Source organism: Mustela nivalis, assembly GCF_964662115.1.
Source record: "Mustela nivalis genome assembly, chromosome: 1".
NCBI lineage: Eukaryota > Metazoa > Chordata > Mammalia > Carnivora > Mustelidae > Mustela > Mustela nivalis.
The window spans coordinates 21409846-22483023 of record NC_139020.1 but is presented as its reverse complement, the minus strand read 5'-3'; the positions used below and the strand labels follow the sequence as shown (position 1 = coordinate 22483023).

Here is a 1073178-nt window from a genome sequence, read left to right as displayed (position 1 = left end):
ATAAGAAATCAAAGCTATGGTTAAAATTCATTTCTAAAATGTTAAATAAATTTTTAAAATGCACCATGACTGCACATAAAAATTGAGTACTCACCTAGATGAAGTATTGTATGAATTATTGTTTTGTGTTAATGAACAAATTTATTCAGTAGGATGAGATGTGTAGGAAATTGCCATTCACTATAAAATTAATGAAACAGAAAAAATTTCCCTTTGCAATCTAATGCATTTTAAAACTCAACATAGATATTGAGATTCGAGTTTTTATTAAGTGCAGCTTGATCAAGTTTCAGCATGCATACATCACTGTTGTCCAGCAGTAATTGAAGATTTTGTTGCCTACACTACTATTACCAGGAATTTCATGTGAATATGAAAATGAAGAGAATGAATATGAGGATTGATCTAGGACCTCTGGAGGGTGCCAAGCTCTTCATTTTCATAAGAACTTATTTTCAGATGCCTCATGAAGGTTAAATTTAAATGCTTTTCAAAACTTCATTACAATTTGGATGTTGGAAAGCTGATCCTGAAAATAAATGTATAAATCAGATCTTCTTAAGCCCCACGGTAAAGGAGATCTCTGTGAGTATCCTGTGCCTAGTGATTGTGGAAGCTAACATTGACTTATTGGTAGGTGCTGAGAAGGAAATCCTCATTAAAAATATTCAATGAAGTAAGATGTGCTTATATGAAAGAAAATGGTTAAGATTTCTTTGTTCTATTATTTGAATGTGTGTGTAAGTTTAAGTGTGTGTGTGTGTGTGTGTGTGTGTCCATGGGCTTCATGTTTGGATTAATATGTTTAGAAAAGACTGAATTTGATTTTCAAAGAGCAGGAACAAATAATCCTAAAATTTTTATGGAAATAGAAGAGACCCTGAATTGCTAAGGAAATTTTGAAAAAGAAAAACAAAACTGGGGGCATCATGTTGCCTCATTTCAAGCTTTACCACAAAGCTGTGATCACCAAGACAACATGGTACTAACACAAAAACAGACACCTAGACCAGTGGAACAGAGTAGAGAGCCCAGATATGGACCCTCAACTCTATAGTCAAATAATCTTTGACAAAGCAGGAAAGAATATCCAGTAGAAAAAAGTCAGTCTCTTCAATAAATGGTGCTGGGAAAATTGGACAGCTACATATAAAAGAATGAAACTTGACCATTTTCTTACACCATACACAAAGATAAGCTTGAAATGGATAAAAGACCTCAACGTGAGGCAGAAATCTATCAAAATCCTAGAGAAGAACATAAACAGTAATCTCTTCGACATAGGTGACAGCAACTTCTTTCAAGACATGTCCCCAAAGACAAAGGAAACAATAGTGGAAATGAACTTTTGGGACTTCATCAAGATCAAAAGTTTCTGCACAGCAAAGGAAACAGCCAACAAAACAAAGAGGCAACCCACTGAATGGGAGAAGATATTCACAAATGGCACTACAAAGGGCTGGTATCCAAAGGTCTATAAAGAACCCCTCAAACTCAACACACACAAAGCAGATAATCACATTAAAAAATGGGCAGAAGGAACAACCACTTCTCCAAAGAAGACATACAAATGGCTAACAGACACATGAAAAAATGTTCTCCATCACTAGCTATCAGGGAGATTCAAATCAAAATCACATTGAGATACCACCTTAAACCAGTTAGAATAGCCAGAATCAACAAGACAGTAAACAAGTGTTGGAGAGGATGTGGAGAAAGGAGAACCCTCTTACACCATTGGTGGGAAGGCAAGTTGGTGCAGCCACTTTGGAAAACAGTGTGAAGACTCCTTAAGAAATTTAAAATAGAGCTACCCTATGACAGCGATTGCACTACTGGGTATTTATCCCAAAGATACAGATGTAGTGAAAAGAAGGGCCATATGTACACCAATGTTCATAGCAGCAATGACCACAGTCACCAAACTGTGGAAAGAAGCAAGATGCCCTTCAACGGATGAATGGGTAAGGAAGATGTGGTCCATATACAGTATGGAGTATTATGCCTCCATCAGAAAGGATGAATACCCAACTTTTGTATCAACATGGACGGGACTGCAGGAGATTATGCTGAGTGAAATAAGTCAAGCACAGAGAGTCAATTATCATATTGTTTCACTTACTTGTGGAGCATAAGGAATATGGAGGACATTGGGAGAAGGGGAGGAGAAGTGAGTTGGGAGAAATTGGAGGGGGAGACAAACCATGAGAGACTGTGGACTCTAAGAAAAAAACTAAGGTTTTGGAGGGGGTGGGGGGGTTGGGTGATTCTGGTTATGGGTATTATGGAAGGCACGTATTGCATGGAGCACTGGCTGAGGTGCATAAACATTGAATTTTGGAACACTGGAAAAAATTAAATTAAATTAAATTAAAAAAAAGACTGGATTTGATCTTATATTAGACACACAAATTAAAGGATAAAGGTATGATTTGTTTACCACATGCAAGTATTTAAATGGCAGTGGATTTTACTTAGTATATATGGAAGATAAAGGCTAAATTGATGTCAGAAAAAATCTAATTGCTTATATAAAATGGTTGGTATTTCAGCATTGATCCATGAAGTTAAGCAAGAGTTCATCTTGTTCTCTGGAAAACAGCATGGAGGTTCCTTAAAAAGTTGAAAATAGAGCTACCTTTTGACCCAGCAATTGCACTACTGGGTATTTACCCTAAAGATATAAATGTAGTGCTCCAAAGGGGCATGTGCACCTGAATGTTTATAGCATCAATGTCCACAATAGCCAAACTATGGAAAGAACCTAGATGTCCATCCACAGATGAATGGATAAAGAAGATGTGATATATATATATACAATGGAATACTATGCAGCCATCAAAAGAAAAGAAATCCTGGGGCACCTCGGTGGCTCAGTGGGTTAAAGCCTCTGCCTTCGGTTCAGGTCATGATCCCAGGGTCCTGGGATTGAGCCCCACATTGGGATCTCTGCTCAGCAGGGAGCCTGCTCTCCCTCCTCTCTCTCTGCCTGCCTCTCTGCCTACTTGTGATCTCTGTAAATTAAATAAATAAAATCTTAAAAAAGAAATGAAATCTTGCCATTTGCGATGACATGGATGGAACTAGATGGTATTATGCTTAGCGAAGTAAGTCAGTCAGAGAAAGACAACTATCATATGATCTCCCTGGTATGAGGAAGTGGAGATGCAATGTAGGGGTTTGGTGGGTAGGAAAAGAATAAATGAAACAAGATGGGATCGGGAGGGAGACAAACCATAAGAGACTCATACTGTCACAAAACAAACTGAAGGTGACTGAGGGGAAGGGGGTAGGTAGGGCTATGAACACTGGGGAGGGTATGTGATATGGTGAGTGCTGTGAAGTGTGTAAACCTGGCGATTCACAGACCTGTACCCCTGGGCTAATAATATATTCTATGTTTATAAAAATATAAAAAATTTAAAAAAAAAAGAGTTCAGCTTGTTGCTCTCCATCATGTAGGCCATGATCTTCTTCTGTATCAGTAAGAATGAGTCTTTCATCTTCTTGTGCCAGCCCACAGTAAGGAAATAAAAGAGAGAATGGGTTATGTCATTAATATTCTGTGTCCATTTCCAATGTGTGGTTTTTTTCTTCCCAAACTACCAAGCAATTCTCAGACACTGGGTGGGTGTCTTACAATTCAACTCAATTCTGATTCTATCTTCTTGGAGATATCATCAGATTCCAAAGCAGGGGCTCAGTCCTACAAGATGTCCCACACACTCTCAGACAACAATCATAAGTCCAGACTGCCACCTGTGTTTCTGACCAACTGGCTACAGATTTCAGTTTTGCATGGCCCCATCCTTAGGTTTGTTTAATTTGCTAGAGTGGCTCAAAGAACTCAGGGGAACACTTTTCTTACTAGATTACCAGATTATTTTAAAGGATATAGCTCAGGAACAGCCAGATAGAAGAGATACATAGAACAATGTCTGGGGAAAGGGTACAGAGTTTCATGTCCTCTCCAAGTGCGCCACTCTCCCAGCACCTCTACATCTTTACCAGCCTGGAAGTCTCCAAATGTCACACTTTGGGGCTTTATAGATACTTCCTTACAAGGGCATGATTGAATAAATCATTGGTAGTTGATTCAACCTCCATCTCCTTCCCTGGAGGTCTAGGGACGGACTGAAATTTCTAACCCTCTAATCATATGTTTGGGCTCTGGACAACCAACCCACAAACTTGGGTGGAATCTGTTTCTAATGTTAATATTATTAACATAATAAAGGACAACATTGCCCCTTTTCTCACTTAGGAAATTCCAAGAGTTTTTGAAGCTGGTGCTGGGGACTGGAATGAAGACCAAATATATATTTCTTATTATAAGTCACAATATCATGCTCATACATGACACTTCAATGCCAAGGCCTGGAAATGAAATGACCATTTTGGTCCACCCCCAGTTGGCCTGAACTCATTTATGTGACCATTCTTAACAGCAAGGAAAGTTGTGAAGTGCCCAGTTTAAACTCTGGATGGGAGGTTCATTGATTAAAAGGAAGAAATGGAGAATGCATGCTGGAAGGAATGTCATTATATCTGTCATTGTAATGTCTGGCAGTTTTAAAAGTCTCTGATTTTTATATGTGTGGGGTTTTTTTGGGGGGGTTTTATTTTGTTTTGTTTTGTTGCACTTTTTATTTTTTTTTTTAAAGATTTATTTATTTATTTATTTGACAGAGAGAAATCACAAGTAGATGGAGAGGCAGGCAGCGAGAGAGAGAGGGAAGCAGGCTCCCTGCTGAGCAGAGAGCCCGATGCGGGACTCGATCCCAGGACCCTGAGATCATGACCTGAGCCGAAGGCAGCGGCTTAACCCACTGAGCCACCCAGGCGCCCCTTGTTGCACTTTTTAGCCTGTAGTCTGTTCCCACTTAGAATTACTTGGAAGAGATTAAAAAATATTACTCCACATCAAATTCAGAATGTTATTATCTGATTATGCTACAGTCAGTCTAAAACACTGTTTCTAACTGTACTTCCGTTGTCTTGTGTGACTCAAGTCTTAGAGACTTAACTCTAATTGCCTTTTCAGAGTTACCAGTTACAATATTAAACATATTATCCAGAATGAACTTGTTATACTTCCTATTATGTTTGGACAGTTAGTATTAGTATTATAAGCAGGATTTGTAAAAAAAATAAACTGGTATAGAGGATATACTGTTTCTAATATATTATACAATTGGATACACTATTTCTAATATGTTTGTTTTGTTTTGTTTTTAGATTTTATCATTTATTTGACAGACAGAGATCACAAGTAGGCAGAGCAGGCAGAGAGAGAGGAGGAAGCAGGACCCTGAGATCATGACCTGAGGATCCCAGGACCCTGAGATCATGACCTGAGCCAAAGGCAGAGGCTTTAACACACTGAGCCACCTAGGCACCCCTATTTCTAATATATTACATGTAATATATAAAAATATATATGTAATATCTATATCTAATACATAGAGAAATAGTGTGTTCTCTACATAAGTTTATCTCTTCTGCAAATCCTCAATGTAATGCTATTATATATAATTAATGTTTATAATATTAATATTAACTAATAATTAAATATCAATGCATTAATAATTATGCAATTAAATGATACATAATAATTGTAAATATAATATGATTATATTAGACAAAGAATGAGAGAGAGAGAGACAAAAAGATAGATTCTGGGAGATTGAGAGAGAGACCATCATAGATGCAGACATAGAATAGACATATCTGTGAAATTGAAGTCAGGTTAAAAATATCCCACTTAACTCTAAATAACTTACAAACACCACTTTGCAAATATTCTGTTAAAAGCTACTTGTTTACTCAAATGTAGCCACTAATTAGTGTTACTCTATGTTACTTTTATAGTGATTTATTTTTCTACATCCTTAAACCCCCAAGTGTCTGTGTTTTGTGTTCAAACATTTTAATTAGTTTTAGCTAAAAACATCCAGTGTCCTAGAAAGCTAGAGTTTGAAGAAGGGCTTATGAATGTGTTTGGCAGAACAAGATTTAAAGCCCAAGGACCCTCAAGGAGACTGGAACCATAATGGTATTACCTGAACTAAGCCAATAAAGAATGATAATCATGGCAAGAAAAGAAGAAAAAAACGAAAGAAAGGAATGGAGCTAGTGGGGTTCAATACAAATCCAAACCATTTGCAATGCTCCTTGCTGTGACAGAAGAGTCTTCTCTAACTTAAATTATAAGAAAAATTTCCTATTCCTAGAAGTGCAGCTGTATGTGTTGGGATAATTTGGGTTTTGAGGATGACACATTCAGTCCTATAGTGGCTCTAGTTCTACTCCTCTAAGATTCTCTTCATGAGGCTACTTTATTTTTAGGTGGAACAACAACAACAAAATAACAGCTTTTAAAAGTTCTACATGGGGTGTGGGAAGATCCTGTCCAAAGTAGGACTTCCTTAAAACCCCCAGAAAATACCTTCACAACACACTGCCACAAACTGAACCATGAGCTCATTCTTGAACCAAACATGCCCAACTGTGACCTTACATCGCAGTTTCCCCCAAAATGTTACCTGTTTTCTTTCATAATTAAATAGCATCCCCTTTCATTCTTAAAAATGTCTTATTTTGGATAATAAATTATGTTGCTGTTCTACCTAAAGTCATACTGGTCAAATCCTGAAATTTGAGATGTGATCAGCTTTTATTGGGGCATAGGTGCCAGATGCAGAAGGGAGGGATACACTGTGAAATCAAGGTTCTTGATGAAAGAGGAAAAATATGAGAGTCTGCAAGAAATCCACAGTGTCCTACCAGGTATCTTTTTCTGGATTATGGACTGAATTGTGTCCCTCCCAAACCACAGATTGATATGTTGAAGCCCCAACTCCCAATGTGACTGTTTTGGAAATTGGGTCACTAAGGAGGTAATAAAGGTGAAGTGAGGTCTTGAAGATGGGACCTTAATTCAAAAAGACTAGTGTTCTTGTAAGAAGAGGAATATGTGCTTGGGTGAGTGCTGTGAAGTGTGTAAACCTGGTGATTCACAGACCTGTACCCCTGGGGATAAAAATATATGTTTATAAAAAATAAAAAATTAATATAAATATATAAATAAATAAATAAATAAATAAATGAAGAGGAATAGACACCAGGAATCCCTCTCTGCTCACCATAGTAGAAGCTCTTTGATGATGAGAAGTTGGCTGTCTGCGAGCCAGGAAGAGTTCACCAGAAACCAACCCTGATGGCACCTTGATCTTAGACTCCAGAACTGAGAGAAAACAAATTTTTGTTGTTTAAGCTACCCAGTCTGTTGTGTTTTGTTAGGGGAATCTAAGCTGGCTAATGTATCTGCTATGTATTTTTTTCTCTACTAAGAATATGGAAATTTACCTATGGTGCTGGGCACTTTCAACTGTGAATGCTTAGGGGGAACATGGGTTCTTCTTTTCTACTTTTCCCCCTTCGTCTACCTCTACATTTAGAATTCTTTGGTTCTTTAATTACAGAGCTAAATCTTCAATTCTGGATGAAAAGGCTGAATGTACACTTGGCCCACAGTCCCCAAACTTATAAAATGCCATATGCCGTGTATATATTCTGGAATAATTGTGACCCATTTTCAATTTCCTCTATGGCCCACTTATGAGTTGACTGAGGTGTGGTAACTTGGATGGGCTCAGCATAAATTTCATCTGACTTATAATAACAAAATTAAAACAAGCAAACAAAAGTCCAAGAAAAGGAAAGTGGGTTTTTTGTTTGTTTGTTTGTTTGTTTGTTTTGGAGGAAAGCTTCTAATATGAGATCAAAGAATATGAAGAAGAGTTAAAAGAGGTATGTTTAATCAGAATTGTAGTGAAATTCATGGTGCACATTTTAGAGAGAGTTTTTTTTTTTAAAGATTTTATTTATTCATTTGACAGACAGAGATCACAAGTAGGCAGAGAGTCCTGCACCCTAAGATCATGACCTGAGCCAAAGGCAGAGGCTTTAACCCACTGAGCAACCCAGGCACCCTAGAGAGAGATTTCTTTTTTTTTTTAAACCTAACCTTAACTTGGATCTTCTTCATGTTTGTTCAAATGTACCTACTTCTCTCATTTTTTCCCTTCCTAGTTGAAAATCCTTTTTGATAAAGAACAGGATTTCCTATATGCTGTATTTGTCCTTAAATAAATAGAACTTCAGGTTAAATTCCCTTAAAGCTGTATTAGATTTGCTCTTCATCAAGTTTGTTATTAAGACACATTTACAAAGGTAGTGACTAATCTAGGCATTCATTTTAAATTTAATGTACAAGTTCTAAAAAATGCAAGTCATGAGAGGGTGGACAATTAGACTGGACTGGGACCATCACCGTCTAATTGTTAAGACAGCAGTTCATTGGTTTCTAAACATTCTGTTTACACACCGCTATTGAGGATACAGAAAAGTATTTTTAACATGCCCAGGAGGATCTGAGAGAGCAACTTGGAATAAAATACTTCTGGAGTAAAATGTGAATATTCACACTAAGTATTATGAAGATCGTAAGGTTAATTCAAGTCAGCTTTAGCTTCGGAAACAACTTGGATCGGTTGAATTTGTAGCTCGGTTGAATTTGTAGCTGTCTGAGTTAAAAGAAGAAGCTTTTACTTTCTGGGGAGTTTTGGATTTCAAAATAGAACAAGAGATTACAGACCCGTAATATCTTCACAACCCAGTTTTATGAGGAGGAAATTGAGATACAGAGAGTAAAAACAAAAACCAACAAACAAACAAACCCAGTGTTCCACAGCTGGTCCCTGACAGAGGCACAATTCAAGTCCCTGCATTTCAGATTCTTCAAGTCATCTCTTGAGACAGGTAACCAACCAAGAGAAATCCTACCGTCTCATGGGGTGAGGAAGGTGTCTTAGTGGAGGTGGCAGTTGAGCTTTACTGTGTTGGATGTTTTTAAGTGCGTTACTGACTCAGTATTTTTCCTCACCAAGTAAATTTAAAAAAAATTTTTTTTTCCTATTTATTTATTTATTTATTTATTTATTTTTTCTGTATTTTTTTTAATTTATTTTTTATTTTCAGCATAACAGTATTCATTATTTTTCACCACACCCAGTGCTCCATGCAATTCGTGCCCTTTATAATACCCACCACCTAGTACCCCAACCTCCCACCCCCCACCCCTTCAAAACCCTCAGATTGTTTTTCAGAGTCCATAGTCTCTCATGGTTCACCTCCCCTTCCAATTTCCCCCAACTCCCTTCTCCTCTCTAACTCCCCATGTCCTCCATGCTATTTGTTATGCTCCACAAATAAGTGAAACCATATGATAATTGACTCTCTCTGCTTGACTTAAGTGAATAAAAACACAGTCAGCATGGGAAAGAAATTCAAACGCGATCTTGACTTTTGCAGGAGTTTGGAGGTGACAACAGTTGGAAATGGGATGAGAAAGGATGAAGGACCAAGTCATAAACTACACATTCAACTCATGCTTGGAAATCCGACACAACCCTGAAAGTAGCAGAAATATGACTGAATGATGAAAAGGTATGTTCGGAATTGTGGAGGATTAATGAGTTAACAATACATGGATGGAGAGAAAGGAAGGAATTAACTGAACACCTTCATATACATAATTCCAAAACAAAACAAATGTACAGTCCCATTAAACCCTGTCCCCCCAAAGCAATGCATAAGTTTACATGATTTTTTTTCTATTCCCTTTAACAAATCCTATCTGTACTAAGCTTCCAAATATTAATTTATGACATGACCTTTTCCACATAAAGCTGGGTACAGTGTGTAGTAGAGATTGTGGTACAAACATGGCGTGTCCCCCTTTAAACTGTAAGGTTGGAGCTAATCTGAAAGAAATTTTTTATAAAATTCTAGTCAGGGGTGCCTGGGTGGCTCAGTGGGTTAAGCTGCTGCCTTCAGCTCAGGTCATGATCTCAGGGTCCTGGGATCGAGCTTCACATCGGGCTCTCTGCTCAGTAGGGAGCCTGCTTCCCCCTCTTTCTCTGCCTGCTTCTCTGCCTACTTGTGATCTGTCTCTCTGTCAAATAAATAAATAAAATCTTTAAAAATAATAATAATATTAGAAAAAAATTCTAGTCAATGTTTGCTATTTAGTTAATACTTTGGTTAGTTTAAGAATTCACTATTAAAGATTTTAGAAATGGTATTATGGGGAAGTTTCTTGAGATAACTGGTTATCTTATAAGCTCCAGGTTGTAATCATAGGGCATAAACACAACCAGTTGAATTGATTGGAGGATCTTATGTAAAGCTATCACTCACTGAGTCAAAACAATACACTGAGTTACCTAAAAATGTAGTGTTTATTTATATTTACAAAGTAAATAGTAAATATCCTTTCTCAATATATTGAAGTAAATCAAGATAGAGTACAGAAAGGGAGTCAGGCAAAATAACGTGCCAAAATCTATAATAAAATATCAAAATTGTAGAAAGAGTTAATAAAAATGTGTTAGCTGCAGGTTACAAGTCACTGTTGCTTTTGTTATCAGTATATGAGAGAATTAAGTATAGTAGCACTCAAATAACACCAGGATAATTAAAGTTCTGTCAGGATCCCTATTATAAAGCCCCATCTTTCATGCTCAACTATGTAACTTGCCCCCAAAGATGAAATTTAGGGCACAGCTGAAGGCTAAGAAACTAGCTTCTAAATGGATATCTTGGGTAAAAGTGCACACATTACATATGTTGTGTGTACATTTATATATATATATATATATATATATATATATATATGAATATCTGTGTGTGCATACCTATGAGTGTATATACATATATTCTAAAAAATTAATTTATTTAATATAATATTTTTGAAAGTTAATTTACTGTGGAAACTTCAGGAAGTTTAGTCAGTTAACTAGTAGTCATCCATTTGTCTATGAGCTACTGATTCTAATTTTTTGTTTTTTCCTAGAAATCTTTATTTTTTCGTGTGACATCACTTCCCTTAACTATTAAGTTTATTTGCAGAAATTCATCTTCCCTAGTTTGTAATTATGCTTTATCCAATTCTACACTTAGCTTCTACTTGTCTCTTACTTTCCCCACCAACTCTAAAGAGTGTTTTGAATTTAAATATTAAATTGCAAGGGCTGTTCAACATTTGAAAGGTGCAGAAAACATGTCAATCATCCACAAAGGCTAACAGACCTTTGTTAAACCTAGAACTGACCCATCTCATAAGTCATGCTTATGTATAACTCATTAAAGGATTTTTTTCTAAGTCTCAAGTTTATTTTCATGTTTCCACTCTTCATTATTGTTTTTTATTTTACTGATTAAAAAAAGAAATGCCTGGAGTATAAAAAATATAAATTGGTGATAAAAATTGATATGGACATACAAGGTAAAAGGCAAGTTATAGGCTGATTTTTTTTGAAACTTTTTTTATCTTCTGTCTCAGCCTTTACAAGAGAATAATTGGAAAGGGAAGAGTAGGAGATTCTTCTTGCAACGTCTTAGAGTCATAATGTGTTTTTGCAAAGCTAAACTGTTTGATTATGTTGAAATTTAAGTGCTACCTAAGTATAATTTCCAAATGAGCATATTTATACATACTATCCTTTACTAACTTATGTGCATTATTAAATAAAAAGCATTTCCAGGCACCCTGGCATGAATTAAAAATATGAATGCTACCCTACTATTTGTTATTGTTCTAAATGGTTACATAAATACACTAAGAATCTTTCAATGATACACCTTGTTCTTCTGAAAATGTTTCAATTTTGTACAAAATTCATAAACTATGTCTACTGTTAGAAGAATAAGCGTTTGTAAAACGCTATTTCAAAGATGGTTCTCTATCACAATAGTAACAAGATTCTGTTATAGAGAATGCATCTCACTACTATTAATAATAAGTCTCTACTGTAAATCACATTCGTGTGTGAGAATTTAACATTTGCCATCTCTAATTTTCACAGAAGTTTTCTGTTTGCTAAGCAAGTTCAATAATTTCAATCGTGATACTATTATTGAAAATACATTAATAAGCAAGCTATTGTGCCAGGTGCAGGAGAAACTAAGTGACGGCACAAATATTTCAGAACTCTGACGTCAAAGAACCTATCAACTAATTAAAGGAGATAGAGAGAAATGATGTCTACCAATTCAAAACACTCTCCTTATGATGCATTAAATATTTTAGTATCCTCCTAGCTAATTATTTCACTTTTATATATCAAAAAATGCAGTTTACACAATATATACGTATAAATGTGTCCAAATTTATACACAAACTTAAAATTAATTACTTTTAATATAATCAACAGATGGATCTATATTACCCTAAAAATGGGAATTGAATTATATTTAATATCAAAGTTTAAAAATTCCATATGATTTTCTTAGAGAAAACAGGGCACCAACATTCATGGTCTATAATTAGGGTTGCTAAGATAAAGAATCACTATTGAAAAGGAACTATATCAAATATAATGGCCCTTATTTCCACTCAGAAAGTAATCATTATTTCCAAGCTACATTGGGCTGAATTTCTTGCTAAAAAATGTGATAATATAGAACTCTATGAAAATTAATGTTGCAATGAGAGCTTCAAAAATGATCTCCTCAAAAAATAATATTAGTGCATTAAAATAAAAAAATTACACATTAAGTTCTAAGTTAAGCCCTCATAGAATTAATATAAAAATAGGCTGTGATATACAATTTTTTCCTTTTAAACCTTTTTTAAAGTGTTGGAAGATGTTTAGAGTAATGTATCTATATACCAAGATTAAGATCATAATGAAGCTCATTTATCAGAAATGTTTAGAGGGATTTCAAACAAGTAAAGCAAAGAATTTCAAAAATAATATTTAATTTCCATTACTAATATAAGACATCCTTTTTTACTGTTATTGATTATTTCACTTCTTTTTTCTTTTTTTTTTTTTAATTTGAGTATTCAGATCATTACTGTACTCGGTTTGATTTTACTTGAGCCATCATGTGCTGGTAACTTACTTTTCTTTGTCTTAGAACCACTTTTTTCTTGTTCTTACTTTCTTTTTTAAAATTTTACTTTAGGCGTGCCTGGGTGGTTCAGTGGTTCAAGCCTCTGCCTTTGGCTTGGGTCATGATTTCAGGGTCCTGGGATCAAGCCCCTCATCAGGCTCTCTGCTCAGCAAAAAAATCTGCTTCCCCCTCTCTCTCTGCCTGCCTCTCTGCCTACTTGTGATCTCTCTCTGTCAAATAAATAAATAAGAAATCTTTAAAAATTTTATTTTACTTTAAATACTTATTAGATTTCGTTTGGAACATTCTGTTTGATTTGGAAATGAGCCAGAAAGATACCACTCTGGAAAACAAATACCTTTCCCTATTCTTTACTACATAACTTCCCACCTGTATACATAAACTTCTATACAAGTGGTTCCTGCTCTTAGATTATTCTAGAATAAATGAAGTATAAAGTAGTGAAAGTTTTGCATTAAAGATACCAGTTCTCTTTATAAATATGCAGAAAAGGGGGAGGCAGAGAAGAGGCCATGGTGGTGCATGAGCAGCATCATGAGCTTTTGGGATATATCATGAGCAGCATCAGCAGCATCATGAGCTTTTGGAATATATATGATAGTCTCTGCTGAAAGGTCTGTATTTACTCTCTATGCACTAGCATAGCTGTGCTCAGTGACCAGTGTTCATTCTGATTTATTGATGCTCCATTTTAACTGGTTGGTACCCAGCTGTACAAGTCGTTAAATATTTTAAATATCACCCTTCCTCTGCTGGTGAACTTGGGCAAACTTATCCTTTCTCAGCTTCAACTGTGAAACAATAAATTTGAACTGATTAGTCCTCCAAATCCCTTTCTGTCATTACAGTCTATCACTTGGGACTTAGCTCCACATGATGAGCAGAGGTCACAATGCAAAGTGAGAATGCCATAGAACAAAATTTTGAGAACACTGCAACTTGACCACTGGGTTGAAATATATAATATCAATTGTTAAAATAGAAATTGAGAGTAGGCACTCCAGGGTTTTGTGGAGATGATTTTCTCAGTTAGACAACACGGGCCTATATGGAGATGGAAGGCAGCTGGTTTTGTAAAACTAAGCCTTGAGAGCACAAAGACTAATGTTAAATATGCTCTTCTTCTAGAAGCTTGCTTAGCAACTGAAGCTTTCTTGAACAGAACTACAGAGCCAGAAATTTCCAAAATACTAAATCTACACATTTCTCTTTGTGGTTTGTTAAAAATTTTGTTTTAGTTAAAAGGTGGATAATGACTCTAACTGCCTTGATTAATACAGTGGATATAAAAACACTTCAGTAATGTAAGTATACTAAACAAATATTAGTAAGTTATTATTTATCATAAAGTATCATGCTTTTGTTCATACATACATGAGATACAGCCTTTACAATATCATAAGCATTGTGATAATGAACTACTTGTACTCAAATCTTTTTGGCAAAGTCTGCCTCTGGGAAAATCTAGCCTAAGTCAGGTAAGTGTGTGTGTGTGTGTGTGTGTGTGTGTGTGTGTGTGTGTGTGCATGTTCTTATGTACATGCTCATATGTTAGAGCAGGTTGGGATGTGAGATGTAGTACATTCCAGACAGCTGGAATACCATACACAAAATGATGGAGATAGAAAACAAAGAGAAGAATTCTAACAATACCTAATAATTCACAGAATGACAGAAGGACATAACCTACAGAGTAGTAAGAGAACATCCTGTAGTGGATGTTAGAAGCAAGAATATAAATAGCCTATGAACAGTGAAAGGAATCTGTACTTGCTCATGAAGACCACTGGGAACTTGCTTGGGTACAAGCGAGTGGGTACAAAGGAATTTGTTTGGGTACAAATCCTATTAAAGAAGTTTCCTGTATCCTTTTACAATAACAAAGAAGTTTAAATGAGCTAATGAGAAGATGATTAAAGAGTAAGATACAGACGCAATAGTTACAGAGTTGTTTAGTGTCCAGTTATTTTATGTTGATCAAAACACATTGGTTACCAATGGGAGAAAAGCAAAACTGAACTTCTACTCTTCCATCATGTAACAATAGAGTAACATGACTTATACTGCCCTGTGTTCCATTTAATTGATCCTTTCTTCTGTTTGGTCTAGTGTGTTGTTGAACTGCTCTACTGAGCTTTTCCTCTATTATACTGTTGAACTTCTCTACTGAGATTTTCGTCTATCTCTTGTATTCTTCGGCACTATGATTTCTGCTTGATACTTTCCAATATATTTTTATTTTTTAAAAGATTTTATTTATTTATTTGACAGAGAGATTTTATTTATTTATTTATTTATTTATTTGAGAAGTAGGCAGAGAGGCAGGCAGAAAGAGAAGGGGAAGCAGGCTCCCTGCTGCGCAGAAAGCCTGATGTGGGGCTCAATTCCAGGACTGTGGGATCATGGCCTGAGGCAAAGGCAGAGGCTTTAACCCACTGAGCCACCCAGACACCCCTATATTTTTATTTATTTGATGAAATTATCACTTTGTACGTGTACTGCTCTCCTGACCCTAGTGAGCATCTTTATGACTGTTATTTTGAACTCTCTATTGAGTAAATTGTCTATCTCCATTTCATTTAGGTTAGTCTCTGAATATTGATATTGTTCTTTTGTTTGGAACATATTTCCCTAATTATTCTTTTTGACTCTCTATGTTGGTTTCCATGCAGTAGATAAAACAGCTAACTCTCCTAGTCTTGACAGAATGGTCTTATGTAGGAGTTGAATCTTGTCAATTAGCTTGGCCTGAGATTTTGATTGTCTCTCAAACCTTGGTGATTTGTCCAAGCCATTTTTTTTTTTTTTGTTTCTTTGTTTGTTCTCAGAAGCTTCTAAGAGCTGAGGTGTACCAAAACCCATCATTGTCCCAAAACCGTAAGAAATGCCCATCTGCTTGGTCAAGATTCCAGATATAATTGTCTCATCCTTTGGTTCTCCAATGCAGGCAAATTGGAAACCTGACTTTCAAGCAGCAGTGGACGTGAGATAATGCAATCTAGCTCCTTTTCAGGGAGAAACTAAAACTGGGTGTGTGTTCACTCACACTGTGCTGACCCAGAGGGAATAGTTGCGAAAAATTTTTGTGCTCCATAATAGAACCACCTCTTGGTTTGGGTGATCCTAGGAGACTGTGGCTACTGAGCCTCATCAGCTTCCAGAGCTCAGTGATCTGGGATCCAGTTTCTCTGACTGAAAGTGAAAATTGGAGTTCTATATATGTGGACAAGCTTCTTCTAGGGAGAAGCTGAAGACTTGGTTATTCTGTTGGAGAAATGTGTATGTAGGGTAAGGAAGAGACAATGGGGGCATGCCCACAGCTCATTCAGACTCCAGGGAAGATCCCAGCCAGGTCCCATGTGCAGGGTGATTAGAAACTGGAACTTTTGCCAGCAGCTGGGAAAGTATTCAGTCAACTCATTTCAAGAAAAATTGGGAGATGGGAGCTTTTGCCTTTGTCCTCTGTGCTGAGCCTGGGTGGGTAGTTGCAGAGTGTTTGTGCACTCATTTAAAAACTGCTTCTTTTTTGTTCTGTGTGACTTAGGAATGCATGCCTTACTGCCCATCAGAGATAGATAATTGTGGGGAAGACACCATTTGGGTGGCAATCCTAAATGTTTCATTACTGAATTATTAAATGTTATGAGTGAGATCTTCCTAGGATGAACCTGAAGATTCGGTCTTACTGTTGAGCAAGACAGAGGGAAGATGGGGCCAACTGGCTCCTTTGGGTTCCTGGAAGGATATCAATCAGCACTAGATTCAGGCTAATTAGAAGCTTAACCTTCAAAAAATAGCTAGTAAGGTATGCACTCAAATGCTTCCATGGAAAAACTGAGAGATGGCTTTTTCCGTCAGCTCCCTCTGCACGGAGTCTAGAAGCAATAGCCAGAGGTAGTGCTTGTGTGTCCCTTTAACAACTGCTTATGTGTTTGTCATTTTCCTGTGACACTCATGAATATAATCCTCACTGGCTAGGAGAGCTGGGTGATTTGGGGACCTGTCCCTTAATTGGCAGCCTTAAAAGTTGGGGAGTTATATGTGTGGTCCAAACCCTTTGCTTGTCAGGGAAAACCTGGGAGTTGGGAAGGCCAGTTGTAAGGCACTGTGCTGGGGTAGGGTTTATGGTGAGAATGTCTTGTTTATTTCTACTTGTTTCAGTGTGGGCATTTTCTCTGTGTCAGTGTGTAGGAGCCATTCAAATCTGGCTTCTGGATTTCTCTCTGTGGAAAATGCACCATGTGTATCTGTGTATTCTGTGCATCCATGGGAGGAGGGAAATTCAGGAACCTCCTATGTTACCAACTTAATGGCATCACTCTCTTCCCCTTTTATTGAATACATTTGGAAAACTGTGGAATATTGTTTCCTTTATTTAAGTAGATTTTCCAGGGAAATATGAAAAAAAAGGGAAGAAAATCCTCACCCTTCTAGGATGACCAATGCTATTAACAATCTCCCTAATTGCAGCCTTGTAGTCTGTACTGTAATTATTGTTCAAACTCTCCCCTGCATCATCAAGATAGGTTCATGGCAATTCTTATCTACCTAGTTTGCCATGGCCACAGGTTGGCCTCCATTCTGCATATTTTACTACCTTTCCAACAAACTGTAAACTAAAGTGCAGTAAGCTTTTAATATTTCTTTTTTTTAATGTTGTGCATATTTTGTCAGTGTAAAGATGTACATGAGCATGGCTTTTCTCCAGGAACCAAGAAAGAACACCCTTCAGCTTATATCAGCTACACCACACTGTCCCCTTCGAATTAGGACTCATCAGAGTACTGGATGGAGATCCTTGTTATAAAATGTCTAGTTGAAATTCAGATATCTACTTAGTTCTGAAAAATTACTGGGACAGAGCTGACACTTAAATTTTTGTGAACAATTCCATTCTATCATTAAGATATTTTTAGGCTGAGATTATTTTTTTCTTAAATGAGGCAGTAAGCAAAAATCTCAGTGCGCCGTGTAAAAATGTATTAATTTTAACATGGCCCTTTGTCTCTATTTAAATATTATATCCATTTATAAATGGGTTACTGAACTGATGAGAGAATAAGAAATGGTCTCCCAGATATTCAGACATATAACCAAGAATGAAAATTTTCAGCAGTCTTGGTTTAAAAAGATAAGATATGGTGAAATCAGGGGTGCCTGGGTGGCTCAGTAGGTTAAAGCCTCTGTCTTCAGCTCAGGTCATGATCTCAGGGTCCTGGAATAAAGCCCTACATGGGGCTCTCTGCTCAGCAGGGAGCCTGCTTCCTCCTCTCTCTTGGCCTGCCTCTCTTTCTTCTTGTGATCTCTCTCTCTCTCTGTCAAATAAATAAATAAAATCTTTAAAAAAAAGATATGGTGAAATCAAAATAATTTCAAAATTTAGCGTGTAAAAGAATTGTTTTAAGATTTTGAATCAAATATTCAAAGTCTTTGGATTCATATCGGTCTTTGGAGTCCTATTGAACTCATATTTTGGGTAAGCCTAAAATTATAATGTAGCAGATATAGTATTACTGGATTTTTTTTTTTTCTTCAGTGTCTCTCTGCCACACCCTTAAATCTCCAGGTCTGACATTTCTGCAGGGAGAATACATTAAAGTCCCAGAGTAAGGGGCGCGTGGGTGGCTCAGTGGGTTAAAGCCGCTGCCTTCGGCTCAGGTCATGGTCTCAGGGTCCTAGGATCGAGTCCCACATCGGGCTCTCTGCGCAGCAGGGAGCCTGCTTCCCCCCACCCCCCCCACCCCGCCTGCCTCTCCATCTACTTGTGATCTCTCTCTGTCAAATAAATAAATAAAATCTTAAAAAAAAAAAAAAAAGTCCCAGAGTAACAATTATATAGAAGAGAGCCTGCTTGAAACACAACGGCTAATAAACTCGACATTTCGCTTATCCATCTTTCCAGCACACTCCATTCCTAAATCTCTTGTTCATAATGTCTTCATGCTAAAATAGTTGATACTCCACTTCTGCGATTCACTTCCCACTTTTTTCTTAGTTATCTACCCATTAAAAATTTGATTGAACAATTATGCATGACTTCAAGGGAAGTGCACATGTGTGCACGCATACACGCACACATACATGCACATAACAGCACCCTTAGATAAAACAAACATTTGAAGTAATTATGTTACTCTCTCAGGTTGTAAAACTGAAATTAAAACTCTATTGGTTTGCTACTTTTTCTCAGTTTTTTTTCCCCCAGAGTGATTAGCATCTTATTCAAATTTATGAGCCCAATATTATTTATGCTATAAGAATTATGCTAAATATCAGTCATTGAAGGTACCGTAGTCAGTGTTGGAATTCTGCTATAATATCCTGTCAAGTTATCATTAAGGAACTCATGATATTAAGAAAATCCATCCTATTTTTATTTGTATACTTCTCAGAAAGATCTTATAAAGAATCCAAAACTACGACTATTATCTTTCACTTACTGCTATTATTTCTACCTATGGGCCACACAAAACAAGTCTCCTTCTGAAAAATGTTATCTGTTTAGATATTTTCAAGGTACTATGATTTCTTAAATTAACATTTTCTTTTCAAGATGATATCCACAATTCCATGAACTATTCTTATGAAATATTTTCCATACAGCTCAACAAATTTGTGATCCCTTATGCCACGTTCATGCTTTATGGTCTCATATTTTTCCCCCTAACATTACAGTACCTACAATCATATTAGTTTTCTTACCACTTATTCATTGTCTGTTTTCAAACATTGAAATAAGTTCCCTGCTAAATGAAACCTATCTGCCCTCTTCATTATTAAAGTCTTAAAATATACTACAATTCTTAGCACATAGTATATTCAATAAATATCTTTTATATGAATAAATAAAAGGATGACTCTTGTAGCTCTAAATGATCTTAGAAAATAAGCACTGAGTTTAAGCCTGTTGCTTGAGATATGGTTCTAAGCTACAAGAAGATGTGTGAATTGCTTTAAATCATACAGTTTGCAGCCAGGTTTGTAATAAAATGCTGGTCAGTTAATTCATTCCAGGGCTTATTGCTATTTTAACAGATGTCTTTACCCTGACAACTGGAATCTGCATAATCTCACTTATATTGTGACATTTCTAATTAGACATGATTTTTACATATTATTCCATGCAGCCTGGATAGGAATTATAGAATAGTTCTCATGATTGAAATATTTTAAATGTAGTCCTCTAAAATTATGTCAATTTTTAAAGCAATTGATGTCCTTGTTGCCTCATACTTGTGACTAGCAAGCGCTCCATGATTTTTAACATCAATTGGAGTCTGTGCATTTTCACACTTCATTTATCCCCATTAAGATGATAGCTGTTGGTTTCATCCCATGTTTCCAGAGTATTGAGATAATTCTAAATCTTTAATGCTGACATCTATGATATTAACTAGCAATTTCACATTTGTGTTTACCACAAATTTGATTAAAGTGCATCTATGCTTAAGGATGCAAAACAAAGTCCCCAGGGCTGAATTTGATTCATGTAAGTATCTTCATTAGCCAGTACAGTTATTTTTTAAATGCACAGGAAGGTATATTAGTTTTCTAGGGCTGTTGAACGAAAATGTCAAAAAGCTGGGAAGCTTAAAATAACAGAAATTTCTTCTCTCCTAGTTCTAGGTGCTGAAAGTCTGAAATCAAGATGCTGGCAGGGCAGTGCTCTCTCTGATGACTCTAGGGGAGAATCCTTACTTATTTCTTCTAACTTCTGCTATTTGTCTGTGTAGAAGCAAAGGACAGGTTGCCCTAAGTGCATCACTTTGGCATATTGATTGTTTTAAATAAAAGTTATCTAAGAGACATCTGTGAAGAAAGAATACTCAGCCTGTCCTCAATACCCCTGAAAGCAGGAAATAAATCTCCCATGTGAAGCTACCCTCCCTGAACCAGGAGGTACGGAAGAGATGAATCCCTTATCACTAGAGATAGGGACTTCAAAACAGAGAAGGCTATATACGCACTTTTCACTTTTACCCATTTTCTTCCACAGCCCAAATTCTGTTTAGAATTCCTTACTAATTGAAGTCCAAAGTTAAGTTTTTATTACCCTGTCTATTCCTCACAGATTTAGTGTCTCTTTTTAAAAAGCATAAGAACTGTCTGTCTTGGTCCATTTCTTTAGGTCTTGATGTCATTGTTGGGCTTCCATAGACACATAGAAAACTTTGATTTCTTTCTCCTATTAATCTGCCCCATGTAAATTTGATTCTTAATCCAGCTAGAGGAACCATGGACAGCATAACTTTTATCCTCCCCTGACATTTGCAATCCTTGTTGTCTCATGGCTCATTAAAGGCATCTCTCTAGTCACATGGCCATCTTTTCCCTGTGTGGTTTTACTTTGTCTTTCCTCATGGTGTGTCTGTCCCTGTGCACAAATTTCTCCTTTTGAAAAGTATGTAGGACATATTGGGTTGGGGCCAAATCTAATGACTTCCTTTTAATGTAACTACCTCTGTAAACCCTATTTCCAAATAAAGTCACACCCTGAAGTACTAGAATTAAGAACTTTAACATATTTTCATGAGGGAGACACAATTCAACTTATAACAGAAAGCATTTAGATTTGTGATATCTATTCATAGTTGTGGGTATATATTATGCTATTCATCTTATTATACATATTATATCATGCAAAACATACATGTCATACATACATGAAAGTCCTAAGTGGATATATGTCCAAACATAGACTAAGTATGGCGTGTTCTTGTATATGTGTATGTATATGTGTGTGTGTGTGTGTGTGTGTGTGTGTATAGAAGCATCAAGTTACAAACTTTTTAGTCTGCATAAAAAAAATTCTGCTTTGACAAAAGCTAGTGGTTAGAAATTTAAGGTAGTTTTTCAGCACATAGGATTTTTATCTGATTGACGTAATTGTGAAGTTAGTTTATATGACTTCATTTTACACACAATAATATCACAAGTCCTCATTCTTCTTTTCAATATGATAGCAGATTTTAAAATGGAGCAAAAAGAGGAACCTGTTTTCATCACCATGCTGAAGTGCTGAGATGACACAATACCTAGCAATATTTCTATAGATCTAATAACTTCCAAGAGAAAACACAAATTTCCTTTAAATGTCTCTGAGGTTGACAGAAAATAGTTTATACATGAATGTGACCGAATTCAGATATTTTCCAGCTAAAATAAGTAAGTCATTTTATTATTTCTCTTATTTATAGGTTAATATTCAAAATAGCAGAGGTCATCAACTTGCATATATGTCACAGCTAAAAAGATAGAACGACAGTATATTCAATTAAGAGATTTATATTCTTACCAATGATATACATGGGAAAATAGGGCAAAATGGATCATCAAATTCTATTTTTTTTTAAACAGAACTATACATTTGTCTAATCAATCTGTAGAAAGTATTTTAAATAACATATGGGTTACCATGGGATTTGTTATGATGGGATGAGATATAATATATAGTGGAATTCTTACTTGCGAAAATCTTAGTTTAAATTCCAGACTTAGTTTCTTACCTCATGATCCATTAAAATCAAAGTGTCAATCTGATTTTACTCCTAGAAAATGCTTCCCAATTCACATTGTTCAACAGCAGCGTCTGCTGGCTGTAAAGGTCACCACTAACTTCATGTTGGTTGGATTTCTACCATCTTGTAGGATCTAATCATCATTCTAGAGTGTGGTGTTCAGATGGAGGGTTGGATATTATGGGGAGAAATAATAGATAATCTAAAGGGCTTGAGGGAAGATTTCTTTAATAGTTCTAGTTTAATTCCACACCTAGAGAAAAATGAGGTCTTTCCATTCAGGGTTTCTATAGTCTTATTTCTTATGTCACATACAGTAACCAGCTTGTGGATGGCTGTATGTTAGAAAGACATTTATGACCATTGTCTCAGAAATGGCTACATTATTTATAGATATGAAACATAGTTTTATATGATGAAATAACAGGCTTCATAAAAATGATTATAAGAAAGGAAAATGTTCTATTGTGTACATCAGTATTTAAAAGGTACACTTTACAACATAATGGTGGTTATCACAGGAAGAGTAGAAAATTTGAAAAGAGGTCTTGAATCTCTTTCTTATTATTTTCAACATATTAACATTGAATTCCAAATACAAACTCTAAATATTATCCTAAGGCGCAAATGATGTTTTTGATGTGGTATCTCTCAATGTAAGTAATAACTATACAGCTCACTGATAGGGATTCCTTGCCAACATTCTCTGACATAGACGATTGGTTTTCTAATAGGGATGTTCAGCTTGCCATATTTAAAATTTTGCCTCAGTAACACTTTTTCTACAATAAAGTTAAATTTATTTTAAGGAAGCTGAACTTGAAGATTTACTTTAGTCTTGGGATTTTTTTTTTAACTTTTTATTTTTTATAAACATATATTTTTATCCCCAGGGGTACAGGTCTGTGAATCACCAGGTTTAGTCTTGGGATTTTTATTTATGAAAAACAAATTTAAGCATTCAGTATTCAGGGAAATAATTTCTTCCTAATGCAGCATAGTATTCATATTGCAGAGATTAAAACTTTTCTATCAAGTTATCATCTGGTTAGTTACTTCTGATAGTTTGAAGAGTTATAGCAGTAGAATCATTGTTTCTTTTTGTACCAGGGAGATAAATATATATATATATATATATATATATATATATATATATATATAAATTTTGTTCAGCAAATAGTCATTCTCTCTTCCATCCATTGTGGGTGAGTTTATTACCTTGCCCAGTGAAGTATGATTTGGACTTGAGCCTTACTTTTGCCAATGGATGGGTTTATATGCCTACAAAAATGTGAATACGTTTGATCAGAGCAGAGTTCTTCAGTATGTTCACATATTTGGATATTTGGGTTTACTTCTTATGCTATTAGGATGTATTAGGCACTGTTCCTTTAGCCAAAATAACACATTGTGAGGACCTGAACCCCATCTCCAACTTCAGAACCTAGCCAAGCAAAACTTCCCAGACAAACCCTTTCTAGGTCAACTGAATTTTTCGTAGGGTTTCACTAAATCTATCTTTACTGGTGCTGTTTGGTCATTTCCTATCCACATGACAGCAAATCAGTAAGCACCATTCCGAGTTAATATTCTTACAGGGGTAATTGATTCTGGTTTTCATGGAAGGGTGGGTAGTTGCAACACAGTAGGAACAGGAAGGTGTATGGCTGGACCTGAGCTGACTCTTTGTGTCTCTTCTTGGCATATTTACATTGGGTAACAATCATAGTAACCATAGATTGACAATGGTATGGAAACCAGGGTCTCAATCCCTTGGTTTATCCCATGCAGTGAGCAAACTACACCTGACCAAATGGTAGAAGAGAACATGATGAGTATTATTTGTAGCCTCAGTACCAACTGCAACAGCAACTACTATGGATTTTCTATTATTTTTTCTCTTATAAGGTTTTTTTTTCTCCTAAATAAATTGTGCTTTGCTGCCATCATGAAAAAGAAGCATTGGTACACAGAGAGAATTTATTATGAGAAGCAGGTGGATCTGAGTGGCACAAAGGATGAATTTCTACAAACACTGTCAGCACCATTCCATTAGTGTGGTGCATTTATCATAATTGATGAACAAATAGTGATATATTTTTAGCCCCAGAGTCCACATTATATTTGTCTTGTACATTCTTTGGGTTTTGACAAATGTATAATGACATGTGTTCACCATTACAGTATCATACAGAATAGTTCCCCTGCCTAAAAATCCCCTCTTCTCCATCTATTCGTCGCCACCCCCATTACTGACAACTGATCTTCTTATTGTCTCATAGTTTTGTTTCTTTCCAGAATGTCATGTAGTGGGACCCACATTCCCCTTTTATTAAATGCTGAGGCTGTTATCACAACGAGATCAGAGACGTGAGGAGTGCTGCATTTTATCTTGAGCTGTAGAGTTAGCTCCTCAGTCTGAGTCTTTGGGTTCTTGGTATGAACCTTTGTTGAAAACTACAAGTGGTAGGAGAACCTTTCTCTTACTTCCAGAAAGTAAGTTATTCATAGATTTTCAACTGTTCTATTTACCTTCAAGAGATACTTTAGCAGTAGTTGAAAACTAAGCGGCTTGCCCCAGAGAGAACAAAAATTCGAAAAAATATATATATATAGCAATAAATCTGCCAAAAATTATGTGTAGAAAATCACAGTTGAGAGTTAGAGTTAAGTAGTAGGCATAGGAGCCATAAGTAAACAGGCTTTTAGGTTTGCTTTCAAATTCAACCTTTTCATGACTCTGCAAGTTAAATATTGTGATTAACCATACTATTTCTCCTAAAAAGTATTCTCCATTAATCTTTCTGGAGTGGTTTTCCAATATACCCTGTAGCCACCAACTTGAATTGGCCATAGTTGTTCTGCTCCATGCGAGGCACTTCAATTTTTTAAGGGATTACATGTTGCACTACTTCAAAACATGATCACTATTTTTCTTATTACTTCATCTTTGCACTTGGAAAAATATAACCACCAAATTGCTATCTCTGTCTCACTTCTTTCTCTTGGTATTATAACCACAAGCAAAGCAAACAGATGTTTAGCTCACAAAAAAATGTAGAAAATATGCTAGGCCAAGAGAAACAACAACAAACTTAAAGTGCAGTTAACATTATTTTCTCTAATCCATTAAAAGTGATTACCCCAAAGGGTCCTGTTAATGCTACCCCTACATTTCTAGGAAGTTGCTGATTGATTACTTATTATATAGAACAATTGTTTTTCTTTGGTCATTCTGAATCTAGCATAGTACTAGTTATAGATCGATGACCGATTTTCTGTGATACCCTAGCTACTATGGAATAGTGTGTGATTTGAAATTCAGTTATTTATAACATAATCATCAGTATTATCTGTTATTCCAGCAAGAAAAATATATACTGCATTTAATACTACTAATTTATGAAATAAGTCAAGTTTAAAATAATCCTGAACACAGTTAAAAAAAAAAAAAAGGTAGAGGTAGTCACAAAAATGAACAATTTTATACACTCTGATCTTGTTAGGGGATTAATATTGTCTATCTCATTTAGATTGCATTTGGGTGATTAGTGCATGTTAGCATACAAGACCTAAAGTCTAAGTTTAGAAGGTCTAAGTTATTGATAAAGGGAAATGCTGTGAAGTAATTATTTGAATAAAAACTTAAAGTATGAATATCAGCTATTTTTTAAGATTTTATTTATTTATTTATTTGGCAGAGAAACAGAAAGAGAGATACAGCACAAGTAGGGGGAACAGCAGGCAGAGGGAGAGGGAGAAGCAGGCTTCCCGCTGAGCAAGAAGCCTGATGCGGGGCTCAATTCTAGGACCCTGAGATCATGACCTGAGCCAAAGGCAGGCGCTTAACCCACTGAACCACCCAGGAGCCCCAAGTTTTGCATTTGTTTAAATAATATTTTCTTCCATTAGTATTGCTTTCAGTGTCCTTTTCTTATGATTATAAGAAATCCATGTACATATGTATGTATATATCATCTTCATTGCAAATTGCATGATCTTAAGTCCTTCTCACTCATATGTTGAAGTATTCATTTTTTACTACTGATTTAAATTAACCTCTTTAGTAATGATTAAAGCTTTGTACATTATAAACGCTGACTGTTTTCTCCATTTTTATTTACTTTTCAATTTTGCTCATTCATCAGTATTTAAAGCACAGAAGTTAAAATGTTTGTGTGGTCCAGTCAATCAATCTTTTCCTTTATGGTTTCCGTGTTTGGTGGTAAAAAGTGGTTTTGAGGCAAGAGTTTTCATTTTCAATAAACTTTTATTGAGCACTTGTCCTAGCTTACAGGCAGAGAGAGTCAATTAAGTGCTTGTCCTGTTTGAAATTTCAATCCAGTTGTGGAGATAAAAAAATAAATGTACATTCACACAACATTAAGAAATGTTTTACCAACAGCAATCTACAAATAAATGCAAATTGATACAGTGCAAATTGAGAACATATGTGCTAAGAATAAAGGAATGGGTAATTGAATAGAATTTTACAAGAGAGGGAAATTGGAGATAATAAAAGGCACAGGGCTTTCAAAATTTTCATGACATCTTTTTCAGTGGTTTTTCTATGCATGTATGAATTATTCCACTTTGCCTATCTTGAAACAAGCTGGACATTGTTGAACAAATTTTATATACTTTCTGCTAGGACACGAAGAGTTGCAATGCTATAAATACTTAAGTAGAAATGTTATTTTCAGCATCCTTCTATGAGAAATTGAGGGAGCTGAATATGGATGGAAAAGAAAAATTATTTCTTTTACAACCATGAACACACTCCACACCACCTAGCTGCCATTCACCACTCTAGAAGCTTAGTTTCAAAGGAAAATATATAAGAGAGAAAAGTGTGAAGGTGATGATAGTATTATGAAATCACCAAAGGAATAAAAGCCACAAAATAAGAAAACAGAACTGCTTACTTTAACATCCAAAAATATACATCATAATCTAGTTGTCATCATTGGTGTTTGATGCCCATTTGACTGGGAAAAAAAGAATTGCAATTTTGGAGAAATATGTTAGTGAAATCTTCTCAGTACTTTCTAGTTATCACTTGATTTTGTTCTAACGTTTTCCAATGATTTCCTGGGGGCTGTCCATGCTCTGCCTCCCTCCAGCAGTCTCCATCGCCCACTGCTGATGGCAAATGAAGCAGGAAGAGGTGATGGCATTGTTGACAGTGGCTTATTTTCAGTTCCTATGCCTGCTGTATACTTTACCTTTTAATTTTCCTACACTTGTACTTTGAATGATTCTATTCAGAGCCATAATTTTTATTCTTGATTAGAGCATCTGCCATGAAGACCTAAATCCCATCAGGTGAGCAGGAAAAAAATCTCATGATGGTGCATTCATGTTATTTCTTTAAACCAGAGAAATTAAAATTATGCTACTCCTTCTTATTAGCTAATTAGATCACTTGATACTGAATTGAACCCACCAATCATAGTCTTCTCAAGATAAAAATTCGTCTGGGCACCCAGGTGGCTCTGTTGGTTAAGCGAATGCCTTTGGCTCAGAACATGATCCTTGAGTCCCACACTGGGGTCTCTGATCACCAAGGAATAGGCTTCTCCCACTGACCTCTCTCCTCTCATACTCTCTCTCTCTTTCTCTCAAATAAGGAAAATCTTATTAAAAAAAAAAAAAAAAGATAAAAATTCTCCTAAACCACAATATACAGTTTTGTTGTATCCTTCCCAAAAGCAGGATGGGAAACAGAGTAAGAAAGGTCATCTGCTTTCTTTCTTAGAGTAACATGTTTTGGTTCCACTGATTGTCCATTTCTTTTTTTTTTAAGATTTTATTTATTTATTTGACAGACAGAGATCACAAGTAGGCAGAGAGGCAGGCAGAGAGAAGGGGGATGGGGAAGCAGGCTCCCTGCTGAGCAGAGAGCCCCATGCGGGGCTCAATCCCAGGACCCTAAAATCATGACCTGAGCTGAAGGCAGAGGTTTAACCCACTGAACCACCCCTGATTGTCCATTTCTAAGATGTGTAACTATTATACTAGAGTTCAGGGTTTCTGACAATTCCATGAAAGCTGCTTATTTCTTTCTTTATAATCCTTCTTCATAAAGTATATATGATTTTTATGACCCCACCCCTACCCCTTGACAGAACTGCACTTAAAGCCTCTGCCTTCAGCTCCGGTCGTGATCCCAGGGTCCTGGGATCGAGCCCCGCATCAGGCTCTCTGCTCAGCGGGGAGCCTGCTTCCTCCTCTCTCTCTCTGTGCCTGCCTCTCTGCCTACTTGTGATCTCTACCTGTCGAATAAATAAATAAAATCTTTAAAAAAAAAAAGAACTGCATTTAAAAGGGAAATATGGATCCACCAAAATCTCTTACAGTCACGTAAGGTGATAACTTACTTTCAAGAAGCAACATACCATAAAATTTGTCTCATTGTCTTGTGTGTTCAATTAGAAATGTGTCATTTTAGAATTTAAAAAAAAGTGTACTGTGTTTGTTTTTGCAAAATTATATTTTGACTCATACTGTTTATCTAATTTAACCATGTATGTTTTAAGATTATGTTCTCTTACTCATTTTGACTCAGGAATTTCTTCTGAAAAATGTTTCCCATTTTAATAATGTCAATGAGAGCATAATATCTTACTACATTGTGATAGGATAAAAATGAAGGAAGAAGGGAAAATCTTTTTGGACAGAATACTTCATGTAGTTAATACTCATGAAAATAAACCTCAGAGGATCTTAATGTTGCTAAACCGTTCTGAAATTATAATTGGTCACAATTCTTTATTCTTAAAAATCTTCCATGCCGTCTTGTTTGTTGTAGCCGTGCAATGTGACTCCAAGTAAAGAAAATCAGAAATTCAAAACAAATGCTTGGTAAATTTAAAAAAAAAAAATAAAAAAAAAGATTCTCCTTAAGGGCCTTGGAAATATTTGGAAGAGGAAGAAACATGAACTATTAAGTAGAGGTAACAAAACCATCACGTTACAAATTTCTTAAAAAACTTCTAAACTGCTATCCTTTCCAACATTTCTGTTTTGTCATGATTAATATACACCATCCCCTCATTACCCATAAGCATTGGTCTCACCTTGAACCAAGTCTCACATAGGACACTATGGAATAATAAAAAGTTATTCACCATTAAGGGGTCAGAAGACTGAAATAAATATAAATAAACTATAACAGTAACTCCAAATTTTGAAATTCATGTTAGTATAGGAGAGTCATTGTATGGAGTTAAAGAGTCAGTTGTGCTGGAATTGTTATTTGGAATCAGATACAAAGAGAGCCCTTAGGAAATTTAAACATTCTTATACTTGATTCTTTGTGATTAAACTTAACCTGTCCCTTTGGTCTTATTTCTGGAAACTATACTCTTGAAATCAAAGTTCCATTTAAATTGAAGTCCCCTTTATTCCTAGAAAAACTCTATGCCTGCCCCCACCATTTTCCTGTGCTGTATTTTCTACCGGCAACTCTTCCTTTCACTCCCTTCAACCATGTAGTTCCTACTTAACCTACCAGTCTGGGATTTCAGAATGTTTCTTGAGCCTCCAAAGCCAGGAAGTTGCCATTCCCACTGCACCCTCTGGTGGTCATTTCCATATCCACCTTAGTTGATTAAGCCAACCCCAGTAAATCCCAAACTCTACACCCTGTGCAGTTTCAGAAAAAGACATGTGATCCGATTCTAGACAACAGAACCAGAAGTAATTCCATTGAAAGACTTCTAATAAAAGTTTCCTCATTCACAAAAGAAAGTCACAGTATCTCTTCTATTTTTAAAACTCCACTATTTTTGCTTCTGCCATTCCTATTGCTGATGTTATTATTTTTTTTTTTTACATGATTTCTGGGACTGCTGTACTATCTTTTTTAACAGCTTGAAGTTGGAATCAACCAAAATGGTGGAATAATGAAGACATGAGAAGAAATTAAGTTTCTGTCCACATCGTGGTGCCAATACATCAGCCACATTTTAGTTCATTTTTAGAAGTTCTTATTCCTCTTGTTTATCCAGCATCTGACTTGCTCTGTATATTTGCAGAATCTTCCACTTTTTTTAAAGAAGAGCCAAAAAACTCACTACCAAATCCAAAAATGCCTTATGTTCTTTTCCTTAGCCTTCCTTGTATTGGAAGATTTTTCCCATGGATTTCATCCCTGTGCAGCTGGAGTCCCTTGAGCCAAAGTATGTAGTCAATTTTTGTGTATGGAAACAGTCCAGGATTTTAAGTTTTTTTTTCCCCTTTTTTGGAGGAGATTTGCTTATATCCCAAGATAATATATGTAGATATGTTTTATCCCAAGATAATATATGTAGATATGTTTTCTCTCTCACTCTCATATCTCCTTATATTCTGCAATAAAGATAATATTTCTGTTGCTCTTTCTTTCTCTGGAGGGGAGGATAGACAGGTCATGAGCTGTCCTACATAAGATCAGAGTTTTCTCATTCTGACATTTCCTTCCTGTGAGGCACCTCACAGCATATGCAGATAACTTCTGGCTCTCATATTTCCCTGTGGGAACTGATGTGTAGGGAACAAATATGAGTGATAAATGGTGTTTGTCTCTGACCAAGGAGTCACCTGCATTTTATTAGCCTACCATAGGTATGAATTCAACATTCTGTCCCAACACTCAACAAAAAGAATGGACTCGGCATGGCAGCATGGTCCTTGACATTTTTTCTTTAATATTTATTTATTTATTTGAGAGAGCGTGAGTTACCTTCCACCCCCAGAAGTGGCAGAGAGAGAAACAGAATCTCAAGCAGACTCACAGCTGAGTGTAGAGCCTAATGTGGCGCTCTATCCCAGGAGCCTGAGATCATGACCTGAGCTGAAATCAAGAGTCTAATGCTTAATCCACTGAGCCACCCAGCCACACCCTGGTTCTTGACTTTCTATGGCAGCCTAACCTGTTAGTTGGCAAATGGGGTAAAAGTACAGACTCTTTATTGTTTTCCACATTTTTGACATCTTCTGGTTAGAGTTTAGTCACATGACTAAATCCAACAATTGGATACCTTATCCATTTTTAACTGGAAATGTTCATATGAAAAATCAGGTACCATGCTGAATTTCTAGACACAGCAGTTGCATTTTCCAGCATCTGTTGGTAGTTGTGTCAACAATGTGAGGTGCCAGAACTCTGCCTGTTGGTGCTGGCAGCCTTGGAATCCTACTAAAATGTAAGTCAGCTCATGTCACACAGAAATTTTCTCCTCCTGCCAGAGGATTTTTTATTCTCCATGATACTCACCAAAGTCTGGTTTACTTCATCGTTTACTTCCTATGTCCCCACTCTGGAATGTAATCTACATGAGGGAAAGCCTTTTATATGTTATTACTTCCATCTGCACATGATAGACTCTCAAAATATTTCTGAGGGAATGAATACCAAGAATTTGGAAGAAATTAACATTGACTCACTATTTTTCTCTTGAGGAAATCAGCCATTGTGTGGAGTGAGTAGTTTTTTTTTTTTTTTTCTAACATCTATAAATGTAAAATAAAATTTAAATATCTGGAGAACAAGTGGAAAGTGACCATAAAGAATAAAATGTACTGATACATACAATTTGTAAATGAATTTTAGTATGCAAATTGCCACTATGATTAGCAATTGTGTTAGTTACCTAGCTGCACAATGAATTATCCAAAAACTTAATGGTTTAAAATGATAAACATCATCTCACACGTTGTCTGCGGGTGGGGAATCCTGGAGTAGCTTAGTTCATGGTTCTAGTTTTGAATCTCTCACAAGGTTCCTATTAGGATTGTGGCTGTGGCTGCGGAGATCTGAAGGCTTGACATGGCTGGAGGATCTGTTTTTGTGATGGGCTCATTTCTAGAACTGGCAAACTGATCAGGCTGTCGGCAGTTTTCAGTTTTTCACCACTCAGTGCTATCCTTAGGGGTGTTAGGGATGACTTAAAATGGAGCAGCTGAATTCTCCCAAAGGGAGGGATGCAATAAGCAAAGACATCAACATCCCTTTTATGATTTAGCATTAAAGTCATATTCTGAGCATTACTGGGACAATACTGGAGGCTGGCTTCCACAGCAATAATGAGGTCCTACAAAAGTCTTAGCTTCCTGCAAGGAAAGTATAGACATTTAGAACATTTGTAAGATCTGTAAAACATTTTTATTAATAGACAAAGGAAATGACCAGGCAGGAGAAATAAAATAAAGTGTGTAGCTTTGTGATGTTATAATGGATTCTTAATTTCTCTAGGCATCATTTTTAGTTTAGGCACAATTTAACCAACAGAGAGATTGAATTAGTGATCTAGTCCTGCCGCTATTGGTGGATGCTGGGAGGTTATATAACAAACTGACCGAAACTCGAGACTTCCTCACACACAGAGAGTGCTTATGTTATTATTTACTAATTTCAGTCCCTGGCAGATGCTTTTTTATTTTTTTTTAAAGGAATTGTAAGCTTTAGTGGAGCCTAAATATATGACCATTTATTAGATGGCATCCGTCATGTCTTTACATTTTGATGTGTCCAAAGAATTATGTAGATCCTTAGAGAACGCATTGAAGAGACCTTAAAGTGTTGTGTAAAGTAAGATATATTATGAAAGTAATAAATGCTCTAAATTGTATATAGTAAATTATGAAAGTACTTTTCTTCTCAATATATAGAAGGACTGTGAAGAAAGAATATGTTGACTAGAGCAGCATTTGTTTTGGCCCGCCCTCTATCCGACCAATATTTATCTGCCATTTTTACCTCTTATATATTGTATTACTTAGCATCTGCTAACCTGAAGATAAAGAACCACACAATGAGAGGTAAAGGAAGGTTTCCTGGGATCAGAGAACTGCATTTCAGGGAGCACAGATTCAGGTAGAAACCCAGTGTCCAGCTGACAGAAAGAAAGTAAGGGGTTTTTATGAGGAAAAAGAAGGGGGACAATTCTAGGAGCTGAAGAAATGGGGGAAATTTTTTCTATTGGTGTTAACAAGCTTAAGTACTCTGCATTATACATTGCTTGACTACCGATTCTCTCTTTAGAAAGTACACAAACATCACCCTTGTGATCAGGATGTCCCTCTTCCCTCTGACTTCTTCAGCAGTTGCTTTAGACAATTGTCATTTTGCCCAATCCAGAGATTTTGGCCCAAGTCAAACAAAGATGGCTATGGCTACAGAAATTTCTCGGCAGGTGCAGCTCTGACTCTGTCTGAAAATGGCTTGTCATGTCAGTATTTCACACTCTACCTAGTGCCTACTGAGACTATTACAAAACCTTGTATGCATTCCCATTAATTAATTAGTTAATTAACTTGTACCACACCCACCATGGGGCTTAAACTCAAGACCCTGAGATCAAGAGTCCCACGCTCTACCAACTGAGCCAGGCAAATGCCTCTGCATTTCCTTTTAATTTTCTGTTGTCAGACTTCTTTTTTTTTTTCTTGCTTTGTTAATTCCTTTTTTATTAAATTATAATGTATTATTTGCCCCAGAGGTACAGGTCTGAGAATCGTGTCAGACTTCTTAAAACTTGAATTTGTTACTATCATTCTGAATTTTTACTGAGAGAATAACTCTACATGGTTAACCAAAATTTAAATTTGTACCCTAGTTTATGTTAAGTATAGTAGATATTGTTCTCTAAGCTATTCTCACTTGTGTCCTAATGCGCTTAAGTGTTCCAAAATATTATAAATATTTTTAAAACAATTGAATGTCTTTAATTTTACTATTATTAAAAATGTGGTTCTTGTGTTTTTCAATAATAAGAACAATTTTTAAGTTGCTATGATATTATGATTTGTGATAAGAAATATATGTTGAGTCTTTATCCTTTCTGGCGTAGAGCTCCAAAAATCCTTGGAATTTCTGAATTTGTGAGAGAGACCAAAAAAGTCTTTTGTTATGTTAATGAGACAACTTTTAGATCTCCCAAGGATGAGGGCTTTGAGGAAGCAACCAACTGATTAAATGGCTGGAACTTTGAGTGCCATTCTCCTAACCTCTGGGGAGGAGAGAGGGACTGGGCGATGAGTCAGTGGCCAATGGCCAATGATTTAATTAATCATGCCAATGTGATGAAGCCTTTATAAAAACCCCAAGGTATGGAATTTGGAGGGCTTCCAGGTTGATTAACATGTGAAGATTTGGGGACAGTGGCACTACCAGAGAACACAGAAGCTCTGTGCCCTTTCACCATACCTTGCACTATGCATTTCTTCCATCTGGCTGTTCCCAAGATATATCTTTTTTTTTTTTTTAAGATTTTCTTTATTTATTTGACAGACAGAGGTCACAAGTAGGCAGAGAGGCAGGCAGAGAGGAAGGGAAGCAGACTCCCCGCTGATCAGAGAGCCAGATGTGGGGCTCGATCCCAGGACCCTGGGATCATGACCTGGGCTGAAGGCAGAGGCTTTAACCCACTGAGCCACCCAGGTGCCCAGCCAAGATATATCTTTTTGTAATAAATCAGTAATATAGTAAGCAAAATGTTGAAGTTGTGTGATCCTCTCTATCAAATTAATAGAATCCAAAGAGGAAATGATGATGGAAATTTGCAATTTATAGTTAGTTGGTCAGAAATACCAAGCAGCAACTTGGACTTGCGACTAGTATTTGAAATTGGAGAGAGGGGAGCCTTGTGGGGCTCTGCCCTCTGTGGAATCTGATGCTATCCCTGGGTAGATAGTGTCAGAGTTGAGCTGAACTGCAGGACACCTAGCCAATATCTTGAGCACTGCTTGTTGATATGGGGAAACCCTTCCCCTACCATACACACACACACATTGAAATTTGTGATGAAAATCCAAGCCAGCTGTCTTAAAATAAAACAGATAATCTGGACTTTTTGTGTCATTTTCCCTCCTCAATTTGAATGGGTACCTTCATTTGAGTCAACAGTCTATGCCAATGAACAGTATTTTACAGATTTATGACTTCTCTTAGCCCTACACAAATTCATGCAATTGAATTGAAAATTCTACATGCTTCAAAATAAAGTGAATAGAAAATTCAAAACTTTAAGGCTTTAAAAAATAATAAAAAACATTCACATTAGAGGGGGCACCTGTGTGGCTCAGTTGGTTAAACGTGGCTCTTGATTCTGGCTCAGTTCATGATCTCAAGACCTGGGATCAAGCCCTGCTATGGGCTCTGTACTCAGTGAGGAATCTGCTTGAGGACTCTTTCTCTTCCTGTCCGTTTGCCCTTCCCCCTGCTTGTGCACCTGCTCTCTCTCTCTAAAATAAACAAATCTTAAATTTTTTTTTTACATTATATTTGATGTCTAATCCACTGCCTGTGACTGTTAGATATCTTCTGGCAGTACAATAGTCCAGGTTGTTCTTCCCACTGGAAATCTATTCTTATATTATTTCCCCAAGATTGTATTTTTCAAAGTTTAATCTTGTTAAATTTTTCCCAAACATTTTTTTAAGAGTTTATTATTTATTTATTTTTATTTATTTTATTTTTTATAAACATATATTTTTATCTCCAAACATTTTTAAATAAAATTTACTCATGTTATAAAATTACTTAATATTTTATGAAGTCTGTTTTATAATATTAATCAAAATAAAATTTGACTGGAATTAACAAGAAAGGGGCCAAATATTTTCCTTTTCTCAGAAACAAATAGAAGATATGATGTTTATGTCATTCCCTACATACTCATGAAATGCTGCCTTACACAACTAATCCTACAGTCCACACCACACCCTTTCTTTTTGGATTGAATCCATATACTTGGAGATTAAACTGGTCAAGCATTCAAAGGTGCTTGGAAAAAACATAGCATTAAGCTATGATTGTCCACACAAATAAGCAATTCATGAAACCAAATAAATAAATAAATCTACTTTATAAAACACATTGTTTAAAAAGATCTTCTTAGTTTTATATAATAGATATTTATTTTGGGTTCAAATTTAGGTTGACTTGGAAGTTCTCAATATCCTGAATATAATTCTGGTTTTAAAGTTTTGCATACAAAGAGCCAACATCTATTTTTTGAAACCATTAAGTTTGTTTTTTTTAAGATTTATTTAGTTATTTATTTTGAGAGAGAGAGAGCATGAGCAGGAAAGGCAGGGGGAAAGATAGAGAGAATCCCCAGAAGACATTCTGCAGACAGGGAATCTGATGCAGGACTCAGCCCCACCACCCTGAGATCATGACTTGAGGGGAAACCAAGAGTTGGTTGCTCAACTAACTGCACCACCTAGGTGCCTCAAGAGCCAACATCTGTTTTAAGAAGATAGTAAATATGCTTTATATGATATTCTTATATTCCATGCTCTTTCAGTTATAAAATATATTGCAATATCTATTTTCTTTTCCCTCAGCTAAATGTTCAGCTCCATGATGTCCGGTATATATAGCTATTCATTTGCTATCACTGCATTAAAAGTGCAAAGTAGTTATAAGTTGTTGGTAACATTATAGTATTCTAAACTTTCTACAGAGTGATTTCCAAGCATTTGAGGTTATGAAAGAAGAGTAGACATTTGGGACTAGAAATGGATTATGAGATTCAATGGACTTTCTAACTTTTACACAGGAGGCCAATTATATCAGATATTTTCCGAGGTCATACAGCTTATTAATAAAAGGCAAGGTAAAATGCAACTCACTTATTCAACAAATGTGCATAAAGTACTATGCAACAGGTACCCTGAATTGGTAGCACTCATGGGATGTAGTCAACATTATTCTTTCTTCTATCTTTTTTAAACCTTCCAAAAGTGAATATCCTCCCCTTAATCCTGATTGAAAAGCTAGAATGATTCCATGACATTTTTTAATCACTATTAAAGAGCAGAAAGTCCGTCACTTTGTAATGAAAATACACCTTCAATTCACTAATTAAAGCCACCCAATACATAGATCAATACTGTAAGCATCATTCAATGATGATTTTTTTTTTCCCCAGCTAAAGCCAGCTGTGGTGGGTTTCCGGCTGCCTTGAAGTAGAACTATGGTTCTTCGACGGCCAGTTACCAATTTCCCTTTCTTTTTCTGCTATTTTAACACCTTCAAGAACAAAGAGATTGGAGAGATAGGAGGTGAAGAAATCAAAAATAGTTAATTCATTGGTACTATGAAGGATGGCTTTGTATTCTCATGAATAAATGTTTAAAGCTTCTCCTTCATAGGTATTATCTGAGTTTTCTGCTAGTTCCCTCAGTTTTTGTGATATGGGCTTGGTTTTTCTTTTAACCAACCACCCAGATGTACACACTTTAGCATCTTCTTCCTGTGAAGCAGGCTACAACCTCCTACTGTTGATACCCTATCATCCTGTAGACTATCTCTTGTGCTGACTTCCTTATGGTGGCTGCCTTACCAGGCTCCAGAAATCCACATATTTGTTTTGCTGCTGGTGTGTAGTTATTTTCAAGGTTTAGATCGTCTTCCTATTGCCATTGGTCCCTACTTCCCTCAAGTATGAGTCAGAATCTCATTCTCTGTGCCTTTCCGATGACATAAAGTATATAATAAGCTCCAGGAAGGACCTAGTTGAAACCCCTTCTAACTAAGCATGAAGTTAGAAAAAGAATCCCATCCTTATATCACTCCTTACTTTGGTAGAGAACAGATTAAGACTCAAAACAATTCCCATCAATCTGGCTCAAAAATCTTCCCTCAATATGTACTCCCTCAAATACACCACAGATAGGAGTAATCAACAACAACTACCAGTAACCCATTTTAAAGATCCATATGAACCAGCAAATATTTCAAGATGCAAAAAATGTACTTACTGTAAGTTTGAGTTTAACTCTTTGTTATAGCAGTTGTACGTTAAACATTGCCATGGAGAGGTAATGGTGAACTAAAAGATTTCTGGTCCCTGTACCCATGGAGCTTAGTTTGTAGAAGGGGAATTACCATTATTCAAATGATAGTAGTAACAACAGCAAAAATAAAGTGTGAAATTACAACTGAGTAAGTGTTTGGAAGGGGAGGTAAATCCTGCTCTAAGCCACCCCCTAAAGACTGTTTGGACCAATAAAGAGGTTGGTTGAGGCTTCTGTAAGTAAGAGACCATTTAGTTGAGGTCTGAAAGTTGAGTACAAATGAACTTGATGAAAGAGAGTGGAATTTGGGGAGAATTAGGGAAAACATCTTGGGCAGAGAGAATTTCTCATTCAATGGTTTAGTGCTGGGACAGACAGAAACAGGTCAGTGGGCCTGGTTTTGGGGTGAGGATTCCTGGGAACAAAACTTGAGGTGGGAGATTCTTACAGGGAACAGAATATGCAAGGCCTGAGAGGCTATGTTAAACATTAATTTTTAATTTTAAATGTAATGTTAATCCATTAAAGAGTTCTAAACTGAGGGTAGAAGTGGAGGATAAAACTGCTGTTTTAAAAAGAGCATTTTTTTTTTAGATTTTATTTATTTGACAGAGAGAGATCACAAGTAGGCAGAGAAGCAGGCAGAGAGAGGAGGAAGCAGGCTCCCTGCTGAGCAGAGAGCCCGATGTGGGACTCGATCCCAGGACCCTGAGATCATGACCTGAGCCGAAGGCAGTGGCTTAACCCACCGAGCCACCCAGGCGCCCAAAAGACACATTTTATAAAATAATAGGGTACAAATGTAACCCACCAGTGAAACTTGCTTAATGACAATGCAGAAATTTCCACTGATTCTACATTTTTCAGGTTCAAGTATTATCTATAATACTTATTAAATTCAATGTTACTTAAATATGGAAGGAGGCTCACCTTAGACAACTATTTAAAAACAAACTAAAAGTGTTCTACTTTATGTCTTTATTGCTAAATGTTTGCACAGCACATGATAAGGCAATAACATGCATAGAACATCTTTGTGCAAAACACTGTTTCTACAGTGATATTTTAGGAAGCCTCAGCTACCCACTCTTAATCCTTGCAGACAAGGACTTCCATGACATGGATGCTTTCTCTCACTGAAAAAAGATGTAATCTTCCACTGGTCCCCATCTCAGAATTTATATTCCAACCTTGATGATCTGCTTTTGGTTCCCAGACTTACCAATTAGTTTCAAGCTTCTGCAACTTCACAAGTCCGTTGGTTTGAAAAAAAGACTGTTTCCTTTTCATTCTCTTGGATTCAGGCTGCTCATTCTTCAGCAGGTGGTGTAGATCTACCTTAACCAGAAAGTCTCCGTATTTCTTATCGCTATCCCAACTCCAATCTTCAAGGCAGGATTATATATCTTCCTCTTTTCTTCCCTAAAGTCCTTTTTCTTCCCTAAAGCACTTGTCATATGTAATTACAACTTTATTATTGAATATCTAATTTTCCAACTATAAACTCTTTGATGAGATTGTTTTTAATTTATTTCTGTCTGCCTAGAACTTATTACATTGTGTACATGATAAATTCTCAGAAAATATTTGTTGGAGTGAACTAAACTGACATCCCATAACATCTTTCCAGGAATCCTCACAATGAAAATATTTCTTTGAAAAACATTTCTTATTATGTGTATTTTGGTCCTAATGGCTACTGTTGAATGCAATCTTGTATTCAGGACCTGTAACTTCCTTTGACACTAATTAGATTAAATCAGTTAATAAGGCTGCCATGGCATATTTATGGCAAAACACTGGAAATAAGTTATTATAAGTAAGGATATTTCAAATTAATCTTATATTTTCTTTAGCTCGTTCTTCTTTGGAAATGCCAAATAAGGCAATTGAGTGTTCACATTTTTCAGAATGCATTTTAGGAGCAATTCTAAAGTGTGAAGTGCTGAAATAATATACATTTATCTTTTTTCTCTTATCTCAGAGCTCAAAATGATAATTTACCATATTGAGTTCTTGGGAGCTAGCACTATGGAAATGTATAAAAAATAAAGAATATAAAAATTTTTCTAATAATTTGCTCTTTGGCAAACACAGTTGAAATTATCTTGAAATCCTGAAAGTATGTTTTGAACAACAAACCTCACAATATCAATATCCTGTATTAGTGTACATTTTATAACTGGCAAAGTCCCTTCAAATATATTATTATTTCTTTCATAATAATATTTTGGGTGCTTTGGGACCTTGCTCTGTGTTATGCTAAGAACTGAGACTACAAAGATAAATGTGACACAGTCTCTACATTTCTGGAGCTTTCACTCTCATTGGAAGAACAGCTAATGGATGATTAGAATTAAGGACAGTAAGTGTATTGGGTAAAGGGAGGTGACACTAAGTTTTCTGTAAGAAATTCAAGGTAAGATAAACAACATTACTTTCTGAGTGATAAATGAATTCAAGAAAAAAACAATAGTCTCAAAGCCTGAAGACATAAGCAATATATTTACTGAATGTAAGTATCAGACCTGAAGAAAGAAAATGTTACTCAGAAGAAAGTTCAGCCAATGGAAAAAATTAAGATACAAGGAAATCATAGAAGCTAATGCAGACAAGTTTTTATTTTTGTTTTTTAGAGAGAGACAGTGAGACCAAACAGGGCTCTATATAGGGTTCAATCTCACGACTCATATCATGACCCTTAGATCATGACCTGACCCAAAATCAAGAGTCATATGCTTAACCGACTGAGCCACCCAGACACCCCAAATGTACACAGTTTTAATCAAATACCTATCTATAGGAGTGGGCTTACCTAAATTAAAAACAAATTACTCTAGTTCTATTGTTAAAATTGATTATATCATTAGGAGTTGTTCAAGAAGTTAAAGTCAAATAACTTCCAAGAATCCACTCCCATATATAAGACCACACCTCTTATGGGTATGGATATGGAAGCCATTATATATATTTTTTATATAATTTTTTATTTTTTATAAACATATATTTTTATCCCCAGGGGTACAGGTCTGTGAATCACCGGGTTTACACACTTCACAGCACTCACCAAAGCACATACCCTCCCCAATGTCCATAATCCCACCCCCTTCTCCCAAACCCCCTCCCCCCAGCAACCCTTAGTTTGTTTTGTGAGATTAAGAGTCACTTATAGTTTGTCTCCCTCCCAATCCCATCTTCTTTCATTTGTTCTTCTCGTACCCACTTAAGCCCCCATGTTGCATCACCACTTCCTCATATCAGGGAGATCAGGGATATCCGCTTGGAAGCCATTATATATTTTATTCCTTTAATTTTTTTCATTATTATTTGAAGATTACCAAGCAAACTTTAATTATGATGTTGTTTCCCTCATAGATCTCCCACAGGACAGAAAAAATAGTGCTAGTTAGGCTGAATTAAACATTTCCATCTATGTGAAAAGGACATCTCTTTTTGTGTTAACAGATGGCATTCCGATGTGACTTCCTTTAATGTAGATCTACCACTAGGAATGGAATTCCAAAATGTTCTCAAGAAATCAATTTCCAATGCCTGCAAGACAGGACTGTGGCAAATTTTGCAATATAGAAGAAAATGTAGATGTAGAAGTTTGGGCAGAATTCAGGAGAGAATGCAGGAGTTCATGTTCTGGATTCACTGCCTGCTGTCTGTGTAACCTTGGAAGATTTACTATCTGGAGCACAGTCTCTTTATCTATGAAATGAAAACAATTATGTTATTTACCTGATAGAATTGTTGTGGAGATATTCAGCTGCTTAAGTAGAATGGGACTTAAGATAGGGATCAGTGCATTTCACAATCACTGATAAATCCAAAGCAGAGTATTCTAAGGTCTGGTTACGACCTCCAGAAAAATTTTAATAATGGGTGCCTCTGTGTCACAATCAGGATGTTGGGGAATCAATAAACCATCAGTGTAAATATTAGGTACAGATGGCCCTTCTTTTCACTACATCTGTATCTTTGGGATAAATACCCAGGAGTGCAATTGCAGGGTCATAGGGAAGCTCTATTTTTAATTTCTTGAGGAATCTCCGTACTGTTCTCCAAAGTGGCTGCATCAACTTGCATTCCCACAAACAGTGTTAAGAGTGTTCCCCTTTCTCCACATCCTCTCTAACACACGTTGTTTCCTGACTTGCTAATTTTGGCCATTCTAACTGGTGTAAGGTGGTATCTCAATGTGGTTTTTTTTTTTTTTAATTTGGGAAATTTAATATCTTTCCCCCCCTCTTTTTTTTATTTTTATATATTTTATTTTATTTTTTTTTATAAACATATAATATATTTTTATCCCCAGGGGTACAGGTCTGTGAATCGCCAGGTTTACACACTTCACAGCACTCACCATAGCACATACCCTCCCCAATGTCCATAACCCCACCCCCTTCACCCAACCCCCCTCCCCCCAGCAACCTTCAGTTTGTTTTGTGAGATTAAGAGTCACTTATTGTAGGAGAAGAATAAATGAAACAAGATGGGAGTGGGAGGGAGACAAACCATAAGTGAATCTCAATGTGGTTTTAATTTGAATCTCCCTGATGGCTAGTGATGATGAACATTTTTTCATGTGTCTGATAGCCATTTGTATGTCTTCATTGGAGAAGTGTCTGTTCATATCTTCTGCCCATTTTTTTTTATAGGATTGTCTGTTTGTGTGTGTTGAGTTTGAGGCATTCTTTATAGATCCTGGATATCAACCTTTTGTCTGTACTGTCATTTGTAAATATCTTCTCCCATTCCGTGGGTTGCCTGTTTGTTTTGTTGACTGTTTCCTTTGCTTTGCAGAAGCTTTTGATCTTGGTGAAGTCCCAAAAGTTCATCTTCACTTTTGTTTCCTTTGCCTTTGGAGACATATCTTGAAAGAAGTTGCTGTGGCTGATATCGAAGAGATTACTGCCTATGTTCTCCTCTAGGATTCTGATGGATTCCTGTCTCACGTTGAGGTCTTTTATCCATTTTGAGTTTATATTTGTGTATGGTGTAAGAGAATGGTCGAGTTTCATTCTTCTATATATAGCTGTCCAGTTTTCCCAGCACCATTTATTGAAGAGACTGTCTTTTTTCCACTGTATATTTTTTTCTGTTTTGTCGAAGATTATTTGACCATAGAGTTGAAGGTTCATATCTGGGCTCTCTACTCTGTTCCACTGGTCTATGTGTCTATTTTTATGCCAGTACCATGCTGTCTTGGTGATCACAGCTTTGTAGTAAAGCTTGAAATTAGGTAACGTGATGCCCCCAGTTTTATTTTTGTTTTTCAACATTTCCTTAGCTATTCAGGGTCTCTTCTGATTCCATACAAATTTTAGCATTATTTGCCCCAGCTCTTTGAAAAATACCAGTGGAATTTTGATCAGAATGGCATTAAATGTATAGATTGCTCTAGGCAGTATAGACATTTTAACAATGTTTATTCTTCCGATCCAAGAGCATGGAATGGTCTTCCATCTTTTTGTGTCTTCTTCAATTTCTTTCATGAGTGTTCTGTAGTTCCTTGAGTACAGTTCCTTTACCTCTTTGTTTAGGTTTATTCCCAGGTATCTTATGGTTCTTGGTGCTATAGTAAATGGAATCGATTCTCTAATTTCCCTTTCTGTATTTTCATTGTTAGTATATAAGAAAGCCACTGATTTCTGTACATTGAATTTGTATCCTGCCACGTTGCTGAATTGCTGTATGAGTTCTAGTAGTTTGGGGGTGAAGTCTTTTGGGTTTTCCATATAAAGAATCATGTCATCTGTGAAGACTGAGAGTTTGACTTCTTCCTTGCCAGTTTGGATACCTTTTATTTCTCTTTGTTGTCTGATTGCTGTTGCTAGGACTTCTAATACTATGTTGAACAAGAGTGGTGAGAGGGGGCATCCTTGTTGTTTTCCTGATCTCAACGGGAAGGCTGCAAGCTTTTTCCCATTGAGGATGATATAGCAGCAATGGCCACGGTCGCCAAACTGTGGAAAGAACAAAATGCTCTTTAATGGATGAATGGATAAGAAAGATGTGGTTCATATACACTATGTACATATATATACACCATCAGAAAAGATGAATACCCAACTTTTGTAGCAACATGAACAGGACTGGAAGAGATTATGTTGAATGAAATAAGTCAAGCAGAGAGAGTTAATTATTGTATGATTTCACTTATTTGTGGAGCGTAACAAATAGCATGGAGGACAAGGGGAGATGGAAAGAAGGGAGTTGAGGGAAATTGGAAAGGGGAGGTGAACCAAGAGAGACTATAGACTCTGAAAAACAACCTGAGGGTTTTGAAGGGGCAGGGGGTGGGAGGTTGGGGGAACCAGGTGGTGGGTATTAGAGAGGGCACTGATTGCATGGAGCACTGGGTGTGGTGCAAAAACAATGAATACTGTTATGCGAAAAGAAATAAAAAATTAAAAAATTAAAATTAAAAATAAATAAACCGTCAGTGTAGCTCTTGTCTCCAGAAATATACAATTGTCACTTCTGTCAATGGATTAGGGATACACTACTTCCACATTCCATTCTAGAACCACACCTTCTCTGTTAGATCATTAATTGTGAATGGATAGTCCATGTAGTACCAAGGGGTGGCATTCTGTCTTTTCATAAATAAACTAAATTTAGATTTTATGAGATTGCATCTGATTGACAGAACCTCAATATATCAACAACCCCAGTTACAATGTGGTCTGGAGAAGGCAATTTAGCAAGACATAGGTTATTGTTATAGAGTATGCCAATCTAATGTAGTAGATGACACTGTTCTATCTTCTTTTAATTTAAAAAATTTATACATATTAGGTAAGCAAAAGAGGCCTTCTAACAGTGGATGCATACAAATGGATTTTTAAAAAACACATGAACAGACAAACAAAAATACTGATTGGAGCTAGTAGCAATAACAACAAAAAAAGTTGTTAGGAGATCCCCAACAGTGAGGTGAACTGTAATTAAATTACTGAATGGAGATCTTATGGTATATTTATTTATTCCCAAGCTACTTCTGTTTTCTAGAAGCTACTTCTCTTTGCTACTTCTGTTTGTATAGCTAGAGGGCAGAATTTAAAACATGAAATGATGAACTAGAAATTCTGTGAAGAAATCAAGGCACAGTGAATCTTATAACCAAGTAAGAACATGAATTTTATTCTGTGCTTTTATTGAGTTACTGGAATTATTTTAAGTACAGAGAACTAATCATGTCTGTGTTTATAGAAGGACAGTCTACAACTATATGAAACATGATATGGGTGGGAATGGTGCTCCAAGCAGAAGGCAGACAAGGCAATGAACAGGAAAATGAGGTGGGTATTTGTAAATCACTAAATAAAAATGATGAGAATATGAGGAAATTTTATAGCAATGTTAATGGAAAGAAGATAGTTTATGTATTTAGATTGTATAGCTAAAAATACTTAGAGTATTGGGAGTAGATAATTTAGATTTAGAAAACTATTTTGCATTATAGAACAATTCATAGCTATAGGGACAGGTTTGGGGAGAACATGATGAGTTTAAGTCCACATATTTAATATACTGACCTGCCTGAAGGTCTTCCTCTAGCAGATATTTCACATATAGTTAATTATATGGACAAGTGGTACCTGAAGAAAAGATCTGCTTCAGACATAAGTATTTTGTAAATCTTTACACATAGGCAATAAATAATGCTATAACTGTAGCTATTATTTAGATAATTTAAGTAAGGTCTTACATATCAAGCTGTGTAGCGGCAGTAAAATACAGGATAGAAACTTCCAGAAAACCAACTTTTCAATCCACTAAAGGAGCCTGCAAAAAGACATAAGTTATGACCAAATAATTCCAGCCATCCAGGGTGCCTCCTTGCCTGCCCTAACTACACAGCCCAGCCCTTTGGTGAGCGGGGGGTTTCTACCACCCGAGGAGGAGACACACAGTCAGCCTGTCAACCCACACAGCCTGCACCACCTGCACGCTGCCTACCGTGTTGAAATGCTGGCACTGGAAATTCTGGGTCACCGAACACCCCAACAACTTCTCCCGCTCCCCTCCACCTACACTGATGATGTCAAATGGTTGTTGGGCTGGCAGCAAAGTTGGGAGATCATCATGGAGACGCTGCAGCAGCTGAGCCCTTCTCGTGCCACCTGCAGGCCCCAGCCTTCCACCAACTGGTGCAGCACTGCCAGCAGGCTTACATGCAGTACCTCCAACACCACCTGATTCTCCGGACCCCTGCCAAGTATGAGACTTTGTGAACGCGATCTGCAGTGCCCGCAGTGCCTTCCGCCTGACACCCATGAGCATGATGCAGTTCAACGACATCCTGCAGAACCTCAAGCGCAGCAAACAGACAAAGGAGCTGTGGCAGCAGGTCTCACTCGAGATGACCACCTTCTCCCCATGAATCTGGCCCCTCTAGGGTCCTATACGGGGACACAGGCCTGTGGCTATAGGGGCCCCTCACACAGAGGGAGTGAATCTTGGCTGGACAGATCATCCCCACTCAGTTCTCTGGTAGCCCAGACTGGCAGCTGCTCCTGGGCTGTAGCTTGGGGCCAAGATGTCTCAGACCCTAGAAGCCTAGGGTTGGGGGAGACAGCCCTGTCTGGGAGGGGGCATTGGGTGGCCTTTGGTATTTATAAATCTATAAATTCCTTTCTTACTCTAGTCTGCCTGGGACTTCACCTTCCTTCCCTCCATGTGCAGATGAACTTTGAACCGATGTGGGGGAAAGACTGTTATTTGCTTTAGTCTTAAGTTTCTCCCACTCCAGTGAGGCAGACAAAACAGAAAAATTAAGGACATTTCTAGCCCACAGCTAGGGCTCATACTTAGTTCTATGAGCCACTGTCCAGCTATATATATATATATATATATATATATATATATATATATATATGAAAATACAAGAAAAACCAGAAAATATAAGAAAAATATATATTTATATATATATTTAATATATAAGAAAAACCCCCAGTTCAGTGACTGAGAATGCTGAACATATAGAAAGGTCAAAGAAGATCATATTGACAAGCTATTTATGGGAATACTAACTAAGTCATTGGAAACATTGATAAGAGTATTTAGAATAAAATGACAAGTGAAAAAACTGGAATTTATTGAGTTGAGGATGGAATAATTGATAAGGGAGTAAGAACAGTGAAAATAAATCACTTTCCCAGAAAGTTTGGGAGTAAAGCAAGAGATATTTGGTGACATCTGGTTAAAATCCAGGATCATAGAAGCAAAAGTAAAAGAGCTGTCTGGTCGTGTGTGTGTGTGTGTGTGTGTGTGTGTGTGTGTGTGTGTTTTCTGTGCCCGTTTGTTGATTTACTTGTTTGTTACGCTGGGAGGTAATGAGTATACTTACACAATTACACTATAGGGACAAAAATGGTAAAGTATATTTGTCATGGTGTGTTTTGCTGGGTTGATGCTGCTTTGTTTCTGGATTCATACTTGGGATGATCATGGGTTGGAGGAAAAAAAACTTAGAAGGAGGAGGAGAATCTAAGCATTTTCATTGGAGAATGGATTGAGCAAATGGTAAAATCACCAGAAAGACCAAGAGAAAGGGAAAAGAGAATAAGTTGCTTCAATTTTGAGAATTATTTTTGCAGACAGAAGCCAGCAGCCAGGTTACATAGTAGAAATTATGAAGTGAAATATCAAAAGGATATATTAATAAAACCTCTTTGTGGTATAATCCTTTTTTTTTGCCAAATTTTAAACATTTGGGGGTAAGATTTTATTCACATTTTAAAAGCATAACATAATGAGATTTCTCTAAGGGAGGGCAAAATTTAGTTAAGTTATAACAATATGATGATGAGAAAAAGACAAGAAAGGAGTGAGATTGAAAGAGCAACTCACATTTAATTTTTACATGAAATTTCAAGTGGGATATGGCCCTGTCTGAACTACAGATATGAAAGTGGTGACTAGCACAGTTGTAAAAAAGCACAACTAGAATGAAAACACAGATTTTTAAAACCTGTAAAAACTCCCACATGTTAACTCATTCATCACTGTAAAAGAGAAAAAAAGTACCTCTTTTTAGAAGTAACAGAGCAAAGACTATAATTGGGCCCAGAAAACCTGTTCTGTTCTTTTTATTTAATTTTGAAAAATAAAACAAAATTTTTCAAGCTTTACTCTAAATCTTTGGTTTTCAGAAACAATAATTTATCAAAAAGAGAACTAATAACAAATAATAAAAAGTTTGAGTAGAGCAACTTTAAAGTGTGTATAAAGTAAATCTTCTGTGAAATGAAGAAGTTGCACAAAGGTCTTTCATAGAATGAGGAAATATTGTTCATTTATTAAAACACATGCACGGTACTTATTATGCTATGTTCTCCTGACTTTGCAAACATTGATTCATTTACTCCTTATCTGTATCTATTTATTTTTTTCTTTTATAGGAAAGGAGATTCAGCTGTATTTGAAACTAAGAAAATTTAATCGAGGGAATTGATCAAGAGCAGAACAACTAAACAAGGGAAGGTAGAATATCCCAATTAACAACAACAGAAACCTGTACCAGTTTTCAAGTGGAGGGAAAAATGAGAGGAACAGGGATTGTCAGAGCACCTGGCCCAAGTGACCAATAGAAGCTAGAAAAACAGATCCCTCCGGTGGTAGCTGGTGTCCCTAGAGAGCTGTAGACATCCAGGAAGCGACATACTCAGGGAAGATATACATGGTTCTTAGGGAAAACACAGAAGCAGAGGGAGTGTTGTGAGCTCACTTATGTCCCCAGCCCGCCCCCCCCATTCATATGTTGAAGTCCTAGGCCTCGGTTCCTCAGAATATGACAGTATTTGAAGATAGGGCCTTAAAAGCAGTAATTAGATAAATGACATCATACAGGTGAGCCCTAAACCATCTGTCTGGTGTCCATATAAGAAGAGAAGATTGGGACATACCAAAGAGATACGACGAGTGTGTGCATATGGAGGAGAGTTCATATAAGACACTGTGCAAAGGCAGCCATCTACACGCCAGGAGAAAGGCCTCAGAGAAAATAAACCTGCTGACACCTTGATCTTAGACTTCTCACCTCCAGAACTGTGAGAAAAACCTGTTGTTTATACGGCCCAGCCTGTGGTATTTCGTTATAGTAACCCTGGCTGACTAATATAGAAGGCCTAGGCGTGTACTCTGACAACTTCTTTCCTTTTGCTGGAAGGCCCCCGTCCCTTCTTCCCATGGGCCAATGTTGCTGGAGAATGAATGTGAGGCCTTCAGGAACAGCGCACTTGTGATATAAAGCAGAACAGCTGAAAGCACAGGGACAGCATGTGTTGAAGCAACCCTAAGTATTATGCTAGCTTCTTAGCCCATTTTAAAGGGAAGACAGCTCTTCAAAGGCTCAAATGCACCAACCTACTCACCTGAGATCACATCTCACTATGGTTCCAAAGCCCCTGCTGTAGCCAGTCGCTATGCTGACTCTTGGTTGATTTATGGGGTAACAACCTTCCTTTGCTATCCATTTCACCATTTTCAGTGAGAACTTGGGCTGTGGCAAGGAATATAGTAATTGCACAACACTAATGGTGACACAGAGAGAGTGTCAGCATTGTGTGTGTGTGTGTGTGTGTGTGTGTGTGTGTGTGTGTGTGTGTGTCTGTGAGAGAGAGAGAGAGAAATAAACCCTTTGGAAGGTAGTCCTAAACTGACTCAATTAAGCTAAGTGTTTCCAAGTGTTTGCAATTATAGTATCACATTGAATGTTATACTTTGTTTCTTTCTAATCCTTTTTTTGTAAGTACCCTGGTAGTATGCATTTATTTAAATTGAAACTGTGCGGGGAGGGCTGAGCAACAGCATATGAGACTATTGCAATCAGACATCCTGTGGGGATAAAAATTATATTGTTTAAATTGTATTGAAAGACATTTTATCATTCCTTTCATTGGCTAACCAGATATCAGTTCTTTTGCTTCGGTAGACACATCTGACTGAAATTCATCAACCCCAGTTTTGCCAAAATAATTTAAGGGAAAAACTAATAAACTGGAGAGGATTATATATATTAAAGAAACACTGACAACCTAGTTTCGCTACATCTGGTCCAAGAATTTGGATGGCTTACAAACAAGGCACCTGTTCTAAGTGTTAAATCCATTATCTTGCTCATAACAGACCATCTGAACCCACTCTTCTGTGATTTCTCAGAATTAATCAGTCTCCTAAGTCATGCTTGAGTGGCAGTGTTATTATCAATAACACCAATAATTTGGCAATCATACTTTAAAGTATTAAAAGACACATCTAAACTATGCTGAATTTTTCCAGACAAGTAAATATAAATTTTCATTGGAAGGTACGTTGTGCATACGAATGGAGACTTCTTCAAAACCCACGTTCCAACCAGTGACATCACCGTGGGCATCGGGCTTTTGCTTTATAAATTGTGCTCTTGAGCAAATCAGTAGCCTACTAAATAAATGATTTTTATTACTTCATCAAAAATCATTTTTTTCTGCAGTGTTTCTCTTCTCCCAGCATATAATTTGCAATATATTCTTACTTCCATTTAAAACTTTCAGACTCTGAGGATTTCTGATAACTCTGTAATAACCTTGAGAGTAAAGCTCAAATGGTCTTTCATGTCTTAGGATCCTGAAGATGTATCGCCTTTTTAATAGGATCTCTTGGTTGTTTTGCATAATTCATGGCTCACATAAGACTTTAACAAGGAAAAATGCATAGTTTATATGATGTTTTGCTGGCATCCTGCATATTGATTGTCTATTATATTTCATGTCTTGATTGCAATATTTTTCTGAAATAATTCACTTTTAAGTGGTAGAACTGTAATACCAAGAGTGACTCAGCAATCTGTATGCTAGAGGCTTTCCAATTTGCATACTCTTATCCTTTTTTATTTTGGATTACAAGGTAGAGGCATTTCTAGATGCTATACCAATATAAGACATTAAGGGAGTCCCCTTTCAACAGAGTTTCATGGTCTTCTGTTACCAATACTAGAAAATCAATGCTTTTACTAAATCTTATTCAAGAACCTCCCTGGAATATAAACATCATTTAAAGCAAAGCTCGGACTTAGTGAATTATTAATCATGTTTAGTAAACCATTGTTACCTCCCCTTAAATTTTAATCACAGTGTGATGCAAAAATAAATAAATAAATAAATAAATAAATAGAATAAAAACATGCAACAAAAGTCAAGATAGAGAAATAATTTTTTCACTGATAGTTTAAAAGTGTATCATTTCTCGTTTTTAATTTAAGCAATCAATAAGTAAAAATACAAGTATAAAAAAAATTTAAATAAACTTAAAGTTTTCTATAATCTAACTTTACTTGTTTAAAAACTTAAGCTTACTAGTTTGTGGTTGAAGTAACTATTCTTTCCTAATCATTTTATTTGTTTCCATTGGTAGAAAATATGTAAAAACAATGTTAAATCCACAATTGTCTGTCCTGCTCTAGCTCTTTGAGTTCTGTGGAATTCTGTTTTCAGAAAAATTTATCCTGAGTGACAGAAAATAGGGAGATGTTAAATAAAGGCTAATTATTAGGAGATTTTTTTTTTAAATAAGGAAATTAACTGTGTAGATGTATGTAATTCAGTCTTCATTGAAATATATCTAAGTATATTTTCTAGGTCAGCCAATGGAATTGAATCAATCCTAACGGCCAGTTAATTCATCCTTTATCTATACTCTTCAAGTACAACAGTGCGATTGCTTCATCCTTTGGAGGTAAAGACAATCATAAACATAAGAGATCCAGGGAATCTGTGCAAGGAGACTGTTAAAAAAAAAAAAATCACTTAAAACAGTTATGGGTTCATCTTTTATGCAGCTGTTTGATTTTCTTCTTTGTTCAAATGGTTGTATTGTTAAGTAGAAACAGCCTGAGATGACATGATTATATGAAAATGTGTGAGAAGTGAACAAATGTTCAGCTCCAAAGACAATGCGGCCTTTCTTCCCTGTTTTGGCATATAAGAAGAGCACATTTTGACCTCAGTACAATTTGTGAGATTAGTACAATGACAGTGGAGGTAATATGCAAGCTTAACATGTCGAGAAACAATTCCAGGCCAATCATTTTAAAAGTAACTCTTTTTAAATTTAATATAAAAAAATAAAAACAGTCATCAGATTGGGAAGATTTGTTATTATATCAATATAATAGAATCTCTATTTCATTTGTCTAATATGCTTTCTTAAGGTAGCTTTATGGATTATCACATGAAAATTCACTGAGCTCCTTTGGGAAGTATAAAGGGAAATTCAGCCTGAAAATCTGATATAGTTATTTTAGATCTGTTTTAAAGCTGTGGTTCTCCACCAGGGGTGATTTTTCCCTCCAGGGAACATTTTACCATGTCTACAAATATTTTTGGTTTTTGCACCTGGGAAGGTGTTACTGCCATTAGTAGGTAACAGAGCCAGAGATGCTAATCTACATCCCACAGTGCACAGAAGAGCCTTCCCATGATTATTCAGCACAAGAGGTTGAGAAGCCCTGTTTAAATGAATTAAAAGTGGAGGCGCTGCCTACCTTTACAGAAGGAAAAGTTGCTCTGCGGAATGTGAAAACCTGTCTCCCCTCAAAAACCTTGTGATAGAATGTGCTCCGGTGTCTATAGTATCTCTGAGGGGCGCCTGGGTGGCTCAGGGAGTTAAGCCTCTGCCTTCGGCTCAGGTCATGGTCTCAGGGTCCTGGGATCGAGCCTGGCATCGGGCTCTCTTCTCTGCAGGGAGCCTGCTTCCTCCTCTCTCAGCCTGCCTCTCTGCCTACTTATGATCTCTGTCTGTCAAATAAATAAATAAAATCTTTAAAACAAACAAACAAACAAACTGTATCTCTGAAAAATGTCTATGGACATGGACTTGAGAAAACAAATGATTATATGACTTTTTCTTTCATCTGTGACCAAATTATGATTTAGAGGTAAGGTTGGAAATTTCTGAATTATTGCTGCCAACCAAATATAAAGAAAGCATACTTGTAGAAAGGACACTATGATTAGATAAGGTCGGGTGGGTTAATGTAAGTGGGAGAAGGAAAAAACAGTAGATAAAACAAGACATTTGAGAAGTATGTCCCTAACATTTTGAAATAAATGACAATGATGACAAGCATGCCCTTTGACAATGCCGGTTCTGGAAATACCGTGAAGAATTTTTTCTTTTTTTACAGAAGTTGACGTTACCTTGATCCAGTATCTTAAGCCTTAATGTTTGAAGTAGTAATGTAGATATGCTTAGGCATGTGAAGGAGAACAACTATGTTAATTTTTTCTAACTTTCAGTATTCTAGCAACATGTTGGTGGAGCCCTAATGTAAATGTCGCCAAAGGATATACTTAACAGTCTACATGACGTGCTCTAACTTTGATGGACCAGAGCAGATAACAAAGCAAGTGTGTATTTGTACATTAGGCAATTTTTAGGCTAAATATCATAATGGGTTTTCCCTCTCCTTAAAAGTAAAAGGACATTTTAACAATATCAATTCTTCCAATCTATGAACATCGAATATCTTTTTCTATTTGTTTGTGTCATGTTTAATTTCTTTCATCAGTGTTTTATAGCTTTCAGAGTACAGGACTTTCACCTTCTTGGCTAAGTTTATCCTTAGGTATTTTATTCTTTTTGGTGAGGTTGTAAATGGAATTATTTTCTTAATTTCTCTTTCTGCAACTTCATTATTAGTGTACAGATATGCTACAAATTTCTGGGCATGAACCTTGCATCCTGCAACTTTGATGGATTCATTTACTACTTCTATGTTTACCATCATGTTATCTGCAAATAGTGACAGTTTAATGTCTTTATCAGTAGGGATGTCTCTTGTTTCTTTTTCTCATTTGATTTTTGTGCCTGGGACTTCCAGTACTATGTTGAATAAAACTGATAAATGTGGACATCCTTGTTCAAAAGTCCACAGGAGACAAAGCAATCCACAGAGTCAGTGTAATTCTTTGTCAAAGCACTAACATCATTTTTCACAAAACTAGAAAAAATAATACTAAAATTTGTATGGGACCACAAAAGACCTGAAATAGCGAAAGCAATTATGAGAAAGAAAAAGAAACCTGATTAGAGATAAACTACAAAACTGTAGTAATATAAACAGTATAGTACCAGTACAAAAATAGACACTTAGATCATTGAAACAGAATACAGAGCACAGAAACAAACTCATGCATATATGTCCAATTAATCTGTGAAAAAGGAGGCAAGAATATACAATGGAGAGAAGGCAGTCTCTTCAACAAATGGTGCTGGGAAAACATTTGCATGCAAAGGAGTGAAGCTGGACCACTTTCTAATGCCATACAAAAAAACAAACTCAAAATGAATTAAAGACCTAAATGTGAGACCATAAAAATCCTATAACACAGGCAATAATTTTTGTCACATTGGCTGTGGCAACATTTTTCTAGATATGTCTTCTAAGACAAACAAAGCTAAAGCAAAGTTAAACAATTGGAACTAAATCAAAATTTTTTAAAAAATGTTTGCACAATGAAAGAAACCATTAATGACAAAAAGGGCAAATTAATGACATATCCAACAAAGGGTTAATATCCAAAATTTATATAGAACTCAGACAACTCAAAAAAACAAGCAATCCAATTTAAAAATGAGCAGGAGATATTTTTCCAAAGAAGATCTACAGATCAACCTACAGGTGTCAGAGTGGCTAAAATTAAAAAAATAATAATAAAAATACAAGACAAAAACAAGTGAGGTGAGGATGTGGAGAAAAAAGAACTCTCATACTGTTGGTGGGTATGTAAATTGGGGCAACCACTAAACATTAAAAATGAAATACTATATGATCCAATAACGTTGTTATCATGTATCTATCTACCCAATGAAAATGAAAACACTAATTCAAAAAAATATATGTAACCCTATGTTTCTTGAAGCACTATTTATAGTAGCAACCAAAATCTGGAAGTAACCCAAGTCTTCATTGATAGATGAATGTGTATACACACACACACACACACACACACACACGTATCTCAATATATATATATCATCTATGTAAATATATATGTGTATATACATATATGTGTATATATAATGGAATATTATGCAGCCATATATTATGCAGCCATAAAAAGGACAAAATTCTGCTATCTTTGACAACATGGACCTGGAAGATATTATGCTAAGTAAATGCTAAGTAAAATAAGTCAGACTAAGAAAGATAAATACCATAATGTTTCACTCATATGTGGGATCTTAAAACAAAAACAAAAACAAAAAAACAAACAAAAAACTCAAAGTGAATAAAGAAGCAAAAAGCAGAACCAGACCTGTAAATACCAAGAAGAAACTGAAGGTTATCAGAAGTGAGTTAGGGTAGTTAGAGAGGAGAAGGGATTTGGGGGAAATTGGAAGGGGAGGTGAACCATGAGAGACTATGGACTCTGAAAAACAATCTGAGGGGTTTGAAGGGGCGGGGGGGGGGGGGGTGGGATGTCGGGGTACCAGGTGGTGGGTATTATAGAGGGCACGGATTGCATGGAGCACTGGATGTGGTGAAAAAATAATGAATACTGTTATGCTGAAAATAAAAATAAATAAATAAGAAGTGAGTTAGGTGGGGATATTGGCAAAATGGGTGAAGAAGAGTGGAAGATAGAAGTTTCCGTTTATGGAATGAGTAAGTCACAGGAATACAAGGCACAGCATAGAGAACATAGCCGATGATATTGTAATACCGCTGCATACTAACAGACGGTACTACACTTGTGCTGAGCATAGCATAAGATATAGAGAAGCTGAACCACTATGTTGCACACCTGAAACTAATGTAACATTGTGTCAACTATACTCAAATAAAAAAAAATTAAGACATAAGGAGAAAGAAGAAAGCCCACATTATTGCTTTCAGTTTTCAAAAATGCTTCAGCTTTTTTTTTAAGGAGGCTCCACACCCAGTGTGAGGCTTGAATTCACAACCCCGAGATCGAGAGTCACATCCTTTACTGATTGAGCCTGCCAGTCACCCCTCAGCAATGTTTTTATTTAAAAAAAATAATAATATGTAACTGGCCAAGTTAACCCAATTGGCAGAATGTTTTAAATTTACAAAGTCATCTCTTTAAATAAACTATTGTTGAATCAAATATAGTTAGGCATTCAACCTTTTGATTGCTTCTTCAAAAAATTAACTCATTAGAAATTAATTTTGGGGGCGCCTGAGTGGCTCAGTGGGTTAAAGCCTCTGCCTTTGGCTCAGGTCATGATCCCAGAGTCCTGGGATCGAGCCCCGCATCAGGCTCTCTGCTCCGCGGGGAGCCTGCTTCCTCCTCTCTCTCTGCTTACCTCTCTGTCACTTGTGATCTCTGTCAAATAAATAAATAAAACCTTTAAAAAAAATTTAACTTTCTACTGCTAATGGGCATCAGCACCCGAATCATGTGTGTGTAACCTCTGCCATCCCTCAGGATTAAGCCTGGCTTAGTATGTTACTGTCACTGTCTTGAAGTTTGTAACAATTGATTTCGAACAAACGGCCCTGCATTTTCACTTTCCATCAGACCCTACACACTTATATAGCCGGTCCTCAGGGTTACCCTGGGAGAAAGGAGCCAGGAAAGAGCTGCCTTTGCTGTAAAGGACACTAGCAGAGAAGCATCCATAAGGAGAGGTCCTCATCCTGGTGCCAGAGAGGGACTACCATTGATGGCTTAACATTCATCCCGTTTGGGCGCCTGGGTGGCTCAGTGGGTTAAGCCGCTTCCTTCGGCTCAGGTCATGATCTCAGGGTCCTGGGATCGAGCCCCATATTGGGCTCTCTGCTCAGCAGGGAGCCTGCTTCCTCCTCTCTCTCTGCCTGCCTGTAATCTCTCTCTGTCAAATAAATAAATAAATCTTTAAAAAAAAAAAATCATCCCGTTAAAACATAACCTCCACATGATTGTAAATTTAGGTCAGAAAATTCCCTGTTAAGGAAACTGTCCTGAACACTGAAGGATGTTTAGAAACATTCATGGCCAGGGCGCCTGGGTGGCTCAGTCGGTTAAGCACCTGCCTTCAGGTCAGGTCATGATCTTAGGGTCCTGGGATCGATCGAACCCCGTGTTGGGATCTCTGCTCAGTGGGCAGTCGGCCTGTCCTTCTCCCTCTGCCCCTCTCCACTGCTCATGCTCTCTCTCAAATAATTTAGTAAGATTTTTTTTTTAAAAGAAACATTCATGTCCTTTTCTGATTTGATTCAAGTAACAACAGCCTCACCTCCTATTCTTAATTTGTAACCACCAAAAAATTCTATCATCCGTCTATCTATCTATCTATCTATCTATCTATCTTCAGGCATTGCCAAATGTCCCTTGGGAAGCAAAATGCTGTTAACTGTGAAGTAGTGTCTTCTATGTTACAAGACCATTTTATTCCTCATCCTATCCCCAGATAGGAAAGAAAGTCAGGTGCATAGCAGACTCCTGACACCCTTTTCAATTTATTATTCAAACCAAACCAGTTCTAGAGTTAGAAGGATGCTGTTAAGAATTACACTGGGAAAACAGATTTAAATCAACACTGTGTAGGTCAGTGGGGAAAATCAGTCACATGACCTATAAGCCACACATAACCGAAGATGACCAGAGAAAGCCTTTTACCTGAGCTGAGTGCAAAGGACAATTTACAACATTTTTTTTCCTTTTTATGCTCATATATTAAGTAACTGGATCCAGTTTCAATTCCAAAGTGTTAAGAGTACTTACTTGAACTGTAGTGTGTTAGAGAGTTGGACAGCATAACAGGAAGTAATCTTCAAAATCTTGGCATTAGCTTGTAGAAGCCATTCTAGTACAACAGGATCTGAGGTTTTCACAGGACTTAACCAGAAGTCATTTGATTCCCAGGTTCATGCATACGGGCCACATGCTTCTCTGGCAACACATTTACTTTAATTTCTCTCAGACCATCTAGAAGTTGGTCTAGACTTTGGACATACTATTTTCTTGTAATTCTCTTTACCTCTTCATATTGGCAAATATATTTATTGTTGATTTGTTTTGTTTTCCTCAAGACTCATTTCTAGGGCTTAATTATCCCTTTTCCCACCCCACATCTCTTTAGGGGCTAAATAGTATTGCCAGCAGAGGTGAAATATTATGTTGCAGGAAAACGTTATTGCTTTACACAATATCCAATGAATAAAAAATAGTATTTGACAAAGCAGATGTCTGCATAAAGTTAGAGCAGTGACAAAGCAGTGAGAATTTTATCAAAAATATGATACTACGGGTGCCTGGGTGGCTTAGACTGTTGGGCTTCTGCCTTCAGCTCAGATCATGATCCCAGAGTCCTGGGATCAAGCCCCACATCCAGGTCCCTGTTTAATGGGGAGTCTGTTTCTTCCTCTGCCCCTCACCCTTCTTGGACTCTCTCTCTCTCTCCCACGCTCTCTCAAATAAATAAAATATTTAAAAAAAATACAATACTAGACATCAGTTTCTTTTATTTGCATATCTTCTTTTGCCTCAATAATTTAAAGCATGAATAGAATTGTTTTCTACTCAAATAGTTCTTTATCCTGGTCAGCAGAAAGTGATGTCAGAAGTTCAGTAGTAAGAAAATAATAGTGTAATATTGTTCTTTTGTATAAAATTATCTTGGTAATTTTGTATTTCAAGTAGTGAAAAAAATATTTCTTAAAAGATTGTGATTTTAGTGTAATTAGAATTCTTTATCACAGTAATAAAATTATTTTTAGTTTACTATAATTTTAACTTATTTTTTTCAGCTTTACCTTATTATAGTTATACTAAAAATAAATTACTCATTCTAATTACTATCATATTTGTTTTTTAGGGCAATGGGTTTTTTACATGTTGAAACTTAAATCTTGACAATATCCCTTTTTATTTTATTGTTCTTTATCTAATTGTAAATGGTAACTATCAAATGGCTTGAAAAGGCTTTGTTTAATATTTTAAAGAAAACTTGATTCCTTTAACAAGAGAGGTTACAGGAAGTAATGTGCAATATTTTTAATCAATCAGCAGACTTGAAAAAAATCAAATTTTTAGCCCAAATTAGGTGATTGATCTCCTTTCCAGTTATAGGTATCCCCTGCTTTCCGAGAGTTTGCTTTTTGCCACTTGCCTTTTACGAAGTACCCAAATTAGTATAATAATAGCTATTTTTTTCCCAAAAGCAGAAATCCTTTTTGGATTTCTTTTGATTAGTAAAAAATAAAGATTCATAAAAATAAAGCAGCATAATGTGAACTTCCAGAGAGTGGGGGTCATCTTTCAGTTTAGGAACATTTCCTTGGATCACTCTACTTTGCTCAACTTTCAGATAACGTGAGAAACCTGTTAAAGCTACAAAACTCAAGTGAGCTTATCCTAACCCCCACAAACTCTATTTTATTCACTCTAATCTATTCCTACTCTTACTCCTCAAGTGACAATTTCTAACTCTCCCAAGTTCCACTTCAATATGTTCGAACTCTACCTATGCCTAAATTTACCTTTATTTCTTCTTCTTCCTCTACTTCTCTTTCTTCTCTTTTTTAGTTTTGTTGTTATTGTTTCTCTTGTGGACAAATTTGGCTCTCCCCACCCTCAAACTTTTTATGGTACATTTATATGGTAGATTTGACAATTCCTTTGAAAAATTTCATGTTTAGTTGGATTTTACCTGTCCTATTTGCAGGATATTTAGAGAAGGGGACATTGGAAGGGGTCAGGTAGACCTGGACATTTTCCAGTTAATGCCTCCTTCCTTTCTGTTGCTACACTGATTGACTGTTTCAGTAAACCATGATGCACCCGTGTAGTCCTCCTGCCTCTCTTCCCACCTCCCCTGGTTTAAGGACAGCTTCTTGTGCAGTTCAGAGTTAACTATGATTCTCCTTGCTCCTGACTCCAAGGCACAGACCACGCTTATCTTTAGGGTGGAAAGATGTGCTGGTATAAGCTGGGATTTTCCACCTCTAGGCTACATGTGTCCTTCTCACTCTACCTTGTCCAGTGTTTGTACTCTGGTTGACCTTGGCCCCATTCAAAATGATTTCCACTTTGGGTGAGATACTTCCCTTCTGGGAATATGTTTTTACTAACTTTTTCTGAGATCTGCCACTGCTAAGATCTCCTGACCGTTCCTATTCTCCCTTGCTGCTTTCGTCATAGTTTTGAAAGTCTTCCCACAAGGGTTCTACTACTCTGGGTTGATATGGGATAACTCAAAATTAATGTGAAATTATGAGGATAATCTCAGTCTTCTAGTTTTGCTGAAAAGAAGCTCGGCTTATAAGGCTTTGATTTTCTGTATTTTTTTTTAATTATTCTGCTCAGTTTAAAGGAAGAAAATTAAGAAGCATCAGAAATGAAATTTCTCTGTACTTACACCCTTAATGGCTTTTTAAAGTCAGTCACATAATAAATTCAATTTTTATATCAATAAATGTAAAGATCGTGTTCGCTGTGAAAATGAATGTAATCTCTCTTTCTTTCTCTTTTTCCCTCTCTGCGTGTGTCTCTCTTTCTCACTACCTCTCTGTTTCTTAAGGATGGCTTGTACATTGCAAAGAATGATAAGCAACAAGATAATAAATACTGAAGATTTGGATATCCGAACAACAACAACAACAAAAACCTGAGAATGTTAAAAATGCAATAGATTTAAATGTCATTGAGCATTATTAAACTAGAAAAATCTAAACATTCACATTTTAGCTATGGAAAAAAGAATATTTTTCAATATTCTCTGTTTTATAGGTATTATATAATTATTTTTATTGTGTGTATCTTTTAAAATGTTTTCTAATTTGGTTTAATTTAAAATGTCATTTAAATTTACTTCTCAAACATATTTTCAAGTCAATGTGCAAAGCATTGAGTTAGATGCACTAAATATTAATAAACTGTGCCAAACCTCAAAATGAATTACCAATATGAGAACATATACAGGATGTAGGAGATAGTATATGGATTATTTTTTCACTGTACATTTTCTCTGCTCCACAGAAACAGACTCTACATAATCTGAATTATTTAGAAGAAGATTTTTATTGTTAGAATTCTTATTAAACTACTGAATTTGAAAAATTCTTTTATGTTTTCTAAAAAAGAAGCTCAGATTCACCATGCTAGGAATTATTTTGGTCCAATTTACTGAAGATTTTATTTGCTTCTATTTTTTTTTTTTTATCAATTGCTTGCATATGCACACTTCTGAGAAAGTGTGGCCTACAGTATGTGGTCAATAAATAGTAGAGATTTGCAATCCCTTACTCAAAATCTATGGGGCTGAATGTGTTTCAAAATTCAGGGTTTCTATATTTTAGTAAGATAGATTGTCAGAGATATGATATTTACTGCTTGACACATCAGTAGGGTCTTGGCAGTACACAGTAATGTTTCTGAAAGGAAGTGGGTGAAACATACACACATTAATTGGAATTAAAAATAGCAAGACAACACAAAGAAAACCTTCTAAATAGCTTCGTTATAATTCCAACCATATTTTTTCATTCAAATGAGCTATAGGAAAATTCTGATTGCAAAGGTTTTGGATTTCAGAATGGCAGATGAAAATTCAGACCTGAGGTGGGAGACCATCTTTGCAGCTCAAAACACCTTTTGACACAAGACTAAAGAGTTTTGGGGGCATTTTAAGTGCCACCCATATGTCAGGAGAGAGTACTTCACTATAGATGTGATAAGAATCTTATAATTCTATCTATGAGATTTGGGCTGTTTAAGCTCTGCCTTGGACTTGGGAATTTGCTTTTCTTGAAACTGCAAGTCTTCTAAGCAGCCAAAACTGTATACCCACTAAGTATAAAGCGGTGTTTCATCCCTTGCAATTAGGTTTATTTTTTCAAAGGAAGTCTGGTTAATAGAAATAAAACAATTTACACCAGCATGAAGCTGTATATATTTGAAGTGTCAAATGAGTGGTAAGGATGATGAATTTTAGAAGAGCTTAGAGATTTAGAAATGAGAGAGACACCAGTTCTTCCAGTCGCCTTCTCTGCTCCCTCATAGCCGCCAAGGAATGTTTAAGTCTGAGGTAGAGAAGCATTTGGTTGTGGTAATAGTACTCAAAGTTCTGTAGTTATAGCAATATTTGTCTTTGCTGATTTTATAAGGGTGTATATGGGGTGAGTGTGTTTCAAACAAATATATGTGAGAGAAAGAGAAAGAAAGAGGACAGAGAGAGAGAGAAGATCGTGAGTCTTTTGTACACATCCTAGGAGATTTAAGAAATAATGCTATGTTAAATGATTATGATATACATTGTGGACATATTGAAAAATTTCCTCTCTTCCATTTATTAATTCATTAATGCATTATTCATTTATCATTTAATTGCTTATTATGTGTTAGATATGATGCTAGGCACACAATAAATCCTGGAAAAATATGCTGACTTTTTTTTGGAATATCCCACATGCCTTTTAGATCAAATTGCTGTGTAACAGCAAATAGCATTTGAGTAGTATATCCAGAAAGAGTCAAATTAAGTTCAATTTATGGCAGAAGGAATATTCAATACAAGACAGTTATTTGTCATTTTTATGCTTTCCAATTTTCTCATAAGACATAAGTTCAAAAAGTCTATGTCCATTAATATTGCAATTCCTAATTATCTATTCTTTTCTTGCCAGAAAAACAACTAACTTTTCCTTATGGAATGTACTTGACAGCAAGTTAGGTGTTTATGCTAAAAAACAGCATCTGTTCATTTTTCCAAACGAAAGCTATAGCTAAATTTCCTTTAATTACAGACATCCATGTTAATTTATTTTATACACTATTTCCTGTGTGATACCTTTTATGCTGTGATTATATGTTACATGTTTTGTTTATTATATACATTCTGATTCAAACAAAAAAGTTAGCTTAAAAAACTCTTCTTAAAATTAAAATACTGCCCACGGAGTATGTGTTTCAAAAATACCTATATCTCATACTTTAGGACTTTCTGTATTTTGAGCCCCAAATGAACAACCTACTTAAGAGGATTTAAAGAACAATGCTGGTGCTATGTTACTCAAAAGTCTATAATTTTCAGCAAAAGATCTGCAGGAACCCAGAGGTTCCATCAATACTCCTCCAGGGCTTCAGTTTAATAAAGGGCTCTCCTAGCTGGGCTTACTTAGAAAAGTTTTCAAACATTACTAATATAATAGCATAATCCTCTAAAAACAACTATATCTGCATATTTTAAAACATATATATATTTTTTACTTTCTCTACTTACTGTTTTGACTGAGGACAATATACCGTGAATATGTATCATTTTTCTAAAGATACCTGGTACAATTGTGATTTGCCATCTCTACTAGTCCAGTAATCCTTCAGCAGTATCATTGGAGCAGGATTAGAATTCCTGTGGAAAATGGCTAGCTCTTTATCCTCCATTCTGAGCTTTCAACTTGCTTCATTTCAAAATCATAAGTAGGCACACACACCATGTATGCATGTATGTACACAAGCATACTTGTATTTTATGCTTTGCATAAATATTAAAAAGATTACAATGTTAATAAAAGTTTAAATATACATTGCAATGTATTTCAAATTGAGTCATTATATGAATATTTTAAATTGTTTCAAGTCAATCCAAAATCACTAGAGATAATTGGTTTTCCAGCCAATACTATAATAAATAAAGCTGCTACAAACTGGACTCCTGAATTCTTGACTGTATACATGATAACCTTGAAGTTGAATTAGTGAATATTAAGCATTTATATGCAATGCTGAATAATCTTCCTGTAACATTGTGCAAAAATCACAGTTACGGACACATTTTTTTTTTTTTTTTTAAAGAATAGAGTGTACAACACTGAGTTGAATTCTGAAGAATGGACTTTGGTGATAATGACGTCAATGGAGCTTCATCAACAGTCACAAATGGTAGGTAATGTTGTTAACGAAGGAGGCTATTTATGTATCAGGGCCAGAGGTATATGGGAAACCACTGCATCTCCTGCTCAACTTTGTTATGAACCTAAAATTGTTCTGAAAATAAAGTCTATTTAAAAATAGCAAAAGTGAAAATATTACCAATAAAAAAAATTAAGAGTGTAACCAAAGCCATGTGAAAATAAGAACCATTATCCTTAAAATATCTTATTTAAAAAAAGGAAAACTGAAGGCATCAATCTCAAGAAAGTAAAACAAATAATAAAATTAATAGTAGAAAGCCAGTGGTTAGGATGCAACTTTTAAAAATGTGTAATTTTTTTTTTAATTTATTTATTTGACAGAGATCACAAGTAGGCAGAGAGACAGGCAGAGACAAAGAGAGGAGGAAGCAGACTTCCTGCTTAGCAGAGAGCCTGATGCAGGGCTCCATCCCAGGACCCTGAGATCATGACCTGAGCCTAAGGCAGAGGCCTTTATCCACTGAGCCACCCAGGCGCCCCTAAAAATGTGTAATTTAATGAAATTGCAAACTGAAAAAATGGAGGAATGACACTATCCTTAATTTCCTAAACTCTTCTCAGTGTCAGACCTTGTTCAGTGTTCTGAATACCTTATTGCTTTGAATCCTCAAAACAGCTCTATGAGGCTGACACTTACTTCCATTTTACATAAAGAACTAAGACTTAGAGAAAGGAGGAGCGCCAAGGTCAAACAGAAAGTAAATAGTGGATGTGGAATTTCAACCAGTTCTACTTGAGTACATGCTCTTAATAATTAAATCATAATGTCTATAATATACAAATATAGTGCCAATATTTTTACTTTTTTTACTTATTTTCAGTGTCCCAGAATTCATTTTTATGCATCACACCTAGTGCTCCATGCAATACACACCTTCTGTAGTACCCACCACCAAGCTGACCCAAACTCCTACCCCTCACCCCTCTAAAATCCTCAGATTGTTTTTTAAAGTCTACAGTCTCTCATGGTTTGTCTCCCCCTCCATTTTCCCCCAACTAATGCCAATTCTTAAGGAAATTAGTGAAATAGAATAGTTTCTGGATAGGTAGATGGGAAAAGTGTATAAATCTTTTCTGTGAAGGATTACATAACTCCAAAGTATAGACAAAAATTTGACATAATAGGAAAGGGAAAATGGATACACTTCACCATTTTAAAAATATATTTCTCTCTGATTAAGCAGATTAAAAAAACTAACAAAAGAAAGTATAATAAGTTCAACATAATTAGAAAACAATTCAGTTATCTAATAAATATAAGTAGACTATTACACCCAACAATTTAAGACTCATATTATTCTCAAGCAAAGTTAGAATAATTTTTTTAAAGATCTATTTATTTATTTATTCAAGAGGGAGCACAGAGGGAGTGGGACAGAGAGAATCTCAAGCAGGCTCCCTTCTGAGTGCAGAGCCCAGCAGTCAATACCGGGGACTCAATTCCACCACTCTGAGACCATGACCTCAGCTGAAATCAAGAGTCCAATGCTTAACAAATTGAGTCACCAAGGCACCCCAGAAAAATTATTTTTTTAAAAATGTATTTTTACATTTTTACATTTTATATTCTACTTTAGAAACAAAAATATATGAAGTACATATATATTAAAAAGAATATGTCAATGGTTAGATATAGCACATTCTTAAATTAGAACTACAAAAATTAAGTCGCATAGTTCATCATAATACTGGACAAGATAATTCTAAACTTTATATGGGACAATGACAACAGCTAAAGGCCATGAAAAGACAGAGTGCTCCTGAAGGGGCAGAAACAGCATGGCTGGCTTCTTTGAAAGTTTTTTTGGTTCATCGTGGAAATAAAGGTCCAATTTATTAGAGACACATTAGGATGTCAAAAAGGTAACCTAGAGTTTGACTGTCTAATCAACATAGGAAACCTAGAAGCTATACTAGGAAAAAGAAAAAAAAAACATATTTATCTATGTAAAATATAAAACTTTTGTAAGACAAAAATATATGACAGACAAACCCAGGATATAAAAATAAGAGGAATGTTTTACATTCTGCAAATAAAGGGTTAACAGTTCTTTTGTACATAGGTGTGTGTATCTTGATAACAAAATTAAATCCAATATAATATAAACAAAAAAATCATATAAAAAATTACTAATAGGAAAACCAAATAACCAATTAACATATTATGGCAAATAGTGCGTAATCTTCTTAATGGGTCAAGGAAATAAAAATTAAATTCACAATGAAATACACCTGTGCATCCAGCTGATTACTAAAAAACAAACAGTGCAATAGCTTCTACATTTGGAAGAGCTGGTGGGGGTGGAGTTGTCAACTCTTCTAAATAACTGTAAAGCAACAAACTTTATACCCAAATGCTTAAAATTTGTATCAAAGCACTACACAAATCTCTATGCAACTCATAACACAGCATTTGTATTCATAACAACCACAGTGGACAAAACAGAAAGACAAATGGGGACAAGGTAGGAAGAAAACACTTTACCACACCTCCATAAGTCTATGGTAAACCAAAGGAGATAATAATGTAAAGACTTAACAGCAAATCAGATCTGATTCTAATGTATTGTATTATATTTCTCAAAAACATAAATTAGACATTCTTTTCAGTTATACACAGAACATTTAAATAGTGTTATCTATTTCTACAAAGAAATGTTCAACAAATTCTGAAAAGAAGAAATAGTACAGAGAACATTCTTTAATCTCAATAAAATAAAACTACTCACATATAACAAATCAGAATTTTAAAAGCCGACCACTCATAAAAATTTAAAAAAAAAAAAGCAACAACAACAAAACTTTTCTTCAAACAACTCCTAGTTCAAAAAGAAATCAAAAGTGCATTTTTACCTGGGATATAGCTAAGGTAATTATTATGAGAACAATGAATAATTCTAAATTTTATATTAAATTAAAAATTATAATATTAAAATATATTAAATATAATATTAAAATATATTAAAATTATATTAAATTAAAAAGAAAGTTTAATATTTTAACATATAACACAAAAGCTTAAGGAAAAACCATAAAATAAAGAAAGAAGATGGAAGAAAAATATTAAATTGCAGAAAATAACACATAAGAGGAAGAATAGTGTTACACCTAGTAATTAAATCTTTAAGCCAATTCTCTGAATAAAATATTAAAATATGTAAACAACAATAATCAGAAATAAGGAGGAACACGTATAGTACACATATAGAATTAAAAAGGGAAAATAACCACTGGTACTTTGAAAATTTGAAGAAACTGAGGAGCGATTTTGCTCAGAACTATGAAAATAAATGAGATTAGGAATGAGACAGACAATTGAGTGTGAACATTTATTACTATAAACATTACCAGTGCAGATAAAACACCAAATAAACAAGTAGTCCATTGGAAAAACAATTAAATTTGTTCCCAAATCTTCAAAAACCCCAAAGGCCATAGAGTATTAATGGGGAATTCAAATTTTAGAGCACAGAAATTTTCACAGATATTAAAATTATTTCTGAACAGAAAAAGGAAAGTTTGTTTCATTTTTTTCTGAAATCTGCATGGTGCCATGCCTCAACTCTTCATACATGTTGCATAAAAGGAAGACAACAAGCCAATCTAATTTGTTAACAGCCAAGGAAAAATAACGTGTATCAGCAAACATAATCCTGAAATATATAAAAATAATAATGATGAAACATGACAAAAAGCAGTTTTTCCATCTTTGGGAAGGCAAAATCATCTATTTAGTGAGGAGTACATATATTAGTATTATTCACAGATATATGTAATATATACATACATACATGAATACTCATTTGATATATAATTTAATATTTATATCATGAATAGATGTTAAATATATAACATGTTAAATAAGTAAACAAAATTGTTAATAGGAAATCAGGAAAATTATTAACAAAATATGAAAAGATAAATATTCCTGCAACAAAATAAAATTATAAAAATATGATAGTAGTGTGGGGGCAGATAAGTATAAAACAATGGAAGGTCCAGAAATGTGCTTAAACAGCTATAAAAATTTAGTATGTGTAGGTCAGGAAGTAGTCATTTGTTATATATAGTGACAGTTGTCTGGGGAAAAAATATTTGAATCCACATTCATTGCAAATGGAAAATAAGTTTAAAGACAGAAAATAGATTCATAAAAGTGACAGAAGAAGCCATATGATGACTGTTTTAAAATGACGTAGTGGGGCGCCTCGGTGGCTCAGTGGGTTAAGCCGCTACTTTTGGCTCAGGTCATGATCTCAGGGTCCTGGGATCGAGTCCCACATTGGGCTCTCTGCTCAGCAGGGAGCCTGCTTCCTCCTCTCTCTCTCTCTGCCTGCCTCTATGCCTACTTGTGATCTCTCTCTGTCAAATAAATAAATAAAATCTTTAAAATATATATATATATATATAAAATGACGTAGTGGATGAGCTCTTACTATGACCAAAACTGAAAAAAACTTTTTTTTTTTATTATTTGCTTACATGCAAAGAAAATATTTTTGAACTAACAAAAATCAAAAAATCTCCTAGATCGGAATACAAATACCATAAGAAAGACAATCTGTCAAATGGGGAAAAGCATTTATAACACATAGCTAAAACAATATATAGTTGTCAAAATGTCCTTCAAATTACCAAGAAAAAAACTTGGTAGAAGAACTAGACAAACTGGTAAAGAGTTCTGAAAAAAAGGAGCTACAATACATTTAGTAACAATTGACTGGAACAAAAATCACTGAGGTATGGTTTTCCACTGGTCACGTGGGCCAAGATGCTAATGTTGGGTAATATGGGTCAGCAGGATGGGAAATAAGAGTCACCCCTGCCCCCATGCTGCTGGGGAGATTGCAAAGTATCAAAACTGCATGGGCAATTCTCTTTCAAAATAACAAATATACACTTTCAATCAGGAAGATCCAACTGTGGAGTGTTTAGTTCCAATATATTTACACATATTGAAATGATATATAAGCAAATAAACAAAAATCAGGACAAAGTGATAAGGATTTAGGGATATGCTGTGCATACTCCCGGAAAAGACAGAGGAAAGTGAAGAGAAAATTGGAAGAAAGGAGTTCTAAAAATATCACTAAAGAATATAGTAAAGTGAAAACTACTCTGTTATGCCTGTTTTCATAACAAAAAGAAAGAAAGAAAGAAAGAAATATCTAGCTAGGTTATCAGTTCTTCTTGCATGCACATAAAAAATCTCTGAAAAAATATGAAAGAATAATAGTATGGGTTCAGTAGTTAGTGTGGGGAAAACGGAGTAGGTAGAGTCTGAGATGGGACTACCCCACCTAAGGTAGGAAGAACTGCCAAGATAGATTTTTTTTAATCTTTTAATTTAATGTGTTACCTCATTAAAAAGGGGGGGCAAGTAGTTGTCAAAAGATTTATCTGTCATCAATTCTTTATTTTTCTAGATTGATGGCTAATGAAATGTAATAGAGAGGATCCCCATTTCGGTGACATTGAAGATTAATTATCGTTTAATGATATGTTATGCATTCATTTTGATAAGAATATGTTCCTAGTATTTCAATTGCTTTATTTTCAAAAAATAACATGCGGATTGGAGAAAAGGGAGAAAACAGCACCTGCAGATGTTGGGTCCACGTAAGGAGAACCAAAGTCACTTGGAGACACATGAGCCCAAGGGTAGGCATGCTGACCTCCAGACCTCAAAGCCTACTCACCACATGGAGGACACACCCAAGCTCACGGAGCTGTACCTCCATGAACTGCAGCAGCCAGAGGACCTGAGAAAGGAGGCAGAGAAGAGCATAGCAGAGCTGAACCTGAAAGCTAGGAACTCTTCGGGCAGTAGAAGCTGAAGAAATTTAGAGCCAGAGTCAGGAAAACAATCTGAAATTCCTGATCAACTGACAGGCATATAATAATCAGATCTAAAAGTCATATTTCTTAAGGAACGATGTTCGTAGTGACCAACCATCCACTCATTCATTCTTTTGAGCAAAGACTTGTGTGCCAATAAGACTTTACATTCTGGCTAATTAAGTAAAAAATGACTTTTTAAAAATATTTTATTTATTTGACAGACGGAGATCACAAATAAGCAGAGAGACAGGCAGAGAGAGGGGGGGAGGCAGGCTCCCTACTGAGCAGAGAGCATGATGCCCGACTGCATCCCAAGACCCTGAGATCATGACATGAGCCGAAGGCAGAGGCTCATCCCACTGCACCACCCAGAAGCCCCTAAAAAAATGACTTTTTAAAAATATTTTTAAAACTCTTTTTTAATAACTTAATATTTCGTAGCTTTTCAGACTTAGCCTCTAATATAGATTCCCCTGTGATTTTAGCTATGAGTTCCCTAAGTTGATATTATTTTTTTTAATACTCAGGTGGAAGAAAAATCACTAAATCTTTCTTATATCATGTGACTATTTTTTTCAATGCATATTTTTTCACTGTTTATTTTTTGTTTTTGAAATAAATATACTGTTCTATAGTAAGCTGTTAGTTGTTTGGGGGGATATTTGAAGGCTATCTTCTTTGTTTTCTCTATCATGTGAATTAATACAACATATACCAATGTGGGGTGTAATATGTTAAAAGAATTACATTTATTACCTAAGAAATGTTTTGTGACTATGTGCATATGTGAGCCCCATATTTTGTATATTGAGAAGCAAGTATTAATTCCTGAAAGGCAGACAGCTGTGAAAAATTTCCTTGCTGTGATCAAGTTCTCTTCACATCACTGATTTATCTGTAAAGATAAAAAGGAATTCCAAATCTATAGCAGATAGGAATCAAATGGATAGGTTTAAAGCTAAAAACAACAAAACAAACCAAAAACAACAACAACAAAAAAAACCCAAAAACTTCATAAATATATTGTTTCAAGTGCGCACTTGAAAGAAACAGAGGTAACTTCCCTAAGACTTCCTCCTCTGCTTCATTTGATAAACTGCTTCTCAGCATATCCTTTCCTCAGGAAAGAGCAGTTTGGTTTTTCCAAGCTCCCTTTATTTGTCCCAAGTTGCTCATTGTTTATTTGTTTGGTTTTACTTTTATTTTTATGAAATGCTCTTTATCATAAACAGTTGATAGAGTGTTCACAGCCATATTTGCAAGGTCACAAAGTTTCCATTCTCTTCTGAAGAACCTATCCAAAAAGAAAGGAAGGGGTTTTTTTGTTCGTTTTTGTTTTTGTTTTAATACAAACATTTCTAACCTGTTTATTTGTAATAACAAAACAAGCCATGGTGAAATAACATTTCTTACCCATAGTTTTGATTATAAAAATTGTGACATTATAATAGCCTAGCATCCACTTTGAATTGCTATACAATTTAGAAATAAACTTGCCTTTCCCAGTTCTCTTAATACTTCTTTTTTGAGCTAAAATATCCCTTAAAATCTGTGATTCAAAGATGCTGACTATTAAATTTTAGTTGAAAGTTTTTAAGAGTATTATGAAAATCTTCTTAAAGAGATTTAACTAGTTCAATAGCCAAAATTAATAAGATTGCAAAACAAAGAATTTAAATGTTCATTTAATGGCTAATTTTAGCTACTTCTGCTTAGTTATATTTCAAGCATCATTTTGTGATACTCAGCATTTCATTTTGGTGTAGTTTTTATTGGTAATTATTTATTGATTTAGCAAAGTGGAAATCCAGGTTGGTTCTTCACTTATAAAGAATTTGACTAAGTCACAAAATAGTATTCTCACAGTATAATTATTATCAGCTGTATTATCCTGATGCATTTATGGAAAACTCTGTCTCATGTCTGAAGTTTTACAGATGATCATTCTCACATAGGAGATTCTATGAAACATGCAGTGGCTGAGCACGGTGTAAGGGCACGACTTGAGTTCTGGGAACAGGTATAGGGATATTAGCTATTTTAATGAATCACCACAAATTATCTGGTGTATTTCCACATGTTTTACTGAAAAAATTTTTACATATGGTATGAAATAACAAACCAATATACATTTCTGATTTTTTTTTTAAGGTTTAGGTATTTATTTGAGAGAGAAAGAGAGAGAGAGAGAGAGATTTGAGGGAAGGAAAGAGGGAGAGGGAGAAACTGAAGCAGACTCTACACTGAGCGGGGGGCCCAACTCAGATGTGGATCAATCCCACAACTACAAGATCATGACCTGGTTTGAATAAGATAATTCAAGAAATTTAAATTATGTACTGATATAAAATTAGAAGTACAATACTGTCAAAGACTTTCCAAAATGATTTTTCCCCAGATGTGATATATTCAGGAAGATATTTTCTCCCTAAAATCCAGGTATATTGAATTTCCTCATACATTTACCATTTGTAAGGATCTCTTTATCCTACTTACTTCCAAAGATGATATTTATGAAGATAACTGGAACATCAATATATTCATCCTAACAAAACACATCCTTTTGAGTAAAATAAGAATCTATGAGTCTACACTGATTTAAATAAACAAGTTAATTATAAATGGAAAAAGGAAAGTTATTTCTTAAGATAAAATAAGTAATAAGCATAGAAGGAATGACTGAAATAGCAAATCCCTATTTGGCAATTGTCATAGCTATAATTAGCTACTATGTGAAAGTTAGATGAGCATTGGGATACTTGAGTAGTCTAAAAGTACTTTTAGACAGATTTCTTATTAATTATAAGAAGGAAGAGTAGATAAAGCTAACACACAAACTTAACATAGTGATAACAGTTAATATTCCCAGGAATGTTCTAGATGGCCATACAAGGAGAGTAACACATCATCAGTTCTATGATATTCCTGCCAAAAATGCATAACCTGCATCTACTCATGAGGAAATATCAGACAAATTCAAATTCAGGAACATTTCTACAAAATGACTGACCTATAGTCTTCAAGAATTTAAGGCTATGATGATCAAAGTAGCCCTGAGGACATATTTTAAGATGAGAGAAACTAAAGAAACATGGTGATCAATGCAAGGACTGATCAAGGATTAGATTTTTTTCCCCAAACAGCATTGAGGAGAAAGTTGGTGAACGTGAGTGGGATATCTTGGTGAAGGGTTTATAGGATTGTTTTCATACTATTCTTGCAATGTTTTATTTACTTTTTAAAATATTTATGTATTTATGTATTTTAGAGAGAGAGTTGAGGGGAGGGAGAGAACCTCAAGCAGACTCCCTGCTGGGCATGGAGCCCATGTGGGGCTCCATGAAATGACTCATGATATGATGACCTGAACCAAAATCACTAGTCAGCCACTTAACTGACTGAGCCACCTGGGCAGACCCCAGTGTTTTATTAAATCTGAAATTTCACCAAGACAAAAAGAAAAACATTGTACTGATAACTGCTGGTAATATATAAAGTTACTCCTAGCCCCTTGGACAATATATTATTAAAATTAAATTAGAAGATTAGGGTCCGATTGTTATTTATCTATCAATTTTTTGTCATACATACTTGTGTTCTAAATAAAATATGTATTCTAATTTCTTGACTAGATTAACAGACACTCTTTTGGGGAAAATTATGATTTTTCTGTGATGAACCACAGAGCCAAGAATCCAAAGGAAAATGTATTAAATTCATTTTTGCCAAGTACTTTTTAATGAACTATGAACTGTATCACAATGCTATCAGACTGTATGTCTACTATACATGAAATATACTTAATTATTTTTTCTTTAAAATTATGAAAGATTCAAGCATCATTGGCCAAATAATTATCTATCATGACAACATTCTTTTAAAAAGAATGAAGTAGATTTTATTGCATCACATATAAAACAGATTTTGAGACAGATGACATAATACATAGTGTCATTGCTCTAATTTTGATGATGAGATAAGAGAGGTCATCCAACACAAACTTAAATTATCTCTTATGACAAATAAATGACCCTTATGTTTCCAAAGGCCATCAGTATTAACTTTAAGATAAATATGAAATTATAGGAGATTTGTCATATTACTGTCTTATGGACTACCTCAAGTATAGAGACCTGTAACAACTTTAAAAGGACACAACAACATTTAAGTGTGTGTGTTTATTGTATAATAAGCTTCACCCCATGAAATTTTACTCAGATCACAATGAAATGTATTTTATTCACCATATCAGGAAAAGAAATCACCACTAAACAGCTTGAATGTTATGTTCATTCAAGTTTGTTATGGCTGAAAAGAAAAGGAAAGAGGTTTTCTATGCAGTCGTGTTTTTCAATTTCAGTAAAACAGAACGAGATTATATTAGTTTTATGAAAACACCTGAGTTCTGGGGTACAGGTCTTGTTTTCAAGCTTAAGCATAGGTGGGAAGTCATTTACAGAATATCGTTATCATATGCACTCTACCAAAAATTGTGAATAAAAGGCTGTGCAACAATTTAGCTTTAGAAATCTGAACTGTCCACTTCTTGCTGATGCTTGAGATGAACATCTGGCAAAGGAATTACAAGTCAAAAATTCTGTGATTTCTTCCATTAATTTGTAAATATATAGCAACCAAATGGAAAGTATTTATTTAGAGAACATCTCAGTTATTGTTAGTGATAAACTGTATGTACTTTTCCAAAAATCCATGTATAGTCATAGTAATGAGCTTCCGTGATAAAGGCAAAGCTATAACTTGTTTGGACTATCTCCATTTCCCCTGCGCCCGTGAGAAGACTCCATTTCACCACTCCCCTATCAACAAGATGGGGCCAAATGGCAAGTTCTGGGCAACATAAAAGGTGCAGATGGGCGGTAGCAAGCTTTCACTCTAGCCATAAAATATCACACATTCTTACATTCTGCTTCTTCGTGTACAGTGGCAGGATGGCAAGATCCAAAGTTCCATAGACCCAAAAAGTGGAAGAAATGTCCTTCCCTGAATCATCCCTTGAAGAGAGAGACCCAGGAAAGTTGTCCAGGAAAGTTGTCTGACCAAGAACATGTATATTGGATTATGATGCAAAATTAAATTATGTTAATCCATTGATATATTTTTTTTTAAATCTTAGCACTCATCTAACTAATACAGCTTTTAATTTTAATGATCAGGTAATCTTGAAACAAATGATATACAAGTATGTGTGTGTATTTGTGTGTGTGTGTCTCCATGAGTGTGCAAAAAAGTAAGCCAAATTGTATAAATTCCCCATTGTCAGAGTAAATGGTTTTTCCCTTCCATTTGTGCAGTTAATTTTTTTTATTATTTTTTTAAAGATTTTATTTACTTATTTAACAGAGAGAGACAGTAAGAGAGGGAACACAAGCAGGGGAAGAAGAAGAGGGAGAAGCAGGCTTCCCGTGGAGCAGGGAGCCCGATGCAGGACTCGATCCCAGGGTCCTGGGATCAAGTCCTTGATCATGACTTGAGCCAAAGGAATCATGACCTGAGCCAAAGGCAGATGCTTAACGACTGAGCCACCAGGCACCCTGCAGTTAATTTTATAAGAAAGAAATGCAGTCTATGCAAAATATCCTGATTGTGATTCTTTAAATTTTTTTTTTAAAGAAACCTAAATTCAACACAGATTTGGCTAAACTTTCTGATCATCTGTATCACTAGTGCCATGTAATCAGTGGTCCTAATGTTCATAACAACGGCTCTGGGAAGGTACAAGATGCTTAACCCTTGGGCCAAGATTTTATCCCAGGGACAAATTACAAAATTTGTAAATCCAATGGACCAAAGATTATTTTTAAATATGAATGCTCACATGGAGGATATAGAATTTAATCTGTAGTGGAATAGACCTGGCAGGTCCCCTCTACACACTGGTCATTCGGAGAACAACTTCAGGTCTGTTACCACACTAAAAGAACAGACAGCAAGTATGTAGAAAACTTGGCAGTACAAAAAACACTTTACACGGACCATCTGACTGAATTCTCGTAACCAGTCCAGGACTAAGAATTCTGATTATTACCCCTGGTTTATGAGTTAGGAAACTAGCCAGAAGGCCGCTTTTCTGAGACTAACCTAGAGGGAGAAGTTGTACTGAAGGTATCCTCAATACTTCATTCATGTCTAATAAACAATAATCACCTGGAAGGTCGTCTTTGCAGAGCAAAGTAAGCAAGGATTTCTCAAGTGTCCTCTGATTCTAAGCTTGTCCTGTTTGCCAATAGCACAGATGTCTCCAACAGGGAGACCCCCATGATATTATAGTAGTATCTCTTTCCTGGGTCTCTTGCTGTGCTCCTTCCCTGCACCTCCAAAAAATGATAACTAAAGATACGCCCTATAAGGAATAACCATCCTACTTCTGAACTGAGGAAACTGGAACCCGAATGCACTTACAACAATAACTTGTGCAGTTAATTTGTCATTGCTCTAATTTTGATGATGAGATAAGAGAGGAGAACCCAAGCTCACAGACAAAATAAGCCAGTGCTTTGCACTTTAGAAGATGTGTCTTGGCTTTCAAACCTTCCTACTCTATCCCAACCCCACGGGAGTATGGATTATATTCTAATAGTAAAAGATCAAAGTAAGAAAAATTAAGAGCTGACCTCAGCTGCCAGTTCCAAAAATCAATGTTCACACCCACCCAATCTCAAAATGCTGCTTCAGCCTGGTGAGGAGAAATGGTGATCTCAGTGAAAACTTCAAGATAAAAAGAACACTATGTTCTGGGAGTTAATCGATAGCTTTCTGAGGAGGAGTAAGTCATTCAGCTGAGCTTTAAGCAGGATCCTTCTTCCTGTCAAAGTTTTAAGAAAGGGGTTTGAGGATTATAAATAAAAGTTATACCTTAAATGCAGCATCTCGAGACTTTGGGCATGTGGTAGCTCCCTTGATTTGATAATTAGGGCGAGAATGACAGGATGCAATTCTTTTTCAGCTCTGTTTATGGAAATAAAGAAAAGAGGGTTGTGCCATTAGTAATTAGGGGACACCAAAAAGAATTGATATAAATCTAGTGACTATATCAATATAACTTACACATGGAAGATTTTGACTTGCAGATCAAGTGTTATATTTCTTTTGACACATTATAAGTATTAATTTGTGTTCATTAGTTTCGACAATAACTTTATTTTTATATTTCCATCCTTTCTACAATATAGAAAATGGTCTTCAGCCTTATTCTCATCCAATGAATTCAACTTCCAATTACTTACAGCATCTTATTTTCCTTGTGTTAGAGATGGATGGGCATATATTTCTACATCAATATTAAACTGTATCAGAAGGTGAGGTGTTCAATTAAATTGGAAGGATTTCCATTATTAGTTTATTTTCATTTGAAGGGTGGAGAGAAGTTGGAAAGAAGTTAACATTTATTTTGATTTTGAGAATTTTATAAATGTTACCTAATTTAATTCTGATGATAACACCATATAAGATAGATATTGGTGTCTTCTCTCTCTTTTTCCTCCCTACCCCAAAATTTTAGTTTAACTTTAGGAAGAAGAAACTTTAAGAATTTAAGTATTTTGTCCATCATGACTCAGAACCCTGTCTGATTCCAAAGCTACTGCTTTATTTAAAATAAATAAATAAATAAATAAATAAATAAATAAATAAATGAAAGGATTCATCTGGGAGCTATGCCTTACAGGTTAATATTGAGAGAAATTATCCAATCTGCTTAGAAGGGGTAATTTATTCTGTTCTTTCTTTCTTTTTTTTTTTTGTTAATATATTTTAAATTTTATTTATTTATTGGAGAGACAGAGAGAGTGTGAGAGTGGAGAGGTCAGAGCGAGAGCAGACTTCCTGCCAAGCAGGGAGCCTGATGTGGGACTTGATCCTGGAACTGCAGATCATGACCTGAGCCGAAGGCCGTTGCTTAACCAACTGAGCCACCCAAGCGCCCCAGGGGTAACTTTTCTTAAATGTAACTAATGAAATGTTCTTCTTATGAATACAGAGCAAAGAAGCTCAGTCAATTTGCAATAGGGAAGAGAGCCTGGGTGGCTCAGTCTTGAAGCGCCTGCCTTAGGCTCAGGTCATGATCCCAGGGTGCTGGGATCAAGCTCTGCATCAAGGCATCAGGCTCTCTGCTTCTCCCTCTCCCACTCCCCCTGTTTGTGTTCCTTCTCTTACTGTGTCTCCTCTCTGTCAAATAAATTACTTTACAAAATCTTTAAAAGAAAAAAAAAAGATGCAATGGCATTTTTGATAATTTTTTAGAGTTTTTTGCTCCTCCAATTTTTGTCAAAATGCTCCTATTAGCTGTTATGGATATACAATATGTAATCAAGTTGTTCCTGAACAATGTGGGTGACCTGAATTCTGACCACAATTCTATGAATTGTGATCTAAATTCTGATTCATCCTTGTCTCCCATTATTTCTTTAAGCAGTGTTCCAGAGAATATAATCTGACTTGCCCCTGACTGAAAATTTACAGATTCCAAGGCTTTTCTGCTCTCCCAGAAGAAATAGTTACATATATGGTTTCTCCTTGTCTTAACACATCTTAGTTCAGGAAGTGGAATGTCCAATCCAAGACATTAGCTAGTACTATGAACCTGATTTAGTTTCAGATCTTCCTCCCTTTGAGATGAGGGCCTGGTGCAGGGTAAGAGACTGCTGAGGGATGTAGGCAGACACGACAGCTTCTTGTGTTTCATCTTCCATGAGCTGATACTCCTCTCTGCCCTCTCCTCCACAAAAGCTAACTAGTTAGTTTACCTGTGCATCATCAGTCTTGGGTGAGTGGGGGCAGGGCCTGGCCGGTGGATAGCAGAGATCTTATCTGAGCAGATGCTGTTATGAATTGGTTTCTCCTTCTCTGGATCTGGCAAAGGCTTCTATGGATGTTGCCTGCTCGTGCTCCTTTCTTTTGCAATTATCTTACTTTGAGTGGTGGTATCTCCACACCTTAATAAAGGTGGCCCCTTGTGACAGTTTCCTTAGAAACTGGTGGCTACCTGTAGTTTCTTTTGGCTGAGATTTCCCCACCCACCTGGATAGCCATCTTGGACAGGACATAAAGCAACTGCTTACCGAATTGCTTTCACCAACATGGGATGCATCTGCATCATAGGAAATGCATACCCTTTGCCTCAATACTCTGGAGTATCAGGCCAGTCTTGGGTACTAGGACTCTCTTGGCTCTGCCCTCTAGAAGGCCAACATGTGGGAATGAGCCCAGGGAACGGGACGAGAGTTTAGATGAAGCCCCTCCACCCTTAAACTTTTTGAGCTGAAGTTCCTTTCTCTTTTATGGGAGATCAGAATGGGATTAACAGCATATCTTTCCACCAAATACCTTCCTCAAAAGCCCCTGCTGAACTTTAAAACGTTATTTGAACAGAAGAAATGCGTTCGAGGGTCATGAAATAAGTTCTTAGACATTTCTTTTAAAACTCTGAGTGTGTTGACTAATTTTGAACTCTTATAACTGATGTTAGCTCCTCAGTTTTAAACTCAGGCTGGAAGTTTTGAATTTACGCACTATGTTACAAGCAATTGAAGATCTTCCCATTTGTCAAAATACCACAGCTATCCATAAAAATTTAGGTCATAAATAGGAAAAGCAGAGAGTAAACACATCTGATACCTGCTCTATATTAATGTGAAGGGCAATTAGATATTAGATCTCAAGAGCACACATAAATACAAAAACAGTGCGCAGGTCAGGAAAACAAAGAAAACTCTGGGTACATTTAACAGGAGGGAATATAATGTAGGGAATTTTACACTTACACAGTATTCTGGAAGAACTTGGGTTCCCAAGATCTGAAAAACACTCTGGCATATTATCTCAATTTCCTATGGAATTAAAATGAGTACTTTGCTTATCTGGAAACAGATAGGAAAACCTCAGATTTCCATGCACTTACCTGCAGAACCCACTGAAGAAGAATGGCTTTTCACTTAATGCTACTCAGCCAACAGGGTCTAACTTAGAGCGTTCCTAAACTGATTAGCCTGTGTTTAAAGGGAAAAGTACAGAAGGATTGGGGAAGGTAAACAGCCAAAATCCCTGCACAGAGATATGCATATGATTTCAGTTGCTAGAACATCCCAAAGATAAAGTAGAAAATATTCTTAAATGTAAAACGACAGTAGTTGTGAGAAACTGTAAACAATCTCAGAAATATATGCAACCTCAAATAAATGTACTACAATGCCTGTAAAAATAATGCCACATAATATGAAAGAATAAAATTGAGTTCAAAGAAACTAAGTACTTTGGTTTTTCTGAAGGAGAATGATGATGTTGGGAAACTGTTCTTTCCAAAAACATGCACACTGATTAACCTATTGTAAAAGCACTTATTTATTCTCTAGTAAAAGTGACCTTCCGAGAAAACACATTTTCAAACTGAAGTCTTACCCATCTGAGAGATGATAAAGATGGAGGCTTTGTAACATTTTTTTATACTCAACAAATACATCAGGAAGGCTCTCAAATAAGAGGCAATAAAACCCCTTAGAAGAAAATGACAAAAAACTTCGCCCTGTGTGTGTAGCACAGTGATTCTGTAGACTAGCAACACTGGCAGATAGTCACTAAGGAGCTCCAAAGAGAAAGCTAGCAAAGGGAGGTCTAACAAGCTAGCCCAGTGCACACTTCATTAACTGGATCACTAGGGGTACACAGAGGAGCTCCTGATGTACATCAGAGTATAGTTCCAAAGAGTTTATTTCACACACATACACACACACACACACACACACACACACACCATATGGCATTTTAGAATTAAGAAATCCAGATTTTTAAAAGTTATTGTCCTGAGAGCTAGAACATTTTGTATTCTGTTATTCATAATATTAAACTGAGAAACTGGAATTAGCAAGCACAAAGCCAAGTGGAGCTTATTATTTATTGCTCTCTTTGAATGGTAAAAGGACTTAGATTTCACCCAAGATTTTAATAGTACCATTTCTTCAAAGAATGTGAAAAGAGCTTTCAAATACAAAAATGTGGTTTTTCTTGGGTGCTGCTATCCCCCCCCCCACCATGGATATACAGCTGAGATTGGGGGTGGGGGGAGAAAGAAAGAAAGAAAAAGCATTGATTCTGACAGATTTTAAATATTTTTGCCAAGAGCTATATTTTATAGCAACGTGTATGCAGAATCACAAATATTATAAAAGCTAACATAATAAATATTCTTTGCAGCTGTGCTTTTAACCGATGGCAATTTCAAAGTAGAGTAAATGACCACCAAAAAAAAGATTTCAAGTACCCCCAAGGGTGCTCATTTGTTCTGTCTTCTCATCTGACTGGTTTCTTCTGGTTGTTACTAGTTTCCATAACTCACTTTCAGTTAGTTCTTTCTTTCTTTTCCTCCATTTCTTCCTTTCTTCCTCCCTTCTTTTCTTCCTTCCTTCCTTTTCTGTAAGTTAGATCTTTGTGAAAGTATTGGGATTTATCTAGGGTTACCCACATAAAGAGGCTTGCATTTCCTGGAAGAACACTGAATATTAAAATTCAAGTTGTCAAGAAAAGCCTGTCTATCTGGCAGCTGATTAAATGTTATTTGTGAACTCAGGTACCTTTTCCTCCTTTCTGTGGGTAGATGGAGAGCTGGCATCATTTATGATAAGATCAAGTGTGATATTGCCACTCTGCGACTGAACACTGCAGCTCTTACAGAATCCTGTACATTTAAATTCCCTATGTTCTCAGGACGTCCTGGAGATAATAAACTTAATAATTTTATTACAAGGATCTGTATGAAGCTGATATACAGTCTAAGGACACATTATTCAATAAACATTCAGTGAGGGCCTGGTCTGCTCCAGAAACCGTACTGAGACCTAGACATAGGATGGCCTAGAATAAGAGATGGTTTCGAGGAGATTAGCATCCTCACATAAATTTCCCCTACTGAAACAAATTTAATTGACTTGACAAAGACCACAACCGACACGTATTCTCCTGAGTTGGCAATTCTGCAATAGATGCTCATTTATTCATTCTTCTGACCAATACTATCTTATCAATGTCAGGTTTTAGAATAATCCTAATTCAAATAGTCTTTTCTTTTATATTGTGGGAGGGGCAGTAAATCACATGTTCTTTCTAGACCTTTGAATTTGATCACTATACTTTCTTCTACTACTTAAGGGTTACTTAATATTTTTAGGGGTTATATCTATGGATATTTTTTAAAGTAACATAAATGTATTATTTGCCCCAGGGGTAAGGTCTGTGAATCATCAGTCTTACACACTTCACAGCACTCACCATAGCACACACCCTCCCCAATGCCCATAACCTTCCCACCCCCCCCCCAACATCCCTCAGTTTGTTTTGTGAGATTAAGAGTCTCTTATGGTTTGTCTCCCTCCTGATCCCATCTTGTTTCATTTTTTCCATCCCTCCCCTCTACAACCCCCAGCCCTACCTCTCAAATTCCTCATATCAGAGAGATTGTGTGATTATTGTCTTTCTCTGATTGACTTATTTCGCTCAGCACAATACCCTCTAGTTCCATCCACGTCATTGCAAATGGCGAGGTCACTTAATTTTAAAACACCAATGGCCTTTTCTGTCATAAACACGTCCCCCAAATCCCAGTGTGGGGTGTTCAGTATCCATCATCTTTCCATCTTGTGACTCAAACCTATTTAACGATACACGAGAAAGTTTGGCCCTGTGCTAAATCAACACTTCCTGACAAGGGAATAAATAAATTCTGGGATTGGAAAGCTTTGTCAGCTCCTACACAGCGTGGATTAGAGTAGGGACAAGGAGAGCCTTGTTAGCAATTTGCCTGACCTAGCCCATTCAGATGTGATGCTCCTTCCTCAGCTTATCTACAAGAAGGGAACATTCAGACCAGGTAAAGCTATATTTACACTCAGAAGTTCTACCACCAGATATTGCATAGGACCCAGGCAGGGAGAAATGGCACTTTTGTTGGTATGAAATGAAGAGCAGGTCAGCAGGGCTCCCGGTGTGACAAGGCACTTTCTTATTACATTGAAGAGGTGATGGCAGGGTGCTTGAAGTTATCGGATGGAAAACAAACCCAGCTCTGGAATATTTATTTCAGCAGCACAGAGATGCTTAAAACCAGTTTCTTCTTTTCACAGGAAGAGACCCAACTAGCATAGATATCCGCTTAAAGTGATTTTTGTTTGGTGAGCGTGGATGGTGGGGTCAGTTAAGCGTCCCACTCTTGCTTTCGGCTTGGTTCTGGTCTCCATGTCCTAGGATCAATCCCCACGTCGGGCTCCTCGTTCTGCGGGGAGTCTGCTTCTGATTCTCTCTCTCCTTCTCCCTCTTTCCCTCTCCACTGTTCTTGTTCTCTAAAATAAAGAAATAAATCTTTAAAACAAAATAAAGTGATTTTAGGTTCTGTATACCAGTGATTAAAGAATGAACTCAGTTCTATCCTCAAACCTGAAGGCTAATGTGCTGACAGTCTCTTCCATTATTTAAACTATGTCCCAAATTCAGATAAAATGTTGCTCTTGCTTTTCATTTTTATACATAAACACACACACACAAACACACACATATATATATATTTACTCATACATAGACACATTCATAAACAACAATTCACATATTCAAAATATAATGTTATCTGCACCAATATCCCAGAACCCAAAAAATGAATTATAATTTACTTAGTTCTACATGAATAATTATAGTTGGATTTCAAATATTATGGCATTATCTTCATAGCAGATGACATTTTCATTGTATTAAGAGTAGCCCTCTTCAGACTGTTAGGAATCTGCATAATGTATCTGCAGTTAAAAATCAAGTTATTTCAGGTTTTTTCAAATATATTTCAGGGCTCCTCTCTGGTTCCCTTGCTGTTTATGAGGTTTTGGCCTTGTTTGGTTCTATTTTGTCTTTGTGGCCGACTGACTTACCCAGCTTCATGAAGCAGGTGTCTATGTGTTTACTCTATATTGACCCACAGCTGAACAATGGCAAAGAGAGGGTGGAAAAAAAGCATTTTTCATATATTGGTGAAGATATGGACTGGAGAAACAGTAGCGTACAGATCAATTTGTGGCTCAGAAATCTGGAATTGTGTTTCTATTGTTAAGCAGGCAAAGAAGAGAGAGTTTTTCAGAATGTTTTGTCAATAAAAAGGCATCATGACCCAAATCAAACAATACCTCATATTTTCAACTAAAGCTGTTTGGCCTTTAAAATATTAGCATTAACTATATCTGTTGCTATTGTCCAGTTATTTTGGAGGGCCATGTGCACTAAGGATTAAAAATACTAGACATTTTGGGGAGCCATGTGCACTAAGGGTTAAAAATATTAGAATGTACGCATTCTCAAAAGGAATAGGGATATTGACTGGGTGGTTCACACTGACTTCATGATGTAATTGGCCTGGGCGTGCATCCCAGGCATGGCTAATTTTTCAAAACTCCCCAGAGTCTTCCAGTGTGGTGGAGTCAAGGTTGAGAACCACTAGAATAGTGCTTCCAAAATTTAAATGTGCATCTCAGTCTCCTGGATATCTTGATGTACTGCCAATTCTGATGTAGTAGGTATTGCATGGGTCCTGAAAGGATGTCATTCCACAAAGTCCCTATAGGATGTGGTTGCCAGTGTGGCAGGAACTACGTGTTGTGTAGCCAGGGGTGAGATGATGTGGCAGCTGTGATTGCAAAGTCAGCAAAATGCCCGTTTTAACAGTGGTTATAAGGCCTAATCTCTCTCTTTCTCTCTAAGATTTATTAATTTATTTGAAAGAGAGAGGTGGGGAGGGGCAGAGGGAGAAGGAAACTTTAGCAGACTCTGTGCCCCACTGAGTGCAGAGCCTTTTGTGGGGCCCAGTCTCACGACCCCCAGATCATGACCTGAGGTGAAACCAAGAGCCGGTGGCTGAACTGACTCCACCATCCCAGAACCCATCCAATCTTTTTCAACAATGTTATACAGAAGCCTCAAAAGTTCCAATTGCCAATTTTTGTTTGTTTCTCAAATGGACACTTACATTGTTTTGCCACATTGTCCACAATTGGTTATGTGATTTGCAATCATGTTTCTAGGATCCAATGATGAACAAATAATGTTTTCTGAATAAAGTCACATGTCTACCTATACATTTTAGGAGATATTATAAGGCTCCATATACTAAATATGCTGCCAAGTAATAATAGAATGAAAATTGATTGGTACATCTTAATAGAAGCCAGTCTATTAGGACCTTGTGGGGGAGCATACTCCCTAAGTAATCATTACATGGAATACCGGAAAACATTACTAACCAGGATGTTTATTATTTTTCTCTTTTAAAAATATTTTCTAAATTATACAACTAGAATGCAAATCTAATTAAATTCTGAAGCATTTCAAACACTCTATGAATGAACAAACACCAGTCACCATATTATTGAGTTCAGAATTTTACCTGATAGTTTCATGGTCATAACCTTTCAAATACATCAGAGATTTACTTTGGATTTATATTGTGAGACTATGTGGTTTAATATAGGAAATAACCAATATGGTAGTTCTTCATCCACCTCTTCAAGCGCTTTTTTAACCTATGTCATGTTTTTCTAGGAGCAAGACCTAGGTTCATATTTGTTGTACTTTGGCAAGTTGCATCTTGGCAAGTTCTTTTTGCTACTTGGTTCAAATAAGATTTGTTCAGAAAGTGAAGTTTCATGCTATCTGTGCAGAATTCCTTCTTTGTTAGTAGTGTGTGCAAAGCCATCTGTTCTCTTTAGAGCAGCAGTGATGACTTGTGTGGGACAGTGAGTGCTTGTCAGTGCCTGGAAGATGGTCCTCTGCATAAATCATTATCCCGTCTTTATGTCTCGCAAGCAGTGAACCCTTTTTAGGCTGCATTTCTGACTGAGGTTGGCATGCACTGGGGGAAGAGTATCAGAGTCAAGGAGAGTTGCTTATTAAATTACTCATCTCACTTTTACAGAACAGCTGCTAAACCAAACTGGCTAAAATATCTTAGTAGTTATCCACAGCATATGTTTGAATACAGATGCTCACTCTAAGCAATTCAAAGAGCCAAGGCTGTGGAGGTTGATAAATGCTCAGCTTTTAGATACAAAGCAGAGGTTAAATGGATATGTCAAGATGCTTAGCTTGCTTGCTACCTTCCGCTGAAGAATAAATGGCGGCAAGCTTGCCACTAAGCTATTTCCAAACCTAGCATGTGAAAAAAAAATTAATGAAAACATTCATCTACTGCTTTTAATAATGCTTTGGATCCATTTTATTTGATTAGTTTTTAAGAAGTAAAAACAAACAAACAAACAAACAAAAGAAACTCTTTAAATTCTATTCAGATCAAGGCAAATCATAGAATGATATGTTTATTCATGCAATAGGATGTGCAAATGCATAAATCCCTAGTATTTCCTATGGGATTTACCTTATTGAAGGCAGAAACTCCAAAGAGTTCACTCCAAAGAACTATTTATTAAAGGTTGATGCATTAAATTATGACTTTCATGTGCATGGCCTTGAGATATGACAGTTTGCCTTCCAGAACTTGAAATCAGACCACTAGCCAATTCTCATGGGTCACTTAGCATCCATTAAATTACAGCAACTTTTAGTCACAACTAATCTTGAGGTGTTTGAACTAGTAACCTAGACATGAAATGTTTCATAACTCATTACAAGTTTCTAATCAATGAAGTGACTCTGATTTGAGGAAGGAAGCATCTTTTTTGGGGGGGGGGGGTCAGTTCCTATGTAATTCCTAAGTTGATTTTAGCTACAAAAAAGGAGGAGCATTTAAGAAAACCTAGTTTTCTCTTTGAACTTTTCCTTCCTGCATAAAGAATTGGCTCCATTAAAGTCATTATTATTTTTAGCAAATTAAGAAAATCTTGATGATGATGATGCTGGCATAGACTGTCTCAGTTTGAGTTTGAATTCGATTTCCTGATGGATCTTTATTAGGAATTCTATTTCCTGCTGCCTACTAGATGATAGGCATTTGATGGAAAGTCCTGGCTTTTTTTAAAGATTTTTTCAATTTATTTGACAGAGAGAGACAAAGTGAGAGAGAGAACACAAGCAGGGGGCATAGGAAAAGGAGAAGCAGGCTCTCTGCTAAATAGGGAACCTGATGCAGGGCTCGATCCCAAGACACTGGGATGGTGACCTGAGCCAAAGGCAGACACCTAATGATTGAACCACCCAGGCACTGCAGTCCTTATTTTTAATACTAAACACACGCAAACATGTTCAAAGCAGCAGCAATTCCCTAGGCAGATATAAGCCCATGCAGCCTTTAATATACTCTTTGATTAGCTGGATAATTAATCACTTTTATTCATATGCTCAGTACCACATTTACTACTCAATCCACAATACCACTACTAATTTAAACAAAATTCTGCATCTGACATCTTTTTCATATGCAGATTCAGTTCATCCTCAATACTTTATATCAAGAAGGAGAATAAAATAAAGCTCAGGAAAAAGTTAAAATAATCCATGACTGCATTATTCTTCAAAGGAATTCTTAAGCCATCCTTTGAAACATTGTGAGAAATCCCTTTGTGGAGAGTGGATTCATCATATCTGCAGGTTACTGAGATGACAGAATGTGTGGAAATGTGACCCTAATATTAGCAAGAAAGATCAAAGTAGAAAATTAGAGTCACGATGGTCCACCCTTCTGTTAAAATATTAAAAAACATGATCACTTTCAAGCACTAGCATTATAATCTAAGTTGTTAGAAAGTAGGCAATACGTAAGACATAAAACGGCATAAAGCCTTGTCGACGTTTGTTTGTTTGTTTTTTAATTAACCTATGCAATTTGGAAAATGTCACCTGGAAACATACAGTGTCCAAGACTGCCTCATCTTTTCCATTTGTTAGAGCTGTTGAATGAAGAAGACCAGGTATTTGTGAAGGAAGCTCTTTCAAGTTTAAAATTATCTATTAATTGGAAGAATGTTCCCTACTCCACACCTAACTCTATTTCTTAATGTTATGTAGACATAAGCTGAATGGCTAAGTGATGGCCTTGGCCATCCTGTCCCCTGTCTGGCCTTTTCTCAAGACCAGAGAAATGTCTTTGCCAGCTACTACCAATGTCTGTTTAGCTTATTCTCTGAATTTCTTTTAGTTCCAACTCTTCTCTCAATTACTAAGAGGTCTACATTCTATCCTCTGAAGTCTGCAGTTTTATACTTTATACAAAGCTATTTATTTCTCCCTTAGCTTACATGCGCTTATTATTTAAAGCAATTTTTAAAATAAAAATATTTCCTTTACATTCTGTGCAACTTATTATTTTCTTTATTATTAAAATTCATAAGTGTATGGATTATATCTACTCTGTTTCCATATAAAATATTGTATGATTGCGAAAATAACTTTTCTAAAATTTACTGTATAATACAGTCTATGGATGCACCATAGTTTAAAGTATCACTTTTCTGATGTTGAAGATTTTTTTTTTCATTTTTTTTAACTTTCATACTTTGAAATGTTGGAATTATGAGCAATGTAAGACAATGTGTCTCAATCTTCATCTACCTCTCCAAAGATTATCTATAGCATTTCTTTTAAATTAGTTTGTGTTTTCATTACTTTATCGAATCTACCATTGCCAAGATGACCAAGAAATTGTTTCAGATCAGATAAACACCCTTACTTGAAACCCCGATTTAACTGACTTTTCTGAAGAATGGATTCCATTCACTTAATTTGTCTTCTTGAATCTCCCTATTCTTCTGAATATTCAATGACTATAATTCGCTGTAAGTGTGCATAGTTCATTTAAACACATAGATGCAACCACAGACTTATTTTCTTCTCCTCAACTCTTGAGGTTTCTTTCCATTTAGAAGAAAGCAAAAGATTCTGACTGCAATAAATATCACCTCAAGATGTTATCACCTTAGAACTGCTTCTTTCCTACTAATCCCCTTTCTCTGGTCCTCCATATTCTAGAGTGTCTGGTTATCAAGTATCTTGCTCAGTCTTATATAGACTCATAGTTTATCCTATGGCATCTGATTGAGTCTTTATCTTCTGGCTTGCTTTACTAGTTTCTTTTCCATTTTAAGGTAAAACATACAGGACATATAGAAATGCGTGTGTATCATAAACATACAGCTTGATGAATTTTCACAGTGAACACAACTGTGGCAGGCAAAATGTCAATTTGTCCCTACGATTCCTGCCTCTAGTCAACAAGCCTGTATCATTCCCTCACCTTGAGCATGAACAAGACTCAAGCAAGGGAATTTGATGGGATTCACTCCTATGATTAGGTTTCTTAGTTGATGTGATTAAGGTCCAAAATCAGTTGTCTTTGAGCTAATGCAAAAGGAGATTACCTGGGTAAATCATGGGTAAATGCCCATTCAGAAAGGCATCTAAAAAGGATCCAAGCCTTCTCTGAAGAGAGAGAGTTTAAGTTAGACTTATTTCCCTACAGCCTTAAAGGATTGAATCAAGTCACCATATTGTAACAGGGCCTATGGGCAACCTCTAAAAGGCCCCAGCTGACAACCGAGAAAGAAGAGACGCCATGCTGCACCCCAGGCAACTGAATGCTGCCGACAGCCCCAGTACCTGAGAAGAGGACCTTGAGCTCCAGAAAGGAACACAAGCCTGCCAACACCTTGATGCATCCTGAGCCCCAGAGGGAGGACCCTGTTAGGCCCTGCTCTACCTACGGAAATGATGTGATAAGAACCCCTATGAAAAACAGCCTCATGAAGCACAACAGATTCAGCATTACAGGAGCTCCCAACATGCCCCCATTTAGCCACCACACCCTGAAACAGTGTGATGATGATCCTGATTAACACTATGGGGTAATGTTTCCTATTTTTGAACTTTTAGTGATCACAACTACTCACTGTCAGCTATTTATACCAAACATCTTTCACTCAACATTATACTGACGAAATTCACATTTTCCTTGTAGTGATAGTTCAAGTATTCTCACTTTTCATGGTATTTCATTTTATGAATACACCACAATTTAACAATTTGACAACTGACGAGAATTTTGGTTGATTCTAATTTGGGGCTGTTAGGCATAGAATTCTTCTATACGTCCTTTTGTGATTATGTGTGCCTTTTGGCTGTACATCTAGGAATGAAATGGTTTGTCACAGAGTTTACACATTTTTAGATGAATAGAGGATGATTTAATTATCACTGTCCAAAGCCAATGATCATCAGGGACCAGAGACTAAACTTGCCTCTGAGACTTCTGAAAACATGGAGGAGAAATAATTATTTACCTGAAATGATGGTTAGACAAAGAGGAGGGAAAGATGGGTTGTGACAAAGAGTAAGGCCCAAAAGATGTATTTATGTACAGGTAGAGCTAATGCCCATTTAGTTTCTGAAAACTTAAATTCATCTCAAGAAGGAGGTCCAGCAAAATAAATCATAAATATTTTAAAATTCTTATATTAATTCTTATTTTTGATCAATTCTGAGCTCCCCACGACAGTTTCTTACATTTCTTTATTCTTGTAACCCCTCTCAACAAGGCAAATATTGAAAACTGTTCATCCAATGATGTACCTGACATTTCTACTGATTTAACATTTTCAACAGTAACTGTTTCCTATTCCCCAAAAGTAAATTCATATGCAGTATCTATTCTAGTCAAATATTGTAAGTTTCTGAATGCATCTGTCTTATTGCAATATTACTTATTGATTTTAAATTACTTCAGTGATCATCCTGAACTTATGCATAATGGAAATTCCAATATTTTGAAATACAGAATAGTAGCTAGGGGGATAAACTCTTTAATAGTTGTGGTGGTAAATGTTTGATTTCCATAATTTATTATAAAAAATCTGACTTCTTATATTTTGAAGTTTTACTTGTATTTCAAAATTTACTTTGTATTTACCTGAATTTACTTGTATTTAAAAATTCTAAAGTTCTCCTCTTAAAGTAAAAATATGGTTGGAGACCAAGAACAGATTACTAATGCTTAGTGAATCTCACAAAATCAGCCACACTAAGCTTTCAGGCTCACTTTTCTAACAAGTTTTGAAAAAATAGACTCAATATTCCAAATGCTATCTTAGTTTAAAACTTAAGTATATCTGAATTAGTGTCAGGTACTAATTTTATCTCTCAACTCTGGTTTCTGACTATGCCAATTATCTCTCTTGTTCTTAGTATGAATCTATAAAAGATTTCCCCAAATAATATAATATTTCTGTAAAAATTTTCTCATTAAATAAAACTTGTGTGTACTTTGAGTCTTTAGTAAGTTAAGATGAAAGTATAATAGAATATCTGCAATCAGGGCACCTGGGTGGCTCAGTGGGTTAAAGCCTCTGCCTTCGGCTCAGGTCATGATCCCAGGGTCCTAGGATCGAGCCCCACATAGACTGTCTGCTCAGCAGGGAGCCTGCTTCCTCCTCTCTCTCTGCCTCCTCTCTCTCTGCCTGCCTCTCAGCCTATTTGGGATCTCTGGCTATCAAATAAACAAATAAAATCTTTAAAAAAAATAAAAAATAAAAAGAATACCTGCAATTGATGTTAAAAACAAGTTCATTAAAGCCATTTTTTTAAAGCCATAACAAACTAAAAGTGGCTTCCCATGGCAAAATAACAAACAATATCTTATAGTGAAAGAATTGAAGATTGCATTGACTGTGAAAGAGAATTCAATTCGCTTTCATATAACATTTATACATTTATTATATTAAAACATTTTGTGTTTTTTTATGAAAAAACACAAAGAATATAACTCTAACAAAACATTTGCCAAGATACATATAAAATCTGTTTCTCTCAATTGTAATAAATTATCATGCATTTAATAAATTCAAATTTTTCCTCTCTGTAGGAATTTTTTAAGTTTTCCATAACCTTTCTAAGATAAAAGCATTAATTATTAGTCAAAATGGCAATTAAAATCCATAGCATATCATATCATTGACATGGCTCAATATACATTGTGGGATGAAAACTTACCCCTATTTTTACAATAAAAGTAACTAGGATAATATCCTGCATCTGACTCTTGATTTTGGCTCAGGTCACAATCTCCAGGTCCTGGGACCCAATCTGCATCAGGATCCTTGCTGGGCTGAGCACTGAGCCTGCTTAAAATTCTCTCTCACCCTTTGGCCCTCCCACACCGCCCCCTCACTCAAAAGGAAGGAAGGAAGGAAGGAAGGAAGGAAGGAAGGAAGGAAGGAAGGAAGGAAGGAAAAGGAAAGAAAGAATTAATTCTGTAAATATATACCAATTTTTACATGTTGGCCTCAAGTCACTAATTTCCCCACTTTGACCTAGATCAATTTTTCTTATTTGTTCTAAATTTCAATGAATTTGGGGAGGAATTCTTGATCCTTCCTAGCAAAATGGAACACTGGAAAATAACAGAATTGTCTCTCATAGTACAGGTCTAATTTCATCAGTTTCAATGACTTTCTCATTGGATCTCAAGACAGGACTTGCATTTGATTCGGCCTGAGTTTGTCCTTTTCACAATCTATAGAATTATTTATTTTGCACTGTTTTGGAGAAAAAAAAATCCTAGTTACCTAAACTTATAAACAATAAAAAGTGTGAGTTAGCATCTATGGTACAAAGGGTTTCCTTTTATTTAAGCCTTCAGAGACATTCGAAAGTGCCTGGGTGGCTCAGTTGGTTAAGCGACGGCCTTTGGCCCAGGTCGTGATTCCAGGGTCCCAAGATCAAGTCCTGCATCTGGCTCCCAGCTCATTGGGGAGTCTACCTCTTCTGCTGACCTTCTCCCCTCTCATGCTCTCTCTCTCTCTCAAATAAATAAATAAATAAATAAATAAATAAATAAATAAAACAAAACACCCTTTAAAGACATTTGAATTGGTCAGGAAGAAACTGTTCTATAATAGATAAAGGGGTAGGATGGCCCCCCATTAATTTAAGTGTTCACAACAAAGTTAGGTTCCCCTAATGTTTTAAAATGTACAGCTGCCCAAGGAAACATATCCATTTTCTATATTCCTACCTTCATCTTGATAGGTTGGAGAAGAAGGAAGGTGTGATGTGTTCTTATTGAGGATATTACACTTACTACTTTTTAAAAGAACCTTGAAGGGTCCGGTGTTGTAACAAATGCCACTGCTCTTTGTATTCCTGCTTGCTTGTTTGTTTTGCAAGGGAATAATCAAAGAAGGATGGGTACTGGGCTATCATCTATTTATTGCATAATGTAATTTATAATTTAGGACTTTTTATAATCTTGATTTAGAGAACGATGTGTAACCATGACTTGAGAGCCACTAAGGTCCTAATTTTAAGGTGCTACTTTGATTTTATGAAGTGAACAGAAATTCAGGCTGGGTCTGGGCACTGGGTCTTCACTTCTCCAACCTAGGGTCATCATTTGCCTCCCTTCTGGGATGTCCTATTCCAAAACCAAATCCTTTCATTAGGAATGTCTTTCTGATGTCACTCCTAGAAGAACCCATCCACACTGTGTGTGTTCAAATCTTTCTCTCTCTCTCAGCAACCTCTGACCCTCTTTTCATATTCATCTTTGTTTGTTCTTGTTTTCCAACGTAGTGCAAAATTCTTCACTTAAAGTACGTTGACTCTGGAAGATGCTGTTTGAATCCTTGACTCTGGAAGACGTTGTTTGAATCCTGGTTCCCAAAATTATTAGACAAGTGTTCTGTAAGAGCATCTGACACTTGTTTTCTCATCTGTATGAGCATGATACAAAATATGACCTAAATGCTGCTTCGAGGGACAGATGACCAGATATTCGGTGCATTGTCCCTAGCATGTGGCTTAAATTCAAAGAATACTTAACAAATGGTACATTCATTTCTTACTAATTCCCTGCCTTATATTTCAATTATCTGAACTTTTGTTATTATCTCCTTTATCTTATATATGTTATATGGTTAAAAATTGTAACAAAATAGTATAAAATATAGTAAAGGAATTTTTGTGGGTTTTTTTTTTTTTTTACATTTGTTTTGTTTTGTTTTAGTCTGGTTTTGGACAACTTATTTTGTTTCTACATTCAGAGACTTAGCCCCTAGGATTGTTCTGGAATGACTGACAGAGTTTTCAGTTAATTTCAGCAGATAGCAATTTAAGCCTCTTTGCTGCAAGATATTCTTTAACCCTTTGGAACAGCCCTTTGAAATTAAAGATCAGATTGTTGCCAGAATATGATTTTTTCAATTTTGAAAGAGGGATATAAGAAGAATTTAAAGGATTCAGTTACCTTTATTCTACCCTGGTAGGGTGTATGAGAAAAACTAGACTGGTAAGTAATAAGTAAGAGAAGATGATATAAACAGTTTTCAAAGTAATATCAGGGAAATGTCTCAGTAAAGTAAAAATTTTAAAAGTGAACAAGAGAGAGTCAGATAGTAGCCCCGAAGGAAATAAATTTGCTATCAACAAATTTCACCTTGTATTTTACAGATGATCAAACTGAAGATTAGAGAGTTTAAATTGTTTGCACAGAGTAATTACAGCAGATAATATCAGAGCTAGATCTGTAACTTGAGTTTCTTAATAAATTATCCTTTGTCTTTCTTATCCGTTCACGACAGGATCAGCAAAAGCCAAAAGCCCTCCAGTCATTATGCTTATTGCTAAAACTGGAGAACATAGGACTATGAAATACAGAGTGAAATGATGCCCTATCAATATTCTCTAAGTCTGTTCCAAGTGATAGCAGGTTCAATAAGAAGTTTAATGGGGGGGGGGGGGAAGTATCTTTGGCATCTAAAACATTTAGAAACACAGTCCTTGGCAAGATTATCTCCTTGGCCAAATTTTTGGGCAGGCTCTTCTGAGCTCTCTTTTTGATGAAGGTTTCCATGCACTTCATTGTAGAGTTTAGTTCTACCAAGAATCCTATTAAGTAAGTTTTGTAAAAATATCAACGCCCCCATCCTTGGTATCTGATCTCCCAGGCAGGTCTTGAGGAAGAATCCTGGGAGGTCACTATTGACAGAATGCCTCCATATCTCTGATGCTTCCTGTCAGTAATTTTCCATCCGGCATCCCCACCCTGTTCCCTGGGTGCCCTTTCCCACTTGTCCATGCTGTATTCAGTTCAATACTAAAGTCGCTGTCTCCCAAGTACTATAGTACTTATAAATAATATCTGCTTTCACATCTTGAACATCGATCCTCCTCTGGTTTTCTTTGACATCCCAGTCCTTATTTGTTAGTGTGTTAAGGGATCAGAGATACCCGATGTAAATAAATCATTCAAATTGATACAACCCCTTGACTATTATAATTAACACATTTTTATCTATTTTATGCAAATATTTAATTCATGATCTAGATATTTTTGTATTACGGAACATTTTTTGATCATTGCCGTTCTGTGTCCATGCCTCGTGATTTTTTCTTAATTTTTTTTTTTTTTATTTGACACAGAGAGAGGGATCACAAGTAGGCAGAGGGACAGAGAGAGAGGGCGGGGAAAGCAGGCTTCCCGCTGAGCAGAGAGCCCAATGCGGGGCTCGATCCCAGGACCCTGAGATCTTGACCTGAGCTGAAGGCAGAGGCTTAACCCACTGAGCCACGGCCCCTGTTTGTTTGTTTGTTTGTTTGTTTTTTAATATATTTATTTATTTGACAGAGAGAAGAGTTTTTGTTTTGTTTTGTTTTGTTTCATGCCTCATGATTTGTGAGAGTCAACAGTAGCTAAGATTCAGAGTAAGTTACCATTTGTCTGACTTTTGGTCCTGGTAATGCTTTCCTTAACATACTTGGAGTTTTCCTTGAACCCATAAACTAGAGGATTAGAGTCCTAGATTTTAAATTTTATTTACTGAAATATTTTTATTGCAAATATTCATATAATTTATTATGAATAAAATATACCCTCTCAACATCATTTAACAAGTCAACCCTAAAGTACATGGGTAGTGATTTGTATATTATAGTTAGAGGCAACATTTTAAAGCAAGTCTATGGGGAGTTATAAATGTGTAGAACCTCCAGGCTGACCCATAAAGCTAATCTTCACTGATTTTAAGAATGCATTTTCCATTTGAGCCATTAATATTTAGAGTTTATTTTCAAATGGCCCCGTTTATCTGAGTATTTTCATGTGTCTCTGAGATCACTCTGTAATAATTCAAAATCATTCAAATACAGGCCCTCTAGTGTAGAGATAGTGACATTACTTCTGGTTTAACCTTGTATTGATGCAGTGGAAGGAATCCTAGATTAAAATCAGGACATGGTCCAAGTTCTTGCTTCCTGTGTCATCAATTAATGACTTAGAGTCTCAATTTCCTCACTGGTTAATGCTTTTCTTGACTCACTAAATTATGGATTTCAAAACCAGCCAAACATGTAAAAGTTCTTTTTAAATCCCACAATAGTCTATAAACTTGGGTTGGCATTTTCGTTATAGTGCTACATGTACATGCCCCTTCTATATTCTGTGAATACCTTAAGAGACATTCTGCTTTGAGCAACACATATCCCACATTTTACCCCCAGCATCTGAAAGGATATTAAACATACCAACAAAAAGTGAGTTAGAAGTGAAACAAACGTGATTAAAATACATTTCGGGACGCCTGGGTGGCTCAGTTGGTTAAGCAGCTGCCTTCAGCTCAGGTCATGATCCCAGCGTCCTGGGATCGAGTCCCACATCGGGCTCCTTGCTCCGCAGGGAGCCTGCTTCTCCCTCTGACTCTGCCTTCCACTCTGTCTGCCTGTGCTCGCTCTCACTCTCTCTCTCTCACAAATAAATAAATAAAATCTTTAAAAAAATAAAATAAAATAAAATAAAATACATTTCCCAGGACACACACACTACAAAAGAAGTATCTCCCTTGAATATCTGTATCCCCACTGAGATTCAAACACAATGACATCCATTAGAATATGCTCAGTGAATTTAAGTTGAACTGAGTTGTGAAAGGAACACAGACAAGAGGCATTGAAAATGGTGTGGTATTAGCAATTGCAGTGACTTTTTGATATTTCTTACATTCTTTAAAACCCAGGTCAACTATTTTTTATTTCCATTTGTGGAGGTCTTACCAAAGGAACAAATAAACACTCATAGATGCTTTGTCATTTTTAAGTTATTAAAATGGGTCCAAGGGTCAGAATTTATATAGGGAGTGAGATTGTTTTTGAGAACATAGATATTAAGGATCTGATCACTCCTGGGTGTCATAAGTATCCAGAGGATGATTATCTCATTTCCATTTGGATAGATTGTTGAAAACATAAATAATACGTATCCTTAACTAGAGGAAAAATACAGCTGTCTAGACATGTATTGTCCTATATGAGAGCCAATAGTTACATGAGGCTCTTTGAATTTAAAGTATTGGAAATTAAATAAAGTGTAAAAATCAGTTCTTCATTTCAAGTACTCAATAGCCACATGTGGCTAGTGGCTACTGTATTGGATGGCAGCAATTCTAGAACATTTCTATCATTGAAGAAAGTTCTGGAAGACAGTGCTGGTCTATTTTTTTTAAAGAGGTAAAAAAACACGTACTGTACCTCATGTCCATTCTTTAATCAGGTTGTAAAATTTTAATATTCTCACCCAGAATTTTAGTTCTTAAAATCTTAATCATTTAAATTTCTAGTCATTTACTGATCCTATATATTGTGCATTGTTTTGTGGGGGAAAAAAAGAAAAATGTGAGACATATTTATATTATTACATACAAAAATCATAGGCTCCGTTCTTCTCTATGTATTTTACATCTGGGTATTCAAAGTTTTTTTTCTTTTCCCCTAAAAACTGAGATAAATTTTGTTTAAAACTGCCTAGAGAAGTCATTAGTACAATACTATAATTCAATAAACATTTTCTTCCCTTTAATCTCAAAGGAAACCAGCACCACCACCAACAACCAATACATACCTGAAGGTTAAATGCCAAATACCAAATACATACCTGAAGGTTAAATACCAAATATCCATTCTTTAAACGTCTTTTCTTCCATAAACTTTGCTATATTTTTATAATTTTGATGCCTTGAATGTATACCTAGGAAAACAAAACAATTTATTTTTTTTCTTTTTTTTTTTTAAGATTTTATTTATTTATTTGACAGAGAGAGATGACAAGTAGGCAGAGAGGCAGGCAGAGAGAGAGAGGAGGAAGCAAGCTCCCCACTGAGCAGAGAGCCCAATGCGGGACTCGATCCCAGGACCCTGAGATCATGACCTGAGCCGAAGGCAGCGGCTTAACCCACTGAGCCACCCAGGCGCCCAAAACAAAACAATTTAAATTAATTTGAAAGGTTTATGTAATATCCTCCCGAGAGTTTGCTTCTTGTCCTACTATCTGCCTTTACCTAATATAGATCTTTTCTTTATTAGCTTTGGTATTTGTCTGCAACTAGTATCTGTTCAATTATCAAATTGTTTGAAGTAGCCCGATGCTCAGCTAACTGAAGACCCTTCCATACTCAGAAGTTCTCTCTTAAAAACATTGAGGATATACAGCAATTTCAGTTTGGTTGCTTATTGCCACATTCATGATATCTGCATACTTTTTATTACTATGTCCTGTTCTGCTAAAACAAACAGACAACTTTCTGTTGAGATTTGAAATGATGACATTAGCTCGTCTGGTTCCGGTAAAAGGTAAAGGACGCTATAAAAAATTATCCTATTACATGTCTGCATGAGAATACACACACATATGCACGTTCACACACACTACAGACCCAGCATATTTTTATTTTTTTTAATATATTTTACTCTTGAAGAATTGGACATTATCTTTTCTTTCCTTTTCAGTGGCTTCATTGTCCCAATCTTACTACAATGAGTAACATGCAAGTCAGTGATCTGTTAAAATCATTGTTCAACACAGTGTTGCCAAATCTTTGAAAAGTTAGTGACCTTAATCCTTGAATGAATTGCTGACTTTAGACTCAAAGTTTTTTCAAGCGAACACTTGTTTATCTTGGTGAGTATTCTGCCTTTCACATCACTGGTATCTACCTTTCTACAATTGGAACTAATGTGGGTCTTTGATACATCGCACTTGCCACTCTTATCCATGCGAAGGTTTTTCTTTTGTTATCATTTGTCTTCATTCTTCAAGACAGTTCTTTATCCAGGTAGCTGTCTTCCACATCCCTCCATAACAGCCGACCTTGTAGATTTAGTTTTCTATCTGGTCATTTAGGGAACGATTTGTACTGTAGGAAAATTATGTCCCCAATTTTCTCTGACAACTGTATTATTTTATCAAGCAAAATACTATCAGGTTTGTCAGGTATGGTTGTCTTCCTGTGATCCAGGCTGATTTTCTTTAAACAATTCATCACTCTTTGAATGCTGCTTTCTCAGCTCTGATCAGCATTTCCTGTTATTTTCAGTGTACCTGAATTTATTCTGACAGAGAAATAAAACTTGCAATTCCCTTTCTACTGAAAATACTGGATTTTTTTTTCCAATAAGATATTTCTTACATCCCTTTAATTTGTTATTGTAATAACTCTATGTTTTGTTCTCTAAGGGTTTCAGAACTGGCAGACCATTTTCACATACATTATCTCATTTAAATTTACATATTTAATGTGGGTTACAAGATGGTAGTAAATGAGTCAATTTTGTTAAAAAATCATTTTCAGAAAAAAATAAACATCGTTACATTTTTTTTTTTTATTTAATGAAGGACCTGGGTGGATGTTACATTTGGTTAAAAAGAGAATGCAAAAAGTAAACACATTGATAGATCAGGAATATTCAAATTATTATGTATTTGGAGGCAAAGTTGGGTTTCCCTAGGGTGGAAGAGAAAAGTCAATTGAACCTCTTCTAGCTAGGGTGGAATTTGCATGCTAAACAGTGACTTACAAGTTATGATTATAAAATAGCTCTAAGGTAATAAAACACTAGAATCAAAGAACTCAGAAGGGTATGCTGTAGACAGTGCATAGTTTTCCACCAGCGTACAAATATTTTTCTCTACTTTTCATAAATTAAATAACAGTGCTTGGTAATAATAGTAACTTCCTATTGAACACACATAGGAATAAATCAAAATAACTGCTAATATGGCACAAACTAAATTTTATCCTGAGTTTTAGGTGCAAAGCAAATATTCATTAACCTGTGTTTTTAATTTAATTTATTGTTTTCATTAACAGAGGTCAGAATAACAATGGGATTCCAGAAAATGCTCCTGGGGAGAGCTTTCTAGAGGATGTACAGCTGCATCCTTATGTGTCCCAAATGAGTAACAGATGGCACATGAAGAAATTGATAACCTTAGCTTATAGGGCATCATGGTAGAGACTGGGCAATAGGGATTGTGGGCTAGTCACTGCTCCTCATAAGCAGCCCCGTTTGTATCTCCAAGTGTCACCCCAAGGAGCAAGGTCTGAGGTTTCCCTCCTCCAGATCGTGCAGGCAGTGTGTACATTAGGAAGATCCAAAATCAGATGTTCTGTGCACCTGCGGCTAAAAACGTGCTCAATCATGATATCTTTTTCAGCAGCTACTTGCCACACTTAGTTCTACCCTTTCGAAACAAGAGGCTTATGGAGCTATAGGGGGATTCTGGGGTCCCGGTACACAAGTAGCACAGTGTACAATTGAAGCAGTAGGAGTGTACTGGGGAGAGAGGTGGGGCAAAGCCAGCTGTGATCTCAACTCTGTGCCTTCATTGTGCAGTACTTCCATTCATTAGCAGTTATTCTATTTTTTTTGAAGATTTTATTTATTTATTTGTCAGAGATCACAAGTAAGCAGAGAGGCAGGCAGAGAGGGAGGAAAAAGCAGGCTCCCTGCTGAACAGAGAGCCCAATGCGGGGCTCAATCCCAGGACTCTGAGATCATGACCTGAGCCAAAGGCAGAGGCTTAACCCACTGAGCCACCCAGGCGCCCCCAGTTATTCTATTTTTAAACGGCACACAACTCAACCTGGTGATGACTTCTTTAATTCCATATGCATATTGTCCTTGATTAATTTTGAATTCTTGACTTGTTAACATTTCATTTGACTTGAAAATAATTCACATTACCATGAAAAATTTTGGCATGTCCTTGGTGTGTAAGAGAAATGCAAAAACTAGAGATTGTGTAAATATAATGTCAGCCAATCTACACTGTTCAAATTAAGTTTCTTATCAGTGGGTTTTACCAACTCACCTCACTACCTGATGTCCACCTGGCATGAAACTGTCAGACTGATAGAGTCAAATATGTTCATTCACCTATTATGAAAACCATCCATTAATTTTATTCTTATATAATATGGAATTGTAGTGAAGAATACAGTTCATAGAATCTTGCTGCTACAATTTAATATCTATATGACTCTGGGCAAGGCATTTAATGTTTATAAGATTTACATTCCACATACATGAAATGGGAGTAAAAATAATATCTGCTTTAGAGATTTGTTAGGACAGTTGAATGGGTAATGCATGCAAAGCACAATAACTGTCATAAAGTTAAATTAGAAAAAAAAAAAAAAACTTCGCTCTGTAAATGAAGTATAATTTCATTTACTTGTTTCCTAAATCTAGTCAGCTCCAGGCACTTAAAAAGAGGCTGGCATTTTAAAGACTTTTATGAAAGGGCACTGTGTTTAATCTCTCTCTTAATAGGCACCCTGTTACACTTAGATGAATAGTTAGTATGAAGTTTGACAAAATTAAGATTCAAAAATCTCTAGGCAGTTATTTGATGATCATAGATAGTCAGTGCACTCACTATGAGCAAAAAGAAAAGACACTCTTGGAATAAAGACCAAATGTTTCTTACAAATAAAAAAGGAATGACAGAGGGAATGATCAATTCCTATTGCTACCAACCCTTTATGAACAGGAAATTGACAAATTTCTAAAATCCCTTCACCTCTAGTCTTTTAAAACTGGGTTTTGAAAGCATAAATTCCTCATGCCAAAACAACAATGGAATGGTGAAACCTCTAACTCACCTAAGAGGAGTTCAGGCCAATCCTCATCCTCCATTCTTTTTACAAGGTGGTGAATGGGGACCTGCTTAATTGTCAGGTACAGAGCATTTTCAGAAGCCTTTGATACATGGAAGGGTCCCCAAGGTCTTGGTCAAAGGATGGGACAAAAAGGGAGGTTACATTGTGTTACCTGTTGTGAAATCATTTTCTGAACAAACAATTAGGTTCCTAGGTGTTACCATTGATTGATTTTTAATGAAATTTCTGAACTCTGTGATGAACTGAATGAAAGTATAATAATATGCCCTAGAAATCCCACAGACATAGGACCTCTGAGACCTACACAAAGTTGAAGACCAGAGGATGACTCCAGGGTCTACAGAGACATTGTTCCAGTGAATAAAATTTGGTACCCAGTGTATTACTGCATTTTTGACAGATATAATTCAGTCTATGTCATGTTTCCCATAAGGTCAGTGTGCACATTTTTAGAAAGTAGACTTTAGCATCACAGAACAAAACAGTCACAAAGTTTACAATCCTATTTTCCATTTGAAACTTATACAAGCTTTCTCACACAAAGGAGAAATACACGCTTCACAATCTTTTTTTTTTTTAAGATTTTATTTATTTTATTTGACAGACAGAGATTACAAGTAGGCAGAGAGGCAGGCAGAGAGAAAGGAAGGGAAGCAGGCTCCCTGCTGAGCAGAGAGCCCGATGCGGGCCTCGATCCCAGGACCCTGAGATCATGACCTGAGCCGAAGGCAGCGGCTTAACCCACTGAGCCACCCAGGCGCCCCACAATCTTTTAATCTTGGTTGACTTTTATTGCAAATGTTTTCATTTCTGCCATTAAATTTCTTTCATCATTCTATGCACTTTCTTTTGTGTTTTCACATTTTATATTTTAATGAATCTTCACTGTTCTTTAAAATAGTCCGAGTCATCATTTAAATTTGGCCCTTGTGTTTATTGAGATGCTGCTGTTCTTTCAAATTTAGTCTGTTTTCTAAATGGTAGTCATAACTCGTGACCACATACCTGCTTTTTAATAAAATTTCTTTAGTTTTGTGTTATTTCTTGCAACCCACATTGTATTTTTTCTTTCCAGCAAATTCTTTTCACTTTTATGTTATGATTTGCCATGTGTTTTTGATAAAGTTCAATTTCTTTATTTTCTTAGTTTTGCTGTTAATTTACCCCTTAATCCAAACATATAATAAAAGATCATATACTTTAATCTGTTCCATAAGTTTGTTTTTGTTTTTGGTTTTTTCTTTAGGAGTCTCTGCAGCTTAAAAACAAGCTGATATCTTTATTTCCATGAGAATCAAGCATTAAAGAAACATGCATAATTATTTCCATGTTTGATTATAAACTGAAGACGCTAGAGCTCTTGGTATGCTAGTTATGATCATAAAAAGAGAGAAATTTTATATTAAAAAATATATGGAGCGCCTGGGTGGTTCAGTTGATTATGTGTCTCCCAGGGTCCCGAGATCAAGCCCTGCATGAAACTCCCTGCTCAGTGGGGAGACCGTCCTCCCTCTGCCCCTCACAACAAGTCTTAAAAGAAGAAATATAAAAACTAGTTTTCAGACTTAGAGCTTAAAATGTTCCAACTGTATAGAACTTTTTATGTAAGGAATAACGCTGGCAAACTCAATTTTGTTATTTAAACTCTTCAATTCTTTACATATATTATTCACCTTTTTAGATATTCTTTACACTGGTGACATAAATATATATGTAGGCATTTTACCTTCAATTTATCAAAGTTATCCCACTTTCTCCTATCATTTTTCATTATCCCTATAAAAAAATGTCTTACTTACATAATTGCACATTTTTAAAATAATTGCACATTTTTCAGAAATGTCAAATGCTCACTCACAATCAGCTCCAATTGCTGAATTATAGGGTGAAGTGCCTCAAAGGAAGCCCCAGAGATCCCCCTGTTTATGCTTGGGCCCATCATTTCATGGTGGGAAAATGCGTCAAGGGAAAACATATCAGATTCAATAGCTAGTATTGCAAGATTTGAGACTTATCCTTAATATTATCTAACAATTCTCAACATGTCTATAACTGATAGAACCTAGAGACAAATATTCAATGTGGTTTCAAATTCCTATCCAAACCACTAAACAAATAACTCTATAACTGAAGTTCTGACGTTGATAATGTCCCAGGCTATATGCGGTATGCCTTCATTCTTGTTTTGCGGTTTTGTTTCCATATAGGTGTATTTTTTTCTGAAATAGAGTCGTAACGTAGTAAGACAGAGAAAGTTTTTTTTTGAAGGAGTGACGGTTGAGAATTTCCGGTTGGAATAGGTGGGACAAAAGAAATAATTGAAGAAGGTTATAATGTTGGGAATTATTTTAGGAAGTTGGAAGTAAATGCGTATGTGTGTATTTGCATGTATCTAAAATATAATACGTGGTATAACATGTCATAATATTTAGAATGTTCAAACTGGTTACTGAAAATAACTTAATTTTGTAAACTATAAATAAACAAAAGGAAGGATGATGCCAGATTAATTTTTTTAATTGCAAATGCGAAGCTAACTTTAATTTAAAATGAATATTTGTGCATTATTCATCACTTTGGATTACCTATGTTCTGGTTACACTCCATTCCTTCTGATAAACAAAATTTCACTGAATGCTGAATTTTGGAGTAATTGCTTATCAGTCAAAACAATTGAAAAGGAATGTAATCTATTACATGGAGAGATGAATTAGCTGTTCCTTGACAAACCATTTCATGCAGGTATATTGAAAGCATAATACAAACCACAAAAGAAATTAAAAAGAGAGAAAAACTCTATTTAGTTTCCGTGTAACGACTTCACATTACTGATTGCTTCTGAATTAAGTTTTGGGTACCCCCTACCTGCCCTACTTTCCCCACCTTCCCCACATGGAACAGCTGGTTAAACTTTTCAGGAGGTGGGGGATGGGGAGAGTGGAGGATTGAGGGAGTGGGGGGTGGGGCTGGGGGAAGTGGAAGCGGGGGTGGGTCGTGGGGAGGGATCTTTTGGAAAGCAGGTCTTTTCCAGTTGTCCAAGCATAAATCGTTCTAGTATTTTCATTCTGAAAGTAAACGCAGAGACTCAAGTCCTCGTGGACTGCAGTGGCTCATACAATCCGCAGTCACTAAAGGATCAGCCCTTCTCTAATGTTGGCTGCCCATAGCAACCACCTGTTCTGTCTGAATGATGGAGCGTCTAGCAGCGTGAAGGGGCAACTCCCAAGCACAACCTGCGCAAAGGGAATTGGCTCTCCAGCTCCCTTCACTATAATTGAATGCCCCGTCTCTAAATCAGTATGTAGCAAACGCACCACCTGAATGTTATGAAGACAGAGAAACACCTCTTCACTAGGAATCTGCTGTACATTTTGTAAAATGGTTCAAGTGCACCAATATAATTTTTCAGCAGGATTTTAAAAATAGAGCACTGGCAAAATGGTGTTCAAATTATGGGGACCCTTCCTTGATGCTTGATATAGGTAGTTCTGTATTTGAAAATTTTTCTGTCTTTTTAAGTATGTACAGTAGTTAATGTGAGAGCAAGCTGTTACATTTAAAAAAAATTAAGAATATACTTCTTATTCCTGCTTTCTTGTATCTAGGTTATAGTGAATAAGATTTTTGTTTTTGTTTTTGTTTTTCAATAAATTGCAACTCCAATCAATGGTTTTTGGTATTTTTATTGCATGCCCATTCTGTGCCTAGGATTTTTTCCTAAGTAATACTGAAGAAGATAGCCGTGTTTTTCATTTTGACTCTATTTTTAACAGTCATGGCATTGCACTATATATTTATCCATCAACTATTTAAATTCAACTAAGACATATGCTGCCAACAGAAACTAGTAATCCCCTTTATCAATTCTTTAACATGGTTTTGAACATTCACTTAATATTTTTCATGGATGTAGTTTTAAATCCCAAGCAAGTAATCAGAAAATGCTTATAAACTTAGACCAGATATGCTGGGAAAGGTGCTTAGAGCTATGAAAGGAATGCTCGGCTGGCAGACTGGCTGCTTGGTACCTTGAGCTGAAGTGAAAACAGAGCTGAGACCAGGTATGTCATGGAGGCTTGCTGAAGTTCAAATCCCGGGTTGGGGTGTTTCTTTCCTACGTAAAAGGGATAGAGCACAAATGGTTCATTACAACGGAAAACACTTTTGATGAGCTTCTGTTTTTTGTTTGCTTGCTCGTTATTTTTTCAATAAAAAGCTCAGTGTCATGAGAGAAACCCCAGAATTCAGGCAAAGCTGCTTGCTATAAGGCAGAGGGATGTGTAGGGACAGGACAGGCGAGACAGGAGGATGAGAAGTGGACTCTAGTTACCCATTGGAACTAGAAACTCGGGATTTAAGTTAGCACAGAATGCATTTTGTAGACCCTAAGTGGGTTTATTTTTATTTTTTAACGATTTTTAAATATTTTATTTATTTGAGAAAGAGTGAGCAAGAGGGAGAGAGTGCATGAGTTGGGATGAGGTAGGAGGAGAGGGAGTAGCAGACTCTAGGCTGAGCAGGAAACCCTAAGCAGGGCTCCATCTCAGAACTCTGGAATCATGGCCTGTAGCAGAAGACAGGCACTTAACCTACTAAGCTACCCAGATACCCCTAGAAGTAGATAAAAATGTCTACCCCCTATTGTCTTATATCCAAAAAAAGAAAAACATACATATATGAGAGACTGGGGCGGGGGAGGGGAGAAGGACATATAATATACATTCTGATTGATTTGTAATATCTTCTTTAGTACATTTCAATATAATGCCTCTATCTCTCTATCTCTCTACCTATTTAGGTAAAAGTTCAATACAATATGCAGGAGGAAAAAGTTATGAAGGTGACAATTTATTTCCAGTGTAATTAGTATATTCATTTAGAGTACAGTGTGAAGTTGTCTCACATTTATTCAGGGGATACTAAGAAATATAATTTCATATAAATTATCCATTACATTCTGATAGTATTTTAATGAGATACATTAGAATTTTACAAACATGGAAACTGAGAATACAAGGCTCTCTAAGAAATGGTGTCAAGATCATATGGTTGGGGTGCCTGGGTGGCTCACTGGGTTAAGCCTCTGCCTTCGGCTCAGGTCATGATCTCAGGGTCCAGGGGTTAAGCCCCACATCGGGCTCTCTGGTCAGTGGGGAGCCTGCTTCCCCCTCTCTCTGCCTGCCCCTCTGCCTACTTGTGATCTCTCTCTCTGTCAAATAAATAAATAAAATCTTAAAAAAAATAATAAAAAATCACATGGTTAGTAGTAAGTGGTGCTCACAGGAATTAAGGAAAATATTATCATTGAATGATAGAAAGACCAGAAGGGAAAATGAATTCATGAAAAGGATTAGAGATATGCAATATAATTATTTCAAAAGAGGTATGCATTATAATTATCACAAAATTGATTTTTGAAAGGTGTATTCAAATAATTTACCTTTTTAAAATCACTGACAAAATTATTTTTTTGAGAAGGTTTTAATAACATTAATTACAAGTTCTTTGGGAAGGGATGCCTGGGTAGCTCAGTCAGTTAACCACCTGCTTTCCACTCAGGTCATGATCCGGGAGTCCCAGGATTGAGCCCCTCATCAGGCTCTGTGCTCAGTAGGGAGCCTGCTTCTTCCTCTGACCTCCCCCCCAACTCATGCTCTCTCTCTCTCTCTCTCTCTCTCTCACAAACAAATAAATAAAATCTTAAAAGAAATTTTTAAAACCTTCTTTAGGAATTTGGGAGAATGATTTCCAAAAGGGGTTCTGAGAGTCTCATATCTAGATTAATTCTAAATAAACCAGAGTTCTTGTTTGTTGTTTTGTTTTGTTTCTGTACCACTGTGAAACATACTATCTGTTCTGACAGAATATACCAAAAAACAAAAACAACAACAAAAACAAAGAGCAATTAACCTTCATGACAAATAGGATATTATTTTCATAAGATGTGGCATTAGAAATATTTTAAAAACATGACATCAATAAGCACCTTGAGAAACTGTTAAAGGGAATTTAGAAATTCTTTTTATTGTTCAATGGCTGAAGCTCCAGGAAGCAACAACCCAAACAAACACAGGCTCTCCCTGTCTTTTGCCTGGCTTAATATACTAAATTATGAGTATGGTAAAATGTTGCAATTTCTATTTTGTTATTCCCCAAGGCGGGGATAAAGAGTGAATTGCCTGAGCGCTAGGTATTGTTTTTTACATACATTTGATTTAGGGAAAAAATAAAGTCTGGATAGTGAGTGCACTTTGCAGAAGTGACAAAGGGACTTAAAGGAGGGTTTCATCACCTCTAAAACAATAAAGCCAAATGATAGCCTGTGCATACTGCAAACCAATATGTTCTTACAACAGGGCAGGGAGATAAACCCTATGTCCCACCCACACTGAAATTCAAACCCTAGAGGAGCTCACTTTACCCCTCAAATCTCCTTCTCTCACTCTAGATTCCAAGTGGTTTAGAAATTTTGCATTTTACTGGAAACATTCAAAGTAATTACATTCAAAGTGAATTTTTAAATGATAGTGTTAAGGAATGAAGATATATGGTGCAGTTTATTTTTTAAAAAAACCTCAATAAGCTAAGCTATTTGTTGTTGTTGTTGTTTTCCATTCTTAGGTGTTGGGCTGAGTCTGAATATTAAATCTACTACTTATAAATAGGATGAAGAATGATGTCACTTTCGTTCCTGTGATAGGTGGGTAACTTGGGCTCCCTCTGGTGTCTGCCTAGTTCCTTCTTAGGTACCTAAAAGGGACAGAAGAAAAGATGAAAGTTTTAAAATATCAACTTCTACAACAAAGACAATGATGAAAAGAGCAAGAATAACATACATTTTTATAAAGCCTTCCATAAGAAGTGAGCATGACTTTTAGATTAATTTGAAATAAGGAAATAGGCATTCTTATGATAGACACTTATGCCCAGACTACCATTTAGTCAAAATGAAAACAGAGACCAATGTGATTTAGGAATGGTCTTCAGAAATTTTGCCATCAAGTTTGAAAACTGTAGAAACAAGGTGTTCAATGCTGAAGGAGTCAGTGCTTAAATTTATATTTAATATATAAATAATAACAGAGCTCATTAATATCACCTATATTCAATCAAAATTATTTTTACAAAAAATAACCAATGTTTGTGTCCAGAAAAGCCTTTATTTAAAAATAGAGACAATTGGAGCACCTGGGTGGCTCAGTGGGTTAAAGCCACTGCCTGGGGTCCTGGGATCGAGCCCCGCGTCCAGGGAGCCTGCTTCCTTCTCTCTCTCTGCCTGCCTCTCTGCCTACTTGTGTTCTCTCTCTGTCAAATAAATAAATAAAATAAAATAAAATAAAAATTTAAAAAATTAAAATAGAGACGATTTCAGGAAACATTAGAAAAAATTCACAAGTTTTACGAACTTTATAAAAGGCTGTTATGTGACTTAAGAAAGGTAACAAAGATCTGATCAGTTATAATTATATGGAAGACACTCCATATCCTGATATTTTACCTTGTTAATTTCATTAAATTCTGGTGTGTATAAGTACATTTAAATCTACTTGACTTCAATTTACCTGTTGCACAGTGCTAGGACTCTTTGCTCTGTGTGTGTGTGTGTATAATTATAAATATATGTAATATGAATTGCATATATTTATGTGACCATGTTACATATTAATAAAATTATGCAACGTTATATAGATTAATAATGTCATTATTTGTATAAATATACATTAAAAATATATATAGCCACTGATATTTTCTCACATGTAATTATACATTAGATTCTTGGGTCCAATTTCAACATGTTTATTAGGGTGGGAGGCTTCCCACACAACACCAAGCATTTCTCAGAAATAAGCAAGGCATCCAAGAATTCAAGTCCCTTCTGACTTTACAGAGTGAAGATAACATCAGATTCCACAAGTTGAAGTTTCAGTCCTATAAGACTGCCCTTCCTCCACAACCTCAGATGCCATCACAAGCCTGGGATGTCATCTGTGTTTCTAACTGACCAGCCCCAGATCAAAGGTTCCCACAACTTCCTCCTTGGGTTCAGTCAATTTGCTAAAGCCCCAGAGAACTCATAGAAACTTATTACTTTCTAGTTTACTGGTTCATTAAGAAGGATATAACTCAGAAACAGCCAGATGAAAGAGATGTATAGGGCAAGGTATAGGAAAAGGGCACAGAACTTCCATACCCTCTGCAGGGCCCACTATCTCTAGAGTTCCATGGGTTCATCATCCCAGAACCTCTCTGAACTCTGTCCTCTTGGGTTTTTATGGTGGCTTCATTATATTGGCAGGACTGATTAAATCACCACCTATTGGTTATTGATTCAAACTTTCAGGTTTTTCTCCCCTTCCCAGATTTTGGGGTTAGGGGTAGAACTAAAAGTTCCAATCCTCTGGTCATAGTTGGTTCTTCTGGCAAACAGCCCACACTTTAGGCAGATTCTAAAAGTCACCACTTTAACAGAACAAGAGCCACCTTAATCCAATTTCAAAGGTTTCAGTGCTAGAAACAAAACAATGACAAAGACCTAATATATATTTCTTATTACACATAGTAAAATCATTGATTATCATTTTTGTAGTGCTATTTCAAAAGTAAATAATTAGGTCTGGGTGCCTCAGTTGTTAAGAATCTGCCTTTGGCTCAGGTCATGATCCCAGGACCCTGGGATCTAGCCCCGGAGCCCGGCATCAGGCTGCCTGCTCTGCAGGAAGCCTGCTTCCCCCTCTCCCACTGGCCCTGTTTGTGTTGTCTCTCTCTCTGTCAAATAAATAAATAAAATCTTTTAAAAAAGTAAATAATTGAAGTTGGATAAAATATGCAGGAAACAAAACGTACTTTTCTAAATACAAATATAATTCTAGAAATAAATATATTATTCCTACAAGCATCAGGCAATCATTAGTTTAAAAAATTATTCAAGCTCCAAAATAGAAAGCACCTATAGGAAAATAACGATTGGGTGATGACTATCCCATGTTTAGGTAAACTATGCTGTGGTTTCACTGCCTTAGCATTACAGGACTAACACCCTGCTGGGACCTTAAACTGAGGCTAGTGCCTTCAGGCAAGAACTCATCCTAGGTAACAATCTGCAGTGGCAAAGAAAGATAAATTCCAGGTATCACTCCCCAGCACCCCCTATGATCAACAGTCTCCTTTGTCGCCCATAGTGATTCCTTTTATCTCCACATAGATAAGTCCTTTGTGTAACTTACCAAAACTCTTGTTCTTTAGGTTTGATTCAACCATTCTGGCCTTAGCCTGGAATCCCCAAACCACTCCATGGTTAATAAATAAAGGGACCTTAATAAAGGCACGTGCTCCACATATGTATTTATAAGTACATGCCTTCATACTTCATAATTACATCTCGTATTACTATAACTTACTTGACTGCCATATTAGATATGTAGAAACTCTTCTTGAAAGAAAGGTAAAGCTTATGCAGAAATTGTTTGATATGATAGAAATAATCCACCAGTCGAGTCTTCTAATCAAGGTTAGGGAAATTTTGAAATTAAAAAAAAAAAAAAAGCAAGAAAACAAAAAAATCAACAACGGAAAAGCCCAGAATCTGCGCTTTTGTCAACCCTTGTCAAATATGCCTGATCATAACAGAAATCTATAGCTCCTTTGTACAACAGTGACATTTTTATCATTTATTGTTGCCTTTAAGTCACCTTATAAGAAACACACACACACACACAGGAGAAATGTCCTTTCTTCCTTTGAGAATATAGAGTATTATGTATAAAAGAAAAAAAAATGCAAGTTTTCCTCCATGAGATGTTTTCTTCTGATGTTGAGTGAGAAAATCAACTCTGTTAAGGGTCTATTTAGCCAGAGCGATTCCATTCAGTTGAACAGCCATGTTGTTGTTTACGTAGTAAAACTTAAATTGACCCTGCCCCCTGCCCAGGGGACTTACTGAAAAGCAAGACCGGGAAACCAGTCCCAGGTAACAGAGCCCAAATACAAGAGCGGGTCAGACCAGGTGGAGACATCTGATCAGTGGGGCATGCATACTGTCCCCTTAACTACCAAGGAGTGTGGGCCCCTCCATTTGGGCGCCAATTCTGACCAAGGTGATAGGCTAGTTCAAATATCTACTATAGGGTAAATTGTAATTCAATTGACCACCTGTGTGTGACCTAGTATGACTATGCAAATTTCTCTGTGTGTTACAATCTCATTGGCCACCTGTGCCTGGCTAGACTCAACCACATGGCCTTTGCCCTTTAAAAGTTAGTCTGTGAGGCAGGGAGGGGTCTCCCTCTCTGTAAAAGGTGGCCCCGAACATTCGGTTTGATTCTGGATGCTTGGTGTGAAATAAAGCTTTTCTTGACCTTCGCTTTGTATCAGTCTCACTCCTTTGACCACGGATCTATCAACTCTAGATCTCTCTCGCGGGAAGAACTGATCTGAGTGTTGACTTTGGTCCTCCCTTTTCCTATGGCTCCAGCACATAGGGACAGAGAGGAGCTCTTCTTAGTGTCAGGCTCAAGTCTGAGGTGTTCCCACTGATAGGGAAATACAGTGAGAGATGTGAAAAAAAGAGTTTTGCAAAGAGGGAGCACCTGGTTGATGATTAATCTTTTTAAAAGCCTAGCTCTAAAAGCTTTATCCTTTTATGGTAAAAGGAACTAGTCTGTGAGAGGGAGCTGCAAACTATAATCTCGAATCCCCACACTTTCTTTTGCTCATTTGAAATCCACGTGACACGCAGGGTACGACTTCATGTACTGGAACTCAATTTCTGCATGTGTGTAGACTGGAGAAGTTGTATAAGACATTAGATTCTCAGGGAAGGAAAGGAATGGAAAGGTAATTTATTCATCTTTCATGGACCACAGATAAGATAAATTCTTTCTGCTTTCACTCTAGGTTACCAAGTGGAATCAACAGCGGCCATGACAGCTGAGAAAGGACAAGAGGAGAAATTATCACCCTCGCAATTCTTCTCCTGCACCCAGGTGTGAGAGACAGGAATACAAATATAGAAATCGGTTTCCCTGACAATTAGTAAAAAACCACCATTCAGGCAGAAAGCTAAGGGCCTTATCATTCTCCATCTAGATGTTGACATAAATTGGCAGTTATTTTTGCCTCTCTGAAAAAAAACCCCATAAATTATGAATTGAATGTATGCCATATTTAGTTGTATTACTTTTGGTAGCTCTGTCTGTCAGGATAATACTGCCTTTTTACTTCTAAATTAAATTTTTGTACTTTGTAATTCTATTTAGAAAAAAACACTGCTTTTTATCAGACATAAACACATTTCAAGGGAGAAGTACAAATTTTCATATAAACTGTCATGGTGTTTTCTCTAAATTTAAGAAAAGAAAAAGTGCAAAAAAGTAAAATAATGTGTGTTAAGTTCAATACATCTTCAGGTATTGATCAAGTGATGGCATGCCCATTTAAAGGAGGATATGTATAACTCCTAAAAGTGGATTTAGTATAGAGGCAAAAAAAGTGGCATCACTAATTATTCTAATTATTTTTATTTCAAAGGGGCATGAGAAAAGGTCCAGCAAGTTAGATAAGGCAAATAAATGGTGAACCAGAATGCATTTTTCTTTCTAAGTAGATAACCCATCTTCTCCAAAAGTCATAGTTATGTACCATCCCAAACTATAAAATCACATTCAATTGTTTGTTCCAAAGTGTTACCTATAATTCAGCAATCAGCACAGGTTAGCAGAAGACTTTTATTCACATAGCAAATAACATGCAAGGAAAAGTTTTCAGTGTGTATGATTACCAAGATTTTTAAAAGATATTACTTCATTTGTATCATAATTGTGTTGAAAGGGTAAAAGACCCAGTGGGTCCCATAATATAGGATATAGATCAAAGCACTCTGCCCTGAGTCCATTACCCAAAGATAGAAGTGTTGAAATGCAGTGGCTAATGTATCCAATGCTACTATCATTCTGATATTTCAAATATCAGAGTAATGGGTCTGGAAAACCAAACCAATTATGAGCCTTGGGTGGGCAATCAACACCCCACTGGGAGCAATGCAGGGTAGAAAACGCTTCAGGTAAGTGTTCAAAATAGCAGAGGAGAAAACGCAGGTACATGCAAGTCACAACAAAATACCAGATTTTCTAGCAAATGCTAAAGTGATCAATAACACCATGACGTTATTTTCCACACTAAAGAGTGGGCTAGCAGTCTTTGACTTATTTTCTCTGTAACAAATTATGAATGTAGACAAAGTTTATTTTTAAGAGCAATGTATAAAATACCATTTGAAGCATGGAGTTTTCTGCTTATGCCCATGTCAGAAAAATATGTTTATTTTTTATTTTACTTATTTATTTTTTGGTTTAGGAGGGGTAGGTAGCATTGTAAAAATGGTACCACACACTATGGGCATGATTCTGAGCACGCCACTTCGTATCTCCAGGCTTTCGTATCTTTCAAGCTTCCGGTTTTGTCTCAGTCCTGCTGAAGGTTTTGCAGCGCTAGGATCCTATAATCCTAGGGCACGCTCTTTAGGTACTCTCAATGGCCACAAGGATTTAGGAAGACAACACAGGGCACATGCATTGCCTAGAGGGCTGGATCTGCTTCGTGAGTCTCCACGCCAGCCTTTTTGGGGAACAAAACAAAAGAATATGGCATGGGAAGCATGACTTTCCTTCTCCCATTTTGCACCTCCTTCATTTCAGAGTTCACTGCTTTGTTCTTGTCTGTTATAGACAGAACGCACACCCTGGAGACACAAGGCATTTCCCTGTAGGACAGAATGACCCCAAGTATAGCACATTCTTTGCCAAGCTAGAAGTGTTCCTAATTATTCTTCAAGATAAAAAAGAATCTCACTGCACAGAGGCCCATTTTGCTAATATTAAATTGATTTCTGTAGATGATTATTCAACACTTAGTGGAAATCCAACTGTGCACCAGGTGCTGTCGGAATACAAAGTTAGTCACATTCTCCACCCAGTGGGCATAATTACAATCCAAATTAGACAGGTAAATCAAACCAACACAAACAATGACAGCTTTCCTAAACGCAGTGGTCATTTCTGAGAATGAAGGGAGCCTTAAGGTCAAAGGATGGAGACCCCCATCTCCCGTCACTTTATCAGGCCAAGCGTATCTTGAACGCCACTGCATTTTAAAGATATTAGAACAAAAATAGAACCAATAACAGATCTGTGGCCGTATTCAAGATTTTTTTTACCAAGTGGAAAAATACAAGGGATAGAGTGGTCCACTGGAACATAATTTATGTTAGTGCCTCTTTAATTGTGTTTGCAGTATTCACAAGGAAGCATTCTGTTTGGATAATTACTCATCTTCGTGAAGATCGGTAATTTGGTTCATGAACACTTCAGAAAATTACTCAAAATGTTGCAAACACTCAGACCTACAAAGTATAAATAAGTGCTTCTTTCATCCTCTTTCTACCAGAGTATTTTAAGAAATTTCTTCTAAACTTTTTTGTGGTTTTAAGCTGTTCATAAGAGGTTTTTTTGTTTGTTTGTTTTGTTTTGTTTTTTTTTGGTGAAAAGAAAGCCAGGTATTTTCCTTCTTTTATGTGTATAATTTATTATACCTCACACTAAAAAATTATAAATGTTATGACTAAGGGGAAATTAAGTATATGCTAAAGATACTTGTAGGTGATAAATGTATCCAACATGCATAATAAATAAAATTACTTAATCTCATGTCTCTACATATATACAAATGTGTTGTCATTAATACTTATTTAACAGCACATTGGGTATTATTTATTTGTAAGTTATTTTATTCTTTCTAATTGTTGACAACCAATAAAATAATAGTTTTAAAAATGATAAATTCTATATAACTTCATGGAAGTGTGTATGTATCTATTGTATATGCCATAATTAGCCTGTCAAAACTTGATAATTACTATTAGAAATCAACAAATATTGTCAACCTTTTCGATGTTAACTTCTCCACCTAGAATTTTTGTTAATTTAATTTGATTGTTTTCTCATATAGGTCATCTAAGTAATCAAATTGTACTTCATGTGGAGAATTTTGAAAATTTTCTACTTTTTCCCTTTTACAACATCTTTGTTTTTCTGAGTCTTTAGTAAATGACTTAGAAGTTCATTATATCTAATGGAGATGGGGGCGTCTGGGTGGCTCAGTGGGTTAAAGCCTCTGCCTTCAGCTCAGGTCATGATACCAGAGTCCTGGGATTGAGCCCCACATTGTGCTCTCTGCTCAGCAGGGAGCCTGCTTCCCCCTCTCTTTCTGCTTGCCTCTCTGCCTACTTGTGATCTCTGTCTGTTGAATAAATAAATAAAATCTTTAAAAAAAAATAAAGAAAGAAGAGGTTGTAAACGGATTGAAATACAGACCTATGCATTCAGGTATGAGTCCAAACCATAGCTCTGACACTTCATGACCCTGATCTTCTCCTGTTGCTAGAGCTTTCCATCCTCTAGCTTCTCATATATAAAATGGGAATAATAATGCATGCCATGATGTTTCTGTGAGGAATAAATTGTGTGATGCGTATCAAGGGCTTACCTCAGTACCTAGGGCATATTAGCGGTTCAAAGTTTACCAAATTGCTAATGGATCTTGTTGGAGGAGCTCATGGAAAGGACATGACCTCTAGTTGATACTCGGTCTGGACTGGGCAGTCTGAGACTCCACACCCTCTCCCCTGTCCTTGGAGTATATATTCTACTCACCATTATCGTGGTGGGGGCCACTTTCAAGGATGTAGTCTTGAGAGAACAATATGAAGTTGAGACTATCTGAGTGATATGTGTGATAGAACCCTGTTAAAGATGCTACATTAAACTTTTAATATTCTGGCAAGAGTGGGTGTAGAGATCTGCTCACCTTGTAGTCACCCAAGATAAGCCTCATGTATACATCCCCTCATTTATTAAACCGGCCACCTATCAATCTGAAGTGGCTTCTTTCTTTGTTTCTCCCTGCCCTGCATGGGGGAGAGTGGGGGGAGGGTTGGTTTCAGACTTCACCTGGGAAACCCCCAAGGTTACAAAATAACACATGTCAATATTAGCATATTCTCTAGTGCAGATAGGATACATACTTCATATTATACTAGAAAACACAATTAATGGGTATTTTCCTTCTACAGCAATCTCCACCCTATGCTATTTTTTTCATTACATTATAGCCATCATGCTAAGGGTTTATTCATTTACATTATAGGCAAATCAAAATTTTCTTTTCAATAGATATCTAATAAGCACTTACAATAAAAAAAGCAACACTTTTTAAAAAAATATTTTATTTATTTGAGAGAGAGAGAGAGAGAATAAGCACGTGCAGAGGAGGGGCAAAGGGAGAGGGAGAGAGAGAATCTCAAGCAGACTCCCCACTGAGTGCGTGGACCTGAGGTGGGGCTTCATCTCACAATCTCATGACCCTGAGCTCATGACCTGAGCCCAAACTAAGAGTTAGACACTTAATCAACAGAGCCGCTCAGGTGCTCCCCAGAAGGCAATTCTGTATGCTACAGACAGCACAGAAAAAGGGGTCTACTATTGAAAGCTGATAGTACAATGCTTTCTGAACTATCTATGTTAAATAAACCCTACTCTAACTTGTGTACTCTCTCTTTGCATTATGCTTAAAGAGTTGATTATAGCCAATTATCTGTTATTTATTGAGCATCGATTTTGTTGATCACCCACATGTAGAAAAAAAATATATAAACTAGTTATTTGGAAATTTTAGCCAATAAATTGTCATCCTGTGATGATTTGGCTCGGGTTTGCACTTTTAAATCAGTTTTTGGCATTGGTAGCTATAGTCACTTTGGTAATTAGAGATGAAAGTTGAATTAAGAAGAAAGAATCTATTAATATATAATAATGGCATCAGAGTCTCCAATAAATAAAACTGTTCCTCCGAAATCATTAGAGTGGAATATAACTTTTAAAAAATATCTTAACAGGCAATACTCTCACACTTCATTTAGGAAATAAATTATAGAATTATATTATGTAGTGATTAGGAAATTGATCTTGCATTTTTCCATTTTTAAGCATTCTGTAGCAGAAAAATTATTACTCTAGATTCTAGTTATAGTTTTGCTCTAGAAGCTCAATGAAATTGGGCCGGTCATTTAATCTTTCTTAGTGTCAATTTTTTTCATTTGTAAATTTAGAGAGTCAGACTCATATGTTCCGTCCAAACTTTCTCATCTTTTTCACTGAGTATGGAATACACATGATGATGGTACGTAGAACAAAATGTTTAGTTTACCACTTGTTTGTAAGTAAAAGGAAATCCAGGCCTAACGGGCTTATAAACAAATTACGTTTAGTAGGTCTTCCGATTTTTAAAGAAGAAAAATGTCTTGTAAATCTACCAAATAATATATACAAGTAAATGGAGTTAAGACAGAAACATTGAATTAAACATCACTTTGGCCTTTTTAATATGAAACGAACCTGATGTTACTATACTATACTTAGGTGTTACTGTGATACTTTCTTGAGACACCACCTGTAATTTGAAGAACATCTACTTAAAGGTCAAATTTTCTGAACATTGATTTTCTATCTTGTATGAACAATGAATTTTGAAGTTACATTTTATGACCACTTTTTAATATTGCCATTTGCTCATTTCAAGGTGCATTAGGTATAATTATTTTTTTAATAAGGGCAGCAGTATAAAGTGTATTCAAGTATCAGGCTTCATGGAAGTTGTCGTATTCCTGCTTCCTCCCTACAGCATTTTCCTCTCTGAAGCCCTTATTAGTACCAGCTTCTCGATATCACAAAGATTTTTAAACATGACTGCTCCATTTCAGGGGTGACTTAAAGAACAGATTCTCCAGTGTTTTAGGACACTGTTGCTTCAATTCTGATGAATTAAATAATTCCAATATTCATTCCAGAATGACCCCAGACCTTCAGGACAAGCATTATAGCTTAAGTAGGAGCACTTGCTATATTGCCCTTTCTGGGAGCTGGTCTGATAGCTATTCATCAGCGTTATTATGGAAACAGTTATGAAGTCAGAGGAGGGATGGAGCCCTCAACTGGTGGGTGAATCCAGGCAAGGGGCAGTTTCCATGGTAGGAGGCATGAGATGATTTGTGAAATCTCTGAAGATCTGATTTGAAGTGATAAAGAAGGGATGGAGACAATACCAAAGCTGAGAAAGACAGTATAAAACGGGCCTGCAAAGCTGACATGCTAAAAGGAGAGAGGTAACCATAAAGCCAGAGTAGAGAAAGCAAGAAAGACACTAAGGTTGTAGGTGAGTCTGGAGCAATTCTATAGAAAGATCAGAAGTCACCAGGCACATCTCCATTCTGGTTTACTTGGGTTCTTTTTTTTTTTTTTTTTTTTTTTTTTTCATTTGTCAGAGAGAGAGAGAGATCATAATCAGGCAGAGAGTCAGGCAGAGAGAGAGGGATAAGCAGGTTTCCTGCTATGCAGGGCTGGATCCCAGGACCCTGAGATCATGACCTGAGCTGAAGGCAGAGGCTCAACCCATTGAGTCACCCAGGCACCCCACCTGGGATCATTTTTAATGACCACAAGGGACCTACATCCCTGATGTTACTTGAGTGGCTATAAATTGGTATGAATGACATTATTCTCAGTTTTGTTTAATATAGGGCAGAGTATTAAGTATATTGAAGCAGGACTCATATCACTTAATGGTAAAATATTCTTCAAATAATAACTCTTTGTAGAAAAATAACATTTCTCCAAAAGATGATTAAAGAAACTTTGAATTTTGCTTTGATCTTAAATGTGGGCTACAATCAAAAGGAAAGATACACAAATAGTGCTTATCGTCATTGTCCTTCTCTTTAGTTATCAGTTCTTTTCCATTGTTTTTACTTTTAGACATTCATTCAACATGCACTTACTGAATCCTTGTCACTCTGTGGGTTCTAAGCCCTGGAAATCTAACAGTAAACAAAAGAAATGATTTCTTCATGTTTTTTATCCTCAGAAATGTCTCTGATGGGTCCTTCTGGAAACCAAACCAAGTTTTTACTTTTTCTTGATGCATTTTCTTATCTATGGGTTATTTCCTCAATAGCTTAGTAATCGAAGTAAAAAAACTGATAAAATTATCTTAGCATTCTGGACATATTAACAGTTTGTTAAATGAGGTCCAGATCATAATATAAGTAGCCATGTCAGCAAACTGCTAGCAATTTCTGCATTTTTGAGCATGGCCCAGACATGATTTTGTTCTTATTTTATTTATTTCATTTTATTTATTTATTTTTTCATGTTTTCATTCTTGAAGGGATTCTGATGATGAATCTATTTCAATATGGAGATATAAGGCACATATACATCTGTTTTTCTGGGATATCTCTGACTTAATGAAGTCATCTCTGTGTAAGCTATTTTCATCTTAAATGTTGAAGACATTTTAAAGAGTAAATTGAGTACATAATTAGCAAACTAGATGTTTCCCGAAATATAATGTTTGTCTTTAGGCTTTTTTAGAAGAGATTTATTTATTTTAGAGGGAGATTGAGAAAGAGAGAGAGAGGGAGAGTGGGGGACAGGGGCAAAGAAAGAGGGAGAGAGTGTCAAGCAGACTCTTCACTGAGTGTGGAGCCTGATCCTACAACCCTGATCTCATGAGTTGAGCCAAAACCAAGAGGAGGCTTAACCAACTGAACCACCTAGGTGTTCCTGTCTTTTTGTTTTAATGAAGATGGACTGTGCTGGCTTTATTACAATAGTTGGTTCTTATTTCTTTTTTTTTTGAAGATTTTATTTATTTATTTGACAGAGAGAAATCACAAGTAGATGGAGAGGCAGGCAGAGAGAGAGAGAGAGAAGCAGGCTCCCGGCTGAGCAGAGAGCCTGATGCGGGACTCGATCCCAGGACCCTGAGATTATGACCCGAGCCGAAGGCAGTGGCTTAATCCACTGAGCCACCCAGGCACCCTACAATAGTTGGTTCTTAGAAGTTGTTTTCCCCGTGTCCCCAAATCATGCCATTCCAAGACATCAGTTTTTAGGGAGACTGAGGAACAATGTGTCAAGTCAGTAGGACTTGCCAGACTGAGCTTCTTATAGGTTGTTTTGCTCATAGAGTTATATTTAAATAAAGACATTTTATGTAAAGAATATGGAGCCCCCTTGAGGTTTCTCTATTAAATGCATTTTTCCCTTTGGGGTCCATATGATATCATTTAAATTGAGGGAAAAACCTTTGGAAATTAATTTTCCATTATAATTACTGCCTTTTTTGGACCACAAAAGGTCACACTATATCTAGGGTCAAATTTTGTTCTGGAAGATGAGGATTTCACTCAGAAGTATTAAAAATACTTGTGAGAAGAAAATGGGACAGACTTTTGTTTTAAAGAAGCAAATAGATTGCTCTATTGGCTTAATCAACTGAGCCACCCAGGTGCCCCGAGAAGGACAGTTTAGAGCAGGATTTCTCACCCTGACATTTTCGATGACTATTCACTGTGGAGGGCAGTTCTGCACATTGCAGGGTGCTACTGGATGCCAATAGCACTGTTCTCCCAATCACGATCATGAAAAGGGCTCCAGACATTTGTCAAATGTTCCCTGGAGATCTGAATTGTCCTCAGCTGTGAAGGACTGGGTATAGAGAAATTCTTAGGAAAGTAACTGGTGCCTAAAACAACTCACAGCGCTAAGAAAGAGAATCCATTAAGGGGACTCAATGTGGAGAGAAGAAGTGTCCCATAGTCTCTAGAATGGGTATCTGTTTTTTCAAGATACACCTTTTTTCAGAACGGTTTAAGTTGACAACAAAATAGAGAATGAAGCAATGATTTCCCATTTACTCCCTTCCCCCATACATGTGGAGATTCCCCTGTTATAAATACCAGTCATGAGAATTGTACTTTTTTTTTTTTTTGAGAATTGTACATTTTTGACCAAGGATGAAGCTACACTGTCACATTATAATCACTCAAAGCCCATAGTATACCTGAGTGGTCATTTTTGATGTTGTACAGTCTATGGTTGTGGAAAACGTATAATAACATATAACCATCATTATACTATCACACGGAGTTTTTTCATTACCTTAAAATGAAATTTGTGGCCCACCTTTTCATCTCTCCCTTAACTGCTGATCTTTTTTCATCATCTCCATAATTTTGCCTTTTCTAAAAAGTCATATTATTGAAATCTGAACAAGAGAAATTAAAACTCTTTGGTTACTGACAATTAAAGAGTTTTTCAATACTTATTCTAATAAAGCAAATGAGAATCTGTGAATCCTGAAGGAGAAAAATAGCATTAAAATGACATAGGATATTAAGGAGAAGTCCTTCAGTTCACCTTAAATTGGACAGTTTTTCTAGAGTCTGGTATTTTAATTGAAGATGATTAAAGAAACCACAGAATAGAAACTCTCAAGAAATTCACAAACAAAATACAAAATGTAAATATAATAAAGTTATGATAATGTGAGTGAAGTGTTTTTAGGTTTTCTTGATCAGAGGATAAAGGATACATTTAAGAAAACAATGTATGCAATATAAATCCAGTACCTACAAATGGTCATTTAAAAAAAATTTTTTTTATTAACATATATTGTATTATTTGCTTCAGGGGTGCCGGTCTGTGAATCATCAGTCTATACAATTCATAGCACTCACCATAACACATACCCTCCCCAATGTCCATCACCCAGACACTCTATCCATCTCACACTCCTCCCCTCCAGCAACCCTCTATTGGTTTCCTGAGATTAAGAATCTCTTATGGTTTGTCTCCCTCTCTGGTTCCATCTTGTTTCTTTTTTTTTTTTTTTTTTAACCGAGTTATACAACTTCTAGCAGGCTATGGATATAACCTCTACCGTGTTCAAAGCTTTATGGGCAACGATATTCACACTGTAGTGTTTTTCATTAGAATAAAAATTATAGAAAGACACTAAATGCCTGTGTAGGAAAATTGTTAAATATATTAGGGTGTAGTTCATGCAATCAAATAATTAAATTTATATTCACAAAAATTAATGACAATGTAAAATACTAATTTCAAATATGAAACAAGATGAAATACGACAAATTGTACTATCTCATGCTAAGAAAAAGTAATTTTGTATGAAATATTGAACAAAATGGGCCCATGTGTTCAAAGGTAGTGTCTGTCTGGTTGATAGGGTATAGACATTTCTAATTTTTTAATTATCAGAATGTAGGAAGTTGGGAATAGTAAATAAATACTAATTGGCAATAAAGCATGTACAGATATATTGTTTCATTTCTCTATCTTATTTATATGTTGCCAGGTCAATTTCTTCCTTAGGTGTTGAGTTCCTCAGTTTTAGGTAGGTTATTAAATCTGTAACAGGTATTAAGTACATATTCATTTAAATATGAGGACTAATGATTAAAAACGGTTGTAGGGAAAATGCATCATTACTTTTTAATGAGTAAGGATCATCTCATTAACATAAAATACAAGTGTTTTTAACCTAAATAATTCTCATTAAAATAAAAGAATGTGTATATTCAAATAATATGCATTGGTTAATTTTTAGGGACACTAGTAATGGTTTGTGGACATATAAGAGGGAATCTTGTTGCTACCAGTATTTTGTCTATTAGTAGCAGAATTGCTTATCCAACTTGAAAATTAACAGAAACATAATTCTATTAAGGAAACAACCAAATATGCAGTGAGAGATTTTCACATTTAACTACCTATTGTATTTGTCCTGCCAAAATACATTTGGTTAATGTTCTGTTTCCTCTCAAACCTATACATCTATGGGATCACTTGCCAGATATGAAGGATTTGCTGTTATCTAGGATGTAATTACTGCCCTCCATAGGATAGGATTTGTGTAGACATCACCTTGGTCAATACTACCTATGGACAAAAAATATGATTTCTGAGTGCTGTGATCAATATTTGGGCAACCAGCTCTTCCCATTATGATCCTTGTCATATCAAGCAGGTTCATTGCTAGCTACCGCTTGGTTCCTTTTTCCTGCCTCATTTTGTCCCAACTCTATTCTCAAAGTTATGTCAATCACTGTTTTGTCAAGGTGTTACATGTCTGTTACCGTATCTGCTCTGTCCATCATTATATTTGCTGGGAATGCCCTGGCGGAGAAAAATATAATACTCCTTGGAGTTAAGAAAATATTATTCTGGCAAGTGGCAAATTATAGGCAATTATTGCATAATTTCAGAGCGAAGTGAGCAGTTATTTGCCCAGAGGGAACATGAAGTAGCCATGAAGGAAAATGACCCCATGTATCTTGAAAGAAATTAAAAAGTAAGAATCAGTGACAATTAGGGTGCCTCAAGTGTCATAAATCTCTCCCTTCTGTTTCTTAATTTCAAATAGGATGGCTAAGAAAGTAAAGCATTTACAAAGGAAGGTGTTAAAAATCTAAATTCTACTGCTACAGTAGCTACCGTCAGATGCTCACAAATAGCCTAGCAAACCATCTAAAGTACTGTTGTATCAAGAGAGTTGAAATGATTTTCAAAGGCATGACTGTTAGGAAAAGCAGCGCTAATGGAGAAGGAAAAGCAGTAGCAGGATAATATATTTATAGAGGTTTCAGGCTATCTGCCTACATATACAGTGATTTTTTTTTCCTTTGTGGTAATAAAAAAAAAAAAGTCAAAACAGGCAATTTTCTAGACAAGTAAATGAATGGGTATAATGGATTATGACATTTCAAAAATATAAATGAACACACAGACTGTCCCATTTGCTCATAGTATGATCTTAACATACGTGAATCCTGTTAACAGAGACTAAACAAAAATAACATCAGAAATATGCAAACCAAAATAATGTTTAAATCCTGCCCACAACCCATCATTCATGCCTGGGATCTATGTGTGGATTGTAGACCTGCATACCTTTTGCAAGAACCGGTTACAGATGGAAGAGGTAGAATTCCCAGAGAAGATAATTTCCACACATAATGCGCCTTATCGTTTTCTATCTCTCTGCTACTCCTTCATGTTCATTTTATTGATTCCTTTGAAACAAATTTATCTGCTTTCATTTAACCATGCATCCAGTCCTGTTGATATTTCTTATTACTCGCTCTTCATAGCTTCCTGAATCCTGTTCAACTTTCTCTTATTTTTATAAATGGAATAACTAACCCCCCAGCTAAACCTCTGAAACACTTCCTCAGGTAGATGGACACTATGATCATTTGTCTTCAGTGTAATTATAAGTCATATAAAGGAGGAAGGATGCATTCCTATACCTTTTATCTCCTGCCCAGTACACATGGCTTAGTCACGTTCAGAGATTCGGGACATTAGGTAATTAGCACTGTGTCTGCACGCGAGAAGCATGTGTCTGCAGTAGGCGAAGGTAATTTTTCTATAAGTTGTCCTCACACTGGCAATCTGTTGTGGAGCAGACCTGACCAAGGCAAATGTCAGGTCGTGCATCATTTTGTCAGTGCATTGGGGGACGGGTGTGCTTCTGATGGAGTCCTGGAGGGGTACTTCTTCTTTTGGCTAAGAAGCAGTTTAAGCAAATGTGGGAAGGTTTTCTTTGAGTGTGTGTCACCCTGCTCTCGAGACCTTCTGGCAACATAAACGCAGGCTAACTATACATACAACCCCTGAGAACCTGTGTTGATAATCTTCCCATGGGTTCCCAACTCACAGCTTATGCCTCAAGGATGGAAGGGCAGCCATTCTGGCTCCTCCTGACCATGCACGTCCGGGCTTCTATTCTGAGAGGTTGTAATTACTATTATGATATTTTAGCATAACATGGTCCCAGACCCCTTTTCCAACTCCATCCAATATTTATATTTTACACTGTAGTTTTTCCAAATTAGACTTCTCTCTGTTCTCCACACAAGCTGTGTGCTTTCACATCCCCAGACTCTGTTTAATCTCCTCTCTGTCCTACCCATGTCTCTACCCATCTAATTTCTCCTTTCTTCAAAGCTACCTAAAGCCTTTCTCAATCCTCTATTCAGGAATGATCGCCTCCTCTTGTGCCTCAATAACAGTTTTTCTCTTATGACATTTTCACAGCCTGATTAATATGATCGAATCTTGTGTTTATTCTTGATCTATTCACTAACACTATTAGCAAATTGAGGGTAGGACCAATACCTACATTGCCTTTGTATATTCCTGAGTACCAGTGCTTTATTTTTTTCATTGTTTCCATACACACAGGTACACACACACCCATACACACCCATACTCACTTTCTCTTTTTTTCCCATTCTCTCTCACAGATAGTTTGTACATGGTCTTATGATATAAATCTCTACTCAGAAATTTCATTAATATCTGATAGATTATTGCTACCTTCTCTCGTCCCTCCACCATATTCTGAGAAGAATTAATAGCTAAATTAACTTAAAGGGTACCAGTGAAATTCTCCTCTGGCATGGTTCAACCCTTTGTCTGAAATAAATGTAATTCGACTTCCAAAAATAAAGAGGGAAATCTAACCGGTGTTTGTGTGTGTGTGTGTGTGTGTGTGTGTATTTGTATGTCTTGCACACTTGACCACTCCTGGTGTCATACTGAAAATTTCAGGTTTTGCAGTGAAGAGGCTAATTGGCACAAGTAGTATATATTCAAATTTTTTCAGCGACCCCCTGTGTGTGTGTGTGTGTGTGTAGCATGTCTTGACTCCTTACAGAAATCAAGAACTGGTGAAAATAAAGGAGACATTTTCACACCTATAAATGTGCTGTTTCCACACTTTTCTGCAAAGAGCTGACAATGACCTTACTTAAGTACAGTTGGTGCCTCTCAGATTGAGGAAAGGGTGTGAGGAGGGAGCTTTGACAAAAGAACTTCCTAAACGCATTTTCCTAAATATACTACTATAAAACCAATGAAAGAGGAGGTTCTCAAACTGAGAGGTTCTGAGAGAGCCATTGGTTAGACTTCAGCCATCAGGGATGTTGACAGCTGCCTTTGCCTCCACTCATCTCAAAAACCCATTCCAGATGCCAAGTAAGTGAATCTTCTGGGTAAGAAGATTGCATTCTGCCTGAGGAACACAAATCGCAGACAGTAACTCCTCTGTCCCTGCTAGCTCCTTTCTATCCCTTTGGACTTCCTGAAGCAAGAAAACCTGCATTTCAGCATCAAATCCCGGTGTGTGTGTGTGTGTGTGTGTTTTGCAGGGCGGTTCGCGCCGAAGGGGTGGGGGGGGGCTGGATTTTGAGCTCTACAGTATTTCTACTCCCTTCTACTTCCCACTTCTCATCCTCACTAATAAGGAAATGGCCAGTGGTCTCGCGGGGTGAGAGGTGAGGCAGTTGAGTACCCTAAGGAACCAGAACAACTGTGCAGAAGGAAGGATCCATTGTCAGTTCCAGCCCGGAGCTCTGACCCAGGCCGACCCACCAGGGCCCTGGGGCCAGGGAGTGTCTGCCGCTGGCTCGCTCTTGCCGCAGGCTTGACATCGCACTGACGAACCTTTCTTAGCCTTCCAGGAGAAAGAAGGGTACACCCCAACCTTCAGAGGAGGAGAGTTAGTTCTGGGAGCTCGCCACGGCTCCATCAGTCCAATTCACACGCGCGCACACGCAGGTGTGTGCACGGGTGCCGGGCGGGCTGGGGACGAATCCCCGCGCAACTCATCTTTGCACCTTTCCAGGACCTCCCTCGTCGCCCTCCTCTCGGGGACCTGGCCGGTGCTGTGCGCTGGGGACCCAAGGCGGAGCTCGCAGAGAGGGGCTGGGGGGGACTTTGGACGTGTCCAAGGACGCAGCCGCTCCAACATCTCGCCCCCTCCCCAATCTCTCTCCCTTAAGCACCTGCTCTTAACGGCAGCGGGTCGACGTGGAGGAGAAACACCACTCACATCCTTCTCCCTACCCTCCACCACCGGAGACAGGCAGTGTAGACACTAGAGGACCACGGCTTCCCCTTTCCCGCGGCAGCGGGGAAAGCGTGGGACGCGGGCAGGCTGCCGAGGGGTTCAGCGAGAGGGAAGGCCTGGGAGAGACAGACTCCTTCCCCTCCCACGCCCTTGGAGAAATGAACGCGGCAGCACCCACCCCCGCCCTCAGAGTCCCCACTCCCGCTAAATCCGGGCGCGCGTAGAGCCCGGGGCCGGGGCGGCCGCCCGCAGCATCAGCAGCCGCTCCAGCTGCCCACTTCGGCGAACTGGCCCGGCGGCGGTGCAGGCGCTCCAGGCTGCCCTCCCTCCGCGGCCCAGGGGCGGCTGCCAACGTGCGGGTCTCCGTGAGGCCGAGCGTGCGGTCGCCACTCGCAGACGTGCTCGTGCGAGCCCGACCGTGGCCGGCCCCTCGAGCTTGGAGGCCCCGGGACCCGAACCCGCTTTTCCCGAGCTCGACTGCGGACGAATCCTGGGGGCCGCGCGTCTCGGGCGAAGCGACCGCCGTGCGGCGCGGAGGGATACACCTCGGCCGCGCCTCCCCTCCCCGCGCCCCCGCCCCCGCCCCCCCTCCCCGCCCGGCTCTGCTGCCGCCGCGGCGGCCGCTGCTGCTGTTGCTGCTGCTGCCGCTGCCGCCGCCGCCGCCGCCGCCGCCGCCGCCGCCGCCTGGATATAGTGCGGCAAGGAGCGGAGCTTGCAGTCACTTTGCGAGGAGGAGCGCGCGGGCTGCGGGCGGCTGGGGCACCCCGGGAGCGGCGGCGGCTCTAGCTGGGGCGGCCGTGGCAGCGGAAGGTTCTCTCTCCGGGGCTGGACTTAATAACTTTGGAACTGTCCTCCAGTGTCACGTCCTGAACATGAGCCTCCTCCTCTCCTTCTACCTGCTCGGGTTGCTTGTCAGTAGCGGGCAAGGTAGGAGTGTGGTGCTTGATTGCTTGTACTTTCCCTCCCCCTTCACCCCTTCCACCCGGCCGACGGGGGCAGGGGGAGGCACGGGGAGAATGAAATGAACGAACCAAAGTTCCAGTTTCGGTCGTTGGTAGGGTGATGTTCACTGTTTATTGGAGCTGCCGCTAAAAATCGTATCTGTTCTGTGGAACCCTTAAATGAGACGAAACCCAGAACTGGAGGCTGGCCTCGGGGAGCAGGAGATCGAGGCAAACTGCTTCTTTTTCTGGGATCTTGGCTTGCTCGGATTTTCATGATCGAAAACTGGATGAGCATGTGGGTGTGTATTAGCAGTTAAATATCTGAGGCTGAGGAGGGAAGAGGAACGACAATGTTTTACACAAGCAGCAAAAACTATCAGCATTAAACTCGCGTGTGACACATCTCTCGTGTGCAAGAAATTGAATTCTTAGAGACTCTTTTTTTTTTTTCTTCCCCCTTTCCCAAGACCCCCATCCCTGGCTAGGAAGTGAACGATGATGGTTTATTTCTGTTGAAACTAAGAGAGGGGCCATGGATGTTGTGTGTAAGACGGCAGATGGATAAAACTAGGCATGTGTTGCAGTCATTCATTTTCAGCACCCCCCACCCTTGTTAATCCATCAAGGTTGAAAATTTGTATAGCGTCAGATTGTAATTCCACCGGTAAGGGATGTTTTAGCTTGTGGAGAACTGGTGAGATTTTTATCTCTTGGGGGGGGGGGGGGATGAATAGCTTACTAGAATAACCTGAGAGAATTTGTGGAAGCTACCTCTATTTGTCTCTATAGAGGTAGATCTGAATTTATCTTGCTTTTTTTTGGGTAGTTCACGTTCACATGAAATATATTTATAATAAATGGAAACATTTTCAACTGTCCAGACAAGTTTGGACATTTAATTGGGAACACAAAATGCTAAAACATACCTTGGTGGAAGTCTTTAAAGAAAAAAGAAAATAGCTGTAATTTTGTGATGTGTAATAATTGCATAGAGTGTTCTATTATTAGTATGGCATGAAAATTGTTTTTTTTTTTTTTTGAGAAAACATAAATTACAAGACAAGTTAAAATATCTCCACTATATTCAATTCTAAGCATTTTCTAGCCTCTTCGGTGTTGCTCATTTGGTCCAGCAGGGGGTGGTAGAACTCCATTTTAAAAATCAGAAATGGTTGTTTCTGTTCTTCCACACTCACTGGGTCCTTCTATCATTCTTCAGCAGGGCTTGACATTTTGGATATGAAGCCTTCCTTTCTCTGCCCTCACCTCCCTAAAGCTATATAGTGTTAATGGCTGATGAAACATGATTGGATGCAGATTTTATGCTCAGAAATCAGAATGCAAATACTGAATGTTGCTGTAGTTTATAAAGTGTCTTGGTAAGATGCTGCTCATTTCCCCTTGATAATATAGAGTATGCAAAATTTCAGTCATAGAAAAATTGCAGATATATCCATCTGAAGCTGATAGTAGCCCAGTTAATTAAATCACTATTATAGCAAAGATCAACATATACTTTATGCCCTACAGATATGTTGCTTTCATTTTTGCAGAGCTGCTGATTATGTTTAACTGTTCATTTATAACATAGACAGGTATTAGTGAATCCTAAGAAGGAGTTCCTGAAAATTGCAGTTAAAATACCACTGCAATTAACTGAGTGTAGCTAGTGTGGAGTAAGATGGGGACATAATAGAAAGCAAGTTTATGCAGACTTATGATTACATTAGGGGTGGTTTGGAAAAGAAATATGTCTCAATGGTGGAGTCTGTGAATTTACATTTATAGATACTAAGTGTGTTGGAATTTGGGGGACAAAAGAGAAATCTAGGAATGTTTAAATATTATACGCAGGCACAATTTAACGTAGGTCTCTATATGTGACATACCTGAAATTTGGGATTCCCTAATTTATAATTCAGAAAGCAGGGTAATTGTAAAGAAGGGCTCTAAAATTAAAGCGTGCCTGAAAGGGAGCCTATATTCACTGTCATGAAACAGGGGAGGAGGGGAACATCATTCGGAAGATCTCTCTATCTAGTGCGATTTAAAAATGCATGGCACTGATAGAGGCATAGATGCACATCAGAGAGACTTAGCTTTTGTGAAACTGAACATGTAGTACTTCTGTGCCCTGTCTCCTAATGAAGTCAGAGATGCTGGGAAACAGCAATCCTGATCTTGGAGTCCGATTCTTCTATGCCAGTGTTTTGTCCTCCAATTAAGGATGCAGAAGCAAGTATCAGACATACCACTGGAGCAGTTTTTGAAAAAAAGGGATCTAGTGCAACTCATAATTTTGTTTATTCTTTTATAAATGGGGCCATGGAAAAGCCTCCAGTTCGTGATCCCTGGGCTAACCTTAGAAATACTAAAATCCCAGCTTGCTGATTTATGTTTCCAACAATATACTTGCAGGGGATTTTATGAAGCATGATTGAAGCTATTGCTTTGGAAAGTGGTGTGCAGTTAGACTGGGGAAAGGCAATGATGATGTATTCCCTTTTAAGTAGTCAAAACGTTTTGAACTGCTGCAGTTGAGCAGCAGAAAATGACAGAAGTGAAAAACTGAGCAACTTAAGTGGATGCCAATACCATAATTAGCTAACAAGGTCTAATAGTTCTAACTTTCAACACAACATTATTGTTCTACTGTAGTGAAAGCCTTTTTTATTACAGCAGGAATACGCCTTTAAAAAGTCTCTCATTTCCACTGCAAGATTAATATCTAATGAAGTAAGGTTGGGATTTAATTGTCAAGTCTGAATTTAATTGTCAACTGAAAGGAGATTCTATAACTCTTAACTTCTGCTATTATTTTTCTTTGTATTCAAAACTTGTTCACAGTCTCCATCATCATAAATCTCAAGTAATAACCTGAGTCTGTGATTCACAGTGTATTTGCTGTTTGGATCTATGTAAACCCAATTCCCAAACTGTAATACGTATGTGCTGCTAAGCCAAAGTCATGGGGAGGGGGAAGTGAATTGCCCAGTTAATTCGTTGAACTTAAGGCTCTCTGCTTACATTTTCTCTTTCTGGTGAAGTATTAGTAAGTCATTGTTCATTAGAGACCTGTACCTTCTAAAACTAAAGCGTGGGGGTGTGTATGTGTGGGTGACTGCTAGTTTCACTTCTACAGGAAGTGTGGGTGTGTGGGTGACTCCTAGTGTGTGGGTGACCGCGAGTTTCATTTCTATAGGAAGGTCTCCGCGAACCTGTCTTCAGTGTAGGCTGTTCACAGACAGCCTCTCTCATGTCCGTTTTAATCTACTCTGCTCTAATTCTTTGATATCAGCCTCTTTTGGAACATTTCTATTGAATCAACTCCATATGCATTTGCACTTAGAGAAGACAGGCTGTGTGAATTAATACCGTTACTGTCAATGAGCCACCCAGAGGATTTCCTTTCCTGCTTTATGTCAAAGGAGTTAAACAGTGCATTTGACCACTTCGGTTTCTAGTGCTGAACTGGAGCCCAGGAGAAGAGCAAGAAGGGAAGGTGGTGGGCCCCCCGGGGGTCCAGGGAGTCTTTTCAATGGCACAGTGGGCTAATGTTCTTCCAGAGGTAATGTCCCATTAGAGAAGCAATTAATGGAAGAAAATAACCTCATTCAGTACAAAAAGAAAGTCAAACTTCATATAATTTAGTAAATAAAATGGCTTTCTTTCATACAGAGAGCTAGTTTGTAATGGGACTGAGAAATGCGCTATAGAAATGGAGGCTGGTAACCAAGCCTAACAGTGTCATTTGTTTTTGTCTATTTCCTTGGGAGGCAGGAATGGGAATGGAAACAAGGTTGCCAATCAGAAGGCCCCAAGGAACTAGTCTGTTGCTCTCTCCGGCTTTTGACATTTGGGAAATGATTTTAATTTATCTGTTTTCAGAGTCACTCTCATAGCAGTGAACTTTCAAAAGCGTGAAGAAAGGGATTGATAAGTGGTAGCGCAAGTTTGAATTGCTTTTGTTTTTGTTTGTTTGTTTTGGTTTTGGTCCAGAATTAAATGAGTCCTCTGGGTGTTGGTGTATGCAAAATTAATTTAATAATTTTAATATTCTGATAAAGGGGTATCATTGTTTTATAAATTTTATTAATCTAGATTCTAAATTCCCTGTGCCCTTAATACTCTCCCAATTATGCTAAGGATGGACCTATTTAAAATATTATAAAATAGCTTTAATTTTCCAAATTGTATGCTATGAGAACACTTTGAGATACCACCAGTGCTTGTATGCTTTCATTAAATGTAATCTTCCTGAGCTTCATAGGGCCAAGGTATCTTTAATTGTTCAGCAAATAAAAGTGCTTCTATATGGCATTATTTAAAATATTTTAATAACTTTTAACTATTTACAAAGTTATAGTTATAATAGTGCTGATTCCAAATGACTATCAACGTACTTCCTGGTGTCACATATTCACTTGGGTCACTAACAGTTCATCAACCATTACAAGGCATTTTAGAAAGCCTTGATCTAATGCAACAGACTTGTCTGAGTTTAAATAGTTAAGAGGTATGATAAGGAAGTTTAAGAGTATTTAGAAGCGTAACAATCAATAAATGACAGTTTTAAGGATTTCAGGTCAGTTGGTCAGAATTTTCTTGGCTCCATTTTGTTATTAAAAATAGCACAAAAGGGGAGAGAATGTTGGATTTGAAATCAGAAGATTTAGACCATTAAGTCTCTTGACTTTGAAAGAGTAACTTAAATTCTCAGATGTTGTAGGGCTCCTCTAAAATGTCAACCCTATTATGCCAGAGGTATATTATAAATACAGACAAATCTGCCGTGGTTTAAAAACATGTCATTTATTCAATTTTTTAAAGTCATCACAAAACTTCTCTATGAATAAAAACAAATATTATGTGGGGCAGAGATAATTTAATTCATTGATAATGGTGGCTCATTCATCATTTACTCATTTATCAAACATTTATTGAATGCCTATAGTGCCTCAGACACCTTATTCAGCAGCATTCCTAGGAATGGTTATATAGATTGTGCGGTGAACAACTCCAGGGGGCGCCACTCATGGGTGTAGTGATAGAATGCATATTTATTTTCACAATTTTCCAGCAGATGGCAGTAAAGAGTCTTGAGGAATGGGTTTCTTATTGTATCACAGATCCCTTTTATGGGCCAGCACCAGGTTGATATGAGTCTGGAGAGGCTTAGGGTGGGCACACAATTAGGATAAGTGATTTACTAAAGATCCGAATAGTAGCGAGAGCTATGGTCTCTAAACTCTTAATTCAGTTCCCTGAACACCAAACTTTTGCAGCGGTTTAAAAATATTAACATTTCTTCAGCTCAGAATAATAGTAATGTTTAAATTTTATGCCATTTTGTCAGTTAATCAATTAACAAATACTTGTTCAGGACTTAACAATGAGCATAATGCCACCATTTTGTAACCCCATAGACCACTGGCTCAAAGTGCGTTCACTTCCTTGTAAGGAATGATGAGCAAGAATCCAAAGGACTATTAACTATTTTATGGTGGAAGAAATTGAAATGCAGAAGAATTACCTTATTTGCCTTTATCAGTTATAGTTAGGAGTTCTTTGGATTCAAGATTAGATTTTCTCATTTCTAATTCAATGCCTATTTTTTAAATGTATTTAATGTTTTGTTTGAAAATCTGCAGGTGTGTGGAAGGGGTAGTGCATAGAATCCAATGCTGATAGTTGAGAAGGCAAAAAATATAAAAGCCAATTAAGCATATGAGGTATCAATAAACTGGTCAACAAAATGTTGAAAAATGAGAAAAGATATATAATTAATTAAAAATTAAGGGGTATAAAGAAGCCCATAAGAATTCGACACCTAGAAAGAGCTAAAATTTGTTGAATGTTTGCTAACTGCCAGGGTCTATTGTAAACACATTACATTGGTTTAAGTAGCTTAATATGTACAACAGCCCTCTTGTTATTACCATCTTACTCTTCCCTTTTTACACTTGAGGCACAGAAAATTTTCTGTGAGGCACAGAAAATTTAAATAACTGTCTAAGGTTGCATAGCCAGGAAAGAAACATGTGAACTCAGGACATGTACGAAAGACTTGCCCTTTTAACCAGGGCACTACCTTGCCATTCACTGAAACAGAAGGGGATTCAACATGGAAGAGGGAGGAGATATGACAAAGAGTTAGCAACAGGTGAGCATATTGTGAGAAAGGATGCCCTAAGTGTTCAGAGGACAGAAATAATCCAAATCATTAAGAATTCGGAAAGGTGAGTTGTTGGACTTGATTATGGAAATATTGATGGGACTTAGAGTCATGAAGGTCTTGGGTTCAGGCTAGGTGTAGATCATCAGGAGCCATTGTTTCGGCAGGAAAAGAACGTGCTTAATATTTTGTTCTGTTTTGAAGTCTCCTGGCCAGGCATGGGGCCTACCAGAGGGAAATGAAAAAGGAGTTGAGGGTTCATGTCTTATGTTTCTTTGAAAAAATTAATGAATCTTAATAAGGCATTCGATTTGGGAGATTGGGAGGCAGGTTGTACCTGAAATTTTAAGCCTTTTCATGGAAAGAATGGTTATCTTAATAGAAATAGGGAAATAGATAAGTAAGACCACTTATTTTAGGTGAGAAGGATTTGTGTTCTTGTTTTGCTTGTTTGTAATTTTCTACATTGATACGTTGAGTTTCAAGTACAAGTGGAGTCTAGATGGAAATGTCATCAGCAACTTTGGAAAGGCCAACTGTTGGTCTTTTCATTTCAGAATTTTTCTCCACTTTTATTTAGCTTTGTTCTCTTGTTCTACCATCGCTGTTTGTGCTAAAATTATTTGATAGGTGTATGTCTGGAACTTTGAGTAAAATTTCAAAAGCATTTAGGTCAAATTTGCTTTTATTATATATTCTTCATTCATTTCCACTGCTTATGCGTAGCTCCCCCCCCCCTTTTTTTAATTGTGGGGAAACAAAAGAAAACATGAAGAAATAAGAACATTTAAAAAAATGAAAATAGCTAAACTAAAATCAAAAACCAAAAAAGTTTGATATGAAATATACAGACGTGGACATTGTTTCTGTTCGTCTTCAAGGGAACTAATATTTTTGAGTGCCTCCTGTGTGCCAGGTGGACATTCTCACTCATTGTCTCACTTAGTCCTGATAAAAATCGCCTTTGATAGATGATGTCTTGAGACAGAGAGTGTCAGCTTGGCCTTGCGCTATTACGCATGTTCTGTGGCTGACACCCAAAGTTGCCGCTAATGTGCATCCTATGTATTGAAGATACAATTCTGTTTCTTTGTGTGTTTCTTTGATACAGGATTGGTTAATAGGGGGCTGATGCAGGAACTGTGTTGTTCCATATACCACTTCTTCAGCCCACTCATTTTTGAAGTGATCAAGAGCAAGCTTTCTCACTATTAAAGAGAAAGCCTTAGCTTTCTATAAAGATGTTAATAAAAAATATGAAAAATCAACTCAAGTGCTTTTCTTTATTGTGAGTATTTGTTTGTTTAGCAGTTTAAGAACCATCTTGATTTCCGGTATAGTACATATCTGGGAATACTGAGATAGCTGCTAAGAAAACTGGAAATCACTTTCTCCTTTGTTAAAATGATGTATTTGTTTTTACTTTTTTAAGGGCTACACCCTGGATCATAGTTTTCATTTTAAAGTGAATGCCCTTCAGGCCTTGTATCTCGAAAGAAGATGCAAATACTAGATACAAGCAGCGTTAGAGATTTAACTGTGCTAGTATTTTCATTAAGATTGTTATGGTAGTTGTTAGTGCTTGGTTACACATTTCTGTAGGTTTGGAATGCTCTGACCTCTAATCCTGTCTTTTCCCATAAGCCATGATATTTTTTACTGCATAATTTTGCAGACACCAGCGTTTTCCAGGGATGCAAATATGGTGTTAGCATAGAAGTGCATGCCACCACTTGTAAAATAAACCGATGTAATAAAGCTAAGACTTACAGTAGAGTACATCCTAATTTAAGAAAATAAGCACACATAGACTTTGTTTTACGTATTAATGAGTGTTGTGGACAGTTTTTCTAATATTGTAGCTTGTCCATTCTCAACTAGCTGTTTAATAACTACGGTACTACTTTTTTCTGATTACTTTTATGTTTATTGCCCTCCTTAATTTATCTCTGATTATTATCATTTACCAATGACAAATATTGAATATACTGTCAGAGCGGAGCAGTTGCAACTTTATATTATAATAATAGCATTCTGTCATCAATGAGAGAAATGTGAAACACAGATTATGTAAAAATTAAAATATAACATCAAGTATATGCCATACTATGTCAAAGTACTGATCAATATTGACCTGTTTTATTTAAATTTTCTGTATTTACTTATGTAAACCATTTATAATTCTCTAATGTTTCTAATGCCCGCTGAAATTAAGTACATTTTCAATCCTGTTCATTTTTTTTTTTTTAACTTTTTATTTTTTATAAACATGTATTTTTATCCCCATGGGTACAGGTCTGTGAATCACCAGGTTTACACACTTCACAGCACTCACCAAAGCACATACCCTCCCCAATGTCCATAATCCCACCCCCTTCTCCCAACCCCCCTCCCCCCAGCAACCCTCAGTTTGTTTTGTGAGATTAAGAGTCACTTATGGTTTGTCTCCCTCCCAATCCAATAAATCCTGTTCATTTTTTTAAAATGCACTTATCTCACAGAATCTCTGGTTCTGTCCTACCTATTGTATAAATTATATACACTAGGTTAAACTTCGGAATTATCAAAGGGTTAGAGTTACATTGTAGAATTTAATGATTTCAAATGTATATATACTAAGACATATTAGATAACAACAACTTTGATGGTCAACTTAAATTTACCTACTTAAAGTCCCACAATTACCCTGAAATGTAGGTAGTATTCCTGATTTAGAGAAGAAGAAAATGAACCTGGAAGAGGTCAAATTACTTGTCCAAGAAGAAAGACTTGAAAAATGGTTGGCTTAGAACTTGATACAAATATTTTATTCTAGATGCAGCATTTTTCCTATAACAATGCCTGTGCTTTCACAGAAATATATTTTACTCCTATTAATGGAGCAGTTTTCAGAAATAACTTAGTGGTACAGTAGATAATTTATGTTACTCTGCTCTTCAAAGTTACTTTTGGACTGTATTTACAAGATACATGCTGTTCATTTTAGAGGACTCCCTTTCACTTGACTTATTTGGGAGTTCCTGACTTAGAACTGTTAAGACTTCTACCTTTTATTCACTTGCAGGATCCTGTTTTCTTAGCCTCATTCTTATTACTATGTACACCAAACACTTTTGCACCATTTCTGAAATTCCCAGATTTGGGCCCTGTGTCAACATAGCTCATGTATTTTACAGTTTTCCTAACCTTCTTTGCTTGGACAATTCCTATTGTTTTTCTTCAAAACTCAGTTTAGCCATTTCATCACTGAAGACATCTTTCGTAATCTCAACAAATATACAGTAATCCCTGTAAGTGAAAAGTAAAAAACAAACAAACAAAAACAAACAAACAAAACACACATACACACATACACACACACACAGAGTAATCCCTGGCCAGTGTGTAAAACACGGAACACCCAGTCATGGATGGTAATATACCCGAATTCTGCATGTCAGACTTCATTGTAACTGTATGTGATCTTCTGTCTGAACTCTCTGAGAGCAAGAACACCTTTCCATGCTGGCTTGCCATTAAATACAATGTACTCGGTTAGGGAGTTCACTGTAAATTCTTATGTGTATTCTTGAAACATAGTATATGTTTAGTAAATATATGCTAAATGAATATTTAAATATTACCCAGCAGGAGTAAAACAAACTAACTAAAAATATATTTAGTTTTGACTGTTGAGAATATATTATCTGTTGGTTTGGGTATTTGTTTTAAAAATTTTGTTTATATCACTACTACATATGATAGGCCTTCAATAAATATTTGAGTATCTATAAAATAATCCAGTCAAAAGGAAAGAAAAGATGACCTGTCTTACCTCCTGAACTAAAAATAAATTAGGGAATAAAGCAGACTTTTAAATCTTGCTATAAGATTTCTTATTTTGAAGCCTTATCTGGGACATAGGAGACCATTACATTGTTGAGGTTTCTGAGTCTTCACTACATAGAAATAAATGAGGGAGATATAATATGTTGATAAGGCTATAATTAAACAGATTAGATATTGTCAATAGTAAATGTCTGATTTGTCAATAGAGCAAGTATTTAAAGTCCTCAAAAATCAAGATAATCCCTGGGGTTAATTAAAAGTTGATTATTCAGTCAATGATTATTGGAAGCCAATTCTAAACTGTATGTATGGGAAGACAAGCAAGATAAGAGTATTTTGCCATATTTTTTCATAGGCACTTGGGTTTTGTTTCTTTTACAAAAAATGAAATTCAATTTAACCAAAAACATGCTCTCTTGTCCGTTAGCCATGTTTTGTCATGATATTATGATATTTTCTATGTCAGATTTCAGTGGTAAGAGTGTTTAAGTTAATTGGACAGAATACATTTTCAGGTACTCTTGAATGTCTTTATCACGTATTTATTTGTCTCCCTTCCATTAGCCTACTAATGTTGCCAGTATTTTGTATGCCACTTCTAACTTGAAACACAGTTTGCAATTAGAGATATGACCACTGCTTCTGATTCATCCATGTTTTAACTTTCATTTCCCTCCTTAAATTTCACATAATTTATAAACACTTTAATTGGTTATCCATTTGAGTCCTTTTATTTCATAGCCCCCTTATAAGCCCCAAGGTAATGCATTTTACCTCTGTGGACATTGTGCATGGTCTGCAGTTTAGCAACAAAACTCAGCACAGGTTATTAAAGGATATTATGCCATTCTCTGTGCTTTACTAAAAACTTACACAGCCATATCCAAAGTGGATAGGAAGTATTCAACTCTATTTATCTCATGATATTTAAATAATACTTCATACAGAATACTTAGTACAGAATCCTGAATAATTATAAAATACCCTAAGTTGCTAATGTATTTTCTTTCAAGTCCTTGTTCTGTTTCTATTGTATGAAACATTTTATTAAAAATACCCTCCATCCTACCCTGTGCATTAATAGATTATTTGGTGAAAGATGACTTCTTCAAGGAGAATGTCCCTCCTTCTTGCTAGGAAAATCAAAGGATTGACATCATTGGGGCACCTGGGTGGCTGAGTGGGTTAAGCCTCTGCCTTCGACTCAGGTCATGATCTCAGGGTTCTGGGATGGAGCCCCGCATCGGGTTCTCTGCTCAGCAGGGAGCCTGCTTCCCCCTCTCTCTCTGCCTGCCTCTTTGCCTACTTGTGATCTCCCTCTGTCAAATAAATAAATAAAATCTTTAAAAAATTTTTTTTGAAAAGGTTTGACATTATTGACTATGGTGGGGAAGGGGACTTACTTGTTAGTTACCTTTCCCTTCTCTCTTCCTGTTTGGCTGCCTCTCAGAAGGCATCTCATTTAGATGTCTCCACATCTCAGGTGATGTACCTAAATGTGGATGTGTGATAGGAGAAGGGAGGTTGTCCTAAGAAGTATAAATTGTCTTTGACTAATAGTGATTCCAGAACACATTCTGACTCTTGAGCAGAAAGGCATACAGGGAGCTAAGAATGAGAAAGGAGAGTAAATACTGTTAGTAAAGATCAATCCCTGTTTTATTTCAAGGGTAATTCATCAGCTAAACAGTAATGAGGGAAGGGGTGGTGGGGTCAAACCTTGAAGAGCTGGGATAAAGTGTGACATGCCTGCAGAGGAGAAGGAGGTGCCCAACAAAGCAAAGAAGGACTGCAGACATCCTTGGGTCCTCAATAAACAGTGTCTGTTTGTAAATATTGAATGAGTTAATTGAATGAAGGAAACATCAGAGATAAACAAAGCCAGACACTAGTTACAGTGGTTAAGGACAGATCTAAATCGGTAATACACCATATTGGAAAGGAAGTTTATTATTGTATTCAATAAGGTAAAGAGCCTAGTGTGGCCTGAACTGAACTTTGCTTGGTACAGAGGTGACCCGGTATTCTAAAGGCACAATGAGGGAATAGGGGGGAAGGTGCATGGGGGCTCAGTGGAGCCAGGGAAGTGAAAATTTACAAAAAGCAGGAAGGAGTGGTTTGGTCTGTTTGAAACCCACCTGCGTTTGTTAATTGATGGTTAGCAAAGTGAGGCTCCTACCCTCCCACAGAGGTTGGGAGAAAAGAGTCCCATCTTGAGGTATGGACTGAAACAAAAAGAAGGTCTTTTGGCAGCCTTGAGTTTTCTCAGGCACTTTAAGTCATCCCAGGGATGCCCCCTTTGAACTGTTAAAAATAATGTTAGTGCTTCATTCAAATCTTTACAGGTTAGGGTTGAGACCTAGTTGAGAAGAGAGCTCCGCGGAGCTTGGTTACAGTTTGGCAAAGAGGAGAATGTCAGAAAAAAAAAAAAATCTATTAGTCCGCCTGCCAAGTACTGGGTTACCTCATTTTTATATTGACTACATATAGAGGACTTCTGAAAATTATTTTACAGATGAGGGAACTGAATTTCCTAAAATTTAAATGGCATCTAATAAGTCAAGGAGTTGAAATTTAAATTTAGTTAGTATTTGGTTCTAAAACTTTACTCATTTCTGTGACTGAAACATGGTACCTTTGAAGTAGCTAGGGATAGCTGAAGGGAAAAAAGAAGTACTAGGAGTAGCTTTAGTTTCAGTTTTTTACCACTCTTTCTAGCTATTTCTTTTGAATGGCTAAACTTTAGGTGAGTGACTACCAATTAGCAAATGAGTAAATCTTTTAGGGACCTTAAACATTGATGAGCACAGAGAACCAACAGGATTTAGAAATACAGGGTTCATGGTGGTTGTAAGGTGGGGCAGTTTGATTGTTCAGGTTAGTGTAATTCTTTCAGGACTATATAACATTAATATTTAAATATAAGCTATATTTTTTAAATGGCTTCTCTTATTGTAAAAACTGGAGTCATGAATAATTCAGTAAGTCATCTGTTTGTGGTTGACTTACTGAATACTTTCATAATAAAATTACATCAGTTCAGGATGTTTTTCGGGTCAAAGAAGAAAAGGATATATTTAGACGGACTTAAAAATAAAAATCTGTGATAGCATGTAAGAAATCATCCGGAGGCAGGTTGGGACTGCATGTTTCTCTTTAGTTTTGGGTATTTTTCCTTGACTTCATGGAAGGAAGTTATTTGCAACAGTTTCATGTATCACGTTCTTCTCAATAAAATCTGAAGTTAGGAAGGATAATTAAGTATGTCACTGGCCTTGTATTATGAAAAAAAGGATAAATTCTCATCTATCATCCAGGAGACTTTCCTCAGTTCTCATTGGCTAGAATTGTGTCATAGTAACTCTTCAAAACTATTGGCTGGTAAAGAGAATACCATCGCCATGATTTCCCCTGATGAATCAGCTCCTTTCTGTTGCTGAGGAGAAGGTCAGCCTCCCTTGAAGTATCTGATTCTTCCATCAGACTCAGTGTTCATTTACTGAGTTTTACTGAGGAACGAGGGAGAGGAAACTCACCAGTGTGTGGTCCGGTGTGACTGCCACGGAAGAGTTGAGGGGCCCTTTTGGGCAAAGAATGTACACTGTGTCACAAGTCAGTATTTATTAAGCACTTACAGTGGGCCATTTCAGTGTACTTTGTATGTGTGATCTGTTATAATTCTTCAGACTTACGTGTGAAGATGATTCTGTTCTAGAGAAGGGGATGGGAACAGATGTTGAGGTGTTTGAATGACCTGTCAATCTCACAAAGCTGCCCGGTGGCAATGTTGGGATTGGAACCCTGGCTGGCTGGCAAGAGTCCTCTTTCCCTGCCAGGTCCCAGTAAAAGGAAGCCGCTAACATTGGGCATAGTTTTACTATTGTTAAGTTGAAGAATGGTAGGTAAGGATACTAACTTCCTTTGTGAACAGGATGTATCTTGGGAAAAATCCTGAGAAAACTGTTACACTTGATCTTACTTAATATCTGCGTTTACACATCTTTTACTATCTATCTTTTTCTTTTTAAATTGTACAGATAATGAAATTAAGAGAAAGTGTGATAAAACAGTTTACCCAAGGTCACATAGCTATGAAGGAGCCAAGTGGGATTTGAATAAAGGCATACTTTGACTCTGAGGGCTCAAGTACTTTCCACTATACAGTGTTTAAGGACTGTATATATGTATGGCAGGGCTGGGGTAGTAGATTTGGGATAAAACAAATTACATAAACCTCACTGGTCTTCCAGAATCTTATGAAATAAAAGAAGCTAATTTTTTAAAGGAAATCTATTTCATTTTCATTGTTTTATTTTCCCCCCACCCCAAACCTGGCAGGTGGATATTGTTCTCAAATTTAAGGGGGCCAAGGAAAAATATTCATTGGATTCTGGAAGAGATGGGTAAAAAATAGAAATAGAGGCTAGGATCTCCTTTAGAAAGAGAAGTGGAAACTGAAAACAAAGAATATTGGTTTGATATTGACTGATGAGACCGGCTAACTATGAGTAGAAATGAGTAGATTCATCAATCAGTGTGTTAATCTACTGTATGCCTAGACCAAGATATGAACCACACCAGTTCCTGACCTCTAGATGGTTTCTTCCTGAGACTACACAGTGAATTAAAAGGCAGGCTAGTGATTAAGATGCTTGGGGTATAAAACCCTGTGCATGCTCTGCAATTACTTTTTCTTAGAAAGCCATTCTGCTTCTTCCCATCCCTCACCCCCATGCCACGTACTCTCACCAGCACTGTTTTTTTATGAATGGCCAAATATATAAAATTATATATGTGTGTGTGTATATATATATATATATATATATATATATATATATATGGAGTGTGTGTGTCTGAGTATGTGTGTGTGTATACCTACCTATACATATATATGTAAAAACTTGGGAAAATCATTTCATCATTCCATGCTGAGTCAAAATGCTTGCTACATTTATTCCATTATTTTCATTAGGGCTGAAATTCATGAATATTTTAAGCGATTTGTTCTTTGCTGCTTTTTGCCTCTAAGAAAGAAATGTACTCCACAATAAAACATTGGACTTATTATTCACACTTAGTGTAACTGAAGACTAATTAGCTAGTGTTTAATTTCTCAAGACTACAAAACAATATCTGTTGTCTCTTGGTTACACAAAATGAACAGCTAAACAGCTCTCCCACCTTATTTTTTTAAACAAACTCTCAGCACACAAACATTCATAATTTATGATGTTTTCCATCAAAACATATTCCCTGAATATAGATAAAATCAGCATTTGGAGCATAGATGCTTTGGTTCCAGCTCAGGGACTGTGATTGAAATGCATGCACATGCTTGAAAAATTCTTTATTTTCATTTTCCCCAATTTCTAACTGAAGACATGAAGGCTGCTAAGTTTCTAGCAGTGTTATGCTCTCTTTTACATTGCATTGTACAACTAAGTTACAACATTTGTTTCAAAGCTGCTGAACAAATTGTTTAAAGTAATTTGTAATATCACAATGAGGACTGGATCGTAAAATTGTAGATACACATTCTCTTGTATCTGTGTTTGATTGCCATGTCCCTTTTGAGGATTACTAAGTAGATAATCTGCTTCTATTTCTGATGACAGAGAACAAATTCATTTGTGTAAAGAGCTTTTGTGAGATATGTTGCTGATGTTTTTCATATAAAGAATTTCTGTATTTGCAGGTATTCAAGACAACCGAGTTTACTTATTTGCAGCCAAGTAATAGTGTTCAAATTAAATAGTTTCTATTAACTTTATCATTGACTGGTTTATGGTTTTATGGAAATAAAAAGTACTTTGAGAGGAGCTTTCCTTTTTCAATAAATGGCATTGAATGGTCCCATTTTAAAAGATGTCTTTGATATTCTTTTAGTCCTTATGGTTTGGTGACAGCAGTCAAAATTGTTTCTAAAGTGTTCAGAATTCACATCGCGTGGCTGGTTGTTGAAACGTTCTGCCTGAATGGTTGGGTACTAAATGAATTCATGCCAGCCCATGGCAGTTCCAGTCATTGAGGCCAATGGCTGCTTAGTGCTGGGGCAAAACTCTTTCCCATGCACAAGTTGGTAGTGGTTTCCTGAGAATAAATTTGGATCCTGTGGCCCAAATGATGTCTTCAAGAAATAACTCAACATCTGTGTTTTATTTCCAGCTCTGTTCCATACTCAGTGAAGCCCAGATCTCTACTTAGAGCTAAATATCTTTACATTCCCTTTCGCGTCAAAGCAAAAGTTTTGTTAATTTTACTTGCAAACATTTCTACTTTGATTTGTGGGCATGCAAATGCTTTGAGCCCTCAAAATAGCCTTTCGTCTCCGAGGCTGTGTGGTGAAAAGCACAGAATCTGAACTCTGGCAGATTTGAATTCAAATCCCACTCACCCACTTGTTTAATAAGAGATCACAAACAAGTGATTCATTTCTCTATGCCTTCATATTCTCATCTGTAAAATGGGGATAATAATAGCACTACTTACATAGTAAATGTTCAATTAATATTGCTATCATTATTAATATTGCTATAAAGCCAAGGTATAATTATATATATATATTTTTTATAATTTATTAACCAGCCTTTCTTAAAAGGCTTCTAAAGCATTTAGCTCTATGGAAAACAATGCTGTGGTAAAGTGTCAGATTTTTTTTTTTTTGAGATAATTATTAGTTTTGGAGAGCTGTGTTATCACTGTGCCATTGATTACACTCTGTTTAGTTTTCCCACCCATTGCAAAGGATGGAGGGCAGGCCACTAGTGACTTTGGCATTTGGGACTTTTATGGTATCTAGGGTCTCTTCTTTTTCTTTTTTTAAGATTTTATTTATTTATTTGACAGACAGAGATCACAGTAGGCAGAGAGGCAGGCAGAGAGAGAGAGAGAGGAGGAAGCAGGCTCCCTGCTGAGCAGAGGCGGAGCTCGATCCCAGGACCCTGGGATCATGACCTGAGCCTAAGGCAGAGGCTTTAACCCACTGAGCCACCCAGGCGCCCCTAGGTCTTTTTCTTTCTTTGCCAGCTGTTTGTTATTGTGGTGTAGGGCTTCACAACTGAGGTAGAACGAGGAATTAAAGATAATTACACTATTTATTATGTGACCAACTCAGAACTGTTTAAATCCTGTATCTAGTGCCAAGATCTGTCGTGCTCTCTAGGACTTTCCTCCTCTTCCCGTAACCCTACCCAGACTCATTTCTGGGGTTAGCTGGAGGTTTATTGTCCTTGTTTGTTTCTCTACTCTTATCCATCACCTGTTTTCATCATTCCCAACAACTAGCTGCAGTTAATCTCATTTTAGGGAATGGGAAACTGTCCGTAGAGCAGGTGCACTCTTCCTTCTCAGTGGATCATGTTTTATAACCTCTTTGTTCTGAGTCATCAGTTATTGATATTTAAAGGGACACTTGTGAAATACTCTTTTCTTTCAAGTGACTGGATTTTAACTCTAAAGTCCTAGCAGTGAAAGCTACCCATTCTGCCATGCTCTACTTAGAAGTGCTATTTGAAAATCAAAGCTGATGGTGACATGTTGGCTCTCCACTCTTGAACTCCCTGTCAAGGGCTGGATGGCTCAGCGGACCGACTGCAAAGCCCTGGGCAGCAAGTTCAGAGAGCTGCAAGGTGATACTCAGTGTGTAGACATATCAGAAGGAAATGGAAACATGACAGAGGGGACATGAGCAAATGATGATCATTGTGTTTACATAAAGTAGAAGGATGGATTTGATCCCCAACTAGAAATTCCAGAATAATTTTCTAGAGGTAGTTTTAGACCCTTTATAAGATGACAGTTTTGAATTCTCTCAGTTTATCATATAAAATGAAGCTCAAACCTTGTTCCATTTGTGAACCCTTTCTTGGTCATTCCAAACTACCTTTCTCCATTATAAATCACTAGAATATAGACTAGTATCACCCATTTATAATCTCATACAGTTCCAGGTTGTAAATGGTCATAAATGTTTCACTAATCTTACCTTCTAATCAGATTCTAAGCTTATAGACAAAGGCTTTATGTTATGCAATGCACATACTGGATGCTCAGTGAAGGGCTGTTGAAAAAAATAAATGAATGATGCTCTTACAGTGATATTTATATTTATAATAAAAGTAGAGATTTAAAACCGTGACAAAATGAATTTGTGTTAAATAAAAAAGACAAGTACCTGGCTTGAAATTAGCACACCTTACTGATAAATGGTAACAGAATATTTGCTCTCTTTTAAGAGTATCTTTAAGATATATATATATATATATATATATATATATATATATATATAAAAGATTTATAAAATAAATATATTCATAGCCTCAAAAATAGATTTATTCTCTCAAAAAAAGTGAGAGAGAGAGTGAGCATGAGCATGTGGAGGTGTGGAGGGAGAGAGAATCCTCAAGGCCTGCTAAGTTCAGAGCCCAACACAGGGCTTGATCCCATGACCCTGAGATCATGGCTTGAGCCAAAATAAAGAGTCAGGAGCTTAACCTACTGAGCCAGGTGCCCCAAACATATATATTTTTTTTGCTTGGAACAGTTTTGGTGGGAATATAATTAAACAACCCAAATTGTGTCCAAGTTCTCTGAAAATATATACTGAAATATTAAACTCATGTGTTTTTCCTCTTCATATTAATTCAGTAGTTTAAGTTAGCAATTTAATAAGGAATATTTACACTTTTCCTTCTCAGTGATCTCTCTTACAAATTTTTACAGAAGATAGCAAGTAAGTGTAAACCCAGAGCAGAGCCTTATCTTCTGGTATATACCTTAGTTGCTTATGTGCATTTCCTACATACCTAAGTCCCCCCCACCCCGACTTTTATTATTCCATACCCAAAGTCTATTTCACTTATAAAAAATATGGACTGACTTTTCAAATAGCACCATCCATATAAATATTTGAATTATTTTATTACTTAAAACTATTATATTAGTAACACTTACACCCAAGTGAATTCATTCTGACTACTAAATGTGTCCAAAGAATACTCTGAAACACATATAGCTTGAAATAATTGTAGAATATTTAAACATCATTTTTTTTCTAAATAGTCCATTTATGTTCATGTAATATTACAGAGTGTTGACAATTTCTCAGTAATCCACTTTTGATTATTTTTAATGTTTCACTTGATGAAGCAAATGTCAAAATTCTTATAATCTCTTTTCAGTTTGATTTCAACAGGAAAAAGTTCAGAAAATTAAAAGTTTTTTTTTTTAATTTGTATATGATTTGTATATGAACATATAACTTAGGATAATGGTTGTAAATGAACTGAAAGTTAAGTAGGAGAAATTAGCTATTCCAAAATGTCTGTGATTTAAAATAAAATATCCCTAAATATTTAATTTACTTTAAAATGTGTTACAATTTATAGGCTGCAAATGTGAAAATTGATCTGTGGTCACACTGAGAGATACATGCACAATGGTATTCCTAAAAACCTAAATAAGAACATAAGAGGGAAGAAAGGTAATAGAATAAAAATCAAAACTAGCTGTGTTAGTGCATTTAAAGTTATATTTAATTCAGTTTTCTGGGTTTTACCCAGAAAGATAAGTAAGATAGGATAAGTGATTTTTATTATCAAGTGATCAAATTATACCATACTGTTTATCCAGAAGAATGATTAAAATTGATTTAATGTATGACTTTTGGGGGTCAGATAGTTTTAAACAATTTAATAGATGATGAGTCCCATAATAGTTTTAGGAAAGATCCACATATATTTTAACAGTGCCATTTCATATAGCCAACCTTGGAAAGAGCCTAGGGCAGACCAGATTATATTAATCTATATCATTTTCTTTTATGTAGCATTCAGTGATTCATTAGTTGCATATAACACCCAGTGCTCAACACCACACATGCTCTCCTTAACACCCATCACCTGTTTATGCCATCCCCTCACCCCCGCCCCCTTCTATAAAGCTCAGTTTGGTTCCTGGAGTCCAGATTCTCTATGGTTTGTCTCCCTCTCTGATTTCTTCTCATTCAGATTTCCCTCCCTTCCCCTATGGTCCTCCATGCTCTTCCTTATGTTCCACATATGAGTGAAGCCGTATGATAATTGTCTTTCTTTGCTTGACTTATTTCACTTAACATAATCCCCTCCAGTTCCATCCATGTCAATGCAAATGGTGGGTTTTCTGATGGCTGAGTAATAGTCCATTGTACCACATGTCCATGAACCACATCTTCTTTATCTATTCATCTTTTGAAGGGCATCTTGGCTCCTTCCACAGTTTGGCTATCATGGACATTGCTACTATGAACATTGGAGTGCATGTGCCCCTTCTTTTCACTATATCTATACCTTTGGGGTAAATACCTTGTAGTGCAATTGCTGGGTCATAGGGTAGCTCTATTTTTAACAGCTTGAGGAAGCTCCATAATGTTTTCCAGAGTGGCTGTACCAGCTCGCATTCCCACCAAAGTATAAGAGTTCCCTTTTCTCCACATCCTCATCAACACTTTTTGTTTCCTGTCTTGTTAATTTTTGCCATTCTAACTGGTGTAAGATGACATCTCATTGTGGTTTTGATTTGTATTTCATGTCTCTGTTAGCCATTTGTATGTCTTCTTTAGAGAAGTAACTGTTCCTATCTTTTATGTTTATTGACTGGATTGTTTGTTTTTTGGGGTTGCTTCTTAGTTTTCTTGACTGTTTCCTTTGCTGTGCAAAAACTTTTTATCTTGATGAAGTCCCCAAAGTTCATTTTTGCTTATGTGTCCCTTGCCTTTAGAGACATGTCTTGAAAAATGTCACTGTGGCCATTGTCAAAAGAGGTTACTGCCTATGTTCTCCTCTAGGATTTTGATGGATTCCTATGTCACATCGAGGTCTTTCATCCATTTTGAGTTTATCTTTGTTTATGGTCTAAGAGAAGGTCCAGGGCTCCACCTTCAGATTACTAGAACTCATACAGCAATTCAGCAACAGGGTGGGATACAAAATCAATGCACAGAAATTGGTTGCGTTTCTAAACACTAACAATGTGACTGATGAAATCTATATCATTTGTGTATATATAATATAAATAAAAGAGATAAGCATTTTTTACTGTTTATTGCTTAGTTTTTATTTTTAGACAGTTCAGGGATACTAGATTTCTTACATTAAAGCAAGGTGTTAAAACATAAGTTTGAGTGATGAATAATGAAAAGAAAAAATCACAAAGGCATTTTTTTAGGATTGAGCTTGTATATCTTGTACTCATTCCTATTTGTCAAATCCTTGCAGCCACGGAAAGCCTATGGGTAATAAAAAGATATATATATAAGCCCTGGATCATTTTCTCAAGGGATTTACCATCTAGCATCAGTAATAATACACTTATTCCCAAAGCAATAATACAAGGAATATGTGATATTTCCATACAAGTGACAAAATGTGATATCAGCCTGTGAATGCAATTTGATTATATGGGTGCCTACCAAGTGCTGAGAATTTGATTGAAACAACACCGTGCAATGAAACTCTGACTCAGGAAATCAACCAGTTTTATTCTGCCACCCACAGCGTACTTGTTCCTTTATGGGACCATTATTGCTGGGGTCAGGTACCTTGCTTTTTGCTCATGCATTTCTCCCTGAAGTAAAGAAGATGGTTAGGTTTTATGTTTTCCAAGAATTCCTATAAAAACAGACCAACTTAAAATATTTATTGATAAGAGAAAGAGTTGCAAATTATTTTTATCAATAATCTGATTTTATAAATGGAAAGAAAAAAAAATCCCTTAAAGGGATAAGTGACTTGTTCAATTACTGGCAGCCAGTAAGTAACATGGCTTGATCTACTTTGACTTGTCAACTTAAATAGAAAAAATTTAAATAGTTCAGATTAGGGGAAAAACTGGCCCAAATTTTATAGGTTTTTAAAAATTATTTTAAATGTGTCAGATTGTTTCCAGTGTTTTATCCAAATATCCATGATAGTCTCTTATTCCAAAGGGAAAGGATTTAAAAGTTAAAGAGTAGAACTGTCTACTCTATGTCTATGTTCTGTCTCTCCAAGAGTGGCAGTACCTTTATATCAGAGAAGACGTTTCCAGGATACTGAGTATCCCACTGTTTCTTTAATATTTTATGAATAATTAGAGGAATTCAATTCCTATCTTTTTAAATACTAAAATCACTGTTAATAAGTGATTTCCTTACTACTGCACCTGAAGTAAGTGTGTTAATTTTACTTGGAATCAAACCAGTATATTTTATCTTCCAGGAATTCTGTGATGTAAATGTTTATTTTCTCACAAAAGGAGACATTTTAAAAGAAAAATGACAGAAATACTGCCACACTTCCAAGGCAGAGAAGGTTATGTTGGTAGGATGGAGCCAATGAACTGGGTGGGTATGCTAGAGATGTGAGCTACTGTGAGTCAGAGTGAGAGAGCAGATCAAGAGGGAATTGATTTGTGAAGGGTACCCATGGGTATATATGAAGTCCTAGCCAAACAATGTTGATCAAATTGATAAATGTCTTTGGGCAAATTATGTGAAAATAGAGTTGAGGAACTTCACGAACAGTCCCTATTTTTTACTAAATTGTGAATGATAACAGGAGATTGGGAAGAACATAAGCCAATTTCTATGGTGGAGTCATTTAAAAGGTTAAAGTCCAGAAATAAGTTTAATGAGAGCATTGAGAACTTGAGAAATGTTGGTGTAACATGGGCACATCCTGAAAATGTGGTGATGATGTTTCAGAGAGGGAATCATGGAATGCTTGGAAGTAAGCCAAGTTCAGGCTGACCATTTCCTAACACTGTATTAAAGGCCAACAGAAGAATACTTACCTGGAGATAGCTAGGGTCTGTTTGAGAAAAGCAAGAGGTTGGAGAAAAAGGTGTAAAACCATTTTGAAGTTTGAAATTAAATGCTCAAAATGTAAAAACGTCTTGAAATCTTGGGAAATCCAAGATCAAGACACCAGCAGATTCAATGTTTGGTGAGACCCCACTTTGTAGTTCATGGACAGCTGTCTTCAAGATGTGTCCTTATTGTTAAAAGGGACTAGGAAGCCCACTTCACCCTTTTCTATTAGGGCACTAATCCAATTAATGAGGACTCCACCTTCATGATCTGATCATGTCTCAAAGGTCTCACCTGTTAATCTCATCACGTTGGGGTTTAGGATTTCAACACACAGATCTGAGGCAGAAAGCGCTGGGGGAGGGTCACAAACATTCATTCTATAGCCCTATTTAACCATGACAACTTTCTTTTTTCCTTGAGTCCTGTGGGTTTTGTTTTTTTGCTTTTTTTTTTTTTTAAATTTACCATAGGCAGTCTAGAGTATTACAGTATATTTTTCCATTGTTAGATACTGTGAGCTCCCTTATGTGTTTACTTACTTTAAGACATCTTTGGAGAATCAGGTGTTTACCAGTCATTTTGATAAGCATTAGGATATAAATTAGTTTATAGAGATGAATAAATGTGTAAAACTTTTGTCTTTTCCCTCAGGGAGCTTTAAGTTTTCAGTAGAGAAAACAGTTAAGCAAACACCTCCAATAAATTATTCTAATTATAACCAAACTCTCAAATATGGAAACTATTTTTGAACATGAAATCATCTTGAAACGTAATTTCATCATATTATTTGACTAGTCTGCTTTCAACTTTAGAATTATTTCTTCAAATGTGAAAATGAGAATGTAGCTTTATTTCAAGCTTTATAGCAAGGGAAGAACTGTGAATAAAAATACTTTTTCTAGATTAACACATATAGTGAGTTCACATTACAGATGTGTCACGTTGCAGATGTGTCAGAAAATGGACACATTGTTTGAGCCCTCTGTTCTTCCTTTTAATTACTCTGGACCATATTCTATGTTATGTATATCACTTCCCTAGTTATTTCAGTAATTTTACTACACCAAAGTGAGTTCTGAATATAAATAAGTAATTCTTTATGATGCCCTTTTCTCTGAATTATATTTATTTCTTGTTTCTAAAGTGAATGAGGTTGTTGCTAAAATATCTCCTATTCTGTGGTTTGTTGATTGCTTGATGATTTTGACATTTTTCATAGGTAACAAATTTGTTGTTTTGATTCTTTAGAAATGATATGAGTCTCCCAATTCCAACGGAACAAATAGCATTAAACTCATAATCCTACTCAAAAATTTATGTTGTGTTAAACTATTTACTTATTAGATTCTTTAATGAAGCCTGGCCAGCATTTTGAAGTGAAAACCAAATACAGTGATTCACATTTCCCAAACAGACCTTCAGTCTAAATGATTTTGAGTCATATTTGAGGTCACTTTGTTGTTGTCATTGTACTTAATCTTCCCAGCATCTCATTGTTATTGCCAGAAAACTTTGGTGTGCAGCCTGCATGTAATCAGGGACAGAAAACTGCAGCATAGACTACTTTAACTGAATTAAAATGAGGCAGGGCCATACGATATGCAGACTTACACAGGACAAACATATTAAATTTGTATACAAAATGCCCTAACAGTCTGTCTTTGGTAATACATACATATGTATACTATCTATAATATACTAATAATTTTAATTAAAAACCAGTATTGCATATGAGGATACCTGATTGTACTGATTGTACTTGATATTCTCCCGGAGCATAGGGAAACAAAATGTGTGTGTGTGTGTGTCTGTGTGTGTGTGTGCAGGATGTTTAATGTTGTCATACAATTTTTTAAATTATCTAATCTACAATCAGATATATAATCCATGTTTTTCATAGGGACAAATGTTAAAAATTACTTTGAGTATTGAAATTAAGTATGGGAGAAACTAATTTCTGAGAGGATTCATTTGAATGAAAATATAGCTCCTCTTGGGCTGCCTTGGAGTATGGGCTTAGGGGAATGAGTAACACGTAGCTTCTTTAGGAAGGTTATGGTTGTCACCCATAAATACAAATCAACATGCTTTGATTTTAAAAACAGAAATTGTTCACTAACCAAAGGTATGCTATTGTACAAATGTTTACAGTTTGCTTTTCCCATCTATTTTGACTTCCTACATTGCCTCAGACTTTGTTATATTTTTCAGACGAAATCTGTGACAGTGGTCAAGGTATATTTTAACTTCATCAGAAGCATTTAATGCAATCAGAGAACAATAGATTCTTTCTGATGTAAAATTCTTAGTTGTCATGTTGCTAGTGTGCTGTTTGTGACTAGAATGCAAAGTAGTTCTAATCCATACATCCTTTTTTCTGTGCTGGGATGCCCGCCAAATCTATGTCTGCGATTAACTTTTGAGGCTGTCAGCTCTAAACAAATGTAGGGGCAAAAAATCTCAGGATGGTGGATTTGTATCTAATGCACATTTAACCATAGTGTTTGCTTTCAGAATTAGAAAACAAATAATTATCTTCATAGACTAAAAGTTTGCTTGACACCACATTTCCCTTTTAAAATTGTCCTATGCTTTTAATCTGAGTATCCAGTAAATTTCATGTAAAATGGTAGAATTTAATAAAAATTATCTGTTAAAATTGTATTACATAATTATACATGTTATTAGAATAGCTAGAACTCCCTTCTTTTTAGCTGGAGGTGAAAGTCAGCAACATTTAAGAACAATGCTACCTGATTTGCTTTAATTCTTTGAATGATTAGTTAATATTCTAGCCAGTTGTCACTTAGTGAAAAAATAACGGTTGGGTTCAAGACAAAATTCCTGGGTTCATATCCAACATTGACTTAATTTCTCCGGGCTTCCATGTTTTCATCTATATAAATCTTCTTTCCTTTTGTTCCATGCTTTGGGGGTATTCACCTCATTAGTACTGAGTAGGGATGGAAGGTAAGAAAATTCACATTAAACGAATACAACTACGATATCCTAGTTTCTGTCAGACGCTTTGAATGAATCCTAGTAGCCAATCTATGAGGAATGTTCATTTTATATAAATTCCCAATTAAGAAACTAAGTCTCAGAAAAGGCAAATCACTTTTCCAAGGTTGTCCAATTAATAAGGGAAGAATCTAAAATTCAAAAACGGATGGTCTTATCTGCTTTCAACAATCTTGTTCATATGACTGCGGATAGCCTTGACTCTGTGTACCTCCAGCCACAGCTTCAACTCTCATTTCTTACTGCCTTCATGACAATGGAAGGGAGGAAGTGATATTGAGCATTTGGTCAAAGGTCTGTAAAAATAGTTATTGTTGTTGTTATTGTTTGGGGGGGGGCATTAACTATCCCAGATCCTATAGTAAGAATTAGACATATATAATTTCTCTAGAGACTAAACATAAACTTACAGTGTAAATACTATTACTGAGCCATTTTCAGAATATGAAAACAATGCTCAGAAGCTTTAAGTGACGTTTCTAAATTTCAAGACAAGGTAGCCTAACTTCAAAGGCCGTGTCTTTAACTACGTGGTGTTAGTTTCCTTTCCTGTAAAAGATTACCACAGAGTTAATGGCCTAAGCAATACAGATTTTTTAAAATTTCAATTCAATTTAGTTAACATAAACTGCATTGTTAGTTTCAGGGATAGAATTTTGTGATTTATCATGTGCATATAATACTTAGTGTTCATTATATCACATGCTCTCCTTGATGGCCATCACCCTGTTACCCCATTCCTCCACCTACCCATCCCCCTCCAGTAACCCTCAGTTTATTCCCTATGGTTAAGAGTCTCTTATAGTTTGTCTCCCTCTGTTCTTATCCAATTTTATTTTTCCTTTCCTGCCCCTATGTTCATCTATTCTTTTTTCTTATGTTCCCCCATATGAATGAAATCATGTGGTATTTGTCTTTCTCTAACTGACTTATTTCAATTAGCATAGTACCCTTTAGTTCCATCCATGTTGTTGCAAATGGCAAGATTTCATTCTTTTTGATGGCTGAGTAATATTCTATTATATGTTTCTATGTGTGTGTGCATCTGTGTATATACCAAACATCATCTTTATCCATTGCTCTGTTGATAGACATCTGGACTCTTTCCATATTTTGGCTACAACTATTGTGGATATGGCTGCTGTGAACACTGGGGTGCATTGCCCTTCACATCACTATGTTTGCATCCTTTGGGTAAATACCTAGTAGTGCAATTGCTAGATAGTAGGGTAGTTCTAGTTTTACCTGCTTGAGTATCCTCCATACTGTTTCCCAGAGTGGCTGCTCCGGGTCTCATTCCCACCAGCAGTGCAAGAAAGTTCCCCTTTCTCCGCATCCTTGCTAACCTCTGTTGTTTTCTGAGTTGTTAATTTTAGCCACTCTGACCCATGTGAGATGGTATCTCATTGTGGTTTTTTTTTTTTTTAAGATTTTATTTATTCCTTTGACAGAGACAGATCAGAAGTAGGCAGAGAGGCAGGCAGCGAGAGAGGAGGAAGCAGGCTCCCTGCAGAGCAGAGAGCCCGACGCGGGACTCGATTCCAGGACCCTGAGATCATGACCTGAGCTGAAGGCAGAGGCTTTAACCCACTGAGCCACCCAGGTGCCCCCTCATTGTGGTTTTGATTTGTATTTCCCTGATGATGAATGATGTTGAGCATTTTTTCATGTGTCTGTTATTAAGGAATGCAGATTTATTATCTCACTGTTTTGGAGGTCAGAAGTCTCAGTGGGCTAAATCCAGGTGTCGGCAGGTCTGTGTTCTTTCTTGAGGCTCTAAGTGAGAGCCTATGTCCTTTCCTTTCCCAGATACTAAAGGCCATCTGCAGGTCGTTGGCTCATGGCCCCTTCTTCCATTGTAGAAGGTTCACATTTCTCCCTTTCCTTCTGTCTCTCTGTCATTGTATCTTTATCTGAATCACCAGCCCCCCCCCCCTTTTTTAATAAGGGCACTTGCTATTATTATGTGTCCATGTAGAGAACTCAGGGTAATCTCCTCCACCTAAAGATGTTTAATCATTTCTGCAAATTCTCTTTTGCCATATAAGGCAGCATTCATAGGTCCTGGGGATTAGGATGAGGACAGCTTCAAGGGCCATTTTTTTCTGACCACAGGTATATTTTAGAAAGCATGATGTTAAAGGAGATAAACTGAAGAACATAATAGTCCTCTCTATGAGGATCTTAAAAGAGATTATCCAATATTAATTGATTAGTAAGGGAAATGTTAACACATTTGAATTCTGCATCCAATGTTGTTTAAAATAATACACAAATATAAAGATACAGTGGACTTCAAAAGCTATATAAATTGTATGACAAGAAATTCATCCCAATGATTTTAATTGATAAAATTAATATCAATACATTAATTAATTGCCTCTCTTGAGGTGTGGCAACTAATGTGTATCATTAGTTTTACCATGTATTTTTTCAGTCATTTTTAATTTTGTATTTGCCATTTTATATTGAGTTGTTTTATAATCTGCTGTAATGATTTTTAAGGACTAGACAGGGTATTCATCCTAATGAAGAAAATGCCATTCTGGGACATGGTGACTTTTAGTACATTCCCCAGAGTCACGCAGCTAATTGGTAATAGAGCCTCACCTGCTCCTTTATTCACTGGACTCTCACTCTTACATGATTGCTGCTGGGTCCAACCACTTCCCAAATTCTGAAAGAACTTAATGAGCCCGTAGGCTTCTGATGCTATACCTATTTAGGTTCATTTGTGTAATATAGTCATTGGCAAGAGTTAGTCATCTTTGTTGTGATGTAGATCATCTTGATTTTGGTGGGGGAAATCTGCATCATATGACACTTTTTTTAAAAAAGATTTTATTTATTTATTTGACAGAGAGAGAGATCATAAGTAGGCAGAGAGACAAGCAGAGAGGGGCAAGCGGGCTCCCTGCGGAGCCGATGCAGGACTCAATCCCATGACCCTGAGATCATGGCCTGAGCCCAAGGAAGAGGCTTAACCCACTGAGCCACCCAAGTGCCTGTCCTATGACACTCTTAAAGTGGGTCTTCCATATACAGGCAGTGCTGGTCTATGGAATTGGCAAGTGAACTAGAGTCATATTTAATGGTCCCAAAAAAGCTTTTGCGAAGTTAACTGATCAGTGTTACCTCAATATGTATTAACATACTTTTTATTAAATATATTCTCCCTCCGTCCCTCTCTCTGTCTTTCTCTGTCTCTGTCTCTCTCCTCTCTCACACACACATAACACATACAATTTCATTGTGTTTATTTGTAAAAGTACATTTTGGCTGTCATCATACAGTCTGTGTATGGTTTCAGTAGATTTTTTGTTTTTGTAATCTTCATACAGAGATCTTATTTTAGATTGTGCTTCATAGTGGAGAAACATTAAGGTAAAGGTGGTTTGATAAATTTCAATATTGACTAGATATTTTTAAACTTAGCAAAGATAAATTTTGGTCCATTACTCTCTGATGTGATGTCAGTGTAGGGTTGAGCGTACTAATTTAGGAAAATATCTAACTGTTTTTGACCCTTCTAAATTAATTTATTTAACAAAATTGTTTTCATTCTGTATCACTCCATAGATAATTTTCTGTAGGAAGTGATTCTCACCTGGGGGCAATATATCCTAGCCAGTGATTATGGAAATGGAGATAAAACTATAGCAGTTAAAATATTTTTATTTATTATTTAGTAAGGAAATTAAATTACAGGTTATATTTACTTAAGCGTAATACATAAAATGGATATTTTAAAGTCAAAGTTTTCTAGGCGATTTCCTTTGTCTTATAGGCTAATACATCTCCATGATTCCTTCTTCCAGAAAACCACTGGCATTAGTCTGTGAATTATAGAGTGACTACATATCAACACCAGAAAATGTTACTGTAATTATTAGAAACACCATCAGCAAATAATCCTAATGTCTATAGTTCCTCAGTTTGAATAGAAAAATATGTGTTGACTATAGCAAATCAAAATAAACCTCTCAGTTCACATCCACATTCTGTATTTTGCCTTAGTTCTAAAATATGGATTAGCTCTTAGTGGTTTTATTTTTTTTTTTGAGGAATATAATTATAGTGTATTATGAAACTATAACAGAATGTTATTTCACTGAAGTAGTCAAGTACTAATTTACTGAAACAATAGAATAGTCAGAGACACAGTTATTAACTTATTTCATGAGGTAAATTAATGGTTATTGGTAGCTAGGAACAAATTCATCAGTACTGTATTGTGACTTGAATCTCTTTTTCATAAAATACATTTAGAAATGTATCCATGCACCTTGGTGAAATTCTGTTCTGCTTTGTTTCTGGTAGTAACTTTAATTCCTAACAAACCTTTTGTTAGTTTCCTTGTTTATTTTAATACAAAATTCATAATGTACACCACATTGTGTTCAGGCACATGGGATGATAAACTGTTAAGTGAGCATAGCTATGATCATGGTGTCAGAAAAAGAAAGGTTCTTATCTTTCTTACAGGTAGAATGATAGTGATTATAGAATGTAATTTTCAGTAGTAGTCCATGCCTTCTTGTAACTTTGTAGGTACGTTTTCTCCTAAAAGCTACTAAACCAGTTAAAAATTTCCAAGCAAATGATTTTAAGGATGACATTGAAACTCTTCAAAATGGGAGCGTGAAATTGAATGATTTATAACTGATTATTCACTTCAAGTTGTTTCTCTTCCATGTATTTTTTAAAAAATAAGAAATGCGAGGGATTTATTGGTATTTACAGGCTCTGTGTTAGGCTATGTGTCCAATAAGGTACGACAGGAAAAGCACTGATTTACTGATTTCCAACCTAAGACTAACTGTTAAATCTTCATGATTCCCATAAATGAAGGTGTAAGAGAACATTATGGAGATATTACTAGAGCTTGGATTTTGTCAATTAGAAGTTCAAATCTAAAAGTGGGGTGGGTAGAGGAGAATTTTGGTTTGAGTGACTGAATCATTTTGACACATAATTCTTTATATACAATATATTTGAAGTTGGTACTTGATGTATACTTGATTAAAATTGGAAACTATGTAGTAGAATGATTCAATTTTCTGATAATTTTGATCTTGTGATAATAGAACTTCTCTATTTGAAAAGCAGAATGCCCACTTTAAAGACATACTAATGCAGATAATATCATTTGTCTTGGGATATCTTATGAATTATTCTGCTTTTTCTGCTTGTGAGATTATAAAAAATGGGAGGAAAAGATGAATATGGTCTCTCCTGTTTTTTAGCTTTAACTTATGGTTTATTTTGAGTTGTTTCTGTTCACAAGTGTTCACAATTGTTATAAGATTTTTCCTGATGCTACTGTTGAATTACTAGTCGGCATGGTCCAAATCTGAATTTGTTTTAGTGACTGAAAAGACTGATTTTTATTAAGAATACAAAGATTAAGACACAGATCAATCAGCATACTAAAAACCATTTGGTCATTTCCCCCCAAAAAGAATATGTACAGATCTGCAGAAATTGTTTCAGCTGAAATTTTTGTGTATGAAAGAAACTCAATAAAAAATAAAATTCAATATTTTAAACGATTTTATTGTCTGAAAGAAGTAAAAATTATAAATTGCTCTTCGCTGAGAGAACCCAAATCCCGATCTTCTACTGTCACTTCTGAAATTTCCTGATTTATTTAATCCCATTTTGACTGTGGAGTGAATGCACAAGCGATCTTCATGCTCAGTAGGTTTCAATTAGGACGGCTCCGCACAGGGAACACTCTGACAAGGCAGAACCTCTTTCTTCTCCTGGAAGACATTCTTTCAATATTTATCATCTTACAGAGTTAACCAGACCACTCACCTTTCCAACCACACAACCAGCGGATATATTTCTTGGTCAGAGAAACTAAGACCTATCACTATGAAGTTTGTTTATGCCACTCTTCTCCATAAAGAAATGTGCCCCAGACTTGTTCTTTTGCAGTTTCTGACAGCTCCTTTAATTAAGAAACCATATGTAACAGGTGCATTAATATAAATTTCTTCTTCAACAATAATGGTTTAGTGAGGGATTTTTTTTTTAAGAGGGAACAGGAAATCTTGTAGACAAATAATGTAACTCGAGGAGAAACTCAGGGTTATATTAAAATATATGCATATGTTAAATTAATATTTTAATAATCATTTTGGTTTTTGATGTGTGAGCACATTAAAAATTAAAATGAGAATATTTTCCCAGCCACTCCATAACTTTCTGCTGTGGACGTATGCAAATCACTGAGTTGCCAGAGGGTCACTTATGGTATTTTCTCTCAAGTGCAGCACTAAATGTTAGGATTGCTTGTTGATATCTAATCCTCAGTTAACATCATAAATCAGCACTTGTCAGATCAGGGAAGCATATTAACTAGAGTTATTATATTTCAAAACAGTTAGGAGTGTTTTTTATTCTGACAGCTTCCCAGAGAGGGGAGTCTGTGATGAGTAGCTGTAGATATTTTACACCGGTAAGGAGGCTACACATTGCCAGTTATTACTGTTAAGGGCAACCTCAGCTAGCACGTCGTAATTCTCTCTAGAGTCCTCCATTTTAATTCTTGTCACGCCACAAAGTTATTTACTCCCTTTACCAAGCTAACAGCTGCCAGCCGAGTGCAGTTTTATGGAGTTATAGAATTTTAGAAAGGGTTGTGGTGGGGAGAGGAAATCTACAGGTACCTTATGAGTTCCCTTTCCTGTTGAAGATGCTGGTCCCTTTTCATTACTGAGGACTTACTACGCTCTTGCTGCTCTGGCCGCTCGAAGATGTTTAATTTGCTTGCTTCCGATTATACAACTGACTTCTGTTCTAGCATCCGATTCATTCATTTTCTGTCTCTGTTTCTCTCAATGTGCTGGTACCTACAGAAAAAATTGCTTTTGCAATTTTAGTGTATTATTCTGCAATAAGCCAATGGAAACCTCTACATAGAAATAGTGCCATATTGTACAAAAAGTATTCACAAAAATTAATGTAATTTATCCAGATTTTAAAAAAAAGAGAACTATCAATTGAAACATAGTTTTCTTTTTTTTTTTTGAAAAAATAACGTTTCCTGATAGATGCATATTTATAAAGGGCTATAACAGTAACAGAAGCAATGGCTACAGAACAACATTCTCTTTCTATAAGAATATTTCAAAATTACTATAGCCAAGAATAAGGTGAGGCTTCTGGAAAATTACGACAATAATAAAAAGTCACTTGGTGAAGCTATGTTGTGATGTAAAAAGATGCTGTCACTCACTAGTTATGTAAATAGATGGCTTTAAATAAAACAACTGTATGCTTAGCTAATGACAGAGAGAAAGTAGATGCATAATTCTTTTTCAGTTCTTTGAGAATGATTTTCAGAAGAGATAGCTTAGGAGCACTGACAGTAGAGTGAGGTGAGTAGTCTTTAAGAAAACAATTACCCTAAATGCTTTTCATCTTCCTAATTCCAGTAGATTATTATCACAGAATAATACCTAAACCTAGGTGAGAGCATTTTATTCTGCAGTCTTTGATGTAGTGAAAGTTGCTATGAAGGTGTGAACTTCTTGAGTTTTTCACAAAGCAGATACAATAAACTCTAGGTATGGGAACTTGACTTGGATTCTGGGAAAGACTTCAAAGGACATGAGATAGCATGCACGTGTGTGCATGTGTGCACACCTGTACGTAACATGTACCATCAAACATTTAAGCTGGAAGAGGGAAAATGGTGATTGTTCAGAAGTTGTTTGACTTTGTGGTTAGTCATTGGACTGATTGAGTAGGGGAAGTTTTTAAACCTGAGGTATCTGAATGTGAGCTCACCGTTTAGTAGCCGCTTACCTTGTGGGTAATATGGTGAAATTGGATAGAAGAATTGATTTGTAACAGCTTAAATGACTGTGTCAACCTTCATTAATTTTAAGCACAGTGGAACACTTTTGAAGATATTTACACATTTTTTTCTTAAACAGTCACACATATACAAAGATAAAATCTATTTAAACAGATTAAGAATCTAAAATTTGGAAAGTGTCTGGGGATTGTTCAACCTGACCCTTGTAGGGGGGATAAATAGACATAAAACTCTCCTTAACTCGTGGGGGTAAGCATATGCTATTAGAAGGAAAGTGAGGTTTATCTCTCTAAACTTAGAAGTAAATGTTAATGTACAAAAATCTCAGGGATTCGTCTTTTCATGTATCTTAAATTATTTGAGCTTCAAGTTTTTTATCTATAAATGAGGAATGTTGCCAACTACAAAATCAAGTGTGAATTATTCCCATCAGACCCTTTATTGCATATAGCAGCTGTTATATAGGTTGACATTATGCACCAGAAATCAGCTAGGTTCTAGAGAATGAGGAATTAAGTTGGCTAGGTAAAAGGAATGCAAGCTCTATATATATCTTACTTTCTGCAAGAGCTGTCCTTGATCAATAGGTTTAAATAACACCAAACTTAATTTTCCTAGAGAACGCATTACTACATTTTCTCTCTTTGAAGGCTTTATAAAAAGGCAAGAGAAACAAAATAAAATGCCTGAAATCCAGATGTCAGTATCAGTATTCAGATTTATTTTAACACCTGCCATCAACATATTTATTTATTTAACACCTGCCAACAAACAATTAATGTTTGTGACATCATTACACCAAGAAATGGCAGGCATCCTTTTGGGTTAAGAGATAGAGTGTGAGGCACATTAAAATTTTCCAGAATCGAAGCGTATGTTGATTCAAATTGGGCAGCACAGACTCAAAGTGGGGTTAGGAGAACTCTACTAATGAGAAGGGAGAGGTTTTTGTAGAGAAGATGTGGAAACAAAGCAAGGACATTGTTTGACTGGCTACAGTTTTGAACAGGTCCCTTATTTGGGAAAGGCCAGTTGGCTTTTTGCACCTGGATGTTCTTAATTTTAATTCTTTGGGAATTAAGTTCATTGACTCTGGCTTTGGTTTTGATTTATTAGGCTACCAAAGGCTTTAGAACCACCTCAGCCTCCTGGATTCCTTGTTTAACTACTTTAATATTTTTAAACATGTCAAATGGTAATAAACTTACACATATGAATTATACCCAAGTAAACAGTTGTATATGAAGCCATAGCCTGATTAAGGAAACCGACTCTTCCTTTCCCTGTCTCATGCCCTCTATAAATGGCTAAATTAAAGTCCGTGAATATCACAAATACAGTAATTGGATTTATATGGGAAGTATAGTTCAGTGGTTAAAAACAAGGGCTTGGGGCACCTGGGTGGCTCAGTCATTTAAGCATCTGACTCTTGATTTGGACGCAGGTCATGATCTAAGGTCATGAGTTGGAGCTCCTTCTTGGGCTCTGTGGTGAATGTGGAGCCTGCTTAAGATTCTCTCCCTTCCCCACTCCTCTTCCCTTTCCCTCTCTAAAAAGCAAAACAAAATGAAATAAAAACCAGGTATAGAAGTCTAGTGACACACAGTAGAATCTAGGATGAATAATTCAATCTTCTGTAAAATAAGAGTGATTATAATATTTATCCCATGGGATTATTTTGAGAATTAAATGAGATAATATAGATAAATTGGATGGTACACTTCTGGCATCTAGTAAGTAGATTTTGTTTTAAAGAAAAAAATTGCTTAGAAGAAAAGTATTATATGCAATGTTAGTAATTTGTCTTATTAGGGTGATGCTGTCAAATTATATTTTAATTTAAAATGCGGGACGCCTGGGTGGCTCAGTTGGTTAAGCAGCTGCCTTCGGCTCAGGTCATGATTCCAGCGTCCTGGGATCGAGTCCCACATCGGGCTCCTTGCTCGGCAGGGAGCCTGCTTCTCTCTCTGCCTCTGCCTGCCATTCTGTCTGCCTGTGCTCGCTCTCTCCCCCTCTCTCTCTCTGATAAATAAATAAAATCTTTAAAAAATAAATAAATAAAATAAAAAAATAAAATGTAAAATATGCCTAGCAGTCTTTGAAAAGTTAGCAATAATATCAAACCATAAGTTTTGGAACTTAAGAACAGGTTGTATTGGAACATGCTCATTAAGTATTTTGGATTAATTGATAATTTTGGCTATTCTAGCCATAAAAATAGTGTTTTTTTTCCAAATATTTTATTTAAAAACTGCATGTGTGTGTCTGTGTGTTTGTGTGTGTGAGAGAGAGAGAGAGAGAGAGTGAGAAAGAGAGAGAAGAGTGTGCTTATTAATGTGAAATTTCACTGCAAAATATATTAGTACATTTTACCTACTAAAATGTGAATTTTAGTATGTCCTAAGGGTATATTTTATAACTGCTACAATCTTAAAAAAAATGTAAACTTATTGCAGATTTATGCTGGAAGGACTTAATCTTTCTTTTCAAGGCTGTGAAATAGCTTGAATAGCAACAGAAAAGCAGGGTTTGTAAGATGGTCCCCATTACTCTGCTGGTTTATCTGATATTTCTGTATTACATTTAAGATCTGTAAGCTTACGATGACGACCAGAGTGAGGAAATGCAAGCCTACTCCATCCCACTGTGAATGCCACTTCAATCTCCTATTAGATGTTGTATGCCTTTAAAACACAGACAAAAGTGAGATAGAAATGCCATAGAATCAGTGCTTCCTTTTGTGTAAAAAGAACATAGTAGTACTTGCTATCTGGAATTATTATGGATATTAACTGATTTAATATAAATCAAAGTCAATATGCAAGACTTGTCTTATAGCAGGTAGAACTAAATGTTAGTAGCAATGAATAAATCAGTGTTTCTGTCATCAGATTGGCTTGCGCTGAAAATCGACAAGTAGGTCTTAGGGAAATGATCATCTAAGACATCAATTTGTTTCAATTTAACATTGCCACATATATCACAAAGTATCAGCCACGTTTTCTTCTTCCTTGCCCATCTGCAGAAGTATTGCGTTTTTTTTCAAGAGCATGACCATTCTCTGAGCTATCTGGTATACCAGCAGTGAGAACATTCATACCAGATAGATATTCTTTACAACCACTGGATCCACATTGTCTAAATTTAAATTTTGGTAACATCGCTTACTAGTTGTCTACCTTTGGAACAATTACTTAGCCTCTCTTTTGTTCATTTTCTTGCCTGGAAAAGAAGTCTAGCTATGGGTCCTCTCTCTTAGGATAGGCATGAGGACTAAAGGTAATGTGTAATGAGTAAAGCACTTAGAAAAACTCAGATCTCAATAGAGATTACCTGTTGCTTTCTGCATCATGTAGAACTATATCTCATGATAACTAGTTTGTACATCTGTCTTCTATGGGAGACTCTGAACTCCTGAACAGTAAGGAAAATGTTATCTTCCTGTATTTCAAGTCTATCCTAATGTCAAGCAGATGGCAGAAAGTTAATATTTTGACTGTTGTTAGAACTTAATTTTACAAGAGTTTTCTCAAAAGCAAATTCCATGGTTTTGTTTTGTTATTAAATTCTAAAAAGCTTTTATTTACTTATTTGAGAGAGAGAGACACCACCAGTTGGGGGAGGGGGGCACAGAGGGAGAGGAAGAGGGCCAAGCTCAGTTTCTTTACTTAGCTTATAGTAAATTTTAAAAATTATAGATATTATTTTTAATTAAACTGAAAAAAATCAGTAAGAATAAAGTGTCCCTGAACTATAGTATCAATGCAGACATATAACTAAGAAATGAGCTACAAGCACTTTTTGATGCTGGCAAAAAGTCTAAACCAAGAGATGAAGCAGAATTAGTTAGAAAGGGAAATCTGTATCACAGAAGACTAAACTATGCTAATAAGAAGTGGAAAGGAGGAAGAAAGCATTTATTTTAAAAGTTGCCTTAAGATATATATAATTATATATATTTATATATAATTTTATGGGGCATGATTTGAGATTTAAATGTTTGGATTTGTGAAGAGAGAATCTAATGGCATTTTGGATAAAATGTAATTCTGGTCCTCTGGTTGAGGGAGAAATTTATAAACACATTTTAGCGGAATTTATCCATTCCTGAGTGGCTCAGTTAATTAAGCATCTGCCTTCAGCTCAGGTCATGATCCCAAGGTTCTGGGATCAAGCCCCACTTCAGGCTTCCTGCTCAGCAGGGAGTCTTTTTCTACCTCTGCCTCTGCCCCTCCCCAGAATCCTGCCCTCACTCTGTCTCTGTCTCTCTCAAATAAATAAAATCCTTAAAAAAAATAAACTAACCTCTAAAGGAATTGAGTTGGTATTTGCTGCTAAAAACACACTACAACTTCCTAAATACCATTTGAAATAATTTATCTGCATTTGTATAGCTGCTTTATGAAACACTCTATGTCCTTTTACAGAAAGGTTTTGTGTTATCACTTGCTTGTGCAAGTTAGAGAAGCTGTCACTAAATAGTTGTGTTAGATTTGCTTTAAATGATAATGATTATATACTTTAAAATGCACCGAGGAAATTTCTATTTTTTATTGGGGTATTTAAGACAAAGCTTGTAATTCTTCAGTAATTTCTTTGATATGATTACATGAATTTTGGCTAAATAAATGTTTTTTTCTAAATAACAACTATTTGAAAAAAATAGAAAAATATGCTTAAAAACAAAACTAGTTTTGCTAATGGGTTGTCATTTAGATTCTAAGTATTCATTAACCAGGAGGTGGCTAATGAACAGCTGTTTAATGAGCAACAAAAATGAATAGATAGGTTTTTTTGCTTGTTTATTTTACACTGACTGAAGGTATAGTTAATGAAATAAACCTAAAAAATATCCAACTTAATATGAAACAATGGAAAGATATTCTAATAATAGAATTTAATATGGTTTGGAGACTTTCATTAGAATTTCAGAAAATTATTGATATAATTTTAGAGATAAATGAAAGTAATACACAAATAGCAATTAAAGTCATAGAAACAAATGTAATCAGCTCATTTCAATATGTTTTGCAATGTTTTCTTGTCCTTCATTGTATCTCCTTAGGTAATTGCCATGCTACTGCTCCTTTACTGGGGTAGGAAATTCTATATATCCGTGGATTCCTCCATCTTGGGTTCAAGTTTACTTACCTGATATTTCTTATACACTATGCATCTCTTATAAGATAATCATAAGGCTACTAGAGAAGCAATAGAAACATTTTCACACACATTTAATAGTAAAATATTTGGAAGATCAATAAAATGGGTTTGCATTTTATAAAACGGAAAATCACTATCTTCAGATAACTTTTCCATTTTGAAACAATGATTTCTTTCACTTTCTTCTATTTGGTCTATCACTTAAAACTAATTTTCAGATACAGATCTCTTAAATTTTGGTTTCCTAAGTGAAATTCCTAAGAAGCAAGTTGTTATCCCTATACCTTAATAAAATTTCATTTTCTGGTTCATTTGGGCAATTCTTTTTTCCTTTTACTGGCCATTAAACACTACATTTTATTAATGATCAGTTGTAGTTTTACTTTACTTCCCTACAGTAATCACCAAAGCAAAAATTACAGCTTTTCTCTGAATTTTACCTCATACCTACTGGTGAAATCAAATTGTTTTATTTAAACAATTACTCCTCAATCTAAATATGGAACAGTTTGGGGAGTAACACAGTTGAATTAATCATGGTTTATCTCTAATCTTCAAGGAAATTTTACAATATTAGGGTAATATATTTTTTCTTTATTTTTATATTTAATTTATATACTGATGCAGCTAAACGATACAGATTAAATACCCTATAATGATCAAATTCAAATGTAATTTTTCACATTCATAAAATAACACATTAGGTTTCTAATTACATGTTTGATTCTTTTTAATGGATTTATAATTGATGGCAAAGACCCTTCTGAATTGCCTAATAAAAAGAGCATGAGAATTGGAATTAGCTACTGAGTATCATAGCCACTTCTTCCTCTGTGTTACTGTAAAGAATTCATCTGTGTGTTACTATAAGGAATTTATACCCTGAAGACTTCATTTAATATTGTAGGTAATATTACATAAAATTATGCATAGAAATGAGCTTTTGAAAAATGTTAGTGTATGCAAGTGTAGGTATTAATATTGGGGTAGGAGTGTTTAAAAAATAATTATTACCCTAGATTGTTAGATACACAGTAATCTTACAGGTCTGTTTCAGGTCAAGTGACTGATTGAATGACTCCTTGCATTGACTGACAAGATCTTGCAAAATTTGGATGTTTATCTAATTCACACTGAGTTCTGTAAAATGCAAAACTGGTTTTATTCCTCATGAATCCATTTTAATATGATCATTGCTTAATTTGTATTTCACAAACTTTCTCGATTTATGACAGAGGTACAGAAGGGAAAGTTACAAATTTTTTTAAGGATGCCCTGGAGAAACTATCATTTTAGAATCCATGTAATTTAATTATGCCAAAATCTGCTTTTAGCAGGATTTAAGATTTAAGAGATTATGTGCTACTCAGGTAACTATTTTTGGCGGGGGGCGGTTAGGGGGAAGATTATGAGCAGTCAACAGAACTTTAGGGTCTCAAATACTACCAGTCTGGCCAAAATAAAGAATATGCATTGATTCATATTGCTTTCTGTGTTGTTCCTTGACCCCATTTGGTTCCTTCTTTTTTATTCCAGCTCTGTGTTATGCCGACCCCACTTAGTCTAGTATTTCACTTTTGGATTTGTAACATGTTTATTTGTCTTACTAGAATGCAAGATATCAAAGTCAGAAACTATGTCTTTTTGATCTCTGGATTCTCTATAGTAAGGGGCTGAAAGATCTTTTAGTACTAGGTGTATTACCTTTTTGGTGCCTCACTCTCTTGATCGGGAAATGAAAATGAACACATTATGGAAGTCCCTCTGTGATTGTAAGAATTAATCGGTCAATTCCCTAAGTCAGTGGTTGGCATACATAGGCATTAAAAATGTGAGTTATTATTGGTTATCATCATTGTTCTTTTCTTGAAAGTTGTAGAAACTCTGATAGTGCTATCCAAAATGAATCTGGCTGTGAAAATTGTTAAATATTTATTGGTAACAGTATGAGAACCTTGATTTCTTTTTATCAAGTGACTTTAAATTTGGCAGTCTTCATACCAAGTAATCTGGGCCCAGCATCACTTGGTCTCCACTGAAAGGGGAATTTGTACCAGCTGCAGAGAGGGCTGTTAACAGCAGATTTTTAATTTTTTTTAAATTTAAATTCCAGTTAGTTAACATACAGTGGAATCTTAATTTTAGGTATAGAGTTTAGTGAGTCAGCACTTCCACATAATACCTGGTACTCATCACAAGCACCCTCCTTAATTCCCATCACTTATTTAACCCGTCCCCCAATGACCTCCCCTCTGATAACCACCAGTTGTTCTCTAGATTTTCGTCTCTTCAGAACTGTTTCAGTTGTAGATGGTCCCATGCCTAAGGTCACTCCGTTTTTCTGGATCTGTCTATAGCCTATAACAAGTGGAGGTGGTATATGAAAGTCTGGCCTTTCTTTCCCAGCTTCAAAAACAGTCTAAAATACCCCTCCTAACTCCAGAAATTCCTATGGGCTTAGCTGAAGCTGTCATTGGGTCCACATTGCAGTTTGATATCTCTCTCTTCTATTTATTTATTTAGAGAGAGCAAGAACTTGTGAGCAAGGAGGGAAGGAGCAGAGGAAGAGAGAGAATCTTAAACACCCTCCATGCCCAGTGCAGAGCAAGGCACGGGGCTCGGTCTCACAACCTGGAGATCATGACCTGAGCTGAAATCAAGAGTCAAATGCTTAATCCACTGAGCCACCAGGTGCCCCAGTATCTCCCTCTTCTTAATCCTCTATCTCTTCTTCCATTTTCACAAGTGTTGATCCCAAGAGCACTCCATAATAAACATCCTAAATAAACATCCTAAGCACCTCAGAGGCTGTTTCCAGAAAATCCAGCCTGAGATACACAGTGTTATAAACTTTTCACATAGTGGATGTTTAAGAAACAGGTATAAAATCGAGCTGGAGAACAAAATTAAAGCATTCTATCTTCAGCATCCAAAGTTTTTGCAACTCAGCTTTCTTAGGGCATGAGGGGATAAGACTGGGCATAGGAGTTTTGCTCAGTGTTGTAGCTTGGTGGTGCCTAGCACAGGGTCTGATGCCCTAACAGGCTCCTGGCAAATACCTCCATGTGAAAGAACAGGCAGAATAATTCTTTGACTTTGTAACATTTGCTGTTTAACAACTTCTGTTGCCCACTCCTCTTCCAAGTCAACCCTTTGGGTTCTCAGAAAAGTGTAGGAATATCTTTATCTCCGTTACTGCAAGACAGTTACTAGTTACCTGCTTTGCTGCTCTTATGGCCAAGATGTAACAGAAACAGCGGCTCAGGTAATCAGCCTCAAAGATAGTTCTCCATTATCGTTATTGCCGATATGAGGCTAGCCTCTCCAATGAAAGGACAGAATCTTTTAACCATGATCTTAGTGAGCTCTCTAACAGGGGACTCTAACTCATGATGCCTTTTTCTTCAGGACATTTCAGAGATTTTTGTCCAAGTCCTAAAGTAGGGGTGACTTGTGGCACCTTTCTGTCTAGCACAGAGAGATTCTGTGGGGCCTCTGCTGGACAGAGTCTAAGGAGTCGTCGTTTATAGGGAGCATTGAAAACCTTACCTTCCCCCAAAACTGTAAACTCCATCTTCCTTAGAATGAATTTCTTCCCTGGAAGAGTTTTTGTCCCTTAGGCAAATAGACCTCTGGTGGCCCACACAATAATCCTGCCAACCAGACAGGCTCAGACAGGTTAGAAACCCTATAATGAACCTAATTTAGGTTCCAGCTGGAGTTTCCACTATAATTAGAAAGTAAGTGATTGTATATTATCTTGCTTATTCTTTTCCTTTAAAGCAAAAAATTTAAAAAATGGACAATATTAGACTATTTAGCACAGAACTCTTGGCTTTCTAAGGAAGTTTAGAGAAAATAAAGGGTTCATAAGCTTCAGATGGTCAATTCTGATTTTTTTGTGTGTTTTTGTATTTTGTTGTGCTTCACTATTCTCTACCATTTTTCACAATTTACTCACCTTTAGGGGTATGCATATCATTTCTTTTACTTAGAGCAGACACTTTATTGAATAGCAGCAAAAAAAAAAAAAAAAAAAAAAAAAAAGCAAAAAGCAAAAAAAAAAAAAAAAGCGATTTTTGTGTGTGTTCTATTGTGAAGATGTTGAGAATCAATTATTATAATTTTATAGAATTAACAAGTTATATTGATAGGCCTAATTTAAAATTTAAACTTTGCTTCTGAGTATTTATATGGTGATTATATATTTGAAAGTTGAAACAGAAAATAAATCTGTAATATAAAAATTGGGGGTGGGCATCAGGGTATATTCTTTCATGTTATCTGTATTTCCAGTAATTTTTTCTTACAAATTCTGATGAAACTCATCTGTGAAGTATGTGGATCAGAAACTTTTAAATAGTTGACTTTTAATAATTTCCAATTCGTTTTATGTGTTTTTCCCTGCTTAGGTTTCCTGAATTCTAGTATTCTAAAGGTCAACTTTGTGGACTACATATTATAAATAATCTATTTTCTCTTAATTTAATTTTTTTGCCATTTATTTTCATGTGACATCTTTTAAAATTATATATATATGTATATACATATATATATATATATATATATACACATATACCTTTTATTATCCCTAATGCTGTATATTTTTCTCTATTTTTTTTTTGGTTGCTTGTATATTCTTTTTAAGAAACTAGATTTTTTTTATTTTTTTTTTATTTTTTTTTTTTTTAAAGATTTTATTTATTTATTTGACAGAGAGAAATCACAAGTAGGCAGAGAGGCAGGCAGAGAGAGAGAGAGGAGGAAGCAGGCTCCCTGCTGAGCAGAGAGCCCGATGCGGGACTCGATCCCAGGACCCTGAGGTCATGACCTGAGCCGAAGGCAGCGGCTTAACCACTGAGCCACCCAGGCGCCCCCTAGATTTTATTTTTATTCACCTCTTTCTTTTTGTATTTTATTCTCTTATATTAAATTAATTTTTATCCATATTGGTCATTTAAATTTTTCTTTATTTTGTTGCTCATTTTCTTTTCCATACATAGTATATACTATACCATGTGTATATATATGTATATATACACACACACACACACAAATATGGTGTTCCCAGAGGTTTAGATTTAAACTATTCTTTTTTAAACTCTGTATGTTTATATAATTGGGAATCTCAGTTTTTAATTCCATGTAGATTTAAAAGATGATCCTTAGAGAAACCAATTACTCAGTCCAACCCAAAGTCGAGAATGAAATTTCATATTTTCATTGGTTTGACTTGAGAATTAGAAACTCTAATTTTGATAAAGTAAGCATTGTATACTACAGGACATTCTTCTCCCAGGACCCTGGGATCGTGACCTGAGCTGAAGACAGAGACGTTAACCCACTGAGCCACCCATGTGCCCCTCATTTTAACTTTTTGTCAAAGCTTTTTGTCATTTTGTGTTACTGCATAGCCTGATTACAAATATTTTCAATAATATTACCCATTAGGAGGCTCATTGTTGGATATAGTTTAGACAATGTTCCCATACTATACAAGATAGAAGATATTCAGACAGTTGATTTGCTTTTAGAAATTCATATTAACTTTTTTTTTTCTAAGATTTTATTTATTTATTAGGGAGAGAGAGCACAAGTAGGCAGAGAGGCAGGCAGAGAGAGAGTGGGGGAAGCAGGCTCCCTGCTGAGCAGAGAGCCCGATGCACGGCTCCATCCCAGGACCCTGGGATCGTGACCTGAGCTGAAGACAGAGACGTTAACCCACTGAGCCACCCATGTGCCCCTCATTTTAACTTTTTTACTCAATTTGTACATCTTAATACTAATATATCCCTGTGGTCTAACTTCTTAGATTAATATAAAATGTTAAGATTATAACTTTGACTCAGTACATGAAGATATACTACTCATATATACTAGCTCATGAAGAGTATCACAAAATATTTAGGGGCATGGTTTGTAATCATAGACTTGATGAAATCTATTTAGTTGTACTGCTGAGGAGTAATGATCTAAATATCATTATTAGCACATATACATATAGAATCAGTTTATCTTAATACCTCAAAAGTTCATGATTTATGATTGTTAGACACTCAATTGTAAGACATATTTAAGAATTTCACTACAAGTCTGTGCATAAGTAGAACTAAAATACCAATGCCAAGCTTCAAAATATGAGAGAAAATATTTTCTCCAGGCTAGTTTATAGCTGGCAACTCTATGGTCATAATTCAAAAAGTAAATAAATTTGTTTCAAGTTATATCAGGCTCCACAACAGCATGGAGGTTCCTCAAAATGTTGAAAATAGAACTGCCCTATGACCCAGTAATTGCACTATTGGGTATTTACCCTAAAGATACTAACGTAGTGATCCAAAGGGGCACGTGCACCCGAATGTTTATAGCAGCAATGTCCACAATAGCCAAACTATGGAAAGAACCTAGATGTCCATCAACAGATGAATGGATCAAGAAGATGTGGTATATATACACAATGGAATACTATGCAGCCATCAAAAGAAATGAAATCTTGCCATTTGCGACAACATGGATGGAACTAGAGCGTATCATGCTTAGCGAAATAAGTCAAGCGGAGAAAGACAACTATCATATGATCTCCCTGATATGAGGAAGTGGTGATGCAACATGGGGGCTTAAGTGGATAGGAGAAGAATCAATGAAACAAGATGGGATTGGGAGGGAGACAAACCATAAGTGACTCTTAATCTCACAAAGCAAACTGAGGGTTGCTGGGGAGAGGGGGGTTGGGAGAAGGGGGTGGGATTATGGACATTGGGGAGGGTATGTGCTTTGGTGAGTGCTGTGAAGTGTGTAAACCTGGTGATTCACAGACCTGTACCCCTGGGGATAAAAATATATGTTTATAAAAAATAAAAAATACATAAAAAATTAAAAATTAAAAAAATTTAAAAAAAGAAGATAAATGAATTGAAAGTTTGACTTAAGCAGTAGATTTTTGTAAAAGTTAATTCAACTCCGCCCATTAAATTTAGATTCTGAGTGTCTTGAAGAGAAATATGCATGTGGGAAAAGCATGACAAAACCTGAATGTGTACTACTTACTTGAAGTGAAACTTTAACTTTTTAAAATTCTTCTTTCCTAGTCTTGAGAGAATAATCGATGAGAGTGTTTATGTCTCATACATATTTACAGATAAAAACCTTCTTAAAGTGAAATTTCTTTCATTTATTTATTTATTTTTTTAAGATTTTATTTCTTCGACAGATAGAGTGTGAGAGGCGGAAAGTCAGAGGGAGAAGCTGAGCAGGGAACCTGATGCTGGTCTCAATCCTGGGACTCCAGGACCATGACCAGGGTTGAAGGCAGTCGCTTAACTAACTCACCCGCCCAGGTGCCCTTAAAGTGAAATTTCCTAAATGCAGGAATAACTTTGTTACTTGTTGTTTGGATATTTGTTAAATCCAAACACTAAGTTTGGATCATTTTCTTTTAAGATCCACGGGAAAATGTGTATCACCAACACTTTAATGTAAAATGAAACAAAGATACCAGCTACAGGAAAGAAATTCATGTATCATATTTCTTTCTCTAGCATTTCTTAAATTTTGGACAACCCAGCATTGTTACCTGTTATGTTTGGTCTATATTTGATATGTCTAGATAAACAGAGAAAAGAGTTAAAACAGGAAGGCCACTGGGGCATCTGGGTGGCATAGTCAGTTAAACGTCTTAACTCTTGATTTCAGCTCAGGTCATGATCTCAGGATAGTGACATCGAACCCCACTTCAGGCTCTGGGCTGAGTGTGGAGCCTGCTGAAGAGTCTCTCTTCTCTCTCTCTCTCTCTCTCTCCCTCCTCTCTGTCTCTCTCTATACATACACACACACACACACACACACACACACACACAATATATATGTAAAATAATAAAACAAAAAATAAAAAAAAAGAAGCCACTGAAGTAAGCTAAATTACCTTCCAAACACTTAGACATCATCTGTGTAATTATCCTATGAAACCACTCAAATAATGTGTGTGTGTGTGTGTGTGTGTGTGTGTGTGTGTGTGTGGCTATGTCCACTGGGCAATTTAGTAGGATAGTTTAAAACTTTATCATCTCTCTTGATCCGGCAAGAAATTATCTGATAGGTCATGAGCAGGAAACTATACTGATGATTCCCTTTACTAAAAATAATGATAATTTCAATGTATTATTTCAATGTATTAATAAGATATGTTTTAGGTAGAGGATAATGATGGGGAACCTGAGGATAATTTGAGAGCAGTCCTGCTTGACCAGTGTCTTCTTAGTCTATGTTCATTAATTTGAAATAGAATGAACTCTTGGAAGGACAGATGTTTCCTTAACTGTGCATAAGTACGAAAGCCTATCACATCTCAAAACAAAATGGGAAACACTGTGGGAAATGCTGGTAGAGGTTGTGGTTATGAGAAGGCTCAGGAGGCCCCCACGTGGAATTAGACTAATAACCTCATCGCTCTGTGCCTGTTATTTACACTTCCTAAGCCTTAATTTCCTCATTTGTAAAATCATTATAAGAAGCCTAACTCACAGACTTGATAGAAGAATTGAAAGAGAAAATCCAAGTTAATACAATATCTGGACTATCCCATGCTCAGTAATAATAAGCTCTTATCACCATTATTATTACACTTACACATCCCTAAATGTGTATTACACATTTCTATGGGACTAGAAATCCATTAGAGTGAATAAAAGATAAAATAGTCCACCTGTTTTTAAAGTACCTCATTTTAAGACTATAATAGTTTATATCCAATAAACTATTTTCTCTCTGGGGATAGAGATTCTGGCTTAGGCATTTTTAATTACACTGTATCAACTACTGCCTGTGCCCGTAGTTTAAAAACAAAACAGAACAAAACAAAACAAAACAAGAACAAAAGCCAGTGTGTATATATTAGAAACCTTACAAAGGCTGACAGGATTCATTTTAAGATTTAAACATGGAGTCAGGTTTTTGTATTTATTGACGAAACTTCCCAATAGTATATACCTTGATCAACAACATGTATTGAATATATTTGTGAAGAAAAGTGGCAGAAACATTGTGGAATTCCAATAGAAATTCATGAGGAAGTAGATTTTATTTGACTTTTTCTTATTTTCTCCTACGGTGTAATTTTATTATACATTCGTAGAACTAGGTTACCCATTCTTCTAGCTCATTTATCAAGTTGCAAAAATTCCTCAAGAGACAAATTAAAATAAATAGGTAATTGCTAGTGGAGAGCAAGTGACAGGGATCCGTATTGTTTTTATCACAAAGGACTTCTCTATTGCTCCTTCTCCTAGAGAAAAAACTGATCTGAAAGGCAAACTGGAGTCAGTCCTGTTCAAGGTAGCTAAACTCACCAAATTGTTGCTGCTATAGAAAGTTGGAGGGTAGCTTTGATTTATACCTTTTAAAATGGAGAATAAACAGAGATCGAAAAGGATATCATGATGAAAAGGCCAAGGGCAACCTGCAGATTTGGGAAGGGAACACTTCAGTAATTGGAGCTAGAATCATGTAACCGTAAAGAAACCAAACAGTAGACTTTTTGTACTTTTTTTTTCCCTCTTCCATCTATTTTTTTTGGCATTATATAACCTCTTGAATAATATGTTGGAATGAATACTTTTTTATTATCAATAATCCTACCGCTTTGAGAAACACCTTTGAAGGAAAGTTTCTTTGTTATATATTTTTCCCTAGGAAAAAAGATAAAAAAAACCTTAAATATAATTGTTGAGTCACTGTGTTGTACACCTGGAACTAATATAAAACTGTATGTGAAATATACTAGAATCAAAAAAAAATTAATAAGGACAATCTTAAAGAGCAAACTTTATAGAATTAAACTTAGGATAAACATATATATATGTTATATATATAAGTTATATATATATATAACTTAAGACATATAAAAGTATAAAATATACAATATTTAAACTTATAATTATTGGAAAAGATGTAGGTATCTAAAACCAGTACCAATTTATTTTTATCATCCAACTCTAGAAGGAGTTAAAAGGCTTTCTTTGTAAGCACTTTAAACTTCACCTTTTAAATGTTGATGAAAATATACAGAATTTACAACAGCAGTTATGTGAAAGCCAAAAGATGACAGGGAAGAGGAGAGAGTGTGCTTGCAACAACTACAAAAGAAACTAGAGATGTAATAAAGCAATGGAACTATTTGTCAGTGGATAAAACCAGTTATATATTCTGTTTTCATAGTTTGAATGGTTTACCATATAATGGCAATTCCATTTGGAAGATATCCTATATATAACCTGAATGTAATCAAGGTTTCCAGATTTGAGAGGAGTAATCTCTACGTTTATTGTACAGTACTTGAACACTTCTATTCCACAAGTGTAAGTGATCCCCAGGCAGGACAAAATATTTACACATTCCACAAATTGTGATTGTTACTTGTCATCTCTCTTCTGAACTTTCTCATAATTTCTCCCCAATTATAACTGGTCTTCTTGGGAACATCTCCAAGCAATTGATGCTCTTACATTAACCAAGGCATTTTTGAAGTTGTCATTTTTAAAAGACTCTTTCCTAAGAGTTGAAGATAATATAATACAGTGACAACATTAACTAGCAAAAAAAATAAGGTCACTTGCCCCTGCTCTTAGAAGCTTTAGGCCTTTCACCTTCCCTAGGGCTTTTTGGGTTTTCTGTGTGTGTGTGTGTGTGTGTGTGTGTGTGTGGTGTTGTTTTGTTTGTTTGTTTGTTTTACAGCCATTTCTCTCTTGTGACCCTCATCTTCATTATGTGATACTCCCCAGATAGTAGCCTTACTTACACTGGACCGGAAACTCCAATTCCTCTCCCCTTTCTGTATCCAGACCTCAGCCACTGGGAAAAGAACATGATATTCTTGTGAAGAATTTCCTGCTCCCAGTCAAAACGACTTCTCTTTAATTGGACGTAGTGCTTAACACTTCATCAAGAACCACCTGCACCAGGGATCAGTAATGCTCAGGAGCTCTTCTTGGTGGATTGATTACAAATGCTTAGCTAAGAGAATGTAACAAAGTGGCCCCCAAGTACATTTCTCTCCCACCCCAAAAAGTCTAGCTTTCCAAAGGAAAAAGAAAAAAAAAAGATAAAATATTCAATAGCACTTTATTCCCATTTTTGGTAGTTCCTTTTCTTAAAAAAAAAAAAATACAATTGACTCTCTTCCCTATGCTATATTCCCACTTTCAATACTTTAAATTTCAGAAATACATGTAGTTGAGTGTGTGTGTGTGTGTGTGTGTGTGTGTGTGTATTCTGTGATGTTATTTCATTATGCTCATGCATACCTAAAAGCAGTTTTCACATTATTATGCTGAGAACTCCTCAAATACCCATCTATTCTATAGTAAAGCTAATTATATTTTATTGTCAGTTTATATTAGGGCATCACCAAACATTTGTTGATACACTCAAAGAGAAATTGAGAAACATAAAGCAGTTGGCTATAGGGTTAAATTATGTTATGTCAAGGATATGGTTTCCAGAGATTTTGAAACACTATTTTGTCAGCCATACATTCAGGTGTTTGTGAAAGCAGGCTTACAGTGAAATTCACAGGAATTATTATTATTTGTTTTAATTTCACTTGTATATTGACCCATTGGGTCACGTTTTTCCATGTTCATTAAACAGAAACAACAACAACAAAGAATCAGTTTTTTTGTCTTTTAGTCCATTTTTAGTTTTTGATATAGAAAAATAGCTTTTCCATTCTTCACTGCATTTCTTACTGCAGCCAGCCAAATACAGATGTGTTTGTATTAATTTGCATTACACTGTTCAGACTCTCTCATACCTTGTCTGAAGGACCATCTATAGTCATTGGTTTCCAATAACTATTTAAAATATGACATACAAACTTGTTAATAACTCATATATTCCTTGATCGTGGGTGAGTGTATTTTTCCCTCTCCTCCTCTTCTACCTCCCCTTTTTCCAGGTGACTTGCCCATTCTCCCTACCTTCCTGTGGCATGGACATTATTTCTTTTACAGCAACTTCAGTTTTCATTAACTATTACATTTACCATATCACACATTTGAGTCTTTTCATGTTTGAAATGAAGAACTTTTTATCTTACATATGTCAGCTTCTTTGCATTTTTGTATTTTTTGATCTAGTGCATAGCATTTGAAATGTAAGGGAAATATAGATGAAGGTAGGAAAAGAACCTTATACTATGTCATTTGATTGAGAAGAGAATATTTAAAGCCAAAGTTTGAAGCTAAATAAGTCAGAAATTTGGGAACATTAATAAGATATGGTATTGGAAGAAAATAGTGTGAGCAGAGATAAAGTGTTTCAGAATTTCAGATTTGACTTTGGTTAGCTTAATTTAAAACTTCAATGAGATATCACCTTTACCCTATTAAGATGGCTATTATTTTTTTAAAATATACAGTTGTTGGGCAGGATGTGGAGAAATTGAAACCACTGTGTACTGTTGGTGGGAATGCAAAATGGTACAACTGCTACAGAAAACAATATGGCGGTCACTCAAAAATTAAAAATAGAACTACCATATGACCCAGCAATCTCCCTTCTGGGTATTTATCCAAAAGACATGCAATTAGGATCTCAAAGAGATACTAATATGCCAGTGTTTATTGCAGTGATAGTCTAAATATGTAGAAACAGCATGAATGTCCATCAAAAGATGAATGGGTAAGGGAAATATAATGAAATATCATTCTGCTTTAATATAAAGTAACAAATTCCACAAACATGTGACAACATGGCTGAACCTCATGGAAAGACAAAAACTACATGTTTCCATTTACATGAGGTATCTAAGATTGTCAAACTCATAGAATTTAAAAAAAAAAAAATTGGAATGGTGGTTGCTGGGAGCTGAGACAAGGGTGAAATGGAGAGCTACTGATCCAGGAGCATAAAGTTTCATTTAAAGAAGATGAGTAAGTTCTGGAAATCTGCTGTACAACACTGCACCTACAGTGAATAATACTGTACTGTAGTCTTAAACATTGTTAGGAGGGTAGATCTTATACTAAGTGTTCTTTAAAAAATCTCTTACTTTTAAAAAGTTTAAGTGACATTTTGGGAGAGAGACAAACCATAAGTGACTCTTAATCTCACAAAACAAACTGAGGGTTGCTGGGGGGAGGGGGGTTGGGAGAAGGGGGGTGGGGTTATGGACATTGGGGAAGGTATGTGCTTTGGTGAGTGCTGTGAAGTGTGTAAACCGGTGATTCACAGACCTGTACCTCTGGGGATAAAAATATATTATATGTTTATAAAAAATAAAAAATTAAAAAATTAATTAAAAAAAAAACTTTAAGTGAAATTAATATTTCATTCCAGACTTTGAGATGATGTATTTGGGAGTGTTTTGTAAACAGGAACAGGACTAAACGATCATACTATTAGGGAACATTTTAACCTAAGAACCTTTTTATATTTAGAATACAATGGTCTGTTGTGTGTGTTAATGCAGTCTTTATCTTTTACATAGCATTTATGATACAAGCCATATTTTATTGAGACGTTAAAAATGGTTTTGCACAGTATCCTCTTTGATTTTAAATTAACCTATTCTCAAACTCTAAAGTAGTCATTCTCAGAGATGTTTTGTTCCCCAGATGTAATGCCTAGAGATATTTTTGGTTGTCACAATCGTGCAAGAGTGTGGGAATGCTGCTAGTATTTAGTGGATGGAGACCAACAATGCTGCTAATCTTCTGTCTTGAATGGCACCACCACCATCAACCAAGAATTATCCAATGCAGATTGTCAGTAGAGTGGAGGTTGAGAAATTCTGTTGTATAAGCTAAAAGGTTGTAATGTCTGAAAGATTATTTTTGGTGGTGTGTTTGTTCAGATGTGGAAATGCTCAACTGAATGGATTTTGCCTAATTATAATTGATTATGTGAAATATACTATACACATGTCTGAGCTATAATCTGATTATAAAATTAGGGTTGAATTTGTACATGCTTGACATATATTTGTAAAGAGTGACTATTACAGATACACTGATAATGGTTTATTTATTTCACTGGTCTTAAATTTAATAAGATTTCTTAAGCGATACTCAGTTTAAAGAAGTAATAGTTTGATATATTTCAACTTACCACATCACTGAAAATGAACAAAAGGATCATATCATCAGTGAAAATCCTCACCATAGTCAAACAGTTTTAATACCTATTCCAGCGTTTAATGACACATAAAGGTATTGTATTATAAATGCATTATCGTATCTGTGTGTGTGTCTACATTTTTTTTCATCTAAATCCCTAGGTTTAGAACATTTTCCTTAGAAAGTTGTTTTATCTGAAGAAAAAAATGTCAGTTGATATATGTTTAATTGACCCTTTTAATTTTCTATCCAGATGTTTAAATTTATTCTGAAGGAAGCAGTTTCAGGCATTAAAAGATTAGAAACATTAGTTTCAAGACACACAGGAACATTAGCAATATTAAATGCCAAGTAAAACTGCCTATCAGGAAAGATGTAATCTATCACACCAATATTAAGAAGAGATGGAAAGTGACAAAATTGAAATACTGTGGTATGTCTGTTTTCTGGTATCCTCACCTTAATGGGGGAGGGGAGTGAGTAGTGTATATATATGTACATATACATCTGTGTATACAGGTATCCGCTACTTTTGGAAGGCTCATAATAAGCCATTTTGCTTTTACAAAAGACCTACATTATACCTGTTTTTGCTAACTGAAAAATCCAAAAAGGATTCTCACTGTCATAATTTTTTTTTTTTTTTGAAAACCAGGAATATCTTTCAGCATTTGTTTTGCAGCAAGTCCTTTGTTATCAGAGGCAGCACACACCTCGAGCAGCAAGAGTGGCCTTGCCAACGTCCTTCCCTGGAAACTACACTCAGCATCTCAGCATCAAGCAGCCATAGCTTGAATTGTGTCTCTGAGCATGTGTGTTCTATCTCAATTTATTTTGTGCATCTGTTAGCAAGATGCATCCTAAGGCATTGGAAAAGCCCAAGAAAGGTTATTTTTTTGGCCTGGGAAACCTAAGAAAATTTTTTTTTTCTATTTTAAAATTAATGGTAATTGCGTCTTTGCTTTATATCATTTTGGCTTTGGAAGGTTTCATAGAAATGTCCTACTTTCAGAGTGCAGGGGAGACAAAGATAGAGATATCGATGAATGTATGCTTTCTTATTGGGGAAAGAAAGACGGTTTTTTGCCTGTTCAGTGGAAAACTTCAGTGTGACAAACTTGAGCACTAGGACAAGCAGAGGGGAAGACATGGGAGCTATGAAACGATGAGGAACTGCTTGATGGAGTGTGTTCACGAATGGAAGCAAGTCATCTAGGGTCCTGGTGAGATTTGTGGGTAATAGGCATGTGGCAAGACATGCTAAGAGGGATGGGAAAGATCCAAATGAAGATGGACCTAAAATTGAGTTTTTTTCAAGTTTTTATTTAAATTCCAGTTAGCTAACATACAATGCAATGTTAGATTTAGGTGTAGAATTTAGTGATTCATCAACTTGCATCTAATGCCTGGTGCTCCTCACAAGTGCCTTCCTCAATCCCCATCACGCTTCTAGCCCACCTGCCACCCACCTTGCCTCCCCAGCAGCCCTCCCTTTGTTCTCTATAGTTAAGAGACTATTTTTTGGTTTGCATCTCTGCTTTTCTGCCCCTGTGTTCTTTCCAAGGGATCTTCTTGGCTGACTTCTCCCTCTTCTTTCCAAGGTATAAAGATTTCTTACTGGAAAAAGAGGAAGGAATAAGTATAAGGTTTGAAAAGATGGGAAGTTTCCGAATAGCTATGAATAGCGAAGATCCCAGCTATAGGACCTAAGCTGGGATCTGAAGAGTTCTGCTGAGTGGTACCAATCTACATTATATGCAGCTACTGTAATATTTCTGTCCTAAAAGAGAGTTAAAGGCCATATTAAATATTAAACAGTCTCTTTCAGAGTGTTCTTGAAAATATAGTCTTAGTGTCATTTCATGTTATTGCTGAGGCTTGGCTTGATTATTAGTTGGCTGCTGTTAACAACCACAGTTTTAGATACTGAACACATCATTTTTTCTATTGTATGGCGTACTTTTTTTCCCCCCAAGTTCTAAAGATAAAGAACATAAAGAACAAAATCATTTAAATTTAGATGCATTTTATACTACTAGATGTAGTAAATGTTGATGATCCCTTTCTTAACTGAGCTGAAGGAGAACTTTCTTTTATTAAAAAGATGAAAATCTCAATAGATAATCTGACTAGAAACATTTAATTCATTCATTCAGTAATGAGTTAGAATTTAGGCAGATAATTTCCCTGATGCTGGAAGAACAAAATACTTTTAACCTTTTATTTCTTTGAAATGTATACTAACTGGCAAAATAATAGAAATTAAATTACTGATAATTAAGTTAACTGGTATTGATTGGATGTTTAAAACACACATTTGGTTTGATGTGTGGTTGTGCCTTAAAGATCTATTTATAGTCCTCTATATGGGTCTGGACTACTGTTATTTAATTCTGTTAATTTATTAAATATTCATGATGTATTTAAAAATAATCTTTATTTACAGTGTTCTGATACTCAATTATAGTAATATCACAGAAATAATAGTAGCACTTTACTGTAATGGCAATTATCATCACATTATATGTTCTGTATTGGAAAGCAGGAATAATAGAGAGTAGTGGCTGTGGGAGAACCTACTTTACAAAATAAGGATTGTCCAGACACCTTTACTCTAGATGTTCCCGCTCTCCTCACTCAAAGGATAAAGCAGAATATCACTCATATGTTTACTTGGTTATCAGAAGTGGTCAAATGTAAAGTTAAAACATTAATTGGGGGAGGCATTTTTGTTTGTTTGTTTGTTTGTTTGAAGTGAGGAACATATCTTGAAGGAAAGAGAGGGCTTTTTTTATTTTTAATTTTTTATTAAAAATTAATATTTTTTATTTTTAATTATCAGTATATACATAAAGAAAGCTGAAGGATATATACGTAAAGAAAGCTGAAGGATAATGGTTGGGTATACATAAAATTGTCACCATCTGCAAAACACTCATGGCCGGGGTGCCTGGGTGGCTCAGTGGGTTAAGCTGCTGCCTTCTGCTCAGGTCATGATCTCAGGGTCCTGGGATCGAGCCCCACATGGGGCTCTCTGCTCAGCAGGGAGCCTGCTTCTCTTCCTCTCTCTCTGCCTGCCTCTCTGCCTACTTGTGATCTCTCTCTGTCAAATAAATAAATAAAATCTTTAAAAATACATATAAATAAATAAAAACACTCATGGCAACATCTCAAAATATTTTTTGTTTTTTGGTTATTTTTTCTTCAATATACAGAAATCATCATCCCCATGTAGACTGTCATAGCCATAGAACATTTATTTTAATAACATCAATAAATCACAAAAAATAACATCTGGTGGTAAATCACAAAGTATACATAGTTTCATTATCCCACTATAATACTTACTCAACAAACACTTGGCATCCACCCAGTGCTATATCTTAGTCAGGGATACAACATGCCTGCCCTTTCAGGACTTGGTGACTACAAAGGAAGCAGAACAGAGACAATTACATAAATAGGAAGAGCATTGTGGTAAGTAGGAGTAGAGACGGTATTATTTTATTTATAATGATACTGAGACTCAAGAGAAAGCATTTGGCTCCAGCTAGGTTGTTAGACTGGTAAAAAGTAGAATTTAAGTCCATACATATTTTATTTCTGATTTTATCGCCCATACTCTTTTGGAGATTTCATAGGATTTACATTTATTTAACTATGTTTTAACATATTTAGTGACATTTTTTTTTTCTTTTAATGAGCGTGCCATAGGTCTGTCAATTGAGAAATTTTTTTTCCCAAAATTATTTTACCATGATCTGGTTTACTTTGTATAATGTTTACTTGCAATATCTTTTATATTTACTATAAATGAATTTAGTTGGAACATTTCTTTGATTGATAGCCTGTGAAGTTATGTGATGTCTTAAAACAGAGGCTGTTGCTATACCAAACCAACAGTGGGAGACTGATTTGTATCCCTCCTTCAATTCCTTTGTTGAAGATACCTAACTACCAATATCTCAGCATGTGACCTCCTGTGGAGACAAGGTCGTTATGGAGCTCATTGTGTGAAAATGAGGTAATTAGAGTGGGCCCTGATTCCAGTGTGACTGATACCGCTATAAGAAGGGGGAAATTTGAAGATAAACACGGAAGGAGAATCCCTTGTGAAGATGAAGGCAGAAATGGAGGTGATTGAGCAAAATCCAGGGGCCACCAAAGCTTGCCAGTGAACTGTCAGAAGCTAGGAAAAAGGCGTGGAACAGATTCTCCCTCTGAGACCTCAGAAGGACCCAGTTTCTTGATCTCAGACTTTTGGCCTCCAGAACTGTGAGACAAGTTGCTGTTGTTTAAACCACTAAGTTAGTGGTATTTTGTAACAGCAGCCCTGGCAAACTAATACATCAACTAATAAGCATATGTTTTGAATGGGAAAAATGTATTCTTTGTTTTTATATTTATACTAATAGAAAGGTCAATTGTAGCTTGCCTAGAAAAGAAAGCCCTCATATCAGTGATTGAAAATAATCTTGTAATCATTTTCAGAGAACAAAATTAGTATGTTTATTTGGATTTGAAAAGCTTATTCTATGTCAGACAGAACAATGATTATATATAACACACATATGAAGGAATATGTAATGAAGGAAACAATACTGTTTTGAGTTCTCAGAATGTAAAGCATTTATATTTTCAGATCCTTGCAGTTAACCTTACATTATAATTTATCACAATGAAATCTAACCTATGAAAAGAGAGCATGAACATTGGCATAAAATAATAAAACTTCAGTATTTTTTTTCTAGTCCAAAGTTATCCTACCTAACTATTTTCTTTTACCCACTGCTGGCAAAACTAGTTCTATAGTACATACAAGTAAATAGATTTATAATCTCTGTGAATCACCATTGAATCTTAAACTTGCCCATCAAGTCAGAAAGCTATCTATCCTTATAGTCTTAATACTGTGGAAAGGATGAAATGTGTAAGTGTGAGGTTTAAAAATCACATATAAATCTAAATGTGTGAGGAAACAATAAATTTCCCAGTTAATAAAATAGCTACCTTAATATGTGTGAGGGCCTCCAAAAGGAAAAAAGAAACAACATAACAAAAATATGCCAAACAAAACAAAAACCAAATCTCATGCAATAAAATGTGCTTTGTAAATTATCAATGCTTTTTTTTAATCAATGCTTTTTATAATATTTATTAATGGTAGTATCCATTCTAATTACTGTATTTGCATTTTAATAGCTTTAGGAACTTAATAATTATGAGGCACATTGTTAAGTTTTGGCGATAAAATAACTAAAAAAAGCTTTTTATATCAGTGGAGTTTTTGGTCTGCAGTGGGCATGAGATATTTGCATAAATAATTATATTTTGATTACAGCCAGGAAGAAAGCAAAATTGAAGGATATAATGAGAAATAATAACGGGCAATTTTTTTTTGGTTTAGACGTGTAGGATGAGACATGTTGTTATCTGAGATGTGAGTGATGCTAGAGATTCCTGGCGAAGACTTGGGGAGCACAGATGTCCGTAGAAGAAATAGGACGTGTGAAAACAATGAGCTGTGAGATTTTAGCACGTGCTGGCAATAAAGTAAGAACAGTGTGACTACAGTCTAGTGAATGTGGATTGCTCTGAGCTGGAGATACAGACAGGAATAAGACTACACTTGTCTCTGAAGGGCATGTCCTTTGCTATTAATACTTTGCTATTAATCCAAGCACATAACCTTAATCATCCTTCAGGTCTCAGTTTAAGCTTTGAGTATAATAAAAGGAGACCCAGTGTGGTTGTCCCAAAGAACAATGCTAATCTTGATTCTGCTTCTTAAAAAGACTGACCTAGCACTTTCATGGAATGTACTGTGTGGAAAACTTCTCAGATATCATTTCCCCAGAGTTTCTCAGTCACAGCATTCATTAAAAATTTCACTCTCTCGTTGATGGATTGATGCAGTTCCCACCTTATGGTCTCTTGTCATTTATTTCCTTTTTCTCCACCCAAAGCATCCTGGCTTCCACCTGCAAAGCCACACTAGTCATTTTAGGAATTGCTCTAGGTTCAGAACCCTCTGAGAAGTGTGGTTTCTCTGTCACTTTGATTGCTTGTTTGTTAGAAATGCATATGGACAGTTTCTGATAAAATTCTGCATCCTGTGAGAAATGTTAATCTCAGGTCTCCAGACATCATTTTTAAGTTATTGTATCTTTGTGTAGTGGTGGGGCTGTTACTGTATTTTCCCTTATGTTAACCTAGGCATCAAATCCGTAAGATCTCTGTCCATTGACTGCTTGATTACCTACCATCACCTCATATTTATTATTCCCTTTTAGAAATAATAGAATAATACAGAAATTATAGGCCAAGAGTACTTCTGTACCTTGAGTTCCATTTAATACAGATATTAACTTGAAAATCCCAAGTCACATGTACCCTGGTTTTCATTTTGATCATATGAACACCAAACACTTTAAGAATTTAAGCTTTACTGCTTCCATTTATATCTGAGAATCACAAACACCCCCTAATTAACAACAAAATAAATGCTTTAAACAAGTCCACAGCTGAAGCATCATAAACGTGTATGCATACTGGCATTACATGAACGTTTTTGTTCACTTTTGAATGGGTGAATCTTCTTTACAGAATGTTTCTACTCATGTAAATAGTTCTTGTTATTAAAAATGGTGGCTTAAAAGGTTATTCTTTTATACCTGTATGACAGGTTGTCCAGAGTCCCAAATCTTTGAGGATGGCTATTACTAGTTAATTCACTATTCATAGTTTAAAATTGGAAAGAGTTAATCATTATTCAAGGTCATAAAAGTATTTGTTACTTTGATGGAAATATGTGCTATGACTAATATATTTGTTATTAGATATTTATAAAATGGTTTATATGGAAGAGTTGTATGTCAATAAATTTGAGCAAAGTAGACAAAGGAGTGTTCTATTTCATTTCAAAGATAATTTTAATTCACTAACTCTTAGCTAGATTAATGCTCCTAATAAAAATTAAGCACTCCCCAATGCATGGCATGTGTACCAAATGACCTCATTAAATAGGTATATGGAGAACAGATGCCTCTATGACCTGTCTCCAGATTTACTGAGGAGGGAGTGTCCTTGCTTTAGTGTCCCTATGATCAGTGAATGAATCTCCAATTAGAGACACAAGGACGACATTTCCTCACGGGATGTTCTCTATGCAGTTTGGCAAAATTTGAAATGTTAAACAAGATTCATCTTTTGCTGATGAATTTATCATCTTCTTTACAAGTCAATAAATGCTTGATTAATAAGCAGATTTTAGTCTTTGAATATGTTTTTTCAGTAGGATACCCTTTCAGGCAACGGGCATCAGTCTTTAGGTTCATTTTTGTAAATATTACCACATTTTAAAAAGATATATGATTTGAATTATTCTGTACATAATATTGATCACTGTGAATGCACTGTTTTCCATAACATACATATGCCCTTGGGGGTATAGCTCAGGGGCAGAGCATTTGACTGCATATGCCCTTAAGGTGTCCAATCAAACCATTATTTGTTTGTTGTTACTCTAATTGCTTCTGCTACCGTGATTAGTTTTATAGGTTTCTGTTAGCTACAAAATAATATAGCTGTTAAACCAATTCTTGACCTTGTGTCGTACTATGGATGGCACCTCCATGTATAGGAAAATTCAAGGTAGATATAAAAATCATAACATTGTAAAATTAAGTTTTCTAATGCTGTATTTTAGGTTGTTGGCTTTTCTGTTGTTCTGCCTTCTACTTAAAAATCAAAAGGAAGGGATGCCTGTGTGGCTCAGTGGGTTAAGTGTCTGCCTTCCGCTCGGGTCATGGTCCCAGGATCCTGGGATAGAGTCCCACATTGGCCTCTCTGCTCAGCGGAAGCCTGCTTCTCCCTCTGCCTGCTCTGCCTGCTGCCCCCCCTGCTTGTTCTCTCTCTCTGACAAATAAATAAATGAAATCCTTAACAACAACAACAACAACAACAAAATAACCAAAAGGAAATGTAGCATGACTTTAGAGTCAGTTGGTGTATTCACATCGAAAGCTCTAACAGATACATGAAATGGGAGCTAAGTTTGATGATAAGGATTTAATGTGCCCACAGCATTGTTAGGTGGTCTTAATGTTCCTATAGAAATCCCTAATTACTCTGTTGATTGAAAGTGCTCATTTAGTCTTAGCACTTTGAGAGAACCACAACATAAGTTACCCATCTACTGAGCATGTACTTAATGTTATCTAAATGTTACCTTGCTATTGGAAAGCTTTAGAAATAGGTACATTAGCTAAGTAGGCTTATATACACTTGGAGCATACATTATTAAGAAAGGAGCTGTCTGCATAAACAACTCTTTAGTAAAATTGTTTGGCATGTTTATGAGCTCAAAAATTTTTAAATATGAAAATTTACTAGGCAGCACATGTAAATTTGTTAAGACTTGTCAAATGTAATTAACTACCTTTAAAGTTGGCATGTGAGGGAGAATAATACTTCAATTAAAAATGCATTACTGAAAAACCCTTCTATAGGAAAAGATAAACTCTTTTTATAAGTGTATGTCAGGAAGGAAAGTATGCTATATTTTTAAATAAAATAAGAGAACTAAGTAAATGAATATTATGAGTATACATTTTATAATGTATTTGTGATACATATAGAGAAAGAAGAATGTTGATCTTAAAATATGGATACTTGTTTAACATGTGAATGATGGGAATTGCCTTAAGAATGAGCGTTTTCTAATAATAGGTCACTCAAATCTTAATACATGTGGAAACCTTTTGGAAAATCTGAACCTTGATATTACTCATAAATTAAAATCCAGAACATTCTGTGTACTCCTTTGCATCATAATATTTTTCTACAGGCCATTCTTCAAACACTGGCAAATGCTTTACATAATATAACACAGTTTTCTTATTTATATTAATTATATAAATTTATCTTATATTACTTGGAAGAAAGAAAAAAGTAGACTTCCATAAGTTACTTGAGAAGATTAACATGATATATAGCAAACAATTAAAGGCAAGGAACATATCTATAGAACAATTCTGTTTTGATAGACCCAAAATTAATATGTGTATTTATATATAAGTTTGTATAATCGTAGGAATTTTAGAATGTACCACATTGACTTGTTAATTAATCTTGGCTATAATAGGGAACTAGGATTGTGTATATTGGGAAATAGGGTGAGGAGTTGTTTCAGGAATACATAAAGGATAAATAATTTCTTCAAAAATGCGATGTATTTGTCAAGCTTGCTTTCTTGATGAAAGAAGTAACTGAGGAACCTGGCTTTCATGTATCTAATATATTACTTTAACTTTCCAGGTTATAATAAGTTTCTATAAAAACAATGTCTCTACATATTCAGACACACTTCCCTTCATCATCCTGGTAAGAAAGGATTCCAATATAAGCTTCTTAACTAAATCCTAGCAAGATAAAATGTATATTTCTATCATCCACCTACTGGTGCTTCATTTTCAAGAAGATTAAGGTGAATTAAGTATTAGTGATGAGGAGTTTACATAGTATCGATACGTGAAGATCTCCACAAAAGTTATCGTTTTATTTCCTTTCTTTCAGTTCATCTATAGTAGCCATCCTTAGAGGTCAACAGTGATCTGATTTTTAAGGTCGATCAAATGAAATCATATGACTTCTCTTGGTAGCTTATTACATTGGCAAAGTTAACTTTGCTTTCCGTAATATGGGTTATTAAGTGAAGATTGAACTCTCTGTCTCTTAATTATAATGTCCCTAAGTGTATATATAGGTACTTAGACAAGTAGTGATTCATCTTAAGTCATTATGTTGAGGATAATGTGTAACAAACTTGACATATTTCAGAAAATATAGAAGAATCTTTTTCCTTTTGGCTTTTAATTTAAATCATGCTTTCGATTTTAGAGAATTTGATTTTATTAGTATTACTTAGGATTCTTTTTATCAGAAAAATACTAAATATTACAATTCAATACAACTTTGGTTTGAACTAAGAACCTCTAATAATTTTGGAGAAAAGTAGATGGAAGAGATCTAAAAAAAAGGCATTTAAAATTTATTAGATACCATTTTCTCTCCTGGGAGGTAAGAATTTGGATATCTGACTCTCTGTTTCTTCTCCAAAAATAATGAAAAATCTTCTTTATCCATTCATCTGTTGATGGACATCTAGGTTCACATGCATGGAACTAGAGGGTATCATGCTTAGCGAAATAAGGAGAAAGACAACTATCATATGATCTCCCTGATATGAGGAAGTGGAGATGCAACATGGTGGGTTAAGTGGGTAGGAGAAGAATCAATGAAACAAGATGGGATTGGGAGGGAGACAAACCATAAGCGACTCTTCTCACAAAACAAACTGAGGGTTGCTGGGGGGAGGGGGTTTGGGAGAGGGGGGTGGGGTTATGGACACTGGGGAGGGTATGAGTTATGGTGAGTGCTGTGAAGTGTGTAAACCTGGCGATTCACAGACCTGTACCGCTGGGGATAAAAATACATTACATGTTTATAAAAAATAAATAAATAAATAAATAAATAAAATTTAAAAAAAATGAAAAATCATTGGTTGTAACAAATATGATTGATTTTTATTTCGACTTTTTTAACGTAAGTTTGAATTTGACTCCTAAGGAAGGTGATCAAAATGACTCCTATCATTCAGTGAACTGAATGGATCAAAACAGAGTGTTTCCCAGAAGCATATAGAAACATTCTACTCCACATTCTTGAATTATTATGTAACATATGCTGGAGAATAGGCACTCAGTTATAAGTTGAATGAATGATAATGGTACCAAGCTAGAGTGGGTGTTGGGAAATATTGGATTAGATAGATATATGAGATTTATATCTATCTAATTTTATTTTCACTGTATCACTTTAAATGATTTCCTTTTTTAATATCTAATTTCCTTTCAGCCATTTCAACTAGAAATAGAATATAGAATAGAATATATCCTATAAAATTATAGATTTATACATTTTGGGGTTTTGTGATGGCTTGTCTCATTTAACCTAATGTCTTCAAGGCACATCTATATTGTAGCATATGTCAGAATTTCCTTCATTTTATGACTGAATAATATTTCTCTGTGTGTGTGTGTATAATCTATATATACACACATATTATATGTATTTACACATATTGTTTATCCTTTCAAATTTTATCCATAAGTTTTTGAAGTTTATTGACATTGCATTAAAACCTGTCATATCCAATGTGTTACTCCTCAATCAGAATGCATAACTCAGTGAATGTATAATATAAAATTACAGTGAATATGGTTTGATACCTCAGCATTTCCTTGAGACCCTGCACATGCTTACTTATGTACCACAGAAGGTTTGGGTCTCTGATTTTCTATTTTTTTCTTTCTTTTTTTTTTTTTTTAAGATTTTATTTATTTATTTATTTGTTTGTTTGACAGATCAGAAGTAGGCAGAAAGGCAGGCAGAGAGGGGGGGGGGGAAGCAGCCTCCCTGCTGAGCAGAGAGCCCGATGCTGGGCTCGATCCCAGGACCCTGAGATCATGACCTGAGCCAGAGGTAGAGGCTTTAACCCACTGAGCCACCCAGGTGCCCCATCTTAGGGTCTCTGATTTTCACTGTACCTTTAATATACCTGAATTGAAGAAGTATTTAAGAGATTCATATTTAGCCCACTTAGTTTTGTAAATTATCATTCAACAGTTTTCTCCCCACTCTGGTATAATAGAATGGCAGCCATTTTGTTGGCTCCAGTCCAGGTGATCTCCCCCTAGTTTGTCCAGTGCAGGCATTTATAGGTTACTTAACATGATCAATAAGTTCAATATGTGCTTATATTTCTAGTGTTTGTGACCACAGTGTGTTTTAAGCAGGTTCATCTTTCCTATTTTATAGAAAAGGGATCTGATTGAAACTCTGATTGAGTATTTAAGTGACTTGCTGAGGGTCAAGTGCTTTTATCAGAGTCAAGAAGAGAACTAAGCCCTCTTGGTTCTCTATCCATAGCCCTTTCTCCAATATAGTGTTCTTTGTGGTTTCTCATGTATTATTTTTATTACAAGTTTGTTTGCTTAGTCTTGGTTAGATATAATCACACTTCCTTAATTGTGTCTTGAAATTGTCACGTAGCTAAAGCTGTGTTTAATGCCTTATCTCCCTAGAAAAATATCCAGGTATTCCTGTCTGAGATTTATGATACATACAGAAATAGAATTACTTGTCGTAAATTTGCTGATATTACAGAAAAGATAATATATAATTTAAAATATTTTTAAATGATTAATACAGAGATACCTTGAGGATATGCTTTAATATTCCATATCAGGTGGAATGCAGTTTTCATCTTAGACTCCAGCTAAGTTGACTGGAACTTCTTCCAGTGGGTCAGGATCTGCTCTTCATCAGTGGGTCAGGGTCTGGTAGATGGAGAAGGTGAGAAGCATGAGTCACTGCTTCTGAAAAACCATCCCTACGATTAGATGGAGTTTAGCTAACAGGTGTTCTTTGCTGCTTCCTCCCTCTTTACTCTCTCTTCATTTTGGTATTAATAAAATCAGATTAAAGACTTTCTGTGACAGGATTGATTTGGGGGAAGCACTAAAGCATCATGTGCTATCTTTGTTGGTGATGGTGATTGTTTTATGTGTGGATATTACATATACGGGACTCAGTTCTCATTTTAACAATTGCTAATAGAGCCACATTCTCTTACCCGAGTCATGCCTTAGTGACAGCATGGGGACAGATTCATCATCTACTGAGATAGACATACATAACCAAGAGCTCAATCCTACAAATGTTTGTTCAGATGACTAGAATCGGTGAGTTTTGTGGGCAGTAGCTGATAGGTAGTACCCAGTGAACATAAGCAGGTACCATACAGGATTACAGGGATAGGTTTAAAGCCTAGGAGGCACAATAATTCTGTATCAGCCATGATGGCAATTGACAGCTTCCATTAATTCATAATCAGTTCTGAGTGTGGTGCCTTTGGATCTACCGGTGTTAATGCCCAAATGAAATCAGAGGCTTACAGATAAGCCTTACTTTGCTTCAGTGTTGAGAGATTTTGGTCAATATGAATGGCAGTTCCTTGAATCTTCAGCGTTGTTGTTCAAGTAAACCTCAACTTTGTCCCAAAGTCCCAATAATGTGGTATAATTGCTCATGTTCTAAATGCATGCAGATTTTCCTTTTTGCAGGATTCATTCTTTAAATCCCATATAAACACAATTCAATACAGAAATATAAAATGAGAGAAAGTTAACTAAAAAAAAGTGAAAACCTTCTCTAGAGATAAACTGAGAAACATGTTTAAAAAAGTGAAAAACGTTCTTGCTTATGATGATGTAGTTTAAGGATATGATCATGAAGATCAGCATTTTCAAAAGAATTTCGATAAAAGTAATTTGTATTACAAGGGAAATGGACTGAAAACATTCTTCTATAGTGCTTTTATGGGATTTTTAAAAGCTGACTATGCATTTAATGCTGCACATATTGAAACTTGGGCTCTTATAATTTACTGAAAAGAAAAAACAAACAAAAAAAAACCTTAAACAAAAAGGATGTCTTTAGTTTCTGTTCTGATCTTTTTGAGTGCTTTGCTAAGTAATTATTTCAGACTTATACTTGCAAAAATTTGTTAGAAAATTAGAACCTTTTTTTTTTTTTACTGTTTTCTTTTGTGCACATTTCGCTTCGCCTAGTTTTTTCTACTAAAGATGTTCATAGCTCTGTCAGTTAAGTTTGAGACATGCCATTCCCTCTTCCTTCCTTTCTTTCCTAAATATCATTTGTTTTAAAACTGGGTCAGTCTGCTTTGATTTCATTTCCTTGCTTTCTGAAGATTATTGATTCCAAAATGAAGAAGCTCCCTGACATTCAGTATTATATATGATTCATAAAATAGCTTTTAGAGTCCTCACAACTGGCCATGTGGTATGTAATGTTCTCCAGGTCCTAATTTTCTACTTTTTTTTTTTTTCTTGCACAGTGCGGGGAAAACCTAATTCTGCTCAAAAGGCTTCCTTTTCTGGGAGCAAAATGGGCAGAATCCCATAAGACACAAATTTCTTCTCAGCTCTCTTCTTCCATCTGGTTAGGGAGGCTCAGAGAATTAAAGGAGGATGACTCCCCTGCAGTGAGTGCATTAACAGAGAGTGTGAGGTGACCATAACCTTGGCCGTATTGTTAAGGCTAATTTCTTTCCATGATTAGAGATTGTTTGTCAGGGAAAAGGTGGCAGCATTGAGCAGAGAAGTCATAAAAAGGAAGTCTCGAATTCTAGTCCTCAACTTCTCTTAGATTCAGTTCTTACTTAGAAAAAAGAGGGACAACCCCTACCTTTTATTTTTTTTTTTCTAATAAATACACATTTATTAGAATGGCTAAAATCCAGAAGACTGCCAACACCAAATGCCAGCCCCTGCCTTTTAAGGAAACTTTATGAGAAGATATTGTAGATAAAGTGCAAATCACAGATTAGTTTTTCCATAATTTGCAACTCAGGTGATGATTACTAAAGATAGACTACATGTAGCACTGGAATTGACTTAGTGCTTTATTTTATCCTAGTTTTTCCACATAGATTATTTAAACCTAAGCAAAGAACACTTCTGCCTTCTGTTGCAGATTCTAGGTTGGATTTTTTTTTTTTTTTTAATTTTCCTTAATAGGGTAGGCCCTCAGTTACCTTTCAAAGATAATTGAAGGATTATTGAAAAGGAATCATCTGCTGGTTCTTGTACAAAAATAAAAAAGACAAACCCCTGTTTTGCTCCCCTCCAAGTACTAACCAGGCCTGACCCTGCTTAGCTTCCATGATTAGACATGATCGGGCACATTCAGGGTGGTACCTTGTTTCTCAATTTGTATCTATCTTCTTTCTCAATTTCACGTTATTAAGACTCATTACATTTTGAGACAATAACATTTTTTAAAGGATAATTTATAACCCCAAAAGGGAATCAGAATCTTTGCTTTCATATACATATTTTATAAGTAAAAATGAAAGAGAATTACAGGATAAAAACCCCTTTCCTCCTGTATAAAAAATAAAATAGTTCGAATACATAGAAGGAGCAGGAGCAAAAATGTTAAGTTTGAGATGAGCTTTCACTGATCCCGTTGCGAAAGAGCTACAGGTGTACTTTAACTGACCTTTACTAATAGATCACAGGTCAATATTTTATTGCCTACAGCCTTATTCATTTACTAGAGCACGATTTTATTCATTTACTTGATTTAGAGAAAATGGTCATGTGATTTTCATAGGCCAAATTGCAACTAACTCTTTAAGGTTTTGATGAGGTCCAACAGTGAATTTTGAAGATTGTAATTTAGAGAATACTGTCATCAAATGTTGGTTTTAAGGGAACAGGAATGGTAGCAGAATTATCTTATAGTGAAAGTAAAATTGAAGTCCGTAAACTTCTAATTCATATCACTTTATAAACAGGGCTTAATTTTCAGTAAATATGTATCTCATCTTTTTTTTCTCCTTACAGGGGAGTATATTGTTCTATGTTAACATACAATAAAATATAAGTATTTAGTATTACTACCTCTTGTTTAGACTCAGTTGTTTTTAGGGCCACATGTAATGTGCTTGTGTATTTCAGTGTTTCTGTATGAAGTTAAGCCTTAGCTATATTTGTGTGTTAATCAGGTAAAACAGCATGGTGCTATATGGATTCAGCCTACTTTTATTCTGAAGAAATAATTGTAACTTCTGACATTTTTTTTTAAATCTTGGATCATCATCTGACCATTGACATAAGTGGCACTTTTCTTAAGTGTCCTGTTTGACAGAATATTTAATCTCTCACCATAATGGTAGCTAAATTTAGTTTGAAAAGTAGCTAGCTCGATTAGTTTTTAGTAAAGACGTCATTAAAAGTGATACTACATGTTACTACTACTTTCACTCCTGTGATTATTACACCTAATGATACTGCAGTTAACAATAGTTAAAGGGCTTTGTATTTGCCATGCAGTGTTAATAGTACTTTGGGGTCTTATCTGAGTCTTTGCTGTCACCTGAAGGAGTCACTGGACTGATTTGTTAATATCATCTTTATACCCTGTGCTCCATGGTAGTAGAACCGTGGTTTGTCCATCTCCTTCCCTGCCTGCCGGCTCTACTAGATGCCTTAGGTTTTCACTGATTCACCAGTCTCTTCGGCCTCTGAGCTTTCATACTTTGCTTCGACCACCTGATAAGCCCTTCCACTTTCCCAGGACCTCTATCTCATGAGGGACAAATATTCAAGCATATGTAGTCCAGAAATCTCCCTAGCTTCTCCTGAAAGTCTGAGCGGGAAGCCTACTGTTTGCTCCTTCCAGTGTTTTCCTTCTGCCATCAAAACAGGACATCTGTTGATTTGGCTGTCTGATTGGCTCCTTATTCCTGAGGTCAGGAGTCTCCATTATAATCAGTAGTAGTGACGGTAGTAGTGGCAGCAGTCCTGGTAATAAGAGTGGTAGTGGTAGTGGTAGTGGCAGTTTTATCAGTAGTAGCATTTTTATTTCCAACTTTTTAGTATAGCACCTGGAACTCAGTGCAGACCTAACGTTTGAATAGATGCATGAATGGAAGAACGGGTCAAGTATTATCTTTGAAAATTATCATTTTCATTTTATTGGGGAGAAAGCTGAGGTTTAGAGAGGTAAAACTTTTTCTTTGCAGATTTATCACCTGAACTTGGAATCTAGATTCCAATGAACTCTGAAATGCATTTTTTTATTTAGTTGAGCTTTTTATTGAGAGAATTGTAGATTCAGTGTTGTATTTGGGTTTTTCAGAGAAGCAGAACCAGGAAGAGATAGATGGGTGGATGGATGGGTAGATAGGGATATAGCTAGAAGAGATTTATGATGAGATACTAGCTCACCTGGTGATGAGGCTGAGACATGTCAAGGCTTGCATGTCCATGCAAGCTGGAGACTCAGGAGATCTTGGTATTGTTTAAAGGCCCGAGAGCTGGAAAGCCAATGATGTAGATTCTAGTCCAGGATGAAAGCCTAAGAGCTAAGAATATAAAGGGTAGGAGAAGATCAGTGTCCAGCTAAACAAGCAGAGAGGAAATTTAACCCTTCTTTGCCTTTTCGTTCTGCTCTGGCCCTGGAAGGACGGGATGGTGCCCACCATAGGGAAGAGGGCCATCTGCTTTCCTGAGTCTGCCAATTCGAATGCCAGGCTCCTCTAGAATCCCCCTCACAGACACACCCAGATATAATGCCTAACTAGCTATCTGGGGATCCCTTTGGACCCAGTGAAGCTGACACATAAAATTAACCATTGTAAGAAATGAGAGAAATTCCTTGTAAATTTTGTCCAGTTTTTCTCAATGGTAAGATTTTCCAAAACTCTGGTATTATGATAACTGGATATTGACATTGGTGCACCTAGCTGATTCAAATTTCTGTTTTACTTTTACTTATTTGTGTGTATTTTGGGTGTAATGAGTTTTATACAATTTTGTCACCTGTGTAGTTTCCTATGTCAGCCAGCATAGTGGAAATACTGAATGGTTCCAGTACCACAAGGATACCACAAGGATTTGCATATTATACTTTCACAACCACACAGATTTTCTTTCCCCTCCTCCCTGGTTCCTAACTCCTTGCAATCACTAATCTGCCTTCATTTCTAAAATTCTGTTATTTCAAAAGTGCTATAGATATGGAATTATATAGCATGTAATCTAAGATTCTTCACTTTAAAATACTGGTAATCAATAAAAAGTAGTTATAATAATATTATTAATTATTTACTCTCCTCTGTGCATGTTATATATTTATCACTGATTAAATGGCTGTGTCATATCTGGGTACTTCCTCTCCATGTCATAAAGACAGGGACTGTCATTCCCCACCTCCCCACCCCTCATTCTGCTTCTTCCCAGGTGACCTGTACAGCACACATCATGTAGTTGATATTCAATAAATATTTGTCTAAAAGAAAGAATATAGGAGCGCCTGGGTGGCTCAGTGGGTTAAACCGCTGCCTTCGGCTCAGGTCATGATCTCGGGGTCCTGGGATCGAGTCCCGCATCGGGCTCTCCGCTCAGCAGGGAGCCTGCTTCCCTCTCTCTCTCTCTGCCTGCCTTTCCATCTACTTGTGATTTTTCTCTGTCAATTAAAAAAAAAAAAATCTTTAAAAGAAAGAATATAAATTTGTAGTTAAAATGGCAGAGTTTTATACTCTGGGTTTATATAGTAAAAAACAGAACCTTTTCATCTTTGATAATCATCGTTCATGTAATTAAAATATTTTTATATTGAGTTAAAATAGTTGGTCACTGTGCTGGTGTGATTTTACAGATACTAAAGAAACCGACGCACTGGGCTCCTGTGTCCACTTCTACTTCAATCAATGGTTAAAGTTCTTCCATTATCACATTATTGTAGGATTCAGAAGGCTAAAATTTAATCTTTTTAAAAACCTAAATTCTAATAACACAGTATTATATTAGTTTGTAGTGATTTGTAGTGATTCAACATTTGTATGCATTGCAAAATGATTACTATGGAAAGTCTAGTTGCCATTCATCATTGTACAGTATTAATACAGTATTACTGCCTGTTCTCCATGCTTCACATTGTATCCCTATGACATTTCTTTTACAACTAGAAGTTTGTACTTCTTGATCTCCTTCATGCATTTTGCCCTTCCTCAACCCCCTTCCCTCCGGCAATCACTGATCTGTCTTCTGTGTCTAAGAGTCTGAGTTTTGTCTTGTTTTTATTGGATTGTTTTGATTTTAGATTCTACATGTAAATGTGGTATTTGTCTTTCTCTGTATGACTTATTTCATTCTTTTTTATGACTGGGTAGTAATCCATTGTGTATCTATATGTGTGCCTGTAAACATCACAACTTCTTATATTGGTTGTATGATTTGCAAATATATTCTTCCATTCAGTTGGTTGCTTTTTCATTTTGTTGACGTTTTTCGTTGCTGTTTAGAAGCTTTTTAGTTTGATGCAGTCCTATTGTTTACTTTTGCTTGTTTTCCTTGCCTTTATAGTCAGATTAAAAAAAAATAATAAGTCACTAAAACCAAGCTTATAGCCTATGTTTTCTTCTATAAGTTTTATAGTTTAAGGTCTTCCTTTAAGTCTTTAACCTATTCTGAGTTAATTTTTGTATATGGTATAAAATAATGGTCTATTTTCATTCTTTTACATGTATCTGTCTAGCTTTCCCAGCACCATTTATTGAAGGGATTGTCTTTTTTCTGTTGTGTATTCTTGCCTCCTTTTTCAGATATTAGTTGACCTTATGTAATGAGCAGTATGGGCATTTTAACAAGATTAATTATTCTGAGTTATGAGCACAGAATCTCTTTCCATTTATTTATGTCTTCTTCAATTTCTTTCATCTATGTCTTACAGCATTCAATGTACACACTTTTCACTTCCTTCGTTAAATTTATTCCTCGGTATTTTATTATTTTTGATGCATTTGTAAGTGGAATTGTTTTCTTGACTTCTCTTTTTGATAGTTTGTTCATGGTGTATAGAAATGCAAAGGATTTCTATATATTAGTTTTGTATCTTACAAATTCACTAAATTCATTTATTAGTCCTAACAGTTTTTTGGAGGCGTCTTTAGTGTTTTCTATATGTAGTACCATGTCATCTACAAATAGTGAGTTTTATGTCTTTCTTTCCTATTTGTATGCTTTTTATTTCTTTTTCTTGCCTAGTTGCCATGCCTAGAACTTCCAATACTGTGTTGAATAAAATTGAGTAGGATGAGAATCCTTGTATTTTCCTGATCTTAGAAGAAAAGCTTTCATTTTTTCATGCTTGAGTATGGTATTAGCTGTAAGTTTGTCATATATGACCTTTCTTTTTTTTTTTTTAATTTATTTATTTGACAGACAGAGATCACAAGTAGGCAGAGAAGCAGAGAGAGAGTGGAGGAAGCAGGCTCCCCGAGGAGCAGAGATTGGGTACATTGATGTTGAATTTTATCAAATTCCTTTTCTATATCTATTAAACAATCATGCTATTTTAATATTTTGTTATTGTGGTGTATCACATTGGTTGATTTTCAAGAATGTTGAACCATCCTTGTATCCCTGGAATGAGTTCCACTTGATTATGGTGTGTGATTCATTGTATTGTTGAATTCAGTTTAATAGTATTCTATTGACATTTTCTGCATCTATGTTCCTCAGAGATATTAGCCTGAAATTATCTTTTCTTTGTTATTGTATTCTTGTTTGGTCTTGGTAATAGGGCAATGCTAACCTTATAAAATGAATTAGGAAGCATTCCCTCCTCTTCAATTTTTGGAAGACCTTGAGAAAGATAGATATTAAATCTTCGAGTGTTTGGCAGATTCACCAGTGAAGTTATCTCATCCTGAACTTTTGTTTGTTGGGAAGTGTTTTTTTTTGTTTTGTTTTGTTTTGTTTTTTATTGATTCAATCTCCTTACTAGTGATCTGTCTATTCAAATTTTCTGTTTCCTCTTGATTTTGTCTTAGAACACTGTACATTTCTAAGAATTTATCCATTTCTTCTGAGTTGTCAAATTTATTGGCATGTAACTGTTTATAATAGTCTCTTGTGTTCCTTTATTTCTGTGGTATAATTTGTAGCTTCTCTCTTATTTCTGATTTTATTTATTTGAAGCTTCTCTTTTTTCTTGGTGAGTCTAGCCAAAGATTCGTCTATTTTGTTTATGTCTTCAAAGAATCAATGCTTAGTTTCATTCATTTTTTTTTCTATTCTCTTTTTAGTCTATGTTTTCTTTATTTTCACTCTGATCTTTAGTATTTCCTTCCTTCTAATAAATCGGGGCTTCATTTTTTTTTCTTCTTCTAGTTCCTTTAGATGTAAAATTAAACTGTTTAAGATTTCTCTTATTTCCTGAGGTAGACCTATATTGCTATGAATTTACCTTTTAGGATCACTTTTTGCTGCATCCCATAGGTTTTGGTGTCTTGTATTTACACTTCATTAATTTTTAGGTAGTTTATATTTTTTCTTTGATTTCTTCTATGATCTAGTAGATGTTCACTAACATTTTTAATTTCCATGTGCTTGTAGTTTTTTTTTTCAGTTTTCTTTTAGTAACTTATTTCTAGTTTCATGCCATCATGTTTGGAAAAGATGCTTGATATGTTTTCAGGCTTGAATTTGTTGAGACTTGTTTTGTGGCCTAACATGTGGCCTAACCTGGAGAATGTTCCATGTACACTTGAGAAGAATGTATATTCTGCTTCTGTATCTATGGATCTAATGGGTAATTTAAGGCTGGAGTTTCTGATTTTCTATCTGGATGCTCTATCCATTGATGCCGTTGGGATCTTAAAATCCCTTTTTACTCTATTGCTGTCAATTTTTTCCCTTGGGTCTGTTAATATTTGCTTGGTGTTTCTATGCTGGGGATATAAATATAAATATATATATATATGCATATATTTATAAATGCTATAACTTCTTTCTGAATTGAACCCTTTATCATTTTGTAGTGACCCTCTTTGTCTTACCTACTTCTATAGTCATTTTATTTTTTAATTTTTAAATAATCTCTACACCCAGTGTGGACCTCAAACTCACAACCCTGAGATCAAGAGTCACATAATGCTCTGAGTGACCCAGCCAGGTTCCCCTCTACAGTTCTTTTGAAAGTCTACTTTGACATATTAGAGGTACCCCAGCTTCTTTTTGTTTCCATTTGCATGTAATATTTTTTCCACCTCTTTACTTTCAGTCTGTGTGTATTCCTACTTCTGAAGTGAGTTTCTTAAATTTAGACAATATATGGATATGAGATGTGCCTTTTTTTTTCTTAATCCATTCACCCATTCTATCTTTTGGGAGTCTATTTATATTTAAAATAATTATTGATAGGTAGATAGGTACTTGCTGTCATTTTGTTAATTGTTTTATGGCTGTTTTTGTAGTTTCTCTCTGTTCCTCTCTTCTCTTTATCTCCTACTTTATGGTTTGATAATTTTCTTTATGGTTATATTTTGATTCTTTTTGTTTTTATTTTACCTTGTGTATTTACTATAAGTTTTTGTTTTGTGGTTATTGTGAGGTTCACATACATCATCCTACGTATAGAAGAGTTTATTTCAAGTGATAGCAACTTAAATTTCAACATATTCCAAAACTCTACCCTTTTATCTTCCTTCCACATTTTATGTTTTGATGTCACATTTCATATGTTTTTATTTTATGTATTTCTTAATTAATCATTGCATTAACTTTACTACTTTTGTGTTTTAACCTTCATAATAGCTTTATAAGTGAGTAATGTACTACTTTGGCTACATATTTACCTTTTCCAGTAAGATTTTTACTTTCATATGTTTTCTTGTTATTAATTATGGCAACTCCTTTTCAGCTTAAAGAAGTCCCTTCAATATCTCTTGTAAGATTGGTTTAGCAGTCATAGACTCCTTTACCTTTTCTTGTCTAGAAAACTCTTTGCCTTTCCTATGATTCTGACGTTGCTGGGTAGAGTATTCATGGTTGGAGGTTTTGTTGTTTGTTTGTTTGTTTGTTTTTTCCTTTCAGCCTTGGGAATATGCCACACCTTTCTCATCTGGCCTGCAGAATTTATGTTAAGAAATCTGTTGGTGACCTTACGGGGTTCCTTTTGTATATAACAATTCCTTTTTCTACTTGTTGCCTTTAAGGTTCTCTTTTTATCTTTAACTTTTTGACATTTTAATTATAGTGTGTGTTGGTATGGATCTCTTTGGTTGTTGTTATTTGAACCTCTCTGGGCTTCTTGGACCTAGATACCTGTTTTTGTAGGGTAGTTTTCAGTCATTATTTCTTCAAATAAATTTTCTGCCCCTTTCTCTCACTTCTCCTTCCGGGACCCACATAGTGTGAATGTTATTCTGCCTATTGGTCTTGTCCTATTGGTCCCTTAAGTTATCTTCATTTAAGTATTTGTTTCCAGCTCTCTCAGGGTCACTTCCATTGCTTTGTCTTACAGACTACTGATTTTTTCTCCTTTGTCATCTAGTCTGCTGGGGAACTCCTTTATGTATTTTTATTAAAGATTTTATTTATTTATTAGAAACAGAGAATGAGCAGGGGAGAGGGGAGAAGGAGAGGGAAAAAACAGACTTTTCACTGAGCAAGGAGCCCCATGCAGGGCTCTATCCCAGGACTCTGGGATTATGACCTTAGCCAAATGCCAACACTTAACCAACTGAGCCACCCAGGCAGCCCCTCTAGTATACTTTTTAGTTCAGTTATTATTTTCTTCAGTCCTATTTTTCTTATATTTTCTATGTCTTTGTTGAAATTCTCTCTGTGCTCATCCATCGTTCTCTCAAGTTTGGTGAGCATCTTTATGACCATTACTTTGAATTCTTTATCAAAAAAATTAGCAATATCTGTATCATTAAGATTTTTTTTTTGAGGTTTATCTTGTTCTTTCATTTGGAACATATTCCTTTGTATCCTTATTTTGCTTGACGCTCTGTGTTTGCTTCTATGTGTAGACAAAAAATTTATGTCTCAATCTTAAAGGAGTGGACCTTCTATAGATGATGAAACTTTATTGAACTTTGTGGTAGTTGTAAGTTGACTCTTGAATCTTTGTGATTGTCTGAAGTGCCTAATTTATTCCTGATATGTCCCCATTGTTGAGAGTCTTCCAAGACCCGTCAGTCTTCCAAGGTGAGGAATCTCTTTTACCATGAACTTGCTACTAATAAGGAAATGCCTAGTGGTAGAATTGTATGTGCACAGCAGACCACTGTTCAAAATGCATACTGCATCTTCAATGGTCAGGAAGGGTTTATCCCATTTTCCTATGCTACTTCATTTGTTTGTATTGAAAGCCTGAGGATGCATAAGGTGGCTTTTGAGGTGCTACAATGATCAGGGCTATCAAAGAACAATGCAGGATGCTTCAGTGTAGCAGCATGTCACCACCTCAGAAACTGTAATTAGCCATTTTGAAAGATTTACATAACAAGATGTGTAATGGGGGTTGTGGTAGTGCTTAAATATGAGTCCTAAATAAAATGGACAGTTAATTCAACTAGAATGGTGAATAGAGCAGTTTAATTTGGTTAAAAATATCACACTCTATGCCTCAAGAAGTTCCCAGTTCAAGTGTGTGTGTGTTTGTGTGTAATTTTCTTCTTATTCTTAGTCTTTACTAAGTTTTTACTAAATTTTATTCAATGTGCTTATGTTATAATGATTTTTTAATTTAAAAGATTTTATTCTTAATGTTTTTCAAATACAAAGATCAATCCATCCTTTTAATAATGATATTTAACCTTTTATGGACATATCTAACATTGTAGTGTCTTCCTGGCAAGACAAGTATTTATTGTATGACAGTTTAGGTTGCCACTGACATTTAGATTATGCATTGCTATATTTTCCCTCTTAAATTCTTTCCTGATAATTGCAAGGATTAGAAAGGAAATTTCAGGTTTGAAAAGAAAGCATACTTTTTGTATTCCTTTGAGGGTTTGTGTGGCTGCTGTCTATTATTCACTTCCTCCGGTCCCCTCTACACTTCTGTACCCTTCTCTGTCCCAGAAACTATTTGGCCAATAAGGACTCCTTTCAAGAGACAGAAGGAAAGGGGGTCTGAGTATTATATATTCCTTGACTTATTCTTTGAGACCGTGTCCTGCCCTATTGCCACCGTTTCCCTTCAAACAACTCATCCACACATCTCTTCTGGGTTTCGATAGCTTCTTCTCCCATTGAGGAGACAACTAGTAGCAAGCACTCCACCCCTGCTAGCCCTGGTCCCTGAACTTTCCCTTATTGTTCCCCTATTCCTTGTCCACATCTTTGTAATTAGTCCCTTTGCAAATAAAGTGTTACCTTAATTTGAGTGTACCAGCTGTCTCCTGTGGGGACCATGGGGAGATACAGCATTTTGGGTAGCACAGACAGGATGTGGAATCCACTGAGACAGGAAATTGTGAGATTATTTCCTAAGGTACTAAGAATGCATCTGTTCGGATTCTGGACTGAAAAATCAGACAAGAGTCTTCCGTTTGTCTTTTCCCTTTGTCTTTGGCTTTTGCATCATTTCTGACAAATCTGATCTGCGTGTAATCAATAATTGTGTGATCACATAAGGACTCAATATAACTAGGAGTAGTATATCAGAAATCAGTCATGTCCTGAAATTTATCCTTACTATCTGAGTATCATTTTTCAAATACATTTAAATAATTAAATTTATATTGAAATAAATATCTCCTCATTTGTTTTATATATTGACGTTCTTTAAAGTGATGTGGAACTGTAATTATATTATAACAAGAATATGACACTATATTAAATAATTAATACTTTATTTTGTATATGAAGCTAATAGCTTTCAAACAGATAAATAAGATCCATATTAGCAGTCAATACAGATATTATGTGTATTACCCAGATCACTTTAGAAAAAACTTTATCTTTTTTTTCAAGCTAAGCAGATGTCAATAAAAATTTAAATAATGCAAAGCCAATATAATAGATATTAAGTTATGCCAAATTTTTAAATTCATGTTTTATTGTTTAATGTACTAATATCCCAATATCAAATAAAATAATCTTCAAGAACTATATTTAAACTATAATTCCATTTATTAACTATGAATTTTCAAGAAAGAGTTATGTTGTAATTCTTCGCTTTTTGAAATTGAATTAAAAACAGATGTCCATGTTGTTACTTCATACTTTCATATTAGAGGAAAACTCCAAATCACGTATAACTACCCTTGTGATCAGTCATGTTGCATTCAGACAACTATTAAGATAATCTGATATTGCAGGGGTTCATTTTGTGATGAAATTTTTCCTTCAGGATCAGCTTTGGGGAATTTTTTTAAATTGAGATATAATTTACATGTAAGTTTATGTAAGTTTAAGGTGTCTATGTGCTGGTTTGATACATTTATGTGTTGCAATATGATGACCACCATAGCATTAGTTAATACCTTTATCATGTCACACAATATCATTTCTTTTTTGTGGTGAGAACAATTTAGATCTGGTCTCTTAGCAGCTTTGAAGTTTATAATATAGTATTGTTGGGCACCAGGGTGGCTCAGTCAGTTTAGTGTCTGCCTTCAGCTCAGGTCATGATCCCAGGGTCCTGGAATTGAGCCCTGCCTCAGGGTCTAGGATGCCTGATTCTCTCCCTTCCTACCCGCTCGTGCTCTCTCTCTTTCTCAAATAAATAAAACTCTTTAAAAAAATAATATAGTATTGTTGACTATAATCGCTATGCTGTGCACTAGATCTGCAGAATGTATATGTGATTTTAACAATCAGAGTTCAGTGTAACTGTTTGTTGAACACAGGCATTCACAGCCAGAGACCTTATAAGTAGTGTTTTTTAAGCGTTAGGGATCATAGATTTACAATTGGGGTAGCTAGCCATCTTATTGTAATCTTTTGTGAGTTTTTTTGTTTGTTTTGTTTTGCTTTTTAGCAAAAACTGGCTGTTCAAAGCCTTCCACTCAATACAAGGAGTTTAGAACTAGAGGAATTATGCCTTGGAAGAAAATGGAATCTTTATTTGAAAATACAATAAAAAAATCACCCCAATAGAGAAGTATTTGGAACAATTACTGTTAATAAAGGAACCTACCTTTAAAAATAATTTTGTTTTCTGAAAAACTACCCCCAGTAGCAGTTTGCTATTCTCAAAGTTATGGTGCAATTTAGAATATAACAGCTTATTTTGGCCAGAAAACTTCTATGAGGTTTTTTTTCCCTCCCTTATGTATCTATCCCATCTGCTGGCTATTAGTGGCAATCAAACCCACAATAAAGAATCACATTAAAAACCACTATTTTTTTTTTTTTTCTGTTAGTTTTCTGAAATTCTCACACTGTTGGTAATGATGCAGACTGAATATTTCTCTGAACGTCTATTTGTAATTGAAGCTGGATACCTACATCAGAATGAATTGTCTGAAACTGAGATCTGAGCATGGATGCCCATGACGTCTAAAACAACTGTTCTCTGCTTGCTTTCTTTTTCTCTGTGTTAATGTTATTCAGTTATTATGCCCCTCCCCTCTCCCCCAGCATTCCCCACTGTGATCTGTCACTGCTGTTTACATAGCATATTTAAGCTGACTGTCCATGTGTTCCTGAAAGTCAACTGACTTTATATTTCAATGGTGAAACACGCTGCTAATTATTTTTCTTTTGAGTTTATAAGTGTATCACCTGTGTGCATTGCAACTCCAGTTTTATTTTTAAATATTTTATTTATTTGAGAGAGAGAGAGAGGGAGAGAGAGCATCAGCAGGGAGAGTAGAAGAGGGAGAAGCAGGCTCCTCGCTCAGTAGGGAGCCCGATGTGGGACTTGATCCCAGGACCTTGGGATCATGACCTGAGCCAAAGGCAGTTGCTTAACCAACTGAGCCACCCAGGTACCCCCCAATTCCTAGTTTAAAAAACTTGCTATCCTCTTTACTTATTTCATCCAAGAGACCATATTCTAAATCAGGAGATAAATATTCAGAAGGCTACAGGCATCAATGTAGTAACTGATGGGGTCCGTGATCAAAGGAGCAAGACAGATAGAAAGCGAAGTTCAAGCAAAGCTTTATTTCGCTCCAGCACCGAGAATCAAACTTATCAGCCGGGGCTGTCTCTAACTGAGAGAGCGACTCCCACCTGACCTCACAGACTAGCTTTTATAGAGCAAAGGCCATGTGGTTGAGCCTGGCCAATGAGATTGTAACACACAGAGAAAGTTGCATAGTCATGCTAGGTCACACACGGGTGGCCAGTTGAATTACAATTTACCCTAGAGTAGCTGTTTGAACTAGCCTATCACTTTGGTCAGAATTGGCGCCCAAGTTTGACGCCCAAAAGGCGGGATATACATTCTTTGGTGATTAGGGAGTTTTTATATGTCCTTTACTGATTGGATGTCTCCACCTGGCCTGACTCGTCTTTGCATTTGGGCTCTGTTATCAGGGACTCAGGGACTGGTCTACCATATTTTACTGGTTACCCAGACTTGTTTCTAAGTAAGTTTCTCTGGGAGGCCAGGGTCAATTTAAGTTTACTGCATAAACAACAAAATGGCTGTTTTACCAAGATGGAGTCGCTCTGGCTAAGTAGGCCCTTACAGTAACAATAACAACGTGAGCAACAACAGTGAGTGGGTTGGAATGTGGGGATTGTAGGAGAGGGTGTGAACTGTTACTACCCTCTTGCCCCTTTCTACTCCAGGTCTGGTCTGGACCTGCATCATTAGCAGCCCCTGGAAGGTTGTTGGAAATGCACTCTCAGGTCTTGCTCCAGACATTTTCAGTCACAATCTGCCAACCACAATTTCCCAAGTGATGTGTATACACATTAAAGGTCCAGAAGCATTGCTTTTCCTTCCCTTCTTAAACTTTCTTTGTGTCTTTTTATCTGCTGTTGTCAGATCTGCTATCATTTTTTGAGGTATGTGGATTTTTAATGTGAAAGTTCTTAATTTTCAAAAATTATATAATTTGCTTTTTGTTGTTAACTGTCATTTTTTCCCCGCTCTACTTTCTGGGACCAAGAAAACGAACTGAAAATATCATTAGGTTTGAGAGACTACCAGTTTGCAAACTGTTCCAAAACAGGCAATGTCAGAAGTGAATATGGGCAGCCTTATGATATTTTCAGGAAACATTAGTACCTAAATAAAAAAACAAAACTATTAATAGCAAAAAAAAAAAAAAAAAAAAAAAAAAAAAAAATCAAGTGTTGCCATCACTAGATATGCCAAGTTTTATTTAGTTTTTAATAAATGGCCTACGTTTATGTTATCTGTATTGCTGCCTGCTTTCCCTCTTCTGCCCTGTGTATTGCAGTCTTATAGCAGCTAGAGTGACCCTATTAGAAATGAAGTCAAAACTATCAGTTTCTTCAGTGGCCTCTGTCTTACTCAGGAATAAAAGTCAGCACCTTGCAAGCTTTTTGAAAGACTCTTGATCCAGTTTCTCTTGTTTAAAATTATGTCCAGTCACCCTGGCAAGCTTGCTATTCCCTCGGCCACCTAGAAGACTCTGCCCCGTCTACCCAGATATGTGCGTGCCTTCCTCCTCAGCTACATGAGCGCTGCCTCAAATGCAGTTTTCACAATGAGGCCTTCTTTGATGAAAACTGGAAACGGAAAACCCCTCACCTTCCCTTCAGCCCCTGACCTTCTTTGGTTCCTTCCTTTAGAGCATTCACCACCATCAGACTTCTGCAAATTGGTTTTTTATTTGTTCATTCCCTGTCTCTCACCACTCGAATGTTCATCCTGAGACAGGAACTTTCGGACTTGTGTTCATGGGGTATCCATAGTGTGAGTACAAGACTTGGCACATGTGTGGTAGGCTTTTAATAATAGACCCACGTGCTATGAATGGATTACACCCTTGCTTAAAATTTATGTGATACTACTCCCTTGTCTATAGGTTTTAGTTTGTTTAGTAATAGTACACAGTTGAAGATTTTATTAAGAAAGTGTGTAGTGCAGGTATAACACGCTTAGAATGTTTTTTATTCTATAGGTTATATGTATCTGTGGGTTATTTATTCCTCTGTTATGCTGAAAGTTTTATGACTATATTACTTTACTTTTAAATGTGCCCATAACATAATATCTTCTTTAATAAAATTCCTTCAAATTGTGAGTTTTAAATTCACAATAACATCTCTATTCTAAGTTGCATATTTGAGCTCTATTATTTGTTTTGAACAAAATGCAACTTCAAATAAAATAGGAACTCTCATCATATAGTATAATGAAACAAGTCCAGTTATCCTTAAGAAAAGTGTTTTTTTTCCCCTAAATCAGAATAGCAATGAAACAATCTTATATAATTCTTCCTTGAAATATTTTCCATTTTACTGAGAATAACAGTGTGATTCCAAGTGCTATTCAGGTATCATCCTAAGACAGATTTGAAACTGTATGTTACTTTTCTCAAGTGCACTAACTAGTCTCATAATTATCTGACACTGAACAGGTTACCCTAGATAGAATATCTTAAAAGGCACAATGTGATGTATTACTATAATTAAATTGCAACGTTCAAGAAATGATGCTTTAAAAATAAAGATTTTTCTTTTTTTTTCTTTTTTTTTTTTTTTACTTTTTATAAAATCCTTCAAATATGTACCTAGGAACACCTTGAAAGCTAATATTCATTTATGTATTCTCCATCAATTAAGGAATTGGTCTTCAAAACCTTTGTTTTTTTTTAATTTTTTATTTTTTAATAAACATGTATTTTTATCCCCAGGGGTACAGGTCTGTGAATCACCAGGTTTACACACTTCACAGCACTCACCCAAGCACATACCCTCCCCAATGTCCATAATCCCACCCCCTTCTCCCAAACCCCCTCCCCCCAGCAACCCTCAGTTTTATTTTGTGAGATTAAGAGTCACTTATGGTTTGTCTCCCTCCCAATCCCATCTTGTTTCATTGATTCTTCTCCTACCCACTTAAGCCCCCATGTTGCATCACCACTTCCTCATATCAGGGAGATCATATGATAGTTGTCTTTCTCTGCTTGACTTATTTCGCTAAGCATGATACGCTCTAGTTCCATCCATGTTGTCGCAATGGCAAGATTTCATTTCTTTTGATGGCTGCATGCATACATGAAGCCCTCACAAACTAGGTGTTTAATAAATATTTGATAAGTAACAAATGAATTCACTGAAAAATGAATTTGTGGTCAACATATGTATTTGTCTATAGAATAGTTAAGTTCTTGCACGGAGTTCTCAGTGATAGGTGGGGAACTTGCCTGTTATGGGAAGGGTCATGAGGCTCTTTATATAAAACGGGTGGTTGGTACAGCGTCTCTTGACTGAAGAGTTCATTGAAATGTACTCTCTGAAACATTGTCAAATGTTTCCACTGTGATAGATAAAACCTTAAAGGGAAAAATATTTTGAGTTTGCATCCAATCTACTTTAATGACAGAAGATTTTTAGTAGCCTTCTTACAGTTTCTTTTGAATTGAATTTCAATTTATGTATTAAAAATAATTTTAAATATTTATTTTACCCTTATCTACTGCAAAATAGATGGTGATGCTAGAGGAATTTTCTGCACTAACAATTTAATAAATTTTAGCTTTTAATTTTGGTAGAAATATCCATTAGCATGTATAGTTATTTTTATTGTCTAAGTAATGGCACACATAGTAGCTTTGATGCTTTTTTTTTTTAGACGTTTTATCTAGTCCTACTGGTTCTCCAAGAGAACAATGTCTAGACTAAAATCCACAAGGAATCATTAATCTTTGAATGGGTATAAGGCAGGCCGTCCCATTACTGCACAAATCCAAAGATGCATAAATCCACTAACCTGACTTTTTAGAGAGTTCAATATCCCTTGCCTTACAAGGAGAAGAATGCATTGCAAAAAGGAAATCTGAATGTATCAACATATATGCATGGTGAACAGATGCCCACTCTGTCCAAAAACACTGTGTGTGGGAGAGGATGAGAGGTGATAGAGAAAGGGACTGGTCTTGAAATGACGGTCTGGGAGTGGCCTCTGGGAGCTACAGCATTTCAATTCCAAGTGTATCATGGGCATGGCGTTTTTAAACAGTCCTTCTATTGTATATTTTGTACCACTTGGCACCTCTCCATTAAAAAAGAGTTGCACATGCTCTTAAAATAAGTTTGATTTTTTTCATTACTTCCAACTGTACAAAATGTTAGTGTCTTGTAAGTTTTGCCCGTTTTTCCCTTTATAGTTTCCTCTGGGCCACTACTATGTTTTCTCTTCACCCTTTCCTCCTTACTGCTTACTGCTTTGATGCTAGTAAGAAGATAAATGTGTAACATTTCTAGAGATGCTAGGTTAAATGAACATCAAATTAATTGATTGAATATTTCTATTTTAATGTGGAAAAGAAAATGTGAGACAAAGGAGTGATACAAATTGGGAAATCTGGATAGGAACTTGAATCCCTTGATTCTCATCTAAGCCATGTTTATACATGTAATACATAGTTACATATTGCAGACATGCTCTAGAGATATTAAACTGATATATAATCCAATTAGTATATAATAGAAAATAATACTTTATATCTCTTTAAAAATATGTTGTTTTTATCTTCATTTATATAGTAAAATTCTATTTAATATTATAGAAAATAGTAAAATACAAATAACAGCGTCAGTTACAAGTATTCAGAATTTGTGTAGCAATGAGTGGAATATCAGTTACTTGACATTACCTACAGTTTTTGTAACCTTTTAATAACTTTTCATAATGTGTCAAGTCCAAAGATACCAGAAAATACAGGAATTGGAGGAGGATCCGGAAGATAATTGGTCATACCCAGGAAAATTAATCAATAGGAGTAATAAATTGGGTCAAGGTTTAAATGATGCGGTGCTCAAAGCAGGCATGGTGTATGAACAACAGGGAGGCTGAGATTCTGGTCTGCCTCCAGAACTATCATTTTGCCTCCGTCACTCTCTCCTTCCCTAGAATAGCACAGTCTCCTTTTGGGAACTGCCTCTCGACTTTCTCTAGTTAGGGGTCTAACTGACAGAGGCTATTGGACACTGCTGCCAGCCTAGGGATGGACATGTGCTGTAAACTCATCCCATCATTGTTAAGGGTGTTTCTAAGTGGAAATGGCAGGAAAGAACCTATTCCCCTTTGGATCATGTGGTAATGGGATGTGTACTTGAAAGGCTCTGTAGATGACCCTTCAAGGGAAACCAAGCAAAAATCATAACAAAATTCTTGTTAGCATATAGGTCTTTGCTCCACTAATCCTCTCCTTTCCTGTGATGTGGTGACGTGAACCAGGAATTCTTGCTTAGGCTGAAACTAGGGTCATTCTTTAGTTCTCACCTTGATTTCTGATTAAGGCATCTTCTGTGGCAAGAACAGTTCTTACGAGTGCTGTTTGAGGGCAGATTTTATGTTAGTGTGGGCTGTACTGAAACTACAGTTTTAGGTACAGAAGAAAGAGGAAATAAACATAATATAAGAGAATAGAACATAAAGATGAAAGGATGATAGCAGGCATCAAATTCAGTGTCTGTTATTATGGAAAATGAAGCAAAAAATCCCAATATTTTATTTTCAATGAGATGTCCCAGCTCATTTATTTAATGAATCATCATATTGAGCCTCAGATCTGGAATCCCACAACATTTCATAGAAAGCTACTCCTTTCAGAACTCTCCCATTTCAAGCAACAGCCTTAGCCCAAATAAAAAGGAGACATTCATGATCACAATATGTCCTCTACCTAGGTCTCAACCCATTGAGGTCTGTTATACTTATTTTTGAACAGGACTCTAGCTTCTAACCTTGATCCAGATAGAGATAGTTTAATATTTTGGTTCAATGTGTGTCTCTTTTCTTCCAGCCTAGCATTCAAATTCTCTTCTCAGTACTCTTTCTGCTTTGGCTTTGGTTTGGGAAGCATTTACGGATCTTTAAATCACAAATTTTCCCTATGGCTTTGACCACAGGGCCAGTTGTAGGACTGTGAGAGTGTTGGGGGAAAAGGAGACCCAAATATTTTGCAATATTCTTGACTATACGAATAATTTGAGTCCCCAGATCTGCATATCCAGACAATTCTGGTGAGCTAATTTTATAATGTCAGAAAAGAAATCCCACACTGACCAGAAAAGAGTGATGTTTTTATCAGGTCTCTCTCTTGAAACCTACCTTCCCACTAGGTCCCTAGGAGATTACTTAGACACAAGTTCAGAAACCTTCAGGGCAATTAGTTTGACTTCTTAAACAGGTTGGAAGAGAGTATCATGAAACACAGACATGTTGGAAAGGAATTAACTCCTGTGGGTCCTGGTCTCAGCTCAGAGGACCCCATCCAAAAGCCCCTTCCAGCCATGCTCAGTCTTACACACTGAATGGAAACTTAGAAAATTTTCAAGAAGGCACCAGGAAGCCTGGTGTCTCTGTGAGGTCTCTGTGATTAGGACCTCATCAGGGGCCCAGCTTTTCTAATCTAAAGAAGGTATATTTGGCTTACTTGTCTCTCTTTTTGGCTCCAGTCATGGTTGTACAAAGGATGGCTTTCCCTTAGCCCAGAACTCATTATATTCCCATCCCCAAACTTCTGACCTTCTAATATTTCACGGCTATGAATAGCATTGCCAGTGATTCCATTGCCCAAAAGGATGACTAGGAATCATCTCCTCTCCATTTATCCTCCCATACCCAGCCCATCACAAATCATGCACACTGGACGTCTTAAATAAAATTATCTTTGATGTCATCCACTAGTGTCCATCTTCACAACCTCCTTCATGGACCAAGCCATCAGTGGTATAATCACTTCATTATCCATTCTAGTCCCTCTTCTAGGGAGAGCATCCTGTTTTAAACTGGAGGCATGATTATACCACATTTTTGCTGCCAAAAAATTGATTTAGTCACCTCTCAGTCTTAGAATGAAGTATACCAGACTATGGTAGGGACAATTCCTTTACTGTGACCTGCTTTTGTATTGCCTCCTCTCTCCCATATCTCTCCCTAAGCAGCATCTTTCCCTGTGACTGATGTTGGCCTGTAGGCTCCAAAGTGCTATCTGTATTTTGGTCCTTTGTACTTCCATCATTTCACTTCCTCTTGCCTTCCTTCATGGCTTCATACATTTCATCTAAAATGTAATTTCCCCAGGGAGATCTTTTTCTAAAGGAAATGCCTCTGAGTGGGTCAGATGCATTTTCTCTAAACTCTCCTTGCATTTTTCACTTATTTATTTCTCGTCAAATTTGCAAATTTACATTTATCCTGTTTCCAGAGATGTTTATGTTCCCCCCTGTGTCAGCTCCATGAAAAGAGATCCAGTTCCTCGTTTTGCTACAAATTATATGGTTACCCTCTTAGTATTGTGACTGGCCCTGTAGGTTGAATATTGAAAAAAAAAAAAAACCTGAAAATTGAAATTTATTGATAGATAATGAAATTGAAGTGTTCATTGTTGAACTTATATGCACAAATATACATTTGATGTTAACTTATAGAGAAATGGAATTGTTTTAAAAACATACAAACAACAATGAAAACAAATAATTAGATTGTTCAAAAAGCAAATGTATTCAGAAAGAAAAAGGAAATATATGCCCTGAAAAAGCCTACAGGAATGGTAACATAAAGATAATTACAATGTTTGGACTTTTTTTTTTTTCCTTATCTGAAATGTAAGGAGTTTGCTCAGTCATTAAGGATGTTCTTCTAGAAAAAAATATTAGAATATCAAGTATATTTCAAAAAGATTTGCTTGAATGAAAAAATTCAGTGTGGTTTTATAAATGGCACTTATTTCAGGGTTTTAAATTGCGTTTTCTGAATGAGTGAATATAAGCTTTGTTTTGAACTTTAAAAATGTGTACTACAAGGTAGTGTTCTGCAGGGATATTAGTTATGGCATAATTTGAGTGCTTATGTATAGATGTAAGTGAATATGTTTAAAGACAATTCTCAAAGGGTAGGTTAACTAAAAGATTTGAGAAAATTCAAATTAAACACTTCTAATTGGCAAAATTTCCATAGGGATATTAATCATAATCAGTGAATAATAAAGAATATTGGTGCATATTAGAGACATAATGATTGACTTCTAAGAGTTTTAAGTTTCTCTGAGCATTGATATTCACTATTAAAAAGGAATCAGTTCATTAGCTTTCTCTAGACAGATTTATTAATTAACAACGGATTAGGTAAATATGATCACTTTCCTGAAGTAGAACTTTAGGCTTGATGTCTTGAGAAATATAAATTCAGGGGTGCTTGGGTGGCTTGGCCAGTTACTGCTCAGGTTATGATCCCAGGTTCCTGGAATGATCCCCCCATTGGCTCCCTGCTCAGCAGGGAGTCTGCATCTCCCTCTGCCTCTGCTTCTCTCCCTGCTCTTGCTCTCTCTCTCTCTCTCAAATAAATACAGTCTTATTATATATATATGTGTGTGTGTGTGTGTGTGTGTGTACATATATATATATATATATATATGTATATACATATATATATATATATATCAATTCAGACTAGGTCTATGTTTTAAAAAGTGAAGTGTATACCAGTTCTAAAATGAAAGTGTTAACTTCATTGTCAAAAAATATAAGTCAGGGACACCTGGGTGGTTCAGTGGGTTGAAGCCTCTGCCTTCAGCTTGGGTCACAATCCCAGAGTCCTGGGATCAAGCCCTGTATCGGGATCTCTGCTCCACGAGGAACTTGCTTCCTCCTCCTCTCTCTCTCTCTCTCGATGTCTGCCTGCCTGTCTGCCTGCCTCTCTGCCTAATTGTGATCTCTGTCAAATAAATAAATAAAATCTTTAAAAAAACATATGTCAACAAATAGATTCTTTCAAAGCATGTATGCTCCAGTTTAATCTTTTCATTTGGAGATAAAATTTTTGGTATAGATCACATGAGTGCCTTATTAGTCACAGAAGAAAAATTAAGGCACATATCTACACATAAGGCTTTTTTTAATTTATTTTTTATTTATTTTCAGCATAACAGTATTCATTATTTTTGCACCACACCCAGTGCTCCATGCAATCCGTGCCCTCTATAATACCCACCACCTGGTACCCCCCACCCCCTGCCCCTTCAAAACCCTCAGATTGTTTTTCAGAGTCCATAGTCTCTCATGGTTCACCTCCCCTTCCAATTTCCCCCAACTCCCTTCTCCTAACTCCCCATGTCCTCCATGCTATTTGTTATGCTCCACAAATAAGTGAAACCATATGATAATTGACTCTCTCTGCTTGACTTATTTCACTCAGCATAATCTCTTCCAGTCCTGTCCATGTTGATACAAAACTTGGGTATTCATCCTTTCTGATGGAGGCATAATACTCCATAGTGTATATGGACCACATCTTCCTAATCCATTCATCCGTTGAAGGGCATCTTGGTTCTTTCCAGTTTGGTGACCATGGCCATTGCTGCTATAAACATTGGGGTACAGATGGCCCTTCTTTTCACTACGTCTGTATCTTTGGGGTAAATACCCAGGAGTGCAATGGCAGGGTCATAGGGAAGTTCTATTTTTAATTTCTTGAGGAATCTCCTCACCGTTCTCCAAAGTGGCAGCACCAACTTGCATTCCCACCAACATTGGAAGAGGGTTCCCCTTTCTCCACATCCTCTCCAATACATGTTGTTTCCTGTCTTGCTAATTTTGGCCATTCTAACTGGTGTAAGGTGATATCTCAATGTGGTTTTAATTTGAATCTTCCTGATGGCTAGTGATGATGAACACTACACATAAGACTTTTGATACAATTGAAGCAGTAGTGTGACTCATTATTACGGCAAGCACATAAAATATTCCATACATTTTTCAAAGTCATCTATCTGTTGAAAGACATAGCTACCTTCACATTTAGCAAAAGATAAGAGAGAAAACATGAAATATATAGACCATAAATGCATGTCCAAAAACTAAATATGGAAGCAAAATAAAGTGAAACTTAAAAAGTAAGATCTTAAAGGGAGAAAGACTGATAAAATACTTCTCAAATATGCCTATTTCTACAAAGAATGAAGGTATCGTGTACTTGTGAATATATAAAGACAATAGGCATGAATATTATAAAGAAAAATGTCAGTGAATAAGAAAATATTAAAAACTTGTGTGTCATTTATTAAAGAAAATCATGTCATTTTTTATCCTTTGTTTCAAATTTCTAAGTATCAGCTTTCCCATAGTATCTTTCAGAGAGCCATGATTTATCTTTTTTTTTTTAAATATATCTAATCTAGCACAGTATCTGATATAGAGTAGAACTCTTTAAGAATTGGCTGTTGACTAGTACATCTTCCCATCAGAAATTGACAGATGTACTTTTTAAAATAAATGGAAGTAAGAGACAAGAGCAAAGAAACTAATGAGGCAGGTATATATAAAAGTCAACAGGAGCAGAACATCTGTTCATGGGAAACTGAGAAGTCCTTAATTATCCGACGGGAATAACCATGAGATTCATTTACCCTTGGATTTTGTCATTGTCTTACCTTAAATTTTACCATTACCTCTTACTGTTAATTTTATTTACTACGTTAGATAACATTGTCACAAATTCTGATCAATAAGAGTATTTGGCAGGTTGTTTCAAAGTTTGTTATCTCAGACAGAATAGATAAGATGTTGACTTTAAGTGTATTAATTTATTTTACATTCCTGTTGTTTAGTATGAATTTCTTTTTGCATTTTCTTTCTTTCTTTCTTTCTTTCTTTCTTTCTTTCTTTCTTTCTTTCTTTCTTTCTTTCTTTCTTTCTAAGATTTTATTTATTTATTTATTTATTTGTCAGAGAGTGAGAGAGAACACAAGTAGGCAGAGTGGCAGGCAGAGGCACAGAAAGAAGCAGGCCCCCCACTGAAGAAAGAGCCTGACGTGGGACTCCATCTCAGGACCCCGGGATCATGACCCGAACTGAAGGCAGTGGCTTACCTGACTGAGCCACCTAGGCATCCTTCTTTTTGCATTTTCACTCTGCAGTGACTATAATGAATATGATTTCACTATGCATACGACTATAATGATCTCTCAGCATGCATTTACATGGAAGTGCAGGGCCATAAAATGACAGTGCAAGATGCATCTATGCAAACAATCAATAGGAAAATGATGATTGTTCTGTTACATTTAAGTTTTTTTTTTTTTTTTTATCAGAACATTAAGACATTTCTTACTGTGGTCATGAATACATAGAGACATGAAAAAAAAAACAGTAAAACTAATATTTATTTAATACACTGTAGTTTAAAGCATTAGGCATATTAAGAATTAAAGGAACTTCTTTCTTTGTAAAATCCTTCTCCAGAGTTGTGTGAACAGTGCTTGGCTTCTCATCGTATAATTCATGGTTACTATCTTTTTCGGATGCCTTGGTGACTTCTCATATTTCCTTCTAAGTTTAGATGAGCTTTCCAGTACTTTATTCTTTGCTCTTTCAATGTCGTGAAATATTTCTGAGAGTTCCTTTAATGTGATGTTTTTGTTGGCATCACTTCCTTTGGAATATCTTCCTCCTTTTTGTCAAAATCAGTTTTTTCATCTTTGCCAAGTTTTGCCTTAACTAAGTTTCTCTGGCTTCCTGTCTAGAGCCTCTGCAGTGGCAGCAGTAGCTACATTCCCAAGCAAGTTATTTCTTCTATAACTCCATTTGCCTTTGATGTAAATTTTACTTCACTTCAGCACTGTCACTCTGAGTTTCTTCCTCAGTTTTCGTTGGCCAGTTCCCTCATTCATGATCCATTTCTGTTAAATGTCATAGGAGTTCATCACTGAGAAACAGAGAGACAATACAACCATCGGCTTTGCTTTTGGCTCATGAATTGGATAGGCTGATGTGATCGATCACCAACAGACTATGAAAGAGGTGACATTATTCATCATTAGTCATGATGAGCATCTATTATTTGCATAGTAATCTACATGCTGAGGAGCTAGCAGCCAGGTGTGGACCTAATGCAGTTACAATCAATATGCCATTGTATAATATACTATGTGTAGACGCTGATATTATTTAATTGAATTGTGGTAACCAAAATTCATACACCTTGGAACTGTGGAAAGCCAGGACTACCTGCATGTTTATTATTTAGTATAAATATTGAATAGTTTTTGTGTGTGTGTGGACGTATATGTAAAATTATCTTTTTTTCCCATTTTATTCTTTATTTATTTTCTCTAAAATAAAAATATGTGAGTTTATGGAAATAAAAATAGAGCCTAGTAAGACTAAACACAGGCCCCGCTTCTTCCATTGGCCTGGAAGCTTAAGGTCTTTTTCTCTACTTCTCAGGATTACTTTTTTTTTTTTTAAGTTTTTATTTAAATTCTAATTAGTTAACATATAGGGCAACATTAGTTTCAAGCATACAATACAGCAATTCAACACTTCTATACAACACCCAGTGCTCATCACAAGTGCCCTCCAATCCCTATCACCTATTTAGCCCATCCCCTACCCACTTCCCTCTGGTTACTGTCAGTTTGTTCTCTATAACATGGAGGTTCCTCAAAAAGTTAAAAATAAAACTACCCTGTGATCTAGCAATTGCACTATTCTGTATTTACCCTAAGAATACAAAAATACTAATGCAAAGGAATCCATGCACTTCCATGTTTATAACGGTATTATCTACAATAGCCAAATTATGGAAACAGCCCTAGTGTCCATTGACTGATGAATGAATAAAGATGTGCTACACATGCACAATTGAATATTACTCAGCCATAAAAAGAGCAAAATCTAGGGGCGCCTGGGTGGCTCAGTGGGTTAAGCCTCTGCCTTCGGCTCAGGTCATGATCTCAGGGTCCTGGGATCGAGCCCCGCATCGGGCTCTCTGCTCAGCAGGGAGCCTGCTTCGCTCTCTCTCTCCCTCTCTGCCTGCCTCTCCATCTACTTGTGATTTCTCTCTGTAAAATAAATAAATAAAATCTTTAAAAAAAAAAAAAAAGCAAAATCTTACCATTTGCAACAACATGGATGGACTTAGAGAGTATTGTGCTAAAAGAAGTAAGTCAGCCAGAGAAAGACAAATACCATATGATTTCACTCATATGTGGAACTGAGGAAACAGAACAAATGAGTAAAGGAAAAAAAGAGAGAGGCAAACTAAAAGACAAACTCTTAAAATTATCCACTAACAGAGATGTCTTTTAAAACTTCTCATATCTTATTTTAAATATAAACTTTTCTATATTTTAAAGTGCACATAGGTTTCCGCGATGGTCCTATTTATGTTGCATTAACTTGGACACATAGTGGATACCTGTTAAGTGAACAGTAAAAACTTATCTGGCTGTTTCAAGCATGCCAAAGCCAGTGTCTGCAAGGAAGAGTCTGCAGAAACTCTTTTATACCAAAATACTAATTGTTTTACCTTAAAGCACTCTGAGATTGATTCATTCTAACCCAACACAAAAAAAAAAGCAGTATGTAACTCAACTTAAATGTTTGAGCTGATAACAAAAATATAACCATGAATTGGATGAATATTGTCACATTGGGTTTTGTGATACATTCTTTCACAGATAGGAATCCCAGCACAACTTTCAGCTCTCATGTGATGGGTTTGGACAAAGAGCTAGAAATAGAAGGCTCTACCCTCAAAGAGAAAGTGAGTACATGTTCTCACTGACAGGCCCCTCAAAAGGCTGGGTGCTGGACACCTGAAAGCACATATTCTACAGCAACGCATCCTGTTGTGGTAGCCATTAACCACCATGGCACTTGAGCACTTGAAATGTGGCTAGTCCAAATTGAAATGTTCTAAGTGCAAAACATATGCTGATGAAAAATTAATGTAAACATCTCAATAATTTTTGTATCAGTTATATGTTGAAATAGTATTTGGTTGTATTCGTTTAAATAAAATATGTTATTAATATTTCGCCTATTCCTTTTATTTTTCTCAATGGGGCTGCAGAAAATTTGAAATCACATTATGTGACTTACATTGTAGTATTGGGGTGAGCATGACCCCAGAACCATAATGAACTAGGTTCAAATCCCAGCTTCCCAATCTCTTCGTCATGTGAGAATGGACCTGGCATAAAACTCTTTTGTTCTGTTTCTTTATCTGTCAAATGTGGAAAATAACAGTTACTAGAATATAATAAGTTTTATTTAAGTAAGTTAATAATAAATATTAAGCACTTAGATATTTGCCTCATATTTACTTAAGTGCTATGTGGTAGTTACTATTGTTGAGCATTGACCACCGGAGGAAATACATTGAATGTATCATTTCTTTTAAACTCTTTTGTATGTTTGTGTTCTTACAATTAGCATCCTTTACTCTTTTCAGATATGTTGCTGTATAAATGGATCAGATTACATTTTCTTTACATCAGCCATTTTGAGACATCTTTTCCAAAGAATACACACAGGACTGTTGACAGAGTTGAAACACAGCCCAGTTTCATCACCATCTTGTTTATATTTCATCACAAACATATTCACACACTATTCCACTTTTTGGTTCACTTCTGTGTATAATAATTGTATCTTTTGTGTGTGTGTATATGTCTGTGTTTTAATTATTCTTACTTTCCTTACCAAAGGATGACTTTTTTCTCACACTCTGGCAAAATGATTTTTTATGGGAGAGCTCTTCCTTGCTAAGAAATGATTATACTATTTAGTTTCAAAAATAAATTTTTTTTCTCACTATGCCTCTGCACTCGTTTTTTTCTAATTTCTAATTTTTATTTTTCTCCATTTTTATTTAAATTCCAGTTAATTAACATACTGTGAGGGTACTGGGTGGCTCAGTCATTAAGCATCTCCCTTCTGCTTAGATCATGATCCCAGAGTCCTGGGACCCAGCTCCACATTAGGCTCCCTGCTTAACAGGAAGCCTGCTTCTTCCTCTCCCACTCCCCCTGCTTGTGCTCCTGCTCTCACTGTCTCTCTCTCTGTCAAATAAATTAAGTCTTTTAACATACTGTTTAATACTGGTTTTAGGTGTACACTTTAATGTTTCAACACTTATTTATAACACCTGGTGCTCATCATAAGTTCAAAAGTAACTTTTAATTTACATGTAATATAAAATTAAATTTTCATATGTAAATATTAAGTACAATTTTGAATATAAGAAGGTTTAATACTAGTGTGTAGTTCTGTGGTTCCTTTTATAGTCCCAAGTAACCACAGGTGTTGTATAAACCACATAGAGTTATAGGTTATAGGCTCATTGACATGAATTTAACTTTCAGATATATTTTCAGAAAAATACTTTTAATATGGAAATGATTTCTAAATGTAGGTGACTTAACTAGATTTCTGTGGTAAATCAAGGATAAATTGCATTCATATCTGTTTTATGTTAAAAATTTTCTGTTGAGATATTTTGAGAAAATAATTCTTTTAGATATCTGTAGTATAATTTTTCATTTCTTCACCATAAGTAATGTGCTGTATATCAATTTGCTTTCTGTGTTTTATTTAGTGAGCAGTACTTGTACAACCAGAATAACCATAATCCAAAATAACTCTTCCTTAAACATAGGCTTCCAATGACATGACTCTGGTATTTCTATATCCTTTTCTTTTTCTCAGTGTCTAGTCTAGTGCTTATGCATAAGCCTAGATATTGAGAAAAAGAAAAGGGTATAGAAACACCAGAGTCATGTTGTCTAGGGCTTATACATAATTCCTAGACATTGAGAAAAAGAAAAGGGTATAGAAACACTAGAGTCATATCATTGTAGATATCGTAGATATCCATAAGTAACCATATTCATCATTCATGATGGTCAATGAGAACACAAGGCTTTAGTGTAATTTTTAATCTCAGTTATGAATTTTTTCAGTTTGAAATATTTCTATCCCGATGTTATTGTTTTCTCTTAAAAATATACCCTCTTATCCTAACTCATTTTATGTCCCATTCTTTGGTTAGTTAATTTATCTATTAATATCAGATGATAAACTTCATCTAGAGCTTTCCTAAAGTCTATACTTAATGAATTGAATTTGAATGTATTGAGGCAGTAATAACCTCAAAGTATTGTAATGGGTTTGTTAAGCATGAATTCTCCTGCCTGAATTCATGTTGGCTATAATTAATCAAATTATGCTTTACCAGGTGTGCATTTTCTATGCTCCCTAAATACGTTTCCATGAGTATAATTCTACAGCAGATGTTAACCTTTGTCACTCTTAATTCATCTTCTGTTGTTCATTTTATATTACATTCTCTGATTTAAGTATCCACTTAATGAAATAATAATACTCATTAAGTAATAGAAGAGATTATTTATTCCAGTTGAACTTCTTAGTTATTTTAACTGGAATTTCCCAAGGATTAAATCTTAACTATGTCCTTAAACTCTAAATTCTTACAGTCAACAAATATATATGAAATGATTACTGTAAAATAAATTTCAAGTTTTAGAAGGTTATCATTCCTACATTTTTCAACTTTATTTTCACTTACAATCATGTGGACAAAGGGAATGAGAATCTCTGTAGTAGCATTTACTCAGATGAAGAAGAATCATCATCAATCCCCAGGAGAAGGTAGCTTATCCCTGAGTTGTACATTGGGGTCTGGAGGTAATGAGAAAAGAGTACAATTACAGCTAGTCTTAAAATGTGCCTAATCCAAAAAGCAAAGAAAACAATTTAAGGTATCCATCATCTGCTACACAAATAGCACTATGACATATACCATCAATCTTTAATATTGTCCTAAATTATTATTTGGCTTTGCAGTGTGGAAACAGTTAAAAGAAAAAAAAAAAAAAAAAAAAAACCACCACCACCAACAACAACAACAAAACAGTATTCTCTTCTATTGGTAATTTTAAATAGAACACAAAATGTTTTATCTCTTTAAAATTGTTGTCTTTTTGAAGGTGCAAGTGAGGAGTAAAAAGAAGTGTGGCCTTAATAAAATACAAGTAACAAGTACTGCACTTGGGTGGCTTAAACAACAAAAGTATTCTTCTCACGGTTGTGGAGGCTAGAGTCTGGGGTCAAGGTATTGGCAGAGTTGGCTCCTTTGAGGATTTTCTCCTGGGCTTGTAGATGGCCTTCTTTTCCATGTGTCTTCACATCATCTTCCCTCCTTATCTGTTTGTGCCTAATTTCCTCTTCTTATTAGGATACAAGTTTCATTGGATTAGGGCCTATTCTAGTACATCTTTGTAACTTCATTACCCCTGCAAAGATCTTCTCTCCAAATATGGTCACATTTTTGTGGTATAGGAGGCTAGGATGTCAACGTACAATTTTTTAAGAGGGCCCAGTTTATCCCAAAACACCCTGGAAAATTTCAAATTTAAATTTTTAAAAAAGCACATAAAATATTTTTGACCTTGTTTTTTAAATCAGAATTTGTATTTTCATTTTTATTTCATTTGTAGAAAGATTTAATTAACAAGATATATAATTAAATGTTATGCTTCAAATAAAAAGTAAAGAGAAATTTCTGGTGAACAATATAGCTTATAATGTCAAAATATTCCTTTGTTCTGAAATCTGCAGTTTTTCTTGATTTTTCCTATATTTGCAGGAGGCAGTAAGTACTTTAGTAATTGAATGCACAGTGTAGGGCATTAAAAGATTTTTTTAAGGACTTTATTCATTTTGGAGGGAGAGAGAAGAGAGAGAGAGGGAGAGCAAGAGTGCAGGAGAGCACAAGCTGGGGAGGGGCAGAGGAAGGAGAAGCAGACTCCCTGCTGAGCAGGGAGCCTGACTGAGTGCTTGATCCCAGGACTCCAGGATTATGACCTGAGCAGAAGGCAGACATTTGATCAACTGAGCCACTCAGGCACCCCAACATGAATGAATAAAAATGGAATATGGTTCTCTAGATTGGAATCATAAATGGTGTTACTTTTTTTTAAGTACAACATATTTTTTTTTGTTTACTTTTCTCACAAAAAATATACACCATACAAATATTTAAGTACTAATCATTATAACTATATAAAGTTATACTCATCTTTTTACATTTATTAGAATTATAACATTTTAAAGTGTAATTTAAATGACAAAGAACAAGTAAATATTAAATGAACTACTTTAAATTTTATTCTTACTACAATATATGCCTTTAAGGTTTAATTTTATAAAATTGAAAGTACACATATATCATATCGTTCTAAACTATTTTTAATTTTTAGTACTTTATGAATACAATTTCATTTTAATTTTTTGATTTTTGTAGTTTTTGACTTTTATAGTATTGAAGTCAATTTTTGGAAAACCTATTATTTATAAAGATGTGCATTGATGATATAAATGCAAATTTAAATATCCATAGTGCTATAATTTCAATGCTATAGCTATATTTCTATTAGAAGTATTAGCTTTTTTCTTTATATATCTTCATAATAGACCTATTTTATAATGTGATTAATTTCTTTATGTATCTTCATAGAATTATTCTTACTCATATCTGACATTCTATTAAATATATTCAAGTGGATTCAGAACAAAACAGGGATGATCCTTTTTTAGTATGTTACTATAGATTAGATATTAAACTTATTATCAGATTTATTGCTAACAGTTGCTCTATTAGGGAAGTAGTATTATCCCCATTTTACAGACGAGGAAGCTGAGGCTCAATGGATTGAGCTGAGGAATTGGTTCCATTTTATTCCAAAGCTGAAGTATTTTCTGTGATGTGCACTGAGCTGTGAGAGAATGTGCTTCATAACTCTCTCTGAATGTTCATTAGCTGTATCTGACTGCAATGTAAAGACTGACAAAAAAGAATTGCATTTGAAGTTGATACCAATATGGAAAACAGTTTTTGTTATTATTTTTTAATTTAAATTCAATTAATTAACATGTAATATATTATTCATCTCAGAGATAGAGTTCAGTGACTCCTCAGTCTTATGTAACACCGTTTGCTCATTATGTTATGTGCCTTCCTCGATGTCCATCACCCAGTTACCCCATCTCCTCACCCATCTCCCCTCCAGCAACCCTCAGTTTGTTTCCTAGGATTAGGAGTCTCTTATTGGTGTCTCTGTCTCCTTTGTCTTATTTTCTTTTTCCCTCTCTTCCCTTATGATCCTATGTTTTGTTTCTTAAATTCCACATATGAGTGAGATCATATGATAATTGTCTTTCTCTGATTGACCTGTTTTGCTTAGCATAATATCCTCTAGTTCCATCCATGTTGTTGCAAATGGCAAGATTTCATTCATTTTGGTGGCTGTGTAATATTCCATTGTGTATATCATTGTGTATATATCACATCTTCTTTACCTATTCATATGTTGATGGACATCTGGGCTCTTTCCACACTTTGGCTATTATGGACATTGTTGCTATAAACACTGGGGTGCAGGTGCCCCTTCAGATCACTACATTTGTATCTTTGGGGTAAATACCTAATAGTGCAACTACTGTGTCGAAGGGTAGCTTGATTTTCAACTTTTTAAGGAACCTCCATACTGTTTTGGTATGGCTGCTCCAGCTTGCATTCCCACCAACAGTGTAGGAGGGTCCCCCTTTCTCCACGTCCTCGCCAGCATCTGTCATTTTCTGACTTGTTAATTTTAGCCATTCTGACTGGTGTGAGCTAGTTTCTCATCATAGTTTTGATTTGTATTTCCCTGATGATGAGTGATGTTGAGCATTTTTTCAGGTGTCTGTTGGCCATCTGGATGTCGTCTTTGGAGAAGTGTCTGTTCCTGTCTTCTGCACATTTCTTAATTGGGTTACTTGTTTGGAAAGCAGTTTTTAAAATCTACTATTGCTCAGAGGCCTAAAATGGCCTCATCTGGAGTGCTAATTTTAAGAAATTTCCAGAGGCTGATGAAAGGAAAATTTCCTGTCTGAAATCTCCAGGTGTAGGAAGAGCTAGGGGATAAAGTTTGGTGAGAGTACTTACAGAACGGTAGGAATCCAGTGGGGAACCCATGCCCAGGTGGAGTGACCGTCCATGAATTCATCTGTTCACCACTATGTCAATAGGTATGTATGGATGAGCTTTCAGACAAGGGGTTAGACATTTTCCAAAGGGTCAAGGAGGCAGAAAGAGTGAAATGAAGTGAGAAAGTGATACCTAAGGATCAGTAATCAGAATTCTAGACCATAGAAAGATGGATGGTAGTGAAGTATATATACTTTGCCTTTATTTATCATCAATTTTGGGGTAACCCAGCTTAGCCAAGCTACATGAAATGTATAAAGTAAGAGTACAGAAATGGGCTCTAAGGAAAGCGACAGTTGATAGCTTAAATAATTTTCAAGTGCCAAAAGGAATATTGGTGGTATTCCTCTATTTCTGTCCTTGAACCTGAAGTTAGTAGTAAATATCTCAGTGCACCTAACGCCCCTGTCGTATCATTTTTACTTCTATGCTGCTGACCATAACTTGGTCACGACGCTTCTGCTTATCTTGCCTTTTTTTTTTTTTTTTTTAAATGCTATGCACCCTCTTATTGCCTATATTCCAACTTGATTCCTTGCTTTGGCTGTAACTTGCCATGATTTTGTTTTTTGTTGTTGTTATTGTTGTTTGTTTTTTCGCTTCCTTTGTCTTCTGCGGGCCAGCACAGACTAAGGAATTAATCAGTGTTTTGTTGATTGTTATTTATTTTTATTGACAGCCTTTCTCCCTCTGGCCCTTGTCCCTCTCTGCTTCCCTCCCTTCCTTCCCTCTCTCCTTCATATTTTTCCATTTCTCAAACTTGAGTCTAGTTCCTCCGAATATGGGCTTGTGATATCGTTGGCATCTCGTTCTGCTTAGACTGCCTTCTCTGTCTCCTTTTTTGTTTCTCTGGCCTGTGACTGCTCGTAAATCTCCTTTCTCACCTCTGCAGGGCCTAGACACACAGGTACATATCCATTTTCTTGGGAGCACACCTCTTTCAGGCATCCTTTCGCCACTTCATTTGTCTTAATGTAACAGATGTGCTTCCCCAGGATTCGGTTTGCTCAGTCTAATAAATTTGATCTGTGACATGGACTTACTGACTAAGCCCTAAATGTCCCCAACAATATCCTCCAATGAAATCTACGTAACATGGTGACATTTAAGGACACACCAAGTGTATAATGTATGATATTCTGAGGAGGTAGTTATCTAATAGCAGTCTGATGTGAGTCTATAATATTTACTCTTTAATAAATATTTCACAAACATTACCTCAATTTAGCCTTTTACATGAATAAATAATAAATAGTATGTGTCAGTTTTCCTTAAAAAATAATATATAGGAGTATGCATACCACTAAGCATTACAGATAATAGACAATAAATATATGTTTTTGGACATGGGAAAATATGTATGAAAAATACAAATGCATAATCATAGTTAATTATAAAATGGAAATGATGTTTCATTATTCTTGTGTTTCTCCTTCTATGATTGTGATTACTTAGATACTGCTTTTTTATTTTTGGAAGCCTGAGCCATGCATACTACCCTACTTATAATGAAACATGCATGTTCTCAATGAGTCAAGGCTGACTCAATATAATCAAGTGATTTTTCTGACTCTAGAGTCAGACTTCCTGTGTGTGAATGCCATTTTCAATGTTTCCTGGCTGTTTGACTCTGTGCAGGTCACTAGACCTCTCCATGCCTCAGTTTCCAAATCTGAAAAGTGATGATAACATATATAATTTATACTGTTGAGGATTAAACAGGATAACATGAAGCACCTAGTAAGCACTAAATAATTGTTAATTTTGATGTTTCTTTTATTTAATAGGTACTCATAGCTTTAAAGCTTTCTTTTATTTCAAATATTTAATCCTGATGTCATAGGGTAAAACATGGCACAATTGTCAGACAAGTAAGAGAAAAGTTATTTATGACTCACAAGCTAATACTGATAAGTAATATGTTTAAATGTAACCACTTTTCCAAAAAGTTAGAATAGTGTTCTCTGACTTCTGAGGCAACCAACGGAACAAAAGCAGCAGAAAGGAAGGATGAATATAGATTGTTGTACAAACAACTAAATGATGCAAAGTTTAAAAAAAAAAGTAATTTAAAATCATTAGTTTTGTTATTCCATTTTTATTTTTTGAGTTTACACACGGATGCTACCTGAAGCCACAGGTTTGACAATGATTAGTGGTGTTTACCAAACATCTCCAGCTTTCACCTTTTTGGGGTATGTTCCAGGATTGTATTTGCCTGCTTCTGAAATTAGGCCTCGCATGTAACAAATTTTGGCCAGTAAAGTGCAAGAAGAGGAAGTGGTCCCCTTTCTTTGCTCTATTCTGATGATCCTGGAAGCTCCAATCAAGGCAAAGCTTCCATCATCCTGAAACTGTCACCATGATCAGAGAGCCCCCTGCTGACCTTCACCGGAAATGAAGCAAGTGTTAAAATAGGACACTTCATAGTTGTAGGTAACTACACCATAGCAGGCCTAAGCTGTCCTGACTGTCACAACATTTATTTGGATTTAAAATCTAAGTGTATAGTATAATATGCTATGATATAGGATATAATATGACATGATAGAACACTTTTATTAGAAACACTATTTACTTAAAATTCTCAATATGAAAGGTGGTAAGAACTTGACAATTTAATTTTTTAATTCCTCAAAATAAAGTACTTCTCAGGTGGCTGTGTATGTATGGTGTGGTTCTAATGTATTACAAAAAACTTTGAGCAGAGCAGCTCAAGGGAAGTGAATCGGACATTTAGTAAGATTCTTTGGCACTTAACATATCCTTAATTCATGGATATGCACCAAAGCAGTTATAATAAAAATTAATTTCAAGTGCAAAATATGTGTAAATCACTGTGGTAAATTTTTGAAGGAAAAACATAAATGAAAATGGGGAAATGAGGCATCCACTTTTGATGGTTTTTCTAACTTAATGATGCTGAGTTATAAAAATTCCAGTAGAAACTATCATTTGTGTATTGTGAAAGAGTTTGAAAAGGTCTTTCAGTGAATCAACCTGTCTTTGGTTTGGGGTTTTATTTAAAATGAGAGTAAGAATGAAAGAAGGAAAGACAGAAAGAAAGAGGAGAGAAAGGCACCATTCTCTGCCTGTTGCTATTTTCCTGATAGGTGTTAAGACAAATAAAAAAAGAAAATCCTTATGTATAATTATGTAGTATATCTGAGTGTGTTATCATACATTCTTTTGTGATTTTTGCCATTTTTTATAAAATCTGTCATAAATAGTTTTAAGTCTCATCATCTAATGCATGCATTCTTGTCTTGTCTTTTTATCAAAGGATTCATTCTTGTGAATCAACAAGGCATAGACCCAGACCAAAGAGAGCTTTCATCGTTTTTAAGAAAGTGACGCTAGCTTACAGTCTCCTAGGAAACTCAAAAATTCAGCAGCTGTAGAAAGCCCAAGTTTTACAAAACAGCTATTATTGGGGGTAAAATCTTCCAAAGAAGCATACCCTGCAATCTCACCTTATTTTTAAATTTAGTCTAAGAAATACTTATGCAGTGTTAACGGTTAGCCATTTGTTACAAGAAGAAAAAAATGAACAAAACCCAGATTTGGACAGTTTCCATATTCCTTGATCTGTGTGGAACTGCAATTAAACTCAGGAAACTTAACAAAAGGCTGATTATTTGAAGGGAATGGTCGTCAAACAAACACAGAAAAAAAAAATATACAAATCCAGTAGGCACCGACAGAATCATTAATGAAGCAGTGTAATAGCAATTAATTAGGACAAATGTATATCCACCCCAGAGAAATATGTATTTCAAAGTATAAAATATAAAAATTAACAATACATGAAATAGCCAATTTCTTTCCATGAAATTAAGAGCTTGAGCTAAATGAGCTTCAAAATTGCTATGGAGAGAAAAAAAATTCTGCGATACTGTTTTTTTTTTACTTTGTGAGTGTCTAGCATGCTCTGCTTGTTATTACATTCCCTTTTGGATGCTAAGAGAGCAGCAGGATAGAATATTGCTTTTAGAAATAGGTACCTGTTTTACATTTCCATGCTGCTATGGAAGATGGTTGTACATTTTGCCTTCATGGGGATATTAAATTTTTGTAATTAGGTGAACCCTGTGTAATATTAGGCATTTCATTCGTGTGTGTTAATGACTCCTTTATTATCATTGGATCTTGACGAGAAACAGTCCTACTTTTAAGAATGAAAAATTAAATTCTAGAACCATTTCCTTGACAACAACAAAAAATAACGTCTGAGAAAATAAACATGCTTGTGGAATTTTCAGCGTGTTGATTCATGCTTGCCCCTGTGGGGTAGAACAACAAAGAGGAATGTCTGACATCCAGCAGATCTAAACAGAAAAAAAAAAAGATTTTTAATATTATTTCTGGGACTTTGGAAAAGTTTAGTAACTTCTCTGAAATTCAGTTTCTTTATATGAAAAATACAGACATTGTAATTACCTTAGATGGGTTTAGGAATTTTTTCTTTTTTTTGAGATACTATCCTAAGGTGTTTTTTTGTTTTTTTGTTTTTTGTTTTTTGTTTTACTTCTTTATATTTATGACATTTTTCTTTTTTTTAAATCTTTTTTAAAATTTTACTTTTTTTTTATTTCTTTCAGTGTTCCAAAACTATCTTAAGGTTTAAGCAAATGTTACCACCCTTTCCACTCTTTCTTCCCCATAGAGACTTAAGTAAATTCTTAAGCAGTTGCTATAATCTGATATATATGGATATATATCATTATCATATAATATATATATTCTGATATTTATTTTTATATGTATATTAGTGTGCTTTGTATATTTGTTTGCCAAATGCAAAATAAATAAGATGGAAAAATAAAAATGTGTGTCCTATGGACCTCAACACCAAGAACCACAAATTGGGAAATTTAATAGGTCATTTTGTATCAAAAGGTCAATTATGAAGCACCTAGAATTTTTCAATTAAAAGAATATATTCTCTGGGTTCTGCTGTGGCCCAGACATTGTTAACTTTTTTTTCTATTGTGGGTTTTGATTTTGTTATTGAATAGCTTTCCATACATGTTATTGAATAGCTTTCATATCATCTCTATATTTTTCTCATAGTTTCTTTTATATGAATGCTTTTATGGAGATATTTACTACTTGCCATGCATTTACTTTAGGAATGGCATTGAGAAAAGCAGACATATTTTGCTGTCATGGACCACATATTCCAGTGGAGAAGAGAACATGAGAAAGTTAATAAGCAATTGAACTACTAGGTATTTACCAAAGCATACAAAAATACTTATTCAAAGGAACACATGCATTCCAATGTTTATAGTAGCATTATCTGCAATAGCCAAATTATGGAAAGAGCCTAACTGTCCATGGACTGATGAATGAATAAAGTAGAAGTGGCACGAGTGTGTTTGTCTGTGTGTGTATGTGTTATATATACAGATAAACATATAATATATATATATATACACATATAATGTATATAATACATATATAATTTTGTGTGTGTGTGTGTATTACTCAGCCATTAAAAAATAATGAAATCTTGCCATTTGCAATGACATGGATGGAGCTAGAGAGTATTATGCTAAGCAAAGTAAGTCAGAGAAAGACAAATACCGTAAGATTTCACTCATACATAGAATTTAAGAAACTTAACAGATGAACATGGGGTGGGGGAAAAGAGAGAGAGAGGCAAACCAGAAAACAGACTCTTAGCTATAGAGAACGAACTGGAGGTTGTTGGAGGGGATGTGAGTGGGGGACGGGTTAAATAGATAATGAGGATTAAGGAGAACACTTGGCATGGAGCACCTGGTGTTGCGTGTAAGTGTTCAATCACTAGATTCTGCACCAGAAACTAATGTTATACTGTTTGTTAACTAACTGGAATTTAAATAAAAACTTTAAAGACACAAGAAAAATTAGAAAGTTTAAATTCTTTTTCAAGGTGGTTACATTTGAACTGAAGAACCGAATAATACATTAAAATCAACCATGCTGTCATCTTGAGAAGATTGTTTCAGGCCAAAAGAACAGCTAACGCAAAGTTCCTAAGGAGAGAATCACCTTGGAATGGAAAAAAATAGGAAGGAGGTCCTGTGACTGGAGTATAGATAGCACGGTATAGTAACAAGCCACCAGTGGCCCTTAATGGTCCCTGCTTGTGTCATCTGTAGCCACATTGTACTGAGTTTGGTTTATATACACAACAGAGTATGGCAAAACTGATGGTATGTTACTTCTGAGATCAAGTTATAAGAAACACTGTGACTTCTTTCTTGAATTATTTTTTTTTTCTTTCTCTTGGATTTCCTGTTCTGGGAGAAAAAATGTTGTGCATAGTCCAGGAGGGATGTTTCTGTAGAGAGGAACTAAAGACTCCTGCTACCAACCACGGGAATTAGCTTAGAGTGAATCCTCTAGCCCCAGACAAGTCTTCCGAGATTGCTCCCCTAACAGGCAGCTTGCCCGCAATTATATGAGAGGCAGACCTGCTTGGTTAAGCTCCTCTGAGCTTCTTGACCTTCAGAAATAGTATGGAGAATTAACTGCTTATTGCCTCAAGTACCCATGTTTGGGGATTGCTTTTATGCAGCCATAAATAATAAATACACAGAAGAAGGGTGCTTAGAAATGAAGTACATGATGTAAGATTTCACAGACCTTGGTAGAGTTTGAATTTTAAGTTACTTAAAAAAAAAAACTTCATTTATTAAGTAATTAGAAATTATGAAATATAAAGGTCAAGGGGTTTGACTCTGCTATAAATAAAACTAAGCTGATTCTTGAAGACACAGTAATTTGAAGGACCGTAAGAGTTCATCAGGATGTCACTTTAATACAAGTAATACAGATGTGTGTGAGATAATGATTAGAATTGAACAGAACAAACACAAGTAGAGGTATTTGGGTTACAAAGGTGATGGAACTGGCAAGAAATGCTGACAATGCGGATACCCTTAATATACATGATTACTTAAAATCCATGAGAAAAATAAAACGCAAGGAACTAATGAATTTATAAATGACAAAAATGTATTTGCGAAAGATGCTCAATCTCATTGAGCAAAAAAAAAAAAAATCAATAATAATGACACTTTTCATCCTGCAGATTTCAAAAGACTGATAACACTCTTCATTGGTAAGACTGAAAAACTTCAGTCTCATTTATTGTACATGTGAGTCTAAATTGATATAAACGCTGTAGTCTGCAAAGCACATATAATTTGTTGTAGGGAGTCTACTTCCAGGAATTTATTCTAATGAAATTTTGCAATATTAATGAATACTCACTGTTCATTGCAAGATTATTTATGTCGGTGGAAATTTGGAAGTAGTTTGTAGCCTCACCCTTTTATCTGTAGTGAATCATGCTTATGGCGTCATGCTAAGCAAAATAAGGGTTTCAAGATGGTGTGTTTATCATGAATTCATGTGTGTAAAACATTTGTGCCATTTTTCCATGGGGTGTGTGTGTGTGTTAAAAGGTAATAGAAGAATGTTCATTTGGAGATGATTTTTACTTTCTTTAGATTTTTCTCTATTAAGTTTCTTTTTGCTGACATGGTTTTTTTTCCCATTGTATATAGGCTTTATTTTTAAAGAAGTTATAAGCTCCTGGAAATATTGGGAAAAAGAAAGATTTCGTGTATACCCTGCAAAATATGCCTCACTACTTCTCCCATTAATCCCCCACCAGAGTAGTACATTTATTACAGTTAATGAACCTACATAGACACACCATTATAACCCAAAGTCCATAGATGCCCTTGTTGTTGTACATTCTATGGGTTTGGACAAATGTATAATGGAATATGTAGATAAAGATACAGATAGATATAGATGTAGATATAGATATAGATTGCAGAGTATTTTCACTAAAAATCCTTTCCGCTCTGCCTGCTCATCCTTCCCTCCCACATAACCTCTGGCAACCACTGATCTTTTTACTGTCTCCCTAATTTTATCTTTTCCAGAGTGCTATACAGTTGGAATAATACAGTGTGTAGCCTTTTTCAGATTGTCTTCTTTTACTTAATAATACATATTTAAGGTTCCTCTATGACTTATCAATGTTTTATAGTTCATTTCTTTTCAGTGCTGAATAATATTCCATTGTCTGTATGTGCTACAGTTTATTTGTCCATTCACTGAACGACATCTTGGTTGCTTCCAAATTTTGGCAGTTAAGAATAAAGCTGCTACAGACATTTGTGTGCAGGTTTTTGTGTAGACGTAAAAGTTCAACTGCTATGGATAAATAAATAATTAATTAATTGAAGGGTATATTTAGTTTAAAAAAAAATATAACTCCAAAATGTCTTACAAAGTCGCTGTATCATTTTGAATTGCCATCAGTAATGAATGAGCATTCCACTGACTCCACATCCTCGTCAACATTTGGTGTTGTCAGGGTTGTAGATTTTTACAATTCTAATTGGTGTATAATGGTATTTCATTGTTGTTTTAACTTGCATTTCTCTGATGAAATTTGATGTTGAGCCTCTTTCAATATGCTTATTTACCATCTACATATCTTCTTAGGTGAAGTATCTATTAATGTGTTTGGCCATTTTTTTGTTGTGTTGTTTATTTTCTTATTGCTGAGTTTTAAGAATTCTTTGTATACCTTGGGTAACAGTTCTTTATAAAATGTGTCTTTTATAAATGTTTTTTCCCAGCCTGTGGCTTTTATTCTCATTCTCTTTATAGTGTCGTTGGCAGAACAAAAGTTTTCATTTCACTGAAGTCCAGCTTATCAATTCTCTCTTTTATGGACTGTGCCTTTGGTTTGACATGTTATTTTTACAAATGCAAATAATCCAAAACTATGGAAAAAATAGAAGAAACTAACTGAAGGGAAAGTACTTAAAAATCTTAATCTATATCATATTTTCTACTGTAACAAGTAACTACAGAAATAATTCTATTGTAGTAGTCATTTTCCCCTTCAAGCATTTTCTTTGTAGTTATACTTTTGGGTTTTCCATCGTCTATTTTATTTACTTCTTCAAGTCATTAGAAAACTTTCTTTACATTTATTGGTTTTAATTAGAGCAGAAAAAGTATAATAATAATAAGAAAAAAAATAGCACAGGATTGATCATTGAGGAAAAAATAAAACAAGACATGCAGTTTTTTAAAAAAGGAAAAGGAAAATGAAAAAAAAAAAGGAAAAGGCTACATATTCGCTACAGATTTATTACAGATACCAAATTTCCTGGTTTTTAAATAAATCATGGGCCAGTCACAGATTTTTCATAGAGATTGCTAATGTGATGACTTTTTATGTCAGTTTTTGCAAAACAATTTAATTGGATAAAAACTACTTCCCCCAAATTATTCTTAGATTAAATTGTAGTTTATTCAAGATCTGTAGATCTGTACTTCAAGAATCTTACCCACCAAAATACTGCTTTATAATTTTGGCTCTTGGGTGATCAAGAATCAAATCTAAAATCAATATGAAAGTTCTGCTTTCCACATTTATTTGATAGTAATTTATCTTATTTAGGGATTATTGGAGGTCTTAAAATATCTGGCAATTTAATCTGGCAATAACAGCCATAATAATAATAATGTGTTACTTTTGTAATTACTAGTCTTATTTGTGCTTTACATACAGTATTTCATTTTATATCTACCATAACTTGGGGTAACTTTAATGACCTCCATGTGAGAAATCAGACAACTGAGGCTCAGAGGGGTTAAATGGTTTATCCACCATTATAAATCTATTAAGTAGTAGAACAAGAAAAGGATTCCAGAGCTCAGAATGAAATAATGTCTCCAAAACCATAAATCAGATGTTTTTTCTATTCAAAGATTGTATATTTATTCACACAGTTTTCAAAATGTCCCATTTGGTTTCACTATTAAACAGGGGCAGGAAATTCGTTCTGAAAATTGTTTTTCCACCCCAGTCTCTCCACCTACATTTTTCTCTCTGTATAGTGAATACTTCAGTTGCCCTATTTTCTGTGTAATTTTTGTTTTGAATATACTTGCTTTATTAATTCAATTAAAAATAGCTTTATATATGTCTTAATATACTCTATTTACTACATATAGCATTTAAGACAGGACTGTAGTCCTAAAGAGCTTACATGGGGATATAAAGCACGTTAGAGAAATCATTGAACAGGAAGAGCAACTTGTAGTTCGGTGCATTCATTATTGACAACTTGGGTCTTATCTCTACCCAGTGGATATGATATGAACCGACTTTACTTCAACCTTGATGTCATTGCTAAGACTTAAAATATATTTATCAGGGGCGCCTGGGTGGCTCAGTGGGTTAAGCCGCTGCCTTCAGCTCAGGTCATGATCTCAGAGTCCTGGGATCGAGTCCCACATTGGGCTCTCTGCTCAGCAGGGTGCCTGCTTCCTCCTCTCTCTCTGCCTGCCTCTCTGCCTACTTGTGATCTCTCTCTGTCAAATAAATAAATAAAATCTTTAAAAAAATATATATATATATATATATTTATCAGAGTATGAATTACATATCTGTCTTCTTTAATCTTCTTTAATCTGGTCACTTCAAAACATTCATAAGATACTACTTGGATATAATCTGGTATTGTTCTGCAGTTCATTAATATATTCATGAGTATATGAAAATGCCCAGTATACATTATTGCATATACTGAGTGGAAGTATATTTGTTCTATGTATAACACCTGCAACATATGAATGACCATGAAGTTTAATTATTTAAATCCTATGTTTTTTATTTATTTTTTGTATATTATGTCTCAAAAATGGCCTTATGTTTGAAAAGCTAAATTGTTTCACTCAAACATAATCAAGTATTTTTAAAAAGCAATTTGGCTCATAAATACTTGATTCTCTCTCTCTCTCTCTCTCTCTTTTTTTTTTTTTTTTAATATTTTATTTACTTCTTTGACACAGAGAGAGAACTCAAGCAGGGGTAGCAACAGAGGGAAAGGGAGAAGCAGGATCTCTGCTGAGCGGGAGCCTGTTGCAGGAATGGAGCCCAGAAGCCTGGGATCATGACCTTAGTTGAAAGCAGATGCTTAAGCGATTGACCACCCAGGGGATCTATACTTGATTCTTTTTCTAAAAACATTAAAATGTACTGGATGCTAGGCTTTAAGTCTCACTCAGGAATTCTACAATATGAGGCAGTATTTTAGACAGCTGAATTTCTTTCACAGTTTAATTTCTGTTGTAAAAATTGAAAAACAGTGATGTAGAATACATCTGGCCATCAGTGGTCCTTTTAATTTTGAGGATATACTGAAGCTGTCACACTGCTGCCCAAATCATTGTCAGAAATGAGTGTGCTAATTGAAAAGCTCTGGCTATGAAATGAAGTATTGTGATTTTATCAAGCAGGGATAACAAATCTATATAATCTGTGGGTTTTGAGGCAAATTGATTATCAAATTTTAAGAGTGCACCACAATTAGAAAATCCTACAGTAGATTTTTTTTTCAATTTCTGATTTATTGTGAAGACTGCATAGAATTTCAAATATGAATATTTCTACCTAGATCTAAAATTCCATACTCACATAGCTCATGAATGTTCTCCTTGCTTTCTGTTGGATTTGGAGGACTATCTCACATACAAAATACTGAAGTTCAGAAATTTATAATCAAACTCAGAAATCATATGCTTTTATTTTCTGAATCAGAGTGTGTGTGTGTGTATGTATATATAATTTATATAATTTATTTGGAGACTCCACGTTTCCTTACTCTAAAACTATCATTGAACATTGAACAAGGACAAGAAAAACAATTTATGACTGAATATTGGCTCTACTGTTTATAAATGGAAAAAATTTAGTACCTTAGTCTAGAAGCTTCAGATCTTATTCCAGTACATACAGATAATAACTACAGAATTGGTGAGATTATCAAAAAACTAAAGGAAAGTGTGTCTGGATATTGTGGTTGTTTAATAACAACAATTGAATATAGAGACATGTCAAAGTACTTATCATGAAAAATAGTTATTGTAAATATTATTTCAGAAAACATTCTTTGTGTACTATCTTTTTTTTATGTTTTCATTCAAATTCCATTTAGTTAATGTACAGTGTAATATTAATTTCAGGAATACGATATTGTTATTCAACACATCATACAACACCCCATGCTCATCACAAGTGCACTACTTAATCCCCATCCCCTACTTAATCCATCTCCCCACCTACTTCACTCTCTTGTCCATTATTTTAAAAAGCAATTAAATTAATTCTTCATAGAATATAGTTCCAAGCAAAGGATTATTCTCCGAAGAAAAGAATAGGCTTACTTTCAAGTGAAATAGGATATTATAATATCCATCATGTTTTCCTTTCTAATCAATCTTTCTACATTTTGAAGAAACTCAAACCTAAATGAATAATAAATTACAGTAACTGTGTTTTCCCAAGTTCTGATTATTCTATTTTACTTTTCATGCAATACTGCTCTTCTAAAATATCCAGTTTCAGTAAAGAGATCAAGACTAGAATTGTGCATTTGGAATTGAAAGCGCAGAGTTGTTATTTAAAGCTGCAGGACTGGATATGATCCATTAGAGAGGGAAAGTGGAGGGCGGAGGAGATTCCAGGCTGAGCTCTGGGACATTACAGCATCTGGAGGTCTTCAGGATGAGATTAGTCTCACAAGAGACATCGACTGACACGGAAGAGAAAGAATAGCTCCAAAAGCCAAGTGGAAAAAGTAAGTCAAAGAAGGGGAAATTGAATCCTGTTACAGATGAAGGCAGATTACATACAGAGTAGGGATAATCTGCTCACTGGAACAAGAAGAAAGTCAAAGTAGGTGGTTCCAGAAATCAGGTGATTGGTAAACCAGTGCATAGATGGGGAAGTTCTCCTCTGATTCTATTTCATTTTCAACATCCGAGTCCCATTCATCTGATAAATGTGAAGATGTGGAAGGGAATGTTTAAAGTGAGGAAAATGGAGAAGGCATGGAGCACTCCACCAGAAAACTCAGAACTCATTGACTAAGGAGGGTCTCTGTCTTCTCATTGGCCTGTGCATTTTTCAGAGCAAAGCTTGAGTCTCATGACCAGTAGGTAAAAAGCGCAATGGATGAATTTGGCATAGTAGATTAATGTTTATTGAGTGAATTACTCAACCCTTATTTTAATGAATCACATAATCCAGGCATACCTCTATGTTATTACCTTTTGCTTTATTGCCCTTTTCAGATACTATGTATTGACAAATTGAAGGTTTGTGGCAACCCTGCGTTGAACAAGGAATGGTGCCATTTTTTTTGTTGTGCCATTGTTGTGCCTGTTGGTGCCATTTTTTTCCAGCAGCATTTACTCACTCTATGTCTCTGTGTCACTTTGATTTTTCTCATAGTGTTTCAAAACTTTATTATTATATTAGATTCATCTAAGCTTTCAGTGAATTATAATCACTGATCACAGATCAATATAACAAATATTATTATTATATTTGTTATATTGATCTGTGGTCAATATAATAATATAATTATTATTATTATATTTGTTATATTGATTGGTTATCGGTATAATTATTATTATATTTGTTATATTGATCTGTGATCAGTGATTATAATTCACTGAAAGCTTAGATGATGGTTAGCATGTTTTAGCAATAAAACCTTTTTATTTTTTCAAATTTTTTTTGAAGATTTTATTTACTTATTTGACATAGAGATCACAATTAGGCGGAGAAGCAGGCAGAGAGAGAGAGGGGGAAGCAGGTTCCCCACCAAGCAGAGACCCCAGGATCATGACCTGAGCAGAAGGCAAAGGCTTTAACCCACTGAGCCACCCACGTGCCCAAAGTTTTTTCTTTTTTTTTTTTTTAAGTAAGGTATGCACATTTTTTGAGATGTAATGCTATTGCATACTTAGTACAGATAACAGTATAGTGTAAACACAACTTTTATATGTCTTGGAAAGCCCAAAAATTCACTTGGTTCACTTTATTACAATTTTTGCTTTATTGCAATTATCTATAGTTATATATCTACCAACTATAGTTATCTCTAAGGTAGTGTGCCTATAGTTGTAATAATGGATGTTTTATTAATATGCTGAACAGTTACACAATTATGATTTGGTACAGACATCCCATTGTCATTTTATTTACCATAATTTTATCATACACAAAATTCAAATTTTTGCCTTCTCTGTTAAAACAAAATATTGTATTCTTAACAATAGAATTATTAATTCTTTCTTTTTTAAGACATAATACTCTATAATGATTCCTTATGTTTTATTTCAACTCTGCCACTGTTTTCTCCCTCACTTTCTCTCTCACGATATATATATTTTTTCCTTTTTTCCCCCTAAAGCATATTTTGGGTTTGGGTTTTTATCCCCCTTACATTCTCCTCTGAATTCTGAATTTTGTGTTTAGATTTTTTTTTTTTTTTTTTTTTTTTTTGGCCTGTGGAGAATAGAGAGGCAGCTTGAAAAAAGTAACTATTTTTCTAAAAGCATGACCCATCCTTCCATTCTTCTTACTTACCTGTTTCTATTATAACTTCTATCAACAGTGTTGCTTTCCTTTTTGAAATAAAGTCGAACCATCACAGGCAGCCTGAATGTACTTTAAATATACCTCAAAGGAAATTGAAATGTCTCCATTCCTTCTCATACCTTCAAGGCCTGCAGTCACTGCTCTCTGGCACTTACTTTGTGACACCCTGATTGCCAGATGGTATCAGTCCTGATAACTCCATTTAAGAAGTGTAGGGAGAGAAAACTTTATCAGTCTGTCACCATCAGCCCTTATCACCCACAAGCAAGTGGTCAAAGCTAGAAGAATAGTACAGCTCAGAAAGAATGCCCCAAAGCAGATTATTATAGGAGATTGGGCAGGAAGATTGAACAAGTTGCACAGGATTCCTCTTTTCCCTCTTGAATCAATAACACGTATTGGTAGAAGCATATCTTGAGGCCTCCTTAAACTACTTAGGGTTAAAATTGGCTCCCTAGGATTAGAAAGAAGCCTATGTGTTCTGTGGCTTTTCCACATGTGGACTTGAAATGCAGTGCCTCAGTTGCTGTCCTGCACAGAGCCATTTTTTTCACCAAACTTCTTTGCTATGAGTTAGCATAAGGTGTTGGGTCTTTCAGAAGTTAAGACCTTCACCAGTAGTTCTCAAAGGGAGGATATCCTGCAAATCCATGGACTAAAACTTTCAGGGGATTGTGAATTAAACAAGCTGTTTTTGTAATGATGCTAAGGCAGTAGTTGGAGTTTTTCGGGGTGCGGATGTTTGCTCTCGCGGTAGAAAAGCAGTGGTGGGCAAAAATTCTTAGCAAGAATCAGACTGTGCCACAAAATTATTCTAGTGGTCCTTTTCTTCACTATCACACAACCACAGGGAGAAGAAAGCCAATTTCATTTAAGAATGTACTTCAGTAAGCAGTGAAATGTAATGTTTTACATCTCAACACTTGACTACGCATCTTTTCAATATTTAGTGTGACAAAATTGCAACTACATATAGAGCACTTCTGCTGCAAACAAAGATATAATTATCTCGAGGAAAAAGCAAATGTGGGTTATTTGAGTGTGAGCTGAACTAGCTATTTTTTTTTTAACATGGGACATTATTCTTACTTGAAAAAAACATGACTGACAAAATGTGGTTACTCAGATTTGGGTTAGCAGACATTCCTTTTTTTTCCCCTAAAATGTGCAAAGCAAGCCTGTCATTTCAAGGAAACCACAAACAGTATTTGTTGTCATTCGTATAATTTGTGCTTTTAATCAGCTAATCTTAAATAATGAGATGTATACTGCACTATGAATATTTGATATTTTTTTCCCTCCAGTTATTTATCTAAGGTTTTAAGACTTAAATTAATGCCTCTTTCATCCTGGTTGACCTTCTAGTAATCCAGTATTAATGCTGGTTTCAAGGAGATATAGGCATATTGTTAGGCAGTCGATTTTAATTTGAATGACCTCAACTTCATACTAATTGCTGTATTTTAGAGTTAAGGCAGTCTGAAAGTTTCATACCGTTCTGAGTTATAATCACCCATGTGAGTTATAATCACTCATGTGAATCAGCTAATTTTGTCATGTCTATTTTAGCCCCTGTTTCACTCCTTTGTTTAATCTGTGCTTCCATAATATATTCTTACTATTTAGTATGTGAATACTCACGAACCAAAAGAAAAACACCTCCGAATTTATATTCCGTAACATTTATTCGAGAAATGATAAACTTTTTGAGTACGCCTTTTGGATTATACCTGACTGCCCAAGGTCCTCATTCCCTACCCAATTTTTGAGAGAAGAGTGTGGCAAGCTTTCTCAAGAATATTCAGTCATATACACACTTGAAAGTAACATAAAACATCTGATATATCATTTTTTGTTTGATACTGGTTTTTAAACGAGCCTTTGTTCTATACAGTACTTCATTCTTTAAATAGAATGTGTGTTGTTATGAACAATATTTCATCCTATATGGTACTTTTAGAAGCATCATTTATACGTTGCAAGTGGTTTTGCATGAATGTTTTTCTAAAATTGTTTGGGAATACATGTGTGATCATAGACTAATGAAGCTCCTGGGATATAACCCTTAGTTTACAAGGGTCGGTGTTAATGCACGGCCATGGGGACAGGTTAGTAATAAGGGTGGATGTGTCATTGGTGCCAAAAGCTGTTTCTTAAAACTAAAGAGCATGGCAAACAATATAGCTTAGGCTATTTTAATGATGCCAAGAGTACTGAAAAAGTGGTTTATCAAAAACTGTCACAATGAACCACTGAGCAGGCTTCTTAGGGCAAGGGTGGGAGACTGAATGACAGACCAAACAGCTCTGCTTTTTTTTTTTTTTCCTTCTTTTAATAACCTGGTTACTCCTTTTGTCTGTTGCTTTCATTTGAAGACACAGTTTTCCTACATGAAATAGTGTGAAAAAGATGCAAGGAAGCCATAATTAATGACTGCTCCTGCAAGTTGTTGTTAAATTTACTTGAAAAATTGTCCCCTAATATTAACCAGCATGAAAAAGAAAACTAGCCTAAGAAAATGTCTTAGACCTTTTTCTAGTCTGTCCTTCTAGCATTCCCCTTTACCGTCTGCCCCAGCTCCTAATGCTCGGTCGCCACTTAGCAGCCTTGTTGTTTGATTAACATACAGTGCAGACTCAAGGAAGGTGCACATTTTATAGGAATTAAGTTAAATAGAAACATAAAAGTGTCAAATTTGTTTTTAGTGTCCCATGTCACTTAATTCTGCACTGCCTCTCTTCTCAACAGGTAAAATACTAGATTCATTCTGGTCCTAATGGCCAGATCAGTTGTTAAAACAAACTGCTGTTCTCACAGGTAATTAAGTCCCATTGCCAGCTTCTGTGGATAGGTTCATGGAATGTTTCTATATTCAATGTTCATTTTCCTGGGGACAGCGTCTTTCAAGAAAATCTTACATAACTTGACTTTTCCCAGATTGCGATCGTGTAATTCTATATTCTGAATTAAGCGCCTTCGTTTTTTTAGGTACTCATGATTCTACAACCTTCCTTCCTAACAACTATACATTTTTTTTTTTTTTTTTCTGGATAAAGTTTACTTTTGAATTCAGAGCCACGGAAAGTGTGTGTGTGTGTGTGTGTGTGTGTGTGTGTGTGTGTGTGTGTAGTTTGCCGTGTTTTCTATGGAGAGGAGTAAAATCTATTTGAATTGGCTCAAAGATGTTGAAATGTTATCTTGTGAGATAACGGGAAATTCACGGGTAGATCTGGAGTTCAGGATTCCGGCTCCACTTCTCGTAGATTCTCTTCTTTCCCTTTTCATGGGTTGGGTCTTTCCTTGGTTAGACTGCTTCCATTTTGGATACATAAGTTCCAGGCATCATATCCAGATACAGTAATGTCCAAAGGAAGAGACTATATTTCCTCTTCTTGCATTTCTTACCTGAGGACCAATTAATTAGTTTTCAGATCCTCCCAGCAGACATCTCTTTTACCAGAAGTGAGTTATGTGCCTTGTATGAACAGATTATCATGATTGCTTGGATGGATAATCTGGGGAAACCTCCACTCTGACTAGTATAGTACCGTCGGGGGAAATAGTTGTTTTCTTGAACATTGTTAGAGTGTATGGGACATGACATACAATAAAGAAAATGTACCCTTCAGTACTTTGTAAGTTTATTGATATACATAATATATCATGCCTGGAGTGAGCTGGTAAAGTTGTTTCGGCATACTGACCTTCATTCAGTTCATTCAGTATCTTTCAGTGTTAAGTCCTTTCCTATGTTGACACTCTGGGACACTCCTTTTATTTGTCTATTAAAACTTAGATTTTAAAAGAACTGTAGTATTGTTTCATAGCCCTAAGTTGCATATTAAGCAGTAATTGCTCTTTCGGCTAATATATTTTTGTTATTGCTGGAATCATTCATAGTTTATAAAGCAGCAGAAAATGTACAAAATCTAATCAGATGCATCTTAAAATAACTTTTATTTTATTATTATCCTATTTAATAAGCCAATATAGAAAATAATGCAAGTCTCTTTACTTGTGTCCTCAGATCACTTCCTTGAGGGATCTTGAAGAATCTTCCTAGATTTTCCAAATTGCTTCAAGTCCCTCTGTATTTTTTTTTTTTTCTATCGCTTAAACATCAGTTGGGTAGTCATTGATTTGATGGCTTTCACCTTATTGAACTTGGCCCATTTAGCATAGTGAGTGCTGCAAGAAATAGTTGTTCACTGACTCAAAAAATATATGAATGAATGAATGAATGAGTCACAGAAATAATTAAAATTGCAAAGCAGTGTCTTTGAAGAAAAGCAGAAAACCACCAGGACTACTCTCTGTACAGAGAGCAGAGTCTTCCATCATTTCATTCAACTTGTGAAGATTTATTGATTATGGAGCTGGTCCTTAGTTTTTAAAGGATATATCACAGTTTGTGGTCCACATTTATATGTATGTTTCCATGGTGGTATTCCTCATTAGATTTCAGGTTCTGTGAAAAAAGAGCTGTGTCTGATTTGATTGACAATTTAAACAAAAACATAGCTCAGTATTAGGCACATACTAAAAAACTTAATCCAATTCGGTTTAATGATTGAAGTAACGGGGAGATTAATTTATATGATATTCATGACTTGTACTGACGGAATTAGAAATGACTGCACATTTATTTAGGAATAAGTTTTCAAATCTTAATTTTTAAAAATATTTTATTTATTTATCTGAGAGAGAGAAAGAGAGAGAGCCTGAGCAGGGGAGAGGCAGAGGGAGAAGCACACTCCCCACTGAGCAGGAAGCTGGATGCGGAACTCGGCCTCAGGACCCTGGGATCATGACCCGAGCTGAAGGCAGATGCTGAATCAGCTGAGCCACCCAAGCATCCCTAACTTTTCAAATCTTAATGGAACAATCAGTGAACACTAAATTGGAGAAAAATCCTCAATTTTCTCTTGTCAAAATACCTATCTGTTAGAGTGCCTACTGAGACTCAAAAAAAAAAAAAAAAAAAAAGAGTAAATTCTTGTTATGACACTATTTGGTGTATGTTTGTTTGTTCTTCAGAGTGACACTCCATCACCCTTTTATCCTGCTCCATACCCTTGCTTGGTTAAGTGGATCATGTCATCAGCAGGAAAGGAGTTCAAGTTGTCCCTACCCATGCCTAACCATCTGTTCTAAGGAATTATTTATCATAAACAACCACCACAGCATAAAAAGAAGGGTGTGATTCAAACTGAAAATGAGTTGAAGAACAGGTGTCTCAATAGTGTAGGAATGGGAGAGGTCTTTCTGTCTTCCTGCAAGATGGGTGACCGGAACGGGGCCCTGAAGGCTTAACCAGTTCAGACAAGCTAACAGGAAGGAACATTGGAGAGAACTGGAGAGAAGTTAGTAAGGAGTAATTTTCCAGTTCAGTGTAAAATCTGAACTGATCAGTAGCCATACTAATTAAGATAACACTGAAAGAAAGGCTTTTGCTTTATTTTTATTTCTTCTCTTCCATATATATATATATATATATATATATATATATATTTTTTTTTTTTTTTTTTGCTCATCCCCTTCTTCCTCTCTCATTTTTCTTCTCCCATCTCATTCGTATCTTTCCCTTTCCAACATTTCCAGTGGCGAGTAATCCCTTCATGATCCCTGCTCCCAAAACACACACTCTTGTGTCTGTTACAGTTGTTTGAAATAGCCTGCTTGCACTCTCCCCACACTCACTAATTTCTGATATAAAAGATCAGCACTTCATTCCCAGTGTTTCTATATGACAATGTTTTTAGGAACCCAATTATGTTTAATTATGTCTCTGTTGTACAAGTTCTTAATATTATGTTCGCTCTTAGAGTTTTGGATTAGTGAGTACTATTTTCTGGGTACCTTGTTTTGTTTGGGTTCCTGTTTGTGTTTGTTTTCATTTTATTTTGTTTTGAGCATTTTGTAGTCTTTTTGAAAGTTCAACTGTAATTTTTTATTTGGAAGATCATGATACTACATTTGAACTTCATTCAGAGCAAGGTAATTGGGCATTTTCCTTCAGTTCTAATTCTCTTTTTATATGTTCTTTTTAGCATAATGATTACTTCACAGTAACATTATAGTCTTCTTCTTACTTTAATTAATGTCACATCTCAATTCTAAGTGCTTGTTTTCAGCCCCAGGGTACTAATTTCATATCTTGTTTCTTAAATTAGCTGACTGTAAGCTCAGATTTCTGGTGGTTATGATAGTCATATAGCTATTCCCTGTTCCCAACAATAAGAAGAAATTACTGTTTTAATGAAGAATTTTCTGCTATTCTGTTAGGTATTTGATTTTAAAAGAACTGTACTATTGTTTCATAGCCCTAAGTTGCATATTAAAAAATAATTTGCTTTTCAGCTAATATATTTCTGTTATTGCTGGAATCATTCATAGTTTGTAAAGTGCCAGAAAATGTGCAAAATCTAATCAGATGCATCTTAAAATAACTTTTATTTTATTATTATCCTATTTAATAAGCTAATATAGAAAATAATGCAAGTTTTTTAGAAGCCTTAAGAAGATTTGTTTATGAACTCTATTTTTTCTTTGATAACAGTGTCTAGGAACAAAAGAAGAAGAGATCCTCTAGAGACATCTTATTTATACTATATCTAAACTGTTAGGAAAAAAATAATTCCAAATGCAGGTTACAAATACTGAAATTTGTATTTTTATATTTATTCCACAGAAAATTCTGAATCTTAAAACATAAATAGATAAGATTTGTATTAAAGTAAACTCTGTTGTTTGTGTTTAAATATAACCTTTTTACTTTGATTTAAATTTTTGCAAAATCCCATTGTGACTTTAACCTGCCTTGGTCCCTAAGCACTGATTTTTCTCCATTACCTCAGTGTTTGATTTGTTGCCCAGTGAGTAGTGATGATTATATTGAAGCCCCATCATTGTTATAGTTGCTTTAATAAATATATTGTCTTTATCTTTAGTTAGAAAGTTTCACATGTTGCATTTGTTCCTTATGTGCTGTAGAGAATGAAAGATACTTTTTTAGTCTTCATTATTTTATTAGGGGAAATAATGCATTTCCTGAACATAGAGATTTTGTTTACATTAATAGCTTTACTAATGATTTCTGAGGATAATGACATGTAAATTGAGTTTTCCAGAATTGTATTTAAAAATGAAAAGTTGGAAAAGAAAGTGATGTCCCTTGACTGTTGGAAATCATACATGATGAAAAATACAAGTGATATGATGAAGAAGAAAGTAACATTAATTTGGGGAGAGAAAAGGAATTTCTGTGGTGTCACTGTGTGTATGTCTGCGTGTATATCTCCCTAGGACGTGGTTTAAAGATGATATTGGAAGTGTGAAGTGAAAATAGGAAATGTATTTATAGCCAGTGGAAACTGTTGATGCAGAACTCCTGCAATAAAAGGGAGCTTGGATTCAACAGGATGGGGGAAAGAGTAGCTTGGTCCAGCATGGAAAGGCATATAATGACCTTTTTAAGGGCAATGAAATTTTTAAAAGAAATTTATTTTTTATTTTTTTTTTAAACTTAGATGAATTTTTTTAAGTTTTTTTTTTTTTTTTTTAATTTAGTTGACAGAAAAGAGAGAGAGTGAGCACACAAGCAGGGGGAGCAGCAGGCGGAGTGAGAGGGAGAAAACAGGCTCCCTACTGAGCAAGGAACCTGATGCAGGGCTTGATCCCAGGACCCTGATATCATGACTTGCACTGAAGGCAGACACTTAACTGACGGAGCCACCAAGGTGCCCAAGAAATTGACTTTTTTAAAAAAGAAATTGATTTTTACTTGTATATTGTGAAGGACATTATTGAACATATATTTTTACTTTATATGCCTGTTGGGTTTCTCTATTTTTCACTGACCTTTGATATGATTACTATCTATAATGTTGCTTTCTAATGTTCCAGAAGTTTCTTTTCCTTTTATAAAAGTCTGAAGGATTGTGCTCTGCCAACATTGATTTCGATGATTTAGATTTTTACAAAGAACATCACAGATACTTCCTCCTTTTCTCTCCTTTTCTCTGACCTTCCGCCTTTTTGTCTTCAAGCTGTTTATTAAAAATTATTCTTTAGGGTGTTTGAGTGGCTCAGTGAGTTAAGCCTCTGCCTTCAGCTCAAGTCATGATCTCAGGGTCCTGGGATCGAGTCCCACATTGGGCTCTCTGCTCAGCAGGGAGCTTGCTTCCTCCTTTCTCTCTTTGCCTGCCTCTCTGCCTGCTTGTGATCTCTGTCAAATAAATAAATAAAATCTTTTAAAAAATTATTCTTTAGGTTGTATTTAAGATAGTTATAATCTTCCAAGCACATGAATTGATGCCCAGAAGAGAATAGATGAAATTACTTGACTTATTTAATATTTGCTGTTTGATATAAACTCCATACAATGAAAGGAATTCTTTGGTGTCATAATTTTATATTTAGTTGCATATCACAGCTAAAAATCTAAATAACTTTGACAAGGCTCTAATTATGAGAGTTTATTTATTCTGTTGTATTTATTAAGCAATTAAGATATGTCCAAATATGATTAAGGATACAAAAGTTATTATGATCCTTCTTTTAAGTCCAGAGCTCTTACAGATAAGAGAATCCATACTAGACAGTTTAAACAGAAGAGGACTTATCATGGATTATAGCTTGCTCACTGAAGTGTTTTGAGAGCTGATGGAAAAGGCTATATATAGGCTGAGCCTTCAGGAATGCCTGCCAGAATCTTGATGTTCAAGTGACCCACCAGTGGATCTGATGTCTCCATCATGACGTGGTCTATGATAAATCGAGAAGCTTAATACCTGATCTATCTGCATATCATATTGCTTCAGAAAAGGTGATGAGATAGGTTGAAGGGAAAAAGACAACTCATTGAGCTGAATCTAAAAGAGTTATTATACCTGATTCCAGAAATAGCTACAAAATATGAGTATCAGCTTGAAAGACAACACATTGTGATAAGCACTTGAACCACTTGGGTTTTATAAGGAATTAAAACCAATTACTATTATTAGTGGATGTCTGATAATACTTAAGTTATGAAATATGATATCAGAAGTAGCAAACATTGGTAGACTAGGAAAAGAATCAACCTTTTAGTTAGAGGAATTATGTCCTATGATTGTCCTTGCATAATTTAATAATAATCCAGTATTTTAATGATAAAGACACATTTTAATAAATTTCTTAATATAATCTGATAAGGTGATTATATGAGATGCCACATGATTCAATATAGAAAAAAGATCCTATTTTCTGTATATAGTCAAAGCTACTCCATAGACTATATAAAGCCTAATTTTCACAAGACATGCAGTCTTTTTTTTTTTTTTTTAAGATTTTATTTATTTATTTGACAGAGAGAAATCACAAGTAGATGGAGAGGCAGGCAGAGAGAGAGAGAGAGGAAAGCAGGCTCCCTGCTGAGCAGAGAGCCCGATGCGGGCCTCGATCCCAGGACCCTGAGATCATGACCTGAGCCAAAGGCAGCGGCTTAACCCACTGAGCCACCCAGTCACCCAAGACATGCAGTCTTAATGTTAGTAACAGGCAGAGGAAAAATAAGTGTCTCACAGTCTCCTTATATTAGTTGTGAATTTCCACAATAATGTTACACAAAAAGCTATCCCAATAATTACTGGATAAAACATCAGCTATTTATTATTTCTCACAGTTCCGTGGATTGGTTGAGTGATCTTTGTGATCTGAGTCTATGTTGGCTAACTTAGGCTGGGCTTGCTCAGGTGTCTCCAGTCAGGTGGTAGGTTGACTAGAAAACTAGCTGGGTTTAGCTGTGCTAGTCAGTTTTCCTTCACTTGCTCTCAGATTTTCTAGGAACACAATCCTGTGTTCTCAAATCAGAGACAGGAATCCAAGAGTTTTGGAAGCATGTCAGACCTGTTGAACCATAGGATTAGAGCTGACACACTGTGACTTCAGGTTCATTTTGATAGCCTAGGAAAGTTATTAAAGACTATCCCAGAAGTAGGAGAGAAATAAACCACTACTTTCTAGATATTGCAAAGCTGCATTGCAGACAATTTACCATACTCTCCTATACACATTTTAGAAACAAATCAAGCAAGCTCATTATCCTCAATGAGTTTTCCTCAACTGCTTCTCCCTTATTAAAATAGCAACTCAGTTTCAAATAAACACAACTCTAAGCAGGATATGTATTGTCCTTGCCAGTAAAATTACCCGAACCCTAGTAAATTTTAAAATTTATTGAGCACACATTATTTCAGAATTCTGTTATGCCCAATACAGAATTGAAACAGAATCAAAACAACCCAATTTCTAGTATAGTCTGTAAGAATCATGGAAGTTTTCACATCATCTTAAATAAAAAGCTAAACAAAATTCAAGCAAAAACAGAAACAAAAACATTTCTTAGATCTGTGAAAGAAATGAGGCCCCCCAAATTGAAGATAGGTGTTTACTGACAGGTGGACACAGAATTACAATTTACCTGAACAGAGTTGAAATGTCCTCAGAAACCAGCGTCAAAGTAGGGAAGCCTGAATTATAATTCAAGAATTGCTGGGGGACACCTGGGTGGCCCAGTTGGTTAAGGTCTGCCTTTCAGCTGAGGTCATGAACCTACACTCCTGGGACAGATCCTCTTGTAAGACTCCTTGCTCACCGGAAGTCTGCTTCTCCCTTTCCATCTGCACCTCCCCCTGCATGTGCTAGCTCTCGCTCTCTCTCTTAAATACATAAATAAAATCTTAAAAAAAACAAATGTTGGAAGCTCAGTGTGGAAGTTTCAGAGATAAATAATGCAGAGAAATCCACTCATCAGGAAACCCCCATATTTCTGTGAATTTTATTTCCTGGGTTTCTACCAATTCTCTTTCACATGGTCTCACAGTGAAAGTCAGGGAAAAATGCCCATGCGCTTCTACCACAGGGAGGGCAAAAGGAACCATTTTGAGTAGGCCAGAACATTCTGCAGTTCTTAACAATGTATGTTCTCAGGAAAAGTATTAAAATAGAGCTTCACATGCTGGGGTTTTATTGGAGTCTAGCTGACTTGGGTGAAAGGACATACCCAACTTCTGCTCTGTTTACCCTTCCTTGTGGGAGACAGAAAATTCCCAACTGTAGCCCATCTAGCATCCTGCCCCACCTAAGAGTGAAGACAGCCTAAGAAGCACATGTGAAGTCATAATCTAGAGTCACAAGATCACTAAAGACTGAGATCTAATTATAGGATGACCTAGTTCTACCCTCCCCCCACACCTTACCATCACCTTACTAATGGATTCTTTACATCATTCCTTGTAGCTAGTACATTATTGCTAGCAATCACGCAAAAAATTACAAGACATACTAAAAGTCAGAAACACAATTTGAAAAGATAGAGCAAGCATCAGAAACAGACTCCTATATGGAAGGGATGTTGAATGATCAGATTAGATATTTAAAAGAACTTGATTAATATGCTAAGGACTCCAGTAGATAAAGTAGACAGAATGCAAGAACAGGACAGTGTAAACACTGTCTAAGAAAGAAATAAAAGGAAATGATAGAGATAAGAAACTCTGTAAGAGACATGAAGAAATCCAATTGATGAGCTTATCAGTAGACTGGACATTGCTTAAAAGAAAAAGAATATCTGAGATAAATGAAAACCTCGAAAACTGAAAAGCAATAGGAAAAATGACTGGAAAAAAGAGAAGAATGTTCCAAACTGTGGGACAAGTACAGAAGGTATAGCATAAATGTATTCGAGATGTCAGAAGGAGAATAAAGAGAGAATGGTAGAAATACCTGAAACACTGAGTGAGAATTTCCCCAAATTAATCTCAGGCACCAAATCACAGAACCAGAAGCTCAGAGACACCTAGCAGGAAAAATGCCAGAAAAATGACACCTAGCCACATTCAAACTACAAAGAAACCAAAGATAAGGAAAAAAATATGAAATAAAAAAATACCTTACCTATACAAAAACGAAGGTGAGAATTGTATCTGATGTAAAAACGAAGGTGAGAATTGTATCTGATGTCTCAGAAACCATGCAAACAAGGCAATGGAACAAAATAAAGATGTTTATAGTAACTTTATTCATAATTGCCATTACTTGATAGCAACCAAAATACCAATACAATGATGTCACTGTTCAGAGCCCTCAGGGAAGGATTCATCAAATTGAGTATGCAATGGAAGCTGTCAAGCAAGGTTCAGCCACAGTTGGTCTGAAATCAAAAACCCATGCAGTGTTGGTTTCACTGAAGAGAGCTCAGTCAGAGCTTGCAGCTCACCAGAAAATAATTCTCCATGTTGACAACCATATTGGTATCTCAACAAAATAAAGTGTATCTCAATCGTGGTACTTACTGTTGATGCCAGACTGTTAGGTAATTTTATGCGCCAGGAGTGTTTGGATTCCAGATTTGTATTTGACAGACCTCTTCCTGTAACTCATCTTGTATCTCTAATTGGAAGCGAGACCCAGATACCAACCCAGCAATGGGGCTGGAGACCCTATGGTGTTGGACTGCTTATTGCTGTTTATGATGATATGGAACCTCACATTTTCCAAACCTTTCCTTTTGCCAACTATTTCGACTGTAGAGCCATGTCCATTGGAGCCCATTCTTAATCAGCTCATACTTAACTTGGGGAGACATATGTCTGGATTTATGGAGTGCAATTTAAATGAACTGGTTAAACATGGTCTACCTGCCTTACGAGAGACACTTCCAGCAGAACAGAACCTAACTACGAAGAATGTTTCCATTGGAATTGTTGGCAAAGACTTGGAGTTTACAATTTATGATGATGATGATGTATCTGCATTCCTGGGAGGTCTTGAAGAAAGACCATGGAGAAAGGCACAGCCTGGTCAACCTGCTGATGTACCTGCAGAAAAGGCTTGATGAACCGAGGGAACATTAAGTTACAAACAAGTTTATGTGTGGATTATCAAATCTGTAAGAATGCAGGAACACTGATTAATGCCTGGGTGGCTCAGTGGGTTAAGCCCCTGCCTTTGGCTCAGGTCATGGTCTCAGGGTCCTGGGATTGAGCCCCACATTGGGCTCTGCTCAGCAGGGAGCCTGCTTCCCCCTCTCTCTCTGCCTGCTTGTGATCTGTCAAATAAATAAATAAAATCTTAAAAAACATTAAAAAAGGAACACATACTGATGACAGTAATCTATACTATGAACCAAAAGATGCAGGGTGGTCTTATGGTATGTTTTAGTAATCAGTCCAGATGTGTTTTTCCTAAGCAACTTGTCTAAAACCATATAATGGCATGCATTATCTTTGAGAGGGTCTATATAATCATTTTCTAGTTAGTTATCTATACTAATGTTTTTATATGAAGAACATAGTGTCTTTGTGGGTTTTTTTTTTTTTTAAGATTTTGTTTATTTATTGGACAGACAGAGATCACAAGTAGGTAGAGAGGCAGGCAGAGAGAGAGGTGGAGGCAGGCTCCCTGCTGAGCAGAGAGCCCGATGTGGGACTTGATCCCAGGACCCTGGGATCATGACCTGAGCCGAAGGCAGAGGCTTAACCCACTGAGCCACCCAGGCGCCCCTGTCTTTGTGGTTTTAAAGACAACTGTGAAATAAAATTGTTTCACCTGAAAAAAGTGCAGTGTATAATTTTCAAATATATGACATTCGGAAAAGGCAAAATTTTAGACACACTAAAAATCAGTAGGTTCTAGGTGTTAAGAAAGATATTAAGATTAATAGGTAGGGCAGAGAGAATTTTTAGGGGAGTATTCTGTATGATACTGTTATGGTGGATACATAATATTATACATTTACATATACATTATACAATTGTCCAAACTCATAGGATGTAGAACACCAACCCTGCCCTGAACTCAACTCTGAATAACTTTGGACTTTGGATGGTAATGATGTGTCAATATGACCCTGCAATTGCATTACTGGGTATTTACCCCAAAGATACAGGTGTAGTGAAAAGAAGGGCCATCTGTACCCCAATGTTTATAGCAGCAATGGCCACGGTTGCCAAACTGTGGAAAGAACCAAGATGCCCTTCAGCAGACGAATGGATAAGGAAGATGTGGTCCATATACACTATGGAGTATTATGCCTCCTTCAGAAAGGACGAATACCCAAGTTTTGTATCAACATGGACAGGACTGGAAGAGATTATGCTGAGTGAAATAAGTCAAGCAGAGAGAGTCAATTATCATATGGTTTCACTTATTTGTGGAGCATAACAAATAGCATGGAGGACAAGGGGAGATGGAGAGAAGGGAGTTGAGGGAAATTGGAAGGGGAGATGAACCATGAGAGACTATGGACTCTGAAAAACAACCTGAGGGTTTTGAAGGGGCAGGGGTTGGGAAGTTTGGGGAGCCAGGTGGTGGGTATTAAGGAGGGCACGGATTGCATGGAGCACTGTGTGTGATGCAAAAACAATGAATACTGTTGCACTGAAAATAAATAAATAAATAAAAAGAATAAGTAACACTTAAATATATATATATATATATATATATATATATATATATATATATTTTTTTTTTTTTTTTTTTTCATCAACGCTCATTAGTTATAACAGATGTATCACTCTGGCGGTGGATGTCCATAATGGGGGATGTTACACTTATGTAGCAAGAGGGAGCATTTGGGAAATCACTGTACCCTTTGCTCAATATTGCTATGAACTTAAAAACTACCTCAAAATATCTATTTAAAAAATAAACAGTAAATGTTGTCTACATTTGTCTACCTTTAAGACCTGTTTGATTTTTTTTTCTTCTTTTTTCACTCCACCATCTAGGATTATAACACACTAGTTATTAAATTTAACCTCAAGTGCTGTTGCATGATGTGGTGAATGTCTTGGGATATTTTTATCTTGTTGCCCTATTTTTTTTGGCAAATATCTATGATGGGTGTTGCAAATAATATGTTTTCCTCTATATGATGAAATAAGTAAATTAGAAGAGCTAAAATATATTGGATTTTTTATTAATCACCTTAATTAGTCTTTACAAAAACCTTATAATTTAGATGGCATTGTTATCCCATTTTACAGATGATGAATCAGAGGCACAGAAAGAGATCACATTTAAGTTCATTCCTGGGGCATCTGGGTGGCTCAGTTAGTTAAGCATCTGCCTTTGGCTCAGGTCCTGATCTCAGGGCCCTGGGATCCAGCCCTGCGTAGTGGTCCCTGCTCAGTAGGGAGTCTGCTTCTCCCTCTTCCTCTGCTCCTTTATCTACTCGTGCTTTCTCTGTCTCTCTATCCCTCTCTTAAATAAGTAAAATCTTTTAAAAAAATTAAATTCATTTCTGATTATTTTCAAACTGCATTCGAGTTGATTATCTTTGGCAAATGTAGGGGCAAAGATTACCCATAAAGTGGCACACCAGGTTGTTGCTCAAACTTATGCCGAAACACAATGTCCTTCAATCATTTACAGTGAAATTATAGTGGATTCTTGTAAAATACTTAGAACTTAGAAGTTAACACTGTCTTCATATCTACACACAGTGTACATATATACTGTAACACTGTAACACTGTTACAGTGTTAACAGAAGTTAACACTATCTACATATTTACACACATCATTAGACAACTTGGATTTTGTCTGGCTTACGTAAAGACAGCAATATCAAACAGCATTTATTACTTTGTTACTCACCTGAGATACTTAGGCCTTTCAGGATTTAGTGTAAATTTCTAAAATAGTAACTAATCATCAATTTTAGAAGGTTATGTTTGCTACTTGAACTAGAATAATAGAGAAAAATATCATAGAGACATAGAATTAAGGAAGAACCTTATGCTCACAAAAACCTTGAAACTTACATAAACCCATTACATTGAATTTCTGAACCATGAACCATACCTAACAAGTGTTTTAAAACATATATTGTAGTTATTTTAAGGACAGTTTTTTCTTCCTCTAGGCTTTCTTTCATACGGTATGACACAATTCCTTCAGTTACCTGAGTTCCTATGCTATTCTGCAGCCATCCTATTAGAATTAAGAATAAAACTCGATCCTGCTTTTCTTATGAATGGTCCTAGTGAGTTATTAATGTCACCATTTTTACCTTGGGAAAAAGAATGTAAAGCTAAAGGGCAAGTCTTGTAGGAGTCTGTACCAATTCCCTCCAACAGTCACGGTTGCTAGACAGAGCTCATGAAAAGCAGTCTCGGGCACACAGGTTACTTTATAGCCAGAATGTCTTTAATGCTCAAAGCCAGATAAAAAGAGACAACATGGGGATACGTTGGGCATTCTCTCCACGAGAGAAGGCATGAGGTGTACACTTGAGAGAAGGCATGAGGTGTACACTTGGCTATCTCTTAAAGGTCTGATTTCTGATCTTGGGGTTATGGGGTCGAGCCCGGAGTTGTACTCTGAGCTTAGCAAAGAGTCTGCTTGGGATTCTCCCTCTTCCTCTGCCCCACCTCAATAAATAAATAAATAAATAAATAAATCTATAAAAAAAGATAATAAATATTCAAAAGACCTCACTTTGTAATTGTTTCACTACATATCTCTATTAACTATGCTCCTTAGGTTATTTACATCTATTGTATATCTATGACATAAATACTATATAATTTAGTATTGCTCTACAACTTCTTTAAATACCACATTTAGTAATGTCACATTTATGGCTGTTTAACCACCTTTGTATAAGACCTACTGTGCAGTTATTTCCCAGTGAATTCTTACTATTTCTCTACGCAGGATTTTCCTTCAACTATAGCCCACCGTGGTGTGGGATTTAGTTAATCTGACTGCTTTGTGGAAACCTACTTTGACATTTCTGCATGGAGATAATAATTTTTTTTTTTAAATCAGGCTATTTCAGCGAAAGTAGAAACCAAATATTCTTTTCTTTGTGAATGAACCCCTTAGACTCCAAATAAATCTGGTTTTCCAGAATTGTTGAACTGGCATGAAATCAGCACAGCACAATAGTCTTTAAATTGAACTTGAATAAACTTCATATTTCATTAATTTTCAGATTTGATAGAAAGGAATGATGGAAAAAGAGATAAGCAAACACTTCGTTTTTTTTCTTCTCCAGTGTATCAAAATTACCCAACAACAAATTTGTCTGCAAAGCTTTTCCTTTAGCACTTCCTCTGTTTGTGCCAGAGAATCTCTAAGCTTCTACTAATACTGTGATGTTAGCTAACATGCTTTCAAAAATTGGCCACATCCAATTATGTTTATTAATCAGAATGTTCTATTAGTCTCATTTATAAAGGGTATTTTTCTTAGCAAAACATAATGAAATAATTGCCTTTGACAGTGTGTAGTGAGGGAACTTTGACTGGGGTAAGTGCTATGAAAAGATGAGGTCAGATTTGAGATTCATTTGTCATGTTGTCATGGAACATTAAAAATATTTATGGAGAAAGATTTTCTTTGAGTTAATGTAACCTAATGAAAATAGTTTTTAAATTATTATGGTACCTTCTCAGATTGTACATCCAAATAGATTTGCTTATTCATTAGGGCTAAACATACATATGCACATATGCTTACACACACATATACATATACTTTAAACATAAGAGATGATTTTTTATTCTTTGTTCTATATGTTTATATTTCTATTACAGTTACATAATAACCAGAATATGAGGATATTATTAAATATCTTTAGTAAGCCCCATATGCATGTTTTATGTGGGGTATGCATGCATACATGTGTATTGTGGTTGTATTTGTATATTATTTGTGGACAACCATATATTTGATGTATTTGTTGAAGCCCACTTAATCGTAGGAAAGTGAAATTTCACTGGCATCTCTATGGAAAGAGAAGAATCTCTTAGTATGAAAGTATGAAAAATCTTACTATATATATCTCATATATATATAAGCTTTATAAAACTTAATGACCTCATAATAGAAATATTAGCAATTAAATAAAATATCAATTTTTTTACTAAGTAGTCATACTGAAAAAAAAATCTTAATGTTATTTTTATATTTCCGGGCTTATTTTTCTAACTGGTATATGCAGGCACTTTAAAAGTCATTGTCTTGTTTTGTAAATTCAAAGAAACTTTTCTTTTTAATTTTAAGAATGTATTTATTTTATTTATTTATTTATGAGAGAGAGAGAGAGAGAGGCAGAGAGAGAAGCGGATTCCCCAAGGAGCACGGAGCCTGATGTGGGACTCAATCCCCAGACCTTGGGATCATGACCTGAGTTGAAGGCAGATGCTTAACCATCTGAACCACCCAGATGTATCAGAAACATCTTAATCCTCAGCATAATGGTATTCTTCCTTTCCAGAAACAAACAAACAAAATGTGTATCAAAAAACTGCAGGGGCGCCTGGGTGGCTCAGTGGGTTAGAGCCTCTGCCTTCAGCTCAGGTCATGAGATCCTGGGATCGAGCATCGGGCTCTCTGCTGAGTGGGGAACCTGCTTCCTCCTCTCTCTCTGCCTGCCTCTCTGCCTATGGTGATCTCACTGTTAAAAAAATTAATTAAATCTTTAAAAAAAAAAAAAAACCTACAAGTAGGGGCACCTGGATGGCTTGGTCAGTTAAGTATCTGATTTCAGCTCAGGTCATGATCTCAGGGTCCTGGGATTGAGCCCCACATTGGGCTTGTCCCTTAGCAGGGAGTCTTCTTGTCCCTCTGCCTCTCTCTTTGCCCCTTCCCATCTACACTGGTACTTTCTCTTTCTCTCTTTCTATCTCAAATAAGTAAATAAAATCTTAAAAAAAAAAAAAACAGCTAAATTTTACTGCTTCAAATATTTCAGTGTAAGAACTTTCAAAAAATAATAATACATATACATCTTTACTCAGTATTTCATCTATATTTCTCCATTATTAAAAAAATAAGAATCAGTCTTTGATATATAAGTACACCAACCTTATAATGTTTACATGATTTTGTTTTGTCTATAACTAGTTTTGACCTAAGGAAATTTGACCCTTAAGTAAATTATTACACAAAAAATAAGTATTGAGTAAATTGAATACTTTAACATATATTTACAAATACATATCAGAAAAGAGACATCCTCAAGTAGAAGTAAAAGACCAAAGTGAAACATTTGCGAGGATGATCAAGTAATTGATTATATTTTTACATAAACACATTTAAATTAAATATATCTGCATTTCTATCTAAACTTGTATACTTTGTAATAAACTGTCCAAAATCTACTTAGAGAATGTGCAGTGATATTAACAACTGGCGACTTGGCTGGCATTCCGCTCACAGCTGGGATCGGTATTTCGTGATGGCAAGTGTGGTATGTTTGCCATCTCATGTTACTACCTATCATTTTTTTTCAGTCAGAAAAAGAACAGTATGCCAGGAGTGAAGTGGTGTCACCACACTACTACCTACTACATCTGGGATGTGAATTTTAAAGAAGATGAAATCAGACAGAAAATAAACTGTGAATGGTAGACTGTGAATACTACTGGCTTTTCTTATTGTGTTGGTCAAAGAAGAAATACAGAGTGAATCAGATTTGTGCAGAAATAATTATTTTTCTTACATTTCAGGGACAAGGCCATAAAAGTAAGGTAAAGTCTTTAGTTCAGAATTGAAATTGATGCATGCCTGGTATTCACAGGAGAATTATCTAAGTATTATACATGTTACCATGACTTCCAAGTTAACATCTGATAGGGAAAATTCATCACTATGCAAATTGAGAGATAGGGTGACTGATGCAGTGAACTCTTCATATAACATATACCGAAAAGATCAAGATCTCTCTTCCTTTTTTTAAAAGATTTTATTTATTTATTTACAGAGAAAGAGAGATCACAAGTAGGCAGAGATGCAGGCAGAGAGGGAGAGGGAAGCAGGCTCCCTGCCGAGCAGAGAGCTCAAGGCTGAGCTCGATCCCAGGACCCTGAGATCATGACCTGAGCCAAAGACAGAAGCATAACCCACTGAGTGTCTCAGGCATCCCACAAGTTCTTTTTAATTAACAGTTGAGACATGAAAAAAAAAAGGATGAAAGAAGATAAAAGTTGAGAATTCTATATTACCACATGCAAAATTTGAAATTTATAAAATCCTGTAGAAACAGAGCAAAAGTAGTGTATGGGAATATAGAGATGCCTTTTAACCTTTTGAGTTTGTTTGCTTGTTTTTTTAAAGATTTTATTTATTTATTTGACAGAGGTCACAAGCAGGCAGAGAGGCAGGCAGAGAGAGAGGAGGAATCAGGCTCCCTGCTGAGCAGAGAGCCCAATGGAGGGCTCGATCCCAGGACCCTGGGATCATGACCCTAGCTGAAGGCAGATGTTTAACCAACTGAGCCACCCAGGGACCCACTTTTTAAGCATTTGATTTGATTGTGGATGAAATACAAAATAAATATGAAATATTTGGATTTTTGTAAGACAAGAAGTAAAAATGAGTTGAAAGCATATATCAAGATAAAAAGTGGTTTGATATAGAAAGATAGTATTGAAACAGAAGATCAATAGCTAAATGAAATCTAGCCTTTGAGATGGTGAAGAACATAATTATTACTGTACAGAATTGAACCAAAATTGTACAATAAATAATACAGAAAATGAGAAGGAAATGTTAAGGGGACTAAGGACACTTCAATATTTTATGGATGTGCAAGACCAAAATAAAAATAACTAAAGAATAGAGGATAGAAATGATTTAAAATGAATGCAGCAAATGCTGCAAATATGTGTAACAAATAATAAATTATAAGATGTACCTAAATTGCGGGGCACCTGGGTGGCTCAGTGGGTTAAAGCCTCTGCCTTCAGCTCAGGTCATGATGATCCCAGGGTCCTGGGATCGAGCCCCAAATTGGGCTCTCTGCTCCGTGGGGAGCTGATTTCCCCTCTCTCTCTGCCTCCCTCTCTGCCTACTTGTGATCTCTGTTTGTCAAATAAGTAAATAAAATCTTTAACCAAAAAATAATAATAATAATAAGGTGTACCTACATTGCTTCTTGAATAGCAGTCATCAGTTTTGCAGATAGGTAGATTTTTTTTTAAATTTTTTTAATTCATTTATTTGAAAGAGAGACGGAGTGAGAGAGACAGAGTGAGAGAGGGGAGGTCACAGGGAGAAGCAGACTCCCCATGGAGCTGGGAGCCTGATGTGGGACTCAGTCCCAGGACTCTGGGATCATGACCCGAACTGAAGACAATCGCCTAACCAACTGAGCCACCCAGGCACCAGGTAGATAGATTTAAAAACATGAATTTGCATATGCTGTTTATTGCAGATCCGTTGATCACATGAAACTGTATGTCACAATTTTAACAATGTTTTAAAATTGTTAGATTGAAAATAATTTAGATCAGTTATATATAGTTTTCTTTATTAAACACCTTATTATTCTAATTAGAGCAAATCAGAAGGTTGAAATAACAATTTAACTTGTCTTTTTAATTTTTAAGCTGCCTATTAATTCTGTAGGCTGTAGAAAATTTAACATAAGAAATTATCAAAAAATGGTATATATATTTTATATTTTATATATATTATATATATATAATATAATATATACTGTATATATACTGCATATATACAATATACAGTTTTTAACAAAAATCAGCCATATAGCTTCTATAGTCCTGGTTTGGGAAATGCAAGGTGGATTTTGGACTTAGAAAATCCAATCACTGTACAAGAATAAATGAACCTTTACCTGAGATTTAAAGGAGTATTATCCATCTATCTATCTATCTATCTATCTATCTATATAATCTATCAGAGATTTATTTTATTTATTATTTTAAAGGAATATTATCTATCATCTATCTATTAGATATTTATATTATTTATTATTTTAGAGGTGGGAGGGGCAGAAGGAGAGGGGAAGAGAGCCCTGAGTATAAGGCCTGTCCCAGGGCTCCATCCCACAATTCCTAGGTCATGGCCTGAGCCGAAATCAAGAACCAGACACTTATAATTGACTGAGCTACCCATGCAGCCCAGAATATAGTTTCATTTAATTAAGAATATGAAACCAATGTCTTCAGAATAATGAATATGTTTTGTTAGAATGGACCTCTCTACACTTTATAAATTATTGTGTCAGATATGCACACTTATAAAGATATTAAATAATGAAGAAATAGAAAAATGAATATATAAAATAAAACATATTAAAATAGTTAATATGGTCTAAATATGTTTTAAACCAGAAAATTGTGCGTGAAATGTCTTTTGGGTTATTTCTTGCAATTTTGTGCTCTATGGAATAATGCTAGCATAATAATTTTCCAGAGTGAGCACTTTGTAACTCAGTTTTATACAGCTGGAAATTATGCAAAAGTTATCCTGTTCATTGTGGGGAATATATATTTTCAAAATGATTTTATTAAAGATACTTAATAAACTATTTAGTGGAATACCTCTTATTTTAGAGTGATTTTAGTCAATATTGACCAGCCATCTGAATTGTGGACTAAGGTATATCCCAAACTCTTACTGGGCTGTGTAATTGTCGCTCATAATTTTTTTTAAGATTGATATATATAAAAGCCTCAACCTCATTATATGAAAAAGAAGCATATATAATTATAACTAGTCCCGAATATTACTTGATAACCTATGGGAGATAGTCAGTAGAAATGAGTTAATATGTTTAAATATTAACTGCTACCAATAATAACCTAAATAGCCAAGGAGAAATTAAAATTAATGACAAATCTTGCCAAAATCTGGTAGATACCAGCGCCATACTTCCTATTTTAAATCCTACTCTCGTATGACAACAAATCCCTCAGAGTGAATAAAAAAAAAGTTTCTATAGCAGGGGTATCCAATAAAGTTCAAAGAATATTCTTATGTTAAAAAAAATATTAACTGAATTAATGTGGTAAAACATCATTGCCATAGAATACTACCCATAGCTGAAGAAATATTTTAATTTTACTTGCTTACTCTGTACTATAACTTTACTTTTACATAACTTACAAGCTATTGTGGTAGTCTTTAAAGACATTAACTTATTAAATCAATACTGTTGAAAACATGTTCTTTCAAGGCATTTTTTTCTTAGAGCCATTTTAAAGAGAGGAAAGTGTAGAGAATATCCCTTTTTCCCTGTCTGCACACATAGATAGCCAACCCCATGATCCACATCACCTACCACAGTGGTACATTTGTTACAACAGCCGAACCTACACTGCTACATCATTATCACCCAAAGCCTGTAATTTATCTTAGCGTTCATTCTTGGTGCTGTACATTCTGTGGTGCTGTACATTGTGTGGCTTTGGACAGACATATAATGACATGTATTCATCATTATGATATGATACAGAGACGCTTTCCTGCCCTCTGTCCTGTTTATTCCTCCTCTTAATCCCAACCCCTGGCAACTACTGATCGTTTTATTATGCCCATACTTTTGCCTTTTCCAAAATTTTACATAGTTGGAATCATACAATATATACTCTTTTTCAAACTGGTCTGTTTCAGTTAATAATATGGATTTTAAGATTTCTCTGTGACAGTTCATGACTTGACAGCTATTTTTTTTTTTTTTTTTAATGCTGAGTGATGTTCCATTTTCTGGATGTACCATAGATTATTCATCCATTTACCTACTTAAGGGCACCTTGGTTGCTTCCAAGTTTTGGCAGTTACGAATAAAGCTGCTGTAAACATCAGTGTGAAGTTTTTTTTGCTTGTTTGTTTTTGTTTTTTTTTGTTTTCTTGTGGACATAAGGATTAATTTTGGAGGGTCAATATCAAGGAGCACAATTGCTGGATCATTTGGTAATAGTATGTTTGGTTTCATAGGAAATCACCAAACTCCCTTCCAAAGTGGCTGTATCATTTTGTATTCCTGCCAACCATGTATAGGAGTTCCTGTCGGTTCATATCATTGCTAGTATTTGTTGTTGTCAGTGTTACAGATTTTGACTGTTGTGATATATATGAGTAGTATCTTTCTTTAATTTCTTTAATTTTTTAATTTGCCTTCCCCAGATGACATGTGATGAGGAATATCTTTTCAAATGCTTACTTTCCATTTGAATGTCTTCTTTCATGAGGTACCCATTAAGGTTTTCGCCCACTTTTTAGTCTCATTGTTTATTTACTTATTTTTGAGTTTTAGGAGCTCTTTCTATGTTTTGGATCACAATCATTTGTTAATCTTGTCTTTTGCAAGTATTTTCTCCCTCTCTGTGGCTTGTCTTCTCATTCTTCTGACAGTATCATTGACAGAACAATTGTTTTTAATTTAAATAAAACCCAGCCTGTCAGTCCCCTCCCCGCCCAACCATGGATCATGACTTTGATGTTCTATCCAAAAAGCATCACTATACTCAAGGTCATCTAGATTTTCTCCTATGTTAACTTAGGATTTTTATAGTTTTGCATTTTTACCTAGGTCCATGATCCATCTTGGATTAATTTTTGTACAGGATTTGAAGTCTACATCTAGATTCGTGTGCATTTATGTGTATGTCCAATTGAAAAGCTAATCCTTTGCACCATGGTTTTACCTTTGTTTCTGCGTCAAAGAACAGTTGACTATGTTTATGTTGATCTATTTCTAAGCATTCTGTACTGTTTCAGTGATCTATTTCTCTCTCTCTCTCTTTTCTTTCTTTCTTTTTTTTTTTTTTTTTTGCTGATACTAACTATATCAGCAAATATTGATTACTATAGCTTTATATTAAGACTCGAAGAGGGTAGTGTCAATTCTCTATCTTTGTCCTTCTTCGGAATTGTGTTGGCCATTCTGGGTCTTTTAACTTTCTGTATAAAAATCAGAATCAGTTTGTCAATATCCACAGAATAACTTGTTGGGGGTTTTGCACTGAATTTATAGATCGAGTTGGAAAGAAATGACACCTTGACAATATAAAGGCTTCCTATCCATGAACATGGACTATCTCTAAAAATTTAGTTTTGTCTTTTTTGTTTGTTTTAAGTCGTTAGAGTTTTATAGTTTTCTTCCTATAGGTTTTGCACCTATTTATTTAGATTTATGCCTAAGTATTGCATTTTGGGGTATGCTAATGAAAATGGTATTGTACTTTTTATTTCAGATTCAACTTGTTTATTGTTGGTGTGTAAGAAAGCAATTGACTTCTCTGCATATTAACCATCACTACTTTATTCTTTTTTGTTACATTACTTATGATAGTCAAAAAGTGTTAACAACTCAAATGTCCATCAGTGCATGAGTGAATAAATAAAATGTGGTATATCCATGGCATGGAATATTATTTGACAAAAGCAGAATAATAACTTTATAATTACAGCAATACACACACACACACACACACATATGTGTGTATATAATAATAATACACATATGTATGTGTGCATATATATATATATATATATATATATATATCCACATCGGTCTTTATGCTCTACTCTTCTAAAAAAATTATGTATGGTGGGGCACGTGGGTGGTTCATTTGTTGGTTGTCTGACTCTTGATTCCAGCTAGAGTCATGGTCTCGCGGTTGTGGAATTGAGACCCACATCTGGTTCTGCACTGGGTGTGGAACCTGCTTGGGATTCTCTCTCTCCTCCTCTGCACCTCCCCATCCCTGCTTGCACGTGAATATGTACACGCACATACACACACTCTCTCTCTAAAAACAAAATTAGAAAATTAAAAAAAAAATTAAAAATTGTGTATCGATGTATAATCTGTGTGGAATTATGCCATATTTTTCTCTAGAGATATGTTATTACGGCAATTCTATATATAGATGAATTACCTACATAATAGTGCTGTATGAAAACAAACATTAATTTATTATTCAGTTTATATTCATATATTCAGTTTATATTTCATTTAGAAGCTTTTAACTTAAAAAATAAATATAATAAAAATTACCACTTAAAATATGCTTGTAGCATTAAAGATGTTATCTCTTGTAGTAACTTTGCCTAATTTTTCTTTCTCTTTTTCTTTCCTTGATATTCATTTCATCTCTTATATTTCACTCATTTATTTCAATATATTTTGAACTCCCACTATGTGCAAGATCCTGTGCAGGATCTGAACATATAGAAGTGAAAAATATAAAATATATATCAGTGTAAATGGGTATGTAGGTATATTAGTTTCCTATCAATACTGTAACAACACGGGCATAAGTTAGTAGTTTAAAACAACACAAGTGTATCATTCTAAAGTTGCTGGAAGTTGGAATTTTGAAATTAATCATAAGGAACTAAAATCTAGGTATTGACATATTTTCCTTCTCAAGGCTGTAGCGAAGAATTATTTTCTTTATCTTTACTAGTTTCTAGAAGTTACTTGCAAGCATTTGCTCACAGCCGCTTCTGTCTTTAGAGCCACCTGTGTGGAGTCTTCAAATCCTTCTCTCTTGCTCTCAGTCAGTCACTCTTGGTCTTTCTCTGATTCTCTCTTTTGCTCTAACCTTTGGTTAGTCACATGGTCTCTGACTCCCTCATTATCCTCTTTCCCTCACAAAGCCCCTTGTGGTCACAATGAATCCACAAAAATAATCCCCAGTAATCTTCCCATCTCATTTCAAATCCTAACATAAACCCATCAGCAAAGTACCCCCCCACGTAAATTAACAAATTCATAGGTTCCAGGGGTGCCTGGGGGGCTCATTGGTTAAGCTTCTGCCTTAAGCTGAGGTCATGTTTCCAGGGTCCTGGGATAGAGCCCTGCACTGGGCTCCCTGCTCAGTGGGAGGCCTGCTTCTCCCTCTCCCACTCCCCCTGCTTGTATCCCTCTCTCGCTGTGTCTCTCTCTGTCAAATAAATAAATAAAATCTTAAAAAAAAAAAAATCGTGGGTTCCAGAGATTAAAAATGCACATCTTCAGGGGAGGGGGAATTTTTCTATCTATTGCAGGAGGTATTTCTATATATCTGTTACAACTTCCATTTATAATATATGGGTGCATATTGAATGAGAGAAAAAAAAAAAGTTCAATAATCTAATGTTAGATTTAACAGAGTCCCTGTACGTATTAAAACAGGTTATTATTGAAGTCCATAAACATTGCTAAAGGTTTTAATGGAAGGCTCTCTCTTTTTTTTTTCTAAGATTTTATTTATTTATTTGACAGAGAGAGAGGGGGGGAACACAAGCAATGGGAAATGGGAAAGGGAGAAGCAGGCTTCCTGCCTCCGAGCAGGGAGCCTGACTTAGGGTTCCATCCCAGGACTGGGATCATGACCTGAGCCAAAGACAGATGCTTAAAGACTGAGCCACCCAGGTGCCCCTTGAAGATTCTTTATAGAATAAACCCAGATTTGGTTTTGTATGATCAGCATAGATAAATGTCTATTTTTATGAAAACATATTGTTATAGAATATAAAACAGAGACAAGTACATAAAGCAGACATTTGTACCATAATTAATATTTTTTAAAGGATCACCCATGTAAACACTGTGCGCCGGAGAACCCTATAAGAAGAGAACTCTGTCAGCACTGTGGAAACATTTGTATGTTGGGGCAACTGGGTGGTTCAGTGGGTTAAGTGCCTACCTTCTGCTCAGGTCACGAAGCTGGAGTCCCAAACTGGAGCCCAGCATTGGGCTCCCCACTGAGCAGGGAGTCAGGTTCTCCCTCCACCCTTCCCCCCGCTCATGTTCTCCCTCTCTCTCTCCTCTCTCTCAAATAAATAAATAAATTTTTAAAATTGCATGTTATTCCCAGGGTGTAATCTTTAGAGATAGCTACTACCCTACCTTCAGTAATCATTTCCTTGATATTTTTAAGCCTTAGACGTATGTCCCTAAACAATATATTCTTACTTGATTTTATAATATAAGTCAAACTACATTCTATGTATTATGATATGTCTTGCCAGATTATATTTGTAAAATCTACGCATCATTTTGCATATAAATCGGGATTTTTTAAATGTGATTTTGTACAACATTGCACTGGTTTCATTTATAATCCAATAATCCTAGAGTGAAGCCTATTAAAAAGTATAGATTGACATAACAAGATATTATAATAAGTATGATGATAATAATAAAGAATTATGTTGGCTTTCCTATCTCATCACACTTCGATCACCAGTCTATACAACATGTTCTTTACATGAAGCAGCAGCCATATCTGGGACATGCACAATTTCTGTGGCAAAGGGAACAAGTAAGTGGGTTGAATTGGGTTTTGTCCTTTAAAGCTTATTCCAGAATTTCCACTTATCATAATCCAAATAGGTCACAGACCCATATGTGATTCCAAGGAAGCAGGGAAGTACACTTATTTTGTGTAGCTTGAGGGGAGAGACCTGGTTGGATCTCATGGACTACACTAATCGATTCTGTGACTGCAGCAGTAATTAGTCATAAATACTCAATTTGTTATTTCTGCTACAAAATCATACTCAAGTACATGGTCATCGTGTATAAAGTGCGTTATTAATTTGTAACAATTTTAGGAAAATGCAATTAGCAAGTTAAAGTTTTGTGAACCTGTATTAAAATGTGGGTAAAGCATGATGCTTGTATAGTAAAATTCAAAAGATAGAACATTCCACTACCAGTATTGTGCTAAAAATAGGACTGTAGATGCCAGAATATATAAAAATGATCTTACCTTAAAAAAATAATTTACAAAATTAGAACTTTGGGAAAACAGATACTTTTTTATAATGTGACATTTCACATCATAGCATACTTTTTAAAAATGTTGGTACTTTAAAGTGCCTATAGAACATTTTAAATCAGGTGAGTCTTTTGTGTCATTCAGTATGACTTAGGAAAATGTTGATAGCATAAAGATGAGCTCCTTTTAGTTGCTTCCAAGCCTTAGAGGATATCCTTTGATATCAGTTTGTCAGTTTGGGGGGATTTGTGTGTGTCTGTGTGTGTGTGTGTGCGCGTGCGTGTGAATGCATTGAGATTCTTTTCAGTTCTCCTTGTTATGACTTATTTTCTTATTTTCTTTTCCTTAATCGGTGTAGGGTATTGGCAGGAAAGTGGCACCACAATTTGGTATTGGTATACTTAGCTAGAGCTTTTATAGCAGTGTTTCCTTAAACTCCGCTCACTCCAGACATCAGCTTATTGTCATCTCGTCTAAAGTCTGTATTCCTCTAACAGAGAAACACATATGTCCCCCTTCCAAACTCTGATCAAGCAAGGCATTTCTAAAAGCAAGTCCTGCCACTTGCTGATGCCTTATCTTAGGAACGGCTTCATTTCACATTCCCTAAATGTTTGCCAGCACAGACTTCATTAATTGTTAGGCTAAGATGTCAAAGTGAAATTTCTCCCCTTGCTTTGCCTTGAGCTGACACAGGTATTAGAATTCTCCCCAATCCACTCTGCAAAACACCTTTACAGCACTTTTCAAACCTTGGTGTAATAGTGAAAAACAATTAAGAAAAAAACAAAACAAAACAAACAAACAAAAACCATGGACTTAGTGATAGATGTGTTTGACTGCAAGTCAAGCCTTTTTATACCTCATTTTCATTATCTGTAAATTGAAGATGATAGTGATAATCATAGTTCCCAAATCTTAAGGTTTAGCTTAAGGTCTAGTTCAGTGTCTTCATCATAGGAATGAATTAAAAGTAATTGCTTCTGTCACTTTACTAAATGTGTCCCACACCATTTTGTGAGCTACATGAGACTAAAGGTTGCATTTTTTTCATATTATACCTCCCAAATCTACAACAATATTGCAAACAGAATGCAATCTTTATATGCTATCATTAGACTATAACAGATAACTGCTTTTAGCTATGCCATATTCATAAAAAAAAGGGTTTTGTAATGTTGAAAATATTTCTAATAATTAAAGCCCAGTTTTATAGCCAAACGTTTTAATGCCAAAAATATGTTGCATTGTTTCAACATTGGCTTTTTATTTGACATTGTGGTCATTGACTTTAAGTGATAGTAAATATTTCTGTGTTTATAATGCAGTCATTATATACTCATGGAAAATATGTATATATTTTCCATAGTTATTCATAGTTGTTCATGCTAGGACATTTTCAGCATAGAGAATAGTTATATAAAGTAGTGAGTTAGATGGTGGCCTTCCCCAGAACTTGTGGAGTTACCTACCTTCTTTGGAAAAAAAAGGTCTTTGTAGATTTATTAGTTTGCTAGGTCTACCATAACAAAGTGCCACGGACTAGATGACTTCAAATACACATGTTCATCTTCCTATAGTTTTGGAGGCTCAAAGTCCAAGACTGAGGTGTCAGCAAATGTAGTCTCTCATGAGTCCATACTCCTTGGCTTATGGATGGCCTCTTGGCTTAGAGATGATCTTTCTTTGCTGTGTGTGCCTCCTTAGTGTCTCTCTGTGTTTACAAATTTCCTCTTCTGATAAGGACTTCAGTCAGATTATATTAGGGCCAAATATATGACCTTATTTTACTTTAATTACCATTTAAAAAAATTTTTTAATGCATGTGTCAAAGAGAGAGAGAGACAGCATGAGGGAGAACACAAGCAGGGGGAGGGACACGGGGAGAAGCAGACTCCCCGGCAAGCAAGGAGCCCGATGTGGGACTCAATCCCAGGACACTGGAATCAGGACCCGAGCTGAAGGCAGCCACTTAACCAACCTTGCCACCCAGGCATCCTTAATGACCATTTAAAAGACCATTTCTAAATAGGACTACATTCTGTGGTACTGGGGATTAGGCCTTCAACATATGAATATTGTGGCAACACACTTCAGCCCATAGTAGCAAATGTAATTGAACTAAGGATTTTGATACGAAGATTATCTGGGTGGGTCCTAAATTCAGAGACAGGTATCCTTCTAAGGAAAAGGTAGAGAGGGGGATTTGAGATCAAGGGAAAAGAAGGAGGCAATATGATAACAGAGGCAGAGATTGGAGTGATGTGCCCACAAATCTAGGGATGCATATATCCACCTTAAGCTGGAAGAGGCCAGGAACAAATTTCCTCCTAGAGCCTTAGATGGAGTGGAGTGTGGCCATATCACATTTCAGAATTCTAGCCTTCAGAATTGTGAGAGAATACATTTCTTTTTCTTTCTTTCTTTCTTTCTTTCTTTCTTTCTTTCTTTCTTTCTTTCTTTCTTTTATTTTTTTGCTTTAAGTCATCAAGGATATGATAATTTATTATGGCAACCTCAAAAAACTAATACAGATTTGCTTATGTCTCTTGTTCTTAGCACCTATCCCTGAAGATTTGTAATGGTCTTTCGTAAACACCCTTAATCCATTTAATATTTTCTGTAGAATATAAGAAGGGAATTAATATACAAGATACACAGTAATATACATATATATACATACATGATTGCAATAATCTATAGAAATCTTTATTTCATTTTGTGTCTTTTGCATATGATGTAGGATAAATATTCAAGAAATTTTAAATTCTTATTTTTAGCATCTCCAAGATGCTGGAGAAAATCAGGATTGTTTGAAAATATGTGTACAGAAAAGAAGTCTACAGTATAAATTTATAAGGATTTGCCAGTAATATATATGCATATGCATATATCTATGTATTAAAATATTTAAAATGCCAGTGCATAATGAATATTTGCTTGTGCATTGAAAAATACCACTGCCCTTGCTTGTTAAGCTCAATTCGCTAATACTGTTAATTATAAAATTTTTTTCTAGTACAAATAAATCTAAAATTATTTGCAGTTTATTGTTATAAAGATTTGCTTTATTGGAAATACACTGATAACTTTCATTTTCTTTTTAAAGATTTTATTTATTTATTTGACAGACAGAGATCACAAGCAGGCAGAGAAGCAGGCAGAGAGAGAGAAGGAAGCAGGCTCCCTGCTGAGCAGAGAGCCCAACACAGGGGGCTCGATCCCAGGACCCTGAGATTATGACCTGAGCCAAAGGCAGAGGCTTTAACCCACTGAGCCACACAGGCGTCCCGATAACTTTCATTTTAAGAAAGAATTCACCATGAACAGGTTTTTCACTGAGGAAGATGATGTCCCAAGAATTTTGGACATAGTAATAATGGATTCTCAGATTTACCCAGAGTTTCTTTTTAAAGAATATTTCTCTATGACTAGAATAAATTGTCTGACTACTATTTAGAAAATAGGAAAAATATTAAAATACCCCTTCTAAATCATTAGAATTGATAGAATGCTGTTGCTTTTTGTATCAGTTTCAGAAGTTGGAGATTAATAAACATAAGGAAAAATGAGTCTTGAAAAATAAATAGTACTAAAAATTTAAACACAATTTTGTGAGATACAAAGATAAATTATTCTATTGCAATACCTGGATATCAAGATAAAAGTTTCTATTTTAGTCCTGTTGGCTAGAGCATCTGAAAACTCCATAGGGGGCCTCTGGGCACAGCAACTACATTCAGTACGCCAGACTTTCAGTAAATGATTCTTAGCGAAAATAGAACTGTTAACAGAAACATGATCATCTGTATCCTACCATTAGTGCTATTTTCCTTTTGGGCCTCAATAAATTATCATCGCGATGTTAACAAGCAAGGTGTATTTTAATTTTGAAATTGCTGAATAAAAATCACAAGAGGTGCCCAGGTTTTTCTTCAGTGTGAGTCTCATCAGCTGCTTTCTCTTAGTGGCATCACTGGGGTCCGGAATCTTGGACTCTGATTACAGCCAATGCTTTACTTGGAGGGACTCAGCAAGAGCTGATATTATTCTTTCGTGTTCTTTTTTCTCACTTTGGTTCAAACCGCCTCCTGAAAAATCTTGAAAAATCACTTTATTCTTTCAATATTTTCAATAGGTTACAATTTCTGAATCCACAGATTATCAGGAATGCCCCCAATTCAATTTAAGGATTGTTAGATCAGTTAGTTAATAAAAGATCTCTGCATTTTGCTGGTGGCGGGAATGCAGAGGTCATTCTGGGATGGTTTATACTGAACAGCCGGGAATGGAGAGCACCTATTTTCTTAATTTAACCCTGATTTGAGATACGCCCTGCCTTGAAGGCCTTTTGTAAACTATCCACCGGGACAGTTTATCTCCAAGCCTGGAGGCAGCAGATTCTCTCCATGGAGGGAGAGATGGTTTCTTAAACAAGGCTATTTCCCCATCTTTGTACATTTTAGTAAATTTTACTTTTTTTTTTTAAGATTTTATTTATTTATCAGAGAGACAGGGAGAGAGCGAGCACAGGCAGACAGAATGGCAGACAGAGGCAGAGGGAGAAGCAGGCTCCCTGCTGAGCAAGGAGCCCGATGTGGGACTCGATCCCAGGACGCTGGGATCATGACCTGAGCCGAAGGCAGCTGCTTAACCAACTGAGCCACCCAGGCGTCCCTAAATTTTACTTTTTTGATCCTGATAAAATTGGAGGACATGACATTTCATCATTTCAAAATGTATAGGGTATTTGTGATATTTTGTAATAGGATTCATGCAAACTATTTTTCAGATATTGTTGCTAGAAAATCTGTAGAGTGGATACAAGAGTGCGTGTATAAAGGTGATGTGTTGTCCTTTGACGCACTTCTCTGCTTCCCGTAAATTGTTCTTCCATCAACAGGCACAGCCTGTCGGGTGTCTCCTCGCTAACAGCTGCTGGTGGTCTTTGCTTCCCTCCATTAATTCACCCGCAGTTAAAAATGATGCTATTTTAATTCCATCATTCTTTCCTCACTTATTAGCAGATATTTTTATAAGGAAAAACATCCCTCAGGGCTCTAGTGATTAACTGAACATAATAAAGGAGATAAGAGCCACTTGAGCCCTGACAGGACAAAAACAACCACATCAGTTACAAGCACACATTTCTTCACCATGGACAGTGCACGCCCCTATCACCACCTTCCGCTCCGTTTTCCCCACACTCGCTCCCAGCACAGTTAAGATGTACGGATGCCCCTAACGTATGAGATGCTTTGCTATGATACAGTTCTGCTTTCCTGACGATGATAAGTAGAAGTATTAATTATAGTATTAGTATTTGCTGAAAGCCCTCTAAGACTTCTCTGCAGTTAATGGGGGAAGATTTCAGAATTGTGAGCCATGAGGCTCCCCTGACTGTATTTCCACGATTGTGATGACATCATTTGAATCTAACAAGAGCATTGTACCATGGGTGAGGCTGGTATCATCATCTGTGCTTTACAGATGAGGACACCGGGGCTTCAAGGTCAGCCTGCTCATGGACAAGACAGCTGGGAGAACAAGAGGGCTGGGAAGCAGTAGGGCTCGTATGGACGTCCAGGTGTTCTACTCCGGTGCCAGTCTTCCTCAGGGCTTCCAGTCCTTTCCTTCTCCTCTTTCTTTTCTTTTTCTTTCACCCGAAAGGTCACTTCCATTCACTTGTAGAAGGAAAATAAATAAATAAATAAATAACATCCCTTTATCAACCCATGGTTACCCGTGGAATCAGAAAGGCAGAATAACTACTTGATTCCTTGTCAATGACTAGCTTTCAAAATAAAGAGTTGCTTGTTTAGAACAATTAATAGTTTTATTTATTTATTTTAATTTTTATTTATTTATTTGACAGACAGAGATCCCAAGTAGGCAGAGAGGCAGGCAGAGAGAGAGAGACAGGGAAGCAGGCTCCCCGGTGAGCGGAGAGCCCCATGCGGGGCTCGATCCCAGAACCCTGAGATCATGACCTGAGCCGAAGGCAGAGGCTTAACCCACTGAGCCACCCAGATGCCCCCAATTAGTAGTTTTATAAACATCATTATGAACTCTTGGATATAAATACATCTGATGGCTTTCTACCCAGTCAGGTTATTCTCTTTGTCGATATTCACATTTTCTCTACTTCTCCTCATGGGAACCTCTTCAGTTTAGCTAAATTCCTCAAACACAGAATACAGCCCGAGTAAGTCTGGTAGCTTTCAGGCTTTCTGGAATAATGGTGTTCTAGGTTTAAGTTACGTAGCTCCTTCCTCACACTAGAAGTCAGTCAGAGCTCCAGAATGAACTACTTACTTGTACTGGGCAACTGTATCTGGACACTGTAATCTGGGTCTTGGGGAGGCTTATGACTACATTATACCTTGTTTCTGCACACTTCAGAGAACAGAGCTATGAAAATCCATAGCTGATAGATGTCTGATCTATCTGACTTAGATACATAGATGAAATAAGTCAAGAGTCCGTACTCAGTTTTCCAATTCAAATTCAGCTATTAAGGGTTTTTGCATAATCAATTCATTTTACATCTTCAACTTTCTGCTGCTTTTCAGCAATATTAGAAATGATTGAATTAGAGTAACATTTGCTTTATTCCAAAATGTACATAAAAGAGCCTTAGCAATGCAAAAAACAAAAGAACAACCAATAATGAATGCTGTAAAAAGTTTAAGATTATGTTTTGATAGTTTTTTCTGTCCTTAGGTTCTGTCTTGCTATAAAATAATCCAATTGCTATGGTTAATGTCACTTGGAATCATTCATCCGTGTGTGTTTGTGTGTGCGTCTGTTCAGTAACTAGACACATATTTAAGTTCCCTTTTCATTTTTCCTTCTTTTTTTATATTTCTCTTTCATAGTAATTGTGTAAAATATTTTGAATGGGTTTTCACTCAAAAAGCAATGCAGAGAAAAGTGTGTATAATATGAAAGTATTACTTTTCTCCTTTTTTTCATTTTTGATACCTGGGGATCAAATCATAGTTATATACAAATGAGTACTCATGCCTTTGTTGACTATGATTTCAGAGACGTAGCACACTTTATTCAACTGGTTCTTCATTGGAAAATAAATTTGGATTATTGCTAGTTTTGTTGGGTCCCACCCCATCACGTGGAGTGCTGCCGTTCTTTGCTTAGTTTTCAAAAAATATTCTTTTCACAAATACTTTTGCTAGTGTATATTTTAGATACATTCCTAGAAGTTATATTGCTGGGTTAAAGGGCAAATAATTTAAGAATTTATCGCATTGTTTGTTCACAAGCTCCTTGGGTGCTTCCCAGGTATACTCGGAAGCAAGGGAATTTGCATACAAGGTTTGTCCTGGGTGGCTGCAAGATGAGTAGATCTCCACACCTGCCGGCCAAGTCTTAAAAGTTTACATAGAGTCCTTAACTGGGTTCGGTCAAGTGTACCTTTCAGATGGTCTCAACACCACATTACTGTCTCAAGGCCATGTCCTTCAGGCAGCCTGTGGGATCAGGCAAGGCAAGCAGAAGCACATTCCAAGGATGGGGAGGGGATATCAAACCTCTGATTCCCCAGATCTGGTTCTGGGTGGTCGCATCTTCTTCTGACCTCCTCCAACGCACATGATGCCAAATGATTCTTCATAGTGATTTTATCAATGTGTCATCCCAGCACTAATGTATGATGGTTAATATTTAGCTGCCCCCTGGTTAGTTGAATATGTTGTTACATTTTTTTTTTTTTTTACTTTTTGCCAGTCATAGAGGTGAGAAAATGGCGTTTCAGTTTCTGGATTATTTCCATTTCTTTTTCCTTGTGCTTTTTCTAGAAAAGCACAAGGTTTTCTAGCACAAAACCTTGTGCTTTTTTTCCCTCTATTTTTTAATGCTGTTGAAGATTTTCTCTAACTTTAGAGCTCTCCATTAAGCATATTAGCTCCTTGATATTTTAAGGTGCAAATATTTTTCATAGTTTGACATCTGTTTACTTACGGTATGAAAGTAAGTAAGTACTTTTGCTATGAAAGGTTTTAAATGTAATCAAGTGTATATCAAGTTTATTTCCTTATTGCTTCTGGATTTTGAATTATAGCTTAAAATAATTTTTCTTCCCCCTTTTATAAAAAAGGCAACCAAGTTTTCTTCTGTTATGTACAAAGTTTTATCCTTTTACATTTAAATTTCTAGCCATTTTGGAATTTATCCTCGTGTATGATATGATGAACGGATACAATTTGATATCTTTTCCTTACTGTCTCCAGTCATACACACACCTACTTATTTAAGAACACATTTTTTTGTGTGTCTTTTTTCCAAGAAGCCATTTTCTTTTTTTGCCGTGTATTTCTTCTATCTATTCTTGTACCCAAACACAGTTTAAAGTATTTAAAATTTTTGGCATTCTAGGGATCTTTTCTTCCTTTTGCTTATTTTGTTTTTCCTCAGGATGTTTTGGCCAATAATTACTTCCATTTGTTTGTTTTTTCAAACAAACTTTTGAATCCTATTCTTAACGCTTCAGACAATTAAAAATGTGACTTTACTGGTATTGCCAAAAATGTTTAACTTATAAGTCAAATCTTTATGATGTCGGGTCTTTCTACCCCAGGATACATATGTATCCTGGGGTACATACATAATCCTATGTATTACTTTTATGCCTATGATCATTTTTTTCTAATATTTCTAAGTAAAATTGTTTTATTATATGCCAACATTATACAGTTGAAAGGCTAGTAAAAAAGAGGAATTTAAAATAAAATATAAAAGTGATATATTAAAAAAAAGAGTTTGAGACATGTATATAGCAAGCCAAAGAACGTTGCTGAGAGAAATCAAGACCCAAACACATGCAGACACACACCATGATCATGTATTAAAGGACTCAGCAGTATCAAGGTGGGACTTCTTTCCAAATTGATCTATACATTCCACTTAATCCCAATCTTTATATACAATTAAATATATAAAATACATAATCTTACATATAATTAACATAAATTATAAACAAAATTTATATATAAATTATGTATAAAATAAATTATAAAATTATATGTAATTAATATAAATTTTATATTTTTAAAATGTTAAAATAAAATATATGATTTTATGTTGTTTTGTATATTGTATAGATTATAAATAAATATTTAATTTTAAAATTTAAGATTTCCATTCATGATACATCTGTGAATTTCTTTTTCCTTACCATCATTCAACACAGGAGAAATCCTCCCCAGTTCAGATCAGCACCTGTGCTCCCAGCTGCCCATGTGCCTCCATCATTCCTTTTTTCCCCTTTTTACCTTCATAGATTTAACTATAAACAAGCAAGAATACAAAATCTAAGACGTCTTGATTAATGAAATTCTTAATCAGTAAATTAAATACAGGTAAGTCTAGAGAAACAAGCAGAAAGCAAGCCAAGATTAGTGGAAATTTCCTTGAAAAGTCAAGGATTGGAATGCATATGAAAAGCAAATCAATGTATGAGAAGTTGAAAGAAAGAATGATCACTGAGGCTGGAAAAACTTTATTGCCACTCATAAGGATATTGAGCAATCCTTAATTCCTAGTAAGAATTCCAATGCATCTTGATACATCAGTGATTTTATTTTATGATTACTCCACTAAACTTTTTCGAAATTTCTTATCACTGAAAAACAAGAAAACCTTTGGTAATGACAAAGCAAAAGCAGAATGGAAGGCTTGGAAGCTAATGCTAATATGAATTGTAAATTATTTTTACAATAGCTTCATTCAATATGACAAGAAAAACAACAAACATTTTAAATTGTGTTACTTGTTTTTATTAGTTAGATTTGTCACCCTCCTGACTATTACTTAGATATTTTTAAGTTGAGCAGTTATGAAATGGAGTATAAATTATTAACAACTTATTGAAATTTATATGTGTAATCACAGTGATGAAAACAGTCTTTATGTTCCCCGTGTAACCATGCACTGTCTTCTACAGAATTAAATATTGATGAAAACTATTTTGACTTTAGTTTTGTTATGTGGGTTTATTCTTCTGTTATTCTCCAATGGTTTAAGGTAGTTTGTAAATCTGTATGCTACAAACAAGATGAAGCCAAAATAGAAGAGAGTAAGAGGATTTTTGCAAAAGGAAACTATGAATAGTAAACTATGACCAACACAAGAGAATTTATAAATTAAAGATTTATCTATAAGAGGTTTATGATCTCCAGTACGCATGGAACAATTCAAGACACTGAGGATAAAAAAGATGAATAAATAAGATTTTTTTTAACCTAAGGATTTTACAGTCTAGTAGGAAAGATAGGCAGTGACTCAGGTGAAGTGTGATACATTTAACAATAGCAGTGTACTTAAGGAGCTTGGGAAAAGAGTGAGGACTATGATTAAATTTGCCTGAGGGAAGCAAGAGAGCCAGGAAGGCTTCACAGAGAAGCAGGCTTATAGACAGTAAAGAAGGCAGTATCTTTAAATAGCAGCTGTACCGGGAAACTTTTGCAGTGGAGAGGCACATTTTTCTATATTTTCTTAAAAAAAAAAAATAATGGATAAAGGGAAAGTATGAATTGAGTAAATTCTATCACTGGATGCTGTTATAAAAGTATTTAAAATGTAAGAATAAGCCTCTGTGATTATCTAGAATAGTCATAATGTATTTTTACTGAGTAAAATATTTCTAAATATTAAATTTCATTTAACTTTATTTTACGAAGATAAGCTCTTTCTAAGGGTAAAATCACAGCCTTAGTTTACCATTAGCTTATATTCAGGTTTCTATTGTTAGTTTTGTATTGACTCTTACATTTATAAAAAAGCTAACTGTCTTTCTGACATGAATATGATCTGATCCTTTCCAGAAGATGTTTAAGCCTTTTGTGATGATCTTAAATACCTCCTGTGGACTGAAACTACCTGAAGGGCTTAAGCTTCAATATTAGGACCACAGAAATGAAGGCTTTCTCTATTTTAAATATTGTTGAACAGGAAGGGGTCATGCACAAGCCTCGTTTGGCAGGAGAAGCAATTACTGATACTGATACTTCACAATTGTGTCACCTTTCTTCCGTTGCTTTCTATTTCCTCTGGGGGCAAAAAAGAAAAAAAAGAAAATTGTTCTGTAAGAAGATACTGTTAAAATGGAGATTTTTTTAAACAAACCCGAAAGAAGGCAAATATATAACATTTCATTCCAGCAACATTTATTTATTTATAATTAAAAGTAGAGAATAAAAAAAAAAGTGGAGAATAATGCTGGGCTGCAGTTTTCTTTGTGGGAAGCTGTTTTAGTAACTTCAGTGGGAAGTATTCTCGCATGTGCATAAGTTGTCATAGTTATTAATAGTTCTGAGAATTTCCCTGAGATTTCCCAGTACATCCATTTAATGCTCAGATTTTTGCATACACTTTGACTTGAATTTATTTACTGATCTGCAAATAATTATTAGAGCAGAAGTAAAAAATTTGCGATTCTAAAGTTGTACATCTCATGCAGTATTTACTATTTTTTTTGTACTAGTAATGCATACATAGCTAACTTTGTTGATTTTTTGTTTTCAAATGAAAATCTACTTCATCTGCCAACACTCTTTAAAAATATGTTTTTCCAGTTTCAAGATCATAGAGCTTTGTTGAAACCAACCGACCATGTATATTGGATCCATTTCTGGAGTCTATTATGTTCAATTAATCTATATTTCTATTATTCCAATACCAAACTATCTTGATTTCTATAGGCTTATATAAATTATGAAATTAGGTACTATGCACTTTCTTATGTTAATTTTTCAATCATTTTAATTATATAATATTCATTATATATATATAATATATATTATATAATAATCATTTTAATTATTCTATTTTTCTTATAACTTTAGAAAATTCTTGAAAATTTTCTCAAAAACATGTCTACAGAGAATTTTGGGGAGATTGTATTGAATCTATAGATCAATTTTCTCAATTTGTTTATTTACTTATTTATTTTTAAAGATTTTACTTATTTATTTGACAAAGGGAGAGAGCGCAAGAAGGCAGAGAGGCAGGCAGGGAGAGAGGAGGAAGCAGGCTCCCCACTGAGCAGAGAGCCCGATGGGGGACTCCATCCCAGGACCCTGCGATCATGACCTGAGCCGAAGGCAGAGGCTTAACCCCCTGAGCCACCCAGCTGCCCCTCTGGATTTATTTAGATCTTTAATTTTTCTCAGGAATTTTTGCTACTTTTAAGTGTTCAGGCATCACACATATTTTGTTATTCTTCTCCCTAAGTATCTTATGTTTTTATACTACTTTAAAAGATATTGTTTTTCCAGCAAAGATATATTTATTTGCTGATATATAAAAATGCAATTAATTTGTGTATATTGACCTATGCACTGCTGACATATTTACTTAGTCATTTTTGTAGTTTTTAATGCAGTTTCTATAGGTTTGTTACAAATCATCTGTCAATTACATAGTTTTACTTCTTACAATATTTTTAGTTTCTTACTGTATATTTGTCATCTCTTTTTTTGAATATTTTATTTTTTTGAGACAGAGAGAGCATGTTGCTTGCACACAAGTTGTGGGGGAGGTGCAGAGGGAGAGGGACAAGCAGACTCCCTGCTGAGCAGGGAGCCTGATGCAGGTCTCCATCCCAGGATCCTGACATCATGACCTGAGCAGAAGGCAGATGCTTAACCAACTGAGCCACTCAGGCACCCCTGTATATTTGCCTTCTTGCCTTTATTTTACTATTTGGGAACTCCAGGACAATGTTGAATAGAAGTGCTTGAAAACACACATCCTTGTCTAATTCTGATTTTAGGGAGAAAATATTCAGGTTTTCATCCTTTAATATAATAAAGTAGGTATTTTGGAGGTATTCTTTATTAGATTAAGGAAATGTTCTTCTGCTCAAATAGATGTGTGGCAATGAGGAAGATGGAATGTTCAGAGTGTATGCCTCGTGTTTATTTTTCTTGTCTGATACCTGTTACACTTTTATACCTGAGATAGAGAATACTTGACACATAAAAATTTGAGGGGATGAGATCATATGACTTTTAGCACATAAGGCTGGAGAAGACTGCTTCAAGTTTGGGTAGATGTATTTATCCAGGCAATTGAATTCAGATTTTCCAAATAACAAAACAGTATAAAGCATAGAATAACAAGGTAGATAATACCATAAAGAAGTAAGTAGCAAATTTCATGTGGGAGGGGGCGCCTGGGTGGCTCAGTGGGTTGAGCCTCTGCCTTCGGCTCCGGTCATGATCTCAGGGTCCTGGGATCGAGCCCCACATGGGGCTCTCTGCTCAGTGGGGAGCCTGCTCCCCCCTCTCTCTCTGCCTGCCTCTCTGCCTACCTGTGATCTCTGTCAAATAAATAAATAAAATATTTTTAAAAAATTTCATGTGGGGAATTACATCAATAAAAACTCATCTTTTTCTAGCATATCATTTATATCTAAAAATGGGAGAATTGTTATTGAATGAAAATTTTATACATTTTGACAACAATGCTGTATGTGAATGTTATTTGATGGCAATTTGCACAAACCAACTCTAAAAAATATTTTCAAGAAAATTAAATATGGATATCATATTATTTGAATTAGAAGAAGTATTTTAATTTAGTGTAAGGATGCATAGTGGTCCCAAAAAAGAAGTCTAAAATATAGGTCTGTGTCAGTAAGAGATGTATGATGACAAATAGCGTTCTGTCTGAGATTTGCCTTAAAATACTGTAGGAAAAAAGCCAATAAGGGAAGGAAATACAAAGCAAGTAGAAAAATACTGACCATTCTTGAAGCCATATGTTCTAGTTTTATCTATGTTTGACAATTTCTATGATATTAAACTCAAATGTGCCACTTAAAAGTAAATTTTTGATTATAGATTTTAGAGAAATATAGATATACATGTACATATATGTGTGCTATGACACTTTCAGTTATAAATTATATGAAATTGCTGTGAAATGAAATACAGAACAATAAGACCAACTGCAGAGATCTTGAAGCTAACGTTAAGGTAGTTGGAAAAAGATCAGATACAGAAGCCATACCAACATCTGGAGAAAGGATAGTGAGAGGGGGCTTTCACTATGATAATAAAAAAATATATATATGAAGAAAGGTAAAACTCAAGATGCACCATTGTTTTGGTAAAATCCAAAGATTTGGCAACTGCTTCAAGTTTGGGGGCAAAGAGGGGAGAACGTTCAGCTTTGAAACCAAAGTTTTGTACTTGACTGTAATAATGCTGTCAACCAAAGTAGCAAACAGGGAAAGGATTGTAGCCCTAAGAGGAAATTGGATGGATGGATATGATCTAATTGTCAGAGGGTATATTGAAGAAAAGGCACTTCAGAAAGTTTTTGCCAGATGAGTCCTCACCGCAGTGAGTGACAGCGCATTATCTCTTCCTACACACTCTGATTTTTGAGTCTGCTTAATGTTGCTATTGAAACGGTTTTTTAAAATATATTTTAAAATTGGACTCATTTAAATTTTGACATTTTATAGCAACTCATAAATATCTTGAAATTCCTTATATGTATATGTATACCTTGTGGATATTTTATACTTCCTTTTTACTTCTTAAAAAATTTAGTGCAAAACACTATAGTCATATGTTAATCACGATTATTCATGATATCACTATGACTACCATGCTGTGTTTTATTCTTCCTTTTTGTCAACTTCTGGCTAAATACATGATTAGTGACATGATGAAATTTAGACATTTACTTTGGCTTTAATATATGGTATGAACTCCTTTTTTGAAATAATCAAAATCAATAATCAGTAAAATTTATTTAAATCAATAAAATTTTAATAGAAATATTGTAATATGCAAAATATGCTGAACAGTTTAGATAATTTAAACATGGATTTTCTAACTGCAGCATATTTTTTTGTTGTTGTTAGATTCTTCACAAAATAAGGTATTGATTCTATCCTTTAAAACCATGGGGACTTTTTTTTTTTTTCATAAAAAGATTTTAAAAAGTATTTTAATCCCGGGGCACCTGGGTGGCTCAGTGGGTTAAGCCTCTGCCCTCAGCTCAGGTCATGATCCCAGGGTCCTGGGATCGAGCCCCGCATCGGGCTTTCTGCTCTGCGGGGAGCCTGCTTCCTCCTCTCTCTGCCTGCCTCTCTGCCTACTTGTGATCTCTGTCTGTCAAATAAATAAATGAAATCTAAAAAAAAAAAAAAAAAAAGTATTTTAATCCCAAGTGAAGGTGCATGAAACACCAGGAAAATCTTGGGAAATACCCTTTAAAACAGTTTAAAAATATTTATTAACTAATCTAATTTGTTATGTAAAATGACCATATTAAACTTTAATTTCCATATATAGAGAAGACCTTCTTTCTTTAGTTAAATTATCATTGATAAGGTTGTAGTAATCTGCACACTTTGCTTCTTACCCTTGGACTCAATATCTGAAAAGTGCTCGGAGACCACTCCGAACCATACTGAATCTCCATCAATCTTTTCAGATGTTTATACACAATGATGTCAAAGATAAAAATGGTCTTGCTACTATACCATGCATCTTCTATAATATTTCTGTCTCATACTATAAATAATAAAGCATTTTTCTTCTGTTTAATGGAAACAAACCAAAATTAGGTGAATTCCAAATTAGTAGTATTTTAATTCCAAAGGAATACATTTATTTCTGGATTCACCTAAATCGCTCTGACTAGATGGCAATAGGATGGCCAAGTACAACAATATTTTGACAGTAAGTCATTTCACAGCAAATATTTGCCTTCCTCTTTGGTGTGGATATGGGTAACGTATTACAATACGAGTGTGGTATAGCATGTCAGGAACTTCTTGATAATCCTATGAAAGTGATACTAATTTGTTGCTTGTTTCTTTATTTCTAATTACTAAGTCATAACTATTGAATCAGTTGTAAATAGATGACACAAATAGATGCATAGGTCTATGGATAGATATATAGATTTTTGATAAAATATAAATGCGGATATGGCTGTAATTATAGATCTATGTCATACTATCTAGATAGTATCCTTTTGTAAACATTTTCCAGAGATAACAAAATGAGAACAACTGAATGTATCAAAAAGAATGAAGAGTTTCTTCCGAGAAACCACAATCATAACTGTATACAAAACTATAAATATGATATAGTTGTAATTTATCTGCTAACAAAGACACTGGGGAAAATCTTATCCAGGGTTGGCTAAGAAGATTGCATTTATCCTAATAAGGACTTATTGTCTCTTTTTCATTCATTTTCTAAGTCCCACCTCCCTTCTCTCACAATTGCCTAATACCCCTTCTTTTTATCAGAATCCAAATTATTACTGTTAGAAATTTCTGCAGAAAGTGTCTGCATCCACAGTTTTTCATTTTACTGCAGAGGAACAGCTGTATTCCTCTATTCCATGGATTTTTTTTCCCCGCTTTTCTCTAATAGACTCTGTAACATGCCTGCTGCATGTTCCTTATTCCCTGGAATGGCTTCTCTACTCATCCATGGACTCTTCGACTCATGGCTGTATCTTTCACTCAACTGATGTGTTACTCACGGCCGCATTAATAGAAAGGAGTTATATCCTGCCCAGAATTTTGGCAGGAGGAGTAATTCACCACTTGAATCTGAGCTAAAATTAGCCTCCACGTGAGTTAGAAATATGAACACCTTGCTATATCCTATGCAATACCATTGAACATTTTCCCCTGGCTGCTGCGCTACAGATCTGTCTGAACTATATTTTTACACACAATGTTACGGATTGCGGTAGCTCTAAGAGCAAAAATTCTGCTTTTGTACCATCCCAAATTATTTTGAACACAGAAGAGTTGCAAGTCTTCAGGATGCTATGGAGGCTTACGATCGCAAAACAATTACATATTTAAATTTTAGAGAGTAATCGTGTATCACCGTATTTGTACCATCATCATATTTGTGCATTGCCAAGTAAATGAAAGGGGAGAATCAAGTACATTACACTTGATCCTGTGTGCCCTGTTGTAAAATCTTCAGAATGAGAACTTCCTTTATACGGAGTCATCTGCGTTTTTAAAAAAGATCTTCATAAAACATGCAAAGAACAGCTGCCTGTACTTGCAGCTGCAAGACAGAAATATTTTAGTACACAGTTTCTATTTGTACAGAGGCAGGTGAAGGTTAGCTGGATCCACTCTAGGCAAAGCGGTGAAGACTTTGAAGTTTTGCTGTCATTCTTGTCGTTTAATTTCTAGCTTAAATTGAGCATCCTTTACAGCATCTTCTTCCTGTAAGTGCAGGCGTGGAAAACTTGGAGGGCCTCCTCACTCTCTCGGACATGGATATTTGTGCTTAATGGAAGGGAGCCAGTTAGGCTGAAGTTCTGGGTTCTGAACTGACCTTGATCTGGGTTTGCATTTCACCTCTGTAACGCTTACCAGCCCTGTGATCTTTGAAAATTTAGCCTCAGTGTTTTTCATGTATTTGTTTACTCAAAAAGTTACTGAATGATAATAGGCATAAATATAAAATAACAACAAGCCTACCTTCTTGGCTTATAAGAATTAAATATAATAATTGCTTTAGAATAATGAATTAAATGTATTTGAAATACAGTATGTGTTGGATATAATCTTAATTTTCTCCTCTTCTTTGTTAATCTTAAAGTTAATTATAATTTAAAACTCATGCACATGATTTTATATACACGTGTATGGATGTATATATGTGTATATATATTGTGTGTGTACATATGGTATATGTGCATTTTATTCCACTTAATTTTTACAATGTGAATATCTTGCCAAGTAAAATATATATATCATTCATCCAATCCAATTCCAATGTTAGAGTTAAATATTATATATATATATATATATGTATATATACATATATATATATCATTCATCCATGAATCCATGAATGATATGGACAAGGACAGAAAAGGCCTCCAAAATGTAGACATTTATTATTATTGAAGTAAGGAACAACTGAGAAAAGGCAGTTTCCACTTACCGTATGTTTCCAAATATGTTTTGCCTTTTTGTGAACCCTAATTAGATTACCGAGGGTTTGCCTCACCATTTCTTATTATCAAGTCCTCTAATTATATGTGTTGTGTATTTTTTTCTACCAGATTCAGTTGTTATTTTTATTTTATTTAATTTTCACCATGCGAATATTTAGTGTCAACATGTGAAAATTGGAAAAAAAAGATAGTATTTAAAAATTTAAAATAAGCATAAACAGTAGGTCACCTAGTAATATCATTTATCCATCTGTTTTCATGATATAAAAATTGACTTAATTATCATTTCCTTGTAACAAAAGTATTTTTTTTAAATCCATGGTTATCAAAGTCAAGAATTTTACAAAATTTAGTTTCTAGTGAATATTTTTGCTACACAACAGAAGAAGCTAAGTTTCATGATAGCTCTTTTATGAAAGATAAATATTTTATTTCTTTCCCAAACAAGATTCTAAAATCTTACAATATTATCTAAATATTAAGTTCAAAATATTAATATGTTTATTAAATAGTTAATATTTCTAAATATTAAGTTCAAAAGAGTGTTAAATATTAGTTGAACAATTTAAAGGTGAAAAACAAATTTAAGGTGAAAAGGTATACAGACTGTACTATGCCCTCATTATCAGTAAAATAGAATAAATCTGATTTGTGCCATCATTTCTTAATATCTTACTATTTCCTTTTTAAAATTTTAACGCCATAATAGAGTATTGTGTGTACAAGAGAAAATGCATAAAGTAAATTTTCTAGGACATCCTTGTGAAGTGTGAAAACAAAGCTCCGACATCATTACTTTTTAGTATTTTTTTGCAGTAATATTTTTCTTCAGTTCGTGTAATCTTTTGGTCTTGAGATATACTATACTGAATGAGCACTGAAATACTGAGAAATATTGGAATGATTTTTTATTCTGTTTAGGCATTGGATTGAAAAGGATTCTGGGGGCGCCTGGGTGGCTCAGTGGGTTAAGCCGCTGCCTTCGGCTCAGGTCATGATCTCAGGGTCCTGGGATCGAGTCCCGCATCGGGCTCTCTGCTCGGCGGGGAGCCTGCTTCCTCCTCTCTCTTTCTCTGCCTGCCTCTCTGCCTACTTGTGATCTCTGCCTGTCAAATAAATAAATAAATAAAAACGTAAAAAAAAAAAAAAAAGGATTCTGGCTACAAATGCATAAGATCACTTCATGCTATAATAAAGGAGCCCCTGAAGTACCGATTGAGAACTTTGGACTATCCACCTATGTACGGGTTTTGTTTTGCTTTTTTTTTGTTTTCTGTATAGTTTTCTCTTACTATCTAGCGTACCTCCATTAAAAAAAGAAAAATTTTCCTATCATCAGTTTAGACAAAAGAACAGCTAGATCATTGAAAACAAAATTATAATACATGAATATGCAACAGATTAGATAGAAAAAAGGATCAGTAATCTTAACACACAGAAGAAAGGACTGAGGAGTTAAAAATGCCTATATGGCACTTGCTGCATTTTTTTATTTATATAATTTTTCATGTACTTGTTGACAAATATGAATTAAGCCCTTAAGATGTCCAAATTTTAGAGTAATTTATTGGGAGTTAAAGTTGTTTTTAGTATATTCACAATTAGATAATCATAAAAATTTGTTGCAAATGATAGTTCACTATACTCAATTTATGACAACCTCATAATTGTGGAGGTTAAATGATCTGAGTGAATGTATCCTATTATGTATTATATATTAATATATTTTAGTGTTTACTGTAAGGGCCAATTATAAACTTGAAGGCCATAAGCCAAAAAGAAGATCTAGCAAGCTAGAGGCACGGCCATATAATTGATAGTTGAAGCATTCAGACCCCGGGAAGGCCAGATGAACAGAGATTTTCAGTCATTCAAATCAGGCAACATTCCAGGTCTATATGACAGATGGCAAAAACATTTGTCCCAATAGTGTGTTTAATGATATTAGTTTTGTACTTTAGTATTTTTAAATTAACTTGGATTTTGCAGTCAGTTGATATTTGTTCGAGGAGTTTCTATCAGGTTCCTTGGGCTCATATGACAATCTTTTTCCTATAGGATTTGCATATATATTTATGTTAGGAAAAACTTTCAATTTACTTTACGGCATGTATATTTAGGATATATGGTTTTAAAATGTTGTCCACCATTCTGTTTCAGCCCCAGTTGGTGTACTATGATCTGTTTCTGACACAGACCACTTCCTAGAGGTATTGGAGACCCCAGGAAGGAAGGCCTCAGGGCTGCCCTAATTTGAGAGAAGTTGCAAGTGAGGTCAGCAATCCATCCATTCTTCTGAGGGCCTTAATTCAAATACAGAGCTTTGCATGACTCCCTTAGGTTTGATAATTTGTTAGAATAACTCATCGAACTCAGAGAAGCACTCAACATTTATCATTTTATTATGAAGGATACAACTCAGGAAGAGCTTAATAGAGAGACACAGAGAGTAAGGTCTGGAAAAGTCCCAGATAGTGTTTTGATGTCCCCTTTACTTAAATCAGGGCAAGTCACCATCACATTAATGTGTGCACTAACCGGAAGCTTCACTCTATGAGGTCCAAAGTGGAAGTTGGACTACTTATGCTATGACTGATGAAATCAGTAGCCCTGTGACTGAAAGCACTGGCCAGATTCTAAGGACTTAGAATCTCCTTCCCAGGCACCAGGGAAGAAGGTAATCAAAATCTTTATCATATAACAGCCACTATTTAATTTACATGGTATTTGAATTCAAGGAGATCTCTGAGGATTAGAAGTATGTAGTATATGGATACAGTTTAGGAATAATTTGGTTCATGAGAATACATGGTAGAATGTAAGAAGTAAAAACATTTCATTTTTCATTTGTTTCTCCTTGAGTCTCTGCATTATATTGCTCAAAAATAATTGGGATTTTGGCAGGATGAATTCTGTGACTAGAATCTCCTAGTGTGTCTCACTGAATTTATGATATATTTAGAGATATTTATTATAATACTCATATTTGCATATCATTTCTTATACTACTTTAAAAAACTTACCCCACATCCAGTTGAAAGCAAATTTAGAGAATGATTTATTTCACACAGATATTCATCTGCACCACATTTGAAATGTAATCATATTTTCACAAAATAAAATTCTGGGACGTGATTTCAGAACTATTTCGTATAATGAAGGACAATTCTCTACAGAAGTTTAAAAAAAATATTCTTCCTGTGAAATAGGAAAATAAAGTGGGTCATATGTCTGAAAAATATACATAAAACATAGAGACGAATGTTTGCTGATTCACCAGATTGTACATTTTCATGAGCAGTTGTGCTTAAAACTTTGTTTAAATACCAGTTTAGCAAATTACTAGCATAAAATATCACAATTTACATATAACTGTAGGCTGTTAAGGGATTGGAGTATATTTAGATCATCAGAAACTCTGCATGAAAAACAAAGGTCCTCTCAAGTTCATATACTTTCTCTCCTCACACTTAGTTTAAAAGCCTAAATTTTTGCATTACCTTGTCCCAGCCTTACATTTGACATATATTCGTAAATGATTACAGGTATGGAAAAGAAGAAAAAGAAATTCTTGGTAATGACTGGCATGTACCAAGATGCAGACAAAAGCTTGTAAAAACCTGTCGGATTATCCCAAACCCTAGGAAGCAAGTAATTGTTGTTTCTAAATGTTACCGGCATCAACACTGATCTGAAATATATCCTTTATTGATAAAAAAAAAAACCAGGTTGATGTTTAATTTGTCAAAAAGTATCATGAATAAGTAGTTTAAGTTTTTCACTTGGAAGAAATTCGGCAGTTCCTGTGAGGAGATTAAACTGCTTTTATGAATAGATAAAAAAGGGAAGTCCCAATTGCTTACTCAGTCCTTGTGCTTAAAATAATGAAGTGTCCAATTAGCATATTCTTTCATCCCCTTTCCTAAATAGTTATGTTGAAGCAAAAAAGAGATGTTTATATAATCATATATTTCTGTCCTTGATGTATGGCACTGAATTAATGATGTCAGGATACAGACTAAGAAATAAACTCAATTCCCCTGAAGAAGCTTACACTCCAGTAAAAATAAAGATTAAATGCATTATTTTCAGTGGTGACAGCCAAAATCAAGGTCAGTGATTACCTGTAGGAGAGAGCATGATTGAAGTGCATCAAAGGCCATTCACCAGAAGAGAACGATGTAGGAAAACAGAAAGGAGAATAAAACGCCTTCATTGGGCAGCTTATGCCTGTCTGGTTCCCTTACTATGCTAAATGTTTTGTATTAATAAGCACACTTTCTCATTAAAGACACTTTGTTTTGTAAAGTGATATTTTATGGTTTTATTTTACTTTTTTTTTTTAAAGATTTTATTTATTTGTCAGATAAAGAGAGCAAAAGCAGGGGGAGTGGCAGGCAGAGGGAGAAACAGGCTCCCCATAGAGCAAGGAGCCTACTATGGGGCTCCATCCCAGGACCCTGGGACCATGACTTAGTTGAAGGCAAGTGCTTAGCCCACTGAGCAGTCCAGGTGCCCCTGTTTTATGGTTTTAATTCCTTTCTTTATCTCTGTCTCTCTTTCTCACACACACATTCTGGAAACCCAACATTCTCACATATTTTTAGTTTGCTTAATTTTTTTCTTTCATCAGAGAGACACAAAACATCCAAGAGACACAGTCAGAAATGTGTCATCAAATGTAGTATTATTGATCACAACTTATTTTAAAGCCATGCAAAGCCAGCAAGAATCAGTTGGACCAGTACTTGACTGCACCCATGTTTCCGTGGGATATGGACACCAGCTCAGAGTTACACAATAAGATCCTGTTTACTTCCTTTCCACCCTCCTGGCAAAATTTTTGTTAGAGAAGTCAAAGGATGGGCAGTTACTGAATCATCAGTGGTTTGAGACATGGCAAAACAAGAAATAATAGTGTAATAAGTGTGCAATAAGTATCTGATTGCTGAATTTGGGCTCAAAAGGCAGGAAGAAAAATTATCCCCGCAGAAGGTCATACTTGGAAGGCATTTCAACTTATAATTTAAAAGAAAATTAATGCAGGGGGCACCTGGGTGGCTCAGCGGGTTCAGGACAAGATCTCAGGGTCCTGGAATCCAGTCCCCTCTGGGGCTCCCTGCTCAGTGGGGAATCTGGTTCTCCCTCTCCCTCCACCCCTCCCCCTGGCTCTGCTCTCTCTGTCTCTCAAATAAATAAATAATTTCTTTTAAAAAATTAATGCCAGAAGTCAGCTTTTTAGAAATGTCTTCTCGCCACTTTTATATGGGCCAACACATTCTAAAGGCAGTTTCCTCTTTTCTGTAATTTTTTAGGTTGATACTCAGAGCGGTCTGCTTCCACTGTCTTTTGTTTCTCATGAAGGGAAACGCATGAAACCACCAAAAGCACTTTTTTTTTTTTTTTTTTTTTTTAGTGCAGGGAATCCCTTTTAAAAACTTCTGTGAATTATCTACTTAATCATTACAAAAACCCTACAGAGAAGTTACTGTTATTACTCTTCTTTTACACATAAATAAAGCCAAACAAATTTAGGTAAATGAAAGATATGAGCCTGGCATTGCTCCCAGAGTCTTCTAATCTCACACTTAACTATTGCTCACCCTTAATTGAGATCAGAGAGGGACTTGATAACAACGTTTTCTCCTGACCCAATATCCCTGGGTTAGACTATTGCAGTGAAATGAAAACTGAATATGTTACCTGCATCACTGCAGGCCTACTACTGGGGGAGTCTGAGCTAACACGCCAACACCCAGAAGTCTCCAATTATATTTAAACTTGAGTGGACAGTTGCCACCAGGTGGCGCCAAATACAATCAGAAATAGACGGATAAACTTGCATCCCAAATTATCAGATTCTTGAGGTAAATTCAACCCTAGGTTTTGCAAATCTGTAGTTTACAGTATTGAGAATTGTTTGACTTCACATATTTGTGTTATGGTGGGGCATTTTGAATCAGTATCTGAGACGTGCCAGGAGGTTTAAAAGCTACTTCTCTAAACAGATGAAAAGATTGAATTTGTCTTATAATAGCTCTAATTTAAAAAAAAAAAAGAAAGAAAGAAAGAAAGAAAGAAAGAAAGAAAGAAAGAAAGAAAAAAAGAAAGAAAAAGTAGAGTTGTTGCCTGAAACTCTTTAATGAGAAACACAGTCCCTGAAGTCTACTGTGCCATCTTTTGTCAAATCATGGTTAGAAAATGCTCTTTTTTGGGGGGAGGGGGGAGGTGCGGGGGCTGGGAGGAAAAGCAGGATGCGGGGGAAGAAGGGGTAGAGAGAGAGGGAGAAAGAATCTTAAGCAGGTTCAACAACCAGTATGGAGCCTAAGGCGGGACTCCATCTCATGACCCGGAGATTATGACCTGAACTGAAATCAAAAGTTGAACACTTAACCGACTGAGCCACCCAAACACCTCGGGAAGTGCTCTTTTAAAATTGAACCAAAATCTACATTTAAATAACGTTTTCTTTTTTACTTTTCTTAGTTCTAATTTGGAGGGTATTATAAAACCAAATGAGTCTTCTCCAATTTAACTTTTCTTCAGATACTAAAAAAAAAAAAAAAAAAAAAAAAAAAAGTTATAATAGTCTTTAGAGCTATTTCTAAAAGAAATGTATCACAATTCTTTTGCTTCTTAGTCATGGACTTATTAACTCATTTATTGAGGAAATATGAATTCAGTGATTCAGTGATTTACTCTGTGCTTGACTCTGTGTGAGGTATCAAATGATCAGGGGGTCAAATGGTGAGTCAATCAGGCAAAACCCCTGCCACTGTGGGGTTTATATTCTAACGGGAGGAACACAATTCTCAGATAAACATAGTGATTACAGATCGTGTTAAGTTCTCTGAATGTAACGGGGAAAGATTTCAGATCGTAATAATGGAAATAAGATGATCCTGTTCTTATCATGTGCCAGGCACCATTGCAAGTACTCTTCACCCACTATCACATTTCATTCTTACAACATCCTTGTTCATGTTTGTTCCCTAAACCACCCTTGACGATTCACTAGATAGAACTCAGAGGGCTCAGAAAAGCTCTGGTATTTGTGTTACAGTTCCTAACAGTGAGCAGATACAGATTGAAATGGGCAAAGAGAGATGGTGCGTAAAATAAAGTCCAGGAGAAGCCAGGTAAGTTTCAAAGCGTCTCTTTCCAGTGGAGTCACTCTGTGACACACTTAATTCTCACATCAGTGATGTGTGTCAGTACATGCAAAATGCTGTCAATTAGGGAAGTTCAAACGTTGGTATCTAGATATTTTATTGAGGTCAGTCACATAAGCATGCAGTACCCCATGACTGCTCATAGCTACTAAGACTCCTGTCCCCTCCCAGAGCAAAACGTTCACCGTAAATTACACAGTTTGTCCAAACTGATTCCACATGGTACAGAACCACTCTTATCAGGCAGATCTTTCCAAGAGCCAGAAGATTATTCCCCAAGAACCACCCAATTTCTTTCTTTCTTTGGAATGTCAATGCTTAGAACAACCTGAGTCTGCTGAATTAAATTTGATGTCTCAGTTCACCTGCCTGGTCCGATCCTAGGCTCTCCTACTGTAAAGCAATTATATTGTTTTCTGAACACTTAGTAGAACATTTGTGTTGCCATCAGACAACAAACCAATGCGAATTACAAATGTATTTGCTATGCCTTCCCACCAGAATCGGTCCTCGTACATATACCAGATATGTTATGGACAAGTGTCATAGAAATTGGCCATGATTCAGTTATATCTGGGTTCTAAGTCAGTTGGAGACAAGACAGTCCCTCTGTCTTAGTCATGGGCTTGTATTGAGACTGGTTGGGGGCAAAAATGATTCAGTTTGAGCCTTCCTTGTCTGTCTCAGATAGGGCCATCCTCTGTGGCATTTCAGATCCATTCTGTGATGCCTGCTGCTTTATTCCCACTGGGAATCATTGTGTTTTTTTTACAATTCTGCTTAATAGCTTTCTGCCCCACAAAAATTGAGGTGATAAGGATTTGTGCACAGCACACTGTGGCCTGTCGGGCATGCGGTAACCTATTTTGTCCGCATAATCAGGGACCTTTCTAAGCATTTAGCCATCACTGTTTATAGTCACATAGTGATTAGTGTGCTAAGACACCTCATACCCTGATGGTGTAGTAGGGGATAGTTTTAGAAATTTCTTCCCAAATAGTATCTTTTGTAGTAGATATAACCAGAAAAATGGGAGCCAAAAGGTGCTGGTATATTTACTAGAATTCTACTCAGTTATCAATGATCGGTCTGGATCATCAGCTATTGTATGACCAAAATGCCTCCCAGTACAATGCAACTCAGATTTATAGATTTTTGTTTGAACGTGTTACTTTCCGAAAGTAGGGATTGTTTTGGAAAACAGATAGTTTCACCGTTTTGGGTATCTGGTATCTTAACTTGGGCTACAGGCCTTTCTTTGGAGCTCACCCTCTACTGCCCAGATAGCTACTATTTGTATCCCCACTTGCCAGTTTAACTTGGATATGAAGTTAATAACCTTCTCAAAGTCCAATGATGCAACTTTAGAAAGGTTGATCAAAGAAGGAAGGAGTGACATTTAAACAAAGCCTAAAAATGAAAAGGAGCTAATCTTAGGAGTGGAATGGAAGGCACTCCACATGAGGGAGTAGCTTGTGTAAAGTCCCCAAGATAGATGGAAACTCTGAATATTCAGAGGATTGTAGAAAGTTAAATGAGGATTAGCACAGTCAAGAGTGAGTGAGGGAGAACATAATGTGAGGTAACATTCAAGAGATACACTGCAACAGATTACGCAGGGCTTTCAAAACTTTTAGAAGAGCAAGGAATGGGATGATGATATTTACTTTTCAAAAAGAGTCATTCTGGGACGCCTGGATGGCTCAGATGGTTAAGAGTCTGCCTTTGGCTCAGGTCATGATCCCACAATCCTGGGATCGAGTCCCGCATTGGGCTCCCTGCTCAGCAGTGAGTCTGCTTCTCCCTCTGCCTGCCACTCCCCCTGCTTGTGCGCGCTCTCTCTCTCTCTCTCTCTCTCTCTCTGGCAAAGAAATAAATAAAATACTTAAAAAAAAATGTTGTTCTTTCTTAAAAGTGCTGGATTATGGTAGAGGAAGAAGAGATGATAGATGGAAGTAGGTTGCAGTTCTAAGGAGAATGATGGTGAGCAATGCAACAAGAAATGAATTGAAGTTAATTTTGGGGAGATGAAATCCAGAGCGCATGGAGATGGTTAGGGTATGTCAGTGAAAAAAAATCAGGCATCTAAAGCTTTGAGCTTTATTACTGAGCTTATTTACGTTTGTTTGAGAGAGACACAATAAATATAACAAGTGAGCTAATTATGTTTTAAATATGTAAGTAATATGGGAAAACAGAGCAAGTCAACAGAGATTACAAACAGAGGATGAAATGAAGCATAACCTTGACTGGAGTGGTCACTATGGTCTCTTTTGGAAAAGTGGCATTGGAACCCTCCGTCCATTATTTCTCCAGATAACTTGATCCTCTTCTCTAAACTCTAGTTTGCTCCTACTTGTGATGTATTTCAATAACAATGTCAATTTTCTTCCCCTGGTTGAGTTTCTAGTTGTAATCTGTACAATAAAATTCTATTTTGTTGCTTTTCCTTCATGCTTCATGGGTCTCTAAGCAGCTGTTTATTCTCCACCATACTACATCTCTTCCTAAAAGATATTTTTGGTGGATTGGAATCATTCTGGTTAATTAGAATATTCCATTTCATCAAATTTTGTCACTACCAGTGGAAGAAATAGTCACTTCCTTTGCCATAACTTGTTAAATACTCTGCTTTAATTGTTGCCTTACCTCCCACTGACATTCTTTTTTTTTTTTTAAAGATTTTATTTATTTATTTGACAGAGAGAGATTACAAGCAGGCAGAGAGACAGGTAGAGAGAGAGAGGAGGAAGCAGGCTCCCTGCTGAGCAGAGAGCCCAATGCGGGACTGGATCCCAGGACCCTGAGATCACAACCTGAGCCGAAGGCAGCGGCTTAACCCACTGAGCCACCCAGGCGCCCCTCCCACTGACATTCTTAGTTTCATTTTTTTTTCTCATTCTCTCTCTTTTTACTTACTTTTTAATTTTTTTCTAATCTAACTAATCTCTACAGAAGTGGTTTTCAGTTTTGGAGAGGGGAGTAAGTATGGGAAGGAAACTTGCCAGTGAGTGGGTGGGAATTAAACTGAATGTTTTTGTCCAGTTTCCGGAAAGGCCTGCCAGTCTTACCTAAGACAGAATGACACCCTATCTCTCACTCTCTTCTTGAAGTTTATTATGCCTTATAATAGGATCATCAAAAGGCTTTACTCATGATTAAAGGTAGATTTTGAGATAGAGAAAAGGTATATCTCATAGAGATAGGATTTAATTTCACATGACAAGTAAATCTGTTTTTAGTTTGAGTAACTTAGGAGAAAGATACCACATTTCAACAGATTGTCCTTAAAAACCTTATGAGCTTCCACTTTTGAAAACTAGAGAAAAGAGGAACAAATTAATCCAAAGGAAGCAGAGGAAAATCAATAATAAGAATTGGAGCAGAAATCAATGAAATTGAAAACAAGAGATCTGTAGTGATAATCAACAAAGCCAAAAGCTTTTTGGTTGGAAAATAGATAAGTTTCTAGCCAGGCTAAGAAGAAGAAAAAAGAGAAAAACCAAATCACTCATATCAGGAGAAATAAAAGAGGGGCTATCAACTACAGATGTCCTGCATATTAAAAGGACTAAAAGAATACTATGAACAACTGTATATTTGAGAATCTAGATGAAATGGACACATTCCTTGAAAGTCACAATCTGCTAAAACTCCCACAAGAAGAAATAGATCATACAAAGTATAGACATTAAAACAATGATTAATAACCTTCCAGAACGGAATGATGGAGGTCTACATGGATTCACTGGGGAATTCTATCAAACTTTGAAAGAAGAGATTATACCAATTCTCAACAGTCTTTTCCAGAAAATAGAAACACAGGTAATTGCTTCTAGTTTGTTTTGTTAGTCTTGAATTACTAAAACCAAAGTCATTACAAAAAAAGAAAGGAAAAAAAAATCACACACCCTAAATTTTCACTAATATGGTTGCAAATATTTCCAATAAAATGTTTTAGCTAATTGAATCCAACAATATAAAAACAAAATTATACAACATGACCAAGTGGAGTTTATTCTCAATATGCAGAGTTGTTTCAGCATTTAAAAATCAGTTGATGCATTTCCTCACATTATAGGCTAATGAAAAAAATCTCATGATTATGTCCATAGATACAGAAAAGATTTTGACAAAATGCAACACCCACTCATGACTAAAATCTCTCTGCAAACTAATAATAAAAGGGAACTTCTTTCTTTTCTTTTCTTTTCTTTTTTTTTTAATATTTTATTTATTTATTTATTTGAGATAGAGAGTGAAAGTGAGAACATGAGCTGGGAAACAGAGGGAGAAGGAAAAGTAGCTCCCTCCTGGGCAGGGAGCCTCATGCAGGGCTAGATCCCAGGACTCCAAGATTATGACCTGAGCCAAAGGCAGATGCTTAACTGACTGAGCCACTCAGAGACCCCTGAGGAGAACTTCTTTAAAACATCTACAAAAACCCTACAACTAACACCATACTAAAGAGTAAGAAACTTGAAGCTTTCCCACCAAGATCAGAAATGAGGTAAGGATACTGCTTCTCATCACTGATTTTTTAAATTGTACCAGAAGTCCTATCTAATGCAATAAGATAATAACAACAAAAAGGAAGTAAGGGGCATACAGTGTGGAAAGGAAGAAAACAAAACTTTGTTCTCAGGTCACATGATTATCTATACAAAAAAATCCAAAGGAACTGATGTAAAAAGCCTTCTAGACTAATAAGTGGTAATAGCAAGATCACAGGATACAAAGTTAAAATACAAAAAGTGCTTTACATATCAGCAATAAACAAGTGGCATTTGAAATTAAAAACACATTACTGTTTACAATAGTACCCCAAAACACTGAGCTATAAATCTAATAAAATGTATACAAAGTCTATAGGAGGAAAACAAGAAAACTGTAATGAAAGATATCAAAGAACAACTAAATAAATGGAAATATATTCTATATTCATGGGCGGTAAGACTCGATCTTATCAAGACGTCGGTTCTTCTCAACATGATCTGTAGATTCAGTGCAATATCAGTCAAAATCCCAGCAGTTATTTGGTGAATATCAGCGGACAGATTCTGAACCTTACATGGTGAGGCAAAAAACTTGGAATATCCAACTCAACATTGAAGAAGAACAATGTGAGGGGAAGACACAACTCAACTTGTAAGGCTTGCCAAAGAGCTTCTGTAGTCACTGTCGTATCGATGAAATAATAGACAAATAAATCAGTGAAACAGACTAGAGAGGCTACAAATGGGTCTGTGTAAGTAGAGTCAACTATTCTTTGACAGAGGAGAAAAGGCAATACTGTGGAACAAATACAGCTTTTTTCACAAATGGTAGAATAAACAGGTATCAATATGTGGGGGGAAAAAAAGAATCTAGGCACAGGACCCTTCAAAAAATGAACTCAAAATGAATCATAGACTTAAATGTCAAATTTAGATTGCAAATCTAGTAAAGCCCTAGAAGATAAAATAAAAGAAAACCTACATGACTTTGAGTATGGTAATAACTATTTATTTATTTGTTTGTTTGTTTGTTTATTTATTTGCAATAACGTTTTAGACAGCACTAAAGGCAGTATCCACAAAAGGAAGAATTAAGCTAGATGTTATTAAAACTAAACAAACAAAAAATACAAAAGACAGTGTCAGGAAAATGAGAAACAGGCCACAAACTGGGAGAAACTATTTGCAGAAGACATAATTGACAAAAGGTTGTTTGCCAGAATATGCAAAGAACTCTTTTTTATTTTTTTATTTTTTCGCAAAGAACTCTTAACACCCAACAGTAAGAAAACAGACAATGCAATTAATAAATGGACAAAAAGCATGAACAGAAACCTCACCAAAGATGATATACAATGGCAAATAACCATATGAAAAGATGTTCAACCTCTCATGTCCCTAGAGGATGCAAATTAAAAAAGCAAGATACCCCTTACAAACCTATTAGAGTGGCCAGTTTCTGAAATACTGACAAAACCAAATGCTGGTGAGGATGTGGAGAAAAAGGGATTCTCATGCATTGCTGGTGGAATGCAGAATGGTACAGGCACTTTGGAAGGCAGCCATTTGGCAGCTTCTTGCAAAACTAAACAGTCTTGCTGTATGATGCAGCAGTCTCACTCCTTGATCCTTACCCGCATGATTTGAAAGATCATATTTACCAAAGAAACCTGCACCTGCATTTTTGTAGCAGCTCTATACTTAATTGTCAAAACTTGGAAGCAAATAAATGTCCTTCAGTAGGTGAATGGAGTAGTAAACTCTGGTACACTCAGACAATGGAATATTATTCAGTGCTAAAATTAAATGAGCTATCAAGCCATGAAGACACATGGTGGGAACTTACATGCCTATTTCTAAGTGAAAGAAACAATCTGAAAAGACTGCATGCCACATTTTTCCAACCATATAATATTCTGGAAACAAAACAAAACAAAACAAAACAAACCCAGAACCTTGGAGGTAATAAAAAAGATCAGTGTTTGCCAGGTGTAGGGGCAGAGATAGGGATGAACAGGCAGAGCACAGAGGATTTTTAGGGCAGTAGAAGTATTTTGGTATACTATTACAATGGTGGATACATATCCTTATATGTTTGCCAGATATCAGGAGGGAACTATAATGTAAACTATGGGACTTTGGGTGGTGATATATCAATGCAGGTTCATTGGTATAAATCTACCACTTTGCTAGAGAATGTTGACATTGTGGGAGGGCGTGTGTGTTTGTGAGAACAGGGGGTGTAGGGGACCTTTTTCCATACTTTCCACTCAACTTTGTTGTGAAACTAGGACTACTCTAAAATAAAGATTATTTATTAAAAAGAAGTCTTATGTGATCAGTGCCAAACTTCTTCATTTTATTTTAAAGATCCTTGGACACATCTTCAGCTTTAAATTTTGATATTGTAATAGATTACATGGTCAATTAGACGAAGGTGTGGTAATACATTTATAATGTGACACTTGCAGGTTCTGGTGTGATTAATTGCTATGCATTAAACATTGGCCGAGAAACCACACTTAGTAATGATCATGAGATTATTACTATTTGAACAAAGTTCTAAACTGGAGGAAGACAAAGACTTGTAGGATGTTTTCTTAGGAAACTATTTCAAATTACAAATATCCATGCTGCAATGCCTTGTAAATGGTGAGTATTAGTGATAGGAATCTAGGAATTAAAAACAAAACTGTATTGAGCACTCCATGAGACTACATACGAATAATACTAGTTTGTCCTGTGATATCCCTGTTTTGTAGGGTATGTTTTGCCCCGTTGTGACATTGAGGAACTTGTGAGGCACCCAGACCTAAAATAAATTGCTTGAAGTCACACAGATAGGAGATGTTGGAGCCTCCAGAATATGCCTTGTAGCTATTTTATGATCTTGTCTCCCACCTTCCTCTTGACTGTCACTGACTGGAAATGCAAGAGCAGTGAGTTTTAAAGAAAATATTTCTTTCTGCTGTTTTCTAGGTCAGTAGCCATTTAAGAAGATTGATGGATAAAGAGGAACAAAGCAACACAAAAAATATCTCGGAAATATTTTCTGTAGCTTAAAGATTGTGGAGTACAGTTGATTGAATAACAAACTATTTTAACGGAGAATGCTAATGTGGGCGGAGAGAAAGGTTGATATTAAATCAGTAGAATATTGCTTTGGTCACTAGAGTAAAGGCAGTTGTAGTAGTTAGCGTAGTAGCAAGTTTATATTCTCTTTATATTTCCATATTGCAAGAACTACTTCTTATATTTTTAAAAATTCTAATCATTGTGAGCAAATGAGTCACTTTTTATGTCTTTTATTCCCCGATTACCTTAATAAATCAGCATAGCCCAGACAGAATGTGGCTTTTCCACGTATTTATTTGCCTTACCAAATACAGATGATCTTTTTTTTTTTTCCTAGTCTAGTGTCCTATTTAAACTTTTTTAGCAAGCTTGCATTTGTTTCCAATTGTTTTCTGACAGAATAGTGACAAAGTCATCAGTTTGGTAAGTTAGGAGGAAAGAATAACAGATCTTCACATCTGGAGCCTCAGGCTAAATTAAAAAAAAAAATTCTTCAGACATCACCTTTATTTAAGTATTTATCAGTTTGTAATGTCTTACAAATCACTCAATAATAAAATTATTTTCTTCTTTGATACATTTATGTCATTTTGATCTAACTTAATTTAATCTTTAGGAGAAATTTTTGAAGTTTTATATATATATGTATACATACACACACACACACACACACACACACACACACAATTTCTTATTCCTACTCGCTTTCTATCTATAAGTGTGGAAAATTGTCTTGTAGAAAGACACCTTGAAACAGTGGCTTCTTATTATATACACATTGCATATTGCACAGTTTAAGTCACATATAAATATATAATCAGCTGGTTGCCATTCATAAGGTTTGACATAATTCTATGGAAAAAGCAACTGCATTGGTTTAAAAGTACTTCAGCATTTAAGTAGGTATAGTGTTTCCTCTCACTAACTAAATGGCACCATCAATTTCATCTAGAGCTTCGGGCAATTCATTAATACTTTAGTAGATGAATATATGACACTTAAAATATTTATCTAACTGACAACTGAAGACATAAACTGCATCTAACATGCTATTGGCTGAGATTTTTCATAAAATTTATAGATGTTGTAAATCACTTTTCATATATATCTCATAATGCTGTTTTCCAAATGTATATTTTATAAAGAAGAAATAAACAATGAAGACAAAATATATTTGTTTAATCCACTTCTCCTACTTGATCTTCTGCTGCTTTACGTTTTTACCTTGTAATATTATTTATGAGACTCAATAATAGTGGACTTGACTAATGGTTACAGTGTAAAATGTATCTTCACTTTGCTTTCTTGCATGGGGATTTGAGAGTGCAGAGTGATGTAAATAATTCATATAACACAATGCCTAGAGCAGGGTATTTAAGAGTTGTACAAATGAATGATAAAATGATGACATTTTGCATTATTTGTTTATGAACATACAAGAAAACTTCTCTGTTGATGTAGAAATGTATCTCAGAAAGGAACTATTTGTCCTCAGGGGTTAAATTTTTACTCTTCATTGGAAAGAAAGTAGATGAAGCTCAATGGAATTAGGTTTGACAACCTAATGAAGAGTTACATATATAGTACTGTATTTTAGAATCTATACCAGAGTAACACAAACTTCATTAGAGACATATTAATAGAATTTTTTTCTTCCATTTCCGAGGTTGTCAGTGACATTGAGCCTGGTATCCACTTAGATGTGCACTATAGAAATGAAGTAAAACATAATGCATTTAGTGAACATTGACAAATCTAGTAGAGAATGACCGGAAGAATGTCACTATGAAACATGCTAAGTTGGCTTTATTTCGTGGTGTCTTTAGGTTTCCTTGGAGTAAGTCAAGAGCATAACTCCAAAGGCAATGCCATGAACTTCTTTTATAAGAGGCCTACCTACACAATTTCACATGGATGCACTAACATTCTGGGGTATTAAATCCTGCATTTTTTTTACATCCTTGTAATAATGAGCATATGCCTAGATAAATAAATATCCCCGATACTTTCAAAGTACCTGCCATAATTATCACTCCTTATCAGTCAGATGTCTGATAAAAATTGGCAGAGAATCTGTCCACAGTCACACTCTCTAGCAAGCCTAGATCATATCCATGTGGCTGGTAAGTAGCATATTATAGGTTTGAAAATTCATGAGACCTAGAGTTGACCTATAATTTTGAAATTTAGAGGTTTAACCAAAGCTTGTCCCCTATTCATTCATCCACCCCCCTATTTACAATATGTTTTGTGGTAGAATTGCCAGATTACACAAATGCATATACAGAATGCCTACTTAAATTTGAATTTCAGATAAACAATGTGCAATTTCTCAGTACAAGTATCTCCCGTGTAATATTTGGGATGTACTTATACTTTCAAAAATCAGTTTTTATCTGAAAGTTTTATGGATGTCTAAATTTAATCAGGTAACCCTTTATTGAGACATCTAGGGGCAGATGAAGATGGACATCATTTCTGCCATGTGACCAGCCCTGTTTGAGGGATAAGGAACTTCCCACAAAAATCTGTATTTCTGGAAGGCAATAAGCATGAATTTCATTTTAAAATTTAATTCATTCAGCATATATTTATTGAGTGCCTACTGGATGTAAGGAATTCTGCAATATATGCAGAATATATTCACTACTTGGTAGTGAAAACATAAGATCATTGACTTTAGCAAGAGACAATTTAGCTAGAAGACATAATAAGCAAAATGGATCAGTAATTATAAATGGAGAAAGATGATATGAAGTAAATAAAACAGTAATATGAGAGAGAAGAGACCCATCTTTAAATAAAGAGGCCAGAGAAGGGCTAGGTGAGGGAATGACTTGAACTGACACCCCCAAAATAAGAGTGATCTGAATTAGTCATATGGAAATCAGAGATAAGAGCATGCTAGAGAGTGAGAATTCCTATATAACACTGTCCTATACCAAGGAAGGACTTTATATGGAAGGTAAAGGAAAATTATTTATGGAACAATTATTTAATTTAAAAATTAAATAGGTCCTTGTAAGTCACAGTAAGAAATTGGATTTTTTTTTCTTTTGTTACTTTTTGAAATAGAAAGCCATTGGATTCCTTAAAGGAGAAAAATAACAAACTTTGGATTCAATTTTCAGAAGACGAATTTAAGTAACATAGGGAGAATATATCGGAGAAGAGACAAATACAAACTGAGGGACAAGTTAAGATGCAAATTCAGTAGTCTGAGGGGTGCATGGGAAGACAGCAGACTTAGAAAACCAGAGTGGTACAGTAAAAATAACAAAAAGTGGAGAAATGTGAGGTTCACTTTGGAAGTGGTAAGTGCATGTGAGACTTGCTAAGAGCTTAGCTGTTGGACTAAGAGAAAACAGCGATAAAGGATGACTCAGCATTTTAGCTAAGAGTGGTACCAGTGCACTTAGAGAAGGAAGGTCATTGGAAGAAGAGGGTTATGAAATAAAATCAAGTTAATTTTTAGTAGCGATAAATGGACATACTCTATGGTAGGTATTCTAATTATTTTTTCTTTCTTTTTAAATATTTATTTATTTGTTTTGAGAGAGAGACAGAAAAATCTTATGAGTTGGGGAGTGGCAGAGAGAGAGTGTGAGAATCTCAAGCAGACTCCCCACAGAATGTGAAGCACTTTGGGACTCGAACTTAGGATCCTGAGATCATGACCTGAGACAAAAATCAAGAGTCAGACATTTAAGCAACTGAACCACCCAGACGCCTTCTGATTATTTTTTTGTTCAATTCCTACAATGAAATAGCCCAATGTTTTCATCTAATAGTCGAAACAACAAATTTAACTCCCCACCCACCCCCCCCTTATCTCCTAGCAGACTAACTCTCTGCAGGAAATTTGGTTAAAAACAGAAATAACTTTCCCTAAATTTCAGAAGTACAAAGCATGTTTAAGCTTTACATGGTATTCTAAAAAAAGAGCATTGAGGTAGCTGTGAATTGATCCTGAAAAACCCCATTTTCTCAGTCAAGAGATAACACCTGTGAATTACTTGAGTTTGAAGATATAGGCTATTTGTATTACTTGTTACCTTTTCTCAGTCATTTGTATAGAGATGTTAGATTAAATCAATCATATTTTGTAAGTGTATTGATGACTTCAGTACCATTTCCAGTTTATTTGGCTAAAAGTTACCATCAGAATAATTCACAGAAAGCTCTATAACCATAAATATTGAGAAACAGGAGTGTCACTTAAAAAATCTATATATAATTGAGATATCCTTCTAATGGTGATGGATAATCATAATTGAAATTCATTATTAGCCATCTGTCTTTCACATCCACTTGCTGATTTGATTTTCTAATAAAATCATTATGAATATCAATCTGGTTTTTAGAAACATATTGAATTTAGAATATTTCTATGAAAATGTAATTGAGCATGATACATTTTGATATTGTAACATAGTGTCAAAAGATAAACTGAGTCAAATTTTTTAGGAGTGTATTTGAACAAAAATTGATTTGAATTGGGTAGCATCCAGTTTAGCAGAGGAGCTCCTAAGAGCTGTACACAATGAGAGACTTTTATAGGCAAAAAAAAAGCACGTTGCTTATTACAAAGTTACTTATTTTGGGAGGATAGCAGGGGTCTATCAGGCAGATTATTTAACTAGTGCTGATGACGTGATTGCTGATGGACTGTTTTAAGATTCCACTTCTGGGAGAGCTGAAACTAAAATAAACTATAATTAAATCTTAGTTTGGTGACATGGGACTCTGCATAAACTGCTCATTTTGGGTTTGTTATCTTAATTTTGACAATTTTCCTTTTTGATCAGTCTCTCAGTTTAAATAGGGACATGTGATTAAAACTGGAAGGTATTAGTGCTACTCCCATATACTGCGTCTGGAGTTCTCACAGCTCCTGCGGGATTTCTGTGTGGTGTTCACTGGTCATGATGTGGGGTTCACAGTCTTAACTCACTCATACTCTTTGCCCCTTTCCTGGTCTTCTCATCATAGGGAGATCATTTGCTTGTCAGTTAGGGGGTTGTGAACAAGCATTTAACAATTTTGAGAGAATATGGTGTACTAGGGAGACTATTATGATTATCATAAGCAGGATAATTCCCAATGTCTTGAGTGCGGTTGGGAGCCTTGATCCTCAAAACCCAAAAACAAGCACAATCAAGTAAGTCAAATGAAGACCCCATTCAAGAAGACACTTTCTTAAGCCAACTTGTTTATTCATTGAACTCATGTAACTGGATTTCAACTTAATTAGATGTGTTAATTCAAGTGCAGCAAGGGTCTTGGCCAGAGCACAGATACCTCCTTACTCAGCTAAAAGATAATCAAGGGCTCTCCTATTATTGAGAACAGATATGGCCAGAGAGTTTAGGGAATTTTGTTGGGCCGTTTTTGCCTTCACAGCAGATTCTGCAGTATCTTCAAGAGTTAAGAAGAGATGCCTGATCAGAGTCTCATTTGTACTTATTCTTGCCAGGGGATTAAGAATCTGCCAAGGGAAGTGAATCATGACTGCCTCCAGATAATTCCTGGCTTGGGACTGGGAAGGTGGTAGCTGTGGAGGCCAGTAGAATTTAAGGATCTGTATACCACACAGGTGATTTTATTCTGGTTACCCTGGCCTTGTGTCCCTTTCTTTGTACAGACTCTTGACTCAAGTCTCCCCAGGTTGGGGGTTGTTAGCTAGAGAACCCCAGGATTAGTGAGCTAGACACAACACAGAGGGGACAGAGTTTGTTCCAGAAGAACTGAGGCATTAGAAATAGAAATGTGTGACAGGAAAACTACAGGATCACCACCAAAGTGACAAATACAGCAGTGGTGTAGCGGCTGGATTACCCTCCTTCACAGTGACCTGAGACATGTGAACAATGGCATTATCTTTCCAGGCCATAGAAAGGCAAAAATTGTCCAAAAGAATCATAAAGACTGTCATGATGTAAGAATCAGAAGGGTGTTCCGAGAGTGAAGGAAGAATAGAATAAAACGTTCTTGATTCAACATCTTAGGAGGAAGCAGTCGACCTTGATGTCAAAAACTTCTCTTTGATTCTGAGGTCTCCAACATTTCCACAGGACCAGATGTACTGTGCCATATTTTGGGGGTCCCCAAACTGATGGTTTGTCATACCAAGATCTCAGGATACAAAATGGGACAAACAAAAAGTCAATCGCTATCCCTGAGAGAGAAAGGATCAACTGCATAAGGAAAACTGAAGGCAAATCCATGAGTCCTAACTCAAATTATCTAATTCTCACAAACTTTTTTTTGGGGGGGGGGAGTGGAGGGTTCTGATTTTTTGTTGTTGTTCTGCCTGCCATTCTGAATTTGGGAAGTAAGGGATAATGTGAAATATACTACCTTCCTCTCTTGATCAGGCACTGGTTAGATTTGGGAGAGCTGGCTTTGGCAACAATTCTCAATCTTTGCCAGCTTCTTCTGCTAGTCTTTCCAGAATCCCATCTGTAGGCTGTAAAGTTAGTGGGGTGTCCCAGTGGATTTCATCCTGGTCACAAGAAACTGTAGAGGAAGAAAAATAAGATTTCCTCTACCCTTTATGTTGAGTACTTGGCTGAGACCCCTTTTTTCCTAGGCACCTCATAAATGGATGGGGTTATCTGGGTTAGAATTTCTCAACTGTGGCCACTGTAATTGAAGGTTATCTTTGGCAAGGTTAACCTGTATGTTTAGTCTTTGAACAAAATTTTATTCCCCTCTAGCCTCACACTGTACCGAGTCCAGTTTGTAAGTCAGACCCAGTCTGATCCTGACTGATTTTTGGACCCAGGCTCGAAAAAGAAATGATCTCAAATAAAATCTGAAAGCACATAATGCAAAAAGCACAGAGCTAGATCTCAGGGGGACTTACCCCGTAGCCTTAAGAGTCAGCAGGAAAAGCAGTGAGCAGGGTTCACAGGTACCTCAGCCTGGTTCCTCAGTGCTCCAATGAGCCTCCAGGGGTCTCTTTCAGTTCCCCCTTCTGACACCAGAACTATTAAAAAATAAACTGAGGCATATTAAAAAATGTTAAAAACTTATCTGAGCAAAAATTGATTCTAACCAGGTGCATCCAGTCTAGCAGATAGAAAGTGCTATAGGACATGAAAGACTTATAGGCAGAAGGGAATGGGAACAAGAAGTTTCACAAGGCAAAAAAAAGCAGGTTGGTTATTGCTAGGGAACTTTCCTTTAGGGGATGGCAGGGATCTATCAGGCAGATTACCTAACTAGCTCTGATTAGGTGGTGATTGACTGGTTGAAGATTCTAGGTCTGAGAGAGCTGAAACTGGAATTAGTGATTGATTTGGTGATGTGGGGCTTAGCATGAATGACTCCCTTCTGAGCCTGTTGTCTTGTTTTTAACAATAGAAAATTAAAATGTGATCAAAATGTAAGTAAACTTATTTAGAGGAAGAAAATAACATAGTTGACATAGCTTTTATGTAAATTTATTTTAATTTGAAACAAAAAAATTAAACGTATTTTTCAGAATTTCACTTTTTATGCAAAAGATTTGAAATTTTATATATTAAATATATTTATGGCTTTTGTGATAGATTCTGTTCCAAATGAAAATATACCACATACTTTATTTTCCAGCTTTTGTACAAAATCATGAAATTGTTGTAAACCAAGGTTAAAGTAGGTAGTTTATGTGGTATATTTTTCAACATTTAACTGCACTAGATAATTGTTGTACTAGTTATTTACTGTTCAGGATTATGAAGCTGTTTGTTGATGTAATGATAAGAAGGAAAAACAAGCAAAAAATCCGTAACAAACCTTAGAAATTAAAATCTTCCCAACATCATTCTCTATTACAACCAAAAACAGCACTTAAATAGGAATATCTAAGCCATATTACATATCAATGCCTATTTATCTCCACTATTTCTAGTTATTTTATTGGCAAAACTTTAATGTGTTCTTATAACACAGTGCCGACCACATTCACAGAAAGGAAGAGAGAGGGAGAGGGAGGGAGACATAAGGAGAGGGAGAGACAACTATTGTGGGAGCTGTTATGAAAATTATCTCCCAAACAGCTCTTTCTTTATTCCATTCCATTCCATTCCATTCCATTCCATTCCACTCCACTCCACTCCATCATTCCATTCCATTCCATTCCATTCCATTCCATTCCATTCCATTCCATTCCATTCCATTCCATCATTCCATTCCATTCCATTCCATTCCATTCCATTCCACTCCACTCCACTCCACTCCACTCCATTCCATTCCACTCCATCATTCCATTCCATTCTACTCCACTCCATTCCATTCCATTCCATTCCACTCCACTCCACTCCACTCCATTCCATTCCTTTCCTTTCCCTTCCATTCCTTTCTTCCCCTTTCCTCCACCCCCTCCCCACCCTCCCCTGAGCTCTCCTCCTTCCCTCCCTTTTCTTTCTTTCTTTCTTTCTTTCTTTCTTTCTTTCTTTCTTTCTTTTTTTCTTTCTTTCATCATCTTTAGCTTTATCAGAAACTTAAAGGAAGACCATGTGGTGCAGAGCCCATGTTTACCAGTTTTTGGTGTGAATGACTTATTTCCTACAAATAAGTTAATGTTAATCTTCGTCTGTTTTTCCTTTGTATTCCTGTAACTACTTTTTAATTATATTATATATATTTTTAAAGGTTTAATCTATATCTCTGACTCAAAATTTGTGTTTATTCATAATGTTTCTGAATGACTATAGAATATCTAGAAACTTATGAGTATATTCTTCATAGGTTATCTTGGGCTGTTGTAGAAATATTTACTAATAAGGATTACCAAATACTTTTTAAATGCTTATTATTTCACATGAGGAACAGATAATAATAATAGTAAAAGTGAATTATGTAGCTGTTTTTATTTCATATTCTATCAAAATTATTTATCATATATATATTTGAAGCCAATAAAATGAAAGGAAATCATATATTCAGTTTTTGTGAAAAACTTATTTTGTATAACATCTATTAATATAATATATTAACATATATCCCTCTCTCTCTCTCTCTCTCTGGCCCTTTCTTCCTCCTCCTCTCCCTCCTTCCCTTTATCCTTTCCCTCCTTCCAACAATGAATGGGACATTTTCGCCTCAATGAAATGAACTGTCCTCCATCTTCCTTGTCATACTGACCATCACTGCTGTTATCCTGGGATAATATTACTGATAGGTAAGTTTATAATATAAAAAGAGGAGTATTTTGCTTTATAACGCCTGACATGTATTTTGGGAAAACATCTTATACATGTTTATAATTCTGCTTTGGGTAGGAATGGATAGGAATTAAGTACTACGAATTTTAACATCATTATTTTGAAGTTAATAACTTAAGTTGAAAATCAGTCTTTTATATCTGATTAAAGACAGTAAGGACAACAATAATAAGGGTATTAGAAAATGAATTACTTAATAAAGAGCATATTATTGCTGTTTTCTTCTTGTAATGGTAATTCACATAAAATTTTTCTCACCAAAGCACCCAATCTCAATGCATTATTGCATCTTCCTTTTCATTTCAGATAGAACCGTTATAATCCTGAATTTGGCTAGTGCCCCTGATTTTTCTTTTCTGAAAGACAGAGAACAAGACAGTGAGGAGGTCAGGGGGTAGTGGGAGTGATGGAGAGAAGGAGGCAGCATGTGCTATTTCAGATGGTAAACATTAAGCGTAGTAAGCACTGCTTTCTTTTCTTTTAAACTAAAGATTTATATTTATTCAGTTAATTTCTGATTTCTCTGTTATTCCCTCTACAATTTTCAATTCTTATATAAATTATTCAGCTCAGGAAAACTTTAATTTTCTGAATTTTGATCAGGAAGACAGATATTTTTCTAAGAAAGAACATTAACACAAAATAATACTGTATTTGGAGTCCATACTCCATCACGGGGGTTGAACCTATCACTGGGGTTTAAAGAGATGAATTAGACATCCTTTTAATCTCATACCTCAGATTTCCAAACAGACATTTTTAAAGCGAGTTATGATTTATAATTTGTCTCCACCTGCTTTATTTTATGTAATCATTTGGTTTAAACTCTTAATCTGGTTTTATATAATTCTTTAACACTGGTACAAATTATTGAAAATAATAGTATTATAATTTTGTTGTTTCAAATAATAAATTTTTAATATTTAAGGATTACCTGTTGTCCTTACATATGAAATGGCCTTCTTATTCTTAGGGCTCACACTTGAAAAGCATACATTCTGCCTGCAGACCAGTGTCAGATATTGGCATAGAGAAGGGCAAAAATTTGTCGCAAATGTCAGGTATACCTTACAAGTATTTATCAGTTGACTTAGAATTAATTGGTGAAGGCAGATTCAGAGATGAAGGACCATAATACCTGAACATTGCTCAGTCTTGATGATCTCACTCATGTACTGATAAGTATTTTTCAGGACTGCCTCTGAGTTCTTAGAATGCTTTCATAAAATTAAGGTTTGAAGTGTTTTTTCCTTCTAAAAAGCTTTAGAGCTTTTGTGTCTTAAAAATTATTATGAAAGTACACTATTTGCTGATAACATTATTAAATTAATGTTTTCTGAGAGTTGGCTTCATGTATTTCTGAATATTTGAAAACAGTACAAAATCATATGTACCAAAATCAATCAAAGACTGATTTCCTCTATTTCTCCCTTCATAGACAGTTTTGTCTTAAGAAGTTATTTATTTATTTTTTACTGTGAATATACTAATGAGAAATCCTAGTCAATTCTAAGATGACATTCTCCCAAAATGTTATGGGTGTTAACTATAATTAATTCCAAGAGCAGTTGTCTTCTTTTATGTGTGGCATTTGTCAAAAAGCCATCCTCATACTTTTGGCTTATTATGGTGTATCTGGGAAATTTTATTCAAATTAGAAAGTATATTTACTTCATGATAGAAATAAGTATCTCTGGTTATTACATATGTTATTTCCATGAGAAATATGTAATTGTTTTATTTTTTAAATTATTTTTCAAGTTTCAAGTTTGGTTTTTTTTTTTTTCCCCAAATAAGAGGAATTTATTACCTTTGAATCAAAGCATGTGGATTTGTTCCAACTGGCAATAAAGGAATATGGAAACACAAACCATAGAAAGTCATATTTTAGATTTCTAAAAGACTTCATAGTGAAGAGTATACATTTTTTAAATGCTACATAATGCTATATAATGACAAGATGACAAGTTGTGACAAATAGCATTTTATTTATTTGAATTTATTTATTTATTTATTTGAATTATTAATTTTTTTTATTTTTTATAAACATATATTTTTATCCCCAGGGGTACAGATCTGTGAATCACCAGGTTTACACACTTCACAGCACTCACCAAAGCACATACCCTTCTCAATGTCCATAATCCCACCCCCCTTCTCCCAAACCCCCTCCCCCCAGCAACCCTCAGTTTGTTTTGTGAGATTAAGAGTCACTTATGGTTTGTCTCCCTCCCAATCCCATCTTGAAACTTCCCAATCCCAAATGAAACAAGATGGGATTGGGAAGTTTCAAGTTTTTATTTAAATGCTAGTTAGTTAACATCTACTGTAATATTGATTTCAGGAGTAGAATTTAGTGATTCTTCACTTATATACAACACCCAGTGCTCATCACAAGTGCCCTCATTAATCCCCATCACCCATTTAACTTACCCCCCAGCTACCTCCCCTCCAGCAACCATCAGTTTGTTCTCTATCCTTAAGAATCTCTAATGGTTTGGTCTTTTATTGAAAATTTTATTCTCCTATGTTCATTTGTTTCATATCTTCAATTCCACATGTGAGTGAAGCCATATGGTATTTTCTTTCTCTGACTTATTTCACTTAGCATAATACCTTCTAGCTCCATTCATGTTGTTGCAAATGGCAAGATTTCATTCTTTTTGATGGCTGAGTAATATTCCACTGTATATAAATGTGTGTATACACACACACACATGTGTATTATATATATATACATACACATACATATACACACACACGTATATTATATATATATAATACACTCACACACACACACACACACACACACACCACCTCTTCTTTATCCATTCTTCAGTTTTTGAAGATTTGGGCTCTTTCCATAATTTGACTATTGTTGATAGTGATGCTATAAACATTGGGGTGCATGTGCCCCTTCAAATCAACAGTTTCATATTTTGGATAAGTACCTGGCAGTGAAATTTCAGGGTGATAGGGTAGTTCTATTTTTAACTTTTTGGGGAACCTCCATACTGTTTTCCAGGGTCGCTGTACCAGTTTGCATTCCTACCAATAGTACCGGAGGGTTCCCCCTTCTCACATCGTCACCACATCTTTTGTTTCTTGTGTTGTTGATGTTAGCCATTCTGACAGGTGTGAGGTGTTACCACATCATCACTCATCATCAGGGAAATACAAGTCAACACTAGGACATTATGGGCTAAAGCTACTGTAAGCTTCAGTGTCAGAGCTGTTCCTGGAGGCAGTAGGGTATCCACCACAGAGGCACCACTCCTGTGTTATTTCAGTTATCTACTGGTGTGTAACCAACACAGACCCAAACTTCATTAAATAAAAAAAACGTGATTTATTGTTCCTCATAGTGTTGTTGGTTCACTGGGAATTCTCCTTCGTTGTCAAATGGGGCACCTGCAAGATTCAAAATGACCTCACGGAAATGCCCGACTATTGTGCCACTGCTGTATTCCTGCTCTGGATCCCTGGATCCAGCTGGAGTTTAAAGGCAGGGACTTCATTAGTCCTCTACATTGACTTCTCAGCACTGCCTGGGCTTCCTCAAAGAATAATGGCTAAGTCCCAAGGAGGAATATTGGCAAAAGCTGTGCAACTCTGAAAATCCAGACCCCAAAGTAACACAGTATCACTCCTGCCACATGCAATTTTTTTCAAAAGAGTTTGTGGATTGAGACATAGGAAGGGAAGTAAAATGGGTTTTCTTCCCCTGGACTATGAGTAAATACAATTTATTTACTCAACAAATGGTAATTAATTGCTTGCTGTATTAAATATCTTGTAGACTTTGAGTTCTTAAAGATTATTTCACTTATTTACTCTTTGCCTTGTTTCACAAAAGGTTAATGTATTTATGGTAGCTTGTGATAAAACACTCTAAAACAATATCACAGAGCAATACCATATAGTAAGCCATCATGCTAGGAAGTAGGAAAAAGGTCATATAGAGAAATATGTGCTTTGCATTGATGTCATAGGCCTCAAACTATAGCAAAGCCGTGGGCAGTTCAGGAACATTCTCTTATTAAAAAGCTATCAATATGATCTTTCTTAGAAGTGTGTGGTGGGTGGATGCTCATGTGTGTTTTAAAAAGAACGTTGTGGTATTCTGCAATCATGTTAACTGTGAAAGTAGCATTTTTCTTTTTCATGTCCTCCTCTGTTCATGGGTACTTCAGCTTCAGTTTTGTTGAAAACAAACTATAATCTCAAACCTAGTTCACTGATACAACTATACATTTTCACATTAGAAAAAAAGAAGATTGATTGAATTACATTTTATAAAGATACAAACTCAGTTTGGTATGCCTTTTCTATGTGTTATTCCCTGGTGTTGAATTTCAGTGCAATAAGGGAATGTGCTGATAGAAGGAAAATTACTTTTGATTTAAGTTCTAAAATCATTTTGTCCTTTATAGAACACAACTATATAGTTTTTCTGTAAATATGTAGTAGTTGAATGTGTCTCTTCACAAAATTATGGCTTTGTAGCACATAATCTTAGCATTTTATGCAAGTAAAAACCTATTCTGTTCTCATCGTACAAGGTTTATTTAATAGAAGTGGAATAAACAACTTTGATGTGGAAATATATAATTTACAACAACTAATGCTGTTTTCATATTTACCTAAGCCTTTTTTTCCCTGTGTTGCAACGAATAAAAATAAAATAGTTATTTCACAGTGTACATTTTATAAGAATGCTGATGACTGTGATGGCCACAGACCCTTTGTGTATGACTGCTCTCCAGTCATACCCGTTCTTGTATTAGGGCCTTTGCACTTTCTGAAACTTCTACTGGAATGTTTTTTTTCCAGATACTTTTATAATTTGGCTTTTTCATGCTTTCCTCAGATCTTTACTGAAATGTTTCCTTCTCTGTGACAATCTCCCAGCCTTCCAGTATTTCTTATCCCCCTTTCTGTTTTTTTAACACAATGCTTGTCACAATATTGTATTAATTATCAGTCTGTTCTCTCCCTTTTCCATTAGATGTAATCTTTGTGACTACTAGGAATATTTTTTTATTTTAACATTGCTCATAAGTATATCCCTATCACCTATAAGAGCTACTGATACATAGTAGCACTTAGTAATTTTCTTGAATGAATGAATGGTCATTATTGAAGCAATGATAACTCAGCAATAGTAATAATGAGATATTTAACATACATATTTAACTGAACTTCACATATACGGTCTTATGTTGATTCTTTTAGAGAATTATTTAGTAACCTTATGACAAGTGAAATTCCCAACAGCAATAGAAATACGTATTAACCTGCACTTGGACACATCTCAGTAAATGTAAGAAACATACATAATGTGAAGTCTCTGGACAATATAAAAATGTTTTAACAGTTGGTTAAGATTTAGTGTGATAGCTATTTTCATAGTAATTTCAGAATACATATTTTTTAGCCATTCAGTCACTCTATGTCTTTTGAACAGAGCATTTATTCTTTTTACTTTAAAGTAATTATTTACAAGTATGTACTTAATTGCTATTTTGTTACTTGTTTTGCAGTTGTTTTTGTAGTTCTTCTCTGTTTCTTTCTTCTCTCTCTCTCTTTTTTTTTTTCTTTTGGTTTTTGATGTCTTTCTTTAGTGTTATACTTGGATTCCTTTTTCTTATTTTTTTTTGTGAATCTATTATAGGGTTTTGATTTATGGTTACCATTAAGTTCCTACATAAATGTATTATGCATATAGCAGTATGAAGTTGATGGTCACTGAAGTGTGAACCCATACTTTCCGAATACATATTTTCATAGGATAAAAATCCCTATAGTTTTCTCTGGCCTTGGGTTGTAGAGACAGTAGCTTCAATTTTGATATTCATCTCCATTACTACCAGCTGTTAATGTGTTTCATGATTCTAAGTAACATCTATAAATTTCTCCATGTGTCTGTTTCAAAATGTTCATTAGTGCTTTGCTCTAGTTGAATTGGCTTTGATAAAATTTATATTAGCAATCTTCACCAATCCAGTTTTGTTTTAGCTGTTCAGTTTGGAATATTACTTCACACACAATTGCTATCATAGTCCTAATGCACTGGAAAGCCAATATTGTTGTGATTTTGATGGAGATTGGCATTCGACAGTTCGACAGGCTGGGCAGTATTATTTCTATTATGATGCATGTACGCCTTGTCTAAATCATTTTGGTCACTTGCTCAAAATGTACTATGGAACATTTGAAATAATCTAATAATAATTTCTTTAATGTGAAAAAATAGTCCAGAAAAAGTGAGATAATTTTTGTAATAATCTTTAAAATTAAATTGTGAAAATGTATTTATGATATTTATATTAAATAGTGCAATACAGATAACAATTCACTCAACCAGCATCAACTGTGCATATTTCTGTGATGCACTATGTGCTAAAAATAAGGATATAATAACAGGTAGCAGTTCTTTAGAAGTTACTGTATCTTCCACACTGTGGTCTTATTTTATATAAATTACATTATGCATCCTGTACTCCCACTGTATGAGGCAGGCATTAATTTATTATTTCCATTTTACAGAAGAGGAAATGCAGGGACACCCAGGTTAAATCATTTGCTTGGGTCATACAACTGATAAATTATGAAGCTAGGATTCAGATGCCTGTGGTTTGACGGTAGAAGCCAGTCTCTTAATCCCAATGCTATGTTGCCTCCCACATAACTGTGAATAACCAAGCCACAGCAGTTATTGTCAATGAGAAAGAGAAACAGATCTATCTTTAGTGTGCAATGAATTTTATGAGAAGGGTACATGGGGGATGTCCCGAGAACGTGTTGGAGAAGCCAGCTGAAGGAGCTTTGGGTGGCAAGGACATAAGTTGAGGAAACTTGATGAGAAGGCAGACCTAGTTTGTCTTTTCATTGTTACATTTCCCAGCCTGGCCATGATAGCACTTTGTGGAAGGATGGCCTAAGCAGATGTGACATCTAAACAAAATCTTAAAAACCTAACGTATGAAATATGGAGGATTCTCTTTTGAATTTTTCATATGCATCTGAGCTGAGATGAGCTGAAAGTACTTGTTTTAGCTCATGTCAGATTCTTAATCTGTTGTATCTAAAAGAAAACCAGAATCTTTACTGACCAGGAAGACTTAGGTGGTCAAAGTTCAGTTTACTATACTGAGACCAAATTGGAAAAATAACAAAAATGTAAATAAAAACCAAAGTAAATCCTACTAACTCCAAAATATGACATTTTCATTTTAATGATACAGCAATTTAATAGAGGTATAGAATTGGATGCTAATTACCAAATTTTGAAGTTTCTAACCATAGTAAGAATTTACCAGAATATTTATTAACTAAGATATTATAATAGGAGAAAGGAGAAAATATTCACTAATACATAGATACCCATAAAAATATTACAAGAAGAATGTGCTTCAGCATTTTTTTTTCAGTGCTCTGGAGGGGTTTTACTATTATTGTACAACATTTGTGTATTTTGTTTAAAATGTTTTTAAAAGAGGTAATTTAGTTTATTGAGGTCATACTGTTGACAAATCATACAGTTAAGATTAGGAATCTGGAGAAGAGAATAAAATTAGGGAGTCAATTTCTGTGAGATACGGGAAATGCTAATGACTTGCTATGTCAGGGGAGTGCTTTAAAGATGGTATTTGCAAAGAAAAAAAAAAGAGAAAGAAAAGAAAATAAAGTATCTCAGCTTGACAGAGTACTTGAACATTCTTTGCTTTAACTGTGGAGTATATTTTGGTATTTGAAAAGTGGATGGCATCTTGTCATGGTTCTCAAAACAGGCTGCATCTTACAATCACCATGGGAATGCTTAGAAATATTGATGCCTGGGCTTCCCCTCTAGATTAAGATTTAATTGGGCCTGGATGAAGACCTGGTCATGAATATATTTTTTAAAGCTCCCAGGTGATTCTAAGACACAACTGTTGTTGAAAACCAGTAATTCAGGGCTTCATAGCAAATTAAAGTAGGGAGGATTATTTGTTGGGAAGAGTTAATATTCAGAGAACAGTGTCTTTATGTGATAGCTCTATTTGTTGCCTGTTTTTCAACCTAGTAAATACCAAGAGTGTTAACAATTAAAGAAATTGTTCTTCATTTCCAAGGAACTTCTAATGAAATGAATCAATATTGAAGTGCCCAGGCTGTTTCTAGGAAGAGCAAACGAAATGTGTTCTTTGGGAAACTGTTCAGCAAGTACTGTCATTTTAGCACTTCTCTAGCCCTGTTTTTACAAAAGGCTGTTCAGGTTTCAAGTGGAGGGATAACTACACAGAGTACGCTTAGAAACGCAATTGTCAGAGACGAGAGAGGAGTCAGCACTAATTTGGTCGATGTGGACAAATGACATTATATTCTCTGTACGACGAGAGTAATATGCAAAATATTATGTAAAATATATATGCAAAGTAGTGATGCATTTTTCAGAAATTTGAAAGCAAGTTAAATTTGTAAATTTGTAGCAAGTTAAAATGGTGGCTTAATCTTTCACAGTTATTAAGTCTGACACTTAATACCCTCATATACATTTAGATATTTACATTAGTGTTTCCGTTTCCAAATGTATACATGTAAGTTTTTAAGAATGCCTGCCAGAAAATCGCATTCATCCGTTGACTCTAGATATGGTTTTGTTCCATGCTTGTTACTTTTGACACTAGATGGGGGTTAGCTAAGACTCATGCTGGAGGGTAATGACACTTATATAACATGTGGTCCTGAGCATTTATTATTCAGATACTCAGCACATTTATCCTTGACTAACCTGCTCATCATATTTCATTTCACGTTTATCCTTTTTGACTCTTAAAATTGCTATTTTCTTCTAAAATTGTTTCTACCTTACTTATAGAAAATTACCTTTGCCATTATATCCACTAAACCTCCATGGGACTATAACTATTAAAGTTAATTATTTGATTTTATCTTTAAAAGTTTGCCTTATAGCCACTTTGGAAAGTTGTTTGACAATATCTTCCATAACTGCACTTGTATTGTACTATCTATCACTCAGCTTGTCTGGTCTTACATATATTGGCAAAAGAACTGAAAAAGCTAAGTTCATAGTAGCACTATTTCAGTTAACCCCAAATGGGAAAACTATGCCAATCGGTAATAAAATGGAAAAAATACATTATGGTATATTTATAGTAATTATTATTCAGCAATAACAAATAGAAACCTAGAGTTACATGGAAAATATGAGTCAATTTTCCATACATTATATTGATGAAAAGGAATGAGAAATATATAAGCACATAATATACAATTATATTAACTTACAATTTAAAAAAAAACTATTGTATTATTTTAGAAAACAGGATAAATGGTCTGGGGCAGGTGATGACTACAAAACAACACAGACAGCACAGATTCTGTTGTCTTTCTTGATGTAGACTCTAGTTATTCTTAGTTGTGAAAATTCATAAGCATATAACTTCACAATGTGTGTATTTTTCACCATGTCTGTTATACTTTTAAAAATGTTAAAAGAAACATCCAAAATTTTGCCAGAACCTGAGCTGGAACCCTAAAAATATCAAAATAAGGATAGCTGGGTTTTTGTTTCTTTTCTCAGCATTTTCTGAGAAATAACTTAGAATACAGACAAAAGTATGCAATTTGTAATTACTGCAAAGAGCAAAACGTGCTTCTGTTAGCAAAGCTATATGGACAATATTTGGAAGCCAGACATGCTCACCAGTATACTACCAGTGCTGCAAACGCGGGCAACATTTGAAAATTATTTTCTTATTATTAACCCCTGTCATTCTGGAACAGACTAGGTTGAGTAACTATGTATGATGAAGTGGGAGGGGTATAGTTTATTACTGATTGCACTAAAAATGAGGAAGCATCGTTATTAGTCATGGTTAACCATCAGTGATGATGTAGTGTGTGTTTGTGAGTTTGTGTGTGTTAAAACCAATTAAATTTTTGTAAAAGTCTGGAAATGCTGTACTCTGAGGACAGTTACATAAAACAGTAAATACTGTACTCCACAAGTTTACAAATGTACAATTTTCCATGTGTTTATCATTTTTTCTTCTCTTATTATTCTCAAATGTATTGTTTTTAGGAAAACTCTTTAAAGAGTAGGGAAAATAACTTATTAATTCCATTATAAAGAAAAGCAAATTAGGAGCCAGATGGGTTAAATGACTTTCCAAAGGTCACAAGGGTAATAGTTGTTTGAGTAAGTACCAGAATCTGTGTCTCCTAATATTTTTTGTCTATTTTTCTAATTAACTTGAAATATATGCCTAGATTGGCCAGGAGTTTATAGAACATGATCTCTGTTAAAACACATTTCAGATTATATTTGAAACTGGTTCAGTTCAACAAAATAAAAGAAAAAAATCAAGATTTTTTGAGTTCTATGACATCCAATTATATTTACAATTTCAGAAATTAATTACAACTTCATAAGTTAAAAAATACATAAGACTACAGTATCTCATACCCCTAATGTGTTTATTTCAATGACAATAACTCATTTTATCCTGTTTTCCATCAATACAAAACAGCAATAAATGTGAACTTTAAGAAATTATATTGTAAGAATTTTGAATTTACCTTCCCCTCCAGTATAAAAATTTATAATGTAAAAAGAATTATTACTTGGACACAAATCTTGATTATACACAAACATCCATCCTCAGTAAGATGTAGGCTGTGGGTTATGAAGGACTTTGAAAGGAGAAATCATAATTTTCTCTTTTTTTTTTCTTTTTTCATGATGTCATGATAAAGTCAAGGACTAACTAAATTTTTTGATCCAAATATAACTAACATATGATATAAACCAAGCAAATAGAAGGTCATGACACAAGTGGCTCTAGTTATTAAAACTTTATCCCTTCCTTGGGATTATGCCATATGACTTTGTATAATTGTTGTGTCTTGGGTATTCATTAAACCTGTCTCCCTGGTGAATGAACACATTAGTGAAATAACACATCAAATTGTCATGAGAGCTGAAATCAAAAGGGTAGATTATGTCACCATGGTCAGATAGATAATATCTCTGAAATTCTGTACTTCAAACTTTATAAAAATATATTTCTAGATAGCTTTATTACTTAAAATAAATGCGTGTGCTAACACATAATATTAATGGTGTTATTAAGAATAAATACTTGGGCAAATATGGAGGATATTCATTTACTTCTCAAATTCTGTGTGCTTTACAGGGTTCGAATGAAGCACAAATAAAGGACTGGAAATTGAGTACAAAAGTTATATTGAAAAAAAGGAAAATATGAAGAGAATAACTCTTCAGATATTGGTCTAATATAGCTGTTAATAGATTTAAATACTTGTGAGTTTTAGTAAATATTCAGTAGTGTATGGAAATCAGAACAAAGTTTGGAGATAATTATTTTTCATGTTCAATGATGGAATAAAGGTATAATTACTACCCATTAAGGTCCTTTAACAACTGCATTTTGAAATAAAAATGAGTTATTTCATATGGAAGATTGAAATATTTCTATAATTGGCTGTGCTTTAAAAAACCAGAAATCTCATTTCATGGTGTTTATCTTTAAAGGAAGCTCTTATTAAAATAAAGCTGGATATAATTCTGACTAGAGATGCCCCATTAACAATCAGCAAGACGCTGATTTAAAGTAAGTGTTTGATAAATAATTTCATAAGGGCCCTTGGATTTTCCAGCCACGAAGCAGTACCGACATTTATGCTCTTTGCTGATGGCAAAAGTAAACAAAGCCGTGAATTGCGAGAAATGACAGGGATGATTGCCTCTTGTGGGTCCCTTGGATCACAAAGAGACACCTGAAGAGATGAAAGGTTCTGTCCAATGGTGAATAGCTTCGTCCATTTAAAAAACAAGAGCATATGAGAGCTGGATACATTCACTATGACTTGAGCAGTAGTTGAAAAACAAAAGAAATGTAAACCTTCAAAGTACAGAACCTTTTTGTCAAGTGCAAATTTATGTAGGGTCCCCTGATACACAAAGTATAAAAAGGAGGGCTGATTAAAATGGGGCAGGTGTCTTGGAAACCAGCCCAGAAACTTATGAGAAACCTCCAGGGATCCCAAGCCTTCAGTAAAACACATGTGCATTTTAGATTATACAATGCTAGACCCAGTAAAACTTCAGTGTTTATCTAATCCCACTCCTTTTATTGTACAAATGAGATATTAAAGTTCTTCTGGTTTGGGGGTTTGCCTTTTAATCCCAAGGAAGTAGTCAGAAACTTTTTGTCTTCTGAAACCAAATCAGGGGTATTAAAACTACTTGGTTCTCAAAAATTTGCTCTGTTGGTCCTATTTTCATAGCAAATCATTTTTGAAGACAACTTTTAAATATATAATAAAAAATAAGAATAAAAATGAGTCATCTCTTACACAGTGGCTTTGAAGTTAATAATGAAAAATTTTTTAAAAAATACTTCTAGGTAAGATTTAAATATTTTGGAACTAGGGGTGTCAAGGATTACTAATTGGATGTTACAGTTTCCAGACTTGACTGAAGTCACAAGATTTAAATGGTATCATAAACCAAATTAAGCAAGATTCACTTTTTCAAAACAGTTATTTTAAACCTGGCTACTTTGGGATTATTCTTGAATCCCCAACCACTAAAGGTATGAAAGTGATAAACTGTTTGATGCTGTGGTAGAAAGGTATTTTTGAAGTGTTTTTCTTTGGAGAAACTGCTAGGAATTTACTCTTCTCTGTGCCAAAGGCAAAAGCGTAGGTTGGTTCTCCTGTCTTCTCTGATCAGCCTTTTATGGGACCACTTAGAGATATGACCCTGGCAGTCAGGGAGACACTAATATTGATGTTCACATAGTCTCTGAATTTTCTGTAGGAAAGAGGTGGGCAAGCGGGTCGTACTGGTGTTGGGATAAAGGAAGTAGTTGCTAAATTGCAGTCATTATGAACTTCTAGAGTTATCCAACAGAAAAATGCATATATGTTAATAATGACCAGGTTTGGACCATGCAGAAGAGATACACTGGAAAAGAGAAGGAATGGTTTAGGCTATATGCAACTGAGCCCTGAAAAATGACAAAACGGAAGCTGGGAAGAAACCACTGGGTTCCTTGGTGTCAAAAAGTGAGCAAGCAGCTGCTGGAAATGTTACCTTAAGTAAAGACAGGTCTCCAGATACCAGCAAAAGTGTCCTGTGAATAAATGAATTAGTTTTAACTGTTTCCTAGTTTCAGAAAGTACAAGACCATCTCCAGACAATGAGAAGATGGTTTACGTCTCTTATCTACCCACCCATCCACTGCTTTCTGGAACTAGGAAATAGTTAAAACGAATGTATTTATCAACAGCACACTTTTGCTGGAGACCTGCCCTCCCTTGAGGTAACTTTTCCAGCTACAGCTTGCCTGTATCAAATGAGACGATGGTTTACCTCTCTTATCTACCCACCCACAACACTCTACTCCAACCCACAAGGTTTTATCCAGGGCCAAGGGAAGAAATTTCCCTACCAAACAAATTTGAAATGAGACAACAGGAGAAAAATAAATTTGCTTTTTTAAAAATTTTTTTCGAATCTTGTTTTTTGGTAGTGTAGTTATTGATGTAAGAATTTATCATTGATAGTAATAATACATTTGGTCCACGCTCCTAGTTAAGATTACAAAGCTGCTGGATTCTCTTTCACTGAGTGAATGCAATGTGTACATATGCACGTATGTACGTGTGTGTGTGTGTGTGTGTGTGTGTGTGTGTGTGTGTGTGTGTTTTAAGAGCCTAGCACAGGAGGTTAAGAGATTAAGAGAACAGATTCTAGATCAAGACTAGCTGAGATTACATTCTAGCTGTACCACTCACTAACAGTGTGACCTCCAGTGATTTATTTAATTTCTTGGTGCCTTAATTTGCTTATCCATAAAATGTGTGTAAGAAGACTACCGCCCCCATAGGGCTCTTTCAAAGAATGAGTAAGATGAATGACTCTCAGCACATGTGAAGTACCATAAAATTATTTATTATTGCGAACACTGTTATAAATAAGAGTGCTGGTTAGCTGGATATCTTGTTACTGACAGTGTTAGGTCAAAGGTCAGACGTATTTACATATTTATTAAAAGCTGTCAAACTATGCTCTGGAAAGCCATTTACAAATGATCTCCCTTTAGATGTAAAAGCAAAAGCTACATATAAATGGAGGCCTTGTGAAGGGAAACATCAGCAGGTTCCTTTCGCGATGACTAATAGTTTATGGAGAGCCAGCCGCTTTGAAAGTTATTTGGGAGAAATACACAGAACAGGTGGACTGTACGACCTCTTTGCCCTGTGAAAATTAGTATTTGAAATGACCCGATTCTCAACCTGAGAATTTTCAAAGTGACAAATTATGCTCATTTGGCTTGTAATGATGTCCTGATTATAGGCTAGAAGACCAATGATGGATTTCCTTGACTTCTTTTCTTAATGTTCTCAAATCCTGTAGTGACCTTTTCATATCCAAGCATGTAGTAATATTTTCAGAAACAGCTAAAGATTTTATAATTATATATTTAAATATGTACTGTATGTCATAGGATAAACTTACATGTTTTATTTTAAATCAATCTTTCTATATGTGCTTTAATCCTTCTTTATTTATTTTTATTTAAACAAACATGTGATGAAAGCAGCTTTAGGAATTAGTGAATATCTCTTGTCTTTGGTAAGAGATACTTTAGGTATACCTGTATAAAAATAATTTTTTAAGATTTTTCTTAAAAAGATTCATGTATTTATTTTAGTTTAGTTTAGTTTTTATTTATTTATTTTCAGCGTAACAGTATTCATTGTTTTTGCACCACACCCAGTGCTCCATTCCATGCAATCTGTGCCCTCTCTAATACCCACCACCTGGTTCCCCCAACCTCCCACCCCCACCCCCCGCCCCTTCAAAACCCTCAGATTGTTTTTCAGAGTCCATAGTCTCTCATGGTTCACCTCCCCTTCCAATTTCCCTCAACTCCCTTCTCCTCTCCATCTCGCCATGTCCTCCATGCTATTTGTTATGCTCCACAAATAAGTGAAACCATATGATAATTGACTCTCTCTGCTTGACTTATTTCACTCAGCATAATCTCTTCCAGTCCCGTCCATGTTGTTACAAAAGTTTTAGAGACAAACAGAGATCATGAGCGGGAGTGGCAAGAGGAAAGGGAGAGAGAATCTCAGGTCAACTCCATGCTGAGCACAGAACCCATCGCACGGTTCGATCCCACCACCCTGAGATCACAGCCGGAGCCAAAACCAAGAGTTGGACACTTAACCGACTATGCCACCCAGGCACCTCTGTTTTAAGATTATTTTAATATTATTTTCATTAGTACATTCTTAGTATTTATTGAGCTTCTGTTGTGCAGCAGGCGTAAAGCTAGGTAAAGGAGATAAAAATGTGAACAAAAAGCAGACCAGGCCAGTATCCTCACGATGCTGACAACTTAGGGACGAAATGGACTGTTAACAGTCTTACATTTGTGACTTGCTGGCATTTTGAGGGATGAATCAGATCACCTGGGGAAACCTGAGAAGAGGCTTGGTTTTAAAAGCTAAAGAAAGGGGTGCCTGGGTGGTTCAGTCAGTAAGTGTCTGCCTTTGGCTCAGGTCATTATCCCAGGGTTCTGGGATCAAGCTCCGAATTGAGTTCCCTGCTCAGCAGGGAGCCTGCTTCTCCTCCTCCTTCTGCCTGCCGCTTGTGCTCTCTCTCACTGTCAAATAAATAAATAAGGTCTTTAAAAATAAATAAATAAGTAAAAATAAAAGGCGAAGAGAGAAGAAGCCAATGAGTGAGAAAGAGAAACAAGAGAGGTGAGATGGAAATTCTGAGTGCTCTGAAATGGAGAAGAGATTGTTTCCAAAGGGAGATGGTGGTCAAGTCCGCAACGGCCACCGATAACTTCTGTGTGATGTAGAAACATAGAGGTTATTGGAAACCTCTTCAGAGCCTGTTCATGGCCAGAGTAGCCGCTGAAGAGGATTGAAGAGTGAATCAGAAAAGGGAAACGGAGACAGTGCAGCACCCGTTCCTTACACAAAGCTTAGCCGAACAGAATGCAGAGAATTGGGTTGTTTGCTGGAGGGAGATGTGGGCTCAAGGTGAATCTTTTTTTTTTTTTTAATTAATTTTTTATTTTTTATAAACATATATTTTTATCCCCAGGGGTACAGGTCTGTGAATCACCAGGTTTACATACTTAACAGCACTCACCAAAGCACATACCCTCCCCAATGTCCATAATCCCACCCCCTTCTCTCACACCCCCTCCCCCCAGCAGCCCTCAGTTTGTTTTGTGAGATTAAGAGTCACTTATGGTTTGTCTCCCTCCCAATCCCATCTTGTTTCATTGATTCTTCTCCTACCCACTTAAGCCCCCATGTCGGATCACCACTTCCTCATATCAGGGAGATCATATGATAGTTGTCTTTCTCTGCTTGACTTATTTCGCTAAGCATGATACGCTCTAGTTCCATCCATGTTGTCGCAAATGGCAAGATTTCATTTCTTTTGATGGCTGCATAGTATTCCATTGTGTATATATACCACATCTTCTTGATCCATTCATCAGTGAATCTTAAAGACAGTGGGTATCAGAGCGCGACAGAATGAGCCCTGCAGGGCTGAAATGATGATGTAGGTAAGAAACCCGAGAACGAACGAACGATGTCTAGCATGGGAGGAAGGCGTAGCGAAACTGCAGGTTGAGGTCAGCAATACCAATCTGTTGCGAATGGGAAGAGACTTGAGAGGGAGGAAATTTCATGGGCCTGAGCCCCAGCCTCAAGGTTTTATGTGTATCCCTCAGTGTGGTGGGGCTGGTAGGATCCAGGGACAGAACAAAGTATGCAGCTTAAGGGGAATAAAGGAATTCTTTATAGTCTTACAAATAACAGGCTGTTTCTGTTTCTTCTTCAGAGTAGTTGGTTTGTGTGACATAGTTAGCTTTGAATTCAACAGATCCTGGCCTTAAACTTAAGCTCCTTTTCTTGTTTATGCCAGTTACCTGAAATCATAATTCTGTGCCCACCTGTCTCTCCAACCCAGTCCATCCGGACAGATACGTCTCTGTCACTCATGTCCAGGCCAGTCTGGGTACATAGTGAACTCTCAAATTTCAGCTGCATGAATGAATGGATTTTACGTGTGTAATACTTATAGTTTATGTGGTTATTTCCTTCCTTTTTATTTCCTAAAATGTCCTGTAAAATCTGACCTGTTTGAGTCATGCTAAGAGGAAGAAAAGATAAAGCTTTTTAACCTATCACTGGCGGAAAAGTTAAGGAAAATACAGCCTGTCCTGGGAATAATCAAGGCCATGACAGTAAAAATAAGCTTGAAGAACTTCAAAGAACAGCTGAAAATAAGTGAAGAGGATATATAAACTTGGTTTCATTTTCATTACAGTTAATATCTCAGATTTTATTCAGAAGTTCTCAATAATAGTTATTATTTCAAATGTAGAGGTAAATATAGTTGTTACAATTAAATATTGGTATTGAACTTAAGACATCTTTATTCATCTTAGTAATGATCTTGTAGTAAATTATGTTAATCGTGATATGTGTTTCTCTTTCATATGAGACCATAATTTTTCAAAAATAATTTAAAAAGAAAGAATAAAATATGATAAACAACTCACGTGTAATTTTATCATTTGAAATAAGTTCCCAGTGTATAATTTTTACCTTTAATAAGACAAAGTCTGACTTCAGTGAACTGTTCTAATTTCTCTTTTATTAAAACTGTAATTATAATTAGTGTATTGGTTTTCTTTAATTTATCATATGGTTGATCATTTCTTTAATTTATCAGAAAGGCATTCCAGGTTGGAATGAATTTGAATTATGGCTATGTATATACACACCCATACACACATAGGCACTTAACAGTCATATGAGATATACACATGTATATTTATAATCAGAAATACTGAGTTCTTACAATATGCTAGGACTTGACTGAAGCTCTTTACATCTATTCGTGAATTTTCATAATGGGTAGGTATATCTCCCATTTTAAAGACAAGAAAACTGAGACAGAGAGATACAGTTTAACTAACTTGTCCAAAGTAGTTTACCTAGAAAGGGACAAACAGCCACCCCATTATACACCCAGGTGTTTCTGCAGAGCCCAATAGAAGTAGTCAATCTTACTGGTAGTTATATTAAGAATTTACAAAAAAAAAAAGGGTGCCTGGTGGCTCAATCGTTAAGCATCTGCCTTCAGCTTAGGTCATGACTCCAGTGTCCTGGGATTGAGCCCCACCTCTGAATCTCTGTCCGGGAGGAGCCTGCTTCTCCCTGCTTCCCCTGCTTGTGTTCCCTCTCGCACTGTCTCTTTCTCTCTCTCTGTCAAATAAACAAATAAAATCTTTAAATACATTTTTAAAAAATAATTTAGAAAAAATTTTTTACAAAATTAAAATAAATACAAGCTTATATATCATTGATTTCAATATTTTAGAATATAAATAATTAACCAGAGGAGTGCCCGGGTGGCTCAGTAGGTTAAGCGTCTGACTCTTGATTTTGACTCAGGTCATGATCTCAGGGTCAAGGGATGGAACCCCGCGTCAGACTCTGTGTTGGGTGTGGCAACTGCTTAAGATTCTCCCCTCGGCTCTCCTTATGCCCCTTCCCCCATAAAATAAATAACATAAATCTTTTAAAACAGCAATTTATTAGAGCTGACCCCTACCTTGAAATGGAGAAGACTGAGATTCCCAGTATACCTGATGATAATGAGAGGGCAGAAGTGATACTGTGAAGTTGATGGTGAGGAAACAAATTTCATAGCACCCACTGAGGCAATAAAGAAAGGGAGAACATTAACAAACATTGTTCATTTTTATTGCCATATTTCAGTAGAAAAACAGATAGAAACAGAAGGAAATAAATGTGAATGCATGTATAAAATTGTTAAGATGTAAGAACTATAACATTTTGCTTAGTTTCCTAAGTTTAAAATAAAAGAAAAAAGAATAATCTGAATTAAGAGTATTCCACGTTTATGCCTTAAGGGAAAATTTTGTTCTACAGAAAAGACTTCCAGTATTTACCTTATTCTCAAAGATCCATATAGAAATGCAAGCATAAGAACCTAAAATAATCAGCTAAAAAACAGAGTCAACAGGGAAAGTAAAATAATTAGGTGACTGTGCATATTTTCTTTTCGAAACCACTATATTTTTGTTTCTATGATAACATGAGATTTTTGTCTATGGTAGATCATCCCAAAGGCATGTAATTCTAAAAATTAACATTAATACAATATCATTATCAAGAAGTAATTTTTTACAAGAGTAAAATCGAGATCAGGAATGTGGAGCACATTTTGTGCTTCATATAAAAGGATAAAAAAAGATCGACTAAAAAATATTCTGATGCGTGTTTGATCAACTAACTCTTCAACATGTATTTTGACAGCTTGTGCAGTGTTGCAGATCTTGCTGTAACTGTAATGAACAGTTCAATGTGTGAATATAAAATGTTAGACTCCAGTAATATTTCCTTAATTTTATATTTTCAGAAACACCAACCCTAGGAGGGAAGTGATTGAATGAGAAGTGAAACTGTGAGCTACATTGACCTTATAAGCTTGTAGTGGGGATGGAAACACTTTTTTTTTTTAAGATTTTATTTATTTGAGAGAAAGAGAGAGAGCACAAGCAGTGGGGTGAGGCAGAGGGAGAGGGAGAAGTAGACTCCCTGATGAGTCAGGAACCAGACTGGGGCTAGATCCAGGAACCCTGGGATCATGACCTGAGAGGAAGCCAGACACTTCATTGACTGAGCCACCCAGGAGCCCCTCGACTTTAAAATTTTGATAGGATTGATAAACATGTGATTTTAGATTATTAAAATAATCAGATCTAATGAAGTACTTCACATTCTCAATCGTCTTAAGCTGCATCAGAGTGTGAAGCTTCTGTGCAGCTAGTTGATCTAAGTTCTAACCAATCACACTTTGACTTGAGTAAGGTCAGATGGTGTGATAAACACAGACATATACCACTCGGACCCTCAAGGAAGGACTTGTTCCTGCTTTCTTTGAGATTTGTCAGGAGACAGACTTCAGCTGTCATCTCACTTAGGGGTTGCCCTACTGTAGAGTCATTTCACCCAAAGTCATGGCCTTGTTGGAACAATGTGGATCTGATGGCTAAAGTGGGCATAAAAAGACTTGAGCATTTCAGCCCAATACAAGGTAACTCTGAGGGACCAATTAAATCCCACAGCTCCCTATGAGGATTGCTGAACCCATTGGACCATCTTCTGGCATTGCGTTTGAATTTTGTTCTCCATAATGCTGCGTTCTTCCCTTCCTTTCTGAAGGGCTGACTTCTGAACACTAAATATTTAATGGAGTCTGCTGCAAAGAGGTTCCAAGTTATGACGTAAGGATATAGAGCTCATGGCAAGTTACCATCTAGGCCCTAGGGTTGCAGGGTCAAATTTTATAGGACCTGTCTCTGTTTGGACTGCTATCCTGAAATACCACAGACTGGGTAGTTTACATATAGCAGAAATTTATTGCTCATGGTTCTGGAAACTGGAAAACAAGATCAGGGTGCCAGTATGGTCGATGAGGGCCCTCTTTCTATCAGCAGACGTCTTACGGCCTCACATGGCTGCAGGGCAGGGATCTCTGTGGGATTTTTTTTATTTTTATTTTTTTTTATGGACTATAATCTCATTCATGAGGATGGAGACATCCTCATGTCCTGATCCCTCCCAAAGGCCTCACCGTTACACTGATACCATAACACTGGGTGCTAGAATCCCACTACGTGCATTTTACAAGGATGAAAACATTTAGACCACAGTAGGAGCCAAATGGGTAACTTACTGAGTGAATTAGCCTAAATATAATATAATAGTAAGTATGGCAATGATACCTTGGGGAGCAGAAATTGGAGAGCACAAGCCTCCTCTAAAAACAAACTTAATCAAAATATAATGTGAGCCAAACAAAATATGTTTTGTAATAAAAAGGGAAGACTCGCCATTGCTAAATCTCCAAAGCATAAAGTCATGTGTGGCAAGGGAGGGAGAACAGAAATCAAGCAATAGTCAGGGATTTCAGATCTTAAACTCCGAATAACATGTGTCATTTTCTAACTAAAATATGACTATACAAAGTCTGAGGCAAATTATTGTACTTTTTTGTATAAGAAATACACTTTGCCAAGATTCTTCCTGCTCCATGGCTAAAGAGTTGTCAGCATAGAAATGATGAAGGTCAGTGAGATACATACAGTAGACTGAGTTGAGGAATTTGCCAGAAAAATGCCGAGAGAAAAATCAAACCCTCTCTTGAATGCAGTTAACATGGGACTGAAATATCAGTTAGGCTTGGTGAAGTGGAAGCATCGCACATTTGGTGAAAAAAAATTCAGTCTGAAGGTTGTCTCCATAGTTACTACAGCTAGGGATAGGAGTGATACTTTCCATGTCTTGGTCTTTTTCTCTGTTAAATTACTCTAATATGAATACTTTGCACTTTGCCTGGTTCATAACACTTGTGAGGATCATGGGAAACACTTTATTAGTGTTTATTGTTTCATCCCCCCCCCCCACATATACGTATGTATTCTTTAGAATTTTTTCAGCTGCTTCTCATGTACCCATGGAGAATTCTTTTTGGTTTTTTTTTTAGGTATAATTTCCCTTTGGAGATCTGTCCTTTTTCAACTTTTTCAACTTTTAATATCATTAACTCTATTCTACCTATTTGCATTTTAATGTAATTAAAGTCATTACAAGTTTTTCTTTTGCATATACTTTGATTTAGCATAACCATACAGAATACGAGGAAAAATAGTACATTCTTTCAGTTTAGCCAGAATGTATTTTGCAGGGAAGAAAACTATATAAAAAAACGAGTTGAATTAACACCTTCATACCATGAATAAGAGAATGACCTTATAGAAAGTGAAATTAGAATGCTTTGGAAGTTTTAAGGAAACCTGCTGGTTCTCTTAATAAAATCAAACATTGGTCATTCAAGGCTAGCAGTGGAGAAGAAAGAATTTTCACCATTCTGACTTCTGTCCTCAAGATTAACTTTCTTCTCAATGTCTGTTAATAATAACTACTGGTCTAAAGATATGAAGCAGAAAAAGTCATTGTATTCTTTAAAGCTCCTGCCTGTGGCTGTAAACTTGCTTGTGCTCCTCTATATATTATATGCAAATATACCTCAATCAATAGCACAGAGCTCCCCATATAACAAATACTTGATGCATAATTTCTTAACATAAATGTCAGAGACCAAAATTTTACTACTATTTCAGGAATAAAACAGAAGAAATGAAAACAGAGAAGTTAACATTCCACCTTTAACCTTGAACTTAGTGACCTTATTCAGAAGATGGTCCTAATAAACTGGATGGCCTCCCTTCATGATCTCAATAGAGAACAGGAATAAAATAAATTAACATATATGCAAGAAATGCACATATATATGTGTAGAGACTGTTTGCAGTATAATAGGATAAAGTATATGTCAGATAGTTTGTAAAAGCTTTATTATACAAGTTCATCTTTTTATTATATAATTGTCTAAAATGCCTAGAAAATACTTAAGTCATAAATTGTTTACATCATATCTTGTGTTTCCTGTTAGAAAACTTCAAGGCTAGGGCCTGGCCCTTTGAATATTCCACAGCATTTAAACAGTGAGTTCATGCAGTCTGGCAAACAGCCATTGAAAAAGAAAATAAAACTCTAGGATAATTTAATTGTTCATAATTTTTATTAGTGTATATATTAACTGACTAGACTTCTTTGCCACTACATCAAGACTGATGTATTTTGAGGGGGTTCTAATAAGAAAATGTTTCAGTTTATGTGTGTGTGTGTGTGTGTGTATGTGCGTGTATCTATGGGGTGTTTCTTTTTTCTTTTCTTTTTTCGTTTTTTTTTTTTTTTTAATCCTCAAGGAGGCAGACCTTAAAGTAGAGGAAGAAAAAACAAACCAAGGCAGGATAGAAATGAGACTGACTTAGCTGTTAGATCCAAAGCTATGCCATGAACTCCTGGCTTGACCCCTAAGTAACCGTACCATGAAAGGATAAGTAGAACATGTACTTTGAAAAGAGGTGCTTTACTTTGAGAAACAATGAATGAACTTACATTGGTGTCAACACTTCGTTCATACCAGGAAACACTGCCTGATGGTTCTCAGAAGTCGCATGACTCATGTAGCCAATTAGCCCTCAGGAGTGGATTCTAAGAATTCCAAATGAGACCAAACCATCTCAGTAAGAAAACGGAAATCTTCATTTGTCTTTCATTAGTAGTTTTTCTAGCTATTATTTTTTCCGGTTCCAAGAGATAAGAAGGATAGCAAACAGTAAATGGCCAGATAAAACTGTCAGGTATAATTTGTAAAGCTTTAGAACTTTCTGGTCACTGTGGAACAGGGAATCGGATGCACAGAAAATGCAGATCACATCTTTAAACAATGTACTTGGTGTTTAATTTATAATGCTATCTTCTATTTATCAGGTTATGATTGGGCTAAATTAGTGACAAGGTTTACAATGTGATTATTCTAAAAGTAATCTTCTAATTAATGTGGTCCTTCACTTCTTTGAATCTCAAACTTCTCAACAACATTTTGATTCTTCGAGAAATAAAATTAGTCTTTTAAACATGTGTGAATGCACACACATGCATGGGCATGCTTATCTTAAACTTCTCTAACTTTAGACTATAAATTTTTAGGTTCAGTAATAATGTATCTATAGATCTTTTTTCTACAACTGTATCAGAGTGCATAGTAATGAGTAAATGATTGAAGGATACATTTTATGATTTTGTGTATATTTCCACCTCCTAAGCAGTTTGCTGGAATAACATAATGCCATTTACTATTGCTTGTTGATACTCTAGGTGCAGATAATTAAGCCCACCTCCACAGTAAAACAATATCCTCATTTCATTCCATTTCTTTACTGTACATGCTCATCATTTATTTTATGAGTTGATATTAAAAGATGTAGGAACTAAGACTATAAATGTGAATATAGCCTCCAGTTTCAAGGCTCTTGTTTTTAGACTGATTGAAATAGTTAATCAGGACCTAAAGACAAGGACAATTCCCCAAATTCATGATCTTGAGTTATTCCATTCCCACTCCCTTTTAGCCAGGAATACCTCTTGTAATGAGACAGAGGTCATCTCCTATAATTAGTACATGAAGGCCAGAATTCTAGAACAAGTTTCCCACCTAAGGATCACAGCTCAGATAACCTAAATATAGCTCAGTAACAGCAAATGACCACATATCTTTCTCTGACAGTAAAAGGACAATAATGGTATCTTCATACAGCCAATTAATGGAAAAAGAAGCATAATCCAGAAGAAGGAGAAAAAAAACCTGGAAGATTCACGCACTTTCAATAGCCACTAAATGGATATCTGTGGTCCTTAAACTGGATAAACAATGTAGTTCACCCTCAGTGGTTGGTTGGTTGGTTGGTTGGTTGATGATTGATTGATTTCAGTGTTCCAATATTCCTAGTTTATGCACCACACTCAGTGCTCCATTAAATATGTGCCCCCCATAATACCCACCACCAGGCTCACCCATGCCCCCTCCCCTCTAAAACCTGTTGGTTTCTCAGAGTCCACAGCCTCTCATGATTTGTCTCCCCCTACAATTTCCCCCAATTCACTTTTCCTTTCCGTCTCCTAATGTCCTCCATGTACTCAGTTGTTTTTAATATACGTTTAAAAAAAAATCTTTCCAACAATTGCAGTGAACTAGGTAGTGTAAGGCAGTGATTCTCATCCTTGGAACTGTACTTTTTAATGCTTTGAGGAGATATACGCACCCTCACATTTTCTGTTCCCACTGATTGAAGGCAGCATCTCTGGATCAGTTTCAGAAAAGTAACTTTCTAGAGGCGTACTGTTTTCCCACCTTATCATCAGAGTATTGGGAATGTAATGATTTGCTTCTCAGGTCATCGATATGAGTACCAGGTGTTTGCCTCCAATTATAGAGGCTGCTGAATTGGGGCAAACTAACTTGGGGTCCAAGAATACCAGTGGTTTCATACATGGAACTTTATTTAAATGTAATTAGTATTTTGGAACTCTATTTTAATTTATCTTTAATATTATATTTACTTATATGAATATATAAATATATAGTTATATACAGTATACATAATACAATATATAATACTTGTTCTGTACATGCATTTAATATTTATATTTTACTTAAATTATAATCCAAAGACAGAGTTATCAGACTATCAAGTAATCATTGACATAAAAATTTCAAAAATATGGGAAAAAAAAGTTAAGGACTCCCATGTAAGAATAATTTGACTTTTAAATTAATCGACTCCTCATATCTATGGTCTTTATTTCTTTTGTTGTTTTTGTTTTCTTGTTTCTCTCATGAATAACTAGCTCTAAATCTGCTTGTTTATTTACTTATTCCTGTGTATTTCACCTAGGAAATGAAAAACTAGACTGTACTCTAGAATAATTTTCTGAAAGCTCATAAGAGTCAGCTGTACAAACATTTCACACATGGATTAAATGACATTTATTTTGCCAGTTTCAAGGTTTTTTTTTTTTTTAAAGATTTTTTATTTATTTATTTGACAGACAGAGATCACAAGTAGGCAGAGAAGCCGGCAGAGAGGCAGGCAGAGAGAGAGAGGAGGAAGCGGGCTCCCCGCTGAGCAGAGAGCCCGATGTGGGGCTCGATCCCAGGACCCTGGGATCACGACCTGAGCCGAAGGCAGAGGCCTTAACCCACTGAGCCACCCAGGTGCCCCCAGTTTCAAGGTTTTTTGCAGGGTATCATTTCATACATATGGTAAATGACCTCAAAGTTAGTTTTAAATTGCCCATAATGTCCTTCAGCAGTATGATTTCCTACAGAATAGAAAATTTGTATTATTCATTCCTGAATCCCAGGAGTCTAGAGCATTTCTTAACATATGGTAGATGTTCAGTTGATATTTAATGAATAAAGGAGTAAAAAAAGTGAGGTGGTGCTGTCCTATTGTAGAAAGCCAGGAGCACACAACGGTATGAGGGTTTCACAGGTGACTTTGCTTGGGATAATCCTCAGTATCTGAAACAAATAGAATTGAATGGCTTTGCTAATTCCTTTAAAAAATGTATCAATATTGATAAATTGATTTTTGTTGTATTACTGAGATTCAGAATTGATTTATAAATGTAGAGGCTTATTTATACAAATCAAATTTACTAAGCATTTGTCTTATGAGTTCCTTCTTTGGACCATGCCAGTTTAAAATCAATTACTTTTGTTTGTGTTTCTTCTTATTAATCAATAAAAGATTTTGACATTGTTATAGAATATTTGACATTTTTTAACACTGAAAGTCATTCATTTATTCATACAGGAAGTGTCTATTGAGTACTAGAAAGTATTGCCTGATATAGGTGGCTACTTTGATCTCTTATTACTACAATTCTCCATCTTCAATTTTGAAATGTGTTTACTTACTCAGTTGGAACTCTCTCATCTAAAAGTGATTTTACTACTATTTCCTGATTCTTACAATTTTAGCTTTAAGCTTTGACTTTGACATCTATTACTTCTAACATCTAAGCATGGCAGTTATTCACAGAGCCATGCCAACATAATAAAACTATAAAATGTATATTTATGGTGCTCAAGATAGTTACAGCTGAAATTATTTTTATGGGCATGTTTTATCTTTGAGATTTCCTATAGCTTTGTTATATTTGGTAATAAACATATACTCTATAACCTTGTGGTACATAATTTATATAAATCAATGAGGATAGAGAGATTTCTTTGGAAGCCTGTATTGTTCATTTTTTTTTCTTCAATAACATTTTCAAACCTGGGATAATTTTTAAAATTGGAAAAGAGACCACACTGGAAATCAGATCTGGATTCCAGCCAATATTCTGATAAAGAGTCCTCTAACCTTGACACTAAGGTTAAATGGAGCCTTTAGATTGTATCATGAATATTTGCATAGACTGAAGTGAAATTATCCAGTTTATTCGAGATAACCTTTTTCAGACTGGTGATACTTCTGCTCTCTAACATATAGTAAAAGGTTTTAGAAAAATTGGTTTGTTGCCAATTTATTCATATCATTGCATACAGCCATCTGCCACATATTTTCCTTAATTGCTTTTTGGGGTGTTATGCATAGCAAGGAACTATTGTAGCTCTCTCCTGACTACAATTTCTACATTAATATGGAACTTGATCCTCTGATGGCAGTTACTTATATTTTCCATTTTTCCTTTACACCCTTTACTTTCTAAATTTCCTTTTTATAGGCACATGCATCATTCTTTGTAATAATAGACATGTGAGATATTTAATGGATGTTTTGATAAAAATTATGTATTCCTATGCATGTTCATGTGTATAGATGTATAGATGTATGCATACACACCCACTAAAAATTCTGATGGGAAGTCACCATTTCTTGTTCATCTAATATACCATTAAAGATGTGGATTTATAATATTTTACCTGCTGATGAAACCTAAATATATTTACATATTAGAACTGAACATTTGCTTTTTTCTATATATACATTCAGACATTTTAATAAAAGTGTCTTATAAAACCATTCAGTGGTTTATAACTGAGTGTTGTAAATATTCAGTATGTCAGGACTATGCACCTTTCAATGGATCTTTAAAATTTTCAGTGGATCTTTAAAATTATATTTTAATTTACATTAGTGCCTGGATACTACTGCAGACTGATTGAATCGGAGTATTTTCGAATATGGTTTAGACGTGTAATTTCTTTTTATTTTTTTTTAAGATGTTATGTATTTGACAGAAAGACAGGGAGAGAGGAAACACAATGGGGGGAGTGGGAGAGGGAGAAGAGGCTTCCTGCAGAGCGAGAGCCCTACTTGGAGCTTGATCTAGAGCCCTGGGATCATGACCTGAGCTTAAGGCAGATGCTTAACTGACTGATCTGCCCAGATGCCCTTAGATATGTAATTCCTTTTAAGTTTCTCATGTCATTCTGATGTACATTAACTTGTTTGAAACCACCTGCTTTTTATGTAGATTATAATTTGTTAAAATCTTGTTTTAAGTTTAGAGAATTTTTAGTAAATAATGAATAATGTTGTTATAAAGCCTTTTTTTCATTTAAAATAGAATAACAATGAAATACAGCCAGCATAATAAATAACCTATATTCATACATTTGACTACTCAAAAGGAATTGCCAAACTCCTTAATTTTTAAGGAAACTTTAAATTTAGTTTCAAGAAATTTTAAGAGTACTCTTGCAGTTTATCCAACTTTATGTTATCTAAAATATTTTCTGTGCTTTGCTGGACATAGTAGATGATTAACAACTGTAAACTAAATGAATGAAGGCTGTTTAGAAGAGTTATATGGATGATAGAATGATGGTTATCTTGTGTTTTATAATGCTTTAATTTGCAATGTGTTAAATTCCACATCATAGTTGTAAATTTGTATTTATATGTATTAATAGACTCAATTTTATGTCTTGATAGGATAGATTTTCACAGTATAAAGTTGAATATAATGGGTGTCTGGGTAGCTCAATCAGTTAGGTGTCTGCCTTTGGCTTAGGTCATGATCCCGAGGACCTGAGATGGAGTTCCATATGCCTGGCTCTCTGCTTAGCAAGGAGCCTACTTCTCTCTCTGCTCCTCCCCCCACTCATTCTCTCTCTCTCTCTCTCTCTGTCAAATACATAAAATCTTTAAAATAAATGAAAAAAAAAATACAAAATTTGAATACTGTGTCTTGGAAACTTCTATTATAACTAAATTCTTCAAACTACATTCCATAACTATATAAATTACAGTTATATATGGAAATATAAAAGTCAGTCTGCTTTATAGTTGATTCACATAATTATTCTTAGCTAATTATGCTCCGCAATGCTGCTATGACCTTAACAGACAGAGCCCCAAAGCATGGTAAAATGTCACATAGCCCTACTAAGTTTGAACATTTATCAGAAATACTATATCTAGTAAATTCTTATGAAATAATTTTTTAATCCATTTTTAAAATACTGATTTTTTATGACTTCATGTTATAGATGTTGTGATATGCTTCTGCAACATAAAACGACATGCTTAATATTTTTTTTTAATTTTCTCACAATTTAGAACCCAAGTTCTTTTAAATTTATACCTTAATTTCTCAGCATATAAATTGGAGATAATGTGGCTGTTTTTGTAATGATTATTAAATAAAAGGATAAACACACTGATTCATTCAGTAGGAACCCAATAGAATAATATAGAGTACTGCTTGGTTTGGATCTGTAACATGTGCAGTTAACTCAGATTATTATAGATATTAAATAGTGTCTTATTAATTAATGACAGGATAATTTGTATATGGATGAGGAGATAGCTAATGTCTCTTTCTTTAGAATATACAAGGTATTTATAGATGTCTAGATAAGTCAAAATCATTTTAATAGACATCTCTCAGAATTTTAGCATTGTCTTTAGAAAATTTTTTAAAAAGAACCTATGATAATTATTGAATATTAAAACCAAAATAAGGGCTTTTTTATACCAAGCAGAGTTTAAATAATATTTGATGTACTTAATGAAACACACTTGGTTTTAGCTTTGACAAAGAAAATCACCCTATAATATAAAATAGGGGAAACCGAAACAAGATATATTTCAGATTATATAGTCCTATTTGTTTACATGCATATAACACGTAGCACAGGTAAACCGGAATACTGTTTTGTTAAAACACCAAGTGTCCCATTAATTGGTTTCAGCAAAATTGAGGTCTAATTTAAAGGGTAGGAATGAATGTGTGCAAGAGGGAGTTTTGGCAGTCAGGAAGAAATGGTGTGTTATCTATGCCAGCTGTTTTGTCTGTGTCTTTGCACAGTTTTCCTGTGACCAGACACTAAAAAAGATGCAACTTCAGTGCTTCATGGAAACTAAAACCATTCTGTTGAATCTGTTATACCAAGCCAGAGGAGCAAGTCTGGGTCTCTAGCTCAAGGAAGCAAACTGGATTGTCTGGTGGGGTTTGCCCACAGAAAGCTGAATAAGAACCTGATTATTATGAGCAGTACACAAAGTTATTATGAGTCTACAGGTAACAAACTGGTAGGGTATCCTGCAGCTACGAATTAGAATTATGTTTGTTTATTCTGTAACCATTCCAGATACTTATTCCCAAGTTAAGGCTAGCATGAGAACTTGTCAGCTGGTAGGAGACTGAGTGAATATGATGGTAGAGAGCTAAGCCTATCAGTATAAGAAGGCCTTCCCCAAATGACAAAATATCAAATAATTCATGAGCATAGAAATTGGTTGACTGCAAAACTATCACAGTTAAACTGTGATAATAATCATAATGGGATGCAAGTGTTTTAATCTCTTCTTGTTTATATACATTGTCAAGAAGAATTCAACCGAAAGCTGTAACACAGTGTGTTTCTTAAGAAAGGTATGACTGTCAGTTTTCCAAGTTAAATAAGCAAAACTGTGCCTCAGAATTATGAAACAACTAACACATTATTAATTTTTTTGTGACTATGAACTTAAGTAACCAAATTAATAGAAGTGCTGTTAGATCACAAGCCCCTTTGAAGTTGATTACAATTAGTTGCTTGGAAGAATTTTCCAAGGTATATTGAAAGTATAACAAGGTATAAATATTTCCAGAGTATAAAGTGGAAGAAAAAATTTTTAGAGTGTGGAAAGTAGCACTGGACAATGGTATGTGACCTTGAATCAATTGGCAATGAATAAAATAGAACATACTAAAGAAACATTTTAATTATCACTTCAAACCATTTAAATGTCTTCAGACTCATAAAATGCAATCTGTATGAGGCAGCAGGGAAGGATGGAATTGTCCGTCTCTGTTGTAATATTAATACCAATTAAAAGATTTTGTAATATGAAGAGCCTACGCAGGCAGACATCTATTAAACATCAGAATTTTATTCCTTGCCCATTTTTAAATTAGAATGACCTTGGGTAAAATACTTAGACTCCTTTTTATTTTAGCTTCTTTATGACAAAATGTATATAAGTTTTAGCTCTCATTTAATGGATATATTTGACAATAGATCACATTTTGATTATAAGATAATATGAGTGCTCGGAAAGTGGTACTGCCTATGTGGAAGTTATTATAGAAGAGACCTTAAGGAAAAAAATCTTGGACATTCTCCCCTGTAGCTACTTAGCTTATGGGCCAAGAGAAACAGAAAAATAAGTAGCTGTTTAGTTCTTAAAATACTTAAAATTTGCAGCATTAGTTTTCTTTTCTTTTTTTTTTTTAATTCTATGGAAATTCTAGAACTGAGAAATACAATATCTTTTCTTTCTAATTTTTATTTATTTATTTATTTATTTATTTATTTATTTATTTATTTGAGTGTAAGACACTGAGAGAAAGCATGAGCAAATAGAAGGTCAGAGGGAGAAGCAGACTCCCTGTGGAGCTGAGAGCCCAATGCGGAACTCGATCCCAAGACTCTGGGATCATTACCTGAGCTGAAGGCAGTTGCTTAACCAACTAACTGAGCCACCCAGACACCCTGAAGCATTAGTTTTCTTATAACTTCATTTCATTTCATGCACAGTGTTTTTATGTTCAACTAAAATTATCTACTTAAATTTATAAGCATGTTTTCTCTTCCTGTGATTTATGATGTTGAGAATGGACCTTAAGAGTTTCACCCTTAATAAACAAGAGTTTAAACAGGATTTTTAAAAAATTTCAATTCATACATTGATACTTTGTTTATGATTGTATTTAACATAAAAAAATAATTCCTAGTCTATGATCTGTATCTATGTTGTATTTCCATGTGCTTGCTTTATTTACCCCCTGAAATTTGTGCTCTCAGCATCCTATCCAGAGGTAAATTTGAGAACATGAAATGGTCATGGGCAGGAATTAAGAATTGATTCCCATTTCAATGGGTTGACAATGGGTTTAGATTGTATTTGAAAACATAGTGGTACATGTGGAGTTGGGGGAGCAGGTCTTCCTCATGTGAAGCAGGAAGACTAGAGAAACTTTTCAGCCAGTCAAGAGAATGGATCTGTGTACAGATATATGGGTCATTGTAGAAGCTGACTGTCTTTTAATTCCATTTTGTCATAACCTGCTATCATAAATGCTTTCGCTCTCTGCTCTATTAAGAGAAAGTGTGTGTTCCAATACATGAGATAAAAGAGTGAGGACAGGAGGGGTCCTTTCACTGGAGGACTGAGGGGAAAGAACAGTGGCAGATATTAGAAGCCCATTATTCTCAAAAAATGGTGAGGCCCACTCATCTCCAACCCCCTCAAAAGCAGCATAAGAACATGGCAAAGTGGTTGGAGTAGAAGATTCTTAGAAACTTGTCTAGAACATAGCCTCTGAGGAACAGGCTGGGATTGGAAGTGCTTGCTAATATCTGATTATAACTTCAAGAGTTGATGTCACTGCAGTGGGTTTGAATGAGAACAGAGAAAATAAACAGTTGGTCCCTCTGCCACAAAACAGTTGAAATACTAGGATAGATCAAACTTGGCCATGCAATCCATTGTTTTCCCTTATCTCCAATCAAGTTCATTCTACTTTGAGACAATTTATTAGTTGCTGAACATCACCATTTTGGTATTTACTGCACTTTAATTTGTCAATAGATTAGAAATATATAGAAAATTTAAAAAAACTGTTCATTACCACTTACAATAGTTCTAAGTCATCATGTCATTTTACGGTCATAACTTAAAGTTTTAATCCCCTAAATTCTACAAGCTAAGGGAATTGCAGGTGACCCTTGAACATAGGTTTTAACTACATGGGTCCACTTATACATGGATTTTTTTTTACAGTACAGATTGTAAATGTATCTTCTCTTCTTTGTGATTTTCTTAATAAGATTTTCTTTTCTCTAGCATACTTTATTGTAAGAATATAGTATTAATAAATACAACGAACAAAATATGTGTTAATTGACTATTTTACTCATAGGGCTTCTGGTCAGCAGTATGCTGTTAGTAGTAGGTAAATTTGGGGGGAGTCAAAAGTTATATGCAGATTTTCCACTGCACAGGGGGTTAACACACTAACCACCATGTTGTTCAGTGATTTCTTTAACACTTCTTCAAATAGTGAGATATTTAAGAGCACTGGGCCACTCCATCACTGGTTTATTGTAAGAATCCTTCATGAAATACAAATCCTTAAAAACTGAAGAAAAATAACACACTTAAAAAAACTCTCTTTCCAGCTTGTATTTGTGAGCACAAATCTACCTGTATTAATCAATAGGCAGGGTCTCTTTGTTGACGGGAAAGAGAGGAAGCAAGCATTCTATCTTGAAAAGGGGCAACCAGAAACAGATTAGAGGATAGGCCAACTGGACAGTTGCCCAGGGCTATAATCTGTAAGGATTGTTAGAATGCCTTTGAGAGACAATAAAGTGAAGAACATCTTATTTACCAGAATTCCCCTAGAGGGAGAATGTGCTTTGTAGTTGACGGGGATCCTTTAATAAGTTACTAGTGGTGTTGGTCTAAGAGGGGAGAGAGAGAGAGTGAGGAGGATAGGAAGTGGGGAGGAACCACCAAACGGGACACTAAGGGGCCTTCTATATAAGAGAGGTACAGGGCTTTTCTTTTTTTTTTTTTATTACTCTCCCCAAACAGAGACACACATACGTGTACACACACACACGTGAATTACTAATATCAGGAATTGCTACTGGAAGTTTTTCCCATGTTTCATAAGTCACTAAACAAATTTTAATAATCTTAAGCTCTATGCTAAATAAACCTAACTATCAGATTTTTTTTTTTTCTAAATTATGCCTTTAATTTCTTAGGTTCAACTCCAAGGTCAACACCATCCTTTCCCCAAATGTAGACTTAGCAATTGATGGGCAGTTTCATCCAAAATGAATAAAAATTTCTTGCTTAACAGTAGTACATCTGATTTTTTTGTAAAGCGTTTTTATTATTAGAAACAGTATGCTGTCATATTTGCCAGACATTGTGATAAATCATTTAGGAACAAACTTTATTTAATCCTTACAATAGCCATAGGTAACATATGTTATGAGCCAGAATTCAAGTCCAATTCAAATCTGCCTGACCCTAGAGTCCTTGGCACCTTGGTGTTTTCAGTGTATTTCAGGAAATAGCCTTAATTTAGGTACCATAACCCATACTTACACTCTTTACCACCTAGTGGGTTAGAAAGGATTATTTGTTTTGTGTTAAGCTATAGAAGTTAGCTAGATAAAGAGAGTAAAATACACTGAAATACCTTATAAAATCCATGTTACAGAAAGGGCAGGACACATTTTCTGAAAAAAAAGTACCTCGTCCAAGATTGAGATGCTGTTGATTTCCTCTCTGCTATAGTCCCTGCTTCCTTCCTCATGTCCCTTTCATTGTCTTCTCTCTTTGAAAATGAACTTCCTTTGCTCCATGGTCTGATAGTAGAAATATACTGTCACCTTCAGCCTGTAAAATGCTGGTCTGGCCTGATTATTAACCTTTGTAGGTAGAGCCTTTTTAGTGCTCTTTACCCTGAGTCTTTATATCTTTATATTGGGGGACATTCAGAGCAAATGGGTCAATTGGACATTGTTGTTGGGGATTCAAAATGACGCAGTCACTCTAGAAATTGGTTTGGTAGTTTCTTATAAAACTATATATGCAGTAAACCATAGGACCCAACAATTGCATTCTTCAGTATGTATTCCAGAGAAATGAAAATGTATATTCACATAAAACCTGCATCCATATGTCCATTGCAGTTTTATTTGTAATAGCCCCAAACTGGAGTTAGCTCAGCTGTCTTTCAACAGGTGAATGGTTAAATAAGCCATAGAACATACATGCCATGGCATACTGTTCTGTTTAAAGGGGAATGGTTACTTTGTAACAAGTTGGTTGAATATTGGGTCATTGTGCTGAATGAAGAAAAGCCAATCCAAGAAGGTTGTATACTGTGTGATTTTCTTATCTAAAATTTTTGAAATAGCAAAATTTAGAAATAGAAAATACATTTATGATTCTTAGGGTTAGGGATGTTGGTGGGGCAGGTGAAAAAAGAGTAGGTGTGAGAAGAAAAAGCAAGAGGAATGTTCCTTCTGGTGTTGGAAGCATTCAGTATTGTTAGTATTGTTATCAGACTATGATGGTGGATTTACAAAATTATACAGATAATAAAATTGTAGAGAGCTTAATAGATATACACATATAACGCACATACCCAAATGACTATAAGCTAACTTGAGGAAGTCTGAATAAAAGAGGTGACTGTACTAATGACAGCATCTTATTTGTGATATTATACTAGAGTTTTGAAAATGCTGTCACCAGAGAAAATTGGGCAATGTGTATATGGGGTATTTTTATATTACTTCTCCCATCTTCATTTGAATCTTCAATAATCTCTGCTAAAACCTCAACTTAAAGATGCACTTAATTAAGTAAATACTTGTCCCATGAATGAATAAGTGAATCAATCAGTGGACAGTTTCTAGCTGTATGTGGATATATAATGACTTATATATATTAATAACCTAAAATCATTTCCAGACTTCTTAGAAACATGGATGACAGCTATAGTACATAGAAGTGCAGGAATTCGTCTCATGTGAATGGTACAAATTTAGTATATCTAACTTGTGACTTTAGTATTAAGTTCGAACTTGAGAATTATTGACCAAAGATAAAACTACAGTTTAAAATACTTTAAAGTTGGGGCACCTGGGTGGCTAGTGGGTTAAAGCCTCTGCCTTCAGCTCAGGTCATGATCCAGGGTCCTGGGATCGAACCCTGCATCAGGCTCTCTGCTCAGCAGGGAGCCTGCTTCCCTTCCTCTCTCTGTCTGCCTCTCTGTCTACTTGTAATCTCTGTCTGTCAAATAAATAAATAAAATCTTTAATAAAATAAAATAAAATACTTTAAAGTCATAATTTTTGGTAAATGCTTCCCAGTCTTCAACTGATTTATAAATAACATTTTATACTGTTACCTCATTTAAAACAGGGTGTGTAGTTAATGACCTCATAAAATATACTAGCAAGCAATATTGTTCAAACTCTGAGTATTGCATGCTGTCTCAAGAACTTTCAAGATAAAAGCACTGAGGCGATGCTATTAGGAATAGTGCTTTTGAGATGTGTTCACATTACAGCCTTTTTACACCTTTAACAGAAAAAGAATCTTATTTTTCTGTCTAGAGTTCTCCATAGGCTCATTCCCATTTGAAACACATCCTGTAAATCTTCAGGTTTCATATGAACATGGCTACCCAGGATGTTAAAATGTCACAGCAGTGTACAAAAATAACATCAACTGACAACATAAAATGATTAGGTGTACACCACGTTCAATCAAGGAGTACTTACATGGTTTTTTGGATAGATTTTTTAAAACACTGCCTAATGTAAACAGATGTACAATATTAGGAGCAATTAATTGAAGGACATTTCAGATATTCTACAAATGGACCCTTAGATCAACTCAAATCAATGAAACCGAGTAATTGACAACCATATTTTGGCAGCTGCACTCAATGTACATATGCACCTGAAATCTTCATGATTTATTTGTGAGGACAATATTTGAAAATCACTTTCTACTTTGAGCTCAACCTGCTAAGATGTACCAAAGCTAAATTCTGAGTGTTTGTTTTATTTTCCTTCCTTCTGTGAATGAATTTCACTTACACTAAAGATGTGTAGGAAGTGAAGCTCATGGTACTGTGTGGGTGCTTTTGTGCTTTCCACTTATTTTGTGTAACTTTTCAATTTCTGAGAATTACAGTCTTTCCAAGTAAAGCATTTTATGAAATATGCTTGTGGAGTCCAGATTGTTGAAACAAGTATGGTAATTACCCATACTTTGCATTCTTTAGTAATGTCAGTATTTCTAAATAGCCAGCTCCAATTTTCTTTCCATGATATCTCATTTCTGTGAAGTACTTATTAAATTACACAACGCTTAGTGAAAAGTTAATTTGAGCAAAGTCACATATTTAATATGGATGCCACGACAATCAGCAATGTAACTACACTGTCTTAAGATCTGAGTTTTTTCTCTCCAGTCCAAAATTTATTTTTAATTCCTGAGAAACTCCTAGAGAGTTTTATTTCTTGATACAATACGAGCTATCCTCTCAGCACAAGATATTATGAGGAAGAAAAAGTATTTGCAGTCAGGTTTTAGACCTTGAAATTTATTTGGGTATTTGCATTAAAGAATATCAACAGAATCTTGACTGCCTCAAGTAAAGCAAACAAGTTTCTTAAGAAGGGGAATAATGAAATTAAGATTAGTTTGTTAGGGGGACTTAAACTCTGATGTAATTAATTTTAGTTTGAAGTAGCACTAAAACAAAGTCTTGGCAAGAGGAAGATTTAACTCTGGAAATATGCTGATTTAAGAATGCTTGAATATATTTAACAATACGAAACATTGTGAAAAGCCGATACTAAAGTTTTACTAATCATTATGTTTGTGAGGATCAAAACCTACAAAACAACAACCTAAGGTCATGGAAATATTGTAGAGTATAAAGAACTTCTATAGAACCAATTCCAGATGTTAAAGATATTCTAAGAGAAGCTCCATGAATGTAGTGAAGTTATGTGCTTCAGATTTTCCGTATGTTCATCTGTTCGTTTTTCTACAAAGAGTAATACATGCTGTGTCAAAAACTTTCAGGATAAAACAATTTGGGCAGTGCTATATGTAACAGAGCCATAGAGATATACTTGTATTAAAGCAGCAAAACTTTATTAAAGAGGTGTTTGAAGAACACACTTAAGGATTACTTTTAATGTAGTCAATTCATTAAACAAAATTAGTATTTCTTAAATCTTTCTATAATAAATAAATAAAATAGAATTTATACATTTGTTCATCCTCTGCAAAAGGAGATGTGTGTGTGTTATATATATATATGCACATATATGTGCATATATATGTGCACACATGTATTCACATATATATGTATACGTTATCAGATACTGACGAAGTTTCTTCCCATGGAGGAATAAAAGAAGTCACTCTGATAACAAAATCTTTTATCTCTTTTTCCTCTCTCTTTCCATTTGCATGGGAAGAAATATAACTTGTTTGGCAAAATAATTCTCACCAAACCTAGGAGCAAATTCAAGCTGATAAAATTGAAGGCTGATAAAATAATTCTTTTGATAACAGAAACAGGCATTGTCCATTTCCCAGGCTTTTTGGTTCCCAGACTTCTATATCCAACTTTAGCAGAGATAGTAAAGGAATACTTAACGATTTTTGACTGTGTGTCAGACACTGTGCTGCGGCATCAGGAAAATATCAGGTAGTCTAGAGCTAGGTACTTAATTATCAGTCACTAGGAGTTTGTAGCACCTGGAATAGACAAAAGTAACAAACAACAGAAGTATGAAAAGCACAAATTGAGTAAAAGGAGTAATTGGGGGTAGAGGTGAATAAAAATCGGAGCGTGTGTAAGACAATGCTGGGTTTTGTGGGGTCGTAATTTATCACCTTTTTCTTCCTCTGTGAATTACAAACCAACTGAAAATAAACATGGAGTTGACAGATGGAGAACTAAACTTTAGCTTCATCACTGCTAACGCTGGTTTGAGGGACAGAACCTACATATATGGCCACAGTCTGGCTTCCTAATACTTATTCTTTCTTTTTCTTTTTTTTTTTTTAATTTTTATTTATTTTTAAAATTTCTTTTCAGTGTTCCTAATACTTGTTCTTTGCAATGAACTTATCCATCCATAACTACAGGGCCGTTCCAGTAAGATAACTGTAGGATTGGAGGACCCAGCAGAATACAGGATCCTACCCAGGGCAAGGCTGAATGGAACATGCCCAGGTCCTTCTCACCACCTTGTTAAATCCATCACAATGTTCTTCACTTACTTAACAATGAATAAGAAGACTGAAAGGAAAGGCAAACCTGTGCTTTCAGAACATGACCCTGCTGAGAACTGGAATGGGAATCCTTTTCTTCTAGAAATGTGAAGAGCCATAGTTTCAGGCTCTCCTCTAATCAGACATATGTCAGAAAAACCTGGATAGCATAGACCAGTGATACTTTAGCCAAATCAGAAAAGAACGAAGTCCAAATATGTTTAGCAAGTGTGTATTGGTAGAGCAGGCAGTTTGGAAAACTTGGCTGAGTTTCGCTTTATGATCACAAGGCAAGTGATAATTGGCAAGCAGAAATTCCCCAAAGAAATAAAGCTGTTTTTTTGTTTTGTTTCTTAAACTTGGTAAAACTACTGATGTGCGGACTGACGACTGATAGCACAAGGGAAGTCCCGAGGGTGTCCAGCAATTTTCCTTTGGGTAGAAAATACAACTTCCACTGTGAGTGAATACAGACAGGCAAGAATTAAAATAGAGAGCGAAATATATGACACCCAGTGCTATTAATAATAATGTAACGTACCACCAGGGCATTGATACTTCAGTATGAGCAACATTTGGGGAGAATCACTGCTGAGGTAAATTACATACAGTGGTCTCCATCTGTGTAGAAACTCTAGAGCACAAAGTTGGAACACGTCGATGTGAAAGGCAACCATCCTTCTGGCCTTGGAGCACAGAAATGCTAAATACCAACTATTTGGTATTTAGTTTTAGTATTTTAATTTAGTATTAATACATGCCAGTGATACTGAATTCATATTTAGATAGACGTTTTTATTTCTCTGATTTACTTCATCATATCACTGTTGTGAAACTGGAGGTGTGTAAGGCACAGTAAAAATGAAAAGGAAATCTTAAATATTGTTCCCACAAGTGATAGAGAGAACTTTAAAAATAATCCACCAAGGTTCTCATCTTGTGGTTATTCAATCAAACATGAATGCAGTTATTGCTGGGGAGGGATTTTGGCGATGGAATAAATACTCATCAACTGACCTTAAAGAGGAAGATTATCCTGGATGGAGTGTAATCACATAAGCCCTTAAATCAGCAGAAGAGGGGCACCTGGGTGCTCAGTGGGTTGAGCCTCTGACTTCGACTCAGGTCATGGCCTCAGGGTCCTGGGATCGAGCCCCACATCAGGCTCTCTGCTCAGCAGGAAGCCTGCTTCCCCCACGCCCCCTCTGCCTGCCTCTCTGCCTACTTGTGATCTCTCTCTCCGTGTCAACTAAATAAATAAAATCAAAACATAAATAAATAAAAATAAATCAGCAGAGGAAAGCAGAAGTATCAGATAGGAGAAGAGAGAGGCAGAGAAGAGATATAGCAAAAGGAGAGGTCAGAGATTTTAAGCATGAGGGGGACTCAAACACATCTGCTTGCATGGAAGACGAAAGAAAGGAACCACAGCCGGGGAATGTAGGTGGCCTCCAGAAGATGACAATAATTCCAGGCTAAAAGCCAGGGTGGAAAAACTGGAAACTCAGTTCTATAACCACATGGAACTGAATTCTGTAAACAACCCTAGAACCTACAGAAAGGAGCCCAGCCCTACCAACACCTTGACTTTGGCCTTGAGCAGAGGACAAGGTCTATGCATTGTCAATACTTCTGAGCCACAAAAACTGAGAGATCGTAAATGGGTACCTTTAAGCCACTAAGTTTGTGGCCACTTGGCACAGCTGCTATAGAAACCAGATACAGCACAAGTGCATTTAGAATACACTCGTGGGTGGGGCCTACTTGTGCTTCCAAGCATGACCAGTATGCTGAACCAAGAGCAATCAAGTGCACAGAAATCTTAATCACCAGATTCTAGCTAGTACGTGCTGAAATAGCAGTAATGGAATAATTTCCTACTTTTAAGATTTGCAACACAGTACACTTTCAGAAAGTCCTCGTGGAGTTCCAGTTCATTGCTATTCAGAGTTTCGTACTGTGGATTTGCACTTTGGAAGGATATTCAGTGGTTAGAAGTTGTATGGAAATAAACCAAGTATGTGGCCTAATCCTAGCCTGCAGGGCAGGCCTGCTCAGCTCTGCTTCCTCACTCACTGCATTGCTTAATTTTTTAAAAGAAGAGCAGGAAGCTGTCCTAATATTACCCACATATCTAGTACAATTTTAAGTAAATTTGCTTCCAAAATTTTCACAAAGGGAAAAAAAAGCAAACAAACAAACAGTGGGTGATGGTAAGAATCATGTTGTGTGTCATTTCTGTGAACCAAGAAACCATTTGCTTACTTTTCCCAGACATACCCCAGCATATCAGTACCCACAGATTATGGACAAAATTTGGAAGCATTCAACCCCTTGATATGCAGAGAAAATGAGACAAGATCTTTACAAGGACATTGTTTTTCATATCACATGCTGTAAGCCTTTATAGCATAAAGTAGTTTCAAAGTTTTGAAGATCCTGTTTTAGAGACCAGTTATCATTAACCCCTGAGGCCCAAAGATTATAAATGGTTTGTCCAAAATCAGCACCATCAAGGTATCCTTTTTGGTTTTTTTGTGACTATAATGCTCATTAAATTGGTCTATATATTATCTTTAAAAGAGAGCAACAACATTTATGTGGGTAGCTCATAAGCAAAAATAATGCCCAGTTGCAAATAGCAGCTGTAATAAAAGGAGAATGTTTTACATAGTAGCTTCTAAAGGGAAGGCCCATTAGCTAATACCCTGGTGTTTTTATTCTGTGACTTTCTCCTACTAGAAATCAAGAAAAACCACACAACCTTCTACCTTTTCTTCTCCCTAAGAAACTGTTGATGTCAGCTGTTCAACTGGACAGCACTGGTTGTCAGCTAGACAGCTAATAATTGCATTGGTGGTTGTGTTAGGAAGAAAAAATGCCCCCTCCCTCACCAAAGATGTCTCTGTCCCTGAAGCATATGAATATGTTTTTGTGTTTCAAAGCAGAGGAAATGAAAGTTGCAGATGGAATTAATGTTGCTAATCAGCTGACCTTAAAATAGAAGTATTCTTCCCTAGTCCCTTCAGAAAGAAACACAGCCTTACTGATACCCTAAATTTAGCCCAGTAAGACTTGTGTCAGGCTTGTGACTTAGAGACAGTAACTTTCTCTTGTTTAAAGATACTAATTTCGTGGTAATTTATTATAGCAGAAAATAGAAAGCTAATACAAAGTGAATAGTCACATGTTATTATTTTGGTTTTACTCAATTTAAAACATTTATTCACTTCAGTCCCTTCAAGGAGCTTTACCTCGTATCATCCCACTCTGTCTTTAATCCTTTTCTACTCCATCTGCAAAATCTATTTTCATTCAGTGAGCCTTCAAAATAATTCCCCTGTACATCTCAAAATGTAATATGTGTAGGAATCCTCATCTTATGTTAAAGTGTAGGTTCTTTTTCAGTCTGACCTGGGGTGGGGATTCTGCATCTGTAACAAGCTGCTGGTCTGCAGATCATTCTTTGCTATCCTGAGTCGATGAGTTTGCCACAGGTGGAACTACCTTCAAACTGCAGGCTGAGTTGTACATAACTAACTCTCTATATTTTTAAAGAACTTTAAAAAATTTTTTTTTAAATATTTTATTTATTTATTTGGCAGAGAGAGACACAGTGAGAGAGGGAACACAAGCAGAGGAGGCAGGAGAGGGAGATACAGGCTTCCCCCTGAGCAGGGAGCCTGATGTGGGGCTCGATTCTAGGACCCCGGGATCATGACCTGAGCTGAAGGAAGATACTTAATGATGGAGCCATCCAGGTGCCCCTATTTTTAAACAAACTATATATAGATATAGACATAGATATCTATGTCTATATCTATATATAACAGGCATATTTTTGGAGAATTCTTGTGTTTGCTGGAAATTCTAAAACTTTCACTTCCATATTGAGAAAATAAATGGGTTTGAGTGGTTTAGTAACATCATCAAGATTGGAGTTACTCATGAAAATCTCCCAAAATATTATGCTACAAAGTATCCAGAGTTCCAGTGAAAAATGAAACAGTTTGGTTACCATTTGGAATTGTTTATATAAAGAGCTTTTGATAATTAGTGATTAGTGTTTAGATATCTGTACTAGAATATGACATTTATTTTACATTGTAGCTTTTTAATTGATACACTCTCAAGAATTCAGTACAGATTACAAAATCAACTGAATGTGTCTGCTATTATGACTAAGTGCAAAGATAACCACTTCCCTTTGAAAGTCTGCATTTATCTTCACACATAGTCATTATCTCCAAGGGGAGCTATAGTTAGATGGTGGTGAAAGAAATAATAACTTCCCAGTAATTCCAGAAGATGATCTAAATAGACCAGTATATATCACATCGTGGTTTCCAATCATCCAGGGAACATTTATAAACCAGTATTTAAGCCTTCTCCCAGACCAGCTAAAACAGAATTTCTGGTGCTGGACCTAAAGCACTAATATTTTTTCAAAGCTCTCCAGGTGATTCCAGCTATCTGTCAGGCCAGGGTTGAGTTTCATTGGTCTGGAACTGCACTAATATAGTAACCACTAGTCACATCTGAATATTGAGCACTTGACATATGTGTAGTTCAAATTAGGATATCATGTAAATGTAAAAACACACCAAATGTTGAAGGCTTAACATGAAAAATGAATGTAAAATATCTCATTAGTAAATTCTATATTGATATATTGAAATGTTAATAATTTGGAACTATTGAGTCAATAAGATATTCTAAAAATTGACACCTCCTTTTTCTTTTTAAATTTTTTTAAAAGATTACTTAGCATAGATGGGGAGAGGGGGAGAGGGAGAGGAATGGAGAGAATCTTAAGCAGACTCCATGCTGATTGTGGAACCCGACACTGGGGGGGAGGAGAGTGCTGGATCTCGGGATCCTGAGATCATGATCTGAGCCATAATCAAGAGTTGGATGCTTAACCAACTGAGCCGCCTAGGCACCCCTTTTCTTTTTTATTTTATTTTATATTTTATTTTATTTTATTTTATTTATTTATTTGACAGAGAGAGATCACAAGTAGACCGAGAGGCAGGCAGAGAGAAAGGAAGGCAGAGAGGAGGAAGCAGGCTCCCCGCGGATCAGAAAGCCCGATGCGGGACTCGATCCCAGGACCCCGGGATCATGACCTGAGCCGAAGGCAGAGGCTTAACCCACTGAGCCACCCAGGCGCCCCCCCCCTTTTCTTTTATTAATCTAGCTTCCTAAAAATTTAAAATTATGTGGCTTATGCTTATGACTTGTCTAATCCTTCATCTTTTTAAAATTCAATTATCCAATGTAATGGTACATCATTAATTTTGATGTTATGTTTAATGATTCATTAACTGCATATAACACCCCATGCTCATCACTTCACGTTCACTTCATAGTGCCCATAACCTAATTACTCCATCCCCATGTCTACCTCCCTTTCCGCATCAATTCATTTGTTTCCCTGAGTCAAGAGTCTAATTCTTCTATTCAGTGCTCATCTACAAAATCATATAGGCTTCTAATCTGTTAACTCACAGAGCACTTCTCTTACTTCACTCTGTCTTTTAGTATATGTCAAACTGCTGGTGCTCAAACTATCCTATTACTACTTTAGTAGACATTGAGTGAAGCAAGTCAGCTATGATGGACATTTCCAAGTCTTTCCTTACAGAACTTCTCTTCTAACTATTCCTCGATTAATGTGTGAACTCCATGATTGATGAGTTCACTATTTAATTGTTTATGCCCAGTAAAGTTTCATTGCATATCTCAGTATGATAGATATCAATATTCTACAAAATATTTTTTCTGAAAAAATTCTCCCTTTAAACATAATAACTGAAGAAATACTGATTATTAAGTATTGGTGAAATAAAGTGGGAAAAAAGTAATTTTTGTTTTGAAAAGTGATCATGGCTTCTTATATAGAAAAGGAATATGGTGATCTAGAATCATTTGTATAATAACTACATGTATTTTTTTCCACTCTCTTCTTTATCTGCCTTTTGTTTCTTCTCTATTCTTAACTCCACTTGAATTTTTAGAGGAATGGAAGAATATAAAACTTTTAAGACTATATATTATTAGGTGAGCTAGAAAAATGATTATTCTTCTGTTGGAAGGGATTATTTCTCCAGTCAGTCCCTTTTCATCTTATGAGAAAATTTAAGGAAATATTATATACTCTTTCATTCTCTTTTTCACTCTTTTTCTACCCTTTATCTTTTGGAACATGAAGCTCTTTGATCCATCTGAAGCCTGGCTGTTATTCTTTGTATTTTTCATTACTTCTACTCTTCACTTTTAGAACAATAATAATTTTCCAATGAATACATGACATATGAGAGTTTAAAAAATATATTTCTACTAAGAATTAAAATTGTGTGCATCTTGGGAGTATATGTATATATATATATGCATGTGTATGATACACACATATATATATTTATTGTATTATTAATAGATCTCCACAGAAACAGAATCAGTAGGATATATGTGGGAGACAGTTCAAGATGGTAGTATAGAAAGACCCTGATCTCATTCACAGGTACACCAGTTCTATAGCTGTATATAAAACACTTCCCTCTGAAAAGACCTAAAACCTGGCTGAATGGCCTCTCCACAATGTAGGATAAAAAGGCCATATCAAGATGGATACGTGATGCAGAGATGAGGTCTCACCAGAAACTCCACTCCTTGTGTGATGACACACAAGCAGGAGGGATCTCACAAATATGGGTCATATCCCTGAAGAGCAAAGATCTTGAGCTCACATCAGGCACCCTAAGCTTGGGACCTGCACTGAAGTGTCTAGAATACATGTGAAAGAGATTCATGGGCTAATCTTAGAGCGTTTGTTGGGCAGGCAGGGATCATTTGGAACTCTGGGGATGCAAGTTTTGGCAGTTGCAATTTTTGTACTCTTTCCACCTTGCTAGTGCCCCTTGTCCTGCCCCTGTGCTGTTCTTGGCCCTCTTCTGCTAAAGTCAGCAAGCAGGTTTTCCCTACCACTGTACTCTTATCCAAACCTGCAGAAGGCAAACAGGCATGCCCCAGCCTGGCACTTCCTCATGACTCCCCTCTGCTAAACTTGGCAGACACTCTTGCCCAAGCCCACAGCCCCACCAAAGCCAGTGAGTTAGCACAATTGACACAGGGGACCCTTTTGAATGCCTAGCTCTGGTGGCCATAGGATCTTGGATTTCTGGGTCCCAGGACTGAAATGGGGACAGTTCTTGGCAGATTACCATCCTTGGGTCACTGCACAAACAACAGACTGAAACACAACTATCTTCCTGTTACCACTCCCTCAAGACTGGGAAAGATAGCTTTTTTGCCTAATACATAGAAATAAATACTGAGTTCAAGCAAAATGAAGAAATAGAGGAAAATGTTTCAAACAATAGAATGAGATAAAACCCCAGGAGTGGGGGGGGGGGCTTAATGAAACAAAGAAAAATATTATCTAATAAAGGATTCAAAAGAATGATCATAAAGATGCTCACTGATTTCAAGAGAAGAATGGATGAACACAGAAGGCTTCAACTAAGACATAGAAAATATAATAAAGTGCCAAAGAGAATCACAGAGTTGAAGAATAAAATGATTGTATCAAAAACTACACTAGAGGGGATCAATAGCAAACTAGATGAAGCAGAAGAAAAGTTCAGTGACCTGGAACACAGGGCAGTGAACTTCAGAGCACCAAAAAGAAAAATAATTTAAAATGTGAAGATCCCCTAAGGGACTTCTGATACAACATCAAGCAGAACAACATTCATATAATAGGGATTCCAGAAGGAAAAGAAAGGGACACAAAACTTATTTGAAGAAATAATAGCTGAAAACTTCCCTAACTTGGAGCAAGAAATAAACATCCACATCTAGAAAGCTTAGAAACTTCCAAATAAGGCCAACCCACGAAATCCATATCAAGATACATTATAATTAGAATGTCAAAAGTTAAAAAGATAAATAGAATTTTAAAAGCAGAGGGAGAAAAACAACCTGCTACCTACAAAGGAACCCCCATAAAAGTATCAGCATATTTTTCAGCAAAAACTTTACAGGCCAGAAGAGAGTGGCTAAATATATTCAAAGTGCTGAAAGCAAAAAAATTTCAATGAAGAAAACTACGCCTAGCAAGTTTATCATTCAAAATTGAAGGAGAGGTAATGAGTTTTTTAGACAAGCAAAAATTGAAGGAGTTCACCACTACTAAACCGGACTTACAGAAATATTAAAGAACCTTCTACAAATGCAAAAGGAAAGGTACTAATTAGTAACCAGAAATTATATCTATAGATAAATATACCTATATCTATATAAAATTTATCAGTGACATTTTTACTTTCATATACTTTCGTATAATTTCTGGTATATAGATATAGATATATCTATATAAAATTAAGGTAGTAGACTCATCACTTTCAAAGCTACCTTAAAGACTAAAAGCCAAACAAAGCAAAAATAACTATAACTGCAACAATTAGTTAAGAGCTATAAAGATTTAAAAACATAAAAGGTACATTGGGGAGGGTATGTGCTATGGTGAGTACTGTGACGTGTGTAAACCTGGCAATTCACAAACCTGTACCCCTGGGGCTAATAATACATTATATGTTTATACAAAATTTAAAAAAAACATATAAAATGTGACACAAAAAACAGTAAAAATGTAGAGTATAATATGCACTCAAACTTAACTAGCTATCAACTTAAAATAGACTGGTAAATATATAGGCTGATATATTTAAGCCTCATGTTAACCACAAAGCAAAAACTTATAGTAGATACATAAATGATAATAGAGTAGAAACTAAATATAACACTAAAGAAAGGTATCAAACTACAAGAGAAGAGACCAAGGGAAGAAGAGAGAAACAGAGCACTAAAAACAACCATAAAATAGTTTACAAAATGGCAGTCAGTACATACCTATTTATAACTTAAATGTAAATGGACTAAATTATCCAATCAAAAGGCATAGAGTACCTGAATGGATTAAAAAAAGAAAAAGAAAAAGCAACACCCGCTTATGTGCTGTTTTTGAGAGACTCAGATGTAAGGACACACACAGATTGAAAGTGAATAGATGCAGAAATTATTCCATGCAAATGGAAACCAAATGAAAATTATCATAGCTATACTTATATCAGACTGAATAGACTTTAAAACAAAGACTCTAATAAAGACAAAAATGGCCATTACAGAATTATAAATGAGTCAATCCAGCAAAAAATATATTTTCAAATTTTGTAAATATTTAAACACCCAATGTAGGAACACCTAAATATTTGAAGTAAATATTAACAGATCTAAAGAGAGAAAGCAATAGTAATATAATAATAGTAGGGAATTGTAAGACCCCATGACATAAATGGATAGATCATTTAGACAGAAAATAAGAAAACATAAGTTTTAAATGACACATTAGTCTGGATGGACTTAATGGATACATACATAACATTCCATCCCAAAGCAGCAAAATAAACATTCTTTTCAAGAACACATGTAATACTTTCCATGTCAGATCATATGTTAAGTCACAAAATAGGTCTCAATAAATTTAAGAAGGTTGAATCACATGAAGGATCTTTTCAAAGCACAATGATATGAAATCAAAAATCAATCATAGATAGAAATGTGGGGGCACCTGGGTGGCTCAGTGGGTTAAAGCCTCTGCCTTCAGCTCGGGTCATGATCCCAGGATCCTGGGATCGAGCCCCACATCGGGCTATCTGCTCAGCGGGGAGCCTGCCTCCTTCTCCCTCTCTCTCTACCTGCTTCTCTGCCTACTTGTGATCTCTATCTGTCAAATAAAATAAATAAAATCTTGAAAAAAAAAAAGAAATGTGGAAAAGTCCATAAATATGCAGAGATTAAACTACATGCTACAGAAAAACTAGTTGGTCAGTGAAGAAATCAAGGAGAAATCAAGAAATACCTTGAGACAAATGAAAATGAAAATACGATATAACAAATTCAGTGGAATATAGCAAAAACAGTCCTATGAAGAAAAGTTCATACAGGTCTATCTCAAGTTCAAGAAAAATATCAAATAAACTATTAATTTTACTATAAAGTAACTAGAAAAAGAGGAACCAATGAAGCCCAAAGTTAGCAGAGGGAAGAAAACAAATACAGAGTGGAAATAAATGAAATAGAGACCCCCCCCAAAAATAATAATAATAGAAAAGATCCATTAAAATAGGAGCTGATTTTTTGAAAGGATAAACATTGATAAATCTTTAGTTAGATTCAGAAGAAAAAATAGAAAGAGGGTTGAAATAAAATCAGAAATGAGTTTGGAAAGTTATAACCAATACCTAAGAAACACAAAGGGATGACACTAATGCAAAAAGTCATATGCCAACAAATTGGACAACCTAGAAGAAATGGGTAAACTCCTAGAAACATGCAATCTTTTAAGACCATATCATGGAAAAATAGAAAATCTGGATAGACTCATTACTAGAATATAAAATGAATCAGTAAGCAAAAACCTCCCAAAAAATAAGTGTCCAGGGCCATAACACTTCACTGACAAATTCTATAAAACATTCAAAGATGATTTAATATCTACCCTTTTCAGTCTCTTCCAAAAAATTAAAGAGGTGAAATGCTTCCAAACTCCTTTTATGAAGCCAACATTGTTACCCTGATACTAAAATCAGACCATGAAGACATGACAGGAAAAAAAAAAAATACAGACCAATATCCCAATGAACATAGCAAAAATTCTAAACAAAATATTAGTGAACCTAATTCAATAATATATTAAGTGTATTTAAAAGATCATACAGCATGATTAACTGGGATTTATTCCAGGAATGCAAGGATAGTTCAATATTCACAAATCAATCAAAACAATTGGTGTGATACACTGCATTAACAAAATGAAGGGTAAAAATAGTATGATTATCTCTATAGGTGGAGATATAGCATTTGATAAAATTCAGCATCCATTTATGACAAAATTTCTGAACAGAGTGGGTGTAGAGGAATGTTCATTAACATAATTAAAGCCATATATTACAAGCTCATACCTAACATCATACCCAGTGGTAAAAGTTGAGAGTTTTTCTCTAAGATTAGGAAGAAGACAAGGATTCCTATTCTTTCTACTTTTATTCAACATGGTTTTAGAAGTCCTAGCAAAGCAATTAGGCAAGAAAATAAAAGGGAGATATATATATATATATATATATATATATATATATATATATATATGGAATAAGTAAAAATGCAACTGCTCGCAAGCAACATAATTTTTTATGAAGAAAATGCTAAAAACTACATACACACACACAAAACCTGTTAGAAATAGTAAGAAATTCAGTAAAACTCAGGATACAAAATTAGCATACAAACATCTGCTTGGGAGCACCTGGGTGACTCGGTGGGCTAAGGGTCCAACTCTTAATTTCCGCTCAGGACGTGATCTCAGGGTCATGAGATAGAGCTCTGCATCTGGCTCTGTGCCCAGCAGGGAGTCTGCTTGATACTGTTTCCCTCTCTCTTACCCACTCCCCAGCCCTCTCTCTGTCTCTAAAGTAAGTCTTCACAAAAAAATCTGTTGCATTTTTGTACCACTAACGTCAGAATAACCATTCCCAAAGAGAAAAGAAATGAGTACTGATGTAGCCACAGTAGAAAAAAAGTATGGAAGTTACTCAAAAACCTAAAAATAGAACTACTGTAAAATCCAGCAATTCCACTTTCAGGTATTTATCTGAAGAAAATGAAAACAGTAATATAAAAAGACATGCACTCCCATGTTCTTTGCAGAATTATTCATTATAGCCGAGATTTGGAAACCTACTGTGACCATTGATGGATAAATGGATAAAGAAGATGTGATATATATTTAAATGTGTGTATATTTATTTTTTATTTTTAAATATATTATAAATGTATTTATATATAATATGCAAATATTTATGAATATATATTTATATGTTATATATAATAAATATATACATAAATATATATAAGTATTTATGTATTATTTAAATTTATTTTGCATATATATAGCTAGATAGATATAAAAACTATATAATAAAGGAATACTCAGCCATAAAGAAGAATGAAATTTTGTTTTTTGTAACATTGATGGGTCTTGAGTGTTTTATGATAAGTGAAATAAGACAGAGAAATACAAATAAATACCAAATGATTTCACTTATATGTGGGATCTAAAAGCTTAAACAAACAAAACAAAACAAAACCAGACTCACAAAGAGTCAGTTGCTAGAGGGCAGGTGGGTTTTAGGATGGGTGAAATGGTAGAAGGGATTCAAGAGGTACAAACTTCCAGTCATAATCTATATAAATCATGGGGATGTAGTATACTGCATGGTGACTATAGTTAATAATATTGTGCTCTCTATAATGCAACTTTATATCATGACAGGAAACGACTTATCATACTGATCATTTCATATTGTATATGAATATCAAATCATTATGTTGTATTCCTGGAATTCATTTAATGTTATATGTCAATAGTATCTCAGAAATAGAATATATGGAGGCATATTAATGAAAGAGATTTATTTTAAGGAATTAGCTCATATGATCATGGGAATGGCCATGATCATAAGCCTGTAGGACAGCCTGTAAGGTTGGAAACAGAGGATTAATGTGTTATAATTAATAACAGCCTGTAAGGACAGCCTGTAAGGTTGGAAACAGCCTGTAAGGTTGGAAACAGAGGATTAATGTGTTATAATCTTGAGGCAGAATTATTTTGTTTTTTGAGACTGTGATTTGCTCTTAAGATCTACTAATTGAATGAGGCCTACCCACATTGAAGGCAGTCGTCTTTACTTACATTAACTAATTGTGAATGTTAGTTATATTTACAAAATATCATCACAGCAACAATTAGACTAGTATTTGATCAAACAACTGCTTCCATAGGCACCTAACCAAGTGCACATATTATATATAAGTATATATAAAATATATAGTATATACATATATATATATATGTCATTTAGAAGGATTTTTAGTAAGATAAATGAAATTTAAAACTTAGTTTTACAAATTTAATAGAAAATGTATTTTTTCTTGTTAGAAAAACCACATATTTGGGGTAGTTTATCAGTTAGGAAGTATAAAATTAAGACAAGTAATGAAAAGATGTCACTTTTGAATTCTCTATATTACACAGGTCCATTAATACAGAAAAAAAGGGCAGTACAGATGAAGGGCTATCAGCTTGGGGGAAAATATGTAATAATGATGATTTCAGCTCACTAAACAAGTCTAAAAGTTCTAGCTTCTAATCATTTCTCTCATTTAAAAATCATGGCTACATTAAATACTATTCATTGGACTGTGAAGTAGCTATAATGCATTTTTGATATAGTCTTACTATATTAAAATGTCAACTAGCTTTTTACATATTTGGCCTTCTATTAATGTATTTAATTTCCAACTTGGTATTGTTTTCTTGCCATATTCAACCTGGCTTATTTCTTTAACATCATTCATAATTTTAACACTTTGACTTTACTGAAGTTAAAAGCAGCAAATAAGTTAATAGATAGATCTGAACAGTTATATAATTTTATCCACTAAAACATTTAATTTTCTTATATCTTACTAATGTCTATTAGAGCACATCATAAAATTCTTTTCATTAATGCCAATTGCACAAAAACTAATTGAGTGAATACAGTGGAAGGAAAATATAATGAACTGATTGATATGCAAATCATTAGCAAAGTGAAGCTAAAAGATTTAAAACTGGAATAGCTTCACAATTCTTTTAAAGCAGAATTTCATATTATACATACTCAAACAGAATCCCAAGTATTTTCAATATTATCATGAAAAATGAGAGAAACGATGTTGTTTTTAAATCGATGGCCATTCCACCTCTTAAACTCCCTGTCCCTTTGACTGAAATCTGTTGATCTAAGGAGTAAACTCCTTTCCTTTAAGTCATGATGTTGTTGTTGTAATACTGATTAAGCAAGAAAAAGAAAAGGGGGCCTGGCAAATGTGAATTTAGGTCCCTCTGATAGTCAATGATTGTAACTTAGTTCTCAAATTTTAAGACTTATCTGTAAAATAGGGAAAATAGCATTTTGTACATGGTTATGATAAAAGACAATTCTCTATGTAGCTGACCCTTGAACAACAACATGGGTTTGAACTGCGCAGGTTCACATATTTTTTTCAGTAAGTAGATAAATTTATAGTATTGGTAAATACAGTACTGTAAGTATATTTTGTATTTCTCATAATTTCTTAGTAACATTTTGTTTTCCCTAGCTTATTTTGTTGTAAGAATACATATGTAATACATAAAGCTTACAAAATACCTGTTGATGATTTATGTTACCACTAAGGCTTCCAGGCAGCAGTAGACTACAAGAAGTTGAGGTTTTGGGGAGTCAGAAGTTATATGTGGATTTTGAGTTGTGTAGGGTGGAATCAGCATTCTTAACTCCTGCATTGCTCATGGGCCAACTATAATTACTTTCTATAATATGTATTCAGTCTGTCATGCCTATACTAATATACATATAAATGACATATTTTTATTATACTGTTGATGTAGATTAAATATATCCTGGCAAACCATCTTTACAAACCTTATGTGTATACACAGATATGTCCTTCTCTCTGATTATTATTTTAAGAAATATTCTTTATATCCTGTTATATAAAATTATCTATCATATATTCATCTGTGTTTAGTGGTTTAGATATATCAATATCCGTAACAACCTCAGTGAGGTAGACATTCTACTCCCCATTACTGATAAAGTAACTAACTGATGTTCAAAGAAAATAAGCATTTCTAATTGCTCTAGATAGTAGTCACAATTGATGTGGAAGACTGCCTGAACATAGAGCCTGTAGTGTAGCTCAGTACTTTATTTTTCCTATGTTAGTTGTCTGTTCCTCTTCAACATAACATCTGCTTCTATTAAGCCATTGACATTATTCATTCAAATATTGCCAATATCTAAAACATTATAAAACCCAAGTTTCCTTAATCTGATTTTATGTCATAAAGCTACTGGCATTGTGGAAGCTCTTCTCCTTTTTAAACATTCTGCCATCCTACACCCCCTTGGCTCTTGCCTTCTGCCACTCGTAGTCTCAACTTGTAGCATATACTGGTAGAAGAGCAGTGGACTATGGACATGGACATGGACTTGGATTGGAATCCTATAATCTCAGGCAAGTCACCTATTTTTCAACCATGTTTGCTCATCAGTGGATAATAATGGTACCTGTCTTGCAGGGACTTTATGAAGACTGAATGGATAACATTTGTAAAGCACCTAACATAGTTCATATGATACTTCAAACTTTGGTTGCCTTACCTTACTAATTTATTTTTGAGAATGGGACCATGAGACATATGGGTTTTCTAAGTTTCTGCCATTGAACACTCTTCTTCCACTCATTTTATTACTATTGTACATTTCATCCACACTCATGTTTCTAAATATGACTTTACTTTTTACTACCTCTAGTTATTCTGTTCTTATGTTCTAGGTACTGCTTTCACTTTTTCACTGCTTGATTTACTGTTGCTTTAATCTCTGCTCTATTTCTTTCATTTTGTTTCACCCTATATACTCCATTCTCAAAATACTCCTTATAATGTGTATATTTTAATATTCAAATTCCAAAATGGCCAGCAACTCTCCATTGTTGTCCAAAAAAATTAAAACATATCTGTCAAGATGTTAAATGTATTTGAAAATCCCCCTGAAATCTTTTTATAGTACACATCATCTATTTTGTCTATTCTTTTTAAAATATTTTTATTTTTTTCTTTTATATATTTATTTGACAGAGAGAGAGAGAGACAGTGAGAGAGGGAACACAAGCACAGTGTGTGGGAGAGGGAGAAGCAGGCTCCTGGCTGAGCAGGGAGCTCGATGCAGGGCTCGATCCCAGGACCCTGGTATCATGACCCGTAATGAAGGCAGACGCTTAACGACTGAGCTACCCATGTGCCCCTACATGTCTATTCTTGAAATCAAACACATAATTCAAGACAAATCTAGCGCTTCCATATAACTAAAGTTATTGGAGATTTTTCTAAAGAGATGATGTCCTCATTACACATTTTTATTTATTTTATACTTCGTTAAAATCTTTCCCAGGAGACTTACTCTAAAATTTTTTTTTTTTTCATTTTATACAACACTATGCACATGATGTATCCACGTAGCTCCTGTACTATTCACTAAATTGTCTTGATTAGATGTCACACTATGCTGTCACCTTTATATAACTTCATACATGGTTCTTGATTCTAGAAATAATATTGAAAATTAATTAACAAAATTCTAGAATAAGAAAAATACCCAAGCAATAAAGATAGATTCAATGGGGCGCCTGGGTGGCTCAGTGGGTTAAAGCCTCTACCTTTGGCTCGGGTTGTGATCCCCGGGTCCTGGGATGGAGCCCCGCATAGAGCTCTCTGCTCAGCAGGGAGCCTGTTTCCCTTCCCCTCTCTCTGCCTACTGTGATCTCTGTCTATCAAGTAAATAAATAAAATCTTTTTTAAAAAAGATAGATTCAATACCATTGAGTAGTTTTTAAAAAGTCTGCCCTACTTTTCAGTTTTCCCCACTCATGTATATGAGAACCATGAGACACATCAATACCATGCTTTCAAAATTCTGACTATCCTGTTTTATTCGCTAAAAGGACACATTTACTTTCTCATTTCTCAACAAAACTTTGAATTTTTAGGTATATAAAGGAAATAGTGAAGAGGTAGAAAAGAAAACATTGCCCTTCTTTCTTTCAAGCCAAGTATACAGTCTTCAGATCAGTAATAGCCACCTTGGAGAGTACTAGAATGAGGTTTTTGTGAGCCCTGCAGAGCCTCTAAAGAATTTATAAAACAGGAGAACATAAAGCTTGAATTAATGTTCCATGCAATGTTATATGATGTATAGAAAAATTTGTCAGTACCATTGAAACAGGCTTGCTTTGCAAGTTCTTTTCAGACTAAAACTTGAGTGAGACATACAATTGAAAAAGATAATAGTTATATTAATGAGATTCAGAAACTATGCTTTATCTCAAAACACTGCCAAACTAAATACAATGTAAACAGAAATAAAGTGACATGCTTAAGAAGAAGAAAGCATAATCTAGACACAGAAAATGAAGCAGAAAAAGCATTTGCAGTCATCACATTCCAAACACAATTGGAGAGAACTGAAATATAGCCCATTGGAAGGAAAAAGCAATCACTGAACACAGTGCATGACAGGGCAGGGGAGTGGGAGATTCAGAGCTCTGTAGAATATTTGTTATCATAGTGGAGTTCCGTAAGTGCTTTTCTTATGAAACCACTGATACTGAGTTTCCAATCTAGCCACAAAAATGTGAGCAATTGGAATGTTAGCACAGAAAGTCAAAGACAAAATTTCCCCCCATAGGTGTTACCAAATACTACAAAGCCTTGATGACTTAAAGGTTTTTCATGTTTTTTCTCCTCTGTGAATTGGATATGAATCTTTCCAAGGGAGAAAAACAATCTTATTTACTTTAACAGGCATAGGGCTTCTTCCATTCCGCCGTAGATGTTACTGAATTTCCACTGTGCTTAAGATGTCTTAGTTGTATCTGGAATGTATAGAACATTTACAGATAATCTAGGTAGAATGTAAACAAATGTTTAGATACTGTTATCTCACATTTTCAAATAGATGTCCTTCACCAAGGAATTCTGTTAAAGAATTAATTTCTCGTGCAAATACTTTTAATCTTTATAAAAACACATAGACATATGTTAAATATATTTCAGAAGTAATGTATAGTTTTATCCATAAAATTCATTTAACCATCTTCATTTTATACTTTGAATTTTAATTAAATCCAAAGGAAATTTAGAAAAAGAGATTAGCATTTACATACACAGTGGCAGCATTTGGAACAATCTAATTTTTAATATATGATTGGCAGGCAAAGATGTGACCTAGACAGATACCCTTGGGGAGTCTTAAGGGAAAATAATAGATTTTTAATTTTTTATATGCACCTATTGTCCGTAATATCATTTCTGTTAAATATTTTTAAAGTGACTAAAGTTGATGATGAAACAGATGAAATAGAAAAGTTCCTGGGATGTTACCTTTAAGCTAAAATAATAAAACATTATTAACTACAGTAGGAATATGTGAAGAACTCTGCTTTCATTATATATTCATTATATATTAGAATGGCAGTCACAAAAGGCTCATTCCTTTACATAGCAGAATAAATCAACTTAAAAACCTTAGAAAATATGAGAATCATCTGGCATGCATTATTTATTTTGAAGGTGAAGAAATTCACATATAAGAAAGTTTAGAGACTCACTCAAGCTCACATTGTTAAAGTCATAGTTGACCATTTCTATCTTAGTGTATTAATTAAAACAATACTGAATAGAGGTTCCTGGGTGACTCAGTGGGTTGAGGCCTCTGCCTTCGGCTCAGGTCATGGTCCCAGGTGTCCTGGGATAGAGTCCCACGTCGGACTCTCTGCTTAGCGGGGAGCCTGCTTCCTCCTCTCTCTCTGCCTGCTTGTGATCTCTGTCTGTCAAATAAATAAATAAATAAAATCTTTTTTAAAAAATGCTGAATAATTTATTATAGGTGTCAGAATATATATGTATATTATATCACTGATACTAGCTATAAATCCATTAATTACTCCTTTCAATTTTCTTTTTACATCATATTCTACTTAATTTCTTAATCTTTACCTTAAACTTTACCTAAAATTAAAATTATAAATATACAGCAAATCAAAATGGAACTGAATTTGCAATGCTGTTATTTTCCAATGACAATATTCCAGTGTTGATTTTAAATGAGGTCAACACACTAAAGAATTTACAGGTGTACTTATCTACTATCATGCGTAGTAATATTTAAAACAATTGTGTTCTGGGATTTTTAGAATAGAACACAAAGAGAAACTGAGAAACTGGTATCCGAAAGATACATTAATATAAATTGCTTCTGACTTAATTTTGAGTAAATAAAATTCAAACACTGAAAAAATAAAATTAAATTAAAAAAGAAGAAGAAAACACGCACCATAAATTTCAGAATAACACTTAGAAAGTCCTGACATAATTCTAGCTGCAAATAGCAAAAAAAATATGAGAGTATGAGGATTTAGCATGAGAATTTCAGGGAGGGAGGATTTAAGGACAGGATAGGAGGTTTTTGTGGACTAAATGCTGTATTTACTGTATTTATGGGTAACTGTGCGTATTCCAGAAATAAAGATGTATAAGGAGAATAACAAGAAGGCGAATTCCCTGATGAGGTCACTGTGTGTTTGCCTATGACCATCTGGAGATATATGTGTGCATACACACATATCCATCTGCATATGCATATGCATATACATATAAATATATTCCCAGCAGTTGTCACTCAGAAAGAACTTGCTAAAAACAAAATATATATATTCATATCTGAAAATAATAATGAGTAGAACATTTGAGTCTTTATAATTGAATCACTTTAGAAAGGGCACTCTTAAATTCACTAACTGAATGATATGTTTTTGTTATATAGATTTGGAAATTTTCACATTAAGTTACAGATCGTAAAATATCCTTCATTCATTTCAATGATAAAAAAAAATCTTAATACTTTTCATCTAGGAAAATACTATTCCATACTTGTATTCCATACTATCTGTATGGAAAATACTATCTGTAGCTTGTATCCCTACAACTTTATAACCCTTCCGGTAATATCATCACCACACTAGTCAGTCAGTGTCTGAGAGAGGTCTCTGCTCAGCCACCATTTGCACAAGTTTTGTCCTTCACAAGTTGCCTTGACCAAGGAAGGCCAGTGAGAGATAAAACCCAGATCTTGTTCTGCACACCAAACACACGACCTTGGTTCAGGACCGCATCAGCTGGTAAGACAGGGCAGCTCTTTGTCATTTCTTTTTCCAGGAAGTGCATCCTTTTTAAAATTCATAAACCTTGAGTGACAGCTCATAGTATCTTACTGAATAAATAGATAAAATACTGGTAATCATGTACCATCTATTCTATTAATTCTAAAGATTTAATAAAGATAAGTTGTACAATGTGTTAAATGCTGGCAATTATTATTAAATAAAAATGACAAATTAACCAAGCTGGAGTGGTCAGGGTCAGGGTCTTTCAGCAAACACTGAAGATAAGGGAGTGATCTGTCTTGCTGAGGGACTAACAAAAGATCTTTGATTTTTACTCTGAAAAGTGAAGGCACTGATAAAAATTTGATTAGATATGTCATAAGATCTAACTTATGTTTTTAAGTAATTAGTTTTCAAATAAACAATCTTCCTGCTGTGTTGATCAAACTTCTGTTTTTTTTTAAGTGATTACACTTACTACACTATTGATAATGGAATCAAATTTTGAAAGAGCAAAAGCAATTAGGACATTATGGCAAATATCCAGGGTGAGAGAGACGTGACTTTTGAGAGAATTTTAGTTGTAGAAATGGAGTGATCAGATACTAAATGCCATTTCAAGGTGAACCTGTAAGGATTTTCTGACTTATTATGTGTCAGTTGTGAAGGAAAAAGAGGAATAAAGATTATGAAAATTATCAAACCATAGTATTTCCTCATCAGAATTATCAAACCATGATACTTCTCCATCACTTTCTCTATTTCATAGGGAAGCAAGACATTTTCCGTAATTCCGTTTATGCCTAATCCACGAGATTTTTACTATTTGTCCAACTCTACAATTTCCTCATAGAGAGGAATGGAAGCTAATGATGAAAAAAGTACTAAACATTTGCCATGGCCAAATAATGGCTGTCAGTCAATAAATATATAAAAAGATAAAGAGCTGCGAAATGCAGATGAAAACAGCAGTAAGACACTATTTCAAACGTGTCAGCTTGAAGAAAAAGTAAAAATATGTTAATGCCAAATATTGGTAAGGATATGATGACGGAGTCACTCTCATATATATATATATTTTTTTAGGTTTTTTTTTTTTGCATTTTAATTTTTTATTTTTTTTATAAACATATATTTTTATCCCCAGGGGTACAGGTCTGTGAATCACCAGGTTTACACACTTCACAGCACTCACCCAAGCACATACCCTCCCCAATGTCCATAATCCCACCCCCTTCTCCCAAACCCCCTCCCCCCAGCAACCCTCAGTTTGTTTTGTGAGATTAAGAGTCACTTATGGTTTGTTGATGGGAATGCAAAACAGCAAAAACAATTTGATAAAAAAATCTGATGATGTCTTGCGAAGAGGAAGTCTCATGTTTCCTTTAACCCAGCACATCTCCTCCTAGGTACACGTACTGCTGATTCTCTTGCCCATCTTCTCAAAGAGACAACAGCAATGTGCAGCGCATAGTACTTTTTCATGGCCAAACAACTTCCACAAAGAATTACCTTGATGTTTATCAACATGCGAATGCATGGATTTCATTATTTATACAATGGGATTTTATTATTTCCCTATTGTTATTTAACAAATAACCCTAAAATGCAGCTGCTTAAGACAGTGTGCATTTAATTATCTTACAGTTGCTGTGGGTCAGGAGTCTGGGCATGACTTAATCAAGTCCTCTGACTCGGGATCTCTCATAAGACTATAGTCAAGAAGTTAGCCAGAGCTATTGTCTCATCTCAAGACTAAATTTGGGGAGAATCTGCTTCCAAGCTCACTTAAGTGTTTGTTGGCAGGATTCAGTTCCTTGTGAGCCGCTGGGCTGAGAGCCTCAGGTCCTCAATGACTATTGGGGGCCTCCCTTGCTTCCTTTTTATATGGGGTTCTCCATGCAGCAGCTCACCGCATGGCAGCTAACAGGTGAAAAAGTAAGAGGTGTGGAGAGAAGCCAGACACTTCGTGATCTAATTTCAGAAGTGGCTTCTCGTTGCTGTTGATTTTGATTCGGGAAAAGTTAGTAGGAAGCAGGGGTCATTGGCCTGCGTGTAATAAACTCTCTACCACAGCTTCTAAGAGCAATTAAAATACAGAACAATTAAAACATATGATCTAAGGCTGCAAGTACCAGTGTCTGTGTGGAAACCCCCAACACTTAACAGTACGTGTTAAATGCAAAGGGCAGGGTACATAAGGCTATATACAGTATAGTACTACTTCTATAAAACACAGATATATCTGATAGATGATAGATGATTGTTAGATAGATAGATGGATAAAAGATTTAAAGAAAACATGAACACTCTATTCAGGGCAGTGGTTTCTTGTTTGTGAGACAGGAGGGGATAATATCAGAAAGTATAAACAGAAGGGTTTAATTGTTTTTGGAAGAATTTATTTCATACTCTGGATGTTAAGTATAATATAAATATCCAGACATGTTTTATAATATTTCAGAAAAAAATTGAGAACCTGCAGTCTACTTCAAAAGGGATTCAACCGTATCATGGAACTTTATGTATGGAATGAATGGAAAACCCCTGGTCCCCGCTCTAGGGATAGAGCACAGAGTGCAACGTCTGTGTGGCTCATTCTTAGCTCCCTAAACCCTGTATATATGCAGATTCATCACATCTTCCCTGATTCTCGAAAGCAAGCCTCCAGAATTATTGGAGTCTCATCGTGCTCCAGTTTGTTTGAATCAACTTGTTTTCTTGATCTGCCTTTTCTCTTGACCACCTTATGCTTAACTATTAGTATTATCAGACATTGTGTGTGTGTGTGTGTCTAGTTTGTTTCTAGACTGACTTTCAACACTGGGTCCATAGGAATACCATACACTCCTTGCTATATCATATTTTTCTAGCTACAAATGCAATCGTAATTTACGGCAGTTGAGTTTGAATAAATAAATACCTAAAGATATTTTCTAAATTTAAGTTGAATTCAGCCAAAGTTCCATACTTTTTTCCTATTTTAAAGGGACTACGGAACCTGTCTTTGGGTAAATCACTATCATTCTATCTGTAAAATGCCTTCTTTTCTTTTCTTAGTTTTCAGAGTACAGATGATTTTTTTTTTTAAATAGGGAGATAAATTTCAAGAATTAAACATAAAAATGAGAATAACAGGTAATGTAACTTTATGTAGAGGAGAATTTTATATTTTTAAAGAAAAACTATTTTAGATTCAGTATGGGTAAAATATTTTATAAGAAATTCTGTATCCAGTTTTGTATGATTGGGAATATATCTATGTTTTGTTGATAAATATGTAATACAGTGAAGTTACATGAAACATATTTCTTTTTTTCAAGATTTATTTATTTATTTGACAGACAAGAGATTACAAGTAGGCAGAGAGGCAGGCAGAGGGGGAAGGGAAGCAGGCTCCCTGCTGAGCAGAGAGCCTGATGCAGGGCTCCATCCCAGGACCCTGAGATCACGACATAAGCCGAAGGCAGAGGCTTAACCCACTGAGCCACCCAGGTGCCCCAAAACATACTTCTTAATTAAATTAAATTTGTGATATAACTGAAGACCCAAATAGTAGAAAATTTCTGTAATACTCATTTGTAATCCTGAAACCAAAACCAGACAAGAGTAGCTCAGGAAAATTAAATCCTAGGCTTATCTTCCAAAACTACGAAAGAAATAAAATAAAATATTAATATAACAAATACACACACACACACACACACACAACAGGTTTTTTTCCAGAATGCATGGGTACTTTAACATTACAGAGACTATTAATACAATGCTCAACATTACTAGATCAAAGAAGAAACAAACAAATAAATTTATATGGTTATTTTAGTTGATGTAAGAAATGGAAGAATTTAAAACTCATTTATAAGGACTGTTAGCAAGGTAATTTTCTTAATTTGATAAATTGTATTTACCAATAGAAAATAGGGCAAGTATAAATAATGGAGACACTTAGGTCATATCTTCTTTAATTAAGAAGTAAGATAAGGCTCCTGCCAAGTCTTGTTTATTGAATATAATGTTAAAGTTGTAGTGGACACACTAAGTAAAAAATAAAAAGGACTGGAAAAGAAAGATAAATGTTACTACTTGCAGATGACCTAATTGGTGACAGAAAATTTAACAAATCAAACTAAGCATCCTTCATCTAGGGATTAAAGAACTGTGATTTATTCCCAGGATACAATAATATTAAATATCAGTGAAAACAACTGAATTGTATCTTCATGAATCACTATGGATAAAGACTTTAAAATACAGTATTCAGTGAAATGCTAAGATGTTGAAACTGTATTTATTTATTTATTAAAGATTTTATTTATTTATTTGATGGAGACCACAATTAGGCAGAGCAGCAGGTGGGGTTTGGGGGGCGGGGCTCCCTGCTGAGCAGAGAACCCGATACGGGGCTGGATCCCAGGACCCTGGGATAATGACCTGAGCTGAAGGCAGAGGTCTCAACCCACTGAGCCACCCATGTGTCCCGAAACTGTATTTAAAACAATACAATTTATTTAAAACTTTAAAACACACCAAATAGTATGTGGTGTGTCTTCAAATTATGTGCATGTGGCCTAAGGACAAAACTGCTCCTGGGAACCATCTCCTGCCTTGGGGTTAGTTTTTATTCCTAGGAAAGAAGAAAGGAGATGAAGTGAAAGTTGAAAATATTCTGTATCTGCTGCAACCCTAACACTCTGTTTTGTAAAGAGTACAATTTGTATAACATATGGCACAAAATTTTATCTCAGTACTGGATCATGATTGTTATTTGGTATTTTTTTAATATTTAAAACATTCTATTACTATTATTAAAAAATAAAACAAGTGATTTTTTATTTTATATGTTAAAAATTTTTAAATTATTTCGTATTTTTTAAATATGAAATACATAAATTACCACTTTTTTGTATTTCAAAATGTGTGTATTTGCGTACATATTCACATGTATTTGTGTACTCCTATGAAAAAGCTTGGCTTAATCATTATGGTGGACATTTGTTTCTTCATTCACTTTCACTGCCACTTTTGACCAAAAACATATCAAACTTAGAGGGTTTATTGCCATATTTGAGGAGATTTTAAATTATCAAGTAAACTTAAAAATTAAAATAATATACTTTAATGCATTCTCAAATGTTTATCATTTTATTATCTTAAGGACTTATGCTTGAATTGCTAGGTAGATTACTATAGATCCTAATCACTATTAAGACACATTTTCCTTGTAATTGACTAACCTTGTTCATGTCTAAATTTTACTTCAGGTACTGAGTAATAAATAATGAACTGTAAAACTATTTGTAAGAAGCTATCAGTTTCACCAAAAATTAGTTTACTAGCTTATTCTTTAAACATTATAGTACTAATTACTACATTTCTATTGGTTTCTCTATTCTATGGACATTTCTAAGTACTCTGCCTACCTCAATTTATTTAATCTTGGTAAAAACCTAGTGAAGAAGTGAAGAGTCTGAAGTTACTTGCCCAAGGTCAAAAAGCTAGGAAGTGGTACATTTGGTATTTGCAATCTGATAATATAGCTTTAGAGAAAAGGTTTTATCTCATTATCTCATTCATTCTGTGTATCAATCCTTTCTGTTTTACTACATATGAACCTATTGCATAACTAGTTCAACAAATATTTAGTGAAGGCACTTTTGTATTAGTCATTATTCTTAAATTGGGAATGTGGAAGCAATACAGATTTTTACTACTCTAAAAATTAAATGAACTATCTCAGATGTGTTTATAAGCTAAGGGACATAAATATATCTGAATAATCCCTCTTGGTTGGTGGTATGGAAGTCAAATTAAATCTTGAACAAAAACAATAAAATATGGTATATCTAACATTTTGAAGCATGTATTATATGCCATGGAACTTTTCTAAGAGCTCTATTGATTGATTTATTCAAAATACACACACGCACACACACACACACACACGCCATAATTATCATTATCTTCTACAATGAACAATTTGAAGCACAGATATTTTAACTAATTTGTCTAAGTCTCCCAACTATGAAGTACCAGATTTGGATGATCAGACTGGGGTCCATTACTAGTCATCAAATGCCTTATTTTGCTAAATAAATAAGTAAATTTTAAAATTAATAATGAAACAATATGCTATTTTATTTTAATAAAGCCAGAATTCATTAATAAACTAATAGAATATCTATTATGGTTATTTAGTCTATATAGTTTTAAAATATTATTATTTTTAAAAATTTTCAGCAAACATTCTTTGGTTCATTTCTTTCTTTACCTCCAGGCAATACTTCTCCATTGCAGTTGATGTCCTGCTCTCTCACTCACTGTGATGCCAGCATTGTTTTGGTTTCATATCTTTTCTCTTTCCCTTCCTTTCCTTATACTTAATTTGTTTTTTAAACAACTGTTTCCTCTTTTATTTTCATTTATTTTTCTTTTTTTGGAATTTTGGTTGGTAAAACAGTTTCAGATTTGGTTTATTTGAGTGTCCTTGCTTAAAAATATTAAAATTGGAAAACTCTGTGGCTCCAAATAACTGTTTGTTTTTATTACATGATTTCGCTGGACCATGAAATCCAAGCCTATGGCCTAAAGATGTTAAAGCCTCATCTTCTAATCACAATGTGCTTTGATACTTAAAAGTACAAATATTATTTTGTGATTTTTTTTTTCTTTCCACTCTATCCTTTTGTTTTCCACTCTCACTTCATTATGATGAAAAATATTAAGTCCACCTTATTCATCCTTGTTAAATTTTTATTGCTGGTAAGACGTTTATCCATAATTTGTCTTGAAGAATTTTGTCAAAATTGAATTGTGTTGTTCTCCAAAATGATTCCAAGTGATCTTGGGCTCAGAAAATTGTAAAACCACAGATTTAATGAAAACTTATTTTGGCAGGTTTATAATTTAAGAATGTAAATATTACATATTTAGTTGGTTCAGTAACATGCCCAAGAATACCTATGAAGTTCAGAACTCTAAATAGAGTGTTCTTTTCCACTTTATGCACATATTTTTAGATGGATAGGATATTTCACTACAGCGAAAGAAATGAGACAGATGTGTAGTAATAATTTGTGCAATTATAAAATATTTTTGAAGACATTATTCTAATGTGTGCTGGGTGCTAAAATTTTGACATCCTCACAAAGTTGCCAAGCAATTAAGAAAAATGGCAAGACTAGAAATTGGAAATTAATCATTGCTAAAAATGTAGAAGTGGTATATTGATTTGTACTAAGAAAAAATTAAAAGTACAATGCCAAAAGTACCTAGTTGTCTAACTATTGCAGTTATAGAGCTGATTTAGTAGATGAGGGGGCAGTAAATTTAACCGAACTTTTCATAAAACAGAGATGTTCGTGGAACATCCAAAATATTGCCTAATAAATTGAACTGCTGTAGAATTTATATGACAGTTCTCCCTTTTTATAATTTAATGGGAAAAGTTCTGACAAAAAACTTACAGGAATATATGTATCATTATCGTATACCTCCTGGGAAAACAGTATGAGATATGTACTTTTGGAGAAAGTAACAGACTATAAAATTAAATGTAAGTGCCAAAAGACTTGGCTTATTTTAACTATAATTTTATACTATAGCATGAATGCATATTCTTGTAGATTATTGCTGTTCAAGAACTCTACTATATTTCATGGTTTAATCAATGTCAGAAATTATTAAAAGGGCAAAATTTAGGAAGAAATTAACACATCTTGTTTTCTGAAAACTTGAAAACATTAACTGATGGAAATAAATCTTGTATAGGATCATTCTGTTTGATTTGAGAAACAATCTTGTGAAAATACTATTTACAGATTTTATGTAGTTCATATTGTTTCTAACCAAAATTATCTTACCTTTCCAATTGTTGGGAGGCCAAGAATTACAAAAACTGATGTCTATTTCCATACATATCTAACCTCTTTTGGGGGGTGTATAAAATTACAGTTCTTCATAAAATTTCAAATGTATTTGCATGTTTAATGCATACCTAAACAGCAAACACAGAACACATTACAGAGTTTTCTTGTGTCATTATAAAAGCCAACTTTGTTCATTTTAATGAAATTATGTTGTCTTGAAATTGACCATTTCCCTTAGAGCTCTCAGGTTTCTTTTACCTTCTAACTTTTTTTTTTTTTTAAGATTTTGTTTATTTATTTGACAGACAGATTACATGTAGGCAGAGAGGCAGGCAGAGAGAGAGGAGGAAGCAGGCTCCCTGCTGAGCAGAGAGCCTGATGCGGGGCTCGATCCCAGGACCCTGAGATCATGACCTGAGCCGAAGGCAGAGGCTTAACCCACTGAGCCACCCAGGCGCCCCTACCTTCTAACTTTGAAACACTCTTCTGCATATCCATCTCATCCTTATTTTATGCATAATTTTATAGATAATCCAAAGCCTTTTGGGGACATCTGTGTGGCTCATTTGGATAAGCATCTGACTTCAGCTCAGGTCAAGAGCTCAGGGTCCTGGGATCCAGCCCTGGCTAGAGCTTTCCGCTCAGTGGGGAGTTTGCTTCAGGAGTCTCCCTCTGCACGCCCCCAACCCCGACTTGAGCTAATGCTCTTTCTCTCCAATAAATAAAATCTTAAAAAAATAAAAAATCTTAAGCCTTGCACTAGAGTGCAAACTCAGTGACAATACAGGATCCATACGGAGGTTCACAACGGGCTTTCAGATGGTCGATGGTACTAGATTCCTCATACGCAGTAATTTTAGCATCACTTAAATATAAACCAGTCCTGCATATCTGAAGTTTCTATTACACTCAAAGTTTGACATAAATGTAAGAAAATAGTTTTGAGGAGATAATGTTACAAATACACATTTATATTTAGTTGTACTGGAAAACAAACTGAGATTGATGACTTAAGAATGAGGTTCTACTAACTTAGAAGATTAATGTTAGTCTAATTATAAAGTCCCTGAACAAAATACTTTCATATCTTTAAATTGGGAGAATCAGTCAATGATTATTGTGAATAAGTTATACAGCATTGTTAGAGTATTGCTTGGGTTGTCACCTGATGGCAATCATCTGTTTGGTATCAGAAGGGCATTTAGCTTTTCTTCTGGTGAATGGGGTTTTGATGCCTTACACACAGAGTCAATGATCTTAGGAAAATTAAACTTCTTAGGTGGAGAATAATATCTTTACTAAGACTAATTTTTGCTACATATGAAAGGATACATTTTCCTGCAGGTTTTTTCCAGCTTTATTGAAGTATCGTTTGACAAAACTGTAGGATGTTTGAAGTGTAAAGCATGATGATTTGATGTCTGTATACATTTAAAAGGATCCTGCCCATCAAGTTAATTAACTCATCCATCGCCTCACATATATATCTTGTGTGTGTGTGTGTGTGTGTGTGTGTGTGTGTGTGTGTGAAATCATTAAGTTCTACTTTCTTAACAAATTTCAATTATGCAATATGGTATTATCAACTGTAGTTACCATGTCATGTATTAGATCTTCAGACCTTATTTATCCTTAAAAGTTGTTACCCTTTCCCCAAACTCTTCGTATCTCCCTCTCCCCCAGCCCCTGGCAACCACTTGTCTACTCCCTACTTTGGTAAGTTCAACTGCTGTTTTTTTGTTTGTTTGTTTGTTTGTTTTTTATTCCACATGTAAATGATACCATGCTTCTGTTCTCTACCTGGCTTATTGCACTTAACATAATGCTTTTCAGGTTCATCTATGTAGTTGCAATGGCAATTTCCTTCTTTGTAAAGGCTGCATAACAGTACAGTGTATGTGCGTGTGTGTGTGTGTGTGTGTGCATATGTGTGTGTGTTCACCAGATTTTAAAAATTCATTCATCAGTCAGGGTATACTTAGAGTGTTTCCATACCTTGACTATTGTGAATAATGCTCCTATGAACATGGGAGTACAGATATGTCTTGGAGGTAGTGATTTTATTTCCTTTGGATGTATGCTCAGAAGTGGAATTGCCAGATCATATGGTAGTTTTCTATTTTTAATTTCTTGAGGAATCTCCATAATAATTTACATTTTCTCTCTAGTACTTCACATTCTGAACAGTGTACAAGTGTTTCCCTCCTTTCCAGCATTTGTTACTGTTTTTTAAAAAATATTTTATTTTTTAGATTTAATTTTATTTTTTGATAAGACACATCATTACATTATCTCATCATGGTTTAAATTGTATCTCTCTGATACTAGTGATGTTGAGTATTTTTTCATGCACCTCTTGGCCATTTGTATGTTTTCATTGGAAAAATATCTCTTCAGGTGCTTTTCCCATTTTTTAACTGGGTAATTTGGGTTTTTTTGTTGTTGAGTTGTATGTGCTTCTTGTATATTTTGGATATTAATCCCTCATCAGATATGGGATTTGCTCTTATTTTCTCCCATTCCATAACTTGCATGTTTTTTAATAAAGAATGAACAATATTTTAAAAGGGGTTTTATCTTTTAACATCATTCCCTGATGTAATACCAAGAATGTTGCAATTTTACATAAGATCCTTTTCATCATTAACACACCAGTCAACTCACTCTTGTAAGTATTAAGGATTGCTTGTCGTCAAGACACTGATATTTAGTATACTTAAATTTGAGTTGAAATTGTTTTAATATACTTTGTGTGGCAGATGAAATTTTGACATCCCCAACTATGGATAAAAATAAAATGGAAAACCACAGGAAGTTATATATGCTTTTCCTTCTTCATGAAATTAGTAATTTGGGTTATAATACATATTTGTCTTGCTATGTAGAGATAGTAACCACAAGGAAAAATTGTGATTTTTATTATTATTTTTTGTATTCAGTAATGTAAGTTAAATCTGGTAATTATACCAAATAACTATCAATATACATACCTTATCTTCTGAAATAAGATATAATTTCTATTTAGTGTAATGGAAAGTATATATTTAATAGCATACATAAAGTTCATAATTTTCATATACGTTGAAAATAAATTAATTGATGCATACATCTATGATTTTAGAGTACTATGTAGTCATTATTTCATCTGATTTCATAATTTATTTGATTATAATATGAATATTTCATATTATATGAAATATAATATGAATATTATATGAAATATTCATATTATATGAAATACTTTCATATACTTTCATACTAAAGGGGTGTATATTACTTTCTAAAGGAAAAGAAGATCTGAGGAGTAGTTTTTTAAATACTTAGAGAGGTTTTACTAACAGCCTAAAGTACACTCGTTAGTATTGGAAAAAATAACAATCACTCCTTAAAGGATATCCTTGCAGTAATTTATCTGTTCATTTATTAACAATATACTATGTACCAGAGAAGCACCCTGCCTAGAAGTTTCCATTACTGGTAGAGGAATAAGGCCCTCATGAAAATTTACACTCTACACGCAGTAAGAAAGTGAGCAGGTAGGGGCGCCTGGGTGGCTCAGTGGATTGAGCCGCTGCCTTCTGTTCAGGTCATGATCTCAGTGTCCTGGGATCAAGCCCCGCATTGGGCTCTCTGCTCAGCAGGGAGCCTGCTTCCCCCTCTGTCTCTGCCTGCCTCTCTACCTACTTGTGATCTCTCTCTCTGTCAAATAAAATAAAAAAAATCTTAAAAAAAAAAAAGTTTTCAAATTATCTTTGGGGCGCCTGGGTGGCTCAGTGGGTTAAGCCGCTGCCCTCGGCTTGGGTCATGATCTCAGGGTCCTGGGATCGAGTCCTGCATCGGGCTCTCTGCTCAGCAGGGAGCCTGCTTCCTCCTATCTCTCTCTCTGCCCGCCTCTCTGCCTACTTGTGATCTCTGTCTGTCAAATAAATAAATAAAATCTTTAAAAAAAAAAAAAGAAAGTGAGCAGGTATGTGTGGTAATAGGAAAAATACAAGAAACTATTTGAGCATGTAATGAAAGTATCTTAGTTCAGAGGCAGGACCAGGAATGACTCCCTGTAGGAAAAGATACTAATAAGCACTGACACATCTTTTAAATGGGCATATGCATGTGAAAGAAATATAAATCAGAATTTGAATGAACTTCTCTTAAGAGTGTTTGAAGTATTGACTTACTCCCAAGAAAAAAATTTTCTGTTAAAATACTCTTTGAAAATAAGATGCTGATTTTCAATTCTGTAATAACTTTTTTTTTAGTGCTGACATTTCTCATTTGCACATTATCCATGGTGTGAACCATATATACACTTTTTTTTTCCAGCATTAATGAACTCTTAGCTCAAGCTTTCCCTAAGAGTTAATGAGTATCTGGAGTAGTAGGAGCTTTTAAGAGGAGTTGAGGACCCTTGATCCATATGGTCATTACCTTACAGGAAATGCCTGACCAACAGGTCATTATTGCTGTTATTGTGCTGAGAATATAAATAAATGATGAATAAATTGCTCAGTAGATTCATTTGCAATTCACATAGATATTTAGTAAAAAGCAAATTGCAGCTAATGGTATTTTAGTTCCATATTTTACTTTTATAGTTTCTACGTTTATAATGACATAACATAGTCTATAATATTTTCCAATTTTAAAAGTGAGATATTGCAGCATAAGAGTTTTCATGTAATTTCCAGGTATCCATCTGGCAAGTCAAAATAGGACATCAAATTCAATTATTCAGACACCTTTAGTGTTAGATAATTTTATGGCAAGTATACAGGAAAAATAAGTGGTATTTAACATGAAATATTTACATGCTTTGGTAACAAAGAAAAATAGCTTTATCTTTTTGCTTTTTACCAATTTAAACTTTTATTAGAACTTAATGAAATATAAATGTTCACATATTTTACATTTTAGGTTGGGCAAGTAAGAAATACTTGGAATTGAAATATTTCCAGAGACATTCAAGGAAATTTAATTCATTGTTTATTTATTCTTCAGTTAAATAACGTCAAAATTATTATTTTATATATAAATTAAATTGACCAGCATCAAAAAAACTACATCAGTAAATGGACCTAGCCCACTTCATTATTTCTAGAAATTCTATTAAATTAAATTCATTAATCATGAAACTCTCCAGAGATATCTAAAATTATGAACTGAAAATGGTATGAGTGCAAGTAAGTGGTCAATATACTTCCAAATCAATAAAGACCCTTTGTATTGAATATAACAGAAAATTCAAATAAAACTGGTATTATAGTGAATGGAATTAATTGACTCACCTAATTAAAAGTATAGTGGTATGATTGACTGTAGATGCACTTTTATCCATCTGCTTAAACTCAGCAAAAAATCCACTCCTCTATCTGCCCATTGCTGTTTGCTTAGTTCCTCTTCTACATTCAGATCTTGGCTCAAAGGCCAATACAATTTAGGACCACCTGTCATCAACCTCAATCTTTATTGGACTAGAGGAAGTCCCCCTGTTTTATGTTCTCACAGCAGCTTCTATTGTTTTCTCATTGTATTTATTAGTAGTAATAAGTGTATGTGTAGTTGTAATTTCCTTATTATTAAAGTTTGTAATTAATTATTTCCTTGCCTGGCACATCTCAGGCATGTAGTCTGTAATGAATGCTGCAATGAAATCAAACACCCATCACCATTCTTAACACATAACATGACCATGAAGATCAATATGGTCTGCCTTACTTTCTCTTGGCCTTTGTTCAGTGTTTGTCATTGCACTGCTCTCTGCTGAAATTCTGTGTTCCATGAATCTTCCCTGATTCTCAAAACAAAACAAAACAAAAGAAAAACTAGTCTCTGTTTTTGAAACCCCATGAGATATCATCTTTCTTTTAGCCTTGGTCATGGTCAAGTATCCATTAGTGATTTGAGGATGTGTCTTATTTTCTCTACTAAATCATTAAATTTGGAGAGCATGCATCATCTCGTGTTTCAGTTTTCCATGGTGGAAAATTCATAGCTATAAATAAATATATTGAGTTGATAAATTAAAGAAGCACTCCTCTTAATTTGACAGTTTGATGTTATTTACAACTACTAGTGTTTCCTCAAAAATGTGAAAGGGATCTGTATTTTTATTTGTATAGTTAGTGCTTTATAATATCATATCTAATCCAGTTTGTGCAAATTACATCACGTAAAACTGCCTTCTTTTAAAAGAATTATCCTCTAGGGGCACCTGGGTGGCTCAATGGGTTAAAGCCTCTGCCTTCGGCTCAGGTCATGGTCTCAGGGTCCTGGGATTGAGCCCTGCATCGGGTTCTCTGCTCGGTGGTGAGCCTGCTTCCTCCTCTCTCTCCATCTGCCTCTCTGCCTACTTGTGATCTCTCTCTCTCTCTCTGTCAAATAAATAAATAGACTAAAAAAAAAAGAATTATCCTCTAATAAAAAATAAATAACAAAATAGATTTTTGCTATATGATGGTCTCTCCATATCCATTTGTAAGTAAAATGGAATGAGATAAACTCAGTTCTCTTTTATGATACCTTATATTTCATAAGCATGAAATACTAGGTAACTTCATTGGTTCTCTTTCCCATGAGAGAGAATCTCAATAACATCAGTAGATAGGTAAGATCTAAAAAAAATCAAAGTTTCGCTAGATATATACAGGCAACGTAGGTAGTTACTGAATCCAATACATATAAGATGAAGTTGTTTCTGTAGGTTTTCAAACAGTGGTTCTTTAAAAAATATTTTGTGTGCTTTTTTTTTTTTTTTTTTTTTTACTATCTAAAGAATATTTATAGCCATTAATAGGTAGAGGTGTTGATTTTGGTAAGTGAGAGTAAACTGTTTTCAAAATGTATTATATCTTTATTACCTAGTAGTTTTGCTTTTATTTATGAAACTTGGTTATTTCTTTATAACTCTTAAATCATATGTATTCAGATACAATAATGATTGACACAAACTATTAAAAGACTGCTGTTTCCTATTTTTGTAGGCATTTTCATAATAAAATCTTTAAACTTGGAAGTATTGGGTTTAAACTTATGACACTGTAGTATTTAAAAAAACTTTTTTTCCCCAATAAATATTTATTTTTGTAAAAAGGAGAGAGTGTGAGAGTGAGCACAAGTAAGGGGAGAGGCAGAGGGCCAGGGAGAGAGAGAATCTTCAAGCAGACTCCACCTGAGTACAGAACCCAACATAGAGCTTCATCCCAGACCCTGAGGTGATGATTTGAACCGAAATCAAGAGTTGGACGCTCAACCAACTGAGGCACCTAGGTGCCTAAAACTCTTTATTTAGAATTGTTTGAGGCCACACCATATTGGATAACCTAATAAACCCACATAATAATAGCAAACACTCAGTTTCAAGCCATACCCACAGAGATGACTGTGTGTATTCATTTTACAAACAAAATTTGAAGTTCTTACATTTTCCCTATTACCTAAAATATCATTAAGAATAACAGAATCTTTAGCATAGACACTTTGGCAATGTGGAGGTGTAGGACAGAAAAAGGATGTTAAATATGCAGTTCTGTTTTAGCACAGTTCCTCTGTCTTAACGTGTCCATTTTCAAAGTTTCTGTCTTTCTATTTTTTATTCCCTTAAGGCCAAAGCTGTTAACCTTAGAATGCTGTCCCTTATTTATGTTTCTATCCCTGGTTTCTCTGCTTTCCAAGCCATTAATTATTGATTGATAGTTAATCCTATTTCTGGAGGCACATGGTTGGTATTTTCAGGAGAGTGAACAGAAATAATACAGCTGTAATGGGCATGACTACCTAATTCCATAATCCTTTCATTAGTCAGGCATCTCGTTTAGTAGAGTATTTAATCCTGCAGAGAGCCCGGAGGGATCAGCTCATACTGTCACTGTGGTTTCGAATTTTTTAAGGGTTCATATCATTACATCTGAAGAAAAGTTCTAACTATGTTCTATAATAAACTATGGCAAAAGGTAGATTGAACACAAAACTTTGGGCATATTTAAATATTTCATAACAAATGAAGGTACAGTGATGGACCTTGTGCCCACAATTTTCCCTTTTAGCATTCCAACTCCAAATTCTCAATTCCTGTATGAATCAGAATCCCAATTTTCTAACTTCTGATAGTCTTCATTTAAATGCTCTTTTAGCTTGCCTTATAGCCCAAAGGTTATATTGAAATAAAGGATTTCTCTCCCAGATTAAGAATATATATTTTAGATACGGTTTCCCACTTTATCAAAGCACATGTTCTACTGAGTAATAATCAGTTCAAGGTTTATAGTTCTCCAGATTAATTTGAGACTTGTCTTTCCATAAATTTTAATTAAAGGAAAATTCTACTTGCTATACATATTATTATCCTAATAAAGGACATTACTGTAAAAAAAATAGTTAAACTCCATTCATCAAATCATGCAGCAAAGTTATGGTTTAAGTGGGGTTTGTAAAATAATATTCATATTTAGTGTTGTTTCAAAGTCTTAAGCATTATTAAATACTGAATTTCAGGCAATAAAAAAAATAGGATAACATTTTTGGCGGATCTTCCAATCCTTTGAAATATTTTATTTAATGCATTTAAATTCTTAAAACTAAACCCACAACATCATGATAAATTTGCAAAATGAATTATTTTCATTTGCTATAAAAGTTTGCCATACGAAGTGATCATTAGAACAAAACATAAAAAAATTATTTAAATTTACATATTTTTGCTTCCTTCAAAATAGTATTTATTTTAAGATTTTTTAATTTATTTGAGAGAGAGAGAGTGAGCACATAAGCAGGCGGGAGGGCCAGAGGGAGAGGGAGAAACAGACTCCCTGCTAAGCACGGATCCCCACACGGGTCTTGATCCCGAGACCCCAGGATCATTACCTGAGCTAAAGGCAGACACATAACCAACTCAACTACCCAGGCACTCTTAAAATTATACTTAAATTCTCATTTTTTTCTTAGTCTAACAGTCTTCTGACCCTGAACATTGGAAGTTTTACAAATAACCTTTTAATTGTGGGGTGTATTTTTTAACATAAAGATAGTAGAAGACCAAATATATTATCATATGTGAAAATACGAAAGCAGATAAAGATGAAATCATAGAAACATTTAAAACCACGAACATTTTAGTTTTGAGTTTCAATTTAACTTTTTTTAAAGATTTTATTTCTTTATTCGACTGAGAGGGACACAGCGAGGGAGGGAACACAGTAGAGGGAGAGAAAGAGGGGGAAGCAGGCTCCCAACCAGAACAAGGAGCTCAATGGGGGTCTCGATCCCAGGACCCCGGGATCATAACCTGAGTCGAAGGTAGATGCTTAACGATTGAGCCACCCAGGCACCCCTCAATTTAATCTTAAAAGCAAGTTTTTGTTTTAATTGAGTAAACTCAGGGTGTGTCAATATTTTTTCCTCTTAATATTAGCATTTCTTAACTCAGCCCTACATAGAACCACCTCTGAAGAGGGTATAAGATGTAAAAAGAAAATGGAATCTTTAGTCATTTTAGCAACGAACATTAGGGCAGTAGTCTTTCTTGTAATAAGATGGCCATTTTCCCCTGACATAATCAACTGGCAGTTCAGGGAGTTGTTTACCTCAATTTCCTAGGGTCGCAAAGTGGCAGCTCCTCAAATATGTATTAGAATACTGATAAAGGCTTCAATCGCGTGGCATAATCTTCTCAGAGCAATTCCCCTTGGTGGGTCATTAGAGCAAATAATGGAAACATTTGTAATCTCTAGATAAAATTGGACTAAATGAAATCAGATTCCCAGTTTCCTTCATATGAGAATATTTCCTAATGTTGTCAGCATTTATTGAGCAATAAACTGGGGTGTTGACATGGTACAAAAGAGAGACAGAGACCTCCCCCATCTTCCTTTAGCTTCGCCTCTAGAATGTTTGTTCTTTAAATTAAACATTTATGCAAACTGTAGATTCAGATGCTGTGCAAGCCCAAAGCTAAGAGGGCTGGTGAGGAGTTTTTCCCTGAGGCACTTGCAACCCATATATATTTTTTTAAAGTTTCCGTGTGCAGAGGGAGAGTGTGCATGCCTCCACAGCCATCTTCAGGTAGCACTCATCCAAGGAGACAGCTGGAGCAGAAAATTTTAAGAGGGGGAAAAATGTGGTTGATGGCAGAAACAGTAGGCAAGCAGTCTGTTAGCTATAATCTATATATAGGGTATTACTTTGCAACCAGCAAGTCTTCATATAAATTAATGGCGTACCTGTGAAGACCTTACTGGGTAATCTTGATAATGGCTCAGTGTCATGATTGTTCAGTTCTGGAGTGGTAATAAAAGAATGTAAAGCTTTCTTCGTTTAAGCATTGAGTTTGCAGGTATCACATAGATCATCTATCTAATTATTGAAGCTTTTTTAAAAAATACTTTTTTTATTTATTTGACAGAGAGAGAGATCACAAGCAGGCAGAGAAGCAGGCAGAGAGAGAGAAGGGGAAGCAGGCTTCCCGCCGAGTAGAGAGCCCCATGCAGGACTCCGTCCCAGGACGCTGAGATCATGACCTGAACTTAACCCACTGAGCCACCCAGGCACCCCTAATTATTGAAACTTTTTGCAAACTTGTATATGATGTGTTCATGACCACAAATTTGGGACCATTCAGGAATAACCTGTAGACATTTGTTCCCAAAATGGTGGGAGTTTTTCTGTTCTTGCACCACATTGTTCCATTGGTCAGTAATGAAAGATTTGGCAGCCTTTACATGAAAATATTCTAATGAATAAAATATATGTGATTTAATTTCAAAACATTTTATAGAACATTGTATTAAAGATTAAGGTCAGCGATACTTTAATATTATATATAAAAATTATGTGCTAATAAATATATATTAGTATTATGAGTAATAAATACATAAACTAATAAAAATAAATTATATTGGGTAATATAACATTTTTTTAATTCCAAACAGCAGTTGTTTCAGGAAATCTGTGACAAATTTTCGCTGTATCTGTCTCTGTCCCTGTCTCTCTCTCGTGCACACATATGCACACATATACACAATGAATGACACCATCACCTAGCTTCCATTTCTTCTAGAAGTTGTGTTTTAGCTAATACATATTTTTAATGTTGCAAATTGCTTCTACTGAAGAAGTATTAAAAGAATAAAATAAAACTGTTTTAAATGGGACTATGTCAAACACCCAACAGACTTCTTTTAGCCACTTATGAATTATAAACTATTCCCATTTATGGTGGCATATAGTCCTAAAAAGTAATGTGCAAAAACATAAATGCTTTCTCTCAAGAGTTTAGAAGGTTTTAGTGATTGGGGCAGTTAGGTGGCTTAGTCTTTCATGGGCTGACCTTTGACATCAGTTCAGGTCATGATCTCAGGGTCATGAGATTGAGCCCTGCCCCTGTTGCAGGCTCTGCCTGGGCATGGAGACTGATTAAGATTCTCTCCCCCTCTTCTTTCCCTCCCCCCAGCAGCACACATGCTTGCTAGCTCTCTAGTAAAAAAGGGATTTTAGCAATTAAAATAATAGTAGCATGCAAAAGTATTTCAGATTAATTTGATGAAATATTTTTTAAAAAGTAAAATTCTGCAATTCTGCATTAACTGCTTCTAAAAGAAAACTGGTTTTTGTACTATGCTGTTGCATATCCAGTCTATGGAAAGACTACTTCGTTTTTCTCCTTCTTTATCTGACATGTGGTATGGCGGAAATTATACTTAACCTAATTCTTGTTCTGTCACTAATTATCTAAATTGTCTCTGGGGAAATCTCTTATTTGAGTGATAATTTATCCTTTTGGAAAATTGTGCTATTTATAATAGTTTATAGATTTATATTTTTATATCTACCACCTCATATTCTTCTTACATCAGTCCTATGAGACATCATATCACTTAGGCTAACTCTGTAACCCATTAAGATGTCAAGAATTGTTCAGGGTTGAAAGTGAATATAGACAAATGATCTATCTTCTGTATGTCAACTCTCATTGGAAGGAATGAGAATAATTATTCCACCAGATTGTGAGGATTAATTGAATTAATATTTATAAAACTTTCAGAACAGTCCTGGGCACATGTGAGTACCAAACAAAATTGCAGTTATTATTGTTGTTGTTCTAAACAGCAGCATCGCTAGCATCATCATGACACAGTTAAAACGAAGACCAGATCTCTTCCAGGACTGTATTACAGTGATTAGATTAAAACCCCATACAAAGGAGCGCCTGGTGGCTCAGTTGGTTAAGCATCTGCCTTTGGCCCAGGTCATGATTCCTCGGTCCTGGGGTCCAGCCCTGCTCAGCGGGGAGCCTGCTTCTCCCTCTCTCACTCCCTCTGCTTGTGTTCCCTCTCTCGCTGTGTCTTTCTCTGTCAAATAAATAAATGAAATCCTTAAAAAAAAAAAAAAACTATGTAAAGGATATGGAAGTTTTTTTAAGAACTGTAACCTCCTTTTTTGTATAGTATTTTTAATAAGTTCAGAGCACACTTTGGACCATAATGTGTCAAAAATATCTTAAGTTAAAAACAAAAAAAAATCACCTGCCCTTTAAAAGGATAGTAAAACAATGACAACAACAACAAAAAAATGATTTTTAAAAAAATATATTGTGTTTTTGGAAATTATTTTTGCTGACCTTAAAACAGTCATAGTTTCCTGATGGTTTGTCTATGAGAAAAGGCTTTTAGGACATTGTTCTAAATGATGATAAAAGTATCATTTCATAATTTTTTAGGTTGGTCTTATTTACTTAAACTTATGAGTTCTATGAAGTGTTTTGCATATAACTGTTAGTTTTCATATTCTATAAATTATGGAATTAAAGCATGTGTATGCAGATTAACTTGGCCAAGCTCACGGAGGGTGGGTGATGGAGTGTACACTGTAACCCAGATTTATTCTGCCCAAGTCGCGCATGCTTTACCCCGCTGCAGCAGGGCAGATGGTGGAGAGGGCTCTAATGACAAGCTGTCTGGGAAGTCTTGCCAATTCCATTCATGTGAAGCAGTTGCCAGGTTGTTAAAGTGTTTATTCCAGGTAATTTAAGGAGCTGAAATAGAGACTGATTTAATTTTTTAAAACGTAACCCGTGATTTGGTACAAAAACTTACATACCTCTCAGCATCCTGTTGACCAAAAATGTCTGCTTAGAGGGTACTGTGATTGTGATCAATAAAGTTTGGTCCTGAGAGTTCAAAAACTGTCTTCATTGCTTGGTTAGCTTCCCCACTAATTGATGGTACAGGAAAAAGAAAAAAAGAAAAAAAAACCTGCTAAGTGTGAATAAGGTCTGGTTAGAAATCTAGGTTGAGATATTAAAGGATAATGTCATTAAATAAAGATTTGGAAATTATTAAAATAATGTATCTCGGAAAAAGACTTTGAAATTAACTCATTCATTCAGTGAATTATACCACATGCTACAACAATTGTTGAGCACCCATGAAGGTCCTGGCACTTTTGGGTAGTAGGAATACAAAGACAACATAGGAAGTCTATTGATAAATGTTTATTGGTTATTTGTTCTTAATATTTAAGTAGCAGGTAAGGCTTTTGGAATCACCATGAAGGGAAAGAAGTGTGTAAGAACTGACTGAAGTTTTTCCAGTCAGAGAAGAAATAAGAATAGCAGGAGAAATGGAGGAAGAAAAGATATAGGAGAATTTATCTGTGTATTTTAGACCTTATTTCAAGCAAAACCAGATGAAGTATCAGCTAAGGTATCTTAAATACCTATATTAGTGCTTCACACAAAGAGATAATTGAGAGATAAAGCAGGGGACCTTGAAAGAAATACAGAAAGCCCATAAGGCAGATGGTTCCAATGTTATAAAAACCAAAGAAATGATCTAATGTCAGTGCATGAGGGCAATGTTCACATGAAACTCAGTGTCCCAGAGGTTCAATATTTCTATTAATGAAGAGCAAAAGTCTTAGAACTGTAGGAAGGAATCATTTAGAATGCGTAGATATGTTCCAGACCATTTGAGAAAGAGAATTACACCTTGAAAAAAATCATAAAATACTGTTAATTCTTTGTAGGGGAAATCGTATAGCTCATAAAGTTTAGCAGAGGTTCTATTATTACTGATTGAAAAGTGTTTAGGGCTATAAAACCTTTTTTTGTGTGTGTGTGTGTATTTTAAGAAGTACAGACATGCTTGGGCTTACCCGTTGATGAGAACTTATTTTACTGTTGAGATATGTTGAAAAGTAAGTCTTCAAAGCTGTTTTCTCTATTATAGTTGGCTAGCCTTGACTTTGGTCCTGACACGTGGTCCTTACATGGGTAATCACAGTAGGGCCATCAAATGAACTTTGTAGCTTAAGATATAACTGAAGCCATTTGCCAGCATTCAAATGCTGATTAGAATATAGAAATATAAATTACTTGCAAATGCTATAGCTTGTCTTCTAGAACACACATTTCTGGGAATGAATAGAGGAGAAGGGATGGGTATTACTTAAGGAAAGTAAGGTAGAGCCTATTTTACACATAAAAAAATTTTGTGATTTTATCACATGATGTGCTTATATCTGTGTAATTCCATGTGTGAGTGTGTGTTTGTGTGTGTGTGTGTGTGTGTGAGTGTGTGTGTGAGAGTGTGTGTGTGTGATATCTCCCTTATTTGTGGGGGGTAAATTATTTGAGAACAGGAATGTGTCATTTTCCTTTGTCATAAGCCTAAGTGTTTTCCCTGTTGTTTAGATGCACATGAAAAGTTATTCTATCGGGAAGATAGACTTGTAAATGTTAACCTCAATAGCCAAATAAGCCATCTCTTCAGTAAGATTGCTGGGATGAGGCATGAAAATAATTTGGATTATGGTCTATTTTTTCTTGGATCCAAATTACCAGAAACTTTAAAAATTTAAACGTTTAAAACCAAAAACAAAAAACAAACAAACAAAACCAAAACAACAACAATAACAACAACAAAATGTACCAAAGTGTTTCCCTGTATTCTTCTCCTAAAATCATGTTGCAAAAATCAGAGCTCATAATATTGGCTTATTTTATACCATTTATTTCTCTGGTATTTTTTTTATGAAAACATTATTTGCATTCTTCCTCTCTCTTTCTCTCCTCTTCCTTCTGAGAGAGGGAGAGGGAAGAAGGGAGAAAAGAAGAGAAAGGAAGGGAGGGAGAGAGGGAGAGAATGAGAAGGAACAAAGGAAGCATAAAAGGAAAATAGGTAGATAGGTAGAGGGTAGGCAGTGAGAGGGGAGTACCTAGACGGGAGATACGGTGGTTTTAAAATAAGCCAGAAATTCATAGTTCTCCTTTCAAGTGATGGAGCCTTATTTTCTTCCTTTTAGAGTGGATTGTAGTTAATGGCTCACTTCTGGCAAATAGAACAGAGCAGAAATGACAATGTGCTAGTTTTGAGACTAGGTGATAAGGGCGCTGAGACTTCCTTCCTCCCTTTCTCTTTCTCGGATGCCTCACTGTGGGGGGAATGAGCTGCCATGTCCTCAGGACACCCAGGCAGCCTGTGGTGGAACTGATGTAGCCAGGAACTGAGACTTCCTGTTGCCAGCCCCGTGACTGAGTTGTTTTGGAAGTGAATCATCCAGGTGACATCCCAGCTGCAACCACATGAAAAGCCCTGGCCCAAACCACGCAGCGGAGCCATTTCTGGGTTCTTAATTTCAGAAACTGTTACATAAATGTTTGTTGTTTTAAGTTATTCCGTTTGGGGTAATAATGATTTGCATCACTAGATACTATAGTAAATTAGAGATAAATTGATGGATGAAAAAGTAGAAATTTAGGAAGATACGTTATTATAGATTTATGTTTATAAATTCATAAATATATGTATTAACAGAGTTACAGCTAACTTTTTTGTAAGTTGGTTTGTCCTGCAATTTGTGTGTGTGTGTGTGTGTGTGTGTGTGTGTGTGTGTGTGTGTGTAACAGTCAATTTCACAGAAATCTGCAAACTTTTCCTTTTTTTCACCTATTTCCTATTCACTACATTTTCTGGATATTCACAATGAATTAAAGGAAACAAAATGAATCAGAGAAAAGCTTCTTTACGTGGTTCAAATTTTTAAAATTTAAAAATGAGTTTTTTAACTTCTGTAAATAGCCAGTATTGACTGATATTTCTAGCACCTCATTAATTTATACTTTTAGTAACACTGTCATTATCTTTACTCATTTGAGACACCTTAACTTATCTGCCTAATGTCAGCTTTTCTATGATTGAATTGTCTAATACCTCTATTTTATTTTCCCTAGTGCATTCAAACTCACTACTGTATTGATCACCACCGCTGATTTAAACATCAAACATGGGCATTCAAAATTTACAGAATAGAAAACTATAAGTCATGACCTCCATGTACTTTTTGGAGAACAATGAATGTAAACCTTATTACAGAATTCTCAAGCCACATAGCTAGTATGTAACCAGTATGTGAATTATGGGTAACCAACAGAATTCTCAAGCCACATAGCTAGTATGTAACCAGTATGTGAATTATGGGTGCTCTTCATTGCCCTGTCTCTATAGCAGAGTTTAATGTGTTAAAGAACATTAATTAAACAGAGATATTATAGTTATTCGATACTTCAGAGAAATATATCGAGGACAAGAAGAAAAATTCAGAATGAATCTTTGAATTTGGTTTAAAAGCTAAAATCTGTTTTATTTTGGAAAACTTGCATTTCACTAACCGTGTCTTGGATGAATGAAAATCTATCTAGGTATTCCTAAAATAATGACTGCACAAGTGAAATTTAACTACCCTGTTATTTATGATGAATTATTTTTTATCCCCTGAGGAACTCTGAGTTGAATGAAATGAGTCACCATATAATCATATTGTTTATCGTAACCAGGGCTTGTAGATTCATATTGCCATGTAATTACAGCATTAAAGTATAAAGTAGGACAAATGCACATTCATACTTATTCACACCTGCTTTTCTTCGATCATCCTGTTGGATGTGATTAACTCAGAGGAGAATGTTTTTACCATTGCTCATTATTGCACAGAGGGTTTCTTTCTTTCATTTTTAAGAACATGAGTTTAAACAGTAAAACTGTTTAAATGTGCGTGCATGCGCATGCGTGTGTGTATGTGTGTGTGTGTGAATGTGTGTGTGTGTGAGAGAAAGAGAGCACGTGCAAGAGAGTTAGGTCCTTGAGATAAAGACCATAGACCGTATTATCTCCACGTAGATTATTAATCCTTCAGGAGCGAGAATCTAACTTGCTGACCCAGCTGCTTTGTTCTTTCCTGATCCTTGACTCCAGCCTCTCATGGAACAGCAGTCTTTTTTAGACAGCAGAGTTGCTCTCACTCCAAATCATAATCCCTAAGTCCCTTTGCTTTGCTTCCTATCCACTTAACTAGTTGGCATTATCCTTTCACGACTTAAAGAATATCATTTTTCTACTCATTAAACAATTGAGTAACGTTCCTTTTTTTCCTTTATAATCTTTTAGTGCTCTTCTGAATGTTTTTTGACTCATAAGACAGACCATCATGCCTGAGAGTTCTTGCTTTCTTATGAAATCCACTAAAATTTTCAGCTTTCTTTGTGTACCAAAATGCTTTGCTCTTAAATCAGAAACATAAGGTTTTGATTAAAACTTTCAGGTACTAAGAAAAAAAAATTCAGGTTGATTGACTCTGTGACTTAAAAAAAAATATCTTGGAAGTCAGATAATGCTAATTTCCGAGAAAGCCTTTATTTCTCCTGATCTTCTAGCTCCTTTCATCTTTTCCAATAATGTGGTAAAGAATAGTAATAATAATAATGATGATGATAATGATAATAATAGTAATAATAAATCAAGGTGATAAAGTAATGTTACCTAGGAGGTAACTCAAAAAGAATGTAGATTCTTTTTCTGCGTCTGAACCAATTATTCAATAGACCCATACCCCAACATTTTCATGTGGGATTCCTCAAGAGAATTAAAATTTATAGAAAGTGATTTGACTAATTCTTTTAAGTACAGTATATTGCTAATATCATTATTGATGCATTTGAGAGGAGTTAATAGTTTGCGTACAATGCCTTGGGCACTGAGTTTAATTCTCCTGTAGAACTGTGATTCAGAAGATCTGCTCCACTCCCAAGGTACCAAAAAATATCTGTCTACCCCACCTCCCTCTTTATTTTGTTAACCGGGGAAAGTAATTAGAGTCCTCATTAGGTCCTCTATCTTCATTTATATTACAAACATATACTCACATTTCTGAAATTTGGATGTGTTGTATAGCCAATATGTGTATTCACTAGAGAAGTATTTTCTTTGTTTCCTGATACCCTTTTGCTATGATTTTGACCTACCTTACAACAAATGTCTTATTAGGGTCAAGAATAATTGAAGACCTTCTTTTTGCATCTCATCAGCATCCTCTTCCAGATTTATTTTTCTCCTTCAATTTTTTGGGCACTAAAATAGAATGTCCCTGCAACAAACAATATTTTTCTCTAAATAAAATATTACAACAACTGTTAAAATTTAAATTGGATGAAGTATTTAGAATTGAATTGTTTCTTCTGTTAAATTCTTTAAATCTGTAGTTGTTTCCCCCCCCCCTATGGCAGGATTATAGAATGAAATGACATTAGATGTAACACAACCAAATCTATTTAATGGTTTTAGGAGTAACGGATTAATATTGCATGGTTTTCCACCAAGTAAACTGTGCCTCTCCACGGTCTAGCATTTGAGTGATTTCAAGAACCAGTGCCCCGAGGCTTTTTTTTTTTTTTTTTTGTGATGTTGGATAATGTGCAGTAATAGGTTCAGATAGACTAATTTGTGGCTAAGTGATAGCTAATATATCTTCCTCCCAGATAGTATTTAACTTGATTAAAATGGACAGGTCAACATAAGGCATTTCAAGTGGGAATTTCAAGCACCATTGAAAGCTAATTGGGCAAGACAAAGCTTATAAGGAAGAAAGTATACTTGGAGTAGCCAAAATTCTAAATGGATGCTAGGAAAAATTATATTTGCATCAAATTTGATACAAGCTCTTTGGTCCTGCTCAGTGCATGCTGTCAAGGGAGCTGCTTACTTTACCTAGGAATTTAACTTTCATTACTGATTAGCAAATTGGAAAAAATTCCAGTTGACTTATATAATGGGACCACATGTGCCACATGTTTCCAAATTTGCATTTGATTGAGAGTGATTTTAAAAAATATAAAAATTATCAGTCTTTTTCTAACATTTTTCCAAAAAGGAAAAAGAAATTAAGGAGGGCACATGGTGGGATGAGCACTGGGTGTTATACACACCTGATGAATTGTTGAAAACTACATCTGAAACTAATGATGAGATATCTGTTGGCCAATTGAATTTAAATTTAAAAAAAATGACGCAAACATATCAAGATATGCAGTACATAGGTCAACCAGTCTAATGTTTATACGGAGACCCGGGCAGCTAACTGCATTTGGAAGAGAGGAAAAGCAGAGATCCCCACAGACCTGAGCATGAGGGATCTCCCAGAAGACATTCAAGTGCACTTTTTAAAAAGATTTTTTTTTTAACTTATTTGAGACAGAGAGACAAAGCATGTGAGAAAGAATGAGAGAGAGAGGGAATGCTCGCACACACAGGGGAGGAAGGGCAGAGGGAGAGGGAGAAGGAGACTCCCTGCTGAGCAGGGACCCTGAGATGGGGCTTGATTCCGGAACCCTGGGATCATAACCTGAGCCAAAAGCAGATGCTTAACCAACTGAGCCACCCAGGCACCTCTCAAATTCACTTTTAAAACAATAGCGTGGGCCAAACAAGACATTTCTACTGTTCGCCTTATAACCACCAAGGATCAATCTGTAACCCTTGAGAGAAAATTTTAACCCCAAACTTTCTCTTAAATTATAAATGTTTTTATTTATACTAAATTTCATCCAGTGTAATTGTAAGGGTCATTTTATAAGATGTACAAATAACTATTTAATAAATTCCTTTTCTGGTGACGTTATATTTTATTCGCAAAAAAATTCTGATCATAGGTTTTTCTCTACAGCTGATCTAATATTACATGATTATAATTGCTTGTCGTTTATTAGATAATATGTCCTTCACAGGGCAGAACTAGATTAAACTAAGTACATGATTCTTTTTAACACCTGATCTGCCTATTCGCTTTTATGGGGAAAGAATTAATGCAACATTTTGTTTTGTTTTGTTTTTGATTATATGTCATTAAAAAAGCTAAGTGCAGGGCACCTGGGTGGCTCAGTGGGTTAAAGCCTCTGCCTTTGGCTCGGGTCGTGATCACAGAATCCTGGGATCGAGCCCCGAATCGGGTTCTCTGCTCAGTGGGGAGCCTGCTCCACCCCTCCAACCACCTGCTTCTCTGCCTACTTGTGATCCCTGTCAAATAAAAGCTAAGTGCTCTTTCTCTTCCTCCAACATTCATTAGCTAGAATTATTCTTAACAGATAACTTTATCTAGGATTGAGTCTGACTCTCTTTGTTTAATAATCTATCCAAATATGTTCTCTTTTTTTTTAAAGATTTTATTGATTTATTTGAGGGGGGGGCATGAGATGGGAGAAGGTCAGAGGGAGAAGCAGACTCCCTGCGGAGCTGGGAGACCAATGCAGGACTCGATCCCGGGACTCCAGGATCATGACCTGAGCTAGAGGCAGTGGCTTAACCAGCTGAGCCACCCAGGTGCCCCAAATACGTTCTTTACAAAAAAATAAATAAATTAGATTATGGAAGATATTGAAACACAAGATGCACAGGAAAATCTTTTAAACCAAATAAAACAAAATAAGAGCGATGTAACTACTTTCATGGCTTAAGTATTTGTGCTATTTTATATCAAATGGTTAAACAAATAAAAATATCCCCATACCCATGCTCTCTTACTTTGTGCTTAAACACAAGGAACTACACTGGATGAACTACTAGCCAGGATCAATTATAACATGAAAATGAAATCATCATCTTTCTTTCTTCCAAAACTTCTTTTTCTTCTCTCCTTCCCACTCATCCTCTCCTCACTTCCTTCCTTCTCAGTCCTTCCAGAGACATCATTTTCCTTCCACTCAGCCAGGTCCAAGTCTTCCATTTAAGTTCTAGCATATACTTGTGTTCAGCCTATTTTTGTCACATTAGAAGCATTACTGCCATCTGGACCTAAATTGTCAAGTCTACCCAAACCACTGAAAAATGGCTTTTTTCCCTCCCTTCCTTGCGTTATTGGACATATTCTTTCTATGTTCTGGGGTATTTTTCTTTCTCTCTAATTGTGATGGGTGAATAAGTACGTCTTTTGACCATTTCTTCTAAAGTCCTTCCACAACTTTTAGTATTAATGTTGCCTTCTTTTTGCTATCACACTTTGCTTATGCAAACTTCCCACATTCTTTCTCGAATATTAATATGGTTGGGTTTGGCTCCTGTTTCCCACTAAATTAAATTGAGCATCATCTCATCATCTCTTCCCCTCTTTTAATGTTAATTTTTGTTATCAAAGAGAATATCCAGAAATATTGAGTACTAAAGAATCTGTTCATGGCGTTGTTTTGCAAAAATTCCTAATGGAGCATGAATATTTCATTTTCTGATGTGTCCTTCATTAATGATGAAGTTAATGAACTGATGCAGTTACTTAATTTGAACTGCAGCTGATTTATTTTTGTAATCCCAACAGTACCTAGAACCATTCTTCTTTTATATGATAAATTCTTAATAAGTACTATTTAACTGAATCTTCCTAAACTCAACCAGTCTTTAGAAAATTGCTGAGTTCTTATATTGGGAAATTATTAAAACTAAATTATCTATACTTTCAAACTTGCAGGTATCAAGAAACAGCTTAGACTCTGGGGTTCTAGGGCCCATTAGGCAACTGACCAAGATTTCTGAAACAGGGTTGTTTTTGATTATGAGCTCAGGCTTTGGCATTAGAATTCAGTGAGATATGTTAACTCTCACCTGAGGAGACTAGAAACTTTGAAACACAGAGGAATTATAAAATCCAAGACCTTTACTCAATTCTCAAATAAAAGAATAAAAAAATAGAATGTTAAAGTAGAATAGTCAAACAAAAATTATTGATCAGAAGCAAATTTCAAAACAAGAAGTCAACTACCAGCGTCTGAAAACCAAGATAGTCCAAATTTTAATTTCATTATATTTGTTCTGTTTGTCTTATTTATTTTCCTTAACTGTGTGTCAAACAGTACATTAAGCTTGTCACATTATTAGTCATTTTAATTCTTAGAAAAACACTATGAATTCAGTGGTATTCATCTGTCGCTTTGCAGATGAATAATCTGAAACTAGAAGACATCAAAAAAACTGACATTTCCCAGCTATTGGATGGCAAGGTCAGGATAGGTTAATCAAGTCTGATGCCAAAACTGAAGTCCTAATCATTCATATTCCTTAGAAAACTTGACAGAGAGCCTGTATTCAAAACTGCTATTTGTGGATTGGATTTTATTTGGCAGATGGGTCATGTCTGTGAATAATCAGAAAATCACATGTTGGTGATTTGGCATTGCCTCTTGGTGCGGTTGCCCCCTCTAGACCATCTTTTGGAAAGATGTTGGGCTCAAAGACTAGAACATAACCAGTCGTCTGGCCCATAATCTTCTTTTCATACATGTTACTGAAATTGACCCCATTCTACTATATAATATGCTTCACTTCTTCAATTGCCCAGTTTAGGTTTGGAGTAAAGACTTATAACAAAGCAGGATACCTCTAAGGCAGGATAAAGATACATGAAGTGTGTATGGGGTGTGATAGAACCCCTTCAGTGATTCCACAAGACTCAGGGTGGTAGGTCCTCCATTTGTGACAAGGTTGGATATGTATAGCTCTTGTGAAAACAGACATTATTCCCAGTGTGCGTATCCTTTTTCTATTCATTATTGATGGTTAGCATATATATTAGGGTTTTTATGATTTTTTGTCATCACAAGATTTTGGTTCCAAGTGAAATCTTGAGTAAAATAAACCCAAAGCTATCAAAATGATATTGACAACACAGCTAGGATGCAACGGGAGTGTTGGTAGCCTGAAGTCTTTTGAGGGGTCATAATACCTCTCTATGCTTTGAGAGGTCATGGCCCTCGGCACTAGAATCATACTTTCCTGTACTGCAGAGAGCTATAGCTTCCAGAGCTTCCAGACTTCTCAGGGAGGTGTGCCCTATTTACCAAAGAGACTGGAGTGCTTTTTGTGTCTCCCTTTGTTCAAGACTTTCCCTCCCAAGATCGAAGGCTGGCTGCTTTAATCAAGCAGGGCTTCACCATGCTATGAATCTCTATGCTATGTCTGCTAACTTCTGCATCCCTGGTGCCCTGGCAAGCAGGAAGTCATCTGCTGCTAGCATTCTACGCTATCCTTCAGCTGATGGTGTTTTAGGTTATGCGATAGACTGCCTTCCAAAGTATTTAGCCAAAAACACTTTATCAAAGTATTCTGAAAAATGCTCCATGTTTTCTTTTTTTTTTTCCATAGCATGAATTATTTCCATAATTGTTTTTTTTTTTTTTTTCCCATAGCACTACTTATTACTCCTATTTGGCTGACTCCCACCTGCTCAAATGTAAACTTCACTAGGGTAGAAATTTCTGTCTGTTTTCTTCACTGATGTTACCTGACTGCCTAGAATAGTACTTGGCATATAGTAGATTCCTTGTAAATAGTTGCTGAATGAATGTGGCCCAACATATTTGACCTGGGCCCTATGCCCTGCATACTCTAGGCTATGGTGGTTAGGCCTAAGAGGCTCGGGGTGCCATACACTTTCAGTGATTGCCATCATCATCCTCCAGAATACAGTTTCATTGAAAAGTTAGCCCTCAAACATGGTCCCTGGTTATGACTGACACTAGATGAGGAAGTACTGAGGTAACGGTTTTTTTAGTATAGGTATACAGCTCCACCTATGCCCATGCTTAAAGATGAATTTTCTATAAGGTAGGGTAGACTGGGTTAACATATGGCTTAATCCTGGCTGCTATAACCGATTACAGGATCTGGGTGGCTTAAAGAGCAAACATATGTTCCTCACAGTTTCAGAGGCTGAAAGGCTGACCACAGGGTGACAGTATAGTCAAGCCTGGTGAGGGTCCTCTCCCAAGCTGTGGACTGCCTACTTTTTGTTGTATCTTCACAAGGTAGAAAGAGAATGAAAGAGCTCATTAGAGTCCCTTTCATAAGGCTACTAATTACATCGTGAGGGCTCCTCCTCTCACATGAGCTAATTATTTCCCAGAGACCTCACTTCATACTACCGCCACACTGGGGTCAACATCCAAAGTTCAGGGGAACACAAAATGCAGGGCAGAACAGGATGGGGGCATAAATAAAATTTTCAGTTATTAGAACACTCTAGATGTTTCTGGGGCTCTGACTAGTCCCTTCCTTGCATACAGAGATCCGTTATTTTAGCTTGATTGTGTAAAGCTCAGTGATGGACTGCTTATACTTTCTTGCATACACAAGGGCTTTTGGGTGTCCTTGATTGTTGGAGGGTTTCCTACACTTAGAGACTGAAATAGAGTCCCTCCCCCCTCCACCTGTTGATGACCTAAAATGCAACCTCTATACAATCATGTGCATTTTTAAAGGAATGCCATGTTTCCAAATGCAGAGAACACATGCTCACACAAGTCCACTCTAAAGAACAAGTTACTATTTTTCAAGTATATTATAGTTCCTCAGCTTGGAGATTCAACGACTAAACTGTTAATGAACCTCTAGAAGAAGTCACTTCTGTGTGTTGAACATACCAGTGATCCCCATCCAGAGGAGATCCTATATACCTTGGAAGTCCAGCTTCATGAAACATTACAGAAGATATCGTGACCTTGAGCAGTGCATACTCAGTGACACTAGAAAAGCAGTAGTCCTCTGTTCTTTACCAGGAGCATCTTTGAAGATGTGATTGTTGTTCCCTCCTTTGGCTTTCCTGCCCTGGACCAGCAATCATTCATCTTTTTAATCAAGCTGCTAGTATAGAATAGAGCTCTGCAGTGATTTAGTATGTCCTAGGAATCATTATCATAGGCTTTCTGTATGTAGGAGGTGAATTTCACCCTGTTCCAGTTTTTCAGATAAACAAGATAAAAAGAAACCACTTGCCTGGGATTACCATTAAACTGTAAACTCTTTGGCTTGTAAAATTAAGTGATAGATTGAGTTGGAACACAACCAATTTCTCTGTAGGTCAGGAGCAAAGAGTGATCATGGGAGTAATCACGGAATTGACAGCCAGGCACTCCCTTCTGTCTCTTAAGTGGAGAGTCAGGTAAACTGTATATAATCTTATCCCCCATTCTGTATGAAAGACAGAAACTTCAGGAACCTTTGAAGCTGTAGAAAATCTCCAATGGAATTCTTGTGGCTGTGATTAGAGCAGATTACTTGTCATCTGAGATTGTAAAGGCTCAAGAAATCTAACAGTCTTCTAAATTTTTAATAGACCAAATGGTACAACAAATAAAATCAAGAATCCAGGAACCAGCGATGAAGGAGAAAGAACATAAAACTGTTGATTTTTTTCTGAGCCAGCTACACTCCTGCATATATAGTGGGGAGGAGGAATCCACTTATGTAAATATTCAGTGATTGGGGGATTCATAGATATATGCACCATCCTGCCATTTTTGGGTCAGGTGCACGTTTTGGGCTCTGGTCAGTTTCCTGACCCCTTGGACTCATGTCTAAAGGGACTAAGTGATGAGTTTTAAAAGCACAGCTATAAGACAGAGTGGCATAAATTTAGTTAATATTGAAAAAGTGGACAAAGTTGAATATTATTTATGAGTTATAAAATATGTTTTACTGTATAAAACAGTTTTACTGTTCTGTTCTATTTTAAGGTATGCATATTCAAAATGTACTAATAATTATAGGTATTCAGGACGTACTCTTTTTTACTTCTGTTAAGGTTCTAAGCTAGGTCACAAAATATGAAGGTATAAAATACTTTTATCAGCCCCCATACTCAGTATTCAGTTGCATGAGATGTAGTTGGTTTGAATGAAAAAAATAATAGTAATGACTAGGTTAGTGTGTTATTTTCAGTCTGAAACCTATCATAGAACTCACTGTTGCAGTAATAATCATCTTGCTTTGCAATCAACAAATCAATCAGTCAAATAGTGTTATTCAGATTTGCTTCTTTCATTATTTACCTGGTATTAAAATAAAAAGGTCGGATTCTAGGAAATCTTTTAAAAATATAAGTTGAAGTAAGTACCCTGTCTTTCCTGGGGGTGGGAGTGGGGAATGGATTTGCACATTTTTATTTGGAAAATTTATATTTAGATGTGTTGATTTTTTTAAAAATATCCAATTCATGTATACATTCATTCTTTAAGACATGAAATAGACACCTGCAATATTCCAGGGCATTTAATTAATTTAGTAAGGCATTGTCTTTTCTCAGCAAAAATTCAAATTAGAGATATGGCCATATAAACAAATAGTTATCCCTTGAATGTGGTAAGTTAGACAGAATGGTATGCTGAAGGAGCAAGACACAAAGTGACAGAGAGAAGCAGACAACCTAATTCTGGAGGGTGAAACAGAAGGGAGGAAATTGGAGGCTTGCCATGTTGAAGAGGAGGATTGCATGAAAAAACGACCTGAGGAGACTTCTGATGTGTAATTAACAACTTCCAAGGCAGCCTGTTGGAGAAGGAGCCATACTTACATGTGACAGAATTTGGAACATAGGGTACCCTTAAATATTTACTATTATGCTAGTTTGGTAGAAATGAGTTACTTTGATACTATTATAATTTCTCTTAGCATTGATTTAGAAATTTGGTTATTTCAGGTGTATTTATTACATTATAATAAGATTTATAATAACTCTAGTCCAGGGGTGCCTGGGTGGCTCAGTGGGTTAAGCCACTGCCTTTGGCTCAGGTCATGATCTCAGGGTCCTGGAATCAAGCCCCGCATCAGGCTCACTGATCAGAAGCAGGCTTCCCCCTCTCTTCTGCCTGCCTCTCTGCCTACTTGTGATCTCTGTCTGTCAAATAAATAAATAAAATCTTTAAAAAATATATAACTCTAGTCCATAGTTTTCTGCAAGTGGTGACTGAGACAATAGCTTTTTGTGTTTGTAGGGATAAAACTTAAAATTTTGCACTACATTTTCTACCCCTCACCAGGGTAATGAGATCCTGGAAGTGAGCACCAGAAATTTTTGTATTATTTGTGTATGCGTCAGCAAATTCTATAGTCTACTGTAGAAAGTCCTTCCTAAGGGAAGAAATCTTTAGTACCTCAGTCCACATTATTGAATTCAGGCCTCTCTGATCTGAATGTCTGTGCCCCTCCAAAACTGGGATGGTGGCATCTTAATGCCCAAGATGAAGATGTTAACCAGTGGGGCCTTTGGGAGGTGATAAGGTTATGAGAGTACAGTCCTCATGATCGATTAGTGCCCTAATAAAAGGGACCCCAAAGAGCTTTCTCCCTCTTTTCACCCTGTGAAGACACAAGAAGTAAGCAGTCTACACCCTGAGAGAGGTCTTCACCGGAACAGGGCCATGCTGGTGCTGTTGACGTCTTAAAATATATAAATCGTTTATTTCATGCAACTCTAAAGTTTTCAGCTTAGGGAAATAGTTTTCTTGTGGTTATATAACAGCAAACTTTCTAATGTGCTCAGGTGAATCTACTTAGTGATCCCATGCAAGGTTATTGAGTGAGCCACTGAATGAATAAATAATTGCATTTACCTTTGAGTTATAAATGTCAGTTTTATTCTGGTAGTCATTGTGAGTTACCCTGTGCTAGTGAAAACCTTTAAAAATATTATGACTCATGCCTTATAATATTCTTTCAAAACTGTTTATTTTAAAAGAGTGTATTCCTATAAAATTATTTGACGTAATGTACTCATGTTATAGTAATTTTATGATTTACACTGAGCAAAGGAAATTAGTATGGTCTTACATTAAGGATGCCATCTTTCATGGGTCCCTTATAATAGTGCTTCTAATTTAAAACATTTTTGTTCCTAAAGTTGAGGTAGACGTGTTCTTTCTTTTCTTCACACCATTTCATACTAGAATTTACAATATCCTGACAGGTTTCACGTTTTCTGAAAATGTATATCAAGGTGTGCTGATAAGCACTGTGAGTGTTGAATAGCCAGCACTGTGATTCAATTCAGGCAAGGAAGGCAGGTGAATACTGGTGTGGCTGGGCTGTGACAGACGTTTGATTTCTGATTCGTCAGGCTTATGAATAAGGCTTATATGAACCTTAATCTGGAGAGAACGTCCACACACTTGGAGTAGACAAAGCAAAGCACTTAACATGGGCATCCAGACACTTAGGAATTAGGCTCAATGCAAACACTCTTCTTAATTTAATTTATTACTGCATAGTATTAGCAGTGATTCAAAATTTTACACTATGTTCTATCCTAGTTTCATCAAGGCAGCTAATAAGTTACATGTCTAAGTGGTGTCTATTGAAATAAACTTGGATTGGATGTAGAACTTGGACTTAGCTGCCACTTCAGGATATTTTAGTTTTAATTAAATGTCACACTCACCAAAAGTGATGAGTGAGCTGTGCTTGGTCTGGTAATGCACTCTGGGCCTACCTACCACGTAAGCAGAGATCGCATCTCTTCACACTCAGATGACATTTTTCAGACTAATTGGTATAAAGGGATATTTTTTTACTTTTATTTACATTTTAAGAAAAATGATTTATTTTAAAATATGGAATAGACGGTCTTATTGCTTCCAGGTTTATAAATATTAAAGTAATTGTTTTACTTTTATTGACAAACTGTTTAGCTGAGTATGCTATGTATTGAAGTTTATTTAAATTTGAGTTTCAAAAAATAAACAGACAAATTTGGAGTTTCAACTTCTATATCTTATTCTAAACTTACTACGTGTTACTTAATTTCAGACAATGTGTTTTGGGGAAAAAATTTGTCTGTTTTTACAACAAAAATATATTTGAATCTGCATAAACTTCATTTCATAAACATTTCCTCTTTGTTATGATTTATTTACAATTTCTTGGTAAATCTAGGTTTTTAAATGCTTGACTTGTGGGAGAATCTCTATATGTAAGTGATTGATTTTTGCTCAGTGCTGTGGTTCTATGACATATAAAAGTGTTATGACCGTAAAATATATTGCCTCACCATGATAGTGTTCCCAAGCTCATTATTTCTTGACATTTCTTTACAGATCTTCTCATTGTATTTCTTTCTTTTTATCCTTATTTGGCCTTTCTTTTCCCTCACATATTCTCTTTTGAACACTGATTACTTTTGGAGTACCAGTCATTTGGATGACATTTTTATATACTTCTATTCACAAGTAAAATGCATGTTTGGACTGAAACACAAATACCCACAATTACTGAATAATCCATGATAGCAAAACAGTTTACTCAAAAGGCACTTAATATGTCACTAATTTAATTTATGCAATTTTTTCTAAATTTAGCAAGGCCTAGATTCTCAAAAATAGAGTAGTCTACAGAGAATAAAAGTAGATTTAAAACTGCTATTTATTCAGTTCAGCCAACAGAAACATTCATGGTGAAATATGAATAAGAAATTTTCATTTGCAGGGTGCCTGCGTGGCTCAATCAGTTATGTGTCTGCCTTCGGCTCAGGTCATAATCTCAGAGCCCTGAGATCGAGTCCTACATTGGGTTTCCTGCTCCATGGAGAACCTGCTTCTCCTTCTGCCTTTTGCTCTGTCTCTCATGAATAAATGCATGAAATCTTTTTAAAAAGAAAGCAAAAAGAGACATATTCACTCGTTTTTGTTTCATTTTCTATAGTATCACTTCATGTATACACATTTTTTAATGTTTTTTTTTAATTCAAATTAGTCGACACGAAGTGTAATATTAGTTTCAGATGAATAATATAGTGGTTCATCACTTCCGTACATCTGGTGCTCATCACAGGTGCAGGCCTTAATCCCCATCACCTCATTCATCCATCCACCCCCCTCCTCCCCTCAGGTAACTATCAGTTTGTTCTCCATAGGTAAGGGTCTCTTTCTTGGTTTGCCTCTCTCTCTTTTTTTCCCTTTGCTCATTTGTTTTGTTTCTTAAGTTCCACAAATGAGCAAAATCATATGATATTTGTGTTTCTTAGACTGATTTATTTCGCTTCGCCTAATATTCTCCAGCTTCAGCCATGTCATTGCAAATGGCAAGATTTCATTTTTTTTTAAATTTTTTTTTCAGCATTCTAAAATTCACTGTTTATGCACCACACCCAGTGCTCCATGCAATATGTGCCTTCCTTAATACCCGCCACCAGGTTCACCCAACCCCCAACTCCCTCCTCCAAAACCCTCAGTTTGTTTCTCAGAGTCCACAGTCTCTCATGGTCAGTCTCCCCCCTCCAATTTCCCCAACTCATTTCTCTTCTGCATCTCCCAGTGTTCTCCATGTTATTCCTTATGCTCCACAAGTAAGTGAAACCGTATGATAAATGACTGTCTCCGCTTGACTTATTTCACCCAGCATAATCTCTTCCAGTCCTGTCCATGTTGATACAAAAGTTGGGTATTCATCCTTTCTGATGGAGGCATAACAGTCCGTTGTATATATGGACCATGTTTTCTTTATCCCTTCATCTGTTGAAGGGTATCTTGGTTCTTTCCACAGTTTGGCTAGTGTTGACTAGTGTGGCCATTGATGCTATGAACATTGGGGTACAGATGGCCCTTTTTTTCACTACATCATTATCTTTTAGGTAAATAACTAGTAGTGCAATTGCAGGGTCATAGGGAAGCTCAATTTTTAATTTCTTCAGGAATCTCTACACTGTTTTCCAAAGAGGCTGCACCAACTTGCATTCCCAGCAACAGTGTAAGAGGGTTCCCCTTTCTCTACATCCTCTCCAACACTTGTTGTTTACTGTCTAGCTGATTTTTGCCATTCATTTTTATGGCCATGTAATATTCCATTATATCTATCTATCTATCTATCTATCTATCTATCTAATGTGTATCTCACATCTTCTTTATCCTTTATGGACACTTGGGCTGCTTCCTTAACCCGGCTACTATAGGTAGTGTATCCCTTTGAATTAGTATTTTTGTATTCTTTGGGTAAATACTTAGTAGTATACACATAGACTTATTATGGACTTTCTTACAAACCAAGAAAGTTTGAGGATACAGAACAGAAGCACATTTGAGAGAAACTTAATGAAGAGTGAGTTAAATTTTGTGAATTTTATATCAGTGAGAGGAGAGGGTGAGAGAACCTTAGAAATTTCCATTTTTTTCTGGCAAACTAGATTTAATAGATAGTAAAGCCATAACTTAAGATAGAGAATAAAGAATGGAATAAAATAGGAAGATAATGCTTTTGAGTTTTGATATGCTGATTTCAAAGGTTATGAAAGTTTTTTTTTTAAGTAAATCAGTATAATAGGCATTAGCAAATATGTTTCTAGTTCTCACAAATTATGAGAGGGATATGCATACAAATTTTATATACAAATACATATAATTGACACGTGGAAGAGGAATTTTTAAAGAATATTTATGCGAAGGGTATAGTGAAGTAAAGATCACAAGCACTGAGCACAAATTTTTAGATTCAAATCTGGCTTCACCATATATTGGATGAGTGACTTTCAGGATGGAATTGATTAGATGGAGTCTGTAGCTTGACAGAAAAGGCCAACTGAGACAGAAGCATTAAGGAGGTGGACCAGTTTCTTTTAAAAGGATGCAGGTGATCTAGCAACTGGTGTATTTATTTTGCTACCTTAGGATGGGAAAATTGAATTCAAATATAAAACACCAACAACAACATGGAGTTGAAGAGGAATTACACTAAAAAGTTTAACTTCATCTTTGTAAACTTAGATGAAAGAATTTATTTAAAAATAAATTTCAGGGTGTAGATGGCTCAGTTAAATGTCTGCCTTAGGCTTAAGTCATGATACCAGGGTCTTGGGATCTAGCCCCACATCGGGCTCCCTGCTGGGAGATTCCTCTCCCACTCCCCCTGCTTGTGTTCCCTCTCTTGCTCTCTCTCTGTCAAATAAATAAATAAAATCTTCAAAATAATAATAATAGTAATAATAAAATTTTCATAAAATATTCATAGCCATCAAATTTCCTAAAGTATTTGAAGATAGTCTTTCTTTCTTATACTTCCAAAGTTCTGAATTTTCTTAAACATCTTCAAAATCTAGTAAACCACTTAGACTGTTGTAATATGGTGACATGGGAATTCAATAATAAAAAAAGCAAGTAACCTATGTACCTAGTTCTCTTAAAGCAGATAAATTTTAAAATGTTTTCAATGACAAATGGAGAAAAATCATAATCATTTGGCATAAATAATTTATAAGGACTTTCAGTGAGTAAGATTCCTTGAGAGTTTCTGTAAGTAGTAGTAAGTGCCTTAGTTCTCCCAGCTCCCCGGATGTGGGGGCCAAGGAGTAATAGCGCTTGCTTGAAAAATGTTACAAGTCATTGTACCAAGATAAATCAGTGCCTTAAGTTCTTTTTGCGTGTCTGTTGAATTTTAAGTGAATCCAACTCTGCTTTCTGTCAGGTATATAGTAGACTGATTAAGTTGTCAGTTTTTAAACCTCTGTAGGTGATAAACTGGCCATTTTAAATGCCATTGTTAAATGTTGTATCAAATTGCAATGGGCTCTTAGGCCCCTCATGGAACTTAGAAATGCCAGTGACTTCATTGTATTTATATTCCTATAAATTAAAAAAGCCTCTTTTGAATATCTGCTATTTGATATGCCTGGTTAAATTATTAATTTAAGCTTTGTTATGACAGCAGTTACCTTTGTTAAAATGTTCCCTGTGTTCTATTTTGAGAAATAATTTTCATTTAGGAAATAAACCGCAGTTCCATATATTCCCTCCATTAGCTCTCCTCCTGATACTCTTTTTCACTTTGGTGACCTTTGTTTCATTGAAGTAGAAAATCTTAACGTCTTTGACTTTTTCCCCTTTTCACCATTTTTCTAATTGACCAAAGAGGTAACTCCTATTATGATCTTTCCTTGTTACATCCATTGCTGTCTTTCCATATTCTTTGCGACCAGCCAATGCAGATACTCCACATAACATACTCTGAAATGCTTGTCCCTTTAATTCAGTTGTCAGTCATCTTATCTTCTGCCTAACCTTTATTAAATGCCAATTTTGTCATGTCAGTATCTATTTATAAAAAATTAATGAAGAAAAATTTAAGGTTTGATATTTACCATGGCTTTTGAGATCCTCTGATGTCTTTTCAAAACTATTTCTCCAATGATAATATATTACCAATATTATACATGAAGTTAGCCTCCTCTATATTGATCTCTAGCTATCCTCTGAATGTTCCTTGAATACCTTTGCCTTACCTAGAATGTCCAGAAGCACATATATTCCTCATATGTCATAGACACATTCACATATTCACATATGTCTACCCTCTTTCTGTCTATTGCAATATCTATCACATCTTTTTCAAGATTTTTTGCCCTCTGTGGAGGCTTCCTGATTATAAATCTCATGATGGCCATAATTGATATATTCCATCTTGTTTTATCATTTTTCATCTTATGTAGTATTAATCTTGCCAAATAGATTATAATTCCTTTGACATTTGGAACTGTGGCTTATTATTTTTATATACCATTGTATTTAAAAGAGTGATTTACAAAATGCAAATAGTTAATAAATACACTGATTTTTATAGATAATTTTTAATTTACCTAACTCTACTTTAAAGGTTGATATTACATGGATTTCTTTGAAATTAGTTCACAGAGGTTACAGATTTATCAGGGTTCCACTTTTCAGTCTATGGGTTTAAGCTTTCTCTTACTTTAAGACTCTATCATGAAGAGGGGTGCCTGGCTAACTCAGTCAGAAGAGCATCTGACTCTTGATCTTGGGGCTGTGAGTTTGAACCCCACATGGCTGGGGTGTAGAAATTACATAAATTTTAAAAAAAGAGAGAATGTATTGTGAAGATACTGGCATTTTTTTCAATGATCAACCCTATTCTAATACAAAAAGATGATTTATTGATTAATTTATAAGGAATGCCATGATTTAATCAATGATGGCCCTTGTAGGCAATGAATCATTGAAATACTACACTCTTCACAGTTTTCTTTAAAGTTATTATATCTATTCCAAATACATAAAAAGTAAAACATCAAAAAGGGGTTGTTCAGCATCAGTGAATACCATTTTATTTTCAAATTCCAGTCCTAAATGGAAATTGTGATTAGAAATGCTTTTTATTTTTTTCTAAATGAAATAAAGGCCTTATATTACCATCCACTTTCATTTTTTGTGTGTGTAATTTGAAACACCAAAAATGGAGAGATTAACTAGGTAGGTAACAAATATATCAGCCCTGTCCACTTTTCTCTAAGCACAACTTTTGACACTACAAAACTTTAATTTTCTTCTGACATTTGGGTCCAAAATGAGATGGTTGGATGTGGCCACAGGTCAAGAATGATTACGAGAAACTCTGGATGTTAAATCACTAGAGCCATGATTAAGACATGACCTTAAATTTTAGTTGTCCAGGTTTTTCCTAATATGCACAAGTTTTAATGTATCTGTAGAGGTCAATTAGAGCACATCTAGCCTTTGGGAAATGTATTAAACTAAAGAATTATGTATTTTCTTTATATACTTTAATACCTGAAGTATAGCAATGTATTTAGTCACCAAAATGTCCGTGGAAAGTATGGTCTTGATTAATGGGTGAATTGATCGTTTTTACTGAATGAAAAATTAACCAAGTATTTTAATATAAATTAACTAATTAATTTCAGGCTCATTTTCATTTTATTACAATGAATAGGGTATCTATTATACCCATCAGCATATCAGTGTAAAATTACCCAGAATTATATTTAACATTTAAAGTGCTTACATCCTTTGCCTTTTCTATAAACTTTTCCTTAGAAAAACAAATTTACTACAAAGACCAAAAATGGAAAGTGTTTAAATAATAATCAGCAGACATTTCTCAAACTGTCTGACATCCTTAAATTCTTTTTAAAACAATGAAGTCATTGCACAATTTGATATTGTCAATAAAGTCAGTGTTCTGTACCTGCTGTACAATAAGCTCTTGGTAAGTGTTTATCCATTGTTCTGCTATGTATTCATATGTTATCAGTTTAATTAAAGGAGGAACAGAAGTGAGGTTGATGAGCCTTCACTTTTAGAAATTTACATTTAAATAAGGTAGAGAAGTTAATATAATTAGCTGTTATGTAAGTTTCATTTGTTTCATGAAAATGCCTACTGATCAAAGATATTTATTTGTTGTTACCGTAGAGGAGGCTATCAAAGAACATCTTATAAAGTTATTGATATTTTACTCTTGCTTTGAAGATAGGATATAGCCAGCCATGTGGACAAGTGAGAAAAGGAGAGAAAAGCGGAGGAAATAGTTTGAGCGAATCCACATTGATAGGAAAGTAAAGGAGTCCGTGAAAAAAGGGCAGGGATGATAATTCATTGTGGTTGTCTGTAGCTTCACAGGGTTGGGAGAGAGTAATTGGAAATAAACTTGGAAAGACCAGTTTTCTTTCAAATAAAATTTGTGTAATAACTAATTGGGCTAAGCAAATCCACTTTGAGGACTTTTGAAACAGCCTGGTGAAATTAAACAGCTTTAAAATCTTATCCATGCAGCAGCCTGAGAAAAACTTCTTGGAAAGAGATTGGAGAGATAAAAGTCACAAAAAGAAATACAGAATCTGATATATCACTATCTCAGATTAAAATAAACATCTCACATTAAAATTAATGAGTACATGTATTAGGGGGAGAAGTATTGGAAATAAATAAGAATGCAGGCAAATGATATTTCAGAGGCTCTATCTCCAAGACTTGAAAATTGATTGATGATGCCCCCAAATGGAATACGAACAGTGAGCAACTTTTGACAGAAGGAAAATAGATTCGGTTTGCACATAGAAAGTTTGAAATTAAATTATGCTATCCGACTGAATTCTAGCTGAGGATTGGAAATCACAGGATTAGGTTTTGGAAAAGTGCATACTGAAGATCCCAAGAGAAAAGAAAGAAAGGCGAGGAAAGAAGAAAAACGTGGAACAGAATGGAAATTCCCTTGTTATTTTCAACCACATAATGTCTTTTTTGCCTCCTTCCCTTCTACCCATGAGAAGATCTTTAAACAAGAAAGCAGTGCCACTCCTGGGGCTCGCAGCTCAGTGACAGACGGACATAACCCCTTTCCGAAGAACTGTATCATTAGCCCACACTGCCCAAGATGTTCATAAATTAAGCTCTCTTCAACCTAAACCCTTTAACCTAAACTCGGATCTTTTCTATCTGCCCAGCTCTTTCTCAGTTTATAAAACCCCCAACCACATGCTCAGAATTGTGGATCCCCAAAACCTCAGCCATCTCTTCCCATTTAAACTTCTTGTAGGGACGGCCTCAATTTCCTTAACTTCTGCAATTTGCTTCTGTTGCCCCATTACATTTAAACTAAATACACTGGAAGGATTAGCTATGCTTCAAAGTGAAAAGTTCTCATCTGTGAATGCTCACTGGAACTGGCCTTGTTGGTAGCTTTTAGATAACTCTGTAGTCTCTTGGTTCTCCTCTTTTTCTTCCTATTCTTTCTAACTTCTGTGCTTTTCTTAACCTATTTCTCTCTGAAACCTCAGATTTACTTGACCACTTGTTGAGCCCCTGTAATATGCCAAGCACTCGCCCCTGTAATATGCCAAGCACTCTTTGAGAATTAAGGAATTATGAATAAAACTAAGACCCAGACCTGAGAGGAGAAGAAAACCCTGTAATCCAGCCTGTTTCCCAAACAAAGAATGTGTTATTCAATGATGGGGAGTATAAAGAAACATATTTTAAAGAACTTAAATATGTCCAGCAAGTCTTCCTTGATCAATAGTTTTTTCTTCTCTCATGTTTTTGATTTTACCTTTCATTTCTTTAAATGTTTCTGATATAATTAAGTTACGTTCTGAGTCTTATTCCATTTTTTGAAATTTCATGGATCTGTTTATCCTTTTGAATGTTTTAGTTGACTCTTGCTCTCAGTGCCTTATTTCATTTTTTTTTTTTTTTTTTTTTGGACAGAATTTTATCAGTTTAGGTTGAAGAGAGCTTAATTTATGAACATCTGGGGCAGTGTGGGCTAATGATATAGTTCCTTGGAAGGGGATTATGTTCGTCTGCCACTGAGCAGTGAGCCCCACGTGTGGCACTGCTTTTTTGTTTAGTATTTCAGCTTGGAGGTTCCCAAAGCACATGTGTCTATAATTAAATTCCCGAACCTGGGATATGGCAGAGTGTGGTTAATCTGTTTAAACAGAAACAAAGTTCCCTCTCCTGCACAGGCTAGGAGAATCCACTCTCCTTATCACTGCCCTTTTGCCAGTGGGCTGATTTATTCTCTACCCTCCTCCTACTAAGGGTGAATTTTATTCGGCTCCCATGTTACCTGGTGTGCTACAGCACCCCCGTTTATAGACAAGTTTTGACCCCATCTTTATGCAATCTGTGCACCTTTTGCTTACTACAATCCACACATTTCCAGTATCACTTTATACTCTGATTTTTAGATTGTTCTTCATTTCTTTTTTTAATCCCTTGATGTTCCATTACTTTTCTGAAAGGCCAGCTATAGGTATCTGGAAGTAAGGGACGGTGGGAAGGGTTTTGGAGTATGGTCACACTATCTTGCCTACCATATTATTAGAAATATAAGTCTTTCAATTTGTATTAAAATATAATTCCAAGTATCCTCTAAAATTTTAGAATATTCAGCTATTGTATTTCAAATCGGACAAGCTTATTGAACATCTTTGCTATTTTATTACCATCACCTTTGTTCCTTCACTTAATTTATTTATCTTGTGAAAATAGTGTTCATTCACATTTCTTATGCAGTGTTCTTCATCTTTTCATGGAAATATTTTAGCAGGTAGTCAAAATGCAGTTTATATTTTAATTGTTATGATGACAGTGTAGGATTTCAAATGAGGTTCCAAATGTTGGACATTTTGTAGTCATTGACCAATGTGGTGGCACATATACAACCAAGAAGGTAAACACAGAAGTGAGTATAAATTGACTCATTTATGTGACAAACAAATTTCAACATGTTATATTAAATAAGTCCTGTATTTGATCTGGTTGGGAATTGTATACTAATGGAACAGACATAATGTTGTTAGGTTATATTTTATAATTAGATTGCATTTTATAAAACTTTCATTTCTTTTTATAGGTAATAAAAATTTACAGGGAAAATAATCGCTGTTTGGGTCATGTCATTAATAGATCATGTGATAGAATCTTAGAATTCATGTTGAAAGCCATATTTAATTATGATTTAAATATTTTTTTCAGCTCTTCTTCAAGTGACAATTTCACTTAGCAAAGTAGAGCTTAGTGTGGGTGAATCTAAATTCTTCACATGTACAGGTATGTATTTATACATATATTTTCAGATGATAATGTATTTTATGCTTTAATTATTTAATATTATATATTGGCAACATTTAAATGGTGAAAAACAATCCTCTGAAAATAAGACCTTTTATTATCATTGGGTTTATGAGGTTGGAAAGTGTTAATAACCCTATTTTGTATGTTAAAAAATATGAATTTTATTTCTTTTAATTTCAACTTATTACTTTTGACTGCCAAACTAGCTCATTTATTTTGAAAATAACTTATCAGATATAAAGTATCCACAATAACCTAAATAAATTCAAATAGTAGTCCTGTATAAACAGTAATATTAGGATGAATGTAAATATTATAACTGAATTATCTTTGTAAATATGCAATGAATAAATTAGATATGGCACACTGCACTGTAGTTACACCTGAATGAAAACTTTGGGACAAAGCAAATCAAATCCATCCTTAGGAAGAGTGAATTTTTTAAAAAGTAGATATTTAATCAGCAAAACTTTTGCAAGAATTTTGTGACTATTAATCAAAAGTATCATATATCATAATACCTGTGGGAAATTTTATGGACCTCATTTACTTTAATCATGCACATGTAGAATATTTTCAGAAGACATTTAAATACTTAAGCAACAAATTCTAATTCAGAGTACTGTGGAGCTCACAAATGCACACATTCGGCTTCTATTTATATTCATCAAATTCATTTTTATGCACACAAGCCTTCATACCTAAAGTTTTAAATAATATTCATCTAGAGCCAAAATTGCTTTTTAGGGTATTTTAAAATTGCTTGTATTCCTGAATATGCCTAAGTAATTCAAAACTGAATTAAAATAGGCATTTCTGACATAAAATGCATTATACAAGTCTTGAGAATTGCATGGTTTATTTAAATTATTATTAAAATTAATAAAATAGAAATAATCATAACATTTATAAATAACATATACTATGTTATACATATTACATGATATGTATGTATAATATCACATTTTATGAAAAACTAATAGAAGCCACAGTTCTTCCTAAAGGTCTAAATTAATAGGTCTGTGAATGCTTATTTTTGCATATTGACAAATAGGCAGAGAACAAGTGAAATATTGGTTCAACATCATTTATTATGTCAGCAGAGCTTGGTCATAAGAATGTAGATCATTGTTTTAAATCTCATCCATATTTTGTATACACAAATACACAAATGCACACACACAGCTCAGTTGTGTCATATATTCACAGAATAATGAAGTATTTTGAAATTGGAATTGTATTATTTTCTTACATTTGCATACCACAGTGATTTAAATTATATAGTGTTATTACCTCTGTAGGTATTACATAAGGTCAATTAAGGCATAATTTAAAAGAATGAATTCATATCATTTAGTGTGCTAAGTTTTGCTCATAAAATAAGGCAAAATAATGAAACATTTTTATTTTCCTTATATAAAGATGTGTAACCAAGAGCCATACAGTTGTCATGTAAGTGGCCTTATATATAGGAAACAGAGTAGTAAAACAAGAATCAAAAAAAAAAAAAAAATGATGTGGGGAAACCCCTGCAAATCAGAATGCTTTCATCTATTTTTCCTACTACAATGCTGACCAAGTTGCTATGTCTCTGAAATTTCTTGATATACTAAAACATAGACATCTAAACTCAGTAAAATAAATGTCTTCAATTTACACTGTCAGGGGGTCAGACCCTCAGAGGGCTAAATAAGAGTATGTCATAAATAGCAAATGAATTTGTATACTACATTTTTAAGAAAATAAAAACTTTAATGTTATTTATCAGTATCTCCAGTAGTCTACTCTTAACAAAATAACATGGAAAGTTTCACTGGAGATTATTATTTACTAGAGATGTCATGAAAAGAGAATCGTGACTGACTGCTCTATGAAAATGCGGTATAAATTCTCCATGATAATGAAATTTTATATCATATTATCAAGTAAGAAAATGACCAAAATATTTCACAGAATATTCGATATAATTTGCTGTATAAAATGAAATTTTGTATTGTTCTAATTCAAAGTGCTGCTCATTGAAATTATTCATTTGAACTTCTCTGTGGAGAGGGCAATCAAAGCAACTACCTCCCCCAAATGAGTCATCCCATCACCACTGTGGTTTTATGGTTCTGTCCAGAAAGAACTGAAGATAACATAACTGAGATCCATTTAAGATTTAACTAAACCGTCTTTCATACTTTTTGCTCACGCATGTCTAATTTGATATGGAAAGCACAATAATTTGTTTCTAAAGCCATTTCTTTGGGAAAAAATAAGATGGAACACTGTTTTTCAAAGTGGTCCTGCAGATGTTAACTTTATGCATTTTACCCTGATACTTTTGAGTTAATAGTGTATACTGCTTCCACAAATTATTTCTCAAGGAATTAGGTGAAATACAACCTTCAGGTGAGTAAAAGCAAACATTGGAAGATTCAGCTTTTACGAAGAGTGTATTAACCTGGATTCTGAATTGGAAAACTTAAATAAATGTTTACCCTGTAATGATTTGGTTGTAATTGCCTAGCAGTGTAAGTATCGTTTCAATGCATTCTAATTATCATATGATTAAATAGTTAACAGTTTTAGATTAAAATGATGAAATTGTTCATTTCAGTTGAGAAGAGAGATTGGGGTTCCATTTTGAAAAACAGTTATTAGCCTTATCTGTACAGGTTTAACAACTTGGGAAATTAATAACGAATTCAGTATTACCAAAAACCAAGGTTTATTTTGTATAGGATTTACATTGTTATGAACTTTGCTTTTTGGGGGAAAAAAAAGTGCTATCTCCTGACCCTGGCAAAGAGAATTGGGAACAGGTGAAATCATGTTAGTAATCGTGTTTCTGTTCAGATATATCAAACATTTTTAATTTATGTCTGACTCAGTGGCCAAGCCAGTTTTATAAGTTAACTGTAGTAATAACTCATCCATTGCTATAGTAAATTTTCAACTATCAGAGCTTAAATACCATGCTGTCAGTTTCCTGTAGAACTTTTGTGTTTTGCTTATGCAAACAGGACTGAATTCTCAGCATTGGATAAAGAAGGATGAACATGTGTGCTAACATTTGTGTTTACTTTGAATTTTGTAAGATTTTCAGACTTCCAGCCTTCTCCTATTTACATTTTTCCCCCAAATTGTTGAAAGTTGTCACATAATAGTAAATGTCAATGCCAAAACAAACACTTGCAACAGATTTTCAAACATATCTTGTCCGTGGATCTTTTCAGCAATTGGTGAACCTGAGAGTATAGATTGGTATAATCCTCAAGGAGAGAAGATAATTTCAACACAGAGGGTAGCAGTGCAAAAGGAAGGTGTCAGATCACGACTAACCATCTACAACGCAAATATAGAGGATGCAGGGATTTATCGTTGTCAAGCAACAGATGCCAAAGGACAGACACAAGAAGCTACAGTTGTTTTGGAAATTTACCGTAAGTCATGCATTTATTAATTGATTAAAATGTGGCTGTGAGAAAAAAATGCATTTAATAAAAACTGACACTCATGAAAAACTATGTGCTAAACAATATCTTGAGACCATTACAAATATCAGCTTATTTCTATTTTACTATAGTGTATCTCTAAAATAGAATAGATAATAAAATAGTAGATGATAAACACATAGATGGACATTTCTGTTGGTTAAATCACAGAGATGAAAATGATTTCATATTCTCCAGCCATTGAAAATCTTTTGGGTAAGTAGAGAACATTATTTAGGATTATGAAATTTGTAAGGAGTACTTTTTTCATACTCAAATAAAAGGTCAGGACTAGAACAAATGAAATTGCATATATGATAGCAGTGACCAATCTAGAATGAGAATGAAGGAAGGGTCGGTGAACAGGAGTGAATACAGAAGACCTGAAAACTCATCTAGTGGAGAATAATATCTAGCTGGATTTTTCACCATCAGAACTTTTATTAATAAAATGTTCCACGCTTATACTTCATCTTATGACTTGAGATTGACTGCCTTCTACAACCTTTTCTCCTTCTTACATTTAGGAATCATTAACCTTTCTTTCTTTCTTTCTTTCTCTTTCTTTCTTTCTTCTTTCCTTTCTTTCTTTTTTTCTTTCTTTCTTCGTTTCTTTCTTTCTTTTAAGAGTTATTTACTTATTTTAGAGGAGGAGAAAGGGCAGACAGAGAAGGAGAGACAGTCTCAAGCAGACTTTTAGCTGAGCAGGAAACCTGGCACAGGGCTGGACCTCATCACCCTGAGATCATGATCTGAGCCCAAACCATGATCACATGCTTAACCAACGGCACCACCCGGGTGCCCCAAGAATCATGAAACTGTTTAAGAACACATTAAAGCCTGTTGACACCATAGGCTTGAAACCCGCCTCTATCACTTCCTTTTGTGGCTTTAGCAAATGTCTACCCTCTCTGTCTTCAGTTTTGTCATCCATAAAAGAGATATAATAGTATTGCCTACCTCATACGTAAAGCTGTTTTAAGCACTACATTAATTATTAATATTATATAAAGTTTTTAGAACAATGCCTTACAATTAATATGTGATAGCATTTCTACTACATTAATGAAAAGTATCTGAAAAATTATAAAATTTTTAAAAATACTAACTCAAGATATCTCTTCCTTAAAGTTTTATTATTATTACTATTACTACTATTATTGTAGAAACAAGATATGAAAAAAAAAAGGCAAAGCATGCCCACAGCATGACTTCCTTCTTGATCTCCAGTGCAATTTGCTGGCACATTACTGCCATTTTTCCTGATTTCGACTTTGACCCTACTCCTGTTAGTTTCAAAACTCCTAAAGAAAAAGATGGTATATCTATTTATATGATCCCCACTGTACCTATTTCATAAATAGAAAAAAAATAAATTGAAGTGATCATTTCACAGACATAGTATTTGGAAAGATTTTTCATTACTTTGAGTGATGAAAAGGAAGGTGCCTGGTGTTTTGTTTGTAAACTAAAGAAATGACTTTTTTTTCCTGGCAAGAACAATGAATTACTTTTGTGAAAATTTCTCAACAAGCATAAAGACCCACATTCTTTCCTTCATTTGACACACTTATTGGGTGTCTACTACATGGCAGGCAATATTCTAAGTCCTAGACACTCAGTAAAAAGAAAATGTCACCCACTTGGTGCTTATTATTTTAGTAAGCAGAAAAACACAATGAATGAACGTAGATAAATGCATGGATGCTAGATAGACATGCTATAGAATTCTATAGTGAAGAAAGTTAGTGTGGTAAAGAGAGGGAGAGTTGAATTGGGAAGAGAGAAGGTTATTTTATCTGTGAAAGTTGAGTGGAAATCTGAAGGAATTCAAAGGAGCACAAGGCCCAAGGATGGGAACAAACCTGGAGTATTCAAGGGATTGCAAAGAAGATAGTTTGTCTGGATCACAGGGACTAAGAAAAGAGAGAAGAAATCAGGATCAGAATTGTGGGGCTGACTCCAGTTCACATAGTACAGCATTATGTGGACTACGAATTTTCCTCTCAGGGAGATGAGAAGTTCTTGAGTAGAGGAATTCTTTTTTTTTTTTTTTTTTAATATTATTTATTTATTTGACAGACAGAGACCACAAGCAGGCAGAGAGGCAGGCAGAGAGAGGAAGGGAAGCAGGCTCCCTGCTGAGCAGAGAACCTGATGTGGGGCTTGATCCCAAGACCCTGGGATCATGACTTGAGCCAAAGGCAGAGGCTTTATCCCACTGAGCCACCCAGGCACCCCGAGTAGAATTCTTACCCGGCCTAAGGTTTTAAAAGATCTAGGGTTAGCTGATGATTTCATCATCGCATCAATCAGATTTTGGAATATGTTACTGGGAGAAGAGAGAAATAATACTTTTGTGGTTTGTTCTACTTTCTTGAAACAGAAAAACTCACTTTCAAAGAAGTGGTATCTCCTCAAGAATTCAAACAAGGAGAGGATGCCGAAGTGGTTTGCCGCGTTAGCAGCTCACCTGCCCCTGCGGTCAGCTGGTTGTATCATAATGAGGAAGTCACCGCTATTTCCGACAGTTAGTATTTTGGTAACTCCCTAAATTATATGTTCTAATAATAGTGCAATTTTTTAAAAGACTCAATCTACCTGACTGCGTATACAAATTTTATTTTTTGGATTCCAAGCATCTAACAACTTAAACTCTGAAGTTGGAAGTTGGCAGATAATGGACCTCGGGCTCAATTCAGCCCCTCTACTGTCTTTTTATGGTATTGTGAGGTCACAGCCAAACCTGACCATTACATAGTAGCCAGGGCCGCTTCGGGGACAGGGTTGAGCAGCTGTGACACAGATGGAGTGGCCAAAAAAAAAAAACTACGATATTTATCATTTGGAGATTTACAGAAAAGGTTTGTTGACCCCATCTTTTTAAGAAAAAATTAGCATAAACTGTATAAGGATAATAAATAAATGAAGGACTTAGTCCTGATGCATTCATATTTGACACATCACAGATCAAACATCATCCCCTGGACTCATCTATGTAATGTTAAAATAGTATCTATGCGAACCCTGTTTCTTATTCTGACAGTGTTCTTTCAAGGACACCTACATATTCTAAATATTATGGGAAGATACATATGGATAATAGATGGAAAAATACATTCATTCAAATTGTATTCATAATTTTGATTCAGACTGAGCTAAAATTCCAGAATAATATGACATCTAAATTGAAAGCATAATTTGCTTACATTATGCTACTTTACCATTGTGCATTGGGAGCAGTTTCAATTTAGAATATTTTTCAATGCACCTGCATTTGCAGAGAGTTATGAAATAATTGAATCTTTTCAAATACTTTCCATCCTGGATGATTCCGTTGTGAGTTTCTAAGAGCTAAAACTTATAGCATAAAGGAGAGAAAGCAGATAGTATCTATTTTTGAATATGTAAAGAGGACATGTCATAATCACGTTTAATAGTCATTTTTAAAATTTTGAGACAATTTCTCTCATCATAGCATTTTCAGCTCTTGTCACTTATTGACTACCTCTCTCTTTTTTTCTATTATAATAAGTTAGTGAGAAATCATACTTTATTTCCTCTTATTTTATTTCAGGATAACTACTTTATATTTCATTAGCTCATCACATGAGTACTTTGTGCAATGTATTTTCAGCTATTTTTTCCCTCAATAGTAAAGAAAAGGCAGTTCTTTTATAGCAGTTAGATGACAATGTCTAAACATTTTCAGATTGCCTCATCTTAGGCTTCAAGTGTACATCTGGTTTATTGTAAACCTTAATTACATGAAGGTTTTGAAATGAATTATAGTTTTTAAAAGACACAGAGAACAAAAGCCTCAAAGCAGAGATTGATAGTTAAGTGTGACGGTAATGGAGGAGCACTACTCTGTGCTATAGCTCACACAGTTTTTCCCAGTATCCAGGGACAAGATGATTTGAAGCTGGAATGCCATTATGGCTCTACTCTTTCCTTGGCCTGGCAGCTTTGAATTTTCTAACAGCTCTGTATCTAATTCAGATTCTCTCTCTGTAAACAGTGGGTTATTATCTCCAATTTTAACAATAGTTGTGAGTTTCAAATAAGACTTGCGCATAATAAATATTTGTTAAATGAATGAATTAAATATTTGCGTACATATCAGTTTTGCCACACAATGACATTTATCTTTCTCCTTCCTTCTCATTGAGTTTTTAAATCTTGAGAATCAGTGTTACCAGAATTATATGCACTCAGATTATAACTAGAATAAAAAAATTGAATGTAGAGGAACGTGACTAGTCTAGAGTAAACCTGGCTCAGAGTTGCATGGCAAGCAAAGAAAAAAAAAAGGGCACAACTTTTTTTCTCTTTTTAACTTTAGAATATAAAGTATTTATGTGGACTGTGAGGAAGGACAAACTTTTCTAACCTTTTGATATTGGAGAAACACTCCACATGGTTCGTTGTTGAACAATTTGCGCATTCATAATGGCTTTACAAGAAATAATATTCTTTTCCTGATTATATCTTCAATGGCCCCTTTATTAGAGCTAATGGAAGAAGATTAAGTTTATAACTATGAAAGGAACATGTAAGGGGATTTGAAATAATGTAGTGTGTCCAGGTAACTTTCTGAAGCTTTAAAGTGGTATGTGAGTCAAGTTTGCAGGCTCCAGATGACATAATGAAGGTTTGGAAATGTCCATCTTATTAGTCATACTTTTGGTAGCAGCTATATGGCAGATATTTATAATTAAAATTCCAATAGGATACTTGAAATGGAGGTTTTCCATGTTGCTTGTTGAAAGAAATCCATCCGCTAAAGAGAATCCAAGCATTTAGGGAGTAAAGGTGGCATTTTGTTATAAAAGTTGAATATCCCAGTGGAGGGATATGCTATTTCAGATGCTCATTCGATTTCAGCCAATTTGAAAGTTGTCCCTAAAAATTCTAAATGCTTTGATCATTGACTAGAGGTACCTTGTTTCCATCAAAAACTATGGGTAAAATAATCTTGTTCAATATTCTTTTTATGTAACCTACTTCCAATATAAGAATCCATTCAATTTTGAACTACTTGTTGAAAACCTAGTACGTGCCATCTAATGTGCTGGATGGTGGCTAGTCCTAGTTAACAAGATAAACAAGTTCACTGCCTTCAAAATACTAATGATCTAGTAGAAAAGATTAATATAGAAATGAGTGAAAACAAGGTATACTGAGGTCTATTAGAAGCAAAGTGCAATGATAGAGAATGATAAAGAAAGAACATCTCAACTTAGGGGTTTTTGTAATTTTATTTTATTTTTTCAGTGTTCCAAGATTCATTATCTCTGCACCACACACAGTGCTCCATGCAATACGTGCCCTCCTTAATACCCACCACCAGGCTCACCCAACCCCCCACTCCCCTCCCCTCCAAAACCCTCAGTTTGTTTCTCAGACTCCACAGTCTCTCATGATTCGCCTCCCCCTCCCATTTCCCCCAACTGAATTCTCCTGTCCTTCTCCTAATGTCAACTCAACTTGTTAGGGCAAAAGAAGGTGTCCAAGATGCCTGCTGAAGAGAGAAGTAACCCTTAATTATGAAAAAGAGGTTAGCCAGGCAAAGGGTGGTGGGGACTTTTTAGGAAGAGAAAACACCATCTACAGCAGCCCAGAGGTGAAAGACATCATGAATGGTGCTTTCCAGAAACTAAAATTAGTTTATTATAATGAGAATTTATGAATAAGTGCAACTAGAATACTTATACTAATAGAAAAGTATAAACCAGGATTGATCATAAAGACTAATAAGAGAGGAAACTGGAAAGGAAGTTTGAGTCAGGTCATTATGGCCTTGACATCTCTGTAAAGGAATCTGGCATTTATCCAAAGAGAACATCACTAAAGGATTTTAATCGAGGCAGTGACATGACCTGATATGAATTTGAGAAGGCTATTAGTACTTCATTGAGGAGAATGGATTGGATGGCAGTCAAGACAAAACTCCAGTAACTGATAACAGTTCAGATCCTAATGAAATAATTGCTGAAGGAGAAGGATATTTAGACCAAGTAATAATAAAGACAGAAGTGACAGGACATGGGGTTTGATTGAATATGCAGATGGAGAGAGATGGAGAAATCAAAGATGGTTCAAGGAATTTGACTTGGGCAAATAGTTCAACATAAAGATGTGAAGACAGACCTGGAGAGACCATATGAAAAATTTCAAGTGGAGATAGTAAACTAAACTTTAAATTTGCTGAGATTAAAATACTTACAGTCCTTCCCAGTAGCTATATCTGGTCTACCATTAAGCACTTTTATAGTCATATAATGGTCTGATCTGAAGAAAACTTGTGTCTCAAAATATAGATGGTGATTGAAGCCATAAGAATAGATGAGACCAACCTTCAGTGGCTGGGGAATGAGAAGAGGGCTAGAAAAAAATCTGCTTGAAGGAGCATAAAGCAGATCGCTTATTTCATTTATTTTTCTGATTGCAATAATGAAAAGTTGGTTTTTAATGAAGTTCTGTATAGTTGAGAAAAATGAATAATCTCTAATAATCTGATAGTTCTAATGTCCATAGTTATGTGTGATTGAAGCAGTGCTCTCTTCAAATGTTTTCTGCCATTTGATAGCTTACTAACATCATTCCATGGTCTTTACATACATACCTAGGATTTGACTTGAGATTTTCATATAGTTTGTTTTCTGTTTCGAAACATTGATATGTATTTCAATTTAGCAGGTAGATACTGTTTTCCTAATATTTTAATAGTTTTCTCTCAGTAAGTAGAGGTAATATATTAAAATGGCCATTTGAACCTAAAATTTTATGATTAGAAGAAACACTGATTTATTCCCATCAAATTATGTATTATATACATTCAAATTATTTTCCTTTTAATATCAAGTATTGCCTTCCTGATTAAAATAATTCTTCCCCTTACTATTTTTTAACTAAATGCACTTTAACCATTAAAGAACATTAGAGTTAAATGATAATTCATATTTTAGTAATTTAAAAATACAATATTACATTTATCAAGGTATGATTATATGCATCCCAATTTAAATTTGAACTTCTTAAGTTGATAATTGCTTCCCACCCTAATTTCCAGCCACATGCTTGAATAGATCTTTTTACTGACCTTGAAACATTCTAAATTTTTATGAGTTCTGAGTTACTCCAGGACTTCTTGTGAGTTTAAATTTAAAATTTAAAGAAAAAAAATTTAAAATTTCTTGCAGATTCTTTTTCTTCAAGCTTCCTTGAAGAAAGGAAAATTTACCAGGGGAAAGCATCTGCATGAATATTTGTGTCTCTCTTCTTCGGGTCAACTTAAAGAAGAAATAAACATTATGGGAAAGTTTGTGGAGTAGCCCCCCCTTGTCTACGGGGGATACATTTTAAGACCCCCAGTGGATGCTTAAAACCAAAAATAGTTCCAAATCCTATACTGGTTTTTTTTTTTTTTTCATTAAAAAAAAAAAACTATGGTAAAGTTTAATTTATACCTTAGGCATTTAGTTTATAAATTAAGAGATTAAGAGCAATTGCTAATAATGAAATAGAACAATTATAACAATATGCTATAACAAAAGTTGTGTGAATGTAACCACTGTCTCTCAAAATAGCTTATTATACTCTACTCACCTTTTTTTCCTTTCATGACATGATGGTAAAATGCCTATGCGATGAGATGCAAGAGTGATGTAGGGTTAGGCCTATTTTGATCTGTGATAAAATGTCAGAAGGAGGATCATCTGCTTCCAGACCTTGGCTGACTGCAGACAAATGAAACTGCAGAGGGCAAAACCATGGATGGGGGTTTGGAGGGCTTTACTGTACTTCCTGAGCTGATAATCATGTCTGCAGCTTTATAATCAATACTTTCCATCTCTGGGATCCTCTGAATCTATATATTTCTACTCTTTGTTTATTTTCTCTCTTGCTTACCTGTAGGAAGCATAGTCCTCCCATAGTCTGATGACTTCCCTATTTGTATTTGTAGCCCAAAGTAGAATTGGTATGGCATTAAGGAATTGCATTAAGGAATCGCTATGACGGGTGAACCCCAAACCTGAATTGAACCCCAACCTGCCTGATATCACAGCAGTTTATTTCTCAGTTATACAAAGTCCAGTTGGCAGCAAGGTGGGGGTAAGAGTGTACCCCACACCCCCATTCAGCGCTCCAGGCTGAGGGAGGCTCTGGCTGAGGGAGGCTCTAGCTTTTACTCATGTGGTTTCCATGTTTGCCCTAACCCACCAAGCCAGCAGATAGGGAAAGAGCCGTAAACACTGGAATAGGTCCAAAAAGTAATATTTAATGGTATAACAGTAAATATCCCAGAGATGAGTACCTTAAACTAATGGGTCCAAGGGGTCAAGCATGTATCTCTTATTTACCAAAGTATCTCAAATACTGTAAAAACCAACTAGATGATGTCCAATGATGTGTTAATTAATGAAATGGAAGGTATTGCTTTTGCAACATGTTTTAAAATAAGACTAGAAGTCAGACCGTTCTTTACTAGACCAGAGGGGAAAAGGTCTTAACACTGCAACAAAATTGTGATGATTAAAAACTCAGGCCAGACACTGTGGAAACACTGTCAGGCTGAGATGCTGGCTAGGCTAGTCAGATTATCTTAAGCAATCAACTAATGCATCCCTCTAACAGCTTATTTTTAATGTATATTCATGTGCATATACTCACACCTAAAATGAAATCTTGAAATAAAATTAAGTCTAATCTGTTCATTCCTGAAGTGGATTATCTGCATTTAGAGAAAAAATTCAAATAAGTTAGAGATATGGCCACTTTATATGTCCTCTATGTGACTTGAATATTATTGTATCATTTAGCTGCCTCCTCGGGGTATGCAGAATTATTAGTTTAATTATTGTGTGGGAAGGCTGTTCAATCAATTTTCTAACCCTTTTCCATACTCAAGTTGCTACAAAATGTCTTCATGTCTGCAATATCTAATCTCTCAACATTGTTCTTTTGTGTATCATTTCTGCATTCAAAGTACCAAGGGGGAAAATAATAGCCTAACCATTTTATGTGGAAATAAAGTCTCGAATGTGTTTTAGAAGAAAAAAAGGTGTAACAAGGCAGTGTGTAGTGGAAAAATTGAAGCCATGAAATTACATTTTACTTTCAAATTCGAATTTGTTTGCTGATGAAAAGTTTGATAGTGTCAGACAAGTGCCATATTTTAACTCTTGGCAATTTAGAGCACACTGGACTCTGCTTTCAATTACTGATATCATTGCCTCCCCTTTGCTTACTTTCCAGATCGCTTTGCTATGCTAGCCAACAATAATCTGCAGATTCTCAACATCAATAAAAGTGATGAAGGTATATACCGATGTGAAGGAAGAGTGGAGGCTAGGGGAGAAATTGACTTCCGTGATATCATCGTTATTGTTAATGGTAAGCAGTGAATAATTTGTACCTATTTTATTATTGCATGTTAGCAATATATTTATTGAAAGGGCAGCCAGTGGATACAGCGCTCCTAATATACCTCTTCTCTATTTGGAGGAAATCTCCTCACCTCAGTGATAGCATCTATTACATTGTGTGTAGCCTCAAGGGCAGGATCTGTGACTTATGCAACACCATCATCTTTTTTACAAAGAGTTTTGTAAGAGAGTCATTGCCTTTTGCTGGCTTTGTAGTTGTTGAAAGAATGCCAAGTGAAACATAGTTAAATATCATACTAGATTTTACTTTTAAATTGCATGAATCCCTTGTTGCTTAAATGAATCTATTTAACAATTTTGTAGGTTTTCTTAAATTTAAAGTTAATAATTGTTTCCACAAGGAGATTAATAACTAAGTTTATGGCATCATGATGACATCTCTTCTTCCAAACTAGGCTTCTCCTACTGTATTTCCTGCCTGTGTTAACATGACATTCTGTGAGGCCAGAAGATATTTTAAGGTTATTCTACTTTGTCTCTATTTTGGTAATCTAATCTGTAAATGACATGTCACCTCATTTTTTTTTAACATCTCTTAAATATATTCTACCATGATGCCCTCCTTAAGAGTGAAGTCCTTTCATTTAAAAAAAAAAAAAAAAACAAAAAAACAAAAAAAAAACCTTTTTTTTTTTTTTTTTCCTCTTGAATTGCTACAAGTTGTTTCTTCTACTCTCAGGCTCATAATTTCTATTTTTATTTATTTATTTTTTTAAAGATTTTATTTGTTCATTTGACAAAGAGGATCACAAGTAGGCAGAGAGGCAGGCAGAGAGAGAAGGGGAAGCAGGCTCCCTGCTGAGCAGAGAGCCTGATGCGGGTCTCAATCCCAGGACCCTGAGATGCTTCCCATTACCTTCAAGACAAAGTCAAAACTGCTTTTTTTGGCATAAGAAACCTTTTATGATCACCAGCCCTTCTTCCTTAACATTCAGCCATGAGCAGCCTATGTTTCAAACATATGGAAATACTGGTAGTGACACGACACAAATGTACTTTTAGTTTTTTTCTTCTGCTTTAAAATAACAAGTTAGGGGGTGCCTGGGTGGCTCAGTGGGTTAAAGCCTCTGCTTTCAGCTCAGGTCATGATCCCAAGTTCCTGGGATCGAGCCCCACATGGGATTCTCTGCTCAGCGGGGAGCCTGCTTCCTCCTCTCTCTCTCTCTGCCTGCCTCTCTGACTAGCTGTGATATCGGTCAAATAAATAAATACATAAATAAATCTTTTAAAAATTAAAATAAAATAACAAGTTAAGAGTGCCTATGTGGCTCAGTCAGTTAAGCGTCCAACTCTTGATTTTAGCTCAGGTCATGATCTCAGGGTTGTGAGATTGAGCCCTTATCAGGCTCCATGCTTGGTGTGGAACCTGCTTAAGATTCTCTCTGTCCCTCTCCCGCTGCCCCTATACCTCTAAAAAATAAAGTAAAATAAAGTAACAAATTAATGATAGCTATAATGACAGGATTCTATAAGCAGAATGTCATTTGTTCTTTTTAGAATAGGCAAAATATAAAACTGAGGAGTTAGCCACATGTTTCCTGTAACTTAGGGGAAGGATGTAGAAATAAATTTGTGTCTTCTTCTGATTCCTATCTTCATCCTGCCATGAGCTATCTCTCCAGTTTCTTGAAGACTGGAGAACACTGGGAATCTCATATAGATCTGAAAAAGTTCTTTGGTTGAGTAATATTCCATTGTGTACATGTACCACATCTTCTTTATCCACTGATTTGTTGATGGACATCTGGGCTCTTTCCATAGTTTGGCTATTGTGGACGTTGCTGCTATAAACATTGGGGTGTAGGTGCCCCTTTGGATCACAATGTTTGTATCCTTTGGGTAAATACCTAGTAGTGTAGTCATTGGGCTATAGGATAGCTTTATTTTTTAACTTTTTGAGGAACCTCCATACTGCACCAGCTTGCATTCCCACCAACAGTGTATGAAAGTTCCCCTTTCTCCACACCTTCGCCAACATTTGCTGTTTCCTGACTTGTTAACTTTAGCCAGAAACCTTACCATTTGCAACAACATGGATGGAACTGGAGGGTATTATGCTGAGTGAAATAAGTAAATCAGAGAAAGACAATTATCATACAGTTTCACTCATATGTGAGATTTAAGAAGCAAAACAGAGGATCATAGGGGAAGAGAGAGAAAAATAAAATAAGATGAAATTAGACAGGGAGACAAACCATAAGAGACTCTTAATCTTAGGAAACAAACTGAAGGTTGCTGAAGGGGGGGGCGGTGAGGGGATGAGGTAACTGCATGATGGGCATTAAGGAGGGCATGTGATGTAATGTGCCCTGGGTGTTATATGCAATTGATAACTGAATACTACGTCTGAAATTAATGATATACTCTATGGTAATTACTTGGATTTTTAAAAAATAGCAAAAAATAAATAAGAACAAAAGTTCATCAGTCTTTCACTACCTGCAGCAAAAGTAGTTTGGCCACCAAGTTCATGCTGAAAGAGGAAAAGAATATGACAACTCTGTTATTATTTTCTCTCCTTCTTGAAGTTTATAATTAATTGAGATTAGTGAATAATATAATGGAATAGACCAGATGGTATGACATAAAAATTAGGCAGTCTGATAGAAATTACACATGCTAACGGAGGAGACCAAAGGGCCAAGGCTTCAGAGGAGAAGATTTCTTTTTCAGAAATAAAGAGTCTGGTATTTATTATGAGGACCATAGTTCAGAGGTTTTGGCCTTCAACACAGGGGGCTGATTTCAGTGCATGAAGAATAGGTTTAAAATAGAGGTGCGTATCTATATGTGTATCTCCATGTATTTCTATTGAATAAACATCTCTAAGCTATTTCTTTCTATTATATACAGTAAACAAAGATAATTTACGCTGTTGAGTTTAACTATTAACAACTCTCTACTGTGACTTATTTCCAAAGTAGTTTATGTTGGCATATAAAAGTGTATTTCGTCACAGACAAGTCATTGTCCTGAGTATTCTTTCATGAAAATAGGAATTATAATATTAGTTCTTACATGTTGAGTTTTGGAGGCAGTATATACATTTTTACTGTTATATGTTTTATATATGTATGTGTCAGTGTCAAATTATGCACATATTTTTACACTAAAACAGTAACTCAAGTCTGATATTTAAAAGGAAGTATTGGGGCACCCGGGTGGCTCCATTGGTTAAGCATCTGCCTTAAGCTTAGATCATGATCCTAGGAGCCTGAGAAAGAGTCCCACATCAGGCTCTGTGCTCCATGGGGAGCCTGCTTCTCTCTCTGCCTGCTGTTCCCCTGCTTGTGCTCTCTCTCTTTTTCTCTTTAAATAAAATATTTATTTTTAAAAGTAAATGTTATTTAACAGACATAACATGTTCTCCCCTTATTAACTGCTTTGCTATTGTAACTTCTACCTTAATATATTTAATAAGTGTTCTAATCTGTTTCCATACTAGTTTATCAGTGAATGTTTATACATGATTAGATGTGTTTTGAAGGAGGCTTTATTCGGGTATGAGTGTGTTCAGTTAACAAAGTTTGAATCTTCAAGTCCATCATGGTGTGCACTCAAACTGGGATATTCAGTTCTGCATGTCTGTTCCTATTATGTCAGGGTTCACAAGTAGATAACATGGGACTGTGTTCTTTTGTGCCACTCAGATCAATCACATAGGTGGTTTTCTGTTCTGTCTGCATCACACTGAGCCTCCCAAAGGCAGATCATTCTCCTTCCACATCCCAATTTCCTATAACAGAATCAACTACAGATCCTAATCTGCCCTTTACCCAAACACTGCTTTATCTCCACTTCTTCTAATTAGTTACATTTTCCCTTTATGGTTACCAATTCTCAAACCTTAGAATTCCTGGCACCACTTTTCTTCAAAATAACAGTGTTCACAAAAATCAACCATTGATTTATTCTGCTTCAGGAAGATGCAGTTGGACCCTGTCAAGGGAATGCATTGACTGATGCCACCAGTTCGTCTGTGCTTTGCTCTCACATTCTGCTTTTACCTCAGCCAGAAAAAAAAATCATTCTCCTCCAGTCTTATTGACTCTTGTGCTGTTTACTGGCAACTGGCTCCTTTTAAATTTTGAACTCTTCTTAAAAGTATCCCCCTATTAGTTCTATCCTGTAAAACCTCTTGAGGACATTGCAATGAAAAGTTGAAGGGTCCAAAAAATAATAATAAAATAAAAGCAGTAGCTTTATCCATGTGATCTTTTCTTTCTTCAGTTACAAATTTGACTTGTTCTATGACCTTTTCCTCAACTTATGTTGAAAACCCTCTCTCTTAATTGATACTGATTTTTACCCTAACTGGTTTCGATTTTATCTTGGACCTTCTTTACTTGTCTTCTTCCTCCTCAAGTACACTGGAATCCTGACAGAAGGCTCCAGGCAAGTACTTATGGACATTTCATTTCTCCCTTATAAAATCTTGGGTCTGGAAGAAGCTCTGCTCTTTCTTTTATTTTTTGCTCTTTGAAAACTTCTCCCTCACATTGCCTTTCTTCCAGTTCATACACTTTTGTTTCAATAATTAGTTGAAAGATATTTTTGGTAGGTTCCTCTGTGGTATGAATAATCCTAAATATTAGGAATTTTTCTTTCTTATCTCCCTCTATGACTTTCTTACTATATTTCTCAATGCCTGTGTATAGTTTTTCACAAATACCTATCTCTCCTCCCTTGAAGAGCTTATATGTTATTGCTCATTGACCTGTGGATTATGGTGCTTCCCGTGGAAGAGTTAGAAACCCACCCAATTGATGACATGACTTCTTCTGGCCAGTGGCTTATAAGCAAATGCAGTAGACACTATGAACTCAGAATGCTAGAAGAATCACATGTTTCTTATTATGTTCTTTCCTTCTGACATGAAACTAGCATGCCACAAGGAGAGAATTCTCTTTGACCTTGAACACCATGATGAAGACAAGTGAAGCAGAGTCCCAGCTCATCTGCAGGTGCAGACACATTACATAAATAAGAAATAAAGTACTTTTTTTTAAGCCGGAAATGTAAGGGTCATTTGTTATCACATAAAAGCAGACAAATGCAATGCCAGTGGCTTTTTCCTATTTAAAATAAGCAAATTAAATACTGTCTGACCTAGGGGTACTTCTGAAATTACTTCCCTAATATGGCACAGACATTTTATAATCCTACTTTCCCCTGATAATGATAATTTCTTATGATTTTTCTATCACCTTATCTCAAAATACTAGAATTTCAACCTAGGACATTTGACTGCAGTTTCAAATATTAATAACATAAAATAACATAAAATAATCAACTTTACTAAAGTCCTTTATTGTTTATGGGGAAGCTGAATACAAAACATATACTGAAGTAAATTTTTATAGATATTAACAGACTATTTTATAATTAAAAGGAGTACCTATTGTAGCTGAAGGGGAGATTTGGGATAAATCTATTGATGAAAAGGTGTTACCTTGTAGAAGAGAGAGAGAGAGAAGAGCAAATAAAGCAGCATCTGCAAAAGCAAAAAGAGGTATGATGTGAAAAAACATCCAATAACTTAACTGTTAGTGGAATGTGATATTTTGGGGACGGAGTAATGGTAAGGTTAGACAAAGCTGGAAAGTAGGGAGCCAGGTCATGGAGGACTATGGACTCTCTTCTATGAGGCTAAGATGAGCTGACATAGAAGAACAGGGAAGCTAGAGAACAAGGAAGTCGAAAGAAGGATGGAGGGAGGAAGAGCAAGTGAGTTAGTTCAAGTGAGAGATAATTAGGGCCTGTGCTAAAAGACAAAGAAATAAAGGAGAGGACAGATAATTGGATGATATTTGAAGCAAAACCTTTCTGTTACACATGTGTCACAGAGGCTAGAGCAATCAAAGGTCATTTGAAGAATTTTACTGTAGGTTCCACATTTCCAATAGAATAAATACAAACAAAAGTGACCAACAAAGTATGAACTGAAATATATCTGCTGAATTTGACTATTACGAGATTATAAGAGACGTTAGGGTCAATGATATCATTTGAGAAGTCTAGAAAAAGTTCATTCTGCAATGTCTTGAAGAATGTACATTGTACATTGATTTGAAGAATGAAGGTAGCAAAGGCACAGCATTTGTTACCTCAGCTAATTGGAATCAGATGTTAAATGGGAAACATCACAAGGTTGAATTAGACTAGAGGAAGTGGTTGGTGTTCTAGGACACTTATAAGGAAGATATTCCTTGCACATAAGGAGAATATATTTTATGCTGAGCCTGGAGGAAGTGAGTAAAAAAGGAGCTAGGATATGGTTAAATTAATTCAAGGATAGGTCTGGTTGATAATTTGAGAGAAATCTTGCCCCATGACTTCCATATTCTATTTTCAGTCATCTGGCTTCCCTCATCTGACAAACATTGATGTATTCTGGATAGTTCTCAAATATTTCTCCATAGTTTTACGTGTTTACATCTTCTCTTTATTGGATTTTCAAGTAAGCTTTGTAACATACCTTAATTTTTTTCACGGATCTTCCAGTGGCTGCTGTCCTTTTATTATTATACCTTATTATATTATTACATATTTGATAAATTGGCTTCTCTATAAATTCCTGAACTCTTTTTACTAGATTATTATATTATACACCCATCCACATGTACATATTATTGTATGATATCCAAAATCTTGGATACATTTCTTTAAAGGAGAATTAAAAATAATTTCTCTTTTTAACCCCTGCTCATTCTCCATCAGGTTCCTGGCCCTTAGATAAGTAGAATGCTCTCTAAAACTACTCAGAAAATGTCCATATAAATGACAGATCTGGAAATAACTTTTAAATTTAAAGTATAGTCAATAGAGAGTTATTTTTATAAAATGCTCTTTTAAAGTATAATGATTCATTATTTTTCAAATCTTTTGTAAATTTGTGGAGAGCGATCCACTAATTGCCAATTCAAACTTGGGATAATGGAGGCAGGAACAATTGAGAATGGATGAAAAACACCTAGCAGTATAATTTTAAAGCAATTGTGTCTTTAGTCTTCCTTTGAACATTAAAATCAACAGTAAATGACAATGGCCAGAGATATTTGTGCAAGTACTTGTCAGACTAGAGAGTGTACTTTGTTAATGCAGTGGCCCTCAGGCAGTGATTTTTGTATTCCTACCCATTTTCTAGCCATTTCTTAAAATTAAGAAAACTGGAAAAAGTACTTTCCTGTTTTAAAAATGAAATGTCAGAATTTTCCTCTTTAAATTTTATGCAGTGTTATATAACATAAAGGATATATAGAAATATAAAAGACTGTGAATTAGCCTCTTGTGTCTCAATAATACGATTGAAATAACCATTCAGAGCAATAGTTTAAGTCTGTTTAATTACTGTAAATTATGATGGAATTCTTAATTTATAGCAATAATATATAATATATAATTCACCACAGAGACAGTAGATAAACACTTCTCAAAACCAGAATATTTTCTGATATTATTAAATATTTTTACCCCTAATGATCCCATTAAGTATCAAAGATTAGAAGTCTGAGACTATGAGGGAGAATTTATTTTCTTATTCTTATCAAACGGTATTTTAGAAATTTCCATAATAAAGAAGATGTGATGGATTATGCTAGCAGAGAGTCCTGTTCCCCTGTCTCATTTCTTGAGTTGGGCCAAGAAAGAATGCAGAGACAAACTCTTAAGCAAGCAAGCATCAAAGTGAAAGTACTCTTAAGGGTGGGGAGCAGGCAGGTTGTCAAGGTTGTCTTTTCTTTTTATGTTTACAAAGTTCTGAGTCATTGCTAAGGTGGTCTCTGACTGAGGTTGCTTTCAATCATCTAACAAACTCCTCCTACCTGTCAGGAGGGAGAGTTTTTGGCTTCCTAGGGTCTTTGTCAGAATTCTTATGCAACCTTCCCCGGCAGGGAGGGGAGTGAAAACCACAATGTAAATGTATTATAATGAAGTTATAGGTTACTATAGGACAGGAGTTATAGGGAAGAATGTATGCTAATTAGCTGGGGTCTTTTCCTGCTGTTTGGAACTTGTTTCCTGTTGGGTCCATGGTCAAAGGAATGAGACTGATACAAAGCAAAGGTCAAGCAAAGCTTTATTTCGCGCCAAGCATTGAGAATTAAACTGACCATCTCTTGCAAAGAGGATACCTCTCTCTGCCTTACAGACTAGCTTTTAAGGGCAAAAGCCATGTGGTTGGGCCTGGCCACCTCACAGGTGGCCAATGAAATTGTAACACACAGAGAAAGCTGCATAGTCCTGCTAGGTCACACATAAGTGACCAGTTGAATTATAATTTACCCTATAGTAGATATTTGAACTAGCCTATCACCTTGGTCAGAATTGGCGCCCAAAAGGCAGAGCCCACATGCCTTGGTAGCTAGGGAGACAGTATATGCCCCCACTGATTGGATACCTCCACCTGGCCTGACCCACCCTTGTATTTGGGCTTTGTTACCTGGGACTGGTTTCCTGGGCTTGCTTTTAAGTAAGTCCCCTGGGCAGGGGGGGGGGGGTGCGGGGGGGGGGGGCGGAAGGGTCAGTTTAAGTTTTACTGCATAAACAGCAAAATGACTGTTTAATCCAAGATGGAATTGCTCTGGCTAAATAGGCCCTTACAGTTCCCACCCATTTTTATCATTTCCAAAGCCCCTATTCCCTGCTCATATCCAGCTAAAGTGCATACTCCATTAGATAGATTGATAGATGATAGATAGATAATAGACAGATGGATCACCTACAAATATCTAAGAACATTTTTCTTTGTCTTTCCTCTCAAACAATTAGTGTGAACAGTTAATATAGTTTCTTCCTTTTCTTCAATCTGTAATTTTCTTTTCCTCAGAATTTTCTAAGTACACTTAAAGGACATAATATTGTATTTGCAAGGATATAGAGAAGCATACATTTATTTTATAACCTATTCCTTTCCATCTCTGATTATAAGAGAAGGCAGAATTATCTCACTGTCTGAATCAGATCCCGGCTCTGAACTCAACCATCCTCCGGATGGCAGTGTCCTGGGTAGGTGGAGATTGGTCTTTGTAATTTTTCTCTAACACTTGGTTGATAATTGCAGAAGTGAACACTCCCATTTGTGAAAGCCAGAATGAAAATTTCAAGAAATCTATACAGGACACAAGATACTGCAATGATGAAAATATTTTACATTTGATGGAATAAATCAGTAAAGTAAAAGACTCCATCAACATACTATCTGGCGTTATGCAGATGAATCACATTAAGGACAATTAGTGTCTAGATTTCATTCATGACATTCATGAGTTCTGTTCTTCAAACTGGGTTGCACCAAGGGATGACCGAGGAAACAGTGTCTCTATTTAATTCATATTTAATTCAAATTGCAAGTTACTTATGACCAGTATCTCTTGCTTTCACTTTTTTTTTTTTTTTTTTTGCTTCACATCCACTGGTTTTCAATAAAAGTGTAGGTGGCCAGAACATGTGTCTTTTTAACAGAGGAAACAGTTAAGAAACAGAAAGAGTTCCATTTAAGTTAAATATGAATTAAGTAAACACCCAGTTACAAGTAAAACTAGTTCCCTATACCGAACACATTTTGAAACACAATATGGTCTGCCCCTTTATGAAAGTACACTTAGTTTTACTAGGATAAATGAGTGTGCAATCTCTGTGTCAAATGAGTCTTCTGTAACAACAACAACAACAACAACACACACACACACACCTTAGCTTGATTTCTATTTCCCCTGTAAGACTTAGTTCAAGTATCAATTCTAGCAAGCTTTTCCCAATTTTAGCTGCCTTGTTATCTGACTTCTTCTCCATGAAATCTCATAACATTAGAAAATTTTATCTCTGTAAAATTTGAAAGGACTCACCAAATTCCATACAATATGCTCACAGGAAGGTCTTATTTTAAAGGAAAGAGGAATGTGCAGCAACAGTATAAGATGCAGGGAAACATCAAGGAGGCCTCCAGGACACAGTCCCCCTGGGGGAGTTTCTCCAGGGCTCTGTTTGCACACAAAGATGCTCTTTGCCTTGAACCACCACTATCTGAGTGAGGAATCTCTAAGAAGCTCTTAGCTCTCAGTGGGGGTCCTTAAGTAATTAAAGCAAGTTTTACCAATTGGTTAGTCCAGGTACCAACTGTTAGTGCAGAAATGTTTGGGGATCCCTAGGGGAGTTTCTGGTTCATCATAAATTCCAAAGCCTTTATCTTTTTCCAAAGTCAAAAAACAGACATCCAAGCATCCCCAAAGGTATTTTAGAACTTTTGGTGCAGAGCTATTAACCAACTCCATCGCTACAGCCTCTCTCTCAGTGTACGTTTTACACTGATTTGAAATGATCTATTTGTGTGTGAAATTTTTTCAGACTAGACCATTAAGGCTTCAAGAACAAAGGTCATATTTTATAGCATCAAGAAATACCTTAGAGTTTTGGATATAGAAAGCAGTTAACTTTTAGAATAATGTCTTCAGTTTTTAATTATTTTATACTAAAGTAACATTATCCCAATCACTGAAGATATTTTAATTCAATAATTATCATGGCTTACCTTTTTTTCTCTTTAAAGCATAATCCAAAATAATCCAAATTATTCTAGTATTACCTTGAGGACATTATACTACCCATTATACGACCAATCTACTAATCCAATTTCAGTTACCTTGCATGTATTTTAAGTCTTATTGAGATATATATATATGTGTGTGTGTGTATATATATATATATATGTATATATAGAGTTCTATATAATAATAAAATGTATTTAAAATGTCATATATATACATATACATATATGTGTGTGTATATATATATATATATATATATGAATGCCAAGTATATAATATGAACCAATCACCACAATCAAGATAATAAATTTAAGTGGATATACCTATTGCCCGCAAAAGTTCCAAGAATTTATGTAAAAGTAATCTTGCGGGGACACTGAGTAGCTCAGTTGGTTAAGTATCTGACTCTTAATTTTGGCTCAGGTCTTCATCAAGAGATGAAGACCTGAGATCAAGCCCCTCACCAGACTCTCCGCTGGGCATGGAGCCTGCTTAAGATTCTCTCTCCCTTACTCTCTACCCCCCTGCCCAGCTCCCCCCGTCTCTTTCTTTAAAAATAAAATAAAATAAAATAAAATAAAATAAGTAAAATAAAAATAAAAAATAAAAGTAGTCATCCAGTATATACTCTTCTAAGTGACTTCTTTCAATCAGCAAAATTATTTGTAGATTCACCTATGTTGTTTCTTGCAAATAATACTTAATTTCTTTGCATTGCTTAGTAACATTCAATTTTAGGAATATTTCATGATTTGCTTATCTATTCACGCAAATGACTATTTGGGATCTTCCAAGTTTCTGGCTTACAAATAAAACTGCTATAAAACATTTGTATATATGAGACTTCGCATGGGTATATTCTTTTGTTTCTCTTGGGCTAATACCTACAAGAGGTATGACTAGATCATGTGCTATGTATATTTTTAAACTTCTTTTAAAACATCCACCAGGGGCACCTGGGTGGCTCAGTGGGTTAAAGCCTCTGCCTTCAGCTCTGGTCACGATCCCAGAGTCCTGGAATCGAGTCCCACATCCGACTCTGCTCGGCAGGGAGCCTGCTTCCTCCTCTCTCTCTGCTTGCCTCTCTGCCTACTTGTGATCTCTCTCTCTGTCTGTCAAATAAATAAATAAAATCTTAAAAAAAAAATTAAAAACATCCACCAAATCATTTTCCAAAGTGGTTGGGCTATTTTATATTCCCCAAAGCAGTGTATTGGCCTTTCAGTTGCTCCACATTCTTAGCAAAATTTCCTATGATCAGACCTTTTAGGATTAGACATTTATTGTTTAGTAGTTTGACATTTGAAGATTTAGTTTGCATTCCTCTAAGGACTAAGGAAAGTCAAGCATCTTTTCATATGCTTGTTTACCTTGTATCAGTTTTCTTTTAAAATCTTTAATCAGCTTGCTTTACTGGATTATTTTCTTCTTGAGATTTCAATTGCACTGACCCTAATCTTTCAGGGGAAATATTCACTATTTCAGTGTCAAGTATATGGTTAGCTATTGGCTTTTCAGAGATGCTCTTTATCAGGTTGAAAAGCGACCTTTTCGTAGATTGGTAAGAAATTTCATCAATAATGATTTCTGGGTTCTTCCAAAGAGTTCTTTTCTGAATCTGAGATAATAACATAGTTTGCATTTTTTAAATTGATTAATTTGGTGAAATACATTTTTTGATTCTAGAATGTTAACTAACTTTCTATTTCCATGTGGCCATAATGTGCTATTCTTTTATATAACATGGGATTTAATTTCCAAAACCTTTGTTAAGAATTTTTGCATCTGTGTTCTTAGGAGATATTATTCTACAGTTTTGTTCCTTTCCTTTTTTTTTCCTTCCCTTTCCTTCTTTTTTTTTCTTTCCCCAGGTTTTTTCTCTTGTTATGCCTTTCTCTCATTTTAGTACCAGAATATGATTGGCCTCATTGAATAAATTGGAAAGAACTTTCTTCACATTGTGAAAGTTTGGGCTAGGTTTAATTTCTTTATTAAATATTTAATAAAATTCATCATTGAACCCATCTGGCTCTAGAGTTACATAGTGGGAAGATTTTACACTGCTATTTCAGTCTTAATAGATAAAGGTTAGCCACTTCGAGTTATCTATTTTTTCTTAATTGAAATTTGGTGGTTTATACCTTTCAACGAATTTGTCCATGTCATCTAAGTCGCTGAGTTTATTGGAATAAAACGGTTCACAGTATCCTCTATTATCCTGCTGATATCTTTAGAGTCTGTAGCCATCTTGACTTTACAGGCCCAGTATTGGCAACTTGTATTCGTTCTCTATCTTCTCTTTATCTTTCTGTCTCTGTCTTTTGTTCTCTCACTTTTTCCCTTTGTCCCTTTTCCTTTGTGGCTAGTATTTTACTAATTCTATTGGTTTCTTAAACTGATTCAGTTTCGTTTTCCATTTGTTTTCCTTTTTTCTATTTTATCAATTTCCAATCTGATCTTTATTTCTCCTTGCTTATTTTGAGTTTAATTTGATCTTCTTCTCTATTTTCTTTAAGTAAAATCTGAAGACACTAATTTGAAATCTGTCTTCTCTTCTAATGTGTATATTGAATGCTTGAAAATGTCCTATTTATACTGTTTCAACTCTATTACACAACTTTTAGTATGTTTTTTATATTTGCGATTCAATTAAAAATGCTTTGCAATTTCCTTTCTGATTTCTTATTTGTCCTATGGGTTAATTTAGAATTGTGTTATTTTGTTTTCAAATATATGGGGATTTTCCAAATATTGTTCCATCATAGTTTCTAGTTTGGTTCTAATGTAGTTAAAGAAACCACTTTCTATGATTTAAATCTTTTCAAATGTATTTCCTGTGCAGTAGGAAAGAATGTGTGATCTGCTGGTTTGATTAGAGTTTTAAGAATAAGGAGTCAAGTTAGGGTCAATTGATAGTGTTGAACAAGTCTTCTTTATCCTTCTTCTTGTCTTCTTGCTCTATTAATTATTGGGAAAGGGCTGTTTAATTGCTAATATAATTATATATTTAACTATTTCTCCTTGCAGTTCTATTAGTTTCTGCTTCATGTGATTTGAATCTCTATTATTATATGCATAAAAGTTTGGAGTTATGTCCTCTTGATGAATTGACATCTTGATCATTAGGACATTAAGCAGTATATAGTCAGTTTAGTGGGTTTTTTTTTTCTTTTTTTTAATTCTCAGTCCTGACAGTCCTTGGCTTTGTATCAGAGAGTTTGCATAATTTATATTAAATGTCTTATTGATTTAGTTGCTATTTGCTTTCTATATATCTTATCTGTTCTTTGTTCATTTTTTCTATTTATGATTCCTTTAGATTTTTCGAGTATTTTGTATCAATCAATTAATTTTCTATCTTGGTTCCTTAACTATAAATCATTGTTATGTTATCTGAGTAGTTGATTTTCACAATCCTTCGTCAAGCGATGTTCTATTATTCACACATTGAATAACAGTATTCCCTTTCAGCTTCTGTATAATTGTCATCATGTGTTTTACATCTATATAAATTATAAATCCTATATTAGTTTTCCATCTGTGATAACAAATTATCACAAATTTGGTGCTTGAACAACACAGATTTATTACTTCATAGTTTCTGTAGATCAGAAATCCAAGCAGGCTCAGGGTATCACAGGTCCACAATCAAGGTATTTGTGGGATTGTGCGCCTTGCTATCTATTCTGAGGAAGAATCTCTTCTAGTAATCAGTTTATTGAAAGAATTTGTCCTCTTTTTGTTGTAGAACTGAGGTTCTATCCTTGCTAGATATCACCCAGAGGAGCCTGTCCTGGGCTTTGAGGGACATCTCTGGTCCTTAAATGTGGCCTTCTTCCTGTAGTGCCGACAATGGTATAGTCAATCCTTCTCATACGTGGGGTATTCTGGCTTTCCCTTCTGCTGCATCTCCTTCTCTCTTCTGTTTTGTATTTAAACTAGAGAGAGTTCTCTGTTTTTAAGGGTCCATGCAATTGGTCTCACCTGGATTATCTAGGATACATTAGGATACTTGTCTCATTTTAATGTTTATAATCTTAATTATTATCTGCAAATTTCCTTTGCAATTTAACATATTTATAAATGGCTGAGTTGATGGCATTGATGGAATTGATGGCATTGACATCTTTATAGAGGAGAGGGACATTATTCTCTATTATTCTCTACTGCCACTTCTCTTTCTCTCTCTTGCTCTCTATCTCTCTCTATATATATATTTGTTTAAATTGTCAGTGACCTTTTAAGGAGACTTTAATAAGGAAAGCAAAACTTTCATATGTGAACACATTGTTACCATTTCTAGATTTCTTCATTATTTTGTGTATATCCATATTTCCTCTGGTATCACTTCCCAAATGCCTGAATGAGTTCCTTTAGCATTTCTCACAGGGCAGGTCTGCTAGTGATGATTCACTTCACTTACTGTATACCTGAGAAAATTCTTCATTTGCCTTCATATTTGAAATAAAATTGTTGAATACAGAATTCTAAATTGAAAGTTTTTTCGTGAGGGCTTTTTGTTTGTTTATTTTTCCTTGTGGTACCTTAAAAATGCTCAGCCATTATCTTTGGCCAGAATTACTTCAAATGAAAAGTCTACTCTTATCTTTATTTTGTGCTACTCTACCTTATGTGTCACACCCACCCAGTTCTCCTAGATTCTTGAAGATTTTTTCTCTTTTTCACTTGTTTAAGGCAGTTTGGATATGATATATCTTGGTGTGGTTTTCTTTATTATTCTTGTACTTAGATTTTTTTTTTTTTTTACACACTTGGATTATAATCCTTATCAAATTTGGAAATCTTTCAGCCAATAGGTCTTCACATACCACTTTCTGCCCCACACTCCTTTGGAACTCCAAGTTCACATAGACTAGGCCACTTGAACTTATCCCATATCTCTTAGGTGTACATTTCCTTTTAGTCTTTTTTTTTCTCCCCTCAATGTATTACTTTTTGGATAGTTTTGTTACTTCTTTCAAGTTATCTTTTCTTCTGCAATGTTTAATCTACTACTAATCCAGTATTGTGTATTGTGCTTTTAGATACTGTAGTTTGAAGATGTATAAATTTGATTTTTAAAATATCTTCTATGTCTGTAACATGATCAGTCTTTGCTCTAGATTCTTGAACATATGGAATGCAGTTATAGTAACTGTAATATTCTTGTCTGCCAATTCTATCGTCTGTGCCATTTCTGGGTCACTTATGGTTGAATGTATTTTTTTTTTCCCTCATCATGTCTCATATTTCCTGCTTCTTTTCATGGTGAATACTTTTAAATTAGATGCCAGAATTTGTGGATTTTACTCCTTTACTGTGTTGAATATTTTTGTATTTATTTTAGGTCTTTTTCAGGAATCCAGATGAATTACTTGGATACAGTTTCATCCTTTCAGTTCACACTTTTAAGTTTCGTTAAAAGTGTGCGGGGGGGGGGGGGCAGGGACAAAATAGTCCAGAGCTAATGTTGCCTCACTCTTGAGGTAAAATGTTTCTAAAATTCCTTATTTGACATATTTTACAAGGTTTTTCGTTTTGCTTTTAGTTTTTTGTTAATTCTGGCTCATGGGAATAAAAACTACTTGTTTCCCTGTTTGAGCTTTGCAAATGGCTTCTCCTGAATCTTTTAGGAAGTTCTTTCCCTGGCCTCAGTTGTTTCCTTTCATGGGAGTACAAGCAGCAGTACTCATCTGGAAGACCCCAGGAAACTCACTGCAGGTCACAGAAGTCTTCACTGTGTACCTATCTCCTGTCTGGAACTCGGTCCTATGTGCTTTGCTTCCCCTGACTGCCTTTTCTGCCTCAATTCAGGGAGACTTCTAGACTCCAGCTGGGCCCCTCCTCACTCTACTGCAGCCTAGAAACTCTCTCTAGACAATTGACTGGGGTAGTAGTAGGACACACTCATTTCCTTTTATTTTTCAGAGATCACTGTTGACTGCTTTGTTGACTGATTCAGAATGTCTTGAAAACTGTTGTTTTGTACAGTATGTTTGATTTCTTGGTTCTTTCTTTTACTCAGTAGGATAAATCGGGTGCCTCTTTCTACATCTTGGCTGGAAGCTGACATTCTGCTGTACAATATTTCAACGTAGTAAATGAAATTCTGCAGAGACTGATAAGGATTGGAATAATGTTAGCAATATGTTTTATTTAAGGTGATGTTGCTCACTCATACCCTAAATCCTGACCTCCAAATACCACAGTCTCCTGTTCTGTACTGAATTCAAAATCATTTTGTATCTACCTATCTGTGTCTAAATTTCACTTTTGCCTATATTGCCCACACATTTTGTTTTGATGTTAATTGGGTTTTCTTAATTAATTAATTTAATTATACTCCAGTGTGGACACTGGACTGTTGATAGCAGGGTATCACAAAGATGCTCTGAAAGAACCAAAGCCATGGACTGAAACATGGCCAATATTCTAGGCCAGCAGGTCCATGTCTCATAAACATGGAAGACTATAGAAGCTGTGAAATCTACAGTTCACTATAGATAAAAACAAGCAACAAGAAGTAAATGGATTTTCAAAATTCATTGGGCAGATCAGAGTAATGAGTTAAAGAAAGGAGTAAGTTTAAAAAATAAGGTAGAAACAAGCTCACCTTAAACATGAATCGAGACTCCCACAGAGTGGGAAATTTCTGAGACTTTCCTGCTTCTGAACAATGAGAAACTGACTTCTCCAGGAGTCATGGACTGTTTTAGTATGTCACCTTATTGAATCTGGGGGACAATCGTTATACATCTAATTATAAAGTAAATAATACCATTATTTATATTATATAATGACAGTATTTTAATACAATTATAAAATTTTAAAACCTCACCATGTAATTTTTTTAAGTTTGCATGTTTAATTTATATTAACATAGAGTAAAATTCAGTTTTTTTAAAATTTTTCACTGATTAGTTTGATGAATTTTAATGTATGCATAGATTCATGTAACTACCACCATCACAATCAGTAAACAGACTTATTCCACCATCCTCAAACACTTTTGTTTTTCCTTTTGAAGTTACATCTTCCTATAACCTTTAAGCCTCACACAACCACTACTTCTTTCCTTCACTATAATTTTGTCTTTTCAAGAATGTCATATAAATGGAATCATCTAAAATCCAATGTTATCTAGGGTAAATGCCTAGGAGTTGGGTTGCAGGGACATGAGGTTAAGTGTGTGTTTTTAATTTCATGAGAAACTGCCGAATCATTTTCCACAATGGCTGTATAATTTTGAATAATTTCTAATAATGTATAGGAAGTCATGTTGCTTCTCATTCTTACCACTGCTTGATCTTGCCAGTTTTTAAAATTTTGTTTGTTTGTTTGTTTGTTTTTTGTTTTTAAAGCTACACATCAAAATAGGTGGATAACGAAATCTCTGTAGTTTTAGTGTGCATTTCTGCAATGTGTTACCATGGCCAGTGATAGTGCACACCTTTTCATGTGCTTGTTTCTCATTCCTGTATCCCTATGTCCTCTTCAGCGAAATGTCTCTTTGCAGTGTCTGGACTGGATTTTTCTTTTTATTGGATTATTATTTTTTTTATTGGATTGGATTGGATTATTGGATTTTTTTTTTAATTTTTTTTTCCATTACAGTGTTAGGGCTTCTTACAGATTCTGTAAGTGCAGTTTTGCTTTCCAAACAGCCTCTTTAGTGATGTCTGTTCACTTCTTTTCACTTCTTTTTCTTATTGTTGAATTTAGATTTTCTTTATATGTTTCTGAGTTCTTTGCTCAGAGATGTGATTTGCAAGCACTCTCTCCCATGCTGTGGCTTATCTTTCACCCTCTTAACAGTGTAATTCAGAAAGCAAAGCCTTTTGACTTTACTTTTAAAAAAGTACTAATCTTTTGCTTTTATGGACCATTCTTTTGGTGTCATTTCTAAGAACTCTTCACTTAGCCCCAAGTCACAAAGATTTTTCTCCCAAATTTTCATGTATAAGTTTGATACTTGCCCATTTTCAGTTTAGGTCTTTGATTCATTTGGGGCTCAAGTTTTGTATGAGGGATAAATTCTGTCCTCAGTTTCATGTATTTGCATATGGATATCTAGTTACTTAAAAGTAATTGCTAAAACACTATTATTTCTCCATTGAAATGCCTTTGCAGTTTGTAAACTAAAATTTTAAAACTTTGGCCATATAGTAGGAGTCTATTTCCATCTCTCTCTCCTGTTCCACTGATCTATGTGCCTATCCCTGCGCCATATTCTCCAGCTGCATAGCTTTATCCAGGCCTTAAAATCAGAAAGTATGATTTCTATAACTTTGTTCTTCTTTAACAAGAACCTTTTGTAAATTCTAGTTTCTTTGCCTTCCACTAAACATTAAAATCATTCTGTCTACAAAATTATATACTCCTGGGATTTTTAAATTTTTTTCTCCTAGGATTTTAACTAGAGTTGTGTAGTCTTGATAACAATTTTGTAATGTCTGACATTTTTTTCAATGTTGAGTCTACAAATATGTGAACGGGGTTTGTCTCTTCATTTATTAAGGGTTTTATTTTTTCATTTCTTTTTTTTTTTTTAAGATTTTATTTATTTATTTGACACACAGAAAGAGATCACAAATAGGCAGGGAGGCAGACAGAGAGAGAGAGGGAAGCAGGCTCCCTGCTGAGCAGAGAGCCCAATGTGGGACTCGATCCCAGGACCCTGAGATTATGACCTGAGCTGAAGGCAGAGGCTTTAACCCACTGAGCCACCCAGGCACCTTTTTTTTTTTTTCATTTCTTTAATTTGTTTGTAATTTTTAGTGTTCAGATGCCATACATGAATTCTGTTTGATTAATACCTAAGTGTTATATTTTGGATCTATTGTATATGGTTTTATATCTTTAATATAACATTAAATATAATATAAATATTTATAAATATAAATATGTATTAATATATATTTAATTGTTCATTGCAAATATGTATTCAGAAATATGATTTGTTCTGTGTTTTTCTCATATCTTGTGACTGTTAGGTGCATTTATTAGCTCTAGCAATGTTTATAGATATTTGAATGTGCAGTGAAGACATCAATGCATCTGCAAATTGGAAGAAGATCATTTTTTCCTTTCCAGTTGCTTGGTTTTTATTCTCATTTGTTGCTTAGTAATGGGTTGGCCTTCAGAATGATGTTAAATAGGACTGTTGAATGGGGACTTCCTTACTTACTCCCAAGCTTGGAAATAAAGTATTCATTCTTTTACCTGAACATCACATGGATTTGATTTGTTTTCAGTGTGTTCTGTTTTCCATTCTTCTATTTCTTCTTCCCTGCCTTCTTTTGGATTTTGTGAACATTATTTAGCATTCTATTTTATTTATTGTGTTTTTGGCTATATCTATTCTATTTTTTTTCCTCACTGCTATTGTGATTACAATGTACCTATTAATTTGGGAACCAGTATTTTACTGTCTCAGTTGAAATGTAGAAACCATAGCACCATCTAGGTCCTTACATCCCTTTTTTCTTTGTCTTAGTTGTCTTTTGTTTTATATCTACATTAATTGAAAACCCCTGTACTCAACACTAAAGTTCTATTTCAGTCATAAAACATACTTTTACTAAGATATTTTCCATCTCTCTTGCTCTTTCTTTATCCGTGAAGTTTCTTCTTCAGTCTTTTGACTGAAGAGTTCCCTTTTCCAGTTCTTTCAGGATCAAGTCTTCTGGCAGAAGTTTTATTAATTGTGAATGATAATGTTTTCATTTTACCCTCATTTCTGAAGGGTATTTTTGCTGTACATAGAAATTTATTTTGACATATCTCTCTTTATGGCACTTTAAAAATATTGTTTCACCTCTTTTTGGCCTCTAGGGTTTCTGATAAGAAACCTACAGTTATTTGAATTATTATTTTCCTTTAACTGATACATTTTTTTTTTGTATTTGTGTGGCTTTAGCTTTAAGCAATTTGATGATGATGTTGATATTTTTATTTTCCCAAACAATCTGAATTTTCCGAAATTCAGGCCATATATTGTGACCAGACTTCTGTAGATTGTGGATTAAAAATTAGTTACATTTTCAAAACCTTTGCAGTAGTTTCAGATCTGTATACCTGTACCAGTGTCCATTTCAGTGTCTGTGTGGTGGTTCAGCTCTCAGTTCAATTCTCAAAGTCTTGGTACTGTTTCAGATCAGATCTACAAATGCACAGCTCAGGGCTGAGCCTAAGATTTCATGAATAACTTGATACAGTTGCTTTCCTAAGTTCTTTCTACCCTGTGACCTGTGATGCCTCCCATACTTCCTGTTCTGCAAGTCTCCAATTTACTACAGTCCCTGAGACTAAAAACTGAGGCTTTGAAAAATAAAAATAAAAAATAAAAACTGGGGTTTTATCTGTTCCTCACTGTCACAGATGTATGCTTATTGAGGGCCCACTAGCTGGAGAAAAGACAAGGAGGGAAGCAGTGGGATTACTTTGCCCTCTTGGGACCACTGCTCTCCTGACTGATGAGGAAGAACATCTTCTCTCAGAGATTCAGGCACTTGTAGGCTCCCACTGCTGTGCCAGGGGATCTCTTCTCTCTGAGACTGAACTAACTAGAGGGCTTCTCTGGATCTCCGTCAGGCCATGTTCATTATTTTTAGAGTTCCTAGCTGCCTTCATTCCAACCAAGGTGTTCTGAAGAAAAAAATATTTTTTTCCACAGGTTTTCTTTTTTTTTTTTTCCACAGGTTTTCTTATACTATTTCAAATTCTGGTATTTTTCTAGTAATAATTTGCCTGCTACTATTTACATTTCAGAATCCTCAAAGAGATTATCCATGTATCCTGTCCTAGTGTTAGGGAAGAATTAAGTGACGCAGACAGGATGCTTGGGGTTACTTTGATTAAACCAAAACTGGAAATCTGCAATATTATTTTTAAGCTTGTTGACACGTATATGATAAGGATTTTTTGTTCTTTTTTGAAACTCAAAATGAATATCTTTTCAATAATGGTATAACTGAAATGATTTACAGCAGCTCACTTGACTGATACTCAATGTGTCATCCTAGTGTGCCTCTGAATGTTTAGCTCAGACTCTAGGACAGCTCAGCCTACTTACTAACTTTTCATAGGAGTGTATTTAAGACCATATGTATCTACTTTAGTAAGTGGGACAACTTTAAAGGACTTTGTAGGGGATTAAAGGAAAAGAGGCTGCAACTCTTCTTTCTGTCAGTCTATCACAGATGAAAATTATATTGGTCTAATAAAATTTGTTCTTTAAAAAAATATGTAATAGTAACTTCCCAAATTTATGAGCTATTTGATCATTTGATGATTTGTTCTGATATCTATACAGAAATCATAGTAAACCGAACAGTTTTTAGTACCAGGGTAACCTTTTCCTCCCAATATTTTTGTTATCATCAGCATTACCTTCATTCCTGGTATAAAAATGAGCCAAAGAAGAACCCCCTTCTCCTATATTAGTCCTCATGTTGTTTTCTTCTTCCTAGCATGGAAAGATGGAATCCTTCCACAATTACCTCAAAACCTCATTAGAACCAAATTCAAATTTTTGTACATCTCTTGTTCTAAATATAGCCAAAATATGCATATCCTAACCATTTAGAATCCACCTGCTTTGCACAGCTTGCAGAAGCGCACCCACCTTCTACTACCTGTAGAGGAGACAAACTATGGGGCAGCCCGAGGGACTGCTGCCCTCTGGAGTTCTCCTGCTGTGCTACTGAGTGAAGTCACCTAGACACAGAAGCCTCTTTCCCAAATCCACCTCTCCCAGGAGTTTCTTTGCCCCCTGATTGTGCCCCTTACTATACCTATTGTCTCTGGAAGGTGTCCTGCTAGGAAGAATTCACCCTCTTATGCAACCTGTCCAAGCACCACCCAAATAAATCCTATTGTCTAGGGCATGCCACCATGATCAGTCCTGCAGTGCTCCAGCTAATCACATTTCCCAACAGATTCACTTCTCCAGAATTTCTCAAACATGATCCTCCTGGAGCACCTGGGAGGCTCCGTCAGTGCCTTCAGCTCAGGCCATGATCTCCGGGTCCTGGGATGGTGCCCCATGCCTCCACTGCCCTTGGACTCCCTGCTCAGCAGGGGGTCTGCTTCTCTCTTTGTCTCTCTCTCTGCCCCTCCCTTCTGCTCCTTCTCTCTCAAATAAATAAAAAAATAAATTAAAAAAGTGGTCATTACTAACTCTCTAAGAATGTGTTCCGAACCCTTACACATTAAGATTAATTTTAAACATACACTATGGCTTTGATTTTAAATTACTTTTCTTGGCAGTTTTATAAGACTTATTTTTAAAGACTAATTTGAATTAACAAGTTGTATTCTACCTCATTTTGTACCTCAGGTGACATCAAAAGTTTTTGCCTTAGAACTCCTCATATTTGTAAAATTATTGGGGGTTCCTCAAGGCTTTGTTTATGTGGGTTATACCTATTTATGTATATCATAAATATTTTATATTAGGCATTGAAATGTGAAGTTTTAAAATATTTGATTAATTTATTTAAATTTTAAAATATTACTTTAGGGGCACTTGGGTGGCTCAGTCAGTTAAGTGGCTACCCTCGGCTCAGGTCATGATCCCAGAGTCCTGGGATCGAGCCCCACATTGGGTTCTCTGCTTAGCAGAGAGCCTGCTTTTCCCTCTCCCTCTGCCTGCTGCTCTGCCTACTTGTACTCTCTATCTCTGTGTCAAATAAATAAAACCTTTAAAAAATTACATGAAATGTTACCTTATTAATTGTTAAAAATATTAAGTATGCTAATCTAAGTAACATGTTAAAGAAAATAATGACATTTTGAAAAATATAGTAAAACAGTGACTACTTTTTACATTAAAAAGTACTGTTGCAATACAGTTGACAATGTCATATTTGTTTTAGGTGTATACCTTAGCGATTTGATAATTCTGTAAAGTATTCAGTGTTCACCAGGATAAGTGTAGGTCAACATCTCTCACCATAATTACATAATTATTACATAATTACATAATTACAGTATTAGACTACTTTCCCTGCTCTACTTTTTATCTCTGTGACTTATTTATTTTATAACAAGAAGTTTGTACCTCTTAATTCCCTTTATCTATTTTACCCAGCTCCCTACCCATGTTCCCTCCGGCAATTACTAGTTTATTCTCTGTATTTTAAGAGGGTAAGTTTTGTTTGTTTACTTCCTTGTTTGTTTATTTAATATATTTTACATATGAGTGAAATTATATGTCCTATGTCTTCTAGTCTGACTTACTTCATTTAACATAATACATAATATCCATAGTTGAATGGATCTATCCATTCAACTATTGATGGACACTTCGGTAGTTTCCGTATCTTGGCTATTGTAAATAATGCTGCAATAAACAAAGGTATGCATATATATATATTTTGAATTGGTGTTTTCATTTTCTTTGAGTAAATACTCAGTAGTGAAATTACGGGATTATATAGTATTTCTATTTTTAATTTTTTGAGTCAACTCCATACTGTTTTCCATTGTGGATGCACCAATACTTTCTGACCAACAGTAGTGGACGGTTTCCTTTTCTCTATATTTTCACCAACACTTGTTATTTTTTGTCTTTTTGACACTAGCCATTTTGACTGGTGTGAGGTGATACATTGTGATTTTTTTGTACATTATGGTTTTGATTTCCCAACTGATTAGTGATGTTCAGCATCTTTTCATGTGTCTGTTGGCCAGCTGTATGTCTTCTTTAGAAAAATGTCAACCCCAGTCCTCTGTCCATTTTTAAATCAAATCGTTTGGATTTTTGGTGTTGAATTGTGTAACTTCTTTATATATTTTGGATATTAACCTCTTATTGGATATATCATTTATAAATATATGAATATGTCTCCTCAGGCAAGAAAAAAAAGCAAAAATAATTACTGGGACTATGCCAAAAAAAAGCTTAAAAATTTTTTTTTTTTAAATTTGACACAGAGAGAGAGATCACAAGTAGGAAGAGAGGCAGACAGAGAGAGGGGGTGAGCAAGCTCCCTGCTGAGTAGAGCCCCACTTTGGGGCTTGATCTTAGAACCCTGAGACCATGACCTGAGCTGAAAGTAGAGGGTTAACCCTCTGAGCCATCCAGGTGCCCCAATAAAAAGCTTTTTTGCACAACAATGGAAACCATCAACAAAACAGAAAAAGCAACCTTTTGTTTTATTTTTTACATTTTTGTAAGTTTCTCTAGTGTGTATTGTAACAGAAGACAGGGAGATTCTCATATCTGTTCCTGCATTCAGTTTTCTGTGATATATTTTTGAACCTGAGAAAAAAACTCTTTTAAACAAGGAGATGATTGAGCTTTTCCTTCATTACCATAGTCCAGTAATTGGGATTGTGAAAATTGTGAGAATTTTGTTGCAGGAGAAATACATATTCACACAGATAGGTGGCTGGTAAAGAGAAGGCATCGTAAAACTCCCTGAATGGATTCTGAGGACTTCTGAGCTTTTTGAAACATACTTGGAATACTATAAAATATTGTTAATCACAGAGTGTACTCTGAAGAGCATAAAAAGGGCCATGCTTAATCATGAAAGTATCCTTCAATATGTTTAAGACGTTCAGAATTTTTTTCTTTATTTTGCCCTGAGTTATTTTCTATATGAACTTTAGTCTTTTATTTAGTTATCACCTCTTACTGTGGAAACAAGGAGAAAATCAAGGTAGTGCTTTCCATGCTTCCAACTGTGATTTTTCACTTGGGTGTTCTTTAATAAGGGTTCTTATGCTTAGGGACATAGCTATGAATTAACTAGGAAATTACCGGAATCATTTACTTCAACTTTTATTGTTTTATTTTCTTATTTTTTCATTATATATATATATGTATATATATATATATATATATATATATATATATATATATATATATATATTTTTTTTTTCCTGGTTAGAAAAGTAATCCATAGTTGGGGTCAAAAAGTGTAATGACCACTGAAGGCAATTTGATTTAGTCCTCTTCAGTCAAAATTATATATACATTTACTCTTTGAGATATCAATTTTACTTCTAGATAATTAACTAGAGCATTGATTACAGTAGATAAAGATTATAATAGATAAATATTTGGATATTCTCAGGTGACATAATACATGCTCAATAGAAGACTATTACAGAGAAGACTGTAATTTGAACAGGAGTGAAGAATTTCTCTGTGTAGTAACATGAATATATCCCTTGCATATATTTTTAGTTTGAGAAAAGAAGCATGGTACAGAAAAGGGTCTATTTTGTAAGAGAAGGAGGAAATATAAAAAACTGTGTGTTATTATTTGCATAAAATTACAAGCAATTAATTAAGAGGTTAAGGAGGAAAGGGGTAAGGTACTGTCAAGAGGGGAAGGTCAGGGAAGGTCAAGAATTTTAATCAAAATGTATTTCACTTTGTCTCGATAACTTTGACTATTCTAAGTACACAGTAAGAGGAATAATAAGAGTATTTTGTCTTTCCGTGACTGGATTATTTTACTTGGTATAACATCCTCAAGGTTCATCCATGTGTAGTGTATGTCAGAATTAACTTTCTTTTTAAAGCTGAATAGTATTCCATTTTGTGGACGTACCACAGTTTGCTTATCCTTTCATGCATTGATGGACATTTCATGCATTGATGGACATTTAGGTTGCTTTCACTTGTAAAATATTGTGAATAATGCTGCTGTGAACATGAACATTGCTGTACAAATGAGACCTTGATAGCAATTAGCCTTCCATGCCTTCTCCTGGAAGCTCAAATCTCCAGTAGACTGCAGAGATACAAGACAGTTACATTAGACAGATTCTGCAATTGCTGCCAAGATGGTTCTTACTATTCTACCATCTTTTTCAAATCCACCTTTATACTAATTTCTTTTTTTGTTTTTTTAAGATTTTATTTATTTTACAGACAGAGATCACAAGTAGGCAGAGAGACAGGCAGAGAGAGAGAGGGGAGGAAGCAGGCTCCCTGCAGAGCAGAGAGTCCGACATGGGGCTCAACCCCAGGACCCTGGGATCATGACCTGAGCTGAAGGCAGAGGCTTTAACCCACTGAGCCACCCAGGTGCCCCTATACTAATTTCTAAGTGTCACACAGCCTTAAGAGTAAAAACAAGAAAAAGTAAGTAAGAAAGGACTGTGAATCTTAGTTTTAGTAGTCTTCTGCCAAATAGAGGATATACATGGGAATTTATTTGGTGACATATATTTTGCCCAGATCTGATTAATCAATGAGTTATGCAAGAATAGCTTTCTTGGGGTGCCTGGGTGGCTCAGTGGGTTAAAGCCTCTGCCTTTGACTCAGGTCATGATCTCAGGGTCCTGGGATCGAGCCCTGCATCAGGCTCTGTGCTTAGCAGGGAGCCTGCTTCCTCCTCTCTGTCTCTGGCTGCCTCTCTGCCTACTTGTGATCTCTGTCTGTCAAATAAAAAACCAAAATCTTAAAAAAAAATAAAAAAGAGAGAATAGCTTTCTTGACAGTGGTGGTGATTGGAGGTGGGAGGTTGTTATCCTTATCTAGAATAAATCTGAGGGGTTATTGGTGGTGGTCAGTTTGAACCACATGCATATTCCATAGTTAATGCTATGTTTGTTCTTCATCTTCTGAGAAATATTTAAGTGGTAGTGTGTGGAGGAAGAGGGCAAGACACAAAAGACATGTGGGACTGCTGGATGTCATTGTTGATGAAAGGGAATTAAGCTGTCAAATTAGTGGGATCTTAGGTGCCTGAGCAGCCAGGGAGGAAAATTATAACATGAATTTGGGCCAAAAGCTCCATTTAAGTCAGAGTTTTGGAGCTACTTGCCTCTACATTCTCATGTTTCTTAAAACCAAAGAATGAGAACTGAACCTTACCAGAAAATATTGGCTACTTAGTATATATAGAATATAAGTCATTGTAAGGTTATTAAAACTAGAATTTCAGGGGCACCTGGGTGGCTCAGTAGGTTAAAGCCTCTGCCTTCGGCTCAGGTCATGATCCTGGCGTCCTGGCATCGAGTCCCACATCGGGCTCCTTGCTCAGCGGGGAGCCTGCTTCTCCCTCTGCCTCTGCCTGCCATTCTGTCTGCCTGTGCTCGCTCTCTCCACCCCCCCCCCTCTGATAAATAAATAAAATCTTTAAAAAAAAATTAAAACTAGAATTTCAGATATAGTCAAATAAAAAAAAGGATTAATAAGTTAAATTCCTAGATATGGGTCTTATGAGATAGCAAGGCATTTGGATGAAATATAATTGTAATCTCTTTTAAAATTATTTAATCCAGGGGCTTGGGTGGCTTAGGTGGTTAAGGACTGCCTTCTCCTCAGGTCATGATCCAGGGTCCTGGGATTAAGCCCCATGTCGAGTTCCCTGCTCCATGAGGATCCTGCTTCTTTCTCTCCTTCTGCCTGCCACTCCTCTCTCTCTGTCTCTCTGTCAAATAAATAAATAAAATCTTTTAAAAAAATTATTTACTCCAACTCAATAGCAAATTCAGAACCAATGAGGTAGTACACATAAAAATGCTCTATAGTTTGATCAGTGGCTTACAAATTTCCTGAATATCCTGGCTTCAGAACTAGTGAACACCTCTGCAGGTTTGGAATGCTATTATTCTTCAGAATAGTTCCGGAATTACTCTTCAAAGTACCCTATAAATATGCAATGGTAATATTGTTCGACAAATCCACACTCTAAGTAAGAACGCACATTTCATGAGCTGAGTCACTGTATCATAAAATGTAAACATTAAGATTTGTCAGTTCTTACAAACCATCCAGCATATGCAGTTTATACTACAGAACAGAAAATCATGATAAAGAATAAATAATGTGTTTCAGTAGTAAAAATAGTAGGACAAGCGCTGGAGCATGTGATTCTCCATTTTGAAATGTTAAATGTTTCCATTTACACAAATACAGAAATTTACCCAAATGGAGAATTTTTTTTTTAAAGAGTTCATTTACATTGTAATTATCTAATGGGTTAAAATATTTATTGTTGTAATAATAAAATAGTCATGTGCTATTGCAACTACATTTATTATAACAAAATGAAAGGCATTACATTTTGATTAAAGTGTTCTTTTCTATAATTACAAAAGAAGTAAAACAAGGTACAGAAAGTCAAATTTTAGTGTACTTAAAATGCAGAGTTAATGTCTCAAAAACAGTCCATCCTACTGTAATACTTGTAATTACTATGTTACTTTAGAGACAGCATGTCAGATCATGTCCCTTGTATCTAAATTCATAAAGGCAGAAACTTGATTCATTGTGCTTAATTGGTAAGATACATATCAGTTCCTATCGCCACCATCAATGACAATAATACAACATCAATGCTGACCTGAATGTTATTGTGGAGATATTTAATTAATGTCACACTTCTCAATGCCTGTCTGGTCATGTTGTTTAGGATATATACAAAACAATTCTGTTAATATAATTAATTTTAGGAATATCATTTTGTCAGTTTCAATTGAAAATCATTAAAGTGTGCATTAAAATAAAAATTTATGCTGTGCTTTGATATTTAGCATCTATTATGGATACTATTGATTTATTTATTGCAAACAGTACATTTCAGTAACAGTTTCAAAATGTCCAAATGTGCAGCATATATGGTTTTTGCAATGTAATTAGTTAGAAATTGGGGAAGCTTAATTTTAAAATTGAATTGTTCATGAAAATCTATTTCATACTCTCTATGGCTTGAGCAGTTTCTCTTCATAAAATGTTCTATAGTTGTGTGAAGAAATTAAGTGCAGTTAATCAGAAAGAACATTATCATTTGACACCTAATTTGAAAGCCCTGTCTTGAAGCAGTGAATGATTGCTTATAGAATTACATATACCGATGAAGACCCAAATAAGAAATCCATTTATGCTCCAAGTAGATCTCAGTGTTGCTGTCAGTCAGGGTGGTATTGTCTGTTTTCTTGTGAGAAATATTTCATAAAAGTATGCATATAAATTTGTTAAAATGTCTAGTTTCTCGTTTATTCTAAATTGATGGGTTAAAAACAGTAAAATAACACAGGTGTGTATTATTTAATTATTGTACCTTGGAATGCAGGTCAGTGGTCTTTAAGTCATTTTACTGTGCAACCAAGTCCATCTTGTTGATAGAAGTAATGTAAGTACAGAAGTAAGTGATTAGGCTCTAAAGCTTAGCATTTTAACAATGACAACAACAACAACTAAGTAGGAAGTCTCGATGGTGTGGATGAAATGTTTTTCATCTCTATTTAATCTATGTTTATGTCTTTTTTCAGTGCCGCCAGCAATCACAATGCCTCAGAAATCCTTTAATGCCACAGCAGAGAGAGGAGAGGAGATGACATTATCTTGCAGGGCCTCTGGCTCCCCTGAGCCCTCCATCTCCTGGTACAGGTAGGTGTTACACGTACACATCCTTTTGGCTTGTATTCAGAATCAATGTCATGGAAAAAGATTTCTGATTTTATTTTATCAAGAATAAAAGCATTCTTTAGAATTTTATTAAAAGGTTGTGGTGGTTTTGTTTTCAGTTAAATTGGTTAGATTAAATTGTTAAAGAGATTAACAGAGTGAATTAACCCGAGTCAAAGACCCGCATGTGTCCGGCCAAAGTGGGCCCAGAAGCCCAATGACTAATTCAACCATGTTAATGTTACTTCTAGAGAGTATCTAGAAATAGGAATTCTAGTATTAATAGCATCACCACTGTGAGTATATAAAAATCATATTTTATTAAAATGTAATTGTATGTTTTATTTATGTACCATATTATTTTATTTACCATATTTTATTTATGTACCATATTATTAATTATACAATTAAATTTCCATAAATGTAGTGTCATTTTTAAAATTTTACTTCATCAAAAGAATAAACTCTCTATTCTAAATCTGTTCCTTGACAGTTTACTTTTATATATTTCTACAGAATTTTTAAATGTTACTTGATTTCTATTAACATCAAACAGATATCAACATATTTCATTCTTTTTAAAAATTTTTCATTAGCTTTTTATTAATTGACTTATATTATTAAATATTTTGTCTCTAATTATTTAATACTAATTTGATTCTGTCCATGGTTTTTATTATGTTCAGTTAGCCACTGTATAGCTTTTGATGTAGTGTTCAGTGGTTCGTTAGTTAAGTATAACACCCAGTGCTCATCATAGCACATGCTGTCCTTAATACCCATCATCCTGTTACCCCCTCCCCCCACTACCTCCCACTCTGAAACCCCCAGATTATTTCTTGGGGTCCATAGTCTCTCATGGCTAATTTCCCTCTCTGATTTCTCCCCCTTTGGGTTTCCCTCCCTTCCCCTATGGTCCTCCATGCTATTGCTTATGTTCCACATATGAGTGAAACCATATGTTGTCTTTCTCTGCTTGACTTACTTCACTTAGCATAATCCCCTCCAGTTCCATCCATGTTGATGCAAATGGTGGGTATTCATGGTTTCTGATGGCTGAATAATATTCTGTTGTGTTTATATACCACATCTTCTTTATCCATTCATCTGTTGAAGGGCATCTCAGCTCCTTCCACAGTTTGGCTATTGTGAACATTGCTGCTAAGAACATTGGAGTGCACATGCCCCTTCTTTTCACTATATCTGTATCTTTGGGATAAATGCCCAGTAATGCAATTGCCAGGTTATAGGGTAGCTCTATTCTTAACATCTTGAGGAAACTCCATATTGGAGTATGGAGCTTCATTCCCACCAACAGTGTAAGGGGGTTCCCCTTTCTCCACATCCTTGCCAACATTTGTTGTTTCCTGTTTTGTTAGTTTTTCCTGTTCTAACTGTTTAAGGTAGTATCTTATTGTGGTTTTTTGATTTGTATTTACCTGATGGCTAGTCATGTTTAACATTTTTTCATGTATTTGCTAGCCATTTGTATGTCTTTTTTGGAGAAGTGTCTGTTTATGTCTTCTGCTCATATTTTGACTGGGTTATTAGTTTTTTGAGTGTTGATTTTGATACGTTCCTTATATATCTTTATAGATCTTGAATATCAGTTCTTAATTTGTAATGTTATTTGCAAATATCTTCTCCCATTCCATGGGCTGCCTCTTAGTTTTATTGACTATTTCCCTTGCTGTGTCCAACCTTTTTAATTTGATGAAGTTCCGAAAGTTCATTTTTGCTTTTGTTTCACTTGTCTTTGGAGACATGTCTCAAAAGAATTTATTGTGGTCAGTGTCAAAGAGGTAATTGCCTATGTTCTCCTCTAGGACTTTGGTGGATTCTTGTCTCACATTGAGGTCTTTCATCCATTTTGAGTTTATCTCTGTGTATGGTATAAGGGAATGGTCCAGTTTCAATATAATTCATTCTTTTGGGTTTTGGCTCTAACTGTTAAAAAGGAGACAATGAAACTTTACAAATGGACAATCTTAAAAATATATCTTAGTTATTAATTCTGGTTACCACTCAGGCATAGCTACAGATATTCACAGTCTCTTCTATGCTTCATGAACCAAATCATTTAAGAATAATCACAAGAAAACAATTAGTAGAAATATATTCGTATTGACAAAAATTAGCCATAGTGAGGATTAGGTTTTTTTTAAAAACTTTTTCAAGAAGAATAATTACAACCCAATTCTCTTTTTTTCTATTAATTCCTGAGAACTTACTGATATTCTATTCCTTTCAAACACTTATCCATTTAATGCAGCAGGTAGCAATAAACAAGATATTTCTTCAAATAAGGTAAATAGATGTTCTTTGCAAACATTAATTCCTTTGTAACATACTGTTGGTATTTTCTAAAGGATTACACATCAAACATGAACATATTCACCCCAGATAATGATCATGTATCTCTGAGACTTCTGGTTTCTGGTGTGTATCTGTAAGAGTCAATATTACATCTAATTGCAGCACAGCAAAGCTCCTGGATCATTCATTACAATGAACAAATATTGTTCTAGAATCTCATTCTCATCATTTTATCTTTCCAGGGAGACTTGCTTCTGTTTAGATTTCTGTCTTAAAGCTCAACATTTGTTCAAAACTCTCATATTTAAGTGGAAACATAATTATCATACAGGCTAGAATAAGTCAAATTCATAGGCTAATATAGTAAGTCATTTAAATCTATATTTTTTAATCTTTACATCTTCATATAGCATTTGTTTCATCCCTTTAATGGTACAAATAATTGTTCCATTCTCTAGATATGTAATGTATAATAGCAGAATGGGAATATATGTTAATGACATCAACAAAATTAAAATTAGTTTTTACTTTGACATTTATATATGTCATATTTATATATGTATATATACAATGTGTAATTATAATGCTTATTATTTTTTTCTTAAATATTTGGAAAATTTTCCAGTGAAACAGCCTATGCTAAGACTTGTGTTGTGTAAAGGTTTAACTACAAATTCAAGTTCTTTCATAGATCTAGGTTTATCCCAGAAATATCTTTGTCTTTAGTGGTCTCTGGTGATATCTATCTTTCCAGCAATTTGTCCATTTCATTTCAGTTGTTTTTACTAGCATATAGTCATTTACAGTATTTTCTTATTATATTTATAATTTTCGCATTATCTATATTGATCCTTCCTCTCTCATTCTGATAAATTGGTCACTGGTTATTTGTTCTTCTCTCTTTTCATCCCGATCAGTCTAAAAAAATGTTTATGAAAAGAACAATCTTTTCAATGATCAGCTTTTGGTTCACTTACTTTCTTTTTGTTTTTCTATTTTCTAATTCATTGATTTCTGCTCTTATTTTTATTATTGTCTTCCTTTTTTTACTTTTTGTTTAATATTCTCTTCTATTTTTAGTGGCTCAAAGTGGGTACATATGTCATTGATTTCAATCATTTATACTTTTCTAATATAAGCATTCATTTCTCCTTTTTACAATGCTTTAATTTTAATATGTCACAGTTCCATTTTTGTCCAGTTCAAATATATTTTTAAAAGATTTTATTTATTTATTAGAGAAACAGAAAGCATGAATGAATGCAAGTTGGGGGAGGAGCAGAGGAAGAGGGAGAAACAGGCTCCCTGCTGAGTGCAGAGCCTGATGCAGGGTTTGGTTCCAAGACCCTGAGATCATGACCGGAGCTAAAGGCAGGCATTTAACTGACTGAGCCACCAGGCACCCCTTATTCAAGTATTTAATTTTTTTTTCTTGTAATGCTATTTTGTTTGTTTCAAGTTTTATTTACATTCCAGTTAGTTAACATATGGTGTAATATTAGTTTTAGGTATAGAATTTAAGAGATCCATCACTCACCTATAATAACCAGTGTTCATGACAGCAAGATACCTCCTTAATCTCCATCACCCATTTAACCGACTTCCCCTCACTGCCCCTCTAGCAACCTTCAGTTTATTCCCTGTAATTAAGAGTCTCTTTTGTGAATTGCCTTTCTCTCTCCTTTGTTCCCCTATGTTCATCTGCTTTGTGTTTTAAATTCTATGAGTGAAGTCATATGGTATTTGTCTTTCTCTGACTTATCTCGCTTAGCATCGTATACTCTAATTCCATCCACATCATTGCAAAATACAAAATTTCATTTTGATGGCTGAGTAATACTCCATTCTACTATTTCTTTATCCAATTACTCTATTCTTTCATCAGTCTATGGACATCTGGTTTCTTTCTAAATTTGGCTATTGTTGATTTTGCTGATATAAATATCAGGATACAATTGTCCCTCCATGTCAATACTTGTAACATTATTTTTGGCATTGGTTATTTAGAATGTTGCTGATTTTTTCCCCAAATATTTGGGTATATTTCATATGTACTTCTGCTACTAATTTAAAACTAAATTCCTTAATTGCTAGAAAACATACTTTGTATGATATCAATTTACTTAAATTTATTAGGTCCCACTTTATAATATTTTCAAATGTTCTGTTTGCATTTGACAAATACATATATGTGTATATGTGTATATATTTATATAGAGAAAGATAAATAGATAGATATTCCACTGTCATATGGAGTAGTCTCTAAATATCAAATAAGTCAGCTAGGTGATTAGTATTATTCACATCTTCTATATCCTTACTGATTTTACAACTATTATCTCTTTCTGTTCTCAGTTCTCTCTGTTTTATTCCATGTCTTTTGAAGTTCTGTTATATGTTTAAACATTTATCAATGTCAGTATTATAAAAATTATTAAAGACTTTGTTTAGGAATAAAATAATACCAGATAGAATTTTGAGTCCTTTTTTCTGTTTTCAAATTTTATGTCTTTAAGTTTACTAAAATATATTGCTATATTTTCAAATTATTGATTTTTTTCTTTAGCAATGTTTAAACTGCTCTCAAATTTACCAGAGTATATTTCATCATCCTATTTTTTATCTCTATAAGTTTGATAAAGGACCTTATTTTTGAGGCAAAATTGGTATAAGGTATTATTAGTTTCAGGTATACATCATAATAAATTGATTTTCTGATACATTACAATGTGATCACAACTATAAGTCTAATTACCATCTGTCACCATACGATGATTTCCCTTCACCCATTTCACCCATCCACTAACTGCCTTCCCCTTTGACACCCGCCAGTCCATTGTCAGTATCCATGAGATTGTTGTGTTTGTTCAATCTTTTTGTTCTTTAGGTTTTACATGCAAGTAAAATCATATGGTATTCATCTGTTTCTGTCTATTTATGTCATTTAGCATAATACTTTTAGGGTCCATTTGTGTTGTTAGAAATGGCAAGATTTCCTTTTTTTTCTATGGGACTTTTCCAGTTATCTTTTTGTAGTTGATTTCTATTTTCATATCATTGTGATAAGAAAAGATGCTTGCTATGATTTCAGTCTTCTTAAATTTAATGAGACTTGTTTGGGGGCAAAATGCCATTTATCCTGGAGAATATTCCATGCACACTTGAGAAGAATGTGTATTCTGCTGATTTTTGATGGACTGCTCCATATATATATATATAGATATAGATAGACAGATAGATATCTATCTCTCTCTCCCTCTCTCTCTCTCTGTATATATATATATATATAACGTCCATCTGGTCTAATGTGTTGTGTAAGGCCAATGTTTTCTTATTGATTTTCTGTCTGGATGATAGATCTATTGGTGTAAATGAAGTATTAAATTCCTCTACTACTATTGTGTTGTCAATTTCTGCCTTTAGGTCTGTTAATACTTGCTATATATATTTAGGTGCTCCTATTTTGGGTGCATCATTATATATAAATGTTGTATCTTCTTTTTTGAATGACCCTTTTATCATTACATAATGCCCTTCCTTGTCTTTGTATTGTATTTGTTTTGTTTTAAAGTGATCATTTTGTCTGATATAAGTACAGCTATGTTAGCTTTGTTTTCATTTTCATTTGCTTTTTCTACCCTTGCACTATAATCTCTCTGTGCCCTAAAATCTGAATTGGGTCTCTTTTAGGCAACATATCAATAGGTCTTGTTTTATCCATTCACCCATTATATGTCTTTTGATTGGAGAATTTAGTCCATATGCATTTAAAGTAATTATTGATAAGTATGTACATAGTGCCATTTTGTTAATAGTTTTCTGGATGGTTTGTAGCTCCTCTTTCTCCCTTTCTTCTCTTGCTCTTTTCCCTTGTGGTTTCATAGCTTTTTTTAGTGTTATGTTTAGATTCTTTTCCCATTATCTTTTGTGCATCTACTATACAGGTTTTTGCTTTGTGAAGCACACATATAACAGACTGTATAGCAGTTTATTTTAACTTGTGAGCATTGTAAGTTTTGAATACATATTAAAGACTCTAGATTTTTTTCTCCCTCACCACATGTTTTGTTTCTGATGTCATATATCTTTTTATTTTGTGCATACCTTAACAAATTATTGTAGTTTTAGTTTGTTTTACTACCTTTGTCTTTTAAACTTCATTGTAAAATTTTAAGTGGTTAATCCGCTCCTTAATATATTTGCCTTTTCCTGTCAGGTGTTTACTTGCATATTTTTTCTTATTACTAGCTAGTACATTTTCTTTTTAGCTTGAGGAAGTACCTTTAACATTTCTTGCAAGGCTGGTGTAGTGGTGTGAAATCCTTTAGCTTTTGCTTATCTAGAAAACTCTGTTTGTCATTTATTCTGAAGGATAGTCTTGCTGGGTAGAATATTATTGGTTGGAAGTTTTCCTTTTAGCGCTTTGAATACACCATGCCATTCTCTTGTGGCTTACAGAGTTTATGCTGAAAAATCAGCTGATAGTCTGATGGGGTCTCTTTATATGTATCAAGTTATTCTCTTGCTGCCTTTAATATTTTCTCTTTTTCTTTAACTTTGACATTTGAATTATAATGTGTTAGGCTGTGTAGCTCTTTGGGTTCATCTTTTTTGGAACTATCTGTGCTTCCTGGAACAGGATGTCTATTTCCTTCCCTAGGTTGGTTAAGTGGTCAGCTATTGTTTCTTCAAATAAGTTTTTTGGCCCTTTCTCTTTCTCTTCTCCTTCTGGGACCGTATAATGTGAATGTTACTCCACTTGATGTTGTTCCATAGGTCCCATAAGCTGTCTGCACTTTGTAAAATTCTTTTTGTTATTATTGTTGTTGTTATTCCTTTTGGGTGAGTCCCACTGTCCTGTCTTCCAGGTTGCTGATCCCTTCTCTGTCATCCAAATTGTGGTTGAAATTCTTTAGTGTATTTTTTTTTTTCAGGTCAGTTTTTGTATTCTTCACCTGCATGACTTCTGTTTGATACTTTCTTATATTTTCTGTTTGTTTGATATTTTTACTGTGTTCATCCATTCTTTTTCCAATTCAGTAAGCATCTTTATGACCACTACTTTGAACTTTTTGTCAGGTAAATTACTTATCTCCATTTCAACAAGGATTCTTCTTTTCTTTTCTGGATTTTATGTTGTCCTTTTTTGGGTCATATATTCTATTTTTCTCATTTTGTTTTTCTTTATATTTCTGTTTCTGTGTATGAGGTAGAATAGCTATCTTTCCCATTCTAGAAGGAGTGGCCTTGTGTAGGTGATGAAACTTTTCATTCAACCTTGCCCTAATTCTTGGATGTCTTTTGAACTTTGTGTTTACCTACACAGTCTGATTTATTCTTAACTGGTGAGAACACAAGGGTGGAATGAACAGCTTGGCATCGTGGGGGCCAGGAAGATATAGCATGTGGGCAGGGTGAGCCTGCTGGCTTCAGAGAGGCTATAGCATGTAGGAGGGGTGAGCCTGCTGGCTTCAGAGGACCCAGAGGGGCCCCAAGATAGGAGGGAGCTCACTGGCAATAGTAGGGCCACCAGAGCTTGTGGGAAGGGCAAATCAGGCAGCTGCATCAGCTATAGGATTATAGCTACCACAGGACTATGTGGGGCTAGCCCTACAATACTAGCAAGGTTGAATGAGAATGTACAAATGGTGCCACCAGCATCTTCTCCCCTGGAAAATGTCCTACCAGATGCCTGTGTCTCCAGCACATGCTAATGAATGTCTACTGCATATAGAAATGTGCTTTCCAAACTACGTTTTTTGTTTTGTTTTGTTTTTGAGATTCCTGGAGTTAAGTCTGTAAGACCTTTAAAAGCAGCCTTTTCATTTCTCACAGCCTTTTGGATCTCTAACATATAAGCCCTTTTGCTTTGCAGAATCGGATATTTTGGGTGTTCATCTCTCCAGTGTATACCCCAAGGGTTGGGGTAACTGATATGGGGTATAAGCCCCTTACTCCTCAAGGAGAAACTCCAAATTTGTAATGTTCCTCCAAATTGTGATTTGCTATGTTAACAGTAGGAATTTTGGCAACATTATATTTCTGCTTCTCTTACCTATCTCAATCCTTTATCCTTTGTTGTGGAGAAACTCTTAAGCTAGTTTTCCTGTATTTTTCAAGGGGAATTTATCCTTGCATAGCTGAAGATTTGGTATGTCCATGGGAGGAGTTGAGTTCAGGACCTTCCTACACAACCATCTTGAACTTCCCCTCCATTTACTCCATATTTATTATACTTTCTATGATAGAGGACTTTCTCTTTCCTCTTACAAGCTTATAGCTCATTTTTACTTTCTTGAACATACAGAATATATTCTAATAGTTATTTTAACAATCTTTTCTCCTATTTTTATCATCTGTATCATTTCTAGATCTGTCTAATTTATTGAATTTTCTCCTTGTTATGTGTCATATTTTCCTACTTATATGTTAGCCTGGTAATTTTTGATTGAGTGCTTTGGAGTACTGGATATTCTTGTACTCTCTTACTCTATTTTTAGATGAAGGAGGTAACTTGGGATATGTTTGATCATCTGAGGATTGCTTTTAGATTCTTTTAGTGGATCCAGAGCAAGCTTCATCCTAGGGTCAGCTAGGAATATTGAATATTGAAGCAATATTCTTCTAAGGAGGTGACTTAATGTCCTGCATTTTAGGTTTTTTTACCCGGAATGACTGAGAAGCAAATTATTCCTGGTTCTGGGATGGCTGTGTTATATCTTTTCCAGTGGCTCTTTGTCTATGCTGGGAAAGCCTTTTTGGCATGCAGTCACGAATCAGTAGTTAAAGATTGGTTGGGGATACACTGCATATCTCTTTACCTTCTTTCTGTGCAGCTGTCTTTTCTTATATTCTCTGGTTCACAAATTCTAGCTACTTTAACCTCCTCCAACTGAGAACTCTGCCTGGCTGTGCTTGGGTTCCCCACTATAAGCTACACACTTGAAACTCTCCTTGCATAGTAAGCTATGGTGGTCTTAAGAGGTCACTATTATGAGCTACTTGTTGATTAGTGTTTAAAAACTGTTAATTAATCAGTGCCTATTGTGCCTATTGCTCTTTACAGTGGGAGGGTAGATATGGTCCCTGTTACTCCATTATGCTTAAAAGTGAACTATCCTCTCCTCTTTATTATCTCCACTAATTCCCTGATTCTAATCCTTATTTTCTCATGCCTAGAAAAGGGGCACTTAGAGAAGTGGTTTACATTTTAAAGTATAGGCTTACAGAATTCCATCAGAATTCTTTGGGAATCTTTTTCAGACATGGGATTCCTCAGAAGTAGAGTGTGAATAATAGCAAGTTTATTCTATATTACAAGTTTATTAGGAGAGTGGTATTATAGAACTATTACTTTGGTTATATCTCTTGCTGATATCTTTAAATTGAGCTTTTGAAGGAACGATAGTCTTTACACACAGATTTCCTCTAAATCTCTTCAAAATCTCCCCATTCACTTCAGAGCCCAAATCATAATTATTTTGTTTCCCCATGAAAATTTCTGGAGTATTTTACCCATCATCTTTTTCCTTCTCTCCTACTATAGTATATCCCCTTTGTCCCTACCTAACACAAAAAAAAGTTATTATAAATTCATTAATGGGCTCTACCTTATCTTTAGTTACTGCTCTTAATGCCAATGCTATTACAAATTCTTTATGGTAGGTAGCCATATCTGACTTATTTCCTATACTTCAAACATTTGGCATGATATTCCAAATGAGGTAGGAAAATAACTCTCTTTGTCAGAAAGAACATTAGAATTTAGTTAATCTGCTGCTTATATTACTATGTAAATTTAATTTTCTTCATCTATGATTTCAGGGGTGGGAAAATCATATTTACCATTTTAGTTCTCTAATATGTGAATGAGGGTAAGAAGGACAATGGACATATGAGCTAATTGTGAGTTTTAAGTCAAGTTGAATATATAAGGAAAGTGTCTTATAGGCCATAAGTTGCTTAAACTTCTAGAGTATTATTATTATTATTATTATCCTACAAATTATTACTTTCTATTGACTAGAGTAAGAAATATATTGTATCACTAATTGCTGTGAAAATTCTACTTATACATTATATTCTTGACAAAGTTGTTGAAACATTATTTTTGGTTGTTATAAATTTTAGATTAATAAAAATAAGAAAAGAATATTAAAAAATACAGATCAATACTATATATGTAGTATTAATATTTTACAGACTACTTTTACACCCCACTCTCATGCAATTTCATGATATCTTTAGAGATGTCAATAGAAATGGGAAAAGTGGATGTTAATGAGCCAGAAGGATAAGTATTATATTAAGATATGTGCCAATGCTTTCTGGAAGTGAAACCAGAATTCACTGGAAAGATCATTTAGGATATTGAAGTAATATTCTCTCTCACTCTAGGAAATATTTGTTATAATTCTTTCAAAGATTTTTTCTTTCTTTTTTTTTTTTTTTAATTTAAACTTGTGTGGACAAATAGATATCCCATCCCCTAAGGACAGATCCTAAACGTTTTACATTAGTGGGCCTTAGAATCAATTCAGTCCTTCAAAATACCATTATAAGAAATAGAAGGAAAACTAAAGGAGAAAGAAAAAGAGAAGGAGGAAAAGGAAATGTAAATAAACTAGAATGGAAGGGAATAGTCAGTATAGGAAGGTTTCACATATATTAAGGAGAATTGTAGAAATTACTTAAGATTTAAGTATGTTTAAGACATTTCTTACTGTAAGTCATAGAAAAAGTTTGAAAGACTTTTTTTAATAGATAACAAAAACTGGAACTGGAGGAGAGTGAAGACTATTTCAACTCAGAAATAACTTGGAAAATATTGAAAATTATTTATGTTTAAGAGGAAACATATATCTAAGAATGAATAATGAATCAAATCATCATATTCAGGATAATTTCTCTAACTGCATTTGCACATAATTGTTTCATCTTACCCTCTTATTGGTAGTGCTTATTTGCAATATAAATTGGTAAAATATTTAAATTGTGTTTATTTTGAAACTTCTTTAGAGGATGTTTCCATAGAAAGTTTCTTAAATGTATCCTAGGTACCTAGTAAATAAATATATGTTGACTCACCGACACAAAAAGTGTATATGGAATTAAAATCGGCAGCACAATTTTTTTTTTATTTTTTGCTAATAAAGTAAAAATTGAACGAATGTGCTTATTTTGCCTAAGGTCGGTGTTAAGATTTCAACATAGCTCAACTATCATTCTTGTCTCTAAGTTTAAGCAATTTTCAATTATAATTTTAATATCTAGTAACTGAGTTTTACTGGATTACTAAAAGTATAGTTGTGATTGGAATATAGCTTTGTCTATCCAAATCTATATAATGATTGACAACTACCGATCAAAAAATTGAATACAATCTCCTCCTGAGTTATGAAGTCAGATTTATGAAGATCAACCTCTGTTTTCTTCTTTAGGAATGGCAAGTTCATTGAAGAAAATGAAAAGTACATATTGAAGGGAAGCAATACAGAACTCACTGTCAGGAACATAATTAATAGTGATGGGGGTCCTTATATCTGCAGGGCCACAAATAAAGCAGGAGAAGATGAAAAGCAGGCATTTCTCCAGGTCTTTGGTAAGTATTATAGCATAGTGGTTAAAATTATGATGTCTAGAGGGAAGTCTGAGTCAAATCCTACTCTGTCATTTATATGTCATTAGTTTTCTAAAATTAAATCTGTTTTCTCATCTGAAACATATTTTAGCATTGCAGCTACAGGTTGAATTATTTGAAGAATTACATGAAATGATACATGTATATTCTTATAAAATATTGGATGACTGATAACAGAAGATGGAAGAAAATTCCTTTAAATTACACATAACTGGGATCTGTTATAACTTACAGATCTTTTATATTTACATATATATATATAGGTTGGTCTTCATAAATCTTTATGTGACACATGTTGAGATTAGTTTTACTTTTAATATACTTCAGAACAACACATCTGTAAGCTAAAATTAGGAAATATTGACCTGTATCCATAAGAAATTACTTTTCTTCATTCTATTAAAAGGATATGTAATATGAATATCTTTCATATTTACCAAAAGCTGTATTGTTTTCTTTGGGAAACTTACAGAAAGTGGATAAGCAGTAAGGTGTTTGTTTGTTTGTTTTAAATTGATTTAGCTTCCATTATGTAAGAAGAAAACCAGTTTTACTTGTGTATTTGGAATATGTCATTGTCTTTAAAAAGCATAACACAAAATTATATGCATTAATAGCATTTAATATGTTTTCTCTATTTTTCAAAACACTGTTATCAAAATTCTTTCACAACAAAAAGAGGAAATGGGAAGAAAAGAAGGAAAATTCTATGAGAGTAAGAAGGACCATAGTTCATGTAGAGGAAAGAGTAAATAAACTTAAAATTGTTAGAAATCATAAAAAGTTTTGAACTTATTTTAGCAGTATTCAGCACTTAACAAGATTGTTCTCTTTAGAACCTACACTAAATAAATATGACTCAGTGTAAAAATTTATTAATTACTAACGATAGTTTCTGAGATAATCCCAAAGAGTAGATATTCTCAATTTACATCAGAGAGCTATTATGAAATACTAATAATTTTTTTTATTAAGCTGGCAGTGCATGAGAACAAAGAGATAAAAGAAAGATTCTAATATTTTTATCTTTTCAAATGGCAAATACTTCAGGATATGCTACATCACTGTAGTAATCACTTTTTTATAGTAACACTAAACAAATTTGCATTGTGCTTGAAACAAAATCAAATATATATTGTAGAAATCCAACTAAATCCATTTAAGTCAATGGAATAAACACTGAATTGTTAAAAATTATACATTCCATACTTCCAATATTTGAAAACTAGGTTTCCAAGATGAAAAGCAATTTATTTATATCCCATGATCAGTTGCATTTAAAGATTAAATAAAGTGTTACTTTTCTGAAATACCATGTGCTGGCTTTCATCCTTTTAAGTTCTACCATGTAAAAATTTAAGAAATGCAGATAATACAGATTTTATAATTGTAAAGATCCGTGGTATCATGCAAATTTGTGGATGGACATATTTTTAATGTAATGGTAATCTAAATTAGTAGACATAATGTTTTCTCTCATTACTGAAGTCATAATTATAATGAAATGATTAGTTACAATGCTTAAAATATTGTTAAAATAAACTGAAGTAAAAAATAAGTCAATTGGAATAATGTAAGAATCTAACATATATATACTTACTTCATAAATATTTTAAATATTATGCATAATTTTACTTACTACATATTCAAGATACCTTAATCATCATTTTCTTTCTCGGGCGGAATTATTTTTAAAGCTTAAGAGATAATCACTAAATAAGCAGATGTTACGCATGAACACATACACACTCATAAACATAAAGCCACCATGTGGCTTTAAAAGAGGAGATTTTAATTTTGTAGATTTAAGAGAGAGAAAAATAAAGGTCTTTTGAAATCACAAAGTTTCAAAAGGAATTATAATTTGTATATTGGCTTTTAAGCCACTTCAAATTTTTTTTTTTATGATAATCAATGAGAATTATTTTCTAAAGGATTTCTCCCTGTACTTTGCCAGTCTCTTGGCACTCCTTTAATGCAAAGTGTGCTGCTGTAACTGTTACAATGTTAGTAATTCTATACTGTACTAATGCAAACTTAAGGCCCACTGCGGCTTTTAAGTCTGAATAGTGATATTTTCCTCCCATACAGATTGAGTAATGTATATATTCTTTACAGTACAGCCTCACATAATACAGCTTAAAAATGAGACTACGTATGAGAATGGTCAAGTCACACTTATATGTGAAGCAGAAGGGGAGCCTATACCAGAAATCACTTGGAAAAGAGCAGTAGATGGCATCACATTTTCTGAAGGAGATAAGGTAAAAGGATCTCAATATATAGTCATTTTCAATACCATTGTATTTTCAGAGTTTTGCACATTACTAAGTCTCACATTGGACTTCAGTTTACCAAGTAACTTGTAGGAATGCAAGAAACGGTTGAATTTTTCAAGAGGTAATGCTACCACACTCAGCCCGAAAATTAGTGGAGAAAAAAGTGAAAGTGTAATATTTAAAGATGTTTTTCATTATGTCACAAAATTTTAGGTTGTTGTTATTCTTGAGTTTTCTTACAGGAATTTTGGCAAACCTGGAATTTATAAGTTATTGCAATTTTAGCTCCCCACCCCATGCTGTAAAAATGAGAGTCATCCCAGTTGACCAAATTCTCTGTCATCATTAACTCTTTACTCTTTAGAATTGTCTTGTGCAGTGCAAAGTTAGGTGTCACCTTCACGAGGTGGGGATTCTGGTGATGGGAGCTGAAAGGATGAGGGGGCTGATGACTGATGATCAGTAGACGTCTTTATTTCTTACAATCACTTCTTTTATACCTTCTACAAGATCCGATGACAAACAGGAAGGATATAGATTTATGTGCAGGGTGTGGGCTACATGGGAGATGTGATTTACGTGCAGGCAATCAAGTGAGACAAATGAACAACAGCGATTATCTCTTAGCTTTAAAGGACAGGAGCGAGTTAGGGATTCTCCACACTTACCAGATCTGTCTCAAGGAGGACATGAAGACACTCCAGGGATCCTCCCATGTTTGTTCTGGGCCCAGAAAGACTCTTGCCCTCCATCTCCTGGAGTTTTCTCACAGGGTTTGACTCGACCCCGGTCACACTGGCGAGTATCTGGGTTGTGTTTCAACAGTTAGGTTTTGCTTTCATATAATTTAGAATCTAATAAAGAGAAATAAACACAAACAGAACAAAATACAGTACTTTGGTAATTGTCAGTCCCATGTAAATGGGCGACCTGTCACCAGAATACATTTACATTGCTAACTAATTAATAATAGATTTTCATTATTGCTCATTTTAATAATTATTCACACAAAACTCCAACATATGGACAAAGTGAAACAGAAAGGAAAAGATAGTGAATTAGTGATAAAATGAATTGACATTTCACATGTGTAAAAGAGGGTAAAATTAAGATTACCAATATCTTTTCTTAATATTAAAGAGAAACTCCTTTAAGCTTTTCATTAATTTAAATCAAGTTCTGGAAAAGACAGTGATTTCTACAATATAATTATGTACCTTTGATGTACTAATAAGGATAGCAGAAAAATTTGAAACCACTTTATCTGAAAGACAGTTTCTATTCCTCCAACTCATCATGTAGTTTTGAACAACTTGCTAACTCCATAAATTGACAAAACAGCCATCTCCCTAGCTATTTACTATTTATTCTTTGTAAGAATTGTATTCACATATATATGTATATATGTATGTATCCTATACATATATATAAGATATACATGATATGTATTCATATATATATCTATATATCATACTTCGTTGCCTCATGTCCTCCTCATGATGGTATTTTTAAGAGAGTATATCTTTATTTATAATAGTTATAATATTTTGATATACTTATTTTATATATACAAATTGAAAATCAAATTTATAAACTATCTTTTGGAAACCCAGAGAAACCATACAGACTTTGCTTTAACATTTTCTTAACAGAAAATCCTAGGTATTATTAAGGCACAATTGTCAAATCTGAAAGGAGTTACATTTCCATAAAATTATTTTAAATTATAAAAACAAAGCTATTAAAGACTGTAGGTAATTGTTTTCCTGTCAATTTAGTACATTTCTTTAGATCTCTCAAGAGTAATGATTTTCATGTCCACAAGCTCTTATTAATTATCTTCGTATTTCCAACTCATGCTTTCATTATATTCTTGACCACTGTAAAATTCCTAAAAGTGCTTGTCTTTTTTTTTTCTTTCACTATTAGCTGTTGATCAATTTGATGTGAAGTTATTTCAAAGTTTGGGACAGGAATTTGCATGTCATCCCTATGCAGGGGTTTTACTTATCTTCTTTTTATCATTCCAATTTTAGTATATGTTCTGCCAAAGTGAGTGAGCCAGCACCTGAAAGTTCTCATCTTAAGATAGTGTTTACCCTTCATTTAATGGATGTTTCCTTATGTGTATACCAAAAATGAGAGATGCATTATGTCCAGTTATTTTATCATGAAAAATTCAAGTAACCAGAAGGCTGTGACATTTTTTTCTATACTGTAAACCCCAGGCCACCCAAAACTATATTCAGAAATTTCTTCTCTAGTAGTTATGAGGAATAATCAACTAGTTTGTTTGAAAAGAATCGTCTCTATTAAAATACTCTTTTTATTTTTTATTTGATTTATTTTCTACAAAACAATTATAGAAAGCCATATATGCTTTTGTTTTTCCAAATGTAACTTCTATCCAGTGGGTAAAGAAATGAAGGTCATTCACTTTCTATCATGACATTTCTCCTAAATCATTTTGATTCATATCTTATTTTCTGCATAGTAAGCCTCATTTCTCATTACTAGTTTCTTCAACAACCAAAATTCAAAAACTGAATAGTTGACCTGAGCTTTAAAGTAAGACATACCTGGTTTGAATCTCAGCTTTGCCGTTTGGCAGTATTATCTGAACTCTTATTGATATGAGTTTCTTCATCTTTAAAATGTGGATAATAACATTTACTTCCCTTAAAGGAAGAATAAATCTGGGAAGTAGTCCTAACCCTTTACATTTTGTAAATATTCAATAAACTTTATTTTATCTTTGTTATATTTGTCATATTACATAATTTTTAAAGCAAAGTTTGTCTTTTTTGTTATTCTGAATAAAATCTATTTGTTAATAGACTCCATAAAGTCTGGTACCTGAGGTTTGATTAAACACTATCACAGAGTATATTCAGATCATATCTGTCTTGTCATGGAAAGCATGAGATTGTATTTTCTGCAAGAATCACTTGGAGAGCCTATTAAAATGCACCTTCTAGAATCCCACTCCCTGATGTTGATTTAGTATGTTTGATACAGGACCGAGAAGTACATATTTAATAAACTCATAAGGGTGGTATCATATGGATTGACTTCAGGCCATACTCTGAAAAATAATACTTTAAGTCAGATGAAATTTAACAGCTAATCCTGTCAACAGAAAAGTGCTCTTAACAGATTACTTGACACCTGATAGAGGCTTGGGAAATATGGAACAAAACAAATCAAAACTTCCCATCATGTATACACTATCAATGTTTTGATGCAACTGCTCATTCTGTAGGTCATAGTGAAACAGCATCAGTGTAATGTGCTCATACTAAAAACTTAATCCAAAAATACAGCAATGCACTTATGTTCATCAGTGTAGATTTACAAACGATGGGGTCTCAATTAATAATATCCCCTTTCCTTACCTAAATTCTCCATCACTAGATAAGACAAAAAATAAATAAATAAATAGAGATAAAATGTCATGAGACTTAAACCAGCGGGTAAGTGAATGTTCTTATACCGAACCAGAGAATTAAATAGTCTTACCCAGCACAGTCCTGAGTAGCATTAGACCTTGTAGCCCCCCCACTGTTGGAGAGCAGATATCATTGCCAAGGTTACCATCATGGCTGAAAGCAAGGGAGAACCTCTGGTCTCTACAGGAAGGTCCTTTCTGAAAATAATAGAAGAGAGCAGCTAAGAAGAACATATTCAGTATGATCAGTATGATACCCTCATAGTTACCCATCAAACATCTGCCTGGTTCTCATGGGGAAGATTAATTAAGGAGTTGGAAAGTCCAGAACTGGTATGTTCACAAGCTCCCTTCCCATGGAATAAATGTTAGGAATCCATGAGAAGTGTTTATTGCCCAAAATAGCCTTATGTTAATAACATCTTAATAAGCACTGTATATGCATTTTCACAACTTAGCTTCTGATATTCTTACTGCATGCTAAATGGCCCCAAAACAAAGTGGAACAAAACAGCCATTTTCTTTTGTTTATGATTTTGCGGATCAGGAATTTGCAGAGGCTCAGCAAAGGGGACATCACGAGGCACTTCAAATGTGCTCACATGTGTATGTTTTCTGTATCTATAGATTTGTAGAACAACTGAACTATGTATATTAGTATACCATAAAATATCCTTGCATAATATGGCATCCTTCAGAAACCACAACAAAAAATGGGGTCCTTAAATACATTTAAACTCATGACTATTTCATCTAACCCACTATAATGCATCTTATCTACATTTAAAATAGTGTATGAAATTTTAACAACATCAGAAAATTTCAGAAATATGTATAATATGTAAGAAAAAGAGTATTCACTTGCTTCAAAAATACTTTCTTAGTATTCATTGTTATTTCAAAATAACATTTTGTTCATCATTTTATTGTTAAAGAATTTCACATTTTTCACTTTTAGTTACCCATTTATTGAAAATTTCTAGACACTTTTGTGCAATGTAAGTATTATTTATGATTCTCTCTAAAAATATTGATTTACTGGGGCTATCCAGAAATTCATTACACTTACAGATTAATACTAGCACTTTATTTTGGAGTCATCTTAAAATACAATTGTTTATAAAAATCAGATATCCCTAGCTTCTTCATTAAATGGATACTATACATACAATCTTAATAATATTTAAATGTTATATAATAAAGTTTAGGACAAAACCAAAGCTACTGTTTTAGAATATAAAACGAACATGAATTGAAAGTTATAAATTGTTTTTTAATTAACAAGTTAAGCAATCTAATTTTTTGTAGTAAATTCTTTATTTAAAAAAAAAAACCCTGCTTCTTTCACAGAGTTGATCTACCAGTTATGTAAGAATAAGTTTCTACAGTGTTTGACAGAGTCCCTGGCATTAATATCTGTCATCTATTTTTAATATTCTTTAGATCATTCCTTCTTATCATTCTTATTAATAAATGTTAGAATATGTAAGATTATAGGTATTGGAAGTCATGCAAAATGTCACACAAGTCAACATTTAATCCTAAGTCTGTCACTTTGTCCCTTTGACACTTTGGTGTATCACTTACTATATTACTTCTTATATCTGACCTCAGTTTTTGCATGTCTAAATCAGGATAATAAGATATCCTGGAAAAAAGTTTCTGAAGATGAAATGAAAGTCCCTATAACAATATCCTAGACACAAATCAAACATTTTAAAAGTATTATTTTCTCTTGTCTGGATATACCCAGTCTTCAGATATTTTATGCATGAAAAAGTGATCATATGGATTCCCTGTTGATGACTGCTGTCACAAAGGAACCAGATAAATAAATTCTCTGAGCATGGTCATATGTTCTGTCTGAATAACACAAGAACAATAGGATGGTGTACCAGCTGTTATAGTTTGTGCTTCCATGATATAACTGTATGTAGAATTTACTATAAAATCACCTCTAGCAACATCAGTTCCAGATCTTCTAACTATGGATCACATTCCTCATGGAAGTTGACAGTGTCCAGCATCTGCATTTGAGTATTCATCTCACTCGCTGTATGTCTGATGTCAATCTGTATCCCTGCAGGGAAGCATAGATGACGGCTCAAACTTTCTATCTTGGGTGAAGATAGATTCTAATGCTAAAGAAAGGCTGGTCCTTCTTTTAATGAGACATGAAATGTCACAGATTATTTTCCGCTCTGTCTTCTCTCCCACCCCAAAATTTTCCTCTCTAGGAAGTGATTCATTTTTTGCCTTCTTTTGGGCCCATGTAGACCTCCCACATTACATAGTGATAAATATTGATTCTAAATAGACTCTTTCACATTGTAAGAAAGGCTAAACAGATCATTAAAATGCGAGGGGAAAAAATGCCACACTCCACAAAGCAAAGTTACTTCACAGTGCCTTGTGCATACTTTTTCCAAACTAGGACTTCATAGTCATCTGATAAACCTGGTGTCCTTTAAACATGTTTAAAGAAATATTGTTACTTGTTATTTTAAGAGTAAATGTAAGTAAAGAGATCTACGGGGAGTGATTTTTACTTCTAGAATTCTTACAAAATGGTAAATATAACAGCATGCCTATATGAATAGAATGTTTTATATAATATATGTTTTATATAATAATTACAAAGTGCTTATAATTTTGTCTGGGAGATGACATCTTACATGTGCCACTTATCTACTCTTTTAAGATACAGAATCTATAATTATTTTACTCCTGTTGTACTTGTCCTGCATAGTAAATTATAGGCCTTCCTCTACTAGAAATTAACCCCACCCTGCATTGAATAAGAAGTATTTGAAATGTGTAGCAATAAGTTATAAATGTCTTAAAGCAGAATTTCTCAAGCTTCAGTCATTTGACAGCTTCCTCATTTTTTCCTTTTTTAAATTTAAATTCAATTAGCCAGCATCTAGTGCATCATTAGTTTCAGATAGAGTGTTCACTGATTCATCAGTTGTATATAACACCCAGTGCTCATCACATCACATGCTCTCCTTAACGCCCATCACCCAGTTACTCATTCCTCCACCCACCTTCCCTCCAGCAACCCTCCGTTTGTTTCCCAGAATCAAGAGTCTCTCATGGTTTGTTTCCCTCTCTGATTTCTTCTCATTCAGTTTTCCCTTCCTACCCCTATGATTCTTTGTTTCTTAAATTCCACATGTGAGTGAAACCATGTAATTGTCATTCTTTGATTGACATCCTCTCTTTTGTAGTCATGTTTCCTGTTATACAGTTTTTTTAAATGAATTAGTTTTCAGTTTATTCTAATCCTGCCCCAAAATACCAGTGGAATCAGTATACTAATTATACTTTTAAATATCATTAAATAAATATAAAACTATAAAAAAATTGTTTTTCAAAGTCATATTAAAGCTAGCATGCAAATTATTCTTTTACATATCTTAGTCTATGGGTAATTATTCTTTTACATATTCATTTACAAATTATTCTTTTACATATCTTACTCTATGGGTAGCTCTTATAGCTGTAATTAGTAAATGATTTCAGTTAGCAAATAACTGAAAGAGCTATGTACAGCTATAACATGTACACAGATCGTACTTTTAAAATAACTGCTTTTCAAACATACTTTGAATTATCATGCTACAAAATTTAGTTATGAATTTATGGGCACTGTAGCACATTTAAACATATTCCGATTAGGACAGAAAGCCATTCTCTGCCCTCCTATTGATGGGACCAGGCACTTCCTTCCAGTAAATAAATGTGTTTCATTATTAATGAAAGGCTAAAGAGATTACAGATCATAGTAACAGAAACTCATTTAGTTTCAGTCCTTAATACCAAATGGTCCTTTCAAAATGATGCCAATAAACTCAATACATAAAGCGGAGTGGTTAACCTCAAAAACAATTTCTTCCTATTTTTGCTGGAGTGAAACATCACATTCTAGTCATGGTTTGAGTTTAAAGCAGTTCAAAACTTTGTGATTAAAATAATAGGATTTTCTGTTCTTTTACATTCATTTTGAAAACTGTATCTGTGTCCAAGAGAGCAACCTGATTCTACATTAATTTTCATATTTTAAGTCCATATTGCTTTTTGTTACTTCACGATTTATTTAAAATGAAATTTAAGATTAAAAAATTACTAAGCATGAATAGTTTAACATTTAGCTTTGCACATACATGTACTGAAGCCATAGTTGTACTGAAATGTTTCTTTCTATCATAATAGTGCAGAAATGGTGAACAGTTTTCTCCATATATTTAGGCACTGTGATCTGGACGATACTTAAAATGCTCTTGTAGACTAAAATACCAGGTCAAAGGGATTTCTGGCAATACTAAAGATAGGCAGTTCTGTCACACAACTACTTGAACAAAACATGATGTTTTAAATTTTATAACAATTTAAATATCTCAGCATATATTTATTATTACATAAATGTATTCATTATTAGATTATTGTTTTATACTTTAGGATATTATTCCTTATTGTCCATGTACAGCTTTGGACCTAAAAAATTTTCCCATTTAAAAAAATGATTTATTTAAATCCCTTTAATGAAAGGCAGAAGGTAGCATTGTGAATGTTTCACATCACATGAAAATCACATGAAATTTTCAGTGTTGAAAATTCTTAGATCTTTTATATTTAAAATATGAAGATTACATTAACCTTTTCTTGTGTTTTTCTTTTTTTTTTTTAACTCTAAGGCAAATATGACTTCTTGAAAAGATAAATTTCATAAAATGTAAGCAGTAAAATAATCTTTAAAATGATAAGATTTTATATGACTAATGTTTTCTTTATCACTTACCCAAATTCATTTAACAACTATCAACAAATACTACCAAGAGCTGTTATGTTTGCATGAACTATGTTAGGCACAAAGAATGCAGCACTGAAAAAAAAAAAAAAAAAACTTTTCTGCTTTATAGTGCAAACAACTTAGGAGAGAAGGAATCAAAGCATACTTAAAATCAGTAGTCTTTTCCTTATGAATATGCAATTTTGAATTATGCAATTTTCACATCCAAAATACCAATTTTGAGTATGTAAGTGAACTTTTACAAGACTACAGATATAGCTTTGGTATATTTTTCTGTGCTATCACAGACCCAGTTTAACTTGTCCTTCTGACTGGTCTGTGTATTTGTGCAGGTTGGAAAGTAGGTCTGCTCTCACCAGAATATCTCCACTCAGGTTGCTCCAGGCTGATAAAAATTGCTTGACTCTGATTTAAAAACAAAAGCAAAAAGAAAAATAATGGTAAAATTGGCAGCACCTTTGTGTTACAATGAAAAAATAAGATTTTCAATTTCCTTTTCCTCTTTAAATAGAAATTAACAAAATGAGATCAGCAAATCCACAATTATGGATCTAAAAAGGAGAGACTGTGGAGTTTCAAGTACCAGCAATTTATTATAAACACTCTAGAGAAATGAAAAACTAAAGTATGATGACATATTTATAGCATCATCTTTAAGTATGAAGGACAGTATATAAGTATCTTTTATATATCTTTTAAGTAGCTGTACTTCTGGGCAAATTTTTTACAGCTGATTTTTACTGCTTTTATGATGAATTTTATTTATACCTTTAACCAAACCTAGAAGATGCATTTTGGTATGTAGTCATGGGCAATTTTTAGTGTCTGATTCTAAGACCAAAAAACAAACAAACAAACAAATACAAAAACACAGGAACAGAGAGGTCAAGATGAGAAGTACAATGTAAAAAACAAATAGGCAAATAAAATCAATAAAATGTTTTAGTAAATAATTTAAAGAGCAATGATGATACATTTATTCAAGTATTTTAAAGACATCCATACATATAGTTGAACTAGCCATTTGCTTAATGTGGATAATCATATGACAAATGAGGGGAAGTTATAAAAAGGCAAAGACTTTCCATGAATCAGAGATTACAGATAATGAAATTATTAAATTTCAAATGAGAGAATGCCCAGTCTGTTGAATTTCTCTAGCGTAATTTGCAAAATCATCAGTGCCCAAAAGGAAATCCCTTCATTTGATGTAATACTGCATCAGAGGATCTCAAAGAGCTAACCATAGAGTAAGATAATGTAAAAGAATACTTTGCATAACCCATGGGTTCCTAACCATGTTAGCTTTGGTATTCCCAGTTCATATAAAATGCAGTCTAATGAACTAGTGTTACATAGTTGTTATAACATCGATTCTTTATTGCAATTCTGAGATTTGCCATTTACCTGCTCTCTCATATCAGGTGAATTGCCATATTTTTCAAAGGTACAGCTCCATTGCTTATACAGTAAGTCCCCATCAAACTCTACCATTTCCTTGTTCTATAATCTCTTTATCAATTCAGTAGGTAATCACACATTTTAATATACAGTTTTTATTCCAATGCTAAGTCCTTTTAAAAATTATTTACTAATTTTCAGTTCATGACTTTTTAATCGCTTAGTATAGTGAGGCAGAGTATTTGCAATCTCCTTCTTCTATAAAGCTTTTCCATATAACTCAGTCATAAGGAAAGTTAAGACTACTTTGGTAATATCTTTACATTGGGAAGAAAAAGTCAATTTTTGATTGTAGAGAAGAATGCCAAAGAACATACTCCTGGCACCTGTAGATTTTAATGCCTGTATTTTTTTCCCCCTTTGTAGAGATAATGGGCTTATCTGAGGGATTTTGTATTTGAATGACATTTTTAAGGCCTCCTAATGCATTTTTTCATACTAGTGCTCTGAGAGCAATATTATAGGTCCCTGCTGGGCAATAGGTAAAATGGATACTTCTATTCCCTATCTGATGTAGGTGGTAGAATATAATTAGGCAGGTTGGAAATCTTCCTGGATGCTACTGAGCTTGCTGAGAGGTGGGTTTTCAATCATTTACAGCTTCCTGAAATTTCTTTTCCAGCCCACAGCTTGAATAACAATTATCAAAGAAGTCAAGTCATAAGTTCAACATATCCTTTTAAAAACTACTTTTGAGAAAATTCTGTGAAATATTTTAAAAATAAATATGTCGTTCTTTAAAAAAATATGATTTATTAATGAACTAATATTTTTAAATGTGTTATAAGAATTTACACTTGAAGGAAACTGTCATCAGGTTTGTAAGATGATATAATAGTAGTTCACAATTTTACAGGAATTGTTTTGTGGAAAAGTGCTATTTACACACTGAAAGTGATTTTACCATGGCTTTGTAGCAGAAAGTATTTTTCTTGTGAATACTTTATCCTACATTGACTTCAGTTGATACTTATTTCTTCTTACAAGCAATCTACTGCTATCCCCTGAAAAAATATAAAATCATAGAGCTTATAAAGAAATAATGAAGATGTCAGTGAAAATTAATAGACTTAAAATAATTTTTCTGATATTTGTAACTTTGGTATTTTCTGAATAATATTAACTAAAGTCAAGAAACAAGATGAAGCAAATTGGAATGAAGGTCTGACAGCTATGTAGTCATTTGGGTGCAATTTAAAATAATCCATATAAAAAATAAATTCAAGTTCCTATTTAATAGATACACCATATCTGTGAAAATATTTAAACAAACATCTAGTAAACAGCTTGCATAAAAATAATACATCTGATGTAATTCATTGTCAACTTTAAGCATGAGACAAAAACAGGTGCACAAAAGAATGTTAGCTACACAATAATTAATGAATAAAATTGAATACATTTTAATGAAAATTATCTTAGCATAGTTATTGCAATGCCTTCATTGCACTTGATTGAGGAGTTAACAGGTAATAAATTTAAATGATACATTAAAAAAAGGTTTTCAATGATAACTCTGTTCTGCCATCTACTGAGCAGTTGTGTTTATGATGGGCATTGGGGGTGGGACAAAAATGTTTTCGATGTAAACCAGCCTTGGCTATAATGTTGCATTTTCATGATCTATGTTTTGGAGCAACAGTATTACTGTTGCTTGGTAATACACAGAAAGATCTTATCTAGCTTTCTAAGTCTCTTATTCTCAAAAGCCAGATTTTTAGATGCATTTTTTAAAGGTTTTATTTATTTATTTGACAGAGATGACAAGTAGGCAGAGAGGCAGGCAGGGAGAGAGGGGGGGGAAGCAGGCTCCCTGCTGAGCAGAGAGCCGGATGTGGGGCTTGATCCCAAAACCCTGGGATCATGACCTGAGTTGAAGGCAAAGGCTTTAACCCACTAGCCACCCAGGTGCCCCTTTTTAGATGCATATTTAATAGTGCGTCTACATTTAAGAAAAATGTATTTGTGTTCTATCAAATATGTAGAAGCAATGTAATTCTAATATTTGTGGATCCTACAATGTTTTTCCCTGACCTAGACCACCCATTTTGCTCACCTTTTTTAATCCCCATACTAAATTTCATTGTCTATTATTATAATTACGACCTCATATGCACTCCTCAATCTTTTTGGGCTTCATGAAATGTTTCTGGCACAACACCACTCATGGTTTAATTAACCTCCACATCTATTCCACAAATGTGTTAGAACATCTGAGCTTACCTGGAGGAGAACAGCCTGTAATCATTCTGAAAGGTCTCTCTTTAAAGTTGTGGCCCATATTCACTGTGTGTTCTCTGGGTTGTGTACCATTCATCCCACATTTTCCTCGTCCATTTTCTTGGCCAGGTTAAGATACCTACCTTAGGCATTTCCTCCATCCTGAAATTTGCAAATTTCCTCTATCCCCAAAGGTTTGTTAATGATCTGCTTTCTATTTTACTAAGAAAATAAACAAAGAAAATTTGAACAAATTCCTACTACTACATCTACACTCATACGTAACTGAACCTATATGTTACCCATGAGTGAAATGTGTGGGTTTTTATGTAAATCCTAGTAGTACCCTTTCTAATATGTGATGGATATCAGTCCAGTAATTCAGATCCCTATTCTCAACAATATTTTTATTCAATACCTTATTTATCATTCCCATCACCTTTCAAAAATATTCTTTTTTTTTCTTCTATGGTGTATATATCATATATAACATATATATATATTTGATATGTATATCTGTAACATACACACATACCTACTACACATACCCTTCATACATGAGAATATATGTATGTATATGACATATACACAGTCAGATGATAGGTAGGTAGATAGTTATCTCACAGCTTCCACATACCATTTGATTCTACATCCTGCCTATTTAAATGAAAAATGTTTAACATTGATCTAATTTTCTTCCTCCAGTTATTTCCTGGATACAAACTTTGATCATGTCACTCCACTGACAAGTGTACCAGTAACTTTCATCCTCTTAAATTTAATGGCAAATTATCACTCTTCTTTTTTTAATTTTTTTTCTGCCTAGTAACAGCAGTGACCCAGTGAAATTATCTCTTTTGCTTAAAGCATGTTCTTTGGCTTTCTGTATGTTCCTTGTTTTTCTTTTGCCATACTCTCACTCCTTTCAGTACTCTTTGATTAGTCTTTGCCTTCTAATTGATCTTTAAGTGATGGAGGACCCCAGTATGGACCCTATTCTTGAATTCCTTTCTCTATGCTTAGCCCCTAGACTTATTCATCTAGTTTCATGGCTTTGATTATCACTTGGATCCCTTAAGCTCTAAATCTCAATCAATGGACCTCTTCACTGAACCTTAGTCTTCTACATCCAATGGTATACCAGACAGCTTCATTTGCATATTAAAAATAGCTTAAACTGAAAATGCCCCATACAATTCTGTACATTTTCTTCACATTTGCTTCTTCCTCAATCATCCCACCTCATTAAACAGTGGCTTTTACAGTTATAGAACTGAAATTCTTGGAGCTTTGATTCTTGTCTATTATTATATCCATATTCTTCTTCTTCCTTTTTTTTTTTTGGCAAATTCTTTTAGCCCAATCTCAAGTATATTCAAAATTTGATCATTTCTTAACACCTACCTATTACTGTTCTGGTCCAAGCCATCATAATTATTTGTCTCAATTATTGCAATAACCTTTTAAGAGGTCTCAGTGCATCCACCATGCCTCCCATCAGTCTCATTAAAATAGCTAGATTGCTCTTCTACCCACTTAAGCCCCTATGCTGCATCACCACTTCCTCATATCAAGGAGATCATATGATAGTTGTCTTTCTCTGCTTGACTTATTTCGCTAAGCATGATATGCTCTAGTTCCATCCATGTTGTCACAAATGGCAAGATTTCATTTCTTTTGATGGCTGCATAGTATTCCATTGTGTATATATACCACATCTTCTTGATCCATTCATCTGTTGATGGACATCTAGGTTCTTTCCATAGTTTGGCTATTGTGGACATTGCTGCTATAAATATTCGGGTGCACGTGCCCCTTTGGATCACCACATTTGTATCTTTAGGGTAAATACCCAGTAGTGCAATTGCTGGGTCATAGGGCAGTTCTATTTTCAACATTAAAAATTTCCAACACACACACACACAAAAATACAGTTAAAAGAGAAGAATCTCAGTATACATTTCATCTGCATTCACCTTCCGCTTTATTATTTACTCTCCTTGTATTTTTTATATATAAAAATATACTTGTCTATATAAAAAAAATAGCTAGATTGCTCCACTTGAAACAACATACATAATATCACTCTTTTGTTCAGAAGCTTCCAGTAGTTTTCTTGTATCATTTGGAAAATCATTCTAGGACCTACAAGGCTCTGTAGGGTAGGCTACTCTTCCAATTTTTGTTATCTCCTTTTTCCTCTTAAATCCCAATTAGTTTCAATCAAGTAAGATTTCCTATTCCTCCATCAATCCTTGGATATTGCAAGTTTTTCAGTGGTGTGTCCACTTTATCTACGTACAACATTAATGTTCTAGGTAAATACATTTTTGATAAATATGTATCAAAAGTATTTTGATACATATTTAAAGTCATAAATGTAGTGTTTTTCTAAAACAATCTAAAAATATGGATCGGACAGGTCTGTGATCAATCTTTACAGGTATATCAATCATTAGATAATGAATAATTAAGAATATTATCATTAAAGGGAAATCTGGTGGAGCTAAAGACCCAGGAAGCAGAGATGGTCAGGAAAATTATATTACCTTTGCTACAAGACATAAAATTGATGAGGACCAGTTTTCATCAAGCCTCTAATTGTGTGTTGGAATATGCAGGCATAAGAGGAGGTCAAATAATTATACTACAAGGCAGAGTGTTGTAATTTTATAAGAAGGTACTAAAAAGCATACTAATAGTGAGTGAATAGGTAAAGTGCTATCTCAAGGTGCTGATCAAAACAGCCAGCCACATATGTTCTTGTAATACAGGAAGAGATGGGTAAAGCCTCGATAAACCTCCAGCATCTCCTGTACGGTTCACACAGGAAAATTGTGCAATTTAATGGCTTGGTTGTCTCCTACTTCTATACATACTGCACATGGGATCCCCTTAATTATCACCTTTTCTATCATTTGACTCTAAGTATATTTTAATTTACAGATAAACAAAGTATTACTGCTCTAAGCAAAGGATTATATCAAATCATTCGAATGATTGACTTATGGATATGCTACCACTACTTTAGCATTACATGTCTGTATTATTAAAATTTTGTGCCTGTATCATCACAGTTCCAATGACTCCAATGACTCCAATGATAGATACATTGAACTTCAGAGTTGAATGCGAATGTCCACAGAGTAAATGAACTCTCATGTTTTAGACATAGACTAAGTTCTTAACTGGTTTCGAACTTCGTAACTGAATGTGTTTTCTCTTGCTGCTTTTAGGATTTTTTCCTTATCTCTATATTTTGTAAACTTAACTAAAATATGTCTTGATGTTGGTCCGCTTTTGTCGATTTTGCTGGAATTTCTCTGTGCCTCCTGGATGTGGATATCTGTTTCCTTCCCCAGATCAGGGAAGCTTTCAGCTATAATTTACTCAAATAAACCTTTTTCTCCTTTTCCCCTTTCTTCTTCCTCAGGGCTTCCTATGATACAAATTTTAGTATACATTATAGAGTTGCTGAGTTCCCTAAGTCGATATTCGTGATTCAATATTTTTCTTTCTCTCTTCTTTTAGCTTCATTATTTTCCATAATTTTATCTTTTATTTCATGTACTCATTCTTCCACATCTTCCATCCTTATGGTCATTATATCCAGCTGGTTTTACATCTTAGCTATAGCATTTTTTTTTTCTGCCTGACTAGTTTTTAGATATTTTATCTCTGAGGTAAGGGACTCCCTGTTGTCCTCTATGCTTTTCTCAAGTGCAGCAGGTATCCTTTGATTATTGTTTTAAATTCTAGATCAGGCATATTACTTATATCTATTTCAATTAGATCCTTGGCCTGTGACCTTTTCCTGTTCTTTCTTCTGGGATGAATTCCTCGTCTTGGCATTTCGTTTAGGTCTCTGCCTTCTTCTGTGTGTTCAGAAAGCCTGTTACGTTTCCTGCTCCTGAGAGTAATGGCTTTGTTAAGAAGGAGTCACATACTGTCGAGGGCCTTGCACTTCAGTGAATGCCTTGGATGTGTGCTGTGGACACTCTTCTGCTGTGCTTTGGCTGCTGTTTCCCTCAGATCAGTCTTCTGGAGAGTTTCCCCTTGTCAGAAGTGGGAGGTGTTTGGACTTTGGCCAGACATGTAATAATACAGACATGTAATGCTAAAGTAGTAGTAGTATATCCGTAAGTCAGTCATTCAAATGATTTGATATAATCCTTTGCTTAGTGAAGTAATACCAGTTTTAACTAGGTGTGTTCTGATCTGCTTGTTATAAAAGAGATTTGATGCTATTTACACTAAAGCTGAAGCTTTGCAGAGCTCTGCGGTCAGTAGATATGGTACGTCTACTCAATGGTGTGAGGAGGGGGTAGTGTGAGGGGGGAACATGGGGTGGAGAGAGGGGAGTGTTGTGCTGCTTTTGTGGGGGATGGGCCTGCTGTGCTGGTTCTCAGGCACACTTGCTCAAGAAAAGCAGAACCCACAGAGCTCAGGGAGCAGGACTTGGGGTAAGCAGTTTAGGCAGCCAGGGTTGGTGTTTCGCTGCTTACTGAGAGGTGGGGGAGAGAAATGGTGTAGCTGGCTCTTTTGTCCCCAGAGAGGCAATGCCACCTCTCCCAGATGTGTGTGCTCCAAGAAGGGGGAACCATCTCTCCCATTATGTCCCGGACATTCTCAGAGAGGAGGGCTATCCTCCTCCTCCACGGGAGCACTGCAGTGCCCTCAGGCTCCACACCAGCCATGCTGCATACCTCTAAAACTTCAGTCTTGGAGCCTCAGCTCCTCCCATCTTCCCAGTCAGTGGCTTTGGGGAAGAGTTTTCCTTATGCAATCCCTTATGTGCTCCTCCTCCTCTCTCTTTCTCTCTCTTCTCCTCTCTCTGTGATCAGGGCTCACTCTCCTCCATGGCACCTGTGATTTCTTCCCCAAATCACGTCTCTGCACCTCCACAGTGTGACCTCTTCTCTACCTCTAGTTGCGCAGTTTGTTCTGTCAGACCAGGTTCTTGGGTACACAGAATGGTTTGTTATTTATCTAACTGTGTTCAAAGGACAAGACAAGCCCAGGGTCCTCATACAACTCTGCCACTTTAGCTCCTACCAGTCAAGTACTTTTTAACTTATGGTATCAGTCCGATAAAGATGGGGTTGAAAGTGGTGTGTTGTGTACCTAAGAATTCTCGTAACTATGACAAAAAGTGGTCCCTAGAGGGTAAATGCACTGCATTTTCTGATGTTCAGTATGGAATTAGTAGCAACTTAAAATACTTGTTGGGGTGCCTGGGGGCTTAGTCGGTTAAAGGTCCAACTCTTTATTTCTGCTCGGGTCATGATCTCAGGGTCCTTGGATCAAACCCCAAGTTGGGCTCCCCGCTCAGTGAGCAGTCTGCTTGTCTCCCTCTGTCTCTGCCCTTCCCCCCATTCTCTCTCTCAATAAAATACTTGTTAAAGCTTCTCTTTTATAATGGATAAAGCAGGGCTTGATTTACACTCTGGCTTTAAACAACAGCAACAACAAACACAATTTATGACATTATGGGCAGCACATTGATCCCTGAGAGAAGAGAAACAAATGATGTAAGTCCTGTGATTGCTCACGCATAATGTCTGGAGAGAGTTTCCAGGCTACGGCAAAGGGATGAATAGTCTGGTTGTTTCTCTTAGTTGAGGGGACAGTGTTCTGAATTTGAGTGATCCACGTGCTAGAATTCTTAGTATGGGGTACTAGAGAGGAGAGAGCTCTGTGGAGAAGAGAGGAATTTGCACAGAGAGAGGTCCAGAGATCTTCACCATTTTCCCCTAGATTCTTCAATTGAATACCAGTAAGTGTATGTGTGGGAAGAGACTATTCACAGTCATAGAAAGAACCACTGGAACACTGAACAATGTTCCTTTAGTAATGTGACCAGATTAGTCCTGAACTGAAGATTTCTCCCAACTCCCCCAACAAAATTTAAAATTCTCGGAAAAATAAAATTGTTTTCAAGGAATTTAATAGTGTCTCAGAGAAGAGACCACACATATTTAAAGGAATAAAAGAAAAATAGAGCACTCAGAATCTGACATCCAATCAAAAATTATGAGATATGCAAGATGCACAGAAATATAACCCATAGTTAGGAAAAACAAATCAATCAATAGAAACAGATCCATTAATGACATAGAAGATGATATTAATAGATAAGAACATTCACATATGTATTTTTTACATATAGTATATATACTGTATAAAAGAAAGCATGAGCATAATAGAGACAAAGTTATAAACAGATTAAATGACAGTTCTAGAGTTCAAAAAATGTCTGAAGTAAAAAAATGAGATTAACAGCAGATTAGATATTACAGAAGAAAAGATTAGTGAAATCAGAGAACAGTATAACTTATTAAAATGAATACAGACAGGAGCAGACTAATATGTTCTTTGAGTAGTCTTTTTTTTTTTTTTCTTTAAATATGGACTGAAGAAGACTTAAGATAGGGCCCTTATTTTTCCCATTAGATAGAACAAAGAAAAAATGTTCCCCAAATATTTTTGGTTTCTTCATAGTAAAGTGTAAAAAATTCCATTATATAATGAATATATTGCATGGATTTATATAACAATATATTAATGGAAAAGTATAATGCCTGATTATAGTTAGTGCTTTTTGAAAATATAGTATATAACAGGTACTTTTTTAAGCACTTTGTATAACATCATTGTACTACTCCCTAGTGTTGTGCTTCTTGCTTTTAAAACTTCTTTTATGTCTACATTTTGAGCTGGATTACCATACTTCTTAAACTGGTTACATAACTGATTATAACATTTCTCATGTATCTAGAACCGAACTTGCATAATCTTATATGATTCTAACCAGACGTGGGAAGAAGCAACAAAGAGTAAAGACTGTGTATTAGATACCTTTTACTGTGATCACTCTAGGAAAGTCAATAACATTTAAATCTCAGTGCCTTTCAGTTAAAGAACTTTATGGATTTTTAAGTAGGTTGAAGCAGCAGGCCATAGACTTGACCTTGGGTTCAGACCTCTACATTGTTGTAACAGTCTACGAAATGGTCTAAAGAAAAGTTCCATCTTGACTATGCTGTTTAAAATTTTCTTTGATAAAATATATGATATAATTAAAAGCAAAGACAAATGATTATAGTAAAATTAAATCTCACGTCTATTGCTCACCTGTAATAGTTACTAATATTATATGATTCCAATTCTAATATTTTAAATATTGTGCTTCATCTGTTTCCAGTGGGCTATCTTTGTGCTAAACAGCAAAACATTTAAATTTTGGATTAAAAAAACATGAAACCAGGTCACCTATGGATTCTTCATCTGTCTATAATCATGGAATCTGTGCATATTAGTTATTACTCACATTACTTCCAGTGCAGTATGATATAATAACATGATATCAATGTTCACAAGTTAAGTTTAGTTATGTGACAGAAGTCGTTGCAATACAACTGAGTATCTTGTAATAAAGGTTGACTAGGAAGGTTTAGAGTATAATATGCCTCATTTTTCACATCTCTTTTCTGCCTTCTCATGGTTGTGTGACATGAAACTAAATTTTACCTCAATAGAGGATGTAATCTTTAGATCAGAGTTTCTTCTTGGCTTATTTATTTCTTATTGATTTTTTAATAAGCAGCTCTTACATTTCTTATTTTCCATTATGAAGGACACCCAGAAAAAATGGGAATCCAGAAAAGGTAGTGACCATCCTATTTTTCTTGGTTTCTTAACCTTGAAGAAAGCACCAGAATTTTACATAGCTTGAGATCTTGAATCAGTTCTATTTTCTAAGTCCTGAATTTCCATTCTAGCCCATACTTATTTAATTTCATGTGTTCTGAATTTTCTGAACAACCCTGATATTCAATATTTTGTTTTATTATCTTTAGATGAAAATTCCACACATAATTGCACAAAAATATAGGTGTCTTGTCAGACAGAGTAGCCAACAGTTATGTTAGAATTATGGTCAAGCACATTCTCCTTATTTGGATTTACTTTCTTGGAGCTTCAATCACAATGAGTAGCCATAATAAGTAATTGTAATATTACAGACATGGGGTCAGGTTACTTTAAATGACTTTGACTAGTGTAAATTTGAAGGAGGTGGTGCATAATCATTAGAATCTTAAAATTTGAAAACCACTGAATGGTATCATAGAGTTCGTATTAATGTAACACTTACAAGACTGACCCCTGACACGAAAGTCATGGTCTTTGGACAGGAAGGTCATCCTGATGAAGAGCAAAGTCAGGAATACAAAGCAAGCCACCCAAAAATGTAATGGAAATTAGAGACAAATTCAATATCCAGAGTTTTATTAATAGCATTATGAATATAATAAAATATAAATCCCATTATTCAGTAATTTAATTATTTATGTGTGAAATGTTTTATCATTTATCAGTAGGAATTTTATTCTCCTATAGAAGTTTTTTCATCCTAATTTTAATTTTGTTCTTTACTGAATATACTACATATTTTTCATTGACAAAATATTATAAATAATTAGGATGCAGTTCATGAGATTGTGAAAAAAGTCCAGCAATAGTAATGCACTGGTGGGTAAAAAGAAGATAGGAGAGTTACTATTTCTTTGTGAGAGTAGAATGCCTTTAGCTATCACAATGAAATGGATATATATAAACTTATATATTTATGACTTAGATCTGGATATAAGGTGTTTTATGTAATTTATTTATCATGTACTAACAAGTCCCAAACTCTAAATATTCACTCATTTAATCTGCACAGCAATACTATATGAATGTTGCATTCTTATACCCATTAGACAGAGAAACTGAAGTACTTCTAAGTTATGTAATTAACTTCAGGTCACAAAGGTTGTAGGTGGCCCTATCAGGATGTAAACTTTCCAGTCTGATTCTGCAGTCTTAACCGCTGTGGTATACTCAAGGTGGCAACACACCCAGGCATTAATATCAAATAAGCAGGTCACATTCTGAAAACCTTCATTTTGACAATTGTTAGTTGCAACCCAGCTTATATAATATTTTAAAATTGAAATCTCTGAAAAGTTTATTCTACTTTCACTTTATATCAACATTTCATTCATTAACATTTCAATTTTAAATATCAGTTTTAAAGTAATGAATATATAATATGAAAAAGAATGTATGCAAGTTATTAAAATGTGGGTATATATAATAAAATATGAATATATACATACATATGTATAATTTATAAACATAAAGTAGTTTACTAATGATAGAGAATATTTACCGTCTGGGGCTCTGTGAGAGGAACCTAGAAATACTCTTCCTTTTTTCTTTCATCACCACTTCTCATTCAGTCATTTTACTAAACACTGTTGATTCTTCCTCAGAACATTTCTAGAATGTATTCACTCCTTTCCATCTCCACTACCACCACCTTTCACCAGCACCTGATCAGTGCAGTATGCTTCCATTGGGCTACCCTTCCTCCTCCTAAGTTCCTTCTTCACTCCACAGGGTGAATGATCTCTTCAAAGAGTAAATGCATTTGCCCTGCAGGCCTACCACCTTTCATATCCTTTTCCAGTAGCTTCTAGAACACCTAAATTCCTTCCTTTGTCTTTAATTATGAACAGTTTTATTTACAAATAATTCATAGAAAATGCAATTCATTCATTAAAATGTGCAATAAAATGTGTCTTAGTATATTTGCAGAGCTGTGCAATCATCCACAGAATCAATTTTGGAATATTTTCATCATCTCAAAAAGAAATTCCTCCCTTCTTGGCCATCACTTCCAGTCTCCTCACACCACCTGCCAGCCCTTGGCAACCACCTGTAAACTTCTGTATCCATAGATTTGTCTATTCTGGAAATTTTATATAAATGGAAACAGTCAATATGTACCCTTTGTTGCTAGCTGTTTTCACTTAGCCTAATGTTTTCAAGGCTTATCCATATTGTAGCTTGTGTAAGTACTTAATTTCTTTTTATTGCCTTATAATATTCCATTCTATGAATATATCACATGCTATTTATACATGTATTAGTAGATGGACATTGTGATGCTTTAATTTTTTGGTTTTATTAGTAATGCTATTATGGACATTCATGTGTAAGGTTTTGTGTGCATGTATATCTTTAATTCTCTTGCGAGTATAACTGCTGAGTCATATAATAAATCTGTGTTTAACATTCTGGGTAACTGTGAGATTTTTTTATCCAAAGCACCTGCTCCATTTTTCATTCTCACCACCAGTGGTACATGAAAGTGCCACTTAGGCCACAGCTTCACCAACACTATTATATCTCTTTTTGATTACAGCAAGCCCAGAGGGCGTGAAGTGGTACTGTGGTTTGGATTAACATTTTTATGGTAGCTAATGACATTGAGCATCTTTTCATGTTCCTACTGGTCTTTCCTTGACCTCTGAAGCTCATTATAGCAGCCTTGTCCCTCTTCAGCCACTTTATCTCTTACCCCTCAACTTTATATTGAATATTCCAGTTCTCAAGAGCTTCTTTCATTGTTTTGAATGTGCCGTTTTCCCTTCTGGTTTAGGCCTATGCAGTTCCCATTTTTTTCCTCCTTTCCTTTCCTTTTTGCTTGAGCAAAGCTGACTTCGTGAATGTAATACGTGCACAGTTGCATAGAGCCTGACACTCGGAAGGGCCCTGCGTTTGCTTCAATCTATTGTTGTGGTTGCCTTGAAATTCACAATATGTTTTGGACAAGAGACCCCATATTTCATTTTGGAGTAGGTCTGGCAAATTATGTAGCTGGTCTGATGCCTGACTCATTTTAATTACTTATCGTTCAAGTCTCAGTTTAGACAGAGATACGTGCAAGACATCATCTCCCACCTCTGTAGACTGTCTTCTGTGTGCTTCCTGAACTTCTTTCATACCAGCATGCATTATGATTTTTCATCTCTTTCCTCTAAGCCCTTTGACCTATGAGACTAGACTGTTTGCCTTTCTGATCCATTGGTTCTGTCCTCAGAAACCAACATAGTGTGTATCACATAGCGATATCGATTAGATATGTAGATCAACCACGCAGTTATGGCTCAGGTGACGGGTCACAGAGGGAAAGTAATTTTGAATATGAACTCCAGGGCCAGACAGCCTCGACGTCCAGTGCTATCATTTGTAAGCTGTGTGGAGTCTGGATATTTAATGTTTCTGTTCCTCAATTTCCTCATCTTTAAGGTGTGAGTAATATTAGTCCAAATCTCATAGTAGTATTACTGGGATCAACTGGGATTAAGTGAACTAATAAATGTAAAACATTTAAAATACCGCCAACTACCATTGTTACCTGCTATCAGTGTTTTATTCAGTTCCTACTTGTTGAGTAAATTATTGACACTATGTACAAAGAGGAAGAGGGCACTAGAATGTAGGGAAAAATTATGTAACTTAAGAAGTTACATTGTCCATGTTACTCTTCCTTACATGAATTTGCAATGCTAGGAAGAAGGCAGTTGTACAAAAGTTCAGGTTAGGTAATCAAAATAGGAAGAAAATTAAGATGTTGAGAGCAAGCTCAGAGCACAGAGAAATTAATGCTAAGAGTAAGGATAGGAATCTTATAAGGAAAGGAAGAGAATCTTTCTTTTGAAATTTTTTGCAGAAATTATTCAACTTAACACAATGTTAACACAATTTTGAGAGGTTAGTTTGGGTGAATTAATGCCAGTAACCTTTGGAAAGTTTATTTAATTAGTGGTTATGCTTTGACATTACTGCTAAGTATTTGAAGTTGTATTTAATTTACAGCCAGTAGAGATATAACATCATTACAAAAAAGCAACCAAAATGTATAATCAAGGGGTGCATGTTTTCTGTATGTCTATATTCGTCCAGGGTTCGGCATGCTGTCTCTGCTTGCCCATCCAACATCAGGGGATCCCATGTGCTCTGACTTTCTTCTCTGTGCCTGCCTGTTTCTCTCAGTTCCTTCATATGACTTCTGGGGGTATAGGCTTGGAATTCTCTAACAAATCTGCTCCTCTTTCACGATTTTCAGGTCATAATACATACCTCAGTTTATCAGGGAACATTCTTCTAACTCTACCCCACCCCTCCACTGACTCACCCCCAAGATGAAACTTTGGTATTCCTACATGGTACTTTTCAGTTTATTTGTATTATTTTTAAAAAATTATTATCTCCTGAACTTTTATTTACCAAAGGGTAAAAATTGTTCAGATTTGCTCAACATGTATCCCCAGTGCCTGGGTGCTTCTTGTAAAATAATTGCACAAGAAAAAAATTGCTGAGCAACTAATTGACAGGATTCACCAATCTCCCAAAAGACCAAAGAGGTCAATGACAATGGTATGAAGAAAGATGGGGAATACTGTCACCTCAAATGTGTTGTGTCCTACAAGTGGGTTCTAAACTTGGCAGTAAATGTTTAGTCAGGTCAAGTCACAAAAACAACCTATAAACACGATACCTTGTATAATTTCAAATGTCCCACAATTAAAAGGGGCAGTGGAATATTTGTGTTGGAACTAAACTCCAGAAGGTAGTTATCATATAGGTATTTCATCAAGTGATTCTTGGAAGGACAGTAAACTCTATAAAAGACCGTATTTTCAATAAACTCTATAAATAACCATTTTATAAAAATATTGAAATACCATTCAAATAAACAGTTCTTAAACTGACCTTCTGGAAAGGCAAAAATATAACATTAAATCAAATTTCAAAAAGTGCCTTTCTGTAAAGGATTGGAGTAATAATGTATAGTCAGGCACTTTACTTTCTAATCATCTTACCTAATGCATTGATAGAACCTGAAAATACTAGATGGACAGCTAATATGCCCATTAACCTGTTTCAATCAAATATCAGATGTCTTAAATGAATCTTCAGTAGGTGGTGAATCAAAGCCAAGATATAAATTAATTTTCTTTCAGAAATGTGTAATGCTTTTTTGTAGCACAAAGAGAAAGATGTCCTTTGAAATGTCAGATATGAGAGGGAATGACTTTGGTCTTCTAGTGTAAGTATTTGAGACAAATGAATGTTATAATTATTATAGAGCCAATGTCAAGTCTGAAAATGACTTATGATTTCCCAGGGAATCACACACCTTTCCAAAGAAATTCTGTTCTTCCTGTTAATAATTCCAGATATATTGAAAATAACTTTTCAATTCCAACATCTTTACTAGTATCATACTAATTTTATAGACACCAATAGATTTTTGTAAGACAAATATCATATCACTTATAATAGTTAATAACATGAGGACCTGTTTATTTTCAAAGGACTATATTTGCCTTTCAATTCTGTGAAAGAACGCTATTTTTCCTAATAGAAAAATGAATAATTTGTTTTGTATTATTAAAATGGTATTTTATCCCATTAATAAAGATACTAAATGTAAGTTTTTAACTCATAGTAATAGCTGGAGGTATACTTTTTCTTTACTACATCTAAATTTCACTATAACTTAATTTGCTTTAAAGATATTAGAATATAATGTTTCTGTCCTTGGTACTAGTCCAGGTGACTTTAACATAAAGTACCATAAAAATAAAAATGTTCTCACATTTGTCCAACTATAATATCACCCTACAGGGTGAATTCTGAAGTTCTAATAAGATTAGAAAAAGTAGTGTGTCCTAGGAAAAGTACAGACTTCAAAGTAGTACATTTAATAATTATATACAATAGTCAATTTTTTAACATAATTTGATATTTTCCCAAGAAATTAAGGGAATGATGAGAGAATCCTGCCATGTATATATGGGAGGGGGAAAGGGGGAAAGGTTGAGGCAGGGCTGTGGACGGTACTTATGGAAATGACAGTAATTCAGATTAATTGGAAGTCAAATTAATGGTATCCAAATTGTGACGTGTGCTCAGACAGAAAAGTGATGTCTTAGAAAGGCAGGGAAGTTATTCAGAAATCAATACAATGTTATTCATTATTATAGAGCAGGGGAGATATGAAATCATGAAATTTTTGTGAGAATTAAAAGTTTGCTTTAAAAAAAAAAACATTCTTAGCTACACAAAGAAATAATTTCTGCATCTGCAATGAGAATTTGCTAGAGGAACACAGGGAATCACATCATGCTGATGGCTTTTGCAGAGTCAGGGAATCTTTTTCGTTCACATTCACCCTGAAAGTGATTGTCATTTCTGAAATCCAGAGATGCCCCTTAGTGTTCCTCGAACTCAGCAGCATGCCTAAGACTGCAAATAGGTGAAGCAGAGAGCAGAGACGTCCTTGGAAACACAGTGGCTAGATGTTGAAGGTGATAATTTTGAACATGATGATAAACTGACATTACCATCATTTAAATTATAAACAGGTAAATGTTCAAAAATTGATTCAAACTGAAGATGTAGTCCAGCATGGGGCATGAGAAAGAATCTGTACCATTCACAGGGGAAGACCGCAGGAGTAGAGCTGGTGATGCTGGGTGAGGGAGTGGTATGTTTGGATCTGCACATGCTGGTTTGAGAAACATCAAATGGGCATGCCCTGAAAGAGCCATATCTGGTTCCAAAGCTCTCCAAGGAGAGAGGGATCCTGCAGGGAGGAGGAGTGACTAGAGATCGCAGCTGCTAGTATGGGAGGGGTTGAGGGTGTCTTAAGCAGAGTGCATTGGTTGCATCCATGACAGAAACCAGGGGTCCCCAGGGAGAGAGGAAGCTGCAACGCAGACTAAAATGTAGCCAGGAAAGAGACAGTGGAAGAAAAAAATAGGAGAGTATGGGTGTCCTGAAAGCCAAGGGAAGTCTGCACTTAAGGAAAGAAGGGTAGTTCCTGAGGGTCCAATGATAGTTAGAGGAGCGATAAGGTAAGGAACTACTAACCCATTTATATCAAAAAGTAATTAGTTACCTTGTATAACAAATTGGCCATTCTGCTTTTGAGTTTACTCATTCTAATTTTAACTTCTGTGAGTTTCTGCATTTTTTTTTTCTTTCCTCTCAAGTAAGTAATTGGGTTGGCAGACGAACATTTAAATATTGGCAGCAGAGAATCCCTTCTGCTTGAAAGCTTCACCTTACTATTTTTTAGCAATACTTGAGAATTGGGGAACATATTTTTGACCTGATCTGGGTTGCATAATACATTCCCAGCATGTTTTTGTTTCTTTGTTTTTGAAGAACATTTTTACGATAATGATAGTAAATGAATTATGAGTGACTTGTTTGGTTGTATAGTAACTGCATGCCTGTGTAAAACTAGAAAGCAAAAAAAGTGATCATATTGTGTCCCAATCAAATTCATGTTTGAAAAAGAGCTTTAAAATAGTCTGTTATATAAATAAAAGAAAATAAGTTTTAATAATACAAAGTACATGTATTGAAATTTATTTGAATTTCAGTTACATAGAAACTTAACCATTATATTATTACATAAAAACTTACATATTTCAAAACCAATGTGTGCCATGCAGTTTTTATTGAGGCACAAAAACCTCAAATACTGAAAACAATCAATTCAATAATAGTAAAGTACATGTTACAAGTGAATTATAAAATGCAAATTTCACTCTATTTCCTGATTGTACAAAATAAAATTCAGTAAGTAAACTATCTCTGTCTTAATATGTGTGCTATAATGGTATTTAAGTGATTTAAGAAAACAATTGTAGGTATATCAATTAGGTTGCACACAAGAATTCTTATTTGAAATGTAATCTATAGGCTATTGGATTAAAAGCAAGTCCTTGATTTGCATCAATATTCATGGAGCATGTGATTAATCTTTTTCATGTTGTTTCCATTGACTTTCTAAGAAGGACTTATATAGTGCTGTTTTTAATAATTTATCTGTTATGAGTAATGTACTACATAGGCTTATGAGCAGTGCTGTTTCATTCATTTCAAAATAACTATAAATTCTTCTTCAAGGCTTTAATTTTCATACATCTTGATACATTGTCTTTACACGGTGAAACAGGAAACTAACCTGAAGGAGGAATATCAATTTCACTGGGGGGTTTCAGCTAGAATTGAATAGGCATTGTTCTGTTCTGTTTTCAAGAAGCATAATTGGAAGCCAACAAAGCCCTTCCTAGAAGAACATGCCAGCTTTTTAAAAAGCACAGAGTGCACTAAATAAAAGGGGTTGATAAAACACGTGTTGAAGTTTTTACACATGTTCCTGTCCCTGTAAGCAGGTGGGCAGGTACAACGGAAAAGCCTAAATCAGTAAGTCATAAATGCAGAAACATTGCTTTCAAAAAAAAAAAAAAAGTAATGCAGCTAAGACATTATTTTCACTTATCATATATGTGACACAAAACAAGCGTAAAATCTTTCTTTTTCCTGAATCGATGTAAACAGAGCCCAGACGGCCGTATCGAAGTCAAAGGGCAGCATGGAAGCTCCTCGCTGCATATTCAAGATGTGAAGTTGTCAGATTCAGGGAGATATGACTGTGAAGCTGCGAGTAGGATTGGAGGGCACCAAAAGAGCATGTACCTTGATATTGAATGTAAGTCATTTTCCTTTTGTATGTTTATTAAAACAACTTTGTCTGCTTTGAAAAATACGAATTTTAGTAGGATCCTCCAAATACCTCTGTAGTTCAGGATTCGGTATTTGACTGATAGCCCTATAACTAACGTGGCCATTCATAGTCAGTTATTAGAGACATCTAGTGGATGTTATAGGACATTTCACAGTGCTATAAATTTAATGGTTTTGATACTGCTCATTCAGAAAATTGTGATTTTCTTTTTTGTGGTGTTTAAGCCAAACACAGTGTAAATTGAATTGCTTTAGTTGTCAGTTATTGGTTAGTATCTCCTTAGAGTTTTATCTGTTTGCTTATAATATTAACAGTCCTGTGTTTCACCTGAGTAGTTATTTTGTTGAATTATTTTAATTCTCATAAGATATGAAGTAGTGTTTTTAAAATTATTGAACATATCAACATTCATATTTTATCAGAATAATGCTTGTTGTCTGTAAGTGGGAATTATGACCTGAGATTTGGAGAATATGAGGGCTGATTTAAACGCACAATCCACTTTATATCATTGAGTGGGATTATAGAATAATGTCATATATGTGTTCATAAAAGGGAAGAAATTTAATATTATTTTCAATAAATATTCAAGAATCATTAATGTTGGAAATTCTCTGATGTTCAAGAGGACATAACTGTCATAGTGGGAGTGTATAAGATACTCTGATTGACAAAACATTACTATTGGAAAATTTCTAGTACATTAATATCGATAGAAGTTGGTGATAACTGTGAAATAAGATTGTTTTCTTTTTGAGAATGTCTCTAGAAAGCAAATACTTCCTCAAGAACAGACACAAATAATCCATATTATTTTACATATTCATAAGTGTTCTTATTAAGAAATTCATAGGAAGGCCACTTATACAATTGCAAAAAATTATGAAGGATATTAAATAATTATTTCACAAAGTACAGGTTTCATTTGCTAAAGCTAGAGAATCTCCAAAAAGTTGTTTAATTGCCATCGTATTTCTTAAAAAAAATCAAAGAGATGAAAAAGCCGTGTTACTCAGGACACACAGAGAAAGAAGTGATACTAATAACTAATTTAGCTTTTTTCCTAATAGTGTTTTCTGCTATTTTTTCATTATTTTATACATATATATATATTAATAAGCTATGTATTAAGGTATATAAATTTCTTTTTCAAGTCATCAGCACTTGCAACAAATTAGAACTATTTCTCAAACTTTCAACACATTTGTTTAGATTTTGTAATTCAAAATATGTATTTAAATCCAAAATTTACTTTATTATTTCTTTCTTTTTCTTTAATGTGAATCTACATTAGCAAAAATTTAAGGGTGCCAAAACATGATTTATATTAGAGCTGTCCAAACTGTTTGGAGGGCAAGTTCATAGACTTCTCCCAGCCTCTTCTCACTGTGCTAAAATAGTGGTAGGAATCATATTCTCTTAATAAAACTTAACTTAGTTTTTTTTTCTTTGCATTTTGTAAATATTTAAAAGCTTATTTGACATACCATAGAATTATTACTAAATCACTGCTGTAAGTACGCGGAAAAGTGGAGCTCTGGAGAAACGAGCACTGTCAATGTTTCCAAAACACAATGAGGCTGACAGGGTCATACAGGCAATATTGGGTAGCTATACCAGTGCTAGGATGGATGCTAATTAGTTGTGTGACCTGCATCCCTGGGACCTCAGTTTCCATATATGTAAATTAAGAGGGTTGAAGGAAGAAATTCTTGGGGTTTCATCATACCTAACCATTTAAAAATGCATAGCCACATCCTTCAAAGGTGTCCTAGAACTTCTGAATTGCCCTCCAAGCATGCCTACCTAAGTTTTAATTATGAAATAAATAAAAAATTAAGATCTATAATTTCTGTGTCTATGTTTTAAAACCTCATTGAAAAGAATTTTTAAAAACCATACTAGATCAAATTTAGGGTGTTTTCATTGAGCTGTTTAAGATTTAGAATCAGTACTGAGTGACTGTGGACACAAAATAAATAAAACAGAGCTCATGCTTTATTAGAACACTGGGATTGACAGATATTTAAATCAAACCTCAACTTGAATTCAAATTTTGAAGTGATGGATGGAGAAAAATATCAAGATAATGTGAAATGCTGATATAAAATGATGTGAGATTTGTAGTTATTAGTTTTCAACTAGATAGAAAATAATGGGGTAAACACATGATTGTATATATGAGTACAGAGGTGCATGTTCTTGTGATCTTTTAATAAAATAAATACTTTAATACAAAAAAAAAGTACTTAGGGCACTCTGTTTTTCAAGGATTGATACTACAGGATGCAAGTTGCTTTTGATCACAGAGGTATTCCTCCTTTGCTTTAAAGGTTGAAACTGGTCAGCCTGTTTAATTTTCTGAAGTAAATGTTTAGAATAAAGCTCATGAGCAAATCGTTATCTCTTATTTAGGAAGGATTTTTAAAAACCTTGCTTTGTAAAAGACGAGATCGGGCGCGTTCAGGGTGGTATGGCCGTAGACGCTTGCTTTGTAAAAGAATGTTTTGAGAATTCTTTGAACATTCCTTGAGATTGTTGTTTCTTGTTGATTGAAGCTGGTTAGATAAAACTATTTCAAAAATCATAAAATAGTTTTTTTAACTATTAAACCATTGTTTAAGAATAATTTTTGTTTTATTTTTTGATAGTTTTCAGAGCACATGATCAATTTTTCCTTTTTTTAAGAAATTAAATATTTAATTTCATTCTTCTTTAGTAAAAATAATTAGAACAATAAATATCCCCTGTTGACAACTTTACTGAAATATAGTTGGACCACAGTACAATGCCAATTTATGAAGGGCAAAATGTGATCAGTTTTGACATATGGGTGTGCCTGCAAATCTGTTACATCATCTAAACAAACATTTACATCACCCCCATCAATTTTCTAAAGCTCCTTTGTAATGTATTTATTCATTTACTCTCCCTCCCAAGCAAATGTTAGTCTACTTTCTGGCACTATAATTTAGTTGCCCTTCCAGAACTTTATATACAGAATCATACATCACTTTAATTTTAATTTTTTGCTAAGCACTTTCAGTCAGCATGCGTTGATATGTTGAATATGAATCAAAAATGTATAATGTGTTCTTGTCTTTGCATTGTATGGGCAAAACAGAGTTTGTTTATTCACCTGTTGATGAGCCTTTGGTTATTTTCAGTTTAGGGCTACTACAAAAAACTTTTGTGTACATTTTTGAACATTGTGTGGACATAGTTCTTTTTTTCTAAAATAAATATGATTCTTGGAAGAGCAAAAGATTTAAATTTTGCTCAAGTCCAGCTTATCAAATTGAAATCATATGTGATGCTGTTCCTGTTCCATTTAAGAAATCATCATCTAAGCAAAGTCCACAAAGATTTATGTCTAAACATTCTTTTTTATTTTATTTTTAAAGATTTTTTTTAAAAAGATTGTTTTTTAATTTGTTGGACAGAAAGAGCACAGGCAGTGGGAGGGACTGAGGGACAGGGGAAGCAGATTTCCTACTAAGCAAGGAGCCCAATGCAACACTGGATCCCAGGACCCCCAGGGATCATAACCTGAGCCTAAGGCAGATGCTTAACTAACTGAACCACCCAAGCGCCCCCTAGGCTTTCTTTTAATGTTTTGTTGATTTAGATTTTGCATTAAATCTGTGATCTGTTTTGGATTCATTTTTATGGAGTCAATACATATTTTTTCATACATCTATCAAAATAATTCAGCCCTATTTTTGAAAAGACTTTCCTCTTTCTAACCAAGGATTTGCCAATACTGTTGATATTTACAAAACACTAGCTTTGGGTTTTGTTAATTTATATTCTTTATATATAAATCTATTTTCTAATTTGTTGGTTTCTATTTTATTTTCATTACTTCCATTCTATATATTTTGGACTTGCTTTAAACTTTGGTTATAAATTCTTGAAGTGAAATATTAGGTTATTACTTTAGATATATCTTATTTTCTAATATAACCATATAAAACTCTAAACTTCCCGCTAAAGAATATTTCAGCACAACCCCCAAATTATGATATGTTGTATTTTTGTTGTCATTCAAATATTTGAAAATATTTTCTAATTTTTTCTCGTGATTTCCTCTTTGGTCCGTATTTATTTGTAAGGATTTAATCTCCAACTATTTAATGTTTTCCTAGATATTTTGTTGTTATTCATTACTAATATCATTTAGTTCTGTTTAAAAATACTCTGTTGTGTGATTTTTTAAATTCTTTTTTATTTATTGAGATATATGTCACCGCAGATGATCTATCTCAGTGACTACACAGTGTGTTTAAGAAGCATGTGTATTCTGCAGTTATAGAATGCTGTGTTCTAGAAATATCAATTACATAGAGGTAGGTGACAGTGTTGTTTGAATCTTCTGTTTTTACTGACTTTTTTTATATAGCTGTTTTATCAGAGTGAGAGCAGAGTGAGAGGTGTTAAAACCCTCCTCCATGATTGCGAACATTTCTCTCTCACTTTAATCCTGTTGATTTTTGCGTCAGGTATCTTTAGGCTCAGTGAGGCCATGCCCATGTATAGCTTGTTAAATTGTATTCTTTTTTTTCCCTGCTAAAACCCGTGACAACAAACTTAATTGCTAGAAACAACACAACTATGTTCTCTTTTAGTTCTGGAGGTCAGCGGTTCAAAAGGATTTTCACTGGAATGAAATGTTGGTAGGGCTGTGTTCCTTTGTGTTCTTTTGTGGAGATTGTTTTCTGTCCCTTTCAGCTTCTAGAATCTGCCCACATTTTTTGGCTTTTGGTCTGCTTCCATCTTTAAAGCCAGCAAAGGCAGATGGAGTCTCTCTCACATCACCCCACTCTAATTCTGCTTTTCTCACATCTTCTCTGTCTCTGACTTTTCATTACAGGAGACCCACATTGGATAGTTCAGGATATTCTTCTCAACTCAACATCTTTAACTTTATCACAGCAGCAAAGTTCTCTTTGCTGTAGAATAACATACTTACAGGTTCCAGAGGTTATGATGTGAATATCTTCGGGGGGGGGGGCGGGACTCAGGGGTAGGTCATTGCCCTCTCTCCCACACATCTTCCTCATGAATCATTTCTTTCATTTTCTCCAGTAATCATTTGCTTTAATATATATTTATCTAATATTCAGATAACTACTCATACTTCCCTATGCTTACTGTTTATACACCCTTTTTTCAATTATTTACTTTCCACCTAGTTGCACTTTTATGTGAAATTAAATTGTGTCTTTTTAGGCAGCATATGACAGAGTATTGCTTTTTTATTAATTCTGTCAATCTGTAACTTAACATTAATGTTTGAAGTAGGAATCAGCAGGAACTGGGCCAAGTAATAAATGGATTCTGTCACCTAGAAACTATCTTAAAAACTTGTGCATTTCTCTCTTACAACAATTAAAAATGTAAAAACCATTCTTAACTGTAAGCACGCATATTCGAGGTCCTTGGACTATATTTTGTCCATAGTTCATAGGCTAGACTATTAAACTGAATGCTGTATTTGATATGATTTCATTCAGGTATAAAATTTTGTTTTCTGTGTTTTCCCTCTGTTTTTTCATATTCTATTTGCTTTTTCTGCATTATTTTGAGTTATATGAGATATTATTGATTTATTTTAATTTCTATGTTGGCAATATACTTTTGGTATTGTTTTTCTTAAGTGATTCTCTAGGAATTTTTTTGTTCCTATTGATTTCAGAGGTATTACATCTACATTCACTGAAATCTCCCGATAATTTATGATAAATTTTGTATTGAACAGTCATACAGATTTTTAGGAATTGAAGACAAAATATTTTAGGGGCCCCTGGGTGGCTCAGTGGGTTAAAGCCTCTGCCTTCGCCTCAGGTCATGATCCCGGAGTCCTGGGATTGAGCACCACATTGGGTTCTTTGCTCAGCAGTGAACCTGCTTCCTCCTCTCTCTCTGTCTCTCTCTGCCTGCCTCTCTGCCTGTTTCTGATCTCTATCTGTCAAATAAATAAATAAAATCTTAAAAAAAAGAAAATATTTTAATTTACTTATCCATCTACCACTTATTTCACTCTTTCTTCATCTCTAAAGACCCAATTTTTTTTTTTAACATATTTTACTCCTTCAGCCTGAAGAAATTTCTTCTCCATTAATTTTGACCATCTGTATTTGGGATAGATTCCTCCCCCACCCCCCGCCCTCGCCCAAATCTGGAAATATTCTCCTCATCCTTCATTCCTGAAGGATTTTTTTTTTTTTCCTTTTTCCACCTGGAAGGAATTATGGTTTGCCATTTTTTCAAAGACTTTGTTCCACTGTCATCTAACCTCCTTGGTTTCTGATGAGAAATTCATGATGATTTGAATTGTGAATTCCTCATATGCCACATGTTGTTACTCACTAGCTGCTTTCAGGTTACTTTATCTGTATTATTCATTGTTTTGATTGGGTTGGGTTAGGTGCAGTTTTTTTGAATTATCCTGTTTGGGGTGTACTGAGCTTCTTGAATCTGTAAATTTATATTCGTCTATAGTGGAGCATTTTTAGACATTATTTATTCTTACCAGTTCTTTCCTAATCTCTTTCTCATCTCTTGGGCTTAACTTAGGCATGTTAGACCTTTTAAAATAACCTAAAAATAATCTCCGAGATACTGTTCAGTTTTATATAGTTTAACTATTCACCATTCTTTAGATTATATAACTTCTGCAGTTTTAAATTCAAATTAACAGAACTTTTATTCCATCATCTCCTTTTTGCTCCTAAGCCCTAATCAGTGAGTTCTTTATGACAGTATTTTTTTTCCTGAATTTCTAATGTTGTTTTGTTTCATATTTTGTTTCTCTGCTGACTTTTTAAAATTCTTACTCATTTTACATATTCTCCTCTTTATTTCATGGAGCATAGTTAGAATAGCCACTCTAAAATCTATAAATCTAAAATCTGATAGACTCAACATCTGGGTCATCTTGGAATGCATGTGTTGATTATCTTTTTGGGGGGTGGGATGGGGTGGTTGGGTGATAGACATTGGGGAGGGTATATGTTATGGTGTGTGCTGTGAATTGTGTAAGACTGATGAATCACAGACCTGTACCCCTGAAACAAGTAATGCATTATATGTTAATTTAAAAAAAAAGAAGAATTGGTCATGTTCTTCTGGTTCATTGAATATCAAGAAATGTTGGTTTGAATCCTGGGTACTGTAAATATTATGTCGTGCAGACTCTAAGACTTTTGACAAACATCTGGAAAAAAATGTATTAAGCAGATATTCCCCCCTAAATTCTGTGTTGCCTACTATAAGCAGTGACTCAAATCTCAAATAACTTCTTAAAGCCTTTGCTATATGAGTTTGTGCCTGTCCCATGCATTCAAAGCTCAGGACTTAGGCTGATTTTTATGACTTATATGAAGAATTATGGCATCTCCTTTTATGATCCCTATTTGGGATTGTCCCCTTCCTACTCATCTTGTATTTGCTTCTCCCAAGGAACTCTGCACTTCTGGACAGATTTTTACTCCAGTATCACCGTGAGGCACCTCAGCTATGGCCTGCCCTCTATACAAAGTCATAAGAGAGAAAAAGAAGTGGGAAACCAACTTTAATTATCTTCCACAATCTCATTGATTTTGTTTATAGAAGCCTTAGGTAGTGACTTTTGCTATTGTTTTTGTATTTTTTGTTTAGTTTGAGTCATCTCTGGAGCTTTTAATCATTACCAGTAGGGGAGAAGGGCAATCACAAGTTTATACTGCCATTATGGAAGCAGAAATTTCTATATATTCTTCATACGACCTTAAATCATAAAAATATTATTTTCCCCCATTTCTGGAACCAAGATACGAATGTTTTAATTTCAGGGTTTTTTTTTTTTTTAGTTTTTAGTATATTTCTTCCTTCTACTTTTTTTTCAAATTTCATTTTTGGCTTTTATTTTTTATAAATCATATATTTGCAAACAAAGCATTACTTCAATCAAAGATTATTTAAAATGCAAAGTCCTAAAAGGAGTTGAGTTTCTCTTTTCCTTTTCAGTATATTGATATTCTCTGCAGTCAATTTCATTTATTTCTACACAAACCTTAATTATCCTAAAAAGTGTATTAAGTTCTCCATGTGTAAATCACTTCAGATTTAAATTAAGAGACAGTGTAACTTTAGCTGAGGTTTAGAATAGATGCTCAAAGTTTTTAATAGTATCCTTCAGCTATAGAAAGATAATTCTACTGATAAAGGCTAAATTTTAAGTAAAACAGAAGAAAATGTCTTATATTTTAAGATGAATAAACATACTTAATTGAGCATTCCATTGACATTTTTTCTTCTTCTTTTTTTAAAAATTTCCAACTGAAAGGAGCTTCTCCTGTGGTTCTAACCTACACAGGGATGCTATATACAAGATGTTGCTTCTGGTTTTCTCCTCATGATGAATATCATTTAAATAGTCATTACAATTATTTGTAAGTCTCTAGAAGTGTACCTTCCTTTTTGATTAATCCAATTTTTTATACTATTTCTTCATATACCTTAATGAACATTCTTTATTTTTCACAATTAAAATTACTCATGATTTCTAGGACAATACAAAATATGTTGGGATTCTAGCCCACTTTTCCAAACTTATACTACATTTAAGAATAAATATTAGCTTTAGTATGCTAAAATTTTCCCATCCATGTGCCTGACCTCTTCTCTATGCTATAGCCTCTCACAATTATATAAGATTATTACATCTTGGATAATATAATTTATCAAAACTGAATCATAAAAATGCTTAAAGTTGATGAAAAAGATGGTGAAAAATTCATTTATGCAAAGTTATGTAAATATGCTGGTGAGAGATGAATTTTAAATAAAAATTAACATAATTATTAATCTTAATTTTATTAATTGCTGAAGTTCAAATTTTATTCTTGTGATAGAAATAGAGGAACTGGCATATCGGTATCATCTGTCTACAGTTAGGATTATTTGGGGGATTATTAAATGATCATTTGGAATATGTAACCATGGTCTTCATTTAAAATTTAGTCAGCCTGCTCTTCTCTTTCAATTATTTTCCTTGTAAATTAGTGTAATTTTATTATGAAATTTGGAACATTTTTTAGACTTACGATACCACCACTGTAGTAACTCTTATATTCCTTCATATAAAGATTAGTGGACATTTTGATTGGATATTACACCAGTAATAAGTATTGACGCTATCTAATAAGCTTATTCCTTGGTAATTGAAGCCTGTGTCGTTATAAGATAGGACGTTTTATTTAGCAGCTAATTTATTATACCACTGCAACTCTTAGAACTTGACATGCAATGATATGAGAAGTTATTTTGTAAATAAATATTTACAAGTTAGAAATGGTAAAAATATTTTTATTCTGCATCTTTAAATCAAGGACAGTATAGGGAACTGTGAAAACTATAAAATCACACATAAAACACTGACCAAAACAGTCTTCCCTGCCTTATTCAAGCAGCTACAGTCTCTGATTTCTAAAAAAGAGTGAAAAAGAATCAAGCCATTTATAATTGACACCAACCATATTTACTATAATAGCACTAAAGTTAAGGTCTTTAGATTCAGCCCCCTTTTCTTTTTTAATTCAAAACCTCTTTTATGTTTCATCTGAAACAGATTTCTTGGCTTCCTGCCAGTTCATTTTCAACATTTCAAAGGCATTACCTTACTATTAAACATAGGTTGAACTAAAGTTCCAATTTGTAAAACAAAGGAGGTAACAGGCATATGATATGTGGTTTAATGCACTAAGCACCGATTACATGTACATTTGATTAAAATTAGTATTGTGACAATCTACTTATTGCATATTACCTGTTAATTAAACTTAATTATTTTATGTGATAAATTTAATTTAACAGTTACATGATAACAATGCATGTTAAGAAATATTGAATTTTTCATTTACTTTTTTTTCTCATCCAGCTTTCTGCACCTGCTTTTGTTTCTTGTTAGACATAATAGCAATATTTATGTGCATTTTCTCCTGTGGTGTAAAAGCATTAGGAATATCAGAAACCTTTTAAGGATGTGGCAATATTAATTAATCTTATAACAGATGCACATTACTTCCATATTTACATGCCTTTATAGAATTGAATTTGCTTTATCCCATAATACCTTCTTCACATTTTACAGTCTCCAGATAACAGTGATTCTAGCAGCGTGAGCTGATGCATGTCCAAGATAAGGTAGATAAGATGTGAAAGGATTTTAATATTTTAAAAAATACATCTTAGTAAATACTTTGAAATTAGAAAAATTTCCTGGTCGTGGCAGACACACATTTGTATCTGTGATTGAAATCTTGTCTTACGATCCCAACTTTTATACTCACCGTAATACATTTAAGCTGTTCAGACTTTAAAGAAGAGGGTTCATTTGTAGAAATAAGTTGGTTCTAATGCTAACAACTGTTTAGGCTTTATATCCAGTATGAAAATTTCAAGGACAGTCTCTTAGAGAAATATAAAGCTATCTCTATCTGAAGAAGATAAGAATGGCATATGAAAAGAAAAAGGTGAAAAATCTTTTACTGCTCAGGTGTATTTTTTTAACCCAAGCTTTACATGTGTCCCCTGGGAAAATTCAAAATACCATGCTCCTCAGGTAAAGATACCATCAGTTACTCTGAGTCTATCTCTCATAGATACCATTCGATTCAAATCAAATCCTTTTGTTCAAATGTACTTCAGAGATTAAGATGATGAAAGTTGTTAAGGAATTTTAGGAAATACCCAACTCTTGAGAAGATAAACCTGAGAAATGAACAAACAAATATTAAAGAAATAAAAATAGTCGTATTGTATAACTACTGGATTTATCACTGCCTCTTGGCATCTGCTTAACTGCCCAGAAATAGTGAGCTCTGCCTCCAGGTTGTCACAGCTTTCTGTCCTTCCTCTGGGCTGAAGACCTTGCCCCAGAAATCCCAGTTCTTCCTAGCAAGTGAGCGTCTTAATTTGAGCTGTGATAACAAAATATCGTAGATTGAATGGCTTAAATGCAACCATTTATTTCTCACCATTTGGCAGTCTGGAAGTCCAAGATCAGGGTGCCAGTGTGGGCAGGTTATCGGTGAGAGCCTGCTTCTGGCTCTGTCCTTACAGGGCCTCTTCTGGATGCAACTACAGGAGACACTTCCTCTTTCCTTAAGGGCATTAATCCTGTGATGGGATTCTACTCTCCTGACTTCTACAACTAATTACCTCCAAAGATCCCCACTTACAAATCCCATCAGCTTAAAGATTAGGCCTTCAACCTAGGAATTTGGGGTGGGGTGGGGAGGGTATACAAACATTCAGTGCCCAGCAGGGAGTTTTCCGGTTTTGATGGAGATCACCTGAGAGATAAAACAAGTGCAGAATGTCACAGAGTGAAGCTTCCCACCAAGATCCCATCATACTAAGACTTGACTGATTTCACTAAGTTTTATGTCTTGAAGATCCTGAAAGATATGCTAAGACCCTGTGGCCAACTGCATACAGCCTGTCTTAGTCCCTTTAGGCTGCTAGAACAAATGCCACAGATTGGGTGGTTTATTAACAACAGGAGTTTATTTTGCATGGCTCTGGAGGCTGGAAGTCCCTGATTAGGGAACCAGCATGGTGGGGTTCTGGTGCAGACTACGGCTTCTATTTCTGTCCCCATAGGATAGAGAGCAGAGCTCAGGAACAATGTTCTCTCCTGACTCCTGCAGGGCACTGATCCCCTTCATGAGGGCTCCACCCTTATGACCTTATCAGCTCCTCATGCCTCCCAGTGCTGTTATGCTGGGGAGCAGGGTTGCTCCATGTGAATTTGGTGGAGATGAGGCACAGACATTCAGTTCATAACAGTGCTTCTCCACTTTCCTCCTTTCCCTAGGAAAGGTGCCAGTAGACTTACCTTAATGGATTTGCTACTTTACGCCTTCATCCACAAATACCATGGCCACCAAAAGTTATGATACTGAGTCTTGGAAAAGGCCAGTCCAACAACTTGAATCCAGCCAGCCAGAATTCTGTGGCCATAAATCCTTACATCCTCTGAATTCTGTCCTTTAATCTCAGTGGAACACTAGCAAGAACATGATTTTCCCAATATTATCTATGTATTCTTGACACCTGTCCCCTGACAGAAGTCCACTTTTGTTTGTGATGATTTAAACTAGATAGTAGTTTTCTAATATATTGGGCTTTACAAAAATAATATTCTGTCTGAGTATTAGCAGGCATTCTTAGATTTTAATGAATCTGCTGCATCTTAGTCATCTAACTGATCAAAACTTAAGTCTCCTGATTTGTAAAATGGGAGAGATGGATCAAAACTTGTTATTTTATTAATTTAGGCATGCTTAGGTTAGAATATTAATTGTGTATTTTTTCGCCCAACACTATTTATGGGGCATGTCCTACACACCAAGCACTTTTCCATGTGTTGAGTATAGAGAATTAAACTAAGCAAGCAAAAATGACTTTATGAGCTTTACCCTCCAGCAAGGAAAACAGATACTAAACAAAACAAAGTCGCAAAATCTGTAATATGGGACAGTGAAAAGGGCCAAGGAGAAGAAAATAGAGCCGTGCAGAGAGATTCATCGCAAAAATTGTACATAACAAACACCCCGAAACTCAGGGGCACTTGGTAGTAATTCTCCTGCTTAACTGAAACCAGCTGATACATTCTGTAGGGGGCTCTGTATTAAGCAGCAAGGCTTAACTCCATGCTTTGGGTCCAGTAACACTTGTAGCCAGGAGGAAGAGGTGACAGCTACAGGGATGAAGACATTTCCTTGTGATGGCAGAAGCATGAGAGATCAAGCCCCGTAACAAAGCTGCTCATGTCACATCCAGAAAGTCAGGTGGCTAAGCCTATCGCCAATCCAACAGGGGATGGCCTCCTATTGGGAGGACTTTGGGAGCAAATAACTGCTGCATAAATCAAGCCATCTCAGAAGTGTCTACCTGTGAATGAAAGATCATTTTAAAATGATATTCAAGTTTATGAAAACATGTATATTTACATTTCTCTCTAAATTGCTTCAGAATTGTGTCATCACATACTGAATAAGAAAAACCGACCTAATTTTCACTACGCTGTTTTAAAGATGTTAAAAAAGTAAATGGTATTTGTGTATCTTCATTTAGTGACCTTCATAATAATTACTCAGGTTCACAATATTGTATATAACATTAGAAGTAGCGTATTATTAGTGCTTTGCAAAGATGCAAAATGACTGACGGGATATGCAAATATTGCAGTATACCCAAGGAAGCTGGAAACTACTTATATGGATCAGCTTAGGAACGATCACAAAATAACATGTAATTTAATGCAATTATAATTAAAAATATGTCATAGAAACTATACAAGTGGGCCAATAAAAAACACACACAAAATCCTTTTAGAGATGTGATATCATCATAGTATTTTGAAGAAGAAACTAAGATCAGATCATATTGATTCTGTATGCATACAGTTTCAAAGATCTATGTAACTCGTTTGCCTTACTACACTTACTCACATAGATCACTTTATTTCATATGCTTTAGGTCTTCCGAAGTAAAAGTTACTCTTTGCCCTATTATCGCTGACAAGAGAAACCATTTATGCTCCTCTGATGAAGATTAAGACTTAATAAGAGAAATTCATCTCTTTACAATAATTATTTTTATCACCCTTGTTATCTTAAAATGCTTCCTCTGTAGCAGGATTTAAAACATTGCTTGTTAGATACAAGTAATTCAGTGATAATCCTGTTTAAGAAATCTTTGATTTATCTTGGGCTTGCCAAAAAGTCTTCTAAAGATTATAAGAGCAATTATCAATGTAGTCAGCCCAATAATATAAAAGGTATTCTAATTTTTAATAATTTTTTTCTGTGATTTTTCTCAGATTTCATGTGATGAATTTCTGCTCCCAGTTCTTGTGAGTTATCAATGCTAACAATTGATTTGACCATTTTTCTTGCCCTAAGCAACAGTTTATTATGATATTTTAACTATTTTTAAAGAGTATTATTTTAGACTTTTATCCAAGAATAAAGATTAGATATGTAAAAATTCCAGATCATATCCTAGTAAACCAAGATGATAATTTCACTTGAATATGTACATATTTATTTTAAAATATTATTTAATTGTTTTGATTTGCAGAATGAAATATTCTTTCCTAGAATGAATAGAAATGTTTTGACTATAGCATTATATGCCCAAAACCAAAGCCAATTATTCCTAATATCTCTCTTTTTCTAAAGTGAGGAGAAAAAAGGAAGAAAGTGAAAGAAACACATATTTTTGCCTGCTTGGATTAAAATTGTAGGTGACTGAGAAACTGATTACTTATTTAATCAAAGGGATAATAAAATCATTTAAAATAAACATAAAGGGAAAAAAATTTTTTTGATCATGTCTTTGTTATACAGTGGTATTTTTCATTCAGACTATGGTTTACACTGTGTTCTTAATCCCAGGACCTTGAGATCATGACCTGACCCTAAGGCAGATGCTTAAACAGCTGAGCCATCCAGGCAGCCCTCAGTCTTATTTTCATTTAATCTCTCCACTCCTTACATCCAATAATATTATTATACAACTGTTGATTATCTGTAATACAGATTTTATACATAATAGTATAGTACCAGCTGTTTGATATTTATTGACACATTCATTCATTAAATGGATACCTATTGATACACACATTCATTCATTAAATTAATATTTATTTAATGCTTACTGTATGCTAGGCAGCATATTACCCCTAGGGAAATACAAATAAAGAATGCACGTATTTTAGCTCAAAAACAAAGAAAAAGCTAAAGATGGAGATCCATGTCAATATTATTTTAGTAAAGGCTGTACATTTTTTGTTTTTGTTTACTATGATGCAGTGCTCTGAAAATATATCATACATGATTCATTTCCAATCATACTTGAATTACTTTTATTCCATTTGACTTAAAATATTTTGCTTTGTTATGTAAAAATAATTTTAAAATGATAGCTTATCACCTCTTTAAATGAAAAGGTGTTCTAATCAAATGCACATCAAAAATATAAAATATAGGGGTGCCTGGGTGACTCAGTGGGTTAAACCTCTGCCTTCGTCTCAGGTCATGGTCTCAGGGTCCTGGGATAGAGCCCCCCCCCCATTGGGCTTTCTGCTGAACGGGGGGCCTGTTTCTCTCTCTCCGTCTGTTTCTCTCTCTGCCTGCCTCTCTGCCTCCTTGTGAGCCTTCAGCTCAGGTCATGATCCTTGGGTCCTGGGATCAAGTTTTACATCTGGCTTCTTGCTTGTAGGGAGCCTGCTTCTCCCTCTGCCAGCCACTCCCCCTGCTTGTGTTCTCTCTCTCCCCTCTGACAAATAAATAAAATCTTAAAAAAAAAAAAAAAAAAAAAATATATATATATATATATATATATATATATACCAACATAAATGGTAGTTAAGCAGAAAGAAATTGTGATCTAAGTCCAATTAAATAGTACTCTGGGGGTGCCTGCGTGGCTCAGTCAGTTGGGCTGCTGGGTCCTGTTTCTAGTTCAGGTTAGGATCTCAGAGTCATGAGATCCAACCCCACCTTGCATTCTGCACTCAGCAGGGAGTCTGCCTGAGAGTCTGTCCTTCTTGCCTGTCCCCCTACTTGTTCACATTTGCACACTCTCTATCTCAAATAAATAATAAATAGATAAATAAAAATTAAAACATAGTATGATTATTTGAATATTAAAATATGTGACAATTTGATACCATTTTTTATTTAAGACATTTAAAGGAAGCTAGAAGAGTTTTACATAATTTCCTACATTTCAGCCTTTCAATGAAAAGGCAATAAATATAAAGGTAAAATAGTAATGATACTACCTGATGTAATTGCAACTTAATTTGTTCATTACATAAATTACTTAAACATTGCTTGACAGGTCATAAGCACCATGTTAATTGTTATAATCATTATTATTTCTAATGTTGATATTATTATTATTGTTGTTATTGTTATTGTATATTATGGCAATAATATTGAGGGTTTCTGATTTTTGTTTGCCATTATTGTGATCCAGACACTCCTCTATGCATGTAATAAGCAACTTTCTAGAATGCACAATCATGCACTTTTAATTATAATAGTGAAAATGTTTTAGTTTGTTTTTGAAATATTTTAGGTCATCAGTGTTTGATAAGTTCATGAACGGAATTAGACTTACTGCATGTAAGACTAATCACTTAAACATCAAATTGCATCACTAGATTAAACAAATGTACTTTTTACTTGATAGGGCTTTCTTTTCCGTTCTAATAGTAGTGACAGACTCCAAAATTGTTTGACATCAATAAGCACAAATTACATGAATTACAGAATGTACTGCAGTTAAGGCAGATTCTGAAGACGCTAACATTATCATTATTTATAAAACAATTTTAATGCTGCTATATCCTTATGACCAGTCTTTCTTCTTTTGACAGATCAGAAATTTTTACAAAAGAGATCCACTTAAGCTTTATTTCCTAAATTTCTATGTAAAATTGTGCATAATAATAATATAGTTCTTAAAATACTGTAGCTTTATGGAAAATTCAATTATATAGAGCAGCTATAGAGGAAAAAATAACTATAACTAGTGAAATGTTTTTATTAGTATATTTATATATAATTTAAGGGAGGGAAATATTAAGACAAGAAAAAGAAGAATAGTAGTACAAAGAATATTCACTGTACTTATAATCAAGCTTTTCTTATTATCAGCAATAATTCTATAACTGATATCAATCAAATTAAAGAAAAACCCAGTGTGTGCTAAGAAGTTCTATATAGGCGTTATCTTCATATGACACTTATGACTCCAGGGTCATAAAATATGCTAAGATTTATGCATAACTTGGTTGTTCAAATTTAGTACAGAAAATGCACGTCCAACACTATGGTGGGTTAATTGGCAATAAGCACACGTCTAATTTAGTATTCCACATAGCCACTAGAATTCCCATGGTACATGGACTGAGTCCAGTTAATTGCCATAGCTGATTCTGCCTATGAGTGAACACGCAGTAGAGCTGGATCTATGAAATTATTAATTGAATTATCCTCTAAATGTGCCAAAGGATATATTAGTTTTTATTCCCTTGGTAGTTTCCCTCAGCATAAATCAAATGTGAAAATTCAATGACTGAGAAAGCGTCAAGGTATTTTAGATATTAAAAAAACATGTGCAGTTAATTCCTGGTTAATTTAAGGGGCTGGCTTCCTCACAAAATAAGCAATAAGAATCTATGAAAGACAATGTATTACCACAGAATTAATGCTGCAGTGTAGTCCTAAATTCTGCCATACTGGGAAAATGAAACACATGTCAGTGTACCTTTCCTTCTCTGATGATTCTGATGATATCCAGAATCCGTACTTACCTGGATTTTTACTCATTTATTTAACTATTACTTACTGAACATCTACTGAATGTCAAATATAAATTCAGGTGCTGTACAGAACTGTGAGAAAAGCAATATTGTCCTCACTGTCATGGTGTGCTTTAATTTGGAAACTGGAAAGCATTAAGATGAAATGTATCAAAAAGTGAGGAGACGGATAGGAAGCTAGTGCAAAGTGTGGACAGCAGGGAAGTAGGTTAGGGATGCTGAGTGCCTCAGGATCGAAGTTATCTCAAATAGAGACACAGTAGACACAGAAATAGGCATGGGCCAGCTAATGCGGAACTTTATAAATCTTTTTAAAAGTTTTTGGTTTCAGAAGTGTGAAAAGGATCTTAGAGAAAAGATTAATCAGGATAGTAACGTTATCTTAAAATAGAAGCTGGAAGGCTGGCTGGTAAGCCAGTAAGGACCAGCCTTCTAAAGTTAACCAGGTAATGATGACGGCCTCAACCAGGGACATTATAGTGACAACTGAGAGAAGTGAATGGTATTTTTATGTACTGTGATTTACTGGTGAGGAATGAATGTCAAATGTTTAAGATCTTATTTATTGTGGTTCTTAAAATCTAACATTAAAGAAAAAACAATTGAAAATGTTTTACCAGAAGATATGATGATTAGAAGAAAGGATGGTTTCATGGCAGTATAGAAATTATTTGGAGAGTATGCAAGACAGATTTGCTATAAACTGAATACTGTTTTAGAGGAGCAACACGTGTTGTGTCATCAATATGATTTTCAGGGGCAGATTTATTTTTCGTTGATAGTAAATCTTACCCTATTAGGCTCTTCAATTTGATTCACAAAATGGGTAGTGTACAGTGAGTTTGTGTACTGAGTTGCCTGATTCTATTATTTATGAACCTTTGGAAATTCAGGTCAAAGATTTTTATAGTTCAGATCCCAGAGCCCGTGTGTTGTCTTTTGTTATCATTTTCAGCCAGCTCATGAACAAGCAGAATTCAGGAATCCAGGCGGGCACTCAGCAAGATATAAGGCTTTACTCAGGTCATAGGTACCAACCACAAATAAACCATGTTCAGAAAAAAGCCTTCAGAGCCTGAGAGGGAACAACAGGAGAATGTGAAAAGCTTTCATTGAGCAAACAGCCAAGGAGGAAAGTTTGGTGCCGTGTCAGGAATGTGGTGATGAGCACTGGCTGCACGTTCAGCCTGAAGTCTCAGCCATAAGGCAAAAAAATAAAATAAAAAAGTACATTCACCAAACAAGAGTAACTTGACATCAAATGTGAAGGCAGTCTGAAAAGTTTTTTAATGTCTCCCGATAGGCCTGGAACATACTTTTCCTGATCCCCATTTTGAGGAAATGACAAATTTAGATCCTGACACGCTCTGCTGTTTCTTCTTATGCTGACAACCTTAAATTAGAGATTCAGTCAAGGTCATGGATAGAAGCGCAGTTGAAATGTCCTAGCTCAGCTGCCACGTAATTAAATTTAAATAATTTCTCCTTAGACATCTTTCCATTGTGATAGGAGCTAAGACAACATAGTTCTTTGATTTTTAAGGTCTGTGTTTATTTTACAACCAGTGTTACATATTCTCCTTCTCACAGTCTATGCAATAATGTTTGTAGTCTTGTTAATCATCTATTCATAAGTAGAAGATATAGGAGCCTGAAAATCAGGTGCTTCCTGATATTTTCACCACCAAGGAACTCGCATGATTTTCTCTCATGCATTCTTCAGTTTTATAGATATTAACTTATTAAAATGATATTAATAAAAAGGATTATTCTTCATTTTCATTATTTGCATACATATATGCATATAATTACATGTATGTGTGTAAACTCCCAACCAGAGGCTTTTATACATATGAGATAATTAACATTATCCTGAAGGATTTATAATTCTTGCCAAAAGCAAATTTCATCTCTATATAAGCCAATGCTTCTTTATATATGGTAAATATTATAACCCTATCCGTATATTTTTAACTTGTCCAAGTCTCTTGTTTTCTGTGTTAGTAAACTCCTAGAGGTTAAAGAAACATGTTCAACTCATAATTCTATAAAGAAAAACAGAATCAAAAACCCAAAGCTCAAATTAATAAACAGAGGTTTATTAATTAATTAATGTCGAGGTGACATAATTAAGATCTAGCAAAGTTGGGACCCGAATCCAATGGCCTGCCTAATGCTATTTCTGATATAATATATTTATAAACAGCAAGTGCAAAATTCTGTCTTCCATTGTAGTTCAGCCACTATCTGTGTGTGTGTGTGTGTGTGTGTGTGTGTGTGTGTGTCTAGATTCTTATAGTCAGTCTTGATGTGACAATCCATGGGAAGCATTTAGGACTGTATTCATCATATTTTATGTGCTCAAAAAATGTTAGAGGTAAGGGGTCATGATCTTCCAGCAGTTTTCTTTGATCCCTCCCCCCGCAATGTCCTAATTAGGCTCAGAGCTAATACCTTTGAGACAAGAACCTTACCCATTGCACTTCTGTTGTATTTATGTGCATGTACATGTTCTTAAATCGCCTTCTTTATACTTACGTATTTCTGCATCTGCCTGACCCACTAGAACGGATTCCCTGTTGACATGAATCGCCCACATTTTAATAGTAGTTAGCATAAAACAGACACACAATAATAATTTGGGATAATTAGTGCAGCAGCTATCTTTCCCAGAGCAGTGCATTTGGAATCTTTATAAAGAAGCCTTAGACGTCTCTTTTCCCACAAGCTCAAAATATGATTTGATGAATAGCCAGGTCGGTGAAACCTTTATACCTAAACGATTATGTCCAACTTGTTAATGGTTAGCTTTGTGTCGGTGGACATAAATTTTGGTATTTTGACTGGAGATGTGCAATCAAGTCAATGATTTAAAAATTGCAGTATTTTATTTGGGCAGGCATCCTAAATATTAGTTAAAATGTCAAACCAAATACAACTAAACCATAAATAAAATGTTAATCATTCACAGTAGATGGTAGAATATACTTGAATCTTAAACAAGTTAATGTACAAGTTATTGTTTAAGGGATCTAGTACAATACATGATATCACAATATTGAGTATTGAAGATTAATTTTGCCCTTTTGATAATCCAAGGAAAAAATATGATATGGTTTTTTTAACTATGCTTATGTAATAAGCATATTACCACACATGCAGTACCTTAAGTTTTTAAAGTATGAAAATGAGGCCACTTATGATTTAATTCCAAATAATATCTCTCAACAAAAAAAACAGCTTGAAATTTCCCTGAAATGATGTACATATAATGTTCACACTAGAACACACACACACACACACACACACACACAAAACGGTCTGTAAGTTCACTGAGACTAAAAAAACATCAAAATTAGAATTTCACTCTTAAGAAAGGTACCCGTATTTTTGTTTGGTAGTTTTGTATATGGAGAATATTTTGCAGTTACATTTAGTATTTTTTGCTATATCTTATGAATTATATTTTCAGTAAGAAAACTCCCTTACTTTTCATTATATTCTAGAATATCCTTTTATTAGAGATATCATATACTCAAGAAAAATATATTTAGGGGTGCCTGGTTGGCTCAGTCAGTTAAGCATCTGCCTTCAGCTCAGGTCATGATCCCAGGGTCCTGGGATGGAGCCCCACATCAGGCTCCTTGCTCAACAGGGAACCTGCTTCTCCCTCTCCCTCTGCCACTCCCCCTGATTGTGCACTCTCTCACTGTCTGTCAAATAAATAAATAAAACTTTTTAAAAATATATTTGGACATTAACAAAATATCTATAAATTATAATTATCAGATTCAGATATGAAGATATACTCAAAATGGCAATTGCATAGCACATGTTAAAATTATAATGATGGAAGCAATGTAACACACTCTCAACTCTTAATGTTTTAAAAAGGAATAGCAACTTAATTGAGCTCAACTTGGGAAATTCCTATGAATTTTCCTGATGTAAAAATTACATAAGTTCACTTTTTTGAATGATTTATTTATCAGAGAGAGAGAGCGTGCGCGCAAGCAGCAGGGAGGAACAGAGGGAAAGGGACAGAGATTCTTTTTTTTTTTTTTTAAGATTTCATTTATTTATTTGAGAGAGAGTGAGAGAGAGCATGGGAGGGGAGAAGGTCAGAGGGAGAAGCGGACTCCCCGTGGAGCTGGGAGCCTGATGTGGGACTAGATCCCAGGATTCTGGGATCACAATGGGAGCTGAAGGCAGTTGCTGAACCAATTGAGCCACCCAGGCACCCCAAGAGAGTTTCTTAAACAGAATCCTTGCTGAGCTTGGAGCCCAATGTGGGGCTTGATATCAGGACCCTGAGATCATGACCTGAGCTGAAATCAAGAGTCAGACACCCAACCAGTTGAGCCACCCAGGCACCCAATACATGCATTTTTAGATGAAAAATATAATTTAAAATGTGTTTAAAAATCAATTATATGTTATAACATTAGTAAATATGTTCTTCTGGGGATTCTTTATTGAGATGTTGAATGATGTCTTCAATTTATTGAGGAATTTTACTTTTAAGGCAAGACTTCACTTGTTATGGATCAAGAGCAAAAGTGCTATGGTTAGCATATTCATAATTTCTTTTTTTTTTTTTTCTGTGCTGTATTTATTTATTTATTTATTTTTTATTTTTTTTATAAACATGTATTTTTATCCCCAGGGGTACAGGTCTGTGACTCAGCACTCACCAAAGCACATACCCTCCCTAATGTCCATAACCCCACTCACCCTTCTTAACCCCCCTCCCCCCAGCAACCCTCATAATTTCTTAACCACAAAAGGGCTAGACTGCAAATTTTGAGATTAACTTTGAAATGCCAATCTTGAATATAAGCAGTAACCAAACAAATTTTATACACTACTTCAATACATTTTATTAATTCCAAGTGAAAGGTATATTCAAATTTTCAAACTGGAGTTTAGGGAATTATCTTTGACCTTTTTTTTTTTTTAACATTTTATTTATTTATTTGACAGAGAAAGAGAGAGAGAGCTCACAAGTAGGCAGAGAAGCAGGCAGAGGGAGAGGAGGGAGCAGGCTCCCTGCTGAGCAGAGAGCCTGATGCGGGCTCCCAGGACCCTGAGATCATGACCTGAGCCGAAGGCAGAGACTTAACCCATTGAGCCACCCAGGCACCTCTATCTTTGACTTTCTGATATCAAAACAATGGATTAACTTTTCTCTCTGTTTACAATTTTAAATAAACTTATAACTTATTATTTTAGCTTTTGGTGTCTTGATGCTGAAATTGAAAGTGTCTATGTGTTATTTCATATTACCTCAAATTATAAAATAAACTTGAGAGAGCACAGAAACTTCAAGTAGGTGGGGGACCTTGAGCATTTGTTCCCCAGTACCCAGAAGGGAACACAGGATGAAATCCGGAAGTAGTTCTAAGATGTAAATTCTACAACAAAGCAAAAATATACTTGATTGTTTTGTCCTTGTTCTTATTTTCCTCTCTTTTCCACTTCTCTCCTCCAACCTCCTTCCCTCTCCCTCCTCCTCTTTCTCCGCATTCCAGGTTTTGTTATTTTTCAATTCTTATGTAAGGTTAAGTTACCTGCGTTTTTATCTAAGCACCTTTTATTCAAGGATATGTCGCTAAAATGTAATTCTAACCATTAAACCCTTAGTGCAGAAAATAACTGGTATGCCCCAGAGTACGTTTCTTCTTACCTCTTAGCTTCAAATATATCAGCAGAAAAATTGGAAAAGTGACGATTTTAATTACCTCATTTTATTGGCATCACCTAGAAATAAGTGAGTGTGCAAATGTGCACCTGTTTCCATCAAAATTTTTCCTAAACTGTACTGCATGTTTCCTTTATTGCTTGAATACAGCATATAGGACTAATAAAATACTTCCTTGATTACTTGGTATAATCATTTCAAACACTAACTTCATTATTGATGATCTACAGAAACCACTTGCTGAAAATGTACTTAGTTATTAACAGAAAAACTGACACAGTGGTATCATTTCTTAATGCAATCATAAACAGCCAAAAGACTATGGGTTGGCTCTGCCACCACCTTCCCAAATATCTCAGAATCAGTTTCTTGTATGTAGAACAAAGATTTGCATATGACTCTCATGTTCCTTTTCAGTTATTAGGTGCCACGAAATCTGTCCAGTTCTGCAGAACTTGAAATGACCATGTGCACAAAAGTATTACAAGCTTAACTTTTTCATAGGGAAATACAATAAATACAGAGATCTCCTCACATAATGAGAACGTGGGGGAATTCACACACAGTTGGGTATAAATCTTTTTTATCTCCCTGTCTGAAAGTCTGACTGGGGTAAATTTCTTTATTGTGTGATTGATTTTCAAAAATTGTTTAATTCTGGAGGACCTGGGTGGCTCAGTCGTTAAGCGTCTGATATACTCTTATCATATTTTGTCAAGGAAAAAGTATGCGGACACTGAAAAATGGTAAAGAGGGCCATATTCAAGTCTATTGCAATGGGGGGTGGTCAAGACTGTTGAATAGGAGAGAGAGCTTAAACTCAACTCCAAATATAACAAAGACAAGTGGGGACTTAAAGTCAATGAGCAGAATGACAGAAGTCAGTGGATGGAAAATTACTAAGAGAAACTTTATTACATTTCAACTGTAATGTGCTTCTTGCTAAACGAGCCTGACAGAATTCTTGCTAAAAGCAGGCCACGGACATGGGCATTAAGGGAGGATAATAAAGGACTTGATCAGATTTCAGAGATACTCGGATATCAACGGAACAATTCCCCCTGAATCGACTTAGCATGATTCTTTAGTAAAGGAGGAAGCAGACCAGGAGAGGGCCCGAGGACAAAGCCAAGCCCTTATAGAAGGGCTTATGGAAGCGTGACAACAGTTTTGTCAAGGAGGGCATTGTTGCCACGGTCCTTGGTTCTCACTGTGACCAAAAGCTTCTGAGACGATTCTTCTCCTTTTCCAGCCACTAAATGACATATTTCATCTTGTCACAGGCAGATTTCTCTGATTTTTTCTTCTACTTTTTGCTCACAAAAATGCTCTTCCAATAGAGTTATTTCTGTTCATTGAAATTTGTAGAATATTTTATTTTGGACTTGAACGGAATTTGGGGGACATACAATGCCTTGAGAGACATCTCCACTACTTGATGTGCTGTTGATGCCATATTCTTCTTTCCTCTTCCTTACCCCGGCTGTTTGGTTAACTGCCAAAGCTTATTTCCTCCGCACAATATTGAAGCCTTTCATGATGTGAAAGGCCTACTTTTTAAAAAAAGATGAACGCTCTGAAAATTACTATTTTTGATTTATCAAGATGAAATATGGCTACTGGTTTTTAGCCTGAAGTTTTCACATGTTGCCTGTGCCAGAGTCACATCCTTCTTCAACCAGTGACCCAACACTATTTGTTGGATTTTATTAACATGCCAGTCTTGTGCCAGGGAACATTGCTGCCTTGCTGTTGATGGGGTATCTACAAAGCATATAATTTAGAGGAATTTACTTTATGTATTATTGTAGATAGAAGTTATCAATATTTTCTTGCCTCGCTCCACAAATACATTTTTTTAATGTGGCTTTCAGTATAGCATGCATTGCCTGTAAGCATGTTTGCATTCAACATCCGTGATTCCAAATTAAATTCCTACTGAGATCATCAGGCAAACAATTAGCAGCAATTGCTTGCTTTTGTAGAAAAATCAAATCTTGCCCTAAGTTTATGGTTAAATTATAATACCATAACACATATTCATGCAGATGCTACATCATAGACAGAGTACACTGTGAGTCAGCTATTAATAGTTCCATTAGAATGTATGATTTTCATATGGGGCTATATTTATATGCAAATAAATTATCCATAAACCTTTACTTAGAATATTAGAATATTAAAGAGATTATATTTCATATTTATTAAGAGTAATAAAATGTTTTATAGATATAGCTAGAGATATAGATATAGATATAACCTTAGCTTTTGACTCTGAATATCAGGAAGTTTGGTTTCTTTTACAGTTACACCCCTAATTAGTTACACGTCTTTAGATTTTTCACTTAATCTTCCAGGCTTTGGGAAAAACATATTTTTTTCTTTTATCCTTTAAAATATCTTCTGTTCAATTTAACCAAACAGTTGAATTGAAAATTCATTGAATGCTCAATTTCAAGTAAATTCAATGTACAGTTTTTAAGAACCACATAAACATCACACACAATGTAAGCTATCAGGTATATAATTGTGACCAAGACATATCTTAACCCATAAGAGTCAGATCATTTAGTGGATCCTTCCACTGCCTATTACCATGCTGAGGGAAAACACAGAATCTGTGGGATTCTGTGTACAGAAGCTCAGCCACAACTGAAGGTCATGGAAAAGCTGTGTTTAGGAAGTGTTGAGCCTAGTTTCGAAGGCAGGTACATTACAAGTAGAGGGAAAACCATAGGCAGATATGTCTGTGTAATATTTAGCACACCTGAGTGCCAACATGTGTTATTACTTATTTAGACAATTCTCTTTTATAGGACGTTAAGCTTTTTTGAGTTTTTGTTAAGGTAGCGATGCATTAAAAGCCTTTTATATAAACTTCTAATATTTCTACTTATTTTCTCTGGAGAGAGATCTATGACTGGATTGTAGAAGCAAAATTATAAAGCTTTTTAAGGTTCTTTTTCTTTCTGAGGAATTGTTCAAATTCTCTTCAATAATGTATGATAGGATCTACATCACCAAAATGTTTCAGGCACTGAATGATATAATTTTGTTGCTGGGGTGAATGGATCTATAATGAATGGTCTTTGGTTAAAATCACCATAAATTCATATCCTAGACCTACGATGTAGTGCTGGAGTAAACTTGACAGCTCTTATTCCAGATCCTTCATGCTTACAACAGGAAAATACCTTCCTTACAAGGTTACTGGAAAGATAAGACAGAACTCAATGTATAATCTCACTGTCTTAGATAGAAAACAGTCAATTACTATTTCATACCCCTGTGTGAGATTGACATTATAAACATACACTAAAACAAATATAGGATAAGAATTTTTCAATTACTTATGTATTTGTACTACAGATTATAATTCTTATGTATCTTCTATAAAATCATATAGAACAAAATTGATGTAGCTCATTTTTAAGTACTTGGGTTAGTAAAACAAAACATTTAAGTTACATTACTGAAGTTGATATTCTATGAGGTGATACTAAGTTTTAAGTAGTTAATATTAGTGACAATAATAATATAAATATCAGCAACATTTTAGCTACCACTTAATATAGGACTTTGATTTTATGTAAAAATTTTAAAGATGAATTCTTTCAAATACTTACGCTGTTAACCACTGAGACTCAGAGAGGCTATGGTTGATTGGCATTTGTGCTACATCATCGTTCTAGAATGGAGCAAGACTAAAAATCATGTTTGTGTGTTTTCACAATTAGGTAATTTCAATAAGGTAATATAATAATATTGTCTATTTTCTCTTTAACTGTTTTTATAGAGGTCTGAGGTAGGCTATGGAGAATTGGCGGAGCTCCATAGGAGCTGATTAATCTTCAAATCAACTTTGTGGATTAAATTAAATTATCTCTGGTTTAATTAAAACTGGAAATGATATTTCAGGAAAAACTTGTTTCTTAATTGTGATATTGACATTTCAACTTAGATTTTATATCTGCTTAAAAATATCTCATAGAAGAAATTATATGAGTAAGACAAGCTTTTTTTATTCTTTTGAGTAAGACATGATTTAAAAAGGACCCAAGACCACTGATTTTGTTATTCTAAACTCACACTTTATAATTAGAGGTTTGTTCCAGAAAGAGATTTCACATATGTAGATACCTATTCATTAGGTATCTAATGAATAGATAATTTTTGTCAGGTTATCAAAAGCAGAATTAACTCTGAGCATTAATCTTTCATACTTTAATAATTGTCCAACTTTTAATATTTGTATATTAATTAAAATTATTTGATGAAATAGTCAAATAACATATTTTCATGAGTTCTCATGTCACATATTAAATATATGACATAGAATTTCTGTGGCTTCTTTTTGCATTCAAGCAGTAATTATTGTTGTACATACTAATCAAGTGATTATTTATCTTAAAGAAGAGGTCTATAAATGTTTTATTGTTTTGCTTTACAGATGCTCCCAAGTTTATATCAAACCAAACAATTTATTACTCTTGGGAAGGAAACCCTATCAATATAAGCTGTGATGTGAAATCTAATCCACCAGCATCAGTCCATTGGAGAAAAGAGAAATTAGTCCTGCCAGCTAAAAACATCACTAATTTAAAGACATATAGTGCAGGGAGAAAGATGATATTAGAGGTAAGTCTTCGTGTACATATGAATAAGTTGTATTATTTTAGCAGTCACCTAATGTTTTAGAATGCATATAAAATGTTAATATAAATACAATTATATAATATACATTTATATTACATAATATATATTATATATACACATACAAATTTTATTGTGTCTCTTTCTTGTGTATTTACTTAAAAAGAAAATTTTGTGCATTTAGATCATGGACCATTAATGATTAATAATATCTCATTCTTGTATAAAAAAGAGTCTATGGTAAAAGCCATTATTTTTCATAAATTTTTTGGGGAAAAAAGTTAATTATATCAGGGAAAAAATAGGGTGAGGGAATTAGTAATTCATCAGTTATTAAGGACCTGAAGTGTTGCTGATACTAGTTATTGATTCTGAGATTATGCCCTCCATCTCAGACGCATACATAACTTTTTGGTGGGTGCATATTTACAAGTTTCTAAATAAACCAGATTTACTTGTTCAATGCCTCACTTCATTTTATATTTTAAATTAAGATTATAGATAATTGTCTTTATACTGCCAAGTGCCTGGCCTTTTAATTCTGTTTGAATACAATACCTTTTATTTATTAATTGTAGATTATGTGTGTGTGTATCAATTCCCAAGAACTTTGGGAATTGATACACAATCATGAACCTTCCAATTCCTCATGTTTTCAATGCAACTGGGAAGCTCTCTCAAATAACCTTATTTAGCTAAAAAGATGCTATGTTTTCCACTGTAATTCAATTTACATTCATTTTAAAAATTCATGTTTTAAAATAATATTTGACACTCAATGTATTAACTTAAAGGTGTTCTCATTGGTGCCATATTTACTTTTCTACCTGGTAATTGGACCTCATGAAAAATTTGGTTGACAAAAGGATTTAGCCATCACTTCCCCAAATATTTGGATAACTGACTCTTTGCTCATTAAGTGCTTGTCTTTATCTGTTTCTTTCTTTTTAATTTTGTATTTTATTTTATTTATTTACTAATATAGCCAAAAAGATAAGAGGTAGGACTCTAAAAGGAACTATTGTTTTATATCGATTTTCTAGACCTAAGGCAGAAAGGCTTTGACTATCACTTACATGCCCAACAAATACATATGCTATAAAATATTAGTAAGGCAAATATCTGTGCAGACCACCCATTCCAAAGGATTTAAACACCTCGGGATGGGTGGTGTCTAAATTTTTTTGAATTTAAATTGGTTACTTTGTAACTTTATTAGAAGAACTATTGGGAATTGACACAGAGGTCAGTTTCAAAAAGAAATTTGGTTAGATTTAACATAAAATTTAGGTTTTTAACTAGTTAAAAAGTGAGGTGAGGTTTAACTTCAGTTTGGGGTACTTTGTTCAGGCTGCCATAATGAATACCACAGACCAGGTAGCTTAAATAAAGTAATCTCCTTCCCCCTACATATTTCTGTAGGCTATAAGTCCAGGATCAAGGTGCCAGAGGGTTGGGTTTTGGTGAAATTTCTGTCCTTGGGTTGCAGGTGTGCCCTCTAACTATGCACAGAACGAGAGAACTGTGGTGTCTTGTCTTCCTGTAAGGACATCAGGGCCCATGTTTATGACCTCATTCAATCTCAGTTACTTCCTTAAAGACCCTATCTCCAAATAACATTAGAAGTCAGGCTTTCAACATATTTATTTTGTGGGGGTGTCACAATTTATTCCATAAAAGGTAGATTTAAGTTCATTCATGTTTAAATGACTAATGTGTAATTTCTGCTTTGTTCATTTTACCACTTTTCAGTTTCTGGGATAGCTCGTAATTCGCTGTAGTCAGTATTAAGCAATGTGTTATAAATCTGGCATTTAAATATTTTAAACATTTTATACTTAAGTATTTTATTCATATAAATCTCTCATGTTATTTAATCTTCTGCCTAAATGGCATTCGTCTCCACCCCAAAGTAAAAACTAAGTGGTTTTTGTTTTTACAGTCCACATGATTTATTGGTTAAAAAGCATTGACCTTGGGACGCTTACGTGGCTCAGTTGGTTGGGCAGCTGCCTTTGGCTAGGGTCATGAACCCAGGATAATGGGATTGCGTCCCACATCTGGCTCCTTGCTCAGCAGGAAGCCTTCTTCTCCCTCTGCTTGCTACTCCCCCACCTGTGCTTTCTTTCTCTTTGACAAATAAATAAAATCTTAAAAAAAAAAAAAAAAGCATTCACTTTGAACATACACTTTTTATGTGTATACTTTTTTTCTTAATTAAATTCAAACCCTGAGTAAATGACTAATGGGTAGCTAATACAACTTAAAATAAAACAAAATGACAATAACTACCCAAAAAAAGCAACGATAAGCATTACAGATTTAATTTAATAGCATTAAATTTTATTAATTTAATAGCATTCATATTTGCTTAGGATAGTACAGTATTATTTTTTTGCTTAAGAATTATTATAATCACATAATCGCTAATTCTTAAGAACGTATAATACAATATACAAAAATACAGTGTGCAGTTGATAACAAATTGGTCAATAACAGATTTCTTGAATTGGTTTTTAAAGTTTTTCCTTTTTCATTGAGCAAATATGTAATTCAGTCTTTTAAATTTATGAATTTTAAAATATAACAGAATATTCCATAAATCCTTTGGATTGGTGCTAATAAAATAATCTGTAAAAGTCAACTTTTTATTTTTTTCCTGAGCACTTCCTAAGATGATAATGTAATAAGCCAACATTTTAATATATGGGCAAACATTGATGTAGGAACTTTCTAATAGGTTGATTAGAATAATATTGTGCTTTTGATCATCTGTGGTGTTGTTCTTTATCTTAAGTAAAAGGCTAAGTATTAAACATATGATTTTCTCACTATGGAACACATAGAATGAGGAAATGAAATTTACAAAAGTTTAGGAAAACAACTAGAGAACTCCTTTATTAGCATTGTACTCCTAGCTCGTATTTTGATGTTCAAAATTATATTTGTTGATCAATGTATTATGTACTATTAAAGCCCACCATCTTAAGTAAGCTTGAATTATTTTACCTGCATATTAAAATGTGAAAAAAGTGGAGTCATATGTAGGTGTTCCTAGCACTTCCTGGATAAATATCAGCAATAATTGGTATATTTTAAATATGTGAATATTTTTAAACTGCTTTATAGCATACCTTTGCTGTATAATATTTTATTTTTTGATAAAATTACCTATCATTTCATTGAAATGGGCTTGATCATAAAGTCAGTATTGAATGCTGCATTCACATTGCTTTCCTAGGACACATCAATTCTGCAGCAAGGATCATGATTTGCCAGGTTATATCTAGGTCTGTGGGCTTTTTTTTTTTTTTTAAATAATCTGTACTACTAGAGGTGTTTTCTGAATTTGTTAATCATACAACATAATAAAGAAATGATTTCAGATAAAACTGTAAAACTTTTATCTTTGATAGGTCGACTTACAGGAATAGAAAACAAACCAACAAATGAAAAAAACCTGAATTGAGCCTTTTAAAAGTTGTTCCAACAAAACTGGCTATTTAAAATACTTGCTTAATATTGAGGGGGTGCACAATAGTCCTGATCCTATGTCATGGCCATCCTGTCTGTATTTTATCAATTCAGTGCACATTGTTCCCTATGGACTGTACAAATAACTCTCCTATGCTTGTAAAATGTAGAAATGTTGGGGGGAAGATTCTTTCTCACTAGTAAAATTATGGCCAAGTCAAGTTAGCTTGGTTTATTAAAAGCTGAATGTAAGAAAAATGAATGTTTTAATCTCTCAGGAGTACTTACAAAAGAATGGTTAAAGTCTCTAGTCCTTAAACTTATGATCTATTCCTAGATAGACAGCTAACCAGGGAATGAATGGCACAGCTGTTTTGTACTTTTCCAGAATTATCACCTTCAATGGACCTCAAAATTGCACTTTTAGTTAAGAGCTTCCCATTACCACAAAATCATATTCCCCCCTTTTGGGATAGAGTTGAAATTAACAGCAACTCTTGTAAGCATATTCCATCTTAATAATAGTTACTGGGATTGAAAATTATATCTATTACTATCATCAAATCTCTTTTCTGAATTGATACTTCAGAATTTCGGTACATTAGAATTAGAGGGTTGGCCCCAATGTTCAGCAATAGATTCCTGGAAGGTTAACTTAATTACGGATTTCAAATGTGTAAGGACTGAGGTCAGCTATTTTCCACCTAAACTGAAAGAGAATGATAGGAATTGAACAGAAATGGAGGCAAGATACTATTATTAGCCATCAAGATAATGTGCCTATCTACAGGGGTTGCTACCCAATGGCAACATTTTCTAGCAAAATACATACCTGGAAAGATTATTTTTCTTCCTTCCTTCCTTCCTTCCTTCCTTCCTTCCTTCCTTCTTCTTTCTTTCTTTCTTTCTTTCTTTCTTTCTTTCTTTCTTTCTATAAGTAAGTCCTCATCCTTCATTAATATTTTATATTCAATAAAATCATGAGATGGGGAAAATAAACCTGATATATTTCCAGCCTTTCATGAACTTTAAATCTGCTTGACTTTAGTCTAAAAGAGTAAACAGAGGGTTACTTTTGGTACAGTGTTCTGTTTTCAACTTCATGTCTGCAGCAATTGCAGAATATATATTTTTCAAACTGTGAGCCACTTTCTGAGCTTTCCATACACAAATATCTAATGACTTTTTTATTCAATCGATATAATAAAATGACGGCATTTGTCTACCAAATAAATTAATAGTTAAACTATATTTCACCTAGTGAAAATATAGCTCCATGCATTACATCTTAAAAGGGTGTGATGCTTACTTGACAGAGAGAAAAAGAGTTATGACAAGGAGTTGTGAATAATTGAGCAAGTGTGAAAATGGTGGTCATACTAGAATCTATTTTAAAACTGCCATGATTTTGTTTTAAAATTGTTAAACCTCTATTATTATGATTATTTTAGATAGCACCTACATCTGACAATGACTTTGGACGATATAATTGCACAGCCACTAACCGTATAGGAACAAGATTTCAAGAATATATTCTTGCTTTGGCTGGTAAGTATAGCCCAATAATTTCTGAGATCTCATAAAATATTTCTATAAGCAAATAGCTTTATTTTTATAAGACATGATATAGGTTATTATTAGGAAGAATAAACCAGTGCTTAAAATTTTAGAACAAATTGCATCTGACAGATAGTGAGGAATTAGAACATATTTACTAATCAAGATTGCTTTTAAACCATGATTCTGATCACCCAACTTTACAAGTGAGCCATCTACAAAAGAAGTAAAAAAGATATGTCTTAAGAAAGCAAATTATATTTTATGTTGAGTAAGAATCCTATCAAAAGATTTAAAAAGACATCTTGAGAGAAAATAAAGTAAAATTCACCTATTTTAAAATCCTAAGCTTGAAAGTACAAAGAATAGCTTATTTTTAAGGCAAATAGAAAATTTTAAGTTATATAACTTTCAATGAAAAGTGTTTCATTTTATATATGAAAACATTCTAGTTCTTGCCCAAAAGCTTAAAGATACCAAATAATAACATGTAGACACAATTCATTTTAACTAGAAATTGTTAGTGTTTTGTTATATAAATAAGCTATATATAACACACATATTTATTTCTAGAATTTGCATTGTGTTTTACAAGACCGATTGGAAGTCTGAGATTGGAAGTCTGAAAGTATACATTGTAGTATATTTCGCATAGCTCAGAAGATACAAAAACACGATTTTTGCCTTTTAGAACTACATAGAGAAATATCAGAAAATTATTGTAATGTTAGTTTTTTTGGATTGTTATGTTTTAATAGAATAAGTAGTTTCCACAAAAATATTTTAAAATGTTTTCTAAGTAGAGTTCTAGTATATAACTATAATTTTATATTAAGAAATATATTTACTTCTGTTGATATGTAAAGTCATGCCATTAGTTAGAAAGACCAAAAGGGAAATTTAAAAGTTTACAAAGCTGATAATACTCAAATTATTATGTAACTGAAATCTCTTTCTCTCCAATGCAAGTTTTGCTACACTAGAGAAGGGAGAGAAGGGGTTTTGCACAAGGGCTTCAGGGAAGAAAGGAGGAAGGAAAATAATGAGATAAGAGGGAATTTAGGGAGAAAAGGAGGGAGGAAGGAATTAAGGAAGAAAAAAACAACTATATGTCATTTACCATGAAGTTTTTAGAAAATTAATCTCAGAGGTTCCTGGGTGGCTCAATCTGTTAAGCCACTGCCTTTGGCTCAGGTCATGATCCCCGGGTCCTGGGATGAGCCCTGCATCGGGCTCTCTCTTCCTTGGGGAGCCTGCATCTCCCTCTCCTCCCCAGTAGTGCTCTCTCTAGCTATCTCTCTCTGTCTCTCTCTCTCAAATAAATAAAATTTAAGAAAAAAAGAAAAGAAAATTAATCTCAATGAAAATCACAAGATGTAGACTATCCACATTTAGGGATATGAATAAACCATTACACAAGCAATTAAATTCTAGGAAAATGAAATGTGCTAAGTCATATAAAAATTCACTGATAATAAATTGAAGTGAGCATGATCTTTACTGATCAGAAGCATTCATTATTTACATTAATTCCAAGCCTCAGGAAATTAGGCAAGTTTTCTTCTAATTAGTATGAAAATTTTTATAGATAATAACCAAATATGTGATCAGTATATGTATATACAGTTATATCAATACTGCTATACAATTTTACATTGCTTTTTTACAAATGATGTAGGTCTGTATAGATAAACTTGCTAATGACTAGATTTTTAAAATTTTTTAAGTACTTATAATTCTGGAAAAAATTAAAAAATAGAACATTATATTCATGAGATTTTGATATCTTATTAAATTCTCAGGAAATATTTATTGTCTGTATACCTTCATATCTAACAGTTGTTTTTTTTTTAAAGATTTCATTTATTTATTAGAGAGAGCGCACAAGCAGGGGGGTAAGGGCAGAGGGAGAAGCAGGCTTCCAGATGGGGGGCTGGATTCCAGAATCCTGAGATCATGACCCAAGTCGAAGACAGACACCCAGTGGACTGAACGTGAACCACCCATGTGCCCACATATCTGACATTTCTTACTGTGACATTTTTCACTGAAAAATATGTTTGATACCTATCCTACTATGAAGATGCTAACTTAATGAGTTTCCCTCAGCCTAACCATTAAAAAAAAGAAGAAGAAAAAGAAAAAAAGAAAGAAAGAAAGAAAATGTTCCCTCAAGCTAAGAGCTAAAATGTTATTGGAAATACTTCTTGAATACTGCAACTTTCCTAGTGTTTCAAAATTTTGTGACAAATACATACCTAAAATTTTTTTCAGAAAGAGATAGATTCAACTGAAATTGTAATAGAGATATAAAAATAAATTAGGCCCTGAGCCTTAGATGGGAAACATATATTTAAACATCAGCAGTAATAAACATTATTCCTTTGATGGGACCTCTTTTTCTAATGCTTACAAAATTTAGTCTTTCCTGAAGAATTCGAACAATGAAAGTGCAATGTGATTTTAAATAAAATGTAAGAGAAATGTTATGTAGAAATTTAAATATTTCAAAATAGATGTCAGTATCACAGCCCAGTATCTCATTGGCCTATTTGACCTAGTAAAAGGCCCAGATCATTTGGCATGTGTTATTTTATGTTGTAACAGATTACTTTGATTTAAAAGGGCAATGAATTAAAACAGCAACAACTGCATATAAAATTATGTGTTATATATTCTGAGAAAACTGTAGGAAGAAAACACTTTTTAACTTCCTTTGTTTCAAAATCTTTTTTTTTTCCTTTTTTCTTTTCCTTCCTTTTTTACCTCCTTTATAATTAAGTCTTATATCTGAGCACAATAGACATCTGCATGCAGATGGGGGGCGCAGCAGCCTATCATAGGGCATCAGACCCTTAGCAGAGTTAATAGACTAAAAGGGGGTTTAGTGGTCTAGTGTGGGGTGTTGGAGTCTGGGCCAGTAAGAAGCATTTGCATGTGGCAAGATAGAAACAGCAACCCAGAGAGGAATGTTGGAACCTAATCGGTATAAGGGGGGATCCAAGTAAAGTGGTAGGGTAAAAGATCGATGATTCATGTCTGCAAGCACATGGGTGACATCAGCAATTATATAAAAATAGAAAAACTAAAATGACTCTGGGATAATGGTTGGGTATTGGAGTTATTGGTGTGAAGTCTGGTTTTAATGTATGTAGGTAGATACAGAAAGGGGAAAAGAAGTAAAGGTGTGTGTATGTGTGTGGGTGGGTGGGTGTGTTCAGTCATTTCCACAAGGAACTTCTTTTTGTCAGGAATCTTACTTAGAAAGCAATTTCTATATATGTAAATGATGAATCACTAAATTCTACACCTGAAACCAATTTTATCAATTCTACACCTGAAACCAATTTTACTGTATGTGGTAGCTAACTAAAATTTAAATAAAAACTTGAAATTAAAAAAAAGAAAGAAAAGAAAACAATTTCTCAGCCAGCTGTATCCACAAAGAGGACTTGAGATCTCCAGCACCTCAGCAGCAAAGACCAAACATGGCTGGCAGCTACATCTTGGTTTCTAAATATTAAAAGTAACTAAGATTTTTTGTAAAAATGGCTGATTCTAGGAGAGGGACAAGGGAAGTACAAGATAAGTCTAAAACAACGTATTTTGCTAGGAGGAAAAGAAATTTTAAAAAAGCATCCATCAACCATTTTTAACAAATACCATAATACAAATTAATTCACCTGAGGGGCATCAATGGTTGCTAATGCAGGTATATGTTGAGAAAAAACTTAGCAAGTAAGATGATAAAAAAAAAAAAAGAAATCAAAATACTTTTGAAGTGTCTACCTCGAAATTATTTTTTAATTACAAAGGGAAAATAGCAACATTATAGTTGTAAGCCTACCAGATCCCACTTTAATTAAGTGATCAAAATTAACATCACCAGTAATGAGAAAATTAAACTGGGATGCTACCAGAAATAGGCAACAAGAAAAACACAGAATAACAATTATAATTTTCCTGCCAAAAATGCATAATCAGAATCTAGTATGAGGAAAGGGAAGGCAAGTCTGAATTGAGGTGCCTCCAAAGTGTCAAAGCCATGCAAAGGAATGATTAAGGAAACTTTCTATATTAAAGGACAGTAAAGTTAAATAACAAATAAGTGCCATGCCTGCATCTTTTGTTATAAAGGACATTACTGGGATGATAGGTGAAATTTGATTGTAGTCTTTGGATTAGATGGTAATTTAATTGTTTTCTAGAGCTTATGTAAGAGAGAGTTTTGTTATGGTAAATACACACTTAAGTTGGCACCATGTCAACTTACTCTAAATGGCCCACATTAAAAAGATAAATTCTGTGCAGTAGTCTTACAAATTTTCTAAAAATATGAAATTATGTTTTTAAAAATGAGTAGGGGTACCTGGGGGGGCTCTATTGGTTAAATGTCTCACTTTTGAAATCAGCTCAGGTCTTGATCTTGGGGTTGTGAGTTCAAGCTTTGGGTTAGACTCCACACTGGGTATAGAGCCTACTTAAAAAAAAAAAAAAAAAAAAGGGAAACTAAGGCCAACAAACAAATACCTAAATATAGTAATTTCAGAAAAGCAACATAACGTGAATATAGCTAGCATTCTTGATTTAAAAAAAAATCTTTTGTGTGTGTGTATACATCGTTTCTATATGTGACCTTATAAATGGTTTTAAAATAGTTAAAAGAATTTTTGCATATTCATTGATTCATAGACAACTGGTGTTTTTGAATATAGAAGTCTAATTTTTACTCTAAAATGTAATTTATTTAGACATCTTTTAAAATGTTTTAGTAAGCATGATAATAGTACTTTTTTTTTTAAAGATTTTAATTATTTCTTTGACACAGAGAGACATAGCGAGAGAGGGAACACAAGCAGAGGTAGTGGGAGAGGGAGAAGCAGGCTTCCCACCAAGCAGGGAGCCTGACTGCCTCAATGTGGGTCTTGATCTCAGAGCCCCAGGATCATGATCTGAAGCAAAGGCAGATGCTTAATGACTGAGCCACCCAGGTGCCCAATAGTACTATTCTTAACTATGGTGGTCTAGTCTTTATTTGGCAGGATATGTATGTGTATGGTACAGCAAGGTATGAAAATTGGCATGTAGATACCACTTATATTTGTAAGCTGGATATTTCATCTCTATGCTACCCACTTCATTTGCTTTTATCTCTGCTGGGGAAAAAAGCTTGATAAAGTTCTAGCAAGAAGACACATTGAAGTGGTGGTTAGCTAACTTGAATCCTGAGTAGCGACATAATTCTCAAAGTAGCTCAAAGACATACGTGAGAAATTATTTATACTTACTTTACAAAAAAAAGATACATTCAGAAATTAGCAAAAATATGTAAAAGCTCAATTTTTTATTATTACATCTATTATGATGATGATTTAAATAGTAAGTAGGATAAAATATTGACTAGGTCAAAGGTCTCCTATGAGTAAAGGGTCAATGAGAAGGCAGAGTCTTTTTTTCCCCTGCTCCTACTTCCTACATGATCTACATTGGCCAAGTCCTAATTCTAACTCCATTTTTGTTTTTACATTCTCACAATTAATATCAAGGAACTTATGTCCATTTTTCAAATGATTTTTTAAAATAAATTATATTTAACTGTGCTTGAATTAAATCAGAAAAACCATGAACAGGGTCTTCATATTAGGCCCTGGCTTCATATTCAGGAGCAAGGAGTGGTTCAGTCTTCTTTGGCTTATATTCTATCTTTAGAAAACTACTATATATGGGAAATATCAGATATTTCCCATATGTGTTTGATAACTAATTTTGCTATATTAATTTTTTTATTAAAATACCACATATAAATACAATTAGATGAAGAGAGGGACAGAGAGGTTTTTTTAAAATGACTTCTTCAATAGTTTTTTTTTTTTTTCAAGTGCACTTCTTAGGGTGATAATCTTTTTTTCTAGCTAGAAACATATTTTCTTTTTTGATTTAAATACTCATTTTAGAGAAAATTAAAAATATAGAAGACATAAAGGATAATCAAGTTGTAACAATATAGTTAAAAATTATCATTCCTTCCTTACATTTTTCTACTTCTAATAGTCATGATCTGACAAGGTAGTCTATATGTATTTATATGTGTATTTTTTGAAGTTTTTCTCAAGACTATTAATCTAACTTTTGCAGATTATCAAATGATTTCATTCATTGTTTTAACTTTCTTACATTCATTTCATCTCTTATATTTAACTCTTAATTGTAACCTTTTTCATATTAAATCTTAATATGATAAGCTCCCACTTGCCTCATTAGTTGATAGGCTTTCCTGATAAAGTCACCTTTTCCTGGGCACTTTTAGGGGAGGGATTCTGCCGTAAGCTGCAGGGCAACACATCTCACATTGGGAATGGGTGCTTCTGTGCTGAAGGGGGTTTCAGTGCTCCACAGAAGTCACTCCAAGATCCAGCTGAGCAGAACTGTGCGAAGACAGTGAGAAAATGAATTCAAAGCCCCAGCACAGGGCATGTACTCAATAAATACTAGCGGGCTACTATTATGGCCAAGTTCTAGTTCATATTGATCACTTTTCTTTGGGTAAAAGTCAGTTTGTTAAATGTCTCTTTAGATATAATGCATAGGTCTAAGGAAAAACAACAACAACAACAGCAACAACACAGATCTGGTAATTATAGACCAGTGCAGAGTAAAACTTGATTATGTGGTAATGACCTCCCTTATACTGGACACTGTATTTCTATTAAAGGTTACAAAATTTCAAGTCATTTTGCCTTTGTTTCCTTTAGTCCTGTATCTTTTTCACACAAACTGCTCTTAAGTGAGTTCTCCCATGCTGTGCTTCACAATTGATTTTTATTTTAACCTCAGTCAGGACCCTTTACTTACCCCTATTAAATCTCATCTTGTCCATTTAGACTCACCTTTTTAACCTACTGAGACCTTGTCAAATCCAATGTTTTAGCCCTCTTTCCAGAATTGATTTAATTCAAAAATACCATAAAGTATGGTCATCTGTATTTTCACCTAAGTCATGGGGAAATCTATCAAGTCATTTTTGGGAAGAGTAACCTGCTTATAGGCTAACCTGGATCAATTGAACAAAATTCTGTATTTATGGAATTATAGTCAATCTGCACATCCTTATAACTGAATCATATTTGATCCGGACCCTTGTTACATAAAACCTGAAAGCTGGTGAAAGTTGGTTCATTTGGAAACAAACTTTCCTCAACTGAATATAAAGCCAGGTTTCTTTTACATGATCAGTTTTAGTAACTGGTCTGGAAAAGTCTATGTCTTGCTCTCTTTTTTCCAAAACTATGAGGCAAACTTTTGTGTGCCTTGAGAAACTATGTATAACATCAGCTTAATTTTATAATTCCCTGGTTCCTCTGGAAGAAAAGAAAATCAGGATAGCTAGATATAACTTTCAAGGAACCCCTCCTTGCAACAATTTTTAATCATTTGTCAGTTCACTCACTCACCATGTGTGTCACGAGTTTCTAGTAAGTACCAGGCACTGTTTTAGACTTTGGGAATCAGGAAATGAGTACCATATGGCCCCTGATCTTTACACTGAAGTTAGAGTACAAAAGAAGGGTAGAAATCTACATTTAGAGAAACATGGAAATTGGAAATTGGCCCATACCCTATGCCATATTGAGATCAGTCTCTATAATGTTACCATCATAAAAGGATCTTTCTGCTTTGTAACTAAAAACTCCAAACTTCCCTTGCTATATCCATGATAGAGATGGATGCAATGAAATGAAAAGAAATGCTTGGGAATACAGAATGGAATTCCCTTCAGAATTCTTGGGGATGGTTTCTAATAGGTGTCAACTTCTGAGTTCAGTCTGAAAGACTGAGTAGAAACAGGTCCCTTGAAAAGAAAAGGAGAAATGGCAAGAATCAAGGGTACCATGTTGTGAAATAGCATAGACTGCACAATCACAGGAGACTGGAGGCCATATTGTGTGAGGACATCAGTGGTGGTGATGAGAACAGGAAAATAATGATGTGGTCAAATTATGAATGTCCTTAAAAACATTTAGCATGTTTGTATTCATCTACATGTTTCATTTCCACGTTTCTCTAAATAACCTAAAATTTTTAAGTGTAAACTCAAACATCTTAACATCTTAAAGTAATGTCCACTGTTCCAGAAAGGGAGATAATAGAATGTATATATTCTTTATACATATATATGTATGTATGTGTGTATGTATGTGTCTGTGTGTATAACAGGAAGATGGATTACTTTTCTTTTGTTTTGGTGGGTGTCAGTGTTAAAAAAAAAAAAAGTAAGCTTTTTATTTCTGTAGTGAAAAATAATTCTTATCTTTAAAAAAAATCATCCTGACCTTGTAAATTCTTCTGGCAACCACATCAATTCTTTGCCCTCTACTCTTCCTTAAAAAAAAAAAAAAAAAAAAAAAAAACTTCACAAAAGAATTGATTATATTTTCTGTACCTAATTACTTTTCTTTCATTCTGTCACAAACTCTTCCAGTTGGGTTTTTACCTTTACTGCTCTATAAAACCTATTATCAAGGTATCCGTTGAGTTTCTTCATGCTCAATCCAGTGGCCCACTCTCAGTCCTCATACTTCTTGATCTAGTGGCAGAATATTACCCAATTAATCACCTCTTTCTCCTTGAATCATCTCTTCAGCCTCAACTTAGCTAGCATGTCAACATGCTTTTCTTGTTTTCCTTCCCCATCGAGCTCTCCTGAATATCTTTTGCTAGTTGTTATAAATCTCTGACCTGTTCAAAACCACTGTCCCTCAATTTTTGAATCTTTTTCTTTTTATATCAACTCATATCCTTGATATGCTAAATTCTTATGGATTTAAATACCACCTGTATTCCACCTGTAACTCCAATATATATCTTCATCTTGGATCTTTTTTCTGAATGTTAAACTTTCATAACCAACTGCTTAATTCCCTTTCCCTTTAAATGTTCTATAGGCGGGGTGCCTGGGTGGCTCAGTTGGTTAAGCCACTGTCTTCTGCTTAGATTGTGATCCTGGACTCCAGGATCTAGTCTTGCATCAGGATCCCAGCTCCTGGGGAGTCTGCTTCTCCCTCTGACCTTCTCCTCTCTCATGCTCTCTCTCTCTCAAATAAATAAATAAAATCTTTAAAAAAAAATAAATGTTCTATAGACAATGAAAATGTCCAGATGTCCAGATATCCAAAGCCAATCACCCCTACCTACCTTCCTTTGGCATTCTTTCCATATCAATAAATGGCAACTGCCACTTTTCAGTCATCCTCGAATCTACTTATGTACCCAGGCCCAACCCCTTGATGTGTCTTGTTGATTCTACTAGCAAGGTATTTCCAAAGTCTCCTTGGTTTCGTGAAATCAAATTCTATATTTTGGTTGTTTTTATTTCTTTGGTTTGTTGGTTTGCTTTGCTCTTAATATAGATTGTGCCATAAATTCCTAAATTGGTCTTCCCGCTTTGGCGAGAAGTTTCCCCCTGGTGTATAGTTTAAATAAACAACAACAACAGGAGGAATTCTTTAAAAACAAAAACAAACAAATAAACTAATTAAAAAACGTGATTTTCTTCTACTCAAAGCATTTTGTTGGCTTAACGTTTTGTCCAGGGATGAAGCCACACTTTCATAGTGTGAAAGCCTATGAGGCTTCACAATGTTCCTTCCTACTCTGCCCTCCTTGAGTTCTGTCCTCTGTCTCCTCCTCCAGGTTAGCCATGCTCCACTGCCCAGATCATCCCCCTTCTTTAAAAACCCAAGACATAGTTCATCTTTTTCCTTACTATTTTTGTACCTCGCATTTTCATGAGTTTTTTTTTTTTATTCCTTAGGCCTTTGGTTAAATATTACCCTTTTTTAGCAAAGATATTCTTGTTCACCTAATTTCCTTTTTTTTTTCTTTTTAAAATTTTTTATTTAAATGCAATTAATTAACATATAGTGTATTATAAGTTTCAGAGGTAGAGTTTAGTGATTCATCAGTTGCCTGTAACACCCAGTGCTCATTCCATCAAGTGCCTTCCTTAATGCCCAGCACCCTGTTACCCCATTTCCCCACCCACCTCCCCTCCAGCAACCCTCAGTTTGTTTCCTAGGATTAAGAGTCTCTTACGGTTTGTCTCCATCTCTGATTTTGTCTTATTTTATTTTTAAAACTACAACACTTCAGCTCTCATCCCTATCCCCCAACTGCTGTCTCACTTCTGCCTCCAACATAAAACTGACTGACTTGTAGTAAGTTTAAACAAATTATTGAATGTATAAAGGATTTAGTATGTTTTATTTAATATGTTTGTTAGTCATAATGGAAATGCCCCATTAATAATGGCATATGAGAGTCCATGACTTGTGAGAAGGGTTAATACTTGAGTATTACAGAGGGAAATAATTTCCACGTATACCTCAGGTGTAAATGAGCACTTCAATGAAGAATGTTAGAAGTAGAAATGATCTAATTAAGGAGAGCTCCCTGGATTACCTCAGGTTAATCACTGGACTTAAAAATATAGGAACAAATAAAATGAGAAACAATTATTCAGAGAGTTAATATAACCACTGTACAAAGAAAATTTTAAAGATGTGTGATCAAGTGTTGTGAAAAGAACAGTAGAATAATGCTTTAGATTTGGCAATTGGAGAAAACCAGATAGGTAGTGAAATAAGAAATGTATAAGGTTTTAGATGTGTTGTGAATTTGCTATTATGTTTAGATGAAGTTTGTAACTGAAATAGGAACAATAGACACAAAATCTTTTTGGAAGGAAGATGGTCACTCAGAGCAGAAGCAGATGGAATCCATCTCAGCTTGGTCCCCAGATGCATACAGTTGATATGATCCTGCACATTATATGGCCTTGCTGAATCCAGGAAGGTCAGTCCTTTATGAGACAATCCCTTAATATTTGAGTCTTTTATCACATGGAGACTGACTAAGAAACCAAACAGAAAATTACTGAATATTGTGAGTTGAATGGTTATAAAATCATTGAAAAGACAGAGGAAAGGGAAGACAAGAGAGTCACCAGCCTTCTGGCTTCAGGAGTCAAATTAGCAAAGTGCAGTTCAGAGGTCAAGTCTGCAACTGCTAACTGGAAGTCAGGAAAAGCTACTACCAAGCTACCCTTCTGTTGACCTGACAGCCATCCCACACAGAAACCTGTGAACAGGCTGTGGAGTAGGGGGTCCAGGTTCTCCCTTCATTCACATCTGTAGGGCCTGTTGTCCAGATGAACCTCCTCAGAAAAGTGGGAGTGGTCTTCCCTCCCCATCAGTATGGTAAACCACTTACTCGATATCTCACCCTGAGTGCCTTCATAGCACTTAAAACCATACCAGCAAGTAAGTGTGCAAAATGGAAGATTTTGCCTTCTGTTTCTTCTGATAAAGGGGAGTAGCTTAGATGATAGAAATGGATGTGATGCATCAACAGAAAAATTCTAAGACATGTCTGTTACCTAGATTTAAAGCACCCTTCTGGCCCAATACTTACTTGAGTACTTTCACTTCAGGGAAGGTTGACAAATATCAAACTCTTCCAATTGATCTAAGGTTAGCCATACCCACATCCTCATCCTCAGAGCTGAGTCAGTGACTCTGAACCATACCTTTATCACCAGCTTCCCAGTGTCTGAGGAAACCAGATTCCCAGGAGTAAAGATGTTAGGGAAGAAATTATGAACAGCCTGTAGAAATAGCAGGACAGGGAAGCAAAACAAATAATAAAATTAAATTTAAAAAAATTTCATGGCCTGAGAAGAGAGTAGAACTGAAGAAAATGTATCATGTGAGAGAGATCTTTATAGTTCATGGTAATAAGATGCAAGGAAGACTGAAAATACAAAAGACTAAAAACACAAAAGGGAAGAGAAGAGCTCTCCGGTGATGCAGTGATCTAGAGAAGAAAGAAGTTAAAGAAATTACATTCAGAGATGTAGGGTTTGGCCTTCAAAAAAAGAGGAAGGCAACCTTCCATTTTAGGTTCATCCAGAAGTGATAGGGTACAATTTGAGCAAGCTTGCTTGATGACTTCTGTTTGTTGGTCTTCATATTGAGATTGATTTATATTTGAGAAGAATCATGGATGCAGTTGAGGAAGAGTGTACGAGCGAAAGCACATATGCAGAGCTAATCGTTGTTGTTGCTGTTGTCTTCAACAGACTATATTTCAGCTTAGCCTATAGCCAATTACTGCTCTGTAATTCCATGATTCATCTCACTTTAAAAATGTTTCTAAAACATTTACTCATCCAAGATTTCCTATGCATTCTCATTATATTCATGAGCTCCCTTCCGTTTCTTCCACATGTGTACCTTTGGACATAAACTTTGAGAATTTTGCTTTATAGAGTATATCTTTACTTCGGGATTTTTTTTTTAGAGGAATATGATATTTAATGTATTATTTTGAATCTGTTTTCAGACATCTCTATCTCTATCTAATTGTTGTGCTTTTTTTTTAATAAAGCTTTTTTTTTTTTTAAAGATTTTATTTATTTATTTGACAGAGAGAAATCACAAGTAGATGGAGAGGCAGGCAGAGAGAGAGGGGGAAGCAGGCTCCCTGCTGAACAGAGAGCCCGATGCGGGACTCGATCCCAGGACCCTGAGATCATGACCTGAGCTGAAGGCAGCGGCTTAACCCACTGAGCCACCCAGGCGCCCTCTAATAAAGCTCTTTGTACCATGTACTTTCACTTCACTTACTAGTTCCTCTTTTTTTTTTTTTTTTAAGATTTTATTTATTTATTTAAAAGAGAGAGAGAGAGAGAGAGCATATGTGAGCAAGGGAGGGAGCAGAGGGAGTGTACTCCTCGTTGAATGTGAAGGCCAGGACCCAGAGATCATCACCTGAATAAAACCAAAATTCAACAGATTCAGCCACCATGCACCCCATAATTCATCTTAATATTTTATTTTATCAGGATTAAATTCAGAGAAGCAACTTTTTTCATTTTTTTTTTAACCTTTCACAAGATAACATAATCACCAAGTCAGACTTTCTGAAAGTTTTCACTTTTATACTTTGATCAAGCTGTGGCTTTAGGCATATGTATACATATCAAAATCTTTGTCAACATTTTTTATACTCTGACATCCTTTTTAAAGAAAAGAAAAATGAAAATGGTATTTGTGAATTTCCAATGATTTATATCCGCCAATTTATCTTTACAACTGCAACTTTAGTATTGTCATTATTACCCCTTTTTTTAATGAGGAAACGAATAACTAATGCATTTAATTTAACTGCATACTGCAATTCCTACAACAGTCTGCTAAAGATTGTTTTCATCCTGCTCCTAGATCACGGCCCCAGTTCTTTGGTATCATACATCATCCACATCTCTAAGCTGAACCTCAATGTTATTGTATCTCTTACCTTCCATTTAATTAAAATATTACACTCAAGGTCAAATAAGTTACTTTATATTGTTGAATTTACTTTGTTCCTTGGCTTCAAAATATTCTAAGCAGGTGTTTGTGTTCTCTGAAGCCAAACTGATGGTGTCCAAAAGATGTTGGGCTATGCATAAATTCTTTTTTTTTTTTTTGCATAAATTCTTAAGACACGTATTTTTATTCCTAGAATATGTTGTTCTTTCTTAAGGTTCTGTGCAAGATGATGTATTGGATAAAAACAATTCTGTGTGTCTAACACTGAAAAGAAATAAAATAATTTGGAAAAAACCAATTCTGTAAGTCTGTAAATATGTCATAAATAAATAATACCTCAGTTTAAAAAACAAAATATTGATATTGTGGATATGCAATAATGCAACAGAAGGGATATGGTTATCAGGGAAGGATAGCAAAATGACAGTGACAATATTTGCTAAGTACATCTCAGGTCTGTTTTGTATACTTCATTACTTAATCCTTATAGCAAACTTAGCAGTGGGTATCATTATAATTTCCACTTTAGAAAGAAAAATACTGATGAAAAACAAAGGATTTGTCTAAGATTGCAGTTCAAAAAAGTAGCAAGGACAGACTTTGGTTGCATAGATTCTGATGGTATATAGCCAAGCTGTTCATCTAACTTTTTGCTGGTTCTAGCAGAGGTGAAAAGAAAGAATAAAGAAACACATGTTTGTACAATTATTTTATTCATTCTGCATTGGGTGGCATTCATTAATTATTGAGATGGAAGGTGCTAGGAAGTAGTTTAGAAAAATATACTAACAGTGATGGAAACTTTGTAAGTGGAATTAGATATCCACAAGGCCCATTGTAAAGCTAGGACCATGTTTGATAGTCTTTGACAACATGATTCTCTGTTTGCATAGACTCAGTGAGGTCAGATAATTCAGGATATTGAAAGCCAGACTGAAAAGCCCAAGCCTGATGTTATCAAGAGGAGGAAGCTCTGATTACCCTACCCAAGGAAGTGACGTGATTAGAGTGGTGCTTTAGAAAGATTGATTTTGCATTTACATGCCGTATGGATTGAAATTTGGTGGGGTGTCCAATAGGAAAGGAAGCCAAGAGCCACTAATGGCATTGCAGGTAGAAACAGATGAGATTTGGACTTAGAAGTGGAAACAGGAAGGAAGAGTAGAACACAAGAATTATGATGTGGGAATGATGAAAATAACTTTGTGACTTATGATGTATCGAAGAGATAGACTTGAGGATGAACATGATTATAAAACAATTGAGAGTGGAGAGATGAGTCAGAGATATTGGTTCTAGGCTTCTTAGACCCTTTCCACTTGAATAGGTTTTGTACCTTTGTATACTCTTTTTAATTACTGAAATGTTCAATTCATCATCTATTTCCTGGGGACTGAGTATAGTCCAGTCACTTTTCTTAATGATGCATATATGTATGCATGCATATGTGTGAGTGTGGAATACATTGGTAGTAAGTGGTTGGACATCTAAAATCAGGAGGTAAAAGAAATAAAACTATTTAGGGATATATGAGAGCTGCAAGTCATAAGCATGGTTTTCCTTTTAGTCAGTAGCAGAAAGAAGAGACCAGCAAAAAATAAATGCAAATGAAAAACCAGGGTAAGAGTCAGCCCATCGGAAAATAGACAATCTGGCTAGAAAAACATACCCTCTGGCTCGAGTTTTGGTAATGGTTCCTTTGTGCTAAGAAAAAAAGCTGATTATTTCTCTGTAGTCGTATCATGTCAAGGGCAGAGGTTAGCTATTGATGCTTACCTCTGTGATCAGAGTAAGAACCAAGAACCATGTCCAGTCTGAATGTGTGGTCAAAGGTGGAGTCCAGGATGTATCACATCTCTCCCTTCCCCCCTCAGTACTTAGCACCTTTCCTTTTCAAATGTATCCTTAAACTGAAGATTATAATTGCTATGATGTCCAGGTCAGTTTAGACCTGGCTCACAGTAGAGCATAAATAGGCATTAAGTGAAGAATCGGCAGTCCTGTTATAAGCAAACTTGAAGTTGGTGTATGTTTTGTTTTGTTTCTGCAAACTTTAGGTCAAACCTACAGATTAAAAGAACCTATAGTCATAACCTGGGGATTAAAGAAACATGAAACTATGGTAATGTTCATATATGGCATCTTTCATAGATTTTTTAGGTCATTTACAATTTTTATTTCCAGGTAAAATTTTAATATCAATATGATTTTGGGTTACATCAATATTCTTCACATTAATCTCCAAATCTTAAAGTTATTCCATAATGCACTTAAAGGGATATCCAAATAATTTACAGTTACTAATTAAAGCTGAAATGTACACTGTTGCATTTCTCTACAATATTCATATCTAAAAGGCCATAAAACTGCCTTCCTGGTTCTTTCCCAGTACCATTTATAAGGCATATTTTTATGTGATCTATAGTGCTCTCTTTCAAGTCTAGCAAATGAAGCACACTTGGCTTTTGACAGCCATTAAAGATTTTTATATGAATGTTTGATTGTGTCAGAACAGGAATTTACATTGACTGTGTTATTTTTCAATCAAGTTTTTTCTTTTCTTTTCTTTTTTTAATATTTTATTTATTTATTTGAGAGAGACAGAGATAGTGGCAGAGAGCATGAGTGGAGAGAAGGAGAAGCAGGCTCCCTGCTGAACAGGGAGTCCCATGCAGGACTCGATCCCAGAGCCCTGGGATCACCACCTGAGCTGAAAGCAGATGTTTCACTGGCTGAGCCACCCAGGTGTCCTTAAGGTTTTTGTTTGTTTGTTTGTTTTGTGTTTTTTGTTTTTTTTTTAAATAAAATTAATTTCAGAGATTGTGTGTGTATGTGTGTGTGTATATATGCATTTTAAAGATTTACTTATTTATTTTAGAGAGAGGGAACAAGAGGAGGGTAAAGGGAGAGAGAGTCTTAAGTAGCCTGCGCTGATTGCAGAGCCTGGCACAGAGCTCAATCTCAGGACCCTGAGATCACCACCTGACCTGAAACCATGGGCCATATGCTTAACAGACTGCACTACCCAGGCACCCCTTACTTATATATTTTTATAATATAAGTATATATTTTAAGTAAACCATATGTAAATTTCCAACTTTATGATTGTTTCAAATATAATACTGAAAAGAAAGAGAAGAGGGGCAGCTGGCCGACTCAGTCACTAGAGTGAGTACGTGACTCTTCATCGTGTGTCGTGAGTTCCAGACCAAGGCTGGATGTAGAGATTACTTTAAAACAAAAAGGGAGGGGAGGATAAAAAGAAACTGAGAGATAGAGAACACTTCAGTGTTTAATGTACCTCTAATTGTTTATGTTTCTGGAGTAGAAGTTTCATTAATTTCCTTTTTTCTCTCTTATTTTCTCCTCTTGCCTCTTTAGCATTTTTGATAATTATAAAGTTTTGTATACTGGAAAAAACAAACAGGATACATTATTGAGCTTGAAATAACGTAATGGATGAACACAAAAACACGCAAGACAGACTTTCTAGCTGTTTTTAAAATATAAGGGTTTCACATAAAGGTTTATTTTACTTAAATAATACATAAGCAAAACTAGAACAGGGAGTTTACAGTTTTATTTAGCTCATAAGGACACTTACTCTAAACTTGACACTTTCCCCAAAATTGTTAATATAATTTTAATGAACAAAAAAATAAATCTCACATCTTCACAAAAGATATTTGTACTGATGATTCAATAAAGTCTTTGTTTCTTCTTATTTTTTTTTAATAAAGATTTTATTTCTTTGTTTGATAGATAGAGATCACAAGTAGGCAGAGAGGCAGGCAGAGAGGAGGAAGCAGGTTTCTTGCTGAGCAGAGAGCCCAATATGGAGCTTGATCCTAGGATGGTGCTTGATCCTAGGGCCCTTTGATCATGACCTGAGCTGAAGGCAGAGGCTTTAACCCACTGAGCCACCCAGGCACCCCTCGTCTTATGTTGTTTTTTAATTGTACCTTCAGTCTCTGTCCCTTTCTCTTTCTTTCTCTTACACACACACGTACATACACACACACACACACACAGACATACACAGGGGAGCTTGTTTTCTTTGAATGCAAATAAAATCCCCATATTATATAGAAAAGGCAGAAGTAAAATTAATGCCTCCATCAATGGAATTTGATAACAAAGATTTTACTCTTCATTTTCTATAAAGATTGACTAATGTACACTTTCTTGCAATTTGAAAACATCATTCAGCAGTTTCATTCAGCAGTTTATGCAAGCTATCTAATTCAAATATATTAAGTGACATAGGGAGCAATTTTCCTTTATTCCTAATTGTCAGCATACCATTAAGCCTTAATAATGGCCGCCCATATTACCTGGCTTATATTTCCTTTGTTTTTGCTTTTCTGTAGATGTGCCATCCAGTCCCTATGGAGTGAAGATTATAGAGCTGTCACAGACCACAGCCAAGGTTTCTTTCAACAAGCCGGACTCCCATGGAGGTGTGCCTATTCATCACTATCAAGTGGATGTCAAAGAAGTGGCATCAGAAACCTGGAAAATAGTACGCTCCCATGGAGTTCAAAGTGAGTCAGTGATTTCAAAGTTTGTCGGTTAATTCAAGCTGACCTTCAGTGTTCTTGTGTGATGGGGTTTTCGTTTTTCTTCAATGTGGACTTTCTTTTTCTTTTAATAAAGTAGAGTTGGGAAGACATTTCCACTGCCCTTTTCTTCTTAGGAATAATTTTAATACAGAGTGGAAAAGTTTTCATCTTTAATAAGGATAGAAGAGTTTAACAAACTCACCAAAGTTCGATTTTTGGAGAGAAAATTTAGTATGTAGAATTTTGGTGGTGGAGAAACAACTACTGACATGTCAGATTTGATGGCTGGATATTCTGAAATGTGTTTTGTTTTGTTTTGTTTTTTAATTTATTTGTAAGATGTCTTCCATAAGTAGAAAAGTTGTAAAAGGTAGAAGTACAAAAATGTAAAATGTAAAAATCTTGTATATATATATATATATATATATATATATACACACATATCTATAAAAATTACCTGTCTACTAAAATTTATTTCAAAATTGTGTTTTGAAAACTCAAGTTTTCCTACAAGTTATGGTCTTTCAAGTAATGGAATAAGCTAATTTTAAGAAGTTAAGACAATTTACAGCACTTCTTTTCACATGCAGAATTTCATCATTGTGAAAATGTGATTTGTTTTCCCATTATAGGAAGAAGCTAAAGTAGGAAATGACAATTAATTACAAGAGGGAGTCTCTGTTTGTTGGAATATAGAACTACATTGCATAGTCCAAAAGGACAGTAAAGAAAATAGTGAGGAAACTATTGTTCTGTAGTGTCCCTCCTCTGCTGGTGCTGGCTCTGGCTTGATCCTAACATGCCTGGTGTAAGGGCTCTGTAAAAGGCCATGAGCTGTTCTATGAAGAAAAGCATGAGCCCTCCTGTGAAAAACTGTCCTAGTGGACAACAGAGACAGAACAGATAAAATCATTCTAGTTTCACCTGTCTCAACACCCCCTAGTTCCATTTTTACTGAGAGTAACTACAGGTTTTTGATAGAAGTGCCAGAAATATTCATTAATCTGTCATAGTCATTTACTACACGCTTCAGATAATACCCCCCAAGACATGTCAGCTCTTACCGTATTTTGTGTTTTGTGGGTTTTTTTGGTTTTCTTTTGGGGGGGGGTTGTTGTTGTTGTTTGTTTGTTTAATGATGACAGGATTTGGATACATACTGTTTTTTTGTGCAAATGCTATGTGGTTCAGGAGAGAAGACAGTACCCCAAAAGAATGAGCAAATGAGTTCTGAGACTTTAGTGAAGAAACCATTATCTTAGATTCAAGAACACTATTTTTTAAGAGAGTAAACAAGAGAAGTGAAAGATGAGAGACAGAAAGACAAATGAATTATTTCGGACACTACAGAACGTTCCAAGTGTGTGCTTTGCACAACCATGAACATAAGTAATGTTAAAACTGAATATAAGAGGGGTGCCTGGGTGGCTCAGTGGGTTAAAGCCTCTGCCTTCGGCTCAGGTCATGATTCCAGGGTTCTGGGATCGAGCCCCGCATCGGGCTCTCTGCTCCTCAGGGAGCCTGCTTCCTCCTCTTTCTCTGCCCGCCTCTCTGTCTACTTGTGATCTCTGTCTGTCAAATAAATAAAATCTTAAAAAAAAAAAAAAACACAAAACTGAATATTAGAGAAATTAAACTTGGCAGAATAATATTGCCACACCTCACCCCTCCACCCTGGTGAAGAAGTTTAAAAGATTCTCCCAAGACTTCTTACAAAGCTACAACACAATTATGAATTTATAATTGCCTTGATCTGATGGAGTTGTTCATGTTCCAAAACCTGTTTTGTTACTCCGGGTATCCATGCTTCAGAAGCAGATTTCTATGTTTATAAAACTTATATATAAGAAAGAACACAAATCAGTTTATAGTTCATAAATATTTATTTTATTTTAGTCACCGTGTTAAGAACTGAAAATAAATCAATAGACTTTGAGCACAAACTAAAGAATTTGGTATTATCAGTATCTTCTATTTTACAGAGTATAAAGCAGAGGACTAACTATATAAAGGAGAAAACTAAGACTATAAAGTTTAGCTTCTTATCTGAAAGGTAATGTGGGTAAATAATAGAGCTAAAATTCAAAACCTAACAGGAAATCTGATTCCAAAACCTTTCTGTTGACTGCTATGCACCTTTTTTCCCTCTATTCAGTTAAGAGTTGAGAAAGTGGAACAAAAATTACTGCCTTGTAAAGTATGAATATGACCCATTTTATAAATATATTTGTATATATGTGTGTGTGTGTGTCTATACACACACATGAGTGTGTGTTTAAAATTTGAAAGTGTGTTATACAATTTTAAATATATTTATATATAAATAATTTTTATAATATTAAAATATATATAATGTATAATGTGTGTATGTTTGTGTTTGTTGGCAATACATTTTAGATAGCTAGTGGAAGGAGTTATATAGGGAATTTAGGGAATAATTTGCCTGACCAAGTTAAATATGAATTAGAAAGTTGAAATATCACTATTATTTAAAAGTTTCTTTTTAGAGAAGAAGAAAGCAGGAAGGAAGGGACAGGAATGGGGAGAGAGAGAAAAAAGAAAGAAGGACAACCTGTCAGAATGGCTAAAGTTGGACATTTTAAAGATGTTTCTTCATTCCACCCCATATATGTATGGTTGACTAGACTACAGGGTCCAGAATATGTATGATAGACATTGTGTACATATGAGTTGTGATTATATGATGTAGTCATTGATGGTTTCAAAGGACTATAATTGAGAGAGAAATAATTACATAGTTCCTTCAATGGAAACATTGTGCTTCAATGCAATACAAAGATATAAGAACAATTTAGTAAAAAATTATTATAAAGGATCTAAAGAATGTGGGCCCAGTACACAGCTGTCTAATGCAGCTTGATTTAAGGGTGAAAGTTCAATGATTTGGAGCAGAGGGCAAGCTAACAATAGTGAAAATATTAAAAATTGTCTTCCACTTTATAATTATCTGTACATATTCTGGAAGGGAGATCCATAGCTTTCATTAATTTCTTTAAAGAAAAGTATCTTAAAAATGTTTTTTTAGTTTGACTTTATTCTCAAATTATAGTTTAGCTGAGTATATAATTCCAGCTTGATCATTACTTTCCTTTGGTGATCTAAAGAGAATATTTTACCCTCTTCTGTCTTCCCTTGTTATTTTAAAGTCTGCTGGAAGTTGTCCTTTCTTTGTAAATATTTTGACTTTTTTCTTAAGCTGGTTTTGTGATATCTACTTTAATTTGGTATCTCAAGGTTTAGTTACTTGTCCTAATGTAGAGCTCTTCATTTGTTCTGTTTGAGGTTCTTGGTAATCCTCAATCTAAAGATCCATCTCTTTCATCAATTCTGGAAAATGTTATCATTAACTTGGATATCTTGAATATGAATATTATTTCTTCCCTCATTCTCTCTATTCATTTATTCTGTTAATCCAAGTTACATGCTACATTTGTTATTTGAGATATTAGACTATCATATCTCTTTCCCTAGATTTTTTTGCTTCATTCCTTTACCATGTTATTTTTGTTCTACTAGTTCACTAATTGATAATTCACTTATATCTCCCATTAAAACTCTATCAAGATTTTAATGATCATAGTTGTAATGTATATAAGCTATATTTGTTCATTGTATGTTTCAGCAGTATCTCACTTATGGTGGTCTGTTTAGTAGTATATTTTATGATTTAATTGTGATCTCATAGTTTGATAATCTTATTTACTAGGATCATGCAAAGCCTGGGGTTTGGGGGCTTCTTCCACAAAAGATAAACTTTTGCTTCAGGTAGTTGCCCTGGAACTTTCCAAAAGTGGAAGCACCAGAGCACCTTAAATTAATTTCTTCATTTGAGATTTTCTGTGCTATGAGATCCGGTTTATAGTAACTAATTTTCAAGAAGTTTTTATCCAACCCCCTTTGCCGAATTGGGATTTGGCTCAAGGCCAAGCCAAACAAAATTTTTCTAACCCACGGTTTTACTTTCTTCTAAGGACTTTGGCATTCCTGGGTCCATGAAGGGATCCAAGTTTCACATCTCCCTCTTCTTTCCCCAGTGAGGACATTCAAACCCAATCTTCTATATTACAGATCTGTGCAAAAGCTCGCAGCTATTTGAGTATCAGCGAGGTTTTCAACAAGACTGCAATAACTGATAGAAAAGTAATTACATAATTGCTCCTCTAGCTTCAGGTCTCACCATTCACATCATTTTTTCATATTTCAGAGTTTGCCTTCCTTTCCTATGAGATTATATATGCATTTAAAAAGAATTTTGGAAACGGCATGTATAGTTGTTAGCGTATTTTAAAGACTTGATTTTTTGGTTGTGTAGGTAATCGTATTGAAATTCTGAAGGCATCTCTTAGTGCACATACATAGTTTTGAATGGTGAAGAAATGCTTTTTTTGTGCCTTTGTTTTATAGTTTGAACTGATAATTCATCTTAAAGTTTGAGTTTTGTAAGCATAGCTGTACTCATGGGCTTTGAGGCATTTGTTAGAAGACAGATTTAGGTTTATCTGTGAAAAGTTGTCGTGGTTGTGAATATTTCAGCTGTGACTTCTTACCCTCGACATGGTTTTATTTATTTATTTTAATTTACGTAAGTTCGTTGACATTCATTTATGTTTCTTGGCTCATAAAATCTATAATGCATTGTATACTATTCATATATCTACTTCTACCTAAAAGTAAATATCTGTTCTTGCTTGATTGTGGTAGCATAAACAAGAAAATTTTAGCAAAAAAAAAAATTTCTATTAGTAGTTTCTGATCCTAAATAACTCATTAATCAATTTCCTGTGAATTTCACCTGCTCACTCTACACCTGGCTCTAGGTTTAGTTTGCATTTGCAGTCTAGACCAGTTATTATCTTCTTCAAGGTTTAGCTGAAGTCTTACTGATCATCCCAATCACTGATGTGATCCAAAACTAAATTTGAAATGGGGAGAGTTGTGAACAAATCTGATATCAACAACTTGAACTATTCAAACTTCAAATGTGAGTCATTCTGACATTTAATTTTGAGTGAAAAATATGTATCACAGGTGTAGCAAGACTTTTTGATTGGGAGGGATATATGACATTTTCATTACCCTATCATTTAACACTTTGTAAGCATGTTCTATATACCTCATTGGGCACAAATGAAGAGAAGATAATAATCTTGCAAAACAGCTACTCGTTTTTTGGTATTCAAAATAAAAATGAAAAATTAGCATTTTAAAATATCAAGTTCTTTTTATCAGAGCATAGAACAATTCTCTCAGATAGCATAGTCTATGTCTTTTAATTTGTAAAATGTTTAGCCAGCTAGAATCACACATAGATGTCCTTTCAATCTCAACTAGATTATTACATGCTGTGATTTATTTGGGCCTAAGGTTATAGTAGAATTTCTCTTTGTTCTTGAAAATAAGGGAGATAATTTTTATTTGAAAATAGTGGCATTTTCTAAATGGGACATTCATTAGAAACTTATTCAAATTCTCACCATTTTTACTAATCAAAGGATGTAATAACTGACTACAATTTGGAAATAAGTTCACAATTGGACTTTCAGTTCTTTCATTGCATAATTTCACTAAACCTTCAATATGGCTTTGCAGGATGCAGTTGCAGTGTGTATATTTTAATCTGCAGATAGTAATTTTAACATTATAGCATTTAGTTTGCAAATGTTGTGATTAAAGTTATGTACGTGCTTCATTATTACATATAATGCCAAACATTTTTACCCAGGTTTTAATTTTAGTTCAATTTTAATTAAAATCTGAAGGGAAAAAAATCAAACTTTTATGGTAGAGAAATCCACTTTCAGCTTTGTAAAGGAATTATTCCAAGTCTGTTTTTAAGTACAGGTTTGTATTTATAAGTCATATGCCTGTGCCTGAAAGGTCCACAAACTGATTTTAAGTAGGAGCTTAAATTGGAATAGAATAAAGATTAATAGATCAAATGCAAAGAAGGATTTTGATACAACTAAAGAGATGCTAATTCCTAGTACCTTCCTTTGTCTCAAAGGGGTAGCCCTAACTTCAATGGCACCAGCAGCTCTCTTGGAATAAAGAAACTTTCTGGTCTGAATATTCCAAAATCATGAGCTTAATATTATTTATATAGATTCAGGAGGAGGCTCCACATCAACAATGAAAAGCTTATTTATTACATGCATGGAATTTCCCTGTACAAACAGCATGTTACAGCACCTCGTTTCTCCATGTTTTAGTTTTTCCCTAGGAATCACTTCCATGCTCTGCCATCTTCCCATCGACCCCAAACCCCAGTCTTTCTCTTAGTGCGGCTGGCTTGATACAGCCTACAAAGTGTGCTTTTACATTATTTGCCTCAGATAATTGTTTAGCTTTTAAAACTGGACATTAATACCCTTCAGAGGTATGGCAGATTTTGGCACAATTATTTTGTAATTTTTTCCCATTGCTTTGTATTAGAATTTCTTGATCAAATGTTAGCATTTTTTCAATCTTCCTGTTTGGAGTGTTTCCTCATTGTCTCTATATTTATCTTTTACTCTACTCTAAAATTTTAACAATTATATTTTTTCATTTACCTCTTGTTCTTAAAATTGTTAAATCATGTATGCAATATATTCTCTTCTCTCTCTGATAATTGTAATGACATTTCATTTGCAGAATTATTTTTGCTCCATGATTTGGTTTTCTTTTCCTAGACTTATCTTCTTGTTGGTATGGTTTGTTTTGTTCTTATTCACATTGGAGACATTCCCCAAGTATTGGTAATCCTTGCCTGAATATGTGCATTTAAAAGTAAGAAAAAAATCACCCCTAAGCTCTGTGCAAAGACAGGTTTTTTTTTTTTTTTTAAATATTTTATCTATTTATTTGTCAGAGAGAGAGGGAGAGAGAGCAAGCACAGGCAGACAGAATGGCAGGCAGAGACAGAGGGAGAGGCAGGCTCCCTGCCAAGCAAGGAGCCCGATGTGGGACTCGATCCCAGGACGCCAGGATCATGACCTGAGCCGAATTCAGCTGCTTAACCAACTGAGCCACCCAGGCGTCCCAAAGACAGTGTTTTTTAACCCTTGACATCAGATGGGTTTCTAACTTCCCCATCAACAGAGATCTGTGAAATAGTAACAATCTTAAGATATCATTTTGAGGCTGTTCAGTTATTATTGGCATACCTGGCTACCAAGGCACTGTGGAAAAGTAGCTTCTGTCAGATTGTGTCATATGCTGCCCACAAAGTTTGCCCAGCAAATCAACTCCATGCTCCCTCATGTTTAGAATTCCAACGTACAAAACTTTATCGGTCCCACTTATCCAGATAATAGACCTTCCATCTTCTGTTGAGGTGAGAGAGAGGAATTCATGTTCTCTTTAATCTGAGGAAAGGGCAAGAGAGTACAATTGTTTAAATGTTTGATGATCATCCAGTTTTGTATCCTTTTGGACTTAAAATTATTGAGACTTTTCTAAAACTTCTGTAAGCCTATTTAGTTTACCTCTCTTTATCATCTCATCTTCATATACAGATTTTTATAATTTCTGATGTAACATTATATTTTTATATGTGAGTTTTTTCAATTTTTAAAACAGACAATATTAAATTAACTTGTTTATATATTTATGACATAGTATTGAAAATCATACTTTCAAGAAAAATGAGCATATCAATGTTACTAATGATTAGTACCTATAATTATCTAAGCTTTCTGTTCTGTTGAGCAGCTTCTAGGCAAAAATATTCTCAGTTTTCTTGGAAACTGACCAGCTTCACATGCACATTAAGTAGAAATTTTAAATATAGATTAAGCTCCAAAATTTGGCAGTTTTCCCAACAATACCCAGGATAACAAAGTCCATCGGATATGGATACACACAGCGTAAATTTGCATATATTGTATAATATACAACCACAAGAAATATTTACATAGACTATGATGTAAGTGGAACCCCATGGAAATTATTCAATAAGGCAGCTCTGCCTATTGGTAGATATTTTTACATTGTGTAAAAGAACCTGTTAAAATCCAAAAGGTAATTTAATACAACCAGCTCCTTATTGAAAAACATGCTATTTTATTTTCACTCAAAAATTTTTTGTTCAAAAGCCCACTAATCATGCAATAGATTTCAGATTATTCAATAGCTTCTGGATTCTTCAGTGGTAATTGAGGAACATACTGTATACAAACAATGCTATATAAACAGATTGCATAATAACATAATAGAGCAGATTTATTTCCATTAAATTATTTACTAATTTTAGTAGTGAAAATATACAGAGTTGGGCTTCTTTTGTTATGAATTGTAACTCAGAAAGTAACATTTTCATTAGAACCACTGTATTAAAGTCATTGCCTATAAATGTTTTCTGGGATCATTATTGAATTTAAAACCTTTTTGCTCTTGTTCTTACTTAAAAAGAAGGCTAGTGATTATTTAAAATACAGAAGGAAAATAATGAGAATGAGCATCATATCTCAGCTAAAGTTAGAGTAAGCCCACAAATGTATTGCTTCAAATGCATCACTTTCAGAAATTTATCAGGAATTTTCTATGTTGTGTTACGTTGCCACTAAAAATAATGAAAGAAATAATTGATATGCCTTTGTTACTTAAAACTTTTTTAAAAATTTCTGTTGTTGCTTTTGTTTTTTTGGAAATGCACCTCAGAAGATGTCCCTGCATGACAAATGACACGATCATCCTTTTAGATCTTTGTCTTCTGCTTCTTCTGTCCATCAACTAAACACAATGGTCCCTTTTACCAATAAAAGGGTTTTTTTTTTTCCTTTTACCTTTGTGTGTGTTTTTGTCTGTGTTCTTGAAACACATATTATCATAAATTTTCTTTTATTTGGTGATATATTGGCAGGCATCTTTTCTAATTAATGAGTGAAGAGTTCATGCGGCCCAATGACATGAACATGATAGTTACTTCAGGTGTGCAATGCTAGAACATACCAGGTCTCAACAAACTTTTTGGCTACCAGCTGTGATGGAAAGGGTCTGAGAGGGTTTTGGGATTAGCTTGTTTGTTTTTTAAGTAATCTATGAAACATAACTCTTTTTTGTTATAGTAGGAATGTTTTTTCTGTTGAAGGATTGTAGTTTTTGTGTAGTTTACCAATACCTAAAAGTTATAACATCATTTCAAATTACACTTAGATTTTTATTCCAATGTTTCTTTAATCCATGTTATTTACAGTAGCCTGGGTGACACTGGATTACCAAATAGTTTACTACTCAGTTTTACTGTTTTAGAAACAATATTAAGTAATCATTATTTAAGATTAGCTCTAAACTACTGCAGATTTTAAAATCTTAATATAGTCTAGTGCTTTTAAAAATTCTCTACCAAGAATACTTTCTACAATTACACTATTTCCAACATAAATGTGTCTGAAGAAAAATGGTTATCATTTTAATGACTATATTTCACATGCTAAAAGAGAAATTGACTATAAAAATCATCTATTTTAAATACAAGGGCAATAAACTCTTGTGAATTTCAAAGAAAGGGAGATAAAAGTAATCCACGTTAATTCTGTATTTTTAGTGAAAGGAAATTTGTTCTAATTTGAATATAATGAGTAGAATTCTGTGTGTTAAAAATGAAAACAAGAATACCTTGGACTATTTTCATTGTGCCTGTTAAAAAAAATGAGCTAAATCAGAAATTTATATTTAATAGCAATCTTACTGAATTTAAACTATATAAATCAAAACATACGGGAAATACACAGAAAACAAGGCTAAGAGAGAAATTGAGTGAAATACCACCCTTAAGTAAAATTATTTGTATGCTGGAATCTTCCCCACATATACCAATATGAAGACCCCAATTCATTCATAATTCTGTATTTAGCCTGGTATCTGTTATAATGAGAAAAAGAGCTTCTATACAAATGCTTTTTAAATTTTCAATAAAATTAATGAACTCTTCTGTATGTATATAATTTTATAAATCAGAGAAATAAGTGGTATGAAGAAATGAAATTAATTTACATAAGATATTTGTGAGTAGTGAGAAAAGAAACATGAATATTTCATGAGTATTTTATAGATATTTAATCCACAGGAAAAAGAAGTATTCATTGGTTAGTAGAAACTTAAAAAAAATAAAAGTCCATCTCACTGCTCAAACATACACATTTTTGGACACTTTAATATTAAGTATAAATATGATTTTTCCTTGAGTATAACTCATAAATTTTTCTTAATTCTAGTGAAGAATCACTGTGGGGTGACCATTGTAGTTATTTTAATACTGAATTTAACTAATAGGAAATCTTAGAAGATATGTTTAAATTTTATACCCCTAAAGTTTTTTAAATCATGCCTAAAATAATTCACTTTACTAAATAAGCATTATTTGATTTTTTGATTGTTAAAAAGTTCATCATTATGAACAGCATTTTCTGTATTATAGTATATAAATATTCTCAAAGTTAAGCAGGAGTACAGAGCTTTTCCTTTATGTACTAAGTGGCTCAAGATTCTTCTATTACTGGGAAGATTCTAAGGCCTTCTTCAGTAATGCCATCATATAGGCAGGATGGCCATCATGGACTGGCATGATCATAAATGGTTTCAGAGACTGACAGTACTCTGGTTCTTAACTCTTTTGCATCATGTATGGACCATGCAGACAATGTTCTTACTTTTCATATTCTTGCCATTTCCTGTGTTTGTTCTTTTTTCTACATATGGAGGTCTGATTAATAATGTACATTAATAATGTACTGCTTTGATTTTTCTCACTGCCCTTTCTAGAAATCACTAAATATTATCACATGGTTTCACTTACTTGTGGAGCATAAGGAATAACATGGAGAACATTGGGAGATGGGGAGGAGAAGTGAGTTGGGGGAAATTGGAGGGGGAGACAAAGCACAAGACACTGTGGACTCTGAGAAACAAACTGAAGGTTTTGGAGGGGAGTAGTGGGGGGGGGGTGTTGGGTGAGCCTGGTGGTGGGTATTAAGGAGGGCATGTATTGCATGGAGCACTGGGTATGGTGCATAAACAATAAATCTTGGAAAACTGAAAAAAATTAAGTTAAAAAAACACTAAATAAATACATAGCCCATCAAAGCCTGACCACTCACTGTGGCATACACACATTCTATATTCTTACGGCCATGCTTGAGTTTATGTTATGCTGTCTACTCTTTCCTGTCCATCCATCAAGGTCCAATATAAATTTGACCTTTTTGGTAAGGGTTTATTTTCTAGTAGAAATATTTTTACATTCCTTTGAAATTCTATAGTAAATATTGCTTATACTAACTAGTATTTGGCAGCTTCTCACCTCATAACATAAGTATTAAGACACAAGTGACATTTATCCATCTTGATTGCACAGCTGAGAGCCTGTGTAACATAGTGTATGGACCTTTGAATCTTCTACATCACCTGAGATGAATAAATGGATTACTTAATTATTAGGTTTGCTTTTACTCAAATAAAATTACATAGCTATTAACTCTTCCCAAACTTCTATGAAGTTTGACTGTGTCCAGACTAAATTAAATGGAACCATCTAAGCAAGTTGGTTGTTTTTCCCTTTCTTTGGAGTTTTCAAAGATTCTGCTAGCTTTTCTGGGTGCTAATATTATAGAATAAGCTGTTCCATAAAACCTGGTACTAGCTCACCTAAGATTAAAGAAAGAAGAACTCCTTAGGTCATAGAACATTCCTATGCAGTTCTGGGTATTGGGCAGATCAGTGGACAGTTAGGATACTTATCACATCATAGAAAAACTAGTGAGCTCTGTAAAACTGCTTCAATTTAGATCGTTTTACTAGAGATCTTCATCCTCACAACTGAGTTCTGTGACACAGTCACAAATAGTATGAACTTTGGATTTGGAGTTCAAGACATGTGATCTCCTGTCTAGGGGAGCATTATTTTACCCCCTCATTTATTGGTGGGGTTTCTTTCCTACATATTATATCTATAAGACTTTGAGTACTATTGACATTTTTAATAATAGTAAACATTCTAATACATGGATATGGGATATATTTCCATTTATTAATATCTCTTTTAACTTCTTTCCCACAATTTTTGCAAAAATATTTTGTAGTTTCTGTTCTGCAAATCATAATTTCTTTCATGAGTTAATTTCTAAGTATTTTATTACTTTTGATGCCATCAAAATGGAATTGTTTTCTGAATTTTCCTTTTTAGATTGTTCATTGTTAGTGTACATAAATGCAACTGATTCTAGAATGTTGACTTTTTATCTTCTCATTACACTGAATTCATTTTTTTAGTTCTGAAAGTTTTTTGTGGAACTTTTAGAATTTCCTACATATAAGATCACATCATCTGTGAACAGAGATAAGTTTACTTCTTTCTAATTTAAATGCTTTTTAAAATTTTTTCTTGCCTAATTGCTTTGGTTAGAAATTCCAGTTCTATGTTAAATAGAAGTGGTAAAAGCTGGCATCCTTTCCTTGATTCCTGATTCTGGAGGAAACAAATTTTAATCTTTCACCATTAAGTATGATTAACTGGAAATTTTTAATATATGGCTTTTATTATGCTGAAGTATTTACTTTTTATTCCTAGGGGTTATTTTAGTGTTTTTATCATGATAGAGTATTAAATTTTTTCAAATGCTTTTTTTCATCAATTGGGATGATTGATATATATATTTTTCCCTTTATCCTATAATTGTGTTGAATTACATTGTTTAATTTTTGTATGTGAAACATCCTTTTTAGGAATAAATTCTTCTTGGTCATGGTTTACAAACCTTTTAATATGCCACTGAATTTGGATTCTAGTATGTTATTGAGGATTTCTGTATCACTGTTCATAAAGGATACTGATTTGTGGTTTCTCTCTTTCTTTTTATCTTTCTTTCTCTTTTTGTAGTGTTTTATCTCAATCCAGTATCATGTTAATGCTGGCTTCATAGAATGAGTTAGGAAGTGTTCCTTCCTCTTCATTTTTCTTTAAGGAATTTTTGAGAAAAAATTGTATTAGTTTGTCTTTTTTTTGTTGTTGTTTAAGATTTATGTATGTGAGAAAGAGGAATGGGGGAGGCACAGAGGAGAGAGAAAATCCTGGAGCAGGCTTCGTGCTGAGCTATGACCCTAATGCAGGGCTCAATCCCAGAATCCTAAGAGCATGACTTGAGCCAAATCAAGAGTTGGACACCACCAGCTGAGGCACCCAGGCACCCTGGTATTAGTTTTTCTTCAAATGTTTGATGAGAATTCACCGGAAGCTATTAAGTCCAAGGTTTTTCTTTGTCAGGAGATTTTTGAATACTGATTCAATCTTTGTATTGGTTATAGGTCTATTCAGATTTTCTGTTACTTTATAATTTAGTCTTTGTGTAGCTAGGTTTTGTGTAACTAGAAATTTGTTCTTTTCATCTAGGTTATCCAATTGATCAGCATACAGTTGTTCATGGTAGTCTCATAATCCTTTTTATTTATGTAGCATTTGTAGTAATGTCTCCGGTTAATTTCTGGTTTTAGTAATTTTAGGGTTTTGTTTTGTTTTGTTTTGTTTGTTTTTTTGGTCTTAGCTTATGTAGCTGAAGTTTTTTTTAACTTGATCATTTTTTGAAGAATCAACTTTCCATTATTTTTCTATTTTCTGTTTCATTTTTATCAGTCTTAATTGTTCTCATTTTCTTAACTCTGCTGGCTTGGAGTTTAGTCATTTCTTTTTCTAATTCTTTGAGTTGTAAAGTTAAGGTGCTGATTTGAGATGTTGCTTGTTTCTTTTTTCTTTTTTTTTTTTTTTAAGATTTTATTTATTTGACAGAGAGACAGAAATCACAAGTAGGCAGGGAGGCAGGCAGAGAAAGAGGGGGGGAAGCAGGCTCCCTGAGGAGCAGAGAGCCCGATGTGGGGCTTGATCCCAGGACCCTGGGATCATGACCTGAGCCGAAGGCAGAGGTTTTAACCCACTGAGCCACCCAGGCACCCCAAGATGTTGCTTGTTTTTTAATGTAAGCATTTAGAGATATGAATTCCTCCTGAGTCCCGCTTTTGCTGTGGCCCATTAGTTTTTTATACATAATGTTTTCATTTTTATTCATCTCTAAGTGTTTTCTAACTACCCTTGTGATTTCTTCTCTAACTCATTGGTTTATTTAAGTATGCAATGTTTAATTTTCATTATTTTGTGATTTTTTAAAATTTCCCTTCTATTAATGATTTCTAACATCCTACTGCTATGGTTAGAAAAGTTATTTTATATATAACTTTTAAAGTTCGTTGAGATTTAATTTGTGGCCTAATATATGGTCTATCTTGGAAAATATCTTATGTGAAGTTAAGAATAATCTAGTTGTTTGGACAGTATTCTAAATTTAATTAGTTTATTTTGTTCCTTAAGTCCTCTGTTTCCTTTCTTATCTTCTAATTTATCTGTCCATTATTGTGAGTGGAGTATTGAAGACTCCAAATATTATTGTTGAGTTAATTCTCTGTTCATTTCTGTCAGTTTTCCTTCATATGTATTTTGATGGTCTATCAGTAACATGTGTGTGTTTATAATTGTTATATCTTCTTCCTGTATTGAAACTTCTATTAATGTAGTTTCCATTTTGTCTGCTCAGATGCTTTTTGATTTAAAGTGTCTGTTTTCTCTGATATTAGTATAATCAGCCTTGGTCTCTTCTGGTTACTATTTACATGGAAAATCTTTTTCCATCCTTTTACATTCAATCTATTTGTCTTTGGATCTAAGATGCGTATAGTTGGATAATATGATTCTAGTCATTCTGCCAATCTCTGTCTTTTGTTTGGAGAGTTTTAATCCATTTACATTTAAAGTAATTACCAATAAGGGGAGGACTTCTGTCATTCTGCTACTTGTTTTCTTTATGCTTTACAGATTCATTTTTGTCCTTTATTTTCCACATTACTGTCTTCTTTTGTATTTAGTCATTTTTTTGTGTGTGGTAAAATGTTTAAATTCCTGTCTCATTTGTTTTTGTGCCTATCCTATAGCTATTTTCTTTTTGGTTACCATGGGAACTTCATTTAACATCCTAAAGTTATAATACTTTAATTTGAATTTATACTAGCTTAGCTTCAGTAATAATACAAAAACTCTGCTCTTTTATAACTTCATCCTCATCCTTTTTGGTTGTTGGTATCAAAAAATTACATCTTTATGCATTACATGCCTAAGAACACGAACCAATAATTCTTTTAAATGTATTAATATCTTAAATTCTGTAGAAAGCAAAATTTGGAGTTACAAACTAAAGTTAGAATATTTTTTTAATGTAATCTCTAAAGTCATGTAGGAAACCACAAGTACAGTTGCAAATCATTGTTCCAGTAGTACCAGCTTTTGTAGTTGCCAGTGTAATTGCCTTTATTGAGATCTCTATTTCTTCATATGACTCTGAGGCATTGTCTAGTGTCCTTTTATTTTACACTGCAAGACTCCTTTAGAGCTTTCTTGCAGAGTAACAAAGTACTCATTTTTTGTTTGTCCAGAATGTCTAAATTTATTCCTCATTTTTGACAAATAGTTTTGTCAAACAGAGTGCAGTTATTCCCCTTTAGCACTTTGCATAAACCATTCCTCTGCCTTTTGTTATTGCCTAATGTTATTGAGGATTCCATATACATAATGAGTTACTTCTCTCTTGCTACTTTCAAGATTCTCTCTTGTTCTTCAGCTTTTGAAAATTTGATTATAATATATCTTGTTGTTGGACTTTTTGAGTTCTGCTACTGTGAAATTCATTGAACTTCTTGGATGTTTACATTTCTGGCTGAAGTTTTCAGGCATTATTTCTTCAATTATTCTCTTTGTTTCTTTCTCACACTCTTCTTGTGAGACTCCCACAGTATGATTATGACTCATTTAATCATGTTCCACTGGTCCTTTAGGCTCTGATCATTTTCCTTCAGTCTTCTTCTTCTTCTTCTTCTTCTTTTTTTTTTTTTTGTTTAGATTCAAGAGTTTTCATTGTCCTATCTTTAGGTTTGTTGGTTCTTTCTTCTGCTCACTCAGATTTACCTGTGAAACCTCCTAATAAATTTTTCATTTTAATTATTGTACTTTTAAGCTCTATAATTTCTTTTTGGATTCTTTTTAGATTCCTTCTCTTTATTTTGGCCATACATTTTTTTTAATTGTTGTTTTGTTTGTTTGTTTGTTTTCTTTGTCCACATCTTCTTTTAGTTCTTTGATCATCTTAAGATGGTTGTTCCAAGTCTTTTTTCTAAATATCTACCATGAGATATTTTTCAGGGAAGGTTTCTGTTGATTAAAACATTTTTTCATTCAATGGGCCATAATTTCTTGTTTCTTTGCATGCCTTGTGATATTTGTGTTAACAGCTGGACATTTGAATTTAATAATATGATGATAACTCTGGAAATCAGTTTTCCCCCTTCCCCTGCATTAACTCTTATTATTCTTGTTTATTTTTCTTTTTAATTTATTGTTGTTGTAGGCAATGTCTTGGCCAAGGATTAGACTCATGTTAACTTAAGGTCTTCTTAGGGTACTAGTTCTTTAAATCCTTAGGAAGTCACTTTTGCCAGAGGAGGTAGGGCATGCAACAGTGAGGAGAGGTACAACAACAATGGCTGCTCACCTTCTTGTCTGCATCTCTGTGATCAAAAGCTGCAATCAAAATCAGAGCAAGAGGGTGCCTGCGTGGCTCAGCTGGTTAAGCAACTGCCTTCAGCTCAGGTCATGATCCTGGAGTTCTGGGATCCAGTCCTGCATCAGGCTCCCTGCTTAGCAGGAAGTCTGATTCTCCCTCTGACCCTCTCCCCTTTCATGCTCTCTCTCTCACTCTCTCTCTCTCTCTCAAATAAATAAATAAAATCTTAAAAAAAAATCAGAGCAAGACCCCTGGTATTTTGGAGAGAGTGTCCTTTTTTTATCCCCCTGACTCCTACATGCTGAGTGCAGGCTGCTGCAAGAATGTTTGTGCATCTGCCTTCTACTTGTCTGGGGTGGGAATGGGAAGCTGCTACTAGCTAACAGCTGAAATTGACCAAAATTTACCACAATTTGCCATCTATATCCTCCCCTAGAAGTTGTAAGCCTTTAATAGACTCTGAGTTTCCAGAATATTTACATCAGGCAGGCAGATTCTGCCAATACAATTGTTGTTTAGGTGGAAAGAAAAGATTCTTGGTGCTTCCTCCTCCACTTCCTTCCTAGAATCCTCCCTTTCCATTTATAATTCTTCATGTTCATTGACACTTTAATTTATAGACATTCATTCTTTCAACTTTAAAATACAAGATTCAGATGACTATTTTAAAAGCTTTCATGAGGGAGTCCAGTGGAATTGTTCAGACAAACATCTTCAGTTTATATGAAATGTTCATAAATAAGTGAATTACACATGTGAATATTTGGTCATATAATTATCTGCTTCATAATTTAAATTCTCCCAAAAAAATTCAAAATTCTCTAAGTCAAATAATTTGATACCTTTAAAACTAGCTGTATAGAAATATATTTTCATAAAATACTCAAAATATTTACACATAATTTTTTGTCACAAATTGTTTTGGTATATGATATCTGTAAAATATGAATGGCAAGCATTCACAATAATTTGCCTGAAACATTTAAGTTTGATGGAAAATGAAATACATATGTATTAAACAAGATAAAGAAAGGATCATACATAATCCAAAATATCTGGATAAACTAGAATGTTTCTGTGTTCTGAGATTCATTGAAAAATATCAAGCAACTGATGGGAACTGGTGGAGATGTCTGAATTAACTACAGAAAAGCATACTTTTTTTTAGGTGAAATTTTAAGTGCCATTATGAGTTTAAAAAAATAGTATATAACTTCCTTTAAATTAGAGAAAGAAAACTTTTAAAAAGTAACTAGGGGGAAAAACTGCCCAAGTCACACTTTGTTCTGAATCTTATATTTTAAGGGAATCTCTAAGCTGTCTGTATGGTTTGGTGTGTTGAGATAATAGAGAACATAAATAATAGAGCAAAACCAGCTCACTCCTCATTATTTGGAAAAATGGCTAAGGATATATGGCCTTGGGTGGGATATATGAAATAATCTGTTTGATTTGTTTTAAAAATAAGTAAGACAGAAAAAATTGGCTAAAATTTATAATAAACAGAACCATCTGGGAAATGTCTCTCTTGTGCAGTGAGAGGGCTCAGAATCAGAACTCAGTGATCAGATAGTCTGAGCTGACTTTGCTCTGAATCTCTCATCATTGCATTTCTGCTTTTATTATAACGTGCTCCTGTGAACTAAAGAAAAAAAAAAAATCAGAGTTGTATTTATCTTACGGTGCTAGGAATTTATGAAGATTATCAACATACATTTATATTGTGCTTTCTGATGACAATCCAGAAACACGTAAGTAGGCTATTCTAAAAGATTGTGTTCTCTGATAGCTTAAATTAAATCTTAAAAGTCATATGCAGTATTACCATTTTTGTTAGCTTATCATTTTTAGTTTTATATGTAATTAATGTCTTTGGGAAAAGAATACATCTTTCTACATTTAGGTTTATGAGGATTTTTTTTTTTTAATTCCTTTCTGTACTCTGGTTTTCTAGGCTATGATACAGCTGTGAGAAGATGAAAAGATTTAACTCTAAGACAGAATCTTGTTTAAATCTAAGCTTTGCTACTTAGTGGTTGGTTGATCTTTCCGAGCTGCCTTTTATTTATAAAATGTAGAATGCAACCAAACTATACTAGTCTAAGTATGAAATGAAATACCATCAAATGGGATTTGAGTTATGGGTTTCTTTTTCCCACTAGCAAAAAGTTTTTCTTGAAGAAATAAAATGTGCTTTAAGTGTTCAGCAATACAAGAGTGAGGTCAATAAGTGATAAAGGATACCAGCTATAGATTTAACAGTGTCCACTTTGGGTCAGTTTCTTTTAAAGTGATGTTTTACTTAGCATATTTTTAAAAATATCAATTTAAAAACTCCTTATTGAATTCTTACTTTGCATTCAAAATGTGTAGGCTCTGTGAGGGATGGAGACTCTCACTCTCTCTCTCTGTCTCTCTCCATATATGTGTGCGTGTGTGTGTGTGTTTGTGTGTTTGTGTGTGTGTTTCATACTCACCTGATTCTTACAATAAAAAGTTTCCAAACGATAAAACAATAAAAGCTTCCAAATACAAAAGTAGGGAGTATAATCAGTAACAGAAAAAAAAAATATGTATGTTATTAGGAGGTTATATTTAAGGTTTATAAAAAGCTTAAAGTTTCTATAGGCACGGTGTGGGGGGTCGTGGCATTTAATTACAAAAGCTTAACTTAAGCTCACAACCCCTGCCAAAAAACCTAAATAAAACGGAAAGCTACAAAAAGCTTGTAGCTTTAAAAGTTTTGTGAGCACAGACATTTCGAGAAATTAGTCTATTTAGAAGTGAAAAATAATACTCTGTTTACATTTAATCATCAAGAGAGTTCGTATTTTACAAAAACTTATTGTTTTAGACTATAGAAGGAGATGTTTGATAATTACAGATCTATCATATTTTATGTACTAAGTGGATCCTGAGAACAAATATCATTTGAACTTTTCTTGGATGAATAATTTTATATGCTAAGAAATAGATTTGAAGTGAAAGAAGTATGAATTGTTTGCAGAAAAAAATTCTTTGATGAAACTGTTCTGTTTTTAAATCAAGGTTTTTATCTAGAGTATATACATCAAAAGGATGCCACTTGATTTCAAAAGACAGTATGCACTTCTTGTGTAAAATCTCATGTCAGTTCAAACTCACTTGTTAAACTGTTTATTTTTATTCAGTTTATGCTCATGATGAAAAAGAACACAAAAGCAGTACAATAAGGAAAAATAATTTTGAATTTCAGAAGCGATGAGCCATGGTCTTAAAATATGCCATCAACATACTCTTGAGTAAAAGCCCCACACAAACCACATAATTATTTGATTAATTTTTCTTCCTGCTTTTCATCAACACATATCAATATAGATCATCTATTACACAGAATCAATTCTTAAGTGTTGTATATCTTAAAATATATATCCGTGCAAGTTATATATTATGATTCATAGAAGTTTTTAGTCATTCTTGAAAAGATGAGAGTATATCCTTTTTCAACTAATGGAATCTCGAAACACAATATGATATGTACAAAAATGCATATTCTACTTTTCAAAAGGAAATAAAAATCTAGCTGAACTGAGGTGATTGTTTACATAAACTTCTTAAAATGTAAAGACACTGCACTGGCATAGTCCCTCAAGTCATTCATATGTATGTGGGGAATAACTGAAGTGAAATACAAAAAAACAGTCTACATTATGGATAAAATACACTTTTCTTTAAACCTGTTGCAAACTCCTGCAGAAGACAGTCTGATAATTCTCCAGGAGATCGCTTCTCGGCCTTTTGGCTAAGATCAAGTGTGATAATTCTCCAGGAGAAGGAGGAGGAGGAGGAGGAGGTGGAGGAGGGGGAGAAGGAGAAGTAAAAGAAATAAGAAGAAAGAAGGAGGGGGAGGAGAAGAAAGGACTCCTGGGTGGCTCAGTCAGATAAGCATCTGCCTTCAGCTCAGGTCCTGATCCCAGAGTCCTGGGATGATTCTTGCCCAGGGCTCCTTGCTCAGCAGAGGGCCTGCTTCTTCCTCTCCCCGCCCCCCCCCCCCTTTGTGCTCCTGCTTGAGCTCTCTCACTGACAAATAAATAAAATCTTAAAAGAAGAAGAGAAAGAAGAAGAAGAAGAAGAAAAAGAAAAAGGAAGGGGAGGAGGAGGAAGAAGAAGAAGAAAAAGAAATAAAAGGGTTTTTTTGGCTTATTTTCATTGCTAGGGAACAAAAGCTGAATCTTGGGTGAGAACCTTCGGGGATTTTATTATATTTACAGATTTATCTGAGGAGATCAGCAGTAAGTGTCATCTTGAATGACGAGTCCCATCCTAGCTAAGCTTTGTGATTTCTTGTCTCAAGGTTGCTGACAGCCTGAATAAGTGGCCTTTCAGGTGGCCTTTCTACCTCCGGGAGTCCTTACCTGCTTACACTGACGGCTAGAAAACCCCATGGAGAGGCCTGAGGTTTAAGAGAGCCAAAGAGCATGGCTCAATTTCATCTCACTTTAGAACTTTGCTCAGCCTAATGAGTTTGCAAATATGTAATTTATTTTGCTCCAAGAGTCATAAATAGTCTGTAGCCTCTGCTTCTCTTGACAGCTAAAGGGATGGTATTTATAATATGTAACTGAACAAACTAAAACTTACTTTATTAACTCCCTTTAATGAACTCTGATTCCCCCCTTAAAGGGAAAATGAAACTTTAGATTTTTCTCTCTAGCAATACGATCTCCATACTTGCAAAAATAATGTAAAAACGTTTCTGTTTTCCTTCATTTGCCAGTTTCAATGTCATTAGTTTTATGCATTTCAATATTTGCTAGACTTTTGCATTTACAGCCAGATGACAAAATAGTTGTTTTTGGAACTTGATTATATTTAAATCAGGTAGAAACATTAAATTAATGAAGCAAGGAGGAGGGGGAGGAGAAGAAAAAAAAAACAGATTCTTTGCAGAACCTATACCTGTTGCCGTGTCACAGAAAAATTCGTGGTGGTTTATAATTTTCAGAAGAATTGCATTATGATTTCCAAATCATGCTAACTGAACATAACTGTAAAATAATTTATGCCATTTGTCCTTAAAGAACTTGTAGTAGTTTGTAATCTAGATCTACTCTCACCTAATTTTTGAGTTTGAATTTCTAACAAATTATAGGGAAAGAACCGATCCCACACCTCAGTTTGTGATTCTTTTGTTCTATTGTATGCGCACATTTGGGGAAAGAAAGCCTTCCATTAACTAACTTAATAATTTGAGGTATGAGTCTTTTATGAAGTATGCGGCCTTTCATATTTCAAGTGGTAGTTTGCTTTCAGGCTCTACCTTGGGTGTTCAAAAACCCTGTGTTTGGTAATATGCCAAGAAATTGTGGATGATTTAACGTATGTATCCTCTCATTTAAGAAAGGCAAGTCAAATTACAGATCCGAGCTTTGCCTCCCCTGAATCTTTTCCTTTCCCTCTCTTTAAATGGGTCCCAATTTATGGAGCGCTTTCTATTTCACACAATAATCTTTATGTTCACACAATGTTAATAAGCCTCATAATAAGGGTTATTGTAGCAAAACCCTTACAGTCAGAACTCAAAAGCAGACTGACTTCTTCTTGTGTATAAACTTTGTAAAACTTGCTTCAATAGGTTTACTTTCATGCCTCTCCCCTGTAATTTTGCCTCCACAAGGCCCCCTCATCCACATTACCGTTGGCTGTTGTAGCCCAGTGCTGTAATAACAATTCAGCCAGTAAGTCACCTCTTTGCCTCTCTCCTCTGCAAACGCTCTGGCTCTGCTGTGAAACTCAAGTCAGCAGAGGGGAGAGTCTTGATACGGAGAACAGAAGAATATGAGGAAACTTGGAGAAACGTGATTTTCTGATTTGCTTATAATGTAATTAAAGAAATGAGTTTCTCCCTGGCAGAGACAGAGGGACAACTCAACACTCCTCACAAGTCCTGTGAAATGACAGAGGAGGAAGAATGTCGACCAACCATTTAAGCCAGGAAAAGCTTTTACTAGAAACATTCAGATAATCCAAATAAAATGTGGAAGGTTTTTCTAGGGGGAGGTAGGGGTTGTTTTAATTATTTAATTTAATAATCTCCATATTCCTTTTTCGATATACTCTGATAGTTTGCTAGCTCTATTATCCATAACCTAAAAAGATGAACCGTCTGATCTCCACACTTTTGATTTCCAGATGATTTTATTTACAAATAAAGTCACATGATTTGAATTCTACTGATTTTCTTGCTGAGTTGTATCAAGGCAACAAATGAACAGAAACATTACCAATTGTTCTAACCTACACGGCTGAGTTACAGTGTATCAATGATCTTAAAATGATGGTAGCAGTTGCATCTTTATGTCATAGAAATATGGGGAGGCACATAGAACATAGCAATGTTGTCTGCAGCAAGAAAGTCATCTATAGCAATCTCTCCTATATCTGTGCAAATGTTGATATTTATAAGTAAGTATCCAAATACAGAGTATTTTGCCATTAAAAAGAGTCAAAGATGAACAACTTTTGGGCTATTATTTTGCATTGCTTCAGTCTCCATATAATATCCTCATTTGCATAGATCATTGATGTGTGGTGATGATTATTTTACGGAGCACAAATTATTTTATCTATACCTACTTTCAATTTATTTTTCTACTTGTGTTTCTGTGACACTTAATAAAAGTCTCTTCATTGATGAGCTGGGAGACTCACTCAGTCCTGAGACAGTAGGATCTCAGTCAGTGGTAGAATTAGGCTCAGAACCAAATGACTTCCTTCATGACTTTAAAGCATGCGTCACAACAGTGTCTTCTTGCAAAGTTTTTGTAGTCAGAGTAATACTTGGATGAGTCTACTATGTCCCCATGCTATATCAAGTCATTCTCCATTAGGGTAAAGGCAGGGGCAAACAAACACGGACTGCTTCATGACATCACATTCAACATTCACTGGTGCGTGACGATATTGACTGTCCAAAGGGTTAAACATTTTTATTACAAGCCCTGATGAACAAACACACTTTTATAAAGCTTTAAAAATCTCTGCAGAACAGTAAGCCTAGTTCACATTGGCTTTAAATTTGTTTTATTTATTTATGGCAAAATTGATAAGATAGGATGACTTTTAAACTTTTGCATTCCTTGTTATACTGACCTTAAACAAAAACTTTCTTTCAAAGACAGTAGGATTTCAACTTCTCAGCATTTTAGCTTTCAAAGTTTTCATTTGATTCCCTCCTCTTTTCCCTTAATCTGTATGATCTAATGCACTAACCTTTCAATTGTAGCTATTTATTTTTCTTGGATTGATATTACATATATAGATTGATTCCAGGTCAACAACTAACTGGATGTGGGTTTCCTGAAAAAGCTTACAGGTTGTTAGCTTGGCAGCAACACTTAAATTAAGCCTTCATATTCCCAGTTATTTTAGTAGTTTCAAATCAGTTGGATATCCTTGCTCATCAGACTTTCCCACATGGCCTCCCTTAACTTTGACATCAGGTATTATAATCCGAAGCTTTGTCAAAGCAATGCACTCCCAAAAGCAAGGTAAGTTTTCTTACAAGGTAGAGAAACGGAGAAATACAGATGTCAATTTTGCCAACTGGAAACATATCCTTTCTGCTGGCTTTAGAACATCTGTACTGTATTAAATAAAGTCTGTTTGGTATCTGGGATCTTTTTTGCCATTAATAATGATCTGATATATATGACAAAATATATCAGGGACATGTAAAATATATATATATAATTTTTATGTATTTTAACCTCTGCATTTTAAACAAAGAAAATATCTTTACCATTAATTCATTTTTTCTTTTCTGTAGTGGAGTAATTAACTCAATGAAATTAAGCAATTATAACAAAAAGCTAAAGAGATATCATGATAATGAATATTAGGGAGAGTGTGAAACAAAAGGAAGTATCAAAACAAATTCATTAAGTATATTCATACCATGTGGAATGAAAAAATGTTATCTAAAGAATCTATATTATAATGCAATTAGTTTTCAGAAATATTTTAATAAATCATAATTTTATTAATGTATACCATCGTCAGTCATGGGTCATATAAAACCATGTCTCTGCAAATATGATCTTGGTTACCTATGATTTAAACTTTTATTTTATGACTGATTATATTGTGTATTAGGAATTGATCATTTTATTTGGAGTGATTATATAAGCCACACATAATTTCTTTCTGACTATTTATTAAGGCTTTACCACTTCCACTAGTAAATTTGTGTGCTATTTAGCAAAAGCAATAAGGTTGGAGGAATCTATGGAATTTTGTTGGCTTCCTCAGAGGAATTTGTAAAGATAGGGTATTTTAAAGCTACCATTATACCCAAAATTCTTTGGTAAATTGAAGAAGTTGGCATGACCTAGGAGATATTTCTAATCACCTTCACATCCCTGTACTTTTTCAGATGCTCTCTTCTTAGTGTCATATTGAATCCAGGTCTGATGGGAAGTATAGAATTAAAAAGAAATTCAGAGAAAAAATAGAGGAGGTGACAACCTTCAAACCAGCATTAAAAATAATTTGATTTGATTTAAGATTATCACATAAATTATCTATTTTGGTTATGGAGTCAGCTTTATGACACTTTTCTACCATGAGTGGAAGACCCCATACCCAAGACCAGAGTTCTGTGTGTTTAATTCCGTATCTCCATGAAGTTCCATAGAAATAGTGGATTTAAAGTAGATAAAATATTTGGGATGCATATAATAAAGATATTTTGTTCAGATTATTCTTATTTATTGAATATAGTGTGAATGCATCATGAAAGAAACTATTACATTTCTTCTTTGGTAATAACTGCATGGAGTCTGCAGGCTAAAATCAAGGTGAAGAAGAGCAGTGTTCACAAATCATCCTCTTAAATGTATTTTCTATTTTTCAGGTGTTTTCTGGAAAGATTTACATTGAAATTATTCACTCAACTTTGTAATAGGTTGGTCTCTTTACTTATTAAAATATATTAACCATAGATATATATAATATGATTTTTTTCATCTTCTAGCAATGGTTGTTTTGAGCAACCTGGAACCAAATACGACTTATGAAATCAGGGTTGCTGCAGTAAATGGAAAAGGGCAAGGAGACTACAGCAAAATAGAAATTTTCCAGACGTTACCAGTCCGTAAGTAATCATCTCTGTTTTTCTCTCTGTTGCCATTCTCTTCGCTGCAAACTTAAGACATCTTAAAATTCAGGGATGTGTTTCAACACTTTGGGGAAGTGAATTACATCTTTGTTGAAGTGGTTTCTGAAATTGGTGGCGTCTAAGTTTTATAAAAATAACTTTGCTCTGAATGAGGCAAAAAAAAGTGCACACATAATAAATACAGTAAGACTGCCCTTAGGAAGTTGTCCTCATCAGGAAGGTGTCCTATTTATTAATAGTCTGATTAATTGGATTATAGGGCTCAGACCATAGTCTGTGAGAAAGTAAAAATAGTGACTATGTAACATGTCCAATATTTCATTCTTTTGATGAGACATGACTATTGCCTTTATCCCATAAATTCTGTAGGCCCAAAGTGTGAGAAAAAGGCACCACTGAATTAACCCATTTTCATGGTGAATGCAGATTAACTATTGTAGCCTTGTCCCTGATACTGTCCTCCTTTGAGGGTATTGTAAGGCTGTGGAATTACATAAAGTGAAGATAAATTTGAAAAGACTTCCATTTCCTTTATGTTGAATAAATTATTTGACAATGTGAAGAATTTGACTGTGACCTAACAAGTGCTATTATAAAATCTGGGCATCACCGTGCTTGATATGTACACCAAATACAGCAAATTGGCGAGAATTAATGACCTTACCCTAATTTGTGACCTGCTCTTGGTTCTCACAGAATCTGTAGATGTCCCCTTTTCTCCATTTCTGATGCTTTTATCTTTTTCAGTCCCTCCTTGTTTTCTCTCCAGGACGACTATTGGTTCATATTAACTCACAGCTACACTTTCAGACTAGAATGACTTTACACAAATTTAAGCCGATCTGTACCTTCTCTACTTCTAATCCTCAACACCAGCCTTCACCTTCTGTCCACACCCCTTTTGTCCACACACACATTTGCCTGCCTGCCCTCCTCATACCTCCTTCCTCAGTGGCTTCGATGCTCTCGGCATCAGTAGGTGGAAGTGAGGTTTGGTCAGACTGTTTTTCTTTCCCTTTCTGTCTTGGTTCCTCTCTCCATGTCACTGCACATCAGCCCCCAAAGAGGACAAGACCAGTAAGACTTTGGCTAACCTCTCCAACTTTGTTTCCTCTTCAATTTGGCACTGTCCCCTTCATTTGTTTGTAGAACACCATCCTAGGTGCTTCAAACAGAAAACCCATCTCTTTCCTCTTTCTCTTTTTTATCTTTTCTTTTTAACTCATAATACTTCTAATCTCTTAGTGTACTGCTATTGACTTGCAGACTTCAGTCTTAGACATTGAAACTTTAAGGGCCAGGTCTAAGTTTTTTTATTCTGTTTTTGTTTTGTTTTACTTTTAATTAGAAATATGCATTTTAGCTGCTTCACAATTTTTTTAAAAAGATTTATAGTTTTATTTATTTGACAGAGAAAAAGAAAGAGAAAGAATGGTGTGTGAGTGGGGAAATGGGCAGAAGGAGAGAGAAAGGGGAAGAAGACTCTGTGCTGAGCACAGAGTCCCATGTGGGACTCAATCCCATGACCCTGAGATCATGACCTGAGCCAAAATCAGGAGTCAGACGCTTAATAGACTGGACCACCCAGGCACCCCTGTAGCTCTTTCTCAAGACTTTTTTGAGGTTTAAAATAGATAATATATGTAAAGTACTTACTTTGTCATAGCTACCCATTATTACTCTCTTGATTATTATTTATATTATTACTTTGGCATAAACATTCTGTTGTTTAACTACTAATAGAAACTATTATTTTAATCAATTCCTTTTTGATGAAATTTACATTTGTTCTGAACTTTCTTTCCGAAGGAAGTAGCAATTGTAATGGAATCATAAATTTAGTGTATCGTAAAGGTTTAATATAGACCTAAACATTTTAAATTTATATGTTAAAACATTTGTAACTGAAAATACAGTTCCTGCTGTATAACTATTATCTCAAAATGTTATTATCAAAATAATATGATTATAATATTATTAAATAAATTCATACTGTACAACACAGACATTCTAAAATGTAATTTAAAAATGATATTAAACTACCTGAGTATAAGATCCATTTTATAATATTTAGATTTTCCCACTGTCTCTTAAGTCTTTTTAAGAAATTATTGTGCTGGTTTTTATAAACATTTAATTCATTTATTGAAAATATGTTATATTGAATATGGATTATTTCAGATCATAATATCTGCACACTAATTTAATTAATTTTAATTAATTTTTAATTTTAATTTGTTTCTGTATGGCTGTAATATACAAGGCTATTTTATTATATACTTGCATGTCACCATAGCCCATTGGCATATTTCTTTAACTATATGCCTTTTTCAAATAAACTACTCATTTCATATGGCTGTAAACACCATATTAGAAAAGATAACCTGCTGAAGGAAAAAAAAAAAAAAACTCAGATTCTCCAAGTTTGGAGTCATAAAATCCTCTTCATTCTATTCTGCTTAGTTTGTCTTGACATTCTTCTGAGTAGGCCCATACATACTACAAGTTTCTGGAACCTTGCATACTAAAGCATGTCTCCTGAAAATTCCTTAGTATTACCATATTCCTATCTATAGGGAATTGAAGGAAAAAAGCATAGAGGATGCTAGTGCATGCTGAAAAACATCACATAAGTGACACACAGCAAGAAGTTCCCTTTCCATGTTGTCAAGCAGTGATGGCACCCTTCATGTAGAAAACTACATTTCACTAGATCCCTGTTCATATTAAACATACAAGCATCTTTGTTATAAAACCACCTCCATGGGATGAATCACATCAAAGGCAAATATGTCCCTGATGTTAGAGGAAAAAATTACATATTGGAGCACATGTCTATTGATTAGATATCACAAAATTTCTGTATTCAAATCTGCATTTACTTTAAAAATACTCATTAAGGGGCGCCTGGATGGCTCAGTCAGTTAAGAGTCCAACTCTTGATTTTGGCTCAGGTCATGATCTCAGGGTCCTGATATTGCGCCCACATCAGGCTCTGTGCTCCACATGGACTCTGCTGAGATTCTGTCTTTCCATCTCCCTTGCCCTGCCCCCTTCCTCAAAACAAATAAAAAAATCTTTTGAAAAAACACCTAGTAAAGCTGATAGGTAATTGCTAAGCCATTAACTTACTATCTTTCCTGGTCAGTATATATTCCACGTAGTCTGATAACAATGTTTATATTAAAACATATGTACAAAATGTTTACTGAAATTAACATGAATAAACAGGATTGCACACTATTAATAACCCAAGAACTAAACGTTTCACTTGTATAATGCAATGCTATTCTCAGAACATTTGCACATCAGTATAAATGATATTTTGGTTCTCAGGTGTCACAATTTTGTCATGACACTTCAATATTTATGTAGATTTATGAATATTGCTGTTTCTTAGATGGGGAGAAGGGATCAGCAGTTTCATCACAACAAAAGGCAGATGGAAAAATGGTAAATTCAGGATCACATCATTTTTTTTTTTTTTAACTACATGACAATGTTCTCTTTATTAGAATGAAGTTTTTCCAGGTATCTGCGGTGTGGATAAAAATCAAGAATGTTGTATTGCTTATTTAGGTGAACCAAGTCCTCCAGCCATACATGGGCAGCCAAGCAGTGGAAAGAGCTTTAAACTAAGTATCACCAAACAGGATGATGGAGGGGCCCCTATTTTGGAATACATTGTCAAGTATAGGAGTGTAAGTACCTTTTTATTATCATTTTGTATAATTTTTTCAAATTGTATTAAATTTGCATTGAATCCATAGACATATTAGGCATGAATGTATATTAACAATGATAAACAGTACTCATAGAAATTAAACTGCTAATTGTCCATTGCTGAAATTCATCATGATAAATTGTGAAATACTTGCCTTTTGTGTATGTGCATAAAATCTAAGCATTGATCATCAAAAAATGCCATGTATTCATCTTGTGATTTCTAAACTTAGCATTTCAGAAATGAAAACATTTTCCTTATTTTTCTCACAAATTTAACAGGATGTTTTTGCCTTCCATTCTGCTTGATATTAGTAACTTCAAGCTAAGCCCCTCTTCTTAATTTTAGTTATTGTATTGTAAGTAATTATGGTATCAAAATTATTTCATTTTTTATTCTTGTGAATTATTAGATTATTAATGCCTTAAATTAATAAGTGTTTTTATATGAATTAATATTGACATTTAGTCACTTGATTAAAACACAAATTGCTCCAAACAACATTTAACAAAGAATGGCCACATTGAACTTGTGGAAGAAGGATTAGTTCTTTTCAAGTTTAATTAGCACTAGCTAATATGGGATTTGGGATAGCTAAGAGCTGCCTTGGGACCTATGGATGTAGAGGTGAAGGACATCCTCTGGTTGCAGTGATGAAGAAAGTGACATAGTGGACTTTACCTTTGGCTGAAAATTATACCTAATGCCACTTAAAGTGGGTTCTCTTAACATTGTCCTAAGTGCTATGGAGTATTTGTGTCTCTTATGCAATATGTTAAAAGTGAAACACAATTCTAAATTAAACTGTGTGAAATTTATTTATTAACATTTATGATTATCCCTATAATAGTATCAATTTTACATTTATGTTTATGGGACACTTAGTAATACTTCTCAAGTTTATTATATTTTAGCAAATAGTGTTTTAAGTAATCGTTCCCTAATAGTCTATAAATGAAGCTGTTTTCTCACAATTTCATAATTTTCTAAATTATAATATTTTTTTAAAATTTAAACATCTAAGTTTTAAAGTTTTGTTACAAGAGGAGCCTTTTTTTTTTAAGGAGTTTGATTTTTGAACAGCATACTTAAGTAATTAATTTTAGACATCAGTCTTTAAATTTAAAATTAATAGTCCCTTTCCTGGAACCCTCTTTGTTGCAGGCTTCATTCTGGGAATGGTGAGCAGCCGGGGGGGTCTAGGAAGGTTTCATGCCTGTTCCCCAAAGTGGCCCTGAATGGCTCACTAGTCCTACTATGAACATGATGGTTTCATGCTACTCAAGTCAGGTTTCATGACTGCTCTTGTTTGACCATCTAGAAACTCTTTGGAAGGAAAGAGTCTCTAAAGATCACAGGCCTGAACAGAATCATGAACTGGACTGGAAGAACAGATTTCATTGCAGATTGTGGCCTACAATTAGATAATTTATGTCACAAAATACAGGTAGATGATAAGAATTTATAAGCAACCTCAGTAAAATCCCATAGTGAACACGGAGATCCAATGAGGAGTTATAAAAATAAATCTAATATATTTTCTATTAATATAATTTGTACCTAAAACTAAAAGAAATGTTTGACTTATCCTTTCTGAAGAGTTGGATATTGGAAATAATATACCAGTGCTATGTTGTGTTCAACCAGAATCATTTATTTCAACTGATGATAGCAAGTATTTATTATGCCTATTTTGACTTTTCTTCATATACTAGTAGCTTTTATTAATACAGCATTATTTTTGAAGAATGTATGACTCCTTCAGCTATAAAATCAGGTACCCAAAATATTTTTCTTTATGTTCTTTCATCCTTAGCACATTGGCTTTTATCTTTATATAGATTATCTTTAATTTTAAGATGGTGGATTCACATCCACATTTAGAATGTGAAGAAACCAGAAAAAACAAAAAGGTAATAGGCTGTTTAAGCTGAATTTGTCTTTCTTTTCCAGCAATACAGTACACATTTTCTAAAAACTCCACTAAGCAAAATTAAAATTGTGTCCCATTAGACAGAAATATTTCTCAAGACTATAACTAAATGAAAAGTGGTTATAGTTGGGTGTTGGGTCAACTTAACAATAGGGTCTGAGTTCTGTCACAAATTGTTAAAATAATTATCTTTTTTATTAAACAGCCATCTCAGTCCTTTTGGGCTACCATAATAAAATGCCATAGTTGCTTGGCTTAAACAACAAAAACTTGTTGTCTCACAGTCTGGAGGTTGGAATTCCAAGATCAAAGTGCCAGCCAGTTTGGTTTCTTCTGTGGCCTCCCTATATGGCTTGCAGATGACTGCCTTCTTGCTGTCATGACTTTCTTTCTTCCTTCCTTTCTTTCTTTTTTTAAAAAATAAATTTAATTTTTTAATTCAACTAACATATACTGTACTATTGCTTCAGTGATTCATCACAGGTAGAGGTGAGTGATTCTTTAGTCTTATATAATGTCCAGTGCTCATTATATAACATGTCCTCCTTAATGTCCATCACCCAGTTACCCCATTTCCCCACCCCCTCCAGCAACTTCTAGTTTATTGCCTATGATTGAGTTATGGCCTATTGTCTGTACACATATATCCCTGACCTCTCTTTGTCTTCTTATAAAAACATCAATCTTATTAGATTAGAGTTCTACCCAAATGACCTCCTTAAAGCAGTATCTCCAAGTAAAATCACCTTGGAGTTTAGGGATTTAACATGAATTTGGGGTGGGAACATGATTCAGTCCATAACAATCAGACATGAGTCCTGTGTATCTGAAAGGACCCACTGTTGGCATTTTGAATAGCATAATAGTGAGCCATCCAGAAATCGACCCTCTATTACAGAATGTTTAACATCCCTGTCCTCACTCATTACACAGCCAGTTATGCCCCCAGTCATTACTGAAGCCAAAAATGTTCCCTAGATTAGCACTGCATCTGTTCAGAGCCAATTAGATTCACAAAATGGGAAGAAAAAACAAATAGCATTTTAGATATTCAAAGGGAAATTATATATTTTATAATAATGTATTTATTTTATAATTTTATTGTTATCTATTTTTATTATTTTAATTAATAATATAAACCATCATTTAAAATGCTGACCAAATTCTTTAACATGAATTAGAATTGATTTCTTATGAGTTTTGTGTGAAACATATATAGATACAAATAAGTTATAGTGTTAAGTATAATAAGATTAGAAAACTTGGAGTAATTCAAGTTTCCATAAAGATGATGAAAATAGTTTAATATTTAGACAGAGTTGATATGGCTTAGTCTTAGATTAAAATTTGAACAAACTTTTATTTCCAGTAAATTTGTATCTTGCATTCTTTTTCCCTTCTCTTCCCCGTCAAACCAATAGTAGGGGAGCCCTATTTTTGTCTATTCACTCAACATCTGTGTTTCCCCTACCAGTAAAAGAAAAGTTTTGGTCCCTTCTCAATTCCATCTTACTTCTGTAACTTTCTAACTTGAAAAGGTGCTGGCAGATTTGTTTTTAAATATCTCAATGAAAATAATTGGTTGGATCATTAAAGCATAGCTACAATTGACTGCCAATTACTATGCTACTGCTCTCAAACTTGATAACATTTTAGCATGGAACACTGTTTTAGTAGCAGAATTTTAGGCTCCTATGGCAAGATATATTAAAGCAATTCCTCTCCATCCTTTGTATTTCAAGGAAGGCATTTCTCCGTCTTGAACATTATAAATATAAATATAAATATAAACCATTAATCAAACATAAAGGAAAGGGGCGTTGGAGACAAAGTTACAGAATGAATAAGTCAGTGGTATAAAAGGCACAGAATAAAGAATATAGGCAATGATATTGTAATAGAGATGTGATGTATCTGGACATACGATGCTACACTCATGGTGAGCCAAGCAAGATGCATAAACTTGTCCAATCACTATGTTGTACACCTGAAGCTAATGTAACATTGTATGTCAACTATACTAAAAAAAATACATTGATACTTTTCAACACCTTTTAATGGCTAAACTGAACCTTACTGAATGTGGGTGATGTGGTGGGCGTAGGAAACAGATATCAGAATATAAGACTTAAAATCTAAACAGTTTTGCAGCAGTAAGTGTTGAATAGAAATCTCCCTGTGGAAATTATACCGATACTTCAACTCTCCCATCTGAACGTCATTTGGCTAGCTCTGTGCATCCAAAGGCCAACCATTCTGATCCAATTTATCTTTGCCATATCATTTATGGTATGCCTTCTACTTCAACACATTAAAATAATCTCTATATGTCTATTCTTTTTTCTTTCCCTTCCTTCTCTGCCCCCTTCATCCTGCAAACATCATGCTCTACAGGTCTATTAGGAAATTCCATGATTCAATGTAAGCTCTATGAATGTGGTGAAACAAGAGCAGATCTTGGGAAGGAATAATTTTCTCCACATTTTCTTTCTCAACAGACTAGTCCTTCACATTTAAAAATTTGCATGTTAAGGTTTGTCGGCTAGATATTTATGGCAGTCTTTGCTTTGATGGTTGCACTTGTATTGAAATAGTAACTATCTCAAAAAGGTTTTTAATCATCTGTTCTCTTTGTGTGATTCCAAGCCATTTCATCTGTTAGTTCCTCAAACTGCATGAATTCCACAGTAAAGTACAATTGAGTAACTCAAAGCATTATTTAGAGATATGCAGTGCATTTTTTAATTGTATAATCTCTATGGTAAAGACATAGGAGAATTCAGAAAGAAACCAACATCATAACGATTTTAAACTTGATGGCTTCTGGGACACCTGAGTGGCTGCTCAGTCAGTTAAGTGTCTGTCTTCAGCTCAGGTCATGATCCCAGGGTCCTGAAATCGAACCCTGAATTGGGTTCCCTGCTTGTAGGGAGGCCTGCTTCTCCCTCTCCCACTGCTTGTGTTCCTTCTCTCGCTGTGTCTCTCTCTGTCAAGTAAATAAAATCTTTAAAAAAATCAATAAACTTGATTGCTTCTTTGACCGTTGCTTTCAACTTTCCAGGTGCGTGGGACTATATGTTTTACAACCTGGGAATAACAATATTGAGATAAAATATTCCTTATGAAAGTGTTGATTGCTAGCAGACATTGAATCTAAGTATTAAACCTGCATTTCACCAGGATGAGGAAAGACAAATTATATCCTAATATAGAGAATATGTAATACAGATCAGGAACACGTGTAGGGCACATGACTTTGTTCAGTTACACATTAAGAAGACAGAATTTATAAGAACAGAGCTAGAGCAGTGAAAGAATTAGATGTCTCTATGGATTCTTTGTGAAAATTAATGTCTCTATCAATAAGCCAGTAGGATTAAACCATGTATTTGGAGAATAAAGACAAGCTTATTAATTTCATAATATATATGGAAAAATGAAAGAAATTATCTTATGTACAGAATATTTTCCATCTACTTTGTGTTGTAGAGTCAGTGTAACTCGATATAATTTAATAAATAGCTTTTTACATGCTTCCATGAGTTTTTCACTGTTTTCTCCCTAATTTGATGATAGCGGTGGGATCATAACTATCACTTAGTGTTGGCACATTAAATAAGTCTCCGGAGCTAAGAAGGACTAAAGAAAATTAGTTGCTTAAAATCAATTGTGAAGAAAGTACTTTAGGGACTAGCAACAGTGCTCTAGCATACATTTCTGAGTCTTAATTGACCTTCTTAAGCTATCGGGAGTCTGGAAGGCTGTATCTCAATGGCCACAGGAAGAGAAAAGATAATTTTTTAAAGGGTCTTAAAAGAATACATACATGAAATTGAGTTCTTCTTGTTGAGATAGCTAATTTTCTAATTAATTATTAATAATAATAACTTATTTTCTGATTTACTTATGTTTAGGTGGGTACACTGGAATTTATTTAAAACCATCAATATAAGTTTTGAAGCATTTTCAAATAATAATTATGGATGTTAAAGAGTTCTAAGCTTTCTCTTAATTTTTCTTTGACCTAGTGAAGAGGATGAGTTTTATTCATTCTGGTATGGAGATCTTCAAAAAGACTATTTGTTGTCTGAATGAATAAATACAAGAATCAATCAATAAATGAGTCTGTGTTGAGCAATTACACATAGTTTTATAATTAGTTTAATAAATCTAAATAATCATGAATGCAAGAGAAAAAAAAAAAACACTTGTACTGAGTAAATTTTTATGGGTTGAGAGAACGCAGAAGGTGATGGAAAGGAAAAATTAGATTCCAGTTGTCCCTAAAGAGATATGTGGATGATGGAGACTAGGAATAGATTAAGTAGGATCTATTTTACAAAGTTTTACCAAACCTCAGTATATGGAACAAAAGCAATTTGAATTAGTTATGATAATAGAAAAAAAATCGGAATTTGAGTCAACTGTATACTTCAATTAAAGGGAAAGAAATTAGAATTTGAAGCTTCAGTGAAATCCTCCATATTTTGCATCTTTTGAAATCAAAACTGGGTGTGTGTGTATGTGTGTGTGTTTGTGTGTGTGTGTGTGTGTGTGTGATTGCTGAGTCATCTCTCTTATGTTCAGAGTAATAAACGGAGCTGTAGAGAATTCTGGGGCCTTTTGTGAGGTCATACAAATAGAGAAGAGCTGAACCACGCTACCAGGAAATCCATAATAGACATAATAGAGTCACAGAAACCTTAAAAATCAAGTTAGTACAAGCGAACCTCCTCTAATGTCCACTGTTGATTCTATTTTCATTTAAGATGATATTAACCACATATTCTTTAAGACTTCCAGAAGGATTACTGAATTAATTCTTATTATAAATAAAAACAGGGAGTCCTCTACAAATAAGAAAAGCAACACCTCCTTCATCTCTTCTCAGCTTTCCTCCCTATACAGATGATAGCAAATATTTCCCGATATGCTGATATTATAATTTTAAAATAACTGATAAGGAGAGGTCTTAACTGTCATTTGGCCCTGCTATCTATTTTCTGAGAAAAAAGATTGCTTAAGAGAAGCTATATCAAAGCAAAATGACCATTTTTCTTTTAGTAGCTGCCCTTCAACATTTAATTGGCTTATTAATAATAGCCCTATTCAGCAAATCATCTCATTAAGTTACCTAGGGGAACATTTTGCAACTAGATTATCTTAAATAGTTCCCTAGGCATTTAAATTCTGTAAATTAGGCACTCTACAGATGCATAATTGAGATTTTGATACTTAGGGGAGTATTTGGTAACACCCACTTTAATTTTTTTTCCCTATTCCCTAAGAAAAGCAATTAAGGGATTAAAAAGCCTCCTTGTCTAATGGTTGAATGGAAAATGAAATTGACTTAAATGGGGGGGAAATATTAGAACTCCCTTTGGTTCCTTATGCCATCAGTCCAACTATCTAAAATGATGGAGGGGCTTTTAATGTATCACATTAAGAGCTTCAACAATTAAGAGTTACATGATGGGTAATTGGGAAGAGACTATCTACATGTCTTGTGCTTGTCTGGAAGTTTCACTTCAAATGCTGATTTCCCAGACATAGTATTTTTGGAGGATTATGTGAAGGACATGAAGTCTCCCCATCTCTGTGAAGAATAAATTTTATCCTTGGGTAATCCAGATCTCAGCTCTTGGCTCATTTTCTGGCTCTTTCAGCCACATCTCCACTCAGATCCAGAGCAAAAACTCAATTCTGGATTTTCACCAAGATATTCATTCTTACCAAGCACTTCATAGTTACTTAAGACTGATGGAATTACTGGGAAAAAAGGAAGGCCATGGGGCAACTCTTTACTGCTTCATATACCCTTTGTCTTTATCTAAACTTTCACTTCTCCTGCTTTCACCCCCTCCTTCCTGTACATGTGTATGTATACACATACATTTACAGACACAATATGTATATACATATATATACGCATATACATGTAATAAATATATCATCTAAGATTGTTTTTGAATCAATATTTTTAAGCTTTTTTTTTTGGTCAATACCTATAGTTTTTTTTTTTTTTTAAAGATTTTATTTATTTATTTGACAGAGAGAGATCACAAGTAGACGGAGAGGCAGTCAGAGAGATATAGGGAAGTAGGTTCCCTGCTGAGCAGAGAGCCCAATGCAGGACTCAATCCCAGGATCCTGAGATCATGACCCGAGCCGAAGGCAGCGGCTTAACCGGCTGAGCCACCCAGGCACCCCTGTTTTTTTTTTTTTTTTTTTTACATTTTTACATTTTTACATTTACTGAAAACAACAAACCTATAATATGTATCTTTCTACCTCCCAGTGTTTGTGCTTATTTCTGAGATTTTCAATCATTGTGCTTACTTTTGGATCCAAACCTCAGGGAAAGAATCATACTTTTTCATTAACTATTAGGACAAATGAAGAGTGACACTGGAGTTTATCTCCAATATGAGTGCCATCACTTCCCCAGAGGCCCCAGACTCTATTAAGTTTCCCTGGTTCATGCCCCCAGAGCATTCTTGGTTTTTCAAAAAGCTCATGTCTTTCTCCTGGCTGGTATGAACTCGGGTATTAGCGTATTGTACCTGTCCTGTTCACTATTGTGTTCAGAGTTCTAGAACTGCCCCTCTACCCAGTAAAGGTGGAATGAATAATTGATGGAGAATTGGTGAAGAAGGAAGGTGTTGGGAAAATCATGGCTGTTTGGTACATCAGTCCCAAACATTTCAAAAGCACTCCTCACTTCCTTTCTTAGACTTACTAGTCATTTAGTGATGTAGGCAAGTTGTAAGTGTCATATGACCTCTTCAGTATACTTCATAATACCTTAAAATAGGACTGGGCAACAATTCATAAACTTAATCCATTTCTAAGTATCAAAAATCAAAGAAATGCCTTTGTTTATATGGGAACTTTAAGTGCTTTTCCAAAACCCATGGCTTCATAGCATTAAGGGTGCTAATATATTTAGTTTTAGATGAAATATCAAAACAAGCTAACTGAAGCCTTTGTAATAAAAATTCTATGTAACCAAAAATAATTAAGTAAGAAAATAGAGTAATAATATGTTATCAAAATAATAATGTCTTCCTGTCTCCTTTTAATGGACACTTTATGTTTGTAGTACAATCAATTTAATGCAAACATACGTTTAACTTCCACAATTTAATTTCAGAGAATAAATCCTCAATTTTCACCATAAATGCTGAAAACATTGTTATGCTTTATAGTCAAAGCAACATTGTACAATATTGGCTCAACTGGGCTGAGCACTCAGGTTAAAAAGATTGATCTGTCTTTCCTCTATCTATCTATTAATCTATCTGTCATCTATCTATCTATCTATCTATCTCTCTATCTATCACCAGGCTCTAATTTATTATAGTTTTATCTCTGGGAAATTGAGATTTGTAATTATAAGTGATAATTTATTAAGCACATTATTCCAGCAAATTATTATTTTATTTTCATATAGTTATTATAGAAATATGTTCTCCTTAATAATAGCGGTCATTTGCTAAGTGCTTATGATTCCTAAGGCCCTGGACTACTCAAAGTACTTGATTCTCTTCACTGCTTCCTCATAAAACTGACAGATGCAGCTGTTACTATCATTTCTGTAAGAGAGATGAAAGAAACAAGGTAAAGAGACTAAGGAATGCGTCAGTGTTTAAATGGATAATGTGGCACAGCTAAATGTTCACATTGTTTAGGTTAGTTTAAGTCATTAAATTGTATAACTTTATTTTTCTTTTTTAATTGTAGTCATAGTATATTTTTAAGATAAGGGTAATTTAAATATGGATATAAAACATTTATTTTATTTTTTTTTTAAGATTTTATTTATTTATTTGACAGATAGAGATTACAAGTAGGTAGAGAAGCAGGCAGAGAGAGAGAGGGGGAAGCTGGCTCCCTGTTGAACAGAGAACCCGATGCAGGACTCCATCCCAGGACCCTGAGATCATGAGCTGAGCCAAGGCAGAGGCCCAATCCACTGAGCCCACTCAGGCGCCCTAAAACATTTATTTTAGAAAAAGGATCAGGATTTAAGTGTAGATTTTCAAGGATAGAATGATACTTTTTATTTTCTGATGTTAATAACATATTTAACAGGTAATACTTTTATGAGTCTAAAACATCAGAATAATAAAAATACCCATAGTAATTTAAATCTGTAAAAAATATCCAGCCTCTATTTGCAAGACGTTTTATCTTCCTTTCCCCACATGAAGCCTTAAACAATAGTCTCTGGCAGTTATTTTATTTTTAATTTTTTAATTTTTATTTATTTATTTATTTATTTATTGTGCAGGGGAAAAAAAGATTTCATCTGGACATCTGGGAATTTATGAGGGTATATATCTTTAATAAATTAATAACTAATATATTTATTTTCTTTTCTGACACCTTTTATTTACCATTTTAAACATAGAGAGAATTTGGAAAACTGCAGTAAACACTCATATACTCTCCATCAAGAGTCCACAATTGTTAACATAGTGCCACATTAAAACACCTTTCTCCATTTATTCCCACACATGGATAAATCCTCTTGCTAAAACATATGATAAGAACATCATGAAACTTCATTCTTCAATACTCCTTACACAAATATTTGGGAATTCAAGGAATATTCTCTGCATAACCATAATACTATAATTATTCCCAAGAAAATTAGCAATAATTTCATAATAACTTTCTTTTTCCTAATATTTTTTATTATGTAGGTCACCATACAGTACATCATTAGATTTTGACGTAGTGTTCCATGAGGCATAGTTTGTGTGTAACACTCAGTGTTTCATGCAATATGTGCCCTCCTTAATACCCATCCCCAGGCTAATCCATCCCCCCAACCCTCTCCCCTCTAAAACCCTAAGTCTGTTTCCTGGAGTCCATAGTTTCTCATGGTTTATCTCCCCCTCTTATTCTGCCCCTTCATTTTTCCCTTCTTTCTCCTAATGTCTCCACACTAACCGCCATGTTCCACAAATGAGTGAAGTCATATGATAATTGTCTTTCTCTGTTTGACTTATTTCACTTAGCATAATCTCCTTCAGTTCCATCCATGTTGATTCAAATGTTTGGTATTCATCCTTCCTGATGGCTGAGCAATATTCCATTGTATACATGGACCACATCTTCCTTATCCATTCATCCACTGAAGGGCATCTTGGCTACTTCCACACTTTGGCTATTGTCGTCACTGCCAATATGAACATTGGAGTGCATATGGCCCTTTTCACTACATCCGTATCTTTGGGATAAATAGCCAGTAGTACAATTGCTGGGTTATAGGGTAGCTCTATTTTTAACTTTTTGAGGAAGCTCCACACTGTTTTCCAAAGTAGCTGTACCAACTTGAATCCCACCAACAGATTAAGAGGGTTTCCAAAAAAAAAAAGAAAGAAAAAAAAAGTTTTCCTTTCTCTACAACCACACCAACATTTGTTGTTTCTTGTTTTGTCAATTTTTGCCATTCTAACTGAGGTAAGTTGTATCTCAGTGATGTCAGTGTGATTTTGATTTAAATATCCCTGATCGCTAATGATGAACATTTTTTCACATATCTGTCAGACATTTGTATGTCTTCTTTGGAGAAGTGTCTGTTCATGACTTCTTCCCATTTTTTGACTTGATTATTTGTTTTTTGGGTGTTGAGTTTGAGAAGTTCTTTATATATCTTGGGTACCAGCTCTCTATCTGTAGTGTCATTTATAAATATTTTCTCCCATTCCCTGGGTTATCTCTTAGTTTTGTTGACTGTTTCCTTTACTGTACAGAAGCTTTTTATCTTGATGAGGTCCCAAGTGTTCATTTTTGCTTTTGTTTCCCTTGACTTTGGAGACATGTTTTGAAAGAAGTTGCTGTGGCTGATGTTGAAAAGGTTACTGCCTATTTTCTTCTCTAGGATTTTGATGAATTACTGTTTCACATTGAGGTCTTTCATTCATTTAGAGTTTATCTTTGTATATGGTGTAAAAGAATTTTTGAGTTTCATTCTTCTGTATATAGCTGTCCAATTTTCCCAGCACCATTTATCAAAGAAATTGTCTTTAACCTTTGGATATTTTTTCCTGCTTTGTCAAAGATTAACTAATCTTTGACCATAGATTTGAGGGTCCATTTCTCAACACTCTGTTCTATTCTGTACAATTGATCTATGTGTCTGTTTTTGTGTCACTACCATGCTGTCTTGGTGATCACAGCTTTGTAGTGTAGCTTGAAATCAGGCAACATGATGCCCCCAACTTTGTTTTTCTTTTTCAACATTTCCTTGGTGATTTGGGGTCTTTTTGGTTCCATACAAATTTTAGGATTGCATACAAATTTTAGGTTCCATACAAATTTTTCCAGCACTTTGAAAAATGGCATTGGTATTTTGATCAGGATGGCATTGAATGTATAGATTGCTCTGGGCACCATATAAAAATCATCTATGAGAAGCCCACAGCAAATATCATTCTTAATGGGGAAAAGCTGAGAACCTTTCCCTTAGGAACACAACAAGGATGTCTACTCTTTCCCCTATTGTTCAGCAGAGTACTGGAAGTCCCAGCAACAGCAATCAGTCAACACAAGAAATAAAAGAATACGTACTCAAATTGGCAAAGAAGAAGTCAAACTCTCTCTCTTCCCAGATGACATGATACTTTATGTGGCGAACCCAAAAGACTCTACCTCCAAACTATTAGAACTCATATAGCAATTCAGTAATATGACAGGATACAAAATCAATGCACAGAAATCAGTTGCTTTGCTATACACTAGCAATGTAACTGTAGATAGAGAAATTTGGGAATTGATTTCAATTATGATAACACCAAAATCTTTAAGATGCCTTGGAATAAACCTAACCAAAGAGAAAAAGGATCTATACTCTAGAAACTATAGAACTCTTATGAAGGAAATTGAAGACACAAAAGGATGGAAAAACATTCCATGCTCATGGATCAGAAGAATAAACATTGTTAGAATGTCTGGCAATTATTTTAGCAGATATACTAAGCTTTTTCTGTAAACTATGTTTCATTTTTTTCTGTCCACCTGGTTACTAATAATCTACAAATGACCAAACAGCAAATTGATACTTGTGAAATAAAAATAAAATCCTAATGAAGGTGAATTATCACCACTGAGTTATCAAAGATTAATTATGAAATCATTCTTTGGCTAAAATTTAAAAAAATACAGAATTTTTATAGAAAATTGTTAGAAATTACTTCATTGATAAAGTAACTTTCTTTATCCCTGTAAATGATAAAATATTATTTTTTGAAATTAATAAAAGCACTTTTTTCTACCCGAAGATAAATTATATTTTAAAAAATTCAAAACTTCAATGTATTTATAAAATATATCTTATTTCCCCTACAGAAAGATAAAGAAGATCAGTGGCTAGAGAAAAAAGTGCAGGGAAATAAAGACCACATTATTTTGGAGCATCTACAGTGGACAATGGGGTATGAAGTTCAAATTACAGCTGCCAATAGATTGGGATATTCAGAACCAACAGTCTATGAGTTCAGCATGCCACCAAAGCCAAACATTATTAAAGGTAAGCAAAACTATGTACTTTCTTAGGTGGCTATAAATATGATATCATCTTTTTAGAAACTCCTCTGGAATTTTTCTTAATACTGAAAACATAATTTCATAGAAGGAAGTGTAAATCCTGACTTCTAATCATGGTTATTGTGACATGTCTTACTCCAGATTTCTCAAATTGTTCTTGCCATGGGGTACCAGTTAGCTGGTAAATGCACTTTGACAGCTTTGGTGGTCGAAGGGATGGGAAGAGAACAGAAAGAGGGGATGGAGGGTAAGAATAAAGTGTCAAAAACCAACATGAAAGATTTCTATTAAGTCCAGAAAATCTTTTGCAAAGAAGACATCTCTACCAAACACATGGAGGCTGGTCCTTCACTTTTGGAAAAATGTGGTCAAAGATAATGATCAGCCCATCCATGACTGATCAAGCCAGTTGACTTTGGAAATACAGACTCAATCACATGGTGAGGCAGAAAAACTACAGATGTACCCCAGAAAAAAAGTATAACTAGGGTTTCAAGGAGGCTCACAATATTTCAAGACACTTGACATCAGTATTCACAGTGTACTGGTGAATTCTATCTTTATTAAGTAACAGTGCTTGCATCATTATATGCTAGTGATGCTATAAAAGTCCAAGGGAAGGATATTAAATTTTTTTTCAGATACATGCTCTAGAGGTAAAGATGCAAGAATTTGTCCAGATTCATTGTCATATTTAACTCTATAAGTTGTCACATGGATCATATTTTAACATCCATCATTCCTTTAAATATAATATGTAACATTTACTGATGAATTTTATACATACATGTATGCATATATGTAATATACATATACTCTTCATATGTATATATGTAGAGATGAGAGCCGCATATTCATAAGCGTGACTTATTGAAGTCCTATTATACTAGAGTGTCTGTATTGTTACATAACACTGTTGAGACTGGGAAAAAATAAAGTGTGTTAGTTCAGACATGCTCTTTAGCCCTCTTGTGAGTTCAAACTGATATTAATCTCATTATTACGAGTTTGTGACATAGTACATCTTTTTTTTCCAAATTGAAAGCATCTTTATACAGTTAATCTTTCTGTTAAAAAATAATTACTATTGGTTATATGTATATTACTATTGGTTAAAAGTAATTGATATTTGGCTTTGTATTGTTCATATTAATTAATAAGTGCTTCCAATTACAATTTGAAATTAGGAAGCTGGGAGCATCTAGGACTAATACTGATATGTTGTAATGGAATTTTAAAAAATTTACAAAGTACTTGTACATTTGTTATCTCATTATCTCATTTATATATCTCTGAATCTGAATTGAACAAGGAAGAATTATACTCATTTTACAGATGTAAATTTGGAAGGTTAAGGGATCTATTTCAAGGTCAGAGCTACTTTAGTCATATGACAAATCCAATACCCTTAATAAGATGATACACCTAAGAATAATGGTTGAATATACTATTGAGTTCATTGCTTCTGTGAGTTTTAAACATCAGTAACTACCTCTACAAATACATCTTATTTTTGTAGTAACTATCTTCTACGCAGATATCAGCAACATGATATAAATATGATTCTAAATCTGAGTCAGAATCTTCAAAGGAGGATTGCAGCAGTGTACTCCATTTTCTTTAATCTTTTATTCAGCTCATATGTGTGGAGAACAATAATTATTTTTATTAAGATAAAATTAAACTTGCATGAAGTTGGAAGACAACATTTTAGTAACATTTTATAGGTAATAAATTGTGAAAAAAAATAGACTTTAGGTAGGTTACTTCCAGAGTCCCTGTTATTTTTTATAAAAAAACATTTTTGAAGGATGCCTGGGTGGCTCGGTCAGTAGAAAGTGTGCCTTTGGCTTAGGTCATGATTCTGGGGTCCTGGGATTGAGCCCCATATCAGGCCCCAAGCTCATCAGGGAGTCTGCTTCTCCCCACCCGCTGCTGCTCCCCCTGCTTGTGTGTGCGCTCTCTCTCTTTCTAATAAATAAATAAAATCTTTAAAACAATCGTTGTTAATAAAAACCAAAAGTAAGTATGGACAAAAGGGTAAATAAGAATATATGTATATACATACATACATACATATATAGACACATACATACATATACAGGCACAAAAATACCTAAGATATACTATGATACATTTACTATAAAAATGTATTTTCTTTGAGTTTCAAAATCAGATTGTGGGCAGTACCTAGAAGATAAGTGAAAAGAATTATGATTTATAATTTCAGCTTAGCTCTTGTTACTTAATTTCCCTTGATACACATTTCTTTATCTCTAAGGTAGTTTCTTCTGGTCCTTTGATATTAAGATTCATTCATTTGTTCCAGATATTTACTGGGATCTTACTCTGTGAGAAGGACAGACATGGGTACAGAGGAATGACCTGTGAAAAATACAGACTGGCCTCTGCCCTCAGGGACTTTACAATCTAGTAGGGAAGGTAGGCGTAAAGCGTAGGTTAGAATAATGACCAAATAATTGCAACTAGTAGATGTGCTTGTGCTGTGTGCTGTATGAAGGGGTTTGGCACTTGTACCTAACTTGTGAGAGGGTGGAGTTCAGGAAGGGTTCCTTCAGAAAGTCCCTTTCCAAAAGAAACTTACAAGAAATGAGTCTTTCAAGGAAAGTGCTATATAAAAGCAGCCTCTGCCTGGGATGTAGATACAACATGGTTGAGGAGAACCTGGAAGTGTGAACAAAAATAAGAATGAAGAGGGATCTGTGACCCAGATAATCCAAGGTCTTCTGAAAATGACACAAGCAATCTTAAAAAAAGTTCTTAGAAGTGATAAGAAATCATTTGCAGCAAGGACATTATATGAGTACATAGACATTACAGACAGATTAATCTAGCTCAGATGGTGAAAGGAAGAGGTGGGTGAATAGAACACTTGGAAAAAAGTGATAGCAGGAGCAAAAGAGAACTGGGAGTAAATTCTGGACACAGTGTAGATGTACATTAACCTTACACATGTAACATACTGAATTCAGTAGATATTGATGACTTTGAATTTCTTGCTTGTATAGTTGGAACACTGTTGGCATCATCTCTCAGGATAAAGAATTTGAGGAGCAGGATTTGGAGAATAGGGTCAAACACAAGATCGGTTTGGTGGTCTTTAAGTGTGAAATGTCAAGTAGTAGTTATATGTATGTGTATAAAGATAAGAAGATAGCCATAGATTGGAAACATATATTATTATGTTAACAGGTTCATAGGTGAATGGTATCTGAAACCTGGGTGAGGATAAAATTAGACATTGAGTAATGCCTAAGCTCTATGAAAGGAGTCGACATCTAAAATACTCATAGATGTCTCCCTGGTACCTAGAATTGTGACTGGCACAGCACAGGTATTCAAGGAGTACTTCTTGGGTAACTGAATAGAGGATGAAGAACTGAGTCCCAAGGAACTAAGATATTATACAGGAAGAGGAAACCACAGCAGACCCTACCCTCGCCCTCTGAGACAAAGATGTAGAGTTCCTGGCAAAAGAGAAGACAGTAGTGTCTTGGAAGTTAAGAAAGAATCATCTTTCAGGAAGAAAAGCTGTAAATCACATATGCCACTTCAGATGCTGCTGAAGAGGTCAGCGGAACTCAATGGAAAGGGATGTGAAGTGTCCTTCATACATACAACTTTGCTGAAGTGGCTGAGAGAGAAATTAGGTAGGAGTGGGCTGAGGATTTTATGTGAGGTGAGGAGGTTTAGATTCCATGTTTATTTAATGCTTTTAAGAAGGTTTTCTATGAGTTAAAAAAAAAAAAAGAAAGAAAGAAAAGAAACAGTGTTAGAAAGACTTTTAGGATGAAAAATGCTGGAGTGTGTTTTGTAGCTGATCATGCAGTCAAGAAGTCAGAAAAAGCTATCTGAGAAGGTAGGAGAAGAAATTCCTCCTCTCTAAACTGGGTGGCTGATACAAAGCAATAGCAGCCTCCTAGACAAGGGGAAAGAAGAAAAGATTATTTATAAAAATGTTACAAAATAATGTTAATTAACTGTAGCCACAGACTCAAATCCTCAATCCACTGGCTACTCAAGCCTCATGGAAAGCCACATTAAAGATATGCCTTTATAGTTTAAGCATTGTTCTGTTTGGCTCTAGAGGTTTCTTGGGGCAGTTTTAAGGGCTGTGATGGGTGATGGTGAATTTGGGAGCCTTTATGTCCATGATATCCTACAGAGTTAAAATTATATACTGATAAAATAAGGAAAATAATCTGTATATGTTTTCATCAAAACTACTCTTGTATGATTTCTTATTCCATTTTAAAGTAAATATTATAAATTCACTCATATCTGAAATAAGTTATCTATAATAAGCTAGCAGGTCTTAAGTCTTTTTATTCTAGTCTTAGAAGATGTGAACTTTACAAGTTAATTTAGTTTTCATTCATTTTTGGTAGCATGCCTTGTAAACTGTCTAAATAAGTTTATGGACTTTTGAAATTAAAAAGCCATTGCTTATGTGCATTTAATATATTTAACCCTTGTAAGCAATAGGCTAAATATGGAATACATGTAATCATTGGACTGAAGAACTATTTTTTTAACAATATGCTCACCTTACATTCATAGATTACATTACATACATATATATATATATTACATTATATACATACACATGCACACACACACACATATACACGATATATTATTGACAATACTGGCTTTTCTTTGTATGTGTATTAGAGGATACCACACTTCTCCATAGTTTATTATTCCAATTTAAAAAGTACTTCATGATGAATAGTATTTTCTCATTTTCTTTTATTAAATATGTGTTTATTTTGAAAGATGTGTTTCTTGAGTTACATAAAACTGGAGTGCAAAATCACAATCCTGTTCTTTTTTGGAATATTCATAAAAGCATAATGCCATCTCACTTTATTTATAAACAATTAGAATATTGAACAGTTATAACAAATTCTATTTAACTTTATTTTAAAATTCTTTTTTTTAAACTTTATTTTATTTTTTCAGTGTTCCAAGATTCATTGTTTAGTGCATCACACCAAATTAATTCTTATAAAATAATTACAAATCTATGGAATAATAGTCTGATAAAATGACTTTTATGGATTTGTTCTGTAATCTTTGTGGCTAAAAACACTAGTACTTTGGTGGTTTGAATATAATCTAATGTTTTAAAAATTTCTTGATGATAAATTTATTTTGAAAAACATATTCCACTATTTCTTTTGGTTTATGACAGGTTTAAAACGGTCTGTTTTAACAAAAACAATAACAACAAATTTTTTAGTAATTGCTTCCTTTCTCTCCTTTTGTTACTATGAATTGAACACGTCTAATTTTAACACTATCAATATAACTTGGTGACAAAGAATTCCATTCATACATTGTTGAGATCTGATGGTAAAACTATTCTACCATATGAATTCAAGCACGTAATAATACATCTATAGGAGTTCCTCAAATTTAAGAAGCTAAGAAAGAATTACACGAATCACCACCACTAAATATGCTGTTAAAATTTTTCAGGTTTTTTTTCTTTTGTCTTTTCATGGTTATTTTGATTATACTTCTAATGAGCTGAAGAGTGAAATAATTTTGATAACACTCCATCTATTTCTAAGCAATACTACTATACTCTTACAGTTCTGAATAGCTCAACATGAACAAAAAAACAATATATTCGAGTGCATGGCAAATACTAAAATGCCTTCTTAAAGTTAAATTTATTATCTGTTCAGAATATGAATAAGAACAATTCTAAAACAATGGTGAAATTGAGTTTTAGTTAATTGGAAAGAACTTTATTTTAACTATCTGGAAATCTCAGTCAAAGCTAAATGTTAATACTACACCCAAAACAATATTTATTTGAATTTAGCACATAATGAAAAAGTCAACATAGTTTTTCATGATTTATTTGTTTTCAAAGTTATTTTTAAAGATTTACAATGACAGGGGTGCCTGGGTGGCTCAGTGGGTTAAGTCTCCGGCTTTGGCTCAGGTTATGATCTCAGGGTCCTGGGATGAAGACCTAAACCTGGCTCTCTGCTCAGCAGGGAGCCTGCTTTCCTCTCTCTGCCTGCCTCTCTGCCTACTTGTGATTGCTCTATCAAATAAATAAATACAATCTTAGAAAAAAAATAAAAATAAAATAAAGAGGTACAATGACATGTCTAGAGTTTGCCTTTCGTTAGTTGGATCAGGACTCCTTCCTTCTATTCTTATGGCCAGTTTTCATTGTGTGAATATGTAATTTTCATTGATATTTCTGGGTAGTTTATTCATTATTAAAATATAACTACTTTAATTAAATATTTCTTCTAAGATACAATGGCAGCGAAAAGTATTATCAGTAAACATTGCAGAATAAAACGAGTTCGTATCTACAGTAGCAATGTGATTTTACCAGTATAGTAGCACAGTGAAATGGCAGATGCCTTCTCGGTTATAAATTGTATCTTCATTTGAGAATAATTAAGGTGCCTACATTTAAAGAATCAATGACAGAACTACTGTCTGATTTATGTGTAGTAAACATTATTAATATTGAGTATTAATATTGAGGCTCAGCTATGATTTAATATGAGGCAACTATTTAGAAATGTTTTATACAGATTTAACCATTCTTTGTCTTGTATCAAAGTAATTTTTTGTAGGTAATTTGTAATGGCTTTGTGTAAATCTTGCATTAATTATTTTCTCTTTTTTTTTCTTTCCTACTGTCACTTTTTTCTTTTTCTTTACTTTCATATATGTAAACTTACTCTTTTCTTCCTTAATTATTTTACTCTTACTCTGTTTTCAAAAACAATTTCCGTCATGCAGATAAATGCTGTGAAGCGAATAAAGGTGAAAACAGAAGCAAGTCATGGCAGCTGAATGCTGCTGGGTTTTCTTTCATTCTAGCCATAAGTTTGTCTTGGATGTTTTAATGTTGTTGTTATATGATATTTCCTTTTATGCCCTGCAAATTTACAAGGCTAATCTGAAATTATGATAAAAGGTTTTCTATGGTCCAACTAATTATGCATGTATCTTCACCCATGAACAATTAGCCTATTTTTCCCTTCCCCAAATTGTCAAACTTTAAAGTAGATAATTTGTCAGAAAATCACTGAAAGAAAGAGAATCAGGATTGTTTTTTCCAGGATACAGTTCACTGAATAATTTGCTTCATTCTAAAGTTTCCTTTAATTTCTGAAGTTGACCTTGTTAAATATCATGTCACTTTTACTTGGAACGTAAGCATTTGCTGCATCTAACCTCTTTTATTTGATTATTTTGCAAATATAATTCAATATCCATGAGCATACATTGTACAATTAGTAATTTTATTATGTAGAATTGTGGATCTTTTATGTTGGTTTAAAATGTTATCCTTTAAAATTTAAGTTTCTAACTTTATGGACATTTATAAAACTTCATAGTGTTTACCATTTATATAAAACATAACCCTGATAACTTTTATTATATTAGATGTGTACCCCTATTGTGCTGCCTATTTTTCTTTTAATGACCTAAAATGTCATAAGGAATAAAAGTGGAAGAATTTCTTCTTTTAAATTTGAACACCAATTTTAAAGTATCCATTTTTTATTATGTGAAAATATCTCACTGCAGTTGTTCCAAAGTAAATAATAAATTAAGTTTTAATGTGTTTAAAAAGTGGCACCCTGTTCACTGGATAAGGACTGTACTGTGAACGGGCATCAGCTTCTCTTACCTACTTCTTGAGAGAAGATGAACTTGAGGTGAGAAGGAGGTGTTGCTACATTCCATTTTTCAAAGGAAGCTGGATTTGAGGGAGTATCATGAGTAATGATTTCAGTTTTGACATTTTCATTCATTAGGAAATAAGAAAAGTGTTTTGTGCTTTTTACTCTCAAACACATTCTTCAAATGATTCTTAACACTCATTCAGGACAATTAGAAAACAATCAGATTTATGTATATCACAAGAGTGACCATACCAATCTGGTAAATTAAATGATTGGATTCTGGGCTTTGAAAGTGTCCCTCATCAAAAACTATTTATTTTGCTGCATGAAAGCATTTTCTTATTCTTTAAAAAAAAAAAAAAAAAAAAAGCTACAGGATCCTATTACATAAGACATAACGCTAGACTTCTCCTTAGTAGTCTGTTTTCTTTATCTTTTCTAAATTCTGCTAGGCACTGCTGTCCTTTCTTCTGACCTAGCAATGGACCCTTTATATTCCAAAAGTAATCCGTCCACAGATTAAATACTTTTCTATTTCCTTCCCTTTTCTTCTACTGAGACAAAGGGACTCCTAGACTTGAGCACGATGGAACTCTAACCTGCTTATGGAGAATGTTTTGTTTTTAAAATCACCATGGCAGGGGTGTCTTAGTCAGTTAAGCATCTCCCTTCAGCTCAGGTTATGATCCTGGGGTCCTGGCATTGACCCCACATTGCTCAGTGGGAATCCTGCTTCTCCTTCTGCACACCCTCCACTTGTGTTCTCTTTCTCTCTCTCTCTTAAAGAAAGAAATGAAATGAAATGAAACAAAATTACCGCAGCCAACTTTTTTTTTTTTTTTTTTTTGATTAAAGAACTAATTATAAGTGCATGTTATATTCCAGGAGGTCTGTATTTGGAGAGGATATGTAGACTGGTTGGCTACTAATAACCAGAAAGTGCTGGGAAAGAAAAGAGTGCCAATAACTCCTGTTATTATTTCCTGTTCACTATAACCTGCCTGAATCTTTCCAATAAGACAAAGGCTTCCACGAGATTTATGCAGAAATTATTTTGACATAGTATATGATAGAAAATGCTTTTGTGGAGAACATGGAATATGGATTTCATAAGATAACATAGCTGATTTTTAAAAATTTAATATTCTATGACTTAAGGTCACCAACAGTGATATGAGGAATACTCAAAGTCAGGTTTACATGGTACTTAAAGTGATATTTTGACAGTTGAGAAAATAATCTCAAATGAAAATTTTATTGTCTCACAGAATTATTTACATTTAACAAATTCTTCACTTAGTTTTTATAAACACTTAAGTACAGAACAAGTTTTTTATCCTGAAATTAATAAGCAATGTATCACTTGACCAAATGTTTATGCTTAGAAGAACAGTTTTTTTGCAGTGCTGAGAAATGTGTAAATTCTTGAAAATAGATCCTCAGACATCTTAAAATACAGGTTCTGTGCTTTGGTTTATTTCTACAAGAAATAGGAAAGCACAAAACTCTGAACAGCACAGCTATAACGTTTCGATAATTGAGACCTTAGAGATTATAAATTACCTTCTTAGATTTTTAAAAAATCTTAATAATATGTAAGTTTTGCTACTAAATTATCATTTTTATTATCTGAGTTTTAGTTTTGTTATATGCAACCATGTAATCGGACCCTGCTGTGTAGTCTAATTAGTATCTACCTGTGGGTATAAATGAATGTGATTGTTGGTAAACAAAACATAAAAATTCAACTTTTTTTAAGTCTCTCCTTCATATCATCCAGTGATTTTTTTTTCAACCAATAAATTCTTAAATAAAATCCTGTGTCTAAGATGTATAAAATATGAACTTGTGTGTTATGGTGAGTTTTCTGTTAACCATTACATGTAATGTGTCTGTGTCTGCAGATATGTAGATCATATCTCTGAATGTTAAATCATTCCAGAAATTTGAGTATCCTCTACCAGTTACTAAGTTAGTTGATTTGCTTGAGGATGATTGCTGCAATTCCACGTGCAGATCAGGATTAATTTCGTCTATAATCATGGATATTTCCTTTTTTCTCCTCCTCGCTCTTGCCTGGTTTGTCTTCTTTTCTTCTTTTATTATTTACGCTTCTGGTTTCTCTACTCCAAACCAAACTCTGTAATTATTTACCAAATCACTAGAAGGCTCACCTATACCATGTGCCAGATGTGCTAACTGAGTATGGCTAGAAGGTAGCAGAAAATTCTTTTCTAGCAAACTTCTTGTGTGGAGAATCGTAGGTCAATTTCCCCTTTGCATCCTCTCTCCTCATATTAGTCATTGAAAATAATGACATTTTATAAATGCTATTCATACTATTCCAAAAACATGACACAAACGAACATATGTATATTCATTTGTGGTAGACGTGGATAAGATTAAAATGTCTTAGAGCATATTTTTAAAAATTTCTTTCCTTTAGCCAAAATATCTTAAGTATTTCAAAACAGTAAATAAATAAATATATTTTAGACACTGGATTAAAAATTTATGTATGTAATTTCAATTAGACATATAAAATGAATACATGCATAAATAACTTAATTGAAAATAGTTTTCACTATTTAAATATACAACAGGTTTTTTAAAATTAAGAATTAAAGGGGCGCCTGGGTGGCTCAGTGGTTTAAAGCCTCTGCCTTCGGCTCAGGTCATGGTCTCAGGGTCCTGGAATTGAGCCCTGCATCGGGCTCTCTGCTCAGCAGGGAGCCTGCTTTCCCCTCTCTCTGCCTGCCTCTCTGCCTACTTGTGATCTCTGTCTGACAACTAAATAAATAAAAGCTTTAAAAAAAAAAAAGAAGAAATAAATTAAGAATTAAAAATACAAGTATGCACAGAAGTTCATAAGTTATACAGTTCAGGTCAATTTGGAAGCCATTATAATTTAACTGAAATATATTCCATGTAAGAATGGTGACTTATCATATTTAATTTAAAACTGAAATAAGGAAAATTCTACAGTAGTTTCAACTTAGAACATTTGGATTTGTGATTATTTAGTTATAGTCAAAAAAAAAGAGTGTGCAAGAAATAATTAATCTTTTTTGGGACAGGATGAATTCTATTAGACATCTGAAAACTATTGTATTTATTAATATGGTATACCTAAACTGGGAATGGAAAAATAAATTTTAGATTTACAAATGATTTTAGTGATTTAAGATAGATATTTATATATCAACAGTAGAATCATTAAGTATGATCAGGTCTAGTTTTCAAGAAGAGTTAGCTCATGTTACTTGTAACAACACTTTCAGTTTTGAAGTAGTTAGGCAATCTCTCTCCTCATGTAAAATTATCAGAAAATTTCTACCTGTTTGTTTTTGGTTATGACATTAACTGCATTAAGAACTTTAAATAGTGTGTTACAGTGCTACCTAAATTAAATGTCATTTATAATTTTCTTTTGCCCTTATGTATTATAATTTTACTTATCATGAAGGTTGTATCCACATGTGTCATTTAATGTATTTTATTATGACTCAAATCTGTGAGGTGTAATATCCTTTAAACAACCTTTGAATAGGTACAAATTAAGTAGGTTCTCTCTTATATTAGCTTTTTTCCTTCCTTCCTTCCTTCCAATTTATTCTTTCTAATATTCTCTCTCCCTTCCATTCCTCTTTGTCTCTCTTCCTGGGCTCTTCTCTCTCTTTCCCAACCTCCTCCAGCCTTCCATCCCTTTCTCTCAATTTCTGCCCATGAATAAATAGGGTTTATTTTTTCTATTTCTTTTTCATTAATCACTGTTAAATCTTAAAGTCTTACAATTTGTGCTATGGATATATGTCCTAAAACCTTCAGAAAGACTAATTCATTGAAGGGATAGCTCAAATTTGCATACTTTAAATTATGGGAGCTGCAAATATTCTACAAATTGCCCTTGAAATCATCTCAATATGCATTGAAATTGGTAAAAATTCCATTCCCAGCTGATTATGTCATAAATAATAAAGAGAATTATTTAATCACTGTTAATACTTGATAGTTTATCTTAGAATCCAGAAGGTATTACCACAGTAAATTTTAGGACCTAACTAAAGGAAAAAAATCTTTCTAACCTCTCCTTAACCTGATCTCTTCTGTATTACCATCTAAATGGGTAGAGTTAACATTTAAAGTTACCACTTTTTTTAACTTTTAAATATAAAGCTGTAGTATTATCTCTTTTTAATTTATTGTACTTAAAAACTTGATGACATACATAAAGGTTATAATAGCATCTTGACAGCTTCTCAATTATTACCTAAGGCAAACAACTTCAGTAAACTTAAATTTAATTGTTCTGCCGTAAAGACAGAGATAAGAGTGTGATATCAATGCTGTGTTTTCCAAATACCTTTGGTTTTATTATCTTCATAATATGAGCCAGATAAAGATTTTCTGATAGTAATCCATTCTTCTTTTATCGCTATGAATTAATTTTAAAGCCTAAATTGAAAGAAAAATCGAAACAGCTAAGGAACACACATATGTTCAAGAGTTCTATTATTATATCTGTGCTGATCTGAACTGCAACTGATGTCCTTATAGCTCTGTTGGTAGACTATTATTTTACTTAATTTTTAAAGAAAGGTTGATTCAAGTAGACTCAAATTTCATTTTAAGTGTGAATTAATTAAATGTATTTTTAGTTATAATGTAAAGTTTCTTAACTTGTATATGTTCAAATTCAATTAACTTATTCTTTATTATTCCATTTTAACTAATGAAAATGCAAAGTAACATATTTATAAGCATTGCATAATATTAAGAGATAGCATCTTTTTCTTAATTATACCATATTTATTTTTACTATATACTTGTACTAAATGGGCACTATGAAATAAATCTCCTAGTTAATCTTTTTTTTAAATGCAAGCAATTAAAAATTACTGTTTTAAGTAATCTCCATGATTCATGAACTTTTTTAAGAATATTTTATCTCACATCTTTCACTGATTTTATGTATAACACTTGTGTTTTAAAGTGACAATTTCTGATCATTTTAATTGCATTTGCTTTCATCATGGCTTATTTTCTTGAAAAAAATGTATGTTATAAATGTATTGTCTTCAGTATCATCTCTTATTTAAAACCCTCAACATAATATCCAGCACTATGTGTAATCCTATGCATGTGTTTCATAGTAAATTAAATGTCATTTTATTTTCTGTACCTCTGTGTCTCCATTGTTGTAATAAAGAAAACTGAGGAAAAGCTTTGTTATATGTGTTTTCTTTATTACTGGTACAAATCTTCTCTGTCCTTGTTGTGTGTTTTCATTCCTAACTTGATCAAATCCAATATCACAGTGTAATAAACATACAATCATTGAGTGACTTCTATTTGGGACAAATAATTAAGATTCATATTGCAAAAATAATTTAGAAACACTACTAAATAATGTTTCTTTCATAGTAAACTAGTTCCAAAGTCTTCTTACAAACTTCAGTGACAAGTAGGAGACCAAAATAGTCAGATTCTATCTCAATAACTAAATAATTTTAATAATGCAAGCTTTGTTAAGTAGTTTCCTTTGCTAGCAAAAGTTTAAAAAGGCAGATGTAAATGCTTAAAGAGATTTTTCAAATCTCTTTGATCAATGTATTACTGTAATTCAGTTTAAGCACCAATGGAATGAAACTGTAGAAAATTCCTAAGTTTTGCTGCTCAACCATGGACAAGGTTTGAAACAAAAATGATAGCTTCAGTTCTGTTTCTTAATGTGTACATCCTGTGTGGAATATTTCCTTCATTCCTCATAAAATCCCTCTGAAGTATCATTTCTCCCATATTTTAGAGGAGAATAGTGAGGCCTAAAGAAATTGAGTAGTTTACACAAAAAGTCATAATTAGCATCCAGGTCCAGGGCTCTTAATAAAACATTTTATTTCTCTCTTTGTTTTAGTACTGGACCTGGGTTCAAATGATAATTCTTTAATATGGAAATTATTCAATTGGTTTTTATAAAGTAAAAAATTGCTGACTTAGGTATGAATGCAGAAGTCTCTTAAATAATTATATCAAGTGCTGCATTGTCAGATAATGAAATAAGTAGTTTACAAAGGAGAAAAAGTTCACTTTTAAGATTTTCATTATTTTATGGCACAATCGTTCCTAATCCACAACAGCCCACCCTCAAATGTATATCTTAATCTATATATCTCCCATCAAAACATATTTGTATATATTTCAATTAGTTTTTATGAAGTAAAAAATGTTGATGTAATATCTGTATTTTGTTGTAATTTTTAAATTCTTTCAATTGATTCAATAATTACAAAAGTTTTGTACATTGGGAGAGTAAGAAAGTTAAGTTTTCTTTGTTCTTGGTTTTGTTTTTCCTGAAACCCTTTGAAAGTGAGCTGGTATCAAATGGGAAGTATCTAGGAATCCTTGGATATTTGTAGAGTGATGTCATGGTGACTTTATGTTACTCTGTTACCTATATATTACTTCATTGTTTGGGGTCACTGTGAAAAAGCTAAAGAAATTTGAGTAAATGTATTCTAATATCCTAATCAATCCTGTTATCTTATTATGTCAACAAACTGAGGATCAGAGAAGCCCAATGATGACTAGTCATTGACTCAGCATTCCTTCTATCTTGTTTTATCAAATTACACTGAATCGGAGATGGCATAACTCAATCCCTAGTGTACAATTTATATGGTCCTGTGTCTTTGACCTAGTTCCTTTGATTTCTTCTTGATTGCCTCATAAAAAATCAATGTGGCTCAGGAAAGGCCATGTACTAACCAGACACAGTTCCTTCCAGTAATCATGGTACTATAACAGCTCTTGTTATAACCTTTCTCACTTTAATTCCTACAGAGCTACTTTCCCATGATCAGTGTAATAAACTTACATTCAGTTTACAGCCCCAAAAGAATATCAAATTAAAAGTAATCACTTTATGATTTTTACACATTTTCTGAAAACGTCTTATAAAATTACTTTTTTACATTGTTCATAGAAAGATCATTTTCTAATAGTATGAAGTAATATTTTTACATACTGGCTAATAAAAAAATACCTAGATGGTTTTATATCAGCATCTGTCTCTTTCATTTTAAGAAATCAAAATAAACAGCTTGGAATCAGAATTTGCATCATGGCTATATCCTTTCTTCTCTACTGATTTCTCATTTATTATTACAAAGAGAAATAATTAAAATATATAAAATTCATATTATAATAAATAGAGAATATTTTTTCCCGCTTAGATAAGGTTAACAAAAGTAAAAATCAGCTCTTCAAACTAGCATTTCTGTTTGAGAAATGCATGAACAACTTTCAATTTGCTATTGTTCCTATATAATTTCACACAGGCTAAACTGGAAGTATATGTTACATGGAGGGTTAAATGCAAAACTCTGATGTTCTTCAAAAATGATAAGAAAAATATTCTCTTTGCAGTGCTTATTGGTGGAAAACAGAAAAAAAATATTGTGGCGTTTTTCTATGCTAGCCAGAGACTTACTGTTCCATCAGGTGGCTCAGACATGAAGGGAAGTTTATTTAAGGGAATAGAAATATTTCTCTACAGCAGAGTGTGGTCTAATTCATTGGTGGGTCCCCTCCTACCAAACCACAAAGCTAAAAATGTTTATAACTTTCCTGTGTGTCAGTCATCACTGAGGATGCCATTTTTTTTTTAAATTATTAGAGGGTGTGAAAGATTGTTTATCGAATTTACAGACATTCCCAGTCGACCCAGACAATGTAACCATTTACTGGAAGATTTTAAAAATACAATTCTGTATTTTTTCTCATTCTTAGATAGACTTTACCTTTTAGAGAAGTTTCAGGTTCACACCAAAATTGAGAGGAATGTCCAGAGTTCCTATATAATGTCTGCCCCAATACATGTATAGCACCCCCTATAATCAACATGGGAAGGGTAAATTTATTACAATCGGTCAATTTAGATTGACACCACTGACATCATTTTTACTCAGAGTCCAAAGTTGGTATTAGGATTTACTCTTGATGTTGTACATGATATGGGTTTTGATGAAGGCATAATGAAATCTATCCACCATCATATCATTTTACAAAATAGTTTCATTGCCCTAAAAATCCTCTCTGTTCTGCCTATTCATCCCTCCTTCTCTCCTAACTCCTGGCAACCACTGGTCTTTTTTTACAGTCTCTAAATCTTCTCCTTTTCCATCATGTCTATAGTTGGAATCATATATTACATGGCTTTTTCACATTGGCTTTTTTCACTTAATAATGTGCATTGAAGGTTCTTTCATGTTTTTCATGATGTGATGACTCATTTCTTTTTCACACTGAATAATATTCCATTGTCTGGATGTACCATAGTTTATCCATTTGCCCAGGGAAGGATACCTTAGATGTATTTTTAAAATATATTGAAAATCTGCACTCTTATTTTAGAGTTGAAGTATACAATACAATATACTATTTAGATGCCCTATATAATAATATACATTATAAGTGGTCTTATGTGTTTAGATGTTTAATTTTAATAATGTAACTCTTTAAAATCTATAACCCTAATGCAGAAATTGAAGTCTCTAAGACCCGATGCAGTGAATGTCTAAAACTGAAAATTTTTCAAAACCTAATGTCATAAATTCTTTGGAAGATAATACCACCCATATATTCACATTTTTCATCTATTGTCTTACATATTTATAAAATTCAAAGGTTTGTAGACTTAATAATTTTATAATAGATTAAACAGTTTGGAGTTTCAACAATTTAAAAATATAAATTGTGGGGCGCCTGGGTGGCTCAGTGGGTTAAGCCGCTGCCTTCGGCTCAGGTCATGATCTCAGGGTCCTGGGATCGAGCCCCGCATCGGGCTCTCTGCTCAGCAAGGAGCCTGCTTCCCTCTCTCTCTCTCTGCCTGCCTCTCCATCTACTTGTGATTTCTCGCTGTAAAATAAATAAATAAAATCTTTAAAAAATAAAAAAATAAAAAAATAAAAATATAAATTGTAATTTAATCCTATATGGGTATGATTCAATTTTGTAAAACAGTGTTTAAGAAAAAAGGTATTTTGGGGGTTCCTGGGTGGTTTCATCAGGAGAGCATCTAACTCTTGATTTTGTCTCAGGGTCTTGAGGTCAGGCCCCTTGTGGGACTCTGTGCTCAGTAGGGAATGTGCTTGTCTTTCTTTCTCTGTCCCCACCCAAGGCACCCACTCTCTCTTTCTCTCAAATTAATAAAATCTTAAAAAAAAAAGAACTAGAAAAAAGGTATTTTTCATTTGTGCAAAGAATTCTATTTTCTATTTATAGAATATTCCTTTAATATTAACAGAAAAAGAAAAGAATTTTGCCAGTTTATGGTTAAACCAAGGGACTAAATTTAAATTATTCAATTCTTCAACACTAGCTGATGTCTATTTTGGTCATATTCATTCCAGTCTAGGAAGGTTTTTTTCCTATAAGCCAATACAAACCTTCATTATCTTACAAGAAATACCTAAATCACTTTCACCAAAGAAAACTGGACACATATCATAAAATTTAAACTGCATATGGAAAACGTATGGAGTCAGTGAATAAATAAGAATAAATTTCAAAAGTTTGAATAAATATGACATATAAAATATTTTGTATCTCTTTCATTTTTTTGTGAAAGGGTCAGTGGTTTCTACACAGGTACACTTAGCAATTTGAAATGTCAGTGTAGTTAAGGGCATAGGTATTCTGTTGTGCAAGGACTTTAGGTATTTCACAATCTCTCATGGTTTATCATTGTACCAGATTTGTGAAACACTTACAAATATTCATTTCTAAAGTTTTCAGTTATTTGAAACATTTATCAAAAAAGTGCTGTTATCTATTAGTGTTTAGCCAACTTTTTAAAAAAAATTAACACATTTTATTTCATTATTTTTCTTATGTTAAATATATTATTTTAACTTTTTCTGAGAGTGTAACAGGTTTCCATCAACACTCCCATGGAACAATAATAACTTTATATTTTTGAGTGTTCCTTTTTATAGGGAATTGTTCCCAAAAGATAAATACTAAAACCTTAACGGGGATTTTGTAGTGTAAAAATAAACAAACAAATGGTGTGAAGGTGATAAGCCACTTGCAATGTTATTCCACTTAAAAGTATACAGAATAATTATATGTAATTGTAAATATATATTATGAGAATGATAATATTATTTTATATTATTTTAAAATATATTATTTTTTAAAATATATTAATGGACCCTCATTATCTAATCTTGAGTCAATCACTAATCACATGTTCTAGGATGAGTCTATTTCCTCACTGCTTCAAACATCAAGCAGGGATGAACAAGCCTGGGTGCATAATGGAAATGGGCATGGAATAGGAAAGAGGGAAGACTGACCAGACATTCTCAGCCATAGCCCAGGCCTCCTCTAGCTCCCTCCTTGCAACAGGGTCTACTTTCCTATGTATCTCTAAGAACTCTCTGCCATATTTTGGGAAGTCATTCTTGTGAGGTTTTGGTGGTGGTGGTGGTGGTTGTCAATTTTGGTTTGGGTGATTTGTTTATCTACTCGGTTACAGGGTCCATTCTTACTAACTTGATCACTTTTATCACTTAACTCCAACCTGCACCCATCATACTCAATATCTCACCTCTAATATTTGTTTATCTATGCTAATGTCAAAACATGCCATTTATTTTCATACATCTCCATGTTTGTTCACAGCATGTTCTGACTGAAATAGACTCCTTTCATCACCTGGAAAGTTTCTCATACTTCAATACTTTTCAAACATTGTCTTCTCTATCATGTCTTGCTTGACCACTAACTATTAATTTATATGCTTTTCCCACCTATCTGCTCAGGCCACACTAATTTTTACCACGAGTTAAGCAAACAGTTGCACTGCATTTCAGTTTCTAAGTTACATGTCTTATTCATCTCTCCCAATTCATATGAGTCCCCAGAGTAGAGAATTGTTTGCCTTTTTCATATTTGATCTTCACAACTGTTTGATAAAGTTTTTTAATAAAATTGTGCTAGAATAAAGGATGGTCCTGTATTTTTGCCCAATTTAGCCTTGGGCAAAAATATTTCTATAATATCAAAGGACTAGAAAATATTTTGAAAAGACAGTTAATTTATAATTTTGCCTTTATGAACAAACTTATATAGGAAAAGACATTCTTAGGAAAGTATATAGAGTTTTATAATTATAAATACCATTTATATAATATACATGTTTACAATTTCCTTCCCATTATCAAACCTAATATCAATTAGCTAATTATCTTGCCCCAAATCAAATAGTAAACACAAATAAATAAATAAATAAATAAATAAAAGTCTGGTTTATGTGTCCTGCTCTCTTAACTCACTTTCTCCCAAACAATACTTCCTAGTAGGGAGAAGGATTTGAAGGGAAATTTTGGATTATCATTTAGTTAATATATATGTCATATATATATACATACATAAAAATAGTTATACATGTAAAGAACATTTTAACATGAGAATCAAAATAACTAAAAAAATGGAGACACAGTGCTAAGAAATAGGTAATGTATAATACAACTTCACTCTCCTCCAAAGAAATTTCATAGTAAGCAAGAAACCATCTACCTCAATATTGCTTAACGGAGTGTACCTAGAGAAAACATGATCACCTTATTAAAATGTATTGAAAATAGCTTGAGGACTTAAAACAGATGTAACCACAGTATGCTTTGTTAATATACTTGAATAATACTGAAAAATTATTGCTGAATTTTACTTACAATAATTAAAATCTGAAAATTTCAGGGGCACCTGGGTAGCACAGTAGGTTAAAAGTCTTGGTTTTGGCTCAGGTCACGATCCCGGGGCTGTAAGATGGAACTCTGAACTGGGCTCTAAGCTCAGCATGGAATCTCTATTCCTCTCCCCTCCCACCACATGCTCTGTCCCTCCTGCTCTCTCTAAAATAAATAAATATATATATTTTTAAATCTGAAAATATCCCTTTTAAATTAATGTGTGGATTCACAAACAGTATTATCAAGGATTATCAAGTATTAATCTCTGACATGAACTTTTATAATTTGTTTTTAAATTATTGAGAGAGCTCCCATAAACTCAATACATGCCCCTTTAATGCATAGCAAATGACTTGTAGGTGATCCTAAAAAGTAAAAATATGTCAGACTGGTCACAATACACTTACAAATAGTGTAATTTCATACATTTATATACTTATAACTATAACTTTTCATTTTTATATATATTTTCCAAGATTTTGAATTTTAAAATCCTAAGATTCATTTCCCAAAATGCAATCCTTTCTAAAAAAAAACTCTGCAGTTTTCTTTTCCCTGGTAACAATGCTCTTTCACAGCCATACAAGATATTACTAGTACTGCATACTGTTTTTCTTAACATTGTTCATTGAAAACCGCATGCCTGAGGGACTCCTGGGTGGCTCAGTCATTAAGCACTTGCCTTTGGCTCTGGTCATTATACCAGGGTCCTAGGATTTAGTTCCACATCAGGATCCCTGCTCAGCAGGAAGCCTGCTTCTCTCTCTCCCACATCCTTCTCTTGCTGTCTCTTTCTGTAAAATAAACAGAATCTTAAGAAGGAAGGAAGCAAGGAAGGAAGGAAAGAAAGAAAGAAAGAAAGAAAGAAAGAAAGAAAGAAAGAAAGAAAAGAGAAGGAAAGTGCATGCCTGAAAATTCATGCTGTATCCGCAGATTTCATTTAGCTAGTTCACTAAGCAGTTAAATATCTGAATAATAAGAACTCGAGTGAACTTAAAAAGTTGCTAATAAGTGCATTTTGTCAGGAGTCTGAATGATGTAAATGATTTCATTATCTCATGAATACTAGACGCTGTCTAAAAGGGAACCAAATATGACAGAGAAAAGGTTAGAACACAAAAGAGGTACAGTCTTTATTTTAGGGAGGAGGTTTTGATTCACTTAGAAATAATCTGTTGAAAGTTTCAATCTTATTTTTTATTTCAGTGAAGACAAATGTGTCTAAAATGCACAAAATAACTATAACAACAAAAGAAACAATAACGATCACAGCAACAACAAAAAAATCTGATGATCAGATAAAGAAGGCAAGTGAATTACGGAAGGGAATTTAAAAAAATAAATAAATAAAAATAAAAGAATATATTTTTATCCCAAACCAGGCAAAAGTTAATTTCATCCGTCAGTACAATAAGAGAATTTTTAATAATTCTTTTGCTTTCATTTATTTTAACATTACTCTTACGAAGATCAAGACAGATTTTCATTTGACATAACGTAGTATAGGAATGCCAGAAAGATAACTTGCTACTTGAATAACAATTTAAAAAGGAATGATATTTAACCATGTTGAGTTCTAGTCACAGTGAAATGCACGTCTAAGAATGAAAATGATCTAAAACCTTAGGCCTTAATAAAGATAATTTATCAAAAACAATAATAAAAATTCACTTGTAAAATGTAAATATGAATTTACAATTATTTTTATGCATCATTGTTCATAAAGGTTAGCAAAATTGAAATGTTTAAGTTTCTAAAATCAAGGAACGTTGTGGGTAAAAGTGGAAAAGTTCTATTTTTTTTTTAAAAGAAAGTACTATAAACAAAAACAAAAATAAGAAGTTACTAAAACAAAGTGAGCATAAAGTAGTAAGTATAACACATGAAATAATAATGCATTTTTATGGTGCTTTGGAATTCCCAAACTATTTTCATAATATGATTCTCAAAGAATATTTTAGCTAGGATACAGGAGAATTTTACCCACATTTTACCAATAATGTAACAGAATAAAATTGTAATCATGATTTAGTTATAGCTAATGCAGTGAGTGAACCACAAAATATGAACAATACATTGCTTTGCATTGTGTCTATCAAAGTATAAATATGTCATAAAAGTTACCTGTTTATAATTTATATGAAAAACATGTATCTTAGGAGAGTACACTCCATTTTTTTCTAGATGTACGCAATACAGAAGCAATAATAAAAGTACCTTAGAGGGTACAAAGAATATAAAATCCAATTACAGTGGCTCTTGAATTTGCTGCTTGATTTTTAAATTTTTTAAATTAATGAAAAATGGTATTTTTAATCCTCCTTGCTGAGGCAATTTGTAACAATGTCCTCCTTCTTTCTAATTGATACAGTTATTAACCAGACACTGGAAACCTTAGAAGTCCAAACCTTTATTTCAAACAGGGCAATTAAATATGAATTAAAATGGAATAGATCCATCAACTCAAGAATGAACACCAGGCACCATAAATGCAGGAGGCCCATGGTCATGACACAGAGAGAAATGTGGTATTTGGAGAAATGGAAATAGTGTGAGATATTGTGTTCAGACTGAAATATCTGTGGTTTTAACACTTCCCTTTTAACAGCGAATTTTATAATATAAATAAATCAAAACTTACTTTTTAAATTTGTGATTATGTCTACCAAGCTGACCTGAAAATCATGTTTTTTTCAAATATACATACATTTTTGTTTTTATTTATTTATTTATTTCTATGTTTTTACTATGTTATGTTATTCACTATACAGTACATCATTAGTTTTTGAAGTAGTGTTCCATGATTCATTGTGTATACCACTCAGTGCTCCATGCAATATGTGCCCTCCTTAATACTCTCCACCAGGCTCACACACCCTGCCCCTCTCCCCTCTAAAACCCTCAGTTTGTTTCCCAGATTTCATGGTCTCCATGGTTCATCTCTCCCTTTGATCTCCCCCCCTTCATGTTTCCCTTCCTTCTCCTAATGTTTGGAATGATTTTTTTCTAAATGACTAAAATACATAAATATCACATTTACACATGCCTGATTCCCCATTTAGTTTAGATGAAAGAAGACTATCAAGTCCAAAGACAAATCTCATATGATCTGGTTCTCTTTAACAAGTCAGTGTTCCCAGTAGGGATTACAAAGCCTTATCATTGCATAATAAGACATTTCTCTTGAAATTGCAAAACTTACTAAAACTTGTTAAACTTATTAAAACCTGTATAACTTTAAAAAAATTTTTTTGAAATTATTTTGTTGAACCAGTCTAGACCCTCGTCTCATTCCTATACTTTCGCTCTCTCTGCTACACTTTTTTTTTTTTTTAAGATTTTATTCATTTATTTGACAGACAGAGATCACAAGTAGGCAGAGAGACAGGCAGAGAGAGAGAGGGAAGCAGGCTCTGTGCTAAGCAGAGAGCCCCATGTGGGACTCAATCCCAGGACCCTGAGATCATGACCTGAGCAGAAGGCAGAGGCTTAACCCACTGAGCCGTCCAGGCACCCTTCTGCTACACTTTTTTATTCTTTGTTAATTTGGGGTATCCTAGGAGAAAATCACAAAACATAAATTTAATTTACCAATTTAAGATAATTCCCAAGTCTGTAAGTGACAGATAATTTTTTGAAAATAGCTCATCTAATAACACAATGACAAACTGTGTGAAATCCTTAAGGATGGTAGGTGGTTTTTAAATTAGTGTAATATCTTTTTTTTTAAGGATGCATTATCCTAGTGTGTGCCTTCTATAATGCAAGATTAACATTATCCTGGTGAAAGCCCTTACTATTCACTGTATGCACTTGATAATATAAAAGTCTTACTCTTTTGTTCGTTGGCTGTGTTGTTCGGAAATTAATGAATAAAATTAAATTTTAGGAACTTGCATTTTTTAAGTAAAAAAAGACTTAAAAGAATGTATAAACCTAAAGATTTATGTTAATTTTTATTATTTCGATTTTAGCACATAACAGGAAGCCCATTTAGTTCTACACTAATTAGGCTGGTACTCAATGAAAGTTTGTGAAGCATAAATGGTTTGATAGTCCTTTTTTTTTTTTTTAAACTATGCAGCCACAAAGTCTTTAGATAATCCAGATGTCTGATTTTGAAGTAGCTGGGTATCATGGCTTAGATGGAACCCAGCTGCAAAAAGCTACTTGCTTCACCTCTTTTCAGATAAGACATATATATGTCAACATATATGTGAATGGATTTACACCCAGATTTTCCATAGATCCAACTGATGTTTGAAAGTGTGTTACTCTGAGCAGGATGAAGAAAGTACGTTTAAGCAGGAGAAAAGTATACCTACTGTGATTTTGGAGGATATAGTACCTAGAAATGTTATGAGAAACACCAAAAGGTTTGAATATCTTCTTGTCTTTATTTTTTATTTATTTTTTTAAAAGATTTTATTTATTTATTTTACTGACAGAGATCACAAGTAGACAGAGATACAGGCAGAGAGAGGAGGAAGCAGTCTCCCTGCTGAGCAGAGAGCCCAATGCTGAGCTTGATCCCAAGACCTTGGGATCATGACCTGAGCTGAAGGCAGAGGCTTTAACCCACTGAGGCACCCAGGCACCCCTCTTCTTGTCTTTAATACACTGTTTACTTACTGATATTTAGGAATCTCTCTTACAGAAATAACTACCACTACTCTGGGAGGAAAAATGAAATCTCCATTTTTAGGACCTATTAGATTAAAAACAAATTTTTTTTTCTTCGTGTTTTTATTACTTTTCCAAGTCTGAAATTCATTATTAATCTACTTGGAGATGATTATATGTACACATTGGAAAAATAAATAAATAAAATGCTAAACTATTTAAGGAGCCAAAAAACAAGGCTGCTTTTATGAATATAGTATACAGATTTTTGAAAAACTAGTATTATCAAATGTAATAAATTTCATGGAAAATTAATTCAGTGTTTTAGTTGTGAGTTGATTTCTATAGCAGAAACATGAAGACATAAATGTGACAAATTTGTAATGAAGTTCTTTTTTCTTATTTTAATGCTTTGATTTTATGTATTTATTTCACTTAGGATATGATTGCTTAAAGGTTGGGGACTTGTATTAGTTCAGCTTGCCAATTTATAAATTTCATGGGATAGAAGGTTAGGTGGGAGGGAAATTATACAAATTCAGTCAGCCTGATTCTCCTATTTGCTTTCAATAATAAAATATATACCAAAAAATAGGTGTTTAAACTTTGTAATTCTTATTTTTTATTAAATTCTAATATAAAATCCCCCTTTTCAAAGAGCAATACAAAATGATCACTAAAAAGAAAGCTAATAGCAAAAATACATAAATAAATGACTTATATTGTTGTACATCATTTAAATAGTTCTTCCTCCTCTAACAGTGTGGGGAAAAAATAGACATTTTCTGTAAGAAAACTATACATTTTAATTTATTTACTATGTTATTCCTCTCTTGATTATTTGATGATCTACAAAATACATCTAACACAGGTATAAACAATATAAACCTGAAGTCAAATAGTCTTAATTTGTACTGACCTAATTTCAAGGGTTATCCTATGATTTAAGCCACAGTACTCTCTGGATCTCAGTTTCCTTATCTGTAAAGTAGAGCTGATAACATTGTTTTCTTGTGTAAGGGAGTTGTAAAAATTATCATAACATATCATTTATTGTAAAGCATATGTATAAATACTCTGGAAAGCTAAAAATGAAAAGTTGAACTTAAAATCCTTTAAATGATTGCTATGTTCAGTTTCAATTATTTCAATAATTAAAACTGTAATTAACTTAAAAAGAAAGTGTTTTCTGTATGTTACTGAAAAATTAATCATTAGTCCCCCCAAAAAACCTAGTGATATAATTTTACATGTAGTCATGATTTTGTTTGTGAAAAAGCTAAAGACAAGTAAGTTCATTTCCCCATCAGAGTAAATAAGTGTCAGAAAAAATAAAAATAAAATAAAAACATTAGAAAATTTGGCTGTCATAGTTATTATAACCTAACTTCATGAGCTGTTAGAAAATATTATCATTTAAATACATTCTTACACCAATTAAAAAATCCCATAACTTTCAAAAGAAAATTACAAATCTATTACATAAGCCTATCTGCTATACATTCTATCCTCTGCAATGACAAGAAATACTTGATTTTCCATAAAAATACCTTCAAGTTACCTTCAACATTTATAATCATGAGTTAAAAAGATATAATTTTGTTTCACTAGAGAAAAATGTAATAGCTATTTTAGTATCAGTATTCTTTTACCATAAGGTGTTTTACAAATATGTTTCTAAGAGCTTTTCTAAAGATGGAGATGAAACGGATCAATATACCGGTTTAATGCTAAAAGGTCATAAATAAAATATTTATCATTTAAAAGCTAACTAGCTAAGCCTAAGTAAAAATTACTGTATTTCCAAGAGACTAATCAATGGTTAATAAGAGAAAGTGTCCCACATTAGAGTGCTAATGAAAGAAATATGTTTATAGACTAGTTTAACTTTAGATGGTCTTTTTTTTCCACTAAAACCTCATTTCCCTGGAATTTTACACTAGCAAAACAATAGTAGCAGCAATAACAACAACAACAACAATAATAATACAGCCAATACTTGTTAGATGTTCACTCTGTGCTGGGCAATAAGTGCTAAAGGTATTAGGTACATTATTATATTCACAGAAGTCTTTCCAAAAACCCCATAATCTAGTTTGTGATTGTTGTTGTTTCTGTAATTTTCCTCATTTTAATAAAGTGGCATCGCAGTCTTAGAGAAGTTAGCAGCCTCACCCAAGGATATACAGCAATATGTGGTAGACACCAGGTTTAGGGCATTAAAGTAGAAATCCAGTCTCTTCATCCTTAAAAAAAAAAAGTAAATAAAGGGGTGACTGGGCAGCTCAGGTTTTAATCCCAGGGTCCTGAATTCAAGCCCTGCACTGGGCTATGTTGGGTATGAAGCCTAAGTTGAGAGAAAGAAAGAAAGAAAGGAAAGAAAGGAAAAGAAAGAAAGAAAGAAAGAAAGAAAGAAAGAAAGAAAGAAAGAAAGAAAAGAAAAGAAAAGAAAAGAAAAGAAAAGAAAAGAAAAGAAAAGAAAAGAAAAGAAAAGAAAAGGAAAGGAGGAATGAAGGAAGGAAGAAAGAAAGAAAATGAAGATCTAATAATGGGCAAGGGAGATCATCATTGATCTGTGGGATTTATTGCCTGGAACCATTCTGTATGTGAGAGGAACCTAAGTGAAGTAGCAGAGAAGTGACTAGTTTAAAGCAGAGGGTTATTCAGTCAATACGTCCAGAGGGTCTAATCCCAATCAGATTTGTAAATTCAACTCTTTTCTGAGCTTTGGTTTTTGAATCATGTGCAATATATAAAAATGAATTCCTGTGGATTTTGAAAAAAAAATTTAGCTTTGCATGCAATCAAAGAAATTTCATAAGTGAATTGTCCTTATTATATTGTAATGGTACATTCAGGTAAGAATCATTTTTATTTAAAAATGGATAATGGAATAAAATGTATAAAATGATTGTTTTAATTATTAAAAGCCTGGTTTGCTTAACATTATTTTTATAGCATGAGACACTAGTTTTTTTTTTCAATCTTACCTATATATATATCTTTGAAAATTGATAAATAACATTTAGACTCTCACTCTCCATTTGCATATTGGAACTTTGCAGAAAACAACAACAACAACAATTCCCATGGTTGGAAAATACTTTTGTCTCCAGTCTTCCCTCAAAGTGGGTTCATGTGATAAGAGAACAGTGCTATGGAAACTAGTAATTTCTCTAGATCTTAGCTGGGCAATATTCCTAAATATTATAGCTGGGCTAATATATCTTAGCTAGGCAATACTCCTAAATAGTATGATAATGTATGATGGGGAATGGAGATTCTGAGAATGCAGGAAAAAACTAATTTTCCTCCAACACAATTACATGTTTGTTTCCTGTTTTTCTTTATCAGAAATAAAAGAATTATAATCAAAAGTATATTTGCTTGGGCATGAAAGTTTCAAGTATATTGATAAGATCCTTAAGGAATTCTCACCTGCAACTTCACAGAGATGCTACAGAAGCACCTCCATGTTCCAGCACAGGCCAACCACAAGATCGCCTTGGGAAAGTGCCAGGAACCATGTCACAGATATATATATATATATATATTTTTTTTTAATAAAACATGTATTTCCTGGGAATAAAAATAAAACAAATATAGATGTGAGGTTCAGTCATTTGGTAGAAAAATCAACTAGGATTCAGACAGGTGTGTCATCATTCAGCACCAGCTTGTTGACTTGAAATAAAAAGTTATACTGATTCCTTCAGATCACAATCTTTTCATTATTCAAATGTTACACTGAATTCTAAAAATATAACTTAGAAAAACTTGGTTTTGCATATGTATTTTATCAGAAGTGATTTTCTCCAAATGAAGTCTACATCTCTCCCTGTCACTTGTATTACACACATTTTACATTCTTAAGATGCTATTATGATGCTAAGTAATAAATGTATTTTATTGTTAAAAAAGATGATTATAATTTTATAATGTTATGTAAGCAAATGCTAACCCAATTGGGTTAAGAATCATTTTTAATAGGGGCACTTGGGTGGCTCAGTGGGTTAAACATCTGCCTTGAGCTCAAGGCATGATTCCAGAGTCCTGGAATGCAGCCCCATGTGGGACTTCCCACTAGGCAGGAAGCCTGCTTTTCCCTTTCCCTCTGCCTGCCACTCCCCCTGCTGGGTGTACTCTCTCTCTCTGTCAAATAAATAATTTTTTTAAAGGTGTCATTCTCTAAAATTGTCTTATAAGAATTCTTTTTTTTCCCTCTAGATAACATAGTATCACCAGTTTAACCTCTTTCCATGGTACTTACTTTTGTGCCAACACAGCAGTGGCTGTGTAGTCTACACTTATCTTCAACTATAGTTATAAAACACTTCATTCATTTTCACTACCACTGTCCTTAATGCCATTTCTACCATGTCAGTCAGCATATTCCATCCTACTCCCAGTCATCTCTTTCATGGATAATTTCTGTATTACTTCCAGCAGTTCTTGCAACCACCTCAAGGAAAACTGACTCCCATCATCCCCTACCTTCCCATGATGCGCTTCAGAAAGGTCATAAGCATCATAGTTCTATAAAAGTTTGCCTCTCTTCTAAAATGATTTATGAAAATACTAACTGAAAAAAATGCAAGTAAACCATTTGTTCTAAAGTGACGATTTTTCAAAATATTTCAAAATATAGAGATTTTTAAAATGTGTTCTCTGTCAAAACAAAGTGCTTAGAGCACACATAGTTTGCAAGTTTAAGTCTTAAAGCTAAGATAATTCCATATGGAACATTTACTTAATCTTCTTTTACAGGAGTTTTGACTATATTTTCCTTTTCACAATGTGATGATCCATTAGTGGCTGTGACTTTCTGATAGAGTACAGTTGGGGATGTGATAATATTCATTATATTCCCTTCAGGGAATCAAGAAGGATATTGGAAAGAGCTACTTCAGAATTTTTCTTTTTTTTTTTTTTTTCTTTTTCTAAATGAAGTCTGAAAAAATATTGCAAATCATTCACATGTCAGTTGCTTAAAAAACTGTTTGAAAGCCAGAGAATGGTTCCCAACAATTATGAAATAAAAAATGGGCCAGTGATTATCACTTTTTTCCCAACTCTTTCATTAAGATTTATTTTCAAAATAACTGTCTATTTTTTTCTCATTTTGGAGCTTAGTAAAATTATTTTCTTTTATTTTTTAAGATACGCTTTTTAATGGTCTTGGGCTTGGAGCAGTCATTGGCCTGGGCGTGGCGGCGCTCTTGCTAATCCTTGTGGTAACGGACGTCAGCTGCTTCTTTATTAGACAATGCGGGTTATTGATGTGCATCACGAGGAGAATGTGCGGGAAGAAAAGTGGCTCTAGTGGGAAAAGTAAAGAACTCGAAGAAGGCAAAGCTGCATACCTGTAAGTAGCATTCGCAGCGCGTTACATTACATGAGTGCCATAGTCAAGCTTGCATACTTTCTTCGCGGACTTTTTTTCTGAGCAGAATAAAGAGCTTGGCTATAAGACCCTTGGACACTGTACTGTCTGCTTTCTGACTTTAAGCCTATATGACCTTAAATATAACATGTTAGAGAGCCAAATGCTTTTGAAAACAGATTATTAAGAAATAAATCTAAAAATAGGATCCACAACAAAAAAATAATCACTGTTATGATTTAAATAGAATTAGGAAAAAAAAAAAAGAAATACAGACAGTAGTACAAATGTATTTATGATTTCTCCTACCATTTTTCAGTTTATACTGAATAAAAGAAGGACACCAGCAGTAATCTGAGTTAAAAACAGGTAAACTGAGTACAAATGTAAATTATGGCAATTCCTTCAAATGCAGGAGATCACTACATAGAAGTTTCAAGGTTGAATAGAGCTATTGTATGAGCTATGCAATACATTAGTATGGATTCTGTACTTAATCTTCCAAATTTTGATCAAAAGCTGACTATATGTTAGAATTTTGTACTCTCTGTTGGCATCTCATTCAATTAGAATATGAATTCCCCAAAAATATATAGAGCTGAATTCTATAGAAAAGTCCTTTCTCATGTAAAAGGGCAGCTAGCAGGAGGTTTAAATACTTTTTGTTTTGTTCTGTGGTGTTTTGCTAGATTTGAATCTAGTCTCAAAAGTACAATAGGCTCAATGTAAAGAAAAGTTAGAAGGCACAGGAGAGCATGCATACTCACATGTAATATAAACACACAATGTATATGTGTATGTGTGTTTGTATACATATACATATGTGTGTATATTAAACCTGTAATCAAAAATAACTATTCTTAAGAATTAAGAACATTTCCTCTACTTTTTTAAATATTACACTCTTTCTGTAACACGTCTAAAACATACAAAAGAGTTAAAAGAATTTTATAGTCAACAACCATTTATCAACTACTTGGATTCTATAAAAAATATTTCATTATATTTCTCTTATCCCATATTTATCTGTCCCTCAATCCATTATTTTACTTGCATTTCAAAGGTATCCATACACTTAACTCCTACACAGTTCAACTTGCCTATCGTTGCATGCAGTTCAAAATTTGTTAATGTTTTCTTTAGGTAAAACTCATAGGGTAAAATGCATAAAATATTCTGTTTGATGAGTTTTGACAAATGTTCATATCTGTATAACCTAAGCCTTACCAAAATTCAGAAACTTAGCATCATCCTTAAAATTTCTTTAATGTTTCTACCCAGACAACTCATATTCCTCCCCCTGTCCCACAGAACTACTACCCTGATTTTTTCATCATAAATAATTTTTAGCTTTATAGAACTTGATAGAAATTGATTGTTGTAATGTTTACTCTTTTTATGCCTAGCTTCTTTCATTCAGCCATGTTTTAAGATTCATTCATGGTGTTCTGTTTATCAGTAAGTCATTTATTTTTATTGTTGAGTCATTTTTATTTGTTTTTCTGTACATACATTTAGGCATGTAGAACCTCGTGTATTAATTTCTAGGCTTAGCAATATAGGAGAATCTATTCTTTACAAGCTGCATTGTTTTATGTTTGTTTGTTTGTTTTATTTATATCTCTAAGCCTATTTCAATTCTACTACACAATTCATCCACGATTACTTCTTATGGATTCTTTATAAGGGATATTTTCACTTCATGGGATGCTAAATTAGGTAACATACATTTTCATTTCAAAAAAACATTAGATTCATTTCACAATCAAAATGCCACCTATTTACTTGTTGGACACAGAACACAACAAAGAACAAACAGAAATCAGGCTCTACTTCACACTTGAATGGAATAGTAATGTGTGCCATAGCAAATAGAGTGGGATCAATTCACAATCCAGTATCTCCTACTTTCCTCATTAGAACAAATTCTGCTTTTTAATTACCTGCTGTGCTTTTACATTGTTTTATTAACTAAATAAATATATACCAAACTCAATATTAATTTTTTTCACAAATTGAGAAAAAAATATATGTATAGATTGATACATTGATTTTATTTATTTGAGAGAGAGAGAGAGAGAGCTGGAAGAGGGCAGAGGGTGAGGGAGAGAGAAAGAATCCCAAGGAGACTCCACACTGAGCACAGGGCTCCATCCAGACCTTGATCTTACAACCTGAGATCATGACCCGATCCAAAACCAAAAGTCAGACACTTACTGACTAAGCGACCAGGGCATTCCCAATAAGTGTTTAAGGATTACTTTGGCTACTTTTGAAGAATGAATTACTGGAAGGTTGATAGGTGTAGAGGAAAGATTTAGAATCAGAGAGAGTTAGTGGGAGGATCTTGAAATACTCCAGGTAAAAAATTATATTCTTTTGGACCAAAGTATTAGTTCTGTGGTCATATACAAATGTATGGAGTCTAGAGATAGCTGAGGTAGAGTCAACTACTGTTGATTGATTTGACTCTGGAGTGAAAGAAAGAGAAATCATGTTTTTCTCTTAATTAACTGGAGGGATATTGGTGACTATGTGCAAAACAATGAGGTATATTCAAGTTCTGTCATTTATTTTTATTTCACTCTATTAATTGGTAATTTATCCATCAACACTTTGCTTTGTAGGTCCTGCTGGGTTTAATTAACCTTAAAGAATTGGGAAGATGAAAGCATGGAGTTCATTCTGTGTTTGTTATCCATCATAACTTTTTACATCATCATTTCCCCTGCTTTGGGAAAATGCTTTTCAACTCTTTTTCAAAAATTCATTGTTTGAATTGGGAAAATATTGTACATATTTTTTTCAAAAATATTATATAAAATCACAATAGGAAATAGAATATAGCTGATTTGATGGATTGACCTCTACTGGCCTCTAAACATGATCGGAAGTATGCTTAGACTAGTACTTTCATGTTATTACAATTACAGGACTATGCAGATTTATTATATAGTATGTTAATTACACACTTAGAATATTCTTGTTTAAAGAATATCAAGTTCCAGAAAAGAGAAATTAAAGTCAGTGGCATACAGAATGTCTTTCAGGTAAAGTTCTAGAATATTCCATTATTTGGCTCTAATAAATTTAAATTAAACTTACATTTATCTTGCATTCTCTTTTATCTAATAAAAATAGTGAATTATTTCTACTTTATCAAACTATGCTTATACTCTTGTTCACCCAAGCATTAATTTGAGCTAATAAATATTTATTGAACACCTACATAGTCAAGCACTGTTCTAAGCCACAGAGATATAACTATGAGGAAAAGTAAACTAGTCCCTTTCATCATCTAGCTTTTATTCTGCTGGGAAAAACATATCAGTTAAAAAACAATCAAATGGATGAATAAATAAGTAGTTTTTAATGCTACATGTAAAAAAAAAAAAAAAGATTTTCCTGGTTAAACTTAGGATGTAAAGGAAATAGAATATTGAAAACTAATAGAAAGTAACTAGCCAAAATGTACGTGTGTGTGTGTGTGTGAAAATGCCTTTTCAATGTACAGAGAGATATCCAAACCAGCTTCCTCTACTGCCACATGAGGGAAGGCAAATGCATAACTCCAGTCCACTCCAGCCATCCTGACTCACTTAAGAGGGGTGACCCTGAGAAGAAATCGTGAAGTTTAGAGTCCAGGGACTCAGACTTACTAATGACTGAGGCCTAATGACAGGACTATTGAAGGTACTCTCTCCACACCCCACTTTACCACCACATTACTGAATGCCTATACTTAGCAGTTCCTTCTAAAATGTACATCATGTCCCAATATCAAGGAAAACTATAAGGTATACTCAAGGCCAAAGATAAGATAAGCATCAGGGCCAGATTCAAAAAAAGGCAAAGATGTTGGAATTATCAGACCAAGATTTTTTTTTTTTTAGTATATGATAAATATGGTGAGAACACTGTAGGACAGCATGCAAGAAGGGATGGGCCATAGCAGAGAAATGGAAATTCTGAAAAAGAATCCAAAAGAAATGCTAGAGACCAAAAAGATCCTGATAGAAATGAAGAATGCCCCTGACGATCTTACTAATAGACTACACATGGCTGAAAAAAGAATCTCTGAGCTTTGAAGAGATCTTAATAGAAGATACCAAAACTTAAAAGAAAACAGAGGAGCACCTGGGTGGCTAAGTGGGTTAAGCATCCGACTCTTGAATTCAGGTCAGGTCATGATCTCAGGTCATGAGATAGAGCCCCATGTTGGGCTCTGCGCTGGGCATGGAGCTTGCTTAAGATTGTCTCTCTCCCTTCCTCTCTCTGGCCCTCCCCACCTCTCTCTAAAAAAAAAACAAAAAAGCAAAGAGAATAAAGATGGAAAAAAATCCACAGAATAAAGTAGTATCCCACAATATCAAATACCATAATGCATTTATCCTTGTCTTCCATGACAATTTGGGTGAAACTTTCAATATTTTATCATATTAAAGTATGATATGTGGTTTGAATTTAACTTTTACATAAATCTTATTGTAAATGTACATTATGTTCTTAGACATGGAATGTAAATCAAAATTGAAAAATGCTGACAAATTGCCCACAAAATGCTATACTCATTCATACTCCTAATAAAATCAGAGAATATATATTTCTATATAGTTTCTCAAACACTAAATATTATCAATTTTTATTTCTTAATATAATAAGTGAAAGATACCATTTAAAATTTTCATTTTTCTGATCCAGGTAAATTCTGAACTTGTTTTATGATTCTACTTTGGTCACTTTATTTCTTCTGGGAATTTTTTTTTTCTTTTTAAAGATTTTATTTATTTATTCGACAGAGCTCACAAGTAGGCAGAGAGGCAAGCAGAGGGAGAGGGAGAAGAAGAAGCAGGCTCCCCACTGAGCAGAGAGCCCGATATGGGGCTCAAACCCCGGACCCTGGGATCATGACCTGAGCTGAAGGCAGAGGCTTGAACCCACAGAGCTACCCAGCCACCCCTCTTCTGTGAATTTCTTGTTCGTATTCTGCATACATGTCCATGGAGTTATTCAACTTTTCTCTTACTTTCTAATTATATAATGTGACCCTTAATTATTTGATGTTGTATTTGTTGCTAATATTTTCCCCAGTCTATCCCAAAGTTTGAATTTTGCTTTTGATGCCATTAATTATATGAATCTTTCCATTTTTATTTCAAAACTTATGAATTTTATGAATATTTATTTCTTATGTGCTTTGAGATATTTTCGTTTTGTTTTCCCTCCATTTGTTTAAGTTGCAAGTTTCAGTAATGTATTTCCTAGCACTAAATCCTCCTTGCCTTCTTGCCCTCCTAGAATACTGAAGACAGTTATTGATTAAGTCCGGTTTAATCAATGTCCTGCTTAATCAAAGTCCTGCTTAATTAATGTCAGGCACTATTCTAAAAACTGTAGAAATTAATTTGGTGTCATTATCATCTCTGGTTTACTATCCAGGCAACAGGACAGAGAAATGCTTATGCAGTGAGTTAGTGAGAGTCAGCTAGTTTGGTCCCAGGGTATATCCTCTTAACTATTCTGCTCTGCTTCTCATTTCTTGCTTAATAATCAGTTCTAGAAACCTGGCAGGAATTTATTTAGTTTTTACCAGTCTATACATTGTGAATTGTCCATAAACCATGGCATACTTTTTTATGACAATTTAAATAAAATATTGCTTTATCACTTTTTACAATTCCACAGAAAATATCAGTAATAATTCTGATATCACTTCAAGTATGATTAAATATAATTTATAAAGGATGGGAATTAGACTCATGTAAATTATTAGTGTGCTTCAGATATTATCACCGAAGGGCAAGTAAAATATGCATTTCAGGCATGCCTGGGTGGCTTAGTGGGTTAAAGCCTCTCCCTTCAGCTCAGGTCATGATCCCAGGGTCCTGTTTCCTTCTCTCTTTCTGCCTGCCTCTCTGCCTACTTGTGATCTCTGTCTGTCAAATAAATAAATAAAATCTTTAAAAAATATGCATTTTAATACTCCTTGTAGTATTTACTGTAATAGAAGATATTGGAAACAACCTAAATGTCTGTTGGTTGGACACTAGCCAAATATATGGTGGTGCATACATATGATGGGATAATATGTGCCATGAAAAAGAAGAGGCAGCTCTAAATATTCTAGTATTCATTGAAAAGGCAAAATTATATTCAGTCAGTATGTACCATTTGTTTAAAAGTAACTCCTTGCATTTGTATGCATATATGCTAGTATATGAATAGAAGGAATGTCTCTGGAACACACAATTTGAAAGTGTCCTTGTCTTTATGATAGGTAAATAAATATCCCGTAAACAGGAAATGACAGGGAGGTATACTTTTCTCTATATATCTTTTGAAGAATTCTATAATATATGAATAGACCAGTTAGTTAAAAATGTAAAAGATTACTAAAAACAAAAATAAGGATTTTAAGACAACGCACCATGTTCTCTTATAACACTTTAACTTCCTTTTAGTAATATCTATTTTATCATTTCCAGTTTAAAGTGGTTTGCTAACATTTTCAATAAGGAGTATACAATTAAAATCCAAATCCGCCATCTTCTTTTTTTTGCATTCTGTTTTGTTTAATCCATACCCATAGATCTGCACCTGTTGTTAATATAATTAAACATAAAATCCAACCTTTTGAGTCACTGTTTTGCTCAGAATCATCAATAGCCACATTTTCCCAAACAGTATCATCATCTATGTCATTAATAGCATTGATATTATGAAGAATTGTTTAAAAGAATCAATTGCAGAATAACAACAGCAAACAAAACATCATCAAACTAAAATTTAATTGTGGTGGGCTCTTTAATTATCTTTACTACTATAGAGATCTTGCTTCCTTGAAGTCCCTATTCAGGTTGATGAACATTTCCTAATTTCCAGTTCTCAAAAATATTTGCATTTTAGAGGTATAAAGGGTTGTTCACTACCAATTCTGAATTATAGAGTTCTAGATTTTCTTCCATTTCTACTGACACTGACTCTTCAGATTTCGATGTGCTTATATGTGAAGGACCTACAGAGTCAGCATTTTTAAGATCTGTGCCACTGTTGGGTTTTCTTTTTGTTTAATTTCTTTGTTGTGTACTGCTAGTATACTTGATTTTTAAGAACTAATTTTAATGTCATATATCTATCATTACAATACTAAATATATTTAATGTGCCCAGTGCTCCATCATTACCTCCTTCCCTCACCTTGAACCCCTGGCAAACACTGATCTTTTTATTTTCTCTGTAACTGTGCTTTTTTACAGAATGCAATGTATTTGGGAATACATAGTACATAGCCTTTTCAGACTGGCTTATTGTCCTTGGCAATTGCATTTAAAGTTCTCCCATGTTTTTTGTGACTTGATAGCTCATTTCTTTTCATTGCTGAATAATATCTAATTGTGTGGATGTCCACAGTTTATTTATCCACTGACCTGTTGAAGGACATCTTAGCTGGTTCCAATTTGGGGCAATTATGAATAAAACTTCTATAAACATTAATGTGGAGATTTTTACATGGCATAGGTTTTCATTTCATTTGGGAAATTTGTTATACAGTTGCAGGATTGTATAGTAAGACTATGTACCTGGGTAGGTGAGGACCCCTATCCCTCCCTTACATTTTTTTTTGTATGTGCCCTTTAATTATAATCTATATTATGAGGATATCATTCCCGATGCTTATATCTCACTTTATCCTTTATCATCACTAAATCCTTTCCTTATTTTTCTTTCTTTTTGTTCATTTATTAAGGAATGAAACTTTGCAGTAAACTTTCTAATTTTACAAAAATTTCACAATTATATAAAATTATACTTATTTTCATATTTTAAAAATCCAATAATGATGACAAGAATTTGAAATTACAAATGAAAACATCATGCATATATAATATTGTTTTATGTAAACTATTTTCTTGAAAACATGAATATGTAAAGTCAATATCACCGTATCGTTAAAATCATTCATATAATTCATAGAAACACTTAAAGCAATAAAACGTCTCATATATATAAATTTTATCTTCTAAATTTTAATATAGAAACAATATTTCTGATGTTATATTTCAAATTAAAAAAACCTAAAGCATATGGCTAGTTGGGGGAAAAGCTTCTTCATGTCATAATTTCCTATAACAAAATATTTTTTATTTATTTCCCAAAGTAAACTGCGTGATCACATTTAAAATTTGGGCTTCTTGGGGCACCTGGGTGGCTCAGTGGGTTAAAGCCTCTGCCTTCGGCTCAAGTTGATCTTAGGGTCTTGGGATCAAGCCCCTCATTGGGCTCTCTGCTCAGCAGGGAGCCTGCTTCCTCCTCTCTCTCTCTCTCTTCCTGCCTCTCTGCCTACTTGTGATCTCTGTCTATCAAATAATTAATAAATTCCTTAAAAAAATAAAAAAGACAAAATTTGGACTTCTGCAAAACATTAACACAATTTTGATGAAAAAAAATCTTAGATAAATGGAATTTCTACTTTCTATTTTTTTCTGAGTGAAAATTATGTGGGTGAGATGAATTTTAATGGGAAAAAAAATTTAGTGGTATTCTTAATCTGACCATGTTGGGTTTTAGTGAGGGGAGATGGGATTAAGTGGAGATTCTAAACTATGTTTCATAATGTGTCCATTTTTACATTACATGAATAAGGATTTTTTTGTTCGTTTATCTTTCTAGGAAAGATGGATCAAAAGAACCAATAGTGGAGATGAGGACAGAGGATGAAAGAATCACTAATCATGAGGATGGGAGCCCAGTAAATGAGCCAAATGAAACCACACCACTAACAGAACCTGAGTAAGTAGCTTCAGATGCTTAATTATTTTTAGATAAATATTTATAAAATAATAATATCTTATCATTACTTGTAGCATATATATACAAATAACATTATTTATAGAAAAGTGTTTCTTTTTCAGAGAAAATAAATGAGAATATCAAAAACCATTTTCTAGAGAAACATTACACATGAAAATTTTGTATCAATGCCAGAGAAAATCTACTATTCAAACATATATTTATAATTTTATGTAAAAATGTCAAAAAGATGGCACATGTTAGAGTTGGATTTTCTTACATTTATTTTACTCTTAAGAAAGTGATACTTTCAGGGCATCTGGGGTGCACAGTCAGTCAATTAAGGTTAAGCCTCTGAGTCTTGATTTCGGTTTAGCTCAGGACCGCAGGGTGATGAGATTGAGCCCTGTCTCAGACTCTATTCAATGGGGAGTCTGCCTGAGATTCTCTCTTCCCCTCCCTTTGCCCTTTCCCGCTTCCCCCACTCACAGATGCACTCTCTCTCTCTCTAAAATAAATAAATAAAGGGCACCTGGATGGCTCAGCGGTTAAGCGTCTGCCTTTGGTCCAGGTCATGATCCCAGGGTCCTGGGATTGAGTCTGGCTTTTGGGTCCTTGCTCAGTGGGGAATCTGCTTCTCCCTCTGCCCTGGCCCTGCTTGTGCTCTTTCACTCCGTGCACTCTCTCTTTCTCTCAAACAAAAATAAAATAAAATAAAATAAAATAAAATAAAATAAAATAAAATAAAATAAAACTTAAACAAAATAAATATTTTTTAAAAAAGAAACTGATACTTTCAAAATAGGATTTAAAAAAATATTTTATTTATTTATTAGACAAAGATTGAGAGTACAAGCAGGGGGAATCACAGAGGGAGAGGTAGCAGCAAGCTCACTGCTGAGCAGGGAGCCCAATGTGGAATTTGATCCCAGAACCTTGGGATCATGACCTGAGCTGAAAGCAAGACGCTTAACTAACTGAGCCACTCAGGTGCCCTCAAAATGTGATTTTTATTGAAATAAAAAAGGGTCAGGAAATTGGCCGTTACTCTGAATAAGAATATCACAATTTAAAATAAAAATTGATAATGTGAATATGTACACAATCTACTTTGAAAGGAAAGAATATTCATTTGGAAAAAGAGATACTGTTAAATTGTCTTTCATTTTAATGTCCACATAGGAAATGATGTTTGCTCTCCATTCAAGATTATATAATTTACCTCTTTCTATGCCCATCAGAGCTCCATCATAGCCATAGCAGATATTTCAGTTAAATTTGCAAAAATGATGAACATGTGCAAAGATCATATTCAGGCAACATGAAAGTTAAAATGATTAAAGCCAAAGGCATTATTAAGGAGTGAAAATAGTATTCTATGGAATATATTGAACACAAACAAAACCATGACTATAACATTTTTCTTTAAATACTGTTCACTAAAATTACCTCTAAATTTTATTGTTGTTTGTTTGTTTAAGAATCTTTTTTTTCTTTACCAGCATACACTCACTTGCAGAGAAATTTGATTAGGCTTCTCATCCTAAATGGAAGGTTGAGTGTTGTCACAAGTGAAAAAAACAACTTGTTTCAGAAATGCCTGCTTATGTGCTCTCAAGGGGCTGAAATAATTACTATTTAGAGAAATACAAAGTACTACTCTGCAGCTAAATTTTCCATATAAATCCTCAGGTCATGCCATTTAGAGATTATTACCTATTAAATGGAAGTTTCCTCTGGTGGAGGCAGGTTTTACATGGTGGGTTCTAGAGTTTTAGAAGTCTTTTCAATGAAGCAAAATTTTACACAATAAAACAAACAAACAAGTAAATAAATAAAACGGGTATCTGGATGGCTCAGTGGGTTAAGCATCTACCTTTGGCTCAGGTCATGATCTCAGCATCCTGGGCTCTATGCTCAGGAGGTGGCATGCTTTCCCCTCTCTCTCTGCCTGCTTCCCTGTCTACTTGTGATTTCTCTGTCTATGCCAAATAAGTAAATAAATAAATAAATAAAAGTATTTTAAAAAATGTAAACAAATCAAATTTCTATCTATTGATTAACATCTACAATGAGATATTGGTGTGTATGTAAACTAGCCAAGAACTAGGGAGGGGTGTGTATGTGTGTTTGTGTGTGTGTGTGTGTGTGTATTTATATTTATATATGAAAACTAGCCAAGAACTAGGTACATATAAACTACCTATAGGCATATATAAACTTAATATATATAAACTTAAAAATGCAAACCAAACCAAACCAGACAAAAAACTAGCTAAGAAAATGCCTTTACATGTGACAGGGCAATATTGTGCAAAAAAATAAAACAAAAAAGATGATCAATAACTACTCCAACCCTCAATTATAGAAAATAGTCAATAAAAAATAATAAAATTAACTGTAATTTTAAAAAAACCAATTTAACGTAAATTGACGTAGTGAAAATTTTATATGCAAAAATTCATCATCTAATAAATATTTGAAAACACTGGTTAATTCCAGTGTTATAATTATTTGAGTAAGAGATATATTAAGCATCATGATAACCTCTTATCCAAGCTCTAAATTTCTCTATATTTCTCTATAGTTTGCTGCTTAGAGGTGACACATTGGTTTTACCTTTTTTTTATCAAAGTTTACCAAACGGAAGAATGGAAGAACTGTGAAGACATTATTTATAATACACATAAAAGAACATGCCCTATTAGGTACAAAGTAGATGCTATTTCATTACCAGGAATGGGTCATAGTAACTTTTACCATGACTTACTTTTGACTGGTTAATTTTCACATAATAGCTTTGATCTTCAGAATTTAATGGCTTGCTCTTCCCATTCAAAAATAGAAAAGAAATTACAAGTAAATTCTGGAGAAACTGGCATAGTAACGTTCACTACCCCACGAAATGGTGACATTAAAGTACAGAATTGAACTTGAATTTTTTTTTTATGTGGAAAAAATATCTTGTCTGGGGGGAAATTTTAACCCCAAAGCTGTGTACATAAGGAGTAATCATAAACTATTGAATTCAAAACTGGTAGAAAAAAACATATCTTGCATCATTGTCATCATAGTAAGAGTTGTGAAGCTATCATTAAGAAATTAAGCAGTACCTGGGTGGCTCAGTCAGTTAAGCATCTGCCTTCAGCTCAGATCATGATTCCAGAGTCCTAGGATCCAGCCTTGCATCAGACTCCTCACTCAGTGGGAAGTTGGCTTCCCTCTCTTCCTCTTCCCCTTTCCCTGCTCTTGCTTTCTCAAATAAATAAATAAAATCTGAAAGGAAGAAAGAAAGAAAGAGAAAAAGAAAGAAAGCTTATTTTCCTTAATAGATTTTAATTGGTAGCAACTCAAAAAATGTACTCATAATCAATACAGAAATAACAACAAAAAAAATAGTGAAAGAGGTTAAAGAAAACGTATACAGAAAATGTAGAAAAGTGGGAAAGTCCTGATATACATACTTTCATCAAGTTCCAAAGAATATAGCTAATTCAGAATTAGAATATAGCTTTTGAATATGGAATTAGAATACAGCTTTTGAAGTATGTAACAGAACATGGTAGCAACTCTTAAGGAATTTTCTTTTTCTTTTTTTACAGATTTTATTTATTTATTTGATAGACAGAGATCACAAGTAGACAGAGAGGCAGGCAGAGAGAGAGGAGGAAGCAGGCTCCCTGCTGAGCAGAGAGCCCGATGCGGGGCTCAATCCCAGGACACTGGGATCATGACCTGAGCGGAAGGCAGAGACTTTAATCCACTGAGCCACCCAGGTGCCCCAACTCTTAAGGACTTTTATTTGAAAAAACTTAGGTACTAGTAACTCATCTAGTTGACATATAAAGATGCTGTCTTGTTTAGATTCCAAACCATTCTATTTTCTGTATCAATAACTGGTTATCAAATCAAATCACTCTATAGTGAATGATGTGGTGCATCTACAGATAGATACATTGTTTCATTCATCACTCTGCAGTACATCACACTTTTACAAAGGACAATATTATCTGATTATTTAATTATTTTTCTATCATTTTTATATGACTTTAACAAATCTAATTTTTTTCTAAAAATTATAGACACTGCCTTCTGTAAAACAGTAATTTAGTATTAAGGAATAACACTCAAATTGCCTTAGAAAATGAAGTTCATTATTTTTTTATTTCCTTCCAGAAAATTGCCTTTAAAAGAAGAAAATGGAAAAGAAGTCTTAAATCCAGAAACTATAGAAATTAAGGTTTCTAATGACATCATACAATCAAAAGAAGACGACAGCAAAGCATAACACCAAGATCACAAAGGCTTGAACAATGCTACACAGAGCATTTGGATTGCAGTGACCCTATGACCAAAACTATTCCATTGACCTTAATTTCTTGGGAAACTTCTAGCTTGGAATAGCTTGTACACATATACATATGATCAAATATCCCTGCCCATGGTCCATTACCTTTTGTTGTTGTTGTTATTGTTGTTGTTTATTTTGTTATGAATTTCAATATAGAGACCTGACTGGCACCAACTCTTGGGTAACAGTTTGATTCTGTGATTGAAATACTGCAATTTGTTATACAGTTAAAAGTGCTCTGTTTCTTTAGGACTATATATTTCATCCAACAACCTCTCCAACAAATTAGGGTTTAAGAATCAACAAAAGAAAACAAAAGCTTTGTGAGCTAAATGTATAAGAAAGCCCTGCATGTTTTTCATACTATCTTGGGAAAACAGATTATTAACATGGATTTCAGTTTAAGATGAAAACAGTTAATAAAGGGTACACTTTTTATCAGGAGAATTTCAGGGAACTTGGGCTTGAAGGAGCCATTATCTATAGCAGATATTAAAAATTGAGAGTAATTTTGGAAAATTCTTTTAAAGTTATAGTTACAGTGCTACTTCAATGTTAATTTTTGATAGACTGAAGTGCCAGATCAAAATTGTTACCCATTTGAATGAATACTAGTTGTGTGTAAAATTAGATTAGAAAGATTCCGTAAATCTCTCTCTTTATATATGCCATAATCACTCACAATGGATTACACAAGAAAATGTATTGCAAGTGAAAATAATATTGATTTCTGCCCTCAGCTTCAAATAAAGTAAATTGAAATGGTAACAATATCAATGTTGTCTTGATATATTTATAGATATGTGATTATCTTTTACTTTTTAAATAATTTTATCAAAAAAAAGTCCTTAGTGTTGAAATACTTCAAACCATATCCTCAGATATATTTTTGACGATTGTTTTAGATGATCTTTGTTTAAATATTCATTTTCCCAGTGTTACGGGTCAATCATTAACTGTAATCGGCTAATGGAAATTAAAATCCTTAGTGGTTAAACAAAGAAGAAAATAACATTTAAACATGCCATTGAAGTGTTAGTGATAAACACCTGAATTGCCACTATCTGATCTTCTTCTGGATGTTGTAGCTAGAAGTCATTTTAAGATTTTGATAAACAATTTTGGTTGAAGAAATTCCTTGGCTATTCAACACAAACTTTCTAATGTTACTTGTTAGGGCCTATATCACAATAAAATACTTATTAACTTCCAAGCTATGCAAGCTCCCAGAGGTAAAAGACTAAAACATGATTTTCCCTCATATGTATGGTAAAATAAATATATTTATGATTATAAATATACATACCAGTTGGGAGCAAGTTTTAGATTATTTGTTACCCTAGAGAGCCAAAGGTTTCTTTAGGCCCCATTACATTCATAATCTTTAGCGTTTTCAGGTGGTATTGACTGGTTGGGGAATGCATACCAAGAGAACATTGGAGGAGAGTTTTAACAGTGCAGAGCAACCTGCTTAATGTGTCTCTCTAAAGAGATAATTTGATGAATATGTTCAATGAAATATTAATGCTACTCATCAACACTTTTATTTACAAAGTGCTAGAAACTGTCAGGCAAGGAGAGACAACCAACTAATTTTATAAACCTTTAATCATTAGCAGGACAGAATGTGTTCGTCTGCATGTTCGTGCACTATATCTCCAACATTGTTGCCATAATTCACAGGATTATAGTGCAGGAATCTCCCCCTTGGTATTTTTTCTGGCGTATTCTGAAGAAAAAGAATTCCTGTGCCTACCTAGCAATTTGAGTAGAAATTATCCAACTGGTCTTTTGATAGATTTGATTGTTGCTATTTAAGTTATGTTTGTCTGATCACCTGTTTGCTTTATCTGACTGTTTTTTCCCCTTTTGTACCAATGTACTATAACTAGTCAAAGTACTTGAATTTGTTTGTGCAAAGTTCACAGGCTTAGTAAAATGTCCATAAAGCAATAGCCATGAATGCTATTCTTTCCTGGATAGGGCTGGCTTTAAACTAATAATGGTGAAAGAATTAGGAAAACTGAGAAACCAGTTTAGCATGTTTACTATTATTATATTTGTGCTATACTTCAAGAGCAGAGAAATCATAATAAAGAACAAATATTTTTGTGTTTCTTCAATTTGAAAGTTCTGTCTCATTTCTTTGGACTTTCCATGTAAAGCAATTTACTTAAATATTTCTTTTATATATATACTTATATATATATATATATATATATATACACACACACATATGCATATATATACTATTAAACTTCTTGCCACTAATGTGGAGTAATGATCTGAGGTTAACAGATAATTTGAAACTAATTTTAGTCAGACTGTTTCAAGTACACTGCTTCAGTTGTCTGAGTGGTCCTTATCTCTTGTCCTTGAAATCTGTGCCATGCAGGAGCAAGGCAATACTGTGATTAAAATAATAATAATAAATAATAATAATAATAACATGTCAAGGGAATGCTCCAACTTACTATATCTGTAAAAGTTTCCAAATAAGAAATGCGTGTAGTAAATTGTAAAACATGAGTAGAACTGAGATAATCTGTTCTTATTTTTCATTCTTATTCTAGATTAAACATGCCATAAAACTGTAAAAATGTTATTTTTACTGTTTGAGGGTACTCTTAAATGTTAGTATAAAATGTCAAAAGAGTTGACTGAATATAAGTAGGGTTAAATTATCAGAACCCTATGCTAATTTAAACAAAGAAGAAAAATATCGCTAAAAATATTGGTATTTCTTGATAGATTATGTGCAATTAGGCAATGACAATCTATATTCAATAATATATAAGAAAGAATAGTAATATCAGCATTTTGATAAATGTTCTGTTTCTAAAACTGGCACAAATTAATGTGTCTACATATTTTACAATGCTCTTCAAAAGAATTTAGAATTGTGACTTCTAAAAATTTATTTATTATTTTTGTGGATTGATTTATTGCCATTCTATTGATGCTAATGTCTAACATTAATGTAATGTTTCTCTAGTTTTCCCTTATTTTTAATATTAATACCTATAAAAACATTTTTCAAAGACTATTTGATCCAACAAAGTTTACATGAATCTTAGTCTTTGATTTGAACATTTATATAAATAGAAGGATTTTATTAATCAAATTATTTATTTGAGCACCAACAATTAATTGTAACTTTATAAACATACCTTTATGTTTCTTATTTTAAATAATTAAGATGTATTTGTGCCTTTGGATTAGCATGACATTCTGCTTCATTAAAAGGAAAAAAACCTGCAAACTCTATTGATGTACTTTGATCATATCTGTGACACTTAAATGGTACTGTCTTATTTACATTTAGTGAATAAGCTGAATTCGAATTACTTTACCTTAAATGCAAAATCTAAATATAACAAATTATACCATGTAACTTATTTTCACTCACGACAAAAGAATTCTTTTGATGCACACATAAAATATATTTCATTTTGTCTGTATTGTTGTTCTAGATAATAAATACTCTAGATATTGTTAAAATTGATTTCTACCATTTATGAGACAATGACAACAGATGATATTTTAAGATAGGATAAATTGTTTTAGTGTCACCTGGGTCTACATTATCTTGTTGTGCTTTTATTTGGGGATCATACATCATCCTTTATGATGGGAAGATAACCACTGATAAAAATACCTACAAAAGAAGTAATAGAAAGAATAATCTCCATTTCTTAATTTTTAAATAATTAAATAATCTCCATTTCTTAATTTTGAAAAATATGAGAATAGCATATTACAATTGCTTATTAAAGTTACAGTTTGTTTTCATGAAGTGTGATGTCCAGGGCCAATTTTAGTTGCTCATAGAGTTCTTTCTCACAATCATATCCAGAGTGTTTACTCAACAGACTTTAGGAGTAGATAAAGCTATTTTTTTAAATGAATTGTTTGCATTATTTATCTGTAGAGAGGAAAGATTTGAATCTTTGTATTAATCCTTTGAAGAGTTATTACATTGTCTCTTACACTGAAATTGCATATGGAAGTATTAGGGTATGCTAAACTTAACTATGGAAGGTCAAAGAAATGAAGTACTTCCATCCTAAAATGAAAATCAAGAAAGTATTCTACTCATGGGCTTAATCATGTTCTGAGATGAAAAAATCATATGTGTAAATGGGAAACTTATAAAAGAGCCCAGATGTAGTACTTGCTGAACAAATACAATTTCCTTCCATGCCCTTACTCTCTTTTTTAAAAATTGCATTTACCCATGTAGATGCATCTGTTTAACAACATTGTATGAGAATGCTAATAGATTATCTCCCCTCCCAAACTTTTATATTATATATAATACTTAATATTTATTTGATAACACATTTAATATTCTTAAAAATAGTTCATTATTCACTATAGAATTTTATCAATAACTTAAATACCTTAGCTGCCACTTTAATTTTTTCTATATTTTAGGATTTTGACCACAGTATATTCATAATTTTAATATAAAAATTGGTTATATAAATTTGATATTGCCTTTTTTTTTTTCTAAAACAAAAACACATAACACATGAAAAGTTGCATCTGGTTTTAGCCTTCTTTAGGAAAAAATTAACAATGCAATGACTTGGAGCATTTCAAATCACAGCCAGGCGTATGAGAATAGAGGAACAAAAGAACTGAAAGAATCAAGAAAGGCAAACTGAACTCCTCCTACATTTGGGGTAGATAAGAAGGATTTTAGTGTGAAATGTGCTGGGCTAGGGACTAGGAACACTGCTTGGATAAAAACTAAGGCCAATTTTACTGATGCAAAGAGAAAGGCGAGTGAAATGCAGAGGAGATATTTAACATAGAACCTAATATTCAATTTTGCAGGTAGGATTTTTTTTCAAGAACAATATGCATTATATACAATAAATGGTACTGTTAAGAGCAAATATATTTGTTCCAATTCTTAAAGGAATGTTCATGGTTTAGCATTTTTGCCTCTAAACTGTTAGGAATATGTAAACTTCTTACAAATAAAGTTTTAAAAACTATTTTTTTTCTTTTGGTGTATGAATTCTATGCTGTGTTCAGTATGCATTAAAACATACTTGTATTTTCTTTAAAGCGTATGTCCATTCAAATCCTATATTCTTAAGTTAGCTACCACAAAGTTTTCTTATTGTTTCAATATGGTATGTCCCTATGAAATGCTGTATATATATGTCTAAACTGTAAAAATTATACTGCAAATGTTGAAGTTTTGTATTTATGAGAGACATTGAAAGTATGGCTTACAGTATATCAAAATTGTCACTCTTCACCATTTGTATATTAATAGTAAAGATACTTTTACTTTAATAAAGTGTTGCATTTATGTTTATTTTGAATAACATCTCTGCAGTGAGTGAGCTTATAACTTACATATATTTCATTTTTTTCAGATATTATCATTTTTAAAGAATTTCCAAACCAATCTCTATATATTAAAAAAAAAAAAAGAAGAAGAAGAAGAAGAAAAGAAGAATGCTTTCTGCAATTTTGCCTTACCCTGAGTTGCAATCTTTCGATAATAAGCAGTAGGTAAAAGAAGTGGTTCTCAAAATGTGGTCCCTAAACCCAGCAGCATTAGCACCTGGGAATTCATTAGAAATAAATATGTTTCTGGACCTCATCACAGACCTCCTAAATCAGAAGAATCTGGGAGGAGGTAAAGGAGTTTGTGTTTTAACAAGCTTTTCTAATAATCCTAATGCACACAGAAATTTGAGATCCAGTGGATTGGAGACACATTTTGGGTGGCAATCTAGAAGGTAAAAACTTCTAGTTCATGTTGAAATTTTATTTCTCATTATTATATAGATTATCTTCTTGCAGGACTTCATGAAATATAAAATAAGAGAAGCTAATCATTCCTCACATGCTTTATAAGGTGTTTTCCCTTTTTTAACCAGTGTAAAGTTCAACTTATTATTAAAATGAAGAAAAAAAAAAAAGCAAATACCAAATTTTCACAAGGTAAAAATTTTCAAAATAAGTCTTACAAATATCACAAAGTACATACATATGTAGAATAAAAATAACATTAAATAGGTGGTAAAGAATGGAAAAAAAGGAATTTATATATTGCTCTTGTTCTGTCAGTACCCTATATTTAATTAAAAGAACAGTTTTATTAAAATACAAAATATACCATGAGAAAGATGCATAAACAAAGTCTCTGATATACGATAAAAATGGATCCGGTAACTGTTAATATTTTAGAGAATTTCTTATATTTCTTTCTAACCTAGACCATCACCTACTATAATTTTCTTTATTTGTAATATAGGTAATGAATGTATGCATCCTAAGATACATGTCATACATGGGGTCAGCACTTTAAATTTCTTTTTAAATTTATTGAATTTTTCTGAATGAATTTTCAACACCCAAGTTAGAATGTTCTTAAATCATAAATAATGTTTTCTGTTTTATGTGAAGTATCTTATATATGTTCTTATCCTTGGCATAAATTTGTTTTCCAAAATAAAATGTATGCATTTGGATATTTTCATTTTCTTGGATAACAACTCATCTTCCACAGACAGAATATTTTTGGGGGGAAGGAGATGCGGGGGGAGGCAACTTTATTGTACTCGAATAATATTAAATTTAGTCAAACTTTAATTTATTCTGCCATTTTATTAATCCAACAGGCTATAAAGACAGAGGTTTCTAGTATGAAGATATCTTAGTATTTGGCAGAAAAGAAAAAGATTAACTTGATGATTCGGTTCATATCAACATCTTTTCTTTAACCTTGAATTTCCACATTCACCTGCAGATCTCTTTATCTTCCTTTATCTGCCATAGCACAAGCATGATCAATGTCTAAATCTGACCTGGCAAGACTGAGACATATAGGAGAAAGAATGATTGCCAAAATTAGTCCAATCACATCGAGGAATCAAGCAATTACATTCATTACAAACATTCTCAGAAGAATCATTTTTAAAGTGGAGGGTTGTAGAAGGAAGCTGTAAAGTTCCCCCTTATAGAAGTGGATGGAACATATACTAGAGATCTCTCGGTGGGGGTTGGGGAAGTTTTATCACCCAGTCTGACCATGTGAAGACCCCCTGACAATTCTGGTAGAAGCACCCACTGGAAAGCATAAACAGAATTTTCACTAATTCAAAAACAAAGAGATTCATATCTTTACTCACCAGAAGAAAAAATGAGGGAAGAAAATCTCACAAAGTTGCAGTAGGGATAGAACTGAAATCACTGAAGTAATATTAGGAAACAGATAAGAGCACAGGTATTAGAATTAGAATATACCTGGGCTCCCATTCCAATTCTAAACCTATTGCCAGTTCTGAACTTTAGCAATTTATGTAAAAACTTAAACCTTCATTTCATCATATAAAATGTGGTTAGTTCTAGAGCAGATAATATTCATCTCTGAGTTAATATAAGGATTTATGGAGATAATGTTAATAAAACTATGCAGTGTCTACCACAGAAAATACCAGTAAATGGTGGCCATGATTATCTCTATATCTGCCATATTTTAACACTGATTCTAATAAGTTGTATTAGACAGCTACTTCACATTCTCTAGAGACTAATCATAAATAAACCGATTGTTTAATAATTCATTAACTTATTTAATAATAGGTTAAAGTGGAGTCATTGAAAAGTTGAAAGCATGGCTTTCCATTTCATCATCTTCTACTTCTGTTTCAGTTATCTTTTGCTGAATAAGTAGTCAAGCCAAAACCTAATGGCTTAAGATATATATTAACATATAAAACATATATCAATGATATAGTATTTTTTTCAAGACCATATCTGTTAACTTGACTCAACTTGGCAAATATTTTGCTCCATATGATGTAGTTGAGTTCACTCATGTGGATACTTATTTCTAAGAGGAAACCCTACAATGGAAGTCTTGATGTGTATATACTTACCAAGACTCTGTTTGCATCATCACACTAGTAATATTTAGCTAGTGAATAAACACATAGTCAATGTGTGAGCATAATGGGGTGTAACAAGAGCATGGTATATTTGAGCAATACTCCATGTTATAAATATGGAAACATCCTCCTTCTGTCCCGTGGTGTTTCACATCTTTTCCGCATGCAAAATTTACTTCTCTCCTTCCTGAGATTTTCAGTATTTCATCAGCTTAAGAGAATTGAGCTGAAATTTCAGATTTTATTCAACTAAATAAATTTGAGCTATCAATAAGACTCCTCATGTATCGTGTCTTGGGTGCACTTTTTCAGTATAGAGGCACTGAGAAGACCATTTAACTGTCCCCGGAAAACCCTACAGACAACTGTGAGACATGAGCAGAAAAATAACATAGATATTGCCATTTAAAATAAAGTGGGAGGAAATGGAGGAATTCAACAATTAATGTGTCTACAGAAATTTTGAAACCCAGAAAATCAAACACTACCAGTTCCCCTTGCCTCTAGCATAGTGCATTTTCCATGGTTTAGATCCAATTCTACTCTCCCTGGGAGTGGTTACCTAATCCATTGCTCTCAGTGGCTCTTAAGATAACTCAGAAATTCTTCCTTTTCTGTAGAAAATGATGTGTGGTTTTAGCTGAGTAAATTTCTTGTCTTGCTACCTGGCCAAATATATCTAGTACTTAGAAATCTATTTTCTGGGGCACCTGGGTGGCTCAGTGGTTTAAGCCGCTGACTTCTGCTCAGGTCATGATCTCAGGGTTCTGGGATCGAGTCCCGCATCGGGCTCTCTGCTTGGCGGGGAGCCTGCTTCCTCCTCTCTCTCTCTCTGACTGCCTCTATGCCTACTTGTGATCTCTCTCTGTCTAATAGATAAATAAAATCTAAAAAAAAAAAAAAAGAAAAAGAAAAAATCTATCTTCTTCTAAACAAAGTCCCGTTAAATTCAAGCTGATACAACTTTAAAAACTGTGAGGGTTTTTTTGTTTTTGTTTTTGTTTTTAAGATTTTATTTATTTATTTGACAGAGAGAGATCACAAGTAGGCAGAGAGGCAGGCAGAGAGAAGGGGGGGAAGCAGGCTCCCCACTGAGCAGAGAGCCTGATGTGGGGCTCGATCCCAGGACCCTGAGATCATGACCTGAGCCAAAGGCAGAGGCTGAACCTACTGAGTCACCCAGGTGCCTTTGTGAGTTTTTTTTTTAATGTATCAAATTATAATCCTGTATGAGACAAAATCTATGCTCTCAAATTTTTTTAAGACAATGGTCTTTCTATGTTGGGCTACAAAATGAGGTGCTATAAAATAATGCTTTTAAGATTCTCAAAAGCCTATTGTCTAATTAAGAAGGTCTATAAGGCACTTCCTTAAATTTCTATGTGACCAAAACAAAGGACACCCCAGTGATTTTTGACGTCAAGATTATGTTTTACTGAGAATAGACTAATTTGATATTTATCCTTATGCCATTTATTGTTTTGAGAAGCTTATGACAGCTCTAAATGTGGGAATGAGAGAAAAGTCTTGGATAAAAAATAATTCCTCTAGGGGCGCCTGGGTGGCTCAGTGGATTAAGCCGCTGCCTTCGGCTCAGGTCATGATCTCAGGGTCCTGGGATCGGGTCCCGCATCAAGCTCTCTGCTCGGCAGGGAGCTTGCTTCCCTCTCTCTCTCTCTCTGGCTGCCTCTCTGTCTACTTGTGATTTCTCTCTGTCAAATAAATAAATCTTTAAAAAAAAAATAATTCCTCTAAAGTCTGCTTAAATTTTGAGTATCTATCTTGTAAGCACATCTTTCTCATGCAAGATCTTATCATAATTGAGAGGAAAATAAAGATAGATACCACTTTCAGTATCCTGCCTGACAATCTTCTTAGTGAGATTCATAAACTCATTAGTTTATTTTCTGTTTTGCAATTTATCAGAGGCAACAGTTTCCCTAATTGTTCTGTTAGTATAAACGTGGTTTTCTTTGTCTCCAGTGTCTTAGAATAACTCTTCTAGCAGCTTGCCCACATTCAGTCCTCTAGATCCTGTCCAGTCACAAAGCTGTAATTTGTGTAAGTTGTGCGTTAGTAGCAACCCAGTTGTAGTTACAGTTTGTCTTTTACTTATCTGAGTTGTATTCCTTTCCTGTTGCTGCACCAAGGAAGTTGGTGACCTTAAAAAGCAAACCCAGGACGTGGGGGTGGCACAGTTGTTTAAGTGTCTGATTCTTGGTTTTGAATTGGGTCATGATCCAGGGTCCTGGGATCAAGCCCTGCATCAGGCACCACCCTCCCTCCCCACTGGGCTCTGTGCTCAGCATGGAGTTTGCTTAAGATTCTCTCTTCCTCTCCAATAAATAGGTAAATCTTAAAACAAAACAAAACAAAACAATCCACAAATTTATTACTCCATAGTTGTAAAGGTGCCAACAGGATTGTGTTAGTCTGGAGGCTTCTAGAATGTCTAAGTCCGTTCAAGCTGCTAAAACGAGTTACCAAAGTATCCGTGGCTTGAACAACAAGCATTTATTTCTTACAGTTCTGGAGGCTGGGAGTTCGAAATTAGGGTGGCAGCATGGGTGGGGTCTTGGTGAAGTTCCTCCTTCTGGTTATGCCACATGGCCTTTCCTTGGTGTATGCGTTCACACAGTGAAAGAAGAAGGGGTGGACAGAGGGATAGAGGGAGAGGGGGCGGGGAAGAGGAAGAAAGTGGGGGGAGACCTCATTTATGATTCTCTTTTTATGAGTCATTAACTTCATCATGAAGGCCTCTCATGACCTCATCTAAACCTCTAACCCTAATTACTTCCTACAAGCTTCACCTCTAAGTACCACCACATTGGAGACTATAGTTTCCACATAAAAATGTGAGGGGGGGATATAAATATTCAGTTAATAACATGAAGACTGCCCACATTCCATGACTCAAAGAATCCTTCCCTCTGCAAAGCCTGCAACGGTGTCACTCAAACCTCTGTTTCTATCAACATGCCTTCTCTGACTCATACTACCTGCCTTTCTATTTTTTGTTGAAAAGTCTGTGATCATATTGAGTCTACCTGGATAATCCAATATAATCCCCCCTTCTCATAGCTTCTAACTTAATCAAATCCGCAAAGCCTTTTTTCCTCCCCCTCCCAGGTAAGGCAATATATTTGCAGGTTTTAGGGATTGGGACCCAGGCATCCTTTGGGGGTTAATGCTCTGTCCATCAATCTACATTATAAGCCATTGCCAAATATAATGGTAAAGCAAGCACGTTTTATTAAACTATGATTTTTTGTGTGTTGACTTTGCTTAATTTGATGTTTTTGCCATAGAAATGTGCTGAGGTCAGTTACACCATTGCATTCAGCTAGACCCTCAGAGGAAACTAGAATGTGGAAAACATTCTCTCATCCTCTAAGTCTTTCTCCACAGGGCTTCAAATCATACTGTAGTCCTGTACAAAGATTTTTAGAGTGTGGTGAATGGCTTTTAGAGAGTTTTTTAGGAGCACAAATTCCAGTGTGCAATTATTTATCAAGACTCTGTTTGCATTACTCTTGTTAATATGACAACAACTTCCAAACTTTGTGCCCACCCAGTCACCATGAGAGAGGATTTCTTCAAAAAGCATGATGGATTAGCAGCGGCAAGTAATATATATCCTATCAAGCAGTGAAATGGCTCAAAATATTTAAGTTGCAATAGATAGAAAGATGTTTTACACTCAGAAAGAAAATCATAGAATGGAATGAAATAAATAATAGAGTTTATATAGGTACGAGACACCTCACTGTTAATTCCCATTACTTTTATAACTAAAATTCTGACCAGTAGAAAAATGAAATGCTTTTTCTTGCTTTTATGTATGTGGGAAGTGGCAGAAACAAAATTCAAATTCAGGTTAAGCAACACCTATTCTGATTTTTTTCCATTAAGCATCACATATCAAGGGACAACATGTATTAATGATGAATTTAAAATTAATCTCTGAATATAACTGGTTATGCTCTCCATATGTACATTAGATTTGGCAATAAAGCAGTATTAATAGAGTAAGCTATATAACTTTAAAATATACTTGCTGATGATGTACTTAAGTGTAAGAAATAAAATATTGACATAAAATATAAGGAACAACATTATAAAATATATGTTAAAGCCCGGCTATTCAAAATTCAGAGAAAAACAAATTCAAATAATCACCTACCTTATTTTTACTCTGGAGTGCTAAGGAATGGTTTTTAATCCAATTCTGCCCCCTAAGAATGTTTTTAAAAACTGTTACTTAAAATAATCAGTATATTTAAAAATCAGTAATATTTTAAAGGAGAGAACTGGCTCCTTTTTTTTAAATGGTCTTTGTTCCATCTCTTCCTCTTGACAAGAAATTATTCATAGATCATAGATCTAAAAACACATATTCATAATAACCTATTTTTCTTGGAGATTTCAAATTAGTTATTTTATCATTTATCCAGATTTTAAAGTATTCTATACTTTACAAATTGAGCAATAATTGTGATTTTCAATTGTACATAACAGGTAAGTGAAAAATCAAATAATGTTCAGAGAACACACTTTGTTATGGCTTGACTACTTTTAAATTTATTGAGACTTATTTTATGACACAGACTATCATCTATTTTGGCAAATATTCCATCTAAACTTGAAAAGAATGTGTTTGGTGCTGTGTTTTTGTGGAGGGCTCTATGAATATCAATTATGTCAATTTGGTTGATAATGCTATGTAAGGGTTCTATATTTTTACTGATTTTCTGTCTCCTGGTTCTATCCATTATTCACAGAATGGTGTTAAAATCTGCAACTATAGTTGTGAATTTGTCTATTTCTCCTTGCAGTTCTCTCAGTTTTTGCTGCTTTTGTTTCGAAGCTTATTATTAGATATAGAAATATTTAGAATTGTTATGTCTTCCTGATGAATTAGCCCCTTTATCATTGTGAAAAGATCTTACTTATCCCTCATAAAATTCTTTGCTCTGAAATCTACTTTGTTTGATATTAAGACAGACACAATGTTAGCTAACAATAAAAGGAATGAATTATCATGAATAAAACTGCAATAAACATGGTAAACTATAATGAAACCATGTTTTCATTACCTTGGGATATATACCCAAAAGTGGAAATGTTGGATTACAAACTGTTTTCAAAGTGGCTGTATTAGTTTACCCTCTTACCAACAGTGCACAAGGGCTCCCTTTTCTCTACATCCTTGTCAACATCTGTTATATAATGTGTTCTTGAGGATAGTGATTCTAATATGTATGAGAGATATCTCATTGTAATTTTGATTTGTATTTACCTGATAATTAGTGATGTTGAGCATCTATTCATGTACCTCTTGGCCATTTGTGTATCTATTTCAGAGAAATATTATTCAGTTCCTCTACCCATTTTTTAATCAGATTGTTTGGTTTCTATTTGAGTTGTATGATCCAAATATGGAAACAACTTAAGTACCCTTCAATGGACGAATGAGCAAAGAAGAAGGGTATATAGTATATATATATATAATGTCTACACACAATAGAATATTATAGCATAAGCATAGAATAGCACAGGGAAGAAGAACATTCTGTTATTTGTGACAACTTATGGACCTTGAGGGCGCTATGTTAAGTGAGATAAGTAGAGAAAGACAAATACTGTATGTTTTAAAATATATGTAGAAGCTCAAAATTTGATCTTCTAGAAGCAGAGAGTACAATGGTGGTTACCAAGGGGTAAGGACTAAGTGAGGAAATTAAGACTATGTTGGTAAAAGGGTACAAATTTTCAGTTAGAAGATGAATGAAGTTCTGGAGATCTAATGTACAACACCATGGTTATAGTCAACAATACCATATTATATACTTCAAAGTTGTTAAATGACTAGATACCACAATATCTAGTTAAGGTACTGTATACCACAAACCTACAGAATGTTATATGTCCATTATATCTGAATTTTAAAAAGAAGTGAATTATTGCAACAAACAATGTAGATGATTCTCAAAATTATGTCTTGAGTGAAAAAATCCAGAAATAAGATAACAGGTTTTGTGATTCCATTTATTAAAAAACAAGAACAACAACAACAACAACAAAAACAACCCCGAAATGAAAAAAAAAAACAAACAATACAAATTTTAGGAAATATAACCTAATCCATAGTGAATTAAATATCAGTGGTTTTCTGGATGTGAGGAAACTGCAGTGCAGCAGAAGGATAGATTACAAAGTGGTACCAGACAAATTTGGGGGGATAATACATATATTTATTATCTTAATTGTTTTGATGTTTTCACAGTTATGTACATTTGACAAAAATGGCCACATTATGTAAATACATACGTAAATTCTCTTGTTTACTAATCATGCCTCAAGGACGTTGTCAAAATGAAACATATATTTCTATGGCTCAGATGAAAATATAACAAGGTTTGTGCTCTGTAAGAGTTGATGAGGTCAAGTTGTAACTTCTTCAAAAAAGAACATGCATTTTCACTGAAGATATCAAAACATTATTAATCAAGTGCTCTTCAATTTCTAGATGGGAAAATCTAACTACTCAGAATAATTAATGAAATACACTATAAATCATTATCATAATTTAGCCTTTAAATTCACTTTCTTTGATATCCCATCTGAAAAAGCCTTATTTTATCCTGACATTTAAGAAAACTAAATGTCAAAAAAAAAAAAAAGAGAGAGAGAGAAAGAGAAAGAAAGAAAGAAAAGAAAACTCAATTTCTTTCTAAATGAAGTGGGATATTTATTTTGCAGTTTAGAGACATTTTAATGTACCTATAATAGAAAATTAAGTTTAATTAAATTGAATATGGGTTGTAGCTTGAAAGTTATATTTAAAAGTCATATTTGTGAAAAGAGTATCATTGCTTAAAACTTAAGGTAAAAAAAAAAGAAGTAAAATAAATTACCTTTGTCAGTTCATTAAGAATGAATGAGTGAATGAATGAATGAAAGGTCATAGACCTAAATGTGAAATGAACAACTATAAAACTCCTAGAAGATGACATAAAAAAATTTAGATGACCTTGGGTATGGCAAGACTGTTTGCATATGACACAAAAGACAGGATCCAGGAAAGAAATAATTTGTAAGCTGTACTTAATTAAAGTTGAGTACTTGTGCTTTGTGAAAGACAATGTCAAAAGAATAAGGAGAGAAGCTACAGGGGGATCTGGGTGAAAGAGGGAGAGATGAATAGTCAGAGCACAGAGAATTTTAAGGGCATGGAAAATACTCCATATGGTACTATAATAATGAACACAGGTTTTTATATATTTTTCCAATTCTGTAGAACATACAATATCAAAAGTGAGCTCTAAGCTGAAATATGGACTTTGGTTGATTATGATGTGTCCCTGTAGATTCAATTTTGGTTAACAAAAGTACCACTCTGGCAATTGCTGTTGATAACAGGGGAGGCTCTGCATGTGTGGGAGCAGGAAATACATGGGGACTCTCTGTATCTTCTTCTCAATTTTCTTGTGAGCTGAGAACTTCTCTTTAGTAACAAAACCATACATTAGGACACAAAACAAGTACTTTTTCCAACCACAAGTATATGAAACTGGAAATCAACCACAAGAAAAAATCTGGAAAGAACACAAATGCTTGGATGTTAAATAGGATGCTACCAAACAATGAATAGGTGAACAAAGAATTCAAAAAGGAAATTAAAAAAATACACGAAGACAACAAAAATGAAACCACAGTAGTCTAAAATCTTTGGGATGCAGCAAGTGTTTCTAAGGAGCAAGTCCATAGCAATACAGATATACTTTATGAAACAAAAAAGTCTCAAATAAACAACCTAACCTTACATCTAAAGAGCTAGAAAAAGAACCAACAAAATCCAAAGCTGTGGAAGGAAGGAAATAATACATATTAATGTATAAATAAACAAAATAGAGACTAAAAAAACAAACAAACAAAAAAAAACACAAAAACCAAACCAAACCATAACAAAACAATGAATAGACCAGAGGAACCAGGAGCTGGTTCTTTGTAAAGATTAACAAAATTAATAATCCATTAGCCAGATCCCTCCAGAAAGAAAAAGGGCTCAGAAATCAAAATCAGATATGAAAGAAGAGAAATAACAACTGACATATGCCAACAAATGAGACAACCTAAAATAAATGGATAAATTCTTAGAAACATATAACCTCCCAAAACTGAACCAGGAAAAAATACAAAATTTGAACTGACCTATTACCAGCAACAAAATTGAATCAGTAATCAAAAACTCCTAACAAACAAAAGTCCAGAGCTATATGGCTTCAAAACTGAATTCAGCTAACGTTTAAAGAAGAGTTAACATCTATTCTTCTTAAACTATTCCAAAAAATAGAAGAGAATGGAAATTTTCCCATTCTACAAGGCCCACATTACTCTGATATCAAAACCAAATAAAGATACTACCAAAAAAGGAGAACTACAGGCAAGTATCTCTGATGAGCATAGACACAAAAAATCATCAAACAAATATTAGCAATATATTAAAAAATATATTAAAAAAGCATTCACCATGATAAAATGGAATTTATTTCTGGGGTACAAATATGGTTCAATATTCACAAATCAAAGTGATACATAATATCAACAAGAGGATAAAAACTATAAGATCATTTCAGTAGGTGCAAAACATATATTAGACAAAGTACAACAGCCATTCATGATAAAAACCCTAAACAAAGTAGATTTAGAAGGAACATACTTCAACATAATAAAGTCCATATATAAAAAAAAAAAAAAAATTCATGGCTGGGACTCCTGGTTGTGTCAGATGGAAAGCATCTGCCTTTGGCTCAGGTCATGATCTCAGGGTCTTAGGATAGAGTGTTGGACTCCCTGCTCAGCAGGAAGTCTGCTTCCCCTTTTCTCTCTGCAGCTCCCCCTGCTTGTGTGCTCTCTTCTCTTTCTCTCTCTCTGTATCTCTTTCTCTTTCTCTCTCTCTTTCTAATAAATAAATAAAATCTTTTAAAAAAAATCATGGTTAACATCATACTCATTGGTGAAAAACTGAAAGTGTTTCTCCTAAGATCAGGAATAAGACAGGTATGTCCTCTCTCATTACTTTTATTCACCTTAGTATTGAAAGGGCTAGCCACAGCAGTCAGACAAGAAAAATGGATAAAAGTCATTCAAATAGGTAAGGAGGAATTACAACTATCACTATCTGCAAATGACATGATACTACATGTAGAATACCCTAAGGACTTCACCAAAATAAATACTAGAATTGATCAATAAATTCAACCAAGTTGTAGGATACATAATCAATATACAGAAATCCATTGTGCTTCTATACATTAATAATGCAGCAACAGAGAGAAATTAAGAAAACAGTCTCATTTACAACTGCACCTAATATTTTAAAATACTTTGGAATAAACTGAACTAAAGCGTTGAAAAACTTGTACTCTGAAAACCATAAAACACTGATGAAAGAAACTGAAGATGACATAAACAAATGGGAAGATATACCATTCTCAATGATTGGAAGAACAAATATTGTTAAAATGTCCATACCACCCAAAGAAAACTACAGATTTAATTCAATCCTTATCAAAATACCCACAACAAACTAGAACAAATAATCCTTAAATATATATGGAACCACAAAAGACTCCAAATTGTCAAAGCAGTCTTAGAAAAGAACAAAACTAGAGGTATCACAATCTCAGTTATTAAGCTATACTACAAAGCTACAGTAATCATAATAGTATGTTACTGACATAAAAGTAGACACATGGACTCAATTGAGCAGAACAGAGAACCCAAATATAATCCCACAATGAGATGACCAATTAATATTCAGCAAAGGAAGCAAAAATATTCAATGGGAAAAAGACATCTTTCAACAGTTGGAATTGGGAAAAGTGGACAGTTACATGCAAAATAATGAAACTGGACCACATCCTTATACCATATATACAGAAAAATAAACCCAAAATGGATTAAAGACCTAAATGTGAAACTTGAAACCATAAAAATTTTAGAAGAGAGCACAGGGTAGTAATTCTTTGACAGTTGTGTAGCAACATTTTTCTATATATGCCTCCTAAGGCAAGGAAAACAAAAGCAAAAAGAGACTATAGGGACAACCTCAAAATAAAAACCTTCTTCACAGCAAAACAAAAGACAACCTAAAGACTGAGAGAAGATATTTATAAATGATATATTCAATAATGGGTTAGTATCCAAAATGTAAAGAACTTAACCACTCAACACCAAAAAACCCACAAATATTCCAGTTAAAAAATGGACAGAAGACATGAACAGACATTTCTCCAAAGAAGACATACAGATGACCAACACACACATGAAAAGAAGCTCAACATTACTGACAGAGAAATGAAAATCAAAAACACAATGAGATATTACCTCACACCTGTCTAAAATCAAAAGCACAAGAAACAACAAGTATTGGCAAGGATGTAGAGAAAAAAAACCGTTGTGCACTGTTGGTGGGAATGCTAACTGGTGCAGCCACTGTGGAAAGCTCTATATACAGAGTTACTGCAAAAAATTAAAAAAAGAAGTACCATATGATTGAGTAATTCCACTACTGTGTCTTTACTCAAAGAATATGAAAACACTAATTCAAAAACATATATGCACCTCCATGTTTATTGCAGCCTTATTATAATAGCCAAAAATATGGAAATAACCAAAGTGTCCTTTGACAGATGAATGAATAAAGAAGATGTGCTATATATACATAATGGTACATTATTCAGTTATAAAAAAAGAATGAAATGTTTCCATTTGCAACAACTTAGATGGATCTAGAGAATATAATGCTAAATAAAATAAGTCATAGAAAAACAAATACCCTACAATTTCAATCCTATATGGCATTTAAGAAAGAAAACAAATGATCAAAGGAAAAGAAAGACAAACAGGGATGCTTGGGTGGCTTAGTTGTTTAAGTGTCTGCCTTTGGCTTGGATCATGTTGGCAGGGACCTGGGATCTAGTACCCCATCAGGCTCCTTGCTCAACAGGAAGCCTGCTTCTCTCTCTGCCTGCCCCTCCCCCTGCTTGTACTCACCATTTCTCTCTCTCTCTCTCTCTCTGACAAATAAATAAATAAAATCTGTAGAAAAGACTGGGTGGCTCAGTCCTTAATTGTCTGCCTTCAGCTCAGGTCATGATCCCAGGGTCCCAGGATTGAGCCCCACATCGGGCTCTCTGCTGTGAGAAGCCTGCTTTTCCCTCTCCCACAATCTCAGCTTGTGTTCCCTCTCTCGCAGTCTCTGTCTCTGTCAAATAAATAAATCAATCTTTAGGGGGACAAAAAAAGAGAGAGAGAGGAGACAAACAAAAGATCAGACTCTTAACTATAGAGGACAAACTGGTGGATACCCTATGGGACGTGGGTGGGCAGATGTGTGAAATAGGTGAAGGAGATTAAGAGTATATTTGTCATGATGAGCATTGAGTAATATATAGAATTGTTGAATTGCTATATTGTACACTGACACTAATCTAAAACTACATTAATTATGCTGGAATTAAAAAATATATACATATATATAAAATAAAACAAAGACAGAATGGAATAAGAAAAATGACAAAAATCAAAAGCATATATTACAAAAAGAAGTGGAAATAATTTAAACATTAGCCTAATGAAGAAGTAAGATTTTATTTTGTCTTAATACCACAGGTACTACAGTTGTATTGAATACTAAATGCTCTTGGAAAATCTGCAAGTTATTCTCAGAATACTGGCTTATCAAATACTGATCTAGAATGTTGTAATCTTCATTTGCTTTGTCTACTTACTTAAGTTCTAACCTTAAATCAAGTCTACCCATATTCTATATTTCTCTGCTAGTTCTTCTTATTTTTTCTTAATATTTAAATTATTTTTATTTAAAAAACATGTATTTATTTCTATAATATTGCATATCATTTAAAATTATTTGACCTAAATAAACTAGTTTATTTAAAATAAACTATTTTGAACATAACACTGTATGTTAATTATTCCTGAATTAAAATAAATGAATAAATAAATAAATTTATGTTCTCTATCTTTAAACAAATAAATAAACCTTTTTGGGTATATTGTAGAAGGAGACTAGCTCAGGAGTAAATTTCCATCTGTAGCAAACTTAAAAAATTAAATATAAACCTTAAAATTAAATTATGTCTCATATATAAACAATTTTAGGTCATCATATTGAAAAAAAATCTGCAAAAATAGGAAACCTTACCACTTCAAATCTTCTAAAATGGAAAAGACTGACCACATTGAATGTTGGTGAGTTGGAGAAATAATAGAACTTTTATACATTGCTGCTTAGAGTTTACACATACAACTTCTAAAGTCAACTTTTAAAAAAGTCATTTCTGAAGGTAAACATTTACGGTATGTTTCAGCAATTGGACTCTGAGGAGAAAATGCTCCCAATAGAAATGAAAACATGAACAAAAAAGATTTGTATAAGCTTTCAGAGCAGCTTTATTGATAACTGCCAAAAGCTAAAAATAACTCAAATGCCAATCAACAGGAAATGGATAAAATAATTATGTACATTGAAATAATGGAATATTACTGAGCAATACAGAGGAATGAACTGCTGAGACACACAGCAATAGGGATAAACCTCATAATCATTATGTTGAGCAAAAGGAGACATAAGCAAGTATGTGGTATAGGACTCAATTTATAAAAAGTCCAAGAACAGACAAAACTAATATATGGTGATAGAAATAAAAACAGAGGTTGCTTACTGGATTGTTTGAAAGGAAGCATAAGGAAGCTTCCTAAGATGATGCAAATGTTTTATTTGTTTTAATAATATTATCTTCAATGTTTTATTAATGTTACATATAAAACTTGTCAATACTGTTTGATTTTTACACTTACCGTATGCATTCCTTGCTCTGCATATAATTTTTACCTCAGTAAAAGTAAAGAAATAGGATTTTGAATATGAAAAAAGAGGAAAAGAACTCTATCCAAGAAAAATTTTGTCAAAAGCAGAATTTAACAGATTCTTATCAAATGTTTAATTATTACTGAACATAAATAAAAACGACAACACAAAGCAGTAACTGAAAAAATGCAAGCGGTTGCTGTCCAGGGCTATTACATCTGATTCTGATTCCCTATGATTGTCTAAGTGATTTTATTTTTAAGGTTTACCTTAGTACTACAGATTACTTTGACTCCTAATATTCAAGGCTGAGACAGAAGAGTTGTTTGGGAAATGATTACAACACAGGTTAAATCTCCAAAATTTATAAATGTCCATTCATAAAATAAATGATAACTTACCTTCCTGATCACCTCAGTCCTTTTCTCTTATGTTTATTACATCTCTTCCTCCAGTTCCAAGTGTCCCTATGTGAAAGCAACACAGATAATTCTTCAACGAAAGGTTGCTGAAGATTGTAAATAAGCACTCAGATCATGGGTTCTCAACTTGGCTGCATGTTAGAATCACCTGGAAAATTTTGAAGTGGTAATGGCTGAGTCTCACTTGAAACACCCCCAGAAATTCTTTTTTTTTTTTTTTAAGATTTTATTTATTTATCTGACAGAGATCACAAGTAGGCAGAGAGAGAAGGAGGAAGCAGGCTCCCCACTGAGCAGAGAGCCCTATGCAGGGCTCGATCCCAGGATGCTGGGATCATGACCTGAGCCGAAGGCAGAGGCCCAACCCACTGAGCCACCCAGGCGCCCCAGAAATTCTAACTTAAGTAGTGCGAGATATGGCCTCATTCAGTTAAAAGCTCTTTAAGTAATGCTGATAATCAGCAACATTGGGAAACCACTGACTGAGAACTATAGTGTGTATTAGGGACAGAAACAGAGGTCCCAATACCTTACCCCTGAAAAAGGCATGTTTTCAGTAGTAAATTCTTTGGGGTCCTTGGGTTTTAAAAAATTAATGTCAAAATATGTGTGGAAAAAGCAATGGAAAAAATGGAGACATGTCACCTATCACAGGTAAAACCTTATTAACCAAAGCCCTAGCAAACCAAACTTCAGCCACTTTCTTGAGAAAGGTTGGTCCTGAATTTATTCAGCAGTACCTGGATGATGGCCCCAAACGAGCTGGGGGATTATTTCGAATTGCTGAAGAACATGCACCATCCATCATTGTCTATTGATGAAACTGATACCATTGGAACAAAAGATATGACTCAAATTTTGGTGGTGGGAAATTCAACCAACAATATTGGACCTGTTGAACCAGTTGGACAGAGTTGATTCAAGGAGTGACGTAAAAGTTATCATGGCCACAAAGCGAATAGAAACTTTAGATCTAGCACTCATTAAATCAGGCTGTATTTAAAGGAAGATCGATTTTCCCATTCCTGATGAAAAGACTAAGCAACATATTTTTCACCACACAAGCAGGGTGGTGCTGGTTGATGGTGTAACCTTGGATGACTTGACCACGGCTACAGATGACCTCTCTTGGTGCCGGCATCAAGGCAATCTGTACAGAAGCTGGACTGGTGGCTTGAGAGAATATAGAATGAAATTAACAAAGACAAAAAAAATCTAAATAAGGTATTCATTATACAAAACAGCAACAAACCCAAGAAGGCACCCCTGTGAGGCTCCATCTCCAGCAGACCACAGTTTCCTTCAAGGAAATGATTGGGAGTGTCCTGACTCCTCTGAAGGATGAGGTTGGGGAAGTTGCCCAAAGGAACCCATGTTCCAGTAGCTCTTTCTTAGCAGAAACTGCTGTGTATCTTTTTGAGGTGATACGTATAATACCTGCCAAGATGCCTCCATCTGCTGCTCACACGCAGTGCTTTCTCCCCAATAAAGCATGCTCCTTCTCAAAAAAATTAAATAATAAAATTAATTAATTAATTGATTGATTAAATTTTTAGAAAAGGAGAGGGGAATGTCAAAATTAGGGGAAAAAATTTGATCAGGCTGCATTGAAAGTATGCTATATTTATAGTACTTATGGATGTATCTCTCCATATAGTTTCCTAGTGGTTTCTGGATATTACAAAATACATACTTGATTTATAGAAATCTACTAATAACATTTTCCTGTCTGGCACAAAGTGGGGAAACCTCATCTCCACTTAGATTCCTTTACCTTTAGTTTTCCAAAATTTAATTATAATACCTGTTTTTTCTGTTGCTTTATTTTTTTTTTAATTTATTTTATTTATTTATTTATTTATTTATTTTTTTAGGATTTAATTGTTGGGGTTCCACTCACTTTCTTGAAATTGTAGGTTTGTGTGTTTTGCCAACTTTGGCATGTTTTCAGCCATAATTTATTCAAATGCTTGTTTAACTCCACTCTCATTTTTCTCTCCTGTGGGACTATGAAGATGCATATGTGGAATCTTTTATTATAATTCTATAGATCCCTGGGGCTGCGTTCAATATTTTTCAGCTATTTTTTCTCTCCATTGTTCGTAGTAAGTGAATTTTATTGCTCTGTCCTTAAGCTTATTGATTCTATCCCTTGTCCTCCTACTATTGAGTTCATCTAGTAGGTTTTCAAAAGTACCTTTTATTCTGTTTTCTAGTTATATAATACCAATTTGATTCTGATTTTTAGTTCTATAATATGAATTTGATTGCTTTACAAATCTTAGTTCTGCTCTGGGATTTTCTTTCTTTCTTTCTTTCTTTTTTTTTTTTTTTAATCTATTTCCAGAGAATCTGTAATTGACCACTGAAGCATTTTTATGATAGGTGCTTTAATATCCTTGTGAGATAATTTATTTCAGTCTTGGCATCAGTTGACTGCTCTTATTTATAGTAAATAAGAAGTGGTCAATCGCCCTAGGGGACTTTATCTTACTCTTTAGGCATAGATGATAGCCCACAGATTTTTTTGCTTTGTGAGTGGCTTGACTCTTTGTAAGTGAGGGGAGAAGGAAAAATTTTATCTGCCTATAGAAAGGGGAAAGAGGCTTATATCCCTGCATTCCTGAAATTGTATCTTTATTCCAGACATTTTTTATGTAAATAAAATGTTTGATGGGTGCCAGATTGTCTTCTATAGACTTCTCAGCCTAAGAGGAAGAACTCTTTCAAGGTCAAGGTTCTCATTCTTCTTGAAATATAAATATTGAGGAACATAGCTCCCTGTGCTCAGTGCTCCTTGGTGGCTTGTCTAGAAACCCTGCCAGAGTATAATCATTTGGTCCTCTTAGAGAGAAGAAATTTTACTATTATTTTATATCAGAACAATCGAGTAGATAGATGGCTACGGATCTAATTTTCATGTTATATAAAGAGTTTCAGGAGACTATGACCTTTTTATAGGAACACTGAGAAACCCAGAGAAGATTTATGTCCCCACAATTAGGAGACTTTGGGCTTATTTCAGTGTTTTTGTTTGTTTTTTGAGAGAGAGCATGAGCTGCAGCAGGACTGGGTGTGTGTGGGGGGGTGTGGTCAGGAACAGAGGGAACAGAAGGAGAAGGAGAGGGATAGGCAAGCAGACTCCAGGCTGAGCACAGAGTCCCTGCAGGTCTAATCCTACAATCCTGAGATCCCTACCTCAGCTGAAAACAAGTGTCAGAAGCTCAACCAACTGAGCCACCAAGGCATCCCTATTTCATTGTTTTTACCTTTATTCTTTTAATAAGCAGGCTCCTTATTTAGGTTTAGGCCCCAAGTCTTAATTCACTTTTGTAGGCTAGCAGTGGACCTTTCAGAGCCTTTGCAATTCTGTCTTGGTTGACTTGGTTTGTCTGTTGCAACTGGTGCTTTCCTTTCCCTTGATCATGCTGTGTGTGTGGGGGGGGGGCAGTTGGTGATTCCCCAGACTGGAAGATTAGAAGAGGGATTTGGTGGGTTCCACCAGAAATTCCACTTGCTCCTAACCTGAGCCAGACAGAGTCTCTGGACAAAAAAGAGGGGGATCAGGTCCACATGGACAAAGAAGCTGCTAAGAGAATTGTTTTAACATTTAACAGGAAAAAAAAAAAAAATGCTCCCCCAGCAGGCTGCTTGTTGTCTGTGGGGTTCCTAACTGACCTCTTTACCATCGATGTTGTCAGAGGGATTCTCTTTTGATTCAAGAAGGAAATCAGCTTCCTATGACTGCCTTCTGTTGCTAGGCTGGAGGTCTGAAGACAAGAAGTCTGGGTGGTCTTTGTGTGTTTGTAGGAATATAGCCAAATTGCCTCCATGCTGTTGTTCAGGTCTTGGCCTTTTTTAACCCACTCACCTTCCTATTGCCTTGTCAGTGCTCTGCCTTCACTGTCTCTTGAATTATTTCCAGGGTTTAATAGTTGTACTTTGTTGAAAGGAAGAGGAGAGAATAGGGAGAAATGAATCTGTACTATCTTGTCTGGACTGAAGGTCCCTTACTGTACTTTAAAAGAAGTAAAAATGGAAATCTAAGATGTACTTTAGGGAAAGAAGACAACCTATAAAAACATGTTCTGAACGTCTAAAAAACTTACTGTTGATACAAGCATATAAAATTGAAGGAAAAACTGATAAAAAAGGAATTGTGACATCAGATTATTTTGTAAGTATCTTTAAATATTTGCTTTACAAAACCAACAATGAAGCGTAGAATGTTTATTGTGCTGTGTTTTGGGAAAGAAAGATACTTTTGAGAACATTATGCCTTAAGAATTGTCTTGGGCCTACATAAAAATAGTAGCCAAAAATATATACCTTTATAAGATTTACTTATTTAAAAATATATATAGTTTTATGATTTTTAAAGGTATTAGCTTTAATGCATTTTGATGACTAAACTATTCACTACTGATATCAATCACAACCAAGGTTATTTTTTAACTGTATCTTATTATTGTCTTATTGTCATATTAATTTATGGCTTTAACTAAATGGTTTCTTTTCCATTTTCTCTTCTTTTAGCACATATGGGTTGTATGAGCCAAGAGTAAAACAGTTTTCACACTACCAGAATGTTGCTCTATGTTCAGGGCTGGGCAAGAGATGTAATCCCACGCAAAGAGATATACTTGGATTTTGGCAGGGACTATCAGAATAAGTACACTCTCCTATTAGATGAGGATGCTCATCCCAAAAGCTGGGTCCCAATCTTGTAATCACATGTGGTTTCCTGTCTGAAAAAGGTAACCTAAAGAAAGAGAATCAACTGATGGAAGGAAACCAAATTTAATGACATCAGTTGAACCTCTAAAAGAAGTTGTGTTAGGATGCCTGGGTGGTTCAGTTGGTTGAGCGTGTGACTCTTGATTTTGACTCAGGTAATGATCTCAGGGCCTTGAGATCAAGCCCCACGTCAGGCTCTGTACTCAGCATGGAGTCTCTCTCCCTCTCCTTCTGCCTCTCCCCCATACTCTCTCTCCAATAAATAATCTTTAAAAGAACTTGTGTCAAAGTCATCCATTCCTCTGAAATTCTTGATTTCAGAAGTTAACACATTCCCTAGGTTAAGCCAGTTTGAGTAAGATCTTTTTATCTGTATTCTAAATATTTGTAAGTATATACAAGGATTACAGTGTGCTTTCACTTTTATTTAACTCATTATCTTTATCTCCATTTTTCCTGGAAGATTAAAGTTCAAAGAATTGGGGTCTAATTTAACTGCACAGGTTTCTTTCTGAGGTGTGATCAGTTGGTAATGACTGAATATAATTTCTCTCTTTCCGCTAGCTATTTACTTACAGATAGGGTACCCCAGGAGGACACATAAAAATAGTGATCACTGTTCATTAAGAGGATCAGAAGGAAATTGGGCCATCTGTGATGTTCCCAAAGGTAAATAATAAGTGGATGTCAAACAAATAACAATGAGAAACTCCGGCAGGGTTTTTAATGTTCTGATAATAACAGAAGCTGTGAGTGACCTATGCTGTAATGGCCATAAATGATCATGAACATGAATGAGTCATTAAGGTTTTGCTATTCAAAATTTTACTCAAAATAGAGGACATCCTAGGATGGGAATGAGGTTGAGAGAGAATATACTTGTATTATGGATTATAAAAATTTTTTACTCAACAGCATACATTATATCAAAATTGAAGCCTTTAAAAAATAATTATGCTGTTTAAATTCTTAGCCTTTCCAGATTTACAACTCTAAAATACTTTTTAAAAAACTATCAAATAGCTGTTTTCTGACTCCAGCTATATGATTTCAAATGGATATTTCTTGTGGACTATTAGGTAGTTCATCAGTGAAACCAGATGTGTCCTCACACTTTGTGTGTCTTCATACTGTCTCATAGCCAGAGAGGTGGCAAACCCAGTGATGGGCTTTTATTCCATGGAGGAACTAAATGATCATACCCACATTTTCCATTGTGGTTTCCCTGAAGTTGTACTCAGTAGCAGATCAAGTACATTATTTCTATTGCCAGCAGTGAGCTCATTTGGAAGAGATTCAATTCCATGTCAAGGACAATAACCTTCCTAGTTCCGCTTTCCATTCCTGTCCTATTTTGCACACACACACCCCTAAATCAGCCCCATACACCCATATACCATAGGCTTACAAACTGTTCAAGCCTAGTCTCCCAGCTTCCTCTCTACCCACTGTCCCAAGCTCCATATGTTTCATTTATAATGGGATCTCTATTCTCATTGTCTACACCACAGAACCTCTCAGGACCTTGCCTGTGGTCATTCTCCTGTCGAAAATGTTCTTCCTTTCTTCTCAATCTGTCAAGCTCCTTTCCATTCCTATGGTCTGTCTCATGACTTAGTATCTATGCACTTCCTGTCCTGACCCAGTCGCTCCTTCCCTCTTCTCCCACAGTACCCTCCCGTGTCTTTATTTTATTTGGTTCTGATTCCTCAACAGACCAAACTGAGCAAGAAGAGAAGTTGTTCATTTGATATAGTTTCTTTGACTGGTGATTTGTTTTTTACAAGAAATCGTTCTCTAATGATTCAGTGATTTAAAAATTATTCCAAGACAAATGGAATCATTTTAAGGGAGCAAATCCTTTCTAAGGCTGAAAGAGGGACTAAAGGATGTTAATGAAACCTATTCAAAATCATTGTGCATGTTTGCTTATATACACAAGAAATCATCATTTGATCAGACACATTCTAAAATGTCTCCATGGACAATAGAGGTTGAGGACCACGGCTCTAAGGATTACATAAGAAAGCTGAAGATCAAGCAGCAGTAAGAAACTGCTCTCTGTTATTTTTTCATATGTTTCTTAGGATTTCTTTCTTTTTTTATTGTGGCAAAATAGAAATAATATTAAATTTCCTATTTTAACCATTTCAAGTTTATAGTTCTAAGGCATTAAATACAGCTGACCCTTGAACAACACTAGTTTGAATAGCATGAGTCCACTTATGTGTGGATTTCTTCCTATAAATACAATATGGTTCTGTAAATGTATTTTCTCTTCCTTACGGATTTTCTTAATAATATTTTCTTTTCTCTAGCTTACTTTATTATAAGTATATAATCAATCATATGTACAATATACAAAGAATGTGTTAATTGACTATTTACATTATTGGTAAGTTTTCTGGTCAACAGCAGTTATTGAAAGATTTTGGAGAGTCAGAAGTTATATGTAGATTTCTGCCTGCATTGGAGAACCACGGTCCTCACCTCTGTGTTGTACAAGGGTAAACTCTATATTCACATGTGCATCTTAAGGTTCTTTTTTTACTGGATAACATTTCTACAAAGGTCAAACTAGATCATAATGCTTTATTTAATTTGATTTTAAAAATGACCACAAAAACTCAATTATTACTAATCCCTAATAAGATTTTTAGAAATGTTGGCATGAATCAGCAGTCTCAAAGATAAAACTGAAATTGGAGTTCAATTATGGGTTTTGACATTTTAAAATAAAAGCAGTCCTTCTATGCTTTGTGCATAATGCTCTGTTTTGCAATTAATGAATGATTCAAAAGACAATGCAAAGGGATATCAGTATGTGAAATACGGTATACCTCCAATTAAATCATTAATCCATCTCCTTCTGCCCCAAACTGAAAACAAGCTAAAAAAAAAGATGTGAAGAATAATATTGTCTTGTGTTCTTACAGGATAAATTTAGACAAACAATTAAGGCATACATTTCTATATATTCTATTCTGGCCTGATGGCACAATTGTGTCTTAAGTAAGCAGGAATTACAAGAAAATTAATGTCCCATTTTTTGGTAATGAATAAAATTAATGATATAATTAACTTTGTTCATTTGATTGATTATCTCTTATACTAGGCTGTGAGTAAAATGTTCATTATTTTTTTTTTAAAAGATGTTATTTATTTATTTGAGAGAGAGACTGAGAGAGAGCGTGAAAGGGGAGGAGGTCAGAGGGAGCAGACTCCCCATGGAGCAGGGAGCCTGATGCAGGACTCGATCCCAGGACCCTGGGATCATGACCTGAGCTGAAGGCGGTTGCTTAACCAACTGAGCCACCAGGCGCCCTAAAGTGTTCATTTTATTCCCAACTACATACTCAGATTCTAACTCAGAGCCTGGTCACATAACCAGAATTCAATATGTTCTTGGTAAAGGAGTGTTTGTTTCATGCGATCTGGCCTGGCTTCTTTTGGTAAGGCTTCTCTCCTACTAGCTTCCACCCACCCTCATGCCTCTCTCTCCTCTAATTCCTTCTTATCACCAAATTTTGACACATTTTCTGCTCTGTTTCCAACATCTTTCTTTTTTTTCTCTCTCAGAATCTCTATTTTTCCTGTCAATGTACTCTTTCCTCAAATATATGTGATTTCATACTACAACAGAAAAAAAAAAGCCCTGTTGCTTTGTCTTCTTATAAACAGAATATGCAATAAAAATATTATTGTTATGCAATATCCTTTTGTTCCTCTTCTGAATTATTCAAAAGGTAAGATGTTATACATGATTTTTTTATTCTTAAAAAAAAAAAAAAAAACCTCAATTTTTTTGTTTGTTTTGCTCAACTTTAGATTTTTCTATCCTGTGGTTTTGGAATCCTTGATATAAAAATGGTCTATATATCACAGAAATGTAGGGTGAGAAAAACATTACTGAAAGAGAGATCAATCTTACCAATCTAAGCAAAATTAACAGACATGTACAATTAAAATTCTTGCATTAATTACACAGCTTTTGAATGAGCTAAAAATCAATTATGAGTTTGTGTAGTTGCTTCAATTATTGGTTATTAGAAAGTATTTTTTCTGTATACCAGAATCATGACAACTATTAAAAGAAATTTTTACACAATGAACTACGCATAGACACAAAATAAAACAGATAAACTTCTTAAGCTTAAGGTCCTCAACCACATGTAAAACCAAACAATACATTAATTATAAACAAAATTACATTCTCAAAAAAATTTGAATTAGCCCCATTACACTTATGTGATATGTACAGTTGATATACTGAAATTAATAACGTTGATGTTGGGTTTGGGAGTAAAATTCACCTTTTGAATTTTACTTCTTTTCCTGATCATTGCTATTCACAACAATATATTCCCCTTTGAGATGTTTCTATAATTGCTATGAATATACATCCTTTACAAAATTAGTTTTTTAACAGTTCCCCAAATCTGGAAGGACCAATTAATTCAATAATATACCCACTAAATATGATGATTTTAAATTAATACTAGTTCTAAAGACCAGTTACAAGCTAGTAAGTAAAAGGACCATGGTCAGATAATATTCTCCTGCAAATATAAAGGTTTTGTGGCCTGGTTTTTGTTCGTTTGTTTGTTTATTCAGTTTGTTTCAGTTCAGTACGTTTATACTAGTTTGTACTTTAGGATAACTTAAATCTTCTACCTCTTTCATTTTTTTCCCTCAGTTTAAATCACAGTGAAATCTTTGCTTGATTTTTTACCATTATATGATTTTTCTTTTACTTGTTATAGACAAGCTCATACACAAAAGCAAATAAATACAAAAATCACATGGCCATGTTTGTTTACGAAGTTTACATCTAGTTTTACAGAATATTTTGACAATGATTTTTTCAAGATTATCATACAACTGAAAACCCATGGTTAAAAATACAGTAGACTGGGGCACCTGGGTGGCTCAGTTAAGCCTCTGCCTTTGGTACAGGTCATAATCCCAGGGTCCTGGGATCAAGCCCCGCATCAGGCTCTCTGCTCAGCATGGAGCCTGTTTACCTCTCTCTCTCTCTGCCTGCCTCTCTACCTACTTGTGATCTCTGTCTGTCAAATAAATAAATAAAATCTTAAAAAAAATAAACTAGACCTCTGTAGACCCCTAAAACATTTCAGAAACCTGTAGGAAGTACTTTTGTACACTAATAAGTTAAGTCCTAAGTAGAATATTAAGAAACATGTAGTGACATGCCTTCACTTTATATAGATTCTAAAACAAAGATCTAGGTAAGTATGTAACAGCATCACACCACACTGTTATAATCCACAAAAGTAAGAGTCAGAATCAACTCTATCTGATTCCATGGCCTTTATTCTCCCCTTCACTGCTGATCAGTTTCTCCTGTTACTTATTTTGATATATACTTAGTGACACTATTTCACTACTTTGGTAAATACAGCTCAGCATTATGAACAATCCACCAGCTATTTGCAAATATTATATTAAATTCCAAGTTAAAATGCTCCAATATCCTTCCAAGTGCCACTAATTAGGTGTACAATAACCTTTCAAAATTAAAAGAAAAAAAAAATTAACTCAGCAATGCTGTCTGTCACTTACTTCTCTTTTGGACAGTGTTCGAGTTCATAGTGCCTTCGAATGGAATCCCTAAGAAAGTCCTGGGATTTAAAAAAGAGGGGGAAAAAGCTCATAGAAATTTCTATACTGTGTAGATGTGCTAAGATTAATAGGACTGGGAATTCCTTGGGGTGCCTGGGTGGCTCCGTCCTTAAGGCCTCTCTGCCTTAGGCTCTGGTCATGGTCCCAGAGTCCTAGGATTGAGACTTGCATTAGGCTCTCTGCTCCAGGGAGCCTGCTTCTCCCTCTTCCACTCTCCCTGCTTGTGTTCCTCTCTTGCTGTCTCTCCCTGACAAATAAATAAATAAATTCTTTAAAAAATAAATATGACTGGGAATTCCCAACAGAGAGTCATAAAAAGAGAGGGAAATGGAAGCTGGAAATTTGGAAGAGGACAATTGCTTACCACAAACATTTGATCATTTGTTCATTGTGCCATTTTGCGTAATCATTGTACCCAGCTTTTCCATCATCAAAGAATGCACCATGACGTTGTTTGAGTTATTCTCCTTTATTCAATGAGTTTATCAGTTTGTACTTCGTCTGTGTTTTAACTTTGAACTTCTCTCTGTGTTTAGCACCATTAGATTGGAAACTGCTATGGTGAATCTGAAATGGTATGGAGGCAATGGGAAAGCTGTAGTAAAGGAAGAAGAGAATTATGAGATATTTGATCTCAGTGGCAGTCAATTTTATATCTGGTCTTTAATGGAAAATAAGTGAACATTCTTACCCCTGACCTTTCACTTTAAAGTGAATTACTGTTATATATTTTCCATCATTACTTTTTCCTTTAATCTTTTTTTCTCATAGAATGCAATTGACTTGAATAAAATCCCATCTTTTCTGAATCTCAGCATGTATTCTGTTTGAGTGTGGATGGTAAGTTATTTTTTTCCTACAGCTATCTAACATGGATGTTCTTAAATAGCTTCAGGATAAATGTTAGGGCTTCAAAGGTTTTAGTTTAGTTGTTTTTATCTTACCTTTAGCATGTTGTGTGCCATTTTTCTTAAAGTTGAAAAGTCTATTCCTTTAAAATTATTTGCATTAACTAAAAACAATGTATCCTAACTTTTGCTGGTATGGTCTGTATCAATTACTCCCTAAAGAGTATTAGGATAAGTCAAGGCTATATAACAAACAACTAAGGAAGTATTGAATAGTCATAATAAATTAAAATATTTCATAGGGTATTTGAGACTAAATCGACAGTCAATTAAAAATGGAAAGAAGCTATTCTACAATATGCAACATAAGAAAAATGAAATCTTACTGAAACAGAAGAATGTTGTTAAATATTCATAGGAGCACATATTTGCTACAGGAAAGTAAATATTTGACCTCCTCCATGCTGTAGACTAGACACAGTCTCAGACTCATATCACTAGTATGTCCATGTGATCAGTTTAGGAGGATACCAAGACATGTATGGGTCTGTAAAAGTGATATAGGGCATAAAGGGACACGTTTTCTGTGGAGAATAAACAAAACAAAACAAAACAAAAAAGTATTTTTCTGCCTAGTACAGCCATGGATTATGGTCCAAGAAGCATCTAAAGTATGTAGTAGCTTCACAGCTTTGGATGCTGGGTAAATTGACTAGTGTGTTTGCTCTTTGTCCATCTACTTATTCCCATAAGCTGAGAGAATGTCCCCCACTTATCATTTTCTTAAGGATCAGACTCAAGTATGTCCTTATAGGAGACAAAGTAAAGAAGATCTGTATGCAACGTTACATCAAGATTAATGGCAAGATCTGAACTTATACAATCTACCCTGCCCGTTTTATGAAGGTCATCAGCACTGACAAGACTGGTGAAGATTTCCATCTGCTCTATGACAGCAAGTGTTGCTTTGCTGTTCATTGGATTACACCTGAGGAGGCAAGTATATGTTGTACAAGATGAAAAAGATCTTTCTGTGGACAAAAGGAATCCCTCATTTGGTGACCCACGATGCTCACACTATCCTTTATCCTGATCCCCTCATGAAGATGGATGACACCATTCAGACTGATTTGGAGACTGGAAAGATTACTGATTTCATCCAATATGGTAATCTGTGTATGGTGACTGGAGGTGTTAACCTGGGAAGAATTGGTGTGATCACCAACTGAGAGAGACACCTTGGTTCTTTTGACATAGTTTACATGAAGGCTGCCAATGGCAACAACTTTGCCACTCAGCTCGCCAACATATTTTATCAGCAAAAGAAATAAACCATGGATTTCTCCTCCACGTGGAAAAGTACACACCTCAGCATTACCGAAGATAAAGACAAGAGACTGGTAGCCAAACAGGGTAGTGGGTAGAATGGTTCCTAGGTGGCGTGATTGGAAGTCTTTCTCCTTAACTCAAGATCATATAACATGATAAAAAACAAAAACATAAACATCCAACTAAAATTTGTTCTACTTTTATTGTCATTATATACTGACAATTCCAAATAACGTCAGTGATTAAAGTGTTCCTCAAAACAGTGACTAATGCTCCCATGGCCTCTTTCCCTTGGTATGTTAGTGATGAGGATTCAAGACTAGAGCCTGCCATGAGTGGTATGAGAGAGCACATTTGACTACAGAACAAAAATGGAATCTGTGGGTCCCGTGGTCATTTTTTTCTCTTTTCTACTCTCATGAGTTGAAAAGGAAAGACCTGGTGCTTTTTCTCTAGGTGTTACTTACATGGATTTCATAATAGTCCTTTTCTTAAAAATTTTTATAGCCATAAGAGAGGGCTAAAACTTGAAGCAAGACTGGAACATCAAGAAATTTATTCTAGGGAATTTTTCAATGTACTAAAATCTCTTAACATTTATTTTAAAAGGTATTGTTAAATTGACAATATTTAAATTTCTAAATTTATAATATTTAAAATTTATTAAAATTTATCTTGAAATTTATTTCTTTGTTACTGACATAGAGAGTTTGGTACAAAAAGAAAATTTTAAAAATGCTTGAATCTTTGATGAAATAGTGGTATAATGTTACAGATATAGTTATATTTTAGTTGGCTTTGGCGCAGAAAGTTTCTCATTCTCCATCTATGTTAACCCCTTTCTCAAGTTCAATTTATTTCCCCCTTTTCTTTCACATGAAAAAAAAGAAAAAGTCATAGACTTCAATTTAGAAGCAGTAATAAGAAATAAATCTTCTGAGATTTTGCTTTAATTAAAAAGAGCTGTGTCTGCTTACCATTTTTTCCCCCTATCTACATGCAGTGATTCTATTATCAAGGATGCTAATGGACAGAGAAGTGGAATGTGTGCATTTAGATATGGGTACATGGACAAGAACAAATATTAATTTAATAGTTTTACATTACTTGGGAGGCTCTGTATATTATAATATTTCCCATTACAATTAGGTATTATATTGAGATACTCAATTTTTAAATACTTAATTATATTTTCAGAAAGGCAAAGATATTTCCAGAGGGAAAGCCCATAACTGTCTTTTCTATTTTTCCCCCAAATGACTTTCTTTTTAGAAACTCTGTATAGTTTTTTTTTCTCAAAACATTTGTGACTCAGAAGAATTTCAGAAGCCACCTCTCTAGATCTAGAATATAGACAGTTAAGAGGGGATGGGTCCCTCAGACTATTCCATATCATGTGGGATATTGGGAATGTTCTTGCTGTCCAGGACAGGACCCACTAGCTACATGAGACCTCTGAATATTTGCAATGTAACTAACATGGTTAAGAAAAATTTCAATTTTGTCATTTTCATTCATTTAAACTTAAATGGACGCAGGAAGTTAGCTGCTATGCTATTGTTCAATGTAGCATGTAGAGTGGGGCATTTAAAATATACTTTCTCTGGAAGATGATTTTTCTCCTCACTATTTAATAATACCAGGAAAAGGTACTACTTTCCTGTGTATATATTAACCCATAAAGACTGGATTGTTCCATGAATCAGTATACCCTGATGTTCTAGTGGCTTAACAGAACAAGTATTTGATTTCGTACTCTATGCCCAGCCTGCCTGGGGGGGGGTGAGTAAAGGACGCTGTACTACCTCATGACATCAAGGGCTGCAGCTTCCGTGAGCAAAAAAATGTGGATAACTCAAAAGGGCTCCTAACTGACTCCCACCAGAGTGACACATTGGACTTTGCCTCACAATTCATTAATCAGAGCAGTCACATGGCCCCAGGGAACCTCCAGAAAGGTTTGAAATCTTGGCAGAACCTAGAGCAAGGAAAGTAGATAGTGGTGAGCAGAAGAAATCACCAGTGCTCTGTATTTCACCTGTGTGATCATGGACCCATCAGAGTCTTCAACTTCCTGTTACTTCCTTCCCTTAAAACAGGCATATGAAAGCTGATCTCCTAAAGTACTGTGAGGATTAAATAGTGTTATCTGGTGGAAATTGTATCACACAGAATCTGGCTCATAGTAAATGTACAATAAAATTCAGTTCTATTGCTTTTTTAGGTCATCGTTCATTTTTTATGTTTTTTTTCCTTTTCACCATAATATTATCTACTTGCAATTTCACTTGATGTTATGTTTGTAAATTTTGTCCTAATAGGATGAGAAGATTATTCAGTGACACAAAATTAAAGGAAACATGAAATACGAGAATAATTGTTGACACAAAGTATTTATTACCTAATAGTATACTTACCTGAGAACGCAGTTAATATAGAAATGCATATAAAAACTGGAAAAAAAATGTATGATCTTTTAGTTACTTTTTTCTTTATTCTCAGTAGTGAAAATTTCATAAATCTGAAATACTCTGCAAAATAGAACCACACAGTGTTTTCAGGCATGGTGTGGGTAATTTTGGGGTGAAGCAAATGGAAAATTAACCATGTGTAGTGAATACTTGAGTAAATATTAGAATGAAATATGTTTATATAGCTAGAGGGCAAGTTCCAGCTGCTCCTAGGCATAGTTAAATTATGCATTCTTATTTTAGAGAATATGTGACCTTTATATTGTGCTATTTTGGAAATGGCATCTTTTCATGATTTTGGTATGAAAACGCCATGTGTGGGGTGCCTGGGTGCCTCAGTCCTTAAGCGTCTGCCTTCAGCTCTGGTCATGATCCGAGTCCTGGGATCGAGCCCCACATTGGGCACCCTGCTCTGGGGGAAGTCTGTTTGTCCCTCTCCCACTCCCCTTGCTTGTATTCCCTCTCTTGCTGTGTCTCTCTCTGTCAAATAAATAAATAAAATCGTTTAAAAAAAAAAAAGAAAGAAAGAAAGAAAGAAAGAAAGAAAGAAAGAAAAGAAAGCACCATGTGTGTTCTTATTTAATTGTGTCTGATCAGATTCTAACTAGTATCTAACAGTAATAAGGCTGCTTGATTAGTGTCCTTCATTTTAGTGATGGTTCAACCGTGATGGTTACAGTCCTTCAAATGAGTATGGTAGAAAGACAAAAACAGAAAAGCTCATCTTAGTTCTTGAGACTGAGACAACTTGACCAATGTTATATCTCATTAATGCCCCATGAGAGCTGAGGAGAGCTTTAGTCTCATTATGGTGAGGATCTTCAATGCCTTCTGGTGAGTGTTCGATCATAGTAACGTATTGTGGAGTCACCCTGACCTTCCTCCCTTTTCCACCTGCTTAGATATCCTCATACCCACTGTCCTCTTCACACACACACACACACACACACACACGCACATGCACACCAGTGCCTACTCCTTTCTACATTTTCTTTCTTTTTACATTTCTCTGCTATAGTTCTTAAAATGGAGACTATTGCCATCCTGGTTTGGACACAGATATATTCCAGAAGGGCCTATGTTATGATGACATGGCCTCAGCCACTATTGTGTTTCATTCGAGACTAGCTTGAGGCTGAGGCACTGCAAAGAATAAGCCAAGTCTGGTACAAAAAGCTCATCCTTTAAATAAGTAATCTCATTTCCCATAAGCTGCTATCTGCTGTTCTCCTACCCCACATTTAAAAACTCTATGGCCCCATACCCAAACCTGAGAAATCTGACCCAGATTTTATAATGTCTTCAACTATGAAGGTTAATATCCCTTTTGGTATAATTTTTTTTTTTAAGATTTTTCATTTACTTATTAGACAGAAATCACAAGTAGGCAGAGCAGCAGGCAGAGAGAGTGCAGGAAGCAGACTCCCTGCTGAGCAGAAAGCCCGATGTAGGGCTTGATTCCAGGACCCTGAGATCATGACCTGAGCCGAAGGCAGAGGCTTAATGACTGAGCCATCCAGGTGCCCCGTGGTATAATATTTTTAAGCAATATTTCCCAGCATTCAACTAGAACTTGGAACTTCCTAAAACTTAGTAAATGTAATTTTAATATAAAGGACTTAATTTTTATTTAGGTAAGAAACTGAGTTTCCTAGATGCCACTTTATTTTCTGTGTATGTTTGTACGTGTGGGCAACGTTTCAGCCCTATTAAATCACCTTGTTATGCTCATCCTTGTATTTGAAGCACTGAGCCCAGGAGACCATCACTGACAAGAAATAGCTTCTATTTCAATTACTTTAAAATTCAGTGTTGTGTCCCTAATTTTCTTGGTACTACTTCTAAAACTAATCAGAATATGTTTTTCTGTCTATCTCAAAATTAATTGTGAAGATATGTACAACCCATGGAATCTCTCATTTGTTCCTTTTCCAGGTGGTAAGATTTTCAAATCGAATTATAGTCTTTAAAGCTAAACTTCATGGTTTGCAAAAGCAAGGAAAAAAATAAACAACTATATAGTAGAGTGGGCAATGATTTCGTAAGAAGGGACTGATAATATCCAATGAAACATTTTAGCAAAATACACCTTTCAAACCAGTCTATCCTGACAGAAGTTTCTAGGCAAAATTACTCATTAGCATTTAATCAAGACAGTCCGGGGCCTTGCATATGCCTCCAGCAACTGTCAAGATACTGTATTTAAATGATGAATAAAGTGACAATGGAAACAAAGGTTCTTCATAGTCTAAAGTGTCAAATTTAGAACAGAGCATTAGTTCTAGAATATGTGCATATGAGGTTAATATTTCCCTGTCAAATTCCAGTACAACTTTAACATCTATTTCATGGTGAGAAGTATTTAGAACATAGATTTTAAAAAGAAACAGTTAAAATCCATCAATGCAAAATATGCATAAAAGTAAGGTGTAATTGTTCATAATAATATGTATACTTTTAGCTCAATCTGTTTTACAGTAATTAATAAAAATATGAATATTTATAGATTAGATATCAGACTGGGTACAAATATCTTCTTGCCTTCTCAAGGTCTCATTAAATGTCAGAATTTCTACAGTTTTATGGAGATTAAAAAAAGATTTATATTAAGTATATTGTGTTCACATTTTTAAATATGTTAATATGCATATAAAAATAATATGTGTCTATATTTTTACTCTTATGATAAACTAAGGAGCATGTGTCTGGCAAAAGTTATTTGCAGGTAACAAAAAACATATGATACCCTTCAAGTGGAAAGTATTGAATATAGGGAAATTGGTAAACACAAGCATGTTGGAAGGTCTGGAAAAGCAGGCTTTAGGTTGGGCCACCATTGTAATGACTGTTGTTGAAATCAGCACAACTGCTGTGCGCTGACCACAGGCACTTCCTTCATTGTTGGGACCACCAGAACGTGGGTCTCTGCTTCCATGCTCAGGAGCAAAAAGAATGGCTTAAGCACCAGAGCTATCCTACTGTTGCAGGTTTGCTGGGTTTTTGTCTCATGGAGTCAAAGAATGAATCACAAAGAATGAAGTGAAGTGAAAGTTCATTAAGGGAAGGTGGCAGCAGAAAGAGAAGAAAAAGCTCTCAGGAGTGAGAGGGGTCTCAGCAGTGTTGCCTCTGAGGTTTTTTTAGGGTGGGTCTTTTATTGAAAACTTGACCAGGAAGCTTGTAACCTTGAGATTCTTGTGACTTCTTGGTTTGAGCCAAAACTATTGATAATACCCTTAATGACTTACTTCTTTGAGGTCTGGTCATTTTATGTGATTACAGTGCCACCACCAAAGACACACACTCCCTGCCATCCAGGGCCAGGTGGGCCAGTGTATCCCTTAAACTCTTGTTCACTCTAGTTTAGAGTTCCAGCCTGCCAGGAATAGAGAAACAGGTGCCCCCTGTCTCTCCCTGACTCTACCTTAACCCTTTCCTTACTCATTACTCATTCAGTTCCCATTTAATGTAATTTGTACAACCCAAATTATAAAGGAATTTAGGAAATTTGGGCTTTTAGGGTTTTTTGTTTTGTTTTGCTTTGTTTTTGACTTTCTAGCCTCTGTGGTACAGGAGGGCCCAGGAGAAGAGTGTTGGCCTTTAAGCTTAGTGATGCAATTTACCTGTCTGACACAAAATGCTGAACCAGATATTTGGAAAATAGGAGAAAAATGGAAATTAAAAGGGAGCAGATGGGCAGATTAACTGTGACACAGAGCACCAAAAGAAAGGATAATTCTAAAAAAAAAAGAATAAAAGAAAGAAAGAAAGGGAAAAAAAAAGAAATAAGGGATAATTCCTTTCCAGGTAGACCTAGAAGACACAAACTCAGAGTAAATATTAAAAAAGTAGGGTGTGACATGGGGAAAGTAATACAAGTGAAACATTAAAAGCTGAACTGACAATTCTGGTTGTGTCACCCATTCTGCAACTCATAAAATAAATATGACTACCTTTATTTTAAAGATGTCTGTAATATTTTCCTCTAAGGGCTAGAGACATAAGTTCAAAGTTTGCATTTCCTTTACTGTGGATCCAATCTTTGAGTTTGATTCAAAAGTAATAAACATTTACACAGTCACAGTATTATAAACACCAGCAATGTGTTTTTAATGTTAGAAAAAATTTATAGTTAGAAATGGAAGCCTAATTATAGTTTTAGAATAAAATACAAATACTATGTTCTTTCATAATACAAAGAATAAATATTAGAAGTATAACAACAGAAAAAAATTTGAAAGAAAGACTCAGGGACTAATTTCATAAAATTTTATAGGGGAGAGGGCTTGTTGGTAAATCCTGACTAAAGGTTTTATATTAAGATACAGAAGATTAGTCACAAAACTATTCTCCAGAATTAATAAAAACAATACCATTAACATAGATAACTTCTATGAATTGGGATTAAACACAGAAGAAAGGCTTCCAATTTTCATGCATATGGTCTATCTTATTTATGAAATATGTTAATACCAAACCCTCTTGTTGCCACTGAACTCTGAATTATACCACGTTTTTTTCGACCGAAGTTTGAGACCTGTTTTTCCCTTTATACTGACTCCATCCACTAGAAGGCACAGAATGGATATTTCAACATTCCCTGAACTTTATACTTAGATCATTGCTGTTTTTGTCTCCTCATTTATGCTAGGTTATGGTACCTATTGCTTGAATTTAATTACTGTCAATATGTGTGTGAATCCCAAATTTTATTTCTAGCTCACTGGTTTCCCCTACACTTTAGACTCAAATGTAAAGCTTCCTGCTGGTCATCTCTATCTGGGTAACCCAGAGACATCTGGAACTCATCATACCCAATGCTGGCTCTCTCAGTTACTGGAATCACTAGTGACCTAACAGAGTACAGGGTCTTAGTGGATGATGTGGTTTAAAGTTGTGAGGTTTGGAGCCATCAGCCAAGAAAGAATTCTTGAGATGTCTTTGGTGCAAAATGCGGTTTTATTAAAGCATGGAGACAGTAACTGTGGGCACAAAGTGCTGCATTGGGGTCATGAGGAGTGGCTGATTATATGCTTTCAAGTTGGGAGGGGGTTAGGGATGGCACAAACCTCCAAGGTATTTTGGAAACGAGCTTTCCAAGACCTTGAGGGGGCTAGCTATTGTTAGGAAAAGGTCATTTATTACCATTTAATAAAACATTAGTCATGGCCCTTCAGATGTTAATCAGTGGGCCATATGCTTGAGGGATGATTAAAAACTTATCTGGGGAGGGGGGGGAGATGGGAGAGATAAAGGAAGTTTTCAAGGGAATTTTTATATGTCAAAGTAGACTTGGAGAATACTCTGGGGTCAGGATAATGTGAAGCTAAGATTGCCTTTTGTGCTAAGCAAAGTCTTGAGATCAAGACAGCTGAGTTCCAGAGGAAGCTTACTCTGCCTGTTTCAAGGACTTGTCAATGGACTGTAAGTGGTAAGGAAATTTAAGTTTTCTTTTTTTTTTTTTTTAAGATTTTATTTATTTATTTGACAGACAGAGATCACAAGCATGTAGAGAGGCAGGCAGAGAGAGTGAGGGGGAAGCAGGCTCCCCACTGAGCAGAGAGCCTATGCCAGGCTCCATCCTAGGACCCAGGATCATGACCTGAGCTGAAGGCAGAGGCTTAACCCACTGAACCACCCAGGTGCCCCAGAAATTTGAGTTTTCTTTTGCATTTGCGTCCCACATCCGTGGAAACCTCTCCCACTCAACCATTCTTTCCTCAAATCAAATTCATGTGAATTTTTTTCTTTGAAAATATTTAATCTTTCTCCCCCTCTACTTTTCTTTGTATTATTTTAAGCTTTCATGTGTTTTGGTCTAGAACCCTACAGTAGAGCCCTCCTATATCCCTGTTTTCAGTACTCTTGAATGTCCCATTTTCAACAAAGCCATCAGAGGGACTGCCTAAAATGCAAATTTAACTATGCTTCTTCTCTACTCTAAAGCTTTCAGGGGCTCCCCTTTCCTACAAGATATGGGCTAAGAGCCGCAATATAATTATGTGACTCTTTATATTATCTATATCTTCATGCACCTTTTAAATTTCCCCTTTGTATTTTTATTTCCACAATCCCAAATAACCTGCCACATCTTACGTATATCCAGATGCCAAAATGTTTCTCTTCTCCATGTCTTGCTTGCACTCTCACTACCCTGTTCCTTAGACTCCCTACCTGCTCTTAAGAGGTTTTCATGACTAGTCCTTCTCCATGCTTACTAATGTATACCTTCTAAACACGTTTTATCCCATGTACGTAGTACTTGTTGCACTTGCCAGAGTATCTTAGAACAATCTCTTTTTTGTGGGTTTGTTTTTCAGATAGCCAGATTCTTGGAGTCAGCATCTGGGTCTTAATTACCTTTTATCCTGTTGGCACATCAAACAAATGCTTGTCAGATAAATTCATTAGTCAACAAATGACCTATTAGTGATTCTTTTGTCAGTGGGCATAGTATGCCTTTTCCATGAGATGCTCTTGAGCTACCAGTATTGATAAGCTACCAGAATTGCTTAAAAAAAAAAAATTAGCTAAGTATCTTCTATAAAATAATTTTCTAAAAATTGAAAATGTTAACTGGTACATTTAATGCAAATGAGGGTAAACATGAAACTCTTTTTTTCTCATTTTGTTTGTTGCTCCCGTCCTAAAAAACATGTTTCTTTGAGCAGGTGCCTCCAGGTGTCAGCCTGCAGGAAGTCATTTAAAACTGGGGCACACCAGGGTAGTTTCCATGGAAGCAGAAATTAACCCCCAGGAACCTCATATGTTTTAAGAACCTTCAGGAGCACATCTGGTATAGCCTCCATCAGAGACAACAATTGAGGCAAACTCTTATTATAAAAGACAAGTGGAAGGAAGAGCAGCCACCTTAATCATTTCCTATACTGCTATAAATTTTTCTTTGAAGTGGTATGTGTTTTATATGAATATTCAGAGTAAATAGCCACCTTTTAATTTTATTTTAATTTTATTTTTTATTTAATTTATATTTAATTTATTTTTAATTTTTTATTAACATATAATGTATTATTTGCTTCAGGGGTACAGGTCTGTGAATCATCAGTGTTACACAATTCACAGCACTCACCATAGTACGTATCCTCCCCAATGTCCATAACCCAGCTGCCCTAAACTTCCCCATCAGTCTCCAGTAATCCTCAGTTTGTTTCCTGAGATTGAGGGTCTCTTATGATTTGTTAAAGTGTTCTTTTCCCAAATCATAAATTATTTTGATTTAAACTATTGTATAATAGCAATATTAGATATTTAAGATGGATAAACACTTTCTTTCAAGTAGTTTACCCAAGCTTTTGCTTTTTGCATGAGTTTTTCTTTTTTTTAATATTTGTAAATACATTTAGTCATATTTTCTCAGAAAAGGTTTCAATAACTAAGAAAAAGCCTGGATGAAGATCGTGAAGGAACTCATCATGAAGGAAAACACTGTGTTCTAACAATTCTCATTGTTAGGAAGAATTCTTTAAGGATCATACTGGGTTTATTTAACAATCTGTACCCTGCACTGTTACAAGGGTTTTGTACATATTAACTCATTTAATATTATACATTTGTAAACATGAACTCATTCAATCTTCACTGACAGAGCTACTGTCTTTAATAGAAACAATTATCATCTGCCCCTTTCACATAAATGATCTCAGGGTCCTGGGATGGAGCCCCACATCGGGCTCTCTGTTCATCAGGGAGAGCTGCTCTCTTTCTGCCTGCCTCACTGGCTACTTGTGATCTCTCTCTCTCTCTCTCTGGGTCAATTAAATATTTATTTGTAAATAAATAAAATCTTAAAAAAAAAAAGATTGAGAGCAATAAATTGACCCATATTGGTTTGACTCCAAAGGTGTTATCACTCCAGTTTTACTGCACCATCTGTTTACAAAAAATACAGGAAATCTCCCAAAATGTCATACAGTCCATGTGGTGTGTTCTGAAACTTCTGGCAAAGTCTGCTTAAGAAATTTGTCCAGATCATATAGTTAAAAAGCCTCAAAGCCAAAGGTGGACCTTTATCCATCTGGAATCAAGTTCAAGACCATTGCTGCTGTGTCATGTCACCTCTTTCTTGTTTCTGCTACAGATAAACAGAGATCCCAATTAACAAAAGCTTAAAAAGGACTGTTTAGATCTCATTTCATGCAGTTTTAAGATTTGGAAAAATGAAAAGAATATGAATGGAATGCTTGTCACAAATTCTTCTACAAGTGTTTGTTCCTTGCTTTTTTCTGAAACCTGCAACTGCTTAAACACCCCTCACATCCTTGTCATTTCTGAGATTTCACTGGGATAACATTGGATGATGAATTTCTACAACATGAAAAAAAGATTTTGCTTAATAAGCAGATCCAAAGCAAAATGAAACTCTTTCTCACCTCTATTTCAAAATTGACAATGAGATGTACAATTAATGAAACAAGAATTTTAAGGAGAGCCATGTTCTTTAACCTGTATTGTAAGTATCAGTAAAATATTATTAAATAACACTAAATTAAAAATTCCCTTTTTTGGGAGGGGGGCATATCCATTGAAATGTTCTAGGAAAAATTTCAAACCTATGATTATTCTAAGCATCCAGACTCTTGTTCTTCCATACTACCATTTTCCCACTAAATGGAATCATGACCCCTTGGAGAAATGAATTCATGTATGGAATTAAAAGGTACAGAGTAAGCCTGGAATGCATTGCTAGGTCAGAATGTAAGACAGCTTCCAAGTTTCATTGATTCATGTCAATGACCCAGAGACTAAATTAACAGAGGATCATATTGACCAAGTGGCAATAATTTTAGATCAAAAGAATATTGATTGAATTTGTCTTACAGTTAATATTAGAAAAATCTTAAGTCCATAATGAAATGTACACACAAAGATGTTAACAGACAGTATTGATTAAGATGAAGAGGATAGAACACATTCTGCTGAGTCTTCTAATCAGTTATTTTTTTTATCACTAAATTGTTGTGCCAGGAAAGAACATAAAATTAGTAAATGTAAATAAAACTAAGAGGTTGTTTATCTCTACTGATTTGAAATCTTCTAGATTGTCATTTTGGGCCACAAAAAGACATGTAAGTTATCTTGAATTCACTTGGATATACTTTTAAGTATCTCTAAGAGTTTTGTGATCTTTTAAAAAAAAATTTATTTATTTCACAAAGAGAGAGAGATCACAAGGAGGCAGAGAGATAGGCAGAGGGGGGATGGAGAAGCAGGCTCCCCGCTGAACAGGGAGCCCTATTCCAGATGTGGGGCTCGATTTCAAGACCCTGAGATCATGACCTAAGAGGAAGGCAGAGGCTTAACCCACTGAGCCACCCAGGTACCCCAAGAGTTTTATGATTTTAAGATTACAAAGATGGGTGAAATTTTATCAGGTTTAAAAGCATTTAAACCTACCTTTTTTAAAGGGCTTTGGGGAATATCAGAGTCATTATATAAAGAATTTAAGTGATGCTGTCTCAGCTAAATAGTCATTTAACAGGTAAAAATCCTGAACAGTCTCTGGAAATGGCACTGAGGGCATACATCAAATGGAAAAGTACTTTTTCAAGAACATCTACTATATCATAGTAATAACAAAGTGTTTGTGGCACTTGACCTCAACTTGTCCCCTCTGCTAGTAGCTTAGACAGAGCTCCTTCTCCACATAGGTCTCACTTTTAGGGCCACAGTTCCAATCTGGATATGACAGGACACTAGAAATTTTTGTACCATGTAGTTCTGTGTTGCAGAGGCTGTATTCTAGCAAGTGCATTTAGGAGTTCTGGAGCTCACTTTCCCCACTTCACCCAAAATAACAAGGCAGGCCAACAAATCTGGATTCTAATAACCCTGACAGCTCACACTTAGGGTGAAGGTTCAAGATCAACTATTTTCTCAAGACAAGGATGCTTGCTATCACCCCTTCAACAGTGTAGTGGAAGTTCTACCCAGGGAAAATAGGCAAGAAAGTGAAATAAAAGGCATTCAAATTGGGAAGAAATAAGACTATTCCCACTTATATACAATATGATATAAGATAGCTATCGATCTATGCATTTACTGAGAGAGAGAGAATTCTAAAGAATACACTAGTGCATAGGGATACACACATGGACACAAAATAACACTAATACATTTTTTCAGTAAAGTTACAGGATACAAGATCACTATATAAAAGTTAGTCATAGGGGCACCTGGGTGGCTCAGTTAGTTAAACAAATGCCTTCGACTCAGATCATGAACCTGGGTCCTGGGATCCAGCCCTGGATGGGCCCCACATCAGGCTCTCTGCGCCAAGGGGAACCTTCTTCAACTTTCTTCTCCCTCTCCCTCTGTCACTCCCCCTACCCCTGTACTTTCTTTCTCTCTGTGTCTCTCAAACAAATAAATAAAATCTTAAAAAAAAAAAAAAGTCAATTGTATTTCTATAGACCAGCAATAAAAAAATACAGAAATGAAATTAAAATAATATCATTTATTACAATAGCATGAAGAACACTAAGTTACTTAGAAAATATAGCAAAACAAGCTCAAGACTTTTACATTAAAAACCACAAATCAGGGATACCTGGGCAGCTCAGTCAGTTAAGCATAAAATTCTTGGTTTCCATGAAGGTCATGATCTCAGAGTCATGAGATTGAGTCCTGTGTTCAGCTCCAAACTCCACAGGGAGTCTGCTTGAAATTCTCTCTCCTTTCCCCCTACCCCTTCCCTTACTTACACACACTCTCTCCCTCTCTCAAATAAATAAATATATAAATAAAATCCTTTAAAAAAATTCCTACAAATCATTATTGAAAGAAATTACAGGAGATCTAAATAAAGGGAAATACATCCTGTGTTTTGGATCAGAAAATGATATTGTTGCAATGGTAATATTCCCCAAAATGACATATAGATTTAATAAAGTATATAGAAAAAAACCCAATTTCTTCTTATTTTATGAAAAACTGATCCTAAAATGTATATGATTCTGCAAGTATTATGAATTGTGTTCTCCCAAAATATATATGTTGAGTTCCTAATCCCTAGTACCTGCGAATGTGATTGTATTTAAATGTAGGTCCTTTAAAAGGTAATTAAATTAAAATGAGATCACTAGGTTGGGCCCTAATCCAATACTAACAGTGTCCTTATACGCAGGAGAAATTTGGACACAGACAGACATAAAGAGAAGACCGTGTGAAGACACAGTCAATAAGAATATGGTCACCTATGAACCAAGGACAGAGTCTTCAGAAGAAACTAGCCCCACTGATTCCTTGATCTCAGACTTCAAGCTTTCAGAATTTCAAGAAAATAAATTTCTGTGGCTTAAGTCACCTACTTAGTTACAGTAGCTCCCGCAAATTAAAACAGCACATAGGACATAGAACAACCAAAACAATGTTAAAGAAAAAGAGAAAATTTGGAAGACTCACACTTTCTGCTTCTATAGCTCAATACAAAGTTACAATATTAAAAACAGTGTTATTGGGGCGCCTGGGTGGCTCAGTGGGTTAAGCCGCTGCCTTCGGCTCAGGTCATGATCTCAGGGTCCTGGGATAGAGTCCTGCATCGGGCTCTCTGCTCAGCAGGGAGCCTGCTTCCCTTCCTCTCTCTCTGCCTGCCTCTCTGTCTACTTGTGATTTCTCTCTGTCAAATAAATAAATAAAATCTTTAAAAAAAAAAAGTGTTATTTGACAATGTTATTTGACATCATTTCCTGGTGTTTTTTAGTTGTTAAGCTGTATACTTCAACACTTTTTAAATACATAGTATTAGTCAATCCTTTAATGTTTGTATATTTTTGAGTAGAAGTGCCTCCTTTCTCTGTGGATCCCAAAATTACTTAACAAAGTAGGAGGTGATTGAATGTATCTTGACCTTAACCTATATATAAAATGAAGAGCTATAGTAATAAGATGTTAAGAAGTGGTGGGAAGTGGCCTCCTGCCTTCTGACCTTCTGGTTATTTAATGTCCACCTGGCTTCTTCCTGCTTCCGGGGACTTCTTCTTAGTTACTGGTGGAAGCCATACATAAAAAATATACATGTGTGTATATATATATTGTTTATTGTATATGTAGTATATATATATTATATATCTGTGTGTATGTATGTGTCTATACATACATGCGATATTCTGACCACTTTGCCTTGCTGGGGAAATTTTAAAGTAATTTACTTTTTTTTTTTTAAAGATTTATTTATATATTTTAGAGAAAGAGAGAGAGAGGACAAGTGGGGAGAGGAGCAGAAGGAGAGAGAGAGGAAGAGAAGCAGACTCCTCACTGAGCAGAGAGCTAGGTGTCGGGCTTTATCTCACGACCCCGAGATCATGACCTGAATCAAAACCAAGAGTTAGACGCTTAACTGACTGAGCCACCCAGGAGCCCCTAAAGTAATTTACTTTTAAAAGCTAGGCAAGTATCATTCATGTAACTTCAAGAAGATACATGCCTTCCCTTTCCTTGACACAGATCACAGAATGTTATCATTCATTCATTCAGCCATTCCTGAATATATTCAAAAGCACTCATTGATTATTCGTGAATAATAATCACACTGTCAATTTAAAGCTAAGAAACCATCTTCTTGAAGTGAAAGCCTAGTAGAAGAGATAAGCTAACATCTAAAATTGTGTTTTTAAAGCAGGCAATGCGTATTAAGAATAACTTTAGTAATTTACTAATTTAACCTTAAAGATGGTCCACTGAAGTTATTCAAAATGTACTTTTATATCTGATTCCAAAATCTTTTTTATAAATGGTATATTTTTATCATAGATGAATATATGATAAGGACTATATCTAACTTATATACAAAGCCAATGCCTAGGATTATGTGTTAGCTGAGCTTGAAAAAATCCTTGATAAGGGATCATATTTAGTTCTTATAATAAGTTGATTCTGTTGTTTAATTGTGTTGGCAAAACTGTTTCACCATTTTCATTTGTGTCAGTTATGGTATCTCCCAGTTGATGCTTACAATACTCCATTTACTGCTCTTGTATGTCTGTCACATTGACCTGGCCCATTCAATCTTACTGCTCCGTCACTGTTTACATTATTATTCAGAGCATATATTATCCAAAAAAGTGAACTGTACCTGCCTCTCTACCTAGGAAATAAACCTCAGAAGAGTAGGGCATGGACTGCAACATACTACATGTTCAAAAATTATTTATTTAATAAACCATTGACCTAGGTGACTGTGCATTCTAGTGGCAATTTTCAGTTCTCTAAGACTAGCTAAATATTCTCCCAGATGTTCATACATTCGAATACTGATTTATGCTAATCATGCTTCTCCTTTAATTTGTCCCCATCCCACAGAAATAAACTTCACTTTCTTAAGTTACTTGTAATCAATTCAAACTTTTAATTACTTTCTTTGCCCCAAAGTGAAAGTCTTATTTCTGAAAATGATGTATTATGTTGGAATTTGCTTTATCAGTGTATGTAAGTTTAATTAAAGTAGAGAAGTTCTAGGTAAGTTTTCCTGTCAAAACAAATTTGTTAAACATAGTTACATTTGGAACCACTGAAAAACAAATTATGCACTGTAATCCTTGATTCCAAGGATTCTATTATTTTTTGTTTTGTTTTCAAGTCAGTTTATTTTTAAAAACTAGTTTGAATTATTATGTTGATGTAATAGTAAGCTAAAACAATCATAAATGTCTAGGGTAGTTTAACTATATAGTTTAAAACTTGTGATTATGCTATCCATTAAAATTCTAATAATATTAAATCTATTTCATGAATATAAATTATTATGAGCTCTATTGTCTTATATTTTTGTGATAATAAAACAAATGTTATGCATGTTTGTTTTAGATAAAAATATTTCACAGGTTTATAAAATATATAGCACAATGTCTGAGGTTTGGTATAGAAGAATATTTACTGACTTCTGTGGATCACAAGTGGAAGAATCATTTTTATTCAATCATCAAATTCAAATTGAGTAATTATAATATTTCAACATTATGGTAGGCAGAATAATCAGGAGTTTTTCATTGTTGTTGTTTTTGGAATTACAATGTCAAGTTTTATCTTTGTTAAGATCATGCAATTAGATGTTCAGTTTGAGTCTGAGTTATAGAAAACAAATACATGAAATACAAAATCACAAGCAGTAAATGAGACCACTTTGTCATACTGGAAAGAACATTTATTTTAACAGAAATTTGTATAATGATAAATACGTTTTATAGGATGTGAATCATGAATCAAACTTTTTATTCATTTTTCACTTGACCTAACATATCCAATGGAGTATAATTTGGAAAGTTTTGATTTGACTTAGTAGTTGTTTATATATTTAACGTGAGCTAAAGCGAACACTTTGTGTTGTTTTCTATGTAGCTTTTGTCTTATATAAGAAACTAATAAGAAACACTACTCAATCTCTTCTGTTATTTCTGTTTTTACCACTATATTTTACTTCTTAATTCTCTTATCTCAGACTTGTGTATTATCTACATTCTAGATGATATCCATCAACATCTCCAGTTATGTTTTTAAAACAAACTGACAGTTCTTCAATGTTAAAACATTGCTTTTTCTCCCCTTGAATTCCCAGGGATCATACATTTTGTTCCATTGTCAGATTCTTTTTGTACTCACTTTAATGGCAATAATGTTAACCTCTCAGAAAGAAGTTGAAATTCCTTAGACTGTTAAACAAGGCCCTACGCAAGTTAATCTGAATTTACCTCTTTCAGTGTCCTATCCCAATATTCTTACTGTCCCTCCAAAGCTAATGGTGCAAGTATTGAGCTCTGTATCATATCTTGAGAAATCTAGCATAAGGTTGTAAGAGGTTGAATTTCTAGGAAGAGCTGAAGTTAGTTATCAAAGTCTTGAGTAAAGGTAAAGAAAAAGAGATCCCAAATGAATTTGAGTCAATAACTGAGTAAACAGGAGTCAAGCTTTTTGCACAGGAATAATTTAAGAACCCAAACAGAAGACGACCATGAGGGTGCAAGTGGAGAATAGGGGATGGTGCCGTGGACATGACAAGATCTGAGCGAAATCAAAACAAAGAAAACCTGCTTTACACAACTTACATAAAAACACTAATTTTTTTTTTTTTAAGATTTTATTTATTTATTTAAAAGAGACACAGCGAGAGAGGGAATACAAGCAGGGAGAGTGGGCGAGAGAGAAGCAGGCTTCCCAGCAAGCAGGGAGCCTGATGCCTGGCTTGATCCCAGGACCTGGGATAAGGACCTGAGTCGAAGGCAGATGTTTAACAACTGAGCCACCCAGGTGCCCCCAAAGCATTGTGTCTTATAATTGGAAATCCAAAGTGAGGTAAGAGTGAGAGCAATAGCTTAGTGATATTATTAAGCGTCAGATTATTTTCTCCATCTGTCCATCCAATAAGGGAGCAATCGAGAGCAATTATGTATGTCTGGTTTCCTTTCTTGTCACAAAATGAATGCTTATTATGATTATAACTATATGTTTCATTGTTTCTACTCAGCAGGCAACTTTGTAAAGTTCATGACCTCAGCCAGACATGTTCAGTTCAGGTCATGTGACTGCCTTGGACTAAAGGGAGTCACCATCAGAATATCATGGATTGATTGGCTTAGAATGAAAAGGATACAGTTCTGAAGCTAAGGATGAAGGCCCTGAGTCATATGGGGCATAGGGATAGTAAATGAACAAACTAATTTCATTTAGTAATGAAAGAAAGAAAGATTCTATGTAGACCGTCAACATGGCCAATACAATAAATATATATGTCATGTGCAAATAGTAAACAAATAAATCAGATGAACAAATAATATATGACTAACAAATGAATAAGTGATTAAAAATAAATAATATGAAGAAAAGTAAAGAGTCTTACTTTTAGTAAAGAATCTCAGAAGTTTCAGAACACACCACATGGACTGTATGACATTTTGGGAGATTTCCTGTATTTTTTGTAAACAGATGGTGCAGTAAAACTGGAATGATAACACCTTTGGAGTCAAACCAATATGGGTCAATTTATTGCTCTCAACCTTTTTTTTTTTTAAGATTTTATTTATTTACAAATAAATATTTAATTGACCCAGAGAGAGAGAGAGAGAGATCACAAGTAGCCAGTGAGGCAGGCAGAAAGAGAGCAGCTCTCCCTGATGAACAGAGAGCCCGATGTGGGGCTTCATCCCAGGACCCTGAGATCATGACCTGAGCCGAAGGCAGAGGTTTAACCCACTGAGCCACCCAGGTGTTCCCATTCTCCACTTTTTATCTGTACAGCTTCTCTTGAGTAACTTTCTCTTTCTCTGAGTTTATGTTTTTTAGCTTAAAAAATCTTAATTTTGGGTAATACTGTTGGTAGGGGAATAAAATGAAAGAACATATAAAATATATTTAAATCAAAATCATCCTCTTCCTTAGTCTTATCAAGGAATGTCTTTTTCTTGTATAATGTAAACTTCAAGACATGGGTCAAAATCATTTCATGTTTTTACTGTCTGCTGCAATAGATTGCAAAAATGGCAACAATCATCACTTTCCCTGTATCCACACTCATTTGTCACATGTCTTTGCAGCTCTTTCTATCAAAAGAGAGTCTCCATTTTCCTACCCCTTGAATCTAAGCTGAACCTGCAACTTGCTTGACTCATAAGACATTTTAGACAAGACATAATGCCAGTTTCAAGTGTAGGTTTCAAGACTTCCTTCACATTTCTGCATTCTGTCTTTGTCCTCTGTGCCATATAAACAAGTCTGGACCAACACACTGAAGATGAGCGACCCATGGACCAGAACTGAGTCAGCTCAATTTCTCAGCTGAGGCCCCAGCTATGGGCTAGCAAAGCCAGTTGCTGGCTCCTTTTCAAATTTGAGAGCTAAATAAATGCTGGTTGTTTTAAGCCATTAAATACTGAATGATTCGTTCCACTGCAATAACTAACTAGTTGAGAGGTGCCTGGTTGGCTCCTTAAGCCTTTGCCTTCGGGTAGGGTCATGATCCCAGGGTCCAGGGATCAAGCCCAACATCGGGTTCCTGGCTCAGCAGGAAGCCTACTTTCCCTCTTTCAACTCCCCCTGCTTGTGTTTCCTGCTCTCACTCTCTCTCTCTCTGTCAAATAGATAAATAAAATCTTAAAACAAAGATTTCATTTCAAAACAAACAAATTAAAAAACCCTAACTAGTCCACATGTCCTAAGGCACATTTATTCCTTTTGGCGTGCCAACAGTACATTGCACTTTTTAATCAGCCCACTTAGCACATTATTCTTAGGCTTGATACTGTCTTTCTTCTTCTGTGAAGCATATTTCCCACAGGACAGGGACCACTTATTTTGATCATATTTGTAGCCTTAAAACTAGGTTAAATACCTGACAAACAGTAGATATGTAGGAAATGCTATTAACTGGTGAATTTAGTCTAAGTGGTCAGGTTATTTGTAACACATTGCAAAACTTAAGTTATCTCTTCTTTCCTTAGCTTATCCAAATAATGCAGCCATGACTTGCTTTATGTTTTCTCATAGCTGCAGAGGCATGAAACATCCTGAGAGATTCACTGACATTTGCTATCCAAACATTTTTGTTCCAATTAATAGTGGTGTTTCTCAAGGGGAGTGCAGCACAAATGAGTGGTCTCAGAGACATTCTCTCCCTGGGAAAACTGAAGTGGAAAATCAAAATATGCCATGGTTTTAATGAAAAACAGTTCATATAACTCTCAGTAGAAGTGGAAAACTGGGAATTATATTGTGAAATAGAGCGTGTCAAACACAATGTGGCCATTGCTCTCAGCTATTTTCTCTGGAATAATTCAACAGCAAAATCAATGAATTGACCAACTTATCTCTTTAACAAACCTGTAAGGATCCCATTATTTGACTATGTTACTCTTTTAAAAATCTCTTTCTTTACGTTTCCTACCTGTTAGCCATAAAGCAATTATGATTTGCTTTATGTATATGTTACATATGTTACCATTGTATAGGAATTCAATGCTTAATCACATCTACACAAATACATTATCATAATATATTTGTAAAACTCAAGTTCATAAAAAGCCATTTTTGTTTTAATGATCAACAATCGAGGGAAGAAGCTTCAGAAAAAAATCCTGGATCAACAATCCAGGGAAGAAGCTTCAGAAAAAAATTACTACTTTTATTTCATATTAAAGACAGCAAAACACAAAGAATTAATGTATTAAATTTCACAAAGTAGTTAACTAGAGTCAAATTTAGAACCGAAGTCTTCAAAATCATTGTCTTTTTTTGAACAAATTTTATTCTGATTTTTTTAAAATATGAATTTTTGTATTATCTCCTGCTTTCTTCTTGTTTTTAACCATAGAGCACCAGGTTATTTATTTGACTCATAGTTTTACTTTAGGGCATCAAAGAGAGTTATGGAAGCTTCTAAACCTGACTTCCGATGGTAGCAACTTTGCATAGGGAGGAAGTCACTGCCTGTGAATATAAATAACTTTAAGGATGATCATGAAGAATATACACCTTTTGGTTTCTCAAATAAGTAAGTTAAAGGAATTTGCAGCCTGAGGTGATTCTGGTATTTTTAGTAAGTATGTGATTTTACTTACACATGGTCAGATGTACATGTTAGAGAAAAATTATTCTTCAACTTTATCACATATTGTCATTCCTTCTTCCATTTAATCAATCTTCACACAGTGTCTACTATGTTACAGGGATCATGCCAAGTCCTGGCTTTATGGTAGAGTACAAAACCAACATGGTGCCTGACTCATGGAGGCCACACTCCATGTGAGACACATATTTTTAACAAATAGACATATAAGTGTGAAATTTAAAATTGTACTTAATGTTTTGGTGAAAAGAACATTCAGGTGCTCTGTAAAGAAACAAAGAGAAAGATAGATTAAGAGAGAATTGCAGGATGAGCATGCGAAGGAAATGGAAGAGTGGTCTGAGAGACGGGTGAGAGCTTGGAGTTCTGAGGGCCTGCTAGAAGGAAGTGAGTGAATCTAAGAGTGCCAACAGCTAAATTTTGGGAAGGTGGGAGAAGCTAGGTCATATAGAACCTTCAATGTCAGCTTGCCTAAGACAATTGAGAATTCTTTAGACAGATTTTAAGTTAAAGAATATTATGACCTAATATTTTTTTAAAGAGTTTAATATGGTTTTTTAAATATCACCATGGCTGCTGTATGGAGATGGTTGAGAAGGACAGAAATTGAGAAACAAGGTAGACAAGTTATCAGAGTACCAGAGTCAAGAGATTTTGTTGGCTAGTACTCCTGTGGGACCAATGAAGATGCGATGAAGTATACATAGTTTTTGATTATTTGGGGGGTAAAATAATGCAATAGCAATCAAGCCATGTGACTGGTTGTGTATGGGAGTTCAGAAAACTTATATATGTCAAGCATGACCTGCAGTTTTGTTGAAAGCATGACTTTTATCTTGGATATTTCCAGGATTCCTAGGAAAAGTTGGATGGATATATTTAGGGAGCATTCAACTCAAGACCCATGCTATGACATGGAAACACTTGAAGATGAAGAAATTAGGCTAAGTGAAACAAGCCAGCCACACAATGACAACTATTGTATGATTCCATGTATATGAGGTATTTAAGTAGTCAAATTTAGAGACGGAAAGTAGAATGGTGGTTTCCAGGGTTTGAGGGAAGGAGGGAATGGGAAATCAGTGTTCAAAAGGCACAGAATTTCAGGTGGGGAAGATGAAAAATTTCTGGAGATGGATAGTGGCAATAGTTTACAACAATGTGAATGCACAGAATGTGTACTGAACTTTGCACATTAAAATGGCTGAAGTGGTAAATTTGTGTAATATATATTTTACTCCAAAAAATTAGAAAGATATTGATCTCAGCAAATCAATAAATCTTTTTACTAGAAGGAATTCATGAAAAATATGAATATTTAGGAATGTATTCTATATTAATTTAATATTAATCTATATCTATGTGTTTGAACTGAAGTATAATGTATGAAATTGTACATCATTGCTTTGCTCGCATTTTGAATTTGATTCAGCAACGCTCTGAGGATGCCTTGCATGCTCTGTGTGCCAGGTCTGAGGCACTGTCTTGTTCTTGTTAAGATCTGGTGTTCCACTTTTTCTCATTTTAAATAACTTTCACCTGACTTTCATTTCCATACCAATAAGTTCATTCTAGCAATAAAATTTTATTGTCAGTCTTTCCAAGTTTTTATTTTCACCTTTTTATGAAGACTATCAGGAGACATGAAAGAGCTTTACCCTTATATACCCATGTGCCACTCAAATTTATTTCCTAAAGTTAATCAAAAAGTTTTGGAGGATTTACTTTCTCTTATGGTTATCCAAATGTGTCAATTCAGTAACGTATAGGTGTTCTAAAAATTCAGCACCATGAAGACTGTGCTAAAGCCATTGTAATTATGAAACTGAATGCATCCTGAGCTTTTTGAACGTAAAGAAGATATCTCTACCCACCCCACGTCTCGCTTGATGTCTTACCCATGATAGGTGCAAAAAAAGACTTGACTGGTAGAGAGGATATGTATTATCACCTGTCGTCTTTTGACTAGCCTTCTTATATTTGGCTAAGCTCCCATGTTATTCAACAGAGAAGTGAAATAAGTCAAAGTCCCAGCTTTCTTTATACGAGGATGTGGGCATGCAACTTGTATTTCCCCACTCAGATGTCCCCATGTGAGACCTTAAGTGAGCACCACAAAGGCACAGATCTGCCTCAAGCTATCCTTTTGCTGGAGCAAGCGATGGTAGAGGTGCCTGGTGTTGGGGGACAGCAGTGGTTCAAGATCCAGTTCTTGAGCCAGAAGTGGCATCGGTGTGGGGCAGCTGTGTTTGCAGAGTGGTAGATTTCCTTGCATTAAGTGCTAGGTGAAAGCAGGAGCAACAACAACATTGTCTTCATAAAACATTTTGTTTGTTTGTTTGTTTGTTTTTATATTCCTTCAATTTCTTTTCCTAGAACCAGAGCCTCAGTCCTGTTTTTCTAGGTCTCATAATGATTTTATATGCTACCTACTATACTTTCAATTAATTGTATTTCTGTTTCAACAGGGGGAAACTGAGTCTAATCTTTACAGCAAAGAAGCAGATTGATAAAATTGATAGAAATATTTGTTTAGTAGTCAGCCAGTTGTTAATCGATGGCATTTATCATTCATGCATTCAGTCATTCATTCACTTACTCAGCATCTACAATATCCCAAGAAGGGAGTTGGGAGCAAGGTAGGCAAAGACTAATAACATAATACTTGGCTTACAGCATATTTAAGTCTAGTCAAGAGAACTGGTCCGTCAATGGTCAATCAATCACAGTGATAGTGAGATGGGCAATATAAATAAACAAACAGAGAGGGATACATGAGAATGCAAGAGGAACACCCTTGCTAGGCTTGAGAGATCAGAGAAGGCTCCTGATTAAAAAAAACAACAAAAACAAACAAACAAAAAACAAAACAAAACAGTGTTTTCCAAAGTTTGGTTAATAGGTCACCTGCATTAGAGTTACCTGCCGATGCTTAAACATGCCAGGTTGCTTGTCCTGTTCTATAACTACTGCATGAAAATTTTTGCTTTTTCAACAGGAGTCTGCATGTGTAGCCAGCATGTCAGAAAGGTAATTTGGGTAAGGGAAGGAAATGGATCTGGAAATTTCCCTGTTCAAAGTGCCCAAAGCGGGAAAACCTGATTGATTACTCTCCAAGACCAAAGACCGAAAGGTATAGATAGGGTTAAGGATCTCTAGACTGACATGCTTTGACATTGATGTAAAGTGCCAAAGTTTGGTGTCAAAGAGGTCAACCTTCTAATCTTCCACTATTGCATTGCCTGTATTGTTATGGTTGTGCAAGCTGGTATTTCCCCACTTTGACAAAAAGGACAGTGAAACCACACACATTAGAAGATGGTGAGGACTCAATGTTATTAAATGTATAAAAACACTGACTTTTAAAAATGGTTAACCTCACTACCTTTCTATGTGTTTCTGCCAAAAAGGGTTGCCTCCTTTTTGTTTGTTTGTTCGTTTTAGAGGTATTGGTCTTCAGTTGTTAAATATGAATGTCAACTCACTTCATGCCATGCAAAGGAAAGCAACTGCACACATGGGAGCTTAATAAACGACTTTCAACAATAGTGGCTTATACCTTAAGTCTTGTGTAATATTATTGACTTCACATTACCTTCCACTCAAGAAACATAGCCCTTTAAGAAAAACATATGGGGATGAATTTGTTGATTATGTGAACATTGGCTCTGACCTAGCTTGCAAAAAATAGCAAATGAGAGAAAGACATATTTGGCTAAATGTCAAAGAAAATATTTTAAAACATATTGGGGAATATGTTAGCAGATGTTTCTCAATGTTTAATATTGTTTTTGGTGAAGCTTACTGTTGGCATAATATTTTCACTCAGATCTAAACTGCTTTGTTCCTAAGAAAATGAAAAGTGTATCCACCTCTCTGATTATGACCCTTTTGTTACTTATTTGAATAGAAGAGAGAGGACTAGAACAATTATGCTTGAAATCACTCTTTATTGAAGCTTTCCATTTTGATATTTCATGCTGTCCTTGTTTTCTTGATTTCCCGTGAATTCAGATATTATTTTCTAATTATGGCGAGACAATAACAGCTGAGCTACAGCAGGCTTTTTCTATTACTGAGTTTGGTAAACAAGGTATTCATGATTTCAGCAGATGTCTCTGATTTGAGATACTTTACTTCTTTCTAAGGAGGGGATGAGTGAGCTACAGGCATAAGTCCATCATACCAGGAACAATGTTCTAATTACATAGTCAGCAGCCCCCAAACTCTAGCCATTACTCATCAACCATGAATTATTTGCTCATCAGTCACGTTGCTAGTGCTTCTTTAAAATTATCTTCATTCCTTCTACCTTGTAGATTATCACATAAAACTTGAATATGACTTCGTTGTTACTTCACAGTAATCCCTCTTTCATTTTATACTATTGCTGTTAATGTGATAACTGCATTGCAAAAATGCTTGTTCACCAGTAATTGTTATGGGTCTTTTTGCTTTAAAGCAAACATTTTTTTTTTGAAGATTTATTTATTTATTTGAGATGGGGAAAGGGCAGAGGGAGAGAATTTTCAAGTAGACTCCCTGATGAATGTCCAGCTTAATACCACAACCCATGAGATCACGACCTGAGTGAGAACCAAGAGGTTGATACTCAACCCACTGAACCACTCAGGCCCCCATTTTAAGACATACATTTGCATGTATTTTTTAGACTCAGTGTTTTTATTATAGACTTTCTGTAGAGAAAAATATGTATTTTTTGCTATGTTATACAAAACCTTCCATGATTTGATGTTTATCAGGCTTTTATGGATATATCACACGTCACATCCTTTACAAATCCCACACTCAAGCTGACATGAATTCTTTATAAGTCATGTCTATATTCTCTTAGCTTTATATATTGATGACTCTGTTTCTTCTCCGCATGACAGATACCTTTTGCCTATATTTCCATAAGTTCCTTCTTTAAAGACATTGTAAATAGAATCCTCTATTGATGGACATTTAGGAGACTTCTAATATTTTGTTATAACAAGCAAGCTTCAGTGGACATTCTTGTCCATGTCTCCATATGTGTATGTACAAGGGTTTCTTGGGAATATGCACACATACATAATGTATGCCTAGCTCTGTCTGGCTTCCCAGAGTCCTTGGTAGAAGGTGTGACAGCCCCCAGATGATTCATCCTATGCTAGGAGGTAGAGGTGGACTTCCCTTTCCCCTACTGCACTTTGCTTGTTCTCAGTGGAGCTATATGATACCAGTGGAAGCATGCCATCCAGTGCAGACACATGGAAACCTACCACATGTGCACCATATTCAGGGAGCTGTTGGTGGAATTCTGTCCTGGTGGGAGGCAGCAAGAACTGAAACAGGAACTACTGACATTTTTTCTTTTCTTTCTAGAGAGATTTATGTGAGCCTCCTATTCTGAGGGCAAGAGCTGAGGCTGGGGTTGTCCAGGGGCCATGGGCCCTGGCTCCATAGTTGACCATTCACCAGGACTGAAGGGTGAAAGGCCAGTAATAAGAGTCCTTTTCCCAGCTCATTAGGTTTTAAGAGCAGACCACTGTAGTCTAAATAGTTTATTTTTGCTTTTGTTTCCCTTGCCTTGGGAAACATATCTAGAAAAATGGACATATTTTTGGCCAATGTCAGAGAAATTACTGCCTGTGTTCTATTCTAAAATTTTTATGGTTTCCACTCTTATATTTAGGTCCTTAATTCATTCCACATTTATTTTTGAGCATGATTTAAGAAAGTGGTCCAGTTTCATTCTTTTGCATGTAGTTGACCAGTTTTCCCAACATCATTTGTGACTAGGTGGAGGGGATTAAGAGTATACTTTTAGTGAAGAGCACTGAGTAATGAACAGAATTGTTGGATCACTATATTGTACCCTAAAACTAATATCATACTATATGTTAATTATGCTGCAATTAAAATGTAAAAATATGTATAAAAATAAGAAAATAAAGTATGTTTTAAAAAAAAGAGAGAGAGAGAGAGAGAGACTGATGGACATGTTGACAACACAGCAGAGTAAATCTGCCCAGGAGTTGTTTTTAATGGGAATGTATCTCAAGTCAGTGCCCTTTGATCTTCACATGGCAGCTTGTTCGGGTTATTTATCAGTTAGAGGACAGTGGAATAATTTGAGCTTAAAAATGTTGGTAACACTTCAAATCGCATCTATTTCTATTTCTATTTATGTTTATGTTTGGAGGAAAAGGAAACAAAAGCAAAAATGTACTATTAGGACTTCATCAGATTGAAAGCTTCTGTAAGTGAAGGAACCAATCAACAAAACTAAAAAAAAAAAAAAAAAAAACCTTCAGAATAAGAGAAGATATTTACAAATGGCATATCTGAGAAAAGGTTAATACCCAAAATACATAAAAAGTTTATAAAATGAAACAACCAAAAAGTGAATAATTCAATTAAAAATGGGTAGAAGACATGAATAGACATTTTTCCAAAGAAGACATACAGATGCCCAATGGACATATGAAAAGATGCTTAACATCACTCATCATCAGGGAAATACAAATCAAAACTACAATGAGATACCACCATGTACCAGTCAGAATGGCTAAAATTAACAAGGCAGGAAACAGCAGGTGTTGGCCAGGATGCAGAGAAAGGAGAACCTTCTCACACTGTTGGTAGGAATGTAAACTTGTGCAGCCACTGGAAAACAGTATGGAGGTTCCTTAGAAATTTAAAAATAGAACTACCCTAGGATCCAGCAATTGCACAACTAGGTATTTACCCAAAGAATACAAAAATATTGATTCAAAGGGACACATGCACCCCAATGTTTATAGAAGCAATATCGACAACAGCCAAATTATGGAAAGAGCCCACAGTCCCTTGACCAATGAATGGATAAAGTGTGATCTGTGCATGTGCACACTGAATAATACTAAGCTAACAAAAAGAATGAAAACTTGCCATTTTCAATGGAGACGGAAATAGAAGGAATTATGCTAAGTGAAATAAGTCAGTCAGAGAAAGACAAATACCTTATGGTTAAACTCATATGTGGAATTTAAGAAAGGAAGTATATGAACATAGGGAGGAAGTGAGAAGACAAACCAAGAAACAGTCTCAACTACAGAGGGCAAACTGAGGGTTGTTGGAGAGGAGGTGGGCAGGAGATGGGTTAAATGTGTGATGGGGATTAAGGAGGGCACTTGTTATAATGAGCCCTGAGTTTTATATATATGATGAATCACTAAATTCTACTCATGAAATTAATATTATAGCATATGTTAGCTAACTTGCATTTAAATAAAATCTTAAAACTACAAAAAAAATTCCCTATATATAGAACTATAACATGTAAATTTTCAATTTTACAAATTATGCTGAATTTGGCCATAAGTAGTTGTACCAATTTAGAATTCTACCCAACAGTAATGATCTTACCATACTTAAGTAGTCAATACTTAGTATTGGTAGATTTTAATTACCGCTAAATTTTAAAACATTTTAATTTTGAAATATTTCACAAAATGTGATACCAACAATTTCATTGTGGTTTTAATTTTAATTTCTGTGAATACAAGAGACATTTCCTAAAATTCTATGATTACAGAAATAGATAAATTTTATCCATTGAAGAGTAAAACAGTGTAATCATAACAAAGGAACTAGAGCACATTATAAGCATGAATTATTCCTAACAATTAAAATATTGATTTTAAAAAATATTGACTTATATATTTTACTTTTTATATAGTAGTATTCCACTTATACAAAATCTAAAAACAAGCAAACTGAGCCTATTTATACTTTTGGATACATTTTTAAATAGCAAAAATTGTTATTTCTGGGAATAGGGGCTAAGGACTCTCACTGTAGAGGGGGCACAGACTTCTTTTGATTCTGGAATAGTTTATCTTATTGGTGGGCTCACCAATAGTTTATTTTTTCTATAGCTTTTCAACTCATATTTTTATGATTAAAAATATGGCTTACATATAGATGATTGATGTTTTATTCTCTGTTCTATCATTTTTCCTTACAAGACATGGAAGAGAAAAAGTGAGCTGTGCTTAACTCTATTCCATTGCTAACCTACCTGGGCTGAGCCACCACAATGCATTGTCTATATTGTTGCAATTGCATGACAAATGGTCTCCCTAGTTCCTTCTCTACCCTTCCTTTATACAGTCTATTTCATTTTAAAAATTGCCATTAGTTCTGCAAATATTTAAGTCAGATCATATCATTTTTCACCTCAAAAGCTGGTGATCAGTTCCTATTCCAATCAGAATGACAAATATATTTCACACAATGGCTGTAAGATATTAAATCTCTCAGCTTATCTTTTACTACTCTATGATCAGAAATACAGGAGAATACTTTAGGACATTTATTCTAGATATCTGTTCTGCTTGGAAGACTATTTCTGAAGACACAAAGACATGTGCTTAGCTAACCCCCCCACCTCCTTCGTGTCTTTTTTCAGATCACACTTTCTCAAACTGGTCCACCTAAACAATGAATTCAATGCCATAACTTGCTCTCCAATGACACTACCTTTCTACAGATCTCTTCTCATTCTATTCCACTTTCCCCGTTTTCAATAACACATGTCAATTATAATATGCTATACAATTTGCTTATTTATTTACTTATTTCCTTCCATTAGAACATAAGTTCCCCAAGGCTGGGAATGATCTCAAGTAGGGAGCATATGTGACATTCAATAGATATTTTATATCATGAGGCCTAAATAAATAACCTAGAGCAGAGAAAATTTCCAAATTCTATCTCATACTCACTCAGGGTAATTTCTCATGGAGGACAAATCAGGACAGTTTGTGGCATTAAATAAGTATTTTTTCTGTGTGTATGTTTGTGTATTCTTACAACTTCATTTGGCTAAATTTGTCAGTAGTCAATATGTGTGTGATGACACAAGTCCATGAAGATATTACCAGGTGCCATATTAGAGACCCAAGGTCCAAGAATTCTGAATTTTCATGAGAAAAACCCACAATAATATTATGCAGTAATCATGACAAGAAGTATTAGCCTTGGCTTGTCACTTTACTTCTGAATAGAACTCAAAAGAATGTTGACCCTAAAACAGTGTAGAAAATATACACACTTTACTTCTTATTACATTGTCTAAAATAACAGTGTAGGACATATGCACACTTTACTTCTTATTACATTGTCTACAATAAATCTTGTAGCCATACCCAATTTGATGAGAGTGAGAAAATACAATCTTACTATGTTCCAGAAGGATAAGCAGAAATATTTGGAACCATAATAATGACTACCTAATTGGCCTCACATAATTCAAGAATTTCTTTTTTCCCTCATGCCCACTTTAAATATTTTTTCTATAAACAGCTGGAGAGGAGAAAAAGTCTCAAGTTATGAGTACCTGGTATTAGCCAGATGAAACAAAAGACTTGTACATCTCTGAAAGATCCATGCTTATTGACTAAAGACCAATGCTAATCCAAAATATTACAACACTGAGTACTCTGGAATTTACTTTTTAGCTAGATTATAATCTTTTGCTAGATTACTTTATAGGTAAATATTATACAATGGCATCTAACCTAGAGGTTGCCATTCCTGAATTCCTCTTGTAATTACTCTGAACATTTGTTAAAGACAGACCTTTTGGTATCACTTTAGGAGATCAAGACTGAGTAGATCTGAGGTGAATATCATGGATATATGTTTAAAATGAATATCTCCTCCAATGGATGCTGGTGTTGTTATGTGGAGACTAGAATTTATACCCCCTGCCCCCCAAAGAGTTAAAAGTCTCAAGCTTTCCTGACTTCCAGAGGACTGATTCAGATATAGCCTGGGATCACAGAATCAGTATTTGTAACTAGTACCTCAAGTGATTCTGGTCATCTGACAGGCTCTATAACTATTAACTCAACCTATTGTTATAGAGGAAGGAACTGACAGCTAAAATGAGTTGATCCCTTGTCTTTGAGGCTACATAGGGCTGTGCAGTGTCGACACTAGAACTAAGGGATGATAAAGAATACTCAAAATCAAAAAGTATAGAGGTAATTTAGTTGCCTGTTAAAAATGAGAAAATTGAGTTACAAAAAACAAACTGTTTACCATCAGGGCAAGGAGTTTGCAATTCCTGAGTCCTAACACATTGACCACAGGACATTCATGACTAATTACGACATCGGTGCCTGCCTGCCTTCCTTTCCTCCCTCCCTCTTTCCTTTAATGGTTTTCTATACTACATAACTATTCTCAATCATTTGCTTGCTAAAGAGAGAGAGGAAGATTTTTGAGTCCTGGGCATCTGTCCAGAATGGCAGAGATCATTCATAGGGAACCAGGAAGTGCCTCCTTGGGGTCACAGCCTCTCTTGAGCTCAAGCTGCTGCCTATAGAGTCATACTGTATTTTCAGCAAGCTATGACATCTCCGCTGTCTGCCATTTCCCCCTGAAAGCTGCTGTTGCCCAATTCTTGGTGTTTTTTGTTTTTTTTTAAAACTTCAGCTTCTCTTTGCTGTTAGTGAAGGAAAGAAATGTCCAGATTGATTTAGTTGAGTATTTTTGTTAAGCTTTGTGAAAAAGTAGTAAATAAATAATTGACATAATAAAATTTAAAGCAAAAGGAAATTTGTGAGGTTGTTAAAATCATCTTTTCTGGTCCCTGATTCTTGACTATCGCCTAAAGAAATAAATTGGAATCTCTAAGATTTTGCACCAAACTGTTATTTCCAATGAAGAGATTCACAAATGGTGACCACCACATCCCAGTTCCTCAAGCAAGACAAGAAGGCATCACATACTTGATATCTTCTCCTCCCATGTAAAGATGTTATCAACTCTCGAATGCTAACTTCCAGCATACTGTTCATTTTTTTTATACCAGAGAAGCCATAGGAAAACACTACAGTGAATAATAATGAGTCTTCAAAAATTAAAATACAGAAAAAAGAGATGTTTAAAACATTAATAAACTTCTTTAGTTACATCTCAAATTTATTTTTTAAAGGTTTCATTTATTTATTTATTTGAGAGACAGAGAGAGAGTGCCTGAGCAGTAGGGAGGAACAGTGGCAGAGGGAGAAACAGACTCCCAGCTGAGCAGGGAGCCTGATGTGGGACTCGATGTGGGACTCGATCCCAGGACCTTGAGTTCATGACCTGAGCTAAAGGCAGACACTTAAACAACCGATCCACCCAGGTGCCCTAAAATTGTCTCTACTATTTCTCACTTTTAGCTTCTGCAGAATAAGCACACTATTAAGTGAAACCAAATTTCTCGGTCATAGAGTGTTTTCTGAGGGATCAGAGCTGTGCTGGAAACTTAAACACATTCTCTGAACTCTTGTACCTTTGCTTCCTCTTTTTTGCAGGCAATCAGGTCTATTCTAGATTTTTGTAGACTCGGGCCTTCAGTTAAGGGAAAAGGAAGTTACTGAGGAAAGGTAATAGTAAATACTCTTTCATAAATCCATCAGTTTATTACAATTTGTACCAGAAAATAGCCCCTTTAATTTTATATACATTATTTCACAATGATTGATGTGGTTATTCTTTTTTTTTTTTTTTTTTTTTTTTTTCTGTTCGTAAATATTTTAGGAGCACCTGGGTGGTTCAGTTAAGTGTCTGCCTCTTGATTTTGGCTCAGGTCCATGATCTCTGTCTGGGTCCTGGGATTGAGCCCCACGTCAGTCTCCCTGTTCTGAGAAGAGCCTGCTTCTCCCTCTCCCTTTGCCATTCCCATGGCTTGTTCTCTCCTGCTCTCTCTCTCATTCTGTCAAATAATTAAATAAAAATATTTATTAAAAAAATTTTAGTTGGTGTTTCTAATAGAAAATGATTCAAACATGCACATTTAATGTCTATGGTGCAATAACATTTGCAAAACTAAAAAAATGTCCATAATAAAATTTTAATACCAAGTTTGACAATTATTACAGGATTTCTGCTAACAATTTTTGCTGTTTCTAGTGGAAAAGAAAATAAGAAAGGAAATTATTAGGAAAAAAAGATTACTTGTGATTTCCTTCTGAAAAGATGGTGAGAATAAAAACTGATGGTCATGTTTTACTGTGATTAACCTAGCAGCAGACCCATTATTTATAGTTTTCCCCAAGGCTATACTGTATGTTAAGCCCATTTTTATCAGATTGTCTTTATACAATTATTCTTAATTATTTTGCCATTTTGTGGAAATGACTAATCCATGTGTCCTAAATGAAAAATATCTGCACAATTACCTAACTGCATTTTAAATCTTACCTACTGTTCCAAATCAGAGACTTGAACACCTGATGCCTCTCTGAATTAATACTATAATTTTACACTACAAAAAAAACCTATCAGAAGTGCCAATTTAATTACTGAAAAATCAGCCAGTTTTCCTTCCCTTTTTTTGCTATAGAGAAACTTTATCGGTAACATATAAAAATACTCAGATAGAAAGAATATTCTTTAACTTACATAATTCTTAATGTCTTTTTTTTTTTTTTTTTTTTTAAAGGGAGAGAAAATGCTGGGTGGGGAGGAACAGAAAGAGAAGGAGAAGGAGAGGACCTTAAGCAGACTCCATACCCAGCATGGAGCCCAACTCAGGGCTCAATGTCATGACCCTGAGATCATGACCTCAGTCAAAATAAAAAATCCGGTGCTTAATGGACTGAGCTACCCAGGCATCCCTCAACTTCTTTATATGTTGGCCAAAAATGGACTAGTTGCTCTCATCTGAAACAAAACTCCTCTGAATGACTGACACCTTTTGTAGACACAGCTGCAGTGTATAATGATGGTAAAATTGATTACTTAATTTTTCACTGTATTCCTATTACAATTATAAATATATTTGGAGAAAGGTAATTTTCATAAAGATAAATTATTAGGCATTCTTTCCTTGATTCAATCAGCATTTGTTTTATTTTGAAACACCAGTGATGCATTTACTTCAGCCAGCAACTAAGTAGCATTAAGCAAGAATACTTTGCATTATAGAGCTTCTAGAATGCTCTAACATTAATGTAATTAAGAATTTCCAAAATTCCCATGAATATTAAGACTTCTGATCCCCACCATTAGAATCCTGTCCTCAAAGAGTTGGAAAAAAGATAAGACAGATATCTTCAGTTTTAACAATTGTCCCAAATTGATGGTTTAGGGAATTGTATTTAGAAAAATACAGGTTTTAAAATTCAGTGAATTAAAATTAAACTTTATTTTTTAAAACCTGAAAGAGTAAGTCTTCTATCACTTGAAGCCATGACATTTTTTTATTCATGGCAAAAAACTTTGTTACCTATAGTTTCTGAATAATTCTAATCAAAAGTGTTTATTACTTTGCACTTCCAAAACAAAGATTGAATTTCATAGACCTGTGAAAAATTTCTAAATAGCATTTATATAAATAAAATATTTAAATTCATTTAAAATGGAGGGAATTATATATGTGTGTGTATATACATATATACATATATATGTATATGCATATATATGTGTGTGTATGTGTGTATATATATGTATATATATACATATATATATATGTTTTTTTTTTTTTTTTAGAAGGTTGACCATTGTGCAATTGCTAGTTGCGGGGAGGGCAGAGGAGGAGGGAGAGAAAGAATCCTAGACAGGTTCTAAGCCCAGCACAGGGGGCTCAATCTCACAACCTCGAGATCATAACTTGAGCCAAAGACAAGAGTTGGAGGCTTATCTGACTGAGCCACCCAGGCACCCCAAGGTTTTTTTTTTTTTTTCCTTCGTACATTCAATAGCTCTATTCTTAAATCAAACTTGTATACAATATAAAGTTAACATTCAGAAAGCAATCAATACTTATTTACCACTTGGAAGTATTTTAAAGAAAAATACATTTCCAGTGTGTAAATTTGGGAGTAATGCTCACAATGGTCATATTGGGAAATATTTAGTTAGGTAGTAAAAAATCTCATTCTTTCTTAATTTCCAAAGGTAGGGTTTCATTATAATAGGATAGTTTATTCTTCAGTTTTTACTTATGTTCTAACTTTCAGTGCTTACGATATCATAACAAGGTATCTCCTCAAAACATTATGATCTCCTCTACACTCAAAGGGTATAATGGTAGATGGGAGGGAAGAAAATAGTAGAAATTGAGCATTAAAAAAATTGGTCAGGTCCAATCATTGGCTTCTGCAGTTTCTACTTCCTTCTCCTCTTTATTCCCACTTCCTCCATCCTTCTAGCTTTTCTGTAATTCTTTGCTCTTTTGGAGCTCTGCCTCACCATGACAAGAACACAGTCAGCTAACCTACTGGTTTAGGAGGAAGAGGAAGGACCTGGAAACCGGTTGCTCTGTTCATTGCAGGCACAACCCATGCTTCCTCAGCCTGCTTGAAGAGCTCCAGGGAGGAAGAGAGATCACTGAAGGTCCACGGAGCACCTGGCCGGCTTGCACCTAAGTACAGGATGTTGAATGATCTCTGCTTTAAACCACTGAGTTCTGCCTAGTCTGTGCAGCAGCAGATAGCACCAATATGGGGAGGGGCACAGCCACCAGAGGTAGAGCTGATGCAGGAGATGATGCCACTGGGACATAGAGAGTGTAATTCGTAAAAACAGACTGGTGAGGGAAGAAAGATATGGATTTTTAGCTTACGTAATTATGGAGATAAAAAGTTAGGGAATAAATAGTGAAGTTCCATAAACTTTCATCCAAACTGTTAGGACCAAATGTGTATGGAATATTGAATCTGCAGACCTTATACAGTTATATAGGATGTAATATATGGTATATTTTGTAGCATTCATCAGCAGATTCCAGGACAATGTCTCACAATACATTACCCTGAAGCAAAACAAATGAATAGTCACACTAAATAAATTATATAAAGTTCATTTCAGTCAGTGAGGTTTTGCTTTCAAATGAGTTATTAAAAATATTTTAGTTTTTAGAGCTTCATGAATTTCAGAACTCCAGATGAAGTCCCTGATATGTTAACGTAGTAGAAAATTGCAGAAGCATGAAAAATTAGAAGAACCATTGAATTGGATGTAAAGGCTAAAACCTTGTTGGACCAGTGAAGATAAGAAAATACAATGAAAAAATAGATATGGTTAGTGAAAACTCCAAGCTATTGATGGAATAGTTGAGAAAGGATACCCATGCTTCCCACTGGAAGGGAATTTAAGTAGGAATTTACCCTGAGCCCCAGTTCATACTCTTTGTAGTACTGTTATTAAAAAAAAAAAAAAAAAAAAAAAAAAAGAAGAAGATAGTTTATAGTTTACTGCCTTTTCCATACACATAATCAAAAAGATCTGCAAGCCTGAGCACAGTGTGTAATGTGGAATAAGAGGGCCCTGTGAAAGGTGGGTGAGTAATTTCACACCATCTCAGTTGTATGGCTACCATCCCTGAGAGGCTTTTCCGCATGTGTTTTAAAGTAGTCTCTTGGGGCACCTGGGTAGCTCAGTCATAAAGCGTCTACCTTTGGCTCAGGTCAAAGGTAGACGCTGGGATTGAGCCCCGCATCAGGGTTTCCTGCTCAACAGGAAGTCTGCTTGCTTCTCCCTCTCCCACTCTCAATCCTCCTGCTTGCATTCCCTCTCTCGCTGTCTCTTTCTGTCAAATAAATAAATAAATTCTTTAAAAACAAACAAACTAGTCTCTAGCTCATGAAAGACACAAAAACATCATTATGTCTGAAAAGGTAACTAGAACTGGCAGAAAACATAAAATTCTGTGGCATCTAGAGGTTCAAACTACAAATTTATTACTGCCCAGTTCCAATCTGATAATTTAACAGTATGTTACAACTTAATTCACATTGGCACTGTTTGTATACCAGCAAAAGAACTAGATACGAGGCCCATATTTTATGATCTTTAATCATATTTTTAAAATTCTGTAGATTTAAATCCCACCTTGCTATAAAATACATTATCATTACTATTATTGTTAATAATATCATTGGAAATTTTAAAATTCTATAGAATTATTTTGAAATGGCATTTAATGGGATAGCATATAATCTTGGGAATATTCTGATGCCGTAAGTGATAATTATTTTTTGGTAAATAAATGAACATGGAAAATTATGAGTCTCATCTTATTATGGTTCATTTATTGGTTTAATAATGACATTTTATTAACTAGGTGAATGAATGATGAGTATGTTTTTAACCATTTATTAATACTGGACAGCTGAAAATGTTTTTCTTTAGTATTTAAACAGGCTATGTATATTTGAATGCCCATGTTTTTCTCTTCTTAATTTTCAGTTTGGTTCTTCAACATTTTTGTTGATAAGGTTGAAATGTCAAATTTTTATGTACTAGTAAAATTTCCATGGAACAAATAGAAAACTTTTCAGTCCCTGATTTGTATTTATTATTAAGTTTGCTTTCATCAAACTGGTGTAAACTTTTAAAAACTGTATATTTCCATGCTTGCCTGGCTATAATAATTTCTAACCATTCATTTCTATATATAATGCTTTTTTAAAAACAACTTTGCTGAGTTATGATTGACAAACATAAAGGAGTATATATTTAATGTATTCAACCTGATGAGTTTGGGGATAAGTATTTATCTATGAAACCATCACTATAATCAATGCTATAAAAATATCTATCACCTACAAAAGTTTCTTCCTGTTCTCTTTATTTTAATTTTTTTTCGTGATTAAAACCATGTACGATCTACCCTCTTAGCAAATATATAAGTAGAGAATACAATTTATTAATTACTGGCATTATGCTGTAGATTTCTAGGACTTAATCATCTATGTACAATGTTTTAAAGTCATGTCTACTCAGAATTTTGACTGTATTAAAAGAGTGATATCAGGTATAAGGCTCATATATTAAAACACTCAAAACACAGTTGATATTAAAATGTGACTAGTGTATATTTACTCTCATATTTCCAATTTCCCCAAAGTTATTAATAAATAAAAAGTCTCTCCAATTTTTTATTTTTTTGTAAAAGTTTGAGAATATTTTTGGATTCCTCAAAATATAAAGAGCCTAATAAGTTAGCCATCCTGATACTATTTCATAAATGCTATTTCAAAGAGATGAATATATTCTAGGAGTCTGTTAAAATGAACTTAGTTCAGAAGAGATTTGATCTTTGTAGGAAATTAATTACATGGAAAATGAATCATTCAAAACATCAAGTACTGAAAAATAACAATTCTAATTTTTGAAGTTCAAAGATATATATTCCAAATAGATAAAGAATAGCAATATAAACAAAAGTAAAAATAAATTAAGATTTATCTAACTCTGCAGTTGGACAAAAGAACAAAACAGGAATTATGGACAAATACATTATTATTGAAATATAAGGGGTGCCTGGGTGTCTCAGTGGGTTAAGCTGCTGCCTTCGGCTCAGGTCATGATCTCAGGGTCCTGGGATCAAGTCCTGCATCGGGCTCTCTGCTCAGCAGGGAGCCTGCTTCCCTCTCTCTCTCTCTCTCTGCCTGCCTCTCTGTCTGCTTGTGATCTCTGTCTGTCAAATCAACAAATAAATTCATTAAAAAAAAAAAAAGAAATCTAAGGATAGCATATTTTTTTAAAAACTTACAAAAATTATTTGAAAAATCTTAATTTTTTTTAATTTCTAATATGAATTTTGACTTCAGATGGATATTTTCCCTAAAGATGTAAAAATAAACTTTTCCATTGAGAATATATCAAAACTGTATTTCACATTTTATTATATCTGATTATAACCAATTGAGACTCATAAGGTACCAGTAAATGTTAATAAATGACACTGACTCTAGACTCTTAGGCTCCTTCTTGATTAATGAACAATGAGAAAAGCAAAGAGCTAATCTTGATTCCCGCCTATTTCTGAGACAGAAGTAGCTCTACTGCTGTTTCTACTTTAGTAACTTCATGCAGAGACCACAGTTCATTTGAAGTTGTTATCTAGAATTCTTTCCTTGTGGCGCACCCGGTTGCCTCAGTAGGGTAAGCAGCTGTCTTTTTGGCTCAGGTCATTAATCCCAGGGTCCTGGGATCGAGACCTAGACCAGGCTCTCTGCTCAGTGGAGAGCCTGCTTTTACCTCTCCCTCTGCCTGTTGCTCCCCCTGCTTATACTCTCTTCCCCTCTCTCTGTCAAATAAATAAATGAAATCTATAGAATTCTTTCCTTTGAAGAAGGCTTACCTTCTGAACATGCTTTTGTGAATCAAGGTTTGTGAGGGGAGGGTTAAGAAAACACTTATCTGTGACATATTTGTGAGTTAGTAGTGCTATTAAACTAAAACTTTAAGAAGGTAAAGTATGGATTTCATACAAATACAAAAGTAACATGGCGAGTGTTTTAACTCATTAATTCATGTGAAAACTAGGTGGATGTGAAAATCAGTTGAATAGAGAAATTTGAAGAACAGCCACATCTATATATTCCAAAACAAATTTCCTAAAAGTTGCAAAATTGGTTCATATTGTATAAGGAAATAAAATGCAAATGCAATAATGGGGGTCATATTTTCCACGGAGAAGAAGTCAATTGTATTTCCACTAAAAAAAATTATACACTTTGCAATGGATAAGAATTATTTCTATTTCCATTCATTTTCTACAAGTTAACTTTGACACTTACAGAGTCATAAAATTATCTATTCAATAGAAGGGCAATCAAAGGTGAAAGCACAGAAAAAATCCAATAACCCTTGAAGGACCACTCAACAGTGTCTAGAACTACAATGAAAGGAAACCCAGTAATCTTATTTGTCATCTACATGTTGTGGAAATTTTTTTTCCTGAGAGTCTTCTATTTGTGTCCAAGGCTGAGAGGTTTTCTTGACTTAACAATTCCAGTTTGGCTACCTTCATGCTTTCTAATTCCCCAGAGTCAGTAAACAATTAATCGTGATGTTATTCTATAATCTCCCACTAGAGAGATTTCAGTATAAAAATCAAAATATTAGTTCACAATTTTGCTTTTACCTCAAAATACACTGTGTCTCCTAAATTTAAATAAAAATTAAATTTTGAAATAGACATACTTCCAAAAAAAGTATTCCTAAAATAAAGTATCCCTAAAATAATTTTAGGAATAACACTAAATAGAGTCAAACATTCTCAAACACAGAACTGGAATTAAAAAGGCAAATTTTAGCCATCTGCCCTTTCAACTCTTAAGTGGGACCAGAAATGTGACTGGATAACTCAACGGGACAGCAGAAATGTCATAATATAAAAATGGTGGCTAGAATTAATGGAAAATAAAGGACTGCATTTCAAACACTAAGCCTTAATTGACACATGTATTATTTGGCTTAAGTTGCATCCAGATAAATAGTTGGGGAAATTAGGACATGAATGCAAAGGGGAATACAAAGATGTAGAAGTAAATATCCTCAAATCCTCAGGTACTCATAACTAATCGTTTTTGCTGTTGTTGTTTTTTAGGAAAGGGTAGAAAGTTATTTCAGCCCTAGGTCTCATGGACTGCAAACCTAAAGATCCTTAGCAATACAAAGCACCATTAAAAAAAAAAAAAAAACAGGCAGCTGAGGGTCCCTGGGTGGCTCAGTTGTTAAGTGGCTGCCTTCAGCTCAGGTCATGATCCCAGTATCCTGGGATCCCAGTGTCTCTGCAGGGAGCCTGGTTCTCCCTCTCCCTCCCCCACTCCCTCTGTTGTGTTCCTTCTCTCACTGTGTCTCTCTTTGTCAAATAAATAAATAAATAAAACCTTAGAAACAAAACAAAACAATGCAAAAAACAAAACAGGCCACTGTTCTTCCATCATGAGTGGCATATGAATAAAAGGGGTTTGTATGATGGGGGAAGTATTTTAGCTGTATAAGTAGAGAGTGGTGACAGTAGCAAAAGAAAAAAAAATCTACATATAGTAAACATTCCTTTCCAGAGAAAGGCACAGAATACAATAGATTAACTAGAATAGTTACCTCTCAGAATAAAGTCTTTACACCAGTCTATGCTTGAGCCCTTCCATAACTCTGTAACTTCTGAGAATTCTGGACTCTACAACTTTCCCAAGTTTGTGTCTTATCCTGCTGAATCGATTTAGCTATTGCAATTCAAAATAAAACCCTTTATTTCTAGAGCGAAATAAAGAGATGAATAATTTGAGTTCCTATCTTTAGTTGTCCTTGTGATGAAGTTCTAGAACCTAGGTGAGGTTCGGTGGGCTGAGGTCCGAAGCTGATGACCAAGAAAGAATTCTTGAGACATCTTTGGTACAAAATGGTGGTTTATTAAAGCAAGGGGACAGGAACCAAGGGCAGGAAGAGCTGCTGCCCTGGGTTGTGAGAGATGGCAGGTTCTGTACCTTGTAGTTTGGTAAAGGTGAGGGGAAGGGAGGTTTCAACTGAGCTTTCATATGCTAAAGAGGGCCGACTAGGTGCCAGGATATAGGAGGCCTACTGGAGGCCTTGTGGCTTGATCAATGTTGTCTCTTGGCAAGCCATTCAAATTTCTGCCATCAAGAGTCTTTGTTAGTGAGATTTGGGTTTAGAAGAAATTTAACTTTATTTAGGGCTTGAGGAACTGAGTTATTTGCCTCTGGAAATTGTGCTATTGATAAGGTAACTTCTTTGTTTGTAGATCTCGAGGACATTTGTAAACCAAGGGAGACTCTGTCCTGCAGGATTGTGATCTCTGTAAGTTAACTATTTGTTTCTCGTTTATGGCAGTCAGGAGTGCCTGAGGAATGTCACACACAGTACGTAGGAGAGTTGGTGGAGAGGGGGTGCAAGGTGCCAGCTTTTGCTTTGTCCTCAGCCAGCCTCCGGCTACCTCATCACTTGGGTTGGACTGCGGGCATGGGGGAGAGTCAGGTAGAGGAGTGTGTGTATGCGTGTGTGCGTGTGGGTGTGTGGATGCACGTGCCTGTGCACAAACGTGCATGGGCGTGTACACACAGAATAACAAAAGAGAGAGACAGCCAAAAAAGAAGGGAGGGGAAGAGGAGGAGAACAAAAAGAAGTAACAGGAGAGAAAAGAAGCAGGGAAGGCAGGGAAGCAAGCCAGGCTGGGCTTGCAGCAATACCTGGAATTCAACAGCAGAAAAGCCACAGGAGTTCTGATACGGCACAGGGTAGCTACATGCTTATACCTAGAATCACAACCTTGCATACACCCGCAGTAGGAAGAGAGGAGGAAGCACGTCAAAACCTGTGCCCTTTGGGTCAAGGGTTCAGGTTAGAAGAATTGTAAAAATGTTCAGGGTATTACATAAGTGTGCTGTTGCTATAATTAAGTATGTGCTTTTAAACCCCAGTGAAAAAATCCTGCTCTTTTCTTTTCCTTCTGTTCTTTTGCCCTAACTTTTATGAAGTGGGTTGCAATCTTCTTGTGTCCTTCATGCCACTTTCCTCGCTCCTCGTCCTCACAGCGGATAGTTTTAGATTTTGGAGACTATTTCACTAAGAAGGATAACTCTGCGTTATGAAATAGTTCACCGCCGACCATCTCATCACCACCAGCTGCTGAAATATCTGGCCTCTTCTGCACCTACCAGCTCCAGGAGATCTGATGGAAACTTAATTTGTAGAAAGGATTTTGGTTGAAAACAAATTGATGAAAATAATGAATTGGTCAAAACAGAATACTTAAAATATGTTCACTTTCATGGAGTGGTAAATTTTAATGGACAGATGACATTTGTGTACTTTAATTTGCCATCAGCTTTTTAGCCATTTGTCTCATATACTCAAATTTATCATTTAAAACTTTAAATGTATTTTAGTCAAATATGTCATTTTATGGCTATGTTTTCATAACATTTTGAATATTATTTCCAGCTTTAAGCAATTTTTTGAAAACAAACTTGTTGAAATAAATGTAATCGTCAAAGTTTGTTTAAATTTTGAGCAACCCAAGGTAATATGAATTGTAAAAACATTAATAATTCTGTAGGTTACATTTATATACTTTTTTTTGTTGTTTTGTTCATTTAATCATTTGAGGCCCACTTTTCTTATTTGGCGATAGTCATACTTTTAAAAATAACAGGAAAATATTTGAACAGTTTTTCAATTAACATTTGCTTTGGTTTAGTATAATTATTATTTGAAGTTACATTAAGAATTGAATTTCCATTGTTAAAAAATATATTCAGGATTTGGAAATAAGCAAAAGGTTAAAACATGCCAGGTGTGTAAATAGAATACTATTTCTAAGTGGAATTTAAAAATCTTTAAAATGAACCAGATTTCTGTGTTGGGTATTTAATGAATACAAATTTATAAAGCCTAAGGATAACATCTGAATAATATTTTGTACATTCAAAACTACACCAAGGACGTTAAAAATAAAACAAAACTCACATTGATACATTCCCACACTTTTTTTCTTAACAAAATATAGAAAGGAAGTGTTGAAATTCCTTTCAATACCAAAAAAAAAAAAGAAAAGAAAAGAAAAACAAAACAAACAAACAAACAAACAAAAAAAACAAACAAAAAACCCCACCAAAACTAATATCTACTCAGTGAATACAAATTCATGGATGCCTTTGTCCTCTGGTTATTAATAGGACTACAGGAACAAATTCTACAATTCTATGAAGTATTCAAATACTAACATTTAAAACACTTTAATCGTGGGAAACAAACTGAGGGTTGCTAGGGGAGGAAGGTGGGACATGGGGTAAGTGGGTGATGGACATTAAGGAGGGCACCAGATATAAAGAGCTCTGGTTGTTACATAAGACTGATGAATCACTGAACTCTACCTCCGAAACTAATAATACACTATATGTTAATTAACTGAATTTAAATTAAAAAAAAAGATCAACTAATAAAGAAGGCAAAGATAAATGTAGATGTAATAATGTAAAGAATGTTAAAGTATGCTAGGAAGATGCTCTTTATTGTATAAAATATACATAACAAAATAATAAAATTTACCATTTTAAACACACAATTCTGTCTCATTAAGTGCATTTATTTTATTTTTTTTTTTAAAGATTTTATTTATTTATTTGACAGAGAGAGATCACAAGCAGGCAGAGAGGCAAGCAGAGAGAGAGGAGGAAGCAGGCTCCCTGCTGAGCAGAGAGCCCAATGCGGGGCTCGATCCCAGGACCCTGGGATCATGACCTGAGCCGAAGGCAGCGGCTTAACACACTGAGCCACCCAGGCGCCCCATTGAGTGCATTTACAGAAGGCATTACATCACCACCATCCCTTCCCAGAAATTTCTCATCATCTAATATCCAAACTCTCTACCTGTTAAAAAATAACTCATCATTCCCTGCTCCCCTCCAGCCCTTCAAACCTCTACTGGACTTTCAAATCTCTGTGAATTTGACTATTTTGGGTATCTCATAAAAGAGGAATCATGTAATTATCACTTTGTTGTTTGGCTTATTTCATTTATCATAACATTTTCAACATTTATTCATGTTGTAGCATGTGCCAGAATTTCATTCCTTCTTAAGGCTAAATATTCTATTGTATGTATATGTATCCCATTAATTTGTTCATCCATCTGGAGATGGAGATTAGGGTTGCTTCCACTTTTTAGTTATTGTGAATAATGCTCTATGAACAATGGTTGTGAATATCTGTGGTGGCAAGAGTTAGTCAAAAGCACAAAATTTCCTACTGCTTTGAAGGTCATTTTTTCTTAAACATTTGCTTGATTGCTCTGGTCCTCTCATTGCTTTTCAGAGACCCTATAAGGTTCTTAAAGCCAGTTTCTGGTTGTTTTGATGTTTCCATGAGGGAAAAGGGGCTTGAGGCCTATTTTGTCCAACCTTTAACCAGAATTGTCTCAGCAACTTTTTTTAACCTAAAAATGAAAATCTTGTGATATTGAAAATAACTTACCTCACATTTAAAAAATGTGTTACAATTTCATGTAATTCATGGTGCACAGATATAAATCCAGCAGACTGTTCATACACCAGAGAAGTTCCCAGTAGATGGAAATAATGTCATGTATTTTGTTTTTCAGCAACTGTGGAGGTAGGTGAGAAAAATACTATTATCATTGTATCATGTATCAGGGAATTTAGGCTTAAGGACAAAATGTGATCTACATAACTCCTAAGTGGTGAACTGAAAACTTGAACACATGCTGTGTGATTTCTTACTGTCAGAACATTTTCCAACAGTTTCTCTAATTGGATTTTTCTGTTTGAATTTTTACACTCAAATGTTTAGTCAAAACTTGTCTGCCAATTTCTCGTGACAGCGCAAGGATATATTCAATGGCCATAACCATTAACTGTATGATCTTCTTGGTCTTCCTGGGCCTTAATAAGTTATGGAAACATGAATATCAATGGTATTTATGGTTTGCTAGTGGGATTGGTGGTTTAAAATCAAATTCCCATGGTCTCTGTCTACTCAAAGTTAAGCACTTCCCCAAGTTTCTGCTCGCAGATTTGGACGAGTACCTGGACCCCAGGCAGCTGGAATAGTGGGTTAGGTTGGCTTGGGAAACCGTGGATAAAATAAAGCAAGAGCTAATTAGATCATATCTAAATAAAACCTCAGTGTAACAACATGACATCGCATATCCTTCCATGCTCACTTTACAACATAAATATGAATAAATACACCTCAGCAGAAAGTGTTTTTTGTTTCTAACATTCTTAGGCTGAGATCAATCAAATGTCTTATAAAAACCAAATTCAGTGGCCTTTCCATTATCATTTTATTTGATACCTCGTGGTTTCTGAACCACTGTTTGCTTTGATTTTTTTTTTTTTCTTTTTTTTCTGGCCACTTCTCAGGATAAGCTGCTAACTCTTATTCCTCTCACACACCAGAATTCACTGATGTTTTTTCAGGCTTAATTTTGTTACTTTTCTTATCTCTCTTTTCATGATCTGCCTGACGATCTAATCTCATTATTTCAACTGTGATCTACTTACTGATGTTTATAGAGTCTTTCCTGAAATCTAAATCTGTAGTTATTCATTCTCACATTTATTCATATTATGGACTCATATTATAAGTATCCATCAGACATCCTTTTCAACAGCATCTCCTCAGTATTTCTAATTTGATGTCTCCAAGAAAGTTAAATTTAATGTGCTCCATTCTCCCTACTTCCAGTGCAGTCCCTTTTCAGATTTCCTTATAACTATCATTGATATCCTCGAGTTGCTTAACCAAAACCCTAAATTCCTCTTCTCTTCCCACCCTGATTGAATCCATATTGATATAAGTCTCCATCTTCTCTTTTTCTTTTAAATAGGAATCATTTGCTTTATAGAAAAGATGAACTTACAACCAACAGCTATTAAAATTAATTTGAACTATGAAGGCACAAACAGGTTGAATCATGAAGACATTGCTAAAAATGTGTAAAATTTGAGTCCAAAATTCACACTTGAGTAATGAGAAGTTGACTAGTGTTCATAAGTTACAGAAGGTGCTTCAAAGATCTTATATCTTGGAGCCCTTATTCAGAAGTTCTTATAGAACATGTTAGGATAACTACAAACAAATTTAAAGATCTATCTATCCAGAGGCAATGTGTTTGAACTTCTGGAACCAATTCTTAAGTTATTCTTCCTGAGGTTTCATTATATTGTTTTAAAATGGCACTGGAGAATGAATAGATGGAAACAATAAGATTTTACAAGAGTGAAAGCATTTATGAAACCATATAACTGCCAAAGAACATATTTTAAAGCATCTTAAATGGTTTGATTAATGAATAATTTAAAAAGTCATTGTAGCTAACTACTCCATGTTAAATGACCTTTATCCCTTGGGCATCTGATAAAGAGAGGTTCAGCTTTAAACAATACGAAATGAATTAGAAATTCACATGCTTATCCCAAAGTCATTCATTTTATGAACTGATGACCTCTTTTTTCTCTCCATAGATTTCTTTATGAATTTTCATACAGAATGAGCCATATGATGACTATGAGAAATAAAGAAAGGAGTATTAGAGGAGGGATCTTGTGATAACCCATCTATGCCTGAGCAAAACTGCCTGGATCCCTTGAAATTGCATGCCTAATTTCTGCATGTGTCAAAAACTTCCACGTCTGTGTCTTTGCTCAACGACCTTCTTGGTATAGATTGGCTTTTCTCATTCTATGTCTAAATTCTTATCTCTCAACACCTACCTCATAGGTCACCAACACTGTAAAACTCACCCTGATTCTCTTATTCATGATTAATACATCATCACTTCCATGCATTCTCTCCTATAACACTTTATATATAATGAGATTACATGTATCAATATTAATGTGCATTACAACTGGTTGCATATACGAATATGAACCCCATATAGTTAGTAATACTCCCTTTCTACCCAATAAATTTTTAAGTTAGAGACTATTTTGACAGTTTTATAAGTCCTTGCAAATGGCAAAATGCCTTGAACATAATAATAGCTCAATATTGTTGACTTAATTGAATATACTGCTCCACAATATTAATTTATTGCTCAAAGAAACTGACCTGGGAGTCCAAAACTTGTATAATCTAAATTCATCTTAGTTATAGCTATATTTTGGTATTAGTCCATACAGGTATTCTGAGGTTTAGTTTAAAAATATCAGTTAAGAAAAAGACTATTATATATATATTGTATTTTTTATTTATTTAATGTAAGTATATGTTTATATATTTATTATTACTTCTATGTCAGTTAGTTATAAGAACAGGAAAACTAAATGTCTAAAAACCGCCTATGCATAAACAGGAGAAAAGCTTTCTTACATTCTTTCTGGATATTAAACACATTAAGAATCTTCCTGTGGTGATGATCTCTCCAGCTGGACATCTACTAGAATAGAAATGACTTTAGTTTAATTAAAGTTCCTATTGACACAGTTGCTTCCAAAACATAGGGTAATCCTTGTGGAACAAGCAGTGGCCATCCTACTTATTTTCATAGCTAGGGTTTGATTCCTGATATCCACCGTTCACCTTACTTTTAACAACAACAAAAAAAAAGCACCTCCAGTGGGCTACAACTCTCTTTTACAGTTCTACAGATTGGAAACATGGATATTTATTGCAGTTAAGGAACCAAGAATTTTAAAGAGGCACTTTGCCAAAGCTGGCTGATAAATGACCTTGTTCTCCTTCAAGTTTATTGTCAACACCGTGCTGTGCTGGCATTCTGAGATGCCTGATGTGGTTCATGTTTTTTTCTGCATGAGCTTCAGAGTCTCAGCTCTCAGCAAAGAAGTGTGCTTAAATGGCTGATTTTGTTTACCAAAGGCTATCTTTTTTATAATTCATTAAAGTATAAAAAGATTATTTTAAGCAGTTTCTACTAATTAACATTTAAAATACTAATACACAGATGTTCTTCCTCTGCTCAGGCTAGGTGGGCTTGATTAGTTTGCAACCCATGCAACTGCATGGAATCCCACGACAGAGACCTGTTCTTGGTTTCACATTCTGTCATCACTGTCTTGAAATTCTGAGTTATTTTTGAACAAAGTGCCCAAGTAATTTTATTTCATTCCGTTTTAAAATGCCTGTGGTATCATGGTTTAGAATGAATCAAGAGGTTTTGGTTCCTGATGCCGACAGTTATAAACCAATTAGCTGAAATTTCTTTATTTCTGATTCCTTGAATTGGCAGTTTCTGTACTATGACCTAGAAAATTGTATGGCGAACTTCAATTTTCTCAGTAAACCCCACATCCTTTGTTTTTTGTTTTCCTTTTCCTAATGAGAAATTAGACAGAAGTGCAACCTCTGAAAATATTTAATACTGTAGCTAGTCTTGTTCAAGCGTGGGTTGAAAAGAAAGGATGGTCCACTTTTCTCTGGGCATAGAGATGGGGAGGGTAATTTGAAGACGATGAGGCAACACTGAGGAGCCCACACAGGAGTCAAAACACTATTTAGAAATCAAAAATCAATAAAGGGCAAAGCTATTGGAACAATGGCAGGTAAGTAAAAGTCTGTTAGTGTTCAGAACCCAAAACATTTTATTTAGAGGACTAAAGAAACATTTGATTTGAATGCAGTTTAAAAAAAGGTGCTGATCTTGGCTGCTTGATATAAAGCACAGCAGGCTTTCCAGAGGATTACAAGCTACTGAGTGTTAGAATTTTCCTTTTTTAAGATTTTATTTATTTGTCAGAGGGGGAGGGGGAGAGAGAGAGCACAGCATGGAGGGCCGCAGGTAGAGGGAGAAGCAGACTCCTTGTAGAGCAAGGAGCCCAATGTGGGACTCTATCCCAGAACCTGGGGATCATAACCTTAGCCAAAGGCAGATGCTTAACTGACTGAGCCACCCAGGCATCCTGAGTGTTAGAATTTTAAATCACAGACGATTTTTATCTTTGCATCTGAATACAGAGTATGACTGATTATAAAATATACAATTATATTATGTGCAAATTTAAAAATATTGTTATAGTAGTTTTGAATTTATCAAGGAAATATGACACATTTGTTAATATCAGCTTTCAGGTTATTGCTATGATCTCATACACAGTTGTGTAAAATTGTTTGATTAGAACTGGGCGTATCCTACAGACATGTTGCGCTTTATTGGAATTAGAAATGGCCCAGACACAATGCCATTAACAGGAGTTCAATGAACTATTCCATCATGAACGGCCCTAGAATATTGGTAAACATTGCTCAGCATCCAAATTGAGCTTTAGACTCAGTATCTCATTATATAAGTGCAAGGCGTGAGTTTTATGTGCCGAAACCATGTCAAGCACTATTAAACTGACAAGGGTATAGAGAAGGAACAATACAGACCTCTTGGAAACTCTCATTATTGCTCTCAGTCAGCAAGCTGGAGGTATACAGTTTCAAGAGAGAAATGGAACAATTGTTCAAAGCTGTCACTGATCAATATTCTAAATGCACAGTTTTTAGGAAAACACAACACAGGGTAATTCTTTACCAATATGCGTATCAGTCTGGTTATCAAAGTCATATATCAACATTGCCTGTGCTCATTAAATTTGTACTTGAATATAAATGTTTGAATATGCATTTTTATGTAGAAAAAAATCTTTAAAAGAATCTAAAGTGGATTCAAGGACACACTTTGCAGGTGATGATTTACTAACTAGATATATGACATTTTGATGATCCCTCAAATCTGTTTCCCAAAAGACCCATTGCCCTTTTAAAGCTGTGTGTGTCCTAATGCCTCAGTCACATCTGGGCCCTTCTGAGTGGATTTTTTGAGTGATAGAAATGATCCAGGTGGCATCAGTTTTCCTAAAAGCCAACTTCAGTAACTCTGAAGGTCTTGGCATCAGTGGGAGAAATACTGATCAATTTTCTACAGAAAACAGAAAAATAGCATTTGATAACCAAGGAGACCATTAGGGTTCTCGTCTTGCTCTGAGAATTCTCTGATCTTCTTTCATCCTTTAACAGGAAGGAATCTATTCATTCTAGCAGTATGTTAACAATAGAGTTCAACATTTGATATTTCCTTTACCTTTAAATAAATAAGTGTCGCGGCCAGCATGACAACACGACCAGGGTCAAGAGCGTAAGAGGATGGTGAGACGAAGACGAGATGTCAAGAGATGGGGACAGGAGGGACACAGTGGATGATGTCCAAGCAGTGCCAACTTTATTACGACGTGTGCATGATTATATAGAAAGCAGAAACATTTAGGAGAGACTAACCACCCACCACATACCAAAAATAGTTTCTCCAGGCTCTTGTTTGCCAGCTCCTTTAGGTTAAACACGCAGACATCCTGACGCCAGCATGTTGCTTACTTATAGATAAGTTCCCTATTGAGGAAGGGACTGAAGAAGGGCGCCAGGTGCATTTTATGGCCCATGCAAGAACAGCAAGGTTCAGGCATGGATTGATGACTTAGGCCTGCATTGTCCTGTTCCTGATAAACCCCAATGGGTAGTCACATAGGCGATCATGAGACTCATAGCACAGACCCTTTCTTAGTACTACTCAACCTTTCCATTGCTGAGGTTGCTTAACCCCTTAATGTTAGGGAGGTGCAAGTCAGGGCCTGGTTTGGCTCATATCTCAAGCTTCTGCTTGGCTTCCCACAAATAAGTACTGGGAATGAAAGTGTGTCTGGTTGACTGAAAGCGGTTAGGATGAGCCAGTACCAGAGGCTAGAACACCAGAAAGGTAAACAGAAAGGATAGGTATCTCTCCAGACACATTCCAAGCAGAATGAAGGCCACCAGAAGGCAGAGTTTGGTTTCAAAGCAAATACTGAAGGAGAAAAGACAGTATGATATAGAACACCCATTGGAGTAGGGCTCTCCTGGGTTAAAGTCATGACCCTACATTTACAGTAGCTTATGAACAAATTACTATTTATTTATTTCAGGATTTCTTCTCCTTTAGTGCCTGAGGTTCTTGGTCATGCTGCTTCAAAGAAGGAAGAAGTAGACCAGATGAAGAGTGGTGGGCAGCAAAGTAAAGTTTATTGAGCATCACAAAGCTCCTGAAGAGGGAGGGGGCCCATGAGGGTTGACTCTGGAGTTTCTAAGTATAGCGGGTTTTATGGGGCTTGTTGGGGGGCTGTTTTAATCTGATTAATCCTCCATAAGCCTGTCACCCAGTCAAGTTTTTGTCACATGGGAAAGGATGGAGTGCTCCTTCCAGGGTGGTGTAAAATCCTTTTAAGGGAGGCACTTGGGTGGCTCAGTAGGTTAAAGCCTCTACCTTCAGCTCAGGTTATGATCTCGGGACCCTGGAATCCAGCAGGGGCCTGCTCCGTCCCTCCACAACCCCGCGCCGCCTGCCTCTCTGCCTACTTGTGACCTTTGTCAAATAAATAAATAAAATCTTTAAAAAAAATCCTTTTAAGAGTGATTTCCTCTTAGGGCAAGGCCCCTTGTCCCTGCTTTCCTTTCTTCCAGCTACCCTTCATCCTACTGTTGAGCAGCACTTTACTCCTTCGGAGTAGGAGAATGGTAACACCTTCATAGACAGTAAGATGGAAATTAAATCATGTAGTTAAAGTATCTGGTAGAGAAAGTTGTACTTTGTAATTGCTCCTAAATTTTGGTTATTATTACTGACTTCTCAATGAAAAATATTCCTTATGTCTCAAAATTAAAGAAAAATTTTATCATCTCATTTTTCTTTTTCTTTCTTTTCTTTTTTTCTTTTTTTTTTTTTTGGTTGTTTTGGAGTGAAATAGTTTGATTCTAGTTCTCTTCTTTTCTGTAACATTTTAGTAAAGTGAGCAATAGCATGGATTCTGGACCTACTCTGTGTTCAAATGTTGACTGTATCACTTTCTAGCTGGGAGACATTGGGCAACTGCTTTTCCTTGATGTGTCTTGGTTTCCCCATACAAGAGTAAAATGAGATTGAATTCTAAGTTGCTATGAGGACCAAGTTAATCTTTAAATAGTTTATAATAGTACTTGGCATATAGAAACTTCTATGTACTAATAGGTGTAATTTTTCAATAAAATTATTTTGATGGCATTTTGAGATATTCATCTACATTCAATGTTATAAACTATTGGATACACTTATTGTGCAGATTTTTCATAGTAAAATATTTATTAAAATTATGTAAATTAATCTGGTAAAATATTGACATTATGATGGCTTTAAATTTCAGTATCAGTTTTGGAATTAGTAAAATAGTTAAGATTTCTTTAGGCTCTGAGAACATATGGCTTCCAAAATTCATGTAGATGCATGTAATTCATGTTTTTATTTTATCTGATTCCCTTGTCAGGTGCAACCTTCCTGTCTGTACTAACTTTCTTTGTTTTCAAATGCATATTTGAGCCTTGATTCAAATGTGTACTTAACCTCCATTACTATTACATTGCCCATTGTTTAAAATATATACTTGAAGCACTCTTCAAATGCATATAATCAATTAAGGGTTTCCCTCCTTTTTGAATTTCAAAACAATTTTTGAAATGTGTTTATGTATGGGGGTGGGGATCTTTGCCAGAAAAGCTGGGGTTAGCCCCATATGAATGATAATGTGAAAAGGAAAGCCTACAGAAACCAAGGTGTGACAGTCACAGCACTCAACACACCCTTCCATCTCTTCCTGCATAGATTCTGGGGTAAAGAGCAAAGGTGTGGTTCAACATTTCCAATTCAATGTTTCCACAACACCTCAAAGTCAACATGGATCTTTTGACTGATGTCTTCCATCAGAAAGGGCTGTTTTATTTTGTTTTTAACCTTTCACAGAGAAAGTCAAGTTATTCCCTGTTAAAAGAAATGGTATTCTGAAATAATATCTTCAAAGAAAGTTTGAATGTTCCTTTATTACCTGAATAAAGAAAAATTAATGAAGAAGTGTTCCGGGAGCAGAAGGCTGGCTGAGGACAAAGCAAAAGGCTGACACCTTGCAACCTCCTCCCACCCCCACTCTTGGGTGAGACATATGTGACATTCCTTAGGAATCTCCCACCCATCTTAATGTTAATACTTTACTAGAGGGGAAAACGACCTTGGCAATGGCAAAGCCTCTGGTATCCAGTATCTTTGTAGGTCCTCTTTAGCATATGAAAGTTCTATTGAAACCTCCCTTTTCCTTACTTCCCCCAACCTCATGGTACATAACCCCGCAGTCCCTCACAATCCCGGGCAGCAGCTCTTCCTGTCCCCATGCTTTAATAAATCACTATTTTGCACCAAAGATGTCTCAAGAATTCTTTCTTGGTCATTCATTGGCTCTGGACCTCACCCCACTCAACTTCACATATATTCTAGAACTTCATCAGAAGCATTGAAAAAAATATGTATATAAAATGGACTTGGAGAAAACAACTATCCTGTTTTAAGGCTTTTGGTTTTTAAGCATTGTGTTAGTTACATGACATCTATTTTGTTGTTATTTGATAATTAAAAGAATTCTGTGAGTTGCATATTATTAACCTTTCTTGGAAGAAAGAAATTTGATGTAGAAAAAAGTTCAGTAACTTATACACCTGAACATAACTTCTTACTAAGATTTCAGTATAGTATTAAAAATGCCTGCATAGATTTATATAATTATGTATATAAGGTATGTTCTATTTCCTTCCAGGAAACCCAAACTCAAATGCTCTCAGAAAGCATTTAGGATTGATGGAGAACTTGGTCAGCTGAAGATTATTGTGACCAGAAATACCCTACTTAAAAATAAATAAATAAATTGTATGTTATATGATCTGCTTGTATGACATGTACAGAATAGGTAAATCTATAGAGACAGAAAGCAAATTAAGGTGGTTTAAGGCTGGTGGTGCGGATTGGAGGTGATAGCTAGAGAGTATGGGGTTTCTTTTTGAGGTGATAAAAATGTTTTATACTGATAGTGGTAATGGCTATACAACATTATAAATATACTAAAAAACATTGAGTAATTCACTTTATTTTTTTTGAATTTTTACTTTTTTTTAAAAAGATTTTTAATTTATTTATTTGACAGAGGGAGAAACCTCACAAGTAGGCAGAAATGCAGGCAGAGAGAGAGGGGGAAGCAGGCTCTCCGCCAAGTAGAGAGACAATGTAGGGCTTCATCCTAGAACCCTGGGATCATGACCTGAGCTAAAGGCAGGGGCTTAACCCAATTCAGCCACCCAGGTGCCACTATTTTTAAATTTTTAAATGTGAATATAGTTTACAGACAATGTTACATTAGTTTCAATACAGTTCATACAAAATAGTGATTCAAGAACTCCATACCTTATGCTATGCTCACCATAAGTATAGCTGCCATCTGTCACCATGCAAGATGGTTACAATACCATTGACTATATTCCCTACGTTGTATCTTTTATTCTCCTGACTTATTCATTTCACAGCCAGAAGACTGTATCTCTGCTTTCCATCACCTACTTATCCAACCCCTAACCCTTTTCCTTCTAGCAACCATCACGGCTGTACATTTCAAATGGATGAATGTTGTAGTATATCAATAAAGCTGTTACAAAAACTAAAGACAGATGATGGGGTGACTGGGTGATGGACATTAAGGAGGGCACATGCTGTAATGAGCACTAGGTATTATTCAAGATTGATGAATCATTGAACTCTACCTCTGAAACTAATAATAATACATGATATGTTAATTAATTGAATTTAAATAAAATAATTACTGGGAAAATAACTTAAGACAGTCACAGTAAATTAAAGCACAAGTCTTCAATTTTGTTAAACATATGTTCAGTCAGTTTTGGCAAATATACATCTTGTTCTCAGATATTACAGTAAGTAATTAAGGGAAGTATTTATGCCTATTTTCTGAATGAAGAAATTAGCTATGATTTTAAATCAAGACCAATCAACACATTTTTTTTTCCTTTAGCTAGGCTCAAGTTCAAGGGGCCAAAAAAAGAGAAGCAAAAAATTGGATTTCATTAAGGTTGTGTTTTTAGAGAATAAAACAAGCAAGAGAAAGGCAAGCAAGTTGATGGAGTATGCAAATAATTACTTATGATCAGATTATGGGCATTTCGGATATATGGGTAATGATAAAATCAAAGCTTTGTCATGAGAATTAATTGTGGAAGGGCAAGGTCCTTAAAGAAAAGATCCAGGAAGTAAGAGGCTTGGGGTCTTGGGACAATCACTGTAGATACTGAAATCACCTAGAATTTTGTATGAAATGTCTTGAGGAGAGGACCAGTGGATGAGGAAATAATTTTAAAAGTAAGAGTAATAGGTTTGAGTGATTTAGTCACATAAAATTCAAGGAGTTTTAAAAGTAACGTTTTTTCCTTTTTCCTTCCTTCCTCCCTCCCTCCCTCCCTCCCTCCCTCCCTCCCTCCCTCCTTCTCTCTCTTTCTTTCTTTCTTCTTCCTTTGGCAGATTTTCAATTGTAATCCCATTGCTCCCTCTTTGAGATGTAAATCTTTTCCCAGCCCCAGTCCACTTTGCAACCCAGGAATGTCTTTCTCAGGGACTTGGGAGCCATTCCTTTGAAGTGTAATTATCAAGAAAGATTGTGTTCCTATTTCCTGGTCTTTCTGGTAAAGTTGGAGTCTAACTACCAATAAGAAGCAATTAGCAAACATAGATGCCCTCATCACTTTGAGAGACCTGCCCCCCTTAGGCTCCCCCCCTACTTTTTCATTAGCTCTTCTCAGTGCTCAGAAATGCCCTGGATCTTTTGTTTCCAAAAGTTTAAGTTCACTTTCTCCTCCACTGCAATAGTCTTAAATAAAGTATTTCTTGCCTATGTAAATCTGTGTGGTACATTTTTTGAAGACAATTTGTGAGCAATTATGCTGTTCGCCACCTTAGAAAGGAGACTTTAGGTATGCCTCATTAGAAAGTTCTGAGAAAAGAGTGCTTGATGGGTTATTAATGGTCAAAGTGAGATTTAAACATAATTACCTCTGTTCACCTTGCATGCACCTTAATATCACTAAAGGAGACCTTGGCAGGAACTGGAATGCAAGTAAAGTTCTACCAAAACCTCTTCACCTTATTATAACGCCCCTTATTTCAATACTATCGGTTCCCTCAAAACTGAAAAATCCTATATAAATATTGGGGTAAAAGGTATAACCCAGAAGTGATCTAAAATAAGAACCTTGGGTGGCACAGAAATCTTGGGAATGAAACATTGTCCTTAGTCTCCCATTTCTTGCAGAAAGTGAGAAGCCAGGATTAAACTCAACTAGCACAAGCTAGAAACAGCCTTTAGATAATCATATTGTACTAAGTCAGTTGACAAAGAGGCATGCAAGTTTAGTGCAGAGTGATTAGTGAGAGGGGGTGGAGCCAACAGAGCTACATTCAAAATTTACTATTTGTTTCCTCAAATATTGTAACAGAAATATGTTTTTTCTTAAGTTTTCTCTTACAGATTCTATCTATGTGTCTGTAGGGAAAGAATAGGATGAGAGACGACAGAGAACTTGTTCATTCTTCATGTAATATATTACTGACAAGTCAAAAACACAAGTGTAAAATAAAAAAAAATAGGGTGAGTAAAAAGTCTTTATAAAATACTTATGTTACAGTATATTTGTTCAAAAATACTTTAGCATTTTTGCAAAATGCATAATTTTTGCTTTGCAGACCAAAGAAAGACAGTTTGAATGTTTCCACTCACTCTCATTCCTTCCAATCTGTTGTTGAATCAAAGTCATGAATCACTCTTAGGTATTTGAAGTGCTTTCTTTAAGTTACTTTATATTCTTCTTGATTACTGAAAACATTATTTTAAGAAAAGCCCCATTTTATGTAATCAGTGGTAATTTTGGAGCTGTAATCTTTTTTCCTAGGTATTTGTAAATACATTTGAAACTTCAGGGATTAGTTTAGTGGCATTTTTGTGGACTATATTCTTTTATCCTTTTCTTGGTACACAATTTCAAAGTGCTCCAGGCTATTTAAATTAAGCAAGGTAGTCTTCAAAACAGCCAGGAAGCTCTGAGTGTGTCAATTTTACATGAATGTATGTGTACTGGAGGGGGAGAACTAAAGACGTATAAATTGCTTCATTTTATTTTATTTATTTTATTTTCATTTTTCCTTTAAAGGATCTTGAACTTGCTGATCTACTACTAGATTCAAATACTATGTAACCATTATTTAGCTGTGTGACTTTGGGCAAATTAAAAAGTTACTTAACGGGGCGCCTGGGTGGCTCAGTGGGTTAAGCCTCTGCCTTCAGCTCAGGTCATGATCTCAGGGTCCTGGGATGTAGCCCCACATCAGGCTCTCCTCAGCAGGGAGCCTGCTTCCCCCCACCCCTCTGCCTGCTTCTCTGCCTGCTTGTGATCTCTTTCTCTCTCTGTCAAATAAATAAATAAAATCTTAAAAAAAAATAAAAATAAATTAAAAAGTTACTTAACAACAAGAACTCTCATTCATTACTACTGAGAATGCAAAATGACACAGCTGTTTTGGAAGATATTTTGACAGTTTCTTACAAACCTAAACATACTCGTACGGTATGATCCAGTAATCCTGCTTCTTGGTATTCAACTACCAAAAGAGGTTGAAAAAGTATATCCACATAAAAACCTGTAATCAAATGTCTATAGTAACTTGCTTATAATTGCCAAACCTTGGAAGCAACCAAGATGTCCTTCAGTTGGGGAGTGAATAAAAAAAAACTATAGTACATGCAGATAGTGAGCTCTTACTGAGTGAAAAAGAAAGGAGATATCAAGTCATGAAAAGACATGGAGAAATCTAAGTGTAAGGGATCCCAACTAAGAACCTAGGGTGGCACAGAAATCTTGGGTATGGAACATTGTCCTTTCCCTCCCATTTCTTGCACAGAGTGAAAAACCAGAGCACAACACATCAATAAGTGAAAGAAGCCAATCTGAAATGGCTATATCTACCTTACGGTTTTAAGTATATGACATTTTGGAAAAGATAAAACTGTGAAGAAGGTGAAACGATTAGTGTTTTCTAGGGGAGGGGGAAGGATGGATAGGCAGAACACAGAGGATTTTTCATGCAGTAAAACTATTCTCTATGATTCTGTAATGGTGAACAAATGTATTAATTCGTTTGTCAAAACCCATAGAATGCACAACTTCAAGGATGAACTTAATGTGAACTATCTACCTTAAGTGATAATGATGTGTCCATGTAGGTTCATTTTTCTACAAATGACTTCTGTGCTAGGGGATGTAGATAGTGTGTGAGGCTATGTATATGTGGGGCCAAGGGGTATAGGGCCACTCTCTGTACTTTCTGCTCAATTTTTCTATGAATACATCTCTAAGTTATGTTTATGAATTAAAAGAAAGTACTTAATCTCTCTCAACTCAGTTTTATCAAATGTGGAACATAGGTAATAATCAAACCTATTTCATACAGTAGGTATAAAACTAAATCAACAGATAGCATTTGCTTAGAATGCTGCTTGTCTTTTACCACCCACATGTTAACTGTTACTAGTGGTAGTGTATCTTTTAGATTTACTATTTCTTCTTTTCCATTTCTATGATTTTTTTTTCAAAATTTTATTTAAATTCAGGTTAGTTGACATATAGTGAGTGTTGTATTAGTTTCAGGGGTAGAATTTAGTGATTCATCACTTGGGTATAGCATCCAGTGCTCATCACCTAGTGCCCTTTTAATGCCCATCATCCAATTAGCCCATCTTCCCTCTCACCTACCCATCAGCAATGCTCAGTTTGGTTCATATATGTAAGAGTCTATCATGCTTTGCCTCCTCTTTTTATTTATTTTATTTATCTTTCCTTTCTGTTTCTTTTTCTTAAATTCCACATATGAGTGAAATTATATGGCATTTTTCTTTCTCTTACTGATTTATTTCACTTAGCATAATACACTCTAGTTCCACCTACATCATTGCAAATGGCAAGATTTCATTCTTTTTTTTGATGGGTGGGTAATATTCCATTGAATATTTATACATATCTTCTTTATCCATTCTTCAGTTGATGAACATCAGGGCTGTTTCCATATTTTGGCTACTGTTTACATTGCTATTATAAACATTGGGGGGCATATGCCCCTTCAAATTACTATGCTTGTATCCTTTGGATAAATATCTAGTAGTGCAATTGCTGAGTCCTGGGTTAGTTCTAGTTGTACCTTTTTGAGGAACTTCCACACTGTTTTCCAGAGTAGCTGCATCAGTTTGTACTCCTACCAATGGTATACAAGTTTTCCTTTTTCTCCACATCGTATCCAACACATGTTGTTTCTTGTGCTGTTGATTTTAGCCATTCTGACAAATGTGAGGTTATATCTCAGTAATTTTGATTTGTATTTCCCTCATGATGTGTGATGTTGAACATCTTTTCATCTGTCTGTTGGCCATCTGGATGTCTTCTTTGGAGAATTGTTTGTTCATGTCTTCTACACACTTCTGGACTAGATTTTTTGTTTTGTGTTTTGTTTTTGGGTGTTAAGTTTTTAGGGTACTTTACAGATTTTGAATATTAACATTTTATTGGATATGCCATTTGCAAATATTTTCTCCCATTTTCATAGGTTGCCTATTAGTTTTGTTGGTTGTTTCCTTCACTATGCAGAAGCTATCTATCTGATGAATTCCTAATAGTTCATTTTCTATTTTTTTTTTCCCTTCCCTCTGGAGATGTGTCTAATAAGCAATTTCAGGAGCTGAAGTCAAAGAGACTACTCCCTCTGTTCTCCTCTAGGATTTTGATAGATTCCTCTCACATATTTAGGTCTTTCATCTATTTTAAATTAATTTTGAGGTTTGGTATAAGAAAGTGATGCAGTTTCATTCTTCTACGTGTTGCTCTCCAATATTCCCAACACCATTTGTTGAAGACACTATCTTTTTTCCATTGGATATTCCTTCCTGTTTCATTGAAGATTAGTTGACCATATAGTTGATGGCCCATTTCTGGGTTCTATGTTCTGTTCCATTGATTTATATGTTTGTTTTTATACCAGTACCATACTGTCTTGATGATTACAGCTTTGTAATGCAGCTTGAAGTCCAGAGTTGTGATGCTTCCAGCTTTGATTTTCTTTTTCTGCATTGCTTTGGCTATTCAGGGTCTTTTTTGGGTTCCAAATAAATTTTAGAATTGTTTTTTCCAGCTCTGTGAAAGATGCTGACATTATCTTGAGAGGGGTTGCATTGAATGTCCCATTGCTTTGGGTAGTATAGACACTTTTACAATATTTTTTCTTCTAATCCATGAGCATGAGATGTTTTTCCATTTGTTTGTGTCTTCCTCAGTTTCTTTCATAAGTGTCCAATAGTCTTCAGAGTACAGAAATTTTACCTCCTTGCTTACGTTTGTTCCTAGGTATTTTATGGTGTTTTTCTTAAATGTAAATGGGATTAATTTCTTGATTTCTTTACATCAGAAAACATAAGATAAGAATTCGAATAAATTCTATAGCATCATAGGTCAGACTGAAAGTAAGCCTTCTGTCTCTTAGAACAATACTTTTTCCATTACATACTTTAAGGACAGCTGTACCCTCTTAAAATGATAGGTAACCCTTCACAGTACAGTATTGATGGAAAATTCATGTGTGTGAGAACCCTGCAAAGCAAGAAATACTTGCATTGAGGAACCCAAAGAACTTGTCTATGTAATGTATACCTCTTGATGTTTACTTTATTAGATATTTAAACTGAGAAGTGTAAAAATCCAAGACACGTAAGGATGTGGTTCATTATTCTTCAGACTGATGATACTAATAAAAAAATTACACTGTATGCTCCTGGGAGAATAAGAGTGAAAGGTAGATAAAATCTTAGTCTTTTTTTTTTTTTTTTTAAAGGAAAATAAGTCAGTTTGACCTTTTAGATGCCAATGAAAATGTCCTGGAACATCTAGTACTCCCCAAACCACAGTTTCAGAATGACTTCAACAGACATGGCTCTGCAACCTCAGCAACCTCACAGTCTCCCTGCTCTTTAGAGAGAACTTTTCCATATCCTGCAAATAGTCTTTCAGTTTGAACATTAATTTGATATTGGGCAACTTCTGAGTCTCTATCCCCTCCATACCCATTGATAACTTTCTTGTATGTGTATGCGCCTTTGGAAGAGAAGGCCTTAGAATCTAAGAGCTTTCTGCCTATATGAAACTCAGCTCAATTCATGCACAGCAAAGCCTGGGATAAGAAGCAGCTCTGGTCTTAGCTAAAGAACCAGAGAATTCTGAGCTGTGAGCAGGCTTCAGAAGCCACAGAGGTGGCCCAGGCCAAGCTAGAGGATGAAGTGGCTGCTTTGTTGTAACCAAGTAGAAGGAGACCACAGAATGAGGTGTAGAGTTGTGCAGGGCAGGGCAGTGTATGAGCCAGCTGAGACCCATCCAGAGGCTTCATGAATAATCAACAATGTGGAGAAACATTGGTTGGCTACTTAATGCAGTTTATACAAGGTAATTTCCTTTGTTTTTAAAACATCATGAATGTCGATGAAATGCCCTTTCATTTCACATTTAAGCTATAAAATGTCACCGCCATTTCCAGTTTATTAGATGATGTGTTTCTTTAAAACTTTTGATTTCACAAATACCAAGCTCTATTGTTGCATAAGGTCAGAATTATTTTCTGCCCGCTCATATGCAGTTTGGCAAACTAAATCAATTTTTGTTTTTTAGGAGAAGAGAGCTACAGCTAAGAGGTTAGATTTTGTATACATAGCAGTTTTTCATAAGGGAGCATTATACTGAGTGATGTGATACGTACTGAAACATCTCCCTATCATGGGTTTTCACACATAAGTTGACATAGGATATGCTGATTAATTATTGGATATTCTTACCTGTAATTCTGCATTACCTGGAAATGTTTATTGAACTCCTATTTTGCACAGATCACTGGATTGATTGCTGGGTATAAAAAATAATATAAAATGTAGCCTTCCATAAAGGCATATCATGGTCTTGGTGAGAAAACACACGTGCATTCATAAACATATGTAGGTGGATATAGTGTAGTTATAATAATGTAAAGTAAATACTAAATGTCAGGTGCTATAAACCAGAAATGTAAGAGGACAGAGGAAGGATCTCTGTTGGAAATCTGTTTTTATCAACTCAATTTTTTTAGGAATATACCTCTTCCTCTTCAGACCATGTGATATAAGAGGATAATCAACCCCAATGAAGTGTACATGACTCCTGCTTGTTAATTAGTATATTCTTCTTGCTAGCAACACTGCCTCACTCTGGACCAATGAGAGTCTGCTTCCTGATTTGCTGGACCAATGTTGATGGAACTATTTGTGCAGGTCATAGGCTAATAGGATTAAATCATGGGAGTCCTCCTGACCATCTTTGTCACTCAATTAGAAGAGTCTTCTGGGAGTAAAGTTTAAGACAAAGAAAGCAGTATTGAGAGATGCAGAAAGAGGGGTGTTTCTGGATATAGTTATACCTAGAGTTTCTTCTACCCCTGGACTTTTCCAGGGATGTTGGACCAAAAAAAAAAAAAAATAATAATAATAATAATAATAATTGTTTTTTTATAATTAACAAAATTTTTAAAGATTTTATTTATTTATTTGACAGATAGTACAAGTAGGCAGAGCAGCAGGCAGAGGGAAAGGGAGAAACAGACTCCCCGCTGAGCAGGGAGCCCGATGTGGGGCTTGATCCCAGGACCCTGGGATCATGGCCTGAGTGGAAGGCAGCTGCTTAACTGACTGAACCACCCAGGCACCCCCCAAAATTCTTACTCTTAAATCAGTTTGAGTTGAATTCATGAAACCTGCCACTCAATGAGTCCTGATTCACACTGAAGAAATAATCACTTGAAGACTGAAATGGCCCTTTCTTACTCTCTCTCTCCCAAATAAATAAATAAAATATTTAAAAAAAAAAAAAAAGACTGAAATAGCCCAAGAGGGCTTCTTGGGATAATTTGAACAGAATCCTAAATGTTGTTTAAGACTCAGCTGAGAGGGAAGGATGAAAAAAGATATTTAATGTAGGGAAAATACAAAGGGCAAAAATCCATAGTGAGGAGTTCAAAGTCTAATTTTATGTAATATAAGCTGGCTTCTTGTATGGAAAGTTTTGTATGCAAAGTTTAATGAAAGGGAAGTGACTTAATTTAGCAGAGGTAGCAGTTGGTAGATGGTTTTAGGGGCACTCATATTTAAGCAATGGAACACAGAACTGAAATTTATGAAGGAAAGCTATAAAGAAGAATCCAAATAACCAATAGAGAAGGAAAAAAATACCTATTCTTTTTTTTTTTTTTAAGATTTTATTTATTTATTTGTCAGAGAGAGAGAGAGCTCGAGCAAGCACAGGCAGACAGAGTGGCAGGCAGAGTCAGAGGGAGAAGCAGGCTCCCTGCGGAGCAAGGAACCCGATGTGGGACTCGATCCCATGACGCCGGGATCATGACCTGAGCTGAAGGCAGCTGCTCAACCAACTGAGCCACCCAGGCGTCCCAACCTATTCTTTATATATAGATATATCTCTCTGTATACATATATATCTATATCTATTGACTATCATCATCATCTATATCTGTATACATATATCAAGAATATGAGTTTTTGTCCTGTTACTGGTCCTGTAAAATTGTACATATGATAATATCTCAAACCATTTACAGACAATTGTCAAAATTTCTTCCTAGCTTTAATTACTGTTTCATTTCATATTTATTTTAGCAAAAATAACATATTTAGGTGAATTTGTAAAAAATAAATGTTACCAAGTTTATAATAAAAACTGCCTTTTTTCTGCTTGTTTCTTGATTGTTTTTCTCCATCCCCGACTTCAGCACTAGAGAAAAATACTTCCAAGTTTTCCAGCTGTTTCTTTATATATTAGCTTCATATTTCTACATAATGTTTATACTGTTTCATCTTAAATTTTCAATTTCAGACATCATCTATTGTCTTCCTGCCAAGTTGACACCCACTTCTACTTCTCAAATAGAATCTTGATTTTTGGTCACATTATGAGTCAGTATTTATTTAGACTATGTAAATATGTAGCTTATGTCAATACTGTTCTTCATTGAATCACACGAGACTAGGAGTATGATGCATTTTTTTTTTTTAATCAAATAGATTTTTTTTTTTTCCTGCTCCATCAAACCTCTTAAATAATTTTTAGGAATATTGTTTTCCAAATGTTCAAATATATCACCTTAACCTATCAACTTCAGTTTTCTTTCTGGATCTTTCTGGAGCTCTCCCACTTCTCTTCTTGATCTCAACTTCAAGTTCATGTCTTCAGTCCTATTTTCAAAATAACTGAGGTCTCCAAGTACTGAATGTTCTAGGCTTTGATGGAATCACTTTGTTCTGGAACTGTTCCTCCTCTTTCTCTGCTAAGTCAGCTACTGCATCTCTATCTGCTGATTCTTAAAAAAACATGCCAAAATCACATTAAGGTTTTTACATATTTATTTCCACTTAAAAAACAAACAAACAAACAAACAAAAAACTTCTTTTCTACGTTTTAGTTTCAATAGAAGAGAAGATAACCCCATATGGTCAAACTACTTTGATTATCTAGAAATTGCCACATTCACTTTGTTCCCGTCTCCATATCTCTGAATTTTATATTTTATATTCTCTTTGGATGAAAATGTTTTCTTTCCCCCCCCCCCAAATCTTTGAAAATGTTTTAAAAGTTTGTTTTATCTCTTAAAAAATCATTTTTTGGTATTTAGTGTTATCCCCAAATGTACTCATTTTTGTCCCTTAAATTCACCATTTATATTCCCCAGAGTCCCCACATTTCACTTTTTATTAAGAATTATAAATAACTCAAAAGTGATTTTCAGGTTCCTATGCTTCTGCTAATAGATTTTAGTAACGTCCCTGACTTGCTTTATAGTCACATATAAGGGTACATCAATCACTTTGAAAACTGATTATAGAATAATGCCTATACTTTAAGAATCTCTTTAAAGTCAGTGGCCTGCAAATATACACAGGTATCTTAGTAAGTTAATAGGCATTTGTCCTTAGAAAACAGTTACCACAGAAGAGTGTAGTATATTATAACTTTAGGTGTTGGCAGTTTGAAACATGAAAAGTTGAGTAATAATCAGTTCCAAATTTTTTTTGCAGTCCAACTGATGGCCCCAGGCTGCCGGATAGGTTCCCTATCAATCAACTAGAGATGGCAACACCAATTCAATACAATAGCATTGATTTCACCCACAGACCTGCTATGGGCCAGAAATGCAAATTTTGCTTATTTATTTATTTATTCTAGAAATGCAAATTTTAGATCAATCCTTCCATAAATCTTTTCTTTTCCAATGAAAGCAAAAACAAAAACAAAACAAAGAAACACCAAAAACCTCACATCTGATTTAGAGAAAAATTTGATAGATATACAGCTTATTTTTAGCTCCTAACTATGGTCTTGTTTGTCTTTTTTCAATGATGATAGCTCTGAGTAAATGCCTCTTAACCTGTTTGTGTTTAATTTTTTAAGAATTTTGAAGTCTTTCAAGTGCTTTTGACAATTACTTAAATTCTATCTGTCTGTGCCCACTGGACCCATTTATCAGGGTAAATTCTAGCTGTCCATACCCATTGGAACCATTTATCAGAGACGGACTGGTAGCAGAAAGAGAGAGATTCAGTCAATCCTCATTATTCTTAGATTTCGTATTTACAAATTTGCCTCCTTGCTAAAATTTATATTTAACCCGCAAACCAGTATTTCCAGCACTTTCAAGGTCATTCAGAGACAATGCCCAGAGCAGCAAAAAATGTGATTTGTCCCCAGCGTACCTCCACAGCTGACATGGACCAAGGCCACTCTGGCTTCTAGCATCAGCTCTTGTATTCTAAATAAGCATCCTTTTCACAGTCTGTTTAGTACTATGTTTTTTGCTTTTTTGTTTTTGTTGTTGTTGATGATGACTTAGCTGTTTAAAATGGTCTGCTAGCTGGTGTTGAAGTGTGGTCTGAATTTCCTAAAGGCAAGAAGATTATGATATGCTTTACTGATAAAATGCATGCATTAGATAAGCTTCATTCAGGCAGGAGAGATTCGGCCCTGCATTCAGTGTTAACCAATCAGCACTATATATTAAATAAAGTGTCTTTAAATAGAAACACACATTTAAAAAAGTTATGTATAAGGTTGAAGTACATGTTGTGACCAGAGTCTCACAGTACCTAACTGTATTTTCCCTAGGAACAATGGTTCCATACTTGCTGTATCAGTCTTCACAGGGACTTTGTAAAACATAATTATCAAGAATAATGAGGGGGCACCTGGGCTGCTTAGTTGTTGCTTAGCATCTGCCTTCAGCTTGAGACATGACCCCAGGGTCTTGGGATGGAGCCCCTCATGCAGCTCCCTGCTCAGCAGGAAGGCTGCTTTGCTTCTCCCTCTCCCACTACCCCTGCTTATATTCCCTTTCTCTCTGTGTCTCTCTCTGTCAAGTACTTAAATCTTAAAAAGAGAAAAAAAAGGAAGAAGAAGAAGAAGAATGAGGACAGACTGTATATATTTATTAACCCCATGGATGCCTATTCTGATTGGAAAATCTTGAGGTAAAAGATTATGCAGGTTTCAAGTCAAAGATGGATAAAATAGGTTGGCCTTGGTTACTTTTTACTATTATACAAAGACTCAAGATAACAAAATCAATAGTTCTATTTTCATTTGCATTTGTTCACTTTTGTTCCCAAAATGATTAAACAAAACAATAGGTGTTATAAACAAAATTTATTTAGTTATTCATGAAACTGCAGTCTTCACCTGAGAACTGCAAAAAGGTAGGAAGGCAGGAAGCTTTTAAAAGAAAGAATAATGAACAAGGAAGAGATGAATAGAAAATATCTGACTGCTGGGGCCACATAGTGACCCTTGTTTGGGGTGAGAAGGAACCAGGAAGTAAGTATGAGGCCCAGAGTTAGGATTGTGTTTGGAACCTGGCTGACTGGATTATAGAACTAAATTTCTTGTCAAGCGAAGTGTGACAAGAGGGACATGAAAGTTATCTGAGTTTCCGTTCAGGAGCAGCTCCATCTTGGGCCTAGAAAGTTATTTCAGCACTTCCATGGACCATAGGAAAAGAGGGGGGGGGAGAATGACTCAAGTATCTTTGTAGGAACAAAGCTATTTTTTTTTTCTTTTATTTATGGCATGAACATGTACATTAACTTAAACTGTCTTTTATATTAATTTACCTTCGAATTTATGTCTTCTGTTTCTTGATACTTATAATTATAGCAATATCTGAACTTCTAAACCCCAAATACTGAGAGGTTCTGAGGTAACTGTCTGGTAAAAAGAATTAAATCCTTATATTATTTCTGTCCTTTTCTTAAAAAATTCTAAACTCTCAGTTCTATAGAATCACATATTGAATGTAAACTACCTTATTAATTGATGCTAATTCTTCACAAAACTGAGTGGATTTAACTATCATAATTCATCTGCAAAATCCAAGTGATCACTTCAGTTAAAATAAAACGGGCTATAAACGAATGTTTCAAATTATTTTGCTATGCTCTGATTTTTTTTCCTCACTAGGAATTACTGCTGCAGCAAAATAAACTACAGCCTAATATATAGATAATAAGTGTGATTTATACAGTCATGTGGGGTTTTTTTATGTCACTTTAAATATTTATGTACTTGGATATACTAAAATCAGAGTCTCCTTTTTGTAGCTCTACATGCAAATATTTGATTAAATGACCCTAGCCACCACATGAGCCTTTGAAAGTTAGCTTGTCAGATCTATTATCAATAATTAAGATAAGACCACCCTTATCTTGCCTCCCCATTTCTGCTTTAGTTGCGATTTTTTTTTCCTTAAAATACATCTTCCCAGTTGCTGAAGCAGAAAAACTACTTTATTTCTACCTCAGTGGAGCTTCTGTTTTGGAGGTTGAAACACCTGCTATGCATATATTATGTAAAGAACATACCAATTATTTAGAATGAAAGTTTGAATATAAGTGCCAGACATTACTGAAACCTGTTTCATAATGTGCTTATGTATCATTTTCATTGTTTTACTATTTTGTTCTGTAGAAGCAGGCAGGCATATGTGTCTGTGGGTGTGTGCTTGTGTAATTAATGGATGAGAGTAACAACTAGTGGTTAACATAAGCAAATAACCTTAGTTAATTACCTGTGGTAACACTATTTGAAAAAAAGTCTGTAAAAATGATGCAAAAATGTCTAATCCTTGTGCTTCTGCTTCTTTCTATTTGCATTGAGTTATCTGCATTTAATCGGGATGTTTTTCTAATACTTTTTCTTTCTCTAACAGAGGACTGAAAACGGTCTGCATATTTTAAGGACTTGCAGATAGATTCCACAAAGTTCAACTAAAATAGAAAGTGGGCGCTAGAAACAAGTGAAATGTGGAATTTGACCCATTGCCCAAAGCTTTTTAATGACTTTGTGATCATGAGGTCTCAAGCAATTTACCCATCCCAACCAGCTCTTTACAACTGATATTTATATATGCCCTGGTCTTTCTCATCTTCTTTATCTCCTCATTTTTTTTTTTTTTTTTAAGGTAGCAGAAGGTACTAACAGTAGTTAGCAAACATTGAAGATAAGGTCCCATGTTTAAGCCTCACTAAAATCCTTTTTTTTTGTTTTTAATCCTCCATTTTTTCCCTTGTCTTTTATGACAACATCTCTCTTCTGGTTTTCCTCCCACTTCTCCACCTTAGCTTGCCCAGTCTTATACGTATCATCTGCTTGGACTTGGCAACTTGGTCCTTTCACTGGTTAATTCTGCACCACTTTGAAAGAAATTTCTCCATATTAACAGTTTTTTTGTTTTTTTCCTCGTTCTACCTCTATGACTTCCAGCCCTGGTTGGATATTCTCCTTGAATATCCATACTCTTATGTTCAAACACTCACTTTAGATTGTCATGTTATTTCCAGACACCTTTTCTTTCTTTCTTTTTTTTTTTTTTAATTTTTTTTTAAAGATATTATTTATTTGAGAGAGAGACAGTGAGAGAGAACATGAGCGAGGAGAAGGTCAGAGGGAGAAGCAGACTCCCCATGGAGCTGGGAGCCCGATGTGGGACTCGATCCCGGGACTCTGGGATCATGACCTGAGCCGAAGGCAGTCGTCCAACCAACTGAGCCACCCAGGCGCCCCTCCAGACACCTTTTCAACTGATGCAAAAGTGAACCCATGAATTCCTATCTACAGTTTTTTTGTAGCTCATATTTAAAGAGTACTGATTGGCCTTCCAGTGATCAAATTCAGAAGAGCTAGATTTTTCTAGCTGTCTTTCTTACTCTCTTTACCTAATTGATGATCAAGTTCTATTTATTTTACTCATTAAATATCTTTATAATATAGTAACTGTAAGGGCACCTGGGTGGCTCAGTGGGTTAAGCCTCTGCATTCGGCTCAGGTCATGATCTCAAGGTTCTGGGATCGAGCCCCACATTGGGCTCTCTGCTTGGCAGGGAACCTGCTTCCCCCTCTCTCTCTGCCTGCCTCTCTGCCTGCTTGTGATCTCTGTCTGTCAAATAAATAAATAAAATCTTTAAAAAATACATACTAACTGCTTTCTAAACGTTTCACACCTTTTGGGACTCATATTGTTATCACTTCTTACTACCTAGATTATAGCAGTAACCTAGTAACTGGTTTCCTTCCTCCAGATTATTTTTTTCTACATATGAAATTAATATTATACAACATGATGCCAAAAGCAATGGACCATCAGTAAAAGATATAAAATTGAATGTTGTTATCGTATCTGTGCTAGAAAGCTATCTGCCACTAGTGAAGCATCACCACTAGTGAAGGAAGACTCTGGTTTGAGGGGTGATGAGCTAATGTTAAGGGCCTGAGATTAGGAAATACTAATAGAAATCTGTGTATGCATACATATGTGTACACACAGACGTGCACATAATACATATATACATATACTTAATACATAGATTCTGACAAAAGCATTTGTTTCTCTTGTTCTTCTTCAGTGATTTCATGCTTTCTCGGGTGTATTAAATGTGGGGAATATGAATCAGAAATAAATTGGTCAATAATGTCTGAACAGATCAAATAACGTTATCTGGAAATCATTTTCTTTCACAGGCTATGTGAACTGTTAAACCTAACCAAGATATATTAATTTCTTCATACCTTTTTGTATCTGATGATAGTTGATGTTACAGATGGTAAGTCAAAAATTGTGAGTGTAATTTTTTTTCTAGGCTCAAAAGTCACTAAATCATTTTTAGTAAATTATTTGGCCCAAATTAGGTCTCTGAACATCCACATTTATATGAAAAAAATCTATTCAGGTATCTAGCACTAATGAGGCAAAATGAAAATAAACTAGTTCTATGACATAGTAATTGTTAAGCTAAAGATGGAAAATGGTGCAGACTTCGATGCTTCTGTTACCTTTCTTTTATACTGTTACTGTTTTAGTTAGCTCTCTTCTGCTCTAATGAACTGCCATGGACTGGGTGGCTTTTAAATAATAGCAATTCATTTCTCATATTCCTGGATGCTGAAAGTTCAACTTCAGGGTGCCTGCATGGTCGGGTTCTGGGGAAGGTCCTTTTCCAGAGTGCAGATTGCTATCTTCTTGAATCCTCATTTGGTGAACAGAGGGTGAGAGAGCTCTCTGGGGGTCCTTATTATAAGGGCACTAATCCCATTTATAAGGGCTCTACCATCATGACCCAATCCCTGTAGGGTCCTACCTCCTAATATAACCACCATGGAGGTTAGGATTTCAACATATGATTGTGGTGTGGAGAGAGACATATTCAGTCTTTTGCAGTTAGAATTTTTAATATTTCAAACTTGTTAGTCTATGTGAATTCCTTTCACATTTTCATCAATCATTAACAAAGTGAGTGATAAATTTAAACAACTAAATTTACATTTCTCATTGTATTGACATTTCATAGAACAGTTTTGTGAAAAATAAGGTTTTTGCAATATAATAAATATTTCATAGGAAGTAATAAAATTTCTCAATTCCAATAATTATTTTGAATATTCTTAACAGAAATTTCAGTAGAAAAGAAAATAGATTTCTTATTTAAGAAATACATATAGCTTCACTAGTTTTTTACTCTAAATCCTTTTTATATTGTTCCTACTTGCTAGAGATACATGTAATCTATAGTCACATATAGAAACATATTAATATTATTTTTATTTAAAAAGTAATTATTTTCCAAAATACAGAGGTACAAAGTAATTGAACATAATAATCAACAAGATTATAATTTTTCTTATATGTATGGAAAAGTTATTTTATCATAGTGGAAGTGTGGCCAAATCTGGCTTTTAATTATACAACTATTCTATTATATATAACTGGTAAATAGAAACCAGATCAAATAAGATGGGCAGTTTTATTTTTTTTTTCTTCTATTTTCTTATCTCAAAACGGAGAAATGCCAAGACATAAAAGACCAAAGGATAAGAATCTATGTATACTTGGGGGCACGTGTGTGGCTCAGTCATTAAGTGTCTGTGTGTGGCTCAGGTCATGATCCCAGGGTCCTGGGTTCTAGTTCATATCGAGCTTTTGCTCAGGGGTAGCCCTGTTTCTCCTCTCCCATTCCCCCTGCTTGTGTCCCCCTGCCCTTCTCTCTCTCTCTCTGTTAAATAAATAAATATAATCTAAAAAAATCTAAAAAAAAAAAAAAATCAATGTATACTCCATGGTCAGAGCCCTCCAATTTGAATTTCAACCCCTCCACTTATATGTACATGATCATAAAATATTCCCTTCCTCATTTCAAATGCAGTGTCTCTACCTCTAAACCAGAGATTAGATAATGTTGTCACAGGCCTATTGAAAGTTTACATGAAAAAATTCATGGAAAATATTTGTTACTCCATGATTTTTAAAAAGGTAGCATACTATAAAAAATATGTAAAAGTTGTAACTTCTTTTTTTTTTTTTTTAAAGATTTTATTTATTTATTTGAAAGACGGAGATCACAAGTAGGCAGAGAGGCAGGCAGAGAAAGAGAGAGAGGGAAGCAGGCTTCCTGCGGAGCAGGGAGCCCGATGCGGGGCTCGATCCTAGGACCCTGAGATCATGACCCGAGCCAAAGGCAGCAGCCCAAACCACTGAGCCACCCAGGCGCCCCAAGTTGTAACTTCTTTAAAGATCTTGAAAGACAGTGTAAATAAGGATATTGAACCAACAAAATTCTACTTCATATGAACAAATGAGTGTTTTCAATGTTGACTTCTTTCAGCATTTAAATTTCCATAAGTATGTCTAAAGCACCCCAATCAATATTTAATCTGACTTTAGTTTACATAAGAATTTATATAAATGAAATAAACTAGATACACTTTTAAGTAGACAGCTATTTTATATCTTAGTTTTTAATAATTACAGAGTTTAATACCCAGTATAAGCTAAATATTGGTATTTTCTTTTCTTTTTTTGTCCATTTTATTTTATTTTATTTTATTTCTTTTCAGTGTTCTAGCATTCATTGTTTATGCACCGCATCAAGTCCTCCTTGCAATATGTGCCCTCCATAATACCCACCATCAGGCTTACCCAACCCCCTATCCACCTCCCCTCTAAAACTCTCAGTTTGTTTCTCAGAGTCCACAGTCTCTCATGGTTTTTTCCCCCTCCAATTTCCCCCAACTCACTTCTCCTTTCCATCTCCCAATGTCCTCCATGTTATTCCTTATGCTCCATAAGTAAGTGAAACCATAGGATAGTTGACTCTCTCTGCTTGATTTATTTCACTCAGCATAATCTTTTCCAGTCCCATCCATGTTGATACAAAAGTTGGGTATACATCCTTTCTGATGGAGGCATAATACTCCATTTTATATATGGACCATATCGTCTTTATCCATTTCTCTGTTGAAGGGAGTCTTGGTTCTTTTCACAGTTTGGTTACTGTGGCCATTGCTGCTATGAACATTGGGGTACAGATGGTCCTTCCTTTCACTACATCGGTATCTTTGGGGTAAATACTCACTAGTGCAATTGCAGGGTCATAGGGTAGCTCTATTTTTAATTTCTTAAGAAATCTCCACACTGTTTTCCAAAGTGGCTGCACCAACTTGCATTCCCACCAACAGTGTAAGAGGGTTCCCCTTTCTTCACATCCTCTCCAACACATGTTGTTTACTGTCTTGTCAATTTTGGCCATTCTAACTGTTGTAAGGTGGTATCTCAGTGAGGTTTTGATTTGAATCTTCCTGGTGGCTAATGATAATGAACATTTTTTCATGTTTCTGTTAGCCAATTGTATATCCTTTTTGGAGAAGTGTCTGTTCATGTCTTCTACCCATTTTTTGACATGGTTATCTGTTTTGTGTGTGTTAAGTTTGAGGAGTTTTTTATAGATCTTGGATATCAGCCCTTTGTCTGTAGTGTCATTTGTGAATATTTTTCCCATTCCGTGGGTTGCCTCTTTGTTTTGTTGACTGTTTCCATTGCTGTACAGAAGCTTTTGATCTTGATGAAGTTCCAAAAGTTCATTTTTGCTTTTGTTTCTTTTGCCTTTGGAGACAGGTCTTGAAAGAAGTTGCTGTGACCCATGTCGAAGAGATTACTGCCTATGTTCTCCTCTAGGATTTGGATAGAATCCTACCTCATGGAAATGGATAAACTCCATTTCGAGTTTATCTTTGTGTATGGTGTAAGAGAACGGTCGAGTTTTAGTCTTCTACATGTAGCTGTCCAATTTTCCCAGTACCATTTATTGAAGAGACTGTCTTTTTTCCACTTTATATTTTTGCCTGCTTTGTTAAAGATTATTTGACCATAGAGTTGAAGGTCCATATTTGGGCTCTCTACTCTGTTCCACTGGTCTATGTGTCTGTTTTTGTGCCAGTACCATGCTGCTTTGGTGATGATAGCTTTGTAGTAAAGCTTGAAATCAGGCAACATGATGCCCCTAGTTTCATTTTTCTTTTTCAATGTTTCCTTAGTAATGTGGGGTCTCTTCTGGTTCCATACAAATTTTAGGATTGTTTGTTCCAGATGGAATTTTGATAAGGATAGCATTGAAAGTATAGATTGCTCTAGGAAGTATAGACATTTTAGCAATGTTTATTCTTCAGATCCATGAGCATGGAATGGTCTTCCATTTTTTGTGTCCATCTATGAAAAACCCATCGCAAATATCCTCAGTGTGGAAAAGCTGACCGTCTTCTCTTTGAGATCAGGAATATGACAAGGATGCCCAACTCTCACCACTCTTGTTCAACACAGTACTAGAAGTCCTAGCAACAGCAATCAGACGACAAAAAGAAATAAAAGATATTCAAACTGGCAATGAAGAAGTCAAACTCTCTCTCTTTGCAGATGACATGATCCTTTATACAGAAAACCCAAAAGACTCCCCCCAAACTACTAGAACTCATACAGCAATTCAGTAATGTGTCAGGATACAAAATCAATGTACAGAAATCAGTTGCTTTCTTACATCCTAACAATGAAAATACAGAAAGGGAAATTAGAGAATCAATTCCGTTCACTATAGCACCAAGAACCATAAGATACCTGGGAATAAACCTAACTAAAGAGGTAAAGGATCTGTACTTGAGGAACTACAGAACACTTACGAAAGAAACTGGCAAATATTGCCATTTTAAAATAAAGCAGTTATATCACTCCTTTAAACACTTCCAATGGAATCAAAATAATCATTTAATATCCACTATTATCCATTTTCAGGACTATATCAACATTGTTTTGTTTAAACATCAGAAATTTTAAGTTTTTTTCCTTGTAAAAGCAGTATCATCCAACTCGCCACACTAAACTTTTATCATGAAGTGATATATTTTATGCTAGGAAAAGTTTTATTGATTTAATTTATTTTTGTGGCCATAAGCCTCTCTAAATATTGAAAAATTCATTCAGGAGTATTATTATTATAGCAATTATTACTGTCTATAAATTATGATGATAATTGTTAGTATATAATTGATATAGACAATATAAATGTATTCATATTTTCATAAATAACTTATACACATTAAAGTGATTTTTATATAAAACATTATTTTATGAAATATGTTGGAGTTTTTTATTATATTAAATATAATATCTATGAATGAATCACTTCTTGTTAGAATGAGACAGAGTTTACCATAATTCTTTTCTCCTTATTTTTTGTTTCATTTTTATACATGTAGGTATTGAAATACCTTTTGCATATAGATAAGTAGAGGGGAATAAGAGTACACTTACCGTAATGAATACCAAGTAATACGGAATTGTTGAATGACTATATAGTACACCTGAAACTAATATAGTACTGTATGTCAACTATACTGGAATTAAAATAAAAAGGAAAAAGAAAAAAGAAAGAAAGGAAGGAAAAATTGTTATAAGAAGAGTATTCTTCTAGCAATACTGTTGAATTATTTGAACTCCTCTTAGAATGTATGCAAAAGTCTTGCTCTAATTCTTCAACATATGTCCTTTTTAAATTACCTATCAGCTTACAATTCATGTAAATAATCCTTCAATTTGTTTTAAAAGAGTTAGTTGAAAACCAATGGCCTTCCAAATTTATTTATTTATTTATTCATTTTAAAGATTTTATTTATTTATTTGTCAGAGGGACAGAGGCAGCACAGGCAAAGGGAATAGCAGGCAGAGGGAGAAGCAGGCTCCCCACTGAACAAGGAGCCCAAAGTGGATCCCAGTACCCTGGGATCATGACCTAAGCTGGAGACAGATGCTTAGTTGACTGAGCCACACAGGCATCTCAGCCAAATTTATTTTTATCTTGTCATAAGAATTATTTATTTTCTCAAAAGCCATAATAAATTCTAGTATTATGAACAATTATCACTAGAAGTTTAGTGTTGGAAAGGAGGTGATTGATTTTTAAAGAGGGAGAATTTTAGAATACCATGGTGGAAAATTGGACCTGAAGTTCCATCAAAGACTCTTAGGAGAGATTTAATATAAAAGATGTAATTCTTTAATTTGAAAATTAATTCCTTTAAACTATCTGTAACCACATACACTTGAATGACTCCAGATACTTCAGAGGCACCCCATAGCCAAGTGGTAGACTATTGATCTGAGGAACACTACCACACTGGTTAACCAAACAGCATCACAAAGGATCTTTTTGGCTGCCTTTTTCAGATTTCCATTCCTAGGCTCCCTTCTAAGTAGAAATTCTGGAGACTCATAGGGAAACTTAAAAAAAAAAAAAAAAAGAAAGAAAAAAAGAAAAAAAAGTCTTTAAAAGCAGCTGATGTATAACTTTTTTTTTTTTTTTTTTAATCTTACCTAAATTTGTTAGGGCCTTTTTTTCCCCCTTCTTTTTTTAAATCAAGGCTGGATATTCTCTTGGGACATAGTCTCTTTTGTGTACAGAACAGTTTCTTATTTTAATTTCCTACATAATTTAAAACTTGATGAATTGATTTCATTAGCACATTAAATCTGCACAGCACTTACATTGCCCATTTCTCTTAACACAAACTAAAGTAAAAAAATAACCTCTGTTGTTGTTTGAGATTTCATTTGGGTAGATTGGGTTCTGACTGATTGCCTCATCACAAGTTGCATTGATTAAGATGAAAGTAGCTACACTTCTTACATCTCCTCAACATCTTATTTAAAGCTTATTTCAAACTTTTATTCATTTTAGAAATTGTGTGTTATACATACTTGGAAATAGTTTCCAAAAATTCTTTTAAGACTTTAATATATTCACAGGCTCTTGATTTTCACCTTGCCCACACTAACGCCTTTCATCCAGGGCAATTTTTAAACATCAGCTGCATTCTTTATCAAGTGAAAGTTGCATACAGCTGATAAAAGCAAAGATCCATGGTCTGTTTCTAAAAGAAAGAGATAGTTTCCCTGTCCTAAGACCTGTACTGTAATTGTGGACAGATTCATTTTCATTCAATTGGATAGCCATCAAAAGGGGTAGGTATTAATCAAAATACCACCGTTCAAGATCTCCTCTAAAAATAAAACTTAAAGAGTACCTTACTGGTTTGAGAGGCTAGATTCTGATACTTTCCACAGCATTATGTTTTAAATGTCTAAGGACGTTGAAATTTTTATTATTGTTATCAACAAGGGAAAATTTTAAACAATTATATGTAGATTAAAATCCTGGTATATTTAGGGGCACCTGCGCAGCTCAGTTAGCTAAGCATCTGATTCTTGGTTTCAGCTCAGGCCATGGTCATAGGGTCATGAGATCTACCCTCTGGGCTGGGCTCTGTGCTCAGCCAGGAGTATTTTTAAGATTCCTTCTCCTGCTTATGTTCTCTCTTTCTCTATCTCAAAATAAATAAAATCTTAAAAATGTTTTTTTCCCCCCCAAAGTCTTTCTATTAGAAGAAAAGCCCTGATTATTTATCATGAAAATATTCATAATATCACATCATAAAGAAAATACCCATAAACCATGGCAATCTGAATAATTAAACTTTCACTTTCCATGTGTATTGTGGAATAATACTGAACAATAATTAGGATTAACTGAGAATTTATTATATTCTGGGCTCTAGACTAAGAAGTTTAACTATGTTATACCATTTAATCGTAGCAACTTCATGAAGCATTCATTTTTAAATTGGCACTTGACAAAAGTGTAAACTGAGGTTTACAAGATACCAATAAAGCTAGGATTTAGACCTTTAACCTACATGACTCAGATCTGTGCTCAAAAGATTTTGCTACCTCTCTGAAAAGCAGACATATTTTATTCTACTTAGATGGCCTAATATTCAAATGGAAGATAAATAAGATGAAATAGTTATGGGGATTAAGACATACAAACTTCCAGTTATAAAATAAATTATGTCCCAGAGATGAAAATAACAGCATAGGGAATATAGTCAATAATTCTGTGGTAATGTTGTGTCATGGTGACAGATGGTGACTGCACTTATCAGGTTGGGCACTGAGTAATGTATAGAATTGTTTAATCAATGTGGTGTATACTTGAATCTAAGACAACATTGTATGTTAAGTATACTTCAATTAAAAAAGGGAAAAAGGAATTTAAATAGAAAGGAAAAGAGATAAATAGTACAAATAATTAAAATGGGTATGATTTTTCCCCCACATGTTTTATGGGTGGGGACAATAGATCCTTCCTGAGATAAGAAGTCTGGATAGCATTTGCTCCATCAAAAATTCAGTGTTGTAGTGGTTCAATAAGATGTGACACTTTTTTTTTTTTTTAAGATGTGACACTTTTGAAAGTTTGTATCAAACCTGATGAAAGAGAAAGAAGAAAATACACTATTTTTGAAAGCAAAACAGAATAGAGAATAAACATTGACTGTACCTTTTTCTTGAGAATCCCACTACCTCCCATCATGATTTGTTGATTTACAGCAGTGACAATTCTTTTGGATATTTTTCTTGAAGGTCAGTCAAATTTATCCACTCAGTTGGGTTAGGATTTGGGGCAGTTTCTTTTCTATTCATGAAGCCATAATCTTACTTCCTTGGGATGAAGTTTGTGGATCAGTAGAGTCATGATGGCTGCGGCTGGAACTCTATATCATGTGAGGGAAGCTCTCAGCACGGAGAAGAATTTATAAGACTTTAACACGGACGGCTATTGTTTCTGTAATGAGCAAGACTAACAGAGAGAGACACTGTGGAAATTCATTGGTACTAAAAACGCAATCAGCAAAGAATTATGCCAAAACCCATTCCTCATCAAAACCAGCTAACTCCATTTTATTTCTTGACTTGGGATGGTCAATCTCCCAATCAACACTTGCTGAGTATCACGCAAAGCAAAACTATAACCAAAGCCTCTGCCCTTCTAAATATGTAACCTACTTACTCTTTTCACAAAGAGAGATTTTACACAGAGCTATTTTATTGTTCTTTAAAATATTTAAAACAATATTTTCTGAATAAAAATATTTCAGACAAACGGTGAGATAAGTGTTTCTAGTGAAAATATATCCAATGTTCCTTTCCCCAAACACCTTACTTTTTGTCTCTTACCCCATTTCAGAGATGGTCTGGTAAGAAAATACTAATAGCTGTTGCATTGTGAACTTTGGTGTCAAAAATCAAGTCAAGTTCATACATAGTAGGGACTGCTGTTATCTAAGATCAGACCATAATCATATGTAATTCAAAACCAAACTCAGTAAGATTTTAGGACTGATTTTCAAGTGAATTAGCCAAATGGCTTTAATGCTAACTGACAGTTGGTATTCAGCAAATGAGGGTTTAGTGGGAAAGAAACATAAATTATACTGAAAACCTACCCTGCTCCCCACAGTGTAGGTAAATTATGATTTAACTCCACCCTAAACAGTTTAGTTCAAAGATCTTAAGAAGCTACATAAAATACTAGCATTGATGAATCCAGTAATCACATACAATTTTGACTTCAGAATCTATTCTCTTCCACTGACCTAGAATATACTGTCTTATTAATTTATCTCCAGTAGGGAAATATGGGATATTAGAAATATTGTTATGCAATTATTCTCTCTGTGTATAAACAGCAACATACATTCATGTAGGTTTATTATTACCTGGTTACTATGCCCAATAGTTTTACCATGCAACCATTACATACAATCTACATCCATTCATTTGTCCCACCCTATAATTTTTAAAAAATGACAAAAATGACCATGAGTATATCAAGATATTATTGAAAAGGAAAAGAAAGAAAAGTTATTTTAATTCAGATGCTGCATTAAGGATGCGTGCCAGTAGGTCCCCTATATTCCTTTTTTTGTATCCACATATATCATTTCTGAACTTTGAGAATCTCTTGAAGTTAAAGGGTATTTCATGCAAGCTGAGATAGATGGATCTGTTGAAAAAGTTAAAAATTAGGATGATTATTAATTTTGGCCCAGATTCTCACACTATATTTCTAGGAGAAACCTAAGCCAATACCATAATTCTCATAAGGTTGAAGTTCAACCAGAGCAAGAAATTGATCATATACATGTTCAATCACTAAACCTACATCTTGACAGAATAATGATGTAGATTTCACATCTCAAAAACGGTATTGCATACCAAGTATAAATTCTAAATTTATTCCAGAAAACTTGAGCTCAGTAATTTAATAGCAGTGTTACCTAGTAATTGGAACTAAAAAAGATTTAACATGCTGTCTTTTAGTTTTACTTATGCAAGGGAAATTATTTACATCACTTGTCTCCAATTATGTAGGCTGACTTCTAAGGGCAGAGTAGTTTTTCAGAGCTGCCTTTAGGAAAAGAGAATAAACTAAAAGATAAATTTGGTCTGGAAATTCTATCTTGTAGTACCACACTGGCTAATACAAAAATTAAAAACTTATTTTAATAAATATTTTATGTTATTCAGAAAAACCAAGATTTTATGCTATTAACACCTTTATTAAGACCTAAAACCCCTATTTCATACTCCATTGTCATCTTGAACTTGTAGGAATCTGAAGATTAAGCATGTCTTACAGAGCTGTAAAACAAACAGAATCCTTCAGGGTTGTTCTTCTACCCTTGAAATCAGAAGCTGATTTTTCAAACACTGGTGTGAAGAAATTAAACATAACCAGAAGCAGGATAGAACAATACTGTAGAGATAAGCAAAATCCCTTCTGCTGTACCAATTTTGCTATGAGTTATTCAAAGGAGAAAAGTTATAGAGCAGAACATGGTTGCTATGAAATTGCAGATCACTCCAGCAAGAGAGAAATGCTGTGGGTTTATAACCATATTTGAAAAGACTTAACTTGATTTTTTCCAGAATTTTTAAATTGATGTCATTAAAACTTTACATAATTTAGATTAATGATAGTGGAATTTTTTTTCCTTGAGAAAAACCCAAACACATTTGAGTTATTAAGCATTTACTAATTGATTGAGAAATTTAACTATTTAGTGATGATTTATTAAAGTATGGGCTTTTTGTAGTTTTTATATATTTAATACAATTACCATTTTTGCCCAATTGATGTAGCTACTGATATAGCAAGTGCAACTGGATTGAAAAAGAAATGAGAGGGAACAAAGATATTGACAAAGTCAGAGAAGTTGATTTTTGATTGAGGTAATAAAAATAATATGTGAAATTTTTTTTTTTAAAGATTTTATTTATTTATTTGACAGACAGAGATCACAAGTAGGCAGAGAGGCAGGCAGAGAGAGAGAGAGAGAGGGAAGCAGACTTTCTGCGGAGCAGAGAGCCCGATGCGGGGCTCGATCCCAGGACCCTGAGATCATGACCCGAGCCGAAGGCAGCAGCCCAAACCACTGAGCCACCCAGGCGCCCCTAAAATGTGAAAAAAATTTTTAAAAAATAAATAAAATGTGATTATATGGAATTTTGTGAAAAGAAAATCCTTTTCAAGGAGTTAACAAGTAGTTCTAAAATATCAGCTTTCAGGGTGCTTGAGTGGCTCAGTTGTTTAAGTGTCTGACTCTTGGTTTCCACTCAGGCCATGATCTCAGGGTCCTGGGATAGAGCCGGACATGCCAGTATAGAGTCTGCTTGAGATTCTCTCCCTCTGCTCCTCCCTGCTCAAATGCATGTGCGTGCTCAGGTGTGTGGGCTCTCTCTCTAAATAAATTAAATCTTTAAAAAATATATCAGCTTTCACCAATACATTTTTTTCTCTAGGTGTCCAATAAAGCTGAAATTAAAATCTCACTAATAATTTTCCTATATATTGTTATAACCTTATAAAATATTTCATATAAAATTTCTTCATATACTTCTTAAATAATTCCAAGACTTTCCTAAGGAATTTAGGATAAATTTGAAGCCACCACTTTATTCTCTTTGCTATTTCCTGTGAATATGTTTCAATTAGGGATTTCTGGTCTAACTAAAGCTTACCGGATGGTAACAAAAATACATTCTATAGGGGCACCTGGGTGGCTCAGTGGGTTAAAGCCTCTGCCTTTGGCCCAAGTCATGATCCCAGGGTCCTGGGGTCGAGCCCCACATCGCATTGGGCTTTCTGCTCAGTGGGAAGCCTGCTTCCCTTCCTCTCTCTCTGGCCTCTCTGTCTGTCAAATAAATAAATAAAATCTTTACATTATATAAGAAAGTGGAGGTTGGAATCCCAAGGCATTGACACCTAAGTAGAAATATTTTGACAGTAAATGTGTAGAATGAACAAGGATGGATAATGATGAAAGCAGTGATGAAAGACTGGTATGGGAAATGAGGAGACTGTAGAAGTCATGTAATGAATGCTCTGCTTTCATGCTCAGTTTCTCTTACCGGTTCTAGTGTATGTCTGTTTACAACCTTGTTTGGATTGGTTGTATGCAAATTCCCAAACCCCCTTTGTCGGTAATGGATATGCTAGGCCTGCAGTTCCAATAATCTCTCTGGGTTCTTAATGATAGGAAAATTAGGTAAACAAAGACTATGGTTGCTGATAGATGTGATGGCTCCCTCCAGACCTAGCGATAACCAGAGCTGGGATGTAGAGTCATAAGTCATATATTCACAGGACACACAGGAAGGGGAGGAGGGGAAAGAAATTTGACAAAAAGGGGAATTTATTGTCCTATTAATTATGCTGGTCTTTCCATTTGGGGATAGGCTTAAATATTTCTAGAATGTAGAGATAATTTATAAAAAAGTATGGGAAGAATCTTAATTGAAAAAAATACAAGACAAAAGACTATTATTCACATTCAATGTCTCTAATTTCAATTTTATGGCCTTGTATTAAATAAATAAGCTAAAAAAGATGAAAGGGAATTAATGTGTAGAGATAGTAAATTTTATTTTACATGTATTTGTTTTTAAGAGAATATTTCCAATTTGGCATAGTTGAGAATATGGAATTGGTTTTTGAGGAAAAGTGAAACAGATAAGGAGTTGGCTATAGGTGGTCAAGATGTCAGAGTTGAAGACAAAAAGTTTGTGTTCTCTCCTGCACTTGAGCATATAGAGGAGTGAACAGAAGACCAAGAACTGAGCCTTAATTGGCCTCACCATGCATTTCTCTTATGCTAAGCAAGGTTCTAAAGCTTACATTCTTCTTCACGTTTCACTAAATCAGTCTAACTTGGGTATCAAGTGATGGATTTTGACATTTGGTGAAGTAAGCAACTGAAAGCAAACAGAACCAGAACATTAAAGAAGTATACAGAAACACAAATAGTGAGGGTTTGAAGTCAAATTTTCACTTATTATAACAGCTATAGCTTATTCTCTTGATATGAAGAAAAGCAGTCCTTGGATTTGATGCATTTGTGTTTTCAACATTAAGCATTCTATATTTTATATGTAAATATATATATTAACTACAAAAACACATTGAAAAAGACTTCTTAGGAAACCTATAATTCAGTTAGAAAGAGTAAGCATATATGATTCTAAAAATATGAGATGTACAGAAACAAGTGATTTTTACTAAGAGTTTAATAAGAATTATAGGCATCCAGAGTTACATGTATTTAAATATGTACAAAACAATTGAGAGAGACTCTACAGAATAAAATGGACATTAAAGAATATGTTCATTAAAAAATGTGACGTAAATGATCCAAGAAAGTATTAGAAATAAAGTTTGAATGTTCGTGATAAGCTTGTGATTTGATCATGATGTCAAATACTTACCTCCTAAAGTACTGAGAGAAGAAAATAAGTTCTATTCTACACTAACTCTTCCTTGTCATTGTCCATGGATCTGACCTCTCTGTCCCTTTCAGCCTCCTCATGCTTTTCTTTCAAGTTTTGCCATTATAACTTACCAAGGGTGCAGGTTTCCAGAATCCTTACTTTGTTGTTTCCATGTTTAGAAATGATATCTATTTTGTGTTTCTAAAGTGTTAAGGGGGCAGCTCCCTGCTGGCTTGGTCTTTTGTGAATTTCCACTGCTATTTCTACATTTCTACAGGCTCTTCCTCAGCCATTTTGTATCAGATAGTTCAGTCTGAGATTTCATAGAGTATTTCTGGAATTAAAAAGTGCTTTGCAAGCAGTTTCTTAATAACAAAACCAGCTAAGAAATACAAAGAAAGAGTCTATTTTGAATGACATTCTTTTAAAACCTGTCCTGAAAGTGATTACTCTCTCCATGTAGTAACAAGTGAGAAATGCTATAAACTTTAATATGGAAGCAAGGGAAGAGGGGCAGTGAGATTAGCCACAGAGGTTCTTAACTGGTAACAGCAGATTGGTTTATTCTTTAGACTGTGATTACTGCGCACTGGAAGGGAGGCGCAGAAATACTAAACATCCACATATCAACATAGCCCTTTACATTTGGTTTAATATTAGAACTCCGAAACAATAAACAGTGTCAATAAACAGTGGAGGACTTGATGGAATGCATTTAGATAAGATTCAACAGATAAGATAAAAAAAAAAATCTTTGTATTCAGTGGTTTTCTTTTAAGATTTTATTTATTTGAGAGAGAGAGCGCAATCATGAATAGGGGGGAAGGATAGAGGGAGAAGCAGACCCCCTGCTGAGCAGGGAGCTCTATGTGGGACTCCATACTAGGACCCCAGAATCATGACCTGAGCAGAAGGCAGACACTTAACCAACTGAGCAACCCCAGGCTTCCATATTCAGTGATTTTCAAGTTTGAGGAATGTTATCTGAGGTTCCTGGACAAGAATTGTCTTACCTTGTTTTGTTTTAATTCAATTCTGTTCAGAGTTCTCTCCCTGGAACTAATTGTGTGCCCTCTCTTGGAGGGTATGGTAGAAGCAAAAAGGAACTGGACATACGTGTGTTAGAACTTTCCAGGTGGTTAGAAAACAACCTCATCTTTCACTAAGTGTTATTGCACAGTATCAAATTGTGGACTACTGGGTGCAAATAAAGACATCAGCCATCTTTTTCATATTTATTTATTTATTTATTTGACAGAGAGAGAGAGAAAGAGAGAGACACCAAGTGAGAGAGGGAACACAAGCAGTAAGAGTGGGAGAGGGAGAAACAGAAGCAGGCTTCCCTCCAAGCAGGGAGACCAATGAGGGGCTCAATCCCAGAACTCTGGGGTCATGACCTGAGCCAAAAGCAGATGCTTAACAACTGAGCCACCCAGGTGCCCCTTTTTATTTATTCCTAGATCCTCGATAGCTAAGTCAAGATGTTACAGTGGGAAAAAAAAATGCATTCATCTCTTCTTAATGTTTGTTTATATGACAGTAAAGAAATACATAAAATAGAGCTATGATGTCTCTCTGTGACATAGGGATTAGCACATGAGAGATTTTCAATAAATCAATGGAATTAAGAGAGGAGAGATGAATGCTGACTGAAAATGATAATGAAAGCCCATATGAAGACATAGCTTGAAGAGATTCAGATATGGGAAGTCAGTTCAGAGAAGAGAGGGAGTCCTACCAATAAAATCCTGGGGAAGTTCTGGATGAAGGAGAAGTAAATACCATGTATGGAAATAGTGAAAAGGGAGGCACAAATCATAGAAGTTAAGGGGAAAAATGTAAATAGGGTATTTATCTCCTTTTACTTTATTTTCCACTTTAACCTTCAAAAGAAAAGAATAAATCTCCCTCAGCAGAATGACTGCCACCAAAACAGAACTTCTGTGATCTTCCCTTGAGATGTCAGCTGGCAAGCAAAAGTCACAATTATTTTAAAACATGAAAAAGAAACTCTAAAAAAAAGGGGGGGCTATTTTCACTTTAGTGTTATTAGAAGGAATTGAGGGACAAAATATAACTAGGGGGAAAAAATAAAGCTTAAGTCTATTCTTGGAAAGACTGAAAGGAGATATTGTGTCCATGAAACAAAGACCATTTTGAATTTGCTAAAATTAACATGAACAGTAGGGTTGGATGAGTAAGCCAAGAAAAAGCCCAGCAACAAAAAGAAATGAGAAATAGGCAAGAAAAGAGAAAACCTATAAGGAGATTCCATACCAGATTTAAGAAATTTCCCAAAACAGAGAATCCAAAAAGTAGAATCCAAAAGTAGAGCAAAATATCAAGTATTAATATTTTTCTTATTGGTGAATAAGGATCTATGCCTCTGACCAAAAAGGCCTATTAATTGTTCAGAACAGTTCCTGAGACAACAAAAAGAGGCAATGCACAGACAATATAGAACATTGTGGGATTTCCAACTTCTTAGGACCAAAATATAGCATAGAGTATCCAAACAGAAAAGCAAAGCCCTGGAAATAGTAACAATTGTCAAATTAGTAGCTGGTATTTTATCATTAAGAAACTAGAAGACACTGGAACAATGATTTCTGAAAAAGAAAAAAAAAATTTACATTTCCATATTCCTCCAAACAATATATCCAGTGAAGATAGAAAAAAGTTAATAGGTGGGTAATGAACGTTTTATAAAGAAAACAGAAATAATGAATACAGGCGAAACAAGAACAACTACTAGGGAAACAGTGCAGAAAACTCTCTGGTTGATTTAGTTCTAAGTTCTGGAGAACAGTCTTTCTTGGTAAAAATGAGGCATTGATGGGAAGGATATAGGACTAGACACTAAAAATCTTGGGGATAGGGGTGCCTGGGTGACTCAGTGGGTTGAGCCTCTGCCTTTGGCTCAGGTCATGATCTCAGGGTCCTGGAATTGAGTCTGGTATCAGGCTCTCTGCTTAGCGGAGAGCCTGGTTCCACCCCCCCAACCCCGCCACCTGCCGTCTGTTTGTGATCTCTGTCTGTCAAATAAATAAATAAAATCTCAAAAAAAAAAAAAAAATCTTGGGGATAAATTAAAGGCATTGTGTGTGGCATGAAAAGCAGAGATATAACTTATACTTGGTGTCATCAACATTCTCCCTGAGTGGCCTAGGGGTTGTGACATTAAACCCAAGTGTAACAAGTAAAATCCTTGCTCACCCTCTGCTCAGTTTTGAAGAATAGTCAGAGTCTTAGGAAAAGGAAGTGTTTTCTGTTGATATGCATTCTTCAGAATCATTTCATGGACACTGTCTAGTAGACTTACTATGGCTTTAGCACAAAGTATAAACCTTACCAAAGTTAATGAGGTAGGAATGAGATTACAGCCAGCTGAGTATGAGAGATGTAATTAGGGGGATGTTGTGAGGGGGACACATGGAAACACAAATGTCTACTTTTTAGAAAAGAAGAATTCAAGAGGTACTGCCTGTGCTAGAGGGAACAAAATTGGGGCTGAAATTTTGAGGCGGTAGAAATGGGGCCATTGGGTACAGTGGCATACGCAGAGAGAAAGGTTGTATACACATGAGCAGTTGGAGCCCAGGGAATGAGGAAAGTGGCAAACACCTACAATTTTTTGAGAGCTTTTTTCTGGGTCCAATCTTTTAGAAAGTTTTCCTGGTTAAGATGCAGAGCAATGATGTGCATAAAACATCAATCACTGTTTTACAGAAAAATAACCAAGGTTCAAGGAGATTAAGTAACCTGCCAAGCTTATGCAGGTGTAAAGAGATATGACCTGGTTCTGAATGCATTTCTACTGCTTGCAAAGCTCCTACTCAATGCACTGTACCAAACTTCTTTCTCCAGAGGTCACTTCTTTAGTAAAAAGTGCTGGGGCATAAATCTAAACCTTCCAGCACTGGTTGACTTGCTGCTTCAGAGTTCACACCCTGAACCAAATACTGTTGTGTTCTGTGAGAGTAAAAGAAGAAAAGAATGATCAAGGATTGAGGAAAAAAAAAAAAAAAGTCCATGTTCCATGCTTTTTATCAAGACTTGAGTGTAGCCTGAAGAAGTACCACTGCTGTTACAATGTATGAGATAAAAATTATGCCTTTGTGTTGATTCAGAAAACTATGAAAAAACATGTATTTTTTTTACCAACCTCTGTGGTTTAATCTATTTTCTCTTATTTGTGAAAACATATGGAAATGAATTTTGTTAGTAATTTGTGATCTTACTATTTTTAAGTGATCTTTTAGAAGTAAATGTTTAAAAACACTGCCTGTTATTTCTGTATTACAATATTTAGAAATGACTTAAAAATAAAATTTTTCATCCTGTGATACCTGGTATTAACATAAGTTGTGTCTAAATGCTATATGAGAACTTTCTATTAACATTTAAATGTCAGAGTATCTATTTTATTTCAACAATGGAAATAAGGACATCCATTTTTTTTTTTTTTTTAAGTACTATTCAAAGGAATCCATATGTTGGTTTGACTGTAGCTGTTGTGCTTCAGGCTCTTTTAAATCTCTATATGAGGGGCACCTGAGTGGCTCAGTGGGTTAAGCCTCTGCCTTAGGCTCAGGTCATGATCTCAGAGTCCTGGGATTGAGCCCCACATCGGGCTCTCTGCTCAATGGGGAGCCTGTTTCCAACTCTCTCTCTGCCTGTCTCTTTGCCTACTTGGGATCTCTGTCTGTCAGATAAATAAATAAAATCTTAAAATAAATAAATAAATAAATAAATCTCTATACGAATCAGTTCCAGAATGCAGTTTGCTTTGCTAATCGTCCTCTGTCAGTATCTCACCTGCAGGTGACAGATACATAGTTTTGTAGAATTTTTTTGTTGAAAATCCCTATTCAGATCAAGAGTTTATGGGAGATAGGGAGAAAAAGCATGAGAGACTCTTAACTCTAGGAAACAAACTGAGGGCTGCTGGGGGGAGGTGAGCGGGAGTTTGGATAACTGAGTGAAGGGCATTAAGGAGAGCACGTGATGTAATGAGCACTTGGTGTTATACGAAACTGATAAATTACTGAATATTGCATCTGAAACTAATGACTTACTATATGTTGGTTAATTGAACTTAAATTAAAAAAATAAAAAAAAGTTTATGGGGAGAAAGTGCCAAAATACAGTTGGTTTTATCATACGAGGCCCTATAGCTCTGGGGTTAGAGCACTGGTCTTGTATCATGCTAAATCATTCAAAATAGTATCTATAATAGTAATTTTAAATTTGTCATCTACTTTGCTTTTGAATATATAATAAACATCAGTAAAATGAGTGACATATTGATCACCTAATGTTTAACCTACAAAACTTCAATTTCATATAAACTTTAAATATTAAGAGACGTAGATTTTGTATTAAAGCTATGTGAAGATTTTCTTTCAAGCTGAAGTTTTATTTAAAATGCAAAAAAAAAAATCTTTAAAATGCTGATAAATAAAGAAAAAAGATACACTGGCCTCTTCCTTCTGGTCACCACTTACCCATGTACAGAGCGGTAGATAGTAATTAACGTGTGGGCAGAATTTCACAGTAGTTTCCTGTTAGATTATCTGTGCCTAGATATTTGTCAGATTCTGTGTGTGATTTGAGTTTGTTGTAGGCCTGTGAGGTTGAACACTCTCTGGCTTGATGCCCAGCCTCTCATCCCTGTCCCTGGCCATAACCGTAGCTTTAGCGTGCATACTTCTTTCCATGGGAGGATTTGCAGTAGATCTCTTCTTCATCATGCATTGCCACGGTTGGGGTATCTACATTTTTCCTGCAAACTATGCACAGAAAGCAGCTGCGATGGAAACTTCTCCCATCACATCGCATGTCTTCAAGGTGGTATGGGGTCCTTCTATAGGTTGCACACTTGTTTTCACCTCCCCAGACTGGCATTTCCAGTGGGAGGCAGGACCACGCACCCCAGGGTGGAGATAGCAAAGCCAGACTGGGGGGAGCACGCTGCATACTCCTGAACTTAGATGCAGATTTTTGGTGTTATGTAAATTTGACTGGATTTGGAGTGGACACTATGAATTTATTATTATTACGTGTTATCCAATTTTAAGCCTCAATTTGAATAAGAAGTTTTGAAACAGAAACCATTACTGTGTGAAAATCAAAATGCGATTGAAGAGATTCAAAATACCATCTCCCCTTTAGCTTGTGGCTCAGAGGAGTGGACGGAAAACTATGGGAATGGCTCCTTGATGAAATATTTTTGAAAGGAGTGGAGGAATTTTATGAGGACAGGGTTGATTAATCAAGGGTCCTCTTTGGGACATTTGAGTTTGAAATGGCTTATTAGATCACCTTGTGGTAGCAAAGTCTGTGTATTTCTGGCAAGGTGCTAAGGAATATGTAAAGAACGTGCATCTCCCCTGCATCTCAGAGTAGTGGTAGGAACTGTGGAGGGCAGTTAAGGACAAATTAGGGGGAAAGCCCTCTTTTCAAGCAATTTAGGTAGAAGAATTATTTCCAAGGTGAATATTCTGGATCCTATGTGTGTTCAGCTACCTGATAAGTTTCATTACCAACATCAAGCACACACATATCTAAAAAATAACAAAAAGTTTATTTCAACTAAATAATGCAAGAATAGATTAATCACTATCACTACATCATACAAGTACAAGCGATTAATCATTAAAATAAAAAAAAGACAAATTCATTTCACTCAGAAACTACACTAAGCAACAGCCAAAGGCAGAAATTATAAAAGCAAAGTTAATAGTTTGACTACACATAAATATAAAACCTCCATATAATGAAATATACCACAAGAAGTGGTAAACAAGAAACAAATTCTTAAAAATAATTGCTGTATAGGGGCACCTGGATGGTTCAGTCAGTTAACCTTCTTGCCTTTGGTTCAGGTCATGATACCAGAAGATTCCAGGATTCTGGCATAGAGCCCAGCATGGGGCTGGCTCCCTGCTTAGAGGGAAGGCTGCTTCTTCCTCTCCCTCTGCCTGCTGCTCCCCCTGCTTGTGCTTTCTCTGTCAAACAAATACAATCTTAAAAAAATAATTACTGTATATATAAGATAAAAGAGTTAACAAACAAAACATTTAAAGATCTCTTAATAAATCAGTAAATAATAGACAAACTTTCTAGTGAAAAAACTGAGCTATGGTTAGGCCAGACAATATACAAAAGAAAAACTTAAGAGGAGTATATCCAATTTTTTAAAAAATCTAATTGGTGGCCCAAGAACTACAAATAAAATAATAATAACAAAACCCCAACAAATTAAATGTTTCACGTGTTTAGAAAATATTCCCTTCAATTAGGGGTTCAAGTTTAAATTTGTATAAGCTTTTGGCCGGGCAGTTAGTTGAAATAAGTTTATATTGCATTGAACCAGCACATTGGAGATGTTTTAGAAAGCCTTGGCCGACAGTTTAATAATCACAACATTGAATACAATGACAAAATTTAGGAAGCAGTTAATGTCTAGCAGAAAGTGATTGATTAAATAATCTATTAAGTGGAATATTAATGAGTCATTAAAATAACATTATAGATGAAGCAGACATCTGTTGTAGCTCCTGGAATCACACCAATTTGACCTTTTTTTCTGAGTACTCATACTAATTAGCCTTTGTGAACTACCACCCCCTTTCCCTGCCACAGGCAAAATGGACGGAGTCCTGATGAGAAAGGTCCAGATGCCCTACACTCTCCTGGATCTTGAGTGGAGTGACATAGGCACCCAACACTTAAACCTGATTAATCCCAACAGAGGCACATAGGATTGATTGACAGTCCCTTGGTCTCTGTTACTTATCTGTCCTAAAGACATGTTTTTTTTTTAGCTTCTCTGTAAGTTCTACAAGCCAGTCCGTATACTTGAGATCGTTGCTTGCTTAATATACCATACTTGGTTGATGTTGCTTGGTACCAGATAACTTGAAATAAGTTAGATAAATTTACCAAGGAACTATGGTCTCCAAATATTGGTGATTATAGAAAGAAGTTGCAGCACAACATATTTATGTGATTATATTTTTTAATTTTTTTCCTTTTCTGTGTATTTTCTCTCCAAAGAAACAAATATATTTTTAATATTTAACTAATAAAATATAATTAATATATTTAACTAATAAAATATAAACCATAACAATATATGTTTAGTAAATTTGGTTTAAAACATAAAACATATTGGACATTATGGGTCCAATAATTGTATTTGAATCTACACTTATCTCAATAAAAGTTTCTATTAAAATGCCTTATAAGTATGGGACCCTTGGGTGGCTCAGTTGTTAAACATCTGCCTTAGACTCAGGTCATAATCTCAGGGTCCTGGGATCAAGCCCTGCATCCGGCTCCCTCACCCTCTCCTCCTGTTTGTGTTGCCTCTATCACTGTGTTTCTCTCTGCCTAATAAATAAATAAAATCCTTTTAAAAATGCCTTATAAGGGGCGCCTGGGTGGCTCAGTGGGTTAAAGCCTCTGCCTTCGGCTCAGGTCATGATCTCAAGGTCCTGGGATTGAGCCCCATATCAGGATCTCTGCTTAGTGGGGAGCCTGCTTCCTTCCTCTCTCTGCCTGCCTCTCTGCCTACTTGTGATTTCTCTCTGTCAAATAAATAAATAAATTCTTTAAAAAAATGCCTTGTAAGTATATAAAAGATGTCCAAGCTCATTTATAAATAGGTAAATGCAAATTAAAACATGAACGAACTGTATTATGCATAACAGATTGTCAAAATAATAAAGTTTGAAACCTAGAGTTGGTAAGGGTGTGTTATTCCATAGTGTGTGTGTACCAGTTTAATAGACAGGTCCTCTGCTCAGGATTTCACAAGGCTAACATCAAGGTGTCAATAAGGCTGAGTTCCGTTCTGGAACTTGGGATCCTTTTCCAAGGATCATGTGATTATTAGAATTCTTCTCCTTGCTATTGTATGAATACAGTATTGCTTTTCTTGCTGGCTGTCTATTGAGAGCTCCTCCTACTTCCCAAAGACTATCCAAAGTTTTCTGTCATGTGATCTTTCTCATGTCCCTCTCATCATGACAATTTACTTCTTAAAGACTAGCAGACTCTGGCTTCACTCCTCTAAAATGGGTCTTATATAATAAAACATAATCAGAGGAACGACTATCTTATCATTTTTGTTATGTTCTATTGGCACAACAAAATCAGAGTTTCCATCACACTCCCGGTGAGTGGATTTTTCAAGGGGGTGATATATAGGGGGGTCATTTTGTGTATGTCCATGAGTTACTTTATAATTCCTTGTCTCAACATCTCACTAGCCCTGCTTTTAAAATAAACATATTGGGGGATGGGGTTAGCAAAGCCCAATTTATTCATATTAGATTCAGTCTTGCAAATTGACCGTGCTGATCACAATGAACAAATTCAATATTTTCAGGTCATTTGAACATATCATTGTGGAAACATGCATGGATCCAACTTAATATAAAGTACTAAATTCAAGGAGTGTTCAAAACTGAACTATCTTGATCTGAGGATATTAACTCTGCATGATCCTCTCTAAGGTGGGGGGAAAAAACCCTCTTGAATTGTTCAGAAAATCCTTGATTTGAGTGTATAATGAATAAATATCCTTCAAAAAAAGAAATTTTGAGTTATTTTTGGAAGTAGTTTGAAAAAAGACAAGATTCAATCAATCTTACTTGAGGCTAGATAGAGATTTTGGTTAAAATAATGCAGGATATTCATATCCATTCTATATTTATATTTCCCTGAGCTAAAAATCAATTTAGCCAAAAGGATCATGTTTATTTATACATGAAGAAGGATATGACATAAAGACAAATATAATTCCTAACCTCATGTTTCACTTTTTCAGAGTAAGCATAAAATATATAAATGGAACATAAATTTGAAAAAAAGTTAATATTTAATAAAAAGTATAAAAATTTTTGAAGCAGATAATCTGCTTTAAGGACTTGTGTAAAATACAAAACTTAATGATTATTGAGTTCTAGCTGGGAATGTGATAGAGCAAGGACAGGATAAGGTATACTCAAAGAAAGATGAAGGTTGATATATTAATTTTAGTGCCTATAATTCCTCTATTCAAAGTTTTATTTGGTTTATTTAACAAAAATAACTTGACTTCCTAATTTTCTTTATTTAACTATTGTCATTTTTAAATGGAAAAATTCTAACAGTACATCCTTGTAGAGCTTAGTTTTATATTTTTATTTTATTTAGATTATACAACTTAAAGTCAGAAATTTGACATACTAATTATTTTAATTTATAACTTTTCTCCTGGATTTTACTTTGTTATGTAAACATGTAAACTTCTAAATAAATATATTTGTTATTTTTATACTAAGGATGCATTTATTAATTATTACTTGATAAGCAAATATCAAGTTATTTTGCCATAAAGTACGTGTGCATGTATTTTTTCTCCCCAAAATTCTGCAATAAAGCTAAGTAAATTTTTTTTCTCTTTGAATATGGATTAGCAAAAAAAAAATTAATATAAAATATGAAGAATGAGGGTCACCTGGGTAGCTCAGTCCTTAAGCATCTGCCTTTGGCTCAGATTATGATCCCAGGGATCTGGGCTTCCCATAGGGCTCTTTGCTCAGCAGGAAGCCTGCTTCTCCCTCTCCCACTCCCCATGCTTGTGTTCCCTCTCTTGCTATCTCTCTCTCTGTCAAATAAATAAATAAAATATTTTAAAAGTGTGAAGAATGATACTATTGAGTGCAATACTTATAGTATACATAGCTAGAAATAGCTGCTTTTATAATATTATGTTGTCCATTATAGGAAATAATATTTTGAGAACAAATTATTTGGCTACAAATGAAAAAGTATTTATATTTAAGATTAACTACAATAAGAGTTTAGTCACCAGGAATTGAAAAAGATGATATATTTATGTGGTATTGTACAAATATTCTATACATATGTATACTAAGACTGAATATTGATTTTCTTTCAAATCATGTAGAAACAGTTCACAAATGTGTGAACCAGGATTCACTGTATGTGAATAATTTTATTCACATAATTTTATGATTGAGATATTCTATGCAGAAATGTCCAGCATGTTATAATTATAACATAGTTAAGTTTCTGTAACACTTTCAACCTGGTAAGAAGTGTGTGAATGACAATACTAAGCTCCCTGAAAGGACACCAAGTATATGTGGGAAAGTTTTAGTTCGGCTCCAGGCAGCTACACAAAAATGGTGGAAGAAACAGAAGTTCAACATGCAGAGGACCATTTTCTAGGAAGACGGTAAGAATTCTTGAAGTGTGTTTTTGCTTTTGTTTTTGTTATTTTTTTCCAGAGAGTCACAATGCTTTGCTTTATTTTTTGTTTTGTTTTTGTTTGTTATTTTTTTTTCAGTATTTGACTTATTTTTTTAAATTTAATTTAAATTTTTTTCAGTGTTCCAAAATTCCCTGTTTATACAGCACACCCAGTGTTCCATAGAATACGTGCTGTCCTTAACACCCATCACCAGGCTTACCCAGCCTCCTATGTCCCTCCCCTCCAAAACCCTCAGAGTCCACAGTCTCTCCTCCGATTTCTTCCAGAGAGAAACTATTTACGCAGGAATTTGCAAGGAGTTTAAGAGGTACAATTTCAAAAGCATCTCATATATACTCCATAGGGCTGTAGCTTCATTTAGGAAGACTTTTGGGGTGACCAAATGTCTCTGTTGTCCAACAATCAGGTCCATCTCAGGGCAAAGTTGTGCTCAAACTAGCAAAATCTACGGCCAGGGCAGAACTAGAGAGGGTCACCCTAGTTTCGGATCTGACTATACAAGCTAACTTAGAATTTTTGCAAGAAAAATGTATGCCCAAGCTCCTACAACAGATTCCATTTCAATCGATCTGGGATGAGTCTCCAGTATTGTTTTGTTTGTTTGTTCCATTTCTACTGCTGCTCTAATAGATGGCCACAAATTAGTGATATAAAATAATACAAATCTATTACTTCCCAGTTCTGTAGTTCAGATGGCAGGTACAGCATGACTTGGCCGATCCATTTCATTAGAATTTCAAAAGACCAAAAGCAAGGGGTCAGCAGACTTGTGCTCCTATCTGGAAGCTTTGGGGATGAATTCCTCATTCATTCAGATTGTTGGCAGAATTCAATTCCCTGCATAGGTAGGACTGAGTTCCTTGTGTCCTTGCTGGCTATAAACTGTGAACTATATTACCAGATTCCGGAGTCCTCTTATGTTCCCTGGATCATGACCCACTGAACTCCATCCTTGGCCCGGGTCCGTTCCCTAAATCAAATCCCTCTGAGCAGGCCTCTGCCTCATCTCTCCTGTCTGTTTTCCACATCCATCGGACTCTTGTCCTTCCTCTTCTGATCAGAAGTGCTGTGCAATTACATTAAAACCACATGGATAATTCAAGACCATCTCCTTATTCTAAGGTAAGGGAATAACCTTACTTTCCCCAGCCATATCCTTTCATAGCAGTACCTAGATTAGTGTTTGAATAACCAGGGGATGGAAATTTTGTGGGAATATTTTTAGAATTCTGCCTCCTCTATTTCATTTTAGGTTGTCTGAGTAATTCTATAGTGCAGTCAGAGTTGAAAAATATTTGTAGTGATGCATCCCTCCTACCCTCTTATCTGATCTTAAACACTTCCGTCCCTCTATAAGAGCCTACTATACCCACCATGGAGAAAAATTTGAAAATCTCTCTGGGACTTCTGGTTTCAGCCCTGACATATAAAGAGCTTAGGATCTGTATTTAAATCCTATTGCTTCTATAACAAGTTTTTACAAATATAGTGGCTTCCAATAGCACACATTTATTATCTTACATTTCTAGAGGTCAGATGTCCAAAATCAGTCTCACTGAGCTAAAGGCAAGGTGCATGACTTCTCTATTTTGTCCACAATTTTTTTCCCAGATAAATAAGGCTATAAATCAATAATCAATTTTACTTTTATTCAGGAAATTTTTACAAGCTATTTTTTTTTCCCCCAAGCAAAGTGTGAGCTCACTTGGGCAAAAAAGTCTCCCCTTGGACAACAGGTTGTAACCTGGCCACACACCTTGCTTGTTAAACACCAGTTTACTTTAGAGACCCTCGACTCACAGTTTCCGTTATTATGTTATAATCTTTGTCCAAACCCAATTAATTGTTCTCTTTGAAGAAGGGAAATCATTGGGGCGCCTGGGTGGCTCAGTGGGTAAAGCCTCTGCCTTCAACTCAGGTCATGATTCCAGAGTCCTGGGATTGAGCCTAGCACTAGGGTCCCTGATCAGCAGGGAGCCTGCTTCTCCCTCTCTCTTTGCCTGCCTCTCTGCCTACTTGTGATCTTTGTCTGTCAAATAAATAAATAAAATCTTAAAAAAAAAAAGAAAGAAGGGAAATAATTTAAAGTAATCTGAAACACTTGCTTTATCTCAGACCCCAACCACCTGTAAATGTCCTCCTCTGACAATTCCCTTCTGAGACACTGCAGAGACTCTTAAGTTTCTCTTACTATAGCAGGACTGCTAAACGTTACCCAATGAACAGATTATTCTGTTGGTTTTTTGATGGTATCAGCAGTCAGCACTTGTCTTATGATTTGACAACCTGCACCCATTTTATACAGTTAATGTAGAAATGTTTTATTTTGCCACTTAATGAAGAAATAGAGTCTCTGAGAAGGTAAGTGATTTGTACCATAGCACAGCAATCAGAGACAGAGGTTCAGGTACTAGTCCCTGGTTTGACTCAAACTTATCCAATGTGTGCGGTTACTTCAACGCTCTACTACTTCTACTTTCTTCTCTATACAGTTAAGGGTCTTGAGAAACCCACCCACTTCTACGCAATAGAATAATTCATCTTTATCTCTCATTTTCACCATCCTCTGAGCCTCTGTCCTATATTTTCAACCGCCGGCGGGACTTTTCCACTTGAATGCATTTCCATCATCCGACACCGTTTAACTGACACCATTTAAACTAAGCTCTTCTACACCAAAAATGTAATTCTCCGGACTTCATTATTATACGGAAATTTGACAGTGGTTTTAAAAATCTTAAGTATACATTTCTTGTCTCCCCATTAACATTGTAAATGTCCTGAGGAAAAGGATGGAGTATGGTACTTCTCAACACTCCTCTCTGCTAAGCACAGTGGGGTGTGTGAGGCGTTCAGGGAAAGGGAGTGCAAAGGAGGGTATCTAAACTGAACAGTGAAAAATGATTGAGCTATAAGTCATTTTAATTACCACATTAAATTAAGTTCAGTGTGACATTTAAAATTACAATTCAATTGGCTTCAATGGTCATGAGCTGGCATCACCAGGGGTGCTCAGAAAAAAAAAAAACAGGGGTACACATAAAGGATAATTACTATACCTTCACCCCTAGACACGCTGCTCTCAGGTTTCTGGCCCCACACAATGAATGAGTTCTTGAGGTGATTCAAGGGAGGAGAAGAAAAAAGGAAACAGAAAGGTAGAAGCTTCTCTTTATTATTTGTGCTTTCTCTCAGCTGAAATTGTCTACAGAAGAGGGACATTTCGATTTTTAAGGATATTTGGAAAGGAAGCACAGTTTAAATAGGGAAGAGAAAGTGGAATACTAGAACAGGCCAGCAGGATTAAGAGCAGCAGTGTGATCACAGGAAGAAGCCTTTAAAGTTTCTGAGAATCACCTCGGTTGACTCCCATGCAGATGATGTAAGCCAAGTCAGTTCTTCTCCATTACTCTAAGCTTGCAAATCCTCTCTAAGGATGATCAGCAACAAATATGACAAAAATCATGTACAAAGGAGTGCAGCACTGTCAGACACCAGGGTTCTAAGTCCCAGCATTGGTTGGGAATGGAAATCGGGAAATCAAACGTAAAGAATTTTTCTCTGTGCCAGAGTCTGAGAGAAGATTGAGACATCATCTGTAGAGTCAGGGGTAAGTCTCATGACGCAGCATTCATTTTAATTCAGTTTTATTCCACAAAATCTTAGTAAAAGTCATGTGCTAGATACTCTATCCACATTATGGGCATACAAAGGAAGTGAATACACAACATATGTCCTCAGGGAGATGCATTCGTTTGTAGTGCTTTGGGGGATTCTACATTTCTCCATGTTCTGTTCTCTGATCCATGTTCCTGGATGATTTTCTACTTTGCCCCATCTTCTCAAACTTTCCAAAGCTCCTCCGCCATCCTTACTGGCAGATGATCTTGCTTCCTATTTCACTGAGAGGATATGAGAAAACTGAAGAGAACTTCCACGTGTTCTGACACCCAAATCACCAGCCTACTCACGGGGTTAGTACACCAGTTTTAAATACCACCTGTTCACTGAGCACTTCCAAATACTTAACCCTGGCCCTAAACTTTCCCCTGAATTCCAGACTCATATACCTGGGAGCTTACTTACCATACCCACTTGGATGTCTAAAAAGGCATCCAAATTTTAGTGTGCCCTAAAAAGGGAGGGGATAGTTTTATTTTTCCAATTCCTTATGCTCCAAATCTTGCATTTATCCATGGCCTTTCTTTTCATCTGATGTCACCGATCTCATTATTTATTTATTTATTATCTATTTATTTGGCATAGAGAGAGAGAGAGGGAGAGCACAGGCAGGGGGAGAGGAAAAAGGAGAAGCAGGCTCCCCACTGAGCCAGGAGCCCGACGAGGCGCTCAATCCCAAGACCCTGGCATCACACCCTGAGCCTGAGGCAGATGCTTAACTGACTCAGTCGTGTAGGCTCCCCTGCTCTCACCTATCTTTCCCATCAGTCAATCCTATCTAATCTATCTTTGAAACACACCTAGAATCTTATCAGGTCTCACTGTTCAACCGCACAGCCTAGGCCTGCCACAGCCTTATCCTATGTGGATTATTGCCCTAGATCCTAACTGATCTCCTTTCCCAGCTCTCTCTGTGACACTGTATTTTTTGTGATATCACTAAGGACTCCAAGAATTGTCCAAGAAATGCAAACAGACTTCTCACTTGTTTGGAAATCAAATTTGTCCATGAAGAAGCTTCTTTGTATTTTTTTTGGGAGTCGGCTGCCCTGATTTATTCATCTTACATATTGGGCATGGTATTCTTGAGCCCCACTTGTATACTTACTCTGGAAACCCCCCTCCCCACACCTCCATGTCAGGTGAAAGTCTGGCCCCTCCCCTCTGACTCTCCCTTCCCTGCTCTGCTCTGCCTTGCTGGCCTCTCTGCTTTTTTCTCGACTATGTCAACTTTGTTCGTACTGAAGGATCTTTTCTCTTTTGTTTCTCTCTGTCTTGGACCAACTTGCACACACACTGTATTGAGACCTCCTCCAGGCTCAGTTTTTACCTGATTCAAAAGGCTTTCTCTCACACACATACACATTTCCATTCCCGTATTCCCTTTCTTCCTATGGTTATTTTATTTTTGTTCTCTACAAAAATACCACCAGCTAACTTTTTAGAGATATAGCATGTGTTTGTTGTCTATTTCATCCCACTTGACTATGAGCTCTGTGAGAGTAGAAACTTGACCTAACTGATAATATTCAGCTCTTGGTATTTGTGCCTGCCTTGGAGTGGAGCTGTGGTTAACTCTATTTTGAGTAAATGAAGACTATTTCACAGTTGGGTGTTTCCACTATGTCTAAAATTTCTATCGTTTCCTTAATGTAAGTATGGTTCCTCTGCAGACCACCAAATATGGCTGATGTTTCTGGAGTTAGGAAGATGACTAATAAATGTTTGTGCGTAATAAAATAAGTGAAATTTTATGGTAGGACTAGGCGCTCTAATGTTTTACAATGAAGACCTCTGATTTGATACTGTGTGGCTTTTTGTCAGAGAACCATGTGTACATAACACAAACACACCCAAACTCCAAAATACCATAAATTCATCTTAATCTCATGAATCTCAAATTCATTTATGCGGCTTTTAAGTATGAGTTACTTATGTTTGCCACCTCACATGTTTCATTTTAATAGCCCATAATCCAGGGACCCATACTGTTTTATTTATTTTTTTTCTATTTTATTGAGACTTTATTTAAGTTCAAGTTAGTTAACATAGAGTATATTATTAGTTTCAGAGGTAGAATTTAATGATTCATCAGTTGTGTGTAATACTTAGTGCTTTCTACTTCAAATGCCCTCCTTAATGCCCATCACCAAAGGACCCTATCTCCCCACCAACCTCCCCTCCAACAACCCTCAGTTTGTTCCCTATAGTTAAGAGTCTGTTATGGTTTGCCTCCCTCTCTGTTTTTATCTTACATTACTTTTCCTTCCCTTCCTTACGTTCATCTGTTTTGTTTATTAAACACATACAAGTAAAATCATATAGTATTTGTCTTTCTCCCACTGACTTCTTTTGCTTAGCATAATACACTCCAGTTCCAACCACATTATTGCAAATGGCAAAATTTCATTCTTTTTGATGGCTAAGTAAGATTCCATTTTACGTATATACCACATCTTCTTTATCCATTCATCAGTCAATGACATAGACTCTTTTAGCTCAAGCATGTGAACATGAGTGCCCTGTAAAGAACCCTACATCACAGTCCTATGAGTGTCTGTGCTAATGTGACACTCATTCTGTTTCCTTCTCTTCTCCCTTGTATAAGAGCATGTGACTTTTAAAAAAATTATATTTAATGCCTACTCTATTGATTTTCAGCCAATTTAAATGTAAACTATTATCTTTTGGTGTATGTCACTGGTGGGATGAAATCTATTTTAAAGTATGATTTATAAGTGCAAATCAGTTCTCAAAAGACAGCATGCGTGATGAGATAGTATTTGGAGGTATTAACTAGTATCGTGCTACATGTATTGCCCCTTTTCCCCCAATCCTCATTTATTCAACAACATTGTTAGTTTCCTTATGAATCTAAAATAGAGAATTTATCCTCATATATGCTACACAGGTTTGAAAATTAAGGTTCCTCTTTATAATAGGGAGCAAATGTTTCTGGAATATTATAATAGTATTGCCACTTTCAGCTTTGCAAATTTGACTAACATTTGGCATTTCTATATGGAAATGTTTATAGAAATCTACTTTATTCTTAGGAATAAATTCTTAGGAATGTAACATATTAAGATTAATTTAAATTTTCCCAATGAATGTCTGATGTTCATTCCTCAGTGATGTGAATAGTGAACATATTTTCCAAGGTCCTGGGGCGTTGCAATGTTATTTACATACCTACAGGTTTAATACAATTATCTTATTTCATTTATGTTGGCAGTTTTTTCAAATGGCAAAATATATACTTTATAAGGTACCTGATTTTTCTTCCTATTCTTACACTTAATAAGGACTAAATCAGGTAATCTAGACTGTGACTTAATTGCACTACTGAACTAAAGATCAATTTTGGTTATCCATCTAATCCTGCAGAATTATGATTTACTCCCAGTGAGGTTTAATAAACAAACTCTGTGTGTGTGTGTGTGTGTGTGTGTGTGTGTGTGTTTGTGTGTTCATCTAAGCTCAATATATTTAATATAATTTTTAGATTAAAAAGGTCATTTTGATAAAACCACTTTGTTATAATAAATATTTTCTTGCTCTGAACTGCTATGTGGAATACAAATTAAGCATCTTGGTAAATATGTTATCTGTAGTATCTATAGGTTAGTATTTCTAGCATGGTGTTACATATGAAACACAATATAATACCCTATGTTAGTAGAGCACAGATTTTGAATTCTGCCCCCTGGGAGTTGATGGTTGTCATGGAATAATTCATATTATCTTGGCCTAGATGAAGCAACAAACACTTATTTTTTTTTTTTCCTTAAAGATTTTATTTATTTATTTGACAGACAGAGATCACAAGTAGGCAGAGAGAGAGAGAGAGAGGAGAAAGCAGGCTCCCTGCCGAGCAGAGAGGCTGATGCGAGGATCCCAGGACCCTGAGATGATGACCTTAGCTGAAGGCAGAGGCTTTAACCCACTGAGCCACCCAGGTGCCCCCAAATACTTATTCTTAAAAATGTGTGGTTGACATTAGTGTTGGAGTTGGAGGACAGGTTAGAGAGATGCTAACTGACCCATATGAGAACTGGACTCAAGAACTTAGTTGCAGTAAATGCCAAGTGTCACTTACTTTGTTAGCTAGCTATTTATGAGCTAGCTATTCTCTTGATATTATTCAAAATCTGCATGCATTGCACATCAAAACTCAAACGCTGCCTTATTCACCTTCGATGTTCAGCAGGAATATGTCCTCAAAAGGTATTTTAGGCAGCATTTTTTTTTTTTTTTAGATTTTATTTATTTATTTGAGAGAAAGACAGTGAGAGAGAGCATGAGCGAGGAAAAGGTCAGAGGGAGAAGCAGGCTCCCCGTGGAGCTGGGAGCCAGATGTGGGACTCCATCCTCGGACTCTGGGATCATGACCTGAGCTGAAAGAATTTGCCTAATCAACTGAGCCACCCAGGCACCCTAGATGCTTTTATAATATGTATGATATAAATAAATGTAAAATTATAAATGTTTGTATATAAAATACTTTAATAGCCCTAAGTATATTTTCCAAGGATGACTTATATGATGAGAGTCCCAGAAGAAGCTCAGTTTGTAGAAACTGTGATTTCACACATGTCTGCATAGGTTTTGGTCCATTAAAATCATCCATGTGCTTGAGAGAATGATGAAACTCATGGGAAACATGTGACCAGATTTGTTGAGACTGTCAACTCTTAAGGCCCAGACTCTCAGAAAGACATGAACACTAAGAACCTTCTTCAATACCCTGGGCAGTATATTTATTGAAGGGAAGGGAAGGGAAGAGGAAAGGAAGGGAAGAAATCGCTTCTCTTCTTTTATCCCAACCCGAGGAGAAAGTAAGAACGAGTATTAGGATAGAGGCAGCTTATGAAGGCCGATGGAAGGATTTTGAGTGCAACACTGAGGAATATTGCTTGAATTATCTTTCAATCCAGCCCTATAAGATAATTTTTCACAAGGTCTTCAGGAGGGAGAATAGGTAATGAACTGAACATGTAAATGAAATGAAATAATTGCAATCTTAGTGGGTAATGTAAAAAATGACAAGGACAGAGTACTCTGGATTTTATATAATTATTTTTATAAATAACTATTATCTTCATTGTTTGACTCATTTTTTACAGAAATATTGCCATATTTCTAGTTGCTCTTTCACATTAGCCATTGCAGAATGTAGGCAAATGAAAAACCCTTTTTAATTATAAATGTGAATTTAAGAATGTAATGCATTTAATGTAACACTCTTTAATAACATTGATTATAAGATATTCTTTAGTGTTGATCATGCATGATTATATAATGGTTACACACATATAAAGGTATTATATATAGCAGATATTTATTTTTTAAAATTTTTCTAAAGAGTTTATTTATTTGACAGAGAGAGAGATATCACAATTATGCAGAGACAGAGAAAGAGGGGGAAGCAGGCTACCTGTTGAGCAGAGAGCCTGATGCAGGGCTTGATCCCAGGAATCTGTGATCATGACCTGAGCTGAAGGCAGAGACTTAACACACTGAACCACCCGCGTGCCCCTATAACAGACATTTAATAAATATAAATGCACATGGATTATAAGCAAATAAATGTTATTGAAATGCATTATTAATAAAGTTGATAAAGAATCCTCAGTCTAGGTAATGGTCTAGGTAAAACTGATTAAAATCAATATACTTACAGACAATCTGGTTAATTAGTGCTATAATTTGCTTTTGCCTGTGAAAACCCAACTATAGACATTATAGCCAAAGATTCTTTTGTAAAAGCTGTCATACTGAATAAAATCAATCACATTTCTTTTTTTTAATTTATGGATTAATTTAATGGTTACTTTAAAAATTAATGTGTCTTAATAAATAGGAACAACTTAGATTATCCCATAAATATGTTTATTGATATGAGTGTAAGTTGCATTTATAGAATCACAAAATATTTTCTAAAGTGAAAGTTATGATTTGTTTAACCAACTAAGTCTTGTCAGCTTTTGCTGTATTTATTGGAATTACAGTAATTCTTGTCTTCCTTCTCTCTTTTTACTTTAAGTAACAGGAGGTTATTTTTGCTATATTATAATAGCTATGATATCAGTTTAAGCTTTGCCTCACTCCTCTTACTGCAGCGGTGTACAGTTGTCTCTGTTGGATGCACTGGTGCAGCCAGTTCGTCCCTGACAAGATAGCTGACCCGAAAGTACTTTCTAGGTCAGTTATGGGGCTCATGTTAAGTGGAGTGGTTTAAGAAGGGATCTACTGATGCTGTAGATGTTTTTCTTTGATGAATTACCAGTATCTATTTTTCTTTTCATGATGAAATAGTCAATGATAATCCAAAACTTTGAATTGCTCATGGAAATGCATCTTGATTAAAGAACAGATAGATTACAATCAATAGTTCACTCAGGGTTAGAGGCAGCTATTAAGCGTTCGAATTATTTATTGAGGTATAACAAACCACCTAGAACTTAATGGCTTACATAACCTCCATCTCCTCATGACTGCTCATTTTCCATATCTTGAATTAGAACCAGACACAGAGGGGATGGCTTGTTTCTAATGGAAAGACTCCAATGACTGGAGAAAATTGAATATCTGGAGGCTCCATTACTCACACGTCTAATGCCTGAGTGGGAAGGGCTCCAAGGCTGGGGTCAGCAAGGAAGATAGACAAAAGCACCTCCAGATGCCTGTCCTTGAGGCTTGAACTTCTCCCAGAATGGAATTTGGATTATGAGACAATACATCTCAAGAGGGACCATCCAGAAAGCAAGTGAAACACGATAATCAGGTGGTAGTTGCATGACCTCTTCTAAATGAGTCTCAGAAGTGCTATAGCACCATATCCTCCATACTTTCTTGGCTGAAGCTACTCTTAATAGACTGAGCATCAGGGAGTTTGGAGCCATGTTTGAAAACTGCCATTGGCTCTGGTGAGAGTAGTGAGAGAATAAGCCAGATGTAGTAGTTCCTTAAATAGAGCAGGAAAGAGTCTGAAGTCGTGTCTGAGCTAGAATAGTTAATCTAACTAGACAACATCTAGGGAAGAAGTTATCGTATAGGGTTGAGATAGAAGTAAGAGGATGTATAAGAAAGAGTAAATAAAGGTAAATTCTACATTTTTTGTTTTATTTTAATCCACATAGCATATTAGAAAAACACTAGAATTATTTATTTTACTATTTATTAAAGCATCAGGGTGATCCTTTTTCATTCAAATATACATTCTTCTAGCAATTTGTTTAATGATTTTTCTTTTATTCTGAAGCATTCCAAGCAAATGCTAAATGAAAGGGACATTGAAACGTATTACCTATACGTTTAATGTAAAAGTTAAATAACAAATGGATGAATATGGACATACACACATACATACATGCATACATAAATAGGTCTTTTTTTTTTATAAGATAGTCTTTTAAACCTTATTTTATACTTTTGGAAAATATTTTTATTCTGAGTTAATTCAGAAGAAATTTTAGTTCCTTTTTTCACTTAGAATAATTCATAATCATTATGAAAACATTCAAAATCAGTCATCATAGAAATACTATGAGTCTAGTACTCCTATCTCTATACTGGGAAAAGTAAAAATCTATATTATAGATAGTAAGCAGTTAATATTGTAGAAAAAAACAGATTCAAACATGCTGATAAATACTAAGCTTTTAAAAGGAATAGGTTAATGTGCTAGTAAGTGTCACTTACATATGGGTAGGAAATGAAAGTTATGGGCAATAAAAGTCAAAGCTGATTTTTTAATGTAGTAATATGAAACACTTTTATCATTACACTTAAAGTCTGTAAGTGATAACTTTACTGCCTATGAATACTTACCGGTACAAAGAATTTCAGGAAAATTTTGAAGATGATAACTTCTAATGAAGTTCATTAGACAAATTGATTATGCTCAATTATTTTCTACAAATACAAAATTCAGGTTCACAAGCACAAGAGAAGATTAATCCCAATGTATACAAGGGAGTGTTGTGCTTATTTGGAGTGATTAAATTTTGTGAATAAAATATACTCAGCATGTAGTAGATGCTCAACAAACTTAATTTATTCATTGGATGTCATTATTTAGGCTTTATGTAATTTATATGTTTCCTTAAACTTATATTCTTCTCATTTTAAAAATTTTGCTGTCAAAGTTTTAGAGATTATAATTGACCTTAACTATCATTAATTCGGTCTTCAAGGATTTTGACTTACATTTTATGAAATTCAAATCAGCATTATAATTCTTTGAAAATTTTGATTTTTCTTGCTACCTTCCCTTTATGTTTACCCATAATTGATCTTTCTTTCTTGACAGCATTTTGGGGACATTGAGTGGCATCTGAAGGGAGTCATGACAGCATCTGCAGGAGATTTACAGCACTTAACCTGTCAGGGACTCGTCCTTAGAATTAAAGAAGAACAGGATATCTTTAGAGCTCAGGTCTCATGCTTAGTTACATTCAAAATATCTTGTAAAATTAGTTTCAATGTCAGCATACTAATGCCTATGTCAGCTTTTTAAAAAAGAGTGGCAATGATATACAGCCACCTAACTGACTGGAGACTATAAAATAGATGGAGTGGTCAGATTTAATCCTACGTAACCTTTTATCCAATGACAGTAATTACTTATTTGAACCTTTAATTCATTTAAATTTGCTTGAACTTTCAAGTGACTACCCACATATTTTCCCTTTTGACAGATAAAATTAAATGACTAATATGTAGAACAACCTACCTAATGTTATGGTGTGATTGACAGTTAAAAAAATCATAAAGCACCTCTTTTCCAACTTTGAAAAGTCAAATGTTTAATAAGATTAATTTATATTTGTTACCTTATTACATTGATTTACACAGAAACATCTTCTAAACTAAAAGTTCAGGATTAGGAAGGAGATTCCAAAAGATTCTGGAACACATGGAAATTCGCTGTATATATGCACTTTGCTTGCTAGAAGTTCAAAGTCTTCATCATATTTTCAAGTGTGTCTATGACTTTGGTGAAGTTATGGTCACTACTTAAATGGTATTTAGAGCATTTGTGGAACAAATGACAAAATGACCCTCTCAAGAACACATTACAAATGTATTGCTCCAATGAAAGAATTCAATATAAATGTTCTTCTCATTTTCCCTTCAAATATTCCATTCTCCAACTCACTTGTATCTCTTAAAACTGTCGGCTATGTTTACTGACATGAAATCCTTTGAAACAGTTTGCTTTAAGTGGGCTGCTGAACAAAAGTCATACTAAAAGTTTTGTCTTACATTTGTACTCATGTCATTTCTGCATGAGGAAATAATAAGCCATCCCTTAATTGGGCTCACTGTGGAGCAGTTGGGAATATCCACTTTGTCCTTAACATATGGGGCAACCGTATTTCCCTTCACAGTCAAGGCTAAGAGAGTTAGTGTACTTGCATTGTGTTTGGGAACATTGTATTAGTTGATAGGGGAGTGACTGTAACTGGTCAAACTTCTTTTTGGTTCTACCGTACTGCCTGAATACACTGTATGGCACCAATAGTCTACCATTGCCTAAAATCTGCTTCTATATTATCCCGGAAATTTCTCATTAACTTCACTCCAGCGATATTACTGCTATATTCTTTCTAAGACTATCAATTCAAATTCGTATAATTTAGAGTCAGTGGTTGAGGCAATGGGCAACAATCAACTCTGTATGGACAGATGAAAGACTGACTCCAAACTTCCCTGTGAAAGAGAGAAGGCAAGGGGTTCAATGAATGCTCAGATGAACGCTTTGCTTTTCTTTGCTCCCACTTTTATTGGTCTTCAGAATAATCAGAAATCCTTATCCGTGTTTCTCAAGCACAAGATGTGCAACAAGGGTGTTTATGGGAAAGATACAATATGCTAATCTGCGTGTTCCAGGAGTGCTTCTAAACATAGCCTAAGGGATAGTGCATACATCTCTTAGATCAAATGGCAACTCTTGGGTCTGAGAAAGCTTAAGGGAAGGGAACCTCCTGCAGCATTCCAAAGACAGAGTGGTCAGGCAGGCCTTGGCATTCCAAAGGCCCTTGTCTGTCCTTGAAACCTTCCCTTGCCCCCAGGGGCCTCTGTGTTAACATTTTTAGCAAGCCAGGTATTATGGTTGATTTCTTTTTCTACATTAACCTCAACCCGTGGTCACCTAGATACAGAATAGAGGATTCAAGATAGTTTCATTAAAAAACAAATTAAATCACATATGATGAAGTCTACAATTAGTCTGTGACTTTTACTTTGTAGTTATTACTGGCAACCATTTTTTCCCTAATTCTAATTCAAGGTGGTTCTTTGATGTCATCAGCTATAAGAATAACCAGAGCAGCCTGTCATAAATGACAGTTATTAGGATCCACCTCAAGTTTTTAATTCAGTAGCTCTTGGGTGCAGCCCAGGAATTAGTATATTTAATAAGCTCCCCCTAATTACGCTGTTTCTGGTTTTCCAAAAACCTTGGTTTGAGAAAAATTGTTTGATAAATTCAGTTGGGTTCTGTACATGAAAGTTGATCTCTTTTCCCTATCCTCTATGTGAATTGCAGTCAGCAGACATATTGGATAAACCTTACACTATTATGAAGAAAAATCAAAGCATGCTTTAAATCTGAAGAGTCTTGCTTTTATGTGTAAACTTTTGTGAGCGTAATGTTATTAGTTTATTTTGTATTTCCCCTACTCTTTGTATTTTTCTTTCATGGGTATTCTGATTTGATTATTATTTATAATCAGAGGATATTAGACATTTATATTGGACAGTATATGACTTCATACTGAAGTAAATAATTGCCTCGCTTTACAGATGAAGAGCCTGTTTGCAAAATAATATGGCTTTTACTTTAAAAGTAATGACATATTCAAGATCATTTAAATAAAAAATTAGTTATATGTGATATTTGTTCTAGTATTAGAGCTAGTACTAAAACTAATTTTAGTGTTATTTGTGGAGTCCGAGAAAAATTAAGGCCATCCCACCTCAGGTTTAGCCTTAGCATAAGTACAGCCATCTTAGCTCTGGCAGCCATCTCAGACCACTGTGCCCAAGGGCTGAACTTTCCCCTACTTTACTTTAGTTCTAAGGACCCCCACCCTGCTTTAGTAAGCCCCACCCTGCTTTGGTCCCAGAAACCCCCACCCCACTTTGGTTTCAGAGACCCCTACCCTGCTTTAGTAACAGGAATCCCCACCCCGTTTTAGTAACAAGAACCCATAAATACCCCTGCCTTAACTAAGCTCAGGGTCCAAGCCCATACTTTGCTATGTCGGGTATACTTGGGCCCAAGTTTAAGCTTGTCGAATAAACCCTCATGTGATTGCATCGGTGTTGGCTCCTTGGAGGTCTCTCAGACGTGAAAACTTGGGTATAACATTATTTCTGAAATCTTCCTAAAAGAAAATTCTTGCTAAATAAGAACTTTGCTCAATAATAATATTTAACTCTGTTTTTCATTTGAATAATATATACTTGAAAAAGTAAAAATAATACAGATATTCTCAATTAAGAACAAATAGTAAGCTAAATAATTTCTCCCATTTTTCAAATGTTAGTGCTCTGAGGTAAAAGGTATTTTCCCAGCTTATTAATGGAATACAGATTATATATTTATGTATCCATTTTTATGCACATACATAAAACTCATAACTGTATATATTTTATAAATAAAATCATATATGTATGTGTGAGTGTGTGTGTGCACATATATATGTGTGTGTATATACATATATATATACACACACATACATATATATGATTGTCCTCCAACTTTTGTTTTATGTGACAACATATAATTGATATTAAGCCAATATAAGGGTCCTAAAATTAAACTGTTTTTTTTTTCAACAGCATCTGACACATAAAATCATTAATGAATATTTTGTTAAACATATTGAATAAATAAATAGATGAATGTATTACATCTCTCGGTTCCGATACCCCTATAATATTTCATTTTTGCTTATGGCCATAAAATTTTTCAACCAATGTACCTAAGTAGTAATATTTAAATAAAATTGGATAGGGCACTTGGGTGGCTCAGTCTGCCTTCAGTTCAGGTCATGATCTCAGGGTTCTGGGATCAGTCCCACATCAGGCTTCCTGCTCACCCAGCTGCCTGCTTCTCCCTTTCCCTCTGCTGCTCCCTCTGCATTGCTCTCTCAGTCTCTTTCTCTCTCAATTAAATAAAATCTTCTAAAAATAAAATTGGATAAAGAATAAAAAACCCATGTTCAGGGTACATTTTTCCTTAAGAAATAAATTCTTGTACATTTCCTTATTAGGAAAAAGAATAGGAAACAATTTTATATCATCATAATATATATATCCAATATCACATTGCCTTCTAAGTATCACAAGATATATGCTGCCCTATATTTACCTTTTCTGCATATGTATGCACATTTACATAATAAATGGTACAACTGAAATAGTGAAAAATCATCAATGTACAAAGCTGAAGACATCATAGCATTTTTATTTACTCACCAGGCATCTATTAGATATGTTCGTCAAGCATCTGTTATGTGTGTATGTGTGATTTAACAACCTATAAGACAACATGATCCCTACTTGAAGGCATACATTTTTAAGAAGGCAATCTTGAATGTTCATATAGATTTTCCCTCTTTTTTATTTTTTTTAAAGATTTTATTTATTTACATGAGAAAGATTACAAGAGTGGGGGCAGAGAGAGAGGGAGAAGCTGATTCCCCTGTGAGCAGAGAGCCTGATGTGGGACTCAATCCCAGGACTCTAGGATCATGACCTGAGCCAAAGGCAGATGCTTAACCCACTGAGTCACCCAGGTGCCCAGATTTTGCCGTTCTCTAATTGTATAACTTTGTATTTATGTAACTATCAGATAGTTAAGACGTTTTCTACAAAGCTCATATTACCAAAGTTTACAATCATGGGGACAAAGCACCAATTTCACTGATAAACCCAATCTTTGGAATGTACTTACCCCTAATTTATTTATCTTTCATGTGTTTCTCAGAACTGGCGGTTGTTCATTTATTTTTGCCTTATTACCCATTCCCCAACAACTCAAATTCTTGCTTTTTTATCCCTTTTCACATGAACAACCTAAATGTGTGTAATATATAACAAATGTCTATTCATGGTTAGAAACTCAAAACATTATTACTTTTAGAATAATCTTCCTGCTAGCAGTAATTAAAACTTACTTTTTTTTTTCTCCTCTTTTTTCCTTTAGTCTTATTTTGAATACTTGATAGAAATTTACTAAACCCTCCCAAATTTTCCCTGTTTAAAACTGTGTGGAATAACAATACTGAGAACTAATACTGCCTGCAGACACAGCATGTCTATTAGGACCAAGAATTAAAGCTGCCTACATTTTATTATTCGTTCCAGGAAACTCTTTCCCTAGAAGACAAGTCTGTAAATCAGTAAATAATTTCATTGTTTTTTTTCTGGAACTTCTCAGAAATCAGTTTATCTGAAGACTAACCTGGTCAAATGATTCCCTTTTCAGGGCAGCAATATGCTCATCTGGGCCAAAAACCCCTGTACAGGAAAATAAGTTGTTCAAACTGGCAAACCATTCAGCTTTGGAACAAACCTTTGTTTGTTCACACTTATTTTCAAGACTCTCACTGAGTCCATTAATCTCAAAAGAATTACTTCATAAAACTGGCTCATTTCAATCAGATGTCCACATTGAAATATCTACCTTAAACTCTCCAGTCCCAGACAATGAATACCTGTTGGTATTTCCCCTATGGCTTCACCACTAAGATGCATCAGATTGATGCCTTGTAGTTGCAGACAATAAACTTAACTTTACATGATCAACTCTGGTCATCTTCTGGAGATCTACAGCCAACAGTCATAGAAGTCCTGGCAAGATAGAATTGAGTCCTTTTACCACTGTTGTTCAATTTTCTATCATCTATTTCCTCCCCCAGGAAAAAGAGATGCTTTTCCACAATTCTTTAATTATTTAATACGATCTACACATTTTTATCCTTTATAAAAATATGTCCTATTAGTGATCACACTACTAATTGTCCTATTTTTCCCCTTTCCCAGGCAGTACTATGACCCTGTCAAATTGATACTTTTTTTTTTTAATTTTTAATTTTTTATAAACATATATTTTTATCCCCAGGGGTACAGGTCTGTGAATCACCAGGTTTACACACTTCACAGCATTCACCAAAGCACATACCCTCCCCAATGTCCATAATCCCACCCCCTTCTCCCAAACCCCCTCCCTCCAGCAACCCTCAGTTTGTTTTGTGAGATTAAGAGTCACTTATGGTTTGTCTCCCTCCCAATCCCATCTTGTTTCATTTATTCTTCTCCTACCCACTTAAGCCCCCATGTTGCATCACCACTTCCTCATATCAGGGAGATCATATGATAGTTGTCTTTCTCTGCTTGATTTATTTCACTAAGCATGATACGCTCTAGTTCCATCCATGTTGTCGCAAATGGCAAGATTTCATTTCTTTTGATGGCTGCATAGTATTCCATTGTGTATATATACCACATCTTCTTGATCCATTCATCTGTTGATGGACATCTAGGTTCTTTCCATAGTTTGGCTATTGTGGACATTGCTGCTATAAACATTCGGGTGCATGTGCCCCTTTGGATCACTACGTTTGTATCTTTAGGGTAATACAGCAGGTTATAAACTCAGCTTTGGTTGATAAACAGGCTATTATTTGGGGGAGTCAAAGGTCTAAGCCTTCCATGGCTTTTAACATAAAAACTTATTTAATTTTTAAGCTTCAAAGATTTATTTATTTGTCAGAGAGAGAGAGAGAGAGAGAGCACAAGCAGAAGATGAAGCAGCAACTGAGAGGGAAAAAGCAGATTGTCAAGGAGCAGGGAATCCAACATGGAACTAGATCTCAGGACCCTGGGATCATGACCAGAGCTGAAGGTAGACACTTAACCAACTGAGCCACTCAGGCATTCCCATAATATGTTTTGACTAAGCATAAGAAGCATCATCTATAGGTGGATTAAAGTCTAATTGTGTTTAGGTAGACTTCAAGAGAGCCAAGATTCATCCCTGTTCCTGATACTCAGTGTTGAGCTATATCCTCCCCTTTAGTCATTTGCTTCTGACCAAGAGTACACAGTAAAGGTGAGGAGATGTCACTTCCCAGATTTTTTTTTTTTTAACAAAAGACTAACTTCTGTATTGTTAGCACACTCTTCCAGTTACCTTCTCAGTTTGTTCTTTGATGAGGCAAACTGCCATGTGAGAGGGGTACTGTAAGGAATTTTGAGCCACCTGGGGCAAACAGCCCGCAAGGAACTAAGGTCCTCAATTCAACATCCCACGAATAACTGAACAAGAAACACTAAGTGAACTTGTAAATGGTTTCTTCTCAAATTGAGAATTCAGGTGAGACTGGGTACCCTGGTCCTGGACCTTGTGTATAGCCTCCTGGGAAAAACAGAGGGCTCAGCTGACCCACAGAAACTGCTTATAAGTATGTGTGTGTTAATTACAAAATTTGGGGTAATGTGTTATTTAGCCGTTGAAAACTAATGTACATGTTATAAGATATCAGTTAGAACTTCCTTATTTTGTGGTTACTTTTTTTTTTTAATTGTATTTATTTATTTATTTATTTGAGAAAGGGAACAGAAGCAGGGGGAGTGGGAGAAGGGGAAGTAGGCTTCCTGCCATTCCAGGAACCTGATGGCAGGCCTTGATTCCAGGACCCTGGGATCATGACCTGAGCGGAAGGCAGTGGCTTAATGACTGATCCACCCCGGCACCTTAGTTTTTGTGGTTACTTTTTGATGTCTTTCAATTTTATTCTTTAAGTGCAAAAATGATTTTAAAAATAGGCCGGTATATCACAAAGTTTTTCTGATTTAACCGTTCAGAAGCCAGAGAAATCTTTTTCGTTTTGTTTTGATTTTTTGTTTTTGTAGCAGATACAACTTTTACTGATTAAACAGTAAGTAGAGAGAGGTTTTTATTTTTGTTTGGGTAGTCCGTGGAAGAGCTCAGGGAGGAGTCCTGAGAGCCAGATTTGAAACACAGCGTTCTTAAACATACACCAGGCTGTGAGGAAACCACTCAAGCTCCTGCTGCCCCATTAAGCTCTAGAGGAAGGTGCCACAGACAGATACAGGAAAGGACTCAAAATTAAAATCACTACCACTTCTGAGAGTTGGATGTGTGCTTCTTTTTTCCAACTACAGCTGACCCTGGTACCACATAAATTTTAGGGGCACTGACCCCTATGCAATTGAAAATTCATTTATACAACTATTGACTGGCCCCAAATTTAATTACCAACATCCTACTATTGACTGAAAGCCAATAAAAGTGAATTAACACTTACTTTGTATCTTATGTGTATTAGATACTGTATTCCTATAATAAAGTAACTTAGAGAAAGGGAAATGTTATTAAGGAAATCCCAAGGAAGAGAAAATACATTTACAGTACTATATTGTATCTATTGGAAAATGTCACATGTAAGTAGAACCACAGAGTTCAAATCCATGCTGTTCAAGGCTCAACTGTAGTCCCTTCCAAACTGAAGTATCCCTTGAGTATATCTGATTGGTAAACCAATGGCATATATCTGAATCTTGACTCCAATAGAGACTGATATTTTCAGGCTTTTTGAGATCAGTCTTGAGTTGATGAGACTTAGGAATCTGAAAATTTCCCCAGTATAGCCAGTATTTGAAGAAATAAAAACGCAGGCTTTAAAGAAATGAAAGTGCATGTCCTGAAGCATGTATTTTTTTTGTTTAATGAGAATCTTCTGTGGGAAACAGTAAGAAGGATTGAGCACTGTCCAAAAGCAGGAGATATCACACTAGTTACAACACTTTAGTATTATTAGTGCAATTCAAAAATTTCCCACATTTCCAATTCTTAATTTTGAGGTTAGAAAGGAAAAGTCATTGCACTCAAAATCAAAGGAAATTGCAATGATTAACAATATATATTTGGAAAATGATTTAACGACACATTTTGGAAAGGGAGAGGACTAACGCAGCATGGTAAATTTACATCTGAAAAAATATTTAAATGTTCATATTCTTAAAAGGAAAATTTCAGGAAAAGTAAAGTATACATATGAGAGATTTAAATACATATATGAAAACAAAGTGAGTCATGGTCATTCTCAAAATATGAGTAAAAAAGAATAAAAAAAGAAATATAACACTACAGAAGTAAAAATTGTTAAAGTCATATTTTGATGGTTTAAGTTACAGATATCATAAGATTCTGTTGATTATAAATGGGCAGTTTTCCTTCATTGCTAGGCAGTCAAAAACATAGTTGTCATCTACATAATCTGGCATGTAATACAAAATATTCAAATCACATGTAGTTTTCTGGTAGTTTTTAATGAGGATTGTACCCTACATCTTCAAGACTTGGACGGGTTCTCCTCACATAGTTCCAAATATTCATTTTAATTTTTATACTTAGCAAATTTATAGTTTCCCGTGTACTTTTCTGGAATTTCATTTGAGTATAAATTATTTTAGGGCACAGTATGAGTGTCTTATTCATCCTTCCATCCATATTGGTTTCCCAAACCTGAAGCTAAAAATCATGGATGCTACAGAGCTTTCTGTGGGCAAAAGAAAGACTTGACATTTCACATACATTTATTTGACAGACTAAACCATGTCAATTTATGAGATAGGAATACTAAAACTTTTTTAAATTAGAAAGTCTCCTGGAGGAAAAATTAGTATTGAAGAAGTGATATTTTGAATGCTTTACATTTTAAGATGTTGATTAACATATTAAAATGGAAAGATGAACTTTAGTAATCAATTCTTAAAATAGCATCGAGAAAAGAGATCAGTATTTGAAATTATTTGGTATGCATAATAAAGGGCCTATTTTTTTCTTATTATGCAATAAAGAATTTTAAGTAAACTTTACACATTTTGTCTGAACTATTTTCTGTCATTTGGCGGTAAATATTTTAGAGTCCTTTCTGCTTTAAAACAATATTATTTGTACATATAGGTTATGGATCTAGAATGCACGTAGGAAACTTCTCTCTTATAAATGCTGTCCTTAAAATGCAAAGACCCTTAATTAGCTCATTCATGGTAGTCATTCTGTAATAAATATTGTAAAATATAGTTTAAAATATACAATTGTTACATTTATTAAAATTGTCTTATTTCAGAGAGGATGACTATGTCCTGATCTATTCATTCACATATTTATTTAAAAACATTCACTGTAACTATATGTCAATAGTCAACTTCCAAAAGACAACACTAAAATCAAATTTGGGGCACCTGCGTGGTTCAGTCGATTAAGTGTTTGACTTTTGGTTTTGGGTGAGGTCATGACCTCAGGGTTGTGAGATTGATTCCCACAGGAAGCTCCATGCTAAGTGTGGAGTCTGCTTGGGTTTCTCTCCATCTCTTATGTACACTCGCTCTCAATAAATAAATAAATAAATAAATATTTTAAACAATATCACTCCAAATTTATTGCTTATCATAGTATGAAACATTATTGCTATTATAATCTTGATAGTTTACAGTGAGGAGGAGTCAAAGTCACAATATTCATAAAAATTTTGTATTAATTTAAATTGGATTTTAAAATTAGACTCCCAATCAGGATTTGTGATGTAATAGCTTAAGTATAGTGCTCAGAATGAATCAACAATTTTCAAATATTTTTTTAAAAAATACAACAATCAATTGCTCTGAGATGAAGACTATTATGTTAACTAGAGTTTGGATAAAAAGATATACAGGAAGCTACTTAAATAAACAATAATGTTATTTGCAGCCTCATCTTTCTGGCTGATGCCCTGGAATAGTAAAATTAATATGGCATAGGATTTTTTTGTTGTTGTTTAGATTTTACTTATTTATTTGAGAGAGAGTGAGCTTGAGAGGTGGAATGGGCAGAGGGAGAAGGAGAAACAGACTCCCCACTGAGCAAGGACACCCCCCCCATGCAGGGCTTGATCCCAGGACCCTGGGATTGTGACCTGAGGCAAGGCAGCTGTTTAACCAGCTGAGTCACCCAGGTGCCCCTGACATAGGTTTTTTTTTTTTTTTTTTATAAAGATTTTTATTTATTTATTTGATAGACAAAGATCACAAGTAGACAGAGAGGCAGAGAGAGAGGGGGAAGCAGGCTCCCCGCTGAGCAGAGAGCCCGATGTGGGGCTCGATCCCAGGACCCTGAGATCATTACCCGAGCCAAAGGCAGAGGCTTAAACCACTGAGCCACCCAGGCGCCCCCTGACATAGGTTTTTAATTAGTAAAGTCAACTTAATGTAAACAGTGAGCTTTGTAGTTATAGATGTTTTCCTCTTGAACCCGCTATCTTAATATGTGTATCTTATGGAACCAACTGGCTATAAGAGTAGAAGATCAGACCTGTGGCTAGGTCAAATCACATAGAGGATACACAGGACCAGGCACATATTTGCTGGGCCTTATCTATATATGGCCAATGTGAATTATAGTAACTCATCAATGAAGTTTTAAAATAATGAGTAGAGAAGAGGCACTGATATATTTGTTTCTTATTCGGTAAGTGCCTGTGAAGATTTTTCCAGTGTTCAGGCATATCTCATCCTATGTTGGTATAAGGATACTTAAATATGTGTAGTGTGTGTGTGTGTGTGTGTGTGTGTGTGTGTGTGGTCATCAGATGTAGAGTCATTGGATAATATCTTGTCATCAATATTGAAAAAATGCCATGGCTTTTCAGAATCTGTTTGCTTTAAAACTATATAAAGCTTAAAAAAACCCAACTATATAAATCTTTCCTCACAGTTTCTTGACATAACTTATTTAATGTTGGTGACATCACTGCTCATGGTGCTGTGTCATCATCCATTGTGTTACTTTATTGGTACTAGCTTCTCTTGACTCGCTCAGTGGTTATTACCATACTTCCTTGATGATAATAAGTAATGCAGATCTTATTAAGGGTACGAAAGAGGGTGCACAAGGTCATTTGTTATCTACTCCCGTTTTTCTGGGATTAAGTGTGGTACTGAACCCAGTCATTTAATACTACTGTTATAGAACTTCGGAAGCTCAGTTTGAGTAAGGAATATCTTCATCTTCATTGTCGTTGAAGCATTTTCTTTTTATTCTAGTCCACAGATTCTGTACATAGACCACTTGAAAATCAGATCAAATCAAATATCTTTTGTTTTTTTAATTCTTATATACTTATAGGTTCCTTTAAACTGGGTATAAGGCTTGGGTAGAAATTGGAATCACCATCACCTTCCTGTTTAGGGTGGGAAGAAATATCTCTTGAAAGTACTAGATTTTTTTTTTTTAATAGCTTTATGCTGTTAGAGATTATGAGCTTTCTCTCTTTCTTCTCTTCCTATCTTCCTTTTTTTCCTCCTTATGTGACTAATGCTATAGTAAAACATGTCTACAAAATAAAATACACTGATTAAAGATGGCAGAACAATATCATTTGTCAAAAGAATATAGTTTTGAAAAAAATTACCTAAAATTTGGAAATAAGACAAAATTGAATATTCACTATAATGTTTTCTTAGTGTTAAAATTGGGCATGTTAGGGGTTTTTTAGATATATTTTACAGGGAGGAGGGGCAGAGGGAAAGAGAAAATCTCTAGCAGACTCCCCAGTGAGTTGGAAGCCTGACAACATGGAGCTTGATCTCAGGACCCTGAGATCATGACCTGATCTGAGCCTAAATCAAGAAGAGTCAGATGCTCAATCAACTGTGAGACACCCAGGAGCCTCTAATTGGGCATATTTTAACAGGTACTTCAAAGAACCATTTGATTCTCAAAGTATGGTCAAAGGGTCCTGAGGAATCCCCCAAATCCTTTTAAACATCTATGAGACCTTAATTTTTCCTACTGCATAGTGGGTGAAGCTAAATTTTCTTCATGTACTTCAAATTAAATAATGTATTGTATCCTATTTAATGCAGAAGCAGAAATAAAAATCCTGTAGTTTTTTTCTAATATAAAAGATTTGCAAATAATTATATAATAATGTCACATATTCCACTTTTTGTTATGGAAATATATTTATTTTTCAGAATAATATATGTTATTTATAATAATCTCAATGGATTTATCATTATTGAGTTAAATAAACATTTTAAAAGATTTATTAGGTTTAATTTATAAAATGATAAATTTCAGTATATAGAACCTACAAAAACAAAATTTATTAGTCCTGAATTTTTTTTATATTTTTCAATAATTTTTAATATAAAAGATTACTGAGAAAAACATCTTAAGGACTCCAGCTGTAGGAGACTATAGCTGGTTTAACCTATTTGGATAGAAGTAATGGGACTACCTACTAAGTTATATACTTCTGTCTGTAAGAAAAAGTAATTCAAAATATATGGTTTAATTACCCACTAAGACACATATTAACCAATTTAACCAATTTAGCATCTAAACTAGCATCTAAACTAGTTTAGCATCTAAACTAAAATTAGCTTTTTAAATTTATTATTATTATCATTTTTTCTATACATACTCAGTTCCTTCTCTTAGAAGCAGCTTTACCATCTTACTGGCTCCTTCATTTATAAGTTTATAAATCTCTTATATGGTTAAATCTAAAACTGGACAAGAGTCACATTTTTAACTTTTTGAAAATTTACTTTGACAGCAGATTAACTGAATTTTATATTTTATGTGAGTGGGAAAGATCTTTTAATACACACTCACAATCTTAGTTTTGACTCATAAAGAAAATTAAAACATGACATTTAACAAGAATGCCTGAGTCTCTGATAGCATACCAGGAAAATATAGTTTCTTCTGAAATTCAGGTTTACTAGAAAGTGGAGTTTTTCAGGAAATGAAATAAATGCCATCTTCACAAAATTTAACTCCAGAAGTCTTGATTACTACTTGAATTTACTAAATAACACCTTTGAGACAGGATTGGTTAAAAGTAGTAAAATGTATTCAAAGCTAAATGGATTTTCAAAAATTAGTAGTAGAAGATGCAAATATATGAACATAGAATGAGGAAATCTATAGATTTATTTTGTCTCTCAGTAACACACAGTAAATTTACACATTTTACAACAAATGCTTTGAACATTTGAGAAATGCATAAACATATAAAACCCAGATGGATAAATGTGATCATCTCTAGAAATTGCTATTATAACAAGAAATCTTTAAAATTCTCATATTCTGGTAATTATGATATTTGGTCAAATACTTTTGCCAGGTTGGACAAAGTTTATTTATATTGCTTATGCAAGTATCACATATTCTGGAAAACCAATAACAATAAAATCTGTATATTAGCAAAATATCACATTTTCTTTAAATATATAATTACTTAATTATGTAATGAGCATAGGCCATGAGTTAGGTACTAGAAGTACTGTATAAGAATGTTATCAAAAGTATTTCTTTAATTATCTAGAAACTATATTATTTCCAGTACTTTTACATTCATAATTGGTCCAAGCATTAATCTGCCTGGGTGAGATTGAATCTCATGATAAGTCTTTCTGAACTTATTCAGGTTTTGAAGATAATTAAATAGCTAAATAAACTTTAGCAAATAGCAAGAAATATTTTCCTCAATTTTTGAATTATTAAATAATGAGCATGGGAGGTTTTATCTCACCTCATTAACAAGGGAACAAAGGAAAGAAGAATGGAATTTGTTTCTATTTTGAGAGATTTACTCTAGACCCGTCATAATATGATACATGAAAATATATTAATATGTTTTAAAACTGGAAGAAGAATTAAATATTAGTAATTCTACTTCATTATTTCATAAATTAGAAAACTAAAGCCAAAGTGTTTCGATAACTTCACCTGAAAGTAGACTCAAATTTATTCAGCGGCAGGACTGAGAGTAACACAATTTTTATGACTCCAAGTCCAATTGGTTTACTACTAATTTGGTTTATTACCAATTGGTTTACTACCAACATTGTCCTACAGAAAAATAAAGCAATAGAAAACAGAAAAATTGTGTTCAATATCAATGTCTTAGCAAAATGGATTATTGGTAATAACAATTAGGAGAAATAATCTCCTCAATCAGGTTTCTGTGTGACCTTCCATTATAAGTGATGGATTTATAAAGGAGGTTAACAATCTTTTTAGCCTTTACTAGAAGGAGCTGCTATTCACTTGCCAATCATGGAAACAAGAGGAGATGGCTAAGAGAATTAACATATGAGGAAGAAGAAAAGACAACTTGAAAGCGGATCAAGAAAATAATGACTTAAGTAAAATAGAAGAATATATACAGCATGAACCTGAAGACATACTCTGCATGAGATAAGACCCCTCAGGAAATTAGAAACCACTCAGAGGTAGAGCAGAGAGCAGCATGGAAGGATCAGTGGGCGCGGTAGCCAACGCAAACTTGGAAAGACTGACTGCATAAACTGGAAGATGGCTGTGATGGCGGTACGTAATGATTATAATTAAAGAAAAGTCCACAATCATGAGGTTACCAGAAATGCAATAGGTTGCTAAAACTCTTTTTTCCTCCTTGGTTTTTGTTTAAAAGAAGTAGCTGTTTACAAACAAATTGGAGTTCAAGTTGTTCTGAAGGTGAACTATATGTGACTGAACTATCTGAGTGAGAAATCGGGAAGAGACCTCTTAATAAGCTCAATTCCTTTAGCAATATGTTCAGCTGACTGAAGATGTTCAGTCATAGATTTTTTTAAAAATTTTATAGGACAAGACAATATTTTTCTTGACAATTTTTGGTGTAGATTTTGCAAGGAAATATTGAAGGTATTTTTTAAAGTTACTTTTAATGTGTATGTTTTTATCATTCCGTAGGAAATGTCTCTATGCCATATTTCATTTCCCCCCAAGATTTAGCATAGGACAGCAATGGTGAGAAGAGATTAATAATGCCGTTAACCCAAGAAACTAGCATATTGCAGGTATTGAGGGTAAAGGAGAGTCACAAAGGTTTTATGGCAATGTGAAACTACTGGGCACTGCAAAGAAATTAAGAAGAGCAAAAACTGAGAATTTACTCTTGAGACATTAGTGGGACATCTATAAAGAGGTATCAGAGAGAGCTGGAAAGATTAAAACAAAACAAACAAACAAAAAACAAAAACAAAAACAAGTGAGAAGACAGGATTGAGGTACTGATATCTTTATTCCATGAGATTAAAGGCCGCTGTTGCTATCAAAGAGGGGGAAGAACAGAAATGCCTGGGGAATGAACATAAATAGTCATGGACTAAACAGACTAAAGTTAATCCTGAAATGCTCAACACTAGGAGGTAAAAAGAAAGTAAGAAATTAAGTATTTATATATCTTTCAAGGCATTCACTTTTTTTAAAAAAGATTTTTATTTATTTATTTGAGAAAGAGCCTGATGTGGGGCCCTATCCCAGGACTCTGGGACACGGAGTGGTGGGAGGGGGGCAGAGGCTTAACCCACTGAGCCATCCAGGCACCCCAAGGCATTCACTTTTTATTAAGGCTGGTTCACACATGTACAAGGAGATTGTGGTACAAGGGACTCTGGTTTGGGAGCTAGAGATTGTAGATTAAATCTTTTCTTCACTCTTTCCAGCTGTTTCTTATTGAGCATGATCTATAACTCTTCTTGGACTTTAGTTTCCTTATTTGTGAAATGTAAATAATAATACCCACACTTCTGTACTAGCAGTAATTTGAAAATTAGGGCTGCAGTTTACGTAAGTTCTCAGTTCAGGGTTATACAAATACAGATTTTATGGAGTGATTTGACTACAAACTACATTTTCCACTGATCTTGGAACTTTTAAGCCAGTATTGATAAGGTGTGTTGGGTCACCAGTGAACTCCATGTATTTCCTTGATACTTTAGTAGACTAGACTAGAAGCTAAAACAGTGAAGACAATAGTCAATGCTCCTGTGTTCCTTGGATGAGGCATCGTAAAGTTAATGTAAATAGGCATTTGGCCACCTACCACACATCTAGAAATAATGGCTAAGATAGAAGGAGATGACTCATTTAAAGATGAGGAATGGAACATTCTGTTGACTGATAAATAATGTTCAGCCTTAAAATAACAATCTGTCAGTTCAAAAAACAAAACAAAACAAAACAAATCTCCATATTTAAAAGTAAATTAACATTTTTTGAAAGGATCTTTAAACCTGGGTTTGGAAAAAAAAATAATCTATCATCCCCCATTTATATGTAGGGCTTCCAGATAATGGAATTCAATACCTTTAAAAGGGAAATTCAGATTAAAGTTTCATCTCCTATAAACTAAATCTTTTATCCCAAAATGAAAGTGGTGAGTTTTTCATTGAAATGTGGTTTCTTCGATATTTAGAATTCGATTATCTGGGACAGCTGAATGAAAAAGAGCTTAATTGCCAGAGGACAATGTGTAACAGGGAATGGAAAGGAATAAGATATTTGAGTCATGCATTTTTCCCTTAATTTCAGTGGATCTCTGTTGTTATGATTATCTTTAAGCCTCAAGGTACTTTTTTCCTTGTATATCATAAAATCTTTAATTAATCATTTGCTAGTGCATATAAAAATGAAATGAATTAGATTCAGCTCTGAATTATCCATAGTAATGGAAGAGTCACATATAATTTAAAAATTATAATACAGAGGGAATTGGTAAATATATATATATATATATATATTTTTTTTTTTTTTGCAATACAGTTAGATATAAAGACTCTGTTCAACATTCACTTGCTTACCCCATGGATACATCTTCAGCTAATTGTTGCTCTGCTTTTGTATCTAACAACTTGAACTTCATTCCTTTAGTTGGGTTCCCCAAAATCAAGAAGTTAGGAAAAGCAGCTTATCTCAAAAGAAATATAAGCACATGTGGTTTTGTAAAACATGATTCATCACCATCATCTATACCATCTTTGCTCCCTGTCTCAAAACACTAATGCTTTGTGAGAATGGCTTCCTAAATGAATTGCATATCTCTGTCACTAGAGGATATAATACTCAATAGAGGCCAATATTATCTGTCAGTAGTATCTGCCTTTAAAGAATAGTTGCAGTACCATGCTGTCTTGGTGATTACTGCTTTGTAGTAAAGCTTGAAATCAGGCAATGTGATGCTCCCAGTTTTTTTCTTTTTCAACATTTCCTTAGCAATTTGGGATGTCTTCTGGTTCCATATAGATTTTAGGATTGCCTGCTCTAGCTCTTTGAAAAATCCTGGTGGAATTTTGGTCAGGATGGCATTGAAAGTATAGATGGTGCTAGGCAGTATAGACATTTTAACAATGTGTATTCTTCTGATCCGTGAGCATGGAATGGTCTTCCATCTTTTTGTGTCTTCTTCAATTTCTTTTATGAGTGTTCTGTACTTTCTTGAGAACAGATCCTTTACTTCTTTGGTTAGATTTATCTAACCAGGTATATAGATAACCAGGTATCTTATGGTTTTTGGTGCTATAGTAAATGGAATTGATTCTCTCATTTCCCTTTATATTTTCATTGTTAGTATGTAAGAAAGCGACTGATTTCTGTACATTGATTATGTATCCTTCCACATTACTGAATTGCTGTATGAGTTCTAGTAGTTTGGGGGTGGAGCCTTTTGGGTTTGCCATATAAAGTATCATGTCATCTGTGAAGAGAGTTTGACTTCTTCATTGCCAAGTGAGATGGGGGAAATCAGAGGAGGAGACAAACCATGAGAGACTGTGGACTCTGAGAAACAAACTGAAGGTTTCGGAAGAGAGGGGGTTGGGGGGATGTGTGAGCCTGGTGGTGGGTATTATGGAGGGCACGTATTGCATGGAACACTAGGTATGGTGCATAAACAATGAATTTTGGAACACAGAAAAGAAATAAAATAGAAGAAAATGGAAAAAAAATAAAAAATTAAGAAAAAGAATGGTTGCTTTTCTTATGCCTTCAAACTCTCTATTAAACATTTTACGCTCTTATACTACAGTGGCCTTTGCTTACACATGCTCTTATCACACCTGAGGAAAACTCTAATCTATTGATGGGAGTTTTCCTTTATTTTTAACTGATAAGTCCTTGTTCATATTCTTGAGCACTAGAATATGAATAAAAGAATATTCAGTTGAGAGAGAACTGATTTCCTACGTGTTTACTTTTAAAACATGTAGTCTAATTGACAGAGTATTTGATTTTTAAACTCCTCTATATTATATATATGCAAAGGATCAGTTTATTTCTGACCTTCTCATAATGAGTTATTGTAGGAATTCTAGTTCTCTCTTCGTGTATGTAACGTCATCTTGGGTTAAAGCTGACACATTTAAAATTCCCAGATGTGGAATGTGACAACCATGATTTCTAGGAGGTTTGTTTCCAGGCATTTTGGACATGTAAATTTTCTTTGGAGAAGGTGAGTATAAACACCTGACAAAATTCTCTGAGTGGAGCAAATGACACTTTACCTCAGCCATCAACATCTTTTCTCTTTTGTCAATTTAAGAGAGGAGATGAATGGAAAAAATTTAAAACTAGTTCTTTGGTAATTAGCCATGACTGGTGCAATTCAAATTCACAACTTAATGGCAATTCTGAATTGGTTTACATTACTTAACGCAAAATGTTCTCACTTGGATCTATCATCCATTAAATGAGACATATTAATAAATGCTATTTTAAAAAGCAAAGCTTAATTGAATACAAGATACTTATAGAAGATAGGTTCTTCGTGCTGAGAGCAATTTTTACTGCCTGCTGGAAACGGTGTATTCTCAAACTCAAAGGAAATGAGAGGTTTTTAGAAACCACACTCCAATTTCTAAGATGAAACAGATACAATGGCCATTTTTTTTTTCCTATCTCTAAGTGACAAGCAATTCTAACACATCTTTGTCTGCTTCTTTGAAAGATTGCCCTGGGTTCAAATATATATCCCAATAAAAAGTCTATAATATATAAAAAACATGTAACCTTCCCTTCATAAGGAGACAATAAAGTTTTTATCTTTTTGGATATATGTGAAGTTTTTACTTCAGAAAGTATACAATAGACAATACAAAATATGGAAAATAGTTTCATACTCTTTCATTCTATGCAAAAAGGTTTTTGGTTAAAATATTTCTGAATTTTAAAAAAGTCCAAACATTTTATGTTTATATATTATGAAGTGATTTATCATATTGTTCAATTCGATAAGAAAGATGGAGTATACAAAAATACCTGCTTATAAGGTGCCTGGGTGGGTCATTCATTAAGCAGCTGCCTTTGGCTCAGGTCATGATTCCAGGGTCCTGGAATGGGGTTCCCTGCTCAGCAGGAAGCCTGCTTCTCACTCTCCCACTCCCCGTTCTTCTGTTGTCTCTCTCATTGTGTCTTTCTCTGTCAAATAAATAAAATCTTTTAAAAAAACCCTGCTTATAATAAGCAAAGCATGGAAAAATGTATAGTAAAATTAGAAATAGGTGTTACCAATAATGAAAGAAATAAAATAGAGGGACTTCTGTAAAAATTAGGCTTCTTTAAATAGTCTTTGTTTTGTAAATTTTACTTTGGAACTATGCAAATACTTCATATAATTATTTAACAAAATTAAATTAAAAATTTAAAATAAAACAAACAAAAGTAAAATGTAACAAATATTTATATAAACATGCACAAAGTTGGTCAAATCCACACAGGTGGATTTGACTAAATAAAGAATTTGACTAAATTTAAAAACAGAAACGACTAAAATTTGTAGTAGAACCAAAATAACTATTGTGAAAGTATTAGTATTTTTCAAAATTTATATTTCTTATTGTGGTGTTGATATTTCCATTCTGAGATAGTTGTATGCATCACAAACTATATAAATTGAGCAATTATGTAATTTTTAAAATTCTGTCACTCCTGATGTCCTAGAAAAATGACCTCCCCATCAAAAGTAAAGGAGATACAAATATAAAGTAAAGCAGATTAAGTAAAAGTCCTATAATTTGACAATTTATTTATTTATTTATAATTAGAATCCACTCGAGCATAGAACCCAGTGTAGGGCTTGAACACAAGGACACTGAGATTGAGACCTGAGCTGAGATCTAAAGTTGGCCACTTAACTGACTGAGTCACCCAGCCCCAAATGGGAAACATTATCATGACTTTGCTATGTACTTTATCTTGAAAATCAGCAAGCAACAACAAAACTATTCTAGCACTTTCTATTGAAAAGACCTAGAAACAATGGGCTATACTCTAATAGCATCTCTAGCTAGTGCCCAGATAGGTCTTACACAAAAATTAAGCCAGGATATGGAGGAGAAAGGTCTTACTCTAACTAAGGCTAATATCTATGGATAATATCTTTTTTTGTAAAGGTATTATTTATTAATTTGACAGAGAGAGCACAAGCAGGGAGACTAGTGAGCTGAGGGAGAGGGAGAAGCAGATTCCCTGTTGAGCAGGGACCCCTATATGGAACTCCATCTTAGGACTCTGGGATCATAAGCTGAGCAGAAGGCAGATGCTTAACTGACTGAGCCACCCATTCCCCTAACATGGATAATATAATACACAAGATGAGTCTTTAATGTCCTAATATAAGGTAGCAATGAAGATCTGGAAGAATGCTAGGATAAAGTAAAAAAAAAGTGTAAAAAAAAAAAAAAAGCAGGAATCTAAAGGAAGCTTCCACTGGCCAAAGGTGACACATGTTTAACATCTCCCAAAATAAATCCATCAACTGTGTTTATACCCATAAGTTAATTAAGTTTTTTAAAAAGTCATTTTTGAAGCTTGAAGAAAGACTGTGTTGAAAGTTCCTAAAACAAAGCTGGGGCCATCATGTTGCCTGATTTCAAGCTATATTACAAAGCTCTGATCACCAAGACAGCATGGTACTGGTACAAAAACAGACTCATAGATCAGTGGAACAGAATAAAGAGCCCAGATATGGACCCTCACTCTGTGGTCAACAAATCTTTGACAAAGCAGGAAAAAATATCCAATGGAAAAAAGACAGTCTCTTTAATAAATGGTTCTGAGAAAATTGAATAGCTATCTACAGAAGAATTAAACTCAACTATTCTCTTAGACCATACACAAAGATAAACTCTAAATGGATGAAAGACCTTGATGTGACACAGGAATTCATCAAAATCCTAGAGGAGAACATAGGCAGTAACCCTTTCAGTGTGGAAGCCAGCCACTTCTTTCAAGACAGGTCTCCAAAGAGAAGGGAAACAAAAGCAAAAATGAACTACTGGGACTTCATCAAGATCAAAAGCTTCTGCACAACAAAGGAAACAGTCAACAAAACAAGCCAACAATCCACAGAATGGGAGAAGATATTTGCAAATGACACTACAGATAAAGGCTGGTATCCAAGATCTATAAAGAACTTCTCAAACTCAACATCAAAAAAACAAATAATCAAGTCAGAAAATGGGCAGAAGACATGAACAGACTCTTCTCCAAAGAAGACATACAAATGGCTAATAGACACATGAAAAAATCTTCAACATCATTAGGCATCAGGGAAATACAAATCAAAACCAAGTTGAGATACCATCTTGCACCAGTTAGAATGGCAAAAATTGACAAGAAACAACAAATGTTGGAGAGGTTGTAGACAAAGGGGAACCTCTTACACTGTTGGTGGGAATGCAAGTTGGTACAGCTACTTTAGAAAACAGTGTAGAGTTTCTTCAAAAAATTAAAAGTAGAGTGACCTATGACCCAGCAATTTCATTACTGGGTATTTACCTCAAGATGCAGATGTAGTGAAAAGAAAGGTCACATGCACCCAAATGTTCTCAACAGCAATAACCACAATAGCCAAACTGTCAAAGGAGCTGAGATGCCCTTTGACAGACCAATGGATAAAGAAGATGTGGTCCATATATACAATGGAATATTACTTAGCCATAAGAAAAGATGAATACCTACCATTTGCATCTACATGAACAGAACTGGAGGAGATTATGCTAAGTGAAATAAGTCAAGCAAGAAATACAATTATAAACCATATTGTTTCACTTATTTGTGGAACCTAAGAAACAGCACAGAGGAAATTAGGAGATGGAAAGGAAAAATGAAGCGGGGAAGCCAGAGAAGGAGGTGAACCACGAAAGACTATGGACCCTGGGAAACATGCTGAGGGTTTTAGAGGGGAGAAGGGTAGAGGAATGGGTTAGCCCAGTGATGGTACCATATACATGGAGCACTGGGTGTCATACGCAAACAATGAATCATGGAGCACTACATCAAAAACTAATGATGTATGGTACGGTAACTAACATACCATAACAAGTAAATAAATATATAAATCTAAAAAATCAAAAGGAAGAAGTACTTAGGTTTTTCTCTTAAAAATTGTATGTCCTGGGCACCTGGGTGGCTCAGTAGGTTAAGCCGCTGCCTTCAACTCGGGTCATGATCTCAGGGTCCTGGGATCGAGTCCCGCGTCCAGCTCTCTGCTCAGCAGGGAGCCTGCTTCCTCCTCTCTCTCTCTCTGCCAGCCTCTCTGCCTACTTGTAATCTCTCTCTGTCAAATAAATAAATAAATAAAATTCTAAAAAAAAAAAAAATGGTATGTCCTACATACTGAGTAATCAAGTAGAAAATGATGGGAAACTACTTTTTATACTCATTTTCCTGGTAATACATAATGAATGAATAATTAGATTAAAATTTTTTTTTTTTTTTGCAAACATCAGTGAAATACTGGGTCTATATATTAATCACCAATAGCTGTTAACATCACACACACACAAAAGACAACCAGAACATATGTGTTGCCTGATGTAAATTATGTGTCTCTTGTTAAAAAACAACAACATAGATATATTATATCTTAGATAAACTTATATAAACTTAATTTTGTTCAAAAAATCCAACCTGAATTTAGGATCACCTACCAATGAATACCATGAACAGAAAAAGCGGTTTTAGGGACGCCTGGGTGGCTCAGTTGGTTAAGCAGCTGCCTTCGGCTCAGGTCATGATCCCAGCGTCCTGGGATCGAGTCCCACATCAGGCTCCTTGCTCGGCGGGGAGCCTGCTTCTCCCTCTGCCTCTGCCTGCCATTCTGTCTGCCTGTGCTCGCTCTCTCCCCCCCCTCTCTCTCTGATAAATAAATAAAATCTTTAAAAAAAAAAAAAAAGAAAAAGCGGTTTTATTACTTTTTAGTAATACAGTCTACAAAATCCAGAATGTGAAAAATGCTATAGGAACGAAATGTTTAAAAACAAAACAAAATGGGAATAACACCGACACCAAAACAGTTTAATCACAAACGAATGAAAAAGGAGAGAAAAGGGGGAAGGAGGATGAACAAAGAGAAAGAAAGTCTGTAAAGAAAAAGGAACTTTAAAAAAATAATGGAAATTTACATATATTTTAAGGCACTGTTAAAAAATTGTGACACTGGTTTGATTACAGTTTGAAAACTGACACTAAATATTAAAGTATTTGCACATCTTTTAGGTGTATTAAAGCTACTGTAGTTATATTTTCTAAAAGGCTTACTTTTTACAGATACATACTTAATTCTGTGAATGAAATGTTTTGATGTACCTAATTTGCTTTATAATAAAAATAGAGGTGGGAGTGGGTGGAGATACAGATGACACATGAATTGAGAAGAAATACCATCGTAAGTGGATAACTGGCAGCTGAGGGATGCACACAAGGGATCTATTACATTATTGAAACTCCTTTTCTTTCTTGCTTTCTCTCTCTCTCTTTTTCTTTTAATCTTTTTAATTAGCTGAAGTTTTTGACTTCTAGAGTTAAAAACAAGGTTAACATTTAGAGAAAGTGAGAATGAGCACTTAGTTTAAGCAATTTTTTAGTGCATTTATTTGGAGTAACTTAAGACACATTTCAGGGCACTGAGTTGTGAAATCCAACTCTGGATTGGTCATTATCTCAGGGTGCTGCGATTAAACTCCATGAGGCTCTGCACTCAGAGGGAGTCTGCTTGAGATTCCCCTCCTCTGCCACTCCTCCTGCTCATGCGCTCAAAGAAATAAATTAAATTAAAAATTAAAAATTAAAAATAATTTAAAAATAATTTTAAAAAAGGACACTTTATGCTTTTGAGAACTGCACTGTCCAGTATGGTATCCACTAATCACATGCAAATATTGAGCATTTAAAATGTGACTCATATAAATTGAGATGTAAATATGTAATAAATTTCATATATAGAATAAAATGTGCAATATCTCATTTATAATTTTTATATTGATTGGATTTTGAAATGATATTTTGAATATATTGGTTAATGAAAATATCTTACTGGATAAATTTTCCTTGTTTTTTAACTTTCTTAGTGTGGTTATAAGAAAATTTAAAATTATATCCGTCACTTGTAGTATGTTCCTACTGTACAGTCCTGTTCTTGATAATATAGTCAGGCAAACTAAATAATGCTACTAAGGGCTCTTGAAAAATTAGCTTTAATGTAGAAATATACTTGATTTAAATATGCAGAAAATTATAACTAAGGCATTTAAGCCATCAAGAAAGACAATAACAAATAACAAATTACTTATTCAGCTTTCAGATGTACTACAGAGAAAGGAAAAAACGAATAAATTCAAAGTCTGAAATAAAATACTCCCTGAGCATAATTTCCTGAATGTTTTCATTTAATTGATTAAGTGTAGAACAATAAAAGATACTTTTGTTAAATGTTATTTATAGAATGATTCATCATTATTGTGCATAATCACAATTTTAACTGGGAAAGTTTTATTGCATCTTAGTGAAATACTAATAACTATAATATCTAATTGTTCCAGAATTATGTTTAAATATTTAGTGTTGAATTATTAAAAATTTCCCTCTATGTTTAGTATTTTCTTCCAAGTTTCACCTGACAGATGAAACTGCAACATTTAAGATGATTTTGTCAATCAGTAATTTTATTTAATTTATTTTTATTTTTTATACATTTTTTAAAGATTTTATTCATTTATTCAAGAGAGAGAGAAAGAATGAGAGCAAGAATGAGAGGGGGTAGGTCAGAGAGAGAAGCAGACGCCCTGCTGGGCAAGGTGCCTGATGTGGGACTCAATCCTGGGACTCCAGGATCATAAGCTGAGATGAAGGCAGTTGCTCAATCAACTGAGCCACCCAGAAGCCCCAGTAAATTTTATTCTCATAAAAAACTCAAAGTTTATTTGGAAGAAGAATAAAGTAATACATACATGTTTAGACGGAATAACACCTTGACCATATCCATTGACTTTATTTTTCAAAGAAAAGAACTTTTAGAAAATATCATTATAGATAGTTATATAAATTTCTTAAATTGACTAAAACTCATCACTTCATAATGAATCATGTATCATTACATATATCTACCTACATTTAAAAAAAAAAAGAAAAGGTCTAACTCCTTTCTCTCAAAAAGAATAAAATTCATATTGCTTTTTATTACGCTTTTTCTCCCTGTCTACTTCTTTGTGCATGGAGGTCATATTGGATTTGGTCTTAACTAAGTCTGAATCTTAATTCTATTATTATTTATCTGCTTTTTGCAAGTTCTCTGACATTGGTACTTCTGAGTAGCTGCAAAATATTGAGATTATCTATTGTGGTTTGTTGGGAATATGTGAATCTGAGAGATGGAATGTTTTACCAATGTGACATCCAATTCCATACAAAATTGAGATAAAAGATATTGTAATAAAAGTTATGAGAACGTGGATTTGCTCTCTCAAAATATCTTATTGTACTGTACTCACCTTTCTCTTGTAATGATGTGAAATGATTCAAGGCCTACAGAATGAGATGAAGTGAAGTTGATGGTATGGACGTTGTGATATAGTAGCTACTATTGACCTACTGACCATACTGGGCTACTATTGACCTACTGACCATAAATCAGAGGAAGGATCATCTGCTTCAGGATTATGGTCTATTGGCAGTAATTGAAACCTCCTAAGCGGGGCTACTATAGTCAATATCAATTTGTTTGTCCAACATTTTTCAAAGATAATTTACTGATGAGAAGGAGTGATATGCCAGGCACCTCTGGTTTTACTACAAAACAGATAGTACAATTCTTGTGTTTTCTGTGTATGGATGAAAGTCTTTACAAGTTAGACCATGGACGGTAGTATTGAAATCACATAGTAATGATGTATGTGGTCCTTGCCTTATGGAGCAATATCAGATAATAATAGATGACTGAATAGGGCATATGTACATGGAAAGAGAATATAAATGTAGACTTATCTAATCCCCAATTATGTAAATAAAAGTACATTTGAATATCTATCAGGATTGTGTTATAAAATGGAGGGGGATAAATTCTACAGTTTAAACTACCTCAGAAGACAAATTGCCTCCCTTATATTTTATTCTTTTTTGGACATGACTGTACTACTTAATAGAGTAGCTGAATTAGGGAATTTTGTGTAGGTTGCATGACTAAATAGAAAAAGTAGGGTCACTTTTCTTTTTTAATCCACTGAGTACCAGCCTGTTATTCTATATAGTTTTTTGAATGGCTCTTTTAAAATTTTTCCAATAAGTATTTACCTCTGTGCATTGCTAAAGGACACAGGGAATGTATTTATGGTAAATTTAATTTTTAATTCATTTTAAAAACTTAATTCAAAATGATTACCGTTATGTGATTCCTGTATTTTCTTAGGAAAATTCTCTTCCTAAGAAGTAATAAAACTAGAAAGAACATTTCAACTTCATTTATATCAGCTTCTCACATCATTCCCCTTTGGCACAATCAGTGTAAACGAATCTCAATCTATTTTGGTTTCCATTGGCATTAAAAAAAAGGACTAGCAATTCCTCTCTGACAGCCAGCAAAAGAGAAAACACAGAAAACCAGTTCTTAAAATTTAAAGTGCTCTTTTTTCTTGGCAGTTGTAACTGTGACTCACAGTTCAGGAGTGTGGTGAAAATGTAGGTGTGAGATATCATTGTAAAGTTGCTTGCTTAAGAACATCAACAATTTCATGTACTGAAGTCTGCCTTTAAAGAAAAAAAAAAGATAAACAAATCTAGAGAAAGTTCCTTTCTTGTTCAAGGTGGTTTCTCTAATTTCTGCAGGTATAATCCTAAGTAACAACACAGGATGTTTTTCTGAAAGAAAGAGAGAGAGAGAAAGAAAGAAAGAAAGAAAGAAAGAAAGAAAGAAAGAAAGAAAGAAAGAAAGAGAGAAAGAAAGAAAGAAAGAAAGAGGGAGGGAGGGAGAGAGAGAGAGAGGGAAGGAGGAGGGAGGAAGGAATGAAAGAAAGAAAAGAAAGAAAGAAAGAAAAAAAGAAGAAAGAAAGAAAGAAAGAAAGAAAGAAAGAAAGAAAGAAAGAAAGAAAGAAAGAAAGAAAGAAAGACAGACTACATTAACCATATTAAAGAAAAGAACTTCATTAGGGGAGAAATGTTGATTAAGAGAGCCTGCCTGCTATTTCAAGATTCAATACAATCTTCTTGATTTTAAATTACAAAGCATCAGCTTGAGGAGGCACAAAAAGAAACTTTCAGTGCCAAATCAGACCATTGAAAAGAACATATCCTCCCAAGAATGATGGTCTGTAATTAATGCCAATCATCTGAGGAAGATTAGAAACTATAACCAGCCCAAAAGAAAAGTATAGTGATTTCCACCCACTCTTTTTATAGAGAGAAACTGTCATTAGATTCAGTGGAAAAGCATCTTGTGGGGTAGAAAGGATGATGATGGTGGTGGTGGTGGTGATAGCAGCGGTGAGGATGATGGAGACTTAGAAAACTCCAGGACAGGTTAAGTAAAAATGGTAAAAATAATCAAAGACAATATTCATTTTAGGTTAATAATTCATTTTACATTAAAAAAATTAGATAATCATTTTTTATGATCTTTTATTCTCTTCAATCACTTTCATTTTCTTGTACCTGTCCTGGCTAAACATTCCTTAGATTATAAACAAGTATTTATTTTCCTTTGTGTTCAGTATTCTACTTAGCTCATGATTAGATTATATCTGGTTGAATTTACTCAACTGCACTTAGAGTTTGCAAAATAAGTTTAGTTTCATACCTTATTTAGATATTAAAAATACTGCTTCATAGCTCCTACTGTATTTTTCCGATTAGCTCAGTCCAGAACCCTTCACAATAACATATTCTTCATTCTTTTTCAATTAACTATTCCCATGTTAACAATCCCAAAACTTAGCATTTTAAATCAATAATTTCTTATTAATGTGTCTCATAGTTGCAGGTTGCCTCTGATCAACTGAGTAATCAATTCTTGTAGTTGCAGATAGATAATGTCTAAGGATAGATCAGTCTGAATTTTCTTTTTAAAGGTTTTATTTATTTATTTGACAGAGACGCAGGGAGAGGGTACACAAGCAGGGCGAGTGGTAGAGGGAGAAGTAGGCTTCCCACTGAGCAGAGAGCCCGATGCTGGATTTGATCCCAGGACCCTGGGATCATGACCTGAGCTGAAGGCAGAGGCTTAATAACTGGGCTACCCAGGCGCCCTGATTAGTCTGAATTCTTAAGTGTGCTGGACATTTAAAGTGGGTACCTAACTCAGATGTTTGGTGCTTTGGTGCTTCTTTTCCGATCTCTGTCTCTGATATCTTTCCTCCTCATGGCTTTGCCTTCTTAAGAGCCTGCTGGATTCGGGGCATTGGTACTTCTTCTTCTTCTTCTTTTCTTTTCTTTTTTTTTTTTTTTTTTTTAAGATTTTATTTATTTACTTGACAGAGAGAGATCACAAGTAGGCAGAGAGGCAGGCAGAGAGAGAGAGAGAGGAGGAAGCAGGCTCCCTGCCAAGCAGAGAGCCCGATGCGGGACTCGATCCCACGACCCTGAGAGCATGACCCGAGCAGAAGGCAGCGGCTTAACCCACTGAGCCACCCAGGCACCCGCATCGGTACTTCTTATAAGAAACTGGCTTCCAAGAACAGGAATCAGAAGCTGAATGCCCAGTTAAAGTCTACATCAAGAACTGGCACAGAAACTTTTTGCCTTTATTTTATTGATGAAAGCAGTCAGTAGGTCTTCTCACATTCAGAAAAGTTAAGAAAGAGATTTCAATTATTTATGGGAAAGTGTAATGCAATAGTGCTGAAGAGTGTGTAGGATGGAAAATACTGTTGTGTCTCTGTTTACATAACTGTCTGCCCCCTATTTACTCTTTCTTCAAATATATGATCTTCATTCCTTCTTCCTTCCTCATCTGTACACCAAAACTTGGTAAATGCTCGCACTTTTACTTTGCAGTGAACAGTTCTTTAAAAGATCACAAGTAGGCAGAGAGGCAGGCAGAGAGAGAGGGGGAAGCAGGCTCCCTGCTGAGCCCCAGTGTGGGGCTCCATCCTAGGACCCTGAGATCATGACCTGAGCTGAAAGCAGAGTCTTAACCCACTAAGCCACCCAGGTGCCCCTTTACAGAGAATATTGAAGATGTAAGTTGAGTGAAACCTCAAATTTCAGCTCCCGGTTCTATAAGGATTTTTGTATCTGCCCTTATCTTTCTTTTTTTTTCTCCTATTACAATGGGTAAGGATCTGCTTGCAAAAAAAGTAAACTCTTCATCGTGTCAGCTGTGGATTTTATCCTTACATTCTTCCTTGGCACCTCATGATGCCACTTCATTTCTTTTCTTCAAGATCTTTGGTTTCACTCTTTCTACTCTTTAACTCTCTCTTCATATAACATGACTCAGTATCCCCCATTGTTAAAACAAACAGGCACGCATTGAGCAAAACATAACAGAAGTTTGTCTCTGTTCAATTGTACTCATTCAATATCTATGAGGATATCATCCTGCTTATCTTTCAGTTTCACCACAAAAATTTTTGAAAGAGTTGTCATCATTCCTTTCTTTGTATATTCACTCTATTCTAAAGGAGCTTGTCAAGTGTCAAAACAAGTTCTCTAGTCCTAAGTCTAAAGGGTATTTTTCAGTTGCCTTTGACAGAATAGACCATTTATTCTAGCAAAAGCATATTGAAGTATTGCTGTTTCTGCCTCAATGTCTCACAACAATTTTAGCAAGATAGTTCTTTCTAAATTGAGTTAAATTTACTCTAGGGGCTCAAGAAGAACCTGAGGACCGAAGCAATGACCATTTCCTCCAGTGGCTTAGTTAGGTCAGGTTTCCTGTGTCCAGCTTCCTTATCCTTTGAGATGAGTTTGTCCCAGAAGTTTCTTCACCATTTTTAATAAAATTCTAATTCTCTATCCCTACTAGCTCATTGGACAATTTTGAATCACAGTTTAAGCTAAGCTTGTACCAGTTATGTACTGGAGGAATAAAAAACATTTTTTTCATAAAAAAATATTGGATAATAGTAGCTCTATTATCTCTAATAGGTATTAGAGATTAGTTATCTCTAATAAAATTTAGTTATTAGTTACCTCTAATTAGTTATCTCTAATAAAATTTCAGTTTCTTAAGAGAGACAATTGTCCCTTTGTAACTAATGTATTTGGTCCCAGGACAACACAAAATTTAACATCCAATACTGAATAGGAAAATAAAAATTAAAAATCCATCAGTAGCAATCTTTTTTTCATGAGTTGTTTAATATTTAGCCATGGGAATAAATCCATGAGCCTTTAAAAAAATCTAGAATTATGTTTATAAAAAGTTGATATCTGAAAGGTGGATTAAATCATTCTTTTCTTGTATAGTTAAACAAAAATTTAACTGTGGTAGGGTGAATCACTCTGACCTCTATAAACTCTGATTTAATGCTTTGCTATAATTTCAGTAGATGGAAATAAAAATGGAAAATGAAATTTGGTACATTCTCTTCTCTGAAATAGAATGTGGTTATATAGTTTTTTGTTTTTTTTTTTGTTTTTTTTTTAAATAGAATTTAGAATATAAGGGGAAAAAATGAGATCAGTTGGCAGACTATTCAGAAATATCAGAAAGACCAAATATTTAGGGTCCTGAATAAGGTTCAGAATTCTGAATAAATTAAGATCTTCACTGAATGATCTTGGGCCAATAAACCATGTTTATGGGAACTGTGATGGTTAATTTTATGTGTAATCTTGACTGGAATGCAGGATGCCCAGATATCCGTTAGACAGTATTCCTGGGTACCTTTATTAGGGTGTTTCTGGAAGACAGTAGGATTTGCATTGTGAATTTACTAACACAGAAATGACTCTCCCCAATGTGGGTGGCCATCATCCATTCCCTGAAGGACATGAATACAACAAAAAAGTAGACGAAGGTTGAATTCACTCTCTGCCTGAGTTGGGACATTGCTGCCCTCCATTCTCCTGGATCTCAGGCGTTCAGACAAGGACTAAAATCTGTATCATTAGCTCTCTGGATCACAAGCCCTCAAATTACACCACTGGCTTTCTTGGGTGTCTAGCCTGCAGATGGTGATTGTGGGGCTTCTCAGGCTATATGAGTCATTATCTCGTAATAAACCTCATTTTATATTTATATAAAATCTGATCCCATCAGTTCCATTTCTCCGGAGAATACTAATACTAGACTTCAATGGCAGAGGATGTTAATATTTTGCAAATTGTTACTTATATTCAAGGATCAGTTGCAATATTATAACATATGAATAACACTTCTAAAATACTTATGGTTTTCTTTTTATTACTGTACCTCTAAGATGCTGTGCATATGAATCTTTAACAGGAATGAATCAAAAATTCTAAAATCCATTAAATTCTATATCATTATTTGTGTGAACAATGCCATATCACTTATTCTATTTAAAATAGGATACTCTGATATATTGACAGAGTCCACAAGTGCTAGTGAACACGGGTGTAAAGATAATCAAGAAATGAACAGCATAAAAACCTCATAAATGACAATAAAACTGTGACATATTTTTATGAAAAGGAAATTTGGAATATGAAGAAGACAATGATGCAAAATATGAAAAATAATTTATATACAGTGTTTTGTGTTTTCACATTGCTTAAAGCTACCTCCTTTAGGAACATAATGACACCTATAAAATGTATAGCATGCACTTAACAATATATTCCTAAATACTACATGTATATACTTAAAGGTCTTAAGGGTATTCAAAAAGTATGAAGACTGTGAGGATTTTTTTCTAATATAAATTCCTTGCTATATATATAGTAAGGAATTTTTGTGTGTATGTATATACATATTAATACATATAATGTATAATATCAATCAAACTAAAGTTATTTTGTTTTTATGAATATTTAAATTTGTTCTATGGCTAGCCTCAGGTCACATTTCTGTAAGACAAATTTTAAAAATCAATCATACAGTGAAGAGTAAGTTGTTTGACCCTCTGGTAACTTCTCTTAAGTTAAACAATAAAGCATATAGAGAACACAAAAGTCATATGGGAAATAATTGATTGGATAGGAGAAGAAAGATATAAGGCAAAATAAAGCTTTACCTACCTAATTTATATTTAAATTTTATATGGACCAGTTATGTAGCAAGAGGGAAAGCTTAGGCTTTTGGTAAGGGAAGTGACCTTCAGTGTCACCAAAGCCAATTCTTTGATCTGTGTCCTCAGTTCATTCCATGCCATCTTTGGTGATTTTGTTTTGTTCTCCTTATTCTGTCCCGCTTGTCAAAACTTTCTCCATGAAATCCTTCTTTAACTACAAACCTCAGGATTTTCTAGCCTTCAAAATATTTTTCCCTAGCTACCACTACAATGTAGTGTCTTCTCTTTTTCATTTTTATTGACATCAAATTTCCCTGCCAGTCCTTGAACTCATGGCTGCATTTTGATCTCACACCCTTTTAACACTATAGCAATGACTCCAAGATAGCAATTTTCACAGAATTTTCAGAAACCTTTTCCTCCTCAATTACTCAGGAGCCTTTTGTAGAAGGATACACTTTTCTACATCAATAGTCTCTTCTATAGAGTGGATGCAAGCTCTAGAGTCGAGATGTGCTCACTCTAGAATTCAGACATGGATGGAGATACTTGGCGCTCCAAAGAGTCTAGGTTAGGACATTTGGGGAATTGCCACTGGGAGCTACTTTTCGTAAGTTGCTTCCTGGGAAATAACTAACCTAGGGAAAGAGAAATTTGAAACCGACTGATTTAAAAAAAGGATGAAGATTCAGAGTTTAAACTGAGGAGTATTCAAAGATACTACATGTCCTACCTGAGTCATTTGGCTTTAGGTCATGGTCCCATAGAAATCATCAGGAGATGACCAGAGGTTGAGAACAGAAAAGCAACAAGAAATCATTTCACTGATATATTCATGAAAAACTCTGTTTGGCTTTGCAATAACAAAGGAACAATGACTAACAGATCTTTCCATTTCACAAACATGCAGAACATTTGTTCTGTATAGAATTTCTATAACTTACATAAATTATAGAATTTAGAATTTATATAATTCTAAATTTATATATTTTATTATTTATATAAAGTAAATAATTTATATAATTAATGTATATTAATTAATGTATTATAATTTATATAATTAATGTAACCTTCAGGTTGTGGTTTACAGTACAAGACTATCCACATACATTTTGGGTATTTCTTCAGGGAACAGTTACTCAAAAAAAAAACATGTATCATTAAACTCAGCAATCTGACTCCTGAAATATATACAACAGAAATAAAAGTGATAGTGTATAAAGATATATGTATAAGAATATTTATCCCAGAATTATTTCTAAATAGCCAAAATTAGAAATAGATTTATTTTTTTAACTTTTTTAAAAAATATTTTATTTATTTATTTGACAGAGAGAGAGAGATCACAAGTAGGCAGAGAGGCAGGAGGGGCGGGGGGAAGCAGGCTCCCTGCTGAGCAGAGAGCCCTATGTGGGGCTTGATCCCAGGACCCCGAGATCATGACCTGAGCTGAAGACAGAGGCTTAACCCACTGAGCCACCCAGGCGCCCCAGAAATAGAGTTCTTATAATCAATAAAAAAGTAGGTAGACAAAAATGTAAGTGTGCCATCGTAATACACATCAAGGAAAATTTGCAACCTTTAAGGAGAAGCGATCTTCTTTGTTTCAGTTTGAGAGAGAGTTTGAAGTTGTTTTTAGATAGGAAATCAAAGTGTAGAAAAAATTGTATATCATTTCAGTATTTCAGAAAAGAAGATGAATACTCAAGTGTGCTGGTAAATTTTATGGGTCAACTTAACTAAGTCATGGATATCCAGAGATTTGGCCAATCATTATTACGGATGTGTCTGTGAGAGCTTTTCTGGAACAGATTAACGTTTCAATTGGTAGACTAAGTAAAGTAGATTGCTCCCTACTCCCACCTACGTCAGTAGGCCTCATCTAGTCCACTGAAGGCCTGAATAAAATAAAAAGATTGAGCTTCCCAAGAATGAGTAGGAACTCCTCTTTCCTGATTACACTGAGCTGGGGCATTGGTTCTTTCTTGCTTTCAGATTGAAATGGAAACATTGGTCCTGTCTGGGCTCTTGCATTCTTCCTGGAACTGCACCTTCAGGTCTCCTGGGTTGTAAGCTTGCTGGTTACAGATCTTGAAACATTTTAGCTTCCATAATCATGTGAGCCAATTCCTAATAATAATATATATCCCTTTAGTTCAGTTTCTCTGGAGAACCCTGAATAATACACAGTTGATGCCATAACACAAACTATCAGAGTACAAAATCTGGTACAGACAAATTACAGAATCAGAATTACAAATTACAGAATCAGAATTTTACTAAGAGAATCTAACCAGAATTAGATTTTACTAAAAGTTATAAGGATATAAGCAACCAGAAGGCACAAACAATGCAAGGAGATGTCAGGCACAGCAACAGAGCTCCCCACGTGCTTTCTTACTACATCAAATTATGTTGTGGCCCAGATTAATATGTGAGGTTTCTAAGAAATGATACCAGTCACATAAATTATACCCAAAAAATCTATCTCAGTCATAAACCATGTCCATCATCCTCTGATGGTCACAATCTTACATGACATTTCCAGGGGAGCATGTTTAGTAGATGCCATTAACTTGTTTGCCAGGAAGCCTGTCATGACCAGGTTTACAAGAAGCATAGATCATATCACCTGACTCTTATTTCCTGGGAATACCAATGATTTTCCATAATTGAGAATAGATGACAGATCTGCTGCTTTCCCCATTTACTTTCTGGATTTTGCTATGGGTTATGTAGCAGTTGAAGCAGAAGCATGTAAAAGTAAATAAAGTTTTATAAAAAAGGAAGACAATCTATATGAAAAGTCTTTATTTGTATAAAATAGTTATGCATCAGTTACATGTTTCAAAAAGTTTCTTCCCTCATAATACTTGTTTATAATGTCTTGCATACTGTAGATAATCGATAAATGCACACACACACACACACACACACACACACATACACACATATATTTTAAGTTTTTATTTATTTATTTGACAGACAGAGATCACAAGTAGGCAGAGAGGCAGGCAAAGAGAAAGAGGGGGAAGCAGGCTCACGCTGGGCAGGGAGCCCGATGCGGGGCTTGATCTCAGGACCCTGGGATCATGACCTGAGCTGAAGGCAACGGCTTTAACCCACTGAGGCACCCAGGCGCCACTGATAAAAATTTCTTAAAAGAATGCAGAGGTCTACTGTTCAAATAGCTTACATAGTCAAAAAATTTCTTACATAATAATATAATGTTATTGAATAATATAATGTTATTTTAAAATTAAATGTTGCCTTACTCCCCACATAAGTAATTCTATTGAAAAATTTCAATGGGATATAGAAGAATAAATTTTATTAAAAGACTTTGGGCATCTGATTTGTCAGTGAAAACTGATGTGAGACTAAAACAGACAAAAATTCTCAAATCTTATTTCATCAATTGCCTTGAACATTTGCTATGAAAATTGAAATCATGAGCACTATCGTTTTTCTCATTCTCTTAATACACTTGCAAATCCCATCTTTGATTCATATTGTGGATAGTCATTGTTTTCAAGATAGTCATTGTTTTCAACCTGATTGTCTCAATAGGTGAAAGTTTAAATAAAGGTCCATGTTTATTGACTAAAATTTTATAAAATTGAAATACTTCTTATATTGATGTGGGAAACAAAGGAAACAAAATATTAAATTTCCTTAGTACTTACAGCCCATAGATGAGTCCTTGAAATAGGCAGTGTGACCTTCCTCTAAGAACTCAGCTGTCTCACGGTGTCTGGGTGGCTCAGTCAGTTAAGCATCTGTTTTTAGTTCAGGTCATGATCCCAGTGTCCTGGATTTGAGCCCCACATTGGGTTTCCTGCTTGGTGAGGAGCCTTGGTCTCCCTCTCCCCTGCTTATACTTTCTCTTTCTCATTATCTCTCTCAATTAAATAAATAAAATCTTTTTTAAAAGAAAAGAACTCAGCTGCCTCAATGTTGATACTTTGTAAGGGTAAAAGGCAATCTTAGCTTAACATTATCCTGACCTCCAAGATCCTATAAGTCTTCTTTTTTTTTTTTTTTTAAGATTTTATTTATTTATCTGACAGAGAGAGATCACAAATAGGCAAAGAGGCAGGCAGAGAGAGAGAGGAGGAAGCAGGCTCCCCGCTGAGCAGAGAGCCCGATGCGGGACTCGATCCCAGGACCCTGAGATCACGACCTGAGCCGAAGGCAGCGGCTCAACCCACTGAGCCACCCAGGCGCCCCTATAAGTCTTCTTTAACATCTAAAAATTCCTTTGGAAACTTCCTTTATTTCTGCCTCCCAAGATATATATTGGCAATCATCCCCCAAGTATATGGCCCACTGATTTACATCTAAAGGGTCTCATGACTAAGGTTCTATTAGACAATAATAAATGACCATTTCCTAAGAAAAACTAGCCCCTCAAGATCCTGAAAACTGCTTCCAAAATTCCTTAAAGACTTACGCTATCCCTAACCATCTCCCAACTTGACAGTGTATAATTCGCTACCCTCACAACCCCAGGGCAGCTCTTTGTGTCCATGGCTCCTGTCTCTGTGCTTTAATAAAATCACCTTTTTGCAACAAAGACCACCCAAGAATTCTTTCTTGATCATTTCCTCTGAATGTGATTTCCACATCAATATTACCTGATAGAAAGTAAGAGAAATTTATGTAAATGTTAAGTTACATAGAGCCATGTTACACAAAGCAATGCATCTCCTAAAAAATAGAGTGTAGAAAGGAAGAGATATTTTTCAAAATTAGTAGTAAAACAGTGCAATGATATTCAAAAAGCTCATTTCCTCCTTTACCTTTTTCTCCACTTGCCCCTCCTCCTCCCCTTTTTTTCTCCTTCTCTTCCTATCATTCTCCTCCTGTTTGTCAAAGTGCTCTTCTCTGTGTTCTAGCCTTCACAATTTTCTGTGATTGGGTGAAATCAATCCTGAGATTTGATGAAAAAAATAAGATTAAAAACTTAAGAAAATATTTCGTATCAGTTTGAAAAAAGAAATACCAAATTAGGTAATTCAAAAGAGGTATTTTAATGTAGGGGAAATGGTTTCAAGGTTGGTGGCAGGTCGGGAAGCCAAAAGGGAACCATTCAGATGCAGACAGACCAGGGTAGAGGAAGCAGTACTCATGGCAACCTAGAGAATTGGAGATGGGTCCCCTTGAAGTTGAAGCTGAGACGTCTATAGAGGAACCATTGCCTGGCTGTTGCTGACCTCTGGGAGGGAGGTGACTGACGCTGGTCCTGGAGGACTGAAGGATCTGGAACTAGAACCAACAGCTGCCTGGCCAGATGCTCACTGTGGGGAAAATCTGGTAGGAAGGGCATACAAATAAAACAGAATAGTTCCTTTCTCCATACTTCTTTCTTTCTGATCACCATCTTGTTCCCCTAGTGAAATGAAATAGTAGAAAGCCAGAAAGAAAGGAAAGGACTTGCTGCAGTGAAGTCCTCATATCACAAACCAAAGCAAAAAAGGATGGTCTATGTTTGGAGTTAAAAGACAGCAGATGAAAGAATGGCACCATCTTTTGGTGGTTCAATAATTGAACACTACAACTCCATTACCCAGGTTAAGGGTAAACATATTTCTTCCAAGGTGAAGAATCCTTAAAGTCCAGGGAGACAGTAAAGGGTGCATTGTATTTTTCAAAGCATGTTTCATTTGTCACATAAGTGATGTATGAACTTAGATTTTTTTTTCCTCTTCACAACTATAAAGAAAAGATATTGGAAATATTTTTAAAGTGTGTTTATTATTTGTGTCTTTTCCAGTTCTTTCAAGTTATGATGCATGGTTGTTCATCCTGAGTAAATGTATGTATTTCAATAGAGGCCACATTGATGGACCAGTTCAGACGTGCACATTTTAAGTATTCCCCATATTACTTCTATATAAATCATGCTTCATAAGCATTGAGAAAATAAATATGAAGTTTAAAGTGATATTCTTTGCTTTAAGGTGTACGTTATCTGTTGCAAAGTAACTTTTCTTGTAGCTTATGTCCAAGTTAGCAAATTTCCACCAGTATAGACCATGATTGGACCAGTTTTTTTTTCTTTTCTTTTCTTTTTTCTTTTCAAGGATTACTCACAGAAATAAAGAACTTCTGGAGAACACTTTAGTTATGAAACTTCTGAGGACATTTCAAATGTAAAAAAAAAATGTTTACTTGATGAAGCAACTGAGGCATAACAAATAACTCACCTGCAGAGACCACATCTGGAGTGAGAGAACCCCTCTGCATCACAGATTTTATAATGTCTAAGAAATACTTGTACTACTACTCTACTAAGTTCAGTACTAAGTTCTTTGCAAAAAATTATTTCTGGGCAACAGTATACTCAGGCTTTTATACAGGGAATCTGATTTATATTATGTCAGACTAAGGAATTAAGCTTTACAGATCATTATTTAACCTCACTACTGATTTAAATTTTTTTCTGCTCTCACAGCCTCTTCCAAAGTTCTCAATTTATAAATTCTCCTTGCCTACCTGTCTGTTGAACAAGTATCTGTCAGTTGGTGATGCCATTACTACTATCACCAGAACAATCAATATTCAAATTTAATTCAAGGAACCTGCATCCATTTGTCTTCAAACTATTGGCATGGGATGTGTTATATTTAAACACTTAATTTGATATACTGCATGAAATAGATAAAAATTAAATGGGGTTGCAACCTATCAAATATATTTTCATGACCTATTCACTTACCGTACTTTATCAGTGAATACAGAATATTTAACATGAGATATAGTAACTTTTATTTAGGAAAACAGGTTTTCCCATAGCCTTGCCAGTTCTTGAATATTCACTAGGTTATACCTTTTGCATAACGTAAGATGGGGTGGGTTCGGGGACCTGATTCTCCATAAAAAAAAAAAACAAAAACCCAGAGAACAAAACAAAACAAAAAAACCAAAAACCAAAACAAACAAAACAACAACAACAACAAATCTCTCAGAGGTTAGTTTCTTATCTGTCCTGTTTCTCAATGTTTTCTCTTTGCCTGAAAAGTGCCTGACCTTAGTTATCTCTCATTAACTTTATGTTGAATGAATGAAGAAATTAATGAGTAATGCACTATTGTTTTGCATGAAAACTGCTCTGTATGAAGGAATATAGGCACACACTTGATAGTTGATCATTTATAGAAATATATATTGACACTTTATAATATATTATTGAACACTGAAATTACTAAGATCATGTTTCATTAACTTGATTTATAAAATTAAAAAAAACCCACAATATTAAGCTAGCCTGATGCAAGATACGCTTTTAGAGCCCTGTATCCCATCACTGCTGCACACCTTTGATTTCAACACAGCCTCAATGGCAATATCTGGTAGGCTGACTGTCCCCCCTGCAAAGTTATGTTTCTCTGCCTTACTACAAGAGACCTTTTTCTAAACCTGGACAGGGTCACTCAGCGTTCCTGAACATGCTGCATAGAAGTTCAAGTAGTTAAGACTATTGGGAACAAGGTTGTCTCCTTGGGGATGGGAGTCAATGGAGAAATGTCTCAGTCTCCTGTCTTATGCAGGACAGTTCTAACATCTGCTCTGTACGGATCTTTAAGGATCTCCAAGGGATTCAACCCCAGATGCTCATATAATAATAACAACATCTCACCCTCAATGGTGGAAGAAGGATGTGGTCAGCTCTACATGGGTCCTTAAGGTTGCTGTGTATGATAGCATACGGCAGACACCCCATGCCTGTTTCACTTTTATTTTATCCTTAGGTTGCCCATGTCTGCTTCTGAATCTCTTCCTTTGCTGTCCTTTCTGAACCTCTAAAACCCAGACATTTTGCCTCCACATATTGTTCTAGTCTCTACCACTTATATCCTTTTGACATGATAAACACTTAGAATCATAGATTATGGACTTGTCTTTGCTCAAATTTTGCTTCAAATTTCCACTGCATTTTATTGCTTCAGGCTACCTTGGATTTTTCCTCCCTCTTGATTTGACAAATTTCACAGGACTTTCTTCATTTGTTTCTGTCTGTCCCATGTGCTGCAAATTATGTTCCTTCCTGATTTACTGTGAACTTTTAGAAAATACTCAGACATAATCTATCACTCATTTGAGATGCAAAAAATACTTTCAAATTTCTTTTTAATTTTTCTCACTGAGACATATTGCTCATAGGTGAATAGATTTAATACAATTTAAGTGCATATATCTCTAATGATTATTTTGACTATAGCATAGTTTTTAATAGCACAAAACCACTAATTCTTAGTCAAGATATTTCTGATTGTAAACTTTGATAAGTCCAATTTTTAAAAAATTATGTAACAGTATGACTAAACTAACCTTTACCTAACTTTCCAGGGGTGTTATGAATTGTTGGCATGTGGAATTCAATTATTTTTCAAATTGATAGTGAAATACAAATTAATCTACTATATCATCATCTATTTTGAAGACAGAGACTGCAATATTTTCAGTAATACAGTACATGAACTAATTGTTGGCAACAGTTCTTCTTACTCTCATCTAAACAAGACTGTGAAAGCTTAGGTCTTCCTTTATTTCCTAAAGGCCATTACCCATTTTCAACTACAGATCCATTTTTAAGACTAACAAGACTAAGAAAGAATTACCTAGGCATGGCACATTTCCATAAGTATCCTTTCTAAAGTCCCACAAGGGTAATTCCTCACTGTACTTAGTAGAATGTGACCTGTAAATGGCTTTTATATTGCTGGCACCCCCTTTTCAATGCTTATACCATGGAAGAGTTGGCAGTGTCTCTCCAATTTCTAGTTCCAGAATTACTTTCCAAAGCATACTCATAAACTTACCATTTAAATATTTAAAATGATGCAATCAAAATTTTTCATCCATCCATGTGTTTATTTATCTAACAGCTATTTATTCAATCCCTACTACATGTCATAATTTGGAAATATTGTAAACTATTGGGCATTATTCCTATATTTTTTTTTATTGAAAACTATGGAACACTCATAGAAAAAAGGGTGGAAAATGAGAAGAAAGTAAAATTAAAAATTAACTCATCCTATTACCTTTTTTCCCTATGGTTGCAATAGATTATATTCCCAAATCAAATATTAAATAACTTGTCCAAACTTAGCAAAATCAATTACAAACCAAACAATAAATAAATTGAAAAAAAACCATGAAGATCTCTTAATTGTTCATCCAGTGTTTTTTTTCTAATTATCCAACACTTGCTAAATTTAGGCTGAATTAAATTGATATGGATCCCATTATTTTAGTCATTGATTCGTATAACAAATATTTAGTGGGTGCCTACTGTATGACAAAAAACTATCATACAGGGTGCCTGGGTGGCTCAGTGGGTTAAAGCCTCTGCCTTTGGCTCAGGTCATGATCCCAGGGTCCTGGGATCGAGTCCCTCATCCAGCTCTCTGCTCAGCAAGGAGCCTGCTTCCTCTTCTCTCTCTCTCTCTCTCTCTCTCTCTCTCTCTGCCTGCTTCTCTGCCTACTTCTGATCTCTGTCTGTTAAATAAATAAATAAAATCTTTAAAAAAAAACCTACCATACAATCTTGTCATTACAGACAAAAATCCCTATTATTGTGACTATTAAATAAATAAATAATACAGTATGTCAAAAGAGTATATGTACTATGGAAAAAGGCATGCCACAGGTTAAGGGGGCATTTAGAGTGCAGGGAATGAGTACAGGGACAGCTGAAACTTGAGAAGTTAATAATCTTCATTTAAGAGGTGACATTTTCCTTCTTCTTTTCCATTCTTTTCTTTCCTTTCTTTTTTTTTTTTTTTCTTTTTTTAAGAATGGAAGGTTGTCACCTGTTCCTCCTCATTTGGATGTGTCTGGACTCTTGGAAGCTTGACTAGCCTACCTTCTACAAGTGGACCTTGAGAGCTTGTTTGCAGTTTGCAGCAGGGGAGCACAGCTACTCTTACATCCTTTACTTAAGAATGGTCCTCCTCTATGGGAGAAGATTGTCCTCTTCGATGGAGTGTGCAGCTTTGGGAGGGACACACAGGGGTGAGGGAGGAAGGGGACACCTGCCTACCCAGCCAGATCAACCTAATCCACACTGCCGATCAAAGGGGTGATAGATGTCACAGCCAAATTGTCCTCACATCCTAAGAGGTGACATTTCAGCAAAAAATTAAAGGGTGTGAGAAAGTTTACCAGGTGGACATTTAAGAAACAACATGTTTAGCAGAAGAAATTGTGCAAAATTCTTAGGCTGTGTGAGAACAGCCATACAGAGGCCAATGTAGCTGGAGAGAATAAGAGAGTATATCATAGAAAAGGAGGTCAGAGAGGCAGTGGGTGAGCCTGGACAGAAAGGGACCTCTGGGTCATCAGAGGGAATTGGTATCTTACTCTGATAAAAATGAGAACCATGGCAAGGTTTTATAAAAGAAACGATATGACTTATGCCAATAGCTTTATTAAAAGAATCTGCATATGTTGAGCTTTAAATTTAAAAGACTATAAAGGCACAACTGTGGACAAAGGTTCAACAGTGTGGGGGCTCCTGAAGTAACCCCAGTGCAGGCTAGAGTAGTCAGATTTGAAAGCTGCATTTTATGGGGAGTTCTGACTGGGGAAACAAAGAAACATTTTCTTCCAACAAAATTATTGCACAGGAGCTCATTTCTACCCTATAGAAGAGAGTGCTCTGGTGATACCCCAGGTTCCAAATACGGGTGATGGGACTGCCCAAAAAGTGAAATAGTGAGTATAATGTCATCCAGATAGATGTGATTTTTAGGGACCATAGTAGGAGACGTAGTTTCAAGGTATGAGAGGTTTTCATAGCTCTGATCTTGCTACAATGAGCTCAGACTGGAGAAATATGAGGAAAATTTAAGACTCTTTTCTACTTACTTACTCTAGTATGTTATCCTTCTATCTTTTTATTTTTTCTTTTTGAGGTATGATCAACAATTAACAACTGTGTATATTTAAGTTATACTTCTTGATTATTTGTATGCATATACATTGTGAAATAATCATCTCACTCAAGTTAAATAACATATTATCACGTTAAGGATTTAGCATTTCCTCTCTTTTTAAACTTTTATATTTTTAATTTTTAAGTAATCTTAAAAAGATTACTTAAACATGGGCCTCAAACTTACAACCTTAAGATCAAGAGTCATATACTCCACTGACTGAGCCAGCCAGGTGCTCCCATTCTCTTTCTTTTTGAATGTATATGGGAAGACACTAAAGATCTACCCAGAGCTAATTTTAAGTATACAATACAGTATTATTAACTATAGTTACAGTGTCAATCTCTGATACTTATTCACCTTGCAAAGCTGAAATTTTGTACCCCTTGACCAACATCTCCCCATTCCCTCTGCACCCATCTCTAGAAACTAACATTTTACCTTCTGCTTCTCTACCTTTGACAATTTTAAATGCCACATATAAGTGAGCTTATGCAATATTTGTCTTTCTGTGTCTGGCTTATCACTTAGCATAATATCCTTCAGGTCATTCATATTGTTACAAATGGCCGAATGTCCTTAAAGACTGAATAATATTCCTGCGTGTGTGTATGTGTGTACCACTTATTATGAATCAAAATGAAATGCAAAGCCTGAACAGACCAATAACAAGGAAAGAGGTTGAATTGGTAATCAAAAACCTGCCACTGAAACAAAGCCCAAGACCAGATGGCTCCATGGGTATATTCTACCAAACATTAAAAACAAAACAAAACAGAGCAACAACAAAAAAAGCAAATATTTTTTAAACTTCTCCAAAATAAGAGAAAACACCTTTAAATTCATTTTATGAGGTCAGCAACACCCTGATACCAAAACCCTGGACATTGCAAGAAAAGAAAATAATAGGTCAATATCCTTGGAACATAGGAGCAATGATCCTTAAAAAAACACTAGCAGACCAAATCCAGCAGCACATGAAAAGGATCATACGTCATGACCAATTGTAATTTATCCCTAAGATACAAGGATAGTTCAACATATGCCGATCAACCAATGTCCCTAAATCTTTATACATATCATAATGTCTTTTCTGAAATCTATGAGACCAGTTATATGTTAAATATACATATACTATGTATTTAACAGTCCTGGTGGGAGTCTATCATCAAACACAGTGTTATGTTCACAGAAAATCATATGAATATCCACACTAAGTGGGAAAAACAAACTCTAAATAATGTCAAGTCTTTTCACTTACAGAGTGAATGCATAGCAGGCCATACATTATTGCCTATTGAATTATGAGAATACTTTCAGTTTTCAGAGATTTTTGGGTTTTATAATCACAGATAAGTGATTATGCACCTGTATTTTATCATATGTTTTATCTCAGTTGCTGCAAATATATTGTCACTTAATCTAAAAACAGCTTAATAAAAGAATTCAAATATACTTTGTGGTGTGGGGCCTTAAATTAATACCCAGTATTATGTACTGTCTTGGCATCTGATAAAACAGGCTGCCATGATGAATTAAAAAACAATTTAAAGATTTTTAGAACAGAAATACTTTCAGGAGCCTGGAGATTTAGTTGTCAAGTCTAAAATGAGACTATATATAAAAGCTTAAGTTGTTAGATTTTTATCTGATCTAAATTTTAATATTGACAGTTGGGAAAAATATATTGACTATCCCTAATGTGCATCTGAGCACCAGTTGAAAAATTAAATGTACGTAAAATAGAAGATATGCTTAATTGAAATTTGTTCACATTTTTGTAGTTTATGGGAGGATGTGTTTCTGGCAGGATAAACAACATAAAACACCTACAGACATTTTGATATATTTTTCATTGATGTCCAGAGGATGACTTCACAATGTATTTTATGTTACCATAATTTTATGGTGTGGGAGACACTTGTTTTCCATCACTTTTCTGATGTATTATTCCGAAGCCTCTGAAACAGAGAAAGTTCAGTTGCTTACACAAAAACATAATTCACTTGCTATTAGATTTATTGAGAGAAAGAATCTGCCTATTACACATGTTCACTTTTTTACATTCTGGACCATATAGCTATTAAATTTAAATATTGGAAGGTAGAGTCAAAACATGGTGTGATAAAATATTTATTCTATTAAGGTTTCCACCCATTTAATTCAGTAAATGTTAAGAGTTATTTCCATTATTCTTACTTCTCAAATACAATATTTTTATTAATATTGTGAGCAGTGAAAACAGTCAACAAAAATTTCCTTCGCTTAATAAATTTTTATAAAAAATACAAAAAATAGCAATTTTTTTATACAATAGGAACTAATAATAGATTTATTTTCTTCCTGTTACATAAATTTGTTTTCAATAGCCCTCTAGCAAGAAAACATCTCAGCAAGGAAAAGTCTCAATTTAGTCATGTTCAAAAGTCTCCCTAATATTCCTTAAGTTTCCGGGAAGAAAAAGCAATACAAAACTTTATCAAAGATAAGTAATAGCACATATGTTAAGTCTATCTCTGCCTATGTCTCTCTCAAGGTCATTATATTAGGCTAAATTTTCTTTATCCTTGACAATTGTGCTCAATATTGTTCCCACCCATTTTGGCTGCAAATATATTTACCAAGTGTTACTTATTTTTCCTCAGATTTTTCAATGTTTTCTTCCTTTTTTACATAATCTTTTGCCTTCGCCATTGATACTAGTCTTAGAAAGACCCATGTGAGAGTATCAAGAGCATTTTTATATGAATTCTGCCAATTTCATTTTGTAGTCTAGGAATTATACATCTCATATTTCCAAGTCCTTGGAAAGAGCTGATACATCTTCCCCCTCTTCCCCAAGCTGATGCTAAAAGTCCCATCTAATTTAATGGACAGAACAGTTCTTTATAAGTTATGTTGTAAAAATATTCATTAACATTGGTGGAAAGTGCTACTCAAACAGCAAAAAATGTGTCTGTAAATCTTATTAAGATTCAGATGCTCAACGCAACTTAGAGTTGAAAAACCAGTGAAATTCAGCAACAAGGATTCTATCACATGCACATTTTAAAAGTGGAATTTGCTACAAAATATGATAAGTTTCTGTATAACAATTCAGTTGTGGTTTTTAAAAAGTAAAAAAAAAAAAAAAAAAGGTTTTCATTTTGAAAATGATATTCTCAAAATGGCACTTAGTTTGCTTGGGTTACATAGCTGACAAGAAATTAAATTGGTCTTGCTTTGCCCATGAGTGTATCATAACATGTTATTAAAGATTCTTTTACACTAGGATATTTTACTTACCTAAAGATGAGATTCAGGCTTTATATTTTCCAAATATATTTGTAATACAGAGTCTCTATATAATTTCTCCTTTTAAAATGATATTTTGAAATATCTTTATTCTAGACCATAATATGTGTTTTATTTTTTAAGTGAATTTATTTTTGATTATGTTTCAATCTTTATCTACATGCCATTACTTAATTACGGAGCACATGTAAATATTTTAGAAACCAGATTAGTTGAAACATAATTAAAGCTCTATATAAGACTAAATGTCACTTGTTTTAATACTTTTGGAGCAAACTTTTAAATATTTTGTTGCTACAAGTTAAAAACTTTGTTATGAATTAAAATGTGTTTTTTTTTTAAGTAGTATTTTTATATCTTTGTAAGAAAAGTGGTACTATTCACGTCTATTTTGACTGCCATACTGATGCGATTTTTCTTTTCAAAATATACATAAGGAAAACATTTTCAGGGAAGCTCTATGCTTAAAGACAGAAAGCCATAAAAATCCCTCATATGAGTAAATAATTAAAAATTAAACTAGACTATATTTTGTTATGGGTTTACATTTTTTAAAAAGTCACTCAAATATCTTTCTCATAGTTATAATTTAACAACTACATTGATGACCAAAAAGCCTTTTCTTTCAATACTTCTGTAGGAAATAATAAAGAACATCTTTAAAGATATTGGATCAGATATCACATCATAAAAGAAAGTCTTTCTCCTCAAAAAATAAATTATGCATGAAAGAAGAGGAAGATCAAATAACAGTTTAGAATACAAAATCAAAACCCTATCAACAAATTTATATTTTGTAAGGAGTTAAACTCTTTCTCTACATATTACATTACCCATTTTTACCTCTAATCACTTATATCAACTCAGTCCCATTTTTCAAAGAAATCCAATATGGTTTATTTATTTATTTTTCTCATTTAAACCATTTGCAACTGGAAGTAAGTAACTCAAAAGGTTAGTCAAGGAAACGACATAATGATAATTTTATGTTTTCCATTGTAGAATTTTAAGTAGTAGTTTGTTTTAAGTACAAACAAATCAACATTAAAAAAATATATTTATTTATTTATTTTAGAGAGAGAGAGGGTGAGAGTGCTCAAGCAGGGAAGGAACGGAGTGAGAGGGAAAAGGAGAAGGAGAGAATCTTAACCACACTCCCTACTGAGCACAGAACCCAATGCTGGGCTTGATCCCAAGACCCTGAGATCCATGACCTGAGCCAAAAGTAATAGTTGGTTGCTTAACTAACTTAGCCACCAGAGCAGTGCCCTACATTTAAAAAAGTCGGTATTAATCAAATTCCGACTTGAGCATTGAATTAAAGGAAACCTCAGGTGTAAGGATAGTTCTCTTAAAGCTAAGGCTAATTTCTCTCCACCAAGATCACAGACTGTACAGTGATATTAAGAAAGAAAAGAAGATAATTTTAAGGAAAAGGACAATGAAGGGGATGTCTTCGTACTCCCAAAGGATAATCTGTGGTCCTACATTTATGTTGTTTTTTATCCTGGCAATGTGCAATTATTGTGAATATTACATGAACATTGGAAAATTATATATGTTTAACATCAGCAGGAGACAAAATATCAAAAATAAAAACACAGAGGGAATTTAAAAGCATTGTTCCTATCCTGGATTTAAATAACAGAACAATGACGATATGACAACAAATCTCCCTGTCTATTCCTTTTCCACATGCAGAACATGGAAATAGAAATATTAAGTTGTCAGAAACCAGTAGGGTTCATAAGAGGAGGAAGCTGTTGCCACAGAGATGAAATAAGCCAGTTCAGCTAACTTTTTGCACTAGGTATCTGGACTTCTTTACAAAAGGCACTCCAACTCTCTTCTACAACACTCAATAAATCTGCATATGGCCCCCTTGTTGTAGAGAATAAAATTGCTAGTATGGGACATAGAAAATACTATTTGTATCCCTGGGTTTTTGTTGTTGTTGTTTTTCTTTGTTTGTTTGTTTCTTTTTTCTTTTTCTTTTTTTTTTTTTTTTGAAACTGATAGTTTTGTATTATCTATGCTTAAAAACATGTATTTTTGTGTCCAACCAACATTGATTTGGATATTTACTCCAGGTACATGAGTGTGGACAAGTGGCTTAGTTTAGTTAACTGTTTCTCCATTGTAAAATTGAGAAAGCTGATAGTATTTATCCACAAAATCATCATCAGAAGTCAATTGACAAAGCACTGAATGTAATCAGCCTATTTCCCAGAAGAGAACCCACCAAATACACTGGTTAACACCCATCATCGCCTTTTTCAGGGTCACTGTGAGGCTGGCATTCATTCCACTGTGCCATGTTTGCCCAAGTTTTAGCCACTCTCTTCATCTACAACACTATTGTTCTTTTCTCTGTATAAATATCTATACTGGAAAATATATATTTTTAAAAAATCAGCTGGTCAGACCAATTTTAAGAATGGTAATATCAAAATGTTTATGATGGATAAAGGTGATTCAAAAAGGTATTTATTTTATCATTTTCTATTCAGTGTGGTCATTCCTACTTCCTTTTCCTTTTCTGAACTTTCCTTTATTAACTAACCACTTAACAGATTATATTTCCCTCTTCTGAAACTACTCTATATTTTCCACAAAGCTCCTAGATGTAGAGTATAAAAACAACCAAACCACCAAACAAACAAGAAACAGCCAAAACACTGAGCATATAATTGGGGAATCACTGCATCATGTCTGAGTGCACTGTTTTCTCCTTAGGATTCAGTGCTATATTTGCTTTCCCTGGAGCTGCATCACTGATCAGAGCTAGTTTGTTATCTACTATGACACTCAGCTATGTATCTGCCACACTCGTGCATCTGACATTTTTGCATTTTGAAATTTATTTTCCTCTCCAGTTATATTTCTCTCATCTTATCTTTAATACATTTTGTTCTGTGTGTCTGTGCACTCCTAGAGGTCACGTTAAATTGTTACCATATTCTCTTAGTTTCAAGCTCTTTCTTCTTCCACTCTTGCTGTTTAATGTTTTCTTAAGAGTTAATGAGCACAGTTGATATTCTATCATCTTGATTTCAGAGTTCCTTCTGTTAAGTGATTCACAGCTTAATACTGACCACATGCGTCTAGTAAGATTTTATTTATCAATTATCATTCTGGTTATCTTCAATTGATTAGAGCCTGGGCTTAAAGATTTCTTGTCCAAATAATCAAGTCCAATTTACCTTTCCTAGTATTTGTTATTGTCAGTTACTTGATCCAAATATATTTTTCAGGTTTATTTTTTCACTACTTTTATAACCTGTCAAGACCAAACTGGAAAGGGGAGAGAACTGGGTAGATGAAAACGGGTTTCTTTCATTCATGCATATACTCATTTATCTGCTCAATATCAGGATAGACCTACGATGGGCCAGACATTTTGTAGGTTCTGGAGACACAATAATGTAATGAGATTATGATGCTTTGTTTTGGAGATAAATAATACAAATGTAATTTTGTTACAGTGTAGAAATAGTGACCAGAAAAATCTAATTTGGGATATTAAATGTGAATAGAAGTAAATTGGAGAGGTGTGTCGGAGAATACAAAAAGAGAGAATGATGTGGACAAAAGATTAGAGAAAACAGAGAAAAGAGTCTCTTTGTGTAACTGATGGGAATTTTGAATGTATGATGAGGAGTTTCATGGGATGATATAGGAAAGGTCAGCTTATGAATTGCTTTCTGAATGAGATAAAAATTTGGATTGTGAAATTCAAGTATCTGCATGGATTTTTGTGCCATATACTGAGATTGGTAGTACAAAAAGAAAATCTTTTGCTTAGTGGGGTGTGTTTAGTTTGATCATGTTGAAATAAAGATGCACTCATGTTTCAACTAGAAATGGCAAGCATTTTATTTATGATAAATTGTGGTACTTGATTTAGATTAGACTTGGGGTTCCTTGTCATAATGATGGTTAGTAAAAGCGACACTAGTAGACATGTCACTAAGAGTGCATTTGATTTTTTTTCTGTCATGCTGAAGTCCAGAGGTTGGCAGTTCAGGATTGGAAAGTTCTGTCAGGAATCCAGAACTCATGATACTTCTCTGTTTTATTATCCATTGCTTTGGACACTCTAATGCACTGTCAGACCTCCATCACTGAAGGATTTTTTTTCCCAGTTATTGATGGGCTGTCAGCACATTGTTGTCAACCTGCTAAGGGGTAGTTTCAGGAGCAAAGAGCTGACTCTCCCCAGGTCTCAAGCTTCCCAGGGCTACCAACAACCAGTGACTGATCACTATAGTATAAAACCCTCATCACTTCAAACCCACTTTGAGACTATTTCTGAAGGACAACTCTAGCTCCATAGATCTTCTGAGATTACTGGATGCTATTATGGGAACCTCATCTTAGTTCAATTTCTCCTTCTGTCCAATCCTGTTTCTTTGCCCTACATTCTACTATAGATGATCTAAAAGACACTATTAATATATATCTTGCATATCAAACTCCATTTCAGTATCGACAACTCAACCTGTGAAAGTCTCTATTCACAAGAATTTCTCATAGTCCATGATAGCCTCTTTAGCTATAACCATTATGTACAAATTCCAAACAACTTAAAGGAATAAAGAGAGAGAGAAGTTTGACTCTTATTCATTTCAGTCATTGCAAAAGTTGTGCATTTTTTTATCCCAGTGTCCAGAACTTAGTTTCAAAACTATACCTATCCAAAACTATACTTGGAAATGTCATTTTTATTTTGGTTGGCTATGTGCCCACATAGAAGATAGAATAGTCTCTGTAACATTTTCCCTCGTTCCTTCATTATGAGAAGCTATCTTAAGCCTTGGTTAGAAATCTGAGTGATGTCTATGAATTCAGGTCATGAGTCTAAAGGGTAGATGAAAAATGAGGACGATACAGTCTTCATACTATGGCCGAGAGCTATTAATTTTCCAAGGCAAAACATGACAACATCTTCTTTGTTTAAGAATTTCCTGATGTTGAGCATTTTTTTTATTGTTTTGAAAATAAATTATTTAACTAGGTGTAGATTATTTTCTACAAGTTGCATCCATGTGTTCTATTCAATATGCTTTTACTGATTACATTCTGTGTATCAAGTGCTATGCTAGGCATTTCAATAGATGGAAAAGATTTGCTTGAGTGACTTTAGAACACAATTCACTTTGAACTCTTGGATTTGCTATTGTCAAAAGGGAAACAATATTTTTCTCAGAATATTTATTGCTATGCATGTTTATGTCTTATACCTTAACTATGTTCTATTCATGAGGACAAAACATCTAGATGAAGACACCTTATATAAACACATAAAGCACTACCTATGAAAGATAACAGTACATAATAGCCAAATTAGTGGCACATAGACACTGAAACTCATGTCTTGATGAGGAACTTGTGAAAAACTGAATTTACATTTTTGTCATGCCATGCCAAAATATATACAGTTTTCTGTTTGCCAAAACATGATTGTCCATTCTTACTTGAAATTAAAGTTTATGCCAGCTGCCCTTACTGATTTGCGATTTTAACAAAATATTTTAACATACATTTACATCTTCTGATATTAGTGTCCGACAAATAACATTAGATCAACTCCATAAATCCAGACTGTCACATAATACATACTTGAAATAGAATTAATTACCAATTTTGTACGTATATTACCTTCACCTTGCCAGTTTCTCAGGATTTTTGATAAATTTTTCCAAACGTTATTCTCAATGCCTTTTGGAGCTTCTTGGTTATTGATTTTGATTTGATCTCACAATATTTTGCTTTCATTGTGGTATTTCTTATTTTGTTCATGGGCAAACACTAACTATGTATTGTCCTTGATAGAAGGGCTGTGGCCTGGAGATGCCCACAGTTATCAGTTCATAAAGATTTGTGGAAGAAGTGACAGGTCTCAGGGTGGGGAGCACAGCCTTTTTTTTTAAACAGGTTTGTATAAGCATGCTTTTTTGACACAATATGCTCCTTTTGTACGCAAGTCCTCAACTATTAAGTGTTTTCCTCACAAGTTCCTTGTAATATGCCAAAGAGAAAAACACATTAGATACCACAGTATAGATTATTGTGTGCCTTACATGCTGTGGTAGAATGAATAATGGACTCCCAAAAGGTACCCAGAACCTTCTTTATTTTTTAATATTTTATTTATTTATTTGACACAGAGAGAGAGATCACAAGTAGGCAGAGAGGCCTCTCTGCTCAGCAGATAGCCTGATGTGGGTCTTGATCTGGACCCTGAGACCATGACCTGAGCTGAAGGCAGAGGTTTAACCCACTGAGCCACTCAGGAGCCCCAAGGTATCTACATCCTAATCCATGGAACGTATGAATATTACCTTATATGGCAAAAGGAATTTTGCAAGGGAAATTAAGTTAGGATTTTGACATGAGAAGATTAGTCTGAATTTTCTAGGTGGGCCCTATTGTCATCATATGAATCCTTATAAAGGAAACATTTGCCACAGACTATAGAAGAGGAAAGCCATGTGAAGGAACCAAAGTGAAACAAACTCATAGAGAGAAGGAGATTGGGCATTGACTTTGAAGACGAAAGAAATGTCCACAAGTCAAGAAATACAACTCTAGAAGTTGGAAAAGGTGAGAAAACTAATTCTTCTTTAGTGCTCCCAAAGACAGAATGGTACAGTGAACATTCTGGTTTCAGCCAAGTGAAACTGATTTTAGACATTTGGCTTCCAGAACTGTAAGAGAGTGGCTTTGTGTGGTATTAAGCCATGTTTGCGGTAATTTGTTATAGCAGGCATAAGAAACTAGATAAAAACTGCATGCTTTATCTTAATTGACCATTGTGATTCCAAACCAAATTCATTTTCATTTCTATTTGTTGCCTTACTTTTTCAGCTAAAATTTTGATAAAGAATTATTGTATATACTCAATGTTTACTCAGAATATAGGATAATTCTACACTGAAGCAATAACGAAAAGAATCATTATTGCACAAGGACACTATATCCGTGATTTTGGCACAAATCAGGTGCTGTTCCCCTCATCTCCTCCCTTGAATTCGTGTACAAAATTTGTATTTAGATATTCTTTAAACTCCTCAGGAGATTCAATAAACATATGTTTTGCTAAAGCACTACATACAGTTAGTCTAGATTCATTTGAAAGTCTGAAAATCTCAGGCTTACATTTTCCTAGTACTTTTGTGGAATCCACAATTTAGAAAGAAATTAGTGTTTCAAGGAGCAAATTCAGCTATTATTTTTGTCTATTTTTAAATGATTTTTCTATTTTTTTTTCCCCCACAAGAGATCTGGAGGATGTATTGGATACTTGAAACAGATGGAATGTAGCCTCACAAATTAAAGATGAATATAAATAGAGCTAAAATAATTACAAAAAATTAGTTTTAAAAGTTAACTTGTTACACTATAACTTTCAGTATAAGATAGAATAACCCTGAGATCCTTATGGACACTTGCAACATTAACTTATGATAAATCATTCAGTGGTTGACTTTATTGCCTTCTCTGAGCTCCAGTAGATATTATGGTAATTATTATAAAAAATCTTTTTCCATTTAACATTTTATGATGACAGAAATCCTTTACTTACCAATGTGAGAATCCATGTAGTCTTTCTTAGATTTTTGCCATTGGCTGCCTACTTAGCACAACAATTAAAGGAATATCTAATAATTTTATTATTCCTTTAATTGCTTAATTAATTAGGTATTAATTAATTAATTAATTAATTAATTCTTTAAAAGATGAAGTGATTAAAAACTGTATTCTTACTAAAAGTGCTTTAGACAGAAAGATGACCAATAGATACCACAATCTTTACTGAAAATGGTTCTTTTCTTGACATTGTAATGCACTTCCTTACATGGCTATGCCATTTTTTCTTCTCAATACTCTCCCCTCATTCCTCATTCCATATTCTCAACAGATTAATTTAACAGCTACATTTCTGAAGCCAGTCAGCTCAAAAAACTTTTAGATTCCTACCTCATATTTCCTACTGAACCTTCCCTTATCTACCAGTTTGTTCATAATCTCTAGCGGGAAGGGAAATTAGGGTTTTCTTATCTCATTTACTTATGTCTCAAGAAACACTTTACCATCCCTTCCCCACTTACATGCTTTAATTCATTTTTCTTCATTAGCTCTTTCTCCCTGTTTCCAAATATATTCCAGTTTGTTCAATCCTAAGAGTTATTGTTTTCTTCAGTTCTGACCAACTCTTTCATCTCTCTTAATCTTTTTCTTTCCTTTCTCTGCAAACGTCTTGAAAATGTAGAGAACTTGTCAATTTCACCAGCCCATTATCCACTCATTACTCAAACCCTTAAAATCTGGTTTACATTTGGGTCATTTCTCATCTCTACAACCATATCTTATTCCTGGCTGTCTCCTGCGTTGTCCTGACATTCTTTTCTGTTCCATGTGTAGTTTTATTTCTGAGATTAAATTAATTAATATGTGAGGTTAAGTAAGATTATATGTGACAAGAACTCTAGCTGTAAACTACAAAATAAAGATAAAAATAATGAATTATTGTAGTACTATTACATTTGCGATAACAATTATTGTTAATGGTATTATTATTTCCACTTCCTCAGCTTAAATATCCCCTCTAGTAAATGAATTGCAAAGGTGTATTCTGTTTCCTTTTCTAAGATTTATTCTCATATATTATTTTTCTTCAGATGTGATTTCTATTTGAATAATACACCTTTTGATAACTTAAACACAGCATATGTAAAACGTTTACTCAACTTCATTTCTTAGGGGAAAAAAAAAAAATGAGACAGCATTTGCTTTCTCTATTGCTACCAATAGTTCTCCCAGTCAGAAAATGGACAATTGGCATTTCCTCTGACTTTGAAGCAAGAACTCTGGATCCAAACCACATGAGCTTACTAGTTATTAGTTTTGTGGCCTTGAAAATTTTATTTATTCTCTTTGTTTCTTCAAAGTGGGGTTACTAATAAAAACTTGCCTCACATCATTGTTCTGTGAATTAAACACACTGAAATATACAACACTTAGGTAAGTGTAGAGCACACAGTAAGCATTATATGTGAGTTCATTATTGTTATTTGCTCTCTTCCCTTATTTAACTGGTCATAATCCTGATAATTTTAAGTAGTAGGCTTTATGTTTTTATAAAAATAAAACTGAATTTAATTTGAGACAATTGGGATCTAGTCTCAATCCCAGTGCTTTTTAGATTTTTTGGCATGTAGCTTAACTTTAAAGAAAGTTTTATTAAGTAAAAATGGCAAAACAAAAATGAGTGTGCTTATCTCTTCATTCTCTTTTTAGTTTCAAACAAATTTTTTTGTAAAAATGTGTAGATATTTAGTATTGTATCTTACATGTACCTCCCTTTTGATTAATATTTTCCTTAAGCTATTTTCAAAGCTTATTATCGTATGATTGGGAGAAGAGATGACGGAATAACACTGTCTGGTCTAGGACCTCAGCTTCATCACCCAAGATTAAGGAACTGCAGAGGAATTATTCAATTTAGCTGAGCTTCATTTCCCCCTCTATGAAATAGTACCAGTATTGGTATCTCCCTGTGCAGATGTAAGGAAGATTGATACGGTAGTCAAACAGAATAGTTTTAGGATTACAGTAAACATGCATTTTCATTCTTCTGATTACTATCATTTCCATGTTCTTTTTTTTTTTTTTAAGATTTTATTTATTTATCAAAAGACCATAGGTGTGCGAATAAGGGGAGGGCAGAAGGAAAAGATGAGAGAGAGATTCTCAAGACCACTCTGTGCTGAGTGCATAGCCCAACCGGGGGTTCTGTCCTGTAACCTTGAGATCATGACCTAAGCCAAAATCAAGAGTGAGTTGCTCAACCAACTGACCCAGCAGGTGTCCCTCCATGTTCCTTCTAATCCATTTTCAGTATATGCTAAATAGATTATTAAATCAATAAACATGTGCCATATGGATTTCAAACAGGGCTGGATGGAATTTCTACTTTTATTTTTTCTTCTTTAACCAACTTGAAGACATTACCAATATCTTAATAATACTATTATTAATAGTAATATTAATAATATCACCTATATTATTTGGTTTTATATTTTAATATATACAAAACCTTCAGTAACTTTTCTAATGAGCTCAGAGTTGATGTAAGAAAATATAAAACAGATGCATACATTTACATTTTAGAGTTAAATCATATGTTTGAGTGGCCTCGACATTTTCAATGTTTTTAAGTCTTTCTTTTAAAAGGGAAGAAAAAGCTTGGAAATAATGTAGAAAACTCTCATAATAAATAGTTATTTTTAATATAAATGAAAAGTAGTTTGCTTCAATCTAAATGAAAATTGTTTTAATATCATTTCATAACAACTCAGTAATTTACTGCTTAAACAGTATATTTTTTTCTGGGTTTAAGAAAAATAGTACACGAGTTATTGTTAGTTCAGTATGCTGGAAATATATGATCTGCTTCACAAAAAAGATAGAAAGGATCACATTTAAATTGAAAAATTATTTTAGTGAATTATTCAAATTTTGATTGATTTCTAAACTTGTCTGTAAATCATGCTGTATTTCTTTTCTTTCACAAGCCCATTAATTGGTATATGTTATTTAAATTATATCTCATTTATCATGCATCAGTTAGAATATCAAAAAATATATATATTGTTGAGGTCTTCCTGCATCATTCCCATACAGAGTGATCAAATAATTAAACTTAATTATTTTCTAATCTTTGCTAGGTGTGAGGAATTCCTTCTTCTTCTTCTTTTTTTTTTACTTATTTAGTCCAGAAATTTTCATAACATTTTATCTTCTTGTAGTAGTTAAAAGTTTACATAAAATATTTTTCCTTCTTTTCCTGCATTTTTTCTCCCATAGCCAGAACTATGAAAAAAAAATTACATTGTTGTTTTTATTTTCTACTATATTATAAAAGGGAAGTCCTTGTCAAGTAAACATCCAATTTAAGATAATTTTGTCTCTTGCAAATCTTAAATATTTTGTTTATTATCAATTTAGTCCATGAATACTCATGTATATTTACATACGCTAAGAACAGAATAGAGATCAATATGTTTCAATAAACCAGTAACTGCTTAGAAAATTGTTAAGTAACTTAGAGGTATATATGATATTGATACTGATTATTTGGTTAATGAAGAACTTTTAATGTTATTAATATTTTTAATATACTTTTTCTTAACAAATATTCCCAACAAGGTAGAAAAAGTTATTTCGGTTTTCCCTACATTAAAAACAAAATAATAATGTGTTCCAATAAAAGGCACCAATGTTTCTTGGAGAAATGGCTGATTCCATATTTAGGTAAGGCAAGGTAGAGGATGTGCATGTAATATGTTGTTCCAGAAAGCAAGGGAGTATTCAAATTCTAATGTGAATGTGTGAAAAGGGCAGGAGTCTGATTCAAAGGTGTTTATATGGGACAAATTTAGGAGAGACTGTGTATTTTAAGGAAAAAAAAAACACAGAAAGAAAGAAGAAAATGATTGATGTTAATGGATTTAAAAAATTTAAATAACAAAAGTTTCCATGGATCCATAATGATATTTTAACAAAGAAGGGAGGAGAGTAAAGAGAAAGCTCTTGGTAACAGAGCAAAGCTAACATGCAGAGAAAGAATAATAGAAGATACCTTGTCCCATCAATGTTATCATCATCAATGGAGCTAAGATTGGATAAAAAACTATTAAAGAACAGGATATTTATAAGATATTTACAATATCTCAAAATATCACCTAACAAATTACTTATTGATTACGAAGAGAAAAAAATCCTTTATGATGTTGAAATCTGAGGAACATCTTATCCAAGTGATTCAACTTAACAAACAGATATTGGGACACACTGACTTTTTATAGCCACCTACATATGTTATGTACAGAAATATCCACAATAAAGTTCAATGTATTTGTAATCATGAGGACAGATAACACATATCCAGATTGTGTGATATTCCACATGAGAGACTGAATATTTAAACAGTCAAAATCTAGATCATGTATAAAAATAGAATTTTGACCCACAATCTAGAACAACATGCACACACAGGAAGTCAACCCATTATCTAGAATAACCAATCCAGGAAGTCAACCTACCTTCTCTCTACAAGTCTTGTAGTATATCAAAACCTTTCTTTAGCAACCAATCTGGGAAGTCAAGCAATAACCCCTGCAAAAATTGGCCCCAAACGGCTAGGACTTGAATAATAACTGACAGCTTCCCAAGTTTTGCTCCCACTTTTAACTTGGGGAGAACAAGAGAAAGTCAAATATATACCTTTAATGAATCGCACATGATACCTCCCTTCTAATTAGTCCAGCTAACAGCTTCCCCAGGTAAATGCCATCAATCAGGGCATATTTGAAGCTTTTTCTTTTTTCCACTATAATGCTTCCCCATTCATGTGCCTGCCTTTAAATGTGCCAAAACGCAAATGATGGGGATTGACTCCCTTGCACAGCAAGCTCTGAGTAATAACGCTCACCCTTATTTGTGTGGTCTACTTTTTTCTACATATAAAGCATCTGGCATGAACTCTTAAAAAATGTCAGTATCTTAAAGGAAGAATATGGGTTTTATTTTATAGTCTGTATTCATTCAGTAGTAAATTGTGTAGGTTACTATTTCAGCATGTGTGTTATTGTGTGTGTAAACATTATGTGTGTGCTTCTGTATGTGTATTTCATTAGGAAGAGCTATATATGGCAAAAAATTAAAAATTAATGTATGAGTGACAGGTATATATTCACTTCATAGGTTTTGCATATTTTCAAATAAAGACATGTGAGGGAAGGAAAATGTAATGCTGTGACATTATCTATAATCTATAATATTAACTATTAAGGGACTGAAGAAAATAAGAAATGCATGTTCATAAATAAGATTATTTTTATTCTTCCAGACCCTTTCTTTGATTTTAGATGAGATGTGATCCTATGTTAACTTAAGTCAAGCCATTAGATTTTAATAAAAATTGCGATTATTCAGACACTACCAGAAGGTCAAGGGATCAATTTCACACACACACAAAAAGATGAGAATTAAGTGTGTTTATTTACTTGCATTCAGATTGCAGTTTAAGTGCCAAAAGCTCTATTTTATAATTCTTGCATATTTTAATTTGGAAATAAATTTCAAGTCAGATACATTCTCTTTAGGTATTGCTTACACCATTTGATATTATATAATTGAAATGTGAAGGAAAACAATGGAATTCCTATCCTAATCAAAAAAGTCATTTAGAAACCTACTTTGTAGTTCTTAATCTTTTAGGGGAAAAGGATCACACATATTTTCTCTGAAAAGTTAAAAATCATGTTAAGGGGATAAGAAAACTGATGAGGTAATAAGACAATAAAACAGTTAAATGAAAGATTAGTTATTCATAAATTGTGCAATAAAAGGTATTTGTCTTTATGTTGTTTTTCATTAATTTGAAAATTAAAAGAACCAGCAGGATATGGAGAACAAGCTAAGATTGGAATCAGATTGTTTAAAAGAACTAAAGGGTTTTAATTGACAGAAAATTTAATCAGCTAAAAATAATGTTGCTGAAGAAATGTTTGAAGTAGTTCAAGGGTTTGTGGTATGATAAAGAAGGGCAAAACAGTATATAAAATGTTTATTATTTCTTTGTGATGATGAATTAAAATATGTTGAGTGACTGCTGAAAATTTAGTTCTCTTAAATATCTGTTTTATAATATTTGAAATTTGTTTAGTGAAATCTCTTTTTAGAGTAGCGTTTGAGCAATAATAACTTAGGTAAATCTTATCTCAAAGGTTTAACAGATACTAAATATCTTAAGTTTTCTCAAATTATATATTGTGCTTTTTTACTTCATATATTACATGGTCTGATTTCTTGAGGTAATTTCTAACGCACATATGGTAATGTACACAGGAGAACATTTTACTCTTTTAACCTCTTTGTACACAGAACACATATTCTAGAACCTGGCAGTACTTTTAACAGACAAGCTCTGGAATTTATTTTTCTTTTTCCTGTAAACTAAACTGTTGCCAGTTATGTATTAATTTTAGTTGCCTTGCAATCCAACTATTTAATATACTTTTTTATATTATAATCTTGCTTTAGAAATATTAATTCAACATATAGTGAGACTATTACACAGATAGGAGTATCACAAATCTTTTAAAGCCTGAAACAATGAGAAACAATATTGTGGAAAGTCACAGAAATAATTAGTGTGGAAAACAAAAGTAAAAGAAAAGACTAATGGGACACCTGGGTGGCTCAGCGGGTTAAGCCTCTGCCTTCCGCTCAGGTCGTGATCGTGATCTCAGGGTCCTGGAATCCAGCCCCGTACTGGGCTCTCTGCTCAGTGGGGAGCCTGTTTCCCCGCTCTCTCTCTGCCTGCCTCTCTGCCTACTGATCTGATCTCTCTCTGTCAAATAAATAAATAAAATCTTTTAAAAAAAAGACTAAGTTAATGTTTGGGTTATGGAAGTCAAAAGACTAAGAAAAGACTTAAATTTTGTATTTTGCTCTATTAACTATTATTTTTCACAAGATGGTGAAGTCAATAAAAAAAATTGGAACCATTTACTAGGAACCGATGCCAAGTCTGCACAATGTGGGGCTATTAATAGTATTTGAGAGTGAGACAGAGATGGGCTTAGAGTTTAGCTAAGAACTGCAAGTCCTCAAAAATGTTATCCACATTCTTGAGCTCCATTTGCCTTTCCATAAAACGGGGTTATGAGTACGGAATGCCATAATGTATGTAAATCATTAATATCATGTCCAATTTCTCAGAAAACACTAGTTATTTTCAAATATTAATGGCAGTCATTAGCATTATAGTCAAACTCTAAATATCATTTATTATCCCACAGTATTGTTCAAAGAACTTCACATATGTCAACTCATTTACTCTTTATAATATGACTTATCAGGTCAATACTGTAATTATCTTGTTTTGACATACCAAAAAACCCAGAAATCAACAACAACAACAAAAACTGAGAATCAAAGTTCCTGAATAATTTATTCAAGAGATTAAGTGCTGAAGCCATACACTATGGTCTGGCTTAAGTATCAATCATGCTCCTAAGCACAATGCTATAATGCCTGTTTTGTTTGTCAAACCCATTAGCCAATGTAGCCTACAACAAAGAGGTGATTGCACCCCTGGGGTAAATATTACCTAGAAACACTGACCACCACAGGGTATGTGCTGGTTAGTTGTGCTGAAGGTAGCCATGATCAGGGTGTAGCTGAGCTGGAACGTACCCTGCACAGTGCTGGCTCAGAAAGCTTGCTGATCGGAGTGCGGGCTGATGAGCTTTAGATAAGGAGTAACATTCCTAAGGTGAAAGTGACAGAAAAGGCTCCCCTAATCTTCCCATTAGGGGTTAAACTAAATGAAAGCATATGGTACTATTGAAATAAACAGGATTCTTGTGAAAATTGTGAAAGAAGTTATGAAATGGAAACTTGGCTGATATCATAGTACAAAATTATGTTTAAGCTGAAGAAAGAAATAACATAAGTACTGAATAGTATCAAGGAGGAGTTTTGAGTGCTTACCTCACTGGAGCTTCTGAAAATTCTTCATTTTCATTTCCATTCCTTCCATTCCTTTCTCCCTTTCCTCCTTCTCTCCAGTCCCTTCTCGTTCTTTATTTCCAGTTTTCCTCCTTCTCGTTTTCTCTCTCCCTGTTTTCAAGTTTATTCATGTTTTTAAAGAAGTACTCATTAAACACCTGTTCTGTGAATATTTTTGTTTTCTTTCTGGGTCAATAGCAATCATATGAGTTAGCGTAACATTGGGATTGGATATGCGAGTTTCCATTCATGAAGTTAGGTTATTCAGTCTCATAAACTACCTCTTCATTTACATAGATAATGAAAATATTGATTTAATTATTAAGTTAAATTTGAAACAAATATATGAATTATTTGTTGCAATAAATAAACCTATACTCTAAGGCCTAAAGGATATTACAGTCATATACCAAAAACAAAGGATGAGTGTATGTGTGTGTGTGTGTGTGTGTGTGTGTGTGTGTGGTTGTGTTTGATGAGAGGGCACAGACCCAGTGCCAATTGTATTATAAGTCAGTTCTTCCCAACAACTGAGACGTGGGCTTGCTGGCATTTTGAACTTCTTTCTGCCATTTGGAATAAATTTATCAATTTGAGCTCATATTTTCTTGTTAAGCTTATTTCCTCCTGCTAACTCCCCACTAATGTATGAATCATTATTAATATTCTCCATTTTTCCATGTTGTTGGAGTGTTTAATGATTTTTTTTTTCTATACTTGCTGAGATTTAAGCACTAACATTTGAATACCATATGCTTCTCCTCATCTTCCTGCAGGGTAAAAATTTGAATGTCTGTGCTGGTCCATACAAACTTTCCTTATTGTTGCCAAACACATCATAGATATTAGAATTGTGTGCATCTTGCGTTCCAGTAAATTGAATTAGTTTATCAGATGAATGGTTACTTATTCATTTATTTTGTGAAGGAAAGCTAAAAGGCTTAGGTGATTGCAGACTGAAGGTGAATTTTAAAGGACGTATGACTTAAGCCTTGTAGTATTATAGAAAATATACTATGTTTATAAATGTGGCTGATTTTGTGTGTGTGTGATAAATATTAACGTATTTTTTGTCCTCTCAGTAGCTCATTCTCTATCAAAGTATTTAGGCTATTTCATAATTATTGGGGAATCAATGTTTTCAGCATTAAGTAAATAAGAGTCACAGATAACCTTCCAAGGATTTCCATCCCTGAGGTGACAAAGAAGCTGGAGAAGATGCCCACTTTAGGACTGATGCAAAAGTAGCATCAGAAACAATAGACTCTGAATAAAGTTGGCAGATAGGGAAGGGGGATGTTTCAATGACAACTGGAATAGATGCCCGACTGAAGATTAGAAGGGATGAAGAAAATCTTAAGATTCTCATTTTGGGAGATTATTTCAAGGGTTAAATGATCAGAATAGCTTTAGGGCACTGAGTAAAAACCCCAGATGGAGTGGCTTAAAATCTTCAACCCCAGCCATATGAGCACTCAAAATAGAAAAAAAAAATAGAATATTTAGGAAAAATATATCGTTTCTTTTGCACACTAGGGTTTGGGTTGACATTCATAACTACAAATAAATCTCCAAAGAAAAGTATCAATAGGCCCATAAGGACTGTATATTTATTGTCATCTTTTAACTGTGCTTCCAGTTTGACATACTGAGTTACTACTCTCTAAAAAAAAGTACTATTTGCATTATTTAATAGTATCTATAGTTGTCATCAAATGACTGAACTTCTTTTTCATTTAGGTACTAAATCGTTTCTCTTTAAGTATTTTGATTCTCTTGAAATGTAAGTTATTTAAGTAGTGATATTTACTGTGAAAATTGTATTCACTGGGGTAACAAACTGACTCATAGTTTAATCTTGGTTTCACTTTGTAATCCCTGTGATCCTGTTAATATGCCTCTTCTGGTCTGTTTCCACCCACCTAAAATGAGAATAAATACAACACCTCATAGCTACTTTTTTAGTTTTATTGTAAAACTAACAGTAATGGCAAAAGTGATATTAAACAGAGTTGTATACCAATAACAGTAGAAATAGCAAAGTATCAAAGAAAAACAAAACAAAACATCTACATTGTTTCAGGAGGCATTGTGCTAAGCACTTTCTCCACAAATTGTATTGGGCATTTTCTACTGATTAACTTATTTAATATTCACAACAACTCCTGAGGAAGGTTATATTTTATCCCATTATATAAATAAGGAAATTTTGGTTTAAAAGATTAAGCTACTTCCTCATGCTACCAAGACAATGCATATTGGCTATAATTCCCCTTCAGAGGTGGCTCTTTACAGTCACTATATGATGTAAAGAGAAAATGTTAGTCAGGTAGACATGTTAGATCTTTTCCTGACATTTATAGTTCTTAAATTTGGGGACATCAGAAATATCTGAAGGACTACTTGAAACATGGATTACTGCTTCCTTTCCCTGAGTTTCTGGTTAATTAGGATTCGAAGGGAGTCCAAAGAATTTGTATTTCTAACCAAATCCCAGGTGACAATAATGCTGCTAGTCCCAGGAAAGCATTCTGAGAACCACTGCTGTAGATCAGATATGTGGAGAAACCCATAAAGGTTACAAATTGGCCTTAGTGAGGGGCGCCTGGGTGGCTCAGTGGGTTAAGCCTTTGCCTTCGGCTCAGGTCATGATCCCAGGGCCCTGGGATCAACCCCCGCATGGGACTCTCTGCTCAGTGGGGAGCCTCCTTTCCCCCACCCCCGCCTGCCTCTCTGCCTACTTGTGATCTCTGTCAAATAAAGAAATAAAATCTTTAAAAACAAAAACAAATTGGCCTTAGTGAAGGAAGTGTAGGTCTACATATGCTTGGATAAGGCCAGTCTACTCTCTAATTGGAGGATACCACTCATGAAACATTTCATCCTATCTGAAATTTCATCATTAGAAAAACATCATTTTCCACCATTATATTTTCTTTTGTTAAGTTGAATTAATACTTTGGAAGGGGTAGTGTCTATTCATCCAGTTATGATCATTTTGGTGGACACAAAGATGATTACAAATATCAAATATGATTATAATACAAAGATGATTAATGGATGATTACAAATATCAAATATGATTATAATACAAAGATGATTAATGGATGGTCCCTGGTTTTAAGTTCCTTATTATCTATAGAACGAAACTAAACCTATGAGCAAATAATTCAACAAAACATAAAGATCTTATGCAAATTGGTAAAAAGTTTATTTATGGCACCAAAGTGGATGATAACAATTCAACTCAAGTTGGAGTATGTGATTGGGGGAGTTGAAAAGGTGAAAAGTAGGAAACATTGGATAGATGAGTTGATGTTTTAGCTAAGAAGTGTTGAAATCCAAAGGTTTCCATGAGTCAGGGCACAGGGCTTGGCTGATGAAGCCTGGGCTACAGGAAGAGTAGATCTGAAAAATGAGGCTGGTACCAGGTTAAGTAAACTGTTACATCTGTTACCAATAAAGAATTTGGACTTCATGCCAAACACAATCGTGAATTTCCACATGTGTCTTGAGTGGCTGTGAAATATCTGCTTGTTAGTAAGATTAATTGTGTTAGTAAGATTAATTGTGTTAATGAAATGATCCTGGGAGTAGAAGAGGTGGTAGTGTGTATATATAGAGAGAATGAATTTGATAGATAGTCAAAAAATTGGATTAATAGGGTTTTGTTGTTATTTGCATGCAATTGGTATCACTAGAGACTAAATGATCAGAATCGGGCTCTGGCTAAGAAATTATATAGATCAGTGGTTTCCAGACTTTGGCATATTAGAATATCTGGAACAACTTTGAAGAATCCTGATTTACAGCCCACATCCCTTACAATGAACTCAGAAGCTGTGGTAGTAGTAATAATTTCCAGCTGAGTTCAAGTGCAGACCAGTTGGGCATCCGTAATTATTATAGGTAACAGTGTCATTTTCAATAGACATGTAATGTGGATAAGAATGTGTCAAAAAGAATGTAGAGTAACAGGATCTGAAAATATAAGAAATGGCCTAACAATAGAATAAATGGCCATGGAGGTGATAAGAAGATGTGGGAGTCAGAGTAGAGGTGAAGATACTAAACCTCACACTGAATGAGACATGCCTGAGTTTCTGAATCTAAGGGAAAGGAGGAAACACATGACTTAGAAATAAATAAATTCTGCACCAAAACAGAGGGAAGCTGAAATGTTCACGCCTAATAGACTCACATCCCTCTGGTAAGGAGTGGCTATGCCATCCCCAGTGACAAAGGGGAAGGAGGAAATTGGGGTACAGAGATTGGCAAAATCACTTTCAGCTATGGAACTGGATAGCAGGGAATGTTTAGTGGTGGAGCCCTGGTAAAGATCAGGGACATCTCAGTGGGAGAAATCCTTTAGAAGAAGAGAAAAGATCATAGGAAAGTGACTGATATTGTTGCTCTGAACATGACCATTTTTCTTACTTCTGGGAATACCTGAAGTAAGAAACATTACATTAAAACTAGAGTCTGTAAAAGAGCTCTCATATACTTATATGTCTTGTTTTTTTTGGGTCAAGTAGTGTGATCCAGAATAACTAACTGACCCTCACAGACCAATTAAAGCCCTTCCCCAAGACTTCTGTAATTGAAATAACAATAAGCACAAGCCATTCCTTCTCTAGTGTGAGGAGCTAGCTATCAACTGTGAGACTTGGACTCTGTGAAACCACTTTCTTCACCATGGAGAACTGATGGTCTGAAGTCAGAGCAGAAGAAAGGCGCCAAGGAAATAAAAACAGAAAAGAGAAATAGCAACAGGAGGGGAGTTCCTAAGGTGCTCCAGCTCGTCCTAAACTTCTTGTGCTGTGGTTGTACAGTCTTTCCTGTAATTTGGAAGTACACAGTGGTATCCCAGGGTCTTTCAAGATATTATTCCTTTTCTTGCTGATTTTAAAAAAGATAGCTGTCTAACAAAAATGTGTGAACCCTGGGGTGCCTGGGTGGCTCAGTCAGTTGAGCATCTGACTCTTGATCTCAGCTCAGGTATTGATCTCAGGGTCATGAGTTCAAACCCCACAGGCGGTTCCACACTGGGCATGGAGCCTACTTTAAAAAAAGAAAAAAAAATGTGAAAAATACACTTCCTGATTCCCCTGCAATAAGTTGGGCCCATGTTCAGTAGAATGTGTTTGGAAATATTGTGTGTTATTTTCAGTCCAAATGAATTAGGAAGCATGAATGCCTTTTCCATTCTCGCTTTTTCTTTAAGCCTGGATAAAGACTGATCTGAGATCTTAGGAAAATGGCAGAAGAAAATAGCCTAAATCCTGAATTTCTAAGTGTAAGAAAAAAAAAAAAAAAACAGTTCTATGAAAGCAACACACAGTAGATTTTTATGTTATAAAAAACTAATTCTGATCATGTTAAACTACCAAAACTGTAGACTTTCTTTGTTGTGGTAGTTAGTGTTACTCTAACATCCTAAATAATGAACTAGGAAAATCTGATTTGGACGTACATACATTATAACAAAGAATGCAAGTGTGGCAGTCATTATCTTATTCACTAAATATTAGCAGTCTTTAGGAAACATCATACATTGGTCCTCCTGAGAGACCATATGACAAGATCTTGCCAAGAGTTGTCAGCAGAACTAAAGTATATTATATCCCTGTAAGAGCTTTAATTTGCAGTGTAAGACATAATTGAACTTTTTAATTCTTCCTAGTCCTTCCTTCCTTTGGTGACTCTAATTACATTATGTATTTGATCTCAAGAAGTAAGTTGTCAGCTGTCTCTCTCTCTCTCTTTCTCTCTCTCTCTCTTTTTGTAAGTAGACGCCAGGTTCCAGGTGCCCCAGCCATCTCTGATTTTATATTACTATTGTTTTTTATTTCAATGATTTGTTTTAGAGAGTTTCTTTTCCTATGTCTTCAAATTTACTCATCTTCTGCAATGTACAATTGGGTGAAAATCTCATCCAGTGTATTTTTTATTTTGAACATTATAGTTTTCAGCACTTACAGCTTGATGTGTGCCTTTTTTAAAATTTTCCATGTCTCCTTAAATATGTTCATTCTTTCTTCTAGTTGCTTAAATATCTGAAATTTAATCTTTCTCTAGTAATTAAGTATATAAATTAATTCTATGTAAATTTTAAATCAGAGATTGTTTTTTTCATTATAGATAAAATTTTCCTACTTCTTTGTGTTGGATGCCAGGCACTGTGAAGTTTATTTTCCTGGATGCAGCTGTATGTGTGTGTGTGTGTGTGTGTGCACGCATACTCCTATAGATAATATTGTACTTTGTTCTAATGTGCATCAAAATTACTTAGAATCAGACTCCAAGATTTGCTTTTAAATTTTGTTAACTAGGCCAGAGCAAAATTTCTCTCAAGATTGAACCCAGTGCCTCATGAATGAGCATGATTTCCAATCTAGCAAGTGAGAACGACTCCTTTTCTCAGCCAGGTCTCAGTTACCATTTCCTATGATTACTACAGGTTTTTCTTCCCAAGCCTCCTGTACTTTTTTGTTACATATCCGCTAAAAACTCAAAGGCCACCATTTGTGGTCTTCTGAAGTTGAACATCTCTGTAGTTGTCTCCTCTCTGGTATTCTGCTCTGTCAATTCCAGCTGCTTCTGCCTCCCAGTACTCCCAGTCCATCTTTTCCACTCAGGGAATTCACCAAGTGGGATTCCCCACTTGGTGCAGTGATGTAGAAAGTCTCTGAGCCTGAACCAGTTACATAATTTGCATGCCCAGTGAAAATGGAAAATGCAAAAGCCCTTGTTCAAACATTTAAGAATTGCAAGGCAGTGAGAGCAGACATCACACCAAATGTTCAACTCTGTGCAACTGCACAGTTTTTGTGAACAGGGAACCCTGTATGCTCAAGGGAAGAATTCAGGACAATTGTAGTTTCCTGTCTTAGGGATTGCTATCCTTCATTACTCAATGTCCAATGTTAAAAAAAAAAAAAATGTTTTTATATTTTGTTCTGATTTTTAGGTGTCTCAGATGAGACAAATCCTTTCTTTGTTACTCTTTCTTGGTCAGAAGTGAGCTTCCCTTACTAATCAGCTACCTGGGAACTTCTCACTTACACAGGGGTCTTTCCTATTGAGATGGCTTCAGTATATCAACTATTTTTCTTATATTTTATCAATTCGGTTTATCAACTAATGGTAGATGTTAAATGATATAATTTTATTTAGTATTCCTTTAAAATCTGATACCTGTATGCTTTGAAGATATTGTATTGTTTACAAATTGAAGGTTCAAGGCGTCAGTGGAGGAAGTAGCTTCGGATGTGGTGGAAATAGCATGAGAACTAACATTGAGAAGTGGAGCCTGAAGATTGGACTGGATTGCTGCCGTCTCATGTGCTACAGAGAGATTCTTTGTGAAAGGAAGAGTCAATTGATGCAGCAAACTTCATTGTCATCTTGTTTCAGCAATTGCCACAGCCACCTCATCCTCCAGTAACCACCACTCTGATCAGTGAGTAGTCGTCAGCTCTGAGGAAAGGTTGCTCTAAAGCTTGCCAAACACTCAGATAATGGTTAGTATTCTTAAATTCAGATATGAATATTGCTTTTAAAAATATGTATTTTTATTTATTTATCTGACAGAGAAATACAGCAAGCAGGCTTCCGGTGGAACAGGGAGCCTGATGCGGGGCTCCATCCCAGGGTCCTGGGGATCATGACCTGAGTTGTTAGGCAGACACCTAACAACTGAGCCACCCAGGCACTCCATGTGCCTTGCTTTTTAAAACAAAATGCTATTGCATACTTAATAGTATAGGGTAAATATAACTTCTATACACACTGAGAAACCCAAAAATTCGCTTCACTTGCTTTATTGTCATAGTATGGAACCAAATATCTCTAAGATATTCATGTGGCTGAGTAATTATTTCTGGCACACCCATCAGAATTGTTTATTAATTGGATTTGTGTTTGGTTGTGATATATTTTGAGATTACTTTTTTTTTCTTCTTCTTTTTTTTTTTTTTTTTTAGAGAGAGCGAGCACAGGCAGACAGAATGGCAGGCAGAGACAGAGGGAGAAGCAGGCTCCCAGGCGAGCAAGGAGCCCAATGTGGGACTCGATCCCAGGATGCTGGGATCATGACCTGAGCCGAAGGTAGCTGCTTAACCAACTGAGACACCCAGGAGTCCCTGAGATTAATTTTTAAAAAGATTTTATTTATTCTACAGAGAGAGACACAGTTAGAGAGGGAGCACAGGCAGGGGAGTGGGGAAGGGAGAAGCTGACTTCCCACTTAGAAGCAAGCCCAATGCATGACTTGATCCTAGGACCCCAGGATCATGATCCAATTTGAAGGCAGATCTTTAATGACTGAGCTACCCAAGTACCCCATATTTCTAGATTTCTTGATGAGTCATAGTATTCAGTGCTGCGCAAGTACCTAGAAAAAAAATAGACTTTCTCTTCATATGAACAGATATCGTGGATGACTGGTCTTGGATACTGACCAAGACATCATGGATGCCTGGTCTTGGTAGTCTCTTGGATACTACCTCTAATGCTGAGCACACAAATTGCAAATTTTATTTTCTGCAAGAACTTGATTGTTTTTCACAGGGAAGTATTAGGGCTTAATAAGAGATATTAATTGTAGAAGAGTCTCTGGGCAGTTGAGGGATGGGAGTGCAAGGAAAGTATAAACCACTATTCTTCTTGTTTTTTTTTTTGGAGAGAAGCTAGCTGTTCATGTGAGAAATAGTAATAGTAATAAAAATATTGTACAGGCCCAAATATATGATATCATTTTTTTTTCTGTTGATGGTTTCTATTTCATGATCACTAACTTAAAGCATTGTTATTTGAGATTATTATTAATATATTTTATCAAGGAGAGTTTGTTAAAAAAAAATAATGACATAAAAATATACAATAGCCTATGAGAATAAACTAGGATGACTCTAGTAGAAGCTATAAAGCTGTGGAATGAGATGAGTACTCACAGCTAACCCTACCTCTACCAGAGGGTTGACAGCCACCACCTAGGGCTACATCACATTGTTTTCTAAGAAACTAAAAGAATCGATCTTTGTACTCGATGAATGACTCATTTTTTCTTTGTTTGTTTGTTTGTTTGTTTGTTTTAGCCAAAGATGGTAAAAGCAGTAAAATTAAAATTATTCTTTCTGATATGGTAACCACTAACCATGTGTAGTTATTAGGTCTCTGAAATGTGGCTAGCAAAAAATACAATCAGCGCACCATATATTTCAGACATATTAAAAAGAAAAAGTATGACATTAATAACAGTGATTTTGAATATCAATTACATGTTGAAATAATACCATTTACACATATCAGACTAAGTGAAATATAGTACTGATATTAATTTAACCCTTTTTACTTTACCTTTTTAGTGCAGCTACTAAAAATTTATTCATTTATTTATTTTTAAAGATTTATTTATTTATTTTAAAGAGAGAAAGAGCAGGGGAGGGGCAGAGGGACAGGGAGAGAATGTCAAGCAGATTCTGCACTGAGAGTAGAGCCTGATGCAGGGCTCAATCTCATGACCCTCATGTCATGACCTGAGCCGAAATGGAAAATTGGATACTCAACTGACTAAGCCACTGAAGTGCCCCCCAAATTTTAAAGTGAATAAGTTCTTCACACTTTATTTTAGTGGTCAATGTTAATCTCAAAGCTCTTGGGCATTAAAAAGCATCAAAGAATAACAATGCATAGAGCATAGGGACACTTAGTTGTTTGCAAACTCTCAATTTTGTAAAGATTTAACCAAAATTTTCTTTAGAAAGAGAAAAGCTTCAAAGCTATTACTACTATTAATCCTTTCAAAATTTTATAAATTAACTGTACAAAAGATATTTTTTTATCTCTTCTTTTCAGTAGCTTTGTTATTTTTAATAAAGTCTTGTTTTTCCATTTGTATGTCATTTCAAATATTTTTTCTTTATCTAATATTTATCTTCATAATAACCCTGCATGATAAGACAGAAATTATCTCCATTTTATTTTTATATTTTCCTTTTCTCCTTTGTGTATAGGGAACAGAGAAGCTTAGAGAACCTAAACTCCTGGCTTAGTCATCCATTCAACATTTACAGTTAAGACATCACTTCTTATTTTCACAAAATTGATACACTTTTGAAAAATTGGCTGTCCTCAATATCATTCTCTTAGCGTCTACATGCTACTTCTCCATCTACATGAACTTGCTATAGTTCTCAAGCTCTCATTTCACTTTGGATATTGCTTCTGTTGCCCATTGGAGACAATAGCATTGCCAAGGAACTTCTTAGAAACTCTGAAGACAAGAATTCCAGCCCATGATAGGCTGGGAAGGAAGACAACATTATGAAATCCAAAATTTCTCTTTCCTTAATTAATGTCTCACATCTCAAATAACTTGGTGACGGCTCTAAACCAGGGTCTGCTTCATGGGAATAATATGAAGTTCCAACTGTGCATAGTCACCAACTGAACCCTTGAAGCTGTGCTTACAATTGCCTGCTGATAGTGAGATGGTAGAGGTGTGAGCAAACACTTGTCCTGTTCTAGACGACCTTATTTAAACTGTGTGGGAGAAGGTAAGCTCCAGGTAGAACAAATAAGTTATCCACTTTGGGCTATCAGTATTGCAGAATATGGGAAAGACACCATTAAAATCCATCCTGTGTTTCTTCCTCTTGTATTTGTAATTTTGTCTATGCCTCCATATGATAATTACTTTGAAAACCTCTGTATTTGTTTTCTAATAATGTTATAATAAAATTACCACAGACTTGGTGACTTAAACAACACACATTTTTTACCTAGCCTTTCTGTATGTTAACTGTCATTAGGTGTTGGCACATGCTACATTATATTTCACAGGCTTTTAAGAGAACCTTCTCCTTTTATTCTACAGCTTCTAGAGGCCACCCACATTCCTTGGCTCATGGTTAACTTATTTCATCTTCAAGGACAGTGCTTTTGCACTTGTCCAACCTTTCTCCCCAGGTACATCTCCCTCTGACCACAAATAGAAAGGTTCTCTCCTTTTTTTTTTTTTTTTTTTTTATCACTCATGTGATTATATTGGACACAGGTTAATCCACACATCTCAAAAGCTTTAACTTGATCACATTTGTAATATCCCTTTTATCATAAAGGGTAACATATTAACTGATTGTAGTGATTAGATTATGGACACTTTTTTTTTTTTTTTTTGAGGGGTGCATTACTCTAACTACAGAACTTCTGTTGCTCTGAGTCTTTCCACAGGACATACATCCATTAACAGCAATAATTATTTTCCTTTCACATAGGTATTCTGCCAAAGAACTCATTGCAATGGCATAAAAAATATCCCTGCCCGTATAATAACCAAAAACTTTTTCAAAAGCTGTTTATCTCAATATTATATCTTTAAATCATCTGCTCTTCCATCTAAACCAACCAAGACTTGGATTTATATATTAACTTGCCTATAATAAGGAAAGTTGCTAAGTAGTAAGATTTACTTTTTTTTATATGTTTTTTCCTCTTTTAGCTATAGCAGACTTTATAAATCTGACATTTTTACTTTGCTATCACTGACAAAAGCATTTAAAAAATTCTAAAGGATAAATCTTATTTAAGATTCAAGATCTTTTTTTTTTTTAAGATTTTATTTATTCATTTGTCAGAGAGAGAGAGGGAGAGCGAGCGAGCACAGGCAGACAGAATGGCAGGCAGAGGCAGAGGGAGAAGCAGGCTCCCTGCCAAGCAAGGAGCCTGATGTGGGACTCGATCCCAGAACACTGGGATCATGACCTGAGCCGAAGGCAGCCACTTAACCAGCTGAGCCACCCAGGCGTCCCAAGATCTAATATCTTATTTAAGATTCAAAACAAAGGAATTACGTATCCTGTTGAATTGATACTTTTTAAAGCTGGGTAAATATTAAGTCATCAATACTTAAAATTTGTTCACTCTACTAGAGTTCTCCAGAGAAATGGAACCATCAAATTAGTAAGAAATATCTGTATCACTACCTACCTATCATCAATAATCTATCTAAAGAAAGATTTGTGTTAAGCAATTGACTCACACAATTAAGGGGAGTATATTATGTGTCCAAAATGTGTAGCATTATCCAGCAGGCTAGAACTGGAGATAAGAGTTGATGCTGCAGTTCTGAGTTTAAAATCCATTGATGAATCCGCAGGCTGGGAACTCAGTAGGGCTTGTATGTTGAAGTCTTGAGAAAGAGTTTCTTCTTCTTCAGGAAACTTGCCTTTTTCTTTCTTTCTTTCTTTCTTTCTTTCTTTCTTTCTTTCTTTCTTTCTTTCTTCCTTTTTTTTTCTTTTTAATGGTCTTCAACCATTGGATGAGGTGTACTCTATTTGTGAACAGTAATCTGCTTTACGTTATGTCAACGAGTGTAAATGTTAATAACATGCACAACTACATTTACAGTAAAATCTAGGTCAGTGTATGGCTATACAACTGGGCACTAACCAAACTGACAGATAAAGTTAACCATTGTCACATTAGTGTTTTTTTTTTTTTTACATTAGTGTTAATTATTGTGAAATAAAAGCTTCATCTGAAGGACTCATTATTTTTATGAAGGCATTTGCCTTAAATATTTTCTTACAACTTTTGATTTAGTAGATCTCTATTGAGTGCCTACTACTTAGATGTTTATAATATAATGTTTTAAGGGTGTCTGGATGGCTCATTTGGAAGAGCATGAGACACTTTTTTTTTTTTTTTTTTTTTTTAAGAGAGAGAGAGAGAGAGCATCTTAAGGACTGAGATCATGACCTGAGCCAAAATCATGAGTCGAACTCTTCACTGAACGGAATATTCCAGAAGATCATGAGACTCTTGATCTCAGGATAGTGAGTTTAAGCCGCATTTTGTGTATAGAGATTGTCTAAATAACCAAAACTTTTTTAAAAAATAAATTTTTTATATAAGTATATAGATATCTACTAAGCACTGACACACAAGGCATAAGCACATAAAGATGAATGAGATACTGATCTTGAATTCAAGAAAATTGTTGTCCCGTGAAAAAGATAAATATATGTACAATCATCACAGCACAACATTTTTGGCACTAAAAGAAGAAAGACATCAATAGCATGATTGCAGTGAGAAAGATGTATTCATCCATACAGCCTAAAGAGTCATGCTTGAAGGAACTAAAGAAACTGGCTAGTGGACAAAGTAAGAAAGGGCATTACTGGCAGATCACTGACCAAGTGGCATGAATTTCTGTTGCTGTCCCAAGAGCTGAACACGCTGATGTATCTTAAATGATGGCTAATGTTAGGAGGGTAAGTGGAGTCACACTGTGAACGGCCTTGAATATCAGATCACATTTCATCTTGCAGGAACTAGGGTGCCATTAAAAGAATAGTTGCTTAAAAAAAAAAAAAAAAGGTAGCAGTTGTTAATTGAGAGAACACATCAGATTTGTATTTACAGTCCTTAAAAAGGCTACTTCCATTTGAGGAAAGGCGCTAGCTACTTGCACCCTCCCCAGTGTTTCTAAAGAAAGACCATGCGGAGATTCTCATTCAGTCATCCGAATTTTAAAGGGCTGTGAATCAGCTTTAATTATTATCATGACTTACTAATAACATGAACAGATGATTCTGATTTACAATGCTGCCTGAGAACCACAGCAATTGAAGATGGTAAATGAGGGGAGAAGAACACCTTTTTTTTGTCTAATGGATCTAGGCCACACTACAGAAATAAAATAATTTCTTGTTAAATATCTCTCTATATTTAAAGATGAAACTGTTTTTTTTTTTTTAAATCATGGCTGAAAAAAATAAACAAAAAATAAATAAATCATGGCTGATTTTATAATATTTAGATATACTGAAGAGTTCTATTAAGTGTCAGGTATAATAATAGATGGCTGTATTAATTTCTAGGCTGCATAATAAATTGTTGCAAATTAATATAAAGCAAACTTTATATCATGTTATAATAATAAAGATTTAGTGTCTCAGTTTCTTTTTTTTAATATTTTATTTATTTCTTTGACACAGAGCAGGGAGAGAGCAAGTACAAGCAGGGGGAGCAGAGGGATAGAGGGAGAAACAGGTTCCCCACTGAGTAGGAAGCCCTATGTGGGACTCGATCCTAGGACCCTGACATCACAGCTGGAGCTGAAGGTAGATGCTTAACCAACTGAGCCACCAGGTGCCCCTAGTATCTCAGTTAAATCCAGCTACAGAGGAACTGGATTCTCCAGGTCTTATCAGGTTAAACCCCAGGTGCTGGCCACATCTGCATTTTCATTAGAGGCTCTCCTAGGACATGACATGTTTCTAATTCCTCTCAGGTCATTGGCAGAATTTATCTCCTGTGTCCATAGATATTCTTGGGTTTTAGCTGACTACCAGCTGTGGTCTAGTTTCAGTTTTAGAGATGATCTATAATTTCTTGCCACATGGCCCTCTCTATAGACCATTTCACAAATGGTAGCTTACTTTCTTTTTTATTTTTTAAGATTTTATTTATTTGAGAGAGAGAGCATTAAAGAGCGGGAGAAGATGACTCCCCACTGAGCAGGGAGCCCAAAGCAGGCCTCAATTCCAGGACCCCACGATCATGACCTGAGCCAAAGGCAGATGCTTAACTGACTGAGCCACCAAGGTGCCCTGGTAACTTACTTCAAAATCCAGAAAAGGGGGATCTTCCATTTCAGGTTGCTAAAAATGCAAAAGAGATAGCCTGTCATCTTTGGCATCTTATGTAACCTAATCAGAGGAGTAATATTCCATTACCTTTGCTATATTCTACATGTTAGAAGCAACTCAAAGGTCCCACCTGCACACAAGGAGAGGAGAATACACAAAAGTGTGAACATCAGGAAATGGGAATTATTAGGGATCATCCAGGATGGTCTTTCACAATATTATATGCAAAAAAGTCATGTTTAAATCTTTTGGAAGCCTCCAGAATCTTCCTGAAGCATTCTGGATCAACATGTAAAAATTATTTCTGGAATACACAAATAGATCAATGTGTTAAAAAATAAACAGTTAAACACTTCATTCATCAAATTGCTACGAAAAGGATGAAAATGCAACTTTTTAGTACAAGGAAGATTAATAAAGATTAGTAATCTAGGAGGATTTTTAACAATAATCAATACAGATAACTATTATTTTTCCCGAGTCATATTTAGGCTATTTTACATTAGAGAGCTTTCATAATATATGTATAAATTAGATGCATAGCTTAAAATAACAAAATACCATATATATATATATATATATATATGGTATATACATATATATACACACACACCATATACCATTTTATACATATATATATATATATATACATACAAAAAATATATCTTTAAAAATACACATATATATTCTTAATGCCTGAAAGCACTGAAATGAAAGTCTTATCCTATTGGTAATTAAGTGATTTTATATTGAATCATTGACCATCATAGATTTGCATTGAACGTACGAAATTCAAAGTGAAGAATATAATGATTCCACACATGGCTACAGTGAGTTTAATAAATCAATCCCAAAGTCTCTGTAGAAGGGCAAGGGCTTCCACCTCTCCAAGTCCTTTCGGCGATGACTTTATTTCAGTAGAATGACCGCTTTCCATAGGCACACTTGGCCACGAACAGTTCACGTGGTGTAGCTCCTAAAGCACAACGTATCACATTACAACGAGAAAAGGTTCACCACAGACAATAAATGCCCCATCAGGCCTCATAAGAGACTATAGTTATAACCAGAATTAGATGATTGTGGCACTTTTGAGTATTTTGCGTCAACGGAAATATTGTGTTGCTAAAATTAACTGTTATTGGAGAGGCAATACTCACAGAAATATAACTGACAAGTTAAAACGTTCAGGTCTTCTCCTGGAAATATATCTTTTATGTTATTTCCACAGTTATAAACTCTGGATCAAAATTTCAATCTTGTGACTCCACCCAAGTGGAGTGAAGTGTAAATGATAATTTTGGACAGCGTTACAATCTTTATATGAAGCAATTAACATGAATTATTTCTGGTTTTTTTTTTCCTGATTTGTATTCAGTGGTCCTTTTTGTTCTACTTAGAGAACCCTATTAAATGAAAAATAAGAGAAAAAATATATATGGTGTTTTGCGCATCATTTTGTCAGCAAACTTTTTTGTTATTTCTTTGTATTCTGGTGTTATTGTCCCTTTCAGGACCTACCTACATAAAATAAATGTTCCTGACTTATTTATATCATCTTGTGTTGTTTTGCTTCTCCCACCCTGCCTTTCTCAATCTTCTGTGCCCATCCTCAAAAAAACTAAGATAACCATGCAATGTTTTAAATTGTACAGTACACCCTTGAATGGAAAATAATATTTCTAAAACCTGATTTATTGAGCTCCTATGTCAGTCTTTCAATGTTTTATACAGGAGAATTCATGTTTTCAATTCATAAACATGCACTTAAGTGAAAATATTATGTATGGTTCCTGATTAGGTATTAAGCTTGAAATATTTTCTTTAATAAGCAGGTTAGAACATGCGTCTCTCCTGATAATATGTTTAGTAGCAAAAATTTAAATAATTGATTAACCAAGCGTACAAGCAAATTGCTTTACACATTATTTCTTTTCCTTTGTGGAAAAGTGCCTGAATTGGTCCTTGAAAATTGTCTGACTCTTAGCATATACAGAATGGTTTCATATTATTCTAAATAAGATTTGATATGAACTCTATTGACAATAATCTCCCAGAGCCACAGTGCCCATGGTAAAGACCATAACCTGTTGGTTCCTTCATTCTGTCATTTCTTTTTTTTTTTTTTTTTAAGATTTTATTTATTTGACAGACAGAGATCACGAGTAGGCAGAGAGGCAGGCAGAGAGAGGGGGAAGCAGGCTCCCTGCTGACAGAGAGCCCAATGTGGGGCTCGATCCCAGGACTCTGGGATCATGACCTGAGCCGAAGGCAGAGGCTTAACCCACTGAGCCACCTAGGCGCCCCCATTCTGTCATTTCTTAATGCATATAACATAAACAGAGTGTTACTGTGTGCCAGCCATATTAAACAGAGTATGAATCAGATATGCATCCTGAATGTAAAACAGATGTAAAGTAATAAGAAACCACATATTGAAAATGCAAGTTCCATTTTCATTCTGGATATGTTAATATTTATGTCCGCTTGCTCACATACTTTTGTGATGGGAGATGCCTATTTCTGCTTCATCCTCACTCTGTATCCCTCTAGTTCCATCTGCCTTAGTGGTTAAACTTCATATCACATGATCCAGACCTTCCACTTCATGGTCATGGCAATTTGATCAAGATGATACATCACGAAAGCATTCAATTTGCAGGCACCTACGGTTTATGCAAAATGGGCTTATAAAGATAACAACACCTTGGGCACCTTGGTGGCTCAGTCCGTCAAGCATCTGCCTTTGGCTCAGATCATGATTTGGGGGTTCTAGGATCTAGTCCCACATAGGGCTCCTTGCTCAGCAGGGAGCCTGCTTCTCCCTCTGTCACTACCCCTGCTCCTTCTCTCTCCGTCTCTCTTTCTGTCAAATAAATAAATAATTTTTTTTTAAAGACGATAATATCCAAGGACAGTTTTTGCAGAAATTCAAGCTAAGCCTATGTAAAGACTTTGAGTGGTGTGTAGGATTTTGAAAGATCATTAGACTGAGGTAGTCTAGAGAAGCTATTATGGGCCATGATCCATGTAAGAGTGCTTTACTTCCTATCAGTACCTGAGTTACATTGGATATTTGAGAACTGTGATAGGAAAATTGAGATTAGTTGGCCTGGACCAAATCTGTTAAGCAAGAGAATCCTCACTGATGTCATTATTTCTAAGTAAAGGAAGGACTTTATAAAGAAAGACTTTATAGATTATAGATTATAAAGGATGACTTTATAATCTTGGTGAACATGGGCTGAGTTTGGATGGTAGTGGAATTGAAAAACACTCCAATCATTATTTTGTATGTGATTCATATGAGGCATAAATTGAGACTCTTCCCACCATGTCATTTGTGGGCATGAGTATAAATGGGAAAACACACGAGGAAAAATACTATTTACTATGTTGTTAGATAGTTGATCAAATTTATTATCACTAAGAACTGGTTGTTTGCTTTAGAATGAGAGCCAGAAATTTCAGTGATATATTTTAGAGTGTCAGGTATTGAGTTTTCCAATGATGAGTACAATAATATCTCCATTCCATGTGTTCTTTCTACAGTGTGACTTATAATAGGATCTGTATACTCTCCCTTTGAGACTGAATGGCTTTTTGTGACTGCCTCAGCAAAGGAATGCCATGCCCATCCACCATGATCTTTTGGGATGCTTGCTCTTAAAAAACCAGATAGCATCTATGAAAAGGCTGTGTGCATGAGTTTTGTCTAATAATTTAGATGAGATTCCAGCTGATATCTAGTCCTAAATCACCACTGTGAGTTAACCATTGGAAAGAGCTTCCAGGTCTAGCTGAATTGCTTCAGCTAAACTTCTTGAACTAAAGACGAGGTTACCTGCTGAATCCCATCCAAGCCATGACAAAAATACAGATACATGAACAAAAGGATGAGTAATACCTATTGTTCTCTTTGTCCACAAAGTTTTCTGATTTTCTCCATAGCAATGGATAAATGATACAACTAGCAACTCATTTATTGTGCTGTTTTGATTTTTAAAATTATTTTTATAAATGGGATTTATTATTGCAGTTTCCACTCTTATTCTAATACTGTACTTAAATAGTGCCATTGGTGGTTGTATTTACTGTTTATTTCATATGATTCACAAGAACTATAAATAATATCAGAATGGAGTTGTGAGTGATGTAGGAAACTAATAATCACTGCTTGGAAATCCTAGACTCTAAGATTGGCAAACACTTTTAAAGAGACCTGGTGTCCTTACCCGTGGATTTAATAATGGTTGTACTTCTGATCAGACTCTTTGTGAGGTGAGTATAAAAGTGATTATGGTGGTTGTATATGATAGTTAGACCACACTTAAAAACACTATCTTTTTTTTTAAGATTTTATTTATTTATTTGACAGACAGAGATCACAAGTAGGCAGAGAAAGAGGAGGAAGCAGGCTCCCTGCTGAGCAGAGAACCAGATGCGGGACTTGCTCCCAGGCCCTGGGATCATGACCTGAGCCGAAGGCAGAGGCTTTAAACCACCCAGGTGCCCCCACAAACACTATCTTTATAACAGATGTCATGAGTATCAGATAAATGAAAACATGCATAATAGAGGATGACATATTTTGGGTTGATGCTCGTTTCATTCATATTTTATTATCTTGAAAACTTTTTGATTCAGTCTATTTTATTCAGAAAGACTTGGTTTATGCCACATAATTATGGATACAGAATGAAAAATGTTGAGCAAGGAATCCAGAAATATCTCTGTGACCTATACAGACTTTGTGACACATTTCATCGGAAGACTAGCTGGATTATTCTGATTATCTTTCTAAAAATTGAACTAAAAACTTATTTACATAAGGATATTTAACTAGAGAAAGACATATTGAGTTTCATGTATATTAAAGTAATGGGGGTTTTTATAAAGACAAGAGATACTTTGAGCAAACTGAGAGATAGTGAGATGTCTTTAGTTACAGGTGCATCACACAGTGATTCATCAAGTTTATACATTATACTATGCTTACCACAAGTATAGCTACCATCTGCCACCATAATATATTCAAATAAAAATTTTAAATAAAATATTTTACTCTCAGCTTAAAAAAAAACTTTCATTCTGAAACAAAATTACATTTAATATGAAAAATTTAGAGGCATTTTTTTTTCCAAAAGAAAAAAGAGAGATTGTTAGAATATGAATAGATCATACAGAGCAAGGGAGAATAAATAGACAGTAATTCATGTTGTTAAACTTGCCAGTGACCTTGAATCCAAACGAGTTATAAAGCTAATCCTGATGAAGGTTGGCTCTCTGTGAATCATGTCTTTAAATCCCCATGAAAACTGCCTCTTCCTTATTGTTCCATCCGTATTCTTATAACACTCGCCTCTGCCACCAATGAGCATAATTTCTTGCAACCAGAAAAACTAAAGAGAAACAAAAGTATACAATGGCAAATAGGTTCACAAAAGACATTGTGATCAATAAGGGGCAGGTGAACCTCATTAGGATATGCCCTTGAACTGAGTCTTCAAAGATGAATAAATGTCCAATTGTGAGAGGAAGAAATACATTCAAGGCAAAAAAATAGCATAGATAAAATTACAAAACTTTCAGATTTAAAGGTCCACAACTATTTTATTTATTTTATTTTTTTTAAAGATTTTATTTATTTATTTGACAGACAGAGATCACAAGTAGGCAGAGAGAGAGGCAGGCAGAAAGAGAGGAAAGCAGGCTCCCTGCTGAACAGAGAGCCTGATATGGGGCTCGATTCCAGGACCCTGGGATCATGACCTGAGCCGAAGGCAGGGGCTTTAACCCACTGAGCCACCCAGGCGCCCGGTCCACAACTATTTTAGAACAGCTGAAGCGGGAAGTACTAAATAGGGTATAGTAAAAGAGAAGTGGGAGGTAGACGCAAAAGCCTTTTGATTGAGACACATGCATATCTCATTCTGCAAGATTTAGATTTGATACTGAAGGTAATAAAAGGTTACAAAAGACTTTATTCAGGACATGGCATAGCTGGATTTGCATTTTAGAGAGAACATCTCAAGGAGAGAAGGATTAAAAGCAAGAAGGTCAGTGCATATACAGTTGATAATATTAACACAGGTAAAACCTGATTTTGATACAGACAGCAGGTAAAAAATATTAATTTCTTATAATCAATTGAACCTGATTTTTTATTAGATTTGAAGAGTGTAGGTGATAAAGTTTAAAAAGATTCAAAGTGAACTATTTTCCTGGTAATGGATGAAAAGTTTAATACTGGGAAGGCAATAATAGATTCGGTCCTTGTCTGGGTTATACCTGTTCACATTACACCTCTTAGCCTAGATCCTCACACCAAGAATCTTCTTGATTTTTGGCACATTCTTGATTTTTCTTCCTCTGCTACAAGAACTCTACAGAGTAGAAGATATGATGATTATATGCCAAATCTAACCAATTTTTCACCTTTAGTGTATCTTGGTCTTCAAAAATACTAACTGCAAACTGCTGAATTGACATGTCTGTTAAGGGTTCTACCCTTGACCGTCAAGTCAATGTGAGGGAGAAGACTGACGGCAAAGAGTCAGGATGTGGGCTGACATGGCTTGGCAGGTATGCTAAGTCTAAATAATGCAGGGTAGCAAGGAGAGAAATAGAAAATTATTCCTGTAGGGGGCGCCTGGTTGGCCCAATGGGTTAAGCCTCTGCCTTTGGCTCAGGTCATGATCCCAGGATCCTGGAGTCATAGGGCTCTCTGCTCAGCAGGGAGCCTGCTTCCCTCTCTCTCTGCCTGCCTCTCTGCCTACTTGTGATCTCTCTCTGTCAAATAAATAAATAAAATCTTAAAAAAAAAAAGAAAGCGAAAATCATTCCTGTAGTGTAAACTAAAGCTGGTTGAGTTTCTTTCTTTCTTTCTTTCTTTCTTTCTTTCTTTCTTTCTTTCTTTCTTTCTTTCTTTGCATTCCCTTTACATGAAAGGTCTTGCCCTCAGATTTTCCTATGATTTATCAATAAGATCACAGGACCATCCCACCTTATCAAGGACTCCCTCCTTCAACACCTTACTCAGGTAGCTTGGCTTTTTGTCATTCATCAACAAGAATTCTGTTGCTGTTTTTTAAAGTACATATTACTCTCTGAAATTATAGTCTTTCTTCCTTTTTTTATGTTATGCTTTCCCTTATTAGAATGTGAGGTCCATGAGAACAAGAAAATTGTTTTTTTTTGTATTGACGCTGTGTTTTCCATGTTCAAGAGCGCTTAGAATGATATATGTATACATCACAAGCTTCTGAATAGATTTACAAATGAAAGAAAAATAAGATATAGCTTAAATTTTGTGAGATATTTGCTTATAGATAAGAACTGAATGAGACTCTCCAAAAATAATTGTATTAACCCTGAAGATAAGAGGGGGACTACTGACATGCACTGGCAATTTGTGGATTGAGAGTAAATAACTTTTTTTTAGGATTGTAGAAAATAAATTAACTTAAAATTGATGAATAAAGAAACTGAAAGAAATAAGTTTCTATTGGGTAACAGGCACTATGTTAGGTACCTAATGTATTTAACAGGCACTATGCTAGGTACCTAATATATTTAAACTCATATAATTTTCCAAGAACCATAATATATTTTTCTAATTAATTCAGAATTATGTATTTTATAGATAAATATAAAGCATAAAGAGTTAAATTGTTAAAATTGATGTACTTACAGAACAGTGAAAAAATCACATGTAAAACAGAAAGCATTTACAAAACTCAACATTGACAAATATTTGTATCTCTTTGGCATGACAAATACAAAAGTTATTTGCATTTGGAAAATTATTTTTCAAAATACTGGTCACTAAGCTAAGAGGTAACATGTCTTTGTTGTTTTATATTTGTCTGCCATCCATAAAACTAGATTTGACTAACAATAAAAATTTCCACTGTTAAAATGCCTGCAGAAGCATTGTTCATGTTAAATTATAACCAGATATACATACTTACATTGCTAGGCTATCAATAAAACAATTCAAAGTTTATAACACAGTTGTATATTGTACCTAGTGTTGTTGTTATGACATATTATGCTACCTTGTACTATATCCTACTGTAATTCAGACATTAACTTATGTGACTACTATTCTTTATCTAGAAAAAAAGGTAGTATTCTCATTTCCTCCAAAAGCTGTAATTTGCATATTCCAGACTACAAAATATATCTATTTCCATAGTACTAGTTTCAATTATTTATTAGGATTCTTCATAATACACTGGTAAGCATATTTTAAATTAACTTGTGAAAATAAGCAAATATATAAATAAAATAAGCAAAGAGCTTCAAGTTAATAAAATTCTGGGACTTGCACTATGCTGTTTTAATAAAGCACTGAGTGACTGGCTATACAATAGTGTACCAGATTCTTCATCTATGATTCTCAAGCATGGTGAGGTAGTGGTTTACAATAGTATAAGTATGAAAAACAATTTTGTTTTTACTCCTCAAACTTTAAAAAAAAATTATTCCTTAAAGATAAATTATTAGGCAAAAGAAATGGGATAGTAAGGAGTTGTGGGAAGTAAAAGTGATTTTTTTAGGATTCAAAATTATCATTTGTATACATCAGGGTTAGAGATAGATACATGGCACCATTGTCATCCACCACACACACACACACACACACACACACACACACCACAAACACATACATCACATATACACCACACCACACACACATACACACTCTAAATCTTAAAAACACTACATTCTTATAGAAAATAAAAAATAAAATCTGCACCTAAGAAAACATAGAGTTCAGATGTAGTCCTCCTATAAATATATTCCCAAATGATTGTTTTTTAAAATAAATTCTCTGGAAGATTAGTGGTATGGGGGAAAGGTAAGTGAAACAATGAGGGGCAGATGCCAACTCACAATTAAATGGTGCCAGGTCTGATCTTATTTGCTCAATCCTTTGGTCATCAAGAATCCCCTGTGAATGAGCAATTTCATGGTTAAGAACAACTGGCAAACACTGAAGTAAGTTATTTGTGGAATTCAACACTAACATCTAAATCTGTGGGAAAAAGTCAATGTAAAATGTATATGAATGATAATGAATATAATCTCATCTTGTTTCTTCATTTGGTATAAGTGAGTAGCATTGATAAGGGATGCTAATATATATTACAAATGACACATTAAGTTTTCATGAGGAAATGTAATCTTTAGGAAGAGTTCCAGGAAATTTAAACCTATTATACTTAATTAATTAATGTATTTGGTTTAAAAACCTTAATCTCCATATTAATACCTCCATTGTAAGAATAAGTTGGGGATTCATAGAAGTAAAATAAAATACTCAATGTCACACATTAAACTGTGAGAAAGAAGATTGCAAAGCAGTTTAAAAATACTGCATAGCTTATTCTCTTTATACCACACTGATACGAAATTTCATAAAACCCTAAAAAATGTGTGTTAAAACACCTTCGAGTATTGCATTCAATTAAATGAACACTTCTTTTCATGTTTTTTCAATTGCAGAGAGACTGAAGTAATTGCATAAAGGACATATCTGCAGAATTAGAGAACAAAGAACAGAAAATGCTCTCTGAACCGCATATTCTAGTAGAGTATTTGCATATCTTCTATTTGTGGTTTTTGGATACAAAAATGCATGGAAAAGACTTTGAAGGTTTTCAGAGGAGAGCAAATACAACAATAATGGAAAGTATGATGTGCACAGAAAGTGAAGAAACAGAAGTATCTTTTCTGAAAGGCCCATACAGATTTAATGACTGTCCTCAAACCCAGGGAAGGATTTGCTTGAGGATGGCTTCCATATGGCTTTACAGAGGAAAGCAACAGCAAATAACGGCTTTGAGAGCTTTAAAGAACAGAATGCAGTGTCCCATGCTGCATCCATGCTGCACAGGATAACTATAACTAAGCCATTAGAATTGAAATGTTTTCCTGTTTCTAGAATTCTTCAGAGAATAGTAAAGATGCTGAAAAGAATATATGGAAGAAGATAAAAGACTGTAGTTGAGAAAACAGAGGTTCTGGTTTTAGTTTTACATCTACCTGCATGATTTTGTGTAAGGCATTTCATTGGTCTGAATTTTAGATGCTCATTTGAAGAAAGGATAAGGATGGAATACAATGGTAGCTTTTGATCTTTTTGAGTCATAAACAGTTTACAGATTTGATGAAAGTCATGTCTCCTCTCTCCAGAAAAATGTCTTGCAGTTCCAATGGCACTTTTAATTTGAGGAATATAGTAAAGCCCCACAGTTTATTGATGGGTCATCTCTAGAGATTCCTACTAGTAAATAATTTCTGGCTCAAAATCTACAATTACATGAAATTCTGGAATCACCCTTTTGTATTTCTTCCTCCTCCTCCTCCTCCTCCTCCTCTTCTTCTTCTTCTTCTTCTTCTTCTTCTTCTTCTTCTTCTTCTTCTTCAGAGAGAGAGAGAGCTTGCAGTTGACGGGGCAGAGGGAGAGAGAAAATCCCAAGCCGGCTTCACACTCAGTGCAGAGCCTGAGGCAGGGTTTGACCTCACAACCTCTAAATCATGACCTGAACTGAAGCAAGAGTTGGATGCTTAACTCATTGAGCCACAAAGGCACTCTCATACTTTTGTTTATATGTTATCTCTATCTGGAGTTTACATGCATATTTGCAGATATCTCTTTTATCTAATAATATATAAGCAAAGCTCCCACCATCCTTTGTAAAGAAGAGTAGCAAAATAATTGATAATATTTTCCTTGGAACAAGAGGGCAGAAACACTTTAACTTGCACTGACTCCCTTAGTGTTTGGCATAGAGTTTGATATAAAACAAACAAATCCTTCAAAAATATTTGTTGCTCAATATTTCATGATACCTTATTTTGATTAAAACACTATGTTTTAAAGAGTTATAAGATAAAACTTTAATAATTTATCTTCCTTTGTCAATTAATCCACATGTCTCTTGAACTAAAAACACTGAATACATTGTCATTAGTGAATTTTATAATAAATTGAATATAAAATTTTGAAATCTCCATTACATAAATATTTAATCAATGTTTTCTTGGATCTCATTTATTCAGTTTAATGCTTCAATTTGAAAATCTCTACTCTGGATGTCTGGGTGGCTCAGTGGGTTAAGTCTCTGCCTTCGGCTCAGGTCATGATCCCAGAGTCCTGGGATCGAGCCCCACATTGGGCTCTCTGTCAGCAGGGAGCCTGCTTCCCCCTCTCTCTGCCTGCCTCTCTCTGTGTCAAATAAATAAATAAAATCTTAAAAAAAAAGAAAAGAAAATCTCTACTCTGCTATTTTTTTTCTTCCCTTTTTTTTTTTTTTTAAAGATTTTATCCATTTGACAGACAGAGACCACAAGTAGGCAGAGCAGCAGGCAGCGAGAGGGGGGGAAGCAGAGAGCCTGATGCGGGGCTCGATCCCAGGACCCTGGGATCATGACCTGAGCCAAAGGCAGAGGCTTAACCCACTGAGCCACCAGGTACCCCTTCCCTTATTTTTTTAAAAGAATTTGTATAAGGGATGCCTGGGTGGCTCAGTTGGTTAAGCAGCTGCCTTTGGCTCAGGTCATGATCCTAGCATCTGGGATTGAGTCCCGCATTAGGCTCCTTGCTCGGCAGGGAGTCTGCTTCTCCCTCTGCCTCCCATTCTGTCTGCCTGTGCTCGCTCTCTCTCCCTCCCTCTCTCTGACAAATAAATAAAATCTTAAAAAAAAAAGAATTTGTATAAAATGGATATTATTTTTCCTTTAATATTATTTTTTCCTTTTCTATTTGATAGAATTCAGTAAAAATATTTGGGCCTTGGGTTTTTTTGTGAGGAAAATGTTTGACTATTAATTCAATGTCTCTCTTAGTCATTGGTCTAGAGTTTTGAATTCTTCTTCGGTCAGGTTTAGTGTTTGTGCCTTTCTAAGAATGTCTGTTTCATCTTGTTCTTTGATTTGAAACATCAGTTTCAAATATAGTATTTCAACATAAAAATACTCATAATGCTTCCTTAAAATCATTTTGATTGCTTTAAGGTCAATAGTAATGCACTCTACTTCATTCTTGATTTTGGTAACTTGAACCTTCTCTCTCTTTATCTTGGTGAACATAGAGGTTTGTCAATCTTGTTGAACTTTAAAAAAATACTTTAAGTTCTACTGATTTTCTCTATATTTCTGTTTTAAATTTTATCAATTTCTGCTCTGATCTTTATTATTGTTTTCTTTCTTTTGGGGGTTTTGCTTATTTTCTCAAGGTATTTATTTATTTATTTATTTATTTATTTATTATTTTTTATAAACATATAATATATTTTTATCCCCAGGGGTACAGTTCTGTGAATCGCAAGGTTTACACACTTCATAGCACTCACCATAGCACACACCCTCCCCAATGTCCATAACCCCACCCCCCTTCTCCCAATCCCCCTCTTTCCAACAACCCTCAGTTTGTTTTGTGAGATTAAGAGTCACTTATGGTTTGTCTCCCTCCCAATCCCATCTTGTTTCATTTATTCTTCTCCTACCCCCTTAACCCCCCATGTTGCATCTCCACTTCCTCATATCAGGGAGTTCATATGATAGTTGTCTTTCTCTGATTGACTTATTTCTCTTCTACTCTGCTATTTTTAATGGCATTGTTATATTTTTCTTTCATAATCAGATTACTTTCATCTTTTATAGTTATCCTTCTTTTGTTTCCTAATTTTGTTATTTTCCAAGGCTCTATTTTGGACCATTATTTGTTTTGACATCTTCCTTTTTCATAGAGAGTTCATGCATTTCCACTTTTTTTTTTTTCCACATTGCACATTTATATTTGTAATTTGGCCTTATTTCACTTTAGCTCTGGAACTATGAACTTCACATACTGCCAAAATAAATAACTAATTGCACAGCACAACAAATGAATATATTGTGCTTTTTGCAACTTGAAATCTTGCTTGTGATACTTGATTCTTCCATAAGTGGTTCCCAGGCTCTCCAGGAAGATGTCGTGTCCACAGGATCATCTTCATCTGCCCAGCCCTCAATAGGAGAGAGGGAGTAAGAAAATTGTAAACAATAGACCTGGATGAAAGCTAAGTGTTTTCAGTCCACATTCTATTGGCCAAAACCTGATCACATAATTTTACCTTCCTAGGAGGGAGGAGGGGCACAGATAATTTTGCTTTGTATTCAGGAAGAAAAGAATGATTTGGTGAACACTTAAGAGACTTCAGAACGTTAGTCCTGGATCCTTTAAGTAATTCATGTTTTTCCAATATTGTTTGACATCCAGGTTTATTGAAGATCTTGGTAAAGGATAATTTGATACCTCTGCCTAAAACTTCAAAGAGAAATATGCCTTGGTTTAAAAAAAAGTATCAAATGAAAAATGCATAAAACCATAAATTTTCAGTAATTAGGGCCAATCTTCACAATTGAGACTTTTTGAAATATATAAGGCATTTACTTCCAAGAAATTCAGAGGTAACCAACAAATTGAGATTGTTTCATTCCTTGCTTTCCCATTGTGGTAATAACCCACGTACCCAGATAGTCTTACCATTTCCCTCTACTTTATTAAAGCTTGGACAGGCTTCTTCCTGACTCTAGGCTACTGACTTCCTTTCTCTTAGAACATTTATTTTAGAAAATTTGTAATTGAAAATTTTTTTTCCTCTACGCTTCTGAAATGTAAATCTTTCTAAAAAGTCTCTTACCAGTTTTACAACCAAAGACTGTTTCTTAAGGAGCTGGGAGCCATCTTTCTGAAATGTAATCATTAAGGAAGATAAAGCTTCTACCTTCCAGTCTAACTCCAAGTTGTAAAACTCCTTCCTATCGTGAAGACAGATGAAAACTTACTTTTCTTTTTTAGGGTAAAGGCAATTAGCAATAGAAATAACCTACTATCCTCTACCCCATATCTTAAAAACTCTCCCATATATTTTTTTTCTCCCAACAGATTAGAGTTCGGACTGCATTTTTCCCCTTCACCATGGCCAGAGTCTTTAATAGTCATCTTTATCTGTTCAACTTTTCAGGTTTAATTTTTGCTTGTATTTGTCTGGGAACATTCCCAAGTGTTATCTCAAACCTTGATCCTATTGCTACTTTACTTGCTGTTCAGATTTTTGCTGCTTTTAACTGTTCATATGAAATTTAACCTTATTTTTGATCAATTCTAAAGCTGTTTATATCCACTAATCTTGTTAAGTCTACCAGAGCATCCACTAAGCCACAGTCTTGCACATAACCAAGCTTGTGGTGTTGCTAGTATTATCAAGACTCGCCTTGTCAAGACTTCTTCTGTCTCATATAAGCTGAGACAGCCATGAAATCTGTTTATGGCTCCAGGCTTCCTGTCCCCAACTCTGCAGAATTTATCTGCGGTTATTCCTTCTACCTCTTCAAACTCAGAGAAGCTTTTGAATAATTAAAGATACTTAGGTTTTTTCACTCTGCTTTCATTTTTTTTTTTTTTTCCCTATGGTTTTTGGCCTTGTAAGATTCAACTGATTGCTTTAGCTCAACCTATTTTCTATTTTGGATTAGCTGCCTTGCCTGACCTGACATGGGTGAGGGATGAGGTACTTGGGTTAAGCTTTCTCACTGCAGCATACTCACTTTCTTTTCCCAGTTCCCAAACCACACTAGTTGCAAACATTTTCCTAAATTTTTGGAGGGGTGATTTACTTTCTTTATATTCGTGAGCCTTCACTGAATTTTTTCATAAATAAATAATCTGAATCTGGCCTAATAAATAAACTAATTCATAATACCCTTTATGCATTACAACAGGGACCCTCTCCATCTTCCACTTTTTGTGACACCCTTACTCTAGACCTTGGGTCCTTGAGGCAAGTACAAGAAAATAACAGTTTGTTTGTTTTTTTTTTCTCAGTCTTGTTAGAGTCAGCTTTTTCTCAGAAAATATAATGCCATAGTATGTCAATCCAGATCCACACATCAAAGTGAACACATATTTACACATCTTGGATTATTTTTATTATGAAAAATTCCAATTTTTCAACAGGTAGGAAGAAAAGGATATTAACCCCCCAAGCATACATCATTCAGATTAAAAATGATCAACATTTTTCTGAACTTGTTTTATCTCTTATTAATTTCTTCCTTCTTCCCTTATTTTCCTTTATTTTTCTAAGCAAATTTCAGAATTTCATAGCCTTTCACTCATTGTATGCTTATAAACTGTAGGGTAGGGCAGCTGGATGACTCAGTCATTTCAGTGTCCAATTCTTGGTTTTGGCTCAGGTCTGATCTCTAGGGGCTCTTTATCCGCATTCCAGCTCTTGATCCACAATCCAGCTCCACATTTGGGGAGGAGTCTGCTTAAGATTCTCTCTCCCACTCCCTATGCCCTTCCCCTTACTCAAACTCTCTCTCAAATAAATGAATAAATCTTTAAAAAATAGGGTGATTTTCTTACATAATCTCAGTGCCATTATTATACCAAACAAAATTTATAGTAACTCCTTAGTATCCTTAGTATCTTATCTCTTTGATGAATCCTTGATAGACTTTATTTAAATTTTCCTAGAGGTTGTCACAAGGTTAGGTTTAAAATGAATTTTTTAGAGGTCTAATGAAGGCAGTGGCATGCCTGGCTTATTTGACTGCTGGAGTAGATCATTTTTTAACATCCACCTTATCTACATGACACATTTTTTTCAGGAATAATAATAAGGTAAAACAAGTGGCAATAATGACCAGAGAAATGCAGAGTGAGAATTTTATTTTATGGAATTTCTTATGCATGAAATAATGGCAAAAGAATAAATATATATGTATAGTAAAGTGGAAAATAATGGAAGGGCTTGATCCCAGGACCCTGGGATCATGATCTGAGCTGAAGGCAGAGGCTTTAACCCACTGAGCCACCCAGGAGCTCCAGAATTAATACTTTTTAATTGCACTTCTTTTTTCTAAGATTTTATTTATTTATTTGACAGACAGAGATCACAGAGAAGTAGGCAAAGAGAGAGGAGGAAGCAGGCTCCCTGTTGAGCAGAGAGACCAATGCAGGGCTGGATCCCAGGACCCTGGGATCATAACCTGAGGCAAAGGCAGAGGCTTTAGCCCACTAAGCCACCCAGGCACCCCAATAGCACTTAAAAAAACAAAAAACAAAAAACAAAAAACAATCATGCCTATGTATTCATCTATTGCACTGATAGACAATATGGCAATTTTTGTTTTTGAGCCTTCCTTACCTTACACAGGTTTGTCAATGACTTCTTCAAAATTGATCTACTTCACATCCAATAGATATTATTTGCAGAATTATCAATCCTTTTTCTCTCCTTGTTGCTCAAAAAAAGCATCTTATTAATTTTAATTTTGAAAGCATTTTAATTTTCAAAAGTGTTCTTTCACCTGAAGTAACATATGCAAGTTGTTAAGAAAAGTCCTAAATATAAGTTTTGGAGAGAGTCATAAAAATTTACTTGGGAATCTCTTATAGTGTTTCATTTTTATTCTCATAATTTTACCATTAAAATATCTGAAGCAAAAATAAACATCATAAAATTTAATTATATTTATTAAAAACTTCTGAAGTTATTTTTCTTCTATAGTAATTATTTTAAAATGGCTGAGTGATAGCGAACACTGGCATTATTGATTCATTAATTGAGAATGAGTATCCGTTTTTGGTGAAAATATTCAAGGTATTACAATATTTCTTTTGATGTCTTTGACAGTATAAAATGAGCATCTTTTGTCAGTTCTCTGAGCATTCTTCTTTGAAATTTGATTCTACTATTTTTTGGAAGGTTCCATTTTCTTACTTTTGCACCTGCATAATTAATGGTGTTCTCTACAATTTTCATGAACCAATTTTCAAAGAATGGTTTCAAAGCTTTAAGGCTGATTCTGGCTGTTTGTGAATGCATTTTGCTTCTGATCAACCTCATTTAAAATTTCACATTGTGGAGAAATGATAACTCACAAAAGAAAAATTGCATATATGTCTTTCAAAAATAATAATTACATATGTGTGTGTATATACATATATATGTATATCCACATTATATATAGTACTTTGGAGACACAAAATGCACGGAAAGAAGGTCAAACAGTTATGAATTCTTAGGAAGTTATTCTCAGGATGAACATGGCATAGCTGTGTTTCCAAAGCAGTGGGAGATGTCTGTTATAACTACAGAAATTGTCTGTATTAACATCCATATAAAAATACTCTGTATTGATGTTTATTAAAGAATAAGTATTACAAATGTCATAAGTTGGGGCTTATAGAGATATTACTGAAACTAAACATAAAACAGCAGCGATTGTTTAGAACTTAGGCTAATGAAAGATATTTTCCACGATTGTTTAGCATTGTTGGCTCAGGGTGCTAATAAAAAGAAGACTGACTTTTAGTCAGCGTTATTATTGTTTTCAATTTTTCTACAGACATAGTACCTGTCTGCTTATTGTCTTTCCCCAGAGTAAACTGTTCCTACTACCCGACTCTTGACCTATAACTTCCCACTACCCGACTCTTGACCTATAACTGAATGAAGATTCGTAAGTCTTCATGCATTTTTTACTGTGGGAAGTTGGAAAGGGTGAATTAAGGAAGCTAGCCTCTCTTTCATTTAGCACTTGCACAAATCCCTGTTGCTGTCTTGCATCTCTTCTGCACTGAGTCCATTTCTTGCACTGAACCCTGACTTTGTAAAAAAACAAATCTGTTTACAAATCCTCCAGTTGCTTTCTTTTGCTTATAGAGTAATGCTTTTAATTCATTAACCTGGTGTAGCATTTCTCCCTGACTACCCCCCACCCCCACCCACCACAATCCTCACTTACCCACTCTCAGAGCGCAGGTCCCTCTGCCTGCCGTGCACCAAATTCTTTCTATGAACCCTCCTATGAGGCCTTGTATATGTTGTTTCTTTTTTTTTCTTTCAAGTTCTTGGTGATTTGGAGTAGGGAAGTTAAGACCCAGAAAAATACCTACTTATCTCAGAATGTTCCTGACATCTCTCATGCGAAATACATTTTTCTGAGTCGACATTTTAGGATGATTTCTTATTTCCCTTTAAAATCTCCAGTGTGAGAAATATGTCCACCATATGTTCAGGTAATGGTTTAAAAAAAAAAAAGTATAAAATGGGGTTATAGTGGAGCAAAACACATTTAAATCTGTTATGAAAATTTTCAGAGATGATTTAAAGATAAAAATTAGTAACTATGTCCAATTCTAGAGAACTTATCATAATGTAAATGATTATATTTTCCATAAGAAGGTTAAAAAAATTTAAAAGAAGGATTCATTAAAACTTCCTTCTGGTTTCCAGGGCTTTAGAGAAACAACAGTGAAGTTTTGTGAACATGGGTAGGTAAGATTTTCTTTTTCCTCTGTTTAAAGTTGTCATTTCTATCAAGTTAAAAGAAACTGTGTGCTTTATCTGTTTCTCAAAATTTTTCTGAAGGTATTAATGTAGGAAAAATGTAAAAGGTAAATGGGAATGATTATTTTCAGTTAGCTATAGTTTCTTTTCTTACCTCACAATTGGAATAGTGGTTGGAATTCCCATGTTTAATTGCATACAATTTAGAAATTCAAATTTTCATCACCTATGAAGCATAATGGACAAATGCATTATATTAAAATAACACTTTTTATACTTTTATAAGTATAAAATAATTCATAATCATGGAAAAGATAAAATACAGGCAAGAACATTAAGTGTTACTCATAAGCCAAAGGGAATATTTTATATATAAAATATATATTATATGTAGGTATTTCTTTTTCTTTTTTTTTTTAAAGATTTTATTTGTTTATTTGATACACAGAGAGAGATCACAAGTAGGCAGAGAGGCAGGCAGAGAGGGAGGGGGAAGCAGGCTCCAGCCTGATATGGGGCTTGATCCCAGGACCCCGAGATCCTGACCTGAGCTGAAAGCAGAGGCTTAACCCACTGAGCCACCCAGGCACCCTATATAGGTATTTCTTTTACATGCAATATGTATTTGTTTTTTTCTGAAACTTCTAACACATTTCATGCAATGAACTTTGGGCTACAGATATACAATGTTTTGTGTTTCATTTTGATATTAACCCAATATTCAGTGCTCACATTCAATGCTTTGAGTGTAAACTGAGTAAGTTTTTATTGTCAGCAAATTGATTCTTGTAATTATCCTTTAAATTAAAAAGTATGCTTTCTTGTTATTCTGTATCTCTTAATAATTTAAGGATCATGACGTCTTCTGAGATTCTATTGAAAACTATTGATCTTTTCCTCACCAATTAGCAGAAATGCACATAGATATAATTCTTCACATGCATTATCAAGATACCCATGCACACATTGAAATAAATCTATTAATGAATCCCTTAAAATCTTTGGAAATGAAGGTAAGGAAAGACCCTTATGGCATAGTCCAAAATATTTCCAAATTAAATCCAGAAAAATTGTATTAACTACATAATTTATAAGTAATATATTTTCTTTGTTGCTAGTTTATTATTTGGAGGAAATAGGTAGTAGTATTTAAATCATATTCACCAATTCTTAATTGTATCTGAATGTACCCAAGGCAGACATTGTTACATATTATTTCCAAGGTTTTAGTAGATATAAATTCTCATCATATTATACATTCATATGAGTATACATAGAGACATGAAAATAAACATGCACACTCTCTATGCCATCTTAAGTTCAGTGATGATGGTTATTCTCCCATTTAAAGTTATTATGGCCTCCGTTCTTGGTAACAGATATTAACAGGAAACAATGGAATTTTCCTGATGAGATAGTTTGGTTTTAGAAGTGTTTTAGAAAACAAGTAAAGTGCAAAGTTTCACTAGGTCCCTCAAATAAAAATGATGTAAACCCGCAGATGACAGTTTAATGGGTTTAGGCAGGAGGATGGGGCTATATAATATCAAGATAAATGGTGTAGAATCTCATGGATAGATTCAGTTACTGACTCTACAGATCAATAATGGCAATCATGATGATGATTTACTGTTAAGGAAACATATTTTGGTGGTATCTAGGGCTTGTCTGACAATGCATATTCAAAAGACATATTGAATGCCCTGAAATGCTAGCCTTGTCACTGATGATTTTAGTATTTTTTTTTGGAAATGCAGTTTAAAAAATAAAAAAAAGACTTTTTTTTTTCTTTTTAAAATTATTGGGCTGGATAAAAATACTTAAGTTATATCAATTGTAGCTGAATATTTTAGCATGTTTCAAAATATGACACTAACATTAAATTGCATTTCAGCCAGGAGGTCTAATATTAATCTTTATTATTTTAAAAGCAAACTCACTATAGATGAGGAAATAAAATAGTTTCACCTCTATTTACTACATTACAAAGAGAAAAGGTGACGTTGAAAGATTTTCATTATTGTAAAATTGCAAAATGGTACATTGTGTTCTATTTGGGGAGGGTATCAAGATTTCATGAATCTGGGCACCGTTGCAACCATTATGAGAACACTCATTGACATCTTTGCTATAAGAAAAATGGCACTTTTGCTCTGGACATAAAATCAAGTAATTAAAGGCTACCTCCTTTCCTAGAACATATGTCCTTACAAGCGCTGGGATCTTCACTATTTTGTTCACAGATGTACATGAAACCTATATTAGAAATATGTCTAATATATTAAACACTCAAAGATATTTGTTGAAAGAATATATCATGACGATGATTTACTGTTACTATATATTCATTAAAACTGAGGTCCTTATCTTCAGATTCTCTACACTCTATGGGTTTTATAGAAATTTGTTTTATTTTGGGCCCACTGAGATTGCCCAAATCACATCGATTTTCATGTATGTGGGAATGTGTATGTGTTTTGCAAATAAAATGTTGATTAACTTTTATTTCCTTATTCACATTCTCTATCCTCTCCAAGAATAATTATAAAGGGCTCTGGACAGTTTTTTCTGCCTTTGATTCCACTTTGCTTGTAGGGTACATTCTTTTTCAGAAATGCTTGCTGTCTAAGAGGGATAAGAGTGTTTAAAGTGTATGAGGGCAAATGCTGGGTTGCAATTTTAACTTTTTGTTATGAAATGCTGTTCAATTAAATTTCAGCTTTCAATCAATCAAATACTATAATTCCTTCAATTCCATTAAATTGCTAAATCCCACTAAATTCTTTTTTTTTTTTTTACTTAAAAGTTGATTAATTTCTGAGCTCATAAAATCCTTGGTTATTAATATAATGAGGGTATGATTTTATTCATAATTCTTCGGTTGGGATGAGGAAACTGAGGCTTTAAAATTTAGGAAACGAGCTCAAGGTCACAAATATGATGTACTTTATGCTTTGAAATGGTTCCTGAGACTTTAATTTTCAGAAGCTTAATATAAAACATTTCATGCATGCAGGAAATTATGCCTTCATATCTCTTTTGGGAAAGGAAAAATTACAATTGAAAATATTTCTCATTCAGATAGCCTGATTCTATTTGACATTTTAACTGTACTATCTTTAACCCATATAATGAATGGATTAGGTAATTACATTACTCTATAGATTCTATTAGCATAGGCAGACATTAGAATTTGGGAAACCAATTTGGCTGGTAGATTAGAAGAAGAAGTTAGTTGAAATAGCCTGAGGAAAATGAAAAATAGAATTCTTGTATGTTAAGTCACAGGTTACAAAATTAGAAGTCTACATTGTTCTTTGTTAAAAAACCTATCTCTTTCACATGATAATACACACTACCACATTTTATACAAATTCACTGTAGAACATCATACTTTTCCTTCTTGTTACTTGATATTATAATTCTTTCCCTTTAATGTAGTTAATAAAATGGTTGAGATTCCATAGTTCTTTCTCATGTCCCTTTTTATTATAATACACCATCACTTGAGAATGGGTGCTAGATGAACTCCACCTCTTGGATTTTTTTCACCTGAATATGCACATCATATGGTAATAGAGTAGCTTGCTGTCTGTTGGCTCTGTGGCCACAGCTGTGATGATCAGAAGTAGCATATGTTTGTAAGAGATGCTGAATATTTGATAAGTATTCATTTGTAAAATGAAAACCAAAGCAAACAAAGGACCTTTTAAAAGATGTTTTAAATTAATTGAAAAATTTTAAATGAATCTTATACTTCAAATAATAGTCATCATGCTTATAGAAAACTTGATGCCATAGAACTTATATGAGATTCTCTTCTGTCCTTAGGAAAATCTTTACAACTCCATTATTTTGATTTCTTACCACACTAGATGCATGGCACATAGTTCACAAAATGTAAGCTCAGATATGTGTTTGACATACAATGACAGAGCTAGAAGGGCCCACATTAAAAAAAAAAAAAAATATATATATATATATATATATATATATATATATATATATATATATATAAAATAACCAAGAATAAACTTCTAGGCTCTCATAAGAGCTACCATGGAATGAGCATTAAATACACATTTCACTAATAACTCATTTTGTCCTCAAACTCTCTATATTAGGAAACTGAAAGCTCCATATTGTGACGTGGCTCAAATCCGTGACCAGGAAGTCTGAATTCAGAACCCATTTCCTAATGGTTTTTGTTGATTGGTTTTAGACTAGGAATTGTAATAGAGGCTATATAATTAATATTACAAGCTCAATAAGCATTTTCATAATTACTTTAATATCTGTTTTTACTCAATCTTTTGTCTGAGTTTCACACGTTTAAGACTATTCCAGAAAGAAAATGATGCTTAATGTCAGTTGCTCAGAGTTCATGAATGTATGTATGTTTTTAATTATACAAAAAGCAAAAATAATTGTATTAGCAGTGTATGCTGATTAGCAGAGTTCTTCAGCAGTGCCATGACTACCAGTATTTTACTAGCCAAGAATCTAATATTACAGATGAATTAACAGAAGTGAAAAAAAAGCAACTTTCCTTCATGTGTAAGATGCTTTAAAATGTTCATTCCTGTTTAGTAATTATGAATAAATTAATTTTAAAATGGTGAACACTTTGTAATCTCAATAGATCAATTAACCTAATTACTTTAAGAAAGTGAATAGTTGTTTAACTACGTTAGGGGTTACTTTAGATGTGGGTTTGTTCAGAACAAGTTTATGAATAAAATCCGTTTCTAAAATATGAAGTCCATGGAAATAATCCAAGTTAAGATCTCAAAGCTAACTAAGTAGACTACTAATAAGAACTCTCATATTAGCTAAGCGGAATTATTCAGAGGTAAGCAACATTATCTGAAATTTCCAATCCCTCAGAACAGCAGCAATAGGATATTATTTTCAGATGTCTGATTCATTGCCAGAAGGATCCACAACATATCTCTATTCTGTGGTCATTGCATTCTTGAGACTTCCGTAGCATTATTTTTAGGGCATGGGATTGTTTTACCTTAAAGAAGAGAATATAATTGGATTATTCATACAACCTATGGACAACTTTAAGTATATACTTAAATTGTTAGTGGATGACTTGTGTCATCTAATCTTTTTTACATACTTGTTCTTTATGTTTTTTAACATTGTTTCCCTTTTAATGCATTTAGTTTTATTATTTATTTATTAATGTATTTATTTAAAATACATAAGAATCAGATTCTTTTTCCTTCATCCTTGTGACTCTCACTAAGTAGTTCTTGGGTATGAGTCAGGGGTTTGCATTCCTAACAAGTCCCAGGTGATGCAAGTGACTTAGGTGTTGTACTTGGAGAAACACTGACATATCATATTTCGAGTGTCCTGGATTGATTACTGACTTAGCAGTCTGCACTTGATCTTAGCCAAAGGGCTGAGAAGTGATGTCTTAGCAGTCTGTTCAGAAAAATTCCTTGACCTGACCTTGATTTTTACCTTTGATATGTACATATAGGTTAAGAATGACATATTTGAGATTTGGGTCTTAATACTGTTTACAAAGACAGGGGTGGGGATAAGAAGAGGTATATTCTGTCTTGTCTCTGGGCTACGGAAGGAAGGAAGAATGGAAGAGTTAGACAAGGAAGCTTGTCTCTAAGTAGACGTTTATCCATGGAGTTGAGACTGGAAGGGGACCACTGAAATTTAGAATCTTGTAGGAAAATGTACCTCAGGACAGACTTATGCCCAAGGTAATAGCATGATCCCAGATATTTTGCATGTACAATCATGATACAGATTAATAGAATAGAAATTGTTATTAGGTTTCTGTAAAATGGGAGGGACTTGGATAATTCCACAGGTTTTCTGTATACCCCAGCATCATAACTACATAGGGGATAGAATAACTTTCTATGTAAAGCAAAGTAAGACTGAGAGAGTATAAGGCCCAAGACAACCCCATTGAATTTTCTAATTTTCTGTAATCCCAAAGTGTTTCACAGCTAGGAGAGAGAGGAAAAAGAGAAAGAGAGAGAATTAATGGCAGATGTTGAAGGATGCTTCTGAGATGCACTCATTTATATGTAAAGATCAGGTGGAATAAGGGACACCTCAAATGATGCTTGAAGGATAAAAAATAAAAAGCAGATAGAAAATATCACACCTTTCTATAACTTGTACTGCCAAAACTCCTTTAGGGTTTTTCTTTTATTATTGAAGTATAGTTGACATGCAAGGTTATATTCATTTCAGGTGTATAACATAGTGATGTGAAAACTCTACATATGACTTAATGTGTAGTCACCATCCTCATCACATGAGATTATTACAGTATTACTGATTATTTTCCTATATTGTACTTTCTCCTTTTCATGACTTGCTTATTTTATAACCAGAAGTTTGTTCCTTTCAATCCCTTTCACTTAGTTTTCTTATTTTCCTATGACCTAAAAATATCTTCAGTCTTCTTCAAAATTCAGAGGCTCAAGATGACACAAACTTAAAGAAATAAAAGTTTCACTACCTGGCGGAGTTGGACTTTGAAACAAAAATAAATTTATTTATAGAAGAATAAAAATAATAATATTTATTGAATGCCTACAGTTGTGTCTTGCAAGGACTCAACATTGTATCTGAGAGAATTAATAAAAATGAGTGAATACATTGAATAATGATATGGACAGAATATTTATGATTACAGATATGCTCTTTTCTTTCTTCATTTTTTCCAATATATTGATTGAATTCATACTCTTTATCAGAAAATTGCTTTGGAAGAGATGAGTGAAAAAATCATGATCTCTTAGAGATTACATGTTGTCTTAGAGATTACAAAATAGTAGAAGAAATGCAAACTGCAAAGAAACAATCAAACAATTGGATGGTCACCAATGCTATGCAGATAACTTTAAGTTGGATAATATGTTAGAGTATTGGAAATGCTATTAGAGTAGGATGGTAAGAAGATATATTGACATAATGTTAGCTTTTGCTTCATAATAAACCATCTCCAAATTAAGTGAATTAAAACCACAACCATCTCTTTAATTTCTCAAACTATGATATGTCTATCTTATTGTTGGTTTAGGCTTTCCTATGTGTCTGCAGTCAGCTGAAGAACTGGCTGGGGTTGGATTATCATGAAAGCTCTTTCTCATACCGATGGAAGTTTGTAGACTGTTGGCTAATGGAACAAGAAATACTGGCTACATGTCTCTGGCCTTCCATAAGCTACTCTGATCTTGTTTACATGCCATAGAGTAATCACAGTGATTCTAATTGTCATAAAATAGAGAGCTGCAGAGTGCAATTGGAAAGTTTGCTTGTACAACATTTGTTATTATGTCAAGTCCCATGGCCAGTTCCAGCATCAGTGTGGGAAGGCACTACCAAAGAACATGTATATAGAAAGGGGAAGTTTTGTTTTGTTTTGGGCATGGGCCAGGATGGCAGGATAGGAGGCTTCTGACTTTCCCTCCTCCTACAGATGCACTGAATATACAACTAAAACATCAATTCCTTCTGAGAGAAAAACAGGAACTAGTTGAATGAATCCTATACATAAGGTGACTGAGAAGATATCTACACTAAAACAGGTAAGAAAGACCAAGATACACAATAACCATAAACCCCATCCCCAGTATGACACCTTACAATAGAGAGGAAATCCCACACTCCCAGTTTCTCTGCAAGGGGTAAAGAGTTTGTACCACACAGAAAGCACCTAAACTTTTAAGACTCATCACTTTCTTCACCTATCCCCTCCAGGTTCCTCATAGGAAGAGTAGGCAAAAATGTCCATCTCTTAGTCTTTCCCTGGAAGAGAATTGACTACAATTTTAAAAACACTTACCTCAGGGCCTCTGGGTGGCTAAGTTGGTTACACCTCCAAGTCTTGGTTTTGGCTCAAGTCATGATCTTAAGGTCTTTAGATGGAGCCCCATATCCTGTCTCTGCAGTCATCAGGAAGTCTACTCCTGTCCCTCACCCTGCTCACACTCTATTTCTCTTTCTCTGTCTCTAAAATAGATAAATAAAATCTTTAAAAAATAATAAAATGAAAATTTTAAAAAAAATGAACATTCACGAAATCAATAGAAATTAAACATCAGTGTGCCTGGGTCGCTCAGTGGGGTAAGCATCTGCCTGGGTCCTGGGATCCAGTCCTGCATCCAGCTCTCTGCTCAGTGGGGAGCCTGCTTCCCCATCTTTCTGCCTGCCTCTTACGTTTCTGAATAATTTCTGAATAACCAATGGTTATGTTTCTGAATAACTTTCATGACATGTTTCTGAATAACCAATGGCTGAAAGAAGAATCAAAAGGGAAAGAAAAGATATCTTTAAAGAAATAAAAAGAGAAACACAACATACCAACTTTATGGGATCAGCAAAAACAATTTCTTGAAAGGGAAGTACACAACAATAAAAAGTGATTTAACTTTACATCTCAAGGAACTATTAAAAAGAAGAACAAACTAAGTCCAAAGTAAGTAGAAGGAAGGAAATGATCGGGATTGGAGTGACTACCAGTGAAATAAAGACCAGAAAGACAATAAAAATATGTCAACAAAACTAAGAGCTAGGTTTTTGTTTTTAAAGATAAACAACATTTACAAGTCTTTAGCTAGACTAATGAAGGAAAAGAAAGAGAAAATCCAGGTAAATAATATCAGAAATGAAAGGTGAAACATTCCAACTGCTACTACACAAATGCTAAAGATCATAAGACATTGTTTTAAGCAATTACATACCAGCAATTACAATAACTGAAAAGAATTGAGTATATTCCTAGAAACATAGAACCTAACAAATCTGAATCATGAAGAAATAGAAAATCTCGAAAGACCTTTTATGAGTAAGAAAATTGCCTCAGTAACCAAAAGCTTCCCAACAAAGAGAAGACCAGGGCCAAAGAGCTTCACTGGTGAATTCTACAAAACAACTGAAGAAAAATTAATACCAATCCTTCTGAAAATCTTCCAAAAAATTGAAGAGGAGGGAGCCCTTCCAAATATATTTTACAAGGCCAGCATTTCCTTAGTACCGGAGACAGATAAGGAAGCTATAAGTAAAGAAAACTATAGGTCAATACTCCTGATGAACAAACATACAAAAAGTTCTCAAATAAAGAATTAACAAGCATAATTCACCAGCACATTAAAAGGTTCATACACCATGATCAAATGGAATTCATTCTTGGGATGCAAGGATGGTTCAGTGTATGCAAATTGATAAATGTGATAAACCACATTAACAAAATGGAGAATAAATATCATATGATTATCTGAGTAGATACAGAAAACACACTTGACAAAGTTCCTTATCTCATGGTAAAACTCTCAACATAGTGGGTTTGTAAAGAACATACATAATAAAGACCATAAATGGCAAGCCCACAACAACATCATACTCAATAGCAAAAAGCTGAAAGGTTTTCTTCTGAGATCAGGAATATAACAAGGTGCTTATTCTTAATTTTTTTTTAAAGATTTTATTTATTTATTTGACACAGAGAGAGAGAAACCACAAGTAGGCAGAGAGGCAGGCAGAAAGAGAGGGAGAAGAAGGCTCCCCGCTGAGCAGAGACCTGCCCCCCACCCACCAATGCAGGGCTCGATCCCAGAACTCTGGGATCATGATCTGAACCAAAGACAGAGGCTTTAACCCACTGAGCCACCCAGGCACCTGCAAAGATGCCTATTCTTGCCACTTCTGGAAGTTCTAGTCTGTGTAATTGGGCAAGAAAAATAAATAAAAGTCATTCATATCAGAAAGCAAGAAAATTGTTTCTGTTCACAGATGACATGGCTTGATACAAAATTTATATACATATATCAGCTGTGTTTCTGTACACTAAAATAAACTATAAGAAAAAAGAATGAAGAAAATAAACTCATTTGTCAATAGTATTGAAAACAGTAAAATAATACATAGGAATAAATAAGTCAAAGAGATGAATATTTTGTACAATGAAAACCATAAAACATGGATTATAGGAATCTAGAAGACACAAATAAATGGGAAGATAATTGTGTTTATGGATTGGAAGAATTAATATTGGCACATACTACCTACCTATCAAAATCCAACAACATATTCCACAAATGAAAAAAATCCTAAAATTTGCATGAAATCACAAAAGACCTCAAATAGCTTAACCAATCTTGAGAAAGAAGAGCAAAGCTAGAGGCATTACACTTCCTGAGTTCAAACAACATAACAAAGCTACAGCAATCAGAAGACTATGGTATTGAAATAGAAAGACACACGGATCAATGGAACAGAATCAAGAGCCCAGAAATAAACCCACGCACATATGTTGATTAATATTCAACAAGGTTCCCAGAATACGCAATGAATAAAGGATGGTCTCTTCGATAAATAGTGTTGATAAAACTGAATATTCACATGTAAAAGAAAGAAATTGAACCCCTATCTTAACACTATACATAAAACTAACTCAAAATGGATTAAAGACCTGAATGTAATATTAAATTCTAAAACTCCTGAAAGAATACCCAGGGGATAAATTCCTTGACATTGGTCTTAGCAATGTTCTTTGTGGTTTGCTGTTTGTTTGCTTTTCCACCAAAAGCAAAGGAAATAAGAGCAATAATAAACTAGGGGGACAATCTCAAATTGAAAAAAAAAAATTAGAAATTCATGCAACTATTTAGCAAATGAACAAAAAACCCCCTAGAAGGCAAAGGACTTGCTCAGACATTGTTTCCAAAAAAGATATGCAAAGGCCCAAAGGTATATTAATGCTCAACATCATGGAAACACAAATCAAAACCACAACAAGCTGTTTACATCACTCCTATTAGCATATCAATTATCAAAAAGGCGAGAGTCTTGGTGAAGATGTGGAGTAAAGGGAACATTTGCACACTGGTGGTGGGAAGGTAAACTGGTAGAATTAGTATGGAAAACAGAATGGAAATCAAAAAATTTTAAAAAGAACTACCATATGATTCAGCAATCCCACTTCTGCATATATATCTGAAAGAAATTCATCACTTACTTGAAGAGATATTTGCAGTACCATGTTCACTGCAGCATAATTTACAATAGCCAAGATAAGAAAAGAACCCACGTAGTCATCAAAGAGGAATGAACAAAGAAACTGTTATATCTATATTATGGAATATCTTCAGCTTTAAACAAATAAGACCAGAATCCTTCTTCTTCAAACACCATGAATGAAACTGGCAGGCATTATGCTAAGTAAAATAAGCCAAAGTCAGGAACTTCATGGTATTACTTACATGAGGGGAAAAAAAAAAAAAAATGGACACATAGAAATTGCAAGTAGAATGGTGGTTGCTAGGTGCTGGAGCATAGGAGAGAATGTGGAAAGGTGGGTCAAAGGGCACGCACTTTCAGTTATAAGATGGTAAATTCTGAAGATAGAATTTATAGCATGGTGACTATAATTAATAATACTGTATTCTATAATTGTAAATTCCCAAGAGAAATCTTAAAAGTTTTCATCCAAAAGTGAAAAAAAAAAAAAGGAAACTATGTGAGGTGACCAATATGTTAGTTAATTTGACTGTGGGAATCTATTCAGAATGTATAGTTCTAGGTTTAAGAGATAAAGAGATCGTTGTGTCTTTAATCCCTGGGTTTGGGGATGACTTGTTGTGAAGAAAAAGCTAAAAAGTGGGTGTCTGTTAGGTGCCTGGGTGGTTCAGATGGTTAAGCATCTGCCTTTTGGCTCAGGCCTGAACCCTGGGTCCTAGGATCAAGGTCTGTTTCAGGCTCCTTGCTCAGTGGCGAGCCTGATTCTCCCTCTGTCTGCAGCTCCCCCTGCTTGTGCGTGTTCTCTCTCTCTCTCTCTCTCTCTTGCTCTCTCATTCTCTAACAAATAAATAAATAAAATCTTAAAAAAAAAAAAGAATCCAGACCCTCAGGCAGAAACTTAAAAAAAAAAAAAAATGGATGTCTGAGTTTCTGGTGAACGAAGAAGAAGGACCAAAAAAGGTGACAACTAGGTATATTGTGTTGTGTGTTTGCACATGTGTGAGCATTTATGACAATGATGTTATTATTTCACTTCATGGACTATTCATACGTTTGATGTGATAGGGTGCCTGGACAGTTATAACTGGTTTATGAGATTTACTTAGGGAGAAATGTTTACAGTACAATTCAGAATGCTAGAAATAGTTATAATGATGCTCCTTCTACAACTTAAAGTTAGGTGGCAAGGCTTTTCTATTTCATTAAGTGATGTGCAGTAAAATTTTACACAGCTCCTTAATAGCAATTTGCATCATAAAGGAAAGAATGAGGATATGTTAATTGGTTTGAGAATTATTTTTCTATTTACCACATTCATTTCCATTTTGGAGTGAGGCTCCCAAACTAAAATTCAAGCTTACTATATTCAGTTGTGTCCTAGGTGACCTTGTTTAATGCATGGTTATAATTACAGTGAATAATCAATGGAAAAACAGGAAACTTCAAAGTCTAATGAATAGAATACCCTATGGTATTTAAGATAAAAATGACGAGCTTTTCATTTTTTTCTCTATGCTTTTTGGAAAACTAATTCCCACCTTTCACCTGCATGAACTCTAACTGGGACACCTGATACACTTTTGGCCATGTAGGTTAGTTCCATTAAAAATTCTATTGCTCCCAAAGTTAAAAATTTGCACTTTCCATCCAACACTTATCACTATTGATTTTTAAAATAACTTTGCTCTGATACAGGTTGCTTTTATGCTTCATCAAGACAGGATTCCAGGTCAAAATGATATTTCATAGTCTATTGTTAGGGCAATTAATGGTCTCTGATTGTAACCACTAGTCCATTGTGCTAATCTAGCACTAAAAATAAAATATAAAAATTACTAGTTTTCGTGTGTACTGAAAGTTTTCCTAGATAAACTAGGATATTTGGATCATTTTGAAAAATGTCTTCCAAAAAAAATATGGGCCAAGGAAAATTAGAGGTTTAATTCATTCAAAATCTTCATAAAATATATTCTCTTTTCTAACAAGCCATTAGCTCTAAAGGACAGTTGCTGGCTTCAGGATGTTTGCTGAATAGAAGAAATGTATTTTTTTTTGACTAATCAGTATTTTACAAATCTGTGCAAGTGGGTGATGATAGAAAAGGGAAGAATTTTCCAGTACATATTCCAGAAAACACTAAATGCACAGAACATTTTGTAAATGCTCCTACTAATGTAAAGATGTAGGATGATGTTTAAAACAAACAAAAAAGATCATCAACTTAGCCTCCATTTTGAACATTACTAATAAAAAGTATTGAACAACCATAACCAAAAAGTACTGAAAAATTCTGAAAGTGTTTTAACTACTGGAGTTCAGTTTTTCTTTTCCAGAATTTCCATTTTTCCAAATGAAAAATTCAGTAGAAAAAATTATATCAGAAATCAATATGTTTTCTCAGAGTATGTGGAGACTGGTAAAAAAAATTTCTTCAAGTTTGTGATCATTTCATATTTTATTGAGGCTAGTTAGTAGAGTGACTTTTCTTTCCAATTTGTTACAATCATCCAAGTAGGCTGTTAGTACAGATGCTACTAAAGACTTACTGTTGAGGGTTAATATTAAATCACCATTCTTATATTCTTCTTCCTTATTAGATCAATAATGCAAAAGGTCTAATGTAATATAAAAATACTTGCATTCATCAAACTGGAAATATCTTGTGGTGCACCCCTTGCTGTTTTTAAAAATTACTGAAGGAATTTTATTGAATCAATGAATAAATTTAGGAGATTTTATGAGCCAAGTTAGCAAATAAATTGGGAGAAATGCAGGGGAAATTTGTAAATAGAATAAGATACAATAAACATAAGGTTATGTAACATAAGATCCTTTTTGTCCTATATTAAAAATTGAACATATGTAAGATATTTCAGGACACATATATGATGGATTTGAAGCCTCTACTATATCATAGTTTACTACATATAATATTGGTGTTTAATACATGCTGAATAATTTGAAATTATTTGTGGTATTTTATTGAATTTACATTTGATTTTCATTTATTGGTTAGGTGATATTCAGTGTGGTGACTGTAGTCTGAAGCAGTTGTCTAAAATGTATTTTCAAACATATACAAAATGTCCAGTGGACCTGAAATGATCCCTTAGTTTTGCAATTTATTTTCGGCAACGTGTTTAATTTCTCCCAAATGCCTTGCTTAGTGCCATGACAATGAAAAACTCGTTTTACTGTTTCCTGAAACCAGCTTTCTTTAAGTAAGAATCTGCAACCTTAACAGCTACACAACTTTTAACTAATTGAACAACATGCTACTTCTTTACTGAGTTCCTAAGTCAGATGTTTATTGAAATAATGAGCTAAAAATGTTTATTTAGTTATGTCTGTTGTTTAAGCAAGGAACTGACAAACCTTGAAACACTTAAAGGTCATTAAAACTGCCGAACGGTTATAATTTGAGATGTTCAGTTTTAGGTAAATTGCAAATATATACATTAAACATGCGCAACATCATTAGTTTTTAATGAAATGAAAATTAGAGTCACAAGATTTTATGTGATATGCCTATTCAAATGCTAATATTAAAAAAGACTGACCATACCAAATATTGATAGAGATGGGAAGGAATTTAAACTCCTTCATATTCTGCAGGTATAAACAGAAAATAATACAAATACCTTGGGCAAAGTTTGGCAGGTCCTTTTTTTAAAATTAAGCATATATCAGCTGTTCTACTACTAAGCTTTACCCAAAGCAGTGGCAGGGTGAAGAGAGGAGGAAATGTATATCTATACAAAGACCTGTACATTTATTCACAGAAGAGATACATGTAATTGATAAAAACAATCTTAATGTCCATTAGCTCATGAATAAATTGTGATATGACAGAGACTATGGAATCTTAGCCGTAAAAGTGGGGGAACTATTGCTGTAACCAACACCAGGGGTGAACTTCAAAATAATTACGTTGAGTGAAAGAAATTGGGCCTCTCCTTGCCCCCTGCTGAGAGTCTACAGTTTTGAAAGTATATTAGGAGTACTTTTGCTCTCTTCTATCTAATATTTCCTTTCAATATAAGATTCCTGGCCTTTCCCAGAGATGACCTAATTGAAGAGAGGAAGGGAAAGGAAAGCCAAAATGTTTTACTGGGCATATGTGTTATCTTAAAGTGTCTTTGCTGAAGGATTATAGCGCTATTGTGGTTTGTGGTCATGTGTCCTATGTTGAGTCCCTTCAACTGCAACTCTTTTGATGTAGACCATGCCAATTGTTCCTTTGCATACTCCAACCCTCTTCCTGCTTTGACGTTTGAAGAAGTTTTCCATCTCTGTCTTCTGTGGATGGACATACCACCATCTGGAACTGTAAACATTTTAGAGATTGTTGGGATTCACATACTCTTTTTTTTTTTTTTTAAGATTTTATTTATTTATTTATTTGACAGAGAGAGAGATCACAAGTAGGCAGAGAGACAGACAGAGAGAGATGAGGAGAAGCAGGCTCCCTGCTGAGCAGAGAGCTCAATATGAGGCTCTGACACAGGACTCGATCCCAGGCCCCTGGGATCATGACCTGAGCTGAAGGCAGAGGCTTAACCTACTACGCCACCCTGGGGCCCTCACACAATCTTGATTGGTTTGGGAGAAAAGTGCGTAACATTCCCAGACACAGTTCTTGCCTAGTCAGGTCCAACCCTCATCTTTGTCAAGCATGGGTCAGAATCAGCCCCTGCAACTCCAATGGCAGGAGACAAATAGTAACATTTTCAAGTGGTACTATACCCTGCGGACTTGAGAAAAGTAGCCTGCATTTTCCACCTTGCTGTAGAATGGAGTTTTAGTATAGGTCTTACTGATTACCCTTTCCTTACAAAATTCTACACATAAATCTGACCCTTTTATACATTAAATATGGTTAACCCTCTAACTGGTTCCCAACCACCTACTATAAAATGTCTTCTTGGAGTTATGTCTTTCAACTACTTTGGAATATTGCCTCTATTAATTTTAAATCAGACAAAAGTGAGTTACGAAACTTCCCTTTAACAACCTGTTACAGATTTACTGACTTAGAGTTATTTATAGAACATTTACTCTGTGTAAGACACTGTACCAGATTATGTAGAGAATAAAGAAATGATAATAAACATGTATTCTCAGGTCCTTTTACAGAATCTAATATGGAAAACTAGATATGCAGGTGCATGAGTATAAGTCAGATAGAAAGCAGTGTGCTGGGGCGCCTGAGTGGCTCAGTGGGTTAAAGCCTCTGCTTTCTGCTCAGGTCATGATCCCAGGGTCCTGGGATCGAGCCCCACATCAGGCTCTCTGCTCAGCGGGGAGCCTGCTTCCTCCTCTCTCTCTGCCTGCCTCTCCACCTACTTGTGATCTCTGTCTGTCAAATAAATAAATAAAATCTTAAAAAAAAAATAAAAGAAAGAAAGCAGTGTGCCACAAGAGAGACACAAATAAGGTATGAAAAGCTCCTTTATTCTGGATTTGTAGGATTTGGAATAGTAGCGAGAGTGGGAGAAAATCTATATGAGTAAAAAAGATGATTAAAACTAGGGCATATGATACTTCATAAAAAATAGTCCTTCATCACTAGTTATTTCCATTAGTATAATAATTCAATTTAAAAATCTCAGACTTCATGACTTTGGTGTTATCCAAATATCTATTAGCATGTTTCCTAATTTATTTGAAATGAGCAAATTGAAGAATTTATGCACACATTAAATCCTAAAAATATAATAAATCACAGAGTTTCATTTACAGTTTGTTAGTGAATAGATTACTTCTATGCTTCCTGGCTACTTTCATATTGATCAGAGAGTTAATAGCCAGATAGAAATGATACTTACACTTTATAATTTACCTTTAATCATGAGGGTTTTTGTTTGTTTGTTTGTTTGTTTTTTGTTTTTTGTATTCTATGAACATCTTATTTCGGTTAAGATTCTGCTATATCATGAGAAGTAGACATTCTAAAAGTTAAAAAAAAAAAAGACAAAATAGACAAGGCAGCATTCTATAATAAATCTTATGTAACAAAAGTCTCTCTTATCTTTATATAACTCCATGAGGATGTTTATGAAATGAAAATATATAAATCAAGCTTTAGATGCCAGGTAGTTTCAGGGTGCTTTTTGTTTTTTTTTTTTTTTTTTTTTTAATAATTATAAGCTGGGGTAGAATTGTGATTGGTAGCAGAGTAAATGATCTCCCAAACCCTTAGCTTGAGCACAATAGAGTGCATATTCTATATAGGAAAGTAGAGAAATGATCAAATGTGTATATGCGTGTGTTCATGCATGTTCATGTATATCTGTATATACCCATTCCTTCATGTTGCAACCAGAGGCAGTGGTGGTTTCCCTGGCACCTCACCACCTATTTCTGCATCATTCGAGTGTCTTCTCTTAGAATGTAGGCCACTGAAACTTGGGTTTTCTCTCAATCATCATCATCATCAAACACCATTTAACATCTTTCCTTTTTTTTTAGTCTCATGCAGTCCTTTTATTTTAAAGGAAGATATAGAGAAGCAATGATATTAAAATCATAGATTCAATGGCAGTAAACAGGTGGTTACAGCCTATATAGCAAATTTTTAGGATAATAACTGTGTCAAAGCTATCAATATAGTTGCCATGATAATTTATGGATTTAAATGTTCAATTATATTTTAACCAAATAATAAAATAATAAATTTTATGAACTATTGACATTTGCAATAGTGTACCAAATATAATTTTTGTATCTTAAATTATAAATTATAAAGTATTTATACTTTATAAAGTATCTTAATTCATTGAAACTTAGATAATTTTTAAATTTCTTATAGTTTCAAACAATAACATATTTTTATCATTCTTCATGATTTAAAAGCACTTCATATGTTTTGTTAGTTATTCATTACAATAGAGAATACATTTCCCATATTTTTAAGAGGGTCCTAAGAATCTCAGAGGAAAGAAAAGAGATCATTATTTGTCTTAAGATTCCATGCATTTTGCTTTTTATACAATATTTTAGACATGTTATAATGATATTCAGATGTGAATATCAGATAATAAAATTTAAAAACAAACAAAAGCAAACAATATAAACTAAAAGTATAAATTTGTCTAAACAACTATCCAAAGAATAAAATCAATAAGAAATGTACACTTGAAAAAGAAATGAATCATTAGTATGGGATTAAAATGTGTGGTAAAAAAAAGTAATAACATCTTAAAACTACAAATGAAATAGACCTGGAAAGTCAATATTGACCATAAGCTTGAAAGAATGTTCTTGCTAATCAAACTTTGTGCTGGTTGTAATAGGATTTATTCAAGAACTGTATAAATTGTTGCATATTTTCTTAAGAAATCCAAAGTCTAATTGCTGAACAAAGTCTAATAAATAAACATGAGCTATGCAGGTTCACTTAAGAACTAAATTGTGCAGCTCTAGGATCTTAGCATAAAGAGAGAAGAATGTGTGCTAGTATCTAGAAGGTAGAAGCTGACCTAGTTCTTAAAGATCAATAGTAGCAGGATTAAAAAAATTAAAAAAAAGGTGAAGTGACTCACGAAGAAAGACAACAGTGGGGAACTATGCAACACAGAGAAGAGATTGATATGACTATAGAAAAATTATTTAGAGGCGTATATTACTCTGCTCAGGCTGATGTAAGAAGATGACACAGGTGGGGTGGCTTAAACAACAGAAATTAATTTTCTCACAGTTCTGGAGGCAAAGAATTCAAGATCAAGGGACCTTTCTCCTGGCTTATGGATTTCCACCTTCTCCCTTTATCCTCACATGATCTTTAGGAAAGACAACTTCAGTGTCTTTCCCCCCTTTATAAGAACACCAATCCTATCAACTAGGGAATCACCCTTATGATCTTATTTAACCTCAATTATCTCCTTAAAGACCCTATCTCCAAAAACCGTCACATTGGGAGTATGACTTCAACATATGAATTTTTAAGGGATACAATGCGGCCCATACGAGGGGGATATACGTATTAAGGTGAAGTGGATGTTAGGTTTGTACCAGTACATTAGAGCTGGATTTTGTGGGAAGGTCAGGTAGCTTTAAAAGGATATATAGAGCATGTGTACGGGCAAGAAGTTCACATGCATCCACCCCAGTGCCAGTGGGGTAGGTGGTCTTTTCATTCACCTGTGGCTGACTAGAGTTTTTTCATAGCACCCTTTAGGTATTCTAAAAAAATGTTTGAGTGTTTTTTCTATGAAAATTTTCATTTAAGCTCATTTTCCATTTCCAGTGAAGATTGAGGAGCTTTGAAAAATTACCATTAAAAATAAAAAAGCCTGTTTCCATCTTAAAATTGTCCAATTTGGGGAAAATGTCCAGTCTTACAGGAATTCTTCTGCTCCTTAGTATGCCTGATGTGTAGAGAACTGTCTATGTGCATCATGATGAAAAATGAGTCTAAGCCCTGAATTAGACCTTCCTGCTGTCCTCTGGGTACTCATGGGCTTATACAATGATTTTCCATACCATTGAGTGTCTTGCTGTTATTTATGTTGCAAATTGTGTCTAGAAAAGCCCATCTGTGTCCTGATTACATGCTAAACCTGCTGGGACCTCCTTTTGGACCCTTCCTCATCACAGCTCTTGCTGGAACTCTGGAACCCTGGGAACTCAAAATGTTCCCTGTTCAGTGCTTGTCCTAGGCTCTTTGAACTATAGCCTTTGCCATGGGCCATCACCATGGGCCATCACCTTCGCTCAATACATTAGACCTAATGGCTCTCAACTATCTCTTCAAAAGTGCTAAAAATTGACTAAGGTATAGGAGGGAGACTCTTTAACACCTCCATGGGTCTAAATAAGTCAAGAACAGTTTATCTTCTCCTAAAATTATATAGGCTTTTTTCAAGGTGGTCTAGAGTTCCTAATGGCAATATAAACAAATGCTCTGATGGACTCAAATTTCTTCTCTATTTGGTGGCATTTTGGAGTTTTGTGATACCCCCTTCTCTATGAAGTTATAACCTAGATGAGTTTGACGGCTTGCTCTCTTCCTCTTTCTCCCTCTGTGAAGCAAGAATTTCTTAACCAGGAGGTACTGCTTTGTTATGTTTTCCTCCTTTCAAAGTCATAATCACACCTGCCCCATTTGTAAGACTAAAGTTTAGACTTAGGTCTAAGGGTGTGGAGAGACATTCTAATTATGACATATTTAAAATACATTGATCTAACATTTTCACAATATTATTTGCATGTTAATTAATTTATGCATTTATTCTGACAAAAAATGTATTGAAAGGCTTAATGTTAATACAGAATGCCAGGCTATCAAGATAAATAGTGAACTTACAGAGTCTAAGTTCTCAATGAGTTTAGAGTAGAGCAAGGAAGAGAAAAAGAAAATCATGGAAGAGTATTATAAATGTTTCAGTAGAGGAGGAAGAGTATTATAGAAGAAATTGTCAGAGAGATATCACTAGTATAGGCAGCTCACCTTCATGTTCAAGAATGTATTAAGGAACATCTTGCAAGCACCCTGAAGGACCATGACTCAGTGTGACAGTTAACAGGGAGTGGTTTCCTATAGAAATAGGAATAGAAATAGCAATGCCACTTTAGGATGATTAATCTAATATTAGAATACAGAAGGGTTGGAGAGGATAAAGACAAAGGTAGATGACACTGTCTGAGCCTCAAAATTGATGTAGGAATGGATTGAGAAGAGGAATTCTTGGGAAGGGAGGATGTTATAACATTTAGGAAAAAAAAAATCACTAAAGATGGCATCTATGGCCAAGGTGAACTCTACAATGAAATGTCATGATAAAAAATAATCCAATAAGATAATGAGAAGTATTAAATAAAATAATTACGGAAGGAGTGAAAAGTAATCTTCCTGCTGTTCTACATCAATCAGGTTTTTATAATTGTGTCTCGTTTTAGATATTGAACTTTAAAAAGTGAAAAAAAAAAAAGAAATGAAAGAACAGGAGATGGTCAGGGAAGAGAAGCAAAGATAATTAACCTTCTGGCAAATAGAAATTAAATGAATTAGAACTGTTTAGCTTAGTGAAAGGAAGGACAAGGCTGATCTGATTATAGAAATGAGTCATTCATAGAGCAATTAGGAAGGAGATGCAGTTTTCCAAGTCCTTAGATGACTAAACAATAGGAAATAGAGTTTAATACAGCAGTAATTTTATTTTCAGATTTAAAAAAAAAAAAAAAACACACTTTAAAATCCACTACTAAAGCACGGTTATATAGCTTCCTGTGTTTTTGTAGATTCCCACAGGACTGTCTTTCAGTTCATTAGCCTCTGTCTGTCCTGACTGCTTACTGAGGAGTTAGGGAGAGGAACTAGATGTGCTCCTGGTCTGTGATTTAAATAAATCTGCAAGAGTTCTTTTCTTTCTTATTTAAATAATTTTATTTACTTATATGACAAAGAGAGAGTATGCAGTGGCAGAGGGAGAACCAGTCTCCCTGCTGAGCAAGGAGCCCAGCACAGGACTCCATCCCAGGGCTCCGAGGTCATGACCTGAGCCAAAGGCAAACACCTAACTGACTCTGTGCTACCTAGTTGCCCCTGCAACAGATTCTTAACTTGATTTCATGGATTTGCTCTGAAAATTAATTTAAAATAATGTAACTTTTTCTCACTATGCTCTTTTAACGTCAATAGCCTCCCCATAAAGTATGATTTAAGTTTGAAGGAAAAGGAAGTAGTTTGTAAATTGCTTTACTTTCAGGGTACCTGGGTGCTGGTTAAGAATCTGCCTTTGGCTCAGGTCATGATCCTGGGGTGTTCTGGGATCCAGCCCACATCCGGCTCCCTGCCCAGTGGGATCCTGCTTCTCCCTGCCCCCTCTGCCTCTTCCCTCTGCCCCTCTGCCTCTTCTGGTTGTGCTCTCTCTCTCTCAGATAAATAAATAAATAAATCTTTAAAAAATTTTAAAAATATTTTGAATTCTACTTTACTACAAATAAAAAATTCAAAATCCAGTCCTTAAAAATATATTAACCAAAAGTGTTTTCATTAATTTTCTAGTAATTTAATAACTGATCTTGTGATTTTTGCCATTTATAAGTTATATGGAAAAATCTTAATTTACACTAATTCAAGTGGACCCTTTTAGAACACTCCAGGAAGTTCAAGATCTGATTAATTTTGTGTTTCTTTCCAAATATATCTAAATTTCCTATGCCTTTCCATAAACTTCTAAAACTGTCTGCGCACAAACTGGACGCACACAAACTGGACATAATCTAAGGTCAAAGGGAAGAGAATTGAACTCCACCTCCTAGAAGAATTATCAACAAGCATGAGGGTGAGTTAAATTCATTTACTACAGTAACAGAAATACATATGTTGATGAAGATATATTTAGATTGGGCATAAAACCCATTTCTTGGAGACTTCTTTAACCTGTAATTTGTGAAGATCAAGTGCATTAAACAGGTCATATGTGTCCATGAATGACAATCAAAAGTGACATTTAGGGGCACCTGAGTGGCTCAGTGGGTTAAAGCCTCTGCCTTTGGCTCAGGTCATGATCCCAGGGTCCTGGGATCAAGCCCCACATGGGGCTCTCTGTTCAGCAGGGAGCCTGCTTCCCTTCCTCTCTGCCTGCCTCTGCCTACTTGTAATCTCTGTCAAATAAATAAGTAAAATCTTAAAAAAAAAAAGTGATATTTATAAAACACTCAAAATTTTAGAGTAACCACATCACAGGATGATCTGCCAATGAGGTTGAGTTTGACTGATAGTCTAGAACAATTAGTTCAGGGGGGAATTGGCAGTATGTTTCAGGATGTAAGGACCTGGGATCACACATTTGTCTCGTAGGCAATGGGTAGGTAATAGAAGTTTATTTAGACATGCTTGTTTGCTTACTATTGGCTTTTTTTCTTATTGTAAGCAGAGAACGCCAGTAGTAACTTAGTTTTTAAGGAATTAAAGATTGTGTCAGTGGTTGTTGGTTTGAATCTACAACTAAGTATAAAGGGGATGTTTTCATGGAAAAGTTAAGGAATCGTATCATCTCACCTAAAAGGAACTACAGTACATTGCACATGGGAAAGATAGGTGGGATTATGGTGGGACAGATACTTTGGAGGTAAAATTGACCCACTTAGTTAACATTTTAGATGAGAAAATTGCCATGTCCTAACATCCAAAGCACAGCATAGCCTTTTTGCTAAGAAGTTTTCTCTAGGGGTCAAATGCTTACCACCATGTGAATTATAATTGCTCTTGATTATTAGACAGTGCAAATATTTTTACCGAAATGCAATTTCTGTGTTTAAGGTATTAAAAAATATCACCCTACTTTGATGTTACTCCAAATGTGGAACTTGCCTTGAACTTGATAAATATTAATGCCTGGACTGCTTTTCATTTGGGTTTGCCATCAGTTAGCTCACTTTATTATTTGCACATTAAATTGAGGATGATTATATTAAGAGCACTTCATCTGTTCATTATCTTACATTTATTTGACTACCCTACTTGACTACCTCATATTTAATTGAAATACCAATGAGACTGGGAGTTGAAAATAGAACTATTGTGTATTTCTTTGTTTGAAGCTTTTTATTTTTTTTTTTTTAAGGTTGGCAGTTTCTTTCTTTCTCTGCACTTTTTTTCTTTTACTTTTTAGTTTCTGTATTTAAAAGAAGAATATAGTGGGTTTAATAAAATTCTACAAATGCTCAGGAAACTCTTTACCCCTTCAGTCTTCTTTCTGAGCATTCTTCAAACATCAAATAAAAACTAGAGTTTGCAAAGAAAATGTAAATCACTGTTTTTCCAGCTGAAAAAATAAAGTAATAATTTAAATGTTATGTTAGCGTGGCTTAAGAATTTCTCCACAGCTTTTAGGCAAGTTTGATTATTCTAAGGTACGATAGCTCTGTTTTATTCTTTTCACTTCAAAATGTCAAAAAATCACAATAAAAACATTGATTCTAATTGGGAAGTTTAAAGACTTTATTTTAGGTAAATACAATTTATGATGTGTCACAGCAAGATTTGGTATTCTTGTGGCAGTTAATTGGGTTCTTTTCAACATACCTGTGAATTTTAAATGTAAGTATAGAACAACAAATAATTTCTCAAAACCACCTTTTAAATTAATTTTGAATATTTAACTCTAAGTGAAATACAACAGCTGCTTTTCTTGCATTTACACAATAATTTTTATATTTAAAAACAAATATGAATCATAAGCATGTACAGAAATTTAAGAATTACACTATGATTTATTACAACTATATATTGTATGTTAAAATAACAATATTAGTAATACCTTAGAGACAAAATTACACTTCTATAAAAATGTTTTGTTTTTTTTCTATTAATCAGGAACAATTATAATCATATAAATGTAAGCATTTGCATTTATAATGTTTAATGTTTAAGGGTGCCTAAGTGGCTCAGTTGGTTAAGCATCCAACTCTTGATCTCAGCTCAGGTTTTCATCTCAGAGTTGTGAGTTCAAGTCTTCTGTTGGGCTCCACGTTAGTTGTGGGACCTACTTAAAAGAGGTAATGACATATAATATCAATTACCTAGTGTGTTTATGTTAAATTGATCAATTTATTATACGGAAGCAAGTTTTTTGGAGGTGCAAGTCAATGTAAGTTCATCTATGCATGTGCATCTGTTTTTGTTTGTTTTTTAATTTATTAACTGGTTACTATGTTATTACTTGTTTTTACTTTTGCCATTTTTTAGGAAGCCCTTTCTTCATAATGTATTTGGAGGCCTAATCTCATGTTTGTGTAATATGATGAATTAGCTTAATTTAGCTACATGTTGTGAGAAAAAACAGCTAAAACATTATCAAAATTCACATTTTTGAATACAGGACTTTTTAGCATTAATGCAATCATTTTCTTTTTTCCTGCATGGTGCCAAACAGTCTCTTTAATGGATTTTAAATATTTATCAAATTAACCAATTGCTTGAATAAACAAATTCCATTAGCGGTTTTAGATTTGTATAAATATGGGTAGACTATGAGCCATTAATATCCTAAGACAGTTATTGCCAAAGCATTTTCATCTTGTATTTCTATTATAAAAATTTTGAGTTCATACTCCTAATAAAAGTATGCTACTTGTTTATACTTTATATATTTATACTGATGTACTGATATGTATGCATGTGTATTATAAAATATCTACACAATTGAAATTAAAAAATTAAGTTTTAAAAAGAATGAATAATGATAAGCAATAATGTTACATTATTTCATATTTTAATTTGTATCATTCATCACTGACACAAAGAAAATCCCAATACGATAAATTACTGATATTTATTGCTCAGTAAAAATTGACATTTCTCACAGTTTTATTGACAATGATTGCTTAATAGCATCATTAACCATTATCTCAAGGCATAACACACACTTAAATGAGAATTAAATGCACTTTTCCAGTAGTTTTCTAATCATTTCAATGATTATCTTTCTTTTAAATATTATTAGACTGGCACTGTTTTTATCCTGTGGCTGTTGACAAAGTGTTTATATTCTTCTTTTTTTTCAAAATGCTTATATTTTAAGTAAAAAAAGTGTACAGTCTACTATCTCTTGTTTGCTTTCCTGTACTACTAGAGATATCTTCAATTCACAGCTCTTTTAGGGCCATTTTCTCAGCTGCTTGTCCACTTTAGACTTAGTGTTTTTGAAATGAGATATTATTATTCAGAAATTTACTGAACCTAAAACAGGTATGTCACAATGCATGACAATCTGTTCAGAGGGAAAAAAAAAAGAAGCCTCTAACTGTAAATCCCTTCTGGTTGAACTCTCACCCTTTCCCTCAAGGAACATTTTATAACATGAAGGCCAATCCTCCATCTGTTGTCAGGACGCAGTGAGAATATCAGTATTCATCCACATTTTATACATTAGTAGAATTACTTCCATTCTCTGTGTTTAAATATTATTTATTATAAAGTTCTTGCACACTTATGGATTATCTTGCTCACCTCCTGTGATAGAGGAGATATACACCTCACTTTGGAGACAACTAATTGAGGGAATACAGAGAAAAAACTAAACAGAGCCAACCCAGAGTATACACTAAGCTTTTTGAATATTATTTACAAGACTTTCAAACTGTCTTAGCAGGAGATCTAGTAAATCAGTTTTTGGTAACCAGGAAGTTGTCAAATTCCGGACTTGTTACGGATGTGGACTAGTTACTATGTTCTGCTGCTACCTTTGGATAGGAAGGTAGTTTCCAGAAGACTTCACATCAAATTATCCCATAACGTGTGACAATAGTTTTTCACATAGATATGCACCTAATGTTGTCAATCTGCCTAAAAGAAGATGTGCAATGTGATCTTGGCTTAATTTAAACTTCAGCTTAACTACAAAAGCATCTGGACAACTTAGAATAATTATGCATTCTAATTTTGTACATGCATGAACTACTAATTTATGCAATGAATATTTATTTTTTTTAAAGGTTTATTTTTTTATTTTTTTGACAGAGATCACAAGCAGATGGAGAGGCAGGCAGAGAGAGAGAGAGAAAGAGAGAGAGAGAAGCAGGCTCCTGCTGAGCAGAGAGCCCCATGCGGGACTCAGTCCCAGGACCCCAAGATCATGACCTGAGCCGAAGGCAGCGGCCCAACCCACTGAGCCACCCAAGTGCCCTGCAATGAATATTTCTTGAGTATCTGCTAATATCTACTAGTTTTGCAGGAATAAATGAAAACATATTTTTTTCTACTGGAAATTAAAAAAAATAAAATAAAATAAAAAAAGGAAAGCTCATCTGGCCCAACAGATGCCCCCAGCTAAGAAGAAAACAAGGTCAAATAATAAGCAGAGAGAGAGATTGGTGTTATTTTCTATGGGGTGTTAAGGGACAGCTTATCTAAAAAAGTAATGTTTGAACAGACTGACGGAGAGGTGGGAGCAAGACAAGCAGGTGTCCAAAAGAAAGTTATTTCAGACTGAAAGAATAGCAAATGCAATCTAATATGCCAAAGCAGGAAGGATCTTGGCAAGTAAGCCTGGAGGCTGGAGACGGGGAGAGAGGTAGAATGTGGATTCAGAAAGGAAAGAGAGTGGTGGGGGGCAGATCTACCAATGCCTATAGTATAAGATTTTTTTTTCTTTTTTGAGAGACAGATGAGAAGGAATTGTAGGAGTTTGAACAGAGAGATATGATATGTGGATATTTTAAAAATGCAAATAATTCTGAATTTGAACTATAGAGAGCAAGAGTAGAAGTCTGGAAAGTAGTTAGCAGGACACTGAAACCTAGAATTAGACAGTGGTTGCTTAGAGCAAGTCAGTAATGAAAGACCTCGAGAACTGATTGGATTGGATCTTGGCTATATTTCAAAAGCATAACAGGCTGAGACAGACTTAAGAGTATGTACACTGGAGACAGACTACTTTGGTTTAAATCCCAGAACTGGCTGTTTTATGTTTTATAGCCAGGTGCTACTTAAAATTATCATGATGTCTTCTCTGTAAAAAAATGAATAATTAGACTTTCCTATCTAAGTTATTTCAAAAATTCATTGCTAAGGTATATATTTATGTGTGTACACGTAAAGTGTGTGTTTATGGGTATACAGCAGCTAGGACAGTGTAATCACATGGTAATTGTATAGTGTTTTCTACTAATACGTAAGGAAGGAAAAAGAAGTGAGTCCATGATGAATCCAAGGTATTGGGTGGGAACAACAGGAAGAAGGGAGTTGTTTTTGTACTCAAAAGGGGACAATTGAAGGAGAAGGAAGTTTAGGGGAGAATGAAAACAGAAATGCAGATTTGGGTATTCTGTTTGTGAAGACCCAGAAGCACCAACGTATTTTGTGTAGGTATATTTCAATAAGGAATATAGACTAAAAAAAAAAAAAAAAAATGAAATGCTCAAAATATAGTAAAGGAATCAACAAAAGTGGTTGGAAGGTGAAGCTAGAGGAGAATTGGGAGGGTATAGGTCCCGGGTACTAGGTGGAGAATCTGTTTCTATAAAGGGAGTGATCAGTTGTGTCAGTTGTTTCTGATAAATCAACTAAGATGAGGGCAAATAATCGTCTGATTGATTTACCAACCAAATTTCACTGGGGACTTTAGCTTAATCGTTGAAATATTTAACATGACTGATATACAAAATATATAGTTAAAAACATTTTAAAATGTATTCTTTGTTTGGTTTTAACTGATAATTAATTTAAATGGTAAATAAATACAAAGGATGTTTGTAACAAGATAGTTTGAGAGGGGATAATTGCATTGCAATATTATAGGATTTGGCCTTTGGCCTTAGTAATACAGATAAGAAAAAAATTAAACCAAGAAGATAATCAGTATGTGAGTACAAATGCAGTTAGATGGGTAAGGAGATCCTAGAGTTTGATTTCTAATTCTGCATACTTTCCCAGATTTTTTTTTAAAGATGTTTGAGAAGAAAGATGCAATACAACGACATAGTCCTTGAGGTTATAATTTGAGTGTATATAAGGCAAGGAACATTAAGTCGGCTCTCTGAGTGCGAAGGAAGATGAGGTTACTGGCCATGAGTTAAAAGATAAATCAGTCAGTAGGGGTATGTGTTTTCCTCCAGCCACTTTGAGTCACTCACATACAGCAACAGAACAGATAGAGAGTCACACTTAACGGAGGTTGGAATTTTCCGAAAGAGGAGATTGAATAAAGGAAAAAGGAGAGGGGAAAGGGATTCCAAGTTCATGAAATAGAATGGTTGTAATGAAACCAGGTCAGGAAATAAAGAAAATAAAGACATGAAGGGGATGAATTTCAGTTGTAGGTCAATGGATTGAAGACAGTTCGGAAGGAAAAAAGAGGTTTTTGGAAACTATGATAATACGGAGTAAAACTGAAAAGATAGGAGGCCCTGGTTGGAAAATGGAATGGTTGAAGCTGATATCAAGGAAGGGGCATGGCTGCTGAAATAGCAAGACTAGGGCATGACCACAGAGTGAATGGATGAAGGACAAAATAGTTGAGGTTGAGGCACTTAAAGAACTTCTGGGGTTAAGGCACCAAAAGGATTTTTAATATTAATACTGAAATCACCAAGATTTTTAGTGAGAACTCTATTGATTCACTGGGGAGATAGTATGATGGGCTGTATCTTCATACAGGACCCTTATGGGAAATAAAGTCAGGATTGGCAATTGGGTTTTTCTGCTTTAATTTTAATAGGTGGTAATCAAGATTTTTATCATTTTGGCATCAGAAAAAAGTCAAGATCATAGAGGCTATCTCTGGTGGACATAGTTTAAGTGGCTCAGACAAAACAGTCAATCAGAGAGACAGTAAAGGAGACTATAACTCGTAAATTCCTGTAAATTGTTACTTTATTAACAGTAATACCCTAATTCTATTTTCTCTATATAACACTTGACAGTTTTTACAGCACTTACCCTGACTTCATTTAACCATTACAATAACCCTGCTAACAATAGGGAGATAGTTTTATGCTTATGATGGGGGAGGGGTGGAGGGAAGAGAAGTTTAAGATGTTAAAAGTTTAGATCAGAAGCTTATGATTACTAAATACATAGAAAACTCAATTTTTTTCCTGAATAAATGCATTGATCGTTGCTCTAAAACACTATATTTATTTCCTTTTTAAAATTTTTATTTATTTATTATTTGAGAGAGAGAGATTGAGACAATTAGTGGAGGAGTGGCAGAGGGAGAAGCAGAATCCCTGCGGAGCAAGGAGCCTGATGGGGGACTCCATCCCAGGACCTTGTGATCATGGCCTGAGCCAAAAGCAGAGTCTTAACTGATTGAGCTACCCAGGTGCCCAGTTTATTTCACTTTTAAGTCAATATTTGTTTACATTTTATAGCACTTGACCTCAAACTAGGTAGAGTTAGTGGTGTTGAAATACAGCATACTGGGATGTTACAAACATTTATGACATTCTAAGATAATTGTAAGGCTCAGCTTATGAAGATTCCTTGCAGAAGCAGAATAAATTTTGACAGGTATATAGATAGATTGATAAGCATGTAGATAAATAGATAGATAGTCTGAAGACTGAACCTAAAATATAGATTGAGGGGGACATTTATGAAGCAATGAAAATAATCTCTTTTGAAATTTTATAAGACAGTTTTTAAAAAGTTTAGATAGCAGATGCTTTTTAGATAGCAATATCTTGGGGCACCTGGGTGGCTCGGTGAGTTAAACTCAGGTCATGATCTCAGGGTCTTGGGATCAAGCCCTGCATCAGGCTCTCTGCTCATCAGGGAGCCTGCTTCCCTCTCTCCATGCCTGCCTCTCTGCCTACTTGTGATCTTTGCCTGTTAAATAAATAAATAAAATCTTAAAAAAAAAAAAAAAAGAGAGATCATAGTATCTTTATTATAGTACTACATAATATAGAACACTGTGCTTCAGAATAGTATTAAATACTTGAAAACATTTTCTATTTTTGTTTCAGGAAAATAGTTTCAACTTCTTTCTCTTCCAATATGCTTAAATTTTCCTGCTATTCAGATCATGTGTGTCAGAATAACTTGGGGATATTCTGTCTGTGATATGGACAATTTACCGAATGTATGGAAACTTCAGATTCTTCATCTGTAATTAAAAACTAAGGATAACAGTGTAAAATCCCAAGGTTGGGATGAAGGGTAAAGGAAAGAATGTATATAATGTCTTCAGTACTATGTCTTTGTTTTAGCAAGTATTTGATAAATGATAGTACTATTATTATACTAATCATTATTCAATTTTTATAATTCCTTCCTGCCTTCAAAGTTGCAAAATAAATCATATTTTATATTTTAAATAATATATTTTCATATATTAATTTATTTTATTTTATTTTTTTTAAGATTTTATTTATTGTCAGAGAGAGAGCGCGAGCGAAAGTGAGCACAGGCAGACAGAGTGGAAGGCAGAGTCAGAGGGAGAAGCAGGCTCCCTGCGGCGCAAGGAGCCCGATGTGGGACTCGATCCCAGGACGCTGGGATCATGACCTGAGCCGAAGGCAGCTGCTTAACCAACTGAGCCACCCAGGCGTCCCTCATATATTAATTTAAAAAAATGTTTAAAACACATGCTTGAGCATAAACTATTTCTCAGCAATTTATAATTATTTCCATGTCTTTTGTTGGTAATTTGAAATAAGAGTCCTATTTGTTTAACGTTTGTTCTAGTTTAACATGTAAGTTTCTTTTCCTCTTTGTATTAAAACTCCTGAAATCAATTTCAAGCTTCTTCTGGATTTTCCTTCCCCTTGGGTGAAATTAAATGAAGAAAAAAGTAAATCCCAAAGTATCTTGTTGCTGTTTGTACTCCAAATGATAAAGAAAATTACAAATATGGGGCAAATCAAAAGGGTAAAATGAGATGGTGAAATCACAATATATGTAAATATAAATAAATTTTCTGTTTAACAAATTGAATATTGAGAAGTTGATTTTCTCCGCTGGTTCTCCCAGAAGCACATTTAGCAGATAAGGATTTAAGTACATGTAATTTTTTTGGTATTTTCATGAACACAAGCAAAGAAGTGGGAACTGGGGAAGCAGTCAGCAAAGAATATGCATTTAGTTACTAATGAATAGAGCAAGTAAGATTTTATCTTAAAACAAAGACAGAAACAAACACACACACAAACCCCCTAAAATCCCACCTCTGGGAAACTACAAAAAACATACCTATCAGAATTACTTACTAGAGGACTGAGGGAGCTGGGGTATTTATACACCTACTCTGGAAAGTTAATGACTAAAAGCTGTCTTCGAAGTTGGGTTTGGCAAGGAAGTATTTCACTCTTCATATTCAGGAAAGGATCTTTCAGTTTTCTTTGAGATGTGATATCAATAGCTCAAAGTCTTCTGATGCTGAATGGCCTGTGTTAGCTATTACGTGTGTGTGAGTGGGGTTGAGGGGGTCCTATGCTATAGCAATATAAACAATCAACACATCCAGAAGATAAGATCACACAAATTTAAAAATGAAACATGGAAAATATAGTAGCAAAAAGAAAATTGTTAAACCAGTAATAATAGCCAAAAGGAAAAACAGACAAACTAATAAGAAAGTATTAAAACATATCAAATTAAAAAGTCAGCATGCCAGATTTAAAAATCATTCTAAACCTTTATGCATCTAATACTATATTGCCACAATATATAAAACAATGATCAAGATAAAGGATAAAAACATACAAAACTACCATTCTGTTGGATCACTACGGTTGATATCAAATTAGAAAAATTTAGTGAAGATGTAGAGAAGATGAAAAGACTATAAATAAAATCCATGTAATACATAGCCATATAGATCCACACAAAGTATTTTTATGCATTCATATATATGTATCTGTCTAACTCTCAAATCACAATTTCCACAATCAAATAAAAGCTATTCATTGGAATTATTGTGTTGAAAAGAAGACACAGTAGATTTAGGGATGAGGGTGAAACCCTATATTGAAAATCTAAAGAGTTTGAGGGGAAAAGTAAACAGCAAAAAGGGATATAATTAATACATAAAGGCATGCCAAAAAAATTAAAAAGCAGATCTTTATTTCAGCAAACTTCTAAAATCAAAGATAATAAGGAAATATTTCATACACATTTTTATAAGTGAATGAGACTTCTGAATAAGGAAGCCCATAAGATTTTTAATTCAGTTTATCATATTTGAGATCTATTCCAAGCAGTTACAGTTTATGTGAAATAAAATTATAGTAAAATCTACTGTATGGGACATTAGGCTGAACGATCATAGATTGAACTCAGTATACGCCCAAGTTTTAATCAACAGGCTTATGTCCTGATCTGGAAAAATAAAACATTGTTATTTTATGTATTAACATCTCTGGGATAATTTCATCAGTACAATAGTGTGAACCTTGTCTCAGACCAAATTTATGAGTGAACTGGACTATATTTCAAGTAAAAATAGTGTCAAATTTTGCAGAATATTGTAGGCTAAAGGTTTTTGATATTAGAACCACTTCAATCATTAGGATATATATTATTTTTGAAGTGAATTCTAATTCTAGGCTAACAAGAGGATGTTTATAAACAGATAAAAATCTCATCATTATTGTAGGTAGTAAGAGAAATAGTTATTCATGTATTCATAAAATTAAATTCACAAAGGATGTTATTAGGACATACAATCAAAATAATTAAGTACTGTCTGTGAATTAGGATTTGAGATACAAAATCATTCAAGATATAAAATGAATGATGACCAGAATGTGGAAATGTACAAAATAAATGAAGTGATATATGAAGGAAATAATTTACATTGATAGAAATATCACACAGTGGGCTTTACTATCATTAGTCTTTCAAAATTATTTTAGTCTGTTTTTCACAAAGTTAAAGAGTTTCAATGAATAAAAAAAAATACGTCTAAGTGCAAAAGTAAGCCTCATCTTTGGTGGTGAGAATTCTTAATTTTCTTATATAGGTTAAATAAAATAATATTTTTATCACATAACTAATGATATAATTTATGATTGTGTCATCTATAATAACATAATTCTCTTGTCATATTATTCAATATTGACTATTTTTAAGGACTTTGGTGCTATGCTATCTTCTATTATCTTACTATGTGATCATACAGATAATTTATATAGAGTTAAAAGTGAGCGTCAGTTTTAAAACTAATCAAATGCACAGGAAAAATGTGTGAATATAATTTGAGGTAAAATAAACTAATATTTTAAAAGCAGTATGCAGAGGTTTAGAATATAGTATCCTTCATATAGTCCCCCTCCCCTTACAAAGTACAAAAAATTACTTCAGGTGAAAAGAGACTTACTTTTGCTTGCTATATTAATTATACAACTATATGCATTTTAATTTCTTTTTATTAGTTTTAAACTTAATAAAACATATATAAATATTTAAACTTAAATAATCAATATTTTAAATTTTTCAAACAAATAAATACTAAGAAGCCATGTTCTATATGCAGCCTCTAAAAATAACTACCTGCTTTAAAACTAACTGCATTAGAGCAGACCTTTATTGCACATAGTTACAATTTGGTAAATTTCATTTACTTCACAGTGTACAGAACTATTTAAAAACAGGTCATCTGTGTTGGTAAGATACTTTCACTTGCAAGGAATAAATACTGAATTAAAATGATTTAAGCACTCAAGAAATTTGTTCTATTACATAACAGCAATTTGGAAATAAGCAGTTCAGTACCTCAGTACTTAGCTTATTTTCATCTCTTTATGCTGACATTCTGGGAGTATTGGTTAGTCTCTCTCATGGTCACAAGACGGTTGCAGCAGCATCAGGCATCACATCACACCAGGCCAGTAAAGGACCTTACATTTCGTGTATTAGGTGCCAAAGTCCTAAGCCCAAAACATTTCTGACCCCTGCCGATATGCCCCTATTTCTCACAGCCTGGCATTCAATCACATGTCAGTCACTGGAATTCATTCGCTGACCAATCATGGTGGTACCACTGTGGGATCACTGTGGAATCACCATAGAATGTCTTTCCAACAAGATTTACCAAAGTTTCAGGACAGAAGCTTGGACAAAATTGGGGCTGTGAGCATAAGAAGAAAACCTAAGGTTGCTTTGAAGTCTACCAGCAATGGAGCATATGGCATTCTAATAAAAATTAAAGAAAGGACAGTAGGAAAAAATTCTAACTGAAGGCAACTTTATTTGCAGTTTTTGCTTCAACCCTAAATGAAGATAGATCACAATATGCACAGAAGGTATGTAGGAGTCAGAATCATGCATCCACAAGATTAAATCCTGGATGAAAATTTCTCTTTCTATCCTCCACTAACTAATCTACTCACCCTGTGTCTAAACCTGTACTTTGATGTCAGCAACATAATTATTGGTCTTTGTTATGTTTCACCAACCATTATAAATGAGCACTTACTAATGCAAATAAAATCATAATTTTGACACATTTTCTTGGCTTTCATAAAGAGGAATTAAACAACCACTTGGACTTTTGGAGCAGGGCATGTATTCTCTGTTTGTCCGACAATATTACTAGATCTTCAATGGACCAGGTATGAGAGCAATCTTAGCCAATTCTGATATTTTAAAAAATGTATAGCAGATGTTTTCCAAGAATGAATTCTAAAACAGTATTTTGTTAAATTAAAATTGTAGCTGTGCAATTACCTTCTGGTAAGAATTAAATTTACTGATTAAACTAGAGCTCTCCCACTATATAGACCTTCAGTCTCTCAATATTCTCCACATTGGGGGAAGACAAGTGGCAAATCATGATTATCAGCTGAAATTTGGAAAATAGTTTAGGGTAAGGGGGCAAATACAGACAAGCCTGCCTTCACAGATTTCTGGATTCATAATACACAGTACTTAGATGGTTTAAAACTCTAAGCCTAGAATTTTCCAGAGATACCTTGTCCAGACGAGACATCTTGTCTTGTCTAGCAAGACATCCTCCATTATTTTGATGTAGGTCAGGAGGGATAAAGAATAAGAGAACTGAGACTTTTAAATTGAAAGCCAAGCACTTCAGATTTGAATCATGTTTAGAGAGAATATTTGGACATTATCATTCATAAATGGACAAGATACTACTAAAATTTTTGATAAATTTTATTTTAACACCATTTTGGATTTATAGAAAAGTTGCAAGCAGAGCAGAAAAAGTTCTGTATTCTGCATCCAGTTTTCCTTATTATCCACATCTCATATTAATGTGGTTTATTTGTCACAACTAACAAAGTATTATTGATATATTTTTATTTACAGTAAATTATTAAGGTTTTATAGCTTTTTTTAGTAGTTCAGAATTTTATTTTAGTCACTATAATTATACTGTTTGTCAAAATGAAAATAGAAAATAAGTATATAAACAAATGTATACAAAACTGCTTTTGTGTATTGAAAGCCCTAAGAGGTTTCAGGACACCAAATAAACCAGTTCCAAGGATTTCCCCAAGATGAAGTTGAACAGCTCCTGCTTCTTCAGGGTTTCTCAAAATACAAAAGAAAAAAAGTTGAGGTCTTCACTTTAATGGAAAAGCTGACCCTTGCAGGCTGAGGGAGTGATAGAATGTAAAAATGAGGGCTCCAGGGGTTGAGGCTCTAGGGTGACTGTCCCACTCACCTGGCCACACTCCACTGGTGAGACCCCATAATGCACACAGTGATGCAAGTGAAGGCCAGGGACCCTTAGACGGGTTCACCAGCAGTGGCTGCAGCCCCCAACTTGTCTCCGGGGGGGTTGCTGTGTGATCACAAGTACAAGCATAAAGGCCAGCAGATGCGCGATGACCCCACACAGAGAGAATTACAGGGCCCTAGTGTGACCATGCAGAATGGACTCTAGAGGAGGAGTGCCAAGGCTGTTCCCACACAGTGATTTCTGGAGACTCTGTGTGCCTAAAATCCCTTCTCAGTACTGAATAGTAGACTGAGTCTCTCTCTCTTTACAGTAACAACAACAACAACAACAACAACAAAGCTGAGTAATATTGCACAGGAGTACTAGATACTGCCTCGTTGGGAAGAAAAACTACGTTCAATAAAAACTGGGCTGCGTACGACATGCTTGAAGCAGAGTGTGACTGACCGTGGGGACACCTTCTGGCACACATACACCTGGAGAGTAAAGCAGGGGTGGGAGATAAGGGGGAGGGATTGAGAGCGAAGGGTTGGAGCACGGCTCGTTCTGGTTTCACAGCTGATTGGACAGCTGGTCCAGTGAGTCCAGAACCTGTCTGGGCTGGTGGCACAGGTGGCCCAAACATACCATTTCCTGCAGTGCATAGAGTGAAGATCCACCTCCTCTGTTGTCTTGGATGCATTCATGCATTGGGGAGGTCCAGGTTGTTCCTGAACACCAATAGGACAGCGGTGTCGATGAGCTCATCCTCCAACAGCATCGTCATGAGCTCCTCATGCGTCCCGTTCACAAGCCCTCTGCCCTTGTTGTTAGCCACAAAGATAAGACTTTGTGCGGTCTGGAAGCTGTGACAACACAGAGGATGGGTCTTGTCCGGACCACCACAACCCACCCGATGAAGCTGACATTCCTGTGCTCTGTGGTTCCCACTTTGAAGCCTTTGGTGGGAGTGGTTGTCACGCTCTCAGCCAACTTCAGTTTGTACAGGATGGTGGTCTTCCCCACAATATCCAGGCCCACCGTGAGACCGAACATTTCTTTTTTTTGCCAAAAAGATCCTTGAAGAGATTTGCTTAGATATTCCCTATGTTGCAGTGGGAGCGACACTGGCCAGAGAAAAACCTTGGTGGCCAGTGGCCTTTGAGAGGTTTCTGCTTTGAGCCAGGCATTGGTTTCACTTCCGCTAACATTTTATACCTTTCCTCTCATGTTCTTCTTTCTGTTCTAAAATCCCATCCAGGATCTCCTATTATATTTACTCATAATATTTCTATATGTTCTTCTAGATGGTGAACACGTTCTCAGACCTTCCTTGTTTTTGATGACCTTGACAGTTTTGAGGAGCACTGATCAGATATTTGGTAAATTCTTCATCAGTTTAATTTTGCCTGATGTGTTTCTCATGGTCAAACTGCGGTCATGGGTTTGTGGGATAATGTTTGCAGAGATAAAGTGCTGTTTTCTTCAGGTCTTATCAAGAGTAACTACTGTCAACATAACTTCTGATTGAAGGAGTGTTTGTCAGCTTTCTCCAGTGTCAAGTTATTCTTTTATTCTCAGCTTTCTATACTGTATCCTTTAGAAGTTACTATGCACGTCACACACTGAATGGGTGGGGACATTAAGTTAGCCAAGTAATTGTATCGGCAGAGAAACAGAGAGCTTGATATGCAGAGGCATCGTATAACTAATAAACCACCTCTAGAAGACCAAACCTGCACTAATCTCTTTGGGAGAATATTCTTCAATTTCTTCTTAAATGTGACCTGGGGCGTGACGAGACAGGGGAAAATTCCCCAGAGGCAGATCCAGAATGCACATTAGACACCGAACAACAGAGTTGTTTCTAAAGTGCTGAGTCCTACCCACTGACATTTGATAAGTGCTTTGGATAAGGCAACAGTGTTTCTTCTTCTTCCTCTTTCCAAGTGATTTTTTTATTACAGTGTTCCTATTCCTAATCCTTAGTTCAACATGGGGTAGATAAACATATTACTTGTCTCTTAACTGTATAAACTAAATGTCCATACTGGAACTTGCTGAACATTAATCATTCTTCATGGATATTTATGTATATATTAATTTAGGATTTTCATGCTGGAGAAAAAAATCTGTTCCATGACTGAGAAGTGAGTGCATGGATATTTGGATAGCCACAGAAATAAATTAACAACAATAAAAAAGGTCACTGTCCCTTTATGTTCTTTTTTGGTAACATCTTGATTTTTAAATTTTATCCTTAGAATATCATTATCCAGGAAAAAAAAAAAATTCCTTTACCCCCTAGTAGGTAAGTATGGTCATAAGGTTAAATTCTCTCCATATAATAGAAATTGAAGAAAAATTTTTTAAATGTATGCAATTTCAAGTTTTTGCCATTAAATACATGGGATTCGCCCTTCACCTTTGACTTTCCTTACTTCTTTCTATATGGAATAAGGATGTATTGAAGAGTTGTTCTGGCATATGGGGATGAGGGAAAATTGTAGAAGGGGGAAACAAACAAAAATTGAATACAATTCACAACTCTTGATGATACCATAAAGTAGGGCTTCCTTTGGATGGAGATTTTAAGTGAGAAAAATACACACTAGTCTTTTATAAGCTACAGATTTTTTTTTTTTTTTTGTGAACACAGTCTCTTATAACCAAATTTTACATTAATTGAAAATTGCTTCAAAAGCATATATGGAAGTTTAAAAGGCAAAAAGAACAAAAACATTTTTGGAACAGGTACATGAAATTATTTACACATCAATAAGTAATATATAAATAATTAAAGAATAGAGTAGCTCTTTTTTCAGAAATATAACTAAATTAACATTGAGCTCAGAAACAGACCCATATATATTTAAAACTAGACATAAGATAAAGTCACATCAATGGGAAAGGGATAATCACTTCAGTCAATAGCAGTGGAACTAATTATAAATATGGAAAAAATATATTGGGTTTATATGCACATCAACCTCAGATGAAACATAAATTTCAAAGACAGTACCTCAAAGACTTTAAAAAACATATAAGGATTAATGGCACACTCCTAGTATTAAAATATCTTCTAACGAGACAAAAAATGACAAATGGGATTGAAAAGACTGATAATTTGGAACATATAATAAAATTAGTGTTTCTGTTCATTAAAATGACCTATGAAAAGATTGAAAATAAGGGCACAGATTTGTAAATTTGTTATTAACTGAAAAAAGCCCTAGAATATAAGATATATAAAAGAACTCAGGCAAAGGTCATCCCCTGAAAACATTGGACATCAACAGACTTTTCACAGAATGAAAACATACCTAATCTCATTATGAGCAGAAAAGTGCAGAGAAAACCATACTGAGAACTCATTTTATAACTAACAAAAATTAAAAGGCCTATAATGACAAATGTTGGCAGGGATATAGAAAAAGAAAAACCTTCATAACTGTCTATGTAACTGTAGAAAGTGAGGGAATAGTGGCAAGAGAAAGAAAATCTTTAGAAAGCAGATCACCAACAGCCTAAAACGGAACATGTGCAAATTTCAAGACCCACGAATTCTGTTCTTGATAGATATACAGGTACAGATAGAGATATCAGCATGTTCAGATAGATCCATGATATCTGTCATCTATCCATCTACATCATAGACTAGAAACTTTTTTAAAAAAAGATTTTGTTGAGAGAGAGAAAGGGGGAGAGAGAGAATCTGAACAGAAGGAGAGGGAGAAACAGACTCCCTGCTGAGCAGAGAGCCAGCCTAAGGTGGGGTTCGATCTCGGGACCCCAGCCAACATCACGACCTGAGCTGAGGAACGTTCGAACTCAAGCATAAGAAGGCTATCTTCCTCTGCGTCTTTCCTCTTTTTGCCGCCCCTCCCTTCTCCCTCCTCTTTCTCTCCTTTCCTCCTTTCGTTCTATCTCTCCTTTTCTTCCTAAGCCTCTCTTTCCCTCTCTTCCTTTCTTCTATCTACTGAACCATCCCTCATTTTTATTTCCTTAGACATGCTTGCAGAATACTCTTGGACAAGCACTACCTTATGTACAGTACAAACCCTTCATTCAATCATCACAATTTAATGAGTTAGGTAGAGTTACCATCCCCATTCTCCAGATGAAGAAAATAAAGCAAATAATTGATGGCAGTTCTCAAAGAAAATGCAGTTGTTGCTGTTGTTTAGTTTGCTCCTACTTTTTTCCCTTATTTAAAATTCTTCATTTACTATCCATAACACTCTTACCTATTCTTCCTCTGGCATATAATTCAGTTTTTATCTTAAGAATGTCTTATGTAAAATTTCTTTCTTGGAATCTCAGTGTATGTCAAGTTGTTCTAGTTTTCTATCATAGAACTTCTGACAGTTAGTGCTAATGTGTTGTACACAAAAAGAATATAAATATAGTAATTTGTGTTTGTCATTGTTTTTGTGTGTTAAACATGAGTACGATATAAAGTATAATATGCATGTATTATAATATATAATTGTACCTATATAAATATGTAAATACATAGAGATAATAATATATAATGATATATATTATACTATATAATCATAATATGGTGTAGATAAAGCATGTATTTCATGTGGTTAATGTCTATCTGACACCAGGTTGTAAAACTCCCTAATAGCAGGTAATATTCTTGTTTTAAATGTTACTTTCTTCCTGTTGGCTAGCGCATTGCCTGTATAGTAGAGTCACTCAATTACAAGCTCTTTACTGTTTTTCTAGAACCACCAGTGACTTGCCAAAAGCAGGAGATGGTACTTGCCTTAAAAAAGAGGACTCTTGCCAACAGACACATGAAAAAGTGCTCCATATCACTCGGCATCAGGGAAATACAAATCAAAACCACAATGAGATATCACCTCGCACCAGGAAATGACAGATGCTGGCGAGGATGCGGAGAAAGGGGAACCCTCCTACACTGTTGGTGGGAATGCAAGCTGGTGCAGCCACTCTGGAAAACAGCATGGAGGTTCCTCAAAATGTTGAAAATAGAACTGCCCTATGACCCAGCAATTGCACTATTGGGTATTTACCCTAAAGATACAAACGTAGTGATCCAAAGGGGCACGTGTACCTGAATGTTTATAGCAGCAATGTCCACAATAGCCAAACTATGGAAAGAACCTAGATGTCCATCAACAGATGAATGGATCAAGAAGATGTGGTATATATACACAATGGAATACTATGCAGCCATCAAAAGAAATGAAATCTTGCCATTTGCGACAACATGGATGGAACTAGAGCGTATCATGCTTAGCGAAATAAGTCAAGCAGAGAAAGACAACTATCATATGATCTCCCTGATATGAGGAAGTGGTGATGCAACATGGGGGCTTAAGTGGGTAGGAGAAGAATCAATGAAACAAGATGGGATTGGGAGGGAGACAAACCATAAGTGACTCTTAATCTCACAAAAAAAACTGAGGGTTGCTGGGGGGAGGGGGTTTGGGAGAAGGTGGTGGGATTATGGACATTGGGGAGGGTATGTGCTTTGGTGAGTGCTGTGAAGTGTGTAAACCTGGTGATTCACAGACCTGTACCCCTGGGGATAAAAATATATGTTTATAAAAAATAAAAAATTTTATTAAAAAAAATAAATAGCATCAGACCCATAAATAAAAAATAAAGAAAAAAAAAGAGGACTCATATCACTAACATTGTTTGGAACTGTAGACCCATTATGCAGATATAAAGCTGAATAATTTTTGGTCCGTTTTATTATTATTTATAAATGCTCTGCAATGCAAAAGCCCCGCTGGTTGTACTCAGGGCAAAATGCTGCCACCCCTTTCCCATTCTTCTATACCACCCTTCCATCAGTCATGTTGGATGTTCTAGGTTGGAAAATTAATGCATGTTCATAGAATATGCTTTTTCTTGGGGTTCCTGGGGGGCTCAGTCATTAAGGGTCTGCCGTTGGTTCAGATCATGATCACAGGATCCTAGGATCAAGCCCCACATGGGGCTCCCCGCTCAGCGGGGAACCTGCTTCTCCCTCTCCCACTCCCCCTGCTTGTATTCTCTCTCTCGTTGTGCCTCTGTCAACTAACTAAATAAAATCTTTAAAAAAAAGAATATTCTTTTTCTGTGGAATTTCACAGAATTTCAGAGAATACCTTTTTTTTTTTTTTTTAGTGTCTCACACAATAATAATAAGAGTTTTGGTAGGGGTGGCTTGGGGATGATGTCAGAAACTAAACATTTAGTCATGTGACAAGCTCTACTGAGCAATGAAACAATAGTGAGCAGAGAAGTCGAATTGTTGATAAAACTTCTTCCAACTATTCATGTGACTAGTATGTTTTCATATAATTGAATTCCTAAGACGTCTCCAATTATCTTCATTCAAATCCTTATTTTGATTTATATATTTTAAATTAGATTTTGTGACAGTTACAACTTCCTTTATCAATAGAACATGGTTTGGGCTATAACAAAAAATTCATAATGTCTTAAAAATAACATTAAATTACGCATAATGAGAAGTCTAAACCTTGGCTGTTCCAGGATTGACTCAAAGCCTCAGTGAGTCCTAAATCACCCTGATTCTTGCTCTTCACTCTTCCATCCTGCTTGTGGTAGCAGTATCTTTCCTCAGAGGTGAAATTCAAGTGTTGGGTCTCAAAGGAGCTGATCCAAACATGGCAGGTTTCCAAGCAGGAAGAAGTTGAGGAAGAAAGTACAAAAGGTTTCTTCTTTCAACTCCTACATGTATTAAAGTGAAAATATTTCTCCAAGTCCCTCTCACCCCAGATAGTCTTCTCACACAGCTCATTGGTAAAAACTGAGTTGTCTGCCCACTATTATCTGCAGAAAGTTTGGGGAGACACACTTCAATAGTCTTCAGTCTCTGTCATGGAAGTTCATTTTATGCAAGAAGAAAGGAGGAAGAAAATAACTGCTAGGGAGACAAGTATCTGACATTTATATGTTAATATATTATTGTAAGAAGCCTTTGTATTTAAGATGTTGAAGGAGAGAGATTTTTAATTGGGAATATGACTCGTCACCTTCTACAATTCCCTGAAGCTTCCACCTCCCTCTAAGAAAAGGAAGAAAAGGATAAAATATTTCCATTTAGCCTAAGACTGTGACCATTTCAAAAAATTATGTATTTTTTGAACAGTGTACCAGGGGATTTCTGAAGTCAAATACTGTTTCCTGATGTGGATGGAGAATAAGTCAGTATATTGTGACCTGGGCTTCATAGCAACAGAGCAGTCACCAAGCCATGAAACTGGAGGAAAGAGAGAGAACAGTAACAATAACTTGACAGAAGAGAATTGTAAGATATAGGCTCCCCTGAGAGAAGCAGTGACATTCAATTAAGATACACAGTCAGTTCAAGGCAACCTCAGAGGGAGGGAACCAGGGGCATGGGTACCCTGACCTCTCTCTACTTCCTGTCAGAGCACCTTACTGACTGAGCCCAAATAGAACACCAGAGTTCAAGAATGCTCACTGTTGTAAGAAACAGGGGTCAGCCTCACATGGCAAGTGAGAAGTTAGAGAAGGATGGAAAGTGAATTGAACGTAGCAAAGGGAAGATATATTGCACAGCAAGAGAAACACCTGCATGGTGAGAAATTCAAAGAAAGAAATGTCTATATTCTGTCCCCATGACTGCTATTCAGTTAACTCTTCTGGAAGGAGCCACTATCAACAGCGTTTTATATTTCTGACATATAAATACTAAGACAGTAAACTAGCTACTAATTTTTGTATTTAGCCACTATCAACAGTGTTTTATATTTCTGACATATAAATACTAAGACAATAAACTAGCTACTAAGTTTTGTATTTAAATGGCAAAAATTGGGGCGCCTGGGTGGCTCAGTCCTTAAGCATCTGCCTTCAGCTCAGGTCATGATCCTAGGGTCCTGGGATCCAGCTCAGCAGGAAGCTTGCTTCTCTCTCTCTCACTGCCCCTGCTTGTGTTTCCTCTCTCACTGTGTCTCTTTCTGTCAAATAAATAAAATCTTAAAAAAAAAAAAAAAGACAAAAGCTGACTTTTTCAAAAAGAAAGTGAACTTATATTAAGAGCACAGAATTTCAGATACATTATAAGAATATGTATGTATACATAGTTATCTGTGCTACGTATTTGAATCAATAAATTCAACTACGAACCAATTGCATAGTGAGGCTTGATTCAAGCCCATATCCTTTGGCCAGTGACTTTCATTTCTCCAAATCTTAGTGTAATTTTGGTTGGCTTAATCTTGCTGACTTCTAATTCTTCATTACCTTCTTTTTACTCAGTTATACATTTTCTCTCTTTCTACCACCACACCGTATTATGCCTAACTCAGAACCCTTTTTTTTCCTTTAGATGGCTTAGAATTTTAACACTGCATTTGTGCTCTATCAGTAATTACATTTAGTGTACATATTTAAGTACATATTTTTATATTCAGTGCTTCTGGCCTTTGGCTACAGAAGGGAAAAACCTTAACAAATTTTAAAGACCTAAGAAATACATTTTTTCATATTACCCTTAATGTTTCTATCTAGAAATTAATTTCTATTTTTTAAGAAATTAATTTCTAATGTTTTAATAATGGACATTAGTCACAGTTACTGTTCTTGCATATAATAGTTAAATTACTACTATATTTTTGTCTTTTTCATATTGGTATTTTTAATTTTTCTCTTTATTTTAAGTAATCTCTACACTGAGCATGGGGCTCAAACTCAAGACCCTGACTGAGATCAAGAGTTGGATGCTATACCCAGTGAGCCTGCTAGGTGCCCTGTGTATGGATCTTTCCTGTCACTTCACTCCTTCCACACAGTTCACACCTGAGAGTCTTTATCAGATTTTCAAAGTGAAGGTATGTTGGGGCACCTGGGTGGCTCAGTGAGTTAAGCCTCGCCTTTGGCTCAAGTCATGATCTTGGGGTCCTTGGACTGAGCCCCACATCAGGTTCTCTGTTCAATGGGGATCCTGCTCCCCACCACCCCCGCGCCTGCTTCTCTGCCTACCTGCCTACCTGTGATTTCTCTTTCTGTCAAATAAATACGTAAAATCTTAAAGAAAAAAAAAGTGACAATATGTTGTATGTGAGCATTCCTCATAGTGATCTATTTTAAAAATGCCTTTTTTGGGGGCACCTGGGTGGCTCAGTGGGTTAAGCCGCTGCCATCGGCTGGGGTCATGATCTTAGAGTCCTGGGATCGAGTCCCACATCGGGCTCTCTGCTCAGCAGGGAGCTGCTTCCTCCTCTCTCTCTGCCTGCCTCTCTGCCTACTTGTGATCTCTCTCTGTCAAATAAATAAATAAATAATCTTTAAAATAAATAAATAAATAAATAAAATTAAAAGAAATAAAAATGCCTTTTTTTGCCCTTAGTTATGGCTAATAAAGCACTTGGATATGGAACATTTTGTTGACAGCTCTTTTTCTCAAGATTTAGATTTTACTCTACTGATTTCTGGTGTATATTGATGATTTAAAAAAAATTGCTGTCAATTTAATTATCACTTTTTTATGAGATTTTCTTTCTTCCTTCCTTTCTCCCTTTCTTTTGTCCTTTCTCTTTTCTTTGTTTTCCTCCCTCCCTTCCTGCCTCCCTCCTTCTTTCCCTTTCCCTCCCTTTCTCTCTCTCTCCTTCCCTCCCTCCCTTCCTTCCTTCTTCCTCCCCCCATCCTTCCTTTCTTCCTTCCTTTCTTACTTTCTTATACCCTATCAGGTCTCATGACTTTACTTTCATCGTTAATGGTCTTTAATTTTACTGCAAAGGGCTTAGTATGCTTTTATTCGTGTTTATCATTCCCAGCACTCATTCTCAGTCTGAGGTTTCATAGTATTTAAAATCAAGAAATTCTAGGTTATTTTTAACTTCATGTACTGTTTCTTTGACGTTTCCTCTATTATTAGTCTCTAAATACCCTATTAGACATAGGGTGTTGTTTCCAATTTTTCTTATTTTTATTTTTTTAAGATTTTATTGCTCTCTAGACAAATTCCTCAGAAGTGTCTTTTGATATACTAATTCTTTTTTTACTTGTATATGGTCTATAGTTTTGTGCACTCATTTCCATTTTTTTAATCAATGGTCATATTTTCTTATTTTCAAGATTTCTGAGTAAACTTGATACTACATATATTTTTGTAATTTCTACCCCACAATTTTTCTTTTTATTAATGTTCTTCCATTTTTCTCCAAAACATTTATATTAAAGTCATTTTCAGTTTCCTCTATTATTTTCATTTTATCTAGTGTAAATTCATCTTCAATCGATTTGGTTTGTTATTTTTCCTAATGTCAGTTTGAATTTCTGAACTTTGGATTGGAAGTTCATACTGAGCAAGGGTTGTTTCTGTTTGTTTATTTATAGTTTTCTCTTTTAGTTGTATGTGTGTGTGTGTGTGTGTGTGTGTGTATGTGTGTGTGTGTGTGCGTACTCATGCTTCCTTATAATCTGAATTTATATGTCATACTAATATTTCTCCCAACCAGAACCAGAACAATCTTATATAGCTGTTTCAGAGTTCTGCCCCCCTGGTGATATACATGCATAAATTACACAACATGATTGGCTGCATGGTTGTATCTGCTTCATTCATTGCACCTCATTAAGTATCCACTTTATTAGAGTGATAACTTCAAGTAAAATTCCATCACAACTATTTTGTATCCCTTTTCAGAGTGGGGAAACAATCCAATGTCTTTATTTTATACTGTATCCAGGTCTTGCATTTCAGAGAACTCTTAAATCCTGTTATCCAAAAAGGGTCCTCTCTTCCTTCTTCCTCTGTTCGTTTTCTGGTTTCAAAACTAGCAGGCTTGCATATTTAAACCTAACGGTTGCTGTATGTTTATAATTTGTTTGGTTCTGGAAGATGTTTGTTTTGCACTTATTTTTTTAAATAGTCTCTTTTATAGTTTTTCTAATATCATTAAGTGCATAGAGTGGAGCAGAGAAGTCAAATTATAACTCTTGATTCATTGTTTATTGGCTCATATTTTCTTTCTAAGTGAAATACATCTGAAATGAAATTAAATATGTTAGTCCACTTATTGAGAGAAAATGTTTTATAAGTAAAAATGTGTAATGCTCCGTTTTCTTTTATAGATAGATAAAGCAATTACCCTTGCGAACTCTGCTACTTAATCCTGTGAATGGATGATATATGAAATATAGCTTCTGTAATGAATAAGATGTTAATTATGGAGATTTACAGATTAAATGGAATAGAATATGTTGCATTTGGCAATGTAATGACTGTAATAGATGTTTAGGGTGATGCACTACATATTTTATTTCTGCCAGGTATTTTCTACAGGGCTAAAGAAATCATAAGTAGGTAAAAGCTGTTGGGTCATCTGGATCATCACCTTGATATGCAGGGTATTCTCTATAGTATATTTTTAAGGAATTTTTCAAGTTTTGAATAATATAAGCTATAGGTCTTCATAAATGGCTTCATAGCCTGAGCAAATTTTTTTACAATTGATAATGATCATGTTACAGTATAGAAATATGCAGACTGTACTTTCTTCTCTCCAAGTTGCAGAGGTGAGCACAATAGTTGTGTCTATTAGAACACAATCACTCATTCATAACTTCAGATTTGGAAGAAAGTCTTAAGGTCAGCAGTTCTATTTCTCCCATATTTCTAGCATCCATCATAAAACATCTCCAGTTAGTGGTAATCCAACTTTAGTATCCACATTTTCAAATCAAATTATATTCCATGAAATATGAGGGGAGGGAAAAATTATTAGAAAACATTTTCTTGCTATGACATCTGTTTGTTGGTTTTTTTTCATGACACTAAATAGAACACATTCAAGTCCCTGTTCAAATGTCCTCCCTTCAAATATGTGTTTTCAATTGTCACTCTTAAGTGTCTATTGTTATTAAACACCTTCTGTGTCCTCCAAACTGTATAAATTTCTTGGATTTAATCGTCACATCATTCTTTTACTTCTAGAGTTAAAATCCTCTAGCGTGTCAACGTTCTTCCTGAATGTATTTCATGAAAAACTTATCACAATATTCCAAATGAGTATAACCAGCACAGAAAATAGTGGACCTGTTCTCTCTTGCTCTGTACACTGTGATTTATTAAATTTAATCTACAATCTTTCTAAATAATCCCTATTTTACAGTATTTCAGATTTTCATCATTTCTCTTTCTATGTGTCTCCAAATTAACCAGGTAATGTTGAGCTCTACCTAGTCTAGAGTCTGGGCTTAATCTTCTTCCTCTCTGAAACTCAGCCTACATTTTGCCTCTTCATCACCTGCTAGTCTTCCTATAATTTTCAAACGTATTTGGCATCAGTTTAATGAGCTTAATAAAAAATTCATGCAGTCCCTGGATATGTAATTTGTCTGAGCCAGGAATCTTAAACTCATCTAGTTAGCTAGAGGAGTTCTTACATTTTTTTCCTTCATGTTTTTTGTTTATTTTGTTAATATTTTCTCACGAATATAGTTTTCATCTCATTCCCAAATTAGAGAGAAATGAACTCAAAGTAACATTTGAGGACTTTATCTTATTTTTCAGTTTGTCTTCTGTCTTTTCTAAACATCAAAACTATTGCTTCTCTGTTCATTTTTTCCCTCTAGATGCAAGCCAAAGTTTCTGTTTCTGTTTTCTGCTTCTTCTAAGTAGTCATTATATTCTAAAGTTCAGGTATCCTAATATTATATTAATGGACTTCTGGTATTTTATTTTTTCTTGGGTATGAACTGTCCATTTTTTAAAACTTTAAACATGCTAATTTTGAAATCTCATCATTTCCATTTTCATTCTTATTTGGCCCATTTAAAAGTATGTTTTCAGAGTATAATTTTTAAAATATTTAGAATATCTTTATGATTTCAAATATTGATTTAAAAAATATTTTCTCTGTGTTAAGTCTAAGATACATGTCCAAATCATTTACTCAGAATCACTAATTTCAAGTTATAGTGCTTTCATTTTACATTTTGTTTTTTACCACCCAATTCATTTTTCTTATTTAAAATTAGTGTAGTACAATAAAAACCCGTATTGCTTTTACAATATTCTGGAAATAAAATATTACACAAGATAAGTCAGGAGTGGACTAAAAAGTCATCCTTTAAACACTCAGAACGTTCTATCAGTTTGATGTTTTACAACTGTATGTCCTATCCCTATCCTAATCTAATGATCTTCATCGAGGGCATATTCCTTGTATTATTTTATTTTATCAGTTTGTGGTGTTTGTCCATTATGTTATGCTATTGCTGTTGATTCTTCCTATTCTGGGTGGAAGGGATGGTGGGGAGGTTAATTAGTATCCTTTTCCCTGAATCATCATTTGCCATGAGCATATAACAGTTTCCTCTTATAGGGTAAGGGGGGATGTGGGGATGGATGAGCTAAATTTACATCTAAGATAAAAACTTAGTATTTCTGTTTCTAGCAATTTTATTCTGCTGCTCATATATCATCTGTGAATCTCCAGTATTGCATCCACCCCAGTTTTAATGGCCTTTTAAGTTTTGTTTTGTTTTGTTTTTCTTGGCCTATGTTCATCATTTTAATCTAAACATTTGAATGGCAAATGGTATGTCCTTTTCACTAATATATTTCAGGTTCCAAGAAAAGCTCAGGAACTTAATAGGACCTTAATTAAAACTTGAAAAATTAGACAAAGTTTACATCAGATTTTAGCCATGTCTCTAACATTAAATTTGTCTCTTGAATTCATTTTATCACAGATACTAATTATAATTTATGCATTATTAGAACTCATATATGATGATCTGGATTATAATTTCTTTCCTTATAGGAATGAAGTTCAGCTTTAGATTGAAAAGCAGAAAGAGACAGAAAGGGAAGTGAGGTGGAAGGGAGCAGCGGGAGGGCAGAAGAAGAGAGAGAACCAGTTTATTTTACTATAAAGTCAAGTATAATATAGGAATAGAAGATAAAGATCCCTTGTGTATAATTATTTGAGAGATAAACAAATTTTCAATGTTTACTACCACTTTAAAATGTAAACATGTACTTCCAGAAAGATAACACTTCATAGGTCTCTGGAGATCTCTATCTATTCAATCACCCTTTAACTCTGCAAGCCCTGTTTCTTAGCACATATTTTTTAAAATTAATTAATTTATTTATAGGACAGAAAAGGAGAGAGTGAGAGAGAGTGAGCATGAGCAGGGGAGGGGCAAAAGGAAAGGGAGAAGCAGACTTCCTAATGAGGAGGGAGTCAAACACTGACTGATCCCAGGACCCTGCGATAATTAAGACCTGAGCTGAAGGCAGATGCCCAAGTAACCTTAACACAGATTCTTGTTCTTATTTTGGCTCTTCCAAATTCTTCGAGTTTTAGAATTAGTTTGATAATTTCTACAAAAAAAAAAAAATTTGATGAGATTTTGAGATTATATTAAATCTACTGAGCAATCAATTAGAGGAGGGGAATTAAATGTTAACATTACTGAGATTTCTCACAAGGAACAAGGTATTATTTTTCTATTTCTTTAGATCTTTAATTCCTCTCAGCAGTGATTTACAGGATACAGTGGACAGGTCATGCATTATTTTGTCAGACTTATCCTTAAGTATTTTATATTTTAAAGTCTTTATAAATGTATTTTGTTAATTCAGATTTTTCATTCTCACTGTGTAAAAATACAATTGATTTTGTATGTTACACTTGGATCCTGTAAACATTCTAAATTCACTTAGTTTTTTAGCTTTAGCAGCTTTAGCATATAATCAGATTAGGGGGAAGCGGCATTGTTCTCCTTACCTCAATGTCTTATGTAAGATTACATCCTAGATTTAAGGTCTTTATTATGCATTTACTTATTATGAATAAATATTGGATAATTTCAAACATTTTTCTGCATCTATAAGATAATTTTATGTTGTTTTTTTTTTTTTAGTTTCTGAATATGGTTATTTGCATTAAATGATTTTAAATGCAAAACCAAATTTGCATTTCTAAAATAATAATCATGGTAAAATATCTTTTTTACATATTGGATTCTACTTGCTAAACTTTGATAAACATTTTCTTTGCATCTATATTCAAAAGGAATAATGAACTATAGCATTTTTTTCTTACTCTTGTTTGGTCTTGGTTTTAAAGTAATTATGGTTTCATGAAATGAGTGTTCTCTTCAATATTCTCAGTTTTTGAAAAGTGCTTTTATTTCTCCTTAGAAGTTCTCTAGAGGGTGGTGCCTTGATGGCTCAATCTGTTAAGCCCCTGCCTTCGGTTCAGGTCCTGATTCTAGGGTCCTGGGATTGAGCCTTGTGTCGGGTTCCTTGATCGGGGGGGCCTGCTTCTCCCTCTTTCTCTACCCTTCCCCCTGCTTGTGTGCATGCTCTCCCCCTCTCTCTCTCTCAAATAAATAAATAAAATCTTCAAGATAAAAGTTTTCCAGAGGAGCAATTTAGGCCTAGAGTTATCTCTCTAGGAAAGTTTTTAACTAAGATTTTAATGTCTTTCATTGAAACAGAATATTCAGGTTATATGAAAGAAATTTTTTCCACACCTATTTTATTTTTAAGTCTCTTTCTACTTTAGCAAACTGGTGATGTTTGCCATTCAAAAAATTAAAAATGTTGAAGTTAATTTGAATTCAGTGGAATCAAGTTTTTTGTAATATTCCCTAATTATCTGTAAGCATTGAGTTTTGTTATCATTCTCCTGGTAATGATGGATTATGACTTCTATTTTCTGAAGCAATCTAGCTAGAGAATTATCAATTTTATTCATTTTCTTATAGAACTATTTTTATATTGTAGATATTTCTTCATATTTTATGTTTTCTATTTCACTGATTTCTGTTCTGATCATTATTATTTCCTTTTCACTGTTTCATTTTTTTTTTTTTTTGAACAATAACAAATCCTCTTTATTGATGTTTTGGAAAGCTAACATTTAACTTTTTAAACTCACATGGCAGTAATTTGCTATATGACTGAGGCAAGGACCTAAGCTATTTGTCCAAATAGTTAAATAATTGTCCTGATACTATTAATTAAATAATCCATCTCTTTCATATTAACTTATTATTTAAAAATATCATTTTGTTTACAAAAATAATTCAATAAATTCCACTTGCTTCTGAATATAATAAAAACCTTGGAGTTCTGGAAACCTATTAAGGCATTTTTATATATCCTTCTTTTCTTTCTTTCTTTCTTTCTTTTTATTTGAGCATAGTTGACACACAACGTTACATTAATTTCAGGTGTACAAACTAGTGATTTGAAAAATTTATACATTATGCTATTTTCACCCCGAGTTTAGCTGCTATCTGTCCTGTCACATTGCTATTACAGTATCATTGATTGTATTCCCTATGCTGTGACTTTTATTCCCACCAGACTAGACTACTTTCTAGTACCATACACAAAAATAAACTCAAAATGGATTAAAGACCTGCAAATGAGATCTAAATCCTAAAAGACAACACAGGCAGTAACTTCTCTGACATCAGCCATAGCAACATTTTTCTAAATATATCTCCTAAGGCAAAGGAAACAAAAGCAAAAATAAACTATCAGGAATATATCAAAATACAGCAAAGGAAACCATTTACAAGACAAAAAGGCAATCTACTGGATGGGAGAAGATATTTGCAAGTATTATATCTGATAAGAGGTTAATCCTCAAAATATATAAAGAACTTATATGACTGAACACCAGAAAAACAATTGAGTTAAAGAATGGCAGAGCACATAAATCAACATTTTTCTAAGCAATACATGCACATGGCCAGTAGACACATGAAAAGACATTCAGCATCACCAACCACCAGGGAAATGCAAATCAAAACCACAATGAGATATCATCTTACACCAGTCAGAATGACTAAAATCAAAGTGACAAGAAAAATAAGTGTTGGCAGGGATGATGTGGAGAAAAAGTACTCATATGAACTGTTGGTGGGAATGTTAAATGGTACAGTGACTATGGAAAACAGTATGGAGATTCTTCAAAACATTAAAAATGGAAATGCCATATGAACCAATAATTCCACTATACGGTAATTACTCAAAGAACACAGAAACACTAATTTGAGGACATATATACAACCTCTGCTTATTGCAGCATTATTTACAATAGCCAAGATATGGATGCAACCTAATGGATGGATGGATAAAGAAAATGTGGATGGAATATTACACAGCTACATAAAAAGATAAGATGGTGTCATTTGCGACAACATGGATGGACCTAGAGGGTATTATGCTAAATGAAATAGACTGAGAAAGACTATTATCATATGATTCCACTCATAAGTTAAACAAGTAAAAAGGGGAATCACACTCATAAGTTAAACAAGTAAAAAGGGGAATCACACCTATAAATACAAAGAAGAAACTGATGGTTGCCTGGGCAGGTGGGGAAGAGAATTGAGGGATGGGTAAAATGGAGGAAGGGGAGAGGGAGATACAGACTTTCACACATTGCTGTATACTGTTCTATTTTGGGGCTTTATTTATGTTTCCTATTCTTATATCTTGAAATCAAAGCTGAGAGTACTGATTTGAGACTGTTTTTTATTTATTGCCATGAATTTCCCCTTTAATGTTGTTTAGCAGCATCCCACTAATTCAGATAGGTGTGTTTTAGTTTTCACTATACTTAAAACTAATACTTCAAGTGATTACAATCCTCTTTAATAGATTGATATTTGATATATGGCCCAACTTGGTAAATATTTCATATGTACTTCAAAACAGTGTGTGTGCTGCTGTTGTTAGTTAGAAAGTTTTATAATTGTCCTTTAGGTCAAATTGATTGGTAACATTCAAGTATTCTATATTTTCAATGATATTTAAAAGATACTTTTATTTGAGTATAGTTGACACATAATGTGACATTAATTTCAACCTAGTGATTCAACATCTCTATCGGTTGTACTGTGCTCACCACAAGTGTAGCTACCATCTGTCACCATGCAATGCTATTACAATACCATTGACCATATCCTATATGCTGTACATTTTATTCCTGAGACTTATTCATTCTATAACAGGAAGTCTGTACCTCCCACAAATTTTTACCCATTTTGTCCAACCCTTCCCTTCTTTCCTGTCTGACAATCATCATTTTGTTTTCTGTGTTTATGGGTCAGATTCTGTGTTTTGTCTGTGCATTCACATGTTCTACATATGAGTGAAATAATATACTTGTCTCTCTCAGTATAATTTATTGCACTTAATATAATACCCTCACTTAACATAACGCCCTTAACATAATACCCTATAGGTCCATTCACATTATCACAAATGGCAGAATCTCATCCATTTTTATGACTGAGTGATAATCCATTGTGTGTGTGTGTGTGTGTGTGTGTGTGCGCGCGAGTGCGCATGTGTGCGTAATTTATTTATTTACTTCATGGTTTCTTTATCCTTCTTTATCCATTGACTTTTAAGTCTATTTGTTCTCTCAGTTTTTGGAAAAGGGAGACTGAAATAATTTTTTTGAGAGATTTTATTTTATTTAATTGTCAGAGCATGCACAAGAAGGTGAAGCAGGAGGCAAAGGGATAAGTAGGCTCCCTGCTGAACAAGAAGCCTGATCCAAGGACTCGATCCTAGGACCCTGGCATCATGACCTGAGCTGAAGGCAGATGCTTAACCAGCTGAGCCACACAGGTGTCCTAAGGGATTGAAATTGTTAACCATAATTGTGGATTCTTCTATTTATTTTTGCAGTATACTGGCTTTACTTTCATGTACTTTGAAGGTCTGTTATTAGGTGTATGGCCATTTAGGGTTATTATATTCTTTGGATCAATTGACCCTTTTATTATCACATTATTTTCTTCATACCCAATAATACTCCTTGATTGGAATTCAATATTGTTTGATATTGATATCGTAATCCCACCTTTCTTTTGACTTTTTGTTAATTTCGTTTTTTATCCTTCTACTTTTTATACACTTGTGGTTCATATTTGTAGTTTTTCTTCCTCTTATGCACCATAGAGTTAGAGCATGCTTTTTAATACAATCTGAAAATTTTGTTTTTAAATGAAGTATTTAGACCATTAAATTTAATGTGTTGTTGATACAATAGGGTTTATGGCTATATCACACTATTTATGTTCTGTTTGTCTCATCTTCTCTTTGTTCATTTTTTTCTTCTTTCTCTACCTTCTTTCGTGTTAACTGAATATTGTTATATATGCATTTTATCACTGTGATAGCCTATTCTGTTTTCTCTCTCTATTTTCTTATTTTAGTGATTGCTTCAACTTATCACAATCTAATTTCAAGAGTTATTATACCATTCTACATAGTTTATAAAATCCATAAAATATTATAGTTTCATATTTTCCCTTCTAGCCTTTATGAAAATGTTGTCATACATTTTTATATATGTGTATGTATTTTAATATTACATGTGTGTATCCACTTATATATGTGTGCATATATGTGCAAATGTTATTAACTCCACAATGCATTATTATTTTAAGCAGTAAATTATCCTTAAAGAGATTTAAATAATAAGAAATATATCTGATATTTTTATCAATGTGGTTAAAATTTCTGGTATCCTACATTCCTGTATGCAAATCCATATTTCTGTATGGTATCACTTTCCTTCTGCCTGACAAATTTCCTTTAACATATGTTATAGTTTATGTTTTAGTAATAACTTACTTTGGCTTTTGTGTACTAGGAAGTCATTCTATTTTTCTTTATTTTTTTCAACAAATAATTACTTAATCAATTATATATTTATGAAATTATGTATTTCAATGAATCCATCACTCCATTTCTCCTAGAATATCTTCTGAAAGTACATAGAATATAAACACAAAGCAATTCATTTGTGTAAAGGTGCAGGCCTGTTAGTTTCATAATCAGGAAACAAGCTAAGAAAGGAAAAACAAAAGAATACTTTTCAGGGTAGTAGGAATGAAGAAGTACCTACACTATGAGACTGTACTGACTCCTTGAAATCAAGGTCTGAAATGGGTTTCTCATTCTGAAGAGAGATGGGGAAAAAAGTAATAACGGATTTCTAGCTGGTATTATTATGACTTAAGCAAAACTGACATTTGATGAGGTGGAAAGAAACAAATACAACCATGTATCCAATATGTTATAGATTGGGAAACACAAGTTTATGCATATTAGACACTACCATTTAGCATTATATATTTCCTAATTTCTATTTTAATTTCCCATGCCTTTAGGTAGTTATGCAGCATTTTCTGTAATTTTAGCTTGGTCTTCTAGGTCATTAATTTTTCATTTCAGCTTCCTGTACTGAGCACTATAACCAATCCAGAGTTTCTAACATAAAATATATAAATTAGTATATACATATATTTTCTATTTTTTTTTAAAGATTTTATTTATTTATTTGACAGAGAGAAATCACAAGTAGATGGATAGGCAGTCAGAGAGAGAGAGAGAGAGGGAAGCAGGCTCCCTGCCGAGCAGAGAGCCCGATGCGGTACTCGATCCCAGGACCCTGAGATCATGACCTGAGCCGAAGGCAGCGGCTTAACCCACTGAGCCACCCAGGTGCCCCTATATTTTCTATTTTTATAGCAATTATAGTTTTAAGCTAAATTCTCTTTAAAAAAAAAAAAAAAAGATTTTCTTACTTATTTGAGAGAGAGAAAGCACAGAGAGAGGGTTGGTGAGAGAGGGAGAAAATGTTAAGCAGACTCCCTGGTGAGAATGGAGGCTGACATAGGGCTTGATCTCATGACCCTATGAGTCAAAACTAACAAAATCAACTGACTTAGCCACCCAGGTGCCCTTAATATAAATATTCTTATCTCATTAATAATGAATTATGCAGACTCTTGAGTTAGTTACCCTTTCTGCTTATTTTCAATAGAATAATAATCATAAATTTATAGTGACATTTTGTTATATAAGCCAGACTTTGATATTGAGATTGACTACTTTGTTAGTTAAATTATTTAAATACTTGATGCACCTGGATTTTTGGTCAATAAATTTCATATGCTATTTATTTATATTATAAGTTTTAAATGTATCTGTTAACTTTGAAATTTCTTTCTTTTTCTCTTTCTTTTTTTTTAAAGATTTTATTTATTTATTTGTCAGAGAGAGAGAGAGAGAGAGCACACAAGCAGGCAGAGTGACAGGGAGAGGCAGAGAGAGAAGCAGGCACCCCGCTGAGCAAGGAGCCCGATGAGGGACTTGATCCCAGGACCCTGGGATCATGACCTGAGCCAAAGGCAGCAGCTTAACCTGCTGATCCACCCAGGTGCCCCTTGAAATTTCTTTCTATATGACAGAGAGAATAAATATATGTTTTTAAAGTGTAATAGCATAACCAAGGGCTGTTTTATCTTGGGAGACAAAATTAGGCACTACTCAAACCAAAAACTTGAATTAAGAAAATTAAGATTACATGACATATAATGAATCCTTAGCACTTCTAAAGAAATTAAATGTTTCTCAAACCTGCATAAAATTAGATATGAACTGGTTCGATGTGCTAAGATAGAGTAACAGAAAGTGAGACTAGGTAAATAGTATACTTGATTATGTAGCCTTTGCATTTGGAACAAAAATGAAGCATAAGAGAATGTGAATATTCTTCTGTGGTAGATTGATTTTTCACTAAATGTTCACTGCCTCCATGACCTTTGGGGTAAAAGTGTAGATTTCCTTTCATTGGTGTTGAGCTTAGCACTGTAAATTGCTTTGACCAATATTTGAAGTATTTGAAACATAACATACTCTACATCTAAGTGAATTAGTTAGTTTCCAGGATTTGAAGTATTTGAAACATAACATACTCTACATCTAAGTGAATTAGTTAGTTTCCAGGATTTGATTTGGTCCCCGAGTCTTGTTCCTGTACCATGAGAAGAATATAGTCCAAGTGTCACTGCTCCATTATCCTGAGTTTTGAAATAGAAAACTGGAGGATGAGAACCAAATTCAACCCACATCTTGATCATAACCATCGCAACACTCTACATGTACATGAATGAGAAATAAATGATGGCAATTCTAAGTCAGTAAAACTTTGATCATTTACATTTCATTATTATAGCAACAGCCAACTAAAACCCATCCAAACACTGTCCAGAATATTTTAGACAAGCTAAAAATCATTATTATTCCAGTTGCATTAACAAGGGTCTGTTTAATGCAGGAAGGGATATGACCAATGACTCTCTATCATTTCCTTTTAATGCTTAGTTTGTTTATTCCTCTGTTTTATTTATATGGTTATCAACAATCTACCAAATATGATCCACATAGACTACATAAGAGGAATGGACTGTTTATGTTACAAATGTTTATATGCTTCCACATACAAAGTTTTTCCTTTTCCTTTTAAATAAGTAAAATGACCTATTTACTGTATAATAGTAACACATGAAAAATGAGTTTTCTTTGAAATATGCATCTCCTTTTAGTGTGCTAATATTATCCTTCAAGTCATTATGTGCCAAGTAAAAATGTATTTCTTGGGGCACCTGGGTGGCACAGTGGGTTAAGTCTCTGCCTTCAGCTCAGGTCATGATCTCGGGGTCCTGGAATCAAGCCCCGCATCTGGCTCTCCTCTCAGCAGGGAGCCTGCTTCCTCCTCTCACTCTGCCTGCCTCTTTGCCTACTTGTGATCTCTGTCTGTCAAATAAATAAATAAAATCTTAAAAAAAATAAATAAAAAATGTATTTCTTATTTTTTGGCACTTATTATAAATAAATTAGTATAAAATAAGTTCTATTAACATTATCAGTGGTTAAGCCATATTGATACCGTGAATCCTTGAAACAATGTTTTGAAAATGCCAGTTTACCTTTATTGCATTCCTCCTAAAAACCTACAACCGAAGTCTAATTCTGAGAAAAAAGTCAGACAAAGCAAAATTCATGAGCAGCCCCCAAAATACTAGACACAACTCCTCAAAACTGCCAAGTTCATGAAAAACAAGTGAGAGAAATCGTCAAGAAGACTCTAAGACTAGACGACAACTAAATATAATGTGATATCCCCTTATGGGATTGTGGAACCAAAAGAGGACATTTGGTGAAAACCAAGATCATAGAACAAAGTGTGGACTTTAGTTAATAGAACTGTATTTATATTGGTTCACCAGTTGTGAATAATGTGCCATATTAAAGTAATATGTCAACAATGAGATAAATGGGGTACAGGATATATGGGAACTCTGTATTATCTTTGCAGGTTTTCTACAAATCTAAAACCATTCGAAAATGAAACATTATTAAAAATAGAAAAGGTGCGGGGCACCTGGGTGGCTCAGTGGGTTAAGGCCTCTGCTTTCGGCTCAGGTCATGATCCCAGGGTCCTGGGATCGAGCCCCGCGTCGGGCTCTCTGCTGGGCAGGGAGCCTGCTTCCTCCTCTCTCTCTGCCTGCCTCTCTGCATACTTGTGATCTCTGTCTGTCAAATGAATAAATAAAATCTTAAAAAAAATAGAAAAGGTGTTATTTGTATAAACTGGAAATACAGTTTATTTTCATTTATCAAAGAAAAAAACTCATTCTGTACCAAGTAATATTTAAGAAAGAAAAAAACAGAAAGATAAACTACCCAGACATTTGCTTAAGCAAAGAAGAAATTTACAAATAAGAATTTGACATTCTTCTAAGATTAAGGTACTTTCCTTTTTCTGTTTTTTATTAAAGTTTGTTTGTTTGTTTGTTTGTTTATAATTTGTTTTTAGTAATCTCTGCACCCAACGTGAAGCTTGAACTTACCAGAGATCAAGAGTGGCATACTTTTCTTACTGAGGCAGCCAGGCACTCCCTTTAGCATACCTTTCTAAGATTAAATAAAACATTTTGAAATCAGGTAAATGTGCCTCAGTTTCGTTCTTTCTTTCCTTTTTTTTAAGATTTTATTCATTTATTTGACAGACAGAGATCACAAGTGGGCAGAGAAAGAGGAGGAAGCAGGCTGCCTGCCTAGCAGAGAGCCCAATGTAGGGCTCAATCTCAGGACACTGGGATCATGACCTGAGCTGAAGGCAGAGACTTAACCCACTGAGCCACCAAGGCGCCCCAGTTTCATTCTTTTTTTTACAAGACTTGTACACAGTAAAGCCTTTTAGAAGGCAAAAAAGGATAGATTTTAATTACTAAAAAGGGCTGAGTCTGAGAACTGGTACCAGTCAGCAATCATGTTTTATTTGAAATTATTTTTAAATTCATGCATGTACAGATTTTCATTATATTTTCATTTTTTACACATGTTAACCTAATGTTTTATCCTAGATAGGGAGGAAAATCAGAAAACCCTAATAAGGCAGACTGATTACACTTTAACAATCTATGTAAAATTAATAGACTGTTTATAACATGTCAAAGAGAAAAATCGATGTCTTGAAAAATTTATTGTACGCACTTTACATAAAAAAATTGAAGCCTTAGAGAGCACTCATAAGAAAGATTATATAATAAGCTATAATATTCATGAAAATTGAAATATATTTAAGACAAAGATAGGACTTGTTATGTATTACTGTAAAATATAATACCAGGGCAGCTGGGTGGCTTTGTTGGTTAAAATTCTGCCTTCAGCTCAGGTTGTGATCCCAGAGTCCTGGACTCAAGCCCAGCAATGGGGCTCCCTTTCCCTCTGTTCCTCTACTCTCCCTCTTCCTTTGAACCTCCCCCACCCAACCCCCTGCTCATGTGCACACTCTCTCAAATAAAACAAATCTTAAATAAAAGCAAGAATATAATACCAATTGTTTTTAAGGTGCCTGCACATGTAATTAAAAGAAAAAGCAATCAGATAAATCAGGTCTTCTGGATTAGTGATTGATATATGTAAATAGTTAGCTTTCAATTTTATATAGTTTTCTATATATTCTATATAGTTTTCTCAGCAAATATATGAAAAGCAGATTATTATGTGCAAGATTATTTTCTCAGATATACAGTGGATTTAATTTGAAGTTAGGATATGGAATAAAACCCAACAAATAACATCTTTGATTATAATGGGGAATAAAACCAAAATAGTTACAAACCACTTTAAACCAGATCATTTCTCTCACTTCTTTTTAATGGACTTGGCAGTACCTGGGTGGCTCGGTCCTTAAGGGTCTTCCTTTGGCTCAGGTCAGGATCCCAGGATGGGATCAGTTCCACATCCAGCTTCCCTCACTGCAAGGAAGTCTGCTTCTTCCTCTCCCACTCTCCCTGCTTGGGTTTCTTTTCTTGCTGTGTCTCTCTCTGTCCAATAAATAAAATCTTAGGAAAAAACTCACTTTTAACTTAGCAGTTGCAGAGTTATAATGAAGATTCTACAAAACTGACTTTCTAGTTTGTCGAAGTTGTCAGTAAAAATTCATGATGATTATGAAATTATTAATTAATTAATTAATTAATTTTGACAGAGATCACAAGTAGTCAGAGAGGCAGGCAGAGAGGTGGAAACAGGTTCGTAACTGAACAGAGAGCTTGATGTGGGGCTTGATCCCAGGACCCTGAGATCATTACCTGACCTGAAGGCAGAGGCTTTACTCACTGAGCCACTCAGGTGTCCCAATTATGAAATTATTAAATACTACAAAGCCTGATAAATTCTAAAATTTTTCTGTGTAGTATTCAAAGATTACATCTCTTTTTCTGTTACATTATTTACAAAAGACACAGCATAATCTTATGAAGAAAAATATACAACTTCCAAAATCATATGAGCTACCGTTAACCAAACATCATGTTTTGGGTTTTGTTTCTCTCTTTCTCTCACTCAACTTTGTCAATGTTTGGGAAACATAAATAAACTTTGGATAGCTGGATAAACTAGCATTTCATGTTAACATATTACATAATTCTGCAACTGGGCACCCCATTAGGTAATTTTGCACAAATATTTTGTGATGAATTTTATATTACATGACTGAAGCTTGATATAAATGTTATGTTCCATAAATTACCAATTTTCTAATTGATAATTGGACTGATTTTAAAATAAGGGGGCAAAGCACATGTTTCATATGACGATATTTTCTTGTTATATAACAAATACTCTATAAATTGTTAAATGATATCATATTAATAACACATTTGTGTTTCAGGCTATGAGTATTGAATGCCCTGAAGAAATTATTATACTGTATATGTTGTTTTTTTCTGCGCTTCGAAGTAGATTTGAAATGATAATGTAAGAAAAAATGATACCATTTTTAAATTCTCATAATCTCTACTGTGATTAAAAGAACTACTTGAAGGCATTTCAACATCAAGGACTGCCAAGGTTATGGGCTATTATATTGCAGTACTTTACATCCTTCACATCTGGCATCCCTCTCCGAGGACCAGTCCCACCCACTTAATTGATATATTAAGTCAAATAGATGCCCAAAACATTTTTCAAGTTCATATTCCCCCCACCCCTGAATTCTTCCTCAAAGAAGCATCCATTGAAATAACTGCAGTCCATCTAAGTTCTTACCTTACTAAACTGCTGTCATGCTGTCCTCTACCTGAAAGCAAGAAAAGTTATCCCCCCAAAGCCTGGTTATGGTTTGGTTACACACTTTTCCCCTTGCCTCCTCCCACTTCCCCAAAGATAGAAACTTAGAGGAAATTCCTACCAATTCCTACTCCACACCCTCCAAGATCTGGAGCCATTACACATAAAAGTCATCCAATTAATATCCATTGAAGTAATAAATTAAAAAAATGTAGCCCTGATTTCATAGTATGATCCTGATATCTACACTTTCCTTTTGACAACATGTAAAGTAATCTGTGGCTATCATTCTTAATATTCACCACTTTTCATCAGCCATCCTGTTTGGTTGATATAATTACTATCGACTCCAGAGTGTGATGTAACCAGTTTTAAAAAGTAACATCTTCTTTACCAGTGTATCAATTTACCAAACAATCTAAGATAATATGCTGGTTTTCTCTATGATTAATAATAATTCTACATATTCTTCATGAGGAGTAAACAGGAGTTAGGCATACCATTTCCATTACTGATTTTTGTCATATGTTCTATCACACTGCGGAAAAGACTCTCAAGACAATACCAAGCTTGTTTGTAGTTGACTGACACTTTACCAGGGTGATATTAAGTGGCCTTGAGAGCCCCCCGCAGGCAACAAGCCTTATCCTCACATTTCTCCATGTCACTGTTTACATCTTGGATCATCAAACAGAACTTACTGCACCCATCCTTTTAGAATACACATCCTCCATGTTCTATCATTTTCTGTTACTATTTTTAATATTTTATATCTGTTATCTTAAGTTAGAACAAAATCTACATTTTTTGCTGATTTGATTTTGATCTTGCTACCAAATTACAAACTACAGGAAGACATGAACTCTTCTTTCTGGTAAGTTTACACTAATGTTGTGAGATATCGTGTAACAAAATACCACAAACTGGGGATCTCATAAATAACAAAAATGTATTTGTCGTAGCTCTGGAGCCTGGGATGTCCAAGATCAACATGGCAGCATTTTATAACGAGACTTTTCTTCCTGGTTCATAGCTGGTACCTTCTCACTGTGTTCTCATGTGGTGGAAAGGGCTGGGGATCTCTCAGAAGTCTATTTTATTTATTTATTTATTTATTTATTTATTTATTTAATTTATTTTCAGAAAAACAGTATTCATTATTTTTTTACCACACCCAGTGCTCCATGCAATCCGTGCCCTCTATAATACTCACCACCTGGTACCCCAACCTCACCCCCTCTCCAGTTCAAATCCCTCAGATTGTTTTTCAGTGTCCACAGTCTCTCATGATTCACCTCTCCTTCCAATTTACCCCAACTAAAGTCTATTTTAAAAGGCACCACGAGGGTTCTACTTTCATGATTTAATCACTTGCCAAAGACCTCACCTTGTAATATCATTATTTGTGGGGGTTAGGATTTCAACATATAAATCTGAGGAACTTAAGTATTCAGACCTTAGTTTGGTTTTACATTCTTATAATATGATTGGTCTTGTGTTAAGCTACATGTCTTCCAATTTCAGAGAATAATAACAATGCAAAATGGAGATAATTTACCATAAATCCATTTTAATTATTTGACAATTGTGGGTAGGCTTTTTTTTTTCTTAATTGTGGGTGAGTTATTTGAAAAAAAAAAAAAAAAAAAAAAAAGATGAGCTCCAAATTTGTACTTCCTCATGTTAATAAAAATTCCAAAAAATTGCAAAATAACAGTTTTGAAAAATAAAGATATGAGATAAAACTTATCTCATACAATGCTAAAATTTTTCCTTAGATAAAGAGGGGGAAACTTCAACATCAGTTTCTATAAAATCCTACACATGGAGAAGGCAGACTGTTATACCAAGATATATAATGCAAACTGGAAAATAAGTCTCATTTAAAGAGGTAGCTGAGGGGCGCCTGGGTGGCTCAGTGGGTTAAGCCGCTGCCTTTGGCTCAGGTCATGATCTCAGCATCCTGGGATCAAGCCCCGCGTCGGGCACTCTGCTCCACAGGGAGCCTGCTTCCCTTTCTCTCTCTCTCTGCCTGCCTCTCTGCCTACTTGTGATCTCTGTCTGTCAAATAAATAAATAAAATCTTTAAAAAAAAAATAAAAATAAAGAGGTAGCTGATACTCCAAGAAGGAATGCCTGGTTAGATAAGAATGAAGGCTAAGTGCTCATATCTTCTAGTTTGGGGAAAGAAGTTTGAAATCTGGATATTAATCTAATGGCCCTAGGGATTCAAATTTTGGAAGAGACGTCTAAACTGTTTAATTAGGCCAAAAAATGTCTGAAGAGGACTGTGACCCACAGGTCATCAGTTTCTAGCTGGAGAGTTCTATGTCCTCATAATTCTAAGGGCTTTTAAAAATCATTTTTACTTAAACACACAATATTTTGAGAGATGTTGTAAGAATTCATACTCGGAGGACATCTGGGTGGCTCAGTAAGTTAGACATCTGCCTTCAGCTAGGGTCATGATCCTGGGGTCCTGGGATCAAACACTGCCTTGGGCTCCATGCTCAGTGGGGAGTCTGTTTCTCCCTCTTCCACTGCCACTTCCCTATTTTGTGCTCACACACTCTCTTTCTCATGAACATAAATAAATTCTTTAAAAAAATCTACATCTCAAATGCATTATTGTAGTTCTTATTGAAATAATAAAAAGGTATTGTTTATAGCATCAATATACATTCTTTAACTCAGTCCTTAAGCATTTTCCTCCCCAGAAATTGGTGTATTTTCATCTTACAAATACTATGTATTAGTAATAGTATTCTAGTTTGTGATGGCTGCAGAGAAGCCATCTCCATTCAACTCAAGCAAATAGATATCATGACAAGGATTTTTGATGAGTTTAATTTATTATATCACTAAATTCTAATGAAAGTTGAGATATACTCCAAATAAATCTGTTTGATGATATTTCTATTTATAACATTCTTATCTACAATGCATGCATCTGCATGTATAAAGTGTGAGATACAGGCATAAAATATAGACATGGTTTATTTTGTCCACACTGCATGTTGCTAATACCCAGAAAAGTGCCTGGAACATGATAAATACTCAAGAAATATTTTTGAAATAATGAATGAATAAATGAATCCATTAGGTGTCAGTTGGATATCTACTAAGTGTTAAAAACTATATTAAGTAACTTATACAAAATAGTTATTGGACAAATGACTTTTTGAGTTTTTGACATATGTGTCAATCCACATGTTACAAATGCTAGAAATGAGACTCAAAAGATTTACAAAATCTGTCAATTGTCACATATTTATGTTAGTAATGTACCTCTCAAAACTCTGTGCTATTTCTATTATTCCATAATTTTATTTTTTTGTTATTTTTTTCTTTTTCCATCATTTGAAGATGACTTTAAATCACATGCCTTAGATGATTGTGGAAATGATTAAGAGTTTATTAAATCTGTTCTGCATTGCTTTGTCTAAAACATTAAATAAAGAAAGCCTGTCTCTTTAACCAATCTTTCTTAAAGAGCAATTACTTTAAACAAATTAATAAAGAAACAACCAGTAGCTTGGTTATTAAAATTCATGGTGGTAAGAAGACGTGCAAAGAGGACACATAATTATTACTATACATTTTACTTTTCAACAATCCTTATGTTTTTAACAAATTAACCCAATTTTCAATTTGTAAAAATAAAGAGAAGCAATATGTATTGCATCGCTTCCACATTTCCAGTGTTTATAAATTTTCTATTTACAAACAAAAACTTAATATAGTCATGTATTTTAACTTTAGTGTTGTCAATATAAGTAGTAGCTCCAAATCATAATTAAGATCATGAAAAAAGTCTTGAGCCAGAATTATAAATATTAACAGTTGCTCTGCAGGGAGTGCCAATGTGGTAGAGAATGTATTTGGAAAGAGAAAACATGAAAGAACTACTGGGTGACTCCTACATCCTTTCCTTTAAGACTTATTGCAATGCAGAAGGAAATCCTGAACTTGTAAAGACATGAAACATTTTGATTATAGAAAATCTGAATGTGACTCAGACATTATTTTTACTTACCTATTGTTAGTAGTGTTACAAGTCTTTCGATATTTTCAAGATGAGGGTATGGTGTAGGTTTTGAGAGATGGTTTCATCTGAGTTTATTATGTATTGCTAAATATAATGCTAAATATATACGGAGTGCTGACTTGTTGGGATCATAGATGTCGTGAAAAATATAATTTATTTCACAATATGTAATTGCTATATCATCATCAAATTCACTTTTAAGTTACTTTTATTGCAAGTATTTGAAAATTTAATAATAAATGTTGAGTGTTTTTTGCTGGAAGGAGATGTTACTGCTTCAACTTAAAACTTTATATATCATTAGACATATATTGTGATTTTTAAAGATTTAAAGATTAAGTTGAAAATATATATATTTCTCTGTATAGAAAGAAAATGGTCAATTAAAAAAATAAAACTGCATTTTGGAAATATTTAATGTATATAGTTTAAGATTTCTAAATATTCTAGAAATATTATGAACTAAAAAATTAGATATGCCACTTTAAATACCCATTCTTAATTTTGAAAACAAATAGAGAAAACTGTATAAGCATAGACTCCAGAGTCAAATTTCCTACTTAGATTTGCTACCTACTGACTGTATGAATATGATCAAATAAATTAACCTTTCTGTGACCTACTCTTTTCTCTGTGACCTACTCTACTCTGTGAGAGTAGGTCACAGAAAGGTGACCACAGAACCACCTACAAAGGAATTTTTTGAGGACAAAAGAATACAGTAAAATTAAACTACATATAAAGTATTTTGACTTACACTTGTTACAGGACAATTATTCAATGACTCATTCTTCAGTGTGAGTACACATTAGAGCCCTCACAATATTCCATCTGATTCTGTAATACCCAGCATTCTAAAATGGGGTCTGGAGTGGATTACTTTCTATTTTTATATGTATGAATGTTGTCTGATCTTAAGATGAGCATTTCATTCCAAGGAACGTCTGATCTTCTAAATTTGATCATCATTAAGTTTGGAAAAGAGTGGTCAATTCCCCTTTGGTTTTTGTTGACAACTTTTTTGGAGACTTCTACCTTGAGCTAGGAACAATTCAAAGTGCTTTGGACATGTTAACTCATTTAATCCTTAGAAATGTCTCATAAATAAATGGTATTAAGTATATTTTACCAAATAGTAAATCAGGTGTCAGAACAGTTAATTAACTTGTCAAGTGTTATACACCTGGCAGAAGATAGAACCAGGAATTTGAACAGGATTATTCTGACTTGAAAAACACATACTTTTTATCATCTTCTTAGATTTAGTCCAATCAAGCCCTTGAGGTGGAGAACTATAGAAGGACTCCCTGTTACCCAGAGGTGATAAAAATTAAGTGACATGATCAAATTCAATACTTTAGAATATGTATGCAGTCAACACAAAATTTCTTCTCTTCCTCAGTGAAGGGGAATTATTATGGACTGAGTATTTGTGCTCTACCTCCTCTGAAGTAATACCTTCAAGTCCTAATACCCATTTGTGATAGTATTTGGGGATGGAGCCTTTCAAGTTCACTACTTTTGAAGAGGACATGGGGGTGGCCTTCCATGATGGGATTGGTGTCTTTATAAGAACAGGAAGAGACTACAGCTCTCTATCTGTGAGGACACATTAAGAAAGTGACTATCTGAAAACCAAGAATAGGGCTCAAACCAGGAACCAAATATGCTGGTACTTTGATCCTGGACTTCCCAGTCTGCAGAACCGTGAGAAATAAATTCCTGATGTTTCAGCCCCCCAATCTATGGTATTTTGTTATAGCAGGTTGAGCTGGGCCAGCTTTTGATCTATGATTCTTTGATTCTATTATTCCTCTCTATCCTTCAAAACCACTCCATTATTATTATATTTCCAAGACAGCACTTGCTCTAACTCTTCTGACAGCAAAGTAATGTTTCATTTTTCCTTGTTTCTATCACATGAGGATTCCTAGCACATGATAGAAGCTTAGTAAATATTGTTATTTGTTATCTTCACCTGTCAAGTTGTAATTATTTTCATTATTTTACTCTCAGGCTATCCCCCTTATAATTGGTTTGATTTCTGTGTCCCTCACCTGCTACTATTTCCACTCGGTCATGAATTACAGTTTTTAATACCAACTCATTCTTTCATTAGTGTGAATCCAATGTCAGGGAACATTCGAATTGATAGTGTGGGAGTTGAGTGCTCTCCTCAAGGCAGACTAATATAATTACTGTCCTCATGGGTCACAGTTGTAACATTATCATTCGCATGTTCCTGCAGGCTTCTAGAAAAATTTCAGTTGTTCCTGGAGTAAGTTGACCTTAAAGTATACAAATGCTAAGTATTATTTTTCCAAATTGAAAAAAAAATCACATACTTTTTGTTAAATTGGTGGTATAGTAGCCAGAATCATAAGAAGTGGAATGATGAGTGCTACTTTTTATAACAATATTTTGTATCACTCCTAATGCTCTTATATTTTTTCACACATGTTCATAACATAATATTCATGACTATCACTGAGACTTCAAAACACAGACATAATAAAAATTTTTTAAAAACTAGGCTTCTTGGGAGAATTGAATTATGTTATTTAATTTTATCACGTCGCTGAAATAGCAGCTACTGTTCCCTCAGATTATAGACCAAGAAGACAATAACATGCCCATGAAAAGGAGAAGCTCTCTCCAAAATTTTTAAAAAATAAAACCTATGCACGGAATATTTAAATATTTTATTTATTCATATGACAGAGAGAGAGAGAGAGATCACAAGTAGGCAGAGAAGCAGGCAGAGAGAGAGGGGGAAGCAGGCTCCCTGCCTGCTGAGCAGAGAGCCCAATGTGGGTCTCAATCCCAGGACCCCAAGATCATGACCTGAGCTGAAGGCAGAGGCTTAACCCACAGAGACACCCAGGCACCCCAATGCACGGAATATTTAATCTTTGATTTTAAGATCTTAAAATCACAATAAACCACAGCAAATCCTTTTTGTTTCAGCAAAACTTATAGAATATTGAACATTAAATTACCTAATCAACTGCCAAACCATTCTTTGATTCATGTATAATGCAATTTGAAATTAAATGCTAATTTTATAGATGTAATGCTAAATATTTTAGGACCATATCTGCTGATCACATTCTCAAACCCAAAGAATGCTAAATTGTGATCACTGTGATTGCTTTAAGTATACACTTTACTTTTAATTTTGGGGGATCAAAAATAATCTATTTAATTAATTTTAATTGCTTTTAAAAAATACATTTTGTAATTTACATGGAGAAGTAAATTAGCAATTTTTTGAAATGTCTAGTAAATTCAGAATAGAATGACTGAACAGGTATGTGTGTGCATGTTAAAAATTCAGATAAGTAAATTATTTGAGAGAATAGCAAAGTCTAGAAAAAGAAAACTATATAATAATTTTAAAAAACCCTTACCACTTGGACTTTCTCCAACATTAACATGCCAAGTTAAACTTAGGGCTTGGTTATACATTTTTCTCATTCATCAAGTCACTAATAAATATGTCATTTCATAATTAAAAAGTCTAAAGTTATATTACTTCCTTTATTTACAACAAACAATAACATATTTGAAATGGATAGTTTTTCAAAACATTAAATTCCTTGGGGAACAAAATAGGACAAACATCTTACTTTTTTGGATGAATTTATTGCTTACTACAATTCAATCAATTGAATTCATTTATCTTAAAAAAAAACCTCCCTAGCAAACAGTAAACAACTATTTTTACATTGAAACCTTTACAAAAGCAACCATGCTGGGCTACAAAGAAACATTTAATTTGGTGAAAAAGCAAAACAGAAATCATCTTCACCAACAATTACTACAAATTTCATTGTAATGGTGAAATATTTTTTTAATCGGATAAATGTGGATGCCTGCTGGGATTAGGCAGTGCAGTGAAAAGTTATGCAGAGAAAATCCATTGGCCTTTTAGTGTGGCAGTGGGCTCTATATTCACCAGAAATGCAGCCATAAAATACTAGAAGTAAGGCTGAAGGAATTTCTTCCCATTACCTATGTCAAACATGTTAGAGGCGTACTCAATTGCTGTTTGAATCACTTACAACTGGTGATTGTCATGATTGTAATGTGTCATTTGCAATTACCGTCATCTTTTTTCATTAGGTTTTCAGACTTAATTTCAGAAAATGAATTCATATTTAAAGCTCAGAGCACCTGGTCTATGACTAAATCATGCATCAGTACAAACAATTGGACTGTTTGATGAGAGAAACATGCTTCTGGATTTAGTCAGCATTTTTTGTGACTATGGATGTTAATTGTTAAATGGCTTGGCTGGTTTGATACACTGACAATGCTTCTTTTTTTAGCTATGCATATCTTACTGCGTATTGAATATAAGTTTTCCAAGTTTTTCTAAAGCTTAAATAAGGTAGAATTTTATAAAGTAACTTTGAATATTTTTAGGGACTGATCATTTTTGTAGGGACTTTATACTAGATGCAAAAAAATTGGATGAAAAAAGTCAAAGTGGAAAGATCTTTATGAGATCTTATAACTGACAATATAATATTATTTGCAAATGGTAACAATTAAATATGTATGTGTTTTGTTTATCAACAAATCAGCAATTTTACATTTTTAATATATTTAATTTCACTTCTCCCATCCAAGTACTAACCAGGTCTGACCCTGCTTAGTTTCTGAGATCAGACGAGATCAGGCACACTCAGGATGGTATGGCCGTAGACTAATTTCACTTCTCTAAAGAAAAATTTATACTTTTTTTTTTTTGCAGTTGATATATTGATTAAAAGAATAACAATGATGCTTCTAAAACACTTTCTTACCATAATCAAACTTAATACTTTCATTGATTGATAACGTAGGGTAGATCTTTTTTTTTTGGAGTACCATTTAATAGTTGCCTAGACTTAAACATAAAATGAAATCTTTCAAATGTTCTTCTGAACTGTTCCTTTATTCATTGTGGGTTCTGCTCAACAGGTTAAGACTTAGATAGGCGCACCATCACTGGGAAACATATAAGAAATACAGATTCTTGGGCCATCTCTAAGACCTACCAAATTAGAATCTGTATTTTAAACAAGATTCTTAAGTGACTTATAAGAGCATTAAAGTTTAAACAGGGGCTGGCTCAGGTCATTAAACATCTGCCTTCAGCTCAGGTCATGATCCTAGGATCCTGGGATCTAGCTCGCATGGGGCTCCCTGCTCAGAGGGAAGCTTGCTTCCCCCTTTTTCCTCCCCCTGCTTGTGTTCCCTCTCTCGCTGTGTGTCTCTCTGTCAAATAAATAAATAAAATCTTAAAAAAAAAATTTAAAATAACAGTGATGTTACCTTCATGTTATAGCAGAAGGAATCTTCATAGGGTCTGAAGACAAATAATGGTCCATGATTTTGTACCTAGATTCTACGCACAGACCACAAATCTGATTCACAATTTGTAAATGTCTATTTTTGTGTACATGGGCATAGATGTGAGTCATATTTCTATACTGGCCTATTATTAATTAGCACTATTAATAATTGTGTATTCTAGACTGTACAATCCAGGAGAGTATGAAACCATATCTAATCACTTGAATAAGAGACATATTAATATAAATGCCTTAAAAAAGGTAAGAAATTAAGTATTTTCTAGGGAACAAATAGTAAAAAGAAAAAAAAAAACACAACCTGGGGGACAAATCATTATGGAGAAAATTTTATTTGAATTTTTTTTTTAAGATTTATTTATTTATTTATTTGAGATCACAGAGAGAGGTCACAAGGAGGCAGACAGAGAGAGAGGGGGAAGCAGGCTCCCTGCTGAGCAGAGAGCCTGAAGTGGAGCTCCATACCAGGACCCTGAGATCATGGCCTGAGCTGAAGGCAGAGGCTTTAACCCACTGAGCCACCCAGGCACCCTATTTGAATTTTTAATTGAATGTTAATACAGTGTCAACAGATATAGCTAGGAACTTGTTTCTCAGACAAGTTAGTTTTTGAGCATAAGCCCAGACGGAGGAGGAAAGGATTGTTGATGAATAAGTCATCAGAATCTGTTACCTGCAATATATTACATGATAGGAGGTTAAAACTTAAGACAAGCCGAGTAAATTCGGGTGATATCATTAAGAAGTTAGAAACCTGTCTTGAGATGTTTTTACTTTATTAGGTATTGCAATTCTTCGATGATTTTCTTCAAAAGACCAATGCGATTGTAACAAGGGATGATGGTTACTTTTATATATCTATTTGACTGGACCAAGGGATGCCCAGATTAAATATTTCTGTGTGTGCCTGTGAAGGGGTTTCAAGAAGAGATTAGCATTTGAGGTTGTGGATTCAGAAGAGTAGATTGCCCTCTGGAATGTGGGTGGACATCCTTCAATCTGTTGAGTTCCTGTTTAGAAAAAAAGTGGGGAATAAGGAATTTGCCCCCTTTGGTCCTGCCTTTCTGATTGAACTAAGACATTGATCTTTGGGTCAAGATTTATACCATCTGTTCCCTTGCTTCTCAGGCCTTTGGACTTGGAGAGGAATTACATTTCCTGAGTCTGCAGCCTGCACAAAGCAGATCATAGGACTTCTCAGCCTCCACGGTCCTGTTAGTCGCTTTTTTCTGGAGAACCTGAGTAAAATACAAGGTTTTTGAACTAAAGAATTATACAAAGGAAAGAGGAAAAGCTGGGAAGACATTTGTCCTTGGGAACAAAAACACAAGATATGACTGAAGATTATGGTTTTAAAGAAACATATGGTATTTAAAGAAACATTGCTGATGTATCCACAGGCCTGGGAGCTAATTTCTAAGGTAAATGAAAGGGAATGCAGAATAAAGGTTAACTATACAGTTTTAATCCTACTTCAGGAAGAAAGTCCAGGCCATTCACAGAAATTAAGAAATTAGAAAAAGCACCTGATTGAGTTTTGGACACATTGATACAAATTTGTCAACACTGAGATATTTCGGTGTCTATGCCCATAAAATAATGATGAAAGGAGAAAAAGATATGATGTGTATATTTGAGAGTCATCAACCCAGAAAACAAATAGATGAAACTGTGAAAGTATTTCTTTTTTTGCACAGTTAAGCAAGTTTCTAAAAGCAAGCTTCCCTCACTTTGATAAATGTGACAGAACAGGGAGGGGCTCCCCGATAGCCGTACCCTCATTTCTCCTAAGTATAGAACTTTCCTTCCCGCTTCAGTAAGTTCCTCCCTTGTTCCCATAAAAAGCTTCTCCACCTTGCTTTGAACCTGTTGCTATATGATGTAATAGAGTTTCTGGACAAGATAAAGGCAGAAATGACTAGGAGCCCTTTAAAGAGAGCTCATCAATTCCATAAGAAAGCCCCATTTGCGTTATACCTTCTTACCTTAGAGGAAACACCAGCTTAATGGCTGAATCCCTGGCTGGCATTTCCCAAGTATAAGAATGAGACTCAACGTTGGAAACAAACAATGTCAGGAAGGACTGGTTTGCTGGGCTCCATAGCATCAGCCCCAGATTTCTTTTCCTGAAAAGTTCCTTTAAGTGAAAACAATTCCAAAATTTTTGTAAACCTTTGTTTGGGGACTCGTCGTTTCTTTTGCCCAAATGTGATTCTTAACTCACAAAATCAGTTCATTGTGTCTCGATCCACGTTTAGTCAATCGGAATATGCAGATTTAACGTCATCATGGGCAACATATACATTTTAAGGGAAAGAAGACTCAGTGTATGATGCTGAGACTCGTAGTCCATGGGGCTTAGAAATATATGTTAAACTAGGGGTAGATTTAAAAGAAAGATATGGTTTTTAGATGACAGGCTTATTTATCACTTTAATATTACTTCAGCTTTTGGTTCCAATTGTCGTAAGTTGATAGGAGCTAGCATGAATTCCATGTAAGCAACCATAGCATCAATCATAGGTACCAGCTGAGAAAGCATAATGTCCTGAAGTCCCTCGATTCCATATTCCTATCCTGCTAGCCTAGTGCAGTGTGAAATGCGGGTTGATCTATTAGGGGGCGATAAAAAGCATTGTGATTAACTGGTGATTTATATCCTTGGAGATCGACAGCATATAGAAAATAGTGACTAATGGGGGATCTAGTGGGGCTGAGAAACATTATATTAAAAATAGAAAGTCTGATTACCTGATCCTAGGGCATTCATCACTCTTGCCTTTATCAGTTATCTCATCGTCTCCCTGCACAATAAGCAGTGATACAAAAAAAAAAAAAAAAGAAAGAAAAAAAGTGCACACTGAACTTAAATTACATAGTCTTAGTAGTCTTAGGACAAATGTGATTGCTGCTCCCTTTTTTTTTTTTTTTAACATTTTGTAAGGTTTATTTATTTATTTATTTTAGGGAGAGAGAGGATGCACCATCACAAGCCAGGGGTGGGATAGAGGGAGAGAGAGAAAGAATCCTCCAGAGGACTCTGTGTTTAGCTCAGAGCCCAATGCCTGGCTCGAACCCAGGACCCTGAGATCATGACCTAGGCCAAAATTAAGAGTCAGGTGCTTGACAGACTGAGACACCCAGCAGCCCTGTAATTGTTACACTGTAGGACCATCTGAAATCTTTCAAAGTGGACTTGGCAAATGATATTAATAAAATATTCAAATTCGATAGAAATATTCAACAAATTCCACTCACCCTGCAGGCATATGGACTTACCCATTAAAAAATCCAAGGAATACAAAATGGAGAGCTGGTTTATTCATGCTTCATGGGATTCAGGGCGAAAAAAAAGAAGAGGAAGCCTTTAAAACTGAAGAAAAGCTTAAAACCATCACAGGAACTTTCAGTTGCCTGATCAGTAAATATTTACTTCTTTGCTGAAGAAATAAAAATTTTTTTAAAAATTTTGTTTATTTGACCCACAGAGAGAGATCACAGGTGGGCAGAGAGGCAGGCAGAGGTGGGGAAGCAGTCTCCCTGCTGTGCAGAGAGCCCAATGTGAGGCTCCATCACAGGACCCTGAGATCATGACCTGAGCTGAAGGCAGAGGCTTAACCAGCTGAGCCACCCAAGTGCCCCAGAAATCAAATTTTTGTGTTCATCCTTGACTAACTCAGTAGTTATCTGTCTCCAGCTCCAGGTTTCATACCTGATCAGTTTGAACCAACTCTTCAGGTGCCATTCTTATTTCCAGTGATGGATTTAAGCCATTGGCTTGTGAAGCAATTCTAGCCAATTGGATAAACAGGCATGTTTCCCAGGAGCCTCTAGGGTAGATTTCTATCAGTTGTTTTTGTTTGTTTGTTTGTTTAACCTTTCTTTTACATTCACTGTTCCTTTTCATTTCTGTATGTATTGGCTGGAGCTGCAGCAGGTTTCCTATGCTTTGTGAAGAGTGAGACTGAGCACAAGCCAACACGCTGAATGGAATCACAGATTTTCAAAGGTCCATTGGTCCTGCAGGAAATAATTTAGCAGCTAAACTCATAATCCTGGAGACTTCTACCTCTAGCTTATTTGATAGTAGGATGATTTATTTCTTAGTTTTTAAGCCAAACAAAAAGGGTTTTCTGTTACTTGTTGTTTGTTAAAAAAAAAATTAAGCAAATATATACCAATTGATGTGTATCCTGGGCATGACTAGTATTATTATAATTTTTTGATTTTTTTTTGTTTTTAATATAAAATAAATATATTTTCCATTTTATATTAACTCAAGGAGATACAGAATATTCTGGAGTAAAATCCCCATCCGTGTCTTTAAACTGTGATCACCTGATTACTAATTCCCTGAGGTTAAAATTTTAGATTTTGGACACTCTATTAGACCTACTGTATCAGCATATTTAAAGATGATGACCAAGATTTTTAAATTAAAAAAAAATACTTCCTGTTGTCCTCAGTTGTTTGAGAAACAATGATAGATATATAATGAATTCTTTAGTACTTCAAAATCTGAGAACCTTTGCATCTTCTCCAATAAATAAACATCTTGTGGGGTAGAAAGAAGAACCAAGTATTGGTCATTTTTTATGCATGAAAGTAATAAAAATTCTAAAATTTATATAAGGCCATTGTACCCAGGGCACATCTTTATGTAAATGTATTAACAAATGTCAAAAACTTCTTTTAAAAATGTCTTTTTTTTTACATTCCTCTCACTGAAATATTAATTTTCTTTTATATCATTTCATCATAGTATTTTGTGAAACCAAATGACTATGTCCCTCTAATAATAAAACAAAAACTGTTTTAAAATATTAAAAACTTCAATGGCTTAATATTGTCACAAGGTCTATTTTTATAACTCCAAAATCTTCCCTTAAAACTAAATAATTTTATAGAAGTTAACTCTCTTCAGTCCCAGAGATATGTGTCTCACACTAAAACTCATGAACATGATTAGTGTTACCATCAGCAGTTTCTAAGAATTTGTTAAACTTGGTTTTAACTACCTTAATCAATTCAGTACATTTTCAAAAATTCCAAACACATTGAATTTGTCCTATGTTTATAACAGATAAATGACATTAACAGTTTTAAGTATTTAGGTTGTTAGCAATGAGATCAATAAGACAACTCCCAAAGGATATAGAATCCATTTACAAGCACAAATGAGTCAATTTTAATGATGGTTAATTCACAGAGGATTTAGATCACTGCAACTGAGTTTTTGCATCTGTTAGACCCCTGAACTAATTGTGGAAGAAAATCCATTGCGTTCAAAAAGGGAAAATGAAAATACTAGCAATGATCAAAGAAATGTGCTTTCTGCTTGGAGTCCAGCCCACAACTAAACTTCATCATCTGCCAGTTGGTCATGAGAGGTGCAGAAAATAACTCACTGCCTTTCATGGAAACCTGAGAATTTATAAGCATTCCTCAGAGAAAAAGCTGCAGAGAGGATTTGAACATTGCCATTCATAACATGCTATGGTTTGTACTTGGGATCAAACCAGTTTAGCTGCTGAAGATTAAGGCCACCAAAGTCATTACCAAAGATGCAAAGAAACAGAAATTCAACATGTCAATAATACCCTCTGTCAAGATGTTCCATGGTAATGACTTGTTGTGATACAGCAGTTGCTGTAACGCACCTTAGGATGTCTTTGTGAACTAGGTCTAAGGAGAATTTAATATGCAAATATGCCAGCAGGATTGAGAATAAAGCACATACCTAGTGCATAATGTTAAATATGCATGAAACATAATGTCTTCATGTTTAATTCTATTATAATTTTGGGAGTTATATTTGCACATTCAAATTTTACATTTCTACTCTTTATTATTAACATACAGATGTGAGAGCAATTTTCTGTAGCTGCAACAATGCAGACTTTCATGACTTCTTCCCTGACCAAGATAAAGTTATTATTCTGGGATATAACTGAAGTAGCCACCTTCATGTTGAATCACTAACACACAATGAGTTTGTCTTAAAATTTTTATCAAAATTATTTATGCACACTATGGGCTTAACAACCCATAGTGATAGATAAAAATACAAAAGGGCATTTTACCATAAACATAAAAAGGTGTTCAACTTTTTTCAAGGCACATTAATAATTTATCTGAGGGCATCTTTATAGTTAGAAAACTAGATCTTATTTCTGTTGTTGGGCAGGATGAGTTCTCTATAAGCATTTTTAAATTGGATTGTATTTTAAAGTTTTTAAAGGAAATATATAACTAGATTTATTTTTTTAAAATTAGTATACTTATTTTTCTCAAGTCCTAAATCAGAGATTAGTCTTGTTCCTTATAGAAACATGATACATGTTCTCTGAATACACGTAGAGATTAGTTATACTCTGGCACATATTGCCAAATAGGAGCATAAAAGAGAAAATGTTTTTGATCAATCATTTTGTGAATGATCATAAATGACCGTTAACTTTGGTTCCTAATTATGGTCTGCTGTTTCTCAGATATCCCTTTCTACTCCAATTTAGGGACTAGATTGATAAATAGAAAATTTAAGATAAACTATGTCACTTACAAAAATGCTTCAGTGCTATTTAGTGATGAAATTGGGATGCAAACATACCTTTCACATACCAAAACCCTGATTGATATAAGATGCATAGAACAGCTAGCCTCAACACACAGATCAACTCATAAATCAACACAGACTCTTTTTACTAGAACCACTAACATTGGTACAGTTGTGAATTTAACCATGATTTACTTATTTTTTTTTTAATATGACAACCACTAACCCTTGGGTTTCCAATTTATGAGGCAGTTGAACATAGTCACCAGAAATTCAGAGCAAATGTATCAAAGTTCTCAGTCCACCACAAACACATTTTTCTTCTTTCTGTACCTGAATTCTTTAGGGTAACCCATTTCTCTCAATCCCAGCTCCTCTTCCCTGAAACCCAAACCTCTCTCTTTCCATCCAGATTCTCAATGACAGTTTTATTTCTCCATTAAACCTCCCTCTCATGAGAGCCAATGTTGTTGTTGATGCTGCTGTTTATTTCTAAACTGTAGTACATATTGTTTGTACCTCTCCTTTTGACAGAGAAACTGCACTTTCATTAGTATTAACCAACTCCCAGAAATAGATTTGAGTACGTGCTGTGAGTCAGATATTTGAGGTCATTCCCTTCCCCCTGGGTACATACTGCTTCAGCCTCAGGATAGGGGGGTGTAGTAGGGGGCACGACCAGCTCCTTACCTCTATCTTAGAGATAATTGCCCTACCATGCTCAGCACACACACATCTACACACACACATGCATGCACGCACATTTACTACTTTCCCCACCTCCCCGAATATTGGGTTAATGGGTGAGGATTACAAATTACACATTCTCACATGGCAGACAATGTAGAAGGTAGTTTTGGCTTAGTGGATGTTTGCAGCTGGTTCTTTCTCTCCAAGGTCTTTCACGGCTTTCTCAGATCCTCATTCACCAAAATTCCTACTAACAGTTTTTTGATAAGGAAGACACTATTTCCAAGTCTGGCTATATACAATCCCCCTTCTGTGAAGACTCTTTCTGTTAACACACTTCTAGAGCACCTCCGACCAAACTAGACACCCATGGCTTACTCAATTTTGCTTTCATGATAGGGTAAGGGTGCCAACACTAAATTTTTGCATTTCTTAGCAATTCCTACATAAGTTGATTCACCAGACAATACATTTTTAAAGTTAGTGCCTGAAAACTGCCAGCACTGGGATTATATTAGAAAATAAAATAGAAATAAAATTCTGCCCTCACTGAGCTTAGAAACTTTAAAAATAAAAGTTAATAGTGTGATACTTGATAATAACTGCCAAGGAGGGGAATAAGCAGGAAAGATAACAAAATGTGGGTGCAGTTGAAATTTTAGATAGAGGTGATCAGGGCTGGCCTTTCTCAGAACATGACCTTTGAGTAGAAACCTAAAGAGGAGAGAAAATGAGTGTTGGTGATATGGACAAACATCTTTGCATAAAGAATGATAGTATGTCCAAAGTGCCTTGAGGTAATAACATGCTTGGATGTTTTAAGGAGCCTTGCAGGAGCCAGTCTCAGTGGAGTGGAATAAAATACCTTAAAGAGGTAGAGAAGAGTAAGATGGTGAGGCTGAGAAGGACCCAGTACCAGTGGTAGTCCTTGTAGGCTCTAAGAAGTATTCTTGGGTTTTTACCATAAGTAAGAAAAGTGATCACCGGAGGGTTTAGAGGAAAAGATGGAAATGATCCTGTTGATGCTTTAATATGACTCTTTTGAGTATTCTGAGGAGGCCAAGGGGAGGAATAAGGACACAAGTTATCAGACCCTTGCAATAATTCTCCAGAGAGATAATGTGACTTGTCCTGGGATGGTGACAAGTGAGTTAATGAGACGTTGTCAACTTTGGGGTATGTTTTAAATGTAGAGTTGACCTGATTCAATGAACATAGACACCTGTGAATGAGCGGAATCAAGGATGAAACTAAGGTTTGAGTCCTCAGCCGGTAGAATTACAGAGTCAGCAGCAGTTGAATGTTGTTCATGGCAAGAACAGGCTTAGAGGGGACATTTAGAAAACATGTGAAGTCTGGAAGTCCATAGATAATTTGCTACCTCAAATGCTCTCCACCAAATATTACTTTTTGTTCTCAGAACTATAACCACAATGGAGAATGTGATTGTAAGTTATCTAATATCACCTCGCCCCATGCATGTTTCCTAATATGATCCTAAACGAAAAGAAATTTTCAGAATGATATTATTTCCCCTTAGTTTTACAGATTAAGAAGAGTAGAGTCTAAAATTTTATGGTTGTTTTGTCCTTTCCAGTACCAGATTAAACTGCTTATTATAGCTCCTTTAGTAACAACATAAATGGTTAAAATCAAAGTGCTAATTAGCAATCAAGCAATTTTTGAGGGTCACAAAACCTTTTGAAAAGCAAAACTCATGTCCTAGCTCTTCTCTTTACTAAGATTTTTTTTTTAATCTGGATCACAAGTTATTCTACATTTCTAGAAATGTAGAGAAATTTTATTTTTATATGCACCAAAATACTAATTTAACAGCTGCTCCCAATTGTCTTAAGTTAAAAAAAAACTATTTTTTGTTTGTTTTCTTTTGATTTTTCTTGTGAGTTACATTTTTAAATTCTCTTTTACATGATACAAGATAAACATCCAAGAATATCTTTACAACTTTACATTCTATATTAATAAGTTCTTGACTCAATGATAAATAGCCTTTAAAATTCAGTAGACTTCCTTTAGTCTTACTCATATTAATTGAGGGACATGCTTAATTTGCAACTGGACTAGGTGGGACTGGGCTGGGCCAAGCATTTTACATCTTCTCTTTCTAGGCCTAAGATGAAGAAGTAGCTCCTATATTAACCAAGCTATTCTGGGTGAGGGCAGAAGTTGGAAGTGGCGAGGGGAGCAGAACTGGACCACACAAGTACATTCACAGCTCTAAACTGAATGTGACTTATGATATGTTTATCCACATTTCATTGAGCAAATTGAAGTTTGACCAAACCCAAAGTCAATGAGAGAATATACTCTCCCAGTGAAGCATGATAAGAGGGGCAAGGGGGAAATTAATAAATGTGAACCAATTGCACATTTTTTGTCTCTTTAATAAGATATGTTTTTCTTTCTAGTTATAAATAAAATAACCCCCAAAAGTAAAGATCTATCGATCAAATACTGATCTCTCTTGATGAACATACACATCCATCTCACAAAGTCCCCCCTTTTTTTTTTTTAAGATTTTATTTGACACAGAGAGAGACACAGTATGAGAGGGAACACAAGCAGGAACAGTGGGAGAGGGAGAAGCAGGCTTCCTACTGACCAGGGAGCCTGATGTGGGGCTCAATCCCAGGACCTTGGGATCATGAACTGAGCCAAAGGCAGACGCTTAACGACCAAGCTATCTACCCAGGCACCCCTCATAACTATCTTTTGCTCTACAACAAAATTAACACATGGAAAATCATTTATATTTCAGTTACATAGTCCATTCATACTGAACAATTTGGTGAAGGCTTATGCCTACTTTCTTCAGTAGTTGCTGTTGTTGTTTTGATGTTATTAACTTATCCCATGCCCCATTAGATAGACTCTCTTCATTATGTGAAGATCTTTGGCACTTTTTCTGCCCAGGAATTGTTTTATGTATCCATGGTTGTTGAGAGATTTATCAAACACAAAAGACCACAGAATCCAACAAAGGAAACAAACTATTGAATTTTTTAAAAAATAAAATAGCTACAACAAGCTGGATATGAACCTCTCACTGAGAATCTCTTGATAATATTATATAATGCTGTAGAATAGATTCTTATCATTCTGAGAGAAAATTCTAAGGGATTCCTATCTCTGAAATAAAGAAAGAAAGACAGGATCATGCCAGGGGATGAAACCATGTTTTTTTCACAATGAGCACAATTACATCTTTTTAGGTACTGCTGGGAGGGGAAAAAAGTTATTGAAACACGAGATAGAACTGAATTCTTTAGATATGAGAGGGGTATATTGATTTCATGACCCATCAGTTTGAAAAAATAGTGTTTTAAGTAATTTGTTTCACTTTGGTTATGAATAAGAAAACAAAAAGCATCGGTTTAGAGAGAACATAAATGTATGAAAAGGTATTTGGTAACTTAGGAAGGGCTAACTAATCAATTTTGAAGTATTGACAATAAGAAGTTATGCTCCAACCATATGGCAGAGGTATTCTCCACACCCATAAACTCAAAGCTAGGCATAAACAGCTCAGTTTGTATCACAGATACTGAACAAGGTGCATTGTCTTTGGAAGCTCTGCTCCTATGGACATTGAGAAGGCATGAAGGGTGAGGTGTCATTTCTTGGCATCTCTATTTGGCATTTAATGAATAAAGAGCTCAAGTAAAATTTCTGATTGTTGGGACTCATTTCACATGGCTGAATAATGACTTATAGAAAGCCATAGTTAGATGAGTTTCTATCTTAGGTAGGGACAGATTCTCAGTGTGATCAGTTTCACCAACACAGGAAACATTTCTAAACCTTTCAGACCACCAAGAAGAGAGACAGATGACTCTATCATGTAACTCAGAAAATCCTTCCTGGATTTACATATCTTCACAAAACAGCATTTCCTAGTCTAGAAACCTAGAAAACCACAAAATTAACTACAAAACTATAATTTGGCTGAATTTAATCTTGTGTACAGTGTTACATATTTTCCCTTGATGTTTTCAATACATGCCTTCTTTGTCCTTTGGTTTCTTGCTCTTCACTGATACTACATGTTTGTTTTTGTTTGTTTGTTTTCTACAAATTGTTGTTTTCTACAAATTGAAGGTTTGCAGCAATCTTGCACTGAGTAAGTCTATTAGTTCATTTTTCTAATAGCATTGGTTCACTTTGTGTCTCTGTGTCACATTTTGGTAATTCTTACAACATTTCAAACTTGTTCATTTATTATTATATTTGTTATGGTATCTGTGATCAGTGATTATGACTCAATGAAAGCTCACATGATGGCTAGTGTTTTTAAGCAAGAAAGTATTTTTAATTAAGGTATATATAGTTTTATAAAGACATAAAGCTATTGCATACTTAGAAGACAGCAATATAATGAAAGCATAACTTTTACATACACTGGGAAATGAAAAAAATCACTTGATATTTTTTAATGGCGATATTCACTTTACTGTGGAGCTCTGGAGCCTGCAATATCTCTGATGTATGCCTATAATTCAATCTAGTTAATGCTTTATTTAGACAATGGGAGACAGTCTAATTTAATGTGTGATAACTACAACATATTTCCCTGATGACATGTATTGTGCAGTCCTAAATGACATAATACATCTGCCAAATCAGTGATAATTCAGTTTACCTGAGAAATGCATAACGAATGAAAATAGTTTCATACTTGAAAGTTATGTTTACTCCCTTTCCATTTTATATATAATAACCTCCTAGAAATCCCTGTTAAGACATTTGTTTAATTTTGATAGTTTTATTGCAAATTACTTTTAAAGATAACGTGGTAATGATTGTAAGTAGTTGTGCAATGACAAAAGAAATGACATATAAGATTATTAAAGAGCATCAATAATCACGCTGTGATACATAAAATTGACCATGTTGACATGCATTAAATATAGTTTAAATTATATCTGATAAAACATGCAGCAATCCATATTCTCCTGATGTTTAGATTCCCCCATACACATGGACCTAATCAAAGAAAGCAATTTTTTTCACTCTGTTTTAAAATAATTCATTCTTTTGTAATAGATAAAATTAGAAAATTTAGGTGTCCTCTCCAAATGCAAACTCATTACTAGGAAAGAGAATTTCTAGCACAGAGTTCTACAGAATTATAGATTTCCTTGTAGAATAAAATAATAAAATAAAATAAATAAAATATGAATGAGAGAATAAGCTTGGAATGGGACATCAATTCCTTATAGTTTTTTCCTTTCAGCAAAATTTTATCCATGATAAGACTTGGCACTTACATTAACCTCCAAGATAATATTTTCACATACTTCTTTCCTTACATTTATCATTCCATATGAGAGTCAGAACTTACTTCCTAATTCTTCAGCACATGGTCCAAAGGAAAAGATTTTACTATGTTAGTGGTCTTTGAGTACATCCACATTGAAGAAGAAAATAGCTCTCAAAACAGATTGAGCCATTCAACATGGAACACTGCTTTAGGGGAGTAGAAAATAAGAAATTGTTGTGAAAAGGAAATAATTTAGTTATTTGCTACGTTTTGTATGACTTAAGTTGTAGATCATATATGAAATAGCAGAGTTCTCTGAAAGGGAAAAACAAAAACAAAAACAAAACAAAACAAAAACCCAACTATATTCCTGGGATTTGAGATGTTCTTAAACTGAGAAGACACTGGGACAATTAACTTTTATCTTTGGAAACACCGTTGGATCCCTTTATGAAAATCTACTAGTTTTTTCCCCCCACTTAAAAGTCAATTCACACAGGGAGGAGTCAAGATGGCGGAGAAGTAGCAAGCTGAGACTGCTTCAGCTAGCCGGAGATCAGCTAGGATAACTTATCTAAAGATTGCAAACACCTGAAAATCCATCGGCAGATAGAAGAGAAGAAGAACAGCAATTCTGGAAACAGAAAAACAACCACTTTCTGAAAGGTAGGACCGGCGGAGAAGTGAATCCAAAGCGACGGGAAGATAGACCCCGGGGGGAGGGGCCGGCTCCCGGCAAGCAGCGGAGCAACCGCGCACAAAATCAGGACTTTTAAAAGTTTGTTCCGCTGAGGGACATCGCTCCAGAGGCTAAACAGGGGCGAAGCCCACGCGGGGTCAGCGTGGCCTCAGGTCCCGCAGGGTCACAGAAGGATCGGGGGTGTCTGAGTGTCGCAGAGCTTGCGGTATTGGAACGGGAAAGCCGGCTGCAGAGACAGAGCCGACAGTGAGCTCACAGCTCGGGGTTAGCTTGAACCGGTCGCAGGCTCGGTGAGCTCGAAGCGCGGCCGGAGGTCAGGCAGACGGGAGTAACTGGGCGCTGTTCTCTGAGGGCGCACTGAGGAGTGGGGCCCTGGGCTCTCGGCTCCTCCGGGCCGGAAACCAGGAGGCCGCCATTTGTATTCCCGTCCTCCGGAACTCTACGGAAAGCGCTCAGGGAACAAAAGACCTGAAAGCAAACCCGAGCGGATTACTCACCCCGGCCCTGGGTAAGGGCGGTGTAATTCCGCCTGGGGCAAAGACACTTGAGAATCACTACAACAGGCCCCTCCCCCAGAAGATCAACAAGAAATCCAGCCGAGACCAAGTTCACCTACCAAGGAGTGCGGTTTCAATACCAAGGAGAGCAGCAGAATTCCAGAGGAGGAGAAAGCCAAGCACGGAACTCATGGCTTTTTTCCTGTGATTTTTTTTTAGTCTTGCAGTTAATTTAATTTTTTCTTTTTCATTTTTTGTTTATAATTTACTTTTTTTTTCTTCTCGCCTTCGGGTAAAAATTTTTTTTTTTAACTGTTACCTTTTTCTTTTTTAACGATTTTTTACTAGTTTATCTAATATATATATTTTTTCTTTTTTACATTTTTCTCAGGTGTTTTCTTTTTTTTTTAAATTTTTTTCTTTTTTTTTTTTTTCTTTTCTTTGTTCTTTTTTTTTCCCTTTCTTCCTTTTTGAACCTCTTTTTATCCCCTTTCTCCCCACTCACGATTTTGGATCTCTTCTAATTTGGTTAAAGCATATTTTCCTGGGGTTGTTGCCACCCTTTTAGTATTTTACTTGCCCCTTCATTTACTCTTATCTGGCCAAAATGACAAGACGTAAAAATTCAACACAAAAAAAAGAACAAGAGGCAGTACCGAAGGCTAGGGACCTAATCAATACAGACATAGGTAATATGTCAGATCTAGAGTTCAGAATGACAATTCTCAAGGTTCTAGCCGGGCTCGAAAAAGGCATGGAAGATATTAGAGAAAACCTCTCGAGAGATATAAAAGCCCTTTCTGGAGAAATAAAAGAACTAAAATCTAACCAAGTTGAAATCAAAAAAGCTATTAATGAGGTGCAATCAAAAATGGAGGCTCTAACTGCTAGGATAAATGAGGCAGAAGAAAGAATTAGTGATATAGAAGACCAAATGACAGAGAATAAAGAAGCTGAGCAAAAGAGGGACAAACAGCTACTGGACCACGAGGGGAGAATTCGAGAGATAAGTGACACCATAAGACGAAACAACATTAGAATAATTGGGATTCCAGAAGAAGAAGAAAGAGAGAGGGGAGCAGAAGGTATACTGGAGAGAATTATTGGGGAGAATTTCCCCAATATGGCAAAGGGAACGAGCATCAAAATTCAGGAGGTTCAGAGAACGCCCCTCAAAATCAATAAGAATAGGCCCACACCCCGTCACCTAATAGTAAAATTTACAAGACTCAGTGACAAAGAGAAAATCCTGAAAGCAGCCCGGGAAAAGAAGTCTGTAACATACAATGGTAAAAATATTAGATTGGCAGCTGACTTATCCACAGAGACCTGGCAGGCCAGAAAGAGCTGGCATGATATTTTTAGAGCACTAAACGAGAAAAACATGCAGCCCAGAATACTATATCCAGCTAGGCTATCATTGAAAATAGAAGGAGAGATTTAAAGCTTCCAGGACAAACAACAACTGAAAGAATTTGCAAATACCAAACCAGCTCTACAGGAAATATTGAAAGGGGTCCTCTAAGCAAAGAGAGAGCCTACACGTGGTAGATCAGAAAGGAACAGAGACCATATACAGTAACAGTCACCTTATAGGCAATACAATGGCACTAAATTCATATCTCTCAATAGTTACCCTGAATGTGAATGGGCTAAATGCCCCTGTCAAAAGACACAGGGTATCAGAATGGATAAAAAAACAAAACCCATCTATATGTTGCCTCCAAGAAACTCATTTTAAGCCTGAAGACACCTCCAGATTTAAAGTGAGGGGGTGGAAAATAATTTACCATGCTAATGGACATCAGAAGAAAGCAGGAGTGGCAATCCTTATATCAGATCAATTAGATTTTAAGCCAAAGACTATAATAAGAGATGAGGAAGGACACTATATCATACTCAAAGGGTCTGTCCAACAAGAAGATTTAACAATTTTAAATATCTATGCCCCCAACGTGGGAGCAGCCAACTATATAAACCAATTAATAACAAAATCAAAGAAACACATCAACAATAATACAATAATAGTAGGGGACTTTAACACTCCCCTCTCTGAAATGGACAGGTCATCCAAGCAAAAGATCAGCAAGGAAATAAAGGCCTTAAACGACACACTGGACCAGATGGACATCACAGATATATTCAGAACATTTCATCCCAAAGCAACAGAATACACATTCTTCTCTAGTGCACATGGAACATTCTCCAGAATAGATCACATCCTTGGTCCTAAATCAGGACTCTACTGGTATCAAAAGAATGGGATCATTCCCTGCATATTTTCAGATCACAATGCTCTAAAGCTAGAACTCAACCACAAAAGGAAGTTTGGAAAGAACCCAAATACATGGAGACTAAACAGCATCCTTCTAAAGAATGAATGGGTCAACCGGGAAATTAAAGAAGAATTGAAAAAAATCATGGAAACAAATGATAATGAAAATACAACGGTTCAAAATCTGTGGGACACAACAAAGGCAGTCCTGAGAGGAAAATATATAGCGGTACAATCCTTTCTCAAGAAACAAGAAAGGTCTCAGGTACACAACCTAACCCTACACCTAAAGGAGCTGGAGAAAGAACAAGAAAGAAACCCTAAGCCCAGCAGGAGAAGAGAAATCATAAAGATCAGAGCAGAAATCAATGAAATAGAAACCAAAAAAACAATAGAACAAATCAACGAAACTAGGAGCTGGTTCTTTGAAAGAATTAATAAAATTGATAAACCCCTGGCCCGACTTATCAAAAAGAAAAGAGAAAGGACCCAAATAAATAAAATCATGAATGAAAGAGGAGAGATCACAACTAACACCAAAGAAATACAAACTATTATAAGAACATACTATGAGCAACTCTACGGCAATAAATTTGACAATCTGGAAGAAATGGATACATTCCTAGAAACATATAAACTACCACAACTGAACCAGGAAGAAATAGAAAGCCTGAACAGACCCATAACCAGTAAGGAGATTGAAACAGTCATTAAAAATCTCCAAACAAACAAAAGCCCAGGGCCAGACGGCTTCCCGGGGGAATTCTACCAAACATTTAAAGAAGAACTAATTCCTATTCTCCTGAAACTGTTCCAAAAAATAGAAATGGAAGGAAAACTTCCAAACTCATTTTATGAGGCCAGCATCACCTTGATCCCAAAACCAGACAAGGATCCCACCAAAAAAGAGAGCTATAGACCGATATCCTTGATGAACACAGATGCGAAAATACTCAACAAAATACTAGCCAATAGGATTCAACAGTACATTAAAAAGATTATTCACCACGACCAAGTGGGATTTATTCCAGGGCTGCAAGGTTGGTTCAACATCCGCAAATCAGTCAATGTGATACAACACATCAATAAAAGAAAGAACAAGAACCATATGATACTCTCAATAGATGCTGAAAAAGCATTTGACAAAGTACAGCATCCATTCCTGATCAAAACTCTTCAGAGTGTAGGGATAGAGGGCACATACCTCAATATCATCAAAGCCATCTATGAAAAACCCACCGCAAATATCATTCTCAATGGAGAAAAACTGAAAGCTTTTCCGCTAAGGTCAGGAACACGGCAGGGATGTCCATTATCACCACTGCTATTCAACATAGTACTAGAGGTCCTAGCCTCAGCAATCAGACAACAAAAGGAAATTAAAGGCATCCAAATCGGCAAAGAAGAAGTCAAATTATCACTCTTCGCAGATAATATGATACTATATGTGGAAAACCCAAAAGACTCCACTCCAAAACTGCTAGAACTTATACAGGAATTCAGTAAAGTGTCAGGATATAAAATCAATGCACAGAAATCAGTTGCATTTCTCTACACCAACAGCAAGACCGAAGAAAGAGATATTAAGGAGTCAATCCCATTTACAATTGCATCCAAAACCATAAGATACCTAGGAATAAACCTAACCAAAGAGACACAGAATCTATACTCAGAAAACTATAAAGTACTCATGAAAGAAATTGAGGAAGACACAAAGAAATGGAAAAATGTTCCATGCTCCTGGATTGGAAGAATAAATATTGTGAAAATGTCTATGCTACCTAAAGCAATCTACACATTTAATGCAATTCCTATCAAAGTACCATCCATCTTTTTCAAAGAAATGGAACAAATAATGCTAAAATTTATATGGAACCAGAAAAGACCTCGAATAGCCAAAGGGATATTGAAAAAGAAAGCCAACGTTGGTGGCATCACAATTCCGGACTTCAAGCTCTATTACAAAGCTGTCATCATCAAGACAGCATGGTACTGGCACAAAAACAGACACATAGATCAATGGAACAGAATAGAGAGCCCAGAAATAGACCCTCAACTCTATGGCCAACTCATCTTCGACAAAGCAGGAAAGAATGTCCAATGGAAAAAAAACAGCCTCTTCAATAAATGGTGCTGGGAAAATTGGACAGCCACATGCAGAAAAATGAAATTGGACCATTTCCTTACACCACACACAAAAATAGACTCAAAATGAATCAAGGACCTCAATGTGTGAAAGGAATCCATCAAAATCCTTGAGGAGAACACAGGCAGCAACCTCTTTGACCTCTGCCGCAGCAACATCTTCCTAGGAACAACGCAAAAGGCAAGGGAAGCAAGGGAAAAAATGAACTATTGGGATTTCATCAAGATCAAAAGCTTTTGCACAGCAAAGGAAACAGTTAACAAAATCAAAAGACAACTGACAGAATGGGAGAAGATATTTGCAAATGACATATCAGATAAAGGACTAGTGTCCAGAATCTATAAAGAACTTAGCAAACTCAACACCCAAAGAACAAATAATCCAATCAAGAAATGGGCAGAGGACATGAACAGACATTTCTGCAAAGAAGACATCCAGATGGCCAACAGACACAATGAAAAAGTGCTCCATATCACTCGGCATCAGGGAAATACAAATCAAAACCACAAGGCGATATCACCTCACACCAGTCAGAATGGCTAAAATAAACAAGTCAGGAAATGACAGATGCTGGCAAGGATGTGGAGAAAGGGGAACCCTCCTACATTGTTGGTGGGAATGCAAGCTGGTGCAGCCACTCTGGAAAACAGCATGGAGGTTCCTCAGAATGTTGAAAATAGAACTGCCCTATGACCCAGCAATTGCACTATTGGGTATTTACCCTAAAGATACAAACGTAGTGATCCAAAGGGGCACATGCACCCGAATGTTTATAGCAGCAATGTCCACAATAGCCAAACTATGGAAAGAACCTAGATGTCCATCAACAGATGAATGGATCAAGAAGAAGTGGTATATATACACAATGGAATACTATGCAGCCATCAAAAGAAATGAAATCTTGCCATTTGCGACAACATGGATGGAACTAGAGCGTATCATGCTTAGTGAAATAAGTCAAGCAGAGAAAGACAACTATCATATGATCTCCCTGATATGAGGAAGTGGTGATGCAACATGGAGGCTTAAGTGGGTAGGAGAAGAATAAAAGAAACAAGATGGGATTGGGAGGGAGACAAACCATAAGTGACTCTTAATCTCACAAAACAAACTGAGGGTTGCTGGGGGGAGGGGGTTTGGGAGAAGAGGGTGGGATTATAGACATTGGGGAGGTTATGTGTTTTGGTGAGTGCTGTGAAGTGTGTAAACCTGGTGATTCACAGACCTGTACCCCTGGGGATAAAAATATATGTTTATAAAAAATAAAAAATTGAAAAAAAAAAGTCAATTCACAGTGAATATATCATTATGAGGAAATATTTTTATCTTCTGTGTAAAGATCCATGTAATACTAACTAACCTCCTAAGAAAACTTAATGATCTGCCAGCTGTCTACTCTATCACATTCTTAAATGCTTCATTTTGAGATGTTACAGTCGCCATTACAATATGGAAATGTTACCTTCAGCTTTCATATATTTCTAAGTTGTATATTTGTGTACAACATTTTTTAAAAAATACCCCTGTCAGCACACACACACACACCCACACACACACACACTATAATGAAGGGATACAGTGATTAAAAAAGGTTAAGTCAGAAAACCTTAAACTACTTTTTGCAAATGTCCTTTGGTATACTGAATTTGCTCTGTAATATCGATATTGTGATATCAATAGGAATCATCCAATGCAACGACCACAAATGTTGGACCAGTAATTGCAGTAGGAGAAGAAAAAGATTCTCAATGATGATGGCAGTAGAATTCCTTTTTTTTTTTTTTTTCAGATTTTGTTTATTTATTTGAGAGAGAGAAAGAGAGAGAACAGAGTGAGAGGGAAAAGCAGACTTCCTGCTGAGCAAGTACCCAGATGCAGGACTGGATCCTGGGACCCTGGGATAATGACCTGAGCTGAAGGCAGATAATGAGCCTCCCAGGTGCCCCTAAAGTTCATCTTTAAAAACAGAGAAACTTGGCTGCACTTTAGTCATACTCTTACTTCTAACAAATATGTATACAGAGTCATTATTATTAACTGATTGGCATGACTCCTTCCTGACACTGCTTTACGATTACACACATTATTCTCTTTCTCAGCTAGATATTTAGATTGCGTACATGAACACAAACTCACAACGCACAAACTAAGCCTTACTATTTAGAACTTTAAGCTTAATATTGGCTTTGACATTATTGTTACATATAGTTCGCATTCTTTAAAAATATTGAAGAGACACAGCAAATGTGGACAAATTCATAAGTAAAGAGGAATAGTCTCAGATTACTTCCTATCACTGGTAAATAAATCAGGGCTATCTCACAAATGTGCTTTTAGAAGGTTTACCTGCATTTCTTATGGAAGTCTAATCAGCATCCTATAGCTGAAAAAGCTGAATATCTGTGATATGTAATAAACAATGACAGCTGTGTATTTATTCTCATATTCTGGGGACAAATATGTTTCTAGAAAGTAATTTTTCATATTCTGGTTTAATATCTGACTCTCAGGATTTTCAGGTCTCATGTTGGTATTTATATTTCAGCCTCAAAACAATGAACATGAATTAGAGTCAGAAAATTTTCCCAGTTCCTGTCCTTGATAATGAGTAATGTCTATTACTTTCCAGGGTTCCACCTTCCCTTGGAAAGGAAAATGCTCACTGATGTTCTTTCTTTGCCTTGGATACTGATTTAACTGGGCCACAATGAGGTAATCTTGGTTCTTTGTATACTGTCCTAATTGGTTTGTCCTGTTACACTTTTATCCCACTTCTGCTCCACTTCCTCCTACTCATAACTTCCAGGGATGCTTCTAACCCAATCTTGAAGAATGAATTCTTGGAACCACCCCTGTATCATTTACTCCTGTCTCATTTTCCACTAGTTCTGTGGTGACTGTGATTCCTCATGAACACCCTCTTTCACTTTTTACCAGAGCTGTTGCAAGCACCACCATTGCCACTGGATCTCACTCTGGTTTCTCACCCTGTCCTGCTCTCATGTCACTGGGTCACTGAGGCCAATGGTTCTGTCGCCCCGTTCTCAAATCTGACACTTTCTCTATGAGTTTTGGTTTCCTTACCCTCCCATTGGTTGTGGTGGAGCTGTAGATTATTTCTTCTTCATTGGCTGCTTTCTCTTGACATGGCCTTGAATCTCTGACCATATAAAACTCCTGAAGGTGAATCCTATGCCCTGTGTGATTATAGCTTCTTAGATCAGTTGAGTTCATCATATATTGTTAAGCATTTTGAAAGTGCCTGGTGCTAAGTGTAGGGGAAACAGGGACAAGTAAGACTCCACCCAACTTGTTGAGGAACTATTAATTTGGCTGGGAGGAAGAAAGGAAATTGCAAATCAATATAAGTGCTCCTTAATAGTACTGATGATTTCATTATTGCTTCTACTCCAGCATATTTCAGCCCTCAACTTTATTGTTATATAATCTACACAGAGCCATTGTGGACAATCTAGACTACAGGAATTATTTATACCAATAGCAAAAATAGGTCCTGGCCTCTGATCTCTCTGACAGATCATCTTATACTGCTTCCCTGTCATAAATCCTACAAGGTATTGACAGCATGTTGTCCCCTGCCTAAAAGTAGAAGTGATTAGGCTTTAAATAGTAAAATAACTTTTCTTTTCTTTTTTCTCTTTCTTTCTTTCTTTCTTTCTTTCTTTCTTTCTTTCTTTCTTTCTTTCTGCCTTTCTTCTTTTCTTTCTCTCTCTCCTTGTCTTCCTTCCTTCCTTCCTTCCTTCTTTTCTTCCTTCCTTTTTTCTTTCTTTCCTTCCTTCTTTCCTTCCCTCCCTCCCTCCCTCTCTCACTTTCTTTCTTTCTCTCTTTCTTTATTTGCCCCTACTACTTAAACAAGTATTTTTAGACATGCTTTATTCATGTTATAAATCAATAACTTCATTTAGCTCTTTATAAACACTAAAATCCATGAGAACATCTAAATTTTTATATAAACAAAATAGAAAATTAAAATTGTTCCATTAACTTCCAGAGTGCTGGATCCTTTTAGGGACATTGATTAAAAAGCATACTTTGAGTCTGCATAATGGTGGTGATGGTGAGGTGATCCTTCTAAATATTTTCCTCACAGCTAGAATAAAAATAGAAATCCCAAAATGCAGCAAAGGACAGACTTCACATTTTAATTAGTTTCCAAAGCATATAGCATCTTTAATTTTTTTTTAAGCATGGTAATAGCATCAGATGAATTCTTCATTATCTATAATTTACCCTCAAATAGCAAACTTGTATTCAAGTCAGGAAATTTTCTCAGTTTCTGGTCTTGAGTATATCTATTATACTTTCTACATAACAATTATTGCTCATGAATTTTTATGAAAGCAACTTAACAATGTATTATAACTGAGTCTATATGCATGCAGGGAGTTGGGGAATTGCCACACTCACCGATACAGTGTAGTTTATAGAATACTTTCACTTAAGGTACCTGACCATTTCAAGTCAATATTCTTCTGGCTTGAGTTGCAAAGAATTTTCTAGCATGCTATTTGACATGTATGGGTATGATCTTAATCATTCTTACCATATCTAGTTTCAGAATGTCAGTGCTTTTAGGTACTTAATCATTAAATATGGATGATACAACACTCCCTGGCATTAAAATGGTACACTGGATTGTAAAATTCACAATAAAGACGCTAAAAATTAAGGTGGCAGTCAAGCCAGATGGCTTCTCTGATGTTCTAAAATACACATGAAAGATTTTATTAATTTAATCACCATCTGGGATATGGTTGAAATTTAGCATCTATGGGCAGTTAAATCCAGATATAATCTGGATGTGACAATGTGTTCTACTCCAACTTCTGCTATTTTTCTCTTTGGTGACACTGTGTGGAATCTTTTCAGTTCTTCTTTCTCATGGGCACGCAGAAATAGGATACCTGCCTTCTGTCAGGATACTGTTGAAAGCACTTGAAATTGAAATGAGAAAACATTTATGTATATATCCATAAGGTTGTAATTGATTCTTCTACAAATCCTAGATCATTGCATCGTGAACTCTTATTAAGTTACATGCTTTCAACAATTAACATCAATTTGATTTCATCTTCCTTGGCTTCTGAATTTTTTAATATCAAATGTAATTTTCAAATAGATGAGGAAGAAATGGTTTTCTAAACAAAGTGTATACCCAAAGAAGTGGGTCAGACCTAGACATTGTGTACTCGGGCAAGTAGGTCAATCTTCCTTAAGTATAATTCAATTTTTCACCTGTGAATTTAAGCTATTGAAGGTTCATAGGGCATTAGCCCTACTAATCCAGGGTTTGGCAAAAGATGACTCTGGGGCCAAATCCAGTTCACAGTATGTTTTTCTGCTGCCCTCAAGCTAAAGTTGTTTTGTTACATTTTATTTTATTTTATTTTTTTAAAAGATTTTATTTATTTGACAGAGAGAAATCACAAGTAGACGGAGAGGCAGGCAGAGAGAAAGAGAAAGAGAGGGAAGCAGCCTCCCTGCTGAGCAGAGAGCCCGATGCGGGACTCGATCCCAGGACCCTAAGATCATGACCTGAGCCGAAGGCAGCAGCTTAACCCACTGAGCCACCTAGGCGCCCCATTTTGTTACATTTTAAAGAGTTATAAATAATAATAATAATAATAATAATGATAATAAAGAGTTGCAAAAGACAAATAAGCAAACAAATAAACACATAAATATTAAAAAGTAGAACATGAAACAGAAACTATTTTCCAGCAGGGATATTTACTATCCTTGTATATTTAGGTATATTCTTTGCAACTATGTGGCTCTTGATAGAAAGTTTGCCAATCCCTCACTAGATTACAAATGATCCTAGAGATTTGGTCTAATAGCCTCAACACTGACTCTGGATTGCAATAATTTCACAAATACAAGAAATATACATGAAAATTCATCTTACATAAATAGAGCAGAGTTCTAAGTTGGGTAGTGCTAAAAAATCACTCTAACTGACTAATATGTCCAAGTACTAACAATGGTAATTAAGACCAGGTACTTTAAAAATCTTTGCAATAGGTTTGTTGGGCGAATTTAAATTGTTAATATTAAACAATGTTAATTATTCCATTAGCTTACAAAAGAAATTGTATGTCTTTCAAAATGCAAAAATCAATAATTTTGTTGTGACTTTGAATTTTATAAACTCCATTCATCTATGTCTTCTGCTCTGATATTCACAAAAATCCTGGATTTCTGTGTTTTGTTTATAAGACATACATAAAGTCACATAACTACTTGGTGATAAACCTTGAGGTTATTAATTCAACTTTCTGTCCCCAACACCCATGAATTTTTTCCTACATAGGGCTACCCTGATCAGGCAAAAAGGAAACTAAAAAAAATAACAAAACAAAGAAGAAATTCTAAATTAGCAATTAATTTTATCAAGGGAAAGGAAAAAGAGTTTTCTTATGCTTATAAAAATTAGTGAAGTTAATAGCATGCCAACATCAAATACACAAATTGGTGGCAGGTTTAAATAAATAAATTAATTAATAAGTTTTATTTCATTAAAGTTTGTTTTTCAATCAACATAAATAGAAGCTGAATAAAATGGAGTGAAGAATCATAAGCATTAGGTTATCCAATAAATGCCCACTTTTAAAGGAATTTAAAAAGCTATTGTAAATCTGTACCCTGTATATTTCTAACACTCAAAAGGACAGATCAAAATAATTAGATGTAGATGGTGTGAATGTAAATAATTAAGGAATTTACATAGTTCTTCTAATATCTTGTAAACCAGAAATATAAGTGTAGAAATACAGATGGCATGACATCCACATTTTTCCTTCAATTTCTCATTTTTTGACTAAACATCTTGTTTAATTCAATAAAATACTGGTGTTTCATTTAATTCAAATAATAAATACAATATATTTTAGTAAAGGGCAGGGGATTACTTTTCCTCATTGTTATTCATTAACTTAATGTAAAGTAAAAGTTACAGTATTTCTGAATCATGGAGACATTCTTTTTACCATAGCCATTAGGGTTGGTTTGTAAAACTATAGCTTTATTAGTCTACTAAAATCTTTTATACAGCTTTATATAATATGGGGCACTCTAGTTTTCCCTGTGGTATATAATCTTCCACACTTGTAGGTTTTTATAATCTCACTGAGTAAAACACTCTCCAAGTCACTTATTCTTTTTTAAATAAAAAATTTTAAGTCTCACTAGCAAATACACATGATAAAATATCCAGGCTTTTAAATAGGCTATTACAAGTGCAATACATTGCCTTAATTCCAAACCAGAGCTCCCAAACTTAAGGTGAGCTCTTTCCTCAGACTGGCAAGAAAGATCAGATTTCTGAAAACTGTTTTTATTTGTGGTCTGAGGTCATTTGTTATGAATTTCCTTTGAAGGGAATTTATTATCTTATATTGCAACTTTATTTAGGACAAGGTATTTAAAACTTATATTTCACAAACTAAGCACACAACATTTGCCTTATAACCACTACCTCCCGTGATACAACCCAAGAAAACTATTCAAGTATTAATTTTGAAACTTCAAGAAGAAAGTGCCAGTCAATTTCCAAAGTTCAAGCACATGTATTATTAATTCCTGTGATTTATTTGACCTATAGAGCACCTTCCTTCTTGAGCACAGCAGAAGCGTTACTGTGACTTTCCTTCCATAACCTCAGGGGAGAATCAAATGACATGATTCTATTATTATAACAGTAATAGTCAACTTTGATGTGGGTTTGTTTGTTTGTTTTGTTTTGTTTGTTTGTTTTTGCAACCGCTCAATCTTTCAGAGTAACTGTCTGCCATTGCGCTTGACATTGGCTTAATTTTCTTACTTGTAGAGAGAAAGAAAAAGTTACGACCTAAATAATTAGGTAATATCCCTATAGGACTTATCTCCTTGGGGAAGACATAAAGCAGAATAAATGTGTTTAATTATAATTTGGTCATGCCTAGACTATTGTGGTCTGCTTATGTTTTTTATTTCACTATAACTTGCACAAGATTATGGCAAATAAACTAACACAATGACAATTCCAAATGGTTGCAGCACACAAAATGATACATTCCTTTGAAGAAGTTAGTGATTGGGAAGATCTATATATATTTAAAGCTATGATAAATTCATTTATACTACAAACACATTTTCACAAAAAATCATCCAAGTTATAAAATAAATTCTCCATTTCTTTAGTTTCAACATATTTCTTCTCTAGAGGAGAATAGGCTTCCTTGTAATATTCTCAGTTAAGTCAATCTTGCCAGCCCCCACACAGCTAAGAAGGCTGATCACCTCTAGGTTATAGCTCTAAGAGTGCAGGCTCTAATACGGGGAGGAGTGTGTTCAATGTACACCCCCCTTACCATTTACTAATGATATAATCTCAACCACAATTAGTTCATCTGTCTGGACTTCAGTCTCCTTATTTGCAAAATGGGTCTAATAATACCATTTCATACTCAGAAGTTGTTGTATTTCCCAAAGGATTTCATGTAAAACACTGGGGAAAATCTCTTGTTACAGAATAAGTACTGCATACATAAAAATTATATATTATTATATTAGCATTCTTTTTTTTATCAATTTATTTATTTATTTATGTATTTATATGAGACAGAGAGAAAGAGAGACCACGAGGGGGAAAGGTGAGGACCAGAGTGGGGAGCAGGATCCCCGCTAAGCAGGGAGCCTAAAGCTGCAGGCTCATGACCTAAGCAGAAGGCAGACACTTAACTGAATGAGCCACAGAGGCACTCCTGTTATTTTCGTTATTACTATTAGTTTTCTGTTATTTATTGACCAGCTTATGTCTATAGACTTCTGGATATATGGAAATTTAATCCCAAGCATGCTCATTTCTAAACTAGGGTTGAACTCTCCATACATAAACCTTTCCAGCCCAATTTCTGAAGCTTTGTTCTTGCTCTTAGTTCTCTCCTTTTACCCTTTAGGAAAATTTGGTGTTATAGCATGACATGTTGAAGATACAGATCAACTTATTTTTCAGCCATGACCACTTTAAATATATACATATATCCCATTATAGTTCCTTTAAAGTAATATACGTGAGCAAACAATATAATTTCTGTGTGTTCTTCCCCCATTTGTTAATAAATCTATGTGAGCAATATTATTGGGCAAATATTATCACTCAATAAATATATATTGGGTGAATAAGTAACATTACTTTAATTACTAACTTGTATATTAGAACTGAATTTTAATTTACTAGACAACTATAGTTTCCCTTCTCCTGGTCTTTTACCATCTATCAATATTTTAAAGAGGATATAATATATGTAGAGTACCTTAGCAGATACAGTTTTATAAATCAAACAAGCAAGTTAATTAATTGATACAATATTTAAGTTAAAATAAGTTGAAAGTCTTTAGTCACAATGGCTTAAGTGTTGAAAACATTCCTTAGGCTTAGCATAGTACTCAGTATTTAATGGGAATTCAATTAAATGCAATTTACTATCCTTTAACTGAGATATGAAATCTTCTTTCTAGCTTCTGTATGATTCCCCCAAATACTTTTTTTCACAACTACATTTTTTTCTATTAAACGTAATGATTTAACATGCCAGAGAAAGACAAGTACCGTACGATTTCCCTCATATGTGAAATTTAAGAAACAAAACAGATGAACATATGAGAGGGGGGAAAAGAGGGAAAAAAACCATAAGATACTCTTAAGGATGTATCCTGAACGCTCGGGGCTTAATCAGTGCGATCAACCAGAAGCTGAAAGATGATGAAGTTGCTCAGCTCAAGAAAAGTGCAGATACCTTGTGGGACATCCAGAAAGACCTAAAAGATCTGTGACTCCTGGCTTCTAGGCTGTAGAAATTTAAAACTGCAATGTGATTAACTGTGAGCCGTTAGTTTTCTTACATGTACATGGATCGCAGTTTGCTTTTATCTTCCTAAATATGTGAATCTGGGATCACAGAATCAAAGCCCATGCTTGGTTTAATGCTTGCAATATGAGCCCTTGAACAAATAAAATTAACTATTGTAGTGTGAAAAAAAAAAAGATACTCTTAAGGATAGTGAGCAAACTGAGGGTTGATGGAGGAGGTGGGTGGTGATCGGCACTTGTTATGATGAGCACTGGGTATTGTATGTAAGGGATGAACCACTAAATTCTTCTCTTGAAACCAATATTGCACAGTGTATTAACTGACTAGAATTGAAATAAAACCTGAAAAAAATAAGTTTTTCAAACAATAACATACAAACGATAAAATATGTGTTGTAAATTTTCATTAACTTTGGAATATATTTTAAATAAGAGTAGTACAAATTCTAATATCTTAATAACTGTAGTCCTGAGATTTAATCTTAAAGACATTCTGAGGAAGTAAAAATTACATGAACAAAGATGCCTATTACTGCAGTTTAAAATAGTGAAGTATTAGGAAAATATTTTTAGCTAAATGAATATTCATAAATTGTTAAAATATTATGTACCATATAAAAGTATAACTGAATGTCATAACATATAGAAATTATCAATTCAATTTCAAGTAAAATAATGCAAAGTGCAAAATTATACGTTCTTTCTGATTAAAAGTGCTTAACGTATGTTTTCAAAAACTAAAGTTCAGTAAACTATTTTTTCAAATTTCATAAAGATAACTCAATTCCCAAATGTCAATTTCCCTACCTATATAGAGGATGATTGGGCTGCTGACTCTGCCCACACTGTTGATGTGGAAAACTAAAATCTGACTTATTCTTCTGCGTTACCATGAGAGGTGGGATGCTTCAGTTTTCTCTTGCTAAAAGAATAAGCAACACAAATTTCTTTGCAAACAATCAGCTGAAAATCAATTTGACCAAAGGAGTGGATCTTTAATTTGGTGGTAAGGGATTTGTATTTTTTTAGAGATTTGTTTATTCCTTCCCTCAGAGAATTTAAAGTATAGCACTGAAAATATAAAGTCAAATATATAGATATATATATGTGTGTGTGTGTGTGTGTGTGTGTATGCATACATTTAAATGTATGTGTGCTATATATATGTATGTATATGCATGCATATACACATATATATGTGTATAAATTTGCAAATGCACACATATATGTATACACACACGTATATTATAATCATGTGATTTATTTTCATTTATTTATTTATTTTTGAAGATTTTATTTATTTATTTGACAGACAGAGATCACAAGTAGGCAGATAAGCAGGCAGAGAGAGAGGAAGAGAAGCAGGCTCCCTGCTGAGCAGAGAGCCAGATGTGGGGCTCGATCCCAGGACCCCAGGATCATGACCCGAGCTGAAGGCAGAGGCTTTAACCCACTGAGCCACCCAGGTGCCCCTATAATCATGTGATTTAAATACTATTCATGTTAAGATGATTTAAAGTACGTTAACAAATCAATCTAGATGAGACAAAGTATATTTTGGAAGCAACAAGTCCCCATAATTGAAGATGCAATTTATCCATGGGGTTCTTTTGGAAGAAGCTAATTTCTTCTCGTATATGATTTAAAATTATGACAGATAAGCAAAATTTCTGCAAGAGGAAGAGTACTAGAGTTTTGTACATTTAATCATTCCATGTTTTTAAAATAATAAAAGCAGAGTTCATATAATAATAGCTAATATTTCTTAAATGCTTGCTTTTGTTAGTTACTGGCTTAGTATTTTCCATAAGTTACCACATTTAAACTTCATAAGCTCTTATTGCAATAAATAAGACTTTTATCTCCATTTTATTTGCATGGACTCTGATGCTTAGGAAAAAATACCTCGCCTGATGTGTCAGTTTCAGAAAGTCAGATTTTCTTTGTTAAAGTGTAGTTTCTCTAGTAAAACAGGGTACTTTGTAGTAGTTGTTATTCTTTAATAAGTTATCTGCTTGATCAACAAAAGAATCTAGGGCTATATTCAAATTCAATAATTCAATAAAAATTTACTTAGATCAAAGACTAGATATTTACAGTGGTATTTGACATCCTTTTCAAAATTTTTATGAAAAACATTGGAATCTAAATGTGAGATCACTGATATCTTCTTTGTTTCTTTCTTTTTTCCTTTTTTTTTTTTTTAAATATGTTCTCTGTGGACATGAATATTCTCTTAGATTGGGAGTCTTGAGCCATGTGCAACAGCCTTGCAGAAATGGTAGAATAAATCTAAGATGTCACAATTTTTTTCCTCATATTGATCTCTTCTTTTCCTGGAGAATACCCAGACTTGTAAAACAGAAGTCAGGGAAAATGTCAACTACCCATGCCACCATAACTAAGAAGTGTAAGAACTGAAATTTGAATTTATGGATATTTTATTTTAAGTCTGTCCTTTAACTAGCAGTGATGCAAAAGGAAAAATCCATCAAAGTATAAAGAAAGAAGTAATAATTTTTTGTGGATTCAATTGAAGGGGTGGAGTAATTAGATTGGTTACCAGAGACTGGGAGGTTGCAAAATCATTCACCCTGATGGTTAGATCTGGCAGTGGGAAAATTAATTTTATCTGAACTCTTAACAGTCTAATATGATCAAGCTTTAAGCAGACCAGGAGATCATAGTTTTTTAATTCTGGTTTTTATGCAGTAAGAGACTAGACTGCATGTAATAGAGATATGGATAAGGATTTAGGGAATCTCATACATTTATGTATGAATTATAATGGAATACACAAGAAAGATAACATCCTCAAGATAAACAGTAAAAATAAAGTGAACTCAAGAATATCCAGTTTTGAACATTGTGTGCTCTCTCTCTCAAAGAAAATATAATATCTTGTTAAGCTGTAAGGTTTGTTCAGATAAGCTCTAATATATTGCTTTTTCTACCACAGCATAAAGATCTTTTTTTAAGTTCTTAAGACAAAGACATCTAAAGACCCAAGGCTTATTTTAATATATCATTTTTGAATAGAATATCCTGACCCCAAGTGTTAGAGATCTACATACCGCTAACAGAGCAGATGATTGAAAATGTTATTCTCTGAACATCACCTTTTTCATTATCCTCTCTTAATTTTATGAAGGTTATGCCATTTTTATTGTCATTTGTATGTTTATATTTGTTTTCAAAGAAACAACCTACTTATAAACTGAGTGAAAACACATTCTTTCTTGTTTTGACGTAACATCTGTAAATAGAACATAAAGCTCTTAAAACACCTTAGGCTTTTTCTTATTTCACGTAGGTAGAAATGAGACATTGGGAATTCAACCCAGTGGTATAGAAACAAGGAAAGACTGATTTAAATGTTAAAACTTCTGAAGTCAAAACAATGGCAAAGGAATTTTCCATTTATTGTACTTTTATTTCCCCAAGCTTATATTCCTCAGCTGTCTCATAAAACCTGAAGAAAGCAGAAATCTTTAGCTTCTTTGTTCTTGTTATTTGGGAAGCAGGAAGAGAAAGTGAAAAGCCAAACAAATGTCATAGAAAGAGTTGAAAATTGCAGTCCCAGAACAGAGGTGGAGAGTAATAGAGCAGGACTTATGTGTTAAGTGGTTTACTCAGTTATGAGTTACGTAAAGGTTTTAACTACGAACAAAGGCAGAACAGAGCCAAGAATACTGAGACTCATGTATTCAGGAAATAGCTAGCTCTGCCTTTGGCCAACCACGTGGCAAATCTTAATGGTAACCAAAACATTCCTGCTTCTTTAGTTTAGTTCTGATGCAATCCCAACAAACTATGATTATCTGAGAATAAGGAAAATCTCAGTATGGTGGGAAAATGATAAGGACAATATGGTGAACATCAAGATGAACAAGGGAAGCAATTCTCATAGGGAGGGAGTGAGCAAATTGAAGAGTGGGAAAATGGAGCCATGGAGTGAACAATGAATAAAAAAGGAAATAAGGATAAGATGGTAAAGAACAAAACGGAGTCTTGTGATGTCTCTGAACAATAAAGACACAACCAAAATGATATATCTTTAAAGAGAAAGTGAGGACCACAGACCTCTGTATATTCCTGGAAAGAACAAATGAACTAATACATTTGGAACTGAATGCAGATTAGAGAAGGAAGTAGGGATTCTGTTGTTTTGCTATTAACTTGATCAATAACCATAACCAAACAGACCGTTTAGCACCACCTTCACCCTCAATCCATTTTAGTGCTTGTAATCTCCTATCTATTGTCAGCTAACCAAACAACTACAAAGCTCCACTTTCTACCTATTGAGTAAACATAATTTCAGTCTCTGAAATTATGTTTCAAGAAAACCTTGAAAATTCAGGTTTTCTTCATTTAAACAGAATTATATTATAATAACTAAGTATCAAAATAACAGAGTCAATAATATATCCAAAAGAGCCTTATGTATTTTGTCAGGGTCTACTCATATTGGGGCATTCCTATAGAAATGAAAAAAAAAAAAAAACCCCTCAAATATTTCTGATTTATCTGAATTATTTGTTATGACCTTTAAAATAATAGGGGTGCCTGGGTGGTTCAGTGGGTTAAGCTTCTACCTTTGACTCAGGTCATGATCTCAGGATCCTGGGATACAGCCCCACATCCTGCTTCCGGCTCAGCAGGGAGCCTGCTTTCCCCCTCTCTCTGCCTGCCTCTCTCTCTATTTGTGATCTCTCTTTCTCTCTGTCAAAAAAATAAATAAAATCTTTAAAAAATAAAAGTAAAATCCTATAACGGGGAGCACTTGGGTGGCTGAGTCATTAGGTGACTTCGTTTGGTTTGGGTCCTAATCCCGGGGTCGTGGGATCAAGTCCTGCATTGGGCTCCCTGCTCAGCAGGAAGCCAGCATCTCCTTCTTTCAAGCCCCCTGCTTCTGTGGCCTTTCTCACTGTGTGTCTCTGTCAAATAAATAAATAAATAAAAATCTTAAAAAAATAATAATATAACGGATTACATGGAGCACTGGGTTTTATATGCAAACAATGAATCATGGAACACTACATCAAAAACTAATGATGTACTGTAGGGTGACTAACATAACATAATGAAAAATGAAAAATAAGTAAGTAAATAAATAAAATACTATAAATAAGTAAATGTGCATTCCATATAAATAAAAGTTTAAAATATCTAAGTTGGACATAGTACTTTAAAATAATAAATTTCCACTTTCTTTAAAAATTAAATGAAGCTATTTGCTCTAGCAGAGGTAATGCATAAGTTTCTTTTTAATATGTTTTCATAATAGAGTTCTTAGAGTAAATAATGGGCCTATAGATATAAGTGTGCAGCCTAATGTCCAGGCTCTTTTCCTACAGGCTGAGGGAAAAGAATCAATAAAGGGGCAAAAACTCAGGAAAAGTAAACACAGACTCCTTCCTTGCCAGATGGTCCTTGATTGGAAATCTAGTGAAAAAAGGATTTAGGCAAGTAGAATCATCTCGTCTGCAGTGCAATTAGCTAAGAAGATATTATTCTTTGAATTAGTCTTTTGCAGAAAGCATACCTGATTCTCTTCAGGCTCCAGTTTATGCCAGATGCATTTATTTATTTATTTATTTATCATTTAGGGATAATCCCTCACCTAATTTCTTGAAGAGTTTGTCTAAGATTGAGATGATCAATTCTATGAATATTAAGTAAAACTCAATTGCAAGCACGTTTGGATGTGGCAGTTGCTTTTTTTTTTTTTTTTAATGATGTATTTGAAATTACAGATTTAGTGCTTTTAAATTATTAGAAATGTTTAGGTTTCTTATTTTGTATTTGTACTGAGTCTGTTTTGGGCAAGTTTTAATTTTCTAAGAAACTATATATTTTATTAACTTTTCAAATGTATTTCTATCAAGTTTTAGATCACATCCACTGTATTGTAAGTCACTATTGTATGCATTACTTACTTAAATGTACTATTTTCTTTTTACTTGTTAATTTCTCCAGAGATTAGTCTGTTTGGTCATTTTTTCAATTACTCAAATTGGAATGTTTTCTTCTTTTATTTTTAAGATTTATTTATTTATTTATTTTAGAGGGAAGAGAGAGAGAGAACGAGAACATGAGCTGGAGGAGCAGAGGGAGAGGGAGAGAGCATCTAAGGCAAATGCCTTGCAGAGTACAAACCCCGACTCAGGGCTCTGTCTCACCACCCTGAGACCATGACCTGAGTCAAAACCAAGAGTGGGTTGCTTAACCCACTCTGCCACTTTATTTTCTTTTTATAACTTGCTTTATTTTAATTAATTTGTGTTTTCCTCCTCTTTTCAATGTTATTCTTCTCTTTCTCACTCTCTCTCTGGTTTTCTTTTTTTCTTTCTTTTTAATTTTTTTTTTCAACTTTGGGGGAAGTTTATTGTTCCCTCTCTTCTTTAGGATGTTTACTTTGAGCTTTTTCTAATCTTTCTAAGTTGGTTATTCATTAATTTTGATCCATTATTCTTTAAATTAATTCTTTTATTTTTTAGAGACTTTATATATTTATTTGAAGGAGAGCACAAGTAGAGGTCATAGTAGACAGAGGGAGAAGGAGATCAGGCTCCTTGCTGAGCAGAGAGCCCTATGAGGGCTCAATCCCAGGACCCTGGGATCATGACCTGAGCCAAAGGCAGACAATCAACTAAGCCACCCAGGAGCTCATAAATTAATTCTTCAAGTAAAATGTTTTTTTTTAGCTACTCATTGGCTCCATCTTCTAATGGTGTATCATTTTAAGGATAGTTCTATATAATACCTAATTTCTGTTGTGATTTTTTTTTTATGTTGAAGTGCATTTTTTTAAAAATATCAATCTATTTGGTATAGTTAATCATATATTTTTATTTTCTAACTTCATTATAGTCAGAGATTGAAGTGAATTATTTCAATTTTATCTAGGTTTGATTCATAGCCCCTCGTATGTGTACTGTTTGTAATGTTCCATGTTTGCTGGGTAGAAATGTGGGTATTTCAATGTTCTACAAATGTACAAACATACTAACTGTGTTATTCAAATATTTCAGTTCTTAATTTTTTTTCTGCTGGATTTATCATTTACCAAGAGAAATGTGTTAAAACACCTGCACATAATGGCGAACTTGTTGATTTTGCCTTGTAGTTGCTTTTATAATTATAGAGGAGTTGTTGCATTAGTAACATCGATCCTTTGCTCTCCTTGAATCCACACCCTTGGTTGTGTGCCCTCTGGTGCCTTACAGTACTCTCCCGCAGGACTCCGGCATTTGCCTTCTTTAGTTAATGGAGTTTTAGCAAATATGACAGGAGTTTGAACAGAGCTTGATTGACTGTGCTTGTTTCTTACCATCTGCTGATTAACATGAGATCATGCCCAGGCCCATCTTTTGGAGACATTCTAGCAAGATAATCCAGACTAGCTGGCAGTTAGATGATGACCAGTTATATGAGTAAACTCCTTTTAGACCAGAAACACTGCACAGTAAAGCCAAGCTTGAACAGGTGACCTACAGATCATGAGTTAAATATGTACGCATTTTTGAGTGCCTCTGACGTTTTGTCTGTGTGGGTGTTGTTTGTCACTTAAAGTTTTTTTTTTAAAGAAGGAAATACCACACAATATTTTAAGTTTTCAAGCTAGAAATATGAATTATTATTTAATTGGAGATTGGCATTTTAGTATTGCATAAAGATTCTCTTCAAAAAAAGTAATCTGGGGCGCCTGGGTGGCTCAGTGGGTTAAGCCGCTGCCTTCAGCTCAGGTCATGATCTCAGGGTCCTGGGATCGAGTCCTGCATCGGGCTCTTTGCTCAGCAGGGAGCCTGCTTCCCTCTCTCTCTGCCTGCCTCTCCATCTACTTGTGATTTCTCTCTGTCAGGTAAATAAATAAAATCTTAAAAAAAAAAAAAAAGAATTCTTTATAAAAAAAAAAAAGAAAAGTAATCTGACTTTATTATTTTTTTCTTTTGTGGTAGTAGCTGCTTACTAAAACTCTTTTTACTCTTTCATATTTAACTTCATTTCTATGTTTTGTGTGGCTTTTTCATATAATAGGTAGTAGGGAGGACAGTCGGTTTCAATCATTAAAAATCCTTAAGTTTTGTCTCTGAAAAACAATCTGAGGGTTTTGAAGGGGCAGGGGGTGGGAGGTCGGGGTACCAGGTGGTGGGTATTATAGAGGGCACGGATTGCATGGAGCACTGGGTGTGGTGAAAAAATAATGAATACTGAAAATATTTATGCTGAAAATAAAAAATGAATTAAAAAATAATATAATAAAATAATAAAAAAATAAAATAATTTTAAAAATTCTTAAGTTTTATGCTGTCTTACATGTGCTATTTGTAAAATGGAAAAACCTGTGCAAATAATGTACAGAGTAAAACAAAAGTTGGAAGCCTGTTCACCATTTGCAATTTAATTTTATATTTTGTTTTCAAGGATTTACAAAATATCAAAATCCTTTTAGCATATATCTTATTTGATAGGTTTATACTGGACTCTACACTAAGTTAAATATTATAGCTGGAGGACTGAACCCATGTAAAGGAATTCCAGCAAAATAAGTTCCTTGCCATCATATGGGCTAGGTCCTTTGAAGTTGTCCCATGTGTGCCCATGATTGTATGTTGCAATGGAATAGAAGCTTTGCAGAAGCTTTGAAAGACACACATATGTTGCCACTACCTTGTGCTCGCTTTGGCCTAGAGGAAAGAGTGGGTTAACTTACTGCATCTACAAGCAGCACCAGGGGCAGGGTGAGGCAAGTGAGGTTTACCAAACTTTAAATAAATGTTTAACTCAATTAAATAAATTTTATTGTCTGTATTTAAAAAATAAAAACTATGAATATCCATAAAAAAGAAAATGTTTATATTTTAAATTTTAAATAAAGATAGGATCTGAAAGTGATCTGAGTTCATATAGTTCTTGTCTTTCCTACCTAATATCACAAGGTCCTTCCCCAAGTGTAATCCACAGAGCAATCTGTGGGGCAGTATTAGCTTTTCCTCTGTATAAAAGGAAACATGAAATTTTTATGTTGAGAATATGAAGTCTAATACTTCCCAGTCTCTAACATGGTTTAAAATTCTTTGAGTCTGGAATGTTTCCCTCACAATCTTAGCTCAATTTTCTTTTTGTTTATATTCTGAAAATCCTTAACCACTGCGTTTTGTTTATTAATTGTGATTTCTGATCTTTGATTTTTCAAGTTTAATCTGTTAAATTTTATTATGATTACTGATCATTTGGAGCTTATTTCTAACATTATATTTGTCTTCTTGTATCTTTGTCTTATATGTTGATATACCTTGTTATCTTTTTTTTTCCTTCATTTTATTAACATATAACGTATTATTTGTTTCAGGTGTACCGGTGTGTGAATCATCCGTCTTACACAATTCACATCACTTACCATAGCACATACCCTGTTATCTTAACACAGTTTAATTTGTTCAGCTTCATTAACTCCCTAGCAAATAAGTCATAGCTTTAAAACTTATGTAATCTCAAATTTCCTTGGAATTAGTTTTATCTGTTTTAAATAAGCAAAATAGAGAAATTATATGTCTTTTTTAAAAGAGATTTTATTTATTTATCTGTCAGAGAGAGAGAGCGAGGGTGAGAGCATAAGCAGGAGAGTGGCAGGCAGAGGTAAAAGCAGGCTCCCACTGAGCAAGAAGCAAGAAGCCTGATGAGGAACTCCACCCCAGGATCCTTGGATCATGACCTTAGTTGAATGTAGGCACTTAACCTACTGAGCCACCCAGGAATCCCTAGTCTTTTTGGACTACATTTGCATCTTTAGATCTTTCAGGTCAGTAATTTCCTTTGTAACAATATTTAATCTACTGATTGCCTAATTGGTTACATCTCAGCTTTTTATCTTTACAGTTGTTCCCTCAAAAATTGTATTATGTTATTTTAAAAATTGTTCCATTATTTCTTATAATTCTAGTTTTTCTTTAATATATTCAGGCATCACAATGATATTTGAAAATGGATTAAGTGTTTATTTAAATTTTGTTCCTAATAAACTTAAATAATTTGTAAGATTATTTATTCACTTACTTGAGAGAGAGAATGTGATTGGAGGGAGGGAAAGAGAGAATCCAAAGCAGGTACAGTGCTCAGCTCAGAGCTGGAGGTGGGGCTCGATTCCACGACTGCAAGATCATGACCTGAACCAAAACCAAGAGTTGGACACTGAGTCCACTGAGCCACCCAGGTGCCCCTCAAAATAGAATTTGTTCCTTTCTGTCCATTTCCAGAAGTATTATTAGCCACATAACATTTTATTTCTTCACTTAATATTTTCAGACCTGCAAATAGAATGAATTCAGTTCAAAATCTATGCCAAGTTAGCTTGTCATGGTTCTTCAGAAGTGATTGTTTTTCTTTCCTTCTAGTACTAAGGCCAAGATTCCTTGCTGCTCTTTTCTGTTTCATATATACATTCACACAAACTGAAGGTACATTCCTTTGGTGTCCAACTCTATATGGGTTGACTCTAGAACAATTCATTTGGGCATTTCCTAGGCATTCTTGGGTATTTTCGTTTCTTTCTCACCCTACGCTGTCTAAATTTCACCAGTTTTTCCAAGAAAGATTTCCCTAGATGTCTGCTTACCCTCCAAGGATCTTTCTTTTGTTGTTTTTTTATTGTTGTTTTGTTTGTTTAATTTTTTATTTTTAATAAACATATAATATATTTTTATCCCCAGGGGTACAGGTCTGTAAATCGCCAGGTTTACACACTTCACAGCACTCACCATAGCACACACCCTCCCCAATGTCCATAAACCCACCCCCCTTCTCCTAACTCCCCTCCCCCCAGCAACCCTCAGTTTGTTTTGTGAGATTAAGAGTCACTTATGGTTTGTCTCCCTCCCAATCCCATCTTGTTTCATTTATTCCTCTCCTACCCACTTAACCCCCCATTTTGCATCTCCACTTCCTTGTATCAGGGAGATCATATGATAGTTGTCCTTCTCCGTTCGACTTATTTCTTTGTTTTATCATTGGCTTCAGCACATACCTACATTAAAAGAAAAACAAAACAAAAACAAAAACAAAACAGATCAGTGATGTAATTTGAATATCATTTTAAAAATATTTTATCTGGCAATTCTTTTTAAAGAGTTGCCTTCATTAAATTATTTCTCAAATATTTCATATCATAGCATGTATAGAAAATGTTTAAATTATATAACATTGAAAAAATATATAAGTTCTCTGATGTTAGAGGGAGCTGGCTTAATATTTCATGTCTTATTCAACTAAGTTCTCAGTGAGGATAAATATTTTTGCACACTCAACTCATTTGTGCACACTTGTAATTTAATTGTGGAAAACAAGTTTACAGTAGCAATGCATGGATCATGAAGGTTTTTAGTTTTTTTGTTTTTGTTATTTTAGTTTAGTACTTTTTTTTTTTTTAAGATTTTATTTATTTTATTTGACAGACAGACATCACAAGTAGGCAGAGAGGCAGGCAGAGAGAGAGAGAGAGAGGAGGAAGCAGGCTCCCCGCTAAGCAGAGAGCCCGATGTGGGACTCGATCCCAGGACCCTGAGATCATGACCTGAGCCGAAGGCAGCGGCTTAACCCACTGAGCCACCCAGGCGCCCCAAGTTTAGTACTTTTTGTTCACCATATTGCCGTGATATGTAAAAGTATTATCTAATTGGGAAAGTTCTCCCAACTACAATTTTTTCCACTGAAATATCTTGACTTGTTCAAAACCTGTATTCAGTCACTAATAACTTTAAATAATGTACTAAATAATAAAATATTGTTGATAACACATTAAATATACAAAAAAAAAAAACCTCTTGTAAAAAGTAATGTATGAAATCTATGGTACATAAGCTCTGCCCCATTCCATTTATCAAAGTCTGGTTGTTCTCTAGGTACAAAGAGATAACTCTGTTGTTTCCCAAGGGTATGTAAGCAGAGCACTATCTAATACCAGATGAAAAATAAATGTACCTATTCAAGTGAAAAAGGACTGTGAGAGCATCCGTTATTTATGACACCAATTATATCATGAATTTGCTGCTTTGTTTTCAATATAAAAATGACAAACAAGGGCCATAGTGCGTATCTACAGAAGCCATGTCTATCTATGTATGTAAATCAAAATAGAAATGGCAGAGATTCATGTGGATAATTCAAACCAAAAGTGCTCTTTCACCTAAAATAAGGGTAAATAATAGGTAAGAAAACTGAATTTCATTATCAGCTGAATTATTATTTTCATCTTTGGATTTATAAACATACACATGTCCAGCTAGAAAAATTCTGCTGTATGTGCTTTCATAAATGTTAGATAATTGAATCTGTGTATACACACAAACACACACATGCCCACATACATGGAATTTGGTATCTGTATGAGAATATTAAAGCTCAGAAAGATAATTGCATAAAGTCATGTAAATAAAATTCACACTGGTGAATTTTATGACTGTTTCTGCTGGATCCCAAAGACATACTCATCTTCCCATATCGTGCTATATTATTAAAATGGATAATTTACACTAGATTATGATATACCACATGATAAATCAAGGAGCTCTCAAAGTACAATAGGTCAGATGATGCACAAATATAGTTATTTCATCATGAAACTTTCTCTTAACATATTTTCAATCTTTATGTATTACTATAAGACTTAAATAGTGCTATATTAAAGTTTACATGTTTAAATTTTTCTTGCTATCCCTAATATTTAATTAACTTCCAGGTATATAAATTTTATTCATATTGGGTTGATGAACAATTCAGCTTACTGTATGAGAGAAGATGGATTGTTTTGTGTTAGGAGTTAATTTACACAAACAATGTTTTAATTTATAAACCAAATCTTATCTCTAAAATTGTTTTCTAAAAGGTAGTTATTATATATAAAATGATTTGAAAATACTGAATTTTTATAAATTGGTCACTGATAATCTATGAGATTATGGTATTCTCTATGAATAATTGACATATTTTTTTAATTTTGTAAAGAATTGTCTATAATAGGAAAGATTGTATATGAAACATATGGCAGGAAAAAGAAAAGTGTAATATGTTATTTTTTATGTAAAAATTTTATAATAAAACTCATCTTCTTGTCTATCTTTCCTTATTTTGGTGTTTCATCTCATCATTGACTCCTCCGTCTCCCAAAATTTTTAATGTGAATTTTGTCCTTGACATGCATTCTCTCCACAAGAAATATGCCGCTCCCTGAATGGACACTCCTAATGAAGTCTTACGACAGTCACTCTCATGAAGGTCAATGATTCCAGGATAGAGGTAGTGGCTAGTGTATATAAAGATTTGGAGTTTAAGATCATAAATATTACTCCAGGGAGTGGAGTGGGTGGCTCAGTTGGCTGAGTGACTGACTGCCTTCCACTCAGGTCCTGATCCCGGACTTCTAAGATCAAGTCCCGCTTCAGGCTCCCAGCTCCTTGGGGAGTCTGCTTCTCTCTCTGACCTTCTTCTCTCTCATGCTCTCTCTCACTCATTCTCTCTCAAATAAATAAATAAATAAATAAATAAATAAAATCTTTAAAAGAAAAAAAAAAAAGAAGTATTACTCCATGCTCACAGCTGGATCATATAGTCAGCGGTCTGAAGTGCATGCAAAAAGACCAAATATTGTTCAGAAAATTTTCATCTTTGATGTCCTAATAAAACATCAATATGAAAAAAGTGAAAAAAGCCTTTCTAACAAGGCTTGGAAAATCTTAATATGGAGATGGATAAGAAACAATGCGAGTGCATCCAAGGCCACACCTAGTAAGAGAAAACCAGGGTTTTGTAGGAAAGGCCAATAAAGTGAGTAAAGAAAGAGGGTCAGGTGACCGCTGACCACCTTGGCTTGTGTATTTTTCTGTGCACAGCATTTAGGGCAGCTATTCCTTAGGTTTTGACTGCGACAGAAGGTATTTTTTTCTACAGTTTTTTAACGTGCATTTCTTTTTATTTAACAGAGAAAGTTTCTTTCTCCAGCTTCTCTTTAGTACACTTTTCCTTATTAAAAACACCAGTAAGAAGCCAATATGTGACCTGAATTCTTAACAAGATGGCAAAACAAACGTAGTTCTTCAAAGCCTTCTAATATGTGGTGGGACTACGCTCTTTTGAAATCCCAGCTTCTTTTTGGTCAATACTGAGGAACAAGCTATGTTACTTTCCAGCAAGACTTGTATACCTCTCTGCTGTTAGAAAGAAATAACCCCTTGATCTCTTTTCCATTTCAGTGGAGATAACGATGCACTGAAATAGCTCTCGGGTGTACCTGAAACCATGACATTGCGAGGAAGTTTATATTTTAAAGCAAAGAAGTTACATTCCATTAGGTGTTAGTATCTAATAAATATGCAGTGCACTGAGAGACTTCCAGGAAAGAGTGAGAGTCGGTGCATATTTCCAAAATTGTTTGACAGACATTAAAAGTGATATAAATCACAATAAAACAGAGATGGAAACTTCATCTACAGTAAAACTAGACACGCTCCCATCATGATCCCACACATTTTGAAATATCTACCTAATACAATGAAATTTAGATGAAGCAAAGAGAAGATACCAGGAGTAGAGGAGCTAATACTCAATTTTCAGGCAAGTGGGCAAAGTGTATACAAGAGGTTTAAAAAATAAAAAGCAAAACAGTAACATTTCTCACCTTGAATAAAGGAGAGGTAAAGCCCTGGATAGAATACAAGAACAAAAGGAGCTAACTATTTGGACATCCGGTTTGAATGTAGACCAGGGGTAGAATTCCATCGTCAAACACTGTGCTTCTCAGGTTTTAGTGTGCATGATTATGACCAGAAAGGCTTCTTTGGTGTGACTATTGGACTTCATACCCAGAATTTCTGATTCAGTAAGGGGAGAGGAATGCCCGAAAATTTGCTTCTCTAAGTAGTTTCCAGGTGATCCCAAAGCTCTGGGACTATACTTTGAGAACCTCTTGTATAAATGACTTAGTTTGTTGTGCTTCATGTAGTGATTGTCTAAAAGATCTTATTTTGTGGGGCACAGGGTGGTTCAGTTAGTTGGGCGACCGTCCTTTGATTTCAGCTCATGTCTTGATTGCAGGGTTGTGAGTTCAAGCCCTGCTTTGGGCTCCACATTGAGCATGGAACCTACTTAAAAAAAAAAAAAAAAGTAAATAGATAAAAATAATTTTTAAAGCCATTCCAGATTTATGGAAAAAGAAGAGGAAGATGCAGACTTTTCCTATGGCTCCTACCCCCTAACATGTATAGCCTCCCACATTATCAACATCCCCAGAGAGGAGTGCATTTATTATAACTAACGAACATACATTGACACATCATTATCACGCAAAGTCCAGGGTTTATATTAGGGTTCACTACTGGTGTTGTGCATTCTATGCGTTTGCACAAAAGCATAATGGCATGTGTCTATCATTATGGTGTCATACAGGATAATTTCACTGCCATAAAAATCCTCTGTGCTCTATTTATCTGTACCTGCCCTCTATCCCATGGCAATAACTCTTTTTATTGTCCTCATACTTCTTTCTCAGAGTGTCATATTGTTGGAATCATATAGTATGTGGCCTTTTCAGATTGTTTGCTTTCAGTTAGTAACACTAATTTAAAGTTCTTCCATGTCTTTCATGGCTTCATAGCTCATTTCTTTTTAGTACTGACTAATATCCATTTTCTCGATGTAACACAATTTATATAACCATTCACCTACTAAAGGACATCATGGTTGTTGTACACATGACTTTTAAAAAAGTATTGTAATTTTATCTTCAACCTAATTTCCTAAGGAGAAGGAAAACAAAATTAGGATTTGTTTGTTATTTTAGAGTGAAAGAGTGAGAGTGTGCGCTCATGCATGTGGAGGGGGGAGGGGGAGGCGGAGAGGGGGAGAACATGGAGCCCCATGTGGGGCTTGATCTGACAACCCAGAAATCTTTACTTGACTCAAGATTCAGATGCTTAACTGATTGAGCCACCCATGCACCCCCAGAAATAGTTTGAAGACAAGGAAATAAGCTAACTCTAATAGCTCTGGGATGTAGTTGAGGAAGTGTGAGAGCAGTACACTAAAAAACTACAATGCTACCGCCCCAAAAAAAGTAAAAAAAAAAAGTCTGGTATCGTTGTGATGGCTTTGTGTTATATCAGCATAGTTAGGCTAAATTAACATTCCTCAGAATCCCCATCCTAGTATGCTTCCAGGTAGGACAGGCTATGCAAACATACACATCAACACAACTATTTTAAGTTTGACCTAAATGTAACCACTTCAACCAACAGACATTTGAAACTACTTTAATATTCCAAATTATAGAGGAGAGATATTATACCAATCATAATGTTTAAATACTACATAGTAAACTTCCACGTATTTAGAGGAGTAGTCAATGTAAGAAGCAGTGAAAGGGAGAGGAAAAATAATAATGAACTTCAAAAATCACTATAATTTCTCATATATCTTCTAAGGTGAAATAGAAAGTGCATTAAGTTGAGTTTGTAGAAAAAACAGAATAAACTAACCTTGATCACTTGAAGTCACAAAGGAAACAAAGCAAAACAAAACAAAAGAAAATTTGAAACAGTATTAGATGCAATTTTTAAAATATTAAAATAATACTTTTATAGAAAAAAGAGGGTAATTCAAAAATAAGTTAAGTCAACAGTTCATATAATTGGGAAGTAAATAAATTTTATAATTTGTTTTTAATTTAGTAATGTCTCTAAGAACTCTATAAACAGAAATGAAGTGAATAAAAGTATTTTTAGTTTATAGCATCTTTGTTTCTTGATATTTTCTTCCTTTCTAGATTAAAAAACAAATAATCTAAATTAGCATGAAAATGTTAAAATTAATTCATTAAGGTGTTACGTAGTTTTTCTGAGGATCTCAGCTAATTCTCCTAATTACCTTCTCTTTTTTCGTTTTTTTGTCAGAAGATTACTTCCTGTCTTTCTTCTTAATGATATTACATGTCAGTATTATGCTTATATTACTAGAAAACTGAGACTTTAGGCTGTATCTGCAAAATTTATGATTAGTTTTTTCTTTATCACATGGTACACATGTACACATATACAAACAGGTTTGTTTATCTAAACGGTACAAAGTGAAAAAGAAAGTTTTCTGTTGATTTGGAGGCTGTTATTTAACTGATCACATTATATTACAATTTATAGCAAAATTGAAGTAGAAAGATTTTAGGTGTGTTAACAAAAACTAAAGTAAAATAAAAACAACTACATTTATATTTGAGATGAAGTGCAGGTGCAATAAAATTAAATTAAGGTAAAGATTAGGATTGATTCTGTATCTGGATACTTTTTAAAAATATATATATATTTTTTTAATTTATTCATTTGACAGAGAGAGAGAGAGATCGCATATAGGCAGAGTAGCAGGCGAGGTGGATGGGAAGCAGTCTCCCCACTGAGCAGAGAGCCTGATGCAGGGCTCAATCCCAGGACCCTGAGATCATGACCTGAGCCGAAGGCAGAGGCTTAACCCACTGAGCCACCCAGGTGTAATACTTTAAAAAATTTTAGAGGGAAATTGTTAGAATATTACCGAGTTTGAATCTATAAGCCTTTATAAAAACAAGGTAACTGCTGGTGACTTAGCTCTATAAACAGAAATATTTTTGAATTAAGTAATCTCCAAGCATCGCTTTATGTTTCATATATTTGATCATTTTGGCAGTGACTTCTGAGATTATTGCAAGAACAAAGAAGAAAAATATTATGTCTATGATCTTTAACTTACTTTTTCAGATCTGTTGTTGATGTAGCTAGCTGTCCATTCTTTTCCTGCCCCAAGCATCAATGACAGAGGAAGACAGAGCAATTATGGGAATGTTTCGTCACATATTTGTAATGATTTGATAACTTCTAAATATCTTTGTCCATTACAAGGATAGCATCATTTTTCTCAGGCTGGGGTGCGGTGGGGTGGGGCGGGGCATGGTTATGAAGAGCTGTCTCTAGAACAGAGGAAGAAATGGCGGATTGTTTCAATATATATTTTTTCCCTTAATAGTTTTAGTCAACTGAAAGCCAAATGATTTATGGCCCTTCATATTCTCATTTGTGGACTTTCTCAAATTTACCTAAGCTCTGTGTTATTCTCTGACAACTTAAATTGTTTTGAGAACAAAAACTGTTTAAAATAAAATCATATTATGACTTATTTGACAGAGGCATGTGAATGTGACAAGGGCATCAGTAGAAATTGTTAGCTTTACTGAGAAAACTTTCTCATTTTAACTAACACAAGGCATGGAGAAGAGCTTCATTAGATCAAAACATGGTCAGAACTGCAACTGTACTGCAAACGCTCACGCCTTCACAAGTATTGAATAAACTCTTCATTGTGGTTATAACTAGCTGTCTTTTCCTGCATTGGAAATGGAAATGAAGCATTTGGCAAAGTTCTGTTAACCACTGTGCCCCGTACGTGTAATATTAGATATGAATTCGGTTGAAGAGGTAGCTAATTGTAATCAAGTCAGCATTACTAAGTAAATCTGTGGAGAGTCTCCTGAGGGGGGAAAAAATCCACTTGCTCTGATAGGTAAATAAAAGAGAACATTGCATTGCTCATTCTCCAGGAAACAGGGTATCCTGGTGACATATGTACTAATCCAGTGCTTGCTGTTCCAACCCATGTATAACCATACGTAGGAGTATCCTAACCCTAACAGACATTCACAACCTGTCCAAATGTAGTAATGACTTCCCCCATTCCCTGCATACAATTAACCCAGAGAAGGAGCATGGAGATATGTTGTAACAGTTGTTTTAGAATAAAGGTTTATCTTAAGAAAATGTAGAATAATTTCACACACACTCACACACACACACACACACACACCTCTAACAATAAATGTACATGAATCTCGTTGCATACCTGAATTGGAAGAATAGCATGTGTATTATAATATGTGTTTTCCTTTAAAGTCATCTTTTTCCTAGTCTGGTAAATTACCTGCAATTTAGAATCTATTTTATGGGAAAAATGTGTTAAACCTAAAAACAAGCAACTTGCACACTGATTTCTTTTCTTTAAATTTCTTTACTTTTTGGATACAACATGCATATAATTTGGAGATCACCAACATTCTCTTAGCTGACAAATCTCAATCAATAATCAGTTGTGTGGAAGTCTCCACTATGAATATTTTCAAGAGGAATTTGGTGTCACTGATGACTTTAATGTACTCTTTTAACAAGGGTTGCATTTCGAGCCCACCATGAATCTCTCACTCTGCTAGGTATTGTGCCTAACGAGTTCCATGCATATGATCTTCTCCTTTGGATCTCAGTCTAATAATAGAGTTGGGAATTCAATAGAAGGACCATGATAAGCCTTGATATGTTAGGCTCATAAGGCTAATAATACATGCCTGACCACTCTGGAGTGCATGTCAATACCAAGTAGTTTTCAGGAACAAATCTCTTTAAATCTTGCTGAGTTGGAAAGAGGTGAGTCAAATCTGATTCTCTGCTTCTTTCCCACTCTGTGACTGTGGATAAATATTTTAACCTTGCTTTTCTCCTCTGCAAAATGGAGATAAAAATACTTGTGCACTTTGCCTACCTCACAGGCTTGTCTTATATATATATATATATATATATTTAATATCACATTTTTGTTTTAGTATTGTTGCTAGTAGTAGTAGCAGCAATAGTACTATTCATAGTAGAAGTATCACTAATATTACTGTGCAGAAGATGTAGTATTTTAAATACATTTTAATTAACTTTTAACACCTTAGTCTACTCTTTAATACACCTTAATCCACAGATACATCGGTGAAAAAGGAATAGCTACAATGGTGAGAGAAAGGACGAGGAGGAAGGGAGCATAAGGAATATCAGATACTAAAGACCATACCCACAAGTTCTGACATAAACCCAGCAGCAGGAGCCTGGAGAGGTTATAAAATGTACTTGTGTCATTCTGTTTCTTCAACTAGCCTTTTTCTTTCCAGCTCATCTAATTGGGATATTGTCAGTAAAAATAATTTCACTGGATTTTTATGTGTGCAGTGTGCACTTGAATGAATAATGATTTTCTCCTAGTGGATAGGTAGTGAAGCCAGAAATCACATCGTGCAGCATTTATAAATCACTCATTATGTGGGAAAAAGCAGGCACCCTGGAAGATGGAAACAATTGCATCTAATCCCAATAACTGAAAGGGTTACGTGCACCCAAACCTTGCTCTTTAAAACAAAATAATAAAAAATGTACTTTAGAGGCAATAAATGACTCCCCAGAGAGGGGCAAAAGACATATTGCTCTGTGTGCTCTAAAACATTAGTTATAAGAGAGAAAGATTCTTATCCCTATAATTCCCTGAGGAGGAAAGGCACTGGGGAGTAGAGAAGACAGGCGCAACATGAATTCAGGGAACGTTTTCATTTCAGTGAGCATCTGCTGACAGATAGTAAATCCAGTGATAACTGTCATACAGCGTGGGTGCCTTTCTTTCTAGTAAGCATGGGGAGAGTACCTTATCCCTCCTGGCATAACTGTTCTTGTTCCAACTGAGCAAAATGGGGATTTAAAAACTATGAGAGAAGCTAAAAGGCAAAGAAAAATGTGACTATTGAAAAGAAAAGCTATTTCTACAAACCCATTTTCTTTGGATGCAATTAACCCTTCTCATTTTATAATTTTGTGAGGTATAGAATAGTTTATAAATATTCTGAAATTTCTTATTATAAAACCAGATGAACACTACATACCTACTATTATTTCCAAAAGGGACAATGAAAGAACTTAAGAAACAACAGTAACAATCATGATGTTTCTTTGGATTCTGAAAGCTTTATGGACAAGAACTGCTTAGAGACAAAAGTAATTGCTTGTTTCAACCAGCAGGTATAAAAAAAGGTCATAGACATTTTAGATTTATAGTTAGATGGAGGCTATATCTGAAGAGCAAAATAATAGTATCTTTCTCTCTTAAATATATCTATAACATTTATTCCTTAAAGTGAACAGAATTTTGGATTCCATAAAACATTTATTTATATTTAATACAATGAATTATATCAAATTAATGGATTATGTTGGGTACAATGAATTAACATTAAAAATGCTGATCATAATGACCAGTTATTAATTTCAACATTTACACTTAGTGCATTTCCAAAGCAATCTAATCATACAGTAAAAGCAATAAAACTTGATACTGGCTTATGGCATTTCCTATAACTGGGGACTGTCCAAAATTTATTTACTGGGAGACCTCTTGGATCTCAGAAAACCAGCATCATCCTAACATGTAAAAAATTGTTACATGATTATTCTCTGTCAAGGACTCTTCTAAGTGCAAGTTGGTCCTGACACCTCTGAGGAAATATCTTTATCTCAACTCCAGCATAACAGAATTTTTCTCTCTTTTAGAAGTAGTTTTAGTTTATTGATTTCAGCAATTAAAATATATGTCTTCAGAAAACCTCAAATAACTTAAGGTTGCCAAGGTCCAGAAGTATTTTTTCAGTAAAGATCCCATGTATACTGTAGAGATTTGTTGTCAGAGTTAATTTTTTCTCACTGAATTGTCACCAGAAATCGTTTAAATATTTAATTGTGTCATGACCATGCTGCAGAACTCATACAGTACTCACAACTGACATTACTTTTGGACATTTCCCGGAGCATGAATACCAATGTTTGTCATTGATAAATAACACTTGTTAACTAATCGTATACTGTTAGGTCATGTGTCTGAATAATTTACTTTGCAATTTTTTTACATTAGTCAAATTAGAACACAGAAATGAATATACTATTCCAGCCAGTTGACTCAATGATAGGTGATAAGTTAAAATTAATTATCTGCCATGTAATATTATTCCAAACTTGAATGAGTTTTAGATTTGATCTAAAGATTTGCAAGCATTGCATAAATGTGGGTGGCTGACTAATTTCTTCCATACAAGTTGAAATATATTAAGTGGAAAGTAATGTCTTCAAAACTTATACATATCTGATTGTATATTTTTTGCAAGGTAGGGTCATATATAGATTCACAGGATTCATTAGTCACATGATGCAAAGATGACCCAGTGACCCAGGGTTCATCAGGGAAATGTACAAGTAAAGAAATAGCAGAGTGGATGCCGTCTTCCAAATTCTCATCATTCTACAACCCACGTTGAAATTCTACATGCTGGGGGGCGCCTGAGTGGCTCAGTGGGTTAAAGTCTCTACCTTCAGCTCAGGCCTTGATCCCAGGGTCCTGGGATTGAGCACTGCTTCAGGCTCTCTGCTCAGTGGGGACCTGCTTCCCCCTCTCTCTCTGCCTGCCTCTCTGTCTACTTGTGATCTCTGTCTGTCAAATAAATAAATAAAATCTTAAAAAAAAAAAAGAAAGAAATTCTACGTGCTGCAGGGTCAAGGTTACAGCAGAGATGCCTATCTGTAGAAATCCTTATTAGAGAAGGTGGTATAGTTCCAAAATAATAAAGACTTTGTAATAACAAGAGCATCCATATATGTCAAAATGCTATAGGGCAAGTGATAATTGCACATAGCTGATAGTCCCCATACTTTTCTCTACATGACATACAATTTAAATTTATAAATGAATTGAATATGTTCTTTGGTAGTCCAGTGGCCTTACCTTAGAATTAGGCCATTAGTTTTTGGCCAATGAATTTGTATGTATCTTCAATAAAATGTGGGGTAGTATGCTTTACGGCCAGCAACACCATTTGAAGCTCAGACCATTAAGCACAGTACCTAAGGCCATGGATATTGAAAGAGCTTGCCTCCATACTATGATGACTGCTGTATTCCATTGGGTATGTCTACCTTGAAGGCAGACTCTTTTATCAGTAAATCATATTGTATTTTCATGCATCAAGACTTGAGGGCAAAGGCCCATTGATCTGGTTGTTTAGCTAAGACAGCAGGCAAGGTTATCTCTGTTTCCAGTGGATGAGCAGACACCTGTTAGTAATGGAAGCTAATGCTTTGAGTGTCAATAAGTGTCCTTAATTGGAGATTTAATTATAGAACTAGAAAATGAGGTTGATAACATTACTTTTCCTTTTGCAAACTTTCTTCATTAGGGACTAAGAAGGTATTTAGCAGCCCAGAATGTTTCAGACATTTGGCAGTAGAAAGACTTGTGGCAAAAGTTATTTCACAAAAGTTTCCATCTACTGTGAAATTGACCCACAATTTACAATTCATGGGGATTAAAGGAGATATGATGTTCCAGGGCAGGACTTGAGTTGTTGTTTGTATTGTTTTCAAGGCTTCTAGCTGTGGACAATTTCCTTCAAATTTAGCTATCTAGTATCTTGGTATAGAATCTAGAATAACATTTGCAAATGTGGGATGTATGTCTCTATTATCCAAGGAAGTCAGTTCAATTTTGAGTATTGTTCTTGGTAGTTGGTGGTTACAGGGGCAAAAACACATTTTTTAAAAATATTTTTTGTGTTATTCTCTATATGATTACTTGTATGGTGGGACCTTGAGCTTTATCTTCCTTCAGAGTCATAATTATTCATTTGTGCCAGGATGGCAGACAATAAAATAAAAACAGTTTTTCTGTAGAGGTCGTTCTCAAACAGCTACCATTGCAAGACAGTGTCTCTATGTCCACCAAGAGTTCATCTTGTATTTGGGTTTGTCTATCACATTAATGGCCAGTTATTGGCATGCCTTTCTATGTAAAGGGAAATTGATTTGGGTTTTGTTTCCAATAGCTATCAAACATAAAGTGTCAACAATACCCAAGGACATATACAAATGGCAATAGCAGAAGCAGAAGAAGTAACCATTGGATGTCAAGTAAAATGGGAACAATAACAGTCACTTTCTTGGTTAATTTTCCAAATTTCATATTGACTTTAAACACTAGTCTTCCACTGGCCAGTCAGGGATGTCACATTGGAGATAACCTTGAATAACATGGGAACATCTCAGACTATACTAACTCTCCTGTAAAAAGACCAGGAACTTTTTTTTTCCCCCTCCTAATTTGGGACATCAATGCAACTGTACAACCTTGGCGAGCTTCCCAAGTAGAAGCAGTGGCTGGTTTTGATCTACTGACTTTTCTAGAAGCAAAAGATGAGGATATCACTGATTCCAACCAACTGACTTGTCTGTATATTTGATCACCAAAATATCCTTATCATCTGTACAGGCTGGCAAAATAATAGTAATTACATGCAGGCATAAAGGTAAAAGTAATAGTTATCTCTGCTCTATAATCCTGGGAAGTTTTGGAATATATGGATTCTTTGTTTGGGATAGGAAGGGGGGACTACATCTTACCTATCCCTTACCATGGCTCATCCCATCTCTAGAATTTTCTAAAATCAAGTCTGGGTCTTGCTATCAGCTTATCTAGACAATGCTGCTTTCAATTGCTAAGCTCCCATCTCAACAAGCTGACTGTCCCTTAATTTTTATTAGTCTTCTAGTCTTTGGCCAAAAAGCATGTATATATATATTTTTTAAAGATTTTATTTATTTATTTGAGAGAGAGACAGTAAGAGAGAACATGAGCGAGGAGAAGGTCAGAGAGAGAAGCAGACTCCCCATGGAGCTGTCACTTTCTTGGTTAATTTTCCAAATTTCATATTGACTTTAAACACTAGTCTTCCACTGGCCAGTCAGGGATGTCACATTGGAGATAACCTTGAATAACATGGGAACATCTCAGACTATACTAACTCTCCTGTAAAATGTGGGACTCGATCCCGGGACTCCAGGATCATGACCTGAGCCGAAGGCAGTTGTCCAACCAACTGAGCCACCCAGGCGCCCAAAGCATGTATATTTTGCAATTTTATTCTTGTGTCCTTTTGGTTACCAAAGGTTCTACCAAGCTGATTTTCTCTTTTGGCAAATTCACCTTGGCTTCAAATATCTTGCTTGTTTTCAAGTTTTAATGACTGACAGACTTCTTTGCCATGTTCTATCTGAGGCTTGGAACAGACATCTCTGAGTTTTTACTGGTTCTGGGCTAGTGGAATCTATGGGCACCGTGTCTCTTTTTGAACTCTGAACAGACATCTCAGCAGCTCCATCTGAGGTCTATGGGCTAATGGGCTAATGGGCAATGTCACCACTGTGCCTGGTCCTGAGTTACAGGTTACGAAGTCACAACACTTTCTGGTTATCTGTCAATTTTTGTAGGTGATTAGAAAGCTAGGTAAAATTTTCTCACTTCTAAAAAGATTAATTAATTGATTAATTAGCTAACAAACTCCAAAAACAAAAACCAAACAAAAACCAAAAACAGAGCACAAGGAAGTAGAGTGTGACCTACATTGAGTGCCAATTGTCTTATGTTTTCTGAAACACATCATTAGTGCCTCATGGTGAAGCTATGACGTACATTTTATCAGACAAAGTTCACAGCCAGTGGTGAAACATAGTGCATGCTGTCCTCAAAACTCATTATTCCATAGTTCCCCTGACACATCGTGTACACTTTTCTCAGAACTTCTAACTGGGAGGGGCATGCAGGGCCAGCGGGCTGGACACGTGAGTGAGAATACCCCAAGAGAGAGGATAGACCCTCTTCCTAGTCTGTGTTACATATCTATAGGGTATGCCAAGAAGTGGTATGTAACTACTGTTTTCCTAAGAAATAAAGGATATATCAAGAAATTTCCAGGCCCAGGAATAAGGGGAACATTTATAGCAAGGACCATGTCTACATATTGATAGCTGTGAGAATAGTCATGCTTGGCAGAAACCCTGTGATCAGCCAAAGCTTTTGTCTCTCTGTAGAACTCTTAGCCCAGCTGGGTCATTTTCCTGCTCATCTACAGACATGAGAAGGAAATTATCCTCCAGAGATATTCAAGTCATTTCTCATCATATATCTATTTTCTTGCTTTTCTTATTATGACTAAGAACAAAATCATGGTTAGAAAATACTTTTGTTTGAGTTTTGATTCACTTCTAGTATATTCAGAAGGACTTCTACATTGTATTTGACTTCAGTATTCATTAGTTTATATATGGATAGGGCTCTTTCCACCTTCCCTTTATTCTTTAACTAAGTTCAGGTCATCTGTTATGCATCAGACCATTTTGCAAGGCGTTGGGAACATAAAAATGAATAACTGAATTCTAGATTTTTAAAATTTTAGAATTATGTGGAGGCCCAGTGCACAAGGATATAAGGACCACAAGCTATATGGGGAATAAAACATAAATTACACAAGTAATGTCAACCCCGTATTATAGTAGAAATGTCCATAGAATATTGTTTATAATAAAACAAAGAGTTATGGACCTCTTGAGGGAGGAAGGGATATCAATAAAGTCTTAAAATAAAAGCCAACACTTGAAAAAGAAGTAATACAAAAGAAAGCGGGCACTAATTTAGTCTGTTTGGCTGCTGTAACAAAATACCACAGATCAGTGACTTACAAAGAGCAGAAATTTATTTTTCACAGTTCTGGGGGACTGAACGTCCAAGATCAGGGTATCAGCACCGTAGTGTTCTGGGTAAGGCCTTCTTCTGAGTCATAGACTTATCTTTGTATCCTCATGAGGTGGTAGAGACTAGAAAGCTGGGTAGAGAGTCTTTTATAAAGGTAGTGCACACAATTATAAGGGCTCTGCCTTTAGAAACTAGCTCCACTTTCCAAAGGCCCCACCACCTTAGGGACCGGATATCAACATAGGAATTTGGAACGACACAAACTTTCAGACAAAAACAGATACTTTACAGATGGATATGGTTGGAGTTGGAATTTCAGGTTGAGAAGAAGTATGAATTAAAGCGTGAAGTTATGAGTAAACAGGCAGTTGGGGAATTTAGCATACTTCTATTTTATTTTATTTTATTTATTTATTTTTAAAGATTTATTTATTTATTTGACTGAGATCACAAGTAGGCAGAAAGGCAGGCAGAGAGAGAGGAGGAAGCAGGCTCCCTGCTGAGCAGAGAGCCTATGCAGGACTCAGTCCCAGGACCCTGGGATCACGACCCAAGCTGAAAGCACAGGCTTTAACCCACTGAGCCACCCAGGCGCCCCACATACTTCTATTTTAGCTTGGAGCATAAAGTGCACAGACAAGAGAGGGGTAGTGATAAGAATAATGGGAATAGAGCTGCTCCATTATGCCTTCCTAATTTCTTTCCAAATTGGTGCAGCTTTGAGTTCTAGGTCATGGTCAGCCGCTCCCAGATTTGATGTGGGGGAGAGATTTCAATAGAATTGTATTTAGAGCAAGCACATCTGAGAAACAGGAAGGGTGGATTAGGAGGGGTGAAATTAACATTGAGGAGACTGTTTAGGGAATGACTGCAGGAAACGGAAATAGTTCTATTTCTATCACAAATTTCCTAGCACCTGTTCAGATTTTAACCAGATTTTACCATTTGTAACTTGATTTCTGTTCCCAATCTTATTCCATTTGAATGCCTGGAACCCTAGAGCTGAAGTCTGGCAGTGAGGGGAAGACACAAGCTACAATGAAACAAAGAGACAAACCTATAAATCAATGGGAAGGGCAGTGCCAAAAAATATGGAAAGTGGCATGGAGTTTTAAAAAATCGGGACGCCTGGGTGGCTCAGTGGGTTAAGCCTCTGCCTTCGGCTCAGGTCATGATCCCAGGGTCCTGGGATCAAGCCCCGCATGGGGCTCTCTGCTCAGCAGGAAGCCTGCTTCCGCCTCCCTCTCTGCCTGCCTCTCTGCCTCCTTGTGATTTCTGTCTGTCAAATGGATAAATAAATCTTTTAAAAAATAAATAAATACATAAAATAAGAAATCAAAGCAAAATTCAGTCAATGTAAATAGATTAAACTCAGAAAGAATTATCATTAAATATTCTTAACATAAAGACGCAGTGCTACATAAAATATACACAACAACAAAACGACCTGTTTGTTCTTTTATTACAGCAAATATTCAAATAAAACAATATCATAACTAAAGTTGCATTGCAAATACTTATCAAATAATGGAGTTGCCACTATTTACCTTCAAAGATTCAAAATTCCTTCCAAAGCCATAGGATCTTGAATCTCTTCGGAAGGAAGACATTATCTTCACAGATGTGACTGCCATGTGTTGGCCGTTTTCATGAGGAAACCTTCTGGTAAATAGTGTGTGTCCTGATTAAGGTGGAGATAACTACTGTGGTTTCGAAAGTCAAGGTATGTATGTCTTAGTTAAGATTTTCCTCTGAAAGCTCTTCAAGGTCAGCAAAACCTCAGAGATCCAGGTGCAGCATACCTGCAGACTTCTGTTTTGGCTCCCCCTGGAGGATACTAAGATGTCAGAGCCTAATGATCTATTGAGTCATGGCTAGTTTTCCCCAAACCACGTGAGGTTGAAAAGAAGAAATAACAACAAAAATCAGAAACTTCTCGTGATAGAGTACTGGTACTGGACTTGTGATAGTCAAAGCTGGACAGAACCCATGAGGCTGCTTTCTTCAGTCAAAGACAAACAAGCAACAAAAGACTGATCACGGAGTAAGGGGAAAATCAGGAGGTGAACCTCACTATCACCCTGGCTCCTTGCCTGTTGAAAATCTTGCCAGCACAGCAAACTGGAGGCTTAGCAGAACATGTTGTTACCACTGAACTCAAAACGCAATCTGGAATCTGCAAGACAGGGGTCTTTAAAGTCCTTTTTAAGGTTTGGAGTGAGGAGGCAGAAATCTACATGAAGGTTTCCTGCAGATCTGTGATGAATGCTTGGCTGAGATTGTGTAGGGAGAGAAGGCAGGAGGCTTACCACAGAACGGTTTTTATCAAATTGAGAAAAAAGGAGCTGGAGTAAAGGAGGTCAAACGGTACTGTGGGACCTGAAAGATTCAGGACAGCCTGACCGGAGCAAGCTCACTAGAGGCTCTTTAATCCCTAGGGCCTGAAACCAGAGACAATGGAGAGGCTTTGATTTGAAAAAGGCAGCGCCCAAAAGATATACATTAAAATTAGACACAATTAGGTTTAAAGTAAAAGAATACATCACACAGACAGTAAGCATAAGAAAGCCCTATGGCTATATTATCAAACAAAATAAACCTCACCAAAAAAAATAGCAGACAAGAAATAAAGAGTGGCATTTCATAATGATAAAGGGGAGATTTCTAGAAAGACACTTCTACATATTGATTTGATGCACCTAACAACAGAACTTGAAAAGATATGAAGCAAAACCTAACAACAATAAAGGAAAAAAAAATAAAAAGACAAATCCTTAAACTTAACTTGAGATTTTAATTTCCCCCTCTTAGTAATTAATAAACAGACAAAAATCTAGGATGCACATAGGAGATCAGAAAAATACTATAAACATGTAATACTATTTACAGAACACTTCACCCAACAATTGCAACTTCAACAAATGAATATGCTTCACAAAGGTACCTGGTAAAGACCATATCCTGACCCATCAGCTAAGGTTCAATACAGTTCACAACATTAAAACTATGCACAGTTTTTCTCTGACAAGCTAGACTAAATTAGAAATCAACACAGTAAGAAATAGAATATTCCCAAATATTAGGGAATTTCTACATTTCCAAGCCACACCTCAGTCAAAGGAAATAGCCTAAGGGTAATTGTAAAATATTAGAAAATTAATGAGGAAAATCACAAATATCAAAATTTGTAAGACATAGTACAAGCAGTACTTAGAGGCAAAGTGCAACTATAAATGTCTATAATTTTTTTAAAAAGTTCAAATAATCATATAAGTTCCTACCAGTTAATTTTTTTAAGGCAAATAAAATTTAAAATAATAGGCAGAAAAGAATAAAAGTGGAAATAGAAATTAATGAAATAGAAGGCAGGAATTTAAAAAAGAAAAAGCATGGTTTCTTTCAAAAAGTTTAAATAAAGTTGATACACCTAAACCAAGATTAGTCAAGGTGTTAAAAAAAGTCAAAGACAAATTATCACCATAAAGAATAAAAGAGGTGACATCACTGCTGATCAGACATATAAAAAAAAGAAAGGAAAACTTTTGTTGGTGGGGGGGAAGGGGGGCTCTGTGAGACATCTGATGTTAATTTTTTTTTTTTAAAGGAAAGCTTTATGGTAATATTTATTACTTAGATGAAATGGAAGAATTTCTTGAAAACATAACATAGCAAAACTAAATCAAGAAGCAATAAGGGAGCTGAAGACCCTACAAAAGAATCAATTTAAAAACTGAATTCATAATAAAATCCTCCCCAAATCAAAAAATATTTCAAACCCAATTGCAGAGGGTTTTCAGAGGGTTTCAAATAGTTAATGTTTGGAATGAAATGTATGGACTTTAATTCCATTTAGTTCCTTTTACCTTCACCACCCATAAATCGTATTATCTCAAGTATAATATGGTGTTCTAATTTTTGCTTCAATCATCAATTATGATTTATAAAACTCATGGAAGGGACAATTATACAATGTTCAGTAGTGTCTCCAAGAAACACAGAACTACAGAATGTGACCATATTTGGAAATTGGGTAAGTAATGTTAAGCTAAGATGAAGTCATCCTAATCAAAAGTGTGCCCTGGGCTCCTGGGTGGCTCAGTTGGTTAAGCAACTGCCTTCTTCTCCAGTCATGGTCCCAGAGTCCTGTGATAGAGTCCCACATCAGGCTCCCAACTCCATGGGGAGTCTGCTTCTCCCTCTGACCTCCCCTCTCATGCTCTCTCTCACTCTGTCTCTCTGTTTCTCTCTCTCAAAATAAATTAAAAAAATAAATAAATAAAAGCGTGCCCTAATCCAGTGACCTGTGTCCTTATAAGAAAAAAAAGCAGAGGCACAGATATAGGGAAAATGCCATGTGACCTTGTCAGAGACTGGTATGTTTCAACCACAAGCCAAAAAATACCAGGGATTGTTAATAACCACTAGAAGCTAGGAAAACACGAGGAATGGAGGGCATGGATCTACTGAACTTCTGTCTTTCAGAACTGTGAAAAATACATTTCTGCTGTTTTTAAGCCACTGATTCTGTGGTACTTTTTTATGACAGTCCCAGCAAACTAATACCGATTTTTGTAGAGAGAAGTAGGGATGTGGCAAACGGTTACCTAAAAATGTAGCTATGGCTTTGGAATCAGGTAATGGATAGAACTAGTAAGAGTTCTCAGACGTTTAATAGAAAAAGCCTAGAGTGACTTGAAGGGATGTTTGTTGAGAGAAATGCAGTCACGAGAGATGGGTAAGGCTTAAAGACAGGAGGAGAGCTACAGAGAACTTTCATCTTAAAGGATACATACATCAGGGGCGCCTGGGTGGCTCAGTGGGTTAAGCCGCTGCCTTTGGCTCAGGTCATGATCCCAGGGTCCTGGGACGGAGCCCCGCATGGGGCTCTCTGCTCAGCAGGGAGCCTGCTTCCTCCTCTCTCTCTGCCTGCCTCTCTGCCTATTTGTGATCTCTCTCTGTCAAATAAATAAATAAAATCTTAAAAAAAAAAAAAGGATACATACATCATCATGAACAGAATATTGGTAGAGATATGAATTGTAAGGGTGCTTCTAGTGATGCCTTAGAAGAAAAAGATGAATATATTATTGACATTGCCAGAATCAATACTATAAAGTGGCAGGAAACTTGGCTAAACTGTGCTCTAATGTTGGGTGGGAATGGATGACTTGGGTATTTTTTAGATTTGATTTCCAAGCAAAGTGTGGAAGATGCAGACCTTGCTGCTTACAGTAAAATACGAGAGGAAAAAAATACGTTGAAGAAGGGCCTGGTAAGTAAAAAGGAAGTAGTATTTGATAATTTGGAAAATTCTCTGCCTATCCGGGTAACGTGTTTGGAGAATAACAAAGGAACAACTATTTACTAAAGAACTTAGTCATGTGGCTTATGTACCTAATTACATGTATTAACTCTTCAAGTGGGACTCCCATAAGAATATTAAATCTTAAGTTATTTTCCCAAAAGTCCTTACTGCTCTGCTCTTTTTTCCCCCAATATTTCTTCCTTCTATTCAGATTAGGTAAAGTCTATTGAGCTGTCCTCAACTTCGATGATCATATCCTGTCTTATCTCCCTGTACTCCTGAACGCTTCCGGGAAGATTTCTTCTCTGTTGTACTTAATTTTTATGATTTCCACTTGGTTCTTTTTTTGTACTTTGTGCTTCTTTGTTAATGCTTTTCACTGTTCATGTGTTTGAAGGGAATATGCAATTGATTGTTGATGCATTTTTGGTAGAGCTGCTTTACTACCACTAGATAATTCCAACATTTGATTCACTTTGATGTTGGTATCAGGCAGATCTCTTTTCTCCTTCAAGTTGTGATTTTTCTGATTCTAGGCATAATGAATAATTTTTTTATTATATTCTGGATATTCTGACTATTGTACTGAGAGACTACGGTCTTATTTCATTTTTTTTTATTTGGGAGGAATTCACTCTGTTTAGGTTTACCATACAAATTTTGGCTGTGGGTCTCTAGACCATTTGACTTTTAGAATCCTTGCATGGCTAATTTCATCTGCTTGGTTTATTTGGTTCCACTAGGGCTTCCAGAATCATAAGTAGATGGTGCTTGAGAGGACAGAAGGTGCTTAATCAGACTGAGTCACAGTGGAGAAGGTGAATTTCTGGTTTGTGGTACTAAAAAAAGCTTCTGGAGCTGGACTGCTTTTTATGCAGAGATCCCTTTGCTGTTACCTCCTAGCCACTGGCTATCTTTAGATGGCAGAGGGGACACTAGGGCCCATAGGGACACACATCATTCCTGGATAAGGCTTCTTCTTGTGGTGGAATCCGCCACAGAAAAATCCTCCTCCGCTTGTAGGAGACAGAGTTCTTCCTTGGATGGATTCTTGTTTGGGTTGATTCCCACTTGCTAATGACACCAACTGCCTGGTGTTTCTGTTTGTGAGGGCCACTGAGGTCATGTGGGGAAAGACAACACTTCTCTGGTTATTCAGTCTCAGTGGAGTTTCTATCAAGCTCTCCTTCCAGTACTGCCTGGCTCACCCACTATTGGTGGTACTCCCATTCAATCTAAGTGAGTGATGACCCAACCAAGTCCACTTGTTAGTTGGAAAACTGCAAGCTTGAGTCTCATTGTTCTTTTGGGTGAGCTTTACAAGACATGCCAATCCTCTAGTCTTGGAATCTCTAACCAGGCTACCTTCCATTTCCATGTTTTAGAATTCTCCTTTTATTACCGTTTGCATTACTTACAGGGCTTATGGTTGTATTAAGTAGGGAAATGCAAGAAAAAATGAGTGTATGTCATTTTGTCTAGATCATAGTTTTATATTTATGTTTATATTTTCCTGAATTTTAAAAGGAAATAATGCCAACACTTCACAAATTCTTTCAGGAAGCAGAGAAATTGGAAAAACTTCTCAATTAATTTTCAAAAAGTTGAACCATAATAACAAACCTAACACAAAGATTTTTTTAAAAACCTGAAAATTAAAACAAAATTTCTATGAACATAGATGCAGAAATCTTCAACAAATCACTAGCAAATCAAATCCAGTAACATATGAAAATTTTAATAAATTATCACCAAAAGTGTTGTATTCCAAAAATTCAAGGAGTTTCAACTTTCTAAAAATCAACCACTATATTTGAATACAGTTCCAGAATTAAAAACAAATGATAGCAGATAGAAAAAAAATCACAAAAGGATATTGAAGAAAAGGATATAGTGAAAGTATTTTACTGATAATCTTATTTGTAATTTGATCTCCTTTGGCTATCATTGGCCAATTATAACATCTTCTTTATAGAGATGGTTAAAAAATCTAGAAAATAGAATCAAGGAAAGCTATAATTCAATTTTCTTGATTTTGTTACCTATGAAGTCCGTTTCTTTACTTTTATTTTCTTTTTCAGTAAAGCCCCATAATTAGTGTTCTACTAAGAATTTTTGTAAGAATTAATGCAAAATACATGCAAAGGTAATAGTACATAAAAACCACTTGCTCAATAGTTTAGTGTTATTGCTTGCTATTTTTGTTATTAATGTCAAGTTTATAGTAGGTGACTATTTATGTTTATAGAATGATTGTATGCATGAATAATTGAATAAACAAATAATATAATTTAATCCCAATCCTACTGTTCCTTTTTAATTACTGTACATGTGTATAAAAGCTTCAGGATATATTTAATCTAATAGAGGTTTTACTCAGAATAAAAAAACCATCTATTGAATACCTTTTGTGTGCCAGGCATTGGGGTAGATGCTGGGGATATAATACATCTCCTGATTTCACTTTTTTTTTTTAAGATTTTATTTATTTATTTGACAGAGAGCAATCACAAGTAGGCAGAGAGGCAGGCAGAGAAAGAGAGAAGGAAGCAGGCTCCCTGCTGAGCAGAGAACCCAATGCGGGACTCCCAGGACCCTGAGATCATGACCTGAGCCGAAGGCAGCAGCTTAACCCACTGAGCCACCCAGGCGCCCTCCTGATTTCATTCTTAAAACTTGAATGTCCAGTGCTGAAAAGTAATAGTTAAATGAAAAATATTAATAAAGTATGAAACTCTGTTTAAGTACAGACATCTAATCTAGACTGAATGCTTCCCCAAATTTACTATTTTTTTTTTTAAGATTTTATTTATTTGAGAGAAAGAGAGAGAAAGAGAATGGCTGGAAGTGGAGGATGGAAGGCAAAGGGAGAGACAGAAGCAGACTCCCTGCTGAGCGGGAAGCCTGACCTGGGAACTCCATCCCAGCACCTAGAGACCATGACCTGAGCTGAAGGCAAATACTTCACCAACTGAGCCACCCGGCTCCCCCTCTCCCCCTGTCAGCAGAATTATTTTTTGAAAAGAAAGTTGAGATCTGAAGTAGGATAGTAGCAAACTGACAGGCAGGAAGAGTGCTCCAAGCACTGACATCCTCCTGGGTCTCTGTGTGTGGGGAAACACCTTGAGGCAAAAAAGGCAAATAACAATATGCAAATAATTGAATAATGTTTACTTGATGATGGAGCATCTATGGCAAGAGAAGAACAAAGAGAGATTTCTAAGTGAATCAAAGACCAAAAAGAAATTGTGGAGTTGTTGATAATCTACTGACCCAAATCAGAAACAGGACAGAAATATGGGTCTAGACCATGAAAAACAAATACCCAACATGATACTTTATAATAGGATTATAATATGATTGTGTAAGCAATTACTGTACACCATGTTTTAAAAATGATGGAACGCTATGTTATTATTAGAAAAAATAAGATAAAATCATATATGCCCATATGAAAAAATCATCAAGATATATGAAAAAAACCCTCCAAGTATATATTTAAATATATAAACAGCATTATATACACAAGCATACATATTATATATGTGTGTATGTATGTATTTATATACACATATGTCTATTTCTCTGTGTAGACAATTAAAGAAAGATATTCAAGAACATTTTCAAGAGTGCTCACTTCTAGAGGCATGGGTCTGATACTTTTCTGGTAGAGAGAGAATTTTACTTTCATTTTTCCAAAGATTATTTATTTATGTATTTGACAGAGAGAGACAGCAAGAGAGGGCACATAAACAGGGCGAGTGGGAAAAGGAGAAGCAGTTTTCCTGCTGAGCAGGGAGCTGGATCTCATGACCCTGAAATTATGACCTGGGCTGAAATCAAGAATTTGTTGGTTAACCGAGGCACCTTAGAATCTTTACGTTTTGCTTTTTTTTTTTTTTTTTCCTTTAAGGGAAATAATTTTAATCGTGAAAAAGAAAGTTGAAGAAATTAGGAAATCCAAGTATACTCTTGAGTAGTTCTGATAAAAAAAATTGAATATAACCCTCAAAATAAAATTTGATTCAACCTAGTTACAATGGCTTCTTAGAAATATATTGAAGAATTTGATTATATTCAACCTATTCTCTGAAATTAATATTCCTGGAAGATTTCGTCATGTTTTGAGGAAAATAATTCACAGGATCCTGAATATAATTATGGCTTTGGTATTTTATTGGGCTCCAAATTTGTTTACTTATTCCTAAGTGATCATAGAAAATTATATAACTTTTATGGGTTTTGGGTTGCTTATATGTAAAGTGGAAACAACAGTCCAATGCACTTCAAAGTGTTGAGAATTGGTTGTATCAAACTTTAATATAAAACTGGTTTAAACTTTTTTTTTTTTAATTTTATTTATTTATTTGACAGAGAGAAATCACAAGTAGATGGAGAGGCAGGCAGAGAGAGAGAGAGAGAGAGAGGGAAGCAGGCTCCCTGCCAAGCAGAGAGCCCGATGCGGGACTCGATCCCAGGACCCCAAGATCATGACCTGAGCCGAAGGCAGCGGCTTAACCCACTGAGCCACCCAGGCACCCTAAAACTGGTTTAAAAAAACTGTACATTTCAACTCATCTGAGGAAAATAGTATTACTCTCTATCTGAAAAGCTTTGTAATAGTTTTTTTTTCTTTTTTTAACAATTATGATTGGAACAATTAATATTACCTAGGGTATACATGATTTTATATGTATTTTTTTAGCTTTACTGTGGTTTTAAAAATAAAAAAAATACAAATACTTCAAAGAACTTAAATATTATGCAAAGATGTTATTTTTTATAACTAAGCCAACTTATGTACTATAAAATAAGCTTATGTAAAACTAAATAATTAATTGTAAAATTTATACTTTTAATATTTTTGTTCAATTTTCACTAGGAAACATTAATTTTATGTACAAGGGACCCATAGCTTTTTACTGCAGGGGCACAGTTTTTTCAACTTCTGCAACATTAAAATGCCTCCTACGAAATGACCCTAGCCTCTTTTCTCTATACTTCACTTTTTAGTTGCCCACCAGAGTACTCTAGAAGCCATAGATCTTAACTGCCTCATTGAGCAGAACTAGTTTGAATGGCACTTGGACACAAGCTGATCCAGATAAAAGTGACAAATTATTGCTGAATGAGCACATGTAAACATTAAGGAGGAGGGAGTCAACATCTTTAGATGGAAAATTAAAAAAAAAAAAAACAGTATGAAAGGACAGCTCTCCTTGTCATTCTTGAAAAGAGTAATCAAAGTAATGTTACACAAAAACCCCATTATTTGTGTAAAGGGATTTAAGTAGAATTAATACCTTATAGTTAAACTCACAGGTAATAGACACTAAAAGAGAAACTTAGGTAAGATTAGAGTGACACATTTCATGCCTTTTCCTTCTTTTGTTTCATACAGAGGAAATAAATAAAAATAGAGTATAAATAATGTTAACCTCTTACTGAGAATTCCTTAAGATATTTGCAGTTATTTCAAAATACCTGCCTTCCTGATTGAATGTTGCAAAAGTCTATATAAACCTTAACAAGGTTGTTATGACTTTGTTTTGAGCCCTGGACTTGCTGACCTGAAACAGAACAAAGATGTAGAAATGACATTCACACCTCTTAATTGGTATCATTAAGAGAATTTTTTTTTCATGCCAGAGGACAAAGTGAGAGACCTCCTTGAGATTACTATGCTCTTGGGAAAACTGAATCTGTCTTCTAATGAGAACACAATGCTTGTAACTCTTAGAAAGGACCAGTTAGCCTTTAGTATTTGGTATACTTTAAAATAGATATTCTGTTCTGAAAGTATTCTAAGTGGTTTCAGTGTCCCAGAAGGGGAGGGGGAAAAGTCTGATTAAAAATCTTTAATCAGAAGTTAAAATAATATAAGCTAATTGAAAAGATGATAGAAAATTTGAGGGTAGTGTGTATGTGTGTTTATGTGTGAATGTGCATCAGTGCATGGGGGTTGAAGAAGTGTTTAACGAAAACCCTGTGATTTATTGTAATGTATGTCACACTAGAAACTGCTATCCACTAAAGACTTGGCATGAAAAGAGTAGTATGCTAAATGTCAGAAATTTAAAGTTTTTTTTTTCTTTTAAGTAAGAGTTGAAGAATGTACTTAAGCAAAAATGGCTTTATTATATTTGCAAATATCTTAACAAGGTATTTAAAGGGATTATGTGGATTTTGATTGAACATTATCACAGAGACTATTACTCTCCAACCTATTCATGGGCCTTCATTGTCCTTGTGTGTGTGTGTAGGTGCATGTTTTAAACATAGAACAAGACTTATTCCTTGCCCCCAAGCAATTATACTGCATCAGAAGCATCTGTACACATTATACAAAAGTGTTTGGGACCTTATGTTCAATGCATTCAGTTTGGCAACAGCCAAAGAGTGTGTGACCATTTTGTTCAATGTAGAGATGACCACATTCTCTTGATTCTGGTTTCACTCTTCCATTATATTACGATAGTCTCTGTTCAACACAGTTAAGGCTGTCCCCCAGTTTGGGGAGTAGTGGAATCCCAGAGATATAACTCCTTCTGGTTCATACTGGTTGTCCTCTTTGAAATTTTCTGTAAATAAGAGTTAATTTGCAACAACATAGTTGAACCTAAAGACATTATGCTAAGTGAAATAAGTCAGACCAAGAAAGACAAATACCATAGGATTTCACTCATATGTGGAATCTAAAAAACAAAAACAAAAACAAAACTAAAAGCAGAATCAGACCTATAACTCCAGAGAACAAACCGATGATTGCCAGGAGGAAAAAGGGTGGCAGATGGGTAATTTGGGAGAAGGGAAGAGGGAGATACAGGCTTCTAGTCATGGAATGAATAAGTCACGGGATAAGAGGCACAGCATGAGGAATACGGTCAATGACTGTAGTAGCTCTGTATGGTGACAGATGGTAGATGCACTTCGATGGACGTAGCATGATGTAGAGAGTGGTCAAATCACTGTGTTCTACACCTGAAACAAATGTAACACTGTGGGTACACTATACTGAAATTAAAAAATAAAAAAATTAGAAAGAGTTCATTGAGTGCTCTCTATTTGACCATTATGAATACTCTTAGATTTGAACTTCAAACTTGGAATCAAAAAATTTTTATTTAATTCTTTTAGTTGTAAGATGTTTATAATATAGGCCACCTAATATGACATGTTATATACTAGCATAGGATCCTACATAAATGAATAAGGCATAGTCCTTTGCCCCGACAATTTACCAGTGTCCTGGGTGGAACAGCATGTGAATTGATAATTCAGAGATAATGTGTGTTACACGTCAGCCATTTATAGAGGTGTAGGGGAGCATGGAGGCAGCACATATTTCTGTGAAGAGAGAAAACTGGAGAAAGTGTCACTGCATAACCTGAGTTTTGAGAATATGAATTAGGTGAATTAATGGAGGAAGATGATTCCAGGCATAGCCTTTTCAAGGTTTCCTATGTAGAAAGTCCACAGAGAGAGCTATGAAAAGTGATGGGAGCTGAAGAACGGAAGCACTCCTGAGGGTCCTCAAATACCTCAAGGAGGTTTGGACATTATCCCCTAAAGACAGGGTGAGAAGAGGCTTTTAAATAAGAAAGTGGTACAGTTACATTGGGGTTTTATTAATATTTTGTAAGCTGTGGGGATAAGACAAAGACTGGAAGCAAGAAGGCAATCTTAATAGTCTGATTAAAAAATGATGAAAACCATGCAAAGCAATGGCTGTGGGATGGAGAAAATGTGATGAAACCCAAGGGAAAAAAAAAAAAATCTCCATTTTGGAAGTCAAAGCAATACAACCTGGTGACTGAATAACAAGTCTCATTAGTTTGAAGATAAGGAAGGAATTCTAAGATAACTCAGATTCCTGATTTAGATAAATCTGTATATCTGTATTTGAGTTAAATATGTTTAAATATTTTCAGAATCTGAGAGGATGGATAAATCACACCTTTCTTCCTGCACAAGTTAAAAATCTATTGAGATAAAGACTCAGAATTTCGAAAGATAGAAATCAAAATATCCATTTCTATTACTAACTAAAATGCAGAGTAAAATATGGGGACAACTGAATTTTCCAAGATAATCTGGTGACTTAGATCGAGTCACGCCCCACATCTGGTCAAAGATCCAGTTGGATAAGAAGGGGCTTCCTCTATCTCCCCTCAAGCAAGTGTCTTATTACATATCAGAAGAGCAAAGCAAAGCTTTCCTTCTCTATAAGCAAACAAGATTCTCAAAAAAAGAAACTCTGTGTTTGTTAAAATACTTGCACACACACATACATGCATGTAGACATATACATGCAGGTACATATATATATACACATACATGAGGTTTATATAAAAATATGTTTACATAAAATATGCTATAATTTTTTTTAGATTTTTGTTTGTTTATTTGACAGAGAGAGACAGAGTGCGAGAGGGTACCCAAGTAGGGGGAGGTTGGAGAAGGAGAAGCAGGCTTCCTGAGAGCAGGAAGCCCAATGTGAAGCTTGATCCCAGGACCCTGGGATCATGACCTGAGCTGAAGGCCCATACTCAGTGACTGAGCCACCCAGGTGCCTCAAATATGGTATAATATTAACGCATATGTTTCTATATAGGTGCATGTTTATTTGATCTTATTTTAATTAGACATTAGGTGATATGGGTATTGCCAACTTATTAATTTGAAACAAGTACTCTGACTTATGAGAAAAGTTCATAATAACAACATAATTGTAATATAACAGATATATAACATATATATTTGTCTTCAGAATTTTTTAAGTAATTTTGAATAAAGGTATTGTATTTTCCAACCTTAGTATAACTTACATAGTTTGAAAGAGCGCATTTCACTGAGTCCTTCTGTAACTATAGATATAGATTAGTATATTAAAGAAGTATAACATAATTTTCATTTGTCACATTAATAGTAAAATTGAAACCTTTATATGTGTTGAAAATTTGTGTTGAATTACAGCAAGCTCTATTACCTTTTATGTTTTAAACTTGAACTTGTAACTGGATGTTCCCTTAATTCTGTGATTGGTATTGATACCTGAATTTTTATAAAAGAATCAGGAGTGAAGTATTTTTTGCATGCAAACATTACTATCTTTTTACAAGCTGTCTTGTGCTAGATTAATTTATCTTAACTGAATTAACCGAGCTGGATAGAAAAATGCATGGGCCCTGATAAGTATACATGGTCCCATAGTTGTCTTTTAATTCAAGAGATACAAATTTGCAACAAAAAATATATTTGGGAGTTATTTCCCATTAGTCAAAGAGATTTTAAAAGGCAAAAAGCACTTATCTGATTTTAGAAAGTTAGTTTCCCAAGTTCCCAGTTAATAGTAATTGAACTTAAGTCTGGACAAAGGCACAGAGTTGTCTTCCTACTGGCTTATCTATTTCAGTAGTTGTGTTTAAATAAAGATGGATTTTAAATTTTTCTATAATTCTACTATTTGTCTCTATATACATAAATGTGTGTGTGTGTATATATATATAAAATGCATGAATCATGATTCTCCTCTTCTTTGTCTCCGCTTTTACCTTTCTTCCATGTGTTCCTGGCATATCCATCTCTTCCCTGCCTTTCTGCTGTTCTCTTCAGTCTATGGACTCTCCTGTGATGTACTTTATAGTATTTTTCTCATCTGTTTGTCTTACTTATTGTGCAATTGACTTTTTGTCTCTCAAAGAGATATGTTTAAGTCCTGACTCCAGGTGACAGAGAATGTGGCCTTATTTTGAGAAAGATTCTTCCTAGATGGAATCTTGTTGAAATTAGGTCATACTGCATTAGAGTGAGTTTGAATCCAACGACTAATGTCCTTATAAGATGAAGAAAATTTTGCCATCAAGGATAGAATGAATTCGAGAAAGATTGGAATAATGCATCTAAAAGGCCAAGGGACACAAAGCGTTACTAGCAACCACTGAAGCTAAGAAGATTTACGGAATGATCTCCGACTTACAGCCTTCAGAGAGACCATGGCTCTGACTTGCAGGCAGATGTCTAGCCTCCAAAACTATGAAAATAAATATCTGTTTTATTAAAACACCCATTTTGTGGTACTTTGTTTCTACGATGCTAGGAAACTAATGTACTCATCAAATTAAACATACCACATTTTCAGGATTTTGCAATTATGTTAAATAAATTACTTAGTGAAATACGCAAAATTAATATTCTTTTAATATTATTATTTTTCTATTTGGCTTTTCACAAAGTGGACAAGAAGTCACATAAAGTCACAGAAACACCCAAATATATTGAGACAAATAATTGTTCTTTTTGATCTGGTTTAATATTCCTGATAATAAGAACAATGTCAGATGTGTATTTGTCAAGGGAGTATAATTTTGGCTCCCTCGTATATATGTATGTATTCAGGCTATTATTCCTCAATATTACCCTACTCAGTCTTTATCTTATTCATTTTGCAGTTCCTAGATTCCTCTTTTCAGATGCTAAGCAGGACAATGACTGTTGAGGGACTCATTTTCCCTCTGCCTTTTGAATACATATCTGAATCAGCTAGTTTCACTTTCACTCCCAGCTCTGTGGTTACATCTTTCTGCATATGACTTCACTTCATGTAAAATTAAAATGAATTCTGATAGATAATAAAAAGTTTTTTCCTAACGATGAACTCTGTCTTCCTTCAGATTGCACAGAAGTATGAGAAAGTATTTGGGGTTTGAATTTTAAGCCTTAAGTGCTTTATCTTGCTCACAATAATAGACCTTTTCCTCTAGGGCTCTTTGGGGGCCCAGAGAGAGGAATGAGTCAAAAGTGAGTGTGACAGGAGAGTTCTCATCAATTGCTCTGGATTTAGAGACAAATAGTCAGCACAAGTCTCCTGAACAGTATCTGGATAGACCAGGCCAAGGAATCTCTGCTTCTTGCAATGGTCTGAGCAAAGTGATTACTGACCCCAAGTGTTTGCTCAAGGAGTTTTAACCATTTGTTGTTTTCAGTCCAGAATGGAAGTCCACCCTCCTCCTCCTCTGATTCTAGATTCACAGACTTCTCTTTTTCAACTCCTAAGCCCCCAGTTTAACATATCAGATTTATCTAATTTTAGGGCTAATGTTACCTATGAGGCCACTTCACCCTTCCTAGGATAAGTATGGGTGATGGATGTAAGAATTTGAAATGATTTCTATATTCTTATCAATAGAAATGAACCCACAAATTTATAATTTTTATAGTTTTGCAATGAATAACTCAGAACTGCATTAACATAATGCTCCTATAGGAGAAAAAGAAAGAAAAATATCCTCCTTGAATTGGAAAATTTCCTGAAACTCTTTTCTACTTGTAGGTAAATATATTTTTATTTTCCCTATTTTATGAATTATAATTCATTTGTTTTCATATTCTAGTAGACTATAATATTTAATAATTAAGTTTAATTTCTCCATACCTCAGGAATTGTTTTGGCAATAGGAAACAAAAATATTTCAAGATAAAATATATTTTTACTATGCTGTCTATATCATCATATTCAAATGTTTTGTTTAATCCTGAGGATGATCTTTCAAAAATAAATAAACTTTTCTAGGATGTTATTTCTTCTGTAATTCCACCATTTTAAATTAAAAAAAAAAGAATATTCTACTCACTGAAGAAAAATTTAGTAAAACCTAAAACAATTTTAAGTGTAATACTTTCAAATAGGTAAGATTAAAATATCTTTTATCCCTTAATAATAATAAAACAATGTCTTCTCTTGCTTATGCTAGTGGTTCTCACATAGGGAAGACAGAATATACAGGTATTTAAAGTATTTCATGGAGTTCTTGGGTGGGTAGATTAAGGATCTGCTTTGGGCTCAGGTCACGATCTTGGGATCCTGGAATAGAGTCTGGCGCCTGCATTATGGAGCCTGTGGAGGGCTTCCTGCTTAGTGGGGATTCTGTTTCACCTTCTTCCTTGGCCCCCTTGCTAGTGCACTCTCAAATAAATGAATACTTTTTAAAATCAATGTTTTCTGAATTATAGTTTAAGAAATATTTCAGCAATGTATATAATAAGCATTCTAAAATATTAAGAAAAAATAAAAACTCTTAAAACTCAATTTCTAAAATCTTTGACAAGTTGTAGCCAATCTTGAAAGTAGTTGAATGTTCTGTGTTCCACGCTCCACAACATGCCCCACTTTAGTTCTGGTTTTCCCTTTTCTTTTTTTAGCTATATGTGTTAGTTGGTAGAAAAATAAAAACTCAGTATAAAATATGCAATTCTAGCCATATTGTTTAATGGGCTCTATTTTTGATTTTTGTGGTTTATATAAAAACTTTCAATTACTGAATCATAAATTCTAAACTCCTGAAGGTGTTGTTAAAATACAACAATAAAACCAAACCAGCAACAAAAATATTTTGAACTATCTTACTTAGGATATCAAAACTAAATAGAGTATTTTATATCAAAAAATATACCCCTCACAGCAAAGACAGTCCTAAGGGGGAAATACATAACCATCTAAACCTCCCTCAAAAAAATTGAAAAATCCAGAATATACCAGCTGTCTTTACACCATAAAGAACTGGAGAATCAACAAAAAATTAAGCCAACCCCACACACAAGAAGGGAAATAATCAAGATTAGAGCAGAGATTAATGAGATAGAAACTAGAGATACAGTAGAACACATCAATGAAACCAGAAGCTGTTTTTTTTTTGAAAGAATAAATAAGATCGATAAACCATTGGCCAAACTAATCCAAAAGAAGAAAAAAGAAAACAAGAAAAAGAGGACTCAAATTAATAAAATTGTGAGTGACAAGGAAGAGATCATGACTAACACCAAGGAAATAGAAACAATCATCAAAAATTATTATCAACAGTTATTGCCAATAAGTTAAGCAACCTAGATGGAATGGTTGCATTCCTGAGAACCTATAAACTTCCAAAACTGAATCAGGAAGAAATTGACAACCTGAATAGACCAATATTTAGTAACGAGATTGAAGCAGTGATCAAAAACCTCCCCCCCAAAAAAACAAGAGCCCAGGACCTAACAGAATACCTGGAGAAATCTACCAAACGTTCAAAGAAGAAATAATACCTATTCTCCTGAAGCTGTTTTAAAAAAATAGAAACAGAAGGGAAACTTCCAGACTCATTTATGAAGCCAGCATTACCCTGATCCCCAAACCAGACAAAGATCCCATCAAAAAGGAGAACTTCAGACCAATATCCCTGATGAATATGGATGCCAAGATTCTCAACAAGATCTTACCTAATAGGATCCAACAGTAGATTAAAAAGATGATCCATCATGCAGCACCTGGCTCAGTGGGTAAAATCCTCTGCCTTCTGCCCAGGTCATGATTCCAGGATCCTGGGATCGAGCCCCACATCTCTGCTCAGCAAAAGTCTGCTTCCCACTCTCTCTCTGCCTACTTGTGATCTCTGTCTGTCAAATAAATAAATAAAATCTTAAAAAAAAAGTCCACCATGACCAGGTGAGGTTTATCTATGGGATGCAAGGGTGGTTTAACATTCATAAATCAATCAATGTGATAGAACAACTCAATAATAGAAGAGAGAAGAACCACATGGTCTTCTGAATTGTTGCAGAAAAAGCATTTGACAAGATACAGCAACCATTCCTGATTAAAATGATTCAAAGTATAGGGATAAAGGGTACATTCCTCAACTTCATAAAAACTATCTATGAAAAACCCACGGTGAATATCATCCTCAAAGGGGAAAAGCTGACAGCCCCCCTTTGAGATCAGGAATACAACAAGGATGCCCATTCTCACCATTCTTGTTCAACATAGTACTAAAAGTCCCAACAACAGCAATCAGACAACAAAAAGAAATACCATGTATTCAAATTGGCAATGAAGAAGTCAAACTCTCTCTCTTCACAGATGACATGATACTTTATATGGAAAACCCAAAAGACTCCACCCCTAAATTACTATAACTCATACAGCAATTCAGTAATATGGCAGGATACAAAATCAATGTACATAAATCAGTTGCTTTCTTATACACTAACAATGAAAATATAGAAAGGGAAATTAGAGAATCAATTCCATATACTATAGCACTAAGAATCATAAGATGCAAACCTTACCAAAGAAGTAAAGGATCTGTACTCGAAGAACTACAGAACACTCATGAAAGAAATTGAAGAAGGCAGAAATAGATGGAAGAGCTTTCCATGCTCATGGATCAGAAGAATAAATATTGTTAAAATGTATATACAGCCTCGAGTCATCTACACTTTCAATGTCATACCAATCAAAATTCCACTGGCATTTTTCAAAGTGCTGGAACAATAATCCTAAAATTTGTATGGAACCAGAAGAGACCCTGAATTGCTAAGGAAATGTTGAAGAAAAAAAAAACAAAACTGGGGGCATCACATTGCCTGATTTCAAGCTTTACTACAAAGCTATGATCACCAAGACAGCATGGTACTGGCACAAAAATAGACACATAGACCAGTGGAACAGAGTAGAGAGCCCTGATATGGACCCTCAACTCTATGGTCAAATAATCTTTGACAAAGCAGAAAAAATACACAGTGGAAAAAAGGCAGTCTCTTTAATAAATGTTCTTGGAAAATTGGACAGCTCTGTGTAGAAGAATGAAACTTGACCATTCTCTTACACCATACACAAAGATAAACTTGAAATGGATAAAAGACCTCAAAGTGAGGCAGGAATCCATCAAAATCCTAGAGGAGAACATAGGCAGTAACCTCTTTGACATCGGCCACAGCAACTTCTTTCAAGATATGTCTCCAAAGGCAAAGGAAACAAAAGTGAAAATAAACTTTGGGGACTTCCTCGAGATCAAAAGCTTCTGCACAGTAAATGAAACAGTCAACAAAACAAAGAGGCAACCCACAGAATAGGAGAAGATATTCACAAATGACACTACAGACAAAGGGATGATATACAAGATCTATAAAGAACTCCTCAAACTCAACACACACAAAACAGATAGTCACAACAAAAAACAGGCCGAAGACATGAACAGACACTTCTCCAAAGAAGACATACGATTGGCTAACAGAGACACGAAAAACTGTTCATCATCATTAGCCATCAGGGAGATTCAAATCAAAACCACATTGAGATACCACCTTACCTCAGTTAGAATGGCCAAAATCAACAAAACAGGAAACAAGTGTTGGAGAGGATGTGGAGAAAGGGGAACCCTCTTACATTGTTGGTGGGAATGCAAGTTGGTGCAGCCACTTTGGAAAACAGTGTGGAGACTCCTCAAAAATTAAAAATAGAGCTACCCTATGACCCTGCAATTGCACTACTGGGTATTTACCCCAAAGGTACAGATGTAGTGAAAAGAAGGGCCAGCTGTACCTCAATGTTCATAGCAGCTATGGTCACAGTTGCAAAACTGTGGAAAGAACTAAGATGCCCTTCAATGGACTAATGGATAAAGAAGATATGGCCCATATATACAATGGAGTATTATCCCTTCATCAGAAAGGATGAATACCCAACTTTTGCATCAACATGGACAGGACTGGAGGAGATTATGCTGAGTGAAATAAGTCAAGCAGAGGCAGTCAATTACCATATGGTTTCACTTACTAGTGGCGCATAAGGAATAACAATTAGGACATTGAGAAATGTAGAGAAGTGAGTTGGGGGAAGTCAGAGGAGGAGACAAACCATGAAAGACTGTGGACTCTGAGAAACAAACTGAGGGTTTTGGAGGGGAAGCGGGGTAGGTGGTTGGGTGAGCCTGGTAGAGGTTATTATGGAGGGCATGTATTGCATGGAGCACTGGGTGTGGTGATTAAACAATGAATTTTAGAACAGTGAAAAGAAATTTTAAAAAAAAGGACATCCCTCATTCTGCTTCTCATTTTTGATAATATTAAACATATTCCTATTGGTGAATTTTGAGATCTTTCAAACTGGAGGTGTTTGATATTTTTCCAAATTTTGTTCAAATCGGTTTTTCTGCATACTAGATTGAGATTTGGTGCAAAGGGGATGGCCTTGGATGTCTATATACATTTATAGCTACATGTAGATATACACATGTCTATGTAGATTTATATATATAAATACAATTCCCTCCATATATAGACATATAAACATCTATACAGATATCTAAACATATATAGATATATCTATAGATAGGTAGATATTAGGTATATCTCTATATATCTTCCAAACAATACTTTTTCCATCAAATCACTATATATATGTGTGTGTGTGTGTGTGTGTGTGTGTATGCCTATGTACATATGTATAATAGATATTGCACACATACATATATAATGTATTATAAATATGTTACTCACATACAAACATTTTAGGATTTATATGGATATATATATATATATCCATATATATGCACACACACATATATATATTTAAAAAATAGTTTTACTATATATTTGCAATAAATTCTAATCAGTGCCCCCAAAATGTGTGTGTGTGTGTGTGTGTGTGTGTGTGTTTTAAGATTTTATTTAATTATTTGTCAGAGAGAGAGAGCACACAAGCAAGGGGAGCATCAGGCAGAGAGAGAAGCAGAATCTTCACTGAGCAAGGAGCTCATTGTGGGACTCAATCCCAGGACGCTGGAATCATGACTTGAGTAGAAGGCAGACACTTAACTGAGTGAGCCATTGAGTTGTCCCTGGACAACAGATTTTAGGGGATAAGGAATAAATAGAAGATGTGTGAGAGATTTTGGTAAAAGAGCATATGCCTCTGGGATAGCTCTACATCAGAGCTGTAGAGAAGTGAGGAAATACTGAGAGATGAGCAACATGACTTCCTGATGCTGAAGTTTCCATATGGATGCAGCATATGAATGAAGACATCATACAATATTTTTCCCACACCAAAAACTTTTGAAAGTGGAACAGGATGGCAAATAATTAAGATAATGCATTTAATTTTTAAATTATTTACTGGCAATTGTTTCACTGACTGACAAATTGTTTTTATACTAGTGGGCCTGCATTACAGCTGTGTTAAAATATTATAAGTCAAAATATTATAAGTCAAAATATTATAAGTCAAAATTCCTTTTAAATAAATAGAACACATCCATATATGTAAAGCTGAAGTAAAGAAAAACTTTAAATTTATTATATAAACATTGAAATATAACATAAGCAGAATAACTATTCTCCATGTATTTTAATCTGCTTCTTAGCTATCTTTGTCTATATCACATTCATTTAAAAAAATCCTTTTTTAAAATATGGTATAATTTTTAGTTATTTTCATGTAATTGCCTACAACCTGCTTCAAAGTTGCAGTTTTTGGTTAATAAATTTAAAGTTATGATACTTCATTGATTCTATTCTTGTTAACATGATAAACTTAATTGAGAAATTATTTTTATAAGAACAGAGGTACCTGGTAAACTCACAGAAAATTCGGCTGGAAGATATTTTCTATTCTACTTTATTTTAAATATTAATATTTCCATCTAAATATTTTGTTAGGTAAGTTATTTTGCCTTTACATATGGTATCATTTTTCAAGGAAAAGTTTTTTAAGAAATAACTTCTTTTATTTGAATATATTGCTAAATAAAGATGCTAAAAGTGTTCTTGATTTCATTTATTTTTTAAAGATTTTTATTTATTTATTTATTTGATGGATAGAGCACATAAGCAGGGGGAGCAGCAGAGGGAGAGGGAGAATCGGTCTCCCCACTGAGCAGGGGTCTGATGCCAGGCTTATCCCAGGACCCAGGACCCTGGGTTCATGACCTGAGCAGAAGGCAGATGCTTAACAGACTAAGCCAAGCAGGTGCCCCTAAATGTTATCAATTCATTCCATTCCAGAATAAAATATAAACTAATGCAGATAAAAATAGGAGCTCTGGCCAGTAATTTTTTCCACAAATCTAGATATTGTTTGCTTTAATAGATATGTTTGAATTTATCATTTGAAACAACTATTTTTGGTAATTGAATTGTCTATCACTTTCAAAAGCGAAAATTTTGAGGTATTGACTTATTGAACACTGATTAAAATTCATAACTAGTTTAGAAAAAATGAAAACTTAAGTTAGAGGACTGTTTTGCACTAATGATCAAACCCATTAATAGGACATGCAGGTTGATTTATAAGGTAATTCTTTCAAATATTTTCAAAATTTTCTTCCTATTGAACAGTAAAAAGTATATTTGCAATACTAAAGACTTTTTCTACATTCAGTATCAGTTTCATCACTAAAATTTCATAGCTCGATACTCTATGCATGTTTTTTGAAAGATAAATTTTGACAATGACAGCTTCAGTTTCAACTGGAAAAATACTGATGCTTGTTTAAATACAATACAGATGATATTTTTATCACTATCAATTTGAAGTACATGTCTACAGCATAGATTTCTTTATGTAGTATTTGTATTATTAATGCAGAAACTAATCATTTTATCTCCATTCCTGAAATTTTAACAATGTTTACAATTTACCATATATTCAATATAATTTCAAACAAATCATCTGTGACAGAATACATTCCATAGTTTTTAATATCACTGAAATTATTTTAAAAAATGAAAAGAAATAATGCATTGTTGGAATTCACTTGATTTTCTATATGAAGCCCTTGATGATGTGGGGCCTCACTTAACTATGAAGTTCTTCTGGCAAAGAAACTAGCCCATTAATAGATGTTACTTAATTTCTCTATGTGAAACAGTATACTCAATTTTTTAAAATGAGAAAAATTAATTTAAGAAATCAATCATTTGATCTAAACAGAAATTCTTTCCTCATAGGATAACGTGTAAATGTATTTTCTGTGGCTAGATTTTTTAACTCTGTCTCTTTTGGGTATAAGCTTCTGAAAATGACTGACTTCTAAAGTAGAAATAGCTATTAGGCTTCTTTTGACTTTCTTGTGGTTATGGTATCGGTATGGTAGTCAAGGTGAATGATAAATACCAATAAAGACACTTTACAGATTAAATGTTCAGCAATGACTTTTCAAGATACAAATTTAGTGTTCAGTTTTCCATTTAACATGCACTCAACCTTGTTCACATTAATTGCTGCCTAAAGATTTTGGGGAAAAAAAAATCCTGAAAAGCATTCCTAGTAATAAAATAGCAAAGGTTTAGAATATATAATCACTGACAAAGTGAAGAGTATTTACACTATTCTCTTCACATCTGACAGGAACAAAATGCATCCTCTATTTCCAGTACATAGTTTATGTTTACCTAATTGATTTTTTTGTTTGTTTCTGTTTCTAACTGGCTTTCTCCAACCAGCAGGCTGGAGACTTACCAGCAGTGGACAGACCACGCATACTGGCTTGGACAAATGACTAGTGAGGACAGCTGTGTGGTGTAATTCTCCCCCATCACCAGAAAGGCCTTGGCTACTTTTTGCCACTTGTGCTTGAGAGCTGCTTTTTCTGCTTTCATCACTGAACATTCTGAATGGTACACTTGAAAAAGAAATGTTCATTAAGATGAGTTCAGAAAAACATTGAGAAAGGAGATGAAAAGAACAGTACACGTCTTTAAGCACACATGTTCAACTGAGAATTCCGTTTATTATGGGAACATCTCAATCACTAATAGATGAGATCATGGCAGAATCAGTAATAAGCAAATATACAGAATGAAGTCCATCTTGCCCTAACCTAATGGAACTATAAGTAAGATTATTTCATTGAAAATAAAAATATCACTTGGAAGCTAAATTGGGAAAAAACTCTGGGAAAACAGAAACACATTGAGCATTGCTCCAAGATAACCAGCTTGCATGATTAAATCAGGTATGAAACAAAGAAACAGGTACAGGGATATTCAAAGATTCTTTTTCTCTGTATATATACTAGAACCAAAAAAAGACACAGTAGGTGCTAAGAATAAAGCTAGACCATAATTCTGTCAATCAAATAGCCTCAGTTGATTAATTCACTTGAAAAAGAAATAAGACTGTAACCTAGAAGCCCACCATCCTGTGATGTAAATACAGAGAAAAAGACTTGAGATGTCTTCTGGCCGAGAAAATTAAGTACTTTGAATCTATATATTTTAGTGGCATTATTAAATAGATCTCAATAATTTCCTACACTATGGGTGAGAAACAACAACAATAAAGATTCTGATGGGGAGCAGATGTCCTAAGAAACATCGACAAAACAAATGCCAGGAATGTGTGAATCACAAACAGACCTTGGGGTGGAAATAACATAAAAAGCAATTTATTATTACAAAGAATACTATTTTCATTTAAAAAAAATAATGACTATGTGGTTACTAGAAAGCTCATGTGTATTAACAGAAAAGAAGGGTAAGGAAAAAAAAAGAGGAGGAGGGGAAGAATTAAGGGAGAGAGTCAGGGAGGGAGAGAGAGAGGAAAGAGACCATTAAGATGAATACAAAAGCAACCTTATATTTTATACATTGCAAAACACAACTTTCGAACAACCAACTTTAGAATTTGATCTGTGATCTTTATACAAATGGGGCAAAATATTCTCATAGGTTACGAAGTGTTGATGAATCCATTTTCATAAGACAAACATCACCTTCTACTTGTTAACAACATGCACCATATAAAAATGTTAACAACATGCACCAATTATACAGGATACCACCTCCAGTCCATTGTTCCAGGTCTCCATGTACAACATCTCAACCTTCGGAATTTGTTTTAATTTTTATCTAAAAGGTGAACTTTACACCTAGGAAATTACTTTTATTAGTAAATTTGAAAAGTCATCTACTGAAAATAGCTTTAAAAAAGGTGACTACTTGAAAGAGTAAGCAACTTTGATTTCAGTATTGAAAACTGAGCGGTCATGAACAACTGAGCAATAGTATTGTGTGATCAGACATTGCAGAATGTTTAGAAGAGCTGACTCATCCTGCAGCTCCAAAAATCTCACTCATGGAATATTTGCTTGTCTTGACACAAATGCATTTGCCTTTTAAATGGTTTAGAACTTTTCATGTAAACACACTAGAACCATGTTATGTGTATTTAATTCCCTTTTTCCGTTTTAAAACCTTGCATATAACTCACATACAAACACCATTGCAATTACTTGAAATTACAACCTTATCCAAAATGCCAGTATCTTCTTTGGGCAAAACTATGAAGAAGCATGATATCCACATTATAAATGAAATGATGACATTTTATATTAAAAATATCACCACAGCAGTTGTATAAAGATTGAATTTCTCACCATAAAGATTAAATCTTCATTGTAATGTGGCAAGTGGCGATGAACTGGTAATCTATCTGCACTTGCTTTCTCCAAATATTAGAATTTATTACCACAGAAAATAGGACCTGCTAATTTTTCAGCCAACCACCTGTAAAGTACAATTCACTGAACAGATAACGTGTTTTTTTTTTTTTTCCCTTGCATTGCTCTTTAGCTATCTTCATTATCTCTGTTTGAAAGCAGCATATTTGGAGAGCAGAACAATTATATGGTTCTATGAATTGTATAACTTGTTAAAAACAGCGGTTTGCTGACATAAAATTAATTTTGTGCTCAGTGTATAGATACAATCTACTGGAATGTACTTATATGTTCAACGGCTTCAAAAAATTGGATACCTGCCAAAAGAGTCTGTAGGACATATCTATACCTTAATTATATAACTATAGAATATTTCACAACCTATTCACCAGTAAGCTATATTATATTTTAATAAACCATTCTGATAAGAAGTGTCAGTATTATTTTAAATAATGTCTTGGATGTGCAAATAACCTTCAGCAAAATACTAATTTTTATTTAAATAATTTTTAATATTAAATTATCAACAAAATTTCTCTTCAGGATTTTGAAAAAAATAGTATTTAAAATACATTGTAAATGAGAACTAATGTTTCCATGAGGGTCAGGACAATGTCAGATGTCACTCATTGCTTTTCATTTTATCGGTATCAGTCTGAGCTTGGTGTTGCTTTGGTTAGTGAAGAAACCCTAAATAACAGTAATGAATAAAATTAAAGTTTCTTTCTCTCATAAACAAAGTCCACACAGGGCATGGCAGTTCTATGAACCTCGGGGATTCTGGTTCCTATTTTGTTTTGGTGTGCCATTCACAGAATACAGCTTCTGCCTCATGGTCTAAGACAGTTGCCCAACTTGAACTGTTACTTCAATAGTTCAATCAGCCAACAGGGAAAAAAGCAGAGGCAAAGTCTATGCCCTCACTTTTTCAGATCCTACACAGCATGTATATGTGGTATTTCCACTGACATCTTTCAGATCAGAATTGAGTCAATGGTCAGAGCCACCTGCAGGGAAAAGTAGGAAATGCAACCTATATTTAGGAGGCCACCTGTCCAGCACCAATCACGTTATTACTATATAAGGAATATTGGAAACAAGAGTCACTTCAGCTGGTGCAATTTTTGATGAGTGCATTCCCAGTGCCTGGAGTAATGGCATTAGTAATGATGGATATACATGTATTCAATACATAAATTGAATAGGCTAGATGTGTTTAATTAATACACCTAATATTATTGGGTTCGTGTTTAATGAAAATATCTAATTTTCATGTGAATATAATAGTTAATTAAAACTTTGGTCTATTTTTTCCTCAAATTGTATTTTTTTGTTTTCCTTCAAATTGTTTTTTAATTTAATTTTTCTATAAAATTAAACTCTCAATACTTTCAGCCCAGATCAACCTTTTCCAAGAAAACTATCAAATTAGTGCAGTATTGCTCTTAAAATGATGGCTACTGGAAGCAGACTACCTCACTTATCATGCAACCAATGATATGGGACTGAGCTAGTTATTTAAACTCTCCATGATTTGGTTTTCTTATCTTTAAAGATTTGTTTTTATTTATTCATTTGAGATACAAACAGAGAGAGAGAAAGCGAGAGCAGGAGCAGGGGAGAGAGGAAGAAGGAGAGGGAGAAGATTTTCTGATCTTTAAAAGGAGGATTAAAAAATCAAGTAAAAATAATTAAATTACTTAGAATAGTAACTACGGCAGACAGTTCTTAAGGTGACTCCATGGTTCAGCCTTCTAGTACTCAGGGTCTTATGGCTTTCTTTCCTTGAGTGGGTATGAAACCGTGGCTTACTTCTAACCAGTAGAATACAGCACACTTTAGTAGGATTTATATGATCGTGTGCATAATTGTAATTCCCTTCTAGCAGAAAGACTCTCCCTTGCCTGACATGAGGAAGCATAAAGGAATACTGGGAAGACTTAGATGGCATTGGTGCTGAAGAGGGCCCTTCGCTGACAGTTAGCAAGATACTGAAGCCTCACATTTCACAGTCCACAAGGAAATACTGGTGCCAGTAGCCATCCAGGCCAGTTCCTCAGCAGAGCTTCAGCTGAGACCAGAGCCCTGTCCAACACCTGATTGCAGCCTTGTGATGTGGGACCCTAGACTAGAGGATCCAACATCATCCTTCATGATAATGGTAGCTAATGCACTGTGTACTTCGTCTATGTTACCTCATTTAAACCTTAAGACAATGCTCTTAAATTCTTATTATACTTGCTTAGGAATTTACAAAGAAGGAAATTCTATTAGAGTGAGTTTAAGTAGTTTCAGTCAAATAGTTATTAATGAATAGAGATGTGATCTAAATCCATGCAAATCTGGCTTTAGAGCCTGAAGCATACACTGATCCTTTGCCCCCCACCACCACCCCCAAAAATAATGATCTCAAAAAATGGATTTTTAAAGGATTTTATTTATTTATTTAAGAGCGACAGGGAGAGAGTGCAAGAGAAAGCATGAATGGCGGGGAGAGGGAAAGGGAGAAGCCGACTCTCCACTGAGCAGGGAGCCCAACTCAGGGTTCCAAGGACCCCAGGATCATGAATGTAGCCAGAGGCAGACCCTTAACCAAAAAGCCACCAAGCCACCCCTCAACATAGGTATTTTTGATCACTGGTTATGTGTCACTTCCTATTTTATTTTATTTTTTTTAAAGATTTTATTTATTTATTTGACAGACAGAGATCACAAGTAGGCAGAGAGGCAGGCAGAGAAAGAGGAAGAAGCAGGCTCCCTGGTGAGCAGAGAGCACCATGTGGGGCTCAATCCCAGGACCCTGGGATCATGACCTGAGCCGAAGGCAGAGGCTTTAACCCACTGAGCCACCCAGGTGTCCATCCTATTTTAGATATTAGTTATATAACAGAATTAAATGGAAATTAGGTAGATGGGACAAAACCACCAAAGAGACAATTAACTATCTCTTTAGAGACAGAAAAAGGAGTCAAGAAACCATTGAAAAATGATGTTCTTTAGGCCTACTGAAATTTTGACCACCTTTTTTTTTTTTAAGATTTTATTTATTTATTTGACAGACAGAGATCACAAGTAGGCAGAGAGGCAGGCAGAGAGGGGGAAGCAGGCTCCACACTGAGCAGAGAGCCTGATGCAGGACTCGATCCCAGGACCCTGAGAGCATGACCTGAGCTGAAGGCAGAGGCTTAACCCACAGAGCCACCCAGGCACCCCACTTTTTCTTTTTTTTTTTTTTAAAGATTTTATTTATTTATTTGAGAGAGTGACAGAGCAAGTAAACCAGGGAGAGCAGTGGACAGAGAGGGAAAAAGCAGGCTTCCCACTGAGCAGGGAGCCAGAGACAGAGGCTCAATCCCAGGACCCTGGGATCATAACCTGAGCCTGAGCCAAAAGCAAATGCTTAATGGACAGAGCTACCCAGGTGCCCCTTAACCAGCCTTTTTATATGTTTCTTGTAGGACATGTCAGATGAGAAGTGAGAACTGGCCATTACAGTAATGAAATAGAGGTCATTATTGCCCTTGTTAAGAGCAGGATCGTGGAATCCTGTTGGTAGAAGTCTAAATGAAATAGGGTTAGAAGGACTTGATGGAGAGGATTGGGAGCAATGAGAATAGACAACTGTCTAAATGAATTCTGGAGTAAAAGGAACAGGGAATTAGCACAGCAGAAGCTGAGAGGGATTTTTGCTTGCTTTAAAAATGGGAAGATAAAGACATGCTTAAATGTTAAAGTAAATAATCCCTGGTAGAAGGGAAGTGTTTAATGATTAGGTGAGATACAGGCATATTGTTGGTGGTGTTCTTGAGTTGGTGAGAGCAGACAAGCCGTAATGCCTGAATGAAGTATTCTAGAGAGGGAGAGTGAGGAAATGAAGAGAGTCTTGGAGGTTTGTAAACGTTAGTGACAACAAGAGGCTGTGCTTGCTTTATGACAGTGATTCCCAAGACTTGTCTCTGGACCTGCAGCAATAGCATCTTTGGCACCTTTTAGGAAATGCAATATTCTAAGCGCATCCCAGACTACTATCGAAAATTCTGGGTATGCTCAGCTATCTATTTTAACAGATATTCTAGGTGATTCTGATGCACCCTAAAATTTGAGTGCCAGTGGGATAGTGTAATGACATGAGATCTGAGGCTGGAGATCTTAGGAGCAGGGGAGGAAGATGAGCCTGGAAGTTGCTAGGAGAAGCAATATTGATAATTATAGCTATTTGGTCAGAAGGCTGGGTGACAACCTGGACTTGTGATTAGAGTCTATGGTGGTAGGCAGGGGGCAGTCTTGTAGGACTGAATCCTTAACTTGGAAATTTGATGCTAACCTGGAGAGTGTCAGAATGGAGTTGATATACCCCACCTTTAGACCTAGGGGACAGAGAGGTAGAACATACCTAACTTAGAATACCTACAGTTACTAGCCTTCATAACCCCTTACTCTATACTATGAAATATGTGGATTGTTTTGCATGGATTATCTAGTTTAATCAAAACAACTACTCTATTTGTTAAACACTATTAGAAGCTGCATTTTACAACATAAACTGGCATGAAATTATATGAAATGACTTGCCTCAGGTTCTGTGCTTAGTGCATTACCTTGCTTTCTTACTTTCATGTATTTTAAAATCAAATAAAATATTTATTTTTCAAATCCTCCACCTCAGGTTATAGTGACCACCATAAATTCTGCTGCTATTCATTTCAAAATTACTCTTTGTGATACTGTGATTTATAAATAATATATATTTCATTACTCAGATGACTAAAATATATTTCTCATAGATATTTGGTCTTCTATACTTTCTGGATTACAACTCCCCAAACCCTTGGAATTCCCTAAGCCATAAGAGAATTGGGAGCATTGTCATAATATTTGGCCTCCTGTCCTCCGTTCTTGCAATTGCTTCAGAACCATAATAGGTGAAATGGGTGTCCTATTATTCAAGCTCCTCTTCATCACAACTGTGTGTAAGTGAATGAAGTGACTTTTGGAAATTCCCTAAGGACGGAGGTTAATTATCAGGAGAGCCAACCATGTGACTTGTGGGTTGGAATGTTCAGTCTCACTCCCTGCCTCCAGGGAGAGGAGAGAGCTTGGAGGTTGAATCAATTGCTGATGACCGATTACTTAATCAATCATGCCTGTGTAGTGACACCTCCATTAAAACCCAAGAGGAAAAGGTCAGGAGCTTCTGGGTTGGTGAACACGCAGAAATACAGAGATAATGGCGCACTAGGAGAAATCATGGAAGCTCTAAGCCCACATGCAGCTTGCGCTGTGCGTCTTTTCTATCTGGCTGTTCCTGAGTTAGGTCCTTTTATATAAACTAGTCATCTAATAAGTAAAATGTTTCTCTGAGTTCTGTGAGCCACTCTGATCAACTAATTGAACCTCAGGAGGAGGTCACAAGAACCTCTGATTTACAGCGATTGGGTCAGAAGCCCAGGTGACAACATGGTCTTTTGATTAGTCTGCTGGGAATGGGAGGTCTTGTCAGATGGAATCCTTTACCTGTGGAATCTGATCCTATTTCTGGGTAGATAATGTCAGAATTGAGGTGAATTTTAGGACACCCAGCTGGTGTCCAGAGAATTGCTTATTGGTGAGAAAGGCACATTGGAATTAGCCAGAATCAGAATCTTTCCATTCTGACTGGTTTGCATGTTCCTGGAAAAGTCCAGTGGGCAGTGTTAGAGCTGTCCTGGTTCATCCTGCATGATACTTCTCAAGATACACTGCAATAGTAGGATGAGAAGAGAGCTACTGGCTTGACTGGTCAAAACCCTCTCATTTATTTAAGGGTCAGGAGTTGGTACTTGAAAGACAAAAACTGGTGGCAGAGTTTGATGGAAATATGTGACCCTCACTGAAATAATTTTTCTATTATGCACCCCACTTCGTCAGCTGAAGAATATTTAGATGAGGACACTTGGCTGTGTTTAATTTCTCCTTGTTCAGGCTTGGTGTTAATTGATGGCTAAAAATATAATTTCTCAGAAATGTGTCACCCCAAATTCCTTCAGACACACAGGTGCTCGAATGATCTATCTAAAATGCACAACTGATCATGTTACTTCTCTGATTAAACTTTAAAATCTCCTATTGCTTACAGCTGTGATTTAACTTTTTTTTTTCTTTTTTAATTCAGGAAAATAACAGAGAATGCTATGTAGTCTCCAAAGTTGACTTCCTTTTCTTTCTTCTTTTCCTTTTCCCCTTCTTTACTTTTTCTCTCTCTTCCTCCCTGCAAGCTCTCACTCCCCCCTTCTCTGTGTGTGTGTGTGTGTGTGTGTGTGTGTGTATGTGTGTGTATATGTGCATGTGTGTGTGCATGTGCGTAATATCAAGTTCAGGTAGACTACACATCCCAGCCTCTCTTGAAGTTATGGATGGCAGCTGGCTAGGTCTCAGCCATGGACTGTGTAACTTTCAGTCCAAGTTTTTCAGGGAAACAGTTTCCTAACCTCCACTCATTTCTACTAGCCTGAAATCATCACGATTACTCCAGAGACAGTGGTGGAAAATGGTTTCTGAGTGACTCAGTGGAACTGAGAACTGCCCCATTTCTGGCTCCCTGGGTAACTGTTCAGGAATAACATTTTTGAACTTCATGTGAGCGAAAAACAAACTTTTATTATGTGAATACATAGGTATTCTATTCTAGGATTTACTTTTCATAAACACTTGAATTACTCTCATTTACATAGTATCTTAATTTATGAGTCCATAATGCCCTATGAACATTTCACATTTAGTATTCAAATTATCTGTTTATGAATCCATTCTAGCCATAAGACCATTGGAATCTTGATAAAAAAAAAGATGGCATCTTTCATCTGGAAGCATCCATTGATCAATAAATCATAATTGGGAGTAATATCTAAGGTTGATTCTACATGGCTAAAGTATTTTGCCTGATAATATCAAATGGATCAGTAAAAACAATCAGACTGCACAGTTTAAAAATCTTTAGACTTGTAAAACAGAAATAATTTATACATCAATGAAAAATTAGCTTGTTTTATTTTTTAATTCATGTGAAGCTTTGAAAATACCACTAGAATGTAACTGCTTATTTGGAAAGCACCATTGCTTTAAAAGCTATTGAAAATTACATGTTTTACTTTGTAATCTCAAAAGAAGCTTAGAATGATACAGAAGGTTATACTTATATTTTTAAGATGCAATTATGTTTTGCACTTCTCTTGGTTTCTTTAGGTGGTTAACAGTATTTCTATGTGAAATAAATTAACCAAGGTAGCAATTAGGGTACTGCAAGATGTCATTTTTAAACGCGTGAGCAATCATATGGCCAAACACTTTACAATCAAAACTTAATTTACTTACAGAAATCAATACCCATGTCTTTTTTGGCTGTAAGTGGTTTATGGAATATAACCTAAACAAATTGTAGAAATACAATCTTGATGGCATATTGTGGCTATCTTTAATAAAAGCAATACCTAGCTGGTAAAAGTAAGTTTTTTGTTGAATGATGTTCACACATAAATTTCAAATTTGAAGAATTTGGGAATTACTAGGAGATAATAGAAATTAACCTTTTTATAATTTGTTGATACCCTGATTTTCATTAATTGGATATTATTGAAGTAATAATTTTAACACCAGGAACTATCTTTAAGTAAGAGATTAACTGAGACACGATGTAATAGACAGGACCACAGCCCAAGTACCTTTTTTTTTTTAAAAAAAGATTTTATTTATTTATTTGACAGAAAGAGATCACAAGTAGGCAGAGAGGAAAGCAGAGAGAGAGAGAAGAGGAATCAGGCTCCCTGCCGAGCAGAGAGCCCGATGTGGGACTCGATTCCAGGACCCTGAGGTCATGACCTGAGCTGAGGTTAGAGGCTTAACCCACTGAGCCACCCAGGCACCCACATCCCAAGTACCTTGATTCCCATTATAAAGCTCACAAACATTATATTGTCAGTGCCTGTAGTGCTGCTGTTTGGAAATAGCTTGTGAATTTATAGAGTTGTTTCCAGCTGTCACAGATATTGGAGACCACCACTGTCCTTTAGTGGGCATTAGATCAGAGAGCTTGAAGACTACAAGGAAAGTCATGCCTTACATTCCACTAACATTTCAAATAACCACTGGGCATTCAAGGAAGGGAAACAACATCTTTATAATTATCTAATTTAGACCCTATTTAAAATAGATATCAGCATATAATATAATTTGAGGTTCTAATATATAAAAAGTCTTCTACAAATTAAAGTTTTATTTGAATTCATTTTATTTGAATTCATTTTAAATATAAGTTTTCTCATCACAGAATGTCTTAAATGGAATTACAAATAGAAAGGTCTTTCTGAATGGCTATTACATGTTGAGACTAAATAACTCCATGATTATGATCTAGTATGGAGAGGCTAAATAAATATTTCTCTCATTTTCATAAGATGGTGACTTCATACCTCTTTACTACATCTTAATTTTACATATTTCTTTCCTAACATACATTAAATAGTTATTCGTTTTTATCAAACCAACATATTGTGTGGGTAACATATAAGTTTCACTATAGTTTTACAAAACTAATTACTTTCTCTGGAAGATAGATTTATTAATTGCTATATTAACTTAATATATACACATATGAATTATGCATGTAATTCACATTCAAATATATAATTATAGGTAATTCATATTTATTAACTTAATATATAATTCATATCTATTAATATAGAATATGTTTATACACCATTTATTTATATTCATATGTTAGATACTATAATATTTATATATTAAATATGCTGCTGCATATTTAACAGATTCCACAGAGATTCTGACAATTTGTGCATAAAATAGTCCATAAAGTTCAAATTTTTGAACTTTGGGTTCATATTCTTAAATCTTCTTGCACATTACTAGCTTGAATCGAGGAATTTAGAATAGCAAAGATAACAGTTTCATCTTTCACTCTGTACCATTCTCCCTTCATTGGGCCTTTCTCTTTTATTGTATTGGAGACTGGGAGTAACTTAGTCCATTCAAGCTATTATGACAAAAATACCACAGACTGGGTGGCTGATAAAGAGCAGAAATTTATTCTTCACAGTTCTGGTTGGAAGTCCAAGATGAAGGAGCCAGCAGACTCAATGTCTGGTGAAAGCCTGCTTCCTAGATCCTATGGACTAGGGTTATCTTTTTCCTGTGTCTTTACATACAGAAGATATAAGGGAGCTATCTGGAGTCTCTTTTATGAGGGCACTAATCCTCTCATGACCTAATCACCTCCCCAAGTCCCCACCTCTAAATACCATCACATCACATCATATCACATCACCCCACCTCCAAATCCATGACATAGGATTAAAGATATACATTTGGGGAGGAGCACAAACACTCGGTCCATTACCTAACTAATGCCCCTGCAATCAACTCCAGGTATGGGTGAATATATGAGTTCTTTTTCATTCTTCCATGGAAGGGATCGTAGAAATAGGAGTTCCTGCAAAAAAGGGGATGGTGGGCTATTATTCCTGTGTTTGACATCGGCCTCTGCAACGTCTGGCCGGTGTGCCCCAACATATCTATCGATCCAGGGTAAAAAGTAAGTGGGCAAGAGGTAGCTCAGGTTGCAGGGGAGTTACTGCGTTATTTGGGTCTACAACTTTTAACCCTAATCATGACTTCCTCTGTTTTCTGCTTGCATAATTGGTGAGTGGTAGTTTCATGAAGTACCAAGCAGGTTCTACTAACTCTTATAAGTAATGGAAAAATGTGTCTAGCAGTTCTCTTTAAAATGTAGGGGTATTCAGCTGCAATTGGTTTACTTCTGTGGATTTAGCCACAATTCTAAGACAACAGGAACAATTTATTTCCACATCCCTTCACAGACACGTATTCTGTGGCTATTTGTTTGTAAACTTTTTCTTGACTTTAACTCTGCTTAAGAAAAGTTTTGTGTCTATATTATTGTTGCCTAGATGCAATTAGGGTTTATATACTATATATAATTTTACTCTCTTTAGCAATCCCAGGGTCAATATATGTTTGGCCTTTTTTTTTTTAAGTCCTTCTCCTTCTAGTTAAAATCATTTCTCTACGTTCTGTTGTCTTTTGATGATCTCTCATGTGCTAGAACCTGTTTGTACAGGCTTCTAAGAGACAATTATAAAATTTTCAGGAATTTTGTTAACCACTTAAACACAACCACTATTAAAAATGAAGCACTATAAACTTACAAATAAAAGCTACTCAAAGCTCTTAATTTATATTATTTTATCACAGTTTACTCTTATCTAACTCAAGGTTATTTAAATATATTGTTTTGGTGAAATGTGTATTGAGGTCTGTAGAGTGAAAATACTATATAATAGTGTGCTATGATCTCCCATTTCCACTTTTAGTGACATCATATTGGTAGTTTGAAATTGGCTATGTTGGGAATATTTATACCATGGAACTGGCAAACCTACAAATCAGAGTTTACCATCCTCTCTCCCCAGAGTAATTGCCAGCATACCACTTTTAGAAGTTATAGCTGTCCAATATAAATAACCAGAATGTATAAATCCTATGCATTGTACTAGTCATTAACTAGGAATTAGTACAGTTAAGTATGAATTAAAATAAGAAATGGCTAAAAAAATTCAAAACTGAGTATCAATTATATAAAATTGTTATCTCCTTTTTTATATGCTTTACACACTTAGTATTTTCTAATAATGTTTATAGTAGTCCTAATTTTTCACATACTTATCAGATGTTTCTCACAAGCAATTTTTTCCTGGTATTATTGAGACACAATGTTGCATAAAGTTAACTTTTCATGGGGGAATTGTGGACCTTTTCCAACCTTATGCCACTGTAAGGAGCTGAATAACATGAATTTTGAAATTCTCAAGGTAAAATTACCCTGAACATGCTATATGATTCATAATTTTAGGTATTTAATTAATCAGGCATTCATGTACTTAACTAAGTCCACATCTCTTTTATGAAGACAAAGAATCCTCACTTTGTCTGGTGGTATATCTTTAAACAAACCTGTCCCAAATTTGGGCTAACTCTCCTTCTAGACCCCAGTTCTGAACAGGTTTCTTAAAAACTCTCTCCTATCCAGCTTCTTAAGAAGCATAAATAGACATATAGATGTGGTGTTAATAGTAAATCTTTTACAGTGAAGGAGTCTGTCCCTTTGATAGAAGGTGCTTTAAGAATTTTTTTTTCACACAAAAAGCAATTTACTAAAAGGATATAATGCAGTCTCCCAAAATAACCTTACAGTGAACAAAAATCATGTTAATAAAGAATAATGTAAAATCAATTCTTGATTTTGTCACATCAATAGTTTTAATGGCGTCGCTCAATATACGCCTAATTTTCAACATGTGAGATAATGTGTGGTAATCGTATTTGAGCTTTTTATGATAGCTTAATTATTTGCTTTCCTTAAGATATCTGTATTCTTCTTTTTTACTAAGACCAATGAAATGGTCTCATCTGCATCTTACCAGCTGAGAAAAATCATACCGATGGATAAAGCAAGAGTGGTAGTATAACCAATGACAAGCTTTTTTTGTTTGTTTGTTTTCTTCACCTTGGCAAATGTCATTTGAAGAAAAAAAATGAGTAGATGGACGCAAAACAATGCCTATACTGAAAATTTTTTATGATTTTATGATTAGAAACAGAGTTCTCTGAAATATACAACATAGGTTAAAAAAATCATGGGCGAATATCACTTTGTATTCTTGACTTGCATTATCTAAACAGCAAACTTCTACATGGGAAATGTATCCACCTTGGCAATTTTAAGGATGTGTTTTGAATTCATATTACAGACTTTAAGAAGTGAATTTTTTTTTTAATCATCTAAGATGTCCTTTGGGAATACTCACGTATGTATTTTTCCAACTGGACAGTTAATGTCATTGATGTTCTCTTGTTTAGCAGAGGGAAGATTTCATTTATGGCCTTAACTAATACTACTCTAGAATAGAGTGGTTGTACTGTGATATATTGGGGCAGTTTGTCATTTCTAGATACAAGTACTCCTTTCATATGATAACACCTTCATCAGGATACCAGTTTCAGCCACAATAGGAAAATGAGAAGCAGCAGTTAAAGTTGCTGGGGTGAAGAGAGAATCCAGTGTATGGTATATTAATAGTGCATAAATGCAGCACTGAGTAGTGTAACAAATGCTTTTGACAACCTAATTTCTTCCCAAAACACAGTTTTAGAAGATTAATGATTCACCAACATTCATCTTACAGTCAAGATGGAAAGATTTGATTTGCTGTTGCCTGTTTTCTTTATTCTATTATTTTGTCGTGTTTCTCTTAATAAAAATGTCACATTAATTCTCTTTCGACCTTGAATAGCTCATCATATAAATTCTATTATTTTCTTAAATGACTAGTGCTACAGAATAGCTGCTACTTTGCTGAGTATTGTCATTTTCATAAAGTGAAATTTTTCTTTGGAGGAATACTATTTATAAAGCCACTCAACGTAACTGCAAGTCTTTATTTAGTGTTGGTTGAAGTTACCTCGATGGTGCTATGTTGACAAAGGAGGTCTCTGACTGAAGTGACATTTTCTTCAACAAAGATTCAATAACTTACATTGTGTTGGTCAATGGTTTGATTTATTTTACCACTTACATAGTAAAAACTTTGATTTAGAAAGTGCCTCTTTACCATATTGTGGTATAGAGGATAGAGAATTTATTACAGCTTTCTCAATTTATAAAATACACAATGTTTAATTTTAAACAAGCTTCTGTTATTTTCTTGTAACCATGATTACCCTCTGGCAGTTCAATGAGGCACTAGGAAGTCATAACTTATTTATTATCTCACAGCAAAAGAACCGCTTTAGCCAGAGAACGTATTTTTTCAGTAACTTCTTTAAAAATACTTTTATTAAATTTAGAAATACCACATTATGTTGGCATATCACTCTGAACAAAAGCAAAGTAATTAAATATTGAGAATACAAATTAAAATGCAATTTATTTCATTCAACCATTTCACAGATATTAATTAAAAGCCTTTCATATGTCAGACACTGTTCTAAGCATTGGAAAAACACTAGTTATTCAAAATAACAATGATTTCATAGCTAGATTATATTTTTGTGGATTTGACAACGAAACAAAGAAAATCGTATACAGTATGTCAACTTGTGAAAGGAGCTCCCAATAAAAACAAACAAGGAGCTAAACAGTGACCGTTTTGATGGGTCAAGAGGAGGGAGCTCCAGTTGAGGCAAGGAAGTCAGAAGACCCTTCTGAAAGCAAAACTGAAGCAGAAAACTAAGGAATTTAGGGAAATAAATCAGAGATACCAGGCAGCAAAGTGTTCCACGTGGAAGGAATATTAAGTGCGATGAGCCTGAGCTGGTGTGGGCCTGACAGGAAGCTAGTGTTTCTGGAGCCCATGAGAAAGTGAGGATTGTTAGGAGATCAGTTCAAAGATGTGTTGAGTTACACAAAGACCATTTAAAACTTTTAAGGTAGGTAAAGACGGATTAAAAAAAAAATTATTTATTCATTTGAGAGAAAGAGAGCACAGAAGGAGAGTGAGAGGGAGAAGCAGAGTCCCACTGCGCAGATAGCCCAACGTGGGGCTTGATGCGAGGACCTGAACCAAAGCAAATGCTCAAACAACTGAGCCACCCAGTTGCCCTAAAGACTGGATTTCCACCCAAGTGTGGCATGAAGTTGTTGTGATTATTGAGTCCAATTGTGATTTTTTTTCTTACTTAAATATACCATTATTTCTGCAATGTATCTCAGATTTAATGTATAGTAAACATATTTCAGTGTGTAAGCTATATGTCTCAATTCATTCAAATGTAAATGTATTTAAAAAGCTATCAAAAATGCTAAAAAGCCTTGACAAATTCTAATAAGAAAAATTTTAATGCAGTAAAGTAAGTTGAACATAAAAGGTACATTCAACACATTAAAATGAATAAAAATAAATGAATTAAATTAAATGAATAAATTAAATTCACCTTGAAAACAGTGAAAATAGATCAATTTCATGCCAATAATACAATCACATTAAAATAACTCAAAATCATTCCAAGAACTTAAACAAAAATGAAAATGAAAAAAAGTTAGAAAATAGATTTAAAAAGTATTGTAAATATATAAGACAAGGAAAATGAATCTAAGATACTTATCCAAAGGAAATTTTAAATTCCAAAAAAAAAAAAAAAAAACAGATCCTCCATTTGTAACAGAGACTGCTCCTACTCTAGTTATAAACTTAAGAGTATACATGGAGAAGGAAAGGAAGTCCTATTATAATTTTCATACATTAAAATAACTCCCACAAATTTTCAGCAAAAAAATAAAAGGTACAGAAGAAGGAAGAAAATCAGATTGGCCTAAAACTTACTTCATGACTAAATGCTAGTAGATATTGAGCTGTCAACAGAAACTGGAAGAAAAACATAAGGACTTGTATTAGCCAAAATGCTAAGAAATATAACCATTAGAGGGGCACAGCTTAAACCTTAATTTTAGCCTGGTGAGATACAAATAGAACTTCTGACCTTCAGAAGTATATGATAATCCATTTTCATTGCTTTAAGTCTCCCAAATTGTGCTAATTTTTTTTTTAAATTTTTTAACAGCAGTTACAAGAAACTAATACAATTAACCAATATCTTTGTCTTTGGAAGGGAAATAACAAAACAAAACAAAACAAAACAAAACAAAACAAAACACTGTACCTTTACTTAACTGGTTCTATCTTAATCAACTCAACACAATTTAATTTTCAACCATTTTTTTTTTTTTATTTACTTTGAGAAATAACCTCAAAAGACCTAAATGAATTTCTTCTGCTTCTCCAACTTGCATTGAAACTGTAGTGGTCAACAAGGAGAAGGTGTCCAACATGTGTCACCTTAACCTTACTCTTAATTCTCTTTTCTTTTGTTTGTGAATCACTATTTTTCTGACCATTTATTTATTAAACATCATCTTATCTCCCACACACATAGTTTCAGTTTTTCTTTCTCCTCCTTTCTTGTCAGAAATGTACCACTGCTGCTATTTCAAAATTCAAGTGCAATGTGTAGGCAACATTGATCCTGGTCACAAGTGATGTGTAATATCAGTTAGTGAAACCACACATCAAAACAAAAGGAAACCAATGAGCAAGATTCTTCTGTGCAAAACCTGTAAGTAGCATTAATTTGACTTAAGAGCATTCCAGAAATGGAAAATCATTTAAATTGTTAAAATAAGACTTGATAATTTATCTTTTGCCCATAACATTTCATGCATTTTAATGGTTGAAGTTTAGAAAGAGAAAGGGAGCCCAGACTTATAGTTGGAGCAAACCAATACACCTGGCATTCCAGTCATCAATGTCAAGCCACTGGTAACAGAGTATTTGGTCTTTCTATTGTTGTTATTACTATTACTATTAGCTGAGAGATGATAAATACAGTGGAGGGTATGTGCTTTGGTGAGTGCTGTGAAGTGTGTAAACCTGGTGATTCACAGACCTGTACCCCTGGGGATAAAAATATATGTTTATAAAAAATAAAAAGTTAAAAAAAAAAATACAGTGGATTTCAGAGCTGCCTCTTACAGAGTCCTCACAGTCTCTAAACCTGTCTTAACATGTAAATCAAATTTTTTAGTGGTAAAACCTCTAAAAACCCATTTATATTTCTTATTTTAAGTTTCTGATCTGATATTCATTTGACATTTTCTTCTTTCATTTGGATTTCTAAAAACCTAATAAAAAAATAAATTATCCATCAGATTTCCTTTCTTTTTCTTTTCTTTTTTTTAAATATTTTATTTACTTATTTGAGAGAGAGAGAGAGAGAGATAGCAAGAGAGGGAGCATAGGCAGGAGGCGTGGGAAAGGGAGAAGCAGGATTCCAGCTGAGCAGGGAGCCCAATGTGGGGCTTGATCCCAGGACCTTGGAATCATGACCAGAGCCGAAGACAGATGCTTAATGACTGAGCCACCCAGGCACCCTATCTTTACTTTTTTTCTTGATATAACACATGCAAATTTATAGAAAAGTAATATTTCTTTCAATGCTTGAGTTATAAAAGCAGTTAATCCCATTCCGTACAGATGTGAAAATAATGAAACAAAATAGACAATGACAGAAATAGAAGATAAATAAAAATGTAAAATTATATATAATGTACTTTTATAAATTTACTCATTTTTTAATTGAAGTATCTTTATTGATCCCTATTGCACATCATTCAAATTCTTCACCTCACTATTTATGTTTCTTCTTCCTATACCTTCTATGTTTCTTTGTCATTTTATTCTTTTGCCCTTAAAAGCTTGCTATGCACAGAGTTTATTCCTTAGCCTATAAATTGCCTTAAGCTAATTCTACCAGCTCAGAGGGTTTCCCTTATGTAATAACATGTTTTGGTATTCATTGGTTCATCCGCTTATTTATTTTGACATTTTTATTGAGTAAAACTTCAAAAATTGTAAATATTATAGCATATGATATTGAATGAACAATATGCCAGACACAGACTCTGTCTTTAAGGAATTAATATTTGTTCTAAAGAGACAGATGTGAAAAAAAAAAAAGATACAGATGTAATGATTTAATTACAGTTATAATAAAACAATGAGATTATTTAATAGAAGACTTAACATACTTTGGGGGTTGACCCCTTCTGCATTCAATCAGGAATTAGAAATCCCTCTACGTATTCCAAACAGGAAAGACTTGACTGGACAGAATTATAGGTTTAGTCAGTCATTGTTGCGACAAGGATCAGTACAGCCATCAACCAGGTTCTCAGTCTTCAATACCAAAGTGGTTGTTCTGGCGGTTCTCAGAAACGTTTGAAAACTTAAGAAATATTCAGGGCCTCTGGCTTCCATAGTAAGCACTGAGTACTATTTGGCTCATAGAAGGATTTTTCATTTTGCGCGTCCAAGGACCAAAGAAACAAATTAACTTTGAAGTTTTCATCCCTACTACTGCCTTCACTTTGTTCAAGTGCTAGAGCAAGACTATAACACATTCATTCCTTTTCTACCTGTGTCTCATGCCAGTTCCACAAACTGACCACCTCAAGATCATAATGCTATGACACACCCTAGATTAACATGACAAAAACATGTATTAATTTATATATGTGTGGAGCACTTTAAACCTAAAATGAAATTTAATGTCATTCCCTAAAATTGTTTCTGATATCTAATACATCTAGATACAAATTGAACAAAATTAGCCAATAAAGTTCATCTAATTTAGGACCAGGATACCATATAAACCTCTAAAAATCCAGACTTCTTGGAAAAAATTAGCCAGTGTTATAAAATCCTTTTTTCTCAGCCCTATTACTCTAGTTCATACTTTATTCAGCACATATTGATCAGTGGTGAGGTGGTAAGAGTTCCGTTCTCTTGGAATACCATGTAATTCAATCCATTCCAAGGATGTACATCCCACAAATAGCATCATTTCATCAGAAGGGACCATTTAGCTTTTCCTTGGTCTGATTTGGCACTTTTTTAGAGGATACTTTCTCACATAGAATCTGATCTACTTGTTAGAAGATTAGCAAGGGAATGTGTGATGTCTCAAAGGTCATCAGATATCATTAGAGGCTCCAACAAGTCATAATTAACTTTGTGTTTAAAAAAGAGAACAACAGGGTCACCAATAACACATTCTGGGCAGGCAGCCAGGACACTACCATGGGAGTCATGATGTCTAAACATAAATGGAGTAGGCTACACTTGCAAAGTATACTGATCAGAAGCAAGGAAATTATTAACATGGCAAGGAAAAAGAAATTTCTAATAAAATGAGCAGATGTCTTGGAAAGACTGGAACATTAGCCTTCAGCTTAATAGCTGTAGCATATATACTCTCAAATAGAAATGAGCATATTCAAGAATCGAACCCTAATCAGAGTTAAGAAGCAGTTTAAACCTGAAGGTGGCATAAAATAAGGAGGCAGCGTCCCCTGGGGCCAGCATAAAATTGGCAAAATGGTGAAAGAGACAACAAAAAATATGATAAAACTTTTGTTCTTTGGGCCAACTACTTTGAGATGGTTTGGGAAGAATTTTTAAAAATTCCCACCAAACCAAAGGATGTTTTATTCCTACTTCAATTTTTTAATAGAGGTAAGCTATATTTTAAGAAGCAACTATTCAAAATTCTACATGAAAAATTTGAAATCCTTTACCTACTTTTTCACAGAATATTCTGAGCAGTCTCACATATAACTCAACCAGCTTTGTTTGCAAGTCTTCAAGCTAGGCAGGATGGAGGCAATTGTTACTACGTGAAAATCATAGAGAATAAAAAATTTGCCCAATCTTTTTTTCCCCCCTTGTTTTTGCATTTTTGTGTGTTGGGGAGAAGGAGAAGGAGAAGGAGACAGTTTTTCCTTTCTCTGGCTTTCCTCTTCATCCCTTTCATCTAATCTTTGTATTTGACTATTTGTCTACTGCTTCAATCCTTCCTGATTTTTCTCCTTTACCAAGTTGATACTGTATTATTATCATGGAGGGTAGGCTCCTGTTAATGCACACAATTCTTTCCTTTAATTTAGCAAGATGTCCATACCAGACAACAGCGTTGAAAAACAAAGAAATTTATTATTTTGAGAATAATTCTTATAAGTATTTTGTATATTAGAAAAACAAAACCTTGAACTCAGAGGCTGATATAAAAATTCCGAGGATCATTTGTAGTTTTTCACCGGAGGGAAAAAACCTTCTCTAACCAACAATATCTCTCTCCCTTTTTTAAACCTTTTTTTTTTTCTTTTCCCTAGAGAGAGATTGTATTTATTTATATAGAGAACACAAGTAGGCAGGGCAGCAGGCAGAAGGAGAGGGAGAGGCAAGTTTTCCACTGAGCAGGGAGCCTAATGCAGGACTTGAGCCAGAGGCAGCTGCTTAACTGCCTGAGCCACCCAGGTGCCCAAACTTTATCTTTTTTTAACGAAGATTTCAACATATACAAAAATACAGCAAATCTACACAAATCCCTATACACCTACCATTCAGCTTCAACAGTTCTCCACTCAAGGATAATATTGTTTTATCCCTATTATCACCCACTCCTCTTTATTGCATTAATCTGAAATCCCAGATTCAGAAATCATGTGTTCCATAAATATTTTGGAAGAATATTTTCTTTCAACATCAAGACAACATATGCTATTTAGCCACAGATTACCTATATATTCCACTATTTTGTAAAATAATTGTAATTACATGTGAATACAAAAATAGATATCCTCCTTAATGAATAAAATGTAATAAGTCATATAAAATAACCAAGTATATGTACACAATGAATGACAGGCCTGCTTGGATAAGGACAATGATTTCTGTGTAAAGCTGATAGAAGTCTCTTAATTTGCCAGTACTTTTGTCTACTTTTCAACACTCACAGCAGGAAACATCACATAAAACATATTAACATTTAGGGCAATATTCAATGAAGCAGTATTTAACATCATATCACAAATTATCAAATATTTTGACTGAACACTGAAACTGCAATTCAAATGGTGGAAAAAATAAAGTTTACAGCCAAGTTTATGTAAAGTAAATGTAGAATATTCAAACACATCATTAAAAAGTCAATGGTATTGTGAAGTATTTTTCCTCTACTTTGGAAGAGTCTAGGGGCATCTGGGTGGCTCAGTGGGTCAAAGCTTCAGCCTTCGGCTCAGGTCATGCTCCCAGGGTCCTGAGATCCAAGACCTGCATCAGGCTCTCTGCTCAGCAGGGAGCCTGCTTCCTCCTCCCTCTCTCTGCCTGCCTCTCTGCCTACTTGTGATCTCTCTCTGTCAAATAAATAAATAAAATATTTTAAAAATGAAATAAAAAAGAAGAGTATAATATCATTGTATTTACTTATGACAAATTGTTCATGTAAATTTTTATTAGGGGATTCAAAATTTTTTTTAGTCCCTGGAACATTAGTTTGAATTCAGAAATAAATAAATAAATACAAAATCTCAAAGTTCCTTATATGCACATATGAAATAGTTAGGAAGAAACCAAATGAATAAAATTTTTTGAAAAATGCTAATAAAAACAGAATGAAAGTAAAACTTATCAAAGTATAGTAGTTTCATTCAGACATGCTGTAAATGCTCCTGTTTTATCATGTAAAAATTAGAGATTATCAGAAAGCAATAAGGTCTCCATTTTCGTTGTGAAATAATAGAGCAGGTAAAGAAACCAATCAAATTACAAAGAAAGAATGAGGAGAAAGAAATAGAAACTATACAAAAATCAGAGAACAATTGACAAAGTGGCAAGAAGTAAATACCTATAAAAATTAATTTGAATGTAAATGGACCAAATATTCTGCTCAAAAAACAGAATGGTTAAATGGGTTGAAAAAAAAGGACTCATCTATATGCTGCCTACAAGAGACTGCAGAAATGAGAAATGAGGACATACAAAGACTGAAACTGAAGGGATAAAAAAAGTTATTACCTGCGACTGAGAATGAAAAGAATGTTGGGTAGCTGTCCTCATACCAAACAAAAGAAAGTTAAAAAGAAAGTTTGTAATAAAAAATAAAGGAAGACACTGCATGGCGATAAAGGAATCAATCTAACAAAAATATACAACATTTATAAGTACATATGCATCTAGCATAGTATTACCAAAATATATAAAGCAAATATAAAGAGACCTAAGGGAGAAAACGGCAGCAATACAAAAGTTGAGAACTTCAATACCCCACTGTTATCATTGGATAAATCATCTAGATAGAAAAAATGTCAATAGGGAAAAAATGACCTTAAACAACACATTTAGACCAATAAACTAATAGTTTATAGAACATTCCATCTAAAAGCAGCAAAATTCTTCTCAAGTGCACTTGGAACATTCCCCAGGATATATCACAAGTTAGACTACAAAACAATCTCAGTACATTCAAGAAGATAGAAATAATATAAAAAATGTTTTCTAACCACAATAGTATGAAATTAGAAATCAATTGTAAGAAGAAAAGTGGGAAAAATGTGGAGAATAAACAGGATGCTCCTGAATAACCAATGGGTCACTGAATAAATCAAAGGAGAAATAAAAAGAATACCTAGGGGCAAATAACAACAGATATGGCATACCAGAATCTATGAAATGCCACAAAAGCATTTCTAAGAAGGAATTTCATAACGATATAGGTCAGCCTTAAGAAACAAGAAAAATCTCAAATAAACCATCAGCTTTAAACCTAAAAGGAATAGAAAAAGAAGAACAAACAAACAACAGAGTTAGGAGAAGGAAGAATAATAAAGATAGAGAGGAAAAAAATTTAAATAGAAACTAAAAGGAAAATAAAAAAGGTCAATAAAAAAGATCAAAAATATAAAAGATCAATAAGTCAGATTAACTAAAGGCTTTTTTTTTTAAAGATAAACAAAATTAACAAGTCTTTAGCTAGAATCACAAAGAATAAAAGACTGCTCAAATAAATAAGATCTGAAATGAAAGAGAAGTGACAACAAATATGACAGTATTACAATAAGAAACTACAAAGCCAACAAACAGAACGACTTGAGACAATGGATAAATTCTAAGAAATACATGCCCTTGTAAGACAGAATCATAAAAAAGTAGAAAATCTGAATAGACCATTTTGTAGTAAGAAAATTGAGGAAGTAATAAAAAATCTCCCAACAAACAAAAGGCCAAGACAAGATAGTTTCACTGGTGAATTCTACCAAACATTCAAATAATATTTATTCCAAGGAATTGAAGAGGAGGAGAACACTTCCGAACCTGTTTTATAAAACCAACATTACTCTAACACTGAAACCAGATAAGGAAGTCACAAAAAACATTAACTCCAGATCAATATCCTTGATAACTCCAGATCAATATTCTTGATGAACATAGATACAAAAGTCCTCAACAAAATATTAGCCATTCAAACTCAACAGTACATTAAAAAGTATCCTACACCATGATCCAGTGGGATTAATTTCAGGGATGCAAGGAAGTTTTAATATCTACAAATCAATCAATGTGACCCACCACACTAACAAAATAAAAAATAAAAATTATATGATTATCTCAATAGATGCAAAAAAATAAATTGATAAAATTCAACATTAGCTTATGAAAAATACTTAAAAAGGGTATAGAGAAAACATATCTCAACACAATAAAAGCCATTTATGACAAACCCCCTGCTGACATCATACCTCATGATGAATAGCTGAACCATTTTCCTTTAAGACCAGGATCAAGGATACTCAATCTTGCCACTTTTATTCGACATAGAATTGGAAGTCTTAACCACAGCAGTATGACAAGAAAAGAAAATGAGAGGCTTTGAAAATGGTAAAAAAGAAACAAAACTTTCACTATTTGCAGATGACATTATACTATATTGAGAAATCTTAAAGCCTTCACCTAGAAACTGTTAGAACTAATAAACAAATTCCATAAATTACTGAATATAAATCAATACACAGTATTTTGTGGCATTATTGTACACTAATATGAACTATCAGAAAGAAAAATTAACAAAGAAGTATAAGTTATAATTGCATCAAAAAGAATAAAATACATAGGGATAAAATTGACCAAGGATTTGCAAAACCTATACACTAAAAAGTCTAACACACTGATATAAGAAATTGAAAAAGACACAGATAAATGGAAAGATGTTCCATGCTCATGAATTGGAATAATTGATATTGTTACAAGGTCCATACTATCAAAAGCAATCTAAAAATTCAGTGCAATCACTATCAAAATTTCAGTATCTTTTTTTTTTTCACAGAAGTAGAGCAAATAACTCTAAAATTTGTGTGGAACTACATAAAATCCCAGGTAGCCAAAACTATGTTGGGAAAGAAGAACAAAGCTGGAAGTATCATGCTCCCTGTTTTCAAACCATATTATAAAGCTATAATAATCAAAACAAGGACATCTGAATGGCTCAGCTGGTTAATTGTCTACCTTCAGCTCAGGTCATTATCCTGGGGTTTTGGAATCAACTCTCTGCTACCAGGGAGCCTGTTTCTCTTTCTCACTCTTGTCTCTCCTCTCCACTTGTTCTCTCAAATAAATTAAAAAAATTTTTTTTTAAATAATCAAAAGAGTATGGTATTAGCATAAAAGCAGACACACAGATCAATGGAACAGAATTGAGAGCCAGAAATAAACCCACAGATAATTAGAAAACTAATTAAAGACAAAGAAGTCAAGAACACACATTAAGAAAGGTCAGTCTCTTCAATAAATGGTGCTGAGAAAACTGGAATGCTACAAGCAAAAGAATAAAACTATACCACTATCTTACAACTTACATAAAAATACTTCAAAATGAATTAAAGACTTGAATTTAAGTCCTGAAACCATAAATTCCAGAAGAAAATATAAGCAGTAAGCTCCTGGATATATATCTTAGTGGTATGTTCATGGATTTGACACAAAAGGCAAGAGAAACAAAAAGCAAAAGTAAATAAATGAGCTACATTAAACTAAAAAACTTATGTACAGCAAAAGAAACCATCATCAAAATTAAAAGGCAAATTATATATCTGATAAGGTGTTAATATCCAAAATAAATAAGGAACTTGTACAACTTAACAACAACATCAAAAACACACCACCAATTATACAATGGACAGAGGTTCTGAACAGAAATTTTTGAAAAAAGATACAGATGGCCAATAGGCCCTTGAAAGATATTTAACATTACTAATTATTAGGTAAATGCAAATAAAAGCCACAATGAGATGTTATCTCATACCTGTTAGAATGGCCAGTATGAAAGAGACAAGAAATAATAAGTTTTAGAGAGGATGTGGAGAAAAGGGAACTCTTTTTCACTGTTGGTGGAATTGTAAATTCGTGCAGCTACTATGGAAAATGGTATGAAGTTTCCTCAAAAGATTAGGAATAGATCTCTTATATGATCCAGTTATTCGACTCTGGGTATATATGTTTAGAATATAACACTAATTTGAAAATATATATGCACTCCTATGTTCATTTCAGCATTATTTATAATAACCATTATATGGAAACAATGCAAGTGTCCCTTAATAGATGAGGACATAACTAGGATATGGTACACACACACACACACACGCACAAATACTACTCAACCCTAAAGAAGAATGACATACTGTTATTTGTGATGACATGATTGAAACATGAAGATATTATGCTAGTGAAATAAGTGAGATGGAAAAAGACAAATATTGTATGACTTCACTTATATGTAGAATCTAAAACAAGACAAACAAGCAAACAACAAATACTATACGAACTCATAGATACAGAGAACAGATTGTTGGTTATCAGAGGGGAAGGTGGTTGGGAGGTTGGATGAAATGAGTAAAGGTGATCAATTGTATGGTGACAGATGGTAACTAGACTTTTGGTGGTGATCATTTTGTAGTGTATACAGATGTTGAATTATAATAGTTGTACCCCTGAAATTTATATCCTGTCATGTACCAATTTCACCTTAATTTTTTTTTAAAAAATGAGCTTATGTCGTTAGGAATGATACATAATACTAATAAAACAAATGTAAAAATAATTTAAGATTTTATATTTCATTGTTTTAATATTGAACATAATGTATTAACAGTTTCTAAGTTATTTTCTTACAAACATATTTAAATCTTTGAAGAAAAAAAGTGAGGTGTCTTCTCTTCTAGGTCTTACCATATTGATAGTGCAGTTTTCAGGTTTTCTAATGTTCTTTGAAGTTACTGGACATAAGAGACTAAAAGACACAGAAAGCACATGTGCCAAGACAGAGAACCCCAATGACTAGAAACCCAAATTATACTCAGGGAGTTAATTAACTCACAGAAGATGTATATTAACAATGAATTCCATATTTGTTTTCATCTTCTCTTATTCTTAGAGAGATTAAAGACTACTTTACAGTAGTGACATTTTACACCAAAAAGTAAAGAATTGCTTCTCTTTATATGATGCCTCATTTTTCTTTTGTTTTTTTTTTTAATTTTTTATTTTTTATAAACATATATATATATTTTTTAAAAGATTTTATTTATTTATTTGTAAGAGAGAGAGAGAGAGAGTGAGAGCGAGCACAGGCAGACAGAGTGGAAGGCAGAGTCAGAGGGAGAAGCAGGCTCCCTGCGGAGCAAGGAGCCCGATGTGGGACTCGATCCCAGGACGCTGGGATCATGACCTGAGCCGAAGGCAGCTGCTTAACCAACTGAGCCACCCAGGCGTCCCTAAACATATATTTTTATCCCCAGGGGTACAGGTCTGTGAATCACCAGGTTTACACACTTCACAGCACTCACCAAAGCACACACCCTCCCCATTGTCCACAATCCCACCCCCCTCTCCCAACCCCCATCCCCCCATCAACCCTCAGTTTGTTTTATGAGATTAAGAGTCACTTATGGTTTGTCTCCCTCCCAATTCCATCTTGTTTCATTGATTCTTCTTCTACCCACTTAAGCCCCCATGTTGCATCACCACTTCCTCATATCAGGAAGATCATATGATAGTTGTCTTTCTCTGCTTGACTTATTTCGCTAAGCATGATACGCTCTAGTTCCATCCATGTTGTCGCAAATGGCAAGATTTCATTTCTTTTGATGGCTGCATAGTATTCCATTGTGTATATATACCACATCTTCTTGATCCATTTATCTGTTGATGGACATCTAGGTTCTTTCCATAGTTTGGCTATTGTGGACATTGCTGCTATAAACATTCGGGTGCATGTGCCCATTTGGATCACTACGTTTGTATCTTTAGGGTAAATACCCAGTAGTGCAATTGCTGGGCCATAGGGCAGTTCTATTTTCAACATTTTGAGGAACCTCCATGCTGTTTTCCAGAGTGGCTGCACCAGCTTGCATTCCCACCAACAGTGTAGGAGGGTTCCCCTTTCTCCGCATCCTCGCCAGCATCTGTCATTTCCTGACTTGTTGATTTTAGCCATTCTGACTGGTGTGAGGTGATAGCTCATTGTGGTTTTGATTCGTATTTCCCTGATGCCGAGTGATATGGAGCACTTTTTCATGTGTCTGTTGGCCATCTGGATGTCTTCTCTTTATATGATACCTCATTTTTCTTTTTAATGCTGGAAACATGATTACTTTAATGTGGGTTTTGTGATCTTCTGTCCACCTCGTTATAAATAGGCTCTACCATGCATTGTATCACCAGCCCCCAAAAGTATGTCATACATAAACAGTAGGTGATAGCTCATTCTTAAAATGTCTTTCAGAGGACACTGTATTTTTTCTTTTGCTTTATTTTATTTTCATCAAGTGTGTTGGGCACAAATTGCAAAAGGTAAAAAATAAAGGATATCAGAGGCAGTGTTCTAGATGATACATTATGAAATCTTGATATTTAACTGCAAGGTAGTATCTTAAATTAAATCCTACATCTTAAAAAAATTAAAAAATAGAACAGAGAACAAACAATGATGATAAACTATATTAAAATTATAATACTGAATAATTGGAGAAATTTGGATATGAATATTTCATCAGATAAAGGTTTTGTAATATCATTAACATTTTGTGTGTGATAACTTTGTTCCAATTATGGAAGAAAATTTATTTCCCTCTGAGGAGAAATATGTTAAATATTTAGGGTTAAAATTTAAAGGTGTTTACAACATATATTTAAGTGGTTTAGCAAAATAAAATATATGTATATATGACGGAGAGAAAGCATAATAAGGTGGCCAACATTCTTGTAACTGTTCTGTAAATTTAATATTTCTAAAATAAAATTTAGGGAAAAATAAAACATGGTATGCCTGGCAACTTGATGTATTGATTTAATATAATTAATACTTAATTAACATAACATTAAATATTAATTTCCATATGTTCATTCCGTCTAATACTATGCATCAATAAGAAAGAGAAACATATTATTACATGTAAAAACACACACATACAAACAGACCAAGGGATAAATTACACACAAATCAACTTGAGCAAAAAAAGTCACACTAAATAGGACAGACTATATGATTTCAATTATAAACATTTCTAAGAGAGACACAAATACTATTCAGAGTTATCAGTTTAGTGGTAACATTAGGATATAAAGATTGGTAAAAATAAATAAAATATTTACCTATTTATGAAATTGAAGAATATTACTTTGGCATTAAAAGTAAGTATGCTGAAATTGAGAGTTAGTAATAGAGATTTTAACCAAGAACTATAGTGGGGATATGCAGAAATAATACAAAGAGAAATATATAAAATAATTCTATACAATGACTCAATGTTCATGAGCACGTGAAATATCAAATAATTCAATATGGAAATTGGGAGGAAAAAGCAGCAAATATAGACAAGATGCCAACAGAACAGAGATATTTAAAGAGAGAAACAGGGGCACCTGGGTGGCTCAGTGGGTTAAAGCCTCTGCCTTCAGCTCTGGTCATGGTCCCAGAATCCTGGGATCGAGCCCCGCATTGGGCTTTCTGCTCGGCAGGGAGCCTGGTTCCTTCTCTCTCTCTGCATGCCTCTCTGCCTACTTGTGATCTCTGTCTGTCAAATAACTAAATAAAATCTTTAAAAAAAAATAAAGAGAGAAACAGAATTCATAAAGCTGCACTTCTAAAATTTATCAGCCTCATGCATCTTCTCTCCAGTATTACTTTCTACTTTATCTTTGCCCTCAACAATTTGAGTCATAAAGTATTTCTTAGGGAGACTCTATTTTTTACATACTTAGTAATTACTTCATTGTCTTTGAATATCCGTTTATGCTTTTTTAAGGGGATAGCTAAGAGGACTATGTAGGGGAAGACAAGAGACTATTCGTGAATGCCTTAAAGTGATTTATAAATATGAGATGCTAACAAACTGCAATCCTGCTAGGCTATTAAGTGACTTTATTTTAGAAAAGTTGAAAAAATGGTGACACAAAAATATTCTGAAAAAATTAATTAACTAAAATTTAAATGCCACAATTGAATTGCTATGTCTATGTACTCTACATACATCTACAAGTGGTAGGATTTTGAGGCTTTATTTGGTATATTAAATAATGCTTCTGTTTAATATTATGTGGTACTTCTCTTTGATTAAACACTTCCCGACACATTTGATGAAGAACATAGGGAACCTGTATTACTTAGGTGTCTTTCATTTGTCCTGTACTGGAGGCTTATTCCTGCTGGGAAGATTAGCTTTGCATGGTTTGGTTCACTTCCATAGTGGGAGTCATAAATCCATCAAAACACATAAAAGAGACCGATGGCCTCCTAATTAAAGCTTGAATTTATGGTAGATACAGTCTTCTCAGGGAAATTCTTGGTGAAGCAATAGAGTAAGAAATACTTATTTTTATCCATTAAAAGGTTGTTAAGTTTATTTTGAAGGCATAAAATCAAGATATAAGGAACATGCATGTAGTTTCTATATGAACTCTATTATAAGCTGGTAGCAAAGATACCATATTTGGCACAGAGAAGTGGGTCATTAAAGAACTCTAAGAATTACTGTTTATAAAAACGTTGGTGTAAAGGTGATCCAAATGATAAATGGGGCAGTGTTACCACTGACAGAACACCGATGTCAGTTTAGATGTGAGTGGAGTGCTGGTACAGCCAGAGACAGAGCTCAGCAAGGCTCCTTTTCAAGGAATAAAATATTGATTTGTATTAAACAGAGATGAGGTCAGATGTCCACAGATATGTTTTCCTTTTTTCCTCAGAAATAGTCTCAATGATGTATATAGATGTAGAAAATATTACACTAAGAGCAATAAGTTAGTCAGAGAAATACAAACACCACATGATTTCACGGATACATAGAATTTAGGAAAAAAAAATGAACTTGGAGTGTGGAGAGAAAAGAGGGAGGCAAACCATTAATCAGACTCTTAATTCTAGAGAACAAACTGAGGGTTGCTGCAGGTGAAGTGGATGGAGGAAGAGGTTAAATGTGTGATGGGGTTAAGGAGGGCACTTGTTATGTTGAGCTGTGGGTGTTGTACAGAAGTGATGAATCACTGACTTTTATTCCTGAAACTAATACTACACAGTATGTTAACTAAGTAGAATTTAAATAAAAGCTTGAAACTGAAAATAAAAGTCTCGGATTCATTTCAATTTTGCTTCCTTTCTAAAAAAAATACTTATTTTATTTATTTTTATTGAAGGATAATTGATACACAATATCCTGTTAGTTTCAGGTGTACATCATAGTGATTCCTTATTTTTATACTTTATGAAATGACCCCCGTGATCATTCTCATCACCATCTGTCACCATACAGAGTCATTATAATATTATTGACTGTATTCTGTATGCTATATATTACATCCCCAACTTACTTATATTATAACCGGAATTTCACTCTTCCCAGGTGTCTAATACAATAGTCAAACAAAATAATAATTAAAAATGGAAAGTAAGAAAGTAAAATCTTATATAACTGATAGTTGGAAGTAATATCCTGCAGCCAAGATTAAATATCAGTTCAACAGATGTGTGGCTAAAGAAAACTGCACCGTGTGAGGTGTCATAGAATAAAAACCTTAGAAATAAATGCATATATGTTATTTGAGCTCCAAAGACAGTGAAACAATATGCACCGGTATAGATATTTTAAAAAGCTGATTTGCACGCTCTTCCCAATTTTTTTGTGATGACTTCCAACAAACGCCCTCCATATTCTCCCACAAAACATTTATTAAAAATGTAAACAAAGAGAGAAAGAAAATGGGTTCAAATCAGCATCATAGGCAATCATTAAACTCACTCTTCAAGGTTAACTACTTAACTTTTAATATTCTGGAAAATATAACTTGAGTTAATCTAAACTAATCCAGTGCAAAGTACCAAGTGCAGTTTCCTTAAAATATTTATTTCTTAAATGATTAGAATAGGCAAGAACATAAGCAACAAATCATTGAAAGGGAATTTTCCAGGATGCCTATTTACAGAGCTTTTACTCTGTTATTCTTTCATTTAAAATATTTCTTTCATAACACAATATTTCTAGTTAATTGTTACTAATTATTCTTCAGTTTGCAAAAATGGAAATGTTTATACAAATTTTAGTCATCTACATTTGTATATTTCTGTTTATTTTGAAAAAAATCTGCGTTAAATGTTTTTTAATAATACATTTAAACATTTTTTTAAACGAATTCTGTTAAAGTTGTTCATTATAGTAACATTAAAATAAATACCAATTTTGAGGAAGTTGAGGGGCAATGTGGGGGGTTGGGGTGGTCGGAAAAGAATAAATGCAACAAGATGGGATCAAGAGGGAGACAAACCATGAGAGACTCTTAATCTCACAAAACAAACTAAGGGTTGCCGTGGGGAGGTGGGTAGGGAGAGGGTGGTGCCCCTGGGGCTAATAATACATTATATGTTAATAAAAAAATAAAATAAATATCAACTTATTTGGCAAGAGATTATTGTAACAAGATTAAAGGAAAACTAATCTGTTTCTATGTGAATTCAGGACAATTTGTTCATCATATTGTATTTCTTAAATTTATACAATTTTTGGTTATCAATGATATTTCGGTGAAGGGGGAGATAAAAAGAGAAGAATAAAGGGCTCTCTCTTTCTCTTTCTCTTTCTCTTTCTCTCTCTCTCTCACTCTGCTCTGCACCATGTAGGATGCAGGGGGAATGCCACCCAAGAAACCAGAAAAGTCCCACCAGACACCTGATTGTGCAGTGCCATGATCTTGGACTTTCCAGCACTTCAGAACTGTTAGGAATAAATGGTGTTCGAGCAAAACAAACAGGCCGAAACAAAAACAAAAGGAAGAACAAATGCTATCATTAGGTGGGGGCAAAAGTACTACAAAAGATTGGGAAGGGTCAGACACTGAGGGGACCAGGAATGGACAATTATTATTAATGGGTATGAAGTGTCAGTTTTGCAAGATATAAAGAGTTCTGGAGATGGATGATATTGATAGTTATACACAAGGTGAGTGCAATTAATAGTATTAAATGTACACTTAAAAAAGTTAAATTGGTAACTTTTACATATATTTTACTACAATTTAAAAAAAGAGAAAGTATGAGTTCATCCAAGACATATTTTTTTTGTTACCATGTAAAAATAAATCAGGTTGCCTATTTTCATTTTTCATTAGTTAAATGACAGATTAATTGACTAATCTGAAAATATCAGTGTCACTGTTGAATAAATGTAATGTGAGGTTCAATTAAAAATGGTCCAAATCTCAGATACCCATTTGAATTAGTTATCTGCTCATTCCTGTGTTTGATGGTTCATAATTTATAGTGACTTCTGTTAATTAAAGTACATAGTACACTACATAAAATATCTTTTACGTTTTATTGTGCTCTCAGCTTTAAAGGAAAAACATATTTTGAAGCCAGTTTTTTTTATTTTTTATTTTTTTATTTTTATTTATTTATTTTTATAAACATATATTTTTATCCCCAGGGGTACAGGTCTGTGAATCACCAGGTTTACACACTTCACAGCCAGTTTTATATCTTGTATAAGAAATACTGTGCAACCTAATTGCTCCCATGAGAGACCACTGATTATTTGAGAGAGATGGATATGCTCAAATCTTTTAAAAGTGAAGGTATACCTTCCAAATTCAACACCAATTTTTTAAAAGAGTAGAAATAGTATATGTAAAAAGATCAGTTTATGTTAGTGGCACTGGTTTTATTACTGTGAATCTAAACAACACAGCTTGTTTAGAATATGGCAGTTACAATAAGAGACAAGTGAATCCTTTAAATGTCTATTATTTCTAAAACTGAACTCGAATTTTCATTTTCATAATCTCAAAATAAGACATGACCCAGAAATATTTTGCAATTTAGAGACATAATTTCCTTGTCGAATATAACCTTTAAATATTTTATGCTTAATAATACTAACTGCTCTCATGATCATCACATTTAGTGTAATTGATTCACATTTGCTTGTTAGTGTTAGTATCAACTAGCATTGATTATAGATATGTATGTATGTCTGTGGTCTGTATGTGTGGATATGTTGGGTGGGCATCCCTGTCTATAGAAGTGAATTTATCATAATTCTTGATCAAAATACACTCATCAAGGCACCTGGGTGTCTCGGTGGTTAAGCCTCTGCCTTCAGCTCAGGTCATGATCTCTGAGTCCTGGGATCAAGCTCTTTGCTCAGCAGGAAGCCTGTTTCCCTTCCTCTTTCTCTGCTCGTAACCTCTGTCTGTCAAATAAATAAAATCCTTTAAACACACACACACACACATGCACTCATCATATGTCTACCTATAATCTGCTTTATGGTTAATTATTTATTTTAATGATGCAATAAGAACTTATAAAACCACTCACACCCACATCAACACGGACAAGCTAAGGCCTTGGAGTGGAGTATTTATTCTCTGCATCCTCATCCCATCCTAATTTTGATAAGATCACTTTCTAAATGCTGACACTAATAATTTCACTTTTTAAAAATGAAATTTATAGCACCCATACATATACTCACAACATATACTTTTGACTTTTGACTTACTTTAGCTTTTTACACAAGATGATCTTACATACAATGATGCGGCTTTAAAATTATTTTTCTATAAATCATTCGTCTTAACTATAATGTGATACAGCATGACAATAATATACCATATTTTAAACATCCTTTGACTTATGTATTAGTATCTATGTTTTTATCAGACTTTACCTATTTTAAAAATTGTTCCCTTGAACATTCTTAAATATTTCTTGTTAAACTTGAAAACAAATTATCTTTAGATACAGGCTTAAGAGATAGTCTTTAGAGATACACAGTATGTAATTTTCTATTTTAGAAATTATTGCCAATCAGGTTCTACAAACAATTTATAAAATAGGTCAATAGATGACAGAGGTGATAGATAGGTAGATGATAGAAAAAAAAAAGAATGATCATATAAATTATTTTTTGAAATAGGCACTTTTGTGAATGGAAAGGTCTCTGTTATTAATTAGATTATTAGTAACAATAATTATTATCAATGTTTCAATCTAACAAATATAAACTTGGAATGTCCTAAAAAACAAACAATAAAACTCCCAACAAAACATATAAGCAACAACGAAAGAATAATAAAACCTACAGCAAAACATATAAGAAACAATGACTCTGTTGTTAATTAGATTATTAGTAAAAATACTTATCATTATTAGTGTTCCACTCAAAGAGGTATAAACTTGGGATGTCCTAAAAGCAAACAAATAATAAAACCCACAGCAAAATGTATAAGAAACGATGACAAAAACTGCAATTAAGTTAATTCTGGACTTGCCCTACAATGTTTGTGTAATGTCCTCAAACATAAACTTTGTATCATTTAAGTGTTTTTATGGTTTTAGGATAACAATAACTCAAATATCAAGAAAGGAAATTCAGATTGTTATATGAATGTAACATCACCAGATCTTTAATTCCTTGTTCATTAATTCATTCATATATTTAACATGGTTTGGTAAAAATTAAATGCTAGTTTAATCATTTTTATATTATTGTAAATGTCTTCTCTAACATAGAATTCTAGGAGATTATTCAATATAATGAAAATGCATGGAAATATAAATGAAACATTTCATCAAAATTCATGACTATATATTGATATAAAATATCAATCTAATCAATTGGAAAAAGTTTTTTCTTTTGAATCATTTTTAAATATTTATAGGGTAAAAATCTTTTTTAAAAATATTTTATTTATTTATTTAATAGAGAGAGAGATCACAAGTAGACAGAGAGGCAGGCAGAAACAGAGAGGGGGAAGCAGGCTCCCTGTTGAGCAGAGAGCCCACCCCAGGGCTGGATCTCAGGGTCCTGGGATCATGGCCCCAGCAGAAGGCAGAGGCTTTAGCCCACTGAGCCACACAGGCACCCCTATAGGGTAAAAATCTTATCTGAAATTTTAGCACTACCTTTAACATCAATGATGTTAATATTGTTGCCTTTTATATTTCTTCCTATAGACCATACAGAATTCTTAACTTTTAATTCCTGGTGTGAAATTTTCAGAAGCATGTCCTTGAGGAAAATAGGTTTATATTAATTCACAGCCACTGTCACAAGTAATTTAGTGGTGATGTCAGTGTACTTACAGTTGTTCTTTGCCAAATAACCAAAAAAAAAAAAGTCACACCATGACTAAACTACAAAAAGAAGCCATAACATTATTAGTTAGGGCTACAAGGAGCACTCCATGGTTTTCAACAGTGTGAAAATATGCTCTTGTATGTAAGGTCTTAAAATCTAAGTGGAAAATAGGCAGACTGCTAATTGCCAACTTAGTATGAATTGTCAAATACTGTTCCTCTATTGTCCTTGTTCTGTTAATCTCGTTTTGTCCATGTCTGCCTGAGTGTCTCTTATCTATCTATCTATCATCTATCATCTATCTATATGTCATCTGTCATCTACCTAATCTTTCCATCATCTATCATCTATTTGTCTTTATAGTTTTCAAAATAGTGGGCATCTTGGACAAGCTTTTACTACATTAATAAAAAATATAGTCAAATTGAGTCCAAATTCTAGCTTTGTCACTTTCAAATTATGGGAGTTGAGCAAGTCACATGTACTATTTCTCAGTTGCCTTGCGTTACTACAATTTCAAAGAAATTTGTAATGGTGCTTCTCCTATGTGGTTTGAGAGAGGATATTATCAACTAATCCATAGAAAAGTACAAGTGTATGTACTTATGTATGGATAATACAGACTCTGTATTTACAATGTGTCATATCTTGTTTTAAGTAATTTATATATTTTAATTTTCACAATTGTGTTGGCATTTAACAAGAACACAGATGTGACTAAATAGAGTTCCAAGACAAGTTGGACTTCAAAGATAGTGCTCTTAACATCCCTTCTACATAGAACTAAAAGTAGATTAAGATGCCAGTTTCCATCAAAATCATAAATATAATGTTATAATAGATAATTTTGTACTCATTTTTTAGAAAGATTTTATTTATTTATTTAACAGAGAGAGCGGTTACAAGTAGGCAGACAGAGATAGAGAGGGGAAGCAGGCTCCCTGCTGAGCAGAGAGTCTGATGCGGGCCTCCATCCCAGGGCCCTGAGATCATGACCTGAGCCAAAGGCAGAGGCTTAACCCACTGCGCCACCCAGGCACCTAATAACTTTGAACTCTTGAACTAATGTGATTTACACTATAGTTCTTACTTGACCTGGCATCCTGTCTGCTCTTAATTGTCTTAAAGTATTCTTCGTCTTTGTCCATCCACTGAATTCAACATTCAAAAGGGTTCTGCTCTATGTAATTATTCTCCAGGACTAGTGTGATAGGTCTTCCTCATCCTGAAGCTGTGGATAGGGAGAATCTAAACATCCTTGACCAGGAATGAACATGACCTGCTTAGAGACAGAGCTAAAATCTGACTGCCATATATGTACTGTCAAATCAATTTCTGTTAAATCTTTTAACATTGTTTTTGGAGCAGTATGTCCAAACAATATAGCTCGGTGCTTTCAGGACCAAGGTATAGTAAGTTTGCACACTTTGCAGTCACAAGACAGTTAAGTTCAAATATATTAACTATGCTAAATTTATCAATGATGCTTCATTCTTTTCAAATGAAAGTCATTTATTTTTCCAACTTAAGAGCATATGAAGAATAGTTATCATCGTTAGGTAGAGAATACTAGCTCTTAGGATATTTATTAATCAAATTTTATACCTATTCAATCTCTCTTGTGTCCGCCCCCCACATGTAGTGCACACACATACACACACACTAACACACACACCCTAAGGAACTGTACAGTTTCTCCTTGGGTGCAATAGTCTTCTATAAAACAGAAGCTACAGCAAAATAGATTTTTTTTTTCTTGATGATTTTCTTCTCAGAAATCAAGTAAGGAAGGGCCGTGTTTATCAGCCACACTTCTAAATAATTAAGCTCTTGACACCAAGAAAAGAAATCAGCACTCTCAAAAGTCAAATTTGTATTATTTCATGAATTCACAGAACACTTAAGCATGATGCTTATATAGGGGTGCTGGGAAGGTTTGTTTCCAATACACATATATCTACTATCAGAGAATAGAAAAAGTGGGGCAATCCATTTTTAGAAATATATATATGTATATATAAAATACATTTTGTTCAAGGACTCCAATATTTTATTCTTTTGTCTTTTAACAAATATAATGATCAAAAAGTATTCAGATGGAAGGTTTTTACAAAATGTCTTTAAGGTCTAAGATGAATCGTGTTCTGGAGTTATAAATAATATGGGGAAATAGTTTGTTTATATTTTATTACATATTTATTACATATTCAGTATACTACAAATTGTATATTTATATATTACATATTATATAATTAAATGATACCATATATTCATTATATATACAATGTATAAATTAAACCAAACATTGATTTTAAAGTCTGTTTTATAAGATCATTGGTGCTAGATGGAAAGGGCATGAGAAGAGAAAATATATTCATGGTAGGCTTTGTAAAATGTCCCTTTCATTATGATAAAGCAACACATAAATATGAAAATAACCTCACACTGTTGAGACTCTTGATAATTATCATTAATAACCCAAGAGTTTAGGTTATAAAACTTCCTACACATAGCATGAGGAAGATTAATGTGATTGGTAACAAAGATAGTTCATTGCTAGAGTTTCATAAAATTTTCAGATAAATACTGAGTCTAGATTCATCTCTGCAAGCCTGATCAATAACAAAGTTATATCCATTTGTTAAATTCTAGGTCTCTGTATTTATGTGATCTATAGAACTGTAGAACTGTACCTTTGATGAAGGAAACAAACACAGGTTTTTTAATTCTTGTTTTATTTCTAGGAAGAATCAGGAAATATGGAATGTCAGATGCAATATTTTTCTTAATTTTCCTGCTTTTTGAATAAGCTGTCAGCTCCACTGTGTATCTGCTTAAAATTATGGAAATAAAGTCTTAACAAATGTAGTACATTTTGCATTTTAGTTTTGTTAAATTTCTATACATGTATCATGTGTTGACTAAAGTATCTTAGATATGGGACTACTATATAAATGGTATACTTAGTATAAGTAACACACATATATAAATCAATAGTTAATAAAAAGATGAGAAATGAGACTATTACTCTTTTCTAAGAATATTGGTTATATCAACAGAGTAAAGTTGTAAATATTTTATTTTTATTATAATTAATTAATTCCCACTTTTGTTCTGTTTCAACTCCTACAAATCTTAGTTACTGAATCCTTTTTTTTTTTTTAAGATTTTATTTATTTATTTATTTATTTGTTTATTTGACAGAGAGAAATCACAAGTAGATGGAGAGGCAGGCAGAGAGAGAGAGAGGGAAGCAGGCTCCCTGCTGAGCAGAGAGCGTGATGCCGGACTCAATCCCAGGACCCTGGGATCATGACCTGAGCCCAAGGCAGCGGCTTAACCCACTGAGCCACCCAGGCGCCCCTAGTTACTGAATTCTTAATTTCAGTTATTTTTCCTTTAAACTAGTTATACTTATTTTAATAAGTTACATAATCTTTTATAGTTTTCTCTTTCCTGAAGATATTCTAATCTTGTTTTTATTTCTTTATAGATTATAAACATAGTTCTTCTTCATTCTTTTTCTTTACTTTTTAAATTTTAATTCCATTGTAGATAAGATACAGTGTTATATTAGCTACAGGTGTACAATATACTGATTCAACAATTCTACACATATTACTCAGTGCTCCTCATGAGGAATGTACTCCTAATCCCCTTCAACTATTTCATAGTTTGTGTATAATTCTTTTTTTTTTAATATAATTTTTTATTTTTTATAAACATATATTTTTATCCCCAGGGGTACAGGTCTGTGAATCACCAGGTTTACACACTTCACAGCACTCACCAGTTTGTGTATAATTCTAATTTGGAAGCCAATGCATGACTGTTACTGCTGGTTCTTGATCATCATGTTTTCTCTATTTTATTTTTTTTTTCCTTGTATCTCTGGTTATCTTTGACCTGATACCCATGTATTTGAAAAATCATTTGTAAAAATAATTTGAAGTCTGGTACAAAAGATCTGCTGAAGAAAATTAACATGGGCTTTTGATCAGGAGTCCAGCAAATTCCAGAAGTCCACATCCTTTTAAATCAGCAAATTCAAGAATTAAGGTTCCTCACATCTTAGAGAACTACTCAGGTCTGCAAGCCCATGGGAAGACTAACTTCCTTCCCATTCATTCTTACCCTTAGGATATTGTCTTCTAGAGTCCCAGATTTGAGTTTCATATGTGAATGTGGGTGTGTGGAGACTCACAGTCTCCATCCAGGAGTTCATTGGACTTTGACTTCTGACTAACTTTCAGCTATTTTAAAACTCTATTTTTTCTTATTAGTAAATACTGTGAGGATGATATTGATTATTAATGCTAGTCATTTGTTGGGGCTACTGTATTTTCCTATTTTTGGTTGGCATAAATTTCCTTGGTGATCTTTTAAGATTGCACACGTGATTCTTATGCTCATTTGTCAGACACATCAATCTACCTTTTTTAGGGAAAGAACTTAAATATCATAACAAACAGACATGACAAAGAATATATGAACACCATTGCACACTAGCACCTGTAAATTATTATACTTTAATCTTAACTCTTATCACTATACAACCTTAAAGCCTATGTGGTTACATAAAAACAGTGCAATTTTCCTAAATAAATCCTACTTTCTCATTTTAATATATTCATGTACTTATCCCTACCTTGTATTATCATTTCTCTATCTTTGCCTATTAACTTCTAATAATTTACAACAGTTTACATAAATGTTTCATTATGCTTGTTTATTTATATTTAGAATTTAAATTATTTTATATTTATATTTATATGAAATTTTAAATGATATTACATATTCTAAAATGTGTAGCAAATATTTTTATCTTTGGTATTTTGCATATATGTTCATTTTTCATTAGATACACTGTGGTTAATTTTATTAAATCAAATTCTAGAATATTATCATTTTGATTTCCAACTTAGAAATTTGATATAGGAAACATAGAAAATAATTTGACATATACTTGTGATTTTCCAGTGAGCTGAAAGTGTTGTATTTATTTTCTTATGATATAGTTTTCAGTGTACTTACACATTATATAAAATTCATTTTTTGGACACCTGGGTGGCTCAGTGGGTTAAAGCCTCTGCCTTCAGCTCAGGTCATGATCCCAGGGTCCTGGGATCAGGCCCCACATTGGGCTTTCTGCTCAGTGGGGAGCCTGCTTCCTCCTCTCTCTCTGCCTACTTGTGATCTCTGTCTGTCAAATAAATAAATGAAATCTTTTTAAAAAAATCATTTTTATTTTTATTTATTTTTTAAAGATTTTTAAAAAAAATTATTTGACAGACAAAGATTATAAGTAGGCAGAGAGGCAGGCAGAGAAAGAAGAGGAAGCAGGCTCCCCACTGAGCATAAAGCCCCATGCAGGGCTGGATCCCAGGACCCTGGGATCATGACCTGAGCCAAAGGCAGAGGCTTTAACCCACTGAGTCACCCAGGCACCCCTAAAATTCATTTTTAAATTAATGGTATAAAATGTACATTTTTGAATTTTTTTGTCTAATGGTCAACTGATATACCACACTGTTTTCATTACTCTTGCCTTTATAACTCTTCCATATCACATATTTTTCACAATATATTTTAACCTTAAATTTTAAAATGTTTCTTTGATCTAATATTTATTGTAATAAATGAGAAATATCTAGAGAACAGGCACTTAAAAGTGACATTATATATTCATTGATGGTTTTACTATTTTATGAAGATTTCACACTATTGTTCCATGTGTTTCTATCAACAGTCCTTGGTAAGAAATATTTTATCTTACTCACTTAGGATCACAAATTAAGGTTCAGCACATTAATTGGTCTGCTTCTGATATAAGTTTTATATACCAGGAATCAAGTATCATGGTCTTTAGTGGAGTCTAGACCACAAGTGTTTCCACTTTCCTTGCTATCTGTATAATAAGAGACTTGCAAATATATTGATTAAAAATTATACAGGATTTTTTTCCCACATATGAATATAACAAATAGCAAAATGTTTAAATATTAAATTCCCTCTATCACATTCAATGTGATTTCACTGTGAAGTCCTTATTCATTTGATTGATATACATTGGTTTTTATTAGTTTGGAATATCATAACTAGAATGTGACTTTTATTCCACAGAAGGAAAATGAGTACATAAATGTCCAAACATCATGTGGTTAATAATGGTGAAGTTGAAAACAATTACTGACCTATCTTGATAAGCCTGAGTTATTGTTACAGAGCAGAAAGAATAACATTCAGTAGAGCAAGCTTTTCCAAATTGTACTAATTGCAGTAAAACTTTAATTTCGTCTAACTACATTATATATATCCTTTTATAACATTTCATTTTTAAAGAAATGTTCACATTATTTTTTGTATCCTCTATTCTTTTGAAAGTAATCATACTTTTGTTGGTATTTTGATTTCACATAGATAATTATGTGTTGTTAGAAAAAAATAGTTAATATATATTATTATGTTTTCCTAGTAAATTCTATGTACTTAAATCTGTAAAGATCTTGGTAAAGTCAAATATTCATTTTAGTATTTTTTGATGATAGATGTTCAAATGTGAAATATAACACTTGAAAAAATATTATATGTTATATAAAATTTAAAGGATTTCAAAAGACAAAAATACAAAGTAAAACTGTCTTATAATGTCCAAATATTGCATTTAAAATGTTATTATTTATCATTTGGACATATCCTCATTTGGAATATAAGAGGACCTTAAGATATATGTAGCCCTGGCAGTATTCCTTTCTAGTTGCATGAGGCTATTTTTCTTTTTTGCTTTCAATTCATTAGTTACCACTTTCACAAGGGTGAGAATTGCACTTAAGGAATTTAAAAGGATCTCCTATGATTACCTAATCAAACTCTCAGAGAAAGGACCTTACAGCACTTCTGTGATGTTAGATTCTTTCTTAAGGAAGGAAAATGCATGAGTTCATTCTGTTTAGAAAGATACTTGCTGCTAGAGTACTTTTCTTCCATAGTTAATTTCCATCCATTCTCTGTTGTAATAGCCATTCCACACCTCAGCCCACTGATGGAACTGGAAAATAGCTGATTAAGATGCTGCGACCCTTTTAGTAACTTTGCATGTATAAGGGAAGAGTTGCCATGATACCCGTAGCTAATGTTTCTCTCTAATAGAACCTTTTAAATCATATTGCTCACCTAGTGGCCTGTTCTTTAACCCACCTTGAAACGGTGATAAAGAAATGCCCTAAAAGTTTTAAAATACGATTTTAAGCCAAGCCTTTGCACATGGAAGCAGTACAGCAAATGAAAGCTACAAACCATACTCAATCTTTAGCAGTGCCCAGGAATTCTGTCAGAATGAAATTACAGTTTAGAAATACAGTTCAACATCAGGCAGCACCTATGCTGGTCTAAATCAGAGGCAGAAATCCCCTGTAGGCCTCAAACATATTGTGTGGTTATATTTGAAATGTCCCCACCTCGATGGGGCTGAAACTAGCAAGGTTGCAGCCTGACAATCAATGGTCAGTTTAGTGGGGTCTGTTTAGTACTGCTCACTGTTCCTGACCCCTATGCCTCATTCCCTGCGTATCACCCTATCGTCTTCCCATCATCTCTCACCTCTCTCAGGTGGACTTGACCTCTGCCCTTACTAGACTTGCACTTTTCACCTGATTTTTCCATTCTTTACGCTACTCTAATCTTGATGTGTATTTACCAATATATGGCAGAAAATAATAGATGTGAAAAATGCAGAACACCTATATACAGAAAGAGTTACGTGTTCAAAACTAACCAGAAATGACATGGAATAAACAAATCGGTGACTAGATGCTAGGGGGTCAGAATTGCTGACACGAGACCAAGATTAATTATCAACAGCAGTTTTATCAAAATTGGAAAGTCATACCATTGGCATTCCCTTCTTGCAATATTTTTTATAATATTGATTATTATAGTTATGTTTTTGTCCTTCCTATTTGCAGAACCACATAAGAATTAAAAATGTGACATTATTGGTACCTTAGAATACACTGGTTCTTTTCTTAAGCAACTCATCTCCGGGCCCCTGAGTTGTGGTAACCTATTGCCATTTACTTTTTAGTCTGAACTCATGTATTCAAGAAGCAGAGACCAAGCACAGCAAGCATGTCAATCATTATAAAATCAAGTCAGATGAAGAAATTGGACACCAGGGGGAAAAAAAAAAAAAAGAAGAAGAAGAAAATAAGGGGCACCTGGGTGGCTCAGTGGGTTAAGCCTCTGCCTTTGTCTTAGGTCATGATCTCAGGGTCCTGGGATCAAGCCCAGCATCAGGCTCTCTGCTCAATGGGGAGCCTGCTGCCTGCCCCCTCTCTGCCTACTTTTTGATTTCTGTCTGTCAAGTAAATAAATAAATAATTTTTTTTTTTTAATTTGTCAGAGACAGAGAGAGAGAGAGTGATTTAGCACAGGCAGACAGAGAGGCAGGCAGAGTCAGAGGGAGTAGCAGGCTCCCTGCCGAGCAAG

General features: G+C 34.8%; 1 protein-coding gene, 2 long non-coding RNA genes and 2 pseudogenes across 6 annotated transcripts; 4 read left to right on the top strand and 1 right to left on the bottom strand.

Annotated features, from left to right (window-relative positions):
- The first annotated feature begins 128422 nt into the window (after positions 1-128422).
- Positions 128423-641673, top strand: NCAM2 (neural cell adhesion molecule 2). 2 transcript variants are annotated; one of them, XM_082742470.1, is made up of 18 exons: positions 128423-128729; positions 419066-419140; positions 422386-422592; positions 425030-425173; positions 431905-432042; positions 461882-461999; positions 473774-473934; positions 476092-476237; positions 504449-504599; positions 532176-532363; positions 537304-537400; positions 555150-555323; positions 580950-581069; positions 584673-584794; positions 598109-598289; positions 627543-627747; positions 636435-636554; positions 640731-641673. In XM_082742470.1, the coding sequence occupies exons 1-18, from the start codon at positions 128675-128677 to the stop codon at positions 640840-640842; spliced, it is 2514 nt and encodes an 837-aa protein (XP_082598596.1). In that variant the 5' UTR covers positions 128423-128674; the 3' UTR covers positions 640843-641673. The 2 variants fall into 2 exon arrangements, with proteins under 2 accessions (XP_082598596.1, XP_082598595.1); XM_082742469.1 differs by lacking the exons at positions 627543-627747; positions 636435-636554; positions 640731-641673 and adding an exon at positions 605111-605300 and having other exon boundaries at positions 128424-128729.
- LOC309873659 (proteasome subunit alpha type-1 pseudogene) lies at positions 255227-256467 on the top strand (annotated as a pseudogene). Its single transcript has 2 exons — positions 255227-255277; positions 255657-256467. The product of its transcript is annotated as a proteasome subunit alpha type-1 pseudogene (transcript).
- Positions 313244-325513, top strand: LOC309870335. Its single transcript, XR_014314537.1, has 2 exons — positions 313244-313353; positions 325235-325513. It is a non-coding gene; the product is annotated as an uncharacterized lncRNA (long non-coding RNA).
- Positions 641674-674035: 32362 nt separating the features above from the next.
- On the top strand, positions 674036-674796 carry LOC309847751 (small ribosomal subunit protein eS4 pseudogene; annotated as a pseudogene). Its single transcript has one exon. The product of its transcript is annotated as a small ribosomal subunit protein eS4 pseudogene (transcript).
- A 200795-nt stretch (positions 674797-875591) lies between these two features.
- LOC309843171 lies at positions 875592-888936 on the bottom strand. Its single transcript, XR_014299985.1, has 4 exons — positions 888656-888936; positions 885485-885651; positions 877802-877873; positions 875592-875662 (listed from the first exon to the last, which is right to left on the bottom strand). It is a non-coding gene; the product is annotated as an uncharacterized lncRNA (long non-coding RNA).
- Positions 888937-1073178: the final 184242 nt, after the last annotated feature.

Excerpts from the sequence above, each read along its gene's own strand:
- NCAM2 (XM_082742470.1), top strand. The coding sequence starts at position 128,675 with ATGAGCCTCCTCCTCTCCTTCTACCTGCTCGGGTTGCTTGTCAGTAGC. Across the intron at positions 419,141-422,385 it reads TAAATTCTTCACATGTACAG|CAATTGGTGAACCTGAGAGT; the intron begins GTATGTATTTAT and ends GGATCTTTTCAG. Across the intron at positions 627,748-636,434 it reads GAAGGCAAAGCTGCATACCT|GAAAGATGGATCAAAAGAAC; the intron begins GTAAGTAGCATT and ends TTATCTTTCTAG.